Source organism: Castor canadensis, chromosome 8, assembly GCF_047511655.1.
Source record: "Castor canadensis chromosome 8, mCasCan1.hap1v2, whole genome shotgun sequence".
NCBI lineage: Eukaryota > Metazoa > Chordata > Mammalia > Rodentia > Castoridae > Castor > Castor canadensis.
Genome location: NC_133393.1, coordinates 118,200,557 through 119,228,851, shown reverse-complemented (window position 1 = coordinate 119,228,851; position 1,028,295 = coordinate 118,200,557). Strand labels below are relative to the sequence as shown.

Sequence of the window (1,028,295 nt, the reverse complement as noted above, 5' to 3'; positions counted from 1 at the left end):
AAATTCCAGCTCTATCAATCACTGACCATGTTACCTGAGCAAACTACGTCACTTGTTTATCTACAAAATGAGAATAATAGTACCTAATCACAGGTTATTATGAGGTGAAGACCAAGCAAGAAAAATCAGTTACAGTCTAATGTTCTGATCAAATTTTTATGTTGCAGGTTTTCCTACTTCTAAAGCAAGTCCATGATGATCCTAACAAAGAGCCAAGACATTAATATTTTTTGAGAAATCATGTATAATCATTTATTTGATGTAGAAAACTTGAATTTACAGTTGATTTACTAAAGAAACGCAAGAGCATGCATCAAAGTTGAATATACATCAGAACTTTAAGGTTTTTTTCTTTCTTAATTCTTAAGAATTAATGATGCTAGGTATGGTGGCCCATGCCTGGTTTTCCCAGTATTCAAAAGGCAAAGGCAGCAGGAACACCAGTCTGGGGTCAGCCTCAGCATAGTGAGACCCTGTTTGTGTTAGTATGATTTATCTATCTATAATCTCACTTTTAATTACTATAGTATTACATTCGTGGTAATAAATTTCCTGGATAAGTTAGAAAGTCACATAAGTAATAAGGCATCATATTTAAAATTCTTTCTCAGAAATCCATCTGGTACATGGATGTGTTCTCTTCCTGCTTCCATCGTACCTTCATGGCTTTGTCAGAAGTGTTTTCATATAAAATTAAATAAAAATAAGTTTAATATATGTTGATAGTCTCTGAGCAGAAAATTCTACAAATCATCATTTCTCAAGTTGGTCCTTCGAAATTTTTTCAGATGACTAAGAGTTCTCTATGAATTTTTTTAAATATGAGTATTTACTTTAATGCTTAAAAATACAATTAGAAAAGAGACAGTGGATCACTTGCTCCTATATCTGAACACTGCTGCTCAGTTTTCGTGCCTGTATTTATGATTACGCTGTCAACACACAAGACTATGTTAATTGTCACTGCTTCATGAAAAAGGAACAGAGATTGAATACCTCAGTAATGAATCTGAGCCACGTGAAGACAAAATGATGTCATGTCAGTGATACAAAGACTTCCTTGTAGTCTAACTTTTTTTAAAAGGTGGTAAAAGTGAGTCATCATAAAATGTATTACAGGAAAACCAGACCAAAAGTGTTTGATGCCATAATATTAAGTATTCACATCACAAGCAACAATTTCCTTTCAAGAAAACATCTATCACATTAAATTAATCCCTCTAATTTATATTTTATTGGCCTTCTTTTTCATACACTTGTATTAATTTTATTGGTGCAGAAGAACCATCAGAATTGAGAGTTTAAACCTAGCTTAATATTTATACACATTTAAATAAGATAATAAAAATAAATTGTCAACCTTGCGCAGTCCTTAGAAAAGTTTTTTTAATGCTATTCTAGTTTCTGTACATATCTAAGCTTTTGTTGTTTAATTTGTATTGAGCTTGAAAATGTCTTTTTTGAACACATTTTCTTGCTGTTTAGTATATGTCAAGAAGTGCTCTAATTGCTTTTCATGTATTATCTTGCTCATTCATCACAACAATCTTTTGAGGTAAGTGCTTTGATGAAGAAACTGAGGATATAATGATTTTCAAAAACCTTCCTGAGGTCATCCAGAAAGTAAAGGGCAGAGTAGGGATTCACCCAGGCATTCTGTCTCCTGGGCCCATATGCTTAGGCTTTGAATTATACTACTTCTATAACTTACACATCATTTAGGATGTATAATTTCCCAAAATTATTCAAATACTGAAAATATCAAAAATTCTTAATGGTTTTTAGGGGAGGAGAACACATTTGATTTTCCCTTTAAAAGTTCTATTAGTCTTATATCCCAGGAAGTAATTGTCTCCAACCCCTCAGCATTTCCCTGCAAAAAAAATGCTACTTACATTTGAAAGGATCTCTTATTTGAGCACTTCCTTGTTCTAAAAATGTTCTGGATGTTGTCCAAACCGCTGAGCTTAAACTCATAAGGATTTTATAGTCAATTATAAATACTTAAAATTTTTAAATGGGATAGATTGGAGAGAAAGTGTTAAGTTTTGAGTGTACCAGATACACAGTTAGGTTACACCTTGACACATGCTTGTTGATTTGGAAGGATTTCTGGTGAGGACCAAATTTAAAATCATCACAAGGAAGATTTGAAGATTTGTACAGCTGGTGTGTCCACTGCATCATTTAGAATCACAGGAGGAAATGGAAAGCAACCCAGGCAATCTGAGAAAATCAAAAGAGAGGCTACTGTACATAGGGCTAGTAACAAGAGGACATCCTTCCCATCCTAACCCTGAAGAGTGTGGGAAGGGAACAGTCCACACACAGAGGGGAAGAGTCCTGTGGAGAGAGCCACCTGGTAGAAGTGACAACCTTTGGTAGAAGGAAGCATCAGCCTGATGGAGAACTCTCAGAGAGGAAGCAAGGAAAAAAGCCCTAACCAGTCTTTCCTCCCTCCCTTCAGTTCTTGCTGGGGCTCCCATTGGCCAGGTGTAACCAGAGCCAAAGAACAAATGAGATCAAGAGGCAGCATATACTCTCCCTGGGCACAGAGGAGAACAGTGAACAGGGGACCCAGAGAGGCAAAGGGAAAAGATCATTACCAACACTGTGGTTGATGTAAATATTTTCAATGTAATCATCACCCCAAGCTGACTTATCACCAGTTAGTTTTCCTTAAGAGAGCTCCATACCTGTAATTTTTCCTTAATTTCACATAACATAACTGAGAAAGTTCTTTTTCACAAATACCTCCTTTTCCCAAGTGGCCTTCTCAGTGAAAAATTTCCCAGTCTCCTCTATCAAAATTTGCAAACCCTCAGTAATTTTTCCCCTTCTGTTTTGTTCATTTCTGCATCCTTAGTACTTAGCATAGGCTGAACACAAACAGATTTTCCAAATATTTTATTAGCTGTGTGACTTTGGGCAAGCTATTCAACCTCTCTGTACATCAATTTTCTCATCTTAACTACTCCAGAGATTGTAATGAGGATTAAATGAGTTCAAATCTGGAAAGTATTCAGGTATGGTGGTACACACCTGTAATCCCATTCCCTCAGGAAGCAAAGAAAATAAAGAGCTTAAGGCCAACCTGGGCAAAGCTAGGGAGACTACCTCAGAAACAAAAAAAAGGGCTGGGGACATGGTTCAATTGGTAGAGTACTTGCCTAGCATGTACCAGGCCTAGGTTCACATAAATAATATATGAATCTTAGCAACTATTTTACCGAAAACCACTGAATTTGAATTTTTTACTTACATTTAAGGATATTTAAGTAATAACGTTAATCTGTCTAATGGTTGATGTAATAATGGTTAATTTGTCTCAAAGAAAATAAGAAAAGCTTAAACTTTTTGGTTCTATTATTTTTCTTCCTGATAGTTTAGTTCAATCTAAACTACTCACAGCACATAAAACAGTTTGAGTGTTAGACATGTTTATACAGTGAGTGAAGATGTGTGCATACAGTTTTGTGGGTTTTTGTCATGCCAGAAACTAATAAATAAATCAAACAGGAAGAATGCCTTGTCAGGTAGGAATTATAATTATTTGAACAAAATTGATTTTTGATGAGGCTCTGTCCTATCATTTAAAAGTATGGTGAATAACCAAAGTGTTACACAGTTTTAATTCAATTTATTCTTATTTAGAATTAAACTTTATATTAAAATGAAGCTATGAAATTTTGAGGATTGCATGAAAAGATAGTTTTGCAAAAAATAAAAGGTTTGATTTCCTCAGCAAAAGATAGTACTAGTCAAATTTAATACAAGATGTCTAACATTCAAAAATTAAGATTTAACAGCTATAGGGCTATAAGAGATTGACCATGGGGACTATGCTTATTATAATGCTGAGGTCTGACCTTTCATCTTCTGAAAGAACAATTTACAAATGATTAACACATATGAGACAGAAAAGCACAAATACCTGCTTAGCAAGTATGGAGCCCTGAGTTCAAAACTCAGTACCACCAAAACCAAAAAAGAAGGCACAAATAAATTATCTCTTTTTCAAAAGTTCAGTAATTTCTGCTCAACTGCATATATCTGTAAAAGATGGACTGTTATCCTGAACTATTAAAAATAAAATATACTCTTTAATTAAGGTGATTATTTTAAATAAGAATCACAAACTGCTATTAAATTAAAATCACTATTTTATGAAATACCATCATTATGAGATGTATTTTTATTGCTGTACACACTAAATGGAGTGAAACTTCTCCTAGTAAGATTAATTGACAAAATTTTTACATTAGCATTGTTTCTGGCACTCAATCAAAAAAGTAATTTGAAATGGCTTTGATTTCATAAAATTCCCCACATATGAATAGTCATTATTTTTTACATCCAGGAAATGATCCAGTGTTCTTCTTATCTTTCGGCTATGATAAATTCACAACTACTTGACATCTTATTATGGGTTTCTTTTCCTTTTATTTTTTATTGCTAGTAGGCATAATTACAATTAAAAAAGAAAATGAATAAAGTAATTAATAATTAGAATTTTCAAGTATTTTCTTGTAGAACCTTTTTCTGCTTCTTCTATTCCCACAACTCTTTCTCAAGTTTAGCATCATGGTAGGAACAAACAGTGAGAAGCATTAACTGAATCTAAGATCCTCTTAGAACACTTTGCACCCTTATGTAAGGTTTCTATCAATTATGTCCAGTTTAATCTTGCCTTAACACTCTCCATGCCTTCATTCACTCACTGTAAAACTGTGACTATGACAAACACCTCACCACCCCCACACACTGCTGCACTTCTTTCCCTTCCTCTGACTCAATGGAAATAATAACATTCACAATTTATTAAGCACTTACTAGCTAAAATTCACTATGCAGTGTTTAACAAAATTATCCATTTAATGTTCACAACGTGACTTGACAATGAAGAAACAATATAGGGCAGTCTGTTTCCTTGAATAAGTAACTTAATCTCCCTAGACATCAATTTATCTGAAAACTGATAGAATAATGGTTATCTTCTGTTTATCTGGAAATCAGGGAGTATGGTGGTACCTAACACAGAAATTAAGGTGAATATTAAATTACTTGATTGTATATAAAGTACTTAGAACAGTTCCTGACTCAGGGAAATCTGAGCCATTATTGTAGTTGCTAGTAGACAATGGTGAAGCTGACAGATTTTAAGAACCTGACTATAATAACACAGAAACAAAAAGACTGATCAGTCTTTAAACTCTATGCTGACTCCATGGATGTCAAATGATATTTTTTCTGTACCAACTACCAATATGCAACAGATTTTGACCATTTGGAAAAATCAAAACACACACACACTCAAATACAAATACAAAAGAGAACTGTTGCATGAAGTCAAAGAAGCTCTTCTAAACAATCTAGCTTAAACAAAGAGAAGAGGGAACTATTAAAGATCTTCAAATAATTTATTACGATAAGAGAGAAGAAAATAGTAAGACTTAGAGTTATAGTAAAGTGAACAATGTGGTAGCAAGAAATTTACTCACCACACAGAACACAGATACAACATGTGAAAGGAAAAGAGAAAACTTGGTGGGAGTGATGGTCAGACATAGGTACCTCAACCTACACTAAAACAAGCAGAGACAAAGCAACAAATCGTAATTTTTGCTTTTTTTTTTTTTTTTTTTTGCCAAGTATGGCTGCCTTCAGCCAGTATTTTAGCATTTAAGGAGCGCTAATCATCACACTCATGAAATTTCTTATTTCTTGCCAGTTTATAGGATAACAGTAAGTAAAGTTATTAGGTTCATTTTAAAAGGTGAAAAGAGACATCTCTTTTTCAGACATATTTTTCCACATTATTTTTTTTTTCTTTTTGGGGAGTATGATTTCAGGACTTCATGCTTGCTAGGCTTGAAGGCCACCACACTAGCCCTTTTTTGCTTTATTTATTTTTCAGACATATTTTTTAAACCTGGAATTCCATGGAGAAATAGCAAAATATAAACAAGTTTGTCCTCTGTCTTGACAACTATAACAATGGGAATGGATGTCTGGACAAAACTGATCCTCACTTGATAAAATGGGTAGAAGAGATGAGATAGCTGGAACACATAAGTGATGTAATCAAGAGGCAAACACAAGTCAGCCAAACACATGGGGATATTATTTGGAGCATTTTTGCTGGCATACATTCACATAACATTTCAGCTGGGTAATGGCTAAGCTTTAACTTCTGCATATCTGTGGATAGAGGACTCTCTCAAAGAAAGAAGAGAGACTTTATTCAGAAATGTACAGTGGAAAATTAGCCCTCACAATGGGTTTCCTTTACACAAAACTACTGGGTTAGCAGTACATATTCCATCACACATGGTTTTCTAGAGTTTGAGCCAGCTGGTCCAAATAGGAATAACAATTAAAGCACTGTGCAACAATGGGTGCTTGCTATGCCACTAATTGAAGCAAAATCTCCCTGCCTAGAGAAAAAATTTAAGCAAAAGGGTGTGACTAGCCAGGAATGGTGGCATACACCTGTAATCCTAGCACTTAGGAGGCTGAAGAGGAAAATCACAAAGTCCAGGTCAACCTGAACTACATACCAAGCAAGACCTTGTCAAAGAAGAAGTTGGAGAAGAAGGAGGATGAGGAAGAGGAAGAACGAGAAGGAGGAGGAGGAGGAGGAAGATAAGAAGAAGAGAAGAAGATATGACTACAATATCTTTGACTGCTATGTCAGTGTCAAAGAACAATGTATTTTTCCACCAAAGCAAATAAAATTCAGACACATTTGGAGTGGCATAACCATATGGCAGCTTTTAGAAGATGTGTCCATAGCATTTGGTTAAAAAAAAAAAGGCAAAAAAGAAAGAAAACAAAGCACACTTAAAATTTTTTACTCAGTCCAAGATTCTACTTTTGGAGTGAATGAAGGAGATAAAGATTTTGATTGACATAATGATAAATTTTGATCCTGGAATGAATAAAGTATCCTTCATACATTTCAAAATAAAATTCTGGGAGAAGAACATTTGTGGGGGATATGATCAATGAGAAAAGAAAAACCTTTTATTCTCCTGAGAAGATTATGGCTTTATTGCAGACATATAGAATCTGAAGTAGTCAATCATTATGACAAAATCAGACAGAAAATCATTTAACAGTGTCTACTAAAACCAACACAGTCATGCCTGGTACCCAGCAATTCCACTCCCGAGTGCGTAGCCAATAGAAATGCTTGCAATGTCCATTGGAAGATGTATACAAGACTACTTATAGCACAATTGTCAGTAGAAAATATGTTGGAAAGAATCCAAATGCCCATTCAAGAACAGAATAGATAAATAGTGGCACATCTATACAAGGAAAGGCTAAAGTATAATAATAATGAGTGAGCTTTCTATACACTACTTAATGAATGACACTTGTATGTTGATAATTCTACAATTGTGTTCATATGATCTTGAAAACAGGCAAAGTTCATTTTTTGTGTTAGAAGTCTGGATATTGGTCACCTACAGGGAGTGTCATGATGTTATGAGGCAGTGTCTGGAGTGCTGGGAACGTTCTGTCCCTTTATCTGTGTACTGGTTATACAGGTGTGTCCACTTTGTGAACGTTCCTCCAGCTCTTCATCTAGCATTTGTCCACTTTTCTGTTTGTTTCATTACTTAAAAACTTATCAATGCCTTAATATAAAGCAGACTCTGGTTTCAAATCCCGATTCCCTGTCTTATAGGTATATAACCTTGAGCAAGTTACATAATCTCTCTTAGCCACAAATTTCTCAGTTTGCAAAGCAGAGATACTAATAGTGCTTACCTGAAAGAGTTATTAAAATTATACAAGCTAATGGACCCAGCACAAAAATTGGTATTCAATAAATGTGAGTTCTATTATTAGTTAGTACATGTCATGAGACAGACTTAGTCCATACTGGTGAGCTAAAGAAGAAAACTACTTGAGAGCTAGAAGGAACTGCATGAGGGCTCATGACAGCAAAGATAAGGAAGAAGACCATTTTAAAGCAAAAGCCACCAGCAGTGCCAAGAGCTGCAAAGAGGTCAAGGGAGATAAGGAGAGAAAAGTTCTGGCAATGCGGAACTCATTAGGGAGATTTGCTTGAGCAGATCTAATTGAGCTAAAATCAGACTATGGTAAATTAAAGCATGAATGAGAGGAGAAGAAATTGATATATCTGTGTAAGTCATTCAATAAGTGTGACTGTATAGCAAAAGAAAAGGAGGGATCATAGGTAGAGGAGGGTACAAAATCAAGGGAATATTTTAAATGAATTTTTTTACACATGAAGAACCAATAGAGGGAGGTTGAAACACAGGAGATAGAAAGACTGGCAACATGATATCTACAAGAAAGTGAAAAATATGCAAATCAAAGCACCAGATCAATTATCTTGAGCAAGGTAAAGACATTTCTCCTTATATACCAAGAGGTAAAGAAAAAAGTTTGAGAGCAGGTAAGGAGGATTGTTGAAGTGTTCCTAACAATGAAGAAAAAGACTGAAGTCCCTACTAAGAGAATGTAGAGTTGATAGGATAGAGGATACAATGAAATGTAAAACAAATAAAAAGTAAAAATAATGAGGAGAATGGGAAAACACTAGTCACAGTTACAAAAAAATATTGTTAATTTTTTCCCTCTCATCTTCATTACAATGTTATTCACAAAAGCCAGAATAAGGAAACAATGTGTCCATAAATGGAAAAATAAATACAGAAAATGTGGTACATGTATATAAAAATTCTGCTTTTAAAGACAGAAGGAAAATCTTGTTATTTGCAATGGCATGAATAAATCTGGATGACACTGTGTTGAGTGAACTAAGCTGGCAACAGAGGGATTAAAGGCATGGTCTCACATGTGGATCTACACTGAACTCTCAGGCGCAAAGAGTAGAAAGGTAAAAGCCAAGGCTTGTGGTAGGAGTAGGTGATTGGGAAAATGATGATCAAATGACACCAAATTTCAGTTAGTTAAGAAAAATAAGTTCAAGAAAGCCATTTAAACACAAGGTGTCTATAGTTAACAATGTATTCGTGAAAATTGCCAAAATCACAAAAATGATAAGTTGTGTAAGGCAATGCCTATCTTAATTAACTTTATTTAGTTATTCCACAGTGTATACATGCTTCTAAACAATTTGTTGTACAAAACAAATATATTCAGTTTTATTCATTAACTAAATCCAAATGCATGTAAACAAGTAAATACGTATTGCTAAGCAGTACTGAGGTCCCAGCAGTTCTGTGAACTATGACTGTGTCACAGCCCCAACCCCTAGGCTAATGTGACCTCTGATAGGACTTTGCCTCTGTGAGTTGTTATAATGATTCTTTGCAATTGTTTTTACAACCCCAAGTTTGGGGAAAAAATAGATGGTCCGATTAATCTAGGCATGAGTTGTTCGCAATGTTCATGCAAGAAGGGACTGTGGCTTCAAATGATAGAAAGCCAATTCAAACTTGCTAAAACATGTAAGAAAACTGATGTGACTTTGTAAGTAAATCTCAAAGTATAACTGGTCCCAGGGGCTTAACCATCATCATTGGCAGTATGTCTTTTTCTTCCCTGTTTCTTGACTCTCCTTACTTCTCTTTTGGCTTCTTTTCTGGGAAAGTTTTTCCTTACTAGTGACAAAGAACAATTGAATCTTGATTCTTAATTCACTTTACAGTAGCCATCACCCCAACCCCACCAAAAAAAAAAAAGAGTACATCTTTCCCATTGGCTTCAGAAATTATTACAGAAATGACTCTTGATATGCCTTCTTGGATCACAGGGTTATCCTTAAGTCAATCAACAATGATCCAGGAATAGAGCACTCTGGTTAGCATCCCATGAGCTAGTAGGTATGGTCAGTCTCACTCAATCCACAGGGACAAGCAGTGTAGGAGGGAGTGTTTGTTGTTGTTGTTGTTGTGTTTTATTTTCCAAAACAAAGAGATGAACAGCTGGGAAAACAGGGAAAAAAAGTGAAAGTTCAAAGTTCTATCACTTATCCTAATTCATTTTACTTTCCAAGTGTCTCCTTAGTATTTAGACCAAACATTCTCTTCAAACACCCAGACGTAACCTTATACTTCTTATATTTCAGAATGCCCTAACTTAATCTTACATTTTTCACATTCTCTTCTATACATAACCATCATTACTTCATACCATTTATCTATATTGAAAACATTTATTAATCCTCACCTTCCTTAACTCCTCCAATCCTGACCAAGATTGTTTCAATACTTAAAAAGTAAAACTTTTTAGTGAATTCAATTTAAAACTGAATTGATCATTTTCAAGTGACAAAGGGAAAAGACTCAAACATCATTTCAAAATATGTCAATACAAGGATGTGTGTGAGATTCAGTAAAACACGTTGCAATCTTTCAAAAACATTTTATTCTACTCATATTTTAATAAATATACATTGATAATCTAAATTGAATTGACATTAAATTTATGAGTTAATCTAAACTGCACCTTGTTACCTTCTGCTGTCCCTGCCCCCTACCCCCAACGTCAATCCCCATGCTGTCTGCTGCAACTTCCTGCCACAGACTTGTCACATATGCTCTCATCTTTCATGGCAGTTTCTTTCTTTCTTCCTTTCTTTCTTTCTTTTTCTTTCCTTCTGCTTCCTGCTCAAAGTTCAAATCTGCAAAGTAGCCTTTTTTGATCTCTTTGGCCATATCAACCCACTCATTAGATTAATTTTCAACTTTCATATGACCATCATGTATACATCTTCTTGAAATGCCCTACAACATCTGTGGTTTTACAGTTGTTTGTATGATAACTTGATTATAATCTGTCATTCTCATTGAACTATAAACTCCAAAAGGATAGGGACTGCATCTAGCCATGCTCACTATTGCATCCCTAACACCCACTAAATTGCCAGTGTCCAATAAAATGACTATATATTGAGTTGATCAATTTATTTATTAATTCTTGGCACTTAAAAAGAACTAAGAATGTAAGAAAAAGTAAAAGAATTTTCACTGATTTTACTTTGAAGGTTAAAAAAATTATAATTAAAATTACTAATATTTACTTTTTAAACATTGGTTGTATATATGTGACTTCTTTTTTTTTTAAGCCATTTTTAGAGAGACAACACACTAAGTGATATGCTTATCCTCTGTCCTCTCTAACCAGGGAGATATTCATAATACAAAAATAAAAATTTACGCATAATGAAAATTCTAGACCTTGGCCACTGCTTAACACTGTTTAATTATAGGTAGTGTAATTGTCTGTTTGATAGCAGATGCTATGTGTATCTTGGCATCAGCATTATTGTTTATATATTACCGATTCTCCATGAAAAACATCTCTTCACTTCAAACTCTAGAGGAATCATTATCTCTCCAGGGGCAGATGGAAATTTATATGTAAAAATTGATAATGGCCCTCTTTACAAAATTAAAGATGTTAGCCAACTCCTTCTTTGGCAGCTGTCCAATTTGCATAATTTCATTTGCCTTTTTAAATTTTCCCTGAAGCTTCACTTGAATAAGGTCTTCCTTTGCATTTGCATTTTGAAAAGCTTAATTGTGCTTCATTAAACAAGCGTCCATCAGCTGCAGCCTAGGACCTGGCTGGTATTGGTGAATTTTCTGTGCATAGGCAAATTACTTTGAGAGTTTTCCAATCAAAGAAAATCCATTAGCATTCATGGGTTTATATGGACAAAATGTTTAGATTTCATGCAATTCAGGTAGCTGCAATGAGCTGTAACTGTCCTGTAACTGGACTGTAACTGTCCTACAACTAACTCTACTCAATGGTAGTCAACAGCACATTTTATGGGGCTTGTTACTAGGGCTTGTGCTTGGAATAGTATTGCACCTCACAGTTATGGAAGCAGAATATGAGTAGGTTTTATCCCTCTACATCCACCAAAGACTTCAATGTAATGTCTTCTAATATCCAATGCAGATAAGCATTCAGAGGTCTGAATTGGAGAAGAGTCTTTGATACCTCAAGGCTGTTATGCCAATAGGCATCTTCTGGGAAAGGAACCACACTTAGTCCTAACACAAGATGATCTGAAGTTGGCATATGGGATCAGACACAAAATAGATGTGTTGTACCTCAACCACAGCTAATCTAGGGACTCTAACCTGTAACAGAGCATAAAGTGAAAACAGAGAGAAAAGGACAAATCTACAAAGTAATAGAGAAGAAAATACTAGAAAGTAAGAAGGTAAACCTGGATGACATGATCTTAGGAGCTAAAATAAACAGAATGCATATTTAAAAAAAAAAAAGAAAGGAATAGGCAAGAGTACTGGGAAATAAAAAAATACTGGAAATGTCCATTGGATTTAAATTACAAAGGTCACTGGAAACCTTAGCCAAAGTTGCTATAGTACAGTGCTAAGATTGCCAAATTAGAGAAAGTAGAGGAGTGAGTTACAGATGAGGGAATGGACTCAACAAACAATAAGAGCACTTAGAAAAGTTAGACTGAAAGAAATGGAGAGATAAAAAAGAGTTGGGAAGTAAATTTGGAACTCAAGAAAAGGTTGTTTTTAAGATGAAAGAGACATGAAAATGTTGACACGCAATTGGAAATAATACAATTGAAAATTATAGAGTGGAACAATTTGGAGGAAGGAACAGATGATGAAAAATTGAATATAATGAGTATGCATGAGAGGTTGGAATCCAAAGCACAGGTGGGGAGTTTGGCCTTAAATGAGAAAGTGGATACTTTATATACTAAAATAAAAGAACATGGGTACAGATGGAGCTTAGAGATTTGGTAGCAAGAAGCTGAGGGAGTTTCCATCTGATGCCTTCTATTTTCTTCAGGAAGTAGGAGGTAAAGTCATCTGCTGAGAATGAGGAGGAGTTAAGAAATGTTGAGGTTTAAATAGAATGTAGAATTTTTTAAATAATTATTGCACAGATGAGAACAAAATTTACCGGGAAAACATAGACGAATTGGCAGGCTTAATGGACCCAGTGTATTGGCACCAATCTGTTCTGTTGGGTGACTTTTGTGGCAGTGCCAGGCAATTCAGGTATAGACATACAGAATGTAACTAGATTCATTCATCCAGAGTTGGTATTTGTCAGATAAATGAAAAAATATTTAAGGAAGTAGAGAGTCTAGATGGCACAGAAAGAATTATTTTACCTTACAGTCAGATGATATAGAGAAATACATTTTTTGTCCCTTTTTATGAAACATTCCTAAGAACTGGTAACCTAACTTTCAGGTCCTGCATAAGTAGCTAAAGATTTTCTCTTTTAAAGGAAGATCAAATACTGAGTGGAATTAGCTACCAAGACTTGTATTCAACAACAAAATAATAAAAATGAGAAATAAAAACAATACTTGTCATTCATTTTGAATTGAAACAGTATTCATAACTCAGGATTAGGAGAAAAATAAGATTGTGTTAAAAGGCTGGGTTTTTAAAGATTAATACAATCTAAATTTATGGTTAAACTTTAATTGTACCAGATGTTTAATTTTCTTTAAATCTTATCCTATATAATGACTGGTTTTTGGAAATGGTAACTAAATCATAGCAAATGTTTGTTTTAAAAAAACAGTTCTAGTTTTTATGGGAAAGAAATAACAAACAGAAACACAGGCTCCAACTATAATTTCAAAAACATTCCTGCAAAAATTAAACTCTCTGAACCACAATAAGCACCCCCATGGTATAGGTATATGCTTAATATAGGTATTAAACATACATAAGTAATAAGTTATAGTGTAATGAGGCTTTGGGCAAAGTATTCAGGAAACAACAACCAGCATTGTGTAACTTCCTTTGCAAAAGTGGAATCTGTACTGAAATAACAAATGGCACAAACTATTGCTATTCAGCAAGAGTTTCAATGCATTAATCTGAATAAATGAGAAATAGAGTCACTTTGGCACCATGACACTAGCAAAACAAGTATAGGAGCAATAGATTTTCCTGATGACCTACAAATCATATAAATAGCAAATGCCCATTCCGTGCATCTTGCGATGCATATACACTTTAGAACAGGGTCACTATTTAGTATCAACCAGAAATTTTTACTTCAAGAAGTATAAGAGTACTTGAAACTAGCTACATTTTCAAGTTATTCTGAGAAAAATATCTGTAGTAGACCTGCAAAAAGAGCTGATTACCATGATTCTTGAATTTAAAAGTCTAATTCTCATAAATAACCAGTCTGATTTAGGAAGAAAAGATTATTAATATCATCAAGTAAGTCAGTTCTTTCTTCACAAATTAGGTTTACCTTGATATAAGAGCACATATGTACATTCTAAACATGTGTTACTCGCTGTGTAATGGCACTACTCTGCTCCAGGATATCTCCAAATACAAAGTTTTATGTGGCATTTTTATGGTAAAAAATTCCTTATGGGCATATTTTGACCAAAAAGGAAAAAATTGTAGGTTTGATAGGCTTGGAAACTTTGTGCCTACAAGGATAGGAGAAAAAACTTGCACAAAGAAGAAAAAAAATTCTCTCTTTCTCTCTCTCTCTCTCTCCCAAACCCTCACCCCATTCCTCTCCTTCTCCTCCTCCTTATTCTTTCTTTCTCCCTCCCTTCCTTCCTCTCCTTCTCCCTTTCCTTCTTGTTCTTATATACTGTTCAAAATAAGGACTATGTTTTGTGAGTTTTATTTTTAACCTTTTAATAAATTACCTGATGCTTTAGCTTGTCATGTACTCAAAATAGGGATCACAAATTAAAATACTTACAGGGGTTACACAGATAAAGCAAAGGAGTGAAGTCATTTCTGTCAAGTTTAAGAAAATATGCAGGAGTGAGGACTTGGCAATGTGCACAGTACATGACCCACTGCAGGGTCTTACTGTTTACTTACCTCCAGGCAGTTGGCACATACAGAAATGCAGGCCTAATGTTGCCAGATGTTACCAATTCTCAAGATAAACTGTAAATCTGAATTTTTATGTGCTGTCTCCTGGATTTTCAATTTGGCAAGAGTTCAAACATTGTTTAGAAATGTATGGGGACTTCTAACCAAGAGGGTTAGTGAGTTCATAAATTACCACCCCCTCTCTGTTCTAAACACTCAGCCATGATTGGAAATATATAAAAAGATAAAAGCATTATGACATTAGCTGGGTACAAAATCAAGATAAATATCTCCATGAACCAGAAACAGAACAGAAAGCTAACGCAGTGAGAAGAGAGTGGCCAGAACCAGGCAGCCTGCCTGAAGCTGCAGCTGGGTTGAGATTTCTATAAACATGTAGGAGGCTTAGAAAACAATCCACTTGCTGCTAGTGACTGCAGTTTATTAGGAAATCTTGGACCTGAGCAAGTGGTAGAAAAAAGACATGGTCTTAAGACCAGGAGCAAAGCCAAAGACCCTCTTGCTCTATAAATATAGCTGCACTATCACCAAATATGGATCAGGAGCCCCAAAGCCATTCTATAGATTTTATAGATATTGCACCAAACCTGTATGATAATACCTTAGTCATACAAACTTTTTCATCCAACTGATTACTTAATAAACAGCTCTATTTTGTGTAGCTACTATATGCCAGGAAGCATTCTAGGTACTGGGAAAAAATGAGTGAATAGAACAAAGTCTCTATCTTATTGAGTTGACCTTTAATTAAATGGGAGGGGACACCGTGGGAAACAGATCACAAATACATCATTGAATATACAATATGTCAGAGAGTAAAAGTTTAGGAATTAAAAAATAAACTAAGGTAAGAAGAAAGAAATGCACCAAAGTGGTAGGAAGAGTGCTAATTTATCTAAAGAGTGCCAGAGAAGACCCGTGAGAATGTGACACTTGAGGGAGTCAGCTGTATAGATATGTGGATGACAAGTGCCCTAGGCAAATGACACAGGAAGTTCAAAGGCAAGAGCACATATGGTAAATTCAAGCAATAGCAGGAAGACTATTGTGACAGGACAGGAGTGAGAAACAAGAGCGGTAAGGGCAAAAGATGGAATAGTAGCAAAAGGATGAGTCATGTGGAACCTTCTAAGCCTTTTTCTTTTCTTTTAATTAACAGACAAAATTGTGTTCATTTATTAAGTATAACATAATTTTTGTAGCATATGTACATTTGTGGACTGGTTAAATATACTAATTAACAAATGCATTACTTCACACAGTGATGGTAACACTTTATATGCACTCCTGCAGTTTTCAAGAATACAATATATCATCATTAGTTATAATTACCAAATTGTACAATAGAATTCTTGAATTTATTTCTGTTACTTTATATTTTTTACCAACAACTCCTCCAACTTACCATGCCCCCCTCCCCACCTTCCTCACCCTCTGGGGAAGTTCTACTTCTACAAAATTAACTTCTTTAAAGTCTTTGGTTTTTACCCTTAGTGATGTGAGAGTCCACTATGGGGAGGGGGGGATTAAAGAGAAGAGAAACACAATGTAACTTAAGTATTGTAAATATCATTGTGTCAGCCTTTGTGAGAAAAAACTGGAGTGAAGGGTGAGGTGTGTGAAAAGAAGCAAGGATAATGAGGATTGGATGAGAGGAAGCAATGGAGGCAAGAAGTCATTAGAGTCTGAATATATGTTGAAAGATTAAAAACAAGATCGTTGTTGGATCTGATAGGGAGTGTGAGAGAAAAATGGAAGTAAAAAATGGCTCCAGTCATTTTGGTCTTCATAGCTGGAAGAATGACATTACTGTTTACTAAGACTGAAAAGTACAGAGAGGTAAGATTTGAACTTGAAGGTTGGGCAAGAATCAGAGCAGAAGGTTTGTGACATTTATACTTGTGGTATTGAAGATATCCCATTGCAAATTTCTAGTAGGGAGAGGTACAGGATTTAGATAAAAATTTAAGAGTCATCAGTGGAATAATGTAAATTAAATCCATGAGGCTAGATGAGATCAGAGAAAGAAAGCATGTATGTTTATGAGTCAGTCAAAGTAGCACACTCCAACCATGTAATCTGAGAAGAACTCAACAAAGTGTCTATTTAAATGGTGTAGCACAGTTTAAAAAATAAGGAATAACTCACTACTCTCAAAACAGGCAGCCTAAAAGGTGGAGGAAAGGAAGGAATAACTAGGAACCCAGAGGTGGTGGCTGAATTGAGAGCCATACCTTTAGTTAGTGGAGGCAACCCAGAGGCAAGAAGCACCAAAGGAATAAATAAACTACCCTACTCTCTTTCCAACCTCCAAGAGGATGTCAAAGACAAAGGGACCTGTTTATGTAGTGTGCTCAAACTGTGTCTCAGGCACAAATAAAATGAAGACAAAGAGAGAAACCAAATGTGGCGAGGCAAATGGAAGCTATCTAGCCCAATGGATAAAGAAGAAAGAGGAACAAGAACTGGGCCCTGGGGAATTCATTTTAAAGGTCAAACATATGACCTTAAGAGTATGGTAGAAAGAAGCGTGAATGGATTTCAACCCTTATTGTTTGTGCCCTGTAAAACCCCCACCCGTGGAGTAAGGGTGGGACCTGTGACTTGCATCTAGCAAATGGGGTGTAGAGGAATTTTTATATGTAAATAAAGTTTCAATCTTTTTGTTTTTGAGTAAATCAAAAGGAGATTATACTGGTGAGACTGGCTTAATCAGTCAAAAAGTCCTTAAAAGAGAATGGGGTACACTAGAACCTCCCTGAGATCAGAGATTCTTATTGTCATGATAAATGAGCAGCCATGTTGGAAGAGCCTAAGCGAAAAGGAACTGTGTGTGGCCTCTAGGACTTGAGGGTGGGTTTCAGCCAACAACCAGCAAAAACTCAGAATCCTCAATTATATATCTACAAGAAAGTGAACATGGAAACAGAATCATTTCCAACTGAGTCTCCAGATGAGAATGCAGTCTGGCCAACTCCCTGATTGCCTTCTTATGTGACCTTGATCCAAAGACCCTATTAAGCCATGCCCAGACTCCTAGTCCACAGAAAGTTTAACATAATACAAGTGTGTTGATTTAGGCTGCTAAATTTATAGTAATTTCTTAGACAGCAATAGAAAACTAATAAAAGGAAGAACCAGCAAAAAAGACTGAGAAAATGAACCAATGAGTAAGACAGGAGAACCAAGAAAGTGGTGTCCCAAAAATAAATTGGAGAAAATATTTCAAGAAGAAAGTTATCAGTTGTATAAAATGCTTCTGATAGTTCAGGTCAGATGATAACAGAGAACTGCTCATTAGAATTTAATTACATGGAGCTAATATGTGGCTTTCTCAAGCAAAAGAGGAAAAATTAATGCAAAAGAAAACGGAGGGGGGAAATAAGATTTAAGTAATTTTTCAATAAGTTGTGCTCTTTGGAGCAAAGAAATGTAGTAGTGGCTAAAGGAATGGAAGGTACTTTCATGAAAAGAGATATCATATCATTTTTGAATACTCATTGGAATTATTAAATGGAAAGAGGAGAGAGAAGGGTAATTTTCTGAAGTTATGGCCAAAGTAGGTATGAGGGGACAGGAATTATACAGGAACATGAACAGTTGATAGATAACAAAAGTCAGATCGTTTGAATTCTTGCAACAAAACTAAATATAGTGTAAAAAACAACCTCACTCATAAATATATATGAAAATATTTTAAATAAAATGCTAAAAAAATTAATTCAACCATATTTTTAACATTTTGAGGAAGACGTTATTCACATATCATAAAATCCACCCCCTTTAAAGTATAAAATTCACAGTTACTCAACAATACAACTTGAAGAATATTTTTATCACCCACATAAGAAATCTCATGTCCATTAACAGTCACTCCTAGCCACTGTCCCACCCATTGGAAACTATTGATATAATTGCTGTCCAGCAGGTTTACCTGAAATTTAGATGGAATCACAAAATATGTTTGTAAGATTTGAACTTTTTTGCTCACATTATTCCTAAATGTTTTATTCCTTTTGATACTTCTGTAAGTTAAATTATTTTCTTAACTTCTTTTTTTATTAATTATTGCTAGCTTATATAAATACAACTTATTTTGTACATTGATCTTGTACTATGCCACCATGCTGAATTTGCTACTTATCCATTAATTTTTTTATTGGTTAAGTTGGTTTTTGGCAGTACTGGAGTTTGAACTCAGGACCTTGTACTTGCCCTACCACTTCCTTTAGTTATTTTTCAGATCTGGTCTTGTGCTTTTTACCTGGGACTAGCCTTAGATAATGATCCTCCTACCCACACCTCCTACAGAGCTGGAAAGGCTAATGGGCACCACCACATCCAGCTTGTTTGTTGAAATGTGGTCCCACTAACTTTTTGCCTGGGCTGGTCTTGTATCTTGATCCTCCCAATCTCTGCTTCCTAAGTAGCTGGGATTATAGACCAGACACTGTGACTACCTAAATGCTTACTAACTCTTAATAGTTTTTGTGGATACTTTATAACTTCTATATACAATATCACATTATCTGTATATATAATTTTGCCTCTTCTTTTCCAATTTGCATGCTTTTTGTTATTTTTCTGCTTAATTGTCCTAGCTAGAACATCTAGTTCAATATTAAATAAAAGTGAACTATGTTTTGATTTTGGTTTGGTTTTTTTTGGTGGTACTGAGTTTTGAACTTTGGCCCTCACATTTGCTAAGCAGTCACTCTACCATTTGAACCATGCCCCAGCCCTGGTTACTTTTAGTTATTTTTCACATAGAGTCTCACATTTCTACCTGGGGCTGGCCTTGGAATATGATCCACCTATCTCCACCTCCCAAGTAACTAATGTATGTTTTAAACTCATAATTATATGAGTTTCCTCAAAAATTTAAAGGCTATTGAATATAATATTAAAGTAATATATTTAATAGATTTCAAATTATCATCTCAATTTATCTAAACAATATTTATGCATGCTCTGTGCCAGAGTTTTAAGCATTTGATTTTAGCTTATTGAACCTTACAATGACCCTATGATTCAGTTGCTGCCATTCCCTATATTCCACATGAGAAAATAAAGACAGAGTTTATCTGTCCAAGGTAACAGAGCAGTAAGTGACAGAGCTAGAATATAAATCCAGATAGATTGGTCAAGTCCTAGCTCTTAACCATTTAGACTGTTGACCCAGAGCTGGGCATAATGGCACATGCCTGTAGTCACAGCTACTTGGGAGGCTGAGAGGAAGGAGAATCAGTTAAGTCAATTAATCTGAGACCTGCCTGGACAACATAGAAAAAAAATCAATAAAATCACAAAAAAAGGAATACTGACTTATATACACTTATTACATATAATACATATACATGCATACATATATATATGAATAAAGTTATTCACTAAGTGGTTTAACAGTGAAATTTGAAAAGTCTTCTTTTAAATGTTAGGAAAAAGACACTGATGCTAGCTCCTGAAGGTTTATAAATGCAAGACAATAAAAATTTTGTTATAGTTATTAGAAAGAAAGAGCGCTGTCATTATTTGTGGAAAATATGTGTCTGCACAGAAAACTCAGTAACCTCTGTATTTAGCAATTAGAATACAAATAATCTGCAGATTTACAACTAAAAAAGCTGTGTACAAAAAGTAGCATCATAATCTTAAGCATTGGTAATCATCTATTAGATGACAGAAAAATTTTCCAGTATTAGATGATAACTACAAATAAATCTAGGGGAATAAGTAATAGAAGAAAGTAGAATAGTATGACTATGGTATATGGTTCAGAAGGAAAATTCAGAAAATGGAATCTGGCCAGATTAAAGATTCTCACATATGCACTCCACAGAAGTTTGTGAGTGGGGATGTGGCAAAAACAGTGTAACAAGGATATTTAATCCGAGACCAATTCAGTGAAATCCATTAGAGTAAAAACTCAGAAAATGTGGTGGTGGTATTTAGATGTAACCACCTACTCATGGAGATTTGTATAGCCAAACTGCCATAAGCCCAAATAAAAGGAAATCAGGATTTTTGTGTTGCTGTTGTTGTTGTTTATGGTGTGTGTGTGTGTGTATATGTGTGTGTGTGTGTGTGTGTGTGTGTGTGTGTGTGTCTTAAGGATTCAACCCAGGGCCTTCTGCATCCAGGGACTTATATACCACTGAGCTACACCACCAACCAAGAAATCAGTATTTTAGGTCTGACTTTTGCCTGTACAGTAAAACTGAAGGGAGGAAAACACTGCTACAGTGCTGTTTGTTAGACAAACGCTCATATTTTTAATATGAGGTCAAATGACAGAACACTGAGTCATTCAGTGGCCTAGTTAGTGACCACATCTTCTACTTAATGACTAATTTTGGCATTGCAGAAAAAGACTAAAAATATACCCATGATCAAAGGCAGAGTGCAGTTAACTGAAAAGATGAGAGTTCAGGTCAGTTTCACCAAATTGTAATGAATCCATGGTACTAAGAGACAATAGCTCTAAGGATGAAATGACAAATTAAGAATATCTTATTCTACCTCACTCCTGTCAGAATGGCTACCATTAAGAACACAAACAGCAGCAAATGTTGCCAAGGATATGGGGGAAAGGAACCCTCATACACTTTTGGTGGGAATGTAAATTAGTGCAACCACTATGGTAAACAGTATGGAGGCTCCTCAAAAAAACAAAAATAGAACTGCCATATGATTCAGCAATTCTACTCCTAGGGATGTACCCTAAGGAATGTAAAGTCAGATTATGATAAAGGCACCAGCACACCCATGTTTATGGCAGCACTATTCACAATAGCTAAGTTATGAAAATAGGCAAGATGCCCCACTACTGATGAATGGATTAAGCAAATGTTGTATTTATATACACTGGAATTTTATTCAGCCATGAAGAAGAATGAAATTTTGTCATTTGCATGTAAATGGATGGAACTGGAGAACAGCATCTTAAGTGAAGTTTGCCAGGTTCAGAAGGCCCAAGGCCACACGATTTCTCTCATATTTAGAATATAGTCCCAATACAAATATAAGCAATATTATGAAAAACAGGTCACACTAAGGAGAGGTCACATACAAAAGAGGGAAGGTAAAAGAAAGAAGTTAAGAAGGTGAATATGGTTGATGTACTTCCTATACAAGAATGAATATAGAATTTTTAAACCTGATGAAATCACCATAAGAAGGGAACTAAGACAAAAAGGAGAAAAATAAGGAAATGAACTAATTCAGGTTATAATACACATATTATGGAAATGTCACAAGGAAATACCCTGTAAATAAACAAAACATTTTTTTTTCCTTTTAAAAAATCAGAGAACAGGAGGATAGACAAGGTCCTGTCTGGAGAAGGGTTGGTACCAATGGGAAGGGGGAAGATGTGGGAAAGGGTGTAGGATGGTGAATATGGTGCAAATACTGTGTATACATGTACACAGTACACAGAAAAATGAGGCCTGTTGAAACTGTTCCAGGAATGGGGAGAAGAGGGATAAAGGAGAATGGCGGAGTGGGTGCATTCAAGTATATATTTTATATATTGTAAGAGCTTTTATAAATGCCACACAATTGTATCTCTGGCACACACACACACACACACACACACACACACACAAATATCTTAACATCAAATTCTGATGTTAGTAAGACATTGTATAGGACAGCTAAGTCCTCAAGTGAACTATTTTTTGCTAAACACAAGTGAAGTATTCAGATCCTTATCTTTTCAACTTCTCTGTAACATTTTCATTCATCAAATATTTGATAGGAACCTCCTATGGGCCAGGCACTGTGCTAAGTCAAGCAAGTTCAGCAGAGAGCAAAGTATGCAGCACCTGTCATCTCGAGATTTACAATCCTGCCTGAAGTTCACATTGTTGCTCCTGGGTGTCCAAGATGCCTCTCCCCAGAATTTTCCCCTGCCATTCTAAGCATTCTATCTCCTTCACTAGCTCTTTTGCTTTTCTCCAAATATTGGTTGCCCCTAATTCTCTACTCTTCCCTACACCCCAGGATTCATTCCAAAAAATCTTTATTGCTTCCATTTTTTTATTTCTCTTATAGAAAAATCCTATGCAAATACAGATAGATAGAGAGTACTATGCTTCAAGCACTGTTCTAATCATTCTACAATATTAGGTCATATAATCATTGTAACAACAATTTGAGATAGATGTTATTAATTTTTCCATTTTCAAATGAAGATGCCAAGTCATTCACTTGTTAAGAAATTGACAGAACTAGAATATGAACCAAGGCAGACCGCAACCTAAACGACTGTGCTATGCATGCTACCGTGTCTTCAATCTGTCGCCTGTATGTTCATGTCTCCCCAAGACAGATCATTAAATTGTGGCTTTCTGTATTTAGCCTCGTATTGTGTAATGGCTACCAGACAATTCAGAATTAATAAACTTGCTGTGGTTCAAGTTTTTATGTTCTACCAATGTTCTTACATTGAAGTCCTAATCCCCAAGGGTTAGGAGTTGAGGTCTTTGGGAGGTGAACAGGTCATGAATTGGATTAGTGCCCCCTTACAAGAGAGGCCTCAGAGACCTGACTTGTCCCCTCGGCCAGGTGAGGGCACATTTATGAAGTAAGAAACAGGCTGTTACCTGTTTCCTGAATCTCCAGTCTCCAGAACTGTGAGATATAAATTTCTGTTGTTTATAAGCTATCTAGTTTATGGTATTTTGACACAGCATTCTGAACAGACTAAAACAGTGTTTAATTTCTCAAATTCTTGCTCTTTCATGCTTTATAATATATGTTCAGGTCCTCTTTAATTTCAACTTACAGCATCCTTCTAACAGATCTTCTTATTCCCTAGTTCTCAAGATATCATCCAAGAACATCTCAGGACCCACAAGGTTAAAATTATTTTCATAATAATTCTAAAATGCCATTTACCTTTTCCACTGTGTTGATACTTGCACTAATGGTGCAACAAACAATGGTAGCAACACAGCTGGAAACCTGCATAACTATAGCAATAACAGCAAACTCCATGAGAATACTACTGTAAACTTCATCCCCATATATTCCCAGTTTCAATGGTAAAAGCCAGTTTTAGGGATGCAAAGTTGGTTCAACATACACAGATCAATAAATATGATACACCACATCAACATAAGTAAGGGCAAAATCCATATGATCATCCCAATGGATGAAGAAAAGGGATTTGATAAAAATTCAACATTTCTTCTTATACAAATTCTGAACAAATTAGGTAGAGAAGGGACTTACCTCAATATAATAAAGGGTGTATATAATAAACTAATACCATATTCAGTGGGGAAATATGAAAACTTTCTCACAAAGAGCTCAAACAAAAGACAAGGATTTCCACTTTCATCACTTTTGTTCAACATAGTTCTGGGAGTCCTAGCAGGGTAATCAGGCAAGAGAAAGAAATAAAGGGCCTCCAAATAGGAAAAGATGAACTCAGATTGTCACAGTTTGCAGATGACATGATCTTACTTATTTACTGTGCCAAAAAAAACCATTACAACTGCCGACACCAGTGGTTCATGCCTGTAATCCTAGCTACTGAGGAGGCAGAGGTCAGGAAGATTGCAATTCGAAGCCACCCAGTGCAAATAGTTTGTGAGACACTATCTCAAAAAAAGCCCATCACAAAAAAGGGCTGGTGGAGTGGCTCAATGTGTAGGCTCTGGGTTCAGGCCCTAGTACTGTAAGAAACTATTACAAGTAAATGAATTCAGCAATTCATTTATGTTACAAGTAAATGAATGCTGCAGGATACAAAAATAAAAAAACCCACATATAAAAATCAGTAGCATTGCTACAGGCAAATAGCAAATTATGTAAAATAGAAATCAAGAAAACAATCACATTTATAATAACTATTGAAAATAAAATACTTAGGAATAAATTTAACAAAGGAGGAGAAATATCTGTGCAATTTAAAACTATAAAACATTAAGTGAACAAAATTGAAAAGTATTCCAAAAATGAAGACACAGTGTTCATGTATGAAAAGAATCTATATTGTTAGAATAAAGTGATCTACTGTTTCAATCCAATTTCTATCAAAATACCAAGGAAATTCTTCACAAAACTAGAAACAAAACTTAAAATTTGTATGGAACCATAAAAAAAAGACAGTATTGAGTGTCTTCAAGAGATTTGAAATAGAACTTTCCTGCCATGGAAATGCAATCCCTCTTCTGGGCATATACCCAAAGGAAATGAAATCAGTTTAATGAAAAGATATCTGCACTCCCATGTTTATTACAGCACTATTCAGAATATCTAAAAACAGACACAATCAAAATGTCGAACAACTGATGAGTAGATAAAGAAAATGTGGCACATATACACAATGGAATATTATTCAGCCATAAAACGAATGGAATCTTGTCATTTCTGACAACCTGGATGAAACTGGAGATAATTATGTTGTGAAACAAGTCAGGCACAGAAAGTTAAATACAGCACGATGTCACTCACAGAACTTGGGAGTAAAATGGTGGTTACCAGAAGCTGTGAAGCATATGGGGAAGGCAGAAAGGGTGATCAATAGGTAGTAAATTATAGTTAGGAATAAGAAGTTCTGGTGCTTTATTGAACAGCAGTGTGACTCTATATAACGATAATATACACTGTGTATTTCAAAAAGCCCTAAGAAGGAATGGTGAATGTTTGACAGGATAGATACATGTCTACCCTGTTGTAAACATTATGCAATGTATATACATATGGAAACATCACAGGGTACTCATAAATGCACACAACTTATGTTTTCTTTTATTAGTTCTAAAAATACATTTTAATTTTTATGACTCCTAAATCTATTTTTTTTTTTTTGGCCAGTACTGGGGATTGAACTCAGGGCCTTGAACTTGCCAGATGAGTACCCTACCACCAGAGTAAATCCCCAGTCCCCAAATGTATTTTTTAAAAGCCAGTTTTATATAAGAATATCTTTAATGAAGCAGTAATATGTACCAATTTTTCAAATTACTCTTTCAAATTACTTTTATGTACATGCCTTTTAAATATTCTGTGAGATGAAATGGAAGTGTATATGTAAAGTTCTTCTGACATGCTAAAATAATGCTTATATCAAAGATAAGCAATTGAGTTTACTTAAGCTGTGAGAGGAATTAGTCACTTTTTTCATAAAGTGTTAGAAAAATGTAATACTTACGCTATCCTAATTAGGACATAAGGAAAATTAGAATGGTGGACATCAGATTGTTTACCAATACTTAAAGATTTTTCTGTTGAGCTCTCTGATATTAACTAATGTGGTTTTATTGTATTATGTATTGAAATATGCCAACATTTGGAAGAGCTATGTAACTTTCACTACCAATATTTTTCAAATGTCTAGTACATGATGTTACAAAATCATACATGAGAAAAATATTTTTTCAATTTTTTTTCATTTTTTTGAGGGAAGGGTCTGAATTCAGGGCCTCACACTTGCTAAGCAGGTGTTCTACCACTTGAGTTACTCAGCCAGCCATAAAATAGTTAGTCAAGATAAACTAGACTCAGGCATTTTTAATGCACCATGGTAAAAAAATTTCAGATTCTACATTGCAACTATCCCTTATGAAACTACCAATTATTAAGTTCTGATATATTATTAAAGAATATTAAGTACCATAAGCTTAGGAAATTTTTTGAGGTAGAATTTTGCTATTTTGCACAATCTTGCCTCAAACTCATGAGCCTCCCTGTCTCAGCCTTCCAAGTAGCTGGGATTACAGACATGAACCAACATGCTCATCTCTAAACTTAATGTTTCTAAACTGCTGCACAAACCTACTGCACACAGTGCGTCCTCTTGGGCCCCTTTGCACCTCCCCACCATGATGCATGGAGGAGCAGTATGAGTCAATCCCAACTGACTCATACTGGTAGCTATGGTGCACAACCCAGCAATTCTGAGTCTTCTACCAGCATCCTGTGGCAGGATTATAAACGACATAAAATCTCCTGCTCCTCACAGTTCTCAACAGACAACGAATGATGAGAAAATCCTTTAAGTAAAGTGATCATGTGATACTATCTTGGGACATAGATTAAAATGATGAGGCTAGAGAGGTCTAGGTAGGACTCTTATCTACAGGTAATAGGTATCCACTGAAGGTGTTTTATTATGACAAGACAAACTGTTACCTTAATAAAGTGAATCTGTGTGGTATGTCCACTGCCAGTGTCGAACAGGGGCTAGACTGGGTGCTGACTGTGAAAAAAACCACTGAAATAAATATCCTATTTAATCCTGTTACAAGTGAATAATATTTATAGCAATTATTAACATACATCTAACACTTGTTATGTGACAGTTTTAATAACATTCACCCACTAAACTGACATAACAACCTTATAAGGTAGATACTATCATTTTTCTTCATTCAGGTTGCTATGTCAGAGTACTATAGATTGGTGGATTTAACATAAACATGGAATGCTCACAGTTCTGGAGGCCAAGAAGTCCAGTGTCCAATGGAAAGCACTCTTTTTGGTTTGCAGACGGCCATCTTCTCCTTGTGTCCTCACTTGGCACAGAAAGCAAGCTTTAGTTTCCTCTTCTTGCAAGGACACTAATCCCATCATTGGAGCTCCTCTCTCATGACCTCTTCTAAACCTAATTACCTCCCAAGTCCCCACTCCTAATACCATTCCTCTGAGTGTTAGAGTTTCCACATATGAAATTGGAGAGGGAACCAGAAGATTGGGGCATGCAGTCCCAATCTCACCATTTTTCAAATAAGGAAACTCAGATATCTACAAATTAAGAAGTTTGGAGAAACAACAGGCCATAAACAAGTAAATGATAGAGGTAGGATTTGACTTAGACAGTCTTTCTTCCAGACTGTGTTCTTAACTCTTACTCTATACTACCCCTTAGGGAACAATACCCACTTTACAGCTATATAAATCATCTACCCCAAGTCATAAATCCAGTAAGTGGCAATACTAAGTCAACTCTACTAAATATAAAAAGAGAAGATTACATAATCAAGTATATAAATTCAATTTGTAGATTATTTTGCTATTGAATCCTTTTGTGATTCTCACGTAAAGAGATTTCTTTGGCGATTGTTGCAGAGAAGGGCCTCAGACTTAAATAGGACCTACAGTCATTATCCTGATGACCAAAATAGGCAAATGAGGTAAGCAAGGTCTTACAGATGGAATTACTAACCTTAAGACTGATTGAACGTGACAGAAGACTGACTCAAAACTCAAGGTCAGCAGCAACTGGAACCAGGGCCTCATGGTATTTACTCAAGAGTCATTCCCTCCGTTTATGACTAATGCCTATGAACTATAAAGTAATATGCTAGTATAAACCTTGTCACTTGTCCATCCCTGGAAGGAGACGAGCTTGGGAAATGTATAAAAAGCAAATCAGGAAACAATGACTGATAATCTCTTCTACAACCATGTGATTGTGGTTGGAGAAGAGTTATTCCTTTGAAAGAAGCAGGCAGAGAGGGGAAGAGTGGTCTCAGGCAAACAGAAACAACAGATCTTCCTGGAATCTCAACAAGGTCTCTCTCTACTTGGTTGGCACACTTTACATTTTAAACACATTTGGGAATTCACTACATAATTCATTGCATTACAAAGTTGCATTTCATTGCTTTGTTTATGGATAGCTTGAGTTCTCTCAAAGACAAATTCAATGAGACAATAATCTCCTTGGGGAAAGGGACTGAATTTATACATTTTCTGGGTATTTTCGTAACTTAACAACTTCTTGTTTAAAAAAAAAAAGACCAGTCAACCTTCCTTGCCTCACTATAAATGTGAAAAAACTTTGGTTTATGGCAGCAATTTTAAGGAGACTGTCATTGTCTGATATTTTTCCCCTTTGATTCACGACTGGCCCAAAGCTTTGGCTCCAGATAAAATGGTCCTTATACTGTTTTGTTCTCATAGCACTAACTGATCACTGTTCCTAACAACTCAGTATAGTTGAATAAAATTTCCAACTAAGTCTTGTTTAGTTTTTTTTTTTAATGTCATTTTATCATTTTTACATTTACTTACATGTGTATACATTATTTAGGTCCCCTTCCTCTTCCCCCACCCTCTACTTCCAAGCAGACCAAAAACTTGAATGTGGTTGATGTGCTCACTGTATAGGAGCAAATATAGTAATCTTAAACTGGCAGAGGCCACAATGGGAAGGAGACTAGGAGTAGTGAAGAGGTCTGGCAGAGATGAGACAATATGGGTTGAAATACATATATGCATGGGAACAGCACAAGGAATCCTTAAAGCTATCCCGATTTCAAACTAGCAAAAACACTATGCTTCTTTTATTATCTTTTATGTTTTCTCTTCAACAAAATTGGAAAACAAGAGGGCAGGACATGTTCTTGTTTAGTTTTGACAAGTCTTGCTAGTTGCCCAAGCTGGTCTTGAACTCCCAGACTCAAGCAATCCTTCTGCTTCAGCCTCAGAAGTAGCTGAGGCTCCATGTGCAAACTCTAAGTTCTGACTCTGTGGTGACACTTAATACATACCAGGCTTTTTAAAATTTATTTCTGCACTCATGGCCATTTTTAAATTTAAACTAGTCCCTACTTTTTAAGTACTTAATTAGGCATTTTTATATATCTTAGCTAATTCAACAAAGTTAGCATTCAGATTGAAGAAGCTGAAGTGTAGAGAGATTAAGGGATGTACCCAAGTTCATGACCCTCTATGTTGTGACGTCAAAGTTCCCAACTTGGTCTGTCTCACTTTGAAGGCTGCCTTATGGCACTATTTGGCTAGAAAATCACATCCTAACTATCGTACAGTTAATATTTCCTTTGCAAGACAGTGGTAGGCACTCAGCCCAAGCAGAGATGCTCACCTCCAAACACAGTGACACTTTCTGCTTTGCACATCCAGCAAGGAATTTCCAAACATTCAAAATCATTTTCACATTAAGCTACTTGTTTAGAGAAGTCCCCATCTTGAACACTTTGGGCTGTCAAGAACCAGAGGCGAATGTGTGTTCTCATGAGACAGAAATGATTTTCTAAAATTATCTTCAGGAACAAAATCATAACAACAATTTTGAATGGTGAGGTTAGAACTTTTTTTAATTTTTGTTTGTTTTCTCCTACTGAAGAGATTTTCCTCAAATACTCTAAAAACTTTATTAAGGGCAGAAATCAAATAAGGACAACTTTAGCCATGAAAAAAGAAATAAATGAAACGATGTGAGAGCAATTTAATCTCTTGCCAGCTGACAGCCTTGCGTGTGTCGGTTATGTGTCAACACCTCTCCTTCTGGTAGCAATGTCGGTACAGTCACCAAGAAAGGCAAGAGAAGAAAAAAATCTTAACTCAGCCACATGAGCTCAGCAGAGATAACTGAACAGAATGACAAAATGGTATCAGTAAGCAAAATAATTGTGGGTAAGAAGAGAGTCACGTGGCCTAAACACAAAGCTCTCTTTACAATGACTATGGAGTAGTGAAGTAAAACGTCTTGTTACCCTTTCTTAAGTTGAGTAAACATGGTGTGAATCCAACAAAACTGTCTCACAGAAAGAAATTATTTTCTAAATTTCCTCTTCTCCTAAGGGGCCAAAGGACTTTGAACCAAAACTTCTCTGATCCTTTTCTTTCCTTCCTTCCTTCTTTCCTTCCTTCTTTCCTTCCTTTCTCCCTTCTTTCCTTCCTTCCTTTCTCCCTTCCTCCTTCCCTCTCTCCCTCCTTTCCTTCCTTCCTTCCCCTCTCCCTTCTTCCTTTCCTCCCTCTTTCTTTCTTTTTCCTTTCCTTCTTTCTTCATTCATTCATTCTTTCTTTCCTTAAAGAAATTGAGCTGGAGGCATGGCTCAAGGGGTAGAGTACCTGCTTAGCAAGCTTAAAGCTCTGAATTCAAACCTCATTTCCACCAAAAGGAGAATAAAAAAAACTGTTTTCTACTAATACCCATAATATGCTTTGATACTACTGAGGAAGAAGAGATAGAAACAAAAGAAAAAATAAACTTAAGTTGGAATTCTCCTGACTTTTATCAGCTGGCTGAAAAAGTAGTCTTCCTAATAAATTGGATATAATTCACAGTCTAAATGGAGGGAAAGGCCTATGATAACTTAAAGAAATGTGCAAATAGTAATATATGTGCAATGATTTCTCATACTAGGTCTTTAGATACTGTGGTGTATCTGAACATTCAACTCCATAGAACAGCATGTGCAGTGATTTTAGGGTTTTGGAGGGAGGGAACTTATTTATTTTATGCATGGCTTCAAGTTTAGAAAATCCCATTTATAGTAGCAATAATAAGAGATAAAATTCCAAGAAATAAACATAACAAGATTTGTAAAATCTTTTTTAAAGCACTAAGAAAAGGAACCAAAGAAGACCTGGAGGGTAAAAGACATATCACGTTCCTTAGATGGGGCACACAGAATAGCAAGAATACCAATTTTTCAACTATACTTTATACAATTAACATGTCCATTTTAAAATTGCTATAATATTTTTTCAACTAGGCAAGCTGACTCCAAAGTTTATATATAAAATAAACATACAAAACAGTTTGAAAAAGAGATATAAAGTGGAGAAATTAGAGTTACTATATAGAATTAAACATATTATAAAGCTGTAATAATTAAAACAATCTGTACCTACAAGAGATCAGGAAATATAATCTGTATGGTTTCACTGTGAAAAGTTCAAAATTTAACATAAATACCTGCCAGAATGATAAAGTGACATTATAAACCGTGGGAAAAATGATTTATAAATACTATGGGAAACTGGGTAGCTATCAAGAAAACAAGTTTATTCTGTTACATCTTTATATAAAATAAATTTCAAATGGGCCAATTATAAAAATTATGAAATGAAATATTAATGTTGTAGAAGAAATCATGGTAGGTTCTTTAAGATATGTAATCTTAAAGTATAAGAGACTTCCTATGCATACATAAACCTAAAAGCATAATAGATCAAGTAAATATAACTACAAGTAAAAATTTCTATATAACAAAAACTATCATCAGCAAAGTGCAAGGACTAGTGATACACTTGAAAAATATGTTTTCAACAAATATCACAAAGGGAATATATTAAAATATTCAAGCAAATCTACCCAACAGAAAAAAAATAGGAAAGCATCCAAACAAGCAATTCATAGAAAATGAAATAAAATGAGAGAGATAAAAATAAACTCCACACTGAAATATTATTTTCACTGATCAGATAGGCAAATTTTTAATCTGTTGGCAAATATAATGGCAACAGACACTCTCATGTTGACAGGAATGGGTATTGGTGTAAACTGTTTGTACTGCAATTTTATAATGTCTATCAGAACTACAAACGTATGCTCTTTAATGTATCAGATTCCAAGATTATCCTACAGATTTATCTACACATATGTGTAAAATGTAAAAGCATAAAGTGGTACATTACCACTTTTTCATAGCAAACTATGAAAAAATTACTGACTTCATACACCTCCAAACACCAAAGGACAAGACAAAACATATTCATAGCCTATATATGGTGACCCTAAGTCCCAATTTCAGGACAGTGTGGTTTGTGCTTACTGTCATGGCCCATTGAATCAACATTGCCTTTTACTCTTAGAAATGCTCTATCTATAAGATAAATAATTTGGTTACTACCATGGACTAAATGTTTATATCCTCCCAAAATCTGTATGTTGAAACCCTAACCCCCTATGTGATGTATTAGGAGGTGAGGCTTTTGGCAGGCAATTATTTCATAGAGCTATCCTGAATGGGATTAATGCCATTGTTAAAGGGATCCCAGATAGCTCTCCCAACCTCTTTCTTCCATATGAGAATGCAACAAAAAGTTGACAGTGTACTGTCCAAAAGAAGATTCTCACTAGAACGCAACCATTCTAGCACTCTGATCTCAACTTCCAGCCTCCAGAACTATAAGAAATAAAATCTGTTCTTTATAAGACATGGGTCTATAGTAACTTGTTATAGCAGCCCAAATTAAGATAGTCACCCTAGATATACTTCTTGGAAGGAAGGAAAGGAACTAGGGTGAGATGTGGAAGAAGATGTGAGGTTAGATGAAGAGAAAGGGAAGGGAACGCAAATTGATGCTTCCCAGCCAACCTGGTACTGTTCAAGCCTTCTCTTTTTGACCCTATGGAGATATAAGCTATAGATAGTAAGTCTCTGGAGCCAGACTAGCTGGGTTCAAATCCTGGCTCAACTATTTACAGTTTCTATGACATTGGCCAATTCCTTAAACTCTTTCTGCTTCAGGCTTCTCATCTGTAAAATAGGAATATTATACTATTATTTGATTTATTGCAAGGATTAAATGAGCTAATGTACGTGAAGCATTTAAATCAGAGTCCTGCAAAACACTATAATATGATTCATGGTGCTTCTGTTCAGCTATCTCATCTAGATCTTGACAAAGTCACTTCATACTGAAGGCTTAACCAGTAAAAGAAATCACTATTAAGGTGATATGTAAACTGTATTCATTCATCCGATAATTTTACACTGAACACTTATATGTAACTGTTTGAGTTAAGTTTTAGGGGATTGAAATTATACAAAACATAGAACTGAAGGTGTGGGTCAAGCAGTAGAGTGCCTGCTTTGCAAGTATGAAGCCCTGAGTTCAAACCCCAGTCCACTGAAAAAAATGTATGTGTGTATGTAATTATATAAAACATAGTAGGAAACAGGTGAATTGGTTTATTGCCAACATGTATAGTATGAAATTATTTGTTTTCTTTTTTTGTTTGTGGTACTGGAATTGAATTTAGGGTTTTGCACTTACTACACAAACCCTCTACCACATAAGCCACACCCCCAGTCCTTTTGCTTTTAGGTTTTTTTCAGGTATGGTCTCATGCTTTTGTCCTGGCTGACCTGGGACCAAGATCCTCCTATCTTCACCTCCTGAGTAGCTAGGACTATAGGTAGACAGCACCACCCCTGCCTGGAACCTATTTGTTTTCTCACAAGAGTTATTATTACAGTTTGGGGATATTTTTGATTTGGTTAGGGGTTTTTTGTTTTACTTGTTTGTTTGGGGTTTTGTTTTGTTCTTGGAGTGCTAGGGATCAAAGTTAGGGCCTTGTGCAAGTTAGGAAAGCATTCTAACTGGGAAAGTATTCTATCACTGAGCTGAATCCACAACCCTGATTATGACTTTTTTAACTTGAATAAATTCAGCAAAAAAACCCCAAAAATCCCGAATGGCCTAGCTTGCAATATATTTGTTAATCTCTTGAGAATCTGACAATCTTAAACTTCAGAACAGAATAAAAACTACTCATATAGGTCAATTAGCTAATACTGAACAATAAATGATCGCTTAAATGTGTGCATGTGGTAAAGAACAAGACCTTGGGCACCAGAACAGTCCGCGGTTTGGAACTGGTTCTTCCACTTGCCATGTGTGACCTTAGGCAAGAATACTTAAACTTTCTGCTAATCTCCATGTTTAAAATAAATAGTATTAGCTATCTACTTCAAATGTAATTATAAGGGGTAAATGTGAGACTTTTATATAACGTGTAGCAAATGCTCAATGAATGTGTGCTAGCATCATTATCTCCTTGAATTTAAATAAACAATACTTGTTTTTCTAGCTATGTTACATCCTTTCTAGCTGATTTATCTCCATTTTTAATCCTAGAAAATAAAAATAAGGAGAATTTATTTTTGGTAGAATAGGGACTGTTCTCTACAATGTTTTTTTTTTTTTTTAATACAGTGACTTGCTGATATTTCTCCCAGCAGGAACATAGCCTAGCTTCCTTCAAGAGTCACAGAGCTATCTCTTTGCTTAGGTGATTTCCAGGCTTCCTATTTAGGCAAGGCCTTGATCTAGAAGACATAACTTTTTATAATCCTGCTCTAAGGACACAGCACGAGTGATGCAGCTATAAACAGACTCCCTCCACCTCCCCCACGAACCATGTTTCTTTAGGATGAAGGCCAGTTTGGTGGGAATTCACTTGTGAAAGACAACTTGGAACTTCTCTCTTCAACATACATCTGTAGCAAGAAACTCTCAGCTGTTTACCAGCTTCCTTAGTGACCTTCTAAGCCAAAGGGAAGTTATCTCTGTTTATGGGCATTTCACTTGTTGTTTTAGGATACTAATACTGAAAGTAACTTAAATAATAAGAGTGCTCATTTAAACATTTTTTTTAAAGTTAGTGAATTGCTGATCAACTAAAGTGAATCTTTGGGCTTTTAATGACACTTTTTCTAATGAGGAAAAGCATGCTTGAGAATAAAAAAATTAGCTGAGAACTGAACTCTTAGGCAGGTATTTTTAGGACTCTTTCGTAGTATTTTAATGTCAGTTAGCTTAAGAAACAGTGTTTGTTTCTTGTAGTTGCTAGGCAACATGTTGGGTCTGATTTGGTTTCCAGACATTTTTGAAAAACAGTGCTATGATTATAATGACAATAAAACAGTATCATCTTTTCTCAATTCAGTATTAAAATTTCTAAGAATGGTTGACTTTGATGGGGTCACTATTACTTAACAGATTTTTGTCATTGCTTTCTGTATCCTTATTCCAGAATTCTGGAGCCATGTAATGCACTCTTAAAAATAATTTATGTTACAGTCGTGTGTTAAGCTGTATTTCTGTTTTACAATAGACATTCACATAAAATTCAAGGTACTCAACTTTGCAGCCTTTTCTCTGAGTTTCTACACACTGTGATCTTTATATTCCTGTGTCAGTAATACATTTTCTAAGAAGACAAGGGAGCAGCATGTACCTTAGAGAAATTTTTAGTCAATGTAGTTAAAATGTTCTTATGGAAACATGATAGATAGATAGATAGATAGATAGACAGACAGACAGATAAATAATATCAAAGCCTAGTGCCTCAATCAATCTGAAAATACTAGATATCACTATTAGTATATTTTTATAAGTTTTTAACATAGATGATACTGTCTTCTTATAAAATTAGTATATTTTTAATTCTTTTTAAAAGTTATATTTGGGCTGGGTACACTGGCTCACACCTGCAATCCCAGCTACATGAGAGGTAAAGATGATGGTTTGAAGCCAACCCAGGCAAAAACTTAGCAAGACTGCATCTCAACAAATAAGCCAGGTGTTTTGGCAAGTACCTGTGGCTCCAGCTATGTGGGAAGCCTTAGGTTCAGTGACTGTGGTCCAGTCAGGCACTGGGGAAAAAACACAAGACCTTATGTAAAAAATAACCTTAAGCAAAAAAGGCTGGTGGCAAAACTCATGTGTTAGAGTGCTTGCCTAGAAAGCACAAGGCCCTAAATTCAAAATTCCAGTACTACCAAAAAATGAAAAGTTAGATACGACCCCAAAAAAGTATGAAATAAAAGCTAACATTCTTTTTTTACCCCTTCCTCAAAGTCTTGTAGTCCTACATCCCAAGAATAATTGCTGCTTTTACTTTTTGCCTGCATATGTCTTTAAATTTTGCTTCAAAATGCCTATTTTATTTTGACCCTCAACTCATTTAATGTTAGAGATTGACTACAGTCAATTTTTTTACAGGAAAAAAAATGGAATCCCTAGGCCCAAACCTTTCTCTGCAGTCTCTTCCCTGTAGCAACTCTTCTCCTCTTCCATTTCTGGCCAATAAAAACACATGATGCACAAACACAACTAATTTGCTACATTGACTGGGAATTCCTAAATATAAGTTTTTTTTTAATGCATGAAAAAAATTATGTATCTTAAGTAACTTCCTAGTTCTTAGCTTAGTGTAAGCTTGATGAGTCAATCTAGTCAATATCTCTCTCTGACTCTTTTTCTCTCTTCCTCTCTCTCCTCTCTCTGTCATTATTTATTTCTACTAACTTTGTCTTGCTATTATTTTTATTCTTATTCATACTTACATAAAAGTCTGGGGGGCAGAAATGATCTGAGCCTTAGACTAAGAAGCCCTCTCTCACGCAAGCTAAAGCTGTACCCAGAAACCATTGCATACACCCCATAAAACAGAAGTATTTTCTTATAGATCCTATTTTCTTCCAGCGTCCACTTTTCTGGATCATTTAAATAATTTCTACTCCCTAACAGTACTTGGACAAGCTACTGTTCTTAGATCCATTTTTGGTACCTGGAAGATTAGTTTCCTTCCTGTTTGGGCATGGCTTCTGTAATGGGAGTTCTGTACTTCACCCCAACTGATCTCTCTCTCTCTCTCTCTCTCTCTCTCTCTCTCTCTCTCTCTCTCTCTCACACACACACACACACACACACACACACACACACTGAATCTTTGCCATAAGCTGTTTTTCCAAACTGTTCATCAGCAACAACATTCTAAATTAGAACCCTCCTGGGTATTCATCATATTGCTTGTCACCAACACATGTTAGAGTGGCTGCTCAGCTCATGCATTCTTGTCTGAAAACTGTGACTGCTAACTCCAGTCCCAGCTGTTTATAGCCCACGACCTTATTCCTTCTTAGCTAAAGTCTGATTGGATCAGAGGTGGACATCTGACCTTTGTGCTGCTCTCATCACATCCTCTTCCCTGAGAACTTGAACAGTCTCAGAATCAGACTTCAATGAGAGCTGAAAAGATATGATTATATCAGAAGCTAAAATGGCCATTTGGGTATAATTGTGCTGATAAAGAAGCAAAACGAATCAGCTTTCAGAGAGAAGGCAAAATAGCAGACCTTTGGAAACAACAAGAAGTATTAGGCTACGTGATAAGAAAAAATCAAATCAAGCCCAAGAACATAAGCAAGAACAAATCTTTTTAATTGCTAACAATTTTCTATTTTTCATGAAGTATGGGTAAGTTTTCCAGCCCTGAATCCTTTAAAATACTTTAGAATCGTATAACTTATAAGATGATATAGCTTATAATATAAAAGAATCTTATAATTATGGTTTAAATTATCATGACTGGGCTTTTATGTCTTATAAACAAGGCATTCTTCTATTTTCTCATCTTCTGCCTAGTTTTTTCCTTTTCCTCCATAGTTTTGCCTGACTCAAAGGGTAATGTCATCTGGATATTTTCCTTTAATCTCTGAATCATGCCCAGGAATTGTATGGTTGACATTAATGTCTCATATCATCCAAACACAAATAATAAAAATCAATTGCACAGTGCAATGTAAGCTTTTATTTTTAATGCCAAATTTGAGGTATAACATCAGGAAACTTGTGGTCCTTGACTCTTTTCTGGTAGCATCAATTCAAAGTGAAAGTGATTTATTCTTTCTATGAATGAGGAAATGGGAATTTAAGAACTGAATATACTAACGCTACCCAAAATTCACACACTAAAAGTTGAGGAGTAAGCATCCAAACCCCAGTTTACCTGGCTCCCAAACAAACTCTCCACTGTACCAAATCTTTGTGTTTCAATTAAATTCACTTTTAAATAGAACATACAAAGACTTAGAGAAGCTACTTCTCCCATTAAAGTTCTTGTAAAGAATGGGCAAAAATTGATAAAAGGAAGAGTTCAAAGGTAAATGGACAATTACTAGTTATAGCCACCTGACTGCAAGAAAGAAGAGTCAAGGTAAGAGAGGAGAAACTCGAGGGAGAGAAAGAGAGGAAGAAAGATGTGACAGAAAAGCTAATGAAGATGGAGAAACAAAAAGGACACACATAGAAAAGTAGGAAAGAGTCTGCAGCATCAATCTTGGCTCCCCTGAGGTGTTGGGGAAGGGAATCTTAAGCCACAACTACAAGGTAAGCTTGGAGAGTACAAGCAATCTACTGACAACAGACCAGCAGTCCTAACCACAGGGAAAGTCACAGTTCTCCAAAGTCTTAAATCTAGTGCAAGGATTTAACCTGAATATAACTCCTCCGGTGTGGCAAGCCAGCATTTGAGAAGATATCCATTGTATTGCTCTCTGTATCTCAGAGAGCTATAACCAAGTGTCATCTTGAGAGGGGGCCTATTGTTTGAGACTGAGCTATTCCCAAGATCTGAAAATGGAATAACCATAAGCCCAGGAAGCCTAGGGAAACCCTCCTGCAGGGTCTGGTGGGAGATAGCTGTAAGAGGCAGGGTGGAGAGGGAGATGATTGGATATAGACTGCTGAGTTTAAGCATCAGGGAGCTCAGACTGTAGAGAGCATGGTGGTTGATAGCCCTGCTCTCTGTGGTAAGGAGGAAGCCCTTTCACTTTGTGAATTATTTTGGGCACTAAAAACTTCAAACTGGAGGCCAATGAATTACTTAGTTCCTGATGCTTCCTCCATACAGCAGGATGGTGTACCATAGAATGTGAACTGAAAGTGCTGAGACTGAGGCAAGCAGAATGCTTTATTTCCCTGCTTCTCCCAGTGCAGAACTCAGTACTTTATTTGCTTCTTCCACCCTCCCACACACTTAGGGATATCCCATTGCTTCAACTTTGTCACATCCTTCAGTGCACCCATTGGGGGGACCTATGAAGCAAGTGGGAACTTGCCTGGCCTTCAGATCACAAACCTCCTAGGGACCAGCAGCATCTCCCACTAGCAAAGAAAGGAGACTTCTAAAGTGACAGCCCTGAAAATGCCAACATACCATTCACCTGATCATACCTTAACTGACATACAGCAATGGCCTGTGTGGTGGGAAGAGAGAGGAACTTCTCTGAACTCCAGCTAGGACCCACTACCTCAGTCTTCCCTTTTTTATCATTTTTTTATTCTTATTATTTTACCTAATTTTATTTGCTTATTTTTATTTTGTAATTGAATTGTTTTTGCTATACTGGAGTTTGAACTCAGGGTCTCATGCTTGTTAGACAAACACTCTAACACTTGAGCTACACCACCAGCCCTTTTTGCTTTTTATTTTTTAATTAATATCTCATGTTTTTGCAGGCCAACCTGGAATGTGATCCTCCTATTTATGCCTTCAGTATAGCTGGAATGATAGGTATATGCCACCACACATACCTTTAAAATTTTGTATTATTTTTTGGAGGAAAGGAGACCATACTGGGGTTTGAAATCAGGACATTGTGCTTGTTAGTCAGCTTTATTGGTTGAGAAGCCCTTTCACTAACATTTTGCCCAGGCATGGCCTTGAATTGTGATCTTCTCACTCTCCACCTCCCATGTAGCTGAGATTATAGGCTTGAGCCACCACACTAACTGTAATTGGGATTTTCTATTCTCTTTCTCTTTTCTCCTCTTCTTTCTCACATTCTTTTCCATTCTGGTTTATTCCTAAGTGCTTTTGTCCCTCTCTTTTCCATGATTACTTGTGGGCATAATAGTTGTTTTTAGTTGATTTTAATTGCATTTATCTATCAGGTTTATTTAGTGTTGCTATTATTCCAGCTGTTTGTTTTCTTCTCTCTAAGTGGTACTGGGGATTGAGTCCCCAAAAGAAGGCTGCTCACTAAGACCTTCTCAAGTGAAAGAGATATCTATCAAAACAGATATGAAAATCTCAACACAAAAACTCAAAAATTTAAAAACACAAAGCAACATGACTACTCCAAAAGTTCACAACTCTTCAGTAACCAAACCCAGATATTGAAGTGGATGAGAAAGCAGGCAAAGAATTTAAAAGGCTCATTTTTTTAAAAAATTAATAACTTTAAAGAAGATATGAAGAACACTTTGAGTGAAATAAGGAAAACAACACAGAATATTGACAAGAAATTAAGCAAAGATAGAGATTCCAGATAAAGAAACAAATGGAAATCATGGAAATGAAAAGCTAAATAAGTAAAATAAGAACTTGGTGGAAAGCATCATCCATATACTAGATAAACTAGAAGAAAAAATACCAAGTCTTAATGACATGGTTGATGAGTTATTATATTCAGACAGTAATAGATTTCAAAAACTTACAAATTCTGATCACAATATTTAAAACCTCTGGCATAAAATTAAGAGAACAAACTTAAAAGTTTTTTATAATAGACGGTTCCAAGATACAGACTAAAGGTGTAGAAAGTCTACTCAGCAAAATAATAGCAAAAAATTGCAAAAATCTAGATAAAGCCATGGACATACAAGTATAAGAGTTATTTAGAGCCCCAAAAAGACATAAACAGAAAAGAACTTTTCAATATCATATTATAAAGTTTCAATAGTACAGAACAAAGGAAAAATACTGATAGGTGCAACAGAGCGGTGCCAAGTTACTTACAAAAAAAGACTTATCAGAACAACAGCAGACTTCTCAGAAGAAGCCCTAAAGGCCAGGAGATCATGGAATGATGTATTTCAAGCCTTGAAAGAAAATAACTGTCAATCAAAATTTCTGTATCTACCAGTTACCTTTAAAATCAAAGAAGAAAGATGTTTCATGGTTAACAAAACTAAAACATTTCATTACCACTGAGCCAGCATTGCTGAAGATACTTAAAGGAATACTACACTACACACAGAAGAAGAAATATATACACAATAATGAAAACGTCAGAAAAAAAATCTCACTAGGAGAATAAACAAATAAGAACTAATAAAGAATCAAAAATGATTAAATCAGTAAAAACATCAAATGCCACAATAAATAAGGGATCAAGTACAGGACACAGAGTATTCCAAACAACCTGAAAATAACATAATAGGAATTAGTATATATATTTCACTAATAACCCTAAATGTAAGTGGTCATAACACACCAATTAAAAGATGTAATGTACACAGATATTGTAAAGCATACGTGAACAAACAGGAGGGTAGAAATAATAATAGTAAAATCCTAACAGAAATCCATAACTGAGTAATGAATTAATGAATTGAAAAATACAACAAAAAGTTCCAGTGGCAGATATAATCAAGCAGAAGAATCTATAAACTCAAATACAGGTTAGCTGAAATTACACAGTCCAAGGAGAAAAAAGAAAAAAAAAAAAGAAAAAGAATCAGCAAAGCCTGCAAGATTTATGGACCTAGACCAAAAAAACTAACATATGCATGACAGAAGTCTCAGAAGGAAAGACATGTGGACATTCAGGTGCATGAAGCTCAAAAGTCCTAAAATAGATTTAATACAACAAGGACATCACTGAGATACATTATAATCAAACTCAAAAATCAAACAAATGGAATTTGAAAGAAGCAAGAGAAATATGAAGAATCATCACATACAAAAAAAACATCTATAATGCTGCCAGTGAATTTCTCAGCACAAACTTTGCAGGTCAGAAAGGAACAGGTGATATATTTGAAGTGCTGAAAGAAAATACTTCACTTGGTAAAGCTGTCCTTCAGAAATGAGGGAGAGACAAAGATTTTCCCAGAAAAATAAGAACAGAGAGAGTTCATCACTACTAAACTTGCCTTATAAGAAATACTAAAGGGAGTTCTTTAAGCTGACACAAAAGGACACTAATTTATTACATTAAAACTTATGAAAGTATAAAACTTACTGGTAAAGATAAGTATATAGTCAAATTTAGAATACTCTAATACTGTAATGTTGGTCAGAAAATTACTTTTAACTCAATTTTAATGATGAAAAGATAAAAATATTAAAAATATTGGTACAATAATTTGTCAATGGATATACAACATAAAAATATGAAATTGTGATATCACAAACATAACATGGCTAGAGGGAATAAAAGTGTAGAGATTTTGTATACAAAGTTAAGGTGTAATCTGCTTAAAATACACTATTTTAGCTATCAGATGTTTATGTAAGCCTCATGGTAACCACAATGTGAAAATCTATGGTAGATACACAAAGACCAACCCAACTATATGCTGCCTACAAGAGACTCACTTCAACTTTAAGGACACACACAGGCAGTAAGAGAAGTTAAAAAAAAAAAAAAAAAAAAGTTATACCAAGCAATGGAAACCAAAAGAGAGTAGAAGTAGCTATACTTATGCCAGACAAAATATTTTAAATGAAAAACAGTAAAAAAGAAAGAAAAGGAAGATTATTACATAATGATAACAGGGTCAGTTCATCAGTTGGCAGGTCATTGACAGCAAACATATAAGCAACCAACATACAGGCCTCTAAGTATTAAAAAATTAATACATCTGAAGAAAGAAAGAGATGGCATACAATAAAAGCAGAGGACTTGCACCACTTTCAGTTATGACTAGATCATTCAGATGGAAAATTAACAAGGAAATATTACACTTTAACTATATGTTTGACCATGTAGACCTAAAGGCACACACAGAACATTCCATATAACAGCAGCAGAATACATACTTTCTTAATCAAACATGGAACAGGATAGATACTATGTAATGCCACAAAACAAGTTCTAACAAGTTTAAGGAAATTTAAGTCATCTTAAGTATCCTTTCTGAACACAATGATATAATATTAGAAATCAAAAACAGGAAGAGAACTGGAAAATTCACAAATAGAAATTAAACAACATGCTACTGAATGACCAATTGGTCAAAGGGAAATCAAAAAATACCTTGAGACAAATGAAAATGGAAGTACAACATACCAAAATTTATAGAATGCAGTAAAAGCAATTTTAAGAGGAAAGTTATAGTGTTAAAGTTCTATATTAGGAAAAAGGAAAGACCTCAAATAAATAAACTAATTTTAGACATCAAAATAAAAGAAAAAAAACTAAGCCCAAAGTAAACAGCAGGAAGTAAAATACAAATCTGAGAGCAGAAATAAATGAGTAGATACTAAGAAAAGAAAAGTAAGTCTTGCCTTTTAAAAGAAATGAAAACATTGACAAAGCTTTAGCTAGACTAAGAAAAAAAAGAGAGAACACTCAAATTAAACCAGTGATGAAGGAGGAGACCTTCCAACTGGTACCACAGAAATACTACAGATCATGAGATTACTATGAATAAATATGCCAACAAAATGGAGATCATAGCTTAGAAGAAATGAATAAATTCCTGGATACATATAAATTACCAAGAATATTTAAAAACTAATACTATTCTCAAACACTTCCAAATTATCAAATAGAAGGGAATATTTCCAAATTCATTTTACAAGGCCAGCCTTACCTTGATACTAAAATCAGACAAACACACTACAAAAAAATTACAGGCTAATATTCCTCATGAACATAGTTGAAAATATCCTCAACCAAATACTAACAAATCAAATTTAACAATATATTAAAAACAATACACTAAAAGGATAATACACAATTATCAAATTGAATTTATCACTGGGATGCAAGTATGATTCAATATATATAAATCAATAAATTTTATATACCACCTTAACAGAATAAAAATATTAAAACACACAACCATCTCAATAGATGCAGAAAAAGCATTTGACAAAATTCATCATCTTTTATAATTTAAAAAAAATATATGAAATATATACTACAGTCTGAATGATTGTGTCCCCTCCACAAAGAAAAATTCCTATGTTGAAATCCTAACCTCATTATAATGGTATTAAGACATAGGTCCTTGGGAAATAATGAAATTAGTACCCATATTAAAAAGGTCCCAGAGAGTTCCTTTATCTCCTCACCCATGCACATGAGAAACTGACATCTGTGAACCAGATGTAGATCCTCATTAAACATTAAGTCTGCCTGTGTCTTAATCTTGAACTTCTCAGCCTCAAAAACTTGTGAGAAATAGATTTCTATTTTTTATAAGCTACCCAGTTTATGATATTTTGTTACAGCAGCCACAAAGAACTAAGACAGTATAGGAGGTATATACCACAACATCACAAAGGCCATATATGATAAGCCCATAGCTGATAACTCAATAGTGAAAAGCTTAATGCTTTTCCTCTAAGATTAGGAACAAGACAAGGATGCCCACTCCCACCATTTTTATTCAACACAGTACTAAAAGACCTAGACAGAGAAAGTAAGCATGAAAGAGAAATAAAAGGCATCCAAACAGAAAGGAAGGATGCAAAATTGTCTGCAGAAAACATCCCGCAAATTTACTGAATTTGTTTATTAATTCTAACACAAAAGCATAGAGACAGCAACCAAAAAAAAAAAAAAAACCATGTTATAACAAATAAATAAATTCAGTAAAGTTTCAGGATACAAAATCAACACAAAAAGATCACTTTTTGTACACAAACTACTGGAAAAAGAAACTAAGAAAGCAATCCCATTTACAACAATGTCGAAAGGAATAAAATGCTTAGGAATAAATTTAACCAAGGACATGGAAGTTCAGTACATTAAAAGCTATTTGCAGAAGACAGAAATAAATGGAAAGATATTGCATGTGCTTAAATTAGAAGGATCAATACTGTCAGAATGTCCACACCAAAGTAATCTACAGATTCGATATAATTCCTACCACAGTTTCAGTAGCATTTTTCACAGAAATAGAAAAAAACATGTAGAATTTGATGGAACCACTGAAGACCTTAAGTAGCTAAAAAAAATCTTGAGCAAGAAAACAAAGCTGGAGGAATCGTATTTTCTAATTTCAAATTATAGTAATCTATACTAGCCATAGAAATCTAAGTAATTATAGTAATTTATAGTAATCATAACAGTATGATCCTGATACAAAAGCTAACACATACCCACACACATGATTAACCAATCTGTAACAAATACATCAGGAATTCACAACAGGGAAAGGATAGCTTTTTCAATAAATGATATTGGGAAAACTGAATATTCACACACAAAAGAATGAAATTGAATCTATGTCTTATCCAATACACAGAAATCAACTCAAAATGGGTCACAGACTTAAATATAAGACCTGGAACCATAAAACTCCTAGAAGAAAACATAGAAGAACCTCTGGATCTTGGCCTTGTTAATGACTTTTTTGGATATGAAAATCAATAAAGAAATTCTAGATCTAAATCACACCAAAAATCAAATGGATCTAGCTGATGTCTACAGAATATTTCATCCAACTTCTGCACAATATACATTCTTCTCAGCAGCCCATAGAACCTTCTCCAAAATTGATCATATCTTAGGGCACAAAGCAAGCCTCAGCAACTATAAGAAAATAGAAATAATCCTATGCATTCTATCTGATCACAATGCATTAAAACTAGAAATCAACAACAAAAATAACAGTAAAAAACATGCAAACATTTAGAAGCTGAACAACACATGGCTCAATGATTAGTGGGTCATTGAGTAAATAAAAGAGGAAATTAAAAGTTTCCTTGAAGTTAATAAAAATGAAAACACAACCTACCAGAACCTATGAGACATAGCAAAGGCAGTCCTAAGAGAAAAGTTTATAGCCATGAGTGCATATATTAAAAGGACAGAAAAATCTCAAATCAATGAATTAATGCTACATCTCAAACTCCTAGAAAAACAAGAACAAGCAAAACCCAAAACAAGAAACAAAAGAGAAATAATAAAAATAAGGGATGAAATTAATGAAATAGAAACAAAAAAAAACATACAAAGAATCAATGAAACAAAGCCCTGCTTCTTTCAAAAAATAAATAAGATTGACAGACCCCTGGCAAACCTGACTAAAATGAGGAGAGAAAAAACTCAAATCAGTAAAATCAGAAATGCAAAAGAGGAGTTAACAACAAACACCCCAGAAATCCAAGGAATCATCAGAGACTACTTTGAGAACCTATATTCCAAAAAATTTGAAAATCTTGAAGTAATAGACAGATTTCTAGATACTTATGACCATCCAAAATTGAACCAAGAGGATATTAATCACCTGAATAGATCTACAACACAAATGAAATTAAAGAGTCTCCCAAAAAAGAAAAGTCCAGGACCTGATGGATTCTCAGCTGAATTCTATCAGACCTTTAAAGAAGACCTAATACCTTAAACTTTTCCACAAAATAGAAAGGGAAGGTACACTGCCTAACTCATTTTATGAAGCCAGTATTACCCTCATCCCAAAACCAGACAAAGACACCTCCAAAAAGGACAACTATAGGCCAATCTCCTTAATGAACATCGATGCAAAAGTCTTCAATAAAATAATGGCAAACCAAATCCAACAACATATCAGAAAGATCATTCCCCATGAACAAGTTGGCTTTATCCCAGGGATGCAGGGGTGGTTCAATATATACAAATCTATAAATGTAATACAGCACATTAATAGACACAAAGACAAAAACCACTTGATCATCTCAGTAGATGCAGAAAAAACCTTTGATAAGATCCAACACCGCTTCATGATAAAAGCTCTAAGAAAACTAGGAATAGAAGGAATGTACCTCAACATTGTAAAGGCTATATATGACAAACCTATAGCCAACATTATACTTAATGGAGAAAAACTAAAACCATTTCCCCTAAAATCAGGAATGAGACAGGGTGCCCACTATCCCCCCTCCTTTTCAATATAGTCCTGGAATTCCTAGCCAGAGCAGTTAGGCAAGAAGAAGAAATAAAGGGAATACAAATAGGTAAAGAAACTGTCACAATATCCCTATTTGCAGATGACGTGATCCTATATCATAAAAACCTAAAAAACTACTCAAAAACTCCTAGACATCATAAACAGCTACAGCATGGTGGCAGGATACAAATCAGCCTACAAAAATCATTAGCTTTTCTATACACCAACAACAAACAAATTGAGAAAGAATATATAGAAACAACTCCATTTACAATAGCCTCAAAAAAAATCAAATACCTAGGAGTAAACTTAACAAAGGATGTGAATGATCTCTACAAGAAGAACTACAAACCCCTGAAGAAAGAGATCAAGGAAGACTACAGAAGATGGAATGATCTCCCGTGCTCATGGGTTGGTAGAATCAACATAGTAAAAATGCCTATGCTACCAAAAGCAATCTACATGTTTAATGCAATTCCCATCAAAGTCCCAATGACTTTCATCACAGAGATTGAAAAATCTACCTTAAAGTTCATTTGGAAACACAAGAGACTGCAAAGAGCCAAGGCAATACTCAGCAAAAAGAGCAATGCTGGAGGTATCACAATATCCTACTTCAAACTATATTACAAAGCAATAGCAATAAAAACAGCATGGTACTGGCACAAAAACAGACATGAAGACCAGTGGAACAGAATAGAGAACTCAGATATGAATCCACACAGCTATGCTCACCTTATTTTTGACAAAGGCACCAAAAACATAAGATGAAGAAAAGACAGCCTCTTCAACAACTGCTGCTGGGAACAGTGGTTATCTGCCCACAGAAAACTGAAACTAGATCCATGTTTATCACCCTGTACTAGTATCAGCTCAAAATGGATCAAGGACCTTAATATCAGACCCAAAACTCTGAAGCTAGTACAGAAAAAAGCAGGGAATACTCTGGAATCAATAGGTATAGGCAAGGACTTCCTCAATAGAACCCCAGCAGCTCAGCTACTAAGAGGAAGGATGAACAAATGGGACTACATAAAATTAAAAAGCTTCTGCACAACAAAAGAAATGGTCTCTAAACTGAAGAGACCACCCACAGAATAGGAGAAAATATTTGCCAGCTGTACATCAAACAAAGGACTGATAACCAGAATACTCAGGAGCTCAAAAAACTAAACTCTCCCAAAATCAATAGAACCAATAAAGAAATGGGTAACTGAACTAAACAGAGCTTTTTCAAAAGAAGAAATTCAAATGGCCAAAAACCACATGAAAAAAATGCTCACCATTTCTGGCCATAAAGGAAATGCAAATCAAAACCACACTAAGATTCCACCTCACCCCTGTTAGAATAGCTACCATCAAAAACACCCACAACAACAGGTGTTGGAGAGGATTTGGGGAAAAAGGAACCCTCATACACTGCTGGTGGGAATGCTAGTGCAATCACTCTGGAAAACAATATGGAGGTTTCTTAAAAATCTAAACATAGATCTGCCATATGATCCAACAATCCCACTCCTAGGGACATACCCAAAGGAATGTGACACAGGTGACTCCAGAGGCACCTGCACACCCATGTTTATTGCAGCACTATTCACAATAGCCAAGTTATGGAAACAGCCAAGATGCCCCACTACTGATGAATGGATCAAGAAAATGTGGTATCTATACACAATGGAATTTTACTCAGCCATGAAGAAGAATGAAATCTTATCATTCACAAGTAAATGGATGGAACTGGAGAACATCATCCTGAGTGAGGTTAGCCAGGCTCAGAAGAGCAAAAATCATATGTTCTCCCTCATATGTGGAGTTTAGATCTAGGGCAAAGGCAGCAATATTGTTGGACTTGGGTCACACACTAAGGGGAGAGCACATACGGGAGGAATGGGAATAGATAGGAAACCCAAAACTTGAAAGTGTCTAATGTCCCCACTGCAGAGGAACTAATACAGTAACTTAAAACAACAGAGGTCAATATGGGAAGGTGGCCAGAAAGTAGTAAAGAGGTCAGGTAGAGATGAATCAATTTGGGTTGTAATACACTCGTGCATGGAAGCAATGCTAGGAATCTCTCTGTATAGCTATCCTTATCTCAACTAGCAAAAACGCTATGTCCTTATTATTGCTTATGTCTTCTCTTCAACAAAATTGGAGGAAAGGGCAGAACAGGTTTTGTGGGGAAGTGAGGGGGATGGGGGGAGAGGGAGGGGAGGGGGCTGGGGGAGAAATGACCCAAACAATGTATGGACATATAAATAAATGAATAAAAAAGGTTTGCCATTGTCAAAAAGATAAAAGATAATAAGCAGTGCAGAGAAAAGAGAACTATGTACTCTATTGACAAGAATATAGTTTTGTATAGGCATTATGGTAAATAGCATGGAGAGTTCTAAAAAAATTAAAAATAGAACTACCATATGATCCATCAATCCCACTATTGGATATATAACCAAAGGAAATAAAATCAGTGTGTCATAGACATCTGCACTCCCATCTCGACTATGGCATTATTTATAATACTTAAGATAAGAAAACAACCTAAGAACCCACTAAAGAATAAGTAAAGAAAGCACACACAACACATATATGGATTATTCATCTTTTATAAAAAGAAGACAATCTTGTCATTTGTGACAATATGGATGAAGCTAGAGACACATTCATAATAACAAAGAGTAGGTAAGTGATTATCAGGGAGTTAGGGTAGAGGAAAAGGGGAGATTCTGGCCACATGGTATGTGGTAAATAAATTCTGGAGATGTAATGTTATAGCATGGTGACTATAGACAATGTTTTGTATACTTGAATTTTCCTAAGTAAATCTTAAATGTTTTCAAAAATGTTAACTATGAAGTGAAGGATGTGTTAATTAGCTTGATTGTGACAATCATTTCACAACTTTGTGTTGTATACTTTAAAACAAATGCTAGGAAATCATACATTAATAAAGATGGAGGGCAAGAACTCAGCACTCTGATTATAAATACATGCTATTACTATCTTTGTGAGCTCATCACACAAAGGCAGAGTTTAAAGCTTTCATTGGAAATCAAACCTGAGAATGATGATGTCTAGGGGAAGAAAGGACACTCAAAAAAATGGAAGAAAAGGACTTAGTCCCTGGAATTCTAGAGATGCTCTCTGCCCTGACCCAGGATTTGGAGTGAGAGAGTAAGAGATGGAGAATGAGAGAGGTGAAGTGCCCCTTTTCAGATAATATACTCAAGACAACAGAGAAATTCTGAGCTTCTAGAGTTCCCTAAAGTGCAGGACCAGTGGAATAATATTGGCTGCAGGAAAAATATAAGCAAGGAAAGGGTAAAATCGCTGGTAGAAATCCTATGACCCCTAATAAGGGGGACCAAGAACCAAGCCTTTCTTCTCCCAAGACCAAAAGACAGTTCAGCAGCAACCTGCAAAGATTAACAAACAGGACCAGTAAGATCATATACATCTCAGCACATTCCTGGGTTAAGTGGTTGAAACTTTCCAGGCTATACACAAATCCTCAGAGCCTTTCCACACCACTGCATTGATATCATAGAAGTGGTGCTTGAAGTTGGCCACAGGTTTGGGGAAAGAGATGGTGAAACAGTCAATTAACTGAGATATTCATCCACCCACTCTGTGTACCAACTGCTCAAAATGGATTAATTTCAATCATGGAAAATTATATAAGTTATTTCTTAATGTGTTTGTGAACAGATATTGCTACCTTGCAATAAATAACTCACCTTTTCACTTTACATCTTTATGAACTGTGAAACGTGTTCTTCCACCCAACTCCTGAATTTCGGTGCTTGGCAAACGTGTCATCCTCTTTTATGGTAGGACCACCTCATTGACCCCTAAATTTCTGATGTGTGGATTAGAACTGTGGATTTGGGTGTGTGCTTGGCCATAATTCATCTTTAGATAATCCCCTGGCTTTCAAGACTCCAGCCTTCCTCATAGCTTTGAACAAGGCCATCATAATCCCTCTAGGTCTGCTTCAGGCATGCTCCAGTTTCTCCTACACACTTCATGTGTAGGGAGATGAGATAACCTTTTCCAGAACAATGCTTAATCCTGCTTTCTCCTGCCACAAAACTACAAATCTTTTTTTTAAAAAACTCTTCACCTTGTTGAAAATTTTGACCTATGTAACCACAGAAAACTCTCTAATCTTTGCATGTATTCCTTCTTTCACCTTTAAAATGCAAACAATGGCTATAGTCTGCAAGGTCAACATACAAGTATTTTTAATGTTTTATCATTTAAAAAAATAGAAAAATCTGTTTTTTCCTTTAAAATGCCTCTCTCTCTCTCTCTCTCTCTCTCTCTCTCTCTCTCTCTCTCTCTCTCTCTCTCTCTCCCTTCCCCTTCCCCTCCCCCTCCCCTTCCTTTTCTCTCTCTCTCTCTCTCTCTCTCTCTCTCTCTCTCTCTCTCTCTCTCTCTCTCTATCTCTCTCTCTCTCCAGAGTCTCACTGTGTAACCCCAGCTGGCCTCACACTCCTAATTCTGCTCATCCTTCCAACTGCAGGGATGACAGTTGTGTACCACCACACCTGGCACTTAGAATACATTCCTAATGTTAAATAATAATAATAAATAATGTTATTAATTATAATAATAAATAATGTTATTATTTATTCACCTATATAGGATAGGTGAATATTTTTTAAATACCAGATTATCAGAAAGTCTGTAATATTTAAGATATTAAATAGTGGTTGATTTCTCTTGGAATGGTGGTAAAGCTATTTCTTTTCTTATAGTCTTAAAATCTGGTTTCCTGATCTCATCCTAACGTCATCAATGAAGACTGCATTGGAATTTGTATGCAGGTAAAACAAAGCAAAAGGCCTGTCTGAAAGGTAATCAGTTTCCCCTATAATGAGCCTATTCTTTTCCCAATTGTGAACTCCCACCTTTAAGTAATGGAAAAACATTATTGTGTCTTGTATTAGTCTGTCTCAGGCTGCCACAACAAAACATCACAGACTGAGTGGCTTAAGCAATAAAATTTTTCTCAGGCTGCAGGAGACTATTTTGCTGTGTCTGCACATAGTCCTTCCTGTGCACTCACACCCCTGGAGGTCTCTGTTTGTGCTCAAATTTCCTCTTCTTATTAGGACACCAGTCAGATTGTATTGCAACCTGCCCTAGAAGCCTCATTTTAACTTAATCACTTCTTTAAAGATCCTGTTTCAATTGTCACATTCTGAGGTAATGGGAGTTATGGCTTCAACATATGAATTTGGGAGATGGGACACAAGTCAGCCAGAAATGCCAGTCTTCTCTAAGTTTAGATTAAGAGAAATAACCCCCCAAAAAAGTAGGTTTTTAAGAAACAGTTTCTTCTAGGGTTGATAAAGCATTTTAGGAAGCTATACAGAATCTCTGAGATTAATGGTCACCTATAAAATACACAGAAATTTTATATCCTATTATCTGAACTATAGGAGTCTCTGCATCTTTCTAAGAACTCTTAGAACCACAAAATGCTTTGAATCTTGGGAACAGCTGTATCATTTCAAACCATGTTTTCTTTGAACACTGTACATAATAAAACCCAGTATATGCTTTATGATATCAACTCTCTTTAGCTTTCTTTTGTCTCTCAGGCTGTTTTTCTGTTCTTTCATTTACTTTTGCCCAGGGCTGTAATTCCCAGGAATGGGAACTACTTTCTCTAAAAGGTATGCAATGTTCCTAGAGATTAAAAAATGTCATTTGGTAGAAAATGTACCCCTTCACATTCTCTGCTCGGTCATAAATTCATGATTTCTTCAAGGTCAAATTGTTGTTTCTGACCTCACTCCAATGAAGGTCTGCCCCAGGGAGAGGTTCCGTGTATTCAGTAAGGTCATAACCAAACTCTGACATCCACATTCACTTCTCTCCACTTTACAGCAATGTATTTGTGCCAGGGCACCAGTATAGCCAAACCTTTGTTAGACAACAGATTCATTCTGTGTAATACCATTAACTGGAGAATAACATGTTATTTTTTTTATCTTTAAAAACTTTTTCATTGGTTCTGATACAAAATCAGCTAAATAAATATTTTTAAATGCTTACTTCCCTGCTCTGTTTCATGATGTTAAATGACTCTAATTCTACAAGATCACATACTGATATTGCACAAAAATTCATACATGAAAGACATAATTGTTCAAAAGATAAACAATTAAAACACTTACTGGGCATCTGTATTTCCACATGGTAATTTTACTTTTGTACTTTCTGAAATCCCCTCATCTTTCATAAACTATATGATACATTTACTTTCTCCTTTTTAAACAATGTGTCAGAAAAATAGACTATGGATATAATATTAATATATTTGTGCTTTGTCAACACTGCTGCAAAGGAATAATACTGTACATATTTAAGATCACTATCCAAATATTCTAGAAAGCTGAACCACATAAATATAGAACAGCCTTACACTTCACACCAGTCACTACATAGTTGGGAAACTATGCATCAGTTAAACAAAGAAACTAAACACATAGGGCCTGCTACATTTAAATATTTAAGTGCCATATTTTAAACAAATCATATTGTAGCCCAGAGGATTTCCAAGGCAAAAAGTAAAGTCTGAGCCTTTTATAGAACACCATTTATTTTTTTTCTTCAGAGTTTGAACTTCACACAATAATGCTTTTCATTTCTGTACTTTCTCCAAATGTTTTCGACTTCTTAGGGACTACATTGTTTGGTAAGAATAAACTGTAGGTTTTCCAAAGAGCCTCTTTCTCCCACTCAGCTGCCCTGAGGGAGTTAGAGATTCTGCACACAACTTATTTTCACTTCCCTCACCCCCAAAAATGATCAAATAAGGACTGTTTCCCCACAGTCTGGAGCAAGAGGCTTTGACAAGTGCAACTTTTTATCACCAAAAACATCTCTTCTCTTTCCTGCTCTGGCACATCCAGTAAGAGATGATTTAACACCCATCAACTATGTGCAAATCAGGGCTCTGACAATTACAAAGATGTACCAGGTGACTCCACAGTTATAAGCCATTGGAAAGTGAATACACTGAGTATCTTTGGAATTCTGCCACTAACAATTGGGAAAGTTCAACACATGCTACAGAACAAGAACAATCTCTTTTCAGAATCTGCTGGTTCTTGCCACCAAAATAGACATTTGCTAGCTGCACGTCTCTCAGCATCCTGGTTCAAGTAAGGATACTGCGTATTACATATTCTTTACTATTTTGGAATTACCATGGCAGAGAGAGGGGAGATATTTTTGTTGATGGAATGTCTTAACAGAGCTCCTTATTTTGGCCTTCCTGACTTTCTGACGCAGTTTTCAGATCTACTTTAAAATCCTGCCATGACTTTCATTTTTTAATATTACTATTATTAATCATTTGAAACCATCAACATTCCAACATCCTTTAAACAGTAATAATTAAATTATTAGATGTGCAAGAAGGCTGTTCAGGCTTTAAAGGAAAGTTCAGATGAAAAGAGTGGATGAACAGTCAGAATTAATGAGCTCGTTAACTTTCGATTTTAACTTCTCCTGGTCTTTTCTCAGCTTCCCTTCCTTCACATTGACCTTTGTCTTCTAGTTATTTATTCATACCTTATCATTTTAAAGCAGAATAAGCATATTAGCTTGGTCTGGGTGATGGTGTAATTTTAAAAACCACTTTTGTGGCTTAAATTAACAAATTTTCTTTTTTTCACACACCAGATGTCCTTTGTGGGTCAGTTGCAGGTTTGCTCTGTATTCTCTCCCTCTGGGGGGTCAGGTTTTTGAAGTTGCCTCCATCTAGAAAGAGACTGATAACTATGGCCTGAGGAACAAATTGGCCCACTGCCTGATTTTGTCTGACACAGAAGCTAAGAATGGTTTCATGTTTTTAAAGAGTCAGAGCAATTTTAAACAGAACAATATTTTGTGGCACGTGAAAATTACATGAAACTTAAATTTTGGTGTCCAAAAAAGAAGTGTTACTAAAACAACCTCATTCATTTCTATTTCTATATTGGTTATAGTTTCTTTTTTTTTTTTTTTTTTTTGCACTACAGTGGCAGAGTCAAGTAGTTGCAATAAAGATCATAGAATTTAAAAGCCTAAAATATTTGTCAGCAGGTTCTCCACAAAAAACAATATATTATCAACATCTGAATGAGTACATGAAGGGTTAACATGGTAGATAGTAAAGGAGAAAATGGCAACTCATGCACTAACTTCTAGGGCTTCTACCAAAAGTGATGCACAGACTTTGGCTCAGCATTCAATGGTCTAAAACAAATCATATAGTTATGTTGATTTCAGCAAAGGCATAAGGAAATGCACTCCTGCCAAGTGCCCAGGAGAAGAAACAAAAACACCTCAATGGCTAGCACTTATGATGCCATAGTTTTTTTTAAGATTACAAAATAATTAGTTACATGGTAAATAGATTTTCTGCCTTACAAATAATCTACTGGTTATTTCAGAAAACATGGCAAAATAACCAAGCAACTTTCTCTAAAACTACATTCTGAAGACACCACAGAAATGATATGAAAGTTAAGGAATCTCAAAATTTATACCAAAAGTATGGGAAATATTTAGGGACATAAATGGAGGCCAGGGCATAAAAGATAGTATTGAGAGTGAAAGGGCCACATGATGCAGAAGACTGAGATGCAATGACAGGAGAGAAGTTAGCAGAACACTGCCTATTATTTCCTGTTTCCTCAATACTACCTTAAGATGCTACTGTCTACAGCCTTTCCAAGATAAAACAAAGCCAGCACAGAATCCAATAGGGAAGAGAGAATAGCACCAGGATACCATAGAAATTTAGTGGGGGCTAAGATGTAAAGCTGTAAATACAGGCAATCAAGACACAGGGCATTCCCATCCCTCATTTCTTCATCCCTTTGCCTCCCTCCCCTCTTATGCCTGCTTCCCTCTCCTATATAACTAGAATTTCAGTTGAGGGAGAAGCTCCTTTATAATATGTGTCAGGAAACAGTCACTTGAATGGAACACTAGATGGAAGATGGAAAGGGAGGGAAGAACACATGAATAAAAGTGGCTCTGCCCAGAGGTTCTCCATCCTGGAGTGTACTTTTCCTCCTGCACTTAGAGAAGTATAATCTAGGTCTTTTTTAAATTACAAATTAAGGAAATTACATACAAACAACTGCAAATAGAGCAAAGGTTTGAAAGTATTATTAAAAAATTCAACAAATATTTAAAATCTAGATGAAAATAATAAATCTAAAGTTAAAATAGAAAATATGGATAAATTAATAGCCATTAAGCAATTGAAATATTAATCTAAGATATTTTCAAATTCTACTAACAGGAAAACAAAAACCTAGGTGCAATTGGTTTTACATGTACATGCTCCCAAAATTACATGCAAGACATAGCACATTCCTTACATAAATTATTTGAAGGAATAAAAAAAAGAAAATATTAAAAACATAACTAATTTTGTTGCTCCAAATCCAAATAAGAAGAAATGTTGAAAAAAAAATTTCAGCAGATCAAAAAAAAGTTATTTGCTAGGTTTTAGTGGCTACACATGTAATCCTAGCTACTTGAGAGGCTGAGATTGGGAGGATCACAGTTCCAGGCCACCTGGGCAAAAAGTTTGTGAGGCCACCACCTCAACCAATAGCTGGGTGTGATGGCATGGGCTTGTCATCCTAGTGTCCTGGCAGGAAGCTTAAAATATAAAAATCACTATCCTGACCAGCCTGGGCAAAAAACAACACCCTATCTCCAAAGTAACCAGAGCAAAAAGGACTGGAGGTGTGGCTTAAACAGTAGGGTGTCTGCTTAGCAAGCTCAGAGCCCTGAGTTCAAACCCCAGTATCAGTCAAAACAAGAAAAGGTATTTGATAAAATTAACATATATTTGTAGAAAAAAGCTAAGAGCATTAGGAATGTTATTACTGTTGTTCATTAATTTGATAAAGATATAAAAGCTATCTACAAGTTAGCTAATACAAACATTACAATTAATGATGAAATTTTGGATACATTTCCTTAAGCTCCAGAATGAAACAAAGAATATTACCATCACTGTTTGTACTCAATATAGTATTATAGGCCCTACCAACAAAATAAGATAAGAAAAAATAGATAGAGAATTATAAAAGAAAGAAGAGGTTGTTAGAACTGATTTAAAAATAATATCTAACTCTATGTTCCAAACAAAAGACAGACAACTTTACATATAAATTGGATAAAAATAATTAGATTTTAAAAAGTTATACCATGAAAATAGTTAGCATAAGAAGTCTGGAGAATCATATTATCTATCTAAATAGACTTCAAAATAAAGATTATTATAAAAACAGATCACCAAGAATATATAATGATCACAAATGCACATGCAGCCAATAGCTTAGCTTCAAAAATCATAAAACAGAAATTGACAAAATGAAGCAGAAATATAAGCAAAGCCATAATTAGAGATTTTAACGCTCCTTTATCAGCAATTTGTAGAACAACTACATGAATCCAGCAAAACAGAAAAATGAAACAACATCAACTTACTTGGGGTAAAGATATTTTTAGAACGCTACAACAACCAAAAGCAGAAAATACATTCTTTTCAACTCCAAATGGATCATTGACCAAACTAGAGCATATTCTGGACTAGTTTTTTTAAGGGTGGGTATGGTGGTGTATGTCTGTAGTCCCATCTACTTGGGAGGCCAGTGCAGAAAGATCACTTGAAACTGCAAGTTAGAAGCAAATCTATATTAAATAAATTTAGAAAATCAAAATCCAAAATATAATCTGTCCTCTGACCACAATAGTAAATAATCTTGAAATAATTCAATAACAGAAAATATGAAAAATATACAAAATATTTAGAAACAATGTAGCATTTTATTTATCTATGTGTCAGTGAAGAAATCTTAAGAGACATTAGAAAGTATATCAAAATAATGGCAACGTCCAAGCCTGTTACACTTCTGTAATCCAAGGATTCAGGAAGCAGAGAACGCAGGTTTGTGAGTTCAAGGTCAGCTTGAACTACGTAATGGGACCCTGTTTCAAAAACAAAAACCAACAACAATGATAATAATAATAATGACAAGGAAAATTCAACATTTCAAATTTTGTATTTCAAAATAAGTATCAGGGAAATTTTATAACGTCAAGATTTGTACTTAGTGGGAAATTTTCAGCTTCAAATGCTTACTTAAAAATTATGTAATGCATAAAAATCACCTTAGGCAACTATGAAAACAAGAGGAAAAGAAACTCAAAAAACAGAAAAGAAGGAAATAATGAAGAGAAGAAATCAGTAAAAAAGAAAACAATAGAAAAAAATTAATAAAGTTGAAAGCCAATTCTTCGTAAAGACAGACAAAAGTGATTAACCCGTAGTTATAATGACTGATTAGGAAATATACAGAAAGAACATAAAGTGGAAATATTAGGAAGAAAAAGGCATATCATTAGAAATTGCATATGCATTTAAAGAAAAACAATGAGCAGTTTTAGACTAATAAATGAGCCAACTTAAATAGAATGGACAGACTCTTTTGAAACATGTTTTTAGAAGGCAGTGTCAAGAGAGAAATGACACACTGAAAACGTCTGCAACTTAAGCCGTAAGATAGTTCAGAATAAAGGTGTTAGTGAAAATGAATAGAAAACCATGTTGGATTATCTGGCAAAACTTTCAGGTGGAGTAACTATGCTGGTTTGGTGGAACAAACAATGCAATAATTAAAAGACTCTTAAGTGTTACAAAGCCTGCACTTAAATAGTGAAATAAAGAGCTGAGCACAGAGGCTCCCATCTGGAATCCCAACTGTTGGGGAGGACATAGATAGGAGAATTACAGTCTGAGGCCATCCCTGAGCAAAACTACAAGGCCCTGTCCAAAAATGAAACCAAAAAAGGGCTGGGGTCATGGCTCAAGTGAAGGAGTTCCTGCTTAGCAAGTGTGAGGCCCTGAGTTCAAACCCCAGTACTGAAAATAAAAACAGAGAGAAAGAGAGCAGAATAGAAGGAAGGACTCACCTCTGTAAATCAGCAAGTTCCTCCTACTCCACACATGCAGAATAGAGGAACTGACCTGACTGTTATGTAATATCTTGGTAAGTATTTTATACAATGGGGCTTTTAATAATTCCCATCTCCTTAATTAACTGTAAAGGTTGCATTCATTTGGGGTACTAGTTAACCAACAAGTTCATTTAAACAATTGAAAAACCAAAGAGATTTCTCTCCCAAACTGCTAATTAATTTCCTAATAGGAATAATTTTTTTAAAAAAAAAGTGAATAAAACCAAGCAAAGAACATATAAAATCAAATACCTAGGAGTAAACCTAACGAAGAATGTGAATGACCTGCACAAGGAAAACTACAAACCACTGAAGAAAGAGATCAAAAAAGACTACAGAAGATGGGAAGATCTCCCATGCTCATGGATTGGAAGAATCAACATAGTGAAAATGGCTATACTACCAAAACCAATCTACATGTTCAACACAATTCCCATCAAAATCCCAATGACATTCATCACAGAGATTGAAAAATCTTTGTGTTCATCTGTGTTCATTTGGAAGCACAAAAAACCATGAATAGCCAAGGCAATTCTGAGCAAAAAGAGCAACACTGGAAGCATCACAATACCCAACTTCAAACTATACTATAGAACCATACCAATAAAAATAACATGATACTGGCACAAAAACAGATATGAAGACCAGTGGAACAGAAGACCCAGATATAATCCATGCAGCTATGCCCACCTAATTTTGGACAAAGGTGCCAAAAGCATACAATATAGAAAAAACAGCCTCTTAACAAATGTTGCTGGGAAAACTGGATATCTACATGCAGAAAACTGAAACTAGATCAATTTTTGTCAACCTGTACTAGAATCAACTCAAAGTGGACTAAGGATCTTAATATAAGACCTGAAACCTTGAAGCTAATATAGGAAAGAGCAGGGAACACACTGGAAGCAATAGGCCTAGGCAAGGACTTCCTCAGTGGAACTCAAGGGGCTCGCTCAGCAACTAAAAGGAAGAATCCTGGGACTACATGAAATTAAAAGCCTCTGCACAATGAAAGAAATGTCTCTAAATTGAAGAGGCAACTACAGAATGGGAGAAAATCTTTGCCAGCTATACGTCTGATAAAGGGTTGATAATCAGAATATACAGGGAGCTCAAAACACTAAACTCCCAAAATCAATGACCCGTGAAGAAATGGGCAAATGAACTGAACAGAGCCTTTTGAAAGGAAGAAGTCCAAATGGCTAAAAAACACATGAAAAAAGTGTTCACTATCCCTGGCCATAAAGGAAATGCAAATCAAAATCAGAGTAAGATTCCACCTTACTCCTATTAGAATAGCTACCATCAAGAATACCACCAACAACAAATGTTACGAGGATGCAAGGGAAAAGGAACCCTCAAACACCGCTGGTGGGAATGTAAGCTAGTACAACCACTATAGAAAACAGTAGGGAGGTTCCTTAAAAATACTAAAGGTTAACCTGCTATAAGATCCAGCAATATCACTCCTATGGATATACCCAAATGATTGTGAGTCACCTCACAACAAATCACCTGTACACCATGTTTATTGCAACACTAGTCACAATAGCTAAAATATGGAAACAGCTGGATGCCCCACTACTGATGAATAGATTAAGAAAATGTGATATTGGGGATAGGGCAAGGGAAGGAAACCAACTCAGGTGCACTGGGTGCAAGGAATCCTAGGACCTCAAGTGCCAGAAATCTTTACAGAAGAGGCCATGCAGGCTCAGGAAGAATACATTTTTTTAATTTCTTGAACTTCTTCCCTCATGAGGAAGGGCATAGTCAGAAAAAGCAAGAATGGGAAATCTGACATCTTTTATAGCTCTGCTCTTTGCCTGCTGTAGTTTTTTGTTTTCTTTTCTTTTCTTTTTATAAAGTACTACAGCAGTTTACAAAACATGTGTTCATATAGCTCAAGGTAGTTTGATGTGGTTTCTTATAATCAAGGAGACCTAGCTAAGGAAAACCAGGGCATACAACTAGGAGACTTTGACTTGCCAATCCTATTAAAATTTAATTACCTGAATTTTTATACTTATGGTTTTAACCAACAATCTGATTTCATGTTCATTCTATAATCCCACAATAGCCTGTGAATTAATAATCACTCTTTATTTAGCAGATTTAGAAATAGAAGCTCAACTAATGTGTCAAACTTTTAGACAAGATTTCATAGTGGTGATGAAAGGGACTTGGGTCTATGACTATCCAGGCATTGAGATGCATGAGAAAGTCCATCAGTAGGTGCTAACAGTGAAATGGGGAGGATATCTCTTCTTATAAAAATGATTTCAAAGTAACAACAGACAAAAATATCATTGTATTCATTTTTAAGCAAATATTATCCTTTTGAAATTTCTTCTGAAGAAAGTGCAAATAGCAGGTATCAGAGACATCAACTGACAATGTCCTTTCTTTTGGTGGTCTGTACCAGTTGCTAATCCAAAGGTATAGCATCTAAGTGCCAATGTGTGAGTATAAACACAAGACATCTATGTAAATTCAATGAGAAGTGAGATGGGGAAGAAAGGCAGGTATTAAGTCTCTGAGATACACAGGGATTCCTCAGTGTTTTTCGAATCCACAAATAATTGGTACTGCCTTTGGTTATAGAATGAAAGGGAAGGTACAGCATGTGGGCAGGGAAGTCTCTGATTTTAGCAAGCTGCCTCCCTAAAAATGGAATTAGGGCAGGGCACAGAGTTTAAGTTTGCTGGATGTTAACAGTCCCTTTGGGTAGCCTGAGGAATGGTGGTGGTGGTGGTGGTAGTGGGGTGGGTGGTGGTGATGATGGCGTATCCCCTGAGCCAGCTATTGTATCAGGATTGTTGTGGAAAAGAGAGTTTCCTAGAAGGATGATTTCAATGATTTATTGTGACTTATTATTTCTGGATAGATTCCATACTGAGTATCCAAATTCACAAGTAAAATAAATGCAAGTTTTGTTGCTCTTATTTAAACAGGAAATTTTGTTGGGAAATCAATATACCCAGTTACAAGATAAATTATACCATGCTTTATTAGTATTTTTCACAGTTGGCTTTAATAGAAACAACTTATATGAATTATAGGAAGGAGGAAATTTCTGTTAGAGAAAAATTAAAGTTTCATTAGCATAATACTAAATCCCCATATTCCTATATTTTAAGAAGTAATGAGTGTGAAAATCAGGTCTAATTTTTTTCCTTATTAGAAAATCAAGACAAAATGTTTTTAGAACATTCCATTGACTTGTTTTTCCCACTCGCCTCTGTTTTAAAAAAAAGTAACAACCTAATAAGGTATACAATGTTTCATTCTCAATAACTTGCCAAGCCTTCTAGCTATAGCAGAATGAATACAGTTCGTAATTGGGAACTTTAACAGTCCTATTTGAAAAAATACAAAGGACTAGAAACTAGTATTTGCTTTGGATACAAGAGAAGCATGCAGTGTAACATTGTTTCAGCAAGATTATCTCCATGTAACAGTATCAAATATGGAAGGAATGAGAAAATATATTTCCAACCATTTTTAAAAGAAAAGGAAGACCTCACCAAAAGAAGAAAGAAGAAAGGTATACATTGTTACAGTGCCTGTGTATGTTTCTTCACCTCAAATAACCTAATGTTATGTTTATACTTAAATTGAAAGGCCCATCCATTATACTCAAGTCTGAAGCTTAACCTCCTCTATACTTTACGTAGACAAACTTTTGCTGATTTTACTTGGCTCCCATGACCATACACAACCATCCAGGAGTCATCAGCAATTCTAAACAAAGGCAATATTTGTGCAGGAGCAACAGAGGGTCCATAACTGAGGGACCCTCAGAGGGTCATAAGGGGTTTATGAGAAGCAATGGGGATCTTAAAACGTTTTTACCTGAGTATCCAATTAAAGAACACTTAAATACTATGAAGTTTCTCAAACAGTTTGAAATATAGATATAAAGTTTTTCTTCTCATTTTAAATCATAGCAAAAAATACAGTTCCAACATATTGTATATTTTGATATTTTAAAAATAAGATAGTTGTATCACTCTTTTAAAAGTCTCAGAAGATTGAATTTTTTTATTATTGTTCTGGGGGGTATGTTGTGACATTTATAAAAGTTCTCACAATATATCATAGTTTAATTCATCCCCTCCATCATTCTCCTTTATCCCTCCTTCCCCCATCCCTGGAATAGCTTCAGCATGTCTCATTTTTCCACTTACATGCATGTGTACATAATATTTCCGTCATATTCACCTCCTATACCCTTTCCTTAAATCCTCCCCCCTCCCGCTGGTATCAACCCCCAAGACAGGACCTGTTTTGCCTTCCTGTTTTCTGTTTTTGTAAAAAAAAAAGACATTTTTATTTGTTTAAGATAGCTATACATTTCATTACATTTTCATGTATATATATGTATTGTAACCCTAATTAGTTCAATCCTTTTGTTTTTTTCCTTTCTACCTTAGTCCTCTTCTTATGGGGATTTCAGCATGTTTAAAATTCTATATTCATTCTTGTATAGGAAGTTCATCAACCATATTCACTTTCTTAACTTCCTTTTTTTACTCTCCCTCTCTCATGTGTGACCTCCCCTTAGCATGACCTGTTTTTCATAATACTGCTTGCATTTGTATTAGGTCTATATTCCACATATGAGAGAAAATATGCGGCCTTTGACTTTCTGAACCTGGCTAACTTCACTTAGATGATGTTCTCCAGTTCCACCCATTTACCTGCAAATGACAAAATTTTGTTCTTCTTTGTGGCTGAATAAAATTCCATGTATATTCTACATTTTCTTAATCCATTCATCAATAGTGGGCAACTGGCTGTTTCTATAGCTTAGCTATTGTGAATAATGCTGCAATAAACATGGGTGTGCAGGTGCCTTCATTGTAACCTGATTTATATTCCTTCAGCTATATCCCTACGAGTGGAATTGCTGGATCATACAACAGTTCTATTTTTAGTTTTTTTAAGGAGCCTCCACACTGTTTTCCATAATAGTTGTACTAATTTGCATTCCCACCAGCAATGTATGAGGGTTCCTTTTTCCCCACATCCTTGACATCATTTGTTGTTTGTGTTCTTGATGGTAGCCATTCTAACATAAGTGAGGTACAATCAATGTTTTGATTTGCACTTCCTTTATGGGCCAGGGATGGTGAGCATTTCTTCATGTGTTTTGTGACCATTTGGACTTCTTCTCTTGAAAAAAAGTTCATTTGCCCATTTCTTCATTGGGTCATAGATTTTTTGGGAGTTCAGGTTTTTGAGCTCCATGTGTATTCTGGTTATTAATCCCTTGACAGATGTATAGCTAGAAAAGATTTTTCTCCCATTCTGTGGTCTGCCCCTTCAATTTGATGACCATTTCTTTTGTTATGCAGAAGCTTTTTAATTTTACATATTCCCATTGTCAATCATTTCTCTTAGCTGCTAAGTCATTACATCTTGAATTTTCTTTAACTTTCTTGCTTATATTTATGGCCTTGCTGGGCATTTGGTCCATTTTCTAAGTTATTGTGGACAACAACTTTTTGAATATTCTCCCACAGTCTAATAATGATGGATAATTTTCCAGATGGTAATAACTGTGTTCTTATGACCACTAACTGACTTCTCAGCCAATGTCCACTCTTATAGATTTTATCCACAATTTACGTTTTTAGGATACAAGTTCAGTTGCTATAATAAAGTCCAAAATAACAGTGGTTTAATGGTTTTTCTTTGTGTAATTATCCAAGTTTAAGCTAAGCAGGGCTGATATAGCAACTCCATGATATTGGGGACCCAGGCTCTTATGACCTTGTTGCTCTGTTGTCCTCCATAGTTGCCCTCATCAGAGAAGGCTCAGCACCAGGTCCAGGTTCTAAATAGAAGGAAAGAGAAAGGAGATACAGTGAAAGACATACTTCTTATTTTTAAGACATGACCAGAAGTTACACACATTACCTATGTTCACATCCATTAGTCCATGCCTGATCATATCACCACACCTGACTGCAAGGAAGTTCAAGAAATGTCACTTGGTGTGTGGCCATATAGCCCAGATAAAATTCAACCACATGCAAAAGGGGGAGATTAGATATTAGAGAACAAATAGAAGACTCTATTTGCTACAATGCCTATTACAAAAGCTGAATTCATTACCTATATAATGCTAAAGAGTTGCAAAGGTGATAGCTGACACTTTTCAGATCATGTGATATTGTTGGCTCAGTGATGGTTTTCTGACTAGATTGGCTGAGAATCACTCCTCCAGCAATATTTCAAAATAAGAAGCACAACTACAAAGCACATCAAAAGAATAGATAGGAGTAAATGGTCAATATTTACTCAAAACACTCATGAGTTACTCAAAAAGACACTGAAAAGAAATCCATTTCCCTCAGGCTTTTGTATGACTTAAACTGTTATATCCAGAAAGCCATTTTTTACTCTCCTGCTTCCTTCCTTTTTGCTTCCCTGCCTTCTTCCTAAATTCATAACTGACAAACAACTATGAAGTATCATACTTGTGCCAGAAAGTTTCATATATTATGCTACATTAGCCATATGACAATCATATAAAGTAGATATTATTATCCCTGATCTATAAATGAAGATATTGAAACTTGGAGAAATTTACTGGATGAGCTCAAGAGCACATCAAGAAGTACATCCACAATCTGATTCTAATCATTTTTCCTCACTACATTATGCTGACAGAATGTTAGAAACTTTCTGTAGATCTGGTATGTCTGTCTAAGCCAAAAACAGGTAATATACCTGAGTAGATAGCTTTTTGCAAGATTGCCAAATATTGTAATCCAATACATCAGAGAAACTAGTAAGTATAGCTAGTTTAAAATGCAATTTTCCCCAGTACAACAATAAGAAGAATGAATAAATAAATAAAATGCAATTTTAGACCACAAGGTAGGTACTGTCACTCAATACAGATTGTTTCCTTCCTTCTTCATGACAGAACATGCAGTTTAGTTGGGCATAAAGACACCAACTGCCTCACACAAATTATCTGTATATAGAAAGTACCCGTGAAGCAGAAAGTCATCATCTTCTTCCTTTATTACTTTTGCAAGTTAAAATGTAAATATGTTAGAACCTGTTATTAGTTAAATTGTTATAATCTCACTGGAAAAACATATGTTGACGCCTAACCTACTGCTTCTAAATGCGACCTTATTTGGAAAAAAAAGTCTTTCCAAATTTAATCACGTTAGAATAAGGTAAATTTTGGTGAGCCTTAATCCAATATGACTTGAAATATAAGAAAAGGACATGAGACAAATATAAGGAGGTTTAAGGCCAGCCAATGCAAAAAGTTAGTGAGACACCATCTCAGTCAATAAACCAAATATGGTAGAGCATAACTGTGGTCCAAGCTACACAGGAGGCCATAGTTAGGAGGATCATGATCTGAAGCCAGCCTCAGATGAAAACACAAGACCCTACCTGAAGCAACTAAAGCAAAAAGGATTAGGGAATGGCTCAACTGGCAAAGTGCCTAGCTAGCAAGTATGAGGCCCTGAGTTAAAACCCCAGTACTGTCAAAAATTGTTTTTTTAAGAAATACAGGAGGAAAACACATTTAGGATTGGTTTTGGACTTTAAGCCTCTAGATCCATGGGACAATAAGATGATTTTGTGTAAAGCACTCACTTTGTGGTACTTGATTACAGTAGCCCTGGGAAATGAATATACAACCCAAGCATTCCTCATAGATCACAAGATGGCTTGCTGTGGGTGTCAGGACACAGAAGAAGCCTAGGACTGTAATGGCGCCATAGAATGGAGTTCTGGACTACTTTACCTGTCTGCAGTTTCACATGACAGAGAAACAAGCTTCCATCTTGAAGTAACTGTTGCTTGGGGATTATATTACTTATGCAAGCCACATTCCTCTCCTTCTATGAGTTATAGCAAATGGCTACAGTCACCAATACTAGATCGCATTGAATATTCTGATTGTCCACTCATTTTCACAATGGAAATTGTTGGAAATGTAATGAAGCTAATTACATGCTCTTGCCTTGCCAAGGAAGACAGTAAAACGAAGGTTGTTCTTTAGGATTGCTAGCAACTAGTGGCATATCCCTCCAGGACTGATATTATAGGTATTAGGATTTAAAATGGCAACAGTGCAGCCCAGTAGGGGAAGGCACAGACAAATGCATCAAATAGTCCTAGAATGTGATTCCAACTCTACAGCTATTTTGAAGCTTTCTCATGTATAAAATAGGTGTTAAAAGCAGCACATTAATGGATTCACCTGAGAAAGGACAGCATGAGTGAGAAGACAATAATGACCTTATAGGATTGTTGAGATCTCAGGAGAAACATCCATGAAGTGATTAACACAGGTCCAAGTACAAGAAAGTAAATTTCCTCCTATCTCAGGGCTTTTGCATATGCACTTTGGTTTCCACAGATGCTCTGATTCCATCACCAGACTCTAGCAAAAGTATATTCTGTGTCTGCTTAATTTATATTCACTCTTAAACAGTTTTGATTTTTGTTGCTGTTGTTGTTTATTGAGAGAGTCTTGCTATTTAGCCCAAGGTGGCTTCAACTCATAATTTTCCCATCACACCCAGCTATTCTCTCTCTCTCTCTCTCTCTCTCTCTCTCTCTCTCTCTCTCTCTCTCTCTCTCTCTCTCTCTCTCTCCTCTCTCTCCTTATCCTCCCACCCCTTGCCCTGGTACTGGCATTTGAACTCAGGGTTTCATGCTATCTAGGCACACCCATGTTACTGATTGAGCCATGCCTCCAGCCCTTTTGGCTCTGGTTCTTTTGGAGATAGGGTCTCACTTTTTGTTCAGGATACCCTGGACCAAGATTCTATTTTAGGCTTCCCACAGTAGCTAGGGATAATAATCACCATGCCTAGCTTTTTTCCAATTGACATGGGGGTCTCACAAAATTTTTTACCTGGCTGTCCTGGAACTACGATCCTCCCCATCTCAGCCTACTGCCTATCTGGGAATGGCAGGCATACCACTAGCACCCAGCTTACATTTACTCTTTAATCTCATTGCAGAGTTCATTTCCTCAGAAAATCCGGTCTTGGTCTTCCCTACAACTTACATCATTTTATGATGCTTAATCATAACTCTCAGCAATGTTTGAACTAAGGTAGTTATTTGTGTTAATTGGCTTGATTTCTCTCTTCCCTTTAGACTAGCACTATTCAAAATGTAGTCTACTGACCAGTGCTGATCTGCAAACTGTCACTCATCCACCAGGAGATAAACACAAAAATTGAGATTGAGGTCTAGAAACGTTTACCCCAATTTAACACAATAATCTGGGCTTGTGTTTTTCATGTTTGATATTTTCATTTTGTTTTTTGTTTTCCCAATAATTCATTTCTATTATAACCTATAAAAGTATATCTGTCCATAATGTATGCTTTAAAACTAATCTTTCATTACAGGTATTTTAAGAAAAACAGCTCTGGAATAGGGATAAGGAAAGTTTTTTCTCTAAAAAGGTGAAATAGTAAATATTTGGGGCTGTTCAGGTCACACAGACTCTGCCCTTATAGCATAAGCAGCCATCGGCAATACATAAATGAATGGATATTCAAAACCAGATGATGAGGCCAAGTTTGACTTACTAGATGTAATCTGTCAACACCTGTTATAGGCTATAAATTGCCAGGAGAGCAAATGTCTCATTGTTTTCTTCTTTATTGTTTTCCCTATGCTTAAGATATCCCTCACATAAGTATTCAGTAAATATTTGATAAGTGATAAATAGTGTACTATGACACAGTTACAGACCTTGCTCGAAGTGCATGAAGGGCATATTTCCAAGGTCTTAGATGAGCATGAAAGGGGGTTCACCACATGGTTAGTAAGCCAAACAAATGATTGCCATTCTTACAAAGCAAAGGCAATTAAAAGGAAAAGAAGGTGTGAGCAATTGGTGAGGTTTTAAGGATGCTGTAACAATTTGGGAAGCATTGTAATGGGAGATAAAAGGAGCAGGTAATGGATTGCTTAGCTGAGATTAGAGAACATGTGATGTGTGGCAATGACCCAGAGGGCAGCAGTTTTCTCTGTTTAACCTTTGATGAACCATGAGACTGGGACAGACATTCAGATCTGGCTCAGTCACAGTTTCTGGGAAAAAGTCCAGGGATAGCACAATACTCAGCAGTAGGAATATACAGTAGAGGGTAACCCAGGAAAGCAGTCCCTTAGGTACCACTTACAAGAAAATAGGAATGTCCTTAATTACAAGCTGACTAATAACTATAGTCCAGTGTCCCAGGAGTTTCCAGAAAAGTAAAGAGAGTCAGTAAATCAGGTCAGTAGTACTAGGGAAACTGGACAATTGACATAGTCAGTCACTTTCCCTTTTGTGAGTTTCAATACATTGTCATTGTCTAATGAATAATGAGTAAAAAAAATATGGTATGTGTTATGAGAGATTTTAGCAACAAATTCATTGAAAATCATTAGCTACTATAGGATTCATGTGAACTTTAATGCACTGGACAAGATTAAAGCTTTCACAGTTCATTGAATGTCCTAAGTGAACTTTAGACTGATGATTGAGATTCATGCATAAATGCAGTAATGAACTTTGATCTTTCTTAATTTCCACCTCTCGCTTGCTACTAAAACTTATAATTGTAAAAGTACAAGCATGCATTTATATAAGTATAAGGCAAATACTTCAAGAGCATGTGACTATTCTTTCTTGTACTGCAAAATCAATTAGACTAATCAATGATATTAAGAATAAAGACACAGAAAAAAATGCTATTTGTGGTAAAACTGATGTGGTGATCTAATCCAGGAATACAGAATGGAGTCAATATATGACAGCAACCATTTTAACCTAGGAATATGATCACAAAATAATCCCCATTATTATTAATTTTACCATTATTATTGAATTTTATCATTAGCTAATGACTTAAGTTTTAGTTCTCAAGCCAACAAAATGTTTTTTTTTCAAAATCATGCTTTCTTTTCTAAATGTGAGTTGTGACCTGTAACTGGGTTATAAAAATCATTCTGGATAGGACCAGAATTTTTAATTAAAAAGAAGAAATAGTACTGAAAACAAGCAAACAAAGAAAATTTTGTTTTCATTGTGTGTGAACATGTGTGGATATGTATGTGTGCATGTGTGTGTGCTGAGACCCAACAGTAAATTTAATCTTTCTGTGGATTACCGTTAATAAAAATAATGAGGCATAGATATAAAGATAGACATAGATATTTAAAATATTAAAATATTACAACTAACCCAATGGGAGAGATACTCCTCTGTAACATTAATGAATATCTATGCAAATATGATCATTACTTTTAAATGACTGCTTTTAAAATAGTGATAACTAAGGTTCAGAGAGATGTTACCAACATTTTCTTGTAAAGTTTTGAAAACAAACTTCAAACTTGAGCTAAATTTCTCCAAAGTCTTTATAGTAAAAAAAATCAGAAATGATTCAAAAGAATTTCCAAGTTCTCAAAATACTTGAGTCTATTCTATTCTATTCTGTTCTATTCTATTCTATTCTACTCTATTTTATTCTGTTCTTTTGTTTTGCCAGTCATAAATCTAAGTATAGAAATTCATTTTCATCCAATTCTAGTATCAGATGTTATAACCCCAGTTAGTAGGGAGGTAGAGCTAGGAGAATCCAGTCCAGCCCAAGAAATGGTAGTAGGACTCTACCTCAAAAACAAGCTGACCGTGGAGGAGAATGCCTATGGACCCAGCTTCTCGGGAGATGAAGATGGGAGGATTTCAGTGCAGGGCCACCTGGGGAAAAGTGCAAAACCCTCTCTGTAAAGCAAACTTTAAAAGCAAAGGATTAGAGGTTTGACTCAAGTGGTAGAGCAAGCGCAAGTCCCTAAACTCTATCCTCAGTATCACAAAATAATCATCATCATAATATCAGATGTGTTTCCGTACAGAATATTTATGACAACTTCTTTAAGAGTCTTTTTTCCATGATAGAATGAATTCCTATTTGACATAAAATGTAGAAGGAAAAAACATTCTCAGTGATTTTTTTTGAAGCAGAGTAAATGAGCTAGTACTTTCAGAAAGATTTATTTTGACTTCTAAGATAAAGGCGAGTTTAGATCTTGTATAGTGTCTTCTTTTTGACTTGTTTTATTTCTTTGAGCTATACAGATAATTTCTGTTAGAATGAAGAGCAAAGCAGAATAGCAATGCAGTGCAGCCTTTGTGTTGGCAGAAATACCCTCTTGACATTTTGGAGTGGGGGTGAATCCTGGAATTCCTTTTAAATAGGAGTATCAGCTGCATAATTCTCTGATCTCACACCCACTTGTACAAGTTGATCTTCCATTTTCTCTGCCCAGACACAAAAGGAAAGAGATTAGAAGAGAATTCTTACAGGGAGGCAGTTTGACCCTCCACTCCCATTCTGCTCAAACTCCAGTTTCAAGATAGAAATGAAATACAAGCAGGGTGTGGCAGTTCTGTGGGATGTAGTTTGGCCAGCACTTGAGCATTGTTATCTCATCTGTTTTACCCACTCCCTGAGCTCTCAAAGTCCTATCTCTGATTCATTCCTTCTCAACCCTCTGGACCTTGAGCAGAAAGAGCTGGCATTTTAGTACAGAATCAGAATGACAAACTATCACCTAAATCCTAACTGTGGACATAAGATACTTCATCATGAGGCTTCTACCCAGCTTAGTGACCACCTCTCCTGCAATCCTCCCCTTCCTGGTCCTGCCTTCCTGTGAACCTCAAATACCTTCACTATGCTCCTATTGAACATGCCATTCCCTTTGCCTGCAAAGCTTGTCCCTCTGCATGACCAAATTCAGATCCTTGCCCTACTTCCAGACCTAAACCTTTTCTTCCCTGCCACTCTGTATCATATGTACCCTGCTCTATTTTTCTTAATCACAATTATCATTGCTTCTAAGGTTATTTCTGTTTATTCTGTCTCCCTCTACCAGAATATAAGCTCCTAGAGAGTTACAATTTTGGTTTGTTCATTGCTATATCTCCAGTACCAAACAAAGTGCTTAATAGCTTGTCAGTAAATATTTGTTGATTAAATGAATGGATCTAATGAGGAAGAAAAGCAAGTGATAACTAGATACAGAGGTAAGTAGTGTTGAGCATAGTAAAAATCAAATCCTAAAGGTCAGGTGACAGAAAAGCCCAAGAAACAGCACTTCCATCCCTTTTTTCAATGATTTAATGCTGTCCTGTCTACAACCAAAGGAATGAAATAAATTCCTTGCTCTTAGCCTGCAGACTCTTTCCAAGCAATACTTTCCCCTACGTGATAGGAACTTCTTCTCTCTTTAGGTGTTTCTTCCCCATTTTATTGGGCTTTGAATACAGATTCACTCTCTTCATTCTAATTACTTAGCTTGGACCAGACCAGAATGTGGCAGTTCCTTCAATGATGCTTTTAGCAGTTACTTCTACTCTAAGATCCTGTGAGCAAACAGCCTGGTTCCACCTAAACCAATCGAGGCCATCAGGGTCCTTCTGGCCTCATCTCCATCCTTAATCCCAGCTCCCCTTTTCCCCACCTCCAGCTTTTCTAGAGAACAAGCCTTTCACAATGAGTACTACCACACCTGAAGATTCACCTACTCTACTTATTAGTTATGGGAACTTTTAAAATCAAAACAGAGAGAGAATTCCAAGATGGCGGCTAGAGGTAGGAAGCAGAAAGTGACCCTTCTATAGTGAAATCTTGGAGAGACGCTGGAGACACACTTTGCAGGCATAATCACCGAGAAAAGGCATAACTTTGACCCCCCCACATCTCCAGCCGGTGCAGAGAATCTCCACTTCACGTTAAACGGAGAACCGAGGAGGGCCCCCGGGGCCGCCAGTGGCCGGTGCCCATACGGCTTGGGAAGACGCGGACCAGGTGAGCTTCGCGGTACCACGGTTCCCCCACAGACAAGCCTGGGCCAGAGCAGCATAGCCCCTGGACAGACTGACCTCCACCCGGGAAAAAAAGAGAAACTGAGTACTAAGCAATAAGAACAGTTAAGACACGCTGGAAAGAGGGTGGGGCGCCCTGAGCGCTGAAGATTGGGGGAAGGGACTCCTTCCCGGGACTGTAAATAAACGAGCTGGGCGGGGCAGGAGAGGCTCTGGCGGGAGCCGGGCGCGCCCAGCAACCAGGAGCGGGGATGCTTGTGAGAGGAGGGAAGACCCAATTCCCACGTGAACTGTAAATAAACACGCAGGCCTGACAACGCAGGGCAGTGTCACCTTTCCCAGTGCTTGGAAAGGGAAAAAAGCCTGTGGCAGAGGCTCCCGCACAGGAGAACTCTGAGCAAACAAAGCCTGCGGGGCCAGGTGAGTGCTAGCTCACCCCAGAGATCTGCATAAATAACGCCGCCAGCTACAGGCGGAGAGCAGCAGGCAGGCAAGCCACAGTTGCAGATACCACTCTCAGAACTGTCTCCAGATGCTTTTTTTTCTTTTTCTCCCTACCTTTGATGAGAGAACAACCGAATTACACCTGCAAGCCAAAAAACTTACTGAAACTGTATTGCATTTGAACTGGGGACACTTGGTGGGGCTTTTTTTTTTTTTACTTCTGTGTGTGTGTGAGTGTAGTTTTGTTCTACTTTATGCATCCCCTTTGATGAGACAACTACAGAACAACATCTGAGGCACCAACTCCAGGACTGGAGATTGAGACGGACATCCAAATTATTAAGACTGAAATTGCATTGCATATAAACTTGGAAGTTTTTTGGTTTTTTTTTTTTTTAACTTTCTATTTTCCATTTTATTTTAATTCATTTTTATAAATAGATATTACTTTCATATACTTATTTTTTATTTTTTTATTTTGATTTTCAATCCTCTCTCTGTCTCTCTATTGTCTGTTCAGCTTACTGTCGATTAGTACACTAACACTCCCTGTTTATACCTTTGAAACTCTCTTGTCTGATACCTTGTTCTGCTTTCTCCCTCTTGTCTGTATATTTGTTTTCCCTTTTCTTTAACTTCTTGCTTTCCATCTCAGCTCACTCTTCCATTCTCAATAATACCATTGTTATTATTACAAGCTAGAAAATACTTAATTACACACAGTACAGGGACAGTAACAACACCAAGGACAATGACAGGAAGACAGAAAAAACAAGGAAACCAGTTTCCCCACAGCAAAAAATTAGTACAGGAACCAGAGGGGAATGAAGAGAACAGAAACTCAGATCCAGACTCCAACAAAATGAAGATAAACTATGCCAAAGGACCCAATGAAGCCCACAAAAATAATTTAAAAGAAGACATACTACAAGTACTCAATGAGAATTTTATAGAGATGATACTGGATAGGATCAACCAAAATGTACAGGAGACACTCAAGAAATTCCAAGACAATAAAAATAGAGAATTTGAAAAAGCAAAAGAAGAAATAAAGGAAACCATAGAAGCACTGTATAAACACCAAAGTGAAAGAGAGAACACAATGAATAAATGGATAAATGAACTCAGGACAAAAATAGACAACAATAAAGAAGAAAACAGCCAGGATATGGAAAACCTCAGAAAAAAGAACGAAACAGAACTGCAAAACAAAACGGAAGGCCAATCCAGCAGAATAGAACAAACAGAAGACAGAATCTCAGAACTTGAAGATGAAATGGTAATTAAAGGAAAAACTGAAGAACTATTAATTAAACAACTCAAGACCTGTGAAAAGAAAATGCAAGAACTCACTGACTCCATCAAAAGACCAAACTTGAGAATCATGGGCATCGAAGAAGGAGAAGAGGTGCAAGCGAAGGGAATGCGTAATATATTCAACAAAATAATAATGGAAAATTTCCCAAATCTAGAGAAAGATATTCCCATACAAATGCAAGAGGCCTCCAGGACACCAAACAGACCAGATCAAAATAGAACTACTCCACGACACCAACTTAACCATGAAAAGGCAGGCAGCACCAAACCACAGGACAAGAAAAATCAAGACAGTAGAGAGTAACATCAAGTTAGGTACACACAATCAAACCTTCAAACAACTAAGATAACTAAATGGCAGGAATCACCACATACCTATCAGTACTAACACTTAATGTTAATGGACTTAATTCACCCATCAAAAGACAACGTTTGACAAAATGGATTAAAAAAGAAGATCCAACAATTTGTTGCTTACAGGAGACTCATCTCACCGACAGAAATAAGCATATGCTTAGGATGAAAGGCTGGAAGAAGATTTACCAAGCCAATGGCCCCTGAAAACAAGCAGGAGTAGCAATGCTTATCTCTGACAAAGTAGACTTCAAACCTACATTGATCAAACGAGATAAAGAAGGACATTCCATACTAATAAAAGGGGAAATAGACCAAAAGGAAATAATAATCATCAATCTGTACGCACCCAATGTCAACGCACCCAATTTCATCAAACATACCCTGAAAGACCTAAAAGCATATATAAACACCAACACAGTGGTTGTGGGAGACTTTAACACTCCATTATCATCAATAGATAGGTCATCCAAACAAAAACTCAATAAAGAAATCCAAGATCTAAAATATGCAATAGATCAAGTGGACCTAGTAGATGTCTACAGAACATTTCATCCAACCTCTACACAATATACATTCTTCTCAGCAGCCCATGGAACCTTCTCCAAAATAGATCATATCCTAGGGCACAAAGCAAGCCTCAGCAAATATAAGAAAATAGAAATAATACCATGCATACTATCTGACCACAATGCAGTAAAAGTAGAACTCAACAACAAAAGTAAAGACAAAAAACATGCAAACAGCTGGAAACTAAATAACTCATTACTTAATGAAGAATGGATCATCGATGCAATAAAAGAGGAAATTAAAAAGTTCCTAGAAGTCAATGAAAATGAAAACACAACCTACCGGAACATATGGGACACAGCTAAGGCAGTCTTGAGAGGAAAGTTTATAGCCATGAGTGCATATATTAAAAAGATTGAAAGATCCCAAATCAATGACCTAATGATACATCTCAAACTCCTAGAAAAACAAGAACAAGCAAATCCCAAAACAAATAGAAGGAGAGAAATAATAAAAATAAGAGCTGAAATCAACGAAATAGAAACCAAAAAAACCATACAAAGAATTAATGAAACAAAAAGTTGGTTCTTTGAAAAAATAAACAAGATCGATAGACCCCTGGCAAACCTGACTAAAATGAGGAGAGAAAAAACCCAAATTAGTAGAATTAGGAATGCAAAAGGGGAGATAACAACAAACACCATGAAAGTCCAGGAAATCATCAGAGACTACTTTGAGAACCTATATTCAAATAAATTTGAAAATCTTAAAGAAATGGACAGATTTCTAGATACATATGATCATTCAAAACTGAACCAAGAGGAAATTAATCACCTGAATAGACCTATAACACAAAATGAAATTGAAGCAGCAATCAAGAGTCTCCCCAAAAAGAAAAGTCCAGGACCTGATGGATTCTCTGCTGAATTCTATCAGACCTTTAAAGAAGAACTGATACCAACCCTCCTTAAACTGTTCCATGAAATAGAAAGGGAAGGAAAACTGCCAAACACATTTTATGAAGCCACTATTACACTTATCCCAAAACCAGGCAAAGACACCTCCAAAAAGGAGAACTATAGGCCAATCTCCTTAATGAACATTGATGCAAAAATCCTCAACAAAATAATGGCAAATCGAATTCAGCAACACATCAAAAAGATTATTCACCACGACCAGGTAGGATTCATCCCAGGGATGCAGGGGTGGTTCAACATACGAAAATCAATAAACGTAATAAACCACATTAACAGAAGCAAAGACAAAAACCACTTGATCATCTCAATAGATGCAGAAAAAGCCTTTGATAAGATCCAACATCATTTCATGATAAAAGCTCTAAGAAAACTAGGAATAGAAGGAAAGTTCCTCAACATTATAAAAGCTATATATGACAAACCTACAGCCAGCATTATACTTAACGGAGAAAAATTAAAACCATTCCCTCTAAAATCAGGAACCAGACAAGGATGCCCACTATCTCCACTCCTATTCAACATAGTACTGGAATTCCTAGCCAGAGCAATTAGGCAAGAAGAAGGAATAAAAGGAATACAAATAGGTAAAGAAACTGTCAAAATATCCCTATTTGCAGACGACATGATCCTATACCTTAAAGACCCAAAAAACTCTACTCAGAAGCTTCTAGACATCATCAATAGCTATAGCAAGGTAGCAGGATATAAAATCAACATAGAAAAATCATTAGCATTTCTATACACTAACAATGAGCAAACGGAAAAAGAATGTATGAAAACAATTCCATTTACAATAGCCTCAAAAAAAATCAAATACCTAGGTGTAAACCTAACAAAAGATGTGAAAGACCTCTACAAGGAAAACTATACACTTCTGAAAAAAGAGATTGAGGAAGACTATAGAAAGTGGAGAGATCTCCCATGCTCATGGATTGGTAGAATCAACATAGTAAAAATGTCGATACTCCCAGAAGTAATCTACATGTTTAATGCAATTCCCATCAAAATTCCAATGACATTCATTAAAGAGATTGAAAAATCTACTGTGAAATTTATATGGAAACACAAGAGGCCACGAATAGCCAAGGCAATACTCAGTCAAAAGAACAATGCAGGAGGTATCACAATACCTGACTTCAAACTATATTACAAAGCAATAACAATAAAAACAGCATGGTACTGGCACAAAAACAGACATGAAGACCAGTGGAACAGAATAGAGGATCCAGATATGAAGCCACACAACTATGAGCAACTTATCTTTGACAAAGGAGCTAAAAATATACGATGAAGAAATAGCAGCCTCTTCAACAAAAACTGCTGGGAAAACTGGTTAGCAGTCTGCAAAAAACTGAAACTAGATCCATGTATATCACCCTATACCAAGATTAACTCAAAATGGATCAAGGATCTTAATATCAGACCCCAAACTCTTAAGTTGATACAGGAAAGAGTAGGAAATACTCTGGAGTTAGTAGGTATAGGTAAGAACTTTCTCAATGAAACCCCAGCAGCACAGCAACTAAGAGATAGCATAGATAAATGGGAACTCATAAAACTAAAAAGCTTCTGTTCATCAAAAGAAATGGTCTCTAAACTGAAGAGAACACCCACAGAGTGGGAGAAAATATTTGCCAATTATACATCAGACAAAGGACTGATAACCAGAATATACAGGGAACTTAAAAAACTAAATTCTCCCAAAACTAATGAACCAATAAAGAAATGGGCATGTGAACTAAACAGAACTTTCTCAAAAGAAGAAATTCAAATGGTCAGAAAACACATGAAAAAATGCTCACCATCTCTAGCAATAAAGGAAATGCAAATTAAAACCACACTAAGATTCCACCTCACCCCTGTTAGAATAGCCATCATCAGCAACACCACCAACAACAGGTGTTGGCGAGGATGCGGGGAAAAAGGAACCCTCTTACACTGCTGGTGGGAATGTAGACTAGTACAACCACTCTGGAAAAAAATTTGGAGGCTACTTAAAAAGCTGGACATCGATCTACCATTTGATCCAGCAATACCACTCTTGGGGATATACCCAAAAGACTGTTACTCCAGAGGCACCTGCACATCCATGTTTATTGCGGCACTATTCACAATAGCCAAGTTATGGAAACAGCCAAGATGCCCCACCACTGACGAATGGATTAAGAAAATGTGGTATCTATACACAATGGAATTTTATGCAGCCATGAAGAAGAACGAAATGTTATCATTCGCTGGTAAATGGATGGAATTAGAGAACATCATTCTGAGTGAGGTTAGCCTGGCTCAAAAGACCAAAAATTGTATGTTCTCCCTCATATGTGGACATTAGATCAAGGGCAAACACAACAAGGGGATTGGACTATGAGCACATGATAAAAGCGAGAGCACACAAGGGAGGGGTGAGGATAGGTAAGACACCTAAAAAACTAGCTAGCATTTGTTGCCCTTAACGCAGAGAAACTAAAGCAGATACCTTAAAAGCAACTGAGGCCAATAGGAAAAGGGGACCAGGTACTAGAGAAAAGGTTAGATCAAAAAGAATTAACCTAGAAGGTAACACACACTCACAGGAAATCAATGTGAGTCAATGCCCTGTACAGCTATCCTTATCTCAACCAGCAAAACCCCTTGTTCCTTCCTATTATTGCCTATACTCTCTCTACAACAAAATTAGAGATAAGGGCAAAATAGTTTCTGCTGGGTATTGAGGGGGGGGAGCGGGAGGGGGTGGAGTGGGTGGTAAGGGAGGGGGTGGGGGCAGGGGGGAGAAATGAACCAAGCCTTGTATGCACATATGAATAATAAAAGAAAAATGAAAAAAAAAAAAAAAGCTTAAGGTTAAAAAGAGAAAAAGAAAACAAACAGAAAAAAAAACCACACAACCCCACAAACCACCCAGACACAACCACCTTCCTTAATCGATCATAGGAGTTTCTTTTCATTTCATAAAAAAGATTAATAAAAAATATTGAAAAATTAAAAAAAATAATAATAATAAAAAAATAAAATAAAATCAAAACAGTTTGTATTATTTCAGTTGCAACTGAAAGAGTCCTGATGAGTATAGTGAGAAACCCAGTGGTTATAATGTGGAGGCCTAGGCCAACAAGGCTATGAACTAGCAGCCTAGGAGAAATGCCCATTTATCTAGACCAGGTCCATTTAGTAATTATTTGGGTAATGTGGCTTGAACTTGTTGACAGGCCAACAGTGACCAAGAGGACTTAAAAAGTGAGATTAATTCTAGAATCCACCACTGGTTGTGACTTAGCTCCTACCGAGTTTCTTACTTCAGGTTCAAGACTGAAACTTCATTGTAAATATGTTGAGTTTGTGGGGCCAGATTGGACTGAGAAAACTGTAACTGATTAAAGAAGGCAATTAACAACATCATAGAATTATTTCAAGTGTATCTCTAAATCAGCAGTGGAAATCTACAAGATGGGTTAGCAAATCTTGCTGGATATAAAAATGATTAGAAATGTTTTGGAAAACACAGATTCTGAGATGCCAACCTTAGATTTTTAAATTCAAAAGCCCAATGAGATGTGAGAATTTCTCAGTGTTGTTTACAAGTATTCCTGGGTTTTGGTAAGGCAGAAGCATTCATGGTACTGTGTTAATTTCCCTGATTTTACAAAAGTAGTTTAAAGTTAAAAAAATAGTTTAAGTTAAAGTCTCATAAGACTTTTTGCTTATGAGAAGACATAAAATATTCTTCTTTAAACAATGATTTTTGAAGAAATTCTCCCAGAATATTATTTTGGCATTAAGTAAATTAAGACTCCATCCTCTGAATTATTTTTTAATTTTTATCTCATATACAAACCACACCAGATTCTTTTTAGGGTTCCTAGCACTCTATTCCAGAATGTACTTAACTTATATTTAGACTAAAGTATCTTTTACTAAATGTCATTCTACTATTCACTTTGAGCACTTAATATCTCAAACTTAGCTTGACCTTTTCTGCAATATACCTGGGCTTTAGAATCAGGTGCACCTTGGCTGGAATCTTATCTCTGCCCTTAGTCTGATTTTGAACAAGTTATACAACTATGCCCATTAAACTTGATCTACTTATTGGTAAAAATTAATTATGCAGTTTAAAGATGATTACATATAAAGACTCGGAACTTAATGCCTTGTTCCATTAGAATGCAAGTTTCTTAGGAACATGAAGTTTGTTAGTGTAAAGCTGCACTTCAACCTCTAAAACAGCACTGAGAATTGGTTTCATTAGTATATTTGAAATGAAGAAAGGAAAAAAGGGAAGGAGGAAAGAAAGGAGAGAGGGAGAAAGGGGATAGAGGAAAAGATGATTACATGTTCAAAGTTAGTTTATGGTCATTGCCACTCACTTTTTTTTTCATCAAATGGCTCTGAAATGCATATATGACAAGTGAATCTACACCTAACTTTTCCTAACTCACAAGAGGCCCCTATTTCCTCTTACCATCTGACTTCTTAAAGTTATTTCATCCTTATTTTTATCATATTTGGAAAGAAATATATAAAGTAAAACATGAGAAGTAGTATACTAAAGCTAAGATTGCAGTGGTATAGGTCACACAGCTTGGATCAGACCAGTATTACTTAGGATACAAAATCTAGCAATCTACCCGCCTGAAATGGCCTATTGGTCTAATGTCTATAAAATATGAAACCCTACAGACAAAAAAGCAATTCTTTGCGTATGCAATGGTAGAGAATCTACAAATGATCCGACAAGAAAAGCCCAGAGCCAGAGGTCTCTGTCAACAGGTAATGAGCAGAAGTCCAGACAGGCATGAAATTCATGTTAGAGAAAGCTAACAATGGTCATCCTGTCAACTGTGAACTCCATAAGGGGAAGGACCTTCTCTGATGTATTCTCTTCCATGTTATACATTCTCAACAATTATTTATTGAGTGAACGAATTATAAATTTTTTCAGAATAGTAACAATACCCTACAAAAATTCTCTGAAGTGAGAGATAACATACTGCTGTAGTCTAGGTTTAGATGTACATCCAGAAGAGGCTCAATGCAGGGCCCAAATGCAATCACCAAAATGAGTTCTCTTCATTCTTTCCTCCAGATGAGTTTATTCCAGGGTTACTAGTACCTCCCTGGTTTATACGCTTTCTGAACCACAGAAAAGGGGGGGGAGGGCAAAAAGCAGGAAAAGAAAGAAATATTTCATCCACATGAATATGGGGGAGGAAAAAGCATACTGCATTGCTTTTGCCTGAACACATTTCATTTTTGAGCTAACCACTGCAGCCTCTTGAAGAATGGTATAAGGTCAACTTCACAATAACCAATTGTGGTGATAGAGAAAAGGAAACTAGAGGAAAACCTGTTAAAGTTAGTTCCTAGGAGTGTGGCTGTCAAGATCTCTAACCAGTAGATATTTACCACAGAAAGGCAACTAGCCACCCTGAGAGTCACATAGTGTTACAGCAAAGCCTTAGGCATGGGAGTCTAGGAGCACTGATGGGAGAAGGCATTGCTGGAGGGTTTTAGGTGCAGACTGGGGTAACCAAGAAATGTGAATCAGTCCTGAACCAACATGATTAGAAACTGTTACTAAAACTAAAGGGTAAGACCCTAGATGATATTAAAGTAGCACCAATCTTAAGGCTGATTTAATATTAAGTTCTCAAATGCTTCCTTGTATTAGAACACAGTTGACTTTTGTGAAGTCAAGGACATGGTAGCATTCAGAGAACACTAGGAGTATTTTACGATTCTAGATGTGGAGGTTCATAGTGTCACCATGTAGACCTATTTATTATCTCTTACTATCCTAGGTCTTCAATAACTCCTTCATTACTGGCACTGAACCTCTAATCAAATTTCAGACCCTATTTTAAACTGTATTGGACATTTCTACAAAGATGTGCCATGGGTAACTCAAGTTCCACTTCCCTCTTCATCTCCCTCTTCTTGACCCAACTAGTATTTCATTTTCCTTCAAATCTAGTTTTCTTCCTGTATTGTCAATCTCAATTAATAGTGCCTTCAACTAAGCCAGAAATCTGTCCATATTTATTTTTCATATATACACATATATGTCAAATATATGTATATGTTCCATACAATCCTGCCTATTATCTAATCAGTCACCTAATCTTGGCTATTACCTCCTACTCATTGTCTGACTCCATCTCTTTCTCTCAAACTTTTGCCCTGATCCAGGCCTTCATCACCTTTTGTGTAGAATACTTCAATTGCCCCCTAAGCAAATTCCTTATCTTGAGATGTATACCCCAAATAGTCCACATAGTCCTGAATGCATCCTGCACCTGCTTCCTACTTAACATTTGCAATATTATATTGCAATTACAGGTTTATGTTTCTGTCCTACTGACTAGACACTAAGTCATTGAGTGTTTATATACTATGTACTATATGTATGACTGGATCAATAAATAATTCCATTTACCTGCTATCTCATACTCATACACAAAACATCTTTACCATCAGTGCCTCACATTGGGGCCATTATTTGAACAGTTTTACCTTGCACTTACAGTGGAATAGATCAGACTTATTCTGAATTAGAAATGATTTCAGAATTAAATAAATTAGAACAAAGTAGAGAAAATTCTACTTTACGGAATCTTTTTGCTGAGTCTACATGACATACTTTCATCAGCAATTTATAAGTGCAAAGGCCTGCAATTCCATAATATGCATATTATATTGGTGAAGATGAAAGAAAACATTCCAAACTTGGGCTGTCTCCTTCAACCATAATTATAGAGAGCCTACTTTGCCAAATTACTTGGGAGAAGATCCAGAGATCTTTTGGCATCAGTTGAAAACTCTACCATAATACCCTAGCCTGAGACAAGTAATCAATCAGAAGTTCCAAGTAACATGGGAATACTCTTTCCATGGGCAGACAATGAACTTTCATATGAATTTATGGATTAATAGACCTAGTTATATGTAATCATTTCGATTCACCTGCTTAAGTGGTGTTTGGATTATGTAAGATAATGAAATTTTTAATCATGTTTCTAGGTTACCATGTATGTTTATCACTGTTTTGTTTGTGATGTATGACCTCTTTATTCAGACAAGAGATATTACATAATGAGATTACAGGCATATACTTTATAGCAAAATTGCTTATGCAAACTGATGGCAGCTCTTAGTTTCAGTAAGAGTTTTAGATGTGCCACCTTTTTACTCTTCTTTGCAAAAACTTAATTTGAAAATATAGAATTTTTTGTCATTTTTGAAAGATAAATGTTCTACATTTCTGTGGCTAATTTCTGTGACTAATACCCCTTAAAGTATTATTTTTGTCCTTCTTTACAAAAAGTGTGTGTCACATTAGAAGATATTTATTTTGTAACTCCAATGAATAACTTGGAAGCAATCCTGATGAATTTGCTCAGACCCAGCCTTGGTGCTGTGTGATGAAGACTCTAGGTGATGTACACTCTACAGAAACAAATGATCTAAAGTTTGATCAGGGACAGGAACAGATAAAGGGAAATAAATGAAAATTCCCATGTTAGAGGTAATATTATTTTCAAAGGTGTATTTCAGAATAAACTAAACACATAAATATTTCAAAAGCAAACAAATTGTCATTTTAAGACTTTAAGGCTTGGCTTTTTGAAGATAATGCATAGCCTTGTGTTTTCTTTGCAAAAAATGTATTCACCTATTGGTAATGTATGCACTTTTCTTAAATTTTATACTTAAGTTTTAAAAGCTTACTTCAAAAAATTACAGCCTCTAACACATTTAACATGAATCTGGAATAATGACAGTTGTAAATTATCAACACAGAAAAATAAATCTCATTTTTTTTATGGTTTCCTCAACTTGAATCTTTATAACTCATTAAAACAATCTCATTCATTCATTCATGGCAAGGATTGCTTACTGCTACTGAGGGTCTATATTGTATTTGTATGTGTCAGAAGTTAAATGAAAAGAAGAATTATAAAGGTGCTATCTCTGTCACTTTCAAATAGCATACTCTGATAAGTCCTGGAAACTATTTAATGTTTACACATACTTTGCTTGACATCTAGCACTAGGTTGAAAACCTATTGGAACTTATTCTATAAATACATGAATCCTGGAGTTTCAAATTTGTAATTCTACAGTGACTTCTATTGATATTTATAAAGTCATTCAGTATATCTGTGTCTGTCTCTGTATGTGTGTGTCAGAGAAAACGGGAGAGAGAGTGTGTGAGACAGACAGCGTTTTTCCCAATGAGTCAGTGGTATTGGGTCAGTAAAATTAACATTCCTATCTTACTAATTGTGTGGAAACAGGTTCACATGCCAATGGGTGTGTGTGCTGATATGGTGCAGTCTTAATCCTCAAAATGCAATTTTTAAAATTTTCCTATTAACATTTTCACCAAATATTGCATAGCAGCACATCTTTTCCTTCCTTACTTTTTTTTTTTACAATAGCACTTGATTATCTACATCTGGCATTCAGTGTTATTTGCTCCAGAAAGACAAGAACACTACAATTAGAGTATGAAGACTCACAGTTGATCATTCCCACCATAAATCAGACCAAGCAGGTATATTTTGTTTGATAAGCACAATATTTTCAAGAATTATTAATTCCTAGCCTTAAATAATGTGAAGACTTTCTGAAAATAAAGTCTAGACTTGGAAATTATCTTTACAATCTAAAGATCTGGAAACATTGGGCTCATGTAACTTTATGGACTGAACCGAGTGCTGCTTCTTCCTGGGTGTGAACCTCTTAGGATAGGACACTTCCCATGCTATCCAGTCTGTGTCCTCATTTCTGTTACCTGTCTTGCTCCCACAGGCATTTCTGGCTGCAATCCCTGCTTTTCATAGAGGATCATTTAATTGCATGATAAACTAGTTAGCTAAAATTTTATTTTCCCTTCTTCCTTCCCCTCTTATTGTGGACAATATTGATATCTTAACTAAGATATTCTGTTTATTGCTTTCAAAAGAATTGTTTGTAAGAGCCTCATGATTCTTTAAGAAAAAAAGAAAACAAAATTCATTTGCTAGTTGTTTGTAATCTTGAAAAATAAAGTCTTTCTACTCAATGGGTTGTTAGCTGTTTAAAAAATATATTTTTGTAAATTCATATTTTATATAGTTATTTACCCTTCTACTGGAAAATGAGTCTTAATGATAGTTGATAAATAATATCCTTATATATAAAGCTTGTTGTATTTTTATGAATTCAACAAATAGTTCAAAATCAAGGTCCTTGGCCACCAATTTATGGAAATATTTATGTGTACATGCATTTCTTGCCTTTTATCTCTTTAGAAGCAATAGGGGTGTGGGCATGGGGGCTCTCAGGAGGTGGAGATCAGGAGGATCATGGTTTGAGGCCATCCCAGGAAAAAAATTAGTAAGATCCTCTCTCAACCTACAAGCTGAACATGGGGCACATGCCTGTAATCACAACTACATGGGAGGCAGAAGTAGGAGGATTACAGTCCATGACTGTCCCCCTCTTCCCCTGGCAAAAACTTGACACCTTATTTGAAAAGTAACTAAAGTAAAAATAAGCTGGGGCAGGCTCAAATGGTAGAGCACCAACCTAGCAAGCAGAGTCTCTGAATTCAAACCCCAGAAATTTTTCCCACCAAAACAAGTGATGTTTAAAAGAAAATTGGTGAGGGGGTTTCCTTAAAGCATGTAGGAAATATTCTTGGTGTTACATAATAGGGAAATATAAAGAAACTTTTTTCCCACTGACATTCAGTACTTTATTGTATCTACTATAAACTTTTCCTACTTATCCAAACATTAGATAAAGTTGGCAAACTGGGGTATGAATATCTAATTATGTGATCATTTTTATAACTTGATACTCAGGAACTTTTTTCAACAAGCTACTGGAAGTTAGACACATTGTCAAGTTTTACCTTGAGGCCATTTCCTTAGGCTGAATTAGGAACAAGATTTTGTATGGAAACATTGAAGCATCCTAATATAGAGTTAATTTTAGTGGGTGCAGCCTGCTATGTTTAAAAGTGTTTGTATTTCCTTATAATGATTCAAGAGATTAACCTTCAAATATCTTTTAAAAGTATCATTAAGATCTCTCTAAGTACATACAAGGAGAACTATATGGTTATATGTTAATATAAGTATTTAAATGAACCAATTTTACCAAATGAAACATTTTACAAGTTATGTAACATAAAAATTATCATAGTTATACAAGTTAGACACTACTAACTTTCCTTGAGGAGCTATCATATTTTTTCTTCAAAAAAATAAATTTGCCTTAAAAAAAACAAAAAACAAAAAACTCCATACCAATGAAAGCTTTAGGATAGAATTAGAGAGATTTGCCATTTATTATTTACTGCCCAGGAATAAGGATAAATGTATAATGATCCACAATCCTCATCCCCACTCCATCTGTGTTTGATGTCTTGCGTTGTGATGTTGGATGTAGAGTGTAGCCAGAGAACAGGAATAATTTATCCATTCTCTGTAGGGAACTGCATTTGTGACTTAGAGCTCTAACCAGCTGAGTCAACAGGCTAAGGACAGATAATACTGTTTACACAGACTGTGCATAATTTAAATTTTCCCTTCAAACTAGATCATCCCAGTTTTCCTACCATCTCTCTCAACATTTTTCAAAGTTCTTTATTAACTCTTCATTCTCAATATAGAATGGAATAAGTGTTTCTTTTTTATCCTGAGTCTAAAAACACTGTCTTCAGCTACATCAGGAACTGTTCTTTTCTACAAATATATGTCAATTTAGCCCCCTTGCTATTGGTTAACATGATTTACCCGTCTTTTTATCATCATTGACATATATTAATTATGATATTTCCAAACATGCATACATGTACATAAACCCTTTACCTCCTCCCAAACCCCCATCACTCTTCCCAGTCCCTAGTAACCATTCTACTTTCAGATCAACTTTTTTTGTTTGTTTGTTTGTTTGTTTCCACATATGAGTGGGGACAAGCAATACTTCCCTTTCTATTTCTGGCTCATATCACTTAATACAATGTTCCCTAGTCCCATCCATTTGGCTACAACTGACAGGATGATATTCTTCTTTACAGATGAATACTACTCCATTGTACATATACACCATATTTCTTTACTTATCCATTGATTGATGTCACCTACTTTCATCTACAACCTTTAACCTGAGGACACACAGAAATAAGAAAGACAGATTACCAAAGTGCCTATTACAGCTTTCTGTGTAAACCCCCTTCTCTCTATGGGTCATATCACTACCCTAAGTAGTTGTTAATTATTTCTTTGCACATCATATTACCCAGAGGAATCCTATAGCTTAGAGTGGCTCTCAAATTTTAGTATGTAAAAGAAATCACTTGAACAGTTTTTAAAATGGATTTCTGGGCTCCATACCCAATTTCTGACTCAGAAAGTTGATTGACACCTGAAATATTGGATTTTTAACCAGTTTCCAGATGATACCTAGACAACACAATAAGAACTACTAGCTTAGACAAGAAGAATAGATGATTGTAAGACTATAAACTCTATTCATGTATGCAAAAAGTAACTATTTTCTCTACCTTTAACCTAGTTCTTATACCCAATATAAAAAACAGAAATGTTATCTAGTATTTACCATGAGTGTAACAAGATATAAATTGATTTCTTCAAACTATCCAAGAAAATCAATTTAGTTATTATTTAATAGTAATGATCGTACAAACCAGTGGAGGAGAAAAATACAATCTGAAGAGAGAAGATACTGGATGGTGTTCCCGGGGAGCAGCAGGGTGGAGCTGCCAGGGTGAACACAGGGCAATTCTGCTCAGCAGCAATGCTGTCAGGCAGCTTAAAAAGGGTGAGCCCACATTTTCTCCTCTCTCAACAACAGGACACAGCTGCCCTGCCATCTCCCTGATTCTATCTCCTCCAAACCAACTCTCTCCACTCTGCAGAGAAGAAATGAGTAACATTCTTCTGTTATTTTGCCTAAGCTTAAATATAATTTAAGAAAGGTGATTTTTTTCTTTTTTATTGGCATATAATTGTTGTACAGGGAGGATATATTGTTACATTTACATGTGTGTTTACAATATACCTTAATTAGATTCTCTCTCTCCATCATTCTCCCTTTTTGACCTCCCCAATCTTAGAACAATTTCAACAAGTTCATACACAAATACAAAATGCATCCACCATATTTGTCCTTCACCCTCTCTGTTTACCACCCCACACACTTGTATCCACCCCCAGACAGGAGGTGTTTTGCCTTCCTGTCCTTTTTTTCAAGTGTGTATTGATTGTTCAAGGGGGTTTCACCTAAGAAAGTTGATTTTTTGATGTCATTCTCTGAAGTCCAAAATGTCATAGCAAGGAAAACATCAAAAAGAAATGACCCAGCTAGAACTCTACAGAACATTTTTAAAATCAATGTTAGAGATTTACTTCATTGCAAAGAACGCAAGCACACATCCCATGAGAATTTAATGTAGCAGTCAGGGAATAAAAGGGATCAGTGGAATTAAGGAAAAATTCTTGAATTTAGACAAAAACAGTTCATGTTCAGGATCTATTGAATTAGACATCTTTACACATTTTTCTTAAAAATGAATAAAGGTAATACGCTCTCTAGAAAATACAAAATACTACTTCAGTCTTTCCCATGAGTTGCATTGTTGGCATGGTAAATGTGAGTCATTGAATGCCCTCCAGACACCAAATTCAATCATTCCAAACTCAGCATGCTGATTACAAAGTCCTCTTTCAAGCACATGCAGAGTATTTGTCTGTATTAAATGGTGAACAGCTCTAGTTTTGTCTGCCCAGTCCAGTGTGTCTGTGTGTGTGTGTGTGTGTGTGTTTACATCAGCACCCATTTTCCTTGGGGAGTCATCATTCTCAAATCATCAGTCTATGTATTCCCACATGCCCTCAGTTCCAGTCTTGGCTAAATCACCCAGAAGCTGTAATCAGAGCCCAGCATCCTCTGCTCATCAGAATCTGTTTGTTTAGGAGCAGCGATCACATGATCCAAGCCAGACCCATGAGGCTTAAAGTACGCACAAAGTTCTCAGTCCTGTGCATGAAAATACACACCCACAAAGGCACAAGATCATCAACTTCAACATACCAAGAAAAACAAAAGCTTGTGTAGGAAAACTATGTGGTCAGAAACAAAGGATTAAGAAATAGAACAACTTTGGACTTCTCTACAGCAAACAAGAAACACGAAGGCATTGTGGCAGTGCCTTCACAACTGTAAAGAAAAAAGAAAATCATTTCTGTAGGCACAGTGGCTCACCCCTATAATCCCAGCTACTTGGGAGGCAGAGAATGGGAGGATTGACGTTCCAGACCAGCCTAGGCAAAAAGTTAGCAAAATCCCATCTCAACAAACAAACTGGGTCTGGTGAAACATATCTGTATCCCAGCTAGGCAGGAAGCCATAGGTAGGAGGGTCACAGTCTGAGGTGGGCCCCAAGCAAAAATAAGACATCCTGTCTAAAAAATTACTAAAGCAAAAAGGACTAAAGGCACAAGTGGTAGAGTGCTTGCCTAGCAATGGTGAGGCTTTGAGTTTAAATTCCAGTACCACCAAAAACAGAAAAAAGAAAAAGAGAAATTTCAGTAGAAAATGGAAGTAGCATCCAAATAATAGCCATTATGGGAAGAATTATAGTACACATTCTTTTGTCAAAAACTTGATAGACTTGCTATAGAGGAGAAATATAGGGTCATTAAAGTTAGAGATGAGTTTTTTGTTTCATTTTCAAAGAGAGAAACATTTCAGGGTATGTAAACATAAGAAAAGAGGCCAAAAGGAAAGCATACACATACGATATGGGAAAAAGAAAGCATCATGGATGCAATGAATACCCCCAAGGAAGAGGAATCATGCAATCCAGACCACAGATTCATGAGTCTGGGTTTTGAACCTGTGTCCAGGATCTTTTTATAGGAAATACTTGGGATGAGAAATGGAGAAGGAGAGCAGAAAGTGGAGGCAATTCACAGTACAGAAACAGTTTGCTCAAGTAGTACATGGGAGAAGGAGAAAGCAAGGAGCTCAGGAAGAAGAAACACAAGAAGAGGTTGAGTTTCAAGAAGCACCACAGGTGCAGCTGAAATTAAATGTCATGGTGTAATGGCAGCTGTCCCAATAGTTTCTCTCCTGCTCTGCTTTTTCACCAGGAAAAATTATGCCTCCATGTTCTGTCTTCCTCAGCACCATTCTCCTATGGCTTGTATAGCATTTGCCAATGTATTATTAAAGCTATCTAGACCATCTATGCTTACACTGTGAACTCTTGGGGAGCAGGAACAGTGTGTTCTACATCCATACCACCTGGCATAGACCTGACACATAGTAGGCATGAAATTAGTTTGTGTGGAATTGATTTGAGTACCTAAATCAAAACACTAACTGTGCTGCCAATTGTAATCTGAAAAAAAGCTAATTAAATTCCTGTTTTCATGGGAGAATAAAAATGTTAGTTCTGTGGGGAACCACCATTGAGATTTGACATGTAAAAATTTATGAGCCCAGTATTATTAAAAGTGATAAGCTTAAAAAAGCAAACACCTTTTATTATGGATTGCTCACATCATATTTATGGAAAGATAAGAGTAAAAGCAAAGCTTTTAAGATCAAACTTGTAGGGTTGCTGCTTTTTTCTGTATATAGCTCTATTTCCCAGGAGATAATCATCAGAGTCTGTCAAAATGTCCATTTCTTGTGTAATGCAAAGGTTAACCGGGTGAATGAGTTTAAGAATAATAGTGGGTTTAGTACGATTGAGGAGCCCTAATCATCCAACATGTTTGTTTCACTTCTCGTGACCCATGTCAGAAAACCTACAGCACTGCATGGATGGTCTTCAACTCTACTGATTCAAATGGCAAATTAAAAATAAGCATAGTTTTAGCTGAGCATGGTGACACATGCCTGAAATCCTTGCTACTCAGGAGGTCAAAACAGGAAGATTGCAAGTTCAAGGTCAGACCAGGCAAAGTTATGGAGACTCTATCACAAAAACAAAATAAAAGCAACAGGGTTGGGAGCATAGCTTAAATGGACACTTTGGGTTCAATCCCCAGTAATGCAAAATAAATAAACAAATAAACACAAGTACATAAATAAACAAATATTGTTTTTAGCTATACATCACAGATTGGCCACTAGATGCTTAAGGCAGATATAATAGGCATAGAATTTATATTTAAAATAATGATTTGCATCATTATTTAAAAAGATTAATCCAAATCTGCTAATATTAAAAAAAGAAAAAAATTATAAATAAAATTAAATAAATTCAAAGGTAAGAAGAAAAAAGGACATTAGGGAGGAAATAATGTCTAATGCAAGGGCACCAAACTGTCAAAGCAGAAGGGAAGAGTTGCACAGATGTAAAGTCACTGGTTAATCCCAGTTCCTGGAATTTTTCAGGATACCAGAGGTAGGAGATCTTCTTCTGGCTGTTCCAGGCCATCTGAGCACAAAGACTGGAGTTAGTCCAGAAGGGCAGAGGCCCCACCAGCCAACTCACCCCCTCTCATGCACTTATTTTTCTTCCATGTAACCAAATACAAAAATCTAAAATGCAAATTTGGGTGTTAGATGTGGCTTTGTCTAAGGTCCTTTCAGCCCAACTAACAGAGAAATGTCTCTGCTCCCATAAAGTTCCATCCATCATATTCCTCTGCACTGAGGTTTGAAGTTGAATTGGTAACCTTGCTTTGCTTTGCTTTGCCATGGTTTCTTTTGCATATTCCTGACACAGAGACTTCTTAGAAGAGTGTTGAGGTAGAATTTGAGTGTCTTTTGTAGCTTGGCCAAAAATTCTTAATATGACAAAATTTTAACAAATAATTATTTTAAAAAAACTGAGGAAAATTGTTATGCATTTTCCTAAACATTTGGTATGAGCTGTGTAATGTTACCGAAATTATCTCTTTACAAGTTTATTTCATCTGTTAGATTAATCGTTTCTTAAGCACAAGGACTGTTTGGGGTCTATTTTATATTCGTAGGGTATAACACACAGCCAGGCACATAGTAAGCACTCAAATGTGTGGAGAGTTACTATTTGTTCAGTGCCAGTTGTATAATTAGAATTTCTTTCATTCTTCCAGAGTTAGAACAAAGCTGCAGTGACCAGCCACTGTTTTGAGATGCTGACTATTATGGAAATGTTCCCAACCTGCTTTGTTGGAATAGCCCAGGCACAAAAACTTCAGCCAATGTAAAAACTATATCTTTTGTCAAACTTTGGAGCAGAAAGTGGGAGACTATGCAAGGAATATCAAATTGGAAATGTCCTAATCTTGGCTCTGCTACTTATTTGCTAACTGTGGGAAAGCTACTTCATCGCTCACAGACTTCATTTCCTTCCCTGACCATTCAGAGGCTTGTATTTAATTATCCATACCCCCCTACATTAACATCCACACTAAATTCACCTTTATACTCCAACACAATAGTAAATTCACAACATGTGGTTAATATTTATCGGTTAAATTAGATGGAAGTTGCTCCAGGGCCTCTAAACCATTGCTTTACAATGTTTTAGTTCAAACCTAACATTGCTTTTGATGTTAAGTTTAAAATTAAAATTTAAATGGCCTCTAGGAAAAGGTTGATTTATTCCTACTTTTCCTTTATTCGTCTCATATAGCATTTACACAGGAGAAAGTCACAGTAAGTCAAGCTACACTTTAAAAAATCTGGGCTAATAGGGTCTTTAATCATGAGTTAAAAAAAAAAGTCTCATTCTGTGAGAATGAGATTTCAGGATGAAAATGTTTAAATTATTCATCCAGGTATCTCGAAAAGTTTTAGATATACACAATAACTTACTAGCAATTGATAAGTGAAAAAGGACCAATTTTACTTATAAAACAAAACGTATTACCTCAACTAACTTATCGGCAATTCTCCTTTCAGTTTACTTATAACTGTTAGGTGTACTTGCAGTTAATGTAACTATTGTTATTTTTTCAAATAATCTATAATTCATAGTGTTCAGTGATTTGGCCTTTCTTCTAACAATCGATAAAATTTACATGGCTTTAATATTTATATTATTATACACAAAGGAATACAGAACTTTATCTTAATATGGAATAAAGCTTAAGGGTCACTGATAAAATATGCTGAGATTGGACACTCCAGTATCTCCACAGAATTAATGTGTACCTACTGGAAGTAGGGCAATATTAAGATCACTAGGAAGAACTTCTATTTGACAAGCACCTTGCAGTAACTTATTTAACCTTCTCAACAACTGTGAGATTCTCTCCACTTTTAAAATGAGAAAACTAATGCTCTAAGAAATTTTTACCCCAAAGAAAACAGTGAAATTCTAACCCTAGATTTCAAAACCAAGGACCATGTATGTTCTGAACCATCACACTATCTTAACTTTGTTATATTAACTGCCTCAAATAATAATTTCAAGAATTCATGAATTTGTCTGAACGTAAGCTCACCAAAAATATTTCTCTGAAACTGGACTGACTAAAGCTGCCACTCAAGGGCAAAAGGTCAACACCTGCCCAAAATTCTCAAGTTACCAAAAGAGGTTTTCATTTCTAGCATAAATTTAACACTTCTGACATGTGATAGCAAAACTACAGTTATAAAGAATCATCCTACTGATAAGAGACATTATTAATATTTAATATCGCTGATAATATCAACCACAAAATAACTGTGGTTTAGAATCTCCTCATAGCAGATGGTATATCAAGACTTTGATATTAACAGTGTATTGACTTTATTCAGAGCTTTTACCACAAATATTCTCAGAAGTTTCTTTGTCAATTAGTCATTTCAAAATACTTGTCAGTAAAGCTTTAGAAATTCTTCAAAAATGTATTTCTATAGCATATCTTAATATGGCTAAAAACATTCTAAATTAGGTGAACAATAGTTGTGTCCCTTTAATCACTCATATAGTCTGATGATTGATCAACAAGTACTTACTGATCTCATGCTTGGGGCTTAAACTTTCATTATGCAACTCTATTTTTACAATTTTTCTCCCAAAAGCAAAGGAGAGTCAAAGATTTTCAATTATGTATTTTATAATAAAGAATTTATAAAGTGCTTTTAAAAGCTACAAAAGAGGATTAATTAAATAAAAAGTAGTTTATGGAATATTTGTGTACTATAGACTTATATTCATTGACATGAAAAAACGTCTATGATATATAACCAAATTGTACCCTACCACACAAACATGCAAACAATTTAGTAGCCATCCATGGACAAAGGTCCTTTATAGGAGCTTTGGGACCCAGGTTGGAGGTTATAAATTCCCATTGGAGTCCCAAACTAAACAAGATTGTGTTGAGAAGGCATGCCCACACCCAAGTGGTAAACTTGCTGACAGAGGTCCAACCTGTGGACCAGACACAGCTATGCTTTCCCCCATGGACTTGGTTACAGCTCCCCTTGACCTTAGTCCTACCACTGATCCTATCCACTAAAGGATCACTGAGGTAGGAGTGTGCCTGTCTTTGCTCTCAATAATAGGCCAGCCAACTTCAGACCCATATGGAACTCAACTCCAGTTCTGCTCTATTGCAGTCTTGGAGGCAGTCCAGTCCAGAAGAAAGGGGATTATATATATATTCAAAGTGTTGACACAAACATCTTCATGGCAAGCATACTTCGTCCTGCAAAACCATTCTTGAAGAATAAGGGAGAATAAGACTTTATAAGACAAATCAAAAGTGTGGGAGTCTTTTACCACTAGACACACTGAAGGGAGTTCTTTGAGTTAAACTGAAAAAAACTGTTAATTTCACTTATGAAAGAATAACTCTCACTGGTAATGATAAACATAAATACAAACATATTATAATATTATAATGATGGCAAGAAAATCACTTTTCACACTAGTATTTAAATTAGGAGACAAAAGTAATCAGAATAACTACAGAGACAGAAACTTGTTAGTGGACATAAAATGAAAGAAGTAAAATGTGACATCACTTACATAAAATGTATGCATGGAAAAATTAAGTGTAGAGTACTGGCATGAAATTGAAGTCATTAACAGCCTAAAAAAGACTCTTATAACTACAAAATGGTTGATGTGAACCTGTTGGGAGCCATAAAAGATGTCCAGTAGTTAAACAAATTTAAAAAGAAAAAAAATCAAAGCACACTACCACAAAATAACATCAAATCACAAAGAAAGACAAGAAATAAAGAAAGGAACAAGAGAAGACAATATAGGCAGAAAACTGCAATATGTTAAGAAGAAATTCTTACCTATTAATCATTACCTTAAATGTAAATGGAATAACTCCCTAATCAAAAGACATATGATGAATGAATGGATTTGTTTTTTAAAAAGTCACCACTTTAGATTTAAATACACCCCCCAGGATGAAACTGAAGGAGTAGAGAAAGATATTCCATACAAATGGTAACCAAAAGAAAGCAGAAATGACCATGTTTATATCAGACACAATAGACTTCAAGTTAAAATCTCCTACCAGGTCCTTCTCATTCTCTAGAGATGACCCACTTGCAGTCTATTGAAAGTGTATTCCTTTCCTAATAAACCTTACTATTACTTTCACTACAAAACACACACACACACACACACACACACACACACACACACAAGACCTCTCATAAGAGACAAAGGAGGTCATTATGATGACAAAATGGCCAGTTCACCAGGAAGACATAGTAATTATAACTATTATAATTATAACTTGACATCAAACATCAAGGCTCCAAACCCTTAGATATATAAAGAAAGCATTGACTGATCTGAAAGGAAAGAAAAAAAGGCATCCAAAGTAGAAAGGAAGAATAAAAATTTTAGCTGTTTGCAGATGTCATGATCATATATGTAGAGAACACTAGTGACAACAAAATTCTGTCACTAATAAAGGAATTCAGTGAAGTTGCAGAATACATATACACAAAACAAAAATCAATGACATTACTATACACAGTGAACTATAAAAAAAATTAATAATATTGTTTATAATATCAACAAAAAGGGCTGGGAACTTGACTCAAGTGGTAGAATCCCTGCATGGCAAACACAAGGCACTTAGTACAAGTCCCACTACAATTAAAAAAAAAAAAAAAAAATATATATATATATATAATATTGTGGGGCATGGTGGTACACACCTGTAATTCCAGCCCATAGGAGACAGAGGTAGGACACTCCTGGGTTTGAGGCCATTCTGGGATACATAGCAAATTCAAGGGTAGCATGAACTACATAGTGAGACCATGTCTCAAAAAGCAACAAAGGCTGTGTTCACCTCGCACTTCAGCCCTGCAACAGTCTTGCCTCCTCTGATCTATCCAGTGGTTTAGGAGGGTAAGCGGTATTTGGGGAAATGTGATGTATTTGTTCTCCTTCCTTAAATGTCATCCATGGAGCCATTGAATTTCAAGATTCATTTCTTGCTTTTTGTTTTGTTTTTGTTTTTGTGGTACTGGGGTTTGAACTCAGGACTTCATGCTTGATAGGGAAGTGCTCTACCACTTAAGCCACTCCACCAGTTCTTGAAGATTAATTTCCTTATAGCACCCTCTATTCTATTTTCCAAAATCTGACCTCTGTTTTCCTTACACAATTATCTCTCTGACCCAAATATCTGATGTTATTAACTCCCCAGCTAACATTTCTTAAATGACTCCTCATCATCTGAAGCAGAAGTAGCAATTACCAAAGCCTATAGGGGCTGAACAGGTGGCATAAGTGACAGTTAAATAAAGTAGATTTAATAGTAGGAACTATTGATGAGTGGTGACAACTGAGTCTGTCAAATGTGGACAAGTGTGATCAGAACTTCAAGTTCTTCAAGAGAAGTTAAAAAATTCCAATTTTATGTCAAATTTTTCAATTTTAAATATTGATAACCAATTCAATATGTTTTTAAGCATAGTAAGAGCGAAATAAAATTGTGTCGGTAGCCTGTGGCAAGCAATATGTGAACTTGGACCTTACAGGATAAGATCCAAACTCAGCATGAAAAAAAAAAAAGCTCTCCATGGTCCATTTCCACCCACCTTTCCATTCCAAATATATCTTTTGCCAGCTCTTCTCACCAAAAAAGCATGCATGTATCAATTCTGAACTGTTCGTATCTCCGGGAGTTTGATTTTACCTGCTCTTGTGCAGCCACTGCAACAAACACTTCAGCCAATTCCCCTGTAAGTTTTAACTAGCTACAATGTCACCTCCTTTCTGCATCTTCTCTCTCCATCCCTTGACATCTGGAATTTCAGCAGGCTCTCAAAGAATTAAGAAGACTCCAGTTGTTAACTGAAATGAAGACTAGAAGAAGAGAGCTAGTATATATGGGTCCATTTCATGTGTACCAGGTTTGTCAATGCATAATTGTATGACTAGGTATGAAACTTAAATGTCATGTCTGGCCTTGAAGAGGGAATCTGAGAAAAACTTCATAGATAGATAGAAAGATGAAAAAAAGACAGCCAAAAATGAAATCCTATAAAATAAGATGTAGGTAAAGCAACAGGGTAGGGGGCTTATCAGGGGAGTCTAAAAGTTAATTAAAGAGTTAGGAGGAAAACCTAACTCATCTCTTGGAGGATCAGAACATTAAATGGAGAAAGTATTTATTCATTATGATCAAATGTTACAAAGCATACTTCCGACTCTGTAATAACATCAGTGCTCATCCTGGTAAGACCAGTTTGTAAGGAATAGTGGTTGTGGAATCAAATTTAAAGAATAAATAGAAAATAAGGTAGTTGAAACATAAATGTATCAGTAAGGAAGCTATTAGCATTCTGAGAAATGTAGTTCATGGTTGTTTGGAGAATTCCCATACACTGTGAGTTATTTAGTATTCCTGCTATCCTTCTCCCCACAAAATCATAGTAATGCTCAATAATAATTTTGATAACCAAAAACACCCAGACCACATTTCCAAATGCCTCTAGGGCAATGGTATGCACTATTAGAGAACCAAAGCACAGTCTCCTCCAAAAGGTGTTTTTTCTCCCTCAACTCTTTATTCTTAAAATATTTCAGAGGCTGGAGATATAGCTAGCTCAGAGTTAGAGCACATGCGTAGCAACCACAAGACCTTGGGTTTGATCCCCAGTAATGCCAAAAGTAAAAAAAACAAAATTAAACAAAAAAGTTGAAAGAATAGTAGAATAAACACTTGGATACCTGTTACCAAATTTACTTTATTTACTTGCATTTGTATTTTTTTATTTTGCTGAAACATTTGAAAGGAAGTTGTAAACATCAAATAATCCACATACGAATCTAGTTAAATTCTACATAACACAAATAACAAAAAAATCCTTACTATTATCTTGAAATACAACATTTAAAAATTTCCAGTAATCAATTAGAGCTTTGCTCAAATGATAACCTAATCAAAATTTACATATTTAGTTTTGTTATGATTTTGTGCCTCTTTAAATTTATACTAGCTTCATTTAGAAAATTTTTACATTGACTTTTAAAATATACCAGGCCAATTATCCTGGAATATTAATAGGCAATTCTACATTTTGAATTTGATCTAGTCCTTGTACTATTATTTAATATGTTCTTCTATCCCTCATATTCCTTATAGAGTGATGATATTTGATGTAAAAAATTCAGATGGACTCAGAATATTCGTATTTGGCAAAAATATAGATAATTCCACTTAATTATAGATAATTCCAAATAACACTTAATGAAGGCTACTGTATTATTAATAGTGGTACATTTGATCATGGAGTTGAGTTGTCCACTAGATATTGTTGATTGCAGAAAATGAGTGTTACATTGTTATAACTTGATCACTGACACAGGGCTTGGCCCATGGGGAAGTGCTTATAAATATTTTGATGAATGAATGAATGATATAAACTGATGCTAATTAATAGTAATAAAATAGAAAGAGGTGGGTTTTAGCACACAAGTTCTACAATGTTTGATTAGGGAGTTAGCTAAGGAAAAATTATTGAAAATTTATTATTTATATTTTTAGATCAAATGTTTTAGAATGAGCATATAATTTTCTGCTTACTCTTGTTATTATGTCAGTCTTCACAAACATATGTTGATGTTATTTGCTTGTGAAAAATGAAATGGTTACGAAGAACACCCTGTGGGAAAAAACACTTGGTGAAACAAACTGTCTTGGTGGAACAAAATATCTTGGAGAAATACAATGTTATCAAGCTTGGCATTCGTCTCTGATGATCTTCATATAATAACAGCAATATTGTTACTAAGGAAAATTATTTGGCTCCCAGCATAAAAACTGTCTTCGGTTATGAACAAAAATGAATGTGTTGAGAGGGAAGGAGAAGCTCCCAAAACTAAGAGAAAAACTAAAAGGAGTACAGGAATCAAAGGAGATTGATAACTGGAATACTAGTCTATTTAAGTCACCATTGACTGGACAAATCAACTTCACTAAAGCTAAGGAGAGATAAGCTGACTGATTTAGATAGTTAGATCACTGTTTTTATTTGTTCTTGGTTTTTTGGCATTTGGGGGAAATTTCCACATTTTAAAAAGACAATGCTATCACAGAAGTTAAATAGAGCCAGGCATTCTCTCTTCTAGACCTTCAGCAGCTAGGGCCTGAGCACCTACTATTGCCTCACCAGATATTAATGCCAAGGGCTTTGACTTAGGAAAAATGTTGGAAAGGTGCAGAAACAGTTCAAGATAGCTCTTAGAAGCAATGGTGAATAAGTCACCTAGCTTCATTTGCATAGGACAAGTTGGTACAGTTTAGATACTGTATGCCACATATGATCCTTCTCCCAGATTCATCTTTGTTTAAAACTCTTAAAGATACTTTAATAAATTATTAATTCACTGGCAGGCAGAGATGCAGCTGTTTTTCTGAAGACTTGATTGGGGCTGGAAGGTCTGCTTCACTTAGCTGGAGGCTTCAGTTCCTCACCATGTGGGCCTCTCCATAAAGTTGCCTAAGTGTCCTCAGACTTGGCAGCACAATTCCTAAAGGGTTGGTGATTCACCAGACTGATAGAGAACTAAGACTGAAGCCACCGTGTTTTTTATTGCCTAATCTTGGAACTGACAATTTATTACTTGTGCTGTGTGCTATTGGTCACGAAGAATAACACAGGCACAGTGGGAGAGAGAACTGTATGTGAATACAGGATGGAGGCTAGATACCACAGTTGTTTTGAAAATTACTCTCTTGTAGCACCCACCATGTCATTTTGTCAGTTTTCATACAGTGTGATCTGTTTGTTATTGTCTTCCTTACTTTTCTTTTCCACCTTATCTTGGGAATCTATTCTCCAGCCTTCCCACTAAATCTGAAGCCAATCATCAACTTTTCATAATTTTTTTTTTTTTGCTTCTGAAAGCATAGTAGGTAGAACTCTAAGTTGGTCCCCAAAATTCTGATTTCTGATGTGCACATAATCATCTCTTAAGTGGGGGAAGAACTATGATTATGAAGGACTTTAGTCCTATGACTAGGTTATAATACACAACAAAGAGGAAGAAATTTTGCAGATGTAATTAATGTCCTCAGCCAGTTGACTTTGAATTATCCAAAAGCAGATGTTTCTGGAGCAGTGGATGTAGCTCAGTAGTAAGCATGCATGACTAGAATTCATGAAGCCCTAGGTTTGATCTTTAGCAACACACACACACACACACACACACACACACACACACAGACACACACACAGAGAGAGAGAGAGAGAGAGAGAGAGAGAAGTAGATTTTTCTGATGGTGAACATGTAAAATGATGCTGACTCAACAGAAGACAGTATTGTGGTTCATAAAAAATTAAAGTTAGAATTAACATATGATTCAGAAATCCCACTCCTGGGTATGTACACTGAAGAAGTGAGAGCATGGACTCAAACATAAGAGGAAACTCTGAAATGTACTATAATATGGATGAAACTTTAAGGCATTAGGCTAAGTGAAGCAAACCATTTACAAAAGACAAGTTCTCCATCATCCCAGTCATATGATACTTGGAGTAGTCACACTCATAGAAACAAAAACTAGAATGATGGTTGCCAGGGACTGAAGGGAGGGCAAAATGGAGAGTTATTGTTTATTGGGCTCAATTTCCATTTTTCAAATTGAGAAAGTACTATGGGTGGGTATGTTGGCAATGGTTGTGCAAAAAAAGTGACTATACTTAATTCCACTGAACTGCCACTTAAAAATGGTTAGAAAGATGACTGGGGATGTAGTTCAGTGGTAGAGCACTTGCCTAGCATGCATAAGTCCCCTAGCACCACAAAAAAAGAAAGATTCAAATGATAATTTTTGTTATGTATATTTTGTCACTATATTTAAAATAAATCACTAAAAGAAAAAACATAAGAATTTTTTTTCTGAATAGGCCTGAATTAATCAGGGAAAGCTCTTAAAAGTAAGACTGAGCCCTTCCTGCAGGAAGAGTCTTCTGACGGCCTAGAAGAACAAACATCATCTTATGAGCTGCATAATAGAGGAGGCCACATGACAAGGACCAGAGAGAAGCTTTTAGAAGATGAGAACAGTCTCCAGCTGACAGCAGTTCTACAACTACAAAAAACTGGATACCACTGACAACTATGAACTAGAGCGTAACCCTCAGATGAGAATGCAGATGACCAGCACATTGATGTCAGCCTCCTAAGACCCTGAGCCAAGGACCACCCTACGCTGAAGAAAAAACAACTCCTGACTCATGATCCAGGGAAACTCTGAGTTAAAATATTTGTGCTGTTTAAACTTGTAAGTCTTGAGTAATTTTTTATACATCAATAGAAAATTAATACAAATAGGCAGTGTCAGTGTCTCTTATTTGCAATCAAGAATCCTAATTAGTTTATGTATCTATTGACCAGGGAACCTGTCTCTGAAATGAATATTCTTCTCCCTCTCCCCACTCCTAGGAAAATCTATATACTACTATTAATAGAAGATGGAAGAGATGCCAGGCAGGTGAAATTCAGACAAATGAAAAACAGGTGTCCACTATACTCTGGGGTGTGTGTGTGTAAAATTTAGAAGAAGTTAACTGGCATCTACATATTACTTTATTTCTAATTTTCCCTTACTTTTTTACTTTTATATTTTGCTTTGTTTTTGCAGTGCAGGGGATTATAGCTGACCTTCATGCATTCTAGGTGAGCATTATACCACAAAGCTATACCTAAATAGCCTCATCTTACACTAATAATTTCCTTTTTTTGTTTTATTTCTTGCAGTTCTAGGAATCAAACACAGGGCCTTGAGCATGCTAGGCAAAGTGCTTATACCATTAAGCTATGTCCCCAACCCCTCCACTTTTTTTTGAGACAGGGTCTCACTACAGAGAGTAGGTATAGTCCAGACTGGTCTTGAACTTGATATTTTCCTGCCTCAGCTTCCCAAGTACTGTGGTTACAGCTATGATGCATCATGCCTGGCTTAAGTAACAGTGGGCATCTCTGGGTGGGTGTGAAGCAAATAATTTCTAGCCATAACTCTCCACTGTCTTAATGGCATGCTCTAAGTCTTTTATTCATTATCTTTAAAGTATGATGGTGGAATAGAAATAAATGTTCATAAGTTTGTAAAAAAGCCATAGGGTCTTTTAGCCTATTTGGACCACTTCGCTGCAGCATAATTGGGAACAACCCACTAGGACATTTCTAATGCTTCAAGATACTATCAGAATGGACAAAAGGAAAAATGAAGCAGTACACATATTCATTATCATCCCACAAGCTTTTCTCTGCAACCCTGGCTCCCCTCCACACTAGCCTTCCAAATAGGAAAAGACATCGTCCATTCAAATCTAAAAATGTGAGGGTTTCAGTGCCTTCCGTTGCACTGATGACTTTTCAGCCTTTGAGAACTTTCTTTTGAAATGAGTTAGATCTATCTAACTAATACCTGAACTTTCAGTTTATATCAATGATTAATTTAGTCTGCTAAATGCAGGAATGAGTCACAGCGTAAATGCTTGGGGAAGAGGCAAAAGTTTCACAGAAAAATTAAGTGTTCTTTACATTTTCCCTAGGGATGTCTGTGCTACTCCAAATTGTGGCACTTTTTAAAATTTTTCAATCATTTCCATCATTTTTATGATAAACATGTCACCTAATTTCTATAGAAGACTTTCAGAGATTATGTTCCTATTTCTCCAGCTTTCAATTCTATGATGACTGGCTTGTTGCTCTGTGCTTTGATACTATTTAACTGTTCCTCTTCCTTCCTTTCTGCAGGTAAAATCCCCCTGCCCATGCTCCCTTTCCCTCACATACCTCATGTTTATTCTTAGCCAATCCCTGCTCTTCCATGAGGATGAGTTCATGTATCATTATGTTCTCAAAGGCTTCCCTGACAGGCCACTCCTATCTGCCCTTTCCTTCAGCCTTTCCCCCTCACCCAAGTACTCTTGTGTGCTTCATAGCATGTGCTGTGCCTCTTCCCCTATTCTGTAATACATACTGTGCTTATAGCACCGTGGACACTTAGCACATTCCAAATAAGTATTAGTTCTTATATTGAAATGATCTCTTTCATCATTGATTAAACTGTAAACTCCTTAACTTAAAGGGTGATGTCTTATTTTCTTTAATTTAGTTCTTGGATGATCATAGGTAATAAGGAAAGTTCATTGAAACCTACATGGAAAGGAACTATTATTACTGAACCGGTTTCAGGTAGGGTTTCTAAAATGGTCCCCCAAAGATGTCTCACTTCATTCCCTGGAATCTGTACATTTAGTATCACTTTTGTGATTAATTTCTATATGGTCAGTTGACTTTAAATAAGGAGATTAAATTCATCAGCTCTTAAAAGCAGGTACCTTTCTCAAATCAGTGGAATGACTTCTCAAGAGGGGAAGTGAAAGGGATTGGAACAAAGCATGAAAAGGATAGACACACTGTTGCTGGCTTTGAGGGTGAAGGAGGTCAAGTGCAAGAAACAAAGAGGGCTGCAAGATCTGAGTAACCCCCAGCCAACAGCCAGCAAGGAAGTAAGCCTTCCTACTGCAAGGAAATGAAATTTGCCAACAGAATGAAACTGGAAGCAGATTCTTCCCTAAAGCCTCCAGGTAAGAACCCAGCCTAGCAGACACCTTATTTATGGCCTTGTGAGATCCTGAGCAGAAAACCTAGTTGAGTCTGCTCAACTAAATATATGCCAAGCTCTTTACCTATATATTGGAAATGAATTCCACTTAAAAATACAAGATCATCTGTCTTCATTTTGTATCAAGAACTTTGTTTCAATTTTATCAATTTTATCAATGTTATCACCTATTGAGTAATAGTCACTAATAGTCATTCTTGTTGGTCCTTTACCTCTATCAAGTGTGTCAAGTTTCTGAGATCACAGCCTTGCAGTGATATTGTAGTCATGAGCTATCTGTGTTTGCACACTGATTAATATTGATACATCGATCCTAGCATGCATGGTCTCTTCAGATGTCTTCCTTAACATTCAAGTCTCAATCAGGGCACATTTACTGTGAAACAACAGGACTTCTCACTTGAATTGATCCCTTCCACAGTCCTATACATACATACACACACACACACATGTACACATACATACATACATACATACATGAGGGCCTTATGCTTGTTGCTCTACCACTTGAGCCAAACCCCCCTCCCAGTCTTTTTTGCTTTAAGTTTACTTTTTCAGAGATGGTCTCACACTTTTGCCCAGGCTGACCTTGGATGATGATCCTCCTACCTCTGTTTCTAAACTCACTGGGATTATAAGAGTGTGCCATAACATCCAGCCCTGATTATTTATAATTTTAAATTCTTTTTCTTGAAGAAGAATTTCCCAGTTATATACACATCAGGTCTCAGAATACCTGGATACACGCTCAGCTTAGACGTTTCCTGATTGATTTATTGGTAAAAGTAGTCTCTTTTCTCCCTTAAAATCCTTAACTGCCAGTAACTTTAGACATTGTTTTATGCTTTTTCTCTCACCCTAATTTGTTTTCTTTGGAAAATTAGAAACTTACAGTGTCTGGATTTGTTCATTTAAAATATGTTCAATTGTTTCATGTCATCAAGCTCAAGGGCCAAATGTGTTTGTATTCTGTCCACTAGAATGTAAGCTTCTTGAAAGGTACTTCATCTGTTTTATCCTTTTCTGTTTCCCAGGAGCCTAGAATAATGACTGACAAATTATAAGTGTCAATCAAAATTCATCCACTGACACCTCAGATCCACATTTGTGGCATGACTGTGGCTACAGGGAACTCCAATCTATCTGAAGCAGTATTTGGCCATTTACTTTGAGACCCTGTCACATTCTGGGGACACTTCCAAGTATCAGGAAAAAAATCCTTACTATTCAAGAGACCCATAGACTTGTCTCTTCTCCTTTTGTATCTAGACATTAACTTTTATTCTCAGTGAAATCTTTTTTTGGTTCATGGAAGCACCAAAGGATATCATGGGTAAACCCCTCTGCTTACTTCCCTCTGAACCCTAAATTAAAATACTATTCCATGATATTATGGATCAACAGACTTGTCAAGTGACAAAAGAAAATTTGAAAGATACTGGTATTTTTAATTGATCTCTAATATGCAAATGTAATTTCAATAAATTTCTAGCCATTTCATATCAAACTCCAACCAGATTATTAGCTTAAACTCTTATTTAATAGAAATTTGGAGGTAGCTATTTCAAGGTAGGAAGGAAAGTGTTTTGAAAGCAACTTCTGCTTTCTTCCTTGTGACAAACACAAGAAGCAGAGCTGTTATCAGCTTAAGTGAGGGAAGGAAAGCAAATATAAGAAAACAACACAAAATCTCACTTTTTTCTTTCTCATACACATTACCTGCTTAAAATTTAAGACAACCACATGAAGCTGATTTACTCCCATACCCAAACTGAGGATAATGTCATTACTAGTAATGCTGTTGTCTGTTATCACTGCACGTTTTTGCTTTCCCTAGTATCTTACCCTGTCTGTGGGGGAATTTTCCCAGCATTTAATCTGAAGAACAATCGACTAGTTTCCTGAACTAAATACTGGTGTCCCAAGGTAGATCTCATTCACTCAACCCCTATTTCTAGATGTTGGAGAAATCTTCAGTTGTGTTGTAATATTATAGCTAAGGAACATGAATCTTAGCTCTAAAGTTCCTTTTGCATTTTCTCCCAAAGCACTCAGATATTTCATATATATGCTGGCTTTCCAATGGCTTGCCTTCGTATCCTGAGGTAGGCATGCCGCTACACCCCTTTTGGTAACCTTCACTAATAATAATTATTAGATATGGTAATTAAAAGTCAGGCAGTTTCCCAAAGTATTAGACATGTATACTTGTGGTATACATTAAGCAGTTTTAGGTAGATACACCATTAAAATAACCATGAACATCTTAGTAAAAAAAGTTATTCTCATTTCAATATTCTCAATTTTTCTAGAAGAATCTTAGGCTGATGCTATTATGTCCAACGCTTAACAATCTTCCTTTTTTTTATATAAATTGGGAGCAGGTATTGGGCTCAGAGCCTTTAATAGACAACCTTATTAAAATAATACTGTTTGTTTTCACTGTTTTTATGATTTTCTTTTATTTATGTCTGCTGGAAATGATTTCCACTTACCAAAGCAACACATTTCCTTTAAATAATTCTACTTAAGTTTAAAAATGCTTAAAGAAAACACTGAGTAAATAATTATATTTATTATTTATTTATTTATTTTGGTGATACTGGGGTTTGATCTCAGGACCTTGTGCTCGTCAGGTAGGCATAAATAGCCACACTCCCAGCTATTTATGGTTCTTAAGTCTGACAAATAATTGTGATAACGTTTGGGGAACACTAAGTTAAATAATTCACAAAAAAGGCCATGAGATGTTCTGGCACTAAACATAAAACGGGTTGGGAGTCATGCGCAATACAGGTGAGTTATCATCTCTTTAGCACTCTGCCTGCACTTTGAATTATTGCCAAACACTCATTTGATTCCCAGTTTTGGGGGAAAAATGTAGATCCTGGGAATATCAGTCAGTACTACTGTGCTAGGATTATGTTCTTGGGATAAAGCCAGATGTGGCAGAAAATTTATCCTGAGGAGTTAGAAGCAAGCTAGCCATCAGAGTGGTGCAAAGAACTATTGGTTCTGAGAGTGAGAATGACCTTGTAACACAGAGCTAAAACGAGAGTGTAGCTACTATGATCCAGACATTGGGATTATTTATAAATGGAATCCAAAGAAAGTTCATTATTGGTTCTGGTCAACCCCCCTGGTTGGGACACAATATCTTATGATGCTAGCAAATTGTAAACTTTTCTTCAGGCTCTTAAGTAAAACATTGGAAATAATTATAAAGTGGGAGAGAGTTTAGTGCAGATGGAAACTACAGGAGATAAGAGCAAAATACCTTGCTACTTAGTCTAGTCTCATATATAAATATAAAGCAGGATCTCGGAAATAATGAAAAAAAATACTTACCAATATCTTATGTACATTTTGTACCAAAATATAGCTCCAATTGTATAATAAAATTTAATGGGGGAAAATTCACTAAACAGAAACTTGGTGCATAGAAGTTTACTATGCTACATTGTATTAGTGATATATACTTTTACTATTATTTTATACAGAATAGAAAGACTTGGAAAGCTGTGAGTTATCAATTAAAAGAGCAAAAAAACAACTTAGATCCCAAGAATGAAGTTCTTTCTTTATAAAAAAGACTGCTTTTTACATGTAAAATGTTTCTTATCAAATGGCAATTACTCAATTTTTACTGAACAATAGATTAATTCTGAGATTTTTTTTAACCTTAGATTGACTTTGAAATTTACATTTTCCTGTTCACCTACTGCATCATATTTTCAGGTTTAGGATCAATATTCTAAGTTCCATTTGATACTGATAGTAAAACATCTCCATATTGCATTGGCTGACCCTAAGCAAAGGCCATAAACACACACACACACACACACACACACGATTTTAGGCGTTATTATATTCTCTTGCTGTGTTGCTAATAATAAGTATAACTGTCAAGTGACACAGAGAAAGAGAGAGGGGAGAAAGAGAGAGAGACAGAGACAGAGAGAGACCTGCATGGGAAAAACATCTAAGCTGTGAACATTTAAAATATTAAAATACACTTATGCTTGTATTAAAATTACTTAAGTTGGTCATAGTCAAGTAAGTTAATGGTTACTAAGAATATTCACAATGTAATCAAACTTTGAAAAAAATATGTACAGATCCTATTTTAACAACCTGTGCATATAATAGAGATTATGATTATTTGTTGCAAGAAAAAAGTAGCAAATTAATAAGTACAGTTTAATTACTGCTTTTTTATTTTGTGGTGCTGAGATCAAACCAAGGTCTAGGCAAACGCTCTACAATTGAGCTACATTCCCAGTCCTCATTTGCACTTCTATTTTAAGATTTAATCTGCCTTTAAGGAGCTGAAATGTACCCTCACATCCCTATTTACTTACAGGCCATTAGGAAATGAAAATACTTTTATTTCTGCAGCTTCTTCTGCTTAGACAAATCTTTTAAGTTCACTCAGCTATTAAGTTAAAACAAAGAGAGTACTTTGTGTCTGTTCTAAAGTTTCCCTTATTCTGAAATTAGCCATAGGTCATCAGCAATTTCCGTCAAAGACAAAGCAGGTGGCAATTTAATGGTACTTTTAATAATATTACCATACAGCTTCCTGACGTTTAACTACATTCAGTGAAGTTTGTACAAGTGAAAAGCCCAGGGTTTTGGGCTTTTTGTTTGTTTGTGAACTGGTAGCCTTTAGGAATTGAACTTTATTATTGATGTTTTATTAATACACTATTATGTATGAATTTTATATCCTGAAATAAGTGCTTGAATCAGTAATGGCGTATTTCCTACCAAACTCTTTCTTGCCCAAATGAAAATTCAAGATAAAGATCTATATTCTAAGAGCACATTTAAAAGCTAGCAGACCTCAATGTTCTTGGAAAACAGGGATAAGCTGTCAGTTTTTCTAGGGAGATAAGAGATGTTGTCAGACAAGGCACTTCTCAATTTTCTTTTATTCTGAGAGCTGTGTTCAGTAGAAAGGGATTTTATATTTTAGTTACAGAGTTCTTCAGCACCCAACACCATTTTTATGGAAAGGTCTGATACCATCATTGGTACATTTTATGAGGACACAAGGTGGCATTTTATGTTTCTACATTTCCAAAGGAAATAGTTTTATTCTAACCTGGATTCTATTACTACTCCCCTAATTGCAGTTTTATGCATAGGTGATTATCTAATCATATTTTACTTATCTTATTTCTCAATAGTGGTAGGCTGCAAAGTAGTCTGCTGGGAAAGGCATCATGCTGAGAATAAGAAAAGCTTAATTGTTCACTTATGCATCCTCAGCGCCAAAAAGGAAAAAGAAAAAAACAAAACCAAACCCAGAACCAGAACAGGTGCATATATTTGCTGAATGAATACTCTCCGTGCTTCTGTGTAAAATGAAGGAAAACAACTAGTTCTTTGGGGACTCAGTCTAAATGATCTCTAAAACCCCATTTCAATTGTAGAGTATTATTACTTATTTTGGCTCTAAAAATAGTGGATGACAATAAGGGGGGTGTTAGGAAAACACCAATTGGTGGAGATTGCAGGTAGATAATTCATAAGACATCAATATTACAAATTGTGCGTGGGTGTGTGAGTGTTCATACAAGGCAAAGTTAAGTCTCTTTTTTTATGACAAATCTTTTTCAGCACACGAATTCAACACGTGGTTCAAATAAATGTCATTTTCTTTTTCATTGTACTTTCGGTGCCTAGTAAGTCACGGCTTTCTAAGTAGGTACTCAACAAACATCGGCTAATTAATTCCCTTTATTAACATTCCTTTTGAAATCTACACGCAGCTGGGTCTTTACTCCGTAGAAAGCAGTGGAGCTGGAACCAGAAATCCCTTAAAAGGTCAAGACCAGTTAGCAAGGCTGGGCTAAGCCAAACTCAAGGGTATGCCACACGGGCAGACAGCACTGAAGTGGAAGCGGACTCAAAATAAAAGCAGCACAACTAGCAAGCAAAAGAGGAGAGACAGGTCAACAGGGGGTGTTGGCAGGAAGCCACTCCAATCACCGCAGGTCACCCTCATTAACAGGCGGTCACCTCGGTCACCACCAAAGCCGTGGGCTACACAACACCCCACTTTGCAAAAGCTCGCACCTAACGCCGAGACGCTCAAGTTCACCCGAGTTCCCCTAATACACGACCTGCCCTCCATTCCATTCAAATAACGCAGCCAATAGGAAAACCCTCCGCCCAGAACAAACGACTCGCCGAGCGGAGTCGGCCCGGAGGCAGGTCCACCCCTTAGAGCCCTGCAGCCCGACTCCGGAACCCGGGGAGCCCGCAGCCCGGCAGGACATTCTTCCTTCCCGGTCTCCTCCCTTCCAGATTGGTCCCAACCCCCGCAGCCCGGGCGGCCGGGGCCACACCCGCTTCCCTCCGGTGGCCCGGCCCGAACGGGCCGCCCCCGCCACAGCTCCGCTGAGCGTTCTTCCTGGGGCGGGCGCGGGCCCGGCGCGCACGCGCAGTGGGCGCAGGGCGCCTCCCTGCCCGGATCTCGCGAAGTTACGTTAGACTGGCGGCGGTGACGGGCGGCTTCGCCGGGGGCGGGAGGGCTGCTGAGGTAGGAAGGGAGGTCCGCTTGGCCGGGCGCGCCGCCCCAGTGCTCTGTGGGATACTGGAAGTCTCGAGTGTCTCCTCCCGGTTCCCAGCCCTCCTCCGGCCCGCACTCATAGAAACAAGTCACACACCCCCTGCCTCCCCGGCCTTCCCTCTCCACCTCCCCCTTCCCCCCCTCGCGATAAGAAGACCCGGCGGCAGGAGAGGGGATGAAGATGGCGGACGCGAAGCAGAAGCGGAACGAGCAGCTGAAGCGCTGGATCGGCTCTGAGACGGACCTCGAGCCTCCGGTGGTGAAGCGCCAGAAGACCAAGGTGAAGTTCGACGATGGCGCCGTCTTCCTGGCGGCTTGCTCCAGCGGCGACACGGACGAGGTCCTCAAGCTGCTTCACCGCGGCGCCGACATCAATTACGCCAATGTGGACGGCCTCACTGCCCTCCATCAGGTCTGTGTGCCCGGCGCCTGGGCTCCTGACCCCGAGGGTCCTGGTCAGGGTGGCGAGGCCGGGGGCGGCGGGAGCCTCCCAGCTGGGTGTGAGGGGGCGGCTTCCCGACCGGAGGGGGGGAGGGACATACGGGGGGGGGAAGGGCGCTGGGCTTGGGGGGGGTCCTTCAGACCCCTGGCTGGTGGGATCACAAGCCTGATGATTTCCGGGGTGCAGGAGGAAGGGGACTGTGGTCGTCATGGGGCCCTAGGCCCATTTGGGGACATGTGTTTGGTATTTGGGGTCAAGACAGGAAGGGGTGTAGTTAGTGGGTTGTGCCGGGGCCCTGGTGTCAATGATACACACACACACACGTACATATCACTGGCGGGGGTGGGGGGTGCTGGGAAAAAGCCTACCAAAGAGCATTAGGGACGCTTTGGGCAGATGGACCTCTTTGGCTTGTAGGTGGGCATTGGATTTGGTGTACTTTTTAGGACTTGATTACGAATGATGATGGTAATAATAGTAATCAAGAGCCCTGAGTTGAATGCCCTCAGCGAACGATTTCCTGTTTTCTGCTTTATTACTCTCGGTCACTGGGAAGGGGAAAACGGGGTGAATTAGCTGGTCGGCCCCGGCTAGGAGAGAGGGGATGGTCTGGTTTAGGGCGCTGAGTGTTCCCCAAGGACTTGCCCACCTCTGGATCCGAGTGTGTGAAGCCCGCGGCTCCCAGAGTTTGCCGCAGTGTCAGGGGTCCCCGAGCCCCAGGTCCTGGGGTGTGCGCCTTGCTAAAAAGAATTAAACACGGTGCACTCTTCGAAGCCGGTTATCAAGCTCTGCATTTTCTATGGCGGGGGAGTGGGAAATAAAAGAAGGCTGGTCGTCTCAGGCTTTTCTCAAAATGGATGCTTTGTGCATGTTAAAGTTTTATAGTAGTCTGATTGGGATCTCTCAATGTTAGCCAAATAAGGAGAAACTATTGGCAATCCAGAGATAATGTTGCTTTGCCTTTAACAGGCCAAAAGCAACACAACCCGTAGAGTTCTGCATAAAAAGCAATTTTTAAGTGATGGTAATAGGTGACGCGGCGTAGACTTTCTATTTTCTTATGGGCAACTTGGAATTGCTAGAAAATCCTTAATAGTGAGATGATTTTTCAGGCTGTCTCAAACTTGCCCAGATTGTATGTGGAAGATTGTGGTTTTATTTTGAGTAATACTGTACTAAAAACTTGTTTGGGAGGTTAAAACTTGAGGCTTTATATTTCATGACTATTAACTTGATGGCTTTTTTAAAAGAGAGGTGTATGTTGGCTCTTTTACTGCTTCCTGTTTAAGTGACGACTATTTTAAGTTTTATTTAATCGAATTCTCATATCAAACTTGGCGTGTAGCCTTTGTTTACAAAGTTGCCTGGAAGGATTGAAATGACTGACAAATTGCAGGACAAATCTGGATTCAGAATGGCACCAGTGAAAATATAGCATGGGCCTCTACTGTATAGTAAACTTTTTATTTGGCTGAAGTTTGTTTTAAGGCATGAAATAACTCTGGATTCTAAAACCATGGTTTTAAGAACAAAAGCAACTTTTTCTATTAAAATGATAATATAGTTATATGCATTGAAAAAAATCTTCAAATTTCTTTAATGTAATTTATGTGTTTTAGTATGAAATTGATTCTGAAACATAATTTTGTGTTTGAGGTCAAGATAGTTGGACGGTGGTTCATATCAATATGCTTGATTTAAATTTCCAAATAGAAATTTAAAATTACTATTGTTATGCAGGAACCCAATTGTATTGGTTTGGAGGAAGAGAAAATGTTCTAATACTTTTTAATATTAATGTAATAAGGGGTTAATAAGAGACAGTACATGTAGTGGGGCACTTCCACCCCCCTCAATTTTCACATGTTGAAGGAATCAGTCTTACAGTGTTTTCTTGACTAACTGAATTCAGTGGTCAATTTTGAAAAAGGTACATATAGTCTTTAATGAGTGTGTTACTTCAGTTGACAAGCGCTTAAGAAATTTCTAAGTTTATGACATTTGCATAAAACCTTTCTGTGACTTATCCGTATATTCCTCAAATCAGTGAAGCCAAAATCTCTGAAAGATCAAGTATTAGAATTTTTATTTTCTTTTTTCCACACTTACTTTTCATTTATCTTGTACTTTTTTCCCCTTGTAACTGGAACAAGGAGTTCACTTTGGGCAAATTGGGGGCACCAGATAGTGAAAGATGATGATAAATAAAGCTTGTTTTTAAAAAAGGAACCACAAGATGATTTTAAGAAATCTTCTGAATGCTACTTGTTTTAAGTAATACTAAAATGACCTAATTTGTTGAATAATTCTTGAATAATTTTTTAATTTAACCTTTCAAAAGATCATAGAATAACTAAAATGTTTTATCAGATTATTAGTCATTTTGAATATTCATTTACTTTTTTAGTTTTGATTGAGTATTCTAAGTTTTTACTAACAGGAGAAAAGTTTTGAGAACTTCACAACTCACAAATATACCTTTTAACCTAATATTTTCCTTACATTTTAATGTAAACGGCTTGTAGTTAAAAGTTGATGTATTTGTTGAATGAGCTGTCAGTATTAAGTTATTGAAGATACTCAGCCTATGGTTTACAGCTCTCCTTTTGAAATGTCATCCATTGGAGAAAAAGCAGTGATTTTTGTCATATTACTATCTTGATCTCCCCTCCAGCTAGAGAACATACAAAGACAAGTATATTATACAGATTTCTGATTTTACTAAAGCTACAGTTGAGTACAATTTCAATTTTATTGGTTTCTTGTTTTATAGCTACCTGTACAGTTTTATAGTATGTGATTATATCTATATTTTAGCATAGTTTATAAAAATTTAGGCTATTAATAGGATTATATATGGAATGCCTTTTGCTGACCCTTGCTTAGTGTATGTAAAATGCAGGACTGAGCTTTCTTCTGATAGTTTTTAGTTTAGCCTGTTGATTTTAAACTTAAGATCTTTTCTTCCTCTGTACAAGTGGCTTCCAAGTAATTTCTAATTCTCGTATGTTTGTGCAGAACTCCAATATCTCATTTTAATTTTTTTCCAGAATGCATTGATTTTAATTGAAATATTATTGGCTATATTGTGATTTTATAGTTAAATAAATCTTTAAATAGTAAGTATGGGTCCACTCCTTTTACCACAAAATGATAACTACTGGATTTACATAAACCTCTGTGATTTCTTTAGATCGTACTGTTCAAACATAGATTTTCATAATTGTAATTTAGTATTACCTATTTTAGCGTTTAACATTAGTTTATATTTGTATATACTCATATCTTTAGTTTGTATCAGGGTCCTTTTTTCTGTGTGAATACTAATACAGTTGATAGGCATTTTTACATCATTGTCAGGGATGTCTTTAAATTCAGCCTGAAAGCTTTTCTCATTAATCCTGCTCTTTTCATTGATGCCACTGTTTTTGCTAATGTCATTAATCTCTGGATCAAGTTATTGCTTACTTATTCCCCATGTTTACATATGTCCTATCTTCTAACTCAGTCTTTGCTTCAGAATTGTCTTTGCATCAGTTCTTCCTTTGATATCCCCTATTGTCAACCTATTTCATACCAATATTGTTTTTATCCCTGTAGTGTAGTAATAGCTTGTTTTCCCTGTTTCTAGTCTCTGTTTCAATATAGCATACATACTGATTTCAGATAATCTTGTAACAACACCACTTCGTTCCCCTTTTTAAATTTAAATTTAAAATTTGTAAATTTTTAATTTTAAACTTAAATTTTAAAACATTTTGTCATTTAGCTTATGCTTAACTGTGTTGTATTCTTTACTTTATAGAAGTTGGTTAAATTATTTCCATTCAAACTGGATCTTTACTTTTTTAAATTTCCATGTCATTAGCCGTGTCTTTTCCACATTGAATATCCTTCCTTTTTTTTGGTCATCAAAATCGTAGTGATTCTTCAGAGTTTGATCTCATTGCCAGCTAGAAGGAATTTTTGCGTCCTTTCAAATCATTTATGACTGTGGTAGTGGAGAGAAAGTCTGTCCTCAGAGGTACTCAGTATATCTTACATTTTTCCTATCTTCTGTTATTAAAATACTTCCTACTGAATAGTATTTGTAAGTTTGTTTTCCCAAACTTACAGGAATCATGACCCAGTCTTCCACATTTTGTATTCAGAGCTTGGCTTACTAAAGGTTTGTTGAATTGTGTCTTTTATTTTATGGTTATTTATATATTGTATGGTACATCTTTGAAATGAAACCTTCTTATCTGGATACTTAGAATATTGTTCTTGTACATAATAGAACTTGTGTGCTTATGAAATAAATCAAAAAGTTTGTTATGGATCTTCAGTACATTTAAAAAAAATCTTGATTTAAAAAAATTCTAAATGTCCTGTGTTAAAAATCACAAAACAGTTTAAATTTGGTTAAGTGATAGAAAAATAGATCTAATTAATTAACTACTTTATAAGAGCCTGAGCTAGGTCCTGTAGAAGAATCCAAAGTTGATTTAGGTTTATGTTCTATTATAATTTTATAATATTTTTCTCTTTTAGTTAGACTTATAGATAAATGTAGTATTAAATCCTTTTACTTTTAAAATACAGACTTTCATCAGCTTCTAAGGGAATGATTTTAAGTTTCTTTGTAAAATATGTGACTTGGCAGTAAAAGGAATATTACAGTGTAGTCTTGAGATGCAAGTGTTAATTAAAAAGACTACAGGCAGTTAATTGTCAATTGCTTGTTACAGAGAGTTTAATTGCTATGTATGAGAAATCTGTTTGGAATACAGAAGTTTATAGTTTATTTTTACCTCTTTTTGGGTGAGGAATATTAATGCCTTAGAAGAATCTATTGGATCTGTTATGTATAGTGTTAAAATTTTGTTCATAAGTAATATTAGTGAAATCATTTTCTTTACATAATTTTCTTAGAAAAGCTGTGACACTTTGGGCTGATAGTCTTAAAAGTTTATTGAAATCATCCTAAGTCCATTTTTAAAAGTCACCTAGACAAATTCCCAACTTCAAACTGTCCTCTCACTTCCGACAAGTAAATGGACAACCCTGGCCATATATGGGGTATGCTGGTAGAGCACCAGTGCCACACTGCTACTGTTACAAAGCTCTCTATGCAGTTGCTGCCTTTGTGCTTCCTGGCAACAGTTTTGTGGTCTGGCTTTGAAGTGTCATAACCAAGACCATCTTTCATGTGTTTCAGCTACAGTGTGATTGCAACCTGTGACTGAGCATTTTCTATGATAGCACTGGATGGAATACAGGAAAAAAATTTTCATCATTTTTGTTAAGATGTTTTACTGTTCACATAAGAAAGTACTTGCACTTAATTAGTGAGATGAGTTTTGTAAAATTATTATTTAGAAACTTATTGGGGGGGAGAAGTAAAACAGGGTTTTGTTACTATTGTAACATATTATTTCTTGATTCTTCCTGAAACTGCTTTTTTCATTGCCTTTGTGTCTACAAAAAATTGCCATCTTTTAGTATACTTTTTTTTTTTAAAGTGTTTGTAGGGTTTCACAGTCATGTTGAAAAGGTAGGCTATATTAGCATTTTGCTATACCCTGTGGAAGGATTGAAGACCTCCAGGAGTTGTTTATTCTATGCTGGGGTTGAATATGTAGTAGCCATGACTTACCACAGTGTTTTATTGAGGAGAGGTGCTTTTACAAACAGTATCATTTAATTCTCACAGCATGCTTTTTCCCTTGCTCAAGGATATCAACATAATGAGTTGGCAGAGTTGGGATTCTAAGGCAGGTCTGAGTCCAGAGCCCAAACTTTATTCTAAGTGTCTTGTAAGTCTGAAGAAGAAGAATAGCATTCATAAATCTTTCAGTCATTTTGTTGGACTAGTAGTTGGAGGTTTCCTTATGTGTTACCTGAGGTTCAACTGAAAAACACATATAGGTACAATTGTTTTTTCTTCATCAGCTATTGTTTTAGTTAGCTAACACTTTCAAGATCTTTCAATGGTAGTTGAAGTGTAGTAGTACTATGAATTGATCTTAGAATTCAGAATTGTCCTAAATTTTAGGAACTGTCAGGATTGGTTTTGGCTGAAGAATATTTATTAAGTGCTTTGGGAAGTTGCAAAGGAAGTTACAATGACAACAAAAACACTCCTTTTTTTTTTTCAGGATATACAATTTAGTTTTTAAACACCTTCATTTTTCTTTATCCTAATATTTCAAGTTACTGCTTTTAGGTCTTTTTATGTACTCATTCAGTGTATATTTTTTACATATATGGGTACATATTTGACTTTTTAGAGGCAGAAGGTAAACTCATCAGATATTTTAAAAAGAGAAAATCTCCGACCTGTTACCACTGTTCATTATAATCTCTGCAATTTTGTAGAATGATTATTGATATTTGCAATTAGGACTTGGGACACCATATGAAATACTAATAAAGTTATCTAAAATGACTTGTGAGTTGGTAAAATGAACTTTTTAATGTTAATCATGTTTGGTTTTAGTTGGGAGCCTTTTGTTCATTAGAATATCAACTTATAAGAATAGTTCATACCTTAAATTAGCTTACACATTTTAGCCAAGGTATATTTCAGGTCTTAATTTGGAAAACATAGACTTGTTTTTCTTACTGGTATAAAAGTGAAATCTGATTTACTTAATGTCCATCACTGATTCCCTGAGTCTTATGTTTCATGGACCAATAGATTTTTTTATTTCAATCACTAAAAGAGCATAACCTTTTTTATTTTGCCTTATAAGGATATTAAAATCAAGTGGTTTGACTACTTGATGCTATTATTATTATTTCATAAACAAAAAGGATATTTTTAATAACATGATGTAGTATTCAAATAAAGGAAAGTTAGGACTTACACATTCATCTATAAAATTATTGGTAGATTTCTTACTAGGGGAAAACACTTCAAGGTATAGGTGTAGGCAATGGCTTTTTGAGTAGGACTCCAGTAGCTCAGGAAATAATAGCAACAATTGACATAGAAGATTGTATCAAATTAAAAAGCAGTTGTCAAGAGTTAGAGATACTACAGGATGGGAGAAAATCTTAGCCAGCTTTTCATCTGACATAGGATTAATGTCCAGGATAAATAAAGAACCTAAAGCACTAAATACCTGGAATGGATAAGAAATTGTAGTTTATTTTTACAATGGAGTTTTACTCAACCATAAAGAAGAAAGAAATTTTGCCACTTGCTGGAAAATGGATGGAACTAGAGATTATCGTGTTAAGTGAAATAAGCCAGATGCACAAAAATATCACAGATTTTCTCTAATATGCAGATTTTAGATTCTAATACCAAAAAAGACATGAAAGTGGAAGAGGGACTATTTGGGAAGAGGAAGAGGACCAGTGGGAGGGAGTAGAGGAGACGAGAGGGTAATGGAAGAGGTGGATATGATCAAAGAACATTTCATACATATATGAAAACATCATCATGTAAACCCATTGTTTTGTATAGTTAATATGCACTAATAAAAATGAGTGGAAAAAATAACATTCTCACATATTTAAAAAAAAAAGGATATAGTAACCAAATAAAGGACAGTTGGAATTCATAGTCAATCTGTAAAATTTTTGATAGATTGACAACATTTTTTTATGCTCTTTCAAGAAGGGTGACCAGGTCTCGTAACTATTCCCTCTGTGCTGTTGATAGGATGTGGCAGATACAGGCGGCCTGGCAGGCTAGATGTCAGGGTATAGTCACTGCAGTCTCTGGTCGCACAGTAAGGAGTAAACAGTTTATTTGTAGAGATTCAAGAGATTGATGGAAGCCTCTTTGGGAACCGTTGGTTCCATATTTATACTCTGTAAGTCTTTGCACATGTTACCATTCTCTGGCATGTGTCTCCCAGCTTATTTTTTATTGAGGCACAGCTCAGCGCACTAAGAGTGAACTTGCTTGACGACTGGGGTGCACAATGATTCTCTTACCATAAATTTGGCACTTAATGCACATTACCTGTTATTGTTAGTATGTTTTATTTCTAAACAGTAGTAAATTCCTTCGACTTTGATTCATTTTTCTTTAATTCTCTTTTGGTGTCTGAATTTTATTGCAGTAGGTACATAATAAATATTTATTGATTTAAAAAATGGAACATAATGTAATTTTTGAACACCAGAGTTCATAGAAAACAAAATGATGGTAATTTGTGGGAGTAAATATGGCTTACAAGCATTAAAAATGTTCTAAACAAAAGAAGCATATGCCCACAACTTTTAAGTAGCCAGTATTATAATAAAAATTTATCAGAATTTTAGATTACCAAATAAGTACAATTTAGTTTATATAATTTACTTTTAAGTTGAATTTCTTAAATCCTTTTTGTTTATTTAGAAAAAGTATTCCTAGCATAGTAGTATTAGAAGCAATATGCATATCCCAGTACTTTTAGTCAGAGTGTCTTTTCTAAATAACATTTTCAATGTAGACCCTTGTATGCTAGTATTTTCTGACCTCATTAGTAATTTGATTGCTAATCTTTTCATTGTTATGCTGGCTAACCATAAAAAGGCAAACTGGAGTTATGTGTTACTGCCCTAAGTGCTTGCTTGACTCAAAAGCACTTTCATGGGTGGAGACATTCCACGTTGTTGTCATGTGTTATATAGGCATTTCTGAAATGTCATTCACTGGAAACCATGGAAAGAAGTGAAAGCATTCCTCAGCTGTCACCTTTTTAGTAATCTATTTAAGTACATTATGTGCATTGAGTGAGACAGTATGCAGGGACAGCCTTACTTCATAAAAAAAAAACCCTTTCACTTGAATATTACTCATTGGGCTGAAATATTTTCCTTTTTGCTAGATTATCATGATTTATCACAAAAAATCATAATACTGCAGAAACTTAGTGTCAGTTTTCCTGAGTGCTGCATAGTACAAAGGAGATTAAATTTTCTGATGTGTGAATTGATAACCTTCTTAAAGGTTGGTAACCATGTGGGAAAATATACTTTTATGGCCTATTAATACATATACGCATGCACACTAACATACCTCAATTACCTATATTTTGTTGTAATCATACTAAAGTATATTTTATTAGTCTTCAAATTTTTATTTTAGATGGTTATAAGTTTATTCTAGTATTTGTGGTTTGCTTGGAACATTTCTAGGTCTCTTTGGAGCTTCAACTCTAGAACGTTCTTTTTAACCACTTCTATATTGAGATTTTTTTTTTTCCCCTTTCAGGATAGTTTTAATTTTGAAAATGATAGTCGTTTGGAATTGTGTTCACTAAAGAAGGTAAAACATGATCATAATCATGGTTAATAAATACTATGAGTGAGTAAATGATCTTCTAAGAAAGCTTATTCTTGATTAAGAATATATTTGTAAAGAGCCCTCTTGAATTTTATTTCACTCTTTTTACGTTGTCTGGACATAAGTATATTTCAGAATTTCGTTATGATAAACCTAGTGTATTCATGTGTGTTCTAGATTTTACATGAAGCAAGTCAGTGTTACAGCTTGAAATTTGAGTATGTGTGTGTGTGAGAGCATATTAGTGTTTCTGAACAATAGGTATTCATGTTATTCCCAGATCATGACATGGTATTTCATTAATAGCTATTGTTTTTCCTCAAGGGTATGTTCGTTTGTACAGTTTTTCTTAAAAATGTTGTGCAGATAACATGTTCTGCAGTTTCTGTACCCTTTCCAAGTACTTGGTGCAGCCTGCATAAAAACTTTGAATCAAGTGTTTTTCCTTTTAAAATATCTGTTGTGATTAACTCATTCATCTGTCATTTTTTATACTAAAATGTCTAATTTCAGTGTATTTATCAGATACATGAAAACACTGTAAGGAAGTCTTCATTGTTTTCTACTCTTGCTTTTTTATGGTTTTTCCATATCTTTTGTGTGTGTGTGTTTGTGGGGATACTAGAACTTCAGGCTCAGGGCCGCATGCTTGCTAGGCAGGCACTCTACTACTTAAACCACTCCACCAGCCCTTTTTTTGTGTTGGGTGTTTTTGAGATGGGATCTCTCAAACTATTTGCCTGGACTGGTCTGAAACCTCAATCCTCCTGATCTCTGCCTCCCAAGTAACTAGGATTACAGACTAGAGTCACCCATGCCTGGCATCCTTTTTGTTTTTGAACGTGGCTTACTTTCAAGTTTGTTTGTTATTATAAGCACTTTTTTTTTTTTTGCGGTACAGGAGTTTGAACTCAGGGCCTCAGGCTTGCTACCTCTTGAGCCATTCCACCAGTGCTACAAGTTTATTGTTGTATATTTTTTTTAATCAAAAATAACAGTTTAACAATTTTAAGAATAATTATTTAAATAATAATTAAAGCATCATAAAAATATAAAGATACTTAATGCTATCCAGATTTCTGAGATTGGAGATGACCCTACTTAAAACCCTGGCAAACTCCATTATATACTTTATATAAGTGTGTAATTTTCTGTAAATAAGATTCTTCTTTTTTGGTATATAGCCTGTTTTTAAAAATTATACATCTCTTGCTTTCATTTTAACCATTATTGATACACACTTTACCTTTATGGCTCTATAGTATTTCATTGTATATGGGACTATTTTTTTAACTTTTTTTTGTGGCACTGGGTTTTGAACTCAGGACCTCACACTTGCTAAGCAGGTAATCTTACTGCTTGAGACACTCCCACCCGTCTGAATGTGGAACTAAATAGCCTCATGTATTTTTCTAGTCTTCTGACGACGAACATTAATACATCTTCCATTTTCTCATGGTATATCAGGTGAATACTATATCATGTACATCTTTACACATTATGTTCTTATGATTATTTCTTTAAAATCTCATCTACAGTTGTATGCAAGATCATATGCTTTATTATTGTTTATTTATACAAAAGACATTTTCAGTAAAGTGTTTAATACATCAAATATGGAAGACTAGCCTTGAAAGTACTGCTGACATACATCTGTTAAATTTGTGTGATGATGTTATCCCCCAAAACACACATAGGAAGATCATTTTATCGCTTTATTACCCTATGTACATGTAAATCAAATTTGTTATTTCTCTTTTTGTAGTGAAAATGATAGTAAAGTTCATTAGAACAGAAATTTATTGTAACAGGATAAAAGTAGGGAGATATAGGGGAAAAAGGTGAAACATTTCTTGCTCCCTATTTAAGAAATTGGAGTAAAGACTCCTTTGTATTTCACTCAGAAGTAGTATGGAAAGAGAAAGGATAAAAAGTATTCTTTTTATGTAAGATTTAGTTCTAATGTCCAAGAGTTTTGAACTGCATAGGTTGTTAAAATACTAACATTTGTATTCTACATTTATATTGTGCTATTATTTATTTAAAGTAATGATTAACTCATTGATGCAACAAATGTTTAGATCATCATTTACCATATACCTGATATTTTATTAATCTCTAAAAGCAATAGTCCTTGCCCTTCCTGCATGCAATGCACATTCTCCTCGGGTGGCATTTGTAGTTGGAATTACAAGTATGAGCCACCATGCTCAGCTTGGTTGTTGAGATGGAGTTTCACTAACTTTTTGCCCAGGCTGTCCTAGAATGTCCATCCTCTCAATCTCCTGTATCCTGAGTAGTCAGGAGCATGAACCACTATGCCAAGCTCTGTTCTTTCTCTGTGACCCATGTCTTATTTTTTGTTATCATCAGTCTTCCATTTATTAAGCTGAAATCTCAGCATCATCTTTTCTGGTTTACTTCTTTCATATAGTCAATCTCCCCCAGGATGCTCATACCTGAAAACTAATTCCAAATCCGTGATAGCATTTATATACTCATTTAAGAAATATTAAATGCCTACTGTGTGCCAGACACTAAAAAGTGCTGAGAGGGATATATTTTTAAGTAAGACAGATGCCAACAGTATTCTTAAGTCTTAAGTAAAATGAAATTACTTAACCATCAGGGAAATGCAAATCAAAACCATAGTGAGATTCCCATTTACACCTACCAAAATTACTGTAATAAAAAATGGTAGATAATGACAGATACTGACTAGTGTTGACTAGGATATGGAATAGTTGGAACCCTCCTGTACCGTTGGTGGGAATGTAAAATGTACAGTTAGTTTTGAAACAATCTCATTTCCTCAAAAGTTTAAACATAGACTTAACTTAGGACCCAGCAGTTGTACTCCTAGTTATATCCAAGAGAATTGAAAACTTGCCCACATAAAAACTTAAACATTAATGTCCAGAGCAGCATTCTTCATAGTAGCCCCAAACTGGAAACAATATAAATGTTGATAAGGTGGTATATTTTGTCACTGGAAGTAGAGGCCATTTATTCAACAGTAAAAAGGATCTGATTAAAAGGATCTGAAAGACAAATCTTAAAAACATTATGCTAAGTGAAAATCACAAAAGACCGTATGTTACATTTCCATTTGGATGTCCATGAGATATCCAAAATAGGCAAATCTGTGGAGACAATAGGCAGAAGATGTGTTGAAGGCAGTTGGGGAGTAACTGCTTATGGGTGCATTGTTTCTTTAAAGGGTGATGAAAGTGTTCCAAATATGTGGAACTTGTATAACTCTGAATACACTAAAGCCCATGTAACTGCTCACTGTAAATGTATTACTGTATGGTATATGAATTATATCCAAGCATAAGTGAAACTACTTACATATTTATCAGTGTTCACCTCTAAAAATTGAGGCACTGATAGTCCCCCAGCTTCAACCTGCTTAGTATTAGTCACTGTAGTTATGATAGCAAACAAGACACCTAGACATTGCCGTTGCCTTAACACAATTTGCAGTCTGCATGAGTGTGTAGATGAGACAGACAATTACAAATTTACATTTAGTTATGTGCACTGATGTGTAATGCTGGTAGTAGTACAGAGTGCTGTGGAAGCTCATGAAGGCACATCTCACCTAGGTGTAGGTAGATGCATGTTAATGTTTGAGCTACTGAGTGATGGGTACAAATTAGCCAAGATTGTAAGGGAGGAAAGGGTATTGGGAGATTGTTTCAGAGAGAAGGAATAGGCTATGCAAAGGCCTTGAGGTAATCAGAAGTATTGAAAGATTTTTTTTTAATCAGGTTAAATAAGACAATCAGATGTTCTCTTTAGGAAAATTATTATCTTTGCTACAGTGTGGACAGTGGACTGAAGAGGATGAGGCTGGAGGAAGGGAGATAGTTCATGAAGTTAAGTAGTCTGAGAGAGGTGACTGTGAAAGAACACACACAGTTGGATTGGAAAACAGTAAGAAATAGAATTGGTAGGAATTGGAAGTGGGGTGGCCTGAGGGCATAGAAGTCCAAGCTGTGTGTGTGCACCTGGGTTCCAGTACGGACAGCTGGGTCCATGGAGGTGCTTTCTCACAGCATGCAGTAAATATTGTGTGCTTACTTAGGTCAAGAGCAAAAAGTATAAAGAATGATATGGGGAAGACAGACAAGTAAACAAATTACAGTTACATGTGTATTGTATTCTAAAGGATGTGCAGGGTGTTGTGCCAGCACAGAGAAGCATTATATATGTGCCTTATTATAAATAATATATTGGAAGCTTGCTTCGAGTTTGTCTTTTGTCTTGGGCTTAGTCTGTTCTCGAAGATCTCTTTGGTTCCCTGGAAAGTTGAAGACCAATAAAATAATTTAAAGATGAAGCTATAGAGAAACTGCAGGCTAAGGATTCTTGGTTAAGATTATTTAGTGTTTCAGTGACCTGCCTATAGAAATACGCAGTTGTACTTTTCAGTTCAGAAGAATTAGTTAAAAACTTTTAAATGAAGCCACATTTGGTTATGATTATTTTATTGTGTGATGAGTGGTGTTACGGGTATTTTTTTAAGGGTGTAGAGCAAAGAATTGTTGGAGAGGAATAAAGGAGTGGTAGTAGTGACATTGTGTGGTTCTTTATTGCCTGAAATGATGCTCTATGGAAATAAACTCACAAATGGAAGGTGAGAGGACATTTTCTCAGGACATGTTAGATTTTTCTGAGAATTGTTCAATTAAAGAATTTATTCACCAGTCTCTTGAATTTTCTCAATGTCTAAATTTACTCAGTGGTTTCAGGGAAAGTAAAGGTAAAATACTAGTTACAGCAAAGAAACTTATACCTGGTTGCATTTCCCTTCTGTCTAATTTATCTAATTTTTTTTCCCAAAATATAACTGGGCAATGTTGACTCTGTGAGACTTTTCTTTTTGGCATACTTTAATTTCTTTTTAATGAAGAAACTAGCTTTTATACAAAAGATTGTGCATTATTTTGACCTGGAGCAAGCATCCTTAGACTTGTTTCAGCTTAATGAAACAGGAAATGATAATTACATAGTAAACTAACTCTAAATAATATGACATCTTTTTTTTTCAAATTATAACCTGAAAGCATTTTCTTTCTTCTTCTTTTTTTTTATTAATTTATTCACATGTGCATACATTGTTTGGGTCATTTCTCACCCCCTCCTCCCTTGCTTCCAGGCAGAACCTGTTCTCTGCTTTTCTCCAGTTCTGTTGAAGAGTAGAAATAAGCAATAATAAGAAAGACATAGCATTTTTGCTAGTTGAGATAAGGACAGCTATACAGAGAGATTCCTAGCATTGCTTTCATGTACAAATGGGTTTACCTTTTCAACTCACCCATTTAAAGCCAATTTTAGGTTGGAGTATGCATGTGTTTTATGTGTGAAATGAATTATATAAATATAAATTGTTCTCTTTCCAAAAACATTTTAATGTAAAGATGTTAATTGTGATGCAATTTGTATATTATGATTCCATTTGGAAGAGAAAACTGTTTTCATAGAAGGAAAATCTGGCAAATCGCTTTAGCTGTTAACAGTGATTGTCTTTGGGAGGGAAATATTTTGAATTACGTCATCTTTGAATGTTTTAAAACAATCAGAAAAAAAAAATGATGAATCTGAAAAGGCGGAAACTGCGTAGATGGCTACCTCCAGTAGTGCTTTAAAGATTTAATATAGACATGTTGACATAATTAATGAATTTCAGTTTGCTAGTCTTTGGGTGCTTAAGGAAGCTAGTATGGATGGTTAAGTATTCATTTCTCAATTATGCTTTATTTTCCTCTCAACTTTTTATTTCATAAGGAATGACTGATTAGCAATGTTACGGACACCTTGGGAGAGTTTTTAAAACATGTAACTAAAAGAATTCTGGGTATAGTTAGATGTATTGTGTAGCTTTTGAAAAATAGATTACAAAAACTTTAGAAAAAAGATAAATATAAATAAAAGGCAAATACTTTTTGAGAATAAAGGATTTTTTAAAAAATACCATTTGGATTTCAGAATTTTAGACAGTTTCCGTGGGAGAAATGTAAAGGGGAAAAATCTGTAAAGCAGTTTTTATACAGTGAGTACTTTTGCTCTGTTTTGTTTGAAAAAAAAAAAACCATTTGATGATGAATATCCATGTTAAGAACAAATCTGGAAAAGCCACAAATCTCTAGGAAACTGGAAATGATAAAGCCCAGAGTTATATGAATTTTGTGAAAATATTTTTGAAGACAATGAAAGTTATAAATTAGAGCAAGAATAGGAAGAAGGAAGTCAACTGATAGAATGGTATTTTCTTTATATGGACAATTTTTGTATCTATATTTGTTTAAAAGTCCTGACAAAATTCTAATATTTATTTTGTAGCAGATAATTTTTGAAGAGAGTGTGTTGTTCACTAGATGCAGTTTGAGTTTTTTGGAAACAAGTTATGTTGACTTGTTTACCTCTTTTTCTGACAAGATTTACAAATTTAAATGAGGGAAATGTTGCAAACAGTGTAACTTGATATTTATCAAAGCGCTTAGAAATGCTCGTTGACTTATGTAGTTTGTATGACAAAAATGTCATCTTTCTCCCATGTCAGTCTGCTAATTGGTTATTCATAGTCAACCCAGAGAGAAAGCTAGTGGCCATTGATTATTATTCTTGACCTTATCCTACTTAACATTTTAGTAGATATAGCTGTAGAAGCCAAGCAAGAAGTTCAAAAAGTATGAAATAGTAGGTTTTTAGTAATAAGATGAAAGACAGTGGACCTTAATGTAAAATTCACATTTAAAAATTCCTAGGTGTAGGTTGATACAGATATTTGACAGACATAAAGAACAATTCATTGAAAATTTAAGAGCAAGCCCAGCGCTTGACAACAAACTAATAATAATTTTAAAATACACTAATTCAATGTATAAAGCAAATTTAAATGTTTAGTCTAGGTTTAAACAATCTATTTCTCTACATTGTGAAATCATATCTGTGTAATGTATGTAGTTCTGTACTTTAGAATTTATCTACTGTTCTGGCAAATTTTACCATTTACCCACCAGGGGACTGGCTCTGTATAACAGTTAGTTCAACAGAGAAAAGCAGATCTGTGTTCCAGTTCCTTTTTCTAGAATTATTAAGCAAATTTATATATATTAAACACACATCCATGTTCACGATGCAGCTGTTCAAATGCCCTAAAATCCTCAGAACAATCAACTGAACTATTTTTTGAAGAGAGTCAATTTTCTTTCTGAAAAAAATTTTATTAACAAATTAATTGTACAAAGGGGTTTCTTTGTGATATTTACATACATGCATACAATATGCTGTGATAGAATTCACCCCATCTATCCTATTCTTTCTTAACTCCCAGTCTTCCTCCTTGTTTTGTCAGCTTTTGGTGAGTTTCACTGTGCTATTTTCGTGTGTGTGTGTGTGTGTGTGTGTGTGTGTGTGTGTGTGTGTGTAATGTGTATATATCTATACATCTGTATATACATATAATATACTTTGGTCATATCTAATCCCCATCCCTCTGTTTTACTACTCCCCACTCCCACTATCCTACCCTAAACAGTCTGCCTTTTATAATTATGACATATATTAATTTTAGGTCTGGATTCCACATAGGAGTGAAAACATAGTATTTGTGTTTCTGAGCTTGGCTTTTCTACTCAACATGATGGTCTCCAGTTAAAAGGAGCCAGTTTTTAAAGCCACCTACCTATCCAGAGTGTTAGACCTATCACTGATTGGAAAATGGCAGGACTTTATGCACATATTGAATCTGTTTTAAGTAAGAAAAGCTTATTGAAATAGCCTAAATAAAGTAATTTATTATAATATAGAGAGGTTTCTCATAGAACCTGGGTTTCTGGAATGAATGAGAACCAGAAGTGATTTTCAGTGTAGGAAGTTCTCTGAGTTTCTCATCATTGTTTTTAATCTAATTTTATTCTTTTTTTTTATGGCAAAGTAGTTTTTTTTCTAGTTCAGAAGGTAAAAGATAAGATCATCAACAATTCCAGTTTTTATATTCTGGTCTAGACTAGAATATAGAAAGCTAGAGGAGGTGGCTTTCCTTTTTAGTTCTAAGTCCAGAGTTCCAGGAAAGGGATCATTTGACCATCATAGATTAGTAATGTATCATCTTAGATCATAAGTGGTTGCTAAATACCTCTAAACAAACTTCACTGAAATCATGTATTTTTTGGAGATGAAGAGGACATAAAACTGGACATAATAAGTTGAGAAAGATGCAAATACCAGTTGTATAAATATACATTTTTATAAAAATGAAAAAAGTACAAATAAATGCTCAATCTTCAATTAGTAGTTCTCAGATTTTGGCTTCAGGACATCCCATACTCCTAAAAACCGAGGGCATAATATACAAATGAGTACAAGTAGCTGTGGGAAATTCAAATAAGTGAATTTTGTCAATATCATATTATACTATGGTTTTGTAAAACTCTGTCATTAGAAACTGGGCAAAGGGATATCAATGTATTATTTCTGAGAATTGCATGTGAATCTATAGTTACCTCAATAAAATTTTTTTTTCTATTATTAGACATTAGAAAAATTAACAGAATGTTGAGGATTGTGTAAAATCCTCTTTGCTTCTATTGACTGTCATTATTTACCAAATTAGAAAATTTAACTAAAAGGCATTTAAATATTATTTCAAATAATAATGACCTTTAAATTCTAATATAAATAACATGTTTGTGAAAAATCAGTATATTTTGCAAAACAAAACATTTTAGAAAGAGTAACTTGTTTTCCAGTGTTGTATATTTCTTTAATGTCTTGCTTATGACAGGTGGACTGTAATTTCTACTTCTGCTTCTAACCTGTTAGGTCACTTACATATATACTTCCTGGAAAACTCCACTGTATGTTTGTGAGAGGATAGAGTATTAATCCTGTAGCTTAATGGTCTAAAAGAACCATTCAACATAAATAAATGAAGGAATATATACTGTGTTCCTGGATTAGAAGACTGAGTATTGTAAAGACGTTAGTTCTCTACAGAGTAGTTACAGATTTGACACAAGTCAGTGAAAATCCCATTTTGTATTTGTGTATGTGTGTGTGTGAAAATGGTACTAGTATAAAAGTGGAAAGGGTCAGTCATAGCTTAGTCAGTCTTTGAGAACCAGAAGTTCAGAGTACTTATTTTAATGGACATTAAAACTTATCATAAAGCCACCGTAATTAAGACAATATGATATTAGTGCAGCTTTAGACAGCTAACGGATCAGAGCAGAGTCCAGAAAGAGATCTTGATAGATATAGACACTTTATGTAAAGGTGATACATCAGAGAAGTGGGGAAAAGATAATCTTAATAAATGAAACTCAGCAAACCAGTATGGGAAAAAAGATTAATCTTAACTTCATATTCTGTACACCATGAACAAAAACCAATTACAAATGGATTATAGATCTAAATGCAGAACACAGGTGTGAGGTGTAATGGTTCATGCCTGTAATCACAGCCCCTTGGGAGGTTTGAGGCAGGAGGATTAAGGTTTGAGGCCAGTGCTGGCCTCACATTCTACCTCAAAAGCAAGCAGGGCATGGTGTTGCATGAATATGGTCTTAGTTGCTTAGGAGGAGGAGGTAGGATTGTGGTTTGAGACAAGCTTGGACAAAATTAGCTTGAGACCTTATCTGAAAGACAAAGTAAAAACAAAAAAAGGACTTCAGGTGTGGCTCAAATGGTAGAACTGCAGGCCCTGAGTTCAATCCCCAGTAGTACTATAAAACAAAATAAAACATATATATAGTAAATATATCAGAAGATAACATATAAGAATATCTTTATAACCTTGGGGTTGATAAAAAATTTTTAAAACAGGATGCAAAAGTAAATAGCCATTGACGAAAAGGTTTTGTGTGTATACATATGTGTGTTAAAGTACAAATAAAAAATGCACAGATACATCACAAAGGAAAATATTCAAATGGAAATAAATGTACAAAAAGGTATTCAATCTCATTCATTAAAGAAATGTAAATTAATGGTGTAGCTATCAGTACACATTCAACTTACACCAATAATATGAAATACTAAGAAGCATGTGAAGGAACTAGAATTTGCATATACTGCTATAGTAGGAAGTGAGATTTCATATGTATTCAAGTATATTAAAATGTTATCTCTTCTTTGCTGGGTTAGACTTATGGAAACTTACTTTATAAATTAATACATATTCTGAAACTAAAATTTCACAAGAAACTGCTGATGTTCTTTGTTAAGCTGATTGAATGAGGAGATGCTGCACTAAAAAGTGAGGGAGATTTTGCTAGAACTTTATATGTTCTTTAAAATGCAGTGAAGGGTAGGAAAGCTGAGAAAGGAGTTGAGTCCAAGTGGTAGAAATGGAATCAGGTTGTTGGACCTGTAGGAGATTTGGTTTTAGGGAATGGGAAAATAGTATCTGAATAAAGCCTGGAAGGAGGAGGGATCATAGCAAATTGATGAACTCGTAACAGTAGATCGAATAAACTAAAGTACGGTCTACTGGAGGAGGATTAATTTAGTAATACTGGAAAATAAAAAAGACACTGTCAAATGGAAGCCATTCATTAGTTCACCTTGGAGAACAAAATACTCCTTTTGGTCTCTCAGATTTTATTTGATACTGTAAGTTTCTTGTTTATATGTTGGGTACTGGTTCAATATTTTTATAATTTCAGTCCTTGGAATTCAGAGATTAGGTAACAAAGTGATTCTCCATTAGAAACTATAGTTAGGAATGGATTCTTTTTTTTTTTTTTTTTCAAATGAGTGATGTTAACTCTTAGCCACTAGCTACATTAATCTGGGTTTTAATAGTTGCTTGTACATAACACTAAACCAACACACTTCTAAATAATTTGTACTATTACTCATTTTGTACTGTGACTAGCCTTTAAAATTGGAGGTGTATACATATGCATATATATATTCTAATACTACATTAACTATTTTTAAGGAGTGGAATTCAAAGAATAATAAACTAGTAATAAAGCATTTTAATCTTACATAGCTCTTTCAAGATCAAAATGTTTAAAGCACAATAATTTATGAAGATTATGGTCTGTTTTGTTTGAGTAGAGTCTTTTAGACTAACTCAGATAGGTCCTTTTCTCATCCAATAAGCTTTCTTCTTTATCTCCCCGGTGATACATATGATTTGTTTTTAGTCTACAGAATGATTCCTCCCCACGTTCATTGTGAAATCGGTATGGCATTCGAAGATGAGCTGTGTTTGGGGTGTAGGACTTTTAGTTTATAAGAGGTTCTTACATTCCTGCATCAGGTGTGAGAATTAATACCTGCATCTTTGGAGGGACCTATTTGATTGTAATAATAAATAGTAAACATATAATAGTGTTAATAGTGTTTAAATATAACACACTTTTCAGCAGTTAGATTATCTTGCATTGATCATGTGAGGTAATTATTAGTCTTGTTTTTGTTTTTTTGGGAGGTGGGGCAGTACTGGAGATTGAATTCATCAGGACCTTGTGCTTGCTAGGAAGCCACTCTACTGCTTGAGCCACTACACCAGCATAAGTCTTATTTCATTATAGTGAAGAAAATGAGGTACAGTTGTGACTACAAAGCCTATATTGCAGAGCTAGAAGTTAACTTGGGCAGTTTGAATACTAGTCTCTTAAACACACTACTGTAGTATGAAAACCTTTTTAAATGCTTCAGTTTAATTTTTAGTTGAATTATATGGGCTCATATACCTGCTTTTCTGCTAGCTTCTGCTCTTATATTAAGTCATTTTTTCCATTACTGAATGCTTGTTTGTTTTTCTTGGATAATCTGATTCCAATTTTGGAACTTCTACATTTTACAGGACTGTGGATGACAGGAAGATTAAAAAAAAAGAAAGAAAGAAAAAAGAAAAATGAAGAGACTACAAGAAAAGCAGTTCTTAGTTTCAGTAAAAAATTCAAAGGCATTTTTTTCTGTTACTAACTGTTCTCTTCCTATTTTGGAATAAAGTTAAGCTTGAGCCTCATTTAGGTAAGGTAGTTGCCATAGATACTTACAGTAGTTCAAACTATGCTCTTTGTAGATAAAAAATAATTAAATACATTGCTTTGGATTATCACCTTTTAAAAGTATAAATGACTTTTCAGGAAAGACTGCGCTTCTTCAAGTTGCTATGAAATTTAATATTGTTTAAAAAAAGCTTGGTAAAGGAAACTATCAGTTATGAGTTAGTGTAAACATTTCTAATTCTACACAGAGACCCATTTTTATGAAGAAATCTGTTCTTTCAGAAATTTACTGTAGCCAGTTACCTGATTTCTCCTTGGGCTAATAATGGAGCTTACACAGTTAAAAATTCTCTGAACAGCTATTAAGTCATACAGCCCTAGATTATATTAGTCTTATAATTTTGAAAGAAAGCTAGACATACTTTTGTATACAGTGATAAAGTTAGGTTAAGCCACTTAAGTGAAAGTAGACAATAGCAGAGTGAACTTTCATCTTTCTTTGTAGGCAGTTGCTCCGTTTGTCAATTTCTTAGTTATATTCCTTCCCAAGGAAATACACCACATGATTTAAAATTTTTGTTATATTTTGTTTAACTTAAAAAAAAAACTTCATGATCTTTTTGTTAGTATTAGCGAAATATCTTTGGAAAGTCAATTTTTTCCTCCCACTTTTTAAGGTAGTTCTAGAGCTCAATTTTATCTTTTCAGTTGTCTTTGAAGGTCAAAATATGCTTATTATAAATAGAAAATAATGAGCAAATAAGTTTTACTAGGACTAAGAAAAGGACATGGCCTAATGTTAGTAATCACTTAGGGTGTTTGGGAAATTTAACAAAGGGCATTTTAGTTTTCCTTTAATCTTTTTCACAAAGACTTTTCTTCTAAATGGTAGCTATATTCCTGGTTTTTATACCGATACTGATACACCTATAGATCAGACAGTTACTATAACTTACATTTACACATTAATTAAATACATTTTAAATTTTAATTATGCATGAATACAAAGACAGTTACTGAAATGACTTGTGAAGTATAATCAGTCTTATATACAACAAACAAAAAGCAAGTTGTTTTTTTCTGATAACATTTGCTGAATATTCAAGGTTTTTTTTCCTTTTTAATTTTAATGGTTTTGTGTGTGTGTGTGTGTGTGTGTGTGTGTGTGTGTGTGTGTGTTACATATATTAGCCTTAGAGAAAGCCTGGAAAATAAAAAAATGACCAACAGCCTTTTACCCTATGCTGGTTTGTTGGTATATTTTCTTGCAGTTCTCTCTGCCTTGTTTTTATGTTTATTTGTGTTTTTATATACTTTGTGTGTTTGTGTGTCTTTTATATACTTGTGGTTGTAGTATGCAGTTTTAAAAATCTTACCTTATAGTTGATTTTCTTAATTTGTATCATTAAATGTTTGCATATTTATAATTTTTAAAACCATTACAGTTTTGTTACTAGGTTTTGATTATTCCTAGCTTTCACATTCACTCACTCTTTTCATTGAACCAGTTTATTGAATGTTTGCTTTCACACTAAGTCATTTGATGACTATTTAATGAATAAGAATTTTTTCATGAAATTGTGATATTTTCCTTAAATTTAAATTCTCAGAAGTGAATTTTCTGGGTCAGTGTGAAGGAGTATTTTTAAACCACTTACTATAAGCATTATCAAATTGCCGCATTCTAATTTCCCACTAGAAATGGGGGGATCTGTTTTACTCAGTTTTCACTACCACTTTTAGTTGAATGCAGGGATACGAATAATTTTTATCATTTAACATACTACAGATAGAGTATGTAAATTCTTAAAAATGTGTTTGTTTGTCCCACAACTGATTTTAGTGGTTTATTCTACAGAAAATGATTAATTCAAAAACATAATGAAAAATGCATGAGTTAAGAACAAAGCAAAAACTCTAGCAAATGCAAATCAAAATATGTCTAATTGGAAAAACAATATTGAATAACAGATAATGAGTCAAATTTAAGGCAGCTGAAAAGAATACTGGTTCTACGTCTAAGTTTAAATCCTTCCTTAGCCACTTACTAGCTCTCTTATTTTTACATGACTCCATTGAGCTTATTTCTCCTTTTGTAAAGTGTGGATGGTATGGGCCCTGGAAAATGATTGTCAGAAATGATAAGGAAGAAGATTTGGAATATACAGGTACTATATGACTTTCCTTCAAAAAAATAAAAAAATTGAGAATGTGATACTTGACAACTTTTCTTTATATAGCTCAAACCCTCAGTTATTGTCTTGAGTGTGTTTTTAAACACTAATGGTTCTATCTTTAGATTTAGTGGGTCTTCAGTTTAATTTTGCTAGAGTGTTCACACAGAATTTTGCAGAATATCTTTAGTTATTTGAAGACTTTCTAAAAATATACCAAGCAAGAAAATAACACTGTATAATAAAACAAAATAGAATAACTGAAGAAAATTTAATTTAGTAACATAGTAGCTGAAAAAAAATTATCTAGGATATGTGTAAGTTGAATTACAATGTAAGATGTTATAGTAGATTTTCAAACATGAGTTTCAGTATTTTAAGCTTTGGAAGGTTTTTGTTTTTATAAGATTAAATTTTCTGAGGGGAAAGAATATCCACTACTGAAATGACCTACTTTCTCTCTCTCTCAGTCCTTTCTTCATTGAGTTTTTAAATTAGGACAACAGAATTTTGTAGCAAGATTCTCAGGAAGATGAGATGAAAGGACTTAGCACAGTCTTTCCTACTAAAGGCAAAAGGTACCTACTATTTGAGTAACTACTCTGCTCTGTGCCTTTGGTTAGGTGGTGGGGCACGTACAGAAAGTGTTTGCCATTAAGTTTCTAGTCTATTTGAAAATACAAAATGAATGGATCTAAAGTGCCTCTAATGATTTAGAATATTAAATAGATGTTCTGTTTAATAAAGCACTACATATAAATACCATAATTTTATATTAAGCCAATAAAATTGGAAAGAAAAGGGAAGCTCTTAGAAGTAATTATTTTCCTGTTTGTAAAAAATGTGAATAGAAAAGGTTTTCAGGGAAAAAAAGTGCAATGTGGTAGGGAGAAGAGGCAGAGTTAGTGAATAGAGGGAGAAATGGGTTATCTTGAAGCTAATAATTGTGTAACATGGCTTTACTTTGATTTTTATTTTTCAAGATAAATAGACTCAGATTTTTAATAGGTGGGCAGTCTTTCTACACTGTGGTACATTGATCACCTGGTTGATTTGGTACTTCTAAGTAACTATTCAGGAGCCTTCTCCTTCCCTTAAATCAGTGTATATGGATCCTAAAGCTGTGTCCTTAGGTTAAAGAATTAACTTTCCAGATCCTGTGAAAACTTACCTTAGAAAATGTTTCAAAATCTTGGACAGAAACCTTATTCCATATCTAGGATATTTCATCAGTGTTAGGTTTAAGTCTGTTAAAGCTGTAGCTATCAGAAGCTTTATTGTTGATGATTTAAGTTTACTGTCATTTGAAAACTCCAGTTTATGCAAAGTGTATGTTGCGTGTATTTATTCAACAAATACTTCTGTGTCTTCTGTGTGGTAAACATTAAATCCATTACTGACCAAAGCAAACAAAATTTCCTGCATACATTTTCATGCAGCTTATATTCTATTTCTGTATGCTCATACACACATATGCACATGCGCACGCACACACACACACACACACACACACATCTAACTAGGACACCATTGTAGGATAAACAGCGTGATAAATAGTTTTAAGGATTTTTAAAATATTTTAAAACAAGACCAAGATAAAATTGGTGGGCAGCTGCCAACCTTTGATTATCTATACTTGTACTTCATAGATCTTTGTTGGATTCTTTTCCTCACTTATAACAAAAAGGGCAAAGATGCTTTTTTAACAATTCCATTAAATTTGTATTTATGGTTCTAGCATGTGCAGAGTACTTCACCATAAATATTGTAGGGGGAAAGTGGCTAACACAGATTTATACCTACAAGAAGCATATAGTTTAATATTGGCAAGGCAAGAATAATACGCAGAATAGGATCAGAAGCATAACACAATGATACATACTCAAAAAGGAGATGTAGCCTAATTTAAAGGCTAAAAAAAAAAATGCTTAACATCATCAAATGTTGGTGAGGATGTTGAGCTACTGGAGCTCTCGTTCATTGATGGAGATATAAATTGTACATGTACTTTGGGAAAATGTTTGGCAGTCCTTTATAAAAGTCAACATATATTTGCCCCAAAATTCTACTCCTTATGCTTACCCGAGACAACAAAACAGAAACAAAATCATGTTATAAAAAGACCAGAATGTTCTCTGCAGCTTTATTCTTACTGTTTGAAAACTGGAAACAGCCCAGATAATTTATCAATAGGGGAGTGAATAAACTTAGTTATAGCTATACAAGGGAAAATTTGTTCAGCAATAAAAAGTGAACTACTGATACCCATAGCAACCTGAATGAATCACAGAAACATTTTGCTTAAGGAAGCCTTACACAAGGAAGGACAAGCTCTAAGATTCCATTTACATAAAATTGTAGAATGGCCAAATCTTATTTAAGGTAGAAAAAAATCATAACAATGACTGCCTCTGACTAGAGAATAGTGACTAGAATGGGGAGAATTTTTCTGTAGTGCTGATGTGTTCTAAGTCTTGATAGGGGTTTAGGTTAAACAGGTTTGTGCATTGGTGAAACACGGTGAATATGTATTGGTAAGATCTCTGCATTTCATTGTATATAAATTTTGCACCAAGGAACACTAAACAAGAATCGAATTTTACTTAATGATATATATGCTGAAGTATTTAGGGAGAAGTATACTAATCTCTGCAGTATTCTTTTTTGGAGGGCACACTCAACACTTTCTTTCCATGGATTCTGCATCTGAAAATTCAACTATGGATTGAAAATATTTAGGGAATAATAGAAGTGAGTTTGTCTGAGGGGACTATGGGAGGCGGGACAAGTAAAGAAAATGTTGAGAGTGAGAAATATCGAAACAGCCCATCTATATACAAATATAATGCAGTGCATTGTATGGTAGGTTGTTGAATATTAAGGGAGCATAGTGATAGGGTTTGAGTAAGTAACGGGGTGGGAGGTTAATTTGATTAAAGCAAGATATATACAAGCCTGAATGTACCAAGGTGAAACCCCCTTGAACTATCAATATATACTTTAAAAAAATGAAGGGCAGGAGAGAAAATAGGTCTTTTCTGGGGGTGGGAACTAGTGAGAGGTGGGTGGACACAAGGAAAGGGGGAATGAGGGTGAATATGATGGATGTATTTTATATCCATGTATGAAAATAGAAGAATGAAATCTGTTGAAATTGTTCTAGGAAGGAGAGGAGTGGGGAAGAGGGAGAATGATGGAGAGGTTAAAGCTAACTTAAGATATATTATAAGCACGTGTAAATATCACAATGTATCCCCCTGTACAACTATTATATTCTAATAAAATAATTTTAAAATATTTGGGGAAAATGGCATCTATTTTAAGCATGTACAGACTTCATCATTATTGCCTAAGCAATATAGTATGACAACCAGTTACATAGCAATTACATTGTATGAGGTATTATTAATAATCTTGAGATATTTAAAGTATTCAGGAAGATGCATGGAGGTTATATGTAAGTAGTATTCCATTTTATATAAGGGATTTGGTGTCCACGGGGGTCGTGAAACCCCATGGATACTGAGGAACAAGTATACTTTCTGTATTAGTGAATAGATAAGGATGAAAAGGTAGCTAAGATGGGTACTAAAGCATCTAGTAACATATTACTAGTAGAATCTCAATGGTGGGTATATAGGCGTTCACTGTAAAATTCTTTCAGTTTTGCTGAATACTTGAATATTTTCAAAATAAAATGTGAGGGAAAAGAGAGAAGCACCATATTCAGAAATTAGAATATTTATATTTTTTTATTTATGTAGCTTATGGAATATAAAGGGATGGAAAAGATTTATCTTGGGGTTGGTTGAGAATTGTTACAGGCAGAGGTATAGGAAAGGCATCGTAGCAAAAGCAGCCATAGAAGAAAAACCGGATGGAGTATTGGATTACTGAATAGTTCAGTTTGGCTGAAGCACAAGGTAAAATACTGGAACATGAAGATGGAAACGTAGAAAGCATTTGTGTGAGAAGTCATTAGGGATTCAGTTTGTGAATGGTAGGACTCTTGCTCCAAACCAAAGGAAAGGAAGAAGAGTGAATGCATAAGAACTTTTAATATAAAAGGAAGGAGATCCTTATTGCTATTGATCATGTCAGTTTGTCTTGATAGTGTAAGGAGACAGCTATTGGGTATTCTTTTAAGTGGGATTTTGGAGCAGTGAGATTTGATATTGGTGAGATCTTTAAAAAGATTTGGAGTAGCAAACAATGTGATAGGAATTCAGACAAAAGACATTATTTTAAAATTTTTTGTAAATATTGGTACAGTGTTTAACAGGTCATGGTGAATTTACAGTGGACCGAGGCAACATAGTGCCTTATTTTCCTACCACTGACTTATCATCTTTGTAAGAGCACAGTCAGTCAGTGGATGGTGTTACTCCTTAGATTGGCAAGAGTTACAAGAAACTCTAAAGTAATGAATGTGTATGTAGTTGAAATAGACAGGAGACCAGTAAAGCCATTGAAGAATTGGAATGGGTTTAGAGTCAGGAATTCACAGTAAGGACAAAAAGGGGAGGGGATTCAGTTAGAGGATACACATTTCTCTTCGGAATTTCACAGTTCCTAAGTCTAGGGAAAACATTTTAAAGTGGTAGCATCATCCTCCATCTGATCATATAAACGTGAAACTTATGAGGCATTCTTAAAACTTTCTCTTAATTTCCATCTCAACAAGATTGTTTTAATTCTTAAATTTTCCTTGTGAAGATAATGTAAAATATATGAACCTGACTAGTTCGATAGATGAATGGCCATCTTACAACTAAATACTGCTTAATTCATACTTGAGTTTATGTTGAACTTGTTGCCAAATGGAACAGATTGACTGCCATAGACAAATGAGGAAAATCAAGATAGCTTTAATGAAAATGTCATGTTGGTAATGAGTGGGAGCCAATTCCCAGTGACATCACTCACTAACCTACCCCTTTACAAATGAAAAGTGATGAGAAAATGTATTTGTATTCATACTAAAGCATATATAAAGGCCCAAGTTTATGTTAATGTTATTTATTTATTTACGGTGGTTTATAAAGCCAGTCACAAACCTCCACTTCATTATCTTTAATAGCATATCATCCTTTCTTGTATGTTAGGATTCTTCAGCGGTATTAAGTGTTCTTTACCTGATATACTGCTCCTCTCCTTTCCTCTATAAACAATTGTTTTAACCTTCATTACTTCTTTATCCTTTAAAGCTATAAATTAGGTTTTTTCCAGAAGCCTTGTTCCTGCTTAGGTTATTGTCTGTTTCCTGAGCTCCTGCTGCACTCGCCATGTTAAACAAAGATCATCTTGTTTCCTGCTTGGCTTTTTTTTTTTAATGTCATATGGCCTAAGGGTCTGTATCAGTTATGATTGACTTTTGTATGCCCATTTTATAATGCTTAGCAAATGATAGGTATTCAGTAATTATTGAAAAGATCTGAACAGTATAGCTGTTAGTGAAGGACATTTGGTCTTCTGAAAGATGTTTTCTGAAAGAAAAAGTTTATTGAGGTTTACCTGAATGCCTTATTAATCTCTTCTTATTAACATTAAATAACATCAGTTAAGATCATATCATTTGTAAAAGACATGACTATTCATTCCACTGAGCTTTACTCATTACTACATTTTACAAAATGAGCTTCCTTTACATCCTTTCCCTCTGTTTTTGTGCTAGAATGCTTAAAACATAAATCACAGTGTGGTTTACTAGTACATTGTATTCTAAAATCATGAGTACATAAAATTGTAAATGAGTTATAAATAATATAAAGGTAAACTGTTTCCTGGGTGTGGTGGCACATGTCTTTGATCCTACCACTCAGAAGGCAGGAGGATCACAGGTCAAGACCAGCCTGGGCCTTGTTCTCAAAACAAAACAAAACAAAATCCAAATAAATAAATAAGGTAAATTGTTCAATTAGGATCTTTTGATACTTTCTTGGAGTTTGCACTGTTTTTTTTTAGGAGTCCTGAAATTATCTGTAGGGCTTGGTTTATTGTGATTGCGCCTCTTAATTACCACCCTGCAAAGTAAACAATGCTAGTAACATTTATTAGTTGCCTTTTTTTCAAGAGTAGTTAGTTTTGATATTACCCTCTACATTTTACAGGGTATAATTTCTCTAGTAATTTTTCTACAATATTGGAAACTTCACAGCCTAAAAAACAACAGACATAAATATTTCTCAGAACTAAAAAATAATTTCAGAATCCATATGCTTAAATATAAATACTTTAAAAGACCTCATCTAACTTCTGTAGGTTATTATTTTAGGCTCCATTTAAAAAAATAGTTTGGCAAGTTGAGAGTTACAAATTAGAATGCAAGGTGGGAGGCTATAAGGAAGTTTTAAAAAGTGACAGCCGAAAGCAAGCTAGAAAGCAGAAAACCTGTTAAAAAGTAAACAACATTCCCAAAAAGCATGTTAGGTATCATTTTAGCCATATAATCTAAGTGTAAACTATTAACTACAAAGCTACTGTTGTTATGACATCACAGATAATCATTGATGCCATAATGAATTCGTACAGAAAAGTTAAATTACATTTTTAAACTTGTTTAAAACAAGGGATATGTAAAAGACTTTAGAAGGATTTCCATTAAAAGGTGTTTTTTTAAAGGAAATTTCGGTTTATATACTCTGCTTTGTGTGTTCTAAACTTTGTAAAGTTGATCATATAGTTTTGTAGGAACATTTCTGGGATTGTCTTTGAGATTTTTTTCAAGTGAAACTAGAATAAAAAAATATGAACTCTCATGGTTGTTCAGTACCTGTGTTCTAAAGCTAAACTAAAGCTCTGAAGCTTTTATGTTTGACTTCCCCTCCACCCCCCCCCCCTTTCCTTGCTTGGGAATCCCAAAGCCTTATATGGTCAAGACTTAGCTTTTAGACTTTCAGTGAAATGCAAGGCACTGCTCCAAAAGAGAAGGGGAAAACAACTAGCTGACTTTTACTTTGTCTTCCGCGCTCTCTTCTTGGCTGTCTTTATTACCACAGTAGCTGAATTACTAGAACCTTGTGTGCGGTGGTAGTCTGTCTTACTAAGGGTAGGAGTTCCTTTTGTGGTAGTAGTTTTCAGCTAAAATATTAATGTTATTTTAACAAATGGTACATGGCATTGGTTATATAATTTGGTTTTTTTGATGAAAGTTAAAAGCAGTTGTGGTTATTTTATTCACTATAAAGGAGCCAATGGGGTTATTCCTATATGTGATACAACAGGGAAATACAGAATTTGTTGATGGTATGTACGAATGAAGATGAAATTGAGATTGTTATTGGATTGGAGTCTTTGTGTCATGGAATTGTTGCTGTCTGAATAGAGGACACAGTGACAGTGACAAATATTTAAAAAGCAACAATAGCTAACCTGGAGATGTTAGGATGATAACTTCTTTCTCTCCTGGCATATACTTCTTCTCCCCCCCCCCTTTGACTCATATTTAGTTTCAGCTGAAAAAAGGTAATAACTCACACTTCTAGTTCCAGCTACACAGGAGGCACAGATGTGAGGATGGCAGTTTGAGGCCAGCCTGGCAAAAGTGAGGGCCTATCTCAATAAGCAAGCTGGGCATAGTGGGGCATATCTGTAATCTCAGTTTCTTAAGAGGTAGTGATAGGAGGGTTGTGGTCCCAGGTCCACCTGGGCAAAAGTGTGAGACCCTATTTGAAAAAAAAAAAAGAGAGAGATGCATATTGCATGTGCTATTTTAATACAAATTTACTAAATTGTATTTGCTTTAATTTGCCAAAAGAAACTGAAGTAATAAATTTTAGGTAATTTTTTCTTTACACCTAAACAGACTATTTCCTTAAAGATTCCTTTAAGATTAAGAAGACAGGCTATGAAAACATTGTAATAGGGTAATTTTTAACCATCTTTCAACTCTAGATGAATTCAGTTGGCTGCTCCTTAGAAATCTTCTTAAGATTTTAATATTTATGTTGTTTTAATTTACTTATTAATCTTTTTACCATCCTGCCTTGAATTCTGTATTTATTTTGTTCTTTTAATTGACTAGATTTTATTGTCAAGTAGCATTTCAAACTCACCTTTATTCTTCTGGGTTCTTTGGGGTGGAGGGTCAGTACTAGTATTTGAATCAGAGCTTCATGATTATTAAGCATGAGTACCATCTGAGCCACTCCTCCAGCCTTTTTTGCTCTGTTATTTTGATATAAGGTCCCACTTCTTGCTGACGCTGGTCTGGACCATGATCCTCCTATTTATTGCCTCTCACAATAGCTAGGATGACACGTATGTACCACCATGCTCAGCCTTTTCTGTTGAGGCAGAAACTTATAGGACTTTTTGTCCAGGCTGACCTGGAACCATGATCCTCCTGATCTTAGCCTCCCATGTAGCTGGAGTGACAGGTGTACACTACTGCTTCCACCTATTGGTTGAGATTGGGGCGGGGTTTCTCATGAACTTTTTGCTAGGGCTGGCCTCGAACTACTATCCTCTCGATCTTTTGCCTTCTAAGTAGTTAGGATTACAGGAGTGAGCTATTAGAACCAGCTTGATCTCTTTTTTTTATTTAATGTACAATACTAAGTTCCTCCAAAATGTAGGGTACTTCCTTGGTTTGTCAAGTTCCGTTTTCTTCCATGCTGACTTTCCTGTGGGAATTTCTGAATGTTTGTCTCTGATCTCAGTGTTTTTTTCTCCTCCCTGCCCCCCAAAACAGAGCTTTATGAATTTGATCAGTGCCCTTGTAAGAGGCCCAAGAGACATTGTTCTTCCAACATGAAGACATAAACATAGCTGCCAGGTAGCAGGCCCTCACCAGATACTGAATCTGCCTGTGCCTTGATCTCAGACTCTACAACTATGAGATAGAAATGCTTCTTAATTATAAACCACCCTGTTTGTGGCATTTTTTAAATAGCAGCCAAATATACTATGACAAATACTTTTTCCATTTCATTTTGTTTTTTTCCTTCCTATGGTGTGTGTTTATAGTTGCTGAATTAGATCAAAGTGTAGAGGACTGATTTGTATTGAAGGATTGGTGAATAAGTCATAGTTAGTATAGAATTGTACCCAAATGGCAAGCATATAGTACAAAGGGTATAAACCAGATAAAAATGACAGTGGTGTGGGTGTATATGGTTTCTTAGTGTCTCCATAGTTCTTTATGTGTATGTCTTTGTAGCTCACTTGGAGTGAGGACTCACCAGGACAAAAGTGCTCAGAATCTGAACTTTGTTGACTTTTATGTCTTTAGGCTGGTGGGAAATGGAAGAAGAGTAGATAGAGCACATTAGCCTCATCTTGTACATGGTACCATAGACCATTCTTTCCTGTGATAGTTCTGACTACCTTATTAGTCCTAGGGTTGTCCTGTCGCAATAGCCATACTATGTATCTTTTTAGATATAGTTTATGATATATAAATGTGCACACACACACACACACACACACATATATATGTAAGTATAAATTAGTTTGTTTTCAACATGTTGATTAGAGACATTACTCTTAACTTGTTTATACTTACTCTTTTCTCTGGGCAAAATATATAGAAATTTATTCCATGTAGTTCATATTTTTTATTGGTAGGCATTTAAATGCATCATATGGGAGTGTATCTGCAGAGTAAATTCCTAGAATGAAATTGCATTGTCAGGTAATGCATATTAAGTTTCGATAATCATGATGTCCTTTTACCTTAAGCTGCAGCAGCTGCTGGGAAGTTTCATTGCCTATTGGTTAGGGACACATACATTGAAGCACACCGCTCAATTAAAATCCCAATCGTGCCAATCACCACCTGTTTTTGAATAACAAACTAGTTCTTGGGTGGTTGTGAGAGTCCAGTGAGTTTATTTATATATGTATGTATATATACATATATATATATAAGCTCTATATGAATGTATATGTGTATGTGTGTATACATATATATATTTTTTTATGTATAGCAATTACACCAATTCCCTGGCACGTAAGAAAATGTGTTTATTTGGGAGGTGGTTTCTGTAAATTTTGGCTTCACTACCATTTTTACTAGGAAACACTTCTTAAGTTTTTTTTTCCATTTCCCTCTTTGCTTCCATAGAACTGTGCTTGTGCTATTTCTTTCCCTTCCACCAATTCATCAGGCTGTTCTTCTCAACATTCTTTGTTGTTTGCTAAATTTTCTTCAATATCCTTTGCTCTCTGGGTTTCAACATAGTCTTTTCTTATCCTGCTTTGTGCCTTGCCATTTATGTTTCTAGATCAGTTTTCATGGACATCAGTGTTTCTCAGTCTAGTGTGTTTTATAGAATAGATGGAGAATTCTTTTAAATGGAAATTCCTAGGCACCACTCAGAGATTTTGATTACCCAATTCTAGGTTGTATTTAGTTAAGTTCATAGCTCTTTTTGTTACTGTGTGTTTAGCTATGTTTCTTGCCTGTTGCCTACAAACTGTATGAGTGCAAATATCTGGTCTATATTCTTCACCTTTTTTTTTTTTTTTTTTTCTTTTTGGCTATGTGCAGGTTTGAACTCAGCCTTGAACTTGCTGAGCAGGTGCTCTATCACTTAAGCTACTCCTCCAGCCCCTTCACTATTGTTTATAGCAGCCAAGCAGTGTCTGGCTCTAGTAGGAATTCAATAAATATTTGTTGAATTAAAGGAGATTCTGTATTCTTTATTGGCCACCTGTTCGCTGAACACTAAAAATTTCTTCTAGGTATTATTAAAAACTATGTGAATTTTAAAATTTTATTTTGGAAAACCGTAAGAATTTTGTATCTTCACTATAGAGAGGTTTTTGGAAAATAACTCATAACTTAAAGATGTCTGTTAATAAGTAATTTGGAATGTATTCCACACTTCATTGGGCTTATCAATGGCAAGAATTGTATCATTGTTGTGTATTCTTTTGTAACCTGTTTTCTTGTCTGCATAGAATAAGACATTTTTATTTCTTTCCTTGAAATTAAGTTAGAATTTTTTTTCATTAGTATATGATTTTTTGACCCCCTCTTGGTGAGTTTGTGAACATGTCTGATAAAAGGTAGGATTTAAAAAGGAAACTGCTCCCTATGGGTGCCATCCTACCTATCTCCAGAGCTCAGACAGTAACAAGGCCTAGCATAAGATTTACTTTTCCAAAAAGTTTTTTTTAACTCATCTTTAATCACGTAATGTCTTTCCCCATATTTTACATATACTATATAGTAATTTTCTATTTTACTTGCTTATCTTTTGTCCTCAAGTTTGGGCTTCCTGCATTAAACTCCAGGAAATGTAATATTTTAGTCCATTAATAAACATTCATTGAAGGCTGATATAATGGCTCAAATGGTAGAGCATCTGCCTAGCAAGCACAAGTCCCTGAGTTCAAACCCCCTGTGCCACCAAAAAATCCAACTGAACAAAAGAAAACCAAAGACCTATTTATTGAAATAGCACTGTTTTTATGGGATATGTAGGGCAGTTTCTACTTTTAAGGAACTATACTCTAATGAGAATGAAGACTAGAGATAAAGGCAGCATGCCTCAGTAGTTAACAGTTTTACATTATCCTACTCATTAAGGAGAAGTTAGTATTTTCTTTTGATTACTCCACGTGTGTTTATTATGCACTTGTGATAAACTGGGCACTGTGCATAAAGGGCACAAGGAGAGTATGCCCTCTACTGTTGGTCCTTGTATCTACCAGAATGGAGCTTTATGTATATTTAGTTGACAGTCAGTAAAAATTTTTGGAGAATGATTTTGAAGTTCTATTCATTTTATATCTCTAAGCATTTTACACTCTAGAAGAAATAATGTTCCCTTTCTAAGTCCATAAATGAAACAAGATTCAGCTTACTACTTTATGAATCATTTTATCAATAAAGGAAATAATAGTTAACTGTATAAGAAAAATGGGTAAAGGGCATAAATATCTTTAGATATTTATGGTTTCCAGTTTTTGGTGCTGTCGTTCAAATACTTAGTTTGTTGAGTGAATGTTTGACAATACTTAAATTACTTTTCCCATAGATTTTCTTTCTTTTTTTTTTTTTTTTGTCTCAAGAAAATGGTTTTGCCAGATTTTTTATAGTCTATATTTGCTATCTCTAGTTCAGCCAAAAAATATATAAATATATATCATGTCTTCTCTTTGTCAGGTGAATGTATATTGCATCTTCAAATATATATTGATATATTTTTTCAGACATTGTTGTCTCCTATAATATCTAGAAGACACAGCCTGAACTTTTCTTTGTCCAAATGATGTCCTATGGTATAATCATTGTGTTTAATCTGTTTTGGATTTACTGTTTGAATCATGTTATTATTTGAATGTATGACTGTTTTAAAGGACAAGTTTTTATCTTTATGACTAGACTTCACACCTGCTTATATAATAGGGAGAGAAGAAAGGTGAGAAAACTTAAACTTCAGAGCCTTGTTGAACTCTACATAACAAAGTGTTACAGATGGCCTCCTAAAATTATATGTACTTACTTATTTTTCAGGTGTTCAATGCAAGACCAAGGTGTTTCTTATGTAGTATGGGAATACATCTTGGAGTTCTTCCTTTCTTTCTTGTATAAATCACAACCACAGTTTCTCCTTTCAAACATGCAACTTTAGTTTTCTTTAAAATCGAGCAAAAACATTGCTTGGATAGTGTTCATTTCGGTTCTTCTTAAAACATACTCAGTGACTTCTATGTCTTACTGAAATGTTTGGTTCCGGGACTGTTTCCTTGTATATCCTCAAATTTCTCTTCCTGTCAGTTAAGCTTTTTCTGTTCAAAGTCATAGAAAGTTGTTTCTGTGAAGTGGAAATTAACTAAGAGAATTTAAGTATTCTTTTCTTTTGCCTGTCAACTGTGTTAGTAATAGGTATAAACATTTCAATTATTGACTATGCTTTCATTCTGAATTGTTATACATTTGTAAACAAATAAGTCTTTTCAATTGTTTTACTCTTTAATCAGATGTAATTCCTATGAATTGAGCTTATGAAGTTTTTTGGAGGGAAGTTTGGAATTCCTAAGGTTTTCTTAATGCATCTTTTAAAACTTGTCCTCTAGCAAGTTTTCTGGTGGGACTTTTACCAAAAGTAGTAGTGAAAGGAGTGTTTAACAATTCTCTGCCACTTAACTTTGTTTTCTAATTTATAGAGGGGCATTCTTGGATACAACACTAAAAAAAGGAAAACATGTAAGTGGAGATTTAGCATATGAAGCATGTGTTTATATAAACATAGTAGCTTAGCTATTTGACAGGTACTATTCTATGTGTTATGGATACTATTACTATCTTCATTTTTCAGAGGCATTTATGGCTCCAGGATGAGCAGTTTACCCAAGGACACCCACTCAGTAAATGGCAGAACTAGGTGAATTCCAGGCAATCTGGCTCTAGAGCCTATACCTTTAACAAAAACATTTTCTCATGTAAAGGAATATAACAGTGCTAGAGTTTGTTTTAAATACTGTCACTTTTGTGATTTTACTCAAATCACATAGTTGCCAAACTTGTTTGTTTTAGGAATGATATAATGATTATTTTAACCTATACAAGTTCTGCCCAAAATTTGTCTTTAAGACATGGCCTGTGTCTGCTTTGAGGATTTGTGTAGCCCTTTTATTCAACTCTATCAGGCTCACCTTTATCCTTGTAAACCTGTTTGGAACAATAAAAACAAAAGTTTTATATACTTGAACTAGGTTGTTGAATAAGTTCACAGCTCAAGTTAACAATGTTGTCTGTCCCTAAAGTTAAAGGATGAAAATGTCTTCATACTGCCAATTATTAGTAGTAGTTGCTATGGATATGCATTCACTAAAAACTTAAGGTAAACCATGTCTGATAAGAATTCGGAGATATATTTGATTTGTTCTGTTTCTTTCCTTATATGGCTCAATAAACTGGCCAAATTTTTAAGTCACCAAGTCATGTTAATATGCTGCATGTGTTAGCTTTTGATTCTCTTAGCAACAATATTTTTATGGGAATGCCTTGCCAGTTTCTTGTGTGTAGTTTATAAATGTTCAGAACATCTTGAATGATTTATACCACGAATTTGAGATTCATATATAATGTAAGTTTGTGACAATGCTTTTAGCATTCAATTTATATTAAAATATTTAAAGAACATTACATTTATGAACAAAATAAAAGAACAAGCAGCTTTAATGTGAACTGCTTAGGTATTTTCACCTTTTTTAACATTGTGTTAAAAGCGCAAATACTTAAAATTAGCATTTCATTTATTGGAAAATAGTTATTCCTATATGCTAATTTTTCAAGCAGCCAGCACAATTGCCTTCCTCCAGTGGAAAAGCTTTAAAAATTACTTGTTTTTTCTAAAAATCTTTCCTCCTGAGTGTTAAAAGATTACTCATAAGATGACAAATAAGACTAGTCTGTATTCTGCCTACCTTTATCCCTCCCATATTCCCTTTGCATCTTTACATGCTAGAAATGTTTTTTACTTGTTCTACATTAAACTCAGGTGTAGGGTCTCCTTTAGGAATTTGGAATTTCTGAGCTTTCATAACAAGCAGTGCACATCTCCTTAATTGTGCTTATTTTCCTTTTGGTATAATCATCTGCTTGTATATTTAACTTCTGTACTTTGTTTCAAATTTTCTATTTGTGGCTCTCTGCTGATTGAATGAAATGCCACAAATGTTTTTGTTTTCTAAGCAGAATATACTGATCATAATAACTCATTTTTATTATACACATTCAATGAGTAGAGTTTTATATTTTTTTTATTAATGATGAGTCGAGATCCTATTTTGTAGTGCCTAGGAATTATAAAAAGGTAAAAAAGGAGAATAGATTTACTAAATATCTTTTCTGAAGGAAACTGAATTTTATACTTATAAATATCTCTAATATTATCTTAAGTCTCAGTGAGTAATTACTTCATTCAAAGACCATTTTATAAACTACTTCCTAATACAACACAATTTTTATGTTCCTTCTTTTGTTTCTATATGTGGCTGTGGTTCTCAGTTGTTTTCTAAAAGTTCTTTTCTCAAGCAATATGCCCTTAAAGTTAATATAAATTGTTATGTATTCATGATAGGGAATTTTGGTGATTTGTAATCCTCCAACTTCATCCCTCCTTGTCTTTAAAAGATAAAGACACCAGTGCCTAAAATAACTTAAGTTACTTGTCCACAACCACAAAGTTTGTGGCAGAGCCAGAACTAGAACCGAAAACTAAAAGTGATTCCTTCTTAGTGTTTTTCCATTTTAGGTGTCTAGTACTTTTATTAAAATAAACTTTGTCATTCTCTTCCTTGAGAAATGCTATTGAAAGCATTTCTATTGCTTTTGTGGTATGTAAAGCAAAATTTGTTTTATTTATACAACAGATACCTATTAAGTGGCTAGAATGTGTGGTTACCCTCTTGTAGAGATGCCAAATGGTGAAAATATGTTGGTGAAGTAGGAACCTTTGTGGGAAAGCAGTGTGTTAAGTGTGGAAAGAGCTTATTTTTTGGAACCTGAGACTTCCGTGTTAGAAACCTGGCTCTATCATCTCCTTTCTGCCTGTGTGACTTCTTCACACTACTTAATCTTAGCTTTCTGCTCTACTCATTTATTGTGTCCTTACCACATGCCAAACAGTACAAGGTACTGGAGATGCAACAGAATTCCCATTACTGTTAAGCCTTCAAAAGGATAAATACGTGGTAAGCATACAAGCAAAAATATATAGTCTGTTGTGGTAATAAATGATGTGGAGAAAAATAAAGCAGATATTCAGTATACAAAAATGTAGGGTAAGGTTTGTAATATGGTGTACAGAAAAACCCTTACCAAAAAGCTAACATTTAAGCAAAGACTTCATTTGCAAAATGAAGGGGGGGTATAGATATGAATCATGTATGTATTGCTACTATCTAGTGCTGACTCATTGTATCTTATCACCCGCCCCAAGGTGCTTTTTCTTAGATTGCAGCAGCCCTTAAGAAGGTCTTCTGTGTTTTATCATCAGTTATGCTCTGTTTCTGCCATTCATACCTTTGTTGTTGTTAATGTGTTTTCATTCCCCAGAAAATAATTTGTTTTCCTGAATATAAGTACAGACTTTTGGTGGCTAAAAACTGGTTAGGTTTTTATTGCTGTTGCTTTTTCTTTGTAGTTTATGCTACATAGAGTGCTAGAATTACAGGCATGTGCTGCCTACCAGGCTAAAATTTTTTCTTTCAACTTCTTTTTTATTTTTTCCTACCTAGATGTTAAAGTGCACATTTTAAGCCATTTTTAATTTTTTTTAATTTATTTTTTTATCCAAAATGTATTTATTGGGATGGTTTTGATTTCCCACTCGTCTTGATTCAGGGTACTTTTAATGCTGCTTCCTTCTGAAGGAACATCCTTCTGAAAGCCTTGCTTTTCCTCCTGTGGGCTGGCAGAGGACAGCGAAGCAACCAACACACAAAACTACCGTTTGTGCGTGGCTAAAAACGGTGGTGATTTTATAGCATCCTGGGCACTTCACATCCATGAAGTAGGAATTGGGACTTTGCACCAGGCGCTTCTTGTGTTTCCTCTTCTCCTCTGGCAAGGGATGAAGAAGATCCTTTGCAAGAGGCATGTTCTCACTAAGAGGTTCTCACCGACGGAAAGCTTAAGCCATTAAAAAAAAAAGAGATGCATAGGTAAAGGCATTTCTTTATGTGGAGCATTATCTGTTAGAACCATTTTTTATGACATATACATTTAACTGGGTAGCACATTAATTTTCCCACAGAAATCTCTTGGCAATTAAACAGAGAGTAAATTAAAATTTCTACTATTCAATTGTATTACAGACTTTTTAAAGAATTTGAAGAGAATAGTCATCAGCCCATGTAGTTCTAGTTGTGCATCGGTTACATACTTACCATAGATAAGAAATAGGGGCTGACTAACTTTTTTACCAAAATTAGAAATTAGCTTTTTTACCACTTGCCCTTAGAACAAATACTGACTTTGTGTCATTTTGAAGGCAAAAAATGCTCATTGATTGGATTTCATCTCACATTCCCAACTCCCCCGAATCACGTACTTTTCTGCATAGTAGACACCTCAGATTCTTAGATAACGGTCCTGGGGGATTTCCATCTGTCTACAGTCTATATTATAATGATTATGAATAGTGCAAATTCCAGAAAATTTCCCAGGAGTAAATCGGTCTGTAAATACAACCTATCTCAGAGGACATGTATGAACTGCTTATATTGTATTTATAACATAGTACTTTTTTAGTAAATGGGTTCATTTAGAAGGACTGTTTTTAGGTTTTGTTGTTACTGCTGGAGTTTTGGGCCTTTGAGCGTTCCAGGCAAGTGATCTACCACAGAACTACATCCTTAGCCCTAGAGAACAGTTTTTAAACAAAAGTTTATTGGCTGCCATGAGATGCTGGTATTATTAGTACTATTATTTCCAGCCGATTAGAAGGTTTTTGGATAATACCATATTTGTGCTCAGCATTGCAGGATCGGAAGAATTTGTATAAGCTTTATCTAGTGGAGCAGATGTTTCATGGGTGAAAAGGAGTTGAAATACCAAAGCTAGAAAGTATAGACAATAACTGGAGAACAGCAAGGAAGTCAAGTTGACTGGATTAGAGCACACACACACATAATGTGATAAAGCACATATATGTACATTACTTATGTAAATAAATGTGTTAAAACACATTTGAAAAATACATAATTATAAATAAATGTCTGCATTCTAGGCTCTGTTCTAGGTGTATATCTCAGGTGATGAGCAAGCTAGATCAGTTTTCTTTCCTATGAAGCGTACATCGTAGTAGAGGTAGAAAATAAAAATAAGATAATTGTGAGTATTGGTGTTATTAATAATGTGATTGAGTGGTAGGAAGTACTTTATAAGAATGCCCAGGAGTGCTGCCTTGAGGAAGAAACATCTACATTGAGACTTAATTAATGAAAAAGAAAACAGCGTGCCTACATCTGAGGTAGAGCATTCCTGACAGTGAGAACAGCAAGAACCAATGTTCTGAGATACATGGTCAAGAAATAGAAAGGTGTGCACTGTGGCTGGAGCCTAGTGGTCATAGGAGCAATTGGTGGAGAACAATGTGTTCTCTAGAGAGAACCTTAGGGTATTTTTGAGAATAATATATAAATAAATAAGATAGATAAATCACCTGTCATACTGCCTAGTACAAAAGAAGTTTTGTTACAGATTTCCTTATTTAGTATAGGGCTGTTATCTGCAAATTTTTGTCATCTTGGGACCTCTTGTATTCATAAGAAGTATTGAAGATCTAGTAAGTTTTTGTTTCTGTAGTTTGTATGTATTAATACCTGTAGTATTGCAGGTTAAAACTGAGGGCATAAAATATTTACTAATTCACTTAAAAATAACAACTTTCCCATGGTACCCAAAGAACATTTTTTGAGATGACATTCATTTTCTCATGAAAGCCTGAATTTCTCATCTGCTAACAAGTACACTGTTAGTTGCATGTTGTATATTGATGGTAGTTGCTTTTCTTGAAGTGACAGACTCATTTTGTTCATTTTCAAGAAAATGTCTACCAGAAATCAAAAGTTAGACTCATCATAGTTTCTTATGAAGTAAAATTAATATTCAATGGCTAACACAATTTGCAGTTCAGTGTTTTTGTACATAGTGTTTTACTTGGAAGTAGTACTTTAATGTGTACTTCCTATCTTGTTCCACAGTACATTAAAAATCTATGTGTTGAAGGGTTGGGATTTGACAAAATTTGCAGTTTTTATTGCTTGATCAAGGACAGACAAATAAAAACAGCTTTTGAAAACATTGTGAGTGCATATTGGTCAATACAATGACTGTTAATAGAGTTAGTTTTTTGTTTTTGTTTTTTGCCACTGCCTTGATTGGTGCTAGGGCACCTGAGTTTTACTACTGTTGCTTTTGTACCAAGTGCACATGGCAACAAAGTGAAAAGGGAAATAATATCTTAGTATTATTTTGAAAATAATTTTATTAACTTTCTGAAGGGCTCTTATACCCCTCCCCAACCCCCAACAGACCACATTTTGAAAACCACTGTTCTTTTTTTTTCTTAATTTTTATTTTATTCATATGTGCATACAATGTTTGGGTCATTTCTCCCCCCTTTCCCCACCCCCTCCCTTACCCCCTGCCCTCTCGCTCTCTCCCCCTCACCCCCTCGCTACCCAGCAGAAACTATTTTGCCCTTATCTCTAATTTTGTTGAAGAGAGAGTATAAGCAATAATAGGAAGGACCAAAGGAAAAACCACTGTTCTAAAAGATATTATTGATGCTTAATTATAGTATTTTGGTTGTTTTCATTTTAATATATATTTTTGTTTTCACAAGTGGGTTGCCATAGAGTAGTCACATGCGGTACTGTTGTATATGTATCTAAGTAGGGCTCTTGCAGTTTAGTCATCACTGCCCTGTTTGATGGCTATACAGTCATAATAACTAGATGTACAGATAATAAATATAATAAAATTTACAAAACAAGAATTAATTTTGTTGATGTATTATTTGGACTGTTGATTCAGTGTTTTTCCAGTCACGTTTTCTATTTTGTTTTTAGGCTTGCATTGATGACAACGTTGATATGGTGAAGTTTCTGGTAGAAAATGGAGCAAACATTAATCAACCTGATAATGAAGGCTGGATACCACTACATGCAGCTGCTTCCTGTGGATATCTTGATATTGCAGAGTAAGCCAGTTCTGTGTTTTAGCTCTATTCTAATGTTGTTTTCAAGATCTGAGATTTTATAGAAATCATTGCTAATAATTAATGAGTGAACCTTTACTTAATTCATGAAACTGATTTGTCCCAGGGAAGTGAGTAATTCTTCAGCATCCAAACAATGAATCTTTCTGAGTCAGATCATCTTGTGTTTCCCCAATGTTTTTGGCTTTTTAGAATTTTATATTAATATCAGTAATTGTACACATTCTCCATCTCCTTTCCTTTTGGAGATACATATATAAGTTATCTGACCTTAGTGTGTATATTTAGTTTACTGGCTTAGTTTTTCTTATGATTATTTTCTAGAAGTATGTTTTTTTAGAACATTTAGTGAAAAATAGTCATTGTATTCTCAACTACTTTTTAATGTGGGTACTTTCTATGAAAATTCTTTAAACATTTAACATGGAAGTACAAGTATCTTTGGAATTTTTTTCATTATATTATTTTATTACTGTATATCTACTCCATAAACAGCTTTGTTGTATTTTTGTTCATATCAAAGTTCATCAACTAATATTGAATACTGGAGTTCTCCTCTTTATACTAGTATCTGCTTATCTTTAGAGATACATTCCAAGACCCCAAATGGATGCTGAAATTGGGTAAAACATACACATACACACACTGGTAGGGTTTTTTTTTTCCCTATACAGACATGTATGGGCTGAAGTTTAACTTATAAATGTGGTATAGTATGAGATTAACAATAATAACTAATAAAATAGAACAAATATTACACACTGTAATAAAAGTTATGTAAATAATGTAGTCTGCTCTTGACAGCGTCAAGACATATATTAATACTACAGACCACAGTTAACCTTGGGTAACTGAAATTGCAGAAAGTAAAATTGCAGATAAGAGGGGACTATTATAAATCTCTTACTTACTATGAAGTAAGACTTCATAGTTTTATCTCTGTTTTGATTTTTTTTTCTCCATATATATGGAGATAGGATACTTTCATTTCAAGGGGAAACAGTGTACAAGAAATGAAAGTGCTTTGACCTAGAAATCAGATCTGAGTTACTTCAGTTTTATTACTACCACTAACCGCACTACTTCTTTTGGAAATCTGTTTCCTCTTTGAGCCTTGATTTCTTTATTACAAACTGAGGAAAGTTTTTTTGTCATTGCAAAATAGTGGTGGCTGTTGGAAATTATAATCATGGTTCTCAAGTTCTTTTTTTTTTTTGAACTTTTCATGCTCAACAGAGAGCATAGATCTTTTCTTCACAGAAGATAAAATAGACAGCTTTGTATTTTTCTTCTATACTTAAAGACGAAGTACTTAGGCTTCAAGTCAACTGATTGGACTATGAGTCCTCAACCACTATTGAGAGATGGGATCTTGGCAGGTTAACTTTTCTCAGCTTCAGTTTCTCCTCTATAAAACAGGAATGGTATTTCCTAGGATTGTTATGAGGCTTGACTAAGGTAATCCATGAAATGTAGTATCTTGTACCTAGGAAATACTGAGGATGTATTAGCTTTTGACTAGTATCTTCTTTTTATTTCCTCTGGGAAAATGAAAATTCATCCTGTTTCTTGAGGTGTTTAATCCTTGTGTTTCCTTTTTAAATTTATGCTTCTGAGTTTGAAAAGGCAATAATAATTGCCCTAAATAATTTCCTTGCATAGATTTGATTGAGTCATAGACCTGTTGGGTCATTTGGTATGCTTTTAGTTGCAAGTAATGGAATTCCCAATTTAAAATGTCCTAAACAGCAAGGTCATTTGTTGTATTGGATAATATGAAGTTTAGGGGAAGGACATTCATATTTGTTAAGTTGTTCAGTTATTCAGCAAGGACCTGGAGTTTTTAGTCTTTTCTTCTCTTGAATTCCCCAAATACAGACTTTATTGTTAGTCTTGTCTCTTGATTGCAAGATGATTGCCAAAAGTCCAAACTTGTGTTTTTACACATCTATAATCAAGAGAAGAAGAGTAAGTAGTTTTTACAGTAGTGTTATTTTTTTCTCTTTTATTCATATGTGCATACAATGTTTGGGTCATTTCTTCCCTCTTCCCCCCCCACCCCCTCCCTTACCTTCCCTGCCCCCCTCATTTTCCCCCCCACCCCCTTGCTACCAGGCAGAAACTATTTTACCCTTATCTCTAATTTTGTTGAAGAAAGAGTATAAGCAATAATAGGAAGGAACAAGAGGTTTTGCTAGTTGAGATAAGGATAGCTATACAGGGAGTTGACTCGCATTGATTTCCTGTGCATATGTGTTACCTTCCAGGTTAATTCTTCTCAAACTAACCTTTTCTCTAGTTCCTGGTCCCCTTCTCCTATTGGCCTCTGTCACTTTAAAGTATCTGCATTAGTTTCTCTGCATTGAGGGCAACAAATGCTATCTAGACTTTTAGGTGTCTTACCTATCCTCATACCTCCCTTGTGTGCTCTCGCTTTTATCATGTGATCAAAGTCCACTCCCCTTGTTGTGTTTACCCTTGATCTAATGTCCGCATATGAGGGAGAACATATGATTTTTGGTCTTTTGGGCCAGGCTAACCTCGCTCAGAATGATGTTCTCCAGTTCCATCCATTTACTTGCGAATGATAAGATTTCGTTCTTCTTCATGGCTGCATAAAATTCCATTGTATATAAATACTACATTTTCTTAATCCATTCGTCAGTTACAGTAGTGTTAATGTTGTCAGTAGGGTAAGTACTTTTAATTTTTTAAAGGATAGGATTATGGAATATGTGCTTCACAGCTGACCTGCTTTGGTCAGTGTTGACTAGAGTTTTGTCAATCTGACCACCTTTCTATAGGCAATTTGAATTTATGGCTGAAGTGTGTAAGTCTGTAGTTTCTCTAATAAAATTAAATGACAGGGATGATGAGTTTTCTTTTTTTGATTTCTGCTCTCTGAGGTCTTCTTTTTTTAATGATAACAATGTTTTTCTAAAAGGCAGTGTTAATGCTGGTGTATATTGAATTATTTGTTAAGGTGATGATAGTCCTTCCAAATGCCCAAGTATTTTTGTCACCCTAATTTCTTTTAACAATTAATTTCACTAGTGAGTGAGAAGAGATAATGAAAACCTGTTTTTCTTCCTTATAGAAAAATACATCATGATGCCTTAAAAGAGAGTGAAGAACATTTCAGAGCATTTCAAAGGAATGATAAAAAGGCCCTATTAATGATGACATAGACACAATAGCTATATAAGATCATACTAGTTATAAGCCTAATATGATCTAAGAAGAGTATGTAGTCACTCTGTTAAGTATTTTGGAATTAAATTTGTATATCCTAGTTCTGCCATCTACTAGCTTTTTGTCTTTGACCAAAGCTTAAATCTTATGGTTTAAGTTGTTCTTTTGTTTTTGTTTTTTGTACTGGGATTTGTATAGGCCTTGTGCTTGGTAGGCAGGTAAGTATGGCTTTGTTACTTGAGCCATACTTCCAAACTTTTTTCTTTAGTTATTTTTCAGATACATTCTCATGTTTTTCTTGAGGACCAACTTCAAACTGCTATCCTTCTCCCATGTAGCTGGGATTACAGATATGTTCCACCACACCCACCTTTTTTGTTGAGTTCAGAACTCTAACTTCTTGCTTGGGCTAGCCTGGAACAGCAATCCTCCTGATCTCTGCCTTCCGAGTAGCTAGGATTAGTTAACAGACATGAGCCACCATGCCCAGCCTGATCTAAGATACTTAATAAAATCAGAATGATCCATCTTTTTCGTAGCTCTTTATTTCTCGCATTGCATCCCACTTCACACTTTTCATTCTGTCAGTATTGGACTACTTGAGCTCCACAATATTTCTTGCTGGTTTATATCAGTGTTTCTTTCTTTACAGTGGCTAATTTGCATTACTTGACCAGCTTCTACAAAGCTCTCAAGATACAGTTTGCATTTGTGTTACTTCTTTCAGGAAACCTTTCTGATGTTCCTGTCTGATTTTTCATCTCTTAACATGTTAGTTGTTACATTTTTCTTTACAAAAATGAAGCTGTCAGAGTGGTTTGTAATTCAGCCTGACTAATGTCCTTATAAAAAGAAGAAATGTGGACACAGAGACACCAGGGTCCTTTGCATAGAAAGAGAAGCAATGTGAGGAAACAGCAAGAGGATAGCCATCCTACCAGCCAAGGAGAGAGATGTCTGAAGAAACCAAACCTACTGATATTTGGGCTTCTAGACTCCAGAACTGTGAGAAAGTAAATTTCTCTTGTTTAAGCCACCTAGTCTGTGGTATTTTGTTATGGTACCCCTTTCATGCTTGTATAGGCAGTATAAAATTCTGTAACATCAAAGTATATTCTATGTCATTATTTATGGATCAGAAGTAAAATTAATAGTCTGATTCTGGACATGCAGATTGAACATCTATAATCCAAAAGTCTGAAATCGAATGATCCAAATCCAAAAGTTTTTGAGTGCTGATGTGAGACTCAAACAGTTTTGGATTTTAGAGCATTTTAGATTTTGGATTTTAGAGATGCTCAACTGGTAAGAATCTATAAGAATGTTTCAAAATTTGAAGAAATCTAAAATCTGACTCACTTGTGGTCTCAGTCATTTCAGATTAAGGATATTAAACCTGATTAGCCCAGTAATGTATATGTATAATCTACAACTTTCAATTACAGTTCTATAACCATAAATTGTAAATTTTAAGTACTCTGTGTAGAGCATAGAGAACCAAGTCCTTTGACTAAAGAAAACATTCAGATGAAAATAAAAGAGCTCTGTAGTGGCTCTTTTTCATTCTCTTTTATTTGTTAGCTGGAATATTTTCAAACAAGATTGGGGAAGGGGTCTTGGGTTTGAACTCAGAGTCTTATGCTTGCTAGATAAGTACTTGAGCCACACCCCAGCCATTTAGAATATTTTCATAAAACAAATTCTCTCATACCTACTGTTTGGTTATCCCTAATATAGTTTTTATAGCAAAAATGGGCTATATTCTTTATTCCTTCCCTTTATATACTGATTTTTAAAGTAATGACTTGGCTCACTAGCTGCCTTCTAATTATTATAATTATAATTGCATAAATATAATTATAATATATAAATATAATTATAATTATATATTATAATTACAAGATTTTCAAGACTAATCTTTTATATTTTCTGCCAAGGTCTGAATTTCACAATTCTTCAAGGAGGCTCATTCTTTGTAATATGTTCTGAGAGTGCTCATTGCTACTGAAATGATCATTGTTTGTAGTCCAAACTCAGAACAAAGGTGTTTTTCTTCAACCTTTTTTATCGTGTATCACTACCTCCTTTCTCACTTCAGTGCCAGGAAATACTGAACTAAAATAACACAAAATTACTAATTTACTTCCTCATGTATTACACATACATTAGATTGAATATAATAATGATACCACCACCAACAATATGATTGCTGAAAGCAATTTAATTTTGTTTTAGGAGGTTTTTTAGTTGTAATATATCATCAGCTCACCATCACAATGTATACCAACATGTGATAAAATACATCATCATATCACTGATACAGTGAATTCACTCGAAGTCGTTCTTTTCTGTTGATGGTTCTACGAAGTAGACATACCTACCACTAGTGTCGTTGTTTAGTTCTATTTAGTTTATTTAATTTTGTTTTATTATTTATATAAGATACCATGTCCCAGTATTTATAACTGGCTCTACTACTTAACATCCTGTATACCCTGTCTCCCATATTCTATTCCAGTTTGCTTCTTAATAGTAAATATTACTTAAATTTTAAGTAATCTTACTTTTTGTAGATAAGTGATAGAATATCACACAAATTTCTCTACTTTTTAAGAAATTAAACGGTCTATTCTGGATATTATTATATAGTAGAAATAAAAATACTCCTTATTTTTTTCATGTGGGTTACTCCATTGAGTAGTATGTCATTATAATTTAGTTTATTCAGCCCCACCCTTCCCACACACTATAATTGTGGTACACACAGGAGTGGAACCAGGCTCAGAGCCTCATGCTTACTAGGGAAGCAGTCTACTGCCTAACCCATGTGCCTCACCCTATTTTTTTGTATTTTTGTTTATGCAATGGAGTCTAACTTTGCCCATGTTGGTCTTGGACTGTGATCCTCCAGCCTCCACCTCCTGAATAGCTCAGATTACAGGCATAAAGCACAGTACTTCCTTTAGTTTGTCCCTCTTAGTTGAACAATGAATGTAGTTTAGTTAAATGACTACAGTTTTAGTCTTGAAGTGCTTGGAATTGTTGTTGGTTTTGTGTGTGTGTGTGTGTGTGTGTGTGTGTGTGTGTGTTTATATTCTTGCAAATAGGAATTTTTATATGTATTTGAAAAATATTTTGTATTTGAGTAAGAAAATTTAAATGGCTTAACATTTTAATTATTCATATGATTGTTATTCTGATGTAATTAATTTTGTTTCTTAGTTTCATTACAACATTTCGTTTTTAGGTTTGCACTATAAATGTTTAAGGAATGCTTTTATCTTGAGTAACTTTAGTATGGTGTAAAATTTTCCAATATTAGAGGAAAATTAGTCCTGTATTAGGCTAGCATTATATAGTTTCGTGGAATATAGAATATTGGTTAATTACTATGTTCAATTTATTTTTCCTCAAAGATTGCCATTGGAGATTTCATATCTCATTATAAGTGCTTGTAGGATTACATCTCATGACATTTTTGTGGTCTTTTTACAACACATGGAATAAGGCTTTATTAGCTATATCAGTTGATCATTAAAGACTCAGCTATTTAAGGACATGATAACTTTACAATATTTATGGTGACTTATTTATGGCCAGGCCTTTCTTCATTATAATCTTTATTCCATAAAATCTGAGAGAATCCTCAAGAGTTTTGTTGATGTAACCATCAAAATATATTCGATATTTACCTATTTTTTATCACCTCTTTTATTTTACTGTGATCCTGTCACAGTTGTTTTTCACTGCATGACTGCTGTTGCTTCTTAAGTATAACTGTCATCTTCCTTCCATCCATTTTTCTCACAGCACCTGGAATGATACTTTAAAAAATTTCACAATTTTATTCAAAGTCTTTCTGTGGATTTAATTCACACTGCATTCAGGGTAGAAGCCAGAGTTCTGGTGGTTTGTCTTCCAGTCATCGCTATGACTTGTTGGCCCCATCTTCTCCCAGTAGCCACACTGGTCCTCATACTTAGCCTTTCTGTAAATGAAGCATCTTTCTTTGTGGGCTTTGTACCTTCTGATTCCTCTGTGTGAAATTCAGTAATGTGATTTTTTTTTTCTTTATTGTTGTGCTAGATGGGGGTACATTGTGGCATTTACTCAGTTTCTTGCAATGTATCTATTATATCATACATGAATTCACCCCCTTTACTGTTCTCCTTTATGTTCCCTCCCCCCCACCCCGGCAATTCCTAGAGCAGTTTCAGCAGTTATCATTTTTGCATTTACATACATGTGTACACATTTTTTGTACCATATTCACCCTCCTATGCCTTTTCTCCATCTCCTTCTCCCTCCCACTGTTGCCAGCCCTCCCCACTGGGCAGGACTTGTTCCACTCTCCTGTTCTCTGATTTTGCAGAAGAGAAAAGATAAAAAATGAAAAACATGACATTTTAACTTGAGATAAACGTAGCTACATAGGGAGTTTCCTTATGATTTTTCCATATATGATGGATTATAACCCCAACTAGTTTATCTCCTCCAATATTCTTCATTCTACCTTAGTCCCTTTCTTATGGTAATTTCAGTCAGTTTAAGATTTCTATATTCATTCTTGTATAGAGAGTATATCAACCCTATTCAAGTTGTTACTTTCCCTACCCCTGTCATGCTTGACCTCGCCGTAGTATGACCAGTATTTCATACTATTGCAACATTTGTGTTAGGTCTATATTCCACTTAGAGCAAACATGCGGCTTTTGGCCTTCTGAACCTAACTTCACTTAAGTTTATGTTCTCCTGTTCCATCCATTTACCTGTGAATGACAAAATTTCATTCTTCTTTGTGGCTGAATAAAACTCCATTTTTTTAAATAGATTCATCAGTAGTAGGGCAACTAGGCTTAGCTATTGTGAATAGTGTTGCAGTAAACATGGGTGTACAAGTACCTTTGTTGTAAGCTGACTCACATTCCTTTAGATATATCCCTAGAAGTGGTATTGCTAGGTCATATGGCAGGTGTATTTTTAGTTTTTTAAGGAGTCTCCATAATATTTCCCACAGTGGTTATACTAGCTTACATTTCCACTAGTAGTGTGAAGTTTCCTTTTTCCCCACATCCTTGCTGACATCTATTCTTTATCATAGCTGTTCTAACAGGAGTAAGGTGGAATCTTAATGTGGTTTTGATTTGCATTTCCTTTATAGCCAGGGATGGTGAGTATTTTTTTTTTTTTTTTTTTTTTAGCTATTTGGACTTCTTCCTTTGAAAAGACTCTGTTCAGTTCATTTGCCCATTTCTTCATTGGGTCTTTGGGATGTTTAGTTTTTGGAATTCCCTGTATATTCTGGTTATTAGTCACTTGTCTGATACCTAGCTGTCAGAGATTTTCTCCCATTCTGTGGTTGACCTCTTCAATTTAGAGACCATTTCTTTTGTTGTGCAGAAGCTTTAATTTCATGTAGTCCCATTTGTTGATCCTTACTCTTAGTTGCTGAGCCACTTGAGTTCTACTGAAGAAGTCCTTGCCTATACCCATTGCTTCCAGTGTATTCCCTACTCTTTCCTGTACTAGCTTCAAGGTTTCAGGTCTCATATTAAGGTCTTTAATTCATTTTGAGTTGATACTTGTACAGCATGATAAACATGGAACTAGTTTTAGTTTTCTGCAGACAGATAACCACTTTCCCCAGCACTTGTTGAAAAGGCTGTCTTTTCTTCATTGTATGTTTTTGGCACCTTTCTCAAAAATTGGGTAGGTGTAGCTGCCTGCATTCATATCCAGTCAGGTCTTCTATTTTGTTCCACTGGTCTTCATATCTGTTTTTGTGCCAGTACCATGCTGTTTTTATTGCTATGGCTTTGTAATATAGTTTGAAGTCAGGTGTTGTGATACCTCCAGCATTGTTCTTTTTGCTCAGTATTGCCTTGGCTACTCACCGTCTTTTGTGCTTCTAGATGAACTTTAGGGTTGATTTTTTAGTCTCTGTGATGAATGTCGTTGGGATTTTGATGGGAATTGTGTTGAATATGTAGATTTCTTTGGTAGTATAACCAGTTTTGCTACTTTGATTCTACCAATCCATGAGCATGGGAGATCTTTCCACCTTCTGTAGTCTTCTTCAGTTTGTTTCTTTAGTGGTTTGTGGATTTCCTTGTAGAGGTCTTTCATATCCTTTGTGAAATTTATTCCTAGATATTTAGGTTTTTTTGAGGCTATTATAAATGGAATTGTTTTCCTGTATTCTTAATCTGTTCATTGATGGTGTATAGAAAGGCTGCTGATTTTTGTAAATTGATTTTGTATCCTGCTGCTTTGCTGATGCTATTTATGGTGTCTAGGAGTTTTTGGGTCTTTCAGGTGTAATATCCTGAATAGGAATAATTTGACTTCTTTTTTTAAGATTTGCTTTGTGCCCTTTTTTGATGTTTTACAAAGTAGAAATTTCAAGAATTTCAGAAGTTCTTTACAAATTTAAGAAAACAAGCATCACCATTACCCTTACATGAAACATTAATATAATGGTTGAGAGCTTAGGGTCAGGAATCAGATAACTGTGTAAATTTTTGTTGTTGTTTTGTGGCACTGGGATTGAATTCAGGGCCTCACTCTACCACTTGAAGCATCACCTCGTCCTTTTGATTTTAGTTTGTTACTCAGATCGGATCTCAGGCTTTTACCCAGGCTGGCCTCGGGTCATGATATTTCCTCCACCTCCCAAGTAGCTGGGGCCACCATGCATGGCCCTTATTTAAACCACACTTCTGTCAAACAGTTTGGACATGTTAGCTTCTTCTAGCCTGTTGCCTCATATAAGTGGGAAATGTTAGTACTTGTTCCTGCTTCGTAAGAGTATTAGGATTAAATGAGATACTTTGATAAGACACTTGACACAATACACAGCATATGTTTATATTCAGTAATGTTAGCTGATTTAACTTGTTCATAATTTTTGGTTGCTACTTTTTAGTGAAAAATGCATAAATTCTTGGTTTATCTGCATTATTTAACAAAGAAAACAATCATCTTGTTTTTTGGATTTAGGACAAACTTACATAGATGAATGGAGCATAGAAGAATGAAGTAGTCATTTGTCCTATCTTATTGACATGGTTATGTGGGCCACAATAAAAGTTGTTAAATTCATGAATTTTTGTTTTGGATACATATTTCTTGTTAGTGTAAAGCAGGCTGTATATTCTCATTAGAAGTAGGTATTTTTTTCCTAAAGCTATAACGATGTTCCTGTATACATTCTTACTCAGTTGTTAAAGGAAATTTATGAGAACTTCGTTGATACACTCCTTTTACACAATCAGAACTGAACCCTTGTTCTTGAAACTCAAATTCTGATGTACTTTCAATTATGTCATACCTACCTCCTATAGAGAGTTAAGTACTGTGAGATATAAAAATGACTGCTGCTGCAACATTGTCCTGCATCATCAAGCTTACAGTTGTCCACGGAGTCAGTTGATTCTAATGCTTGATAGAATAAGTAAATAAGCAGACATTCAAGGAACTCTGAAGAAAGGAGTGATTAATTCTCTGCAGACCAATTAAAGAGAGATTCTAGAGAGGTGTCAGGAACTATTTTGGGAGCTAACTGTCTGAGGAATGTTGTGTTATTCATGATGACAAATAATATATGGCAAAGTTCTTTTAACTGACCTTCACTGTATTATCTTATATTTGTTATTACTTTGTTTAAAAATACACTGATTCCCTAAATACTGCAGCAAATAGGCTACTTTTACAAGCTCACTCATTTCTGTTGAGGTGGATTATAACCCTACCAAAATTTAGTCATATGTGTTCTTATTAATGCCTGTTTACATTGTGTGATTGGATAAGTTCAAACAGGTGAAACATGCAAAAAAAAAAAAAAGAAATTTTTGGATAACTAATCTGAATTCTTTGGAAAGACTCAAATGTCAGGCCTACTAAAAGTTTAATTGGTGCTTCATTAGATGTGGGTGAGACAATTAAAAGAATGAAAGAAAAAGATCTAGCAGGATCTGTACTCAGATTGCTTTGCTTTTTGATTTCAAGTTTATACTTCTCTTTAAAGGCACTTAAAAGTCTTAAATAAAGCATTATGGTATGGTTTCACGTATTTATAGACATTATCCAACAAAGAAGTCTGTCCTTTCAGTAAAGGATGGGTAAATTATTATTCATTTATTTCTCTTATGTTGAAGCAAATACATTATTTGTACATATGTATTATGTTTTGTGATTCCCTCTTTTAATCAGCTTTTGTAGTTAACCAAGGAAAAACTCATCCTGATTGCATTGGATAGAGGGCTTCTTAGGTACCATAATTATTCAGGAAGAGGGTATTAGAATATGGACAGTGTAGCAGATACACAGCATGCAGAGATTTGGTTGCCATGCTGAATTTGTACTTTAGTGTTGACGTGTTTTTAAGAAAGTGATGACCTTCAGACTGTCCTTGACAAATTAGGGAGATGGGACAGTGGCAATGAGAATAGAAATAGAGTAGATCAGAAAAAAATTTGGAACATAAAATTGAAAGGATTTGGTGTTAATTAGGATTAAAGTATTAATGTAGGCAGAAAAATCAAATGGGGTGTTGGTGATAATATGTAGCAGTTCTCAGGAGATTACTATGTGTTTTTGCACTGCTCTAACTCCTTTAAAAATTTTTAATGATTTCAACAATCACCCTAAAAGACCCTTATGCATAATTCCAAACCCCTAATCTAAAAGAATAAGTCATAAGCATAACGTAGCTCACTTGACAACAAACCACAAATTGATGTGAGGCTATTTGTAGTCTTTATTTCACATAATTGTAAACTTAGTTTTTACAGAAATACTAATGTGTTTAGTTATATAGAGTGCTGCCTTAAACCTGGTGAAGGTGTAATATAATCTATAATTTTTCTAAAATGTTAAAAGTTTTCAAATTTGGGTTTGAATGAGGGATGATAGACCTGTATTAATAATTTTTGTTTTATAGATGAGGAAACTGAATCATAGGAGATGTGAATCAAGACAATCTAACTTTGCAAGCCTGCACTTTTAGCCACTGTACTCTTCTGCTTTTTTTCTAGCTTTTGTAATTAGAGAAATGATGTTATTATTTAAGATCTACCAGGCAACATTAGGAAACAGAAGAGGGAGACAGTGCAGTAAAATGTAGATTTAGATTGGTCTAATTAGAGGTACCAGTGAGAGAGGAGCAATAGAAAACCAGGAATATTTTGAATATATTTTATAATATACACGTTGGATTTCATCAAATCTAAGATGACATTATTATAACACAGTATATTGTTTACCAATTAAAAATATAAAAATTAAACATTTGGTGCTATTTTAATTTTATCCTGTAGAATTTCTTTGCCCACAGTATTATTCTCAGTGAAATTTAGAGTGTTGATGCAACATGCCTTAATACTGTTCCCTTATGGCTTTGGATTTTTTCCTAAATCACTGATAAACATTCTGCAAGTTTTTTTTATGCTGGTAATTTCTTGTTTGTTTTTTATAACTAAATTAAATTTGGTTTTTTTGCTTTTGGATTTTTTGTTTTTGCTTTGTTTTTGAGACAGGGTCTTGCTATTTGCCTAGATTGGTCTCAAACTCAAAATCTTCCTACCTCAACCTCCTGAGTGCTGGGATTAGAGGTCTATATCATTACACCTGGCAGCTTTCTTGATGTTAATAGAAAGTATCAACAAAATGTTTTCAAACAACATTCAGAAAGACACTTCAACTAGCAGTTAAGCTTAATAAATGTAGCTCTGATAGTACATATAACTCAACTGAAGTGAAAACAGTATGAATAGCTGCAACTGGTGTCAACTGTGGATGATAATGACCATCACATCATGTCTGCCACTTGGACAATTGTAAGACACCATTGATTTGAAGATGTATTGGTTGTAGAATATTTTAGTGATACTAAGATGTGGGAAAATGTTCATTTTAAAATCATTAAAAAATGGGTGGGATTTTTTTGCCTTGGGAACTGGAGGCTGCAGTAATAAAGTCATACAGTAATATGTGTAAGTTATTTTTCACAAATATCCATTTTTTAAAAGTTAGTGTATAGTCAGCTGGATAGGGTGGCTTATAGCTATAATCCTAGCTACTCGGCAGGCAGATACTGGGAGAATAGTGGTTTGATGGCAGCTCAGACAAAAAGACCCCATCTTATCAAATAAGCCTGGCATGCCTGTACTCCCAGCTACTCAGGAGGCAGATATTGGGAGGAACACAGTTTGAGGTCAACTGAGGCAAAAAGACCCTATCTCGATAAATAAGCCTGACACATCTGCAATCCCAGCTATGTGGGAGGCATAGGAAGAAAGATTGGGGTCCAAACCATACACTTTTTGTGAGACGCTGTGCAAAAAAATAACTAAAAGCAAAAAGGTTGGGGCATGCTTAAGTGATAAGAGTGCCTACCTAGCAAGTGTGAGGTCCTGAGTTCAAACTCTAGTACTACCTGAAAAAGTTAGTATATGTTCAAAGAAGTTTATAGTTACTTCTGGAAAAGAAGTGAGGAAAATAAAAATTGCTGAGATGACAGGTGTGCACCACCATACCCTCTTTTTTCTGTAGAGATGGAGTCTGGCAAACTTTGTCAGGGCTGGCTTCAGTCCTTTTGATATCAACCTCCTGCTCAGCATGGCATCAGAATTTTGAACGTGGCTTTATGAAGAGAAGAATTTAAATACTTATGTTTTGATTTTGTGTTTCACAAATGTCAAGCTAGGTACCCAATTTAATAAACTCATTTTTCTCACAAGTGTTAGCCTCATCTTTGTTGTTGATGTAATTATGAATGTCAAGCTAGGTGCCAATTTAATAGACTCATTTTTCTCACAAGTGTTAGCCTCATCTTTATATTGATGTAACTTATTCTAATGTAATTATGGAACTACGATTTTTAAGATGTTAAAGATTGAGCTGAGGAAGATGTTAAAGATTGATCCGAGGATGTGGCTCAAGTGGTAGAGTGCTTCTCTTGCATTTGTGAGGCCCTTGGTTTAGTCCCAATAAATAGAGCAAAGTATTTGTCAAACTGTCATAAAATAGTTAGCTAGCACTCCTTCCTACTTGATAGTCACATGAGTGACTTTTCCCACCTATGCTTTTGTTCTGAAGGAAAGCTAGCCAACTGTTTTCAGCATTATCAGAGTCCTTCAAAGTGAATTTCTAGTATTTCAGGTAGTATGTGTTTTGCTTAACCATAATTTTCACATATATTTTAAACGTTGATTTCTAAATACGAGTTTGTATAATGTGATGACAAATATTATTTTAATTTTATTAAAAACTTCATACACATTTTGTAAATTAGGCTTCAAATAGTTAAGATGATTCCAGCCATAGTGGCATCCGCCTATAATCCTGGCTACACAGGAGGCTGAGAAGGAGGATCACTTTGAGCCCAGGAATTCAAGACCTGCCTCGGCAACATACCAAGACCTGAGCTTAAAAACAAAAACAAAAAATTTGTTAATGAGTGTCACATATGTATCAGGAGTAACAGGTGGGAGAGCTGAACCCCAAATCTGCAGGACATAAATATTATTGCTGTTCTTTACCCATCCAGCCTTTGGGTGGCTTTTGGAGATTATTTATGGTAGATAAGAATTAATGTCATGAGGTTTCATTTAATTTTTTAAAAATACATCCTTTTAAAATATTTACATTTGCAAATGGTAGTTCTGGAATACAGAAGAGGTTTGAGAATTGTTTGCTTGAATGCATAAATACACACACACCCTTAAACTTTTGGCTCAGGGACTGCTCTAGACTCTGCTTCTTGCAAGCAGTTTGGGAATTTTACTCTTGTTAGTTTCTCTTAGGATCCTTCCTAATAAATTTTGGGTTGTGCATTTGGCTTTGACCTCGTATTTCCTTGAAACTGTGCTTCATATAGCTCCCTCTGCTTCAAGCATTGTAGCTAGTCCCAGGTATTTCTTTTATTCTCAGTTTTTAATATCCTTTAAATGAATTCTAGTACCTATGCAGAATGGAATTATTATATAAATATCCCTAATTGTTTGGGATTTTGCCTAGCAAAATAATGACATATTTTCTTGAAGCATACCACAGTTTCTTATTCCATATTTATTTGTGGTATTTGAGGAAATAGTCTTTTTTAGTTTTATTGCATTTTTTAAAACTGAAAACAAAAGAGGTTGCCTAAATACAAGAATAACCTTTGTAGATGTCTTATGAAGATTATTTTTAAAAAAAAACCACTTAAACATTGTATTACTATGGGTAGAAATGTCAGATTACAAAACTGTATGATAATTATTTTTTTGTGGACTGATACAAATTTACACAATAAACTTACTATTGAAAAGTGGATTACAAAATGCAATCTTCCCTCAGGAATACCCAAAACAACAGATATTAATCTTTCCTAATATATTTAGAGATAATCACTGTTAACCATATGGTATATATTTCCTACTTCTTTTTCCGTTTGTGTGATATGTGTGCATGTGTGCAAGAAAGATAAAGAGATTTATTAATTCTTTCTGTTACTCTCAAGAAAATGAACTGGTGCTCCTCTAGTTACACTTCACAGTGCTTTGGTGCTTTTTTGTTTGCTTACATAGAACATAATCGTCCCACTATTCTTTTGCAAGTACTTACACACTAATCAAATAATCCTTTCCTCACTTCAGTAACCCAGCTTTTACTATTAATACAGGTTGAAATCTGAATATCTGAAATTCAAAATGCTCCAAAATCTGAGTATTTTTGAACTCTGCCATGATGCCTCAGGTGGAAAATTGCATACCTGACCCTCATGTGACAGATCTTGATTAAAACGCAGGCACACTAAAGATATAGTATAAAAAGATCTTTAGGCTATGAGTATAAGGTATATATGAAACATAAACGTAAATGAATTTTATGTTAGACTTGGGTCCTATTGGTATAATGATTTCTCATTATGTATATGCAGATATTCCAGAATCAAAAAAAAAAAATCTGAAATCCAAAATACTACTTGCCTCAAGTGTTTCAGATAAAGTGTACTCAACCTTTTTTTATTCCTAGATGACATGTAATTTTTTTTTGTCAAGACTTAACACATCTTTACATTTTTACATATAATTAATCTCTCTTACCTAGACTATGAGCTATTTGAGAGAAATGTCCATGTTTATTATTGTGTTCTGGGACTCCATCAGTATTTATTAAATTCATAAACACATTAGCTACACAGGCAAAAGATGCATATAAGCAACTCAAAGAGGAAAAATACAAATGCCAGTAAATATTTTCAGCCTTATGTGTAATTGGGAAATATAAATTAACAAAACAACAAAGCATTTTATAGTCGTCATGTTAAGAAATTTTTAAAAGATCGATAATAGGTTTCAGCTTACATATTAATAGAGTCATACTAAATAAAAGTATGATTCAGCTTTAATGCGTAATATTTTTCAGCTTTTAGGAGGAAAGAATTACATTCCTGTTGATTTAGAGTAATTGCGTTAAGTTTTATTTCACAAAAGTAGCTGTATGTATGTTTATATACGCACATAAATCATAGCAAAGGTACAGAAAGATTTTTGCTGTTCTGTTCATAGTGATTATCTCTGGGGAGGCAACATGATAGTAAAAAGAGAAGTATAAATTCTCTGTGGACTTAATATTGTTTTTATTTTTGTTTGATAATGAAAATATTTGTATATAGTCTATAAAAATATGAATGAGCTAAATTGGTTAAGGACGTAGAGAAAAAGGCCCATTCTTTATATGTGAGAAAGAAAAATCAGGGTTACCAAAAAGGCATGGTTTAATCTAGAACAATAAGTAGTTTTGTGTTCCTGGACCCTAAAGTGTGATACAGGGAGAAGAATGAGGTTGGATAAGAAGGCAAAGCTAGATTATTGAGTGCCATACGTGTTTTTTTCTTGCATTGTAGAGCTAATTAAAGTTGTTGTGGGGGCAGGGCTTGTTTTTTTTAAGTTGGAAATTGACATGAGTAATTATAATAAATGATTCTGAGAGATAGGAAGTTGACACAATGAAAGTGATTGTACCCTTTTTGTATCTGGGTCTCTTTGGCAGGTTTGAGGAATCCCATGGCCATTTTCTTAGAGTGCTGCTTTGGATACACAAAGTCTCAAGTACAATGAAGCCAGTTATATTGGAAATCATTTTTTAAAATATTAAACAACATAGATCTATGATAATTTTTTTAATTTAAGTAATACATTATTTATTATCCGTGGTCCCTGTTGCTGCTCTGACATATGAACTTTTCCTTATTGGGTGCATTTAGTTTTATTTCAGTGATACTTTCTCCTTAATCCTGTCTTTTGATTTTACAGGTTTTTAATTGGTCAAGGAGCACATGTAGGAGCTGTCAATAGTGAAGGAGATACACCTTTAGATATTGCAGAAGAGGAGGCAATGGAAGAGCTACTTCAGAACGAAGTTAATCGGCAAGGTAATATAAAAAGCAACCTAAATAGAAAAAATGTTTAAAACTGTTTTAGAAAGAATACAGTACTTTGATTTTTTCCTGTAAAAGTAATTGTTGGCATTAAAGAATGATCATAATTTGAATGAAAAAAAAATCAGTTTACCCAACAACATACACAGTGTGATTATATTTGAAAAAAAAAATGATTTTCAACTGTTTATCTTTTTTACATTTTTAAAGTTGAAAGAAGTATCACAAGCAAGATCAGACATAAATTATATAGAAGTAAGAGTTTTAAAGTGAAATAAAGCAGGCAAAGGAGATAGAAAGTGCACAAGGTAGATGAGGTAGTTTTAAATCTAAATATACTGGTCCAGAAGGCCTCCCTGAATCATGTGGGTCTGGGGAAAGAGCATTCCAGATAGAAAGCAACAGGGATAAGGATGGGAGATTATCTGGTATATTCAGAGAAGCAGCAAGGACTAGCATGACTAGAGCAGACAGAGCAAAATAATAGACTGCTAGGAGATAAATCTAGAGAAGTAGTAGGAGGCCATAATATATAAGACCTTGTAAGCCATTGGGAGGACTTTGGTTTTTAATCCTAGTGAAATAGGAACTCAGAGGAATTGAGGCAGAGGACTAAAGTGGTCTGAATACTTTCAGAAAGGTTCTTTGGTTGTGTTTAGAGTAGATCATAGGAAGGCAAGAATAGCTAGGAAATAATTACAAGAATATAGTCATGACAAGGTGGGACTAAACTTGAGTCATAGTAGATTAAATTATGAGAAGAGGTTGTATTATGATTGTATTTTGAATGTTTGGCCAAGGAGATTATTGAGTTATTAGACATTGTATATGCAAGAAAGACAGAGTCCAAGATTTTTAGTATGAACAACTGAATGCGTGAAGTTTGTATTTGTGCCGTGACAATTGTGAGAAGAGTATGTTTAGGAAAAGATCAGGGTTTCGTTTTAAGACACATTAAATTTGTTTTGCCTGTTAGATACTCAAGCAGTTGAGTTTGGAGAGAGCAACAAGATGGAGATGTTCAAGGCCAGCATCACTATATAGCAAGACCCTGTCTTAAAAAAAAGAGAAAAAGTAATATGATAGAGCAATTCATTTTCTGGAAATAAATTCAAAAGACTGAAAAAACAATTCCAAAAGAGATATTTGTATATACAAATAGCAGCATTATTCACAGTAGCCAAAAGATGGAAGTAAACTAAGTGATCCCTGATGGACAAGTAGATAAAGTGTGGTATATAATACAATGTAATATTATTTGAGCCCTAAGAAGGAAGGAAATCCTGGCAAGTTACAACACAGATGAACCTTAAGGAGTTATGCTAAGTAACATAATTAGTGACAAAAAGACAAATGCCGTGTAATTTCACCTATGTGTGAGGCACCTAGAAGAGTCAAATTCATAGAGAAAAGTAGAATGGTTGATGGTTTCCAAGGGCTGGGAGGAGAAAGTTGTTGTTTATTGGTACAGAATTTCAGTTCTGCAGGATGAAAACAGTTCTGAAGCTGATCACACATCCATGTGAACATACTTAACACTATTGGACTGGTAATAATAGTTAACGTTAGTGCTTGCTTTTAATCTAAACACTTTACCCATATCATTTTTTGAGACAACCCTATAGGTAAGTACTGTCATTACACTCATCTTATAAACAAAGAAACTAAAGAATAGTATATGTTAAATGCCTTGCCCAAAGTAATATAGTAGTGGGTAGGGTTTTTAAAGTAATACTGTAGCAAGTAGGGAATTCATACCAAGCCAGTTTACATTCAGTGTCTAGTTCTGAACTATCACACTAATCTCCAAAGAAGCACATAGTATGCAATATAAAAATGTCATATTGCAACCCCTTATTTTGTATAATTAATTTAAAATTTTTAATGTACAAGAGTTTTTAAACCTTTAAACTTATGTCTTAACATAACTAGTTAATTACACAGAACTGAAATTGGAAAACAGCTCTTTTAAGATGGTATACTGAGCTTTTGTATTCTGTATTTTTTAAAAGTTTTTGATGAATGAGGGTCAATATATTCTAATCAGTCATATTTTTAAAAATTAAGAACTAGAGATTTTTCTTAAACATAAAAGGCTTTCCTTTACAATTTAACTGTAAACTTGGCTTGTTTTGGTTTTATATGTAAATCAGATATGAGCACAATTTAGAGGCAGAAGAGAATAATTGCTTCATAATTAAAGACAGTGTGTAATTAAATAAATAACAAAATATTTTTATTTCAAGTTCAGAGGATATTTGCAGCAAAAACAATAAAAGTCAGAGGCAGAATGCATAAGACTGTGAAAATAGTACAGTCAAAAAAGAGTTATACGTGAAAAAACGGCAACGTGCTAAGCAAGCAAAATAAGGCTGTGATCCAAATAGAAGATAACGTCATATACAATAGCAGACATGATGTACTTGGGAACTCAGTTGGACATCTAGGTTGTAAGATTACTGAGTGTTGGTGGAAGAGAAAGAGTAGTAGTGAAGTTAAAAAAAATTCATTGAGGCCGAGTCATAAAAAGCTTTGAGCTTTTTATCATAGGAGGTATACAATCATTGAAAAACTTTATTTAGAGAAGTGGAATGAGCATATTTTAGTTTTTCCAGTCTGGCAGAGATGGGTGAATGAATTGGACGTGACTGAGGTTGGATAAGTAAAGGGTAGGTGTTAGTAGTCAAAGTGTGATCTCACACTTTGAGATGTAAACTAAGCTAGTGATAGAAGGTGGCAACTCAAAATATATTAACTAGTTGAATGGAGAGTTAGAGTAAGGTAAAGGGAGGAATTCAAATATCTCACAGAGTGCTGGTTAAATGGTGGGGCCTAGTATAGGAAATATAAGAAGGTAAAAAGATTACTGAAGGAAAACTGAGTTAAGACTTTTACTGTGAGTGGGATTCCCATAACAGGTTGCTATTTATTTTAGTGCTTTCTTTTCTCCAGCTCAGTTATCTAGCAGTACTTGAATCTCTTAACTAAATGTCATTTCAACCTTCACACTTAATTTGAAATTGTAATTCAACTAGTCAGACTAAAAACTTGATTAATCTTTGATTTCTCTTTTTCTTCTATATCTAAACTAATATCTACACCCAAACTAACAAATTCTGTCGTGCTTTGAAGAATCCAACCATTTCACTACCCTCACTGCTACTACCCTAGTTCAAGTTACATTCATCTTTTGCTTGTTTTACTGGAATAGCCTCCAGTTGATACCTCAATTTCATATCTTAACTTTTCAGCTCTTTTTTTTTCTTAAAATTCAATCAGATTGTATCACCCTATTCATTGTTCTCACTACCCTGGTCGTCTTCTATACAGAACACTCCAGGCAGCCTTCCACCGCAGAGCCTACTAGTACTTTTTTCTCTGCCTTGAATGTTCTTCCAGATAGTAGTGTGGTTGTCACTCACTTTATTTCTTTGATGTAATGTCATCTTATCAGAGACTGTTCTTTTCTAACTTATGTAAATAATAGCCTCTTCCCATTGTCTTTTTTGCTGTTTTATTTTTCTTTACAGACATTCTGTCTTCTGCCATATAACATCTTCACTTCTATACCTAAGCACCTAGTAAAGTACCTAATACTAAGTAGGCATTCAGTACATATTGGATGGATGGATGGATGGATAGATGGTAGAAAAAATCCTGATTAGACATTTGGGTACATGGGTAGGAATTGTGGGAGAGATTGTTAGCTGTGTGTTTTAATTATTTCTTCATTTATTATTTATTCACCATTAATTTAGAAATACTTAGTGATGTTTTACTTTTTTTCAAGTATTCTACCAAATAGTGGGGTTACAAGATAAAAAAGGGAGTATCTTTACCTTTAATAAGCTCATAGTCTTCTAGAGTAAGAGAGGTTGTAAGTACATTGTGGTATACATTATTTATTAAATAGCTAGTGATTGAAGCCATAAGACAACACAATGTCATTCAGGAGTTTCAAGATTGTTTTAATTAATTTACTACTCCCTTTAAGATGCAGAATTCTGAAGATAGGAACTGGAGTATCATATTCATTTTTGTATTCTTCCCACTTTTTGTACCTTACCATAGCACAGTGCTTGTGAATGTTTTCAAGTGCATGAACATCTATATAACTTACTAAAATTATGAAAATAATCCTGTTATTATTAAAATGTGCTGTGTGGGGAAAATAAAGGAAATTTGGAGACAGTTGAGAAGAGAGTTTAAGATGTGATAAATTTTAAGTGAAAACAGGACTTCCAAGATGAAATGTTCAGTAAACATCTGTATCCATTTTGACTAACATTCAGAGAATGGGTCAAAACAGGAAATAAAATTTGGTTATTATCCACATATAATTGTTAAAAAATATACAGCTGGATATGTTGTTGCTCTTTGGTTTTTTTGTCTGTCTGGAATTTTTGTTCAAGGATGTTATATCTTGGAAAATTTTCAGTTCTTAAAAAACAAAAGTAATAATCAGGAAAAGGAAAAAGAAAATCAAAATTAAAACTGTGGTGCAAAAACTAAATAATCATTATAGAGGATTAATAACATATCTATAGTATGCCCACATTCCTTTATTTAATCATGTTTATAAGCAGCCCATTTGTTTTCACTTAAATTTATATGCTCAGCATGCATGAAGCCCCCTAGGTTCAATCCCTAGTACCACGCACAAAAAAATTAAAAGCTGGTAACATCTGACCCACAAAGGGGAATGGTCTGTTTTATAAGCAATAAAAGTTTTTAAAAGAAAAATATTTTAAAAATAAAAAAAATGTGTTGGGTAATTTTTTCCCTGCATAGAAATAAGAAAGCATTTTCCATTAAAAAAATTGCAGTAACTCTTTTGACTTTATCAGGGGTTGATATAGAAGCAGCTCGAAAGGAAGAAGAACGGATAATGCTTAGAGATGCAAGGCAGTGGTTAAATAGTGGTCATATAAATGATGTCCGGCATGCAAAATCTGGAGGCACAGCACTTCACGTTGCAGCTGCCAAAGGCTATACAGAAGTTTTAAAGTAAGTATCGTTTCTTACAGTTACTTTTCTACTTCGTTGTTTCTATTCTTAAAATATCTACAAACATTTTGAAACACGTTACTACTACTTAGTACTACTTAGTGTCTGTTTTCAGGAAGACAAAGCAATCTTAAATAAAATTGCTTTTGTTGCTTCATGCTCATATTTCTGTTCTCAGTTTTCTTCAACTGTGGTTTTCCTTTACTTTTAATTGAAGTGTCAGTTAACTATTAAATGTTACCTTTTGGACTAATAAATTAGAGTAATTTTGAGCTTCCCATATTGACTAACTGGTTCCAGGGATATATAAATACATCATCGAATTGGGATGTAATTTATCTAAAATAATGTTTTTTTTTTTACTATGAGAAGACTAGAACTCAGAGTACTAATATCGTAACAGTACTAGTCAGCAGTGGAATCTGCACCCTTTACATTGCTTCTAACTCATCTGAGCTTCTATCCTTTATTACTGTTCATTTTTAAAAACAATGAGTGGGTCATCTATTCCCAGATTTCCTGCTTTTTTTTTTTTTTTTTTTTTTTTTTTTTCAGTTTCTACTAGTCTTTAATAGTAGGCCTTCTAGAATAGTAATGTTACATTTAATGAGTTTTCTTGGGTCCCATCTGTTTGTTTGTAATGTAAAACTTTTCATACACCGTTAGCAAGTCATTAAATAAATGTAACCTAGTTGCCAACATATTTTTTTTTAAAAAGGAATAGAAAATAGGAAAGGGTATTGCATATAGTAAAGATAAGAATTGTTGCTTAAAACTCGTGTTTCTGTAAAGTTAGGTGTGAGTCTGGATTGTATTGTCAAATGGGTTTCTAGACTGCTTCCAAGTGGTCTTTGTAATTAGGTTAACCAAGCTATTAAAGTACTTTACTAACGTTCTCAGTGGGGAACAGGATAAACATTAACCTTCTCAGATTAGTATATAGACCCTTCATCATCTGACCTGTATCTGTTCTTTAAGCTAAGTTGCCGCCCTTTGTGCCTCAAGCATGTATTCTGCCAGCCACATAGAAGTTCTGTCTTGATGTCTTAATACCTACTCTTAATTTCTCTCCAGTTTCCTTTTTCAACTTAGCGGCAGATTCCATTTGATCCTTTCAATAACATGAATGCCCTTAATTAAGCATATGAAGAAAATGTTCAGCTTATTTGTAATTAAGTGCAAATAAAGCTACAATAAGATACCTTTTTTATATTGCAAAAATCAAAATATTAGGCATACTATTGCCAAGGTATGGGGAAAAGTATTCTTACATTGCTGGTGAAAGTATGAGTGACAGTTGAGAAATTCTATCAAAGTAGTATTTGTTCTTTAGCTCAACAATTCTACCTCTAGGAATTTTTCACAGATATTCTTACCCACATAGGAAGAGATGTATGCGTTAACAGCATTATTTATAATAGGAGTAGGAGAGTAGTTTAGCAAATATGGTACATTCTTTCCCTTTATATTCTTGTGTGTGCATGTGTTTGTGTACAAATATAGTGCTTACTTAAGTAAATTATTAGCTCATTAATTAGGTAATTAACTTAATGAAGAATAAATGGAAGAAGTCTGTTTCAAATGTATCTTCTTCCCTCTTCTCCTTTCCCTCAACATATGCCACTCCTTTCAATTTGATTTTTATGCTTTTCAGTTCTGTTCTCCCATTTCATCTCTATCTCCTGCTTGTGAAGGTTGATTGGGTTTTTTTTGTTTGTTTGCCCTCCATTAGAAGCTTCTTGAATAGCTACTTTTTTTTTTCTTCCCTGGTATATACAGGGAATCATGTTTATTGAAAGGATGTATCTATCTTCTTAACTTTCTCTTCACTCTCCACACAGACTCATAATTACTTAAAATTTTATATGCTTTAAGACATTTATTATTATTATAGTTCTTATTTCCTAGTGGGGGTATATTTTTATCATACATTTCAGTATTATTTCTGCAGCAATAAAAATTCTGATAATATGTGTGATGATGGAGATACTTATTTAACTTGAATCTCTGGATTCTTATCTGCCAGTCTATGTCTTAGATCGTGGCTTTTAAATGTTGATCCTCAGGCAGGTGTCATCAGAGATGTAATAATCATTTGCTTGCTAAAAATATAGACAGGCATATTGGCATGTGTGTAATCCAAGTAATTAGGAAACTGAAGCAGGAAGATCTAGAGTTCCAGGCCACAGTGAGACCCTATCTCAAAACAATAATAGCAACAACAACAAAATCTATATAAATGGACAGGGCCCCCATATGCAGACTAAGTCAGTACTGGAATGGAGCCGGAGAATTTTTTTAAGCAAATTTCTTCAGATGATACTGTTACAGAGCCAGGATTGGAAATAGCTGCTTTAGATATTGTTAGGAAATAGGTTATCAGTTCTTAAACATAAACGAAGAGGGGATTATAGCTACCTATCACTGCCACCTTCTGTTAGTTAAAAGAAGCTGTTCTCAAGCTCAGCATCTTGAAAAGTTAGGTAAAGGTATGCTAGAGTACATAGTGTTCATCTGTGTATAGAGGGAGACTATGCTGTCTGCAATTTACAGGCCCATTCTTTGCTGTCTGTGAGCATAATTCTAAATAACATACAGGTTGATGGCAGTATGCAGTTAGGAGGGCATACTAATGTAATTTATGTAACTGCATTATATTAGAATTTATTCCTATTTGGAATATCTGTTTTCTACTGCTGTAGAAACATAGATTCAAAGCCTTGGAATCTGAATTTCATTTCGTTTGTTTCTAATAGTCACATTGTCATTTTACTTTTTAAATTTCTATGATATGTCAACAATTCATGAAAGCTTTCATAGACCATTTCCCTAAATGCAAGCTAAACATTACAAAATAAGCTTGTTTGGTTCCAATGTATTTTTAGAACATATTTAGCTTGAGATAACATACCCTATGGAGCCATGAAAATAGTTGCTATAGTAAATCAGTTTTACATACAAACTGACCCATCAGCTTTTTTTAAATCTTATATTGAAAAATTTTGGGCTTTTCTTTGAAATTCTCACTTAAAGTGATACTAAGGAGAATTAATCAGTATCACACTAAACCTAAAGACTTCTTATAATCATTAGGAATTAATTAAAACTACATTATTGTGACAATGACTTAAGATCCTCCTTTTTGAGTGTTTTGGAAAAATTACTTTCTGTTTGCCCTAGTTAATTCATTGAGAAGAATGGGGATTTGAACTTTGCAAACAAACAAATTGCAGATTTTGTTTTAATTGCATGGCAGAATGCTATAGACTGTGCTTGCTAATTTCTAGATTTTAATGATTATCTAACTCTGTAATTTCTTTAGACTTTTAATACAGGCAGGCTATGATGTTAATATTAAAGATTATGATGGCTGGACACCTCTTCATGCTGCAGCTCATTGGGGTAAAGAAGAAGCATGTCGAATTTTAGTGGACAATCTGTGTGATATGGAGATGGTCAACAAAGTGGTAGGCATTTTCACCATATTTTGAATATTTTAACTTTAGAAACAAAATTTTAGTCTCAAATGTTACAGAGGTATAAATTGCATAATTATATTTTGTCAGCCTTACAGAACAACATTTTGTCCATCATTAATTCATTTAATTGATAGTTGAAGCCTTTTCACTCCCAGATGATATAGTTCTGGCCTTGTTTTGCAAAGAAAATAATCGTATTATCATACAGATAGAGAGCATTTGTGTGCTTGCATTAAGACCATATATTCTTAAGTTTTCCTAAGTTAAGAAATTTTTACATTTCTATGTAAATGTCTTCTGCCATATCTATGACTTAGAGTACATACAAAGGAGTTTTCCTGTTCTCTTTGGCACCTAGTCTTATTAGCCTGTGCTTATAATGGTTAAGTGACATGGGTAGTAAAGTGAAGATAGGAAAATCCATAAAGTTTTATGCCAAATAAGATTGCTGAGATACAACATCTAGTCTCCCAAGTTTTACAGATGAGAAAGCAGTTTAGTGAGGTAAATGATTTATTTAATACTTCACAGTTAGGTAACAGGAGGGAAGGAGAAAAGTCACGTATGTGTTTCTTACAAAATCACAAAAAGATACAAGGTATAAAGTCTCTTGTTAGATTAGATTTTTCCCTTCTGCCGTCTTTCAGATATTCCTATTTATTCTAAAAAGGCCATCTAATTCAGTTCTTTCCAGTAATAGGGGTGGTGGTGCTGGTTGTTCTGATAACTACAGTTTCTGATGTGGGAGCTGTAAAAGGAAGAGAGCAGATGTGACATACCATATGCCTATGATTTGCCATGAGCAAATGACTGGAGATTCATAGTGTAGTTGCTGACACAAGGAGACAAAGCCTGTGAACTCTTGCTATATGTGTTTCAGTAATTTTAAAATGTATTATATACAAGAAATAACACAGATGAGAATCATAGGAAGTAATGAAAAATCTTCAGCAGTGTCAAAGTAAAAATGTTTGAGGATGATTCTGAAACTTTAGATTTCCACTTACATATAAGTACAAAAATCTCCACTCTGAATTTTTAGTCACAACCTCAATAATTTGATTTCTGTCTTGTTTCTGATTATAATAGTTTTGTTTTACAATCAGCATTAGGAGACAAATACTGATTTTATTTCATTTCAGCACTCAGACAGGCAGTGCTGATAATTAGTTCGTTTAATAATCATGGCTTCCAGATAAGATCAAAAGAGAGAAGCTTATTAATTGAAATGATTTTTCAAGAAAATTATATTTCTAGTTTAAACACACTATGTTTTCCTGGCCGAACTACTATTCTAGTGAAACACATACAATATATATTACATGTAAGAAAAAATATTTTATTTTGCATCTGATCTATAATTGATTCTAGGTACACTTACCATAATTCCACTAGGAGATGGTTCATATAAAATTATTTTGCTTTGTATCTTTTTGTTTCTTTATTACTATGGTAACAACTCCTTCTGTCACTCTAAGTTTTAATCCTATCTCTTTATTCCATCATTTCAGTGTCTCTTTATATATCTTAAGATAATTGTGCTCTCATATTCACGTTGAATTTTATAGTATTCAACTTTTTTTCACATATATTATCTAATGTTACCCTTTTAACAACACTATGAAGTTAAAAGTGTTTTGAAGATTTGGGAACATAATCAGAAAAGTTGAGTAGTTTCCCTAAAACCCAGATTTTTTTACAGCTGTGTTCCTCTGAAATTTTTCTTAGTTTTAATTTTCAGAATGCTGCTTACTATTATAAAAGTATTTCAATTTTTGTCAAACTAGCCTTTCTTTTAAAAATTAAGACTTAAAGATTTTTTCACTATGCATATATTTTATATACTTTATTATTGTACTGGGGTACGTTGTGACATTTACAAAATTTCTTTTTTTTTACAAATTTGTTTATTAAGATATGTTCATTGTACAGGTTGAAGTCATTGTGACAATTCCATTAGGCTTATATTGTATATTAGTTATATTACCCCCATCATCTTTCACCCCCAGAACCCTTCCCTGCCCTACTTAAAGCAATTTTAAGAGGTTTCTTTGTTCTATTTCATATAAGTATATGAAGTCCATCAACCATACACCCTCACCTTCATCTCTTTCATTCATCCTCCCCTTCCCATTAGTATCCCCCCCCAAACACTGTACCTATTTTACAGTCCTGTCTTTTGTTCTTAATATTTAATTTGATGTTCAAAGGGGTTTCTCAATGTAGCCCTGCTGTGGTGTACTTTGGTCCGTTCAACCCCTTCCATTACTCTTCCTTACTCTTTTACCTACCACCCCCCATTCATCAGCTTTCAATACCCATTCTTATGTCCTCTACCTACACAGATGTTATGTTTTACAATATTACTGACTGTAATATTCTCTCATTCTCTTTTCCTTTCCCTCTTTCCCCATACATAATTTCTTACAAGATATCATACTTGAATTCAACTCCTCCATCATTCTCCTTCTCACCGGCCTCCCCCCCCCCCCGCCCATTCCTGGAATAGTTCAACAGGTCTCATTTTTCTGTTTTTTTGTTTATATATATGTGTATAGAATATTTCCATAGTAAAGAGCCATAAACTTAATCATTCTAGAAACCTTTGTGGTATAAACATTGCCAAATAAAAACTTTTATCTTTTCTTTTTTCTAAAAACTTCTGTAGTAATAGATTTTTTGTTTCTCTTCATTTTTTAGAATTTTAATAATTATAACAACTTTGCCCCTGTGAATTAGTGAGCCGTCTCTGTTTTCATTTCATTGTCATTTCATACCATCATTAGTACATGTATATTAAACTTTTTTACCAAATTTTAAAATATCAAAGAATTGCATATATAGTACTTTCAAAGTTTAGATGAATTTTTTAGTAACGGGAAACATAAGATTTTGGGAAAAGCACAGAAAATGCAACAAATCCTATAGAATCTGAGAGTTTTTCTACATGAAAATGAAGAAATGTTTTAAAAATAAGTATTGAGGTCTCATTTCTTTAACTTACTTGTAAACTGTAAAACATTTACTATAATTTAGCTCATAAATTTATGCTGATTTTAAATATGAAGGTTTTTATTTTGCTTCATTAACTTATTAAAAGAATTGTTTTACTAGAAGGTACCTAAATAATGTCCCTTCTTAACTATTAGTAGGGATGGATTTAAAGATTTAAGTGAATAACAGCTGTTTCTGCTAATGGGACAAGTATTTTTTCTTCACCCTAATTCTATCTGAACTCATAAGACAAAATGACATACTAAAGCAATAGAGGGCTGGATTCTGTTCCCACTTTCCCTTCATTACCTGCAAGACCTTGGGTAAATGGCATATATTCAGAAGTTGAGTTTTCCTCATCTGTACAATAAGAATCATAATAATCTTTATCCCACCTATTGTACTGGTTGCTCTGAAGAAAGAGGAAGCATATCTATAAAAGCAATTCATTTAGAATAAGTAAATAAAGAAAAATGAAGTTAAACAGTGGCTCTAGTGTGTCTCTGACTGTGGTAATTAATAGATTTATTGATCTGATCTTTTTTAAGCAGCCTGGGGTTTTGTTTGTTTTTTGTTTTCTTTTAAGATAATTCTCTTGAATTGATAAGAGTTCTTATTTTCTCATACCTCAGCAATGTGTTCTCCTTAGTTACTTCCTGGCTGCTTTGAGTGTCTCTGTTTACACACCTTACTGCATTTGTACTCCATTAGTGAACAGTAGTGACTGAATGGTAGTTAAGAATAAAATAATATTCATAATTTCCTAATTGTTAGCTTCATAACTGTCTTGTAGATTGCTTAAAGATCATGGTTAAGTTATTGAATTAAGTCAATGGATGTGTCTTTTTTAATTAGAAATATTTCTCTGCTTATAGCCCACATTTTACTCTAGTTTTTATTCTCTTTCAGCTGCTGTTTGCAAAGTAGACTCATTTACAAGGGAGAAAGTGAAAAGAAAAGTTAGTAACGTGACCCAATTTCTTATTAACAAGGACAATTTCTTGGTTATCAAAAATAACCCCATTGCATTTAACTGAAGCAAAAAATTTATACAGTTTGAAATTTTTACATGGTGGGGTATTTTGTTCTTAAGAATTGATAAATGATTAAAATAACACTTAAAAATAAGTCAGTTATTGCCACATAATAGCATGATCTTGACATAATAACAAGACATAATAACATGGTCTTGAATCAACTTACATTTAAAGTATAGCACTTCTAACATTTGAGAACTAATTATATAAAGAGTATCATAGAATTAACATGTATTGCTAGTCTAAAAAGCATCTCAAAATTCTGAGCCAGTTATTTTATTTGGTAGTAATTTTTTCTTCAGGATTTTAACTCTTGGCTTTTAACACTGAAGACTGAAATAGAGGAAAAGTTTATTAAAGCTGAAGTTTTTTTCTCTTAGTCTCGTTGGAGAGGATAGATTATCCATTAAATTCCTACTGGAAAGTCTAGCAAGGAAAATCAACAAATCTTTGAAATTTTCTCTTTCATAATGAATAAAAGATTGATGAATGATCTTCTGGACTAATTTTTGAAATTAATACTTATGGATAGCAAACATTAAGTAGTTTGTGTATTGTGTGTATATGTATGTACGTGTGTGTGTGTATATATATATATATATATATATATATATATATATATATATATATATATATAAAGATATAATGAGTTTTAGGAAGGTATCAAGAAAACCCTCAAAAGATTAAATCTAACATTAGCATATGACCAAGAAAATGAAAACTGTCTACACACACACACACAAAGTGTGCATAGCACCATTGTTTATTGTGGGCAAAAAGAAAAACGAAATGTCCAGCTGTTGATTAGATTAGCAAAATGTGTATATCGTGCAATGAAATCTTATTTGTCAATTAAAATAAGAAGAATAGTGATGCATGCCATGTAACATGGATGAACTTTTAAAACATGCAAAGCAAAAGAAGCCTGGCATAAAGAATGGTATGTTGTATGATTCCGCTTACATGAAATGTCCAACATAGGCAAGTGTGTAGAGACAAAGTAGATGATTGGTTGCCTTGGGCTAAGGGGACTGGAAAAATTAGAGGGAAAGTGACTATAAAGGGTATTTTGTTCTTCTGGGGGTGATGAAAATGTTCTAAAATTGATTTGTGGTAGTGATTTTGTAACTGTGAGTATACTTAAAGTGACATTAACTCATACTGTTGCTAAATAAAAGGAGGCGATCAGCTACTCTCTTCTCTCATATGGATTTCTCATACATCCCCTTGGAGTTATATGTATCATGTCACTTATACCTTCAAAAAAATGGTATCTAACTTCTTTCCATATCATTATTCAGAATTACTGATGGCATTTCATGAAATACTGACTTTTTATCATCATTACGTTGTTTGTTTCTTGCCTAGGGCCAAACAGCTTTTGATGTAGCAGATGAAGACATTTTAGGATATTTAGAAGAGTTGCAAAAAAAACAAAATCTGGTATGTTTGATGACTGCCTAAAAATTGCCTGTATTAATAAGTTCTCTTAATAGCTTTGAATTTCACATAGTTAAAAAAAAAAAGGATTCTTATTGGTGGAGTGGCTCAAGTGGTACAGTGCCTGCCTAGCAAGTGTGAGACCCTGAATTCAAACCCCAGTACCACCAAAAAAAATCACAAAGGCTATGGTGAATAAAAAAGTATTCTTGTGATGTTTTATACTTTTTTAAGTTACTCCTAGTAACCAAACCAAATTACAGTGGAAGAGAATAAAGAAATGTTGGTGGTATTTAGCCTTTAATGTTGTTATCCCTATTTCTATTTCCCCCCCCCTTCACAAAACGAATACTTACGGATACGTTCTCAAGAGTAACGTTTTTGTAATTTTATAAGAAATTTTTCTTAAAAGTTATAGACTGTAAAATCTCAGACTTCTAATAGCAGACTCTAAATAAGCAAGGAGTTATATAACTAAGAAACAGGTTTCTAAGTAAAATGCCATTAGCTGTCCTCAGTTGGTAGTGGACTTTGACTTTTCCAATGAAATAAAGTCGGTGGGATCTAAAAAATCCAATTTAATCCTATTTAGAGCTTTGTAATAGTCCAGTCTTTTCCATTCTTCACTTAAGCTTTTTCCTTTTCAGATAAAACTTACATATTTTATTTATTTGTCTTGTTTTGGTTTAGTGTTTAAAACTGCTTTTTTAAACAATTTTAGTAATTAACACTATTTTAATATGATTCCTATTTTCTATTGCATATTATAAAGCTCCATAGTGAAAAACGGGATAAGAAATCTCCACTAATTGAATCAACAGCAAATATGGACAATAATCAGTCACAGAAGACCTTTAAAAAGTAAGTAAAATTCCAAAAGCAGCTTTTGTTATTATTGTGGATGAGTTGACATAATGGCCACATACACTTATTGTAAATATAAGGGAGACTGATACATTTTAACCTTTTGTGTTTTCTCCTCATAGCAAAGAGACACTGATTATTGAGCCAGAAAAAAATGCATCCCGTATTGAATCTCTGGAACAAGAAAAAGTTGATGATGAAGAAGAAGGAAAGAAAGATGAATCTAGCTGCTCTAGCGAAGAAGATGAGGAGGATGACTCGGAGTCAGAAGCTGAAACAGGTAAAATTTGAAGGATAAGTGAATTTTTATTTCATATTTTAACAGTTAAGCGTAAGAGAAGCACAGGCCTAATTTTGAAGCTTTTAGGGCAGATTTGCTGTTTTTTTCAATTAGCTGCCAAACCTTTCAGTGAACATTAGAGACTTAGGAATTTATTGTTCTCTAGCTGGAGGTTCTTATTCACCTGTGTTTTTTGCTGACCTATAATTTAGATTTTTAGAAGGTGCAGAGGCTTTTAAATTTCCATAGGGACTCCTATATAATGGGACAGATAGAGGATGAATGGATTCTCAACAATTCAAGAATGTTGGTGCTGCCTTCTGGAGCCTAACTCCAGGAAGCTGGTTCCAGCAACATCCCAAGTTCTCCCTAAGAAATGGTAACTTCCTGTTAGGGTGTGGAGAAATGTACTTTATTTGGATAAATTTTAAAAGCTATACAAAAGAATAATATAAATGTTCATATTCTAGCTGAGTGGAGTGGCTTAAGTGGTAGAGCCCCTGCCTAACAAGTAGGAGGCCCTGCGTTCAAACCCCAGTACTGCCAATAAATAACTAAATAAATATTCATCTTTTAACTACTAAGACTTCAGACTCAATACCTGTTGACATTTTAATAATACTTATTTCAGATTTTTCTTTGATTAAAATCATAACTTGCCTTCTTTAGCCACTACTTCAGTCTGCATCCCATCCTTTCCTTTCAAAAGCAGTCATTATCGTTTTCTTTCTGTAATCTTCTAGTCCATGTTTATATTCTTATATATTCACTCATAAGTAATATATATACAACTATGATATGGTTTTGTGCTTACTTTCATACTCCAGGAATTGTTGTATATCTTGCTTTTTTCACAAAAGGGTTACTTTGTTAGTTTTGCCCATAAGTCTATTTGTCTACGTCATTCCTTTACCTGTTGTGTAATACCCCATTAAATATGTTCATTACCTTTCTGATGAACATTTATCTCCTCGTTTTTATTGTTTTAAATAATGCTGCAGTGGTTGTGTTTCCTGTGTATATTTGTAAGAGATTTTCTAAGGTACTTAGAAGTTGAATTACTTAGTCATAGGGTACATACATTTTCAGTTTTCATAAATGCTAGTAAATTATTTTACAAAGCTACTATAACAATTTACATTCCTTTCTTTTCCAGTACTAAGAATATGGTTTCTTTGTTTTTTCTCTTGTCTGCATGTTTTTATAGATTTTGTTTACTAAATTGCTTTTATTAAATAACATTCATTTTCTTAGTGTATATCAGTTCATTGCACAATCTGAATTACATGGAATGCCAGTATTTTCATCTTTGAATTGTATAGCCTGGCATTTTTACTTGAAAATTTAGTAGAAAATGCTCTACTTCCATTAATATTTTAATAAATATTAATGACAATGAAAAATTGTCCTCAGGGCCAATTTGGTGCTTACTGGTTAACACACAGGAGCCCTGCAATTTCTTGGAACCCTGTATTTCCTCTAGGCACAACAACAGTAATTTGAAATCATCATATTTTTACTCAGCAAAATATTTCCTCTAAGGAAATGTGAGCAGCTATGGTTCACTAAATATAATACATGTCAAAGAGCATACCAATAACTTTAAAAAAATAAGATGTTGTCTAGCTCTATTGCTCAGGTAATATGTTTTGGTTTCATTTATATCCTGAAAGATTTACTAATCCAACAATTTTTTTTCTATAATACACAAAAAGTTTGTGAAATATGTAAGTGACTAGATTCTAGTCACTTAGGGATTTAAATATTTCTTCATTTTTTTCATGTTTGGCTGTGTGGCTCAATATTCTTTGCCTTGTTGAGATAATTGTGATGGAAATTGGAAGCTGTAGCAATAGTTATGATTAAATGTTATAAAGTATTTGTGCTAATTAAAATATTTGTAATTATAAAAGCAAATTGTATGAGAATCAGCATGCATTTAAGAACATGGATTGGTCCATGCAAGTAAGTATATGTGGGTAATTTATTTAATCTCAGATTTCTTACCTGTAAAGTGAGGATAATAACTGCTTTCTATGTATACTCTAAACCAATCAATTGCATTGTAGTATTAGCTTTCATATAATAATTGTATAAAATTAAATTCTATTCTATTCTAAATATTATATATATATATATATACACACACACTTCACATAATCTCATTTAAGTTTCTGAATTTTTCCTACATTTTACAAAAACCAAAAGGTGAAATAATGTCATTGAGATCTAACTTTTGTGTCAGTATTTTACTACTTGCCAGGTAAAATTCAAGAACTGGAAGTACAGGCATTTCTTTCAGAGATTTCTGATTTTTGTTACTTTTATTTTTTCAGTACTACAGACATTTGAAATTGGTGCTTTGTGCTTACTTAGACAGGTGCTGTACTGCTTGAAACATGCCTCCAGCCGTTTTTGCTCTGGTTATTTTGAAGATAAAAGTGTCACTTTTTTTGCCCAGGCTGGCCTAGTTTGTGATTCTCCTATTTTAAGATTCCTGTCATCACTGGGATGATAGGCTCATACCTCTGCTCTCAGCTTTTTTCTGTTGAGATAGCATCTTGCAAACTTTTTTGCTCCGGCTGGCCTGGAAACTGTATCCTCCTAATCTCAGGCTTCTGTGTAGTTTGGGATAACAGGTACCCGCCACTGCATACAGCTGTTGAGATGGAGTCCCATGAACTTTTTACCTGGGCTGGCCTCAAACCACAGTCCTCTTGCTCTGTGCCTTACAAGTAGCTAGGATTATAGATGTGAGCAACTGACACCCGATTTACCCTTTTTTCTTTTAATAAGCCCTTATATACAATTCAATGCTCAATATTAAGTACAAGGAGCTATTTAAAACAAACAAAAGACATGAATCTTAGACCAGTTCTGTCAGTTACTAGTAAATTTCATGTCTTTTGGGTAAAATTTGATTGTAAAATGAGAAGAATATGTCTCGATAATTTATAGTTCTTTAAACTGTGCTGTTCTTTAAATATAAATAAAAGTAATAGCTATACAAATATATCAGATTGCATTGTATTTGTTCCTGTTTGGAATTTAGGCATATCAATCACTTCTTGCTCAGTTTCTCTGATATTTTGATAATTTTATTCTCCTGTTGCTTTTAATGGTCTGTGCCAGGAAAAACTATCTCACCAGTCTATCCATGTAAATGCTGTGTGGTTTCTTCTCTCTCAATTTTTTAAATATCAACCATGTCTTTATCATACATACTTGGCAAACTTGAAAAAGCAGCCATTTCTGTAGAGCTACAGATTGATTTGTCATTTTCTAAGCTGTTTCCTTTTTCTACTTTTTGTGAAGTTGTTTCCTTGGGAAGCTACTTGACATAAAGTAGCTATTTTGCTGGATTTACTTTCATAAATTATTTACCAAGCCAGTTTTTAAAGTGGTTATTCCTCTCATAAACTAGATGAAAATGAGAACTCAATAAAAAATTTTATTTGCCTTCCAAATGATCTATAAATTTGAGTGTTAATTGAGCAAATGAGAAAAGAAGTATAGTTTTGCTTTAAAGGGTTCTTTTTCCTCTAGAACTTAAATTTTTCATTCTTCCTTGAAATAAAATAGAAGGGTTTCAACAATATTGACAATGTTTACTTAATAAGTTGTATGGGGGGTACTTTATCTTGTTGATTATTTTCCTACTGCATTATAAGTGCCAAGCAGTTAAGATGTTTTATCCATTAATTAGCCGATGTATCCTGAGTGCCTAGAACAGTTATTTGGAATACAGAGACAGTAAGTATTTGTTGAATGACACTTTCTCAGTTAGATGGATTATTTTCTAGAACTATGGTATTGTGCCCATTTAACTTTAGATGTTTTAGAAGTCAGAAGGCATGCTTTTTGGGACATTAAACCATACTGTTTGACATGAATATAGCCTCATTCTGATAAAAGTCCTTTCAGATTTCTTGCAATAAAGAACAGTCAACCAGGTATGATTATACATGCCTATAATCCCAGCTACTCTGGAAGTGAAGATCAGGAGGATCATGGTTTGAGCACAGCCCAGGCAAAATGTTAGCAAGATTCCATTTCAACAATTAAGCCCAGCTTGGCAGTGCATGCTATAATTTGGGAAAGAAAGAAACTCCATAGATAGGAAGATCACAGTGCAAGACCAGCCCTGGATAAAAACAGCAGACCCTATCTGAAAAATAACAAAATGGAAGAAAAGTTTGGGGGACATGGCTCAAGTGTTAGAGTACCTGCCTAGTAAGCATGAGTTGATGAGTTCCGACACAGGGGGGAAAAAAGGAATATTAGTTTAAAAACAACAAAATAAAGCAGCTTAAATCATCAGTAATAGTTTTTATCATTAGGAAATTGCAAAGCTATTTTAATTCTTTAAGTTACATTTCTTTATGCATTTAAGTTACAAATTTATTAAAATTTAATTCCTTAGTTTTGTTTTTTTGTTTGGAGAGGACTGAGGTTTGAACTCAGGGCCTTGTGCATGATAGATAGGTGCTCTACCACTTGAGTCATGCTCTAACCCTGCTTTTGCTTTAGTTGTTTTTCAGATTGAGTCTCACATATTTGTCCAGAGCAGCCTTGGACCCCATCCTCCCACGATGCTAGAATGACAGGCGTGTACAATCACACCCAGCTTGTTTGTGGAGTTGGTTGTCTCATTAAGTTTTTGCCTGGACTGGCTTCGTATTGCAGTCTTCCTGCTCTCCTCTTCCATGATGGCTGGGGTTATAGGTGTGAGCCATAGACTTTTTCCTAGTTTTAAAGGTACAGAAGTTAGGAGGCTTAGGGAAGTGGCTCAAGAGTGCCTAGTCAAAAAACAGAAGGCCCTAAATTCAATCACCAGTACTGCCAAAAAAAAAAAAAAAAGTCCAGGAGTTAGGTTCTATTTGTCTTTTACTCTCAGAAGCTTTATTGTATTTCTTTCATGTTATTGACTATTCACTTCAGCATATATTTAGACACATTTCTGTAGACTTCTTAAAAAAATCCAATTGTGAGAAGAGACAGTAATATGAAAAGATGTCCATTGAAGCCAAATTCCTATAGAATTTTGACCCAATTTTTTTTTTTCTTTTTTAATAGATAAGACAAAACCCATGACTTCTGTAACTAATGCCAACACTTGCAGTACACAAGCAGCTTCTGTAGCTGTTACAACACCCACTTTGTCATCCAGTCAAGGGACACCCACATCACCTATTAAAAAGGTAAGTCAAAATTGTGTTTACAAAAATACATGTATTCTGTGTAAGTACTCTTTGGACTAACTCATTAAAACAGTTCTGAGCTCTCACACTTTTTTTTTTTTTTCTCCCAAAATATCATGTTTTCCAGTTTTTAGTTTGAGATTTCCTTTTAACCATATTGTAATCTCTTTTATCCTTTTTTATAATTTATATTACACTTGATATTGCACTTCATAGTTAATAGTTAGAATTGTTAGTTATGAGTGAATGACAGAAATATATAAGTTTCATAGTATTAAAACCTGTGGTCATGATAGTTATTTCTACTCAACTTTTATTTTAAGAAACACATGTTTTTACATTCTTTATCTTTGTTACATAAGGCTACACATTATTAATTTCACACATGGATAAGAAAGGTCTAAGAAGACAATGAGAAACCACAAGTCAGTGAGAGAACTAAATGAGTCTCTAACTCATAGAGACTTACAACCACTTGGAATGCCTCTGTGGTATGCCAGTAAGAATATGATCTCTGAAACCAGACAAACCAGAGATCAGCCCCTGACCCCACCTCTTGTTAGGTTAGGTCTTTGAACATGTTATTATCTTCCTATCTGCCACAAAACAAAATAAACAAGGAGAAACAAAATCAATAATATAAGTGCCAATAAAAAGAAAGGGCCTGGCTAGTGGTAAAGTGTGCTCCAAGAAGGTTAGTTTCATTTCTTCCTTTCCTCCTGCTTTCTTTTCTGCCTCTGTTCTCCATCAATGTGGTTTCCTGTTAGTGTGCTAACATTTTTAAGGACTTTCTTTTTCCCTGCTAGTATAGAACCCTTGCTTTTGATCTAAAGATTAAGGGCTGGTTGTTTTTTAATCTATTGTTTTTATAAAGGTTTCTCCTCACCAAGCCTCACTTATCTTTAATGAACATTCTCATTCCTTTTTGTGTACACATACTTTTTTTCCAAAACATTTAAGAACTGACTGCATTCATCGTAAAACATCATCCCTAAATATGTCTGTGTGTGTTTCCTCAGTGCAAAGACATGATCCTTCATTTCCACAATAAAATGATCATACTTAGAAAATTTAATTTTGATACAATAGTTATCCATGTTAACTAATATGCATACTCAGATCACCCCATTTGCTTCTAGAAATATTTTTTCTTGCCTGTTTTTTCGAACCAAGGGTTCACTCAGAGATTGCACATTGTGTTTAGTTGTAATATTTCTGCCTTTAGACTTACTATTTTGTTGCTTGTCTGACAATATTGGGTTGCATGGGTTGGAGAACTGATTTTAAATCCTCACTTTTTCTGTTATGTTGTCAGTTTTGCTGACTGGTCAAAATGTACAATTTTTTTTTAAAAAATCATATAACAGAGAATTTTTAAACTCTGTACTATTAGTAATAACCCTACTCTAAACTCTTCCCAAGGAAAGCAGAAACATAAATTCTTAGAGGTAGAAATATATTTGGCTGGTATATAATTTGAACATTTAATGAGTTCTTTCTTTCTATAGTCTGGAACTGAGAGTATCTTGAATTCATTTGAAACCCATGTTCATATAATCATAATAACATATGCTTTAATATGAAATTCTCTAAGAGCAATTTGCTTGTTTTTAATGCTATTATCATGCTATAAATAGCATCAACAAAGTTTAATTGAAGTAAAATTTAACTTACTTCTGGAACCCCCATATACTTCTTCAGCAAATAGTGCATTTGTGCCTCCATTTTGTAGCCTGTTTTTATTTATTATCTGTTAGGACCATAGGATTATCACAGTTTACCTAAAACTCCATATCCATGGTTATATCTGGGCAAAAAACTGGCTCTCTTTCTTTTTGTTACTTGACTAAGTGATACCTTTCCTACTATAGTCAAATAATTACAATAGAATTCTTGTATTCAGTTTTCTTACTCTCAGACATTTCCTGAATTTACGTCAACTTACTTCTCAGTTTATTCTTAATGCACTAAGTAAATGTAAATACTTTATACCTTTTTAGCTTAGTAAGTTAATGATATCTTTATTTTTATAAAAATTCTTACTCAGAATCACTTCTGATTGTGTAATTAAGCTGATGCATTAATAAACATCTTCTCTAATTTGCATATTTAGAAATTCCATTTTATTCTCAATTTCATGCATCATAAATTATTTTGAAGATTGTATTGTTTCCACCTTTGAATAAAATTTATTCAAAGCAATAAAGTTCTGATATAGAATTACTTTGATAAACTTTAGTGAGTATAGGAGTTATCTCATCATTACTGTATGCCCTTTAAAACCTGTTTTGATATCCAGGGATAAGTATATTCTGTTATCTACTTTAGTATTTTAGGGTTTTTTTTTTTTTAAATAAAAATTTTACCTGTAACTTTAGAGTCCTAACAGATACCAGTTTCCTTAAGTAAATTGTTAATTCTAATTGGATCTTAAAAGATTTTCCAATTAATATTTCTATGTAACTATAGGTTCCCAGTCACTAGCTCTGCTTTTAATATTTATACAGTGTTGTCTTAAGTTGTCCAGCCTTCTGTACCAGAGTATAAACTTTGTATATGTGTATGTATGTGCTCATGGCAAGGAATAGATCACCAAAAAAGAATACATAAAGCAGTACTAAATGTTCCTTTTTTTTTTTTTATTAATGACACAGAATAACTATAGCAAAAGATAGAGGTATTCACTTTAAGTGATCTTAAAATCTTAATTCTTGAGCTAAAATTGAAGAATTATTTCTGTATCAATAATATTATGCTGATGATAATTTGTGGTGATGTATATAAATTCATCAGTTTGGCCTAGGAATATAGTTAAGTGGTAGAGCAATTGCCTCACATGCTTGAGGCCCAACACTGCATGAATAAACTAAATAAGCCAGCAAACAAATCCATCAATTTGACTTTTTGCTTTACACTTTTCACTAACAAATCAGCTTGTATAACTTGCTCTAGTCAGAATAAATATTGTTGAGATCTTTAAAACAGATTGCCTAGTTTGTTGTTTGTATATTTCAGTGAAGTGTAAATTATATTTTCTTTACTGGGTGGTAAAATTTCTCATTTTTTTTCAGAATAAAGAGTTCGTTTAATTGAATTCAATGTAATATAATAAGCATAATAATTTGATAAAAGACTACTATGTGATATGGATATGTGAAATATACTATTCCAGTAAGTGTACAAGTGTGGCGTGATGATGTAGTAGTGAAGAATATTACAGTTGATTTGAGGTAATGTGAATAGAACGTTTGCAATAGTTCTTGAAGAATGAGTAAGTAGGTGGTACTTCAACTGAGACAAGGAGGGTTTGTATAATTTGAAAAAGAAACAATGTAAGCAAGTATAGGTAATATTTGATAGGAAAAATGAATTGATCAATTTGATATACAGAACAGAAAAAGTAGAGGCAGATTGTGGAGTGTTCTCATTTTTAAGGTAGTACTTTTATAATTCATTTAATAATAGCAAGTCACAGAAAATAGTTGAGCAGTGCCATAAGAAAATTATTCTTTACATAATACAACTTTGGTAGCAATATGTGGGTATATTTGAAGATTAGATGTTGATTGAGAAAAAATTTATTAGAAAATCATTGAAATTGCCCATAGTGATAAGAATCTAAATCAGGGAAGTGGCCATGGAGTTAGAAAAAAGTGAAAGACATTCAGAGACTTGGCACCTAATTAGTTTATGGATGGAGGAAGATGCAGAGAAGAAGTCTAACATGATTACAAAGTTTTAAACGTGGGAGATTGAAGAGATAACATTAGTGCTATTACCAGAAATGGAGCACTGAGGAAGAGTTGGCCTGGAGGTAAAAGTGTTTGATTTTCAACTTGTTGAGTTTTAAGTTCCAATTATAGTTCTAGATAGTCCATTCTACCACTAAATAGAAATTCAGGATTAGGAATTTAGGAATCAGACAGGACTGGAGAATAACAAAGTAGAGAATAAGCTGAATAAAATTAAGATTTAGCCTGAGAAAGCAGAGAAGACACTATTCCCAATCCTTAGCAGAAGAGAGTAGACTCTTGAAGTGCTTATGTATGTATGCTTGTAACAGCTAAGTAGTTGCCATATTCACCTATTTGTATTTAACTGTGGTTGAACATTTAAATTCTACAAATGAAGTTAATGAAGTAAGCTATTTAAAAGTTAGAGTAGTTATTTGTACATAAAAATAATTTTTAACTGAAATGTTTAAAATGTGAGAAAATCAAACAGTAAATCTATAGCTGTGATATTTTAAATGTTGCATTAAATATACTTAGAAAATATCAGTTATTAGATTTATTATATTGTATTTAAAATTTTTTTTAACCAGAGTATATTAAACCCAAAATTCATAAGCAGTAATTTGTTCACTCAATTGCTATAATACTATGTAGTCTACATGCCTTTAACTGCTTTAGAAGTTTCTTTATTCTTTCAGAGTATCTCATGCTAAAACTAGAACTTATTGCTAGTAGTTTTCAAAGATAAGATCATTACCCAACTATTGGGCTTTAATTTGTTAAGGAAAAAAGTATTTTTTGCTCTTAACTTCCCTTTTCTGTTTTCATGATTTCAGTCTGTATCTCCTTACCTGTCTTATTTCAATTGGCTTTAGTTTGATTTCATTGCTCCTCTCATGCCTGTGGTGGAGTCAGTAGATCCTGCATCATGGAGGCAGGGCTTACGCAAAACTGGCATTGTGCTGGTGCCCAGTAAGGGTGAAAAATCCATGGTGAGGCATCTCTGTGCAAGAATGTGTATTAGGTTACAGCATAACAAGTTTAATCTGAATATTGGTTCCAAAGATGCATGGTTTTAAATCCTCACGTTGTGCTCATTTCTGTTTTTTGTATCTGCATCATCATCCTGTGTGATATAAAGTGTGTAGTGTATTTTCTTAAATCTAACCTCTGGAAAAGCAGTCTGTTACTTCTTCTGTTTTAGATTTTTTTGATTTTGACTAAGACATTAACCTACGTAGTAAAAGTGTTTTTTCCTGAAGGTGTTAGCTGTAATTTTAGATACTAACTTACAGTTTCCTTGACTAATCAGTTTTGATCACTCTTTTTTTTTCCCCTTATTTAAAACAAAATAAAAATTAGTTTCCAACCTCAACTACAAAGATTTCTCCCAAAGAAGAAGAGAGAAAAGATGAGTCTCCTGCATCTTGGAGGTTAGGACTTAGAAAGACTGGCAGTTACGGTGCACTTGCTGAGATCACAGCATCCAAAGAGGCTCAGAAAGAAAAGGACCCTGCAGGTGTTATGCGTTCAGCTTCAAGTCCCAGACTTTCCTCTTCCTTGGATAATAAAGAAAAGGTAATCTATTTCACAATCTGGTTTCTATAAAAACTCTAGTAATTGCTTTTTAGGAACATAAACTCTGGTCGATTTTCTATGGGATATCTTTAGATCCTGGGTATCAACTTAATTCACCTGAGGTAATGAATTTCATAATACAGAATGTACCTGCCTTAAACAGATATTTATATGGAATTATAAATACTAAGAAGATCAGATGTATTTGCTCAAAACACAAATATTGGTACTGTTCTCAGTGTAAAAAAAAAAATCCTTTACTCTCCTTTTCACTATAGAATGTCTTAAGAAAGAGGCTTATTTTATTTATTATTATTTAATAATTTTCTAAACTTCGGGCACTTTTTTTTTATTCTGGAATGTGAATACTCCTAAGTTGCATTAATATAGTATCTTCGGATTCTTGTTTCTCCTTTTTTGTGTGTGTGATACTTGGCTTAAATTCAGGAGTTTGCTAGGCAGGTACTTTACCAGCAGAGGCAGGCTCTAGCTCCTTTTTTGCTTTAGTTATTTTTTAAGTAGGGCCTCGTGTTTTTTCCTGAATCTGGCCTCAAACCTGGAATCGTCGTATCACAGGTGTGTACCAACACTCCCACTATCTGAATTCACATGGGATCTTGCTAATTTTTTGCCCATACCAGCTTCAAACCACAATCCTCTCAATCTTCACCTCCTTGATAGCTAAGATTACAGGTGTGAGCTACTGCACCCAATGCAGTATCTAAAGCTTCTTTACCAACTTTTGATCTGATACATTACATTGTAAACAACTTTTAATTATATTTTGAGAGGCAATATTAATATTATATCAAATAGTAGGCATACTACAGTTTAGTCAATGCAGTTTATAGTTAATTTTCTACTGCATTTTCTATGCTTGGACATTTTGGGTTTTTTTTTTCTATATGATTTTCTTTCTGTTTAGTGTTTCCATGTGTCAGAAATTCCAGGATGGAGTTTCTTGTCAGTTACTTTTTATTTTTTCTTTTTTACAAATTTATTGCCCAAGTGTTTCTCATGTACTTTATGTCAGTATACCAATAATGTTATCAGTGTAACTTTCACTAAACACTCACCCATATTTGGAGAAATATAACTTAGATATTTAAAAAAATATTTTAAAGTATTTTAGAGCATAGACTGTCAAGGTTTTGAATAGCTTATACAATGTAAATGATTGTGAACTCTCAAGAGCCGTATTTGAGACCTTATTTCTCTAAAAAAGAAAAAGTGAGTATTTTAGAATATGACAATATACTGCTTTAATCTGTTAAAGAAGTCTTAGAAAAAGTCATTAAGATACAAAAGAGTTTTTCTTCCTTATGTTATTTTCTTATTCTAAACTTAAGGAAAATGAAAAGAAAATTAATTTGTACAGGGTACTATTTACTGCTTGTATAGTATCTTTTTTTTTTTTTTTTTTTTTTTTGTTTTGGTACTTCTTTATTCGCTTATTAATCTTTTTTTTTTTTTTTCATTTTTCTTTTATTATTCATATGTGCATACAAGGATTGGTTCATTTCTCCCCCCTGCCCCCACCCCCTCCCTTACCACCCACTCCACCCCCTCCCGCTCCCCCCCTCAATACCCAGCAGAAACTATTTTGCCCTTATCTCTAATTTTGTTGTAGAGAGAGTATAAGCAATAATAGGAAGGAACAAGGGGTTTTGCTGGTTGAGATAAGGATAGCTATACAGGGCATTGACTCACATTGATTTCCTGTGTGTGGGTGTTACCTTCTAGGTTAATTCTTTTTGATCTAACCTTTTCTCTAGTTTCTGGTCCCCTTTTCCTATTGGCCTCAGTTGCTTTAAGGTATCTGCTTTAGTTTCTCTGCGTTAAGGGCAACAAATGCTAGCTAGTTTTTTAGGTGTCTTACCTATCCTCACCCCTCCCTTGTGTGCTTTCGCTTTTATCATGTGCTCATAGTCCAATCCCCTTGTTGTGTTTGCCCTTGATCTAATGTCCACATATGAGGGAGAACATACGATTTTTGGTCTTTTGAGCCAGGCTAACCTCACTCAGAATGATGTTCTCCAATTCCATCCATTTACCAGCGAATGATAACATTTCGTTCTTCTTCATGGCTGCATAAAATTCCATTGTGTATAGATACCACATTTTCTTAATCCATTCGTCAGTGCTGGGACATCTTGGCTGTTTCCATAACTTGGCTATTGTGAATAGTGCCGCAATAAACATGGATGTGCAGGTGCCTCTGGAGTAACAGTCTTTTGGGTATATCCCCAAGAGTGGTATTGCTGGATCAAATGGTAGATCGATGTCCATCTTTTTAAGTAGCCTCCAAATTTTTTTCCAGAGTGGTTGTACTAGTCTACATTCCCACCAACAGTGTAAAAGGGTTCCTTTTTCCCCCGCATCCTCGCCAACACCTGTTGTTGGTGGTGTTGCTGATGATGGCTATTCTAACAGGGGTGAGGTGGAATCTTAGTGTGGTTTTAATTTGCATTTCCTTTATTGCTAGAGATGGTGAGCATTTTTTCATGTGTTTTCTGGCCATTTGAATTTCTTCTTTTGAGAAAGTTCTGTTTAGTTCACATGCCCATTTCTTTATTGGTTCATTAGTTTTGGGAGAATTTAGTTTTTTAAGTTCCCTGTATATTCTGGTTATCAGTCCTTTGTCTGATGTATAATTGGCAAATATTTTCTCCCACTCTGTGGGTGTTCTCTTCAGTTTAGAGACCATTTCTTTTGATGAACAGAAGCTTTTTAGTTTTATGAGGTCCCATTTATCTATGCTATCTCTTAGTTGCTGTGCTGCTGGGGTTTCATTGAGAAAGTTTTTACCTATACCTACTAACTCCAGAGTATTTCCTACTCTTTCTTGTATCAACTTAAGAGTTTGGGGTCTGATATTAAGATCCTTGATCCATTTTGAGTTAATCTTGGTATAGGGTGATATACATGGATTTAGTTTCAGTTTTTTGCAGACTGCTAACCAGTTTTCCCAGCAGTTTTTGTTGAAGAGGCTGCTATTTCTCCATCGTATATTTTTAGCTCCTTTGTCAAAGATAAGTTGCTCATAGTTGTGTGGCTTCATATCTGGATCCTCTATTCTGTTCCACTGGTCTTCATGTCTGTTTTTGTGCCAGTACCATGCTGTTTTTATTGTTATTGCTTTGTAATATAGTTTGAAGTCAGGTATTGTGATACCTCCTGCATTATTCTTTTGACTGAGTATTGCCTTGGCTATTCGTGGCCTCTTGTGTTTCCATATAAATTTCACAGTAGATTTTTCGATCTCTTTAATGAATGTCATTGGAATTTTGATGGGAATTGCATTAAACATGTAGATTACTTTGGGGAGTATCGACATTTTTACTATGTTGATTCTACCAATCCATGAGCATGGGAGATCTCTCCACTTTCTATAGTCTTCCTCAATCTCTTTCTTCAGAAGTGTATAGTTTTCCTTGTAGAGGTCTTTCACATCTTTTGTTAGGTTTACACCTAGGTATTTGATTTTTTTTGAGGCTATTGTAAATGGAATTGTTTTCATACATTCTTTTTCCGTTTGCTCATTGTTAGTGTATAGAAATGCTAATAATTTTTCTATGTTGATTTTATATCCTGCTACTTTGCTATAGCTATTGATGATGTCTAGAAGCTTCTGAGTAGAGTTTTTTGGGTCTTTAAGGTATAGGATCATGTCATCTGCAAATAGGGATATTTTGACAGTTTCTTTACCTATTTGTATTCCTTTTATTCCTTCTTCTTGCCTAATTGCTCTGGCTAGGAATTCCAGTACTATGTTGAATAGGAGTGGAGATAGTGGGCATCCTTGTCTGGTTCCTGATTTTAGAGGGAACGGTTTTAATTTTTCTCCGTTAAGTATAATGCTGGCTGTAGGTTTGTCATATATAGCTTTTATAATGTTGAGGAACTTTCCTTCTATTCCTAGTTTTCTTAGAGCTTTTATCATGAAATGATGTTGGATCTTATCAAAGGCTTTTTCTGCATCTATTGAGATGATCAAGTGGTTTTTGTCTTTGCTTCTGTTAATGTGGTTTATTACGTTTATTGATTTTCGTATGTTGAACCACCCCTGCATCCCTGGGATGAAGCCTACCTGGTCGTGGTGAATAATCTTTTTGATGTGTTGCTGAATTCGGTTTGCCATTATTTTGTTGAGGATTTTTGCATCAATGTTCATTAAGGAGATTGGCCTATAGTTCTCCTTTTTGGAGGTGTCTTTGCCTGGCTTTGGGATAAGTGTAATACTGGCTTCATAAAATGTGTTTGGCAGTTTTCCTTCCCTTTCTATTTCATGGAACAGTTTAAGGAGGGTTGGTATCAGTTCTTCTTTAAAGGTCTGATAGAATTCAGCAGAGAATCCATCAGGTCCTGGACTTTTCTTTTTGGGGAGACTCTTGATTGCTGCTTCAATTTCATTTTGTGTTATAGGTCTATTCAGGTGATTAATTTCCTCTTGGTTCAGTTTTGGATGATCATATGTATTTAGAAATCTGTCCATTTCTTTTAGATTTTCAAATTTATTTGAATATAGGTTCTCAAAGTAGTCTCTGATGATTTCCTGGATTTCCATGGTGTTTGTTGTTATCTCCCCTTTTGCATTCCTGATTCTACTAATTTGGGTTTTTTCTCTCCTCATTTTAGTCAGGTTTGCCAGGGGTCTATCGATCTTGTTTATTTTTTCAAAGAACCAACTTTTTGTTTCATTAATTCTTTGTATGGTTTTTTTGGTTTCTATTTCATTGATTTCAGCTCTTATTTTTATTATTTCTCTCCTTCTATTTGTTTTGGGATTTGCTTGTTCTTGTTTTTCTAGGAGTTTGAGATGTATCATTAGGTCATTGATTTGGGATCTTTCAATCTTTTTAATATATGCACTCATGGCTATAAACTTTCCTCTCAAGACTGCCTTAGCTGTGTCCCATAGGTTCCGGTAGGTTGTGTTTTCATTTTCATTGACTTCTAGGAACTTTTTAATTTCCTCTTTTATTGCATCGATGATCCATTCTTCATTAAGTAATGAGTTATTTAGTTTCCAGCTGTTTGCATGTTTTTTGTCTTTACTTTTGTTGTTGAGTTCTACTTTTACTGCATTGTGGTCAGATAGTATGCACGGTATTATTTCTATTTTCTTATATTTGCTGAGGCTTGCTTTGTGCCCTAGGATATGATCTATTTTGGAGAAGGTTCCATGGGCTGCTGAGAAGAATGTATATTGTGTAGAGGTTGGATGAAATGTTCTATAGACATCTACTAGGTCCACTTGATCTATTGCATATTTTAGATCTTGGATTTCTTTATTGAGTTTTTGTTTGGATGACCTATCTATTGATGATAATGGAGTGTTAAAGTCTCCCACAACCACTGTGTTGGCGTTTATATATGCTTTTAGGTCTTTTAGGGTATGTTTGATGAAATTGGGTGCGTTGACATTGGGTGCGTACAGATTGATGATTATTATTTCCTTTTGGTCTATTTCCCCTTTTATTAGTATGGAATGTCCTTCTTTGTCTCGTTTGATCAATGTAGGTTTGAAGTCTACTTTGTCAGAGATAAGTATTGCTACTCCTGCTTGTTTTCGGGGGCCATTAGCTTGGTAAATCTTCTTCCAGCCTTTCATCCTAAGCATATGCTTATTTCTGTCAGTGAGATGAGTCTCCTGTAAGCAACAAATTGTTGGATCTTCTTTTTTAATCCATTTTGTCAAACGGTGTCTTTTGATGGGTGAATTAAGTCCATTGACATTAAGTGTTAGTACTGATAGGTATGTGGTGATTCCTGCCATTTAGTTATCTTAGTTGTTTGAAGGTTTGATTGTGTGTATCTAACTTGATGTTACTCTCTACTGTCTTGCTTTTTCTTATCCTGTGGTTTGGTGCTGCCTGCCTTTTCATGGTTAAGTTGGGTGTCACTTTCTGTGTGCAGGATCCCTTGCAGAATCTTTTGTAATGGTGGCTTTGTGGTCACATATTGTTTTAGTTTCTGCTTATCATGGAAGACTTTTATTGCTCCATCTATTTTGAATGATAGCTTTGCTGGGTAGAGTATCCTGGGGTTGAAGTTATTTTCATTCAGTGCCCGGAAGATCTCACCCCACGCTCTTCTTGCTTTTAATGTTTCTGTTGAGAAGTCTGCTGTGATTTTGATGGGTTTACCTTTGTATGTTACTTGTTTTTTCTCTCTTGCAGCCTTCAATATTCTTTCCTTAGTTTCTGAACTTGTTGTTTTAATGATGATATGTCGTGGAGTAGTTCTATTTTGATCTGGTCTGTTTGGTGTCCTGGAGGCCTCTTGCATTTGTATGGGAATATCTTTTTCTAGATTTGGGAAATTTTCCATTATTATTTTGTTGAATATATTACGCATTCCCTTCGCTTGCACCTCTTCTCCTTCTTCGATGCCCATGATTCTCAAGTTTGGTCTTTTGATGGAGTCAGTGAGTTCTTGCATTTTCTTTTCACAGGTCTTGAGTTGTTTAATTAATAGTTCTTCGGTTTTTCCTTTAATTACCATTTCATCTTCAAGTTCTGAGATTCTGTCTTCTGTTTGTTCTATTCTGCTGGATTGGCTTTCCGTTTTGTTTTGCAGTTCTGTTTCGTTCTTTTTTCTGAGGTTTTCCATATCCTGGCTGTTTTCTTCTTTATTGTTGTCTATTTTTGTCCTGAGTTCATTTATCCATTTATTCATTGTGTTCTCTCTTTCACTTTGGTGTTTATACAGTGCTTCTATGGTTTCCTTTATTTCTTCTTTTGCTTTTTCAAATTCTCTATTTTTATTGTCTTGGAATTTCTTGAGTGTCTCCTGTACATTTTGGTTGACCCTATCCAGTATCATCTCTATAAAATTCTCATTGAGTACTTGTAGTATGTCTTCTTTTAAATTATTCTTGTAGGCTTCATTGGGTCCTTTGGCATAGTTTATCTTCATTTTGTTGGAGTCTGGCTCTGAGTTTCTGTTCTCTTCATTCCCCTCTGGTTCCTGTACTAATTTTTTGCTGTGGGGAAACTGGTTTCCTTGTTTTTTCTGTCTTCCTGTCATTGTCCTTGGTGTTGTTACTGTCCCTGTACTGTGTGTAATTAAGTATTTTCTAGCTTGTAATAATAACAATGGTAATATTGAGAACGGAAGAGTGAGCTGAGATGGAAAGCAAGAAGTTAAAGAAAAGGGGAAAACAAATATACAGACAAGAGGGAGAAAGCAGAACAAGGTATCAGACAAGAGAGTTTCAAAGGTATAAACAGGGAGTGTTAGTGTACTGGTCCGCGTCTTCCCAAGCCGTATGGGCGCCGGCCACTGGCGGCCCGGGGGCCTCCTCGGTTCTCCGTTTAACGTGAAGTGGAGATTCTCTGCACCGGATTTTATTTTCTTGGGTCTTCGTGTAGTTTGATGTGGAGCTGTCTGAGCTAATGTTATGGAAACAGCTCTGGGCCAATTTCTTGTATAGTATCTAATTATTGATTTGTATCAGTTTTAAAGTTTATCCAGCAAATATAGAAATAATACAAAGCAAATCATAATGACTCTGAAATTATACATTTGTCAACTAATGTTTTCATAATATTTTTAGCAGTGCCTATAATCAACACACAGAATTATTTTTCATTCATTCTTTTCCTGTTTTGTAGGAAAAAGATGGTAAAGGAACAAGGCTTGCATATGTTGCACCTACAATACCAAGACGACTAGCCAGTACATCTGACATTGAAGAGAAAGAAAACAGGTGAGCTCATTTTGGTGTGCTTTGTGCATTCACTGTAAAATCTTTATGATTTAACATCAGAGTTAACCATGAGTATTGGAATAGCGTGAAATATGGATTTGGGGAAGAGATGGTGTTCCATGGAGAAAACCAAGTGCTTGGTTCTGAGGAGGTCCAGGCTTAGTATATTCATAAACTAGCAAAGAAGACATTGTGTCTGGATTAGAGGAAGGGGAAAGTGGTAGGAAAAGGACACAGACAACTATAAATTCCCTAAACATTTCAAATATTTAAAAGGGAATAAAGAAGGGAGGAAATTACTTTCATTGTTTCTTTCAGTTTTTCAGCACATGGAGTTTGAGAACTTTTAGTTGTAGTAGCATTATAATACCCAATTTTGTGCCTAATTTTTTTTTCACTGACTATCTCAGAGCAGTCTTAAATGTTAATACGTATTATAAATAAGCATTATTTTTTAATCTATATGTATGTAGCTTAGAGTACCTCTGTTTAGGTTAAAGTAAGCATCCTCCCCATGCTATGGAACACATGCATGACTACAAGATTTCATAGTCATAAATAATATTTCTTTAAATATCTTCATTCCTACCATATTTAGAATTGTACATTAGGGATAATGTCTTAAAATGGGAATTACTTTTGCTTTTTGATAAATATCCTAAAGTGTTTTCCCAAGGAATTTTAATACTTTCTCCTTCTACTAATATTTATTGGTGAGAACCTTTCTTAATCATATTTTTAAATTATCTACCAGTATCTGAAGGATGTTCTTTTCACAGAGACTCTTCAAGTTTGCGAACAAGTAGTTCTTACACAAGAAGAAAATGGGAAGATGATCTTAAAAAAAATAGCTCAATTAATGAAGGATCCACTTATCATAAAAGGTAATAATACAGTTCTTAAGTGGTTTTTGTGTATTCTTTTATAAAAATATAATGCAGTTTGTTTGGAACCCTCAATTTAGCATCAGTTAAGCAAATGTGCTTTGATTATTCTATTTTTAAGTAAAACCTAATTTAAAGACACGGAATATATATATACACACACACACACACACACACACGTATATATATTTCAAGATGGTGATGATTTGCTCGAACTTAAGCTCATTGTGCATTTAAGCTTGGTATATTATGAACTGTCCTTTAGATTGTAGCATGTTTAAAGGGAACTTCTTATATAATTGACTAGAGCAACTGAGATAGGTCAGGGTCTTAATCGATCAGGTTATCATTTGTGATCTGGAAAGTTTCTATTTGTTTTAGAACTCAGAGCTATGAAAATATCTTCCATTGGAATAATGGTATTATCATATTGGAGAAGGGAATAAAACCCTATAAACTGCAGTTCTTTTCTAAGAGCAACTGAAGAGTAAGATCTGAACAGCTATGATGGGTTACTTCCTAGGGATCTGACCCAGTGGTAAAAACATTCCCTCAAAAATGTTGGATGTCTTATTTTCTCTGAATAGAAGCAAACCAAAGTGTTTTTGTTATTACTAGCCTGTCGTGAACATGCGGTCTGAAATACTCCAGAAATGTGAAATACCAAATTGGATCATCTCTGGATTTTATTTGAAGGGATTGGGAGGGGGCATAAAATGATAACACTACCAAAATGGTGAAATTCTCTAAACTCTAACAAGTTGTAGATGCAACTCTTGGTTCTGGAGCTGGTGGTATATTTAGGAACACTGTTTTTTGGATGTTTCCTATCTTTGTGAATTTGTATAATTAAATATATGCAGACACATGTTATAGATATGACTCTTTCCTTTAGTTGCTCCTTTGGTAGAAGACAAGATGATTTGATTAGTTCTAGTGTTCCAAGCACCACATCAACACCAACAGTTACCTCTGCAACTGGGCTTCAGAAAAGCCTACTTTCCAGCACAAGCACTACTACAAAGATTACAACGGGTTCTTCCTCTGCAGGCACACAAAGCAGGTAAGTCACAGAGATGTTTTTTTTGTCCAGGTCTACTGTGTGCTTATGTATGTGCATGCATCTTTGTTTAGAAGATGATTGTAGGGCTCTGGATTTTTTTTTTTTTTATTCACCTTGTTTAAATTATTTCCAAACGAAAATTGGTTCCAAAAAGAAACAATTATGCATGTCTGGGGGAGAAAATTAAGTTCCTGAATTAGACTGCTTAAAATGTTAATTTCTCTCTGACAGCTCTGGGTGAGCTTCTTTGATTCATAGTTCAAAGATGTCTCGTTTTATGTTTTTTTTTTTTTTTAAATCCATCCCTGTTGTCACGTTTTCAGCTGCTAGAAAGTGCTTTCATTGTTTAGCTGTTTTCCTTTTCTCTTTTTGTGTTGCTGCTTATGATGCTATAGTACCTCAAATCGTTTGTGGGCTGAGGATAGTACTGAAAAGGAAAAGGACAATGTTCCTACGGCAGTGACCATTCCTGTTGCTCCAACTGTTGTAAATGCTGCAGCTTCTACCACAACCCTGACTACAACTACTGCTGGCACTGTCTCCTCTACATCAGAGGTCAGGGAGAGACGCAGGTGTGTAAAGGTCCTAACAGTACTGCTGATATGTTTGCTCAGTGATGAAAGGTGGTTTTTGTTTTTTGGGGTTTTTTTCTAATTCTTGGGAAGTTAATGACCATCTCTGTAGCAGGCTAAAAAATATATAAATGAAATGTTCTGTATCAGCTCATAACTACAGAAATTGATTTTACTAGCAATAATTTAGTATTTAGGTTTGCTAACCTACCCCAGAGAATTGGTGTTATTGTTTAATGACAATAAGCCAGACTGTGGTTTTCTCATTTAGCTATTTTTGGTTTTCTAGTGATTCTATTAAAAAAAAAATTTATAAAGACCTGAATACCAAGTGCAAGGATCTGCCCACCCCCAAGAAAAAACCCTAAATGCACATAGGGGAAATTAGATGCAATGTGATAAAAACAAGTTTTGCTGTCTTTCTCATTGTTGCCTGCCATTATTAAGGGACTTGATGGATATTAACATCTGTCTGCTTCTGTTTTTGAAAATTTCATCTTAATAGTTTGGGCTGGAGCTATAGCTCAGTAGTATAGGGGTCTTGCTTAAACGTGTGAGGCCCTAGGTTTGAAATTCACTGCAAAAGTAAAGAAAAAGCAGAGATTGTTTTGATAAGGAAAGGTTTCTGTGCCTTTATTCCTTTTTTTCTGCCTTGTTTCTTTTTTTCCTAATTGGCTGGGGATCAAACCCAGGCACTTGCCACTGCGCTACACCATAGCCCCTTGCTTGCTGTGTCTTAAGTTTTAAGATTAGAGTTATCTCCAGGTGTGCCAGTAATCCCAGCTACTTGAGATACAGAGATAGGAAGATCATGTTCGAGGCCAGCCTAGGCAGAAAACAAACTGAAAAAAAAAAAAAAAAGATTTAAGGTGTGGTTCAAGTGGTAGAGCACTTGTGTAGCAAGCTCTAAGTCCTGAGTTCAATCTCCAGCACCACCCCCCAAAAAAAGGAAGTTTTGATTTACATAATTTTTAACTTCTAGAATCCTGTCTAGTGTTACATGCTTTTAACAATGTCTCCATTTGACAATTAAAGTCAAATGATTGTCTCCCTAGAGTCATAAGTTGTTTCAGAACAAATTGTTATGATTTTTGTTTTTTGGGTTTTTTTTCTCTACCCTCAGCAGTGCTGGAGATTAAACCCCAGGTTTTACGAATACTAGGGAAGTCCTCCACTACTGAGCTGTAATCCCAGTTCCCGAATTATGATTCTTTTTTTTTAAAGTTTTAGCAAGGATTTATTTTAGTTTAACAGAATAAAGTATAGACAAGGATCTGGGGGGAGAAAAAGAAAGAGAAACATTTCCTATTCCCCAAACAGTAAGTGGGAGCAAAGACTCCCCAAATTATGATTGTCAACATCATTTTTTTTTTGTATTGAAGAGAGTTAAATTTGGACTTTTAGAATTAGTCCTAATTTTAATGGAAATAAAGATTATAAATTCTGTTTTTGATATAGTATTAGGACAAAACAGATTCTTCCAGTGGTACGAGAGACAAAATGTTTGTTGACATTGTTTCTGGTCTGTATTACAGAGAATTTGTTTTACTTTTGTTTCACTGGTGTTTGCAGTCATTTAGTGTCTGTGTTTTCTTTCATGTGAGAGTCATTTCAAATTTTTAGTACAGCCTTGGCCTCTTCTGTCTCTTAATTAAATTTCATCAGTATTTCTGAAGTGTGTATGGTTAAAACTTTGCCTTGAAAATATGTATCTGGGCTGGACATTGTGGAACACCATGTAATCCTAGCATTTGAGAGATAGGCAGAGGATTGTGAGTTCGAGCTTTGCTGGGGCCACAAAGAGAGTTCAAAGCAAGACCATGTTCCAAACAGCCAAAAACACACCAGGATTTAACAATGTATTGTAAAGGGCTGGGGATATAGTGCTTGCATAGCATGCGTGAGGCCCTGTGTTCAGTTCAGCGCCAGGGAAAGGGGAAAAAAGGAAAAATGTGGCTAAAAGAGATAAGTCAACATATTTCTAGTATTATGTATTTCAAATATGCACAGCATTAAATACCATGATAATCTTGAATTTTCCTATTTCTATAGATGGGGATTATGTCAGGATTTCCTTTACCCTTAGTTAAGAATTCTGCTGCACTAATTTTGTTTGAATGGAGGCAGCATGGTAGCAGATTTTTTCACCGTTTTAGGTATTCATAATTCTCCATAGTCTTTTCCAACTGCAAACAATACTTTACAAATAATTTCATAGTCTAGAACTATTGCTTTAGTTGTATTTCCCTCTCCCATCATTTTCCCTTGATGCAGCCATCTCCCCCATTTGTCCAGTTATATTTCTTCTGGAAGGGAAAAAAGCTGAGTGTGAAATAGTAAGAGTTGGTACTCAGTTTTTTAAAGATGTAATTTGGTAGATTAGCCAAAATATAATTATTACAGTATTTTAGCCAGTTAATGTTACTGAAATTTAAAAAATCATAGAATAAAGTAGATTTATTGGAAAAAGTCCTTAATTTAAAAAAAAATAACTAACTTTATGTGTTGCTTCCAAAATAGTGAATAAACTTGTAAATAAAATAGTGAATAAAATTGTTTATCCTGTACATTTATAAGAAAAAAATGATAGTGATGATTAAGGCAATAGTGAGGTTTAGCTGATGTATTCTACCATTTTTTTTTTTAAAGTTTTAACGAGGATTTATTTTAGTATAACAGGATAAAGTGTAGACAAAGTGGGGGAGGTAGAGACACATTTCCTGCCTTAATGCAGGAGATTGGGAGCAAAGACTCTCTACCATCTTTTTGTGATGGCCAGCTGTTTAGAATTAAAAACATATAGCTGGGCATTGTGATAGATGCCTTCCTGTAATCCCAGCACTACAGAGAAAAAGAGGAGGATCTTGAGTTTGAGGTCAATGTGAGCAACATAGCAAGTTCAAGGCTGTCTTAAAATATATAGTGAAACCCTATCTCAAAAAATAAAGCAAAAAGACACATAAAACACATAAATTACTTTCTTATTCTAAGAGGCCGTTCTACATAGGCACCCAAAGAAGGAAAAAGGAACTGAATGTCACATGGTGACTATCAAGTATAGGAAACATACAAATTAATAGGCTAGATTTTATGCCAATTTGAGACAACAATTATACAGAAAATCAAAATGAATAGATTTTAAAAGTCTTTCAACTAGTAACTTGTCTCTCTAACCTGCGTATGTTGAACAATTATGATAAATAAGTTTTTTAACTTTCATGGCAACTTGGAACTATTAAAAAAGGAATCCAGGCTCGTTGAAAGAGTGTATGTGGTTGATTAGTGCTGTTTGCCATGGAGGTAAAAAAAGAAATGCCAATGCAATATTGAAAAGTTTGACCATACAGAGTTAGTTAGAACTCAGTAGTCCATGTTCATACTTTCAGAGCAGCTCATGAAATGAAGTGATATATACATCTGTCTAACCTGTTATTAAAATTTTTGTTTAACCAGATTAGCTATCATTTTAGGTTTCATCTTTGTTTTTTCTTTTCATCTAGTAGAACTTCAAAAGAGCCAGTAAGTTCATAAATAAGTATAAAGGAAAGAATGGAAAAAAAATAGCCATTTGGACCACATTTTCTAGATTGAGGTTCCCAGGAACACTTTTCCACATTTAATAGATGGGGTGGGGGGGTGAAGATCTTCTACTTAAATAATTTGGGGAAATACTTAAACATTTTAATTCTCTTAGTACATTGAGATCTTTTGATAAGTTTACTGTGGTTTTCCTCAAGGTTTGGAATGTATAGCATTTCCAAAATTTATATAATCATTTTCTGTAAAAACAAATCCTTCTTAACATATTCCAAAATTAATGTTTCGTAAAACCTTAATAAAATTTTTGGTTTTTCTTTTCCTCCTTTTAAATTGTCCTAGAAAATTCTGTAAAATTGTTATAAAATAGGAAGTATCTGTTATATTTAAATGAAAACTAAAGATTTGCTAGACAAAATGACATTATGAAGCAATGAGAAACTTAACAGAAAAATAAAGACACTCTTTCTACTCTAAGTGTTCTCAGAGAAATACAAGCTGGATGTTAACATAATTAGATAAAGTGTGTTTACAATTGAGTTCCCATGTAATATTGACCATGGAAGGAAGTCAATACCTTATCTTTGTTCAACCTTTCAATTAGTTACTTAACTTTGGACATACATCCTTTTGAAATATTTCAATTCTTGTTCAAAATACGAACAAGAGTATGATGTATACCTAAAAGCACAGTGACAAGAATGCAGGGAATGCTGCTTACACCAACAGCTCACAGTCTAAATGTTACATTCAGTTCTAACCATGGCACTGAACAAAGACATTGACAGCCTAGGGTTTAGTGAGATAACTTTTCACATATCATCTATAATTGTTACAGAAAACCAAGAGGAGTAATATAAGGAATTTAGATTCTGTATTCTAGAGAATAAGAATGTGATGCCTCTTTTCCTGTATTTAAAAATATCATGGATAGAGAAGAATTTAAAGCACCCTTTTTTGTTTACTGAATGATAGAGTTTAGGAGCTAATGATAATAACATTGAATGAGTTAGATTCTTGGCAGGGTAGATTTTTTACTTTTTTTTGGATGTTCTTAGGTCAGGAGAGGAGGAGCATCCTCAGTTAAAATTAAGCAAAATTTCATTCCCCCTCAATTCTGGTGAATTGGCCTTTTACTAAATGAAATGCTTCTGACTTTTTCAGTAGAATTAAAAGTTTTTAATCTTCAATTCTCTAAATCCTTTTAAGTGTGGTTTTTTTTTTTAAATTAAGTTATGTAGTTAGGAAGAAATTAAGATGTGATATGTTTAAAATATAGCAAGTTCTGAAAAGAAATGGACACATTGCATTCTTGAAAGATTTCAGAGTAGTTAAAACCATTTTCTGGAGATTCTTTTTTTTTTTTAATTTATTAAACCACTATACTTTTATTTTTCATGACCAAACATTGATATATTTTCACATTCACAGATATAGCTCCAACTAACAATTTTTATTTATTACTATAGATCATACCTCACTCCTGTTAGGGATGAAGAGTCTGAATCCCAAAGAAAAGCAAGATCTAGACAAGCAAGACAGTCTAGAAGATCAACACAGGTATATGTGTATGACATGTAAAACATATACCTAATTTGTAAAAATGAATTACCTTTATATTTTTCACTTTCATGTGCAAACATTGATATCAGCATGCAGTGTGAGTAAATCTTAAAAGGTAAAGGTTGCTCTACTAATTCTCATAGCCTTTCATATATGGTTACACTGTTATATTATGTCAAGTTTAACCATATGCTTTTATATCTCTTTGAGTATCTTTTTAAGCCCTCATTACTAATTTCATGTCTGGCACAGAGTATTTGATAAGTTCTAGAATGAATTAATTATATATGATTATAATTACATGTGATGTTAATAAATATTAGAGTTTGGTGAATATTTGGAGGTGAGATGGGGTGGAGGATAGTTCTCTTATTAGCTAACATGCCACTGTGGAAGAAAATGTCTCTCGAGCTCCTTATTATCATCTTATTTCCTCCTTGTGTTTTTCCTGTATCTGAGGAGCTCCACAGTGCAGATTGAGTTGTTTCTTAACATTACTCAGGTTTCAAAGAGAGCTATTTGTTGGATCTTAATACACTTTTTCCATTTTTATAACTAACCTGCACGTCATGGTCTGACCTTAAAAAATAATTTCTGTATTAAAACCTTGGTTAAACCTTTAACAGGTATTGAGTGTAAAGCATAAATACATGTAAGGTGATGTATTATATAAACTGCATATATGAGCACTTTCTTCCTCTAAACTTATAAACATTTATATTTATTTTTGTCTTTGACTATTTTGTTAATTTCTGAATAGGCAGTTTCTTTTCCACATTTATAACTTTGTCTAAACCTGTCATTGCTTCTACTCATGGTGATTGTTCATAGAATGAATATAATTTGCTGTGTAAAAATTTTGTTTATAAACCAATTCCACACATGCATATTTAACTTTTAATACATTCATATTTGATGTATCTAGTTCTAAAATAGTGTTTTGAAACAAACTTCATGCATCTCATAATTTATCCTTTTTTGTATTCAGGGGGTAACATTGACTGATCTTCAGGAAGCCGAAAAAACAATAGGAAGAAGTCGTTCTTCCAGAACCAGAGAGCAAGAAAATGAAGAAAAAGAAAAAGAAGAAAAAGAAAAACAGGATAAAGAGAAACAAGAGGAAAAAAAGGAGTCAGAAACATCTAGAGAAGATGAATATAAACAAAAGTACTCCAGAACATATGATGAGGTAATAGTGTATCTGCAGTGCAGCTGAATCATATGGTATGAACAGTACTTAAGATTCTGAATACTCAAGAGATTCATGTTCCAATAAACCCTATATAAGATATGCAAAAGGATTTTATCTGGAATTCAGAATTGCTTTAGCACAATTAGAACACTCTTTTTTTTAATAAAATTTTTGAATATGTTTCTATTGTGTTTAATATTTCAAATAGGTTTAATTTTAATGTTTCACAGACTTATCCACGTTACAGACCAGTATCAACTTCAAGTTCAACCACTCCATCCTCTTCACTTTCTACCTTAAGCAGTTCACTGTATGCTTCAAGTCAGCTAAATAGGCCAAATAGCCTTGTAGGTATAACTTCCGCCTACTCACGAGGATTAACAAAAGAAAATGAAAGAGGTAAGATGACCAAATTTTGAAAACACTGTTTTCTTCAATCTTTTGAACTTAGCTATATGCTAATTAATAGTGCAACTGAAAAGGAACAACATCCTAAATTGTGAGTTATTCAGCCTAAGCAGAAAAAATGCAAGGGTGAGAATGAGAATAGAAGAAAACAAATACAGAAAAAAAATAGGGTCTGGAGTTGATATGAATATATTTATATATTTTAAAACAATTTTTTGTGAAATTGTTTTAAAATAAAATCAACTAAAACATGTAATGTCCTTGGTAAAACAACAAACAAAACTTGTTTTGTTATGTTTTCTTGAAAAATGAATTTCTCAGCTATATATGCTACTTCCATTTTCCGTTTGGTAGAAAGTTAAAGTTCCTATTAAAATTATAATTAATTTCTGCTTGATACCAGGGATGAGTACTAAAAAAATTATTCCTGATTATAAGCATTTTATACTTTAAAGTTAAATCTGTATATTAGCTATAATATCGGTAATCATGTAGGATAAGCATCAGAAAGTTAAGTTTTCTCAATTTCCAGATAGCAGGTATTTATTTATTCATTGAGATACTCCAGTTCTTTAAGCTACTGTGTATGTGTGGGGTCCATATAATATTTGTAAAATTTTTGAGCCAACATTTAAGTTTAGGGACATTCACATGAAGTTCAGATTTTTGGTTTTTCCTAAAATCTTGAGGGCCAGGAGTATAGCTCGTATAGCTCAGTAGTTGAGTGCTTGCTTAGCATGTGCAAGGCCTTACGTTCCATCCTTTAGTACTTCTAAATAAATAAATAAACAGACAACCGAGAGTCTGAATTCTTACATGTTAGCAATTAACTGAAGCAAGCAGTATCAGGATCCCCCTCCCCATCCCTCTGGATAAAGTCCTTCTGGCCCATTTTACCCATTATATTACCTGGATGGCCATTTTTGTTAGAGTTTCAGATCTTTGCTCTAACCCAGTTCTAAAAACAGCTTTAGGAACCTCTCTTAGTCCTATAATTTTGGGATGTCTTTTGCTATGACTCTTTGCTAATAAAGAAGTCGTCATTTTAAGATCATTTGTGTTTATCATATTCTTGTAGTATATAAACCTTAAAGCCATTTTTAGGGAAGAAACAAATCTACCATTTTCTTGTTGACTTGTTTTTAATAAAAAATTAATATATTTTCAGAAGAAAAAGGTTAATACTCTTAGTATTACCTAATAGAAATGATACGAATATTGTGTTATTACTAAATGACTGTCAAGAGTTGAAGCAGAAACTGACAAGTTTGTATGATTCCTACTACTTGTCCCATCATTATGATGTTTGGGTTTTTTTTTCCCCTTAGGGTATGGATATTATAATTATCTTACTATCACATATTAATAACTGGAGCTCCATCCTTCTGACATGATTCCATTCAGCAAATATTGTGTCTTTTGAACAAAATGTTTATTTTAGAGCCTAGGAAAATGGAGATAATTAGTTCATGATCATCAAGAACAAGAGGTAGAGAAGCATGTTTATGCTAAGTAAACCCTGAGAAGTGGAAAAAACTAATTCTAACTGGAGAAATTAGGAGGCTTCACAAAAGAAACTGACTTATTTTGAGATATATTTTTCATAGTATTATCAAAATACATTGCTTTCATGGTTTATTGTAATCTTTAACAGAGGGAGAAAAAAAAGAAGAGGAGAAAGAAGGTGAAGATAAATCACAGCCTAAATCAATCAGAGAACGGCGGCGACCAAGAGAGAAAAGAAGATCTACAGGAGTTTCCTTTTGGACACAAGATGTGAGAACCTATTAAAACTACTTGACAGTACACTTAATTGTTTCCAAAAGTGCATACTGATTATTTCTTTTATATCTGAAATTAGATATTCTTAAAAATCACTGGTTTTTCTAACTCTAGTTGTTAAATAAGAAAAGCTCTTTATAAAGAGAACTAGCAAGTACTTAGATATTTGGTATTAAAAGCAGGAATTCTGTTCCAATTTTGGAAAAATTATAATGTCTGCTGCTCAGAGTACATACATAATTTGTAATTTTCTAAATTAGCATACTCTAATAGTATGAGGGAGCTTATTATGATAATTCCATAGATGTGTACAGTGTACTTTGAACAAACTCATCCCCTCAGTGCTCTTTTGTAATGGCTAGACTGCTTCTTTATCTTAGAAAGATATTTTACATTTTATCTCATTTTTACAAATGTCATTATAAGTTCTAGATAAGAGAGTTTCCAGTTTAAGGGATGCTGGGTAGAAGCAGTGTTTTACTTACCAAATTACAGTAATCCTGTAAAAATTAGAATTTTTTTTCAGATCTCTGATTGTGTGCCTGATGTTATTTATAAGCAAGAGGAAAAACTGCAGTAGCACTGTTTACTTAATATTTAGTTACGTTAATTGATGTTAATGTATTAATGTTTCAGTAAAACACATAAGTATAGAAGAGCAAACATAATTTCTTTTTTTTGTAGCTTCTTGATTTTTTTTCTCCAGTTTTAAAAAGAAAACTATTGATTAATGTTTTTTCAGTGCTGAGGATTGAATCCTAAATTTTGTGCGTGCTAGGCAAGCACTCTACCACTGAGCTACATCCCCAGCCCAGAAACCTCCTTTTGAAATAAGACATATATGCAGAAACATATTTCATATATGTATAGCTTAGTGAATTTGCATAAAAATGACAATGCAAGGTCCCCATATTCTCTCTCTAAATCTTTATCATACTCATTTCAAAGTCAACCACTATCCTAATTCCTAACACCATAGTGAACTATTCCTGTTTTTAAAGAGCATCTGAATACAATTATAGATTTTGTAACTCAGTATTGTTTTTTAAATATAATGCTATTATGTGTAGCAGTACATTTACTTTCATTAATACATTTGCTTTATTACTTTTGTCCATTCTTCCATTGAGAAATGATGAAATCATCTGTCTTTCTGTTGAACTAACCTTATTTCACTGTATGTTCATCATGTCTAATAATGCTCTATCTTAAATTCTGCTGTTGTGGAAATCTTTCTTCTGATTAATCTTTACGTAATGTATCTTTTCTGTATTTTTATTTTCAACTTTTCTTTATTTTCCTTATAAACAAAATACTTACGGTTACCTTTTTTCTAAACACTTTCATCTTTTAATTACAGAGATTTAGTTAGTCTAATTTCATTTAATTTAACTGTTAATGTAATTAGATGTACTACAAATAACATTGGCATGTGCAGTTTAAAATACATAAAGAACTAAGATACATGAAACCAGTAGCAAAAAATAGGAGAAAGTATTAAATGGGGTTGAACAGTTTTTATATCCTTGCATTGTGCATGGTATGGATCAAGTACTCATGCTACACTTGATGAATCAAGGGTGTGTGTGGCTACAAAAAATGGTTTTAAAAGTCAGGGAAAATGAAATAACACATAAATAAATGGCAAGAGGGGTGGAAGTAAGAACAAAGGAAATAGAAATTTTATTTTCCATTTTTCTTTTAATTTTTGATATTGAAAAGTTTAACCACACACAAAAGTTACAGAATAGTAAAGTCACCCCACCCCAAATATCTTTTGTTTTCATTTCTAGGGACTCTTATGTGCCAGATATGGTTTGTACTTGTAGCTTTATACTTTGCTTGTTTGATTAGGAACTAAGTAAGGACCATACATTATGAATGATTATTTCTTCAAAGTTTCTTTTAATTAGTGAGATTTTCCTCCAGCCCATTGTTTTTTACAGTTATTTTTCAAGGAACTGGGTTATCCTATCTCTGAAGTGTCTCTTAACACAGTCTTTTGTTTTTCATATTTTTATAAATTGGTAGTTTGAGCTAGAGAATTGATCAAATTCTGGTTCAGTATTGTTTTATCAAAGTATCTTGTTCTCCACCAGAAAGTACATAATGCCTTGTTGAGTTCTTAATAACTTCAGTCTTAGACTCCTCTTATTGTTTAAAAATATCTCATCTCCTTAATAAATCACGTGTTAGGAATTTCATAGGCAAAATTGTATTATTCAGCATTTTTTTTTTTCCCCAAATTCACTCAGACCAGTTTTTCCTTTAGAAGTCCACTTTCTGGAGTCGTGCATTTGACTCAACATCGTAAGGATCGCTCCTCAGGTTCATATTGGCAGTACCCATGTTTTTAATTTGAGCCAGCATTGATTGAATTTTAATCATCCATCAAGGAACAGGACTCTTTTCCTTTTTATTACATCATGTCTAAACCTATAGCAGACAACATACAATAAGAACCAAGGGTTCTTTCAAAGAAAGGGTGGTATATACTTAAGCAGCTCTTTGTAGTATTAAAATATTAGATTCCTTTTCTGAGTTACTACTTTTTAGGAACTCTGAGCTTCCCCACCTTTTCTTTCCAGTTCCTGTGTTCTCCCATTAAACTGCAATGCAGACAATCAGTCCATGACATGAAATTAATAATGATACAGCAACAGCATCACTGATTTCTCCTGTTCATTTATTAACTTCACATATTTTTGCCAGATACCAAATGATAGCTTATATGAAAATTCTGATCCCTAGAACAGTTCTGCAAAGTTTATATCCTCACTTGGAATTACGACTCAAAAAATTTTAAATAATTTTCTTTAAGTCACATAACTTAAAATAACTATACTGATGTGTACTAGGTCTGTGCTGTAATCCTATAGTATTTCTATTGTGTATGTTAGTAAATAAATTTCCCTGTTCGTTTTCTTTAGCCCTTTAAGGCTTGTTGAGATTTTCAAGCCCTTCTAGTATTAAAGAGCCTGGAATTCCAGACTTGTAGCCTACTGTTTATGATCTTCAGTTTCTATTCCATGTACTTTAAACTCCCAAAGACTTAGTAGAAGAAGGAACACTAGCTAAACATAGTAGGACTGTTGCAGAAGTTTGCTTAAAATTAACAGATTTAATTTTTTCCCATAAAATAAAGATTTCTTTTTTTGCTGCTTCATTGTAATTGAGTAGCTAATACTTACATTGTCTATTGAATATATGAAGTTTCCTCACCCTCAATATAAATGTGTTTCCTAAACTACGTATTTTATAGATAGGTTTTCTTTACCATGTATACTAGCTGACTTTGATTGTGTCGTGCCACCAAAATAGGGTTTCTCTAAACAGAGTAGGAAAAAAAATCCACTTAAAAATCTATTTTTCTTGGGCTGGGAATGCCACTGAGTGATAGAACACTTGCCTACCTTGTAAAAGGCCTTAGATTCAATAGTCAGTGCTACAGTATTTAAAAACCAGTTTTTCTTTTGATCCATTTCATGGTCTGTTTTTCTCTAAGAGTTATTTTAAATAAGAAAAGCCCTAACCTATGTTTGCTGTCCTAAAATAAACTGACAATCTATTTTAGAGTGATGAAAATGAACAGGAACAACAATCAGATACAGAAGAAGGTTCCAATAAAAAAGAAACTCAGGTTAGTAGCATTAATTTTGTATTGAATTAATACACTTAAGAATTAATGTTTAATTATATTTAATTATATTCATACAAACAACTATTACAACTGTCTACGTGCTGGGGTTACCATATCAATAGTTGCCTGGGTGTCAGGATTGGAATGATTGAATTGGGACACAGCATTTTGTGGTGATGGAAATGTTCTCGGTTGTGGCGGTAGTCTTACTGATAAGCACCAACTGTCAAAAGTAATCCAAGTGTATATTCTCCAGGTGTAGTTTATTTTCATTTGTCTTTCAGTACTGAAAAGAAATAGCAAAAAAGGTAATAGTACTTTGATCAAAGAAAAATACATGAAGGATACTCAAAAGTAGTAGAAATCAAAAGTAATGGGTTCCGATTTTATTTCTATAGAGGCAAAGTTACATGAAAATTTCTTCTCTATTGCCTTTTTTTTTTTTTAACTCACCACCCATTCCTTAATTTAGCTATGCAGAAAAACAAAATAATTTAAAGAGCTCTATTCACATAGGGATTGAGCTGTACAATATGAGTTAGTACTGTGTAGTCTGAAATAGCATTCTGGTCATGTTGATATTATCTTCTTCATTTTGACTTGGGTTCCATAATAGAGCTATGAGATATCCTTTTAGGCAGTGGGATCTGTAGTAATAGTTACCTGTGCTGGGTGACTGGGGCATTACTTTTAGGACTAAGTTTGCCTATTTTGACCCAAAAGATAATTGAATCATTAGGTAGTCAGATTGAGAAGTAACTTGGTACTGAATATAAATTATTTGCAGAGCTAAAGCTTTGTGACTTACTGTCCTTTAAATCTCAGTTACTAACATTTCCTCAAAATCACCTGTGTCCTTTTTTTATGATATCAACTAAATCATTCATCATCTTCCTTTCCCATTGGTACTTTATCTTTCAAGAAAAAAAAAAAACTAGGCAGATAAACAATAGGATTGAAATTATTGTGATATCCCCAGCTGGCATTTCTCATTGCTTCATCACACAAACCTACTTTGAACAGACTGTGGTGGGAAGGAGGAGCATTTCTGATTTCTAAGGTTGTAACTTTGAAGCATATGTTATGTTTAAGATTTACTGTTAAATTATACATAAGATAAAGTAGTACATTGTAAGAAGAAAAATTTTGTTAGTTTCAAACAGTTTAAATAGTTTAAAAAGATATTTAGATCTTGCTTTGTGCTCACATTCCTTCAGTTACAAGTAACAAAACCAGACGCAAACTAGATTATGGCTAAAGCAAAAAAAATTCATTACACTCTATTGTGCTGTGCATTTTTCTATGTCAGCCTCATCTTCAGGCCGATTTACCTTATAGAGATGGGACTGTACTTGGTTTAGCCAGAGAGTAAGTATCCACCTCTGAGCTCTTACAACCATTTTGCTATACCAGTGTGGACTACTTATATGTCATGTTACCTAAACTTAATGACTGGTATAACATGAGGAAAATGAAGGATGGAATTAAGATGCCAACCAGTGTTCTCTACAGTAGAGCAGAATATCATTTCCTCCAGTAAATGTGCTGCTCTATTTTGAAAACTTTGAATTATCAACCCTTCTTCTCTATAGAAAGATGTGAGCAGCAAAATTCTTATGTGCATTTTCTGAAATTGTTATCATTACTTCAAAAGTATGTTTGATAACAAAGTTTCTATATAGTTTATTTAATCTAGTTTAACATGTTGAAAAATGGCTTACTTGCATGTATTTGACTAAGAACTATTAAATGTTGAAAAGTTACTGAAATTTTTGAATTGCATCTGAAACTCTATCCTCAGAATATAAACTGAAAGAAAATTAAGAGTTTTACCCTAAATAATTTGAATTACTTCATCATGATAGTTAAAAAAATAGGATTTTCTGTTGCTTCAGTTACTGTGACTTTTTTCCATTAAGCTTATTATATAGTAAGCTAGCATGTGGAAAAACATTGGTAATAAATCAAAAATCTAAACTAAGTATGACACCAAGGAAAGAATCCATTAAAAGAAGAGAAAATTGACATTAATTCTTTAAACTTATAAAGCTAGAATATGGCAGAAGATACTCTTCTCCTAAAGTTAGGAAACACCTATTTGTTTAGTTTAAAAGTAAATAATCATAGTCTTTTTATACATTAAAAAGATTAATATTTAAGACTCTTACAATAAGTGGGGGGACAGAATATATGAAATTTAAAATTTTATAGAAGTAGAAATACAAATGACCCATAAAGTTAGAACTGCATTCAGTTCTCATTAATAACCAGACATGACAATACACATGAAATAGACAATAGTTGACATTGCTCCTGTTCTGCTTGATTTAATATGAAATACACATTCTCACATGAAGTATGGAGACTGTAAGTTCACCTGCTTTGGAGATCCATTTAATAATACATGTCACAAACCTTAAGAAAATGTCCTGATTTTTAAAGATAAATAATTTGAGTGATTTCTGTGGCTACTGGATCTTTTGTTTATTTTTACATTTTAAATAACGAATAAAATTGCAAACTGCAATGTGAAATGTAGCGTTTTCATTCAATATGTACATGTTATAGTTCATGCCTCGATATTTCACTGAATTTAACATCTTGGAATTTTAAATTTCTTCTTTAAAATTATTGTAAAACTAAAGAATAAATCATAAAACATTACTTTGGAAAATGTAGGGAACAAAGACAAAATTGATTTTGCAAGGAAATTTACAAGGACCTTAGTAAATCATTTTTAATCTAAAATGGACTTTAAACAGTTCTAAAGGAACCCAATAATTTTATAGTGCATTAAGTATAATGGGACATAACAAATATCTAAATTTGGGAATCTTAACCTTACAGAATATTGAAGATGCAGTGAGTTTTTCAGGTGCAAGAGAAAAAGACTAAAGACAGACCCCCACAAATAAGTTACCTTGGTTTCAATTTAGACTCTTTTACTCTACTAATCGTTTCACCATTTAGATAAAAAGAGTTACAGAACTCTGCATACTATGCTGCATATCACAGAATGCTTCTTGCTTGAAAAAATGAAGTAATCATGATTTATACACTCTAAATAATTGCTAAATCTTGAAGGAATATGTAGTAGGATTTCCAGAAAGTAGATTTTAAACAAAACATATGTGTTTCATTGTGCACAATACACCATTGACATTCATTTGCTTGCCTTGATAAAAACAAGAATGAGTAAAATGGTTGCTTTGAGATGTCAGATACCTTAGTAAACATTTATTAATGTAAATTTGTCACTTTCTCCAGCTGTGTGAATATAAACAATGTTTCTTAATCATTTTTTTTGTTATTACTTAAAAATAATGTATGGTGGTGTTTGTAGGAAGTTGCAAAAGATGTTTCCGAATATAGTTGTATGGTATTGTTCATGTAAGAATGTGCAGTGATTCTGTATTCTACAGTTTCTCTCTGAAAACAACCATACAAAAATTGAAGCATACATAGTGAGTAGTTTACCAGTGTCAAACATTGTTACATTAAATTTACTTTATCATTAAATTACCATTAAATTTACTTTTTATTACTTTAATGAAAGCATAAAATTTAGTAAGCCTATGTTTGTTTTTTTCCTCCTAGACGGATTCTATTTCTAGGTATGTTTAACTTTTTTTTTTTACTGATCGTTTTCTCATTTTTATCTTTGCTAAAATTATGTTGCCTAGGTATTTGTGAATTTTGTAAGTTTATAGAATTAGATGGGTAATAAAAATCTAAAGAAAAGTGAGTGAGACCTAATGACTTTCTTTATTAAAGGCTGTATTTTTAGTTTTTGATCACTATTGTAAGCCACTGCGAAAGATTTTTCCCAAATCTGTACCAACAGTAATATCTTCTCTTAAGTTGTCCAGAGTTTCCTAAGTTTCTTCAACATTTGCTACCTCATTATTAACGTGAAATCCACACTTTGCCAGAGATTTATCTGATGAAATATTTAGCACCTTCTCTCTCAGCCCTGCTTTATTTAGGTAAAAGAAAATAGATGAAGATATTTTTAAGTGTCATTTAATTAAAAAACATGATCCATTTCTCTTATTCATAATTGTTAACCAAAGAACTCACAGTTGCTAATTAGATACGTTCTTCCTATGTAGGAAAACTCATTATGTCACTTTGGATGTCCTGTATTTCACCAAATTTTAATCTGTTACTATTTTAAAACTTCATTTACCACTGAAAAAGGAAAAAATTGCTATCAGTTAAACTATAATGCATCAATTATAAGTTATGTTCTGATCTCAGTCAAGATGTGAAAAAAGTATAATTTAAAACTGTTGAAATAGTTTACTTTTGACTTTTAAATATGGAAAATTTAAATATTTTCTTCAAATAATAGAAATTAGTAGTATTAAAAATAACTTCCTGTCTATTATATATCACAAAAATTGGTTATGTAACAACTCAGGGAGACTGTGTTTTGGAGCATCAAGTTAATATATACTAGGATGTGTAATAAGTTGTAAAAACCTATAATAAAGTTTTTTATTTGAACTCATCTTTTGAAGATATGAAACTAGTTCCACATCGTCTAGTGATCGGTATGATTCCTTGCTGGGTCGCTCTGGATCATATAGTTACCTGGAAGAAAGAAAACCTTATAGTAGCAGGATAGAAAAGGATGACTCAACTGACTTTAAAAAGGTACTCGGATTGTTAAATTAATTTAAAAAAAAAAGTTATGTTTTGTGTTGAGATATTTGTATTTTAATATTATTCTGAAAAAACTCGTAACCGGTATCTTAAAATAACTTTCATTTTTAGTTTTTTTTTAACTAATTGTAGGTAAAATATAAATAGCTGTCTGTTTTTTAAAGGGAAAAGTGTCAACTTTATTTCACATTTGTTGTTGAAGGATATCACTGTGATTAAGCAGTAAAGGGGCATTCAGTAGGAGATATGTATGGCCAATGCACACACGATGTTTCTTTATTTGTTTTTGGAAACAGTATCTTGTTATGTAGCCCAGGTTAGCCTTGAAATTACTGTGTGACCCAGAATGGCACTCCTCCTGCCTTAGCCTCCCAAGTTCTGCATTTACAGACATGTGCCACCACTCCTGGTTTCTCTTTTTCTTAATAGGAAGCAGACAGAGAACATGGCTTTCTAAAGAATATAGTTCTAAGATAATTGAAAAACTTGTGAAAGCTCAGGTGCTATTAAGGATAGAAATAAATAGATTCTAGAAACTCAGCAACCTGGCATTCTGAGTAGTAGTAGTATTCTGGAATAAATGTGATGGAGCTTGTGGAGAAGGAGAAGGTTTGTGGTAGTTGTACATTTTCCTGAGCATCTGGCAACTATTTGAATTACATTCTTTCTTATATGCCAATTAGCAAGAGTAGGAAGGAAGGAATAAGATTCATTCATTTTATTCAGCCAAAGAACTGAATACTGAATTTTGCTCACTAGTGAGATTCTACTCATGAGCAACTGAAGATGGAACTATCTTTCTGCTTTCGTGGGCATCTTCCTATGGTGGAAGAGACAAACATAATTATGCTAATTAATTATTTAAAAATTGAGACAATTATCCTGAGGTAGAGGAGTAGTTTTATAAAAGTATATAACAAAAAAAAAAGTGATAGGACCTGTGAATGCAAAGGAAGTGAGACTTCAGCCAAGAAGAGAAAAATTAATTGTTAATAGGTAAAACAGAGAGAAAGGTGTTTCTAGATTGAGTGAACTATAATCACATAGACCTTGTGGTGGAAGGGTACATGTACAGAGAAATGATTAAATTTTAATGTGCAGGCTGGAAACAAACCATGCATTATAGGACATTTTAAAGATATCTGTGTGGTAAAGATGTTGGGAAGCCATTCAAGGGATTCTAATTTGTGAGGGATGACAGAACAGTTAGCTTATGAAAATCAGATTTTCATTTTGAAGTTAATTTTGGTCCTATATATAACACAAAATAGAGGGAGGACAAGGGGAACAGTCCTGTTATTAGGGAAGTCTACATAAGAGATGATTTTAGCCAGACATACCGGGTAAGTTCTAGAGGTGGAGGAGAAAAAAGCAGTAGATTCAAATGTTAAGAAAGAGGACAGAGGGGATGGGAGAGGTGGCCCAAATAATGTATACACATATAAGTAATTGTAAAAATGATAAAATAAAATTAAAAGAATAAAAAGATGACTTTGGAAAGGAAGAATAGATCCCAATAATGCTTCATAATTGAAGCATTAAAATTGCTTTATTGTATAATTCTTAATAAATGCATAATTCAGCATCAACAACCAAAGAAAAGAGGACAGCATCATCAGAAAAAGCGAATGTCTTAGATTTTATCCTGGATTTTTGAACTATTTCAAGAAATATTTTGTGGGGCACCAGTGGCTCACGCCTGTTATCCTAGCTACTTGGGAGGCTGAGATTGGGAGGATTGCGGTTCTAGGCCAGCCCTGGCAAATAGTTTGAGAGACCCCCATCTCCAAAATAACCAGAGCAAAATAGCCTGGAGGTGTAATCAAGCAATAGAGCGCACCTGCTTTGCAAGTGGAAAGCCCTGAGTTCAAACCCATTCCCATCTATCTTACCTATTTATCTATCTATCCATCCATCATATGTATGTATATCTACATATATAATGTATATAAATGTATGCATATCTTTTGCTTGCCTTTTAACTTTACTATAATAGATATAATATGATAGATGTAACGGTATTACTCTGCCTAATTTTTGGAAATTCAAGAGTGAGTGAGACACAGAAAAGCTTATAGACCCCAAATAAAGATCACAGTGACTTATCAGCTACAGTTGCTATGTAGATACTGGTCATTATCAGATAACTGAATATTTTTTGAGAGAATTTGGAAAGTCAGAATTTTTTATTAAGTCTTAACATTTTAAATGCTGGAATTAATGTGTAGGCACTATTGAAAGTATATGAAAACATATGCATCCCAGTTGCATGGTAGAGACCTTGCAACCAAAAAGCATTAAAGTATGTTTTAATGTATCTTTTATAATATTATACTACATTAGTCTTCTTTTTTAATATTGTAATCATTGAGATGCCTGCATAAAATATTAGAGCAGAAAAGTAATTTGTTTTTTATCCCCTTATTTTTATAGCTGTATGAACAAATTCTAGCTGAAAATGAAAAGCTGAAGGCACAGCTGCATGATACAAATATGGAACTAACTGATCTTAAGTTGCAGTTGGAAAAGGCCACCCAGGTTTGTACCTTTTTTTGTTGTTACTCTGAAGATAATGGTTGTGATTTATTCTATCTAAAAAAGTTACATTGAAATTTTCTCTAATATTTTCTGTGTAGAAGTTTGGTTATTGATAATAGCGTGTTTGTTAATAAAAAGGAACCAAGATAATGCAATTTAAGGATAACTTTATTTGCTTTTTTCTGGAGTAAGTTAAAAATACAAAAGGTTAGTCTAGTAGTCAAAACTCAAGATATTTTTAAGATTTTGATACCTGTGTTGTGGCATATGAAGTATTTAAATGCTTAGCTCTATCATAACAATTGTAGCAAGGCATTAAAGGCGTCTATACAGAATCATTTTATAGCCACAAAGATTATTTTGTGGTGCTGAGAGTTGAATCCAGGACTGTTTACATACTAGGTAAGTGTTCTACCTCTGAACTACACCTTCAGCCTCAAAATTTCTTTATAATAATTTTTACATATTATGATTGTTCCCTATTGTTCAAGTAAAAGTGATTTGATTATAGAAGTAATGGAAGAAATTTTTTTTATAACTTCCTTCTGTACAACAGCCTACAGAATTTTAGACAATAAAATTGAGATGGGCAAAAAAAACTTCACAGTTTTGTACAAAGGTCTAGGAATTGTTTGCCAAGATCTTTTTCCATGGAACACTAGTTCTGGGAAATGGTAATAAGCACATCTCTTCCTGCTTAGTCCTCTGTGATCAAAGCAAGCACACAGCACACTTGTGTAATTTTAACATGATATTTTCTAGAATAAACACATATCTGTAGCACGAGTCCAGCTTAAAAACACTAATCTAAAATTGCATATTCAAACCAGTCACCAGTGGCTCATACCATCCTAGCTCTGTGGGAGGCTGAGATCAGGAGAATTGTCCTTCAAGGCCAGTGTAAGCAAATAGTTCACAAAACCCCATCTCCAAAATAACCAGAGCAAAATGGACTGGAGGTATGGCTCAAATAGTGGAGTGCCTACTTTGCAAGCATGAAACCCTGAGTTCTAACCCAAGTCTTACCAAAAAAAATAATAAAACTATATATTCTGTTCTACAAATGACACTGAGTACTTATTTTGGCCAGCCTTCTATATTCACCTTTTTTATAATTGCTAAAATTTCATTCTCTATGTTGAAAATATCAGCCTGGAGCTGGTGGCATCATGTGTCAAGCAGAAAAATTAAGAGGCTTGAGCTCACTAGGAAAAGAAAGCTGTGTAGGTAGAACTTTTTACAAGTGAAACTGTGTATGAACCTTATTACGATTATGGAGCATGCATGATTGGAAAAGAAAACTAGAGCATGAACAAAACTAAGATAGATGACACTAGTTTACTGGTCTAGCTGTATACATGCAAACCTGGTAATAAACATTTCATTCAAGGCCCAAGAGTCTGATTATTCTGATTGGCCACTCCTGGTGGTACAAGAAAGACTAGAAATTGAGCATCTGAAGGAAAACTAGGACGTTTTTGTTTATTCCACGGTCGTGCTCACCCATCTGCACCCTCAACCGAACTATGAAAACTGGAAAAGTGATGTGCACCATAAAATGAGTTGTAGAGACCATTCCATTCCTAAGCATTTCTTTTCTTCCTTATCATTTTAACATGGATATTCTTTTTTTCTTTACTCACACTTTGTATTACACCACATGAATGTAAATTATGCCACCTGAATATTGTCACTTCTTCTAATACCCATTAAAGGAAAGTTACTCTGTACCCCCTTCCCCCATCTTTATTGCACTTACATCCTTTTTTATAATTTCTTACTCTTTGCAGAGACAAGAAAGATTTGCTGATAGGTCACTATTGGAAATGGAAAAAAGGGTAAGTATCCATCTTACTGAATAACAATCATTTCCCCTCTTTATTGTTTTATATAAACAGTGGTAGGATTTTTGTCTTTGTTTTTATAGTTGATAATTTTAATTAGTTTAGATTTGTCTTTCCAGGAAGGAAATGATCTTAAATAAGATTTAATGAATTTTTTTAAAAATTACTTTTCCTTGCTCCTGAAATGTATACATTATGTAGTGAATCTGGTATTTTCAAAATGCCACTTATCTTTTTTTGATTTTCTATTGATGTATGTATATTTATTAGAACATTTTAATCATACATATGTTTATTTCAGTACTTTTTACCATTTAAATGCTTCTGCTCTTGAAGTAAAATTTCTAACCTGGGGACATCAAATTTTCAAATACTTCTTAATATTCTGACTTTGAATTTAAATATTTAGCTTAAGTAGGGTATTTTAAATGAAAAAAATAATAATTATAGGAACAGTCTATGCCATTTTCTGCCTTTCTACAAATTTTTATTAGCTGTGACATTGTCAGTTGTATTTCTCTCCATTCTCTGTTATTGCTATAAATTATATTATTTCTATGGAAGTGGCCATAGAAATAAATCTACAAGTTTAGTCAAAACAGTGGAGAATGTATGAGCAATTCACAAGTTAAAGGAAAAGTTCTTGTAGAATGTCTGGAGTAAAGCTCAGCAGTGACTAAACTTCTAGAGTTTTGGCCAGAGAATAAACTGCATATTGGTATCTGTGATCCCAAGGCTGAAGAATAATAATCAGAAGCATCATCATTTTCCTTCCATTCCATTTTTAAAATTACCAATTTGCCTTTTTCACCAAAAAAGAGATTGTAAACTAGTACAGAATATAAAAATATACCATAGTCTGTTACTGTCTATGTCATTTACTGAATTGTACCTTGCACTAGCTACCCTTTTAGTATGATTTCAAAAGTTTTAAAAGTAAATGTTATGGGTCATTTTTTAAAAGTTGGCATTACTAGCAAGGTGTGGTGCCACAAGCCTCTAGCATTCAGAAGGCTGAGGCAGGAGGATCACTAGTACGAAACCAGCCTGATCGATCAAGGCCAACCTTGACTACACAGCAAAATGCTGGCTCAAAAAAGAAAAAATTGGTATAATTAATAATTGCTAAATACAGAGAATCACTTATTAAATTTTATGTACTATTTCTCTTATTATATATGATTTTTATAATATATTACTTTCAGTTTGTCTCTTAAGTATGCAGAAACAATACAGTCAGTTCTCTATCATTTATATGTGTGGTTGATGTGAAAAGATAGAACAAAATATTTTTATCTGTTACACAGTCCCACTTTTGAAGGATATTTAATATTTCTTTTGAAAATAATATATATAACTTATAAAAATCTTATCAAACAGAGATAACTGATATTTTGGTAACCATCCTTTATGATTCTCCCATTTATACTCTGACATTCTCATCCCTTTTTTCTGCTTGTTATATGCGGTAAATTACCAAGTAGTTAATCTACTCTGCTAATCATAGTATTAAGTACCGTTTACATTTATTCAATATTCTGTATATATTAGGCAGATCCTGGGCTAAGCAACTTAAATATATTTTCCCTTAAATTTATTTTTTAATGTTAGTAAGTTTACTCAACACCAGAAATTGCCTGCAGTTTTATGATTGTCAGTTTCTTTGAGCCAAAAGAATCAGGCAATTGGAAATAAAGTTCATGTCTTGCTCTACTGCTAAGTTAAAATCTTGAAGATACTTCATAAATTTGAGGCTCATGGGGAGATTACCTTTTACTCAGAAGAAATTTTCTATTTCTGATATTCCACAAAGTTGAAGGATCAAACATGACACTATATGTGCTAGCATTTTAAACAGTGAAATGGTTTATGTGAATTTTTCATGGTGTATTATTAAGGAATCATCGATACAGAGAAAATAACATTTTGGTCTAAGTAATAATAAGCATGTGAATATTAGAATCTAACATGGTACTTAGAAGACTATGAGTAGTAGTATTCTATCCTTTTTCTTAAAATCACATACCCTAAAAACATTGACATGTAGTAAGTATACTGCATTACTAAATATCAACATTATTAATCTGGGAAAGAATGTCTTGGAAATAGTTTCAGTGTGATTAAACTAAATGTAAATGGTTTGTATCTGAAAGGTGACCGGCAAGAGTCAATATCTTCTGGGCGGTATGACCTAACCAGTTTTACAGCTCATCAATTACTGCTGCTTGCTTTTTGCATAACACCCTAGAATGCTTATCATATGAGGGAAAGTAGAACAGTACACTGCAATAATATATTGTATGTGGCTTTGCCTGTCACTCTTTGAAATGAGTTTAAGATAAATCTGCAGTTGCTTCTCTATTAGATTCACGGCATTAATGCTATGCACTGTCAACCAATATACAAAGCAATAAAGTCAATTATAGCTGTAAAGATCATGGGTGGAGGACCTAGTACACATGTTTTAGGCATGTTTGCTTCTTGCATTTTTGCTTCTATCACTAAAGTATAATTGCATCTTTGTATGAGGTTTTTTTTCTCTTCTGTACAGTCCTTAGTCTTGAATATTGGTATAAGCTATCCTTAAGTTTTATATGAAGTAAAAAGAAAAAAAAATGATTGAACACTGTGTAGCATCTTACTAGAAAGTAAAAGTTTTAAAGAAACAGCTTATAAAAAGTAACAAAAATAAAGATCTTCCTATTTCTTTCAAATTTTAGAAAGCTCTTTACACATCACTGGCATCACATCTTTTTCTATTCTGCTCCTGATTTTAATTATAAAGTATCACTGTTTCACAATATAGAAGAAACCTTTGAGAACATAATAATTATATAATTAACACTACCTTAAATTGATATAGGAACGAAGAGCTCTAGAAAGAAGAATATCTGAAATGGAAGAAGAGCTCAAAGTAAGTAAACCATCCTGTTTATGAAAGATAGTACTATTTGTGAATATAATTTTATAATACTATTATAGGTGTTTATATTAATTGTTCTTAAAGCTAATTATCCAGTTTGTGAGTTATCTATATCTTGTGCTTCTCTTTCTTCCTAAATCCAGGTTTTAGTGAGCTAGAAGAGGATTTAAAACCAAAATCATTTTGATAATTTTATAGCACTTTTGATATTCAGGTATAAAAATTAGATAATAATAACTAATAAAATGTGGGATTTAGTAATTCTTCACTTTTCTGTATATTCTTACATTTCTTTGAGAATAAATTTTAAAATAAAATATTCTTCTTTAGAAATAAAGGACATTAGAGGAGGAGACAGGCAGAAGTATATTTTATCAAACTCTGCATTAATTGTTTTTGAATGTTGAACACTGCAGGGAAATAAAAAGTCATAGCTAATTGATGGCCAGTTGCCACATTGTATTGAATAAAACATCCTACAGGAACTCATGCTAATAGAATTAGAATTTCAAGATTTAAATGTTTCATTTAATTATTTAGTTTGTTGTTAGATCAGTATTATTGAGAGGCTTTGAAAAGTGCAGACAGATCTTTTGGATTTTATTTGCTTATTGTATCACGAAATGAAATTTTAGGAATACATTGTTTTACCTTTATGAATCTCTTAGAATATTCCTTTAAGATTCTTAATTTTGTATATTTATTTCCTGTGATTCTTTATATTCTGATTGTACTCTTTTCCATTTTCTTATTTTTCAATCCTTTTTCTTTATGTTCTGATTCCTGCAGAACCTGCACCAAATAAAGCAGATTCAAACTCTGAGAGAGTTAAATGAGAAACTGCTGACTGAGAATAGGGCCTTGACAAGAGTGGTAGCCAAGCGCTCAGGGTTTTGTAGGCAACTGCAGTCTGTGAGCCTGTAATTTATAGTTTCATCATTTCTTCTTGGTATAGCCAGGCAGGTGTTTTTATATCAGTAAGCGTGTTTTTGTAATAGCTCACTTTTACAAATTAATACCATTGTGTCTGGAATTTATCATTATAACTGTTTAATTATGCATGGCTTCTCAGAATGTAAAAAGAATCACTAATTTTATATTGCAGCTGATAAGTTAGGGAATGATATAGGAATTTAAACACTTCTCTTCACTTTGTAAAGCTTATGTACATTTTTGGCTTTAAAATACTTTAGGGCTTAAAATCGTCTTTACTATGAAGAAAATGAAACAATCAATGTAACATTTTATATAATTAATATATTTTTTAAAAACAAGATTAAGCCTACATTATCTTTTTTTGAAAGTATCATTTTCAGTCAGAACTATCTTAGTTTATATTCATTTAGTTCTCTGTTGTAAAGATCTTAAAACGTCATTGGTTCCATACACACACACACACACACACACACACACGTTTTTCTGTTAGTTTTTTTGCAGTACTGGAAGTTGAACTCAGAGTCTTGTGCTTACTTTAAGGCAAGTTGCTCTACCATTTGAACCTCACTTTCAGACCTCCATATAAAAAATTAAGCCTTCCTAAAGACTTGACATAGGATAGTTTTGTGAATGGAAACTTATCAAACTAGTACATTTTGAGCACTAAAGAAAGAGGACTGAATGTTTTAGAAAGTGTGACTTAAGTGTCTAAAATATAAACTATTCCATTTGCTAGTCAACCTGGAAGAACACATACAATTTTAATCTTTGTTAGTAGAAAATTCATTTAATTTATAAAATAACCAAAACTTAAATTGCTTAGTTCTTAAGATACGAGGGTGTAGCCCAGTACCAGCGGCCCACACCTATAATCCTAGCTACTTGGGAGGCTGAGATTGGGAGGATTGTGGTTCAAAGCCTGCCTAGGCAAATAGTTCAAGAGACCCTATCTCCAAAGTTGCCAGAAAAAAATGGACTGGCAGTGTGGCTCAAGCGGTAGAGCACCAACTTTGCAAGCATGAAGCCCTGAGTTCAAAACCCAGTCCCACCAAAAAAAATAATAATAATAGTCATAGGATGTTTTTCTGTATACTTCAAATATTTGTTAGTTTTTATGTATTAATGTTTTCATAGATACAGTAACTTAAAGTTTATCCTATTGTTACATTAATTGCTTCCATTTAATGAGCACCTATCTTAGATCAGACATTGTACTAGATACTTAATTGAGGTCTTATAGGTGAGTCCTTTAAGGAATTTTAATCATTGAGAATGTCTGATTCCCTCAAGACTTTCCTAGGTAGGCTAGTTTTCTTGTGGAACAGTATATTATGGTTTTAGAGCTGGCATAAAGTAGAAAGGTTTTGGTTTGGATGTTAGCTTAAGAGCCTATCCTAACAAACAAGCTTCATTTTCTTGGCTGCTCTAATGTGGTATGTTTGTGAGTCATAAAGTCAAGTAACTTAGTACATTACAGTGGATAACTTTGAGAGAATAAATCTTTCATTCCATTATTTATTTATTGAACTAACTAGCTTCACAAGCAGTGGAGTTTTTTTTTTCCTTCATGATATGTGTTTTAGACATTAGAAATATATATAACTGACAAAGCTTGATCATTTGTTTTGTGGTAAAATAAAACATTTGCAAAAATGTTTTACCTTTTTATTGAAATAGAACATTTTTTCTTCTATTTGTCCTCTCATAGATGTTACCAGACCTAAAAGCAGACAACCAGAGGCTAAAGGATGAAAATGGGGCCTTGATCAGAGTTATAAGCAAACTTTCCAAATAGAAAGAAAAAGGAAAAGCAGCAGGAATTGCACATCCTAGTAACCCAGTGGACCATAATTGGCAGTCACTGGAATCCTGGGAAGAATCCTTGCAGACTGTCATTTTTGGATATCCTGCCAAATGCCCTTTTATCTAGGATTTTTGTTTTGTTTAATTTTCTGGGTTTTGTTTTTTGTTTTGGTTTTTTTTGTTGTTGTTGTTATCAAGACCATTGTTTCATGTAAATGCAGCTGCTGAGAAGATTTTTTTTTAATGACTGAGAAAACTTGTTTACAGCTCCAGCATATAAGGAAAGTGTTCAAGGCCAGATATGCCTCAGATATTTAACCAGTAAGCCTTAGTTGTACATAAATACTTTGTGTCAACAAAAACTTTCAGCTCTCACAGAAGACAGTTACTCAACATTTTTTGATGTGCCACAGTTGCCAGTTTTTCAATATTTAATTTTTTTTTTTTTTTTGCTTTGCATCTAAGTTTGGGTTTGTATTTTTTTCCTTCTAACTCTTCATGTGGCAGTCTTCTATGTATTCACAGCTTTCTCATTTACTGAAAAGAAAACTTGCTCTTCTGAGATGATTGTCATGTATGAGGCTAATGTGTTGTCTCCCACCTGGAACTGAATTGCTTGGTGGAACATTTGCTTTCACTGTTTGTGCAATACACATTTATTTCTTATATGAAAGCTTTAAAGTCAATTGAGATTAGATCGTTTAAGACCTGTTTTCTGCCTTCATTGGTCACTTTTTGTTTTTTATTGTAGTATAAGATGTTAGATTCTGTAATCTTCACATTCATTTTAGCAGGTACTGAGTGATGCTGTATATATAAATAATTGTATTGTTTTGATTTTTAGACCACCACATGGCATGCTTGACTATTTTCTTATTTCAAATGTCTGTTAATGCAAAGTAGGCTACTCCATGATAGTGTTAAAGACAAAATTTGCTAACAATGTGATACAGAGACTTCAAAAGTTACACATTATGTGGAGCCCTGTCTTTACAAAAGTTTTCTACTGTAAAGTGCTTCTACTTTTATTTTGTTTTTATTTGGTAGTATTCAGCCATAATTAAAGTTTCATAAGATAATTGCTTCACATTTCACATACCTGTATTTATCTGAGTGCTGTCTGAAACTGTTGTGCTAGCCAAAGTAATGCTATGAAATCATTTGCAGACTTAACTCATGAGTAAATGTTAAAGTGCACTGTTATTGCCATGTGAAGAGGCATCGACTTTGATACCACCATCATGTTCAGACCATTTTATACATTTCAGTGGCCTTTTTTAAGAGGGAAAAAGAAAAAAGCAAAACCAAGTACATAATGACGAAGGCTCTTATTTGGACAAATAGCTTTTATATTTCATTATACCATGCAAAAAAAAATTACATCTTTCTGGCACATAACTGTCTCCTTAACCACTGAACAGTTCAGCCGTTTGAATAAATTGTACATTGTAAAGCTTATAGTAGCTGATTGTATTATTGAGTGTATTGTATACTATATTAAATGTGAATTTGTACCCCTTTCATTTTAAAAGGTCATTGTGTTCTACTGCCTATTTTAGATTACTTTGGGGTTGGGGAAGGGTGTTTTGGTAAGCAGGATTTTAAGTCCTCTCTCCTGATTGGTTTTATGAAGATATAAGGTTATGCTCTTACTACCAAGCTCAGGATTCTTGATTTTAAAGGTACAAGGATAGTTGTGAGGCATTTATTTTTTGGTTATATTTGAACTGTATGAATGGTGGATCTGAATATAGAGAATTTCCATGGTCTAATGTGGAGGTAAAATATACAGATAATTGATCAGTTTGAGTGACTGCAACATGTTCTGGTTGCACAACAGTTAGGCATGCTATGGTTTTTATTTGTGAAGTTTGGATGCCTGTGAAGAATGATTAAATACATGTTTCTAATATTTTAGTGTTTTGTATTTAGGTTATTTATTCTTTGTATCTAAAATTGAACAGCTACTGTGCTATATTGATTTTATTGGTAGTATTGAGCAGACCTTGTTTCTGCATGAAACTAGTTGCAAAACCCACTATTTTGGAAATAAAAATGTATTTTGACATATACAAATAAAATGAATAAAACTATTTTAAATGTGTGAACTTTTAATGAAGAGATTTTAAATTTTGTTCTGAGATATTTAAATTGTGCATGGGTATTTTTTCACTAATGGCTTTACTTGCATACCAATTTGAATAACTTGAAATTGTAATATTGTGATAATTTGCACAACATTGTACATGCACATCTGTAAATGCAATCTTAATTGCCATATTTATGCAATCTGTGTACTAATTTGGACAATTGTTTATATATTTTACATAAAGCTGTCTGTATGCAGAATCTGAGAACTAGTTTTTTATGATAATAAGTGGGGAAAATAGTGGTAACACTAGTTTCTAGATAGTTGCTTTGTAGCACAAGATTTCATTTCTGTAAACATTTTGTAGTTTTTAAAAATCAAACCTGTGTTTTTTTCTTAACTGCAAACCTAGGTTTAGGAATACATATGAAGATAATATTCTCCTGCAATAAAAACTAGTTTAGATCATTCTCCAACTTAGATTTGTCCAAGGTTTGATTTACTAACACAGCTGTAAATAACAAGGAGGCTTTCTTCTTTGGCTGTACTAGGGTTTAAACTTAGGGTCATGTGCTTTCTATGCAAGTGCTCTACCACTTGAGCATGCCTCCAGGCCTTTTTGCTTTAGTTATTTTTTAGATAGAGTCTCTCACTTAAGCCCAGGGCAGCCTTACACTGTGGTTCTCCTACCTATGCCTCCTGCATAACTGAGTTTTTGGGCATCTGCCATCATGCCCGATAAGAGACATTTTAAATTTTTTATTTTGACATTTTGGTAGAAGACCTGTAGTAAACCTGTATTTAACTAAATTAATGAATTCTATCCTTAACTAAGTTAGTGAATTCCAATACTTTGCCTGTTCATGCTCACAGAATTATTGGTATTACTATTTGTACTCCATTAAAAAAGGAAAAGAAAACCATCTCATATGTAAACACTTGAAAAGCAACTATAGAACTATTCTGGAGAGTATTCATATTTTTAAAAAAAAAAGGCAAAATAGATATTTGCTAATTCATTAGGCTACTTTATTCTTTTGTCTAAAAGCTTATTACCAGCTGGAGGAGTGGTTCAAGTGGTAGAGTGCCTCCCTAGCCAGCACAAAGCCTAGAGTTCAGATCCCAGTACTGCCAAAAAAATAAAAACACAAAATTTTTAAGTTTATTATCACTTAGTCTTTCCTGGCTTATCAAAGACAGTCATGACACTCCCAATGCCAGCACTCACTGGCTAGCCCATGAAGACAATATCCAAAGGGCCAATTTCTTCTCTCTATACTAGTACCATACTTCCCAGAGAACATAATAGCATCTGGCATTTCTTTATCATCATACACAGAATACAGAGAAAATTCCATTAACAATCATTTACTATCCATTAGCCCTATCTTAATAATGAAAACCTTTGGTGCAAAGATGAAAGCTGACTGATAATAGTTGGCTTTTAGGTCTATGTGTGTGTAGTCTCTAAGTATGCATGTTAAAGAGGGGTGATGTACGTAGAAATACTTCTCTTTAAAAAGTATTGATTTTTAGAATGAAATGTTCTTTATTTTCTTATTATATATCTCAATTCTAAATCCATTTCTTGGCTTCCATTTTAGAAGTCTTCTCTGATTACTTACTATATAAACAACAGTGCTCTTTATCTTAGATAAGTAACAGGCTATCATATGGGTCTTCATGCCTACAAAATAACCAGATTACATAGTGCTAAATTAAAGTAAAAATACATAGAACATAAGTACAAGATGCTATAATATGAAACAAATAATAACTTATATTTTATTGCTGCAACTTTGAATTTTTATTAAAGGTTTTCTAAAGTTTCTTAGAAATAGCTTCTTTTGAGTCAGTTGTCTCAAAATACCACTGCTTAAATCCAGTAAGTTTTGGAATCACAGAATTAACTAGATTTAATTATTAAAAAAGAAGAGGAAAAGTTTGAAGAAATGAACAATATTAGCAGATCCTGCCCTCAATACATCTGGAAGGGCTTGTACTTAGTGATTATAAGTCTGGGAAAAGGGATGAAGTGTACCTTCTCTCTCCTTCCTCACACTCGGTGTTTCTTACAGGTTTGTTTTGATACAAGTCTATTTCAGTAGTATATCTCATTTGGTCCTTAAAGTAGGTAAGTAGAGTAGTATATCTCCATTTTATAGATGAGAAAATAGAGATTTGCAGGTTATAAATTGGTCTGGTACAATGTAGACTTCACCAAAACTTAAAGCTGGTTATCATTGTTTCCAACTCTAAATCCAAGGCATTTTTTTTTCTTTATTCTTGACCCAGTCCTCCTACATTTTCTAACCCTGTATCCTGACCCCCCCATACCCACTGAATTTTTCCTTCTTTCCTTAGGACTTATTAAATGCCACTCTGTCCTGGTACAGCATGTTTATGCTGTTATTGTTGTTCATTAGTTGATGAATGCTCTAATGCTCAGGCAGCTAGTTGATTCCCTGATACAAATTTTGATTATGGCAGTTGTCAATTATAAGTTTGCAAAAGATGCCACATGCCTGCATGAAATGAAATTCTTTTGGCATTCTTCAATTAAGACAGTAGCTTGTCAGCAGCATGCTTCCTTCCTTGTGACTACACAATTCTCAAGATTGTGATTAGAGCATTCTTGAGCAGGTGCCCCATGTTAGATTGAAAAAAGGCATGGAAGGATAGGTGGAAGATGGCTCAATATGTCAGCACAGGCTTTATTGGGGAGAAGAAACCTGCGGAGGAGGTCTCCAGCAAGAGAGCTAGAGCCACCTGTCGCCTTCAGACTGGAGGTAGTTATAGGAGAGTAACCAGAAAGTGCCAGGAAACTGGTTAGGTCAAGAAAGTTGTGATTGGCTTGTTTCTAGGGGTAGCTAAGGGAGTGATTAATTGCTCAAATGACTGCCCCCCCCCCACTTACACTTACAGTTACAATGGATTTCTATCATTCTTTGGGGCCAGGTATGTTTTTTCTAGTAAGTGGTGGGGTGTTTCCAGTAAGCTGCCCACGAAGAGGAGGGGATATGGTACTAAATGGCTGTCTTTAATGTTCACCCTAATACCCCTGATCTGTACTTTTTCATAAATGTAATGTGCTCTGTTATGCTAGTTTATGTGAATAATGTATGCTGATCTGAATTGTAAGTATACTACTGCCTTCCTCAACAATGGAAAAGTCAAACACCAGTACAGGGCTCTTCACAAAAATGAGATAACCCTGCAGTACAAATTAGTACCTTAGTGTTCTTCAGTAATTTGCAGTTTTGCCTGTGTCTACGGTCTGGTTTGGTTTTTGGAAGTATTGGGGTTTGAACTCATGGTCTCTGTTTGCTCGGTGGCTGATCTACCAGGTGAGCCATGCCTCCAGCCCTTTTTGCTCTGGTTATTTTTGAGATAGAGCCTCACTTTATTCCTGGGACAGCCTGGACTGCAATCCTATTTATGCTTCCCAAATAGCTGGAATGACAGGAGCACTCTACTATACCCCACTTTTATTGGTTGAGATGAGATCTCAGGAACTTTTTGCCTGGGTTAGTCTTGAACTGCAGTCCTGACCTCCACCTCCTGAGTAACTGGGATTACAGGCTTAAGCCACAGTGACCAGCATTTTATCTAAGTATTTTTATAATCTCTAAAAATTCAAGCATTTGAACACAAAATTTAAATCAATGTTAGATCCATAAGACACCTTTGCAAAACTACAGAGTACTAATTTGTAAACCTTTGACATGGTAACCTTTAGATTCAGTCACATCCACATAAAAGTTCCAGCTTCACTTGAAATGTCAGTAGTATTAAGCATCTTGTAATACTAAAAGATTTGATAATATTGTTTCTGCTTAGCATACACTAAAGGAGAATATTGGAATAATGTGCTCAGTTACCATAAGCTTCTAATTTTTTGCTGAGACCAGTAAGAGAGGTAGATTCCAGAGGACTGACTTCCTTACACCACTGGAAAGAAGGAAAAAGTTCACGTAAGTGGCTGGGCATTTGTAAATGTCTCATAAAAAGTGTACTTGTGGCAGAGGCAAGTGGTATGGACTAGTAAGTGTTACTAATATTTAAAAATCAGTCGTTGCTACTTAAATTTCCTATTTTAACATCAGTGAAATATTAGTATTATCAATAATTTTGTGTACGTTTAAAGTTTACATATTGCTTCTTGTTATGCTGAGGTTACATAATGGTTTTCTGCATTGAGAGTTTTCTAATCTGTGATCTGCTCTTTTCTCTTAACCTTAAGTCTCACCCTTCTCATTCTTTTTCATGCTATATTGCACCTCAGATATCTACTACCTACTTTACTGGGACCAATTACAGGGAAACCAGAGGGGAAGAGAGCTAAATTTTTGTATTTTCTGTGTATCAAATCTTATACCTATCTTGTATTTCTGCTTTAAAAAAAAAAAGTTTATTAGCTGGAAGGAACAGGGTCTTACTTATCTTTATTCTCAGACTTAGCACAGTGCCTGAAACATAGCAAGTGTGTTTTGAATGTTTTGAATAGGAAATAGTAAGTCTGAATAATTCAGTTGTGATATGTAAATTTTGTGGGAAAAAAATCTTGGCAGACATCTAGGTTGTTTCTGAAATTTTTTAAAGCTATTAAATATAAACATTCTGGAATGGGGTTTTAGCTTAGTGGTAGAGCACTTGCCTAGCATGCACAAGGACCTGTGTTCAATTCACAGAACTACAAATTAATTAACAAATTTAAACATTCTGATTCTTGCAGACTTTTTCTCATTCATTCAGTAAGTTCTTGTTAGCATTTATGTGCCAAACTCTGTGTGGTAAGAATATATCCAAAAGCAAAGCAGGAAAAATAAAATCCCTGCCTTGAGGAAGATTCATTCAAATAACAGAAAGATTGAAAATAACTATTATTTTAGAAGATAATAGGTAAGTATGGGGAAAACATAAAGCAGAGTAAGATCTTAAGAATGTAGCTGGTCAGAGAAGGCCTTACTGAGGAGGTGACCAAAATTTCAAAAAAGGTTGGGCAAAAACTGTAGGTATCTGGGATAAAAGTGTTTTCAGATAAAGGAAACAAAAAGTCCTTGAGTCACACGTGTTCTCAGGTGTATTAGTAATGTGAGCAGAAGGAAAGAAACAGGCAACAAGAAAGATAGGTTAGGGACTTCATAATTATTTACCCTGTATTGTGTGCTAGACTTGCTTGTGAATCATAGACTTGTTTCCTCAAAACCATATCTATATTCTTCTCCTAAGAAGAATTTTGAATAAATACTATATAACTAAAAATCCTTTTTATAAGAGATAGTAGCTTATATAAATCCACTGTCTTGGGGAGAATAATTATCTAGAAAACATAGGCTAAATCTAGTGAAAACTTACTGAATTAAATGTAAAACATTTTCTAAGGCTCCTAACAACCAGGTCAAAAAATGAAAAACTGGGAGCTCTGGGTATAACTTGGTAGTGAGCACTTGCCTAACATGCACATGACCCTGGGTTCAATCCCCAGCACAACAAAAAAATGGAAAGTTGAATTTATTACAAATGCCATTGTAATTCAAAGAAGCTCATCAGTTCCTTTGGCAAAACAAATGCTTTAGATCAATTCTTAGAAAAGAATTTTTTCTCATGGGTCTATGCACCTAATACACATTTTCTTCATTTTGATGAATGGGCACTTTTGTAGCATTTATATTCAGATCATTTCTTCTGTCCTGAAAAGCAAAACTGGAATATCAAGATATGCTTCCATAAATAGAATATAGTCCCAACAGAGATCATAGTACCATCACTACTAATATGAGTAGTACTTGCCATCCTTCTTGTCCTGGGAGAGGTTAGCTTAACTTTTCATCTTCAGCAGTGATTTGTGAACTTGAGCTACTTGGAGAACTTATTCAGACAGAATGTGGGGCCTAGACATTTCTTAACTTTCAGATGAGGGAGTGAAGTCATCAGAGACTTCTTACTCCATATTAATAACTCTTCTCACTCCTAATAGCCTTGAAAAATATATTTTTCCCATCCTTAGTTCCATTTAACTTAGGTGATTCAGATTTAAATTTATAAAGCAGTAGTTCTTAAATTCTAGCTTGCAATATAATCACTTGGGTAGGTTTGTTGAAAAAGTCTGCTGGTCTCTCCATCTTCAGTCATGACAGTGAATTCAAAACAGAAGTCCACACTGAAGATAGAAATTTGGGAACCTGCATAATATGTAAGTTCATGAGGCTGAATAAGAGTCCCAAGGGAGTAGATTCAAAAAAGAGGTTATCCAGTATAAAGATACCAGGAAGAAAATAAGCCAACCAAGAACCCAATGAGATAGGTTTCTTCACTCCTGGTGAGTGAAGAAAATGTTTCCAACACTCAGTGATTGCTACTACAAGGACTAAAAACTGATCAGTGAATGTAGCAATACTGAAATTTGACAGGAGTGGTTTTAGTACAATGGTGGGGACAAAATACTGTTTAAGGATGAGAGAAAAGAACTGAATTTAGATTGGTGATTTTCTTCAAGAACTGGAAGGGCCAAGATCCTAAAAGGAAGCCACGAAGAGTAAAGCCAGCATTCACACTACTTTTCCCCAAAGGCATTTGCCCAGTTTATAACTAGTGCCCAAGAAACTGATAAGCTCTCACTGAGAGAATCCAAACAGGAGTTTGCAGCCTGCTTGAGGAAAGGTGCTGCATTAAACACCACAGAGTTTCAGTTTGGATCTTTGAAGAGCTACACGGTAGGAGACAAGCCTAAACTGGAATAAATAAACCATCATAAAGTCTGAAATTAGCTCAAACCTAAACAAGACAATAGTTCTTTCCCTACCTCCCTATAAGAAGTATGCTTTCCAGAAGAAAATAATGTATCCTCAGTTGTTAGTTATTAGCCTCAGATTGTTAGAAATTTTATACAATATGTCCAGCAGTCAATCAAAAACTTAAAGGCATAAAAAAATCAAATACCCTTAAAAATCAGAAAGTAAAAAATTAGAAATAAACTCATAGGAAATTTCATTTTGAAAATATCAGCGTTCAATAAGGAAAGCAGAACTAGCATGAGTATTACTGAATAACTGTGAGAAACACTGAGGAAGAAAGATCTAAAAATGCAAGTTGATGGATCAAAGTTATGAACAAGCTCTTCTAAAGCACTGATATGGTTGGCCAACCTGATATTGTCAGGGACACTGAGAAGCCAGGTTTATCTAGCTGTTGAAGTGGATCTTCAAAAGAAATCTAGTATTGAGAGCATGGCTCAAGTGATAGAGTGCCTGCCTAGCAAGTGCAAGACCCTGAGTTCAACACCCCAGTACCACCAAAAAAAAATTTTTTTAAGGAAAAAATCTAAATGCATTTTATGGATGGTATTGTCTAGTTTATCTGATAGTGAACCCGGGTCATTGTTGGTCACCAGATTCTGCAGTTAGGAAGAAAAGCTGGATATGGAGCAGGGAAGAACAAGAACAGATTAGAAGCCACAGCACCTCTGCATTTGTGTTTCAGTACTTCTAGTCACAAAGAGCTTCATAGTATTAGCTGTTACTCCACTTACACTTTCCAAATCTCTGTATTTCTCTCTTGGTCAGTTCTATCCCGGAAGTAACCAGAGAAAAGAATTCTGAGAATTCTTTCAACCTGACCAAGTGGGACACAGAATACAACTGGTTTATTTTTTTTTTATCAGAAATAGACTTTGAAATAGATGTGACTCTCAAAAAACTAAAGACCCATTGTTTTCCATAGTGAATTTCACAGAAACTTAAAGGAGAAATAACAAGTTTTACATGAACTCTTCAGAAAACAGGAGGGTGCGTTGTCCAGTACATTTTGTGAGATCAGCATAACTTTAATTCCAAAACCTAACAGTTATCACAAGAAAATTCTAAACTAACATCCTTCAAAAACATGAATGCAAAGTTTTTGTCATTATTACCAAGTCACTCAATATGTAAAAATGATGTCATGTTTACATGTATGAAATGTATTCATGTGTGGATTGAAAGACTGGTTTAACATTTGAAAATCAATATAATTCCTCATACTAACATAAGAAACAAAAAAAAACATGAGTATTTCAATAGATGCAGAAGAAAACATTTTAAAAGCAATAACTTTCCATGGTAAAACTTTCAGAAAAGTAGGAATATAAGAAAACTTCCTCAGTGAGATACAGGTCATCCCTTGAAAGCCTGCAGCTAACATAGTGGTGAAATATAAAATGCTTTCTTCCAAAGGTCAGGAACAAGGCTCCCCTATCTTGATCCATTTGACATGTGTGGTTACTGTAGTAAGGAAAAACTAAAGCCATTCATGTTTGAGAGGAAAAAGCTTTTATAGAAGACATTACTTGTGTAAAAAATCCTAAGGAATATCCACACTAACTATTAGAACTTAGCAATATCTCAAGATACAAGGTCAGTTTTTAAAAATCACTTGAATTCCTATATACTAACTATACTAACAGCAAAAAAAAAAGAAAAAATTATTTAGGGACTACATTATTGTGTAAAGTTGAGAATTTGAGTTCTGGGATAGAAAATTTACATGAGTGAGCAAAGCACCAAGACCATTTTCTAGACTAAATTAAGTTTTATACTGAGAACTATCAAAACATTTTTAAAATCTTAGTATTTAAAATAACACTGATTTCACTTGAGTAAAAAAATAAGTGATACTGAACTCCAAAATAAACCCAAACTTTTAAAGGAACTTCATAAATCATAGGTGTTGCATAAGTCATTAAAGAAATGATTATGACGGTTGTCTACATAAAATTGTAAAATTATCTCCCTATTTCACACATAGGAATAACTTCCAGACAAATTATAAACCTTCCAAATTATGTGATTTCCACAGCCGCCGACTCCCTACAGGGAGATGGACTGCTAGTTGGAAGCACTGAGACCCACCTTCGGGAAACTGCAATGCGGAGTGTATTGACTGCTAGATGGTATTGACAGTCCAAGCCCAGACCTACTTTAGAAAAACTTCCCAAATCTTGAGAAAGAGAGGATCATCTAGGTAAAGGAGAAGACCAGGAAAAACCTCTCCAAAGCACATTATAGTTAAAATACTAAGAATACAGAACAAAGAAAGAATATTAAAAGCTGCAAGAGAGAAACACCAAGTCACCAAACCTATAGAATTGCCACAGATTTCTCAACAGAAATTCTACAGCAATAGAAACTCAAGAGGACATGGAATGTATTTCAAGTCCTGAAAGAAAACTACCAGTCTATATTTCTATATCCAGCAAAGCTATCCTTCATAATTGAAGGAGAAATAAAAACCTTCCATGATAAGTAAGAGCTAAAGGAAACCATGACCACTCAGCCAGTACTGCAGAAAGTACTTAAAGGAATCCTAAACACAGAAGAAGAGAAATACAACCATGAAAATATGGGAAAGAAGAAATCTTACTGGATGAATAGATGAGCAAACAAGGAGTAGGAAAGAATCAAATACAAAAATCAACAAGGAGTAGGAAAGAAACACTACAAAAATCACAAAGTGGTAGGAATTACTACATACCTTTCAATAATAACTCAGTGTCAGTAGTCTTATTTCTTTTATCAAAAGACACATATTGGTAGATTGGATTAAAAAAAATAAAACCCAACCATTTTTTGCCTACAAGAAATGCAACTCATTGGCAAAAAACAAACCCAGCTTAAACTGAAAGCATGGGAAAAGATAATCCAAGAAAATGGGACAGAAAAGCAAACAAATAGCTATAGCCGTATCTGACAAGGCAGACTTCAAAATGAACAAAGTTACTTCATATTGATAAAGGGGAGCAACCAATCAGGAGTATACAACAACTATAAATATATACACACCAAATGTCAGCACACCCAATTTCATAAACACTACTGGACATAAAAGCACAGATAAACACCCAACACAATAATAGTGGGTGATTTTAACATCCTATCCTCACCAATAGATAAGTCATCCAAACAAAAAAATCAAGGAAACCTCAGAAATGAATGACACTATTGACCAAATGCAATTAACAGATTTCTACAGAATGTTCCACCCAATAGCTGCAGAATAAACATTCTTATCAACAACCCAGGGAACCTTCTTAGAAATGAATCATATTTTAGGACATAAAGCAAGTATTAATAAATAGAAGAAAACTGAAGTAGCTACTGTATTTTCTCAGAATAAAACTAGAAATTACTGAGATATTTTGATTTATAAATTAATATTTTCCTCAAACTTGAGAGAACTGTAGTTATTTTTAAAATGTTTCTTCTAAATTGTATTCTTTCTCTCTGTCCTTGTAGGATTCCAGTTACCTGCATATTAGGCTGCTTGATATTACCCAACAGCTCGTTAAGGCTCTGTTCATTTTCCTCATCTCTTTCCTCTTGCTCTTCACACTGGATATTTTCTACTGATCTTTCTTCATGTTCTCTCACTTTCCTACAGTCTCCAGTCTGAAATTAGGCTCAGCCAGAGAAGTTTTCATTTCAAATATTATACTCTTCGAGTCTGGAATTCATATTAGTTCTTAAGTTTTCATTTTTCTTCTGAGAGTCTTCCATAGTTCACTATTGACTATCTTTTAAGTCTGAAAATATAACTGCTTTAAAGCAGTCCTTGTCTGTTCATTTCAACATGTAGGTTATCTCTGGACTTGTTTCTGTTAACTTGTGTTTTTCTCTTGATACTGGGTCACGGTATTCCTTTTCATCACGTTTAATATTTCAGACTAGACATTGTTTATAACATTCATTTTTTGTGAAAAGTGCTGATTTTTATACTACACAAATTGAGGGCTCCCACCTCATTGATTCTCACTTTCAGAAGTTCCCCCCCTACCAACTTCCAGTGATATGGCAGCCAAAAGTCTTTCCTTTCATTCCTCAAGACAATGAGACTCCACATCGAGTTCTAGCTCTCCTTTACTGCACTGGTTAGAGAATCTCTTTAAACCTGGGTCTAACTGAACATGCTTCCCTTCTTTTCTTTCTTTCTTTTTTTTTTTTTAAGATGCTGAATGCCCCAATCAGGCTTTGCTTTATTATTATTTTTTTAATTTCTATTTTATTCATATGTGCATACAATGTTTGAGTCATTTCTTCCCCCTTGCCTCTGCCCCCTCCCTTTACCCCCCTGCCCCCTCCCTCACCCCCCTACCCCGTTGCTACCCGGCAGAAACTATTTAGCCCTTATCTCTAATTTTGTTGAAGAGAGAGTATAAGCAATAATAGGAAGGAACAAAGGTTTTTGCTAGTTGAGATAAGGATAGCTATACAAGGAGTTGACTCTCATTGATTTCCTGTGCATGTGTGTTACCTTCTAAGTTAATTCTTCTCAAACTAACCCTTTCTCTAGTTCCTGGTCCCCTTCTCCTGTTGGCCTCAGTTGCTTTAAAGTATCTGCTTTAGTTTCTCTGCGTTGAGGGCAACAAATGCTATCTAGTTTTTTGGGTGTCTTACCTATCCTCACACCTCCCTTGTGTGCTCTCACTTTATCACGTGATCAAAGTCCAATTCCCTTGTTGTGTTTGCCCTTGATCTAATATCCACATATGAGGGAGAACATACGATTTTTGGTCTTTTGGGCCAGGCTAACCTCACTCAGAATGATGTTCTGCAATTCCATCCATTTACCAGCGAATGATAACATTTCGTTCTTCTTCATGGCTGCATAAAATTCCATTGTGTATAGATAAGATACCACATTTTCTTAATCCATTCGTCAGTGCTGGGGCATCTTGGCTGTTTCCATAACTTGGCTATTGTGAATAGTGCCGCAATAAACATGGATGTGCAGGTGCCTCTGGAGTAACAGTCTTTTGGGTATATCCCCAAGAGTGGTATTGCTGGATCAAATGGTAGATCGATGTCCATCTTTTTAAGTAGCCTCCAAATTTTTTTCCAGAGTGGTTGTACTAGTCTACATTCCCACCAGCAGTGTAAGAGGGTTCCTTTTTCCCCGCATCCTCGCCAACACCTGTTGTTGGTGGTGTTGCTGATGATGGCTATTCTAACAGGGGTGAGGTGGAATCTTAGTGTGGTTTTAATTTGCATTTCCTTTATTGCTAGAGATGGTGAGCATTTTTTCATGTGTTTTTTGGCCATTTGAATTTCTTCTTTTGAGAAAGTTCTGTTTAGTTCACTTGCCCATTTCTTTATTGGTTCATTAGTTTTGGGAGAATTTAGTTTTTTAAGTTCCCTATATATTCTGGTTATCAGTCCTTTGTCTGATGTATAGCTGGCAAATATTTTCTCCCACTCTGTGGGTGTTCTCTTCAGTTTAGAGACCATTTCTTTTGATGAACAGAAGCTTTTTAGTTTTATGAAGTCCCATTTATCTATACTATCTCTTAGTTGCTGTGCTGCTGGGGTTTCGTTGAGAAAGTTCTTACCTATACCTACTAACTCCAGACCTCTTTCCTGTATCAACTTTAGAGTTTGGGGTCTGATATTAATATCCTTGATCCATTTTGAGTTAATATTGGTATAGGTTGATATACATGGATCTAGTTTCAGTTTTTTGCAGACTGCTAACCAGTTTTCCCAGCAGTTTTTGTTAAACAGGCTTTCTTTTTCTCCATCGTATATTTTTAGTGCCCTTTGTCAAAGACAAATTGGTTATAGTTGTATGGCTTCATATCTGGGTCCTCTATTCTGTTCCACTGGTCTTCATGTCTGTCTTTGTGACAGTACCATGCTGTTTTTATTGTTACTGCTTTGTAATATAGTTTGAAGTCGGGTATTGTGATACCTCCAGCGTTCTTCTTTTGACTGAGTATTGCCTTGACTATTCGTGGCCTCTTGTGTTTCCATATAAATTTAACGGTAGATTTTTCAATCTCTTTAATGAATGTCATTGGAATTTTGATGGGAATTGCATTAAACATGAAGATTACTTTTGGGAGTATGGACATTTTTACTATGTTGATTCTACCAATCCATGAGCATGGGCGATCTCTCCACTTTCTTTTTTTTTTTTTTTTTTCATTTTTCTTTTATTATTCATATGTGCATACAAGGCTTGGTTTATTTCTCCCCCCTGACCCCACCCCCTCCCTTACCACCCACTCCACCCCCTCCCGCTCCCCCCCCAATACCCAGCAGAAACTATTTTGCCCTTATCTCTAATTTTGTTGTAGAGAGAGTATAAGCAATAATAGGAAGGAACAAGGGGTTTTGCTGGTTGAGATAAGGATAGCTATACAGGGCATTGACTCACATTGATTTCCTGTGCGTGGGTGTTACCTTCTAGGTTAATTCTTTTTAATCTAACCTTTTCTCTAGTTCCTGGTCTCCTTTTCCTATTGGCCTCAGTTGCTTTAAGGTATCTGCTTTAGTTTCTCTGCATTAAGGGCAACAAATGCTAGCTAGTTTTTTAGGTGTCTTACCTATCCTCACCCCTCCCTTGTGTGCTCTCGCTTTTATCATGTGCTCATAGTCCAATCCCCTTGTTGTGTTTGCCCTTGATCTAATGTCCACATATGAGGGAGAACATACGATTTTTGGTCTTTTGAGCCAAGCTAACCTCACTCAGAATGATGTTCTCCAATTCCATCCATTTACCAGCGAATGATAACATTTCGTTCTTCTTCATGGCTGCATAAAATTCCATTGTGTATAGATACCACATTTTCTTAATCCATTCGTCAGTGCTGGGGCATCTTGGCTGTTTCCATAACTTGGCTATTGTGAATAGTGCCGCAATAAACATGGATGTGCAGGTGCCTCTGGAGTAACAGTCTTTTGGGTATATCCCCAAGAGTGGTATTGCTGGATCAAATGGTAGATCGATGTCCTGCTTTTTAAGTAGCCTCCAAATTTTTTTCCAGAGTGGTTGTACTAGTCTACATTCCCACCAACAGTGTAAGAGGGTTCCTTTTTCCCCGCATCCTCGCCAACACCTGTTGTTGGTGGTGTTGCTGATGATGGCTATTCTAACAGGGGTGAGGTGGAATCTTAGTGTGGTTTTAATTTGCATTTCCTTTATTGCTAGAGATGGTGAGCATTTTTTCATGTGTTTTCTGGCCATTTGAATTTCTTCTTTTGAGAAAGTTCTGTTTAGTTCACCTGCCCATTTCTTTATTGGTTCATTAGTTTTGGGAGAATTTAGTTTTTTAAGTTCCCTGTATATTCTGGTTATCAGTCCTTTGTCTGATGTATAGTTGGCAAATATTTTCTCCCACTCTGTGGGTGTTCTCTTCAGTTTAGAGACCATTTCTTTTGATGAACAGAAGCTTTTTAGTTTTATGAGGTCCCATTTATCTATGCTATCTCTTAGTTGCTGTGCTGCTGGGGTTTCATTGAGAAAGTTCTTACCTATACCTACTAACTCCAGAGTATTTCCTACTCTTTCTTGTATCAACTTAAGAGTTTGGGGTCTGATATTCAGATCCTTGATCCATTTTGAGTTAATCTTGGTATAGGGTGATATACATGGATCTAGTTTCAGTTTTTTGCAGACTGCTAACCAGTTTTCCCAGCAGTTTTTGTTGAAGAGGCTGCTATTTCTCCATCGTATATTTTTAGCTCCTTTGTCAAAGATAAGTTGCTTATAGTTGTGTGGCTTCATATCTGGATCCTCTATTCTGTTCCACTGGTCTTCATGTCTGTTTTTGTGCCAGTACCATGCTGTTTTTATTATTATTGCTTTGTAATATAGTTTGAAGTCAGGTATTGTGATACCTCCTGCATTGTTCTTTTGACTGAGTATTGCCTTGGCTATTCGTGGCCTCTTGTGTTTCCATATAAATTTAACAGTAGATTTTTCAATCTCTTTGATGAATGTCATTGGAATTTTGATGGGAATTGCATTAAACATGTAGATTACTTTTGGGAGTATAGACATTTTTACTATGTTGATTCTACCAATCCATGAGCATGGGAGATCTCTCCACTTTCTATAGTCTTCCTCAATCTCTTTCTTCAGAAGTGTAGTTTTCCTTGTAGAGGTCTTTCACATCTTTTGTTAGGTTTACACCTAGGTATTTGATTTTTTTTGAGGCTATTGTAAATGGAATTGTTTTCATACATTCTTTTTCCGTTTGCTCATTGTTAGTGTATAGAAATGCTAATGATTTTTCTATGTTGATTTTATATCCTGCTACCTTGCTATAGCTATTGATGATGTCTAGAAGCTTCTGAGTAGAGTTTTTTGGGTCTTTAAGGTATAGGATCATGTCGTCTGCAAATAGGGATATTTTGACAGTTTCTTTACCTATTTGTATTCCTTTTATTCCTTCTTCTTGCCTAATTGCTCTGGCTAGGAATTCCAGTACTATGTTGAATAGGAGTGGAGATAGTGGGCATCCTTGTCTGGTTCCTGATTTTAGAGGGAATGGTTTTAATTTTTCTCCGTTAAGTATAATGCTGGCTGTAGGTTTGTCATATATAGCTTTTATAATGTTGAGGAACTTTCCTTCTATTCCTAGTTTTCTTAGAGCTTTTATCATGAAATGATGTTGGATCTTATCAAAGGCTTTTTCTGCATCTATTGAGATGATCAAGTGGTTTTTGTCTTTGCTTCTGTTAATGTGGTTTATTACGTTTATTGATTTTCGTATGTTGAACCACCCCTGCATCCCTGGGATGAAGCCTACCTGGTCGTGGTGAATAATCTTTTTGATGTGTTGCTGAATTCGATTTGCCATTATTTTGTTGAGGATTTTTGCATCAATGTTCATTAAGGAGATTGGCCTATAGTTCTCCTTTTTGGAGGTGTCTTTGCCTGGTTTTGGGATAAGTGTAATAGTGGCTTCATAAAATGTGTTTGGCAGTTTTCCTTCCCTTTCTATTTCATGGAACAGTTTAAGGAGGGTTGGTATCAGTTCTTCTTTAAAGGTCTGATAGAATTCAGCAGAGAATCCATCAGGTCCTGGACTTTTCTTTTTGGGGAGACTCTTGATTGCTGCTTCAATTTCATTTTGTGTTATAGGTCTATTCAGGTGATTAATTTCCTCTTGGTTCAGTTTTGGATGATCATATGTATCTAGAAATCTGTCCATTTCTTTTAGATTTTCAAATTTATTTGAATATAGGTTCTCAAAGTAGTCTCTGATGATTTCCTGGACTTCCATGGTGTTTGTTGTTATCTCCCCTTTTGCATTCCTGATTCTACTAATTTGGGTTTTTTCTCTCCTCATTTTAGTCAGGTTTGCCAGGGGTCTATCGATCTTGTTTATTTTTTCAAAGAACCAACTTTTTGTTTCATTAATTCTTTGTATGGTTTTTTTGGTTTCTATTTCGTTGATTTCAGCTCTTATTTTTATTATTTCTCTCCTTCTATTTGTTTTGGGATTTGCTTGTTCTTGTTTTTCTAGGAGTTTGAGATGTATCATTAGGTCATTGATTTGGGATCTTTCAATCTTTTTAATATATGCACTCATGGCTATAAACTTTCCTCTCAAGACTGCCTTAGCTGTGTCCCATAGGTTCTGGTAGGTTGTGTTTTCATTTTCATTGACTTCTAGGAACTTTTTAATTTCCTCTTTTATTGCATCGATGATCCATTCTTCATTAAGTAATGAGTTATTTAGTTTCCAGCTGTTTGCATGTTTTTTGTCTTTACTTTTGTTGTTGAGTTCTACTTTTACTGCATTGTGGTCAGATAGTATGCATGGTATTATTTCTATTTTCTTATATTTGCTGAGGCTTGCTTCGTGCCCTAGGATATGATCTATTTTGGAGAAGGTTCCATGGGCTGCTGAGAAGAATGTATATTGTGTAGAGGTTGGATGAAATGTTCTGTAGACATCTACTAGGTCCACTTGATCTATTGCATATTTTAGATCTTGGATTTCTTTATTGAGTTTTTGTTTGGATGACCTATCTATTGATGATAATGGAGTGTTAAAGTCTCCCACAACCACTGTGTTGGCGTTTATATATGCTTTTAGGTCTTTCAGGGTATGTTTGATGAAATTGGGTGCGTTGACATTGGGTGCGTACAGATTGATGATTATTATTTCCTTTTGGTCTATTTCCCCTTTTATTAGTATGGAATGTCCTTCTTTATCTCGTTTGATCAATGTAGGTTTGAAGTCTACTTTGTCAGAGATAAGTATTGCTACTCCTGCTTGTTTTCGGGGGCCATTGGCTTGGTAAATCTTCTAACAGCCTTTCATTCTAAGCATATGCTTATTTCTGTCGGTGAGATGAGTCTCCTGTAAGCAACAAATTGTTGGATCTTCTTTTTTAATCCATTTTGTCAAACGGTGTCTTTTGATGGGTGAATTAAGTCCATTAACATTAAGTGTTAGTACTGATAGGTATGTGGTGATTCCTGCCATTTAGTTATCTTAGTTGTTTGAAGGTTTGATTGTGTGTACCTAACTTGATGTTACTCTCTACTGTCTTGCTTTTTCTTATCCTGTGGTTTGGTGCTGCCTGCCTTTTCATGGTTAAGTTGGGTGTCACTTTCTGTGTGCAGGATCCCTTGCAGAATCTTTTGTAATGGTGGCTTTGTGGTCACATATTGTTTTAGTTTCTGCTTATCATTGAAGACTTTTATTGCTCCATCTATTTTGAATGATAGCTTTGCTGGGTAGAGTATCCTGGGGTTGAAGTTATTTTCATTCAGTGCCCGGAAGATCTCACCCCACGCTCTTCTTGCTTTTAATGTTTCTGTTGAGAAGTCTGCTGTGATTTTGATGGGTTTACCTTTGTATGTTACTTGTTTTTTCTCTCTTGCAGCCTTCAATATTCTTTCCTTAGTTTCTGAACTTGTTGTTTTAATGATGATATGTCGTGGAGTAGTTCTATTTTGATCTGGTCTGTTTGGTGTCCTGGAGGCCTCTTGCATTTGTATGGGAATATCTTTCTCTAGATTTGGGAAATTTTCCGTTATTATTTTGTTGAATATATTACGCATTCCCTTCGCTTGCACCTCTTCTCCTTCTTCGATGCCCATGATTCTCAAGTTTGGTCTTTTGATGGAGTCGGTGAGTTCTTGCATTTTCTTTTCACAGGTCTTGAGTTGTTTAATTAGTAGTTCTTCAGTTTTTCCTTTAATTACCATTTCATCTTCAAGTTCTGAGATTCTGTCTTCTGTTTGTTCTATTCTGCTGGATTGGCCTTCCGTTTTGTTTTGCAGTTCTGTTTCGTTCTTTTTTCTGAGGTTTTCCATATCCTGGCTGTTTTCTTCTTTATTGTTGTCTATTTTTGTCCTGAGTTCATTTATCCATTTATTCATTGTGTTCTCTCTTTCATTTTGGTGTTTATACAGTGCTTCTATGGTTTCCTTTATTTCTTCTTTTGCTTTTTCAAATTCTCTATTTTTATTGTCTTGGAATTTCTTCAGTGTCTCCTGTACATTTTGGTTGACCCTATCCAGTATCATCTCTATAAAATTCTCATTGAGTACTTGTAGTATGTCTTCTTTTAAATTATTCTTGTAGGCTTCATTGGGTCCTTTGGCATAGTTTATCTTCATTTTGTTGGAGTCTGGCTCTGAGTTTCTGTTCTCTTCATTCCCCTCTGGTTCCTGTACTAATTTTTTGCTGTGGGGAAACTGGTTTCCTCGTTTTTTCTGTCTTCCTGTCATTGTCCTTGGTGTTGTTACTGTCCCTGTACTGTGTGTAATTAAGTATTTTCTAGCTTGTAATAATAACAATGGTAATATTGAGAATGGAAGAGTGAGCTGAGATGGAAAGCAAGAAGTTAAAGAAAAGGGGAAAACAAATATACAGACAAGAGGGAGAAAGCAGAACAAGGTATCAGACAAGAGAGTTTCAAAGGTATAAACAGGGAGTGTTAGTGTACTAATCGACAGTAAGCTGAACAGACAATAGAGTGACAGAGAGAGGATTGAAAATCAAAGATAAAAAAAATAAAAAATAAGTATATGAAAGTAATATCTATTTATAAAAATGAATTAAAATAAAATGGAAAATAGAAAATTAAAAAAAAAACAAAAAAACCAAAAAACCAAAAAACTTCCAAGTTTATATGCAATGCAATTTCAGTCTTAATAATTTGGATGTCCGTCTCAATCTCCAGTCCTGGAGTTGGTGCCTCAGATGTTGTTCTGTAGTTGTCTCATCAAAGGGGATGCATAAAGTAGAACAAAACTACACTCACACACACACAGAAGAAAAAAAAAAAAGCCCCACCAAGTGTCCCCAGTTCAAATGCAATACAGTTTCAGTAAGTTTTTCGGCTTGCAGGTGTAATTCGGTTGTTCTCTCATCAAAGGTAGGGAGAAAAAGAAAAAAAAAGCGTCTGGAGGCAGTTCTGAGAGTGGTATCTGCAACTGTGGCTTGCCTGCCTGCTGCTCTCAGCCTGTAGCTGGCGGCGTTATTTATGCAGATCTCTGGGGTGAGCTGAGCACTCACCTGGTCCCACAGGCTTTGTTTGCTCAGAGTTCTCCTGTGCGGGGGAGGGGGGCCTCTGCTACAGGCTTTTCCCTTTCCAAGCACTGGGAAAGGCGACACTGCCCCGCGTTGTCAGGCCTGCGTGTTTATTTACAGTTCACGTGGGAAGTGGGTCTTCCCTCCTCTCACAAGCGTCCCCGCTCCTGGTTGCTGGCGCACCCCGCTCCCGCCAGAGCCTCTCCGGCCCGCCCGGCTCGTTTATTTACAGTCCCGGGAAGGGTTCCCTTCCCCCAATCTTCAGCGCTCAGGGCGCCCCACCCTCTTTCCAGCGTGTCTTAACTGTTCTTATTGCTTAGTACTCAGTTTCTCTTTTTTTCCCGGGTGGAGGTCAGTCTGTCCAGGGGGCTATGCTGCTCTGGCCCAGGCTTGTCTGTGGGGGAACCGCGGTACCGCGAAGCTCACCTGGTCCGCGTCTTCCCAAGCCGTATGGGCGCCGGCCACTGGCGGCCCGGGGGCCTCCTCGGTTCTCCGTTTAACATGAAGTGGAGATTCTCTGCACCGGCAGATGTGGACCAGATGCCCAGGGCTCTCTGAATCCCAGCAAGGCCAGGCAGTGACTCTGGGCTGAGGAATCTCTCCACTTTCTATAGTCTTCCTCAATCTCTTTCTTCAGAAGTTTATAGTTTTCCCTGTAGAGGTTGTTCACATCCTTTGTTAGGTTTGCACATAGGTATTTGATTTTTTTTGAGGCTATTGTAAATGGAATTGTTTCATATATTCTTTCTCAGTTTGTTCATTATTAGTGTATAGAAATGCTAATGATTTTTCTATGTTGATTTTATATCCTGCTACCTTGCTATAGCTGTTGATGGTGTCTAGGAACTTTTGAGTAGAGTTTTTTGGGTCTTTAAGGTATAGGATCATATTGTCTGCAAATAGGGATATTTTGACAGTTTCTTTACCTATTTGTATTCCTTTTATTCCTTCTTGCCTAATTACTCTGGCTAGGAATTCCAGTTCTATGTTGAATAGGAGTGGAGATAGTGGGCACCCTTGTCTAGTTCCTGATTTTAGAGGGAATGGTTTCAGTTTTTCTCCATTAAGTATAATGCTGGCTGTAGGTTTGTCATATGTAGCTTTTATAATGTTGAGGTACTTTCCTTCTATTCCTAGTTTTCTTAGAGCTTTTATCATGAAATGGTGTTGGATCATATCAAAGGCTTTTTCTGCATCTATTGAGATGATCAAATGGTTTTTGTCTTTGCTTCTGTTAATGTGGTTTATTACGTTTATTGATTTTCATATGTTGAACCACCCCTGCATTCCTGGGATGAAGCCTACTTGGTCATGGTGAATGTTTTTGATGTGTTGTTGAATTTGGTTTGCCATTATTTTATTGAGGATTTTTGCGTCAGTGTTCATTAAGGAGATTGGCCTGTAGTTCTCCTTTTTGGAGGTGTCTTTGCCTGGTTTTGTGATAAGTGTAATACTGGCTTCATAAAATGTGTTAGGCAGTTTTCCTTCCCTTTCTATTTCATGGAACAGTTTAAGGAGGGTTGGTGTCAGTTCTTCTTTAAAGGTCTGATAGAATTCAGCAGAGAATCCATCAGGTCCTGGACTTTTTGGGGAGACTCTTGATTGCTGCTTCAATTTCATTTTGTGTTATAGATCTATTCAGGTGATTAATATCCTCTTGGTTCAGTTTTGGATGATCATATGTATCTAGAAATCTGTCCATTTCTTTAATATTTTTGAATTTATTTGAACATAGGTTCTCAAAGCAGTCTGATGATTTCCTGGACTTCCATGGTGTTTGTTGTTATCTCCCCTTTTGCATTCCTGATTCTATTAATTTGGGTTTTTTTCTCTAGTCATTTTAGTCAGGTTTGCCAGGGGTTGTTGATCTTGTTTATTTTTTCACAGAACCAACTTTTTGTTTCATTAATTCTTTGTGTGGTTTTTTTGGTTTCTATTTCATTGATTTCACCTCTTATTTTTATTATTTCTCTCCTATTTGTTTTGGGATTTGCTTGTTCTTATTTTTCTAGGAGTTTGAGATGTATCATTAGGTCATTGATTTGGGAATCTTTCACTGTTTTTAATATATGCACTCATGGCTATAAACTTTCCTCTCAGGACTGCCTTTGCTGTGTCCCATAGGTTCCGGTAGGTTGTGTTTCCATTTTCATTGACTTCCAGGAACTTTTTAATTTCCTCTTTTATTCATCAATGACCCAGTGTTCATTAAGCAATGAGTTATTTAGTTTCCAGCTGTTTGCATGTTTTTGTCTTTACTTTTGTTGTTGAGTTCTAGTTTTATTGTACTGTGATCAGATAGAATGCATGGTATAATTTCTATTTTCTTATATTTGCTGAGGCTTGCTTTGTGCCCTAGGATATGATTTATTTTCGAGAAGGTTCCATGGGCTGCTGAGAAGAATGTATATTGTGTAGAAGTTGGATGAAATGTTCTGTAGACATCAACTAGGTCCATTTGATCTATGGTATATTTTATATCTAGGATTTCTCTATTGATTTTTTGTTTGGATGACCTATCTATTGATGATAATGGGGTGTTAAAGTCTCCCATGACCACTGTGTTGGAGTTAATATATGATTTTAGGTCCTTCAGGGTATGTTTGATGATATTGGATGCGTTGACATTGGGTGCATATAGGTTGATAATTGTTATTTTCTTTTGGTCTGTTTCCCCTTTTATTAGTATGGAATGTCCTTCTTTATCTCATTTGATCAATGTAGGTTTGAAGTCTACTTTGTCAGAGATAAGTATTGCTTCCCTTCTTTCCAGGGTTGAGGCCTTCCAGTTGGTGTCTGCTTTTGGTCACTATCCAGTTACTTTTCTTATTTTGTCCAGTGTCCATAATTTTTATCTGTGGAAGGCTTAGTCTAAGATAAACTTTTTGTTCATTGCTGGAATTGAAGCCTCTGTATTAGTTTTCTGATTTAAAAACTATCTTTTTTAAAGGCTAGAATGAACCAGGCGTGATGGCACATACTCGTAATCCCAGCACTCAGGAAACAGAGGCAGGAGGATTGCAAGTTCGAGGGCAGCCTGGGCTACCTAGCTACACCCTATCTCAGAAAATCAAGGGCAAAGGAAAAATATACTTCAGTAGTATAGCATTTGCCTAACCTGTGCAGGGCCTGGATTTGATCCCTCAATACTACAAAAAAAAAAAAAAAAAAAAAAAAAACCCTAGAAGAATGTAGAAGAGTCATTATCAGAGATGGAAGAGAGTTGAGAGGGATGAGAAAAGGTTAGTCAGTGGGTACAAAGATAGGAGAAATCAGTTTTGGTGTTCTATTGCACAGTGGGGTGAATATATATGGCAATAATGTACTAGATTTTTTTAAAAACTAGAAGGATTTTGAATGTTTTTACTACAAAGAAATGATAAACTTTTGAAAAGATAGGTATATTTACACTGATTTGAACACTATACAGTATATGCAGTCAAAACATCATTTGGACCGGGTTCCAGTGGCTCACAATTATAATCCTAGTTACTCAGGAGGCAGAGATCAGGAAGATTGCAGTTTGAAACCAGCCCGGGCAAATAGTTCATGAGACTCTATCTCAAAAAACCCTATCACAAAAAATTGGGCTGGTGGAGTGGCTCAAGGTGAAGGCCTTGAGTTCAAGCCCCAGTACTGCAAAAAAAAAAAAAAAAATCATATGGTACTCTATAAAAAAATATGTAATTTTATATGTCAATTTAAAAAAAGAAAAAGAACAAGGCATTTTGGCACATTCCTGTAATCCCAGCACTTCAGAGGAGGAAGCAGGAGAATCTTAAATTTGAGGCTAGCCAGTGACTTCAAGGCCAGCCTGGGCTACAAAGTAAGACTCTGTCTCAAAAAAAACAAAAAAAGAGGCTAGAACACTTTGATATATTGATGGCAGTATTTTTTTTATTGTCTAAATTTTCTGCAATGTATTTTTAAAAATTCTTTATTAGTATGTGATAGAGTTGTACAGAGGGTTTTGGTGTAACATTTCCATATATTGTATCCCAGTTTGTTTCATCTCTCCATTATTTGAGGAAAGATAATTTAATTTTTTAAATATTATTGTTTTACTGGGGGCACATTGTAACATTTACAAAAGTTCTTACAATATATCATATTTGAATTCACTCCCTCCTTTTTAAGTTTTTTTTTTTTTTTTTTTTTTTTACAGTACTGGAGTTTGAACTCAGGGGCTCGTGCTTGTTATGCAGTCACTCTTTCACTTAAGACACACCCCTAGCCCTTTTTTTGTTTTTAGATAGAGGTTCACACTTTTACCCAGGCTGGCCTCGTCCAGATTCTCCTACCTCCATCTCCCAAGTAGCTGGGATTACAGATGTGTATTTTCATACACAGCCTAAATATTTTTTTATGGATATAATTTGCACAGAGTAAAAGTCATCCCAGAATGTAGGAAGTGTATAAATTAAAAGGTGTGTTTGTGGGAAGAACATGAGTCATCTTTGGGTAAGCTGTTAGATAAGAGCAGGATGACTTTGCAAGGGTGGAGAAGCATTGGAGAATTATAAATAAACACCACCATGTACAAAGGCAATTAGGCTTAACTCCTTGCTAAATTCCTGGGTTATTAACAATCTTTATTACCTCATATAGCAAAATTATCTGCCACAGATAACCTTGCACATTTTATTTATAATTCCCAATTGTTACATTAAAATGAGGATAATATACACATCTAATATGTATACATTTAGATGAAAATCAAAAAGGGATATAAAAGAAGGAAAACAGGTAATTTGTGGTAATGAGATTTAGGGATGATTATTAAAGCAATAGATCTGAACCTTTTTTTTTTTTTTTTGGAAAAAAGTCATCCACATAAAATGGATGACTTTCACATTCCAGTGTTTTCTAGATAGTGGCCTTTGACATAGACAAGGCAAACTGCAGATTATGAGAAATTCCTTTTTCTGCCTGCAGGAAGGTACACTCCCACTCCCCTTTTTCCTATCAGAATTCAAGAAAGTGAGCAGAGCATTGTTATCAGAAAACTCTGATCCTGTTCTACCTTATTAAAATAAGCAATTGGAAAGCATTTGTTTATCAGATATTTATTGAATGCCTACTCTGTACAGTATACTGGTTCATTTTTACTATTATTATAATGTCTTTATTACTCAGTCCATGACTGGTTTAAACAAGTCACCCATATAAGGCAACAGAGAGGTTGAGAGAATCCCTGTTTTAAAGCATTTTGGTTGTTATAAAATTGCTTATAAAATAAATTAAAATTTTTAATGACCTAGAAAATGTCAGACTTCTGTCAATATTAAATTCCTTGACCTCTTGACTTCAGAGTACCTTCACAATGGTGAGGATAAACAGACTGGGAAGTAAGAAAATCAAATCACAAAAATCCCAACCTTTTCTTGCCTTGGTTCAACTACCACAAACGTTCATGTTTTATCTTCCCAACTGGACTATACATTTCTAGAAGACTGAGAATTTAAGCCCAGCCCTATAAAACTTCTTTGATTTCTTCAATTTCCTTTTGCACATTCTGTTCCCTTGTTATCCTTATCTTTCCCCTTTTATTTGACTGACTCACCTCCCAGGTATCAACTGGAACATCTCATCCTCTAATAAACTTTCATCTATTGGAAAGGAGTCTTCTCCATTAAGATATGCTCACTGTAACTCTGCTGGAGCTCTGTGATCATAAATCTGTCTTGTTCATTGCTATATTCCCAGCACCTACCAAAAATAACTCAATAAATATTTCTTGACAAAGAATATCTGTTGATTTCGTTTGTTTGTTCCTCATGCATAATATATTGACTATAAGCTAGGGGCTTGATATATCCCTATTGAATGAAGGAAAAGATGAAAAGAATTGGTGGAGAATCTATTTGCAAGTTCAGAAATGAGGACAGCTATGACTGATGACTCAGTGTCCTGCAGACTTGGACACTGTATTATTCAAAGTCCTCCACCAACTGGCCCCTTGCTGTCTCCTTTCCTTCCCCAAGTACTTTCTTGAGACATTTTCAGTGTAGTGCACTAGTGATAATGGTAAGCAAATTGAAGTCCCTACTCTCCATAGCTTAATTTACAGCCTAGTGAAATACTACCACCTAAGTGGATAGATAATAACTGGGTGGCTGATAAACAGATATTTATTTATCATGGTTCTAGAAACTGAGAGGTCTGAGACCAAGTACTGGCAGATACAGTGCCTACTGAGAGCCTGCTTCCTTGCTCATCGACAACTATAGACAAGGGAGATCTCCAGATTTTCCTTTATAAGAGAACTAATCCTACTTATGAGAGATCTTCCCTCATGAGCAAATCACCTCCTAGAGGCCCCTTCCTAATACCATCAGACTGAGGGGTAAGATTTTAACAAATGGGTTTTAGAGGGACTTTAACATTCAGTCTGTAGTGGGGATGATTGTCCCTGACAGACTGGAGAAGAAAGACATGCTGAGGAGGAAAGGTTTGACCAGAGACCTGGGAGAAAAAAATGGAGAGGAGACAAAGGGCTAGAACGGAATTAATGAGGTGGTAAGAAATAAGGTGACAGTGGGAAGAGAAATGTAAGACCTCAGGAACAAGGCTCGAATTTCATTCCAAGTGTTAGGGGACATCTCAGAGCCAGAGAGTGACATAATGCATTGTCTTTTCCTTCAACATTGAACAAGCACCTGTGATTTGCCAGGCAGTGTGGTGGTCATGACGTCCTACTGCTTCAAATGCGCTGTTTTGCCTTTCTCTGTACATTCACATGAGCCTATTTACGCTCTCAGCACAGGCCTCTCATTTTCCATGTCTTTACCCAGGACCTGCCTTGTTTCCTGGGCAGCGCTCAAGACTCAGCTAGATTGGCGCTGCTTTTGCGAGGCCTGGTTTTGTGCTTCTCCCATAGCCTTTACAATTGGCTGTGAGTACATGGGCTCCTCCCTCTAGACCATAGGTCAGCAGCACGTCTTATTTCTATCTAAAATCCTGAAATGAGTCATTTCTTCCCTTTATACTTGCACAAATTGCACCCATGTCAGGGCCATTTTAATCATAAAAGAACAGTACGCGTAATATGAGAGGGGGAAACAGAGCTCAGTGACAGAAAAAAGAGTCTCACGAATGTAACAAAAGTCACAGTGTTAGGTAAGTTGTGAAGCATTTCATCATTCGTAAAATTTAACACAAAGTTTCACTGAGCACAACTGAATCACGAGTGGGGTCCATCTTGTAACTTTTGCTTGCCTTCCCCTGTGAGGCCAGAGAGGGTAATGGCTAATTAGCAAATATGTGAAAGAAATGGTTACTTGCATAGTTACTCAGACAAGTAAGCTAAGGTGTCATAGGTGTAAATGAGGAAATGAAAAGCAAGAGTGGAGGAGAATGGGTTCCAGTAACTTAAAAATCACAGATGGGGAAAAACCTCTGCATTTTCACACCCTCGGGGATTCCTTAAACACGTTAGTGCTTGTAACTGTGAGATTCATCCCCAGACTCCTCCGCGTTCTCCTTTACATCTGAATTTGGGGGGCTTGGAGCAACATTTGGAAGCTTCTATGCCCACTTCCATTCTTCCTCCTCTGCACTAGGAAGAAAAAGGAGTATAAGAGGAGGGCCATAGCTGAACATAGTGCTGTATGTCTGTAATCCCAGCTACTTGGAAGCGTAGGTAGGAGGATCACAGTCTGAGGCCAGCCAGGGCAAAACCATGAGACCCTGTCTGAAAAATCGGTGAGGTTAAAACAAAAAAAAAGATTGAGGCATAGCTGTATTTATAAGAGTACCTGCCTAGCAAGCAGGAGGCCCTGAGTTCAAAACTCCACTACCACAAAAAATAAAGCAAACTAACTATGCGGAAGGTAAGTTTAAATGACTGCCCAGAAAAGAAATGTCCTCCTTTGTGTTTCTTCTGAAGCACTGGCCTAGATATATGCATCAGAGACACCAGCAAATCCAAACCTGCCATATGTGAGATATGCCTAAATTGAATGACAAAAAAAAAAAATAGAATGATATTAGATGTCTATCACAAGACCATAATAGAAATTCACAAAAAGCAGAGAACTTATTTTTAAAAGGATTTTCTTTGTTGGGGGGGGAAGGACACAAAAATCCATTTAGTGACTTAATAAGGGAAAGAAGCAACATTTCAAATGGCAAATTTAATAGTCATACTTTGGTACTATTTTTATATATAGCGCTCAACATTTTAAATGTTTTTAAGAAGTTACATGGTATTTTTACTTTAAATATTGCTAGATTTTCTTTAAAGGGCTGAGTTTGCCCTTTACCAATATGCCTGCACATCAGCAAACTACTAACTAGATAGATGTCTACACACAATAGACCAATGTGAGTGTCTTTTAGACAGTTGTCCAGGATGCTAATGTAGACAGTACATCTCTTTGCTATTTATAGAACAGTTGTGTTTTATGGATTTTAGGCAGTAATAGCCCTGGAAAGGGTACCAAGGCTTGAATAAAATCCTTCACAGTTACCATCCGCATCCACATATACATCTTTGCAAACGTTATCAGCAGCAAGAATACTTTTTGAAATCTTGGTATAAAAATCTGTTTAGAAACCACCATTTCACATTTAGTTGATGCTGATCCTAAAAATAGAAGTGTTATTTTTGCAGCTTACATACTTATTATTTCCTCATTCTTTAAAAGATAACACGTTGGCTCCAAACTAAGAAATTTGCAACTTCAAGTTAAAATAGAACAAGTGAGTTTCACTGTCTTACAATTATTAGATTTAAAAATATGTATCCCTGGCACAAAATCCACTAGCTATAGTTATGTATAATAATAGATTCTATGAAACTTGTTGAAAAACAACTTTTGTCTTTCTTTTTGCCAGTTTAGGTCTGTGCAACCAATGAAACCAAAAGACTGTGGGAAAGAACTCTAAAGACTTCGCTGGTTGCTTTACTACATACTGTCTGGTATGATCACCAAGAAAAAAGAAATGAACTCTTTTTGGGCAGTAATGGAGTTTGAACTCAGGGATTCATGAATGCTTAGGCAGGCATTCTTCTGTTTTAGCCATTCCCCCAGCCTTTTTTGGCTTTAGGTTATTTTTCAGATAGGGTCTTATATTTTTGCTTTGGGCAGCCTCAGACTACAGCCTCCTGAGTAGCTAGGACCACAGGTGCATGTTGCCAATGCCAGGCTTATTTGTTGAGATGAGGTCTTTTGCCTGGGCCAGTCCTGAACCTCCGTCCTCCTTTCTCCATCTCCTGAATAGTTGAGATTGCAGGAGTGAACCTGGAGTACCTGGAAGAAATTGACATTTCTTGACCGCCTACTAGGCAAACATTGATTAAGAACCTTATGCACAGTGTGTGAGTTAATTCTCACAACAACCACAAGAGTCGGGATACTTGCCAGTTTACAGAGAAAGAAAATTCATGATCTCAAGGTATAAACAATGAGGGTGTTCAATGTTGAAATTTTTTTAAGGACTGCATGATCTTCAATTTATCAATGAATGGTTTACATGGAGAGCTTAGTATTTCCTGACATGACTGACAACTGCTGCCCATAAACATACATCATATCCTAGCTAGCCCTTGGAAATGGGCTTCATTTGCATGATGTTTTCTTAATCTTTTTTTTGAATTGGCAATCTGAAAAAATACATCTCTAGTCAATTGTTTAAACATTTTAATTATTAAAATAATTAAGGAACAACTGAAAGCATAATTTGCATAAATTGAAAGTTTTAAATAGGCACTTAAATTATTTTCTGACACTAGTTTATTTTCTCAGACTAGTTATACTTTTTTCAGCACTCTCAATCATTGCCTCAGACTTTCTCCCTTTAGCGTGGTTATATCTCACTTCTTTCCTAAAATCTTGCTCTTTCTATTCTGTCACTGGCCCCATTCCTCTCAATGGCCACTTTTGTACCCTTTTATTTTTGGTTCCCTTCACTGTCTTGTGAACAACTTCCCTTTTTCTTGTCTACTAAATATCTTTTGTGTACATGAGTACTTAATCATCATTGTCATAATCATTCTGAAAATAGCTTTGATAAGTCTCAGAAGAGTAGCAATTTTTATAGTTAATAACACCTTGAGCAAATAGATTATTTTATGATTCACTCCTTTTATGACCCCTCACAAGAGAAACAAAATTGTTATGTGGTGAGAATATAGGTGTAATTGTTTTTAAGTGTTCAATAGTTATAGTGATAGATTTTATCTGATCAAATAATTTCATTAGTATTAGGATAAAGATTATATCTGTTCAGTATAACTTTTCATCAAAGAAATATTCATTAAAGACTTTGCAAGTATTCATTAGAAACTTCAGTAAAAACAATCTAATGATTAAACTGAGTCTTAATGATTAATTTGCAGCTCTTATGACTACAGGATTTTTTTACACAGAGTAATACCTGATTTAGTAAAAAAAGAAAATCTGGGTCACAGAAATTTTTTAAAAAGAATGCATTAGTACTTGTCAGCACTGATCCCATCTATTAATTTTACAAGAATCCCATGGACCTGTACTAAGTAGGAATTTGCTATACTTAGTAATTAGTTGTAACTAACAAGTAATTTGGGTTTGAATACAATTTATCTAAGTTATTTGTTCTATCAAGACAAAAGTTTTAATGATCAGAGTAAACTTACAGATAACCCAAATATCTGTCTCTTCTTTTATATTCTGAAAAGCATTTATAGAAGCACAATGGCTGGGGGAGATGGCAATGACATTTAGTGATTTAGTGTATCAATTTGAAATAGCATTAACAAAAGAAAAATTGAAACTGTCTTCTGATATATTTGGTGCATTGTAAGAACTTTTGTAAAAGCCACAATGTGCTCCACCCAGCTCAGTAAAGAAAAAAAAAAGGTCTTCTTAGTAGCTATCATTCACGCCACTAGGTGGCACCAACAAGCTTTTCCCAGTTTGTACAACTAAACAATGTATAAGACCTACTCCTTAAATTTCATTTCACCTGTAAACACTATTTGATACCACCACTACCAACATGTTACAAAGTTTACCCTTCTGCTTAAGGAAAACTATATAAAATATACCTTCACGCAATAATAAATAGTACGTCTTTGGCAAATTACTAGTTGTATGAAGGGAATTTCATTGTGACGTCTCCACGCATGTGTACAGTGCACCTTATTCCCTCTATCATATTTCCTCACCCTCCTCTCTCTTTCTTGGAAAAAAATTCAACAGTTTTCACTGTTCTATTTTCATAAATGCATATATTACCATATTAACTCCCACCCCTCTCCTTTCTCTCTCACATGTACCTCTAATCATAACCTGTTTTACCCTCCTGTCATGCATTTTTTAAGGTTTACATTCTAATATGAGAGAGAACATGTGATATTTCACTTTCTCCAACTGGTTTACTTTGCTTAACATGATCAATAGCAGCAGTATTCACAATAGCCAAAATATGGCATCAGTCTAAGTGCCCATCAACTGATGAATTGATATAGGAACTGTGATAGTTATACCCAATGAAGTATTATTCAGCCATAAAGAATAATAAAATTATGTTTTTGAAGAAAAATGGATAGAACTAGAGATCATCATGTGAAGAGTTCTTTTCTCTTGCTGAATTTTCCATGGTATGGATGTACCACAGATTTTTAACCATTCACCCACAGACACACATATAGATTGTTTCCACTTTGGGGATTTTACAAAGATAACAGCTATAAAGATTTGTGTGCAGGTTTTTATGTGAATACAAAAGTTTTCATTTCTCTAGGTTAAATACCCAAGTGTGCAATTGTGCCATTCTGCAATTGCATGTATAGTTTTCAAAGAACTAAAGAAATGCCAAACCATTTTCCAAAACAGGTCTACCATTTACATTACCACTAACAATGTGGAGTGATCCTTTCTTCCCATCATCACCAGAATTTGGGGTTTTCCTCTTTTTAATTTAGCCATTAAAAAAAAATAGGTGATGTAGTATAATTTCATTGTGGTTTCAATTTGCATTTAATGATGTTTAACATCTTTTCATACATTTATCTGCCATTATAGATAGATAGATAGATAGATAGATTGATAGATAGATAGATGTGTGTGTGTGTGTAAAATGTCTTTTGCCCCACTTTGTAAATTTGTAGTTTCTTAGCTATTGAGTTTTAAGATTTACTTATATTCTAAACATTAGTCCTTGTCATTTACTTAGCAGGATCTTCACCCAGTACTCATTTTTAATTTTGATAAATTCCAGTTTATCCGCTTTCTTTTGTTAAATTTCCTTCCTTTTTTATTCATATTCTTGCAATGGTGAGCATCAAATCCAGGGCCTCAGGCACACTAGGCAAGTGCTCTACCACAGAGCTACACCCTCAACCCTTTGTCAACTTACCTTTTATGGAGCATGTTTTTGTTGTCAAGTCTAAACTCTATCTACCTCCAGATCTCAAAGATTTTCTCCTGTTTTTTTTTTTTCTAGAAGTTTTACATTTTACATATATGCCCATGCTCCATTTTGAGGTAAGTTTTGGATAAAGTCTGAAATATGAGTTGATATTTTCTTTTTTAAATGAATGTTCAAGTATTCCAGCAACACTATTGCTTGTTTGTGTTTATGTATGCATATATTACTTGCATATATTAACTGTACACAATAATGGGTTTCATTATGACTTTTTTTTGGTAGTACTGGGGGTTGAACTCAGGGCCTCTTACTTGCAGGCAGGTGCTCCATCACCTGAGATATGCTGCTAGCCCTTCTTGCTTTGGTTATTTTTGAGATGGGGCCTCATTTTATGCCTGAGAAAGCCTGGACGCAGTCCTCCTATTTGTGCTTCCTCTAATACCTGGAATAAGGAGAGTTATACCAGTGTATCCAGTCAATGGTTAAGATGGGGTCTCACAAACTTTTTGCCCTGCTGTCTTTGAACTGCAATCCTCCCACCCTCTGCCTCCCAAGTAGCAAAGATTACAGGCTTGACCACTTTGTCCAGCTTCATAATGAGATTTTTATATATGTACACAATGTGCTTAGATCATATTCACTGCCCCCCACCATCCTCTCTTGTCCCACCTCCTTCCTCTTGCTAGTTTCACTCCTCTTCCCAATTAGTCCCACTTCTACTTTTATGTCTTTTTAAAAAAATCTAGGCTCCATACTTGTCTTTCTGAGTCTGGCTTATTTTGCTAAACATGATGATCTCCAGTTCCACCCATTTTTCACAAACAACATAATTTCATTCTTTTTTATGGCTGAATGATACATATATATATATATATATATATATAATGTAGTTATATATACTATATATATTTATATATTTTATATATATATATATATTATATGGCAGTTCTATTTTTAATTTTTTGAGGAACCTCCAAACTGATTTCCACACTGGCTGGACTAATTTACATTCCCAACAACAATATAAGGGTTCATTTTCCCCCACATCCTCACTTGCATTTGTTGTTTGTTTTCTTGATGATAGCCATTCTGTCTGGAGAGAGATAGAAGCTCAATATAATTTTGGTTTGCATTTCCCTGGTGGTTAAGAGGCTGAACATTTTTTCACATATAATTGGGCATTTTTACTTCTTTTGAGAAGTGTTCGCTCAGTTCATTTGCCCATTTATTGACTGGATTATTGACTTTTTTTGTGTTTAATTTTTGAACTCTTTCTGTATTCTGGATATTATCCCTTGTCAGGTAAACAGCTAGCAAAGGTTTCTCCCATTCTTCAGGCTGCCTCTTAACTCAGGATTCCTTTGCTTTAGTTTATGCTTATCATGGAAGCTCTTTATTGCTCCTTTGATTTTAAAGTATAACTTTGCTCTAGGAGTCTTGGTTGGCAGTTATTTTTCTTAAGGGCTGGAAATACAGCAGACCATGCTTTCATGACCTTTAGAATTTCTGGTGAGAAGACTGCTGCTATTCTGATAGGTTTGCTTTTGTTAAGTAACTTGAAACTTCCCTGTTGCAACTTGTGGCATTCTGTTTTTGTTCTGTAGTCCTGGCACTTTAACTATAATATAATGTAGAGAAGTTCCTTCCTGGTCATATCTATCTATTGGGGATTCTAAATGCCTCCTATACTTCGATATTCATCTTTTTCCCAAGATTTAGCAAATTTTTTACTATAACTTCATTGAATAAGTTTCCTGTGCCTTTAGTCTGTATCTCAGTTTCTTCTTTTATACCAGTAGTGGGTTTGGTCTCTTGATCATGTCTCAAAGGTCTTGAATGTTGTGGTTTTGATAACTATCTGATTATGATTATGGTCTTTATTACCACCTGAATATAATAATTCCTTGTCTTCACTCCCTGGTTTCTTTCTTCTGCCTGGTCTAGTCTATTGGTGATGCTTTCCATTGAGTTTTGATTTGTTGAACTTTTCATTTCCAAGATTTATGCTATTTCCCCCAGAATAGCTCTCTTACTGGATTTCACATTCAAGTCATGAATCAACTTCTTTTCTTCATTTGTCTGTTCATTTGAAGCTTCCTTAAAGTTAATGTTCATTTTTAAAACTAGGCTTTAATTATTTGTCCAACACTTTAGCCATTTGAAACTTTAGATTCAGTTACTGAAAAGGTATGAACTGTTGGAGAAGTCATATTGCCTTTCTTTTTTATATTTCTTGTGTTTCTATGTTGGGATTTGTGATCTGTTGCAATAATCCCTTCTGGTTTTATATAGGAGTCTCTTTAGTAAGCAGACCTGGCTGGTCTTGAATTGTGATCCTCATGATCTCAACCTCCTAAATAGCTAGAATTATAAGCATGAGCCCCTGGCACCTAGCAGGCAATGTTGAAGTTACTCTTTTTTTTTTTTTTTGGTAGCACTAGGGTTTGAACTCAAGACTATAGCTTGAGCCAAGCCTCCATGTAGTTGATCTTTTTAAAGGAAATAAGTGCTACGCTTCATTGAGTTTTCTCTTATTCTCCTGCATTTAGTTTCATTGATTTTTCTCTAATATTTTTCTGCTTTTGATTTCATGGATATTTTGCTCTTTCTCAGTATTTTCTTTTCCTGCTTTGGTTTTATTTTACACTTTTTCTAGGTTCTTGAAGTAAGAACTTTTAGACTTTTTTCTTTCATAATGTATAAATTTAGTACTTAAATTTCTTCTCAATACTGCTTCAGCTATGTCTGACAAATTTTGAAATGTATCTTCATTTTCAAAAGTCTCTATATATTTTTGTGCATTTTCCATGAGATTTCCTCATTAATCCTTTGATTAGTTAGAAGATCCTTGCTTAGTTTCAAGTATTCAAAGATTTTCCTGTTGTCTGTATCATGTATCAAATTTCATGGGCACTTGAAAAAAATCAGTGTTTTGTAGGTAGCAGTAGAATGTTTAGAAATATTGATTAGATCTTGGTTGATGGTGGTGTTGAGTTCTTCTCTATGTTTGCTGATTTCTAACTAGTTGTTCTATCCATTGTTGAGAGAAGGGTGTTGAATTCTACACAAATATGATTGCAGATTTACGTTTATCTCCTTACAATTCTGTTTTGTCTTCACATATTTGATGGTTCTGGTTTTTGGTGTATGTACATTAAGGGTTGCCAAGTCTTTTTGGTGACCTGATGTTTTTCATTCATAATGTTCTTTTCTGTTTCTGGTAATTTTCTTTGCTCTGATATCTACTTTGTCTGAGATTAGTATAGCCCTCTTTACTTTATTTTCACTAATGCCTACATGATCTTTCTTCACTCTTTCACTTATAATTTGCCTATATCAATATATTTGAAATGAGAGTCTTATAGACAACACACATTTGCATAAAGTTTTTCCATCCACTTTGTCAATCTCTGCCATTTAACTGGTGTGCTTAGACAATTTACATTCAAGATAACTATTGTTACTTTAAAGGCAGAAGAACGCCATTTTTTTTCCTGTTTCATTCTCTGTTTTTCATTTCTCTATTTCTATTTTTCCTCTGTATTACTTGAACTTTTTTTTTTTTTGAGACAGAATTTCACTAGGTAGCCCAAGCTGGCCTTGAATTTGTGCTCCTCCTGCCTTAGTCCTCCAGGTGCTGAGATTACAGGTATGTGCCACCATGCCCAGCTCTTGGATATATAGTTTTTAATTCCATTTTTATTTACTCACAGGATTTTCAATGCAAATTTTTATGTTGCTTTTTTGTTTTGTTTTTAAATACAGGGTTTGCTAGGTAGCCCAGGCTGGCCTCAAACTCACAATTCTCCTCCTCAGCCTTCACATGACTGGGATTACAGGTGTATACTACCACACCCAGCTTTTATGTAGCTTTTTATTGATTGCTCTTGGTATTAAATTCCGTATACATAATTTAAAAGTTACTGAAGCCATCATTTTTACCAGTTTAAGTATGCAAGCGTACCTCTTTTCATACCTCCTCCAGCTTTCCTCTGTCAGATAACATGCAACATTGTAGCAAGGCTTGAGGAGCCATGTTCACACAATGGTGTGAAAACCCAATCAGCCTGCCAGGAGCCACAAAAGTATCTCCCCACTTTATTTATTCTATCATAAATATTTCCTCTATGTTCATTTAAAACCATGTCATCTTGCAATTTTTAATTTTTAAGTTTTATTTTAAAAATCTCTCTCTTCTTTGTTTTGCCATGCTGGGGATCAAGCATGCTAGGCAGGATCTCTACCACTGAGCAATTACTTTTTTATTAAATCTTCAAGCATAATTTAGAAACTCAAAAAGAGAAAGGGAAAACATTGTATTTATCCATATTTATCCTTGGATTGTTGTTTCTTCCTTTCTGATTCTAGAACATCATCTTTTGTCACTTGTCAATCACTTGTATCTGTTAGAGATTTCCATTACCATTATTTAGGGTCAATTGACTGGCAACAGGTTCTCTTTGGTTCCTCCACCTGAGAATGTCTTTATTATCCCTTCATTCCTGAAGGATATTTGTGCTGGATTCTGAGTTGATAGTTCTTTTTCTTTAGCACTTAAAAAATACAGCACTTCCTTCTGCCATTCATGATTTCTCTCATGAGAAATTCACATTTTTGAATTGTTTGTCCACTACAGGGAAGGTAATGTGGATATATGTCATTTCTCTTTTGTTGCTTTCAAGGCTTTTTTCTGTTTTCCATCTTCAGTTTAACTAATTATGGTATGCCTTAATGTAGGCTTCTTTAGGTTTATCCTGTTTGGGATTCTCTCAGTCTCTGGAATCTGTCTTGTTTTCCAAGAAGTGGAAGTCTCTGGGGTTTTTTGTTTTATTTTGTTTTTTTAGTGACATTCTTTGAGATAATTATCTCTACCCTACCATAGAAAATAAAAATGAAGGTATTTCAAAGTGTGCAATTAAGATCACATACAAAGTTATTCAAGACTTCTCATGAAGTAAGACTTGAAATCCCTTCTTAATAAGTAAATGTCATCCTATAAGTCCTGTAATTCACTTAACATTATTTAACAAAAAGCTCAAAATAATGAACATGCTTTTAGCTCTTACTATGTGCCATATACTGTTTTGAGTGGCTTATATGCAACTGATGCTTTCAACAATCAAGTGTAGAAAACATTTGATCTACTTTAAAAATGAGAAAACTGAGGCTTAGAGACCTGAAGTAAATAAACCAGGTCTTGCATTTGAGCTAGTTCTGTCTGAAACCAAATAATGAACTTTATCACTCTGTCATACTGATTTATTACTTTTGCAATCAAAACAAATGCCTGTAGAAGGAATGTCTGGGCACCATCTGCCTAATTCAAATCAAAACAAAGCCATTGCAGATTAATTGAAATTGAAATTTGTATATATATATATATGTACCCAATAATATCAAAAGCAGAAACTTCAAAGTCCAGAACAGAGACACTAAGCAAGAAATGAACAAAAGCATTTGATAAAGGAGCAAAGATTTTACTGCTGATAATGTCGCTTACCCTCATGTTCTCGGTTTCTCTGTGGGAGGACGATGTGTAGAAACAGGCACTGTTCTTTAATTGAGTGTGATGTAAGATGTACCAGCATTATGAATCACAAGACAATGAAATATGTCATGTGACTTCAAAGCTCTGAATGAAGCCTCAGGGCAAAATACATTCCTGGCTCATGAAGTGTTAGGAGGTTGTGTATCAATTTCTACCTTTTCAAGTTATATGAAAGCACTTCCCTCTAACGATTAATGTCCTTTCTATTAATCAAATGCATACCCATGATACCATTCTTGAATTCATTCTTTTTCTTTTGAACATGGAGATCCCTAGGAGTGTCTTTCTAGACAAATGCCTCTCATAAGTATTTGACAATTCACTCTTCTCTGTTCTTTTGTTGCTCTATCTACTTCCCTTCCCAAATTTCCAAGGAGATATTAAATATCCTTGATCTTTAATCCTTGTAATTAAACAATATATAAGAATATTATAGTTTACAATATATAATTATACAATATATAAGAATATTATACAATATTCTTACACAATATATGAGAATTACATATTGTACAATTATACAATTATAAGAATATTATAGTTTGAAGAATATCTCCTTACAGATTCATAGAAGACCATGAATCCTAACACCTGTGTCAGAGCTACATAGAAATAAAAGACAGGGAAATGGCTCATGAGTCATCTCTTCTGGTACATGGAACCCCCTTTTACTAGGCTTTTAGCAATGCTGGTGTTGCCTCCTTTCATTTTTATCTCAGAATATGTTTTTGTTTACCAAAATACCATACATTATTTTGTCTCTGTTTTTGCACATCTGTGTCACACAGAACTTTACAATGAGACACTGATTTTATGACATGTACACTAACATTTTAATGTTTTAATATGGCTCTCATTTGCAAATTACAACATTATTCATACATTTGAATGATGTATAAATGGAGCATATCACCAGAATGTATATATTTTTAAAAATTCAAATTAACTTTATAAAAAATTAAACAGTGACAAGTACTGATTATTCAAGGACAAATTTGTGAAATAAACAACATTTTAAGCTCTTTTTGGAATTGGGTAATTTTAGGAAGCTATTAGAAGAAATGTCTATGTAATATGGGTCAATATAGTTTAGTATGAATATCAATAGCTACCACTTATTAAGCACTATGTGAGTTCTCTGTTGAAGTTCTTACATAAATAATTTTATTTTTTTTTTTTGTTTTGTTTTGGTTGATTTTTTTTTTCATTTTTCTTTTATTATTCATATGTGCATACAAGGCTTGGTTTATTTCTCCCCCCTGCCCCCACCCCCTCCCTTACCACCCACTCCACCCCCTCCCGCTCCCCCCCTCAATACCCAGCAGAAACTATTTTGCCCTTATCTCTAATTTTGTTGTAGAGAGAGTATAAGCAATAATAGGAAGGAACAAGGGGTTTTGCTGGTTGAGATAAGGATAGCTATACAGGGCATTGACTCACATTGATTTCCTGTGCGTGGGTGTTACCTTCTAGGTTAATTCTTTTTAATCTAACCTTTTCTCTAGTTCCTGGTCCCCTTTTCCTATTGGCCTCAGTTGCTTTAAGGTATCTGCTTTAGTTTCTCTGCATTAAGGGCAACAAATGCTAGCTAGTTTTTTAGGTGTCTTACCTATCCTCACCCCTCCCTTGTGTGCTCTCGCTTTTATCATGTGCTCATAGTCCAATCCCCTTGTTGTGTTTGCCCTTGATCTAATGTCCACATATGAGGGAGAACATACGATTTTTGGTCTTTTGAGCCAGGCTAACCTCACTCAGAATGATGTTCTCCAATTCCATCCATTTACCAGCGAATGATAACATTTCGTTCTTCTTCATGGCTGCATAAAATTCCATTGTGTATAGATACCACATTTTCTTAATCCATTCGTCAGTGCTGGGGCATCTTGGCTGTTTCCATAACTTGGCTATTGTGAATAGTGCCGCAATAAACATGGATGTGCAGGTGCCTCTGGAGTAACAGTCTTTTGGGTATATCCCCAAGAGTGGTATTGCTGGATCAAATGGTAGATCGATGTCCTGCTTTTTAAGTAGCCTCCAAATTTTTTTCCAGAGTGGTTGTACTAGTCTACATACCCACCAACAGTGTAAGAGGGTTCCTTTTTCCCCGCATCCTCGCCAACACCTGTTGTTGGTGGTGTTGCTGATGATGGCTATTCTAACAGGGGTGAGGTGGAATCTTAATGTGGTTTTAATTTGCATTTCCTTTATTGCTAGAGATGGTGAGCATTTTTTCATGTGTTTTCTGGCCATTTGAATTTCTTCTTTTGAGAAAGTTCTGTTTAGTTCCCCTGCCCATTTCTTTATTGGTTCATTAGTTTTGGGAGAATTTAGTTTTTTAAGTTCCCTGTATATTCTGGTTATCAGTCCTTTGTCTGATGTATAGTTGGCAAATATTTTCTCCCACTCTGTGGGTGTTCTCTTCAGTTTAGAGACCATTTCTTTTGATGAACAGAAGCTTTTTAGTTTTATGAGGTCCCATTTATCTATGCTATCTCTTAGTTGCTGTGCTGCTGGGGTTTCCTTGAGAAAGTTCTTACCTATACCTACTAACTCCAGAGTATTTCCTACTCTTTCTTGTATCAACTTAAGAGTTTGGGGTCTGATATTAAGATCCTTGATCCATTTTGAGTTAATCTTGGTATAGGGTGATATACATGGATCTAGTTTCAGTTTTTTGCAGACTGCTAACCAGTTTTCCCAGCAGTTTTTGTTGAAGAGGCTGCTATTTCTCCATCGTATATTTTTAGCTCCTTTGTCAAAGATAAGTTGCTTATAGTTGTGTGGCTTCATATCTGGATCCTCTATTCTGTTCCACTGGTCTTCATGTCTGTTTTTGTGCCAGTACCATGCTGTTTTTATTATTATTGCTTTGTAATATAGTTTGAAGTCAGGTATTGTGATACCTCCTGCATTGTTCTTTTGACTGAGTATTGCCTTGGCTATTCGTGGCCTCTTGTGTTTCCATATAAATTTAACAGTAGATTTTTCAATCTCTTTGATGAATGTCATTGGAATTTTGATGGGAATTGCATTAAACATGTAGATTACTTTTGGGAGTATAGACATTTTTACTATGTTGATTCTACCAATCCATGAGCATGGGAGATCTCTCCACTTTCTATAGTCTTCCTCAATCTCTTTCTTCAGAAGTGTATAGTTTTCCTTGTAGAGGTCTTTCACATCTTTTGTTAGGTTTACACCTAGGTATTTGATTTTTTTTGAGGCTATTGTAAATGGAATTGTTTTCATACATTCTTTTTCCATTTGCTCATTGTTAGTGTATAGAAATGCTAATGATTTTTCTATGTTGATTTTATATCCTGCTACCTTGCTATAGCTATTGATGATGTCTAGAAGCTTCTGAGTAGAGTTTTTTGGGTCTTTAAGGTATAGGATCATGTCGTCTGCAAATAGGGATATTTTGACAGTTTCTTTACCTATTTGTATTCCTTTTATTCCTTCTTCTTGCCTAATTGCTCTGGCTAGGAATTCCAGTACTATGTTGAATAGGAGTGGAGATAGTGGGCATCCTTGTCTGGTTCCTGATTTTAGAGGGAATGGTTTTAATTTTTCTCCGTTAAGTATAATGCTGGCTGTAGGTTTGTCATATATAGCTTTTATAATGTTGAGGAACTTTCCTTCTATTCCTAGTTTTCTTAGAGCTTTTATCATGAAATGATGTTGGATCTTATCAAAGGCTTTTTCTGCATCTATTGAGATGATCAAGTGGTTTTTGTCTTTGCTTCTGTTAATGTGGTTTATTACGTTTATTGATTTTCGTATGTTGAACCACCCCTGCATCCCTGGGATGAAGCCTACCTGGTCGTGGTGAATAATCTTTTTGATGTGTTGCTGAATTCGATTTGCCATTATTTTGTTGAGGATTTTTGCATCAATGTTCATTAAGGAGATTGGCCTATAGTTCTCCTTTTTGGAGGTGTCTTTGCCTGGTTTTGGGATAAGTGTAATAGTGGCTTCATAAAATGTGTTTGGCAGTTTTCCTTCCCTTTCTATTTCATGGAACAGTTTAAGGAGGGTTGGTATCAGTTCTTCTTTAAAGGTCTGATAGAATTCAGCAGAGAATCCATCAGGTCCTGGACTTTTCTTTTTGGGGAGACTCTTGATTGCTGCTTCAATTTCATTTTGTGTTATAGGTCTATTCAGGTGATTAATTTCCTCTTGGTTCAGTTTTGGATGATCATATGTATCTAGAAATCTGTCCATTTCTTTTAGATTTTCAAATTTATTTGAATATAGGTTCTCAAAGTAGTCTCTGATGATTTCCTGGACTTCCATGGTGTTTGTTGTTATCTCCCCTTTTGCATTCCTGATTCTACTAATTTGGGTTTTTTCTCTCCTCATTTTAGTCAGGTTTGCCAGGGGTCTATCGATCTTGTTTATTTTTTCAAAGAACCAACTTTTTGTTTCATTAATTCTTTGTATGGTTTTTTTGGTTTCTATTTCGTTGATTTCAGCTCTTATTTTTATTATTTCTCTCCTTCTATTTGTTTTGGGATTTGCTTGTTCTTGTTTTTCTAGGAGTTTGAGATGTATCATTAGGTCATTGATTTGGGATCTTTCAATCTTTTTAATATATGCACTCATGGCTATAAACTTTCCTCTCAAGACTGCCTTAGCTGTGTCCCATAGGTTCTGGTAGGTTGTGTTTTCATTTTCATTGACTTCTAGGAACTTTTTAATTTCCTCTTTTATTGCATCGATGATCCATTCTTCATTAAGTAATGAGTTATTTAGTTTCCAGCTGTTTGCATGTTTTTTGTCTTTACTTTTGTTGTTGAGTTCTACTTTTACTGCATTGTGGTCAGATAGTATGCATGGTATTATTTCTATTTTCTTATATTTGCTGAGGCTTGCTTTGTGCCCTAGGATATGATCTATTTTGGAGAAGGTTCCATGGGCTGCTGAGAAGAATGTATATTGTGTAGAGGTTGGATGAAATGTTCTGTAGACATCTACTAGGTCCACTTGATCTATTGCATATTTTAGATCTTGGATTTCTTTATTGAGTTTTTGTTTGGATGACCTATCTATTGATGATAATGGAGTGTTAAAGTCTCCCACAACCACTGTGTTGGCATTTATATATGCTTTTAGGTCTTTCAGGGTATGTTTGATGAAATTGGGTGCGTTGACATTGGGTGCGTACAGATTGATGATTATTATTTCCTTTTGGTCTATTTCCCCTTTTATTAGTATGGAATGTCCTTCTTTATCTCGTTTGATCAATGTAGGTTTGAAGTCTACTTTGTCAGAGATAAGTATTGCTACTCCTGCTTGTTTTCGGGGGCCATTGGCTTGGTAAATCATCTTCCAGCCTTTCATCCTAAGCATATGCTTATTTCTGTCGGTGAGATGAGTCTCCTGTAAGCAACAAATTGTTGGATCTTCTTTTTTAATCCATTTTGTCAAACGGTGTCTTTTGATGGGTGAATTAAGTCCATTAACATTAAGTGTTAGTACTGATAGGTATGTGGTGATTCCTGCCATTTAGTTATCTTAGTTGTTTGAAGGTTTGATTGTGTGTACCTAACTTGATGTTACTCTCTACTGTCTTGCTTTTTCTTATCCTGTGGTTTGGTGCTGCCTGCCTTTTCATGGTTAAGTTGGGTGTCACTTTCTGTGTGCAGGATCCCTTGCAGAATCTTTTGTAATGGTGGCTTTGTGGTCACATATTGTTTTAGTTTCTGCTTATCATGGAAGACTTTTATTGCTCCATCTATTTTGAATGATAGCTTTGCTGGGTAGAGTATCCTGGGGTTGAAGTTATTTTCATTCAGTGCCCGGAAGATCTCACCCCACGCTCTTCTTGCTTTTAATGTTTCTGTTGAGAAGTCTGCTGTGATTTTGATGGGTTTACCTTTGTATGTTACTTGTTTTTTCTCTCTTGCAGCCTTCAATATTCTTTCCTTAGTTTCTGAACTTGTTGTTTTAATGATGATATGTCGTGGAGTAGTTCTATTTTGATCTGGTCTGTTTGGTGTCCTGGAGGCCTCTTGCATTTGTATGGGAATATCTTTCTCTAGATTTGGGAAATTTTCCGTTATTATTTTGTTGAATATATTACGCATTCCCTTCGCTTGCACCTCTTCTCCTTCTTCGATGCCCATGATTCTCAAGTTTGGTCTTTTGATGGAGTCGGTGAGTTCTTGCATTTTCTTTTCACAGGTCTTGAGTTGTTTAATTAGTAGTTCTTCAGTTTTTCCTTTAATTACCATTTCATCTTCAAGTTCTGAGATTGTGTCTTCTGTTTGTTCTATTCTGCTGGATTGGCCTTCCGTTTTGTTTTGCAGTTCTGTTTCGTTCTTTTTTCTGAGGTTTTCCATATCCTGGCTGTTTTCTTCTTTATTGTTGTCTATTTTTGTCCTGAGTTCATTTATCCATTTATTCATTGTGTTCTCTCTTTCATTTTGGTGTTTATACAGTGCTTCTATGGTTTCCTTTATTTCTTCTTTTGCTTTTTCAAATTCTCTATTTTTATTGTCTTGGAATTTCTTAAGTGTCTCCTGTACATTTTGGTTGACCCTATCCAGTATCATCTCTATAAAATTCTCATTGAGTACTTGTAGTATGTCTTCTTTTAAATTATTCTTGTAGGCTTCATTGGGTCCTTTGGCATAGTTTATCTTCATTTTGTTGGAGTCTGGCTCTGAGTTTCTGTTCTCTTCATTCCCCTCTGGTTCCTGTACTAATTTTTTGCTGTGGGGAAACTGGTTTCCTTGTTTTTTCTGTCTTCCTGTCATTGTCCTTGGTGTTGTTACTGTCCCTGTACTGTGTGTAATTAAGTATTTTCTAGCTTGTAATAATAACAATGGTAATATTGAGAATGGAAGAGTGAGCTGAGATGGAAAGCAAGAAGTTAAAGAAAAGGGGAAAACAAATATACAGACAAGAGGGAGAAAGCAGAACAAGGTATCAGACAAGAGAGTTTCAAAGGTATAAACAGGGAGTGTTAGTGTACTAATCGACAGTAAGCTGAACAGACAATAGAGTGACAGAGAGAGGATTGAAAATCAAAGATAAAAAAAATAAAAAATAAGTATATGAAAGTAATATCTATTTATAAAAATGAATTAAAATAAAATGGAAAATAGAAAATTAAAAAAAAAAACAAAAAAAACAAAAAACCAAAAAACTTCCAAGTTTATATGCAATGCAATTTCAGTCTTAATAATTTGGATGTCCGTCTCAATCTCCAGTCCTGGAGTTGGTGCCTCAGATGTTGTTCTGTAGTTGTCTCATCAAAGGGGATGCATAAAGTAGAACAAAACTACACTCACACACACACAGAAGAAAAAAAAAAAAAGCCCCACCAAGTGTCCCCAGTTCAAATGCAATACAGTTTCAGTAAGTTTTTCGGCTTGCAGGTGTAATTCGGTTGTTCTCTCATCAAAGGTAGGGAGAAAAAGAAAAAAAAAGTGTCTGGAGACAGTTCTGAGTGTGGTATCTGCAACTGTGGCTTGCCTGCCTGCTGCTCTCAGCCTGTAGCTGGCGGCGTTATTTATGCAGATCTCTGGGGTGAGCTTAGCACTCACCTGGTCCCACAGGCTTTGTTTGCTCAGAGTTCTCCTGTGCGGGGGAGGGGGGCCTCTGCTACAGGCTTTTCCCTTTCCAAGCACTGGGAAAGGCGACACTGCCCCGCGTTGTCAGGCCTGCGTGTTTATTTACAGTTCACGTGGGAAGTGGGTCTTTCCTCCTCTCACAAGCGTCCCCGCTCCTGGTTGCTGGCGCGCCCCGCTCCCGCCAGAGCCTCTCCGGCCCGCCCGGCTCGTTTATTTACAGTCCCGGGAAGGATTCCCTTCCCCCAATCTTCAGCGCTCAGGGCGCCCCACCCTCTTTCCAGCGTGTCTTAACTGTTTTTATTGCTTAGTACTCAGTTTCTCTTTTTTTCCCCGGGTGGAGGTCAGTCTGTCCAGGGGGCTATGCTGCTCTGGCCCAGGCTTGTCTGTGGGGGAACCGCGGTACCGCGAAGCTCACCTGGTCCGCGTCTTCCCAAGCCGTATGGGCGCCGGCCACTGGCGGCCCGGGGGCCTCCTCGGTTCTCCGTTTAACGTGAAGTGGAGATTCTCTGCGCCGGCTGGAGATGTGGAGGAGTCAAAGTTATGCCTTTTCTTGGTGATTATGCCTGCAAAGTGTGTCTCCAGCGTCTCTCCAAGATTTCACTATAGGAGGCTCACTTTCTGCTTCCTCCCTCTAGCCGCCATCTTGGAATTCCACATAAATAATTTTATTTACTTCTCACAACAAGCCCATGAATTATGTAAATGAAAAGATGATGCCTAGGAAAGGTAAATAAATTCTTTCAAAGGCAAACCCAGATGTGTTTGATCCCAAAGTCTTATCTCTCCTAGTAACTCTATAAAAATAATTGAGAACTCCAAACTCTTATTGTCTCCCACATAAATGAGTACCAATTTCATGGTTTCCTTTTTTAAATTTATTTTTATTTTTTTTGTTGTTCATTTATTCACATGTGCATACATTGTTTGGGTCATTTCTCCACCCTGCCCCTCTCCCCCACTCCAGTTTCACACAGGTCCCTTTCTGCCCTTGTGACTGATTTTGTTGAAGAAAAGACATAAACATGATAAGAAAGACAAAGCGTTTTTGCTAGTTGAGTTAAGGATAGCTATACAGAAAGATTCCTACTATTGCTCTCATATACCCATGTGTTACAACCCATGTTGATTCAACTCTAACTGATCTTTACATTGGTTCCTGATCCCCTGCTAGTGATAACCTGTCATTTTAAGGTTACTGTATTAGTTCCTCTGGAGCGGGGACATCAAATGCTTTCATGTTTTGGGTTTTCTACCTATTCCTATATCTCCCGTATGTGCTCTCCCCTTTTCTTGTGATCCAAGTCCAACAACATTGCTGCATTTGCCCTAGATCTAAAGTCTGCACATGAGGGAGAACATGATTTTGGTCTTCTGAGCCTGGCTAACCGCGCTCAGAATGATGTTCTCTAATTCCATCCATTTACCTACAAATGATAAGATTTCATTTTTCTTCATGGCTGAGTAAAATTCCATTGTGTACAAGTACCACATTTTCTTGATCCATTCATCAGTAGTGGGCATCTTGGTTGTTTCCATAACTTGGCTATTGTGAATAGTGCTGCAATAAACATGGGTGTGCAGGTGCCTCTGGAGTAACCTGTGTCACATTCCTTTGGGTATATCCCCAGGAGTTGGATTGCTGGATCATTTGGCAGGTCTATGTTTAGATTTTTAAGACGTCTCCAAATTTTTTTCCAGAGTGGTTGCACCAGCTTGCATTCCCACCAGCAGTGGATTAGGGTTCCTTTTTTCCCACATCCTTGCCAGCAGTTGTTGGTGGTGTTTTGAATGATGGCTATTCTAACAGGGGTGAGGTGGAATCTTAGTGTGATTTTGATTTGCATTTCCTTTATGGCCAGAGATGGTGAGCATTTTTTCATGTGTTTTTTTGCCATTTGAATTTCTTCTTTTGAAGAAGTTCTGTTTAGTTCAGTTGCCCATTTCTTTATTGGTTCATTGATTTTAGGAGAGTTTAGTTTCTTAAATTCCCTGTATATTCTGGTTATCAGTCCCTTGTCTGATGTATAGCTGGCAAATATTTTCTCCCACTCTGTGGGTGGTCTTTTCAATTTAGAGACCATTTCTTTTGTTGTGCAGAAGCTTTTTAATTTTATGAAGTCCCATTTATTCATCCTTTCTCTTAGTTGCTGGGCTGCTGGGGTTCTATTGAGGAAGTCTTTGCCTATACCTATTTGTTCCAGAGTGTTTTCTGCTCCTTCCTGTAGTAACTTCGGAGTTTCAGGTCTGAAATGGTCCTTGACCATTTTGAGTTGATACTAGTACAGGGTGATAGACATGGATCTAGTTTCAGTTTCTTGAAGATGAGTAACCACTTTTCCCAGAAACATTTGTTGAAGTGGCTATCTTTTCTCCATCGTATATTTTTGGCACCTTTGTCAAAAATGAAGTGGGTGTAGTTGTGTGGGTTCATATCTGGGTCCTCTATTCTGTTCCACTGGTCTTTATGTCTGTTTTTGTGCCAGTACCATGCTGTTTTTATTACTATTGCTTTGTAATATCTTTTGAAGTCAGGTATTGTGATACCTCCAGCATTGCTCTTTTTGCTGAGTATTGCCTTGGCTATTCGCAGTCTCTTGTGTTTCCAAATGAACTTTAAGGTAGATTTTTCAATCTCTGTGATGAAAGTCATTGGGATTTTGATGGGAATTGCATTAAACATGTAGATTGCTTTTCGTAGTATAGCCATTTTTACTATGTTGATTCGACCAATCCATGAGCACGGGAGGTCTTTCCATATTCTTTAGTCTTCCTCAGTCTCTTTCTTCAGGAGTTTGTAATTCTCCTTGTAGAGGTCATTCACATCCTTTGTTAAATTTATTCCTTGGTATTTGATTTTTTTGAGGCTATCGTGAATGGAATTGTTTCCATGTGTTCCTTCTCAGTTTGTTCATTGTTGGTGTATAGAAAAGCTAATGATTTTTGCAGGTTGATTTTGTATTCTGCCACCTTACTGTAGCTGTTTATGGTGTCTAAGAGTTTTTGGGTAGAGTTTTTTGGGTCTTTAAGGTATAGGATCATATCGTCTGCAAATAAGGATATTTTGACAGTTTCTTTACCTATTTGTATTCCTTTTATTTTTTCTTGCCTAATTGCTCTGGCTAGAAATTCCAGTACTATGTTGAATAGGAGTGGGGAGAGTGGGCATCCTTGTCTCGTTCCTGATTTTAGGGGGAATGGTTTCAGTTTTTTAACATTAAGTATAATGTTGGCTGTAGGTTTGACATATATAGCCTTTACAGTGTTGTGGTACATTCCTTCTATTCCTAGTTTTCTTAGAGCTTTTATCATGAAGTGGTGTTGGATCTTGTCGAAGGCTTTTTCTGCATATATTGAGATATCAAGTGGCTTTTGTCTTTGCTTCTATTGATGTGCTGTATTACATTTATAAATTTGCATATGTTGAACCACCCCTGCATCCCTGGGATGAAGCCAACTTGGTCGTGGTAAATGATCTTTCTGATGTGTTGTTGGATTCAGTTTGCCATTAATTTATTGAGGATTTTTGCATCGACATTCATTAGAGAAATTGGCCTGTAGTTCTCCCTTTTGGAGGTGTCTTTGTCTGGTTTTGGGATGAGAGTAATATTGGCTTCATAAAATGAGTTAGGCAGTGTTCCTTCCTGTTCTATTTTGTGGAACAGTTTAAGGAGGGTTGGTATTAGTTCTTCTTTAAATGTCCGATAGAATTCAGCAGTGAATCCATTAGGTCCTGGACTTTTTTTTTTGTGAGGTTCTTCATGGCAGCTTCAATTTCTTTTTGTGTTGTAGATCTATTTGAATGATTAATATCCTGTTGGTTCAGTTTTGGGTGGTTGTAAGTTTCTAGAAATCTGTCCATTTCTTCGAGATTTTCAAATTTTTTAGTATAGGCTCTCAAAGTAGTCTCTGATGATTTCCTGGATTTCTGTGGTATTTGTTGTTATCTCTCCTTTTGAATTTCTGATTTTACTGATTTGGGTTTTTTCTCTCCTCATTTTAGTTAGGTTTGCCAGGGGTCTGTCAATCTTACTTAGTTTTTCAAAGAACCAGCTTTTTGTTTCATTGATTCTTTGTATGGTTTTTTTTGTTTGTTTCTATTTCATTGGTTTTAGCCCTTATCTTAATTATTTCTTTCCTTTTGCTTGTTTTGGGGTTTGTTTGTTCTTGTTTTTCTAGGAGTTTCAGCTGTAGCATTAGGTCATTGATTTGAGATCTTTCTGTCATTTTGATATATGCACTCATGGCTATACACTTTCCTCTTAGGACTGCCTTTGCTGTATCCCATAGGTTCCGGTAGGTCATGTTTTCATTTTCATTAACTTCCAAAAACCTTTTAATTTCCTCTTTTATTTCATTAGTGACTCATTCATCATTGAGTAATGTGTCATTCAGCTTCCAATTGTTTGTATGTTTTTGTTGTTGATTTCTAGTTTTAATGCATTGTGGTCAGACAGAATGCATGGGATTATTTCTCTTTTCTTATGTTTGCTGAGGCTTGCTTTGTGCCCTAAGATATGATCAATTTTGGAAAAGGTTCCATGGGCTGCTGAGAAGAATGAATATTGTGCAGAAGTTGGATGAAATATTCTGTAGACATCAGCTAGGTCCATTTGATCTATAGCATGATTTAGTTCTAGGATTTCTTTATTGATTTTTTGTTTGGATGACCTATCTATTGGTGGTGGGTGGTATTAAAGTCTCCCACAACCACTGTGTTGGGGTCTATATATGCTTTTAGGCCCTCAAGTATGATTGATGAAATTCAGTGCATTGACATTGGGTGCATATAGGTTGATAATTGTTATTTCCTTTTGGTGTATTTCCCCTTTTATTAGTGTGGAGTGTCCTTCTTTATCTCATTTGATCAAAGTAGGTTTGAAGTCTAATTTGTCATAAGTATTGCTACCTCTGCCTGTTTTCAGGGACCATTGGCTTGGTAAATCTTCTTCCAGCCTTTTACTCTCAGCCAGTGCTTATTTCTGTTGATGAGGTGGGTCTCCTGTAGACAGAAGATTGTTGGATCTTCCTTTTTAATCCAGTTTGCCAATCAGTGTCTTTTGATGGGGCAATTTGGTCTATTAACATTCAGTGTTAGTATTGATAAGTATGTGGTGATCCCTGTCATTTAGTTGTTTTTGTTGTTTAAGGGTTTGATTGTGTGCAGCTGAAACAATGTTACTCTTTGCTTTCTTGTCTTTTCTTCTCCTGTTGTTTGGTTTTGCCTGCCCTTTCATGGTTTTGTTTGCTTTCATTTTCTATGTGCAGAATTCCTTGGAGAATCTTTTGTATTGGTGGCTTGGTGGTCATATATTGTTTTAGTTTCTGCTTATCATGGAAGACTTTTATTGTTCCATCTATTTTGAATGATAGTTTTGCTGGGTAGAGTATCCTAGGGTTGAAGTTATTTTCATTCAGTGCTTAGAAGACCTCACTCCATGCTCTTCTTGCTTTTAATGTTTCTGTTGAGAAGTCTGCTGTCGTTTTGATGGGTTTACCTTTGTATGTTATTTGTTTTTTCTCTCTTACAGCCTTCAGTATTCTTTGTTGAGTCTCTGTACTTGTTGTTTTAATGATAATATGTCATGGGGTAATTCTATTTTGGTCAGGTTGTTCGGTGTTCTGGAGGCTTCCTGTACCTGAATGGGCATAGTTTTCTCTAGATTTGGGAAATTTTCTGTTATTATTTTGTTGAATATATTATGCATTCCTTTTACTTGCACCTCTTCTCCTTCTTCAATGCCCATGATTCTCAGGTTTGGTCTTTTGATGGAGTCAGTGAGTTCTTGCATTTTCTTTTCACAGGTCTTGAGTTGTTTAACTAATAGTTCTTCAGTTTTTCCTTTAATTGCCATTCCATCTTCACGTTCTGAGAGTCTGTCTTCTGTTTGTTCTGTTCTGCTGGAATGGCCTTCCATTTTGTTTTGTATTTCTGTTTCAGTCTTTTTTCTGAGGTTTTCCATATCTTGGGTTTCTTCCTCTTTAATATTGTCAATTTTTGACCTTAATTCATTTATCTCTTTGTTTGTGGTGGTCTCAGTTTCAGTTTGGCATTTATTTAGGGCTTCTATGATTTCATGTATTTGTTTTTGTGTTTTCTCATATTCTTAATTTTTGTCCTCTTGGAATTTTTTGCGTGCCTCCTGTACATTTTGGTTGACCATGTCTAGTAACATCTCTATGAAATTCTCATTAATTACTTGTAGGATTTCTTCTTTCAGAGTGTTCTTGTGGGCTTTGTTGGGTTCCTTGGTATAGTTTATCTTTGTTTTGTTGGAGTCTCGGTCTGGATATCCGTTTTCTTCATTTCACTGTAAATCCTGCAGTACTTTATTTTTGTGGGGGGAATAGTTTCCTTCCCTTTTTCTTCTTCCCATATTTCCACTAGGTAATGTTTCTATCCCTGAACTATGTGTTATTTAGTATTAGCTGGGTAGCAATATTAATACTAACAAAACCAAGAGAGAAGAATAAAAAAGAGAGATGGAAAGATAAAAGGAATAGAGTAGAGAGGAAAAGAGAAAAAAAAATGGTAGAGATGGTGGATGATCAAACAGTAAACCAGGCAGCAAATCCCTTAAAGAAGGGAAAAAAATAAAAATTAAAAATTAAAAAAAAAAATCACCAGTTCTGGGACAGTAGAATTGCAGTCTTAGTGGTTCTGATGCCAGTTCTTTAGCATCCAGACCTGTCTGTGTGTGTCTCTTAGGTAGGTATGGAGCCTTCCTGTGGCAAGTGGATGGTGGGTGGGGTCCCACAAGCCTTGGGGTGGAGGTCTTTAGCTGAGGTAAAGTAGCAGGACTTTGGAGCATGGGCTTGGCATGCCTGAAGGGTGCAGGTTGGTGGAGTGGAGATCCTGCGTGTCTATGGATCCCTGGCTTGACAGGCTTGGGGGTCGCGGTGGAGCAGAACAGAGATCATGGGTGTGTTTGGGGGGGGTCCCCAGCTTGGCAGGCCTTAGGGGCACAGCCTTGCAGAGTGAATATTGTGCAGTGCTGTGCAGGCTTTGGGGGAATGGCCGGCAAAGCAGAGATTGTGCAGGGCTGGGGAGTGCAGCCCAGTGAGACAGAGCTCCTGCAGGGCTGTGCAGGCCTTGTGAGCCTGGCTGACAAAGCAGAGATCATGCAGGGCTGGGGAGCATGGCCCATGGTTTTATTTTTAACTTAAGAGAATTGTCATCATTCATCTAAATAGAAACTGGTGTGTACCAGGCACAGTTCTAACCCTATTACAATTTCTTCCTGTTTATGCTACACAAACAGTAAATGAGGTAAATGGCATTATTTTCCTCTTTTACAGGTGAAAATTTCTTAATTTCTTCTTCAATCAGAAGAAATTAAGTAACTTGACCAAGGACATGTGTAAGTGATACAGGAAAGACTCAACTAAGGAAATTTGACTTTAAAATGGTATCTTAAATATTCACTATAATCTAGCAATTCCACCACTGGCTATATATTGAAAGGAAATGAAGTCAGTATGTCAAAGAGACATCTGAACTCGCATATTCATTGCATCATTTTTCACAATGGCCAAGATATGAACCTAAGTGAAGTGTCCATGAAAAGACAAAGATATACCTTATATACCTTATGTATATATGAGTAAACAAATGGATATGTTAAGTGCAATAAACCAGGAAGATAAGGTAAATACCACCTGATCTCACTCACATGTGAAATCAAAAACAATTGAATTCACAGAAGAAAAGAGGAAAATAGTGGTTTTCAGGGGTTGGGGGGAGGAGCAGTTGGGAGATGTTGGTCAAAGGATACAGATTTTCAGTTAGATAAAAGGAATCGGTTTAAGAAACCTATTGTATAATAGTGTATTGTATTCTTTTTTTATTGTGCTGGGTGGGGGTACATTGTGGCATTTACAAAAATTCTTACAATGTATCAAATAAATCATATTTGAATTCACCCCTTCCTCCAATATCCTTTATCCCCCTCCCCCATTCTTGGAATGGTTTCAACAGGTATTTTTTGCATTTATATATGTGTGTCAGTATATTGTGGTCTTCAAAGCTGCTAAGAGAGTAGATTTTAAGTGCTTTCTTAACGAAGTATAAGGCAACATATGTTAATTGGCTCAATTTACTTATTTCACAATATATACAAATTTCAAAACATGTTGTACAGGATAAATATATATTATTTTAATTTAAACTTAAACTCTTAAAAAATAACCATGAAAACAATTTCCATATCTTAGCCAATATGTCATGTAATCTCTGAAATTGACACTGAAGGGCTACTTCCATTTCTGTGGAGCACATTAACATGGCATGAACATGTCTTTTAGTTGTGGAACTGCACTTCTTCCATTTCATCTTCCTTTTTGCTATTAGTTTTAACTGAATGAAATTGATGATATTCAGCCATTTTTGATGACATGATGATTTTTTATAGTTTTTTTTTTTTTCTTTTTCTCAATATTGGAGTTTGAACTCTGGGCTTTGTACTTTCTAGGCGAGCACTCTACTGATTGAGCCATGCCTCCTGCCTTTTTTTACCTTGGCTGGTTTGGAGATAAGTTCTCACTTTTTGCTCATTTCGGCCTGGACCACAGTCCTCCTATTTACCCTTCTTGCTGTAGCTAGGATGATTGTCAGGGTACTACCTCACCTAACTTTTTTTCTTTGAGATGGCGTCTCTTCAACGTTTTTGGTTTTTTTGGTTTTTTTTACCTCGGCTGGCCTGGAACCACAATCCTCCTGATCTCAAGTGAAGAAGCTAGGATTACAGATGTGAGCCACCAGGGCAAGGCCAATTCTTTAATAGTCTCATGTAACATAATTATTTTTTCTCTTACCCCTCACTTGACTTCTCAGATGCCTCTCTCTCTCTTTTGTATTGTTCAACCTTTCAAAACTCTGTTGATGATACAACCAAGGGTAATATCAAACAAAAGTAAGAAATCTGGTCCCCACCTTCCAAGGTAGGCTTATTGCTTTCTGACCTGCCACCTTTTGTGCATCACTTGGTACTTTTGTTGGGATATTTACATTGTAATAGCACAAGACCACATGGAAGGCAGTCATGATTTTAGTGACTTTGAGACTGGGTATGTTTTTCCCTGTTATTTACCCAGGTTTGAAAGAAACAAGCCAAAGGAAAAATAAAGTTGGAAAAATTTTCAAAACATGTCTCTCCTGTCAACATTTTTCAGTCATCACATATTAAGTGCCCAAAGGACTGGCACTCTGCAGGGCACCACCTCAGTCCTAGGAGAACTTAAAGAACAGTTTACCTTGGTGAGTGAGTAAGCTTTCTTCAGAATTTTCTGGTTTCTGACCATGTACACTAAGGGAAAGTTACATAGAAAACAATGTGCCAGGGGCTATTTCTTTCTTGCTATACTGTTCAGTAACTTTGCAAATTTCCAATTAAGATTTTTTGAAATGCTGGTTGATAGCTCACAAAATAATTTCTAGTGATAAAAGCCTTAAGGATCAACTGCTTGTAAATCTAGACCGTGTGTGTGTGTGTGTGTGTGTGTGTGTGTGTGTGTGTGTATGCAGTGCTTGGGATCAAACACATTGCCTTGCACATACTGGGCAAGAGCTCTACCACTGAGCTATATTCCTGATCCTAGACTCCTTTTTTGAATATGAAAGTGGCTGACAAAAAGGCACCCCAAAAACATAGGCTTTGAGAACACCATAGGCACAAAGGGTCCCACTAATCAGAGTTCCTTCATACTTTGGGGCTCCACCACACCCAGTGGTGTGGTGATGGAGGGGGATGGAGGGGCTGAGAAGATGAGTGAGACAGAACCTTTTCTTTGGCCCTGACTTGCTCTTCCAAGTTGGAGTGATGTACACTTCATAACTTTTAAATCTTATTTTTATTAAGGGTGGTTCTTTTTCACATTCACATCACCCACTTATTCATTTGACAAACATTTGCTAAGGGTTTGCTTGGGTGCCAGGCCCAGTGCCATATATTGAGGACATGACAATGTACAGAATATGCTCATTGACCTTGAGGGACTCACAATACAGAAGTGTATGCAATTACAAAATATGATAAAGGCTAAAGTACAGACAGAGAAGCACTTAGATCCTTTGAGAAAGGACAAAGAGGTCATCAGAGGTTACTGAAGAGGCTATAGTTTAGCTGATTCCTGAAGCAGACATAGATGTTTTCAAGGCAGGAAAGGAAGACGGGGAAGCCACTACAAAAGGGGAGAATACAATTTTTACATGGCAGTCTGTTTGTATGTATTCAAATCAACTTGAAAAAGAGGTAAAGACAAGATTGTGAAATATGTTTAGATTACGAAGAGGAGATTAGACTGGAAGCAAACTAGAGAAAAACATTGTAATGTAGTAAAGTAATCATCAGACACATTTTGGAATATCTTTCTGCTTTTAATGTGGAGAATGACTTAGTGGTTAACGGGGTTATCCTGGCTAGAGCAGATAAGAGTTTTCCAAGATGGAAGACAAGGCAGGAATTCGTGAGATTTGGGAAGGAGAAACTTCAATGATCAGATACGAGTGTTATGACTGGATGGACGGTAATAGCGATATATAGTTCATCAATTTTAAGCAGCACTTTTTCCATTTTATATTGATGGTTTGTCTATATATTTGTTGATGATTTTTTTCTTTCTTTGTGAGATAACAAACAGTAGGGATAAGATAAATTAAGAATAGAAAATATTAGAACATAAAACATAAATATTCTTATAAAAGCATATGCACATATGTATAATACCACTTGTAAAATATATTTATTGCTGTGGATTATAGTCAAAATTCTTGATAACTCTGATCCACAGAATAGCCAGGAACTTCAGGTGAGAATTAACCTGTGGAAAGTGATACTGAATTGTGACAGTTAAACCAATCAAATCTTTCTTCTGGACTTTTAGTGCAGTGTCTACCCAGGAATATGATCTAGGAAATAAAAATGGAGAAACAGAGGTACTGATAAATTATGAGAAGGGAAGACTGTGGCTAACCTGGGTTTTAGTTCTCTAAGCTTGACTTTTCAATTCCTGATATGGATTCCTTCCTTCCTCACTTTCCTACTTCCTTTCACTAAATCTTCACAGACTCTGAATATAAAACTCTCCCTGGCAATCTGAAAGAGCCCAAAACATGGCCATTGTCATATCGTATGATATGAGAAACCAGCCACTACTGTTCTAGATACCACCTTGTGACTGGGGTCCATGCCTTACTGTGAGAACTGTGCCCTAAGTGGACTGGTAATGTTCAAACCAGATTTTCTGAACTGCTCTGGCCTGATCATCAGGCTAGAATTCATTTCTGAAGGGGTGGGTACATGGCTCAGGTGGTAGACCACTTGCCTAGCATGGGTAAGTCCTCTGGGTTCAATCCCTAGTACCACATTAAAATAAATAAATAAATAAGTAAAGTAAAAGATTTCATTTCCCAAATAACTGTGGTGACCAAGCAGGTAGGAAAAACTATTTAAGGCAGCAAATCCTAGAAGATAATGCAGAGCTTAGGAACCTGTAGAACTGTCAAGTGCTGGACCCCTGTGAAGGATTCAAAATCAATTTTAAGAAACTGAAACAAAGTAAAATAAAACTAAAACACTGGTAAAGAGAAATTTGTGTGACACTTGGTAGCCAGCAGTTTGTGAGTCCTGTGTTAGGTGATGTCTAGATGCTAGGCCATGTGTGCATTTTCTGATCCTGGGAGCCCTTTTAGTAGACAGTTCAGTGATTTACCTAGGTGTTGGGTAGCACAGAAAACATCACTGCCTTCCATCATTTTCTTCCTTCCTTCCCTTTGCCCCTTCCTTCCTTCCTTTTCTTTCTTTACTTTGGGGTACTGGGATTTGAACTCAGGGCTTCGTGGATGCAAGGCAGGTGTTCTACTACTTGAGTCACATGTCCAATTCCATTACATTTCTTTTCCATTTTCTTTTTTTTGGTGGTACTGGGGTTTGAACTCAAGGCCTCATGCTTGTTAGGCAAGAGCTCTTACGGCTTGAGCCGCTCAGCTAGTGCTTTTCTGTGATTTTTTTTTTTTTTTTGAGATTGGGTCTTGTGAACTATTTGCCAGGGCTGGCTTTGAACTGTGATCCTCTGATCTCTGCCTCCTGAGTAGCAAGGATTACAGGTGTGAGCCACCGGCACCCAGCTCCATTTTATTTCTTGAGTTCATTGAATTCTAAAACATTTAAGATGACTCAGAAGATAAATATAAACATATTTTATTTTAAGTAAAAATGTTGGATAAGCATTGTGAAACATTTCTTCCTAGTAACATCAATAGTTGAATGAACTAATTCTGAGCTCCTTAGCTGGGAAGGTAAACTATAATTCCAGAAAGAAATCTTTATTAAGTCTGTTTATTCATTTAGCATCAAATATTGATCTGGAAGTGAGTTATATATTATTTACATTTTTAGAATTAAGACCTTTTACTTGTAATAGGTTATATCAAGCGAATAGCGACAGGTTAGAGAATTAAACCAAAAGGGTTTTGTCCAACACATGTAGAGCAAATAATATCACAGGTATTCAGCTGTTTATTCCCACCACTGAAACTTGACAGAAAAATCAAACAGAGACCAAAACATCTGAAAGTCAGCAACTTGGAGTGTTAGAAATGCCCTTACCTCAGCATATGTGCTGTTAATAAATAACAGACTTAGAGGGTTGCAGTACCTTTGGGGTGTTTTAGAAGAAAAATAAAAACTAAAGAGCAGAGGATAGAATAAACTTTAACCATAATGGTTGACAGAGTTGCAGTGTAAGTCCAATCATTAGCAATCCATCAATATGATATGACAATTTGAAACTATTTACATTCATTATTTTTTAAAAGACTAACTCAAACCTTTTATTTGTTCAACAGAGATTGCAACATATTACTGATATAAAAACACACAGGGTGCACTAATTACTGGACATTCACTCATTCAACAGATCTTTTATTAACTTCTGTTCTATTTAAGGCATTGTGGAGGATGAAAATGAAAACCCTTGCACATTCTCAAAGCAATTTTTATAGGTAGAAAATCTTTAGTATTGATAGAGCAGATAAGTAGGGGCCAGATTTTTATGTTTGAGAAAAAGAAATAGTCTCTAAATTGACAGAATTTTGCCTAGTTAAGGACTCATGTGTTAATGGTGCTAAGTGACTTGATCTTGAAATCTCTTTCTACTCTTGTTGCCTGGCACTTTCACTGTTTACATTTACACCCGTTAAACACTGATAAAATTTCAGAGCAACATAAAGTGAAATTTTATCATTAAGTTTCCTTTGGGACAGTTTTGCCTCTTTATATAGCCTATCATTCTGAAGGAGATAAATTTCAGATAAGCTTACTGTGTAAACATGTTCAAATAATGTCAAGGATGGTTTAAAATAAAGAATGAGAAGGGCAACTAGCAACCACACTGGCAAGGTTTCTTGTCTCCCTTAATTTCCAAATAACCTGATGATAAACCTCCATTACCAAAAAAGAACCAATATAGAAACCTCTTCTCTCTCAAGGCCTCTGGTAAGCCCCCAGATTTAGTGATTAAAAACTTTTGAGTGGCGGCTTCTGCTTTCAGCTGTGACAAAGAAGCTTGTATTAGAGTATCATTCCCATTAATATCAGGAACAAGTAAAATACAAGGGAAAAAATTTTTTTTCAAAAAAAATCAGCACTATAACTTAGCCAACACAGTTGGATAACAAAAATAAATAAAAATAAAAATTGGAGAAAGTAAAACATTTATTACTATTTGCTAATGGTATGTGAGTGTTTATCCACATAATTGAAGAGAATCAAGTGGAAAACTGTTCAAAACAATAAAAAAATTCAAAATGAAGATATAGAAACTAAAAGATTTATATAACCAGAAGGAAATAAACTTTAAAAAGGTAAAATATGTAGGAAATGTGAAAGATTTATGTAAAGATTGAGGCATAAATAACCTATAGTATTCTTGTTCTGGAAATTTTAGCATGATAAAGATGTCAGTTCTCCCTAAATCAGTCAAGTTTGATGTAATCTCATACAAATAAAATGATTTATTTTGGAGTCAGATAAACTGGTTCTAAAGTTTAAATGGGAGGGAAACAAGCAACTTTATAAAAGCCAGGGAAAGCCTAAAAAATAAATAAATAAAAATAACAAAAAAATATAAAATGAGATGCATCTTTCTATCAGGTGGTAACTGTTGCATTATTGCGCAGCTGAAATGCTGTCAGATATGCTAATTACGCGGGCATAGGATAGAGCTGGGCGCGCGTGCATAGGGTAGTGCAGGGCACACTTCAATAAATGCTCCGTAGAATAAACGAGCAGCTAAATCAGTGAAATCCAATAGGAAATTCAAATTGAACCAAAAATGCTTGTTAGCATTTAGCATGTGAAAAAAGTACAGTGTCAAAATTATGGAGAAAAGAAGAAAGAAATCCTATAAATGCGATTGAGACCACTGATAAACAAAAGAAGCCATTTGTCACACCTCACACAGAATGAATTCCCAATGAGCCAAGAATTTAATTGTAAAAAATTAACGGTAAAATTGTCAGATAAAAGCACACAAAAATTAAAAAGTAACTTCTAAAACCATAAAAAGCTAGTTTAGTTGGACAGCAAAATAGTAAAAATTTTCTTAAGCATGGTGGCTCACATAGCCTGTATTCCCAACTATCTGGGAGGCAGACATCAAGAGAATCATATTTTGAGGTCAGACCAGGCAAAAAGTTAGCAAGATCCCCATTTCAACCAACAAGCTGGGCGTGGTGGCTGTGCACCTTTGGTGCTAGCTATGTGGAAAGCAAAAGTAGCAGGATCATGGTCTGAATTTGGCCTCAGGCAAAAACAGGAGGCTCTACATGAAAAATAACTACAACAAGAAGGGCTAGAGGGTGGCTCAAGTGGTGCTACGCAAGCACAGAGTCCTGAGTTCAAACCCTAGTACTGAAAAAAAAAAAAACTAGAGAACAGTTGAACAAAATATTTATGCTAGACAAAGGGTTAAATTCTTCATTAAGCAGAGCTTCTACAAATCAAAAATGAAAACAAGAGAACAAAACGGAAAGCTCCATGATGATGTAGGTGCACACCCACCTCCACACACACACAGATTTAGCAAAGAGCAGGAACAGTTTATAGAAAATAAAAATGACATTTAAACATGTGAAGACACTCAATTTCAATCATCAAAAGTGAAATGCAAATTAGATGTAGTACAATGAGATTTCATATTTTCCTCACCAAATAGGCAGACATCACAATTCTTGAACATACTCTGTGTTGATGAAGATCCAGCTCTGCCATACATTGCTGGAAGGAGTGAATTGATCCACTTCAGAGAGCAATTGATAATATCTGTTAAAATTAAAATTGCACAGACCCCCTGAAACAGCAATTCCATTTAGCATAGAAATTTACTCTCAGATGTGTCAAGGACTGTGTTCAGGGATTGCATCACTTTAACAGCAAAATATTAGGAGCAATGTATATGTCATCAAAAGGGACTCATCTGGTAGAACACTATGGGGCCAATAAAGGCACAAGGTTCTATTTCTCTCTCTCTCCGCTTCCCTCTCCAACACTTAGATTCCTACAGATGCTCCTTAACTTCTATTTTCCCAACTTTGTTTTTCTCCAAAGCACTTATGCCCATGTGGTACACTATATCTGTTTCACTGCTTATTTGCTTTTCGTTTGGCTTTTTTGCATCACTTCTATTAGAATGGGACCTTTATGAAGGCAGATATTTTGTACACTGCTGTATACTTACCATCTAAGATTGCCTGGCACATGGTAGGCAAGGAATAAAAACTTATCAAGTGAATCAACAAAAAAATGAATTAATATGGAAAGAGCTACAAAATGTATAATAGGATTCTCTTCATGTAAAGTTATGTACAAAAAAATTCCTACACATAATACTTCCCTACACATTTGCATACACATGCAGGTACACACGTGCATGCCGGCTATCCAGACTTTCTGGTTGTCTTGGGGAGCAAGAGAGCAGAACAGCATGGCTGGCCATCAGGAGTGGGATGTTTTGTACTTTGTCCTTAATGCTTTTAAATATTGTGCCACATATATGAAAATATGCTTTTCAGAAATTATTATTTGAATTGCTGATTTACAGAATTAATGGAGAAAAATGAAAGTTACTGACAGACACAGAGAATTAATCGCCAGAAGTGTAGGCAGTCTTGGCCCTGACAGCTCAGGTTCCTTCATTTCTGTGCCCAGGTCCCCTCCAGCCCACCTCTGTCCCCAGGGACACTATCTTCCACATTATGTGTAGGCCCTCTCCCTCTCTGTGCCTTTGCATAAGTGGAATGCACTTTCCTATCTTGTCTCCTTGAAAAATCTCTTCATTCTTGGTGAGGTCATCTCATTCCATAGCAGTCTGTTCATATTTCTGTTCAGAGTTGAACACCATCATTTTATACAAATCTTTTTATTTTAATATTGTCTATGCATTTGTTTTTGTTTGCATACTTATTCATATACCTGCAAGCTCCTTGCAGCTAGAGCTATCACTTATCTTTGTATTCTCCTGCCCAGAAAAGTAACTTGTGTTAAATACAAGTTATAGGAGGTTACTGCTTTAGGCTGAGCTTCTGCTCAGGCTCTCACAGACCAGACCAAATCAAAATGGTGTCACTTATGGTAAATGCCATATAATCAAATTGAAACTTCAAGGAAGCAGATTGATCCCAAAACAGATCAGTGGGACAAAAGATTCTAGTCCACCCGAATCAGTGCAATAAGGAAGTTCCCTCTACTTTAACCTTTCCAAAAAAGTAACCTGATGTTAACCAATGAAGTTAATTTTTCCCCTCTTGTTCTGTTTCCTTATCCCCACCTTTATTAAACTCATGGTTCTGCTTTGCTCAGTAGGAATTCCATTCTACTTTACAGAGCAGAAATTGCCTTAATTCATAAGTTGCAAATAAAAAACAATCAGATCTATAACTATATTTGTTGTATTATTTTCCTTTGTTTCTTGAATACAACAAGCCTGACACATGGTAGGTATGTCCCCAAAATGTTCTTTGAGAAAAGGACTATAATGCTTTTCTTCATGTAGCCTACGTATTGACTTGAACATGGGAGCGATTTCTATTAGAAGATAAGGGTGTGCAGGGGCTGGGAGCATGGCTCAAAGTGGTGGACTGCTTGCCTAGCTAGTGTAAGACCCTGAGTTCACACCCCAGGACTACCAAAAATAAAGTTTCTTAAAAAAAAAGAAAAAGACGATAAAGGGACTAGACCTCTTTTCAGTGGCTTTTTAAAGGATTAGTCATTAGCATCAACAAAACTTCTCTGGGAGAATTAAACTTTAAAAAGTTGCAGAGATAAACAAATTCACCTGAAAGAGAGCTGACCATAAAACATGACCATCACCAATTTAAAATTAGAGAACATGCAAGGGATGAATGCATCCACCAGAAGCAGGGTTAGTCAGTCCCTTTAGCAAGCATTTGTGTCATAAAGGTCCTAGGCAGAGGCTTTCTGTTCTGTTCACTTTGGCAGGACTCTCCTGATTTGTGGAGACGTGTCTTGGGCTCTCCTAGTTCAGGCCAGGAAGCACCATGTTCCTCTAATTACCGCCCCCAGTCATTTTCCATATTTACCAAATAAACTTCTAATTATGTTTTCATTCCTTTATAGTCTGCCATGTTGGAAAGTTCATGCTGATCATGATAACTTTAACAATAATGTCTTTCTGACCTCATATTTTTCATTATAAATTAATGAGTCACTTGACTTTACTACATCAGGCAAATGGGCTGTTATTGTGACTGTGTCCCTGAGACATTAAAGGGCTGTTTGAATGCAGTTTCAATTCTGCAAGAGAGAGGATCAAATACACATGATGGTACATGTATCAAGCAATAATTCCCCAACCCAAACTTCCCCTGCCTCCCAACAAAAGCCCTGGAGACAGTGAGCTTCTTCTGAGACAAATTCAGAACAGCCATTTTGAATATGGGCCATTTGACAAATATATAGACAGTACCTGCTGTATCGCAGACACTATGATGCAAAGACAGATACAGAAAGATTTCTTAAGGAGGCAGAATTATGTGGTTCATTTAGTCCAGTGGTTCTTGGCCTTCGACTGACTAGGAAGCCCTAAAATTCTCATGCTATCCGAACAAATCTTTATTGAATAATGCACAGAAACTGAGCTGTTTGCATTGTTTACTTTATTGCATTGAAAATTAACTTCTTTGGTGTGAAAGCTAAGGATGGGCTAAAATATTTGGCATTATTATGGACTAGCTATGTGACACTGGACAAGCCACTTTATCTCTTTTTGCCTCCTTTTCCTGATCTGTGGAAAGAAAGTAATATTAATGGCCTGCTCACGGGACTTACAGGCGCTGTATATGAAAGCTTGTAGTGTTCTTGCTGTACTTATTATGCAACATGTTATCTTTAGCAACTTAAATTGAATTCAAGTGTGTCAATGAAATAAAAGTCAACTTTTAATTTGCTCAGTAATAAATAGCAATGAAAAACTGGTTTTGATTTGAATAGATGGGTTATCTGTGTCATCCAGTTGATTTCATATTTTTTGAATCACAGAAAGCACTGAAAAACATTAACTTGTATAGGTCAATACTCTAAGACTGAATTGAATCAACATCTCATCACTATTTGTACATCAATGGATTATCTCTGGTGAGATATATAGCTTTGAAGGTTTTTTTGTAGGCCAAAAAGGATGATGAATTCATGTTTAATTTTAAATTCGTCTGACAGAAGTAACATTCAAAAGTATCCAGTGGTGTTTTTAGGCATTGAAGAGTTCTGCTTGCAGAGAAACTAGGAAGACTTGTGATGGACTTTCAGACCATGGAAGGTTATTCCTCCATATTGGGGATTTTACATCTCACCTCCAGTTTTGAAATGGTGACTGAGCTATATGTGTTGGTGTGGTTTGTTTTAGCAGCATCGATAATACTATTTGTAGGGTCGTGGATCAAGAGATTTACCTTAGTCTCAAGATCAAAAATATCTAAAATGTGATAAAACAATGAAGGAGTTCCTAAATTATTCTGAACAGGTCCCCTGCCACCCTCCCACCCATTAAGCTTACTCATAAACTTTAACATTTCTTCTTTGGAAAGTAAGTGGACTATATGTAATAACAAAAACTTTTGTTTTCCTAGACAAAATTTCTTTTAAATGCTGCGGTCAGGACTGGGCTCTAATACTGCTGATGACTTTTGCAGCAGTACAGACTGCTTTCAGAATTACTGGCCCAGCCCAATTCCTGTTGGTGGAGGCAGCAGTGAGTCAGCAGTGCGTGGAGCGTCCTCGGCAAAGCAGCCAAACAAGGTGTGTTACGGAGCTTCTCAGGTGTACCATCTGTGCAGACCACATCTATGCAAAGTTCTACTTGACAAAGAGTCTTTCCCACCACTGTAAATATGAAATGGCTTGTCAAGTTTCCAAAAGGGGTTCAGAAAAATCGGAGTACTTCTTAATGGTGATGACATCAACCTATGAATGAAAAATATTGATGAAGAGCTGGTCAAAATGAGAGACATCAGCGACTTTGTCCAGATGAACAGTTTGTCCTGTGCAAGTGAAGAGGTTTAGAAACCAGAATGAAATCTGTCTCCATACACTGAAGGCAAGATCAGTGGAGTTAGAAAAATCAGTGATTGTAAAGCGGATGGTGCCTTTTGAAATTGGGCTGGCTTCAGTTGTCTTCCTTCGCTCCAAAGCCACAAACCATTTCAAATAGTTTCAGGGTACGTGGCTGTACTAAGTTCACTCCAATTATGTGGGGGTTTTTTGCTTGTTAAAAAAAAATAGGGAGATTTTTAAGGTTGCTCCATGGCAAGTTGAGACAAGTCCAATTTTGTTAGAGTTGCAGCCTTTTAAAACCAAACTTTTTTTTAAAGAAAAGATTTATATACATCCAGTTTCTTTTAAAATTTACTTAATTCTGTTATATTTCAAACAGCCCAAACTCATGATCCTCCCACTTCAGTGCTGGGGAAAAAAATCCCTATTATTTATGTATCCACTTTTCAATTAGCTACAGGTAGTTTTTCTCTTTTCACCATTAGAGCTTCAAGCACATTTACATCCATATATACTTGAGCACATGTCAGAGTTTCTCTAGGCAGATACCTAAACCTGCCTAGGTTGGGTTGTTGGGAAGTCACATCTTTAACTTAACTGGGTATCACCATTAAAAAAAGAGTTGAATTAATTAGTACTCAACACTAAGAGTTTCCCCTCCAATTTTCCACTGTCTTTGGCATTACCAGACATTAACTTTTGACAATATAATAGGTATAAAAAAATAGTACTTTTTGTTTATCTTGGCGTATCTTTTTGATTATTTTTTCCTGTGTTTATCTGCCAGTTTCTTCTATGAATTGTTCATATTTTAGACTACTTTTAAAAACATGGTTGTTTTTCCTAATAATTTGTCATCGTTATTTCCATATTCTGGAAACATATGCCATGGAGATTCCTGATCCCATCCTGTGGCTTGCTTTTTCACTTTGTCTATCATTGGTGACCTTTTTGGTATAGTCATATTATTCAGTCTTTGTCCTTTGGTGTCTTAAGACATTGCCCCTTACTCCATTATCATGAGGAATTTCTCTACAGTTTCTTCTTTTGGCTGAGTAGTTATAAAATGGAAGATACTCTTGCAGCTTTGTTAAAATTAGATTTTTATTCGCAAGAATCTTTCTATATAGAATGTGCTGTGGCATTTTGTGTCTCAGTATTCTCCGTGGTTATGTCAAAAGAAAAAAATCACAGAATAACTCTCACTTAATATCTCCACTAATCCTGTGAGATAAATAAATGTGACAGAGAATTTAAGTCATTTGTCCAAGGTTATATGACTTGGAAGTATATGATATGAAGGAGTATAACTGAAATTTATGTTCTTGACCACAATGCTACCTGCCTTTGCAGTGCCTTCTTTTCTTTAATATTTACCAAATGAAACTAGGCTTGATGTAACAGAGATGCCCATTATCATAATGGCACCACGTGTTAAATTCCTAACAATAGACAGACAAAATGATAGGAAATTGTATGCTCCTGAACTCTATTAAGTAGTCCATTAGGTCATTTGACTTTCTAAATAATTTTCTTTGCATTCAGACAAATTTTATACTGATAGGAAGAAACCAATGGAAAACAAAATCTTTTTTTCTTGCTTGAAGGTCTAACCCTTTCCAAATCTATCCACAGAACTTTGATTATTGAAATATCTAACATTTATTTGGAATTTTGGTGTTGGGCATCCAACAGTGAAAACTAAAGGCAAGATGTCTGTTTCAGTATGTTTTCATTCTGGGGTGGGAAAGAATGTCAATAAAGATATTTGGATAGTTTCCAATAGTGTTAAGTACTATGAACATTCTAAAACAGGGCAGAACAATATTGCTCAAGGTTTGGGATAGAGAATTTGGCTTTTTTTAGATTGAGTGATCAGGGAAGGCCTTCTTGGGGAAGATGAAAGTTGAGCTGAGACTTCAATGACAGGAAGGTATGGCTACATCTGGAGGCAAAGGCTTCTAGGCAGTATAGAAGTACTAACACAGGAATGAGCTTAGAATATTTTAGGAACAATTAAGAAGCTGAACCTAATAGAAAGCAAAAGAGTCATCTGTGCCAAAGTTAATGGTAAAGGTGGGAACCAAATGGCCTAGGGTCTGTATTTGCCAGTTTTTCATTGCTATAATAAAATGCCTGACATAGGGTAACTCTATATTGGATTTAGTTGGAAAAGAGATTTATTTGGCTCACAGTTCTGGAGATTCGAGGGCATAGCACTGGCATCAGTTTGGCTCTGGTGAGGACCTCGTGATAGCTGGCAGGAGTGTGTGTAAGAGGGAGAAATCATGTCATCAAATAGGAAGCCAGAGTGGTTAGTGTCCCGGAGTCACATCCAAGGCTGTGTTCCCAATATCCTAGGAACATTGGTCCTAGGAACAATGTCCCAAGGTCTTGCTAGGCATCATTTATTAGATATTCCATCACCTTTCACATCACCGCAGTGGGACCAAACCTCCAAAACATGAATCCCTAGGGACAAACCAAATCCAAACTAGAATATTCTGCCCCTAAAGTTCATGCCCATCTATAATGCAAAGTGCATTCATTCTGTTCTCAGTAGTTCCAGAGCCCTCACTGTTGCAGCATCACCCAAAGGTCCAAGTCCAAGTCTTCTCTGAGACTCAAGGCAAACTCTTTCATTCAGTTGCAAACTCCTACAAAATTAAAAAATCAAGTTACATACTTCTAAGACATAATGACAGTATAGGGATAGAACAAACAACCCTATTCCAAAAAGGAGAAGCAGGAGAGTAGAAAGGAAAAACCAGTCAAAACCAAGATGACAATCCAGCAACGAAGACATTAAATGCTAAAGCTCCAACTCCAGTATCCCGTATACACTGTAGAGAGGGGTGGGCTCCCAAATCCTTGGAAGGCCCTGCCCGTATGGCTTTGCTAGTTACTGCAAACAATGTAGTCATTCTCTCAGGATACTCACTTATGTTGGCAGCTTTCCAAGACAGTCTCCCCTTCTGGGGACTCCACTGTAGCTCCACACTCACAGCTCTACAAGGCATCACCCTATTGGTTGTTCTTTACAGGGGTTCCAACTCAGCAACAGACTTCATCCTGGTCTCCCAGGCTTTCCTTTGAAACCTCAGTAAAAGTGTCATGACCCAATAACTCTTGCATTCTGCATACCTACAGAACAAGTACCACAAGGAAGGTGAAAAGGTCTGCTACCTGCATGAGCTGCACCTAAGCCTGCTTAAACCACAGCTGCCACCATGGAGTGTTTTGGATGCTTAATGCAGGGAAACAAATTTTCAGGCAGTCATGGATCTGATTATATTTCAAGAAGGTCATTCTGAAATGTTCAGAATTCATTGCTGTAACAATGAATATATTTTGAAATGGCTGCTGATAGGGTAATGCAGTGGATTTGTGGGGTAAGGGAAAGAGATGAATCAAGGAAGCTTTCTAGATTTTTGCTTAAACACTGGATAGATAGTCAGACTATTAAGATGGGAAGAAATGAGGTGGGGCAGATGGAGAATTTTGTTTGGCTATATCCATTTTTAAATGATTATTAGACATGTACATGGAGATGTCAAATGGGTAAACAAGATATGAGAATCTGGAATTTAGGGAGGAAAATTTTACTTTGAGACACAAATTTGGCAGTAATCTTTAAAACCATGGGACTCCATGGAATCATCGAGGGAGAAAGTGTTGCCTGAGGGGAAAAAGAGGGCCAATAGGCATGTCCTGGGACACCCATGGGTCTCAGAGCCTTAGCAGAAGAGGAGGACCCCAGGAGGCTGAGCAAGAGCATCAAGTGTGGTTGAAAGAGCATCAAGTGTGGTTGAAGGGCATCAAGTGTAGTTGAAGGGCAGAAAGAAAACTTTTTTTGGTGATTAAAATAAATTAGAAGGAGATAGATTTAAAAAAGAAGAGAGTTATTACATGTCAAATAATGCAGAAAGGCTAAGAAGGATTTTTTCTAAAAAAAAGATATAAGCACTGGTTTTCTCAACATAAAGGTTGTTGATAATTTTGATCAGACTGATCAGTCATGTAGTAAGGATAAAAGAGCATTTGGAAAATATCAGAGGAATAACAGTAAGAATGAAAGTAGTAATAGTGACTAACTATAATTCTTCCAAGAATTCTGACAGTGAACGTGAACTGGGAAATAGAACACTAACTAGATTAGATCACAGAGTCAAGGAAAGTTTATTTCTTTAAGAGGATGTGGTAGGCAGATAATGGTCCCCAAAGTCTTCCAGGTCATACAATCCCTGCAATTTGTGAACACATTAAATTACATGACAAAGGGGAATTAATATTGATGACCAATTGACTTTAAGAGAGGAAGATTATCTGGGGTTATACAGGTGGTTCAAGAATCCTTAAAAATGGAAAAGGAAGGCAAAGTAGGGATTCATGGGGATATAAGTGTGGAGTAATGGCACAGGGAAATGTAATATTGCTTGCTTTGGAGATGAATAAAGAGGACAACTAGCCAAGGAATATGGATGGTTTCAAGAGGTGGGAAAGAGGATAAAAAAACAAAAGACGGCCCAAGAAACTGCAGAAAGGAACACAGTCCTACTGTCTTCTTATGGGATTTCTATTCTATAGAACTCTGAGATGTTAAGGTCATATTGTTTAAAGATGCTATATCTCTGGAAATTCATTACAAGTTTAAAAGCAAAACTAATACAGAAGGAATTACTAGAGCTCATCTGTATGCTGAAGGAAATGATTTAATAGAGAAGGATAAATTGATTATGTAGGACAGATGGTGTTACAGCTCGGATATGAAGTGAACCTCAAAAGGCTCATGTGTTGAAGGCTTGATCTCTAGAAGGTGGGTCCAGTCATTGAAAAGTGATTCTATTATAAGGGCTCTGGCTTCTTCCATGGTTTAATCCATTCATGGATTCATACTTTGGTGGCATTATTGGGAGGTGGTGGGAGGCAGGGCCTGGTTGGAGAAAAATAAGTCACTGGAAGTATGCCTTTGCAGGGTATCTTGTCCCTGGCCTCCTTCTATCTATCTATCTCTCTTTTTGCTTCCTGGCCTACATAGGGTAGGCAAATTTGCTCTACCACGCTCTTTTACCATGATGTTCTGTGTCATCATGGCCTAGAAGCAATGGAGTCAGCCAACCATGGAGTGAAACCTATGCCAAAATAAATCCTTCCTCCCTTAAGTTGTTTCTGCCAGGTACTTTGTCACAATGATGAAACATTTCACTAAAACAGCAAAGCCCTTGAATGGGTAGAGACACTGATGATATGACTGCCTTTGAGAAAGGCTGAGAACTTTATCTGAAAAGCAAGAAGACAGACAGGAAGTCTAAAGTAGAAAGTTGGGCAGAGTTGTCATTCTGAGTTGTCTTACATTAGTGAAGTATGAAGGCAAGCTCATCAACTGAGAAAGAGGCTGGAATGAAGAGGTTGATAGAAATTTAAAATACTTGTATGAACTAGTCCTTTTAGAACACAGACGAGCAGCAGCAGTAGAGTATGTGGAATTGTCAGACAGTATGGACCATGCAACTGACCTGTCATGCATTTAAAATGGGTTAGGAAACACATCATACTGTTTTTAAACTAATGTTATTTAACTAAGCAGCTGCAAGGCCTAAGATGATAGCATCAGAATTAAAGGTGAGTAAGGCAGTTTTAAGACATGAAAAGAAGCGCTGGGTAATGAAGGATTGGATCAACAGATTAAAAATGGTTGGAGTAGGGGGACGAGAGCAAGTATGGTATGCTGAAGGTGGAAGGTACTAGTTGAAAAGCAGTATATTCATAACTGAGATTTTGGATATGCATTTATACATATGTCCACAAGAAACTGTGGGAATGTCTGCCTAAAAATGGGTGAAGAGAAAAAAAGGTTATTGGGAGTGAGGAGGAAAAGTTTTTGAGCTACCAGGTGATTGGGAAAATTAGGTTTTTATATGTTATTACTAAGAATTGGACATAGAGTGGAGTGGAGAGGAAGACAGTGAGGTAGGAGCTCCTCTTGAGTAAAAGCAACTAGAAAGTGGGCTGATGACAGGAACGAGAAGGTTGTTCCTTTTGGAGGTTGATATAGTCTGATGGTATTAAAGGCAATCCATGGGAAATTCTTCCAGTCATCACATATGTAAAATAAGTTTGGAATTCTGTTGACATTTAGTCATAAGTAGAAGTTTTCTCTTACCAGGAAAATATTAGGTATAATATATAAAGTTATGAATGCACAATACGTTATTTTCATTTTTGATGAGAATAGTATGAAGCAAAATTTTTAAATGTTTTCTATTTATGATGCATAAATATAAATATATATGTACTACAAATAGTGCATACATCTGCATGTAAATTCACATATTTTCTATATCCATAAAGAATAATAAAATCAGCCAGGTACTGGTGGCTCACACCTGTAATTCTTGCTACTCAGGAGGCAGAGATCAATAGGATCACAGTACAGAGCCAGCCTGGGCAAATAGTTTGTGAGACCCTATCTTGAAAAAACCTATTACAAAAAAAAAAAAAAACAGGGCTGGTGGAATGTCTCAGGATATAGGCTCTGAATTCAAACCCCAGTACTGCAAAACAATAATAATAATAATAGTAATAGAAATCAACAATAAAGCACATGTAAAATAGTACTAAAGAAATATGTGACAATAAATTAATGAATAATTTTAATGAGATTTTTGTAATATACATATATATGGCATCTGTCACTGCTTAAAGTTATAGTTTAAAAAATTCTTTTCGTTCTAAATACTTATATCCTTCCTTTCTCCCTCCTTCACTCCTTCCCTCCTTTCCTTCTTTCCTTCCTCCCTCCAGAAAACTGAGATTACTGGTATGACCCATCGTGCTCAGCTCTTTCTCTTTTTCTTTCTTTCTTTTTTTTTAAAGAAGGTCCATTAAATTCTATAACATTCAGGCACCATAAAATCCAGGTCTTCCCAGATTAGGCAAAAAAATCTGACCTAAGATTACCTGTAGAAAATTGAATAAGGAAAAACTCACTACTTACATTAAACATAATTTACTATGGTTAAAGAAAACAAAAATATTTGGAAGAGAGAGCCAGATTTATATGTAACAGAGATGTCAGAATTTTTTTCCTATTTTTTAATAGGAACATTTTGTAAGGGTACATCCTCAAAAAGAGGACAAAGTATTTTGTAAAGTTCATTGTTACACTGTCGACCAGTACAACTTATGATATAATTCAGTGAGGAGAGAAATAAAATGTAGGGATCTCCATAGATCTGGACTTATGGAGTAGATTTCATAGTTTCTGGAATTGGGCTACCTATTAAACACACATATTTATCTCTACTCCCTCAAATAACTTCACTAAACCAAAAGTAAAATGATAAACCAGTAACAGCAAACACAATGAGAAATAAGAGCAAAATTTTGGATGGTGAAAGATGGAAAGCTGGTAGATTTTAGCAAAGCAAAGTAAATTCTCCCAAAGGAGGCAAAGTCAATAAAAAGTAATACTTTTTGTACTGCAGACCCCAGAAGAAAGGTTCAGAAAACCTTTCAGAGCAGAAGCTCTGACAAGGAGCAAAGAATGGTTTTGAAAACAGAAAGATGAGTTGGAAGTTGATGCAGGAAGAGTCAGATAATCAAAGGCCCTCCGCAGGGCTCAGAAGCTCATCCAGGCAGAGTACTGGAAGTTCACATTCTGAGATGTTGAATCATAAGCGCAGTGAGCTTGACTATGTCAGGCATATGGTGCATGGCAATTAGAGTGGAAGCCTTCATGTGAGTAATGAGACTCCCCACTTCTCTTTCCTTAGCTGGCCGCTGGAAAGTTGGCAACACAGGCAGAAACAGTTTGTCTCAGGGAAACTGATCCCACTAAAAGGGAAGTTTTGCAGATGCCAACTTATGATACATGCTTCCACAAAATGCCTGTGTCCAAACATCAGGCCCCTAAATGAGGACCATCACTCAACAGGCTCCACCCTTTTATCTAAAAGCTTCCAATCCACTTGCCAGTGTTTAGATCATAAATATGAATGAACAGAAGACAAAGAGCAAGGCTCAAACATGAGAGATGAAAACTAAAACAAACAAAAAGGAAAGAAGGGAAATATATGCAAGAAATACCATGCAGGATCAGGAGTTGAAAAATTAAAGAAATTCCTTAGGGAGGAGAAAGATGCTGGAGAAGAACGTGGAACAGGATGCTATGGAAAAAGAATATCTGGAGAACAAGTAAGTGATCTTAGAAAAAGTAGTGGCAGAAACAAAAACTCAATAGAAAGGCTGGCATTCAAAGTAGGGAAAATATCACTGAAAATAGGGTTACATGCCAAAGAGATGGGACATAGGAGAGAAAAGATTAAAAAGTTATTAGAGAACATTCAACAGTACAATACTTACTTAAAATGAAAGGAAAGAATTATCAAAGAAATAAGGAAAATCTCCAACTAAAGGGCAGATAGATAGCAGATTAAAACTCCACTGAAAGCCTAACACAATAATGAAGAAAGACCATATCAGAGCCCATCTTCAAGATATCAGAAAATCTTGTTAAAAAGACTCAAAAGCTCTCAGGAAGAAACTAGAAAAAGTTTGAATGCCAACAGTCTTCTGAACAGCAACTGTGGCATATAAAAGACAATCTACTGATGTCTTCCAAATTATTAAGGAAAATGATGCTCGACCTAGAGTTCTATGCCCCCATAAACTATTAATCAAATGTGAAGATAAATTATGATGATAAATTAAAAACAGTTTCCAATATGCAAGGTCTCCAAGAGTGTGGTATTTATACTATCTCCAGAATATTCTGTGGCTGTACTCTTCTGAAATGAGGGTAAGAAATGAGAGAGGAAAGTACAGAATTCAAGAAATAAGTGGTCTGCACAAAAATAATTCCAAGATGTTAGAAAAGCATAATCCCAGAATGACCCCAGAACGATGGGCCTAAAATCAAACCATACTAAAGCAGAGAATGGAGGGCTCTAGGAGGGATGTCCCTGAGAGAAACAGAACTGATGAATTACCCAGTGTCATAAACTGCATTGAGAAAAGGAAAATTTGGGTATAAATTTGAGAGAAGTATAAAGAAAAATATGCAATGATTTACCAAAAAAAAAAAAAAAGCAAAAACATCACATTTTCTTTCACATGCAGAATCAAGACTTAGAAAATAAAGAATGACAGGTGTGTAAAACTGGGGAACTGTTCAGGGGTGGGAACCCTGGGGGGGGAAGGGGGGGCATGAGAAAGGATGCATAGGAGTGAGAATGACCAAATGCTTCATATGCATGTATAAGAACAGAATAATGAAACCTGTTAAAATTGTTTAAAAAGGGAAGGAGAAGGATTAGAAGGAGTAACAGAGGGATGAATTTTATAAAAGTACACTTACATGCATGCATGAAAATATCACAATAAACCCCCCTGTATAATTAATATCCATTAATAAAAAGGGAGAGAAAAAAATGCTTGGAGTCAACTCAAATTAGATCTGGTCAATTCCAACTTGATCATATGCCTGAAATAAAATATAGATCACTGGTATGTTGAAAATAAAATAAAATATAATGGTGTGCTTTAACTGCAGGAAAAGCAAATGGTTGTGCAACAAAGAAAAACAATTATAAAAAAAATCAAAGAAATGCAATCATAGTACACTACATGACTCCGCTGTGCACAAATATAGTCCTATACTGTAACTGTTGAATATTTAATCAATAAGAAGCATGATTTAATACAGTGCGGATACAGGAGGGAGAAGTGTATGTACAGAGCTAAATCCCCTTCTATGGTAGCATGTGTGAAAATGGAAAAATCAAAAAGTAGAATAGCAGATAGGCACATTTACAAAAAATAAACCTATATTATCAGCAACAGTTAAATATGTTCATAGTTTTGGGTAGGATTTTGGTAGAGGGAAAGGCAAAATAGGAATTGCTATCTTTTGTTATAATTTTTATAGGACTAAAGTATTTATCATTTTATACTCTGTATGGATATTGTTTTGATTTGAGGTTGAATTGCATGTGCTCCGGAAATATTTCCACTGAAGTCGAATGGCTATTTCCCAATATATTATTAGTTGTTTCAACACATACAACAGGGTATTTCACACCATAGCTAATCTATTGTCTGGAAAACAAGACTTAACATTTATAGCAAGTTTCATTCTCACATGATAAATCTTTATATTTGTTTTGTTAATATCTTCTTATTTTCCTTTATTATTAAGAATAAGTAGGTCACTAAAATTAATTTTGTTAGGCCAACTCAGAGGTTCTCATCTGACCCCCCCCCCCACCACGAAACATTTAGCAATATCACAAAAGAGGTGGGAGACGCTACTGATATCCAGAAGGCAGAAGTCAATGTTGCTAATTTCTTACAATGGGTAGGGCAAACCCCCAAACAAAGATTTATCCATAATGTCAATAGTGTTGAGGTTGAGAAACCAAGCTCCCAGTCTTTGAGGGTTATTTCATCAGAACTCTATACATAAAGATTGATGATATGCAATTTATGACTGACTCAGCTAAATATCTTGGTGCAATGTTGGGAGCAGTTGAGCTGTGAAATATACCTTTGGGAACACTGAGAATAGCACAGACAAAACATCTAATAAGTGATAACAAGAATAAAACACAGTGCTTTGTACCTCAATAATCTCTTTCATCCATGGGTTCTAGAGCACTTTATAGACGAATAATAACTCCTCTGCTTCTCGCGTACTACCTTTTATCTAAGGATCTTAGGCACTTTCACAACACTCTCACAATGTAGGAAGTATTATTATCCCCATTTTATATGTAAGTAAACAGAGGCACAGAAGTTAAGCAACTTGCCCAAAGCCACTCAAATCAGTTGTAGTCAGCATTCCTGACTCAGAGTCTATTAATGCTAAGAGAACTGGTTTAAAAGATGCAGTGATAAATTTATATGGTACAAGTGTTATTCTAGTTCATTGAAACTCTACCATTTTCATTTTTTGCCTTCTTATCTCTACAGACACTTCTTTAAAGACTCTTAACTTCTTGATAGCTTATTAATAGTAGGGACTGTGTTGTGAGCCTTTCTTGAACCAAGAACAGTGTTAATTCTTAAAACAGCTTAAAAACAAATGCCATTATTACTGATTTCATAGTTAAAAAAGCTGCTGAGTTTCAGAGAATTTACACATGTGCTGAAGACCTCTCAATTACTTAACATCTATTTCTGTTCAGGTTGATAATATTCTCTCTACTGTCTTGTCTTGGAGATAGAAAATTCTCTGCTAAATTAGAAGCACATGCATATGAATTCATTTAATATCAAACCCTCCATCTTCCTCCCTTAGAACCCAGAAATCAAAACTAATGACTCAGTACTTGAGAAATTTCAGGTGGTGCACTCAGGTTGGTACCAGCTAGACGAATAGCCAATCAGTTTTACAAAGAAACCTACTCCCAAGGAAGATCTTCACTTTCCAAGGAATTCTCCAGAGCGCTTTTCCAGTTACTATATGTTCATTCCAATAGCTAAACACCAGGATTGTGTGAGTCTCTCTCTGACAATGCAGAACATAGGAATCATTGTCTCCTGCTCCCATTCCTGCAACAGGCACACAGTGATTGCCCACATGGGCAAAACAGGAATACTCACTAGGAGAAAAGATTTGTTAGGTGAATGTGTGACTCAGGGCTCTCGGGAGAAATGTGACAATGGTGTGCCCTGGCATTACTTGGATATAGTGAAGTCAGTCTCCTCTGGTGTCAGTCAGTGGTAGCCCGGAAATCTTAGGTAACTTTCATCTGAGGAGATTTACCCTGTGGCATAGAAAGGATGGCGAAATAGAGCCCCAGCTCAATCTCAGATCAACATCTGTGAAGCTTTAGTACTTTGATAGGGAGTTTTGCTGCTAAATCCACTATCTGTAAAAAGAAGTAAAGATAGGGTTAAGAAGCAAATTCCAAATAAAACCAGGATCACCAATACAATAAATTGTTGAAAGCAGTTTTGACAAGTCTGAAAGCCTAAGATAATAGACTTAATAATTCACTGACAATTTTAGTCTCTCCTCTTTTAGCTGATCGCTTTCCACCAGGACATTTGTTTTCATAGAAGGAGCGTCCTGGGTTTATTTCAGTTCTGCTCTCCTGCCCTCTAGTCTGGTAATCTGAAAAGGGGGCAACGACGAGGAAAAGGAACGCATGGCTACTTTCCTACACTGACTTAGCCAGGTCCTGAATCATCACAAGTCGGTCGCATTTTCCTTCAGCAACGGGCGAAACTTTTCTCCCGAATAATACGATGTTGTACTTAAAAGGAAAGAGTGGTGGGAGACGAGCGAGACGGAGAAGAGGAGCAGGGAGAGGGGCGTGGAGTGTCGTCCCCGCCCCGGAATCCCAGGCTCCGCGAGGCTGCAAGCCCAGGAATGCGCGGTCGGACCGCCGGCCGGGGGAGGCGGGCCCCAGGCCGGGGCGGGCAGGACCGCGCGTGGCGCACCTGAGCGCGGGGGGCGGGGCGTCCTCGGGCACTGCCCCGCCCCCCCTGCGCCGCACCCCTCGTGCGCGCCTCGGCACTTTCCGTCCCGTTTCGGCGCCGCTCGGCTCCCCTCCGCCCCTCGCTCCCTCCCTCTCTTCTTCCCTCCCTCCCGGCCCGGGACAGTGGTGAGCTCCGAACCGCGAGTTTGTTGCGGCTTCTTCCGCGCGCCCGGAGAGCTTCGGCTCACCTGAGCACTTGCGCCTCGTCCCTCTCGCAAACTTTTGAGAGGTAAGAGGCCGCTCGGGCCACCCGCGTTCGACTGGGGCACCGGTCCCCTCTCGGCAGGACAGCTGGGTCCCCGCCTCCCCGGGACCGGTGGGAGGCTCGGCGCCTAGCCCCGGAATGGAGGAGTGGCGAGAACCTCGGGCTGGCTATAGGACGGGCGGACAGGTGGCGGGGGCTAGCTCTCTCCCCGCGACCGCCGTGGGCGCGCTGGGGCGGGCGGGCGGGCAGGCCGGGGGTGGGGTCTGGCGTCTCCTCCCTGGAGGGGCGGCGGGGCCCGCGGTGTAGGTGCGCAGAGAAGCTGCAGGGTGGGACGCGGCGGCTGCGCCTGCGGGGACAAGGGGGACTCCCGGGGGCGCGGCCGGGGCGCAGACCCTGGGGCCGGGCCGGGACCTGACGCTTCCTCTCCACCCTCTTTTGTGTTTCATCGCAGACCCGCCGGCTACCGGGAACGCCCGGGGGTCGTGCCCCTCGCTCGCATCCTTCGGGTGGGAAAGCAGAGGCCGGAGAAGTGGGAGTCCGGCTGGCCCCTCTGGGAATATGGCGACCGGTGGCTACCGGACCAGCGGCGGCCTCAGCGGCAGCACCACCGACTTCCTGGAGGAGTGGAAGGCGAAGCGCGAGAAGATGCGCGCCAAGCAGAACCCCCCGGGCCCGACCGCCCCGGCGGGGGGCAGCAGCGACTCGTCCGGGAAGCCCCCGGTGGGGGCTCCAGGCACCTCTGCGCCCGCGGAGGTCAACAACAACGTCCCGGGTGGCCCGGCGGCACCTGCTGCCCCCGGCCCTGGTGGTGTGAACTGCGCGGTCGGCCCCGCCGCTCTGCCCCGTGCGGCCCCCGGTTCCCGGCGGCCAGAGGACGAGAGCCCCGTTGCCGCCGCTGCCGCCTCGGCCTCGGGGATCCCGGCGCCCCGGGGCGACGAGGAGGAGCCGGATGGCCCCCCGGAGAAGGGCAGGAGCTCCGGCCCCAGTGCCAGGAAAGGCAAGGGGCAGATCGAGAAGAGGAAGCTGCGGGAGAAACGGCGCTCCACCGGCGTAGTCAACATCCCCGCCGCAGAGGTGAGCGGGCGGGCAGGGTCCGGGCGCCGCCTCGGGTCCCCCACTCGGCTTCCCCCGCGCGTTCCGTGCTGCCTTCCACTGATCCAGGCCGGCAGAGTTTTCCTCTGAGCACACGCTTCCTGGGAAGTTCCCCAGACCCGAACTAGGACATGTGCTTTCCCAGTCTTCCCCAGTACAGTCTCAGAGCCTGGTAGAAAGACACTTGGGGCTCCAGACTTGCCTTACCTAGACCTAGCTGTTTTTGTTTGATCAGTTAGGAAAATTGATTACTGGTGATGATGACACGCTCTACTTTCCCACGTGTCCATCTCAAGTTATCAGATTGCTTATCGCCTCTTCCCTCTTAGTAGTGTTCACAAGCACCTGTAGAGAAACTGTGTGGCTTAGCAATATCCAGAGTAGCTTTGTCATGCAACGAACTCAAGATGAGTATATCCAAAGGGCATCTGCGCTGTGTCATCTGTAAACCAACTGTTTGTAAATAAATACTGGTCCCCAACACAGGCACTTTATTTTTCTTTCTTTTTCTGAGTGATAGTTAGGACGATAGGGATGCAACCCATACGCTTAGAGATGTCTTCTTGTATTTAAATATCTGGAAGACATTTGTGGTAGGTGTGCTTTTTTGTTGCTGTTTTGGGTATTCTTTGATCAGTCTCAAATCATGTCTACAGACAGCTGCAGCTTCCCATTAGATGACTGGAAAGAAATTCACATAATGTATAATCGCAGCTCCATCTGTGGGAATCAAAACAATGCCATACAGGTTTGGGTTATTTTAATAGCCCTGTGTTTGGAAAATGGTTGAACTACCATGTTTCACCCGAAGTAGCCACATGTTTTTTTCTCAATGGCTGTTTAGGTCTCACATTTTTTAGCCTTTTATTCTTGGCCTTCTAATTTACTCAATATTGCTATCCACTAAATAACTTTAAAATTTACTGACTTTGTGCCGGGGATGTAGCTCATTGGTAGCGTGTTTGCGTAGTGTGCACAAGGCCCAGGGTTTGATTCCATAGCTCTTAAAAAAAAAAAAATTAAAAAAAAAAATAAATAAAAAGCCAGGCCTGGTGATGTAGCCCTGGAATCAAATATACCTCAAGTTTTAAGTATTATGATTTCCATACCTGGAAAATCAGTGTGTCTCCACAGTGTGTATTTTTATATGAATGTTTCAGGGAGATTTTTATCAATCCCAGAACTGTCCTCTGTGGTTTGCTACTTTGTCTAAGTGTCTGCTATTCATTAAACTACTTTAAAAGGAATTCATACAAGTGGTAATCAAATTTCCAGTTTTTTTTTTTTAACTTAAAATATGAAGATTAAGGGGAAATTGAAGACAAGGCTTTGGAAAAGCTACATTCCTCAACTTTAAAAGTAGCTTATGGTCCAAATAAAAGAATTTGTCATTTTCAGTATTTTCTCATTGTCATCTGACAGGGTCTTATTTTGGGAAATATCTTGGCAGATGCTAAACTTCACTTTTTTGGCTGCTTGTGCCAAAATTATTTCTTAAGTACTTTTAGAAAAGAAGAGTAATGTTTAGTAGGGGAAATAAGTCGAGTAAGTATGTTGTGAGATCCTAAGAATCATCCTTTGTCAGTACTCCTCCTTTGAGGGAGGGAGTGCTGAGAATGCAGATGACTCCCCACTACAATTGAGTCTAATACTTTGGAATGTTTTTCGTTTGGGTGTTGGCAACTCCTAAATTTAATCTTCCTCAAAAACAAACAACCCAGGGTACCTTTTTTTTTTGGTCTGTGGAATTTGAACCTTTTTTTTATTGAATAGGAAATTGAGGATTGCTTTCTTTAGTGGTAACTATGGCTGTATCTGTTTCAAGCTGTAGGAACCAACAAAGTAATATTTTACCACAGTATCTAATTAAGAAGTATACTTCTTGAGTACTTCATTCCCATTTTTTAGGTTTTTAGGAGTCTTTCAGATTGTGTTAACAATGGTGAAATATATATTGTAAACCTTTTTGATATTTTATGTTGTTTTTTTAGAATTGTTTACCATGCCTCTTAGTAGTTTTCCACTTGCTGTGGGGGTTTCTTGCGTAATATACTTTAGCATTCCTGTTTTAAAAAGTCATATTTTAGAAACCTTTCTAGTATTAAAAATATTGTGAAAGGATGAAAACCACCAATTTCTCAATAGTTAAAAGTAGACTTATATTGTATCTGATGTTGAGTAAGACAGTATTCCCAACTAAGTTTGTATTAGATTACCATGTAGTTTGTATGTAGTGAGCCTGTTTTAGTGGTTGATAAACGTTACTTCTTCAAAAAGTACATATTAAACATCTGTCTGACACATTCATTGTGGCTTTCTTTAGCTCATATTATTAGTTATCTAGTCTTATGTAATATTGTTGTAAAGGAACCTGACAACAGCTAAAGATACCAAAATCAACTAGGAGATAGTTTTGACAAGGAAAGCAGATTAAAACTGAAACTGACTGATGGGGAATAGGATACAAGGTGGGTAGTGTGTGTGATGACTATAAAAGGCCAAATATCCAGATGCTCTTTAATGAAATAAACTTTAGTTCTTATTTACTAAAAGAAAAATTTTAGAACTTTTTCCTAAATTTTTACTTATTCTTTTTTTTTCTTAGGACAGTTAGCCTGTGTTGGATAATTACATGACAGCATACTTCCTGCCAGTAATTTTTGTGTATATTTATCAGATCAGATAAATGTTTATCACGTGTCCATGTTCAAGGCACTGTCCTAAGCACACTGGAGAAAACAAGCAAAATAAAGCTGTGTCTATTCTCAGTGAGCAAGGCTGTACTCTAGAAAGAAGGATGAGGCATAATTACATGAAAAAACTTAAGTGCTGAGTTAATAATTTAAAAGCATTGCAATGCAGTACCTAATTGATTATTAGTATACTGTGTGTTTAAAGGGAAGAGCTGAGTGGTCTGGGACAGACCATTGAGGATGAGAGACTTAGTCTGAGTCGTAAATTTTCTATACATACGTGTTTACACATACATCCTCACATCCACATGAGTGTCAGAGTGCCATGGTTCTTAACTGTAGCAGCACACTGATACTATGGTGCTGATCGATCTTAAAGTAAGTGCTCCCCCATGCTGATTCCTTGCCCTCCCTGCCCTCCACTCCCACTCTCTTGTGATTTAATGGGTCTGGGATGGATCCCAGGAATTAATGTTTTTATAAGCTCCCCGTGTAATTTTAATGTGAGTCAAGATTAAGTATTGGGCTGCAGTTTGGGAATACAGAAGTGAAGAGAAAACAGGCATTGCCCACAAGGTGCTCTCAAGTAAAATAAGGAATGTGGTAAGTTGACAGAATAGTCTAGCTTAGTCCCTAAAATAGCATTTTGAACTCAAAGAGGAGATTTAGTTGAAGAAGACTTGCAGACAATTGTGCATCTCTTTTAGAATGTCTATGGAGTGATGGCCATTGAGTAGGTTTGCATGAATGAGTTCATGGAGATAAGTTTCCACAGAAAACTTATTCTTTCCATAAGTAAGGGTAGCACTGAAGTTTTGGTTTAAGTATAAAAGTAAACATACATTTAAAACTTATTTGTGTTCTGGTGGCTAAAGTGTTTTTTGTGCTTTCTTAATGTTCACAGCAATCCCATGTGGTAGTTACTCTTTTTTATCCCCATTTCCAGAGGAGAAAATGGAGGCTTAGAGCTTAAATGACCCATGATCACACAGACATGTACAACTATTATGTGTCATTTAAAAAAGATTGCATAGAAAGTATGTGATAGAGCAGTATTTTAAATGGTTTGTGATTTGTATATGTGTGCAGCTGGGGGAGGGAAGCGGATTTTAAAGAATTAACCTGTCTTCCATTATATGACATGCTTACTTTTTATTAAAGTCATGTTAAATGATTTAAACAGCTAAATGAGGAAAAGAGTTAAGGTATGGAATTGGATAGAAGTTAACTTCAAATTTGTAGGCTCAGAGATTACTTTCTGACCCTTTGCAGGCTCAGAGATTTCTCTCTGATCCTCTAATCTATAGTTATTTTTGGCAAGATATTTGAACACCAGGATACCAGCAAAATGTAAAGTTATTGTTTGGCTAGTAGTTCAAAAATGTGGACTTCATGTTACTTAAGTAATATATTGTTTTTCTGTCAGGGTAGGCTTACTGCTGCATAATTTGAACTTAGGACAGCAAAAGGGAGGACAAAGGAGGATGTACTACACACAGCACTTTCACACACACCATTTAGCTCTTAGTTACTGAGTATACTCCTTTAACATTGCATAGGACATGTTCTACTTGGTAAGCTTTATAAATCCAGGTAAAGTAAGAAAGGCCTTTTAGTATTCTCATTATGTTCCAGACTGTCTACCTTTCTATGTGATGAGTCATGGGAGAAACTAATAATGAGTCAGAGCTGGAGAAAATTTGACTTGTGAATGGGGTAGATATGGTAAACACTGAGTCTGCTTAATAAGATACTAAGCTCAACTTTCTTAAATGTTTGAGTTCACTGACAAAGCAAATTGAAAGTTTTAATGTTAGGATTTGTAATGAGTAAAGTAGATGACATCAATGGCACGATTATTAAGACTGATCTAAGTACTTGCGTTAATTGTCACTAGGTGCATTTATTTGTCACTACATCCCTAAGGAAAAAAGGGAAAAGAGGATAAGTTACTTACGTGTGTGTGTGTGTGTGTGTGTGTGTAGCAAGAAATAGAGGTCGTTTGTGTTCATAGTCTGGTGCTTAATAACCACATTACTACTGTGACCAAACGTACATGCCAGATACTTAGTTTAAGAAAAGCAGAGATAATGGCATAATATATCTTAAGATGTTAAATAATTACTATGAAATTTGAAATTAGACCTGTGTGTAAAAAGTGAAATGTAACTGTAATGAGAAAAATTGAAAACAAATAAATGTGTAGATACTAGCATTAAAATTCTTCCTTAAAATCATCATTATCAAACTTCTGGCCTGTTTTTGCTCTTTGTTTTTATGTTAGTTTTTAGTACCTATGATGTGGGTCAGAAAGTTAATTACTGTACTTAATAGGAATGCTGATTTGTTTAAAATTATTGGCAAATACAGGGTTTGAAATTTTCTTTGTGGTTTTTTTCCTTTAAAAAAATTGAGATAGTGTTCATGTCCCATAAAATTTACCCATTTATTGTACCGTGTGGGGTTTGGAGTATACAGACAAAGTTGTGCTCTGAGTGCTTTTAATACTTTCATCCTAATTTTTCAGTGTGTTCCTAGAAACTGTGGCACCTAAGTTTTTGCTCTCCACTCAGTAAAGTGCAATGGTATTCAAACTGTGAGAAGCTAATAACTTTAAATGATTTAATATCAAATTCTGGTGGAATCTTCTCAATTTGTTTCTTTTTTGTTTCCTTTTTAATCTTTTTTTGTTTTGTTCTGTTGTAAGTGGTACTGGGGTTTGAACTCAGGGTCTTGTGCTTGCCAGGCAGGCACTCTTCCACTTGAGCCACACCTCTGGCCCTTTTTGCTCTGGTTGTTTTGGAGGTAGGGTCTCACTTTTTGTCCAGGCCAGCCTGGATTGCAGCCTCCTAGTTTATGAAGTTTCCTGCTATTGCTAGGATGACAGGTGCATGCCCAGCTTTTTTACATTGAGATGGGGTCTTGCAAAATGTTTTTTGGCCTGGCCTGAAACCTTGATTCTCTTGATCTCAAATTCCTGCTTAGGTTAGGATGACAGGCGTGCAACACCACACTTCAAACCAGGATCCTCCCCCATCTCAGCCTCCCAAGTAGGTAGAATTATACAGGCGTGAGCCACTGGTACCTGGATTTAGTTTAAGTTTCCTAAAACTTAAATGGGGACATTACCATTTAGTTTGTATTAGAGTTTGGTATAAGAGGTGTTTAATTTAACTAAATGTAATTAACATTTATTTAAATGTTTACATATCCTACGTGGAGATCTGTAAAGTTCTATCATCTAACCATTGGGAACATCGATTCATAGTTTAAAACTTGGAGTTTTAGACCAATTACAGGTTTAGTCATGCACAGTGTCTTAAAAGATATGACTGGGCTAGGGAGATTGACCACATGTGCAAGTATCACACGTGTTTTTTTTTAAATGTAGATGTCTGAGTTCCACTTCAGTGGGAAGAGGTACGGGACACTATTTTAACATGTTCTTGAGTGATTCTTGTATACAATAAAGTTTGAGAAAAACTGACTTAAATGCCCTCTACTAGTTTATTTTTGAGCTGTCAAATGAAATTGATAACTGAGTATCAAACAGGATTATTAATCAAACAAATTAAGGTTGCAAGCTGACATTGTGGTATGTGTCTATAATCCCAGCATTTTGGAGACTGAAGCAGGAGGATCAAGAGTTCCAGACCAGCCTGGGTTACATAGTGGGATGCTATCTGAAAAAAAAAGGTTTGTGTGGGTTGGTGTAGTGGTTAAATGGAAGAGCACCTGCGTAGCAAGCCTGAGATCCTGAGGTCCTGTGTTCAAACTGAACTACTGCAAAAAAAAAAAAAAAAAAAAAGTTTGTGAAAATGTTATAAAATTTCTCAAGTGATAAATTTTATGTATTGTGTAGATTACATTGGTAACTTGTTTGTTGATGTCTAATAGAACTTATAGGATGATAAACATTTCTTATTTTCTTCCTTCCTCTTAAAAATTTGTAGATATTTTACCAGTGACAACTTGAGCTATCTGGAAATTTAGAGCACTTTAAACACTTACATAATGTCATGTGTTTAGTGTAAAATGTTGTGTTTCCTTTGCTTCTTATCCTGAATTTGTTAGAAGTCCACTGAAAAAAATGTATAATACTTAATGGGTAATTAGAACTTTCATTTTTCTATTTTTACATATTTTAAGGGAAAGTACATAGTTACATTTATAAATAGGTTTAGTAACTAGCAATTCAACTCTTAAAACAGTTTCTTGGCCATTTTACCAAACTATTATCAAGTGCAAGAATTGTTTTCCTTTGTTTCGACTTTTCCATGTTAGACTGTTGAGACAATTACGTTATAGCCATAATTCTTACCTGTATAGAGTCATCTTGGTCATCTGTTGTTACTTTGTCCATAAGTAACTTAAAAGTAGACCTAGCACCATGTACAAATGAAATTGTAAGAATGTTTAATTTCTAAAAGTAACAAAATTGTATATTTCAAAGGCAGACGCTACTTCAGGTTTATACCTTAGCCTGTGAATTAGCTAGTAAGTGTTTTTGGAAATTTCATTCAGTTAATTTTTGTGAATCACAGTGTATTTTTTGTTCATAGTCTCATTTGTTTTGTGCTGAATTAAAGAAATAGGGCCATTTTAAAAGCGAGAATTTTGTTAGAATTTTGCTGAAATGAATGTAGGTTATAATTCTGTTACTGCTGAAAATTTGTTTTTAGGCTCTTTACATTCAACTCTAGGGAGCTAAGTGTATAGGAAGCAAAAATAAAATATAGTTTGAAATAAGAGTGGGGATAGATGTTTGGTTATAAAATTAACTTAAAAAATAATTTAAGATTTATCTGTGGTCATTATAGGCAAACTAATATTTCATTGAGAATTTGCTGTACAGTGTATGAATTGATTTTCTAATACTTTGAGTTTCAGAATATTTTTACTTTTATTGAAAAAATGTAAATCTCAGTTATGAAAAAATTAATGTTCAAAAGATGGTGCTTGAGGGGTTTGAATAAAGAGCTATGGTCACGTTAGCTGCATCACTCACATAGTTACTTTTAGGGTTTAAATTTTTGCCAAGGCTTCTTAATACCCTAAAATGCAAGCAAAATTGATCCAAACCAAATTAATACAACCTTATTTTTTCCTCTGGTAACAAAATAATATTTTTTAAAAAGTAATATGTTTATTTAGTTCCCTTGTGGAAGTTCAAGAAAAGTTAGAAAAACCTGTCATCTTACACATATTTGAGTTTGTGTTTCTAATCTTATTTCTGTGTATCTGTATAAGAAATGAAACCACATTATTAATATAGATCTGTACATCATCATGAGAATTTTTATGATACTTTCTTCAAAAGTAGAGATGGGTTTGTTTTGTGCCTTTTGTTATCAAAATGCTCAAGTATTACTTTATTGGGAAAGGACAGCTTCTCTGCCCCACTATGTGGCTTTCAGATTGAAAGATAAAAACGTTGTCTTAGATAAACAGCTATTTAGTCCATTTTTCATATATTGTGTTTGCCAAAGCATATTCAAGAAAAGCCTCTAGGTTATTCAAATCTTTGGGTGCCCAGAGGGTTTTTGTTGTTGTTTTCCCTCCTCTCCAACTTTTGATTTCACGAGGAAATTAGTGGTCACGGCTGCAGTAATTATGAATATATGTTTACAGTAGTTCAGCATATATGTTTCACAAACTCATTAGAGTCTGCAAAATCATGCAGTAAAAGCTGCAGGACATATGTGAAAATAGAATTGGAGCCTACCACTTAAAAGCCTAGTAGTGACATGTTAAAAGAGAAACCCAGTAAAGACAAGCAGTGTTAAATATGTACATAAGTACTATCACAAGTATTTTCTTTAATTAAAAATGAATGTCAAAAGGCTTGTGAGTTGTTACAGTGACAGGAGAGTTACCTGAAATTGGAGTGAAAGTGTTCTACCATGTGCAGGTGGGTGTGGCCAAGGCACCTGGCAGACATTTTTGGTGTGTTTATATGTATTTCTACGTGACTTAGTTGCAGTTCTCTGTGCTTACCTAGTGTTCCTTGCATTTGTGCACAAGCAAATGCAAAATTAGTGTTATGGTCAGCTTGTTCCCTAACCAAATGTAAATTTTTGTAAAGTCTCATTGGAACAATGAATTTTAAAAAAATACATGTTATAGCTTATACATATATACTCATATCTGTCTGTCTAGAGATCTATGTCTATTTTAACATTAGTCTAAGATACGCAAATTAGTGGCATAGGAAGATCAGCCCAAATACTGACATGGAGAAGGGGTAGGAAGCAGAAGTGACCAGAAGTGGGAATACTGAATTATTTGCTAGGGCAGTGGAGGAAAGGAAAGGAAGAGATTGATTGGAGAGCTGTTTCATTGGTATTAAAAATTAATGTAACTGGGTGTTTTGAGCTGAGAAAGTCTTTAAAAATAATCAAATCTAAAAGCTGAATATGTACCTCTAATCCCAGAATTTAGAAGGCTGAGGCAGGAGGATTGCAAAGTTCCAGTCTCACCTGGGATACATAGTGAGACTGTGTCTTTAAAAAAAAAAAAAAAAATCTAGCTCATTATTAAAAAAAAAAAACATTATTTCAAAACTTAATCTGCATTTCAACCTCATCCTTTCCTCTAACAAGTCTATCACATCTCTTTCCACCCTCCCCCTCAACAATGCTTCACACTATTGGAGAGACCCTGGGATCTTGCTCATTTTAGTCCTTTCTCAAATCCTCAGCCTCCTCCTCTTGGCTCATTGTGTCAGGCAGAGATGCTCCATTAACATTGCTTCACTTTCAGTTTACTTTTTCTCTTAATTTAAGTTTAATATTTTTAAAAGACTTCATCTTTGCCTTCTGACTTGTCCACTTGATTGAAATTGAAGTCTCTGAGGTTATTTGTGACCTGATTGCCAAGGGTGACAGCTTCTTTTCTATTTTTATTCTGTTTGACCTCTTGGTAGCATTTGCCCTTGTCATTCCTCTCCATTGTATGCTGTAACATTTTTTGTTAGATTCTTTCTTAGTTTGTTTATTCAGAAACATTTGTCCGCTATGTGCCCCAGACTCACTGCTAGAAAGATACTCACCAGTCTTTAGGGAACTTCCAGTCTTCTCTCAGGAAAAAAACAAAAGAAAATAATTATAATTTGATACAATAAGAAATATACTCTGTGAATAAATACTGAACTAGCACAGAAAGAAAGGCACCCACTAATTATATAAAGGAATATTATCAAGGAAATTATATAAAGGTATCAAATGAGGTAGTATATGACCTGGCTCTTACTTAACAGGAAGGACTTCCCAAGTGGAGATGGGGGCAGTAACATTCTATTTCGATAGAGCACAGAGCTGGGCAGTAATAGCTTGTATTATGTGTCTACTGTATGCCCAGCACTGAGCAGGGGGCTTTCCATGTATTATTTCTCCTCTTCACATTAACTCACAAGGTAGGTTTTTTCATCATTTTATAAGATGAGGAAGTCAAGCCTCAAAGAAGTTGTAACTTGCCCAAAGGCTATACTAGCAGAACTTGGCTTTGACTTCAGATCTGTTTGGATGCCAATACTCATACATTGGTTATCATTGTTGGAAATAAGTAGGATCTGTTCTAACAGAGGAAACTTTGATGTGAGTAGAATTCATGGTAGGGAGTAAATGGAGAACAGTTAGGAATGATTTGGGCCAATTGTGATGAATCCTAATGACGACATGCCAAGGAATTCAGACTTCATTCTGCTGTTCTTTGTTAGTGTTGTTGGCTGGGCACTTCCTTCCTCTGTCCATACCTGTTTATACAATAACTCTCACAGGTCTGGAAAGGAAAAAGTTTGCCTGCCTATTATGAAATCATTCAGAGGATTTTCTTGTTCAGAGATAGTTATATCTGTTCAAGTGTATTGAACAGCACAAAATAGTGTAAAAATGTAGTACAATGAATGGTTCCAAATTCCCACATGAATTAGAAACTAGGGCAGTCGATTTAACAAAGTTGTACTAAGTGATTCTTTTGATTACAAAATAATTGTATGACTAATAAGCTTACAAATAATTCAGATGTATTGGAGGTGGGCAGAATGAATTGGTGATGAGGATCTCTGGTGACATTAAATTGCCAGAATCTGATCTGAGTGTGTCTAATTGTGAAGAAATTTACAGTTTAGTGTGGCCCCTTAGTTTGGACTTTGCCCCACACTTAATGAAAAGGCAGATATTTATTATATTATTACTTGTATTGTTCTCACAGTACAAGACCTTCAACAGTGAGCGTTGCCTTTGAATCTTCTCCCATATATTATTTGTTAAATTTCTATAAATGTCTCCTCTCTCTTCATTTTTCCCTCTTGTGTTTTGGAGGAACTCAATACACAAAAAGACTCAAGTTCTTTTCCAAATCATGTTTTAGGAATAATGTATTTATTTTTGATGATATAAGTAATGCCTTATTGTAGAAAATTTGAAATAAAGCAGGAAAACCAAGATTGTACAAAATCAAATGAAGATTTAGTCTAACACTTCATTTACTCCTTTTCATCTTTGAATATAACCATCTCTGGATTTTTCTAGAGTTAAAAAAAAAAAACAAAATCAAATGAAGATTACCATTTTAAATAGTTTTCTTCCATTTTTATATCTTAGGATTAAATTCTGTGTATACTTAAGAAATCTTTTAACCTTGACATTATATCATGAATATTAATTTAAACTTTTTGAAAGCAGAAATGTTGTTACTTTTTTGTTTCATAAATATGATTCCTATAAGCCAGTGATAACTGCTACTTTATAATTTTGGAATATAATTCTTGTGCACACATAAATGAATATGTATCTAGAGATTTAATCGTACAAATATATAACCATTTTGTTATCAGTATCATATGAATATCTTTACAGATTAATAAATATATAATTGTGTCATTCTTAACGGCTATGGAATATGCTAAGTTACTGTACAGTTACTAACTGATTAGTACACATTGCATGTTAGATACTATAGTAGGCCTTTTAAACATTTGAGTTGCTATACTTGGTTTTTAACTAGCACTGCCATGATTTGGAGAAACTAATTTCTTGACTTTTGTCTTTGAGAAATTTATAAGGTATTTATTTGGAGGAATAAGATTATATATGATAATTCTGGAATATTAAAAGATGCATATAACAAAGTGTGAAGTGTTAAGCCAGCGAAATGGGAGATCCCTGGAGGACTGACTAGTCCAGGAAGTTTTGTGGAGGGAGTGTAACGTTTGAGATGGAACTTGAAGTCTTGGTAAGCAATGGACAGATGAAGAGCAGAGTCAGATTTCTGCCTTGAGAACAGAGTGGGCTTTGGTATAAACCTGACTGCCGTAGTATTTGTATTAGGAAATAATAGTAGGTAAAGTTGGGGAACACATGGTAAAGGATCTTAAAAAAAGTATGCTTAAGATTTTAGGCTTGATGTGTCAGGCCACAGGAGAACTTGAGCAGGATACGTCCATTGTGAGAGTAGGAGTTTCCTGAGATCAGCTATGGGACCGTGGTGGAAAGTATAGAGGAAGGAGAGAAGTGAAGTGATGAGATGAGTGGGAGGTTATTGCCATACTCTGGTTGGGGCTATTGTATGTGAAACCCTACAACACTGAAATGGATTGCAGGTTATTAACATGTTTTCAAAGTAACTCTCTGTTAGTGTCCTCAGGTGAAGTACATAGGGGTGGTATTATCTTGAGTTATTATGTTTGATAATTCCAATGAATACTTAAAGCAGAAATTACTTATTATAAGGTGGCTTTTAGAGAATTGCATTATTTTGATTATGGGTGAAGAAAGGAATTTGTATTTCGGAATAAGCAAGTCATATTAATAATAGATAACACTTGTGTGCTTGGTATGTCTGCGACTCTTCTAAATGCTTTCAATGTATTAAGTCATTTAATCTGTAGAACAGCTTTAAAGAGGCCAGTGTTACTTTTCTTGTTTTATAGATGAGGAAAGCAAGGTGTGGAGCAGGAGAGCTGTAATGAATTTTTCTTTTTTTGTGTGTGTGGCAGAGTGTAGGTATTATGTGAGCCACATCCCCAGACCCTGAATTTCTGATTTGAGGAATTTGTTGCCAACTTTGCTGCCTCTGCTCTTTATTATTTGCTCCTGTGCTTCCAATACCATAGTGGCGTCAGTGTTACTTTGTAATATTAGCCTAGGAAAAGTTGATGTCCTCGCTTTTATGTTATTATTTTAAAGAGTCTTCTTTCCTGCTTGTGAGATAAAAGTGCATGTGAGAGAAGGATGAGTCAAAGGAGGTGATTTATAGTACTCTGGAGAACTAAAAGTATGATTTATCATGGATAATTTAGAATGCAGATAATCTAGAATTAACTATGACTATGGAAGGCCTGAAGTTACTTTTTATGTCTGATGTAAGAGAAGTGAAGTTGTAAAGCCAGCAATTATATCATAAAATTACTTAATTTCTTGGTGTCTCAATTTCCAAAGTTGTGAATATTTCATTTTTTCTTTTTTCTCCTTTGTAGTGCTGGGGATTGAACCCAAGGCCTCACGCATGCTAGGCAAGCACTCTACCACTGAGCTATAGCCCCGGTCCTAATTTCCAAAAGATCTCAGTGGAGAAATTTGACCCATTTGTGAGGTACCTTTATGAGGAATCAAAAAGTAATGTAAAGTGCTCTATTTACTCTTTTTCTTAATTTTATTTTATCATTTTTACATTTACTTAAATGTGTATACATTGTTTGTCCCCTGCCCCACCTCTGGGCAGAACTTGTTCTGCCCTCTTCTTCTCTGATTTTGTTGAAGAGAAGACATAAAAGATAATAAGAAAAGCACGGCATTTTTGCTAGTTTGAAATAAGGATAACTCTACAGGAGATTTCTTGTGTTGTTTCCATGCACATTGGTTCATCTCTACTAGACCTCTTCACTACTTCCTAGTCCCCTTTCCGTAGTGTCCTCTGCCAGTTTAAGATTACTATATTAACTCCTATACAGTGAGCACATCAACCACATTCACGTTTTCAGTTTTCTTTCATTTTCCTTTCCTTCCTGTGTGTGGTCTCCCCTTAATGTGTGACCTGTGTACAATAATATTACTGCATTTGTTTTAGGTCTATAATCCATATCTGAGGGAGAATCAGAGGTTCTTTTGCCTTCTGAGCCTGACTAACTTTGCTTAAGATGATGTTCTCCAGTTCTATCCATTTACCTGCAAATGACAAAATTTCATTCTTATTTGTGGTTGAATAAAATTCCATTGTGTATAAGTACCACATTTTCTTTTTTTTTTTTCATTTTTCTTTTATTATTCACATGTGCATACAAGGCTTGGTTCATTTCTCCCCCCTGCCCCCACCCCCTCCCTTACCACCCACTCTGCCCCCTCCCACTCCCCCCCCTCAATACCCAGCAGAAACTATTTTGCCCTTATCTCTAATTTTGTTGTAGAGAGAGTATAAGCAATAATAGGAAGGAACAAGGGGTTTTGCTGGTTGAGATAAGGATAGCCATACAGGGCATTGACTCACATTGATTTCCTGTGCGTGGGTGTTACCTTCTAGGTTAATTCTGTTTGATCTAACCTTTTCTCTAGTACCTGTTCCCCTTTTCCTATTGGCCTCAGTTGCTTTAAGGTATCTGCTTTAGTTTCTCTGCGTTAAGGGCAACAAATGCTAGCTAGTTTTTTAGGTGTCTTACCTATCCTCACCCCTCCCTTGTGTGCTTTTGCTTTTATCTTGAAGTACCACATTTTCTTAATCTGTTTGTTGGTAGTGGGGCATCTTGGCTGTTTTCGTATCTTGGCTATTGTGGATAGTGTTGCAGTAAACATGTTGCCTTTGTGGTAACCTGAGTCACATTCCTTTGGGTATATCCCTAGGAGTAGTATTGCTGGATCATATGGCAGATATATGTTTAGTTTTTTTAACAAGCCTCTGTACTGTTTTCCATAGTGGTTGTACTAGCTTACATTCCCACCAGCAGTGTATGAGGGTTCCTTTTTCGTCTTGCATCCTCGCAACATTTGTTGTTGGTGGTGTTCTTGATGGTAGCTATTCTAACAGGAGTAAGGTAGAATCTTAGTGTGGTTTTGATTTGCATTTCTTTCATGGCCAGGGATGGTGATCATTTTTTCGTGTGTGTTTTTTAACTATTTGGACCTCTTCCTTTGTTTAGTTCAGTTGCCCATTTCTTTATTGGGTCATTGATTTTTGGGGAGTTTAGTTTTTTGAGCTCCCTGTATAGTCTGGTTATCAGTCTCTTGTCTGATAGCAAGCAAAGATTTTCTCCCATTCTGTGGTAGTTTCTTCAATTTAGAGACCATTTCTTTTGTTGTGCAAAAGATTTTTAATTTCGTGTAGTCGCATTTGTCAGTCCTTTCTCTTAGTTGCTGGGCTGCTGAGGTTCTATTGAGGAAGTCCTTACGTATACCTGTTGCTTCCAGTGTATTCCCTGCCCTTTCCTGTACTAACTTCAAGGTTTTGGTTCTGATATTAAGGTTCTTAATCCACTTTGAGTTGATACTAATACAGGGTGACAGGCGTGGATCTAGTTTCAGTTTTCTGCAGGCAGATAACCACTTTCCTTACTCTTAACTCTTGTTTTTAATTCCTATAAATCTAATCTATACCAGAGTAATTGCATTCCTATAAGCTTCATATTAATATTTATCTTTATTAAAAGTTAGGAAATTACATTCTTAATCAGCATTTAGCCTCCAGTTATGAGATAGAAGCCATACCAGTTATTAACAGGATTTACTATGAAGAATCATTAACTAGGTAACAGAAAAGGCAGATGAGACTACTAAGACCTCACAGAGGTAGCAACTGAAGAAAACATTTTACTTTTAGAACTGGGAACAAAATTAAGTTTTAAAAGTTGTTATAGTTTGCTGGGAACAAAGTTAAAGTGATGAAAATACTTAGAGGTTTGTTGAGGGGTGTGTGGGGCTGAAGCTTAGACATGAAGGATAGGGGCACTGTTTGGCTGGTCCTGAGTTACTGGATTTGAAAGAGGGACTCAGACTCAGATCTTTGAAGCAAGGTCTCCAACTGTCTGCTCTTGGAATCACTGAGGGGCACAGATAAGCTGGGTTCAGCTTATGCTGCTTGAATGAATGCTCCCATAATGAAGAAGAAAGGCTCAGGTGAAACCAAGTGATACCGGGAGAAAGGAAGTCCTGGAAGCAAGGTTGAGGAGCAGGTCCTTCCTTCTCTGGTCTTGCAGTTTCCCTCTAGCTCTGTATTTGTCAGAGACTAACAGAAATAATATTATATTGGCTCACTTAATATAATGGTCATAGAAATTGAGAAAGTTGACCTCTAACTGTATATTTGATCATATTGAGAAATTATTGTTTTAAAGAAATCCTTTTAGAGATTATACATTGATATATTTAGAAATAAGATAGGCCTTGTATTTGCTTCCAGATGATAGGGGAGGGGGGCAGTAGATAGAAGTGTAGATAAAATTGCTAATTGTTGAAACTGGGAATGCACAAATGAGGACACGTTTTATTGTTTTTTTCTATTGTTATAAATGTTTGAAATCTTCTAAGGTAAAAAATTAAAAAATTTTTTGATACATGCAAGTTAAAACTGATTCTAGTTAAAGGATATGTATGTGATTCAAGACAGATAGTAAGGGTGGCAGTAAGTACTTTGGAGAGGATTAAACAGAAATAGGTAAAGGGAGTGGGAAATAGGTTAGTGGTGGTGGTACTTATGGTCATCAGGGGAAGCCTTTCTGAAGCAAAACTTTAAAATTGAGATCTGAATTTTGGGAAAGAGCCAGTCATGTAAAAATTAGGGGAAGGAGTTAAGGTGTCCTCGGGAGAGAGTAGAGAAACTGAAAAGTCTCTGAGGCAGGAATATTCTTATAGTATTCGGTGTGTACCAAAAAAGATATACATAGCTAGAGTGATGTATATGAAAAGAGGAAAGCGGGTTCCAGGTCATGATGGAGTTCAGACTTTATTCTAAGTGCAGTGGAGAGTTTCTTATTGATTGAAGCTGGGGAAGGACTTGACTTGAATTTGTGTGTGTGTGTGTGTGTGTGTGTGTGTGTGTTGCTAGGGATCGTACTGTGTGTGTGTGTGTGTGTGTTGCTAGGGATCGTACTGTGTGTGTGTGTGTGTGTGTGTGTGTGTTGCTAGGGATCGTACTGTGTGTGTGTGTGTGTGTGTGTGTGTGTGTTGCTAGGGATCGTACCCAAGGCTTTGTGCATGTTAGACAAGTACTCTACCACTGAGCCACACTCCCACATTTTTGAGACAGTCACCCTATATAGCTTAGGCTAGGCTTGAACTTGCTATGTACCATAGATTGGCTTTGCAAGTGCCAGGATTGCATGTGTGTACCACCACACTCAAGACCTTAATCTAATTTCTGTCTCAAGTTCAGGTAAAGAGGAGGCTTTATGTGTGAGTAGAGAGAACGAAGACCATTGCAGCAATACAGAAGAGAGAGTATGGGCGGAGGGCTTGGTAATACAAAGGATTATGTAACTATGGTGTATACCTTGGAGGTAGAGCTGACCATACTTTCTGTGAGAAGTAGAACAATCAAATATGATAATTTGGTTTTTGGTTAGAGCAGTCTGGTTGGTGTTAATGTCATGGAATAATATTTTATACTTCCATTTTTATAGTAAAAATGTCTTTGGAGCCTTTTAATGTAAATCATTGAGCTTCTTTTCTGTATTTATCTGACGTTTTGATTACTTATATGCTAGACTTTGTTCCAAGCCATTACGTACATCAGCTCATTTAATTGTCCTCAACAATTACATGAACTAAGTACTATTATGATCTTCACATTACTGATAATTAGAAAATTCAGTAATAGCATGATAAAAAACCAAGTTGCCTAGAATAAAAAATTACATACCATGACCAAGTACAATTTATTTCAGATATGCAAAACTGGTTCAACATTTGAAAATTGGTGTTATGCATGTCATCAGCAAACTAAAGAAAATCACATGATCATGTCAACAGATGCAGGAAAATGCATGTGACAAAATCTAATACCCATTCATAATAAAATCTTAGTCAAGTAGGAATAGCTGGTCCCTTCCTTAGCTTGCTCAAGTGTATCCACAGAAACCTGTAGTTAACATCATTTATTCAAGGGCCTGTATCATATCTCTAAGAGAAATTCTGAAAGAGAGGTACTGAAAATATTTTGGTTAATGAAAGTATTTTAATAAAATATCCATAAATTTATAAGAAATAAAACTGAGAAGATATTATTTATCTGATCATGTCAAATAGGATATACATACGATAAAATATCGGTCATCACTTTTAAGGTCAGATCTGTAGCTTTCATTTTAGCTTTCTTCTAAGTATCTCATCAAGTGTTTTCTAAAGGAAGCAAATCAAAGCCTGTCTTTGGTCTTCCAAAGATCTTAAAAAGAAAATAATGTTCACTTTTTATTGATCCATTGTAATGTCAGAAGGGAAAACTATCTAAAGCTTAAGTACTTTGTTTTCTGCCTGGCTTCATTGCTAGATAACTAAAGATTTGAATGTAGGGAAGCTACTTGTGTAAATACACAGAACATAAGGCCTGTGTTTCTAGTGTATTGATTCAACCTTTTCTTTTGTGGATGAAATCTAGCCATATAATTCTCCTGGAGAAGGGGTTCAGTCTTGATATTGGTAGAATATTTTAGATGGCAAACTAGTGGGAAAAGGAAGTTTCCAACACTTCATGTTTTGAATTCAAGTTTAAAACAGTGAACATCAAACATTTAATTTGTAGATTAGTCTGAAGTGATTATTTGAAATGTTTTCCATTTTGTTTGGCTAGGTTTTCTTGAGAGTATCTCAGTATCTTTAGCATTTGTTTGCTGTGTAGAACTAAGAAGACTATGATTGATTGAATAATGATTTCATTTATAGTTTATGTTTTCTTCTAGAGTTCTCTAAAATCACAAGTGTTGAGAAATATACTTAAAATTTGGGGTTAAACTGGATATTCCAGTTTTGAAATTGTGAACTACAGTTATTTTAGAAAATAATCAGCCAAAAATTTTGTGTGGTCATAAGAAAGAATCATTTACAGTAATTGCTATTCCCTTGATGTTTTGCTAATCACTCCCTTTGCAACATTTGCTGTCTTGTGAAACATTTTTTAATTAATGGAATTTTTCAGAATGAAATTGAATAAGAAATGTTTTAGCATTTTGAAATCTAATGATTTTTCTATGAAGAACTTTCATACTTACTAATTGGCATTTTTTTCCATTGAATAATAGTAGTATGTAAGGTGGTAAAGTATATTGTTTGGTTGGTTTTTATCTTGGTTCCAGGAACAGATTTGATAGTTTGGTCTTTAGAGTTTATGCTACCCGACTCCATGATAATTTTTGAGGACATAATTACCAAAAAAATCAGCAAATCCTTTTTGTAATTTTATAATTTTCTCTGAACCTTTCTCTTGACTTTGTTTATCAGTTAGTCCTTTAAAACTTCTTGTCATCATTTCTATTTTCAAAAATGGGGGGAGGATCTTCAGAATTTTCTGTGGTTCAAGGAATAAAACTATGGTTAACAACTTTCTTACTTCAAATAAACACCTGTTTTTAGCATTTTTGTGCACCTTTATAGTAGAATGTTACATTTTTTCTTAGGAAAGTAACCTGTTAAGAACAAAGAAATGAATAGCGTTTTATCCATATATAGATAACACTTTCAGTGTTATTTTTTTTAATTTGTTTTCCATGTATTATTTATTTTTAGGAACACTTGAGAATTACTCAACTAAAGACAGATTACCAAAATGTTTGTTAAAGATGATTATTAGAGGTAGAGATGTTATTTAAATATGTTTCTTAGTTATTTAAGTTCTATGAATGAATTAACCATATTTCCCCAACCAATAATCAGGATATAAACTCTAATGACTACATAGGATGTTTGAAATTTGAATGGTCTCAGAAGAATAGATGTAGCCCTACTCTGTGATATGGCCTACTCTTTTCTGCCATGCCAAGAAAGTTCTGCTGAGGCTTCTGTGATTCATAAATGTATCATGCAAATTAAGTTCCGTTAAGAGCATTCAGATTTCAGATTATTGGCTTTACTTCTCTAATCTTTGCATAGTGTCCTTTTATGGGGAATTTTCTGTGTACTTCAGACCAACTTTTAAGGATAGTCTTCAGTATGAACAATTGAGGACATTCAAACCAAAAATGTGAAGATTCGTCAAGGTCTTTTATACATCTGAAATAGAAAAAGAATGGGTGAGATTATTTAAAAGGCGTTGCATTATTTCTCCCCCTGGTTTTATTTTGATCTGTTCCTTCATTTCAGGGTTCAGGCTACAACAGCACCCAGTCAGGCATACATGTGTATAAGTGTGCGTCCATTTGCTCACTTGCAGTGTGAAGTCACTGATTTGCTGTCGCCATACCTCTTGTTACCTATACTCTGTAGTACACATTTCCTACTAGTTGTTTGAGAAGTAACATGTCAGAAGGGCCAAGACAAGCCACTCAGGGCTGCCTTGTCGAGCAGAGACACCCACCACCTCATCAGTCAACCTAGTGAGAAGAAATGCTCGTTTTGATGCCTTTAATCTGCAGAGTAAATGACTCAGCTTACCTAGGGAAAAATTAGAAACACCCAGAATTTTATTGTAGAAAAGCAAACAAGCAAAGGAAAACAAGATAGTGTAAAAAATGCTGTGAATGACTCCATACAGTAATTATCAGTTTGAGATTCTATCTAGCTTTTTAAATCCTCACTAAATTTTAGGCAGTCGTAGATACCACTGCACTGCTCTTATAAATAGTATGAGTTTCTGAAATATAAAGACTTAGTTTTTAAAGATAACCATAATACCGCTTATCTTTCTTTTTTTTGGACAAGCCTGATTTTAACTCAGGGCCTTGTGCTTGCTAAGCAGGGGCTCTACCACTTGATCCAAGACCCCAGCCTGTTTTGCTTTTAGTTTGTTTTTCAGATAGGGTTTCGTACTTTTGCTCTGGCTGGCTTTAGACTGTGATCCTCTTATCTCTGCCTCCCAAATGTAAATATTTTTTCAATAATATTTTTGATAATCATTTTTTTAAATATTTGAGCCGAATAAGGTCTGTATACTGTGCATGGTTGCTATATCTCTTAACTTTTTTTTAATCTTTCTATTCTTTTCTCTCTTTCCCTCTCTCCCTCTCCTTCCCTCCCTCTCCCTCTCTTGCTCTCTCTCTATGTATATACACACACATACACCCCTATATGTATATATATTTATTTACGTATTTTTTTACAATTCATTTGTTGAATACAGCTGGTCCTTGTCCTGTAGTGCTTCCCACAGTCTGGATTTTGCTGATTGCTTTCATCTGGTATCGCGCAATGTAATCTTCTGAACCCTTTACTTTCTGTAAATCAACAGATTTAGATTTAAACGAGAGGTTTGATCAGATTCACTCAGTGTTTTATTTATTTATTTTTATTGTTTATTCATTTATTCATATGTGCATACATTGTTTGGGCCATTTCTTCCCCCTGCCCCCCACCCCCTCCCTCTCCACCCCATCCCCCTCACTTCCAGGCAGAACCTGTTCTTCCCTCTTCTCCAATTTTGTTGAAGAGAAGACAGAAGCGATAATATGAAAGACATAGCGTTTTTGCTAGTTTGGGATAATGTAGCTATACAGAGAGATTCCTAGCATTGCTTCCATGCACATGTGTATTACAGCCCGAATTGGTTCATCCTTATCTGACTTCTTCACTACTTCCTGGTCACCTAATGGTCACATAGTGGCCTCTGTCAGTTTAAGATTACTTTATTTGCTCTTCTACAGTGGGCACATCAAATATTTCCAAGTTTTGGGTTTCCTACCTTTCCCTATTCATCCTGTACACATTCTCCCCTTAGCGTGTGACCCATGACCAATAATATTACTGCATTTGTTTTAGGTCTGAATCCTGGGGCTTTGACTCAGGGCCTCACCTTGAACCACTCCACCAGCCCTATTTTTGTGAAGGGTTTTTGAGATAGGGTCTTGCAAAATTTTTCCCCTGGCTGGCTTTGAATTGTGATCCTCCTGATCTCTGCCTCCTGAGTAGCTAGCATTACAGGTGTAAGCTACCCATGCCCACTAGGGTTTTTTTTTTATTTTTTTAAGCAAGAATACTTCATAGGTAATATTTTATACTTTTATCAGAAGGAATTGAAGTCTGGTCTGTTCTCTTTCTGTGATGTTTGCAGTAATCGATCAATTGTCTGAATAACCTATCACCAAACTTTAATGTCAGAATTCCTTTAAAAATTATCAAGTATTCCAGGGGTTTGAACTCAGGGCTTTGCGTGGCACTCTGCCACTGGAGCCATGTCCCCAACCTCCTCAGGGTTTTTTGTTTATGTTTATATACATACTTGTATATATCTACAAGTATTTGCCTTATTAGAAATTTAAAACTGATAAATGTTAGAAATACCTGTTATTCGTTTAAAAATAACAGTAATAAACCCATTGCATATTTACATAAATAACATTTTTGTGAAAACTGTTTTTTAAAACAAAAACTTGGAAGATAGACATTGCTCTGCATTTTCATAAATATCTTTATGGTCTATCTGAAAAGAGAGCTGGATTCTCTTACCTGTTTCGCTACTCAGATTGTTGTGAAATCATATACCATATAACCTTTGGAGATTTCATGTACACTACTGAGAGAATGAGCCAGGGTAAAAAGGTCAGGTTGTCTTGGTGTCATTGTGAAGCAGTGTTGACACTGCAGAGGTCTGAAGAGATCTGAGCGACTGGCAGGTGCCTGGATTGTGCTTTGAGAGCTGCTGGTTTAGGTCCATTTTTATTAGGGGTTGCAAAATGGAGACATTCTGATTCTGTTTTCCCTTTGTAGTTAAGAAATTTCCTTTTGTTAGTATTTTAGTTGCCCTGGGATTGTTTGTACAAATAAGTTAGGCTAAACTCTTGATTCTTTTCCTTTTGGGAGATAGAACCTTTATTACATTTGTTTTACCATGTGAGAAAGAGATAAAGAGAGGACTAAGCCCCATTTGTACTAATCAAAACCGCTTCCACTTAGAGAGTTATACAAGTTAACAGAAGGCCTTTGCTAATACGTTTGAGTTGCCTTCTTAAATTATGAAGATGTAGTGTGTATCTTTTAGGTTGCTTATTTTAGTAGTATATCAAATAACATAATCTCTCTAAGAAACTTGCTTAAGGAATCTAAAAAGGATGGGAATCTTCCACGTTATCGGGTGCCATGAACTGTTTGCTTCCTTATAGAAATGTTGTAAAGATTAACAAGATAATGTTTGTGAATAGATTAAAGCACTTGTATATTGTGAGGTATGGTACTTTTAACTCTATAAGAGGAAAAAAATACAGACTTTCACGTAGGGTGTGGCATTTATATTTAAAAAATGGAACTGTCTAATCTGCTTCAGAATTAACTTCCAAAATTTGAGTGCTTCTTGAAGCAAGACAGGGAGTTGTAAGCTGTCAGAAATGATAAAACACAGGGACTAGAATTTGGAATGAAGTCTAGATAGAGGAGATGTGTGTCAGAGTAGTGTAAGCAGTAGATTAATTAGGCATAATAAAATTTCAATTCTTGTTCTTAAACACAAATGAAAGGGGGAAGGCATTTTAATTCCTTACTTGTGTGTACTTGAGATGAAATGTGAAATCAGTTTTCCTGTACTTAACAATTTTTATTTTAATTGACTTCTGGAATTTTTACGATGCAATAGAAATATGTCGAGACGAGTTTATTGAGCCAGCTATCTATAGATCTTAAAATATTTGGCAGTTTAAATAGTTATTTAATGTGGGTTAGCAGTGGAAGGATGTGAGTTGAAGGTTGGAAGGAAACTGTACCAAATGGAATAGTCTGTCAGCAGAATAAATCTTCTCCAGTTAGACTTAATCTGTGTTGTTTTTGGATCTGGTGAAAATTGTTTTAGAGATAAGAGCTTAATGGCATGGTTATGATTTGAAGATGTTTTAGTTATATATTTGTAGACTAAGAAAAATGAAAAATCAAAATGCTTTTGTATTTATAGTTTCTTTGAAAACAATTGGATTTTTCTTTTGAGAATTTGATGAGCATTACCGTCATTCCATGAAAACAGCTTGGAGAAGAAATTAAATCTTTCCTTTCATTGTTTTAATTGATTTTGTATTTATTGGGGTATATAGCAAGCTTCCTTGCAGTTCAAGCTGAAAATATAATTTGTTGACTTTGGTAAACGCTTTCATGAGCTGCCCCTACTTCCAAATTGGAAATAGAAGAATTACTATCCAGCATAAATGATAAAATAAATGTAGTAACTGAATGTTCACTACACAGTTAAAAAAATTTTGGTGTATATAAATAGTAGATTGATATAGATTGTGCTTACACAGTTAGAATCATCAGTTGTCTGTTCTCTTTTTTTCCCCCTTTGGAACTTTAAAAACATCTCCTGTGATCTTGAAGTAATTTGATAATTACATTTATGACTTTATTTTTAATATTACATTAAAAATGTTGACATCCTAAAAAATAATTTCTGACCCCAAACAAGATAATTGCGTAAGTTTAAAAACAAATAGAAGTGCTCTTTGAGAGGGCGTATTTTATAGTAAATACAGGTTTAATGTAAAAACTTGGTAATAGGAAGTTTTTGGTAATTAATAGTTTGAAAGCACAGTGTAATCATCCTAAAGGGCCAGCAATTGGGGGATGATTGTAAATGTGACAGATAAGAAACCTTCTTTTTGCTTGTTAAATTTACTGAACTATTTAAAATAAATGTTATTAAACTTTATTTGCCTAAAAATTGCCTAAGAGTGAATCTATAATAAGACTGATGAATGCTCATATAAAAAATATCACCAGGTAATTCTGATGAAGGTGGACCATCAACAACAATACTTTTGATAAATGCTCATTTACAGAGGTTATTAATAACCTCATGTTTGCTAAAAGGAATCAGTCGATTCAAGTCTGGTTTCTTTCATTTTTGAGACAGTCTCTGTGTAGCTCAGGCTAGCCTTGAACTTGTAATCTTTCTACCTCAGCTTCTCAGGTGCTGGGGTTACAAATGTGTTCCACTGTTTCATTCTTTTTCTTTCCCTCCCTCCGTCCCTCCCATTCTCTCTTTTTCTCTATCTCCTTGTTTAAGTAATTTTAATGTAAACAGATTGCTTCTTTTTTTTTTTTTCCGCGTACTTTGACATACTGGGGATTGAACTCAAGGCCTTCTGCTTGCTAGGCAAATGCTGTACCACTTAAGTCATGGTTCCAGCCCTTTTTGCTTTTTTTTTTTTTTTTTTTTTTTAGTGTGTTTTTCAGATAGGGTTTTGTAGTAGTTTTGCCCAGGTTTACCTAGAACCACGATTGTACTGTCTCTGCCTCCCAAGTAGCTGAGCCACAGCTCTGTAACACCGTGCCAGTGTTTTGTTTTGTTTTGTTTTTGTCTCTGCAATACTGGGTTTAAACTCAAAGTCTCATGCTTACTAGGCAAGTACTTTACCACTTCCAGTTTGTGTTTTGAGATAGAGTCTCCCTAACTTTTCTCCCAGGCTGACCTCGAACCATGATCTTCCTACCTCCACCTCCCAAGTAGCTGGTATTGTGAACCACCACATCCACGTTTCTTTTTTCTTAAGATGGACATAAAATTTGTACATGATGTTTTGCTACTTCTGTATACATCGTATAAAGTTCAAATCAGGGTAAGCATATCTAGTCAAACATCATTTCTTGGTGCCAGAAAACATTCAAAATCTTTCCAACTTTTTTGAAGCATACAGAACATTATCTTTATCTATAGTCATTCTACCGTGCAGTAGAACACCCCAGCTTCTCCCATCTATCATTTAGACTAGCTTTTCCCCACCCTCCCAGGGAGCCTGCTCCCCCTGGCTTCTGGCAACTACTGTCTGCTCTCAACTTCTATGGGGTCAATTTTTTTAGACCACATGTGAGATCATGCAGTGTTTGTCATTCTGTGCCTGGCTTACTCACTTAACATAAAGGTTTACAGTTCTATCTACCTTGCAAAGGACAAGATTTCATAGATTTTGTGGCATAGTTTTTTGTATACTAACAATATTGTGCATATTGTGTACATGTATCATATTTCTTTTCTCCATTCACCCCTTGATGAACTTTTAGGTTGACTCCATTTGTTGGCTACTGAGTACTGTTGAAATGAGTGTAAACATAAGATCTCTTTTTACCTGATTTCATTTCCTTTGGCTATAGTCACAATTGGGGTTACTAGATCATATGATATTCTTTTTTAAAAAACAATTTTGAGAAAACTTTGTAGTGTTTTCGGTAATGGCTGTACTTACATTTTCACCAGCAGTATAATTAAGGATTTCTTTTTCTCCGTATCTTTGCTAGAATTTTATATTTTTGGTGGGACTGGAATTTGAACTCAGGGCCTTATGCTTGCTGTGTAGGTGTTCTACCACTTGAACCACTCTCCCAGTCCTCTTTTGTTTTTTGTGTTGGGTATTTTTGAGATAGGGCTGGCTCCTGAGGAGCTAGGATTACAGGCACCAGGTCTTTTATCTTTTTGATAATAACCATTGCGTTTGCAGTGAGGTGGTATCTCACTGTGGTTTTGGTTTGCATTTCCCTGGTGATTAGTGATGATGAGGATTTTTTCATATGGCTATTTGTCTTTCTTTGGGAAATGTCTGTTTAAGACTATTCGTTTTCTAATCAGATTACTATTATTATTTGTTATTGAGTTCCTTGTATATTCTGGGTCTTAGCCTCTGACCAGATGCATAGTTTGGAATTGTTTTCTCCCTTTCTGTAGTTTGCCTCTGTACTCCGTTGATTATTTCCTTTGCTGTGTAGATTTTTGTTTGACGTAATCCTGTTCATTTATTTTTGCTTTTGCTTCCTGTGCTTTTGGGGTCTTGTCCAAGAAAACCTTAGCCCATCTCAGCATCATGAAGTGGTTCCTCAGTGTTTGGTTATATTCCTGCTTTTTCAGTTTTTTTTAAAAAATCCTACTTTTTCTTAGATTTTCTTGGATCTTGGATTGTGAAAATGGACAAAGGAAGCAAGTGGAAAATGCTAATCATTAGTCACAAGGAAATAATGAAATGATACTGTGGTTTCATGCTCTTATTATAAATAAAAACAACCGCCTCTTACTTGAGAACTCTTACGCCATAGATATTTTGGGTAAGTGCTTTTATTTAATCCTAAATGTAAAGATAGGTTAGTGAATTTCTGTTTTACTAATGAGAACCCTGTCCACCTACCAAACTTCACACAGCAAACAGCTGATGATGCTTAGATTGAAATTTACACCTGTCTCCCTCCACAATCTGTCAAGTTTTGTGTAATCAGAAAATAGCAAGTGGCTAGGTGTTTAGCACTGTGGAACTTAGCTTCCGTGGTATGACTGTGGAATCCTAGTCATTCCTGTGTTTTTCTTCACAAGGTAGGGCATCTTCTGAGATTTGTGTTGGTATCCTACCCCTTTCTCCTATCCTGTGATTTTAAGTGTTGATTAAGTTTTTAGAACTTTGTTTACATTTATCTTCTGTGCTTTAGTAATAGGCCTAATGGTAAATGGGTCCCCTTTTGTGACTTGAAGCTTGCAGATATGTGTGATACATATACATGGGAGGAATAGAGGGGAAGCAGCTAAACTGGGTTTTATTTTAACTTTGAATTCCAGTTTGTTAGTGAAGGTTTCAGAGCTAGAATGTTAATAGAAAGAAGAAATTAATAATAGTGGGTACAGTAAAGTCACAAAGGACTAAAAGATCTTAGACTTAGCTGTAGCTCTATGACTTTGAGCAAAATTCTGTGATCCTTATTTTATTTTATTATTTTATTTTTGTTGTTAGAATGCAAGGTAGTATCTGGTGAGGGTAGTTGTAAGGGTCAAGTGAGATGTTGTCTGTAAGAACTTTTTTGTTGGACATGAAGTGTTTTTCCCTATAAATGAGTTGTGCTACTTTCTCTCCTGAATGTTCTGGATCTTTTAGGCACTACAATACTGACTGAGATGTTTTTTCTCTAATACCGGTAAGGTGTCCTGAATTTGAGTTAGAATAGGGTTTTTGAAAAAACTAGTTTTTAGTTTGAGAATCTTCTCTAGGACTTTTCTGTGGCAATATTTAGGTTATTAATTAAGGTATTTTTATTCAGTTTACCTTTTGCTGCTTTTGTGCTTTACTTTCTGAATATGACTGCCTAGCCTGTAACCCTTCTGTTCTCTAGTTTTCTTAACTATAGTTTGAGCATTGCTCAGCGAATGGCTTATTGAGACCAGAGTTGATGAGATGGGGAGAGCTTTGCTCTGATGCACGAAATGGTGCAAAATGATGAGGTCTTTAACTTTGTAGTTTTAGATTTCCTAGTTGTAATAAGGCTTTAAAGTGCCACAAATATGAAAAAGTTTAGGTAAATAGAAATCCATCTTCTTACAGCTTAAAACATCATCTTAAATGTGATACATTAATATTCATGATGACATTTCACATGGTACAGACAGGCATTGTTGCCATTTTCTTTCTTTTTTTGGCAGTACTAGGTTTGAATTCAGGATCTTGCTCTTACTAGGTGGGCGCTCTGTCCCTTGAGCCACACCTCTGCCTGTTATGCTCTGCAGTAGACCTGTGGTGTCCCTGGGTCACTGTTCCAAAGAAATGCCATTGAAGACAAACAAGCAGCTCAGTATGCACAGAGCTCAGTGCTGCTGTGTGGAAGCTTAGTTCACATTCCCCAGTGTGCCACACTGCTTCCACCAAAGACATACTGCTTTTCAACAAACACATCATTTCACTTGACTTAAGCCATTACGTACCTTTATTAACTTGGAAGAATGACTGCAACTTTACTTTGCCTTTTGGGAGACATTTTTTCACAGAATTACCAATAGGGAAACACAGCAGATCACACAGATTTAAACACGACTATGGATAAGGTAGGACTGACTGCATACTTCTTCACCTAAATTGAGCTCTGCAGTGTATACATAGGAATTTAAAGTTTTGACCATACATGGTCAAACCATGTATAATAAATCTACAAATAAGGCAGGCTTACTGTAGTTTATTTTTCAGCTAGGGTGTGTCTGGGATTACAGGTGTGTACCTTTGTGCCCATATTGTTTGTTGAGATGGGGTGTCATTATGTCCTTGAACCATGATCCTCTCCATCTCTGCTTCCTGAATAGCTGGAATTAAGGTGTGAGTCACCAACCTAACCTTGTTACTATTTCTCCTATTTGAATTATAATTTGAATTGTCATTCTATTCTATTCTAGATATTATATTCTGTCTATTCTATTCTATTCTATTCATCTTTTTCTTGACAGTGTTGAACATTAAACCTGGACCCTGCATATGGTAGGCACATGCTGTACCACTGAGCCATATGTTATGTTTTCTTAAGTATCCTCTCAGAGATAATTTCTAAATACTAACCAATATATGTGGATATTCCCATATGTAATATATATGTATATATACTTTTTTCTTTTTGGTGGTACTGGGTTTGAACTCAAGGCCTCACGCTTGCTAGGCAGGCACTTTACCACTTGAGCCATTCCACCAGCCCCGTTTTGTGTTGTTTTTTTTTTTTTAAGATAGGGTCTTGAGAACTATTTTCCCCAGGCTGGCTTGGAACCTTATCCTCCTGATCTTGCCTCCCAAGTAGCTAGTTTACAGGCGTGAGCCACCGGCGCCTGGCCCCAGAGGTTTTTCTTTCAGGGCTGTTATTCACACCATAGTGGATTTGAAATCTTTTGCATATTTACTTTTTGGCTGTGTGTTTGCTCTTTATATTTTGTGGTCTGTATGATCCGCCCCCCCCCCTTCTTTTTTTTTTTTTGGTGTTACTGGGGTTTGTGCTCAGGACCTCACACTTGCTAAGCCAGGTGCTCTACCACTTGAGCCACTCCACCAGCCCTATTTTTGTTTTGGGTTTTTTCAAGATAGAGCCTCATTAACTATTTCCCCAGGCTGGCTTCGAGCCACGATCCTCCTGATCTCTACCTCCTGAGTGGCTAGGATTACAGATGCAAGCCACTGGTGCCTGGCCGATTCCATCTTTTTAAAAAATACACATAAGAAATACAATGTAGTATTGGGTCATCCTAGTAGGTATGTTAAGTCTGGCTTCCAGTCAGTCTGTGGCAGTAGCTCTCAAACATTGGTGCACAAAGCATCACTGGGAGAGGGAGGGCTTTTATTACCCACAGTGCTGGGATCCACTGAAAGGTTTCTGATTCTGTAAGCCTGACCTCAAATCTGAGAATTTGCATTTGTGATGTGTTCCTGGGTGATTGATGCTGCTGCTGCTGTTGCTGTGGGGACCAGGCTCTGAGAACTAATTCTTATATTATTTAAATCCTGTGGGAATAGACAGAATACCTAGGGAGGCAGGATTGGAGCTAGGGTCTCAGGGCCCAGTATGTTTAACCGGAGGCAGCGAGGTGGGGTGGAATGAGGTCCTCACCTGCAGGATAAGAGCTCAGCTAATTGAATACATTTGGAAAATCCTGTATAACATATGGCTGTATTGAAAATTCAGAATTCTTGAAGGAACAATCCATATTTTAAAATTATGTGTGCCTGAGGCCAGAAGCAAGGGATTTTGCTGTACATTGTTCTGTTCTAAGACTGGCCAGAGGAGGTGGGGATCATGTGGCTTGGGGGATAGTAATGGTAAAAGGAAAGTCATCTGGAGTTATGACCAAAAGAAAACAAAACCAGCAGAAAGGTTGGTTCTATAGTCTGTTTGCTGAGCTGGGCTTGTTCAGGAGTCATTGGCAAGCTTATTGTTTTCATGGATGAATGTTAGGTACAGTAGGTCCTCCGTTTTTGCTTTCTGATGATCTTTTCTAATATCTGGATGGATGTTGTCCCCAGTACGCACAGTAAAAGGGAGAATAATAAAGGCCTTTTGAAATCACTTGCAGATTAGGTGCATTCGTGTCAGGAATTTGTGGCCTTCATTTCACTTAAACCTTTCTATTTTTTCCATCTGGCTCCATGAGCCACATGTGGCATTTGAGCACCTGAAATAGGAAGAGTCTTGAGTTGAGATGTGCGGTAAGTGTACGGTGCACACTGGATTTTGAAGATGTTCTGTGCTAAACTAGTAATATTAGACCATTAAAAATAGCATTAAAGTATTAAACATCTCATTAATATTTTGTTTAAGGTATGTATTGAAATGATATTTCTGAAATACTGGCTAAATGACTATTAAAAGTAATTTTACTTCTTTTTATTTTCTTAATTGAGGCTACTAGGATGTTTGAAATTACATATGTCTTCTGGTTCCACTCTTTTTCCTTTCTTGCTGGGTGTTGTGCACATGGACTCACTTATGATAAGCACGGGCTGTACTACTGAGCTCCGTTCCCAGTGCCTCATAGTTTCATTTCTGTTGGGCAGCATGGATTTGGGGGTGGGGGGGCGGGAGAGTCTCAATAGAAACATCCAACTTTTAATGCTCAGGCATTTGTCAGTGTATGAAAAACCTTTGTGTGGAAGGAAAAATGTGAATTATGTAATCATGTAATGTTATTAAAAGATTAATAAGAATCTGTTATCTTTAAATTGCTTAACAAAAGCAACTTGCATAGGTATCTTAAAGATTATAGTGGTAGAAAATCTTCTACAAATGTTAGTTATACAAGTGATTTTTATTTGGAGAGAAAACCATTTGTTGCATGAACCCTTCAAGGATGTGAGTCATACTTTTTTTTTTTTTTAAACCAGTGCAGTTGATAATACCAGTTTGTGTGGTGAGATCTTGGCAGCTTAAATAAAATGCATCTGTATTTTATAATTTGATCATATCAACCTCAGTTGTGGTACCTTTCAAAAAGATTTAGTGCTATGCCGCTTACAGGTTCATTATACAAAGCAGTGCTTCTAAAACTGCCACTAGATCCTCCTAGATGGAAAGGGTAATAGTGCTGTGTTCTAAGGGCTCAGCTTATACTGTCCTCACCTGTCTCCTAATGTTTGAGTACTTTAGTGCACTATGACTATGTCACATATGCACTGTGTCTCTGCAAATCAAGATTTAATAGTATGTTTCCAGGAAGGGCATATCTATCCTAAAGTAAGAAATGAGCTTACCACAAAGTAGAAATCTGTCAGATCAAGTGTGTGTAGTATGTCTTGAGGGCCTGCTTCTTGAGTTCTAGACACATCTAGGAGAAGATAACATTCACCCCTGCTTTCTTTTTTTTTCTTCTTATGACCTAACTGTTGTTATTTGGAGGTTAATTCTGTTGCAAATTGACTCCCCATAGCCTGTACCCCAAACTCTTATCACAAATTGGGAAACTTACTGGATATGAAAATACTGGACACCAACTCTTAAAAACAAATTTTTAATAGCATTTTGAGTACAGATAAAATAAGCAGATTCACCAAATATTTAAGTAAACATGCCCTAGATCCCACTGTCTCCAGCTTCAGTTTCCTTGGTGGTAAGGTGGGGTTGATATTTATGTGTGTGTTAATACTAAGAATGGTGATGACAATAGTCAGGGAAGCTAGGTTTATTACTAGATATTCTTCTAAGCCTCATGTGGCTGCCAGTCATCATCGTCACTCCCTCAAAAGTGAAGAAATGTATCTGAAATTGAGACCCATGTACTGCTGTGTTGAGTTTATACCCTAGCACCTTAGACCACAATGTCAGGCTGCACAAAAGGTGCTCATTAAACAGTAGGCTGATACTAAACACAAACTCATAACAGCAAGAACTGATGAAATGGGAAGAGTAACAGTAAAGTTAGTGAAAAGGGTAAACGATTTGCCCAAGGACATGCTACCTAAGAAATGTGGTAGAAAAATTGAAACTCAAATTCTAGTCCTCTGACCAGGCAAATGAATTGATCATTGAAAACCTAGATTACTTATCTGGAAAATGTGGAGAACAGCTATTTTGGAGGAGTTTGTTTGTTAAAATGTAACTGGTTAATGTAGTGCCTGACTCATAATTAGAGTTTTAGTATCCTAGCTAGCAAGAGACCATATATCCAAACAAGTCTTTTCTCCACTTGACTTTAATTCATCCTGTTTTTCATTGTAAAATATATATTTAATGATGGAAAAATTTTCACTCATTTTTCTCCTTAAACTTGTAACTTTTTTGCTTTCTGTCTCATTGTCACACAGATTTCTTTGATTGGTGACATCCTATGAAATTAGTGTTCAGCGAGTCAACTCCCTGTATAGCTATCCTTATCTCAACCAGCAAAAACCCTTGGTCCTTCCTAATATAGCTTATACTCTCTCTTCATCACAAAATTAGAGATAAGGGCAAAATAGTTTATGCCTGGTAGTGAGGGGGTAGGAGGAGAGAGGAAGGGGGCGAGGTAGGTAAGGGAGGGGGTGGGGGAAGGGGGGAGGAATGACCCAAACATTGTATGCACATATGAATAAAAGAAAAAAAAATTAAGAAGACTAGTATGCGTAGAGAAAAAAAAAAGAAATTAGTGTTCAGTTACTACCATTTTCATTAATACTTGAGCAGCACTTGCCATAAATTCTCAGAAATTTGTATTGTGCCATCTTCTGTATCTTTGTACTTTTGTATCTCTTTTTAATACTTTCCCCCCTTCACTTCTTTCTCTATATTCCTTCCATGTGTTTCACAGTGGTCTTTATTTAATAAATAATTTTTGGATGCTATGATATGTATACCATGCAATAAAGGATTTACTAGAGTCCCTTCCCATTGAGAAGACGAGGTTAAATAAGTGGTGATGAGTTGGATGAGTGTGACAGAGGGCAAAGTAAAGTATAGAGCAGTGCTTCTTAGTATGCTTCAGAGTCTAACCATATCATCACCTAGGAACTTGTTAGAAATGCAAATTCTCTGGCCTCACCCACAAACAACTGTTATAACAAACTCCCCAGGTAGTGTTGGTGCATGCTAGAGCTTAAGAACTGGTGTAGACTGTTAAGAAAGTGTACAACAAGGAGGTAGGTATTCTTGTCTTGTGAGGAGTAGTGCTGCTGGTGATTGCTGCAGTGTGTGTATGAAGTTTATCCCTTGGAAGTGATTTAAAAAAATTTTTTTTAATTTTTTTAAGCCCTACTTTCTTTCATTGTCCTCGCTTCCATTTTTTTTTTTTTTTTCTTTTCTGGATGCAATGTCCTAGCATGTCTGCGGCTTACTTCTATTTCTGCCATCTCGAATTATTGTGAGGAATTTAATAATTTCTTTTATTCTCTACCTGATATACTTTCAGTTTACAGGGAAAGGACCAGATTTCTGTCAACACTACCATAAGGTTTGTCCCTAGAAAAAGCATTTTATTTTCCCTTGCTACTCTTGAGTGAATTCAGAATTTTTGGACAGCTCACTGTAGGTGATTTCAGAGCCCCTGTACTTCATTTACAACACACAGTATCTATAATATATTCATTTAATGCCCTTTAAGGGCTAGTATGTCTCCCAAATGATTAACATGGGACTGAGAACTAAATACAGTGAGAGACAGGTTGTTTTCAGCATTATCTTCCCACTAGTCTTTATTGTAGACTTGTTTAATAAAGTTGAATCTCTTTTCCATGTATTTGTATCCTACTCTGTTCCCTTCCATTTTTTCTTCTTTTGAACAATTTGTAAAAGTACTTTTGGGGAGTATATAGTCTTTTAAACTCACTTTTCTTAAATATCAGAAACGAAAAATGTAAACAGGATGGGCCTCAGACAAAGTCTTTTCCAAATATCACAAAAATAACTTTTTAAAATGTGACTAATGTTGCTTTTATCATTAATAGAACTTTTAGTTATTATAAACTCTTCAGCAACTATGATTTATTTTCCTCTGTAGTTGTATAACAATACAGTATTCTGAGTGATTGCAGGAAAAAATGTGCATAGTCATAAAATGGGGTTTGTGGTGAAAATTTTTGTTAACACATTAGTCTTCTTGAGGGATTTCTTGGTTTGGACCATGTGTGGACTATTAGTGTTTCTTGAGTGTTACTTCCACACAGATAGAGATTAGACTACTGACGTGAGGTGGAGAGCAGAGGCACTGTTTTTAAAATGAACAAATAAAGCCAGGCTGTGTTTACAAACGTACATGGTTATATTGGCCTTCCACATTTACTTAAGCTAGTCTAAAATGCCCCTGTTACAATGTATTAGAGGGGTCTTTTGTTCTTTCTTTCTTTTTTAACTTGAGTTTAGATTTTTTAAAAATAATGCTAAGATTCCAGAGACTTGATACATTCTATTATAAAACTTTCATTTTGGGGTATGTAGTAAATTGAATGTGTATTAACAATTAAGTATAGCTGCTTTTTGATATTTACCTTGAAGAATGACTAGTCTGTGCTCTTAACATTTTAGTGCTCTATGACACAGATCTGTATTTGTTTTGAAGATTGTTCACTAAAATTTAATTTATTCAGCTAGAGACTCATTTTTACTGAAGATGTGCATTTGCATGTAAACATAAGTTTTTATTCTAATGTGAGGCCAAAAATCTTGCTTTTCTGCCTGCTTGTTGTCTGATAAGAGGAGCATAAATGACCTGATTATCCATTGAAAAAGAAAAAGAACTGGAAGAACTTAAAGTATTTAGTTTCCTATTAAAGTAAGATGGGAAGATATATTTCCAAGTTGAACCTTTCCTCATGCTTAATGAGTGAATGCATTAATAACTCTGCTTAATTTCTTTTAGAGGCTCAATTAAGGACAATTAATTATTGTTGTTGTTTTATACAGCATAATAGTTAGGAGGGTGCCAGTACCAGATGTGAGAGTCTCTTGGTTGGTGTTTTTTCGTGTGTGTGTGTGTGTGTGTGACTGGTGTTTGAACTCAGGGCTTTACACTTGCAATGCAGGCACTGTACCGCCTGAGCCACACCTTCAGTCCTCATGTTTTTTATTAACTGTCAAATCTGCATTTCCAGCCCATGTTTTCTTCTTCTTAGCCCAGTCTGCCTATTGGACATTTCTGCTTTTTTCCCCTAAAAATTAATCATTTTTTCCCGCTAATAAACTTTATTGTTCTTTTGGTCTCTGACTTGTAGGTAGTAGTGTAGTAATAGCACCATGACCTACTTTTTGTAAGGCATTACAAAAATGTTCTGAAGTGATGCGTTTTCCTTATCCCAGCCACACCCCATGTAACATTCATCCATTCACCATATGTTGTCATAAATATTTTACTTCCTACATATTCCTCAAGCAATACACGTCTTCCCATCCTGATTACTATTATACTAGTTTAGGCCACCATTATCACTCACTTGGATCACTCACTTGGATCACTCACTGTAGCAGCCACTAATTCATTTGTCTGCCTTAAGTCTGTTCTCTATCTTGGAGTTAGAGCTAGTTTCCTGTTGTCTTTTGGAAAAATCCAAAATATTTAAGTTGCAAAATGTTTAAGATTCTTCATGTTTTGGTCTTTCCTTACTCTGCCTGTTCAGTCTCATCTCTCAGATATTCTGTCTTTCACATTCTGAACCTAGAAGTAGTTAATACCGGGAACCTTGGATGTGACTTGCTTTGTCTCACCTTCAGATCTTAAGATGTACCACCTTTTTCCTGGAGGAGTTCTATCACAAATGTGCTTATCTCTTTCTTAGATGGCACTTTTGAAACATTCCTTGATCCCCCATCTGGGTTAGGTACCCTCTGTTTTAATTGCTTTCTTTTTTTTTTTCCTACACGTTAATACTGTTCAGTAAAGGTGACTTGTTAAACTTTGTATTGATTTTTCTTGAAACGGTCTGACATGTATGTGAATGTCACATACATGTCATTTGACATACATGTCACATTTGACTATAGAGAAAGATTAGTTGAGAGCAAAACTTGAAATCTTTCTTTTTGGCGATTTGTTCCTGAGTTTTTGGACCAATGGGCAGAGGTTGAGCAGTTCTTTTCCTGACAGTGCTAGCAATGCACTATCTCAAGCCTTGACACAGACATCCTGAGTCAGAGTCAGTAGTTTTAACAGATTCACAGGTGATGCTAGAGATGCTTAGTTTGAGAAGCCATGCTCCAGTTTCTTGATTGTCCTTTTTAACTGTATATTAAGATCACTTAGGTAATGGGTGCCCATTATTTAGTTTAATCCTTTGGTGGAGGTCCTGGGCACCAATATTTTTGTAAAGCTCTCTGGAGCATTCTGAGGAGAGCTAGGATTAAGAAGCTATGTTTTAGTTCAAGTCCTCCGTCATTTTAGTTTGGAATTTGACAAAGTGTTAGTTCATATTCAGATTTTGATCTTCTTTCACATATCCATTCTAAAGCTTAAATGTTTGGAGAATGATGCTGTGTAATTAGGCCTGTGGCTAACAGGGAATATCAGGTTGGCAGGTGTGATAACTTTAGATTAGTATCTCAGATGTTCCTTAAAAATGCAGATTTTGTTCAGAGAAACTGAGATTTATTTAAAGGTCTGATACGCATTTTTAACTAGCTTCCAGGCAGTGCATTAGAAAAGTAGTACAGTTGCATGACTTCAGTAAAAACAAATTTATACATCTATTTCCTTAACTTTTCCCTCAGAGTACATCAGCAGTACCAGGTGCTTTGGCAAGTGGAAAGAATGTTACTGAACAGTCCTCAAGTAGTAGCTCCCCTCCCGAGGGATGCAGAAGCCCCACCAGAGCAAGGCTTTTTGAGCAGCTTCCTGTGGTTAAGAAGGGAAGCCAGCTCTGCTTCAGCTTTGTTTAGTTGATTCATGGGAAAGAGCAGCACAATGCTTTTGCAAAGGGGATAAAAGAGGTATCTTATGAGCCATTGTCTTAGAATTGATGCAAAGCTTTGTTATATGAAAGCACATCCCTCTAAAAAACTTAATGACCACATGTTCTGCCTTATCATTTTTTTGTCACATTATAGCCATTGTAGTCCATGCCACTTTCCCCCTTGTTGTTTGGTGGAATAGCATTTGTACATAAGGTAATTTCAAGTGCAAACATATTTATGTTAATTGAATGGTGGGCGCCAACATTGTGGGTAGATTTTCATCCATTATTCTAATTACTGTTACTGTGCCAGGAAGGACGCTGTTTCCTTGAGTCATAGAACTGGAACATTCTTTACAGAATCTTTTGGCTTTTCCCTGTCCTTTTAAGGACTGTCAATTCGCTTTTGTTAATCTTTTCATCTTGCTTACTCAGGTTTGCAAGCAGTTGTTTCACCATGTTTTATTACATAAATGAAGCTGATGTGACAATTTGGCGATTTTTAGGAAAATTACAAACCATTCAGATAGTACTTCTAGTGGTTGACTTTCTGTGTTTACCATCGTACAAATAGATGCTTTTAGTTTGTTTTCAGACAACAGAATTAACTGAGCACTCGTCTGTATAACTAATTTGCCAAACTAATTTCAAGAAAACAAAAGGACAAAAATTTGAATTGGAAGCAAAAATAGAATGAGGAGATGAATTTTTTTAAAATAAGACAAAACATTCAAGACAAAAATATTTAAGAAGATTGAAATTATATCAATTAAAAAAAATTATCCTGCTTTCTAGTGGAGAACTCCCATTCCTCAAAAAAGTGCATTGGTTAAGAAGTTTTAAGTGCATTGATCGAGGATTTCCTCACTGGAAAATTTAATTTTAGTTTCTGTCTCTGTCTCTCTTTTACCAAAAGTAAAATCATGTCTCTTGTGATAGATAGACAAAGCTAACACAGTGAGTGTGTAGCAAACTACCAATAGATGACTTTATTTCAAGTTGTATATTATTTTGTTCCTTTATGGGTGGAGAATATAAATATGAAAACTCATGATATAGAACAGTTTAAGCTCTTCAGAAATGAAGCTCTTTGTCAAATCCTAAATCCAGTTCTTTGCTTATAAGCCAGGTTTCAGTCCCTCACAAACTAATTTAAATCCTCTTAGGAATGCACAGCATCCCTGCCAGAGGTTTTCACGTGGTGGTGACTGATGAAAAGATTTGCTGCAGAATATGCATTCTTTGTAAACACATTTCAGAAACTGGTTAATATAGAGCCTGTAGAATGTAAGTGCATGGTATGTCATGTTTTTATCTTATTTTATGATTGAACTTTTTCCAACAATCTTTTGAAAAGACATTTTCCCTTGAGAATCATGCATCATTAAAAGCTTTTTCATATAAATTTTTAAGTGACTTACATGGAAAGCCTTTTCCTTTACCAGCTCAAATCCTCAACATCTATCAGGTTGTAGTCTATATTGCAGGGTATATTTAGACAAAGAGTTATCTTTGTATTACTTAGTAAATTAAGTATTTAAATTCTACTCGTGCTATTAAAAGTCTTTCAGCATTTTCAGTTGTAAGCTTAATTGTTTTTATTTTTTCTTTTTTAATTACTGTAAAATATACATAATTTAAAATTAACCACTTTTAAGTATGCAGTTCAGTAGCATTAAGTACTCTTCCATTTTTGTGCAGCTTTCACCACCATCTGTCTCCAGAATGTTTTCATTTCTTCAAACTTGACTACTCTAGGTACTTCATAGATGTGGAATCCCACTATTTGTGTTCCTAGAACTGGCTTATTTCACTGAGCATGATGTCACCTCATGTTTATCCATGCTGTAGCATGTGTCACAATTTCCTCCTTTATTAAGGCTGAATAATAATCTGTATGTACCTAACAGCTTGTCCTTTCATCGATATGTTGGTAGACACTGGGTTATTTCTTTTTTCCCTTTTATAGCACAGATTTTAAATACTGATTCTGCAGTACCTTCTAGTGCCATTACAGAAAGGACCAAGCAATGTAAGCATTGGAATTGCCTCTTTCTTCTTTGATTTTCTCTTTGTCACTTGAAGTTTTTGCTTTGCTGGTCCAGCCTGACTATGAGAATGGCCTAATCCTCTGTCCTGGTCTAAACCTGAAACGCTGAAGAGGCGGCTGTATTTGGAGGGATTGAGTTGAAATATAGAAGACAAGTTTTGGGATCTAGGAGTCAGAATTGTAAAGGCAGTGCTTCAAATGCAAATTAACTTACCATGATTTCTCTAACCATTTTTCTCTTTTTGTGGTTATTTGCTTTTCTTTGAACCTGTACACATTTACACTTATTGGATGTTTGTATTGTTTCATCACCTGTTGATGTTTACAGTATATTTTATATTCAGTCACTTAGAGAAAAAATTCAAATGTGATGAAAAAATATTTTGAATTTAGACATACAGCATTTTGCTTTATTTAAAATGTTTTTATTTATTTTATGTGATATGGTTTTTGTATTTCCATAGGACATACTACCTTCTTAAGGTAATTTGCCCCAGTACCCAAGAAAATTTACCAATTGCAGATTTATAATAATTTATTTATGTAGAATAATGATTTCTTCTCATCATACTAGCCTTATTCACCCTGATGTTCTGTAATACAATGAAGGATTGCATTGACATTAAAGCGTTGTATCGGGCCCCACACTTTGTTAATGCTTCCCACAGGGTGCTTGTATGTAACTTGCAAATTAATGTTTGCATCATCCAAATGAACGATTGCAGTATAAGTCTTCCTTTTGTAGTACTCAAACTCCAGGAGTAACTTCTGAGCCTGTTGACTAGTTCAGTTAAATCTGACTTCTTCGTATGGGCTCAATTAGAAATACAATAAAAAAGAATGAATATTGATAATGTTTGACATATTTGTTCAACCTTTGAGTTTTATTTGAAGGAATAATGGGGACAACGTGGACTGCTGTTGCTGTATGTAACAAGGAGGTTTTCAAACTCAGATTGTGACTGGCTCCCAGTTAAGGAAGAATGCTTTGCAAGAGCCAGTGGTGTGCCTGTGAAAACATTCCTCTTTACCCTCATATGCTCACTCAGCCTTCTGTTTTCCAAGTGACATTATTATAGTCTTTAGTTGTCAGGGAAATTAAAAGCACATTTAAAAAGCATAAGTAGCAGGGTCTCCCTTTCAGTTTCACAAAATTACTATTTTTTTCTGATGCTGCAAGCATGGGAGGATTTCTGAAAACATAAAAGAGTTTCAGTTTAGTTGCTAAGCATCCCTTTGGCTTTGTAAAGACACACACCACAGAAGAGTAAAGTGTATAGCCAAGAGACTTGGTTTTTTGTGGTTGTTTGCTCAGTAACTTTTAACTTTGCTTAATTAAAAAGTAGAAAATTGGCTATTTAAAAAGTTTGGGGCATTGTTTTTGCAATAACTCTTCATTGACAAACCAGCAATGTAATTCTGTCCTCAGCTAGGATAAGATGAGCATGTTGAATCTGTCTTATCAAATTCAAGGGATTTTTGTCTGTGAACACAATACCTGCTTGGAATGCCAAATTCAGCATCTGATTGGTCACTTGCTCACCTATCAGTCTGTAGTCATTTTATTTATGTGAGGCATTTTATAAGATTTTGAGGTTAGGAATGTTAACCATATTGGAAATTTAATTGTTAACAGCGAGTTATCAATGGTTTTCTTCTCCCCCCGCCCCCCGCCTTTGTGTCATACATTTTTCCCTTTCAACTTTGACTTTCCCACAACTGGACCTTTACATTAAGTTCTAAGACTTAGATTTTTTTTTTAAATCCATAAAAGAGGGGTTGCAGAAATACTGCCTGCTTTGGTTGTTGAAATCTGTGCATGGCATATAACAGAAACTTGATAAATGGTAGTTTCTGTCAGTATAACTACTAGTGTTCCTCTTTTCTGTATTGTCTAAGTGCTTTCTTATTTCCTCATATATTCTATTCTGTTTTTAGAACTTTAAATTACCCTAGCTCAAAGAATTAATTTTATCAAATATTAATGTGTATTTTGGGAACATGTGCCTGTGGAAGAACGTTAATGGTTGGCCTATGTCATGTCATTAGAAGTCCAAAATCATTTGTTTTGTAAAGTAAAAAGTTTCTAAAATTACATTTGCACAGAATCTTTGAAACGTGGAAGAATTTTAGTTTATCTGGCCTTAACTTTATCACTGAATTGATAGTTGTCTCTGTAGTAGTGTGCTCAAAAGCATCTATATGCTAGTGCCATTTCTACATAGTACCTGGGTTGGGTAATTACTTACTATTTTTTAAACTTAGCCTTTTCTAAGCAGTAATAACTGTGAAATTACAGGCTAAGTATACTCACTATATTTTTCCAATATATATTAAAACACACAACCATTTCATTTGTATACTACCTAAAATTGTATGAAATTATTTCTTTATTCATTATGTAAAGCATGCCTGATGCGATGGTGTTCTACTCTTACCATACTCTAATTCCCTTTCTCTTTCCATATAAAACTTGATCATAACATGGACTATTGATTTGCTATACTGCTGTCATGTTAATATTTGATGTCCACATGGGGGAAAGGGTCTGAAAGTGCCACTGTTTTGTGTGTAGACTTCCACTCCGTGTTCCTTGCCTGTACTCTTGCCTGTTACACAGGTCCCCTTTGCTTTTAGGGGCTGCTGATACTTCACTTCCTAATTCTTTTCTCTGAATCATTGCTACATGTGTTCCCCCTTTTTAGTTGGTATGTAAATCCAATTCGGATTTCTCTTCTCAATTTTTTTGTCATTATGTGCTTATGTCTTTTAAAATTTTCTTCATTGTTATTTTAATGAAAATTATTAAATTAATTTTACAATATGTTAATTAAATGTATAAATTATTAATTATTTAATGTAGGAGGAGAGGAGAATATTTTAGAGAATGATGTGTCCATTAGGTAACCTTAAATGTATAGTTATATAAAAACTACCCTTTTTATTTTGAGACTGGGGTCAAGAGGTTGAGGGAGTTGCCTGTGGTTACATGGTAGCAGACTCTGACTCTAGCCACTTGCTCTTACTTGGGATCTTAGACTTTGTTTACTGAAATCTTCTGTCTCTTTGAATTTCTATAACCAGATTACATTGAGCTGGCTCAGTGGGCTTTCAAATTACATAAAGAAACACTGTAGTTGGAAACTAATAGCTCTAAAAGTATTTTGGAAAAGTTCTGTAAAATAGTAATGTTACTGTTGGAAAGGCATATATTGTTACCAAGACCTGTGTTAACTTGTTGAAGAGTTTTTTGGATCTTATTGTAAGAATACTAGATGTTTTTCCTAAGTACTGTAAGACAGGAGCATTTTCCCCTGCAGACAGCTAAAGAAGAACTGGACTCCTTAGGTCAGAGCTGGACTTCAGTTAAGGCAAGATAAGAGGAGATGGAGAACATTCTTTAAAAGGGTGAGGAGGTTAGGCAAGATGGAACATGCCTATAATCCCATCCACTGTGGTGACAGAGATGGGGAGGATCATGGTTTAAGGCCACCTGGCCAAAAAGTTACATCCCATCTCAACCAATAAGCTGGGCATGGTGGTTCTTCTTATAATCCCAGCCACGTGGGAGCCATAGATAGGAGGATTGTGGTTCAAGGCCAGCCTCAGGCAAAAATGTAAGACCCTATGTGAAAAATAAAGTGTGGTTTAAGTAGTAGAGTGCCTGCCTAATTAGCACAAGGTTTTTGTGTTCAAACCCCAGGACCACCAAAAAAAAAGAAAAAGTGAAACTTAAGACATTTATATGTAGAGGGGTGTGTGTGTGTGTGTGTGTGTGTGTGTGTGTGTGTATTTATATACATAATACACGTGTATATATATATATATATATATATACACATACTATATATACATTTATATATATATATAAATCTGACACCTTTTGATTATGAACTAAAATAGTCATTTAATGTTTCATTGAATGTAATTATAGCCCCAGTGACATTTCAGTTTATACCAAACCTTAACTTTCTCAGTTCTCTGCACTCATAGTGGGCCAGTGATTTTTTTTCGGTGTGTCCTTGGATCTAATGAAATAGCAAATGCAGTCATGCATGGCTATATGTTCTCAGAAATTTATCAATAGGCTGTTTAATTATTTCACGAATACTACAGTCAGTCACTCCACAAGCTTCTCATGCAGTCGGGTGACTTAACATGAGATGTCTGTCACCAGCAGGACACTCTAAAATAACAATAGAATTGTAATATAGCAAGTGCATAGACCAGTGACACAGATACTTACTGTTAATATCAAGTGTTGTGCACTGTATTTTAACTGCAAGTGTTGTGCTTTTAATTACTGGCAGCAAAGTAAGTGCTTAAACCAATGTCACCACAACACGTGAGTAATCCATTCTCTGTGATTGTGATGTCATAATGATAACTGTTCCATGACCTGACAGCTATGATGTCACTAGGTCACAGGAACTGTTTGGTGCATTATATCACTGTAGTTTATGTGGTGCAAACTTGACTGAGAGGTTATTTGTGATGCATGATTGTAGTTCCATTTATTTGTTAGGTCCAAATAACTTAAGGGTTGCTGTCCTAATAATGTAGTACCTGTTTGAATAAATAAATTATACATGTATGTATACATATATATATGGACTCTTTGAATTTCTTCTTTAAAAAAATATTTTTTGGTGGTACTGGGGTTTGAACTCAGGGCCTTAGGTTTGCTAGGTAGACACTTTATCAATTGAGCCAAACCCAGCCTATTTTACTTTAGTTTATTTTTCAGAAAGGTGGTGGTGTCAACTTTTTCACCTTCAACTGCAATCCTGTCTCTACCTCTTGCATAGCTGAGATTACAGGCATGTACTACCATGCCAGGCTAAAACATTTATTTTTGGTATATTCTCAAGTAGCCAAAATTTTCTTTTAATGGGATGTTTGCATCTCTTGGGAACTGCACAACTTCTTAAACCATGGAATTGCATTGGAAGCTCTGCCTGCATTTCCTGTTCCATATTGATTGGTGGGGTGTGTGGCTCATTTAAAAAAAAATTATCAAGACTTAGTTTTGTAATGATGACTTGTAAAGGAACATAACAGCATCTGGTTTTGAAACTGAACTACCTTTAGTATTAGTTCAACTAGTATTCCATGGGTATCTAAACCTACATCGCTTCCTTCAAAACTTGAAACTGTCCTGAGTAGCTTGTGAATTTACTATATACTTCTGTGCAGTTTGGAGACTGTCATTCTTATTAAGAATTATTAGCACTAGGATGTGTAAACTCCAGTCAATATGGAATCTAAGGGAGCTTTGGAGCCTAGGTTCAGTTTAGAGCTCAAGTTAAGTTATCTTTTCCTTGGATTTTTAGTCTTTAAAGAGGAAATATTTTTGCATGAAAAGTGAAATACCAACATAAACATTCCTATCTTTGCTTACAGATTTTTTTTTTAAAGGGAATCATTAATGTGAGTCAGTTTTTTTGTTTTGTTTTTTGTTTTTTAAGCTTTTTGATGAAAAGTATTGTTTAACTCTTGGGTATTTGCTAAAAGGAATAGGAAAACAACTGAAGTATGAAGAAATGGATTTTTGTTACCTAGTGTCCTTTTTAAATCTTCCACTTCAATGATTTCAATGTCAATAGTAAGTGTGCTATGAACACTGAAGGAAGGTATGTAAATGAACACTTCATGGTTGTAATTGTTAGGCTATAATTTGATCTGAACTATGTCATGGGAAAGGCATATCATTATCATTCTTTAAAGGGCTTTGAAAAGAATGCTGTGCAAGAGCATTTTTCAGTAAATGTCAAAATTAAGACAAAATTCACTTATTTTCTGCAGACATTTTGTTTCCTGTCTTTCTCATTATAAAAATCCTATTACGTCCTTTGACATATGAGATCAAGAACTTTGGATCCTTTTAAAACAAACTAAAACCCAATGATAGGGGATTTTGGCAATTTAAACAAATCTCAAAATTTCAATTACAAAGAAGAGAAACCACGTAATAAGCACATTTGTACTGAAGGAATGTTTTCTGTTCTAAATAACTGTTGTGCTTTAATGTTGATTTGACACATGTGAGTCCATAAAGTAGCCTTACCGAGAAACATGAGCCAAAAATGACCTGTTTGTTCATGTGCTCCTTATTCAGTTCATTGCCCCTGAAGTATTTTCATAGTTTAGATCCAACTAAATGTTTATATACTACATTGTAAAATGTAAATTTTTGATATTCTTGACAGTTGAAAACAGCAAGTGACTACTTAAGGTTAATTCTTGGAAACTCTGCTTCTCCTCTTTCCTTTGTAGACTTATGCCACAGACATGAATAAGCCCACTGACTCAGTAGATGGTTTCTGAATATCTAGGATTTTGAGTAGATACTGGATTTAAATGCTGTGTTTTATGAAGGTGCTTTGTGGCAGAGACAAATTTTTGTAAAAATTTCCTGTTGAAATAGCAGAATTAGTTGTATTCAAACAATATCCTAAGGCTGGGGGTACAGCTCAGTAGCATGTGCAAGGCAGGCCTGGGTCCAATCCCCAGCTCCAAAAAGACTCAAGCCAGATAAAGAAATAAAAACTCAAAAGTATTCTAGAGGACTTCCTGGCAATTATATAGGCCCCATAAGCTTTGAAAGGTCTTTTAAATTGTGTCCCGTTCTCGTGCAAACAGCATTTACATGCTCATTTAGGGGAAGCTGTACTTTTTTTTTTTTTCTTTCTTTTTTGGCAGTACTAGGGTTTGATTTCAGGGCACTTTACCACTTGAGCTATGCCCCCATCCCTTAGACATTTTATTCTGAAGATTTCCTTGCTTTCTGTTTCTATGAGCTGTGAAGCTAAGCTAAGAAACAATCAGTCTATGTTATACCTTAAACATATATGCACTTTCATAGTTTCTTTGAATGTGTAAGTATTTTGATTCAAGTAATCTGCAGAATATCAGACCAAAGCTGATGAGAATGAATTCTGTATACTAAATTGATAAATGCCTTTTTTCTTTTTCCTGCCATTCCTCTCTCCCATATTATTGAGCAAATTTTATGTGCTGATTGCTTTATAAACTACTAGTGAGTCAAAGATAGAGGTTCTTGTTATTAAATACTGTAGACAGTAGAGTGTGAAAATTGCTTGAAAGCAAGGTTCCCCTTCATAAATTAATTGCTGCTGATGTAAGAATATACCAAGAACCAAAGCCAGCTGCAGGTGGCTCACACCTGTAATACTAGCTACTTGGGAAACTGAGATTAGGAGGATTGCTGTTTGAGGTCATTCTGGGCAGGAAGTTGGTGAGGTCCCATCCCAACTAATGCTGGGCACAGTGCTGTGCGCCTGTCATCGCAAGCTACACAGGAGGCTAAGATTAGGAGGATCATGTTTCTAGGCCACCTCAGGCCAAAAAAAAGCTTGAACCATCTTAATGAAAAAAAGCTGGACATGGTGGTGTGAAACCTGTCATCCCAACAATGGTAGGAAGCTTAAAATAGGAGGATCATGGTTCAGGCTAGCCTAGGCAAAAGCAAGACCCTGTCTTTAAAATAACCAGAGCAAAAGGGCAGGAGGTATGGCTCAAGAGGTAGAGTACCTGCTTCGTAAGCATGAAACTGTGAATTCAAACACCACTACTGCTCCCCCCCCCAAATATATTAATTATGTGTATATGTGTGTATATGGGTGTGTGTGTGTGTGTGTAAGAATCAAGAATAAGGACACTTTATTGAGCCTCAAACAATTTTTAAAAGTCCCATACGGTTACTTATTTTAGTCTCAAATGAAGAACTAATCTGTTTAATTTTTTTCTTTTGAGTTTTGATCCTATTGTAGAAGTGACCTTGTATTACTGTTACTGCAATAATAGTTTGTAATAACAAATTTGATGTCTTGTATTCTAGAACTGAGTTCTAATAAGATTAGCAATTATACGTTGTTACAGGCTAAATTTTTTTCCCTCCCAAATTCATATGTTGAAACCCTAAGTAATAATAAGACTGGATTTGAAGGCAGGTCCTCTAAAGAGGTAATTAAGATAAGAGGAGGTCATAAAGAATGGAGCCCTCATTCCATATGACTAGCATCCTGAGAGAGAGAGAAAAACAGACAGACACACAAACAGGAAGACAGATATGGGGATGCATGCACTCACATACCACAGAAACACCCCAGATGAATGAGAGAGATAAAGCCATGCGAGGCTACCACTTGGTGACTGTCTGCAAACCAAGGATCGGGCCCTCAAGAGAGAGCTTACCTTTAATCATATACTTCCAGCCTCCAGAACTGTGGAAAAATAAACTCACATAGTCTGGCACTTTGTTATGGCAGCAATGGCAAATTATTGCATTTGTTCTATTCTGGACAAATGCTTGGTAAAAGAGTTGTACCTATTGAAGTTCTCTATAACCACAATTTAAGCCCCAGTCTTAAGCTGCTCATTTGTTTGTTTGTTTATTTATTTAGAAACAGGGTCTCAATATATAACCCAGGCTGGCCTCAAACTCACAGTACTCCTGCCTCCATTTCCCAAGTGTTGGAATTAGAGGCTTGTGGCCCTATGCCTCCTGAAGCAGCTTTTAAGTCCTTGATTTCTTCCAAATGTACAGATTTTCCAGAAATACACAGCACATTTTCTTTACATGGTGTCATTTATTAAGCCACTGTGAATCGAAGGTGTTCTTGATAAGTGACTTAGTTATACTTTTGTGTAATGACATATATAAAACAACTGCTATATTAAAGACCTTGTTTTATATCACTAAGAGAACAAGCTAGTTAGAAAGTAGTCCCTGTGGCCTAGTGGCTAAGTGTTGGCTGTTAAGCCAGGTTGTTTTGCGTTCAGTCACAGTCCCATCATTGTTGGATGGGTAACTTTAGGCAAGTTGCTTAATTACTTTCGAATCTGTAAGGTAGGTGAATAAGAGTGCCTGTCTTACAGGGTTGAAGATTAAAAGAGTTACGCTCTGAAAAGCTCTTAAAACTGTGTGGCACATATGTGCTGTATGATTAACTGCCCTTGTTATTGTTGTCCCTATATTTGAGTTAATGTAAATAGCCTTTTCTCTAATTTTTAAAAATGACTTTAATTACAATCAAAACATTATTGACTTAATGTATGATCAATAATACCTGAGAATTAAGGACATATACAGAGTTTAATGTTTTCTCTTGAAAGTTAAAGAAAATGAACACAGCACTTAATAATGGGTGTGTTGAATGAGATTAGGCTTACATTTTAAATTCTCTTTTCACTTCCTTTAGTGTCCAGATCCTGCCTGTATAATAACATACACGATTGAGTTACTCTCTGACATCAGATGGGCGTCCATGTCCTCTCGCTGCTGTCCCTCAGGATCCCTACCAGTCAAACCATTCCAGGACCCTTTCCCTTTATTCAACATTCCTGTGCTTTCAACACACCAGTCTTTCCTGGGTCCTTTCTCTTCTGTGTGGTAAGGTTTGTGCATTCAAAGTGTTGCGAGCTTGAAGCGGCAGACTCTCTGGGCTATAACTCTCTAGGAATTGTCCACTTGGGTCAGTGTGATTTGTTAGCCTGGGGTAGGGGAGGAATACAGTAAATAGGACTGAGTCCTTGAGTTTTGGGGTGGAGTTATGGGAGAGAAGTGGAGGATTTTGGCCAAGAGTATGCTAAGGAAAAGAGAGAGAGAGAGAGAAGGTTCCCTTTCCAGGGTGGGAGCAGGCTAGGCTTTAAAGAAGATTGTGTTACTTATAAAGTTGTTTGTTCATTTACTTAATATTTCCTAAGGACCTACAGTGAGTATACTAACCTCTGTACTAAGAGCTAGTTTGCATTCAGGGTCAGTTTAGTTTGTTTTATATAGACCTAAACCTTAATGTCTTGTAAGAGGAACAGTCCATGAAAGTGGAAATATATATTAGTATGAATAATTTATTTGATAAGTTTAAACCAAAGTGTTTCCTGATGAACCTACGGGTGGAGGCACAGGATGTGGAAAGCAGACCAGGGTACAAGGGAATTTAAACATGAATGTAAAGCTTCCTTATTGAATATTTTCAAGGGAGAAAGGACTTTGGATGAGCCATACGGACACAGAACCAAAAAGGTCTGTCTTTGGAGCTTTGTCCTGTGCATGTGGGAACTTAGCGCTACCTCTCTGCCATCCTTCTTTAGGATGCCTTACCTGTAATGTTCTCTTACTTAGTAATTTTGTTTCAGTAGTATTCACCAAATGGTGCTGTTCTCTTGAAAATTCTGACTAAAGGAGACAGAGAAGCCATTTGGTTTTGTCTCTCAAAGCATGAAGGTGCTTCCAGGACAGTTGCTAAGCTGCGAAGGATTCAGTGTAATTACTGCTTTTGTCCAAGTGTGTGTGCAGCGTATTCTGTCAGGTATTATCCAAGCACTGTTGAGCTCTCAAGGGAGGCACATGGGCTGGAGAAATCTCAGCATGCCGTAGACTGCCTTTGGCTCTGTAGTCTTAACCTTCTCCACCCCCCAGATCTCAGTAGGTGATTTAACTGTGGGAAATTGTGAATGTTTTCATAAATAAACATTCCCACAAAAACCAGTCAGAACTTATTTCAAGTTTCAGGACTTCTGTCTGCAATCCTTTTTTAGGCCCAGATTGATTTGATTTTTAGACCTTTTAACATTATTAATCACTTTTTTTTTTTTTTTTGCTGGTGTTAGGGTTTGAACTCAGCGGTAGACAAGCATTTTACCACTTGAGCTACATCCCAAACCCTTATTTTTGTTAGTTTATTTTTTAGGTAGGGTCTTACTTTTGCCTAAGGCTACCCCAGACCAGGTACCTTCTACTTATGATTCCCACGTAGCTGGCCTACCTCATCATAACAAACTTGTTTGAGATGGGGGGGTGTCTCAGTAACATTTTTGCCTGGGCTGACCTTAAACTGTGGTCACCCCATATTCACCTCCCTCATAGCTGCAATTACCATGTTGTGTTTGAGGCTGATGGTGATCCATATCAATTACTTAAGATTTAGGGACATTTTGCTTGCTCAGTGATGATAAAATGTGACTTTGCTTCAGCATAGGAGTGTTCGTTAAAGTATAGTGTGTTGGAGAATTCTTGAAAATGCTGTTTTTCATAAGAATTTATAATGAAATTCACTGGGATAAAATAGCACAGAGTCATTTCTGAATTCAGAAATGTTTTATTAAAGCAGAAAGAATGAAGAAGCAAGTAAGTTTTCTGCTAAAAATTTAAAAAATTTTTATAATACGATCATAGGAAATACTAAATTAGGGAATGTCCATTTATATTTACTAAATTCTCATGTTTGTATGTATTAAGAACAAGAGACTGAAAGATCCAGAAATAGTATTGTATCAGGTTCCTTCCAGTGTGAACCTGAAAGTCTAATGAATTAAATAATAATACGAGTGTGAAGGAAGGGAATGGTGCTGTCTAGTATGCAGTCAAGAACAGACTGGGCACAGTGGTGCATTCCTGTAGTACTAGCTACTGAAGCAGGTCTGATTGTGTTGAGAGCTGAGTGATGGATAATAAAGTTAATAATAAGAAAAATATTCACCTAAAAATAGTGCAGTTCTGGAATCTTTCTTACTTACTATGCTTAGTAACTGAGAATGAAAAAACATGCCAGTGGAAAAGAAGTCAGACATTGATGAAAAAGATAATCACAGAGTTATGTTTAAATGTAATTGCACAGTTAACATCCTACTTGTCAAGACTTGGTTCTGTGTTTGAACAACTAAAGGATATGGGATGACCTTCCTCCACCCTCATTCTAAAAGTAATGAGACGGCACTGGGAGACTGAGGCAAGAGGATCTCAAACTCAAGGTCAGCCTGGGCTTAGCCTGCTGCAAATATGAATAAGTTTTGCTAGTAGAATTGGACTTGGAGCATTAATACACATAAAGTCAGTAACAGCTAGTGTTACAGATAGATGCCATTGAAGTCTAGGGGTCTTTATTCTGAGCTAGACCATCAGCACTTGAGAAACAGAGGAATGTTCACTCAGAACTCTAACTTTTGTTTGTCTGTGTCATCTAAATGATCTGTATTTAGATTTGTCTTGAGCTTTGGCTACAGTTTTAGTACAAGAACTTTACCTCTTCATCTGTACTTTGGATCCTTCATTTCACCTAGAACATCCACCAGTAATTCAAATGCCCAACACCAAACTCCCCCTCCTGTTAAATTTTATACCTACATGAGTAAAAAGTAGGAGCTGTCTTGTTACCTCTCTGTCCTTACTGCTTTTGCCACTCCACAGTCTAGTCACACTCCGCCCGTGTTTGCTGTGTCTGCCCATGGTCCGTGTGTGCGCTCATTCCCTTGCCTTCAATTCCTTGCTACCCTACATAGCAACAGCCCTCTTCTGAGGGCATTACTATGGTCTCCATTTACAAGGGCATACTTGAACAAATGTTACTAGTAGTTTTCTTCAAATAATTTATACATTAATTGAGAGGTAGTAAGATAAGAAATCTACTGGGAAAATATGTTGTTTGGGAATGGCCAAGAGTGTTTAAAAAGTGAATAATAAGGAAGAAAACTTGTGGACCTTATTAAATATTGTTAACTTACAATGATAAAACTAATATGCCATGGGTATTCATTCATATAGACAGATCAGTGGAACAGAATAGAAAGCTAAAAACATACCCATATGTAAAAAATATGTAATAAAGGTAATATTTTGAATGGTGGTGAGGGCATAGATTTAGGAACCCTGGGGATGAACCTGGCTACAGGTGCTGTACTTCTGAAGAAGCTTGCTATTCACACACCCACTGCCAGGGTTGCTGCTCTGAATTACTCTGTGTTTATTACTACAATAACCACATATTATCAAAAAAGAAACCCATATATTCCAGCCTCACTGTACAACAAATTAAATATGAGTTAAGTTGCAAATGAGGTAGTAAAAATCAGAAAATACATGTGTTTATTAGACCTTGAAGTAGGGGGAATAAAATGTAGTATAACAAACACCACAGGGAAAAATCAGAGAAGGAAAACTTAAGCAGACCTAAAAGGTAAATTAGTAAAAGACACGATAGACAGAGGCCATCATCCTTACTATACTATGTAAAGAGCTTCTACAAATGCTAGATGAGTAACTAATAAAAATCAATAGTGGACATCAGTGGAGAAAATGAAATTACATAGAGCCAGTACAAATGTGATAAAAGTTCATCCTGCTAACCAGGGCTCAGTTATACCATTACTTGCCTAGATGTTTGGAGATGGTTTAAAAAAAACAAGGGAGAATGATGGAGGGGATGAATTCAACTATGATTTATTGTAAGAACTTTTGTAAATGTCACAATGTATCCCCAGTACAACAATAATAAAAAATAAATTTAAAAAAGAAATAAGGATAAGCAACCTTCTCTACCATTTCTTGTGTGCATATTGTAGCTTATTTAATGAGCAGTAAAAGTTAGATTTACACAAACATTTATGTGGAAGGCTATTTATATAGCTTATATGTCCTACAACACCGACACAATGAAACTATGCAGTATTCACAGCTATGCAGCTACTAGCATTTTTCTTGCAAATGATGAGGTGATATATATATCCCAAAACAGAATGCCCACGGTTATTTGAGTTATAGAGAATACTAGTAGAAAGATTTGTACCATATCTCAATAACAGTTTAAGATTAAGCATTGATTTTTGTTTTCTTATTTTGTTTTTAAAGTTTTTCTTAATGTCCATTAGTTAATTTTATAATTGGGAAAAATGACATTTTAAAAATTTAAAATAAAAAGTACCTGACCCTAGTTTATTCTTTTTTGTTGAACTGTGACCTTGAGAGTGCTACCTTTCTGATCATGAATATTTAGAGAAGCTGATGCAGTTTAGCCCTGTGATCTGATTAGATCTCAGCAGGGTAGGATGGTTGGATACTGACCATGGCTGAATTATATCTGATGGGATCCTGTCGAATTCTAACAGTAGGGAAGGTGCTTTAATATCGGAGAAAAATGAAATTCTGTGACTTTTCATTTTCTGTTTTCAGAAGGTCAGATTCTTAACAAATATTTCTTTTTGTTTAAAATACTAACTTTTATGATATTTTAAATGCATAAAAATCAAATCCTCCAAAGTATGTTACTAAGTTGTTATAAAGCACAACTAAGTCACTGTGATAAATCATATGTGTAATAAATTCACAAAGTGAATTGAGAGTGCTGATTGGTCTTGAGTATTCAGGTATTTTAATTGATTCCACATAGTTCCCAAGCACTCTAGCTTAGGGGCATACATGTAGCAGTTTGTAATTATTGTAGCATGAATATAGAATACCTTTTTTCAGCTACCTAATTAGGAGAGATCATTTATTTTGTAGAGTTTCTACAGTTCTTTTCATAGAGATGCTTATTTGTTTGATCTTATTTCAATTTTCTTTTTGTTAGAAAAAATATTTTTGTTCAGTCATCTCAAAATAATTTTTTTTGTCTTAGAAACAAGGATGGAAGGTAAAGAATAGGAAGGCAGAAATTGAATGCTAGCAGAGTGGTATGTGCTAGATAAGGGGCCAGTGGGGGTGAAAAGGTATTACCACAGAAGGAGGCAGATGAGGAAGACAGGATTGACACGCCTTGCTGAAGAAAACCAGTGGGGTCTTTCTCACTCCCCTCATCCTTTTAGGGTATAGTAACTTTCATTTTGGATAGACAGACAAGCATATTCATGTTTGTAATTGCATCATCCCAAATGCAGACTCAGAAATATAATTCTCTCCCTTCTCTAAAAGCCTTGCTGTAATTGTTTACTTGATTGTGTTTTAAATGCAGTTGCCAATCATGCTTTTGAGGCCACATTTACAGGATTTATTGTACGTAAGTGCAAATGAACTTACTTGAGTATTTGAAATTTCATTATCATTTTGTAGTTCATTATCATTTTGTTGTAATTCTGTTCCTCGTTTTGATTCATATGAAAAAATAATATTATTTCCCATATCATGCTAGAGCTTCATAAAGAAGTATTCACATTCTGCAGAAATTTATTGAAAAACTGAAACACCCGATGAATTTCTTTATGTTAAGATCTTTATGTTAAGGTCAGATGTGCCTGTGTTACATAGTCTGAGGCAGTGTTTGGATGGAGGAGAATAGATTAGTTTTTGTTAGTCTTTCAAAAGCATTCTGCTGTGTCTCATTTGTTCAAGAAGTTACCATGATTGGCTAGCTGCTTTGTATTTTGAACTTCATGTAATACTTCCTTCTCAGTCCCAGTTGATCTTTTGTAATTTGATCCAGTCAGTCTAGTTTACCCCACATACTCCAGTATTTAGTTCAGCAAATCTTTATTGAATATGCACAATATATGCCATGTTTTGTAATAGGAGTATGAAATACTGCTAAAATTGTAATTGTACAAGGTCTTATAAAAACATCCGATAGTGGCTTTCAAACTTTTTTTTTACACAGATAAAAGTGTGCTTTCCTAGTGATGCAAATAGTGAGGTTTTCCAAAATGGCAATGTTTTAAAATTCTGCATTCCCTCCCCTCCTTTATTTTTACAAATAGGTGGTTGAATTCTGTTCTTCCTTCCTGTCCTCTTCCTCCCCTCTCCTCCCCTAATGGAACTCAGGGCCTTGCCATTCTAGGTAAGTTTTCTTCCACTGAGCCACACCCTCAGTCTTTTAGTTGTTTCTTAACTAGTTTTTCAAATTGTAAGGTATGCAGCATTCCAGGCTTCTGTTTTGTAAACCAGTAACATCCCTTAGACATCAAAGTGATTTAAAATGTGTCCATAAAATTCCATTAATGCCTTGCATGAAGTGGGACTGATGCAGTGAGAATCACTGGGCTAGAGCACTGTGGCCAAAGAAGAAACTTGCTCCAGTTAGGTAGTCAGGGAAGACACTAACATTATAACCAGGTCCTACGGTGGGAGGGACATTGAAAAGAAAACAGCTTCTAGTTAAGAAAGCTACAAGGAGAAGGGCTTTTTCAAGGAGTTAGGTGAGTTTCTTTTTTGCATCTGAGGTTAGCAGGGAATTTCAAGGACACAGTAGATTGAAAGGTATCCAAGTGATACAGGATCGGGTCAGATTAGGGTAAGTACATAGCAGTCTAGGAATGAGAATTTAACTGTGATGGATGAGACTTGGGAACGTTTGGCCTGCTGTCAGTGACTAAGGTAAATGTGGAAATAGAATCTGGTAGAGTTCTTCTAGATAGCCTCTATTAATGAATTAATGAATGAATAACAGCATATAGAAAACTGTAGGACACATCAATTCTTATGTAACTGTCATCCAGCTACCCCAATCATCAACCCATAGCCACTCTTTTGACTGTACCTACCAATAATGCTGTATTCTACAGTGACCCAGAAGACTTACAGATAAGTGAAATAAAAGTTATGAGAAATGCTCACTGATACTTTCCATTCTGTCCTGTTCCTTTTACTTCATAGAAGTCCTCAGTTGCAATGCACTAAGTCAGTGCCTTAACTGAAAAATAGGTTATATTTGTCTGTTGGCAAATTGAGTTCAGGGTCTGGAGTTTGACTGCTTGGGTTGGAGTTCCAGCTATACCGTGTAACTTTATGTCCTTACACCTGCTACTTAATTTTAATCCTTAGAATCTTCCTCAAAGTTATTTAACCTCCTAAAGTTCTGTGAGAATTCTGACATTAGATCTTAAAAGTTTCACAGTGCCCTGTGTCTAAAAACTACTCAACTAATAGTAGATGCTATTACTAATAATATTTTAAGCATCAGACCTTGGATTTGAATCCAGGTCTCTGACTCCAAAATCTGACATCTTGTAATTTCTAATCTAAGATACACTTTTCAGATGATTAGAAAAGACAAAGAAATTAATGTAAGGTATCATATCCTTTTCTATCAGCCTTATATATTTTTCCCTTTGCAATAAGTTGCAAGTATTTCCCAACATTTCTTTGTAAGTTTCCAAATGATATTCCACTATTTGCCAAACAGTGTTATGCCACCCAGAACAAAATACCTAGTTCTAGTAATTTAGTCAAGATACAGTTAAATTTAATTGCTGTTTTAAAAATACTTCTTGATGAGAATTTCAGAATATACAAGTAAGTATTAGCATAATGAAGTCCTACATACTCATTCTTTTTTGTTTGTTTGGCAGTAGTGGGGTTTGAACTCAGGGCTGCATGCTTGCCGGGCAGGCCCTCTACCACTTGAGCCAGTCTGCCAGTACATACTCATTCTTCGGCTTAGACAGTTATTAGCTCATGGCAGTTTAGTTTTATTGTGCCACCGTACCATCCTAGATGGCATATTGTTTCATTCTTACATACTTTAGTGTTGTGTGTTGTTTCTCTAAAAGATAAGGGTCTTTTTTTTTTTTTTTTGGGTGGTACTAGAGTTTGAACTCAGAGCCTTGCACTTGCCAGGCAGGTGTTCCACCACCTGAGCCACACTCCCAGCTTGTTCTGCTTTCATTATTATTATTTCAAATAGAGTCTTCTATGCCTGGTCAGTGTGGACCAAGATCCTCCCATTTATGCTACCCTCATAGCTGGGATTACCACCACAGAGCTTATTGATTGAAATGAGGTCTCAGACTCCCACCCACCTCCCAGGTAGCTAGGATTATGGGTGTGAGCCAACATGTCTAGCAACAGAAGTCTTTCAGAACAAAAGAACACTAAAAACCATTATCACACCTGAAAATGTGTTTTAAAAAAATAGCTTTTTAAGCTCATCAAATATTCATTCAAACTATCTCAAATAGTTTCTTTGAAGAGTCCTCACACAGTGAGGTCAGTACATTGAGACTGTTCTCCAGTTTATGGGCCTTTCCCTCCTCTGCTGCAGTTTATCCTTGGTAGATGAATCTGGGCCCTGTGTCTTTCACAGCATTGATCAGCAGAGGCTTAGTTTTGTATGACAGAACTAAAGTAGTGTTTATGTTTTCAAAGAGTTATTATTTTTTATAGCAGCCAACCTTATATGGCACAAAAGTCTTAAAATATTTCTCTTCAAGCCTATTTAATTTTCTGACCAATAATTAGAGACCCCACAATCTGAATTTTCATAATTGCATCTGCATGTGTTATCTGATAATGCTCTTCTGTCCTATTTCCTGTAATTGTCAGGTGGATCTTGAGCTTTATCAAGTTCAAGTTGAGTGTGTCTGTGTGTGTGTGTGTTGGGGGGCGGGGATTGAACTCAGTGCTTCATGCACGCTCTACTAGCGCTCTACCACTTGAACCCCCTCCCCCAGCCCAGGTTCAGTTTTTTTTGTCTTTATTAACTCCTACATAATTCTTTCTTTTTTCTATTTTTTTGTGGTACTGGGGTTTGAACTCAGGGCCTATACTTTGAAACACTCCACCAGCCTTGTTTTGCGATGGATTTTTTTCGAGATAGGGTCTCTTGAACTATTTGCCTGGGCTGGCTTCAAACTGTGATCTTCCTGATCTCTGTGTCCTGAGTAGCTAGGATGATAGGTGTGAGCAACCTGGCTCTATTTTCTTTTTTCTTGTAAGTCATTTGCATACAATAGCATTCTGTTTTAAGAGTGTAATTTGAAGAATTTTGGCCAGTGTACACTAATATGTAAATGACCGTAAGAAATAAGAATCAGGATTTAAGACATTTCCATCACCTCTTCTGTCCATTTCCAATCATCACCCCCAACTGTTTTGCTTTTTCTACAGATTTATATACATGGGATCTTACAACATAGGGTTACCATTTTCTGGTATTTTTCACTTGGTATAATATTCTTGAGATTTATTTTCCTGCTAAGTAATGTTCTAGTACATGGACGTACTGCTATTTGTTAACCATCAGCAGTTAGTGGACGTCTGGGTTGTTTCCAGGTTTTAGCCATTATGAAAAAGAAGTTGAGTTTTTGTGCAAGTTTTAGGTGCACTTATTTTCATTTATCTCGGTAACTTACAGGAATGGAATTCTTGGGTCATGTGGTAGCTGCACGTTTCAGTTATAAGAAACTATCAGTGCCTGGCAGTACATGGTCTTGCACTGCCAGCACGCGGGAGGCTGAGGTGGGAGGATGACCCCTGCATGGCCAGCCTGACAGGGACAGATGGGGACAGAGAAAGGGACAGGGAAGAAAGAAGTTATTTTCATACACTGTTTTCACTTTCCATTAGCAATATATGAGATTTTAGTTATTCCAAGCCCTCACCAACACATGGTATTGTTAGTCTTTAATTTTAGTCATTCTGATAGGTCGATAGTGATAACTCATGATTTAAATTTGAATTTCCCCAATGACTTCTTAAGTACGTTGAGGCGCTTTTCTTGTGTTCATTTCCATCCATAGATTTTTTTTTTGAGGTATCCATTCATAATTTAAGGTATTTTAAATTGGGTTGTTTGTCATCTTTTTTTTTTTTTCCTTGTCCTGAGGTTTAAACTCAGGGCTTCACACTTTATAAACAGACACTTTACTGCTTGAGCCACACCACCAGTCCTGTTTATCTTCTGATTGAGTTTTAAGAATTTATTATATATTTTGGATACAGTTCCATTGTCAGGGTTTTTTTTGCAAATATCCCAGTCTGTGGCTTCTGCCCGCACCGTGTATGAGAGTGTGTGTGTGTGTGTGTGTGTGTGTGTGTGTGTGTGTGTGTGTGTGTGAGTGTGTGAGTGTGTGTGAGAGTGTGTGAGTGTGTGAGTGTGTGTATGAGAGAGAGTGTGTGTGTGTGTGTGTTAGTGTTACTGGAGACTGAATCCAGGGCCTCATGTTGGGTAAACAAGCGCTCTACCACTTAAACCACATCCCCAGCCCTTTTGTTTTTGTTTTTGAGACAGGGTCTTGCTACCTTTTTTGCCAGGGCTACCCCCTGCTGTCTCCACCTCCTGAGTAGCTGGGATGCAGGCATGCACGACCACACCTGGCCTATCTTTTCTTTTTCTAAGCAATCTTTGGCTTACTTCTTTTTCTAAACAATATTGAAGAGCAAAAGTTTTTAATTTTAATAAAGTGTAACTTACTGTTTTTTGCTTTTAGATTTCAAGTCCCTTGTATCCTGTTAAACACAAAGTTCACCTACACCAAGGTTACTTAGATTTTTTCCTTTTTTTTAAGTTAGAAGTCTTCATTTTAGCATACACCTTTGCATCTGTGTACACTGTATATCAGCTATCTGAGTAGTGGGAGGTAGAGACTTAACTTTTTCTCTTTGGCATGGGGCTTGTATATGACCCTCACTTGGGGAAATGGCCATCCTTTTTCAGTGGAATTTTCATGACATCTTTATTGAAAATTAATTGACCTGACACATGAAGGACTGTTTCTAGCCTGTAGCACATTCAGAGGATCTCTGTGGCTGCTTCGTAATACTTCATAGGAAGTATTAAAGACAAGTAGTGTGAATTCTTGAAGTCTGTCCATCCCTGTCCATCTTCCCCACTACCACTCCATGGGACTGAGGATTGAAGTCAAAGCTTCATGCACACTAGACTAGCATCCTACCTCTGAGCTATACCTCTTACCCACCCACCCCGCCCCCCTGTATTCTTTATGTTAAGAATCAGGGTCCTGTTACATTGTCCAGGCTGGCCTTGTGAGCCTCCTGTCTCAGGGTCCTAAATAGCAGGGATTCTAGATGTTCACCACCACACTTGGATCTTCTTTAAAAAGTTCTTTTTGAACTATTTTGGTTCCTATTCATTTCTGTTTAAATTTTAGAATCAGTTTGTTAATCTTGACAACATTGAGTCTTTTGGTTCACCAACATATTTTTCTGCTTATTTAGGTCTTTTAAACTTTTGCGTGTAATATTTTATAATCTCTTCTCTTTTTGGCAGTACTGGGAATTGAACTCAGTATCTTGTGCTTGCTAGGCAAGTGTTCTACCACTTGAGAGTCATGCCCTAGTCTTTTTGCTCTTAGTTTGTTTATCAGATAAGGTCTCACAGACTTTTGCCTGGGTGGGCCTCAAACTGCTACACTTTTATCTATCTCCTCCTCCAGAGTAGCTGGGATTACAGGTGTGCACCACTGTGCCTTGCTTGATTTTTGAGATAGTCTCTTTGCTAACTTTTTGCCTATGTTGTCCTGAACTGTTATCTTCCTGTCTCTACCTCCAGAATAGCTGGGATTACAGATGTGTACCGCCAACTATTTTATAGTTTTTAATTTAAAGGTATGGCATATTTTTTGTTAATTTTGGCTGAATTTCAATTTTTAATTTTTGGTAGCCAATATGTAAAAATATTGTTGAGTTTTGTGTTGATGTTGTGACTTGCTGTCTTGCTAAACTCTTCTTTATATAGTCTATGTATAAGATACCATCTTTGAATAAAGAAGTTTTACTAGTTTTTTTATTCTTTACTTTTTATTTCTTATTCTTATGTTGCACAGATGTAAGGTTATGTTTAAGTGATTATAAAAATAAGAAACAATATCTTATATTTATTCTTGTATTTATCATTTTGGATACTTTTCATCCCTTTGAAAGTTTCTAAATTTCCATGAGATATTACCCTCCCCCTACACGCACTGTTCTTTTTAACTGAGGAATTTCATTTAACCTTTTTATCTTTTAAATACTGAGGTTGTTCTCAGTTGTTATCTATGAATGTATTTTGTTTTTATTTTTGGCATTTTTACTGCATGTAGAATTCTTATTTGACTTACTTGTTAGCATAGTACTCTAAAGTTGTGTTGTGTACAGTTTTTGTTGATGTTTGCTTTAATTCTTTACTGTATAATCTGCTTCATCCACCTTTTTTAAAGACTTTCTTTTTATTAAATTTAAAAATTTTTTATTACATATATGATTTCTTTTATGCTTTTTTGGGTTTGTTGAGATCAGTTCTGTGTGTTTATAATTTTCATCAAATTTGGGTAAGATTCGGCCATTATTTCTTCAGTTTTTTTCTACCTCCCCTTTCCCTCCTTCCCTTTTTAGAGTCTAGTTACACTTAGGTTAGACTACTTGATACTCTCGCAGGTCAATTTAATTTATACGTCCCTAAGATATAGCCAACTCTAGAAAAATGAATTAGAAAAAATTAGCTTCAGAAGAAATGTAAATGACTCCCAACCATAAGAAAAAATGTTAAAATTGTATTGATATTTTTTCTTATCTGTTATATTGGCAAAAATGTCCAAAAGTATGAAAACAAATATGGTGTGAGAACAGGTGATACGGTGCTAGAGGTAATGCAAAATGGTGCAACCCCTGTGGAATGGAACTTTCCATTGTTTACCAAAATGACATACATTTACACTTTGAGCTACTAATCCTACTACTAAGAATTTGCTCAGAAACTATACACATATGCAAAAAGTTACATGCACAAGGCTTTCTATCAGATTTTTCTCAAAGAAAAGACTTTGAACAAACCCAAATCCTTGTCAGTAAAGCTCTGGTCAAAAGATGGTCCATGTACTTAATAAAGCACCAGCCATTGAAAAAGGAAGGAGGAGACATCTGTTCCTGCTCTTGAGTACACAGCATCTACAAGGATTCTCCCATTGCTCACTACTTCTACTGATTTGTCCTGTCAGGTGTTAAATGCAACAGCTTAAAGGTCTTTAGGATACCTGTTGCTAAGAGAACTGTACTGGTTGCTAGTAGAACTTTGGAAGGAGGCTGTCATTTATCATGTAAACCCTATGAATACTGTGTGTAATGAATAGGTTCTCAAGTCAGCACGTAATAGTGTCACTATGAGAAGAAACATTTAGAAATTTAACTGGGGTATATGGTTCATTTTTCTATTTTGACTGATCTTAGTAACTCATTCATTTATCAAACATGCACTGAATTTTTTTTTAAATTTTTGTCTTTTAAAAAATGTGCTGGTAAGGGAATCTACATTGATTAAGGGAGGAGGCAGAGGAAAGATTAGTTGAGTGGCTGGGTCTCAGAAAATGAAAAGAAAGATAAATAAAATAACATCCTGAGGCTCAAAGGAGGTCCTGGTGATTTTCCTTAATTTTTTACTTTCTATGTGCACAAAACTATGGTCTTAGAATTTTAACTTTAAGCTGCTGGTACTATGGTCAGGTGCTTTTGTGGTCCAGATCCTGGAGAATGAGACATGGATGCTCTTACAGACTAGAAGATGAGAATGAGATCACTCATTTTTTCAGATCTTTTACTCTTGCTTCTTAGCCCCCTTTGTGCATTAAATGGTTAACCCTTGCCCCAGTATATATTCATGTTACTTTGGGAATGTATTTAATTTTATACACTTACTGAAAAAAAGCCATCTTAAGGAATTCTCACAATTCTAACATGTTTTAAGTTACTGTATTTTTGTTACAAAATTATATCTAAAATGATGAGAATTTTGCTTATGTTCTAATGCTGAAACTTCTTATTCTTCTTAGCTAATTCAGTCACCTAACACTTCCAAAACAGTGTTGACAGCAGACATCGGTGTCTTGATTCTGATTCTACTATTAAATATTGTTGGTATTTTATCATTAAACATAATACTCCGTTGGTTGAGAATTTTTTTAAAAAAAATCCTAGGATTCTTTTTCTAACCAGGATTGATTAACAAACTATGATTATGGTTTTTGACATAGAATTTGTAATTTTTCATAGGATCATTTGCCATGTTGTTTAACTAGTCTTCCTACTTTTGGTTCTGTTCCTGTTAATCTGTAATCCCAGGTGCTATACCAAGGTTCTTTTTCCAAAACCAATTTGATTATGTTGTACTTCTATTCCAAGGAATTGTAGCACTGTAACATCCATCTGCGCTGTATGAGGAAACATCTAAACTTCTCAGGTTATTTTTTATTCATGTTTCTTGGAGCTCAGAATACATGTCATACAATCATCTTCTCAAGAACTCTGAGGCTCTGAGATCTTCCCATGCTGCAAGCCAATCTGTTACTCTGTAGATTCTGGCAGAAGCCTCTCCTCTTCTGGGTTAGAGTCAAGAACTGTTTAAACTCATACAGTAATAGTAGCCACAGTATCATAATTTTTCTTATACTGCTTTTCTAGGTTCCAATTTTCACAGGTGGGTATAATGAAATAGGGTCAAATTATTCCTGTATAAGCATCTATTGCATTTCACAGGAAGACCCTGAGCATTTCAAATTCCTATGGATTTAACTATTACTTTTCCTTCCATCCAAATACTTGCTTGTTCCTTTTGTTTGCTCTTCCATTTTGTCCCCAACCTTCTCTCCACATCACCTTCATGTAAGACTCCATCCAGACAGATGCTTTCTTCCATATCCCTTGTTGTAGACCTTGTCTTTGAATTGCTCCTTATCAAACTAGCACCCCCTGTACTATGTCCTTCCTCTCCAGATACTACAGTGACCCTTGGTTTGCACAGTGGTTTCTGTTTTATTCTCTTAGGCACAGTTTGAAAACCCTGTTGTCTTTGTTACCATAATGTATTTTGGCCAGTGTCTTAGTATCTTTGTAAACAATGCCTGTGAGACCTTTTTATTTTAAGTCTCCCACTGGACCTTTCATGTCAGTGTATTGGTTAGAAATGTGTTGTAAGGAGCATATAACATGTCCTATAATGAGTATAATGGATAGAAAGATTTGTTTCTGTTTTGTTTTTACATGTAGAAAGTCTGGAGATTGATTCAACTTTTTAGCAGCTCTCTTGTAAGCTTTTTAAGTATGCTGTTGTTATCATCTGAAATTCTCTTTTTTTTTCCCGTATCTGTAGTTCCAAATTATACCTGTCCTTTAAATTACCAGCTTTTCTAGTCTTTCCTAACTCCTCCAGTGAAAATGTTCTTCTTTTATGTTCTCACAGGTAAGTACTAAGCTAGAGAATGACCTTGATCAATAAGTGAGCTTCTACATATATATAGTATCTTTTTTACTAAACTATAAGTTCCATGTTTATACCATATTTTTTATTATCCTCTGCAAAGTGCCTTGTTGAAAGTAGACATAGTGGTTTTATTTCTTGAATGAATAGTAACGAATGATTGAAATATCCCTTTAAGAAACCTTGTCCCTGGTAATTAGACCTTAAAGAAAGGTATCTTTCCAAGAGTGTGAACGTGGAGCTACTGGTTTTAAGCAGAGAATTTGTTGCAGGAATTAAATGAACATATTCTTAAAGGGACATTTTTATTGTGTAAACTAATTTCTGAATGCACAAAAGATTTCCTTAATGCCATCAAATATATTTTCATCTGCTGTCAAAACATTTTGTTATCTGTATGTAGAAATGAAATGAAAACTCTTCTTTCTTTCAGTGCTTAGATGAATATGAAGATGATGAAGCAGGGCAGAAAGAGCGGAAGCGGGAAGATGCAATTACACAACAGAACACCTTGCAGAATGAGGCTGGGAGCCTACTAGATCCAGGCAGCTCCTTTCTGCCACAAGTGAGTATAGAAAACCACCAGGAAGCCAGTAGCTAGTAACAATTTTTAAGTTGGTGTTAATAATTTTTCTACTTTCATTTTGGTAGCATCAGCTTCTTTTAAGTATTTCCTATGGATTTAACTATTACTTTTCCTTCCATCCAAATACTTGTTGACTTAAGTTGGGCTCTTAATTTCTGAACAAGGAATATTTGATGACTGAGCAGTCATCAAATATTTACCAACATCAACTATAAAATTAACCAAAAAAAATAATTCCCTGTCACTGTGAAAAAGTAAAAATTAGCTTGTTAAACTGATCAGTTCTAATCTAGGCAGATTTTTGAATTAAAATTACATAGCACGAAAGAAGTTGAGCAGAAAGTTTCTCTAAAGTCAAATGTTTAAATCTAATAAACAATAATATTGTGAATTGCCAAAACATATATAGTACTGTATAGTTACAAAATATATAACTTAATTCAGTTTCAAATTAGCTTATTCTGAGCATACAGCAAAGCACTCTACAAACTCTTTTTTTATGCTAAGCACATGCTCTACCACTGAGCTATGTCCTCTGCTCCAGAATCATTTAATGTAAACTACATTTTATGAATATTCTTGATAATTTTAAAATTATTTTTGAAGCATAGCTCACTATGTCTTTGCAGAATTCCATTCTTGATTTCCTAAATGTGTTTTATTATGCTATCATTTTAAAATGAATTTCAGAGGAGTATACACATCTGCATTTTATTTACTTAAAAAGATGAACTATATAACCTTATCTATTAATTTTATAGGTTTTGAAGGTATTTGGCAGACAGAAACAAGATATTTGAAGCAATTAGGAAATGTAGATCAGAACTTTTTTTTTTTAGTCCAGTAGTTGTTGAAAACTTCAATAAAGTATTCACAATACAAATTGGACCTTATTTAAATTCAGTCTATATAAAAGGGAAGTCCCAACTATGACAGCCTGAAAATGGCTACCTGGCAGACATGTTGGGGTTTGTGAGAAAATACCAGTTGAGGATGGTTATTTCATGGGGAGCTGATGGAGAAATAGATAGAAACCAGTGCTTCTGATATAAGAATGGACAAGTTGTTTTGTGGACTGTCTCCATTGTGAAGAGAAGACTCGAGACAGTGGGCTGGGAAGCAGGTATCTGCATAGCCCATGTGCTTCTGTCTCCCTGCTCAGTGACTTGGAAACCTAACAAATGCCTTCTTCACTTCCACCTTCCAGTTGTCATGCAAGTTAAGACAATTTGTGAATTCTAACATGGGACCATAAGGGGCTATACCAACAAATACATGTCACAATCCAACTCCAACTCCAGATTTTATTGTTCCACTCAGGTCTCTTTTTCTACATTCAATGTCAATAGTCCAAATATTAGCCAGAAATAATGATAAGCAAAAGATGAAAGTAACAATTCTGGTGAGAACTGAGAATGACTTTAGCTTAAGGGTTGAAAATCATCTTCAACCATAGTAAACCATTGTCAGGAAGGGAGGGAAGAAATCATGTGAGACTGTATTCTATGATAAACTTTACATATATACAAACTGATGACAACTTTTTATTACCTAAGTGCATGTAACAATCTCTGTGTACCATTTTTAAAAAACTGTAGTTTCCCCATAAGAAAAAGATGGAATGTACAGAGTGGACAAGGGAAATCCAGAAGTACCACATGAGGTCTGTAAGAAAACCCAGACCATTAATAACAACTGACTGATCCATGGTCTGTCAAGCACAGAATGATTATTTCTTTCTCCTCTTCTCTTAGAAGCAGAGTGTATTGGCATAAATAGCCACACAAAAATGTTAGGTCCATTGGTTCCCCACTCCCATCCCTCCAAGTTGCTGCTACGATAGAAGATTATCACAGCTCTAGGAAAAGTTGTAACATATTATAATGTGGTATAAGCTAACAACAGATATTTCTCTCAACTGTGACTTACAATAATATAAAACATCTTTTATCTTTTCTCTAGCAAAGTCAAAATTAAATCTGTGTCTATTTCAATGAAGACTTCCCACAAGATGAAGGCTTAATTTATTGAAAGAGACAATATTGCATTTTAATTAAGACTGGAAACCTGGTTTCAGTTCTTGGCCATTGTACTTATTCTGGCATACTCAAACGGTGGCATCCTCAAATAATGTTTGCAGTGACTCTAGAAAGAGGGCTGATTTCTTTCTGTAGAAAGAAGGCTTTACCCACTCACAATCTAATGTTATTTCCAAATACATACACAGATGTGGAATTCTCTGAACTCATCTGATCTGGGCTCTGAAGAGGTTCTGCCTCATCGGTTTGGCTTCTTTCCTGTAGCTTTTCTGATCTCTTCCCAGGCCTTCTCTTCATTTTTCTGATTTTTGTTTGTTTGTTTGTTTGTTTTGTTAGTATTAGGATTAGTAATTGGTCAGTCATTGGTGATCTTGGCTTCAAGTTATCTGTTTTGCCTGGCTATTTGCTTAGCATGACATGAGGCTAAGACTCTCCCAGGGGCCTCCCTAATTGCCTCATCAAAGTTGGAGTGGGAACAGGAAGTGCTTGGTCTGCATAGCTGACCTTTCTCTGAGTTACTATCTAAACTCACATACTCTGTTACTCATAAAGGATAGATATTTGTTAACTCCAAAATAATAGAGAGAGTGTATGTGAGAGTAAGAAAAATACTGGCTTTATTGGTTCTTCTAAAGCTTTTTTGAATAGGACGAAGAGAAAGACAATGTTTCTTAGCATTATCTGTGAATCTGAGCTGTTCGGTGAAATAGATCTTTAAAATTAAAGGACAAAATGGGAATATGATTTGGCATAACAGTATGCCTTATGACAGTTTGGGATATTGTAAGTTTCTGATTTTATATTTGCAGATCGTATAGAATAGTGATAATAGAAAATGAGAATTCAAAGAATTTGCTCACATTTTTAGCTATCATTTTGAACATATTTAAATTTTTAGGTAATCATGCCAGCTTTTCTAGTAAAAATTAATTTTCTGATTCAGTGACATTTGGAAAATAATAAAATTGCTTATTAAATTTTAAACTTTTAGTTTTAAAAAAAGACATACAATTCTGGGGTACAAAATGCAAAAGCATAAAAGGGTGTATAATAAAAGTCTTCAGTTTCCTGTTTGCCTTCTCTGGAAGCAACTAAGGCTTTCTTTTATGTTCTTTAAGAATTAAAAGAATTAAAATTTAAGAATTAAATTTCAGCCATGTCTACAAATATTTCTTTTGATTATGGTTTGGATATGAAGTGTTCCTCCAAAAGGCTCCCACAGCAGTGTTTAGAAGTGACTGGATTATTAGAGCTCCCACCTCATCAAAGGATTTATCCATTGATAGATTCATAATTTGACAGTGTTATTGGGAGATGGCAGAAACTAGGGGGTAAGACCTTGTTGGAGGAAGTAGGCCGCTGGGATAGTACCTTGGAAAGGGAGTTTTTGTCTATTTTCTTCTCTCTCTCTCTCTCTCTCTCCTCCCCCGCTCCTTCCTGCCTTCATCATGAGTTGAGCGGCTCTGCTCCACTAGGTTCTCTGCCATGATATTCTGCCTCATCCAGGCCCATAGCAATGGAACCAAATAAACATAGACTGAAACCATGAGCCAAAATAAATCCTTCCTTCTTTTAAGTTGTTTATGTCACGTATTTTCTCACAGTGGCATATGGCTAATACACTTTTACCTGCCTTTGCTCAAACAGTATTTTAAACATGCTGTTTTGCGTCTAGCCCTTTCACTTAATATTGTAGACAGATATTTTGCAATACACATAAAGATCTTCCATACTTTTCACAAATACAGAAAATTTCACTGTGTAGATGTACTATAATTTTAACTATACTTGATCATTAAGGTTCATAATTTTTTTTGCTGTTAGGAACAGTGCAGTGGGGAAAAACTGTACATAATATTATTTTGCTTGTGATTGTGTAAATCTCAGAACCCTAGCACCAGAATTACTTGGAGAAGAGAAATCTGCATTTGTAATTCTGATACCTGTAAAATGTTCCTTGTATAGTATGAGAAGTTTTTTGTTGTTTGAAACTCTTAATATTTTTCAGTAGCATAAAAATGTTTTCAAAATTTGTGTAATAGTTAACTCAAATTTCACATTAATGATAACGTTGTAGTTAATTTTTTTGTTTTACTACTTGAATTGACATATAGATTAAACCTTTTTGTGTTTTGAATTATTTTCTTGTGTTGGATTTCCAGAGAGAAACTTACTGTCATCCCCTCCAAAATATAAAGAAACAAAACATTTTAAGAATTAAAAAAAAAAATGATACATGCTACCTAAGTTACCTATAGAAATAGTATTACAGTTTGTGTAAACCTATTTGTAAGAGGACATTATTATTTTTCATTTTGCAACATTCTCAGTTTACTGAAAAGTTACAAGGACTATAAGGAAAACTTTTTTCCTCCTAAATTGTTTGATAGTAAGTTACTAATGTAATCCCCTGTTTTTGCTAATACTGTACTAGATTTTCCAGAAATAGTCTCCTACGTAACCACAACACAGCTCTTAAAAATAGGAGATTAAAGTTGACACCTTATTGTCAACTTCTAATATTTAGAACTCTTTCAAGTTTCACCAGTTGTCCCAGTTGTGTCCTAATTTATAGCAAAAGTATCTAATTCAGAAATCACATAATTGTATTTAGTTGCCTGTGACTTGTTAGTATCCTTCAGTCTGAAGGAATTCTGTAGTGGTTCCTTAATTTTTAAAAATCTTAACACTTTTAAAGATTATAGATGAGTTATTTGGTGTTATGCCCAACAATTTGGATTATTTCATGTTTACTTATGGGAAACTAAAATGAGGAAAAAAATGGAGAAATACCACTCTACTGAAAGGGCTTGTAAAACGTACAATTGCTAAGAATGATACTGGTCTTAAAAGTTTCAAAGACTATGTAATTACATCTTTTAAAAGCTCCAAAGTCTGTTACACAACAGATTTCAAATACGCTTTCCCTGAAATAATCTTCTTTGTAATCGGATAGTTTATATTGCTAAAGGAAAGGGGAAACACCTATGTAGAGCTGAGAAAATATTGGCAAAGCACAAAACTGTTTTATTGAGTTTAAATAAAACAGTCTGGCTCATTCAAGCTTAGAATAGTCAATAAGGAAATCCCGTGAACACAGTCTTTACAGGTGCAGTGGCAGATCAGAACTTGTAACGTATAAACAGATAGAAAAGCATGTGCAAAATAAGATGAGACAAATACAGCCCAGGAAGATTATTTCACATTAGCATGGAATTATTGCCTTTAACAATAATTACTTATATGAGTTTCTAGTAATTATATAGTTAAGCTCCTTTGCTTGGAAAATCTGTGGCCACAGGAATGAAGAGGTTTCTAGTTAACAAATCTAAGACAAAATTTATATTTGTGTAGATTTTATTCTAATGTAGGAATGTTTAGCATTCTGCTTAAATTATGAGACACTCCTTTGCTGCCTATAAGTATTGATTTTATACTTTCTTCTTATGGTGCTGGGGTTTGAGATCAGCTTCATGCTTGTGAGGCAGGTAGTCCAGTCCTGGTTTTGTTTATTCTGTCTAACATTTATAATTCAGTATATACCCATTTTTTCTTTCTTTTCTTTTCTTTTTTTTTTTAGAGGTAACTTTTAAAAGTCACTTATAAATTTTACATATATTTGAGAAGCATACTGTTCCCTACCACCTGCATCTCTAGTAATCTGATACTGTCCAATTTGGGGAAGATTCCATTGCTCAGGTGTGAGCTTAATTTCTAGAATCACTATTAAATAAGATTCAGCTACAACATGTGTAGTCTCTAGTAAGAGACCATTTCGGATTGACCAATAAAGAGTAAGTGTCACCTGTGTGGTTTATTATCTTTTTCTTTTTGTTTTTGTTTTTTCACAACTGGGGCTTCAAATCAGGACCTCATGCTTGCTAGGCAGTTGCTTTACTACTTGAGCCACTCTGCCAGCCCTTTTTATGCTGAGTATTTTTGAGGTAGGATCTCGAGAACTATTTGCCCCAGTTGGCCAGAGATCCTTCTGATCTCAGCCTCCCCAGTAGCTGGAATTATAGGCGTGAGTCACTAGCACCCAGCTGAGATTCATAATCTTAACTATTAAGTATTAGTTATATAACAGTAAGTATAACTTAACTTCTAATTGGTTACATGTCTTGGATATATGAATGGAGTGATTTGACTAGGTATGTCAAAGTTATAATTTTATCAGTCCACCAAGCTTGCTGTATAGGAAATTCTGGGCAAAACTTTTATGAACAGAGCATAGCAAGGCACATCTCTCATCCCAGCACTTGGGAGGCTGAGGCAGGAGGATCTCAAATTTAAGGCTAGCCTGGGCAATGTAGCCAGACTTCATCTCAACAAGCAGTGTTTTAAGTGACTACTTTTTTTTCAATAGCCTGTTAAATGTGACATTCTTATTATTACATGACTTTTTGGTAGTATAACTTACTGGATGCTTGTCTGTTACTGAGTTTAAGTCATTTATAATTGTGTCAAAGTGTAAAATAAGTGTAATGCCACTCTTAGTGTTGCTGCCCTACATTTCACATTTCTGTATTTGTTCAGACTCTGCTTTATAGTTACATTAATAAAAGTTATACCATCATATGGAAAATACCTGTTTCAAGCCTCAGAAATACTCTTTTTTGCTAGTTCATACCATCTTAGCAGATATAGCAGGAACCCACAAATCAGTAAATCCAGTATGGGCTGCTCTCATTTAGAGAGAACAATCAGTTTTGCTTACTTCATTTCAGTGAGAGTTGTCTGTGCAGTCAAGATGATGTATTTCAAATATAATCAGAATGAGAGATGTGATGTTTTGTAGATTCTGGTATCATTAGCATTTTTCTCATGCTCATTTAGATGGTCATCATTTAAGGTGTATACTTAATTTTAGTTCATATAGGATAATTTTAGAAAGTAATATTTTAAATAAAGAATCTTTATAAAATGTTAGTTGAAAGAGTGCTTATGAAACCCTAGGGGAAGAAAATTCCCTATGAAATCATCATCCATGTTCAATAAAGTGTACTTGAGTGGATGCATATGAGCTTAGTATTTCTTTCTGCTTTATCTAAATATAACCAGTGATTAAAAACTTTAGCTGTTAAGTATTCAAAAATAATTTTAAAACTGGAATTTATAAAATATATTCTTTGATGTTATTCACTAGAGAGACAATGTTTTTATAAATAGGGAATCTGTTTCACATATTTACTACACAGAGTAGAAAGGTTCATCTGCCTTTTCACCTTTAGGGGATACCTTTTTAATGATAGATAAGGTGCTCTATGTGTTCACTTGCTAGGGTTTTTGTTTTTGTCTCCCTGCCGTAAGACAACCTGAGTGCCCAGGGAGAATTAAAGCATATTTGTATCAGCTATCACAGCATGGCTTCCCCAGAGGTAATTCTGTGGGAAGCCCACCAACATACACCCTGGCATCCTATCATCTGGTAACTTCCCAACTGGTGCTTTTTTTTTTTTGGTGATTGTAGATTACTAAGGAAGTTATTTCCCTAGGTTTTTGGGAAGAAAAAAAGAAATCAAAGCTGGAGTTGGGAGGGGTTTCCTATCTTCCAGAACTTATATTTTACTTAAAAACTAAGACATATAAGTGAAAAATTGGAGAGCCCAAACTAACAAAATGACTGCCTGGGTAATTGTAAGGTAATTATCCCCCTCAATGATTAATATTAACTTTTGGCAATTTTTTTTTCTTTTTTGTAGCTTAGCATATTCAGAATGAAATGTGTTTTCTTACTTTCCATTTTTAGCTAGGCTTTAAAAGTAATCATCAGTTGCTATATGTATGTTTTGAGACAGAAATGTTGGCATAAAAAATGAGGGCTGACTGAATAATGCCCCCCTATCTACTTCTGAGCTTTTAAAATACTTCCATGTTAAAAAAAGGTTTTTAAGTGATTGGTTTGGGCTCAAAAGTACAGTCTTCATTTTATCAGCAATGTGATTTTTTTAAGAAGTGTAATAGTGATTGTTCTAAACTGGTTCTTTTAAAATTAGATATTCTTTATCAACTTTTAAAAATTATTAGTAGCTGTATACTTACACACATACATATTCAAACTGATTTATAATTATTTTTACTTTACAGGAATCATCTAGAACAGTTTCAGGCAGATACAAAAGGTAAGAATCAAGTTGTGACTTACATTGTAGACGTGAGTATAATGTCATTCTGACCATGACTCAACTAAAACTGCCTAAAGTAGCTTTTTGAAAAGTAGGTAACCTTAAGATTGTGCTTTTAAAAAGAAATTACGTTGTAGGCTGGAGTGTCTGTCTGACCGTGGCTTATTTTGACATATTCTGCAGTTTTTGAAAACTGCCCACATCGTGAATTTGCACAGGCCTGATGAACTTTGCAAAATAAAAATTTACAATGCTTTTCCTCATACATTTAAACACTGAAAGTACAAGTAGACCACCTGTATTAATTAACAAAATACCATACAATCATAGTTGATTTAAACAACAAAAATTCCTTTCCCCAAAGTTCAGAACGCTGGTCGTTTAAGATCATTTTGTAATCCTGGCCATATTCTGATAGAGGCTCTTTTAGACCTAGCTTATAGTTGGCAATCTTCTTGCTGTGTTCTCCCATTGGCAGGGTTGGAGGCAGACTTTCTTTTTCTTTTCTTTCCTTTCTTTTTTTCTGAAGTTTTAGCAAGGATTTATTTTAGTATAACAGGATAAAGTAGGAAGAAGTGGGGGTGGGAAGGGAGAAACATTTTCTGTTCCCTGTGCAGGAAAATGGGAGTAAAGACTCAAAATAATGGTTCATATCTATAGTCTTAGACTTTCTGAGCTGGGGGGATATACCTGGTCATGTCTGTCACAGATTTTGAGGAGCTGTCAGTTAGTAAAAGAATTAACTGAGACAGAGTAGAAAACAAAGATTTATTAGGACACCATTGAAAGGGGATAGAATGGTGGGCAGCTACTTAAAGGAGTATAGTGCACCAAGACCGGGTTGAGAATGGATGTTATATCTAGGGTTAGCCTCTTTTGTTGACTTATCTCCTGTTTTATGGGCCGTTCTGATTGGTTGTCTCTTCATTGGATTACAATTTGAATTTGTGCCTTCAAGAACATCTCCTGAATTCAGCCCCTCCTTCCTCATTCTGCCTGGGTCTTAGTATTTTGTTCCCACCATGTCTCTGAAAGTGAAGGATTTTCTTCTACATTCCCTTCTGACAGAAGAACAAAACCAATCCTGGTTTTAGTGTGGCGGAGGTCTCATCTTCTTGTAATTGCTTTAAACTGGGTAGGGTTGTAGAGATGTCCCTGCCTACATAGTTGTTGATTTAACAGGATTATGGAGCAAATCATGGGGGCATGGCAGGATCTAATTAAATACCTGAATAAAATTGTATGAAAGCCTGGTCTAGGGGACTAAAAGGCACTGGAGGATCAGGCAGTAGGTAATGTCACCCACATTGTAGCATCATTTGTAACTCTGTGGTCTGAAGGCTAGAAAAAACAAGTGTGGTTAGAACATTAATAAAGCAAGAACTAATGCAAGAAAAGGACTAAAACAGATAGTAGAGGCCCTAAGGAGAGAAGACAGGGTAACCATGACTAGGTGTTTTCCCATGAGAGCCATCCTTGGGTGGCTCACTCTAAATTGAGGGGCTTGGTGGGTTAGTTTATGACATTAGTTTGTATTTGTCCTAATCTTTTAACCCAAAGCAACAGCCTTCCCCTAGCATGGCAGAGGTTTTCCTTTGGGTAGCAGTGAGCATATCTAAAGCCCTTTTGTTTTGTAACAAACTACTGCCTCTTAAAGTGTTAATTTGTTTTTATACATCAGTGAGGGTTTGGGTAGGATATCTACAGCATTGGTTATTTTAAGTGACAGGATTTTGTAGATTAAGGAGGAAGAAAGAATTTCTCTCATTCCTGTCTTTTGGTGTAATTTTGAAGCTTATTAGTAGAGTATAAGTTAGATAGTTCCTGTTTTTAAGAAATTATAAATTTCCATCCATAGGGAAGAACATCTGAATTTTACCTGAAGATATGGGAATAGAAAGTCTAGTTTTTATCCAGTTGAAAGACAAGCATAGGTTTTAGAATTAAGTAACCATGTCTATAACCTCTTTACTTTAGTTGGTTGTACAAGTGTCTAGTAAAGTGACTCCATTTGAAATGTGAGAACTTCCCCTCTTGTCTCGACAGTTCTCTCTGAACTGTCTCAGAAGGGTCCATAATTGCTGAAAAAGCTGTGTCTCAGTAGGTCTTTCCTTGTTGCTGGGATCAGATGTCCTAGTTGGTCTGATCTGATCCCACATAGGAGAGGAAGTGATGGACCTGGGGTGGAAGTCAAGTGCCAGTAAGATCCTTTTTTGGTCAAATTTAAGCAACAAAGAGGTTTAGAAAAAATAGCTCTTAGGCTGGGCTTACCTGGAGTCCATTAAGTTTAATTTTGTCTATTTTATAGATGACATTCTATATTTAAAAAAGAATGTTAGTTGTTATTGTTAGAAGCTTTGCTTCTATAGAATGACAATAGACAACAGGCACAACATTTTATAAGGAAAATACAAAACAAAAGGAAAAGAACCCAACAGATATATTTTAAAAGCTGGTTTGTTTGACAAATGAGCACTTGCTAGTCGTTTTTCAAGGGTTTGATTGTAAATGTTGCAGAAGGGTCAAAACTGTAATGGCAAAAGACTTAGAATAGCTATGATTCAAATATTGAAAAACAATTTAGCAATTGACAGACTTCTTTGCTGATTTTAAATTTGTATTTTGAAATAATTTTTATAAAAATTTGAACTTAGATAAATTTTTTAAAAAATTAAATAAATAACCACACTTTAAGGTCCCATTTTATAAGTCCCCAATTCAGCAGCCAAAACAGCTGCTTGAGTTTTAAAATGGTCAACATTTTTTCTTCAGTCTACACCTGAGTGCCTGCATTTTAGATAGACCTGACTGAAATAAGATAAGCAGTTTTTTAAAGTGACAGTAGTTACTACATATTAGCTTTGTACTAACAGTTTAAGACCCATTCTACAGATTTTTATACACACATACATATACTCAGAAAGTTTTAAATTAGGCATGCCAAGACTGAAGCACACATAAAAATGAAAAAAAAAACTTACAACTGGCTGCAATAATTAGCCAGTTATTTTCTGGAATTCTAGGGACAAAAGTTTTTACCCAATGCTTGATAGAATAATGTACAAATAAAATACATAAACACAATTATATTAGACCTTTTAGCCATAGGTTAGATATAATTCTCCCTAGGGGTAACAAGATTGTGTAGAACTTCTGCCTACACCATCCTAGCCTCATGGTGGAGATGGCTGCTATGGAATTGGGCTACTGGAGGAGGCTCTGTGGCCCCCTCATGGTGGTAGCACTTCCTGCCACCACAGTTTTTCCAAAGGGCTTTCAGATGGAACATAAAGCCATGCTGCATACAGCATACAAACACAAAACAAACACCAAACACAGAACAAGCAGGAAAGTTTCTTTTTTTGGGCCCCTAGAGGCCAAAGGGGATGAAATCAACTTAAGGGGTCCCCCCAAATTTGAGAGGCTTGTATTAATTTATGATAGCCTGGGGGACAAGACAAGACAAATAAATGGAAGACTTATGAATCTGCCTGGAATTTAACCAGCAGCACAAAAAGGAAAGAAAAAGTCTGAGGAGAGTAAAATGCTTTTCTGTGGCCAGAAGATGGACTGCAAAATCTGCCTAGGAGGTTTCCAGAGAAAAGAAAATAAGGAGAGGATTTAGTTCCTCAGGAAACATATCAGAGAGTCCATCCATTGGACCTATTGGAGTTTTAAATGTGGAGAAGGTCTCTATAAAAACAGATCATGAAACACTTTTTTGACACACAGTGACAGGCAGACTAGTCCTATAAGGTAGAGAGAAGACAGACAATGCCAGGAGGAGAAAGAAAGACCAGGGGACTGTGCAGAGTGGCAAGGTGAAAGAGGAGAGCTGCCTGTCATATTGATTGGGCATTTATAAATTGGCCATGCCACATTACCAAGAAAAATCAAGCATTTAAAAAAATTTTTTCCCTCGTGTTTGAGAATCAACTTTGTCCCAGTACTGGAGAATGCAACCTAGGAGTGAGTCTGAAAGAATCAATGTGCAGAGGAGTTTTCCTGTGCTCTAAGCTTTTTGGGGTGTCCCACCAAGAGGAGAAGGGGCCCAAAATGTCTGCAGGGGAACAAGTTGGGGTGTTACTCTGCTGGGGTATCACACCAAGTCAGAGGGACTCAAAAGTCGGGGTATGATTCTCCAGGGTGAGTGGATGCCTCAGAGTGCTGTTCTCAGGGATGTGCAGTCCTGACCAGAGAAGAGGAAGCATAAGGGACAAGGTGAGGCTCACCGCTGGCACTGAAACTCTTCCACAGGGCAGAAATGGTGCCATCTGAGGAGTTGATGAGAGATTTGAATGCAAAAGTGTGAGGATTGGGGTAGAGTCCCCTACAGCATACAGGGATTCACCCAGTGAACTTCCACTCCAGTTGTACCTTGCATTGGATGTGGGGACTTGAAAAAAAAATGGCTCTTCACTCTCGTGGAGGAAGACAAATATGCCCTTTTTCTCAGGTTTGTCTGTTTGTTTGTTTGTTTTTTTGTTTCATGAGGGAGTTGCCCTGGCCAGAGACCCACAAATTTCTGGGAAAGTAGGTGGTTCCAGAGTCTGTATAAGTCAAGTCCTTTACGCCTAAGGGTGATGAGTTGCAGATGCTCAGGAAGAGGTGACCTTTGGATCGCACCACGGAGCCACCCTGGCCAGACGCCTACAGCTGTGTCCAGGCCCCAGAGCAGTACTACCAGAGGACCTGATATGAAAAGAAAGACATTGTCCAAATTCCTGTATTGGGTACAGGGCTCCCCACATTCATCCCCTTAGGACCACCATTTTATATCATGGATTTTGGGGAGCCATGGATTGGTAAAAGAATTTACCAGGACAGAGAGTAGGAGAAAGCAAATGTTTATTAGGATGCCATTGAAAGGGATAGAATGGTGGGCAGCTGTGCAAAACAGCATAGTGTGGAGGTAGGCATTTCAGATGTCCTTTTCATAAATGCACTAATCCCATTGTGAGGACTTTTGCCCCATGACTTCTAACTGCAGTTATCTCCCTCAGGCTCCATTTCTAAACACCATCATTTCGGGGTTAGGATTTCAACCTATGTTGAATGTTCAGTCCATTGCATCAAATCTGTACAGTGAGCAACTCATGTACCAGAGTGTGTCCTTGTGTGTGTATATATATATATAGGAAGAAATGAGAATTGACGGTGAGAAATTGTTCACTGGCGATACCAGAAAGATTAACTCCTTTCTTCTTTCTTCATTATTGAGGATGTAAAGACTGCGGACACATGTGCTGACGCTTGTGCAAATAGTTACAGATAATGGAAGTTCTTACAGTGTTCTTACACTGTTAAAGGGTTACATAATAATCCACTTAGTTTTCATGGTTATTTTTTAAGGTAGATGCAAAATTTACTTTCATTTTATAGATGAAGGAAGTGGGATTAAAAGAGAATAATTTCTCTGGAGCTACAAACCTAGTCAATAGCAGAAATGGATTTGAGCTCAGGCAGCCTGACTTTAGAACTCAGATGCCTGCTAAATACATAAGATCCTCTGCTGAGATTTACAGTTATAAAACCTTTGTTTTCATTTATTCATAGGTTGAATTACAAAATATTTTGGTTATAATATTCCATTTAAAAGACATTTGTTAACAAAACCCTAGTTATAATACCAAGTTATATGATTAATTTTTTTTTTGACAGTACTGGGTGTTGAGCCCAGTGCTTCCCACATGCTAGGCAAGCACACCCCCTCTTGAGCTATGTCCCTACCTTTTTGTTTGCGTTTTTGTTTTTGAGACTGAGTCTTACTGACTTTTTCCACATTGGCCTTGAACTCCAGATCCTCCTGTCTCCACCTACCCGGAAGCTGAGATTACAGGTGTGCACCCCACCCCACACCTGACTAATAAAAATTTAATTTTTAATTTTATCATGGGCTGTACTATCAGTGAACAGTAGAAACAGATATGGAGGCCAAGAGTAAGCAACAGTTGAGTAAGTCATTGAAACCATTACCAACATGCAGAAAAACAGTGTTTTTGTTATTAATTTTATTTTGGTTTCTGAATAATTTTCAGATAGATATAATAAAACCTGATCTTTAAGGTTCTGGCATTTATATATTGGTTAGTAATTTTTATTTGCTTGAATATTCCAAACAGAAGAGAATACCTTTCCTTTTGTCAGAAATCATTATTAAATAACTTTGATTTGGTCTGTTCCCAGACTGTATTTTCAAACCAAACAATTTGTATCATTGATTTTGGGGAATAATGATCAACTTTGGTATATGGAGTTTGCCGTATGAGTTATACATCTTCAGTTTTAATAGAACTTTAAATTATGAATAGCGCTTTTCATGTTTGGGTTCTGTAATTAAAATTGATACTTTTTTTTTTTCAGTATACCCTAACCCAAAGCACTGTTTACATTTCATTGTGTTAGAAAATTGTTTACCATGTTTAGCATTTTTACTTTTAAGGTTTTGTAAGTTTTAACTTGTGCCATGCTGATGTACTTTTAGAACATGTGGCTTGTTACTTTTTAGCTTTCAAAAACTTAGCTCAGTTTAGTACTGTTAAAAGTATTTTTGAGTAATCCCAGCTCTTGGGAGGCTGAGGGAGAATGGCAAGTTCAAGGTCAGCCTGCGCTACATAGTAAGACCCTATCAATCAGTCAATACGTAGTAAAAATTTAGTTTCTAGTAATTTCCATTTAGTTGCAGCAACTTCGTTTTGTAATCTAAACAGCAAAAAATTTAAAATTTAAAAAATTTTAAAATAAACACAAAAACTAGACTCCATATCGAAATTATCCATGTTTTGTCTACTAGGAATTTCTTACACTTTATAACAGAAGTTCATTATATCCACTAATCTGTCAGCAGATTGTAGCAATGGCCAGAGAATGGGTGCTTGCTGATGAGGGTGTCTTCTGACCAAAGGTTGTGACACAACTGAGGAATGGACTACAGGGTAAACATTAGGTATCACACATTAGAAAATATCTCCCATATACCAAATAACTTAAGATACACAAACACAGAGAATGTGGAAACAACTGCTGAAAAGTCATTGGAGGGCTCAAGTACCCAGAAAACTTGTTTTATTCTTGTTGTTCTGTATTACTAATTAAATATTTCATTTTCTCCTCACAGATGTCAAGAATGTGCTTTTTCAGCACTGAGTCTATTACACACTCACACTAGTTATGTTTTTATTTTTATTTTTAAGTTTTTAAATTTTTTCTGTATTCTTGTATAAAAAGTACATCCATCATACTCACCTTCCTTACTTCCTTCTTTTACTTTCCCTGTCCCATTAAGGGGAGGGCTAAGTGCCCTCCCCTTAGCATGACCAGGTTTTCACTCCTGTCCTTCATTGTTTAGGTGTCCATTGTTCAGTGGGATTTTTGCCTTGGTATTACACCTGCGCATGCATTGTTCTTAAGTCAGTGTCCACTGCACTTCCTCACTCTTTTCCCCCATCCTGTGTTGTTTAAGTTTTCATCGTGTTTCCTTGTGTCTTGTTCCTACCCAGATATGATGTATTTCATGATTGACTGTCTTTCTTCCCTTCTTTTCCTCTTCCCTTAGTCTCCTCTACCAGTCCCACTTTGGGGTACATGATATATACATATAATGTGTGTGAAATGAGATTGATTTTTATTTATCTAGACTATCTCTTGCATATTTACTGTTTTAAAATAACTTTAGGAAAGTGGGTGTCATGAAGTTTCTGATACTCAAGATTTAGGAAGGCACGATCAATATCATGTGTTTATGGGTTTTGTTCTTCCAAGTGTGTAATTTTGTTAGCAGAATGTTCACTTGGTTAACATTTTAAAAAAGAAAAGGAAAGGTAAGACAACTCTTAAGGACTTGGAAGGGGCAGGATTAGCTAGGGTGTATCATATACCATTTGTATTTAAGCATGTAATTCAAGCATCAGGAGAGGCACTGATTAAAACATGGGCAAACAGTCAAGACTGATTAAGTTCTGTTCTTACATGGTCATTAACTGGTTCTTTTATTTTCACAAATATGTTTAATTCAGTATTATTTTATTAAATAACATTTATACAAAATAAGAAGTGCTTTTCAACACTCCTTCTTTATCCAGTAACAATACTAAATTTAATGGGTTTTTTTGTGAGGTACTTGCCAAGCAGGCATCTTTGTAAATAGTGAAGGAAAGGACCTGTAGTTCAGGGAACTTCTGGTTTCTTTTTTAGAGTTGCAAGAGAAACCTGCAAGTTTTATAATATTATTGTAGTTTTATAATTCATATAATTTTATCAGCATTTTTCTTCGCTTTTTTTTGGTAACTTCTGAGAATGATTGGGGCAGAATTTTTATATAACTTAATTGGTTTCTGTATTTTAAAAGCAATAGAGACTTACTACTGAAGATGTGAAAAGTACAGAAAATTATCATTAGGGAGGTGTGCTTATAATCCTGTTATCCAAGTTCAATACTAGTAACGTTATTTTCAGTTTATTGTTTTTCACTTGCTTGCTTGTTTTTGGCAGTGCTGAGGTTTGAACCTTAGGGCCTCCCACTTGCTAGGCAGGCGCTCTTCTGGCCCTTTTTGCTTTATTCATTTTTTGTATAGGGCCTTAAGGTTGTGCCTGGGGCTGACCTCAGACTGGAATCCTGCTTCCTCCATCCTCCTGCTATAGCTGAAATTATGGGCATGAACTACCATACCCGGCTTATTAATTGAGATGGGGATCTCACTATTTTTTTTTTTCCCTTTTGGTGGAGTGCTGAGGGGAGACCTAGGCTGACCGCAAACCTTGATCTTTCCGATCTCTGCTTCCCAAGTAGCTGGGATTACAGTTGTGAGCCTTGGTGCCTGGCCTCAGTTTGTTTTTTTGTGAAAGGTTTTCTGTTTGTATAACTGAGCACAGTGGATATACAGTTCCACTTTCTCCTCTTCTCCTTGTTTACTGTATGTAATAATGGGTATCTTCAAATTAATTTTAAGTGGTATAAACAATGGCTATTGTCAGCTGAGTGATCTATCTTTTCAGTGAAGTATAGCATAAATATACCATGCACCCTCAGTATCACTGCTTTGGGGACCCGTAATTTCTTTATTTGGGTAAAATGTGGTCATGATTCTTTACAGTCAGCATGTACTTCCAAAGTCAATTCTGCTATCATGCCTGCTTTAGAAAGCAAATTTGTCCCAGGAACAAATTGACCCTGACACAGATTTCACATTTTTTGTGCATAGTTTTGTTCACAAAGAACACTAGGAGATTACAGAAAACTGTAGCCAGCTATGTATGATCTTGAAAGGGAACAGACTTCTTTAAGAAGGGCTGCAGAGAGCCCACAAATGTCATCTCTCTTCAACTGCTGTGAGATGCAGTTTGGTCCTCCTCAGTCTGCTAGATGTCTTTCACCTTTAAAGAATTCGGCCGATTTTTCTGGTATGACCCTTGATCTATAAACCAAGTAGGTTTCTTGCCACTAGGTTGTTCTCAAAATACACCTGCAGTCAAACAAGACCTACTGGTTTTAAAACAGTGGTTATAGAAAGTTCCATTTAGAAGAAAATTAACATACTCGTGTTGCAACATCTTAAATCTGCCTTAAAAATTATGTTTCTAAATCAATTATTCACTTTTCAAAGTGAAATAGATCCTAGTTAGTTTCTTAGGAGAGACCTTAGAACGAAGTAAGAACTACAGTTCTAGAATGTCTCTGTATTACTTCCACAACAATAGAGTTGTAAGTTTTAAGTGAGCCACATAGTGGAATATTACTCAGCTATAAAAAGAGGAAAGTACTGCTACATGCTAAGCCAAAAAAAACAAGACAGAAAAGGCGGGCTATTATATAAGTCTATTTATATGAGCCAACTGGAATAATCACATCTATGGAGACAGAAAGCAGATTACTGTTGCCAGGAGCTGGGAAAGGGGGATAGGGAGTGACTACTTAAAAAGTACAGGTTTTCCAAAACAGTTCTGCACAATGTGAATGGTGCACAGTAAAAGTCAAAATAATGTTATTTTACTTTTTATTTATTTTTACAATACTGAGATTGAAGACAGGGCCTTGTACATACTAGGCAGGTGCTCTACCATTTGAGCTACATCCTGGCCCTATTGTTCTTACTTTGTTTTTGAGATTGTTCTTGCTAACTTTGCCCAGACTGGCCTCAAACTTGAAGACTCCTGCCTCTGCCTCCCAAGTAGTGGGGATTATAGGTGTGTACCACCACTCCCAGTTCACAATGGTTTCTTAAAGGTGATCTTCTCACTAGTCAGTTCTGCTTAATGGGAGCCCAAGTCAAGCTGACCATTGATTGCACTCTCCCTCAGCTTCCTGTTGTAAACCACAGCCCACTTAGTATTCTGACCTGTGTCATCCTTCTCCCAAAGCACTCACTACTTGTCCTCCTTTTAATTTTTCCAGTCAGTGCTGTCTCTGTTACACCTTTGCCTAGCTTTTCATGTCTACATGATGACAGTAACGAGATTGTTATCTGAGAATGTCATCAGGGTTAATTTATCCCAATCTCTTTTCTAAACCTTGAAATTTGTACATAAGGGTATTCAGAGTGTGTTAAGTTAGATGCATTTATGTCATGTAGAAGTCTTCCCATTTAAACAAAGACAAACGTTTGGTTTATTAAGCCACTAACCAGAGTTAAGTCTGCTGTAATGCAACATATGCTTATGACAATCAGTGCAGCATGCAAAATCATCAGGAAAAACAGGAATTGTGGGGGATAGGGCTAAGGGCACAGGGCCGTGAACCTTTATCAGTGACTCAGTAAATAAAAAGTAGGAGCCTAATGAAAATGGCCAGCACGGTTTTCTACATGTTATATGGTAAAGAAATACATAAATATGGCCTTTTATCTTGAAAATGAAGTGAAGTTTGCTTATGGAGGTTGACATCAAAAGGGTTTTAGCTGTGAAATGTGAAGACTAATCTGAAATCAGACTGGAAGTTGTGACACTCCATGTGAAGGCAGGCTTTGGTTCACAAACAGATAGTGGAGAGATTTTTGCGGAGAGAGAGAGAGAGAGACAGAGTGTGTGTGTGTGTGTGTGTGTGTGTGTGTGTGTGTGTGTGTGTGTGTGTGTGTGTGTGTGTGTGTGTGTGTTTGTGTGTGTGTGTGTGTGTGTATGTATACTTATACATCCATTTTGCTTATGTTATATATTTTGCCCAGTGTTTTCAGAGATAGAATAATTGTAGCTCTTCTGGTTAATAGATTACTGGCACAATTTTGTGCACTGAGTTCTTTTTTGGTAGATTTGTAAACTTTTTCTACATTGTAAATAGTGCTAGCTGAGATTTATGTAATACTTACTATGTACCAGAAACCAAAGTGTTTTCCATATATATTAATTCAGTTAATTCTCCTTCTAGTCCTATCAGAGAAGTGCTTATATTAGTCCTCCTTTGCAAATGAGGAAATAAGGCACAGTGAAACTTAATGACTTGCAATGACACAGATAGTTATGGCAGATTTCATCAGCACATACTGCTTTACCTCATGATAATATTAACTTATATGTTTGGGTAAGAATGGGGGCCAATGGAAGTTTGATTTAGGTTGTTTAGGCTCCAAGTAAATAGAATGCATAAATAACTAGATTTCTTCTCTTTAATATAGGCTTAAACTTTTTTTTCCTGAAACTTAACTTCTATCTATGGGCCTGGATTTCACAGTCTACTCACCTCCCTTTACTTTTTTCTCACTGTAGTACAATATAGAAAAATAACTTTTGAACATGCTTGGTGGTTCACACCTTGGGAAGTGGAGATCAAGAGGATCAGTGTTCAGGACCAGCCTGAACAAAAAGTAGTGAGGCCCAATCTCGATCAATAAGCCAGACATAGTGGTTCATGCCAGTGGTCCCAGCCATGTGGGAGGCTATAGGTAGGAGGGTCATAGTTGAGGCTGGTCCTGGACAAAAGCATGCTATCTAAAAGTAATTCAAGTGAAAAGGAGCTGGGAGTATGTTTCAAATGGCAGAGTGCTTGACTAGTAAGTGCAAGACCCTGAGTTCAAACCCTGGTACCACAAATTTGTTTTTACATGCATTTTACCTATTTCTTTGGAGAATGATCACTAAAACTGAATCTCTCTTTCTCTTCCTCCTCCTCCCTCCCTCTCTCCCTTCCTCTCTTTCTTCTTTCCTCTCTCTCTTTCTACCTATGTATTCGCATAGTTGGGATCTCAGGCACTAGCCACCATACTTGGCTTATTTGCTGAGATAGGGTCTTACTAATTTTTTTGTTTGAACTAGCCTCAAACCTCAATCTTTCTAATTAACACCTGCAGTCTCTGCCTCCTGAGTAGCTGGGAGAACAGATGTGAGCCACTGTGTATGGCCTTTTATTTTATTTTTAAAAAGAACTTTATTAGCTGGGCACAGATGGCTCACACCTGTAATCCTGGCTACTTGGGAGGCAGAGATCAGGATGATCATGGATAGAGGCCAGTCTGGGCAAATAGTTTGTGAGACCTTATCTTGAAAATATTCAACCCAAAAAAGGGCTGTTAGAGTGGCTTAAGTGGTAGAGCACTTGCCTAACAAGTATGAGGCCCTGAGTTCAAACTCCAGTACCACCAAGAAAAAAAAAAGAACTTTATTGAGATGTATTTCAAATACCATAAAGTCACCTTTTAAGGTATGTAGTCTAGCAGTCTTTAGTGTGCTCACAAGTTATAAACCATCGTCACGATGTATAAATAGTCATTAAAGGTATGACATAGAAAAATATTAATTATATAGGAAAATTATTACCTATTTATGTTGTGAGGAGTAAGGAAGATTCATTACAAAAATGTATCATACAAAACAAAGTTTGTCATAATATATCTAAGATTCTTTAAGATATAGCTGAGATACACTGGTGTCATATGCAGCCAAAATTCTGTGTAAAAGGATATAATGCTTATTTTTCTGGGAGAAGATCTTTATTTTTCATTAGATTTGTAAAGGTAAAAAGGCTAAAACTACTAATATGTTAGGAAGTGTTAGTAGTCATCTCTGCATTGATAAGATTACTCATAATCATTTCTGTTTTCTACAATAGTATTTATCATGGTTTTAATAGAATTTGAAAGTTGATTTTGATTTTTAGTTGTTAGTATATGAATTTATGTGTATTATAATAGAAGAAAGAAAAGAGAAACCTTCAAAAAGCAAGAGGCTGTTTTGAGGAGTAATGGGGTAGTGAAAGTTACTGAAGGCATGGAGCCCGGTTATGTACTTACTAGTTATATTTAGGAAATTGGTGATCCATCCAATGCTTCTGAATATTTCATATCCTTTCTTATAGTGGGGTTTTACCCATGAGTTTTGTATTTCTTCTAGTTGCTAAGCTTTAAGATGTCCATATTAGTGGAAAATTCTTCTAGCTATCATCTCATTGCTGCCAATCCCATTCTCCTGATAGTTTTAGAGTGACAGTGTTGTTCTCCCCAACACAGTGCTCATCTTTCCACAGTAGATGTGAAAATTCCCAGAAGTGGAAAAACTTCCAGGAAAGGGTGGTATTTATCTTTGATGAACTGTTTATTATGTTCACTTTTCTAAACAGTATAGTTAATATCTTTGTAGCTAAGAGCAGATGGAAGATTCTTTTTGAATCTTACAGATTTGTGTTAACATTCCTAAGTAGAACGTTACAAACTTTTGGAGTTAATGAAACAATTTTTTATTCTGAATATTTTCCATTGTGTATATCTTGCCTCTAAAATAGGTTAAAAATATTAGGTTAGAATAAATAGCTAATTTGAGCAATAAAATCAAGTAACACATTTCATAATTAGGACAGTATTCCCTTGAAGCCTAATATGTATTGGAGATAAAGCACTGCTTTTGGTTTTTTTAGTAATAGTCATTTCTTGCTTTTACACTTATACATGCTGCCATTTATGTATGTGGAGGAGTGTTTGGATTGTTAATATGTTAAATTTTTCAAAAATTCTTTATAAAATTTTTAATTGATATATTTATACATGTTTAGTGTACAATGCAATATTTGATAGATGTATATGTAACGATCAAACCAAAGTAATTAGTATTTCTGTCTCAAATATTTACCATTTCTATATTTTGGGAACCTTTGGATTCTTCTAGTTATTTTAAAATACATCAAGTTATTATAGACTGTAATTACCCTAGTATGGTAAAGAATACTATAACTAATTCCTCCTATCTAACTGTTTTTGGTACCTACTGTCTAACTTCTCTGTTCCTCTCCCCGCCAGTCTTTAGTCACCACTATTTAACTGTTGTCTTCCATGAAATCAATGTTTTCTTGAATTCTGCAAATAAGTGAGAGCTTGTGTTAATTATCTTTTTATGCCTGATTTATTCCATTTAATGTAGTATCTTCCAGCTCTATTTATATCCCCACAAATGGCAAGAGTTCATTTTTCTTTATGGTTGAATAATGTTCCATTGTGATTAAGTGCCTCATTTTCTTTATTGACCCATCACTCATAGATGGACACCTTAATTGATACCTTATCTTGGTTATGGTGTATAGTCCTGCAATAAACCTAGGAGTGCAGGTATCTTCCATATAATGATTCTGTTTCCTTTTAATACATACTCGGTAGTGGAATTGCTGGATTATATGATAGGTCTATTTTTAGGTTTACGAGGAGCCTCCATACTGTTCTCCATAATGACTGTACTAATTTACATTCTCACCAGCGGTGTGCAAAAGTTCCCCTTTCTCTGCCTCCTGAGCAGCATTTGTTATTTTTTGTCAGTTCATTAGTAGCATTTGAACTGGGGTACAGTGATATCTCATTGGTATTTTGATTTGCATTTCTCTGATGCTTAGTGATATTGAACACTTTTTCATATACTTTTTGGCCATTTGTATATGTTTCCTTGTCCTTAGAGCGTTTTGCAAGTTGCAAGGTTATTTGGAATCTTTCTTTCTTTCTCTCTTTTTTTTTTTGATACTGGGTTTTGAACTCAGGGGGCCTACATCTTGAGCTACTCCACCATCCCTTTTTTGTGATTTTTTTTTTTTTTTTTTTTTTTGAGATAGGGTCTTGTGAACTATTTTTCAGGCTGGCTTCAAACTGCAATCCTCCTGGTATCTGCCTCGTGAGTAGCTAGGATTATAGGTGCAAGCCACAGGCACACCGCTTCTTTGTCCTTTTTTGATGTAGGTATTTATTGCTATAAACTTCCCTATTTCTGTGAATTTGCAGGATTCCACAGGTTTTGAGATATTGTATTTTCATTTTGTTTCAAGAAATTTTTTTGAGTTCGCATTTAATTTCTTCAGGGAGTCATTGGTTATTCAAGAATATATTGTTCATTTTCCGTGTATGTGTACAGTTTCCATTGTTCTTACTGATTTTTAGTTTTATTCCATTGTAGTCAGAGATGATCTATGATATGATTTTAGTTATTTAGCATTTATTGAGAATTGTTTTGTGGCCTAAAAATATCCTTTCTGGATAATATTCCGTATGTTGATGAGAAGGATTCATGTTCTGCAGTATTTAGGCGAAATGTTTTATTAGATGTTTGTTAGGTTGTATAAACTAGATAACTCTGTTGCTTCTTTTTGATTTTTTGTCTGAATGATCTGTCCGTTGTTGAAAGTGGGATGGTAAAGTCCCTGGCATTTATTTCTACCTTTATATTGAATAATACTTCCATATATATTTGTGTGCTCTGGTATTGGGTATATTTGTATTTATAATTGCTGTATTTTCTTACTTATTGATTCCTTATCATTCTATAATGTCTTTGTTTCTTTTCACAGATTTTTGACTTACAGTCTGTTTAGTCATGTGTAACTATAGCTCTTCCTGCTTTTTTTGGTTTCCCTTGTGTGGAATATCTTTTCCATCCTCTCACTTTCAGTTTAAGTGTGTCTTTGCCTATAAAGTGAGTTTCTTTTGGAAAGCATAGAGGTGTTTGTTTGTTTTCCCCAATTTGGCCAGTCTATGTCTTTTGGTTGGAGAATTTTAATCTGTTTGCATTGATACTATTAATAGGTAAGAAACAATTCTTGCCATTTTTTTAAATTGTTTTCTGATTGTTTTGCATAATCTTTGTTCCTCCCTCTCATCGTTTATCTTTGTGGTTTGGTGGTCTTCTGTATTGGTAAAATTTTCATTTGTGTCTTTCACATATTTTTATGAAGGTAGTTATTTTCCTTTCACTTCCAGAGGTAGCACTCCCTTAAGCCTTTCTTCTAAGGCTGGCATAATGATGTTGAATTCTCTGTATTTTTTCATTTTCAGAACTTTGAATATGTCAGCCCATTCTCCTCTGGCCTGTGAGGTTTCAGCTGAGACATCTATTAGTCTAATGGAGATTCTTTTTTCTACTTGGTCTAGTCTCTCTCTAGGTGAAGTTGTCAAAATTGTATTTTTCATTGATTGAATTATTCTGCTCCAAGATGTCTGTTTGGTTCTTTTTTTTATGATTTTTCATCTCTTCGTTAAGTTCTCACTCAGACCAAGAGTGTTTTCTTCATTTTGTTGAATGCCTCCCTATTTTCTGTTGGACATCACCGTTTCCTTAGGATCATTATTTTGAATTTCTATTCAAGTTTAATAGACCTATTGCATGTTGGGAACTTTTTTCTAAAGAATTATTTTGTTCCTTTGGCGGTATCATGGTTCCTTGCTGTTGTTCCATTGTTGATGTTTGTACATCTGTTGTAACTGTCACTTCTTTGAATTTTATTTTATAGCTTTTGCAGGCAAAGACTTTTTCTTTTACATAGGGTATAGGGCCTCAGTTGGGTAGGAACTGTGACGTTAATTCTGAGTGTGAACTGTCGCCTCTGTGTGATTTCTTCAGCTATAGTCATCATCACTGGTGTCTGTGAATGCCTCAGTGGTCTACACTGCTGGTGTTTGTGGAGGCAGTAGTGCAACTTTGCCACAGACATGAGCTGCCAGGAGTATGTGACCACCAGTCCTGCTGAGGCTAGTGGCAGTGGTAGCACCAGATGCAGGCTGCAGAGGGGCACGGCCTTAGGCCTTCAGGAGATAAGTGTTGATAGTGTTGTTGAGGAGCTTGTTCTCAGGTCGGGGTGAGTGCCAAGCCCCATGAGGTGGGGCCTCTGGTGTGGTAGCCACTACTCTGGACTCACAAGCTGCTGAGAGGCCTGTCCTTAGGTCCTGCAGAGGAGTGCTTATGGCTGTGACTGCAGCTGAGGCACCAGGGACAAGGAGATGAAGTGGAGACAGATTCTCAGGTCCTAGAGTTTGAGCATGTAAGTGTCTCTGGTTTGGGCTGGGCCACCTGTATCCTGAAGTGCAGTGTGCTATTTAAGTTTGTGTTTGAGTTCATAGTTGTACAACTGAGTAGCTGAATTCATGAGGGTGCAGTCTTTTGGGCAAGTATGTGGGACATTTGTGGGATTCCAGGGATGACAAAGAAGCAGTGGCTACTGGTCCCTAGGTCAGAATGGACTCTGGCAGTGGCTCCATTCTCAAGAATGGTATAGAATGGATAGATGGAAGAGGGGCCCACAAGTGAGTTCCTTCTCTGGAGAAAAGCAGTCACAGATACCAGGTAGTTCTCCAAATTGGATTCAATGCCAGTGAGCATTACAGAACTCTATTGTTCTTAGAATTCCTAGCTCATGGCAGTGGTAGAGGCCTGTGGTGCTTTCTTGCTTATCTTTTTCCAAGCAATGTGGAGTTATCCTTGGCTAGGGGACAGGGGTCACGTTTGTAGTGTGCTTTGTTCCTCTCTCTATGCCAAGTCATTCCAAGTCTCCATGCCCCATATAGTTCTTATCAGTCCTATGCAGGTCTTGTCACTCTCTTGCTAAATTCCGGAGTCTTCCCTCCCTTATTCATTTGTTATCCTGGTTGTTCTTCTGTGGAGGAGGTGAATGCTGGCCACCTCTACTCAGCCATCCTGGACCCTCCTCCGGCCTCTTTCCAAAATACTGTTTTAAACTTGTTCATTAAGCAAATACAGAACTATTAGGAGACACCCATATTTCTGAGTGTTTTGTTTATTTTGGAGCAGTTGTCAGCATCAGATTTTCTACTTTAATACATTGTAGTTTATGAAGAAAATTGGACTTTCTTTAAAGTGAAAAAGATCCTTTAAAATGGTTCTAACATTGCTTTATAACATGTCATGACTTCATTGATACTTTACTCTTGATTTTCTACCTCATTTGCTGATATTTCTCAGTCTTCTCTGTAGTTCTTCCTTTCTGTCTGTTCTTTATGTATTGATATTATGTAATCATCTGTTTTAAACTATATTCTCTTTTTGTTCTATTTTTGCTAAAAATTTCGTTCATTCCAGTGACTTCAATTACTAACTGTACATATTCTGATGACTCCAGACCTTAGCTCCATACCTGTGTTACCAGGAACTATATGACAGCTATTTTCAGATATCTCAGAAGCATGCCAAAGTCAGCATGACTAAAAGTAAATTTGTGAAGCTTGATGGATTTCAGTAGTATATACACCAGAAACCCAGACATTGTTTATTCTTCTTTTTTTGTAATGCAGGTGTTGAACCCAGAGCTTCACCCATGCTAAACAAGTTCTGTACCACTGAGCTACATCCCTAACTCATGACAGTTTTTTAAAGCTTCAGTCATTCACCAAACCTTGTTGAATTAGTAGTAGTAAACTAATGGTCTCTGTAGGAGTTAACTTCAAAGTGGTACAGGCCACACAGTTTGTAGTCGTTGATTAAGAAGTATGTTCTTTCAGTATAATTGAGCTCAAATTGTAGCCATAATTGATAGAAATGCTAGAACCTTAGTGGATTATATATGATATAAATATGTTCAAAATAAAATTTACTACTTGAAAGAAAGAATATTACTTTAGCTGATAGAAACAGATGTTGCCAGCATTGAAAAAACAACATAAAAATGATGAGACAAAATATGTTTGCTTGGAAATGCTGGGTGAATCTGTAGCAAAGAGAAGGTAGTTTGGGCACACATTTCCAGCAGTGCCATTGGTTAATATATTAGGAACAGGATAGTGAGGAAGACCAGCTCTCACACAAATAAGGACTTTTGTTAGAGTTGATGAACATATTGATTTTGTTAACATGAAAATGATACAAAGTCACAAATTATTTTTCAGCTTCATTGCCAATAAACACAATTTGCTCTAAAATATACACAATTTTAAAGGGCTACAATAGTTACAAATATGGTTTAGAGTTTTGCATTTATAAGAATATATTTTTTGCCCAGTTACGTGGCTCATGCCTAACCATTTGGGAGGCTGAGATCAGGAGAATCATAGTTCTTGAGACCCCCATCTCCAAAATAACCAGAGCAAAATGGACTGGGGGTATGGCTCAAGAGGTAGGGCACCAGATTTGCAAGTGCAAAGCTCTGAGTTCGAGCCCCAGTTCCACCAAAAAAAATACCTGTATATATTCTGCTTAGATAGTGACAACAAAAATATGTTGGAACTTGCTCCAGAATATAATCAGTGTCCACTTTTTTCACTAAGAAAGTCTTTCAGTATCAGCTGAACTAAATAGTATTTGTACTCTTAGCAAGTGAATTAACAATAGTTCACTAAAATTGTGAATTATTTTAACACTAATGCATTAAATTTAAAATTTCTAACAGTTTAAGTGATAATTTGGGTGTTGATCTTATCAGCTGAGCTGATCAACTCTTGTGTACTGAGTTACACATTGGTTTTCAAAGGGAAATTTTCATTCAAGAATTTTGAAGTTCAAGATGAACTCAGTATTTTTGCGAGATAAGAAACTGCTTCCTTGGCTTTTTAAATATGCAATTTAGACTTCTTTGGTTGATAGCTTCATTTTTTTTTTTTAAGTGATCTTAGCTTAAAAAGCAAGGAAGGAATGTCAGATGTTTTTCAATGACAGATAAGATCTAAGATCAAAGGATCAAAACATGTTAGAAATTTGGGGGAAAAGTTTCCTATAGTGTTTTCTGTAATGTGGTAACAATAATCGGTGAAGTGGGTTAGTGATCTTGGTTTTGCACACTTGGAAAGGTTATAATCAGATACATAATGAATTTGTTCAGAAAAAGAAAATCTAGGATATTCATAAAACAAGAGTTTTGTTTTTTCTTCAAAAGCTATTTTAGATTTCACTATAATTTTGCTGGATAAAATATTGTAGCTGCCTACCAATGAATGATCGAAGACAGAATTTAAAAAGCATATTTTCTACGTTTTTGTATGATTTTTTAAAAACTAATATCCTGAGCTTTCTGAAATTGCTTTAAAATCTCTCCCGCTGTTTCTGTCAACATACTTCTGTGAGATTTGTTCCTGAGTGATTTTTAAACAAGACATAGTTTAAATATACATTTATCCCTTTTGAAGTGTAGTCATTAGTTAATACAACCCAGATTAAATAAATTAACAACTGCATTAGCCAGCTTCAAGACAGCTCCCAATGAGCCCTGGTATTTATGCCTTGGTAATCCCCTCTCTCATTCTAATATGTCCATCTATATGGCCAGTAAAACAAAACAGATGTGATAGTTTGTCACTTCTGAGATTGGGTTATAACAGACATTGCAGCTTCTGTCCTGTCGTGTTGTCACCTTCTCTCTGGAAGGCCGTTGCCATGTGGTGAATAGTTCAGTGGAAAAAACCACATAGGAAGTAGCTGAGTACTTTTGCCATCAGGCAGGTACATGAGCTTACAAGCAGATGTTCCACTCCGAAGGCACGTCTTCAGATGACTAGCACTGCCCAACACCTTGGCCAAACCTCATGAGAATCCTTGAGTCATAACCACCCAGCTAATGAGCTGCTTCTAAATTCCTGACAAACAGAAACTTGGAGATAATAAATGTATGTTTAAAGCCACACAATTTTGAGGATATTTTTATGTAGTAATAGATAATACAGCAAGCTTGTTCATTACATTAAAAACTTTATTCAGAGTGTATTTAACTTGAAAAATTGCTTCTAACTCATAACTTCTGGTTAAATTAGAAGTATGGAATGATAAAAGTTACTAGTGTGAATAATTTTTGTATTAAATTGCCTCTGCATACTTTTAGTGAAAAGTATGGATTTTATGTAATCCCTTTCTTTTTTCTATTCTAATTATATTTTTTATTTCATAGTTCTGAATCTGATGAAATATTTTGATTCAAATTTTATGTCACCTTTTATTTTACAAAAGTATTGGTGGTCCATGAGGGATTGGAATTTTTAGAAGGCAAATGGGAGATAAGTGGTCCTTCATCATAAATTGTGTAGGAGATCTACTCTATTGTAGTTCTTACAGTGCTCTGCCCTGAGCTTGCTGTGATGGTCATATTGCCGTGTTGTAATTGGTTGTATTCCCATGCTGTTAACATCTTCAGTACCTAGAGCAGTGCTGATGCTTATGTTGCTTAGTAGATCCTGATCGGAAGAGTTGTGTGACTTTTGCATTTGTTTCCTTGAATTCGAATGATGATAAATCTCTAGAGTTGTGAATAAGCTGTCTGCTATAACTGTATGTCCTTAGGGAGCACTAATTGTATAGGCTGAATAGAAAATATTTTTCTTGTAGTTTACTGAGGATTTTTATACGTTGTGTCTTTTTATTTCCATAGTACAACCACTGCCTCAGAAGATGATGTCTCAAGTAGATATCCCCGAACAGACAGAAGTGGGTTCAGTAGATACAGCAGAGAGGCAAATGTTGCAAGTACTTTGGCCTCAAGTAGCACGTTGGAAAAGAAAATCGAAGATCTTGAAAAGGTATGAATTATGTTATTCAAGATGAATAGGACCAATATATCATTAGGATTCTTTTCTAGTTTCATGGCAGCTGAGAGAGAAAATAAATTGAAATCTATGGGGGATCAATAATGCCAAAAACACGGAAAGAAGAGGGACACTGATGGGAGATATCAGTGGTATTACTTTCTAATAAATAGTAACTTTTAATCACTGTCTTATATATTTAGTTTCTAGATATATGGTATCTAGGTACTTTCTGATTTTAATACTTTTCTATTCTGTTCTGATGATGTTAAAACTTTAGGAACAGAATAAATTCTTGTACTCTTTAATATTTGATGATTATTCCTATTCTGCCATGTGTTTTATTTAATATGTTGAACAGTTGTTAAAATGGTTAGAAGTCTTGAGCTGGCAACGTATACTAATGTGTATTTGTTATATTATCCTAACAGATTATTTGTGAACTTGCCATTGATTCTGAATTAGGTCTATATTTGTGGTTTGAAACTGTTTTATTTAAGAATAAACTTGCATAGAATTATTCTTGAGAATAATTCAAATGAATATTGGCATAAATTTATTAACCATGGTCTCAGGTTTATGCCATAGACATACAGCTTCTGAAATTGCCAGTGGAGCTGAATTATTTGGTGAAAAACTTTTACTGAATTGAAATTATCTCCTGTGATGTACAGCTTGTTTCAAATAGAGATTTAATTCTAAAAGTTTATTTTTTCTGTTATTATTTTTAGGTTACATATATGCTTTAACATTTTATTTCTGTTTGGAACCATTATTTTGTGGGTTTACATTTAAAACTCCAGAGGATACACACTTTAATAGTTTTCTGGGGCATCTTCAGAAATTCTTGTGGAGTAAAAGAATTGGGATTGGATTGCTCACAGTTGGCTGATTGATATGGATAGGTGACTGCATTCTCTCAGGGCCAGTGGAAAAGAGGTGATATCCTGGCCAGCCAAGCTTTCTCAGCTTTGCTTCCCTCTTGCTTCCAGGGAACTACCCAGCTTAAGGCCCAGATACTGCTCTTTTTTTCTTTTTTATCCCTTGAAGTGATGAGGTTGAAACCCAGAGTCTCAAGTATACTAGGAAAGTGTTCCACCACTGACCTATATCCACTGACCTTTAAATTTCATACTTTTAATCAAATTTTTTAATTTCCCCAAAGAAGACATGATTCATTAGGAAAAAATAAGGCGATTTATAACTAATGGTGATAAACAAAGGAGGTAAGTCATATTTGCTAGACTTGTGAGCTCCCTTCTGTACTCTTTTCATCCCTACTCTTTACTGGTGTGGGTCTTTCTTCCCTTCCTAAGTATCTTAAGGAACTCAGTGGAAATTTTATTTTGGTACTGGACTTCTCATTATGTTGCAGAGGCTGGCCTTAAACTCCTGGGCTCAGGGATCCTTTTGCCTCAGCCTCTGAGTACATGGGAAAACAGCTTTGTTCCAGTGTGCCTAGTGCAGGACATCTTCTTAAAGAAGAGTGAAAAAAATTAAATTTACCTTTCCCTTTTTAATTCAAATTCTGTTATTTTAAAAATCATATCATTATTAATAGTCTGCTCTTTACTATTAAAAAAGGATATACTAACAATCATGCCTTCAGTTTCAAAATATGGTTAAAAGGACCTTTGCCAAATTGCTGTTTGGAATATGTCACTGTTACTTGTGGATGTATGCAATTTAAGATTATAACAACTAGTGACTTCCCTATTAATGCTTTGTAATTATATCCACCAGGAAGTAGTAAGAGAAAGGCAAGAAAACCTAAGACTTGTGAGACTGATGCAAGATAAAGAGGAAATGATTGGAAAACTTAAAGAAGAAATTGATTTGTTAAATAGAGTAAGTATTTTACATATTTTAATTCTAAAGATTCCCATTTTTTGGCAATTGTATGAGATACATAAGTATGGGAAAGTTGTTTAATTGCATTTTTCAGTGTGTTTTTTTGTTAATGAGATGGTAATTTCTGGCGAGAACTGTCATTTCATTCTATAACCTGATTTCCTCTCAGTAGTGATCAGTTTAACTCACTTAATCTTAACTGCTGCTGAAAGCAGTAGGCCATACTTACATACTGGGGATGAGAAAAGATGCCATAATTTTGCTTTAAAAAAAAATTCTTTAACAGCTTTACATAAGATAAAGGAGAAAAGGTTAAGTTTGCTTCAGGGAGAAAATGCACACACCCTCAAGCCAGTCTTTAACTATAAAAGAATTAAATGGTAAACTGCTGGCATCTGTGAGTCCTTGGGCTTGATTTCCAGTATTGCACAAAAATAAAACTCACTAAAAATGGGGGTTTTCCGTTATGTGCAAACCTGTTTTCTAGTAAAGCTTGAAGGAGGTAACTCAAGTTATAGAGGAAGACAGTGAAGCCCACAGTTTAACTTGCTCACAGCTGAGATAGTACTGACTTGCAGTATTATATGGTCTTTCCTCTTGGTTCCATTATAAGCATTTTTCTACTTGTTCTGAAATTTAATTAAAGAAGTTCTGCAAATATTTTTTGTGTCCATGATATGTTTGCAGTATGTGGGCATTGTGAGAATTAAAAAGTATAATAAAACCTTTTCCCATATGGAGTTTATGATCTAGTAATGATACATGGATGTATTTTATTATTTAATTCTAAATTTTAGGTAGATTTCAGTAGTAGTAATTTTAGGTATACCATATTTTTATCATTCAGATTGTGAATAGGTACAAATTCTGATTTTTAGAAATTTTTAAAACATTTGTCTGTTTTGTCCAAAGACAACAAAATTAATCAGAATGCTATTCAAATTCATTACGTCACGTTTTAGTATTGTAAACTGCAAGGATAAATCTATAAATGTCTACTTTTCTAACAGTAAATTATCTGTCTTGAAATAATGTTTTTTGTAGTAAAAACGTATAGCAGATTGTTTTATCCTTTAACTAAATGGTTGTATATTTGCACAAGGAATATAGAGCTGGATCTTGTGTTTAACATGTAGAGTAAATGGCTTTCCTTTTTTTTTTAGCCCTAAAATCTTTACCTCAAACAAAAGACCATGTAAGACCTTACTATATAAATTGAACCAAATGAACTGTAGGTCCCAGATACAAACTAAATCAGACAAATCCTACACTTCTCCCCTCCCCTTTTCTGTGTGTCTCAGTTATCTCCTCAGACTCTCATCCCCAGATGTTCTCCTTTCAAGGTCACATACAGTGGTAGGAGGATATCCAGAGTTTGTAACTGCCTTTCGATGCTCAATTTGACACAGCTTGTAATCTGGGTCCCTGTACACCACATTGGGCCTGCATATATGTTTTATTTAGTTCTCAGTTTGGGGAAGGGGGAGTGGAGTTTGTTTTTAACCAAAAAAATTTAGCTACTTAATGATGATTGAAAATGTAAAGATTCACAGTTGAAAAACTGAAAGATGTGACAAGAACTTATCCTCATTTCAATATTAATTGAGTAAATGAATTATTTTTGAATATGTGTTTTTAAAAAGTGTTTCTTAAGTATCCATTATAATTTTTTAAATACTGGTTTTTCTCCCTCCCTCCCAACCCTTAAGGACCTAGATGATATAGAAGATGAAAATGAACAACTAAAGCAAGAAAATAAAACTCTTTTGAAAGTTGTTGGGCAGCTGACAAGGTAGAAGATTCAAGGCTCAATGTGGAAAAAATATTTTAAAACTACTGATTGAATGTTATGGTTAAGGCTGGGGTGATACTCCTGTGCTGCAGTAATTAAAATAACTATGTATATTTATTCCTAGAAAAATGGATGGATGTTTATTTTCAGAATTTTTCTTCTTCATTATTAGTTTCAAAATACCAACCTTTTATTTCACGAATAAGTAACATCGTTTTCACTTATTAAAAATGATAGATAATGCCTCTTGGTTTTGTGTGATATTCAAGTAATATATGGTTTTAAAGTCACAGTTGTTAGAACATGCGTACATTTTCTCCCTAAAGGAATATACATAGTCTTTGTTTACATGAATTCAAATACTTTGGGGGGAATTACCTACCATTGCCTTATTACTGATATATACCATCTTTCACATGTTGAAGACTTAGAAAGTCTTTGTCTACTGTCATTTGTTCTTTCCACTTGTAAGTGATTTAGAGTAATAAGTAACAGACACACTATTTTGTGTAAAAGTAATCTTTTAAAAGCTATTTTTAAAAGCCACTTAATATGTTCTAGTTGGCTAAGTATAAACTTAAGAGAATACTTGAATTGTGCTATAATAAATGAGAATTTACTATTTTGTGTTTGAATATTGAAAAATTTAAAATTAATTTCTAAAAAACAATTGTAATTTTAATGTACAATTTCTTATGTAGGTACTATCTTTTTTTGTTGTTTATTCTTCAGTCCTCAAAATTTTGTATAATTTCCAGTGTTGAAGAGGAAAATCCATGTTTTTTTATTATCATATGCTTTTAAATCAGAACCAAAATATTTGTCCACACTTAAAACATTTACATTGTCCATACTAACAAAACAATATGTTAGTAGAAATAGTACCAAAATACTTTGCTTAATTTCTAAGTTGGACAAACCCTGTTGCACCATTTTTATCATAGGAATGAATACTTTCCCCTATCCCAGATTTAAGGGAGCTTGCTTCCTAACGATGAAAAAAACAGTCACTCATTTTTGATGAATTATAAAATAAAAAGTTGTCTCCCATGAAGTATTCTTAGTGCCTACAGTTGTTTTATATTACATTTTCATTTTGAGTAAGAACTCTTCCCCTTCCTTGATGTACCTTTAGACATGTCTGCCTCATAGCTGAAGCTCACTACTGATACCCTTTTATCTCATCAGTATATGCAAGTAGATTGACTGCAGTAATACCCATTTGGGGTATTTCCTTCACTTTGCCAAGCCTTGTCATTTATCACCATCAAAAAAAAGGCAGGGGAGGAAGGAAAGATAATTGAAGAAAATGTGGTATCGGATTTTTAATTGTAAAAGTCTTCATTCACCCAAGTTGGCATGCCCTGCTCCTCAGCTCAGAAGTTTCCAGAGTGACCGAGCATCACGGTCACTTGAGCGTGAAAAGAATCCCTGACTGTGGCTGTCATGGAGATTTAGGTTGAGGACCCACACTCCAGATAAGTTCATCATCTGATGATTCTGATTATAATTTAGTCTGGGAACTCTGGGAACTAGCTGCTATCTTGTATTTTCCATTGAAGATCCTACAATTGAAAATTCAGCTACCTGCATTGTTCACCTATAAGGACTTGGGGCAGTTTTTATGTATCCATATACATGTTTGCTGCTTACATGCAGTTCAGTGTCAGCTTATCAAATTTGAAGTAGCTACAAGAATGAGTGCAGAAAGGCTTCCTTTTTTGGAGACCTTTACCCAGTGTGGGAGCAGTGATCTGCTGCCTGCATGTTGAGGTAGTGTGCCAGGCTCAGGCACCACATTGGCTGTGAAGTGCTCATCTTTCTTTAGGCATCCTTAGGTACGTGCAGAAATGTCCCTATCGCCCAATTCCTTATTTACCCTTTAGATGTTACAAAAATGCTGTCAATATCCAATCTTAAAATATGTTAGTGTAGTGTGTTTTCAGTAACAGAATCACCTTGAATTTTTAATTTAGTTCATATGTAGATAAAAGCACATTTCATTTCACTTTTAAAAAGTATGTCACCTATGAACTTTTAAAGACTGAGCTGTTGTGAAGTTTTTCCCTTTCTTTCAATTTATTTGGAATATATTCAGCAGTGATTTTTTGCTTTTATAGTATAATGGCTGTAAATGCAAATTTACCAAAAGCATTTCACATGCAGTCCTCCCCCACCTCCTTAAAAAGTGTATTTACTTCATGTGCAGATTATTGCATTGACTGTTGAAAATGAAGTAGGACCTACAACTTCCCCTTTTAAATTTATTAATAATTACAGTATTACAAAAACATGAACCATAATACTAATAAACACCAAAGGTCGCTTTTCAGTAAATTAAAATTTGTTTTAAGGGAAAAATTTTAACAGAAACTTAAGTATGTGTGTTTTGCCCCAGGAAACTTGGCTATTGTCAATAACACAGTATTTGTGAAATCTAGTCCATTTAAAAATACTATCTCCCACCTGTGGCGTATGCCTATAATTCTAGCTGTGTGGGAGACTGAGATAGGGAGGATTTCACTTCAAACCCAGCCTGGGCAAATAGTTCATGAGATACCCTCCCTTCAAAATACCCAGAGCAAAATGGACTGGAGGTGTGGCTCAAGCAGAATAGGTGCTTACTTTACAAAAGCCCTGAATTCAAAGTCCAGTTTCAGCTCTGCCCCTCCAAAAAAAGACTTATTTCCCTATCTCCTGGTAATTTGTGTCATAATAAAGCACATCCAAATTTCTGATGTTTTTATAAAATTTTCAAAACAGTAAGTTTATTATCTTTAATGTGAACATGATTTGCATTCCCTGATGCTGACAGGGATTCACCCAAATTGTTGTAGTGATCATCATTGCATTTTCATAGAATTACTGGTAGTTTTATTGTAATACACTTACCATTAGGAAGGGAAAGGAGTTGGGGTGTTTATTTTATGTAATCTGAGAGGTTTACTAAGTAATAGTAGATTAGCATTGTCACTTGTTCAAGTAGTTTAAAATGTAGAAAATTAAGTATCAAGCAGGTACATGAAGCACTGTAGTCTTTTTTTTCCCATAATTTAAAAATTTTTAAATTGTGGTAGAAGCAATGTATTTTTAAGGTGAAAACCTACCTCAGTTATATGTGGTTTATGTTTTCTGGAGTAATCTGGATTTTTGTAATTAGAAATCACAATGTAAAATTTTGAGTTCACATATACTTTGTTGAAAACAATGCAAATCAGGGTGAAACAAGCATCATATTTTCAACACCATAAAGCAAGGCAGTAAAGATCCTGGACTGGATAAATGATGTGATATCCGAAAAACCTTCTCGTGTACAATGAGAGTCCTTTTTTCTTTTTAGTTTTTTCATAGTTTTATGATTTTGAATCAGTGACTAGTAAGTAAGTACCATGCAGTGCTGACACTTATTTAATAATTATTCATGGTTTTGTTCATTTGTTCCAAAACTTTGGCATATATTTTATTCTTGGGATATGTGAACCAAAACATAGCAACATTTCATTAGAGGAATGTGTTAAATGAGAAAGAGCCAGCATTCAAGAATCAGAACTTTAAATAAGTTAAAGTTAGTGTCAGGCATTCTCACGTTTTATATGAACCAGTCCTAATAGGTAACAGCAGATTGACTTCTTTTGCATTGAAAATATGCTCTAATAAATAAGGGAAACCCCATTGATGAGAATCTTAACCTAAATGACTTATCTGAGAGCTAGTGTGGCACTTTGGTTGTTCCATTAAACTAAAAGTATAATACCATAGACAATGGAGTTTGCTCATGAAGGACACTGACACAGGCGCCTCCCCCCCATGCTGTTCAGTTTCTTTTTGATGTACAGAAGTTGGTTATTTCATTCTTGGCTTAAAGACTTGAAACATTATGCAAGAAGACCTGTACTGATTTTGTTTAGCTGAGTTTCAGAGCATGTGGAAGTCATATCCTCATCCCCACCCACCCCTCAAAGTTATGTGAGAACATACATGTGAGAGTCACATGAAATTTTTATACCTACTTCAGCAAGTATTTATTAGTCACTTGGGTGTAGTGTTACATGTATAACAGAAGTTTTAAATAAATGGACATCAACCAACTCTCCATTTAGCAGAGTACAATCTGTATACCATATATCAGTAGCATAAAGAGCAGTCTTACCTAGGATTAGCCTGTCTATCTGAATAGCTCACTCAAAAGTACTTTTTGTATTAATTATCCAGCAATTGTCTTTTATATCACGTTAATAGGTACTGTTTAATTTGTTGCAACATTTACTGAACAGTAGAAAGAAAGAACTGATGCATGTTGGAAAGTATTTGTAACAGTAGCAAAATAAAAAGAATTCAGTGTATGTCAGGTACACCAAACTATTGATGATATGCAAATGTGATTCAAGTTAGTATTTCTGTATACATGATTGATTGATTACTGGTTTGTTTTTATGTATTTAAGCCTCCTCTAATCTACAGGTCGCATACTGGCAGTCACTCTGGTAATACTACAATGTTAGTGATGCTTGCTTGATTGATACAAGTGCTTGTGTCTTGGTTTTGTTTTGTTTTCCTTTCTGGATACCTAATTGGGTATATATTAGTTTTGGTCAATTTGTTTCTTAAAAGATTTGGCTATGCTGTGTAGTTTTTATTCTCATGTTATTTTTTTCTAAAGTTAAGAAGCAGGTAGCTATTGCTACCAGCAAATATTGTATGAAAGCTGAAACTTTCTGTTTTATTAAAAAATCAGTTAATTCGGGTAATCCAAATATTTGTGGAAAAACAATCTGGATAATTAATTGAACATGGTATTGTGTAGACAGCTTTCATCATTCCCACTGCATAGGTTTTCACTGTGGAATAGTCAGTTTATTATAGATTTACTTTTAATATGCTTTATGTGTAAAAAAATAATAAATACTCAATAAAAAAGTTTTCATTTACTTTTCAACACTGGTTAATTGTTTTTTTCCTTCCTGTACTTTTAGTGAAATCTCTTGTGAGTTTTCTTTTGAAGTTAAACAATATATAGTACATGAAAAAAATCCTTGGTGTATTATTTTAGAAAGAATAATATTTTAAGAAACAAAAATACAGTATTAGGATCTGAACATATTAATGGTGGGGCTTCTTGATAAGTGAAAAAGTATACATATGTTCAACTTAATTGAAGATTTTGATTATCATTGTGATTTAAAACTACATAAATAATTAAAGATTGGAGCTATTACAAACAAAACCTGATGGTGTCCAAAGAATTTCAGATCCTTCATAGTTTGAAAGAGATAAATAGAGGTTTGGGGAAATAAAAATCTAGTCTTTGTTTTTTTTAGCAAATGGTTTATGTAACCTTTTATCTAATGTGTCATTCTTTATGCACCTGCACAAACTAATCTGTCTTCTTATGGAACTCTAATCTCAGTGATCATACATGTCTAACAAATAAACAACCACCCATCCTTGTGTCTCTATTTTGATAATGTCTCAAATTCTTATATAAGAATATCTTCCACTAGCAAACCTATTAATTTTTCCAAGGTCTCATTGTCTTAGTTGAAAGTGGAATCCTTTATCTTAGTCTTCATCAAATCCCTGAGTTTTTTTTCTTCTAGATTCACTCTTGTGTGTGTACATGCATGCATGCACACATTTTGTCAGCAGCTGTAAACTACCCATGTATTTTCTTAATTTTATTACTCCAGTTTCTCTTCATTTTTGCAAGATAGTTCATCTTTATATTTTATTTTTGGTCAGTTCTTAGGTAAAATTATGTAATGTGGAACCTTCATATATAGGACTAATTATATTTGTCACAGTCCACTTATTTTTTATATCTAACCAGATAAAGTTAAAAGGGAAAGGTGAAAAAGAAAACTTCCCTCTTAATCCTGGACTGAGTACATAATTTTATGCTCACAAAAAACTTTGATGACTCAGTCATAGTCCTCGTGTATATGTGTGGCTAGTAACCCAACCCAGCTCCTCATACACGTGAGGCAAGAGCACCACCACTGAGCTATATACCCCAGTTGCCATAATGGTTTTAACAAAGAGAGAGACACTCTGTGTCAGGTAGTTGAGCCACATGAAAATAATAATAATAATAGCCAATTAAGAAAGCAGATTGAACTTTTACTTTATACATGTGAAAAACAAGTTTTGACTGCAGTGTAGGTTTTTCATGTTAAATTATGCTCAGTTATTCTCTGTATTGTCTTCATAAGTGATTAGTTGCTATGCTTGTTTAGACCTCTGAGACATGAAATTCACAATCTTTATATTATGCTACAGACTTCTATTCAAAGAAATACTATAATTTCTTTAAAATGTAAACTGTTTACTGTGGTTAACTATCAGTGGACATTTTAGCTTTACAAAAGCAAATTTTTATAGAAAATGCATAGAAAGGTATAATTTCTTTCATTATTCTTATAGTGGAAAAGTGCAGACAAATCTGTTAATCAAAGGTATAGAAATCCAAACTGAGGAATCAATAAATTGCTTTTGATAAGAATACACACCAGGTGCTGGTGGGTCATGCCTGTAATCCTATCTACTTGAGAGGATGAGATCAGGAGGCTCAAGATTTAAGGCCAGCCTGGGCAAATGGTTCATGAGACCCCCATCTCCAAAATAACCAGAGCAAAATGGAAGTGTGGCTCAAGCAGTAGAGCACCTCCTTTGCAAAAGTGAAGCCCTAAGTTCAAACCCCAGTCCTACCAAAAAAGAAAAAAAAAAAATCATATGGTATTAGGAAAAATGGGAAATTAATTTATAGCACATTGAAAGTATCATGATCGGCTCCTGGCTGGCTCGTTGGGACTGGTACTCCTTTATTATGAACCAAGCCTTGTATGCACATAGGAATAATAAAAGAAAAATGAAAAAAAAAAGTATCATGAATTGGTGGTTTAGGACACTTACTAACACTAATTGAAAGTAAAATTATGCCAGCTATGTTCATATTAGCTATTAAATCAGTGAGTCAGTGAAAATGTTAATGGAATTAATAAATAGACAACTTGGAAGTCCCAGCTGTTGATCATAGGAAGCCTAAGAGCTTCTCGTTTCTTGTAATCCTTCTAGAATCAGTATGCTTTAGGTTCGGCTAAGCATAATGAATCAAGTAACAAGCAATACTCTAACCCTACTTGTAGTACTGTATAACATTCAGTAGTTAGTAATTCAGTAGCCATGTATGCCAGGGAGTTTTTTGGGTGCTTTGTAAGTTGTTTTCTTTGATTTTTTAAAACTTGTGCAATATGCAGATTGGAGGTTAATTTGCCCAACATTATAAAGCTAGTCTGTTTTTGGGCTACAAAACTTTGTGTTTTATGCTATAACATAGTTAATTTTTGTGACATAATCACTATTCTATCCTACTAAATACTTTGTTCTTCTCAAAGAGTGTTCCCCACACTACTAGCATGGGCTTCACTTGTTAGAAATACAAAATTCTTTGGCCTCACCAATACCTGAATCTGAAACCTTGGGGTAAGGCCCAGCAATCTGTTTTAACAAAGCTCTTCAGCTAATCCAAAGGCAGGTCAAGGCTTTTAAACCACTATACTGTATTTCTGTTTATTAAGCAAAAATCTTTATCTTTCTTTTTGGATATTGTGTCACTGTATAAACAGTATAATGCCTGGTCTTTTCTTTGCTGCTTTCATTGAAAAAGATGCAGCGAACAGTACAAACGCCCCAACGTGGACACTGGCAGCTTGACCCTAACCCATTAGATCTGTGTGGTCTCTGGAGCTCAGATGGATCCGTACATACAAGAGAGTACACAGTGAAAATTTTTCTTCTCTATTAAGGTTTATCTTTTATGGCCTGATGGTTTTTGGTAACAGTAATGAATTTTTGTCAGATTTTACAACTTGAATAAATAAGTGTACATTTCATCGGTTGTCATTGATTTCATGGTCCCTGAGGCTTCTGAATCTTCAAAATGACTCTGAGCACAGAAAATTCAGTGACATTTTCGAGGTCACGGAACTAGAAACCCACACTTTACATTCCAACAAATAAGGATAAAAGACTGTTGATTCAGGATCGTTATTTTCTTATATATATTACACAGACACACACAAACAGTTGTTTTTGTGGTACTGGAATTTGGGATTCAGGTCCTTGAGCCACACCAGCAGTCATATAAAATATTTAAATATGGCATATTTAAGTAAGCCTTTTTTTAATTTAAAAAAAAATCTCTGGAAGTTTTAGGTTTACAGGATTCTTGTGAAGATACAGCACAGTGTTCTCGTATGCTGCAGTATTGTTTCTGCCGTTATTTTGGGCATTTTGCACAGTTAGTGAACCAATATTGATACATGATTGAGATAGATTTCCTAGATTTTCCCCTGATACACTTCTCTGTTACAAGACTGGATCCTTGCTACTACATTACACTTAGTTGCTTCGTTGCGTGTCTTCTTGAAGGCTTGGCTGTGACAGCTTCTCAGATGTTCATTGTTTTGATGCCCTTGGCAGGGTTCAGGTTATTTTTTACATCTTCCTATAAGCATTTCAGATACACACAAAAGAAGAGAAAATTGCTATTAATACCATACCAATTTAATTGAATCTCCCCCACCCCCCTTTTTTTGGAATATTTTGAAATTAAATTCCAATCTTACCAATTAATATTTTAGTATGTATCTCTAATTGTGAGGATTTAAAAAATAATATTAGCATACCTAACAAAATTATTGCTGTTTCCTTAATACCTGTGTAGTTGGGGTTCTCTGAGAAGCAGGGATGCAAGAAATTTTGGGGGAAGAGACACTTGAGGCAAAACTGGGGAGGGACGTGGAGAAGATTTTGAGCTGTCGTAACTCAGTACAGGGATGACTCCCACAGAGGAGGATGATTGGGCAAGAAGTCTTCATAGAGAAGTTCTTAAAGCAGTTTCAGCAAGGCTATGAAAAGTCCTCAAGCCCACGCTTGCTCCTCTGAGCTGTGTCGTGTGTTGGGAGCACCCTGGCTTCCTATTCCTGCACCATTCCTCTGTAGGCAGGGAGTGGCCTCGGTTAAAGATTGCGATTTAGACGCAACCGTTGGCCCTGTCAATCAGTTACCCACCCTGAAGTTGGACATCTCAGCAGTCTCTTCAAGGCTGTCCCCTCTAATTATTTGGCATTCAAATTTTCCCCCCAGTATTTTAATCTAAAAAGGTGTTGTTTGATTTTTTTTTTTAATCAAAAAAGGTCTGTTGGCCTATTCTGATAAGGATTGTCATGAGAGTCATCTGCTATGTTTGGTTAGTATATCGGTCTTTTTAAAGCTACTCATTGGTCTCCTTTTTATGCCTCCACCTTTCTGAGCAGTATCAAGGTTTACACTCAGGGCCTCAGGCTGAGCAAGCACTCTCTCCCTTGAGCCGTGCCTCCAGCCCTTTCTGCTTTAGTTCTTTTTTCAGGTGGGATTGAACAGCCTCAGACCACCATCCTGCCTATGCCTCCTGCACAGCTGGAATTACAGGCGTGAACCAGCACTCTAGTTTGTTCGTTGAGTTAGGATCTTACACTTCCTTTGCCCAGGCCATCCTTGAACCACAATCTTCCAAAGTAGCTGAGATTTACAGGTGTAAGCCACTGTGCCTGGCTTTTTAAATTGAAGAAATTAAGTCATTGGTTCTAAAGAATTGCCCAAATTCTGGATTTGCCTGATTGCATCTTTATGGTATTATTTAAAATGTCCCTCATTCACCCTCTTATTTTCTGTAAGTTTTCAATGTAAGCATTTGTTAGACTCAATAGGTGGTGTGCATTTTTTACTGAATCACATTGGAAGGCATGTAACATTTTACTTTTCATGACGTTCAGATTGCTTTGTAGGCTCAGATGGTATTTGATTGCTATATTTCTCCTTATATTTTTTAAATTTCAATTTGATTTTTTTTCCTTTATTATTATATTATTGATGTGCTGGGGTACATTGTGACATTTACAAAAGTTTTTACAATATATGATAGTTGAATTCACCCCCTCCATCATTCTCCCTTATCTCCTCTCCCCCATTCTTAGAATAGTTTCAGCATTTCTCAGTTTTCCATTTTCACACATGAGTACATATATTTCCACCATATTCACCCTCCACACCCTCTCCTTCTGTCTCATCACACACTCTGGTGCCAACCCCCAGACAGGACCTGTTTTACCTTCCTGTTCTCCATTTCTGAAAAAAAGACATTTGTGTTTGTGTAAGATAGCCATATACAGGGTGTTTCATTGTGGCATTTCCATGTATATATGTATTATAACCGGAATTGGTTCATCCCCTCTATTCTACCTTAGTTCCCTTCTTACGGAGATTTCAACAGGTTTAAAAATTCTATATTCATTCTTGTATAGAAAGTAAAATCAACCACATTCATCTTCTTACCTTCCTCCTTTTACCCTCCCTCTCTCATATGTGACCTTCCTTTAGTGTAACCTGTTTTGCGTAATACTGCTGCATTTGTGTTAGGTCTGTATTCCACATATGAGAGAAAACATGCAGCCTTTGGCTTTCTGAACCTGGCTAACTGCACGTAAGATGATGTTCTCTACTTCCAACCATTTACCTGCAAAGACCAAATTAATGTTTTATGTGCTTTTAGCAAATACATCATTATTTGGTGCTGCAAAGAGGGTTTTCTAATACTGTCAGCCTCCTTATTTTAGTAGTTGGAAATTTTTAAAAAGGAACTTTTCTTTATCAACTACTTGGTTTTCCTAAAATACAAGGATGATAAAATCATGTTGATTCTTTTATTTATCAATTTTTAAATCATGGGTCAGCATGTAGCTTGGCATCTTCCAAAGGTAAGTCATGAGTATATTTTATATATTGAATGTGCTTTCACCCATTGCAGTCATTATTTTTTATGTCCAAATTGTCTGATCCTTGGCCAGTGGGAGCCCCTGCAAGTTGGCTCCTACATCTTTTTTGGTTATTGATAGCTTACTGGTTATCTGGAATAAGATGTTCCAGTCTCATCTTGAGCACTTCCTTTTTAGGATGTGGAATCAAGAGCTGCCTTCTTTGGTAGAGAATTAAAGCCTTGATAACCATCAATAAATTATCAGACAATAAAAAAACCCGAGGGCATTAATGGTGTTCTTAACTGTGAAATCAGAACATTGAAACATTTTGAAACTCATTCTTTTCCTGGCACTATTTAAGAAGAGGCCAGAAATCTGGGGTGGTTTTTGTTTTTTTGCCTTTTGACATTTCTTACTTTCTATAGGCAAATGTAGACAAACCTTAGATATATCTTGGTTTTTCTTTGAAAAGAGACTGATTATAAAAGTCAATTTTTTGAGTAGTTAAAAATTCTTTATGAGTTCAAATTACGATATAGCCACATAGCTATGTAAAATGTACAGATATTCATTAATATGTATTCATAAATATATACTTATATAAATTAAATCCTTAATAAAAAGTGGTGTCTGTATTGTGTTCCACCACCTGTCATTAAAATTGGACTCAACTTCCTGTTGAGTTTTACTAGAGATTAGACTAGACACTTCATATCTAGTCTTACCTAAATGAGGGTCTACACAGAGGTAAATTTTCACAGCTGGCTATAAGGCAGTCCTGGTGAGGAAAGGAGTGTTGGATGATGGGAAGAACCAAGTTATAAATTTAACTCGTGATGGACCAAGCCGTGTGTGCTTGGAATAAAGCTTGGAATAAAGCCCAGTTAACACTCAGGGGACTGCCTGGTAATCAATACTGGCAAATCCTTCCTCTGCTACCACCAATACCTCTATCCAAAAAAGAAGAATCCATGGTTTCTTCCATAATGTGAAAGTCAGCTATAATATAGAAATCTTGCCTTTTGTAACTTGTGTTGGTTCACAAATATTTGCTGTAGTGCCTACTTTGTGCCAGGCTCTGTTATGAACAAAAAATCGTAACCCACATCATTCTATTTCTTAGCAATCCAATGAAAGAATGGTGACACAGGGCTGAGTGGTTGTTCCTCAAAATGTCCTTTGGGTCCTTTCTGAGAGATGAGAATTGAATTTGTTGAGACAGCACCAAAACCTGTTATGTGCTACAGTTTGTTTCATAACAATCATGTTGATGGTTTAGTGTTTGGAAAAGATAGATTTATGTCCCTGATCTTGAGAAATTGGGAATGATTGGGATTTGAAGCACAAATTTATGTTTCTGTTAATTGCATTTGTGACATGGATTTTATTTCTGCCAGAAGTCACGTGTTTAATGGTTGTTCTTTTGAGTCCATAGTGGGGTCATAGCCCCACATTTTCCAGTGCATTCTCATCATCTCAAACATTATTCAAGATAGTTTCTATTCTTAATTTTGCAATAGATTTCCAAATATCTGTGTTCATGCAGCTTATAAAATTCCCAAAGCCGCTTGGGGCTAAAGCAAAACTCTCCTTGTATTTTTCTTCCTTTGAGCTTTGCAGTTGAGGTGAACCAAGTGCTTCACAAGCTGTTGGTGTGTAATTATTGAGAAAGTCTCCCATTATGGTTGAAATCATATTTTTTACCTTTTTTTTTTTTGTGGTAATTGAGTGGCCAGGACACATTATGCTGTTGCAGTTTTGCCAACAGATTTATTTCATTTGGAAAAGACTTTCTTGGAATTAGATATAATTTGGAGGGTTTACTTACTATAAACTTAGAAGGTTATTATACCTTCATTTAAAAAAAACCCACAAACTTTGAAAAACAGCCTAAATTATTAAGAACTACTTCTCTTCCTCAGGATATTTGAGGAGGTTTTCTGACTGGTCTCAGATGGATTCATTTATAATATCTTGATTAATTTTTTAAAAGTTGTTCATCTCTTTACAAGTGGGGAGATAAGACTGAGGGAATTATTCTATTTACCTTGAGGTCACATGATAAAACTGAATCATATATCTACTGGCACTTGAACACAGATTAATCTGCAACATAATTTAAAAGGAAAGTTAGATTTAAAAATACTATACCAAAAAAGAATAAAAATAAAAATACTATACCAATTATTTTAGAATAAATTAGAGATCACCTAATTTATCCATTGTCTCTCTTGGAACATGATTTCAATTCAGTGTTATAAACAGCAGGAGGCAGTGTTTCTTTAAGTGGTAAAGTCCCTGTACTGCATCAGAATCACCTGGAGCCAATAGGCATGCTCAAGTGAATCAGCATGTCTTGGTTCTCAAAAAAGTTTATAGAGAATAGAATAAACACAAACAAGGAGAAGGGGAGTTCCTCAAGGGACTTGGGCAGACTTCTTTAGGATCTAGCATCTGAGGCAAGCTTTGAAGGAGTTAGGGTAAAGTATTGGTATTACTCATAGTCAGGAATTTAAAAAAATATATATTCAACATCTGATAAGCCATGGTATTACACCTGAGTGCTACATTTATGGCTCTTTGTATATGCATCACTAGGTAAGTGGTAACTTCCAAATTACAACTCTTTCTCTTGGTCTGTTGCTTTCAAATCAGACCTACTTGAATTCAAACCCCAGTTCTACCACCAATAGCTGTAACCTTGGGCAAGTTACAATTTACTCATCTACAAGAACAAAATAGTTCCAAATTAGTTGGGGTTATTATAAAGAATGAAACCGTGTGTGTAAATTATGTGACACAGTGCAGAGAAAGAAGTTGAAAATATTAAAATGGTCATTTTTCCTGAGATTAAAAAAATGGTTATGGGAAAGTTTCTCAATTAGTAAACTGCCATCTGCGTACTTTTCTAGGAAGACTATCCTTAGAAACTCAGTGGAAGTAAATCAGAACTCTAAAAAGAGAATGCAGTATGTGCCGCAGATGTAATGGGATCTGTACGGCCCCTAGTAATTGCAACTGTTCAAGAAACATTTATCCAGAAACATTTTCTGCATAAAGAAAAACATCTTTTAGAAAGAAAGAACCTCTCCAGTTTACTTCAGAAGCTCAAAAGTTTTTCCCATTCAGATTCTTTTGCAGATCCCCAGGCTCAACCTGGTCTGTTTTCCAACTAAGAAATCGCTCTGCCTGGACAAATATATTCCACATCAGTATCATTAACCAAGATGATACAGAAACTAACAGTGAATTAGCTTGAATTTACATGATTGGCAATAAGCCAACTTCTTTCTCCCTTGCACTTCCTTTTGTCAGTGAATTTGATTCCTAGAGACCAGTATGCCCTGCAAGCAGAGAGAGCATATCAAAGCAATAGGTTGTTTGTCTACTGGCCTGCTCCTCTCTAACAAGAAGCAGTTTTTATTGATTTATGTAAACATACTATAAAACAGCAAAACAGAATGACAGTTACAGGTTTGGCAGAAGGAATGATTTTTCTATCATGGCAGAAGGCCACAGGAGCACTTAAAAGAGTCCACAACAAAACATCTTTCCTGCTGAATTGTACAAGTTTGAAAGTAATGTTTGCTTTATAATCTAGAAAAAGAATCTAATTGGAATGTGATTAATTTATTTGTCCAATTATGTGTACTATTGAAATTATACACACAGACTAATTCCTTTGTGTTGTATTTTCTTGGTGTATCTATGTTGGGTACTGATTCAAATTTTCTGGGGTTTGAGGTGCAAGAGATTTGCCCTTTTAACAAGATCTAGTAATTTTTATGCACCAAAAGCTTAAAAATCACCATTTAAACTGCTGTTTTAGAGCAGGCTACTATGTTAGATGCCTTAAGCAGTACCAAAATGAATTCTACTGTTTCTCTCTGCAGTAAGTTTGAATATAGTTAGGTGATGATACAATGTGAATAAACAGTGAGGACAAAGAGATTAATCCCCTAAAGGACCAGCATGACTTCTTAAGGATACAGCATTTGTAAGGATTAAGGTAATAGATTTTTTTTAAAAACTGTCTGGGCAGTGTCCGTCATGAGGTAGAGTCAGAACTACTGGAATTATTTCCACAGGTGCTTTGTTGTCTATAAACTCCATGTTTCTTCCTAATCTAAAAGGACCAACCTTGTCTGTATACTTTGAATAGAACTTCTCTAACCAATTTTAACTACCTTTCCTGAAAGATTCTTAATTTTTACTGTTTTTTTTTCCTGCTGATGGAGTTTCCACAGGTGTATGTTTTTCTTTTCCTTTTTGTAAGTCAATTTATGTACTTTCTCTTTTCCATTTTGTGACTGTAACTATAAAAATATTTCATGAAAATAAAGTTTTATTACAAGCTCATTTTGTACTTTACATTTCTGTCTTGAGACTCTATATGATTTCACTTTCTAAACTGAAAAAAAAAAGAAAACATTTAGTCAGTCAGGTTTTTCTGGTTTGTGAATTATGTAGGCACTTTGCTTTTTACAGCTTTCCTTTTATCTGTTTTATTGCTTATGAAGCATGAATAGAGGAAGAGAAAGAGGCAGGTCTGGTGAAAAGATTTAGCATGGGAGCTAAAGGAAACTGATAGCTAAAGTACGGCTCAACTCAGAGAATTCTGTTGATAGCAAAGAGGAAGCTACAGGTTGGTCTTGTTAGCAGGGTGTAAACAAATGGTCTTGTCAGAGTTTGGATATTGATCAGAGATTTTGACCTTTGATTCTGTTACTAACTTTGTGTAACTTACTCAAACCAATCAGTCTTGTGTTATAGGTAAAATGTCTACATAATTTTGGATTTATGGTCCAGAGAGATATCAATGAAAAGAATTTAAAGAATTCACTAAATGTGAATGCAGTATTCTAAATACTAAACAAGAAACCTTTTAAAAATGCACATTGTTTATTAAGATGTTGCAGGAGATGAACCTGGAAATGGGATTTTTCCTTTCCCTTTTCAAAATTCTTATGCCAAAAGCACTAAGTACTATATAAAGTATTTATAATTAATGATTTTATACTGCTTGTTAAAATTTAAAGGACAACTTTATACCCATTTAATGATGTGTAAAACTAAGGCACAGAATTTGAGAAAATTTCTTAAGGGTGTCTCACTAAATAATGCTGAAATGGGGACCAAAATAGTTATGATTTCCTGTTTACCTACTGACATGTTCTAAGCAGTGAACATTTTTGTTCTGTTTTTGGAAGTCTGATATATTAATAGTCTGCCGTTGTGTTCTGTGTTTAATCTGTGTTTTTAAACCAAAAGAGACAGATGATCTGTTTTTAAAGTAAAAAAAAAAAAGCAACAAAAACAAATATTGAGGACTAAGCAGGAATCTTCTGACTCATGAGGAATTCTCTGTGTCATTGTGTGTGTGCAGCCTAAGAGTCCCTAGCACAAACCACACAAAAAAAGCTTTGATTTTAAACTAAACTTGAATTGGGGAAAAGTAGTGTGAAACACTGATCAAACTGTCTTTCAGATTTGGATTTATGGCTTACCAAGTGATCTTGGACAAGTCACTTCCCCTCCACTTCCTAATATACAAAATGGTCATAATCATGACTTCTGCCATTTTGTGAGAATGATTTTGAGGATCAAAAAATTATGGAAGTTTATTATGAGTAATAACAGTGACATCACTGGTACAAAAACATATATAGCTATTATATTATTAGTTCTTATATTGTTAGCAAGTGAAATTGACTTAGCTGGGCACCATTGGCTCACGCCTGTAATCCTAGCTACTCAGGAGGCCAAGATCAGGAGGATCGAGGTTTGAAGCCCTTATCTCAAAACAAAACAAAAAAAATTACAAAAAAAGGGCTGGTGGAGTGGATCAAGGTGAAGGCCTGGAGTTTAAACCCCAGTATCGTAAAAAAAAAAAAGAAATTGATCTTTAGATCTAAAATCCTTTGCATCAAAAGAATCTAAAAGTTTTTAGTTAACAAAATCAAAAGGGCAATTTTAAATCCAGCTTCCAAAAAGTGAAAGCAAATAGAAAAGTAAAGTTTATGGTCACAGATCTCACAACAAACAAAAAGAATACAGGGGGTGGGAGAGTGGCTTCCATTCCAACCCAGGTACCAGAAAGCTAAGAGTCCCCTTAAGTCTGTACTGATGTTAGATTCATGTGTAAGAGGTCTGTGTAAGGTGAATTCAAGTATGATACATTTGATACATTGTAAGCACTTTTGTAAATGCCACAATGTACCCCCATCCAACACAACAATAATAAAAAAGAAATAATTGTTCAATGAATGAATGGATTTTGGTGCATCTGCTTCTCTGTTGGCTGCTTTTCTCATTGGAAGAATGGGTGTTTTACACTTCAATTCCACAACAAGCATTTTACCCAAGTTAATGTCTTTTGAGCCAGTTTCCATGCTTGCTTGTGTTTTTCACATTCCTTTTTTGGCCTGCAATCTTGTTCTGTGACCTCTTTCCTGGATTCCAGTAGGTCATTCATTTGAGACCCAAGGAAGACAGTAAATTAAACTTGATTTGGAATGGAATACATAGGGTGTGTGGCTTGGATTAGAATCAAATTAGGTTTGGCTAATCTTATTTTGGTTTAATCTATGTGGGAAAGAATAGAACTAGAGGAAAAACAAACAAAAAATAGGGGAAACTATTCTTGTATAATGATAAGTAGTTTTTGTAAGGAATAGTTCTGAGGGTCAAAACTTAAATTATTTTTATTAGAAGTTTGTGGACAAGATTCAGCAAAGGAATTTAGATTAATTTCTTCAGTCATCATAGTGTTTATTTTTCTAGCTTTCCCAAACCAGGGTCTCCAAGCTTTTAAAACATGGATGCTTCTCCACACAAAGCACATTACTTAATAGAGTTCATATTTTTAAATCTTTTCCAGGGCTCTGGAAATGGATAAGCCCAATTTCTGGGAAACTTTATCAACCTGGAAGCAAAAAAAAAAAAAAAAAAAAAAAAAAAATTCTAATCCTGAATTTATGATCAAGAATCAGTCATTAATTTTTCATGTATTCCCAAAACAAGAAATGTTGAATAAATTCAGTAATGTCCAACACCAGTGATTTTTAAGCTGACTTTCTCTTCCTTTCAGTGATTTGCAGTTTATAAGGTATTGGACCACTAAAGATTTAGCCTGAGCTTATAGAACTCAGGAAATCCCCTTTCAAAACTGGCTGAGAGCATTTGAATAAAATGGAAAAGTTCTTCTGCTGGAGAAGGAGGAAGCCAGAAGAAGCAAGTGAAGCCATCAGTGTGAGATCCCTTTAATCTAAGTTCTGACTGGGGAATCATGACAGGCATTGTTTCTTGAAGGGAATTCCCTGTGATTGTTCAGTAAGTTCTTACAGAGGAGAGACGCAGGATTTAACCATTCAGGAGTCTCTGGAATGCAGAAACATTTGTTCCTGACAGTTCAATTTCCTCTCCTGAAGTCAGTGTTTTGTTCATTTAATAGAGCAAATTCAGTTTTCATTTGAGAGAGGGAAGGGCCCTCACATTACTTTTAACTTGCATATTTTGACTTGTGAATTAAAGGTTTTTAATTAAGATCACAAAACATGACAATATAATAGAGAATTTTTCTAGTACTTGATACAGGGCTCTGAATAGCTGTCTCCCACTAAGTTGCTTGATATTAGAAGTCTTCACTTGCATGAGCCCATAATAGAAGGGAATAATGACCTTTCACCTGTTTAAAGCAGATGACTAAATGATTTCACATAGTTCTTTACAGGATTAAGGTTAATGGTTCCAAAGAAGCAATGAATTATGGCTCTGGTTAACCTTCCAGAATCACATCTAGTCGGTGGCAATCTTCTAAAAGCTTGAATGGCTTTTGAATGCTGCAGCAATACTTAAGCATTTTAGAAAATATTTTATGTAATTTTTGCATATAAAATGATTATAGTTGTATATACATACACACGTTATATGTATTGGTTCAAAAAATAAGAAAATGAAAGTCCAAGTACCTACAGGCCAACTCAAAGTTAATATAGTCCATACTTTTGGAGTTACAAAGGTCGTAGGGTAATGTTCTTCAAACAAAAAGGGATACTGTTTTATAATAAAAAATTACCGTTTCATTTGTTCGTTTTATGATTCAGATAACTGATTTTTGTTGTTTTGAAATCAAATCTAAAAAAGTGTAAATTCACGTGCTACTGAATGCTTAATATAATCATTGCTAATAGGAAAACTGCTAGATAAAATAAGCTACATGTTAAACCAATGAGCTCTTAAAGAGTTTATAAAAATACAGACACAGGCAGATGCTTTAAATTTTTTGTGAGACAAAGATATTTGAATAAATAGAGTGATTGGAAAGTATTCCTATAAGTTTAAAGGTAGGATGAAAGGTGTGTATCTGTTATGATCACAGCTAATAATCATAGTAGAAAGAGGAACTGAACATTTGTACCTATCTCTTGGTGATACAATTCTCTTTTTTGCATCTTCCTGTGATATTTTTTTTTAATTTTTGAGCATGTTTGTTATTGTAGCAGAAAAGATCTCTTTTAAATTAAAAAAAGTAAGTTTTGCTGAAGTTGCCACAATGCTCCAGTTGGCATAGGTTGCTTTGAAGTTGCATTTCTAGAGTGCTTCTGCCATCTTGTGCTTTCTGAAGTCCATTGCAAGGATTGGTTAAGAGGCCAAAGGTTGCTATTTCTCTGGGGATAGATTTTACTTTGGAGTATGGAGGAAAGGCAAGAGGAAACATTTGCAAATACATTGAAGATACTGAGAGAGAGAGAGAGAGAGAGAGAGAGAGAGAGAGAGAGAGAAAATAAAGACCCAAGATTTCACCTTGATAGCCATCAATTCCTTAAGTAAGGGTTTAAAATGCGCTTTGCTACTTTCTATCTTTGCCTGCCTTGCCTGCCTTTTAAATGTATTCCTTTCTTCATAAAAACCTCAAGACAGTTGTGCCTAGAAAGCAGCTAGGTAGCTTTTAGAATGTGTTTCTTTATATTAAATGGCCTGCTGTGTTTACAGGAGCTGTTTTTCTCTTTCTACATTATCATTCCAGACAACATTCCATTTGTTCAGTGCCTCCAACTATTTATATGGTCTGCTGCCTTGGAGTTATGCTGAGCTCTAGAAAGGGAAGCCTTTACCTAGGAACTTTGGCCTTCCAGCTTGACAGTAAACAAGATTGTTTTGATGACTTGTCTGAGAAGCTCTCAGATCTTTTTATTAAGGAATTAATTTAAATACATTTGACTTTGAAATGGTATTTAAGTAAGGAACCATGGGTGCAAATAACATGTTATTTCTAGGATCTTTCCTAGCCCACTAAAATATTGAAAGTGCCAGGGCTAAAAAACATTCACTCCTCTTTGATATTTTGCTTGTATTGAAGAATTAGCTGTAACTTCAGAATTATCATTCCAGAGAGCCTGGGTAGTATTGAAGCTGCATTTATTGAGCACCTCCACATGGCAGGCCTGGTACAAGGCTTTTTTAAACATCTGTAATCACATAAAGTCTTCAGCACAAAACTAGACTATGTACTGTCTTCCTCATTTCACACTTGAGGAAACTGAAACCAGAGATTAATCTTGGAAATGTCAGGTTAGGAATGTAAACTCAAGTGTCTCTGACCCTCAAGTCCATATTCTTTATGGTAAACCATCTTCCTGTGGTAAATGGTGAGAATGTTTATGGTCATGGTGATCTGAAGAGGGAACCTGAGTGTAGAGGGGTTGGAATTTAAAACTTGGTGAAAAACAAGAGTGGGGCCTTCTGGGAGGTGTTCCTGACATCAGCACCACCTCCTGATGGAAACATTACCATTTTTTTACCATTTGGCAAAGAATTACAGGGAGCTTGGAAGCACTTCCCCAAGTTTCCAGTTTTCCCTATTTGGTCATTTCTGACTTGGGTTAGTGCAATAGCCTCCTAACTAAATCTCGCAGCTTCTATTCTTGCCCCACCTACAATCCAGTCTCCAGACTACATTTAGAACAGCCATTCTGAAGGGCAAATTGGATCTTGTCACCTGCATCCATTAACTCTTTCAAGGGTTTTTGGTTACTATTGGGGTAATGTCCAAACATTACAAGCATAGCTTGTTAGCTGCCTGTATCCATAGTCTCATTTCTATCCACAACTTGGTGCAAACAGTACCATCCAAGTGGGACTAATTACTGTATCCCCAAATGCACCATCGGTTCTCTCCCCTCATCACAGGATGTACTCTGCAATTTCTGTAGCATTCACCCACTTTTCTTCTCTGTGCCTCTCACTCCCATTTACGATGGATGGACTCTGCTTAAAAGTCACTTCTTTTAAGGATCCTTTTGAGCTAATTTTCTAGTGCCACCCCAACTGTGTAGAGCAGAACTCTGTTATAACATGGCACCACAGGGTATTATAATTACCTTGTTTTATTAAGACGTAGTCCCTGTATCATGAAAGTCACCCTTTTCTTTAAAAGAGCTAGTAGTTTTTAGTATATTCTTAAGGTTATACAACCATCTCCACTATATAATCTGAGAATATTTTCATTCCTATTATGGTTTGAATCTATGAATGTCCCCTACAGGCTCATGGGTTAAATACTTGGTCCCCAGCTGGTGGCACTATTTTAGGAAGTTCTGGAAAGTAGGAGGTGGGGTCTACTTAAAGTAGGTCACTGGAGCATGCCTTGAAGGTTATACTTGGTCTCCAGTCTCTCTCTAGCTCTCTTCTTGCTGTCCACCATGAGGTAAAGAGTCAACTCCATGACAAGCTCCTGCCGCCATGATGTTCTGCACAAGCACCTGGGACAGAGCTTCATGGACTAAAATCTCTGAAACTGTCAGCCAAAATTAATTCTTCCTCCTTTAAGTTGTTCTCTCAAGCATTTTGGTTATAGCTATGTAAAAGTAATAGAATTCTCCTCTCCCTTCCCCCCCAAAAAGAAAACAAAGAAAGAAATCACATCTGTTAACAATCATCCTTCATTATCCTTTTCCACAGTTCCCTGACAACTACTAGTCTACTTTCTATCTCTTAGAATTTGCCTAGGCTTAGCATTTCATATAAACAGAATCATACAATATTTGTCTTTTTGTCTGACTTCATTCACTAAGAATGTTTTCAAGGTTCATCCCTATTGTAACATGTACCAGAGCATCATTCCTTTTTATGGCCAAATAATATATTGTGTGTCTATACCACAGCTTGTTTATCCATTCATCACTTGGTGGACTTCTGAATAGTTTGCACATCAGGGCTATTGTGAGTAATACTTCTGTGAATAGCTGTGTACAAACTGTTGTATGATCACGTTTCTAGTTCTCCTAGGTATATACCTAAGAGGGGAATTTCTGGGTGATGTGACAACTATACATTTTTTTTTGAGGAACCACCATACTGTTTGCAACTGTACCATTTCATATTCCCACCAACAATGTACTGAACTTCTAATTGTTTTCCATCCTCAGCTATACTTTGTTTTCTTCCTCTCTCCCTCCCTTCTATTCTCTAGGGAGTACGAAATTAAAATTGCCTTTTTTTTGTGGTTAGTTTCCTCTTTGATTCTAAACTTCCTAAAGGCAAAGAAAGATTAAGCTAGCTCTTGATCATTACTGTACTTCAGTACCACATTGAGTAGTTACTCAATAAATATCTGCAGAATGAGTGAGAAGACCTGAAGCTTTCCTAGTTGCTTGCTTACATAAATGCATGAAATTCAGAGGCTGGAAAGGGAAAAGATGTTTTGGTTGCCAATCCACAACACTGTTCACCAGAGTGCCATAGGATTTTGATAACCATTCCAAGTAGATGGTTCTGTAACTTTAGTAGTCTTTACCCTGAGAAGTTCCCTGCACAGAGATTGACATGAATTCTAATTTAACTATCACAAAATGGGGAAGAACATACTCAACTCTGCTGGCATTTTACTCTGTGATTCTGGGGAGCCTTTCTATTCCAAACACATTTTTCTAAGGGCATGTGAACATTGCCTAATGAGAAAGCCATTCATTCTTAGTGAAAGTGGGGAAGGAAAAAGCAAAACAAAAGTTCCTTTACTGGAAACAGATGGGCCACATCAATTATACATTCAGAATAATACAGATAGAAGCCAAGTTGTCATGTACTGAAACAACTCTATTTAGCCAAGTTACAACGGGAATTTCATCTGTGGTTTGCCCTTCTTCCCTAGCTCCCTGTTTTCATTTGCCCCAACGTGCCAAGTCTTGGATTTGTAAAGGTGCTCTGTTAGAGAATAGATGTTTGTTCCCTGATTTCCTGGAGATACAGCCCAGTAAACAAAGAGCCAGTAGAAGAAAAGGCCTCCTTGGTAATGTCCTACAGTCATGAGCAGGTGAAGGAGGGCCAGAGGTGACTGCTGCAAAACTCTTGAATCCATCTCCACCCTTTGTCAACATTCCACCTAGTCAGGTTTTGCTGGGTCAGGAGAAATCTTCCACAGCAAGTTCTTCTATTCACTGAGAGCCTCCTACACCACACTTTCATCACTGTTTGTTTTTCTGTACTCTTTCTCTTTAGGCTGTGAAGCATTGTTGCCCATCCTTGAGTCATGTGTTAATTGTGATCTTTAGTTAGGCCTAGTTTTGTCTCAGTCTTCCCCCCAATCATGAAGATTTGCTGAGTTACAGTGTCCACCTGGATGATGTCAAACACTTCCCCTATTATATTTTTGCGTTCAGAAACACGGTCTATGCTTATGATCCTTTGAGGGGCTAGGATAGGAGAGAAGAGAGACCTTTGGGAAAGTCTTAGGAAAATAGTACTGACCGTGTGTAAAGACTGTTAAATGTTATCATATAGCAGTGAAAATACAAAAAAAAAAAAAAAAAACAAAAAAAACCCATAGCTATCATTGTCCAAATATGGCCTACTTGAACTCTAGATGGTATTTCAGCATGGTTGGAAAATTCCAGATATCTCTCTGCCTACAAATATTTCCCTCACCTTATCTGCCTTTGCCGAGAGAGTGAGGATAAGCTTGATATCAGTAATTGTCAGTTGTTTGAAGAAGGACAGCTCCAGTCCTGGAGCAGAAAAATCTCCCAAAAGCCTGTTCACCCTTTCCTTGTTTTCTTTACTATTTCCTAAATACAGTTTCATCTAGGTCTTCAGTTTGTAGGCTAGTTTGTATGGCTTCTTAAAATACTAATCTCAGAGAAGTCAGATGCTAGTCTGCCCTTGCGCAAGGGTGTAAGGTCTGAGCCTAGAAGTCTTTAGTTGGCTCACAGAAAAGGAATTTCTGCCCCCAAAACTTTTGGTAACTGCCTTCATTGGTCCACCAACTAGAACCAAATTAACTGGGCCATAATTTACACTCCCAGTATCTCAAGACAAGAGCTGCATGTGGCTCTTAGTTTCCACATTTGTGTACATGACTCATCTACTGACAGTTTTTGCCTAGCTGGCAACCCTGCTTTTGAACAAACCAAATACTTGTAACTTGAATTTGGAAACAAAACAGGCTCTGTACAAATCAGCTGTGCTGGATTATTTAACTCTTCATTTCTTTGAAAGGCTCCTATGACTCTTAGGGATAGCATTTGAGGGAAATTCCAAAATTCAGGTAGAAATGCAGATTTCAATTCTGGATTATGTTGCAACATTAGGCAAAGTTGTTCCACATTTACCAGGAACTTTGACCTGTGCGATTCATGTTGGGTGTTGCCGTGCTGTGCATCTGGGTGTTTCCACCCTGAGGTTGTTTATTAACCCTGAGAATTGAAGGAGGAGTTCTCAAACATCCTGTCACAGATGTGCCAGTGGGCTTGCCTGAGTGCTGAAGCCAGAGGAAATCAGGAGAGTTCCAGCGGCCAGTGACGACATTGCCCTCTAGTGGTTTGTCTAGGGTTTGAAAATGAGTAAAATGCAGGTGCACACCAGAGCTCCAATTCACCCAAACTTCCAGGTTGTGTATGGGAAAAAGAAAGGGAGGAGGATGGGGAGAGAGAGAAAGGAGTTGGGGGAGGGTCCTTACCAAGTGTAGCTCATCACAGAGAGTCAAGCTTAGGAGCTGCTTTTTGGAGCTTCAGTGGAACATTTTTCCCACAAGATTCCAGCAAGTTATACTAGCTAACAAATCTTTATTCTGGATTTGTCTCAGGGCCCTGGGTTCCTTTCCAGTCTCCATAATTTTGTCCTGCCTCCCCTCCTCTGCCCTCACTTTGTTCCTAGGTGAGTCACCACAGGGCTAAGTATGGAACTTTCTGTGCAAACTGCTTAGAGATCAAACTTCTTCTCTTGAACCCTCCACCCTTCTTTGTGCTTCCTTCATGCATTTCTTGTGCCCTTTGCTCTGACTTCCAGCTGGCTTCCCACAGGATAGCTAGTCACCCAATTCCTCAGGAGTCTGTGCCTCAGCCCTCAGGGAATGACAGGAATTCTGAGAATGTCTGGCACTGCTTTTCAGACCCTCTGATATGAGTTTTGGCCCACAGGTGTGTGGGGGGGAGGGGTGAAAACACCTGCAAACACAATTACCTAAGGCTATGGAACTGGCCCTGGAGCCAGCACGTCTACTCCTAGAGGCCTCCCAGGTCTGTCCTCCTAGGCACAGAAGCACTGGGGAAGGAAAAGGTGATTGGTTGTGTAGCAAACTAGAGATATGTGAAATTAACTTGGCTCTGTCTTGATAAGAATTGTAATGTTTTAGTTGTAATCAACTACATAGCTATTCATGATCCATCTTTCAGTGTTGAAATGTTGATACCACACGTGGGTTTAATAAATCCTAGAACAATTCCTGGAGCTATTTTTATTACAGAAAAAGAGGGGGAAATAGCTAGAGTTTAACTCTGAACTATCACCACACCACAGTCTCTCTGTTTTTTGTTTGGTTATATTTGAATTTGCATTTAACTCACAATTATGAGAGTAGCCATCAGATCAAAACCCATACCTAGCAGCCTTTGTGACGACTAGAAGAATCTAACTAGGACATGATTTGGTTGGACACTTAGTCTAGTAATGTGAGGCCTGTGTTTATAATTATTTAATTAACTTATTCCGAGCATGTGTGGCTCTTGAAGAAGACTTGTGATCACCTTCAGATACTGCAGCAACTCCACACTGTCATTCTGTTCCACCTTTTGTCTCCATAAAAATGTCCTTGGAAAAATAAATGTGTTAGGATAGGAAACATTTCAACTCACATTCAAGCAGCGCAAATATTAACTTGTATACCCAGGGCCTTTGCCCTGGTAGAAAAACACTCTACGCTTTCAGCTATGCTCTCAGCCTTGAACGTTTTAATTTTCCCATCATTACTACTAACTATATCCTCTTGAAACTCTCTTTGCTGCCTGCTGTAAGTTTTCTTATTGGCGTCTCAGCCCAATTTGGTAACTTGTGTTGCTTTCAGTTTTTATCAAAACACTCTCATTGAAATCTTGGGCTCCTTTAGTGTTCACTTAAAAAAGTTTTAAAATGATTTCTATTCAAAGCCCCTTGCCCCAAAGGCTAGGCTGGCAATCCCATGCGTTAGAGAGTAGCCGGGAGGTCTGGTTTGTTCCCTAACATGCTGTCCCCTTTCCCACTACTCTGATGAAGGATAGAAGCCTGCCATTGATCAGCCTCTTTCCTAACTGTTGCAGGTACGGTTGCCTTTACTCACTCATGTCTTCTCTATGTTGGTTGTGGCAACTACTCTGGCCAACCTGTCTTTTTGTTGATCCTATGTGGACATAGTGTGAATGTGGTCTCTTGAGAAACCTGTGCTGGTTTTTCAGTGGGCTCTACAAGTTACTCCTGACCACAGTCTAGGTGCAGATCTCTCTCTGGAGCCATATTCTTGTTCACATCATGGAGTACCACTTAGTGGGAAAGCTTGGTGGTTTAAACCTAACCACTTTGGAGTCTATTAGAGCTGTGAGAAATGCTTATATTCTTGCTATCCAATGAGCAGCAATGCAGCCTGCCTTCTAGCACTTCCTCTCAACTTTCAGCACCAGTCTTCTGTTCCTCCAACCACTCTCCCAAGGATCAAATGCTAAGTCAGTTCAGTGACTTGGCAACTTTCAGACCAGAGCCCATCTCTAATCCTCAACTTAGGGATGATCATGTGGAGGCACTAGGTCAAATTCCCTCCAGTGTAAGGGACAATAAGAGGTATAGTTGCTACTCTGTAAAACTCTCAAGAGGTAACTGGTCTTTCCCCCAGTCTTCTTTCATCAGATAAGTGGGTCTACTGAAATGCTGACCTTCCTCAACACCTGCATGAATGTGTCTGTCTCTTACATCCATAAATTCTTTAAACATGGAATGTGATGTATAGCTATAGGCCTTTCTCAGCAATTCTTGATATTAGACACCAATGTATTGAGGTGGTTGTTTTCAGCATTGGCCTGGAACTGGGACCTGGGTACTGGTAGTTTTTTTCTGTTGGTGATGGTGTTTATTTGTTTTGTTTTGGTAGTTTACTTTTTTTAAATCCCTGGTGATTTTGGTGTACAGTGAAGGTTAAGAACCAGCAGATAGCAAAATGGGATACTGAAGTGTCAGAATTTAGAATCAATGTTAAATGGTAGAGGGGAAGTGTGGTTCTTGAGGTATAATGGGTGAAAGCAGGCTCCGATATGAGTGGCTGAGACACAAAGAGTTTGGCAAGAGGGGTATGCCCATTCCCCACATTTTTCTTTCTAATTATTTTGTTCTTCTCACTATCAAATACCCAATCTGATTCATAAAATGTAATAGAATTTTTGCTCTTGAACTTTCTCTTAACACTGGCAGTTTGGTTAGCCAAGGCTCTGTGCTTATGGTCCTTTTTCATAGGGCCCTTGCTTTATTGCATAGTTGGGGGAAGAGATAAGATTTCTGCCATTAGTTATCCTACAAAAGCAGCTGATGTCTTTAAGAGGCTTTGCTCCTGGCTATGAGAAGAATGCTGCTTTCTCCTAAGGCATTTCAAGTCTCTTTATTCAGATATTCATCTTTTTCTTTTTTTTTCCAGGGCTGCTTCTACTGCCAAACAGAAAGTTCTCTATGGAGGTGTATGACCACCAAAGTTCAGAGGAGAGGGAGCATCTTTTTTGTGTCTCCTTTTTAGGAGAAGATTATCTAAGAAAACTTTCTACTTCTGTGACTTATTGACCAAGAGTGAATCATATGTCCATTTTAAACCAGTAATGAATGAGGGGATTAGGATTCTTATGGGTGGCTATTCATTGGAGGTAGAATAGATTTTGGAGAGTCAACTATCATGGCACTGTACTCCACTTCCTTTTCTCATTGCACTTTTCTTTCTTTACTTTTCTGTTTTGTCTAATAGTTCAAGGAACTTGTCTTATTAATCATTTTTTTTCCAGGTTCTCCAGGAGTATATAATCTGATTAGGGATATAATATTAGCTAAACTTGACTATGGTTTAAGTGGATGCATTGAATAGATGCATTTTAGTATTAAGGTTGTACCTTTGAATTTGTGAACCCTAGTGAAATCAGCAGTATAAAAGGACCTTATGGCAAAGTTGATTGGAAATGCATTTCCATTTACTCTATTGGCAGTAGCCTTTCCAGTCTTTTCAGATCCCCCGAAGTCATAATTATGTCTGCACCAATATGGTGTTGATCAATCCTCCCTGGAGGCTATGAGGTCTGAGGCCTTTAATAAAGCCAAAAGACATCTACAGCCTCTTATTATCTAAGAACATCATTCTCTTATTTTCTTAAAGGTGTTTGAGTTTCAATAAAGGAGGCATTTGAAGGTTTCCTGTGATACTCGTTCTTGTTCCTGAGAGAACAATAATGTCGCCATTTTGTGAATCAGCCAAAATGGCAGCCCCACCCTTAAACAAATTCCCATGCTCTAAGCCCTACCCCTACCAGAGACTACTGCACCTGTACTAACTTCCTTACCCTCCCTCTTCTATAAAAGCCACTGCTCGCCCAGGCTCGGGGTTGCGCCATCTTTTCCCTGGCCAGCCTGGCAGTTTGGGCCTGCCATTAAACTTTGCTCTATGGACGTGGGAATTTTCTCGTGAGCTTTCTTTGAAAGCGTCGTTTTTCCTAACATTTGATGCCAAAATCCAGGATCGGGTTGAGTTCCCGGCACTGACCTTGCTCTCCCGGCTTTCCTCTGGGATCTGAGCTGCTTTACTGGGACCCCCGATCCTAGAAAGTGCCACTCTCACTAGCTCACAGGGAAGTTCCTCCACTCCAGTGTGCCTCCAACCACCATTCACCACTGGCCAATCTTCCCTTAAGGTCTGCTCTCCCTCGGTGACTCCTCCTTGCATGCTGAGCTGTGGTCTTTCTCTCATTTCCTTGAAAACCCTAGTGCTAGGTCGCAGCTCACTCTCATCCCCGGAACTGGGTTCCCCACTTGGGACTGTGGACCCACAGTAGTGAAGACGTTCCTTCTGGGGGTTGTTTTCCACATTTCTCTCTCTCTCCTGAGGACCTGATATTTCGGGGATGCCCACCATATCTCTCCTCAGGTCAGGCCTTCACCATGGGAGTTGGACCATCCCAAATTCCTTCAGACTCCCCAGTGGGATGTCTCCTGGCCAACCTTGGGCCCCTCCGCCTAATGCCTGATCTTAAGCCACGAAAGCTCATTTTAATCTGTAATCTGGCCTGGCCCCAATATCCATTGGACAATGCCTCCAAATGGCCACTTAATGGCACTTTCAATCCCAATATTTTAAGGGATCTATGCAATCTCTGTGAGCGTGCTGGTAAATGGAAGGAACTTTCCTACGTCCAATCCTTTCCCTGTCTCTGCATCAAACCCTCCCTCTGTACTTTCTGTTCCCCTGTGCAGATTCTATTAGCCTGTAAACCAGTTTCTAAATCAGCCAATTCCTCTCCCAAACCTCCTCCTTCCCCATGTAAGCAGACTTCTTGCACTGCTTATCATGCCTATCTCCTCCTATCTTCCTGAAAAACTTTCCCCATCATGGAGATAAGCAAGCCACTCCTTGCCACTTCTGGCCTCAAGGCAGTTCCAGCTCTGGAGAGCTCATGCTTTATTCGGTGACCGGAGAGTGGAGGTTTCATTTTGCTGAAAGCATGCCAGTACCAATCAATGGGAGCAACCTAGAGGCACAGGTGATGGCTAATCCCTTAGGCCTGTGTCATGCCTTCAGGCTCTGCCTTCCCCTCCCTTACCTAAGATGTCAGCGCACCTTTCTGCCTCCTCCATGGTCCCACCATGTGTCCTTTGTCTCTGTCTGCCTTCCCCTCCCTAGGCTTACTGGGACCCTGCCTCCCATGAAAAACCTGTAGCATGGTACCTTATGACTTAAGTTATTCCAACTAGTTTGCCAGGCCTCTCAGTCTAAAGGAACTTTAAATCAGCTTCTTTACAAAAACCTGCAGCTGTCACGCTTACGCTCTAACTCTGCCCCCACAAGGGGAGGAGGGAAAGCAAACAGGCACACCTGTGTACAGGATGCTGGCTCCTGGACACAGCAAAAGCACCTGCCATAGCTAAGAAAATCCATAGAGAGGACCCAGTACATCCTGGGCCACCAGCCACAAGTGGCGATGGCTGTGGCCCGCCGCCACTTCCCCTAGAATAAACACGCACAGAGTACACAGGAAGGGGGGAGGGGCGACAGGCCACAGGATCAGGCCTAGGCAGTCAGGGTCATCTGTCCCAGGTGTGTGGGAGGGAGTGGCACCTTGCACAAGTCCTGCTCCTAGCCCCACCTCACACCTCAGGGCATCAGATCCAGCCCGTGTAAGCCAATTGTTAGCTCGAGGTTATAGTTCCAGAAATAACAAAATAGACATTACTGTGGTCTCTAAACTTCTCATTTAGAATTTTCTATACCTTTGGCTTCAGCATAAATTTTTCCCTCCAAATATTAACACTAGTTGTCCCATATGACACTGTTATTGACCTGAAATGCCCTCTGAATGCCCTTCTCTAACTTTACAAATGATTTCTTTGTTAAAAAGGTAGCCTTTATTAAAGAGGCTGCCTGCGGTTAGCTAAAAGACAGGATCTTAACGTTTTGTTCTTTCTAGATGGGACCTGCATCTTCCAGTCTTCTGTCTGGTAGATGTTGGAAGCTTTGTACTGAGGCCTGGCCTCAGTATGCCTTGGGTGACCAAGAGAAGTGGCCTTCACAGGGTTCCTTAAATTACAATACCATACTCCAATTAGACCTTTTCTATAAAAGTAAAAAAAAAAAAAAAGTAAACTGAGATCCCCTATACAAATTTCTCTCATTAGAAAAGCAATGGGTTCAGGCCCAGGCCACTCAGGTTGGAAATGATTATATGGCTCAAGCAGTAGAGTGCTGCTTTACAAGCAGAAAGTCCTGAGTTCAAGCCCAGTACAGCTAAAGTAAAAAAAAATAATAATATTTGTGGCTGAGGAAGTAGCTCAATGGGAGAATGTCTGCCCAATATGTGCAAAGCCCTGGGTTCAATTCCCCAACATTACTAAAAAAAAGTTAAAAAATGGTAAAGAAGATAAGTGGCATTAATGTCACTTCAGCCATTTCATAGTGGAAAAACATAGTTTAACCTAGACCAGATCCCTCATTCTTCAGGTGAGGAAACTGAGGCCCAGAACAGTTCAGAGACTTGCTTTCCAGAGTGTGTCAGGTGTCAATGTAAAATAACAACTTTACAGCAACAACCTATCAGAAAGCATGCCACAGTGGACTCAGAGTCACAGGTGAGAGAGGTGCTCCTCAAAGATAAGTTTCTAACAGTCAGCCCCAGATATTTGTAAAAAATTTGGACTGTGGCTTAAGGGAAAAGTCATTGAACCAAGTAACACAGCTAGCCATGTCTGTATTTATGGCTATGTCTGTACGTCTGGGACCTTAACTAACAGGAGAGAAAAAGATAAGAGACACCATGGCCTCATTGCTGCTCTCAGAGAGGGCCCCACCCGACTGGGGCCTGTATCCTGAACTTGCTACCATGGTGGACAGGAGGGGCACTTCTGCAGAGAATGCTTAAGGAGAGACAGCTGGGGAGACAGCCCCGCCCCCAACCAGGACCCTGCCCTCTGCAAGGGTAACCACTGGAGGTCTAAGTGCCCCCATCACCAGATGGAAGATGAGTGCCACCTTCCTATGGATTGATGGGTCCAAGCCTCCTGGCCACACTCCACTTCTTGGCATCAATGTTGAGGAGCCATAATGGCAGAAAAACAAAAGGCCATTTTCCTCCTAGACAGTGGAGCCAGTTTCTCTGTTTTACCTTTTTCTCCTGGTCCCTGGTCCAATGACAAAAGTTATCGTTCAGGGCAAATCTGGCCAGCCCCTAGAGCACTAGTTTACCTGGCCTCTGGCCTGCTCTTACGGAGACCTCCTCTTCTGTTACTTTTTCCCCATAGTACCAGTGTCCCTGCTGGGACAGGATTTACTATCTCAATTAAAGGCTCAAATTCTCCTCCCCACAGGCAGCTATCTCTGCTGCCCTCTCTTTCAGGAACAAAGAGATTCCACAGTGTGGACTGATGAGATGAGTGTAGGGTGAGCCAGGACAGCCCTCCCTATTCAAATAAAACTCAAAAATCCCTCACAGTTTCTACACCCAAAACAATATCCCCTCAAGCCTGAGGGATGATGAGGCCTTATGCATATTCCTAAAAACAATAAGGGCTACTAATTAGTTGCTCCAGCCCCTATAATAAATTTAAAATTCTTATAAAAGTTAATTTTAAAATACAAGTTACAAAGTACACAACTGGAAAGGATATAGATAGGTAATAAATGTATTTTTTGAGACATTAAAGGAAAAAGGAATTTTTTTTGGATGAGAAGGGATTTTTAAAAAAAGAGTTCATCCTAAAGATTGTTTCAAATAGGAGGGATAAAAACAAGCCATCAAAGGGTTTAGTATGTTATATAAAGATCTAAGTAAGTTTTAAAAGTGCATAATAAGAAACTTCAGTGTGTGATAAAGTTAAAGTTGCATATAATCTAAGAGTTCCCTAAAAGATTTTTAGGGTCATGTCAAACTAAAATCCTCTATGTCTATAAAATAACAAGGTTATCTTAATATTGTTCTGCTCTGAGTAACATCTACAAAAAACCGTTACAGAGAAAGATTTTATCAAAGAAATTATTTGTGTTTTCTGCTGATCTTGTCAAGCTTTAAGTACTACTAAATCAGAGTTCATTTACATATTTGCTTATGTGTCTTAAATGACCACCTTGTAACAGTGTTATGTTATATTTTATCTAAATATGGTACAAATATTTAAAAAGTTAAAAGTCTCAATTTATATAAAATAATGATCTAAAGCTCTCTTTTATCCAAGAGTGTTACATTTAAATCCTGACAGCCCCTGCCTTCCACAGGTCACCTACCTAGGTGTGGCCTTAAAGGGACAGACTCACCCCCTGAGTCATAAACGCATCAACCCAATCTTCTGTTTCCCAACCCCCCTACGATAAGACAGCTTACAGTTTTCCTGGCAGTTATAGGATTTTGCAGAATTTAGATCCCTAGGTATGTAGTCCCTAAACAGACACCTTTTTTTTGCTCCTCCTAATATTCCTAGTTGGGTCTTAGATAATGTATGGCCACCCATTTCTCTCTCTGTAGTGGGAGGACTCTTGGAATCCTCTAGGGGACAACATTTCACAGTGGTTCTCCTGGCCAATGCCCATCCTAATGCCTATGTTCTTGCTCTCTTATTTTTAAGCTTCCTCCCTTGAATCACACTACATGTCTGCTATTGCTAATCAAAAGTTTAACCAGTTGTACCTCCAGGGATACCAACCTCTCCAAAACCGTCCAGGGGACTGCTCTGAGGGCCCCCACCAGGACACAGGTGCCTGAGGATCCTGCCCCATACAACGCCCCCTGCCAGCAGGAAGCAGCTGAAGAGACCAATGCTTTGCCCCAATTCCTGATCCTCAGCCCCTACCCTCGTCATTATTAAAGAAAAAATGGGGGAATGATAGGACAATAATGTCGCCATTTTGTGAATCAGCCAAAATGGCAGCCCCGCCCTTAAATTCCCGTGCTCTAAGACAGCCCCACCCCTACCAGAGACTACAGCACCTGTACTAACTTCCTTACCCTCCCCCTTCTATAAAAGCCACTGCTCGCCCAGGCTCGGGGCTGCGCCATCTTCCCCGGCCAGCCTGGTGGTTCGAGCCTGCCATTAAACCTTGCTCTATGGACGTGAGACTTTTCTTGTGAGCTTTCTTTGAGAGCGGCGTTTTTCTTAACATTTCCTTTTAGCAGGAACAGTGCCATTACTTCAACAGCTGTTGTCAGACATTATTGGTCAGAACTGTTTGGTAGAAAAAAAAAATAAATAAGTCGGGAGAGACAATATTGGGATACACAAGACACCTGACTCATGGAAGCAGGGTAGAGTTTTTAGCAGCTAAAAGTATAGTGTAGTTCTTGCACACAGTGTGGGACCAAACCTCCATGTTTAGCAAGTACAGGAAAAATACATATAAACAATACTTTATAATGTGTTTTTGGGGAAAATGATTCAGACAAACAGGCTTAAAAGGAATAGATTCTACATGGAACGACATTAGATAAAGTATCTGTGCAATATTAAGAGGTAGTATAGTGAACCAATTTGGGATATGAGCTCAGCCTGTAGCCTCTTTCACAGATGTAAACTAACAGCCCTGCTAAAAGGATGGATTTAGCTGAGCAGTTTTATGCAATCAAACCCATATCTTTGGCCACCACAGTCTATGACAAGGATGTGGACATATGACCTAAGCTAAACTCATTTGATTTTCTTTTATAGCTTTCTAATGACTCCAAAGCTATAGCAGGTGGGGTTGAGTTGGGTCCAGTGCCCAAAATGGGTATTAGCTAGGATTAGGTTTGGCTTTGAGGGGCAGAAAGCAAAAATTGCAATACCCAATAAGCAAGATGGAAACTCATTTTCTCCTCATGTAAGTATGGATAATCCAAGACTCATATAATAAATCATTTCATGATCATTAGGAACTCAGGAGCTTCTGTTTTAGTGCTCTCCTACCTCCAATATGTGACTTGAATTTAGTGGTATGCTGGTAAACTGGCTCTCTGAACAACAAAGTCCTGATTTCTATGGTAGAAACACTCTCACTGTGGCCAATTTCAGTTATAATGGTTTCAAAACCAGCTTATGAAATTCTGAGTATTTAATAATCTGCTGTCTCAAGCACATGTGAGCTAGATCTAGAGAACCTCTGCCACTCCCCAAGAAGGGCCAGAATAGCTGCCCTAGTTCCAGACACTAGAACTTCACTTCAGTTAGTAGAAAGAAAGAAATAGGAAGAGAAGAGCAAGCTCCCTCCTCTTTTAGGATATCTTCCAGAAGTTGTGCACATTTAAGTCTCATGGGTCAGACCTTAAACTCATGACCACACCTAGGTAAAAAATGTACTCTTTATTGTGGGTAACCATTTGCCATCCTAAATGTGGGTGTCATCACTTTTACAAAGGAGAGGAGAATAAATTGGGGGGAAAATGAATGGTCTCTGTCATTAGTGGTGACACTAGTTCTATACAAATCTCCAAGTTAATGAGGAGCCAGAGGCTCAAGTTAAAAAATTTTCAGAGCAGGGAGAATTTAAATGAACTTAGAAAAGGGACCAAAAATATGCAGCTTCAGATAACAAAAGAAAGATAGGATAACTGTCTATTATTTAAATTTTAGTGTGACCACTAATATTCCTTTCTTCCCTTCCTGAGTTCTAAACCAACAGAAAGATGGATCATTAAGTCAACCAGATGGAAATAAAACCGTAATCACCTTATTAGGTGTCACCAAACACCTTAAGCTGTTTGGAGAACAATTTAATCTTACAGTAACAAAGGATTTAGTAACTTCAACCCCAAAATAAGCTTACCCACCTAGTCAAAGGCATAGTTCCAAAATTGCAGTACTGCCCATCTCCTCACCCCCATTTTTCCCTGCTGTGGACAGCGTCCTTAGAAGGCTCCCACCAAAGACCCCAAAGAGAGGGGAGGATGAAGCTAATTTAAGCATGTGTAGCTTCTTTCAAACTCATCAATTAGATAAATAATCAAGACTGAATGAAAGTTAGGGAGAGAAGGCAAGCTATGTCCATCCATATTGGAACTTGAGAAATGAGTGGTGTTGTCTAATACTTAACACCTTTCAAACCTGTTGAGGTTTAGCTAACTTCTTGCCATTGGGTAATCCCTCAAAATCATTACCACTGTTTCCATTTATTTAAAGGAACATAGATTTAAAAGAAGAAAGAACAGTCACTGATTAAGAAATGCAATAAAGGGCTGTTTTATGAGTCAATCTTCAGATGCTGTAGGAGTTCCTAAGAATGTTTATAAGAGAGGAATGGCACAGACAATTTTTTTGTGTGTGTGAAAGTGGTGGAACGTGAGCTTGCTTCTAGAGTCTGGGTGGGATTCTGATAGGCTGAAGGAATGGAACATATTCCAGTCAAGGGGGACCTGGTGGAGAAAAGGGGAAATTGGCATGGCATGGTCAAGGCCTGGGAGACCACAAAGACCCCAGCTGAAATGCCTGTTGGGGAGCAAAAGGAAATCAGGCAAGATAGGTAACCTGGGAGCAAGTTGTGGACTACTGTAACAGAGGAGTACACAGTTGAGAGAGAAGGAATTTTGGAGTTATTGGAAAAAAAGGGTTTTCCACAGATTATTCTGGAAAAAGTATTACTCCTGAATTTGTCATTTACGTGAACTGATAGATTCAGGTTTCTGTTTTTCCAGTTAAACTAAATATCCCTGACTAATATATCCATTAGTAGGGAATAGGAAGTGATTGTCAAACATTTGGGTGCATTAGAATTAACTGGACGACTTGTTAAACTGCAGGTTGCTGGGTCCTACCTCCACAGTTTCTGGTGCGGTAGAGCTAGGATGGGACTCAAGAATTTTCAATTTTAGAAGGCACCAGGTGGTACTGACTCTGTTGGACCTGGGACCACACTTTGAGGGTCACTGCGATGATGCAGGCCTGTGATAAACCTGGTCTAGTTTTGGATGAGTGAACAGAATGAGAATGAATTCCTCAAATCATAAAATAAAAATTAGATGAAATGACCTCTGAGGTGTCTTTGAGTCTATGCTTCTGTGATTCTGAAACCAGAATCTTCTTTCAAGATCAGGGTCTGCTGCCTGGGCTAGGCCATAGCTCTTTTAGCTCAGTGACAGAGGGTTCCCGATTCATGCCAAATTCTTTGTCTCATGAACACAAACTCAAGAACATGGTCCACAGGCAATGGAGGGTGAGCACACAGGCAAGAAGTTTATTCAGAAAAAGGACAAAGCTTTCATGGGGGGGGTCCATAACGGGTTGCCGATGAAGTGACATGGTCTAGGGGTTTTAACCCATCTGCTCCTGGGCATCGAACAATCTCTGTGATAATTAGGTGTGCAGAAATGTCAGTATTCTGGTTGGCTGTGCCAGCAACATTCTGATCAGACCATGGTCTTAGCTGTCCTCAGTTCAGTCCTTCCTGACTTCGCTTTTCTGCCCGGCAGAGTCCTAGGGAAGTTACTAGGGAAGTTAAACGTGGGTGGTGTCAACTTCAGCATACAGTGGACAGTATTCAATGAAATTTTCCAGGGGCCCTTTAGTCCTAGCTATACTCCCTAATTTCAGCTAACTGCCTAGCCCACTTGCTCAATACTAAACTATAGGACGCCATTTTCACATTTCTTCTTTCATAAAAGAAACATCTCATTATTTACTGAAACTGCTTTCATCTTTGTGAATGTATTCATTTATGTTATCATCACATGGGTGGGAGTCTGAAGGCATGTGATTGGACCTAGATTCTTTCCTTAAGAAGAAAGGTCCTCTGAACTCGGATCATCCATGTTTCCATATTCAAGAAAACCAAAAAGAATTTTAAAAGAAGCAAGTAATTCAAAGCTTACCCATACTGCTTTAAAAGGTAAAAAGAGAAGGGATGAGGCACTTTTTGTAAGGGAAAAGTGTGGTCAATCCAACACCAGAAATTTGGACAGCATTTACCCAATTGTTAGAAATTTTCAGCCTTAGGAAAATATTTACCCAATTCATACTTGTGTAGAATAATCAGCTAGATGGCTGGCCAAAAGGGTCAAGGCTTCCTAGTGAGCTCAAATTCTCACACCAGGGACCAGGCAGGTTGAACTAGCACAGATGGAGGGACAATTTGTCAACCTTTGCAGCAGCAGCAGCAAAGCTCTCACTACTATATCTGACCTGCCTGCTGATGGCTCAGTGAAGGCTGGTCCAGGCAGGGACAGCTGCTGGCAGCCATGTAGAGAACTCTGTCCAGACTTGGGAATTTCCTGAATTTCATTTTGAGTGATCTTGTACTATTTGCTTACATTTCTGTCTGAACCCATTATATTGTAAATTGCTTTGTCATCCTTGAAGCGCCTGGGAGATATTTATTTTGGTGCTAAGGAATTCAGATCTTCTGCTTTAAGGCTGTTGTGATTGGGAAAGAACTTGAGGGTTAAAGAGAGACAGAAGCATGAGGGAGAGTGGAGATAAAGGGTTTATCTTGGGTCACCAAAAATAAACTTTGCCTTGTTTCTAGTTTCACTAAGAGTTGAGGCCTTCTAATGAGTCAGTCCAGTGTAAAACCCAGGATATAGTGAAGCTCAAATTCAACTCATGGAAACTAGGGAAGGAAGAATCATGCACAGTTTCTATCAATCATATCTCACATTGGATCTGAAATGGTTTTAGAATCTTACATAGTGAAGTGGTAGACAATATTCTGTTCTTTTGTTAAGTGTTGCTGTGTTATAGAAATCAGACCATGTGTTGGTGACTTGGAGATCACAATTAAAATAAATTAAATCCTAAGAAATGTTAAAAATATTTCTGGGCTTTTCTGGGAGAGTTCATTAATTCACATCTTCAGCTGAGCCAGCTGGACACTGATTAGGTTTTTTTTTTTTTTTGGTGGTACCAGGAATTGAACTCAGGACCTCATGTTTGCTAGGCAAGTGCTCTACCGTATAAGCCATGTCCACAGTCCTTTTTGCAGATAGGGTCTTGCACTTTTTTTCGTGGGGCAGTCTCAAACTGTGATCCTCCTACCTATTCTTCCCACACAACTGGAATTCCAGGCGTGCACCACCATACCTGGTTTGTTGAAGTAGAATCACTAATAAGTAAGACTGGCTGGCCTCTGAATAGGTCTTGATTCCAAATTGCTTGAAACTATTGGCAGCTTCATGATAGATCTTTTCCTCCAAGCAAAGGTCAGTGGATGTTAGTTAGTGAAAAAAATCCTTTTTTTTTCCCAGAAAAGGGAGTGCTATCTTTGCCAATTTCCATGTTTGAATCTCTATGCATCAAAATATTGGAAGGTGTTTGCTTTTAATTGTATCATTTCTTGGTCTGACCAGAATAAACTACATTTTGTATTTGTGATTTTTATACAGTCATGGTGTCTACTGGCGGAGTTGAAATACTAAAAAAAATAATAATAAGTAATAAGATGAGAGAGTAAGTAGATCATCAAAATCTCAGTGGTCGCTGATTTTATTTAATTTTTAGAGATGATCATATCCAACTTAAATAAGAATAAAATATTCTTCATCATTCTGACATTTTGTGCATATGTTTTTTGCAGGCTATAATCTCATGGGTAGTTTCCTAAATTTTCTCCATGGTCACACAAGAAACCTACCTATATTGTATTGCCTGTCTCCTTGTTTTTCCACAGAGTGGAGCTGTAACTGCATTAAAATGAAGCAGACAGGTTTCTAAAGATGAAAGATTGAGTAAATGATAGTGAAAATTGACAAGAAGTTTCTGTTTATCAATTATCTAGAGAAAAGAAATAACTCATCAGGTTTAGTTTGAAGATCTCAGAGTGTTGAAATCAGACTTTTAAATCTTAATCCAGTGAGAATGAAAGATGAATGACCTACAGTGTCTGCCCATGACAAGTCATTTCTTTACTTTGGGATATAGTCTTATCACACAGAGGTCTGAAATATTCCTTTCAAAGAGATAAGTTGTTTGTTTTTCAAAACAGTGCCTCCCAGGTGTGCTAATTCTCAAAGAATACTAACATCTAGTGTTTGGAAAAGAAAGCCCTTTTGCAGGGACACTCAGCTATTTGGGAAATAGCTACTAATGTGTACTTTGTGCCAGGAACTGTTCTAGTCCGTGAGGAAGAGCAGAGGGTGAGTCAGATGGCTCCCTGCCCTTAAGGAGCTTCTACTTTAGTGTCATGGAGGCAGATAACCAGGTGCAACCATGGAAAGGATAAAATAGGGTAATGTGTTAGAGGAGTGACATCTGAATGAAGGTCTGAATGTTGGGAAGATGTAGTCATCTGGCAAATTTGAGGGGGAAGGGGCTAAGATCAGCATGTTTGATGGAAGCAAGGCCAGTAGCCTGGGATGTGCTAGGTAAGGGAAATGAGGGAGATTGGCTAGAGAGGAAGTCAGAAGCTGGGTCCCTTGAGGCTGTATAGGCGGTGGTGAGCAGTTGACAGTTTCTTCAGGATATCACTGAGTATTTTATGCAGGAAAGAGATGAGGTCTGATGCAATTAATTTGTGTGCTGTGAAGAAGATGGACAGGTGGGAGTGAGTGTGGTGGCAGGGAGACCTGTTAGTTTAAATTTGGGTGGTAATGGTGAGGTTGAGACTTTGTTGGTTTAGAGATATTTATTGTAGTTAGAGTTATCAGGACTTACAAATAGACTGGATATAGATTAGGAAAGAGAGAATCATGGATGACTACTGAGTGTTTTACCTGACCAATGAGTTGGTGGTGGTACTGTTGACAAGGCTTCTGATGGTATTGGGGAGAAAGGGAGATTTTATATTTAATTCTTTCCAGATTTCTTTTCATATTTGTGTAAAGGAATCTGTCATTCCTTGTTAAACTATTCCACTGGTGTAATTAGAATGCTGCATTTTAATACTTTTAGTGAATAGTGATATCTATTAAAGAGACTTTTATTCAGACTAAAATGGTACTAAGGAAGTGAGTTGAGACTCTAATTATTCAATAGATGACTAGGTTGCAATTTTATTTTCACCCAAATGGATTTCTTAGTTGGCTCCAAGGAATTTTAGAATGTTAAGTGAATGATAAAAATGAGCCTTAAGGATAAACAAATCATCCCTTTCTTGGGTTTAACAATTCCCATTGAAGGGAGCAACCAATTCCATAATGCCTTTTTTGGGCTTTCAGATAGATAGATAGATAGATAGATAGGTACATAATATTTTATTCCTATGAATATTGATACATAAATTATTTTTTTCCTCCTGTGAATATGAACTAGCAAATTTTTGATAAACACGAGGCAGAATCTTCGAAGAGTAAGTCTTATTTATTCATTTGTTTGTTCTTTCATTCAGTTTTGGTAATTCCATAGGCATCTATTGTTTTGTAAGTACTCTCTTAGCCTCTCTGGACACAAAGAATTATATAATCTATTATGATTTTCTAGCAATTATAATTCACTTTTCTCATAGTTAAATGAGTAAAAGTAACTAGTTTGATAGGATTCAAAATGGAGACTTGTGCATAGTCCTAAAAGAAAGTAGACACTATGTCAAGATGTAGTGGGAGCCATTAAGGGATTTTACATGTGGGAGTGACTTGATCTAGGTTTACATTTAAGAAAGATCACTATGCTGACAGTACAGAAATGAAAAGTCAGTAAATAGGAGTACCCTAACCCTGTCTGGACCAGTTCTCTCCCTCCCAGACCTTCTCTAAATGCAGAAGCTTGTGACTTAGCCACCATTTGTGGATTCAGTGCTTCTTTGGAAGGGTAGGAGTGGAATATGTGCCTTGAAATTTCATAAGCAAGTGCTTCTAAGTCAGAATAAGAACTTACTGAGTAGCTTTTTCATCCATAATTTAATTGCTTTATGATTTAATACAACCTGAGTACTTTTCCAATAAAAGACATTGGGAGGAAGTATGTAGATGACCATATACATCACAGTCTTATCTTTCCATTCCTCTAAGCCCTTTCTTCCAGGGCAGAGCAAATGCAACTGTGAAGACGGTACTCCATTCAGGTGAGATTTCCTCCCAGGGTTCAAAGGACCCTGTCCAATTAACTGTATTAACACCTTGGGGAGTCTTAATTTTCTCCTTCTTTCCTTTTCTTCTGTTGACCCTAAAGAATTTGGCTTTCTGGAAATGTCTTGGAAGCAGCTTATTGAATTATCTCTCTGATGGCCTATATAGCTTTCTTTTTGTAGGATATATGAACACTGTGACTCGGGAAAAAGTGAGCCTGGGCAGAAAAATTAAGGGCAGAAAAATTAAAGGTAGATTTTTTAAAAATGGAGCAGATATAAGTTTCCAATTTCTACTCACAGCACTTAAAGAATATTAGCAGGAAAAAAGAATGAATAATGTATTTCAGTAATGTAACCTGTTGCTTACTTCCTCAGCAGCTGTTTGCAGAGGGTCCTGGACAATGGCAGATGAAGCTATTACCCTCATGGTTATTTTGGCACAGGTTTGGAAATGGTGTAGAATGCTCCTTGAGAAAAATAATTAAATTCTTACATCTTTGTCATTACATTTTACTTTGCTAGTTTGTTAAAATATTTATTCATTAATTAATTCAGCAAATATATTTATTTTGATTAATTGTTGTAGAAAAGATTCTCTAGACTAAGTTTCAGAATTCATAAAAGAAAATCAAACAAAGATGCAGCTTTCAAAGCACTATGGAGACTCCTGTGTTTTGGTGGTTCCTGTGGTGTCAATAAATGCATCAGTAGAGCTAAATCCAATATAATAACCAGCAGTAGTTTGAAACACTCATTTGAAATGTCCTGGGGCTGGAATAAATAATGAATCATTATTATGAAGTGCTAGGTCCCTGGGGAGTATGATCTTTGGACCAGCCAGAGGTGGGATGAAAAGCATTTGTGGTCACCGAAGCTGTGTGAGAATATAGCATCAATAATAAATCCAGTCATGTTCCAGTGTACATGATAGGAGACAGAACTAGTTACCTCCTCTCTGATGTCTATTGTATTTTCTCACTTCTTATTTATTATGCTTTGCATTTTCTAAACCCTACTGAGTTTGCCTCCGTGGTTATAATGAGCATTTCCCTCTAAAAGTTGTTGACCACTGTCCCTCCTGTGGAGTTGCTGACAGATATTACAAATTTAAAGCCAGGAATGACAAACCTTATGTGCAAGTAGAACTGGAAAAAGGTGTTAGAATCAAATAACTGTGACTCTGCAATGTTTTTGGTGTTGTTAATATATAAAGCATAGCCCCACACCTGCAGGAGATGGAGCTGTGTAAACAGGACCTTAGCTTTTAGAAGCTGTCATATACTCTATGGCACAGAAGATATCTGCTTAGGGAAAAAGTCTAGAGAAATTTAAAGAATTTGGACAGATTTCAATGAGAGGATTTTTGAAAAGTAGATTGAAGGTAGAAGATGAGCCAAGAAAATTATGACTTTCAGTACCCAGGACTCAATGACTCATGCATGGCAGTTTTCTTAGGGCGAGAATACAAAAGGAAGAAGAGGGATTTGTTGTGTCCTAGGAAAATTATCTTTGGTTGTCATTTAACAACTCTACAAAGTAGTTTTTTTTTTAAAAGATCCCAATTTTGTACATCCTATTTTCATTTATGAAAACAATTGAGGGCTGGGGTATAGTCCAGTGATTGAGTGCACGTTCAACATGCATGAGGCCCTGGCTTAAATCTCCACACACATAATAATAACAATAACAATAATAATAATAATAATAATGACATGGAATGAAGCTAATGACTTGACTTACATTCATGTGTCTACTTGCTTAATTGATACAGTACATTGTTAGGAAGAACATAAACTTTCCTGCTAGATTTGTTTTGAAATGTAAGCTAGGCTACTCACTAGAATTAAGTGGTCTTGCTTGAGTTAATTTGTTTTTTCATCTGTGAAATGGACCTAAAATGCCAGGGCTAGCACTGGAAGAGATTCAGCTTATCCTTTCAATAAATGGAAACTATGATGGTAAGGTTAAAGAAGAAGATTGTAAAATCCTTATCTCCTGAAGATATTGGAAAATGTGGCACATTTTTATTAAATTTGTAATACTGTATATGCTCCTGGAAGGAGAGGTATGGTAACCTTCCCTACACTCCCAGCAAACACACTTTATTTTTTCCCTCAAATTAAATAACCCAGTTGACAAAATAATTTAAAACATTCACTAGTGTGCAGTTCTGTGCATCGAGGTGCTCTCCATCAACAGTTTGATATATCCTTTCATGTCTTTTCCTAGCTATATGAAAAAAGTACACAATGCATTGTTTATTGTGCACCTATTTCTGTAACTAGCCCTTTAAAATATAACAGTGTATCATGGACATCTGTCTACGTCAGTTCATGCAGTTCTTTCTATCTAGTTTTTATTTGTACTTTTATTTTGGTAAACTGCATGATATTTCATAGCATGGCTAAATAAATATTTATTCCATCAGTCTCCTGCTGTTTGACTTTTAGGTTGTTTCCAGTTTTTTGTTTGTTTTGTTGTTGTTTTCTGTAACAAGAGATACTGAAATGAACAACATTGTACATTTTTTTCTATGGGATATATACCAAGAATTATATATGGCTAAATATTGACCTATTGATGTGTTAATGTAATAGGTTAGTTTTTAGACTTTGCTAGATTCAAGTTAGGTTTTATTTTCACTTCTTTAAACACATGTTTTTGGTTTGTCACACTGGAAAACAGCTCAAAGGAGAAAGCCAGTGACCACGACTGCAATGGGACATCATTAAATAAGATTGGAAATAAGTATTTATTTGTCCTGGACTCTGGAAGTTAAAGGATTGTCCTCTTCCTAGAACTTGTTGGGTAACTGCTTCCCTGGGAACACAACTGTAGCTTTGGAGGCACTGGGACGCGTTGAAGAGGAATGTTCTTGTCTGATTGAGCATTGCTGGTGGCACAAGCTAGAGCATTAATACCTTTTAGTCCATAGTGTCCAAAGGTACAGGAGCTCCACTTTGAAGTGTGATTTTGGTTCACATCCCCAAGGAAAACTGTCAAGATAACCAAGGCATTTTTCTCTTGTACTTTTAAAAGTGAAATTACCTTGGAGAAAATTGATGCCTTACTTTAGTGGGAGAAATTCAGTCTGGATAGTTACCCAACTCATGTAACTACTAACAGTTTTAACATTAGTAGTAGAATGCAGGAGTCTGTGTTATTCACTGTTTGGAGGGAGAGGAAAACTGCTTGTATCTGGGGGAGTTTCCTCCAATTTCCCTTATCTCCTCCGATTTTAAACACTTCCACTGCCAAAAGCCTAATCCACATTTGCACAAAGAGAACACTTCTACCATGATAGCTCAAGGAAAAGCAAGGAAGCCTTTGGAACTCTTCCTGGGTTAACAGTGCTTAATTTGCTGGTTTCTCACAGGGAAAAATTTCTATTTTCTCTCTAATGCCTGCAGAAAAGGAAATCAATTTTTACTTTTGATTTTATTTTCTTTTTATGTAAATTTTAGACTTTTCAAAATAATGCATGTACATAGTTTGAAAACAGAATAGTGCAGAGGGCTTCTAATGAAAAACAGTATTTACCAAGCTCTCCTCTTTTAACTCTGGCTCCAGTTTTAACTCCTATTTCTTCTGACTATTTCTATCTCTCTAAACTGTATTCTTAGACTGCCACTTCCTTCCTTTAAAAATCATTATATGCACATTGTCTACTCATCTTCCACTATTATCCATGAGAATTTGCTTCACTTTTATTTCCTCCTGCCTTTTTTCTCCTTCCTTTAAGTAGAGTTAAATCACCATTTTTAATTCCTCAATGGATTACAGTTTGTTAGGTAGTATTGCTAGTCAGAGAAAATCAATTCTAATATTAAGAAGTAAAGAAGATACATTTTTTCACGATAAGATGTCACAAGGTAGGTCAGCTACAAAAATCAATTAATTCAGATAATGTCTAAAGAATATAGGAAGCTATTTCTTCCTTTATATCTCTTCCAAAAACCTAGTGCAGATTCATCCTCCTAGCCATGACTAAACGCAGACACATACTCATAATTCATGACAAAGGTATGAAACTGCTTCAATTTAGATTAATCATGACTTATCTTTGATTGTTCCTAGCTCATGATCCCAAAAACAACATGAACACATGAATAAAATCTGGGCTCTGCTGACCAGGAAAAGCAATGGGAAGGAAAAAAGGAGATAGCAACAAGACAATAGCATCCACCATAATTAAACTCTGTGATTTTTATCTATTTATGCCTTTATTTGTTCTTCTACTGATTCTCTAAAGTATTTCCTGATTCCCCAATCCCATGATCTGTGCAATCTTCCCTCTCTTTGTCATCTGTGCTTTCACATGGTCACTTTTGCTGATATTCGCTTGTTGTTCTGTGCATTTTTACCTAGTTCAAGTTTTATGCATAGATTAACCCTGAGAATTGAAAATCAATAATCAGTGTTTGAATTATTGTTATTCATAATTATTTTTTGGTATAAACATTACTTTTCCTCCAATGATTAGGATTTGCTTATCATTGTGCCTGATACGTAACAGGTACTTACACAAGTTTAGTGAATACATGAATGAATACATTTTCCTGAGTTGTTAATAACGTCAAGTCCAGTAGGTTGAAGAGAGGATGGGTGAAGCAATGAATGTAGGAACATACCTAAACTTAGGAACCTGGTCTTCTTCATATTGGGTTCTAATGTTAAGGTAGTTAGAGCTACGATAGAAAGAAAGCCTTTGCTATGATGGAGCTCTCAGATTGCATATGTAAATTGCAGTACTATATAATCACTCTAAGAATTGGAAGACTCTTTCTTCCAAAGAAATGATAGGGCATGTTTTATTCCCTGCTGCTGGGATCTTTTTCCATTTCTGTTCTGATGCACCCTGATTCAGGGCACAAAATAATTTCCTTTGCTCTGTGTTCACATCAGGTTGCACACAGAAGAATCTGCAGGCTTTCAATTGGGCTTTACCCACATAGGCTGCCTTCCTATGATAAATGATCCATGGGGAAAGACAAATGAAGCCTGGCTCTGGGCAAGCTGTTCTCTGAGAATAACTGCTCTCCAGGTGTTGTCAGTGAGAATTCCTGGTGAGGGAAAATGGATTGTATCCCAGGGAATTAAAAAAAACACACACATGAATAAGAGTTTTGGTGAACAGACTGTGGGTAAGTCCCAGGAAGAGTCAATTCAATGTGAGTGAAGAGTTGGAAACGTGGGATTGTATATAGGAAATCTTTGTAGCTCTAATTAAAGGCAGAATGTGGATTCAGCTCAGAAGGCAGATCTGAAACACTTGCTACTCTATTTCTCTGTTCATGCATTTCACATGATTTAGCTTATCAGCGGGCAGAAGCCCTGGTTACAATGACACTAATTAGAATGTCGGTACTGTACCTAGTGGACCATTTCCCTGGCTTTGCATCTCAAGTAGTGAATGGAAGAGGGAATTTTAATGATGTCCTATTAAGGCAACTAACCAGTGCAACAAATAGTTCTCGGTTCCTTGGCTGGCATTGTCAAGGAAATGATTTGTTCTAGTAGAATTCTAGTTCTATAACAATTGGGATTATTGTTGACTTTCAAAGGACCACTGATTCAGATACCTCTGAGGACAGATGTAAGGGAATAGGAAGGAAATGTGCTTTGGTTTGCTCAGAGAAGAGGAAAAATTTTATTCTCCTCATTGAAATTAGCTTTTTACTTATGTTGATTGTTTTGAACTAACTTTCTCCTGCCCTGGCCCAAATCAGGAGTAACTGGAAATTGATTTATGGAGAAGTGGTGAGCCAAAAATTCCTGCATGAACAAAGTTAGTATAGGAATACGTGGATATTGTTAGTGAGTAGCCATGTACACGGCTTGCTGCTGTTTTAACCCAAAAAGTTGGGCCGAATTTAGACTGACCCTTGACATTCAGAGTTTGTTGAATCAGTTCTTAAAAGTTCTCTGAAACAGGTACTTACATCTCCAGTCCCCACTTAGCTTGGCTTATCTTGGATGAGCCCATGTTAACCCTTCAGATACTAACTCCAGCCGGGGTCAGACCTCCTGCCTTTACTGAACTCACAGCCTAAGACTATGTGCAGGCCATGTGCTGGAACTAAGTCTGGTAGGACTTAGTATTGGAAAAAGAGGTCTGAGGGTAAACAGCATGATTCACTTCAATACCAGTATCTTCAGTATCTGATTGTTTCTCTTTGTACCAGTTCCCTTACTTCCTTTCCCTCCTTTTACTTGGTTTCCTATGCTCTTCAATGTCAGGCCATCGCAACCTATCTCCTATCTGAAATGGCTTCCCTCAAACTAGTTACTCTTTTGCCATTTAAAAAATTTTTTATGGTAAAGGAGAATGATGGAGGGGGTGAATTCAAGTCTGATATACTTGATACATTTTAAGAACTTTTGTAAATGCCACAATGTACCCCCAGCACAACAATTTTAAAAAAAGTAAATAGGAAAAGAAATAATAAAATTTTTATTATGAAAAACATTAAAATATATAAAAGAGAGATAAAATTATTGCTCAGTGAATTCCTGGTTATTTCTTTATGATACTTTAAAAATAATCACCATTCTCCCATCCCATTTTTGATGTGGGCCAATTGTGTTAAGTAAAGGGTGACTATGGAAACTGAACTTTACATACTTTAAATGTCTTTACTAATGAAACCACCATAGTATATAATAATTTCCAGTTCATAAGTTTTTTCTGATACTAGTTATCTTGTTTTATTTATTTGTTTACTTATCTATCTATCTGTTTCTTTGTTTGCTCATTGACTGATTGATTTTGATGGTAGGGATTGAACCCGGGGCCTCATGCACACTGCACACATGCTGTATCACTTAGCTACACCCATAGCCTACTAGTTATCATTGTCTAAATGATCATTTGTCTTTATTCCTTTGATTTGTCACTTGTAGACCTTTTGAGCATAATAGCATTAAATTTTAGGTACCATATGTATATTTGAAAGAGTAATTAGAAAATAAAAAAGTTGTGTGTATGCTAATGAGATCAAAACATTACACTTTAGAAAGAGGTCTGTGTTTCTTCCTGATTATATTCCCTTGTCCCCCTTTCAAAAGCAACTGCAATACCAGTTCTGTGTTTACTGTGGTATTTCTCTGAAAAGTACCATCTATGCGCATCTTCTTCAACAACAACATGACCAGTACTGGATGAAAACTTCCAAGAAAACCTAACTTGTCCTGAGTAATGGGTTTATAACCTTCCTCAGCTTTCTTGAATGTTTTCAAGTCCCTTTTGGTGGTGGGGGACTCTGGGGGGGCAGTTAGGACAGGGATTATGAGAGAACAAATGCTAGGAAACAGGGTTTACTGCAGTTGGGGTGCTTGACAGGGGTGTAGAGGGGTCAGGTAGACAACCAGTAGCAACAGGGGGAAGGATACACTGTGTTTTCTGCTTACAAGCACACTATGGCCCACCTCAAAATTTCAGGTATTGGTCAAAGCAAAACATTTCACCAGTGATAAGTGAATATTTTCAGTGAACCAAGAGTTGGGCTGTGGAGTGAAGGCAAGTGGCTACACATGCCCCAAATAATCCATATACCCATGTGAATCTGGGCTTGGCTGGGCTTTATTTGGTCATTCAGTTCTCATGTTAAAATGGTAGCAAAAATGTGGGAGAATCTCATAGCGATGGTCCTTAGTATGTTAGTCTTTTGAGTATGACTGTTCCAGTTGTATAACCATCATCTCTGGATCTTCCTTAACTTTTCTCTTAGGAATGCCATTGACTTTTGTTTTGAGCTTCTCTTAAATCCCAGGTTTTCCTCTTTGTGGGCTTACTTCCTTATTTTGGTGACATATTCATCAGTTTTACCTAATAATAGGATAATAGGAGACATATTTTTTTTTGAGACCATGAATGTCTGAAAATTCCTATGTTCTAACTTCACACTTATTTGATTGAGTATATCATATGCCACTGCAACATCTGTCAATTATCTCTGAGCTTTCAGTGTGCTGGTGAGGTACTTAAGCTATATAGTTATATACAGATTCTCTGTATGACTACTACTTTCTCTGTCTCTCCTCACCTTTCTCCTTTTCTTCATCTTTCTTCCTTCTCTTTCTCTCTGGAAACTTAGAGAATCCTCTCTTTGTCCCTCGTGTTTTGAAATTTCACTGTAATGTTTCTCACTCTGGATTTATTTTCATGCACTGTATTAAGCACAGAATTGATCCTTTCACTTTATCATCTCAGCTGGGAGGATGGGAGGATTTTTTTTCTGAAATAATTCATTGATAATTCCTTCACCTTTGTTTTCTCTCTTTCTGGAACTCCCACTACAAATGCATTGAATCTTTTGGATTGGCACTTGTATTTTCTTATTTTTTCTCTTATTTCTCCATGTCTTTGTCTTTTGTGTGTGTGTGTGTGTGAGGTTGTGAGTGTGTGCATGCATGCACACATACTTGGTTGATGGGAAATTTCTTCACTGCCCCTCCTTTGTCTTTTGCTTTTGCTATCACATTTTTAATTTGAGAGCATTTTTTTTTGTTCTCTGAAAATCCTTTCTTAAAATAGAACCCTATTCTTGTTTTATCAATTAATATTTTCTCCAGTTAATAACATTATTTGATTATTTTTACACTAAGTTTTTTCCTCTATTGTTCTGCTTTGGGTTTTTATACTCTATACTGGATAGAGCCTGTTTCTATATGTTTAATGGCATTTATATTTCCTATTTTGATCACTGTCTACTCATAGCCAGTGTTTTAAGATTGGCAACCATACTACTGGCATGCAGGTAGGAAAATAAACCATCTCCAAACCTCTTGGAGTACAAATTTTTAACACTTTTTTTGTAGAGCAAGTAGACAGTCTCTCTCAAAATTAAAAACATACATATCTTTTGATCAAGAACTCAGCATCATAGAAATGCAAATTAAGCTACCCAACAAATTTCTGGACAAAGTAGAGTAAAGGAACAATATTTATCTTTTTGCTTTAGCTAAAAAACTGAACAAAATATTAAAAAACAACAGTTTTCAGACACTGCATGACAGGCAGCACAGAGAACTTCCTGAGAGAAGGAAATGAACAAGGTTGTCTCCATAACCATACCAGCTGACTGTCTGGAGGCAGTTTCCAGGCTACAGCAGAGGGAGAGGAACTCAAACAGAACCTGGCACTCTCGGTTAAGTGAAAAGCCAGACACAGCAGTTTGGGGACCTTTATGTGCAATAACATTAGGCCAAAAGGTAAAAAAAGATTCAATTATGCAGCAAGATTAAGTTCTGAAGATCTAGTTTATATGTAAACAATAGGTAATAATGCTATATTGTATACTGCAATCTGCTAAGAGGATACTTTTAAATTTTTCTTTTTACTGTATGTAAATAAATATACAAAAACATACAGAAAGGTATCTATAGGTGAGTAATATGCTAATTAACTTCATTGTTGGGCCATCATTTCATGATGAAATGTGTTTGTCAAAATACCAAGTTGTGTACCTTATATCCACCAATTTACATGTCAATAATATCTCAATAAAGGTGTTAAATAAAAGTTAAGACATTAATATGGATTGTAAAACTTACCCTCATTGGGACAGAAAAAGTAGTCTAAATTACAAAAAAAACAAAGAAAGGAGATAAAAATAGTTGAAAAATAATGAAGGTCTAAACATTTCCAAATTTGGTAAAACTAAACCTACTATCTAAGAAGCTTGACAAATTCCAAACATAAGAAACACGAATAAATCCATACCAACTCATAACAAAATTACTGAAAACTACTGGTAACTAGAAAAATCTTGAAAGCAGCCAGAAACAAAAAAGGCATATTCAAGAAGGAACAAAGTTGGGGGAGGGGAGCCATAGAACCATCTGGAAGGGAGAAACCAGATGAAGCCTAACCAGGACTGGTCCTGGCCTGAGGTGCCACCACTCCGCATGATGCTGCTGCAAGTCACTGGAGGGAGCTTACGAAATTTCAAAAGGGGTTTTCTGATACCATGATCCCTGTTGGCCAGGTCCAGGCTTTGTGTACCCTGTATGTAGGTTACTTTTGTCCCTAGGTGGTTCCAGATGCCAGATTTAGAAAATTTCAAGGAAGATGCTCCAAAGGACAGGGATGTCTGAGGATCCAGGACAGGATCCTGCTTGACTGAGTCTAATGGTGTTACTGCTTCCAAATTCTTTTGGATCCCAGGAAATACTTAGAGTCATTGATTAAAGATGACAGTGCGTCCGTCAGTCCAAAGCATGGCAATGCACCATCTCCATCCTCCAACTTCCACCCATCTGCTGCTGCATATGACACAAGGACACAAGTGGGGGAAATATACATCTATTATGTTGAACCCATGACATTTCAGATGTATCTGTTAAGCAACCACCTAGGAACTCCCCCAGCTAATCATCCCATAACCTCCATGGCACAGTTCCATGTGAACCTGGATAACCTCCAGAGTGGCTGATGTTCCTGCATGCCCTTTTGTTTTCTCCTTTGTTCCATTGCAGTATGATTTTCATAATTCAAGAATTTCACAACATCTCGTTTGCTAATGGCACTTTGTTCTGTTTTCTTCATATCATTCCAATCGGTTTTGGTGATTTGGGGTCAAGAGAATAGACTGTGTACTTAATCTTGAGTCAATCTTCCTGTCATTGGGCTTAAATCTACATTTTTGATTCCTAGTAAAAGTGAATATTTTCTCATATGTCTGTTTACTATTTTTTCTTTCCTAATTTGTTGCTCATGTCCTTTGCTTTGTTATTCATCGCAATATTTTTAGAAGTTAAAAAACATTGCTATCTGTATTCAAATTTATTAATTCAAAAACATGTTCTGTGCATCCCTATCTTCCCGTATTCTTTCTTTCTTTTTTTCTTTTTTTTTCTGGTGGCACTGGGGTTTGAACTTGAGGCCCCGTGCCTGCTAGACAGGCACTCTACCACTTAAGCCACTCCACCAGCTATCTTCCCATAATGACTCACAGTGGCCCATGCTTTCAGTTATTCTACCTCTGGCCTCTACTTGTTGGAATCGGATCCTTCACGACATTTCTGGAAAAACTTCCAGAGCACCTGCAGAGTCTGTGGTCAGTTATGATTCCTCTAGTAATTATTTATCATGGGCAATACTGATTGTGTACTTAACCCAGAGAGACTCCATAATAAGTTATTTATATACATTTTCATATTTAGTTCTTGTGACAACTTTATGCCATAGGCACGGTTATTAAATCCACTTTACAGGTGAGAAAACTGAGGCTTAAACAGGCTATATAACCAAGTAACAAAGGTGAAGTTGGATGGGACAGGAGTTCAAGCACATTCTGCCAGTTTACAAAGTTCTTAACCGTGACACTCCATTTATTCCTTTCAATTTCTGAAATCCTTTCAGCTGCCTCTTGGGTTTACATACTCAGTCTCTGTATCATTGTTTGTCTTTTCCCTATACCTGGCCTGTATTTCCTATTCTGTGGTAAACCGTTATAAGCTACATACTTATAGCATGTGAATATTTTTTTGTATCCTCAGCATGAATCTCCTGCTAGCTAGTAAAAGGCTCTCAATAAAGTTTGGGACCTTCTTAGGCCAATTGCTTCCCTCAAGGAGATTCTTTTTGCATGCAAAGCTGAGAGGCATCTTCTTTGTGACTTGCTTCATGTATTGCTCCTGCTTGAAATCTCTCTCTGTATGGCAGTTTATTTAGAAGGCTCTTAAGTGACAGCCTCAGTGTTCAACAGGATTCCATTTATAATTATAAAGAACTAATCTGCATGGAAATATCCAGAATTGGACTTGATTTTTCCCACCCTTTTGAAATCAGGTGAAACTTCCTAAATGAGCCTAGATTCTTTCTCCTTACCTTTACACAGCTAAAATTTTCAAGTCTCTCTCAGCCTTTGAAAATTGCAGGGTAATTTGCAAAGACGGCAGAGCAGCTCATCTTCAATAGAACCTTGTGAAAGGTCTGGGTGATTGCCCTTCCATTCTTGCCTAGTCTTATAGAGTTCAATTTTACCTCTCTTCACAGTCAGTAAATCTGTATCCAAAGAAGAGAGAAAGACCACAGTGCCATCAGGATGATGATAACACTCGCCAATTAGTATCTCCTTCATTTGTTAGAGCCACCCATTTCCCAGCATTCCAGGGTCTGATTTTGTTGGAAATGAGAATGAAGTAGAACTTTCTCCATGCAAAGACAGCGCAGTAGAAATTAAAGATATTTTTCTGGATTCCATATTCCATCCCAAAATTATGTTTAAATGTGGTTATAGTTTTTACAAAAGATGGGATAAAATTTTCAACACAAAATTGTTTTCATCTGTTTAAGTTATGTATAGAAATTTATTACAAACACAAATCATAGGAGATGACTGTTACAAAATCAAACAAAATGATTTTATTTGATTCTTCAAACAATATTTAGATTTAGACAAATCATGGCAGATTATAGATTTAGTCTTAATTACTGTTCTACAAAGTTTTCAGTACAGAACTTGTAAGACCTGTAAATATGTATTTTTGTTTACACTGTAACTACTTCCAAGTAAGGCTGGAGGTGATTTATAATAAAAGTAAAAGAATAATAAATCTGAGGGAGAAAGGGAGATAAAGGAGAATGATCAAGGGGGTAAATTCAAGCATGATATATTTGATATTTGTAAGAATTTTTGTAAATCCCACAATGTACCCCCAGCACAACAATTAAAAAAAAGAAAAAGAAATCTGAAATGATCATCTCATTTCAAGATAAAACTATGTGAAATGTGGTCATGATTGTGACTCTTGGTTAGGAATAGGTTTGGTAAAGAAAAATTTAACAGACAATAAGGAAGAAACTTATTTTTCTCAAACAAAAGAAGTTTGTCCTGGAGCCAAGGGAGCCCAGTCTTTGGGCACCCAGGCTGCTTCATCGTCCTGGTCTGCTGTACTCAGAGTGTGTCTGTCCACCTATGATTGTCAGATGCTAGCTGCACTGTAGGCACCATGTCTGTGACAGGAGATTCCTCAGACCTGGGTCCAGTCACTTGAATAATTACTAAATAGTCCCATTCACAGGTGTGTTCTGGTGGTCATAGGTGATCAAAGGTGGTATCTACAGGTAGTCTGGCATCTCATTGTTTCATGATTGGTCAGGTGGGCCTTGATACAGTAAGAGTTATTGTTGTCTGGCAGTTGGTCTTTGTCTCCTGTCCTGTCCTTCCTGGATTCCAAGGTGGCTACACAGTGACTGCAGAAGAGAATGACTCAGAGCAAAGGCTGCGATGACTTGATTTTATCCTGCTTTTAGTTAGTTCGTGGGTTCAAGTAAGGAAGGAGTCAGTGCTTTGCAGGAAAGCAGTTTTTAAGTACCTGTTACATGACTATGTTCCAGGTAGGACACATGGAGAGAGGCAAAAGGCTAAGTGGGTACGCCAGCAGAATTAGGAGCTCTGAAATTCCTTTTCTGGCTTTCATAACCTAATTGTTTGTGCTTAGCTCTCACTTGCTAAAATTGGTCAATGCCCACAATGGGATCCAAGGTGAGTGATTTTGGCTGACTGAGCACATTACTACCTTGAACAAAAGGTGGTTGTTTTGCAAAGGCAGAAGGGAAAGATAGATGTTTTTTAAAATGCAATGTACCATATCTGTTACAATAACTGATTTTAAAAATAAGTATATCTAAGATCTGTAGGTCCAAATAAACACGTTTAGAAGAAAACTTCTATTGCATTACTTTAAAGCAAGATTTTGCAATGTGCATTTCATGAAATATAAATATGTATTTTAAAGATTTCTGAGTCTAGTTAGTTTGGAAATCTGGGTTAAGGTAGTTAAACATCTAGATCCATTAACTATATGTTTTGTAGATCTACATAGGAGCAAAATAGAATGATTTAGTTTCTAAACTTACTTGGCCACAGAATTGCTTTTGAGGGGATAAGGTTTGTTTTTTTAAGACTATAATAAAAGGGCCTCTGGTGTGAGAAATGTTGAGTATAACTTTATCTTATGGCTGACTAAAAGAAATTATTATTTCATCTGTGTCCAAAAACTTAAGTTAAACCTATCCTGAGGATGTTTTTAAAACTATTTTATTAGCATACATTAATAGCACAGGAGGATTTCATTGTGATAATTCCATAGATGGGAACAGTGTACTTTCATCCTCCCTTCCTTTTTTAAACAGTGTTTGGTGGGTTTTGTTATGCTGTCTTTGTGTGTGTGTGTGTAATGTTATGGTTACTATTACAAAAAGGAATTCCAAAAATATTTGAGCAATAGCAAAATCTTTGAAATTCTCTTTCTCACACCTTTAATTTTTTTCCTTAAAGAGCCAGTCATATTACCTTTTATCTTCTTGTTCCATGTTATTTTTTTGTAGCACATACCCTTCATTAACCCTTTCATCAAAGATGTCTGTGTATTCAGCTTCAGGGGACAGAAAGAGGACAATAGTAACTGGTACTGAAGAGAAGACAGTGAACTATAGAGCATCATAGGACCTCTGAACTGCTCCCCCATTTAGTAGGTAGTTGTTAATGTGGTTTGTGTTTCATACCAGCAGAGGAAGGTGTGGGAACTGAACTGTGTATATGAGATTGAAACACTGAATGGAGGAGAAGATTGGTTGAATAGATGATGTGTCAAGGATCTGAGCAGGAGTTGGGGTGAGAGTAAGGGTTCTGGTGCTAAGGTAATTAGTAATTAGTTAAGCCAACATTTGTCCAGTGGTCCCTTTATTTCTGCATACAAAGAAGCAAAGCACAATTCTCAGTCACCTAAACTTATTTTTGAAACATATTCTAACTCTTTTGCCTAGGTTGTAAACTCAGTTCCTTACCTAGTGCCTGATAATTTTAAGCACTCAATAATTGCTTTCCTCAAATGTAAGAATGAATGAAAGGAAACAAATCCCCCTCTCAAGACACCCAGCTTAGAGAATGTGCCCCTTTTCCTGGCCATGTTTGGGATGGATTCCACTGGAGAAGAGTAATATATCCAGAATGAGTTTAGAACATGGGGGGGGGGGGAAATAACAGGATTTAGACACTAGTGTTTCTAAGTGTTTCTGAGTGAATTTCACTTTTGCTTTCCAATAATGGTTACCTTCTTTTTACCTTGTTATTTTTAAATTTCAAAATGTAGAAATATAAAACAATAAAATTTAAATTAAAAGATGTACCCATGATTTTATTCTTTCCAAAAAATCAAGAGTAGAAATCTGTTGGTATATATTACTAGAAACAATTGAATATCCTACACAGAGAGGAGACAAAGGAAAATGGGGGAAACAGAAACTTAAATTCTCTGGCAGCTTTGAACTCTTTTTTTTTTTTTTTCAAATAGGACTAGGCCATTACTAACTAGAGGATGTGATGACAGATAGGGTAGATGTTTTTACTCTCGTGACTGTCAGAAATATGTATCTGATAAGCCTGATTGAGGGTCTGATTGGCTATCCAATCTTCATTTCCGGTATCCTTTCCTTAGTCCCCTTACATTTCAGTAGAGGCTGAAAAAGCCAGATAATGGCTTCATCTGCACCTTCTGCAGCAGGCTTGGGCATGGCATGGGCTTAGCCCAGCCAGTGATAAAAGGAATTCCAGGGGCTTCTGGAAAGGCTCCCTGATTAAAGGAGAGAGGCACTACAGAAGAATGGTGACTGCCATCTTGGATCATGAGGCCCCCAACTCAAGGACAAAAGGTCAACCCACTGGTGAAAAGAAAAGTCTGAGTACTGGGAAGCCTCCTTAGGCACTGAGCCAATGCTAGGACTTACTGTTTTGACTTCATGCTGTAAAAAGGCAAAATCCTTGTTTCTTGCCTCCGTTAGTTTATGTTATTGTACTTGGAGCCAGAGCATTCCTAGCTGAGGTAGAATTTAAATAATTTGTTTTCCAAGTTACTGGACAGTTACAAGGCACTCCAGAAACATTCACTGAAATGGCTACCTTTTCAAATATGAAATTCTTACATATGTTTTGGTCTCTTTCTGAACTTTCTCTTTTATTCCACTGGGGTACCTGTACAGAAGGGTGATGGTCTAATCCTTTAATACCCATCAGGGCAAGAGCTAGTCCTGTCTTAACTTCTGAGTTGTGATATTTCTTTTCAATCTTATAATCTTGTAATTTTCTGCTTAGATTTAATTTCCCTGTGATTCAGTAGACAATTTCTTCTGCCTTCTTGTGTCTTCCAAGAAGTTTCCAGAAACTGGCAAAGCATTGTGTAAAAATGTAAGCATTGGCTCAAGATTTTGTAGAAAGTAGATGAAGCATATTGGTAGTTTCAAAGTTTTTAGCTATTCTTATCTCAACTGGCAAAAACCTTGTTCCTTCCTATTATTGCTTATACTCTCTCTACAACAAAATTAGAGATAAGGGCAAAATAGTTTCTGCCGGGTATTGAGGGGGTGGGGGGGAGAGGGAGGGGGCAGAGTGGGTGGTGAGGGAGGGGGTGGGGGCAGGGGGGAGAAGTGACCCAAGCATTGTATGCACATATGAATAATAAAACAATAAAAATTAAAAAAAATAAAAAACAAAACAAAACAAAAAAAAAGAAATTCAAAATTAAAAAAAATGACAATTCTGCATGTAGACAATAATGTCAAGTGCAATGTGACTTGAACAAAAGGCTGCCTTTCAATGTCTTAGATAATCTAGTATCCATATAGTCTAAGGAAAAAAAGCAGTTTGAAAGTTGAGGCCAACAACTCTAAAAGAATTAACAAATAAAGAAATAAGTTGTTCAGGAATAAGAAGATATGAGGCCTGTGCTCCCATTCTGCAGAAGTGATGAGCAACTTGCATTTTGAGACAGACTTGAGATGGAACAAGAGGCTGTGTTTCTACAGCCCTTCACTTTGCAGACCAAACTGGCAGCTGGGAAGGGTGTTTTACTTGACAGTTGATTAGGGGTTAAATGAACTGGAAAAAATTGAGAATTTTTGCTGCTTTTGCATTTATTGTAACAGTAATTATCTGCATTTTTTTTCTTCTGCCAGTACTAAGGACTGGATTTAAACAATTATCCATATAAGAAAACAGATTTTAAATGGCAAAAGGGCAACTAGGATTTGGATATAGTAGCTCTATGAAGGTTAAGATTCAGATCTGGAAATTGGCTAATATGGTTAATAAGTTTTGAAATATGCCTTTTGAGATCTGCTGAAACTAAATAATGCAATTCTAGAAAAAAATAAATGTCGAATACATGGTTACCTAGCTTATTCTTAATAACTTAGCTTAACGTGACTGATCCTTTCTGAGTCAAATAGTTTATATATTTGCTGATCAGTTTTTATTGAGTGCTTACTATGTGCTAGGCAGTGTTTTAGAGGCTGAGGATACAGCAATGAACGAATAAGTGGGAGGCTCAATTCCCATTGATATATCTCCATAAGGGAGAAATAGGTAGTGAACAGATAAACAAAAAGATATTTAGTATGTCCAATAGTGATGCTTTATGGAGCAAAGCAGGGTAAGAGATAGAAAATGAAGTAATAGGGGTGCTAATAATTTGGTATTTAATCAAGTACATAAAGTGAAGTGACAAAATATGGGCCATCTGGAGAATGACTATTGAAGAAGGAACAGCAGGCACAGTAGGTAGAAAGGTCTTGAAGTAGAAGCATGGTTGGCATGTCTGAAGAACACAAGGAGGCAAGTATGGTTACTGCAGAGCGAGCCAAGAAAAAAGTGGTGGGTGATGAGTTCAAGTCAATAGCCAAAGATCAGACCATTCATGGCCTTGTAGAATAAGGTAAGGAATTTGAATTTCTGTGTGAGATGAAAAACCATTGGAAAATTTTAAAATGAGGAATGGTATGATTATATGTCCTACATGGTAACTTTGGCTGCTGCTTTGAAAATAAAAGGAAGGAGAGAAGGTTGAAAGCATGGAGATCAGGTTAAGAGGTGGTTGCATTAATCACCGTGAAAGACAGTGGTGGCTTCAACTAGATGGAAGGTGTGGAAGTAGTGAGAATAACTAGAACCTGGATGTATTTCACAAGTAGAGCTGACAGAACTTGCAGGAAAGAAAAAGAGTACTTAAGGTGGCCTCTGAGGTTTGGGGCCTTATTTAGATGGGGAAAGTGAATGAATGGTAGGTTGGGACGGAGAGAAGTAGGGGTGCTGGAGAAGAGCAAGTGTGCAGTTTGAGACAAATTCCATTTGAGACACCTATGGACAATTAAGTAGAAGACTGAGTAAGCAATTGGACATATAAGACTAGAGTTCGAGGGCAAGGTCTAGGCTAGAGATGAACATATTGGAGCCATTATCACATAGATAGCATTGAAGCCATCAGGTGGAATGAGATCACCCAGAATACATAGGAAAAGAGAATTCTGAGCTCTGAGGCACTTTAACATTCTCAGAATCGTTATTGACTTGATCTATACTTTTTTGACAAGGTCCTTAAGCTCTGTTTCTCAACTTCGAATCCAAAGCTGCCCATTAGAATTAATGTGAGTCATATACATATGAATTTAAAACTTTTTAGTAGCTATATTAAAAATGTTTTAAAAAGTGATTTTCATTCTAATAATCTTTTTTTTTGTTTAACCCAATGTGATAGGCAGATTAATGATCTGAACATGTCCCGGTTTTTGAAATGGAAGTGTTTCTTACATGGTAAAGGAACTTTGTACATGTGATTAGGGTAAGGCCTTGAGATGATGAGAGTATCCTGATTTATCATGGCAGACCTAGTCCAGTGACATGAGTCCTTAAAAACGGAGAACCACTGTAATCCTAGCACTCTGAAGGCTGAAGCAGGAGGATTCTGAATTTAAGGTCAGCCTGGGCTATGCAAGGATACCCTGTCTTAAACAATGAGAAAACAAAACAAAAGTAGAAGGAACTTTCCCTGGCTGTATGTCAGAGAGATGTGAGAGGAGAAGAAGTATAAGAAAAGAGATCTTGGCTTTGAAGACAGAGCAAAGGCACCCCAAGTTAAGGAATTTGGACAACTTCTAGAAGCTGGAAAATGCAAGGAAACATATTCCCACCTAGAGCCTACAGAAAGAATCAGAATTTTTAAAACCTGGATTCTATTCCAAGGAGTCCCTGTCAGACTTTTGAACTATAGAAATGTTCCACGACAAATTTGTGTTGTTCTAAGTGTGAGAATTTTTATGGCAGCTAAAGGAAAACAGGTAATTTAATGTACTTCTCAGATTATCATTTCCAGGTGGAAATAATATACAAATTATTCATGTGATATTTTACCTTTTTTTAGTCTTTGAAACCTGGTATGCACTTTATAACATTTCTCTACTGGGACTAGCCCATTTCCTTTTCCTTTTTCTTTGTCCTTAGTTTTTCATGCTGTATGTACTTTTGGGGTGTTTTTCATGTTTTTTATTGATATATATAAAATTGTGCATAGCAAGGGGTTTGTTTCATCATAACCCTGTGTCAGTTGACTTTGGAAAGAGCACATTCTCTTTCAAGAGAGCTCAAGATCTGCAGTCCTATGAAAGCAATTTCACCTGGGATGTTATTGGCCCTATAGTTTTTTGCCTGAACGAAATACCATAGCACGACTGGTTTAACAATAATGTATTGTCCCCACAGTTCTGAAGGCTGGAAGTCAATGTGCTGGCAGGTGTGGTTTCTCTTATTCTTGGCTTATAGGTGGTCCCCTTTTGGCTGCTGGTCACAAGGTCATCCCTCTCTATGCGCATGTTCTTTGCACCTCTTTTTGCATCCAACTTTTCTCTTCTTATAAGGGTGTCTGTCAGAAGATTAGGGCCTACCCTAATGGCCTCATTTTAGCTTAATTTTCTCTGTCTCCAATACAGTCACAATTCAATGTACTGGGGATTAGGGCATCAATATGAATTTTTTCGTGGGAAAAACAATTCCACAGACTCCAAATGACCACACTTAAGTGCCTCACAGACTCTCAATGAAAGAGTGAGCACTGAGATCGGATAAAGCAGGAGGTCCTTTTCAGTGCACAGATGGAGACCTGGATGAGTCTGAAGTCAGAGTCCTTTCCGGAGATGGGGAGGCAAATGAGGCCTGATGGCCTCTTCCCTGGCTGTGTTCCATTTGGCCATCATTCACCAGCAATGATTGTCCTGGTTAAAGGCAGAGTAAAGTCTAATGTGTTACTCAGCCTGTAAATTATTGTCCCAAACTTGCCTAATCTGAGGCACCTGGGTCGGAGTCCTGGCTGTGAAAAGTGCAGCAGCACATATTTTTAGGGAAATGTGAAAAAATGAGGCAACTGTGACACTGACAGGAAATTAGGGACCTGTCTTCCATTTCCTTTATAAATCATCTGACTGTTGCACACTTGATGTAGGAAGCATTGCTGACATATTGTGAAATGTATTCTCTTTCTCCTGAATTAATAATATTCTTTATTATGTTTAAGGGAAATGGTGAATTTTCCAGGCATTGTTGCTCTGAAGAGCATTGTTGTTTGTCTAAGGGCCAGTGGCTTTTGGGAATGGGATCAACTGTTTTGGGGCTGGGACACAGAGATGATGAACTAAGCCTGAGATCTTAGGTTGTGTTTCACAGAGTGCAGTGCATTTGGAAATAAATGGTGCATGAGTGGTGTGTAGGCACCTGCACACTTTCTCCTCTCTCCCACTTCACTCACAAACCTGTAGGACTTGGTCAGGAAACCAGGCTGAAAGGGTGGCATTACTGAAAACTTGGAGGCCTGAGAGACACAGCCTGAGAAAGAGAAATGGCTAATACCTGAAAGCAGCCTTTATCATTCTTGCTAAGGAATTTGAATGTTGTACAGAGGCTTTTTAATTTCTGTAGTCCCATTTGTTGATCCTTACTTTTAGTTGCTGAGCCATTTGAGTTCTATTAAGGAAGTTATTGCCTATGCCTATTACTTCCAATGTATTCCCTGCTCTTTCCTGCACTTGCTTCAAAGTTTCAGGTTTTATGTTCAGGTTCTTAATACACTTTGAACTGATATTTGTACAGGGTGAAAGACAGGGCTCTGGTTTCAGTTTTCTGCAAGTAGATATCCAGTTTTCTCAACAACATTTGTTAAGAGGCTATCTTTTCTCCACTGTTTATTTTTAGCAACTTTGTCAAAAATCAGGGGAGCATAGCTGCGTGGATTTAATATCTGGATCTTCTATTCTGTTCCACTGGTCTTCATATCTGTTTTTGTGCCAGTACCATGCTGTTTTCATTGCTATGGCTCTGTAGTATAGTTTGAAGTCTCGTATTGTGATACCTCCAGTGTTGCTCTTTTTGCTCAGTACTGCCTTGGCTATTCATAGCCTTTTGTGCTTCCCAGTGAATTATAGGGTTAATTTTTCAATCTCTGTGATGAAAGTCATTAGAATTTTGATGGGAATTGTGTAGAACATATGGATTGCTTTTGTTAATATAGCCATTTTCACTATGTTGATTTTACCAATCCATGAGCATGGGAGATCTTCCCATCTTCTGTAGTCTTCTTCAATTTCTTTCTTCAGTGGTTTGTAGTTTTCCTTATAGAGGTCATTCACATTCTTTGTTAAGTTTATTCCTAGGTATTTAAGGAGACTATTATAAATGGAATTGTTTTCCTATATTCTTTCTCAATCTGTTCATTATTTGTATGTAGAAAGGCTACTGATTTTTATAAGTTGATTTTGTATCCTGCTACTCTGCTGAAGCTGTTCATGGTATCTATGAGTTTTTTGGGTCTTTTAGGTATTAGATCACATCACCTGCAAAGAGGGATAGTTTTATTTCTTCCTTTCCTATTTGTATTCCTTTTATTTCTTCTTTCTGTCTTATTGCTCTGGTTAGGCATTTCAAGATTATGTTGAATAAGAGTGAAGCGAGTGGACACCTTTGTCTTGTTCCTGACTTTAGAGGAAATGGTTTCTAAATTGAAGAGGCTGACAAGGGATTGATAACCAGAATATACAGGGAGCTCAAAAAACTGAACTCCCACCAGGTCCCGGTGGCTCACACTTATAATCAGGAGGCAGAGATCAGAGGATCAAGGTTCAAAGCCAGTCTGGGCAAATAGTTCGTGAGACCCTATCTTGAAAAACTCTTCACAAAAATAGGGCTGGTAGGGTGACTCAAGGTGAAGGCCCTGAGTTCAAGCCCCAGTACCACACACACACACACACACAAACCCAAAAAGACTAAACTCCTCCCCACAAAAATCAATGACACAATGAAGAAATGAGCTTTTTCAAAGAAAGAAGTCCAAATGACTACAGAGCACATGAAAAATAAGGAAATGCAATTCAAAAACCACATTAAAATTCCACCTCACTCCTGTTAGAATGGCTACCATCAAGAACACAAACAATAACAAAAGGATGTGTGGGAAAAAGAACCCTTATGCACTGCTGGTGGGAATATAAATTAGTACAACCACTATGGAAAACAGTATGGAGGCTCCTCAAAAAACTGAAAATAGAACTGCCAGATGATCCAGCAATTCCACTCCTAAGGATATACTCAAAGGAATGTAAGTCAGGTTACAATAAAGGCATCTGCACACCCATGCTTATTGCAGCATTATTCACAATAGCTAAGCTGTGGAAATAGCCAAGATGCTCCACTAATGATGAACATGGTATTTATACACAGTGGAATTTTATTCCGCTATAAAGAAGAATGATATTTTGTCATTTGTAGGTAAATGGGAGGAATTCCAGAACATCATCTTAAGTGAAGTTAGCCAGGTTCAGAAGGTCCAAGGCTGCATGCTTTCTTTTATATGTGGAATACAAATACAAGCAATGTTAGAAAAAACAGGTCATGCTAAGGGGAGGTCACATACAAGGCAGGGCTCCACACTGGAGAGTTGGTAAGGCCAAAATACCCCCAGGTCTTCTGCTCATTACTGCTAGAGGGAAGCTGACAAGAGCTAGAAGTAGGAAGAAGATCCCTTCTCCTACTTTCTACCTCAACCAGAGCCTCCCATTGGCAGAACCTACTCAGCAGCTACTAATAGATTCCAGGGAAAACAGTCTCAAGGGCCTAGAGTCCACCCCAAGTCTAGAGTCCAGCACAGAATGCAGGAGATGAGGACTGAAAAGAGCAGCAACCCTCAAGCCACTAGGAAACCTTTACAGTCTGCACACAATTTTCAGGGACTTTAGTTCCTTCCTGAGAGGGTTCAGGTGTTCCTATCTGAGCCTCCCACGCCAGTCCCTACCTGATGGAATAGATGCATAGAAATCACATTCTCATTCTTTTTATTCAGAGAGCTTCTTCTTCCAGATTTGAAAATTCCACCCATGATTGCAGTGCTGCCCTCCCCACAGCTTGTCTTTTTTACATATGCATGGGATTCTTTGAAGTTTAGCACTGATTTAAGCTTCCCACAAATTCTTATTGTTAAACAGTCAGACCGTGACTTTGGAATACAAGGGTAAGAAAGCAGGAAAATAAAAATGAGAAATAACCTAGAACTAAATGTACAAAGAACATTTCCAAAGCATATGGAGTAATAATTATGCAGGAAGAACCATCAAAAGAGATCAGTAATAAAGACACCATGAAAACCTGCTGATGTCTGTGATCTAAGTTCTGAGGCTATCTGTTAGCTACCTGCATTTTAAAACCCACATTTCAGCCATCCTGATTTGCTCACCCTCCCCAACCCACGCAAGTCCACAAAGTTCCCACAGCCATCCTTCTTATTTGACAACAACTATCTTTCCAGCCTAGCCTTTCCCCTGTGCAAAATGTACTTGCCTCTACCAGGGCACATGCAAGGTTAAAAAACATTTTCTGATGAGCAAGTTGGGACTCACTTCCTTTTCCTCTGAACACTTTATCTCTGTCACCTTCACACTTCCTCTGGACTGGGGGAAGCACAGTGAAGTGTTGACACCTATGGTATATCAGATTGCTTGAGTTGCAAATGGAAGAATCCCAACTAAAGCTGGATTAAGGGAAAAAAGAGAGACAGGGAGAGAGGAGAGGAGAAGAGAGTGAGAGAGACAGGGAGAGAGGAGAGGAGAAGAGAGAGAAACTATTGGTTTACCTAAACGGAAAGTCATGGGTGATTACATTCAGAAATAGGTGGGCCAAGGATCACAAACAATGTCTTTATTCTCTCTTCCTCTCCCTCTGCCTGCCAGTTCCTCCAGATCCATACTCCACATACTCTGCAATCCTCACTATTAACTTCAAAGTGTTCACGTGACAACACCCAATGAACCCTAGCACCTCCAAATTTATATTCTTCCAGCTTGGCATATGTGCAGAGAGCAATTCTTTCACAATTACGCCATCAAAATTCCCACACCTGGTTTTCATGCTCGGGTTGCATGTCCTTAAAATAATCACTGTGGCCAGGTAATGCAGTATTTGCTTTGCAAAATCTAGGTCATATCCCTAGACCCAGAGCCACAGGCATGGGGGGAAGATGGTCCATGAAAAATCAGACCTATATTAACAAGAAAGAGAAGACAAAATGGGAAGACAACAATAATAGACACCCATTCCTTGGCTCCTAGTCCATAGTTCAAACCTAAAAGGAGAAATATTGAAGGCACAAACTTGGGTTACATCAACTGACTGGTCACTCTTCCTTTGACTGAGAACACTACTACAAGAAAATTTTAAATATATGCACTGCCTTTCAAGTTTCTGAAAGCAACTATTCATCTTCGTATTTAGTGCCAGGAAAATCAATGATACACTAAATATTTTAAATAAGTACCTGTTTTGAAAACATTAAGACATGAGCACAATTTTAATTCCTAAATTCATAAGAAAGAAAGAAAGAAAGAAAGAAAGGAAGAAAGAAAGAAAGAAGGTGGTAGGGAGGGAGGGAGGGAGGGAGGGAGGAAGGAAGGAAGAAAGGAAAGATCCTTTGAATAGTTTTGGACCTAATTTCAAGAGCTTTTTAAGAAACAAAATCCTCACCATTGACAACCAATTGCCTTTATAATGCTGATGACTATTTGTTCCTAATCCCAGTGTGCCTTGAGTTTCCTTTTCTAAACTTACATGTGGATCCCTTGCCACCTACTACCTCACAGTGTCCAGTAATTAAGTAGCTTTTCTTCTGATTGTCTAAGCAGTTTGGGTTCGGTCCCTGTCCTATTTGGCAGTGACTAACAGGCAGGAAGTATAATGGAGCCAGCCATCAAAGGTTTTACCATGGATAAACTTGTCAAGTTACATGTTCTAAAAGTCTTGCCTCAGGTAATGCCACCAGTTCCTTTGGTACTTGGCACTCTTGTATTATTTTCTCTAGAAAACTCTTTCCCCCGACCCAAGATTGTGTTGTAGGATGGACCTCCAGGATGCAGATGTTGGGATGGAGCAGCGGCATAAAGGAGGGATTTTTCTGGGTAGTCTCTGGGGAACCACACTTGCAAATGAGTGAGGAAACTGGATAGAGGGAGAACTTGAACTGCAGGGCAGGTGCAAAAGCCTTCTCAACTACCCTTGGGGCTATGGAGTGGAGCTAGAGCTCCCATCTGAATCAACCATAGAACACGGATTGCTCCTGGGGAGGTGCATGAACTGAGATGAGTAGAGAACAGAGGAGCACAGGTGTCAGCAGGCAACATTCTCTAGCAGCTGCAAGTTGTCCACCTCCATGCTCAAGGTGAAAGTTCTCAGGGTCCAATGCCCTTACATTTTTTTTTTTTCCTCAGTAATGAAGATTGGGCTCAGTAAAAACCTGGTACACACTAGGTACCTTATAAATGTTGAATTTAGTGTTGGAAAGGTATTAGATTTACTCTTCATGCCATCTTCTGAAAATGGAGTTAAAATAATCTTGTTCTCAGTTCCATTCTGGAGAAGTGTGTGATATAGGCTCTGGAGTAGAATCCTCTAAGGATGTCCTTAGAGGACACATTTTAAGCAAAGTGGAAAGCCTCAAAGTAGGCCTGATGAATTGATCACAGACAGGGATGGAGAAGCACAGGTGGGGAAAGACACTGCCCAGGGACCATGATTAGAAATGGCCAGGTGCTCTTTGAGCACTGTTTCTCTGCAGCTTTCCTATAGTCACAGATGTGACTCAAATGTGATTCAGCACAAGCTTTTGTTTAGCTGCTGCTTTCAACTGTCCCCAAAAGTCAAAACAGGTCCTTGACTTATGACCAGAGTCAGGTAAGAAAAGGAGTTGGAAGGCAGCAACATCAACAGGAAATAAAACATTTTTATTGAATATCATGTAATATGTTAAGTCATTTTTAACAACAATCAGAAAACTACTGTGGTATTCACTACACAAAGTGAAACAAAATTTAAACCACCTCATCAAAAAATGAAGGTAAAATACAGCTAAAGGAGTTGGCTCGCGGGCCACGAGCCATATGGCAGAAGAAAACACCCCAACGTTCTACAAGATACAGAGAAAACCCACATATAGAAACACTCAAGCAGGCAGTAAATATACACAAAGGCAACTAGGATCTTTCTAGGGCATTGGATTCTAATACTTTACACAGCTTTGTCAGAAAGGTACATGTGGCTTCTCTGAGGATGAGTCTTGGTCTTAAAGCAGGTTCGGTCACCGACTTGTAAGAGATGACATAGTACTAACTCATTCTATCATGACAATCCCTTGTTGGCAGTGTTGCAAGAGAATGTGTTAGTAGTATTTTGATGCAGGAAATAATGTCTGTTCTGCAGCTGGAACCTGCTTATTTTAAAGTGTTGTTTCATTTGAACAACTTGAAGCTAAAGAGAGTGAAATTAAATGTCAGTTTCTGATATTTAAGGAATTTTTTTAAAAGTCAGCTTTCTCTCTTTGGTAGGGTTTGGTCCCTTAAATTGGGAAGAGTCTCATTTGAATTTTCTTACATAAGGAGTTTTGCATTTCCTATTATCTATGTTTTTTAAGAAATGTGGGCCATCTCAGAAGAAGGTGATATTCTCCTTTTGTCCTCTGTGTCTGTTTCATTTTTAAAGAGTTTGTTATGATGGAGCTGAAAGGTGAAAGGGCTTCTCTTTGATAAGGAGAGAATAATGACAGGGATTCTGGTTTTATGGGAAAACAGCGAACCCCATGTTTAAGTCTACTGTCATCCCTTTTTGCTTTCTCTTGGGTTTTTCAAAAACATGGAGTGATGTCCTAAGACAGATCATGAGGCCAGTGCTTAGTTTTCCTTCATCATTTTGGACTGTGTGAAGATAAACTCTCATTCAGAACATCACTAGTCTCTGTGGCCTAGAAGTTAAAATGGGTCACAGAAGTGAATGGGAGAAAACACTAGAAGCAATGTGAGATGACAGGCTGTCCTTCCAGGAAGTGTTGTTTACCATAGTGGGGACAAATATGGAACAGTGCACAGTGCTTGACAAAATGCTGTGTGTTTCACCCCATTCTATGTATCTTTCTTGTGCTATGCATAGCTTTTCAGTTCTGAATTGGTCCTTTGTAAATGAGAATTGTTTGTGCTACACACACGTTGGGCAGTGCAGTAAAAGGGAATGGCAGTATTGTTACAATATCACTACGGAGTAAGTTGAGTGCTATCCACTGAGGAAACTACGTGTCTAAGCACACACGGCAGTCACAGTGTTACACAGAGCAGTCCTTTAAGACTCTTACGGAATGACTAGTAGCTTCAGAATAGTGCCATTTACTACATAATAACATTGAAAACATTTAAAAACTCCTCCTAAATCAAGCATCTAGTGTACATAAGAGGTTGCTTCAGTTTTCTAGAACTTGTTCTTGGTTTTGTTTCACCTTTGTTTAAAGGACAAATTAAAACTTAGTTAAGTAAAAAGAGCATATAAAAAGATCCCTAGCTGTCTGTTTTGGCTTAATTGAAGTGCATTCAGAGCTATGGCTAATTGTTCTCTTTTTTTTTTTTTCATCTTTTGATGGGATTACAATACTGTCTGTTAACCACAAAGTAATTTTGTGTAATAAGCACAGATCGCTGTGTTAAAAATATTCTGCATTCCTTCTAATCTGGTTTTGTATAATAAAATATTTTGTTACAAAGTCTAATGTGCAAACCTTTTGGAATCATTATAGATGTGAAATCTGGACCAGAATTCACAGGATGCACATTTTGTATAAATGTGATAACGGAGAGCTATTGTTTTCTTTTTTAAATAGTCAGGCAATATTCCCAAACTGCTAACTTCTCCTCTCAGTTTCTCCTCCCCCACCCTATCCCCAAACAAATGCACACACATACACACACACACACACTCACACTCATGTACGCACACAGAACACCTAGAATTGTTATTCCATATACAGTAGCATGAATTCAGTGACTCCTGTTCAGCTGCTTCCTCAAGTGTAAGAGTGGAGCTGGGATTTTAGCTTTGTAGATGTGTACAGACAGGTGCTTTTCTGGTTTGTGGGTATACTTCCTTGATGACAGCCTGGATGCTGCCCAGATCGTGTTATTTTGCCTGTGAAGTAATTCTACAAAATTGGATTCACCCACCAAATGTGTGGTATAAGCATATCTTGGTACTCAAATGATTCAGTAGAAAGCTCAGGCTTAAGTTGTCCTTTAAGATGTCAGTTTAACTGTACTAGTGCCTTACAAGTTGATATTTTTGCTGGAATGCAGACGATACTATATTTACCATATAATATATTATCAGCTCTCCTATATCTCAGTCAATTTACATAGTTTAAAATAGAACATCTTATTAAAAACATCTAGATATACACAGATTAGGAAACGCTTACAACATACAAATACACAAACTAGAAATAAATCTTTAGCATACTGGTATATACAACAGTGTGATACAATAAATAATTTCAGTCATGCTCTATCTACACATCATATTGCTTAAAAGAAGAGTTGATTTGGAGGGCAGTGGCATGATGAAGGGCGCAGGGGCTCTCTACACTTAAATTTGTGCAAAATAAAACAAGATTTGAAGTACCACTGAATTGTTTAGGAATGCATGGTTGGAGAATGAAAGGACCCATATTACTGAGGTATTTACAGATACTGGCTAAAGAGCACTATTGGGCAAATGCAGAAAGGCTTCTTCTTCCCTCTACTTCTTGACGGCCAGCATGGCATCAACTTCCTCCTCTACCTGTAGGGTGTGCCACTGGGCAATGGGTCGCCTGGGGTTAGCCAGCATGTCTGACCAGTGTCGCAGCTCCGCACCGGTGCTGTTGTAGCCCACAAAGACTTTGCCGATGGCATCATTCTTGCCAATCTTGTCATAGTCCAAAACAGTTACCACTACTTGCACTTTCTGAAAGAGGACACAAAATGAATGTGAATCATCTAGTTTGACAGATAAAGCCTTATTAAAAGCTTCCTTGGCATTTAAGGAATTGGAAGAAGAATTAGTCCCCAACCACCAGGATGCGGCTGAAAATGACTTGAGTGTGAAAACTTGAGTCCCGTCTTTATTTTTCCACATCACCACTGCCACCACCACCATCATCATCACCATCATTATTGTCATCATCATCTCAACACTTAAATGTTAATTTTTATTATCTATTTTACATTCTTCTAAGTCTTTATATATGAACTCAGTTGTTTCTCACAATAGATCCTATCAGCATTGCCATGTTATCGATAAGGATTCCTGAAGCTCAGAGAAGTTATACAACCTGAGATTGCATAAAGAATAAGTGAGTTAGTTTCCAGAGTCTGTGTCATAAACCACCATGCCATGCTGCTGGTGGCAAATTGTGTTAATTTCTAAATACATTGTTTCATCTTGTCTTATCATCAGTGAGACATCCACCATTGATACTCAGGTCATTCTTTTTTTGTTGTTGTTGTTAAAACTCCCCAAATAATCATGTACAATAATTTCAAGCAGGACTGGCCAGCATTTTACATAAAACTAATATAGAATTTCACCTAATCATATGATGACTGTGAGCATAAAATGTGACAATATAGTGAAATTCTTTAAAAAGTACCTCTATTTAGTTTTTAGATGTGTTTTCTCAATCTTAGATTCTCTCAGTGAGCATTTATTAAGTCACTACTGTGTATCTGCCATTGTCATCAAATGAATAAAATCTTTTAGGCCACACAAGATTTACCTCAGTGACTTCATCAGATTGTAAAGAACATTTAATAGTTGACTTTTCTGGACTGATTGAAAACAAACCCATATTATTATGGTATAGAAAAAACCCACAATTTTTGAAAGCACATTTCAGATCTGCTTCCTAAGTAATGAATTTACTTAGTCAGAATATGAGACGGTCCAATCTAGAAACAGTGTAAAGATAAAAGAAGAGTTTAAAGTAAAGTAACATTTAACAGTTTGAGGCCAGACTGAATTTTTGTACCAATGTCCTGAGAGATGTCACTGATGTGCAGCTTCTGAACAGAGAAAACAATCACTTCTGAATGTGGAATTTAGAGTGTAAATTGCAGCATGCTGGCAATAAAGGAGACAGTCTTCATTGTGCAGCCTTGGAGTGCTGCCAGTGTTAAGAAAAATACCTAGCCACTGGATATTGTATGGAACCCAAGACAAGATGGAATTTGATGCCTTGATTCTCAGAAATTGTCCCAAGCAAGTTCATTAGGATGTAATCATATGGCAGGGAATGGGGGAGGAACATTATGCACAGAGGTAATTGGGGTTTTCTGAATTTGAAGTAAGGTTTGATTGTCCTACTTAAGAACAAATTGATTAGTGGTACTCAAGACAAATTATTCTTGGATTAATTTTCTAGTTGTGTATGTAGTTTATTTCTGTATTTGGGGGAGTGGCGGTGGTGGAGGTACCATTTTCACAAGACTCAGCAAGTCAGTGTATTTTCCTTCTTTCGTAATATATTTCAGAGGGATAGAGAAAGAAGACAGACAGTATATCTGTATAACCTCAGGATAAAGGAAACCCAAATCCCTCTTTTAGCACACAAAATATTCAATTATTTTCTCTAGGGAAGTGCAAAAGATAGGAGAGCAGGATTCTGGGGGAAAAAAAGAAAAAACAAAACAAATTGGCATGAGGAGCAGAGAAGGAGGGGTGCAGTCAGATGGGTGCTCACTGTTCTGAGCCTAATGTGCACTGCGTCTGACTCAGGTTCTCTTCTCCTCTAAAGTGCTGCTCAGATATCCAGATTTTGTTCACTTTTAATGTGCTTCACTTTCAATGTATTTGTATTTTCTGAAGTAGTTGGCATTTATTTTTTATGCGTATAGAATTATAGCTCAAAGCAAGAAGTTTACAATAGGATTTTTCATTTCAGTGCACTGTTTTGTGGAATTAAAAAGTAAAATGTCAGGAGGTGTTAGCTTCTGTAGGAATAAGGTACTAAAACTCAAAAAGTTCGCTGAACAAGTATTGTGAAATAAATTGCTGGAGAACACTGATGTCTCGGGGGTTTGCCAAGGTGTCCAAAGCAAAGTGTTCACAGGTTCAGGTGACAGAACAAGTGACTAAGGGCAGAGAACGAGTGACCTTCGTGATGTCATTTATTTATATAGGTACTGTTGAAAGTAAATATGCATGACTTGCTGTGATGTGAGAAGGTATGTGAGAAGCTTATATGAAAACCACAAAGGTGAGGATGGTGGGGGCTACTGGTTATTTTAGGTCATTTAAAATTGCCCTATATAATAAAGCTGCAACTAAGCACAGGTAGCCGTCTAAATTTAATTCTAAATAAGTTAAAACTCAATAATGCTTCTTAGTTACTCTAGTGACTGAGGTGTTCTTTAGCCACTGGTGGCTACTCTATTGGACAAGCGTGGATGATAAAACATTTCCATAACCACAGATAAGTCTATTGGACAACACTGATTTATACATTTAATCCCAGTGTTAGATTCATTTCATAATAAAATGTTAATTTGAAAAGGAGATGACATTAACATTGTGAATAACAATGATAGGAAGCATTTGCTGAGTGTTGCTATATGCTAGACTGCTCCAAGTGCTTTTATATTCATAACCTATGTCCACCTAAATTCTGTATTATTCCTGTTTTTACACTGTGAGAGAATTCTAAGCCTTAACTTGCTTATGTATAAAATTTGGATAATAATGGCACATCTCTCAAAGTTGTTATGAGGATTAAATAAGATTATGTGTGTAAAGAACATTACTTGGAACTTGGCACATTATATAGAATAAACCAAGCTATTCTGTTAGTTTTCTTCATGGAATAAAAGCATGATTCATTCTAAGATAATATATCCTAGGAATAGATTACAAGTAAATGAAAAATATTATTATAGACCTTTAGAAGTTTCCATGTCCCAGTTTTTATGTCTATTCTTCGTTTCTTTTTTAAGTTATAAGCAAACTTTTGTATCACTAGATAGATTGACTTCAATTACTTAATAAAATGTAAAAATAGTGCTTCTTTATGCAATTTGACTCCCTGACACCCATTAAAGACTAGCAAGACATAGTCCATAATTATTGAATGTGAACTTTGAATTCTGATAGTCTAAGTATAGAGATGGGGTGAGATAATTCAGATATTTTAAAAATCCCTAAATAAGATCACATTTTATCATTATGACTATGTAGCACATCTTATTTTGAATATATCTGCTACAGACCTTTTGGTAGGATACTTCCTACTATTATTATTGTTTAAGAAATTAAGGTTCCTTTGTTACAAAAATACCCCTCCATTCCAAGTCAGACATAGGAAGCTGAATTTAAACAATTGGGAATACAACTTAACCTAATTTTTCTATCATTAATTCAAGATGCTGCATGTTTAGTGTCAATCCCAAATTTTTCTCTTTTCTCTACTTTTGTGTTAAACATATAAGAAGAATTACTTATTATGGCCTGGAGGTAAACAGGGAAAGTCCATTTTTTTCTTGGCTTAACTTCATAGATGAACTTTTTGATTTAACAAAGTTTTCCTTTGAGTTTCTATTTTCTACCTTATTCCTGCTCAACAGAAGACCAGCTGTTTTTTGCTGAAGCCAGCACATTCCGTGCTGTATATTGTATTATATCTCTGTTGATGTAGCTCAAGCACCCAACATGCTGGAACAGGATAGCAGTTCTGATGAAGATATGGACACTGATAACTTCCAAAGGATATGAGTGTAATTTATATAGTCTAAAGGAACGAAATTGCACGGGAGGAGAAATTTATGTCTGACATTACCTGGATTTGCTCAAAAGGAACTTCAAAGCTGAACGACTCATTGTAGTAGGGGTTAAGTGTATTCTTTTTAATTGTCGTCTTCTTCTTCTTCAGTCTCTTGCCATTCTGCATCAGATGAATCTTCACATATGGATCTGAAAAACAGAAACAAAATCTTTAGGAGATCAAAGACACATATTTTAGGTCAGTGCTTTAGCTTATAAAAGGACCAAGTATGGCTGGACCTGGTGGTGCATGCTTGAGGAGGTAGAGACAAGAGGACCATGGGTTCCAGGCCAGTCTGGGCTACATAATGAGACCCTCTCTCAATAAAACAACACAATAAAAGAACAAGTATTTCCATCAGAAAAATAATTATAAACCATGTATTCAATATATACATTTTTTTACTTTCAAGCACTTTTTTTTTTGTGGTACTGGGGTTTGAACTCAGGACCTACACCTTGAGCCACTCTACCAGTCGTTCTTTTTTTTTGTGAAGGGTTTTTTGAGATAGGGTCTTGAGAACTATTTGCCTGGGCTGGCTTTGAACCGCAGTCCTCCTGATCTCTGTCTCCTGAGTAGCCAAGATTACAGGCGTGAACCACCAGTGCACGTTTATTGAAAGATTTTAAATAACTTGTGGGGCATGTTTTTTTGCCATGCTGTCGGAATGTTTCCAGTTTGATTTTGGAGATGAAAGCAGTGATGTGTTGGTAAACCAGCTCTTTGGAAAAAAAGAAAATGTCTTGACATGTAGTATTTGCAGATTTCTGTGGTGTACGTCTGCTTGCCATGGCTGATTTCAACCCACAAGCAGTTTAACAACTGGCTTGTAAAGTCCCTGAAAATTTAACAATTGGTTTTTGTGAGCTGGCAGAGGGTTTGTCCACAATACACCAATGCACAGGAATAAAACTCCACAGAGAGACCATGCAGGAGCTATTTCATTCATTCATTTATTCACTGACTCAACCAGTATCAATCAGGTACCTACGGTGTGGGGGGCACTGTCAGGCCTGAGGAGTGCCACAATGAACAACGGACCTTCAGATTTGTGAGGAAACAGACAATAAACTTGCAAAGAAAAGATGTACACATGAAATTAGAAGTTGACAAAACTGCTGTGGAAGAGAAGAACAGTGTAGAGATTTGACGGAGAACAGCAGGGATGGTATAGTGAGCAGTAAGGTAGGGATGAAATAGTTAAATGGCTCAGGTAATTCCTCTCTATGGAGGGAACATATGAGCTGAGATGTGAAGGCTAAAGCAAGAGAAGGAGGTGACTGTGTGTGGGATAGGTGTGTGTGTGTGTGTGTGTGTGTGTGTGTGTGTGTGTGTGTGTGAGAGAGAGAGAGAGAGAGAGAGAGGGAGACAGAGAAAGAGCGAGCGAGTGAGAGAGAGGGAGAGAGAGAGACAGAGACAGAGAGAGAGAGAAAGAGAGACAGACAGACCCAAACACTCCTAGGAAGCAAAGAGCTCAATGAATTTCTTTCAAGTTTTCAAGGAAAAAAGAGACCAGAACAAAACAGAGGTATTGAGAAAGAGGGCAGAAAGAGTGTTTGAGCGTTTTCCCTAAAGCCTCATTAGGCAAAAGTAAAGTAACAAGCAAATCAGTGCACGGGGAGGCAGCTCCCATTACTAATGGATGGATGACATACCTTCAGGTCACTAGGAACCAATACCCAGGACTGAAAGGAAAATCTCTCCACTGCTTTTCTTAAGCATTTTTCCATTTTGTATGTAATGCATGTTCATTGTACAAAAAATACCAGAAGGCAATGATAAGCAAAAAGAAAAAAATTAAAGTCATCCAAAATAACTACTGTTAAACCTTCCAAATTTTCTCTCCTCTTCTCATGACAAGTTGGGAGAAATATTACAATCTAGTGCCCATGTGTTTTTAGAAAACTGCAGATTTAAAACAAGGTTGTTTTTACAATCCCTAGGTAGAGCCTAACTCCTTTAAGGAAGAAACTTTGTCTGCCATATTCACTATCTGAATTTGCTAAAGTAGTAGCTGGTGCATATTAAATATTTTAAGGGGCTAGTGGAAGAAAAATAGAGAAGATGAACCAATTCGGGTTATAATACATATATACATGGAAATGTCACAAGGATACTGCCTGTGTCTTAAACAAACAAAAATATCATTATTTTTTCTTTCACAAAATCAGAGAACAGCAGGGCAGAACAGGTCTGGGGGTGTTGGTACCAGTGGGAGGAGGTAAAAGGAGGGGGAACAGGCAGGGGAGAGTGAACATAGTGCAAACACTGTGTACACATGTATGTAAATGAAAAAATGATACCTGTTGAAACTATTCTAGGAATGGGGGAGACAGGATAAAGGAGAATGGTGGAGGGGTGAATTCAGCTGTGATGTATTTGATATATTGTAAGAACTTTTGTAAATGCCACAATGTACCCCCACCCAGCCCAACAATGAAAAAAGTGAAAAAATGAATATTTTAAGATACTGGGATTGAACACGGAATCTCATGCATGCTAAGCATGCACTGTACTGCACTACAAGCTACATCCCCAACTCCATATTCAACTTTTATTGAATGACTAAGTGCGCTTTTTAGGGCCTCATAATCTAGGTCTCCTAACTTTCAGTCCTGTCTTCTTCCCATTGCCCCAAACCCAGTTTATTTAGATAGGTATAGCTTTTTTTTTATTTCAATGCAAATTCCAATCAAGGTTATCATCTTTTTAGCCAGTCACCTGAAGTCTTAGACTGCTTGCCCATTTTTTCCAGACTTCTCATTTTTATCTGTTCTTTGACTGGCTTCATTTCTAAGTGTCCTCTGGTTCATTCATTGCACTAAAGTCATCTTGAATTCTGGTAGCTTTGCAGAAGTTCCTAACCCCTTGCTCAGCTCATTATTAACTTTTTTTGAGGTTTACACTGCACTCCTGTCTTCCTAACTACTGGTGAGTCCTCTAAATGGAAATCTACCCATCTAACTATGAATTACATCTATGCTTTGAGAACACACAGATTTTTTTTTTTTTTAGGACAACGATCATTTTTCCTGTAAAGTAGGCCTTTGTATACTTAATTTTTTTTTCTGTTTTAGGGGCTGTTTGATAAAACAAGCTCCTTCATAGCTTGTTGGTGGCTTAGAAGTCCTGATGATTGTATAAGACATAATTTTGTAAAAATGATGATAAAAGTAGTCTGTCATGTGACTCACCAAAGTTGTTTTTCCTGAGAACAGTTGCTGGACACCATACATGGCATCTAAATATCCCTTAGGTTTTTGGAAACATGTAAACATCACAGGGAAATATGCAACTTACAAAATTTCCCTACTATCCTCAGGCACTCTTTGTCTCTGTGGCTTGTGGATTCTTCTTTTGTTTCCAAAAGCAAGCACTCATGGAAATCTTCCTCCCTCAAATACTGACAGCTCTTTTTTTTTTTTTTTTTTTTTTGCATTACTGGGGCTTGAACTCAGGGCCTTTATCTTGAACCACTCCACCAGCTCTTTTTGTGATGGGTATTTTTGAGATAGAGTCTCACGAACTATTTGCCTGGGCAAATGATCCTCCTAATCTCTGCCTCCTGAGTAGCTAGGATTACAGATGTGAGCCACCTGCACCAGGCAATGACAGCTCTTCTTAAGCAACATTTGGATAATCCCCATTGCCATCAAAATAGGTACAAGGCTTGGGATTCTTCACTTCTTTTATTTATCCTTAAAAAATAGCAGCCTAATTTTTGAACTTTGATAGGAAGAAAGATCTTTTTTCTGATGTCTAGTTTCTAAGGATGATTGTAACTTTATGTAAAAATGGTAAAGTGGATCAGCAGGAGGTTTCTTCATTCCCAATAAAACAAATGGCCTTGTCTTGGATCATTTGGTTTTATTAACTGTGTGTCACTGCTACCTTTCATCCACTGTTGTCAGGCTTTCCTTTGAAATCAGATTAGCTGGACTTCATCTCCTTTCTGTCATAATAGATGTTCTGAAATGGAGGTCTTTTAGCACACTATAATGAGATCACCCTCAAATTTATATGTTGACAAACCTTTTTAATATGCCAGACTGGGTTTTTGTTCTCAGCTTTCACAATTATGGTAGGTAGAATAAGAGTTTTTCCAAAGAGGTCACATTTTAATTCTTAAAACCTATGAATAAGTTATATGGCAAAGAAGTATTTACAAATATAAGAAGGGTAAGGAGGTTGAGATGAGAGCATCCTAGAGTATCAAGGAGGGCCTCTTCTACTCACATTAGTGCTTAAAACAGAGAACCTTTCCTGTCTATAGTCAGAAAGAGATGTGATAATAGAAGAAGGGCCAAGGACTTGTACTTTCCTAGCTTTGAAGAGAGAGGAAGAGGCCACAAGCCAAGTATGGGTGGCCCATAGAAAGAAAAACAAAGAAATGATTATTTCCTGGAGCCTCCAGAAAGGACTGCAGCCCTGCTAACACCTTGATTTTAGCTCAGTGAGACTTGTGTCAGATTTCTTTTAAAAAAATCATTTAAAAATTAATTTTTAAATTGACAAATAGAAATTGCATATATTATTATATTTAGTATGGTGTTTTGAAATGTTATAGAGTGGGAGAAAATATTTGCCAGCTATACACCAGACAAAGAACTGATAACCAGAATATACAGGGAACTCAAAAAACTAAACTCTCCCAAAATCAATGAACAATAAAGAAATGGGCAATTGAACTAAACAGAACTTTCTCAAAAGAAGAAATTCAAATGGCCAAAAAACACATGAAAAAAATGCTATCTCTAGCCATAAAAGAAATGCAAATCAAAACCACACTAAGATTCTACCTCACCCCTGTTAGAATAGCCATCATCAAAAACACCACTAACAACAGGTGTTGGCGAGGATGTGGGGAAAAAGGAACCCTCGTACACTGCTGGTGGTAATGCAAACTAGTGCAACTACTCTGGAAAAAAATTTGGAGGCTTCTTAAACATCTAAACATAGAACTGCCATATGATCCAGCAATCCCACTCCTGGGGATATATCCAAAGGAATGTGACACAGGTTACTCCAGAGGCACCTACACACCCATGTTTATTGCAGTGCTATTCATAATAGCCAAGTTATGGAAATAGCCAAGATGTCCCACTACTGACTAATGGATTAAGAAAACGTGTATTTATTTATACACAGTGGAATTTTACTCAGTCATGAAGAAGAATAAAATCTTATCATTCACCAGTAAATGGATAGAACTGGAGAATATTATTCTGAGAGAGGTTAGCCAGGCTCAGAAGACCAAAAATTGTATGTTCTCCCTCATATGCGGACTTTAGATCTAGGGCAAATACAGCAATGTGGTTGGACTTGGGTCACATGATAAGGGGAGAGTACATACAGGAGGTATGGGGATAGGTAAGAAACCCAAAACATGAAAGTATTTGATGTCCCCACTGCAGAGGAACTAATACAGAAACCTTAAAGTGACAGAGGTCAATATGAGAAGGGGATCAGGAATTAGTGAAAAGGTCAGTTAGAGATGAATGTACTTGAGTTGTAACACATTTGTACATGGAAGCAATACTAGGAATCTCTCTGTATAGTGATCCTTAACTAGCAAAAACACTTTGTCTTTCTTATTATGCTTATGTCTTCTCTTCAACAAAATTGGAGAAAAAGGCAGAACAGGTTCTGCCTGGAAGCAAGGTGGGGAGGGGGAGAGAAAAGGGGGATGGAGGGTAGTGGGAAGAAATGGCCCAAACAATGTATGCATATGTGAATAAATGAATACAAATAAATAAATAAACATATAACCTTGAAAAAAAAATAAAATATATAGATACTGTTGAATGGCTAAATTGGCTAATGAACATAGAGATTATCTTATTTACATTTTTTTTTTGTGGTGAGAACTCCTAACTACTCTCTTAGCAATTTTCAGTAATAGAATACTTTGTTATTAACTATAGTTACCAAGTTGTAACTTCTTCCTATCTGGCCGAATGTGTCAGATTTTTCTCACCTGTAGAACTGTAAAAAAAAAAAATGTGTTGTTTTAAGCTACTAAATTTGTGATGGTTTGTCACAGCAGCAACAGAAAACTATGAAGCAATCAAATTTGATGAGAAGACTCTATTGTTTATCTAGCAAGGTGTGAGGATGAGAGTCAAGTTTTAATAGGCATGAAAATGACCTTCTGGAAAAAATTGCTATTTTTTCCATTCTTGTGAAATGATTATTCTGATATTCAAAGAAAAAAACCTTAAAAAATTTATCTTTTTAATTGAAGAAAGAAGAACACAGAATATGCCATCTGAAGGTAATAATCATATATTGATAAAATTACTAAAATTGAATTGTAAGCTCAGAATGATTTTTATAATGTTTAAAATAATAATGCTCCCTTTTATTTGTAGGATATTTTATAGGTTATGTACATGTGCGCATGCACACACAAACATACACACACAAACACTTAATGTACATCACCTCCTTTATTCTTACAACAAGCCCAGTGAGGAATCTGAGCCTCAGAAAAGCTGATTTTTTTCCAAGAACTCAAATCCAGGTCTTCTGTCTCCATACCTGCTGTCCCTTGTGGTGTGCTGGGGAGATGTGTGGTATAGTGTTTACAAGTGCAGATGCTACAGCCAGACTAACTTAGATATTGGCTTTGCATCTCACTAACTGTGTGGTCCTGGAGTTATCTAACCTTTTGGGGCCATCATTCTTTCCATTGTAAAGTAAGAATGATAATAACAGCTAACTCATGGAATTGTGAAGATTAAATTGAGTTAGCACATAGAAAATGCTTTGAAGAGAAGCTGGCACATAAAATTATTAATTGTTGTGATAGTTTTGTGCAAGTGGTAAAAAGCTAAGGCAGCATTGTTAACCAGCCCCTCCTCCTACTCAATTTGCTGACTTGGTACCCACCCTTACCAAGAAAGAAAAAGTCTCATTTGCTGCAGAAGTCTGGCAAGCTCTCTTCATGTCAATTCATTCTGGAAAGGAATATATCTACTCTAAGCAATGGGTTCACTTACGAAAAATTTAATCATGTATGAGATAAAAAGACAAAGAGAAAATTTATTTTATTACTGCCTTATGTGTTGGTCTTGAAGTGTAAGATGGAAACTAATTCAACATCCTGTATAGTTTTCATCCACTCTTCAAGAAGTCAACATATCAAATTCCACATTGCTGAAAAGTTAAACTGAGAGTTACAAGTAGAATCTTATTACCAAGGCTCTTGGGTAGTGGGAATCAAAACTGTGATTTATTGAGCTTTCTTTCCAGATTCTGAAGCCAGCTAATGTTGACACACTTGGGCATAATATGTATGAGGTATCTACTTTCCTTATGCTGCTAAAAATGAAGAGATGGAGAAAAGGAATCCCTTGGCTTTGAGATTTGTTGTATTGTCAGGGGTGGGGTCATACCTATTGTTGGGGAGCAGTCATAGCTACTTCCTCTTAGTATGCCTGTTAACTCTTTCCTGCTGTGAGAAAAGTTTATGAGCTGTTTTTTCTCTCTGATTTCTACTTAGTTATAAAATTCCTCACTCTCTCCCTTCTTCCTTCCCTTTCTTTTATTCCACTGTTTCCTATGCTGAGTGAGGGACAGGAATCACTGTGTTAAGCTACAGTGATATGATTTGCCAAATCATTTATTATACTTTGGCAACAAGATAGTGGAGACTTGGAACATTGATTCTGCCACGTAGGAGAGCAGCAGAGGATTCCAGGATGGTGAGCAGATGAATATTTTGGTCTCACTAGCTATTTCCAAGGATTGAGAACTCTTGATCAAAATCTTGTTTGACAAGATTTATGGTTATGTGGTCAGCTCTACCCTATGAGCAATGTTGAAGATGAAAAGGCAATTGTGCAGCTCTGCCAGTTAAGCAGTCCCTTCTAAATAGAAGTCATGGGGTGGGCAGCCTGTGGTCTGGTGCCATTATTTTTGTTCATTGTGTCTATATTGAACAATTTTGAGTGAAAGACTTCTCATATATCTTTCCCATATTAATGTAGGAGTCTCCTTTCTGAAGGGCTCCTTCTAATAACTAATTTCTAGCACATGGACCTAGCCCCAAGGCTTCACTATTTAGCTCTAAGTGAAATGAATTATCATTTCCACATTATCCACCTAGTCCTCAGGCATTGAATTCTATCCCACTCACTTCTACCTGATATAGTCTGTATATACTAAGTTTTCTGTCCCCTTTTGGTCAGGGAGTAAGGAGATTGATGACACACATTTACCACTATTCCTTTGCTGTTCTCTACCACCCCACCATGCTGGGCAAAGGCTTACCTGGTTTGATGACTGTCTTTGGAGATGATGGAAATAGTTGGGAGTAAGGATCAAGAGACACACCAGTTCTTTCTCTTCCAGATAATTCTTGAGAACACTCCCTTGTACATCTCTTTTTATTCTGAGCATCATGACCTAATACTCCTTTATTTTTCTCTTTCCCTTTCTTCTGCCCTAAAGCTCTAAAGGAAGCATTTTACTTTGTGAATTTATATGATGTTATTTTAACACATTTAGTAGGAGTTTTCTCTCTGCATTCCTTTTCTCAGACATTCAATAATGCACCCTTATTCTTCCCAAGTTATTGATACCACTGATAACAAAGGTTTTGTCCATAGAATCTGGCACTGGAGTGCAAAGACATTACCAGCACTGATATCACTGGCAACCTTTCAACATGTGGACCTATCTCCCCCAAAAGCATATAAAATAAAAGTGGAGGAAAACTGAAGCTAAGTACAATTTTTTTTTTCAGTTACATGGACCAAATGGGAAGCTTTGTAGAAACACAAGTGCAGCCCATATCTGTAGTACTAGGTCACCTCAACTCTTCCCTTATCCTTCATACAGAAACCACTGTGCTCATTCTCTTCCCTTCAAGCCTGTTTTTCTGCTATGATCCCAGCTTACCAGACCAAAGTGTTAGAAAATGTGGGGTCATCTTGGATTTCTCTGCCTCTCACACATGTTTAGCAACTTCCCTTCATGTTTTCCTTTGGTTAATTCTTTTTAGCCCATTGCTACCTCTCAACATCAGAAATACAATCTTTCTTAGAACTGTGCCCTCAGTTTCAAAACATTCTTCATATAATTGTTAAAATATATTTATTAACACCATCCTCTCCATTAAACATCTTTAGTGGCTTTGTATCCAAACTCCAGTGTGTTACTCACAGCCCCATCCTAACTTGTTTGTTTTGTTTCCCCAAACCATATGCTTTCCTCATGGTAGATACTCATTGTTCCTCACAGAGAATTTTAAATGCTGTATGTCTTTGAGCTGGCTGTCCTTTAGCCTGAAATGCCCTCTCTTTCTTTCCCAATCTCATGTTTAGCTTAAAAGTCACCTCTTCCCTGAAGATTGTACTGATTATTTTCTTAATCAGAACCTTCAGAAAAATCTTTCTTTGCCCTGCAGCATTTTCTCTTTTACTATCTTGCTTTTCTGGTATTAGAAGGCTTATGTGGTACTCATAATAACAAAAACAATATTCCTATGGGAAAACAACGTTTTTGAATTCAGAACTAGGAGCTTCAAAATGAACTTTAGGAAGGCCTTTTATTTGTAAAATGGGAATTTCCTCCATTACTATTCTATACTTTACTTTTATACCCCAGAATATTGTCATCCTCTTCTTCCCTTAGGCAGTTCTAATGTCAAATTATGTTAACTTCATAGAAATATAATTGCCATACAGCTGGCTGTAAGCAATGATCCTTTTGTATGAGATATAAAAGAGTCACTAAAGGGTTTTTGTATTTACAATGAGAAGTAGAAAGTAGTAGTTCAAAGCCAGATAATGCAAGATGACTGCTGCTTTCATTTTGACAATTTTGCATAATGGTACTGTCTTCTTTCTTAACTACCACAGTAACTGGCAACCCTGGTGACCATGGCCTTTCCATTTCAGCAAAAACTTCTCTTGATAAGAAATACACTCATTTCAGCTGTTTTGCTAAATCCCTTCTGAACAGGGCCCAGCTTCTGAGTAACTTCAGGTATTATTCCGTTCTCCCTTTTTCCTTTGAATAATGTTCACTGAATTTCAATGTATAGTGTTGGTGTTGGATGAAGAAAGTGATAATTGGGCTCTGTACTTCAAGTGACTGACAAAGCATTTCAAAATGGTGTTAATTATAAAGCTTACTTATTGGCTTATGAGATGGAAAAGTCCACAAGTGGGCCTGAGTAGCACAGACTATGAATGTCTCTTAAAATCCTTCCCCTCTATTCTTTTAGTAATAGAACCCTTGAAGTTTTATGTGGGAGCCAATTTATCCAGCCAGAAATATGTCTCCTAGATTCTATATGACTTAGTATCTCAGATGTAAGTGGAAGTGATAGGGATAACCGCTACAGTATATCCTTCAAACAGTGGTTCTCATTGGCAAGGTGGGGGAGTAGGAGGAGATGTGGGAATGTCTAGAGATTGTTCTAATTGTCATCACATAAAGAAGAGGCAGGCTATGGATTCTGCTAAACATCCTACAATGTATAGGATAGATTACAACCAAAAAGAATGGAGATGCCCTATATGTCAATAGAGCTGAGATCTATAAACCCTCCCTTAAACTCAACTCTTGCTCTCCACTCTTCCTTTCTTTTTACTTGTAAGTGAAAAATGGGTGTGATGGTAGCATTGTGGAAGAATTTGCCTTGCAAGATGAAGACAATAGTCTAGGGGGACAGAAGAACAAGATAAGAAGATCCCGAGATAACTTCACAGCCCCAAATTGCCTACCTGTCTTGGCCACTCACCTACTTGTGCACATGAGAAAGATAAAAGAATTTTAAAAGAAATTCTGTGCTTTTGAGTGTCTGTAATAGGGGTTTCTATTACAGCAGTTCAATTTGTTTCCTATCTAATACAAATTTCATAACATACACAGAGTCACAGGTTTGCCTGTGTCTCTGTTCTCTTTTTTATGGAGTCATCCTCAAACTCCTCTTTGGAATGCAAATAACTGCACCAGCTACAGGTCTCATATCATCACACAGTACTATCAAAGGAAAAATGAGTCTATACAAAGTATTCCCAGGGAAAGTCCCAAGTTTGCTTTGATTACACTAACAGATGAAATGCTTGCTCTGCATTAAGCCCTGTGTTAAAGAAATGGGATCAGCTAGGTTGGTTTAGACCTGAGTTATATGTCCATCCTCAAATTAATTAAGAGAGCCAGTCCGACTTACTTTTGGAGTTGGGGGCAGGATCAACTCTATTCAAAGGTCAAGGCTAAGAGAGTAATTAGGGTGGTTTCTCAACAGGAAACAGAAGCTTCTTAGGAAAAGAAGAGGGATGTAAGATGGGTGCAGACAATCAATGTTTACATTTTCAACTACTGTCTCTAGGATCCCATCTCTGCCTAAACTTGGAAATGTGCATATATTTATTTGCCAAGAGATATTTCCTTTGTGCATTCAATTAAATTCCTAGGAATAAACCATCAAGTACTTGTATGAAGTGGTCAAGTAGTAGCCGAGACAGCACAGTTAAAACATGGTAGATTTAGAATTCAGAGTTTTTTTGACAAGTGCGGTTTTTTTTTTCTTCTTAATGTACTTATTGAATAAGCCTGATTTCATCAGTAAGTCAATCATTTAACAGTACAAAATAATTAAATAGTAATCGGGTTCCCAGAATAACAATTTCTATTTCTATCATTGGTGGTTTCAACATATTTACTTGAGGAGATCTTTAGAAATAATTTATAAGTACTTAGAGAAGACTACATTAAAGAGTTTATGTGTCTTTATAGTTTTAAAATGTCTATATAGATTAAACTGCTCCCTGTTATGCTATAGCAAGGGTGCAGCATTAAAAGTATATTTGGGGAAAATTTTCTATGTGAGCACACAATTTAAAAATGAATTTACATTAGTTAAGAGCAATGTTTGCTAGAAGAGAAAATAACATCATATATGTGACTACCATGGAGAAAATCAGCACCTTTTTAATGAGACAGATCATAAAACAGCAAAGGCTGACTTGGTTCATTATTGGTAGCAGAATGCTTTGAAAAGACAAAAAACATAAATGCAAAATGCTATTATGGATTAAACAAAGTCATTTTTGTGGTGGTGGTGGCAGAACCCACTGAATTCCAACCATCGTTTCTAACATTGCCTAATGGTTTTTGAATGACTGCAAGTATCTTGGCTGAAAATGTGGAAATGTATATACAAAAACTGGAGGACAAGGAGGTAGCAAAGAAAGATTTCACAGATGGACAGGTTTGTGAGCAAGTAAGATAGTAGTGTGTGGGTTTCAGCTCCACACTTAGGAGAGGAAGGAGTATGTTATGTTTGTGTAATCTGAACTTTTTTCAGGTTTTTAGGAGAAATTTTTTATCTATAATTCAAGCTGATTTCTTCTGTCCTTGGGGAAATCTTTTAGGAAGGGCAAATACATGAAAGTAGGAACAATAGTAATTATGTTTGATACTTTCGGAGTGACTACACTTTCAAAAAAAAAAAAAGTTTGGTGGGATGACCAAGGATTTGTTTGTATGAACTGACTAACAAAAACAAAAACAAGTCAAATGATTTAGTAAAGCAAACAAAATTACAAATAGCAAATTTGGCTGGATTATTTTTCCCTCTGTGGGAAAAGGTCACTAGTGAGATATTCTTTTTGGAAAGCAACATGGTAACATTGCTAGGATTTTTTTAATGCATGTGATATGAAAGGTGGATGCCATTTCTAAAGACAGTTTCCAGGCAACTCAGCATGAGTACAAAATGAAAACAATTGAGGATAGAGGTGCTTCTCACATGTCATCTACCAAAAACAGGACCCATGCTTTTCAACAAGTTTACCACAGGCTCAACCAGCTCTTGGAATGGTGTAACCAGAATCAATTTTATTCTCATTAATTCCCTTTTCCTTCTATATACTTGCTCCAAAATATCAACATATCTTCTAAATATTCTTCCATGTAAGCATTAGGAATTCATGAATGGAAATGCTCTGGGGATATTGAGGAAGAGATTTGGAAATGCCTGTAGAAAGAGTGAAGGACTTTCCATTTCCTCATTTTGAATTGCTTCTAGAACTTGTCAAGAGTCTGGGTAAATCTAGTGTGTGTGGTACTAGCATCTAAGTATTCTTAGAAATACCTAAGTGCTTTTCAGCTTTAGGAAAACATATTTGTTATTCAGGGGACTTGCTTTTCCTTTGCTTCCCCCTTCCTGTCCTTAAATGACATTACTGACTCTGTAGATTTGGAAGAGGATGAGCAATGCACCTTTGTTTTCCCATTAGAAAAAGAGAAGTGATTTTTTAAGATCCATAATATTATTGATAATCCCACCTTTGGTTTGAGATTTTACAGTATGAATAATATATGTCTTGTTCTAAAAAAACACAAATTTTATACACCTTTGTTGCTTTGTCATTAAGTTTTTTTTTAATTTGAATGCTTATTTCCTTTACCCTTGCAGAGAGATATTTCATTTGGTTCTTTGATGGCTGAATATAGTTCTCTTTCATAAAGCTGTATAACTCTGAAATCAGCTAGCACTCTGCATGTCAAAAAGATAAGTAGCTTTGCAGGAGAGATCAACCTCTACCTTGGTAATCTAGTTTCCTTATAGTATTAGGAGAACATAAAAATAAACTATAGCTTCAATATTATACTGCATGTAGAAAAATGACACGGAGTAATATAATTCTGTGGTGATTTTACTGCTTCTTATGAAGCAAATTTGTGATTAAAGTCAATCACCACACATCAGTATTTCAAATCTCAGTAAAAACTACAATAATTTTATTGTATACACTGATTTTTTAGGAACTGACATTACATAAGATGCTCTGTTCCTAAGAAGTGAGAGTAGGGGTGTTAGTCAGATTCCTTATATAGAACATTTAGCTCCTATGAAGTAGTTTTATTTTTTGCAAGACTCCAGAATCACTCTACAGAGATGGCCTGAAGGAAACTATGCTAGGGCTAGTCTTATGAACTACAGACATTCTGCCAAGCCAACATCTTTTTCACCATGACAACTTTTGGTTTGAGATAGCTTAAATGGTTATTCCATTGTTCTTGATATTTTTCCTTTAATTCTGTAGTGCAGAATCACTCACTTACTCTCTCACTCATTCACTTGTGCCTATTATGTGCCTGGCATTTATTTTTCAGTCAGAGAAATGTTCAACCCTCCATTTCCATGCTTGATCCGGAGACTGGTACATGACAGGGATCGAGAAAATATTTGCTAAATGACTGCATTGAATCAGTGAAGTATAAATACCTATAGAGCAACTTGTAGACACTCAAGTGAATGAGAGCATACAGGAAACTATAGAATTCAGTTTGTTCTTCAAAGAATTTGTAATTTGGTTGGAGCAGAAAGCATAAATTCCTGAAAAATTGAGTTAAAATCAACTCATATATTTTTGTGGTAGTAGGATAACCTAAGACTGTGTTTTCTTGTGAAATGACTTGTTCAGTGATAACTGTGAGAAGACTTCCTTTCACTCAGTGGAAATGCTTAATTTCACGTTTGAGGCTGGACATTAACGGAATCCAAGCAATTCTCAGAGGGAAAGAACTAACCTTTTGTTAATCCTAAAAGTCATTAGGTTTCATGCCTTCTTTTCCCTCTACCTCCATATACAAATGTACAGTTTCATAAAACAAACACACTTGTTATCTAGATGAGCATTTATGCTAACGTAGAGAGGAAAGAGGCCACACAGAGATGGATTGTCTCCCTTTGAACTTGTTTTCTCCCTAGACCATTTCCACTCTTATTGTGTATCATGGAAAGCATGATTACCGTAATATGATTTTCATGAATGAGAAATCCATAATCTTAAGACAGTTTCAATGAAGTGGAATTTTGTGTGATATGCAGAATTTTATAAAACACAGGATCAGACCTGCCTGTAATATTCACCCAGACTAAAACTAGAAAGGCAAGTCATACACTGCATCTAAATAGTTAAAAGTTATACATTCTCATCTCTTGACAGATAAACATTTTTAATGACCAGGAAATCCAGCTAGCTTTCCATTTAGACTTTTCAGATGCCTTGGGGGTTGCAACGGAACCTAATACATGCACGGAGTTTGCACTTGGCCCTGTCCTGGCCTGCTTCTCTTCTCACAAAGTAAGCTCCAATGTGTACAATGAGAAATTTGACATACACATATGGGGATACCACAGCCTGCAGGTGCAAGCCCATTCTCCTCTGCTCCTTATCTATCCCAACGATAAGGGGTACACATTTTTGTAGGGCTTCATGTCTCCTCCTTGTGCTTCTACCCACCCACTCTCTTTTTTTATTTTATTTTATTTTTTCATTTTTCTTTTATTATTCATATGTGCATACAAGGCTTGGTTCATTTCTCCCCCCTGCCCCCACCCCTTCCCTTACCACCCACTCCGCCCCCTCCCCCTCCCTCTCCCCCCGCCCCTCAATACCCAGCAGAAACTATTTTGCCCTTATTTCTAATTTTGTTGTAGAGAGAGTATAAGCAATAATAGGAAGGAACAAGGGGTTTTGCTGGTTGAGATAAGGATAGCTATACAGGGAGTTGACTCACATTGATTTCCTGTACATGTGTATTACCTTCTAGGTTAATTCTTTTTGATCTCACCTTTTCTCTAGTACCTGTTCCCCTTTTCCTATTGGCCTCAGTTGCTTTAAGGTATCTGCTTTAGTTTCTCTGTGTTAAGGGCAACAAATGCTAGCTAGTTTTTTAGGTGTCTTACCTATCCTCACCCCTTCCTTGTGTGCTCTCGCTTTTATCATGTGCTCATAGTCCAATCCCCTTGTTGTGTTTGCCCTTGATCTAATGTCCACATATGAGGGAGAACATACGATTTTTGGTCTTTTGGGCCAGCCTAACTTCACTCAGAATGATGTTCTCCAATTCCATCCATTTACCAGCAAATGATAACATTTCGTTCTTCTTCATGGCTGCATAGAATTCCATTGTGTATAGATACCACATTTTCTTAATCCATTCGTCAGTGCTGGGACATCTTGGCTGTTTCCATAACTTGGCTGTTGTGAATAGTGCCGCAATAAACATGGATGTGCAGGTGCCTCTGGAGTAACCTGTGTCACATTCTTTTGGGTATATCCCCAAGAGTGGTATTGCTGGATCAAATGGTAGATCGATGTCCAGCTTTTTAAGTAGCCTCCAAATTTTTTTCCAGAGTGGTTGTACTAGTCTACATTCCCACCAACAGTGTAAGAGGGTTCCTTTTTCCCCCGCATCCTCGCCAACACCTGTTGGTGGTGTTGCTGATGATGGCTATTCTAACAGGGGTGAGGTGGAATCTTAGCATGGTTTTAATTTGCATTTCCTTTATTGCTAGAGATGGTGAGCATTTTTTCATGTGTTTTCTGGCCATTTGAATTTCTTCTTTTGAGAAAGTTCTGTTTAGTTCACATGCCCATTTCTTTATTGATTCATTAGTTTTGGGAGAATTTAGTTTTTTAAGTTCCCTGTATATTCTGGTTATCAGTCCTTTGTCTGATGTATAGTTGGCAAATATTTTCTCCCACTCTGTGGGTGTTCTCTTCAGTTTAGAGACCATTTCTTTTGATGAACAGAAGCTTTTTAGTTTTATGAGGTCCCATTTATCTATGCTATCTCTTAGTTGCTGTGCTGCTGGGGTTTCATTGAGAAAGTCCCACCCACTCTCTTTAATTAAGCTCAGTTCTAATATCACTTCATGGAAATTCTTTTGACTGGTCATTCTAGAGCAGCTTCTCTTTTCTCAATTCTCACAAAACCTCACTTTACCCATATTTTTATGTAATTTATAATGTCCTTTCTCCTCCACTGAGCTCTAAACCTCATAAGTCAGGAACCATTTCTATTTTAATTTTTCTCCTACCATATCTTCGGCATTAGCTGAGAGCTTCATGGCACACCAACAGGTCCACAATAAGCCCTTCTGGAGTGAATAGGAGATTTAATTTATCAGAATGTTCGAGTGAAGTCAGTGAGTGTTGTGGGGATTTCCTGGGTACTGGCCTAGGAGAGCTGTTCCTGGACATCAGATAGCTGATGGGACTTGGTGAAAATAGCTGGTTTATCCAACAGTCCTTTTTCTGAGTTGCTCACAAGACATACTGTTAGAACAGCTTGTGCTGCAGATTAAATACAACTTGACAAAAAGTTGTAAAAGTCTATACCAGTTGGTATAGACGAAGGGAGTGAATATCTTTAACTAGAATCTTTAAAATTTTTTGTTACAAACACAGATATTACTGTTCAAGGATGTGACTGTACCTTTTTCATCTGTCTTATTACTTTCTAGATAGATTCCTAGAATGAGCAGATCTATAGGTCATCAATATTAGATTATCACCACCATACAGCATTGCCAGGCACAGAGGTCGTTAATGATGGACATTGAATTGCTGCAGTTAAGGACATGAGTCTTTTTAAGAAGGGGGTATGAGGCTTTGGAATCTTTCTGGGGAGAAGCTATTCCACATCGTCCTTCGGATGATCGTACCCTATTTGTAAAGCACATTTATCTAATGAAAGGCTGTGAAATGTTTTTTTTTTTTCCTTTGAATAACTGCCTGTGGTGTGGATGAGGTTAGAACACTCTGTTCTCATTCTTCCCAGTTTAGCTGCAGGGTGGGAAGGGTTGCTAAGGCTAAATTCTGAGCACTGTCGTCTCTAGGAGTGAAGACTAGATAAAGAAACAATATTCTAAAGCAAACTCACGGCTTGCCTTGAAAATCCATCCAAAATAGTCAGAACTAATTTAGTGGAATTGTTGGGCAGAGACAGAGGTCTAACTTTGAATCTTTTCCAGAACTATTCTCAGTGATTAGGTTTCTGAGTCTGGTTTCAAAGGGCTAATTCTTACCAAACAGTGCTGGATGTGAATATACTTCAAACAACTCCCAAATTGTTACTTAATCTGACGGCCACTGTGGAGGGAGAGTTAAAAATCTTTATTGCATAAATGAGTAAGAGGGCAGACATAGTGTTCTAAGAGAAATACCATTTATTGGCTCTGAATTACATAGACAAGCTCTCTGTGATTATAATGACCCTTTAAGGAAATAGTATAAATGAGTCAAAGGCCATATGTAATAAGCATTACTGATGTATTTTAGGTAAAAACATTCTTAACAAACTTGATAGAAGGAGAGAAGTCAATATTTTACTCAATAGACTTGACCTATTGTGGATAACACTTGTTTATATTGGCATTTGCTGCTTCTTGAACATAATAAAAGTTTAATTTTGGTCACTGGAATTGTTACAAGTGCACATTAAAGTAGTATCAACAATTTCTAAAGAGTAAAAAAAAGGCAGCAGTTAAAGCATCATTTGCTATAAAGATAAGGACAATGATGAACAGAAAACAATCAGAAATTTAAAAAGCCAGATCTACATACACTCTCATAAAACATGTTTCACAGAAAAATAAGAGATACAATAGAGGGTAGAGTGTAGACTTTGTGGCACAATTTTGAAAAAATCAAAATAGCATTTGAGTAGTCATAGCTTGTTTATTATTAATAGTCAGTTTGTAAAAATCAGACTTCACCAACCACCTGTCAGTCACACTCCAGTACCCCTTCAAGAACAGAGGCTGAGCAAGACAAGGAAACTGCAAATGGATGAAATGTTAATACTGCCAAGAAATGAACACAGCATGGTCAAACAGTTCAGCTTGCAAGAAGAGGGAAGATGTCTGCATGCTTATATCTGTTTTTGTACTACCTTCTTACTCATTGACTGTTTAAAGATAACCAGAATTTCACAGAAAAATTGTGCAAATCTTAATCATGAACAGATCTCTATCACACACACATACACACACACACACGCAAAATACAGTACATGGAAGTGTTTTCAGGGAAAGAGCTGACTCATTTGTAAGGTTCTCTCTGTGGTTATTTGTTTTCTGGCAATACCAAAATTCCTCTAAATAGGTCATCAAAATACTGATAGTCATCACCACAGTAAGCAGCTTTTCAAGGCAACTGGCTAAGGATTGCATTTTTGGAAGTGAGAAATTACATTAGCGGCATGGTAGTGACACAAGAAGCTGAAAAGAAGCATCATTCAAATTCCTTTACAGATGTAGCACTTATCGAATATTCTCTTCATCATCTGCATCAAGCATAATGTACTGGAGGGATAGTCCTAGGTAATGCTCAGTCTCTTACTGTATGACATAAAAATCACGAGTGTTTGTCTATTTCCTTTACTGTTTAGGTTAAGCAAAGAGATCTAGGTTCTTGTGGCTTCCATTGTGAACCCCAGAGCCCATGTCTTGGTAGAAGTCTAGGGATAGATATTTATTTTCACTTCCTGTCAAGACACAAGTTGGATTCTTTTGCAAAAGCAATCTGGAGCATAAGGAATCATGACACTGAATAACTCTTCTGATAAATATGCTTCTTATATATGAGGGAATCCCTTTGCCATGCCCAGGGATAAGGTTTCCCAACTTCTTAGAAGTACTCTAAAGTTGAAGTTCTTATAATGTTTTTTAGCCAAGACAATGAAGCTAAGCTGGGACACAGCCTAATCAAAGTACTCTAGCTTTAGGGTTTTGTGTCTGTGTCTTGAATGCTTGAATAATTCTATTTCATGAACATCTTATAATTGCAGACTATAAGGTCAGATGCTTAATTAGAGTTAGAGTTTGGCCTCCAATGGAAGTTGATAGAGTACAAGCAGTTTATAGAATCTCCCCATCCTCTCTATCTGAACTGCAAAAGAATGCCAATAGCAAGAAATGCTAACTCCCCCTTCCAAACAATATGCATCAACCACCAAATAAGAGTGTAACCTTATAATGTGGACATCAACACAAACATGCATCCCTCCTCCAATGCTAGCCCAGAAAAGAAAAGTTCCTGAAGTGATACAGTGCATTGCCTAACCCTGACCTCCCTCCTGTCCCCGGAGACTTACTAGTAAATTAATGAAATCCTAAGATCTTATCATTGCTGTCAAATTGGGAGAGATGCTAACTGAACTATTATCCTTATTTTTACCTCTTTAGTCTTAAGAGTGGTGGATTGGCTATTGGGTAGATTGCTATCTTTCTGATAGCACATACGTCATAAAGGTATTACTTTGAACATAAACTTATAAGAAAGATTTTTCTCTAATTTGTTCACAGTGCCTACTCTCAATGCCTAGAGTAGAATGCCTTATAAAGGAGAGTCAGTAAAAACTTGCTGAATGATTAAAGAAAAAAATAGTCCAGAGTGTTCTCATTTAAGGTAGGTGTGTGTTCTGATTGAAGGGAGAGTTTAAAACTTCATTCAAAAACATCTAACAAAAACTGGGGATGCAGCTCGGTGGTAGAATGCTTGCTTAGCATTTTTGAGACTTGGGTTCATCCCCAGCATGGGGGAAAAGAAACAAACCCATAAGCAAAACCTAACAACAAAAACATCTGACAAATCCCAGAGGAGATAAGAGGACCCAGGGTTTCAAACTGACATAGTTGCCACACTTCAGCAGAGCTTCCTCTTCCCTCTCAATCCCTCCTCTGTTCCCTCAGACTAATGTAAAGTGGATGGTGTTCAACACCACATTCTCAAACCATAGCTTAGGGGAAAACAAGTTAGAATCAAGGGAAATGGAACCAAGGAGAAGTCATCAGAACAGAGAAGAACTGGACAGAACCATTTGGGTATGAAGAAGAGGGGATGGAGGGGAAACAGCAACAAATATCCAAACATGCTAAGGCAGCACTCCCAAATAAAAGCAAACATAAACCAATCAATCATTAAAAGAAAGGGGCATGGCATGCAAAAAATGATAAATCCCCCACTTAGGATGAAAACATAATCCAAGACAAAACAGAATTCTTCAGAAGTGCTTTGTAGGATGTCCTCAAGTTAATGAGGACACAGACTCAGAAAAACATGACTTCAAAGATGAGATCATAGAACAATAGGAAGGCTGCAGAACCAAGAGGTTGAGAACAAAAACACTATTGTAAGGTGAATTAATAAAGTTGATACAGCAAGGAACAAAGTAAATATGGCTGCAAATAAAATTACTGACCTAGAAGAGTAGCCTGTAAATACAAAGGAACCAAAGGAATTAAAAGATAATAGATTGGAGTTCAAAGCACTTAACATGAGGAAAATTGATGTTCCCAAAGAGGATCTAATAGCTGGAATAGGGAAAGTATTTGCAAATATCATGTAAGAAGATTTATCTAAAGCAGAATAATCATATCTACAGATTGAAAGAACTGACCATATTTTAAGAAATATTCATAATAGAATTCCCAACATTACAAATGGATCTCTGATTGAAGACATTTCTACAGTGCTGAAGCAGAAAAAACAAGTCATGTATGAGGAAGCAAAAATTAGTCTGACTTCAAAGGTCTCCACAACATTCCACATGAGAGGAATCTATACACCAAACATATCAAGACAGATGTTCCTAAATGAAAGACTTTCAGTCAAGGATGACATATAATTGGTTCTTGTGACTTTCTGATCACAATGATTAAGAATAATGGTGTAGCTGACCTTAGAATGTATATCCTGGCATTTTCCAAAATGTATTTTATGAATTCTAATCCTGTGAGGTGTTCTTAGAAAAAAGGAACTACGGCCAGTTTAGAAACAGACTCTCTGAGACCTGCCTTAGTGATTCATAAAACACATAAGCATATAAAGACTCCAAGATATTAAAGAAACCTGATTTTCTTTAATTCGGTGTTTTTCCTTGAAATGGATTTACTCCATAGAATGCCTATTCATAGTTTGTTGAAAAGGTGACAGATCCCATTTGAAGAAAGTTGAAGTACCATCAAAGAGGGTGGAAAGATTTAATAACTCAAAACAGTAATCAATACAAAAGCCAACTCATATGTATTCATCTACCCCTACACCAAGGACAGCAATGAAATTTTATTGTTCATTCATTCATTTACTCTAGAAGAATTAAAATCTGGTCAGGAAAGACAAGTACTTCCAACCCAGTGGTTGTTGTAGAATCACTTGAAACTTATTATAAACAAGTTCCCAGGCTGGGTATAGTGGTACATGCCTATCATCCCAGCTACTTAAGAAGATGGAGGTAGGAATATTCAGATCAGAGGCCAGCCCCAGGCCAAAAATAGTTAGGGAAACCCTGTCTCAAAAACAAAAACGATAGCAAAAAAAAAAAAAAAAAAAAAAAGCTGGGGGTTGTAGTGTGCATCTGTAGCTGCTTATCCCAGCTACTTTACTTGGGAGGCAGAGGTAGTAGGATTGTGGTCCAAGGCCATCTCTTGGCAAAAGCATGAGACCCTATTTGAAAGATAAGTTAAAGCAAATAAGACTGAAGGCATAGTTCAAGTGGTAGAGCACTTGCCTAGCGTGTGAGACCTTAGTTAATCTTTAAGCATAGCTTAGTTTCACATCTGCTTTGTTTAAAGCAATGTATTTTTTGAAGGCTGCTTTACCACCATGTAACTCTAGATCGGTAGGACTTCAGCTTAGTTCAAAATGAGAGAAATTCTAGAAGGTGTATTGAAACTGAATACTGTTTTTCTTCTTTAGGGAACCAGGAAAATGTAACTAAGAAGGCAAAGGAGAGAATGCCATCTATTCCAGAAGAAAAACAAAGCCACCTCTTCTTAGAATACCTTTCCCTACTTCACAGTGCTTCTCCAGTTTACCTAAGCACTGTATGTGACCGTGGGAGATGCCTTCTGATTAGATTCCAGAATGGTGGAGATGCAGCTGTCTACTCACATCATGTCTCTTTAATGCTACTTTGAACTGGAAAAAGAATTTTAATTCAAGACTGACTTGTCTCTGTTTCCCTCCCTTCCTGTTAGAAGACAGAAGTGTGCGTGGAATGTGGAATGAGAAGGCAGGAGGGAACTTTCAGATAATGTTATATTTATCTATCCTGTGAAGACACTGCCAGGGAGTTGATGGATGTGGGGGAGTGTCTGACTTAGAGAGGTCAAAGGATTTCAAGGAGTAAAGAATGGAGGAACCCATGAACTGGAGTGCAGCCTAATAAACAGAAATTGTCAGGACATGCTGCCCTCTTCAGGATTTTTAGGGGAAAAAAAATCAACAGTTAGAATAAGCTATAACATTTAAAAGTCTGACAATACCAGTGGGGCTGGGATAGGAGCAACAGGAATGCTTACATACTTCCAGTTGGGGTGCTATTTGGTTATGTCTAGAACCCAGCAATCCCTGAGCATGGGAATGGTCTTCACTGCATTGTCTGTGACAGCAAGAAATTAGGAACAGCACAAATATCTATCAGCAGATGGCCCGGAGTATTTACCCACCAGAGAATTCCATATAGCAATAAGTAATAAAGTTATGCTAACCAACATGGAAACATCTCCAGAATATAACCTGGTGAGGCAAGTTGCAGCATGATATAAAACGATGCTATTTATGTAAAAATTGAAAACTCATGAAATACAAAGACTATAATACCATGTATACCTAAAAACATGCAAAAACAAATTGAGTGCGTCTGTAATAAAACATACATGGGAGTGCAAACATAAAATGGGAAAACAGGGCTTAAAAATCACCAATGCCAAGTTCAAGAGAATGGCTACCTCTGAGGACAAAATGGGAAAAAGAGAGGAAGAGGTGTGCAGGGTATTTTGATGCAAAGGGTCTATGTATTACTTCTGTAGAGTGATGTGTATGTAAGTACTCATGATTTTATTAACTATATGTTGCATACATGAACTGTTTCATTTAAAAAATTTGCAGAGCTCTGAGTCACAGTCAACTAAGATTTATGAGTGCCTGCCATGCAGCTCACACAGTGCCCTTCCACATTTGCTGGTGTGACAGCTGATACTGGCGGAGTCTGTGCTTATATATGTAATTGAACCCCATTACCTGGAAACTTTTGCATGGAGCCTTCAGATGCTTTAGCCTATACCATTTCACTTGACCTGCTGCCAGACACTGTGAGCTCACTACTGTGACTGATGGATTCATGGGGGAAAGGAGACAGAAATCATGGTAGATCACCAAGACAGCAGAAATGAAATTAAGCTGATTTGGAATAAATACATTCAATTTCCTCTTATTGCACCTTACCTTCTTTCCCAACTTTTTAACATAAACAGTGTGGAGAATGATATGTGTGGAAATAAAAAATTGTTAATTGAAGAATCATAAAGCCCTGGGTTTGAGGTACGGCACTGGAAGGAAAAAAATCATTAGTGCATACTGAATGAGGAAAAAGGCAAAGCTCGTTATTGGTTTTATTTGGTCTGAACTAAATAAGACTCAGAAGCCAGAGGCTGTAATCGTAGCTACTTGGGAGACTGAGATTGGGACAACTGTGGTTTAAGACCAGTTGGAGCAAAAAGTTCATGAAATCTCACTTCAACTGATAGCTGGGTGCAGTGACATGCACTTGTCATCCCAAGATAGACAGGAGGCTGAGGTACAGAGGATAGCATTTACAGTCTAGCCCAGGCAAAAAAGTTTGTGAGACCCCATCTCAATGGAAAAAAGCTGGTATGGTGATACACCAGTGACAATGGGAAGGTTAAAATAGGAGGGTCATGGTCCAGACTGGCCTTGGCAAAAAAACAAGACCCTATCTCCAAAATAACCAGAGCAAAATGGGCTGGAGCATGGCTCAAGTGGTAGAGTGCCTGCCTAATAAGCATGAAGTCTTGAGTTCAAACCCCAGTAGCAGGGAAGAAAAAAGAAAAGACTCTGAGGCTTGATGTTCATTTTTGAGACACCTGCAGGAGAACGTCATTTGATGAAGATGGTGCTTGTATGTCATTCTCCTTTCATGTGACAATCACCGAGGAGTTAACAAACAAACAAAGCCCTCCAGACCCTTATCCTTTTCCCCGGAGATTCCGAATTAGTTGGACTGAACTGGGCCTCTAGAGTTTCATGTTTTATAAACATCACTTCCCTGGTGATTCTCTTACCTTCACATTGAGAAGTACTGCACTGGTCCAGAAGTGCTGTCTCCAAGGCCATGACATGCCACTACCACTGACCATGTTTTAAGGTCATTGGTTACTAAGCTTGGGACAGTTACTGGTGGCCATTCTTGTCATGTTTGTGACATGATGATAGAAACATTGGACATATGTCATTGGAACAAGAAAAACCAACCAACCAATCAACAAACAAAAACCTGAACTCTCAAACACCTAATCTTAAATAAAAGTACAATTTAAGTAAATATAATCAGTAGAAAGATACAGGTTTCAAGGACAAATTACAAATGCAGGGAAGACTAAATGAAAATATTCATTATTCTATTGTTTTGTGTTGCTTCAGATCATCAAAGACACTTTTGACTAATGATTGATGCATGCTTCACAGTTTAGATTGAGTTAAAAATATACACTGCTGGATATCATAAGATATTTGAAAAACAGAAAATGTATACACGTTACATATTAGGAATTTTGTTGTATTTTTGCTGTTTAAGACTGCAGGATTTTCTTACTAACAAATAGAAAAGTTATTCTTTTAATGTTTCATTGAAGGTTTAATCATGTTTAAGAGCATATGTGTACCTCCTTTCTTCAAACAGTACACATGTAATATACTGTATTGATCTAAAACTTTTCTTTAAAAGTAGAAATGAATTTCTTATAGTTTTCTGTTCAACATATTAACGTGACTGATTTTTTTACTCATTCTTTTAGTGAAAAAATTGGATTCAGTCTTTTTCATTCCATTTTTAGATTTGAATCAATGATAAATTATGAATGAGAAAGCATAATACATTTTTAAGTTGAATTTTTAAAAAGATATTTGATAATACCAGAAATTAATTGCTTATGCTGTCATTTGTCTGTTGGTCATATTTTTATGTCTTTAAAAATATAGTGAATTTTACTATAAAAGTATGAATGTAAATAGAAACTCTACAAGGTTTTTATACATTAAAAAAGCAAAATGATAATGAAGATGAAATTGTGTGTTTCTGAGAAGCATTTGAACATGAGATGAAAATAGTAAAAGGAACTCAACTTTTGTTTAGATTTTGCTATCCAGGCTTGCTGTCAGCCCTTTCCCAAGGGACTTTCCGGCAAATACTACCTTACCTTTTGTTTCATGAGACCCAAATAGTCTTGTGTCACATAGTTCCTTATTTAATTTCCTGACTTTGTCTCTCTGTCTTGGTTCTTTCTGTCTGCTTTCCTGGCAACAGCAGCTGAAAGTTTGCCTTCATGGCTCTCTCTCTTATTAGTCTACTTTCTCAATAGCATTTTCCTTAGATTTGGAAGGGAAATACTTCAATAGCAATTAACATTCCTGAAAGCTAAAACAAATATTCTCAATGTAGATGGGACTACACTGATAAGAATAATTTTTGAATATTTATGAAATAACCATAGAATAATAATGAAGGAGAAGGTTGGCTGTTTCATGGACTATAAATTGGGACAATGTTATGGTAGAGCCATTTGGCAACATTGAAAATGCATATTCCCTTCCACTTAGCAATTCTACTTATAGGAATTTACAGTTTCCTATGCATGTGTCCAAAATTATGCACAAAGAGATTCAAAATAGTAGTGCTTATGAAGGCAAACCACCTCACATTCCATCTAACATTATGATGTATTTACACAATAGGATGGTAGGCAATCATGTATGTTATGTTATACAAAAATGTCAAAATAATAAACCAGGACACTACTTGATGGGACTTTCATGTTCTCTACCTCCCAGCATCCTCTTGTTGTTGATGTGGACAATATAAGTGTTTTTCAATAAAGTTTCAAGATCCTTTATCCAACAAGAGTGTCGTCATTGAGTCTCTCATATCAACATTATAGGGTTATCACTATGGTATAGAATCATGAAAGAAATAAAATGGTATGCAATATTTGTACCTGGAATAAACTATGCATATATATCCATAACATTTCTGAAAGTGTTAGGTAACAGTTAGCCCTGAGTGATGGGAATATGCAAAGGGAAACTAAAATGCAGGATTCTTCAAGGTCTTTGAAAGAAAAATATTGCAATTAAGCTTTCTAACTTTTAACAGCCTCTGTTAAGATCAGGATAACCCACCAAAGACATGGGATGTCATAGGACATTTTGAGTCACTCACTTGAGGTGGGTCAACATTGGTACCTAAAACAATAGATCTTTTCAAAACAAAGACCCATCAGTGTTGTGGACGTCATGGGATGTCATAGGACATTTTGAGTCACTCACTTGAGGTGGGTCAACATTGGTACCTAAAACAATAGATCTTTTCAAAACAAAGACCCATCAGTGTTGTGGACTTAATGATTCAAGCCCCTTACATCTCAATAAAAACTTGTGCCACGGTAAAAATAATTTTTGGTCTGCTGTAGGCACAATCTGCTTTCAGTCTATTGCAAGTGTACTCCTTTCCTAATAAAGTTTACTATCACTTTCACTGCATTTCTGTGTCTCGCCTGAATTCTTTTCTCCATCGGTGGAAGGACTGAGATAGATAGCTGTGCTGACTTTTCTGGTAACAAAAGGATGACTTGAAATAGTTTAACAGTGATTATCACAGAATGAAAGTTTGAGTATGGGGGTTTATACTTCTGGTATATACTACTTTTATTTCTTTGTCATCAGTGCAACACTTTTATAATTTAAAAAACGTATTTCAAATAAACAAGTGGATAATTCTATACAAGCAAGTAAATAAAATGGAAAATATTTAAAGGGACTTTTTTTTGTCAGTAATGGGGCTTGTATTTAGGGTCTCACTCTAGCTAGTCAGGCGCTCTATCACTTAAGCCACTCTACTGCCCAGGGCAATTATTTAAATCCTTTATGAATGTGCAACCATCCTAACGATACCCTGCAAAAGAACATGGCTCTGTGGTGGTCCATGAGACCAGAGACTTATCCATTTTGCTTATCACTGTATCCTTACTAGAGAAAGGTTTTCCTGAGTCCTACTGCCACTTAAGTTTTGAGGATCCTGAAGGTTACTCTTTGAGTATGGCACAACAGCAATTATCACCTGCTGTAACTCTTGAAGTGCTCATTAGTCTCTGTCTTCTTCCGTACCTATTACAAAATAATGCCTTTCTGCCCTACACTTATCTACTGTATTCTTTTATCTCCAGTTTACATTTGCTCTTATGGTAGTGTTTCCTTTGTTACTCTGGAGATCTGTTGATAAGGAATACAGGTTTACTTCTCTACCAAGATTGCAAGTACAGTACTTCTTTGTGCAGTAAAGGGGAGAAGATCACACAGAGTGCTAGAATGGGTCATTTCTGGATAGTAGCTGCAACTACTGGGGAGATTCAGTCTTCAAGACAAAGTCCCAACTTCTGATAACATGACATATAAGAATCTATGTGTGTCACGTCCCTGCCAGCACACACAAACCCACACCCTCAGAATCTCCATCTGCTGCCACTTCCTGGTGCACACCCCTACTCCACTTTCACCAAATTGCTTGTCCTCCTGGAACGTACAATTCATTCTTACAATAATTTGACCAACTGTGGTTCACAATGTAATTAGCCCATGTTCATTTTCTCCTTCCTTTGCATTTTGATTTAATAATGAATGACTCTAAATAGCTTCTCCCATAGAGGGAGAAAAACAAGACTCCAGCAGGACAATTGGAGGAGGAGCAATTCCCAGATTTTTTACAATCCCATGTGAACTATGTTCTTGCCCACTAAATTTTCATTGCAAGGTACTACAAGTGAGTCACTATAAAAGGCCCAACCTTAATTATAAACAAAAATGAATATTTGTCTTTCTTATGAACATGTAAAAGAATTGTTTGACTTACAGAGAAAGACTTGTGGCTCAATATTTAATTTTTGTTTTTGCAGGTAGGAGATGATATTTATTTTACTCCTCTTAGTTTTATTTGCACATTAGTATTTAGGCCTCTGCAATTACCTGAAGTCTTGTCCAGATAGGCTAATTGGGAATTATCCCAGAGTACTCAAGCCTTTCTCTTAGATTACCTTTTGATTTCTTGCCCAGCTCTTGGGCACGAGAAAAGAATTAAAAGGTTGCAAGGAATTAAACAGCTCCAAAGTAATTTATACAATATAGAAGCAAGAAAATACATCAATTCCCTTTACAGATAGCATGTATCTGGATACTCGAAACTCTCTACTTAGCAAACATCAGGAAATGATCCAAACAGGTGTTTGACTGGCATGTTGTGATCTGGCTACTTAATGTGTATCACCTTCACTTCAAATGTAGTGAAACATGACATATCATCAGACATTTAAAGGCACAGAGTTGATTTCAGCTGTTACAAATTTAGACAGGAAATATCCTATTTGGTATGAAAATGGTTGAACAGACAGAATTGGTGGTTTACTGACTACCTGAAGTAAATTTGAGCCTCCTGAAATATTTTTACTTGCCATTCTACTGAAATGAGAGGAAATAACTATGCTGGGAGAAAATCCAGAAAGCAGCTACAAAGCAGAGTCCTTTATGCTCAACAACAAAAGCCAAGATCCTAGTGGCTTCTTTCTTAAATAATGGAGAAAAAAAAATGTGGGTTTCTTTCTTCAAAGTGGTCAAGGAGCATCTTCATTGGCTGCCTCTTGAAATGAAGAGATGACCTCTCTTATGTGGTCATTTAGGAGTTATACAGGACTTATCTTAAGATAAATATCTTAAGAACCACAGGCTTGTTTGTTTCATTCTAAATTTAGTATTTCCAAATTTGAGCCCATGAGTCCCTTTCTCTCCTGGCACATCTAAATACAAAGGCAAAGGAAATGTTCAACTTCATTGTTAATCAAAGACATATTAAAAGTGAGACCAACAATGTTGGTCTATCAAAATTGAAAAAGATTTAATGAAATCCTAGAATGCTAGTTGTTGCTCAAAGAGTATAGCCATATACTCAGATGGGAGGGTGACAATGTAAAATTTTTATTTTTCTGGAGAAGAATTTGGTCTTAATATATACATATTCTTCAATCATACAACTACTTTCTAATGTAGGTAATTGAGGATATGAACAAAGTTTTACTAACAAAGATGTTAATTGCAATGAACAGTGTGTCTGAAATGCTCAATAAGACATTGGTTAAATAAGCTATGGAATGATCATATCACGTAATGATCTATAGTAAATTAAAACAATGTTGAAAAGATTGATGAAGCAGAAAGATGGTTTCAATATTGTGTTGCTAAAAATGATATGCTTTGTATATGCTAACTTTAAGGAGAGTGTGTAGGAACACATGTGTATATGAGAATCTGTACCAAAAATTAATTTACTTACCTTCTGCTGGTAAACTTTATAGTTGTTTTAATTTTTTGTCTAATTATCTACATTTTTAGGTTTTCCACAGTTTATACGTATTTATGTTAGTGAGACCGTAAAGCTACTTCTAATTTAAATAAACACAAAAGGGGAAGCTAAGTCACTGTGTGACCCTGATAATGATAGCAAGGCAAGGAGCCAGACTACTTGACTGTGAAGGAGACTGTGAAAGAGACTAGGTGTTACCTACCCTAGTACCCACTTTTTGCCTTTCCATTGGTTTTAGCACTTCTGTTTTTAACTGAACACCTGGTCTACCCAGAATAAAAGACTACATCTTCCTAGCTTTCTTTGCAGGTGAAAAGACTGAGATGAACCACTGAGATGTAAGTGAACCTTCAGTAAAGGGCATTGATTCACCCTATTCCCCCTTTTTTCTATCTCATTGGATGTTTTAGCTGGAGTCTCAGCTGCCACACAACTCTGTGATATGAAAGTCACAAGCTGAGGATGGCAGAAGAGAAAGGTCACAGACTAGGTTCCTGGTGATAGATGGAGATACCTGTCAGCTTTGGATTGCTTACCCTCACAATATCTCATATTATAGAGAATTTTGTTTTCAGTTACATTCATGTTATTTTTGGATATTCAGAGAATCCTGGAATTAACTGATATGCTAACTAGTTGTGTTTGTGGTGGTGGTGAGCTGATCAGAGTTCTTTACAGAAGGACTTCTTAAAATTAATCTTCCAGAAAAATAAAGTATTTGAAGCATTATAAACCCTACTTTCACATGTATCTACAGTAGCAGGTTGAATTTCTAGGGTTTATAGATGATCTTTCCTTAGTGGTTATTCATTTACTTTTTTCCTTTCTGGATGCAGCTACAAATATGCTAAATAGACACAACCTCAAGGCTCATATAATCAATTTGGAAGTCTTAGCTGTCAAATGTATTTTGTTGTTGTTGTTGCTGTTGTTGTTAGGGATAGAACCCAGGGCTTCACTTGTACTAGGCAAGTGCTCTACCACGGAGTCTTGTAATTCTTAATTACACAAAAGTAAAACATTAAATGCATGTGAATAATGATGAAAATAATGACATGCAAATGTAGCTTATTAAAGTAAATACAGTTAGGGGAAAGGAGCCTATCAATAATGAAATTCTTCATCTGGGATACACTGTTTAAAGAGTTTTTACCCCATATTTTGTGAGCTAATTTATGACCTTGAGAGAAAAAAAAAAATGGATTGATCTCCAAAACAGTCAATACATGGAAACACAATTAAGTCATTTCTTTAGCATTGGTTCATCTTGATACAAAATGAAGATAAACAGTGTTATTTATTTCCTGTAAACAGACAGCATGATCCATTACTCTCTTCCAGGGACATGAAACTTATTTTCTCAGATTTCGTCGTTATGTGGCTAATTTGCAGAGCAGGGTGAAAGGGTGCTTCAAAGATTTAAACCTTGATGAGGATGAGAACTTCCTTTTGTTATGATTCCATCTGTTAAAAACATTAGGTGCTTGAAAATGATTTTTGCAATGGTCATGAAAACACGGGGAATAAAAGAAAACAGCATTAATTCCTCCCCTGCCCAGCATAAGATATTATTAGATGTCAAAGTGGCCAGAATAGGGAAAGGAGGAAGATGTTTTTAAAAGAGCTTCTTTTTTCTTTATTGATGCAAATGTTCATGTTTTCATCTCTGTAGGATTCTTTCCTCACTGCATTCCACAAGCTCAGAGAAACTCCCTGGAACTCACACAAAACCCTCTTCTGCTACCATATTAGGAATCAAAATGTGTAGCGGAAGCTTACTGCCAAGTCGAGATAATCAACAGGGAATGCCTCTGCCTTCAAGCCAAATGAGTGCAGAAAAATGATCAAGGCAGCAAAATAAATAATAAAACTGAAGACTGGCTTTAGATTATGGTCTTATATATCCCACTCTTTAATAAGGATGTACTGGAAATTTCTATACCTCTTAGCCATTCAGGTTTAAGAACCTAGTTTGGTCTAATTTTATTATGGATAAAATTCACTCTGGGTCACAAGTAGAGCAATGAGAAATAACCTATCTTTGCCTTATTAAGTACATCAAAAATTTTGTGTGGTTGCATGCCTCATAAATCTTCTACACCATAATACCAAACTGATTCTGCAATAACAAACTTCAGATTTTTTCCTAACTTTTAAAAAGGGTCTATGAGTATATGACAGTTACCAGGAATCTACTTGGTTACGTTGTTTTTGCTCCAAATGAAATTGGTTAAGATTACTTATGTTTCCTTTTTCATACACAGCACTTGATCTATCACATACTTGGCTAGAAATAAAATTTTAATTAATACATGAGCCAAATTAATAGATGTTTCGAATCACAACATAGTGGTTCTGGACTCATAGCAAGGGACAGAATGGGGGTTATATAGTGAAGGCAGAGTAATTACCTAGTGGATTAAACAGACTATTGTGGAACTATCTGCCTGCTTTATTAAGAAAGTAATGATTACACCTGAGAATCTAATGCTATAATGATGAGAAATTTGACCTTGCAGCCACATTTTATAATTTTTAAAAGAGGCAGAGGTAAGAAATGAGATCAGAGAACAGAAGGTTTCATAAATCAAGACAACAGATGACAGGAACATGGGTGAGTGCATAATTGTAGACTCAGGATGAAGCAAAGAATTTAAAGCTATTACAAAGTAATTTGTGTGTCATAACTCTCTGGGAAATTATAATTATCAGAGAAATAATAGATCCATAGTCAAACTGCTTCTGGACATATAACTTGAACCAAAAAAAAAAAAAGTGATCTAGCAAATTTGGAAATGTAGGGAAAAATTCAGTAGCATGATCTAAAATCAGCAAAAATGCCTTCTTGTATTTCTGTAGCAGGCCAAAACACACAAAAAAATCCTCTTTGTGGTTATTCTCTTTTTGGACCCTTCATCAAGTCTATGAAGAAGATTTCCTTATCCACTTAATCCACATGAGGGCATGGGTTGAATTGCTTCACTAAATATCTTGCCCAAAGTCTTGGGAAGAATGCACACTGGCTCTCAAGAGCATGCTTTCTCCAATAAACCCACTAAGGTTGACCCAAGTGTAGCCTTGTTTGTTTTCTGAAGGGCTCTTCCTTTTCTTTGCAGCAAGACAGTGATGCTCCCCACCTCATTCATTTGGTTTGCTCAGCCTTCAATTTGTGCAATTTCTGGTTCTCCAATAGTTGCGAAACTCAGCGAGTACTGGGGCCTCAGGCATTTTACTTAGCCACCTTGGCATAGTAAGGCAAAACTGCAGCCCAGAATTTGGGATCAACTGATGGGAAGTGCCTTCTGCCAGAGGACTGGGAAAAGGCTGCCAAATCCCTGGCAGCTACTGCCATCTCCTGTTCAGAGTGGCTCACCAGAACTTTCTTTCCATACATCTGCTTCAAGTGTAATAGGCCAGGACAAAAATGATTCCAGGTGAGAGGAATGTTTCCTATGCATTAGACGTTCCCTAGTTAATCCATTCTGGAAGCAACGTCTTTTGGTTAGAAAGTAGTTTAAACAGGATTAAGGGAAGGGCCTGGGAAGAAGAGGACACAAGAGAGGTGTGACCAGAGATGGAGGAAAAGAAAGCAGGGTACTTCTCTGAGTACACGGATGGCCAAACACTGCCACACAAAATCCTCCTCTGCTTAAGAATTGTAAAGATCATAGAAAATCAGATTGCTTTCTGATGTGCCTCAGAAATCAGAGGCTGTAGATAAATACACCCCACTCATATGAGGTCAGGAATTATAATGGCAGAGACACACAAAGAAGACTGGATCTTCTGAGGTTAGTGTTTGCATTTCTGAGACGAGGACAGCTAGAGCCATCCCAACAGTTTAGCAAATGGGGCAATCATTCCAAGCATTCAAGCTTTTCTTTGCTTTCCTGGCTTCTCAGGTCACCAGGCTGTGGGTGCAATTGTGGGACAGAGGGGTGGTACTGCTGCCAAATGGTGCTACAGTCATAGCAGGTGACAGTATCCCACCTCTTCCATCATCAAGACACATCCATATTTGTTGATGGCATCTTTTCTTCTGAATGTAATTAGTCACAAGTAACAAATCACTGGGGAATTCCAGTGATAAATCCAGAGAAAAGAATGAGTCATAGAAAAGTGAAGAAAAGGATACAGATTATCTAACTATTTGTCAGGACGTAGGCTAAGTACTGTCATATGTAATCTTACTCAGTGTTCATTATAGCCCTGCGAAGGAGGTATTACCATTTCCTTTTAACAGATGAAGAAACTTAAGTCTTGTGACCAGTAATTAATTTGTCCAGAGTCCTAGAGATGGTTTATGTAATTTCAAGATTTGAATTAAGGTCTTTGTGACTTTCAAAGCAGTGCAGTTACCCTCTGCATAGAATAATATTGTCAATATTCATAAAAATAGCAGACATTCCACAAGTGCCAACATGTTCCAGACACTTTGCAAAGGATTTTCAAATGTTAACTCACTTTGTTCCTCACCACAGTTATGAGAGTATGGTACTAATGTGGCAAGCATTTTACAGAAGAATTCAGAAAGTTTAATCAAATCTTTTCCTAAGGTCACACCGTAATAAATGGCAGAATTGGAGTTGAAACCTGGATTCTGACTCTGAAGCCTGTGTTGATTCATGAAAATGATCAAAGACTGAAGTTAGTGACACTTCACTGGTCAATACATGTTTCCAATATTAGTATTCTGTTACTTCTATAACATGGACAGGGCATGTTAAGAAGTCACATGAAAGTAATGACACCATTAGATTGGTTCCAGCTTTATCTCCTGGTTCTCTTCAAATCCTTCTGCTGCCACAAAGTTGGCCAGGAGATTCATTTAGGAAACAGAATCTTGGGAAGATTTCAGAGAGTATTCAGTAAGGTGGAAATCAGGGCATGTGAGATAACATTGGAAAATATACACATAAACTGATAATGTATGCTGTAGACAGAGACATACCTATGTCAGGATTGGAATATATATATATATTCTGATATTAATTCTTAGAATTTTTGAAAGTGCTAAGAGCCTGTAGAGTGTAACCAATAAGAGCTCAGAGGCAAAATCTTACTCCAAAGACCTCCTTTGTGTTGGGGACAGCCATTAGCATGCAACTATAGACACAACAGTAACTGTTGTATGGCACAATTTGTGAGTCTTGTTTATGTAGTGTCTGGCCACCCATTCATGATGTGCTTCTTTTCTGGAACACTATTACGAGCTAAGCCATCCTAAGAGGACCCTTCACCTAGACCTTCACGTTCCTATGCCAGAGTTATATTAATAATACCTCACTTCGTCCATTCTCATCTCTTTCAGTGCTACATTAGTTGTTCCAAACCTCTACTTCCCTATGCTATCTTGTGCTTAAGAACCCGCCATTATGGTCTTACTTCTATTTCTCATTTAGCCTTTCAAATAAAAGTAACTCTGTGACTGAGTCTCCAGCTAATAAGATCTGAGGGAAGTCTCAGTCGGATTTCTGGGAAACATTTGTTTTCCCTGAGAAGGGGAGAAGATTTGGCTGGAAACCATTGCCTTCATTTGGACCATGAGGAGCATGAGGGGTCAGTCATGGGAGCAGAAGACAGCATGATGAGGGTGGAGGGGCTGAGGAGAAAGGAAATAGCATGGGTAGGCGAAACAGTGCCTATACTTTGACTTCATGCTATGTAAACAATAATCCCCACGTTGCCTAAGTTGCTGTTGATAGTTGTGTTTTCTGTTACTTGTAATTCAATGCATTCTTATCTAAAATATATACATCATATCCTCAACTGTGAGGCCTTGAAGGCAGGAGTCTGTGAGTGCTTGTGGTTAGGAATTTACTTGTCAAACTCCTGTGTAGATACAGCAAGGGATCATAAAAATGTTTAATGAATCTACTTTTAAATTTTCCACAGATGGACACATCTTAGGAGTTTATATACTTATAGTTAAATTAATTGACATTTAATATAAGTTTGATTATGAAGGTGTATGAAATTCTGTGACTTAAAAATGTGCCAACATTGCGCAATGGCATGTGGAGCCTCTGCAGGTTTCATTTGATCAGGAAGAAGAAAAGAAAATTTAGATCAAATATCTCCAATTCCTTAGAAAACTTATGACAAACACTCTCTTTATTTAAAGATGATAGAGCATTAGCTTCTAGAAATGGCAATGCTCCTATTCACGTGGCAACAGATGAACATCACCTCCTCGAGTGATGGTTTGCTGGCATAATTGCTCCGTATGAGGATGCTTTCTATTCCATCTGGACACAGTTAAATAATGCAACTGGCAAGTACCTCTGAAGCTTCACTCACATAGGGCCTGCCCAAATACATTAATCTCACAGTTGTCATTCTGTGACAGAATGTCACAAAGAGGGAGCATTTAGACTCAAGTCCAATTCAAAGGGTTCCTTGACAAACTTTTTTCTTGATAACTGATAATAAAATTAGGTTCCAGAAAAATAATCTTTTATCCTTAAGACCTGGGAAATGCTTGACATATAATCTACATAAATAATTCTGATTGTTAACTCCAATTGCATTAAGCAATGTGATCTAGCATCTTATGTGCTAAGAATTAAGCTAGGCAGGTCATGCAAGCTTCTGGGACATAAGCATTACTTTACTGGGCTGTGCCTGAGCACAAGGTAGCATTTATGTCTCACTAAAGTTGACTTCTCTAGCTACATTGGTCATGTGTATCCTTGTTTGCAAACTGACCATCCACCAAGGTGTCCACTAAGGCTTGAATATAGATGAATGCTTTACTGTAGACTCTCAAAGAGCATGGGGGATAGGCTTGTTTCATGACCACTGGATTTATAAAGGCTAATGTTCAGACCACAGGATAAATTTGATTCTTGCTTAAAAGTGGCAACTCCGTAATTGTATGTCTGGTGTTTAATTTTTAAGAAAGAGAGTAGAATGAATTTTACTTAGTCTAACCATTATAATTTAGTCTGACATTCATGGGAATTGCATACGTTAATTGAGGCCTCCAACAAGACAGACAGCAATTAGATGGTTCTGGAATTTGATAAGTTCGCTTTATTGGGTACCCACAGTTTTTCTCTTAGCCTGTAAAATCTGTATTCAGAGGCCAAGTTCCTTTGCAGTGTTGTTATGATGCTTATCCTTGGAACTCTGGCTTAATTTCCAATTTACAAGAGTAAAGTAGATGTAAGGCCAATTTATAAAAAATGACCCTGTGTAATATATTCAGTGAAAACATGGTTTAAACAATATTTACACGTTTGTTTGTTGGAATCTCTCAGGTGTCATCCTTCTTGTAATCAAGCAACGTCTAACACAAATTTTAGCCCTCATGAGAACCACCTGGAAGGCTTTTTAAATATAGAAGCCTAGGCCCAACTTATAGAGTCAATACCTCTGGGGTGGAGTGTGAGAATTTGCATTTGTAGCATTTCTCATGTGATGTGGATATTGCTGGGCCCAACACTTTGAGAATTATTGCTCCATCTTTACCATGCCCTGCTATCTCTCTTGTTTTTTTTTTTTTCTTTCTAATCTTTAGGTCATAATAAAACCCTTTCAAATACCTTACGGGCTGAATTGTGTCCTTGCACATCTATATGTTGTAATCCTAACCTCCAGTGTCCCAGAATAGGACTGTGTTTGGAGACAAGGTTTAGAAAGAGATGATGAAGTTAAAATGAGGTCATTAGGTGGGCCTCATCCAATCAGTTCAAGGCTTTAGGAGAAGAAAGGTTAACCTCCCCAGAGTTCTTCCAGAAGATTGCTCTGGGACTGAACATCCACATTCCTGGGTCTCTAACCTACTGGCTTACTCTGCAAAGTTTGGACTTGCCAGCCTCTACAACTGAACGACCGGTTCTTTAAGGTAAATCTTTTTATCTCCTTCCCGTCTCCCTCTTTCTTTACATATACATTCTGTTGGTTCTATTTCTTTGGAGAATCCTGAATGAAACTATGTTTTATTCCCATTCAGGTTCTGGTTGAGGTTTAAGTTTTTTTTTTTAAATGAATATTTTCCAGAAAACAGAAGCAGTGGACAAACCAACCTAATAAGGTTGGATTTTTTCACACATACCCATCATCTAATGACTTCATTATCACTTACTCAGGTGTGTTGGATATTGAGAGTGTATAGGGCTACTCATTTCTCATGAAGAGTACCCAACTGACTCTTCATCATGGGGACCATGTCTTGAGTTACTTTCTTAATAGGTTTTATAACTGTTAATCTAGACTGCGGTTTAACCAAGAGTTAATTCAGGTCCTTAATATGCTGGGGAGTCATGTGGAATTTCCTTAGAGTATTTGATTACTGAATGCTTTACAAATATGTCAGTATGGATGGATATGGTATCTTATTATCTTCATTTTGATTCTCCTTAAGCCCTCCTTCACACAGGAAGATTTAATGAGCTTTCACAGAGATCTGTACATCAAAACAGCTCTTGGGGTGTCGTGAGCTTTACTAAGCTTGCTCCCTTTTCATCTTTTGTTTCAGGTTTTTCCCTGCTTCTGGCATTGATGTGATTGAACTTAGGGGGTTGTTTGGAATTGCAGCACAGAGCAAACACCTGTGTGAATCTGTTTCTTAGACTGCTCAGTCAAGAGGGGAGTATCTGTCTGTCAGGCTGCCTTGTGTTAGGTGAGCTTGAAGAACAGACATCAGAAACTTCAGAATTGATCAATCCTAGATAAAAAGAGTTGACCAAACTTGAAATCCAGATTATTTTTTCTTCCCAAAGTTAAAACCTTGAACTTGGATTGAGACTGGAGAGTCGAGTGTGTTTACACGGCAGCACCTACTGGCCAAGTGGAATGTGACAGTTCTATACATAGCCTGCACTTTGGCCAAGAAGGGAGCTCTTATTCCAGGGCTTTGTGTATAAGTTGGTGGAAACTTTTCCTGGGAAAATTACTGCTCCTGAGTTTACCAGAGAGTGGAGTATAGACTGACTCAAGTTGGAGCATCAACTCCAGTGTCAAAAGGATCTTGAAGAGCTTGAGGTTCTGAAAGTGCCACAATGAGATCCATGGGATGGGCTGACTATTTATAATCTCGTTTTCCCTCAGAAGTTTGAGTTTTTTATTGTTATTTTTAATATCTTTCCTTCATGTTGTACTATCCTGTTGGTGATAAATAAACTGAAGTAAAATTCTATTGCTGGCCAACAAAAAGCACTCAGAAAAGTGGAAGAAGAGGCAAACCTGGATTTTGTCATAGGCTATCTCATCAAGAGATGTAAATGACTAACTTCATGAATGCTGAATGAAAGCATTATGGGAATATTTTGGCACATTCATATTATTTGGTACATGTGCTAACTGATTCACTTGATTCTAGTTAATATTATTATTCATCTTTATCACCAATATTACATTGGCCCTTGTTTAACATTTTTACTTTTCAAAGTATAGACCGTAACAATGAAAGGTAGATTAGCCAGGCAACATCATGTCCTTCTTATATACATGTGGGCTCATATACACAACAAACAGAGGAAGCTTATTTAAGGTCACATTGTTTGTCAGAACTAGCACCCAGATGACATGTCCCTAACTGCTAGGAGACTCATGCTTTGGTGTCTGTGGGGGATTGGTTCCAGGACCCCCACAGTTGCCAAAATCTATAGATCCTCACATCTCTTCTGTAATATGAAGTGATCTTTGTATATAACCTGTACACATTCTTAAATCTTTTCTTAAAAAAAAAGATTTATTCTTAAATTTTTTCCAGACTACTTATAATACCAAATATAATTTAAATGTTATGGAAACAGTTGTTATTGTATTATTTAGAGAATAATGACAAGAAAAAATGCTTGCATATCTTCAGTACAGATGCAAATTTTTTACCCCCAAATTTTCTATCCATACTTGGTTGAATCTGGGGATATAGAACCCATGGATATGGAAGGCTGACTGTACAGAAACTCTCAAACTTGCTAGGACTGATTACTTGAATCTATAGATTACTGTGATATTGGGGTGAATGAAAAGAAGATGTTCCATTTTTGCTTTGTTTCTTTCAAGATTATTCATGACTATCATGGGAATCAAATTACTATAGACACCCATGGGAATGTGGCAAGAGTACAGACAATAGTGAGTTCACTGGTGAACAAAGTCATGCTTGCCTTTTGGCAATACCCTTGGCATATGTTGTGTGGTCTTATCTGTTATGTTCCGAGGGACATCGTGATTACTTGTAGCTAATGCTGTTTGCCCAGAGGTGATCAGAATGGCCTCAAAGTTCCACAGCTCTGATTTCTGAAACTCTACTTTGTTGCAAACAGCCATTAATTCATTGACTGTTTTTCTGCCCTCTGAAAAGCCAAAAATCTTGTCTTAACATCTTCATTCTCTCACTTTCTGCCTGGTACACTCTACCGGCAGGGGATGTCAAGAAGTGCAGGTGACCCAGAGATTCAGGTAGTAAGATATAAAGGCCAGGAGTTCTAGGAGTATGGAAAGGGAGCTCCCCTTTTACACACAGTGGGAAGGGTCAATTCCTGTGGGCTGATTCTATTAATATATCATAGCCAGGAGAAGTAGGTATACTTATTTTTATGTTTTGCTAGACAAATTACGACATAACTCGGTAACTTAATCCAGGTCTTTGTCCTCCTTCTTTCTGTGATGTTATACTATATCCATAAATATAAAGGATAACTCAGGCACAGAGGAGTAAGAGGGAAGAAAGTAAAGTTTGCATTTGATGGAGAGAGCATGACTAATATATTCTTGGAGGAAAAATGAAGGTCCAAGAGTAGGGGAAAAAGCAGAACTAGGTATGTTAGCCAAATTAACATAAATTAATTTGGCTTTTGCAGCAGAGCTGTGGCATGAAGATGGTTAAAGATCTATAAAAACCTCTTCTAAATGACATCATTCTTGTGGGTAGCTCTGGTTAGTTTAAAAACTTTCATTCCTCAAGAAAAGCAGGGGTCAGGAAACAAACTATTCTACTGATTCCCAAAGTGTGGCTCTATGTCAGCAATACTAGCATCACCTGGGGACTTGTTAGACATGCAAATGTGTGGGTACTACACCCAACCCCTTTGAGCTGGATCAGTAATCTGCATTTTATTAAGACCACCAGAGGATTCTGAAGCTCACAAAGTTTGAGAGCCACTTCTTTACACATAATATCTCTACATGAGAAATTTAATTACTCATTTATATATAAAAAGGCAACTTTAAAAACAAGTCCCTCAGCAATTATCAAATATACTTGATAAGACATAGTCTGCTTTCTTTCCTGATTTGTTGTGGTATATAAGATAAACGTAGTATTGTAGACTGTTCCTAGTCTAAATAAAGCCAATGCAGGTTTTCTTTTTCTTTTTTTTAGCAGTGTATTCAAGCACTTTGACTTAGAAAATTAAATATAACATCTAAATATCAGAATCTCACATCTGAAAATTTACTTCCTCTTTTATCATAATATTATTTTCTTTGAGATTATCTGCTGAAGACAATGATTAAAATTTTAAAAGTCTGGAAAAATTCAAATTACTAGACCACTTGCTACATGTCATATAGTCATCTGCATTTAAGAATAACAATATTGAAAACCCTTTTTAAAACTTGAAAAGAGCAAGGAAAAGATAAATATTCTTTCTCATCTTGCTCTACTCCAATCCCACAAGAAAAGAAATGTCATGAAATAATAGGATTCTAAAATTGCAGGACATCAAAGGAGACAAGCACAACAGTACTGGACCATGTACCAATGTCAACATCGACTAATTAAGCAGGCAGAAACACAAGAGAAGACATTTCGAGATTACGTGATTTACTTTAATCTACCATACTGACTATTTGTATGGTCAGCTGAGCTGGACAGTGATTTGGAATAGAGGCTTAGATAAATTTCAACTACAAAGGGTGTGACAAAAAATACTGATAAAAGAATTTGAGGTTGAATGGAAAAAAAATGATTTTGATCTCCAATATCAAGTTCTCTCCTTTCTTCCACTCAAACTGCCCTGTTTGTAAAACATACCCTTCCTATATATTGTATTTTTCTTTTAAAAAATTAGCAATTTAGATGAGTTCTCCCTGAAAACATTCCTCATCTATAAACTCTAATTTTTTTTCTTTGATACAGGGTCTCACTATGTATCTCAGGCTGTCCTTAAACTCTTGATCCTCTGGCCTTGGTCTCCTAAGTGCTAAGATTACAGGTGTATGCCACCACACCCAGCTGTTTGCAAATGTTTTGATACATTTATTGTATATAAAAGTTATATGTGTCAGTATGCATAAGTAACAATTATATTTTAAACTTTTTTTATTCTTGACTTCTAAAGTAGAGGGACTATATTCTACTAAATATGTTTTGTCCAACAGCCATGTACTGTTTTTCTATTACATATTTTACAAAATAAGATTAAGATTCATATGCCAAATATAATATCTGGTCCATATGCCAAATATAATATCTGGTCCATATGCCACATATAATATCTGGTCCCTGTCATCAGGAAAATTAATGTCAAGTTGGCTGACAGTACAAAGCCAAGCTAAGTAAAGAAATGAATACAAAAGTTCAAAAACTATTTTAAGACAGTACTTGTTTAAAAGTCCCATCAGTTATTAAATACAAGATACTGTATGAGCTCAGAACATAATTCTTAGTGTTCTATCTTCCTATAATATGAAATTCACTCAGTGACTTTTGAACAAATTTTCCTGATGGTTCAGAGGAACACAGCCTATGTTGTTGCAAGGGCCTCCTACCCCAATGTCTTCTTGTTTTGTATGTCAGACCAACCTTACATACTGACTACCCTTTCTGAAATATAGTAATTGCAAATGCTATATAATTGGTAGTCACATGAAAAATATATCATGTTTAGAAGTTAATTCAATTAGAAAGTTAACAAGCATGAACATAACCCATATTCAATTCATAAGACTAAAAGAAATTCACCAAAATTTTCTGAGAAAAATAAATGTCAGGAATATCAACTCTAAATAGCAATATAGTATTTCCAGTTGATTGTGAACAACATTACATAAACTTTTCCTAGATTGGTAACTGGATTAGAATATCACATATGTTTAGAAAAATTTATCTCTGCTCCCACCTTGAAGACTTGTGTTATAGAGTCTTTGACCTAAAAGAATAGTAAAGAGAAATCATTTCTTATAATATTTAGAGGGCCAGTTAGAATCTTCCTCGTCCCAAGCCACCATCATAACATTGCGCCAGGGTCTTTTGGCTCCTCCGTTCTCCTAGGGCCATGCCAACTTCCTGGCTGTTTTTCAACTATCAAATTCCTTCCTATCTCAGGGCCTTGGCACTCACCTTTCTGGTTGCTTGGAATGCTCTTCTTTTAGGTTTTCAAATGTTATCCTTTTAAAGAGTCTTCTCTGTTCATCAAAGCTAGGTCTACCTCCTGCATTCACCCTTTACCCTATTCTGTTTGTTGTCTTCATTACACTTAGAGTACTCAAAATTATCCTTCTTGGTTTTTTCCTGCTTCTTTGTATCTTCCAGAATATACATTCCTTAAATATACACTATCGTGTACACTTCTCTCTTCCCAGTACTTACATGATAGTGCTTGGTCTTAAATAAATGCTTAATAAATATTTGTTCACACAATCTGAAAACTGGCCTTTAACCAAGCCACACAAATTATTTGAGGCACACAATTTTTTTCTACTTAGCCTATAATTATGTCTCCTACTCTGGATCTGTAATTTCTAAGCCGTCCTTCTTTGAATTAAAGTTTTATTCAGTTATTCTCAATTAGAGAAAAGAATATGATGACTTCATTTAACCCAGTTTTGTACTGGATTAGTATTATTTGAGGAAACTTAAAAACAAAAAATCGAGCCCTATAAAATGGCCAACATACTATATGCCTTACTCATGTTTCTAAACTATTAGAACATTTAGCTTGGAAATGGTTGTAGTTAACGTCATATTTAAGCATTAAGCAATTAAATTATATTGAAAGTTGTAGTAATTAATTTAAGATACAGAATATTATTAAATATTTTGCAACTATAATAAGACAACAAAAATAGTTGGGCTGAGAGTGTAACCCAGAGGCAGAGAACTTGCTACCATGTGTGATTTCCTCAATTGGATCCCCAGCACAATATTAAGAAAAAAGTGTCAATGACTATCCTGTGAACTTTAAGAATAAACTTAGATAATAAGTTTATTTATTTAGTTTAAGACTAAACTTAGATAATTAATAGTTCACATGCTGAACTATTCCTTCAACTAAGGAAAATGTCCTTCAACTAAGCCACAAAAACTGTTTGAATCAGAATTTTCTCCACTTAGAAAAATCCAATTGTAAAAATTTGAGTACTTTTTCAATGAGTTGGCTATAACATTCTAAATTTAATTTAATTTGATATTTTTGATACACTTATCAGCTTTAGTTGATTTTTCTCTTCCTTGATAATCTCCCTAAGTTCTTACTTCCCCCTTTGTCATACACTATACATATACCTAAGGACTAGGAGAGGAGCTATCATTATGAATCAAGTTTACTTAGCCCACTGTCAAAGTCTGTAATAAGTGCCGAATGATTTCACTAACCTATTGCTAAGTCATTGAGAGGAATTTTTAAATTGCAGACATTGTTGATTCATGTCTCTTCTATAACCAGTCTTCCTTTCTACCTCTTTTTCTTCTTTTCTCCCTCTCATTTATTTGAAAAATGTACTTAATGCTTATTACATATCAGATACTTTAAAGTTATCTTGGCATTAAAAATATATATATATAAAGTAATAAACTGTATGTGGTATATGAAAAGCTTAAAAAAATTTCCCATGAAATTCATCTACTTAATTTTATTCCATTTGCAAGGATAATTAGAGAAGTAGTTTTAAATAAACAGGTTCATCTATAAAATGACTAAGTATATTTAATAGCAAAACAACTTTTTTTGTGCAGGTATGTCACTGTAAGATTAAACCTATGCTCCAGTATTTTAGCATTTGAGAGGTTAATAAGAATAAAAACATATTATCTGAGTTTTGGAAATGTTGCAGTGGAAGCATGTCCTGATAAATTCTAGTTTTATATTACATTTATTGATGTGAGCTGAAACAATTTTTTAAACATAAAATAAGCTAAATCAATTCCTATCCCAATAGTAAAGCACCTATGAATGTATGAATTCTGAAATGTGTCAACTTTTAAGATAAGACATATCATCATGTTCTGATTGGTACTGATCTTTGGGACTTTAAATGGGTTCCTATCTGATACTGACTCATCTCGCAGTCTCTGTTTTATATGCTGTCCTAGCAATCTATCTTCGTGTTTATCAAGTGCCTGCACAGGTTAAACCTGACAATGAGCTTCTGCCTGTAATTTTTTCTAGCTGCATTTTCACTGTCTTCAATTTTCTTTTCCAGTATAAGCAATGCCTTCATTTTAACAACTGCTTCAGTGATATACCAAATCACATTCCTAAGTTAATACCCAGCTACATTTCCTTAGCATTTACCAGGTGCTTGTCATAGAGCTATCGGGGCTACACAAACAGTTTATGTATTTGTCTGTTGTTTAAATAATACATGTGACCAGATGCTAAAGCATTAGAGCAGATTGCAGCCAGATACACTGTAACACATTACTCTTCATTGCTGTTCCTGTTATAGCTTTTAGGTTAGTCAGAAACAGGGTATACACTGACAGGGCAGTGTTTCTGGTCCTTGCTCTTGCAGAATGAAACAGTACAGGGATGTTAGGGCTTGGCAGGGGAACATATCAGTGAAGTTGCTCAGTGTTTATTTCCTCCCCAAAGGGCAGAAGAAATCAGAAAGAGGGATGGGGTAAGAGAATGTGGTGGTGGTGGGGGTGGCTGACAAAGAAGTCTAAAGATGTGCTTTCAGGATTGCCTACCCAAACATGGCTAGAGTAGACATACTGCGTTTATTTAAAATCAACTATATCAAATGAATCTTGCTTAATCTGATTGAATCTTAACCTCTTTGCATATTTTGTGCACCAAACAAAAATATTAATTTGTTTTCATTTTGCATCAGCTTAAGTTGGTTTACTTATCTTGATATTTTTTCTCTACCCTTTTTCTTTATACTCTGTAAATTGTATACCACTGGTGCAGTTAAATGGGAAGTAAAGACGTACTTTCTATCTTTCTGTTCTCATTTTCTATAAGCCAGTGTCTATTTTCACTTAAATATCAGCACTCTGTAGTATTGGATATGTTCTTATATAGTCTTGGTTCAGTGGATAGTCTTGGTATGAATTCTGGAATTTAGTTATATCAGACTTAGTTTTCTATTACACGTGGTTTTTCACAACGGCCCAAAGTTGATGTAGGTTTTGTATATATGCTAGGAAATGAAAACTTTTTTTTTTTGAAAATGGTTTAGAATTATAACTTTGTTTTCACATTGTTGTCCAAAGTATAGTCCCACAGAAACTTGCCTACTTAGAGTATTTCAAACATATATCTTTAAAAGACTAAAGTGTGGCAGTCATTGAAATAACCTCCTACAAGAATAGTTAAGCTGTTTTTTGTAGAAACAATGATTAATACAAAGTGTCTATTGGTACTCACTCTTTAACCAATTTGACTTTTGTGGGGATATGTGCTATTTGTGTGGTGTAGATGTGGTATATTTTTTAGTTAAACTTTAAAGTAAATGTGAAATGGAGAGCGTTCAACCATGGATTAATATTTGTGATGCAGCTTGTAAAATTGCCTCATTTTTAGTTGTGATATCTAGCATTTTGCCCATTGTCTCAAAAACCTCAAGTAGGTTTGCCCTCTTTGATATTTTAACATTCCTTGGTCTCTGGTCACAACAAATCAGCCATCCTGAATGAAAATAAATCCATTTATTTCTTTCTGTGGCTTTCCTAAGTGGTGTAATCATGTGTAATTCTTACTGTCTACTCAAAACTGTTGGAGGATCAACTAAAGATTCTATTTCAATGAATACAAAAGATAATGTCTTTTTTTCTTTGCTCTTGGCAAAACCTTTTCTACATTCAGAGAATAATGAAAATGGGTCACACTAGCTCTTGGCTATCATTCTAATACATGCTTTGGAGTTAATGACTTGTAATTGTGTCATTCTTTATTAAATTAAATTTTTTCATTCCTAGGAGCTTTTCAAAAATTTTCAGCTATCTGATTCTGGAACCCCAATTATATACATTTTGGAACTGGGAAGGAAGTTTTATTGTTGTCTTTGAAAATCACTGTTGTCCTTTATTATTTTTGTTGTATATCTTTAAGCTAGTATTTTTTCAGAGGTAACACTTCAGGATGCATCAGAATAACCAGGAGTTATTAATATGCAGGTACTTGAGACACTGTTACAAAACTATTGAATGAGAATCAGCAAGATGGGCCTGGGTACCTACACTTTTTATTATTATAAATTTTTTATTAGGACATATTCATTATATGGGGGAGGATTTGTAGTGACAATTCCGCTTAGCCTTATATTGTACATTATTTACATTACCCCTGTCATCCCTCCCCCTCAGCTTCCTCCCCACCTCACTTAGAGCAATTCCAAGAGATTTTTTAGTTCTGTTTCATATAGGTACATGAAGTCCATCAACCATATACTGTCACCTTAATCTCCTTCCTTCATTCCCCCTGCCCCCCACACAACTGGGCACCTGCATTTTAAACAAACACCCCAGGACCATCTTATATATTGTACTGATTAAAAGCAACTGCTTTTACTGCAGGGTTTAGAGTCTGTGACTTTGCTTTGCTTCTGGTGGCACTGGGAAGCTGAAGTGAAACATACTAGGGACTTTGAATTCACCTTAAAGAACTTGTAAATTAAGCTTATACTCTTGAATACTTCTATAGTTCCATTTGCAAATGTGTGCTGTTACTTGTGGTTGAACTGAGTTGAATCTTCAACCATTTAGATGTGGTAGCATTTTATGGTAAGCTAGCAAAAGAAACTGGAATATAAATATGCAGCCAGGGTAGTATAGAATAGCCTGTCAGGAGTCAGATAAATTACGGTTGAATTTTATATCCACTTATAATTATGGGGAAGTAAATTAAGTCTCAAAATTTTTTATCTGTAAAATGGTAAGTACATTAGTTATCTCATAGAGTTACTTGAGAGGATTAGGACACTATTCTGTAAAACAGCACAGTGCTCAACTCATATTAAGTACTTAACAAATGGCATTATCTTAAATTTTTTTTTTTTTTTAGTTCTTTTGAGTACTATTGTTTGAACTCAGGGCATTGTGTTTTCTAGAAAGGTACTCTACTATTTGAGCCATGCCCTCAGTCCTTTAAATTGCTTTTTTAAATAAACAAAATAGTCTCAGTTTCACTGGGTATATTGTTCAATTTAGGAATTATAGGTAGGATATGATAGTGGAAAAACGCATATATAGCTCATACTAGAAATTTTACAATGTGATACCAGGTTCAGTGTCTTTATATAAATGGTTGACACATACATTATTAATTAGTGTTTATATTAGTACAATACCCTATAGTCTACTGAAAATGTCCCTGGAGTCAGAATTGATAATCTTACATTTTTTTATTTCTTCTGAGAATTTGTGAATATGAATGAGAACAAGTTGATTACATGCAATTTTGTTGTGAGGAGATAGAGAGTAACTGTGGAGAGTAATGGACAAGTGAATGTCTACTCACTGCATACACTTTTTAAAACATTATGGGATGGCAAAGTTTCTAGCATTGTAGATACATACCTCCACAGCATTCAAGGATGGGTTCCTTTGGAGTTTGGTAAGGGGCAGGGTTTAGTCATATATCACAGACTTATGAAAAGAAAGCTGGAATCATATACGATGTGCAATTGTAGATCATGATCTTGCCTTCCTTCCTTCCTTCCTTCCTCCTTTCTATTTTTGTTATTTTGAGATAGGATCTCTCTACATGGCTCAGGCTGGCAATCCTCTTGCCTCAGCTTCCTAAGTGCTGGATTTACTGACATGTACCATGATACCTATGCATAATTTTCATGACATGTTTAGCCCTAGAAATTGGGATTTAAAGTACCTGCTTCTTCTATAAGTTTTCCTATGAGTAGAACATGAAAACTCCTCTTTAGAACTTTCCATCACTACAAAATTTATACCTTTTCAAATTCATACTCCTTTCCTTGAATTAATAGTGTTCTTTTTTCTCTGAAAAAAGCAGGCTAAGCTATATGTATATATGGTTGAAGAGGAAAAGGAAATAGGTGTGTAGTATCAAATTATGCATAGTCTGTATATATACATAATTTAATGCTACAGATTAATTAATGTAATCCTACTGGGCATTCTTTGGGCATTTTTAAAGAACACTAACATTAGAAACAACTTATAAAATGAGTTAGGAACTCTTAATTGTTATCCCTGTAGAGCACATATAAAAAGAGAATTGTGTGTGTGTCACACATATATGTACATATTTTTGAGACAAGGTCTAACTATGTAACCTAAGCTGGCCTCAAACTCAGGACACTCCTGCCTCCACCTGCCAAATGTGGGAATTACAGATGTGTGCCACCATTAGCAGAATTTTGTTTATCTTTAATCAAATGCTTTTAGGAAGAGTAGAAAGACTAATGAAATGGTTATTATGGTTGATTAGAAATATTCAAAAAATGTCTGCACAACTGCATTTAAATAGTCTATTTGAAAATTATTTAACTAAATTTTTATTACCTATTTTTTTACAATGACTTCATTTAATAAGCTAGCTTTCTAAATTTCACTTAGTTAAAAAAAATAGAATTGTTTATTTAAACATGAAAGAGGTCTTTAACATCAAACAGTTTAACTTTTTTAATTGAGAAATTGATGCCCAGAGGATAGGTAAGACACCTAAAAAACTAGCTAGCATTTGTTGCCCTTAACGCAGAGAAACTAAAGCAGATACCTCAAAGCAACTGAGGCGAATAGGAAAAGGGGACCAGGAACTAGAGAAAAGGTTAGATCAAAAAGAATTAACCTAGAAGGTAACACCCACGCACAGGAAATCAATGTGAGTCAATGCCCTGTATAGCTATCCTTATCTCAACCAGCAAAAACTCTTGTTCCTTCCTATTATTGCTTATACTCTCTCTACAACAAGATTAGAAATAAGGGCAAAATAGTTTCTGCTGGGTATTGAGGGGGGAGAGGGAGGGGGCGGAGAGGGTGGTAAGGGAGGGGGTGGGGGCAGTGGGGAGAAATGAACTAATCCTTGTATGCACATATGAATAATAAAAGAAAAAAAAAGAAAATTATTTAACTAAATTTTTATTACCTATTTTTTACAATGACTTCATTTAATAAGCTAGCTTTCTAAATTTCATTTAGTTAAAAAAAATAGAATTGTTTATTTAAACATGAAAGAGGTCTTTAACATCAAACAGTTTAACTTTTTTAATTGAGAAATTGATGCCCAGACAGGTTTTCTGACTTATTCATGGTTATGATTCTAATGATGGAGGATTGAGATTTTAATTGTTTCATTCCCTTTCCATTACACTTACCCAGCGTGTGTGTGTGTGGAGGGAGGTAAGGCAGATCTTGACTGAATTATCACTATATTTCCAGTCTCTTTTGGGGGCCACTGCTGTCTCATAGCCTTACTATCTTTTCAAGCAAAAGTATATAATATGTGCAAAAATTTTCCCCTTAGGAAGGATGCCAGTTAAATAAAATATGAAGGATTATGAGGTGGGCAAGAGAGGGTAAAGATAGCAGAAGTGCTGAGAATGGAGGCAAATTGAGATAAATTAGGATAAAGACAGGTGAGATATTTATCACAATCATGGTTTGCAATGATGTGTGTCTCTCATCTCAGACTCATTTCCTTCATAGCCGGCAGGCAGGTGACTGGGAAGACATCTTTATGTCAGATGTACTCTGAATGACTTTATTAAATGTCAGGATAGGTCATTATTCAAGTAGAATGTAATTCACATATGTGATGTTAATGCAGGGAAAGAAAGCGAGAAGGATGCTCAGAGTACAGTACTATAGAAAGTTTGGGCAGGAGACTACAGGAGAGGAGAGGTAGGAGATGATGGGGAAGTGGAGGGACTGTGAGAGTGTGATAGGGCACCTGCTGACCACATATAGCCTGGAGATGCCTGGAAACTACTAGTTCCAGGAAAGGGCACTGACCATCTTTGCAAAGTATTGTTACATTACAGAACACATAGTCATACTATCTGTTCTTTAAAAACTTGAATGCTAGGAATCTTCCCTTCCCTTCCCTTCCCTTCCCTTCCCTTCCCTTCCCTTCCCTTCCCTTCCCCTCCCCTCCCCTCCCCTCCTCTTACTTTCCCCTCCTCTTCTCCCCCCACCTTCCCTCTCTCTGGGCACAATAGGTATGGAAGATTGTCCATGCAACAGAAGACACTTGAATAAAAGGGGAAGGAAAAATCTTAAACCATATTTGGAGAAAAGTATGATTACTTCCAAAGGAATATATTTGTGAATTTTTTTTGGAAACTTACATATATTTTGCTTGTTAAAAATTAAATTACTTTCTGTCTTGAGGAGGATTTGGTAGCTTTCTTTGGGAATAGTTTAATTTTTATCTAATAGCAGGGTAATGGCTCATTGAACCTTTAAGGGATAGTTCAAGGCCCAGGATTACCAAGGTTGACTTGAAATAGTAGCTCTGCAGAACCAGAGCATATTCTGAGCACACAGCTATGACATTTGCCATTGTTACCAGGCACTATCTCTCATCGTAGGCCAGCCTGAGTATCCACAGCAAACACTGATTTTCTTTGATTGCAGGATTTGTCTAACATATGTTCATTTAGCAATAGACCACATTATCCTGGCTAACAAAGGCAATTTAGGGGGAACACAGGAATTGTGGTATGTTCTCATCTAAGACACTAAGGGTAAATGCTATTCTTGGGCTCATTTTCTTTGGTAGGGTGTTCATATATAACACATTTTCATGAATTACAAAAACAAGTAATTTAATTTATAGCAATAGTTGACTGATGCCCCAAACTGGCAACTTTGGTTTAATGCAACAACTTATTTTAAAATTCATAGTGCTTGGCATATACAGAGCTAGTTTAGTTTATAATTTTGCCCTGATACCATTTTGAATTGGAAATCCTTGTTCTCTGCCACCAGCAATTTTGATATCTTGACTGTAATTTTGACATCTTGACTATAATTTTAATGTGGGTGACTTTTTTGGGGGAGGGAATGAAGATAAAGATATTTTTAAGGCTAATCAGACTTGAAAAATCAATGAATATACATAAACCTTGATTGATCAACTATAAATAGAAAACAAACTATGTAAACAATCCTGAGGATTCATTTTTAATAACTGATTATGTAGTCCTTATTTTTATAGGGTTTAGGAAAAAAGATTTTTGTTTTTGATAGTAGTTTGTCCCACACTCAGACCCAATTGTCCCCCCTTCCCCGCCCAAATTAGCTATTTATTATAAACTTCTTGGTAAGAATAACTATCAGTAAAAAAGTATAAACAACCAAACAATAATTCAAAGATTTGAGTATTAAAGACCTATATATACACAGATTAGGAACATAATATCTGTGTAATTCTGGAGAAAGCCAATTACACCTGTCATGTAAAAAGTGATGATGTTTTCTCACACCTGTCAACAAAACGGAATCAATTTTCATTCATGTTTGTTGATATGCTTCTATTCAACACTTAGAAACAATGGCACTATAAATTAAAATCATGTGGCTATAAGTGTGTGATGCTCTGAATCTCCCAGGATGATGCCAGTGATGTTTGTAAAAGTGCTCATTCATCTCAGTGTTAAACCTTTGAGTCTAACCCATCTAGTCAGGATATGTACAGCTGCTCTTATTTTTTTCTGTGTTTAGAATTCACATACATTTTACATGCCAGAGTTAGGCTGAATTTTAAACATTCTTTATATGTAGTCCAGATTCAGACCACTCTGGGGTTAAATGTCCCTAGAGATGACAAGTTTCTACTTATTCTAATACTAAACTGTTTAATTAGTCAGTTAATTTAGACATCCAAGAATTGGAGAATTATATGCATGGAAGTGGTTGTCTAAAGAATTCTGTTGGGGCTGGGAGTGTGACTCAAGTAGTAGAGTGCCTGCATAGTAAGCACAAGGCCCAGAGTTCAAAACTCAGTACCACCAAAACAAACAAATGAACAAACAAACAAAAGATTCCTTTTTTGGTGTTCAAATCTAGTCATATAAATTTGGCTTATATTTGGGGCATAAAATATTATACATAGAAAATTTTACATAGAAGCTTTTCTACTAGCAATTCAATAAGCATGTGTTTAAGATGTCGTTAGGAGCCAGGTGCCAGTGGTTTATACCTGTAATCCTTGCTACTTAAGACGCTGAGGTTGGGAGGATCAGGGTTTGAGGCCAGTGTGGACAAAAAAGTTCACAAGACTCCATCTCAATGGAGAAAAAGCTGAGTGTGGTGGTATATGCCTGTCATTCCAGTGATGGTTGGAAGCCTAAAATAGAAGGATCGAGTTCAAGTTGGCCTTGACAAAAAGAGAGACCCAACTTCCAAAATAATCAGAGCAAAAAGGACTGGAGGCGTGGCTCCAGCAGTAGAGTTCCTGCCTCACAAGCAGCAGTCCAAACCCAGCACTACAAAAATAAACAAACAAACAAACAAACAAACAAACAAATAGAATAAAGAGGTGGTTAGGGCAAATAACAATACTTAAAACTGCTGGATATTTTCAAAGCTGAAAACTTTCCTTCAGTTTCTATGTTTATTGTATAGTCAGCACTCAGTGAGATATAAAAAAACATGGTCATATGGAAAATTTGCTCTAACTACTAAAACTCAATCTCTTTTCTTTATGAAAATATTCCAGAGTAAGATGGTCACCTTCAATATTACATTTTCTACAGGAGGGAAACCTTTCAGTGGAACGGTTAGTACACAAATATTACTCTATAAGATCCCAGTTTTTCCAGAAAATTTCCAAGGAATAGGTGTGATCAAGGATAGGGTCTATGCTTGGGGGCCATTTTCACAATTTAGTGTAGTGTCCTAGAGATGAATTAATCTTGTTAGCACATCATATTAAATGAAAAAGAGATTTGCATCTTTTAGAAAGGCACAGGTACTTCACACTATTAAGAAAATGTAAAAATTCTTCTCTGTAGTTGTCATTTTATTGTCATGTGTCTGTGAGTAGCCTAGGGATTCACTCCTTCATTAAAAGAATTTGAAAGATCTTGCAACAACAAGCAAACATAATTAAATTCTGATCATTTCACTATGTGTTCTGTCTAATAATTTAAATTCTTCAAGGGAAAATATCAAAATGTACATGAGGGGTAGCTAAAGAAGCAAAAGGAATTTTTTTGTTTCTATTTTTTTAGAAAAAATACTTTTTTATTTAAAAGAAAACCTATATTGTGAACAGCTCTCTGTACCCTAAGTGTTTATTCTGTTATTATCCCACAATAAAAGTAACTATAGTTGGGGAGGGAATGGAAGTGTGTGTCTGTTCTACAAAGCATTGTAAGAGTCTCTATTACCATATCAAGAATAAAATTTGATCAGCTGTGTTTAGGTGTGGGTAAGCTTCCCTTTGAGCATTCACAGATGATATGGCAAGTGATCCTAGATGTCTTACCCATTGCCCCAAATACCACACATACTACTTGGGAGAAAAATTATGTATTTATGAATAGCCAAGAAATGCCTGCATTTAAAAGAATGTCTGAGTTTGTTTCGTAACTGAAAATGGAGACTGCACTGTAGAGTTATATTTATCAATATCAAGATTCACCGCTCAGCATTTAGAGGGCATATCATTTGCCATCATCTTAAAGTGATAAAGCCATCTTCTCTCTGAATGTCCACAGATGTAGAGAGTCTAAAAGGCCAGTATTGAAACTGATCCATTTCAACAAGATGAAGCATTTCAAGAAGACTAGTATGTTCACACTATCAAATTTTTGTTAAAGTTTAGGTTTGTTTTGAAATTATTTTTTAATTGACAGATAAAATTGTATGTGTTTACCAGATACAACATGGTGTTTTGAAGTATATATGTAGGGAATGATAAATCTAGCTGATTAACAAGTGCATTAATTCTCATAGTTAATTTTGTTGTGAGAACACAATATCCACTCTGCCTTATTCAAAGATACAGTATTGCAGAGCATCACTAACCATGGTCCCTATGCTGTAAAACAGGCCTTGAACTCATTCCTCCTATTAACTGTGATTATACATCTTTCAACCAACACTTCCCCATCTTCTCCTTACAACCATCACCTCAGCCTCTGGTAATCACTACTCTATTCTCTATTTCTATGAGATCAACTTTTTCATTCTGGTGATACAGGGTTTTTTAACTCAGGGTCTCCCCTTCACTAGGCAAGCACTCTACACTTAAGCCATGCACCCAGTCCTTTTTGCTTTAGTTTGTTTTTAGACAGGGGCTTGTGCTTTTGCTCAGGTCAACCTTTTGCCCAGAACACAATCCTCCTATCTCTACCTCCTGAGTAGCCGGGATTGTAGTATATGCCACCTTGCCTGGCCTTTGAATAGATTGTTTTAAATGGTGAAGTCTAGTTTCATTCTTCTGCATATAGATATTCAGTTTTCTTAGCATCATTATACTGAAGAAATAATCCTTTCTCCATTGTCTATTTTTGCCACCTTTGCTGAAAATCATTGGCTGTAACTGTATGGATTTTCTTTTAGACTCTCTATGCTGCTCCACCGGCTTATGTGTCTGTTTCTATGGTAGTGTTCTGTTGTTTTACTACTACTAATTTTGTAGTATATTTCAAAATTAGATATTGTAATGCCTCCAGTTTTGTTCTTTTCCCTTAAGATCACTTTGACTCTTCTGGGACATTTGTGGTTCCAAGGAATTTTAGAATTGCTTGTCTTTTCCTGAGAAGAATGTTATTGGTATTGTGACAAAGATTACATTGAATCACTGGATTGCTTTGGGTAGTATAGACATCCGACAGTATTTATTTTGTCAGTTTATGAGCACAGGATCCTTTTCTGTTTACTTGTTTCAACTTCTTTTATTAATATTTTATGGTTTTAAGTCCCACTGGTTAAATTTATTCTAAGTTTATCTTTTAATTTAATTTTTCGAGCTATTGGGGATCAAATCCAGGCCTTATGCATGCTAGGCAAGCACGCTTTTCCTGAGCTAAAACCTTACACTCCCTATAGCCTTTTATTTATTATTTATTTATGTTTTAGTAGCTATCAGAAACAGGGTAGTTTTCTTTGTTTCTTTATCAGATAGTTTGCTACTAATGTGTGGAAATGCTCCTGATTTTTAATGCATTGATTTTTATATTGTGCAACTTTGTTGGATTGTTTATTAGAGTTAACACTTTTTTTTGTGGTACTGGGGTTTGAATTTAGGTAGATGCTCTATAATTTGAGAGGCCTTTTTTGGTTTACTTGTTTTTTCAGATTGGGTCTCATTTTTTCCTGGGACAGGCCTAAGACCACAGTCCTCCTACCTGTGGCCTCCAGTATAGCTGGGATCACAAGTGTGATTCACCATGTCTGGCTTTTTGGTTGAGATGGGGTCTTGCTAACTTTTTGACTGTGCTGGCTTTGAACCTGATTTCTGCTCCCAGAGTAGCTGAGATTATAGACTACCACACCTAGATTCTCACAGTTTTTTCATGGAGTCTTTAGGGTTTTCTATATTTAGGATCATACTATCTACAAAAGGGACAATTCAACTCCTTGATTTGAATGTCTTTTCTTTCTTTCTATTTCTTAATTGCTCTGGCTAGGACTGCCAGTATTATGTTGAATAGGTTTGAGGAAATTGAGAATCCTTGTCTTATTCTGATTCCTAGAGGAAAGCTTCAAACTTCTATTTACTATGATGTTAGCTGTAAGTTTGTTATACTTTGCCTTTATTAGTTGAGGTACATTCCATTTATATCTAATCTGTTGAGTTTTTATCATTAAACATGTTAAATCTTATCAAATGACTTTATTGCACTTATCGAAATAATCATGTTTTCTTGTCCTTCATTTTCTTCATATGATGTATCACATTTATTGATTTGTATCCCTGGGATGAATCTCATTGAGTTGGTTAGCTATTATTTTGTTGAGGATTTTTGCTTCGATGTTCATAAGGGATATTGGCCTTGGGTTTTCCTTTTTTTTTAACCATATCTATTATAGGTTTTTGCTTTGTGGTTACAATGAGGCTTAAAAACATCTTAGTACAAGGTTGTTCAACTATTTAACTATGGTTCCAAAAGAAAAAAAATAAACTCTTATGTTCTACTCTGTCACAACTTTTGCATTCTTGATGTCAGAATTTACATCTTATTATTCATAGCCCTTAACAAATTATTATTTTAAGTCACCATTGCATCATAGAGTATTTTGAATTTGTCTGCATACTTTTACTAATGAATTCTATATATTTAAGGTTTTTGTATCATTTGTTAATATCCTTTTCTCTTAAGCTTGAAGAACTCCCTGTAGCATTTCTTGTAAGATATGTCAAGTGGTGATGAATTCCCTTAGTTTGGGTTTTTCTTAGAAAGTCTTTATTTGTCTATTGTCTTTGGAGGAAGTTTTGTTAGACACAGTATTCTTCGCTGGCAGCTTTTTCTTCAGCACTTCATATCTCATCTCACGGTCTCCTGAGAATTTTGCTCGTAGGCATAGTGCAACTTATCCATTTATTTGCTCCCTTTCTCTTGCTAGTTTAAAGACCTTCTCTTGGTCTTTGTTCTTTGAAAGTATGATTATAATATGCAATGGGCTAATGTTAATCTGGATTGAATCTGATTTGAAACTTTTGACCTTTCTGTACCTGGATATTTATATCACAGAAGTTTTGAAAAGTTTCTGTGATTACTTCTTTAAATAATTCTTCTACCCCTTAGTCTGTATTCCCTATATACCAGTGATGTGTATACTTGCTCTTTTGATGCTCTCCATGAATCCTGTCTCATTCTACATTCTTTTTTCCTTTTTCCTCTCTGACTGTATGTTTTCAGGTAGTCTTTGAGTAAAGAGATTCTTTTGTTGATAAATTCCGTTGCTGTTGCTGTCTATTGAATTTTCATTTCATTCATTATATTTTTCATTTCTAAGCTTCTGTTTGATTTCTCAAAATTATTATTCCAATCTTTTTTAAATTTCTCTGATAAATGTTTTAATTGTTTCTCTGTGATTTCTTAGCATTTATTGAGTATTCTTAAAATGGCTACTATGAATTTTTTGCAAGGCAGTTCATATGTCTCCATCTATTTATGGTCAGTTATTGGCACTTTATTTTGTCTGTTAGGTAATGTCATATTTCTCTGATTATTCTTGTTCCTTGTGGTCATTTGTCAATCAATATCTTTGCATTGAATAAGTAGGCATCTGTCCCAGTCTTTGCAGTTCACTTTCTTTGGGAATGTTCTTTAACAGTGAATCTTCCCAGTGCTTCTGGGCAAACTATCTTGTGGTCTCTAAATGTATGACCACTAGGGGTTGCCTCAAGCCAAGAATCACCTTAGCTGCTACAGCCCAGGCTGGAATTCCATGGACTCCCAGACTGGCTCAGCACTAGAATGGAAGTCTGTGCTAAGGCTGGGACGATGTTGAGGGGCACCTGAATCATATGGCAGCTAAGGTTTGCCCACAACTCAATACCATTGAAGTTGGCCAGTGGTGATGCAAACTGGAACTGAAGTCTGTTTTGCAGAGGCCCTGAGTTCCTGTATGGCACTAGGGGAGGTCTGGAGTCACAGTCTACATCAGCCCAGCCTGCAGTCAGGGGTCATGTGGGTATCTCAGATACTGGGTTTTACTCTGGTGAATTTGCTACTGGGGACTAATGCAAAGTTCTATGCTTACTTCTCTTTCCTTTCCCCAATAGTATCTCTCTCCATACTGAGCTGCCTGGGGCTAGGGGAAGTGTGATAGTGGTAATGTAAAACTATCTTGCTGTGCACTGGTGCCTCATGCCTTTAATCAGAAGGCAGAGACAGGAGGATTGTGGTTTAAAGCCAGCCCAGGGAAAGTTTGTGAGACCTTATCTTGAAAAAACCCCATCACAAAAAAAAAAGCTGGTGGAGTGGCCCAAAGTGTAGGCCCTGAGTTCATACCCCAGTACCAAAAAAAAAAAAACAAAACTAAAGCAAAAAACCTATGTTTTCCTACCCTTGTCAATACATCTGGTCTTATTATTAATCTATGTCCAAGTGCTTAGTTTCCTTAGCTCTTGTGAGCATTTTCCTACATGGGTTCAGTGTGTGTGTGTGTGTGTGTGTGTGTGAGTGTGTCATTAGAAAGTCCTATTCTACTCTCCTACTCTGCCTTCTACCTCCACTTAGGTTTTACTTCTTTTCCTTCCTGAATTTCTAATCTTTTCCCCTTTACTGTATTCTTTAGTATATTCTGTACTATCACCAGCAAATAATTACAGGGAAAAAACACTAAAAAAACCTAAACTATCCTCTTTATCTTGGCTAATACAAATAAATTTTGGGAGAAAGGGAGTAAAGCATATCTTTGTGGTTTTGTACTTTTGTAAATAATTTCTCTGAGATCAGTGTATCTGTTAAATATTATCCAGAATCATGTAGGAACTTGAATCTGTATAAGTGGAGGAAAGTAATCTCTCAGGGAATACAAATGTAATAAACTAGCTCTCTTTTACAATAGGAATAAACTTTACAGCATTACAGATGAAGGTATCATGTTTTTGAAAAATGCCTTCCATTTCAGTCTGAGAAGTCTCTTACCATTTAGTCACTTTGCTGAAGTAACAGACTCCCACGACTGAGAATCACTGTGTCATTTTCACATGCAGTATTTCTTTAAGCAGGGATGGGTACCTTGACAACTGATTGAAAAACATGTTGACTAAAGTGGTCTTAATAAGCATACCTCATGACCTTCCTCCCCCATGCTCTCATCAGCAGGCAATAAAGTAGGCTTATCATCCTTCATTCTCACTAAAAACCTATCTGTCAGAGAAGTAATTACCTAGCCAGATGTACGCCCCCCGAGGCAAGCCCAGAAATCATTATAATACTCCGTAATTAGTGTTTATTATTTTATCTGTTCATGTCAGTAGAAGTACAAAAAAAGTGCCCCTTAGCTGGACAATCCTATCATAACAAGATGTAGAAAGTATTAATGTAAAAGCTTTTCATTGTCTGCATTTCCTTTGCCATGGCAACTTAAAATCAGCTTGCTTCCAAGCAATTTGTAGCTCAACCACATTCCCTAACCCTCACACAGCAGACCTGGCATTTCATCTAGAAGTATCTAAATCTTTAGCCTGACAACAGGTGTAGGTATAATCTTGACAAAGACCTGCATGATAAGCTCCTCATTTTTCTCTACAGGGAGAAATAGTGCATTCAGGGCTTGTTCCTGGCAGATGTTATTCTAACAGAAATTCAGAATTCAAATCCTTCGAACCCCCTGCCAGGCTGTGGGCAAGGATGAAAAGTAAATGCACAGAGATACTTCCTGCATTTCAATAAAGTGCTGTTAACTGGACCTTGGCTTTTATGGCTTTTCACTTTGCAACCATACTGGTCCTTTTATCTTCTTCAAGGAGCTCTGATAAAAATTATCTGATTCAATAGGAAACTGAGACAATCTCAGACATGGAGTTTTACAAAGTTTAGGCATACAGTTTTACTTTTGAACAAAGACTGTTCCTTTGGGGCAAGCCAAAGAAAAGTACATCCAATCTTTAGAAAAAATTGGAACTGTTTCATTTTGAAGTAGGAATCAGAAGTTCCGAATAACACTATTGCAGCTTAATATAAGTTACTGATCATCAATGGTTCCAGAAACAAAAACTATTAAATGATAGGAGAAAGTACAGAGAAATAGCTAGGGGCACGGACTTTCGATTCCTTAGGTGTCTAAGATAGTCGTCTAACTGTAAACTGTAGATAACGACGGTATTACTTAGCGCTGTGGTCAGAATTAAATGAACAAGAGCTGTCTAAGCACATGCCTGTTGCACAGCTCTGAACAAGGCAGCTGTTACTTCTAGTGACCTGAAGTATTATGTGGGGTCGGCTTTGCAGGCTTGGTATTCTACACGTTACACTTCTCGGTCTAACTTTGCTATAGTCAGACAGTTCCAGGAAACCACCAAGAGTTCCAGGAAGGAAGAAGGTATGAGTCCGCATTTCTAAGAAGTAGTAGGAATGGTAGAGGAGGGGTGTTTTTCAAAGTCCACTTAGGCAACTGCAGTTGAGCTTCTTCTGGTATTGCTACACAAACCTTATTCACTTTTAGGAAGGAATTGCTTGACCCCAAGCATGAACAGAGGCATGATAGAAATGTACTGATTGAATAAGTGATAAATGTGTTTAGGGAACTCAGTAAATATTGCATGTTTGCTAAAGAGTCTCCCTCAACTCTGAGCCTTATCTGTCTTTCAGAATATCCTAAGTATCCTCTGCTGTTAATATTGTCTCAGATCTAAATGACAGTTGCTGTTGTTCTCTCTCTCTCTCTCTCTCTCTCTCTCTCTCTCTCTCTCTCTCTGTGTGTGTGTGTGTGTTGAAGGAATGTTTAAACAAAAGCCAAGATTAGAGTTAAAGTTTTAGGATAATTTTCATAGCAAATGGAATCTTTTAAAGTAAAATAGGTCAGTTCTAAAAGAAGTTTTCCACCGATGTCAAACTGATTCTGAAAAGGGGATTTTAAATTCCTAAGTCAGAAAGCAAAACCCAACTGGAGTGAGAAGCGTGGATTAGATCATTGGTTCAGTCATTTTCTCTCTGGCGTGACCTTTGGCAAGTTATGAAAAGTTCTTGGTCCTGTTTCTTCATTTTCTCAGGATGGTGAATTGTATCTGTCTCAGGTTCATGGTCAAGATTTGATAGTGTATGTAAAGTATTAAGCACAGTTAGTAAAGCCAGAAATACCTATTATTACTTTATTGTCATTTTCCCTATTAGGTAACTTTTGTTTCCTTTTAGTAAACATATTTATAAAGTTAAAGTGCTTTTAAGTGATATTTTAGTATACATATTAAGAGGCGAAAAATATAACAGAAAGGTTTATTTGCAATCACAGCTTTGCAGGGGTTTGCTACAGAACTTGAAAATAAAGATTTGAACCAATCCAAAAGTTTGGACTAACTAGAATTTTGCATAAAGCACCAAGAAGCCTTATGAGGATTTAATATATTATTGTATAGTGTAGATTTTCTTTGAAATTTTAAGATGATTAACAAAGCCCATAGGTATTTTCAGAGGACTCCTTGGAATGGTATATAAGTGGCATCTTTTGGTAACCTTCAAAAGAAATCCTATTTTCTGCATTCTTTGAAATATTCCCCAGAAATATTTTCAACTGAGATTTTAAAAAAATGAGTTTCATTTTGTGGTAGTCTTGCTAACCTAATTAAGCAATCAAGTGATTTGTTATTTCAAGCATAATCCCATTGTCTTTCTTGCATTTTGATTAACACACTAAAAAAAATTTTCTGCTGATATGCTTATTGGGTATAAGGACCATTTACAAAACCATAATCTTAGAACTGAAAATGAGGACGTAAATTGTCAGAAACATGACAGGCACACTGGAATGAAATGCATTTCTTTTCTCAGGAGACAACTACCATGGAAGGATTTAGAAGGTAACAGATTCCCAACTCCCAATCCTGTTTTGAAAAGAAACATCTTGACCCAAGCCCAGTTTTGTACTTATTTTGGTGTTGATTTTGGAAGTCTTTATTATGACTTCTGAAAATTTCTTCAGCTCTGTTTGCAAGTATCTACTATAAGAACTTTTCCAATTTCAGCTTTAAATTCATCTAATGGCCACTTTCAGTTATGATATTTAGTGCTTCCCCAAGTATGGTCCTCAGTGAGTCTATGTGTGGGCATTCCAGAATGTTCTTGAGTTATCATTACTGTAGGTTCCAATCTTTATACTTTTGTTCTTGGCATGAGTTATTGATTTAAAACTAATTTCTCATCAAAACCATTTGCCCAGTTGGGGGTGGTGGTGCCTTGTTTTTTGTTTTTATAGCCAATGAGGTTAGTAAATTGTGCTTTTGACTTTTACAAGTTGTTCTTGGATGAGAATAATGTGAAAATCAGCACCAAATCAGTATCCAGACTTATTCTTAAGGAAGGAGATGACTGGGTCAGTAAACTAAACTTTCAGTTGATTTGTTAAAAAAATCATTTTCTTTACAAATTCATTTCTGTTGGCTCAATAGATATGTAATCTAGCCTGTTTGGTAGTAAGAAGACCTAAATGGTTGTTTCCAGTAGACTCTTAAGAGTTTCAAGAGTCTGCATTTATATTGTACAAAGTATGTAACAACAACAGAAGATTCCCTAAACTAAGTCATACTTATAATTTTTGTTAATGTTTTTACATTTGTCATGGAGATAAGTATATAAATTGGGGTTGGATTGGAAGGATCTCATAAAAGAATCAAGTCTTGAGCAAGAAAGATCTGGTGAAGGAAAGATTTCTAAGGGACAGGAATTTGAATTTAACAATCTGAGAGACAAATATTTGGTTTGTGGCATAAATAAAGAAAGAAAATTTAGAGTGAGGATTAAGTGTGAGGGTGAGGGAGAATTCCATGTTTCATATGTGTTTTATATAGCTAAGAGCTTTAAGAATTAGATAATATTAAAAAAAAGCAAGAAAGACACCCTAACCACAGCTTCTAAGTGTACTGAAAGTGATCATCAAATTAAAGAGAGTTGTCATGTTTGAGATTGTTTTTAAAGACAGTATTCCATGGCAATTTAAAAGAAAATTTTAAATGAAGAGCTGAAGTTTGGTGTTCAGCTGCATGCTAGACACCTCTACTTACTGTTCTAATTGATATCACAGATTTAACTTTAGTTAGTCCTTTACCTATTCCCTAACTAAATCCAGACTGTCTGTTCACTGTGAACCTGGACTATTGCAGATTTCTGAAACTCAGGGTTTAGTACTTCTATTCTTTCAGTTGCTGAGGCCAAAATCAACACACTGGTCCTTGGCTCCTCACTCTCTTTTGTAGAAGCAAATCCTGTTGCTTCTTCTTTCTAAGTATATCCAGAATCTGATTGCTTTTCAACAACATTCCCTGTTTTATTTTTCTCCTAAGCACTTATTATCCAACTCACTTTGTATTGTTCTTCCCCTGTAGAATGTTTATCTCATAAAGGAGGATTTTTGCCTGTTTTGTATCCTTAGCCTCTAAAAGTACCTAGTAGACATAGTAAGTGAATAGATACTTTATAAATAAATACAATAAATACTTTTTTTGTATTAATGAGTGAATAAAACTATTAGGATAGAAAGGGGCAACAAATACTACATTGGATTTAATTGACTAGTCAATAGTTATTTTTGTGTATCTACTATGTGCCTACTTAACATTAAGCTTTAAATCTGTATTTATGCATATCTTAAGTCCTTAAAGTTCTAAAATCTTCAATTCTCTTTTGGCTTTTGGATAAAATAATTCTCATAGACCATAGTATTGAATAACTATATATGTCACTACTGTTTTGGTTTAACAATTAGTAGTTAAAATTAAAAATCTTCCAGGAGATCTTATTACAAAGTTTTCTTATAAATAAAGTATATCATTTTCAGATATATACTTAATACACATAGACTAACTCCTGTTTAATATTGTTTAAGATTGAAGTAATGACAAAAATGCATGTTAGAACATAATTACAAGCATTCCTTAGAAAACAGCAGGGGTTTCCTAAATAACAAATTGGGAATGTTGAGTAGTAAATAGTACATCTTTTTACATCCTGGACATTCTCAATTTGTAATCAGTCTTAAAGGATTGTAGAACGAAAAGGAAGAAACTAAGTTGTTGACAAAACAAAGACAAAATGGCTAAAGTGTGAACTTCAAAAGCAGCACATTGTTAAACATAAGGGAGGTTAATTTCAGGATGCAGGTTTACTCTCTTAGAAAATAGAAGGATGACAGACACTCATAGTGCTTTTTCTGAGTAGTTTACTGACAGAAGATCTGAATCAATAAATAAATATTAAATTACTTAAAAAGAAGATAGTGCTTCTTAGTATCTGTGATCTAGTCTTGTGAATTTTACATTTTACCTTATCAACTGGAATTGTTAGGCTTTTTCTTTCTAGGCCGTAATTTGCCCACATATAGTAGGAAAAATGAATTAATTGTTAAGATTTAATCCATTTAAAAAATAAATATGTTAAAAATGAGTATCTCCAAAAGGAAAGATTTATCAGACCCCACCACACAGTAGGTGCTCAATAGGTATTGATTGAATGACTGAATGAACTTGAACAATAAGGAGAAATTTGAGTAAAAATTCAACATAGATTTTATTGCTTTCTGTTTTGCCTGAAACAAAGAGTTCTGCGAGTCCAATGAGTAGATAAATGACACACAGTAAACCTGCCTCATTCACAGATTTATTACACATAAATTAAAAAAAGAAATTTCAAAAACAAAAAAAATTAAATTCCCACAAGGCATTACATGCAGAGAAGCGCTCAGTAATTTCTGCTTATAGTCAGTTGTGTTTTAATGGCTTTGTTATCTGCTGTTTCCCTGCCCTTAATTTTGTGAAAAATTATACCTTCTAAAAAGCAAATGGTACCCAAAACATGAGGTAAAGGTTCATATGCTTAATTTAAGAGATAAAGTGAAAATTTTAGATTTGTTGAAAGGCGATATGTATTTAGCAAAAGTTAGGCAGTGTTGTGGGAAAAATGAATCAAACATCCACAGTACAGCACTGAACTCTGTGCATCTTGAGCACTTGTGGTTTTTCTTCAGTGGTGGTCTCCTTGGAACCATATACCTGTGTGGATACCAAGGGTCTATTGTATTTCCAATGTATCATGTGATGTGGTAGTGAAATATGAAGTCTTTTGGTGATTTACATGTGGATCATTCATGAAATGGGCCATTTATCCTATCTCTGAGTTTAAGTTAAAAAGTGAGCCTGCTGAATTGTGCATTGGGAAGATTTTGCTTCACTTCAAGTTTAGTGTAATAAAGGTTAGAAAACTGTTCATTTAGATTAAGAAAATTTCTTAAAGGAAATCTATTAGTGCTCCAACTGATGGAGTAAAGCCATGTACCAAAATGAAATTTAATTAGAACTTGTTCAAGAAAATAAACTTATTATGGATAAGATAGTTGTATAGAGAATGATTAATCATTTTCTCTCAGTGCCTTATTCCAAATTTTAAATAAATGATGCCACATATTTATCCTTGTAGAGCCAGCAAGGACAGTGATACAATAAGATGAGAGAATGTTGGCTCTAGGATTAATTAGATGGTTGGAATTTTCTCCATTTATTCATTAGCTCCTTTTGAGTTAGGCATCACTTGGTGACTAACCATGAGGATACAGTCTCACAATCTGAAGGGGGCATCATCAAAACATGAGTTAGCAATGAAATTCCTGTTACCAGTCGTGATACCATGTGCAATAAGTAACACAAGCAAGTGCAATAATAGAGGATAGCAATAAGGTAGCCATTATCTTTGGTTTTCAGATGAGGGAAACTGGTTTGGGACCATACACTTGGTGAGCGGAGGAACTGGGACTCATAAAAGAAAGGCTGATTCCACTGCTGGAATTGCTGTAAGAGAGCCATTTACTGTGCACAATTCCAATACTCTGCTTAGCCTTTCACCAAAGTCCAGAGCATGGAAGTCAGTTTCTTGGTAGGGCCCTGTATATCTCTCTTCTCTCTAATTTCATTTCTCAGTGGTTCCTCTGCACTACCCAGTCTGTTTCATACAACCATGGCTTTCCTCAAGTTGTCCTTTGAACCTGTTGACTTAACCTCCTATAATCCCCCAGCTCAGTTCTTTCTTTCTCCAGGAGTGTCCATGACACCCCCAGTGGGGGTTAAGTACCCTTCTTCTGAGCTTCTGTAAAATACTGTTAGTCAGCAAATTACTGCTGTGGACCAGTATCTGTCTGCTGCATGTTTTTGTAGGTCATGAGCTAAGAAGGGTTTTGTTAGGTAGCAGCTAGCCATGAGTGATGGGTGAGGCAGGATAGGCAGATGAGGAGATAGGAAAATTATATTATTTTAATTAATATTAAGAGGGCCAGACTCAGACATTAAAACTAAAAAGACAGAGCAACTAGCTACTTCTGAATCTGAATCTGCCTTTCTCTCTTTGAGATGTTAACAAGCTCCAGGGCTCCTTGGATGGGTGGAGGGCCAAAAAGAATGAAAGATACATCTAGGTAATGGAAGTCCTAAAACACACATTTGATCCTGTGATTTAAGCTTGCCTGGATGACACCTCCCTGATTTAGAAGCCATCTTAGATACCCAGATCCATTATCTTTGACCATGTGTATTCACCCAGATTAAGAGAAGAGGGCCACCATTTTGCGTCTCTACTTCGATATCCTGCATGGGGAACAGGAAATTTTTCTCCTTTTCCTCCCCATTTCTGTCCACTTTTATCCTGTTATGCTAAATTCCTTAATAATAAACTACTATCATTTTTGCTACATTTTCTTGTCTTGCTTGAAATCTTCTCTCACCAGATGAAAGAATCAGGGTAAATGCTTTCCAGTAACAGTTTTTATGTTTTTGAAGGTTGGAAAAAAAAAAAAGATTAATATTTTATGAGATGAAATTCACATACCAGTGTCTATAGTTTTATTGAAACACAGCCATGCCTGCCCATTACATACTGTCTGTCGCTGCTTTTTTGTTATAATGACAGAGATAAATAGTTGCAAGAGACCTTGTGGCCTACAAAGTCTAAAATCTTGACTGTCTGGTATACTACAGAGTAAGTTTGTCAATTGCTAATCTAAACTACATGCAGTACTTCTAAATGGATCTGCCTGCCTTGTGGCCAGGCATCACATTTTATTCATGTCTGTATCTCCTGCTTTTAGCCCACTGTGGGACTTAGCAGGTAGGTTATAATACAGACTTGTTGAACTTGTGACTCCATACTTCTATCCTTGAACAGATAATGGTCACCCGCCATCCTGTTACCCACCCAGACTTCCCCTTCATAGGTTAAACATCCAGCAATTCCTGGTCATTTTGTGACATTGAAACTAATCTGGCTTAATTTTTTTTTTAACCTATATTTACTTCTTAAAACATGACATTACTTCTGAAATTTATGAAGAACTTACCATTTGTTAGAATGTGTACCTGTTGATTAGGCAACCTCTTGATAAATTCCAATGCTCTGCTCTTCTGGGTTAGTAATTAAGTTTTAGAAGGAAAAATTTAAACAATATGATACAACATTTTTCTGTCTGAGATAAACGAAAAGAAGGAAGCTCTAAAACTCTGCTGGCAGAGTTTTAGCTTATAAATAAGAAAACTTTTAGACTTCTTTTATTTCCAGTGTGGAGTTATGTGGTCCTTATGGGGTGCTGGAAGAAAATACTAGAATTTCTACTTTATTTCTTCTTCTAAAAATAAGGAAGAATTGGACATGGACTAAGATTTGAAATACAGGACCCCAGTGTGTGCTGTTTGGACCTGGTTCACATGCAGTATTCAAGGATTTCTGAAGAGGGGGTGTTGGAATTAAAGACCCTCTGGTGCCAAAAACAGACACATGAGAGACAGATAATCTTGAGAAGGCAATTTCTTTTGATCAAAAGGGTGACAGCACGTACTCACTCCAGCTCAGCAGAGAGGCGAGCACAAAAGGTGGACAGTGGCTTCTCCTTATATCCCTGACGCAGTTGTACCTACCCCTCACCTGGGATTTGTCCAGGTCAAAGGTTCACAGTCTTTCTCCGTTGGTTTAGGATGGGTCAGTGAATGTAATTTGGCAGGCAATTTTCATGGGCAATGGGACTATATAAGAATCCAGAAGAAACAGGAACTCTTTAAACAATGCAAGTCACCTAAGATGGCGACCTGAGGAATTTTAAGTAATCTAAGAGGGTGACATATACTTTGATAGAAAAGATCGTTTTTTGTACAGGTGTGAGAGCACTCACCTGGGGTGGGGTCACCAGGGGGCCTGATGTTGTTATTTGTTTTTGGCATTTTGGTATGAACTGTATTTTTATGTGAGTCCAGCTAAATTGATTTATGGATTATAAAATTTAATTTTAACCAAACTGATACTTACAAAATGCACATTTGGCTTAAAAATGGTTCTTGAAAAACAACTGTGCTTGAAGAAAACTTGATCATATAAATACAAGGGAAAGATAAGAATAGGGTAAACCTAGCATGGTGGAACATATCTGTTATCCCAGCACTGGGGATGCTGAGGGATGAAGAGTTTCAGGCCAGCCTAGGCTATATAGTAGGATCCTGTCTCAAAAAATCCACCCCCCCAAAAAAAAGAAAGAACAGGAAAACCAAAAAAAAAAAAAAAAAAAAAAGGCAGAGCTAGGACCTCTTTAAGCTATGTCAGTCGTGCTTAGAGGTAAAAGTATTAATCTATTTCTCTTTAGAAAATGGGCAAAATATTAGCTTACATTTACTATGAATCTTAAACTAAATCTACATTACAAATACCATGCATTTGTGAAGCATTTTTCTAATATGTTTTATAAAACTAAGTGTTGAGGTAAATAGAATCTAATATCTTATTTGCTGTATCACAAAGGTAAGCCAATATCTTAAAAAATAATGAGGCATGTTTACTAACATAATAGTAATTATCAATATTTTAAAGGGAGAGTAATATTTATCTTTAATAAATCAAATAAAATAATTGTAACATGCTTTAGTTTTGCTTCATGCTTTACATTTTTCTACCTTAAAAAGTCTATAGTATTCATTTGATACAACTGTAAGTATAAGTGTAGATCACTTATATTCTATAAGTGAATATATAAGGGGGAGTTGTGTGCCAAAAGAAATAGAAATAATTTTTGTTTTTATGCAAAGGAATAGAATTTTGAGAAAAGAATGACCTTTAACTCCTAAAAAAACTGCATCTTCTTTTTTGGTTATAGAAATCTTCATTTCTCCTTTTCATAACCTGTTACCTTTTCTGCAGTGGGATTTGTGACCACTTATTTTCTTTTGTTATAATTGGTTTCCCTTATTCTTATTGTTGGTTTCCTTTTTGAGACTCTAGGCTCTAAAAGAGACACACTGTCTTTTTTTTTTCATTCTTTCCCCTTCCTTCCTTCCTTCTCTTTTCTACTTTTTTGGGACAGTCTCTTCCTGTATAAACTGTCTATCCTCCTGCCACTGCCTCTGGAGTGCTGGGATTACAGTTCTGTACCACCACACCTGGCAGTATCCACCTTACTGATCAAATCTTAAGTGCTTGGCCCAGATGGGGTGCACAGTGTACACTGACTGAGTGGTTTTTAGAAACGAGATAAGCAGAAGAGAGAAGGGTGGGGAGGGTCACTGCTGACTTGGCTTCTTCTCTGCCTGGAATCACAGCAAACCTTGGACAAAGCAGGTAACTGAGGCCTGGAATTGAAACTTTAGGTTTTGGATCCCACTGTATAATCCACAGTGTCATTTCACTTTTCTTTATAAATCATTTGGTTTTTTGGAACTATTGTCAACCTTCTAGAGTTTGTTCTACACTTCCCAGCCATTCTTTAAATACACAGAAATTTAGAGATCTGCCACATGGCTTTAGTTTAAAGAATTCACTACAATATTAGGTGCAAGATTGCTTCCCTTTTGAGGCTGTAGCATCATAGGTAAGAGCATTAGTCATTGGAATTACACAGCATTTATAGCTAAACTGTACTAAACAATTTGTCTATAAATTAATATAGTCTGGATACTTTTACTTAATGTCTTACTTTTTTAGGGATGGGTGCTAGGAATTGAATCCAGGGATAATGTCTTCATATTTTTCATTCATTATTACATTTTGTTTTTTATGATTCTATAATGTACTTCACTTTAGCTCACACTATATGCCCAACACTGGGTATAAAATGAACTATTTGCATTTTATTTTAATTTACTTTGGGGGCAATGCTCGATAATGGCCATGCCAGAATAAATTAAATGGCATCTTTGGCAAAAGGAGTTCACAGACTGAGCCACAGATCCTTAATGTGTAAAAATCACGGAAAGGGATAACTCCAGTGTGTCACGGTAACAAAGAAAAAGGAGTAATGAGAGCGCTTAGCAATGCTGATGATTAAAGGTCTCCTGAGCAAGGCATTTGCAGAACACAAATGAGAAACACAACAGTCAAATGAAAAAATGTGGATAGTACAATAGAGAAAGATAACAAAGACACATTGAGGATATCTGGGGAAGTTTTTTGAAGAAGCAAATATTTGAAGTGTGTGTGTGTGTGTGTGTGTGTGTGTGTGTGTGTGTGTGTGTGTGTGTATGTATGTTTCTCTTATGTTTTGCCAAGCTAAAAAAGAAGGGGCAAAAGAGAAAAAAGACAAGATGTCATGAAGCTTTTTAGTGCATACCTCTGAGGCATGACTTCTGAAATGATTAAAAGTAAATTAAAACTGCCCAGGAACTCACTGGCTGCAAGTGATTGTCTTTCTACCAGGAAGTCAAAGCTCACTGTTTCATGCCTTCTCTTTTTGTATTATGTAAACTTGTAAACACTCCCCCTCCTTTTTGTCATTGGAAAGAACACAAATTCCTTCTGGACATTATTTTCTAGAAGAAATAAGAAACACACTGAAAAAAATGAATAAGGAGCAGAGTGTTTTTTTGCTCATTAGGGCATTTGCTGTTTATCTATGAAGTCACAGGGATCTGAAAGTGTTGGCATTTGCAGGCACAGTTGGATACCGTTACTTTGTCAAAATAATCTATAGAGGGTATTAATTGTGAGTCAACTGATGATCATTTTACAGCTCAAAAGCATTCATTATCTTCTAGAGTTGAAATTTCTCAGTTTGGGGATTAGGGCCCATTAAACTGACAGCACTCACAGGCTACACAGTAGGATGTAGTTGGAAAACAGGCTGGTCTGTACCAGATGCTAGAGTGAGAAGCTGGGAGTTGCCATGTCTTCACCCTGCGACAAGCAAGCCACTCAGCTTTTCCAAAGCTTAATTTTCTCATTTGTATATGAGGATAATTTTACCTACTTCATGTGATGATGGCTAGGAATAAACAAAACCAATGAATAAATATTAAGCACAGAGCACTACCAGATTATAGCTACTATTTTTATTAACACTAGTATTTTTCATTCTTTTTATGTTAAAGAAAAAAGAAAACAATCACTCCTGGTGGGGATAAGTTTCTCCGTAATAGTTACATTCTTCCATGAGCTGACGTTAGCTTTAGGCCAGGTGTTATCTTTTAGAACTTTAATTCTCAGATGGAATGAAAATGTTTTAGGAGATGAAGAGATTTAACAGGTTAGTCCTCCTCACCTCTGACAGTTGGGTAGGGCACAAACCTTACTCAGTATTTCTGATAAGCTCACCTCTATCTACCCTTTGCTTAGGACTAAAATGGAAAGAACGAAGTATGGATTTGCATTGCTGACACCCATTGATCCCAGGTCAGAACTTTGTAGTTCTTGTATAAAACTTAAAAGAGTATGTTCAATTCTTTTCTCATGTATTTTCAGGCAGTTGTGTTTGCGCTGTCTTTCCTTTCGCAGTTTAAACATCTCCAATTCCATGACCCCTGCCTTTACTGAGGCTGTGTCTGCTTTCTGCATGATCCTGATTTTTCCACTGGATTTGCTTTAGAAATTTAACATCTCTGTTGTTAAATGTTTCCAGAAATGAATGCAATATTCCAGGCCCTTGGTGTAGAGTACAGGAGCTCTGTTGCTGGAGTCTTATCTTTGAAATGAATAATCATAGTTGATAATAAGATTCGACTGTTGTTTTACATTTCAGATTAAATCATTTTGAGATTTAAATAGAAAATTAAAGAGGTGATATCAAGAACCACCCATACCAACAGCAAACAGAAATAAAGTTTTTTTTCTACGACTCGCCCAAGATGGAAAAACAATTCATTTCTGATATCTTGCTCACAAGCAAATGTTAAATTCTAGCAGCTTTAATAACTAGTCCTACTTGCATCATTAAAAATGGCTGGACTAGTTTAAATTTAAAAAAATAAAATTTCAAGTGGCAGTTGTAAGAGTCAAAATCTGTGTCTTCTATAATAGCGTGAAGGCAAGTTTTTAAAAGATATATTTCTATATAATTTGGCTTGAGGATAGTACTTTAACTTTTGTCTTAACCTTGGAGTAAACTTACACAATATTTTAACTTCATTGTATTAAATCTAATGGTATCCTCATAAAAAAAAAAAAGCACCCTTGATCACAAATGTTTGTGAGGAGTTTTCCTTTGAGGTCAAGCTGAACTTCATAATTTTGTATTTATACCTGCCTTAGCAAGACACTTTCACCTCTAAAGTCTGAAATGTAGCTTTGGGTTTATAGTTTCACCAAAAATGTTTCCTTAGCAATTGGTTTAACCTTGGGTCAGGCTGCCTAGTTGTTTGAAACAGACACAGTTCAATGTTACAGATGTGAGCAAATTTAGCAATTAGCTGAATAACAAACCAAAGAGGCAAAGGGGAAATCATCTTGTAGGACTAATACACAACAATTTCTCACAGTTCTTGTGTACATCCTTCATAAATACTTCAACCAAGCTGGTTTTCCTACCGAAAATTGAACAATTCATTTAAGGTGAAAGCTGTGGAGCAGATGTACAATCCAACCAGAGTGTTCTTCATTTTTTTGAAATGATAGGATGGGCGCAGCCCGAGGGTGTGTTTACTGTAGAAAATGAAATTTTAGCCAGAGGAAAGCAAGTTGAGAGGGTGAAAGGGTCTTAGAAGGATGTGAGTTTACATGGGTACTTTTCTCATTTTTTGAGCATTGATTTTATTTGTGCAGATTTGAGAATTTGTAGAGATCAGTGAAAGTTAAAATCTTGACCACTGAATTATGCAACAACAATAAGCCATAACTGCTAACTCATATTATATCTAATTAGGTATTTATTAGTCCAGGTACAATTATTAGGCAGGATAACGGAGTGTTGTTCTGGGACCTGCCACTTCTAGTCAGATTGACATAGCAACTGCAGGTCCATCTTGTAGTGTTTCATTTTAGAGAGGTGAGTTGCTCTAGCAACCAGGCACTGACTTAATAATTAGGAAGAGAGAGTCTATTCTTCCTCTTTATTTCTATTTGTTGGCCCAATTAGCTGTTTGCTTGGGCCTGTTATCATAAAAGTAGCACTTGGAAAAGATCTCTGGTGTCCTAAGTAATAAACTTATTAGCTTAAAAAACTGAAGCTGGAGATTAAACTATAGCCTACTCTCTATATCCATGGATTCAACCAACTGTGTATTGAAACTATTAAAAAATTTTATCTCAAGTGAGTATGTACAGATGTTATTCTGTCATTATTTCCTAAACAATACAGGGTAACTATTTGCATAGCATTTGCATTGTATCAGGTATTATAAGTAACTTGAAGATGATGTAACGTATACAGGAGGATTTATGTAGGTTATATGCAAATACCAAACTATTTCCTATAAGTGACTTGAGCATTCTCAGATTTTCGTATCTATGAGCGTGGTGGTGGGGGAGTAGAACTAATTCCCACAAATATTGAGGGACAATTATACTTCAGAAATATATTAATAGTATTATTTCCTATAAAGTATGCTGGGAATTGTGGCCACATAGTAACAGGAGATGGGAGGAGAATTTGTTACTTTAGCTTCCGGATGGCATCCTGACTGCTGTGCATTCTTTAAAAATGCAGATGTACTTCCTGTTTACACACCCCAGACACACAGCTTAATTTAAAATACTGTTGACTAATGCAATACTCTACATCTGGCTACTATTCTAACTTCATTTGCTCTCCAGTGGATCTGTAGAGAGTGAAAATAAGAACGAAAATGGCCAGAATGAAGGCAGCCTTCTCAAGCTGGGCAGAATAGAGCTATACCATAAGCTCTATACACTAAACCCATCAATCAAGCAGGGATTGTTTTTTAAAAGCAATGCTCTGGGTTACTTTTCTTTTTCAATCCATTGTATTAATGTACAATTTTAACAAGTTATATAAGCAGTTATTTGTTGGATGACAAATCTGTATATCTGTCCAACCCAAAAAAAGATGTAGAAATTTTTTCACTCTGAAAAGTACTCTAGTGCCTTTTTGCAGTCAATTCCCTCCTGCCTCTAACTTCTGGGCAATCGCCAATCTGTTTTTAGATATGATATATTAGTTTTGCTTGCCTTAGAACTTCCTTTGGGTGGGATTATACATTAAGATAGTGGCTTCTTTGCTTAGCATGTATTTGAGACATATTCATGCTGTTATGTATATCAATAGTTTATCCCTTTGTATTAGTGATATTCCATTTTATAGATACACAATTTGTGTATCTATTTAGCAATCGAACTTGTTTCCAGTTTTTGACTACTGTGTAAAGACTGCTATAAATATTGAAAACAATACACACACACATGCCTATTTATATTAGTCATATACAAACACATATTCTCCTGGAAACTAGACCATGGTGAAAAAAAATCAGTTCAACCAAAATTGTCTTCTGCTTAGAAATAATCAACATTTATATCATGCTTTCTACTTAGAACTTGCACCTAACACTACCTCATTTGTTTACTCAGTAATGAAGTTGTGTTTATTACCCTAATTTTATGGATGAGCAGACTGAGGATCAGGAAGGTTAAGGGCTTTACAGCCAGGTTTTCCAATGTGAGTTGCTGTTCCCTTCTTGTTGTGTCCTGCTGTCTCTCAGGAGCGGGTCTGTTTATGGCTGAGTTACAACTCCACTGGAAGCCAATGAGGCAAGGACAAATGTTGGCATTTTCAGATAGGTATTTATTATTAGGCTTTACACTGCAATAACTGTTAAATCATGCCTTAGGCATGCCTGTGAGCAAGGTCAAGGCACATAGAAAGCATTCTATAAAGTTAAATTCCTGTTGTGAGGCTTTTAAGGTGTTTATATTTTAATGAAGTTATTAAAATGAAAGTTCAGACTTGCATAATTCATAAGCATTCACTGCATCTTTTAAAATGTCTTCCACTAAACCATTTTTTGAAAATTTTCTGTGAAATTCTTATATAAAACATGAATGCATATTTCAGGGAAGAATAAAATAGATTTCTAGTTGTAGTAAACTGGAGCTTCACTGTCACAGTCTTTAGGTTGCTTTCACTTATGGTGTTTTCCTTGCAGTAAAGACAGTGTTATATAATTCAAGATGCTTTCTATGTAAACACGTTGAATTGGCAACCTCAAATAAGAGCAGCTTATAGATGTTTAAGTGGTTTGATAAAGCCTAGGAATTGGAAAATTCTCTGAAAAATCCTGTTTTTTACTTTTGTAAAGGTATATATGTTTTTGCTTTGATTTTTAGTGACTGTCACCAATATCTTCAGGTTGCTATCATAACAATGCTGCTGGATTGACTGTTTTAATAGATTCAAACTCCTGTAAATATAGTTGATAAAAGTCTGGAAATCTACAAGCTAATGAACTGATTTTCTTTTCTTCTTTCTTTTTTTGAGTACTCTTTGCACTCAATCCAGGTTGTATTTTCAAGCAACACATTTTTATGTTTTGAACTTAGGGTAATTGCATCTTACTTTAAAATCCCTTCTTATTTATGCATGATGAGATCGTTTAAATATAACATTTTACTTCTCAGCAATAGGAGCCAGCAGTAGAAGCAGCAGCCCACAAATTTTAGAAACATTAAAAAAATAGAGAGACTTTCTCCCATTGCCTTTCTTTTTCTTATTGATATGTTGCAGGTCTTTGTATTGTAAGAATAGTAACACTTCATCTGTTTATGTGGGCATAGCTTTCTTTCATTCTGTTACTTGTCTTTTAACTTCATTTATGGCTTTGATATTTGGGAGGAGCAGACATTGTTATTATATTGTATATTGTCTCCTTATCCAACAGCACATTGTTCTTGTTTATTTAGGTAGGTCTTGTTTGCAGTTCTTTGGTGGAGTAAAAAAGCTTTCCTTTTGGAGTTACAAGGGAATTACTAAATATATGATCTATCCAAAGAAATGTTATGCAAGCAATAATATAAAGGAGGATCTGTACACATGGCCTGAAGGATCTCTATTTATATTTCTATGAATGGAAAAAATTACAGAATAATGTGTGTGATATGACCCCATTTTTGTAAAATGCATATATATGTGTATTTTTGCATGTATTTAATTGATATAAGCAGAAAAGGAAATCTGGAAATACATGAAATTTCAAGTTGTTTCTTTGAGACAATGCTCTCTGAGGATTAGGAAGGCATTATAAGAACTGGTTTGATTGCTTAATTTCTTACTTTGCATATTAAAAGAAGTGATGGGTTATGCATTATTTTAGCTTTTTTCACTGAGTTTTTCTACACTCTTAAAGCTAAAATTCTATTGAAATATTGAAAGTGCTATTTGTGAAAACATTTGTTTCCTTAATTAATCAGGATGTAAAAGTCCATAGTGGCAATGTATCAGTAGATAAATACATAATCTTATAGTTCTGTATGCATTAATTCTGCAAATGCATTATCTTTTAATGTGCATTTGACTCTGTTAACTGGGGGAAATTTGTTAACTAATTACACTGTTGTTATTGACTGACATCAGTAGTTTGAAATTTAGGAACTTCTTAATCCTTTTGCTTGAGTTTTGGATAAATGCAGTTTTAACATTCTAGAAGATAAAAATGTGCTTATTTCATATTTTTAAGTTAAGAAGTCAATTTCCTATGCAAACACTTAAAGTCATTTTTTTATGGAGAGAAAAAAATACAAAGAAGGCTCCTAATTTTCCAGGGATCACTGAGAGTAATGTCCAGCAAAAGTGAGGCCATTAGTAATTCAAAAAAGCAACCAGCTGCTGAGGTCTTTTGATTTCCTTTCATAAGGAGTTAGTCTATAAGCAGTGGACAAGTAAGATGCTGAATCATTGCCTTATCTGTTCATGCTGGGCAAAAAATGTGACCAGGGGATCATTCTGTCTTTACTTCTTCCCTGGAAAATGTCTTTATGACTGTCATTGAGGAACAGCTATAGTAATGTGTGCATTTCTGGGCCATTCTTTTATCTCTTGAAGATAGTTTGCTAACTTTTTTTTAACCACTAGTGGGGGGATGGAGGAAGAGAATAAAAGAATGAAGTAAAATCTGGAAATGATAGCTAAACCAACCATTTCAAAAATTACATTTTCTTGCCAGGTGCCGGTGGCTCACGCCTCTAATCCTAGCTACACAGGAGGCAGAGATCAGGAGGATTGTAGTTCGAAGCCAGCACTGGCAAATAGTTCATGAGACTCTATCTCAAACAAAACCCTATCACAAAAAATTGGATGGTAGAGAGGCTCAAGGTGAAGGCCCTGAGTTCAAGCCCCAGTACTTAAAAAAAAAAAAAAATTATATTTTCTGATTTTATTTCTCAGCTGTTATGATAATAAAAATACTGTGATTTTATTTTTCAGATGCTATGATAATAAGAATACTGTTATAAAATGACAAAAAATATCATTAAGTGGAAAAAGTTGAGTCAGACTAGCTGGAAGAGGAAGACAAAATAACCAGTTAGACTGGATGAGTTTTAACATTCATAAATGGCTATTCAGGCCAGATATGTTGAGGTCTGTTCCTTGAGGATGGCTACTAAGGACTCTGAGAACACAAACGTAAGCAGACACAATCCCCGTTCTCAAAGTAGCTCATGGTATAGCAGGTGCCAAGACTATGGAGATGGGGGACAGGGCTATGCATTTATTACTGAGGTTAGCTGTAAGGAATGAACGGACCAAATACAGAGAGTGTATCCTTTCACAAGTGAAGATGGCTAGCCTAAAGTGCAATTTTCAGAAAAAGGATAGTTTTTGATACTCCTGCTTCTCAGAGCATTATCAGTGTTTGAGACTCAAAACTTTGTGTGTTTTTGTCTTCCAACTGTTGTATGCTTTATTAACAGGATTTTTTTTTTTTTTGTGGTACTGGAAACTCAGGGTCTACAACTTAAGCCACTCCACCAGCCCTTTTTTGTGATGGGCTTTTTGTTCGAGACAGGGTCTCATGAACTATTTCTTCAGGCTGGCTTCAAATGGTGATCTTCCTGATCTGTGCCTCCTGAGTAGCTAGAATTACAGGTGTGAGCCACCAGCACCTGCCTTACCAGGACTCTTCTAGCTTAATAAAAGAAAGGAAAAATAGCACAGACTTTGCTATATATTTTAATAGTTTTGTCATAAAAAAGCATTTTATCAAACATGGATAATATCTTTTGAAAGAGTCCACTATATATAATTTTAAAATTAAGAGTATTTGGAGGCTGTATATCTCTTAACCCAATTACTCATTAGAAATTCTGACCCTGCCTATTCCTTTTTTGTGTGCAAAACTGAAAGAAGGGGATAGAAAAAGGTTATATCAAGGATGTGAATATAGCCATTCTAGGTTGTATAGTAAGATACGCAGTTGTGGAGCTGTTTCTGAGAGTTACTCATACAAAAGCACTGGGCGGGGGGCGGGTTTCTAGATGACAACACGATGGTTTAGAGATGTCCCCTTTTAAGCACATAACACAGAACACACTCATACATTGGTTTCTGCCTTATATGTCAACCTGCCCCAGCTCCTAGAGCAACACTTTTTTTTAACCACCCAACTGTAAAGTAGCAGAGAAAATTGATAAAGAATTTTTGAGTAGAAAGTATCTTTGAAATCATCCTTAATGGCCCTCCCTTTTATCTATTCTCTTTCAAACATCAAGGTCACTTCCTAATCCTAGTATTGTGGGATGTGATGTACAGGTAGGTAATACTCTAATTCTACCTTTCATGATTTTGAAGCTTTAATCGTTATCTCTGCTCTGGTTTCCTTTTCCAGACTACAGAGCCCCAATCTTCTTAGCATGTCCTCACATGCAGTCCCTTTCTTTCTATTTTAGCTGCCCTTCTTTGGTAGCAGGTCACTGAACACCACTGTCTTTCTTGAGGTGAGCAACCGTAACTAAGTGTGCTCCACACATGGATGAGCTCTCTGCCTGGACAAAAGTAGGGTATTTCCAACTCCTGTATTTATGTGATCTTCTGAAACAGCATCACGCCAACTTTGACTCTGGATACCTGCAAACTTAGTGAAGGTTGTCAATGGATGGCTCTGTGAAATGAGTTTTTCCTTGATTTATAGTTAACTCTATTATTCTGTCCTTTAATTTGGGTTATTTTTTTCCTTTCAACATAGTATGTCTAAGCTTGCCCAGAATGAAGCTTGTGTCAGCTTTCTGTCACTGTGACAAAATACCTAAGATAAACAACTTATAAGGAGGAAAGGTTTATTTTGGCTCATTGTTGGCCCTGTTGATTTTTGGGCTTGAGGTGGGGTAGGCCATCATAGGAGGGAGGGCCCGGCAGAGGCAAAGCTGCTCATCTTATGACAGCCAGAAAGCAAAGAGAGAGGGAAAGGGGCCAAGGTTCCAATACCTCCTTCAAGAACATGCCTTTCAATAGGCCCCACCTCCTAAATGTTCCCCGGCCCCCTGCCCCAAATAGTACCATAGACTGGTAACCAACACTTTAACACATAGGCCTCTGGGGGACATTCAAGATCCAAATCATAGGAAACCTTATTTACTACGATTTGGGCTTACTCAGCTTAACAAGATTTTTTTCATGTACCCACTGAGCTTTGCATTTCAATGGCTGAAACCATTTATGTTACCTTCAAAACTGGGGGTTTCAAGGTGACTAATAAAAATGTCTTAGCACAGACTGGTTTGGAAACCACTATTTCCTCTTTTCCATCTCTGGATTTCTCTTGTTAATACTTTACAGATGAGCTGTATTTTCCTGGTAAGTTATCTATTACAAGTGCAATTTCTTGTTTGTTTCTAGTATAATTTCAAAAATTGATGTTTAAATATATAATTTTGACCCATAGAGTCCCATAGCAATTTATAGGGGTAGGAAAGCATCTGTACTTTCATGTCATACTGTCTCTGTCCCCCAATCATACCATGTATTTCCTTTCAGTATCACCCTTGATAATATCTCTTCCCCTTTACCACAGATAGATCTGGAACATCTCTGCTTTGAATCTCATCTTCTTTTGTGTGAAAAGAACCAATCAGTAAAACAGCATATCAACATATACATGAAGAAGAAACAAAGAAGGTCCTTTTCAGCATGAAAATAATCTATTAATATCCATTGTCTGATCTTAGGGGCTCATTGATCCTACTTTTGCTGTCTAACCAAATGACATTCGTGATTAACTTATATTAGTGACTTCCATGATGGAATTTTAGTTTCGGCATAAATGATATTTGGAGTCAGGTAGAACTTTTAGACAGCTTTCAAACTGTAACATGTCGTTTGCCACCTGTTCTTCAGGTTGACCCTGGTGAGAAAGGATAAGGACTTAGAAGTCATATTTTATTCATGAAATCTGAAGACAGACTATTTGGGTTGACATCCTAGCCCTGCCAAATAAGAATTCTCTGACACTGGACAAGTTATTTACCTGTCCCTGCTTTGGTTCCATTAATAGGATAGCATTAAAAATAGTGTATATCTCATGGGATTGGAATGGGGATTAAATTAGTTAACATATGTAGAGCATTTAGAAGAGAGTCAGCCTTGCACTGTGCCGTGCAAGTGTCTGCTGTAATTGTTACATGTGTATCTGAGGACTGGCATGGTACCTGGCACATAGTGGGTACTCACATGTTTAGTGAATTACTGGATTCATATGAGTGGCTATAGGACTTCCTTAGGAGGTTTTGTACTTACTCCTCTGCACTAATATGTTTCAACCTATTACCCACTCTTGATTTCAAATATAGCCCCAACCCCACATCTGCTCTTCCCAATTCCTTAAAACTACTTAGTCCCTCAAGAATAGCATTTCTGTCCATTTTGTAGCACTAGTAACTGGGCCTGAGTCTCAACTTGCATTGGACTTGGCAATCACCCTTTTTAATAACTCAATTTCTAGAACAATCTAGTTTCAAGAATTGTTATTTCTTTTTTAGATTGATCTGTTCATGTCTTAAGGATTCAGATTATTTTTTATCAATATTATAATTAAGTATTATAAAGTGCCCCAGAATTAATTTTATATTGTAATATTTGAGCCCAAAATTATGATGAAGCTTCTGACATCACTGCCAACTTATTATGCATATTCCTGTCTCATTAGCTCAATAAGATGCCAGTTTATTTGCATATTATCACTTGACCCTGATATCATGGCCAATTAATTTCCATATCCCTATCTAATTGGCTCAAATAAGTTTTTGCCATTTTATTTATTGGCCCAGCTCCCAGAATAGTGGCTTTTAGTCCAAATCAATTGAATTTGAAGCGGTTTTCTTGTTACGCTTTCAGCACCAATGGAAGGACAGAGGGGGTGGTGGTCAAGGGTATTAGGAAATGACACTAGAATGTATAAAGGAAACATTTGCTTTTATCTCCTCTTTTAGTGGAAGAGAATGAAGAAGAAAAGACCATGGTTTAGACATATGGGCAAAGTATTATTTTAGGGAAGAAGATAGCAGGCTACTAAGAGAAATATAATTTCTTACTTGAGAAAATTCTAGCATATAAAGCAAAGATGTGTTAATATTACATTACTGACAACAAAATTCTAACTCGGATTTTGGCTGACCTGGGACTCAGTTAAAATTATGTTATAGCAATGAAGCCTTGAAAGTGTAGTTTTCAGATTTAAGGTGCATGAGAGTAAAAGGGACTGGCCAGGGACCCAGGGGGATAGCTGGGAGACTTGTTTAAAATGAAGTTTTCAGATTCCCACCTGGAACAATTAGATATAGTTTGGTTTGTTAAATTTTAACATGTCATCTGGGTGATTCTGATGGAGGTAGACAAAATCTTGAGAAATACTGGCTGAAGGAATGATCTGCCTCTGCCATCCATTCATTGTTTCTATGTGGAATCTAGTGGTTACTGGGATTGGGTGAGTTGTTCTTTAAGGATTTTGAATATTGAAATCTAGCTGTATTTCCCTAATAATATTTCTAGAATGGTGGAAAAGTAGACAGAGAAAATACAAATCTATGAACAATGAAAAAGAAAGGTTTTTGTTTTTTCTGCTATACTTGGGGATTGGACTCAGGGTCTTGTACTTGCTAGGCAGGTGCTCTACCACTTGAGCCATGCCTCCAGCCCTTTATGCATATGTTATTTTTACAGTAGGGTCTTGATTTATACCCAAGCCATTCTGGACCTCAATTCTCCTATTTGTGTTTCCCTGTGTAGCTGGGGATGACAGGCATATGCTACCACACCCAGCCATTGGTTGAGATGGGGTCTGGCAAACTTTCTGCCCAGACTGGCCTTGAACTGTGATCCTCTGGATCATTACTTCCCAAGTAACAAGGATGACAGTCATGAGCTGCTGCACGTAGCTATAGAAAGAAGGGTGAGTGTGTGAATGTGTTTGTGTGTGTGTGGGGTCACGGTTAGTCTTACTGGCCCAGGTCTTAGAGGCTAATCCACACACTAACAGGCTGGCATACTGATCCCTTCATTTTCTTCCTCCTTGGTCATTATCTTCAGGTCATCGCTGCCACTTTTGCATTTCATTGTCCCTTTCTGTGAGAGAGCGCTCCTGCAGTCTGACTCTTTGCTTTTCACAGTACAGATTTCATAGTGATAAAGTAGGACTGAGGATGGCCAGGAAGAAGTTTATGGTGGTGGTGGGGTGAGCAAACGGCAGAGGTGAAAGAGGAAGAGATAATGATGAAGGAGCATATTCAAACATACCTTCTGTAGTTTGCATTGTTTCCCGGTCCTGGAGGTGCCCGACCTGATCTGTCCTCATAGACAGAGGTCCTCAAGGACCTCTCTAGTTCCTTGAGATTCAGCAGCTTGCTGAAGTAGATGCACACACTTTCAGTCCTTGACATATGGTTTCCAGCACCTTCCTGTCCCCATGATTGAGATGCTTTTGTGTTTTGGCTTTTTTTTTTTTTCAAAATAAGGTCGAATATAAACCTTGTTGAAGTGGCAGAACTGCAAACTTTTTGTCCTTCTTAATTGTCATTTTTTTTTAGCAGTATAAAACACTTAAAAAAAATCTCTAGAGGACTATGTGCTAGCTTCAGGAAAGGAGAGAAGTAGAACAGGTCTATGAGACAACATTCTGTTTCATATTGGATCAGGAAAGAAGAGAAAGTTGCTAGAAACAAGTGAGCAGAGAAAATCAATTTGTAATTTTGAGAAGACAAGAAAGAGAAAGTAAACAGTTATTGGGACTATTCATAGGGGTTTATACATATGAACATTTTTTCCAGTGTCTGAGAATGCCTCAATTTTGAACAATCCTTGCAAACTCCATTTTTAGCTTAAAGTACCCTGAAGATCTCATCTTGGTGTTTTGGCTTCCAATAGGGAACACACCTTTAATGAACTTAAGCCCAGGAATCCTTGTTCTCCCATCTCGAAGGTGGAGATAATAGGGAAAGCTGAGTGGTATATTGGAAAGTGTTTTGCATTGAGAATTATGCGACTGAAACTTCAGTCTTACAAATCAGTTGACTTTGAATGTTAGTAACTATGAAGGCAATTGCAAATATTGAGCATCTTTGTCTATGTGCCACATGTCTATGTACACATTCTTTCCGCTTCAGTTTTCTCACTAGGAAGATTGATATTATTACCTTCCCAATGGTTTATGATTATGGTTTGGCAATGAACTGTCCCCCTGAAAAAGGCTCATGTATTAAATGTTCCTGAATGCAAGCAGTATTTAGAGATGAAGTTGGGGAGGTGATTGGATGATGAAGGCTCTACCTTCATCAATGGATTAATCTATTCATCTTAATCCATTAGATCACTGGGTACATGCTATGGAAAGATGTACTTTGTTCCTGGCTTCTTCCTAGCTCTCTGCTTCCCAGTGACCATAAAGTAAGGAACTTTGCTATACGCTTCCCACCATGATGACCGGAAACAGTGCAGCCTGGTGACCATGAACTAAAAACAATGGAGCCCGGTGAACATGAACTGAAAACCTCTAAAATTGTGAGCCATATAAATCTTTCCTCCTTTTAGGGTAGTCTTCTCAGCTATTTGTCATAGCAATGGAAAGATGTCTATCACATACATCTCAGGACTATCATGATAACCACATGAAGACCAAGTTAGGAATGGATTTCTACATTAGAAAAGTCCTATAACTAATGTGACTTTTTAACAGTTAAAAATAATTCTCAGATTTAAATTGAAAGTAAGTAAATTTCTACCTAATCACTTCCATTTCACTGAGTCAGAAGTTTAGGCTTTTCTTCTTTAAATAGCTATGCTCTCAAATAGAAAGCTTGAGAATTTCATTTAATTTGTGATAGATCACCCAAACTGAACTATAGTCTTGACATTCCTCATTAAAGCTCTGTTGAGAAATGATTAAAAAAAAAAAGCTGTATTCAGAAATCTCAAATTTCTGAGATGACCAAGAAAATCCAACCTAAACCAAACTGAGCAACAATAAATTTTAAAAAGAAGGAGGAAATTAATTACTGTTACATAAATAGGGTCAGGAGTTAAACTTAGGAACAAAGTATCTGATTACTCTTTGATTTGGGAGTCTATGCACATAGAAATTTGAGTATAAAAACATTATAATGTGGTTCAAAACTATGAGACATACACTCTCTTGCCTTTGAGAATTCTCAACTTTTCCAATGCCTTCACTTTCCTAGGCCTCTCTTTCACAATTTGCAAAAACAGAAAATCCTTATCTTTTTATTATCTGAGCGGAGATTTATTCCTATCACACAGATGTATAAAAAGCAGTGAAGATGAGAAGATACTAGATGTTGTTTACTAGACACAAGACTTAATTTTCTCTAAATATCAGGCAAAAAGACTTACTCTACTATAAAAACTTGTTTCTGAAGAACAGTCATGCTGCCTGAAAGATTCAGGATCTTGATACACATAGGTAAATTTAAATATCCCCCTGGATATGGAGATGGAATATTAAGAATGCAAACACAAGAATCTGCTGTAGAGATTTGAACAGGCCAAGAGAACTTGTCATTGTGGAATATGAAAACTGAATTTTCACCATTTTCTGTATGTGTACATGATAGCCGCACAACCTTTGTGCAGTACCTTTTGAATTTGCATACTAGGAAGGAAATAAACTGATTGACCCTATCAGAGAGTTGTAAGAGAAAATTAATTAGAAAATTTCCATTCCTTATTTTCTTTTTATTAATTCTTTACCTTGTCTTAATTCACAATCGGGTCTGTGCAAAACATGGGTCTACTGATTGACCTGAACTGATCAGTCAATTCTATCAAGCAGTTGAACGTCCACTCCCCCACTGAATCAAGCAATTGTTTAAGCCTTCTATAACATTTTACCTTTTTTATTAAAAGATTTGATAAAGTTACTAGTAGAAATACTTACAATGATATTCAGTGAGCATTTAGTTGTTCCAGGCTGTGTTCTCACTTTTTTCTCACAATGAACTCATTAACAAGATTTTCTTACTACTTCTATTTTATAGATAATTCAACTGAGGCTAAGAAGTGCTAAATAACCTGTCCAATGTCAAATTGCTGGTGGTAGCAGAGTGGGGTTTAGACCTTGGCAAAACAGCCCACTGGCGTTTCAATTAACTAGCCATTTCCAGCAAAAGTAGCTTGACATTTGAATCACCTAGAGTGACCTTATATCCTTTTGGTCTCTTTGTAACATAGGTCAGCTTACTTTGAGACAGGTCATCCAAATGCTTAAAGTTGTTTTAATGGTAAGTAGGTTAGACAAATTTGAAATGCCAGACTTGTTTTTTTCAGGTCATAGCTTCTTTGTAAATAATTCATTATTCATTCAGCAGCTATGCTCGGTGCTACCTGTCAGTGATAGCATGTGGGAGACATAAATACAGAACACAGTCTAGTGAGAGAGAAGTGTGATGTTTGGGGAGTTAAACAAACTGCAAGTGCATTTAAAAAAGGCAAAGATTTGTTCTGCTGGGATGGATCAGAAAAGGCATCAGTGTTCCATCACCTACAACCTTCTTTCACTCCATGTGACCCCATGGCTTGCTTCCTCACCAACTCCAGGTTGTTGTCTGGACAGTCACCTACCTATTCATGAGGTCTTCCCTGACCACCCTTAATATTCCTTATTCTACTTCCCTATTTCACTTCTCCTTAGCACTCATCACCTCTTGGTGAAATATTTGCTTTTTCATTGCTGTTTTCCACATTACAATGCAAGCTCCAGGAAGGCAGGGTCTCTTTTTTTGACTGCTTTTTCCAGTAATGGGGAACCTCAGTATGATTTCCTGACTCAAAGTGGGACCATGATACACATTTGTTGAGGGGGTCTAAATAATGAGTGGGGTTAGCTAACATTATTGGAAGAAAGGGAATTCCACATAAAAAAAATCACTTAAGCAAAGAATGGAGGCACAAGTTGCACAGTCCACTTGGAGAAGAGCGTGCTGGTCCTTTGGTTAAAATGAGATACGGTATACCATAGTCTGAGACAATCTACATAATGTGATTAGAGTGAGTATGGTTTAATTCAACTGGCAGCAGTAAGCTCTTAAAATCAGATTTTCTTAAAGAACTTTATGCTGTAAGTACCCTTATTTAATAATTAAAATCATTTCATATAATTCAAGCATGGGGGTGGACCTAGCTTGTATGGATTCTGAAACTACTAATTTTTTTGCTTTTCTTTAAAAAAGAGAGATATAAAGTAGTGAATTCTTAATTAGTTCTGACCTTTGGCCTTTACCCCTTTTATGTCATAATAATAATACTGAGTTAGTCTAGTGGATGGCAGGAGTCATCCCAGCAGCTCTTACTTCACTGGAATGGCTAGCAGCAAGCTTCTGTACTTGGCTATGACTGTAAGCCACTCAAATATATCCAAGTTTCTCTGAGCAAAGTCCTGAAAGTGCCTGCAGTATCTCTGATCACTGAATGAGAAGGGATGGATGGCAAAGAAGTCAGAGTAGAGACAGCAAACTGTGATTAGCAAAGGTGGTTGAAGTATCTGTCTATGACAGTGGGAACTCTTACCAGGGGCCTTTTTTTTTTAATTGTTTTATTATTCATATGTGCATACAATGCTTGGGTCATTTCTCCCCCCTGCCCCCACCCCCTCCCTTACCACCCACTCCGCCCCCTCCCTCTCCCCCTCACCCCCTCAATACCTGGCAGAAACTATTTTGCCCTTATCTCTAATTTTGTTGAAGAGAGAGTATAAGCAATAATAGGAAGGAACAAGGGTTTTTGTTAGTTGAGATAAGGATAGCTATACAGGGAGTTGACTCACATTAATTTCCTGTGTGTGTGTGTTACCTTCTAAATTAATTCTTTTTGATCTAACCTTTTCTCTAGTTCCTGGTCCCCTTTTCCTATTGGCCTCAGTTGCTTTTAAGGTATCTGCTTTAGTTCCAGGGGCCTTGAAAGAAGCCAGAACAAGTAAGTGGGCCCCGAAGCTTTATTGGCTTCATGTTAAAGCTGCTCTGGACTTTTGCTGAAGGCAACAGAATGAAATAGGAGGAAGACTACAGTAGTTGTTGGACATAGGTGATGAAGGGATGGTGCCCTGGAGGTTTGGAATGGAGAGTAGATACAAAACGAATCACTAATGGCAAATGGCTGTGGAACCACAGGAAAGAAAAAAGGTCAAAGGTGTCTGAAGTTACCTCAGGATACTAAGTAGTATTCTGGAAGTGAATTACTATTGTAAAGTTCTCTCTGTGTATTTTTACCCATAGGCTTGTTAAATATTCTTTATATTTTAGAAGGAAATTATGCTCATCGGTTTAACTTTGCTCTTTTATATTACTAGCAATGAAAGTAGGAAATTATTAAATAGAGTTTTAGTGATATAAAGGAATTAGTGAAACTTCCCAGGTCCCTTGTTTGTAAAGAGAAATAAACTCGGCCACCAGGAGTACTTGTTAGAGAAATTAGTAAGTGGAACTGAGCTTTAGCATTTTTTTAGATGTTATGCTTTAGAATATAAAATCACCATGCTGCATTCGTGTGACCTTTTACATTTGCAATATTTTTATTAGTGAAAGCATTGAATGAGTAATGTCCATTGTAATTCCACAGCTGTAAACAATGACAACTGCAGTCTGTTGGTGATGACCTTGTGGCATACCAAGAAAATTCCTCATACTTTAACAATTTACTGGAACATTAAAAATATAATTGATTTAATCACACAGGAGGAAAAAAATTATGTTCAACCATCGAAGTGACAAGTCCTTGAGTTGACTTTGCTTTTGAGCAAGGGTATTCTTTACTCACTATATTTTGTCATGGCTGGATTGTGCAAAAATTTTAATTCAAAAGTTCCCCTTTCTCAATGCCAGTTCTAAGAATTAATCAGATTACATGGGGGTTTACTCTCAAACAGAATATTATTTGTAGGTATTTGAAATGCTGAGTCTTTAGTAAAGTGGTATTATAAAATTAAGTTAGGCTATTAAATACCTAATAAATAAGTCTCAGATAAAGCACTTTTCATATCATGTTATAATATGTGAATTTTGATTATAAAAACCCCCTGAAACCTATAATATGTCACAGAAATTGCCTTTCAGACAAGAAGCAAAAATTTTCAGCTTTCAATAACATAGAAATGATGATTGATCCTTTGGCTATGAGAAAAGAAAATATATTTTGTCTTCTATGCCAATTCCAATAAACTGAGACTGGCTTCCTGGGGCACTGCATTGGATGAATTCTGAAACTGCCTCCAGGCTTTGTAGGCAAGAGCACTGTGATCAATTAAGGAGTGTGGAGTCACAGCGTGTGAGCTATGCATTTGGTTTCCATGATAAAACCGCACTGAAAAAGTCAATAATCACCATGCACTTACCAGATAAGCCACCCACATCCATCTTCTTCAGGTTCTTTGCCTCCAGAATGACAACGGTCAGTTTTCCAGCAGTGGGAACATAGCGGAGGGAGAAGCAGATGTCACCCAATTTCTCTTGCTATAAAAACCATAAAAAGGTATTATTAAGTTTTTCAAATAAAGGTGAATATAGTTTGTACATATATAGTATAAATTCTTCAAGAAGAGGGTTATGACAACTGGAATCTGAATACTTTTGGGTTCATTGGAATTTACAGATGGGCTATCATGAAGAGCAACACTGTTTTTGAAAAAGATCATTTATACCTTCACATCCAACATCACGCATCTGTAATTCAATGGCTTCGGAAATACGATCAAGATGACTTTCTGAGATTCTGCACTGAATAGCACTGCAAAACTCTCAGCAAAATCTCATAACTTATGAAAAAGCTTTGAAAAAGACAACACTTTTTTTAAAAATTAGAATCAAGCTATCTAAGTTTTTGTCTTTTTTTTCCATTTGAAATAGGATTAGATCTAATATTCTATGGTTAAGGTTTTTTATTTTGGGGGGAGGATAGGAAGTTTTCTTCCATTAAGTTCTATTTATTTATTAAAAATTCCAAATTCTTAATAGCTAAAATGCACCACAGTGTAAGTTTTTGACCTTTTACTTTTGTAAATTTCAGTCTTTCTTATTCCTTATCCTAAAATTTATAAAGATTGAAACAGTAATACAAGGGCAGGCCTCACACACTTCCTCACATTATTTCATTAGTGCCATATTTTGGCCCAAATACCACTGAACATTGCATTTGTGTGTGTACATGTACAGGTACATGTTTGAGCATGTGTGTATGTGAAAGAGAGAGGGGGAGAGAGAGAGAGAGAGAGAGAGAGAGAGAGAGAGAGAGAGAGAGAGAGAGAGAGAGATTGATGCCTGTTTCTGTTTAAATAATGCCTCTATTGGAAAGAACATTGTGTGTGTTTATAACCCCACTTCTTGAGTCCCCATAACGTGCCTCTGTGTTACCAGGAACTCTGTATTTGTCTTACTGTGTACATGCCTTAATCCTTCCACATGGTGGTACCCTCCTGGAGGGTCCTTGCCTGGATATCACTTTCCACACCTTTTCAAAACGTAGATAGGCGAAACCTGTTATCCTTGCTTTGAATTACCAAGGTCATAGCTCCCTTCCATTAATGTAGACATTAGAGAGTTACTTATAATGTGCAAAATTCACCAAATGTACTTACTTACCCCTACCCTTTAATTTACACATCAGGAGAGTAGTGGAATACATTACTATTAGTTTCTAAAAATACAGAGTAGAGAGTGGGTATTATAGAAATTAATACAAAATATAGTCAAATGCATCTTGAACTTTATGAGACAAGAAAAATGTAAATTAATAAAATTGCTGCTGCTATTCACAACAGCCAAGTTATGGAAACAGCCAAGATGCCCAACTACAGATGAATGGATTAAGAAAATTTATACACAATGGAATTTTACTCAGCCACAAGGATGAATGAAATTTTGTCATTTGCAAGTAAATGGATGGAACTGGACAACATCATCTTAAACAAAGTTAGCCAGGCTCAGAAGGCCAAAAATTGTATGTTCTCCCTCATATGCAGACTTTAGACCTAAAACAAATGCAGTAATATTATAGGACATGGGTCACACACTAAGAGGAGACTGTGCACAGGAGAAATAGGGAAAGGAAAGGAAACCTAAAACTTGAAAGTGTTTGATCTGCTCACAATAGAGGAGTGAATAAAGTAATCTTAGACTGACAGAGGCCACTATGGGAAGGTGACTGGGAAGTAGTGAAGAGGTCTGGTAGAGATGAACCAATTCCATACACATGTGCATGGAAGCAATGCTAGGAATCTCTCTGTATAGCTATCTTTATCTCAAGCTAGCAAAAATGCTGTCTTTCTTATTATCTCTTATGTTTTCTCTTCAACAAAATTTGAGAACAAGAGGGTGGAACTGGTTCTGCCTAGAAGGGAGGGGGGGTAAGGGGAATTGTGGGGCAGTGGGGAGAGGTGGCCCAAACAATGTATACACATATGAATAAATGTACAAATAATTAACAATAAAATAAAATAAGATAAAATTGCTGCTAAAGATGCTTATTAGCAGGGGGTTCTTTGTGGAGGGGGTACTTTCCACGATGGCCTCTTTGGGAAGCTTGCTGTGTTACTCTCACTGTTCTAATAGGCATGTAAGACATGACCATGCTCTCCTTAGACCATATGTCCCCTGATGGCTCTTTATCTGACTCCTTGAGAAACTTGACAACATCTCAATTATTTTAAAACAAGAAACAACTTATTTTTATTCCAGTATCATTTTACTCTTTGATCTTATATAGGGAAATTTAATGATTCTATATAATACTTAGCTTCAAAGAGAGCATATATAGAATTTGAAATACCATGGCTTCAGAAAGAGGAATATGTGAAATTACCTGTATTTTAAATCTATGAGATTGAAAAAAAGAGTGAGTGTTTTTTTAAAAAATGAATATTTTTGCCAGGCTCAAGTGGCTGATGACTATAATCTTAGCTACCTGGGAGGCTGAGGTGGGGAGGATTGGCATTCAGGGCCAGCCTGGGCAAATAGTTGGTGAGACCCCCCCCATTTCTATAAAAACCAGAGCAAAAAATGGAGGTGTGGCTCAAATGATAAAACACCTGCTTTGCAACTGTGAAGCCCTGAGTTCAGACCCCATTCCCATCAAAAAAGAAAGAGCCAGAATCTGCCTCATGGGGATTCCTTGAACTACCGATAGGAAAGACATGCATGATAGGACTCTAGACTGCCTTGTTATCCCCTGAATATATGCTCTATTCTGCCCTGTTTGAACATGGCTGCTATCTAGGGCCTATGTGGTAAACCAGTGTTGTTGCCTCTGAATCTTGGGACTTGCACCCTTATGAATTGTTGGAAACAAATATTTTCTTTTCCTTAATGAAGTCTTTCATTTCTGTGATTATGAAAAGCACCTCTGTCCTACAGTCTCATTCTGGCATGTGAAGGTTTTACTGTGTCTCTTAATTCACATAGAAGATTCAGAATGACCTGATAGTTTTATAGCAACTGCTTATTTGATAATTTTACATGTAAGTTTGAAAGAAAGATGATTGGGTGGTAATATGTAAACATTTAATTTTAAGCATTTATCACTCCAAAGTTTGAGAAACCAAGATTTTCTAAATTACAAAAATTTTTTTGAGGTTATGGTCATAGGGAGCAAAAATGGCTCTTAGAAAACTTAGAAGAAAAAAAAGAAGATGTCTGTTATAGTTGAGATATGAAATATTCCCCCAAAAACTAACCCATTCAAAAGCTGACCTCAAGCCAATCATTGAGAAGTGATTCTGACCTAATGAATGAATTAATCCATTGATGGAGTCATAATTTGGTGGCATTATGGGAAGTGGTAGAAACAAGGAGGTGGGTCCAGGTTGGAGGAAGGAGGTCACTGGGTGATGCCTTTGAAGGGTGTATCTTGTTCCTGGCCCCTTCCCATCTCTTTCTCTCTGTTTCATGGCTACCATGAGGTGAGCATCCTCTTTTTGTCACATTCTTCTGCAGCCAGGATGTTCTATCTTAACAGGGGCTTGAAAGCAATGTAGCCAGCTGCCTCATGGACTGAAGCATCTGAAATTATGAGCCCAAATAAATTTTCCTCCTTTTATGTGGATTTTCTCAGGTATTTTGTTCACTGCAACAAAAAGTGACTAAGGTAATACTCATATCTGCATCTTAAATCCATGTTGCTCCTTAACAGTTCTATTTTTTTTTTCTATAATGGCCCTTTGAAGTAAGTGCTATTGTGTCATTTTATAAATAAGGACTTTGAGAGTCAGAGGTTATAGAAAGTTGCATAAATGGTCTTAGGAACCAAAGTAAGGCTTTTGACATAAAATTATGTTTTCTTTACTACTAAATGGTCACATGGAATGATAGTAACTAATAGTCCAACTGAAAGTCCACTTGGATATTCCACTCTAAGTTCATTATGTCTTTAAATAAATTGATGTTCAACACCAAGTATTCCCCTTACCTTTCTAACATCCCTTTCTGCCAAGGTCACTAACTAATCTGTTACTAGTGGCCAGCTCTCCTCTCTTTGTTTTCCTCCACTTATGTAACCCACATTTCTTGACCTTTCTTTCTCTGTGAATGTGTCTCAGGTGGGATTTTTCCCTTTCATTTCATTTTTCTTTCATCGTCAATAGAATTTCTACCTTAACAACTTCATTGACCTTCACTTCCAATATGACCTCCATGTCTGTATGTATTTGCCATCATCACCACTAATCTTATACCTTCACTACCCTTCACCATGACCTCAACACCACCGTCACCACCACCTCTGTCATCTTCAGCTGCATTCTCACTATCAGCCCCATGTTGTTTGAGATCAAGCCCCAACCACTCCTGGCATATCTTTTGAAATGGTTTGATGAAAGACCTTTTTAGTTTTAGTCTCTTCAAAGTCCACTGCAGGATGCATACTAATGCAAAGCTAATGTTTGAAAGGTTCACACTCCTCTTCCTGACTTCTAAGAAGCTCTGTTCTTTTCCTTTACTTTAGTGGTCCAGATATTTTTTTTCTGGAAGATATTTATTGCTTCCTTGACCTTCAGAATATATTTTGAATTTGACTACCTCTCCCCATTCTTAGGGATATCACTGTAGTAGATATAACTACTGGGGAATCCGTAAGTCCTAGCCAAACCATGACTAATGGTAACTAAGTGATCATCACTCTTATCTTACACTTCTATAACAGCCTCCTCCTAGCCTCTGTGCATCCATCTTATTCCTTTCCAGTATCTTCCTTACATAAAAGGCAGAGTGATCCTTTTAAAATGGTAATATGATTATTGACTATCCTACTCAAAGCCCTACAAATTTCTTCTCATTTCATTTAGAATAATATGTATCCCTCATAGTAAAAGGCCCTCTATGTTCTGACTCCTCCATCACCTAGCAGTATTCTGAGCTCATTTCCTCTCCCCCGAACATGCCAAGCATGTCTCTTCAATAGAGCCTTTTACATTTACTGTTCATCCTGTCTGTGATATTCTTCCCCAATGCCATAATGAGCCATTCTGTTAGCTTAGTCAGCTTTCTGGTCACGTGTCACATCTTTAAAAAGCTATTCTATGGAAGCTTATCTAAAGTACTCTAAAATATTCCCAAACATACACATCACCTGTTCTCTTGCCCTACTTCTTTTAAGACCAGTACAACTCATCTCTTCACATTCTATTGTGTTTTCTTAGGTTTTTCCCAACCAGAATATTAGATCCACAAGAGAAGAGACTTGTCTTTCCCACTGCTGTGCTCCTGGTATGAGACCAGTGCCTGCACAGAGCAGAGCTCCATATATCCCTGTTTGAATAATATGTAGGTTCCCTGTAACCGAATATGGCCAAGTTGGCCTTCTATTCTCTGGAGTTCTCTGAGGAAGGAGATTCAGAGAGTGATGTGCAAGAGGAAGGTTTCCTGGGTGTACCCACTGAACCAGCACCTGTTGGGGAGCAAGGGATGCAGGATTGTACAGGTGAAGCAGGTGGGCTGTGATGCAATCATATCAAAAGCCTCAGCTGACCGGATGGGAAACTCTGGAGCCAGGACAACTCTTCAGAGATGTTCTGAATTGAGGCAACAGGGGTGAGATTTTATAATCCTGAATCTCCTAAGCATGGGATGTGGCCTGCCCCCACATTTGGGTCAGAGTCTCCAACTGAGAGGTACCAAGAAGGGACACCTTCTCTAGGAAGGAATAATTCACTTATCAACACTCTTGACAGGCCAGAATAATAAATGCCTTGGTCATGATGCTTCCAAGATGAGGGTTTCACCACAGCAGCCACTACTTCTCTATTAGCTACATTTCTTCCTGTTCCCAGATTTTTGCTTAGCTGGGAAATCCATCTGCAATGCCTTTGTTCCCTTTGGCCCAGTGAAATAATGTTTCACCTCAAAGCTCTAGTCAGGGTCCCATATTTTTAATAAAGCACCTCCTTAAATATGGATTTCTGCTAGAAATTTTTTATAGCCAGTATTATGATGCCTAGAGATTTTTTTTCTTATTTATTTTGTGTATGTGAGTTCAACTCACCTTAAAATCCAGAAGAGCAGGGATTACACTTTATATTACCTTTCTATGCCTAGCTCTAGGAACATAATAAAGGCTTCTAAATAATTATGGGCTGACAATATTGAAATGAGAGCCTCATCAGTCAGTTGCTTTATAAACAGCACCAACACTAGTGTTCTAACAACAGTGTCTCCAGTTTAATCAACAAGTCAACTAATGGGTTTATTTGGAGCTCCTTTGCGACTAGTACTATGAACACTGTCACATTAGCCCTGTCATGAAGCTAGAAACAAAAACATTTCTGGAGGTGTAGTTTTTATAGGATAATTTCAGGACCCCACAGCGTTGCAGTCGACAGATGAGTGCTTTTGCTGGTATGATTATCTCATGAAGGGGCCTTATTACCATTAGGAATTTCAGCTTTATGTATAATTTATTTTAGTCAATTGCCTTGATCACTAGGGGGAAACTGCCAGTTAGTGTTAGAAAGTTCCAACTGTGAGATTCAGAGAAATTAACCTGCTCTTTTAGAATATAGAGCTGACAATCAGAAGGTACTTTTGTTCTGAGCAGCTTGATAATTCCATTATTTTTTTAAAGCTGGCACTGAATAGAGTAGACATGAATTAATGATTTTATGGACAACTATAGCAATACTTTTCCTTTTTAAAAAGCACTATAGATATCAGAACAAAGGTCATCTCCAATGGATAAAAAAGCTCGATTTAAAATGAATATTTATCTAATGGTTTCCATAGCACCATCCATCATTTTCTGTGTAAAAAGAAGGGTTCACTTTAGTGGCCTTTGCAAATGGGGCTACATTCATACATTTGTTGGAAATACTTTGCCTTTGAGTGAGTTTTAAAAAGGTACCTGAATTGACGTGATGCTATGACATTTTAAAAGGACATATTCTATTTATGATAATTGCCAGAAGATTTTTCTATGTGTTAAATTACTAATAGATTCTCTCTGAGTAGACTTTTTTTTTTTGAGATTGGGAGTCTATTTAGAGGTGACAAACAAATGGAGGTCTAGTAATCTCTCAAATTGAAATTCAGGCCATTTGCATATTCTTTATTTGTAAAAATGCTAAAATGTTCTTGTAAGCAGGACAGTATCATGTTTTAAATTTTAATAAGAGAGAATAGTTACCTTTAAATATATTCTTTGGGTGGTAGAATTTTTCAATTTCATGTTATTCCCACCACTATTCTCATACCCCAGAAGTACCTGCCAAATCGGTATTTACAACTAATGGACCAGATGGTCACAGTATGAAATGTAGCTGTGAAATGTACCCAAGCTAAAAAGACCAAATCTGGCCAAGAGTACAAATGTACAGTAAATTGTCCAGGTGAGTGAAACAGTACATTATGTCTTTGAACATTTATTTGTGAAGATGTTATATAACCCATTACTTTGTATTATTATATTTATTCATTCTTTTTATGAAAAACAATTATTGAGTTCCACTATAGACTTCCAAGCTCTAGTCCAGGCTCTGTGAATACCCAAATCAGTAATCATATAATGTTTTGACTGCATTATCTAGGAAGTAGAAATGCTATGGGAAGAGAGCATTGAAACATTCTAGAATCTACTAGCAGAACTAAGGAGAAGGGGACTTCAATTAGAGATTTGTTCCCTCAATAATCATTATTAATTTCTCCAAACCATCTCAAATGCATGTTGTTCTGTAAAACCAATGTGCAAGTGTAGCTTTAATAAAACTCTTCTAGCCTTCTTTTAACCAGAGTTAGTATTATGTGGGGAGAGGGCTGGTAAAGGTAAATATCTTGGGAAAGCCATTACCTATGCTGAGATGTGAAGGTTCAGCAGGAAGAGTGAAGAGGACAAGAGTGTTCCAGCACAGGGATGCAGGTTCAAAGTCCTTGACCTCTTTAGCAACTTAGAAAACATTATTCTAGCAGTGTAAATTTCATATAATTTAATTATAAATAGACTTCCACTTTATGATAATGCAGATCTTCCAAATTTCCTCCTTATATCTTCAGTTAGTATTTTTATTAAGAGATACTCTTGTAGTCTTTTAGAAGTAAAAATTAACAACAAAAAAAGTAGATACTCTTCTTTTGTTGTTGTTGTACTGGGGTTTGAACTCAAGGCCTTGTGCTTGCCAGGCAGGTGCTTTGCCACTTGAACCATACATTCAGCCCAGAAAAATAGATATTCTGATGTGATCAAAATGCTATTAAATGAAAATGGTTGATGTATTTTCTACACATGTGTGAACCTTGGACATTGAAACCTGTCAAAGTCATTTTAAAAAGGGGAAAAGGGAAGAAGGAGAATAATGGAGTGGATGAATCAACCCAGAGTATATTATATACATATATGAAAATGTCACAATGAAACCCCCTTTACAACTATTATACAGTAATAAAAACATAAAAAGTAAGATGGGAAGTGATTCCCAAATTCATTCCTAAGTATAGAGTGATAGAAAAAGCATAGGACTGCTGTGGGCATTAGTTCACCATTCATTTATTCAATAGATACTTACTGTGGCCATCTCCCATATGTTAGCACTGTTCAAGGCACAGGGACCATAGGTCAATAAAACATGAAAAATCAGTTAAAAAAATTAATGTAGTAAAATATAAGGCATGTTTGGTGGTGATATGTACTATGGAAAAATACAAAAGCAAGCAGTGGGGTAAGGAGTATAATTTGAAACAGGAAGGTCAGGGACATTTCCAGGAAAAGGATTTGAAGAAGGGGAAATGTGGTCAACTACTTAATCATCTAGGTCTCATCCCTTTTCTTTAAGACATAGGAAGAATCCTTAGAGATTCTTCCAGCTGTGAAAACATGATTTTACTGTATTCTAGTTGCTAGTTTGGTGGTTTTTTCTAATTTACTGGACCCTGAGCTAACAAGTGAATGTTTTAAGGTGCTAAGATTGTGGTCATTTGTTACATAGCAATAGAAAACAATAAATACACTCAAGTTGTTCTTTCTTTTGAAGACCATCCTCTCCTCTTGTAGCTTTCTCACTGAGGATTTCATAGGGCAATCCAATGGAGTATGAGAAGAAAATAGCAGACTGCTATTTACTTTTATCACATACTTTTATTTCATTGTTTATTGTATTTATCTGCTTGTTTTATGAAATGTACTATGTTGGCATATCATAATGCATATGTCATGTATAAATATTTGGAGTATATGCCAACTTTTTTTTTTACTGGTAAAACACAAAACACAATTTATAATCTCTTCTTTAACATTAAAACATGCTTGGGAGATTCCTCACCATCTGAGAAACAGCATAAACTGAAGCTAGACAACCCAAGTTCAATTCCCAGGCCTGCCCCTTAATATCTACCAAACCTTTGGCAAGTTACCTACTCCTTTGTGCCTCACTTTCCCTAAACTAAAAAGGAAAAACTGTCAAGGAATTGGTAGAATTATATATAAACAAGTTCAAAGACTTCCTGCCCCATAAATATGATTGCTTGAAATTATTATCAAAAAGTCCAGTTTCAACCAGTCTGTGTTCCTTTCCACAGCCAAATTTCTTAAAGAGATTGGCTACAAATAATCTCTATTTCTTCATGTTCCACTGATTTCTCTCTCTATCCTTTCATTAAAATTCCTGCTGCTAAGTTTTCAAATGGCATCCATATTACTGATAAATATTTTTTTAGGTCTCATTACCATGAACTCTCATTACAATTTGTTGAGTTTCCTCCCTTTCTTGAATTTTGTAATGCAGTGCTTTCCTGATTAGTTTTTCTGCCTCTCTGGTCACTCATTCTTGGTCTACTTTTCCAAGGCTTAGTTGTAGCCCACTCCTTTAACTAATTTTATCATAGCTTTTGATAATATGCTGCAAAATAGAAGTTTATTCCCAAGTTTATATCTGTTGCCTAGAACTTTTATTTAAGCCTCAGACTCTTACCCAGCTTCTAGTTTTCATTCAGTACTTTGCACATACCGTAGACTCACATGCCCAAATCTGAGTTTGTGCTCAAATATTTTCAGTTTACCAGATATCACCAAATGTGGTTCATTCTATTTTAGTGAATGGTACTGGCTTCCAACTAGCTGCTTAAGCCAGAAAACTGCATATTATCCTTGATCACTGACTCCTTTTGATTTCTAAATTTATATTAATTTTCTATCCCTATCACCATTACCACTTAATCTAACAACCTCTCAATCATTCTCCTTAAATTTACTCCTGCAATACAGTTGACAGAATCACCTTTTAAATAAGAAATTTACGTAAGTAGGTCTCCTGTCTCTCTTGGGAGGAAGACTCAAGTCCTGACCGACAGCTACAATGTTCTTCAAGTTCTACTTCCTGCTTCCTCCTCAGCCTCATCTCAGGCCATTTCCCTTCTGCACTACAGTCAGAGGGAAAAGCCTCACTCATTTCTTAAATATGCCCTACATTCTCAGAGCCTTTTGATGCTTTCTAATGTCCTGCCTCCTCTCTGTTACTTAGGTCATTTTTACTCATCTTTCAGATCTCACTACAAAATTCAGTTACTTAGAGAAGGTTTCAGATGAAATCAGGACCTTCACACATTCTTTAGTAGCTACTTGTACTCTTCTTTTGAAATATCACATATTAACTTGTGGGATTATTGGATTATATCTTGCCTTTTTGGATTTTATCATCTTTATAGAGCACCCTTTTTATTTAAGCACGTAATACCCCAGCACATCAGGAATCCTGGCTAATAGAACCTACCAATCTGGAACATTTTTGTCCTATTGAACAAGAAAGAAAGAAACTTATCTTTTGCTGAACCATTAGTTATTAGGTGTGGTTTTATTGTACCTACACTGACATAATTAATACAAATAAGTGAATGAGTTCTAAGCATTATGTTCTGAAGTATGATTAGTGATCCACTGACCATCCTATGCTTTGTAGAAAGTGAGCACAGCTTAGTCTTGTATGTTATGAATTCAGTTTATCAAACCCTTATTTTGTGTTTTCAATGTCAACATGATGCAAAATACTAGGAATGAAGTATGCTGAAACTTGTCCTTTGTATTGAGAAACTTACTCTGTGCTGAAACAAGCAAACACACAAATGAAAAATTAACATAAAATCCTATGTGACATTATAGGAACATGTATTAGGAAGGACCACTATAGAGAAATGATAGGAATTTGTTGTGGATAATTACATATGTGAACTGTGAAAGGGTGTAGGGGATAGTGAATCTACGAAATATCCTTGTCAAAAGACTCCTCATGTCAACGGGTACTAAGATATAGTTAGACAAGAGTAAGAGTTCTGGTGTGCAACTGCAGAGTGGGATGACTATAGGTAATAATGATGTGTATTTAAATATAATATAAGAATTTTGAATGTTTTTACCATGAAGGAATGATAAATATTTGAGGAGATGGATATGTTTAACCTGATTTAAATATTATAGGATATATATGTAGTGAAATATCATATAGAACTTCATAAATATGAATAATTTTAAGTGGCAAGTATATTTTTCTAAGTATACACACACATAGCGAAATACTACTCATCTTAAAAAAAAGAGAACTCATGTCATTTGTGACAAGATGGATGATCCTAGATGGCATAAGGTAAAGTGAAATATGGCTACATGATCCCCCTCAAAAAGCTGAATGTGTGGAAGTAGACAGTAGAATTGTGGTGGCCTGAGTCTGGTGTGGTTGGAGGTGGGGGCGCTTTGGTCAAGGGTAAAAAGTCTCAGACAGTATGAGTACATTTTGGAGCGCTATCCTGCAGCGCAGTGAAGTTCTGAACAATAATGTAGACTTGAAAATGCTCTGAGAGTAGATCTTAAATGCACTCACCATGAAACTTGATGAGCATGTGAGGTTATAGATATATTAGCATGATTTAATCACTTCCCAGTGTGTAAATATCTCAAAATGACATGTTGTATGATATATACATATATGTAATTTTATTTGTCAACTTTTCCTTAATAAAGCTAATAAAAAATAAATTAAAAAATTCTACAAAGGAAAAAAAAAGATTTCTCATGCTGTTACCTGAAAATGTTCATTATTTGTTCCTTCTAGTTAAAGCTATAGATCTTTAGTAGTCTTTTATTTTTATATTTTTTACTTCTTTAAAAATTTTTTTTTATTCATTTATTCACATGTGCATACATTGTTTGGGTCATTTCTCCCTCTTGCTCCCCTCCCCCACCCTCTTTCCCCCTTCCCCCACTTGCCCTTATCTCTAATTTTGTTGACGAGAAGACATAAGCATAATAAGGAAGACAAAGCATTTTTGCTAGTTGAGTTAGGGACAGCTATGCAGAGAGATTCCTAGCATTGCTTCCATGTACAAATGTGTTACAACCCAAGTTGATTCATCTTTAACTGATCTTTACACTGGTTCCTGATCCCCTTCTCATGTTGACCTCTGTCACTTTAAGGTTTCTGTATTAGTTCCTCTGGAGTGGGGATATTTTTTATTTCTTTAGTGTATGCAGATTGAACTCAGGGTCTAACACTTGGTAGACAAGAACTCTACCACTTAAACCATGCTCCCCAGTCCTTTTTGCTTCAGTTATTTTTTGGATAGGGTCTCATGCTTTTGCCTGGTCAACCTTGGACTAAGATCCTCCTACCTTTGACTGCCACGTAGTTGGGAATTATAGTAACATTCCTGGCTTATTCTTTGAAATGGGGTCTCAATGACTTTTTTTCCCTCCTGGCAAGAGCTGGCTTCCAACTCCTATCCTTCTATTTCTACTTCCCAAGTAGCTGGGAATACAGCATGAGCTTCTGCACCTGGCTTTCTAGGAATCCTTTAAAATAATATAAAATACTGTTTCTTCTGCTAGTGGGTTGGCCATGGAGTCCATTCACAGCACATGGGAGCCTTGTAATTAAAGAGAAGTCAGGAATGGGGAGGCAAGGCAATAGGAAGAAATGGAGAAAGGAGTAGGGGGGAGAAACAAAGCTTGAGAAAGAGTAAAGGGAAAAAAAAGTAAAGATTCATCTATTTCATCTTCCATTCAAAAGAAGACAGAAGGAAGAAAGGAAATATGGAAAATCAGTAAGTTGGGAATTGTGAGGAAAGCAGAAGGAAGATTTTGAAAGAGTTTTCTCTTCACGAGGGATGAGATTTGTTGCCTGCTGAGGGGCTGTGTGATAGGACCTTAATTATTACTTCTACTGGGAAGAACCCAGGAGACATATTTGCAGTCACTCAAACTCACAGAAATAAGAGTTTGATGTGAACGTCAGATGGCAGAGAAAGACTGTTTTAGAAAGGAAAGTACAAGATGTTGTGATGATTTCCCGAAGCAAAGGTTATAGGTCACATGGCAATTTCATTCAGAAAACAATCCCAAACTATTGAACATTAACAACAGTGGAGAGATTTCCTACTAGGAAAGGGTTGTAAGTGTGAAATAGAAAGCCATTGAGATGCACATGGATGCCCTGTCTTCCAGGTGTTTCTAACCCATCACAGAGATAAGTTCTGGCTGTTATTGGGACAGCCAGCCATGTCCTTTCTATGGGTGAATGGCTACAGGTCACAAAAGCAGAAAGTACTAGAGAAAAGTCTTAAATGAGGCAAGGCAGCATAAACGGCTTAGTAAGAAAGAAAGGCATATGGCCCCTAACCAGTGGTTGCTATTGGGCACATGAGATAAGGGATACATGGAAGAAACTATTTTGCATTGACTGGAGGAAAATATTAGCAGCATTACATATTATTTATGTTTCTTTCAAAATGACTTGAAGGTGCAGAACTAATTTAGATAAATTAGAGCAAGAGCTAAATTAAAAATGCCTACAGAAGATGGTACTTACAACAGAAAAACCAACACCCAAGGAGAGAGGCCTATGGTTGAAGTCCACAAAGGAATAACAAAAGAATTGGGAATAAAGATCCCTCAGAGAACCCAAGGAAAGGTACCCCAGAAAACATGAAAGAAAGACAAGGAAAGGGGAAAAAAAAAAAAAAAAGACAAAAATTGCAGGCTTTCTGTGATGAAACCAAAGTTTCAGAGAAAGAAAAAATCTGAGACCAGAGGAAGGATTAGATCACAGATAGAAAAGGGATAGTTTAAAAGACTTGGAGGCTGAAACAAAACCAGACATGTAGAAAGAAAGCACTGCTTGCAGTAAAACTATATAATATAATAGGCAGAGAGCATCAAGGATTAAAATGGATGAAATTTTACATCAAATATCTTCACAACAGCATAAAGAAGGAAGGTAATGGTTTGGGGTTTCCTTATGCTTATTAATAAAAGAAGGGACACCAGTTAGAGTGGGGAAATGGATTATTGGAAAGGGAAATGTGAGTTATGTATATGAGGGTAAATATGTTGCCAGAAAGGAAAAAAGACCAGTGTTGTGAGTATTCCTGGATCTTCTAATATTTTGAGCAAGCAGAATTAAGACAGCAGACATGGGAGGGCCCAGGTTAAACATAAACACCCTCTTGACAGACCTTTGGAAAGGGTGGTCTCATTTAAAAAGATTTTGGAAAATATAACAGGTGATCTATGGAGATAATACCAGAGTAGAGGATAAAGGTTACAGAGATAAAAATGAAAATCATAAAATTATTAAAGCAGCATCAAAGGAGATGTGCAGTGGCACAACAGAAAGCAAATCCACACAGGGTTGCAGGGAATAGGATGAGAAGAACTACCACTTCCATGTTCTTGATTGCACCCTGCTTTACTGTGCCTTCAAGTCTTTGAATATGCTGATTTCTCTGCCAGGTAGACCTCCCTCCTTTGGCTTTCCCTCTGAACTCCTAGCTATCAACTGCTATCTCTTTAGGGATTCTTTCCATGATCATCCCCAGGGGAGTTTATCCCTTTTCTCTTTGTTTTCCCATAACACCTTTTCAAGCTTTCAGTGTAGCATTTGTGATACTGTACTCTGGAAATGTCTGTTCACCTGTCTGCTATTTTCTTCAAACAAGTCCTGTGTTTTAATCAGTTTTGCTAACACAGTGTCAGCCAGATAGCTAAAGGTCAACACAAAGTTATAGATCCTGAGAGATTGTGTTTTGGTATAGGAAAAGTGGCAATTCTTAGTGTTTGTGCTATAGCAAGTGAAGTTTGGAGTTTGCTGATCAAGACCATAAGGAAAACAATAAAAAGCTAAGTTGTATGCAGCAGTCATACAGTAAAAATAGAGCTGTCCAGTGCAGAACTGATAATCAAAGGATTTTCTTTAGGATTATAATGTCATTTAGATTTCTTATTAAAACAAAGGAAAAAATGAGAGGATATGGAGGAAAAAGCTTTCTGGGAGAGTAGAAATGCTAGAACAATAAGTAATGATCTTTCAGGGAATCACTTGATAGGATAAACATGTAAAAGAGGCAAAATGAAAACCATCATAATTTGGGAAGACTGAATAGACTTAAAAAATGGTACATGAAAAACATTGGGAATCTGGCTGTTTCGGTTATTGGAGAGAAACTAACTAGATTTACATATAATAATGCAATTGCCTTTTATAATAAAGGGCCAGTAAGAATAAAATGAAACCAAATCTGAAAAAGCTTGAAAATATTAGGCCTATTCTACCAATGAAAGATATCAGTGTTTTTCTTCCTAATTTAATGTCAGTAGAATAACCAATTCTAAGAAAGATTTTTTTCTCCCCAGTTTTTGCTTCATTCTTCTTCTTCTTATTATTATTATTTTTGACACGAGAGGCTGGATCATGTGATTTAAATTTGGCTGAATCTTGCACAGATGCAAAAGACTCCTCATTACTTGATGACAAAATAGCTGAGATAGAATAGTTGACTAACTGAATAGATGTGCCATGGCCTGAATAGAATCCCAACCCCCAGGGAAATGGTATTGTATGGTGGGGTCTTTGGGATATGATTAGGTCAAGAGATCTGCCCTCATAAAAGATACCTGAAGGAGTTCTTTCCCATATGTGAGGACACAGCAAAAAGACCACGGACCAAGAAACAGGTCCTCACCAGACACACAATTTCCCAGTGCCTTGATTTTATACTTCCAGACTTTAAAACTATGAGAAGTAAGTTTCTGTTATTTGTAAGCCACCCAGTTTAGGTGCTTTGCTAAAGCAGCCTTAGGAGACTAAGACAAGGTAGAAAACCTAATTGTGATGATGACTATTTTAGTCACATCTCAGGGAATTATAACTCTAGAGAGAATGTTATGAGAATTCCTTCCAAATCAGAAAGCACAGTCCAATCTTTTATGCCACAGCCTTGCTGCATCTACTTGATAGTTAAATAGTATTTCTGTGAAAATAATGTAGATAGACCATGGGTGACAGAAATAATATTTTTCTAATGTACAGTCCATTTAACTCACTTTTCAGGTATAGATGAGAGTCTGTGGACTAGCAATTGTAGGCATACAGATTAGGGACTTGAATTTAGGTTTCCATCTTGGCTATGTAACTGACCTGAACCAATGTGAAGAAATTTGCTGAACTTTAGATACTGATTCAGAGGTGATAAGGGAGCACCTTATCCAACATATACACTAATCTCATGTTTTTGAGGAAAGTTCCATCTGCATGTTACTTCTTTTTCAGAGTGTTTGACTTTAATCTCTTCACTGGTGATCTTCCATTCTCATTCATTCTGCGTAAAGGTTATGCAACTAATTAGTGTATTTCCCATGTAGGCCTTAAAAGCATTGCATGTTGTGGCAGAGTTACAGAGAAAGTCAAGATCATCTCTAAGTATATTTGGAATTCAATTTGCCAAGATTTCACAAATTGTTCATTTTGCAGAAACAATTTAGTTTCCATCTGGTTTGCCTAGGGGGAAGTTCACTGGTGTTCATTGTTAAGAAAATGGGAACATCATTAGAGAATTCAATAGTTCCTTGTGTGAGAATGGGATGTCACTAAATCACATGGTGCAAAAATCTAGTGGATCTCCAAATGAGTATGATGTGAATTTGAAAGAAAGCCCTTCTCTTCAGAGAGGGACCTCACATAGGGGTGTCTTGTTCCTCTCATTCTGCATGTATTCTCCCTGGCAGCTCTCAGGAAAGACCCTGCTGGATGTCAGGGAGGTTTTAGTTTTGTAAAGCAAACCACAGATTTTCATGAGAAAGACATCATATATTACGTAATTGTAACTTATTTTAAACAATTTCCTCTTTATTTGTAATAGCATTCTGATTTTCAACTTTTGAGCATCATAAGGACAGTTTCCCTCTTTATTTGTAATAGCATTCTGATTTTCAACTTTTGAGCATCATATTTTGATGAAGGAAAATTAGTAATTTCTAGAAAATGCACATGAGAAAACAGACCCGTAAGTTTCTGGTCAATTTCATCAGATGAAAATTACATTTTATTAGTATTTCATTTTTTACCTATGACTTAGCTCTGATTTTTTTATATGATACTCCACTGCATGAAGAGCTACACTATCACAATCATATAGAACTGTTGGGTGCTATTACTTCTGACACTCAGGAAGGTATTATTGGTGGGAAGTTAATTTTATCTGTTACAGTGAGCTACATTGTGTTAAGGAATCTTACCTACCACAGTTGGAGCATGTAAGTAAGTAATGGTTGACATTTTTGTGAGAGTAAGTTTTAAAATTTTTGTTTTAGGGGAATGTTCATTTTTGTTTTCAGTGTTGGAGAAAAATCAGCACTTAACTTAAAAAGTATTATATTTTTCCCTAAGTAAAATAATCAGAATGTTAACCCTGGTTAGAGCAGTCAGCTTTAGAATATAACAATAATAATAATAATTTTATTTTGTTAAATAATAAGGAATATTCTCAAAAGCTAGGTAGGTATCTACAGAAGTGAGTACTTAACATTTGGTACATTTTGTGTAATGGATGTTTGTTTATTGAGTAGCTTATGAATAAATACTCTTATTCCACATGTGAAATTCCATAAAAGTGTATTTACCAACACTGTACCTTAAGACCATTTTCAGATATTTCAATGGTTGAAATGTACCTCATAAAAGTACTAGCTATTGTTCAATAAATGCTGCCAAAGAATAAAAAAATACTGCAAAAGGACAAATTAAAAGCTTGACCTCATCCTTATTTCCATTGCTTTAATATGCATATTACCCCACCACTGACGAATGGATTAAGAAAATGTGGTATCTATACACAATGGAATTCTATGCAGCCGTGAAGAAGAACGAAATGTTATCATTTGCTGGTAAATGGATGGAATTGGAGAACATCATTCTGAGTGAGGTTAGCCTGGCTCAAAAGACCAAAAATCGTATGTTCTCCCTCATATGTGGACATTAGATCAAGGGCAAACACAAGGGGATTGGACTATGAGCACATGATAAAAGCGAGAGCACACAAGGGAGGGGTGAGGATAGGTAAGACACCTAAAAAACTAGCTAGCATTTGTTGCCCTTAACGCAGAGAAACTAAAGCAGATACCTTAAAAGCAACTGAGGCCAATAGGAAAAGGGGACCAGGAACTAGAGAAAAGGTTAGATCAAAAAGAATTAACCTAGAAGGTAACACCCACGCACAGGAAATCAATGTGAGTCAATGCCCTGTATAGCTATCCTTATCTCAACCAGCAAAAACCCTTGTTCCTTCCTATTATTGCTTATACTCTCTCTACAACAAAATTAGAAATAAGGGCAAAATAGTTTCTGCTGGGTATTGGGGGGGAGAGGGAGGGGGCGGAGTGGGTGGTGAGGGAGGGGGTGAGGGCAGGGGGGAGAAATGACCCAAGCCTTGTATGCACATATGAATAATAAAAGAAAAATGAAAAAAAATTCTTGGCAAATAAAGAAAGACAAAAGAACTGAAAATGACAAAGAGTTTTAAATCATTCCATAAATTTCAGATGGCCTCAAAAATCTTTCAACTAAGAGAAAGAATATAAGAAATCGAAGGGAGAACATTTTGAATTTAAAGCTGAAAAGGGTTGGTTGGTAATTCTGTTATCTGAGAAAAGCCTTCGGGCAGTTGGAGTTCTTGAATATTTGAGAACACATGGTTAAATGAGATGAATCATAGATACCTATGACTACTTTTGTGAGAGGCTAAGACAAAAAAAGAGTCTTGGAGGTTTAAGTCTATGGGAAAAAAATGTAAAGAAAACGCATAATGTTATAAAAGGTGATTTTTAAATGTATCCAGACTGAATTAAAGGTAGAAAAGAGAGCAATGAATTAGGTGAGGCAGGAAAGCTTCCTGAAAGAAACTGTTTCCATTATAGATTAAAGAACATGCCTCAGTTGTGTTCCAGGGAACAATGAGACAGGCTGCAGAGGAAAGCTGAGCCAAGTTTCCTGGACCTATAGAGGATGCAGATTCCTAGGCCAATAAATAAGGTAATCAAGAAAGGAAAATGGACTGGAGGCTAAGTGTATATTCCTAAAATAGAAAAAGTTAGGTCAGTTAGTACTGTGCTTGAGACTACAGTTTCCCTACGGAGTTGGTCTGTCACTTATACTAGCTCTGTGATCTGAGAACATTTTTAACCCTGTAAGCCTTCATATCCTAATCACTAAAATGAGAATGACAATAATACCTAGATCCAAGTATTGTGGGGATGAAATAAGTTAATACATGTGAAGTACACAAGACAGAACTGGTACGTAAGTGCTCAGGAAATGTGAGTTGTTGTTAATCCCAGGTTATTACTCTTGGAACAGCTTCTATATTGTTACCATAGTGATTATTATTTCCATCAATGAACAGATTGAGGATCAGTCCTATGAAGTAAGGTTCTTTCTTTCTTTTTTAGGGGAGGAGGTGGTACTGGGGTTTGAATTCAGGGCCTTGCTCTTGCTAGGCAGGTGCTCTATCACTTGACCTATGTCCCCAACCCTTTTGTTGCCTTTTAAAATTATTTTTCTGGTAAGGTTTTGTGTTTTTGCTGGAGGCCAACCTCAGACTCTTATCTTCCTTCCTACTATGCCTCCCTGCAGTTAGAATGACAGGCACACGCCACCTTGCCTGGCTTGTTGGGTGAGATAAGAACCTTGCTAATTTTTTGCCTAGGCTGGCCTTCAACTACAATCCTCCCAATCTCCACCTCCAGAGTATATGGGATTACATGGTTGAGTCACTCCACCCAGTACTTAGAAAGTAACTTTCTAAGATACTGTGGTTATTAGAATTGAGAGCATAGGTCTGGTTAAGCACCAAAGTCCATGCTCTTTTTTCTATATAGTGAAAAATTCTGAAATTTCAATTTTCTTTTTACACTGGATCATTATTTAATAGCATTCTACAGTATGCCAGAAAGACACTGTTAGCACAAAGTGCTGAACTAGAAAAAAAAAAATTCGCATGGTAGGATTTCCCTAGTGTAAGTGTTCATGGCCAGGTTCTTTATCTCTGTATTATGCATGAGCTGTTAAGTAATTTGTAATTGCTTTCATGTCTTGCTGGATGCACAGGATTCACTAGGCTGCAATTCCTAAATGGCCGTCTCAAGGTCTTCCATGGAAATCTGTAGACTGTCGAGGTGAAAGGGTGTCTCAGAGGAGCAGAAGCCTGTCCAAACACAGACTGCTGGTTTTCCTGAGGATGCCTGAGTTAAATTGATTGACTAAAAAGAGATATATTACATTGTCTTGAATCAGAAGGGATCATAAAATCCACTCCTCTCCCCTCATAGGGATTTAATGAGGTCAAATAAGATAAAATAAGTAGAAGGATAAAATTGCTGCAAGAGGAGGGAAAATAAATATAAGGAAGGGATTATCTAAGCTGTGAGTTAGAAAATTATACACCTGATTTGCCATTTACATGCTGTGTGACCTTGGCAAGATTGTTTCTCTCCTTCAGTTTTTTGCTGTATAAAATGGGGATAATTTTATTGATCTCAACTGGTTGTTGTGAGAATTAAATGAGTGAAGATATTTTAAGTGCTTAGAAGGATTCCTAGAATATGGTAAGTGTAGTGTACATGCATGCTAGTTATTTCATTATTACTCTAAGCAGACTAGCATTTCCATCCATATGCCATTAAGATAAAATAAAAAAATGTTTCGTCTATATTTGTGCGTTATAGGTGACAATGCCTGCTACATAGCAGACCTATTTTCATTGTATTTATTAATGGAAAGTTAATTTCCTGTATTAATGTACACATACTTGGACCTGCCCAAAGTTTTCCTTCTGCAGGATGCCAGGGCCTCTTCCCACAGTGGGCCTTGCAGTTAGAGTCATTGAATCCTGACCTTGGATAAAACAGTTTGTACTTCATCTCCCACTTGACCCTTGGAGCCACCCTGTGTTTAGATCAGCAGATAAGGAGGAAGTAGCTGTAGTGCTTTATTATACCTGGCACTAAATGTGATGAGTTGAAAAGGAAATTACTAATTCATGAGGAAACTTGAACACATACTGGCCTGAGATGCAGGGATAAAAGCCTCGTTCTCCAGGGCATTTTTTTTTCTTTTAGAGACTTCTTTTAAAAAGAAAGAATTTGACTTTTGGATATATTTATGAGCAATTTAACAAAAGTATTAGACTGGGTAGGAGAGAGTAGAATCAGAAAAATGAAGCAACACTGAATGATTGTAGGTGTGATACTATTTAGGAGAATATTAAACCCTGTAGATAAGGCATTTCAATCCAACAAATGGTAGTAAGAGAAGGAGGTATTAGAATGATATAAAGTGGAAATGAATGGTTTTCATTAACATGTCCAAGACAGAACTTAATTTTCCCTGAAAACTAGTATTCTTTCTGTAATTTTATTTATTATTCTATTAACGCAGTCTCCTGTCAAGTAAGACAGGAATCATTTTCTCTATCCTTTATCCCCCTATTGTATCTGATCAATAACAAAATTCTATAAATTCTAGCTTTTGTTTTTGGTGATACTGGGGTTTGAACTCAGGGTCTTATGCTTGCTAAGCAAGTGCTCTACCACTTGAGCCATGTCCCTAGACCATTTTTGCTTCAATTATTTTTTAAAGAGTAGGGTCTCATGCTTTTTGCCCGGGGTGGGTCTCAAATCACATAACTTCCCTATCTCTGCTTCCTGAGTAGCTGGGATTGCAGACACCCCTACCTCTAAATTCTAGTTTTAACTTTTTAAAATTTGAGTTCTTATTTGTATCTTCACAATCATACAGTTTCATAAACTCTGCAATAATCTTACAGTGGAGGCATGTTCTTGAATCTGTCTGCACATTTACAATGGATTAACTTTCTAAACCAGAGAATTGATATGACCACAGGAAGCTTTAACCTCCTTCCTGACTCCTAAGTAATTTAACTCCCATCTTTGAGTCCCCCAAATATCACCCCTGTTTATGGCTTACTCCTTTCATTTCCCTCCTACGTGTTCTAGAGCCTAATTAGATCTGCATTGAGAGAAAGATCTTTCCTTTCTCTCAGTGTTCTAAATGCTCTCCCTGCTTGCTTTCCTTGGAAATGTTTACTTTTAACTTGTTGAATTCTTAATCATCTTTTTGAACTTATTTTACATTCACATTGTGGTCATCTCTTTAGAACAGCCCACTTCCAGACAGCATCATTGCTTCCTCATTGGCTGTGAACTCCTTTAGTACAGAAACAATGTCTGATTTATCTTTATATCAGGGGGACCCAGCATGGCATAATCTATAGGTGGATGCTTGTTGAATTAAATCATCAGATTAATGAAACATCTTCCACAGACGAACCATTTCCTTTCCTGGTGTCTTTTCATTTGAAATAGTTAAATGTAGAAGATACTGAGCCTATAGTTGTTTACCATAAAAAGCACAGTGATTGGTTGCTGGGAAAGAAGAGGGTGATCATATTTGTGGTTATAGGTCACCTGGAGCACAGACTTTGGAGTTTAATTCATTGGTGTTAAAAATGTATACTCTATACTTAAAAGTCATATGTATGACTTCCTTCACATTGCCTTTATAAAACCAATACTTTCATACCATGTAGGAAGGCAGGTGATAGTTGATGATATATACAACTTAGAATACATTGCTTTTAATTTGATCAAACTAGAGAAAATTTTATTCACACATTTAAAACTTGGTTCGTATATTAGTGGGACTTCTGGACTCACAGATTTGTATAAGATGTGTCTAAAGTAAATTTGATGCTTATAGTATAAAGAGACACAAAAACTCCTCAAACTATTACCTAGGTCTTGTCTGTAGTGATTATCTTCCTCACAATTTGACTTCTGGTTGTAATAGTTGGCATATTAAAGCTCAGAAGACAAAAGATAAAATATGATACCAGCTCTTTTGACCATCTGATCCCTGGATCAATCATCTTAAGGTATTTTCTTTCTAGGGCTTTGTGCAGGGTAGGCAAGTGTTCTACCCCTGAACTACATTCCCAGAGCCAAATTTTTTGAGACTGGGTGTCGCTATGTTGTCCAGGTTAGCACTGAACAGGTAGGTGCCACCATGTCCAGCTCTTAACACATATCTTTTAACCATTTACAGGAAGCATATTTATCTTTGTCTGAGCTATGAGTATGGAAGTGTATGTGGGGAAATCTGAAGTCTGAAATATGCAACCCTTAGGCCTTTAAAATGCCACTTTTCAGTCATCAACTTAAAAGTTATTACCAACCAGCTGCCTCTGGCAAGCAGAGAAAAAAAAACAAAAAACAACAAAAAAAATCATCTCAAAATAGAGTTTAGCAGGAAGACAGTCTTTTGTTTCCAAACATGGAGGCAGGATGTCAAACATCTCTGGTTTTTCTAAAGACAAAATCAGCATTTTTTCTTCAAAGGGCAAAATGATCTACAACAAAATCCCCTTAAGTTTGCTGTAATAATATCCTGCACTTCTTTGCCTGCACTCACAAATGCTTGTAGCTGGCTTCTCGGCTCTGACGACCTCATCTCATTCTGTTCTACCACTTGGCTCCTTCCAACTCCTGCCTGATCATATTTCAAAATGTCATTCACGTTTATGCAAGCCAGTGCACAAAACAAAATTAATTTAACTCACAATGGCATGTTAATATTATTACTTTTGACACCATGGAAAACTTATTAACTATAGCTTGTCACAGGCCTCTCTGGGTACATAGCCCAACTATAACATTGACAGGAAAAGGAATATGATTAAAAGGATTTTTTTTTGGATCACTTGATATTATAAAAAGTTAGACTGGCTGAGTTTTTTTTAATTATGCTAAAATTAGGTGTTTTTTAATGAATGCAGGGAAATATGTTCCATTTTTGGGACTACTTTTTAAGAAAGTGTTTTATGACATGTGATTTCAGTCCTATGTGTTTTTAACTTTGCCAGTAAATATTGTCTTTGTATTTTAAGAGGCAGTTGGAATTTAAGTACCAACTGCCTCTTAATTATTGTGTAACATAAATGTCTGAAAGAAGGAAATGGGGAAAAGGAAGCTAGTAGTCATTGTGTACTTAGTAGTTTTGAGTGTTTTTGCACACTGCAATATCATTTAATCCTTCCAACAACCAGTGAAGAAGCCTACATTCTCCATATTGTGCACAAGAAAATGAGAGTGCAGGGAGGTTACCTGACATCTTCAGTCTCATGAGTGGCAGAGGCAGTTTGAACACAGTCTGACTGATCACAAAGACCCTTTCTGTTCCATGGCCCTATTCTATAATGACATTAAATTCCTACAGGAAAAGAAAAGCATTATAGCTCCTAAATGACATGTCTAATCTTTTCTCTGTTTTCCATAATCTGTAGGTTTCATGGGAATGATTTTATATAATTTTAAAAAATTTCTCAAGTGGCATTTATAAAGAGACTTGAATTTGATATTTAAAAGGCATAAGAAGCAAAAAAATAAGTTCTATGGATTTTTTGTATGAAATTAAGTATGGAACAGTATTTATTTTCCTCATTAATATCCAATGGTTTATTGTTCTACATCCAACAAGGACGAGATTACATGCCTCTTTTTAGTCACAACATAGGCTTTTCCAACTTAGGAAGGTATATTTGTCAAACTTGACACTGGCTTAAGTGGGACTCATATCACAGCAGAACACCTAAAGGTTACTAGATTTTATTGCAATACAGCAAACTTGCCTGCCACTAAGGAGTTTCCTGTGGCAGCCAGGAAAGGGGAACAAATATTTGATAGCTACTTATAGAAGAACTCAGCTAGCATTAAACATGAGTCTGTGCTTCAAGAAAGTATTTTGAATCGATATGATTATGCGGTGTATCTCTCAGTTGTTGAGGCCTTTTAAAAATATGTTTTCTGCTGCATTAACCCAGGCTGTAAGTCATTATTTATTTTGACCCATTCCATTGTAGGACATGCAAAATTCATCAGAAAGCCTTTTCTTTGCCAGTCAAGATTTTATTTCATCCACACAGTTTTCCTCTCTCTTTCCAAATTTCTCACTTTCCCAGATAAGAATTGTATAATGGTGCAGATCTCAAGCCACAGGGGTACACGAGGTCTTATTTTTAAAGGGCTGATCCATTTTGACCTTCTTATTTTCTAAATTCTTCAGGGCAAATATTAAATGATTTTCTGGAATAATACACTAAATAATATGTGGTGCAAACTAATTTGGAAAAGAGAAAAGAGAATTCACTAGGTGGATCTAAGTAAAATGGAAACCTACTTACTGTATGTGTACTGCTGGCAGGGGCCTTGGAAGGAGAGAAGGAATGAAGGAGAGATAATGCCCCTCCTTTCCTAGAACTCATGGTAAAACACTTAAATTAAATCTGTCTGAAACCAGAATATTCTGGATTGAATTTTGAAAGAATAGTTATACCAAATGTATGTGTGCACACAGATTTGTTTATAGGTGTGTTAAAAATGGTACCCAGAATACCATAATCTTAACATCCTAAGATAATTATGTTTATTTCATAGATCCTGAAATTATCTTTACATAGATGAAACAAAAGACTTGATACAAATATACATAGTGTATCTAATTTTATATTCTGCTTTTTCCATTTAACATACTAAAGTATTTTTCCATATAATTAAATCTACCTAAAATTAGATTACCTAATACTCCACTAAATCATATTATTTGTAACCATTGTCTTATGGTTGAATATTGAGCCCATTTAAATGGGTAGAATTATGAGTTGGTTTATAGTATGACAGCCAGAGGCTCAGTTTAAGGGTACTTCTATTTATAAGAATTCTTTATAATGTGAAATCATACATCTGTGGACTAAATCTTTTGGTGTTAAGTAACTCTCATTAAAATAAAGTCTTTTTTTTTTTTTAATTTTTTGAGACAGGGTCTCACTATGTACCCCAGGCTGGCCTGGACTTCATCACGTATTTCTGGTCTTGAAATCATGGTCCTCCTACTGCAGTATCCCAAATACCAGGATTATAGCTGTGTACCACCATTCCCAGCAAGTATTTTGTTTTTAACTTGATACCTTTTACACAAGATACCATCTGGTAGAAAAGTCAACATGATATGACTTGTTTTTATTACATTCATCTAACTGTCTGCTGAGAGTCTGTTGCCTGTGGGCACTTACCCAAGAAAGTTACCTAGACGATGAGCTATGAAAACCCACTCTGCTAAGTAAGCTCCTCAAATCTATCATTGTACTCTATAGCTTCAGGAATCACTTTCCTCAATTTTTCACTGTCAAAAATGGATTACTTTGGAAGAGACTAAAACCTGAAGTCCTGTTATCATTGTTTGTCAAAGTAATTGGAAAGGGTATTTCCTACTGCGGTAGGGCTTATGAAAATGTAGGGAGAGATTAGAAGTGGAAAAAAAAAAAGAGGAAGTGCACGTTAGGCTTGATTTAGATTGATGCTATAGCTCTTTTTTTCCATGGCTTTGCTTTGATGAATCGCAGGGCTGTTAGATCTCATGGGAGATCACCATGTATTCCCTTACCTTGAAGCAGGACTACAAATCCATGCCCCAATTCTTATCTCAAAAACCCTCCAGAAGGCAGACTCTTTAGATACTTTTAACACTACCAGGAGGGAATTCTTGGGTTTCATTTTTCCTTCCCGCCTTTGAAAGCTTTCCTTTCTGCTTTGAGTTGAAGTATCTTTAGAAAGTCATTGCATAAAGCCATAATGGATGTTTGACTCTATTTAATAGACAGTCCTTACTGAGTTCTCTCATTTCAAGAAAGAGATTCTGGTTCATCTATTTTGAGAGTCCAAATCAGACTAAAAACTACCATAGATGCACAGTCCTGAGGCTGGAGATAATTTGGTGCCAAGCCCAAGTGACAGTGTCTTCAAATGACACCATATTACTAATATTCACTGACCTAAGAATAAAGACCATGTAAATGTTACTTAAACATATCACTTTTTAAATGATCTGCAACTTGGGGAACAAATATGAACAAAGAATGGCTAGAATATGTGGGACATGAGAGATAGTCCAACAGATACAGGATTTAAGGGAAGGAACCTCAGAGTTTTTCATAGGAAGGAGGCACAGAAGACATCAGTAGCAGCTTCCGTTTGGGCACAGATGGGTCCTCGATTGTCACAATCTCAATCTGTGTTTAAATAACACAGGTCTTAAATTAAAATCTTTGGGAAATTTTAGTTTACCATTTATGAAATCCTTGTTTAGGATTGCCAGAACTTGCATTTCAGAGGAGCTATTTCTGTTCTCAGTCCTGAAGTTGATCGCATAGGATTTTTTTTTTTTTCTGGAAAGGAGTCATGCCAAAACATTTTCTTTGGGAACAGTGGGTGGGTTAGTGTACTGAGCTTGGGAGGGGCAGGAAATGGCGGGTCACCCCATTAGGGCCCCAAGGGAAACGATCAAGTATACTCTCCCTGCTATCCTCCGAGCCTCTGCTTCCTGGGCACTCTGACTAATGGCTGGGCAAGCGGCTCTGTGCTCCACTTAGAGAGATCACATAAGGTCCTGAGCATGATCTGCTTGTGCAAATTACACATGATGAACCAGTTTCTGCTCCCAGTTACTTAAGTTCTAGCCCAAGGCACTGAATTTGTTATGTGCTGAACAAGAGGATCTGAAGGACGGTTTGATCCCTGTGATTGTATACCAGGTGTTTCCATGGATTTATCCCCTGGTGACTTGTACAACACATCCTGGTAAATGCTTATTTCAGGCTCAAAGCAAATGCCCTAAACAGCAGCTCTGGCCTCATTCAGCCTTGTTAACATTCAGCCATGTCCCATCCCTATTTTCTCCTTGGGTTCAGTTCTGCTGAGTGTGGAGCAGCAGTCACTGGGATAAACATTTTCTTTTCCAAAACAGGAATAACCAGAATTGAAACTCTATCTGTATGTGTGTTATTTTAATGGGCTTCTTTTGAACCCTGACTGCTTCTCAGGACAACTTCAGTCCATTTATGAAAAGAGAAAGGCTACCATATGTACACACTGCATTTCTTTCTTTTTTGCAGTACCAAGACTTGAACTCAGTACCTCATATTTGCTAGGGAGGTGCTCTACCACTTGAGCCACCCCACAGCCCTTTTTTGCTTTAGTTCTTTTTCAGGCAGGGGTTTACATTTTTTTTTTTTGCCGAGGATTGGCCTCGACCCTGATCCTCCTATGCCTCCCACATAATTGGGATTACAGATGTGTATCACCCACCCAGCTTATTTGTTGAGATGGGTCCTACTAACTTTTTGCCTGGCCTAACTTGGAACTACAATCCTCTTGAGCTCTGCTTCCTGAGTAGCTGGGATTATAGGTATGAGCCACCATACCCAGCCACCTTGCATTTCTTTCATAGGTTGATTACCAGGGTTCCTTATACTTTTCTTGAACATTTCTTGTATTTGAAAGACTAAGACTTTGATGAAGCCACTGTTCTGAAGAAATTTAAAAATAGAATAAACAGCAATTAACATGCGGATTTGAAAAGTTCTGTCTTATTTGCTACTTGTATGATTTCAAACATGTTTGTTAGTTTCTGTGAGTCTGTTTCCTCATTTGCAAATTTGGCTTATCTGTAACACATTTCATGAGATTTCATTGAATTAATTAGTTCAGATTTAAATTAAACTTACTGTTTTCCTCCTTAAAGAAATTTCTCAGCAATTAGAATTGCAAAAGTAGGACAGTTTTGAAGAGGTTGCATAGCCAGCAGGTAGAGAAGGGTAGGTGGCGTAATGAGAGCCAAGGTCTCTAGAATTCACCTGAGGGACAGGCTGCTGATGCAGGAAATGGGGTCTAGCACCAGCTGATACAAAGCCTGGAAGTCGCAACTAAAAATGGCAGCAACCACTCTTCCTTTGACTAAGGTTAGTTATGCTGCTATAATTTACAAGTGACATAAGAAGTGTTTAAAAACTTCACTAAGTTGTATGTGAAACAGGTCAAAATAATTTCGTAAAGTTGATATGAAAACCTCTAGGTAGGAATGCTACAATATATTCTTCAACATGTTAAATATTTGGATTTGAGAAAAGAATAAATTGAGGACCGAATGACATGCATTTAGTAATCATCCAGTTTTTAAGAGGTAGTGCCTGCCTTTTTACTTTTTATTCCCTCTCATAATGGGTGAGTTTTAAAATAGAAATCTAAGAGAATGGTCTGTATCATATTTCAAATTGTAACAATTTATAGGAGAGCCACTCATTTTTGGCAGCTTTATTGCTCTTTAGAAGTTATTTTCATACCTGACAAAAATTGGTGATTTCTGCAGAGCTCAATATCTTATCTTTGCTAGATGATGCTATGTACCCTCTTCTATTGCATTATAAAACATAGATTTAGAAAACTCTTAAGCATACAAAAATATTGTGCTTTGCAAAGAAATTTCTCTTATGTTCAAGTATACCTAATTAGACTCCATTTGGAGAATGTTACACTGGCTCAGTGATCTTTGATGTTTTTGATTTAATTACAAGGTCAGATGTTCTGCACTATGTTCAGCATCATATTTTGTAACAGGTGATGAAAGAGATGGCAGCAATTCTTTATCTTTCTAGGAACTTGCTATAGAGTGGAAAGGAATGAGTCAGGGGACAGGAAATAGCGGGACTTGGGAAAATCTGAATCCAGTGTAGGATGTGGGCATGGAAAGAGTTGACTCAGAAAGCTTGGGTGCAGCTAAGAGCTTTGGGATCAGGGAATGTGGCACAGGCAGGCTGCAGGCTTTACCTCTGCATGGGCTGGTGATGGCCTTGGACTTGGGAGAATGGGAGTGAGGGAGACAAACAATACAGTGTGAGCAGTGTGCACACTGGCAGACTAAGACATCATCACTAGTACTGGCTCTGTAGCCTCTTTCTTAATTAGAGGCAACTTGGCACAGTGGATCAGTGCCTTTGGAGTCAGACCAAAGTGTGAATCTCAGCCTTCCCACTATTAGCTACATGGTCACCTGCCATTCCAACTTCTTTGCCTTTTTGGCTTCTTTGTCTCTAAGTTGGGGATAAGCATTGTACATACCCAATAAGCGGAATAAATGTGCCAACAGCACGCTTAGCACAGTGCCCATCTCATACTCTCAGTAGATATGAGCTCATGATATGGTTAAAGGTAAATTTGCATAGAGCTTTGAAAGCACTGTTTACCAAAAAGAAGCAAAATGGCCCTTTAAAAAAAAAACAGAACTAAAATTAGGCAATTCTGTGACTCTTAAGTTTCACAGCCATTATGTTATTTTCAAAGATGACCTCAATGTAAACAAAGTATCAGTGTGAAACTGTCTGGGACATCACTGATTTTACAGAGAAATGTGAGTCTCTCCCATCAACGACTGTAAGTTAAACCCTGATGCTGATTTTTGTACCAGGCAGGCATTTCAGAGGCTGCACCCTCTATTTCTGACTTAGGCTTTATACAAAACTATGTTCAAAACCAAAACATAAACCTCCAGACTCTTTACCTATTTTAATATTCTAATCTCACTCTTTTTATTTTTTGACACTGAGATACAATTAAGAACAGACTATTCCTGACACTACACTGGCTCCCCAGAGACATTATCTTTCTCCTCTCCTTGAACAGTAGCAGAATGTGAAAATTCCAGGAAGCACCTTGTCACGATATTGATTTATTCATGTAGAAATAATACCTTAAACTAAAGAGCAGTCAGTTAACTGTTGGCAAACAGCAGCCACTGCCCACAATACAAAGTTTGAAGCTTAGTGAATGAGAAACATCAACCAGGAATACGTCTGAGTTTTCCTTCCTGGCCTCTGCTGGAATTGTATGTGGGGGCTCACACTTCACTTTCACACATGCATCTCTATGCTCTTGTTCTACCTGGAGTCCAGAAATTTGTTCTTGCATTTGTACTGTGTTTCATATGGAAAGAAAAAAATGCTGTGCAAAGTACTTTCAGAAAGATGTCAAGAACAGGGCCTTATTCTAGAATGAAAAGTCACCTCCAATGCACTGCCTACATGCATTTTCAAGTGTAAATAGGTGTTTTGGCCCAGGCTGGGTTTTCTGGGCTCTGTGTTCTCTGACTGCTTGATGATCTGCTGTGTTTTCTCAGCCAGTGCTGTGCCAGGTCCTGCAGCCCAGGTGTAAGGTGCCGCTGGTGTACACTGCTGTGCTTCCCTGGTTCGCAGACCTTCTGTGCTCTGACTCAGGAGGAAAATAAGCACATATTATTAGTGATTTGGGGGCACTTAAAATAGAGCAAAAAGTAATCACAGAAAAGAGGAGACAAGGCTGCCATGCAGCGAGCAAGTTGCAGAAGTTGTGTGAAGCAGGCTGCTGGAGACTTCCTCCATCAGTTCTACAGAAAAGCTCACTCAGGGGCTGTTCCACTTGCCTCCAGGCACCTGAAGTCTGGGCAGAGTGGACAGGAGCAGTGATGAAGATATTGGGACTGTCACTAGGCTTACAGTGAGAGCAAAAATACTCTGGACACTTTTAAATGGTCCTGGAAGTAGTGGATTTTTTTCTCCCAGGAAATAAGAAAGTGAAAAGCTACTCTGCATATGTAATGGTTTATTCTAGAAATTATTTGACATTAGACAGACCTGGGTTTGAAAAATAATTTAAAAAATTCAAACGCATACATACATGATCTGTGTAAATGTAAAATTTTTTCAACAAGGAAATGAGGCTCAGAAAGTTGATCAGATCTGAACTTGGAATTTATACTACCTTGTCCCACTGCACGTTTTCTCTTAAGAACTAACTGCTGTGAAGTGCAAAAGATAATTCTTTACTTTTAGAGGCAATAAAATAGGTAAACAAGACATCTTTTTAATGCTACAGCACGATGTGGCTATGAACCTTATATAGGAGAACAGGATATATACAACATAGTGCCATGTGTGTGCATAGCACAGAAAGTATACAACCAAGGTCAAGGGTCAAGGTTATGCTGAGCACCATCAGGGAGGCCAGGAAAAAGAAGAAGAAAACATGACTGAATCTACAAAGATCACAGTGCATTCCTGTATAGACTGTTATCTGGCAGGCATCCTGGTCAGTTCAGCTTTAAAAAAACTATGATGCCTACACCTACCTCTAAACCAGCAATTCTAATAGAAATGGAAGTATGTTTATAGAGAGCTGTCCAAGGTATTTAAAACAGATTTTTCTCATAATAATCCTAAACAGAAACAGCCCAGAAGTCCATCAATAAGAAAATGCCTAAACGAATTTTGATATGTGCACACAATGGAATACTACTTAGCAAGAAAAAGGAGTGAAACACTACAGGATGCAGCTGTGTGAAGGATATCAAAAACATCATATTGAGTAAGAGCTGGACACAAAATAATATTGTTCCATTTATATGTAGTTCCAGAACAGGGAAGCTAATCCATGGTGATAAAAAATCAAAACAGGGACTTTGATTAGAAGGAGACATGGGGGACTTTTTTTTAGAGAGTAAGAAATGTTCTGTAACTTAATTGGAATGGAGGCTTTACTAGTGTATACAGTTGTCAAGATTTAATAAGGCTAGTATCTGTGCATTTTATTGGATGTCACTTTTATCTCAGTTTACAAAGTCTTGATGTTAGAAGAGGTCCAGGAAAGAGCCACTGGAGACGCTAATGTATGAAGATGGGTTCCAAAAAGGATTGGTTCTGATAGACACAACAATGCTTTGCACCAGTAGAGTTAAGTCTGGAACTTTTAGCCCTAACTGAGAGTAAACTCATAGAAAATGACTTTAGGATCAGGAAAACTGGTGCTCAGTCCTTATTTCTTACTGGCTAGCCATAGGGCCTAAGCTTGGGTTTGTCATCTCTGAAAGAAGACTCTTAGTAGTGCCCTCACTTAAAGAGAGTCTAGAGTATTTTGAGGGAGTATCCCTAAACTTTTGAAAAATGATGGATGTGCCCAGCTTACCTGAGTGCTTTTTCAGGTGAGGTTCCCATCAACCTGGAGCGTTTTGCTTCCATGTTTAGAGGTTTTATTTTTATTTATTTAAAGTCTTTCCCAGTTAAGGGTAAATCCACAAGGAATTCATATGAAATACATCATAATTTATTTATTTTTTTGTGATACTGGGCTTTGAACTCAGGGTTTTGTGCTTGAGAGGCAGGTACTGAACTCCTTAAGCCACACCTTGAGCTGAATTTTTATTTTTAGTTCTAAAAATTGCTTTATTTTCACCTTGCATGTACAAGACCCTGAATTCAATCCCTAGCACTGTCATAATGGACAAATAAGCTTTATTATGATTTAATTCACATACCATAAAATTCATCTGCTTAAACTATACAATTCACTGGATTTTAGTATACTCACAGGGATGTATATGACCTCTGCCACTGATTTTAGAATATTTTTATTATTCCAAAAAAGAAACCTCAATACCCATTACCTGTCATTCTCCATCTCCCAGCCTGCTCCCTCCCCTAGCCTTTGGAAACCATGAATCTACTGTCTGTGTGGATTTGCCTACTATGGCTCATCAATATTGTAGCATGTACTAGTACTTCATTTCCTTTTATGGCTGAATAATCTTCTACTTTATATATAGCAGATTTCCTCTATCTATTCATCTGTCGATTGACATTTAGGTTGTTTCTACTTTTGTCTATTATGAAAAATATTTCTATGAGCATTATTGTACATTTTTTGTATATGTGTGTGTATTTCCATTTTTCTTAGGTGCCTACCTAGCAATGGTTGTTAGGTCACATGGTGTCTCTATTTAATATTTTCAGGAAATGTAAGACTGTTTTCCAAAGTGGCTACATCATCTTACATTCCCACTAGCCATAGATGAAGGTTCCAATTTCTCCACATTCTTGTCAACACTTGCTACTGTCTACCTTTTTTTTTTTTGAGTTAGCCTCTCACTGTGCACCCCAAGCTGGCCTCAAACTCCAAACTCATAATCTTCCTGCCTCAGCCTCTGAGTGCTAAGACTCATACTCCAGAGAGTCTTGCACATGAGATCTAGGCACAAACATCCCCTTTCATGACAATGACTAATAATGTCTCTGAACCCTTAAGCTTGCCTCAGAGTCCTCACAAAAGGAAGCATGTAAGGCTCGTAGTCAGAATGATAGTTTCTTAGCTGGCAAGATAATGAGTGTTTGAAATAATAAAAATAATACTTATGGGGAGTTTATCAGGTGCCAAATATTGTTCTAACCACTTTACATGATTTATATAATTTAAAATGTAAAATAACTTGTGATATTATAACTTGTGATAAAATATAAGTGATATTAACCTCATTATATGGAAGAATTTGAGTAACAAGTCCAAGGACTCCCCACTCCTAAGTAGAGTCAACTCACATTGGTTGAGTCCACAGCCACAGCTTCAATCTTCCCTGCAGAGCTGGCTCACCATTAATTTGTAATTGACTAGGCTTAAAGGGTCCATTTTATTCACCATCATAGTCTCAAAACTTAGCACAATTCCTGCCCTATAAAAGAAGCTTCATAAATGTGTATTGAATAAGCAAAAGAATGAATGCAAAAAACTAATTTGCAATATTTCAAAGTTCTTAGTTATAATGGAGAAGAGTTTAGTCATGTTTGCAGCAAATAAGTTTGTGCAAGTGTGTGCGTCTTAATTATTTAAGCTCTTGTTTGTCTGCTCTTTCTTCTGTAGTACGACTCAATCACTGACATTTCCTCTAATTGTGGAGTAACAGATTGTAATGGATTAAAGATTTCACAATACAAACATTTGGCCTGCTCAAAGGTAGGTAGGAGTAAGACAGAAGGTAAAAACGTTTAATTTGAAGAATCACAAACAAGATAATAAAAGAAAGTGTTCCAAAACATCTGATGAGCTCGTCAGAGAAGATTACATTTTAAAAGGTTCAGATGTGTGGAAGATAGAACAAGACATTCTCCTGCATTGCTTCCCACTCAAAATCTTCTTCACTATTTCAAAAATATGTAAAATCAGACATTGACAATATTGTTCTTGTTTATATTATCTTTCTCATTCTCCTTTCATTTTCTGTTTGTTCCCATTTCAACTCCCACTCCTCATTTTCTGTTCCACCACCCTACACACATGAAATCCATGCTAACAAACCACTTTGCCCTGCTTTACTTAAAATTCAACTTAATGTTTTTTCTTTTATTCTTTGGATAAAAAGAAAAACTAACACCTACACTGGTTTCTATTTAAAAAATAGACTTCATTGGCACTACATGTATCAGAATTTATGAGAAATTCATAAAATTCCCCATAGTAACCCATTTGAGAGACCATGGAACAATGTTAATGTTGAGAACATTTTGGTCAAACTCAGAATACAAACCTCAAAAGAGCACCCACCTCACCACTTTCCCACAGTAAAAACTCTATGCTTGACCCAAAATAGTTTATAGCTATTTCAATAGAACTTACCCTTTAAAGACTAAGTTACAGGTCAGTGTTGTATAGGACAGACAAAAGAATGTGTTGTGCACTGAGAAAGATATTCAGAGATAGGGGCTGGAACTCAAAAGTGTTTTGGACAGTAGTATAAGCAGCATAACTGGAAGGGTTGGGTATCCTTAAAGATGACTTCCTCATAGATGGTATGACTGATGATGCATAAGATAAAATTTCATATTTATGAAATAAAGTTCATATTCTACTTTGTTCAATCAATTTACTTAAAAATCTTTAAGTACCTTGTATATTCTAGGCACAGTGCTATGTACTAGGAAGGGTCTCCTTGCACTCACTGAACATTAGTAAACTAAGTAGCAGTATGGTAGAGCAGAGACAAAATGGGTTTGGGAGTCAGACTGACCTAGGTCTAAATCCTTGCTATGTTGTTTATTTTCTGGGTGGCACTTGGAAAATTGCAACATCCAATATGTAAAATGGGAATATAAAGAGTAACACCCTAGAGCTGCTGAGGACATTACATAAGATGATGTGTAAAAAGTGCTCAAAGTGTTTAGCACAGATGTGGGCCTGGATCATGTTCCAGCTCTCATCTTTGGGGAAGAAACAAGGTTTAAAAGCTTTACTTAGTGTTGTGAGTCTAGATTTATCACTTTGATATGTTAGGGACAAATTGTTATTAGATTAGTTTATTCAATTTTATTTCTCAAGATATTCATTCAAGCTTCACACTCTCATGGGTCTGTCATTGGTAACTGTAGCTTTATGCATTTGTTTTTGCTATCTCTTTTATTTCAGGAAGCATTCTTAGTTTCTTTCTGCTTATTCAAATGCTACTCAGTTTTGAAGATTAGTTATTTTTCCCCATCTCTTCCTTAGAATCTGCCTGTCTATCTCTTTTCTTTCCTAAGCAGAGTATTTGTTTGTGTGTTTATAACTTGTTGGCCAGGCTGGCCTTGAACTGGGATTACAGGCATGCACCACCAACCCAACTCTTGTGAAGCGTCTTTGGTTATTATTTTACATTAGGAAATTTTACTGCTGTTATAAACCATTTCCCATATGTGTTAATCTTCCATATTTTATATATTCTGTTGCCTTACATACTAATTTCACAGATATTCAACATATGTTTTGAATGAATGGAAGAAAATCTATATTCTACTCAATAATTTTTAAAATTTTTTTAAAGCAAAACACCTCTGCTTTTACTGAATTCATTAGTATTCATGTAGGAATAATAACATGTTTGTGTTAATGTTTGTTAAATTCTTCAAATTTTAAGGCTTTGTATCCTGGGCAGGAATTCACCCTGAGTACATACCTTTGTGAACAAAAATAGTATATTTACTACGTTTTTGCCATCTTGTAGATATTGAAAATGTATTATGATATCTAAAATGGAGAACATATGGTGCTCTTAACTAGTTGTAAGCTGACCAAATGTTAGGATTCTAAAAATCAAGCCAAAGCTAAAGAAAATGAATGACCATTAGAATTTTGCATTGAAATGTAATTTATAGCTAAGCTTTGAAGCTGAGAAGATCAAGAGAGAAAATTTAAATAAGAGAGTATGATAAAATAGAGAGTGGGCTTCAAAATTGTGTTTGAATTTTACTTTTAGCATTGCTAATATAAACTTGAACAAATTACTCAACTTTCCCTGGCCTCAGGTTCTCCCACACTTACTTTGTAAAACAGACTTAAAATTTAATGCCAATTTTGAAGAATGTTATGAGAATTATTTTCTGGTAGCACACAGTCTTATTTTCTGGTAGCACACAGTCTCTTAAATGGTGGTTATTATTTGTGTTTACAGCTCAGAGAAGTTAAAGGTAAACTGATGAACTTTGAAAACAAGGGAGCCAGGTTGGGACAGAGGCATTTGGGTAGTTATAGCTGTGAAGGGGAAGGAAGGTGTAGTAGGTTAAAGTATGACAACTGGGGGACAATGGAAGGTCGTGAAAGGGCATCTACCCCCATTTAATTCTTGCTTTAAATGTGTCCAATTTATATTACTTTTTCAGACAATTTTCAATAAAAATAAAATATTAAATTTTTATTTAGGAACTCAGTGAAGTGAGAATATAGATTTTTATCTATCAAGTTACTTGCTTTTCTTCTCAGGTGTTCTTAGAAGCCATATGATAAAGTGGACAATGTTTATTATGTGATAGAAGTATGGTTATAATTGGTGACTGAAAATCTGACCAAAGACTCAGATTTAACTCAATCTGTTTTTGGCCAGTGACACAGTGTTATTATTTAAGTGTGTCTATACATGTGCAATTTAAAGGAGAATCAGTATGTTCCAAGTCCCATAAAATGGACACATAGATACTAAGTGTACACTAAGATGTACCACGGTATTTATATATTACAAAAAATGATTATTATTGGTAAAATGAACTATAAAGGCCACTTTGGAAACATTTCTTATAGTTTAATAACATCTCTTTTCATGCATTTATTCAACAACTTTTTTGCACCCCTATTGTGTCCTTGCTTGTGATCAAATTTGGTTTTGTAGTAGAGGACAGTAGATACGACTGATGCTTGGATGGAGCTTACACTCTAGTAGGACAGGTAGGCAATGAATAAGGAAACAAAAGCAAAATTTAAATATTACTTCCTGAAATGCTATAGGTATAAGTGAAGGTCTTCGTCACATTTCTCAAATGTGATGGTTTGTGAGTGATGTAGAAAGTTCTTATTGGCATCATGCTTGAACTTTCATAACTCTTTCAATTCAGAACTTTGATTTGTTGGGGTGAGATGCTCTGAGAGTATAAGTTGCTGCCTAACTTAGTTTTTTCACAATCTTTGACCATAAAGTAGCTCTAAGGAATAATAACTTTTTAGTCCATTCTAAAGCGCCAAGCAATTGACCATTAGAAGCCAAAAAACTTCTGCCATTTGATTGCGTATTTATTCTCCAAATGCTTTTCCGTGAAGTAAATGTTTTTCTAATTAGGCTTAAAAATGTGAAATTTTCTTACAAAATTGATTTTCCATTAAGGCAGTAATGTAGTTTCTCTTCCCTTCTGCTTGGGTATTAATTAAATTATGTCCCAACTTGTTTTAATTCAGTAATCAATTTCTTTTTTCTATTTGCACTGGATTGCAGAATCTCACTTAAAAATCACTCTGATGAATTCCACACAAAGCAGAGGTGACAGACTTGTTCTCTAATGGAGACAAAACAGTGCTGGTCAAGTCAGGAGAGCCTGTAGCCTAGCAAGGCAGGATGCCTCCCCTTCCCAAAGGCTTAGCTGTGTGGTGTGTATTTCTCGTGCTGTTTTTAGAGATGAGACAATATTGAAAAGCATGAGGATGGGAGGAAAAAAATGTTAAATAGAAAGGATCTAAATACTCTGATGATGTACCTGATGCTGGATTCATAAGTTGATAAAAAGAGAAAAATGGAGTCATTGCTGTTGAGTATAATACCTGAAGTAATTAGACAAACAATGGATTATTCTGAAAGTATGACAATTGGTTTCAGATTTCACCTGTGGGTGACATGAGTAACTACTACAAAAATCTTAAAAGAAAAAAAGGAAAAGGAGAGAAAAGGAAACAAAAAAGTCTAAAAATTCAACATATACTGGTTATTGATTTTGGAAGTCTTTTGCAAATGATCATACACATTATATAAGATGGTTTTGAGGCCATACACTGAGAGGATAAAACTAATAGCTCTATATATAACCACTTCTTGAAACTCAGAGGAAACACACTTCTGAATTCAACTATAATATATTTGATACATTGTAAGAACTTTTGTAAATGCCACAATGTACCCCCACCCAGCACAATAATAATAATAATAATAATAATAAAAAGAAACAAAAATATGAAGTCTGAGCCAACTCCAATGTCAAAGTCCACTGTCATCTCTTAGAAGATGTAAAGAGGGAGTTGTCAATTATGTAACATAAAATAAGAAAAAAAACTGAAAGTGACCATAAGCAGTAAAATGGTTTTGACTGTGTTAATTTGAGGAACATTATCAAGCCAAATGCAAACTTCATCAGTGCTAGAATCTAACAGTGGAAGGTGTGTGCTTGTTGTGGTTCTTTGTGACACAGTTTATCTTGTCTACATCCCCTCCTTTTTAAACATGTGCTTAGTAAGTTCCAAATGAGGCCCTCACACTATCCATACTCTTTCCCCTTAATTTCTAAATTGCTTGTACATAAACTGACCATGTAATCCTTTAGCTCACACAATTGCTTCATCACCTAAGACTTCTGTAGTTGTCAACATTCTGGCAAAAACAGCATTCTATTCAAATTGGAGGTTGAATCTCAGTGGGTCTGATTTAATCTGCTTAAGTTCAAGTCTTTTATTGAACAAGTTTACTTAACTGGATTCCGTTTCCAGATTCCAAAGCTATTCTTTGAATTCTCTATTCTCACTTTTCTTTGGTATCTTTCAGTTCATTACAATGTTAAAAATAACATTTAGCTCTGTTAGATGAAAGATAAAACAAAACCACAAACAAAATTGCTCATGTAAAATGGAAAAAACAATTCCTTTAAATTCATGAGAACTAAAGTAAATCTAAGCTTCAATTTATTCACACAATTATAATTTTATGCAGTTAATGAACAGTAGCATGAAAAAATAGAGCACATATCATTGAGAATAAGCAATTCTACAGATATGAAATGTAATTGGAACCTTATTTCCTTTATTATGAGAAAGTTCCTACCTGGGTCTAGTCATCCAGAGACACTTTGCAAACTAGACGTCTGTTTTATGAGGTTTCTATATCATAATAAAGAGTACTAGCCACTCAAATGAAACCAAAAATTAATATTCCTGAGTTGATATCAAAGAGGAAGTCTCAAGAGTTTAAAAAATGTATTGTAGAGTTATTATTTACCATTAAAAACTTCCAGAGTCATTTAGCAGCCACAATAGTGGTTAGAGGAAAAAAGGACAGAACATGTAGAAAATGGAAACACAATAAAAGAAAATAGGCCAGGAAAAAAGAATAGGAGGTCTTCATTCACTGAACAGTTACTACATACCAGACGCTACGCTAGGTATTTTATATTCAATCCTATTTGACCTATAAGTAAGATAAGAGGTAGATAATGTCAGGCTGTTTTCTAGATCACAAAACTAAATTTAAGGTCTCAGAACTAGTAAATGGATCAGTTAGGATTGAAACCTAGAAGTGTTTGACCTTAAGGAAGACCTTTTTCCAGAAAACAGTTTAGTTGGAAATCAGAGAGTTCAGAGTGGAGTTAGGAGACAACCCAAAAGTACATGGAAGCAGAAATACCTATTCTTTTCACTTAGAAAAAGTCTAAAAGAGCATATTTCTAGGAATATAGTAATATTTAATAAATACTTTCAAAATGAATCATTTATAATGATTTGAGTGACAAAAGTCTTAGAGGGAGGACATGGAAGAGGAAGAAAAATGTAGAAAAAAGAAAGAAGGGGCAAGTAGAGGGATGAAAGCAAAAATGTGATTCTTTTGGGGTATCTACTTGACCTTCTATATTCTAGAGTCAAACCTGTCAGCTTAGTGTTAAGTGTTAAAGTCTGAACATACCCAAAGAATTTTCATAAAGGAAAATTTGTGTGATGGTCTACATTTCCTGAATTCAGGCAAAAATATTTTCCATTTTTACAGAAATTCACTGGGTAAGGTCTTAGAATCCCATACCTTCATCTGGTGTGGGTAGTGCTGTAAGCCATGCAGTCTGGGCCAGGTGGGCATTATGAAGTACAAGGGGGTCATAGTCAATCAATGAGCCAATCAAAAACCAGTTACTTAAATGCAAATCAGTTACTGAATATTTATTATGGTCCCAGACAACCTCTAGACATTAGGAATTCACATGGAGTCACACATTTCAATGAAATATAAAAATTCAATAAAACCCCTCACTAATTTGTTATTTAGAAATATCATGATTGAGTAATAGAACATTTCTCTTCATCCAGATGTTTGACTTAACATCAACATTACTTCACTCACGGGAAGAACTATTTATAAAAATCATAAAATTGGTAAACTCAGTATTTTTTTTCTTGTTTTATTAGACGTATAGATATCTATATCTTCTCCCCAGAAGGAAGCAGGGCTTAACTCAATAATTTTAGAGCACACACAAAACCCAATTTCAGCATAGCAATCAACAACCCCGTTCTAAAACCTTACTTCTTAATAGGGGTTTGAATTTTGTAGCTGTAGATGGCTGGAAGATTCCCAGGTAATAGACTTGGTTGAATTTCTGTGAAGGCCCTAAAGTGACCACATCTTACAAATTTTAAGGATATGGTGATCCTAAAGACTGTGGCTGTTTGCAATGTCTTGGGTAATTATAGCCACATTTTAGGATCCAAAAAAGTAGCTGGAAAAGGTTCAGGAATTTGGAGAAGCTAAGGGTTGTTTGCTTTCTTGGTATTGACCTGCAGAGAGAGTCATAGAAAAATGCCTGTGCCAGGCGGGCACAGGATAGTCAAATAGAATTGATTATTATGGAGCATACATGCACTAAGGATATTGAAGTTCCCTTTTTTCAATCACAGAAAAATACTGGGCTTAACTATCAAAACTTGGAAAAAAAATAATGTGAAGAGTGCTATAAAAATGTGAGTCATTTATAAAATGGAATTAATATCAGTCTTTGTGAATTACAGTTGATCTGATATCTTCAGGAGAAACAAAGAATTATCTGCAATATGCAGAAATAATCAAGGAAAAGTATCATTTTATTTCACCATAATAGTTATATAATCTATGTAGAAAACACAAAATGATTGTGAAAAATACAAAGAATCAGATGATTTTTCACTGTCATTTTAAAGAAGGTGTATGTGCATTATTTTATAAGCTTTTAGAGGTAGTTTGTGTATCCAGAGATGCTGCTTATAGACCCCATGCACAAATATCTCTCTTTTCTTTCAGATAACATACAGAAGACCTGTATACTTTTTATAAGGTTATATAATCCCTCTGACCCTATTTTGCCAGCTGTCAACAGCTAGAGGCCCATATCACCTTTCATAACGAACATCTCTCAATAGGTTATTATATGAACAGCAACTGACAAGTACAGCTTGTTACATTAGAAATGCTAATGATTTTCCTACCTCTTCCTTCTCAGCACTTTGCAGGTCACGCCATTCCTCAGTTACGTGACCAAAATCCACTGTGTTCATGGGAACTTTGAATTCTCCAATGATGTCATGCTTAGAGAAACGATCAAAATCATACACAGCCATCACCAGTGTTTTCCCACCCAATTCCGAGTACGGCACCTGCAGAAAAAGAGATGAGGATAAGACACGTGGTCACAAAAATGCTTGAAGTCTGTTACTTGTTTATAGAACTTAAATTGAATATTTATGTTGGAGAAAGACAGTGGGTGATTTTTTTTTAATTGAGACTTTTAACCACTTAAGGTTTAAAACTACTTGGAAAAACACGTGTACTGTTAATAATGTATCTTACTATAATGCAATAAACACTTCATGATTAATAAAAGAATAAATGAGTGATTGCATTTGCTGTATAGATTTCTCTTGCAGAATATTTTGTTTTGCTGCTCTAAGTCATATTGTCAGAGTATAGATTACTCAGGGGCAGACAACTTGTTTCAAATTTCCATTAACTCTTTCAAGTCATTTGGATACCACAGTGTAATGGAGCAGTGACTTATTAAAAGATATTCTAAGAGTGTGAAGGATTCGAATGAATCCTCACCTACTCTCTAAAATAATTTACTGATTGACATGCACTGACTAGCAAATTGATGTTTTGAATATCAGAGATTCATTATAATATGAATCTTGAAGTTCATTTGTAGGTATGACACTCTTTAGGATGGGTAGTGGCAAAAGGCCAAGAACTGATGAATTCTCCAGCTGTTCAAATATATCTGGGACAGATGCTATGGGTTGGAAAGTTTATTAGTGACATTTTTAATATTCAGGGAAAAGCAGTGCAATCCAAGGAAGCTACACTTCAGTAACTGAATAGAAATGCCTAATTAAGAAATTGTTTAGACTTGTATTAAAGGTTTGATCAATGTTCACTCACTTATTATTATTTTATCAGAATAAATGGCTGTCTTATGCTCCAGCAAACATTTCTCAATTAAGTTTGTATATTAAATAGGGAAAGAGAAAGAATAATACTTGCCCATATATGTACAAGAAATTTTAGCTTCCCATAGATTATTCTTTATTTTTCTACCATCTGTTTAGATTCTGATTATTTAATTAAAATACAATGACTAAAAACTAAATAGAATGTTTTACCATTAAAAAAATCTAAAATAAACTTGAAAGAGCTGAATTTTGATGGAAAAAACAAATTTTAGAGTAGGAATAGGTAAACCCTTCAAAATTTTATTATATTTCTAAAATTTCTGTAATTTTTGGATGACTGTACTAGAATAGTCACAGTCAAAAGCCTTGGTTTGTCATCAGAAAGACCTGGACCTGGGCTTCCTAACTTTCTAGCTGAAGGACCTGAGGCAAATGAATCGACTTCAGTTTCCTGATCTATCCAACCGTGATAATGGTACTTACTTTTTGGGGCCATTTTATGGGTGGGTGAATATATGTAAAATACCTAGCACAGAGTAGTCACTCAAGAAATATTGATTATTCATTAATACCTCCTTCAAGAAGGGGTTTGTTTTGGAGAAAAGAAGAATGTAACTTGGGGCATGTTTAGTTTATGTGAAATAGATTAGCTTAATTCTAAGGTTAATCCTCTTTAAACTCTCTTATGCTGCCATTCAGATTGGCATTCCTATTGCTCTTGGCTTTTAAAGACGTGTAATTCACGATGTCTACTGAACATCTCCTGGACCCAGTTCTCTAAAAAACTTAATTTGGTTTTTAAACATCTCAAACTATTTTGTGCTTTGAATTTATTTATGGCTTGATCAAACTTCCTGAAATAAATTAAAAAGAACTTGTAAATGTTTATAAACAGTTATAAAATTTTAATAATTATACTTTGTGGAGTCATAGAAATTACTGATAAAATTATTAGAAATACATTTTTAGACATTTATACAGGTAACTTGAAACAAAGGAAAGCACCATAATATTGTTTCAAATAAAATAAGAATCTGCTTACTGAATTCTAGTTAGAAACTAGAGCTAAGTAAAGTCAATATATAAATAAAATACTGTTGATCATTATTTAGAATATTTTTAAGTTTATCTTTATTTTAAGTTTTATAGGATATTGACCACAGTGATTAGTTCCTTGCAAGCTGAGAATTTCCAGAATGTTATTATTGCTACTTTCACTCTGGGCACAGAAAAACTAGACTTTTAAATAATATTACTGACAACACATTGTAAAGGACTTGTGTCTTGAAAACTCAGAAATTTTAGAGAGAATAGAAAGACAGTGCTCCTTCACGAAATTGAAAACAAGATTTAAGAAAGTGATTCATGCCCTCAGCTTCACCAGTTAATTTGCATCAGAATGTTTGCTGACACAAGGCACATGGTATTGCTAAGCCTGACTATGGACAGGGTGATTTTGAATCAGCTTGCTGGCATAGTCACAGGCATTTCATTTTCCAGAAATGTATTGTTCTAAGTAATGCATTTTAAACAATTTCACATATTCAACCAAAAGAATTGTTTTTATGAATGACTTCTAGCCAAGAGCTACAAAGTTCTCTGAGACCAGCAGAACATGTTTTTCTGACAAATTATTATATGACCAGAACGTCTCTTGGTCATTGTTTGTTAACTGAGGTGTCTCAACAAGATGAAGAGCCTAGAGTCAGGAAAATGCTTGAAATTCAGAAAGCAATATGCTCATATTCTTTTTATTGATGATGAGAAGAAGGGTTTTAGAATATTCAAATTGCCCCTACACACACAGAATTTTGCAACAAGAATAATATCCATTTGTACCACAGAAGCACTGGAATCACAGGCTTACTGTAGCCTGTGATTGCAACATGGTTTACCTATTTTCAGAAACTTTGAAATTCAGGAAAATAAGATTTTGTTCCTTTGGCTTTATTTTTGGTGGTGATGGGAGTGGGATATCCAAGCACACGAGCATTCCTGGACTTGACTTTACTTTTTAGATGTGAGTGTGACATTGAAAAGTCTATATTCTATTCTGAATATGGAAAAATCTATGTTTGATTCTGAAAAGATGGAACTGAATCTGACTTTGATCACATTCAAGTGCAATATAGATTCTTTGCTAGAATGAAGATAAAAATGTAATAGTCTGAATAGAATCATTCTAAATCCCAGAATAAATCTTCATGTACATGTAATAATAAAGCCAGTCGTTTGTCTAAAATAATAAAGGAAAAGTTATAAGTAAATATGAAAATTATACCTTGAAAGTAAATTGCTCATTGAAGACAGGATTAAGGGTTTTTCGGTGGACTTTTGTCTCAAATTTCTTCTTTTTATCAGGCAGCAGAAACACTTTGACATAAGGATCAGAGGTCCCCCCCATGTCTAGGGCGGGCAGCTCAGCAGCCTGGATGATCCCCACAAGCAGCTGAAATGTATGACAGAAACAATAAGCATAAATGTTGGTGGACATCCTGGGAGAGACTGATTTGTTCACAGTGCTGCATGGTGTGATTTCTCCCTATTCTTCTTTGCTCTTAATATCTGTCTATTCTCTTATGAATCTGAATACAGAAGGAAAATGAAATGAGCTCTCTAGACTTCAAAAACCCAATTATGACAGATGCAGGCTCTAGGAAGCCTAGTTTTAAGCACAAAAGAGGCTGTTAAAAGGTTGCTGATTACACTTAAATATGGAATTCATATTTGCAAAAGGGTTGCAATCAAATAACTTTACAGTTGCTAAAAGCTCTGTGCATTGTTTTTTCATGATTTATAAGTGGAAATAAATCATTAAACAATCACAAGTCTGTAATTACAAAGTAGGGATTTTTTTATTCTTTTGTAAAACCTGAGACCAGCTAAATAGAAATTTCTTAGAAATTGGGTAACAATTTGAGATACAAAATAAAATCTTCAAGTAGCTATCATACTTGACCTATCCTTGTGTGCTGGCTACTTTAAGTTACAATAGAATAATTACTCAATAAATTTAGTGTTTAAATATAGGTCATTGGATCGAAGAAATATAATTTAAGCTACATAGAAAGGAAGGGGAGATTACAGGTATGTTTTTTTTTAAAGCTAAGTAACTATGTTTCTGATTTTTTCCAACAGCAGAAATCTGTGCATTTATTCAAACCTGTTTTCTCACTCCTATAATCCTAAATCTCATTGGGTATATTAGAATATTAAGGCATTGTTTATATTTTTATAAAGGAAAAAAAAGACGTAGGTGGAATATTCTAGATATCCTGCCATCAGAGGTTTCAGGTTGACAGTCTAGCTTAACTCCATTTGGGAAACAAAGTAGACTACTGCTCTTTGAGGTATAGGTTTTCCTTCAGGGTTTAAAAAATTGAGTCTGTAACTTTTCAGTCTATAGAATGGAAAAGCAATTTACTTCCTTAAAAAATTTACATGGGAGCCAGGCATGGTTGCTCACATCTGTAATTCTAGCTATGCTAGAAGCATAGGTAGGAAGATTGTAGTTCAAGACTGGCGTGTGTAAAAGCATGAGACTCTGTTTGAAAAATAACTAGAGCAAAGAGAGTTGGTAGAGCACTTGCCTACAAGTGCAAGGTCCTGAGTTTAAACCCCAGTGCTGACATAAAAGGAAAAGATTATATCCATTTTCTGTAAAGCTGACCTGCCTTCTGCTTAAGTGCATTTTGGCTAGTGAGCTCAACTGTTAACCTGGATTATACCCTGAAGAAGTATGTTGTTTCCATTTTAAAGCTGCAGTATCTGCTTTGTGGCATCATGTTGCGACAGTAGGAATGACTGCTGGATTGTAGGTACACAAAACAGAGACAGATGGCCCAAGAATAGCTAACGTAGGCATTGGATCATAAAGACATGATTAGCAAAGGAAACAGTCTGTCTCTTGGTTGCTAAATTTGTGTTCAGTGTTCTTGCCTTTATATGGGAATGTGAATAAGCAAGACCCTATTTCCTTATTTCACTTTTTATAACCAGTTTTCTTTTGGTCAGGGAAAACACTAGTGATGTAGCCGAAACTCTTTAAAACTAGGTCATTTTTATTTTAGAGATTTGGGGCTATTTTGTTAATGAGAAAAGGAGTCATGCCTGGCAACCTCCCTTTACTTCTGCCTTAGATAAATATCACCTTTTTCCCCACAGAAGTTTCTCAACTAGAGTGTTTTAAGCTTTTCTGTTAGTTTCTGTAAACAAATATGCATACTTGACTAGTTTTATCTACAAAGCCCCCACACCGTATCTTTTGTAACTCATAGGAATCATTTCATAAATCAAGTTAGCTAAGAGCATTTGGAAAAAGCAATGCATTATATTTAAATTTTTTCCTCAGGTAAAATCTTTTGGAACAAACCACCAGTTTTAGATTTTATGTTTGCTGAAAAGGGAGAAGTAAATATACTCTCATTATTTTTGAGTAAAAAAACCTCAGACCTATTATTAATTTTCTTAAAAATACTACTACTCTATAAAATACTTATAGCACTTAAAGCCAATTTCGATGTTTCAAAATTATGACTAAGCAGGATGAGATGACAGTGGATTTCTACTGGGAAATATGAATGAAGAATAAGTTGGGAAAAAATATTGGGTGTATAAATAAAGGCAGGTTAAATTGATAGAAAACATGTTATATGCCGGCATAAATTGACTTTGACTTTCCCTGGAATATATAAATAATAGATTTTTCTCCTAAGCAAATCTTGATAGTCACATTTTGGCAGAAGTGATAGAAATGACCTAAAATACCCTATTGTAAATAACTGTAAATTGTGTGCTTCTAGACTTGTATAAAGCCATACCTATACACAAATATGCAGATTTCTAGGCCATATTATGAAATAATGAGCCAGGGCTATAATAAAGCTGAACAAACAGTAATATTTTTAAATATGAAGGAGCATATCTCCATGTCCTCATGGGCGGCATGGAAACATCAGACATTGAAGACGTTATTTGAATTGTCTTTTCATAAATGAAGCACAGAGTTTCTACAATGGCTTATAGCTCTGACTTTGGACATCAGTCATCAAAGCTGGGCATTAGTGTTTGATTCATTTTTCATTCATTAATGATAGAACCGGATATTACCAGCCCATGGTGTATTAGTAGGAATTGTGCTTGCAGTTATCAATTCTTCCTCAACCAGAAGCATAAGAAAAATGGACTGCAGAGATTTGAGCTCCCCTAGTTGGACAAGGGCTATATGCTAAGGATTCTTAACAGCCAAATTGATTCTCCTAGTTCTTATCTAGTTTCTTAATTTCTTTAGCAATTCAGAAGGTAAAGGAACATCTTCATTAATGTCGTGGATCCTAGAAGGTCTTTATAGATTTTTAACAGTTATTCCTATAATATTTTGATACGTTATTAGGATCTTTGTAAGTGCCATAATGCAGCCCTACTTAGCACAACAATAAAAGAAAAACAAGGTCGCTAATATCATCTTTCATCTAAATAGTACTTTACCACTTCTGAGTAATTGAAGTTGGAATTCCTGTTTCATAGTCTTTAGTTCCTTGTCACTTTGGGCAGCATTCATGAACACTAGGAATAAAATTGCTGGTTGTTTTACTTTTCTAGAATTTCTATCCCATTAGTTCTGGGAATTTCACCTAGTATCATGATATTATAAAAGATAATCTTGCCTTTGAAATCCATGACCATTGTTAAGTCATTTTTATTCCTTTTCAAACTATTACACTATTTTTCAACTCTGACCACTAGCCCCATTTGTAATATAAGCAATATTTATAAAATTTGGCCCTGTTTGGACTTATGAACAGGGCTAAATCCATTAAGTCCAAGAAATTTGATTCCAGCTCAGGCTGAGGGACCTGTGGAACAAGCCTAGCTGGAGCTCTCAGCAGCACACTGACTGCTTCAAGTTAATTTGTATTCTGCCTGCCTGCTGTAAGTGCCATAAGTAGATGTAATCGGTTGAATACTGTGAATTCTAATTACCAGAAGTTAAATTAGCAAGTAGGGGACTGCCTGTACTTAGAAATTATTTCATCAATAGCTTTGATAATTGCATTTTCCCTTCACAGCAAACGAAATGTTTTAAGAAGTGTCTTGCTTCAATTTCTACTTGATAATTTCAGAGAATGTAATGGAATTAGAAGACATTTTCCCCTCAGACCTGGTTATTCTGGAAATCATAATCCAGTGAATATTGAAGCTTGCCCAATTTCTCCTCTTCTTTAGGTTCTTCTTTTTCCTCCCCATCAGTCAATCCGGTTTCAGCATCATCATCCTTAAGGGCCTAAGAGTAGAGAAAGGGATCAACTATGAATTCAAATGAATTTTCATCAAAATCCAAATTAAACTGGCCTTACAGTTACACCTCCAAGCTGTTAGAAGCAAGCAGTAAGATGCTGGAAATCTGTTTGTCTGACACACATTCACATTTGCTGTTTACATAGTCTTTAAATTCCACTTATGCACGGAATTTTTCCCCCCAATCAGCAAGCAACATGGAAGCGATGGAAGAAGCCCGTCAGAATATTGCAAGCAAAAATGTAAAACTGTTGCGAAGAAAATGCCAACTCAGTATATACTCGGCTGTGATAAAACTACTTTTTTCTTTCTAGTGTGATAAACATGCTATCAACCAGGCCAGATTTTGCATTCTTATAGTTTAAGGAGATGTTCAGTATTGTGTAAAACATCATTGTAACATGCAGTGAAGTAATTTATATGAACTGTGTGGCCTTTTGTTGCCTCATTTCCTATGAAAAAGGTAGTTGAGTAAGTGATCCTCAGGAAATTTTAATTTCTGTGTTTCACATATACATTTATAATGGTTTAAGGAAAAAGAGGAAAAAACATGCCACCAGCAAATGCATGTTTAGAGAAACGTTTGCTCCAATTCCAGCTGAAATTTATCGTTTTATTTTCATGACAGCTCCACAGAAAGCTAGGCTGAACTAAATTGATTTGAGTCTCAATGATATCAACAGACAAAAAGACTTGTATTTGCAATATTTAAAATACTTGAATTGATATAAAATTCATTTTGCATTAGGGAACAAATATCATGGTACTGAATTCTCAATACTAAGTCCTATCAATTAGATGTTCTTTGTAATCTAAAACTTCAGTGTAATATAAATTGAAATACTAGAAAGCTCAGAAAATACATTAAAAGACTCTGGCCTTTTAAAAATAAAAAATATAACATATTTTGCTAATATGGCAAAAGTTTTACCAAAAATATCAATTATAAAGTTTTATTTCTAGGGATGTACATTTTTATTTCTTGGAAAAAATTATAACAATTCAGTAGAAAGCTATACATAGTCATTATTTAGAATTAAAAATTATCAAAAGTTATATTTCACTGATTACCAATGAGTTGAAAAAATAAAAAAATATTTTTATTAATGATTTGCGTTATTTTTCTGGGTATTGCTATAACATAGCCTTTGGTAGATTTTTAAAAATTTTGTTGTATGAGTTTTAATTATTGATTTGTATGGGCCCTTTGTATCTTACTGACTTAACCTATTTTCTTGTTGTTATATGTAGCAAATATTACCCTCTAGATTTTGGTTAAATTTTCATTGTCTTTTGTGTGTGTGTGTATGTTACTGTATAATCTTATAGAAATCAAGATAAAGCCTGTAAGTAGTGAACTTTTTAATATCTCTGACAAAATAAAGATTCTTAACTATTGTCATCTTCAAATTAAATTTGAGAAGTCTTACAGAACTCAAAAGTGAGAGATATAACCAGGATTTCAATAGACATCAGTCATCAGGCCATGACCCTATTGTCTTGTTCCCCTATTCTCCAGACCTCCAGGTCTTTTTCTCTGCCTGTTGACCCTTCCCAGCAGAGACATTCTCTCTTCACTCCCCACTTACACAGGGACCCTGAGTGGAGCTTCAGGATGGCACCCTCAGCCTCTAAATTTGCAATGCTTTGCAATTTAGTTCCTCCCAGCTAACCCCAATGTAATTCTATAATACTGGGATGCATCGTACATTTATGGAGCTCATTAGATCTGCTATCAGGTAAAAAGACCATATAAAACCAAGAGTTAAGCTATTGTCAGAGATGCCTCCCCTTTTGTGCTGTTTGAAAGTTGCAGGAGCCTACAATAAATTTGTAAAACTGACAATCTTTGTAGATCTTTGCAGAAAATCTTTGGGTTAATCCCACCATTGAATTTAGGAAGTTTATTTTAAAGTTGGATGTTTCCTTAAATATTGAAATGTTGATTTATTGATAACCAAAGGCAGGAAACAATATAATTATTTTAAAAAATTGTATTAATCTTTAACTTGAGAGGTAGAACATGAGCTAGTGCAGTGACAAGAAAATCTACTGAGTTTATTTAAAGAAATTTAGGCACTGGAATCCCATCGTCCTTTGAACACCTTAGCACTGTCATAGAAGATGTGCCTAGAAAGTTGCAGTTCAGGTAATTCACCTCCTATAAGATTTTAATTTTTTTTATAATAGCAAACTATCTAATGTATACTTCTGTCTGAAAAATCAAATGTTACTCTACCGTCACAATAAAAAAATTGTGAATTAAAATACTTTTTCAAATGTCTCTTTTAGAATGACAATTTATATATCACATTTCAGCCCAGTGCAACTTGAAATAGCTGAGATATTAAATCTCCTTCTTCCTAAGTGTTTTTTTGCCAGAATGGAAGGTACAGGACCATCTCTGCAATTATTCTGCATGAAACAGGGCTAAATTTTTGATAATTTTTCAGTGCTACTGCTCATCACTGAAATGATTAAGTCTATTTCAATCCCAAAAGCTGAGCATAAGCAAGACATTTTCTGTACAATCACATTAGATTCAGACCTATTAAATCAGTAGCCATTATAATAGCTTGAGAGCAACATTTTTCTTTCAATGCAACAAAATTCAAAAGAAAATGCTTGTAAATCCAGCAGTTCTGAAGTTTGATAAGTTGCCATAGCAAAACCTGTGTTGAAAACAGCAGGATTTATTTTAAGTTTTAGAGGTTTGGGACACATGCTTATGGCATGCTTTAACATTCAAAAGGTAGTTAGTTCAAAACCACCAGAAGGAGCCTTGGCTCATTCAGAGATTTGTTAAAGCACACTAAAAAAGTAGCACAAGGGACTGGATTTTCTTTCTGGGTACATCAATTTAAAACTTGAGCTTTCTAATACTGTCGTATTTAATCTATGTTAGCAGTGTTTACAATGAAAATGCTTTAAAAACATCAGTTTAGTTCAGCCTCTTGATGTGTGTCAGAATGGTATGCTCTCAACTGTGGAGCCCCAGCTGCCAGGCCACTAAATGTATCTCAGCATATGTCTAAGTAGCAGAGGAAACCTACCGCAAGGGACAGTCCAGAACAGTCATGAGACACAACACAGATAAGGAGGACATAGAAGGAAGAAATAAAAATTAAAATATCCACGACACATTAGTGAAAACCATGGAGAAGTGACTTTTCCAGAACCTTGACTTTACAAATTGGTATTTTCCTCTGTTCAGTGTTACTAAATTTCCAGTCAAAAATTGAATGTTTAAGTAGCTATCTCATACAACGTGAATACACAATCTATAGTTACTTTTGCAGTTGTTGCTGAATATTTTAGGATTCTTCCTTGTCATAAAGCCTTACTATAGAGACACACAGCCATGAACATTGAAATTTGAATCTTTGTGAATTTGATATGGTAAAAACTTACTGATTTCCAAAATCCTCTCATATCTGTTCTACTTTTAAATGAGAAGGGCATAAACTATCTTTGTCTCTATCATGTTTGCTTAAATATCCTGCTCAAAATATTTTGAAAATAACTGGAATTTTAATTTATGTTTATGCTGTTTTGAGTTTGGATCATCTACTGATTCCCATGTGACATCATTCTAAAATCTGTACATTCTATTTTTTTTCTTTAGCCTTCTTCTTAAAATATTAGAATTCATCATTAGTTATTTTTGTCAGACTTTAATAGCAGCACAATCTACTGTTACATAATTGTCATTGGGGCTTGTTTTCATTTGCTCAAATTATATTTCATTCTTCATATTTAGTTGTTCATAACTTAAAAATAATACCTAGCTAATGTCCTCAGTACATAATATGGTCTCCTTAAAATGAAAACACTTTCTGAGTGGTTGAAATTCTAAACACTTTTCATTAATAGTAAGTTCCTGTAAGCTATCATTGTCACCTTAGTACTTCCTTATCGACTGATTTTTCTCTGTTCCTTCCCATCCAAAAGAATAGATGATTGAAGAAAAATTAACCACCATCTGTTTTATATTTGAGAGCTTGATCATTTCTCCATGGCATAACACGGGTAATAAACACCTCCACTATGCTATAAATTACAATCCTACATCATACAGAAAAAATTCCACAAATAAAAATATAAATTTTCTTGTCCTAAAAAGAAATACTGCAGTTATCATTCAACATTATCCATTGTTTTTATTTGTAATTCCAGGACACAGCAAAAACCCATTTATATTTTGTGATAATTATGAAAATGATAGTATTGTACATTTAAATGACTGTTTTCAAAGTTACTCCTAAAATAACATACATATTTTCAGTTCATGTCTATGTACAAAGGAGACTATTTTCACACTTAATCTCCTAATAAAATGTATAAAGAAATCTGTGTCAAATCCTTCTTGGTATGGAAACAGTTAAAATAAAGCAAAGATATGATCTAAGATTTCATCTTCTACTTAACAAATTAACCAAAGAGAAAAGTCCTTCTTAGACATCTGTAGTTGAATATGTGTATTTTGGGCTTTGGTAACTGATTAGAAACTGTCAGAGAATCCTTATCTCAACCAGCAAAAACCCTTGTTCCTTCCTATTATGGCTTATACTCTCTCTACAACAAAATTAGAGATAAGGGCAAAATAGTTTCTTCTGGGTATTGAGGCGGGGGAGAAGGAGGGGGTGGAGTGGGTGGTAAGGGAGGGGGTGGGGACAGGGGGGAGAAATGAACCAAGCCTTGTATGCACATATGAATAATAAAAGAAAAATGAAAAAAAAAAAAAAAGAAACTGTCAGAGAAATTGAGGCCTTGCTCCTCTGAGGTTAGGCCAAAGCTCTCTGAGCACAAGTACAGACCTTACATCCATTCTACAGCTCTGAAACCAGGAAAAGTGCAGGGAGTGAGTAGAAAGGAGCCTCAGTGAAACTGATTTGGATAGATACTCCAGTGTCTTTGAGGAAAAGAGTTTAAAACTCAAACTGGGAATGTGGGGGATGTAGGGGTGGGATTAGTACCTTGAGAGTGTGGCTAATTAGGGAACTGGGCAAACTTGACTGAAATGCCTGTTTCAACACTTGAATAAGCTGTTTTTAAGGAGATTCATGTATTTTATGAGTTCAATTACTAGTAATTAATACCATAAGATAAATTGATAAAACTGCTTATATATGTCACTACTGGGAATAAATAGGGCTTTTGAATTATTTGATGGAAAACATTGATAGCAGCTAATGTTATTTCTATTAAAAAATCTACATATTATATGAATTGCATGTAGAATTATTCAATGTAAATATTATTCTAAACATGAAGAGGCATTTAATAATTACAGCTATTAATAGTAAACTTTATCTTGGACTCAATTGTCCAGTTAATATAGTTTTAAAAAAATCCAGCAATATAAAGGAAATCAAAATAGCTTTCCTAATGTTGGGAAGATAACCCACCACAGAGATTTTCCAACCAAGATTTTGTCTTCAAACTCTGTCTTGTTCTTTAGGACTAGAATGGCCCATGTGAATCGTTCTTCTTGATATCTACTGAGCTACAAGAATATTTGCAATGGAAGTGCTCATCAAGTATGATGAACAGCTATAAAATTCAGTTATTTAACAGTGACTATAAACAGTGAAGAAAAATACTATTTCCAAGAGGAAAAGAACTTAGGTATTCTTTATTCTGTTTTTGTAACTAGACACAGTCAATAATGGCTAAACAGATGCAATAAAAATATTCAGGTATCACTGTCTTATGCTGGACCTATGAAGCTGGCCTGATGTGGTAGCTGCTCTCCTACAGTGTACATGTTGAAAAGAGAAGAAAACCCTGCCAAGTGTCTCCACTACACCTTGGGATATTGAGCAATGGTAGAAAGATTGTCAAGCATCTCTACCACAGTGGCATGTGACCATGAGTTGTTTATGTCTGCAATTATCTGGCACAAAATAATATGCCATTCATTTGTTAATTCTCAACAACATAACTCATGCATAAGAAAGAGATGATACATTACCTGATCTTTCATGGTCTTCCCTAAGTCTTTCACATCTTTCATGTTAATGGCATTCTTTCCTCCTTTTTCCTTCCCCTTCTTCTTGTTTTTCTTTTTGAACAAACACTTCTTACAGATACAAAAGCAGCAGGTCAGGACTAAAAGGACCGCAACTATGGCTATGGCAATTAAGGCCCATGGTGGCACTGAAAGCAAAAACAAAAACACAGCACACAAAACATTAGTAATAAAATGCACATGATGTTTCAACCCATGGGCTATGAAGGTATTCAGTCCTTCATCTGTATTTATTGGGTTTTGTAGTATGTTATTCACATTGTTTCTTTGCCAGAAATCTTGTATCTACTTAGCTTGTCCACAAATGTCCAGTGTCATCTCCTCCCTAACTGATTTCCTTGAATGCTCTAAGCTAGATTTCCATTAATTCATCCCACTCATTTATTCAAGGCATAGTTCTGGGATTGGACCTCTAAGTTTAAATCTTGATACCACCCATTTACTAGCTTTGTGATCTTGGGCAAGTCCTCTAACCTGACACTACCTCCGTTTGCTCATCAGGAAAGTGGAGGTAAAATTGGTAGGTACCTCAGAGAGTCCTTATGAGGATTAAATAATATGAAGCAGTGGTTAACACAGCTTAATCAATGTTAACAGCTATTACTCATCTATCAAGTGCTAGGTATTACATTAATATGGAACAGACATTAATCACATAAGCAGAAAAAATGTATGTAGGATCATAACTGTAGAGAAAGCTAGGAATCAGAACTTGGTGCTCTAAACACCAATCACTGGAGATACGTCTATCAGGGTAGGAGAGTGGTTGGTTATGCATTCAGAAGTTCTTAAGCCAGACTTGAATTAAGACTTGGTCACTGAGAGGCTATGTGACTCCAGTCAGGTGGCTTAACTGTTCTGACTGTTCCTCACCTATAACGTGAAGATTATAGTAGTGTCCATTTCATCTGGTTGATTAAAGTTGGGGTGAATTCAACTGTGATATATTTGATATATTGTAAGAATTTTTGTAAATGTCACAATGTATCCCAGAACAACAATAATAAAAAAAGAGAAAAAAAAGAAATTTAAGACAAATAGAAGAACATCCATCTCAAGAGTAATAAATTGCAGTTGACAATTGCTAAGACAGTAGAGTTTAAATATTCTCATCATAAAAACATAGGCATATAAGGTGATGGATATGTTTTTAATCATTTTATGGTATATATTTACACATATATCAAAACATCACATTGTATACCATAAATATGTACAATTTTTTTTTGTCAATTAAAAATTTTAGAAGGAAAAAATTAATATACTAAAAAGCTGGAAATGGTATCTATAGTTCATAGCAAGAACTCAATGTTAGCTATTATTTCTTTATATTCAAGGCGTAGGACTCATGTTGTGTTATATGAAGGAGTCATGAAACATTCTCATTAATAAATATGTAAAAAGAGAGATGGAAACACTGAGAAGAACTCAGAGAAAATGCTAGGGAAGGGGAGGAGGAAGAGCTGACTTTTAAATAAGAGACATCAGATTTATAAACTGTGTTTATAGCAATAAAACATGTATAAATAAATACACTCAAACATTTAGTTTCCTATTACAGTTGTGTTTCTGCTAAAAGTTACTGTATTTTCTTATTTAGCATCTCTGTACATTTGCTTATAAAAAATAAAGTTTCATGGAAACATGGAGGATTTAACTTTGGAAAATAATTATTCATGATTCAAATCACAGCTATTGAGATTAATCAGAGGAAGTAATTAGATTTGTCTGTTGCTATAAAAAATAGACATTGGACACTGAAATGAGAAGAAAAAGCATAATTTTCTTCAAGCCGTATAAACATCATTAGTAGCAATGATTGTTGAACACAAGTCAGGAGTACTTTGATAAAGTAAAAGCACTTAAAATTAACCTCTCTTCAATATTGAGGAAACCCACTCTTCTTTGCTCTCCCTCTGCATTTAGCTTGTTGAAGAATATTTTCTCTGCATATTATTCTAGCTGATGACTGGATGCTAGATATTAACCTAAGGACGTAGGAAATTACAACTTCTGACACTGTTTTCAGCCACTGAAATACTTGTGAAATGTATATAGATAAGTCCATACCCAAATTCATGTGTCCTTATAGTTCTCATCTCATTAAAAAAATACTCTCTTTCAAACATGTAAATTAAAGTAAGCCCAAGTAACCCATGATATTTTCATCATACTTCACTTAAAAGCTCTGATGATCTAGTTAAAATCCTTCCACGCATGAAAGAGAGACCATGTACTCACTGCAGGCCAGACAGCGTTAATAATGACCCTTCATTTATGAACCTTGTAAATTATTCTCCCAGTCAGACTTTTGAGATAGTCTCTGAGAGAGCTACATAAAAGTCTCTTAAATTACACAAGATAAGACAGAGATGATTTGACAAGTTCAAAGGAAGAAAATAGATGGTAAAAGCAAAGGAACATTATTTAATCAAAAGAAGTGAAAGATATAGGAATATGGGATTATAGGAAGAAATATGAAATAGTGCAACTTGAAGGTAACTTCAAACCACTGAAAAAGTTTTATTTTGTGACCTTAATTTCTTAAAGCACCGTTGTTCCTCTAGATTTGCTTTTAGTTATCTTCTGTATAGCTTAATTTAAATTTTGAATATGTTGCACTAAACATAATGTTGTTAATTTAAACTTTTAAACAATTTACTGGAAACTTTAGAGATAAATTTTATATCAAGACACTAATGTAGTTGCTTTTTACACCCATACAAAAGCCTGATAAGTCAATAATGTAAAGAAATGGCCACGTTTTGGTGGTTCTGGGGTTTCAACTGAGGGCCTCCTGTTTGCTAGGCAGCTTCTCTCCCACTTGAGCCACACCCCCAATGGAGCAGTCATTTTTAATAAGTGAAATTATTTGAATTGAATGCTCATGTTAAAAATTCATTTTACTGTATGGATTAAGCAAATATTTGAAAATTGATAAATTTACTAAGAAACAATATTGATAGTACTACAAATTTGTAGAATTTATAGAATATGTTAGTAAGCAAATCTTATGGACTATATTTTTCATTAGAGTGAAAATTTATTGGAAATCTTATGACTCAATACTTATGACTCAACAGCTGTGCTATGGTTTTATTTGTTTATTTTTTTGATGCCATCGGGATTTGAACTCAGGGTCTCAGACTAGCTGGGCAGATGCTCTACCACTTCAGCCATATTCCCAGCCCCTGTGCAGTATTTTCACATGCATTATTTAATTTAATCTTTCTGGGAACTTGTCAAATCATCTCTGTTTTGTCTTTTGTAACTTAAGAGACTGCTATGTAGCTCTCTGAGAGACTATCACAAAAGTCTGACTGGGAGAATAATTTTACAGAGGAAAAACTGTACAGATCGAATAATTTGAGAAATTCAAATATGTCTTTAGGTTAAGTTAAAATGTGTACATTATAATAAAAAGCACTATATTTTCTCAAAATAAATAAAATGTCTATTTTAAAATGTATACAAAAGAAATATCCTCATCTAGCTTTGAAACCTGTTTAAGAGAACATATTATATGAAGAAATTCCAGTGAAGCAAATAAATGACAGTTTCAGACGCTGTCAAGGGTGACCTTAAAAAAGAGTATACTTTCATCAAAACATGGCTACTGGAAGAAAGTCTTCACCTTATTGTAATTGTTATCCAACTATCATTAAATGAAATTTTATCATAAGAATTTTAACATGCAACTTAAAGGCTTTTAGCAGAAAACAACAAACTGGTATAAAAACTCTATGAAAAATGTTACTTTTATTTTCTAGCTAATGAATCAGGCTCTCATATATTATTAGACCCAAAGGTGAACTGATGCCCAAGAATTGCATCAGAGCAAAGCTAATTCACAAGGGCTTCTGATGTTTTAACCTTAGCCTGGCGGTAGGCAGAACAGACCCTCAAGGACTTCTACATCCTATTTCCCGGAAGCTGTGAATACGTTGCCTTACAGAGCAAAGGAGACCTTGAAAATGTGATTAAGGATCTTGAAAAGAGAATATTCTGGGTTATCTGAGTAGCTGTAGTTTAATCACTATAATATTTATAAATGAAATAGGCAGGCAGGAGTTTCAGAGTCAAAGAGAGAGTTATAGACTTTGTGCTACAGGTTTTGAGGATGGAAAAAGGGACCATGAGCCAAGGAATGTAGTCAACCTCCAGAAGCCAGAAAAGCCGAAGAGATAGATTCTCCCTGATGGCTTCAAGAAGGAATAGCCCTGATCACATCTTGATTTTAACTCAGTGAAACCCACTTTTGACTTCTAACCTCCAGAACTGAAAAATAATAAGTGTGCGTTATTTTATGTAGTAATTCATTAAAACAGCAATAAGAACTCAGGACATCCATCAAAACTTGAAATAAATGCTGCATACAGATAAATTTATAGCTGGTTATGGTGGTGTACCTCTGCAATCCCAGCTATTTTGAAGGCAGAGATTGGGAAGATCTTAGTTCAAGGCTAGCCCAAACAAAAAGTATCAGACTCTATCTGAAAAGTAACTAAAACCAAGAGGATTGTGGGAGTGTGATGACTCCAGGGGTAGAGCACTTGCCCAGCAGGTGTGAGGATTAGAGTTCAAACTCCAGTACCTCAAAAAACCGAAAAAACCCAAACAAAGGTAACTCTACAATTTTAATACTGATGTGGGCTATCCCTGTATATTCTACTGGCTTTTGTCTCTACCCTTATCCATTCTGCAACCATTCTCATGACTCCAACATTGTGCCTAAGGCTTTCTCAAAGATAATGGTTTTCTTTTGGGCTAAATCTAAATAACATTGTCTGCAGTAATAGATCTTGATTACATAATCCTTCTTGAAATTTTCTTCTGGTTTTGTTTCCAGATGTTTGCCCTTACCAGCACACACTTCCATGCCTCTCTGATTTTCATCCTTTTTTCCTTTCCCAGTCAAGGTTTGAATAGGGTTGTTGGTCAAGGTGGTTTTTAGCCTTGCTCATCTTCACACTTACTCACTGTTAGCACAGGCTTTCCCATCCCTTCAATGTTTAGGTCAATTATTGTGTCCTTTCTTCTATACCGTACTCCTATGTATAGATTGCCTCATACAAATCTCCTTAAACCAGTTCTCCAAAACAACTAAATGGCCTCTGTCTGTGCTTCTATCATCCCCTGCTTCTTGGACCTTGAAATAATTCTGTGTGTGTGATACTGGGGTTTGAACCCAAGGCCTGATGCTTGCTAGGGAAGCTCTCCACCACTTGAACCACTTGCTCCACCAGTCCTCTTTTGTGGTGGTTTTTTTGAGGTAGGGTTTCATGAACTATGTGTTCTTTGAGCCACGATCCTTCTGATCTCTGCATTCTGAGTAACTAGGATTACAGGTGTAAGCTATCAGTTTCCAGCCAATGTGGACATGTTTATTCCCCAATCCAACTGGTTAGTAACTTGCCATTTCTTCTTCAACGTGTTTTGTATTTCTTTTATATCTAATTGTAAGGTACAGGCCTGACATTAATTCCCATCTAATCTCTCTCCAATTATCTCCTCTCTTCATTTTACAATCATTGTCACGAGAAATGTTTTTCTGAAGGGTATGTCTTCTTTTTTTCAAATGCTATTCTTTTTTTCTCAGCAGTCATTTACATGACATTTATTTTTCAAGGATTATCATAAATCTCAGTTAGCATTGACAGATTTTAAGTAAAAAATTAGCAACAGTATTATCTGTTTTGTCTTGAGGTATATAGGTAGACCTGCACTCTAATTTCTAAATAGATCTTTTTGCATTCCTGAAAACACCTAACTCAGTGCTCAGAGAATATTAGCTTGGGTTTCTGCCAGTGCTCTAGAGATCACCTTCTCAAAGTGCTTTGCCTTGGCCCCTGTTCCTTAGGACTGCCTTCTTCCTCTTTCCCATTTTATTTTTTAATTTTTATTTCTTTTATTCATATGTGCATACAATGTTTGGGTCATTTCTCCCTCCTTCCCCCCACCCCCTCCCTTTCCCTCTGCCCCGTCCCTTTCTCCCCCTACCCCCTTGCTACCAGGCAGAAACTATTTTGCCCTTATCTCTAATTTTGTTGAAGAGAGAATATAAGCAATAATAGGAAGGAAAAAAGGGTATTTGCTAGTTAAGATAAGGATAGCTATACAGGGAGTTTACTTGCATTGCTTTCCTGTACATATGTGTTACCTTCTAAATTAATTCTTCTCGAACTAACCTTTTCACTAGTTCCTGGTCCCCTTCTCCTATTGGCCTCTGTCGCTTTAAGGTTTCTGCATTAGTTTCTCTGCACTGAGGGCAACAAATGCTATCTAGTTTTTTGGGTGTCTTACCTATCTTCATACCTCCCTTGTGTGCTCTTGCTTTATCATGTGATCAAAGTCCAGTCCCCTTGTTGTGTTTACCCTGGATCTAATGTCTGCATATGAGGAAGAACATGCAGTTTTTGGTCTTCTGAGCCTGGCTAACCTCTCTCAGAATGATGTTCTCCAGTTCCATCCATTTACTTGAGAATGATAAGATTTCATTCTTCTTCATGGCTGCATAAAATTCCATTGTGTATAAATATCACATTTTCTTAATCCATTTGTCAGTAGTGGAACATCTTGACTGCTTCCATAACTTGGCTATTGTGAATAGTGCCGCAATAAACATGGGTGTGCAGGTGCCTCTGGAGTAACCTGTGTCACAGTCTTTTGGGTATATCCCCAAGAGTTGTATTGCTGGATCATATGGTAGATCAATGTTTAGCTTTTTAGGTAGCCTCCAAATTTTCTCCCAGAGTGGTTGTATTAGTTTACATTCCCACAGCAGTGTAAGAGGGTTCCTTTGTCCCCTGCATCCTCGCCAACAACTGTTGTTAGTGGTGTTGCTAATGATGGCTATTCTAACAGGGGTGAGGTGGAATCTTAGTGTGGTTTTAATTTGCATTTCCTTTATGGCTAGAGATGGTGAACATATTTTCATGTGTTCTTTGGCCATTTGAATTTCTTCTTTTGAGAAAGTTCTGTTTAGTTCACTTGCCCATTTCTTTATTGGTTCATTAATTTTGGGAGAGTTTAGTTTTTAGTTCCCTATATATTCTGGTTATTAGTCCTTTGTCTGATGTGTAGCTGGAAAATATTTTCTCCCACTTTGTGGGTGGTCTCTTCAGTTTAGAAACCATTTCTTTTGTTGTGCAGAAGCTTTTTAGTTTTATGAAGTCCCATTTATCTATGCTATCTCTTAGTTGCTGAGCTGCTGGGGTTCCATTGAGAAAGTTCTTGCTTATACTTATTCATTCCAAAGTATTTCCTAGTCTTTCCTATACCAACTTTACAGTTTGGGGTCTGACATTAAGGTCCTTGATCCATTTTGAGTTAATATTGGTATAGGGTGATAAACATGGATCTAATTTCAGTTTTTTGCAGACTGCTAACCAGCTTTCCCAGCAGTTTTTGTTGAAGAGGCTGCTATTTCTCCATTGTATATTTTTAGCACCTTTGTCGAAGATAAGTTGGTTATAGTTGTGTGACTTCATATCCGGGTCCTCTATTCTGTTCCACTGGTCTTCATGTCTGTTTTTGTGCCAGTACCATGCTGTTTTTATTGCTATTGCTTTGTAATATAGTTTAAAGTCAGGTATTGTGATATCTCCAGCATTGTTCTTTTTACTGAGTATTGCCTTGGCTATTTGTGGTCTCTTGTGTTTCCAAATAAATTTAATGGTAGATTTTTCAATCTCTTTGATGAATGTCATTGGGATTTTGATGGAAAGTGCATTAAACATGTAGATTGCTTTTAGGAGTATCGAAATTTTTACTATGTTAATTCTACCAATCCATGAGCATGGAAGATCTCTCCACTTTCTATAGTCTTCCTCAACCTCTTTCTTTGGGAGTTTATAGTTTTCCTTGTAGAGGTTATTCACATCTTTTGTTAAGTTTGCTCCTAGGTATTTGATTTTTTTGAGGCTATTGTAAGTGGAATTGTTTTGATATATTCTTTCTCAATTTGTTCATTATTAGTGTATAGAAATGCTAATGATTTTTCTATGTTGATTTTATATCCTGCTACCTTGCTATAGCTGTTGATGGTGTCTAGGAGCTTTTGAGCAGAGTTTTTTGGGTCTTTAAAGTATAGGATCATATCATCTACAAATAGGATATTTTGACAGTTTACCTATTTGTATTCCTTTTATTCCTTCTTCTTGCCTAATTACTCTGGCTAGGAATTCTAGTACTATGTTGAATAGGAGTGGAGATAGTGGGCATCCTTGTCTCGTTCCTGATTTTAGAGGGAATGGTTTCAGTTTTTTACTGTTAAGTATAATGTTGGCTGTAGGTTTGTCATATATAGCTTTTATAATGTTGAGGTACTTTCCTTCTATTCCTAATTTTCTTAGAGCTTTTATCTTGAAATGGTGTTGGATCTTATCAGAGGTTTTTTCTGCATCTATTGAGATGATCAAGTGGTTTTTGTCTTTGCTTCTGTTAATGTGGTTTATTATGTTTATTGATTTGTGTATGTTGAACCACCCCTGCATTCCTGGGATGAAGCCAACTTGGTTGTGGTGAATGATCTTTTTGATGTGCTGTTGAATTCAGTTTGCCACTATTTTATTGAGGATTTTTGCATCAATGTTCATTAAGGAGATTCTGCCTCTTTCCCATTCATAGTAGCTTTTCGTTGTCCCCTAGGCTGGCAAGCATCTTGTGGATTTACTCACTGGGCTCTTCATTTAATCCAAGGCATAACTCACTGGCTTTGTATTTCTGGTTTGATTTCACTTGTATACACTGCTCTACACTATTAATCAGTTGCCTTCTCAGTAATCATCTTAAGTAACCCTAAATCCACATCTCTTTCATAAAAAGGGCTGCTGCACTTTCCTTCTTGGGAAATATCAGCTGGTAAATTTGCATCATTTCCAGATATTTCAGCCACAAACCTCAAGACAATATAGGTAATACTGTTTCTTTGGGCACTACAAAAATTTAGCAATAACTTCAAGCATTTTCTACCTTTGACATATCTCTGTTTTGTCTAACCAATGAAGAACTGCTGCATTCATGTTTCTATAGTGAACTTTATTAATAATTCCCATATTTGTTCATTCTTATATTTATGGAAGATTTTTGGCAAATTCTAGTCTTACCCAAAATAATCTGTTATCTTTCTAGATCATTATAAAAATTCTGCAAGATGCACAAACAATATGAAAATAATTATTTTGCTATCAACTAGTAGGAAAAATGAATCTATATTTCAAAGACTTGCTTTTGAAGCTGGTTATGAATAGTTTTCAAATAATACAAGGATAATCATTTTTTAAAAATTGGCAAAAAACAAAACAAACCTTCCATTTTAAAGCTTTTTTTCTAAATTACAGAATGAAAATGGGGGAAAAAAAGAAGTTCTGAAAATCTGGACTAACATGCTCATTAGTCATCTCTGGAGACAGAATATTAAATGCAAATTTGAAAAAGCATACCAAATTATATGGAATATACCTTAAGATTAAACCAACCAGAGGTCAAAGGAAAGAATTTCACATTATAGGCTAAAATGGATGCAAACATCATCAATTTTGGGATCTTAGGTTAGACAAGTCTACCTTTCCTCACTCTTTAGAATAGGTGTTCTAAATTTCTTTTCGATAAAAAAGATAAAAGTGGTGAAATCTTCTTGAGAATACATATATATTTGCAGGCATTCGTCTGTGTGTATAAATTTTCATCCAGTGAGCAATGTGTGGTACCTCAGTCAAGTTCATGGTTGCCTTGACAGAGGAGACTACTTGGATCCAAATTAAAAACTCCTTTCCCAGAGTATCAGAGCAAAATTCATCAAGGCTGGCTGAAGGGACTGAGCTTAGCACATTCCTTCAAATATGTCAGTTAACCTTTCATGTATTTCTCATTGACAAGCTGCTGTGTGCTTAAACTGTGCAGGGTGTGGGTGGGAGAACAGAAAATACAGAGAAGAAAGGTCCCTTCTTCTGGGAACCTAGAAATAGTAACTCCCAGGAAAACGCTAAGAAGAAATAAGAGAGAATACAGACTTAAAACTCAGTAGAAAGCTGGGTATGGTATGCTTGGGAGGCTAAGGTAGGAGGACAGTGAATTTGAGGCCAGGCTGGGCTACATAGTGAGACCCTTTTGGAGTAGGACTATATAGGTATCAGGATGGCAAAGGACAACGTGAAAAGTACCTGGAGTTTAAGGAGGGCTGCATGGAGGAGGTGAGTTTGAAGATGCTCTGAAGACCTGCTTGCAGCAATAAAAATAACGTTTTTGGCACTCGCAGTTCTTTCTTCCCTGCCTGCTTTACTTCTCTTTTCTCCCCTTATTTCCTTTGGATTTTAGATTCCTTTAAATCTAATTAGTCACCCATGAACTACCTTGTAAAACAAAGCTCTCAAGATGTAAAATTGACATTAGATTATTTTTATCATAGTAAATGCAAAGATGTTTCTTCATAGTACAGTAATGCAATCTTCTCCAAATAGCCTTCAGAATTACTTTCTTTTTTGTTTATTTTTACTTATTTATTTTGAGATGGGTTCTCTTTATGTAGACCAGATTGGACCTTGAACTCACTATCCTCTTGCCGCTGCCTCCCTGGTGCTGAATTACCGGTATTCAGCAGTACATGTGGCTCAGAATTGCTTTCCTAAGAACATAACTTGAATTCTCCATGCACATAGTCCTATTTCACTTTTCCATCTGTGTTTCTGACAAAAAACAATTTGGAAGATGTGCCTGTGCAAGTCTATGGTAGAAGTGACCCAAGCCTGACTGTGTGGTTACCTGTGACATTTCAAGGAACTTGGATTGTGGTGACTAGCAACGAAAGAGAAATTCATTCATCTATTTAAATGTCTTTCTAACATGTTAATAGCAAGCTTATATAACTGCAAGTGTTTACAGTCCATGTGGGTAGGTTTGACAAATGTGCATGAAACTATGAACAATACTATAAAGCAAGTACAGAGCAAGCCAAATTAAATGGAGTTTCTTGTTACATTCTGATACTCTGTAGTCACAGCAACCTTATGCTACATGTTAAATGAGCATTTGTTTATCATTATTTGTAAAAAATCCTCAAAATGTAATAAAATGGTAAATCTGCATCTCTTTGCCCCTCTTAAAAACTGCATTAATAGATGAAGACTTCAGTAAAATACCACAATTGATATGCACAAAGTCACAACCCTTTACTTGATAAATTTTTACCAGAACCTGTATCCCTTAATCTGATTTCAGTATTTACTGTGCCAGTGAACAAATTTATGTCCTGTGCTGAATGACTGTTGAGGTTACTTTCGTTTCTCACTGAATGCAAAGATTAGTCTTGATAACAAATGTTACTTGACTGAAAGGCTGTTTTATCTGCATGTGTATTAATCAAATAATTAATTTTATAAAATGTCTGTAATAACAATGGTCTGCATTAAATGATAAGGCAAAGACATCCATATCTTCACAGTACTGGAAAGTCTGAATTTGTGGTGGAAAATGATGTTTGGGTCTCCAGGCAGAGATAAAGGCCAACACAACCTTCAGAGGATTTAGATAAGGCTCCGTTGGCCCAGAGCTTGCTAACTGAGGGCTCCAGGGAGAAGTGTGTTGGTAAACAGGAAGGGATGCCAGGTAAGTTGGTGGAGGTGAAGACGATTCACTGGCTAATAAGCTCCAAAGACTTTGGAAGTTTATAACAGCTTTCAATTATGCTGTGGACAACACAATTTCATGGTTAAAGGGAAATCCATTTATCCTATGAAATTTGTACCATTCCCCTCTTGAGTTCTGATTTCTAAGTTCAAAACTAAACACAAATTATGAGTCACTTGTTTTCCCTCATGGAAACTTACTTTCTTCTCAACTTTCCTATTAGAAATCTTCAAAATAAGCAGCTCTTGGATTCTGATCCCATTTATATTTGGTTTTGTTTTGATGCTTTGAACTGGTTAAACATTTCTTTAATCTATTTTCTGTGTCTGGCAAAGATGCCCTGAGAGGGGAAAAATATACATTCTAAGAATTGAATATGGCTCCTGTTGGTAACTTTTGGATAATTCAATATTTGAGCATCTACTTGTTTCTTTTCTAAGCAATTTAATGTTATGAAGATTAAATTCAGTTATGACAAAAGTGCATGAGCTAAAGGGGTAAATATATTCTCTGCTATTTTAGAATTTAAGGTCGTGATTATAAGCAATAAGCAATGTCACCTAGGCTTATTTTCTGCTTTTTGGAAGGATTTCTCCCTCTCCTCCATACATTCTGTTTATTATTCTAGAAACAAGTGGGCACATTTTTAGAATTCCCTATAACTTGGAGAGATTCGATTGCACTGACAAGAGAATTGTGTGGTTGCTGTGCCTGAGTAGAGAATAGGATGTTTGAATCTTTCTAGTCATGAAAGAGAAGACTCAGGCTCATTAATTCCATTACTACACAAAGTGACAGGCAGACAACACTGAAAACAAAGCTATCCATAGGACGTTTTCCTGTGGATTCCTACTGCCATAAACCACACATTAATTTTCCTCTGAAAATATTGTTTTCTCTGTTTCTCTCCATGGTGATTTCAACTGTCCACTTCCCAATCTGAAGTATCATTTCTTTTTGTTTCCCGACTCTTGGATTTGAACTTTCATCTTCATTCTCCCATGATCCAAGATTTATTTTCTGGTCTTATTTTGAAGGTGTTTCCCTGTTAGTCAATCTTGTATATAATGGTAAATGCTTTTACTTTACTATTTTTTCTTTTTAAAATGTTATCCTTCTGTTTAGAGTTTTTTTTTTTTTTTTTTTTTACTTCTGTGAACTGTAACTGTAAGCATGTGACCTCAAGGCCCTTGCTGACTCTTGCCAGTTGTTGTAGGTGATCTCACAAGAATGTAGAATTCCCTTGTTTTCTGTGTGTGTCCCAAATCAGGCATTTATTTCTCCCAGTACTCTTGCAAATGTCTACCTGAGTAGTACCACACAGAGTACCTTACTTTGTTTGTCATTCACATTTATTCATGCTGTTTGACTTTATTTATTATATATCAATTTTTCCTTTCCAGTGTCTTTGTGACTCATCTTTTCAAGATGGAAGAGGCCACTTAAAGAGGGATCCTGTTATCTCCTTTCATCTACTTCTAGGGAGCCTCACAGAAAGTCTCAAGCAAATGCTTACTGAATATTTGTGAAAGTATAATTAGAGGGAGAGAAAGCCTTCTTTAAATATTTTTGAAAACCTTGTTAAGATAAATGATACACTTTGTTTTTAGTACTTGCATCAAAACTTGAACTATTTTGCCCTTATGTCTAATTTTGTTGTAGAGAGACTGTAAGCAATAATAGGAAGGAACAAGGGTTTTTGCTAGTTGAGATAAGGATAGCTATACAGGGAGTTGACTCACATTAATTTCCTGTGCATGTGTGTTACCTTCTAAATTAATTCTTTTTGATCTAACCTTTTCTTTAGTTCCTGGTCCCCTTCTCCTATTGGCCTCAGTTGCTTTTAAGGTATCTGCTTTAGTTTCTCTGTGTTGAGGGCAACAAATGCTAGCTAATTTTTTTAGGTGTCTTACCTATCCTCATATCTCCCTCGTGTGCACTTGCTTTTATCTTGTGATCAAAGTTCAATCCCCTTGTTGTGTTTGCCCTTGATCTAATGTCCATATATGAGGGAGAACATACAATTTTTGGTCTTTTGGGCCAGGCTAACCTCACTCAGAATGATGTTCTCCAATTCTATCCATTTACCAGCAAATGATAACATTACGTTCTTCTTCATGGTTCCATAAAATTCCATTGTGTATAGATACCACATTTTCTCAATCCATTCGTCAGTAGTGGGGCATCTTGGCTGTTTCCATACCCTGGCTATTGTGAATAGTGCTGCAATAAACATGGGTGTGCAGGTGCCTGTGGAGTAACCTGTGTCACAGTCTTTTGGGTATATCCCCAAGAGTGGTATTGCTGGATCAAATGGTAGATCAATGTTTAGCTTTTTAAGTGGCCTCCAAATTTTTTTTCAGAGTGGCTGTGCTAGTTTACATTCCCACCAACAGTGTAAGAGGGTTCCTTTTTCCTTTGCATCCTCGCCAGGGGGTGGGGGGGAGAGGGAGTGGGTGGAGTGGGTAGTAAGGGAGGGGGTGGGGGCAGGGGGGAAAAATGACCCAAGCATTGTATGCACATATGAATAATAAAAAAATAAAAATTAAAAAAAAACTTGATAAAATTTCAAAGGTATGTCAATTTTTCCAGATTATTTAGGAAATTTGTGCAAATTCTCTTTTCTCTTTATTCTAGACAGACTATGGAATGACTGTGAAGCCCATTTTTTTCTGTCCATTATTTTTCCTAAGCAATTTCTGTACCATCTATCCCCTCAAAATATTTTCTTAAAATTTTATTTGTGAGGTCAATATGGTTTTCCTTCCTTGTATGTACCACCTACTGTATTTGCTACTCCAGCTTTCATTTATGTAGCTTTTTCACTTTATGTGACCCTTTCACATGGCCTAAACTTGTTTGACCTTAAAAGCAAACTGTAGCGTACTTTAAGTTGATAGCATTATCTCCAGTGTGCAGATTAGAACACTGAGGACTTGAAATGCGGCTTCCGTAATGTGGTTTTTATTAGACTTGGGATCAGACTTAGATGACTTTGTTCAGCTTTCCATATATTCTTTTGTTCCACACTGAAAACTGACCAAACGTCTATCACATTATTGCCAAGACAGTTTTAGTTCTGTAAACATATTAGACAGTATATTCCTATTAGACTTCTTTGAGTTGCAATAATTTTAAATTATTTATTTAAAATCATTGAAAATAGTATGTCAACAAATATGATTGATAGTGGTCATAACAGCAGTAAGGCCATATCAGATGTATGACCAGATGTGGATTTTAACTCTAAGCTCAGCCATTTAAATTGTCAAATAGATTTGATCATGTTATTTAAACTTTATGTACTTCAGTTTCACCATCCGTACAATGAGAGGTGGGTGGAGAAGAGGATTAATGACATAATCCCGGAGGTTTGTGATATGTACTTTGTAATATGTGAAGTATTTATTATAGTGGATAACATGAGGGAGAATTTTTTTTAAATACTTAGTGTTACCATTTGCCAGCAGTTCCTATTAAACTCTATTACTTCAAAATGCTGAAAACTTTTAGATTTTGCTCTTTCCAGTCAAGTTTTCTAGATAAATGATGAAATAAAAACAATTATATATGCATAATACATCTCTCAATGTATTCAACATGTTCTGACTTAAAGATATACCCGAATGTTAGGATAACATTCAAAAGTAAAGATTTCTGTTAGAAAACTGAAAGGAAAGGTATTTTGATAGTACTCAAATTATTCTTGGATAAATAATAGAAAGAATAAATCAAATTTTGGGAAGAGTAAAGAATAATCCTTTGAAGCCTCAGTTGTAGTCAACAACTGTTCATGTTATTCAAATAGTGCAAGCCACATTAGAATAATATTAAATTTGTACTAATGGAAAGAAACAATATACACCATTTTGGAGTGCATTATTTTCGGTAATTAATAAACTCAAATAATATTACTTGAGGTAAATGTTTTAACACAGTAGCTGCTTTTTTTTTTTTGGTGGTGTAGGTTCAAACTCGGCTTCATGCTTGCTAGGCAGGTACTCTACCACTTGAGCCACTGCGCCAGCCAACACAATAGGAAAGATACAAGTTGCAAGATTTTTCACTTTTTCTATTGGCAAAATGTTTGCCTGAACACATGGTCAATTCTGTAGTGCATGTGTACTAAACGGCGTACAATTGGCTGCTGCTTCTCCCGCCCCCTTCAAAATTTGCCAAGTTCTTTGAGTGACTGAGAAACCTAACTGAATTCTGCATTTATTATTCAACAATTATTTACATAGACATTTAAATTGTCATGATCATTCCTATTTAGAGCCAACTTTAGATTTAAATCACATATTTCCAATCAATAATTAATAGAATTCTTTTTTTTATTATTTTATTATTCATATGTGCATACAAGGCTTGGGTCATTTCTCCCTAGAATTCTTAAACTTATTATGTTATGTAGTCAATATTATCTTCATTCATAGAGGGTAAATTTAAGGTATAGAAAATAATATGACTTTTTAAAGATCCTTGAAAAAAAAATCATGATTCAATCTCAGGCTATCTCAGGCTTAGATCTTTGAACTGTCCAGCTCTTTATATTAATCCAGTCTTTAGCAGTTCTTTCAAATCAATGAGGATAAGATTTAAATTACTTGGGAACAGTGTTTGGCTCCTCATTAGTTACATTGTTTCAATAGAGATGCCTTATTTATTTACAGACAAACTTTACTTTCTGCTATCTCTGCTCATAATTTTCTAGAAAAAAGGTTAGGAGCCCATAGTTCTCTTTTGGTGGTTTTCAGTAGAATTGGAGCATTAGCTAAAATTTACATTTTAATTTCATTTAATAAAATAGTGAAATAGCTGGGAGTTTTCTTAAGGGATTAAAAACTATGAAATGTGATGAAAGAGAATAGCTATATTTTTACAATTTTCTTCAGTATTTTACATATATATATCTTAGAGTCAAGAATGTGCTAGCTCTGCAAACAATGTAGTATTTATATCCTTATAGGATCACTAAATTTATCTAATGCTTGAAAGAAATATAATTATCTCACTATGCTTGTGGCTTCTTAAAATTCTTTGACAAACTACAGTAGATGCATTACTTCACATATTTAGGCAAATGCCTTTCAAACAATGTACAATTCTGCAATTGAAGTTCATCTTAATGCTTTTCAATGAAAGCATATACAATGGGGAATTCAGAAAGCTGATTTAGGAAATCTTTTGTCTAAGGATCAAATTATTATCTCACAAACAGATGCATTTATTTCAAATTAAATATTTTTGAGTAGAAAGGAAGGAATTAGCAAAGCATGGGGCATAAAATCACTAGAAGAAAGATTATGACAAAACAAAACAAGCTAATAATCAGATGGTTCTAGTTTCTGTAGAAAAAGCTAACCACTCACCCAGAAGGGCAGCTCAATGACTTACAAGTGACTTACAAGTGGTGGTTGATTGCACTAAATAACTTCTTTAGTCATTACTCTCTGAAGTCTTACCACACATTTGAGACAAATGGAATGCAGCTTATGAACACATTCTATGGACATTAGAGGAGAGCAATGAGTGGCTGCGTATTCGTGTTAACCTGGATCAGCTACCTCCTGAACCTTGTGTTCAAAACTTAAAACCTGGTCCTTCTTGAAGCACACAGTGCTGCTCATCTTTGTTTGCTTCTTTCCATTTATTCTACCTTTTCTTTGAGCTGCTTTATGCTTCCTTGATATGTAAAGGAGCTAAGAGAGAGAAGAATAACGTATGGAACAAGAGTTATTTGCAGGTAATTTTTTCTTTGGTACTTTTTCTGATTATCTATGAGCAATACAACTTGTGAAATGGAAGAGGAGGTGGTAAGTAGATTGCGAATTGTAGTAGATTTCCAAGTGAAGAGTGGAAGAGTCATTTCAGCTTCAACAGTGCTCAGGAGGTGGCAGAGAAAGCAGTTAGCACCCCTATGTTCCCACATCACAAGAAGGGGGCAGTTGCTCTACTTAAAAGGTTGTGTGGGTGAGAATCTCAAGTACAATCTCAAGAGTACAAAGGTGAAAAATGATTAAGATGAGTTTAAAGATGTATACTCTTTCTCAGAGCCCCAGTAATCTGTGGAGTTGGACATGTGGCACGATTGTATAATATTTGCTGGAAAAAGTGATCTTGGCTCTATTCCTCACCTCAGTCCCCACCAAGAAACACTAAAGATGTTACAACAGCAGATGCTAACACCTACGACTGAAAAAATATCAGAGAAGAGTCATGAGGTTGGAGTTAGATAAGAGAAGTTTCTATCACTTCAGAAAGTTAAGATAACTACTATTTATTTTGAGATGTTTTGTAATTTTCTAGGCAAAGTGCCAGCTATGCTATAAAACAAAACAGGATCTTCAGGAAAAAAAAAAGCAAAGTATGAGGAGATAAGGACTCGTTAGCTACCACCGATCAGAATCATGATCAACGTAAAGTAGTGGAGATAAGTTCCTGCAACGGCTGAAACACTGACTGATTTGTTATGATGTAACACACATCAGATATATCAGAACAGACTTTGATTAACTGACCTCATAGAGCAGTCATTTTGGCCTGGTGTCAGTATATCTGATTTTGAATTAAATGAATGTTTATATGTGGATTTAAAAAATGCAAAATTTAATAAGGAAAACAGTAAAATCATAGAAAGTCAATTATAATGCTAAATATTACTTCATTTCTTTATGATAAACTGGATGACAACAGAAGACTGGAGTCAGAGAAACCTGAGTTTAAAACTCAGTGATTCTTTTTCTTCTTTGAACCTTTATTTTGTATGAAAGGAGGAGTAATGACACCACAATAATAATTGTGGGAATTACATGAAATTATATATGTGAACACCTGGCACACAGATGGAATTTAATAAGTGCTAGTTCTCTTTTCAGCTTTAAATCATAAGAAATATGTATCTAATTTTGTTCTAAAATTTAATAGCTTTCATCCTAAATGTATTCCTTGGTTACATTTAAAGTGGTTAGTTCTAAACAATAAAATTTTATGAAATCTTCTGGGCTTCCTCTAAAGACATGGTTCTATTTGCCTCTCAGAAAAAAAGTTAAAAGAAAAGACAACTGGTCCAGTGTAATTTCTACAATTTGAAAGAAATGCAGATGATCTGGTACAGATACAGATAATCCAACCTAAAATGAAGATGCTTAAATCTTAGACAGTAGAACCTACTAGATTTGTAAGAGAATTAAGAACCTGCTCCTTATTTTACAAGAAGGAAGAATGAGAGGAAATAAAGATAATGTATTAGAAGAGATTGAAAATATTAGGAATCGGGAGATGGAAATCACTTAACTTTAAGAACTGATACTTTCTGAAAGATTTTTAGAAAGAGTAGATCTGGCATAAATCATTAAGTTTTATAGACAAGGAAAGTTACTTAGCAGGCAGTCCTGTATCTTTTTTGCCTGTGTAACTGGGTTTTAAGTCTATGGCTCTAACGTGTACCGTCTTGATAGTCACTTCTGCTTGATACATCTGCAAGCTAGGATGAGACTTCTGAGTATTTAATGATCTTTATACCCCTGAAAGACAATGTGGGGTTGGTGGCAGTGATTTGGACTTAGGGACTATATGGAATGGCTGGAGTTCCATGGAGGAGACTTGGGCCATGTTCAGTAGTTTACAAGGAGTTAGGCATGTTGTGTTTCTCCAGGTGGAGGTGACTCACTGGATGATCCTCAGCTAAGTCTTTCTCCTTTGAGTTCATGATAAGGTCAGACATTTTAATATAATAACATGCCGACATCGCAAAATTATCCATTTATCCTTTAACAGAATGGCTTAAGTTTCAAGTCTTGTGAAAGAAATGAGCCTTTTCTATTAAAAAAAAAGAAATGCATAAGCAAACAATCTAACAACACTGACACGGATGGATGGGTTCTGAATTCCAGCTTCTGGACATATGATCATTGGATGAGAAATGTATTGAGATTTCGGAGGAGCCAGCAAGGTCTTAGCCACCTGAGGAAGTTCAAACCTGGGAAAAGCAACATTCTGGATGCTTTGTGCATTCGAGTAACAGCCTGGGTTCAGAAAGATTGTGTAACAGAACACAAGAAAATGTTGTCTTGTTACTGAAAGTTCTTGACTCATAGGGAATTGTTGTCACATTCTGGATATTAGGGAAGATTTGAAAGTACTTATTATTACAGTCACTTTGTGTCCGTAAGTCTGATCTTTTTGGGGGAGCAGTCTTGGGAGTTGAACTCAGGGCCTCATACTTGCTAGGTAGATGCTCTACCACTTGAGCCAGCCCTTTTTTTGTGTTGAGTATTTCTGAGATAAGGTATTGCTTTCTTGGCTCCTCCTCCCTACCACCCTCAGGCTGGCCTTGATCTTCCTGATCTTAAGCCTCCCTGAGTAGATAAGATTACAGGCAGGAGCCACTGGTGCCTGCTTAAATGGAACCAGAGAATATTATTTCATTTATTGATTGATTAATTGATTGCTATACAGGGCTCTGAACTCAGGACCTTCACTTGGTAAATAGGTGCTCTATCCCTTGAACCACACCCCAGTTGATTTCTTGTTAAAGTAGCACCATGTTGTCATGGAACTTTTATGGTATTTATGGTTTTCTGAGGCAGCATCTCTTGTTTCTGTTTCTGAACGCATTTGGCGGGGGGGTGGGGGTGTGAAGTTAGCCACCAATAAAAAAATTTCTTCTCTGGCAGAATTCTGTGATATTATGACTGTCTGCATTATTAATAGCCAGACCTCTCCATTCTTTTACCATTGTCTTATTTTATATGCCTAACTTAAACTTTAAGTCTAAAGGTGTTACACTATGTCAAGTTCAGAATATGCAATAAATAGGAAATTCAGTTTAATGTCAGGTACTAGGTTTACAACATTAAAATCTATTTTAAGTTTAAATCTTTGAGTTATATTTTCTTATAGAAGTATGAATATCTGCTTCAGACTTTCATACAAAGAAAGTGTTTTCCTTTAACCAGATGAATGTAAAATGGTTTGGTGAATCCAAAGGAGAGGCTGGAGAGAAAGCCACACTCAAGTTGGTGAAGTTGGTTTATGTGGAACATTTACCTAATTTTATGTGAGAGAAATTCCAATTTTTCTTTGGTTATATCATCCCTATGTTAATCCCCAAAACTTTAAATAATTTTCCTAATCTATCTGAGTGTCTCATAATTTCACTTTATCAAGTCATTTCATTTTATTCCTTTTTGTCCTCATTTAGACACAAAAACTTAGAGCTGCCTTCATACAATTTTGTATCCAGCCTTTTCCATTACAAATATTTCCATGTTACTTCATAGGCTTCAAACATTATTAAAATTCAGGTCAAAGCTGGGTACAGTGATGCACCACTGTAACTCCAATGTTTGGACAACAGAGGCGAGAGGATCTCAAGTTTGAGGCCAACCTGGTCTGCATCTGAATGCCCTGTCTCAAAAAACTAGAAAAAGAAATCAAGTCAAGCACACAAAAAAAGTGTATGATATCTATCTGCCCACACCCAATTAGAACTAAAAGTTATGAGTGCTGTGGAATGGAGGATACATGAGTACCACCAAGGATTTTGCACCCCTTTCTGTCTTCCCAAGAGAAAACCTCAGCACCAAACCTAGTGCTTTTCACTTAAAGACACGGGTAGGCAATATTTCAGATAGGATGCCAAGGATACAGGCAATAAAAGTAAGAATAAGATAAATGGGGATATATCAAGAAGAACCTGCTTCTGTCCAGCAAAAGAACTAATTAGTAGGATTAAGATACAACCTACAGAAAAGGGAAGAGATTTACAAATTATTCATTTGACAAGGGATTAGTATCCGAATATACAAGGAAAGCTGAACACCAAATCCCTAAATAATCTAATTAAAAATGGGCTAAAGATCCAAATTAGCACCATTTTACAGACGACATCTTGTAAGTGACCAACAAATTTGCGAAAAATGATCAAACTCACTAATCATAAATGAGACATCATCTCACCAGTTAGAATATCTACCATCAAAAGAAAAATAATCCAGGTGCTGATGGCACATGCCTGTAATCCTAGCTACTCAGGAGGCAAAGATCAGGAGGAGTGAGGTTCAAAGCCAACCCTGGGCAAATAGTTTGTAAGACCTTATCTCAAAAACACTCAACACAAAAAAGTGCTGTGGAGAGGCTCAAGGTGATAGTCTTGAATTCAAAACTCAGTACTGTAAAAAAGAAAAAGAAAAACAAATAAACAACAACAACTACAACAAAAGCAAATGCTATTGAGGATGTGGAGAAAGAGGAATCCCTCTACACTGTTGGTGGGAGTGTAAATTAGTACAGCCATTATAGAAAACAGTATGAAGATTCCTCAAAAGAAAGAAAAAAGAAAAAACCTAACTAATAATAGAACTACTATATGATCCAGAAATTTCACTACTAGGAACAAATTCAAAGATGAAATCATTACAGCACAAATATACTTGTCCCCCCACCATGTTTATTGTAGCACTATTCACAATTGCTAAAATACAAATTCAACCCAGATGCCCATCAGTGAGTTAGTGAATAAAAACAATGTAGTATAAATATACAACAGAATATTATTTAACCATAGAAATAGTTAAATCCTGTTATTTGCTGAAAAATGGATAGAACAGGAGTTTATTATGTTAAATGAAATAAGCCAGACACAGAAATAACATGTTTACTCATGTGTGCAAACTAATAAGTTAATGTTGTAGCAGAACAGAATGGAATAGTGGTCACTAGAGAGTGGGAAGGGCAGAGGGAAGGGAGAAAGGACAGTTCACTGAGGGGCACAAAACAGGTAAAGAAGGAATTACCTCTTTTTTTCCTCTACTGAAGTATGGTAAGGATTCATTATAACAATCTATGATGTATTTAACAATGACCAAAAAAGTGTAAAAAAACAATTAGTGAATGAAGAGATGGGGATGCTTGTTGTTCAGGTTTGATTACTACCCATTGTATGCATGCATTGAGTTACCATAATGCACCACTGTATAAAGATGCACAAAGACTATGTATCAATAAAAAATAAAGAAAAAAACAACAAAAACTAATGATTCTATTTCTGCACATTGTTCTATGCTTTTTACTGCATAAAGGTGTCTTTGTAGAAACTTTTTAGATCTAACTTTTTATTCCTGAGTAAACCTTAGCACACATCACAGTGAAATCACAGCTCTTTGAACTTTCATGTGTTAAAGCCATTTAACTTCAAAACCACAGCAGAGAGGTAAATGTACCATATAAAATCTGACTGTCAAATTACCAAAAGGCATCACCTATGTGCAGAGGTCCATTCTACATGTGTTCTGTGTAGCTCAGTATTCACAGTTTGTGTATTTGGAAGGCCTATCATAGTTTACAATGCTGATCAGATGGTCAAACAGCTTCCATCGTCTATTTGGTACTTTCATCTCATGTGGACTGTTTGAAAGTCAGACAGAATGCTAAGTCAGAAAAACAAAACAAAAGAAACATCCTTATCAACAAACACTGTCCTAATAACTTTGAGGCTAAATAAATGAAAATATTCTTCTTAGTGTATCCAAAGAGATATGCAAAACAAAGGTATACTGTAAGTTGACTTTATGTTGAAAATGAGCTATCTTGTTTACTTTTATATTGACAAAGCTATCTCTTTTTACATTAGCTGCTTAATTTTACTTCCTCATTTAAGGAGTTGAGCTTATTCTCCTTGTAGTAGCCTTGATTTTAGGGAATAAAATGCTAACTAACCATCAGAGGGAAAGACTCAGATGTCCTGTGACATCTTAAACATTGGTGTTAGCTTCCATTCTACTTTTCTGACTCACTATGTGCAACAAAAGATTTTCATGTCTAAGGCTATACCCAGTATATCAGAAGGGATTTATACACAAATATCCGTTTCTAAAAGTATGTGTGGTTAATACCAGATGTTTTTCTTTCTTGGTTCACCTAATAGTAACATTACAGAAGAACAGTGATGACAGATTTCTGGTTTCCTCTTGTTCTGCACCAAAAGTGTGATGTTGAAGTAATTACTGGAAAGATGATAAATAGATTTAGTTGTATTAGTCATGAGACACACACACCATTTAACCTCCACTTATGACTGCTAATAATCAAAATCAAGCTTTTAGTGATCAAACATGCAGATCTACAGTGTTAGAAGGATATGAGTTAACTATTTTTCTAGATGTTGATTACTACCACATTTATCTTCAAGTCTGGAAGTGAGTTGTCATAGTATAACATATAATATGTTTTCTTCAGTTTCAGTTATAATTGAATTTTGATACATGCTGTTACATATCTGTTAAGGCTAAATTTGACAAAATTGTCTTTGGTGCCCTAAATCTTCAAGGTCATTTATCACAGCCATGGCCATATAGAGATTCTCCTAGCAAGTTGCTAGAGGAAATTTTTTTAGAAACAAGATCTCCACTGTAAATGGGGCTGAAGTTTACATTAGCAAGTTCTAATTTGAGTTTTTTTAAAAGACACTTTAAAGGCAGGTCATAGAAAACCCAGGGAAAAATTAAGTATCTTCATATTATATGAATAAATTTCATAAAACTACTACTGAGAGAAAAAATTCAAGGACAAATAAAGGAGAAATGTGGATTGATTGATTTGGGCAGACTGTATTTTTCTTCTGCATCAGGTACAGTAATTGTTATTAAATTTTTAGAAGACTTACTATTGTTACTAAACTTTTAGAAGGATACCTACTGTAAACAATAGTGTATAACTCTTGATCAAAAAATAGTTTAGTGTTATTGACTAACCCTTTTAAAGATTTTGGAGCTCTAACATAAAAAATACATGTTTTCATCACTGTATGTGATCAAAATATTCAGTAGAACTTGCACTGTTAGCACAAATAGCTCAGAAATCACATGGGTTTGGCTTGATTATTTAAATGTCATTCTAAAGCATGCAAAATGACAAAGAATTAAAAAACAAATTTCTCTGGCTATATTAAAATCAATCTGCAGTAACAAGATATTGCAGGACAACAAAGCCTGAGTTTCTTTTTGGACTCCTATTTTCAATAGTGAATGAGCTTGATTGCAATATTTAGAGGCTATTAAATACACCTGTGCTATTAAAAATCAGAATTGCAAATATTAATAAGGAAAACGTGTGCCACAAGACAGAATTTGTTTTGCTGTTTCTCTCACTGTCTGCATGATCACATCATAGAAAGACATGGCAGTCGTCTGCTTTTAGCTCTTAACTGAATCCATACTTCAATGCAAATTGTGTCCATTTTCAGTGCTGGAGCTCTTTCTCCTAAGATCTTTTCTTCCCACATCTCTCACCTTGGAACAAAGGAAGCCACTATTTATTTTGTACTCTAGACATGTGTCTTAACTGCTCAATGTTGGGATAAAGATAATTTAAATAATTAATGATTACATGCTCCCCCCATTAACACACCTTAGTATACATTAAATTATTAAGTGTTTTTATAACACTGTGCTGGGCAAATCTATTTAGAAATCTTCATTATCTGGGCTAATATGCAAGCAAAGAAATTTACCAGTATACCTTAGTCTCTTCTCAGCAGATCCTCTGCTAAGACAAAGTGCATATAACGTCAGCTCAAAAGAACCTCCTTTTAAAAAGACCTCTCATGAAGAAGGCCATTGCACTTATGAAACATGCTTTTAGTTGCTCAGACAGCTGTTCCTCCTTTTCCCTAAAGGAATGCTGATTTATTTTAGTTATTGTGCAGGGATTAGTGTGCCCAAGAATATTAGCCATTTCCCTGCATATATGGGGTGAATTATGATTGAATTAAATCAGTTTTAATTCCTTTATTATTATTGTCACTGATTGGTTTAGGGTTGGGCTTAAGACTTAGTATAGCCAGTGAGATGTAAGAGAAATATACAGGGACTCTTGGGAAGTATTCTCTTCCTTGGTGAAAGAGAGAGCACTGAGGGGAAAATGTCCCTTTTGCTTTTGTTGCCAGCCATCCCATTTTCAGATTGGATTGCTATGTAAGAATAAGAAGGTTAGCTGCCCCAGGTGTCTTTTATCATGCAGAGAAGGCTCAGAATTGCTGTAATAACCTATGAACTAGCATTAGAACTGCTTTTCCCAAGACTGTATTTTATCTGAAATGGTTAAATGTATTATTGTATAAGTAGCCTCCATTAGTCAGGATAGGTTAGATTATGCAGCAGTAACAGACAATCTGAATCTCAGGGAGTTAATGCAATATGGTTTATTTTTCTCTTAGGCTTTAGAGCTACTGTGGGTTATTAGGGATTCTGCCTACTGCAGTTACTTAGGGATTTGGGTTAATGGGGCAGGAGTCTCTCTCTCTCATCTATCTATCACATTAAGAAAAAAAATGAACATCTGAAAATACTATAACACTATTTTTGGAAAAAATAACATAAAACTTCTTTAGAAGATACTTACCACTTATTATGTACTTGATTAAAGTCAATGTATTAGGTAAATTTTCAATAAAGTTCCCCAAAGCACAGGGGACAGTTTTTTCTCTGGCATACACAGAACAAAGTATATTTTATAAACTACTAAGCCTCAGATCTCAATCACAATTAGCTTGAGACCTCCTCACTTGGGGATGACACAAGATTGAATATGCTATTCACCATCTATGGAAAGAAGCAGGATCTATATCCCAGAGCTATTTCCTTGGTGAATGCTCAAATTCTATACATAGGCAAACCTCAGACAATGCATTCAAACAATGACCGCAGGGAGCTGGTATCCACAGAAGCACCTGTGAGTACCTCTACTTGCTCTTTATTGGAAGACTGATATCTTTTAGTATTTACTGATTATAAGAGGTGGCATCTTGCCTGGGTGATTCTGGAAGTGTATTGGACTCAAATTTTTCTTATCTGAACAAATCCTGTTTGTTTTCTGGGGAGATTTCCTTCCACATTTAACCCCTCTGAATTTGAATTTGGGGGTTTTAATTGAACTTTTCTCTTCTCCAGGTTCCTATATTTTGTTTGGTAAAAGCACTCAATCCCTCTATGGGAAATTCCTGCCTCCTTGTTGTTAATGAGGGTAATTTTGAGAGTTACTGATTTTGACTTCCCTTCTTTCAGGATGGGTTTAAAGTCCCAGATCTGGTGAATCAGGACCTTGCATTCCCCCAGGGCAGATGATTGGTTCACCATGGGCACAATAGAATGTAGACTTGAGACTATTATGACAAGTGCAGGTTGTAGAAACGGCAACAGAACAGCAACGCTTTTCCTGTCATCTTTACTGATATATCTCCATACTACCTGCAATGCTGACACATGGTTAACACAATATGTATTTGTCAAGTGAATGAAAATGAAAGCACTTTATGGTGAGCCATGCTGCCTGCATGTAAGCTTTTGAGACGCTAAGCAGCCAACCTGTGGAGAACTCCTGCCTGTGAGAGAAGTCAAAACTGAAGAAATCTAAGCCAAAAGCTGAAAAGAAAGAAAAATCGAATTCTGACTATATCATTTGAGCCTTAGGATTCAGCTATGTCAGAGTAGGTGGGGTACTTCTTAGTTCTAAGAACTCAACATTTTTCCATAGCATTTAATTTAAGTTAGAGTTGGTTTTCAACAAAAGGATATGAATTCATAGATGAGTCATTTTATTGTTTGAAGACTGTTTTAGCTCTTGCCTATTAGAATAGAATGGCCAAAATCTTATCATCCTAAAATCACTGGCTTGAACATTTCATTCACAAATATTTTATTACTGGAGTATACAATCTGTATAAATAAAAATATCTCCAAAGATAAACCAAAGTTATGCATGATAATTGCTTTCAAACTTACAATATTTTAAATGATCTGCTCTTGTCGGATGCAAGGATGTTGACATCTGAGGATGATTCAACCTCAGTGATTGATCTAAGGAAGTCCTTGATGGGAGTAGGAAGAATACATTTAAAATTGGGCTTTTTTAAATTTGTAAGGACTGCACACAAGAGTTGAGTGCTCTATTATACTGGGTGGCAAGTTATCATAGAAGGCAGACATTCCCAACAGCTGTCATTTCTTTCTAGAAAGACTTCTAGGAGTGTTCAGGTCTTATACTGAATCCTCTTCTTACCCATATAGTGGTAGCATTTATCATCCACTGGCTACATAGGATCTGTATAACTTTTGGACAGTTATTTTCCCTAAAATGGAAATAATGGCAAAACCAACTTAATAGGATTATGTGAAGATTAAAGAAAATGTTTCAGGTAAAGCCCTTAATAGCTATTAAATTAACGGCAATTGTTATTACTATTTCAGACTCTGGATCTCTAACTTGTCTCTTGTATGAGGGCTTTCAGGAGTTCCAGGTTTCTAAGTTTGCCTTATTCTCACTTAGAGATTCACTTCTGATATTTAGGCTTTAAAACCTTGATCTTTTGTATTTTGGATTAATTATTAGAATGAGGCTTTGTTCTCCTAAACTTCTGTAGGGATGAAGAGTCTTAAACCCAATTTCTCAAGGGTTGAATGTCTATATTTTCCTTACTGATTTATCCAAAGTAATAGTGAACCTCATGGTTGGGCGCCTGCTGCTGGCTGCCATATTACCTGCCTGGATATCTCTAAATTACAGACTTCAATTTCTACTTTATTCCTGAAGGTACTCACCAATTACCTCTGACTCAAAGTATCTTGATATCTGCCAAAAATATAAGTCATATTGGTTTTTCTCCAAATACCTGATTGGACAGCTAGTCAAAGTTTACAGTTGTATATAGAAAGTAGCTAGATTCCCCCAGGGATTATTAGAAGATAGTTTTGTTTTGGATGATTTTGTTTTCTTACTATTCACCCTTTCCCCTCTTTGAAAAAAGTCTGGGGAGCAAGTGAGGAAAAGACAGAATAAGTTGTTCAGTGGTTGCTTGTCTGCATTTTGAAACCTTCACAGTTATATGCTTGAGTGCTGGACCATGCTTGAAGGGTAGAAGACAGTGAAAACACATAGAAAAATAAAATCAAGTTATACTGTCAAGAATCTTCAATCTCTAAAAAGAAAGAGTTCATGGTTATTTTGAATTTCTGATGGCTCAATGAGCTCAGATTTTCTATTCAATCATTTGTGTTTGAATTGTCCGTTAATTATTTTCTTTAGTGGGGCTGTTATTATGATTTCCTATATGTCAAGGGTATTCAGTTGACTTCAGCCTTTGCCCACTGTCAGCAGTATCTGAAACCTGATATGTTCCACAACCAATCTTATCTTCCTTACTCTTATCTCATCTAAGCTCCTTTGTCAGAATTTTCTATTTGTTAAACACGTCATTAACTCATCAATCTTCTGGTTTTAGTTGAGATTCATTCTTTACTACTTGTTTATATCCAACCTCCTGCCAAATTCCTTTTCATGACATTTTGAGACTTGTGTCTTCTTCATTTTTACAAACACCATACTCCTCCATGTTTCTGATATTTCTGTCTAAATTGCTATGATGTTTCTGAGCAACAAGGTAAGAGCAGATTCTGGCTTTTACTCTGTTGTTAAAAAAATTTTTTTTCCAACAATTTATTTTCCCCTTATAAGAAAGTCAGAGGCAAGCCAGCCACAGTTGCTCATGCCTGTAATCCTAGCTATACAGGATGTGGAAATCAAGAGAACCCAAGGCCAACCCCAGGCAAACAGTGACACCTCATCTCAATTAATAAAAAGGTGGGTAGGATGGTACATGCCTGCATTCCCAGGAAGACAGGAAGTGTAAATAGAAGGATTATGGTTCAGAACAGCTGGCCAGGACATAAAAGACCTTGTGTGGTGGAGTGGGGTGTATGTGGGGGAAGTAAAGTAAAAAGGGATGGGATTGTGGCTCAAGTGGTAGATCACTCGCCTTGCAATCAAAATCCCTGAGTTTAAACCCTAGTACTGCCTTTTCCCACACCCCTCAATAAATAAATAAATAAATAAAAATAAAAGCTAGGAGCATTAACTGCCATACCCAATCTTTCCCTCTATTGATTCTTAGTTTTGAACTTAAGGCCTCATGTTTGCTAATCAGGGGCTCTACCACTAATTTCTAGTTTTTAAAAATAACATTTCTCTTTTGAACAATCTATCTTTTGTATTACCCACCCATCTCACTCCATGTACTTATTATTAAATCCTGTCTTTTGGATATAAAAATAATGTTCCTAACTTTTGTTAAAGGAGGATTCACTTTAAGTATGCTCTCAGAAATGTCATTGGTCTGCACCAATTTTTATGTGACCAGATCATCTGCCTCAGTGTGAAACATTCCAGGTTGGATTAAAGTGGACTGTGATGTTAATGGGTGAAATAGTTTGCCTCAAGGAGCTTTAAAAATTAGACGTCACCTCCATGACTCTCTTTTGCTATTTTTTAAAACAATAAATCTTTACTGACCTTCATTTTCTGAAATTCAAGATGTACTTTCTCAAGAGAAAAATTTTCACCCTGTGCAATAGCTCTTTTTATGTTTCCACTGTGTGCATATTTCTCAATTTCTACTGCTATTTCCTATTGTGTGTTTGTGTATGTGCACACATATTTCTTTTCTTGCACAACTGAGAGCCTTTTGAGTATCTATGCCTATGTTCTATAGGCATCTATTGTAACTCTCTCCCACTACCACTGTTGTGTATTCTAGACGATTGCTTAGTACACAGCAGGCACTCATTAAATGTTGAGTGATCTACTGCCAATGTGTAGGTGGTAGCAAAATGTTCAATCATGTGTGAAAGGCATGTATGTTTTGATTCTTTTCAATTGCTGGTGGGATGTTAATATCCCTAGTGTCTTTAATAATTTCCATAAATTATTTCTTTCATAGCAAAATGTTGTGAATCACTGACTTTGCCTGTGCTACTTTACACTATACCTCATCTATCCCAGCAGCAGTACATTACTTCTAAGCTAAGTATGCCTAAAAACAGTATTATAAAGTCTAATTATGAGGAAAGTCATCCTTGCCTCGTAAGTTAGACCTATTAGATGATTTACAACTTTTGATATTGAGTCAAAAGTGCTAGTCAAAGGGTGAAATGAGAACTCATTATCCATATAACTGTACAATGATACATGATCATTCTTGACTTTTGAACACTCTTCTTGAAGTCTTAATATATACTCTAGAAAACCATATGTGGAAGATTGTGGCAGAGAAACTACTCACTAAACTCAATTATCTTCAATTTCCCTAATCTCCTTTGACACTTGGAATTAGGGACTTAAAATTATAAATTAAAAAATATTTCTCCTCCTTTGAATCTTTTTCATTCTTTGACTCCCCAGAAACCCTCCTTCTTTATCTCTGTCACTTAATCCATGCACCATGCACACAATAAGTAAGTGCTCTATCACTGTATAATAAACCCTTCTGTTCTAGCTATTAAGGTAGATATTTGTAATGGAAAGAAATTAAGGCATTATCTCAAGCTTCTAGAAATTCCTAATAGTTGAGATAAAAGATAAATGTTTACACTGCCAGATTGTAATGCAAACCTAATGGGACCTAATGGGAGAAGACCTAATGCAGACCTAATGGGAGGAAGGGAGGCAATATGAACAAAAGAATAGAGGCAAAAAATAAATGCCATATTGGAAATGGGAACAATATTATTTATCTACAATGCCTTATTTTTGGAATTGACCACAAATATGCTTTTTTGGTCTTTAGAAGTTATCTTCCATTAGGTCTTTTGCATATTTTTTACACCTTATCATTGTTTTATGCTTATGATTAAAATTTAAGTAAAAATCTTCAAAAATCCCTGAATTTTCCTTCAGAAAAATCTGCTTTTAATTGATATTAAAAATGCTTTATGATTTGTATGCTAAACATATGTTATATACTTATGATGCCAGATTTTTTTTTTTGTCTTTTCTTTTTTGGTGCTGGGATTGAACCCAGGGCCTCAACCAGATTCTTAATTATGCTGCATTCAGGCTATGTCTATGCATTTGCTAGTATGGTTTCCTTTCCTGAAGAAGAAAAGGTCTTTTTTTCTTAAGTGTACCAGTCTACATTCTTACTTTTCATGAAATTTGGAAGGAACTGAAGTTTTATCTATGTCTGTTTGGTATCTCACCTATAATTATCTTATTACATGGTTAACAGAAATCAATTAAACGATGACAGAAACTAGTGTGGCAGCTTTTTCCTAAGTTGTTTCTCAGAAAACTTGCTTTAATATTTGCAAGAATTGGCAAAATTGCAGCCAATTATTTTTCTATGTTATTTTTCTTCTTTTTGTCATATTTCTGTGTTTATATTTTTCTTCACATTATGTTATCTCTCATAAAATTCTGCACAAAAATATAATGTTCTGTTTATAAAGTCAAATCAAGGTTAGATGCTACTTACCTATATTTGAGTTTTCAAGTAATGAGCAGCGTAATATTTTTAAAAGCCTGGTTTCCACACAGGAGTATGACAGTTTCAGAGTCATTCCTTTGGCAAGAAAACTAATCTCTCATACTAGATCTTACAGCCATAAAAGCTGTCATGCCCATGGATACAATTTCCAGGAATTGCATTTTCTTGCTATAACCGCCACCTACTTTATCAGACCAAGTTTTGGAATAACTTTTAAAGTGCTTTTTCCATTCTTGCCACAGAAGAAAAGAGACTAAAGAGAGAAATCACTTTAGGAAAAAAAAGCCATTCAAAAGTAAAGTGAGAATCTCGGTTTTATTGGTTCAACAAGGATTGCACAGAAATATGTAGGCACTTAGGGGAAAGGTTAATGTAGGATGGAGCCCTTTAGCTTTATGATCCAATAGTGATATTTTCTGCAAAAGTGTAGAGAAAATGAGAGTTTCTACAGAAGAAAAAAATGCAAAAGAACTATGAAAAAAATCATGTGGAAAGTTCTTGAGGACCATGGTTACCATACAGAGAAAAACTTGAACAAACAGTAAAGAGAATGAGGGTGCAGCAGTGTGCAAAGCCAATGATAGAACTGAAGGTATTGTTAAAGAGACTGTAATTTCAGGTCAGGAAAAGAGCAGAGACCATTGATAATTATCAGAATATGGTGCTTCACTGCAGTGCCTTAAAGTGCCTAAAATGGAACTGAGATGAATTGATCAATTGATTAAACCATTTTAAAATGCAATGCGTGAGCACCTTGTGAAACTGGGTAAAATGTAGAAAATAAAGGATTCTGCTCTTATGTCATAAAATTTTTGCCATATTCTTAGTGTTATTAAGTATAATCTTACCATCTGCATTCTTGTTCTACATTCTCTCATTTCCTTTCTCTCCTTTCTCTTCTCTCTCTCTCTCCTTTTCATGCTAACTACAATTTTAATGGTGTCTTTCCCCACCTTTTGATGGCCCCATTAACTTTGTTTTCCAATTCTGAGATAAGGGTAGTTAGCACATTTAAGGAGAAGTTTTCAATTAAAGTCTGTCACTTTAATGAAAGTATAATCGTTTTTGCCACTGTGGGGGTGCTGTAGCAGTTAGAGACCTCCTGCTTGCCAGTAACAAAGTTTTGGAATCCTTGAGTTTGGAAACAAAAAAGGAAAGGCATTTTCTGCCTTAACCTTAAACCATTCTTTTTCCCAAGCAAGGTCCTCAAATTTATTCTTGTTGAACTGATTCTGTTTTAGCCTTTTTAACAAAGATATACACAAAAAGGATCTAACAAGTGCTCTTAATTTATCATAAAAACATGAAATATGTCAATTTAAAAAACAGCCCTCTGCAGGATGTTTTGCTTGATGCTGAAATGGAGAAATGATAATCTGAATAATTAAAAAAATATTTAATAAGCTGTAGAGAAAAATCATGGAAAAATGAAGAAATGGGAAATTATTCTGTTCAAAATTTAAAGATTCTAGAAGAAAAGTTAAAAGCTATATATTCATGAAAGTTATATACAAATTGGCATGCAAGTACAAGTTGCATAAAGTACACACAGTTTTCCTACAGGCTATTGGAAGGCATAGGCAGTACTCATGTAAGAGGTGCTCAAGTTACTTTTGCTGAAAAGCACTGACTCCTTACTTGAGACCACAAATTAAAAACAGGAAAAGCTTGGCATGTTTGCCTCCATTTTGTATCTGTCTTTGTTCTAAGTGTTTATAATCACTTGACAATCACCTTGGATTCTAAAAAGGACAAAACTGATAATATCTTTATGAGAATAAACTAGAGTCACCTGGAGCTGCCCCCCTCCCACTGAGGACAATTATCCCAAGAATACTCTCAAACAGGAACCAGATTACATCCTCCAGGTGATAACTTCCAAAAGTGGACCAGACCATCTGCCTGACCAAGATTGCAAGCTATGCCAGTCAGGAGCCCACCACATCACCTGCCTGACCAATACTGGCCCCACCAGTCATGACACCAAGCAGACCACACCTATGACTGGACTGTTTATGCATACCTTTGTCCCCTGCTCCCAATTCTTTTGTCTGTTTAAACCTATAGCTCATATTTGTACCCTGAAGATGGCCGAAGATGAGCTGAGTACTTACTGTCTCTTCCCACAGCATGTCCCAAGCCATGTAATAAACCTCCTTTCTCTGCCTTCACCATACCTCTTTATTTGGCATTTTAGGGTGGGTGGCTGGACCTGGCATATGGAATCTTTGGGCCTTGAGTCCAAAATTCTGGTTTCACTCATAGTGATGAGAGTTTGGATGGATTTGAGGCCACCAGGCTTAGCTTTGAATCCTGATCCATGTATTAACTGAATGACCTTGGTTAATAAACTTCCCTAATAGTCAACTCCTTGTCTATAAACTGGGGATAAGGCTAGCATCTGCCTCAAAGTGTTGTTGTGTGGAGTAAATATGAGGTAATGCAGGACACTGGACATTGTCAGGTGAATTCTCAGTAAACGGTGACTTTTTTGACTATCAAGCCACAGTGGTTTCCCAATAAGCACACAGCAGAGGAGGGAACCCTCAAGGTAAAAGTGCCCCTGGATGGAGTTTTATTTGTTTCTCCACAATTGAAAGTATATCTTTTATACTTTTAATTTATACTTCTGTACTGAGGGGATGTATCTTTTGGGGGATGCAATTCAACCCCCAATATCCACTATAACCTTTTGAATTTAAGAAATACTTATCTAACTTCTAATGTAGCTATGTTACTATCTTTCTTTTTACCATTACCACTTATAATCTATTTAATCATTTCTGATTAAATAAACTGATCCCAGACTTACTAGCTCCTAATTCTAATGTCTGTTTCTGAGATCAAACTAAGAACAGAAACTCTACTTTTTATTCATTTTTTTAAGGTATCAGTTTAGAATTGGAACCATTTTCTACCTGGGCTCTATGGTGTTTTCACAGTCTTGGAAACAAACATTTTGGACTATATGGATGGGAGCTAATTTTCATCACCAAATATAACCTTTGAAGGTTTTGCTAGACTGGGACTAATTAGTAGTAGACTGATATGGCTTGCAGGCTTTTTAAAACACTGCTTAGACTCCAAAGAATCTTCACTGGAACATATAAGCCCCATAACCATGCTCTCCTAACCCTGCAAAAATGTGCAGTTTTAGAGCCTATAATGGAATGCCACCAAAAAGAAGAAAAGGACGAAATGAGGATTAGATTGATATTTTCTAGTTCAAATCCTTTCAGTTTTTTAAAAAGTTAAAAGCACATAGTCAAGTTGACATCAGAGGAAAGAAAAATTTTCATCTTTTCATAAGTAAAAATTCTTTTGATCTCTCTCACTTGCACTTTTTCTTTTTCCATCTTTGTGGTAAGAAGAATTCTAAGATGGCTTCCAAGGCTCCATCCTTCCCTATGAATTCACTCTATATAATGTCCTCTCCTTCACCACCTGAAAGACCTGTGACTAAGATGTGTATGCTGTGCGACAAATGAGACCTGTTGAAACTATTTCAGGAATAGGAGGAGGGGGAAAAAAGGAGAATGATAGAGGAGGTGAAGTCAACTATGATACATTGTAAGAACTCTGTACATGTCACAATGTACCCCCAGTACAACAATAAAAGAAAGAAAAGGAAATAGTATAATGAGGTTTAGTGACTGGTGGCCAAAGAATAAAAATTTTATCATAAAGAAAATAAAAGAGGGTGGAGGGGATTTGCAGGCATAATGAAGTTCCCAAATCAATTGTATTTGAGTTCATCAAAGGGAGATTGTCCTGAGATGTCTTGATTTCAAGTCCTTAAGATTGACCTGGTTGCTTCTTAGGGTGAGAGAGATGTTTTCTTGCTGCCTTGAAAAAGTAAACAGTCACGTTATATATAAACTGCCTGTGGAAAAGACACCATTAGAATGTGAGAGCCTACATCTGCAATTTCTTCTAAAAATCTGAAAAAGTATAGAAAAGAGTTCAGAGTTGCTCTTCTGTAGTACACATGATAGTTTGTCACTTTGTGAGGCACTCTGTAGAAGACCCAGTTAAAATGTATCTAGATTCTTTGCTCATATGAACTGTGAAATAATGAAATATGTAACTTTAAGCCACTAAGTTTGTGGTAAATTTTATGTAGCAATAGAAAACTATTAAAACATTTCTTCTCACACAAACTTGTTTGCACATATTTCTAACAGTAAGACATGCTTTCTTTTTTTCAACAGTTATGTAGTGTCTGCTCTATAAGAGCAACGTATTAAAGAATGTCCATCTTTGCCTCCAAAAAATTTAGAATAATCTGGTAGAATAAGGCAAATGAACATAAGAATAAAATTGGCAAGGACCAGAAGCATGTCTGTGGAGAACACAAGGACAGAGGGACAGGAAATATAGTATTAGCAGTCTCAGCAACACTTTGTAGTTAAAAGTGAAATCAAGCATATGAACAAATCAGTTTCTCACATTTCAAGTGTCATGAGCTCTCACCATTTTTTCTGTCCCAGGTTCACCAACAACTTCTATTGCAAAAACGTATGGGTCATTAGTGATGACACGAGGGACATGCACATGTGGTGGTATTTGGAGTAGCTAGGGAAGTTAGCTCTGACTTCCACTCACTATATCAACACTTGTACTTTCCCTTCGTCTATTAAGTGTGTGGATTATAATTTTGTTTGTACTCTACAGGAGAAATGGTTCATGTTTACTGCTTTTACTTTGTCACTTCTTAACTCCTCATCCTACACCTTAAAGTGGACTTCTGATTCCAGCTGTCTAGTGAAACAAGGTTTTCCAAGGTCACTGAAGAACTCTAAGTGCACTGGACATTTCTCAGGCATGATCTTCCAGGATCTCTTTGCAGGATCTGCCGTATCTGGATATTTATATCTCTAATTAATGGTTACAAAAGAAAAAAATAAGTTGGATCACACTCTATGCTAAAAAGCCCACAGAGGCTTATTATTTGCACAATAAAATATGATTTGCTCATCAAAACATAAAGGTTCTCAAAAGATGGAATCCCATTCTCTCTTTTCCAATTACATATTCCTGAGATCCCATCCAGCAGCCTCATTGTTACCACAGTTCTGTAATGGTATTAATGCTCCATATGGAATGACTTTCCATCAGTTCTCTAGTTATCCAAATCTGTGTCTGGTTCAAGCCACAGTTCAAAGGCTGCTTCTTTTGTAACTCCTTTTCTCACTTCCACGCTAGTTCTCCTTCCTCACTCTTGATCTTGCTTGTACCTCTCTTAAGCACATACTTTATTTGCTCTGTATGAGACTCTTTACTTCCTTGTAAAATTTGGATTATAAATATATACTTAGCAGTAATTTACAAGTAATAACTGGTAAGGTTATAATTTGTATCTAGATGAGGGCCTGTACTAAGCCCTCAGAAAATGTTGGCGATGACTGACAACGTTTGTTGCTTCTCCACTATGATCCAGTGTAATGCAGAGGGAGATTGCATGATTTGCTCCTTTTTATTTAGCTCAAACTTCAAATAGCACATTCAAAACTTTTTCCTTGGAATTGAATTGACTACTGCTTTTCAGAAATCTCTCTTACTTAGCTTCCATGATTCTTTGCTGTTCTTTAACCAGGTCTCCCTCATAGCTCATTTATGTCTTCATCAGCCTCACTAATTATCCATAAGTTTTGTATTTTAAGAAAATCTCTCTCTAGGTCTTACTATTGACAAGTATCCACTTACCCAACCTAAACTCATATGTGGTCAACTCCTAAATTATAATGTCTAATGTCACATTCTTTCTCTCTTGCCTTCTCTACCTTTTGGGAATGACCCTGAAATGGTTGGTTATTTAGCCTCTCTGGAATTATTTTTCATTTTCTCTTTCCTTCACACCTTTAGGCCCAGTTGACAGTGCCTGTCAACAGCACATTCTCAGAGTCTGTCACATTTGTACTTTCCTTTCCGTAGCAATTTAGCCTTTCATTATCTTGCTCTAGTGTTCCTTCAATTGCCTTATTCCTGCCTGTCCCTCTTACCAGGCTCTCCCCTCACAATCTGTCATAGTCACACAATGCTGCCAGACTGATGTCCCCAAACAAGATTATAATTATATGTTGCTTCCATGTTTATCTCCAATAGTTCCTAGCTCTTCTTTAACTGTGGAATAAGCTTGAACTCCCTAGCCTGATAGTGATGGTCCTCTAATTTAATTCTCTTTGATGACCTTTCTTAAGTTTCAGCATGCATCAGATTCTTACATTGTTAATGTTTTCATGCAGATCTAACTTCTCCTAATAGATTATAAGAATAATGACTTACTCTGTTTTTGTATGTCACTACCAAGATGTTCAGCTTGCCACACACATTAAATGACTGCTTACTCTTTGTAAGACAGATAGGGTGTCAGACTCTGAAATTATCTTCCAAGAACTTAAAGCTTAATAAGGGCAGATATGAACCCTATACTACTACTTGGTAGTGATGAGTATGTTAAATGATAATATTAGTATCCAGGAGGAGTACAATGGAAGAGCTAGTCTTTGAATTGAGTCTTTGTCTTTTTGGATAGGGAGGCTTTGATATACAGAGATGGGGTAATGGTGTTTCAGGTGTAAGCACATCATGGACTAAGGCAGAAAGAGGAGATGAAAGCATGTGTCTGTGAAACAGTGGCAAGTTCTGTTTGTTCATAGTACTGGTACCTAAAAGAGAACACATAAAGGTTGGATCTCAAAAACATTATCCTAAGTGAAAAAAATTAGGTACAAAAGCCTACACAGTGTGAGATTTCATTTTGATGAAACACTGGGGAAATTATAACTTACAGTGACAGAAGATCAACTACTGCCAGAAGGTAGAGACTGTAGGACAGAAATTACTGGAAAGGGACTATGCACATTTTTTTTCAGTAATGATTACATTGCATGCATATGTCAAATGCACAGAGCTATCTATACATTTGCAATGAGTGCAACTTACTGTATGTAAGTCATTTTCCAATTAGGTTTATTTAAGAAAAGTGGAGAGTCCAATGGCGACATTAAAGCTGGGCATTAAAGCTTGGACACGACTTACATAAAGATAACATTGGAATTCCTGAAAATAGGAAGAAGATATAGAGTTATAAGAATGCCAGAGGCAGATGCTTGGAGAGTGCCTACCTGTAGGCAATAGGACAAGGCAGAGAGAAGAAGAAATTATGTTCAGAAAAAAAGGAAGAGAATTGGAGAACAGAATATCAGAAGCCAAGGGAAGCTGAGTTTGGTGCCACATGCCTCTAGTCCCAGCACTTGGGAAGCTTAAGTAAGAGGGCCAAGTTCAAGACCAGCCTGGGCTACAGTGACTTTGAAGCTAGACCTGTGCCTCAAACAGAAAAAGAAAGAAACCAAGGGAGAAGAGAATTTCATCAAGAGAATGTGGCATAGGCTGTCTGGACCTATAGGTCCACCCATCTCTGGCTGAGTGAATGGCCAAGGCAAATAATCCACAAACAGGTAAAATTGTGTCAGTCTCCAATGGCAGATATAAGCAGCAGAAAAGACTGTGGGGAACTGTGGTATTTTTTCCTATAATTGAAGCACTGTTGAAATCATGCAGTGCTCAACTTTTAGAAAGATTTTTAAACTCAAACCCTTATGGAAGTACCTGTCTTTCAATCAGCAGCACTGGTGTTATAGCTTAAGACTACTTAATGCAAAATAGCAAAACAGATTCACCACTGATGAGGACCTGGAAGGCAGCCAGTTAAATCGCATTAGAGCCACATTAGCAGATCTGGAAAAGAAAGGTGGATGGATGATAGCAGCTATGGAAAGGTGAGGTGACAGGGAGCAGTTCCAATCAGTGTGGGCAGGAGATGGCAGGCAAGGCCAAGTTGAAGCACCACTTCGAAAGATATCTACTGTTGTGGTGTTATTGCCAGCAACAGTAGCTGAAAGACTCAAATGCTGTGCTTTGTGTGGCTGATAGGGTGAGACAAACCCACACAAAGTCCCTGCAAACAGCTACTCAGCAAGCAGAATTCACATTCTGTTGCAGGAAAAACCATTAACAGCTATCTGTTGTATTGTTTCAGAAAAAGCACAGGGAACTAGGCTGAAGTCCTATGAAATGACCTTGTCTTATTTCTGGGCATTCCAACACAATGCGTCATTTCTTAAACTAAAAGATGAAGCTAGTAGCACATTCCAGATCTCTACTTGAATAAAAATGCTTGTGGGGAGAACTCTTTATTCTGAAGGTCAGTTTGGTGGCTTAAAGCTTGACTCTGATTCAGACTGGGCTACCCACCAGGTTTGAGAGAGAAAAAAAATCAAGGTACATTTTTATTTAAACAGCACAGGGAAGAAGGAAAGAAAACAGAGAATAGAAGATAACAATGTTGAAGGTTGAGGAAGGAAAGAAAAAAATAAAAGAAGAAGGAAGAGAAAGAAAAGATAGGTTATAAAATGTAGAGTGGTCAGGGGCAAAACTTTCCTTTGCTCCAGCTTAGAGTTGAAGGTCACCTTTGATTATTGTATCTCTCTCAGCCTTTTCCAGTAGGCTTCTATGGAAATCCTTTACTTGGTAACTCAATATAGCCATTAGACTCTTTTGAACTAAAGGAGAATAATAATTCTGTCTACTATAAACCAGATTTGTGCTGGGACTGGAGACAAAAGGATGGAAAACAGAGACCCTGCCCTCAAGTAGATTGCATAGTATTTAGAGAATAAAACACAAACAGAAAACCAAAGCATAGTATAACAGATAAGCATATGCAAAGTATAACCTTGTTACAGAGGGAGAATTGCTGTTAATAGTAGATTAGGAGGTTGGTAGCAAGGGGATAGGAATAGCTTGAAATAGGAGTAAAATTCAGAGAGGTAACCAGAGTTAACCCAGAAAGACAAACAGTGGCAAGCTAGGAATTTCAGGCAGAGAAAGCGGTATGACGATCTGGAGGCATGAAACACTATGGATAATAAATTCAGTACATCTAAGAGGTCCTATCCTGCTGGAGACAACTGTGTGAAGGTAAATAGTTGGTGGTGAGGTTGGGGGCTATGCCATAGCTGCCTTAAATTATATCATAGAAAGCTGTAGGAGTCTTGTTTTAATTTAGAAGTCCTTCTGGCTGAAAAATTTTGAGTGTATAAGGTTATTGAGGCCTAGAACACATTAAAATAGTATGTTTTGACTTAGTTCCTTTGCATAGCATTTTCAGTCTGCTACATAGAAACAGGCTATGCAAGTAGGCTGCTGAAGCTTAAGCATTTTGAATATGGCCAACTTTCTATTCCAGATATCGTTTGCAGCACTTTATGTATATTAATTAATACTTCACTGCTCACACCTTCCCAGCAGAAAGTAGCACCACCATTAAATTATTTGTGCAAGGCCATACACTAGAGCCAGAATATTGAACTCCGACAGACCAGCTTCAGAGCTCTTACTATAAACTACCTCACCTCTTAGAATCTCATCTGAGCAAGCCATGCTCCCGTGACCTGGGTTAGTTCCTCCTAATGGGCCAGAGTCTCTGAGTGACTAACACAGAATTATAGACAAAGAGCTACTGAATTTGGGGCTACTGAAGTTACACGATTATGACAACAATATGTTTAATTCACTCTGATCATTCATTTATTTTAAAGAACTGATTTAACTCTTCATGAACATGAAATTATTATAATTAAGTTTTACTTTCAAGGCACTGAACAAAAGGACTTACCAATTATAGTAGTAAGCTGAGACCCTGGCTCTTTTTAAAATTTCTGTGGGCAGGTGCACACTGCTTTCAAATACTGGCATATACATCAGACAAATGTTTCCATTACTTACAATTTATTATTGCCCATTCTTTTCTTTCATTTTCCCCCCCTAAAACTTGTATTACTGAAAACAGCTTGAAAGAGAGAAAAGGAAGAGAATTCAAGTGGTTTCAAAATTTCTCCATGGTAGCAGTTTCAATGAATGTGTTGCCTGGTGAGGGAATCTTTAAATGGGCCAATATTTTCTTAATCTTTACTTCAAAGTTATCTAAGTTCACTCAAAAGACAGACTGGGGAGGCATGTGGACTCAGGAGATATCAAGTTTAAGTCCATTTACTATACTATTCTTCTAAATGAAAATTAAAACAAAGAAAAATAAAGCCACGTGCTAAAAATATAATGATACATGGCATAATTTGCCTCTGGTTTCTAATCTTAAATTCTTTATCCAATTTAACAGAAACTGGTAGAAACCTGACAGGTCTGAAAAGCAGTAAAAATCTACATAGTCATCAGAGTCAGGAGAAAACAGCAGTCTCCCTGTTCTCTCATTCCACAGTTTTCCTTATAGATTTGCTTTTGTAGTCAGGCTTTGCTTCGTGACAGTGTAGTCTATGTTTTGCAATGTAACTGCTATATGTAAGGAATAGGCTTTCAGAGCTACTTTAAAGTATGTCTGTGTATTTGTGAAATACTTCAGCAAGGTCATTCCTATTTCTATTTTATTCTTGATTCTATTTTAAATAAAGGAGCAAGGTATTATTCACATCCCTTATTTTTCTCAGATATGCTTACTTAATATCTTTAAGATGCTAATAGAATGTAGCTAAGTAAGGTTTTGAAACTCAGCTGAGGTCTTAAATCACTAGGTAGCATTATGTGTTTGTGGTAATTCTATATTACTTGCTTTGGAAGCTTCTAACATTTTTCAACACTAGCTTGTTTTAAAGGAGTGAATTTCTTGGAAGAGTTTTCTATGTAATGAGATTCCTACAGGGAAATTGCAAGGACATATATAAACAACCTTCCTGAAATACAACATCGGGAGCGTGTATTTTTGTTAGATTTCCACCTCCTTCTCAGGATGTTGATAGAATTATATTGTGCACCTGTTTAAAATCAGTATTATATACAATGCTCCAGTTTATAATAAATATTTTATAATATTGTCTTTCCTGTCTCAGAATGTAAATAAAATATAATAAGAAATACCTATACATAAAATTTAAAAGTCAACAATGTGTGTTAACCATAACATAAAGGAGAAATAAAAAGACTAGCTATAATAATTTGTATTTCAGAACAAAATCCTCAGATAAATTATATTAGTAGGCACAGTTAAGTAATCAAATGCTTGCAATTTCAAAAAGGATGTTTGCATTTAGAGACGTAATTAGAATTTGATTTTTTTAAAAAATTAAGAAAAAAATTTTTAAGATAAAAAAAACCCTTCAAGAGCTTTGGTGGACATAAAAAAGCTACAGTACTCAGTGTGTATGTGAGACATGCAAAAATACTTTGTGTTTGGTGGGTGGGAGGGGAGGCGGCCCAAATAATGTATACACATATGAATAAATATAAAAATGATAAAATTAAAAAAAATACTTTGTGTTTGTATGTAAAGTAGTTCTTGATTCAGATAATTATAAGGTTTCCTTTTATATGTATGTCGTATGGGGATTTTGAAAGTTGTGTGGGATAAAGAACAATTATTTAAGGTGAAAAATTGTCCCAAATGTTGCAGAATGAGTAGGCCCCTGGGCCCATGCCTTATAAATGTTAGGACCTGCATGACAACGTTTTTAACATGAAAAATTGGCCTCAAAATACCTACAATATCCTGTAGGGGGCAGTGCCAACTGTATTAAGAGCTACTGCTTTAGGAGAACTAAACTGACTTTCTGCCACCAGATTAAAATTTTAATGGTAACTCTTAAAACACACACACACACACACACACACACAGTATTCACACACACAGTTGGGAAACATATATTTCCTAAATTTTGAATCAGAATTAAACTAATACGATAAACTAATAAGACAATGAATTAAACTAAACTAAAATGAAATAGGTTTTTGAATTACTGCTTTGTGGACTGATGAATTACAACCCTTATCTTTAAGTGCCTATCCTAAATAGATTCTTTCAACATTGTTCTGATGAAGTCTCTCAATATTGCAAAGCACTTGCACTGAGAATAACACTCATCAGAATTATAACTGTTTTTAAACAGATATTTCTATTTAGTAGGGGTTAACAATGAAAAATTTCATTTGACATTTTAGCCAAGGCTTTTCTGAAGTGCAAGAATTGAATTAACAGATGATAGCTGAAGCTGAGTCATACACAAAGAATTCATGTATACAATGTAACAAAACCTAACTATTAATACCTAAGTAGTAATCAGTTATCTGAGTAAGGGAGGGAAATAAAAGAAATGCAGAAACAAAGTAAATAAGTACTGACTTTTCAAGCCAGATAATGCAATGAGAAATTGAATTTCATTAAATTTGTGTTTCAGATATTTAGTCATTCAAAACAAAACCAGAAGATGAATGTCAACATCAGCCGATGTCTCTGAACAGGCACATAGAACAAAAGTAACATCCAGTATTAGTGGTGGTAAGCAATGGTGGAAGTGATTTGTAGCCTTTGTGATATTCTAGTAAGGCTTAATCATAAACCTGAAAATGTTTCCTGACCACATCCTATACCTACAATCTGCACAGTATATAACATATTTGGACAACTCACTCACCTTATGAAGTCTTAGCTTTCTTATCTATAAAATGAGGATAATATTAGTACTTTTTATAAGGCTTAATGAAGGTTTATTTAATCAAATGTACAACATATGTGTATGCTAAGTGCTCAATAAACGTTGGTAATCATGATAGCAACTACTGTTTTTCATACACTGTGGATCTCTGTTTCTAAGTGTTCTCTTTATCTGCTTCTTGCAATTTACTTCTTGATGTTAAAATTATGCTCATGGCATTGACATGTAAGAATGACATTACCTTCATTCTGCAACCTCATGAAGGAAAACTAAATTGTTAGACTGCAGTGATCTTTGTGATGAATATCGGCTTGTATTATACTTAACTAACTGCATCACTATTACTTGTTTGGTTTTGATAGTTGTTATGAGGGTTAACATTGATGTATCGACTGATTTTTGTTGTTATTTGAGATAGTCTTCTGTGAGTTCAGGTTGGCCTTGAACTCACTTTGTAGTTCTAGGCAGGCCTGGAGCTCTCCATCGTCTGGCCTCTCTGCCTCCCGAGTGTTAGGATTACAGGTGTACCTACCTGCTGATTTTTAAAGCCACTCATTTCAAATTGTGCTTCATACTGTGAGATGTCTTGGAGCTGCTAATGTAAATACCTTGGGAGAATGGGTAAGGAAGACACCTTGAAATTGCAACAGTTGTTTTTTTTTTTTTTGTGATAATGGAGTTTGAACTCAGGGCCTCATTTGCAAGGCAGGTGCTCTACCACTTGAGCCACTCTGTCAGCCCAGCAACACGTTGTTTTGATTTGTATTACCCACTTTGTACATTTTAGTACTTGTGTTATATTTCATTTGAGCAAAGAGATCATTGGCTAAAAAGGTTTGAAAGCTATTATTTTCTAGATTCTATTTTCTCCAAGCATGGCAGAAGGATAACACTGCTTGGTATAATACTAATTTTTGTAATATGATAACCTATTCAGGTGTTTCCAGCACAAATTGATTTAATCTCAAACAAAACAGCTCTACTCCCACTTTTTGTCTGACTCATACACTGGAATAAGAGTTTTGCTCTTGATCATAACCTCAACTCTGTATTTAGCAGATCTCATTTTTTCTAATGTCTTGTATGGCAGGCACTTCCAAGGTACAGGGAAGACAAAGATATGTAGGCCCTGAGGAACCCACCTGTCAGTGAGAACAGGCAGAAAAACCCACATAGATAAGAAATACAAGTGAGAGACTTAAATAAAGAGCTTTGAAAGGTTAGAGGAAGACTCATATAATCCCACCTTGGTAAATGAGGGATTCTCATCCCTCTGATGACATCTTAATTAGCTCTTAAATGATGAACAGAATGTATCAGGGTTAGTGGGAGTCCATGAAGAGAGAATCTTGAGAAAAGATGCTGCAGAAGGAAAAAGCTGGCTGGTTTTAAGATGATTCAGGATAAGCCTTCACACTCATGGAATTTAAATGCAGGTAGAGAATTGGTGGTGAAGCAGCTCAGGGAAGCAAGGATCATTGTATGACTTCTTATTTGAATGGCTGAGGAAAGAGATTGCACTGAGAGAATGCAGAATAAAAATGGACTAGAACTGAAAATGAAACCTTAGAAAACAAGGACCTGTCTCACTTAAGAAAAAGAATGACAATGAAAAAAGAAGAGCAGACAGTGAAAGAGGATAAGGAGGGGAGGAAAGAGGAGGAGGAAAGGAGAATAGAGTCTTAGAAGTTAACAGTATCCTGAAGATGGTGGCCAATTGTGATAATAATGCAGAAATATCCAGCCAAATGAAGACTGAAACTTCTGTATTAGGAACTGGATATGGATGTCACTGAATGTGTCTTAAGTGGAAACAATCTTCCCAGTATGTGAAGGATGGAAATCAGAGAAGGAGTTGAATTGTTAATGGGAGTTGACAGATATTGGGTTCTGGGTTATGATTTTTGAAAACAATTTTGGTTGAGATGTGAAGGAGTAAGGTAAACTGTAGCTTGAGGGGCAAGGTAATGTGAAGGGAAGAAAGTTTTAGAGCATGAAGGAAGCTGGTATTTCTTCAGTACCTACTATGTGTGCAATGTTGCTGAGCACTTTCTAATATGTGAACCATGAACATATGTGTAGACTAAAGGGAAGGAGGGAATGAGAAAGTGAAATTAAGAGAAAAGAAAAGGAACATTAGAGGAGATGGTGGGATGAGGAAACACTAATAGAGAACTCACCTTCCCTAGAATGAATATCACTGGAGTGGGTTTAAAGAATCCAATGTATATATATCGGGCTGCAAAGTTTCTGAAATTTTCTTGAATTAAGTTGGATTGACCTAAATAGAAGGTTTTTCTAAAATAGAAATAGGAACTTGTGACAGATTGAGTTTAACAATAGCTAACATTTAAAGAATGCTTACTCTGTGTCAGACACTTTGTTAAGTACTTTATTATATCCATTGATGCTTTTACTCAACAATCCTATGATGGGGAAATTATTTAAGATTTCATTTTATACAACAAGGAACCAATATATAGAAAGATTAATTAAGGTACCCCAAGTCACATAGCTATTATGAAGTGGAACTAGGATTTAAACTCATATAGTCTGGGTTCAGAGCTTGTGGTTTTAATTCTTGTATCAAACTGTCTACCCTCAAACATTTCTGAATAAATTATACAACTATTTTTGGCTTTCTTGCTCTTATTCTGGACTAAAAATCAGAATTTGGTGATTTGGCTTTCTGCTTAAGGAAAGGTACACTTTACTTCAAGAAGCTCATGCATATCAAAATGTTAATCATAGCTATTTGGATGACATGCGTTCATGCTTTACAAACCAACCATGGCTCTCGTCATATAAAAATCAAAGTCGTAAAATAAAGAAACATTCTGAGAAACCTTGTCTGCTTCATTTAGATAACAGTGTGCAGAATGAGTTGATAGATAAAAATGCTCAGCACTTACCATTTCCTTTTCTTTTTAAAAAAATTTTAAGCCCTGTGGTGTTATGGATGATATCATCAGGTAATTTGGTGTGAATATATTCCATGCTGGACTGTGCAGATTACCTAACTAATGACATGCACACTCCTTGACATTGTGACACCTCTCTTCTTACAAGTGGGAATTTCAAGTGACAGACTAAAGCTGTTTGCTATCAATTTTGCAAAAAAACACATCTGCCAGATAGCCAAGATTTAGTTCAGAGACTGAAATCGATTAATATTCTAATTTGTTACCTGTCATCAGCGTCACACTATATTATACCAGGTCAAAAGTGATAACCTTTATATAACATATGCTCCTAAAGGAATTCAGTTTTAGGGATATGTTTTATTTTTGCTTCCTGTTGCTTCCTGTGTAAAAATCCCATTAGAGATTTCAATTACACAGGCAGTAAAAGTTGTGATGGATTAAAATGGAAATATAAAACATGTACTATTACATATTTTAATAAACTTCATGACTGTATTTATGATATAATTTTTTCCTATGTTTATTTTTATCCAGTTTTAAGACTTTAGACATTTTACTTATTTCTGCCTAGAACACTGAGGAGAGTACTAGCAATATAATATTTCTCATAGGTGATGCCAGATCCTCTAGTACTGAAATTGTTGGTCTAAAGCAAACTCCATGGAGGAGGAAACTCATTATTTGATTTGATTTATACTACCTAATAAAAGAACTCAGGAATGGGACAATGGCTTGGCCAGGAATGAGGTAAGGTTAGCCACAGGAAACAAAAGAGAGTCTCATGTGCATTTATTTCAGCTGATTGTTTTCTTATTGATGAACAGAGAGGAAATAATAAAGCAGTAGCTGGCTCTTAGTGAGAAAGGCCAAAAAAATGCAGAGTTATGTAGATGGAAGCATTTTGATTTTTCAATATGATGACATGGTTGATGATGCTTTCCTTAGTGTTTGAAATTTAAAAGTTTCACTTTATTTATTTATTTATTTATTTTAGCAGGAAGCAATATTTTATTGTGCTGGCACAGACCCAGCGGACTCGTGTCCGAAGGCTCAGCCCTGAGAACAAAGGGGTCTCACCTTAAAGTTTCACTTTAATTATGCTTTAATTTGTCTGCAATTTAAAGCCTCGAAGTCTAAGGGGGGAGGGTTAAGATACAAGTTAAATTACATTTATTCACTCATTCATACATCAAACACATTTTGAGTGTCTCCTATGTGGCAGGTACCACTAAGGATGTAACTATGACTAAAGCAGATCCAACTTACCAGCCTAACAGAACTTACATTATTTTGGAGGAAGACAGAGCAATTTAAAAGCAAATAATAAAATACCTGCATAGCAGATGGTGCTAAGTAATAGGGCAAGAAATACAGCAAGGGCTGGGGACAGGAAATGCTGTTAAAAAGGGTGTAAGAGGAAAGGGATTGAGATTTTAAATAGTGTGCTTGGAGAACTCCTAAGTTAGATGACATTGGATAAAGACCTAAAGATGAGTGAGTGTTACATTCCTACAACATATTTCTCTTAAAGCAAATATTTTGATAACATTTTAATTGACAGTTTATACCCATAATATATATATTTGGTTACTACTTGGTAGCAATAACCTCAAATTTATATCAAAAGTACTTGGAGTTTATTAGTCCATTAGCTCAGCAGTAGAGCACAGAGGTTCTTATCCCAGGGCTTGACCTATTGGGCCATCCCTATCTTTTCTCCACTATGGATCTTCCTGTTGAGAATGGGAATTATTGACAACTGTGCTAAGAGTGTATCTCAGATGTACTTGAATTTGTTAACCATGGATAGACAAATCAACAAGTTCCTAACCACTGAGGCATAAGAAATTGACTCTTCATATTTATTCATTTAGTTATTCAGTATCCTTATAGAATAATTTTTAAAAAAATTGTATAAATCTCCCATCAAGATTATTGCAACAGGCTACTTTATTCTTTCTCCTTGCCCCTCTATAAGCCATTTTCAGTATTATAGTAAGAATGATGTTTTAAAAACCTACATAGATCAAGGGACATCTCTGCATAATAATGCTCAAAAAGGTATATTATTTCACTGGGTAAAATCCAAGTTCCTTAGAACAATCCATAAGACCCTATATGATATGGCTTCTACTACATAAAAATTCATCCTGCAGCTCATTCTGCTTAAGCTACACTGAATTTCTTGATATTCTAGACAGACTTCTGCCTAAGGGACTTTGTCCTATTCATCAGACATTATGATAGCTTTCTCTTTTACTTCCTTCAGGTCTTTTAATTAAGGAAACCAGTCCTGATAATCCTAAAGATAACCATTCCTACCCTTTACCACTTTCCCTAGTCCATTTATTTTCTTAAATTTTTCCATATGTCATTTATCATCACATGGCCACTATGTATTTGCTTCTTTATTGATTTCCTACTTTTTCTCCTGCTAAAATATAAATACTGTGAGATCTCAAACTTTTGTTCCCAGCATTTGAAAAGTATGTAGTTCATAGAAAGTGTTCAAACTTGACAAAAAAGAACAGCCTGTAGTTTAAGATTCAAATTAAACATGTTCAGCATTGGGATAGAACAAGATGGCAGAATAAGACTCTACTGTTCATACCCATCCTCCCCGCAGAAATATCAGTTTGAACAACTATTCACACATGAAAATACCTTTATAAGGGCTAAGGAAACCACAAAAGAGAACACAGTACTGGGTTGTAGCAGAATATTAAGACAAGACTCAATGAAGAGGGCAGGAAGGACAGTTTTACATCGCCTGCATCACCACTGTTTCAAATCTAGGCTCCACAGTGTGGACAGAGATACTATCCGTGTGTAAGAAAGAGATGAAAGTGAGCACAGGACTTAACTTGGACTCCACTGCACTAAGATCCAATATTGTGAAGATCTCTGTTGCCCCATATTCCAGGCCAGTAGTTGTGGACCAAGGTTCCAATCTGCTCCAGCACCAGATGGGACCACATAGTCCCAGGCTTCAGGCTTGTGTAGCAGACACAATCTTTGAAATGCATGACTGCCTGGTAAATGTTGGTGGCTTCAAGCTGCAGACAGCTCTCAGCAGCCCCTGGTTTCAATGACCCAGGGACACAGTAGTCATTGGGGCCCAGGCTTCTGACAACATTGTGCCAGCCACAACCTCCATGAACTTCTGTTACACCCCAGCATTGCATCTGTCACCAGAAAAAGCCAGTCTGTGAAGTAGAAATAGGTACCATCCACTTCAAACACACAGACATAGATACACTACCACAAGGATCAAGAACAACCATGGAAACATGAATCAGTCATCACTGTTGAATTCAATCAAACATTTAAAGTGAAAGGCACACCAATTCTCAAACTCTTCAAAAAATTACAGAGGAGGGAACACTTCTGAACTCATTTTACAAGGCTGTCGTCATCTTGGTATCAAAGCCAAGCAAAGTTGCTAGCAAAAAAGAATATTGCACACTAATACCCGTGATGGACACACATGCAAAAGCTCTCAAACACAATACTAGCCAACTGAATTTAGCGGCATAAATAAAGATCATTTGCCTTGATGAATTAGATTTAATTCCAGGGAGGCAACAATGGTCCCACATAGGTAAATCAATAAATGTAGTGCATCTCATGAACAGAATGAAGGAAAAAAACAACAGTATGATTTTTTCAAGAGATGGAGAAAAAGCATATGACATAATTGAACATTCAAGGATAAAAAACTCAATAAATCAGGCATAAAAGGAATATACCTCAACACTAACCCACAGCTAGCATCATATTCAATAGGGAAAAGTTGAAAATATTTCCTTTATGACCCAGAATGCAAGAGTGCCCATTCTTATTCAATATAGTACTGGAGGTCCTAGACAGAGTAAGTTGGCAAGAAAAAGAAACAAAAGGCATTCAAATTATAAAGGAAGAAGTTAAAATATTCCTTATTTGCATATGGCGTGATCATATATGTAACCCTAAAGATTCCATTAATAAACCTGTTAGAACTAATAAATAAACTCAGTAAAGTAACATGCCACAAAATCAATATGCAAAAACCAATGGTGTTTCTATGCACTAACAGTGAATTATCCAAACAGGAAATTAAAAAATCTCAGTTATAGTAGTTATAAAAGAAAATATTCCAGAATAAATTTAACCAAAAAGGTAAAAAGTGTCTACACTAAAAGTGATAAAACATTGATGAAAGAAATTGAAGAAACCCTAAGTAAATGGAAAGATATCCCTTGTTCATGGATTGGAAAAATTAACACAAAAATGTCCTTACTATCCAAAGTAACCTACAGATTCATCATAAGCACTAGCAACATATCAATGACATTAATCACAAACCAGAAGAAAATTTAAAATATGGATGGAACCACCAAAAACTCTGAATAACTAAAGCAATCTTGAACAAAAAGTACAAAGTTAGAGACATTACACTGACTTCAAAGTAAACTATAAATCTGTAGAAATCTAAACATCAGGACACTAACATAGAAACAGACACAGAGAACAATGGAACAGAATAGAGAGCCAGAAATAAATCCACAAATTCATAGCCAACTAATTTTTTGACAAAGTAGCCAAGAGTACACCATGGAGAAAGGATGATCTTCAACAAATGGTGTTGGGAAAACAGGGTATCCATAAGATAAGCAGAAGAATGAAATTCTTACACTATATACAAAAATCAACTCTAAATGGACTAAAGATTTAAATTTAAGAATCAAAATTATGAAACTACTTGAAGAAAATATAGGGAAAAAGCTCTATTACATTGACTTAGGCAATGAGTTTTTGGTTATGACCCCAAAAGCATAAATAGCAATAACAATGGGAATGTAAATTAGTATAGCCATTATGGACAGCAATATGGCAGTTCTTAAAAAATTAAAACTAGATCTACCATATAATCCATCAATCCTACTACTGGGTGTGTACCCAAAAGAAATGAAATCAGTATGTCAAAGAGATATTACTCCATGTTTATTGCAGCACTATTCACAGCAGTCAAAATATGGAATCAACCTTAGTTTCTATCCAGGAGGAATGCATAATGATTCAGTATATACATGAGATAATATTCAGCCATAAAAAAGAATATCCTGTTATTTTCTACAACTTAGAAGATGTTATATTAAGCAAATAAGACAGGCACAGAAAGAACAAATTCTGCACGATCGCATTCATAGGTGGAATCAAGAAATGTTAATCTCATAGAAATTGAGAGTAGAATGGTATAACTTACCAGAGGCTGGAGAGAAGAGGGAGGGATGGGAAAAGGCTGAACAGTAATCTCAAAGTTACAGTTAAGTAGAAGCAAGAAATTCAAGATATTGCTGTATAGTAGGGTTACTATAGATAACATAATGTGCTTTATGTTTCAAAAGTTAGAAGAAAGGATTTAAAAAGCTTTTACCAAAAAAGAAATGATAAATGTTTAGGGAAATAGATATGTTTGCCCTGCATTAACATTACATAACATATACATGTATTGAAACATTAAATGGTACTCTAGTCATATGTACTTTATATGTTTTATGAGTCTGAAAAAATAAATTTAATAAGAAATAAAGACTCAATCTCACAGAAAAGGGTACTGGTAGCTGAGAGGGTAAAGGGCAGGTTGGGATGATGTTCAAAGGGTATAGAATTTCAGTTAGATAGGAAGAGTAAGTTCATGAGATCTATTGTATACATGGTGACTTGAGTGAATAATGTATTAGTAACTATGTGTATTAGTTACTATTAGTGACTATAGTTAATAATGTATTGTAGTCTTGAAAAGTGCTAAAGAGTGAATGTAAGGTGTTCTCAGCATAAAAAATAACTATGTGAGATGGTGAATATTCAGTCAATCCACAATGTATTTACTTCAAGACACTATGTTGTACACAGTAAAAACAATTTTACCTGTCAATGTAAAAAAGTAAAATTAAGGAAGATAAATGCCGCCAGTCAGACACAGTGCTACACTTGTACAAATAAATTTAGGTATAGGTTTTGTTTTCTTGGTGACAACAAAGAAAAATTTAAAATATTGACTGATGAATGAAATAAAATCAAACTTGCAATAGTGGGAAAGTAAATATTCCCAATAGTTTGGGAATAATCTTTACAATGGAATAATTTGATAGATGCAAATCCAAAATGTATAGCACAAAAATATGTAGCACAACTTATAGGCATTAATATTCTTGAAACAGATGTAAAAAGAAAAAAATCTACCTACGTTAAATATGACATACAGATATTTTAATAAGTGTGATTTTCATTTGTAAAATATACTTAAAGACAATAATAAGAACCTTTCATTTCCAAGATCATTCCATTTTATTATTGGAATGCTATCATGAAAAATCTACCATAAAAATAGAATATTAAGAGCTCTGCTGTTTTTCCAGTGAATAAAGTAATTTTCAGCCTTTTATTTCTACTCAAGCCACACTAGAGGATACTCACATGGAATTTTATGCAGCTCATTCATAAACTTCTCCTTCAGTTTAGAGAAAGCATCTTCCTTCCCTTCCCCAGGACTGGCTGGCTCTGTGGCATTATTTGGTAGAACAGTTGCAACAGTGGTGACTGGCGGGGCTGCCAGGGCCTCATGATGACTCTCGCTTACCATTTTAGGTTCAGGTGGAACTGTGAGGGGAGGGAAGCAAAGCAAAACAATTCAAAATGGCTTACCTGACCCCGTATCAAAGGCAGACCAGAGATGAAAAAACATCAGAGGTTGCACCTGCTCTCTGGGTAAACAGTCGATCATTAGCATATTACTTTATGTTGCTTCATGAAATATTTATGGGACTACAGTGAGTGGAGAGTTCTTTCCCAGAAGGTAAGACCAGATGTAGTTACTGAATAGCATTCTCACCTAACGATGCCATGTAAACTATCAAATCTATTGGTTCTTTATGTAGGCCAAGTTTTGTGTAGATTTAACTTCTAACCCATACCTTACTGAAATGTGTAGGAAACAATAGATGAAAATATACATGCTCTCTACTATAAACATCTTGTATTTTCTAAAAGCAAAAAGCAGGGAAGATATTTGTATTGGAAATGTTGATAAATGATAGTGGTTTTTAAAATGGTTATAAACAGTATTATTATGACATTGACAGTCTAAACCATCATGAACATTATATGCAAAATGGTTCTTGAATTTCATTTGAGTTTTCCTCCTGGTCATTTTTTTTTTCTTTGACATTTACTGTAGACAATACTCTGATCAATAATTCACTTGTGTTGCTAGGTGACTTTCTTTTTGTTACTATAAATGTGACATGATTAGATATATATATCAAGACACTGATGATAAAACAGGAACTGTCTATTTTATCTTGTTTCATTATCTTATTGAATTATTAAATTAATTTATTCAGTCATTTAAAGTGTTTAACTCCAAACTACTAAAACCAGTTAATTCTAAAGTAGTAAATAAACCTCTTGACCTTGAATTTGGAAGACATCAGTCCTGGTTCTTTTCAGTCACTGAATGAATTTTAATAAGGGATTTGATTTCTTAATTTATACACCTCTGAAGTGTGAAGAACCAAACCTCACCCTTCCTAGGTTTTTCTCAGGATAGCACTGTGAAGTGCTATATGAATTTACATTTGTGTAAGGAAAGTATTCTAAAGGAGTAGAAATAAGCTCATATCTGTGATCAAAAATATTTTTGACTTTATAATTTTACTGTATGACTTAAGATTTCAGACTGTGCTGATGAGAAGGGGCAGAAGCAGATCAATGTAAAAAGCCTTGGCAAGAGGAATATCACAGTCACAATTAACATCCAATGAGCAGCTAAAGACCCTGTGATTTTCAAAGAAGTGGAGATAACTAGCAAACACATAAAGGATTTTTGTAGAGTACAAACCTTTTGAGAATTAATTATGCATACTTACATATTTAGTGAAAGTAGAATAAATTTACATGCATGGAATTATTAAAATCTTAACCACAATGAAGAGATTTGGTTCTTCTAGAAGGAGAGCATTGCTGGAATGAATACACACACAACTTTGTTCTCTCTTTTTGGAGGTACAGGGGTTTGAATTCAGGTCTTTGCACTTGCTCTGCAGGTACGCTATCACTTAAGCCATACCACTGGCCCTTTTTGCTCTGGTTATTTTGGAGATGCCCCAGCCGCCTGGACCGGGATCCTCCTATTTGTGCTTTTCCACACAGCTTGGGATGACATACACGTGACACCACACCCAACTATTGGTTGAGATGGGGATCTCATGAACTGTTTCCCTGGGCTGGTCTCAAACTGTAATACTCCCGATCTCAGTCTCCCAAGTAGCTAGAATTACAGGTATGAACACCCACACCAAGCTTAGTTTTCTTTTTTAAGCCTTCAATTTTATGGACTTTGTCTGATCCAAGGCTCCTTCTGTTGCTCAAGTCTAACAATACTATGTAAGTATTATTAAATAATTAAATCAGCACTAGAGAAGTATTTATGATTTTCTTTTGCATCTATCTATCAGTAGATAGAAAACACAAATTATCTTCTAATAGCAAACATATTGCTTAATTTTACAAGTATAGTCATTTAGTTGGTTAGAGTAGAATTTTAGCATCCTGAAATATATTAAAAATATTATTGGATAAAAAATAAATTCTCTTCTTAAACAAAGTTCAACACAGAGAATGTAACAGTAATTTCCAAAGAAAGAAAACAAATCTTCCTCCTTGATACAAACAAAAATATGAAAATGTTTAATTCCACAAGCTATCAAAAAAACCCTGAAAATAAAATAGCAATGAAATAACATATTCATTTAGCATTTAGCTAAATAGAGATAGTGAATGTGAGAGTACAAGGAGCTGGATAATTGGAAGAAAGGATAGATTAGAAAAATACTTGCTGGATCCCAAAGTAATAAGACATACCACAATCTTTGTTTTTCCACTTCTATTTCTAGTTCCTTCAAGATTTTAGAAGGACTCATTCTTATTCTAGGATTTAAAAAAAAATTAATCTGTGATGTATTATTTAATATAAAGATTTATTAGTAAGTTTATAATATTAGAAGTACCAGAAATTAATAGAGATTTCTTAAGTATGGTAATCTATAAAGTGATATTATTAAAATTATAGATAAATATCTACCAACTAAAAAAATCTGGGAGTGTTAGGTATAAAATGCAAATTATGAGACATTAAATAGAGTGTCTAATTTTTTGTCAGTACTGGAGTTTGAACTCAGGGCCTCACACTTGCTAGGCAGGTGCTCCACCATTTTAGCCATGCACCTTTTTGCTTTAGTTAGTTTTTTGTATAGGGTCTTGCATTTTTGCCCAGAGCCAGTCTTGAAAGGCGATCTTCTTACTTATGCCTCCCACATAGCTGGGAATATGTCTGTGTACCACCACATCCAGCTTGTTTGTTGAAATGGGGGTCTTGCTAAATATTTTCCCACAGGATGTCCTCAAACTATGATCCTCTCAGTCTCTCCCAAGTAGCTGGAATTACAGGTATGAGCAACTTTGCTTAGCCCATTTTTATAAATAAATTTACTTTTTTTTTTTAAGGAAAGAAGCTGGAAAGATAATTTGGAAATGCTGACGCTGTGGTTGGCCATTCCTAATCTATAAGCCTGGACTGTTTTAAATTACAAAAACGGGAGAATGAACCTTTAAAATTGTTGAAGTGAAATCTTGCAAAACATATTTCATTTCATAATGCCAGTTTTAAAAAATTCTTTTAAACATAATTAAGAAACTAACTCCCAAGAATGAATGGCATAGCTAAAAATTTACCATAATAATATACACAATGTACATTGGTTAAAATACAATGTAGCAAAAATATTAAGGTGTCATAAAGGTTAATACTTTCCTGGTTATACATTGAGGAAAAAAATCAGGATTTTGTTGCCATGACAACTTGCCTCTGTCCCCTTATATTTATTCTTCTTCATAGGACTTTAATTATGTCTATCTTTCGATCTATAAATTGATATAGATTTCTCAGATTACATAGCGCAATATTCTACTCTACTGCATAAAATAATGATTTCTAGAGAAAGTACTATTTCCATCTCTATTTAAATATTGTACTTTGCAATAATAGCATACAAAATTAAAGAGCCAACAGGAGGTCAAAAATATTTTAAAAATTACTAAAAAAAAGTGTTCTAATGCATAAAAGCTCCAAACTGAAAGAAATTCTTGCATAATTATTAAAAGCAGTCTGAAATACCCTGAAATAAGTCATATTGTATTTTGAGGTGCAGGCAGAATGCTGATTTTGTTCCCATCGCAGTGTCCCTTGTCCTATCCATCACAGTGCAGGCAGAGGGTGTAAGTGCATGCCATGAGCGTCCCCCAGGACACCTCCTCCCCCAACCTCCATCTCAATCTCTTCACTTTCAGGAAGGAGACCTACAGCTTCTTTCCCCCAGGCTTAGGGAGTGCTGTATGCAGGCCGATGATGGCCAAGAAGTTGCCCCGACCCCCCAAAGAATTGCCCTGGCTAAGAGGAGCTGCCTTGCCTTAGGTCAAACTCCCTGCCCCAAGGACAGGATGCTCAAACCGTGACTGGATGCTGGTGTGAGTGCCAAGCTCCTTGTCTTAGTGCAGTTCATCTGTGACAGACCCTGCAGGATCAAGTAAAGCCCACTACAACTGCATTCCAGTTCAGCAAGCATCTCTTTTTGTCCAAACTGACTTCCTTCAGTCCCTCACATAGAAACACTCTGGAGTAAACTACCTTAGACTCAGTGTGGGTTCCCATGGAGTTGGGTCTGTCACATCTACTCTGAAAGAATTTGGGGAAAAATAAAAAAGAACCACCCTCAATACTTTTGCTTAAATTCTTTCCATGCCTAGGATCCTCAGGCAGTAAGTAAAGTCCAGCAGCATATCAAAATCTCTCTCAAGATTGTAGGTGCTTGAATGTCAGGTTCAAGGTGTGTCTTCTTGTGGGTTCAAAAGATAAATTATTTTGAGGGAAGAGAGGGGGAAGCTAGACACGGTGAGGTTGTGTGGTGGCACAGGAGGGCCGGTTTTGGTGCAGTTGCAATGAAAGGGGACAGATGAAAGGCTGTTTTCAGACCTTGGAGCAACTGGAAGCACAGCAGGTAGTCTAACCCAAAACTCACAGCACCTGGGTTTTGTTTCTTTCTTTCTTTCTTTTTTTTCTAAGATAGATCCAGATAGCTCCAAATATTACCCTTTTATCATGAAAGTCTCCTCAGGGGTGCAGGGAGAATTTTGCTTGAGTCTATTTCCCAAGAAGCTTTTTACATAAATGCTTGTGCAAGCTGAGTAAAAGTGTGCCTTCTGAGCATTAAGGTGAGCACAGAATCAGTAGTTTCCCAGTCCACCAAATCTCACTCTACAAACATTGAAGAGGCTGAAGGTGACTTTGGAAGAATGTAGGGAGGCAACAGTGTGTACTCGCCACCTGCATTTCCTGAGGATTCTATTAAACATCACTATTCTCCTCCAGTTCCCACCTCTACAGAAGGTTCTAGATGTCTTTTCTCTCACCTCTTCCAAACCTGTCTCTCTACAGACACCTGTAGATATATTGGACTTCCTTCCTCCTCTGGTCAAAATCCCCGAGACTATGTTTTCTCTTAGGACCACTATGGTCTTCTTATGTTTATATTTTCTTTTTTTTTTGTATGATTATTCACTGCTTTTATTTATTTTTTTTAGTCATATTACTGTTATATTAAGGGTACATTGTGACATTTACACAACTTCTTACAATATTTTCTTAAATTCACCCCTCCATCATTCTCCTTTACCCTCCCTCCACCCTCTAAGAATAGTTTCAACAGATCTCATTTTTTCATTTACATACACGAGTACATAATATTCCCACCATATTCACCCTCCTACACCCTTTCCTTATATACCCCTCCCACTGGTACCAGCCCCTCGACAGGACCTTCTTGTTCTCTGTTTTTGAGAAAGACATTTTTGTTTGTTTATGATATCTACACAGGGAGTTTCATTGTGACATTTCACTGTACATATGTATTATAACCCAATTTTCTTTCTTAAGAGTTTTGTCATTTTTTTTCCCTCAAGGGGCAAACAATAATCACTTGTAGTTAGGTCTTGTTTATCATGTCCTGAGCACTTGATATGTATCACTGAGTGTTCACTGAGCCCAGTGCTCTGCACAGAGTCAGAAAAAAAGGAAAATAAGACACACTTCACATCATTAGGACAGCTCATGAGTTTCTTCTTGCTGCCTCTGCCTGCCATAATGGAAACTCAAATGTGCTTCATCACAGCATCTCCTGACACCGATAGTGGTGAAGTAGAATTCATGGTTATCTTGACATAGTTACACAATTGAGAACAGGACTAATTTCCAGAAGATGTGTGTAAAAGCATGAATCAGAAATAGCAAATAGGACCAGGAATTAGAAATTTTGGGTCCAAAGTACATAAATAGAGAAAAGTGAAGTTGGGAGGGGCTCATAGTAGCCAAATACTTGTATTAAAAACCAAGGGTCAAACTTTTTGGCAGGGGAATGGCAAGTGCTACATCATTTTAGTCATGCTCCCAGTCCTTTTTGCTTTAGTTTATTTTTCAGGTAGGGTCTCCCCCCAAAATGGGGCCAGCCTTGGATCATGATCCTTTTATCTCTGCCTTGTGCATAGCTGGGATTACAGGTGTGTACCACCATGTACAACTTTTTTCCTTCTTTCTTTCTTTCTTCTTTTTTTTTGAGATAGGGTTTCTCTAACTTTTTTTTTGTTTTTTGTTTGGGCTGGCTTCAAATAGTGATCCATCTCCACCTCCTGCAAAGCTAGGATTGCAGGTATATATCACCATGCCCAGCTGGTTAAGTGACTAGCCACTCCTAGTCCTAGAAGTTGGAAAATACTGATGTACTGGTTTCCAGATTTTATGTTTTTAGTGTGAATTCCTTCTGTGTTTTTCTACGTAGAGCAATTTAGTTTTCCAGATCCACAGCATTCATCCTCTCTCATTCCTGTCCCCTCAAAACGTGAAAAAGTAGTCCTCAAGATCTATCTTCCTTAAAAGTAGAAGGAGACTGGTCATCTTAAGAATTTATTTTGCCATCTCACTCTACTTTTTATTATTTCAAAACAAAATAAAGTCCTATGTCAAAAGCATTATTATTTTTAGATTTATTTCCAAACTGGCCTAGCTTGTTCCACTTCCTCTTTCCTCTTCCTTTATTCTTGAGGCCAGATGGACCTGACAATGGGACCTATAGGTGGTGAGTACCTTTTAACAAGCTCTAGTGATGGGAAAGAGTCTATGTAGATTGCAAACAGACTTTTAGAATCACATCATGAAATATTAAAATATAAGCGTTTTTATAAACAATGTATTATAAAGTAGTAAACTTAACAAAAATTTTGAATAAACCTAGTTTTTCCACTCTCACAATTATATTTAGCAATTGCAGTCAATATAAATTTCAGAACTAGTTAAAATAAAAATGAATTCCATGAACCAAATGAAAATTCTATTCATTGCTACATTATTTTCACTCTGTGACCAATATTATAGAGAATGAAAGAATGGAAATAATTCATATCCAAGTCAAAACCCAAGCACTGAATTAGTGTAATAATGATAGAGAAAAATTAAAAGATCTCATATAAATTTGAAATGTCCTATGTACAATAGGAGCACAAATCTTGAAAATATGGGGTACTAGAGCTGTTTCTAAAATCACTTAATAACAAAGTCACAAAATTAACATGGTTTTTGCTAATAACTTGCTGCTGATGCATCTATTTCTTTATAAATGAAAAAGAAAAAAAAAGGAAATATTGTATAACTGCAGTTATTTAAAAAGTGCCACTCAGTAATGGAGAATGTTTATGGATTTAGTGGACCTCTCAAGATTTTAGTAAGAATGGCAGAGTTATGGTAAGAAAAAGATATCAGGATCTCCTTTTCTTTTTTTTAAATGTCATTTTTATTAATATATATTTGTTGTACAGGGGTTTTATTTCATTGTGACATTTCTATATGTATGTACAATGTACCCTGGTTTGGTTTATTCCCTTCATTATTCTCCCTCTTCTCCCTTCACCTTCTTAAAATTACTTCAACAGGTTTCAATGTTCCATATTCACACGTGTAGAAAATACATCAACTTTATTTACCCTCCATTACCTTCTTCATTTACCCTGTTTTATATTCATGACCTTCATTGTTTAAGTGTATATTCATTTTTCAGTGAGGTTCTGCCTAGGTATTTTACCTGTAAGTATACTGTACTTTGGATTTCCTTTTTGAATGCATTAGAAAGACTTCAAGTGTACTTTGTATACCTTAAAAATAGTATAGTAAGGGTCAACATTTCTTTTCCTTCTTTATTTTGTTTTCAATTATGTTTTATTTATCTAATTAATTAATTCATTAATGCTGCTGGGGATTGAATCCAGCCTCCCACATTCTATAAGCACTTTACCACTTGTGATACCCCCATTTCTTTTGCTTGTATTTTGTTTTTGAGGTAGGGCCTTGCTGACTTTGCATGAGTTGACCTCGAACTTGCAGTCATTTTGCCTCTACCTTCTGAGTAGCTAAGATTACAAGTGTGTGCCACCATACCTGGCTATTTTTTTTAATAGGAAAAGTATGAGCACATGATAAAAGCGAGAGCACATAAGGAAGGGGTGAGGATAGGTAAGACACCTAAAAAACTAGCTAGCATTTGTTGCCCTTAACGCAGAGAAACTAAAGCAGATACCTTAAAGCAACTGAGGCCAATAGGAAAAGGGGAACAGGTACTAGAGAAAAGGTTAGATCAAAAAGAATTAACCTAGAAGGTAACACCCACGCACAGGAAATCAATGTGAGTCAATGCCCTGTATAGCTATCCTTATCTCAACCAGCAAAAACCCTTGTTCCTTCCTATTATTGCTTATACTCTCTCTTCAACAAAATTAGAAATAAGGGCAAAATAGTTTCTGCTGGGTATTGGGGGGGAGAGGGAAGGGGCGGAGTGGGTGGTAAGGGAGGGGGTGGGGGCAGGGGGGAGAAATGAACCAAGCCTTATATGCACATATGAATAATAAAAGAAAAATTAAAAAAAAATAAAAAAAAAAAGAAAAGTAAACGGAAAAATACTAGAGATGGAATTGAAATCTTCATTGGATCTATTTGACATTGTTTGGAGCAATTATGCCTATTAGGCACAATATTAAAAGCTATGTCTTGAACTTTTGCATACTAAGATAAAATTAGGTGCTTCTGGCAGTTGCTGAAGAAATACAGCTTATTTGGGTCAAGCCATTTGGTTCTCAAAGCTTTTCTATAGAAGCTACAGATAAATAATTTGGAATTTCCATTCTCTCTTTCTTTACTGAAACTCAGCTCTGAACTCTTGCTGTTTCTCAGCTGCAGGCACTTGAGTGAAAATCTAAGCTTGCAACTCAAAGCTCTCTTTTATCAAACTGTGTTCATACTGTCACTGCTTTGTCACACAGTGAAGCAAAGCTTCAAAACTGATCTCTACACAGTTTAGATTGCACTAAATATGATGATGAAAAATGTTGCAGTCTTCCAGTTAGAAATTGTATGTTATTAAAGATATCTAATACTTACTAAGCCCTAATAGCCAAGCATTGTTATAAGTATTTTAAAAATATAAATGCATTTAATACTCACAAAATAAATTCCATGAGTCAGGGAGTATTGTTATCTATTATAGATGAGAAAATGTGTGAAAGGTTTCACAGGTACTAAGTGGTAGAGTCAAGGTTTAAATTGAAAAAGGGTAGTTCCAGAGTCCATGAAATTTTGTCTCACTAATAAATGAGAAGATAAATGTTGACTGAACAAATAAATTGTGTGCCTCCTTTGTGTCTAACATGAAATGAGGAGTTTTGAATAATTCTCAAGTGGCTGCTTTATGGTCAAAATGCCTAGGGATCCAACCATGCATAGAGATGATTAAAATCCATTGTGGTCCATGCTCCTGTAGGAATGATTATGGAAGCTGTGCTGAGAGAAGAGAGTACCGCATAGAAACCTTGACTATAGCAAGGCATGAAGATTAAGTCTACCTGCTAAACATATCAGATACAAAATACAGAAAGTGATGATTTGGCAGACTCCTCAAATTCTACCTCATATTGTGTGCCAATGAACTAATTTTGTGAAGATGAGACATGAATAAACAGTATCTACAATCTAAAAGATAATAATAAACAAAACCATATATTGGTTACCTAGCAGCTATTCCTTCCTTAAAATTTAAGATAAATCTGTTTTTTTTCAGACAACTCCAGCTTTAGGGAATTCACTTCATCCCCATCTCATGGGCAAATCTTAATAGTCTATGTATCAATCATAGTGATCTGATTCTTTATGTCAATGGTTGGTTTGGACAAAGGCATATGATCCAATTTGGGCCTATTATACTATAAGAGGAAATCTGTTGGATAATTTCTGAGAATGTTTTTATAACTTTAAAAAAGATATACAGAAGAATCAATGCCCCCTTTGATGGGTGGTATTATGTTTACCTGCAGCTGCTTACAGCATGGTGTGATCATGAGAGAATCCAACACAAAAGAAGAATGATATTATATGGACAGTGGAGTTGAAAGTAGGAAGTAACCACAACCTTAATGATGTTGAGCTGCTATATTAAACCAATCCTATAGTCACCTCACCTTGGGACTTGTAATGGGAGATAATACATTTTCCTTATGGTTTAACCCATTCTCTTTGGCACTTGGTGTTGCTTGAAACTAAATGGACACATATATGAATACTCTATAACCTGATCTTTACAATAACAAAAGCAAAATTTATTGTTTTTATAGGCTTATTTTCTACTGTCCTTTGTAAACTTGGCCCCTTGCTAAGGCCCTTTACCTGTCTGAGCCTTGGTTTTGATTCTCAAGAGTTCTAGAAGATATTAGTTATATATTAGTTATGTTAGTGGGCTGAGAGTGTAACTCAGTAGTAGTGCCTCATGCAGAACATGGTGGCATCTTCTCTATATCCTGTAGAATATGGTAAAGCTCCAGGTCTTGCAGCCTATGGTGCTAGATACATAGGAACTGAGTTAATTTAAAATATAAGGAATTGGTTTTGTGAACAGTTCCCTCTAGTTTAAAAGTTTTAAGAGAAAGTCCTGCCTTTTAAAATGTTCATCCTTAATCAAAATATATAAAGGGACACTGTACAGTTTCACCTTTTACCACTTGGAGTGCTTCAGAAATGAATTAGGGGGAGTTGAAGGATTGGGAAAAAATATTTCAAAAGCAGGAGCCCACTTGTGACTGCTATGTAGCAAAATCTCCATGTGTTTCTTAGTGGGTTTTTTTTGTTTTGCTTCTTTCCTTTCTTTCTCTCTCTTTTTTTGCTTCTCCTTTTCTTCTTTGCTTTTGCTTCTTAATAAGTAACAATTTATTTTCAATCTCTCCAACAAGTCAAGCTTCAATAAAGTTTGGGATACATTATAAAGAATTTTTGTGTCTTCTTTTTCCTCTTGACAAACTGAGATCACATGACTTTAAGAAAGTGCGCTCAAGGAGCAACTTTCCGGTGCTGGTGGAGTGGCTCAAGTGCTAGAGCACCTGAGTGTGAGGCCCTAAGTTCAAACCTCAGTACTGCAAAACACAAGAATAACTTTCCTATGAAATATTATATTCACCATCTCACATTGAAGCATCATTTTGAAAAAAGTAAAAGATCTGTGGTTTTCAAAATTACTTTCATTAGGCCATAGCTAGACTTAAATTTCGTGTGAAGTCACTTAATCACACTGATGAATACACCACATTTTGCACCCTAGATCATCAAAGAAAGAATTTAGAAGGAATATACATAATATATATGTATACATATACATAGTATATATAGTTTCTAGTTTGAAGAATGATCTGTAACTACCCTCTCATCTGCATCATAAACAGGCATGTTGGCTTACTGATAAGAGCAATATGTGGTGCTAAATTGCCTTTTCATTTCATATTTAGTAATTATAGACACCATGATTCTATCAATAGAAAGCTACTCTATAGGCAGTTTGCTCATCTTTTTTAGGCAGATTTCACATATTTATTTACCAACAATTTGATGTTATGACACGTAAGAGAAAACCAAAATGCAATCTAAAGTACTAAATGTGACAAATACCTTCTTTGAAAGTTAAGTTAGATAACTTTTATTCTCAAAATACCATATTATTCCAATTGCAAATATTCTTAAGCAGAAATCATCTTTACCTCACTGAAAGCAACAGATACAGAGAAGATCTGTGCTGGTTCCTATTGGGTAACACAAGATCCAGATTTCAAAACTGTTTCCCCAGGCTGGTTATAAATGATGTCACACATGCAGCATAGTCTCCATGCACTGGCAGAAAATGTGATTATATTTAGCCAGATGTTTTGCTTCCATGCCATTAATATGCAACTGCTTTTCCTTGTAATAGGTAACATAATGACTGAACCTCAATTAATATCCAACTGGCTAAGGAGACATTTGTGAGAGAGGGCACACTGTTAGAAATTCATAACTGAATATTATATTATAGGCAAACTAACATTTTTACTATGATACAAGTATGCTGATAGCATGAATAAAATATGAGTGTTGATTTTAATCAACTAAAAGTCACCCTGTATTATGGAATGTGAAATATAGACTGAAATAGGAGGTATTACTTAATAAAATCCTGATTGTTTACCAGAGGCTTTGTTCATAGAAACCACTCAGGGGCTTTTGCAATCAAAGACAAATGCAAAGAGGAAGGATAAAACTCAAAAATTCTGTCAAAATTTTGTGTTTTAAATATTGAGGGAAGGAAGAGAGAAATTGAATGCTAACAAAGAACCACTAAAATAAATGGAGTAAAATTATAGAATCAAGCTAAAAGATATAAGAAAGAGTTTTAAAAAGGCAACTTAAAAATCAGATAATATTCCATGCTAAGAGTAGAAAGAATATGCAAAATATAGCTCTATTATAAAGTTTAAAGCTCTAAAGGTAAAAATAACAGTATTTCTAAAGGAAGACTAATTCATAATGAAATATAGGAATTCAGGTACTAAAAAAGGCATGAAACTTATCAAAGGGAGAGGGGTCCTTTTACAAAGTAAGTGGAAATCTAAAAGATCCCTGCTGAGTGCACAGGGAGGCTAGCAGGCCAATTCAAGAATGATCTTAGTTCTGTCTCTTGTCTTTTCTTGGCAAAAAATACATGCCTGTAACTTGTATTCTGAGCCAGTGTTTTCTCATTTATTAAAAAGCACACAACTCATGCATTTATCATGGAATTAAATAAGATAATAAATGAGCAGCACATAGCAGTCCCTCAATGGTTGTTAATAAAATTGTGTTAATGTAATGTCAGGATTAACAATATCTGGTTCTGTAGCAAGCACTTCTCCATTACAGAGTTAGCTGAAGGAACTCCTCCTACTCTGATGCCATGAGGATGAATGTAGTGTTATTTGCTATATGTTGACTTCTTTACCGGAGGAGAATGCAAGGATATGAAAATGCTGTGTTCAGTCCCTCAGCAACTGTTGGCATTTTGCTTAATACATTAGTCCCTTGTGAATGAGTTAGCGTGAGTCATACCTAAAGACAATTTCCAAAACAATTCTGAGCCTATGACTTTGAAGATGAGCTCCTGGAATATGTCCAATTTTTTTTATTTACTTCTCTCCCTTACTATCCTTTGGCCCCATAGCAACATCAATTGGACACATAAAGAGATGGAAAATATTTTAGTTTCCTGATGGAGGCTGATTGGCTATCTCTATGGAATAGGATCTAAATATATTTTCAGATTTACTGACTATAAAAAAAAATGGCAGCTGCTGCCAAAGGAGTTTTTCAGTATTCTGTGTGAAACTGGCTAGAATTTCTAAAGCTTGTTGGCACTGGCAAGACTTTGCAGGGCACACAGAGGTAGTTAACCATTTACAAGTCCTAATTTCCCATCATGTGCACACACGGAAATCACCTTGTAAGCTCAGCAATTCTACTACAGCTCTCTGGACCATTAACTGGAAAACCCATTAGAGCCTCTATGGCCTTAGAATGCACAGTTCTGAGAACTAGAAAGAGCCAGGAATGGATGTGAGGATGACAACATGGAATGGCTGCTAGCCATGTGACAACTCTCTGATTCCCAGACATAGTTCCTTAACTTTTTACCTTTTCACTTTCTGTACACATTGGTGGCTTGCCAAGTAAATATCTATTTTGTTTACAAAAATACTCTTTAATAAAGGCAGATAAGACATGGCAGTTTCTATAAGTGGTTAATATAGAACAGTTCAATTACATATTAGAGAGAAACATGGGTTCTGAAGCTAGAAAGTCTGTGTTTGAATCTTACATTGATTAATATTAGTGGCTGGCATGGAGTTCTTGTAATTTGAGTGAAGCCTTTTCTTCTAATGAGCCCCTTCTCTGAATAGGAAGGTTGACTGGGAACTTGGTGTAGATGGTCCAGTGTAGTAATGTGCAGTTTTCTTTCCAGATGACCAGGCATTTGCTTCTGATTGCCAGGGAAGGAAGGCATTTTTCTGTGAGTGGATTGCATTTTGTTTCTGTCATGGGGGCTATCCTGTCATATGCTTCTGTCTTGGTCCCAAACTTTCTCCATAATACTTAGAGCATTCTTTTTTAAAAAAATTTCTTTTATTCATATATGCATACAATGTTTGGATCATTTCTCCCCCCTTCCCCCCACCCCTTCCTTTTCCTCCCATCCCCTCCCTTTCCCCCACCCCCTCGCTACCAGGCACTTAGAGCATTCTTATAGTGATTCTTATACCTCTATGTATGCTGCAGCCTGCTGTCCAGTTATGAATATGCAATTCTTGATTAATAAATTACCCATTGCAATTAATGTCCAGGTAGATATCCTTGGGAAATTATTTAGAATACCATGGGCAGGTAGAAAATATGGCCTTTGTCTCTGGAGTACATTTCTTCTGAACAACTCTATGCTGTAGTTTTCTTAGATCTGCTATTTCTCAATTATTATAAAATGCTTCTTATGTTTTGCAAATATCTCAGAATTTCTGATTTGCTCAGGTACTTTCATGTTGCTCAGAGTTTTATGTCCTTCATCCTTTTCCTATCAGTTCTACCATTTTGATAGCTTTTAGAAGGAAGCTTGAATAATCACTTATACTTAATATGCCACAAGGAACTGAAGTCCTGTCTATAATAAAAACATTTCATGCTCTCTTTTCTAAAACATGTAAAAAGTCCCCTTCAGTTTATATTTGGAAAGGGAAAAGATAAGGACTTTAATGTTTTTTATTACATTCTAGAATTATGGGATGTTGTGATCTTTCTGTTTATGCATCGTTTGTCTGCCGGTCAGTCTCTGAGCAACCTGAGTTTGGGGATAGGGTCTTATTCACGTCTATATTTGCAATCCTCAGCGCAATGTCTCAATCCCTATCATGACATGGTAGGCATTTGACTGTGTTTATGAAATTTATATTTACATTTGTGTAAACCAATGTTGCATTATTCTTTTATAAAGGAGTAAAACATACAAATTTAGGCAAACTGGTGAATTTGCCCATGAGTCTTCATTTTTCTCTGGTGTGATAAGAAGGTGCTGGATATATTTCTGGATTTTGCAAGTACGACCAGATAAAGCTCAATTTTATAGAGAATTGGTATTTAGAGAGGAGAGAAGACATTGCAACAAAGAGAATGGAGGCCTGCTTTCAAAACCTGAGTGAAAAAAGCTACATGATATTGGGCACACATCATTACTGAATCTTTTTCATCACAAAATGCTGACAAGAAGAAAGAAAAGGCAGCTGGTAGAGAGAAAACAGATAGTGAGCATTCAATGTTGAAAGAAGGGAACATGTAGCTGCAAAATCATGCTGTTATTCATTACAAGTAAAGAATCCAGGCAGATTTGCAGAGGGTGTTGGAGAGAAGAAAAGTATGTGTGGAAATCAGTTGATTAAGATAGCATGGTGGGGAGGTACTTCATCAGAGACTGAATACAGTTGTGAATGAGAAAACAGCTTGCTGAAAGAGGCAAGAATGGTGTGGTGTGAAAAGAACTTAGACAACAGCAAGAGTCTCTGTTCATGAGACTTCTCTCTTGGCCATGCTGGCTAAGGTTTATGACCATGTTCTCATGCAGGAAGCCTAGAAATCAATATCAGAATGTGAACTGATATTGAAACTTCAACATGCAAGGTTAGGTTCTCAAAATGCATGTAAGCTTTCCTTTCTCTCAGCGGCCTGTCTTCTTGACATCTGGGCATTTTCTGTGTTACATATATAATTTAGTCCCCAGTCTTCCACTGTTATCAAGCAAATTGAAAGAAAATGAGTCAAGTCCTTAAATTTGAGCATTTTCTTTTTGAATAGGAAAGAGAGGAAAGCTGTATCAATTTCCACATGATCATGCTGTCACTGTTCACACTTACATCTTGTTTCTCGAAGCTTTTATCTACATCTCTAATCCCTTGACACTTCTAACCATAGACATTTATGCTTCTGAATAAGACAGAACATTCATAAAATTAATGTTCAACTTGATTTAGGCATGAAATTCTAATACCATCCAGAGAGGGCTCATGCTGCTTCAAAATAATTTTTTTGTGTAATTTTACAAATAAAGAAGCCATTTATATCAATAAAATACTTGTTTTCTGTGTATTACACAAAATCAATTTATATTCAAATATTTGGCTACTGTCAAATCGGAGTATTTTGGAGAGCTTAGAAGCAAAAGTACCACAGAGATTAGCTGTGAAACATTTTGCTCTATGAAGAACAATGAAACATAAATTAGAAAACTAACAAAATGGCAAAGCTATGCTGACAAGTTCACTCAGTAGCTGTGGGTCACTTCAGAATTAGTAATTTTGTACCATTCTTGAAATTGATGGATTTTCCCTCCTGGTCCTGATTTACTTATTCATTAATTAAAGGGATTAGTAAAATTAATTAGAATGAAAGTTGATATAAGTATGAAAACACCAAAGATAAGGAGCTGAGAATATCAATTTGCTTTTCTTCTGAGTTAATTCTTAGAATTAAATTACAATATAGAACTTTATATCAAATTTCTACAAGATTTATATTGTAAAGTTAGGAAATCTTGCATGAGATGAGATGAATTCTTTCCTTTTTTCTTTTTCTAGAAATAGAGTTAATATTTACAATTAATTTTCTGATAGTATTACCTAGTTTTATTCTGGGTAATAGTGGTATTATATTTGCCTTCCTTATTTCTTAGCTGAATTATTTATATCCATCAGAGAGATTTTCAGCAAAATTTAAAAAAAATTTATCAAGTAGTAGTTTTACTTTTTTAAAAATAGTAACTTTCTCTGAGGGATTAAATTTGGGTAACTCTAGAGGATTTCTCTTGGAAAAACACTATCCATATACATGTTAACAGCAGAATGCTATCTATTCCTTTACTGAAGTCTGGGCAAACTACAGTGTGAAACTGATCAGGGGTTTACATTCTGGGTGGGCAGCTCTGATTAGTAGTAAGTAAGGACAGGATAATCTCTAAACTAAAAGTCGTAAGCAATTATGGCTTTAAACTCCTTCCTGGATCTTGCTTTAAAAGAAATAGAATCTGCACTAAAATTCTTAAGAATTTTCCTTTTTTCACTTCCTTAAATAAGATGTCTTGACCATTTTTATTCTTTTTTTTTCTGCTTTCTCATTCTCTGGCCAGAAGGCCCTCAGTCTCTTGTCAGACTCAGACTTTCACATAATTTTTCATGAGCCATAACTTCAAATTCACTTACAGCTAGACCAATACCCATGATCTGTTATACTCTGCCCTGAATTTTAGACTCTGATACTTTGACTGACATCACTTCTAGAATTCTGTGTGACTTAGAGGTCCTATCAAATTATATTATTCCAAGTTGACTCATACTTTCTTGACACAGTTTCATTAATCAAGTCTTAGAATATTCCTATATGTGACATTTACTAAATACAATACCAATTGAATATAGACCCCAAAGAATGTATCAGTTGCACTGAGTATTTTGTCCCTCAAATTTCCAACCTAACATCCATAGAAGGGAAGTCACAGAATTAATTGCATTCTTGAAGTTAATTGCACTGAGTTTTCAAGGAATGCTTCATCCACATCATGTCAAAGATTAAAATCTGTAGCCACCCAAAACCATGAACACATCTTGACAGTCTATTTGCTAGTTGCTGCCAAACCGTAATTGTTATTGCATTAACACTGTTGCAGCATCAACTAAGTATTTGAATACAAATTTATTTCTTTAGGTTTCACCACTGATCTTTAACATTTTTATTATTTTCAGGCAATTTTGTCTACATCCTCAAACAAATTGTAAAAACTGGAACTAATTGTTCCCCTAATTGATTGATTCTCTTACCTCCTGTTGTGTGTATAATGCATGTCATCTGGCTGTATGTAGCAACAGGAGGGAAACTATCAATCAATCATAGAACAATTAGTTCTACTCAGAAGCTTTGCACCCTCTGTTGAAAAGGGAAATAGCCTCCTCAAGGTTGAAGGGATACTTTTCTCCTCTGTTGTGGTTACTAAAGGAGAAGGTGTATAGTTTAGATTGAATTTTTTCCCACATACAATTTAAGTTATATTCTAAATTAGGGTCTCTAACTTTGAGAGAAGTACTCAGATATTACAGGACCAGGGACTCTTGTTACATTGTATCCTAGCCCCATGTGCTATTAGTTATTTCTTAGTATGCCTTAAGGACTAGGCTGATAGGGGATGTCTACAACTGTATTTGTTTCACTAACACATTGCACATAGAAGTTATATAATAAATATTAGTTAAATGATTAAATTGAATCTATAGTCTTTAAACAAAACCACTGAAAGCAACTTTAAACTACTCTTTGGGTAGTTCTTTATAAGAAATATAGAGATGTGGTAGTTAAAATCAAAAGTAGTTTCAACCTTGTCTTCTGTAATTTTATCTTGTCCCTTCCCCTCCCCTCCCCTTTCCTCTGCTCCCCTCCTCGCCTCTCCTCTTCTCTCCTTTCTTCCTCTCTCTTGGTCACTTCTTTTTAAAGTACATAATTGTGCAGTGGATAGCTTCAAATTAATCAAAATAGTTGGTTGTCTGAATATACTCTAGCCCATTTGGTGGAGTGAAAAAAATTTTTTTTTGTTCCTGAAAATGGGTTCTTAGACACAGGGAAAAATTAGAGAGTTAAGAAAGGAATGATGGTGACAGCAAACACTTTTTCAAACATTTTCATTCTTTTTGCAAATGTGGATAAACTCCATCAAACTCACTTCAGGCATGTACATCTAACACGGCACAGAAAAGGAAAAATGAAAGACTTTGCAAATAGAAAAGAAATTTCATTACACAGTCTGTCAAACCCTTACAAATTGAAAGGATAACAATAAATATGCAAAATGGGCTCAGTAAACAATAGGGATTTCCTTATTTGTGTTTTAATTAGGGCTGCAATGTTAACAGAATCTGGGTTATTACAGTTTTTCAAAGTGGTTTATTGAAATGCCAATTTTCTATCTATTGGACTAGCATTAAATCCACCCAGGCAAGAGTCTATTGTCAACTTAACTTGAGCATTTAAGGCATTCGTAGCTGCTGAGACTTGGTTTTGGCATCTTTGTACATCAAACAGCTCTATGGGGTAGAAGTGATTATGTCCCCTAGTGCAAAACAAAGAAAAAAAATGGACAGATTAAAGAATGTAGTTGGTTGACATATGCAGAAGCACACTTTGATAATCAAGAAATAATTTCTAAATAAGGTGTTTGTATGTGTCTATGTGTACTGGTGTGTATACATAGAGGTGTTCTCAAAGTGGAGTCCTTGGACCAGCTGCATGATGTCATGATACCTGTTAAAAATGCAAATTCTCAAATCCCACTGTAGATCTACTGTGAGTAGAATTTTGGAATCTAGTTTATCCAGCCTGACAAGCGATTCAATGCTGCTTATCTTTGAGAACCTTTGTAGTAATTACATAATTAAACAGAGATGTCCTTTGGACATAGATTTTTCCTTTGGATGCTCACTTTGTATAGAATGCTACTTTTCTGAACAAATTCTGAATACATTTCAATGCTTAGCAGGGACTTAAAATTTGGGGTTCCATGAAAGTTGATTCTTACAATGATAAGTGTATGAATTTTATAGTCACTAATACTTTTGCTTAAATTCTAGGTTTTAAACACATCTTGGAACTGATAATGCCAATAAGGTCTCTGGTAGTTATCTGAGTACAGTGACATTCTATAAGTACCTAAGAGATATAAAACAGAAAACAAAATCTGAAATTTGATAAGAAATAGATATATAAAGCTAGCTTGCTTTATTTATTTATTTATTTTTATGGTAGTGGGGTTTGAACTCAGGGCCTCAGGTTTTCTAGGCAAGTGCTCTACTGCTGGAGCCATTCCACCAGCCCTAGCTTCATTCATTTTTCATGTAGTACACAAAACATAGGTCTGATCTCCTGATAGATCTTATTATTAAATAGGAAAATTAAATAACTAATGATATGCATAAAATTGAAAGTAAAGTTTTTTTAATTAATTATTTTTTTTTGGATACAGACTTGTACTGTCACCCACACTGTTCTAGAATTTATAATCATCCTGTCTCAGACTCCCACATAGTGGGATTACAGGCATGTACCACCATGCTTGGACATAGTAAATTCTTGGCCTGAAACACGCCAGTATATCTTCCCTATTAAATAAATCATCATGTTGACAGAAGCCCAGTTTCCCCCAGACATGGCAAACTTTCTAACCAAACTCTGGCCTCACGAAATTCTTTGCTATACTAATCTTTTCAATGCTCAAGTTCCAAGTCAACTGTTTACTTCTATTCTGAGCCTGCCCAGTCAAAATTTGTTTTCCTCATACATCTCTTATGACCTGCTGCCTAGTTTAGTATTTATTGTTGACATATATTTTCTTGTTTGTGAAAAATATGTCTTATTATGGGCCTTGTGACTCATTGTTTGAGAATCAAGCAGTGGAATCTTTCTATCCCATTCAGTATATCACAGTCCTTGGGATTTTTTTTTTAAAGTAGCTTCTTCGATTTATTTTGTTATCCTATTGTCCTTCCTGAAGTTTGTTGGAAAGTCACAGGAGCTTTCATTAAGAAATTGTTCAAGGTCATTATGGCATTGTGTGGAATGGAATCGAGGATCAACTGCATAGAACTGACCTTAACTCAGATATGATTGGTCAGTTTGGGAGACCACAGTTTTGAAGAGAATAATTTGTCTCTATACAAACAATTTATGAGAAATATAGACAGTGACCTTAACGTATTGGAAAAAAAGGAAGGAAAATTGATTATTTTGTTTCTATTAGAAATTAGGGGTCATAAAATTAAAGAAGTGGTAAATGATGAACTGTGTACATCAGTCAACTCTCATACCCTTTCCATTGTTGAGGGTAATCAATGTATCCTTTCATGAGTAGTGACTGTCAACATAAGATTGTCTTCTTGCTGTCAACTGTAGTTATATTAGGGAACAATGACTTTCCTATAGTATACCCTTTTATTTTTAATGCATTCAGAATAAGATCTTTTCTGGGTGTTTTCTGCCTCCTCACTCAGGAGGCAGAGATCAGGGGGATCGTAATTCAAAGGCAACCTGGGCAAATAGCTCACAGGACCCTATCTTGAAAATAACCAACACAAAATAGCACTAGCAGAGTAGCTCAAGTAGTAGAGCATCTGCCTTGCAAACATGAAGCCCTGAGTTCAAACCCTAGTACTGCCCAACCCCCAACAAAAAAGACTAAGATTTTGGTCCTTTTCATTTTTCACATTCTGTTTTCACCAAGACATATACTCCTGCTCCTTCTCCCCCTTAGTCCTTGTTAGGTACTTCATATACTTTCTGGTGTTCAGTCTTTTTCCTTTTGCCTTGCATCCCTGTCTTCATTTCATGTTTTGCTTACTCATTTTCCTAAACTTGTCTGTCTAACACAAGAACAATGCTACACGTCTAAAGCAAATGGGAAGTTATTGGGTTTGGAATGAAATGAGAATACAATTTTTTTCTAAGTTCTGATCACAATGTTACCCCTTAAACATATCTTTTTACTTCTTAACATAACAGCAAAATGTTTCTTTTGTATTGAAATTGCTGTTCATCTTTGTACCTTACTGTAGCAGTCAACATTTTGTGTCTTAAGCTATGATTATTTGGGTGTATGTCTCTTCTTCTATACTAGACCAGCAGGCAATTTCCTCCTAGGTTGCTGTGAGGATTAAAGATGAAGATGTTCTACATGTCTGAAGTCTCTGGGACGTAGTAATGTTCAGAAAACGTTTGTTGGCTATAAGAAGGAAGATCACTTACCACTCACTTCTGAAGTCTAGAAAATGTCCTAAAATTCTTAAAGTCTCAACAAATGCCTCTAACAAATATGGTATAATGAAGCTCATATTCCTCATATGTTTAGGTATATCAGGAAGTAGAAGAAAACAGAAGTTGTCAACTGCATAGCAAGTAAAAGATGACATTCTACAATTAAAAATATTTTTGCTAGCAGGAATCATCATATTCAGACATTGTTTCTTCTCTACTCCCAAGGCTCCTCATGTACTGTACTAGAATCTACTACTTCATAAGAAAATTTCATGTGTGTGCCTTTGACTGGCAGAATAGATTTTTGCATATGATCTTGATAAGTAAAGTTTACTAATAAAATAACATTGTTTTTGTGGACTTAAATATCAGGGATTTCTACACATGTCTATTATATTCATGTCTACCTATCATCAAGACATTTCTTATTTTTATCATTGGAGTTCAATAAAAAAACAGTGATATGTATTGAGATATTCTGTGACTAACTCAAATTTAGCAATAATAACGGCTGCAAGAGTAAACAAATAACAGGACACTTGAAAAATGTAACAAAGAATTTACATGTATATATTCAGTGCAAATTACCAGCCAATAATATAAGTGTTTTACAAGTATTAAACTCCAGATTATCTCTGCTTCAAGGATCACATTTTAATTATCTCATTGGTAAGTGAGAGGTAGAAATTTTCTGTAAATAATTAGCACAAGGAATACAAATCTTTTTGCTTTTTAAGTACCTGTTCTCATAATTAGGGGTTACAGGCACATCTTTGTAGACAGAAACACATAATGGGTTACTCTATAAAAAAGAATGATTGTGGGACTCAAAGTTCTGGGAAAAAAGGGGCAACTGGAAGTAAAATCAAATGCTATAAAAATTAGCCTTGCACACAAAATTAATGAAAAGCTTGGCCTTTTAAGTCAATCAACCTTTGATATTAGTGAATAATGACTATAAGTGAATGAATATAAATTGCTTTCCAAATGAAGAGCATATAGTCTAAAGTAGGCAAAAGGCATTTCTCTGAAAGAAGAGCATTAATCTGGAGAAAAAAAGTCTGATTTTTCTCCCAGGGTTGTGAAGTGCTATACTCTGATGAAAAAGTGAGGACTAAAATGTGTCAATTTCAAATGCCATAATTTTCACCAGCTATTAAAGCACTGGGCTCAGGTTTCTGGTATCTTATAAAGTAGATGTGTGTGTGAATGTGTGTGTCTCAATGTCTCTTCTACGGTGTTTTAACGGCCTTTCCATACTAATTCTATGTAGTTTTAATTGAATTCCAGGACAAATCTAAATAAGTTTCTGAGCTTCTCAAAATTGCTTATATATGATTTTTATAAGAGCTGGTAGGAGAGTAGTGAGGTATAGAGTGAAGACTCTGAATTTATGAGTTCGTATGTCCCAATATGTACACACACACACACACACACGCCCATGCACGTGCAGGTGCCCCTAACCTCACTGGCAATTTTGAAAAGAAAATAATATAAATCAGATGTGAATTACATAAATGATTCAAGAAAGATGGCTGCAGTTTTTATTAACATCTAGTGCTGCACTTAATTTTGTATTTGTCACCTAGACTGAAAGTAGAGGACTGTAGAGTGGAGGGCAGCAAGGCACAGTGATTGAAAAAGTGGATGGGAAAAAAGCCTTTATGTTTATATGCCATGTCCAGCACTCTTTTTTTCTTTATTCATTTATTCATATGCGCATACATTGTTTGGGTCATTTCTCCCCCTGCTTCCTGCCCTCTCTCTCCCCCCCTCGCTTCCAGGCAGAACCTGTTCTGCTCTTTTCTCTGATTTTGTTGAAGAGAAGACATAAGCAATAATAAGAAAGACATAGCATTTTTGCTAGTTGAGATAAAGATAGCTACACAGAGAGATTCCTAGCATTGCTTCCGTGCACAAGTGTATTACAACCCAAATTGATTCATCTCTACCTGACCTACTTTCCAGTCACCTTCCCATATTGACCTCTGTCACTTTCATCTTCCATACTGTGTTATTATAGGGATTAAGTGAGAAAAATGAAGGACCTAATATTTGGCATATATTGTTAACTGATATACAAATATTTAAGAATTATATTTGACTACATTTTTCTATTTTGCTAACTGGTTAATGTATCTGTGGTAACTTGAATATAGCTCTCAGAATTAAATAATTGCTAAAAGTTATCAAAAGCAGACTAAATGCTTACCTCATCTGATATAATTCTTTCCATAGTAAGTACTGTGATGACCTCCATTTTAAAGATGAGAGAACTGAACTGTAGACTATAGATTAGTTTATGTAATACTACACAAGCAGAATGGTGGGATAACCTAAAGAAGCTTATTGTTGACCAGTTTAGAAACATATCATTGACCTTTCTAGTTTTAAAAGGGGAAAATAACATTAAGAAAAGCATAGTTCTTTCCAAAAGTTAGAAAGCAAAGTAGTGCTATAGTCATCTTTTTACTCAATTAGCTTTTAGTTTACTAGTTGGGCCAAAATTTAGAGTGTGGGAGTTTGTGTACTACATAAGACATCAGAGAGAGAACTACTTTCAGGGGTTGAGGATCAAGATTTTTAAAAGATGATTTCATACTTAAATCTTCAGTTTTCATAAGAATAATAACATGGGACTCATTCTTGTCTATGCATTTTTATGGACTGGAAAGAATTTCAGTCACATGTCCTAGCATATATTTCACATTCATTAGATTTTTTTTTATACCACATTTTCTTTTTTTTTTTCCTTTTAATATTCATATGTGCATACAAGGCTTGGGTCATTTCTCCCCCCTGCCCCCACCCCCTCCCTTACCACCCACTCCGCCCCCTCCCTCTCCCCTCCCCAATACCCAGCAGATACTATTTTGCCCTTATTTCTAATTTTGTTGTAGAGAGAGTATAAGCAATAATAAGAAGAAACAAGGGTTATTGCTGGTTGAGATAAGGATAGCTACACAGGGCATTGACTCACATTGATTTCCTGTGCGTGGGTGTTACCTTCTAGGTTAATTCTTTTTGATCTAACCTTTTCTCTAGCTCCTGTTCCCCTTTTCCTATTGGCCTCAGTTGCTTTAAGGTATCTGCTTTAGTTTCTCTGCGTTAAGGGCAACAAATGCTAGCTAATTTTTTAGGTGTCTTACCTATCCTCACCCCTCCCTTGTGTGCTCTCGCTTCTATCATGTGCTCATAGTCCAATCCCCTTGTTGTGTTTGCCCTTGATCTAATGTCCACATATGAGGGAGAACATACGATTTTTGGTCTTTTGGGCCAGGCTAACCTCACTCAGAATGATATTCTCCAATTCCATCCATTTACCAGCGAATGATAACATTTCGTTCTTCTTCATGGCTGCATAAAATTCCATTGTGTATAGATACCACACTTTCTTAATCCATTCGTCAGTGGTGGGGCATCTTGGCTGTTTCCATAACTTGGCTATTGTGACTAGTGCCGCAATAAACATGGGTGTGCAGGTGCCTCTGGAGTAACCTGTGTCACAGTCTTTTGGGTATATCCCCAAGAGTGGTATTGCTGGATCAAATGGTAGATCAATGTCTAGCTTTTTAAGTAGCCTCTTAATTTTTTTCAAGATTGGTTGTATTAGTTTACATTCCCACCAACAGTGTAAGAGGGTTCCTTTTTCCCCGCATCCTTGCCAACACCTGTTGTTAGTAGTGTTGCTGATGATGGCTATTCTAACAGGGGTGAGGTAGAATCTTAGTGTGGTTTTAATTTGCATTTCCTTTATTGCTAGAGATGGTGAGCATTTTTTCATGTGTTTTTTGGCCATTTGAATTTCTTCTTTTGAGAAAGTTCTGTTTAGTTCACTTGCCCATTTCTTTATTGGTTCATTAGTTTTGGGAGAATTTAGTTTTTTAAGTTCCCTTTATATTCTGGTTATCAGTCCTTTGTCTGATGTATAGTTGGCAAATATTTTCTCCCACTCTGTGGGTGTTCTCTTCAGTTTAGAGACCATTTCTTTTGAGGAACAGAAGCTTTTTAGCTTTATGAGGTCCAATTTATCTATGCTATCTCTTAGTTGCTGTGCTGCTGGGGTTTCATTGAGAAAGTTCTTACCTATACCTACTAACTCCAGAGTATTTCCTACTCTTTCCTGTATCAGCTTTAGAGTTTGGGGTCTGATACTAAGATCCTGATCCATTTTGAGTTAATCTTAGTATAGGGTGATATACATGGATCTAGTTTCAGTTTTTTGCAGACTGCTAACCAGTTTTCCCAGCAGTTTTTGTTGAAGAGGCTGCTATTTCTCCATCATATATTTTTAGCTCCTTTGTCAAAGACAAGTTGGTTATAGTTGTGTGGGTTCATATCTGGGTCCTCTATTCTGTTCCACTGGTCTTCATGTCTGTTTTTGTGCCAGTACCATGCTGTTTTTATTGTTATTGCTTTGTAATATAGTTTGAAGTCAGGTATTGTGATACCTCCTGCATTGTTCTTTTGACTGAGTATTGCCTTGGCTATTCGTGGCCTCTTGTGTTTCCATATAAAGTTAACGGTAGATTTTTCAATCTCTTTAACGAATTTCATTGGAATTTTGATGGGAATTGCATTAAACATGTAGATTACTTCTGGGAGTATCGACATTTTTACTATGTTGATTCTACCAATCCATGAGCATGGGAGATCTCTCCACTTTCTATAGTCTTCCTCAATCTCTTTCTTCAGAAGTGTATAGTTTTCCTTGTAGAGGTCTTTCACATCTTTTGTTAGGTTTACACCTAAGTATTTGATTTTTTTTGAGGCTATTGTAAATGGAATTGTTTTCATACATTCTTTTTCAGTTTGCTCATTGTTAGTGTATAGAAATGCTAATGATTTTTCTATGTTGATTTTATATCCTGCTACCTTGCTATAGCTATTGATGATGTCTAGAAGCTTCTGAGTAGAGTTTTTTGGGTCTTTAAGGTATAGGATCATGTTGTCTGCAAATAGGGATATTTTGACAGTTTCTTTACCTATTTGTATTCTTTTCATTCCTTCTTCTTGCCTAATTGCTCTGGCTAGGAATTCCAGTACTATGTTGAATAGGAGTGGAGATAGTGGGCATCCTTGTCTGGTTCCTGATTTTAGAGGGAATGGTTTCAGTTTTTCTCCATTAAGTATAATGCTGGCTGTAGGTTTGGCATATATAGCTTTTATAATGTTGAGGAATTTTCCTTCTATTCCTAGTTTTCTTAGAGCTTTTATCATGAAATGATGTTGGATCTTATCGAAGGCTTTTTCTGCATCTATTAAGATGATCAAGTGATTTTTGTCTATGCTTCTGTTAATGTGGCTTATTACGTTTATTGATTTTCATATGTTGAACCACCCCTGCATCCCTGGGATGAACCTACTTGGTCATGGTGAATAATCTTTTTGATGTGTTGCTGAATTCGGTTTGCCATTACTTTGTTGAGGATTTTTGCATCAATGTTCATTAAGGAGATTGGCCTATAGTTCTCCTTTTTGGAGGTGTCTTTGCCTGGTTTTGGGATAAGTGTAATACTGGCTTCATAAAATGTGTTTGGCAGTTTTCCTTCCCTTTCTATTTCGTGGAACAGTTTAAGGAGGGTTGGTATCAGTTCTTCTTTAAAGGTCTGATAGAATTCAGCAGAGAATCCATCAGGTCCTGGACTTTTCTTTTTGGGGAGACTCTTGATTGCTGCTTCAATTTCATTTTGTGTTATAGGTCTATTCAGGTGATTAATTTCCTCTTGGTTCAGTTTTGGATGATCATATGTATCTAGAAATCTGTCCATTTCTTTTAGATTTTCAAATTTATTTGAATATAGGTTCTCAAAGTAGTCTCTGATGATTTCCTGGACTTCCATGGTGTTTGTTGTTATCTCCCCTTTTGCATTCTTAATTCTACTAATTTGGGTTTTTTCTCTCCTCATTTTAGTCAGGTTTGCCAGGGGTCTATCGATCTTGTTTATTTTTTCAAAGAACCAACTTTTTGTTTCATTAATTCTTTGTATGGTTTTTTTGGTTTCTAGTTCGTTGATTTCAGCTCTTATTTTTATTATTTCTCTCCTTCTATTTGTTTTGGGATTTGCTTGTTCTTGTTTTTCTAGAAGTTTGAGATGTATCATTAGGTCATTGATTTGGGATCTTTCAGTCTTTTTAATATATTCACTCACAGCTATAAACTTTCCTCTCAGGACTGCCTTAACTGTGTCCCATAGGTTCCAGTAGGTTGTGTTTTCATTTTCATTGACTTCCAGGAACTTTTTAATTTCCTCTTTTATTTCATCGATGATCCATTCTTCATTAAGTAATGAGTTATTTAGTTTCCAGCTGTTTGCATGTTTTTTGTCTTTACTTTTGTTGTTGAGTTCTACTTTTACTGCATTGTGGTCAGATAGTATGCATCGTATTATTTCTATTTTCTTGTATTTGCTGAGGCTTGCTTTGTGCCCTAGGATATGATCTATTTTGGAGAAGGTTCCATGGGCTGCTGAGAAGAATGTATATTGTGTAGAGGTTGGATGAAATGTTCTGTAGACATCTACTAGGTCCACTTGATCTATTGCATATTTTAGATCTTGGATTTCTTTATTGAGTTTTTGTTTGGATGACCTATGTATTGATGATAATGGGGTGTTAAAGTCTCCCACAACCACTGTGTTGGCGTTTATATATGCTTTTAGGTCTGTCAGGGTATGTTTGATGAAATTGGGTGCGTTGACATTGGGTGCATACAGATTGATGATTATTATTTTCTTTTGGTCTATTTCCCCTTTTATTAGTATGGAATGTCCTTCTTTATCTTGTTTGATCAATGTAGGTTTGAAGTCTACTTTGTCAGAGGTAAGTATTGCTACTCCTGCCTGTTTTCGGGGGCCATTGGCTTGGTAAGTCTTCTTCCAGCCTTTCATCCTAAGCATATGCTTATTTCTGTCGGTGAGATGGGTCTCCTGTAAGCAACAAATTGTTGGATCTTCCTTTTTAATACATTTTGTCAAACGGTGCCTTTTGATGGGTGAATTAAGTCCATTAACATTAAGCATTAGTACTGATAGGTATGTGTTGATTCCTGCCATTTAGTTGTCTTAGTTGTTTGAAGGTTTGATTGTGTGTCCCTAACTTGATGTTACTCTCTACTGTCTTGTTTTTTCTTTTCCTGTGGTTTGGTGCTGCCTGCCTTTTCATGGTTAAGTTGGGTTTCACTTTCTGTGTGCAGGATCCCTTGCAGAATCTTTTGCAGTGGTGGCTTTGTGGTCACATATTGTTTTAGTTTCTGCTTATCATGGAAGACTTTTATTGCTCCATCTATTTTGAATGATAGTTTTGCCAGGTAGAGTATCCTGGGGTTGAAGTTATTTTCATTCAGTGCCCTGAAGATCTCACCCCACGCTCTTCTTGCTTTTAATGTTTCTGTTGAGAAGTCTGCTGTGATTTTGATGGGTTTACCTTTGTATGTTATTTGTTTTTTCTCTCTTGCAGCATGGAAAACCTACCATTTGTGATTCATTTGGGTCAATTATTGTGTTTCCTTAAAATTATGTAGGGGAAAAAACAGCAAATTTTCTTTTGGAGTGACACCAATAGTATAAGACACTAAGATTCTTTCCTGAAGACAGAAAGAGTGTTAGCTAGAAAGACACAGTGGGTTTACAACAGAAGTTGTGGAGCTTAAAAGGTTAAAAAGCACAAAGAGAAAAATGAAGCCATATTTATGGCTTTGCCTATGGTCAATCCTTGTAAAAGAGTTATGAAAACACTTGCTTTTCCACCTACTTTAGGGTGCACCAGGAGTAAAGAAATTCAACAGAAGTGAAAATAACCTAAGTCCTGATCAAAGGGTTCAAAATCTAAATTACATCCCTTCTTTTGCCTTAAAAAATCAATTTGACATGGCAACATTGCTTCTAAATCAGATCTGAATTCTAAAATCCAATCAAAAATCTTGCACTCAGAAGTTGCAGATACATTTTTTATAAGTTCCAAATCCATTTTTCATAAGGCCTAAAATAGAAAAAAAATCTCTCATTTGTAGAATGTCTCCATTCTAAAAATACATTCTGGTATGTTGGGATTTTCAATATATTACATACAATACAATCTCACAAAAATCTCTGAATTAATAAGGCATATAGAAGAGAAATTTATTTTTCAAAAACAAGCACAGCAAATATAAAAGTCATATGACATCAATATTGAATACATTATTTGGAATTGAAAAGTAGTAAAGTGTGTTCTGTGTGTGTGTATTTTAAAGATATTTTCCTGAGAGAGCAAGATGGTGGCTAGAGGTAGGAAGCAGAAAGTGACCCTCCTATACTGAAATCTTGGAGAGACGCTGGAGACACACTTTGCAGGTATAATCACTGAGAAAAGGCATAACTTTGACCCCTCCACATCTCCAGCCAGTGCAGAGAATCTCCACTTCACGTTAAATGGAGAAACGAGGAGGGTCCCCAGGGCTGCCAGTGGCCGGCGCCCATAAGGCTTGGGAAGACATGGACCAGGTGAGCTTTGCAGTACTGCGGTACCCCCACAGACAAGCCTGGGCCAGAGCAGCATAGCACCCTGGACAGACTGACCTTCACCCGGGAAAAAAAGAGAAACTGAGTAATAAGCAATAAGAACAGTTAAGACACGCTGGAAAGAGGGTAGGGCGCCCTGAGCGCTGAAGATTGGGGGAAGGGAATCCTTCCTGGGACTGTAAATAAACAAGCCGGGCGGGCCGGAGAGCCTCTGGCGGGAGCGGGGGCACGCACCCAGCAACCAGGAGTGGGAAAGCTTGTGAGAGTGGCTGTGGGAGGAAAACTCCACAGGAGAGGAGGAAAGACCCACTTCCCACGTGAACTGTAAATAAACATGGTGGCTGGCAGGAGCAGCAGCACTGCCCAGTAAGCAGGAGCAGGAAAGCTTCTGAAAGTGGCAGTGGGAGGAAAACTTCAGAGGAGAGGTGGGAAGACCCACCTCCCACATGAACTGTAAATAAACACGCAGGCCTGACAACGCGGGGCAGTGGCACCTTTCCCAGTGCTTGGAAAGGGGAAAGCCTGTAGCAGAGGCTCCCGCACAGGAGAACTCTGAACAAACAAAGCCTGTGGGACCAGGTGAGTGCTACCTCACCCCAGAGATCTGCATAAATAACGCCGCCAGCTACAGGCTGAGAGCAGCAGGCAGGCAAGCCACAGGTGCAGATACCACTCTCAGAACTGTCTCCAGACGGTTTTTTTTTCTTTTTCTCCCTACCTTTGATGAGAGAACAACCGAATTACACCTGCAAGCAGAAAAACTTACTGAAATTGTATTGCATTTGAACTGGGGACACTTGGTGGGGCTTTTGTGTGTGTGTGTGTGTGTGTGTGTGTGTGTGAGTGTGTAGTTTTGTTCTACTTTATGCATCCCCTTTGATGAGACAACTACAGAACAACATCTGAGGCACCAACTCCAGGACTGGAGATTGAGATGGACACCCAAATTATTAAGACTGAAACTGCATTGCATATAAACTTGGAAGTTTTCTTTTTTTAATTTTCTATTTTCCATTTTATTTTAATTCATTTTTATATATAGATATTACTTTCATTTACTTATTTTTTTTTATCTTTGATTTTCAATCCTCTCTCTGTCTCTCTAATGTCTGTTCAGCTTACTGTCGATTAGTACACTAACACTCCCTGTTTATACCTTTGAAACTCTCTTGTCTGATATCTTGTTCTGCTTTCTCCCTCTTGTCTGTATATTTGTTTTCCCCTTTTCTTTAACTTCTTGCTTTCCATCTCAGCTCATCCTTCCATTCTAAATATTACCATTGTTATTATTACAAGCTAGAAAATACTTAATTGCACACAGTACAGGGACAGTAACAACACCAAGGACAATGACAGGAAGACAGAAAAAACAGGGAAACCAGTTTCCCCACAGCAAAAAATTAGTACAGGAACCAGAGGGGAATGAAGAGAACAGAAACTCAGATCCAGACTCCAACAAAATGAAGATAAACTATGCCAAAGTACCCAATGAAGCCCACAAGAATTTTAAAAGAAGACATACTACAAGTACTCAATGAGAATTTTATAGAGATGATAATGGATAGAGTCAACCAAAATGTACAGGAGACACTCAAGAAATTCCAAGACAATAAAAATAGAGAATTTGAAAAAGCAAAAGAAGAAATAAAGGAAACCATAGAAGCACTGTATAAACACCAAAGTGAAAGAGGGAACACAATGAATAAACGGATAAATGAACTCAGGACAAAAATAGACAACATTAAAGAAGAAAACTGCCAGGATATGGAAAACCTCAGAAAAGAACGCAACAGAACTGCAAAACAAAACGGAAGGCCAATCCAGCAGAATAGAACAAACAGAAGACAGAATCTCAGAACTTGAAGATGAAATGGTAATTAAAGGAAAAACCTAAGAACTATTAATTAAACAACTCACAAAAGACCAAACTTGAGAATCATGGGCATCAAAGAAGGAGAAGAGGTGCAAGTGAAGGGAATGCGTAATATATTCAACAAAATAATAATGGAAAATTTCCCAAATCTACAGAAAGATATTCCCATACAGATGCAAGAGGCCTCCAGGACACCAAACATACCAGATCAAAATAGAACTACTCCACGACATATCATCATTAAAACAACAAGTTCAGAAACTAAAGAATATTGAAGGCTGTAAGAGAGAAAAAACAAGTAACATACAAAGGTAAACCCATCAAAATCACAGCAGACTTCTCAACAGAAACATTAAAAGCAAGAAGAGCGTGGGGTGAGATCTTCAGGGCACTGAATGAAAATAACTTCAACCCCAGGATACTCTACCTGGCAAAACTATCATTCAAAATAGATGGATCAATAAAAGTCTTCCATGATAAGCAGAAACTAAAACAATATGTGACCACAAAGCCACCATTACAAAAGATTCTGCAAGGGATCTTGCACACAGAAAGTGAAACCCAACTTAACCATGAAAAGGCAGGCAGCACCAAACAACAGGAAAAGAAAAAACAAGACAGTAGAGAGTAACATCAAGTTAGGTACACACAATCAAACCTTCAAACAACTAAGACAACTAAATGGCAGGAATCATCACATACCTATCAGTACTAACGCTTAATGTTAATGGACTTAATTCACCCATCAAAAGACACCATTTGACAAAATGGATTAAAAAGGAAGATCCAACAACTTGTTGCTTACAGGAGACTCATCTCACCGACAGAAATAAGCATATGCTTAGGATGAAAGGCTGGAAGAAGACTTACCAAGCCAATGGCCCCCGAAAACAGGCAGGAGTAACAATACTTATCTCTGACAAAGTAGACTTCAAACCTACATTGATCAAACAAGATAAAGAAGGACAGTCCATACTAATAAAAGGGGAAATAGACCAAAAGGAAATAATAATCATCAATCTGTACGCACCCAATGTCAACGCACCCAATTTCATCAAACATACCCTGACAGACCTAAAAGCATATATAAATGCCAACACAGTGGTTGTGGGAGACTTTAACACCCCATTATCATCAATACATAAACTCAATAAAGAAATCCAAGATCTAAAATATGCAATAGATCAAGTGGACCTAGTAGATGTCTACAGAACATTTCATCCAACCTCTACACAATATACATTGTTCTCAGCAGCCCATGGAACCTTCTCCAAAATAGATCATATCCTAGGGCACAAAGCAAGCCTCAGCAAATACAAGAAAATAGAAATAATACGATGCATACTATCTGACCACAGTGCAGTAAAAGTAGAACTCAACAACAAAAGTAAAGACAAAAAACATGCAAACAGCTGGAAACTAAATAACTCATTACTTAATGAAGAATGGATCATCGATGAAATAAAAGAGGAAATTAAAAAGTTCCTGGAAGTCAATGAAAATGAAAACACAACCTACTGGAACCTATGGGACACAGTTAAGGCAGTCCTGAGAGGAAAGTTTATAGCTGTGAGTGAATATATTAAAAAGACTGAAAGATCCCAAATCAATGACCTAATGATACATCTCAAACTTCTAGAAAAACAAGAACAAGCAAATCCCAAAGCAAATAGAAGGAGAGAAATAATAAAAATAAGAGCTGAAATCAACGAACTAGAAACCAAAAAAACCATACAAAGAATTAATGAAACAAAAAGTTGGTTCTTTGAAAAAATAAACAAGATCGATAGACCCCTGGCAAACCTGACTAAAATGAGGAGAGAAAAAACCCAAATTAGTAGAATTAAGAATGCAAAAGGGGAGATAACAACAAACACCATGGAAGTCCAGGAAATCATCAGAGACTACTTTGAGAACCTATATTCAAATAAATTTGAAAATCTAAAAGAAATGGACAGATTTCTAGATACATATGATCATCCAAAACTGAACCAAGAGGAAATTAATCACCTGAATAGACCTATAACACAAAATGAAATTGAAGCAGCAATCAAGAGTCTCCCCAAAAAGAAAAGTCCAGGACCTGATGGATTCTCTGCTGAATTCTATCAGACCTTTAAAGAAGAACTGATACCAACCCTCCTTAAACTGTTCCACGAAATAGAAAGGGAAGGAAAACTGCCAAACACATTTTATGAAGCCAGTATTACACTTATCCCAAAACCAGGCAAAGACACCTCCAAAAAGGAGAGCTATAGGCCAATCTCCTTAATGAACATTGATGCAAAAATCTTCAACAAAGTAATGGCAAACCGAATTCAGCAACACATCAAAAAGATTATTCACCATGACCAAGTAGGTTCATCCCAGGGATGCAGGGGTGGTTCAACATATGAAAATCAATAAACGTAATAAGCCACATTAACAGAAGCATAGACAAAAATCACTTGATCATCTTAATAGATGCAGAAAAAGCCTTCGATAAGATCCAACATCATTTCATGATAAAAGCTCTAAGAAAACTAGGAATAGAAGGAAAATTCCTCAACATTATAAAAGCTATATATGCCAAACCTACAGCCAGCATTATACTTAATGGAGAAAAACTGAAACCATTCCCTCTAAAATCAGGAACCAGACAAGGATGCCCACTATCTCCACTCCTATTCAACATAGTACTGGAATTCCTAGCCAGAGCAATTAGACAAGAAGAAGGAATGAAAAGAATACAAATAGGTAAAGAAACTGTCAAAATATCCCTATTTGCAGACAACATGATCCTATACCTTAAAGACCCAAAAAACTCTACTCAGAAGCTTCTAGACATCATCAATAGCTATAGCAAGGTAGCAGGATATAAAATCAACATAGAAAAATCATTAGCATTTCTATACACTAACAATGAGCAAACTGAAAAAGAATGTATGAAAACAATTCCATTTACAATAGCCTCAAAAAAAAATCAAATACCTAGGTGTAAACCTAACAAAAGATGTGAAAGACCTCTACAAGGAAAATTATACACTTCTGAAGAAAGAGATTGAGGAAGACTATAGAAAGTGGAGAGATCTCCATGCTCATGGATTGGTAGAATCAACATAGTAAAAATGTCGATACTCCCAGAAGTAATCTACATGTTTAATGCAATTCCCATCAAAATTCCAATGACATTCATTAAAGAGATTGAAAAATCTACTGTTAAATTTATATGGAAACACAAGAGGCCACGAATAGCCAAGGCAATACTCAGTCAAAAGAACAATGCAGGAGGTATCACAATACCTGACTTCAAACTATATTACAAAGCAATAACAATAAAAACAGCATGGTACTGGCACAAAAACAGATATGAAGACCAGTGGAACAGAATAGAGGACCCAGATATGAAGCCACACAAGTATAAGCAACTTATCTTTGACAAAGGAGCTAAAAATATATGATGGAGAAATAGCAGCCTCTTCAACAAAAACTGCTGGGAAAACTGGTTAGCAGTCTGCAAAAAACTGAAACTAGATCCATGTATATCACCCTATACCAAGATTAACTCAAAATGGATCAAGGATCTTAGTATCAGACCCAAACTCTAAAGCTGATACAGGAAAGAGTAGGAAATACTCTGGAGTTAGTAGGTATAGGTAAGAACTTTCTCAACGAAACCCCAGCAGCACAGCAAATAAGAGATAGCATAGATAAATGGGACCTCATAAAACTAAAAAGCTTCTGTTCCTCAAAAGAAATGGTCTGTAAACTGAAAAGAACACCCACAGAGTGGGAGAAAATATTTGCCAACTATACATCAGACAAAGGACTGATAACCAGAATATATAGGGAACTTAAAAAACTAAATTCTCCCAAAACTAATGAACCAATAAAGAAATGGGCAAGTGAACTAAACAGAACTTTCTCAAAAGAAGAAATTCAAATGTCCAGAAAACACATGAAAAAATGCTCACCATCTCTAGCAATAAAGGAAATGCAAATTAAAACCACACTAAGATTCCACCTCACCCCTGTTAGAACAGCCATCATTAGCAACACCACCAACAACAGGTGTTGGCAAGGATGCGGGGAAAAAGGAACCCTCTTACACTGCTGGTGGCAATGTAGACAACCACTCTGGAAAAAAATTTGGAGGCTACTTAAAAAGATGGACATCGATCTACCATTTGATCCAGCAATACCACTCTTGGGGATATACCCAAAAGACTGTTACTCCAGAGGCACCTGCACATCCATGTTTATTGCGGCACTATTCACAATAGCCAAGTTATGGAAACAGCCAAGATGCCCCACCACTGACGAATGGATTAAGAAAATGTGGTATCTATACACAATGGAATTTTATGCAGCCATGAAGAAGAATGAAATGTTATCATTCGCTGGTAAATGGATGGAATTGGAGAACATCATTCTGAGTGAGGTTAGCCTGGCCCAAAAGACCAAAAATCGTATGTTCTCCCTCATATGTGGACATTAGATCAAGGGCAAACACAACAAGGGGATTGGACTATGAGCACATGATAAAAGCGAGAGCACACAAGGAAGGGTTGAGGTTAGGTAAGACACCTAAAAAACTAGCTAGCATTTGTTGCCCTTAACTCAGAGAAACTAAAGCAGATACCTTAAAGCAACTGAGGCCAATAGGAAAAGGGGAACAGGTACTAGAGAAAAGGTTAGATCAAAAAGAATTAACCTAGAAGGTAACACCCACGCACAGGAAATCAATGTGAGTCAATGCCCTGTATAGCTATCCTTATCTCAACCAGCAAAAACCCTTGTTCCTTCCTATTATTGCTTATACTCTCTCTACAACAAAATTAGAAATAAGGGCAAAATAGTTTCTGCTGGGTATTGGGGGGGGGAGATTGAGGGGGAGGAGTGGGTGGTAAGGGAGAGGGTGGGGGCAGGGGGGAGAAATGAACCAAGCCTTGTATGCACATATGAATAATAAAAGAAAAATGAAAATAAAATAAAATAAAGATATTTTCCCCTTCCAACTGTGTCTTAATATCTCAATGAAAAAAACATGGAAGTAATAAAAGATGACATTTTCTTTAAATAGTACAAATGAGAAGAGCTAGGAGAAGAAGAAAAACACAAAGATTAGCTTGTTTCTTTTATAGCTGAACAGGGGCGTTGTGGTAGGTCATCTTGGAATAATCAAAGTTAGTCTCTGGGAGAAAATATTTGTAAGCTATTCATTACCAAGGATCAATACCAGAATATATGAAAAACTGAAATATCCTAATAGCAAAAGTGAAATAAGCTGATTAAAAGTGGACAGATGATCAGAGTAGACATGTCTCAGAATAAAACACACAAATGACTAACAAGTACATAAAAAATGCTCAAAAATCATTAATCATAAAACGGGTGTAAAACAATCTCCCCACAGTTAGAACGGCTATTATCAAAACAAAATGAAACAACAGGAAAAAAAAGGAATGCTTACAAGGATGTAGAAAAAGGGGAATTCTCAAATACTGTTGGTGGGAATGTAAATTAGTACAGCCATTATGGAAAATAGCGTGGAGGTTCCTCAAAAGACTAGAAATAGAGTTATTATGTATCCAGCAATTCCACTTCTGAGTATACATATAAAGGAAAGAAAATCCATGTCAAAGAGATATCTGCAATCACATGTCCACTGTAGCACACTCTATGATAGGGAATCAACCTACGTGTCCATTGGTAGATGGATAAAGAAAATGTGGCGCAACACAATGGAATTTTATTTGGCTATAAAAAAAGAATGAAATCATGACTTTTGTGGAAACATGGAAGGAACAAGGTGGGAGGTATTATGTTAGATGAAATAAGCCAGGCACAGAAAGAAAAATACTTCATGTTCTCACTTCTATGTGGAAGTTGATCCTATAGAAACAGAGAGCAGAATAGTAATTACCAGAGGCTAGAAAAGCTTAAGGAGAGAAGGAAAGGAGTGATGATGATCTATGAAAACCAAGGGACAGGGAAAACCAAGGGACTTATTCCAAGAGGAATAAATTCTAGTGTTTGAAAATAAGCCATGGCAACTATGTTCAACAACATTTTACTTTTTTTTTTTGAATTACATAGTAGAGATGTTTGAATGTTCCTAATACAAAGAAATGACAAATGTTTGAGGTAGTAGATACACCAGTTTCCCTGATCTGATCATTGTACATTGTATACATGTATTGAAATGTCACAATGTACTCCATAAATATGTATAACTGTTTCAAATAAAAATAAAAGTATATGAAACCATAACAGTAACAAAGTTAGATATTCTTATCAGGGGGATTCTTAGTGGTGTTGGGAAGGTTTCCTTTCATTCTCTACCAAACATATCTTCTTTGAAGGAAATAATTTTCTGCCTTATCAGGAAAAGAAAAGAAATTTACTAGAGCAGTGGAAAGCTATTTCCAGGTCTCCCAGTAATCTTTTATGAAGCCTCTTCTGCTCTCTCTATTAGAAACTAAAAATAATGTGGGGTGATACATGAATATGCGATGAAATATTAAAGATGCTCACTCTACTTTGGGGAAGGTTCTCACTGCTGCAATTGGGAAATTACCAAAATTAATGTGAATTTATGAATTCAATTAGGAATTAAGTCCCAGGTGTTTGTCGTCTGTTGAGATGCCAGGCTTAAAAACACAGGAGAAAGTAGAGGTGCTAGCATTGCTTTTGGACTGTACCTGTGGCATGGTGTTGGGAGAGATATTCCAGCATGCCCTGAGCAGCTGCTGCTTATGACCTCACTGTTATTCCCACTGTTATGCTCAATGACTTTTAAAAAGCTATTTTGGGTGCAGTTCCTGGGCTCCATCCAATATCTATATATTTATTCTTCACTGGTATATTGCCACTTGAATGGATTTAGAGAGTTATATAAAACAAGGCAGGTGGCAGCTGCTGAGGACTTGAGATACCTTGTGTTGTAGGGGGGTGTAGAAAAAAATAGGAAATAATAAAAATCTCAAAGCAACTGGAAGTAAAATAATGCTTCTATGAGGAGAGTACTTGTATCTAATAGGAAAACACTCCTGATATTATCTATAGAGGAGACAAATGTTAAGTAAACTTTTTAACAAGACCAGATTAGATGATCTTTTAATGAAGAAAACAGTAATAATATTTACATTTATTGTCTCCAGGATTGGTATATCATCACAGCTAAAATGCCTGTGAAGTATTTTAATATGACTATTTTTATCTTTTGCATGGACTAGAAAAACATGAAATTGACATTCACTAATTATTTGTTTGCAAGGAAAATGAATCTTAATCCTTAATTGTCTACTGCTTAAAAGATGACAAATGGCAACTTTAGGAGAAATCTGGTAAGAGAAAGTACACCCACAGCTACTTATGGGGTGGGGCATCAGGGGCCTTGGGTCCACATCCAGCTTGACTATTTATTGGAAATCTAATCTTCAGGGAATCATTTAACCTCACAGAGATATTTTCTCTGAAATGGACATCAGGACTAAAATTATTCCCTTTCTCTCAAAGGAAAACTTTCAAATGCTCAATTTTCTTTCTTGACCTGGGGATGGTAATAAATTAAAGTATACACACACATGCGAAAAAAATACCAATGAGGTATTAAAAAAGTTATGGCCTAAGGAACATAATCAATTCCAATCTTCCCATTCTACATTTGAGGAAATGTAGAACTCAAGTTTACTATACTCTATTGCTCTGTTAAAAAAAATTCAGAGTAATGGTGCATGAGCAGCATGTATAAGTAAACTGCAAACTATTGGTATCATGCATGGAAAATAGAATCAGTAAGAGGAAGCTTGAGTGTCTAGAACTAACAAAGTATAAGAATTTTATATCATCTCACAATGTAAGTAAAATTGCATGCAAAGAAAGGCAAGAGGAAAATTTTAGATGTGATTATAAGAGAGGGTCCTTGTACACAAAGAACATCTTGTGACTGTGGGAAAAGAAAGATGGAAGGAGCTTGTTGAACAAAAAAAGATGATAGAAAAAATACTGCATCAGCAAATTGAGCTCTTCTTCAGGACTAAAATGTCAGAAGTTAAAAACAAATCAGTTCCTCATATGTCATAGGATTGCTTTTAGGCTTCTGTTGGATAAAACATGGAATATTTAAAAAAGAATCCTTCAGATCTAATGGTAATTAATGGAAATATAGCATATATTTTAAAGAAAAAGCATGTATAGCTAACTTTGCTATAAACTATCTGATCATTAAATAATGAATTACTTGGTTAGACAGAACTAGCATACTCATAGACACTTTAAGGTCAGTTCTTCTGTATACCACTGCTTGACACTTTTAGTCCATACATCTTATATACAGCTGATACTATGATATGTTTTACATTATTAAATTTTTTTGAATGGGCTATTCTTTTCTACATGTGTTTCTCTTTTATCTCCAATAAAAATGTCAGCTCCTTGAAGAATCAAACTATTTCTTCCTCAGTGCAAATCTATATAGAAGGCATAATATAGTCACTATTATCTGGGTTATTCTGAAGAAATTTTACACATAAGAGACATTGGAAAGGTGGAATGGTTGTTCTGTAAAACATGACACTAGAATCATTCCCATGTGCATTGAACCTTAAAAATTCCTGATGGAAGTGGAGATTGTACCACATGCAACAGGATTTCCTAAAACACAATCTGGATAAATTGAAATGCAAGTAGATAGTTAAGGGGTAAATGAAGAGGCATTTAATTTCATCTTAATATTCCCCTAGCACCTATTATTTATCATTTAAATATATGATCTTCATAAGCATTGGAGATTCACTTCTTGTGAGCACAGGTAATTAAAGTTCACATAATCCAAAAATAATATCTGAGGCCCACTCCTGAGTGTAATCAGTGGCTCCTGAAGATCAGAAGTAACAGACCAAGATGGCTGCTCACTGTGAAGCTCATATTGGAAAAATAATAATCCACTTGGGCAAAATGCAGAATATTTCCTCACCCTGGGAGGTTTGTTACTTCCATATTTCAGAAAGGTGACTAAAGATATAGTGGCTGGCAAGGACTGTGGTCTTGCTGTGAGCTACTGAGAGCCCAAACACACTGGAAAGAAATGTAATTTGTAGATTGTGCTTATACTTCTTGCATGAGATTTTAAAAATGAAGTTGTTTCCTATAATTATGCCCAGCAGGCATGGAATTTACTATCTTAGTGCTGGCTCAGAAACTTTAGTAAGCATTGACTGACCCTTGAGAACAGCCCAGAAAACAAATAGAAGGTATAGATCTCAACTGAACAGTTTACCCATGGAATGACAATAGCAACAAAAAGATCAGAGAAAAGAGCTTGAAAAAATGATGGTCAAAGGTAGGAGAGAGGTTGGGGGAGAAGCATGGCTTATGTTACTTTTTGAAGAATGAATTTAAGAATTAAATCACATGTGGATGGCCTAGAGCAGGGTTTGTCTGTGTCAGTGCTGTCGACTTCTTAGGACAGATGCTTCTTTATTGTGGAGGTAGCTATTGTGCTTTATATGATATGATGCTAAGTGCCAGGAGCACCCTCCCGCCTAGGTTATGGCAATTAAAAATGCCTCCATACTATTTGAAATGTTCCCTGGGAACAACATTACCCCTGGTTGAGTACCACTGGCTATTATGAACCAGTTCCTCTTCTCAGAAGACAAGCATCTTCCTACCTGTCCAACTTAATGTGTTCACTAAAAGCTGGCACATCCTGTTCAACATTACACTCATTGCAGAAAGAGACAAATATAAGCCACACATACTCTAATATCACCCTGTTTAATTCACTCAGATGGAACTTACATGCTCCAGCAGGCAAAAGTTTTATCCAACTAATGCCCTGAATAGTGCACATAATCACTGCACAGTAAATACTTGTTGACTTAGGCAAAGCATGTGTCATTAAATATTTCCTACATTCCTGACTAAAAGAACATAATGTATTTGGTTATTATTCTGAATGATTACTACATCAGAAAATGGCATATATCAAATAAATCTGAAATACTCTTATGTGCCTAAAATATTTTAACTATTCAAAAATTTTAGGCCTTTAAAATGGAGAAGCAACACTGATTCTTGTGAGAAGTAACAGATGATTATTAATGCCATAACAAAGGGCAGTTTAGACATAGTAAAATGATGCAGTTAAAAGAATTAAAAGAATTTTCTTCAGCATAAACGATAAAAAGTTAACATTTATATTTTTAATTATAGTTGAGATCTCTGCTTTTAGATAGCTAAAAATATTGCTATAATAAACTGTGATATTACTGGCCCAAGAAATAAAGTCTAGGAACTATACGACATGGAACCAGAACTTACCTGTATACTATAGTTTACTCTCTTACTATTCTTGAGCTTGTGCCTTAAACCTCTAAAATATGTTGTGATATAACCTCAGGTATGGTCCTCAAACTTGTTATCCCTCAGGGAACTATTCAAACAGGGCATCTGAAGATATTTCAGGGAATACTTAATTTTAGGATTTGGGACAAGCTAGTGCACAAGAGAGAGTGGAAGCATTTGGGAGGAAAACAATGGTAAAAGAATGTCCTGAAAAACAGCATGGTACTGGCACAAAAACAGACATGAAGACCAGTGGAACAAAATAGAGGACCCAGACACGAAGCCACACAACTATAACTAACTTGTCTTTGACAAAGGAGCTAAAAATATATGATGGAGAAATAGCAGCCTCTTCAACAAAAACTGCTGGGAAAACTGGTTAGCAGTCTGCAAAAAACTGAAACTAGATCCATGTATATCACCCTATACTAAGATTAACTGAAAATGGATCAGGATCTTAGTATCAGACCCCAAACTCTAAAGTTGATACAGGAAAGAGTAGGAAATACTCTGGAGTTAGTAGGTATAGGTAAGAACTTTCTCAACAAAACCCCAGCAGCACAGCAACTAAGAGATAGCATAGATAAATGGGACCTCATAAAACTAAAAAGCTTCTATTCCTCAAAAGAAATGGTCTCTAAACTGAAGAGAACACTCACAGAGTGGGAGAAAATATTTGCCAGCTACACATCAGACAAAGGACTGATAATCAGAATATATAGGGAACTTAAAAAACTAAATTCTCCCAAAACTAATGAACCAATAAAGAAATGGGCAAGTGAACTAAACAGAACTTTCTCAAAAGAAGAAATTCAAATGTCCAGAAAACACATGAAAAAATGCTCACCATCTCTAGCAATAAAGGAAATGCAAATTAAAACCACACTAAGATTCCACCTCATCCCTGTTAGAATAGCCATCATTAGCAACACCACCAACAACAGGTGTTGGCGAGGATGTGGGGAAAAAGGAACCCTCTTACACTGTTGGTGGGAATGTAAACTAGTACAACCACTCTGGAAAAAAATTAAGAGGCTACTTAAAAAGCTAGACATTGATCTACCATTTGATCCAGCAATACCACTCTTGGGGATATACCCAAAAGACTGTGACACAGGTTACTCCAGAGGCACCTGCACACCCATGTTTATTGTGGCACTGTTCACAATAGCCAAGTTATGGAAACAGCCAAGATGCCCCACCACTGATGAATGGATTAAGAAAATGTGGTATCTATACACATTGGAATTTTAAGCAGCCATGAAGAAGAACGAAATGTTATCATTCACTGGTAAATGGATGGAATTGGAGAACATCATTCTGAGTGAGGTTAGCCTGGCCCAAAAGACCAAAAATCGTATGTTCTCCCTCATATGTGGACATTAGATCAAGGGCAAACACAACAATGGGATTGGACTATGAGCACATGATAAAAGCGAGAGCACACAAGGGAGGGGTGAGGATAGGTAAGACACCTAAAAAATTAGCTAGCATTTGTTGCCCTTAACTCAGAGAAACTAAAGCAGATACCTTAAAAGCAACTGAGGCCAATAGGAAAAGGGGACCAGGAACTAGAGAAAAGGTGAGATCAAAAAGAATTAACCTAGAAGGTAACACCCACGCACAGGAAATCAATGTGAGTCAACTCCCTGTATAGCTATCCTTATCTCAACCAGCAAAAACCCTTGTTCCTTCCTATTATGGCTTATTCTCTCTCTCTCTACAACAAAATTAGAGATAAGGGCAAAATAGTTTCTGCTGGATATTGAGGGGGTGGGGGAGAGGGAGGGGGTGGAGTGGGTGGTGAGGGAGGGGGTGGGGGCAGGGGGGAGAAATGACCCAAGCCTTGTATGCACATATGAATAATAAAAGGAAAAAAAAAAAGAATGTCCTGAAAATCTCAGAAGGGGAGTTTAAAGAAAATACCAATCAATTCTACCAAACATTACAGGCAGTTTAAATAGGTCATGGATCAGGAAAGACTATTAGAATTAGAGAAGTCACTAGAAACTTTTAAGAGAACTGTTTTAAAAAGTTGAAGCCAGATTTCAAGAGCTTGGCAAGTGAGTAAAAAGCTGTGATTTTAAAATAGTGTATTTCAGAATTTTGCACTTTGAAGGACAAAGACAAATTAATTAGTCAAATATATGAGGTAGAAGATGTGAGAGACCTATAAATGTGTATACACAGAGAGAACGTACACAAGAAAGATTTTAAAAAATTGTTATTTAAAAAGATGATTTACAGTGCACAGTTGTGTAGGAAGAGTACTCATATTAGCCTGGAGAGAAGGAAACAAGAAGAGTGAAAATAAAGATGCTAAATTAGAAGAAAAATGGAATAGAATTGGTAGAAACACAAGCAGGATGACCTGGGTCTTTGTGATAATTACAAACTAAGGTCATCTGCTGAAAGCAAAGTATTGGGTGCATTGGAAGAATTTCAAACATCTTGAGTCTGGAGCAGGGACTTCAGAGTGGGAGTGTCTCCTCACTAGTGTCACATGAAGGGACTTATGGTAGTTCTAATCACTTGATCTAGCTAGCCACATGTAGTGACTTGAGAATGGGGCCCAAGAAATCAGACTGTGGCATTTTAGGAACTGTTTCAAGAGAAATATCAGACATCTAGAAAGTATAGGGTTGATATAAGAAGCAATGAGAGCTGTAGAAGAGGACAAAGGGACATCAGACTATCCTTTAAGAGTCACCTACATACTGTAAGATAGAGTCACAGAATAAGAACTAAAGGTGGGTTATAGATCTAAAACAAATGCAGTAATATTATTGGACATGGGTCACACACTAAAGGGAGACTATACATGGGAAGGATAGGGAAAGGGAAAAAAAAATCCCAAAACTTGAAGGTGGTTGATGTGCTCACTGTATAAGAATAAATATAGTAACCTGAAACTGTCAGAGGCCACTATGGGAAGGAGGCTAGAAAGTAGTGAAGAAGTCTGGTAGAGTTGAACCAATTTGGGCTGTAATACACATAGGCATGGCAACAACACAAAGAATCTCCCTGTATAGCTATCCTTATCTCAAACCAACAAAAACGTCATGTTTTTCTTATTATCTTTTATGTTTTTTCTTCAACAAAATTGGAGAACAAGAGGGAAAAAAAGGTTCTGCCTGCAGGCGGGGATGGGTGGGGAGGAGGTAGCCCAAATAATGTATACACATGTAAGTACATGTAAAAATGATAAAATAAATAAATAAATAAATAAAATGGGATATACATTCAATCATTTTTATATTGTCAGTATTTCACTTTCTGGTAAAGATACATTTCTAAGATTTATTCCCACTCTAAATTTCAGCATATGAATTATTTTGTATGTTTTTAATTAGTATAAGGAAAATGAAACCACAAATATTAAAGCTTCAAAATATTTCATTGTTCAGGCTTGCATAGCCTTATAGTCCTCTGTTTCTACAGTGGCATATATTAACAAAGTTAAATTTGACTTCACAATCAGAAAAGAAGGTTTTCTATTGCTTAATATTAATTAATATTTCAATATTTTCAGAGAGAAGTAGTGGTTTGGTAATTTTAAGCAGTACAATGGAAGCGCAAAATGGTGCACTTTCAGCAGAAGGGAATTTGGCAATAACTGACAAAATAATTCATCATCAGTAACCCTTGCCTCTGCAATCCCAGCTTTAGAAATTTACCCTGAAAATACACCTTAAATGAAATAAGAGAACATGCACAAAGAAAATTATTATGTTATAATACTGGGAGAGAAAACTCTAGATGCTAATTTAGTAGAGATTGGTTGAGTAAATTATGGTAGATCCATAAAATGGGAGAATTATAAACATAAAATACAAAGTGATATGGAATGAGATTAATAATATATTGGTTTTTTTGGCTTATTTATTCATTTATTCATATATGCATACATTGTTTGGGCCATATCTCCCTCCTGCCTCCCACCCCTTCCCTCTTTCCCCCATCCCCCTCGCTTCCAAGCAGAACCTTTCTGCCCTTTTCTCCAATTTTGTTGAAGAGAAGACAAAAGCAATAATAAGAAAGACACAGCATTTTTGCTAGTTGAGATAAGGATAACTATACAGAGAGATTCCTAGCATTGCTTCCATGCACATGTGTATTACAACCTGAATTGGTTCATCTCTTCCAGACCTCTTCACTACTTCCTGGTCACCTTCCCATAGTGCTATCTGCCAGTTTAATATTACTATATTCACTCCTGTACAGTGGGCATATCAAACATGTTCAAGTTTTAGGTTTCCTTCCCTTTCCCTATTCCTCCTGTATGTGTTCTCCCCTTAGCATGTTACCCATGTCCAATAATATTACTGCATTTGTCCTAGATCTAAAATCCGCATATGAGGGAGAACATACGATTGTTGGCCTTCTGAGCCTGGCTAACTTTGCTTAAGATGATGTTCTCCAGTTCCATCCAGTTACTTGTGAATGACAAGATTTCATTCTTCTTCATGGCTGAGTAAAATTCCATTGTGTATAAATACCACATTTTCTTAGTCCATTCATCAGTAGTTGGGATATGGAGTGAGATTCAAAATACATTGGTAAGTGAAATACCTTTAGTGGTACATAGTCCAAGAACAAAAGAAAACAGTTAAAAATCTTAAACTTGACACAGTATGTTTGTTATTAGCACTGCTATTAGTCTACTAATTCTAAAACCAAGTTTTGTGTATTATGGTAAATGTTAAAATATATATTGATGTCATTAGAAACCATTCTTCTCACAGTGGGAGATGGGAGACACACAACTAGAAGGGCAGGGGGAAGTGTGGAAAAATCTTGTGGTAATGATTTAACTTAGAGATATAAGAAAGAATCAATTATTAAAAATAATCTACAACTGAGATCCAAATTTCTTGGGAGGCAGAGATAGAAGAATCATGGTTCAAGGCCAGCAAGGCAAAAAAAAAAAAAAAAAAAGTGAGCGAGACCCTGTATCAAAAACCAACCTCATTTGGTGGCACATGCCTGTGGTCTGCACTATTTGGAATGGGAGGTAAGAGATTCAGTCCAAGGCCAGCCAGGGCAAAGTTAGTATGAGATATTATTAGAGCAAAAAACTGAAAAGCAAAAGGACTGGGGGCATGGCTCAAATGGTGGAGCCCCTGCCTAGCAAGTACGTGGACCTAGTGTCACAAATCTAGCCCAGTTTGTTAAAAGAGCCTAGAAGAATGATATTCCAGAAACGAAATGGTGCACTTGCAGCAGAGGGAAATTTAACATTACTGGATAAAAGAATTTATCTTCAGTAATTCTTGCCTTTGCAACTCCACTTCTAGAAGTTTACCCTGAAAATATACTTTAAATGAAATAAAAGAACATGCACAAAGCAAATCATTGTGACATAATACTGGAGGAGAAACTCTTATTTTGCTTTCCAAATCACATTCCCCATATTAGAGAGAAATAAAACCAGGACTTCTTATTTCTAAGTCTGGGAAATATAGGGACAGAGCAATGTGGGCTTTTAGCACCTTCTTGTGTGAGTAAGGACAGGCCCAGAATGTATTGGGGACATGTCAGAAAGACACAGGAGCTGGTTTTCAGGTATACTCACTGGCTAAATTTGGGACAGTGTGAGCATGAAAATGAATACTGATGGTAATCATTAGAAAAAGTTAAATAAAAATAGAATCTATAAGCCTATGGTAACATCATTAAAAAAGGAAGACAAAATTCTTTTTTATAGTATAAGTCATTCCCAAAATGTAAAAAGAGAAAAAAATCTGATAGGATTAGATTACCATTTCATAGTAGCCAATAGTAAGTGATTCAGGCAAGGTCCAGTAGTGCTGACACCCCAAGTAAAAGGTATCTGAGGAGGCAGAAGAATAGTTTTACTTAGAGCTATCAAGGAACTTTTGGGCATTTGGGGAATTTAAATTTAAACATTATACTTCATAATATTATTGCAGCAATGCTCAATTTTGGGGCATATGATATTGGGATTGCGATTATGGAGAAGAGAGTTCTTCTTAGACAATACATACTGACATATGTAGAGGTGAAGTACCTACAACTTATTTTTATGTAGTTCAGCCAAAAAAGTATATGCATAGTCAAAACAAACATGGCAAAAGGTTATTATTTGGTGTAAGCAAAAACAAAACAACAAAAATACCTTGCATGAAATAGATTATAGAGTGGTAGTTATCCAGTATTATTTAATATGGATACATTAATGTCAATTGGGGTATTTAACTGTATGAGCTAAGGTCGGCTGCAATAACTCGTGAACTACAAGTGTTTCTACCATCATCATCATTTTCTTCATCTTTAGTTTTGTCCCTCATTTTGGATAGGACCAAATCTCTCACTCCTGAACCCCTGAAAATCTGCAGACAGTGCCATTATTGATGTCAATATCATCTTGTTTTACAAATCAATTTTGCATTTTTGAACTGCATTTAAGCAGTCCAGGAATAAATAATGTGGAAATAGCCAAATGATAAATGACTATGATTATTTTCAAATGAAAATTATTTTAACAGTTTAACACTGTTGATTGTGGTGGCAGTTCTACTCCTCTAAGTTTTGAGAAGCAATAGCAATGCAAATTTTTCTCAGTGCTTTTAGATATATTTATGCCTGCTGGTAGAAGGTAGGCCAAGGGTCATTATGAGTTCTGCATGGGGAAAGTATTCTGTAAGTTCACATACAAACAATGGTAAAGATGATGAAATTGTCTCTCCTCTTTTTTTTCATAGAAAAATGATTAAAGTAGCTAACTTATCAAGCCAATTTACCATAGAGATTCAAATGAATTTTTTGGCAATGGAAAGTTTCATTGCCAAAGACTTTAGTGTCCCTAATAGGATGTCTCTAAAATTATTTGTAATATGATTTTAAAGGTACATGCAATAAACTTGCAAGCTGTTCTTTTATAAAAATTTTAAGAAGGTTTCCTACTAATGGCACCTTGATTTATTCTATTTTGATAGCAGTCAAATAAAAATCACCCAGCTAAATTTACCCATATGACCTTACAGACAAACTGAGACTAAATATAAGTCAAGTTAAAAAGTATTTATCACACCATTACTGTACTGATAAGCATACCATGAAGGACAAAATCCAGAGCACCAATAAAATCACTGCAGAAAATATCCATTACTTTCCTCTGATCAACCAGGCCTATGTCACAGATGTTATTTCCATTGTGTTTCTATTAGAGCTAAAATTGAATACAGTGTAAGTCCCATTATTTCATGGTTCCTTATTGCATTAATTTCGATAGAAGACAGGCTAAATCATGTTTTCTCGGAGCATAACACATATAGAAAACAAGCTGAATATAACTCCATTAGCTTAGATGTGAAGCAAATCAAATCTCTCCTATGTGATTTTTTTAAGAGAAAATAACACTTTCCATGGAAGCTTGCTGAAACTTTGAAGAATATTCAGTATAGGTATATTCTTAAAGAGCAATGGACATCACCTGTAAAGAGACCACTGGATGGCATTGTGACCATATTAGAGTGTGCTGGCAAGTCCTTGTTTTTCTAGAAACTCCCACATTATTATCAGCAACCTTCAATAGAATGACACCAAGTCCTTTTCTTAAATATAAAGTGTTGAAGGGATACAATTTCTCACCATCTCAAAGTGACTAGGCAATACCCTCCCAAAGGACTGAAGATGATTCAAGTGTGGTGCCTTCTGTGCTGTCAACAGTTCCCTTGAATGTCTCCCTCAAACCATTTCTCTTAATCCTTGCTATTGATCCTTGCAGTTTCTTTTGCTTATCTACACTGCTCTTGCTTCTCAGGCTATCTGTATTCTGATCATTACCTTATTAGTACCTCATACATTGTACAGTATTTGCAGCCTGCATTTTATTGTACAGTGTAATAAATACTCAAATCTTTCTTCAAAACTCTTTTCACCTTTTATTAACTGGAACCTGACTTCCTCCAATATTTCCTGGTCTATTTCCTGATAGGAACAGGAGAACACATAGCCACACACTATTATTTACAGATATTTAACTTCCAGCTCTTACTTAAGCCATTTGCTTTCTTTGTGTTTATTTAATTCTTTGTCACCATCACCAACAATTTCTAGAGTCGGTACCCATCTTCCTCCACTTGCTTATACTGCCAACATCCTTAGAGACCTTAACATCCATTCATAACCCTCTGCTGTTTTGGCTGTGAAAATTTATTCATTTCTTTGATTCTAATTATTTTCATAGCTATAATTTGAGTTTCATCTCTGGGCTTTGTTCTGCTTTCCATATCACATTATTCTAAATTTTCCCTCACTATAGTGTTCTGTCTTCCTTATTAATCTGCTTATTGTCTTCCTCTTTCTCTGTTTATCACAGTTTGACACAGATACCAGATACTAAGACTGAACTCTACAAAATCTATTATAATGATACATTGTCTTCATACATTGTCGGATCCACTTAAATATACATGACATATGCTTCCTAACCATAAACACCTTATGATGTCTGTCTTATCCTTGCCCTTTAAATATTAATAAAGTCTAAAATAAAAATGACTAAGTTCATTAAAAATTCACCCAGTGTCAACTGAGTCCTCTTTGATGCTTTGAAATCTTCTAGCTATTTCTCCTGGACTTTTTTTTTTTAACCAGGCTCCTTATGGTATCCATGTTCTTTCATCTTGCCTGTCTTCACTTCTACTCCTCTTTTAAGCCTCTCTTAGAAACTACCTCCTTTCTGAAGTATTTCCTGATCATTCCAACCATTTGGGATCTTTTTTCTTTGAACAGCATTCATGTTGTCTATTTTGGGATGGAAATACTTATTTTTACTTTCCACATTCCAACCAAGTCAGGAGGGAATTTCCACTGTACTCCCTAAAGGAAAAAAATAAGGAGTGATACTTCCATCTTTTTGGCTCCTTCCTTCTATCCATCCTCTGTAGGAGGTATGTCTGACCTGATGAATTTAGAAGAAGGAATTGAATATGCTTCCTCCAGGTCATTTGGGGATCTTACTGTCACTTGCTTGCCAGAAGAGAGGTTGCATGCCCCTCTTCTACATGTGTGGCTTATGAGGGTGCACTCTGCCATTGCAGGGGAGCAGTGCAGGTTTGAACTATAAGTTCAATTCAAAGAACCACATTGGAGCTGCACATTTAAGCCCATAATGCAATTAATGCATTCCTAAAAGCTACTATTTTCATATATAGCAGTTTGATTCTTTGGTCTAGTTCTCAACTGATCCTGGATCTCAGAGTGAAAAAATACAGATGCTATTAATCAGTCCTCTAAAATCCCTTTTGGGTCTGAAATGCTTTCTTATTAGATGCAAACTTTCTTTCTTTTTTTTTTTTTGCAAGAGTCTTACTTGAATTACATATAGTAGCATCATGAACTGTAGTACTAATGTGAGAAAGACATCTAGAATTTAAAATCCTGTGGTGTCAAAAAAATCACAGAACTTTCAAGAGAAAATGTTTCTACCATAGGCTTAAGAGAAAATGCTTTTTTCCATAAAAGTAATAGGGAGAGAAAGTTGCAGAATGTTGGCATAGCTCATGAGAGTTCCATAATCAAAAGTGATTACAAATTGAGAACTATAATTCACTAGAAAGTTGACAAATGTAAGTGATATGAATACTTTTCAGCTCATAAATTTAATTCAGCACATTATAAATACCATCGTATCAGATTGTCCTTGCATAACTAACTTCATTCTACAGAAAGATATTCTGAGATGGAAGAAAGCTAAAGCAATAAAATGACACAAATAGCAATAATAGCAAAAAAAGACAACAAAAAGACCTAATCCTTTCCAGTCACTAAATCTACTTTTAAATATACAATACAGTTACTTTAACATCATCACCCAAATATATTGTCTTTATATTTTTCCCAATGATTTTATGCTTTATCTAAATAAGTGTCTTGCTACCTTAAATACTGAAGTATTTATAAAATGAAGTCCCAATATATCAATAGGTCAAATGTATACATTTTATGTTTGAAGAAAAATTCGACATATGAGAAGTCTAAGTATCTAATTCACAGCAATTAGAATAATTATACAAGCATTAGCTATAACAATAGAATGAACTGAAATTGTTGTAAATTTACATCTCTATTTAGAAAAACTTAGATACTTGGATAATTCATTTTTAATTTTTTCTGTTTCCTAAGTACTTTTTCTATTATTGCAGAAATCAAGAAAAGGAGTATAGATTTGAATGATTATAGTAGTAAAAATCAAGATACCTTAAAATGCTGTCTTTAAATCTATAAAACTCAACAATAATCACCACTTTAAGCATCTATAAAATGACAGACACTGTGAGAACTCTCTCAGCGTGCTATCATTTAATCCTATTAATAAAAAGGAGAGAGATAGTATTATTACCCCCATATTACAGGTGAGGAAATTAGGGTTTGCAGAGGCTAAGATGTTTTTCTATGTCACACAGATAGCAAAGTTTAGCCAAACCCAGATGGTCCAACTCCAGAGCCTATGGTTCTAATCTTACCTTTCCACCCAACGCATCCTCTGAATTTTGTTCAATGAAGACTTTACTGAATGTATAATTAAATGTGTGTAGGGGGCAGGGGTCGAGAACTATGTGAAAAATAGTGAATGGGAATGAATTTGAATGATCTGTTTTATATATATATATGTTTTAAATACAGTAATTTGGTTAATATAAAAGTCAATGATTCTTTACTAGGGTTATTTAGTAGCAGTAAGAGTCATTTTTCTTAAAAATTGTTCTGCTCATACTATTCCTCTTCTGAGAACTATATGTGAAAAATCCCAATGGTGTCCTTCCAAATCTGGCTGCAGCATATAGGTCAAATCTACTTGTGATTTGCAAGTGAGTTGGAATGTTTATTGATTCCTTTTTTCAAAGAAGTCTTTAATGTTCTGTTTGCCTTATGACATCCAGTAAATATCCTCTAGATCATTCTGCTCACAGATTCATGTAAAAATAAACAGCTAGATAAGTAGGATTATATCTATTTCTATTTTTCCTTGCAGGAGTGAGTGCTTACAATTTTTTTAGCTATTAATACATTTTACATGCAATTTATAGTTTATACTTCTGGAAATGAGGGCTGTATACATTTTGCAGGAATCCTCCAGTACTTAGAAGGACATTCAGTGTTCAGTATAAAATTTGATAAGCCCAGTTGAATGTAGTTTTCCTGTGTTCTTGTGTGAACTTTTGGAACCATTAAAGAAGAGAGCAAGAATAATTTAAAAAGCACTGGTATCAATGGGTTAATATCTGAAAAGATTTCTAAGGGCATTTTTTTAGAAAGACATTTGCAAATGGAAAAAATCATGGACTTCCTGCGGTCCCTTGATTCACCCATAATTTCATTGGGACTCTCATTTAAAAGTATCTACATTGTTGAAAACCTATTTAATTTCCCATTCACAAAAGCATTCAATGAGTGATTGCTGCAAACAGGGAAAATTGCTGCTCAAGTATTCAAGATGACTTGAAAAGAATATTGAAAACTTGAAAGATGAAGGAACTAATGGCCTAAAAGGATATGGGAAAGCTATTTAGAAACTTGATGGTTGATTATTATAGCTGAGGCTTCCTTAAATTAGAAAGCATTATCTGTTAATTAAGTTAAACCTATAGATAATTAGCCTTTCATCTCATTTTATCTCATATACATTCATTGTGACTTCAAAATCATGCCTTGATAACTCCAAACAACATAACTATATGCATGCTCAAATATTTCTGAGAACAAAGCTCTAGCTTAAAAAACTTCTTTCAATGAAAGAGTCTTCAGGACATTATATTAACTTATCTTCCCAGTGACTTTATTAGAAAAAATTTAAATGAAAATTTAAAATTAAAATATAAAAGAGAAATGCCTTTCTTCTATAAATGTTAGTGATTCATCCTAGAGTCTAGCAGTATTCTGTGGGAAAGTAAAGGAGCAGTGGGATGCTGAAAATCTCACTTTTGTCATTGAAGGTATCACTTGGTGGGTTAGGAATAAAGATGACTGACTTGTTAAATAACCACTTACTGTTTGACTCTCAAGCATTTGCCTGGTATGGATTTGGTCCCTTTTATCCATTATGATACCCAATCCTCACAACAACCCAAGTTAGGACTTTTCTCAAAGATGAGGAAAGCAGTCAGTTGATCACTGTCATTTAGGTAAAGCTTTACCCAGAGTTTGGTGATTCCTCAAGCTCTTTGTCTCTTCACATGTCTAAAGGAATCTAGAAGACTAAGAGGTTGAGGGTATGCAGATATGCTAGACCATAACATAATTTGTTCTCAATTCTTAATGTTTAAATTCTAACTTAATGGATTTTGGGGATAATATAGCTATAAATATTTGATCCCTGACATTTAATAATTTTAATATTTTTTACAAAATGATTAGATCATTTTCTATATATTAGACTCAATAAGAATCAATAGTACTTCCATGCATAAGTTATTTGATATTCATTTTATGCTTCTTTATCTTATGAAAGTTTATGTTTCTCAAGTATATAAATTTATTGAGAGAAAGGAAGAAAACACCTTTGAGTATATATACACACATTTCTCTGTGCATCAGTGTTTTGCATATAATTAATTCTCAGTAAAACAAGTTTTAATTATACAAGCTGTCATATTTAACCTTCAATGTGGCATATAATTATTTTTTCTGTGTTTTGTTTATTTAGCTTATATCTTGCAGAGAGCCAAACTCTGCCCTATATCTTCTTGAATCTATTAAAGATTCAAGGCTTTTTCCATCATTTTTCTGTCCCCCCTCTACAGGAACACCAAGATGGTCCTATGGTAAGTATTCAACATAAAAGCTCATCTCAATTGCCACTCTTTGCTAAAGAGATTTATCACTTAATTATATTTATTTTGTTACCCATACTGTATCTAATTCATAACTGCTCTACAATTGTTTATTAGTATTGAGCTTTACTGTTACAGACTAATTTCATTGCAGAACTCATTTTGTTTGAAGTGATTTACAAAACAGAACTGTGGTGGATATTATCTATACTTATATATAATAGTGAGACCCAGAGGAATTAAGCTCAAATATTTTCTCTGAGAATGTGACTACCAAAACTCAGATTTTTCAAATGCTAAGTCCATGGGTCTTTCTGTTGTGCAAACCCATCCAACTACCATTTGTACAGCCCCTGGAGTGGTTTTATTTGCACCGTCTCATTTGATCATCATAAGACCTAGGGAGGTAGGTATTTTTATACTTGTTTGTGTGTCAATGCATTTCCAAAATTAAAAGAGCATGTCATGTTAGAGGCATTTGTGATGCTACTGAGTCATTACTAGGGCATCTCACACACACACACACACACACACACACACACACACACACACACAAGTAAATAAAATTTTGATTCAAAGAAATGACCTAGATGCTAGCCCATTTAAATAATCATCATAATGTTGTCTTTATCCTTCATAAAGTCTTTGTAGTGTATACATCAGTATGGAATGTGGTCTTCTCTGAATAGACTATGAAGTAACTACTATTAAAACAGACTATTGACTTCTATTCTATGCACTACATTAAACATTTTTGTTTAACATTGGTGTATTCTATTGAAATTATTATGGTAGAATTGACCAGAATTGAAAATTTCAAAAATTAATAAGCAGAAGTTATTATAGACTCTGAAAACTAGTATATACAATTTCAAAATTCTAAGTTGCCTTATCAAAAAATTAAGTGTACCAAAATGGTGATATGCAAAAGCAGGTCTAGTGACTCTTAAGTTCCAGAAGCTATACAAAGGTAAAATTTATTGTCTACAGGTACTATTTCACATTTTATGATCAAATCTTGGAACTTCAAATTGATGTATCTGGTATAATATTAATTTTAATCATTGTGTTTGGTTTTCCTTTTCCATTTGAAAATAAAGGATAGTGATTTTAAATATACATATATATTTAAAATTATTATATAATGTTTTGTGGCAAAAAGCAGGCAAAATGAGAAAAGGTAAAGAAAACAAATTTTATGGGAAAATAATTAGATTTTAGCTTATGTAGCAAAGGAAGTTTCCTATCATGTTATTCTTTGCAATAAAATGTACTGTAGTGCTCATTCTACTGTGTATGCTTAATATATATATTTATAAACAATGGAAAAGCTTGAAAATTCAGATCTCATTTTAATATTTATTAATTGCTCATAGAACACACTACCAAAGGATTAAATTGTGTTATGCAGATTAAAAAGAATAGATTAATATCCATATATTTAGGGATGAGAGCCACGTCTTCAAATAGCAAGTGCTTGATGACGAAAGCTCTTCAGTTATTATAAGGATAAATAATTGTTCTAAATTGCCATCTTCCATTGCAATCAAGATAAATTTCCTAGGCATCGGCTGGAAAGATAACATTTCAGTGAAACACATTTTAATAGAAGAGTCTTCCCAGCACACCATCAAATAAAATCAGTAACTATATCATCTTTAAAGAACATTGACATTTTGAATAATTTTAGGGAACAAAATCTTGCTAACACTATTCTAAGTCAGAGTTGGGATGGTTCCCAGCCCACAAAAAAGCTTTTATTTGTGAAGAATCCTTTTATGCTACCAATATGTAATAAATGTGGCTATTTAAACACCATAAAAGCTATATAATTAATCAGCAGAGATTTTTTTCTAACTGTTCAATTACAACTTTCAGCCACAAATGACATAGAAAAACAGAGTTAAAAATTGTTTCTAAAGATAAATGCAGCAAAAATGTCACCCAGAACGAACCTCCTTTAAATGAGCTTAGCTGATATTTGTCTAAGGAAAATTATACTTTGAAACTCAAATGGGACATCATTGAGCAAAAATTTGAAGGTGATGAAAAAAATTATTATTGCTCTTTTTTTACTTCCATGAAGATTCTGGTACAAGACTTCTCCCTGTCTACTGCTTATCAAACTTTGTGTCCAACTCCTTTACAAATACTAATAATAGCTGAAAGGTCACTTCTCTAGATGTTTGCCATTTTCTTTACATCAAAGTTTTAGAATAAGTGGTAAATCTACCTTAACAGATATTTAGGCATCTACTAGGGTTCTGTCTACATCATCATTTCCCCTTGTACATTTGCCATTTCTTATTTATTTGATGCAAAAAATGAATATTTCTTGACCCATTTAAAAATACATTTAAGTCTAATCCATCCACTTTGTAAAGCCAACAACAATTTCCAAATGCCTGTTACCACACTTCTCTTCACACAAAAATTGAATATTTTGATGTATTAAAAATGGCTAAATACTAAAATCCCAAGGAAAAACAGAGGGTTCAACAGCAATTGCAGCTATTGAGAAAAGTAATTACTACAGATTTCTCTCATGTGTTTTTGTGGGCATGCTTCAAAGCAAGTAAAGAGACATGGTTCTTTTCACTTTTTGCACATAGTTTATGACAGCTAAGTCTGATGTGCATGATTAATTGGTATTTATTCATACATACACACCTTTTAAATTAGTGAGGCACCTACATAACTTCTTGTGATTTTTTTTATAAAACAAATGGGAAAACTGAGGACTGAGAGGACTGTCTAGTTTAGATGAATTAACAGTTAAAAAATTAGTTTTAAAAACACACACACTAAATTCTCCCTGAATGCTTCATGCTAAGTGGCCCTCTGCAGTGATGACTTGGAACACCAATAATTCATCATACCCACATTTCTTAATTATTTCCTTTAAAAGCCACAACTGATTTGATGTTGACCCTATGGTAATATTAGGCTAGTGATATCATTGTGTTTCAATGGAAAAGAAGCTGTAGAATTATGAATGACTGTGAAGATAGTACAAATATGTATGTCATCATTATCTGTGTCATGGTAGAAAAAACTAGAAAATCATACCACAATAGTACAGTTCAAGTTTCCTTCTCATTCAATATTTTATCAATGACCTGTTTGAGGAAATGAAGGTATGTGTTGGGCACTAAAGCATCCATGTAAAAAATTGATAAAGACAAAAATATTTGAAAAGTTTTTGCCTTAATTTAAAAGGTTAAAAATTAATTATAGTAGTCTAAATTGTCTAAATTGTAGTTTAGTATTTGACATGTATTTGCCAAATATACCTTAGTCTTCCACAGAACACCAAGTTCTTTCTTTAATGATTGTGGATTGCTTCTGTCCAATTGATTATTTATTTGACTAAACTGAAGGTAGGACCAGGTGACCTGCCCAGGAAAGAGAAGAACAGAATAGGCAAGGCAGAACTTTCAGGGAGATAGACTTGTGGGACGATTGACCCTGACTATTACTGACTGACTGTGTCAGGCTATTCAAGTTCTTTATGCCTTAGTTCCTTGGCTGAATATAGAATAAGTCCTTCTAAGTATTGTTGATAAGGGGAACAGGATATGGCTTACATAAAGTACATGGCATAGCACTTGGCACATAGGAAAGTCTTACCAACTATGAGCTGCTGTCATTATTGACACATAGCTTGGACATTTCCCAGAAAGAAAATCGCATGAATGAAAGACCTCCATGAGTCACATAAATTGATGTTCATGGCTTAGTTCTTTTAAGCAGATGAACAGGAAGAGAATGTTCCTTAATTTATGAGCAAAGGTGTATTTACACTTGTCAGCAAGGAGTCTTATAATCAAGATGTATATTGAAGAAGACATAAAGGTTAAATTTCTGTATAATGGCAGAAGTCAAGTAGCTAAAATCACCTAAGTCAGCCTGTGTGTATGCAGGTGTGTCACTGAGTGTAGCATATCTCTGGGCGATAGAAGAAATGCAGCAATGCAGGCAAAGGCACACAGTGACACAGATATTTGTAGGATGCATCAGAAGAGTGTTTAATCACTAATGGAATATTCTATTAATGAATTAATACTGTTTTGAACCTATTAAAATTTTGTACACATCAGTAGACAAAATTTATCATGAACTTTCACTATGTCTTTGAACATCACACAGAATGAACGGCAGATATTTATATTTACAGCTGTGGAATGAGATAGAAGATTAAAAGCTCAGCCTAAAATCTAGGATAAATAGATAAATAAAAGAGAATTTAATAGGAAAAAACATAAAGTTTTATATTTAATTTTAAGACAAAATGACCGCAACTCTACAAATATTGGATTGTAGGATCTATCAGGTATTGTGGAAAAACCCACTAAGAGTTTTTATGAACTAACTTGATAAAGACCAATAAAGTGGCATAAATGCTAAAAAAGGAAAATGCTAATGCAATATTAGGTTTTTCAGCATAAAGACAGCAGCAGTCCCACTGAGCTCTGAAATCATTAGAGAGAACCTATGTGATTGTGGTCAGCTCCAGTTGTCATCAAAAGAACATTGATAGTGCTGGCTTTATTTAAAGAGTATTAGGCAACATAAACAATGGAAGAAATTGGAAATATGATCCTGGACAATACAAGGCAGAATGACATTTAGTACTGAAGGTTGTACATTATGGTGGTCAACTGGCATCACACAGTATGCATTTTACTCATTGCCAGTCTTTCTTTGGTCTATATAGATTTTAAAACGGGAGTTAAACATTAATAGCGGGAGGTTTCACCTAATATTTTAAGATGGACTTGATGTACAAAATCTAAAGATTGGCAACACAGGACTGTGACAGGGTATTACTGTGAGATTGTGCTTTATTCTCCATTTTGCCTTTATTGTCACTACTCCCTATTATTCACAGCACTGAATTCAAATATCTTTTACTTTTATTACCACTGAAAACATTGTTGTTTTCTTAGTGTAGAGAAATATTATTTTTTATTTCCATGTTATAATTGAAAGTGAAGAAAAAGAGTATCTAAAAGGTCGTATGTTTTAAGAAAACTTTTTTTGTGGAGCTCAAGAATACATCTTTATAGATTAAAAAAAAAGGTGTCAGTGTCAAAATACAATCAGATACCATTATAAACACATAGATGCCACAGGGACAAATTCAGCTCAAGTCTCTCAAACAAAATTCTTTCTTGCTCTCTGTATAGGTATTTTCAACAAACAAAAATGTCTTTGTTCAAAAATGGAGGCCAAAACTAAGATATACTGTAAGCACTTTTGTAAATGTCACAATGGACCCTCAGTGCAACAATAATATGATAAAAGGTGGTTGAATAGGCAGATAAAAGGTGGTTGAATAGGCAGATGAATTATATACTCATGTATGAAAATGGAACAATGAGACTTGGTGTAGCTATTCTAAGAATGGGGAGATGGGAATAAAGGAAAATGATAGAGGGGGTGAATTTAACTAAGGTATATTGTAAACACTCTTGTAAATGTCACACTGTCCGCTCAGTACAACAATTTGATAATAAAAACTTTTAAAAATTACTTCTTGTTTGCATCCTCTGCAAGTGTTCAGGTTTGTGACATATGCTCTATAACGAAGGGCAATGTATGAAAATTATAGTCAGGTGTAGTGACTCACACCTGTAATCTCAGCTACTCAAGAAGCAGAGATTGAGAGGATCATGGTTCGAGGCCAGCCCAAGAAAGAATTTAATGAGAACCCCATCTCAGCAAATAAGCTGGGAATCAGTGACATCCACCTGTGATCCCAGCTATGCGGGAGGCACAGTTAGAATGATCATGGGAAAAAATGTGAGATCCAATCTGAAAAAAATAACTAAAGAAAAAGCTATAGAAATACAGGTGTGGTAAAGGCTTGGGAGGCATTCTGAGTCGTCGGGCCTTTCAAGTAAGGGCTTTAACCTCCACTCAGCCACTGGCAGAGCCACATTTTTCTCATTTGTAAAAATAGAGATTTGAGTATCTACCATGATAAATAAATGTTACAAATAGTAGATGAAAAATGCTTTGCATTCAGTATATCATAGTTGTTTTAGTTTCTTATTAAATAGTTGCATTTTGTATAAGATAAAATCACCTCTTCTGACTAAATATAATTTTCTTCAAGGTTCTACACTTGAAAGTTGTTTCTATGATCCCTTTATATTTTTCTCTTGGCAATCTTTCAAGTCACAGTTTCAACTCTCATTATGAATCGATGATGTTCAAATTTACTTGAAATCTTGGCAGGTCTTGCAACACAGCACATCTAAAACTGAGTTTTACTCTTTTTCAACCAAACCACCATCCAGTGGTGCCAGTTATCTGTGGAGGGATACATTCTAAGACCCTCAAAGTATGGATTGTACCAAACTCTACATATGCTATGTTTTATCCTATACACACATAAATACAAAAGGAAGATATTAACAATAATTAATAAAGAATACACATAATAACATACTATAATAAAATTTATGTGAGTTTGAACTTACTCTTTTTCTCTCAAACTATTGTAGTGTATTCACCTTTCTTTTTGGGATAATATGAGACAATGCAGTGCCTTAATGCTTAGATGAAGAAGGTGATTGATGTAGGTCCTGTGTCATGCCATCAGGTCACTATTAACGGATTACTTGAACACAACCACTGCAGAATCATGACAACTCATCTGATAACCGAGAGCTACGTGACTGATGGCTGGGGAGTGTGTGTGGTGGTGGATATGCTAAACAGAGGGATGACATAGTGGGAGGGCATGAGATTTCATCTTGCTACTCAGAGTGACACACAATGTAAAACCTGTCAATTGCTTATTTCTGGAATTTTCCATTGAGTATTTTTGGGCCACAGTTGACTGCAGTGTTTATGTTGTTTGATTCACAAAGCTCTACTCCTTATTGAAATGAAATCCAGTCTGTTTCTGTCAGTGTTCATTTTATGACATCTACAGCTAAATATGATCATGTAGTTTCACTCCAACTCTTTCAGAATTCAGTGGGACTGCTGCTGTCTTTATGCTGAGCACTGTACATCACTGCAACTTTTGTATTGCATGTAATTTTTCATTTTTTAGTATTTATAACAGTTATATCAGGTTTAACTGAAAGTGTGGGAAGAAAAAACATGGGCAAAGTGTGATTCCTATATTTTTTAACTTATCTCTGTAATTATTGTAATGAATCGCTCCTCTTACTTCTGAAGATAATAAGTTACAAAGACCTAGAAATTTTCACAGTATGTTCTGAACCAATCCTTTTCATTTAGTCCTGTTTTCTGCTGATCCAAATCAACATCATCCCTTACCCAGCTATTGTGTCATACATAGCTTGATCCACATCCATAGTCTCATTGATCAGCACATCATTTAGATGCTTCCCAAATCAGTATCTCTAGCTGTGTCCTCATTCTTGAGCATGGTCCCCTATACCAACTGCCTGGTGGGTGTCCTCAGCCTCATCATCTTCAAAGTCATACTCGTGATGCTGTCACCCCTACACGTTCTTTTGATTTTAAGGATATTACCTTGTAAGCTTAGACATTACTAGTAATCCTAAGAGCTCTCTTCCTTATCACCTGCTTTCAGTAGCATAGCTAAGTCCAATACCTCTATTTTCTAACCATCTTATATCCATTATGTTTTCTTCCCCTCTATCACTACTACCATTTATTCTCAATATCCTATTGTATCCTATTGTACATAAGCACTCAGTAAGTATTTTTGCAATTAATTCTAATTTACTCAGATATTGGGGCCAGTGACGAAATCTATTTTTGCCTGAGTTATTACAAGCCGTAATTCATAGATTCTAAGATGTACTTACTGTTTCATTTTAACACCTATGAAGTTAGAATGCATCTTATGATAGATGGTGCTTAATTGGGAACATTTTTCTTTGTTAGTATTTCTTAAAATCATGCACCTTACAATCAATGATATCTTAAATTTGATGAAATGTGCTAATGTTTTTATGAACTTTCCCATTTTTTATGTCCTGTTTCTTCTCTGGGTCCCAGTGCTTTCTATACCAGTACCCAGAACAAATAGTGCTGAATGTGAGCTATTGTCATGATCTCTAAACCTACGTAAATTCTACATTTTATTTTTCTATTATTTGGATAAAGCCCATCATCCTGTATTCTTTCTTATTATTCATCTCTCTTAACCTGCTTTGCTATCTCTATTAATTTGCAGAATGAAATCCACATTCCTTAGCAGAGTGTGGAGAGCTCTTCCCTATCTGGTACTAATATAATTTCCCAGATCTCTTTATTTCTGTTACACACTTTAACTGCCATTTTTCTAAACATTATTATAGCCTCCTGAACAAGCTGCCACACCTTAGTATGTGTTTTGCCTTGAAAGATTTTTCTTTGACTAAATTCAACCAATGCTTTAGAGTTCTGTTCTAACGTCATCTCTCAGAAGTATTTTCTGGCTCCCCCTAAGAGAGTCACTCTTTCTTTTATGTGTTTTTTAGCATCATGGATGAAAATATGGACTCTGGAGGCAGAAGCCTGAGTTCAGTTCAATAAATTACTAAGTAGGTTAACCTCTTTGTGTCTTATTTTCCCCATCAGTAAAATTCAGATAACAACAACTGCAGAAAAGCTTGCTGAGAGAACTATGAATATATTTAAACCATGTAGAAGAGTTCCAGATGCATATAAGTATGATAGCTCTTAGTACAATGTCCTATAATTATTTGTATCCCTGATTAAAAAAGCACATTTCTCCCTGATAGGGACATATCTTATTTTTTCTCTGCATCTTCAACCTTCAATCTAGGTACTGGGACATGTGTAATCTACCATAAGTGTCTATTAGGTGAATACTGCCATAAGTAAACATTAAATAGAAGAAAATGGGCAAAATCATATACGGTAAATTATTTTTGTCAGGTTCTCTGTATAGAAATAGTTAAGCATGTTTAACTTTAATTTAAACTGGGGGCATTTCTTGTCACCTTGTATTGCTGAAAGGACATTCTTAAAATAGTGATGGGACTGAGGTTGATTCTGTGTAGCTATTTTGATATATCTGACTTTTGCAGTTCTTAATTGCACAAGGAACATAACCTGGTGTTACAACTTCAGCTCGTCACATCAGTGCAAAGTGTGAATGATAGCCACAACTGTGTAATATTGTGCTTTTAAAGGTCACTGCTAAAATGTTCCCCTGCAATAAGCTGCAAGTTCACTTTGACTTGTGGAACAAGCTTGGTGCCATTGGAAATGACAGGGTCCTAAATTCTGTGGGATGCAGAGGTGACAGCAGGGATGGGTGACCTAGATCTAAGGTGAGGCCAGGGATCCTATTTGAACACCTTGTGTTCCTTTTCTCTGCCTCTTACTCTGACACTACCATTCCCTCCCTGCTCCTTTTTTCCCCTTACCATCCTTCTGTGTCCCTTTCCTGCCTAAGCCAATCCTGGAGGTGCATTTTTGGACTCCTCCTTCTTGTGTTGGTGAGGGGAAAGGAAACCTGAAAGTGTTTGCCTGTGGCAATTGGCAGCAATGCTTGTCAAATGGACTCTTTACTCAGTGAAGTCACTGAGTGCATCTAATCAGAACTTTAAGTTGTATTAAATTTTGACTACTTTTGATTAAATAATTGAGTTTAATATTGAACAACCTACATTTATCATGCACCTTAGGGTAAACATAGCTTGTGAAGATAAACTACCTCAAGCGTGCACATGAATAATTGACCTGCACAAGAAAAGTGTATGTGAAAGGAACACCCAGTGAGCTTCTCTGATGAAAATGAGGTTTTATCGCCTCTTGCAATTTACCTAGACAGATAAAACCACCTAGATGAGCCTCACAGTTCTGCTATTTCATTCTGTGAGACTCTAATGAATCTTGGTTTTGTTATTTGTAAAAGGAGTAATTACAGTACCCAATTGGCCAGAAGTTGTTATTAGCATGAGGTCTATATGTACCTATACACACGTGGCATATAGTTCTTGATGCACATGGATTATGACCAAATGCTACACTCGAATTTTCAAATTTTCACAAATAGTTCCTCTACAAAGATTGGCTGGAGATTGAGTACATGATTTAATATTCTGTTCCACACATGTAACAATGGCTGAGTAGGCAACCAAATCATCCAGTGACGTTAGGAAACTTACCAAATCTCCATCTTATGTTAGTTATTTAAAAAGTACTCAAGTTCTATGCTATAAAGACAGAGTACTCAAAAGACATCCAAAGCCAATAAGTGAATTTCATTTGGCTTTTTTGCTTCTGAAATGGAGTCACTATTAAAAGTTTTCCAGAGAAACATTTCTTCCATTTTAATGCACATTGTAAAAGACAAACTCGATATATCTAGTTGTGCAAAAGAGTGCAGTAATGGAGTCATTATTCTAATAGGCTGTCTTTTCTGATAAAAAGTAGATTTAAAAAATAGTTTGTGTTAGAGATACCACCCTGTGAATCTAGGACACTACTAAATTATTCACAGATTTTAAACAAAATATGCACAGTTGATTTGATATCTAGATGAAAAGAAAATTTTACTCTATTTTAAAAGAATATAGTGCCAACAAAGAAATTCAAGCAAGTTTGGATTATTGATGCATCAGAGACAATGATTACAGCACGAGTGTGGATTTCTATATTAAATAGTGAGATTCTAGGGAGTCTCTACTTTTTCTGAATTTTTAATTAATAAAGACAAACTGCATAATTTCTGACATTCAGAGACAGAGACTATCTAATTCCTCTTAGCAGCCTATTCTAGTATTTATTAAATTCTCTACAAAGTGATTTTTCTTATGCTACTTTCCAATCTCTTGCTTCATTTTCATCTATCTTACATTCATTTGCTCATTCATGGAAATGGAGGACCACATAGTTTTTTGGTTTGTCCTTCAACAAAATAACATATTTTAAATAGAGTAAGCTAATTTTATCCCATTAAGCTGATGTTGATGCACTTTAAGTTTCTAAACTTGCTAATGAATTTCGCCAAATATATATCCTTCCTTTTTTTTTTTTTTTTGGTTCATCAGATTCTGCACATAAGAGCTCAGAGGAGTAGAATGGTGGTGCATGGCCAAATGGCTGAATTACATGAGAGCAGAGAGAATTTCCTGGCTTTCTGCAAGTTCTTTGGTGGATGTGTCCAGTCATGAGTACCATTAAGTGGCATAAGATGCCTTCAGTGATTGGAAGTAGCACTTTCTCACCACACAGTGGTTGTCATTGATTCCGAGGGTTAAGCCTTTTTGCTTTCTTTCTGAATTATCTTCACATATTTGCAGGTGAAAACTATGATGCCTTCACTGCCCCCTTTTAGGGTGTTTCAAGTTTTCCCCTTATTGTCACTATGTGGTCCCTGTTTAGGTATAATGCGATCTAATACCAATAGTTTTGAAGGGCTTCACTACACAGACATTGTCTGGTTTCCTGTCAAAGTATATTCTGTAAGCAGTCATTGGATAAAATGTTCTGAGCTTTTCCTCCTTTTCTGTACCTGAGATGGTATAACGCAGGTACTCTGGAATCAGACTGATTCATAGCCTTGCTCCTAAATTTACAAGCTGTGTGACCTTGTCAAGGTATTTAACCTTCCAGTCCTTCAGATTTTTCATTTCTTAAAGAGAGAAAAGTACATTTAGGCCATAGGTTGTTTTGAAAATTAAATAAATTACCACCTCGGTTCTCAGAACAATATGATAGGTACTCAATACTTCAAGGTAATGTTTAACTAATTTAAAATAATAAGGATTATTTATTATTTTGGTAAATTCTCAAATCTTCAGTGGCTCCTTAATTCTAGTTCTTTAATTCTGACTTACACCATAGAAATTCAACCATGAATCAGGTGTGAACACAAGATCACAAATCTCAGCCTGACTTTACACCACTGATTAGTAGAAGAGAGGTGACGTCTGTATGGTACATTGAGGACATGGCTGAACACAAAGTAGATAAAATCAGGGGTGTGATTCTCAGATTTAGCAATTAACATTTACCTTGTTTGCCTGAGTCCTTTAACCTTTATGAACATCAGTTTACCTGACTATAAAACAGAAACAATATTATTAACAACAGTGATTTATAGGTTGTACATCTTTTATATCCTATTGATGAGCACTTAACTTTATTTCTGAACCTCAAATATCCAGTTGAATACCTGGGCAGATGATGATAGAAAGAAAAATAGTGCTGTCATAATGACTCATTTTAAGTACAAATCTCTGACCTTTCAAATTTGCCAAGAAATTGTGATGACAGTTCAATGATTTTTCATGCTAGAGAGATTAGTACATATAATGTTTTCCAAGTAAGTAAAAGCATTTGAAAATAACACCACCGCAGTAAAAGAAGGGTTACCAGTGCTACAAAATTTGAGGCAAGTTTCTCCTATGGCAGGATCATTTGTATATAAAATGAATGGTATCTTCCTTGCTTATGTTTATGTTATGTAGCCATAATTAATGTGTCCCTTTTGTTTATCAATTGAGTTTTTAATCATTGTCATTCTACAACATAGATTGCAAGAGGGTAGCCTGTAAACCATTAATATCTTAGCTCAATTTTTCTTTTACAGAGTGGAACAGAACAGATTTTTCTAGCATGCTCGATAGATCTTCTTCTTACACATAATTTTCATTAAAGTTAGCTAAAAACATAGGCTCACTGTCAAATTTGAAAACAAGTGAACCAGAATCTTATTGACAACAAAAAAATAACTACTATTCAGGTTATAGTATTTATTTTCCAGATTACAAAAACTGAGAATACTATGAAATTAAGTAATTTGTTAATCCGGATTACTGGGGCAGAACTATTTACTCTACTCACCTCTGAGCCCTCGGTCTTCTAAACCACGTCCTCACTCTCAGAAACTACTGCCTTTGTCTAATAGATTCTTCACTATATTTCCACATAGAATAGATTTAATAGATAAATACTTAGATTATATCAGGAATATTAAATGAGGAATCATTTATTCTTTATATAATCACAGATAATAAACAATTTCTTTTTCGTATATTCTCAGAAAATAAAGGTAAACAGTCAAAAGTTCCTTGATATTTTGTACTTTATTTTGGTTTTTTAATTTCAATGAATTATTTTTAAATTTTAGTTTATCATTTTTACATGTACTTACATGTGTGTACAATATTGGGTCACATACCCCCCCACCGCCTCCGCCTCTTGGCAGAACCTGTTCTCCCTCTTGTGATATTTTACACTTTAAATTCACCATCAACAATGATTCTGATTTTGTAAGCACTCTAACTTCCTTTTGCCACACCAATGGAAGAGATCTGTCAGTCTCTATGTCTCCTCTTTCTGATGCCAACTTCCAAGAACCTAAAACCCACAAACAGTCCTGCATATCTATCTCTCTTTCTGGTCCAGTTCTATAATGTCTCTCCATTATTACCTAGAATTCCCTTCTTGACTCATTGAGGTAATTTCCTATATCATAATACTCTTTTCTCACAGGTTTCTAACATCTTATTATTCAAAATTTCCCAAATTTATTTTACCTGCTTTCTCTTTACTTGTACCTGACACAGTGGACTTCCCTTTCCTTTCAGAAAATTTCTCCTCTCATTTCTCCTGTGACATAAGTCTCTACCATTTAAGTTTGTGTTCAGTCTTAGTTTCTACAAAGCTTCTCTTCCTACATTCTCAGAGTTTCTTTCTTAGCCTTTTTATACTCTATAAATTTTTGGGTTATGTCTTTTAAAATTTATCTCAACATTAAATGGTACTAACCAGCTCCAAATTCCTCCCTCGTGAGCTCTATATCATCTTATCTCTTCCTTCAGCATCACCTGGCCCATACCTCTTTCGTACAGATGATAATAATCTTTCTCCCTTCCTCCTTCTACCTGCCAATCAGAAACATAAGACTCATCTAAGATTTCTGTTTTCTTTTATCACATACACTCATTCAAGATGATTCTATATCCTAAGGATCTTAAACCATTTGCTGCTTCCTATTTTCATAAACTTAGGCTCATCATCTCTTGACTACATTATTGCCCATACATGATCACTTTCCCATTAGTCTTTTTACAGTTTAATCCAACTTGCTATTGCAAATAAGGTGATGTTTATAAAGTATCTACTAAAACTTGCAATTTTCCTGTTTAATAATCATTAGTGGCTCTCTTCAGAATCAATTTCAAGGTTATTAGCTTGATATTTAATATTTCTCAATGATGTAGCTCCAAACCAATTCTCTAGGATAGGTAACTCTTATCAATTTAAAGTTAAAAGTTTTAATGAATAAAATTATGCATTTTGTTATTTTTCTTAAAGCATCATAAAACTGACTTCAAGTTTTCACACTTCATTGCCAGGGGGAATGTCAATCTTAGTATATGGGACTAAGATTATCATTTCAAGGTTGTTCCAAAGCTCCAGGGATTTACAGAATGTCAAAGAGTAATGGAAGTTACTGAGGTCATAATTCATCTATTCACCCAAGTGACCCCTGAGATGCCTAATTTCTCAGCCAACATGGTCTCTTCAATGGGTTTCTTACTCCTTGGCTCTATTTTCTCTGTTCACTTAGAGGGGCACAAGACACTTTGGTGAAGTGAGAAGCTTCTGGGTCTGTGGCACAGTCATTACCATTTTCCTAAGTTTCTGGCCAACTAGTTTGCTTTCCCTACCTCAAGAGTATCTCTTCTTTTTCTCTCCTTGTCCTCAGAAGCATTCTCTCCTTATGCTCCTTTTGCTGGATTTAACCTAAGTCTTCAATGTGTTTAAGCTCACAAAAAATAAGAGCCATTGGTTTCTGACAGTTTCTTCTTTCTTCCTTGGAAAGAAAATCCCCTTAAATAAGGAACAGTTTACTTGCTTGAAAAGGGGAAATTGTTTAGATAAAAATGCAAAATAATATCCCAGCACACATTCTGCATCACTATTGGTTCACTAATTATAAGCATGCTCTAGTCATTAAAGATTCCTTGCAGTTGATTTTACTCACTTTGTGCTCTTTGTTACTTTTGTGACTTTGCATGTATGGAATATAATCTTTTGTGCTCTTCCTCACCATGTTCACCTGGACATTCCTTTATGACCTTACTTTAATTTTTATTTAAAAATGGTCTGATACAAAATATAAATTAATGTTAATGATAGATTCAGATCTCAACCACATTTTCTTTATCCATTGGTAACTAGAGTTAATAATAATACATTAAATATTTGCAAATTTCTGAAAAACAAGCTTTAGATGCTCTCACCACAAAAACATGATTGTATGAGGTGATGGGTAAGTTAAATAGCTTTATTTAATCATTTCACAAAGAAAAACAAATCAAAACATTACACTGTACTTCATTAACATATGCAATTATTATTTATTAATTAACAAGTTAAAAATGGTCTGACCAGGTTAAATAATAGCATCATTTTATACCATTCATTTATTCATTCTCATTTATTTACCCAAAACGTATGTGGTATGTAGCTATGAGGTGTCAGAAATGATCCCAGGCAATGAAGCTACTACATGAGTGTGAGAGACGCTGTGGACCCTCACAGAGTTTATGTCTATCATGAAAACAAATTTGAAAAGGTAATTGCTATATTGGGTGTGGAGGATTTTAACAGGGGAAGTTCAGTTTGCTAAGACTACATATTTTTGGATAATATAATCTTACATAGCAGTGATGTTAAACATCTACCAATAGCATTTGCTATACTAATATTAAATTTGTCATCTTTCCATTAAACTGTGGGTTTTCAAGGGCCAAGGCAAGGATTTTCATCCCTTTCAGGTAAAAAAAGAAATGTGTTGTATGTTGCAATGATCTATGAGAAAAGGTATTTAGAAATTATTTCATACTATTCAATGTTATTAGAGATAATTTAGAAAGCTATCACAATGAGCTTAAAAGTAAATAAGTAGTTCATTTTGCTCAAATAATTTATATACAGATGAACAAATGTTAGAAAGGAACTACTTTACCCCTATTTAAATTTAAAATATCTGACATAAACACAACCATTTGTGAAATTTTATTTGAAGTTTTCACACTCCTATATTTTAAGTCATATTTTCAAGCAGCAATAAAACTAATATTCACTTTCAGAGACATAAAAAACCCAGATATAGTTTCCCTTTATAATAACATCTTTTGAGGTTAGAAGGGGTCTATAATTCAAAAGGTCAAATAGAAAATGTTAATGAAAATAGAATGTAGTCAAGTCAAATAAAATTAGAAAATAAATCTAGATTTTGCTGCAGGCATTGCAAATCAGATTTAAACAGTCCTCTGAGAAGAAAAAAAGTCTGTTTACTGAAATGTAATGTTCTTATACTTGTTTACCAATAACTCTCCTTTTAAAGATCAGAATGTATCATTCTTCCAAAGATAGTAACCTAAAATAATCTTATGTACAAGAACTAATTTAAATGATTATTGGGAAGATAATTTGAAAACCTGGATTTAACAAAGTAGGTCAGAAAACCTTATGAAATGGCTAATTACAAGTATTTAATAAAGAAAGAAAATGGGTAATTTCAAATATTAATGTTTTGAATCAAATTACAGGCATTTTTAATAGTGATTGAATAAGTCTCTGATCATTATTGTTTCAAAGCTGTAGGAATTGATTTAAGTTTTCGCAAATAGAGATCTAGCACTGCATGTCTTTGGAAACTCTAGTGCATCATTTACAATAGCTAAAGATCTGTTTCCCTGCATAGTGCCCACTTATGTTTCAAAGAATGTATTATTATTCATAGAATGATTCTTGGATTCATGGTATTGTCAATGGTATAAAACCAGGAGCATTAAAATATTCTTTGCTTTTGTCAAATTGTGCTAAATCTCTATTAGTGACCGTGAACCCTGTGCCTGATAACTGATCTTTAGTTGGAGAGGTGGACGATGATTTAGGAAAAATTTTCTCTTAAAATTAAAAGTATCAATTTCAAAATCAGATAGCAATTCAACAGTGGAATTAATTTTGCACAATTTTAAGGGAAAAAAGATCATAACTGAGAAATGCTTTCATTGTCTGTCTCAAATTGATTCCATCTCATGGTCTCCAGACTTTCATAAAGGTTTTAACAGGAGACTGAAAGGAGTTTGCTGCCCACTCATGATGATGCTTCAGAAAAAGGTTCTTCAGAATGGATCAAAGGCTATAATTTCCATGCCATTTCTGTCCAATTTTCTTTTCTCCTAATGTTTTCATTTTTGAAATGGCTGTGATTGCAATCCAATTTTGCCCACACAGCACTGCATGCCTAAATGAACCATTTATTGCAAACTTTTTGTCTTTTTGATGTCTGAGATTTTATTTGCTTAGAAATCTTTTTTTTCCATTAATGTTTACCACTCAAGCTGCATTACAATTGCATTTAGTAATTACTACCTGTTGTGGCTTATATTACTCTATTCTCCAGATGTGGCATCAAAAGTTGCTATTTCAAACCAATTATATGTTAGTGCTGGAACTCATTGCTACTTCATCAAATAAGAATCCCCTTCTGCATCTTTGAAAAATTTTATATTTGACCTCATCTTGACATACAAATACCAGTACTTCAGAATTCCTAGGACTGATATTTCTTATTTTTTCTTCTGGATCATGGCAAAGCTTCCATGAACTCATTGAGTGTAACTGTTCAGCATTTGTGTGAGTTGCCATATTGTCAGTCATTGTGATGGGACCATTCAAGTATTCATCAGCTATCAGTACATAGCCTTGAATCATATATTTTAAGAAACAGTTATTAGTTGACTAACTTTTGAATTTAAGATCTTTTAAATGGCTTAATATTACAAATACTGTTTAAAATTGTTCAAACCTATGTTAAAATCATTGTGACAAGCATTACAATAAACCCCCTAATTCACTTTCAAAATTCAAAAATTCAAAGCATAGATCTAGGAAAGAAAAACAGGCGATAGAACTTAAAGTTTACTCCTTGGTTCCTTTCTTTGTCTTTTAATGTGTATGGAAATTGAGAAAAGAATTTCCAAAATCCACAATGCAGATAAGCCAAAAATGACTTGTGCATTGCACAGAAAAATATGCAAAAAGGTTATCATAGTTAATTTTAGTGTTGACTTTATTAAATATAATATTACAATAGAACAGAAAAATGCAAAAAAGTTATATAGTAAACCCTAGATATGTTTAATTTTTATGTTTGGATTTTTCTTCTTAATAAAGAGATCTCCAAAAATTAAAATGTAAGAAATTATATCAACCAGTTTTTCATTTTCCATCCTGTGGATAAAAGCTGCAATGATTTTGAACTAAACTGAGAATTATAAAGATAAATTAACTTCTTTTTGGCATTATAGTTAGAGTCTGGCTTTTATTTTCTTTTAATTTCAAGTCCACATTTTCTCATCTTGAAGTACAATTTAACTCACTCCAGCAGCTTCTATTTCCCTACTGTGTACTTCATTAGGAGAATTGAGTTCAATAGTGAGAGATGACTCAGTAGGAAATCAAATAGAGTCTGTCCAACTGATGTCTTCGGAAAGGGTGGCTTGAGAAATATCATTAGTGATTCTTTATAGGAAATGAACTAAAGGTAAGTTTGTCTTTATATTCCTAGGCAATTTACAACCTGGCAACAAATACAGCAATATTTTACGAAAAGATGATCTACATGGATTAAGTCATCACTTGCCTAAGTTAATGAAATTAGCCAATAAAATTTGATCCTTCCATTACTTCATTTCTTCAATAAATATTAATGATACAAATATAATTAGTATATTACGTATCAAGGCTATGCTAGATATACCACAGTGAGTAGATATAGAGACATATCTCAGACATTAAACAAATAAAATATTGCATAGTTGCCTTCATCATGGAAATGAAAGAAATGAATGAGATCTTAGAGCATAAAAAGAGGTGATAGCCATATATAGTGACTTATGACATTATTCAATGGATATTTAAAAGCCTAAAATACTCATCTGAAAGTAGACACAGGAACTTTGCTGAAGAAATATGAAATTATAATGTAGTTCAAAGCTAGAGCACATACAAGAATGGGTGTGTCAAGTTATTCTAAGAAGATAAGAATAAAAAAAGGATAACAAACAGAAGAAATAAATAAATACTTGTGAAAGAGCCACATTGGTAGCATGACTTCTGGAAGTATTTCCTTCAGATGCAATTAAGGTGTAGGTTCCAGTGACTCTGTGGGAACTTTAGGTAGTTTTATTGCTTGCAATTTGGTGGCTAATTTTTATAGAGCCACCTAAAAGTTGCATTTAATTGAATCTCACTTGTTAATTGTCTAGCAGACATTTTCAATTTAAAAAGCTTCTCCGTAAATCTTTAACTTTATTATTTTCTTCTTACCAGTTTCTTTTCAAGTCTCAAGAAAGTCATTACTTTTATTTCAACTTGCTATGTGAGAAGAGAATTCAATTTAAGAAACATTTCTTGAGTTGGTGACATGGCTCAAGTGCTAGATTGCCTGCTTTAAAAGAGCAAGACCCTGAGTTCAAACTCTAGTACTGCCAAAATAAATAAAATAAATAAGCCAAAACAACAAAATTTATGGAGCAACTATGATGGGCAAAACTGCTTGCTATGTGATCTTAGGCATAAACTAGACTTACAAGAAATGGTTTTGCTATTGTCTCTAATGGTATTTGTGTTACAAGAGTCCTTATTTTGTGCACATCTGTGAATGTATAAGGAGGTTTAAGTAAGATTGAAAAATACAGAAAATAGGTAACAGAAGAGATGCAGACAGTGAAATGTATAAGCTTAATTGTTTTTTAAGGCAATCTGGTGAAGTCTAGGAATTTCAAGACTTGACATTAGACAGTAGAGGTTGAAAAATTATAACACAATATAAATAAACGTTAATACTTCAAACAAAGAGAAAAATAGCAAAATTCCTTAAGAAGTATTAAATCTAGCTATTGACTATGACCAAGGCTGGGAGGCAGACTTATAAAGGTTTGGGATACTAGGAACATAAATAGAAACGAGAATGAAATGAATAAAAATATAAAATTTAGCTTGAGCATCAGGAAAGCTATTTTATAGTCAGATTTATTGATTATATGATTTTTTTAAATGAAATAGGAGCAGCATCACTTCTTTGGACATTAGTAATAAAGTAGACAAAACCCTAGAGGGTAGAGGTGGTAAGCAAAACTCTTGACTTATTAGGATTTATTTTCCTTTTCATTTCTGATTTATCGAGCCAGAAATATATATATGTATATATATACCAGTGTTCTGTTATTCCATGGGCATATTCCTTTTACCAAGTTTGTAAAGCTCCAATCTGAAACTAGAGTTAATTCTAGATTTCAAAGTAAAAGTTCTATGAATGACAGTCACACAAAAAAATGCAAATTTAAAACGAACTCCCACAAACCTGGCCTCCTTAGGCTGTTCTGTGGGTGATGTTAGATACTATCATCTATTCCAGAGTTACTGTATCAGGTTCTATGCTATGCACCTCTGTGCATTATCTAGCTAATTCTCATTAACATTCTAGGACTATGCAGTAAGGTTAAGTTTTTCATTTTCTGCACATGGAAATGGAAACTTGGAGAACTGTTGATACATAATTTCACTTTGTATGATGCCTGTAGAGATAGCAAATGGTCTGGGACAAAGTCAGATTCTAACACTCTTGATTACTGATTTTACCAGGCCCTGAATGTGAAGGAGTCCAATGACATGATACAAAATTTAGAATATGCCTTCAGGGTACAGCTTAATGAGATGAAGTAGTGTTTTGATATAGGTAGTGCAGATGGATACAAGCCTATTTCTCCTCTGAAAAGGTAAAACAGAATTATCGCTTATTTAAAATGGAAGCTTACTGGAAGCTTATATGACTCCCTTTTTGGGAAACAAGATTCTCATAAATGAAATGAGCCAGGGTGTGAAGAGGGTTGTGAGGTGTTTAGGTCTTCCCTGTTCTGAGTCATCAGCAACCTTGTGTAAGAGGAGCTGATCACAAGGACAGCTGATCCAGGTGCTGTCTGACTCACTCATCTGGAAGTGAGAATTGTGCTACCTGCCTGATGCCTGAGTTCTTGGTGCTCTTGGAAAGGGTCCTTACAGAAAATCAGAGACCTCTTTGATCTGAGGAAACTGCTAAGCTGAAGTATTTTATATATATAGTTGGATAAATAACACCTAATAACAAATGTTATTGATCTGCTTTTCCTGTCTGCCTTCATGATTCAGGAGGAATAAGTTCGGTGCCCAAACAAAATATTATGTAGCTGCAGTAATAGATGGCACACTTTATTGATAGAAATTAAAAAGTAATTTGATCTATAGTAAAATAAATGAGCTAATTTTGGAGAAAATGGTAAGTCAAGGAGGAGACGATGGATGGGTTATTAACAGAAGCCTATTGTGGTCAAGTGTGGGGTGCTTTATCTTCTATGGTACTTCTTCTAAACTCTGGACTTAAAGTACTCAGGCAATCCACAAGCATTGTGCATCTCCTCAATCACAGCATGTGGACGCATCTCTCAATTTGTTTTCTGGATATGCTAACACTTGAAATCCTGAATTCAGATGTCCATCTTTCAGTTTTAGAGAGATCTGTAATCTGAACTAACATATTTTTTGAACCATGGGCTTGTATTCAGTATCCGTGAAATATTATCTTGTTAACTATTCTTTTAAGGGTGAAAGTAGAGAAGCATTTCCTAAAGTGGCTTGAACTGAACTCTGCAGGTTGACTAGAACATGTGATTTTTTCAGTGAAAAACTACAAAAAGCATGTGTTAAGGAAATTGAGGATGGCTACTTGCTCTGACTGTATTTTCAAAATAATACTTAAGATAAAATGAGTGGATTGTGGGCGAAGCATGACTTAAATCTACTGCAGTACCAATGTTTGTCTTTGATTTTCTTATCTGATTATGGCAGCCCCCTCAGGGCTGTGCACCCACCACAGCTATGACTCAGTGTTCTCCATAAAGATAATGACAGTTCAGAATATTAAAGCTTCTTACTTATATGCTGAAGAAAGACAAAACTTCGATGTACAAAGTGGATGAAAATATAAACTGATGAAAACTATCAGAAGGAAAATGTACATATGCTTGTCTAAAAGAGAGCTTAATAAATTTTACTACACTCATACAAATGCAACAGGCAACAGTCTGTAATTTTAAAGGCATTTTAATTAGGTTACTTTTTGGGTTAGATGCTATGCCTGTATAAGTGATGCTTACTAGTATTATTGTTCCTATGGTAACAATTGTACTGAGTACATGAAGAGATCTTGACAGGATTTGCTCTTAAAAATTCACTTTTAGAGTATCATCAGGGGAAACTGTGTATTACTCTCTATACCTAATTATTCATCTTTTTACAAATGTAAGATTTCCTCAAAAGCATTGTTGTATAAGGCTGCATGGAAATAATATAGGGTTTGAAGTTTTGTTATTGTGTCTGCTTCTCACTTGTCCAAGTTGTTCTTGCCTTGAGATGCATTTGAGGCATAGTATTGTATACCTGTTATGCCTATTTCAATTTTCTGTAAGCAAAATAATAGTCCTTAAGCTTTCTGCAGCTGGCACAAATTCCATAAACTATTTATTTTTGATTCAGAATGTTGGATCTTGGACTCATACCCAAATATATTTAACAATAAGTGAGAGAAGTCTGAAAAGAATTCTGGTTCTCAAGCGATTAAAACCAGTGACAGCCATTTTATTCTGCTGCTCAAAAGACAAATGAAAGTTCATACAACATCGTGGAATGCTTAGAGTTTCTTATTCTCATTTTAGTAATGTTTGTATTTGATTGATTAAATTTTTCTCCACCTGCATGCAATTTGCCAAATGGAAAAGTTCTGTTCTATCTATCTTAGTAAGGGACTGTTTCCTAGCATGTGAGATTAATAAAAAGTCATATTATTAAGTCCCTCGTGGTTGGTCCTCATGGAGGTTTGTTTTTTTCTTTTTCTTTTCTGGTTGTATTTTCAGTTTATTTACCCCAGCCAGACCTATATTTAGTTATATCTTTGGTCACTTTCAGAAATTGCACATCTCCCAGAGGTAAATAATGTAAAATTTTAAGTTTTAGCAAAAAAGTCATAGTTTATCTTTTCAATAATGTCTTCACAATAACTTTAGAGCATTAGTAGTGAGGTGAGATGCTTACCTGGCACCACTAGGGACCCTGCTGTGGATTTCTGCACAGGTGTGCCATAATGTGAGTGAGCTGTGAGTCCCCAGGTGTGATGCTGTCCTGCACTGTCTGTACCTTAATCATTCAGCAATGGTCCTGACATTTCCTGGAGAGCTGTCCAGGGATACTAAGCCAGGCACAGCCACACAGGACCATTGCACATTGCCAGGAACCCATTTCTTTGCTGGCTCTGAGCAATTCTGCTCACGCCTCACACAAGACAGCTACTAAGCACATGCAAGGGCATTCCTTGAGAAACAATATGCTAACTTTGCATCTCACACACTGCTAGCTAAACTAGGTCCTGATGCACTTTGGGAGTATCCTGAAGAAAGAAGCCCAAGTCAATGACACAGTTTAATCTAATGAATTATGCATCCTAATGCAATGTTTTCTTTTCTCTTGACTTTAAGTACCTGGTGATAGTCATTCCTTCATTTAAGCATATATATATATATATATATATATATATATATATATATACACACACATAGATATATATGAAATAGGAAAAATACATGATATTTAATATATATACATAGTGTTTGAAATTATAATCATAGACATTTCTGTAATAGCATTTAGACTGAAGAAAGATAATTGGTTAAACAGATTCAAATGCCATTACAAATCTGTTCTAAGCTGGGTGTGATAGCTGTACCTGTAGTCTCTTTATTTGGGAGGCTGAGGCAACAGGATGAATGCAATGCATTCTTATAAGCCCCTTAATGCTTCTTAGAACATGTGGGTTCAATAAGCCTCAAAAATTATGAGAGCATTTGAAGCAATGAATATCATACTCAGCACCCAACTAAGGTATGTCAAGTAGAATGCTACTGAGTAACAGTCTGTATTTGTTTTAAAATACATGGTATTTGGTCTTCCATACCCGAGTACCGATTACTAATCTAGCTATTTTCTTTCTTTGCCCTAATTATTCAGTGATCTCTCTTTTTCTCATTGACAATGCTAGAACAGCCTTAGTTAGTATTACTTGGTTTGGGGTATAAAATGCAACATACTTTAACTACAATATATTCCTCATGTTTTTCAAAGGTGTTAATTTATATAACTAAAATAGAATAAATGGAAGAAATCAAAATAGCTTATTTTAGTTAAACAATCTGTTCTAGCAAAACATCTCAGGTGCTTAAATAACAAACTTAAAGAAATAGAAAAGATACAATTATACATTATTTGTACATTTCCAAAGGAGTACATTTTTTTTTTGGTCTGGGCGGTGGTACTGGGGTTTGAACTCAGAGCCTTGTACTTGCTAGGCAAGTGCTCTACCACTTGAATCATGCCTACAGCTCTTCTTGCTTTAGTTATTTTTCAAGTAGGGTCCTGCTTTTATGCTCTGACTGGCCTAGACCACAATCCTTTTATTTATGCTTCCTGCCTAACTGGGATGACAGGTTGCAGAACTAGGCCCAGTCTTTATTGGTCAAGATGGGGTCTTGTGAATGTTTTGCTCAGGTTGACTGTGAACCAGGATCCTCCTGATCTCTGCCTCCCAAGGAGCCAAAGGAGATTATGTTTAAAAAAATAAGGAATCCATATAATGTCACGAGATATTAAAATATAAATTTCCTGAGGCCTAAATTAGAAATAAAATGAAGCATAAAGACTAGATTTATGTGCCAATATATAGATTGAATGTGATTAGATAAAGCAGAGATGAAGGGGGGAGATAAAGATGAAAGAATATCATATGGAAGGACAAAATAAGTATTTATTGATGAATGAAAAACAATATAGAACTTTGATATCTGCAAGAAGGCAGATGGCATACATGGCTATTTCCAGTTAAAAATAGTGTTTGTTTTAACAAAACTCAATATAGAAAGCCAAGGGAAAGAAGTTGGCCTACATTTTTTTTTGATGGACACTTTGTAAAAAGTTTACTTCCTTGACACTAAATGACCCTGAGTGCCAGTTCATTCTATGCAGGCAGGCAAAGCTCATGTTGGGATAGTGACTAGAGTATAGTGAAGCCAACTGACAATGTGATATATATCTCTATCTTCTCTATCTTTATCTATCTATCCATCTATACCTGTCTACTATCTACCTATCTGTCTATCTATTTTGGGAGAGGCATGGTAGTGCTGGGGATATGTTAACTGATAAGCTTCACCCACTAAGACAACCAGACTTCAAACTGTGAAAGAGTCAATGGACCAGGATGCACTATAACATTTAAGCACTGATCCTCAAATTTCGCATGCACAGGGTCAACTAGGAGCTTGGACAAATTATGATTTCTGAGCCCTATCCCTGAAAGATGATCCCACTAAATCTAGGGAGATGCTCTGAAATCCTGCACTTAATAAGGATTCCAGGTGACCCCACATATGTGATCTGTAGAGTCCTGCATAGTAATGAAGCACACAGTCTTCATTACTGACTTCAGTACATGTCAGGGAAATCTGGATTCAGACTCATTTCCTTGTTCTAAGATCCCCGAAACACTTAACTTTCCAAACAGAAAGATTAAATATATTTCGACAAATGAATCCTTCATTATCATCAGGTCAAACTATATATCAAAAGCAGACAGGTAAATACCTATCTAAATCTGTATTTAGTAATCTTCAGGAAAAAAAATACTTTTTATAGAATTATAGAAGCAAATAAACTCTAAAGGGAAATATGATTCAGTTTCCTCTACCAGAAAAAGATGGGAACTTCCCGTGCAGATTTTGTCAAACCTGTAGAATCTAAAGTATGTAAATATTTCCTTATGGAATAAGGAAATAATAACATGCCCCATGTTTTGAAAGAATGTGACAAAGCAAGAACTTGGCTATGTTTTCAGTACTAGCAGGGCCTTCCCTGGATGACATGTCTCCAGCAGCTGTGTGCTCCTCAGGGAACCCAGGGTGAACAGGAAAGCCATATGCTACCTATCTGCTCCTGCTGTGGGGAGTGTGGGGGGGTGAGCCACCATGTTTCATTAACTTTAGCACGCTTGCTAAATAAATCATGGATTTTTGGTAGGCTCACATCTTCTTTTCCTGTCCATCCACGGTTAACCTGAAATGATGCATATATGACAGCATCAAGTGCAGAGTTTTGGGTATAATTTGGTGATGGAGGGATAGAAATACTGTTGCCTACTCAGTCTGTCCTATGGTCTGGATGTTCTGGTCACTGGACCGCTTAATAGTGGCAAAGTTTTTCCTCTGGGTAAACTGAAAAAGGCAATGTCTCCTGATTCAGGTAGAGAACCAATTAAAATGTAGCAGCATCAGACACTGACCTAGTCTTTGGTTTGTTATTGGTAGAGGCTTAACTATTTGCAGATAAGTACAACATGATCAAAATTATAGGAACAGAATGTAATCATTCTCACTTATCAATAAGTATTCTTAAAAAAGACTATATACCAATACATGATAAATACTTAAATAACACTTAATTATTATTTTTTCAAGTCTGATAGAAAGAAAAATAGCTATGGAATATTCCATTATATTCATAGGCTTAAGAGAAGCCAGTTTATTTTGTGCCTCCCAAAGTCATGATAGAAATATGGGTATTCATGAAATATCACAGTCAAAAAATCACTGTGATATGAGGAAATTGAAGCAGAGTGGGGAAAGAGACAGTGTTCATCCGTGGCTTTTCAACTACAGCCAGTTCCAGAATGATGTTCCCTTAATCACTAGATCTTTGTAACTTTCTAGACAACCCCATTTTTGGTTTTTCAAATTCTTAGCTCTTAGTTCATCCTTGTTTCCTATCACCAAGTTCAAGCTTTAAACCTCCATCCTCAAACTGGGAGAAAGAATGAGTCTGTGTGCTACCTTATTCAGGAGGGCAAGGACTAAAGCACACAGACAGACATCTTGAATATTGTTTCTGTGCAGGGACTAAAGAGCTATGCAATAAGTTTAGGTACTATTGGTGAAAGCAGTCCTGGGTTAAGGCACACTGGAGCTTAAGATGAAGGAAAAACTAGGTATATTGATCCAGTCTTTACTTAAAATTTAGAGATTTCATCATACATCATAGAATTTTGGGTGAATTGTGATATTAAAAAATATTGTTTAAAATACTATTTTATCTTGATAAATGATTTTCCCGTGATCTTAAATTTTGTGCCTCATTTACCTCACTCTGGACTCATGCTGGCTGAAAACCTTTTCAAGTATTTAAGTGTGTTCATACGTATGTCATCTAAATACACAGAAAAGAACAAAAGAGATGGAAGTCACACTCGTTGAGTACCTATGACTTGTATGTTAAACACTGCTTATTGATAAATACACAAAGAATATGCATATATATTCTTGTTTAATCCTGTGGACGAATTCTACATTTTACAGATGAGGAAAGGAAAGCTTGAGTAGGTTAAGTAAGTGGTCCAAAGCTGGATGTAAAAGGGGGGAAGTGAATAGAAGTGCGAGTGATTTGTCTCAAATTAAGGAAATAAGTCATAAACATCAAATAGTTTACTAGTTATAGCTATTGTTACAATTGGAAAATGTAATAAAATATAATTCAAAGTTCTACTAGATAGCAGTAAGTTTTGTACCTCTTTCAATGAGAGTGAAAACATAAACTGGATATCCAGAATGCAAGTTTCTATTGATATCTTTTCTAAATCTTATATGAAATTTTATTGGTTTCAGTTGTTTTGTCAAATTCTTTGTGTGAATGACTGCTTTTTGTTCTTAGCTATTTTTTTTTGTGTCCCATGTGTGCCATGGAATGGAAGTTAAATATTTAAATGTCAGAGACCTTCAGATATAAAATATTTTTCTATCAATCAGTACTGGTGAACGCTGTATGGGTTGGAGGCAAGATCAGGGAAATCAATGTTAATAATTTATGATGCTGCTCTTGTCATGGTGAAATAAATTTCTAAGAATGACGTGATAGTTAAATCAGTATGTGTTGGGGCCCAAGAAAGTACATGAATATCTATGATCACATTTTTATGCATGACTGCTTTCCAGAGTGGAATAAATAATCGCTAACAACATGCCACCAAATAGATTTGTGCTGTGGGATAGAAAAAAGAAATACCATAGTCAATTAAAAAAGCAGCAGCACATACAAAAATCCTTGCTGGATAAGGTCAGAAATGATAATACAGGATTGCTATGAAAGTCAATATGTAAAGAAGCAATTATAGAATTATGGCTAAATTGAATTTTTAGTCACCTAAAATTAAAGGCTGTGCATTAATATGTTTACGAAGAACAAACAAAAAATTTAATGGGCTCAATATTTTTATACTTCTATTTTAATTTTCAACATTTGCAAATTATCTCAGAGGCAACAGGTTGCCTGGGTAAAAACGATAGTGTTAGGAGGCAGATAGGCCTGGTTTTGGAAACATCTTTTGTCACATTGAATTTATGATTTGGGAGAGTTATTTACTTCCTGGGCCACACTGGCCTGTATAATTGCGCACATTGTTAGCTACTTCATGGGATGGCTGTATTAATGAAATAATGGTTAGAGATTTCCAGGTCCAAATTAGCTCCAAGTACAGCACCTGGAATATATCAGTTTAGGGAATGAAAAGTGTTACACAGAACCGTTCTTATTATTGGTGTTTGTGGAGGCAAAGGAATAATATTTTGGAAGTAATATCTGACAAGAGCCTTAGAAATGACTACTCACACTTCACAAACATGGACTAGTGGAAATAATTGATAATATTCCTTGTTTCTCAGATAAGTAATATCTACAGAATTAAAATAGGAAAAATCAATTTTAATATATAAAGGGAGAAAATATTTAAAATTGATCAGTTGCCATTATAATTAATGAGAAACATGATTTTTCTTTAAATATAAGAGACTTATATTTACATGAAACAGCTTCATTTAATAGACTTTAATTTAATTTAATGAAAGCAATAAATTATTGGCCCAAGAAATACTTAATAAAAAAATGACTTAGCGAACATGTCAAATGTGAAAATTACACAGAGGAACTAGCCATTGTTATTAATAATTAAAATATTATTAGAGTTTTATATATTATTATAAGCTATAGAAAATAGTATTACACTAATATGAAAAACTGGAGAATAGAGATCTTTTTTAGATTGGGTACTGTTTTTCTCAGCTCACTCAGATAATATGTACTTGCTGAGATTTACTGATGGTCAAGGTTGGCATACACATGGTGGGTAAGAAGATGGCTTTAGGGTAAGCTTGCTTGGATTCCAAACACAACCTCACTTCTTGGGAGTTGATGGATCTTGGAAAGTTACTTATGTTCTTTATGCCTTCGCTCCCTTCTTTGTAAAAACAGAGTAGTTAAATAATATCATGATAATATTGCTGTGAAACTAAACCAATATTATGCATTTAGCAGCTATCTGGCTTATAATCAAGAGATCATCAGAAAGGATGTCTACTCTACTAACTGGAATGGTACTTTTATTTTTATTTTATATAGGAAATTAAGTGATTTTCTGTCAGAATGTTAAATTAAAAATTCACTGATTATTATAAACACAGACATATTATTCCAGATTTAACTTCTTCTTTTCAGACATTCAGGATATTTTCAGACATTGTTGTTCATAGCTATCATTTGGGGCTTTGGAATAACGATGTGACTTGGAGTGAGAGCTTGCGACTTTGATTTGCTTTCCCAAGTTCAGATAACAAGAGCTTTTAATTAGTTAGTTACTTTAAATACACTTGCTAGGTACCATTTGTTCAGAAACTCATCCACTTGAAAGTACAGTAACATTTTTTTCAGTCCTTCCACTTATGTCAAGAGAATCAGGATCCACTCATTACCCTGACCTCTGTCTTCCATGGTCCTAAAAGCATGGATCTGAACAAGTTGGAAATCCCATAAGTGGCTTTTCTCATCAAAAGAAGAATGCTTATATCAACCAGTGGTGTATTTCCACTCAACACTTTCACTTTTCTTTTTCATAGAGTTAAATGTATTGAATAATTACTTTGAGTGCCCAGATTTTCTTCCCAGGTATTTTATAATTTCTTTATAGTCTTTTTTCTTAAGTGAAAAGCTCTATATATTTATCTTTAGGGATACCAATAATGAATAAATGAATCTATTAAGCTTACTCTATAATGGAACAAAGTAATTAATGTTTCATAAGTATGTTATGATATCACAAATTATGCTTTATCTTTTCTCAGCCTTCTTGAGGAATAATTGGCAAATAAAATTGTGTACATTTAAGGGATACATGGTGCTTTAAGATGTATATATTGTGAAATGATTACCTTAATTAAGATAGTTAACACATCCATCAGGTTGCATAATTGCCATTATTTTGTGTGTGTGTGTGTGTTGAGAATATTTATAATCTATTCTCAGCAAATTTCAAGTCTAAAATACAGAATCAGTAACTACAATCTCCATTAAATTCCTGGAATGTATTCATACTGCAACTGAAAATTGTTGCCCTTTCATTAACATCTCCCAATTTTCTTCATCCTCCCAGCCCATCAGTCACCATTCTATTGTCTATGAAATGCTGAAACCTCATAACTCCAAGCCTTGCTAGGCTTGTGATACATTATTGGACTCCTGTTATTTGTTGATTAGTATTGGAGGAAGACTCAGAATGACTTTTTATTTATAAAGGAATGAATTTAGAAAAATGTAGATTTAAGGAATGAAATATGATAAATGGGATATACACACTTTTTGCTCATAGCATGCTATTAAAATGTATATATTCAATGAAATTTTGAATGCAAAATAAGAGACATTCTAGTATAAGAAATGTCTTTGAAAGTTCGATTTCCTATCTGCTTGAAGTCACAATCAAATCTTACTCTGTACCAATCATTAGAGTGTGCTAAAGTGCAAAATCTTTATCGTTTCTCTGACATTTTCATTTAGCTTCTGCTGAATAACCAGTCAATCCTTCCAACATTCAGAAAAATGTTCCTCAGCATTTACCTTGTCATTTTGATGATGCTATACATCCCACAATCAAACAGAAATTGTCAGGCCTCCTTTTCTTTTACAGCAATTCAAATATGCCTTTGTAGACCCGAATTACTCACATTGACTGAGGAAAATGATTTATTATTATTTTGTACATGCGTTCATATTTCTCAGGTAAAGAAAGATATAATTATTCTGTTTGCATATACACAATGCTGTTTTAAAACTTATATACTTAAAGAGGAGGTGAATTTGGGTTTGACACTCTGCAGTAAGAATAATAAAACAGTGTATGAGATTTGAGGTAATTTACTGAGTCACAGTGAAATCAGAAGGTGGATAGAGTAGCAGAAAATTGCCAGCATGACTGGCACTTCCAGACCCAAGAATAACAGATAATTTCTGATATATGAAGCTTGCAATCTACAGGCATAGATGACTACCATATTCGTAATTTTAGCTAGGCTTCTTGATTTCTGGGCTGTTCTTTGGGGATTTTTACTGAATTGCTGCTGCTTCCCCAAGTTTTAACTTTAAAAAATTGTGCTCATATTTTTTCCTTCCAAACTGATTACTGTGTTAGAGTTTCATATTTTTTATCAAAATTGTCACCAGAGATGTAAGAGTAGTATTTTTGTACTTGAACAAGTCATTAAATTTACATTTTTTTTAATATTGTCATTTATATATCTACATCTTTTCCATTCTAGTTGATTCCTTCCAAATTCAGGTCCATCAGTTCATTCTTAGGGCTAGTAATGCAGAGCAAAGAAAATACAATGAAACCTTTAATAATGATTTCTGATAGGAACAAAAGCTACTGCGATTAGTCACACTCTAAGTTATTGCAGCATTTTACTACAAGAATTCAAAAGAAACAAAATAGGATCCATAACTCAAAAGGAATAAAAACTTCAACTAAATTATTATATCTCCATATATACATATATTCCCATTAGTTTCATATTTCTGATTGGTAAAATAGGTGTTTCAAAGTGACTTGTTGCTTTTTAAACTCTCCATCTTAAGAATAGTCTAAAGAAATATCAGTTTAGGTTTATTTTAGAAATACGACATTTGCAGGTTGCCAATGAATACATAAGCTAATTCATTGTTAGACTTGTATGTGTTAGCATTTAACCTATAACACATTTGAAGGTGCACGTTGTTTTATTACAGTGTACAAGTTGGCTAACATTTAGGTGAAAAAAGTTAAGCATTTTGGAGTCCAACTTATTTTTGTGCAGAAACCTAGGATTGACCAGAACATAATTAGGGATCTTGAAAGTAAATCATCCCTAAAGGGCTTCCCAAGTCCAAGTTATCATATGCAGCTACATCTATGCAACTCTGATGGAATAAATGAGGGATAGAGTCTTGGAATAGAGTAAAAGAATCATGGCTCCAAATACTTCAGTTAGAAAGGCTCTAAAGGGCCTAACTTCTTTATAGATGACGAACCTGAGAACCAGAGAGAAAGGAAATAATTTGCTCAGATCCACTCCAGAAGGTTACATTGTAGTGGATTGTACCCCTGTACCTCAAGGCATCTCTAAATTACTGTTTAATGTCTTTGTTTTTATTAAACTCAATCAAATATCATTACAATATTGTTACAATAATTATTTGTTTTGTCCTTGCTTATAAATTAAGAACATTGATAGGGCTGAAATTTTGCCCTACATGCAAGCTAATAAATTAGCCTGCTATAAATTCATAGATGTTAGCAGGAAAGATGAGTCTCTTGGGTTAGAGACAAAAGACTGTCATTCATGACACACAGCAGCAGGTGCTGTATTTGTTCACATTTCCCTTGACCCTCCCATGGGAATGATATGGCACAGGTTGGGAAAATGATGTCTACATAGTGCATTTGTGTTGCAACTGAGAAATCATAAGCTTAGAAAACCTGAGTCTTTCATAATGGGAGGCAAGCAAACCAGCCTAAAGTTTGTTTGGGGCCTCTAACTTCCAAAGCTGTTCCACATACAAACATTTGTGGAAAGATAATCTGAAACCAAGCTAGTTCCTGTGCTCTCATAGTTGTGCAAAAAAAGAGACACCCATGCAAACTATCTCCTCTAAGCAATATGATGGTGAGTCTTTGTGATTCTGGAGATGGTGGACAATATAAGGCATAGAATTGCAAATGACATTCTTAGAGTAACAATGTGTTCCAGTTTGTCCAGAGGAAAGCTTGGGCAAAGCCTAGTGTAGACCAATTAATACTTTTGAATTTGTTTTAGCATTTCCTAAAACTCTAAAACTCATGTCTTTGAGATATGTTTATAATCATTTACTGTTCACTGAGAAAAAAGATTCAATTTCTGAGAAAGAATTTTTTGTAGATGAGCATAAAATTTTTCTTTGGTGGATATAACTGTGTATCTTGGAATTCCTGCTGAATCTCAGAAAATTTTCTGTTTTAATGCATAAAGAAAAAAGGAGTTTGATTGTTTTATAAGGGTTTCTGATAAAGATCTTTGCTTTAAAAATATTAAGTTTTGTTTATAAATGTGTAATTCTCTCCATGTGACCATTTGTAGAGGTCTTCACCCATCTGAAAATAACTTCTCTATAAATTTTTATAATACATTCATATTGAATCATCTTTGGTATAACTTTATATTCCATCCAAAGTATTGTGACTTAAATGGAAATTTATATTTAGGTTCACTGTATTAAAAGTGATAACATTCCCATCCCCACTTGTCTGATTCTTATATGGTGCTAAAAGGCATCAGTAAGTCCTTTAATTGAGACTGAAAGATTTAACCCAGCAGTTTACAACCATTTTGTGCTCTTAGCACACACTCAAGAACTGAATCATTGTTGACATTCATACTTAGTAGAGTTAAAATCCTCAAATAATGGTGAACAAGACAATAAGTTTTACAATGTAATCCCTCATAGACTATATCCACAATTCTATAAAGCTTTAGAAAACCATGCACTGTCATATAATAATTACCACCAAATATTTGAAGAATACGGAATTTCTACCAAAATGTTTTTCTTGCAACTTGAGTGAATCTTGTTACACCCTGAAGAGAAGATGCTTAAAGATAAAAGTGTTCAGCTGTAATTTGGAAGGGGGAGAGAATGTAAGATATCCCTTACTTATCCTCAATTCCAAATCCTGACATTTTCATGTTTTATTCATCCCATGACATCTGTGTGTCTATTCATCCTCCATCTATTAATTCATCTATCCATCCATGTACCTATCTTTGTATCTTTGTATCAGTGTCTATCTACCCACACACCCATCTGCCCATCTACCTGTCCATCTGTCCATCCATCGATGAATATGTCTCTGACTACTAACCATTCATTCACTATATCTGTTTTTCTACTTTATTAATCAATCTATCTAATCTATCTGGCTAGATTTTCATGTCTTAAATAGCTGAGTTTAAGCAATAATAAATAATATTTTCTATTCTCTTCAGCATGATTCAAAATTATTTACTAAGGAAGAATTCAGCTATTGCTCTTAATAAGGGTAGAACAGGATAGTTATTTTCATGTCTACTGCTCTACTGAGTCTTTATGACAACTTTCTTTAATGCTTACTCATGTCCTCACAGAAGTCCTCTGGGCTGCATACTATCCTTACTTTCACTTTGCAATTGAGAAATCTGAGATTTAGAGCTACTAAGTGACTTGCTTACATCTACATAACTATTAAGTGGTAAACTCAGATATACGTGGATGTAAGAAGACAGAGAAGATTTTATTTGCCAGGATTATTTATGCCAATGAAGGCAATGTTTCTACTGAACTTGGGTGATGGGGGTAAGGCTCTAAGGGATTACACTTAAGTAACAAATGCCACTTGTCTGTCTTAGTACAATGTAGGTTCTGATAATTCCTGAGCTTTCATTTTGTTGTTAAAAATATGAAGCTTTGGGACCACACTTTAATTGTGTAAAACAGTAAATTGAGTGCTGAGAGACGCCATTAGCAGAATCCTGACAGTGCTCTGATGGCTGTGATCCTGGATTAGAGGCTCCCTTGACGGAATGGCACAAAATTGTACTTACATAGCACAAGTGTTAGTTCTTACCAGAGAAAGCCAAAGTTTCACTGAATTCATTGTGTATGTCATAGGGCTTATGAACAACATAGAACTAACTTATTGGGTAGACATGAAGCTAATGAGAATCTTGAGTCCAAGATATGGTAAAAGAATCACTGCTACCATATTTTTCTCTCTACTGCCTCTTATCCCTGCTCCTTGAGTAATCTAGGACATTTACCTAATTGCAGGGCTGAAGTAATTCTTGCCAACACCATTTTGAGGTGCCCAGATAGACGACTTGAATGAGATCATTTGACACTGCATATCAAAGTGGCGAATTTACTTTAGTTACTTAAGTGACAATTCTAGCATATTATTAAACACTTTAAATCGTGTGTGTATATATATATATATACACTACACAAGTATTTTTATGCAATATATATTGCATAATAAAGATATAAGTGTCTATTTTAATTGTCCTTATTTTAGTTTTGCCAGTGTCTGATAATTAACCCTGGGCTTTGCTCTTCTAAATAACAACCTTTAATTTTCACCCATGTAATGATCACTGAATTACCACTGAAATAGCAATCACAACTATTTCTCATGCCATACAGTAGTGAACAAAAGAAAGTCCTTGGTTTAATGGAGTTTACAATCGAATAGAGTGAGAATAACACCACACAGATGTTACATAGAGACAAGTGCTCTGAAGAAAATAAAGAAAAATCTGGATATGGAAAGTAAGAATTTACTGCACAGAGGGAAGTCAGGAAACGTCTCTTTGGTGAGGAAGCCTTTTGTATGGAGACAGGAAGAGCCTGGGGACTGAGTGTTCTAGGAAGAGTAAATGCCTCTGATTTAGGAACATGATGCACCTACTGAAAAAGGACTTATTTGATATTAGAATGGTTGAGGAGAGTTTTTATACTTGTAATTTTGCATAAACAAACTGAGAAACTGAACATGTTTTGTTGCATTACAATGTTTGCAAATAAAAATAATTCCTGAACTAAGAAGAAGAAACAACAAAAAAATTGGTGTGTTGTTTTTCACTTCCACAGTATTTAATGGTTTCTTTCCATTTTTTTTGAGGATTTAGTCATTTAACATTTTGTGATAAAGTAATCTGATAAGCGTCAAGACACATAGCAAGGAATAAATGAATTAATCTTCATCAAAAATAAAAAGATCCAAGGATTCATATGCTAATACTTCAGTCCTTGTAAAGACACACAAGGGCAAAGAATGAAGAAAAAGATATGTAACACATTTTGATTTTCCTCCTGATCTTTCAATTATCTGTACTTTCTCTCCTTTCTTTCCTAGCTTAATGTCCTTGCCTTTGGCTTCATTTGCAGTGAAGCAAGCCCTTTATTTACACTCAAGTTATTCCATATTTATCTTCTCAACTTTCATGGTGCAGACATTTGACAGAAAGAGAGAGAGGATACAGCTCTGCAATTAGCAAATAGGAAATGACTTAAATGATTTATTAGAAATCACTAATTAGAGCTCAAAATGTTCTAACACCAGGAAAAAAAAAAAAAAAAAAAGGAAGGCCAAACCTTTAAGACACCTGCTGGTAATTAAGGAACTATAAAGTGCTTCAATTTTATCTTAGCCAGGAGCCGGGGTTGTGGTGGGGGTGGGGAATATGGTAAGATTACATTCACAAAAGTACTGGTTTTATTTAGTAAATGTGTTTCTAAATTACAAGTAAATGACATTTTTAATGCAATAATAGAGTACTTTGGATAAGATATTGAATTCCTATGAGCCTCAGTCAGTTTCCTTTTCTGACTTTTCTGGAGGTGGTTTTAGTATCTACATAATCAAATGAAATGAATGTTAGATACTGCTGTTTTTGAACTGTGTTTTGCTTCTTGTAGGACTCTCTTCCCAGAATTCTGGAGTGATAGCTAAGGATTAAATCAATTCACCAACTTGTTAAGTCATTTGTTCTCTTCTATTTTCTTTATACAATCATTTTCTATACATAAAGAATTGTACAAAGTATGTGTTTAGATAGAGTCCTTTAGGTAGAATGGAGTGGCCTGAAACACTGGACACAGGAATGAGAATTATAGTGGTGAGGCTGACACCATAAGGCATGTTTTTATACAGATGGGAATTTAAGGTAGGTTTTGACTAGGAATCCAAGAGCTTCAGTTTTGTTTGGTGTTAGAGCCTATTAGACATGTGGATAAAATGGCAAACTAGTTTGAAAAAATTAAAAGATGTTCTGTTCTCTCCATCATAACTAAATTCTGTGGGTGGGTGCAGAACTTGTTTCTATAAGGAAGGGTAAAATGTTCTCGTGTAAAATCAGGGTGTCCTCTTATAATTCTCCATTTTCAGTGAAACTATTTTTTAAAAAGGTGAATGTTATTAATCACTTTACCTAGAAGGTAACATCATTTGTTAAAAACAATAGAATAAGTTAGATTATTTGTTAGAATTATAACTTGGAAGCTTATGCAATATGGGAAAGACAAAAGCTATCTTTCTCAAAAAAATGAAATTTTTATTATTTACCAGAAAGAATTTCTCGATGTACACAAAGCATCACCTAATATACCATCATGTTTTAAATATCACTCTTTCAAATTCACCGATGCAATTTCTAGGCAACAAAACGGATGGAACTCATATATGACCAGAAAAATTTGCTTTACTAATCACATTTGGAATCTGAATTAGACATATTCAAGTTCAGTAATTGCTCAGTTTACAGAAAACTTTCAATAACTACTTCAGAGCTCACACACTTACTTGCAATGTGAACCAATGGAACTTCTTTTAAAGGAATTTCGTGTGTTTTTTATAGTCTCTTTTATCTAATTATTTGAGTGATGATTTGGTTGAGGAAATAGTGTATAGTAAAGACTTGGGCAAAAGATATATAATTTGAAGGGTCTTCTAAATCTTGCCAGGAAACATGATAGACAGAAGATACCTACTTCAAAAAGTGCTAAAAGAAAATGGCAAGAAGTGAACATTTCTAACACATGCGGTTGAACTCATTTTTTCTTAGTTCTCCTTTACCATGGGAGAAAGGCTTTTCATTTTTTTATATATCTGAGTATCATGTGAGTATTATGAACTTGATAAATGTTAGTTGACTTGAATTACATTTTTATGTTGCATATTACTAATATGTTGACATGTTCTTGTGTATTTAAGCACATACAAGCTTGGACTTCTCTATTCAAGGTCTGTCCTTGGAGCATTAATGATATAACATGGCTTCGAATTTTATTTCAAAAAGTATCTTCTCTTATTTCCTTTCTAGTACCTACTCAAGCAGCTCAGTATATCAGTTTTGCAGACTCATTTCTTAGTGGTCACTGTCCTGTCCTTCTATACACACTAAAGTACACGGATAGCTAGGGATAGGCACAGGATCATGGAACATGGTTGGGGGTGGTGGTGTGGAAGGACACTGTGTGATTAATAAGACCTAAATGGGAAAAGGATGAAAGTGTGATAAAACCTTGCTTCTGGAATCAGCAGGAAGTTAAGAATGTTGAATAGTAGTTTTCCTTTCCTTTGATCCCACTGAGAGCTTTCCCTGAATTTCATTCAAGATGGAGTGCTGGAGAATCCCAATGGAGTGCTGGAGAATCCCAACAGACAATGAAAACTTTTAACTTTGATTAGCATATAAAGGTGCCTACTTCTGTAGATGAAAACCAGTCATATGCCACATTCAGGAATGTTTGGGAAATATGGGACTTCAAGTGTGTGTCTTCAGGGATAAACTAAATCCCCACATTTTGGGACTTGGATATGAAAATAACTGGTGTTGGATGTATATAATAGGATGCTCATTCCTGGAGAATGAGTTTGCCAGAGGAGAAGGAAAGGAGAAGGGAGAGTAGGAATAATTTCAAGGAAAAGACACAGATCCCAATCCTGTAGCATATGTACTGGGAGGACAATGTGATTCTTGGGGCCTCCACAATTCAATAAAAGCCTGTTTGAGACAACACAAAGGTGATTTCTACTGAGATAAAACATAACTCTGGAGTACTGTTTCATGCTCTAAACCATTTGAAAAAAGGAGTTTTCAAGGTGCAATGGAACCTCCTCAAAGGTCAGAGTACTTGGGTTTTGATGGCGCTACCTGTCCCATTTTGAAAGCACCTGAGCTGAATATTGGATCCAATGCATATTGGATTTTTAATAGCAAGAGTGAGGAATTTGGGTCCAAAGATGTCTACATTAACTCTATGCTCTAAGAATGAAAAATATTTAAGAAAATGATCTTAGAATTTAACCACAGAAATACCATGTAACTTTTTTGGTAAACCTACATTTTCATGCAGATGTATTTATTTATTTATTTTGTTTTATATATTACACTTACTGATATAGAAGAAACAAACAGCATCTCGGAAGACACTGCTCATAAGTGCAGGTCATGCAGGACCAGTCTTATGGATTGAAAGGTATTTTTGATAATGTATATGCCATGACGTGAAACACTAGCTGCTAAATAGAAATTTAAGAAATATGAGAACAAGGAAGCTGCTTTAAGCTCTTTCTCTCAAATTTTGTACACAAAGCAATTGTTTTATTCTCCTGAGTTGGCTGGGTTCACAATCATGTAAGAATTCTGACATGGTAAATGTTTTTCTTCCCTAAACACAGGCCCATTTCTTTGTGTGTAGAAAACTCCCATAAGCAGAAGAATGGGTTGGGAGTTGGGGAACTGAATTCATTTTTTCTGGGGAGGCCTTTGTATTCAAATGTTAAGCTTGATGGGGTGACCCAGTCTCTTGGATCCTGTTGTTCCACAGCAGGTCTTTAAGAGGCAGCTGGGACCTTCACTACATCTGGCTATATTTGGGATTAAGAAAAGAAGAAGGGAGATGATATTTTTCCCATCTGTGCCCTGGAGGACGCCTAATTAGCTTCCGTCCTTTCTCAAGGGGAGAACAAAGCTATTTAAGTAATTTAGCTTAGGAGAAAAACAATTTATGAATTAATTTAGGAAGTAAAGGAATCTTCCAAAATGATTTCAAGTGTCTTTGTTTCTGCAAATCCTAAATTTTCAAGTTCAATTGCAAGCATATGTTTCTGCTCACTAAGCTCTAACACCAAAGATGTCAAGTCAATTCTTTAGAGACTTAGTTAACAACTTCCCGAATAGAAATCCCCTTATAAAATTTTGTAAGTTTGGGTCAGAGAAAAATTTCTGGTTACAGTGATATTTACCGAACCTTTAAGGGCTTGAAGAAGAATCAGGTAGTAAAGGCGAGAGTATAGGAAAGAAGGACCATCCAGGGTGAAGGAATATTATGGCAAAACAAAAATCATGTTATATGAGGAAAAAATAAAGAGTTAGTGTTTCTGGAGAACAAAGTAAGGGTTGAGGATTGAAGAGGGATAAAGTTTTATAGATGAAAATGTGAGCCAGATCAAAGAGTTAGTGAGCTTCTGTTTTCTACAGAAAATGGAGAGTCATTGAAGGTTTAGAAGGGGGAATGGCATATCTGTATGATTTATACAGACTTCTTCAGCAGCAGTGTTGGAGACAGCTGAGGGGGTTAAGACTGAAAGCAGGAGAATGTTAAGAATTTAGGTAAAGGATAATGACTGACATATCAAGGAGAAGATTGTGTAGGTAAAGGGAATAGCACACATTTTCCAGTTGCTCTTGGACAAAATCTAGGTAGTAAAATTTGGAAGAGGATATTAGGGGTAATGCCTCAACTGAGAATAATCAACAACGACTGAAGAATATGGGAATCAGAGTAGAGAAGATGGGAAAAGCAAGGGGACATCAAGAAGCCTAGGGAAAAGGAAAAGGAGACATTTAGTAAGCAGTTGGATATGTGGGTCTGAGGTTTGTGAGAAAAGTAAGTACAATCATGGATGGGGTATAATCAGAGTATACAAACAGCAACTGCTATCAAGTAAAGAAGTGAAATCACTCAGGTAAATTATATAGCATAGAAAAACAGAGTTCACAGGACACAAACCTGTGCTATAAGGAGTATAGCATTGAAAGAGCCAGCAGGGCATGTTTGGTCCACAGCTTAATAGTTCTAAAATTCAAACAATAATGACTTGAATTTTGTATTGTGGAACTTAGATGAGATAACATGGGTACAATCTTCTTTGTCTCCATTCCTAATTTTTATATTAGTGCTGTTTGCTTTTTTGCATGGTAGATATAATATACTTGACTATCATCATTGTCAACAAGAACAGAAAGATAGTATACCATTAGTTTTTGCTTAATACTACTACAGGAAAATTGAATGTAGACTTGAATGAAGTGGCTTGTCTATTTGAATTACATGAAAATGTTCTTTAATATGACATTTGAAAAATGTTTGACCTATGATCCTGTACAACTCAAAATTTTAAAAACCTACCCTGCTAGATTGCTGCCTATATATTTTTTAAAAAAACCACTTAGCTTTTCTAAAAAACATAACCAGTGATTCATAACCACACATGTTAAGTGAAAAAATTACTTGTTCTAATGTGTTAGTCACAAGTGAAAGGGAATGGGAAAAATGATAATGTAGTTTAAAAATAAAGGGTCTTGTCAAATAATGGGTTAAATAATCTCCACAAAGATCAAATTATTTGCTGAAATAAGTATATAGTGAAAATCAGAGATAAAAGAGCAGAGAGGTCAAATGGATGAAGGGGTGCCTTTACTGACACTGCTATACATTTTCTAACCCATGTGTCTATGCAGTACCAATTTATTTGGATATTTTAAGTTGATGATAGCATTTGTGGAAAATTTATGAACATTTAAGCTCTCACCCCTTAACTCTGAAACATATGAGTTTAAGCTGTTACCCTAAGAGTTATGTGATTTCACCCCAAAGCAAATACTAGCATTTGTGATAGCTGGCCCCTACCAACTAATGTCATAATATGACCTAAGTCTTACACTTGCAATGACTTGTTTGAAAATCTTCTCTGTGAACTTATTTTTTTCCTTATATTTTCTATTTTATATATATCTCAACTTCTGCACTAGAGGCAGGTGAGTTGTTTATTTCTACAGTCCATGTACAGAAGCCAGGGTCTACCAGGCCCAAAGCTGCTGCTGACAGGGGAGGGAGCACATCTGTGCCCACGCGTTGAAGCTGTTTGCTTGATATGAGAGTTCCCTCTCTAAGAATGATGGGTGGAACTGCAGTCAGCAGTCATCCACTGTGGAGTTGGTTGCTCCTTCTGAAATTGAAATAAATGGGCTGAGGGAATGTGAGAACAGCAGTTGGTGAATTTAACACGGAGCACTGTGGGCCCACATGGATAATGACTGCATTATATTAATGCAGAGAAGTGCAAAGGGAAAAACCTACTTAAGAGTATTGTATTTCTCCATACATATCAAGACATCAAAAATGTAAACAAACTTTTTATATTGTAATTGTAGCAAAACTAAGTGAGAAGGGAATTCAATTAGCCTATGAATGATTTTATTGGGACTTCCATCTCTCACTAATTTGTCTTTTACATTGCTGGTAGGTTAATCTTTCCAATAATAGGACTTTCAAGAAGCAACTCCTAAACTCCAGTTTATCCTGAGCTCAGAACAGAAAAGCTTTAAAACATTGCACCCTGGCTACCTTATTGATTGGTATCATTTACAAATCCCTATATAGATGCATTTCCATTTGCAGAGCTGCTTGTGGATTTCAGAGGACCCATGAGAGAGCCTAGGCTGCCCAGTTTACTGGACTTGGAGAGGAACAAATATTCCACTCCATCCTTCAGAGTCAGAACTTAGATTTGGGTGTAGGTCTTAAGATACAAAGATGAATAAGAAATTCTTCTTGACCTCATGGGTTCCCATTTTAGTAGAAAGAGAATATAGTAAACAACTATACCATAATAAAGTGAATATATACTATGAGAATTCAAAACAGGTAATGACTAAGTGGTTGACTGGTTGAAGACTATGGGAAGGACTGCTCCTCTAAATGTCAAAGACTGGTCTTAATGGAGAAAGCATTGACTTTTGACTCACAAATCCTGGGTTTGAATTCTAGTATAGTCATTCTGAGCATGTTATATTAATACTGTAAGCTGGGAGCTTCCCATTTATAAAGTGGAATACAAATACAAGGGTTTGTGCTTTATTAGATTTTATGTGAATTCTTAGTAAGCACCTTAGCAACTCACACAGGAAATTCTTCTATTGTCTTCTTGAACGTTGTACACCTTCCTGCCTTTTCTAGCAAACACTAATGCTAACACCAACCTTCCTTGTTGCACTTTTTGGGCCTCCATTTTTGGAGACTCTCCACAGACACAGTAATACTACTACCAAAAAGAATATTACCAATGGTGACTATAAACACGGATTGAGGGCCAACTTGTTTGACTATTATTTTTCATAATTTATCTCACTTAATCGTTACTCTATGAGAGAGCATGAGAACTTCCACTTCAGAGACAAAGGACATGAAATTTAGAGAGGATAAAGGACATTTCCAGGATCATCCAACTTGTTAGTGACAGATCCAAGTATCAAACACCTATCTAATTTCAAAGGCTGTATGCTATATTTTTTACTTCATTAGATTCCACTCCCTTTGGTCTCTTTCAGCTTTCAGAATGTCTGGAAGCCTTTGTTCATCTTGCTTATTCTTTTAAAGAACCAACACTTTGTTTCATTGTTTCAGTGTGTTGCTCTTCTAGTTTCCATTTCAATAATTTCAGCTCTGATATTTAGTATTTCTTTCTTTCTACTTTCAATAGAATTGATTTGTTTTTATTTTTCTAATAACTTGAAGCAAATAGCCTAAGAACTTAATAAATATTTGGTTTACTGAGTAATGTCTCAGAATGTAAGGCAATCTTACCTTGTGGATGGGTATGCTCTGGAAGGCAACCTAGCTGATATGCTGCACAATAATATTTAGAATGTGTTAAAATTTCACACAAGAATATGAAGCATCTCTTAGATTCCCAGCAAAATTTGTCACTACAGTTTTTAAAAATTACTGATATTCAATATCATCTTTGGAGGCCACTGCACTTTATGGTTTCTGTGAGAATAACAAAATGCTTTTGCACAGAGTATTTTACTGCTCTTAAAAAACTTTTCTGATATTTCATCTAAGGTGGTTAAAATTTTTTCTAGGTAGTACTGTCTTTTAAGTGAAAATAAAATATTAAGGCAAAGAAATAAAAAGGTTTTTCAAAATTTGAAGGGGTAAAGTTGATTATAGTTATTTATTCATTCCTTGTTAAAGATCACTCACTTGTGTTGAGGTGATAGAATTTTTATGAATTTAGCTGGATATTAACATAAGGAAATATTTAAGAAGTGTGCTATATGGGATAAAATATTTGTCACATGTAAATGTAATTGAATCTGTTGCTAACACGAGTAATTGCTGAATCTTCTCTTTAGTTATTTTCCTTCAATCATTTGCAACTCGGTCCTGCCTGGAGGCAAGGAAAATGACTAGACATGTTTCTGAAATTCCTTTCAGAATTACAATTTTATGATATTGTAATAAATTTTAAGATGACCATGGGGAGTATGTTGTTCTACACAAGCATTTTATTGCTACTATGAATTTACAGTAATTGGAGATAACTTACTATTTTATGAGGCATAACAGAATAATTGCCCCATTTTGAACTTTAAAGAGAAAAGAGTGAGAGGGGTCTGCTCAGGATGATAAATAGTCCACAGCATCCAGTAACTGTTTTCCATTTTAAAATGTAGAATTGTTATATAAAATAATATAGTCTAGCTTTTCATTTTTAAACATATATTGTTACCAGTTTGATATTTTTTGAGCTTGTAAGTAAATGCTGTAATTTTCAACTATAGAAACGCTTAAAATTTGCCTATACATGGCATACATGTGGATTTTATAATTCAATGGGCCTTCTCTTCAAATCAATGTTTTGACAAGAGGTAAACATATCCATATTAACCTGGCCAACAGTATCCTAAACATATCCCATATTTTGTGAAACATACTTCATAGAGGTATATTCTGTCTCAATAACAAAGGGTTTCTGGTCTTAAGGTATGGTATGGTTGCAGTCAAGACCCAGAGCTGAAGGCCACATGCAGGAGCTTCTCCAGGGATGACTAAAACTCTGAGGAAAAGTACTGCAGGATGAGCTGTGACTTGATTGTCCTTTACAACTCCACCCTTAAATCATAGGGACAGAGAGGGGAGGATGGTTGAGCATCAGCCCCTTACCTCATACTACCTTCAGCAGAATGTCAATCTTCTAAGAGGTATAGCTCCACCTTCCAGCCACCCCCAGATTATCCTCCAAGTACCAGGCTTGGAACTGAGAAGGAAAATCTAAGAGGAAGGAAACGATTTTCCCCTGGGCTCTAATCCATAAGGGTGAAAGGAATTATAGCATTTATTTTTTCCTAATTGTCTTCTTCCCTCACACAAAGGCCTTATTGGAAACTCTTCCTTACCTCTTACCTTCTTGTATTTCAGGTTTTAGTTTATTCCCAAAACACCTACCCAACCAATTTGAATCATGCAAGGTGTTTGCCTTAGCAAAGATATATCAGTTTTGTTCTTTGTCTTTTTCTTCTGCTACATTGACTGTTAAGGGAAACTGTGAATCACAGGTCCTGCTCACCATTTGTGTCCAACACATAACATGCTTCCTATCATGGAGTGAGAAGACAGAAGCATGACTGAATGAGTGAATAGAGGCAGCAGAGATAAGGATACAAAGTAATCACAGATAAGTTTCCATTTTTTGAGGCAGACCTAGATAGGAATATGGAAATCCTGAAAACACATGTGTTAAATTTGAACACATAGTAGTTTGACTCAAACTGGGGTTTTGTAGATTCTTTTTTCATCACTAGGGATTGAACTCAGAGCTCTGTGCTTGTTGGGCAAATGCTCTACAATTTAAGCTATGCCCCCAGCCCTCTATAGTAGTTTTTAAAGAAGCAAATTTAGAAGTAAGTAGAACTTTGATTAAATCTTCCCTTTTTCCGGTTATGTGGCTGCCTTCCTTATTCTCTGGCAATATTTCCTAAAGTCAGAATGGGATAGCAATAGATATTGAAAGAAAATGAATGTATTATATGGCCAAAGAAGTTTGGAAAGCACTCAGTTAAATAAAATTAGTTTTATTTTTAGGCAGTACATATCATATTTTAATATACCATACTAATGTGTGGTATGTCTTTCCAAAGGAAACAAATTTGAATTGGTAATAGAATTTTTATAGATCATTTCATGGAATTTATAACCAGAGAATTGTTTTGGCAAATTAATACAAGATACTTATAAAACCATATCTCTTTAGTATAAAAGATCTAAAATTTTAAAACGATTTATTCTGTGTCTATAAATGCTAGATTCAATGGTCAGTGGCAAGGCAAAACTTACTTTATTTAATAAAAACATCAACCTGAAATTTTGAAGTTGGCCCTGTAAGCTATATAGGGATGCCAATTATTCTAAATCTCATGATATGCCTAGTATTGGCACCATTAAAATTGACATGTAACATATTTTGATTATCCTACATGGAACATACAAACATCCTATAAATAGCTGCTGTGAAAATAGCCATGAACAGTGACTTTTCTGAGGAATATATTTTGGTATTGACATGTATCTGGGCTTGCTTATTCAGCAGCAGCTACTCCGGATAAGTTCATTGTCTCTTTATATACTTGGATTTGTGTTTGTGGATGAGTCTAAAGAAACTCTTTTATTTATCTAATTTATATGCCTTTTTCTTTGTCTGCACTCTGCCAGTTTAGATGTCACCTGTAATAACTATGAAAAATTGCTGTGTGCTTCATGTTCTTCTTCTCCTTTTTAATCTGCAATAGAAGTGCTCTACAACTACCAAAGGGGATTTAGTTCTAAGAAATAACAAATCTAATTTAACTGTTCTGAGTTGCAATCTCTCACCCTAACAGGTATTTTGTTTAGTACGAGAACTCATCAGGAGGGACTCTCTTAGAATGGTTTCATCTATTTTAGTGAAATAAAGTAAAAGAATGTGTTTATTTTAACTCACTTAAATATTTTCTGTAATATAATGGTGTAATTAAATGATATTACTTTATCATCCTTATCTTTGAAAACCTGAAGGGTAACCCCACTTTGAGTTTCTCACAGCATCCTGTATTCACCCATGGTAGGTAATCTTTATAAATCCCAGCTCTAATGATGTTATTCTCCAGCTCAAAACTCTCAGGGGGGTCCCCCCATTGGTTATCAAATGAAAAATGAATTCCCTAGCTTGGCATTTTAGGTTTTAACATTTTACCCTGATTCACTCATTTTTCCCCATTATCACTCTAATTAAACTGGCTCTTCCCAAAACATTCCCCATACAGAACTCTTCATTGTAGCTTTTGTTTAATGTCTCATTATTGTCTCAGATCCATCACCTTTATCCTTGTCTTTTGAAAGTTAACCAGCTGTTCAAATTTCCTCTCTGAGTCTACCACTTACACAAGTCTCCTTTAATCAACCTTTGTATGACATCTCATTCTTGGTGGTAGGGGGAGACCATAATCCCCTCTTTTAAAAAATTCTCATTTAATTAGCACACTGCATAAGCTTGGAACATACACTTAGTTATTTACTAAATTTTATTTAATGAACTTCTGACTCTCTGATAGCATGTCTTTGCCTTGGGTTAAAAGTTATTCTGTTTTTCTCTGATCCTTGCTACTAAACTTTAAAATCTCTTAAGGGCAAAGATTGTATCTATTATTTACTACCACTCTGCTCTGCAATAAATAGTTAACTTGAAATGCAAAGTCAAAACATTTCTGTGGAATGCAACCACTTTAGTGTAATAAAATTTTATTAGAGCATGAAATTTGGTAAATTTGTGCTTTGCTAGGAGACTAATTCTTCATCTGAGTTGTGAGGGAGACAACACTGTTGTTGTGTTTACCCGTGATCTAATTTCTGCATATGAGGGAGAACATACGATTTTTGGTTTTTTGGGCCAGTCTAACCTCACTCAGAATGATGTCCTCCAATTCCATCCATGTACCTGAAAATGATAACATTTCATTCTTCTTCATGGCTGCATAAAATTCCATTGTGTATAAATACCACATTTTCTTAATCCATTTGTCAGTAGTGGGGCATCTTGGCAGTTTCCATAACTTGGCTATTGTGAATAGTGCTGCAATAAACATGGGTGTGCAGGTGCCTCTGGAGTAACCTGTGTCACAGTCTTTTGGGTATATCCCCAAAAGTGGTATTGCTGGATCAAATGGTAGATCAATGTTTAGATTTTTAAGTAGACTCCAAATTTTTTTCCAGAGTGATTGTACTAGTTTACATTCCCACCAGCAGTGTAAGAGGGTTCCTTTTTCCCCACATCCTCGCCGACACCTGTTGTTGGTGGTGTTGCTAATGATGGCTATTCTAACAGGGGTGAGGTGGAATCTTAATGTGGTTTTAATTTGCATTTCCTTTATTGCTAGGGATGGTGAGCATATTTTCATGTGTTTTTTGGCCATTTGAAGTTCTTCTTTTGAAAAGTTCTGTTTAGTTCACTTGCCCATTTCTTTATTGGTTCATTAATTTTGGGAGAATTTAGTTTTTTGAGTTTCCCATATATTCTGGTTATCAGTCCTTTGATATGTAGCTGGCAAATATTTTCTCCCACTCTGTGGGTGGTCTCTTCAGTTTAGAGACCATTTCCTTTGTTGGACAGAAGTCTAAGCAGCTATTTTTAGTATAATTTAACTGTTTGCTATACTGGGAACATTCTTGTATTAAATTTTCTCTATTTCCTACCTTAGGGACTTAGAATATGCATTTGGAATACTTAACATTAACAGATCCAGGTAGGAATGCATCACTAGTGTGGGTAAGTGTATTGTTCTAAGAGAACCCCACCCTCTAGTATTTATGAAGCTCTTAGTAGCTCATTTTCACACATATGAAAAATGTCCAGACAAATACATTTATTCTCCTTTTATAATGTGAGTGCTCTCATCCTCAAACCCTTGAAAACTGCTACTCTACTATCCATCTTTGTGCATCTGACTATTCTGGGTACTTCATGAAAGTGAGATCATACAGTATCTGTCCTTTTGTGACTGGCCTATTTCACTTGGTGTTATATCTCCAAGATTCACCTATTTTGTGTATATGTCAGAATTTCTTTCTTTTTTTTTTAACATGACATTTTAGCCTATTTGAGGTGGAGTTCCTTGTGATATTTCCATGTATATATGTATTATACCCTATCTGTTTTTTTTTTATTATTCATTTATTCACATGTGCATACATTGTTTGGGTCATTTCTCCTCCCTGCCCCTCTCCCTCATCCTTTCCCCCTCTTCCCACCTCACTTCCAGGCAGATCCTGTTCTGCCCTTATTACTAATTTTGTTGAAGAGAAGACATAAGCATAATAAGGAAGACAAAGCATTTTTGCTAGTTGAGTTAAAGATAGCTATACAGCCCAATCTGTTTTAAGGCTGAAAAATATTCCATCTTTGGAAGAAGCTGTGATTACGCCAATATTTCTAACTTTTGAATAATTCCTTACTATCGTGTCTCAAGAGTACATTTCTGTTAAACCAGATGCCTATGACTACATATTTTTAAATTATTAATGTTTCATTCCCCTCTAAAGGATACCATTAGCCAGGCTTATGTTTATTCCAAATTGTATTGTTTGAAAATTCCCAGTTGCAATAAATAAATAATGGTTAGACAAAAAGAACATTAGTGTGCTAAAACTTCTTTTTCTATGGGAAAAATGTTTTTCTCTGAATTAATGTATTTCTCACTTATTGAGAAGGATTAAATGACATCATGGAGGTATTAATTTTTTCCTCTTTGGGTGATAGGGGTATAGCTTAGCAGTAGGGTACTAGGCCCTGAGTTGCATCTGTAGTAGTACACCAACAAAAAAAAAAAAAAAGAAAGAAAAACAATGTTTTTTTTTTTTTTTTTGCTTAGAATCAGTAACATAATGGACTGTGAGTCAAACGGCAAAATTCTTCACCAGGATGCATTGATTTTGTTTGGTGAAGTTTGTATAGGTTTGTCATTGTGAAGATTGGATGACTTTACTAAGGATAGCACCAAGAGATTCCATGTAGCTTTTCCTCTATTTCCCTCTTGTGCTCACTATATAGAAAAATACCATTGATTGCATTTTTTGAGACTTTAGTAAAGTCCTAAAGAACAACAACAAAAAAATTAATTCTCATACATTGGGGCAGTTGAAGTTGGTCTTCAGCCAATGTGTTTAGTCTGCCCTTCACAGGTTCTGAAATAACATGTGAAGAGGCAGCAATGAGGGGATCAGGTTCTGTTTAAATCAGATCTGTGTTAGGAACTGCTTAGTAGTTCACAAATCTACAAAGAGATTCAACTCCTCTATAGGTTTGACAGAGGCCTATGGCATCACAGAAGACAACATTTAAGATTGCTCTGGGGACAAAAGCTTAAGGATGGAAGCATTAACCATGAGTCAATACTATCCAAACCTCCAAAGATTTTACTCAGGAATACATTGGACTACTATAAAATAGGTTTTTTGAAAAGTATTGAAACCATATCTCCTAATCTAAAATTTCAGTATACTCTTTGAGATGGAGTAACACAAATAATATTGTATGGCACAGACAAGTTTAAATCCAACCAATATTAATGGACTTCTGGGCATTTCATATTTTTTGTGACCTTATTGCCAATATTTTGAGATTTTTCCAGTCCTAGTTTTATCACACGAAAGTGATTCAGTGTTGAGTTCTGGAATCAACAAATTCAAGGTAATTAAAATTATTAAGGACCAGCTTCTACCCAGCACTTCGGGAGATGACAGTATGGGAAAAGAAGTGGCGTTGTCATGTCAGAAAGAGTTTCAGATACTGGCTCTGCCTTTTTGTAGATATACAACTGTGTGAAAATGGTCAAGATTTTCACAGATGGAAATTCACATATAAAACTGGATGTTAACTAACATCTCCTTTGTGTAAGTCCTGGAAGATGATATGAAACAAAGAATGTGAAATCTGAAGTATGGTTTGGCATAGCATAGAAGCACATGAAATAGTAGCTACGTGGGAACTTAAACTCAGAGAGTCTAAATGAAAATGAAATGGGAAAAATCATTTTTGGAAAACAAAACAAAAATTTTAAATATCATGGAACACATATTGGATATCAGATGAACATTTTACATGTGTGAAACATGATAATATGATAACACATGGAAGTCACCCTGAAGGAGGCAAAGAAAGTAAGGCCATCTCTAGCCAGGAGCTAGCAATACAACTTGGGGAGTGCTATTTTTCCATTTCTAAACAGTATCCTAGAATGTTAAATTTTTTGTTATTACCAAATATAAACTTATAGTTGGTATTCCTTGAAGGAGAAAGCAAATAAGTCGCTTTTCAGAGGTCTAAAGGATTGCTTTTCTCCTTGAATAGAGTTGGGTTAGACCTTGTTTGACAAGATCTTTGCTTGATCTTATGATTGTGTTGGTTTTCCAGAGGGACTTTCAAAGATTATTGAATATTTTATAGTGACAACAGTTCTATGGGTAACCAGAAGCAAAGGATAAATTTGCTTCTCTAGATCCTTCAAAACTGCTTTATAAGACCTTAGAGGTTTAACCCCTTTTGGACTGATATCAATAACTTTTAGCTAAAAGGAGAGGTGGAGAAGATATTATTTTAATTTTGCAAATCAAGGGATATATCCTTGTCATCTCCCAGATGTCTGTCTGATATCCCTTAGTGTAATTTAAAGGGGCCAGGTCTATGAGAGTTTCTTGGATTTTGACTAAGAAAGTACACAACTTGTGTTCTCAGTACAATCTCAAATGTTCTTGCCTTATCCCTTTTCACTATTTACTTTATTTGTTGTACCTTGAGCGATTGCATCCACATCTGTGACTTTTACCTTCTTGCCTGTATAAAGATTCCCAAGTATATAATGCAGCTCAAATCATAGGCTACTGGAACACTTTCAGATTTGAGGCTTTCCTGCCTCAATCCAACCCCAGCCAACACTCATTTGCTCTCTGTTTTGGTTAAGGAAGGGTTCTGTAATTCCTCTTCTCCCTCACTGTGCCCTTCCATACTTTGCCATTAATTGATAAAGATTCCTACTCACAAAAATCTCATGAATCTTCTCAGTCTTTTAATCCTCCTGACTCTGCCCTTGTTTCACCTTATTGGAAATATGGCAATAGATTTGTGTCTGAACTTGGTACCTAAATGAATTCATCTTCATACTGCTACTAATGTGATGATGCCGTATCTGTGCTCAAAGTAGCTGCTCAGCCAGCATCTAGCTCCTGCCCTCTCACTATTCTTCTTCCCAAACACAGCCCTAAGTTCTTTCCTCCAAGTGAGTGATAGCATTCCATTCTTTTGTCCCCATCAACTACTGCTTTTTTCACTTAAAATGCCCCCTTTCCTTGAAAAACTCATTCTCATCTTTTACGGATAAACTAACCATCCCCTTTCACTTCCCTAATAAGTATTGAGAGCCCTGTACTCTGGACTTCAGCTATTAAGGTACAAAACACACTTAGCAAAGTTTGCTTGCATTTTTTTTTTTTTGTTTCTCAAGACATTAGAAGAACCTTATAAACAACTGACCATCTTCTTGTCACCTAACAAACTTTGATTTTCATGAGCTCCAACAATACTTAGGGATCTTTGGTAACCTCAAAAAACAGAATGGAGGCAGGCATTTTAGAATCATATACGCTTGACTATAAGCAGGAATGGAGGAGAAAAATGGTGCCCTATATATATATACCTTCACTTTGATTGATTGTTATCAAAATTTGAACAGCCTGTATCTACTTAAAATGATTTCTATTATCGCATTTTTTAAAAAATGGGACAGTTTTACTACAATAAAAAGAAATTGTGCTTTCAAGTGGAAAAGACAGAATTTGTTCTGTCTTCAAGATATACCACTCACTAAAAGCAAGCAGAAGGTACTGTAAATAAACTCTTACTGAAAATACAAGTCTTAGAGAAAAGTACAGATGCATTTTAGACTATTTGTTCATCTCACTAGGGTGTTTGTCCACTCAAGACAAGCTATAGAGATTATTTTCACCCTAAAGTTACACAGTTGCTGTTGGAATAATTGCATGGGGAGCAATCAATGCCAGACAAATGTTTCAATATAGATGTATATCCTCTGAGTTTTGAGTGAATTAGGGCACAGATAAATGATTCTAAATAGGAAGGGAGAAACTACATCTCTGTATGTTCTTCAAACAGACCAGGGTTCAATGTGTATGACTTGGAGTTTAGCAAGTTAAATATAAGAGTAAACATTGAAATGTTGCTCCTACCTTTGGTTAGAAGCAAAATGAGGTAGTAGCTGGATGCTAAGAATTGCTTTCAAGGTGTGAGACACAGTGTGATCCCTCTTTGCTGAACTAAGACAGATATCTGGGGTCTTCTCAGCAAAGCTGAATCCTCTTATGTATATGAAGGGTTGGACCAAGGGAGTCTATGAATTAGTTCCCTATTTGTGCACATGCCATTTATTTATTTATTTATTTATTTTCAGTTTATTTCCACAAACAATTAAGGAGTGTTGACCATGTACCAGGCCCAGTGCTAGCCAGTGCTAGTACAAACATAAATAAATTTCAAGGGAATTTATAATTTAGGGAGAGATCAAAATGCAGAAACAGATAACTCAATACCACATAATGTGATAATGCTAAGAAATTTAGCTAAAATCAACTTGTTTTAAAATTTTATCTGGTACCTATCAAATAGTAAATGAACTTAAACTGTTCTTTCTGGACTTCTAAATACTGATCATATATTCTCATTTTTATTTTTCTTTACTGTTCAAAAACATGCTTCTCTCATATGAGATTTCCATGTGTAAAATGAAAATTTTTATTTCTGTTCCCAATTTTCCTCTTTATAAATCTTTTCTCATGTCAAAAAATGGTGGCTTCAGTCTATTTTCCTAGACTAACATCTTATAATTATTTTCTTGAATACAGTGTATCTGAATCCATTAGTGAATTCTGTGTAGTAAATTTTCAAAATATATCCAGATTTTGCTTACTTTTGTCTGATCTCTCACACTGGCACTGTGCTGGCCCAAAGGCACTACTATCTGAATAATTAAATATTGTCTTCCACCTCCATCCCGCATTCCTACAGTCTATTCAGAGTAAAAATTCCTTTAAAATGCAAGTTAGATCATGCTTCTGTTTTGCTTAAAGTTCTTGGTTCGTACTGTGGTTTATAAATCTCCATGTACTCTGTTCCTTTTCCTTCTCCAGAAAATCATTCAACTTCATTTATATTCACTCTCTCCCTGGGTTGCTCTTCTTTCTCTATGCTATGAACTCCATGAAAGCAAGGCTTCCTTTAGCTCACTGTCAGTGCTTAAAACATGTCTAGTTTGATAATGACCACTAGCAATAATAACTGGTTTATATAACATCGGTTTTGCACTCAATACTATGTGTATGTTACTAACATGTGTTGTCTCATTGATTCCTCATAATATCCTGAGAGAGCTATGATTATTATGATAATTTTACAAATAAAGAATTGAAACATAGAGAAGTAGCAGTCTCTTAATAAATATCTATTGAGTTACCTTATTCAACAAACTGTTGCTGGATGTGAACTCTGACATCCAGTCCCCAAGTTGGAAAATAAGAGGAATATGGGGTTACATAAGGGTTTTTATAAATGAGGGGAGGAATTGGTGGGTAAAGACAGGAAAGTAATATACATATAAACAAACCCCCCACACTTTGTTCTAATGCCCTAATTCAATTCTTTTCACTTGGATCTTTTTGGTTAACAAAAGACTAAACTCTGATTTTCTAGCATTGATTGTTATTATTTTATCCAGTTTAGGGACTTCTTTTGCTAGGAAGTTATCTTTGCAGTTCCAGATTGAGTTACCACCATTCTCTTCTGTTACCTGTATGCCCACCACTACCATTAGGCTTCATTGCTTGTTTGTACAGCTTCCTCTTCTAGTAGACTAAGAATTCTCTGAAGACAGGAACCATACCCCATTCACTTGAATTCCAAGTGCCAAGCACACAGAACGTGCCAAATACATGTTTACTGAATGAATGGTTAGCCCAGCAATACAAATTGTGACTGATAACTTAAAAAAATATATATACGTAATCCTAAATGGGCATTAAATTTACCCAGGAAGAGAAAGTTTCATTTGATTTGTTGGATGGAATTAAAACAAATATCCTCTTCAGATTTATTACCACAAACTAACAATTTCCATAAGGGGTTTGTGATAATTCTCCTTCTGTCGTCTTAGTGGCTCTCCAGAAAAGCAGACATGGAAGATCCATTTGCAATGAAAGTCAGAGAAAAAGCAGGAGCATTACAAACTTTGGAGATGGATTAACTGCTCTGCAAACCTAAAACTGAATTCAAAACTAAGACATAATTTAGAAGTATAAAGCTAGCAGAGACCTGAACTCAGTACTAATGCAGCTGTGAAGGTAATTCTACAGACCTTTAGTTTTAGTTTCTCATTTGTTTCTGTCTGTTGTAACTCTAGTTTTTATTCAGCTCAATCCTATCAGGCTATTTCAAGCTTGTCAAAATATCAAAAGAATATTACAATGGTGATTGGAAAGAACATAGGATTAATTTGATGTAGAAAGAAGGAACTTTATAAATGAATACGAAATGCCTGAAGGCCTACCAAGAATACCCAGCCATGTGCTAGTCTTTCAGCTTGGATTTGCTGCACACATCTCGCTGGGCCTTGGGAAAAAACTCCATGTCAGATGTCACTGGAAGCTGCTTAGCCAGGCACATAGAAGCACATTGCACCAATGTTATTTGACAACTCTGGCTGTGATTTTTCTGCTCCAGTGGCCAACTTGTGCAAAGTCAGGGTGAGCCAACACACAAGTAGTTCATAAAGAACCAGACTGTCAGGATCATCTTTACAAGACAGTGCCTGTAACTCTTTATTTAATGAACATTTCACATGCCTGTGTGGCTAGGAATGATTCAACCACTAAAATATCCAGGAAAATGAATACTAAACTGCTGGAGATAAGGACAGCTTCTAATGATGAAACCATTAGCTTGATATTCATCTAATCATCAGAAAACAGTGATTTCTCATCACTGAGATTTGCTACTTCATTCCTTTTAATTTAATCTAATCTAATAGAATTTTATATTTCTAGTGACTGACAGAGAGTAGATATCTTGGGTAGCAATGTAAAACTGAGGGAGGTTAAGATATACACACACATTGCATCAGGAAATTGGTAGTTTTTTTTCACACATTTGATTAATTTTATAATAATGTATGATGGCAAATTAATTGTACATTATTGATTTCTTTTTAAAATTCTAGTCACTTTTCATGTATTTCATGTATATTATTTAAAATTTATAATGAACCTATAAGGTAAGTTATAGGGAACTGACTTTAAGTAGTTAAGTAATTTAGTCAATGTGATCATATTCTGAAACCTACAATTTTTCCTTAATTGATTTATCCTTTGAGTTCATCTTATCCACTAATTTTTTTCAGAGATTGCTCTGAGTTGTTCCAAAGTGCTTCTTGAGCTGTATTCCAAGACTAGGGAGAGTGCTGAAAGTCCCCTCTCAGGCTTAAATTTAGGTATTTGACTTTTGCTCAAAATTTCAATTGGACAAAGACAGTAAGATTAAAAACAGATTTAAAAACCATGTGTTTATTTTTGTTCTAAGTTTCATTTATACCAATGGGGAAACTGAAATCCAGAGTGGTGACCCTCAGAATTCCAGGTGTGATAGTTCTGGTCTCCTTTACTGGCAGTTCTATAATTAAGACTTTACTCTTCTGACCTAGACTAAGTCTTTCTATGCCACCATGAGACCTCAGGAAGAGACATAATCCTGACAGGACAAGGTAATAACACTCCAGTCTACGGTGTGCACTGGAGAAGACTTCTACCCTGGGGCATGGTCAGCTGTGTATGAACTTCCCAGATAAGTTAAAACCCAGAAGATTTTCAAGCATGAGGTTTATTGTTATATTATTTTCATATATATATATATATAATATTATCATATATATGTTTTAATCAAACCAATAGTCATATCCAGTCAGCTAATTTGCCTATACTAAATTCTATAAGATGAATTGGAAAACAGCTTGGTAGTCAGATATGGGCTTTAATCTAGACCTCAGGATTGACACAAGTTTAGAGAGTCAGGCAGAATCACTACCCTCCTATAGCCCAGGTCTCCTTACACAGGGGGAGAGAGTCACATTTTGCATTGTTATTTGGAGAGTAACAGAGTAAGTTAAATAAAGTGTCTGGAGGTTACTGATTGTTCAACTAATGTCACTGTGAAATTATAATATCATTTCATTTACCCTCACAATATCTTTATGATAATTGCATATCAGCCTGAAAACTAGTAATACATGGGTGAGTGGATAGACTATGTGTTCTTCAACATCTATGGAACATTTATTCTAAGCACAGTACTAATTGTTTTATGTTTACTGGATTAATATGTTTTGGTTACAAAAATACTACAAAATATTTTCCATTACTACCTCTTCCTTATTAAGGAAAAAAATTAATCTTCAAGAGGTCAAAAAACTCTCTCAAGATTCAGGTCTGGTAAGTGGTGATATTTGCATTATTTTATACCAGATCTTGCAGCAGACCACCAGTCACTCTATATTTCTGGATACTTCCAACCACCTCATCCCTCAATGATATGTGGTTTTATCTTACTATAAGACATGTCTATTTGAGAAGTCTCCCACTTAATTTTGATTTCAATCAATACAAAAATGATAGTAAAAAGAACATCCATTTCCAGGGATAAACAGATGCTGACAAGTTCACAGATCTAAGAATCAAATGTTGCCCTCAGCCTCTCCCATCCCTTTCTTGATCCTCTTTCTCAAATGTAATGACTTTCTTGAATTTCTGTGCATGATATCTATGCATAATTTTATATTTGGTAAAATATGCATATCTATACGAGTAATGTATATGATGGTATTTTCTAGGATTAACATTTTTATATAAATGTATTTTTTTGCATATAATTTTTACATATTGTTTCTATAATATCAAATTATTTAAAAACTTTTTTTTTCAACTTGCTTTTAAAAAAAATCACCATGGTTACTATAATTTATTCAGGTCAATCTACGTAGATGTATTTAATTTGTTTTAATTTTGGTTTGTCACCCAATGTGTGAACATAATCTATCCCTTTCCCTACTGAAGAATAATGAGGTGTTGCTATGTGTCACTGTAACAAAAGGAGCTGAGCTGAGCATCTCTACATAACTCCTTAGAGAAATATTCTAGAGCTGAAGTAGGGAATGCTTTCAGTAGTACACTGCTGAGTCATAGCTCATGACCTTTTCAGCAGGAATTTCAAAAGTGCTCTCCTTTGTGGTGGTGCTAATTTATACACCAATCAGCAATGTATATAAATCTTTTCCTTTCCACATCTTCATTGCCACCTTGGTACTGTGAGATGAGTCAATTTAGGTCAATCCCATTTGCTTAATTACTATTTCAGAAGTTGTTAGTAAGCTTTAACATTTTTTTATATACTTACTGTCATTCTAATTTCTTATGGTACAACAAAATGCTTGTTCTTTTATTCAGTTTTTTTCTGGATTACTTGATTTTTTAAAAAATATGTTTTCTTAGTCATGGTCTGTTCTCTCACTTTTTAAGATTTTCTTTGTCATATGAATTTTTAAAAAATCCTAATGGAGTTATTTTTTAAAGAATCTTCTTTAAAAAGAAATTTCCTGTGTTTTTGTTTCTTGGTTAAAATGTCTTAGGAGATTGTCCACTGGCTGGGACCACTCAAGCTTTACTCGTCCTCAATCAGGCTTCACTAGAAACCACCACTTTTACTGGGGCTTCTCCCAGGCTTTGTCCCAGCTGCTCGCTGCTTCTTCCTTGGCTCACGAAGTCACAAATTTTGCACCTGTTCTTTGTTTCAAGACTCCCACAGGGCATAAAGCCTCAGCAGCTGCTTAGTGCAGATACATTAGCAATAAGCATCATAGGAATGTACTCAAGCCATCTTTTCCCTCAATTCCACATAAGTATCAATCACTGTTCAATTTGTATTCTTCATAACATTTCTTTTCAGGTAGGAGTTACATGTATTTTATTTATCTATTTTTTACTTATTTCTTGTCTAACTTTTACTTTATTCTGCCAGTTCCTTAGGATAGGGACCATATCTGTTCAAAAGATGCTGCCTGAGATAAAGAAGATGCACAAAAAGTTATGTTCAATGAATTAATTTGCGAATCATTACAGGGTCATTACTATGTGATTTTAATTGAAGCTTCTTCTTACAGACTGTTGGGTGGGGAATGTATTTATAAGCCTTCCTAAAAACTGATGAGATCCCAAAGACACAGTTCTGAATAAAAGATTGTTTGACTCCCTCTCTGAGGTTGTATCTATAAATGGTCAAAATTTCTATCCCAAATCTCTGTTGAGGCTGTACCAGCTTCCCAATGGACAAATATCTGAAGCCCAGCTTACTACATTGTTAATTTTGGTCACAATAGTGTCATTAGGAAGAATGTTAATGTCAATGTATATATTACTTTCATTTTGTACAGAAAATTGAGATGCAAAGAAGTTAAGATTTTTGAAGTCACATGATCAGTCAGCATCACATAAGAAAATAAGAAGCTTTCACTGATGAGATGGATGGACTCCAAGTTTGGGGGAAAAAGAGAAAGAAAATAAGAAGGTTTTAATGACAAACACTCCGGTACAGTGGGATGAGTTCATTGGTAAGGTGGTCAATTGTGGTTTAGAAATTCCCAAGGAAAGCCAGGCAGAGGCACTTGAAGTGACAAAGAACATGTTACAGAGAAACAAATTAAGACTGTAATTCATAATACTATAAAATTATAGAATATAGAAAAGAGAACAAATTACCAGACATAAGAGAAGAGATCTCAATTTTAACTTGTACAAAGAATGAATTTGTGAGATATGAATTCTATTTTGGAGATAAATATACTTTTCCCCTTTCTTTGTGGATTTTAAATATAATTTTAAAACATCTGTAGGTATGTGTTCTATTTCAGAAGAGAAGAAACAAGGGAGTTGAAGAGGAAGCAATACATATATTGAATATACACATAAATGCAATACACACATAATTGCTTTGACATAATATATAGCCCTTCCAATATATCTTCTAAAAATCTTTTCAGTTCCAAACTTCATCAGTAGTTCTGCATTTCCACTCCCACCACCCTCAGCATCCTCACTGCACAAATTTACTGCTTTATTCTCTCTAAATAGCTTTGAAACATCCTTGAAATCCTCTATTTAGTCACATTCCATCTGCTTTTTTCATAAAGGTACAATTTGGCCCTAGACACTTTTCAAACTCATATCCATTATTAAGATTCCTAAATTTCTGCCCTATCTGTTATCTTAAACTATTTTGACAAAGTGTTGACAGTGGAAGTGAAGAAACTGATTAATGTAAGAGCATTCTTATCACTGCTACGCTGCCTGTGTAGAGCTATGGCAACTAAGAAGATAGTTTGAGTGGACTTCTTAAGATCCTGATGTCTTTAAGATGAGTCTAAATGTTGCCAGAGTGCTTGCTGCTAATTTATATGGGTACCAAATAATCTTTTTCATATATTTTTTCTTGTGATATTTAGCCTACAAGACCTAAATATTCAATCTTACCATTGTTTTGTGATTTTTTAATTTTACAGATCAAAGAGGATGGATTTATATGCACATTCAACAGAATCAATTGCAATTTCTCTCAGATTTAGATTCAGGCAAACTGGTCTCAATGTGGTGGATGGTTTCTCTTATATTTCACAACAGAACTTTTTCTAACTCTTCTTGGACCTGAAAGCTAATTAATAATCATTAAATCTCTTGTCTTGGTGCCAAATCATTTAAATAAAAAATGAAATGCTCACTTAATCATATTGAAGTTGGTGGTTGTCAAATGTCCAGATGTCATAAAATAATGCAGATGTTTGGTATAATGTAAAAAGAAATCCCATTTTGTCCAAATGCATCAACATCATAAAAATGGGTAAATGTCTATAGACTAATTTTCAAGCTGTTTTCCTATAGGACCCAACCATGTAGTATTAAATATAAAATGAGCAGGGTCTGGGGCTGTAGAGTGCTTGCCTATCATGGACAAGGTCCTGAGTTTGATCTCCCACATCCTAAAAATGTAAAAATATAAGCATCAGTCAAATGCTTGATCTCATTGAAGCAGCAGATTTAGTTTTGAAGATGTGAAGGCTTAGCAATGGCTCACACATGAGGAAGTAAAAATACTGTACTTTGAGTTGAAGGTTCTTTTTATCTATAACAATCAGGAGTCATCTGAAAGTACTGATTTTATTTGAAGGTATTCCCCTTGCTTCAGCAGAAAGAATAGATGGCCCATTTTTCATGTTTATGGATCCATTCAATGTTAATAGCAGCCACTACAACCTTAAGACCTAAAGTCTGTTTTATCACTTCAGTGTATTTATTTTAGTATGTCAACTGAAAATACTTCTTTGGAATTATTGTGTTTTTTCAAAAGAATAAGATACGGTATGCATGTTTTGTAGTTTCTGTGGCTGACAGGAAATTGCTCTAATTAAGTAAAAAACACTTCAAATATCTGAAAATGTCATTTTCACTATTATAGTCTGATACATTAATTTCATTTGCTGTATCAATGCATGAAATATCTAATTAGCTACAGAACATACAGATCTTAATTTAAAATGAGATGATAATCTTCATTAACCTGAACTTAAATTTAGTTAGATAGAATTTCCTAGTCTACATTCTAAAAATATTCACAAATACATACAGACCAGAAATCTTATAAAATTCTGAGAATTTTGTAGCTTGGATTCAAGGGCCTTTGATCTCTCTCATGCTCCATACAGCACAGAAGCCTTGTAAATCACTTTATCTTTTAGTGTGGATTATCCATCAAAGTAAAAACTATTGCTTTATTAATCGCTGCAATAAGGACTGATAAAGATCAGTTGGACTATCTTCTTCATTTTCTTGCTACTTTGTGACAACAGTTTTTATGTTAGTCTTATTTTTATTTTGCTGTGATGGAAAATTCAATGATTTCAATTCATTCTTTATCTTCAAACTTTTGTAGACTATCCCTAATAATAGAAAGGCTAACCGTGCTATAGATTCTGGGTTGTAACCCAAACAGTCTTCTGTTAGAACAGAATTTTTAAGTGGATCTGTTTATTCTTTTAATTTTAATTCATGTGTCCTTTAAATTTTACCTCTTAATATATATGAGTGCATTTATTACTTACCATTGACTGCAGCTGATCCTCCATGAGGTTGTACCATGTGACTTAAATACTCACTAGAATGTAGAATGTAATAAGACCTTTTTGAAAATCTAAATCAGGCAATACATATTCTCTCTCTCTCCGTGTATATGTGTGTGTGTGTGTGTGTGTGTGTGTGTGTGTAAAAAGTATTTTGCAAGATACTAGGAACCTTAAAAAACTGGAGGTTCTACCCTTAAAAGGCTATGCACCAGTATTAGAAAAAAAAATGGAAAATTTAAAAAGTTTTTTTTTAAAAGGATGAGTATAATTAGAATAGATCAAACATTTAATTTTCACATCTGCTTCAATTCCTCTAGAGCAATGTAATTAATATGACATTTTAAATAATTTCTTTTATTAAACTCCTACTACATGTCTGGCAGTAAACTAAGTACTTTACATATATTGCCTATTTTAAAAGTTCTCACAATGACCATCCAATAAGGAAGATGTTGATAGTCTTATTATTTAGAGATTTGAGAATTTTAGAGCTAGAGAGGGTGAGATCTAAGCACAGAGTAAAAGTGGAGGAGCCGTGATTAGCTCCTAACCTGTTGGACTCTAAAGTCTGTGTGCTCTTGCCCAGCACTGCTGTGTCCCTCAAATGATGGTCAGGAGGTTAAATTAGAACAGGAAAATGGCCTGTAAATAAAAGAAAGAAGGTAACCTTACTTTCATAATTCTATTGTGTCTTAGGGAAGTCTTAGGCTCACTCTGCATGCCTTTTATTTAGAACATCCTATATAAAAAACAAAACCAGAGGAATAGAACATGTAATTATATTTCATCTGACCAGCCTAATTTTTAAATCTCTGAAACTATGTATTTTCTGCCAAATAAAAGAAAAAATGAGTAAAATGTGTAAAGGTAGCAATATCTAAGGTGTGACAGAAATAATAGTCTCTTTAAAAGTTGATTGGGCTCAGGACATCTTATGTCAAAATATGGCACCTTGGTGGTTGAGGAAAAGACAGAAATAGGAAGATCTCTCTCACCTTCTTCTTCCTCATTCCAGATGAGCCTCTCTACATGTGGAGGAAAGGAACATTTTTATCACTGAAGACCTTGGATACAGCTAAGAAGCTGAAGAAATTTCCTCCCAGGTTATTATTATTGGATCATACCCCCCACCTTTAATAATATTTCTGAAGAATTATTCTCATATTTATCAAACTTAGCATAAGAATACACAATTTCTGTTTCTTTGGCTCTTCATCTCTGCAGGCTCCCATGTCACATAAAACTTACACTAAATAATTATATGCTTTTCTTTTATTCATCTGTAATCCATCTTTTTTTACAGGACTTTTTGGTCACTAGCCTAGCTATAGATGAGGAAAGAAATCTTTGTATCTACAAAGTTGATACAATTTGTGGTTTGTAATCTAAAATTTATCTTTCATTTGCATAGTTTCCTGTTCTTAAGGTTTTTTAAAAAATGTGCATATGACTATGAAGATAGAAATTTGGATAGGGCATAATCATGTTTGGGATCATTTTCCTTCTCTGTATCTCATGCCACAGACTTGAGATGAGTAATTACACCACAGACTGCAGAGGTAAGTGACCTTGGAGATCAAGTAGTCAATATCCTTATTCTGTAAATGAAGAAACTAAGAGTTTGGAATTAGCCACACAAATGGTAGTCAGAATGTTAGATCCTGAACATAAATGTTAAGCATCAGAAATACTTTCCCACAGTAAAAGGACAATTCCATGTTTCAGCTTCAGCCTGGGTCACACATGACTCTATTTCCTTTCATCAGTAAAGGGTTCTTTGGCAACTCTGCATCAGGCTTTGCAGACAGACACTTGCTGGGCAGAAAAGCTTAATGTCTGTCAGGGCTAGACAGAAAGGCTTGTTTGGACTAACACAAAAGAAAATAAGTTCTAGCGAGTAAAAGGGGGAAAAACTCAAAGAGAGTGAGTCCACCAACCACAAAGAGAAATTCACTATAAATTCAAAAACCTTGGTAATTACAGTCGGGAAATAAGAGAGGAACTGAAAGGAGGAGCACAGGTTATCAACAGTGTTGGGAAAGGACGAAAAAATGAAGAGATTAGAAATACATTATGTACGTTTCTAGTTTCTACAATTATGCAATTATAGGGCTTGCTTGTCTAGTGCCTAGGTCTGGAAATACACAACAAAACATGTATGGTAAATCAGAGATCTTTGACATGTAGGGCATTATAATGATATCTTTTGGGGGTGAAGTGTCAGTGAAGTATATAGTATTTTTAGTTTTATTCCTTCACCTTGGAAAATAAGAAGTAAAGATTAATGTCCAACTACTTTCACTGCTGGGGATAGAGACAAAGTTTACCTTAATCCTAAATATCCAAGCTCTGCCAAGTCCGGTGCCAGTAGAGAGAGTTGTAGGATCTGGAACCACACTGGAAATGGGCTTAGGGAGTCCCAACCACAGATATATCTGTTGATGTTCAGAGAAAGTTCCGTCTATTAGGCAAACTTTGATATATGTCAAGAAGCATGCTGTTAGCTGGACACAAGCCTAGGGAGAAGTTAATAGGGGTCTAAGAGTCTGATTTGGGATGCCAGAGCTTATGAGTGAGCAAAACCCAGGGATGAGGAATGATTAATATTCTGACATATTCAGAAAATTTTATCAGCAGGTAAAATTACCTCAGTGACCAGGCAAGGGATCAGAGAACAATTGAGGTTTTAGAATAGTTAATAATGAGAGAACAGTAGACTCCCAGACTTTCCGCAGGCCTAGTAATACAGGGCAGCTGCTAAGTCAGAGACGCAGATGAGAAAGGAACGGCAGAAGCTGAGCACAAATGCTGCTCGAGTGCCACTTGGGTCTGGAGCTATTTAAGCCCTTTAAAATTGGTATCAGTGTTCAGTTCTCATGTTGGGGTCATGTATACCACAGCTCTGTGAGAGGAGGTGCTGCAGGAGCTAGGCAGTATCCAGTGTCACAGAATGTTAAATGGAGGGTGATTTTTAAAACAAAGCATGAGATTAACAAATTTGGGCATTAGAGTACAGATATGTGATATTTTGAAGGTTAACCAATTGTAGTAAATCCACAGGATTTGATTAAAGTTTTCATTACATAAAAATACTCTCTGGGTCTTGGTCTGTGCTGAAGAATACAGAATTTGTAGAACTCTAATATACTATGGAATGTTAATACGTTATTTGTTATAGACGGAAGCTAATGACTACTATGAAAGCAGAACATTTTAGTTAAGTAAGCAAGTGAACAAAATTGACAACATGAATGTAAATAAGGCCCAGATTAATTAAGCTTCTCATTATTTTTTTCTTGTGGCAAATATTACTTTGTGTTCAGTATATAAGTAAGCTATGTGTACATGTGTGTAGATTCATGTGCAAAGAGGCAGAGACAGACAGATAGCTTTGGAGAGGCAGGCAAAGAGAGGTGAGCAGGCATATAGAGCTAAAGGTCATATTTTGATTAATACCAAAGAATTAATTATGGCTAATGACACATTCTGAAAGAGAATTTGCCATTCTCCATGCACTCTCTGCTCTAACACCCTGGTCCCTTTTTGTTCCCCAAGAAGCAGGTTTTTCTCATGTTGGTCTTCTTAGCAGGAAGTCTTTGATGGCTGGGATCACACCTTCACTTCCTTCTGATATGTATTCCAATGCTAGATCATCTTTCTTCTGATATATTTAATTGTGACCCTACTCTTACAGTGGTCTCAGTTTTTGTAATTTTGCTTTATTTTTCTTCATGTCATTTTTTTTTTTTTTACTGTATGGCATGCTATTTTTTTCGTGTGTGTTCTTTTATTTTCTGTCTCCCCCTACTAAGGTAGTCAACTGTAGTACATAAAAATAAGGGCCACTCAGTTAAATTTGAATGTCAGATAAATAACAAAAAACTTCAGTATAAGTATATCTTAAATATTAGATCAATCATACTTATATTAAAATATTAATACTTGTCTCATGTTAGTTTACTGGGAATTCATTGTTTAATTATTTAAGTGTCCAAATGTTGCATGGAAATACTTAGATTACAAATGTTTCCTTGTTAATCTGGAATTGAAATTTAATGGAACATCCCACATTTCATCTTATAATCTTCCCTTCTGTTTTCCATTCTCTAGAATTTAAGCTACCTGAAGGCAGAAATTTGGAATATTGTTTTTGCTGTTGTTTTTCCTCTGCCTTGACCAGTGTCTGATACACAGCAGGCTCCTAATATTTACTGTCTGAATGAATCATTTAATCATTCATTTTCCTGAAATGTCCATTTCATCTTTCAACTCTCATTTTGGTGAAATCTCTTAAAGCCCAGATTTATACAAATGGAATATTTAGAGCAATAACAAGCTCCTTGATTATCACTGGAAACTTTTTACACTGCAGGGTTTAGCATATAATTTCAAAGGTGCTGAACACAGTAAGTTTGTGACATTCAGATTGGAAAGAACTAGCCAATCTTAAACATTCCTGCTATGTCATACTAGTTTTAAAATTTTGAATTTTATTTTATTTAAATTATTGAAGTTATGCCAGGAGGCCAAGCAATCCCCCTTCTTAGCTCTGGGCAAGAATTCATCATTCCATTTTGTCAATTTACCTACTTAAAAAAATCACTGTTGAGAGAGAGAGAGAGACACTCTACAATATTCATGTTATTCTTCTTAGAAAGTTGTTCCCCTACTTTATCCAACCATTAATTGATAATTAAATCTAGTTTATCTAATTCCATTTGCAAAAAAGATGCTCTTTTACTGCTTCAAGAAAAAAATAATAAATGCTGTAGATAGTAATGAAATGACAACTGTGTACAGAAAGGACCATACATAGACGGAATTCCATGATATAAAGACAATAAATAGCTGGTATTTTAATTAAATGATTATATTTAATCCCAGGAGGGCAGAAACCCAGTGTTTTCATGAGCACCTCACTGATTCAAGGTGTCATGCATTGAATTGTGCTTCTCAAAAAGATATGTTGAAATCCTAAGCCTTGCTCTCTATGAATGTAACTATACTTCGCAATAGAGTGTTTGCAGATGAAAATAAGCTATGATGAGGTCCTTATTGAGTAGGATGGGTCCTAAATCCAATATGTCTGGTGTCCTCCTAAGAGAAGAGACACAGACATATATAGATGATAGCCATACAAAGAAGGCAGAGGGTAGAGTTAGGTTTGCATAAAGCAAGGAATTCCAGGGTTATTAGATGTAAAACTGGCCAAGAGGGACCTTCCCAGGAGAGTTCTTAGAGAACAGTGCCCAATTGACACCTTGATTTGGTCTCCTAGTCTCCAGAACTGTGATACAATACTTCTCATTTTGTTGTTGTTTGGCTTTGTTTTAAGCCAGCAACTTTACAATATTTTGCTATGGTAATCCTAGCCATCAAATATAGCAAGCATTTAACAAACTTTCATTTCTTAGGGGTAATACTTTTCCATCTGAGATATTTAGCATCCACAAGAGTAATCACTTCTTACCTTACACTCTCTTAGCATAAATTTGTTATATTTGAGGGTCTCCCCCTTTCCTTCTCTTTTCTCTTATACTGTGAACTTTTACAAAGGTAAGAGCCATATCATTTTTTATTGTAACTTCAGAGCTTATAATAGTATCTGGCACAGGAGGTAGTAAATAAAATGTGGAGTTAGCAATAAATTATTCCTTTAACTAAATTTGTAGTGATTTCTCAGCACATCAGCCCAATAATGTACTGAAAAAGACTTTGTGGCTCTCAAACACCAATGTAAGTTAAACAGACTAAAGTTCTTTAATTTTATGTTGCTTTTCAATCAGAATTTGGATACAGTTTCTTTGAAAAGGATAATGTCCAAGATTTCAAGTCACTACTTTCTGTTACCTGTACATCTTCAGTTTTGAAAGGCAGGGCTTGCTTCCTATTTTTAGACTTTGTGTCTTGTGGAGGAACTAGATTTGAGATATTTAACTCTGATGAACACAGAGCTTGAAAATTTTTCTACCACCTGTGACTGTTATTTACATCAAACTTTGGCTAATTTAAACATGACCAAGCAGGTTTTAATACAACATTCTAGTTTAATTCTCTGGAACTGAAAAAAGCAAAAAAAAAAAAAATTAGCTGAGGAGAAAAACTTTTTAAAAACTGTTAGGTGATGGAAGTAGGAATTTAAAATAGAAGTGCAATCTCAGGTACAAGCATAGCCACAATAAAGATTCATAGTAACAAATGTCACAGTCCTGAAAGAAATAAAGAAGAACCTTAAGAGATTACAAAAAGAGTTAATGCAATGCCAATAATCAATTAGAACAGAAAACCAAGTCTGAAAATCTTAAGCTAATAGTTCTTTCTCTGTCTATCCTTGGGCAAATTGGTTAGTTATCAGTTTCTCACCATAAATTGTCAATAAAAGCAAATTACTCCTCAGGAATGTTGTTAGAATTTTTTGAGGTCTATTTGAAGATGAAAACCTTAAAAGCTATGACAAATGCTACTCTGACATTGATGTGTGTCTAGCTTTCTAGGTCTGTCTTGGTCAATCCGTCCATCATACAGAGTGTATATTGGTAGGTATGATTATAATTATATAAAATATTAGGAATTGGTAACAAACAGCCTTCAAATGATGCTTTTATGATAATAGAAACATGATTATTTATCTATGACACCTTAAGTAGCTTTTTAAAAACCTTAAGAGCACGAAAATATGAGGTATTTGAGCATTTTCACAGACCTGCAAGGCATTATATTCAAGGTCATATTTGAACATCTTTTTATATTTATTCTCCTTATTTATTATTTATCTAATCTATTGGACAATGAGATATTTAATTCAATTCTGTTCAGTTTTTTCCATTTTGCATCTCACAAAAGCAGACCATGCATTTTTGGAAAGAGATCCAACTAAAAATTATTCTTTCATTTAAGTACTTTACTCCCATTAAAATGTAAAGAGTAACACAAATATTTGCCAAGAAGATTGAGTTCCAGGAAAGGTTTGTTAACATCTGACAATATCTATAGCTCATGTCATGCAGTCATCATTCAACATATACTTGTATATTTCTGTGACAATGTCAAGTGTCATGTCATCTAGTAGCTATCATTCCACACAACAGAGATTTTTAGATCCCTTTTCATATTTCATTAATTTAAAATAATTTAAAATTAATACTACAATATCTATAAATAACATATTATAAAAGGGAAAAAATGAGTGGATCAACATCCAAACAGTTGTGGAAAAAAATGGAAATGTGTGAATACAAATACGAAAAAGAATACATGGCTAAATGAAAAGTTGCAGAATCATTTTCAGAAAATAGTATTCTAACAAGAACTTGAATCATTGTTATGGTGTTAATTGTATAACTAATATATTTTGTGAAGGCTAAAAAGTAGAAGAAACAGTGCATAAAAGATGTTCTTGATTAACGTGTCTACTTATGGATCTATGATTTTTGTATCTGCTACTTTTTATACTATTGTTAAGACCTTAGCAGAAATATTCACAAGTTTTCTTGGTTTCAAATTACTCATTGACAACTGTACATAAACATCCGCCACTCCTATTCTTTCTCCTCAAAGCATATTAATTCATTACAACAATTTATCCTCAAAATTCTAATTTTTAATTGCCTTTCATTTATTGAAATCTACAGCTTTGGTTTTATAATATTCTTTGGACTAAACATGCAGAAAAGATACTGAAACAGTTGATATCTGTTTCTTTTTAACATGTATGGGCACAGGTAAGCTATACAGATCTTGGGTGCTGTTAATATTTATAAGTTGAGTTTTAAATCTTGATTTGCTTGATCATAAGAGAACATTAGGAAGAAATGAGTAGAAAGTTAAAGAAACAGCATGCTTGTCCCTCTTGGAATTATCTCTCATAGCCCAGGAAAGAGAAGACTGGGGAGAATTAATCTTCACATAACTTAAGAACCTGTAACCTTTATAGATCTCTCTCTTTCTCTGTCTCTCTCTCTCTCTCTCTCTCACACACACACACACACATACAAATCTGTTGCTCAAATTTAGGAATTTTTGGTTAAATCATTGTAAGAATTTCCATTATTGGTAATAATAAAAGAGAATTTTTACTATTTAATATTAATGAACTTAAAAATTTGTTTGTAGAGGATAACGTAATGTCTTTAAAAAGAAGAGATGCTTTTTCTATTTGCATTTGGTAAGATGTTATATTGTCCTGTATCAATATTGGGATGTCAGATAATTATATTTTCCCCTTTTTCATATGGTCTCTCTTTTGTGTAGCTTTTCTGATAGCAAACGCTTTAAAGCCCTACATCACTGACAAAACAAATCATGTTTAGAATTCCTGCTTGATTTCTCATCAATGTGGCATTAAAATGTCAGTAGAAAAAAAGGCATTTGTCAAATAAAACCATCTTGTAAGTAGCATACGAGAGGGACAACACCAGGCATCACGGAGCTCTTTAAAATGAATGTAAATCAGGAGCAAATACACAACACATAAAGATAAGTCAGTGCTCTGACTAAAATTAGATAATAATAATATCAAATGCATAAAACAGCAAGAATTGTCTTCTTTAGCAATCATTTGATCAAATAACTGCTCTTATTTTGCATGTTCACATTGGCTCCTGACGATCTGTCAAGTAAAATTCTCCGTAATGAACAATGATGCAACTCCAACTTAAGTGTCCATGACTAAGTTTTTCTTCATAGCTGTTGACATTGTACCAGGTAGGGTCTCAAAGACCATTGATGCTGGGTAAAAAAAAATGACCTGGAAATGGGAAAATTAAAAATGCTCAGGAGTCCATAAAGAATAGTCTATGGCAGGCAGGGTGAAGTCTTACAAACACAAGTCATGTGCAGGTGTCTTCATAGGAAAATATCTTTGAGGATCCCATAGCAGAGCTTGCAGACTTTTTTTTGAGAACTGTTGGCTTCACAAGTGCTGTCCTATTAAAAGGTTTTTCATTTTTGAAATGATCACAACCAAGTAACTGCTTTGTATTCATAAATGTTAAAATACATATACTTGTAGACTGTTACTAAAATGATAAGACAGAATTGAAAAAACGACCCCATGCCATCAAGAATCCTTAGGAAAACGTGCATCTGGGACCCCCTAAGTTGATAAAAATAGAAATCACAAAGGTGAGAGGAAATTTAGAATTACAGTGGCCTGAATTCAGTTCCTAGATCTTTTCCCTATTAATACTCTGAGACTCATTTAGTGTCCCTGAGCCTCTACTCCTCGATCTGTAAAATGATACATACTTTAAAAGATTATATAATCACTAGGCTATATTATTAACTAAATAGTATCATGTGAGCATTAGTATGATGTGTCAGCAACTGCATTCACTAAAGTTAGTTCTCCTTATCTTTTGGTACCAATGTATTGATTTTTAAAGATGTTTGGGACAGAGTAGGAGGAAAATCAGTTGTCCATATGTGATAAGAACATTCAAACAGTGGTCACTTTTGTGTTGTGAGACATTCATTAGTGGGGTGTTCTCTGTAGAGCTTTTAAAAAGAAAAATACTATAAGCAGAAAATTATTTCAGAGCACAACTAGAACTTTTGAGCTCAGGAAGAATTTATCTACTTTGTGTATCTGAACAGCATATCCCTAGAGTATTTTTTCAACCTCTATCACCAAAAGATTAGGTCAAATTATAATTAATTCTTTAATAATGAAATTGATACCCTTTCATGCATTTACACCAGATACTAGATTACACTACACTATACAATATGCTTCTGAGTAATTATGACCTAATTAATTATTTTAGGAAGCTTTTTCAAGTTTGGTTTACTAATTGGGCTCTCTAAAATTGAAAGCAGGAAATAGAGCTGTCCAGCTTACCAGAGACTTCATTCCATTTAGCATAAAACCAGAGTGAAAGTTGACTTCATTGTGCTGTTTTGCATGATTGGGTTTAACAAGTGTGTTTGGGTTTCATAAAATAACCAAAGGTCATTTGTGGTCTGGATTTTTGCAACTCCAACTCAAGTTAACAAGACTGTAGTCCAAAGCATGATAAGAGTTCATGCTACCTATTGCATGGAAGCAATGCACATATTAATACTTAAGTTATGTGTATTTCTTTTCTTTGTTTTAGGTAGTACCGGGACTTGAACTTAGGGCTTGTTAGTCAGGTCCTCTGCCACTTGAGCCATGCCCCCAGTCCTTTCTGCTTTAGCTATTTTTCAAATAGGGTCTCATGTTTTTGCCTTATTGATCCTCCTACCCGTGCCTTTTTCATAGCTGAGATGACAAGCTTGAACCACATACCTGCTTATTTGTTGAGATGGGGGTCTCACTAACTTTTTTTGCCCAGGCTGGCCTCAAATCATGATCCACCTGATTTCTGCTGCAGGAATAGCTAGGATTAGAGAAGCAAGCCACCAACTCAGGGTCTTGGCCCAGTAACATATACTTTTACCTTTGAAAGTTTACCAATTTCATTCAGGTTTCAGAGTCATATTAATGTATATTCAGATGCTAGGTGTGGTGGCTTATGCCTGTAAAGTTATCTATGTAGGAGGCAGAGATTGGGAGGATTGAAGTTGGAGGCCAGCTTAGAGCAAAAACCAAGGCTCCACCTGAAAAATAACTAAAGCTAAAAAGGGCTAGGGATATGCCTCAAGTGGTAGACCACCTGCCTGGCAAGCAAGAGGCACTGATTTCAAGTCCCAGTGTCACATACACACACATACACACACACACACACACACACACACACACACACACACACACTCACACACACACTTACACACAAACAAATGTAGGCTCAGTAATTAGGACACTAAAAGGTGTTTATGTTAGAAAATGTCATTTAGGGTCTAAGGAAATGGACTGTATGAAGGAAACCAACTAGAGCAACAACTGGCAATCATTCCAATAAAGAAACAAAGATCTGCCTCATTTTTCCCAATTCCTTTTTTTTTTGAGCATCTTTTATGTACCAGAAATTGTTTTACATGTGGCACAAATCTTATTTCACTTATTAAGAAAAGAATGGTTATATAATTCACATTTGATAGATTCATGTTAGACTAAGTATTATTTCCAGGATTCACTGTAAAGAAGTACAGTGCTTGCTCATGGTTACTGGGAACTCACTTTTCTCCTGGACAATGATATGCCTCAGTGTCTCTGGGTTAGGCTTCAGAATCCAAAGATATGAAACTTATTGTTAACCAAGAAGAGCATAGATTATAAATTTAAGATTTTCTAGAATGATGCTGATGCTGTGCATCTGGTTTATTAAAGTGTAGTTTTGTAGAAATAATTGAGCTTTGCAGTTTGATTGCACATCTAGCTCATAAGAGCTGAGAGCTCTCTCAAGGACTTTGGGGATCAAGGGAAGCTACACTGAGATATGCTACTATCTTGTGTGATTACCTTGTTTCTGGTAAAATGTATCCTAAACTAATTGAATTGGGAGCACAATTTTGCTGTGTGTGAATGTGTTTTTAGAACATATTTGCAAGTACAGGGTTGGTGCATTTCTGCATGTGGATGATATGTGTGTGGTGGAGTCTGTGCACGTTGAGAATGGCTTTGCATGTATACATGGATGTGCGTGGTCTTTTTAAATCCAATTCATTAAGGTGAAATATCTCTTTTTTTTTCCTTTTTCTTTTATTATTCATATGTGCATACAAGGCTTGGTTCATTTCTCCCCCCTGCCCCCACCCTCTCCCTTACCACCCACTCCGCCCCCTCCCTCTCCCCTCCCTCAATACCCAGCAGAAACTATTTTGCCCTTAGTTCTAATTTTGTTGTAGAGAGAGTATAAGCAATAATAGGAAGGAACAAGGGTTTTTGCTGGTTGAGATAAGGATAGCTATACAGGGCATTGACTCACATTGATTTCCTGTGCGTGGGTGTTACCTTCTAGGTTAATTCTTTTTGATCTAACCTTTTCTCTAGTACCTGTTCCCCTTTTCCTATTGGCCTCAGTTGCTTTTGAGGTATCTGCTTTAGTTTCTCTGCGTTGAGGGCAACAAATGCTAGTTAATTTTTTAGGTGTCTTACCTATCCTCTGTCATGTTAATAATGATTTTGTTCTTTTGTAATTTTTACTACTCTTTATCTACTTTTTTTCTCCCATTTTCATCTTTTTCAATTTTCTGCTCATTACAAGTTAACCCATAAAAAATGAGAAGAATTCACATGAACTCATGGAATCTTCTATGCCTATAAATGCACAATGACTAGCAAGTTCTTTTCTCATTGTATCATTTTCACTCTCCTGTAGATTTTAACGGGTAATTGGGGAAACATGTCTAGATGCAGAAATTAGGAAGTAGTTATGATTGATTTCAAGCTACTGCAATAAATATTCAAAATTATTCTTGATGTTTTACTTCCTTAAGATTTAAAAAAAATCCTATTTAAATTGTTGCTTGCAGTGGCTGCTGACTGGTGTTATTGTGATATTTAGTTTTAGGTAGTAGAGACATAGAAAGAAAAAAGAAAACATCAGCTGTGTTTGATATGTTCTCTGCTCATAGGATGTGGCCAGCATTGGGATAAAGGTTCACATTGCCCCCAATGTTCTAGTTAGTATGTGCAAAGCACAATACATGACAGCATGAACCCCCTGGAAACTCTAAAAGTGTAAAAAATCAGGAGTTCATTTCCCTACAACCAGCAGATTGGATGGGCACCCAAACAGAGGCATGTCCTTGGAGCTCCAGGGAGACAGCGAGAAGCAGAAACTCACTATTCTGAAGAGGAGGTCAGGTCAAGAAAAATTCTGTCAGACTGGAGAGTCAAACTGTGATGTTTGAAAAAATATGGAGCTTTCTGGAATGGTGAGCTGGTTAGTTTGGTGTTCCCATGGAGGAGGTAGAAAGTAAAGAACATGTTGCTTTATCTGTTTTACTTTTTTCCTCTATGTAATCTTATCATCTTTTGCTTGTTTTTTTAAAAACCCAATTTCAATGTCCAAAATCTAAAGTATTTTAGAGAATCTGACATCATTGTGTTTTGGAAATGCCAGTAATGAGGTAGTTATGTACTTATTATTTATTTTTATTGTTACCTTACCTTTATTTATAAGTTTATCCCTCTCCTCTTTACCTCTTCTCCTCCTTCTGTCATCTTCCTTATATTTGCTTTTGCATATGAATGCATATTATTCTTTAGTTTATAAGATGATATGTGGATGGACTACCAGGGTGGAATGTCTTCAAATCACAGAGATATCATAAGTTGGAATCCTAGCAGGAGGCAGCAAAAAATAGCAGCCATATATGTCCTACTTAGTTTCTAGAAGCATAGTAGTTGGGTCTCAAAAACCTTATAATTGCTTTGCTTCAGTCAACCATTGTCTGAAAAGCATAATCCCACAAACTCTTCAAGGGTATCAACAAGCAAGATCTCCAGTTGCCTTCTGCCCTAATAAAGTACAAACATAGACTAACAGTGGTAGAAATGAAGCCATTATAACAAATGGTTCTAACTTAACAGTCATATTTTAGCATAAGGAAATTTATAATGATTTGTGAATCTAGCACTCCTCATGATCTTACAAAAGAGTAAGATAAAATGCAAAAGATAAATTCCAGTTTTGTGATGTTGACTACAAATCCAAACATTCCTATAACTTTACGTAGTTAAAAGGCCAGCCATGATTAAAAAGGTAGAAGTGATTATTCTTGTCTTAGCAAGCCTCTTAGTCTCTCAGAGTCTTAGTTTCCTCATCTGTAAAATGAGCTAATGATACCCACCTTTCAGAATTGTTAAAATTACAGATAATATGTGAAAACTGCTAAGAACAGTCTTTGAAAATGGTAGGCCTTCAATAAACGGGAGCTATTTTATTATGATTATAACAGGCATTTTTAACCATTCATAACTTTAGAAAAAAATCCCACAAAAAAGATTTCTTTTGAATTGTACAAACACTTGTATTTCAAGCTATCTTAAATCCCAGTTGTTCAAAAAAATAAGAAAATGTTTATAACTTTTTATTTCAAATTTCTGTCAACATGAAGGATTTCTAAGAATGAAGATTAATGCTTTAAAGAATAAGAGGTGCATTGGAATGTCGGGGAAAATAAAACAAGAATGAGAAAAGAAAGAAAAAAAATAACAGAGAAAACACAACTCTTTTATGGCAACAGCCCAGGACAAGTGGGTGATTTTCAGAATGATAATAAGCATTCAGTATCCCATGGGCCGCTCCAACTTCATGCACAGTGGGGAACTTTCTGTGCTTTCCAGTATCAAATTGTACATGCAAGTTATTTGTAACAGAACATTGAAAAGTCAATGAAGGCAAACCTGGCAGGCGGCTACTGTCAGAAAACATCTGAATCAATAGGACACTATCAGAATTGTCTTTCCGAAGCAAAATACAAAACTGTTTTAACCAAAAGCATGACAGCACTGTGAAATTTCCTCACTAGAGTAACTTAAAGCAACATAGACCTTGGGAAGCAGGTTTTAGTGCCTCACCCAACAGGTCAGAAAAAATAACAATGAAGTGTCACTATGGATTGCATTTTTCGAGGATTATCTAAGAGACATAATGGTTTTGGACAAGACACAAGGTCATACACTTAAAACTTTAATCATTTCTATAATACAAGAATATAAATAAACAGGGTTTTTTTTAAATTTGTCTTCTTTTCCTTTACTATTATTCCATTACTAAGCTTATCTTCAGAATAATAAGCAGAAAGAATTAATAAGAACAAAAACAATAAACAATTCTTTCCCCCTGCTTAGAGATAAACTTCAAACACTTTAACCTTCATGATCTTATTACAGCTTCAGCCTTAACCAATGCTTAACTCTCCTTTACCAAATGAAATGGAAAACACTCACGGATATAAGTAAGGTCAAGATGAGTTGCCCTTTGCTCTACAGAGCTTTTCATATAGTATTAAGCTATCTCTACTTACTAGTTTCTAAAGTACTTATCTTTATACTACTGCATATATTATAATTCATTTTATTTATTTATTGATTTGGTGGTTCTGGGGCTTGAACACAGGGTCTAGTGCCTGTGAGACAAGCACTCTGTCACTTGAACCATGCCCTCAGCTGTTTTTGCTTTAGATATTTTTATGGTAGGGCCTTGCACTTTTGCCTGGGATTACCATTGCACTGCAGTTCTCCTACATATGCCTCCCATGAAGCTGGGCTTATAGTTGAGCACTACGCAGCTTGTTGCTTGAGATGGAATCTTGTTAACTTTTCCCCCAGGGCTGGCCTTGAATCGTGATTCTCCTGATCTCTGTTTCCTGTGTAGATGACATTACAGACATGTACTACACTATGAATTATTCCAAGGTAGAAATTATGCTCTATTCATTTTTGTTTGCCCTGTACCATGTATGACATGAAGAGGGGAGAGTAGGTTGACAGAAAAGCAGGCTTGTAGCTAAAAAGTCCTGTTCTCAAATTCCACCTCTGCTGGTTTTTACCTATGAGTATAACTTAACCTTTCTGATCTTTAGATTTATTATTTATAAATTGGTGATGATGTCTGCCTTGCAGGATAAGGATCTGAAGGATAATCATGTATTTGAAAATATATTCACGTGTGTATCTTGCATCCAATAAACACTAGCTATGGAATCACTAGGGAGCACGTAAGGAATGCTTGCTGAAAATATGAGGGAAAGGAATTAAAATGTTAATTCCTTTTGTCAAGTTTGTCAGTAATTCTTAAACAATAGTCCATAGTACACAGATTAGAAATCAAGTGTTAGTATTAGAAATTTGAAGGTTTTAAATTTGCATTCCCTTTCTGAACCAATAGATCCCTTACTATTCTATTTATATTTAGAGAAAAGGATTTTTAAAATACATCTAGCTTTACAAACACTCTAAAGAACAGCTAATGTATAATAAGAGATAATCGAGTGAAGACTGGTTAATTCCAGTCTCAATATTTAAAATATGGCACATTTATGACTTGGAAACCCTAAATTATCTTAAACACATCTATTTCTTTTGCTGATTGCCCATGCTGAGCTAGTTTTCTATGATGAATTTTAGGGTTTATGATCTAAAAAGAAAGATTTCCTAAAAATTATCAATTTACTACGTTTCTACCTTTGCATATAATCCTTTCTGTAGGGCACTTGCAGAAGACTGTACTTCAGACAATGGCATTATTTAGAATGAATGGATAAACAAAATATAATGTATAAACATACATTGGAATACTATTCACCTTTACAAAGGGAGGATATTTTGACACATGGATGAACGTTGACAATATGCTAAATGAAATTAGCTAGTTACAAAATACTAAGTGATTCCAATTCTACGTGATTACTAAGAACAATCAAATTGAAACAAGCAGAAAGTATAATAGTATTTCACAGGGGTTGGGGAATAGGGAATGGGGAGTCATTGTTTAATGGATATGGAGTTTTGGTCTTGGAAAATGAAAACTGTAGTGAGATGGATGGTAGTGATGACTGTGCAGCAGTGTGAATTTATTTAATGTCACTGAGATATATACTTAAAAATGGATGATGTGGAAAATTTTATGTTATGTGTATTTTAACACAACCAAAATTGTTTAAAATAAATTACAGATTTGTATAAAGTTAAAGATAAGCTCTTGAAAATAAAAGCTTTTTGTAATGGAATGTTTGGAGGCATAGATTAATTTAACTTTAGTGAGAAAAAAATCAGAACACAGGATTTTTAGCAAACCTATTTCTATGATAGATATGTGTTGAAATATTACTAGTTTGGTTCAATCAGCACTGAGGCCCTATGCTGTACCAAGGTCTAACATCCAAAGACGATCTGCTTACCACACTGTAGTAGCTCATTTTTCATGCAAAGGCAAATTTACAAAGTTATCATTTCAGGGTAAGCCCAGGAAATGGTTTGCATAACATTCAATGCACGTTTTAGCATTATACAGACCTGGGTCCATACCTGGCTCTAAATTTATAAGCTATGTTGGTTTGAGTAAGTTAGGTTGCCTGTTAGAACCTTACTTTCCTCATTGATAAAACATGGATGTGAATATGCACTTTCTAGGAATGAAGTGACACATGAAATTCTCAGCAGGGAGTAAGTGCTAAGTTGATAGCACCCATGACTGTGATCATAAGTCCTGGGGCAGAGACCTGGGTTGGCTGAGCTACATAGCAATAGCCTGGCACAGCAGGTGAAAGAGTCTGGTAAGCTTCACCATGCTTACCAGCATGGTAAGAGCCAGTACAGAAAGAGTACAATAGATTTTTCTGATCAGTTTCCTTATTATTGAACATATATAATCATATTTGCATCCAATATTATGATAAAAATTGAAAATATTAAAAATTGAAGATTTGTTTTTAAACTGAGTTGTCTGATACAAGAGGGACATACATAATACAAATAAAATAATTACCTTTGTTAGAGAGGATGCTTAAATATTTATTTCATGAATAGGTGGTTTTATATTTTGGGTATTCAAAGACATTAAAATTAAAATGCAGATCACAATATTAATCATTTCCTTTTTTATATTAAAGGAAAAAAAGCACAGATCTTCTCTAGGCTACTACACTTCATTGGCATCTTATGTCACAAAATTTGCAAGATCTACTGAGAAAATTTATCCACATTAAAATAAAGAAATTAAGGGTTCCTAAGTAGGGGTTGAAAAAAATGTCACAAGACCTCAAGGGCAGTGTAGGTATGCAACATATAAGGCCAGAGCCTTTCTAAACTTCCTTTCTGCCTACAAATATCTTCACTCACACTACCTAAGACCAGTCCTGTAGCAGAGACTGCCTGAAATTCCTGAAGCCACTTATTTATTTAGGTAGACATTTGTTGGGGATAGGAAGGAGGGAACAGAGGGGATGGAGGGTGTGTGAAGACTTTGACCCAGTTGCTTTTTCTTATCAGTTTCTCCCTAACACTGCACAGAATCACTTTGACCAAGAGTTAAAGTGGGATTAAGAGACTTGAAGCCAAAACCTCTTTAAGGAAAAGGAAACTTGAGAATATCAGGTGGGAATTAGAATTATTTCAGAATAACAAGCAAAGGCTACAAAGAGAGAAAAAGCCATGTGAGAAGGCAGCTTTAGTTATTTTTTAAATTTGGGGCTGGCTTAGGAAAAATGAAGAAGCATGTTGCTCTTTGTCTCTCTCTCACTCATATAGTCCCTATTCCCAAAGCTATGGATACTGTGGTTCAATGTGAGCTCTGGATTTTCACAGGTTTGTTGTGTGACCATACTGAGTAAATATCCATCTTATGAAATGCAGAGAAAACATCTTAAAATGGATTTTGTTACATAACTCTTTCATAAGTTGGGACTGACTCTTTTCCTCCATTCTTCTCAGCTATCTCACTTAATGATAAATTTGGCTTTGTTTTTTATAAAACACACTGAAAATTATTCAATTCTAATGATAATTAGAAATGATACATTCATAATTACATAATTATGTAAATCCATTATTCTAGAATTGTGTTAAAAGACATAATTCAGATAAATAAAAATCTTATTGTATTCAATAATATGATGATTTATAAATATGATTACATATTATGCTCTATAAGATAGTTTGGGAACCCTAACTACATTGTATAAATTAAAAGAAAATATTTTAAAGTTAGAAAGAGAAGGAAAACCTAAAACCAAATCCTTCATTGTTTACATATTGCATATCTAATAAAAATAATTTCCCAGGAGATGTTATAGTACATTGTGTCAATGCTACATGCAAACAAAAAATGGAGAATCCTGAGCAATTTGTAAATCTGCTACCAAGAATTATTTCTTACATTTCAGACTATTGAAAATTCATATACTATTACTTCAGGAATCATATGAGTTATAAACTAATGTATTTTGAGCATTTGTTTAGAGATTTTTTTCCCTTAGCCTGAAACATTTTGTACAAATTCATAAACATAGACTTTGTCAGGACTCATTTGAAAATGGAAAACAAAGCAATAGCAGAGTTAAGAAATTTATATTAACGTAAGAATAGAGGACATAAATTGTTTAAATGTACAAAGGAGCATATGCTGAACCAGACTTTTTTGTTGTATTTTAAAATAGGAAAAATAACATTGCAGTAATTTATGTTATGATTTTCTTTTAAGTGCAGCAGAAAAATGGTAAGGTATTTACCATAAATAACTTTTTGCTGGAATTGAAATTGTTATTTTTAAAGTTGGGATGTGGTTATTTCTAGAGGCATAACAAGATTTGACATTAAAAGGTGGAGCAGGGATAGGATTGATATCCCATGACAGTATTATAAAGGGATTTTCATGGTATTTGTAAAAGAACAAAAGAAACAATCACACCGCTTAAAGTAGTAAATGTGAAGTTTTTCATCAAAAGATAATTGAAATACTAAAATGAACGAAACTCATAAAATATTTTTAGCCTGAGGAGAAAAAGTAGTACAAATAAGCAATTTTGTTATGTGAGACTTCTTTGGTGGAAGAATAATTTTGTCATTGCAATTTCACATATGGTATACAAAATTACTTTTTTAAAAGGAGAGTTGCCATTCAATGGCATCAAACTGTCTTTAGCTTTGGAATGGTGCTTCTACGAATATGTGTGGATGTAACTGATTTTTGGAAACTTGCTCAGCCTACAGTTTGGTTAGGTCTGTTTTCTTTGGAGAAAATGACCTCAAATGAGATGCCAAAGGCAATAATGTCAGGGCAAGGGAGAAAGCCCTTTTGGTTTGCTTCACATTGCAATGCTTGTTGATTCTGCTTACTTACAGGGCCAAGATGATGTCAAAAGGTTGGGATTGAAGCCTTACTGTTGAATGCTCTGAAAAGGAGTCATGCTGCTGCCACTGTCTAGTGTCTGTATTTAGGAAGCGGCTGTCAAGGAGGGGGTGGACTCCTCTTAAAGCAAGCCATCTATGTCCTATGTATCAAAATCAAATTTCATCTGCATTTAAAATTTCCACCCAGCCTCCACTTCCCTTATTTCTTGCTTCACTCATTCTTTTCCTTTAGCCCATGAAGACTTGTATAAGTTTTATAACTTTAAAAGAATGCCTCCTTGATATTATGAAGGAGATATTTTAAAGAACTAGTATAACAAAATTACTATTTATTGTCATTATATTAACTTCTGCAATAACCAACTAAAAACACATCTTATGGTCATCTAAAATCTATAATATAGGATTTATTTTCATTTGTGTAGGTGAGATAGGAGCAAAGTTTATATTGTCTTTCTTTACACACATAGCCAGTAAATGGTAGAAATAGGACTTAACAGCACAAGCATTCTTAGTGTGTGTGAATAATGCAAGCAAAATTAATGTCCTGATCCAGACAAATAAGCAAGTGAATCAGAAAGTTATAGCAGTTCAAAACTACCCATTCAGGTAGTGGATGATTTAGTTTAACACCTTCAACTTCAGGCTTTGCAAGGTATCTTTTAAACCACAAATGCTATTTTAAGGAATTTCTAATGCATCTTTATTGTAACTATGGAAATTATATTTTAGAGTCATAAAAGATGATGAAGTTTTTCAGATCAAAATAAAGACCACAATATCAATGAGAGCTTCCAAATAAAAACAAACATGAGTTTTTAGAAATGAAGGACTAAATTCTATCAAATAATTATAATAGCTAACTATAACACAGTATCTACTATAACTAATACAGAAAGACACATCAAAGATTACATAATTTTAACTCATTTGTTTACTATTTATTGGAGCCACTCAACAGAGAATCTAAATATCCCTACATATTATAACTAATAAATGGTGGAGCTGGAATTTGAAACCAGAAGGAGAATTTCCAAAGTTAGTACTATGCTATAATAATATAAAATACAAACTATTTAGTGTTTCAACAAACACTCTAAGTCACAAAATATCCTTTAGTGTTTTTTTTTCACAAAAACATTGATGTGAGAAACTCATTTTACCCAATGTCCCAAGAAAGAAGACAAAATATAAAAATTATGTTTGATGAATAAAAACATAAAGTCATCTGACCATGGTTAATTAGATGAGTATCATGAAAAGATAATCTATCAGTGTTAGCCAATAGTACTGTTATTCTTGTTACAAAATGAAAATATCAATATTTGTAATTACTCAAAATGTAAACTATTGATAGAAACTATGCTTTGCTTGCACCGTATCTTAAATATGTAAAATAATGTATATAGTAGGTATGCAATAGAAACTGGTGAATTATGATTAAAAAATAAAGCTATAAATATAAAAAATCATGCAAAAGTTTTTAAAGAGAATAAGTCAAGAGCAAATTGTAGGCATTAGGGGAAAAAAGCCAACTACATTGAATACAAAGGGCAATATAAAGTCTAAGAGATATAAATTCTGAACTTCTATTTTATTGCTTACTTTCAAAACAAAAGAAACGTTCTTTTCCTACAGGTGAAATTTCATACTTATAATCTATTTCAATTTTGGTTCTACTTTTCTATCTAAAGACAGTAGTCTTTAATGGTTAAATTCTCTTAGGGTTTAATGTTAGCATCTGAAAGATAAACATGTCACAATATCATATTTATTGATGATATATAGGAAGTGATATGTGTACATTAAATATTTTGTATAGATAAAAGATATAGTCCCTATTTTCTAACTTTCTGCTATATCATCATTCACATAAAATGAAATAAGCCTTGCCTTCTCCTGTTAAGTTATTACTTGGAAAAGGAAAAAAGAAAGATCTGAGTTCAAACAGCAACTATGACACTTGGTAATTAGGCAAACTTCATAAAGTGTTCAGCCCTCATTTTCATTAACTATAAAATCTTTTCCTCTTGAGATCATATAAGAAGAGTTCTTTCAATACTTAAATGAAGCATAATCCTATGTCTGTCTGGTAGAGCACGTAAAACACAATAAAAGCCCCCCAAATGTTCCTTTTCCTTTTCTGACTCTTGTCCTTTTTTATATGAATCATTTTAGGATTATATGTGAGAAGACTGATCAAGGATTAAGGATAATTTACAAATTCAAAAAAGAGATTTATTTTTCTGTGTGACTACTATTATCCAAAACAGAAACCAATCAATGACTTTGTCTTCAATAGCAGCATACTCTTCTACAGCAGATCATTAAAACAGATAAGCCACATTTTCACAAGATAGTTCTTTTTATTAATAATACAGTAGAATGCCGGGTGCTGGTGGCTCACAACTGCAGTCCTAGATACTCAGGAGGCTGAGATTAGGAGGATTGCAGTTCAAAGTTCAAAGGAAGCTGGGGCAAACATTTCATGAGACCATTATCTTGACATAACCTAACACACACACACACACACACACACACACACACACACACACACACACACACACAAAGGGCTGGTGGGGTGGTTCAAAGTGTATGCCCTAAATCCAAATCTTAGTACTGCAAAAGTAAATATAGTGTAATGTTTCATAAAACAGTGAAATACCAAAATTTATAATTATAACCACTATAGAGATCTCTATGCATTTAATTTTATCTCAGAAAAACTTGCAAAGTAGACTGGGCAGTTTTTTTTGTTTTGTCATCCAGGTGAGAAAACAGACTGAAAAGGAAAATTAGCCTAACTGTTGAAGATGGCAGGCTATATGCATGCATGCATGTACACAGGTGTATATTTTACCTATTGCTTTCATTGGGTAGTCTTTTAGCTCTGTGCTCTTATATGACATCCCTTTCCTATCTCCAGACCTGACTATGAGAGAGAAGGCTGAACAAGACCAAGATTCAAATTCCTTCTCTGTTTATCTCACTCCTTTCTTTCTCTCTGTTTCTATCTTTTTATTATAAACATAATTCTAATGAACTATGTCAAAATAAAATTTGAGGCATATACGCATTGTATAAATATTCATATAAAATTTCATTAGCATTTCGGCTGGATAAAGTTTACATATGGAGAAGAGGATTCTTAAACAGTTCTGAGTCCTTTGCTTTTTGTACAAGCACTGTCAGTCAATATGGCAGATATAGAAAAAAATAGTAAGTGGTTAATTAGGCCAGCATACTTTTCAGTCTTGCCACTAGATATGAGAGCTTGGGTAAATGACTTGACCTATCCAGACTGCTACTATAAAATGAGAATATTAGACTAGATAAGTTCTAAATTTTTCCCAAGCTCTGTGCTACTATTACACACACACACACACACATACACACACACACAGAGGCTGGTCACTGTGTGTGTGTATATAAGGACTTGTTACTTTTAATAAGGAAATGAAACTTGTGCGGGCATTTACAAATAACATTTTGTCTCTAATGAGCCACAAAATATTTTATTGTTTAAAGTATGCTTTCCATTAGAATCTTTCTTACTATAACTGGAATTTCTTACTCTATTTATTGTCCTAGGAAAGCTAGGTTGTTAATAATAGTCACGCTTTGATTGAGAGCATCTTGGAGAATATGAATAGTTCCCAAGAGGGATGTCTGAGCATCTGAATGATTTTTAAATATACCCTCTTTGTTATTACCATTATCCAGTGTAATCAAAGTCTATAGAGAGCAGACCTATGAAGTTCTTGAAAACACCAGTGAGTGTTCAGAGATTGAGAAGAAAATTACTATTTTAAGACACAATTTCAATGGTCCTTTTTCCTTTTATTCCTTATCTTTCTAAAGCACAAAAACTTTCCTTGAAATATAATTGCTATTTACTCTAAAGTGTTTTTAGTAATATTTTAATTACAAATTGTTCTTTGGGTATGGGTTTTAAGGCAAAATTGCAGAAGCCCATGTGGCTTTTCTATGCTAAAATCCTTCATTTATAAAGTGTGAATTTGAGTAAAAATGATAAGAATTAATGTATTATTTATGTGCTAGCAACAGGGGCACATTTCTATACCCATAGACTAAGAGTCACTGCAGGACCATGTCACTTTGCTCCATGTGCTTACCACTCTTAACCCATAACTCTTTGGAGATGAAAGCATATATTAAACACTTATCTTCCAAAAATTTCATTTTAATTCAGAGTATCTCCCTTCATGAATAACAGAAAAGTTTAAATGGATAAGCTACTTTTCTATTTATAGAGGCTTACATTAGAGTCATTTTTCTTTGCATGCTATGGTTATCTATAAGTGAGTCAACATGTAGTTGCTAAATTACAGGCACTTAAAATGTGAGAAGAAAAACTACCCCAAACCACAAAAATGCATGAGGAAAAGGCACAATTTGTTCCTTAGAAATCGTACTTTATTTTCTCTAAGGTTATTCCACATGAACCGAGCTTATTATTTGAATGTGATCCCTCTAAAGTATGCTGCAATAAATCCTACTTCAATACAATTAGGAAAATTCAAAGAACATTAATCAATCCACCTGAACAATACAACAAATAATTTATGTGTCAATAAGATCAGAAAAACAATCACTTATGGCTCTTCACAGTGAAATTATACTAAGAGGGTTAAGAAATTATGATGGGAAAGTAGATACTAGCTCTTGCATAAAGAGCTTAAAACAAATATTACTGGTTCTGCCATCTAAAAATTCAACCTTTCTAATGAGTAATGCACAGAAAATTGAAATTATATTTATATAAATTATGTTTACACATGTTTATTATAAATTATGTTTATATATCTAAAATAATTTGTCTTAGAGGTAGAAAAATGTTCATGTTTTGACTTAATGACTTGTGGACATTCTTCAGTTGGTAATATGATAGGAAAAAAACAAAGACAAAATCAAATTTCTGGACAACCCTCTTTTGGGAGCCCTCCCAGCTCCACGGCTCTACTCTTTGCCACTTTTCCATCTCAATAAATTCTCCTGTTTTACTACAAAAAAACTACTCCCCAAATTTCTTATTTATTTCCTATCTTATAATACCTTCACATATGCACACTTTAAAATACACCTGATATAAAAATCTGATTATTAAATTGTCTTTGTACCTAGACATAGCCTGTAAAACCACAATGCAGTCTTTTACAAATTTGGGGTCTATTCTTGAAATCAAGGAATAGTTTGTTCTGAAGGTGAAAGCTTTGAATTTTGGGTTTTGTAAACTCTGATGTTGAATGATAAATGGGTGGACGTGCATAATTATAGCAAACACTAGGAGGTAGAGTGCTTTATACAAGTGAAGGTACAAATGATTAATCTTCAGACAGATAAATAAAAGAAACCCCTGCTGCTTCTGCTGATCTCACACTTCAAAAATAAATAAGATGGAGTTCAGGTTATTTTTATTTATATTATTATGACCACAATTCATCATATTTAATCATTTAAAATAGAGATATAATATTAAGTTTTATTATATAAGTGTAATTTGCATGTCATTAAACATGATTTATGAATTTCTTCTTTTTACATCAAAAGCACATCCTTTTCATTGAACTTTATTATTAAATGTGCCAAACCAAGCCTTGTATGCACATATGAATAATAAAAGAAAAATGAAAAAAAATGTGCCAAAATACAGGTTTTCCATTTTATTAAGTCACACCCTTTTAATATGCCTGTTTGAAAATACCAAGCTCATTTCAAAACAACCATATTATTAAAAGTGATTCCATGTGGGTCATCACCATGGATTTTGCTTTTTCATCCTTATTTACTATTCTTGATATTCTCATATTCAAAACTTCTAGCTGTTTGCATTTAGGAAATCTTTATAACTCCATCAATCCTACCACAAAGATGACATCAATATATACTTAATTTTGCTTAATAGAAGCATATGAAGGAAAACAATTATCAGTATTAAATTGTAGGTAAGTAAGGAAATACATTTCTTAGTTAAGGCACAGGAATATTAGGAAGAAATAGGGCTAATTAGAGTAAGCTATAGATTTTATGCCTGCAGATGGTTGTCATTTTTAATAATTCCTATTAATTGATTATAAAGACAACAAACATATTAGTGCTCCATAAAATATTGTCTAAAATGGATAAACTCTGCATCTCAAAGTAAGGCATTTTGATTAAATTTTGTTTATTGTGTTTTTTTCCTCCTTAGAACCTAAAATGATACAATGCTAGTCAAAAGATATAGAATCAACATAAATATATCCAGCACCAGAGATGCATCATAAAGATTACCCTGCTTTCTTATCTAAGAGGATTATAGGATAAATGATTTTCAGTCTGTGCCAGTAAATTGAAATTGAGTTTTTAGAAGATTGCACTTGCTTACTATGCTAATTTTTTCTTAAAAAATAGAAAGGTGAATATTTCTTTAAAAGACATGTGCAGGATCTAATTTTACAGAAGGTCTATTATAATTTTTGTATCATTAAAGTACTTACTGTTCTGCTAGGGAATTCTGGGGTATATTGTTCTTTGTTTTCTTACTTTCAGAATTCTTCTTTTTAATCTAAAAAGAGAAGAATATGTCAGTTGACTACATATACTTCAGAAAATTTTAGTTTGTCACAAAATTATACCTAAATTTCCAATATGTACATTTAAATACAAAATAATGTCATACTCATATTTATTTAGGATATTTAGTGTAATTTAGAATCTTAAAGTTGGTTCAATGAGCTAGAGACAATGATTCTGTGGATATTTTATATACTGGTTTTATAAAAAGTAAATTATAAAACACTATTCTAGAGTGCTTCAGTTTAAAAATTAAAATAGGCAGATATTATTATAAAATATTATACTGTCGGATTAATTAAAAAGGAATGACACAACTCCAGTCAATGTCTGGAGCTGTATGAAGCACTAAGAAGATTATTATAAATCAACTTCACGTTACTTTTAAATTTTATACTTTTCACTGAGTTTGGAAAACTTCAATATATTATACATTTTTACCTATTTTCAGAATCAAATCAATGTCTAGGCATAAACTAGTATTCTAGTACATTGAATGCATATACACATAGATTATAAATATATATTATAAACCCATCAGGGGTTTAAGAAAATAATTGTACATCATTGCATAAAAAGTGAAACTTCCAGCTTAGAGATTGAGTAAATTAAATCCTTTGTAAGAGTCAGTATCAAGAATTCCCTTAAAGTAATAAAGATGTCAAGAATTTTTTGATTTGATTTGACATGTTAACAACTCATAAATGGAAAACTTAATAGTGCTAGAGAAAAGTATCCTTCAATATAAGTTCTCATCATTTTTACTATGCAAAAATTTAGGTAGAGTGAAAATCAAGAAAGAATGTAATATTTAAAAATAGATTCCTAAGGAGGTTGAGGCATGACAGAAGTGATAGAGTGCTTGCCTATCATGTGCTAGACAGAGTTCAATTCCCAATACTGAAAAAAAAATTAATAGGCATCTGTTCTGTTTTGAAGAGTTCTCACAGCATCTATTGTCAGCAGAACTACAAAAGTATTATAATGCCCACAGCTCTAGCTACTGACTCACATAGGCACTCAGTGGAAAAGATCTGAAGTGACAGCTACATTTCCAAAGCTTCATTTACTGCATCTGCTCAATGGTTAAGCCTCCAAGGTCTGCTTTCATTTTATTTCTGCTTAAAACTCAACTGTTTTCTAGTAAAATCCATTAGGTAGAGCAACGTTAAAATGCACTTAGGTTTACCTGACTGCCTCTTAAAATATGATTTTGAGCCATAATCAATTTCAGATAAGATTTCTATAGATAGTTTTAGCATACTGACACTTTTTTTTATTAAAACAAAAACTACAAGAAGATTTTATGGGCATAGACATTAAAGTAGAGTGACATACAGCTCTTTACAAGAAATATGGAAAAATCTGTTACAGAAACAGTTGTTCTCTATTAAAAATAAGAAAACACTTGACACTATACACATTGTATTTTATTACTTACCAAGGAGCAGGTTTCCCTAAGGGTTGCTGTGAAATGATTGAAGGATTTTTGACTTATGGTATCTTCAGGGATTGATTTTATTTTGGTTTTGCATGCATATCTATCACAAGGATGAATGGGCAAGCCTGTTCTACTGTAGGGGACAAACAACTATTTTATTCTTAATCTGTGTTCCAAATACATATCTGTATAGTATTTTTCTGGTAGCTAATTTCTGTCTCTTTTTATTTTAGAATGAAAAGTGAAAATACCACTGGATTATTTTGCATCCTTCATCATTTATTTGGCTTTGCAGTCATGTAATTGGTATCTGTAGGTCTGACTCAGATAATTTCCTGGTTTTGAATCTTGCTGCTTTTCTGATTTTTGTATGATGTTTAAACCAAACAAAACAAATTTGTTTAGGTAGGTTTATATCTTTCACAAAATATTATATGCAGTCACAATCAATAATGCTGATAATTTTTACTGTTCTTTTGGTTCAATAATAGAAATAGGCTTGACATGCAGAAAGAAAATAATTATCTGATGTCTACAAATTATTATTGCTTCAAGTAGCTAGGAAGCAAGTCACTCATATCTTATATCACTAATCATAATGCCATTTACAGAATTAAGCAAGATATCATATGCTTTAGACATCATATATCCTATGAATATTTTACTTTTCATTTTTGAGGGAAGGGAATTACATACATTTTAGTGTTGGAGATTTTAAAATGAAGTTAAGTTTGTTTAAGAGGATTATTTTCAATAATATCAAATAATACATTTATAATCAAACTTTTAAGTGTTTAATTTTGATGAAAATACTCATTTTAATTGATCCTTCACTAGAAGCATTGACCTAAATATTTATTTAGAGTTGATTTTAAAGGGTGCACTTTGAATCCTTGGTATAAATTTAGCTATAACTGGATTGCAATGGCAACAGAAACCCAATCTCAAAGTTTTAGATTTCAAAACTGTAAAATATTGATAAACTCTCTTGGACTCCTTTTAACTGAAATTCCCAAACTTGTGATTAGAACATAGTTGTAAGGCAATAACCTCAGTACAGATATTAATAATCCTAAAGGATTTTATTAGACATCTTTGGGCTTAAATTTTTATTCTTGCAATAATAGTCAACAAGCAGAGATAACATTTAAAAGAGATATTATTTGGGTCATTACTGATTGAATATAAGCTTTTATACAAACAAAAAAGGGTTGCACAGCAACAAAATGCATTGCATAACTCTGGATTAGATGCTGGACCAAAGATGGGATGGGGGAGTGGTTGGGAAACAGATATTCAGAACATCTTTGGGACAGTGGAGGAAATTTGTATATGGTCTGTAAGGTAGGTAATGGTATTATATTAGTGGTTAATTATGTGTGTTGTTAGCTGTTCTCTGAAATGTAACAGTACATCCTGATCTCAAAATAGGAACACCATGTCTTCAACTTGATTGTAAATGGTTCAGAAAAATATATGAACTGCACATTGTTATAAAGTCCACAAATGTACATTGTTACTTATATGTCTTCTTTCTATATAACTCTTCCTCCAAAACAAAAACAGTAAAGTATTGTGGTATTTATAATACTTAAAGCATGCAATATTTTGCTTAATTCTGCAAATAGAATTATGATTTGAATTTCAATGTTCAACATTTTCTATCCACTATTAAAGCAACAGACTGTGTACATAAATACATATGTGTGCACAAAAATATATATGTACATATATATATACATTGAGAGAGAGAAGAGAGAGAATTATATAACACAAGTTATGAGTCTATGTAAAGGTCCATGGGAACTTGTACTGTCCTTGACACTTTTTGTTAGTTTGAAACCATTATCAAAACTAACATTAAAAAAAAGAGATAATAAAACTACCTTTTAAATGTATTTAATAAAAATAAAATGTAACTCTCAGAATTTACTATATTACACAGAACTGGGGGCTATTTTAGTTTTGTCCATTAAGCAAGAGATTATTTTAGTCTACCTATAATTGTAAAAGATAACATTTAATACTGGAAAGTATTAAGCAATGAAGGGGAAATAATTTATCAAGTAAGAGGAAAATAATCTATCAAGTAATGCAGTAAACAAAAACTCTTTTGTAAATAAATAAAGGCACTATAGGTACCTAGGTGTGAGTTACTGATGGATACAATAGAAGGCAATGATATAGAGTATTAACTTTGAAATAGAGGATTGTCAGGGCAAAGAAATTTTTCTATTTTTTCCTTTGGTGTCTAATCATTAACAGCCATTTAGAAAGTTTAAGTCAACAACCTTCTCCTTATTATGAAAGAAGCAAATGTTTCCCTAGAAGGAATAAAAAATAAGAGGGGGTAAGGATGAAGGAGCTACTTATTTTTCTGCTATGACACTTTGTTATACAAGTTGACAAATACTAAACATTTGTTGGCAGCTGGAGTTACAATAATCACATACTGGGTTCAACCATGTTTAACATTTTCATTATACTCAAAATAATTATTTTAGAATGGGGGGGATGATAATGAGGCAGAATGGCACTAAGTCAAGAGAGCCAGTATGTACCTTGAAAAGGAGGATGGCAATTAATTAAATGAGAAGCTTAGGGGAAGTTAATTGGAACTGAGTGAAGATAAGGGCACTATCAAAGCAAAAATAAATGAAACTATAAAAAATGATATAGCAGCAAGTCACAGTGTACACACCTAAGAGAGAAGATCTATGAAGAAATGGGAGAGGCAGGAGCAGAGTTGTATCTGTGGGGGCCTCAGTTTTCCCCCAGGCCACTAGAATGGTGCCTGCCTTATAAATACGTTTACTGAATGAGTAGCATTGTATATTGACAAAAGTAAAATTCAGTTTCATATAAAATACCTCTGATTCTGCCTCTATTCAGTATTTGACCTTAGGCAAATCACTTCATCTCTTCTGACCTCAATTTCATCAGCTGTGAAATGAGAGTTGGAAAAAGGCAATTCTCCAAGGTGCCTTCCAGCTCAAAATACTTCTGTATGTGGTTCTGTTTATTAAAATAGGCAATTGTGGACATTTTTGTAGAAGTGAATATCCTGATATGAATTCTATATGAAGAGAAATAGGGAAAGATAGAAAAGACAGAGGAACAATGCATTGATTCAGGCAATGGAAAATAAGTCCTCTTGAAAGACTAATACAGAAGAGAATGGTTATGGTTTTGTGTGCATGAAGTGACATTTACATATACAATTGATACAGATATGCAGATGTGGAAATCATTCTCTATATTTTTTATTATAATCAGAGTGATTCTTTACAATTCCCTGCTTCTGTGTTTAGAGTCCCCAGAAGAACAGAAAATGGGAAGAGTTCAAAATAGCCCCTAAAATGAGAAGAGCTTATGTAAATATTCTTTTACTACAAGGTTGTATAAGTGGAGGAATGCCCATTTTAAAAAAAGGGAAAATTAAAGAAACTCAGGCTCTATATTTAATTCTGTGAAGAACTAACAGTTTCAAGAGTCATGTGGCACAATTTTGTACATTTCCACAAAGCCTTTCACATATCATTTGCTTTCTCATCTTTTCTTTCCTTCAGCTTGTTAGGCACTAACATCCTGTGACACATAGTTCAGCAACTACTGACAAAAATGATTGCTCTTCTTTCCCATTTCATCTAGGTGGGTTTTATCTTTCCAAAGAACAGGTCATGGTCCATACATTTGTGTTTCCTTACAATAAGGTGGTACTTAAAATAAGCAGATGACCAACGGCTAGACAGGGGTAGGATATATGCTCAGGAATGCTGATTGGCAGCTACCAAGTGTTATCTCTCAGCCATCAAGCCTGACTGGTGATTCTGAGATGTCTTTGATACCCCTACTTTGTCTTGCTTCTCATTATATTTTCCTGGGTGTTTTGAGGGTCAGTGGTACACAGTTTTAATGCAAAAGGTCTAAATATCCTTAAAGCATCAGAAGCTATGGATTGAAATCTGTTTGCCACTTGAATCTGATCCTCTGCAGTAGTGAGCAGAGACCATTTTCTCAACTTTATCAAAACCAAGAAGAGTATCTGTTAAGATTCAATGTTCAAACCAAGACCATTGCAACAATATCCCTAAAAGGAAGCTGGTGGGGCAGTGATGGCAGAAAAGGTATCTCTATCCACAGGGAGTGGTCAGTAGATGGAAAGATACAAAAGAAGAGAAGGCATGAGGGAGAGAAAACTCAAAAGAATTGGTCAGTTTTCAGAGAATTTTGATTTGAATATGAACTCAAGTATTTCAATATTTAGAGACTGTATAGGATACTTAGATGAAATAGACAGATGGATTATGGCATTATTCATTCATTCTTTCTTTCTTTCAGTACTGGGGATTGAACTCAGGGCCTTGCACATGTGAGAAAGCCCTCTATCACTGAGCTACATCCTCAGCCTTATTGGTGGAGAGAAACCAACCAACATCTTTACAAAGGGCTCCAAAGTAATCATCTTAACTATGAGTATTTCCTGACTGGACAGAGGATGTTGGTGAAGCATTAAGAAATGAAAATTTGTTGACTCAGCTTTCCCAACTTCTTGGGAGATTGGGTAGGGGGGATGGGGTAGCAATTCTCAATAGACATTTAGACTGAAGGAGAGAAAATGACTTATGTAAATCTCTCTTTGATGGCGGTGGTAGGAAAGTGCCAAGATAAACGTACAAGGCCAACCAGGACAAGACCATAACCTAGAGGAAGTCTCCAGGTCTCCATTTTATACCCACTGGGGAATAATTGTGGAAAAAAAGTAGATAATAAGCAATTTCTCATTTTAAACTTCTCTTTCTGACATCATCTTTCTTACTTCTGTCTTTCTTAAAGATACTGACTTATGGGTAAATCAAAAGTGTCAACAACTATACACAACAATATGGATTGGTTTACAGGTGCCCTGGATGTTTATATTCACATGGAAACTGCCCTCTTCAAAGATTTATTGCCAGAGTTTACATGCCTATCTTTGAAGCAACATAGTTAAAAATGATAAATTCTATTTAATAAGCTACAGTAAGCAGATTGCATGTTTCTCACATTCATCTTCACAAGAAAATTGTGATGGAGGTGTTAAATGTCTCCATTTACATATGAGCAAATGCAGTTCACAACTTCCTTAGAGTTAGTGACTGCAGTCAGGATCTAAATTCAGTTCTGTCTGTATCTGAATCCTATTTTTATCTCATTGTACTGCTGGAATGGGCTTTGAGAGAGTAGTAAACCTATTTTCTAGGTCTTTCTCTACTGCTTATTAGATGTATCACCTTGAAGCAGTTCACATAAGTTTTCTCATCTTTGTTTCATCTGTAAGATGGGGACAAATGGGGACATGAAAGACTAGATTAATGAATTATTGAAGTGTCTTTGATTTCAAAAGTAGTTGAATGTATTTAGTCTTAGAGGAAAAAAAAATGACTTAAAAAATAACATTCTTCCAGGAATTTGTAACATGCAAAGTTCTTTAAATTTATCATTAGTTCTGTGGTTTGTGCCTAAATGTTATGATTTTTACATTAAGAAAAATTCCAAAATCAAGTAGCATGTTCCTCTTCATGATGATTCAGTATCACAGGATTACTCTCAATATATATTTATTATAAGAAGCAAAAACATCTTTCATACTACTTCGCACTGTAGGGCATCTATTTCTACACAGTTCGCATATAATTATATTGGACAGGAAATAAAACTGCATGGCTATGAAGGCCTAGAGACACATTTTCTCTTAATTAGAATCTACAAAATATATGTGAAAATTTGAGTTAGCTCTGAAGTACTAGATAGATAAAAGATGACATAATGACTGGGAAACACAAAAGTGCACATTAACTTTCCCTTGGTTTTTCTGTGTAAAGTTTGGCCATAAGGAAAATCTCTGATCTACTTTGTTTGAATACAGGTCATAAGACTCATATACCAAAAAGGTCCAGCCCCATACTCAAAGGGAGGAATGCTACATAGAAAAGTTAAGAAGAACCTAAACAGACATGCCTTTCTGGAGGTGGAGGATCCCCTCCCTCACCCTGTCACATTAGATCATACCCTATTTGTTTAATCATGATTGTTCACAGCTGGCTATGCTTCACAACATACAAAGATACAAAGGGATTGCTCGTCCTGTCTTCTGACCTTCCATCCGAGACTCTCATGCCATGTAAAACTCTGATCAAGTAAATATTTATGGATTTTCTCCTGTCAATTGGCCTATCACCAGTTTATTTCAACAGACCTAAATATCGTATCTTCAGAGGGAAAGTTTCAAGTTCCCTACAAAAGGAATAGCCTTTTTTTCAATTCCAAAAGTCCTAGAAGTAAAATTTTTAAAATATACTTTGGATCCCTCACATTTTAAACACCATTTCTTAGATCATACACAAAGAGCTGGAAATGGTAAGAATATCAAAAATAGGAATGAAATTTGCATTCTGAAACTGGACACATACAAATGCATGGTTTCAGAACATTGGATTTAAGATTACCCATCAAAGGATGAAAACAGATGAATATATAGAAAAAAACCAAAGGTGGGAAGGAATGCCAGGATAGATGCTCCCCATAAGTAAGAACTAGTAATTTAATTTTAGTAATATTTTTTCTTTTCCTTAAAATAAGCATAATGATTTTTTCAGGGGAATTCAATGACACTTGAAAAAACATAAATATGTTTGGAAGAAATAGAGAACATTATCAGATTATACACAGAAAAGTACAGTTAAGTCATAGTAAATTTTTAACTAGAAAGAACAATTGGGTGTTCGAGCATTTGAGATTTGTGGGAGAGTTCAATATAATTTTGCTTTAAAAATTGACACTATTTTACTTAGTTTGAAAGAGATTCTCATTTCACTCATGAAATGATATAATGAATAGAATAGCAGTAGATCAAGTGAGGCAATAACATGGATGAGCTGTTTTCTCAGCTTCCACTCTTTGATCCTTTAGATGTCTAATGTGAATGACAACTAATTTTCACTGACAAAAGAGTGTGTTCAAGAGAAATATTAGACTAATTCCTCGGAACAGGCAAATTTTCTGGGAAATAAGACTCTATCAAATCTAAGCAGGGCTTATAAAGGACTCAGATTTTTGTTCTTGACATAAAACTTCAATTTGAAATTAAAATTCTTTTGGAGTTACCTACTTTATAGCAACAGGACTTTTGTCGTTCTTTTTTTTAGTGTGGTATTTGCCATGGAATACCCACTCTTTAGCTATAGTTCAAGGTTATATCATTTCTGAAAAGAAACTGATTTTATTTATAATTATGTCCATACCCTTGAAATAGGAGATAATCAGAAAGTAAACACATCATAATTCACTTTAACAGATTTTAATGAAATCTATGTAACATCATCTAGCATATGTGGATTTTTAAGTTTTTTAACAATTGCAACATGAACTAAAATACCAATGTAGTGAACTCATTTAAATGGTAAGTATATTAAGAATAGTAAACTTGGTTGGCAGAGGTTGATGGGAAGCTCAGATCTCCTAGTTGACTACAAATCACAGTTTAGCTAAAAGTAGCCTCAAGTGAAGACAAGGTTCTAGGTCTCAATACAGGTAAATCTCAATGTGTTTTCTAAAGTACTATTCAAGGAGTTTTGTGTTATAAAGAGAAATAAAAGATACAGTCCCTGTCCATAAAATTCAAATGTCTATTGTGTATCACTTATTTCATGTATTGACATTTATTAGTTGTTATTGTTTAACTCCATGGCATTGGAAGCTCCCAGAGAGAACCTACCTAACTAATCTTCAATTCACAGTCTCTAGCACATTGCTGGACATTTATGAAATTCTAAATAAATGTCTTTTGAACTAAACTCTTGAAAGACTCGGTCATCTCCTTTCTCTACATAGTATCTTCACCCTAAGAACTTACTTTTCTACTTTGGTGATACTGTTGAATCATGAAGCTTTGATTATTACTAGATTTAATGCTTTTTTATGCACACATGATTTTGATTTTCTTTCTATAGGATATTTAGTTATAATGCAGAATATTGAGATGATTTTTAATTACCTTCTATGACATTTATTTACTTAGATTTATAACTTGCATATTTTCACAAAGACAAAAAGCTTGCATAGTGAGATACACTTTCTGATTATCAATAGAAAGGAAAAGGGTCATGCTAGATATTTTCCATATCTGAGTACATACTGAACATTTACCATTAGTAGGATTCTCATAATCCTGCACAATTTTTGTGTTGCACAATTTTATGCTCCTTTAGTTAAAAAAAGTACCAAGAAATAAGTTGACATTGAAGGCAAGACCGGATCAACACATTAGGCTCAACCTACTACACCCTCAAATTTTATATTATTGGTTAAAGTTGAAAATTAGATTTTCAGCCAGTATAAAATAAAAATGTTGTGCTACTTTGACTAAAACAAGAAAATGTTCTTAATGGCTTTTAAAATAGACTTTTAACACAAGGAGAATTAAATGGTGGCATTAATAGTTAATATAAACAGAACCAATAGTACTTGGGAGGTTGAGGCAGAATGATCAAGATTTCTAAGTCAGCCTTGGCTACATAGGGAGACCCTGTTTCAAAAATCAAGAAGTGGGATATCGCTAAGTGGTAGAGCCTTGATGGTGCTGGGCTGGATCTCCAGCACCACAGTCAAAATCTGAATTACTTTTTCTGGAATACACATAAATAAGAAATTCAAAATTTAGATGGTGGCTGTGGGAATTGAAAGCATATTGAAGCAAAGAATTGGAGCATGTTATACCTCTATTGGTCACAAAACATATGAATTAGTAAAACTCAACCAGTCTTATCCAAAATATAGTTACTATTTAAAGAAAATGTATGAATATACTTCTAAGACAAAGTAAAACTGGTGATAACATGCTACCTTTCCACTTAAACACAAAACTGTTTAAAGAACAATCCTTGTTTCTTTTATTGTGTTACTGCTTAACCAAAGTAATTGATTCAATTCATTCATCATATATTTTCATTCAAAATATTTTGTTGATGGACTACTTTGGTCAAGGCACTTTCTCAAGCACTCTTGAAGTACAAGAATGGGAAATCTCAAGAAACTTCTGTTTTTAAGAAATTTTAATCCATGAGGTAAAGTATACAAGTGGGAGTTAAACCCATTGAAAACTGTTCAAAGCAGACTATGATAAGTTCTCTGTGCATACAAACAAAAGCCCAATGGTGGAGCAAAAGCCCAAAAGACACATGGTCATTGGAGGAGAATTATTTCTGCTGAGTTTTGATAGAGATATGGCTTCCAATATGGGATCCCAGTCAGGGAGAAGCAAAGTTATGGAGGGAGAAGAACACTGGGCCTATTTGGATTCTAGACAATTTTTTGGTGTGCCAAGAAAATAAGGTGAATGTGGGAAGAAGAGAGTAAAAGACTGGAAAGGGGACTGGCCTGTATGGTAGACAACCTCAGAAAGTAGACAATACAGAGTGACATCATGGAGAGAAACAAGGAGCAAAGGAGCACGCACAAGTTTCTCCAGAGAACAATGATACACTCATTCAAAAGAGTGTAATCATGGTTGAATTTCTTTGATTAGGTAATGTGTTATTTAAACTTGTGGCATAACAAGATTTGAGCAAAATAGAGAAGTAGAGATTCCTTACCTTGATAACATGTTTGGTTATAAAATTACCTTTACTTGCAAAAATGTTACTATGGGACTTTTAAAAAGGAAAGTTTATTATAGCTGTAACTAATTTATTAACTCACCAAATTACCTTGTAACCTTCTCCATTCATACTTAGCACATCTATATAAACAAAATGTCATTCAAGGTTCATTAGCTAGAGAATAACATTACATGCATGGGAAATATTTCATAAGTGATGCTAAATTAATCACAAAGTCAGAAAATGCAAATGCTTCTGAATCTGTATAGTTGGAAAAAGGGAGAATGTAAGTTTGGTTTCATATGTTTATTTGCCATTTTTGCTGCTTGATTTTGAAAAGTATTAAAAAACGTGTTTGGTCCAACACTATAATTTTCTAGAACAACTTTAATCACTACCTTTTAAAAACTGATTTGTACATTGTTGCACACTAGCACAATGTGTAGAAAGAAGAAAACAATTTGTACTGTTTTTTTTTTCATTTTTCTTTTATTATTCATATGTGCATACAAGGCTTGGTTTATTTCTCCCCCCTGCCCCCACCCCCTCCCTTACCACCCACTCCACCCCCTCCCGCTCCCCCCCAATACCCAGCAGAAACTATTTTGCCCTTATCTCTAATTTTGTTGTAGAGAGAGTATAAGCAATAATAGGAAGGAACAAGGGGTTTTGCTGGTTGAGATAAAGATAGCTATACAGGGCATTGACTCACATTGATTTCCTGTGCGTGGGTGTTACCTTCTAGGTTAATTCTTTTTGATCTAACCTTTTCTCTAGTACCTGGTCCCCTTTTCCTATTTGTACTGTTGATGCTGATGTATGGAGTAATTTACTCACTGTTTCAGTGCAATCTGCAGAGGCATTAACAAAGACTATAAAGCAAAAACAATCTGCTATACCCACAATACACAAGGCCAGGATATTGAAGAATTTCAAAGCATAATTGATATCTGCATTAGTAGAAATTACCTATGAAAGACAATATATCCTACTACCATGTAGGACTTCAAGAGCCAAATATATCTTGTACTGCTTTCCTCATAAAGAAATAATATTCAACCTACTGAATACAGAAAAATGAAATATTTGTGCTACTATTGTTTACACAAAGACTCTGTTGAAATAATGCTCTTAGAAAATCTCTGTTCTTATTCAGTCTTGAATTCTAAGAACCTGTCCCTATGTGTGTTTTCACTATATTGTTGAGATAAGGTCAGTAGCAAAATGTTTTTTTTTTTTTTTACTTAAGAAAAAGCACAGAATCTTTGCCCAATGACACAATACTATGCTTATCTATTTCATTGCTTATTTAATAAAGTTCATTACTTCCCATTAAAACATTTAGTAAAGCATGTACATTTTAGATTTAAAATTATTATATACCAATTATACTTAAATGTCTAATAGTGTGCTACAATTGTTTTTATTTTGGGGTAGAGAGGTCAATGATATGGTCTCAAATGTTTTTATTCCACAAAGATGTATTGAGAGGCTACTATGTGCTAGATGTAGTATTTGGTTCCCTGGACACAAAACCTCACAGTACACACATGGCCTTTACTCATCTCTGAAATGAACATGAATACCATAATTTTCACTATGGAAAACCTTTGAATAGAAATTAGTTGTACCCACATTATTACTGGATTCTTGGATTTTGTGCCTTAATAGCACAAAATGGTATTTTTAGCATTTTAATAGCGCAAAAATAGCATATTGTTTGGGAACATGCATTATATTGTCTAGGAACATGCATTATATTGGAGCATTTATACTTAGATTTCAGAAGAAGAAACATAAAATGAAAAGGTTATTTTTCCATTGGAATAATGAAACATTTAATATGGTTATAAGAACATGAATAATCACTCTAGACAAAGGAAGGTTAAAATGGCTTTCAACAAACTGATTTTTCTGATGTTTGCTAACATGTTCATCATTAAGAAATTTTGAGATGTCTTAATACTTAAGACTAATCAAGTATCAACACAGAATTACTTCAATAAATATGTGATAATCTCATAGATTTGGAGATATTAAATATGCTTCATTTTCTCCTTTGATAAAATAAAATGTAGAGATAATATCTGTCCATACTATCCCTACACCAAAAAATGAAGAAATTAATGTGCACATGGTCTGGGGATATATAAGGAGATATATCAATCCACAGAAGGCTATCTGATTATTAAAACTTGACCAATAGTTGGTGTTAATTTCTAACCTGGTGTCTAATAACCTTTAAAAACAGAACTTATCTTAATAAAGTTTCTATTTATTTGTGTTTGTAAATGGTTTATTTTTTATTGTTTTAAGTTAAAATATATGTAGGATATTATGTGTTAGTTTGACTTCTTTTGAAAACAATTCAAGTTTTTCAGATATCTTAAGTATATTTAATAACCGATTGGTCTTATGAGGATATGGTTGTCACTTGCCTAAAAGCTTTTAATTTTCAACCTGCCTTATGTATTCATTTCACAGAGGGTTTTAAAAGTATATATTATTAAGGCACTGATGACTAAAACTGTAACCTAGCCACTTGGGAGGCTGAGATCAGGAGGATCATGGTTTAGAGGTGAGCCCAGGTAAACAGTCTGTGAGATCCTACTAAAGGAAAATGGACTGGTGATGTGGCTCAAACAGTAGAGTGCCTGTTTTGTAAACATGAAGCCCTAACTTCAAACTCCAGTCCCACCAAAAAATCCCACATATATTAAAATATGTATAGCATATATTACATATAATTTAGGAAAGTACACATGCTTTTATATATGCTTATACAAATATATAGTACTTAATTCACTTACTACAATACTTAAATATACTTAACATATAAGTATATATACAGTAAATATTACATATTATATATTATGTATATATTTATCCTGATTTGAACAATGTACATAATAGTATATATACATGTAAGCATATGTGTGTATATATGTAACATATGCATACATATATAATATGTATATATTATATATACATTATATATATAATATGTGATACATATTATATATACATATTATATGTGCATACATATTATATATGTATGCATATGTTACATATATACACACATATGATACGCAGTGTGGATAGAGGTAACTATGACAAACAGGGACCTTACTCTATAGATTCAATGGCAAGTGAATTAATTAATATAACTCCAGGCTGTAATAATGGCTATGAAGCAAACTATAGGCAGGTAAAACTTAAAAGAATTAAGTAGGAGACAGGCAGGAAAGCCTATTTAAATTAATATATTTGAATGGACAATATGTGGTGTGTGTTTGTGTGTGTGTGGTGTGCTTGTGTATTTGGCAGAGTATTGTTCGGCCATAAAACCATATGGAAATCCTGTCATTTGCAATACCACGAAAGAACCCAGTGGATATTATGCTAAGTATAATAAGCCAAACACAGAAAGATAAATATTGCATGATCTCACTTACATGGGAATCTACAAATATGTAGAGGCTAGAATAGTGGTTACCCCAGATGCTGGAGGTAAGAGAAAAGGAGAGATGTTTGTTAAGGAGCATAAACATTCAGTAAAAAGATAAACACTTCTCATATCTAAGTTACAGCAAAGGAGTGATGGATGTGTTCGTTAATTTCATGGTGGTAATCAGTAAAGGTGCATACAAAACCATTATATTGCATATGCTGAATATATAGAACTTTGTCAATCATTTAAATATAATAAAACATTTTCCTATTATTAAGATTATTGGGTGAATAAACTCAAAGAGTCTATTAGAAGGTACAAAAAGAACAATTAGAGAAATAAATTGAGGAGAGCTATTACACAGTGAGGTTACTGCAGTTAATTATGATATGGTGTGCTCTACCAAAATGTAAAGAGAGTAAATGTTACGTGTTCTCACCACAAAAATGATGACTATGTGAGGTAATGCACTTGTTAACTTACTAGATTTAACCATTCCACTATATATGTATTTCAAGATATAAATATGTATGTATATGTGTACTTTAATGTATCACACACATAATATATTCGTGTTATCAATTAAAGATTAAATAGTAATGAAAAGGAACAAATTAGTATTTGATATTGTATGTATTTTTAAATAGCTTTAAATATATCTTATAGATAAAAACAAAGAAATAAAGTGATTTCTATACAATAAAAGCACAATGTGTTTTTTTAATGATTTTTTTGCTTTTCCTACCTACAGACTGGCAACTTCTTAGTAAGAAAGAGCATATTAAATGGATAAGAGTGGACAACTTTTGTCATTATACAAATGTGTTTTACATCCACAGACTGAAACTACCTCTTGGAATCTTCTATTCCTTGTTCTTATAACTAGGTCACTAAAGCTTCCTTGAGCAGGAAGCATTACTACTTGTGTATTTGGAATATATTCATGGAACAAACATAATTCTTATTCTCAATAGGTTAATAATTTTCTGAAGTATAAACTATTACAGCAATTGTTTGACTTAAATTATGAAAGAAAATGGTTTAGTATTATTTCCTTTTAAATTATAAGAAACTAAATATGATGTAGAAAATCAATGAACCAAACTTAATGTATTTATGTACTGTTAAGCCAAAGCCAAACAAGGATCTTTTTGTTAGCATAATTCATTGTAGAAAGGGGTTTCATTGTGATATTTCCATGCATGCAGATAATGTACTTTGATTGAATTCACCACCTTTTTTTTTCATTTTTCTTTTATTATTCATATGTGCATACAAGGCTTGGTTCATTTCTCCCCCCTGCCCCCACCCCCTCCCTTACCACCCACTCCGCCTCCTCCCTCTCCCCCCCCTCAATACCCAGCAGAAACTATTTTGCCCTTATTTCTAATTTTGTTGTAAAGAGAGTATAAGCAATAATAGGAAGGAACAAGGGGTTTTGCTGGTTGAGATAAGGATAGCTATACAGGGAGTTGACTCACATTGATTTCCTGTACATGTGTATTACCTTCTAGGTTAATTCTTTTTGATCTAACCTTTTCTCTAGTACCTGTTTCCCTTTTCCTATTGGACTCAGTTGCTTTAAGGTATCTGCTTTAGTTTCTCTGCGTTAAGGGCAACAAATGCTAGCTAATTTTTTAGGTGTCTTACCTATCCTCACCCCTTACTTGTGTGCTCTCGCTTTTATCATGTGCTCATAGTCCAATCCCCTTGTTGTGTTTGCCCTTGATCTAATGTCCACATATGAGGGAGAACATACGATTTTTGGTCTTTTGGGCCAGGCTAACCTCACTCAGAATGATGTTCTCCAATTCCATCCATTTACCAACGAATGATAACATTTCGTTCTTCTTCATGGCTGCATAGAATTCCATTGTGTATAGATACCACATTTTCTTAATCCATTCGTCAGTGGGAATTCACCACCTTTTATTGCTTTTCTCTTGCCTCCCCTTTTTCTCCTTTTTAACCAGTATTAACAAATTTCATTATTCTATTTTCATACAATATGGTTATTTTCAATATGATATCTAGACCTGAGGGAAAGATTCATCCTGAAGTAGTCATAGACTCATATATCGATGTGAGTAATTTCTCTTAAGGAAAACAAAACCAAACTTACTTAGTGTGTTAACATTACCAACCTTCTCAAAAGGTTACTTATATAGGTACAGTGTGAAACATTAAAAGAAAAAAGTGACTCTAGAATCAAACGGGCTTTATCACTTACTACCAATTAATAGCCGGTTATATACGTGTACATAAAAATATGTGTACATTGCATGCATTGCACAATAAAATACACAACCTGTATGTACACATGTATATAATGTATACACATATATATACACACAAAAGCATACAGGTGACATGTGTATATATGTGTCACATGTGTATGTATGACTAAGAAATTAAACATGCCTTTATTCTATATAACCATAAGGCATGAAGTATATTTCTGGCATTTCTCTCTAAATTTGTGAGTCTAGAATGATATCACCAAAGCAAGCTGTTAAACTTAATTCTCATGCTTTTAAGAATGGCTGTTATTAAACTATAAACTTCTGAAGAAAGAGATTGAGGAAGACTATGGAAAGTGGAGAGATCTCCCATGCTCATGGATTGGTAGAATCAACATAGTAAAAATGTCCATACTCCCAAAAGCAATCTACATGTTTAATGAATTCCTTCAAAATTCCAATGACATTCATTAAAGAGATTGAAAATCTACCACGAAATTTATATGGAAACACAAGAGGCCACAAATAGCCAAGGCAATACTCAGTCAAAAGAACAACACTAAAGGTATCACGATACCTGATTTCAAACTATATTACAAAGCAGTAACAATAAAAACAGCATGGTACTGGCACAAAAACAGACATGAAGACCAGTGGAACAGAATAGAGGACCTAGATATGAAGCCACACAACTATAACCAACTTGTCTTTGACAAAGGAGCTAAAAATATATGATGGAGAAATAGCAGCCTCTTCAACAAAAACTGCTGGGAAAACTGGTTAGCTGTCTGCAAAAAACTGAAACTAGATCCATGTATATCACCCTATACCAAGATTAACTCAAAATGGATCAAGGATCTTAATATCAGACCACAAACTCTAAAGTCAATACAGGAAAGAGTAGGAAATACTCTGGAGTTAGTAGGTATAGTTAAGAACTTTCTCAATGAAACCCCAGCAGCACAGCAACTAAGAGACAGCAGAGATAAATGGGACCTCATAAAACTAAAAAGCTTCTGTTCATCAAAAGAAATGGTCTTTAAACTGAAGAGAACACCCACAGAGTGGGACAAAATATTTGCCAGCTACACATCAGACAAAGGACTGATAACCAGAATATACAGGGAACTTAAAAAACCAAATTCTCCCAAAATTAATGAACCAATAAAGAAATGGGCAAGGGAACTAAACAGAACTCTCTCAAAAGAAGAAATTCAAATGGCCAAAAAACACATGAAAAAATGCTCACCATCTCTAGCAATAAAGGAAATGCAAATTAAAACCACACTAAGATTCCACCTCACCCCTGTTAAAATAGCCATCATTAGCAACACCACCAACAACAGGTGTTGGTGAGGATGTGGGGAAAAAGGAACCCTCTTACACTGTTGGTGGGAATGTAAACTAGTACAACTACTCTGGAAAAAAATTTGAAGGCTACTTAAAAAGCTAAACATTGATCTACCATTTGATCCAGCAATGCCACTCTTGGGGATATACCCAAAAGACTGTGACACAGGTTACTCCAGAGGCACCTGCACACCCATGTTTATTGTGGCACTACTCACAATAGCCAAGTTATGGAAACAGCCAAGATGCCCCACCACTGATGAATGGATTAAGAAAATGTGGTATCTATACACAATGGAATTTTATGCAGCCATGAAGAAGAACGAAATGTTATCATTCGCTGGTAAATGGATGGAATTGGAGAACATCATTTTGAGTGAGGTGGTTAGCCTGGCCCAAAAGACCAAAAATCGTATGTTCTCCCTCATATGTGGACATTAGATCAAGGGCAAACACAACAAGGGGATTGGACTATGAGCACATGATAAAAGCGAGAGCACACAAGGGAGGGGTGAGGATAGGTAAGACACCTAAAAAATTAGCTAGCATTTGTTGCCCTTAACTCAGAGAAACTAAAGCAGATACCTTAAAAGCAACTGAGGCCAATAGGAAAAGGGGACCAGGAACTAGAGAAAAGGTTAGATCAAAAAGAATTAACCTAGAAGGTAACATACACGCACAGGAAATCAATGTGTGTCAATGCCCTGTATAGCTATCCTTATCTCAACTAGCAAAAACACTTTTTCCTTCCTATTATTGCTTATACTCTCTCTTCAGCAAAATTAGAGATAAGGGCAAAATAGTTTCTGCCGGGTATTGAGGGGATGGGGGGGAGAGGGAGGGGGTGGAGTGGGTGGTAGGGAGGGAGTGGGGGCAGGGGGGAGAAATTACCCAAGCCTTGTATGCACATATGAATAATAAAACAATGATAATAATAATAAAAAAATGGCTGTTAGAAACACCAAGTTTCAATGTAATTTAAGTATCATTTCTAGGATCCCCAATGCCTCTACAAAGATTAACATGGAAATACCATCATGGCTCTGGCTTTGAGTTTGAGAGTTTTAAAATCAACCAAGAGAAATAGAATCATGTTGATAAGACTCATGATTCACATTAAAGTTAAAGTCATGATAGCTTAGATATATTTTTGGTTTTATCTGCAAGGTAGAATTATTCTGAATTCAGGACAGAGTGTTTAATGCATGCATCATGTCAAAATGCTTCTAGATAAATCTTAACTGTCCCAATGGTGAAACCATGCATAGATCTTCAGATGTAAAATCAAAACTTATACTATGTATTCACGATAATTAATTTACTCATATACACACATTTGAGCTTCAGTTTCTGAATATATGAATTCTATCTACTTAGGAAACATCTTATATGCTTATTTATTATTTATTTATGCTGGGGTTTGAATCCAGGGCCTCACACATGCTAGTCAAGCTTGCTACCAGTGAGCTGTATCCTTAAAAGTAACTTCCCAGGCAGAGCAGGGATCTTGCCCATTTTAGTCAAGTATTGTTTTCTTAGCATTTAGAAAGCCTGGCACGTTATACGTGTCATTTTTGCTGAATGAAGGAATGTTGAACAGACTGCTCAGGAATCAGTTCTTATTCCAGGATTTTATTTTATTTTCCAGATTTTATTCCAGGATGTAGACATTTAGTTAATAGTCAACTATGAAATGAATGAATGCTTCTGTGGTTCTACAGTAGTACAGATACATTGCATATCATATTAATGAACTATCAAGCAAAATTTTAACTTTGTATAATAAGACGGCCATGAATCCTAGCTGTTGGGCATTCATAATCTGTGTTGATTCAACTCCGCTTCTTCTGGCATCAGGTACCATGTGAGGCAGCAGCTTGGGTAGATGCTCTTCAACTATTGCCAGCAAACCATCTCAACCTCATTTTCCAGCATTTAAGTCCTTGTATATTCCTTCAGTGAATGTGTTTTCTATACCTAGTCTCAATATCCTAGAACCCTTGCTAAATATTCAAGACTGGGTTTGAGTCCTGTGAGTTTCTTCTATTGGTCCCTTATGCTTTCTCCCTCAGACTTTGAGAAAACAGTAGTTCTCCCCCTCTGAAGGGTCAGTACCCTTGGGAAGAATTTGAAATCTTCAGGGGTAGATTGGGTAATACCCTCATGTGAATGTGAAATTTCCTGATATTGAAAAATATACTATAGGTACTTAGGCAAATATGCTTGGGCTAGGGTATAGCTCAGTGATAGAGCACTTGTCTAGTATGCATGAGGCCCCCCTGGGTTTGAACCTTAGCACAGCTAAATAAGTACTTATTCATAGCAAACACACACTGCAGTATTCAGGAGGTGTGATGTATATAACCCACAGGCAAATGATTCAGGAAAAAAATGGTGTGTGTGTGTGAGTGTGTGTGACTGATAGAGACAGGGAATAATGAAACAAATTATGCAACACATAAATAATGGATGAATCTTGGCAAAAAGTACATAAAATGTTTTTCACTATTCTTGTAACTTTTCTCTAGTCAAAGAATAGCATAATTGTGTAATAGTAAGTGTGTCATTATGAATTATAAAACACAATAAAAATTAAGAAGTTACTGAAAAGAACTCCATCAGGTTCTTCAGTATCAGGCCCCAGAAAAACCTCTCATCATTCTGGCTCTGACAACCTCTATGAGTACAGGCTACTCTTCAGGAAGTCTCTAGGTCACACTCTTTCACATCAGGGCGAGCCATTTTCTGGTTTTTCCTGCTTCAAGTCAAGTATCACTTGTGAGGCCCCAGAGGCTGGTGAGGATCTGCAGGTAGCTTCTCTAATGCCCTGCCCTCCCCTATTCTCTGGGTTTTGAGGCAGACAGAAGCTTTCCTCCCCATAAAGATTCAGAGCACATGAACAGCCAAATTCAAAGAAATTATTTGATTTCTGGCAACCTGGCATCTCCTACTTCTTAACCCTCTTACATCATTGAGGTAAGAGAGGTGTTGTCAAACCAATTTTAAAAATTGCCTTTGAAAGCTCTTTGATGATTCTAGTCTCTCCCTTTGGAATGTGTGAGTTTTATCACAATCATTTCCTTCTTAGCCTCCTAGATCTTTGCCAAAACTAAGTCACAAGTGTCCAATTTAAATACCTGGTTGCAGTGATAATTCCTGACTCATAACCTCTGAGTAAAGAACAATAATTATCAATTGTTTCCTAGCATAAGTTGTAGCAAAATTTTTATCTAAAGGTCATTTCTAACATGAAAACTGATGTACACATGTATTTTCTTTTCTTCTGAAAGCTAGGTTGGGACTATTTTGCTATATATTGTAGTTCTCAGTTTTACTCAGTAAGGAAGCTTGATCTAGCATAGCGGTTCTCAAAATTTGATGGTCTCAGACCTGGTTTTTTTTTTTTAGTGAGGTTAGTACTAGGGGTTGAACCTAGGGCCTTATGCTTGCTAAGCTAATGCTCTACCACTTGAGCTATACCCCTAGCCCTTTTACTTTCATTTTGTTTTTGAGATAAGTTTTCACTAACTTTGCTCAGACTGGACTTGAACTCTCAATCCTCTCTCCCATGCCTCCCGAATAGCTGGGATTACAGATATGAATAACTCCTCTCAGCTCTTTTTCATTCTTAAAAATTAAAGATCCACAAGAGCTTTTTCGTATGTGAGCTACATCTATAGATATGTAGCCTACTAGAAATTAAAAGCAAGGAATATAAAATACTATCCATTTATTTAAATAACAATAAACCTACACCATGCTTAAAATAAATTATTTTGCAATACATATGTTGACAAGTGAGAATGTTTTATCTATTTGAAAACCTTTTTTTAAATGTCTGACTTAAAATGTCTGCTTCTTCAATTTGTTGACTGCAACTTCTGAAAAATGATTGCACAATCATTAAAGAATGAGACTTTTTAAGGGTATTATTTTGAAAACAGTTTTTACCTTGAGCTGAGCATGTAGTTCAGTGGTATAGCACTTGCTTGCAAGGCCATGGGTTTGATCCCCAGCACCCTCCTGCCTCCAAATATTTTCTTCACATAAAGTTTCTGAAAAAGTCTTGGGACTGGTAGGAGTTCCCAGCTCATGTTTGGAGAACCACTGATGAAGAAAACCAAGCACTGGTTTTGATGAGGCAATTCTCAATTTGAGTCCCAGATTTGCCTCCAAATGCTTTTAAGACTTAATAGTTAAATTACTTTTCCTGTCTGAGATACAGTCTGTCATTTAGGAAATAGAGATGAAGCTTTTTCATACAGAATTACATGAAATACATATAAAATTTCTCTCAATAGTTCAGCGCATATCAGGCCTTACTCTGGGAATAAGTTTGCTTTTCCTCCTGTCTTTCTGTAAGACCACTGGCACTCATAATTACATACTCACTGTCACTGCAACAAGATCAACAGTTCTTAAGTTACTTGGCTAATTTGAGAACTTGGAAATATTGTACTTTATCTCCTTTTCTCAGTGTTCAGTGGGAGAAAAAAAGAAAGGGACTAAAATAATAGATTTGAAGTAGTTTTGGAAAAGTAAAAGGAACATAAAAACACAGCAGAACAAAAATCTTAATGAAAGAGTTGTTTGCTACTTAGACAGGATTCAACTCTTTGTAAGCTAAAATCACATAATATGGCAAATTAGTTCCTTAAAAAGCTTAAGGGTGGGCACTAGAAACTTTCTAAACCTCTGCTCTATTGTCAAGGTATAAGCACACTGAAAGGAAAAAGACTTTTCTAGGGAGCAGATGATAGATAGCACTCTACCTGTTCTTCTAGAAGAAGCTAACTTTTTTATTTGGAAGACACTGTTTGACAGAAGTTTTCGACTTTGAAATAACTGTTTTTGAAGGTTAGGCACCCATTCTTTTAGCTCCCAAATTGTATAATGCTATGATTGTTTTCCTGTAAAGCAATAATTGAATATTTTAAAGAAATGAGGTCTTTGCAGTGTTTTAACCTCATCTTACACGCACACACACATACACACAATTTTAATTGAGGGCCACTGGGCTTGGAGGAACAGGATGAGATCATTTGATAATGCTCATTCTCCATACAAAGGAAAATAAAGCAGTATTAGGGAAACAAATTTACCAGAAGAAGAAATATTTCCTATTTTACAGGGCTCAAGATAGAATCTCTATCCTGTAGTTTCATTTCTTTTCTCAATAGTCCAAAACCAATTTTATAACACAGTTGTCTCTAAGCTAAATGTGCAGACTGCTGCAGATATAGAAAATGGTGTATCTAAAGAGTGCCCACAAACATTTGCAGGGATGTTTTTACAGGAGAAAGGAGCTTTGCTTCAGTTTGTTTCTTTCTGATTTAGGTTTACAAAAACTATTAACCAGGAGAGATACAGAATATAGAAAAAATGAATTGGACTGAAAGAGCTCTGGTTTATACATGCAATTGTATTGAAGGTCTAGCATGCACCAATGTTGACTAAGTGTGAGACAGTGTCAGGGTTTATAATTTCATCAAAGTATTACTGAAAAGCCACATCAGTTCTTCATGAAACCATTTGGAGTCGTAATCATACTGTGTTTTTACTTTACCATGCAGAAGTAGCCTTCCTTAGCAATGGTTTAGAATTAAACACCACAGGTTTCTTGAAGGGGTTTGTAGAGTGAATAACATTTAAAAATTTGAATGATGCATTTTCATCAAAACATTTTCTTTCCAGAGCACAGAAAACCAAGACCTATTGCTCTGGACATGGAACAGCAGGCAACAGCAGCAACATAAATTCGTGGATATATCCATCTATTTTTCTACAGAAGTGACAGAATTAGGAGAGGAAAGAAACCACACTTCTCTAAGTTCTGGCACATTATATATATATTATTTGTTATTATTTTTACCAGTGTCCTGCTGAGATTTTGTGTCTTGAAGAAAAAAAACCAGAAGCTGACTTTTTACTAATAGTATATAGCACTTTCTTCTTTTTCAGAGAGGAGGCAAATTAGTGTACATGCTTTATTAAACTGACAGAGAGATATCCTGTGTGTCCTATTAATTGAAATGGACAATTTCTTAGGCTTCAAAATATGTCAGGTGGTCTTGTTGCAGTAACAAAACGCTAACCACAGGCACAGATGAAATGAGTCACAGTCACAACATGCTGCTGGTTAAATTGATTTAGGAAGATAGAAATTATACATTGGAAAATAAACTGATGATTACAAAAACATACATTAAAAACTGCTAATTCATCTGTTGAAGAACACCTTTAGTATTGTGTTTCATTTGCATTCAAGGTCACAAAAGCTGTTAATACAGAGGTCAGGGGAAAAGACAGTGGGCCTTCCACATATTTTTTTTAGATTTGAACTGTCAGATCCTATATCAACTTGGAATGTAGTATTCATTCTCTTGCCATATAAATTGACACTGCTTTTGTTTCTCCAAATGAGGTTTTTCATCAGCTCTCTGGGTAAGTGTCCTATAGTGTAGTGCATCAAATAAAAGCAATTTGTAGAATGGTAGAAAGAAAAAAAATTTTTGTATTACAGGAAGCATCTACTTGTTAAATGGGTTATAAAGATGAAAGCATTTTAACACATATAATAAGAATTGACTAGCATTATTACTTGACTTCACTTATAAATTCTACTCTGGGTATCTCTGACAATTTTCTCTTTCTCTGCCATGAGAGATTGGAAAAAATGGTATAGGTCGTTTTTCCACTTCTAACTCTTTCCTTCCACAAATGTCATTTTGCTTAATAAAGTTAAAAACAAGTAACATAATACCAACTAGGCAGAAGAATCAAAGAAACAAATTCCTCATGTTGATTACTACTAATCACTACATCTGCACAGATATTAGCTATGTAGAAATTCCTAATTATAATGTTTGCACTTGTTTTAAGGTTTTTCATGTCTAGTATAATTATTATATTAATCACTATATAGATTGATTTATATATGTATAGATTGGCTACATATTGTTTTATAGAAGAATTTCCAAATTATTATGAGAAGGCTGTTAATACTCATTAATCAAACATTATGAAAATATATTATAAGCTATTATGTCATACTGTACTGTCTTTATTTGACTGTTTTTCTCTTCCACCCTGGGATTGTCAGATCATAGCCAGCAATACTGTATCTCCAATTCTACCTTGACACAGAATGAGGAACCAAAAATACCTGTTGGATGAATAAATAAGTATAGCAACATATAAAAGAATATAAATTAAGATATTAAAGATTATGAAATTTAATAGGTACATATTCTGCTTTCACTAGGAGATTGAAAAATAGGTGTTATTTACAAATTCATTATTATGTGCAGAACAAAAAACACTTTATCTATATTATTTAATTTTTTCTTAGAAATAATTCTATAAGGCAGTTATTAGCCTTCCATTTTAAACAAAGTACAATTGAATCCAAGAGTCCTAGTGGTTCATACAAGGATTTACACCTACCAATACATGGAGCTTGGATCAACACAAGTCTATCTCAAATTATTTCAAAGAAATGATTTCACTGTCAAAGAATCTACTTTCATGCCTTCCTTATTGAAGCAATTAATGACACCCACAGGGAGAAGATTTTCTTCCAGGACCATCCAATTGCCAGGCTCTAGATAATTCCCTAACCTCCAATGGCAATTTTTTTTCCTCTAGGCTTTTTATGACTTAGGTTTCCTCTATCAGGTCAAATGAAATCCATTTCCAGTACCTCTTTCTTTTCAGAATTTGTGTCATCTTAGGAAGGATTTATAGTCTTCATAAAATATAGTCATATAGAAAGAATTAATTCTGGTGTTCTGTAGCATTGTCAAGTAACAATAATCTGAAACACTTTGTTGTATATTTTATAACTAGAAAAGAAGAGCCTAAAGATTCCCATCACATAAACATGGTAAATGTTTGTGGAGCTGGGAATGTTAATTACCCTGATTTAATTGTATACGTTGTATATATATATCAAATTATCATACTATGTCTTGTAAATACGTACAGATATTATGTGTCAAAAAACCTAACAGCTTTCTTTCAAATCGATTCATTTTAACCATCCCCACTGACCTCCTCACCTTTGCCATGGCTTCCTTACTGGACTCTGCTATTAGATTCAGATGACTCACATTACTCTTCTCCAAGCATGACCTTGTTGGCAGAAATGTTTTATCAATATGCAATCTAATCATGTCAATTTTCTGCTTAAAGAAAAAAACAACAGCTGCTTCCCAAAATTCCTTAGAGCACACAGGGACTTCATCAACCTAACATGTCTGTATTTCCATTCTTGGCTCCCAGTCCTTACATATTCAGACTATGTTGTGAAGTCCCCTACCCACAGTGTGTGATTTGTATTTCCTAACTTAGTCTCATACCCACTGTACACCCCTCTTCTATCATTGATATTCTGGGATAAAGACAATACCTTTAAAAGTCATTAATCCATTATATTTTTTATGAAAACTAACTATATTTTCCTCAATTAGATATACTACTACATTGTTATTTTCTTCCAGACTTGACTATTTCAGTAGATTTTGAGGTCATTGAAGATAAGGACTATGGTTATTTCAGTCTCATTTAATATTTAGAATGATACCTAGTATAAGATAAGGGTCTACTGCAACTAAGTTGCAAATATTTTTATTTATAATGTTTTGTTTCTCAATGTGAAGTCATATTTTCCCTAAGTGTGAAAATCTTCATGTGACAAAGCAGAGAAATTCCTAAATTTCTGCTATTTGTATTCTTTTGCAGCTCCTGTAAAATATTATGGTGTCACTATGGTTTCTCCCACTCCTGTTAGGGATTTCAATAATTCACCAGATCTTCACAGCTGGTAATGGACAGTAAAAAATTTAGGTAAACACAATAAACCTCTTGCCATATCTGAGGGTAGATAATTAAAGAGACCAATGCTGTACCTCTTACTATGTCCAAAGATATTATAGCTACTATAATGACTGACTATACAGTGAAATAGGTGACTTTTTATCCATCAAATGAGTATTTTTCTAATAAAATGTTACAATTTACTCGAATTTAAGTCTAGTTAGGAGTTAGTTGTAAAGCTATTACAAAGTGGAGACCAAGTGCAAATATTTAAACCCTGAGCATATCATAACATAATCATTGCCCCTTCCCCCATGACTCACTAGAAGAAACTTTCACTCATTTTAAAAATCTGTTTCAAATTAAAAGCTGCAGAAACCCTTAATATCCATTTAGTACTCATGTATTGTGCAACTGAGTTTTTTCCTTTTAAAAGTATAAATAAACCAGAGGATAATATTTCTGACAACAGTGCCCTTAGTAAATAATTTAATTGATTCCAGTGCTGAAAACTTGATCTCTTTGTAGTTTAAGTTGTCCTCTACCAACAAGTTATAAATAAAAATGCAGCAGTGGTTTTTGGTTGATATATAATTACAACCAATATGACAGCAGTTGCACTGAAGACAAATGATTAAATGGGAACAATGTGACTCCAAAGCAAAACATTATACTTAAGGAATCACAGGAGATGCAGCTTTAATTCTAGAAACAAGTATGATAATAGAGCATTGAAGAATCATGGCTCTGCTCTTCTTTTCAGCCTTTACCTGAACAAAATGTGTGAGAAAATCCACTACAAATGCCCTACCTCACATGGATGTTATGATCATAAAAGGAAATGAAATATTTGATATATTTAGAGTGAAAGAACTTCTGTTTTTATCTATATGTTTTATTAACATCATATTAAAGATGCTCACAGAAAAATAATAGATCTAAGCCACATTAGTTAAATGTGACTCAGTGAAGGAAGGGCTATCATATGACCTAATTAATCTTGATTTGGAATAAGTGCTTGACAAATTATTCCCTGGAAAGGAGGCACCATGGCTCATTGCACTTTATTTTCATCTCAGATTGACTGTGGACTTCTTGTATGACCTTGGCAGAGTCATTTAATCTTTCCTTATCTATGGTTTTTCATTTGTAAAATGTAGACAAATCCTGGCCTGCCCAACTTGGCAAAATACACATTAGTACAATATATTAAATAGGTGTGAATGTGGAAGATTATTGATATAAAGGTTATACGTGATTGCATAAGAATATTGCTATGTTGCTCACATAAACCTCTGAACAAACTGCCTTACTTTGGAACTGAGCATTTCCAAAAACAGGGTACTTAGGATTCATTTAAACAGGTGCCATTATGTGTTTTTGGTCCATTAGACACAGATATTCTGGCTGCATAAAATTAGTATAATACAAATGCAAGTTATTTAATAAATATATTTAATGCATAAACTTTTATTTTTCTGTCTACTTAGGCTTGGACTCTTAGCTTATACCATTAGCAAAGTAATAAGTAATAAAGGCAGCAAAAATATTAATCACATAAAACTAATTACTACAGAGACATTAAAGGGTAGGAATTAATGTGCATAGTTCAAAAAGAGGAAAAGTAAATGAAAAAAAGTTGGTTACTTGCTGTTATTTAAAACAATGTTGCAAATATATTTAAGATAGGGTCAGGCCTATGTAACATAAGCTTCTACATCTTTATTTCTGGACCCTTGAAGTTCATTTAATATAAAAGTTTTAGAATATGTTTCTGAAGATAGAAAATATTTGAATTGGATAAAGGCATGATATGGAGTGGTTAAGGGGAAGAAGCATTCTAAACGCTGACATTTCAACTGCCATTTTTGCACATGACATCAAGCATTTGAAAAGAGCTGCAATCATATTGGTTTATAGGATTTAGGTCTGATTTAAGAAAAAATAAATTGTCCTAGTTATGAGAGTTGTTACGGATCAAACTATTTGAATTGGTTTTTCACTAGAAGTTTTCAAAAATACCCTAGATTTATTTTTTTTAAAACAAAGCTGATAATGCAAAAATATATCATATGAAAAAAATCTTTCATAACCTTATCTTCCTAATATTTTTCCCAGCCCTTACATTCTGTATCTATCTAAAAGAAAAGTGCTTTTTTTTTCATATAGTAAATGAAGACTTGATGTAATGTTTTTGGCTTGTTTTCTAGAATTGAGCTGGATTGGACATCTATACTTAGACTTTCTGGGTGTCATGGGGGAAAGTAGAAAAAATATAATAAGAATGTCTGAATTGCTTGTGGATAAGATGGGAAAAATAGTTAATGAGGAAAGGGTACAACTTGCACACGTGGATACTCCAACCCTATATACTTGTAAGAGAAGTGACTAAAACTGAGGGTTCATATTGTGGTTACAGCTTAAAAACACTAATCCATTTCTACTCTTTCAGTCTCTATTATTGAACACTGTACATAGCAAGTATTGAATAATTATTTTATGAATGCACTGAATGGATTGAAGAAATCACACATCTCACTTTCTTTTTTGGTGGGACAAGAGTTTGAACTAAGGGCTTCATGTGCCACTGGTGCCCAGCCACAGACCTCACTTTATTAGAATGTTTTAAGTTTTCATTTGTTCTTCCACAAATATTTTTTGATCATCTATCATTTTTTAAAAAAAAAGACTCTGAGGATCTTCTATGTCAGTATAGTTAAAAATACTAGTTAAATGCACGCATGAAAGAGTACACAAAAACAAACTGAGAAAAGCCCTCTACATGATGAAAACAGTGTTGAATAAAAAATGACCTTGACCTTCAGCAGAAATCTTAGCAGTTACTCTAGCAAGTAACTCCTGAGCTGACATGTGAAAGATGAATTTTAGCTATGCTGATGTTGAAGCAAGAAGAGGTGGCAGAGGTCTCCAGGTAGAAAAACTACCTGGGAGAAAAACCCCTGAAGGAGAAAGTTGTGTTGCACATTTAAGAGAGAGATGTGGCTGGAGGTAGTTTAGAGTATTATCCTATAGAGCACAGGCTATATTAGGGAAAATATCATCATGATAACCAATGATGAGAAAGCACTGCAGGCAAACGATCATTCTGGTTGAAGAGCAGGGGCAATCTATAGCTACAAAGTGCCTTATGTTTGCCGCAGTCCTGTACTCGTCTATAGAAAACTGCCTGTTCTGACCTACATGCTTCACCAAGGACAGGAGATATTATAATAAAAATTGCCCTGCTCTTTCTAAAAACAAGAACAATACAATGGTGACATGATCACTTTGATCCCTGAAGTGTCACAATAACAAATAAGAGAAGTGGAAAAGCCTAAATGCTTTCCTTATAGGTAGAAAGCTCCACAGACACTTGTATTTTTATGAGCAAAGAAATATTGTTTGCCATTTGCATATCAGAGTAGTACCTGTTCAATCGTACTTGTGTGGGAGATGGTTTGTACTACCTAGAGGGGTCAAAAAGCAAGACCTATTTAGGTGATTGGATCAAATCTGTCCTTAAAACTTCTATCTGTGTCTAGTCCATAGTTGTCTTCTGTAACAGATGACATTCTGTAAAACTTTAGGCAACTGCACTTCGTGTAGAATTTACATAGTCCTGAACCAGCAACAACTGAGCTGACTCCTAAAAATGTAGATTCTGGGACACTTAGTTCTACACCCACTAGGGTCTCAGGCACAACCCTAGAAAGTCTGCAGATATAAAACATCCATAGATGAAGTAAATTTATGCTGGTCTGGGGATGTAGCTCAGTGATAGTTTGTCTAGTGTCAATCTCTAGCTCTGGAAAAAGAAAAGAAAACCTATGCTTATATCTTAGGCAATGCTTCCCAAGTATTCATGTCTATAGGAATCACATTGGGAGCTTATAAAATTCAGATTTTATAAACCACAGTGCAAAATTTTTAATACAGGAAGTTTGAGACAGTGATTAAGGATAGATTTTTTTAAAGCTTAAGCAAATTTTAAGTTGAAAGCAAAGTTGGAAGCCATTTTCTAGAATATCTTAGTTTCTTTTAACCATTTCTGGTCAGATCTCTTAGAAAGCATATGCACCTGTTTTATAAATTTTTTGAGGTCATAGGCACTATCATTTTCATCATTGTCTCCTTAACATTAGGATTAACTCCTACCCATTCTTCATGTCTCAAATGCAATGTCATTTCTTAACTCAACGAAATGCTTCTCTGTAATTTTCTAATCATATGACTTATCACGATTATTCTTTATTAAGACTTTGTTTTTTCAGTGCTAGAGATGAAACCCATGACCTTGTACATGCTAGGCAGGTGTTCTACCACTGAGTTACGTTTCCTAACCTTCTATTTGCTATACACTGGTTATTTCTTTTAAGCTAGGATGTAAATTCATGGACATCTTTTCCACTGTACACTCAACAGAGTATTTAATAAGTATTAGATTATCTGGCACTTAATAAATACTTACTAAGTGAAGAAATATGCAATAAATGTGAAATAAATGTTTCCATTACTTGAACACTGTGATCTCTTCTTTAACTTCCTCTTCATCAATGAAAGTACATTTCATTTTATGTTTCATATTACATTCTAGTGCAACTTGTTAGGCATTGTATCTATTAAGAAACAGATATTCATAGAGTATATAAGTTATTTTGAACTATAGTCACTTGAATCACTGTACTTTAAACATAATAAAACAAGGAGATGGAAATGCTAATACCCTGATTTGATCAGGTCATGCTGAATATACATATTCAAATATCATACTGCACCTGACAAATATGCACAATTATTTCCTGTTAATAAAAATTCACAAATGCAATTCTAGAGGAACTTCTCAATAATGACTAGCATAATAGCCCGAATTTGGCCACCTTTCAATATCTCTGTAGCCATAATTATAAAAACACTTCCCTTCTTCCCTCGAAGGGAAAATCAAATTTGTTTAGCAAATTATAGCTACTCCTTATAGCAGCAGGAGTGCTCAGGAAATAGGTGGGTATGAACTAAAGGGTACATTTGGATAACCTCACTTTAGAAGAGAATTATTTTCAAAGATTGAAATGAAGAATGAGTAAAAAAATAGACGAAAGGATAAAATGACTATGGATGGGTTCAGAAAAAAATATTGAGATTCCACAAGAATGGTTTAAGAACTGACAGAAGAATGGGATTTGATTATACTATTGTTCAGAGATATAGGAAAAATGGGAGAGAAGAAAAATGCCAACAAGATCTGGGGAGTTTAGATGTGTTAAAGGAGGACTGAGACTATTAATCAAGAGTCTACACTTAATGAAAAATGTAGTACAGTTATTCCTAGGTATCCATGGGGACTGGTTTCAGGAACCCCTTCTTATACCAAAATTTGAGGTTGCCAAGTCCCTTATACAAAATGGTATATTACATATATTTTATGCAAATCATTCTGTAAACTTTAAATCATCTCTAACCCCTAGATTACTTATAAAACTTAGAAAAATGTAAATCCTATGAAAATAGTTGTTATACTGTGTTGTTTAGAGAATGACTAGGAATAAAGGCTGTACCTGTTCCATATAGACACAATTTTTTCCCAAATTATTTTGATCAGTAGTTGATTGAATCTACTCATGAATTTGGCCCTCATTTATATGGAGGGTCAACTCTATAAGCCAAGAGTAGTTCAGTGGGGTTTGATAAATGGAAGGTTAGAGTATGGATCCTCCTGTCTGTCTTCACTGTCATATCAAGAAGAACAGCAAAGATGTAGTCTTAATGAAGAAGGGCAATGAGAAATACGTAACTATAAACAACTTGGTACCTGAGATTAACACATAGGGTGACATAATTTTGAGGATATTTTGTTCAGAATGAATGGAAGATTCCATAGAAGACAACCAAAGTGAAGAAAGAGAATGAGATGGTTACAATGAAATATTCCCTGTCTTTAATTTTTTTTGAGAGAAGTGAGAGATAAGTAGTCTAATCTTCAATTTACACTGGAGAAAAAACACTTAATTTATTTCTGTCCAATTTTCATCTTATTATGGTCTCTTTTCAGTTGTAATTCTATTGATTTTTTAACCTTTTTTTTTCTCCATTGTACTAGGAAAATATTGAAAGAACAGAATAAGGAAACATGAACTCGCAGTAGTAGGAATGCCATAAATTTCATCTAGCAAAATAAAAAGAAAGAAAGAAACTCGCTATGATACAGGTCTCAGACTCAACACAGTAATATTACATTCAGGCATTCAGAAGGAAGTAAGAAGCCTTGGAAATATTACTAGAACTCAATATTGTGGATTTAGGAGAGAGGATAGTGACAGCCTTGAGGAAAAGGTGTCATGAAATACAGAGAATGCCTTCTCTGTGCTGAGTTCTATGCATTTAATGGAGTAAAGCAGCAAATCTGGATTAGGGAGAAAAAATAAGAAGAAAGAATAAGAGGATACTGAAACTAATAGAATCACATGAAGAGAAGAGTCAGAAGGAGTCATGAAAAGTGAAGGTTCCAACACTGCTGGTTGGAAGAGGGCTATGAGTAAAGGAATTCAGACAACTTCTACCTTCTGCTAAAGAAAAAGCCATGGATTCTCTGCTAGATCCTCTAGAGAGAAACACAGCTCTGCCTACCTCCTGACTTTAGCCCAGTGAGACCTGTTTTGTATTTCTGACCTCCTGATCTATAACGCAATAAATTCATGTTGCTTATAAAAACATATGGAATTTTAAAATGTTAGTAAACAAGCAAATACAAACAAGTAAAATTAATAACATACCAACTGGATTGACTTTGTGTCAATAAGCAATATACCTTACAGATAAGAGTTTGAGTGATGAATTTTCATTTCAGCTATTCTGATTGACAGTGAGGTGACTTTAGTCTCAGTGTTTATCAGTAAAGGGATAATTATGTTACTTACTTCAAAGGGTATTGACTTTGATTAAATGAAATAAAACATTCAAGTGTTTATCACAGTGTGAGGCAGCAACTGAGACTTTAATACAAGTAATTCAGTATTAACAGCAATGATTTGCTTTATTGCCTTTTCCTAACAGTCATCAGTAATGAAGCATGTCAACAACTTCCATATTATTTTACATGTCAAAGGACTGAAAGTAGGGTCGCCTACTGCTTTAGACAATTCACAGAGTGTATGGCCTTGCATAAATAATTGTAAATCCTAAACAAAGCAAAGGAAAGAAAACTGGAGGGCTCTTTATCTAAATAATAAGCATAAAGCTACTAAGATTTAAAGGGCTAATGTACAAATGTACAACATACAAGTATTCACAGAGATTTGCTTTCTCATGGGACATGGAAAAAACTTAAGAAAGCTTCTTAAAATGCTATCTTCTATTTCACAACAGCCACAACAGAAGTTGTTATACAAGATAATACAAAGAGATATATGCATGCGACTTACAGTTAATGAAAATGAATAACTTGGGTTTTAAATATGGTGTGAAGTCTCTAAATGGAACAGTAATGTCCAAATAATTTTGGAAGCATAAACATATTTACAGCAAAGCTAAAGTTGATAAGAATTTCACCACAATGTTTTCCCTATGAAATAAAATTGTTCTTGAGTAGTATTTTCCTTTTTTTTGAGTAATAGAGAAAATAAATTGCTGGAGTTGTCATTGCATTTCTGCTGTTGTTCTCTGAGCCAAGCTGGACACTGTGGGCACAGAGGAGATTGGGGAAGTTGTCCACAGAACATTAACTTAGAAAATAAGGCCAATGAAAATCAGAGTGAATAATAAGAGATGTCAAGGGAAACATTTGGAAAACCTTACATATCCCTAGACAAGTATCCTGGGAATCATCCATGATTTCTTTCTTTCCTTTACCTCCCTACATTATTTAAACATACCTATTCTACCTTCACAAAGTGGTCTCAATCTGAGCACTTCTCACCATTACCACAGCCACTATTATAGTCCAAATCACATTCATAATGATGATTACGAATGACACTTCACTCTTTTCCTCTACTCTTTTCTCTTCAAATCAATATTCTACCTGTTAGCCAGAGTAAGCTTCTCAAATATAAACTAGGGTCACAGTAGTTCTCTCCTCCCCTCCATATATTCCAGGATGGTTGCTACTTCTTGGGTTTCAACTCAGGTTACCATCTCAGAGAGCCCCACTCTCACCTTCTTCTATATCAAAGGACCTAACACCCTTGATTCACTTCTCATTACTCTATTTCTATATTTTTCCTCACCATACAAATCACTATCTGTATGCAAGTTTATTCTCCTTTTTACTCCATGCAGTATAAATTTCTAAAGGCAGGAACCCTGGTTAACTTGCATTCTCAAGTGCCTTCTAAAGCCAGTGCCGATACCTCCTAAGCATCTGTTAGTTGAATGCCAGATGAAGGAAGGAGGCTATTACCCATTCCTAGCATCATTTCATTTAGATACATTCTCTGACTCGTAAGCCATCTTATGCCCAGAAAGATTTTTTGTGTGTGCTGTTTTGGAATCAAGACTTTTGCAGTCTAGACAAGCATACTATCACTGAACTACATGCTCATCCCATTTTCTTTTATGACCTTTGTACTGCATTTAAAAAAATTGCTTCACTAAAGAAGAATTGAGTCCCAACACCTTCTATTCATCTTTTGATCCCTAAACCTTTATTGACACCTCCCAGGAGATGACATATGGTAACAAAGTATAAATATTGTCTAGATTTTCTTTTCCAGTCTCAAATCAACCTTCTTCTACCTTCTGAATTCTGATGGTCTATTAACAGAAAGAATTCTAGATATATGGTCATGAAGGTATTTCAAGGACCTGGAAATCCTGTAGCACAGTAACTTAAGATTTTGGGGATCAATCCAGACAATAATTTTCTAATAATAGTATGGGGAGAGAGGTGGATAAAGCAGGATTGCTGGGGTGAATTCAAGTATGGTATATTTGATATATTGTAAGAACTTTTGTAAATGCTACAATGTATTCCCTTTCAGCACAATAATAAAAAAATACAAGGACATAAAACAGATTTTCCCCTCCTGGGAAAATAGTCATGAAGTAATTGACTAATTTACACATGACTTTACCAAGTACATCTTAATTTTAATTTCAAGCCCATGTGAATAATCTATGAGCTGTGAAGTCCAGATGACAAGGAGGTCAACATGGCAGCAGTAGTTAAAGAAGTACCTCTAAGAAGGAGAGACTGGAGTTGGTCCTGCATTACAGCTGGATTTAAGATTTCAGTCATTGCTATATTTAGTCACCTAATTTCTCCTCAACAAATTTTGAGGGGAGTTTTGTATCTTGTCTGTGCCATTTCTCCTGGTAGGCTGCCACTCCTATCAGCAGCAACAGCCCTTGTGCTAAAAAAAGGCCAACAAGGTAACTGTGAATAATTTCAGGTTGAAAACATTTAAAATTTCCACAGGCTGAAATGTTAATGAGTATAGGAGCTTAAGAGTACATTTGTGTGAATGCAGATTTTTAGAACTTCCCTGATGGCCTTAAAAATATACAAAGCAACAAAATATAAGTAGCTATATAAATTGAATACAATAATCAATGCAAAACATCTTAATCACTTAAAACTAGACTTTTATTGAAGAAACTAATTATGATAATAATCTTTCATCACAAGCTTTGACATGGCTCATTGTGGAGGAAGTGAGCATTGTTTGGCATGGCACCCCTCTTCCCCTCCGTTGCATCACATTTATTAAGTAAAGCTCTGAAACCTTCTGAGAATATCTTTCTGTGAATATCTAATAATCTATCTTGCTGTAGTACTTCTCAAATAACCTAAAACAAAAGAAACACACGCACACACGCACACACAGTGGGGCAGATGTCATTCTAGATGGCACCAAATACTTATCCCTACTAACTTCAACAAGACAACAAAAGCCAAACACTGGCTTGTAATGTCATCTTTCTTCTTGACTGGTTTCTCAAACAACATCTATTGTCTGGAACTCATATGAGGACACTTTCCTTTTACCCTCATTGGACACTCCAATTACAACCAATTATGGAAACCATTCCTAACATAATAGTCATCCTTTGGCCTTGGCAGCTTCAGTTTCAAAGGTGCCAACTGTTGGCAAATGACTGCACTGGCAAGTCCTAAGCAAGTGTTCCCTGGATGACACAGAATCTAAGACTTTAATTCCCATGCTTTGTATAAGTGATCTTCATTCATGGTCACAGTTGATTTGCCTGAGACAGAAAACACAAAGTAATGAATGTCATCACTTCCTCTGCAAGCTAACATGGAAACTGGCATTTCCAGTCAGTTTCAAGACTTTTGTCCTTTCTGGAAAGGGATCTTGAATGAGAAACCATTCTAGGCTTTTCATCAATAGTCATATTAGGAACTAAAACCTAGGGCTCTTGGTATCCTAAAAATCACACCATGCCTTTTCAGTGTAACCAACTACAGAAATGTAGACAAACCAAGTATCTGTCCATATTGTGGTACTACTGGGAATCTGATCCTAATTCATGATTGTTTCTATGGTGAGAGGGAATTTGGAAATGTGGGTGGTTTGGAGTCTTCATAAAGTGTATATACTCAATGTTAACAGTTCTCAATTTAGTATAGCTTTTTAAACTAAGTGAAGGCTTTTAGAACTTTGGTGATTTTAATTCTCATCTGGCATTATAAACAGTGAACTACAGAACCAATGCTAGTTTAACTGGTGGAGAGTTCAGCCAGAACTTCCGTGTATGGGAGGGGATGTGTACCTATACTTTTAAGGATCTTGTTTAAGATATGATGTAGATTGATTATGATATGGCTATATGAATAAAAATCATAATAATAATTTCTGAAATGCTTCCTATGGACAGATACCCTGGTAAGTGCACTATCTAATTTAATATGTGATTTGCATACAACACCTCTAACATACATAACTGTTACCTGCATTGTTTCTATTAAGAAGCTATAGGACTGATTTGTCCTATTTAGGCCCAGTACTAAAACTGGTAAAACTGAGATTGCAATCCAAGTGTGTATATTCTTAAAGACCATGTTCTTGGTCTGGGGGATGTGGCTCAGAGGTACAGCATCTGCCTACTGTTCAAGAGGCTCTGGGTTCTATCCCTAGCATACCAAAAAAATGTTCTTAATCTCCATGGAGCTATTCTTTTTACTAATAAACACTTGTGTAATTGGACTTCATGGTATGAATAAAATATGCTTATGAAAATTATTAAGTAGGTAGATATATTGTGAGTTCATTGACATTCTCTTTCAAAGGGAGTGGTCTCTAACACATGAGTCTAGTTATGATCTTTTAAACAAGGTATTCTGCTGACTTCTTCCTGCACAGTCAGGACAGTATAATTAGCATAAACACAGAGAAGGCTTATTATTTCCTAGGACCTAGAGTGCTACCAGAAAGTTTGTTGTGACCACATACCAGGAACTATTTATGAGATTCCAGCTATCAGGGCTTTTAAATTTTGTCGTGTTTCATGGAGGTAGCACACAAATAGACAGTCTGAATTTATATGGAATATTATTCACCAAACCAATATCATTGTTTAGCAGAAGGGATTTGAGTCAGCTAGACTGACCTATTACTTATAGCTGAGTAAGTTTTTATAGGGCAAGTTATAGGCCTCTTTCTGCTCCATTTACTTTATCTAAATATGGAAATAATATTTTCTAACAATGGTGCCTCAAAATGAAATGAGATAAGGTTCTTAAAGGAAGCTGAGATATATTAGACACACAAAATGTTGTTCTGAAGTCTTCGTACATCTCTATAGAAATTCATTATTTTCACTCTGTATTTATTAATAACTGCTAGATACTAATAGCAACATCAAATCTCTATTATCTTTAGCCCCAAACCAATAACAAAAAATAGCTTGAGCATCAGATACTACTGGAATTTTATTCAAAATAATGGCTTATGCTAACTCAATTAAAAAAAATACCAGAATAATGGCAAAATTTATATAGAGCTTAATCATTTCCAGCACTGTTCTAAGTGTTTGCCATCAGAATCATGGCACAAAGAAGATAGTGAGAATTAGCTGAATTACATCCTAAAGTTACGTTGACAGAAATTATGATTGCCACCATCTTATTTATTTATTCATGTAGTGTTAGGAATCAAACCCAGGACCTTACATATGAGAGGCAGGTACTCTACCAACTGAGCTGTAATTCCAGCCCTTTATTTTCAATGAAAATTAAATACATTTTCAAATGTACAAATACGTTACTTTAAGAATTTTAGAGGCTCGCAGAGTGGCTAAAGAGGTAGAGCATTCAAACCTGAGTTCAACCACAGTACCATAAAAAACAAACTTTTCTTTGAGCTGGAGGCATGGCTCAAGCGGTGCAGAGCCTGCCTAGCAAGTGGGAAGGCCTGAGCTCAAGCCCTAGTACTGATGAAAAAAAAAAAAAAAAGAAGAAGTTTAAACAACTGGTAACTTTTACCACTAGCAGCTCAGACAAATGCAACAGATATGTTTTCTTCGCAATCATTTCATATATACATGTAGTGATTATACATATATATGTGTATATTATATAAATGTAACATATATACATATATTATATACATATAATATATATGTGTGTCTGTCTTAGATTAGAGTATTAGATTTTTACAAGCAAGATCCTTAGATACTTGGAAGCATAGAAAATAGACTTCTTAGAGGCATCACAGTTACTCTAAAGATGAAGATTAATTATTTTATTATGGCTCCTTTACATGGAAGTTTTTCCACATAATTGGTGCTTTTCAAGATGCTGATAATTCTTGCTTTAAAATTGGAACAAAAGAAATTAATCCTTTTGGAGGGAATGATGATTCAAACCTACCAAGTGGAAAAAAATTAGCTCTAATCTGATTTCAAAGGTTGCTTTCATCTTTGTAGAAGTAATTCCTGTACGATTATGTGAAATGAAATGGGTCTGTTCCATATATTCACAAATTGAGAAAACAGTTTACATTACTTGAAAGCAAAATACAAACAGATCATAAACAATTATAAAAATGCACGTTTCTTCACAAAGGTACATGAAGTACACATGTTTAATATAAATTCAACTGGAGGATGATCTCTACCATTCATGTTTGGAAAAATCTAGAGCATAATGTAAATACAAGTATACCCTTCTGAGATCAGAGACAAAGAAGCAACATGCCATCAATGACACCTATTAGATCCATTTTACTAACATATTATTTACTTGCTTTCTTGAACCTCTCTAAATCTTTTTAATTTTGCAATAATATATTAAACATTTTTCATATTTACAAGAAGTTAGAAAATCAATTTTATATGCTCTAACTCTACCAGAGTAGATTTTAAGCAACATATGTATCGTAATATTGCTCTCTTTGACTAGGACTGGTGGTGTTTGGCAAAGAGACCTAGAGGGAACCCAGGTGCATTAGAAGAGTGAAGTGTTGGACCAATAGTTATCAAACTAGTAGGTCCAATGATAGAAACTCTACAGTTTTAAGGCACCACTCATTGGGTCAAAGGAATTATAATTTTTAAGGGAAAAATGAAATGAAGTGTTTGGTTTCAATATTCTGGCCAAATTCCAAGTGGATAGATTGAAGTCTGCTTTTCTTAAATCCCCCTTGTAGTTTCCTTGGATGTTGTAGTCTCATTCAAATCCTTCCTTAAATAATTTTGCAGTATTGTGGTCTGTTACACAACTGCTGTGTTCCGCTCCAGCAGTGGGTAAAGTGATTTCTGTACTCTGTATAGTTTGTAACATACTCCTTTGGGGAGGGTGAAAGGTACTGTATAAAGCTAAGATCCTGGTACTCATTTTTAAAAGATGCTACATACTGATTTCAATATAACAGATACATTTTTAAAGTTCAATATTGTACATGTAATGGAATCATTTTCCAAAATTAATCAATAAGAGTATAGTTGACTTTTTTTGGTCTGCCATTTTGTTTTTCATTCTATCTTACTTTATCTCCTTTATCCAGTTTAGCAAATGGAAGGATCCCAGAGGAGTGACTCAGTGATTTTGAAATTCAAGGAGTACACTATCATTAAGCAAGGTAATGTGTTTAGTGATGCTAAACTAGATTCACAGTTGAGTAGACATGGAATATAAATGAAAAACGTTGCAGGGCAAGAGTTCAGGGCATCTCAATAAACAGCACAAGACCATTCTTTGCATGCCTCACAAATAACATATCAAAATTGTGGACCAAAGCCACATTTCATTCATTAGAAAAAGCCTCTTAAAAATGTAAAATGAGGCTAGAGGCATCGCTTAAGTAACAGTGCACCTGCCAAGCAAGTACAAGGCCCTGAGTTCAAACCCCAGTACTGCCAAAAAAAAAGGAAAACATAAAACATTTTATAAGCCAAACAAATAGACAAAGAACAATTTTTCTTGAGTTCACAATTTCACTGTTTTTCCTCCTGCCAAAGAAATTTCAGCAAAGAGCAAGTAAAGTTGTTCACAAATGAAAATTATAATGTTAGTAGTAAGCAATTGTCATGATGTCATTTATTTTGTAGTCTTTCTGACTGGGGATGAAGCATAGGAAACCCTTATTTTGTTTTGTTTTTTAAGACAAATTAGATTAAAATAAATTTAATTTTTTGAAAGAGATGAGAAGAAACAAAAGATATATTTCTGTTTTTTTTAAGAGGGTCTGTAAGCATTTCTAGGCTCCATACAACAAGCAGTTTTTTCTAAATATTTTAGTTGTTTTACCATGCAGATGATTAAAGCAGAGAACAAGCTGAAAATAGAATTATAAGACCTTGAAATTACCAAAAGTAAAACTCTCAGTTAATCCATGTACTCTGTTTCGGTTCTTTTAAATTCAAAGCAAAAGCCAAAAAAAAAAAAAAAAGTTTATTTGAATGAAGAAAGTTGAAGTGGAAATCAACAGTCAGATGATGAATTTTCCATCAGGAAAGCCAGATGGGTAGCTCTGTACCTTTTTGTAAGGGAGTACTTTAAAATCTGCATCACTTTATCATCCAAAAAAGCAGACTCTACAAAGTGCAGTTCTCTCAGGCATCATTGACACTAAGAATAGACCATAAATTGGTAGTATAGAGTGCCTTTCAGTTCCAATTTTTCTAAAAGCACTTCACAAAGCAATTAGTCAGATAATGTTGGTGTGCTGACTCTGTGTAGCCTTTATATAGTCGCTAATAACACAAGATCTTTCCAACCAATAGGATGGACTGTAGGGAGAGCAATGTAGCATCTTTAGTCTTCTCAACCCCAGTCATGATTCTCTCCTTAAACACCACGTTTGCACTGCATTCTTTTTAATAAAGTAGGTCAAAGTTAAGATTTTTACTAATAGGAATAAAGATAACAACTAAGCATTGATTTTTTTGAATCCAATTAGTCTAGGATCTATAGCTATCTTCCAAAAATCATCAGTCAATGTTGAAACTCTAGAATGCTCTATTGTTACTTTAGCACTGGTTTCATTAGGAGGATTGGGACTTTTTTAAAAACTGAAATGAAATTTATAATGTATAAGTAATATACATTTTACCTATCAAATATAAGAAATAGTTGAGGTGGTTACTTACTAAGTTTTTAGCTACTTGAAAAAGTTACCCTGGAATAACTCTGGAGCACCTAACAAATTAATTTTTGCTTTAGAAAAGTTTATGTATTAAAGTGTGAACAATGGTGGTCTTGGATTGTAAGAAAAGAAGATCCTATGGGCAAATACATTGGCAGTCTGAACATTTGAATTCTTAGAAAGGCATTGTTAAGTTATCCACTATATTTGAAATTATTTCTGTTAAAAATGTGGCTAAGAGGATGTTTGTTTATTGTTTGCTTATTGTTTCAAGTAAAGATATCTTTGAGAATTTAAGTTGGCAGTTCTTGGAGTATTTAATATATGGACATTGACCAATACACATTGACGTAAAGAGTAAACCACTTCATCTAACCACCATATTTAATTCATAAGAACATGAAGACAAAATTTTCTGTCAAAAAATACAGATTGGAATCTTTTCACTGTAAGATAATATGTTTAGGAATTCTAACAGGCTTGGTAGCTTGAACTATAGAGACAAAGTGTGACTTCCCTTTAAGGACAGAGTTCTAAAAAGTGATTTTTATACCATTTATGTTCAGAAGCAAGAGGGATATTTTGTTTCCAAGAATTACATTTATAATTTTAATCTTTCCATTGCTTACCTGAAAAAAATAGCACTCTACTTTCCATTTTGCTTGCAGCTGAATCACAGCTTAGTAATGGTGAATTAGTTTTGAATTACTTTAGAAATATACTTGGCCTTATATTCTAACACACCACAACACGATTTAATATAATCTCTTCTAATATCAGTAATGCTTGTGTTTATTTCACATTCTAAACATTTTTGCATATTTCCATGAGTCTCACTGATACATTTAAAGTCATCAGCATCTCTCAGTATGAAATACCCGGTTTTATAATCAAAGCCTTGGCACCTATTAAGTGCAAGTGCTTATTTAAAATGTGTGGTGATTAGACTTTTTTTCTATCAAATCACACCTCATTGAAGTTAATGAATTCTTTGTAGGAATATTAGCTAGTTTCTCCACTTTGCTGATGATCTTCCCCCCCTCCCCTTCCTCACCAATGTTGAATACATTAACTTTTGGCAGTGACTCCTGAAAAATCTCTAACACACTGGACAACAATGCTGCCCTGGAACTTCATTGCATGTACCAGTCCTCCCTGTAATACATGTTCAAACACTGAGTGTGGGATTAACTTAATTCTAGTTGCCATTAATCACATGTTTTCTGATAGGCACAAATTTAATCCAAAACAGACTATTTATTAGGCTACAGGGATTAAAAATAGGTAGGATGATATAAGTCAGAAACAAACATGTCATTACAGGAGCTATCAGAAGCAGTTTATACCATGATTATCTTGGTCTTGATCAACACCATAAGTCTCCAATTTTCAGACTAAAGAAATAAAAACAATAACCGCCAGAAAGTGTAACCATTGATGCAAAATTTCCCTTTTGTGCTGGGGATGTACTCAGTGGTAGAGTACTTATCTAGCATGCATGAGTTTCTGGGTTCACACTCTAGCACTGCAAAAAGGAAAAAAAAAATCCCCTGTTTCCTATTACACCATCATGTTACCACAGAATCATTTGCTATTCTTCTATGCCAAGTGCTACAAAGAAGTTTGAAAAATACTTGGAATTGCAGTCAAAAGCAACGTAATGCTATTGAATCATGTTAATGGGGGAAAAACATCACATATGAATTTCTAAAAATACCTGCTGGATTAGATCTTCTTATTTGAATATTTAGTTGGTAGAACAGAAAACAAAAATAAGCCATGGTCTCTCATATTGTCACTGAGTATTTCTGCTCTAGTACTTGAATGTGACTAGCTAGGAATGTGTTCTTTTTAAAAAAATTTTATTGTTTTATTATTGATATGTGCATACAATTTTGGGTCATTTCTCCCCCCTGCCCCCACCCCTTCCCTTACCACCCACTCCGCCCCCTCCCTCTCCCCCCCACCCCCTCGATACCCAGCAGAAACTATTTTGCCCTTATCTTTAATTTTGTTGAAGAGAGAGTATAAGCAATAATAGGAAGGAACAAGGGTTTTTGCTGGTTGAGATAAGGACAGCTATACAGGGCATTGACTCACATTGATTTCCTGTGCATGTATGTTACCTTCTAGGTTAATTCTTTTTGATCTAACCTTTTCTCTGTTCTTTTTTATCACTCCTCTTCACTCCACCCAGTCCTTGATAAGAAATGAGTGTGATAGATGAAAATTTCTATCTACCAATACTAAAACTCAAAAGATTTTACCAAATTTCCATTACACTTTGCATATAATGCTCCATGTAACAACTTCTTATACTTCATATTTTTGAGGGCTCATATGTTACAAGAGAGGACTAAATGTTTTATGTCTGATAGCTGATTTATTGTTAAGAGTGATCCCATGAGGTAGGAAGTTCATGTGATTATCCCAGTTTTGCAGACAAGGAAACCAGATTCTGAAGGTTAAGCAAATCAGCAGAGATCACAAAGCTAGAAAATGGCAGAATCATGACTTGAATTAATTTAGTTTAATTGGAAGGACTTTACTCCAACACTGTGCTAACTCTGTACAGTTTTCCAAGTTTTCTCACATGTCACATTGTTGTTGAGACACAACTTCATGACTTCATATCCTTTCACAGTAAATGCCACTCAGTGCCTCCATGTGCAGGTACGTAGCAGGAGGTGTTCTCAGAGATGTATGAAATGTGCTACATCTCCTGGCAAAGAAACTTCAGAGAAGGATCACATTCAAAGTAGGGTTGCACTGAATTCAACATTTTGGGTTACCTACCAAGGAGGATGGATAAACTTATTTCCTAATGAAATTTTTTTTTGGTGGTACCGGGGATTGAATTCAGGGTCTCAAGATTGTTAGGTAAGCACTTTACCACTTCAACAACTCCTCCAGTCCTCTTAGTGAAATTCTGACTCCTGTGCTCTTGTGCAAACCTTTCCTTCAGCTCATTTAAGCAGCAATGTCTTCAATATCTGTTAAGACCATGCTAGGTCTTAATTTCAATATTTCTCTTTCTTAGTGGCAAATGAAATAACATTTCTTCTAATCAAGGATAGTACCAGGCAAACTATGAAGTGAGGAAGGGCAATTTGCGGGCCTGCTTCTCCTTCCCTTTTATGGAGGACAGTTAGTATACTTCTGTTCTTTCTAAGAATCATCAAAACTTGGTCTGGGGCAAAGATTTGATGTGAGTCAATTTGTAACTTGTGTTGAATTTAAACCAACTTTTTCCTTCCTTGTTAAATGTGGACAAAGGATCTGAACTTCTATAAAATCGTTGGAGGCATAGGGGTACGGGGATAGGACTTGAGTTACTGTAAGGCTGGCTTCAACTGACTAAAATTGCTCCTGGATGCAGCTTTTCCCTCAGCCTTCCATTAGGTGAAGGGACACCTGTTTGAACATAAGCCCTCCCAAAAGACACTCTTTCCTTCAACATGGGTTTCTTCTTCTCCATTGCCTTTCTCCACCATTCTATTTCTCATTCCAAAACAGGCATGGCGAATGAGGAAAAGCAAGAGAAAGGAAAGACAACTTGGGGAAGAGACAGCTTGTGAGAGGGACACTGCGTCTTTCACGGCACACTCCTCTAGTGCTCACTGAGAAACACAAGGGAAAAGAAACACTGCCCATCCTCAAGGGCATGAATTGGGTCATCCCTTAAAAAAAGTAAAAAGATTATCATCTTCCAGAATGCAAAGTTATTCAACAATCAACAATATAAGACAATTTAGGCAAAATAGAAAGGCCTTCGGATTGGGAATAACATGATACATATATTTCCCTATATTTTGGTTACTTTTTTTTGTTGTTTGTTTGTTTTCAGAAGTCTATGAAGACATTATAATAAAATCTTATTGGGTTAATTATTTCAAGTGAGAGCTGCTGTTCTGTTCCACAGGGTGGATAAGGGTCATGTTTTGTTTTTGTTTCATTTTTTTCCTTCCTATGAACAGCTTTCCTGACCATTGCCAATTAATATGGGATGTACCCTTCACACCAAATGAGAAAATCAAATTACAACCAATTTAGAATATGGACCCAAAAATAAAGAGCCTTGTACCATTGGGCCCTTCTGAGATTTCCAGAAACCTGGAGAACACACTCCAGCCACTGAAATCCCAACGGTTCCTTTGGCTCCTACTTGATCTGTGATACTCAAGGCTCTTGCTTCCTTGAATTTGCTAGATTTATTAAGATCTTTTTGATAGAAATCACTGAGATTTATGCAAGTTCAAATGGTGTCCATGATTTACCATTCAAAGATCCTTAAGTCTGTGACCATGCCTATATCTATCCTGTAAAAAATTCAAACTCTTTCACTGAGTTTCATTTTTGGGCATTGCATTTCCATGGTTACATTTCTGACTTTATCTTTCTGGTTTATTTGATATATTTTCTATATTGCCAAACTGAAATTGAGTAGATAAAGCAGATAGTTGGGAATTGTAGGGAGTAAAAATAGGAATGCATCCTCAAACCATGCTGGTCTTGAGCTCATTCCATGCAGGGATTTGATATGGTATTTGTAAACCTAACTCTTGACCAACAAACAAAGTCAAGATGGCCTTTCTGAACTTCAAGAAAATGCTTTACTGTTAACATCAAAAATAACCACAAAGTAGTGTTTAAAGTCCTTAGCCAGGGCTTTATCAAAGTTTTAATAAAAGAAAGTGGAAGTCTAGCAGAATTCTACTCCATGCTTTCTTCTTGTTACCAATTTAGTGTAGTTTGTGAAAGAAGAAGGTTTCTTTGCAAGATTTCCCTATAAAACCCTAAAGCCAAAGTTTCCCTTGTTAAAAATATGTTTAATAACATTTTCCTAAACCAAAATCATGAATACAGAGAGGATCAAGGGATTCTCTTGTGAGTGGTTAGAATTTGATATGGAAAAGAAATATTTTTGAATATTATTACTATTCAAATATTAACATTGAAATAGAATTCTTTGAATACTGTTAAAAGTTTACTTAATGCCCTGAGGTATAGGCACATAAAAGCTAGAGGAAAAGCTGACAAAATCTTTCAGCCCTCTACAAGTAAATGATAGGAATGCAAAAGTAGTGAAAGTTATACCCATAATTACATCTTTGGCTCTTTCTACACAACCATGGATGGAGATAGACCTGGATTATTAGTGAAACAGAGTATGGACAAAAATAAATTCAATTCAGAAACTTCACGCAAGTGCTTAACTCTAAAGTGAATACTGTTATACAGAGAAAGAAAACCATCTTTGTTTCTAAATGAAAGTAACTTGTTATTGATGTAAAGTAAAACTGATTCTGAGTAACACCATAACTCATTCAAACAGCAAGTACCTTGGGGATAGCTTACATATTTGAAGCTATATCTTACTCCTATTTTTTTCACTGTCTGGTGAGTGTCAGGTAAAATCCTCCATTAGTCTGTTCCAGTATAATGTACTTCAGAGAAACAACAACTGTAGATATTTAATAGAAATTAATCTCTTTCTGTTATTTGGTCTTACAATGCTTCATTCTAATACTGATTACACTGATGTTCTAAGATAGGCTGGCAAAATGCTGCTGTAATACAATTTCTTTGCTGCTGGAAACGAAAGCTCTTGAGATTGCTTTTGCTTACATAGCTGCTTCAGGTGATTACATCTTTACACAGATGTTAATTACTCTCAGGAGAAAGCTGCCCAAATCATCAGGTGAGTAGAATAATCTTGCAGTAGATACCAAAGAGTGATTTAAAAGCTATTATGGATATTGTTTCTCACCCCTCTGTTGAGATGTAAGCTCCATTGTGATGAATTTAGGGCAGATGGAAAAAACCTTATAATGGTAGCCAGCAAATTATCCAAATGCATTACATAAAGAGGAGGTAGACATTACATTTCACTCTATTTCAAAGTTCTGTCATGGCTTTCACTAGGCCAAATACAGACATTTGTTTTGGGGGATTCTTGTTAAAACTGCAGTCAGTGGTCCTCAGACTTTCCTGTGCATTGAGCTCCTCCTGGGAGGTGTTAACAATCCTAATGTCCAGGCCTTGCTTGTGGCCAATTTAATCAGATCTTGGGACAGAAACCCAGGCACCAGTATTTTTTAAATTCCCTAGGTGATTCCAGTGTGCAGTAAAGGTTGAGAATTGCTGGCTTGCATATGCTGCCCTGTTGTACTTGGCCTATGTTGGTGAGCTTTGACTTTATAGTTTCAGGTGGGATGGTCAATCCTGAAGAAAAAAAAATGAGGGCTTTCTGAAGAAAACAAAAACTCTGCAAACTTGGGTAGTGATGTTCAGAAGAAAGAGTTTCAAAAATATCAACCACAGAAACAAAGAAAGAGAAGAAAGCAAGAATAGGACACATGATGACATGATGCAATTTCTAAAGTAAATGTGAAAGAGCTAGATAGAGCAATAGACAGGTCACTCAGGGAATGTCTTGCAATGGGGTGAGATGCATAGACATCCACTCATTCTCTTGTGAAAAATGAAGGAAAAATAATATCTGAGCACCTAATACTTTATTGATCACAGAGAGTACCACTAAAATGTTAAAGACTTACATTAGTGCTTTGTTAATGCTTTGAGGTACAGAGAGACTTGAGGTAGTGAAATTCTTCCAGCACATTGTCAATATTAAAGATTGGGGAACAAAGCCTGGGAAAGACTAAGTTACATTGGCAGGCTGCCTGTCAGGTGAATCCACTCAGGAGGAAATAAATAAATATAGGAAAAATGTGATTGTAGCAGAACTGAACTCAGGAAATGTTTTAAAAAAAGCATGCATTTGAATAAATTATCAAGTTTTGTGTCACTTTGTGAATAAAGGAAACATAACACTTCTTTTATTTTGCCACCTGTCTACTCTGAAATAGAAAAACCAAGTTCCATAAGCTTTAAGAGTGTGCATAGCTTTATCTTTGTTTTTAGAACATATCCAGTGCTTGAAACATAGTAAGAACTTAAGAAAATATTTATTAAATATAAGAATAAAGGTAAACATCAGATCACAACTAATCCTCACTGATCTCAGACACCCTGGGTATTTAAAAGAGATTGTAAATTGGCTGTAAATTATTGGCCTCTTTCTTGAAAGGTAGCATTAGATTGAACTATATGAAATCATCATCTTATAGGTCAAAAAGAGGCCAACAAATATCATTTCATGTGGTTCACATGTATATGCTTTCTTTTTTCTTTTTAAAATGGTTTAACATAAATACATACAGTTTGTGCTTTTTCTTTTTTTAAAGATGGATGTTAGGGATGTGTAACTTCTACTAGAAAAGAAAAGGTAGGGGCCCCGGACAAGAGCTGAATTTCCAACTGGGAGCCACACTAGTAAACAACATTTAAAACAGTATTATATGAGCTAATGTCAAAGCCTTATAAAAGGATGACTGATTTGATGCATTTACATGATTTTTATCAAGAACATGGAAAATGCTTATTCTCGAGGGAAAATAACAAACTCAGAAAATAAAAATACAAGCTTTTGAACATTACTGCCCTTCCTTGCAATGTACATGAGACCTAAATTATTATGCATCTCAGTCAATATTTAAGCACACCTGCTTATTCTGATAAGGAGCATAGTTTCCCCATCATTATGTGTCCTTTCACAGATTGGGGTCCAGGATAATTTAGGCCTGACACTTTCATATACTGTTTCAGAAAATAGAGAAGTATAATACAGGCTTTAAATCATTAGATATAGAGCTACCAGAATGGATGAATTGTGGGTTGACACACAGGGATTTTATTAGCATAAAGTAGCCATATTTTTGTTCTCTCTCTCTTACACACACACATACACACACGCACACAAATGTCAGAGAACAAATATGAAAATATATGGAAAAAACAGAGGATTTTCTCTGTAGTCATCACAGTACCATGAGTTTTGAAGAAAAAGGAATAAAAGCAGTTTTTGTATAAACTACATAAGGATGCCTTCTTCCAATGAGCATCCAATTGACCTCATATGTGCGAATTTCCATACATCATATGCATACGCCACAGGAGGCTCAGCTACTCTACTTAATGCAACAACAGCCAAGAAATCTTCTCAAGACAATTACAGATTGAAGACAGTCACTGTTCTACTTCTTCCCAACATTACAGAGTCCTGATCTGCTTTACATGTGGCACATACATTTTTGAAAATTTTGGTAAGAGATATATTTTACAGGACAATTCAATATACACAGTGCAACCATATAACTGAAACAAGCTGCACAAAACAACATGACTATTGCATTTGATGTAAATTGTATCTTTGATCATTTCTATTCTACTTCATTTAAAATGCCAGTGTCGAAACTAGATCCATGTATATCACCCTATACCAATATTAACTCAAAATGGATCAAGGATCTTAATATCAGACCACAAACTCTAAAGTTGATACAGGAAAGAGTAGGAAATACTCTGGAGTGGTACAGATAAGAACTTTCTCAACGAAACCCCAGCAGCACAGCAACTAAAAGATAGCATAGATAAACGGGACCTCATAAAACTAAAAAGCTTCAGCTCAACAAAAGAACTGGTCTCTAAACTGAAGAGAACACCCACAGAGTGGGAGAAAATATTTCCAAGCTACACATCAGACAAAGGACTGATAACCAGAATATATAGGGAACTTAAAAAACTAAATTCTCCCAAAACTAATGAACCAATAAAGAAATGGGCAAGGGAACTAAACAGAACTTTCTCAAAAGAAGAAATTCAAATGGCCAAAAAACACATGAAAAAATGCTCACCATCTCTAGCAATAAAGGAAATGCAAATTAAAACCACACTAAGATTCCACCTCACCCCTGTTAGAATAGCCATCATTAGCAACACCACGAACAACAGGTGTTGGCAAGGATGCGGGGAAAAAGGAACCCTCTTACACTGTTGGTGGGAATGTAAACTAGAACAACCACTCTGGAAAAAAATTTGGAGGCTACTTAAAAATCTAAACATTGATCTACCATTTGATCCTGCAATACCACTCTTGGGGATATACCCAAAAGACTGTAACACAGGTTACTCCAGGGGCACCTGCACACCCATGTTTATTGTGGCACTATTCACAATAGCCAAGTTATGGAAACAGCCAAGATGCCCCATTACTGACGAATGAATACACAATGGAATTTTATGCAGCCATGAAGAAGAACGAAATGTTTTCATTCGTTGGTAAATGGATGGAATTGGAGAACATCATTCTGAGTGAGGTTAGCCTGGCCCAAAAGACCAAAAATCGTAAGTTCTCCCTCATATGCGGGACATTAGATCAAGGGCAAACACAACAAGGGGATTGGACTTTGAGCACATGATAAAAGCGAGAGCATACAAGGGAGGGGTGAGGATAGGTAAGACACCTAAAAAAATTAGCTAGCATTTGTTGCCCTTAAAGCAGAGAAACTAAAGCAGATACCTTAAAAGCAATTGAGGCCAGTAGGAAAAGGAGACCAGGAACTACAGAAAAGGTTAGATCAAGAAGAATTAACCTAGAATTCTTCTTGAATTCTAGGTTCTTCATGAATTAACACACATGCACAGGAAATTAATGTGAGTCAACTCCCTGTATAGCTATCCTTATCTCAACCAGCAAAAACCCTTGTTCCTTCCTATTATTGCTTATACTCTCTCTTCAACAAAATTAAAGATAAGGGCAAAATAGTTTCTGCTGGGTATTGAGGGGGTGGGGGGGAGAGGGAGGGGGCGGAGTGGTGGTAAGGGAGGGGGTGGGAGCAGAGGGGAGAAATGACCCAAGCCTTGTATGCACATATGAATAATAAAACAATAAAAAAAATAAAATTAAAAAAAAAGAAAAGAGAAGTGAAAAATGAAAAAAAAATTAAATAAAATGCCAGTGTCACACTACAAATTTGATTCCATAACTCACTAAGACATAAGCATGTAGTGTTACAAGTACTGTTTTAAGTTACATCTTTTTCTGTTTTATTACACCTTTTTTTATTTAGCTTAATTGTATGAAGGGGTTTCATTTTGATACTTTTATAGATGTATATAAAGTTCTTTTATCAAATTCTTGCCTTAGCCACTGATAAACTAAAACTTAAAAATGTTTGGTAAGACCACATATACTTCATATCTTTCCTTGGAGCTGATGTTTGGAGGATCCTTTGAAATTATTACATATGAAGGATAATATGTAGGAGAGTTTAACCATCTTGCCCACGGTCACAAGTACCTGGTCAATCTAGGATTGAAGTCTGAGCATAGCCACATCTAAAACTCTTAGATACTCCAATCCTCCATGAGACTACCAGTTAATATTTGTCGTTTGTGGCTCTCAGGGCATACATAAAGCAGCAGCTGTTCTTTTTTTCCCCCTATTAATGGATTTTCAAGACTACTCAGGTGCCTTTTAGTTGGGAAAAGGGCAATGCTATAAGCAGGACAATTACCTTGGTGCAAAACTTGAACTTCAACTTGCCATGAACACCCAATGTCCATTGAGAGGTCCCAAAATAAAGTTTCCCAGAAATAAAGACACTTCCTACAATAATCCTTACCATAAAATGATTAGTCATTTTCTCAAATAGTAATCTACACACAGCCAACTTAACTTGGAACAAACATATGGTTCACAAAAAGATTGAGCATATTTGGTAAAATTGATAAATACACAGCTATCAATTTTATAATGAGCAAAAAAAAATAAGATCGATAAAACTTATCATAGGAAAGAATTCAGAGAAAGGGGAAGGTTGAATGATTGGATTTTCTAATCACAGTTGAAAATCAAAATTATTTGTCTATAATTTTCTTGAATAAGAATGTCTGAGCTCTGATTTTTAATAAATAGTGCTACATCTTTAATTCTTTTCTTCCTTTTTAAAAAATTTTTATTTTATTCATATGTGCATACAATTTTTGGGTCGTTTCTCCCCCCTTACCCCCTCTCCTTCTCCCTCTCCCCCCCACCCCCTCACTATCCGACAGAAACTATTTTGCCCTTATCTCTAATTTTGTTGTAGAGAGAGTATAAGCAATAATAGGAAGGAACAAGGGGTTTTGCTGGTTGAGATAAGGATAGCTATACAGGGAGTGGACTCACATTAATTTCCTGTGCGTGTGTGTTACCTTCTAAGTTAATTCTTCTCATGTGACTAATTATTTAATTCTTTTGTTTGCAAATCAAATTTTATTTTCATCATAGAATCCAAAGATAACAAAATTAGTTATGTAGGGGACATTTTTAAATGCCTCCACTAACTAATGACAATATTTTTGGCATTGGCTATAAGCCAAAGAGAACTGATACTCTATTATAAATTTTCTAAGAAAAAAAAGAAGGAAGAAAAGCCCAGCAATCTAAATACAGAGTATAAAGAATTTAACTTAGATGTAAGGAAGGGTTCCTGTAGATGTAAGAGTCCCTTCTCAGAAGGGAGGTTGTCCCTCAAATATTCCCTTAATTTTGATGCTTATTGAAGTATATTAAACTGGAAGAAGTGGAGTAAAGTACAAATGAAGTAAGGGTAAAATATCTTCTAATTTTCATGTCATTTCTATTCATAAATTGTTAAGTAATAAAAATCACTGTTGTTCTGAAGTTAGGAAATTGTAGTAAAATAAACAAGGTTACACTGGAGAAATTACAGTATCTTAAAAGTAAAACAAAAATTCTCATAAGACCCTTTTATCTTGTTTTCTTTTTTGGAACTTTATTCCTTCATGGCTTTGTCAAAGGAGCGCTGTCGCTTGCCATCGGTTTCTCTTTGATCTGCGTGAGGCAAGGTGCATGCCATATTCTCTCAATATTAATTTGACACAGAAGTTGGGTGGGTGCTTGAAGTAACAGTGCATGCTTCTGTTACTCTGTGTTTTCCTTCTTTATTACATTTCAGAGTCAAAAGGAGATAAGCTCTTACACCAGCCATTGTTATCAATATCAAGGAGACACACGTAAAAGATATGTGAACAAAATGAAATTTGAGACGTCAATAAGAGACAGACTGTTGTGGGAAAGTATCAGATAATTAAATTTAAGAAAGAATCTAAATTTCGGACTTCTCACAATACAGTGAGACATGGCAGACACAGATAAGAATTTGTACTTAAAAACCACATGCAGATATCGATTCACATTGTCTTTTCTGTAATAGAGCAAAGTGACTGCATGGAAGGACAGTGTAAACCAGATAGTCATGATTTAAATGTCAATGGATGGCCTGTGCTATAGTTTTTAAAATCAGAAAAAAAAATAGGAGCATTGTAATGAAAACACATCACATTGCTTCTTTACCTATCTACCAATCACAGATCATAACCTTTTTGAGAACAGAGGCCTCTTTTTTTTCACTTGGTTCTGGCACAGGGCTTGTGTGTTGGTGATCCTCAGTAAACAAATGAGAGCTAACACCTATTGACTCCACACTCACGGGCCACCTAGCACATTCACATGCACAAGCTCAAATTCAGATTCTATTCCATATCCCTCTACTAATGGCATCCAACCCCAGAAACTTAATTCTCTGCAATTCAGTTTCTTCCACTCACTTGTGAATTCTTCTAAGCACTTCTGCTATTATTTTTGGCATTCTTTTTTTTTAATCATCCTTTAACAGATTTTTGTCTCCCTCTTGGTTGATATAATCTCTCTGCTCCTTACTGATTTCATTAACTCTCCCTCATAGTCAGCTATGTCTATATCTGAACCTTCTTATTTTCCCTTCAGAAAAATTTCCTTCTGGGTTTCATTTTTCCTAGATGTTTCTGTTTGCATTTCTATTTATTTCATCTCCCACATCATGTATAGTCAACAGGTCTTCTGGGGAACATTCAAATGTATTGGTCACAATTTATTCATCTGAATAATTGTAACATCTAATTCAGTGCTTATCACTTAGCTAATATACCTCAAATAACTCTTAATTAAAAACACTTTCTTAGGTGGCTCAAAAGTCTAGATTCTGGACTTGATATATTTGAAAATTGTGATTTTTTTTGAAAACCCAATTGCTCTTTCAGTGGCCCCCTAAGTGAGAATTACAGAGAGGAGAAGGTGTTTTGAGTGTATAGTGTTTATAATTTTGGTAACATATCCTTTCCTGATTATGAATGCCATCTGCAGGGAAATGCCTCCTGTAGCAGACATGGATGGCAGAATACTTCCCATATCATCTTAGCATTTGGGTGATGACAGACCTCCATCACAAGAAATGGCCCACACTTGTCTTCCCTTCTATTTTGTTTTATGAAGGATGAGCACTTGATGTAACTTGGGACTAGAATACATTAGGAATGCATTCAGGAAATCTGTTTGTAGTTTTTTGGAAAAGAATTTTTTCCCCAATCAGAAGAGACAGGTAACTTTAAAAAGAGCCCTTTTCTGAACCCTTGTGCACTAGGGGTGGGAATGTAAAATGGTGCAACAATTATGAAAAGCCATATGAAAGGTCCTCAAATAATTAAAAATAGATCTACCATTTGATCCAGTAATCCCACAACTGGGAATATGTCCTATGGATATAGGACAGAAAATCAGTATATTGAAGAAATGTTTGCACTCCTATGTTTGTGCAGCACTATTTACTACAGCCAAGAAATGAAAGCAATGTTGAGTTCAGCAATGGATGAATGCATAAAGAAAATGTGATGTACATACAAAATGGAATACTATTCAATCATAAAAAATAAAGCATTGTTATTTGCTACAACTTGGAAGAACCTGGAAGACATTATGGCAAATGAAATGAACCAGTCATAGAAAGACAAATATCACAATAACTCACTCATATGTGGAATCTGAGCAAGTTCATCTTAGAATGAGAGCAGAATAGTGGTCACCAGGGTCTGGATGTTTGAGGGATGAGAAGTTGGGGAGATGTTCGTTAGTGAATATAACATCTTAGTGGACACAAATTATAAATTCAAGAGCTCTATTGTACAAAAGAGTAGAATTAATAACATATTCTATTCTTGAAAAATGCCAACAGAGTAGATATAGTGCTCTTACCAAAAAAGTGATAAATATGTAATGTAATGCCCATGTTAATTAGCTAGATTTACTCTTTCCATAATGTATGCCAAAATATAATGCTTCACACAGTATACACATATAATTTCATCTGTTAAGGTAAGTAATATTCACAATAATGAAAGGGCCCTTTCCTGCTGAATTTTTCTCCTTTCAGCTACCCTGCTTTATTTGCTGCCATGTGAGAACATAAGGCTTAAGATGCTGCACAAATGCTGGAAGCATGGGGGAGAGGCCAGGGGACTCACCGAGGCTGATCCAGGGTTTTAACATCAAGCATATGCTGAATTGACCTTGTTAGTCTTTGGAATTACATTTAATAAATAAACACAACAAAGTGAAAATACATAATTCCTAATATTTAAGCAGCTTTTACTAAGGTGTTCTCCACTGTGTGGCTGAGAGCATCTTATTTCACTGAAATCTTGATTTGACATCTCCAATCTGGTCATTTACTCTGAGGTCCAGACTTCTATATCTGCCTATTTATTGAAGTTCAAGGAGACTTCAAACTCAGTATATGAAAAACAGCCTCTTTTCTCTTCTCTTCTCTTTCTGTTTAAGTCTTCTGCTTTACAGGAAATAGTCCTAACAAGGCTTCACCTAGACTTTACCTGAGATAAATATTTTGATAATTCCTCCTCTTTTATTCCCTAAATCCAATCTTCCAACAAGAAGAATCATATTTTGATAATTCCTTCTCTTTTATTCCCTAAATACAATCTTCCAACAGGAAGATACATATTTTGATAATTCCTCCTCTTTTATTCCCTAAATCCAATCTTCCAACAGGCGATGCAACTTCTACATTTAAAATATGTCTCAATTCTATGAACTTCTCACAATTACTCAACTACAAGCCTAGTCAAAGCTACCAACTCTAGAAGCTATCTCATGGATTACTGCATTACCCTCCTACTGGTCTCTGCTTATATGTACTCTTGACACCTTAATTCTTTTCACTGAAGAAACTAGCATGTATTTTTAGGATACACAATTATTTCATAGCATTTATTCTTTGGTTGACAGTCTTCCAATGTCTTCCCATTACTCTAGGTCAGAAATCCAAACTCCTTACCACAAAGCTCTTCATGATTTAATCTGATTTTATATCAATATCTAATGTTCTGATTTTATATCTCCAATGACTTCCCATAGCCCTCTATACACTGGCATCCTTGCTATTTCTGTTCTTGTTCTTTGTATCTGCACTGCTCTGTCAGGAGACATTGTCAAGATTTTCTTCTTAACTGCCTTCTGGGTTTTACATAAAGTCACTTTCTCAATGAGACCATCTCATTGTAAATATTACCCTCATAGACACAGTTAAATTAATGTTTTCTCCTTAGCACATATAGCACTGGTATACTTCTCATGCATACCTTATCTATTTTCCCAAGAGAATGCAAGCTCTGTGATGGCAAGGTATACTTATTTCGCTCACTCTTGTAGTCCCTTTTACCAGGTAACATTGTATGTGTTCAAGAAACACTTACTGGGTGAGTAAATTAATAAATAATGGGTCCAATTATGGTGACAATTTTGACTTCTTGACAACAAAAAAAAGTACTAAGAAGATTAAATGTTGGTGGACTAAAGGAACAGTGTATGATACAAGGTAGAATATAACTCCATAGTTTCATTACCCCTTTTTCCTTGACATGATAGCTTATGGACTGCTCTTTGTTGAGACTTTTGTAACTATGTTGCTGGGAGATACTGCTCTGCAGTGTACTTTTCTTGTAATATCATTATCCAATGTATGCTGGCCTCACATTATGACTTAAGTATTCCTTTCACTTTTACTTTATGGAAGATACTGTATAAAACTGGTATAATTTCTTCCTTAAATGTTTATAAAAATTACCAGTGAACTCATGTGTGCCTGGTAGCTTGGCTTTTTAGGGTCAATTTTATATATCTCTAATGCAAAGTGCCTATCGAATGGTAATTTCATTTGAAGAGTATTGTGGGCTATAGTAAGGTTCTACATTCTAATGGACCCACACTGTCACTGCCTAACCGGAACTGTTGTATCTCTTTGTTTCTTTTTTCATGTCTTAAAAATGTCAAGGTAATGATTCAGACATAATCTATGAATTCCTTTACCCAAACTGGGACACCCTGAAACTATTCCTCAGAGCTTTACCTCTAGTTGACATATTTATCTCATTGTCTAGAAAAAAACATTACTTGAATAAACATAAAATTGATGAAAACCTATTTTGTTTCAAAAGCACACAGACTTATTAAAAGAAGTGTTCACAACGCTCAGAAAGACTCCTTCACTTGGCACTAATTATAATAATGCCCGGTCTTCCTGATGTGTGTCAGAGCATGCCCAAACAGGTTCTACAGACAGTTCCACAAATGTGGCAGTAAAACCTTTTCAATATTGGCAGCATTTCTGAAATGCAAGGTGACCAGAGTTAAGGACAGCATTCATTTGGGTAGATATTTCAGTAGATGAGCTTTTTTTTTTTTTTTAAGCTTTGATTACTTCATTGTCAAGCTTCCAAAATTTTTAGTATTTTTCATCTCTGCATTGTGACTATTTTAATAAGAAAAATCAAAAACACTGAGGCAGTCTTCCACTTATTTTCTGAGACTCACAATGCTAACGGCATTTTTGGAAATAAGAAAGATATGTATCTAATCCTTCATGCATATATGGAAAACCACTCACCACAGTACAAAATCCTATTACAGAGAGACATATAAACAGATTCCTATTCTGTTTCATGAACTAAATTTCAGCATTCATATCAAATAAATGGATAATTTATATTCCAGAAGGTTAAAAAATATAGTTTCAGAACATGAATAGAAAGAGTTTCTTAATATGAAATAGTAATATCTCTTTGACAGGACAAATCTGAATCATAATAAATAAAAAAGAATTGCTCTTATAGGAAACCAAATAACTTTTACTGTAATTTATGATATAATTGCTAATTAATAGGTATATTTAATTTTAAATTTCTGAACAATAAATAAAAATAATAACCTTCAGTCAGCACAATGCGTTAATTAAAATATTGCAAAAATTGTTGTTACTATGAAATAAATTATCACTGTTTCCTTAAAAAATTTGATAAAAAAAGAATTTGTGAGAGAACAATAACTTTTTACACTGTATTATTTTCTAAGATATTGGAGATCTATAAGCTAAATGGAATATTAGGTATAAAACAAAGAAACAAATGTTTGATAGCAATATAAATTTAACTTGATGATGAACATGAAGTTTTTTTTATAAAGTCTTATTCACATTAATCATCTTCCCCATTCCTCAAGGATAGTTCCTTCACTAGAAAAATACAAAATGCTAGATTTTTGATCTGTGCCTTGCTAGAAGAAACTGGTGGAAAATAGTATTATCCCATGTGTCTATAACGCAATGGAACCAAAGACCAGGTAAGTCTTGGATTCTAAGGTACATGAAAAGCAGGAAAACAGAATATCATTTAAAAATTGTATATAAATTTTCCCTCCTGTTGTTTCCTTTTACCTTTTTCCTTTCCAAAATGCTTTCATATAAAGAACAACAAAGATTTGGGTAAATAAAAATAAAATTTCTTAACTATAGATTTTTTTCATTGGATGAATATCTTTTGAAATGACTTTTCATTGATTTCAGTAGATTATATAAGGAGAACAATACCCAAATAAATTAGAACCATACTGACTATTATTAGATAGTCTAAATTGTAAAACAGAATTTACTTACATTTAAATTCTGAAGTTAACTAGTCATTTTTTAGAATTAAAAGTCCTTGAACCACATAAAGTGGAGGATAGTATTTGGGATGTCATTGAGGGCTGCTCATTTGTCCCCTTACATGATATGAAAACAATTACTACACTTGGAGGATTTATCTGGGAATTCCCTGACGTCATGATAGGGAACAGTTTTAGATTGAGAACTTTTTTTTGGACTTCTCCTTACTCATTCAGAGTATAACAACAAAATCATGAAATAACTTGTCCTCTGGAAAATTGTGATATTATACTTATATTTCAGAAAATCTTCAAATTTACCATATGAAGTATAGTTTCTTATCAATAAATATGTGAGTTCTAGAAAGTATTACAAAATGCATTTCTCCATTGTCAGGCAGAATTATATTTTTTCACAAAAAACTAATCTCTTGTTAAAAAAAATGGAGAATAAATTTCAACATTTTTTTCAGAATATTATACCACATATTCATTGTTCTTTTCTACAATTTAAGCATTTTCTGTAGAATGTTTCTTATAACGATATATGTTTACTTTAAATCCACAATTGATGTTTCCTCTCTTATTTTAATATCTTGAAATTTCTTCATTCTCTTCTTACAAGGCTAAGTCATGAACTATAAATAGCTGTGGTTCTGCTGATCTTGCTGCCTTTCTTTTAAATCTTTTTCAATTGTGGGAATTAAATTTGAAGACAGGTCTTTAATAAAGTGATCATACCCAGCATTGTTCTTATGTTTCTGTTTGAATATCTTAGAACAATACTTATTGTTTAGCAATCATATATTTCTGCATATTTGATAGCAAGTTTCAATTTGTCCTGCAATGTGTTTCTTCCATGAATACTAGTTTTAAGCATATTTTCTCTTAAATTCCATTCTTTATTGTTCTCTAGTTTATGATCATATTTACTAGATACCTTAGCCTGAAGAAGTAAACTGAATGGAGATGCTGTTCATATTGTCAAAGATCTCTAAATTTCTATTTATCTTAGGAAATTCAGTCTAGGGTATAAGAAACCACCACAGGTATGTGAAAGGTCCCAATTGCTTTGTGAATTTTCTGATTTAAGAGGCAGTAAGTTATCTATACACATTTCTTAGTAGTTGTCTTAGTAATTTGTCTTAGTAGCAGGTTTGCAATGTAAGAGCCATTAAGTTTTGTCCTAGGTAAAGGCACACTCTCAGTAAAGTGTAAAATTTTGTCCTAGGTAAAGATGCTCAGTAATCGGTAGGTCTGCCCCATTAGATGGAGCAGTAGTATTACTCTATTACTTAAGAATTCCTCTAGTGTCTTCTGTGAGCTATAGATCAACCGCTTATATTTACTGCATGTGTTTGGCACAAAGATGGTATAAAGGTTTAGCCACTAAATTGATTATACATTTTTTCACACTATCCAGGATGGGCATTTACATATGTGCATATCTAAATGCCTGGATATACATATTGAAAATGAGGTAGGACACACTTAACGATGTTCAAGAGCTAGATGTATGATGCTAAGAGAACATGAAGGTTTCAATTTTAAGTTGATGTTAAGAAGAATGCAGTGTAGGGTGAAGCAGTGGCTCATGCCTGCAATGCCAACCACTTAGAAAATGGAGCTAAGAGGACTGAGATTAGGGGACAGCCCAGGAAAAAAGTTAGCAAGGCCCTACCTCAAAGAACAGTTAGGCATGATGGTGCACACTATACTCCAAGCTACGTGGGAGACAGAGGTAAGAAGATCATAGGCAAAAGTAAGACTCTACCTAAAAAAATAACTAAGGCAAGAAGGGCTGGGGTATGTCTCAATTGGTAGAATGCCTGTCTAGTAAGCGTAAGACCCTGAGTTCAAAACCCCAGTACTGAAATAAATAAATTAGTTATTAGATAAATAAATAAATAAATAAGGCAACATACTAATTTAGACAACTGTAGAAGGAAATGATCAGGGCAGGGTTCTGTTTCTGTGACTTTTGACTTGATGTCAAAAGCTCATCTCTCTGGCACAACTAATATCTTAAACATTTGACACATAAAAATATATCAGTAATAAATTTGGTGTTTCACAATATTCTATTGGTAGCACCTTTTCAGTTCAGTGAACCCAAGAATAATAGTGTTTATGCCTAAATATTTAAAGTCAGGTTTCACCAAAATATAAGACACCTACATTATGTTATGCAAAATTATTTTTGATTGGTGAAAAGTCTTCTGTCATTTTCCAAAACAAAACACATTTATTTTGGTCTCTGTCTAGAGGAAACAGTTTATATCAACAAAGCTGCTTTTCCCTTGTCTTATGTCTGTTCAGTGGAGGAAGCAGCTACTACCTGTTCTTTCTTTGTTCTTTCTGTCTTCTCAAGATTCTCTCTGATTTTGAAGATCTTTCCATTGTCTTTGGAATTCTGGGCTTTTTACAATGTCGATGTGTGGCTTTGTTTTTATTTAGTTTGTGATTGGAATAATTCTCCAGATGAAAAATAATTTTTCCCTTCAAATCTGTGAAAAATTTCAGCTATTATCTTGCAATCTCATATTTGTGGAATTCTTAGTGGGTATTTCAGGGAGTTTGCCATTCTTTTCCTCTGTGTTTCTTAACTTCTCTTTCACATTTTCTACCTGTGGCCACTCTGTGCTTATTTCAGAAGACCTCAGAAATAATCTACAGTTAATCAAATTTTCTCTTAGACTGTTTCTTTTTCGTGCTAAAAGTTTTCATTAAATTTTTAAGTTTGAAAACTAGATTTTTCTTTTTCCTAAATTTGTTTTTGTTCAAACTTGCTTCTTTTCCTTCATTGTATACTTTTATTTATAATGATTTCTACTTCTTTTCTCTGTGATCATTTTTAAAGTAGTGTATTACATTTGTTTAATTTTTAATCTATTTCAATTTATTAAAATTCTAATCCTTCTGTTTGTGGTACCTGTCTAGCCTTTGTTTTGGTAGATACCATTTGGGGCATTATCATTTATTTGTTTAATTATAAACTCACCTTCAGTTTTGTTTTCATTTTTCTTCCTAAGGTGTTCTGTGTGCCCTGCCTCAGACATGTTTCCATACAAGATTGTAGGTTTCTGTTCATTTCTATGAGTTACATTTTAGAGAATTCATGCACCGTGAGTAATATACAGTCAAGCTTCACACTGGTTCAGGCCAATGTCTATTTGTTTTTGACAATAACACCATTTTTGGGGTCCATTTCATCTAGGTTCCCAAGCATATGAGCTCTTCCCTGGATCACGGGGTGTAGTTCACTTGGTGCTTTACCATCTTTCTAGCGTTGTGAATTTATGTGAGAATTTCAATTCCTGGTTTGTAGCCCACTTGAATCCACAACCTTTAACTATTACAGACTCGGTAAAAGGACACATCACTCCTTCTTGTTTTGTCACGACATCAGCTCTTAGTCCTTCTACTCTGCCTGTTAGTTCTTCTTTTCTGACCCTTGGAAATTTTCAGTTTTTATTTGTAGCTGAGCTATGTATTTAGAAACATCTATATAGTATTACTGTCTGGATACATGAATACACATTGTACAGAAGTGTTAATACAAAGTAAACTGGCAATCAGTGATTCACCTAGATGCACACAGTGAAACCAGACAATGTTGCAAGTAAGAGAATGTTAAGAAGTAGACAGTGCTCCAACATAAGTGTTTGTTTCTGCCCTTCTTACCCTACCCCAAATTCATATGTTGAAATCCTAACCCCAAGGTAATAGTATTAGGGATGAAGCCTTTAGAAGGTGACTGGGTCATTAATGGTTATATTTATGAACCAGTGTCCTTATTAAAAAAAAAAGGCCCAAGAGGGATTCCTTGCCTTTCTGCTACATGAAGGTTCAGTGAAAAAAACACTCTTTTAGGAAAGCCCTCATCAGACAGTGAATATATCAGCATCTTGATCTCAGATTCCCAGTCTCCAGAAGGTGAGAAATAAATTTCTGTTGTTCATAAACCACTCAATCTATGGTATTTTGGTAAAGCAGCCTAATGGGACTAAGACAAACAGACAGTTCATAACTATAGCAACTCAGATTTGTGCTTTTCACATGTACCTTTGTTGCTTCACATTCATATTGAGATTTTGAAAATATTCTACCATTTGTTTTATGGCCCTCTTGCTTTGTTTCTGCTCCTCATAGGACTATATCAAGTTTTCTTCCATATTCATGTGAACCTTCCTATTCTGGGCACATTCAAGTTATGTTTAGCTGTATACTATTTAAGGGGATTAAATATGCAGCAAAATGATGACCTTTCAACTAAGAGTTAATAAAAATATATTTAAATGAACAAATCAAAATCAACACTAAGCAAATAAATTAATTAATACAACAAAATTTTGCTTTTTAAAATTGTAGTAGAAAATATTTAACTTGTTGATACAACATTTCATTTGATTAAATAAATATTCACATAAGGAAATGAAAAATCATTTTATTATTAATTTAGAGTGGTTCTTCACTAATTAAATGAGCCTTTTTAATGTAATTAGTTTATTTTAAGATGATAATTATTTTAAGAGATAATTAGGTTAAGGAAAGTTATCAAACACTAGTTTCCAATTTCTATATTCTTTTCAGGTACTTCTTTATCTCTCTTAACAAATGTAACCATTCTTAAAAATTGCCATGCATTCTTTTATTATTTCCTATTTTATTGCCAGTATTCTCAATTCAATAACTTTCTTTACAATTACCAGAATGAATTCTCAGAAGTCTACTGTTATTTTCATATTGAGTAGATACATGAACTTGTAACTAACTAGTCCACCTTAATCCATACCAAAGTTACTTTGCCAGACAGGCAACACACGCCATAATCTATGTTCTGATACATCAGAATAGGACACTTAGTCACTGTAAGATGTAATTAAGGAAAAGCTCAAGATCAGAAATGATGACATGCAGGCCTGGGCTGTGGGAAATTTGATTCCATAATGGCTACATTGCAGCCACCCTGCCATTACTCAGGCCTAGATATATGGATTAAATTTCTCAGGCAATTTAACTTATCTGTTATGTAAATTTATGCAGTTCCTGGTCCCTTCCATTTAAGAAGATGGAAAACCTTAAAAGATTTAAAAGAAGTGGATCAGATGATTTTAGTGTGTGATTTAACACAGTAAGAATCAATGAAGCTAAAATGAAGAGAAAGATAATTGACTGGAAAAAAATGGGGAGAAAAAAGAAATAGAAAAAATATTATTAGAGTTATTGGATGAACAATCTGTTGGTGGGACTGATTATTCATGTATTTGTTCCTTAGTCTATATCTCCAATAAAATGACATCTCCAGGAGAAGTGAAGCTGAGGAAAAGAATGATCGGCATTGTAAACACTTAACAAAATCATTGGTGATAAAGAAACATGAACTCTGGCTCTATCATGAGCAAGATTTGTTGGACCAGGGAAGACAAAGACAGATTTATTGGACACCTAAGTATATAGGAATCATTATCAAGACAGTTTATAATTTGCATCAGTTATGCAATTTTAAGTATCTCTTCCAACAGATGAGGTAACAAAACCACTGGAGAAATTCACACAAGGTTGGGAGGTGATACTATTGTCTTTTAAATTAATTTCTGCCCAAGTTTTCACAGTAGTTTTTGGAAGCTACCAAATAGAGATTAACATAACACATAACACATTCATTGGCCATTCCTGTCCTAAAACTCTGCTTTGAGTGTTGTCCACATTCCATCTGATTCTTTGCTTGCGTTTCTTGAGAAGGGATCAAAAGGCTGAATGCTTGCAATCCCATTCCTAGGGATATACCTGAAGGAATGCTACTCAGGTTATTACCAAAGCACCTGCACACCCATGTTTATTGCAGCACTATTTATGATAGCCAAGCTATGGAAACAGCCAAGATGCCCCACTACTGACGAATGGATTAGGAAAATATGGTATTTATACACAACGGAATTTTATTCAGCCACAAAGAAGAATGAAATTTTGTCATTCGCAAGCAAATGGACGGAACTGGAGAACATCATCTTAAGAGAAATTAGCCAGGCTCAGAAAGCCAAAAATTGCATGTTCTCCCTGATACGCAGATTATAGACCTAAAACAATTGCAGTAATATTATTGGACATGGGTCACACACTAAGGGGAGAAAGCTCATGGGAGGAATAGGGAGAGGGAAGGAAACCTAAAACTTGAATGTGGTTGATATGCTCACTATAGAGGAGTGAATAAAGTAATCTTAAACTGGCAGAGGCTACTAGGGGAAGGGGACCAGGAAATAGCAAAGAGGTCTGGCAGAGCTGAACCAATGTGGGTTGCAATACACAAGTGCATAGAAGCAATGCTAGGAATCTCTTTGTATAGCTAGCTTTATCTCAAACTAGCAAAAATGTTATGTTTCTTATTATCTCTTATATTTTCTCTTCAACAAAATCGGAGAATACTGCCCGGAAGCGTGGGGGTAGGGGTAGGTTAGGGGGGTTGGGGTGGCAGTGGGTGGTGGAGGTGGCCCAAACAATGTATACAAATATAAAAATGATGAAATAAAAGAAGGGAGAAAAAATAAAATGTAAAAAAAAAAAGGCTGGATACTTAACACTTAAAAATCCCTCTTGACAACTTTCTCTAGTGGCAGTTGAACCTTTCTTTTCTCCCCATAGATTGGAATTTTTAGAGTTAGGAGGGATGATGACCTTCTAAACAGTAATAGATATTTTATTAAACTTTAGTTTATGGAAAATTAGGGTTGGTGAAGAACTATGGGATGTTTTTCCAGATTACTTTCTAACTTCTTACTTCTCACACCCAATTAGCCTAGAAGTGAGACTTAGATCATAATAGAAATGCTGTATTGCAGGCCTTTATTTTGAATTTATTAATGTTTTTCACTTTAAAGAATTATCATGAGGCAATAGTTTTGTTTGATTTCCACTTCTAACAGTTGTTGTTTGGGTGAAATGGAAGTGATCAGGGCTCTATTTAGAATTGACAATACCTCTTTGAAGTACAAGTACTCATGGAATATGACAGCTATTTATATGGGCCATGGGTTATTTACTCTCCTGGCCCTTTATCCCTAGGAACAGATGTCACATGTTCTGCCCAACTATTTAGATTTAGTAAATATAAATAAAGAGAAATAATAAACAAAAATATAAAAATTAGACTAGATCAAAATATTCTTTGTGTCCTAATGTATGGGCTGAAAGTTAACAAAAGTTACATATTATCTAATACACAGTAGATATTCAATTAATATTTCATAAAGCAAATAACAATGTGGGTGAAGCAGCAAATTGGCAAATTTGGTTTCATTGAACACTATGATAACATGTTTTGAAAGACATAAAGAGTAGAATTTCTTAGAAAATGGAGTTCAATAAAGCCTCTGTGGTATATTGAACAATTCAAGGAAAAACCATTGGTAGAAGGCAGGGATTCACCAGTTCTCTTTTTACTTCATCTGCCAGTTCTCATTAGATTAGCTTTCATTCTCACTGTGTCTGCTGTTTTGTCTATACCTATACATCTGATTTCTGAATGGCTGTATCACTACTATAGGCACTTATTCATTTTAAAAGAATTGAATATACTTGCTTTGAGTTATAGACATAACCATTAATGAACGTCCTTTGTATTTAGTAGATAGATACCAATACTAGCTTAGTACTGCTTGGCTACTTGTTTGTGAGACCATTTTGCTTTTCATCTTGTGGATCTACCTGACATCTTTTCTCTCTTTTTCCTCTACTCAGGAAAATACTGCCCATGGTATAATCCTACTTTCTCAGTGTTTTAGAAAAATATCCTACCCTCTCTTTTAATATTTCAATTATAATCAAATTTGCTTTCCTGTAGCATTGATATTCAAAGTATATAAGTAATGTAAAAACATTTTGTCTAATTGACATAATTTTTGGAATTACACAGCCTTGTTTTCTGCTATTTTCCACTTCAAATATCTACTTCTACAAATCATATGATTTCACTGTAATTTTGAGAATTTAAAAAGTAGAATCTTGGCAACAAACATCATTTATAACATTATTTCCATGTGAAATGTGTTTTGAGACCCAAATATTTAACTTAAAAATGAAAGTTTGAAATGCAAACAAAAGTTAGTGTCTGTCATTATTCTAAATGCAATCTTTAAAACTAGCTAAAAATCAGAATTTTTTTAAGTGAAAAAAGAATTCTAATGTATGTGGAAAACAAGTTAAATTATTATAGTCTTCTCAGGATACATTTATCTTGTCAGGTAAGTTAACCAGCAAAGCTAAGATTTTGGCCATTTTTCCTTTTTAGACCCTTGCTTCAGTGAATTCCACCATGTAGGAAGCAAGAATTAATTTTATGGGTCAAACATTCTCTGTAGTTTTCCTACTAGAACTAATGATTCTTTTTGCTCTCTTTCCGTGCCTGAGGTAATCACAACATTCTGTCTTTTCATGGTTCAGAGGACAGTGCTTTGTCCCCTAACTCATTTAAGTGTATACTTACTTCAGAACTTGGCATAGGAGGTTGGCAAGCAATGTTTAACTTGGTGGCACTAAAAATAAGCTGTGAGAAAATTCTCTTAGTAACATTATATAATATAGAAATGATCATTTATGAAAAAAGGGGGATTTCAGCCTTGGTGATTTAGCTTAGGTATGCCAATAAATATCTTTTGAAAGGAAGATACATATAGGTGTTGTCTCAGTGAGCACTGTAGCAAAAGGACAGTTTAGAATTATTAAAGAAAGGTGTTTGTAGAATAGCCATCATTAGTAACACCACTAACAACAGGTGTTGACAAGGATTTGGGGAAAAAGGAACCCTTTTACACTGCTGTTGGGAATGCAAACTAGTACAACCACTCTGGAAAAGAATTCGGAGGCTTCTTAAAAATATAAACATGGATCTACCATATGATGCGGCAATACCACTCTTGAGGATATACCCAGAAGAATGTGACCCAGGTTACTCCAGAGGCACCTGCACACCCATGTTTATTGCAGCACTATTCACAATAGCAAACTTATGGAAACAGCCAAGATGCCCCATTACTGACGAATGGATTAAGAAAATGTGGTATTTATACACAATGGAATTTTATGCAGCCATGAAGAAGAATGAAATCTTATCATTCGCAAGTAAATGGATGGAACTGGAAAACATCATTCTGAGCAAGGTTAGCCTGGCCCAAAAGACCAAAAATCATATGTTCTCCCTCATATGCAGACATTAGATCAAGGATAAACACAATAAGGGGATTGGACTTTGATCACATGATAAAAGCAAGAGCACACAGAGAAGTATAAGGATAAGTAGGACACCCAAAAACTGGATAGCATTTGTTGCCCTCAATGCAGAGAAACTAAAACAGATTCTTTAAAGCAACTGAGGCCAATAGGAGAAGGGGACCAGGAACTAGAGAAAAGGTTAGTTCAAGAAGAATTAACTTAGAAGGTAACACACATGTACAGGAAAGCAATGAGAGTAAACTCCCTTTATAGCTATCCTTATCTCAACTGGCAGAAACCCTTGTTCCTTCCTATTATTGCTTATACTCTCTCTTCAACAAAGTTAGAGATAAGGGCAGAATAGTTTCTGCCTGGCAGCAAGGGTGTAGGGAGAGACAGAGAGGGGGCAGGGGAGAAATGACCCAAACATTGTATGCACATATGAATAAAATAAAAAAAAAGGTGGTGCTTGTCAGATATATAGAAGTTGTAAGATAGACTTATTATTTATTTATTTATTTATTTTTTTCATTTTTCTTTTATTATTCATATGTGCATACAAGGCTTGGTTTATTTCTCCCCCCTGCCCCCACCCCCTCCCTTACCACCCACTCCACCCCCTCCCGCTCCCCCCTAGACTTATTATTTAGAAAGCTTTACAAAGCTAAATATTTAAATGTGAAAGTGACAATTATATAAATTATAAATAGGACACTTTTCACTATTATGAAGATTATTAGTTATTTGGCAACATTTGGAAGTTTTAAAATAATAGATATCTGTATCTCTGACATTCTTAAGTACTAGTAAATATTGAATTTTTAGTTTCCAAATACTTAAGATGCACATTTAAGGGGGAAATTGTCTAAAATGTTTTATGTCATCCCAAGAATGTGTGTGTGTGTGTGTGTGTGTGTATAAAATTTTGTGTATACATAAAATCTAAATTTAATTTCAGTGCTTTCATTTCAGATATCAATGTTATATCTAGTTTTACAGTGCTTCCCTATCAGCTGTTTTTTTATTGTCTTAGAGCAGTGGTCCTTCATTGGAGTGCACTGGAATCACCTGATGTGTATATTTTTAAGGCCTTTGCTATGGCCCACTCCCAAAGATTCTGATTCAAGTCTTCCATGGAGTTAGAGGCACAAATTTTTATGGACTAATTTCAGTCCACATTTTTAGATGTTTCTCAAAATATTTTCATAATAGAAGATGGAAAAAATACATCAAAATAGAAGAAATATTTCTGGAACTATTTTAAGGTCTGATGATAAGAATCACATTGCAGGACAATGAGCACTTTGCCTTTCATTAGAAGTGATTTAAACATTCATTGCACAATAATACAGTGAGAGTTATTTCCTAGAAAATTAAGACTATTGACACTGGGCATAAGCATTTTCAGAAACAGTTTGTTTATTTTAATAATTCATGTAAATAAATGATTATAATTTTGAAAAACCAAGTTTCAGCAATAACAACTGTTATCTGTACTATAGTATCTTACTATAAGAGAGATAGGAGAAACTTCTAGTACTGAAATAATTCATTCCCAAAAGGTGAAAACTTGAGATATAACATAAGCATATTGAACATATTTATTTAGTAGATGAATTTATAGTTGATTTATATGTATATACATACATACTTACATACATATGGATATGTATAGGTGACTGTGTAATGAACTTCCTCAGGGGAAAATAACTAAGATGCAAGAAGTGACATAAAGTCTTCAAGGCAAAATTTCACACTGTAAAATTATTTCTTCTGTACACAATGAGAATAATGTGAAAGGCAATTTTTAGTAATTCAAAACTTCAGGAACATAGAACTCCAAATAAACATGAGTGAGATAATTGAATCCCCTGAAATTTACTTCATAGAATTATGTTTATGCCTAGCAGAAGCATGTTAGAAATGACTTACACCAAAGGTGTAATTTGATTGGTTAATGAAGACTCTAAGAATCGTAATTGAATTTGATGGAATTCATTAGTTAAGACATTCAAGCAGATACTTTACAACCCCAATTATGTATTCTTACATGTGTAATAGTCACCATATGATATATGCACTTCTTTGTGGAATTAGGCATATATGAAAGAATGAGATGTACTATGGACCAAAGGAATGTCAGTCTGAAACACATGCTTCTTCCCATTAGCCCCCAATGGATTCTCTTGGTAAACTATCATCTGTACAGCAGGTCACAAAAGCACAGAAGCAGATGCCATGACATATTCTTTTAGAATGCAAGTCTGCTCAAGATCATCTACAGGTAATGAACCATGACAACTTTGGATTTGATGAAGTACAAAATGAGAGTAGGAAAACACAAACATATTATACAAGCAGCCAGTGCCCTACCAACTAAACTAGCACTTCAAACATTGAGACTAGTAATAATTTCAGATTCTATGACAAATACTAATGTTCCTAATAAAAAAATTTTAAAGAGATGCAGTTCTTCAATCATCTGCCTAAATGCTTCCCCTTGAATTCATATTACACAATATGGATGGGAAAGGTGATTGTCAATAAAATCTATCAAAATTTTGTTTTTTTTCCAAATACCTTAATCAGACAGTTTCAGTGATAGTCTCAAAGATGAAACAATAGACAAATGAACAGCTTTCCAATCTGAGGCCAGATTGATCATTCAAGCTCCTACTATTTCTTATTTTCCTGTTTTCCCTTGAAAGGATAATAGAAACAATCCATGAAAATGCTGGCTTGCAGTTCTGCACATGCCTGTCCTATTACTGAATATAGACTTCTGCCCATACATTATTCATATCCTGCTCCAACTTCCTCAATTCCTAGTTGTGCTGGGTGCTCCAGGCTAAGAACCAATAGGTATGAATCATGATGACATAAAAAAAAATCTAGAAGAATAAATGTTGCATAAAAGCAACTTTTTTCATATTCCGTCTGACATCTCCTTTCAGTGGTGTTGGTCTATGGAAGAGAAATCACATGTGCTGCCACAGAAGGCACCCAGTGGAATTACCAACAGCAGGGAATTATCTCCAAGTAGTTCACAATTTGTTTTGCTAACAAGACTCCATGGTAGGATACTGGAGTGCTACCTTTCTCTGGCAATGTTCCTCCCACCTTTTCAGAATTATTGAAAAGCTAACTTAAGTCTACTTTGATTTTTGAATCTCTTTGTAAGCAACAGCAGCTGCAGCAGTGGCAATAAAAAGGAAAGGCATTGCTATTTACCTACGAAGGATATTGGAATACTGCACATACAAAAACATCTGAGCTGAACAGGCGCTCTATCCAATCTTTTAATATTCTCTTTCCCCCTTGCTTTCTCCATCCATTGCTTCTCTTTGCCTCTTTCCTTTTTCCCCCTTGGATTTCTCTCTTTTTTTTTCACTCACCCTTTCCTTCTTCCTTTTGTTTTTCTCTTCTCTTTAATATACTCCTTACTATATATGTATACTCTTTGATATAAAGATAACATGATTTTGGCTCTTATTTTCTACAAATCAAACCTACTATCTTAAATTAGAGGATTGAAAGTAATGATTTTAGGATACAAAGTTTCAACAAATGACTGTAAAGTAGCATAATTCTTTCACAAGCATGAGAAATACAGATAGAGAGAATTAGAACTCAGCTCAATTTTGTAGAACCAATTAAGAATTAAGGTATTGCATAGAACAACACAGTGTACAACATAAAAATATATGATTTATCATTTATCAATTAAATAAATTAAAAAATGAATTGAGAATCTGATACTAATCAGACAATGCCACTCTCTTTACAGTTTGGTTTTCAGTTCTCTGGAGGGAGTTAACATGGCAATGCTTTGTTATTTGAGGATTCAAGTTTTCCTATTACAACATAAATGAATACTCAATCCCCTGTAGCTTTCATTATATTCTGAATAGAATTTTACAATTCCTGTGCAGTTATTAAGCAGTTGTTTTTGCCAACTAATGGACCGGAATTATTCTGGCTTAAATTCACATATGAAAGTGTGACAGTTTACTGGGTTTGGGAAAACCTTAGTCATTGATTTAAAGGAATTGGTGGTACAAGAGATTTTATTCACTGAGTGGTTTCTGAGCTACATTTTGCCTACCCGAAACACACAAGGAATAGTTAATTCCAGCTCTGATTGTTTCTAAGTACTTGCTTACAATTTGTGGTTTATTCAATGAAAATTAATTATCTATTTTGGACCTTGTATTTTGGGGAGGAGGGCAGGTCTTGTGGATATAAAAGGGAAAAGTTAAGTTCTTCCCTCCAAAACATTGGTGAGGCAGATATGGAAATAAAAATATTACTATAAATTAGGGTTACCATGCAGATTTAGGATATACTAGGCACTGACAAAAGGGAGAATTCTAATTACTCGCTCTGAAAGAAGCAGTAAATATCACTGATATTATTTTGGCATACACACATGTGGTTTGTGTGTATGTGTCTTTTAGAATAGTGGACAAGAGGTGATTGAACAATAAATTTTGAAACTACCACCACCTGGGATTAGTTAGTGGTTTACCCAACTATGTCGATTTACACTTGTATCCTTCCCCCACAATGATTCCAAACATTAAATGGCTTTCCCCACCAGAAAACATTAAAAACCTTTCTATCATGGCTATTGATCAAAAAAAAATGTGATTTTTCAGAGAGTATGGTCACCAGAATCAGATTCTCTGTGTTAGAGAAAATATGAGTAAGCAATGCAAACCCATTCTAGAAGCCAAATTGCAAAGATTAAAAACCATCTGTCATTGGGACCATGAACCTACAAAGAAGCAATAGACTTCCAGCAGAGTCATGGCAGGAACAGTGTGTAATACAGATTTAAAAACACAGATTCAACTAGAATGGCTTGCACAGTCACATGGTTGAAAGTACATTGCCAGCTCCCACAAGAAGCTACTTCTCCACATGTTGCACAAAATTACATGCTGTAAACTGAAGACATTTTTGATGGAAATTCATTCATTTATTCTCTCAGAAACAATTTTCTACAGGCTTAGTCTGTGCCAGGCAATGTGCGAGGTACTAAAAAGAATGCCAGTAAGGGAGAAATAGATGTCTCCCTCCTTATCCTGACTACAGAATACTTAAATAGGCTGTCCTCAGAGTGACTGGTCCCTTATTTTCACTTAGTGACTATATGTACTACAAATTGCCGCAATATTCCAAAAAACTTAAACAATCTAGGGGAATGTGCTTAAAATATGTTTTTCCAAGAAAATCTGCCCAAATTATTTCATCATAATGGCCCTGATTTTGATATGTACGCATTTTTTTCCCATAGTGTAATTTTTAAAAGAATAATTTAAATATTATTTTTGCATGGAAAATTAACTTTATAGTAGTCAATGTAGTTAAAAGATTTAGTGAACCTAGGCGAAGAAAATACAAATGATTAGTTTATGATGCATTACTGCAGGATTTTGACCTTACATAAATGCATATCACAGACAACATACCAGCAAATTAGCCAAAACATGGGCACTCAAAGAATAATTACTCTTAAGTATTCTTTTTTGTTAAAATGTCCTAGATTCGCACATGAATCTGTTGCCATCCAACAGATTCTTTGCAAAGGCAAGAGTATAGGGGAGAAAAGAGCAAAACATGACTTTCATTGGCAATATCCAATTGGATTTTTTTTCCCAGTTAAAGAAATAATTTAGGCTAGGGATGTAGGTTAGTATCAGAGTGTTTTCCCTGGGTTCAATTTCTAGCACTGAAAGGAAAAGAAAAAGGAATTTAAGATTAAATGTTTCAAACTGTAGAAACATAAATTGTGAAAAATTCTTTATGAATCATCTACTTCTTGGTTTCATTACCTGTTTATGGGGAAAATATTTCCAAGTTGTAAACTCCTGATATACTAGTTAACAATTTTTTTGTGTGTGTTTCTGTATTCATTAATTTTCACCAGATTCTCAAGAGGATTCAATGATTTCTGTCCTCAAGAAACATGATCAGGAGTGGATATTCACTTGCCCAAACTCCCACAGCTAGTTGGTTGCATAACTAAAGTATCATCCATATCTTTTGGGTCTTAATCTAGTGAGTGAAAAGTACCCTTTGCTTCTGCTAGTTTGTCAAACCAACATAGAACATAACGCCTTTCTAGAAATGCCAAGTTAAAATAACAAGAAAAGAACTTTTGGCTTTATTATTAAAATTAGGACTTGCTTGACTTTTTTAGCAAAAATGTTTGGAAAAATCCCTTTTATCATATTTTTCAATGTGAGATGAAAGACATGGGGAACTTCATAGAATTTTTCTTTGTGACTTTATCAGAAAAAGTCAGTTTGAAAAGCTTGGCTTTCTTCTCTGATTTAATCTATGAAACAATACATCTACTTTCGGTTTTTCTTTTATTATTTCTAAAATCTTAACACAGACTATGTGTGAATTTTAACAAGCTGTTTCTGTTCAACTGATTGCCCTACTCTATTCCTTTGTTAGTGAGGACAAATGAATTTCTTTCTTTTTTCTTTTGTAAATTTATTTGTCAAATTTGATTTAAAATTATTCAAAAGAGGTTCGGATTTCTTCCTGAGATAAATTTAGTTAGAAAAGGAATCTAGTCTAGAGATTTGCTAACTCTAGCCATCATGAGAGAGGAACTTTCCATGCAAATGACCTTTTGGTCACTGTGAAAATTTAGTTATTTTCTGATCCAAAGTGCAGGTAATAATTTTGGGAAGAACATAGAAGCATTGAAGCTCTTTCTCTCACTGTTTTTCCCTGTTTCTCTCTATGTCTCTATCTGTGTGTGCTTTTTAGGACATTAGAGTCAGGGTATTTAATTTCATGCCATTAAGTATAGAAGTCAGCCACAAATCTCATTTTAATAATAATTCTTGGATTTGAATAAGTCAAAAAGTTAAAGTGTACTCTGTACAGCAATCAACTGCTCAGGTTTCAGAAAATATAATGACATATGTGAGTGGAGAGAGGGAAGGGAAGGAGCAATAATTTGTAGCTGAGATTACAATCTAGTGAAGCAATATGTTAGAACCAGAACCACATAGACATATTTTTAGACTTTCTTTAGTTTATTGTTTCAAAAGATGCCCAGTTAATGAGGTTTTCAATAACTCATCAATATTTTGTTATTCAATAATTTTTTTAAACTTTTAAGTGGTTTGAAATAATGTATTGATACTAAAATTATATTACCATTGCTATTTTACTATAAGTTTATCTTAGTAAACGATGAATGAAATCTAAAATGAGAAAATATTTTGAGTGATATACACAGGAAAGGGCTGAACTGATCTTTTTAAAAATGTCCATTCTTTCTAAAACATTAATTGATTCATTAAAAGCTTATTTCTTTATTGTCACTGGGTTTTATTTTCCAGACAGTTTGAGTTCAAATCCAGGCCCTAACTTCTGAACAACAGTTCATTGATTTCCTCATTTATAGTGACCCAAACGATTGTGTCATCAAATCTCCAAGATCAGTGCTATGTTCAGGACCTTACGAGAATGGGATAACTCTTCCAGTAAAACACTCATATGTGCATAGCATGTTGCTTATGATTTCAGGAGATCAAACCCATCCCAAAACCTAAAGTAGACTCCTAACCTGTGGACATTCAAGAATGCATCTTTATTCTTTTTCTTTTCTATTTTTATCCCCTACTAGTTTAGAAATATACTCAGTTTTCCTCATACTAAGACAAAATATTGATTTCAGATCACATATTAATTCAAAGACATATTCATTTTACTCTTCTTTCCAAAGAAATGTATGTTAGAACCAGTGTATATTTTTATACACTTACTTGTACATGTCTATTAAATCTTCAGCAATCTGGTTTCCCCTTTCCATTTTATTCAATTAACACAAACCTCCTGATTATCAAATACAACATCTGATTCTCAATTCTGAATTTCTGTACATGTTGAAAATCTTCCCATTCTTTGTTTCAAATATTTTATGTGTCAAGATGTGCACTTTTTGGTTTTTATAGTTTTGTGTTTCATTTGTTTCTTTTTTTGCTTCCTCTTCTTTATCAGATTCACATGTCCTTTCCCAAATGTTTTAGCCTTAGTACACTTCTGCTTCGATATCTCTTTATACACTCTAACAGTTTAAAAAAAATCACTCATATGCTAAATATTCTGAAACTTTACTTTTAGAACTTGTCTCTTTACTGCACTCTTGACCCAAATTTCAAAGTGATGGCTAACTACTCATCAGTGTCTTCCTGGTCTATTAAACCCACAAACCACAAAAGAAAAGTTGCACACTTCCCACACAGCTTTTTCTTATTTTATGTTCCCTTGTTTAGTATCTAATAAGAAAACTTGAATACATCGTTGACCCCTCCTAATTCCCACATCACATTGTCACATATTATTGATTCTTTCCCTGAAATGTCTCTGAGATTTTTTCATTCCTGTTCCATCAGTTCTCTGACTAATTCAGGCCCTTGTCATGTTATTGCCTATGTGTGCTTTAGTTTTGTAACTGATGTCTTGCCTTAATATCCTGCTACTTCAATCCCAACTCTGCATGACTTTGCCCTCTAGCCTTGTTCTCTCTACACTCACACAGCCTTTACATCACTATTAAAGGACTCGCTCGATCCTTCCGTCAATGGCAGCTAATTGTACACATGTCTGCTCTTGCCATCAGGTCATTAGTTCTTCAAGGGCACAAATGATGTCTCAGTCTTTCTCATATCCTCCACAGTGTCACCTTGCCCGCACTATGCACTCAATAAATATTTGTTAAATAGACCAGAAAATGTGTGAGAAAAAAAATACAAAAAGTATGCCACCACTGCACCATGTTGCCTGTTTGGATGCAAGAAAATAAAACAACACTGTTGTCCTTAACAGTTTACACTCAAATATTAGCTGAGATTTTATTTATTTTCCTTGGTATTTAGTTTTTGAGCAAAGAATTTTTCAGTAGAATGCTAGAATACTTAAAAGAGAGTTTGGACATATACTGATTCCATATATAACTCAGAGATCAATGATAATTTCACTTCAGCTTGTCTTTTCTGAATATTAACATTCTTGTATATTTGATATGTATGAGAAGAATGCAGGAGGAAAAAGTACATTTTGTAACATCATATCAAAAAGACATGATGAAGCCAGCTGTGTCAGCTCATGCCTATAATCTCAACACTCAGGAAACTGAGGCAGAAGGATGGAAAATTGAGGCCTACCTGGACTACACAGTCAGATCCTGTTCACTAAATAAACAAATGAGCAGATATAATGGGTGATTAGTTCACATACCTGAATTTGGATCATATTTCTAAGTTCAGGCTAAGATTTTGTTAAAAAGAAATACACTCACCAATGTATTACCTTGGTGAATGTACTACCTTGTGACTTACCTTGTCAATATGTTTTTATTCTTATTTTTCTGACATAAATGATATGACAGAAATAGATGACATACATCTTGTAAAAAGCTAAAAATGTAGAGTTGGAGGAAACTACTGTCTATAGATACTTAGGCAAGACAAATCAAGATGGTGAAAGAGAAAAATTGTGGGTCCTTAGAATTAGAAACACTTAGAAATTGAATTTTGACTTTAATAGCTACTACCTCAGAAATTCTGAGACTGTTGTTAAACTTTTGAGATTCCCATCTTTAAAATGGTGATAAAGGCACAGTCTTAGAGTTAGGAGGACAAAATGAGTGGAAGTTTGACAAGTGAATGATTCAGGTATGTGAGTGTTTATTGCTCAACAAATGTCCATTCTGTGCCACCAGGTTGTCTGCCAACCAAACATAAAAAAGTCTGAGTTAATAGAGGACTCATCATATTCCTTTATTCAAGAATATTTAGTGATGATCCAGTAGGTTACAGGCAATGTGGCATCTCTGGAGAAAGTGCATAGCTTGATGGCTTAAAGGGCTTTGAGGACAATCCAGGTTCAAGATGTCAGATTTAGCATTTGTCAGCTGTGCTGTTACTGACAAGTGGCTGAGCCCCCTAACTTCCCACTTCTTACCTGTGAAAACCCAAAGAAAGTTGTTTCCTGTAGAGTAGCTGAGGGATTGCTGGATCATATGGAAGTTTCCAAATTTTTTTCTACAGTGGTTGCACTAGCTTGCATTCCCACCAGCATTTAGATCTAAGGCAAATGCAGCAATGTGGTTGGACTTGGATCACAGGACAAGGGGAGAGCACATACAGGAGATATAGGTATAGGTAGAAAACCCAAAACATGAAAGTGTTTGATGTCCCCACTCCAGAGGAACTAATATAGAAACCTTAAAACGACAGAGGTTATCATGAGCAGGGGATCAGGAACCAATATAAAGATCAGTTACAGTTGAATCAACATGGGTTGTAATACATGGGTACATGAAAGCAATAGTAAGAATCTCTCTGTATAGCTATCCTTAACTCCACTAGCAAAAATGCTTTGTCTTCCTTATTATGCTTATGTCATTTCTTCAACAAAATTAGTGATAAGGGGAGAAGAGGACCTGCCTGGAACTAAGTGGGGGAGGGGGACAGGGTGAGGGAGGGGAGCAGGGTGGAAAAATGACCCAAACAATATATGCACATGTGAATAAATGAAAAAAATATTTAAAAAAAAGAGTAGCTGAGATGATAATTTATTTGCCATGTAGCCATTTTAAAGCTGTTGAGCAATGTCTGTGCTGGGAAGATTTGAAGAAAAAGCATGTATTTTGATTTGGAATTACATAGCTTGTATGTGACATGCCAGTTGGTCAACCAAGCACAAAGATCTACCAGGATATTTGAAGGACAATAGACTGCTCCAGAGAGCAGTGGTTGTATATCATTGGCTCGATATCCTCCTGTGTTCGTACTATCTACTTAATCAATGTAAGTAGAATGACAACTAGCATTTTCATAAACTTAAAAGGTGACATTTCTTAGCTGGAATGGTGTGATATGCCTATAATCCCAAATAATGAGATCCTGTGCCATTTGCAGTATATCTGCTATTGCGAGTCTTCCAGTTCAAAATAGGTTTGGGATGAGCACTCATTCCATTGCCAGTCAGCTGACCTCTGCAACCTTTATTAAAATCTTCCAAAATTGAGAGTATGTGTTACTCAACCATCCACAGCCAATTATATTAACCCTAAATCTAAAAAAGAAATTACATTCAGACTAAGTTCTAAGTAGTGCTGCAATGAACATGAGAATGCTAATGTCTTTTTGAGATTCTGATTTCAACTTTTTTGGATAAATACCCAGAATTGGTATTGTTAGAATACATGACAGTTATATTCTTAATTTTTGAGGGACTCCCATATCATTTTTTACAGCAATGGCTCCATTTGACACTTTTAACCAAGCGCATACAAGGGTCCTAATTTCTCCACATTCTGGCAAACACTTGTTACCGTTTGTCTTTTGATGGTAGGCATTCTTACTGGAGTAAGATCATATTAATGTGCTTTTAATTTGCATTTCTTTTGTGATCTGTGATGCTGAGCCATTTTTCATGTACTTCTTGGCCATTTGTATGCCTTCCTAGGAGAAATGTCTGTTCAAGTTGATGGCACACTTAAATATGCTTATTAGTTATTTTGCTATTGGTTTATATAACTAATTTGCATTTTTCAGAAATTAGCCCCTTATTAGATATGGTTTGACTATATGTTCTCCCATTCTGTTTGCTTCCTTTTTATTCTACTGTTTGTTTCACTTGCTGTGCAGAAGCAATTTAGTTTGATATAGAGCCATTTGGTTATTTTTGGTTTTGCTGCTTCTACATTTGTTTCATATCCATGAAATCACTGCAGAGACCAATGTCATAATATTTTCCATCTGTTTCCTCCTCAGAGTGCAGATCAATAGATTTAAAAATGCGTTGTATAGGTGCTATGGAATAGAGGGCAAATATGACTGATGTACTTTATACGAAACATAATAATGAAATTTGTTGAATTGTTTTAAGAAGGGGGAGAGTGTATGAGGAAGAATGATTGAGGAGGTGTCTCTAATCAAGGTACATTATTAAGCATGCAAGTAAATGTCACAATGAACACTCCTCCGTACAGCTAATACATGTTATACAAATATTTAAAAAATTAAAAAAGATATGAAAATCCTGCAACATGCAACAACATGATAATACTTGAGGACGTTAAGGTAAGTGAAATAACAATCATAAACATGCAAACACTGCATGATTCTACTTACATGAGATATCTAAAATAGTCAAATTCAAGGAATCAAAAAGTAGAATGGCAGTTACTAGAGGGTGAGGGGAGGGAAAATGGGGACTTGTTCAATTGATTTGAAGCTTCAGTGTATGAACAATGAATTAGTTCTAGTGAGTTGCTGTGCAACATGTGCATACACATAACAATCCTATAATATACACTTAAAAATTTATTAGAAGAGGGCTTGGAGTGTAGCTCAGTGTAGAGTGCATGTTTAGCATGTGTAAGACTCACATGAGCCAAACTCTACTGCTTTTATACAAGATCCTCATGCACGCATCCCAATTTTTATTATACTCATCGTATTTCCCATCCTCTTTGTAACTTTGATCCATTTGGTGTTCTAGTTAGGTAATAATTTTTGATAGTTTTCTAGTAGTGATGTTCAGTATTTAGATCATTTATAGGCTACATGGAGTAGGTTGGCTCAGAGAAAAGTAAAACAACCTGATCTATGAATTGAATATAACATTAATTTTAATATCCCATAAAGAATGCTAGTAAGTGATTATTGTTGTCCAGGCAGTGTCACAAACACTTAACCTTGCAATCTGTGTAACAATCATATACAATGATTTCTGTATGGGTGTGATCTATTATATGCTCTGCTTCATTGTGATAAGTCCTTAAATTATAAAAGTGACCCAAGCTTTTGCATACATTACCAACATCCACACAGTCCAAATCTTTGAAGTAAGCAATCCCAAATCAAACTTAAATGAAAAAAAATTAACCTCCAAAAAACAACAAAAAGAGGAGAAACCTATAAAAAACAGAAAACCACAATGTAGTACCTCTATCTCAATTCACTTTTGTTATAGGAGATTAAGTGACACTTAAAAATTATAGGAGTATTACAATCTCACCTTGGTCTCTGACTGGTTTCAGAAACATGAGCCAAATTGATTATCCTACAAGTTACCCAACTATAGTAGTAGGTATTTAGTAAATAATAATGTCCAGTTACAAAAATATGACATATCAACCAAAAAAGAAAAGGATATAGTATTCAATTATTTCAGCTCAATTAGATAGCTTCCATCTTCTGAGGGATTATCATTTTATCAGGTGCTAAGTGCTCTTCTGCCTAAGTGGTTTTCATGTTGCAATTAGTAATGTCTAAACACTTCTTAGTATTAAGTGATATGGCCTACAGCCACCTTCTCTTGTGTATGTGCTGTACTGCTTAGGATCGCCCTAGGGAATTGTAGAAGATAGGATTATAAGGGAAACATTTGGGTCTAGAAAGACAATGAGAATATGGTGGGGTCAAAGTGAATTTCTTCACAGAAGTCTTGATCACTAGAATTTAAAAAGATAAGAACTGCTTAAAGCTGATGTAGCAAATTTAAGGTAACAGCAACAAATGAGATACTACATATTCCAGACAATGGACATCTGAGTACAGAAAGATACTGCTTCAGAGAAGGAGAATGTAGGTATAACTTTGAGGAAAATTTTAAATAATGAATGGTTGCCAGATCCATACTGGAATATAAAGAAGAGTTCTAACAGTTTTATATTGTTACCTACCTCTCCAGTGTGTTCCTGATTGCCAACATGTGGACACAGATCGTTGGGCTGATGGAAATTTTTGTAGTTCAAATATAAACTAATATTTTTGGCTCTCTAGGGGAAAAGATGGCAAGTCTTTCTTTAGGGTTTTTAGTTAGCCTAATTTTCTTGGAAAATTCATTGCAGTACATGCCTCCCAGAAGTCATATTTAACTTAACTGGTCTAAGTGAGAATCCTTCCTATGTTCTGGAAAGTCCCATGATCCCCCTTTAATGTGACGTGAGTGGGAGTGGTGCATATATATTGGCTTGTTTACCTGTTGGTCATCTTCAGTAGACTTCGATGTTCCAGAAGCAGAGGGCATACCACCTGTCCGTTATGTTGCTTCACCAAATGCTTTCATTACTGGATAAAAGACTTTCCTTCTCCTTCTTCTCTTTCTCTTTTTCCTCCTCCTTTTTTTCTTTTCTTTTCTTTTCCTTATTTTTTTTTTAAGATGAAGGAAACTCAGTGGAAAGGTCTGAACAGAAAGGCATTTCTACTTACCAAATTTTATACATATTTAGTCAACAATGAGCCTTAACTTTGCAGATCACTAGCTCCCTAAATTGTGTTACAAATTTAAATTGTTACTGAAAATATCACAAACTTCCTGAAATCCATGCCATTACTTAAAATGTTTGCTTAGAAAAACTAAGGATATCTACAGGATTTATAAAAGAATGCACTCAGAGCAGATTAAAATACAGTTAACTTCTCTTTTACTTTCTCTTTTTATTTTCTTTTATGACAAATGAAACTTCCAGCAGAGCATAGGAGTGGTAAAGTTGCCATTTTATTAAATTTCTTCACTAGCATATTGACTATTGGATTGTAAAATAAATATAAAATTTTTAGAAGTATATAAATTAAATCACTTTGGATTCATATGAAATTTTAAAAAGGCTCTAGAACACAGTTCTTTCTTACTGTGGCTTTGTGTTATTTTTCAGTATTGCCAGTTGTCTTTGTTTTTGAATACTGTGGTTTGAACTCTTAAAGCAGCATTCTTCAGAAACAGAATAATTTTCTGCAGCGTCTCTGATCACAATACAACATCCAAATGAACTTACAGTTCCAAAGGATGCTAAAGGCATTTCCATTTTTCCAGGGAGTTGCCCCTAGTTGACAGACATTAGTTTGTAATGGGATAGTCATCACAAGCATACACATTCTTAAGAAGTCCTTACATCTGTTGCTCTGTAATATGAACTGGAACCTGTATGCTTGATCAATTGTTTCTTTTTAGGTGTCTCTTGCTAGAATTATCCAGCAGGATATTATGTCTATGAACTCTTCTCTTTTGTGTTCCTGTAGAAAAGTTTCTTTAGTGGAATACACCCTCATTTACATTTTAAAGCAGCACTGCCAATTCATAAACAATGTCTTTGTGATATTAGATGTATATGAAATGATTAAAGACCATTTGAAGCACAATAAAACAAGTATGTTTATGTAAGATAGCATTGTGATTGTAAATATTCTCAAATAACAATCTCAACAGCTCTAAACAAACATCCTGAACTATTGCATTTGCTGTTATGTATAATTTTATATTTAATAAAGCACATATATTTAATAAAAACTTTCTCCTAGCTAATTCAGTACTAAACAGTACTGCCTGAGATGATTTTCTATCAGTTTGTAAAAATGTAAAAGAATTGGTTACATAATTTGCCAAAAAAATGGTAAAATGAGATTTGCTGTTAGCATATTATGCAAACAACTACATATGAAATAATGTCACATAGGTCTTATAAATATTCTTCTGAGTAGATAATAAAGGATCCTGAAAGTTATTCACACTTATACAAATGATACAAAATAAAATTATGCATAGTGCACTTTCCTTTATTTAAAATTGTACCTATAAGTAATAAAACTCTATCAGCATAACATTAACATACACTATTTTGACTGAACTTTGGTATATACTTGAACATAACTGGTGGGAATTACAAATGCATTCTATAAATGGGGGGAAAAGAAAGAAAAATGACAAGGGAATGATAGACAAATCTCTGCTCTGTTTGGATTTGTGAAATAAATTAAAGAGATAAGTATGACATGTTTATTGACTCCTTGGTTTTTAAGTGACAGGTTCTGTGTGCAGTGTTTTTATTGTTCTTTAGAACCAACTATCTGTGCCTCAGAAGCATAATACATTTATTTGGAGAAAGGAGATAGAACTTTATCTCAAACTACAATGTTTTTCACAAAAAAGATGTAAAGTATGTTCAAAAATGGCTTTTATTTTCCTTAAAAATACAGTTTGAACAGAAATATAAGGTGATGGTCTTAAATGAAGCTATGTAATAACTCAGAGAATAAGAAGAAATTGAGAGAAAATAAATTTTCTAAGTTGTTTTGAATGTTGTTTGAAAATTATCTGAATGTTAGGATTCAGATAAAAATGAGGGGTGAGTAAATTGATTTTAAAATATAAAATAACTTCTTAACCAAAAATTTGTTATAATATTGCTGATTTTCTACATTGTATAGAGTTTTAATATTTATTTGGTGAGAATTATTTGAAAATACCTCACAAGATTAAAATCTCTATTTTTTTAACGGACATATAACATTCCAACTCAAAGAAAGCATATGATACATTTGGGCTGGCTCAGAGAATTTTGACTCTCAAAGAAGGGCAGAGACCATAGGTTTTTCCTTTTGAAAGAAATAGGATTCAATTTTGGTTTGACCCACCTACTGCTTGTGTGACCTCAGGCAAATTACCTAATCTTTCTGAACCCTTTAAAAGCTGCAAAATTAAACAAATAAAATCAATCCCAAATAGTTCTTATGTTAGTTGAAATACTGTAAGTATTAAGCTTAATGTTTAAGAGTTTCAGCAAACAATACAATGAGAAAGTGAGGGAGTTGTTTTCTAAGATCTTTAGAAAACAGTTTCATTTAGATAGAAAAAGATAAAAACCTAAATATTTCTTAGGTATTCTTTCAATAATCAAGGTACAAACATATTCTCCAATAAGTGGCAAATAAGTGGTTATTTGTCCATCAGTTCCTGTCAATTAGTGGATACTTGGTAGAATCCAAAATATACAACTTAAAACAGCAAGTTTTTTAAAACCCATATTGTCTTCTCGATCCTTTGACATAACGGTCCAAGGAGAGAGTCCATGTTCAGTGTTGGACATTCTCATCAAAGTCACTGATCTGGATCTTTTATTTGAATTTTCCTTTTCAAGGAAAAGGAAAGGATTTGGTAGCTCTGATGGATTTTGAAAAATCTGCTAAATGTGCTTCAGAAGAAGGAAGTGTGCTAACAAGCATAAGTAGAAAACTATCACATACTCAAAGGATAGAAGCAGGTGATACAGGGTAGGAAAAGGAGCAGCACCTGGTTTGCAGAATGAATTCCATCAGCAAAACCCATAATTTCAGGATTCTTGTATTTGAATAGAAAAGATCATCAATAAAATACCATTAATTGTCAATGAAATATGGATTCATCATAAGCAGGACTTCCATATATATGCCAGTAATTATTTCATAAACAGCCTACAGCAAATTGTGAAGGGGGTTTTGTTTGTTTTCTTTTCTGGCTTTTCAGTTATTTGGTTCACTTATACTTTTGACTTTCAAAGTTAACTTTATTTTTTAACCATTGTTAATATAAGTATTTTAAGATTTTTCCAATCCACTTGTGTATTTTTAAAATTTTTTAAATTTATTTTTTACTATCATATTATTGTTACATTGGGGGTACATTGTGACATTTGCAAAAGTTCTTACAATATATCATAGCTGAATTCACTTCTTCCATCTTTCTCTTTTATTCCTCCCCCTACCCCCTGCCCATTTCTGGAATAGTTTTAACAGGTCTCATGTTTTTTTCATTTTCATACATGACTACATAATATTTCTATCACATTCACCCTTTCCTTATATCCTACCCCCTTCTCACTGGTACCAACCCCCAGACAGGACCTGTTTTATCTTTCTGGTCTCCATTTTTTAAAAAATGGCATTTTTGTCTTTTGGTTTTTCTGCTTTGATTATTAATGAAGCTGTCAATCAACATGAGATTTAGCAAGACAAACACCTCACTGATGATAGATTGAAATCATGTTAAATGTGTGTTCAGTAAGAGACAATAATGCCTAATTCTCTGCAGCAGCAGCCAATTTTCATAGATATGGGCTATATTTCAGTGATGTTTATACTCTGACCACATAATTCTTCACCACACCTTGATTACTAAATTTCCCATGGCTGCATCTCTACTGCAAGGTCCTTAAGATTTTATACTCCTGGAAATTAACAACCATGATGAAGTAGAAGTAAGTTAAAGTGGACTGACACATTTTCAATGATCACCACTGGTTCATTCAAACACTGTCTTGAGAACATTCTATGTGTTAGGCTCTGTGCTAGTTATGAAGCGGCAGCTAAAAAAAAAGAGTTTCTTTTGGTCTGTTACGCGTTTTACACTTGGAGCAAAGAAAGTTTTGACAGTTTGCTAAAGAAATACTGTACAGGAGATCACAAAGTAAAAAACAGATTTTCTATTAGCACTGGAGTAGCAACTCCAAAATTATGCAGTCACTGGTAAATAAAGTTATCTTTCAAGTTTATTCAAACTGATATAAGTATTTTGAAAAAAAAAAAGGTTACACCTGTACTTCTCAGTTCTGAATAATGTTAATATTTTTAAAGTGTCTATCACTAGCAAACAACAACAATTAAAAAACCCTTCTAATCTTCTCAGTAAACTATGATGTTAAGATAATATTTCACCTCCATTTTCAAAATTATTATTTTCTCCATTAAAATCAAAAGAGAACTAATCATAAAAGGCAAATATTTTGGAATGAAAATCTGTATATTTTCAGTTTCATAATTGTTCCTTATGGATCAATCTAACATCTCTATAGGAGTCCAAATCTCAACAAATAGCATGGAGTAATATGCAATTAAAACAGAGTCTAGGTGCAAATTTTGTCCTTTCTAGCCATTAACTTTGATAATGAATTTTTTTTCATTTTGATGGATACTTTAGGATTATAATGATTGCCATGATAGTTTCAGATGTGTGGGTAGTAAGGTCCCTCCAACTATATGAACTGGTACAGTTTGAATATATGTGTTCTTCAAAATTCAAAATGTTGACACCACGTCCCTAAGGCAATCATATTAGGAGGTGGAGGCCTTTGGGAGTTGATTTGTTTACAAAGGTTCTACCCTCATCGTGGTATTAGTGCCTTTGTAAAAGCAGCCTGGGGAAGGTTGTTTGTCTCTTCAGTGATGGGACAATGCATTAAAAAAGGTGCCATCTATGAGCAACCAGGTGTTCACTAGACCCTGAATCTGCTGGTGCCTTAAAGCCAGACTTCTCAACCTCCAGAACTATAAGCAATATATTTCTGATTTTATCTAATCTAAAATATTTTGTAATAGGAGCTTGAATGGACTAGGATAACAACTACAAGCCTATATAATAAGTAAGGATTTAAATCTTTCTGAGGTCCAACTGGCTTGATACTATGCACAATCTACAGACAAAACCTGAGTAGAGCATTTGAAGACTGATCAGGCAATGCTTTACTCATCTTCTGAATTCTGATCTGATGATTTTCTAGATACCACCTCACAAGCTGTGTAGCAGTGGGACTAGATGACACAAAAACTCCTAAATTATTGTTAAATACTTGAAAAATTATTTTTCCCTTTAAGTATTTGAAAATATCTTAGAAATTCTGTTTAACTGTCACATCAAAATGAAGCAGAAAACCCTAGAAATATGAAATTATAAGATTGAAAAGAAAATCTCAAAAGGCACATGAACTGAATGCCTGCATTCATAGTTTTCCTATCTTCAAGGTTCAGATAAAGATTTTAATTAGCTCCCTTGAATACTGTTTTTAACACTAAAATAAAAGTTCCATCATCACCTTCTTTTCACATAGTCCTCAGGATAATCCCACACCCAGAAATAGAATGTAAATTCCTGATTAACATTATAATGAAAGGGTAGAGAAACACAATACAGCAATATTACATTAGTTTAAGCATATTTTAGCTAATGGGTCTTTTAATATTTAGAATTCATTATTTTAAGCATATTCGTGAGTTGCATATTTTATTTTTCCCTCATGTGCTAATATTTAACAAAATCCAAAATGAAAAATATACATTTAAAGTAATTTGCAATAACAAACATGCTATTATTGAGAAAACATCCCCCAGAATAATTGTCACATTCACTACAAATTGATAAGACTTAAATGGGTTTAATATTAAGAAGATATTTGCATATATGTTCTCTCTCTCCCTGACTTTGCATGTCTAGTCTAACCATAATGAAAGTGGACAAGGTACCATAAAAGATCATTTTTATGTCTGTCATTCATAATCTACTAATTGTTTTGATAATGTAATTAATTATTACATCTTCATGGTTGCAAATCTTTTTTTTTTTTTTTTTTTAGTGCTGCTTGGGTTTGAACTCACAGCTTCATGCTTGCTAGGCAGGCACTCTTACTGTTTGAGTCATTCTGCCAGTCTTAATTATTATATCTTCAAATATAAATTTTACATTATTAATTAAAAAATAGAAAAGCTTATTTGTTAAATGCATGCTCATTTAAGTTGGAGAAATAAACAATGGGAGATAGTTTGAATTAATTCTGAAGTTATAATTTGCAACAATCTTATTTCATGGTCAAGGTGACTTCTGGATATACTGAGTAGTGAGTCTTTAGACAGAACTGTGCCAGAGAAAACAACATGTGTCAGCCCTGTGGGTGGAGTTGACATGCAATTTAAAATGTCTAATTACACATTTCACCTTAGTTAAACATCGCGAAAAGTGACATGATCTAATTGTAGATTAATACATTATTTCTCTAAGGCCACAGATGAAATAACTGGAGGAAACAGCTCTCTGATTCTTCAAGAATCAGAGAATTCTATTAAGTATCTTTATATCTTTGTTTGCCATGTAAATCTGAACGTTTTCCCTGCATACCACTGAGACTCTAGATATAAACAATTAAAATATTTTTGGACTTAGAAATATCAGTGAGGATTGTTTTTTGACTTTAGAGTAGGTTAAAAAAAATCAGCCCTGGCTAGGACTCCAAAGCAAACTAGGTTAGAACTAATGAAACATCTGATCAACTGCCTTCTCCCTTTCCTTACCTCAGACATATTCCTTACTTCTCACTCACTTTCCATGTCTAAACTTTCCTTCCTGAATTTTCTATGAAAAATTTTTTTTAAAAAAATCCTCTTCTCCTGGCAAAATGATATTTGTTTTTAAACTTCATACTGTGGTTTGAATTTTCCCATTTTATTAAAGTTTGTGTTTGCTGCATGCTTAAGTTATTTCAGACATTGCTTTTGGTGGATTATTCCAATTTATAAAGCATCAAGACAAAGCTTCAACTCTCTTTAAACAGGGCAAGATTTCAGTGTTTAATGAGGATGGTCCTGTGCGTGCAATATGGATCAGTCTCTCCATAAATGCACTTCTAGTACTTAAAATGTGCCCTGTGTGATGATGGAAATAAAAAGATGGACCAACTGCATCTATGCACCCCTCAGGAATTGTAACAAATAAATGTAATAGTACAAAGACACAGATATCCTTCTTATCTCTTTTCCAGATCATTCATTTCTATTCTCATATTTATTTTTTTTAAGAAAACTTTCATCAGCCTCTCAATGATCCATTCACACAATTTTTCTTTCAGCTACACCCGTTCCTGTATCAGTTCCTACTACTCATGCTTATTTTGTTCCTACTTATGTTGTTAAGGGCGAAGGCTCCAATGATGAAGAAAACAGACTTTTTTGCTTCCAGGGGTGAAGGGGTGAAGGAAAGTAAATATTTACTTAATTATAATATTGTGCTAAAATTAGAAAATCTATTCTTGTGGTTTTTGTCATTTAAAAGTTAATTTTTCCTGTATTTAATTGGATTCTGATTCACTTTGTTTTTAATAATCAGCTTTAAGAAAAAAAAAGAAACAAACAAAAACACCTCAGAATATAGAATGTGATTCAAACAATCTATACACTCTCTACCTAGGAAACAGCACAAATACCAGTCTCTTTTCTTGGTGGAGAAACCGTGTGTCATTCTTAACAACTGTGCACAGTAATGGCCATTTTAGGAGGTTAAAATCTACCCATTGTTCATTAAGCCATCAGTTTGTTTTTGCACTGTTGAAAAAAAAGAAAACATCAGAGCTGTAGGAATAGAGCGATCTCTTACAAAACAGTAGCCTAGGAATATTCCAGAACTGCCAGTAAATTAATAATGACAACAAAACTCTTTGGTATAGCTACTATACAGTATTCCTCTGAATAGAGAATGAGTCACGGCATTCTGACAGTTTATGCTGAATTTGAAGCAAATTGGAGCTATAATTTATAGTACAATAGAACCCACGACAGAGGCACATGCAGTCCAGGCTCTTTAAATATTCTATAACTAATAGCATAGAGAGGCACAATTGACCATGAGCAGAGGCTGGATGATGAATCATCAAATAGTCTAAGTAAAACCCTGCCTGATTAAATGCTTTGTTTTAAAACCACCTGCATCAGTGTCTGTAGGAGCAGGACAGATCAAATTGTTCTCAGTCTTTTTTTTTTTTTTTTCAAAAAAGCAGACAGATTCACGAATGATGTTTTATTGTATTATGAAACTGATGCCAAACTAAAGTGCTGGGTACTGTGTCATTCTCATTATCTGCATTTTGGCCCAGGATTTAGTGTCAGGCAATGTTAAAGACACAGCTAATGTAAATGATTGAGCTTCTTTGAGCTTTGGGTTATATATTCATAATTTCATTTGGTCTTTGTGGCCTGGAGGACTCATTTTTTTCTACCCTTCACTTCAGGAGTCTTTCCTGTTTATCCCACCAACCAGTTACCAGATGCTCTATTGACTAAGCTAATTAGCAGAGTCTCCTTCAAAGCTGGTGCTTGCTGAGTGTGGTCATTAAAACAAACAGGAATACAGACACTAGAGACATCCTGAATGACACACAGGCCAGAGACTGGGAGTTGCATGGTGTTGCAGCTAGACAACAGCAAAATACTCACTCAGGGTGGACAAAAATTGTGGTCGTTCTTCTGTCTTTTAATATGATGCTAAAGAGTAGGTTGAAGATCTCATTCACTGTACTGGTTCATACCATACACTAAGAAAGTCTTATCTTAAGTTAACCAGGCATTTTATTTCTTTATACAGTTACAAACTGACATCCATAGTAAATAATACACTTTAGTGATTCTTGTTAACTTGGAGTATCTCAATTACTTTGAAGCTTTTTCATATTATTAAATCCAATATTATTGTTGCCTTGAAAACCCAAATAAGAGAGGTTTTCATATGTCTTTAGTATTTGAATTGCAAATTACCTTTGACTCTAGTTTTATCTGATATTTTTTATCCAATCCTTGCTCATGTATCTTTCTTACCTACTACATTGTTAGTTGCTACATGAACATATCAACTTTATGTCTAATTTGTTTTTAGAGTTTACAGTTCAGTATACATCTAATAAAAAATTGTCTTATATGCTTTGTTTAATAAGTAAGTGACTGAAGCTCCTGGTCCCATTTGGATAATTAAAAGATTATGAAAACATTTTATCAAAAAGAAAAATCGCTATAAATTCTCTAATGTTTTAGAAAATTTTGAATTCTCTAAAAAGAAGAATTGGATTAGTGAATTAAGAAAAAGAGGTAATGCACATGAGATTCTGGATTTAACTATTATTCTGGGAAATAGATCTATCCATTTAAGTAGAGGATTACTTCATTCCTTACACATATCAACCACTTCCAATATAATATAAAATGCATTGGATATGAAAACTTCATCTCTTGATATCTGTAGGTCATACCACTTTGTACTAAAAAATTTCAAATATGGAGCCTCATCATTCCTCCTGAAAGTATTTGCAAGTTCACACTTTTGATGATCAGTGCATGGGTACTCCATTTTGATCTGAACAACCAGGTTTCCTGTTAAGGTTGTTAGGTTAGAAAAAAAAAGAGTACATTTTTTGTATCTTAAAAAAATAAAATCTAAAATGTGGTTTGGGTAAACAATTTGAGTCAAACCATAATCTATCAAATAAATGCATACACATTTAAATTGCCATTCTCATGGTTGGTTAACCTGGACAGAGCAAGGAATCATTCAAGCACAATCATTTTTTTCTGTTGTGCTGGTGATGGAGCCCGAGGCCTTATACTCTGCTACTGAGCTACAAACTCAGTGCCTACTTTCCCTATTAAATGAAAGATAAAGTCACATCCCAGAAGTTTTTATAATGCAGGTGATTCAATGTTATTTAGATTTTCCATTTTACACTTGCAGGCCAATAAGCAGGAGCTACCTTCTATTCTCTATGGTTCCTCTTTTCCATGTGATTTTTTTTTTTCTCAATGTGTGGTATAAGCCAAAAAAGAGAAATTTGAAAGTCTTGTGTTTTCTGATTTAGAAATGAATTTCCATACCTGGCTTCCTTGAAATAAGAGGAAACTGTTTCTGCTCTAACGCACTCTGATATTAAATGTATGGTATCTCCAGTTTCAAACCAAACACTTTTTGTCTGCAGAACAAAAATTAGGACTCATAAATATTTTATTTATTATATCTGCTATAATCTATCTTAGGTATTTTCTTTAGCAGTGACTCAGAAACCCTTGCCATTGTCCGTTAACATAAATAAAAGCAAATTATAAATAAAATTGTGCAGTTGAAGTCTTTTAAACTGGATATTTCCTCAGCTGAGTTACATTATTTTGTGAGAACTCACATCTTTCAAATTCACTTGGAACTTTCTTAAAACTAGTGGACATATTTTACTCTTTATCATAGCCCTGCACAGACATTGGCTAACACTATTTTACAAAAATGATGAAACTTAATTTCATGACTTTTAATAAAATAAATTTATCAACTTCCCTGAAAGTCTTCCATAGCAATTCTATATTTCCAAAACTACCTTCTAGTATCAAAACTACTAAAGCATACTATCTAGTATTTTTATGTCTGTAGTTACAAAAATAACTTCCCATATACCATGTCCTTCCTGTAGTTGCAGTATTTGGTTTGTAGTCAGTAACTAGCCACTAGTATAAATGCTGAATTCTATGGAACTAAAGAAAGAAAGGAAAGAGGTGACTGTATCTGAAGAACTCAAATTTGACAATGGATATAATATAATGTAAGAGACTCTACTTTTTTTTGCTACAGAAAAGAAGAATTTTAACTCAGCGCCTGTAAGGGGTTTTAATTGGAGACACAAGAACTGGAGAAATCATGGATTTAGTATCAGGGTATATTATGGAAGCATCTCTCGTGGTACTATGTAAGTACTTATTTCACTTTTGGCTCAGTGTATATGAAGTGAATACTACCCAGAATGCTAACATGTTCAGTCTAATTTAAGATCTCATATGTCTGAGATAAGACGAATGGAAAATGAATTCTTGACCAGATTAAAATCTTGAGGAACTGTCAGTCAAACACCACTTGTCATGCCTTAGGTTGATTAAATTCATATACTCCTACATACACATGAATATAATGAATGCAAATTTTACTCTGTGAAGTCTAAATTAATAAATAGAACGAATCTGTCTTCATTTTATACTATTATATAAGAATGGCATAAATGACCAGCAATTGGCATATATTATAATTGTAGAATGTATATCATTAATAATAGTGTATTTTCACTAATATATGGGTTATGAACTATGCTAAACACTGCAAGTGTCATTAATTCTCTGTTGCAGTATATTAAAAAATTTAAAAGGTAACAATTAACCTAAGTGTTTCTTATAAGCCAGCTGTTAATTTTTGTATGAAATAAAACACTTTCCAAATTATATTTTGATTAGGAATAAAGATAGCAGTGTGACTAAATAAGAACATTAAATATGTAATTAATAACAGAAAATGTTATTCCATGACTAATTCTTTGATTTTGAAAGGCTTTTTTTTATTATTCATATGTGCATGCAAGGCTTGGGTCATTTCTCCCCCCTGCCCCCACCCCCTCCCTTACCACCCACTCTGCCCCATCCCTCTCCCCCCTACTCCCTCAATACCCAGAAGAAACTATTTTGCCCTTATTTCTAATTTTGTTGTAGAGAGAGTATAACCAATAATAGGAAGGAACAAGGGTTTTTACTGGTTGAGATGAGGATAGCTATGCAGGGAGTTGACTCACATTAATTTTCTGTGCGTGTGTGTTACCTTCTAGGTTAATTCTTTTTGATCTAACCTTTAAGAAAATGTGGTATCTATACACAATGGAATTTTATGCAGCCATGAAGAAGAATGAAATATTATCATTCGCTGGTAAATGGAGGGAATTGGAGAACATCATTCTGAGTGAGGTTAGCCTGGCCTAAAAGACCAAAAATCATATATTCTCCCTTGGACATTAGATCAAGGGCAAACACAACAATGGGATTGGACTTTGAGCACATGATAAAAGCGAGAGCACACACGGGAGGGGTGAGGATAGGTAAGACACCTAAAAAATTAGCTAGCATTTGTTGCCCTTAATGCAGAGAAACTAAAGAAGGTACCTTAAAAGCAACCGAGGCCAATAGGAAAAGGGGACCAGGAACTTGAAAGCCTTTAATACAGTAAATTATTGTAATATCCATTTAAAGATCATCTGAGGAATGATGCTTTTTCTTTTCCTAATTAAGTGGTTAAAAAAATTGCAGGATCTTTCATGGAAGATATGTGTATCCTTTCTTATAATATTATTAAATTTATATCTTTTACATGCAGTATTTCTATTATCCTTAAAATCTCTGAAAAAAAACTTGGAAATGTATAGCTGGTATTTTGTAATGCTACTGGACTAAGGAGTTATTATTTCTTTTAGATTAAAAGAAAATGTTTACTTAGATATTTTAAGAGATTGGTTTATTTGAAAGACTTACATTAGTTTATTATTCTTTCATCCATGTAGAGAGAATGAATGAAATTAATTCTATCAATTTTTAAACAGTCACTCTTGTAACAGGCTCAGGTTTTCTAAGTCAATGAAAACCTAGGCAGTCTTATAAACAAGTTGAAACAAATATGGACAAACAAACAAAATCACTGTTATTATCCAAAACTACATTAGCCAACTTTTCTGTCGTACATATGTACTGAAAGAATTATTTGCCTGGGCAATGGCAGTTAGTGTGTATTTTAAATTTTCATCTGTATCAGTGATTTTCTCTTGAATGAATCTGCTTTTCTATTCTAGATTCAAACGTTTGTCAGGCACTGTCTCTTGTGGTTGGATGTGACAGCCTGTGCAAAGACTCTATCTCTAACTCAAACTGGCTTTGGTCTCAGAAGACCTCCAATTCACCAGCCACTTTCAATCCTGGGTCATGTGTGTAGCCTATTCTAAAAGTGAGTGATGTTGCTTTCAGGAAATGGCTTCACAGTGAAGAATTTCCAATTTAAAAATACCCTCCTCTTTCCTCTCCATCTTTTGGTATATTTTTGCTTTGCCAGATTGTGCCTGAAGATTAAAGCACTGGGCAGAACACAAGGAATATCATGTTCCAAAACACCTTTCCTGAAAGTTAGCTTCCACATCCATAATATTGATGCTATTTGCCCAGAAACTGGTCTTCCAGGGAGAATAGAAAGAAGTTAAGCTAGTGGGAGAAAGCAGCTATAAATCTTTCAGAAATGGTAAAAGTAAAAAAAACCAACAAAAACAAACAAATGAAGAACCCTTAAGTGATGCTCCGTCACAGTATAGCAATAAATCATTAGAGGCTAGAAATGTCCGTTAAACACTTTTGGGAAACAAAATTTGATTTTTCTAATAGGGAGCTATACAATAACCTTTATACTAGGAATCAGACCCATAATAAATAAATGTTTCTATACTGCATTCTGATCAAATCCAGGGCTTTTACCGTTCTTCCTAATGCTGGGATGTTTTAGATAAAAATGTGTCTTCATTCAATTGCTTTAAGCATGGCTCCAGGTTTCATGCACATATGTTTTTATCTATTAAGTATGGCTGGAATGCAAGCTTCTTAAGGGCAAGAAATCTGTCTTTCTTATTTCCTGCTACAACTGTAGTTAGGAAATACCTGATATCCAGCAACTAACCAGCAAATTCTTATGGAAAGAATTAATTTGTTCCCTCATTGTAAGATATTTCTTACAAAATTTCTTTTGAAAATTTTTATTTTAAATTTTAATTTTAAAAAACAATTTTATTAAAATAAAAACAAAATGACCTATGTCAAAATTCTCTAATATATAACTACATGTATGCTTTACATTAGCTGAAATATTGATTTAATGTTGCCTAAAATTTTCTTATAGAGATTAATGCTTTTATAAAAAATGACATCATTTTTCTTTGGACAGTATCAGATATGTGACATTAAAAAGACAACCATATATTTTGAATTATATTATTATTTTGTTACTCTTTGAATACTGTCATACAAGGCCCAGGGATTTTGGAGAAAGTTGTAAAACCAAGAGGGGCTGACTTCAGTTTTATTGTGGGTATGAGAGTCATGCTGAATAGGAGGCACATGCAAAGCAAAGGATGAGAAAGTGAGCACAGTTACCCACCATTTACTTTCTCTATACAAATGGAAGTAACTTCCCACTAATTCCATTAGATTTATGTCTTTGAGGAACACTGTCAAAACCCACATTTTAAGTAAAGGGCAGTGCAAATTTGACTAGATTAGCATCAGTCTTTTCATTCAATGAGTGCTGTATAAGCACTGCAAATCTCATTTTCTGAACAAAGGAGAGAGGTTTTCCTAAACGTATCATTAATTAATCTGAAATTATGTAGTCCTACAGAAAAAACATACTTGTAAGATATGAATATGCATATATGCAATACATGCCTAATATATGTGTGTATAAACGTGTGTACAACCTACAAAGTAAAACATATATGAAGGGATATCTGGGGCTACAAAGGGCCACTTAACCATGCATAGATACGCAGGTAAGAAAAAGAAAATAGAGCTGGAGGTATGACTCAGGTGATAAGAGCACCTGCCCAGCAAACACTAAACCTCAGGACCATCCCCCCAAAAACATTAAAAAGAAAAATAATCAAGTCCACTTTCATACTTCCAAAAATAAATAAGCTATAAAAATGAAATATTTATTCATTCTGCATCACTGAGAAAGTGGTCAAAAAAGAAGTAATGTGATTATGAGGTCAACATTCTCAGACTTTGTTATAAAATAACAGAAGTTGCTCTGGGATTTTACTTTGAACTTGGGTAAAATTTGTATCTATAAGATCTTTTGGAAAATTATAAACTTCAAAAACTGAATCATATCCCCAAACTAAGGGAAAATATTTTTACTTCAAAATTATTCCATAATAATCTCAAGTATTTTTGTCTACTGGATATTAACCTCAGTTATTAGGAATGGAAGACTATACTAGTGATGTTTGTTTTGTCACCCCAAATAACACTTTCTCCAAAATTACATTTAAAGAAAAAGATCAACTGTTAAGTAACATAAGGCAATTATAAATAAGGTAACTTTCTATTTTGAATTTAGTACATATTAACTTTATTGCTTTTGTATTTAAAATAGATTAACTTCACTTTTTCCTCATGATTTTATCACAGTATTCTTTTATTTATTGCAGTAAGGAAAATTATCTATAAAACAATACTCTAAGGGAGTTTTCAACAGGCACGTTTTCCCCCAGGAATTTTGTTGTTATATTTACATCCTGAACTCCCAAGATAAACAATCCTAAAGTGAAGTCAGCTTAGAACTATTAGATTGTACACAAATAAAGTCCTGGAGCTGAGTTAGTAGCTTACTGTCACCTTTAAAGTAGAAACTATACTGCTCATAGCAACTTATGTATCCAAAATATTTTCATCTTTTACTTAGCATTCATCTCCAGGATAAATACAAATAAAATTAATCTCTTTAATAAATAGCAAAGTCATCCCTGCTCTACACATGGCAGTGGGAGGAAGGGTGTTTGCCCAAATTGCTGTTATATAAATGTTTAAAAAAGAAAAACCATCCTCTAGGCATAGGTTTTATTTGGGCTACACTAAAAATTAAGTGTCTATTACATATATCCCTTTACAGACCCTTATGATTCTGAATTCTTTATAAAAAAAACCTTTTCAATATGGGTTATCAATCTACAAAAAGATAGAGGCTTCTGAAAATTATAAATAGCAAGATATTATCATTTTAAGGAGCATGTACATAGTTATGCAAAACTGGTGACTAAAGCAACCAATTCAACAGAAGGAAGTTAGAACTTATTACTTAGCATGAGGTACAAACAAAATAGACCATTTGATATGACCTTGTTAATGGTGAATAAAATGTCATTTTTTACAAGGTATGAGAACCACCTACATGATTGTCAAGAGGTTTTGTAAAGTCTTTTCAAGTCGATTATGTAGTTGTAGGATTCTATTGATTATCACTAGAACCTGAAAATCTATTTTTCCAAATCTAGCATGCCATGTTTTTTTCTACTAGTTTTAATATTTGCCAAAGGCTAAAGACCTGACCTGTGAGCTAAGACTCAATTTGGAAGTTCAATGAGAATATGATGAAAAAGGAGGATCTCCAAATGGATTGGAAGCCCCTTACAAGTTACTGTGTTCTGTAAAGGGGAATTCATTTATTAACTCAATATTTACTGGATATCTGTTACTATTAGACTGCCATAAAGAAAGTAATATGGGAAAATTAAACAGGAAAGCCCTACTCAGTTTTCTGATGATTTCACACAACTACAGAACTCTATCCAACATCTTTATGTTAGTTGTTATATAATTGTAGTTCACAGGAGTGAAGCAATAAGTCAAATAATGTTAATTAGAGGAAGTCATTGAATACTGAACATTACTAACATAGTAAGCTGGTACCACCTTCTAGTTAATGAGACTTAGATGAATACACAGTTAATCACAGGACAAAGAAATAAATGCTTTCAGGTAATGGGAAACAGTTCTGTGCAAGTTCAGAGAAGGACATGGACAAATTCATATTGAGAGATTATGGAATTCCTTGCAATTTGGGTTTTAAAGGAATTTGTTTTCTGTGAGGTAGTCTGAAAAAAGATGAATCTAAGGCATGAGGGAAATTTAGAGTCTGGAAGGTTAGGTATATCTGGAGAATTGGATCAATTATAATCTTGCACAAGTATAAACCATACAGAGACAAAGGTTGAGGACCAATTCTGAAGGTTGTTACAAGCCAGCGTAAGAAAAAAATGGAGGATGCGGAGGATGCAGTAACAGAAAGCAGTGACATAGTTTTGGGAAGACTAAATTGGAAATTGTAGGGTTAAAGGGCAAAGGAGGGGAGAGAGGGGGGAGAGAGAGAGAGAGAGAAAGAGAGAGAGAGAGAGAGATTCCAGTGTCTTCAATGAAGTCAGTGCTGAGTGTAAGTGAAAAGGAAGTGTTTTTCATGAAGGGCAAGTGATGATCCTTGAATGACTGAGAGAACTGAGGAGAATGACATCCTCACTACCAGCCTTCCCCTCCTCACCTAATGTAAAGAAGTAAATGACTTTCACCTGAATTGCCTCTGTTTCTTGGGAGATAAACTAATCAATTTTCCTTTAGTTCAAGAAGGAAGAAGCACTTTGTAAACAAATGTAGAATGTAGTTCAAAAAAATACAAAAATCAATTGTTGAGGGAATTGGTTTTAGAAATAGTAATCAACAGGAAATATTCTCTCTAACAGGAATCTTTCATTTTGACCTGAAATCAAGGATGGTAGCATTAAGGGAAATATGGATGCAGCTCCATATGGTGGCCTGATGCTGCATCTGCTTAAAAGTTCTATCATTTCAAGGCAGGTAAAAGATGGAATGTATGAAATTTCCCTAAGGCTTTCTTTCACAATGAAAATAATATATCTTTTTCTTCTAAAGTATTATACAATGTATGGGTAGATGTGTGTGTGTGTGTGTGTGTGTGTGTGTGTGTGTGTGTGTGTGCAGATTCCATTAAGGAATGTTCTAAATAGTTTGAAACTAGCTGCAATTTGCTATCACAGAGCACACAATAAAATACTCAACATCATCTGTTCAATCTAGTGTTGCAGGTGCATATAAATTTTCAGTGTTGCCCTTTTTGAAAGAAAAAGTATTGACCACTAATCTAACTTGGCACATCATTTTAAGGAGTTTGAATTTTACTGATTTCTGGAAAAAAAAAAAAAAGCTCCATTACCATTACCCTTTTCTTTAGGAAAACATATTTAAAACTTCAACTCCAAGGAAATATCCAGAACCTTTTGTTGAAGAGTAACTTTGCCATATTAAATTTTACTTAAGTAAAGAGGAACATTAATGGAATTTGAACCTATTTGTTTTACTTTGTTCTAATGATGTTTGAGTCATGAACTAAAAAAAGAACCATAAAAATGGAGTATCATGTTGGAATATTGAATTGAAATCAGATGGGAAGCCCAATATTTCCCACAATTGTCCTCATCTCTCCTGAGAATGGAACATTAAAGAGATTTAATTTCAATCAGATTTAGACATAAATACTATCAACAAGCATTTTATAATGACTAAGCAGAATATCTATACTTTATACTCTATAAATCAGCATTCAAGGACTTCTCATTTGGGTGAAAAAATGGCAAATATTTCTTTATATTGTTATATAGTTTATATGGTTATGTGTATATCTCAAAGACTTACTAGGTTAAAAAAACATAAAATTGAAACTGGTAAGTTTCATGGAGAAAATAGTACTTGTTCTGCACTTATAAGATATATACTGAAATGACAAAATCATTTAGTAGGTAAGCAGTCCAAAATTTTCTGCAAACTTAATATGAGAAACCAGTGTCATTTTGGATATCACTGCCTTCTGGTCTTGAAACTGTAGATCTTTGTATAAAAGCAATAACTTCTTTCTTAGCAATATCCTTGGTAAGCGCAGAAAGTGAATCCAGGGTTCTTGTTTTTCTCACTTAACCCAAATGCCTGTGTGGAGGTTAGTGTAGACTAAAGTTAGTTTCTCCTGGAGACAAAGGATTGGTTTAAGAATCTGAAGATCCTTGTAGCTGAATAATTACATTGTATCGATTTTCATTATCCACAATGCATAAAACTGCTGAGGGCCCTGATTCCAAAGCCATGAACTAAATGTTCTAGAGTTTTGCCCTTTCCCCTACTAATTCAGTTCCCTTGTCTTTAAGGAAAAATTAGCACAGATAAAGCTTTAGTTAATATTTTTGTCTTTTTAATAGTGAAAATAAGGAACTTAAATCCTAACAGTAAGATTTAAGTTTAGAAGCTTACTTTGCAAGTTCAAAAGGTGACTTTGATCCCAGGTGTCTTGAAAAACAAGAATATGAAAAGCCACATTCTCTTTAATAACTCATAGTCCACATTTGCATTTAAATGAAATAGCCTGTGAAATGCTTTCTTTTACTTTAAACTACTCAACAGTTCATTTTAGGAGCCAGGTTTATTTTATTTTAGAAAAACACCTGATCAAAAGTTTTAATGCATGGTAGGACATTCATCAAGGCACAGGTTTTAGGGCTTTCCAGATGTGCAAAATGCCCCTCTCTCTATGTTGTTTGGTAACTGTATGATGGATGCTTCCTGAAGAAGCAGGTGTTTACACATAAGACACTCATTCTATAAATCCTTAGAGGAACAAAGAACAGCATTAGCCAAAAATACTCTTCATTCTAACAATTCTTAAGCAGAGTGTCTCTGATTTCTGGCAATTTCTAATCTGCTAATCGGTTTTGTCCTCATTAGAGTCTACAAAAGCAGCTGATGTGTGAGCTGCACAAAGACAGCAGCTGTTCCCATAGTGTTATTCTGCAGAGCTACACTTCCTGGATAGCTTAGATTTATGCCTCTGGTCCAATCTGTCAACTTATTTCAAAATGATTTTTTAATTTGTGTTATGAGTAAATCATGAATGATGAGTCACAGGACTTCATAACATTTACTTTACTGATGAATTATTCTTTTCTATAATTTAGTACGCTTGGCATGCCCATGTGACTGTGAGCCTGGGTATACTTTAGGGCTCGCCCCATCTTTTCTTGCACCTGTGCAAATAGATGGAGGGTCATAATCTCAGATCATATGTCCATAGAAGCCAGAGGATAAAAGAGGTACTATAATAGCAATGCAACCCTCCAGAAGTAAATCTGGTGGACTGCTGCTAAATCACACTTTATGGGGAGGTTTCCTTATCAGTAGAGCCACATTTCTCAATTTCTATTCGACTACTAGCTTTATCCTATTAAACCCAGAGGGAAGGGTGAATCTTCAGACTGAATATTGGCACGATTAGGACTTACTCCCTGATGGCTGTTTGAAGTTATATGTTCTTTCTGTGTCGTATATTTTTAGAGAAAAGCAATGCTAAATGAGAAAAAAAAAAAAAGAAGGAAAAGATTGAAAAAAAAGTCCATGAGAATATTTCAAGAATTCAGTTACTATGGGAAAGGTAAAATGAAACAATAAAAGAAGAAAAAAAGAGGAATGCAAGAATAAAATGATTGTTAGCCCTGGCTATAATTCTTTTAAATATAAGACCCCAAGTTCCACATCTTTACAAAGACTGTTGGCTATGTCACCTTCACAATCTTTTGTATGGTCAACATCACATTAGTAGCATAAAATTATGATGCAGCAATGCCAATTATATCTGTTCTTCCCCAACTACCTGGAAAAATCAGACCTAATTTCCCTAAACCACATCCAAAAAGTAGATATTAGAAATCTATAGCTTTCAGATAACTAGGAAAATGTTTTTAGACATTTTGGAATCCTTTTATCTTAAATTTTTTTTTAGCACTATAGAACCATAGCATTTCAAGATAGTGTAACTTTTGATTTGAAGATGCCAAAGGAGAAAAATAAGTTATAATTATGTCTACCTTCTTAATAAGCTGATACATAAACACCTTTTGTCTTTCAATTTCAGCCTAAAAGTAAAAAGCTGCTAGCGTAAGAATGTGATTATTGTACTTAGGTAGTTGTTTATCATGACTCACCTTTGAATTAACAAATTTTTGTAATATAAACACATCCCTTTTCAATTCATCATAAGAGTTTTGTTCTATGACAGCACTAAAAATACTACTACTAATTGTGTTTCTATGATAATCTTCTGTGCAGTCCCAATAATTTGTGTTTTCATTGTTGTTACTAGGATAACTATCTAATTTCTAGTCAACCTAATGGCGTTTAAAGGCCACAAGGGCAGCTTCTGAAAACATAAGAAATGAGTAAGAGAGAGGAAAAGGGAGAACAAAACCAACATCCCTAGTTTTTCTCTTTCTTTCACAGTTCAAATCAGTCATACCCAGAAAGACCACAGTGAAAGGACCTTGAAAAATAAATTCAAATTGCAACATAATTACAAAATAAGGTGTTGACCAAGGTGGCCTCAACCTTCCTCTCAACTTGACTCATCTTCAGACAGGTTTTCTCCTAATGCTAAGCCCTTGATCTCTTTTTTTTGTAGAGCACTTACTATATAAAATGTGTAATTGCAATTTCCTTCCTCCTTTGATATGTAAATCTATAAAGAAGCGTCTTGACTAGAAATAACTTCATTTCTAAATTTTTTTAAAGATTCTTATCTCTGCCTTTGGAGTAGTTGCCATTATAAGCATGAGCCACCATGCCTGTCACCCCTGAATGTCCTTTTCTAATAACTTGTCAACTACCCTTTGAAATGTAATCATCAAGGAAGATGAGACCCCTTTCCCAGTCTCTACAGGGAGAATAGGAGCCTAACCTTACCTTGCTCCAAATTGTAAAACTATCTTCTGCCTTCAAGAAATAAGAAAGTTTTCTTTTACTTTTGGTAAAACCAACTAATAAATACATATAGCCTAACATTTCTACACCCCAGCTTTTAAGGACACACTTTTCTTTTGTTGTAAAGGAATAGACTCAGGCTAAGTTCTTGCCTTTCTCTCCCATTGCAACAACTTTAAATAAAAAACTAAAGTCTTCCTTGCTTGTTGATACAAAGTTATCAAGCTGTGCTAAATTCAGGGGAAAAATATTTTCCACATAGACTAAAAAATAATGTAAATTTTATTATTTAGTAAGTATGAAAGTTGTTTTTCTATTAAGGAAAATTATTGTAGTTAAACACACCTCCTGATACTTCCTATAAATAACTCATTTAAAAAAGACAACAAACAAGTATATCTTCAAAACCAAGCTACAAGAATTATACTGAATGCTATTCAAAAGATGTAATATATAGGCAGTGATTTACGAAATCTGAGATAATCAAGATCTACTTTTCCAATTATACAGTAGGAAGCAGACAAGTCATCATCAGAACTTCTGACTCCATAGGGCTCACAAAATCAGTGTTCAAGTTCCTATCTCTAAAGATAATGCTCACTCAGCTACCAGGTGTTATAGAGAAGGGAACATACTCACTGTGTCTTTATCTAAGTAAACATTACTACATATGATGGGAGCTTTTCATCAGTTCACTCTTCTTACACTGAAATATTCTTTGAAGACAAATCTTAAAATTTCTATGGATCTCTAAAAGAAGTAACATAAATACAGTAGATCTCAATAACTGATTTTGGTGATAATAAAATTGTTTTTTTGAATATTTTTCTATCTATATCCAAAGATGTGCCTAGCTGCTATCGCTTTTTTGTTACTTCAATGGAAAATTGATTCTTTATACCTTGAAATATTTTATGAAGCTACCAAAATGATCAAGGTGGGAAATTCTGCCCTATGATAGTAGCTATGATATTTACAGAGAAATATATCCCTTTCAAGTGACTTTTTATCAAATTTATTATATTGACTTTATATCAAATTTATATATACATATGTATATATTCTTCACTCTAACATTTCAAATCTTGGAAGGAGTACATCTTTTTGTTTGGATTTATATAGATTTATCATAACTGCTACTTAAAAACCTTCTACTGGTAAATTAAAATCAGTATATAGAAGCATATGAGTCTTAGAAAGGATTAACATGACAGACTTTCTTCTTTCATTCATTCATTAGTTGCAAGAGCAACTAATCCCAGTTTTATTGACACAACCTGAGCCTATTTTCCAGTTCCCATTCTTGTGTATCCCGTTCTAGTTTTGGAAGGGCCCTACTTCTGTTCATAGTTAGTATTTAGCCTCCATTCTGATGAATAACATTAATTTTTCCAAAACAATACAATGTAGGTTTCACCAACATGAACCATGCCTTGATTGTAGCTGTAGGGCTTAACATACTCCTTGATTCATAGCAGAAGCTCAAAAGTTTATTAATTGAATGAATAATTCATTGAGTCAATTGGACCCAGATCCAGTCTCTCAGAACCTTCTTAACAGAGTGTCAGCTTTGGACTTTAAAGCAACCTTCATGAGAAATGAAGCCAGTGCCACCCAGGGACAGCATTCTCCAATACAACCACAGAGGCCTACTTATTCGGCCTATACTGTTTGGGTGCTCTCCTATCCAGACATCTTCAAGTTCTCTGGGTCCAGCACACTTAGAATTAAAATCTTCTAAACTATCCAAGTTTCAATTTTAGTCTCTTCCAGCTTCTTACTTTTCATTTGCTGGAAATGGGTCCAACCAAATCCAGACAGGGGCAAGACATGATTTCTGGGGAATACAAACCAGTATCTGGGTCCTTGGCTTTTCACACCTCAATTACAAACATGTACTACTTTTCTTTCAGACCAGAGGTCATAGACCACTAGAATCCATAAATTCAAGATTCCATCCAGCTCCAGAGAATTTGAAGGCCTTATAGCTGCTCCCCATATGTGTACTGCTTTCTAAAGACAGGGGTTCTATGCCATAACATCAGAGAGAGTCTTGGCTTATTTGTATAATGAATTTCAGTGTATCTTTTCCAAAACCAGCTCACATTGAATTTTTTTTTATTGTTGTGGTGGGTAGGGGTACATTATGGCATTTATAAAAGTTCTTACAATATATCAAATATATATACTTGAATTCACCCCCTCCACCATTCTTATTCATTCCTCCTCCCTCCATTCCTAGAATAGTTTCAACAGATATCATTTTTATATTTTACTCTTTAGATTTTTCACTTCAATTTCTAGTATTTTTCTGTTTTTGTTTTTAATCTACATACTTAAAACCATTCATCAGTATGTATGGGCAATAATTTTCCCACAATTTAATCCTTGCATTGCATAAACAAACAATGAAAAGTAGTTTTTCAAGGCTACTGTAACAAGAGAGAAAGTCCTGAACTCCTGTGAATCCACTATACTGAAACAAAGAAAAGGGATATTCTTAAGAGCTGGGGTCGGGAGTGCTAGACCATTTGTGTTTGTTAATTGGTTTTGTCAAAAGTAAAGACAGGTTTTGACTGGTTGACAAGTCTTTTCAATTCTAGACATAAAATAAAACCAGCAAATTTTCTCTGTTATAAATACATACTGATTAATTTGTCAAAATGGAGCACATCAACATATTTTGCTACATTTACTTTCTATTTTTATTCCAAAATCCTATGGACTTATTTTCCTATTTCAATAGTTACCTTGATTTTTATCAAGGTTTTCTTTATATGCAGAACAAAACAAATACAGGAAAATAATTAAAGAGTAGGCCAGCTCTCAGTCTTTGAACACTTTGGATATATTGTTTAGAATCCTGTATCTAATTTTTAGCATATTATTTATTTTAATAATATATATTGACAAATTATAGTTGTATATACTGATTGGGTACAAAATATGTTAAAATTTTGAATCCAATGTGGAATGATTAACAAGCTAAGTAACATCTACCACCTCAAATATTTAACATTTTTTGTGATGAGAATGAAGGCAGTGATAGTTAAATGTTCAGTACTCAATTATTGGCTATATTCACCATGCTGTGCAATTGATCTAAGAAAAACAGCAAAACAATTAGATTTATCTCTTCCATCCAACTAAGATTTTGTACCATTTCACCATTAATTCCTTATTTCCTTCCATTTCCAGTCTCCTGAAACCACCATAGTATTCTCTGCTTCAATAAGTTCAATTATTTTACATTCCACACATAAGTGAGAGCATGCAGTATTTATTCTCATGTGTTTAGCATACTTTCCTTAGCATAATGTTCTTCAATTCCATCTGGTTATTACAAATGACATAATTTATTCCTTTTTAATGCTGAATAATATGTCATATACACACATATATACTACATACATATATATATATATACATATATACACACTACCAAATATATTTGGTGTGTATATGTATCGATCCACAACATTTTTCTGTGTCTACTCATCTCTCTTGGGCACTTAGATGGACTCAATAACTTCACTATACCTTTATTCAATGCAGATCTTTGATATCCTAGCTAGAGAAGCTAGAAAGAAGTAAAAAGCATCCAAATTTGAAAGCAAGAAGTTAAATTATCCTTATTTGCATATGACATGATATTATGTGTAGATATACTTAAGAATTCCACCAGAAACCTGATAGCACTTATAAATAACTTCAGTAAACCTGCAGGACACAAAGTTGGCATACAAAAACTAGTAGTGTTTTTCTGCACTAACAACAAATCTTTCCAAAAAAGAAAGCAAGAGAATAGTCCCATTAATAGTAGCTATAAAATTTAAAATTCTTAGGAATAATTTATCAAGAAAATGAAAGACATATACATTGAACACTATAAAACATGAATAAAAGATATTGATGAAGATATGAACAAACTGAAAGCTGTCCCATGTTCATCAGAAGAATTAATATTGTTAAAATATCTATCCTATGCATCATGATTTACAGGTTCAATGCAACCTCTATCAAAATTCCAATGTCATTTTCATATATATGTAATGATCTTAAAATTCATATTAAATCACAGGAAAACCATGAATAATGCAATATGAGCAAAAAGAACAAAGCTCTCATCATAGTACTTGATTTCAAAACATACTACAAAGTTATAGCAATTAAAACAATTGGTACTGTCATAAAAATAGGCACATTGACCAATTGGCCAATTCCTGAGGATAGAGATCTCAGGAAGGAATTCAAGTACCTGTGGTCAATGCACATTTTAGAAAGATGTGAATAAAATGTAAAAAGAATAATCCCTCAAATAAATGGTACTGGGAAAACTAGATATCTGCGTGTAAAAGAGTAAAATTGGACCATTATCTTAAATCATAGACAAAAACTAACTCAAAAAATGGATTAAAGATAGAAATAAGTCCTCACATTGTAAAAATACAAGAAAAAACACGTGGAGGAAAAGCTGCACAACTTTAGTTTGGCAATCGTTTTTTAGATTTGATCCCCAAAGCACAGACAACAAAAGCAGAGATGGAAAAATGAGATTGCATAGAAGTCAAAACCTCCTTCATATCAAACAATAAAGATACAGATTAGGAGAAACACTTGAAAGCCATATAGCTGATAGGAATTAATAATGAAAATATATAAAGGAACTCAACTCTGTCTTTCTTATTATTGCTTATGTCTTCTCTTCAACAAAATTGGAGAAGAGGAAGCGAGGTGGGTGGGAGGAATGGGAGGGGGTGGGGGTAGGGGGAGAGAAATGGCCCAAACAATAAACCAAAAAAAAAGAAAAAATAGAACTTTCAGAAACAGGACATTATATTGAAGTCAAATCAATTTTTTTTATTGCTGTACTCAAGGACTTAGAAGCCATAAGATTTGTTTTTTTTTTTTTTTTTTTGGTTAGTCTAATTTTGGTAATAAGTAACATTTTATTTAGCAAATTCCAGGTCTTTTTCTGACCCCTTCTCTTTCCCCCTCCCAACTTTAGTATCCATTTTTTCAAGTAAGGGATTCTCAGAAGCTCTGTAACTCAGCTGGCAAATCCTTTTGAGAAAATTCTGGTTTTCAGAAGTGGATACACAGGGGTCAATGTTGTTGTAGTGTTAGCTACTAGATTCATCTAGATATATGCAGTCCAGCAGGGTATAAAGCCGAATGGAGAAGAAAGTGAGGATAATACCTATGATCTAGATACATTTTTACAGGGTATCTTATCAAAGTAAAGTGAATTAAAAATATAACTCAACTTGATTGTTAGATGCTTCCTTCAAAATCCAACAAGTCATTTCTAAGTAAATCAGGAGTGATGCCAGATAACCTTCATATTTTGGGGCATCTTAATGTAATAGAGGCGTGTTTTTTTGTACAACTTAAATCTTTTTTCTCTGAGTAACACTTTCTAAGCTTTTGTATGTAAAGGTCATGAGTTTATTGGCCTGCATTTGAAATGATTATATAAAAATGAATAATTGTTTTAAAGCATGAATTGATTTAGCAAAATGGAATAGGTTCTTTTATCCAAGTGAATAAGACATTTATATAATATTATAAAATCTTTGAATTTTATTGTTAAGAAATAATAGAAGTTAAGTGAGTTCTTGAACAGTTTGCATATTATTTTTAAAGGCAATCAAAAAGAAAATTATAAGAAGACCAGATAAAAAATAAATGGTGGCTATATAGAACAAAATATGATTTCTTTGTGACACTAATATTTACAAATTAATTTACAATTTCATATAGAAAACTTAATTTGAAATCCATTTTGCTTTTTAAATAAAATTCAATTTAGAAAACTATAAAACTGACAGTTAATTATAATAAAATCCTTTTTATAATTAGTTGTTTTGAATAACATTGGGTAATTCTGGAGGACCGAGAATAGGTTTATAGATTTTAATTTTTTTCTTCTTTTTTATTGTGGTGCTTGGGATTGAACTCAGGACCTTGTGACATTGGGCAGTTGCTCTACCACTCGTACATCCATACTCTTTTTTTATAGTTTTATTTTTTACACAAGGTCTCCCTAAGTTACTCAGGTTGGCATCAAACTTGAGAGACTTTCCTGTCTTGGCTTCCTGAGCAGCTGGTATTATAAACACGTACCACCACACCTGGCCTTTATAGATGTTTTAAAACAAGCATAATTGGCATTCAGAATGATTCTATGAGACAAGTAAAAGGTAGTGATGCATCTCCTACTGACATATATGAGGAAACTATGGTACAGAAAGTGGAAGAGCAACAGGTATATATTCCCCTCTTTTCCACTGTCAGGTTAGTGAACAGACTACAGTGAGTTTCTCATTAGGAAAGACTTCATGATTAAATACATACATAAATAAATAACAGCAGAAACCTATATTTAAATATTCAGATTGAATTCTAACAATATTATAGATTTGGAAGAACAAAATTTTGTCTCAACAATTTCACCCACAACTAAAACTTTAAAAACTACCATGTCACAAGGAATAAAAGAGAAGACACTTTGCTCTGGGGGAAAGTAGCTGCCTAGGCACTGATAGACAAGCCATGCAGAGGCTCACACATGTTAATCACTAGGAATGCCATCTCTATCAAGCCACATAAAATTTTAGGAATGCTTGCTGCAGTGACTCTTGTACTAATGATTCAGACATAGATAGCACAAGTGAGTGCAGAACACAGACTGCTTTTACCAGCAGCTCTATACCCTCACCTGACTGCTCAGCTCTCCACCTCATTAGATTAGGAAAGTCATCTGCCTGACAGGTACACTTTGCACCCAAAGGGCCTGTCTCTTCTCCAGGCAGCATCAGATAAATTGGCCCATCTCTATTCAAAGACAGTCCTTGCCAATGGAAGCTGATAGGACAGCTACAGAGTCTGTTAGGATTCTCAAAAAAAATTATTCAAATAACTCCTAAGAGAAAAATAAATAAAAACTACATCATGCCTGCATATGTGGTCTAAGTAACCAACTTGAATTCTCAACATGTGGATTGAAAACCCTGAGTTCTATGGGCAGAAGGAAACCCTCTGAGTATCTACCTGCCTGACTCAGTGGTGCACAATGCCTGGAACATTTTCCAGCAACCACACTATTATTTACCATTTACTGGGCATCTACACAGTCTTAAGTACTGCAGCACCTGAGTTTTTCCCCCCAGCAGCTGTGTGGGATAGATACTATTTTTGCCCTCATTTGCCAAATGAGAAAAATGAGGCTCAAAGAAGAAAATAAGCTCTGAGCCTCCAGTCTAATGCTTATACGTTAGTTTTAACTGTGCTTCATAGTAACTTGAAGCACTGGAACCATTGATTTCATTCAATAGATCAAATTTTGCTTACATCATTGAATTATGTTTAAGCTTTGAACACCTCCGTCTGCAACTGTATAGTATAAGTAAATTGACAATCTTAGAAAATATTTTCAACCCATCCTTTAGTCATTGTCAACATGTAAGAATTAGAGATGACTGGACTGTCATTCTCAAATTTCATGACCATTGCTGGGCTTCACAGCAATTTCTAAAAGTCTCTAAATTGTTTTTCTACACATTGACTTTTTGTTTGCTGTTTTAAATTTTCTTAAATTTTTCTTATTTTCAGCACTAAATAGCAATTTTGTCTGGTTTAGAAATGTATTCCAAAGTATTTTCACTGTAATTTTTTAACCTTTGCCTTCAGCTTTTTAAACTGAGCTTTCTTCTTTAGTAACTTATTTTAATTAAAAAATACTGACTATATTTCTGGAATACAATATGATGTTTTGATTTATGTAGACATTTTAGAAAGACTCAAGCTAATTATCATATCCATTACCTCCCTAAGATCATTTGGTTTTGTGGCGAGTATGTGAAATACCTATTCTTTTATAATTTTGAAATATATCATATATTACTATTAATTGTGAAGTGCAATGGATCATTAAAATATATTTCTCCACTCTGACTGAAGTCTTTACTTTTTATAGATGTCTTTCCTTCTCCACATCCCTCACCATAACCCCAACTACTGTATGATCTCCTTATATTTTGAATCTAGATATGTTGATCTCATAAAGAAGTTTTCTTAGTGATTTTTGTTCTCATCTTTTTGTTTTTACACATGGGTCTAATCCAATCTCCCTCTGTCTGATTTATATTTATCTATGAGTCAGTATAACATTGTACATATATAACTATCAAATGTATCTTGCTATTTGAAGTTCATATTTCTCATGTGTTATATTATCAACCAACTGGTAATTATTATAATTATTATTTATATTTTATAGATGAGAACACTGAGGCTCATAGGGAATAAATGACATCTATAAAGTTACATGGCTAGATAGTGACTATGTTCTTTGACTCTAAATTCAACAACTTTTCATTAAGTCATTTGACTTTTCTATAGTTTATTTTTTGAAGAACTTTGTCATTTCCTAATCAGACAGGTAACACTTGCTAATTATAAATCATTCAAATATTACAGAAATTGTTAAGTTAGAAAGTAAAATTACTGAATAAAACTTTCTTATATTCTTCAAAATAATTGCTGCTAATAACTTTTTATATATTTATTCAAGTTTCCTCTGGATTTTGTTATTATTATTTCAAATGTAGGATATGCAATTTTCCATATCCTTGGTTTTTATTTTTTAGCTAACAATCTTAAATTTTACCTTAACACTACCCTTTAACTATCAGACTCTAGAACCATAGTTAGACCAGAGCTGAATTAGGGATAGGTTGCTACTGTATAGGATACAAATGGTCCTTTATTGTTTACTTATGTGAGCATAGAACACAGTGTCACACTCAAACTGTAATGTTCAGATTACACAATGGTCCACTGAAACTCTTAGGGTAAAATAACACCACATTATTTGACAGAATCTAACTTAATGTGTTATTTTGTTATTCTTTCTGAAGCACTTGACTTAACAGCTTTTAAATTCAGGGGTTTTGGCTATGAGTTGGGTTCCTAAATCATGCTACTCATATTTGATCTTCAGTTTAGTTTCACTATTTCTATTCTATACTCATTTTAAAAGGAAATTTGGGGCTAAATATATCCATGATATTTTCAGATGATATGAGTGATTATCACTAATTTTCAAATACTTTATCCTCAAATGGTTATATGTGCCTGATCAATATAATTCTTGTTTGTTAATTCAGTGAAATTATATTTTTGATTCAGATTTTGTTAGAATTCATCATCTATTTTAGTACAAGTATCAATAGCAAGAGACTAACTTCAGACATTCTCATACTTCCTGAGGTTGGCCTTTATGTTAAATAATTATCTCCAAAATTCTTGGTTTTAAAAAAATATTTTGGATCTTTTTTGTTTTTGCAATAAATAAAATAATAATCTTTGCAGGGACATAATTTTATTCTTTGCATCTAAACATACATGAATTTTGTGTGCCACTTGTATTAAATTATTGAGTGATGGACATAGTAAATTATTTAATGGACCTATATGTAAAATAAGACTAGAAATACATACAAAGTCATCCATACTTTTAAATTTTACCACCTTTTATAAATAATTAAATGTGGGGTAAAGATTTTCATTCAGAGGTAAAATAGTGCATGATATACCTTATGGAAATTATTTCCCACTAAATATGAGTCAGATGTTTATACTTTTAAATGGAGTGTCAAATGCTTTTACAATAGTTACTAGTGATATCAGTCAAGAAGAAAATAGTGTCCAAAATTGTTTTATTGCTGTTGCAAATTACATCTTTGCAACTTATCACTGTTTATCTTATAATATCAGAATATTTCTTATTTGTGTCAATGAGTATTATTTATTTCATGTTCAAGTGCATACTTTCAAATCTTAGAAGATGAAATGAGTCACATACTAAAAAGCAAAGTATGTAGTAATCCATAGAGTTTTCTAAGTGAAAGCAAGAGGAAGAGCATTAGAACAAAGTAACAGGAGTGCAAATAGAAAAACCTTCCTGAATGTGTACACTATGTAAAGATTGATGGCTAGATGGAGGGTATGCTTTTTAAAAATAATTCCTGTGATAATTTCAAACCAGAAGAGACAAAGACAAGAATTTTTGTAATGGGAACCTTAAATTATCTTCACCAGCCTAGAAACATATTTTGTTGCCAATATCTTAATTGCAAAGTGAATTTGAGTTAAATTAAAGTTGAGTCCATCTAAAACATCAATTTTAATGCATTTTGATAAATTTTATCAGCATAAAGGGAACACTTAATTATGATTTTGTTTCACAGGTGAGAGGAAAAAGCCTGAAATGTTTTTTAAGTATGTAATTGAACACATAAATTAATATTATTTGATGAATAGCTAGATTAGGTTTTTTTTGAGACTTAAATGTCTGCCAGGTAGTGTGTCAAATCTAAACATTCAGAATCTTATCTACTTTTAGTTATTCTTTAAGTATCTTCTCATAACATACTGAAGGAAAGAAAAATATAACTGCATTGGGATTACTGACATCACCTTACCTAGCAAACACCATTCTGATAGACACAACCTTATCCAAATGGTAAAATGATCAAAGTTAATGTCACTACTAAAAGCTTATTGAAATAAAAGTGGAAGTGGCTCAGGTGGTAAAGCACCTGCCTAGCAAATGTGAGGCCCTAAGTTCAAACCCCATTACTTCCAAAAAAAAAGTACAAGAAAATATATTTCTATACACTATAAAGAATGAAGAAAGCATATTTGAATGTAATCGTCTCTTACAGATACTGTCACATTGGTGATACATTGCTTAATACAGTTTTGATCTTTATATATCATCTCCAATAGGTTCATATAAATATTTAGGATTCATAGTTTTTTTTGTCATTTAAGAGTTCTCTGTAAATATCCTTTTCGTTTTTGTTTCTTTCATGTGCTTACCTATGAGATCACAGTAAAATTAAATGTGTCTTAAAATTCTGTATGAAACACATGAATCTTTATGCACGATCATAAAAAGAAGTAAAAGGGCCTTTTATGAAGAACATAAAAGTAATGAAAATTTGAAGTACTTCAAATTTGATCCATAAATTCCACTGTATGTACTTAAGCTGGAGAAGAAATCTGTTCTCCGGTGCATTTACTGAATATCACTAGTATGGTATACAACAATAGTCTCACTAGTTAGTATGCACAAAAGGCTTCATGAGGAACATGCAGTAATAGGAAATGGCTCCAGAAACAAAGCTTTTACTTTAAAGAAATGCTTTAAAATCAAGTAGAGTCTAATGATGCAATGCTTGCTTGTTTTGTTTCCCTTTGCAGAGCATGGCTTAATCTAGAAACCTTATCTTCCAGAATTAGTTAAGCATGTAATCTACTCATTTCTTCAGATATGCCTGAGGACTCTTTATTTGTTTCACTCCAACCTAACAATTACAACCTTCATACAGAATTATAGCTGTTTCTTTCACATTTAAAACACCACTGAAATGAATTCTGACCCTGATAAGTTTTTCACATTATTCTGATAATAGTACTATGCCACATGACATAATCATATTCTACTTTTATATATTTGTTGAGCACATACTCTGTACTGAATGTTATTATATATGTGAAAATTAGTGTTGGATATGAATAACTGTCTGTGCTTGTTGTATGGGATGGGATGGTAGCAAATTATCCAAATTGTCTATAGAATTTCATAGTTCATAAACTCTTATTTGACTTGGAATTAATGAGAGATTTTGTGAAATGCTAGGAAAACTTTGATTAAAAATATTTAGATGCAACCTTTTGATGTACAATAAATGTATGAAAATTTCTGCAATGATGGCAAAAAGGTGTTTGATTTTAAAATACATAATTTATTGCCTTCTCTTAGAACTAAATTCATTTGTAGTAATAACATATGCAAAAAAGTCAATTTTTTGCTTATTTGTAAAATTACTTTACTCTTACCTTCTTTTACCTTTCCCTAACCCACGGACCTGCAACATTTAGTGATTAAACACAAAGCAAAAATACCAAGTGAAACTACTAAATGATATTGTAATAATTTCAGAAGTGCTATGTGAACATATCCATGAATACATATAAATTGACTCCATAACATGTATCAGGTAGTGTAAATGTGGCAGGCTTTTTTTTTTTTGCCTATTCTTTGCGCCTCAAGCATTAGAATCTTGACATGAATTGTATAATGAATATTACCAAAATGTTCCAGAGTTTTGGGAATTGTAGGATTTGCAACTAGACTTTTTCAAATGGATAAAAATCTGTTTTAATGATTTGAAGGATCCTATTTAAAGGTCTCAATGATGGGAAATTTAGTATATTTTTATGAATAATATAAGATTAATATTCTCCCCTTAAACATTTAGTTTGGCTTAAAAATAACTAGCATCCATTCATTACTTTCTGCTAGATACTATAATAGATTTTCCTTCAATTGTTATGACAATCTTAAATATAGCTTCCATTAAATAGCCCCCATTTCATGCATTAGATAACTGAATCCATAGATCACCTGCAGTAGTCATAAAGTAAGGGAAAAGTAATTTGAAAAAAAATCACAGTTGACTTGTATTTCTACTCTTAACTATTTTCGTATGCTGACTTCTACCCATTATAAAATATTAGGAAAACATATTAAAGTAGTGAAAGGATGAGATTAGTTACTTACAACCACATTATACAACTGTAGTAAAAATTTTGATGTAATTCCTTTTAATTTTATTTGGTGGTTATTATCATTCTAAGTTTTTTTGAAGTTACTGTACTAAACAAGATACATGCCTCAACTTTAAAAAAAGTAATGACACAGAGAAGAAAACCTGCAATTTGTAAATGGTGTAGGGACTGAAATTATGGTCAGACTAGTCAAAGGCTGAATATTGAATCTTAATAATTTATTTATAAGCTGCATGACTTTGAACAAATTAGCTAATCTGTCTATGCTTTGATCTCCTAATTATTAAAAATTCATTACAGTCAGCATCATATAATGCAAACTTGAATCAGATAACACAGGTAAAAGAAAAAAGGTCAGTGGAAACATGAAGGGAAAGGAAGGGAATTAATTTCAACAGAACAGATCATAGAGGGCTCTGAATGGCCAATCGAGAGTTAATTTCTGTACACTAAATATTTAGCAAATATATTAGCAAATCGAATATTTAAAGATCTCTATCCTTTTTCTTTAATGAAAAATATTTCAATGTGGTTATGGGCATTTTTCAATAAAATATTTATTTAGAAACCTTTTGGTTACAAAAGTTTATCAAAATTCATCTGTAGGGTAACATTAAGAAATTAAAATATATGAATTGAAAATGTTGTTGCTTCTTGAATGTTTATTAGAAATACTGTAATGTGTAAAAGCCATTTAGCATCTTTTAGCATGCATCAATAGTTGACAAAGTCGTGTGTTTGTCTATGATGTGCATTTTTCTCTTCGTTGTCATTTGTTGAATGTTTTCTATTAGCTCATAAAACAACTCAGTAGTAGGCACTAGGTCTATAACTGTCTTTTTGATCTTCTAAAACATCTTATAAAAATGAAGAGAAGACCCCTATTAAGTGTTATTGTTTCCCTGGGAAGAAGTTGTTAGCACATTATTAACCTGAGTGTGGATTTCCATTATTTAAATTTAGTTTGTACTTTTCTTTCAAGTCTATTAGTAAAAAGACAGAATCCTCAAAATGTAAATATATGTACATTCTCTTACTTTATATTTAGGCAGATAGTTTAAGCTATTTATTCTGCCTTAGTATTTAAAAAGACTAAATCTCATAGCTCTCTTTAACAACAACAAAATATTCTATAGATATTCTACAATATATTGATACTAAAATATGCTTTCCATGGCTGGCTATGCATGCCTTAATCACTTCATTATTGGTCTTCAAGAGAATGCTTTTCTATTTTGCCTGAACCACGTAACACAAGTTATTGAGATGTTTTAGCATCTTTGGAACTGTGGTGCACACAATTAGACTTCCTTGTAGAGATAAAAATTTATTGTAAATTATGTAAGGATCTTCAAAGGAGTGCAAAAGAAATATTTGACGACCCCATTCCAAGACCAATTGTCCAGGAGATTTGTCACTAACTACCCAACACTGGGAATAACAGAAATCTCAATGTAAAAGGTGTGCTCCCACCAGAAGTAAAAGGAAGTGTGAACAACAAGGCAGGGTCTTGAAAGCCTGGACATGGGTATGTACGATAAGCAATGAAGTAATAATACATATGACTGCCCCCTGGACTTTAGAATCTTGGCAAATAGAAGCAAAGATATGGAAAGCTAATGAATATTTTAGGTACAAGAACACAGAAGATGAGTGACCATAGCACAGTTTGTCAGTGGAAGAGTTCTAACCAGACAATTCCTTTGGTCTGGTTAATTCTGCTTTATTTTCAGTTGTCTAGTTTCCCTTGGTGTTTGCCTTCTCTTGACATCTTTCTAAGTCACCCTGCAGATTCTGAGAGTTCTTAGGAAGCTAGCTCTCTAATTCTTCCTTTTTTGGTTTAAGTTGTCCAGAAATTTGTAATCAACAAATTTTACTTTTATGCTTGTCATAGTTGTTTTTTAAATTTAAAAAACATAGACTTTTTAAAATAAAAGCAGTAACTTTATTGCCTGTAGAATATTTGTAGAACACATGCAGCAGCTCTAATGCTTAGCAATAAATCTTTAAAATTTATGGTTTGTAATCTTTTATTTCTCATTTTTTTCCACATTGCAGTCTCAATTACTCTCTACTTTCTCCCAATACAGCATTTATGTATTTTTAAAATGAGATATGAATGGCCATATTGCATTGAAAGTTGATTTTCATAAGCATTTCTCATGAAGATAATAAAGGTAGTTTTTTATTAGTAACATCACACATGGATGCATAATATTTCCTGGTATGCATGAACTTTATTTAATACCATATTTTTTTGCCATTCAGACTATTTCTGTCTTCTGCCCATTATAAACAATGCTATGAGAAATATTCATTATATAAAATTTGCTCCCAACTGGTTTCTCTCTCTGTTGATTTGATTTTTTGTCTAGGTGAGGCTCTGTTGAGCATTACATGAATGATGCCCTTTGACAAACATCATGTGTACTGCTCAGGAGTGCTCTCAGTCTAGGCAGTTCAGCCTTTTCTGTACATGGTAAGAGTTGAGCTCCCTGGCTTGAAAAGGCACCAAAATCTAACCAGCTCATATGCCCACAGGGCAGCTCTCCTATCCCAGAGCCTGTAGCTTTAATTCCCTCAATCAGTCAACTCTGCCCTGATACGACTCTCCAGAAAAAGCCAATTACACATGCATGCTGCATGAACTGATACTGGCAGCTTTACAGATAGGGATGAACTATTGGCGATAACCCACCAGGAATGGAGAGAATGGCAAACGAAAGCTATTCTCACATCAAGGCTTTCCTGGCCTCTTTCCCTGGAGGAATCAAGCCACTAAGAGTGTGCATGGAGCACAGACTTGCATCACACCACCATACCAAAGTTATCCACTTATTTGTAATAAAACATGGGTCATTTGTTGTTTTCATGAGAGCATCAAGTTTGAAAGTGTTCAATCTTTTCTTTAGCTTCTTAGCAGACTTTAAAACACCTGAAAAGGAAATCCTGGCATCATTTTGTAGATGCTCTAAGTTACAGACTAATGTATTATTTACATAGAAAATCTGTGTTAATATTACTTGAACATTTCCAAGATAAATTATTTTACATAAGATTTTATTTAAGAGTACTTAAAAACCTTATCAAAGATTTACAAACCTCTCTATCAATGTGTGGCTTTAAAAATTCCTAAAATATCTATTCAATGTACAGCATGAATTCTTAAGAATTAGCCTGTTTTCTTTGGAGGGGGTTGGGTTTCTATTCAACAACTAATACTTGAGTCCTATCCTGGGCCCAAATTCTAATCAACCTGAAATTAATATGAGTCAAGACTCTGAAAAAAAAATCTTAAAAGCTAATCTGACTAGATAGCTATGTGGCTATGTGTGAGTAGGTACTATGTAGTACTAATGGAAATATATGCTGAAGAACAAGATTAGAGTGGGTCACCCTTTAGCCTGTGATGTTCAGCCTAAAGCTAGGGTTCTGCAGTGACCTTGGGGAAGTAGACTAATTGGGATTCATTCAGAAGACAGGGCGGGTAAGGAATCAAAGTCACAACTCATGAAAAACTGCCTAGAGCAGAGATGATGTACAAGAATGAATCTGTCTTCAAATACTTGAAAGGCTGTTGTGTGGAATAGAATTTTTTCTGTATAGCCACAAGGGATTGAGCTATAGGTTGAAATATAAGAAAACCTTTCAACTTGATAGAAGAAAGAACATTTTAATAAAGCCCAATGTCAGCTGTAAATGATGTGAAAATTTATATTGAGACTGAAAAGAAAGGTTTTCAAGTTTATGTTTTCATAAACAGAAATGTATGCGTGGGAGCAAGGAGTATATAGGAAATCTGCACATTCTTCTCAATGTTATTATGAACCTAAACGTGCTCTAAACAATAAAATCTTTAAATAGAAAGGAAATTAGTAAGCACTAGCGTTTCAGTAATAAATACTAAACATAAAACCTTGGCTACAGTTTTGAAAGTAATTTCAAGGGATTTTGATAGTTTCAATGGGTACACTAATAAAGGTCCTTATAAATAAAGAATATTTTGCTAATTTTATATGTACACAAGAAAAAAGGGATAGTTAAATAGGACAGATCAATAAATAATTACCCAACTAAATATGATTGGTTGCCAGCAAACAAAAGGGTAGGGTAGAAGAGAAATAAGTGGGTCTAGCTAAACTAAACTATAGGATAAAAGTGAGAAATATATCATCAAAGGAATATTTGTTTCAATAACAAAATCTGAGAACTCTTAAATATTCTTTTATTAAAAAGTATTTAGAATTACCTTATTTTCAATTTTTTTACTTCATATTACAGCTTTGTTTTTTGCCATGGTACTAATATTTTAAACAGAAAACCACATATTTTGCTGATCAATATAATCAACATTTTAACAAAATGAAATTAGAGAAAATCCTGGCTCAAATGATGGGTCCTATACCATGATTTCATGAGTTGGCAGGCGTGGTAGAAAGCTGAATTACTTTATGTTTACAAAATCAACAGTTGAAACCTGAGTCTTCCATTGGGGTTCTTTTCTTATAACTCTCCCCATAATTTTTCACATGTCCTACCATTTAATTAAAATAAAACTAGATTTCATTTAGACAGAGAAACATCTGATTAAAGAATTAAATACTCCTATTAACATAGCGCAATTAAACACCAAGATTTTAAATGAGCATTTAAGAAATAAATCACAGCTTCTATCATTACGCCTTTGTAGAGCTTAATAAAAAAATATATAGAATTTGGAACCCAACCATTGATGATAGAAATAAAGCTGAGATGTGGAGTGTCAACTCTCAGGCTAGTTTTAATAGGGAGGAAAAAGGGATGGAGGAAAAGGGGACAGCAGATTTAGGCAGAGAAAAGAACAGGCATTATGCAGAGAGGTCAAGGGGAGGTAGATATGCTGCATATATCCATGTGAAGATAACATAATAAAACCCACCAAATACTGTGTGAAAGAAGGGAGAAAAGGAAGGGGAAGAGGAGGAATATAATGGATGGGGTAAACTTGTTCAAGGTACACTGCATGCCTGTATGGATTTATCACAATAAAATCCCTTACATATTAACTTATGATAAATCAAAAATAATTTAAATTAAAAAAGATTAAAAGAACAGGTACTTTATCTGGTGTTTGAAGTGATCGGGGGTCTGGGTAATTTTTATAAGTCATGAGGTCAGTATTTTTAAGAAATCCTTTCTTATGGCTTAAGGAGATTTTTTCATGCAAGACACAGACTGGTGGCCAGTTTGTCTTTAATGACATCTTGGGATTACCCTGTACCTGGTGTTTTATGTTTTTTTTTCCCTTGAGCAAATTTAAGGAGTAAGAGACATGCACATCCCATACATTATAACTAGGGAGGAGAGAGACTTTTGGATAAAAAGTTTGCAGATAAAAGAGAAAAGAGGTGAGTACCTGTCTTCTCTTGTCCCCATGAAGGTCCTTATTTCTATTTCAAGTGTAAAAGGGTATAAATTTTTAAAATAGTTTCAAAATGAATAGGAAGGAGAAATATTTTAAATTTATTTAGACAAAATTTGTTAAGGTGTCAGTATGAGAAAACATGACAAGAAAATAGACATTAAATACATTTATAAATATAGTAATAATATGACAAAAATTTTAACTAGTGATAGTAAAAATTTTCTTTTTGAATGTTGAGCAATTAACAGCTGAAATAACTTCTGTTTTATTGCTACTTTTTTTCTTTCTTGCTTCATTTTCTTCTAACCCTACTTTCAGTGTTTATCAGTGAGGCCAGAAGCTTTTCCTGTGGTTCCTAACCTTGGCTATGCATCAAAATCATTCTGCAAGTTTTAAATATTGCCTCTAGGGCCATACTGTAGAGCCACTGTAGAATTAGACTCAGAGGAGGAATCTGGAAATTTGCAGTCAAAAAATCAATCTATGGATCTGCTTCTGTAGGCAGAGGGCTCAGTGATTGGGACAATTCTCCTGTTTTTAAAATAGTGCCCAAAACATTTACTTGCATAATCTACTCCTAACATCCAATCTACCTGGCTCCAGTCACCACTTCAGGCTTCCTAAGAAACAGCTCTGGTATTATGTTCTGATTCTAAAACCTTCAATATCTCATGAATGATTTCCAATCTATCTTCCCAAGAAGTTACTAGTTATCTTTCCAAATGCAGCTTAAAAGCCACTTCCTGCAAAATGATGCCCACTTTGATTTAAGTCAAACCCCCATATATTCTGCCTTACTCATGTAGCACTTATTATCTTCACTTTTATATTATAATTAACTGTACATGTACGAATTCTGCATACAGAACACGTATCTCACAAAAGTAAATATTCAGTTGTATGGGATATGCATGAAAAGACAGAAAACACAGAATTAAATAAAAATTTTTTTCAAGTATAAAATCAAGAAAATATTTCTCTGTTTTGTGTTTTTCTTTCCTTCTTTTTGTACCTGGAGATTGAACCAGAGGCTTGCAAATGCTAAATATATGCTCTACTAAGTTGCACCGAAAGCCTAAGGAATTATTTCTAATACTGCGTTTCAGCTGAATGTACAGTAAGCAGACATCAAATGGTGTGGAGACTCATAAACTATGTCAAACCAGCCTTAGTGCTGTAATTCACATGTCTATTTAAACTTATGTAAATGAGGACATTAAAGCAGAAATGTATATATAACATGTGCATCAATAAAAGAAAACAAATTACTGTATAATTTGTTGCTGTTAGAGTAGACTTAACTCATTAAACTCTCAGTGCTAAGGCATACCAAAACAGCCTGTGTGAAGGTCACAGGTTATTAACAGTACATCTTCTAGGGACTAACCAAGAAACAAGTTTATTTTCATTATGTTTTTAGTACTGAGAGTGCACCTCACTCTTTGAAATTAGCATAATCTCCCTTTTCGTCTCACCCACATAAATAGTGTCCAGGGTATCTTCACTGCAATCCCCACTTCTCCAGTATAAAATATCCACAATCATTTTCCAAATTCTCCTTTGAAGCTTACTTACATATATCTATATCCTCAGAATTTTGCTAAGTGATAGAATTGATAGGTGAGCAAAAGAATAATTCATTGAAAATTAATACCAACTTTCTAGTTCAAAAAAGTAACATACATATTTTACTATAAGAACCTTGAGTGAGAGGTAAAAATTATTACCTGTATTTTGCAAATGAATAAACTAAAACAAAATAAAGTTCACTGCTTTTCCCAGAGCAAATCTAATTCAGCATCCTTTCTAACACACTTGACAGTTCTCAAAGATATTTAAATTTTTATGGGACTCCTAAATATTTTAGGTAGGAAAAAAATCAGTACACCTTTCCAATCTACCTATGCTTGTGATTAGTGATATATAATCTTAATTTGTTCAGCATCTCTATCACAGGTTAATAGACTTCAATTACTTTGGCCTTAACCATTTCATATACTACCATTGTGAGTAAAGTATACCATATTTTATTCAGTCAAATAAATATTGCAAAGAATTTGAATATCAACCAAGCAAAACAAAAGCAAGGCAAAACCAAACAAACAAAAACAACATAAAAACTCCTATCAGGCAAATCTATTTAGAGACTCATTCAGAGCAAGGAATAAAGGAAGATTTTTGCATTTTATAAAAATCATTCCTACCATCATCAGAGGAAAATTTTACATTAAACAATTTGGAAAATCAGCATAGTAAAGCATTTTCAAGTGTGTATGGATTTTGAATCATTATGAGATCTACACAGAAAATATATAGCTCCTTAACTCCCAATAAAGTATCTAAATTATAATAAATAGAAATTTAATACTTATTTTTAAAGAAATGTTATTTTATTAAGCTTTATAAGCATTTCATTAATTAATATAAAAGAGTGCATTTATCTTAATTTAAAATTACCTACAATTCTCTGTCAATGTTAGGTTCTACAGTGAATGCAAATCAATATGAAATAAAAATGTTTAAAAATTAGTTTTCAGAAAAAAAATTCAGTAAGTAAATCAAGCATATCTACAAGAAATAAATAAAATTTAGAATTTGGGTCCTTGAAAAATAAACCTTTATGAGAACTTTATATGGGAAATTAGAGTTGTCTATATTTTCTCCATTTTTATTTCCACACACTCCTCACCACACCATTATGACTTTTTGTCCCATAACTCCATTGAAACAACCCTTATTTACATTCTTAATGGCTTTCATGTCACTGAATCTGATGGAAATCTTTCCATTTTTAGGTGATCTCACAGCAATTTTTGACACAGTCAATATCTTCTCTTCCTCTTAAAACATAGTGTTTCCAGGTCTTCTGTCATGTTGTTTGCCTTACTTTACTCTCTGTGTCAATCCTTTACAGGCTTATTAGTCTGTGTACATTAAATGGTGGAGCCCACAGATTTGGTCTCGGGCTCTCCCTCTTTTTATTCTACAGTCTCTTTCCCTTTCACAGTTTGAATTATAACCTAAACACAAATAATTTCTTCTCAGCTCTGAGCCAATATATTCAATTTCCTGTAAGACATCTCTCCAAGGATTTATTTCCAAACACACATGTCCAAAATCAAATTCACGGTCTTCCCACACAATGTATTTTCTATCTCAATGAATAACACCCACATCTATCTAGTTGAGCAAGCCCGAAAACTGATCTTGACAACAAACTAATCTATCCACATCCACCTTCATGCCCCTTTTGTCTACTCACAACACTGACACTTGGGTGAGAATTTAAAAGTGATTTTCAGTAGCCTCTCATCATTCCGCCACAGTCTCCAGCATGTCCTGTAAAGTCCTACTTGATCAGATTGGTTCTACTTCTTTTTTTTACAGCATGCCTTTCTGTATTCCCTGAAATTCAGGAAATGGTGGACTTTTCAGCCTTTTGCGCTATCTAATGAATTCACCATTCTTCTCTATGCTTATCACTTAGTTAATTTCCAGTTTGTCCTTCAGGTATTAGCTCATGGGAACTTTATTGAGGAAAATCTAACTTCTCAGTATGATCACATTTCCTCACGATAAGCTCTTAGAACATTATATAGACTACCTTCCTTTATAACATTTTCAGAGTTATAATTTTTCATTTCATATAATCATTTTCTAATTATTCTCTTTTTTAAATTCTAGACTATAATTTTGTTGAAGGCAAGGGGTTTTCTTGCTTGCACTCCCCTTTATATCCCAAATTCCCAGCATATATAGGAACTCAATAAACACTAGTTGAATGGATGAATAAATGAATACTTGTAATCAGAACTAGACGGATACGCAACTACCAGGGATATAAGCTTTAATGAGGAATCAATAAGAGAGGCCGACAACTTGACAACAAAAGTATAAGATATATAACATAAGCCAGGCTTTAGGGAGAGTTTGAATATTTGAGAATTGAGAAACTGAATATGTGATAAAGGAATTGGCAAACAGTAACTAGGGAAGTCAAGGTTTAGAGTCAAACTTTTGTTTATTTAATTAGTCACTCATTCATTTACTTAACAAACATTCAGTAAACATCTAAGATGTGCCTTGCTTTATGCAAGCCTTTTTGGTTGAGAGGAGGGCAATGTAAGGAAAGAGTTTCCAATTTTTTGGTTTGAAGTGGAATGATTCCAAGATATACATGATTAAGGAAGAAAATGATAGTAAAGGGTTGGATATATGTGTGAACAGAGAAGGAAAGAATCAACTAACAGTGGGGATAGTCTTGGCATTAGTAGTACTGATATATAACCTTATGAATGATTATTATTTGAAGAAAGCATATTTATCAAAGTTAGACTACAGACTAAATCAAAATAACCTACTGTGCTACTGTAGTAAAATGGATTGTACTAAGACAGGAGTTAGTGAATAAAGTGCTAGGTTGGTGATAGTGATGTTCAAGAAAACAGATATAAAAATGATTATGGTCATTATTTAGTATTTTTCTTTCAAAATCTTTTTCTATGTGTGTCTCTGTTTATGTAGGTTTAAATTACAAAACAGCCTACATCTAATTATAAGGAAAAACTGGAATCAAATAAGCCTGGTTAGAGTGGTTTTTATAACAACAGTATGAGGATAGGAGGAAAAAGTATACATGCCCCTGGACTTTTTCCTCTATGCCTGTATTCATTATTTTTGTTAAGGTTTGAATTCAATTGCAGTCTTAACAACAGAAAGAAAGTATCTTTTATTTTTCTTTTTGGCAGTACTGGGATTTGAACTCAAGGCCTTGTGCTTGCTAGGCAGGTGCTCTAGACCCACTCCACCAGACCTAACTAGAAAGAAACTGTATTTCCTGAAAATTCTGAAGAGAGGATCAGAAAAAATTATACATCATTTTTTCTTTGAAGCATAAGGAAACAGATAAAGCACAGTGACTTAGAAATAACTCTGACACACGTTTTGTAAATGAATGGCTGATAATAAACCATGACATACTCTAATTTCAGAAAATAAATAAATGAATCATACATTTATAAAAGGTAGCCACTCACGTTGGAAATATTTACCAAATCTAATGAAAATGTGAATGGGAGCATAGAGTATGCATGGAGGTAGGGGGAAAAAAAGAGAACTACAATGTAGTTATACAGTGCTGACCAGTAAGATAGACATTTCTAAGTAGAAGCAATCATTCCATACCACAGTGAGGAGTAGGAAATATGTCATAAAATACAACTCACAAGTCTTTCTTGTCCTATAGGGACTATGAATTTTTGGTTGATTTATGATCTGATTATTAAATCAGTACTTTATGAAAGTGTTCAATAGAAATAAGTAGCCCAGAAACTTAATAAATTTCAAGGAAAGTAACAAAACTCATTTCCTAGAAATGACAGGTAAGACATTCAACTTCTTACCTTAGCAATTCTTGTTAAGAGACAAAATAATGGGTTGTGCTCTCTACCATTTCATAACACATTTTACCCATTTTAATTTCAATGTTTTCTTGAGCCTATTTTATTTACAGAAATAATAAGAATTACAACACAAGGTAAACTGGAAATATGATGAAAGACCCATTGGAACATGACAAAATTGTATTCTTGTGATTAGGGAAAACAATCTTGGCTTTAAGTTCTGATCAGTAGAGCAGAATGATTGACACAGATTCTGGTCTAAGTGAACCATGGAGTTCTGTTCAGTTTCACATTGTTAAGACATGTAATTATTAAATCTGACAGAGACTGTGGCCTGATCTGGTTTCTCAGAAGTTGTATACACCATGTGTCCTTAAGGTATTTAGTATGTACTTAGAAATAACATAATCAGTACAAAAAAAAAAAACCTCATCTGTCTTCACTTTCTACAAGTTTAAAACTATATTTAAACTAGAATAATGGAGTAAGAAAAATCCTTTGTGCCTGGAAATTAGAATTTCCATGAATAACAGTTGAATGAGTAGATCAAATTCTCACAGATTGTGGATATGAGGAAGCAGGGGCTAGTGGAGAAGTGATTTTCTCCAGGCCAAACTGCCAGATATTGAAGATTAGTGTTTAAGCTGAAAAGCTGACAAATTCTTTTCCTCAAATTTCTGTCATTTACCAGAGACATAATGAATTCACTTACACACACACACACACACACACACACACACACACACGAGAGAAATATTTAATCAAAAGTTTGTGTATCTTTGTGTGTGTAAATAGGGAGATAAAAAACCAGAATTAAATGATAAAATAAAACTATAGTGAGGTGTGGAGGTTTCTCTTAACTAACCAACTTTTGGTATTGACCTTTCAGTAGAAAACAAAATTCCCACATTTTCCATTCAACAACAAGGCTGCTAGCCTACCAACCCGGTATTTCAGACTCTAGGAAACAGTTGGAGAAAAAGCCTTTCTCCTCTCTCTACCTGCGAGGTAATTAAAATAACTCATTCCCTTTGAAGCATAAAGCAGAGAACTGGATCAATGTTTTGTATAAGCAGCCATTTTAATCATTTTGCTTCTTTTAAGTCCCAAGAACTTGTGGTTTTGATAATGTTTTTCTGGTTGTAAAGCACAGGCCAGCTCACATTTTTATTTCACTTGACAAAATAAAAAGTAGCTTCATGACAGTAATAACTGGGACGCAGATTAGAGTGTTTGACCTAACCACATATGGCATTTTACATTTTGGCATCAGACAGCTCATCTTTTGAGACTGCCATCAGTACATAGAAGGAGAATTTAGTATTTAATGCTCTAATAAGTATGCAACTTCTGGAAAGGACTGCTTTGAGGACACAAATGTCTCAGCGTTATCCCCTAAACTTGATCACTGTGCTTTGTAGGAGGAACTCAATTTTGTGGTCCTTCATTACAGAAGAGATGCTTCAAAGAACTAATATGTATTTTGTAATGTCTTATGGCTTAATGTATTTCCATATAATCCCATGGGTTCTTTCACATTTTGCATATAATCACGCTTATATCATCCAGCTACAAAATGAGCTGGTTTTGGTACACATAGCATTTTGACAGAATAAATAAAGACTGGTTTTAATTGTCTGCTTTGCCAATTACTTACTCCATGAACTTGGATATCTTGTGTTTTCTTGTCTTAAAATAAGATGCATAACACCCAACTCATGGGAATATTAGAAGATCCTTAATGTTAATTTCCTTTTGTAACCACACTTTGTCATAAATGTATATTTAATTAATCAAAACAAGAAAATTTTGTCTTTAAATACATTCACACTAAAATGTTATTATTAAGGTACAAGAACGCAAGCTTTTCATGTGTGCTTATGAAGTCTTAATTATGGCAGGATATGCTCTAAAATCAGTGCTTTAGTGATGAGATGCTAAATTGAAATGACAGAATGATCAATATGACCTAGGGATACTGTGGCCTTTACAGAATGAAATGGAGCCCAGAATACTGCTTCTTCTGGGCAGCCCTCTTTTCATTTCCGCTGCAGTAATCCTCCAGTCTGATCCTGACCAACATCAAGACAGGCAGGACTAATCCTTTGTTTACTCTAATTTCCACAGAAGCCCAGGACTTCAGGTTATTCTTCACACCTTCTGTGCTAAACAGTGTAGGGGTTGGTTGCTCAGACATAGCTCACACGTTCACTACTGGCATTACTCTCTTTATCCTCTTCCTTTTCTCATAGAAGTTTATTGTCTGATCTGTTAAGTACTTTATTCTTTGGTAGGTCTATTTGCCTTTACCTGTTAGTATATAGACTCCATGCAGGAAGGCATGTTTCTTTGTCTGTTCACTGATAAAAGTTCAGCATTTAGCACCTGGTACTTAGCAGGTACTCATTGCTATTTGTTAAATGTTTGAGTAAATTCCCACTTAAGAGGAAATATATTTTTACATTAGAATGTCTTCCTGTTCTTTTGAGTACACATGCAAATATCTATAATATAGTAATTAGAACTTCATGACAAGTATTTCATTTTCTTTTTGCTTTGTAAATTTTAAGATTTCCTTATATTTGAAAATAAATCCCCTATAAAAAGAAACAGCATATATTGTCATAATTTCTAAATGTACAGATTTCTTTATTTATCCCATATCATATTCACTGGCTTGATTAAGACCATGCTAAAAATAATACTTGGATTTCTTCAAATTCCTTGAAATAAATGATGAAAAGTTCTCCTAAATTACAAATTTCACTTTTATCTTGCTAGAGGGAAGAAAAAAACTCATCAGTGTTTTTGAAATATTAGTAGACCCCTGTAAAAAAAAAAGTTCTTTGATGGCACATCACATATAGTAGAATATTTTTCTCAGTTTTAGAATTTTATGTAGGTTTTACATTATTTACAGCATTTTTAATGGCATGATAGTGTGCTATAATTTTTAAACATTTAAATGGGCCAGTGAATCAGTTTTTCCATTTTCGATGTCATTTCTCTTGAATAGTTTTCCAAAGTTTAGGTATTTAAATTTATTTGATTGAAATTAAAATTAAAACAACACTAAACAAAGCAAAGAGCTAATGTATTGAGATGGTATATAATAAAATTCAGGGCATAAAAATAGATGGTCTATCTTTTTATGAACCTTTCCTGCTTGAGAATCTTTAATGCACAGACATTGTATGGCTTCTAATTGAGATAGTATGTGTGAAACTCATATTAGTGGGTGCTCAGACAACTTACTAATATCACTATTGCTGGTTTCCTTTAGCTACTACCATGTTGCCACTTGTTAACACACAAATTACAGACGGGAAAGGTTCCCATTCTCCATGAAACCATAAAGTGGGTGTACCTCCTCCTAAAGCTGATGATAGTGGTAGACTCACATATCCTTGTATGTCATCTGGAAGTGTACAGATGGGTCACAGTTATTATCTTGGAATTGTTACTACTTCTACCAAAGAGGAACTGTGGGTTGGTTCAAGAGGATGTCCTCATGGTCAGAGTGAAGTGCTATTAAAGAAAGATGGTGAACCACCCCTGCATTCCTGGAATGAAGCCTACTTGGTCGTGGTAAATGATCTTTTTGATGTGTTGTTGAATTCGGTTTGCCATTATTTTATTGAGGATTTTTGCATCAATGACCCAAACATTGTATGCACATATGAATAAAAGAAAACAACAAAAAAAAGGAGAGCATGCCTTCAGTGACTTGAAAACAGTGAGGAGACAATTAAGTTAATCAATCTTGCTATTTTCATACTCAATAAAAGTGTTTTTGATTGAATAAAAAAAGAAAAGAAAGATGGTTAACTTTCCTGGCCCACAGAAAATCAAAAGGATAATTTCTCAAGATTAGAGTGTTCCTAAAATAACAGATTGCCTTATAAAATAGTCATAGGCCACTATTGGAAATATGTAGTCAAAAACTGAGATACAATCTGCTAGAGTTTTAACAGACATCTTACTTGGCAGATTACTTAATTAATCTTCATTGGCATTCTATTGGGCTACAATATTCCATATGCATTTGTATTTCAAAAATTATGATTCATATAATATTACTCCTACAATAAGAATAAATTTGTACCATTTTTTTTAACAGAGGACACTGGTCTCTTACTCTCAAATATTAAACAAAAATATTATCTTGGAACTTTTTCCCTTGAAGAGTGTTCTATACAAAGATAGCTTCTCTGTGTTTGATGCTGACTTGTGTGTAATGGCTTAGTCCAAAATTAATGAGCTTCATCTCTGGGCAGAGAGAGGCAGAAATATTGCAAACTGCTAGTGAAGGGAAGCCATAATGTTTTAAATGGCCATGTTATCCACAGACTCAGTGCAGTGACTTTTACTGGAGTAGGTGCTTGTTAAATAGTTACTAAAATACTAAACTTTTATGTGTTTTACAGGGTACTATTGATACTCTCCAATATATTCCAGTTTCTCCTTAACCATCCAGCGAAAATTACATATGCAACTTAATTAAAATAAAAATGTCTTAAGGGATCAGTCATATGCAGATCATGACTGATTCAAACTCACAAATTTCACAGGTAAGCATTGTCTATGAAAAAATTAACTAAAATTTAACACAAGTTATATTTCCAATTTGTTTTGCAAATTGTTATACTCTAAAAATAGAAGTTAATAAATTTTATTTATAACAAAATATTAGCTAGTTGAGATTCTGATGCCTTTATGCTCTACAGCTATCGAATTATTATCATCACTTTTTTTACCAAATATACTAGCTGTTTGGTTCAAAATTATTTTATTCTTTAATAGTAACAAATGAGTGGGATAATATTATCAACTCCTAGTTTAAAGGATATAAAGATTTCTTTTTATTTCTTTTATGAATTTTATATTAATTCATGTATAAAATTTCTTAAACTATGTATGAACTGTATTTTCATTTTTTAAATAATCAATAGGCATTGACTACACACATAATGTTGCAATTAAACATCTTTCTATCAGACTTAATAAAGACTAAAGATTAAGCATTCAGGAGTTCTCTAAGAATATAGCGGTTAAGATCCAAACCCGTTATTTTTTCCTTTAAGAATACTGTCCATTTTTGAAGATGAGGCTTTCAAGCCTGTGTGGAAGAACCTGACCACTGACTATGTGGTGATGAATCCCCCAGCAACAACCAGTTGGTGTCTGGGAGAAGAACTGGATTGGTCTTACAATCACCATTTTGTTGACAACTACATGAACAAATATTTGGACATGCTTTCATAACAGCAAATTATCTCTTCCAATTACCCTCCAATTTATACTTGTGTTACTTTTAACAGCTAGATTGTCCTTTCACACAAATAATAATGGCCTCAACCACTAAAATAAAAATCAAAAGCAGGCAAAGGCTTAGTGTTATTAATAGTGAGACAGAAATGTTAATTACAGAGGATATTGAAATATAAAAGAACTTCCTTTGCTGTCTCCAATCCTTTTTGAACTTCTCGGGGGTTTAAATATAGTGTGTGCTTGGCAGATATTCATGTCTGGAAAATAAAGGAAAGGAAAAATACTACACCAAAATAAAAAATCTCAAACTCAGTAACCAATACTAATCTTCATCAGTCATGGAAGTATGTACTCTTCTAGGGAAAAATTCTTTTAAGAGGTCAGCATTCAATTCAAAACTAATGTCCCTAGAAAACAGAAAATTTTGTTATTGTGAAAATATATTCATTATGCATTAAATGGTTGAACTGAAAAGACATTGCTCAAGACTATTCTTTCTTAGCATCATCGTTAATAGCAAGTCAACCAGATAGAGAAACATATACATACAACTTTAAAAACTGTGTAATATTTTATGTAGGAATGAAATACTGAAATACCTGGAGTATTGTTTAATTGAAATAGCTCATAAAAGAACCTAAAATGCATTTGCAGAAAAGGATGAAAATGGAAATATTATGTCAAGTGATTTTAATTACCTTCGAGTGTTCTTACAAAGCACACTAAAAATTATATGCATATTCAAAATAAGAAACAAGAATATATCACCAACAGAGGTCTAAATTCATATAACGATAAGAACCGTGGGAAATTGTTTTTTTACACAAATGAGTTTTCTAAAATATAAGAAAGTTCCTGTCCCTATGTTTCCACTTCTCCACTGTACTTGGAATTCAGTCCACCTCTTTCTGTGGCCCCTGAGCTCCACAGGGTGTTAAATGGCATGTGCCCTAGCCTTTTCTCTACTCTTTTCCCCTAGTGCTTCATGCTCCATCAAATGTCCCTTCTTTCCATCTCATAAACACACCAAGATCAGTTCTCTCTCTTGGGGCCTTTAGCTGTCTTCGCCTAGAGAACAGAACACAAGATCTTCCAATAACTCTTTTTATCATGATGGTCTCAGCTCTAAGACTCCCTAGACTATACGATCTAAATTGGCTTTATTTCCTCCCAGTCATCACTCACCTGTCTCATACCTTCTCACATTTACATCCACCTGATTTCATCATGTCTACTTATGTATTATTGTCTGTCTTCTCCTCATGAATGTATGCCTCATGAGTGTTTGCTTATAAATCTAGTCTTAGTAACAGAAGAGTGCCTGGAAATATGTCTAAATTAAATATTTGTTAAATGAAAAAATGAAAAAAATTATACATGTATCTTTTCAATGTTTTTCCCCATTCAGGGTGATGGGGTGATAATATTATAGACACACATTATATGTACACATATCTATAAAAATATATGTACAGTGCTATTTTCATATATACATATAACCCACCAAAAACTTTTAAAAAACACAGGAGAGGCATGAGAAGAACTATAGATGGGGTAAATTTGATCAAAGTACATTACATGCATGTTATAAATATCAAATGAAATGCCTTTGTACAATTAATCGATGCTAATAAAAATAAAATAGAAATGTTTGCCTTTCCCTAAACTATGGAATTATAGCAATCCTTACTCACAGCCTCTTTAGTCATCATGCATGCATTTATTAGCAACTTTCAATAACTACTTTTTGATTAATCTGCCTTGTCATATTTGTGTTTGATCTTACTACACAATTGCAAGATAATGCTATTTTTAATTTAGATAAGGAATCTGTCTACTTTTTAATTGAAAAAAGTATCTTAGGTAAAACCTAGGAGATAACTTCAATTTCATAACAAAATTATTGATGTTTCCTCAAAGGACCTTCATTTTTGAAAATATTCTGTTTTACCCATCAAATTATCTTGCTAGAAAATTACTTTTAAAAGAGTTGCTCAGTTTTAGAGCAATTGCCTGGTATGCATAAGGTCCTGAGTTCAATTCCCAGCACCAAAAAAAAAAAAAAAAAAGAATCTTGGCATTTCATTAAAAAGTCTTGTTAGGCAAATATAAAACATAATAAACTAAGTACATTAGAAGGAAAGTTTTCATATGTGTTTTAAAAACTGGGTTCAGAAAATACAATTATGCTGTTTGCATATTAAACAAAGAACTGAACATTTTTAAGAGCTGCACTAAATTTCAAAGAAAAAAATCTTCTTGAACATGAAAAGAAAAAATCTCTTTGAGCTGAAAAGTATCAACATTGCACACATACATTTAAAAAACTTTTAAATTAAGTAAGTTGCATCTACTTCACCCCCAATTAAAAATAGACTACACATTTTACCTTATCACACATTAAAACACATTTAATATGTATCATATATATATTTAAACACTCTGAAAACTTACATAGAGACCATATCACTTAGATTTTTGAAATGAAAATATTTTTATTCAGGATTTGAGGCACTCATTTTCAATTTAATTCTTCTGACTGACATTCTGTATCACCTAGAATTTCATATTTGTTCACTGAATTATTTACTGCATTGTACTTTTAACTTGTGCCAGGTGCTATTCTAGATCCAGGGGTCCACCAAGGACAAAAAAAGTTCTGTACACTACAGACAAGAGAAATTTATTAATAATCTCGGTTATTGAAAAAGTTAAATGAGAAGTTTTAACCTTAGATTTTATTAAAAGTGATGATACTTAGTGAGAAAGTTTCTAGAATTAGTCTACTATAAACAACATTACAGCAGAATTTGTCAAATCAAAGCCATCAATAATGAATTAATGCAGTATCAACTTAGTGCCAGGTATACAGTAAGCACCCACTAAAGATATACAGAAGAGATGAATGAAAGCAAGAATAAATGAACTATTTTGATATAAAAGTTATATCATTTATACCTTCACTGGATTGGAATCAACTTCTCAAAAACATGCTCTGTAATAAAAACAAACAAACAGACATCGTTTTAGCTGGTAATTTGCCAGTTTCCATTTTAAAAGGATGGATACTGCGATGCTTTTTTATTGTAAAGATGTAACTTCTCTTCATATGAAGCCACTGTCAAAGGTTTTCTTCTTCATTGTAAATTGTGCTTGAATTGGCCTGCAAGATTAAAAAATATCTGTGCTCCTGTTCTCCAAAACCCAGAGAACAGCAGAAAGCCAGCTGGCAGGGCCCGCTGGCTGCCTGCCATTCTCGGCTGAGGTTGTGATGCAGTCCTAGAGGGAAAAACAATCATGAATTCTGTTTAACTCGAGCCATAGAATGGCATTTGTTTCTTGATGGACTATGGGTCTATTACTAAGACAAACTAAATTAAAGCCATTCAAATCCTACTTTCTGTGACTCTAAGAAGATCACAGGGCCAAGGAAGTTTTGAGAATAGGGATTATGTTGTTTGTCATTCTTTGACACAACGATAAAACGGCCAAATGGAGAGTACACGTTCAGGCATCCATCTGTATTTTCCCCCTCAAACTGAATCATTTTAGCATGGTACAAGAGATGACTGATATATGAGAAGTAATAGATGCACTAGTAATGACTTTGCAAAACGTTGTTCCAAGAATGTTGTCATTTACTACACTATTAAGTTCTCAGTATGGGTCTATGAGGTGGTAGCAATTCTTACTGCAATTTTACAGATGAGAAAAACGAGACAGTGAGTTGAAGAACTTGCCCAACATTCCAGTGAGAGGGTAAAAATCTGACTCCAGAAAATACTTAATCACTATTTAGACAAGGCAAGAACTTATAAATAACTGCAATCATGGACAGTAAAGCATTCATGAATGGAAACTGGTTATCAGACTAGGACTTTGGGTTAGAAAGACTTTCCAGTTTGAAATGTTCCACCTCTGTAGGAACTAAGATGAGGAAGACGAGTTTGGAGTAGCCTTTACATTTGGTTCAGCTCCTACCTGGGGCATTTCAGCTTTGCTCAAGCAGAGACGTTGTATACACTGACTTCATAAAACAAAACCAAGGAGGCCTCTGCACAGTACTCCCTAAATAATACAGTATTTCAAAATCATCACAAAGGGAATGCCTCTGAGTTTTTAATTTGAAATATACATTTATTAATAGGTCAATGATTTTTGTGGGTGTTTCTGATCATAGATGCAATGCCTTACCTACTACAGAGGGTAAATTATTTCAATCCCTGTTAGTATTCTGTAGTAATCAGGGCATAGGATGGAACTTGAAGCAGTATTAAGGCACTCATTGTAAAGGATACAACTGTGCACATGTTTACTACACAACAGTCTTGGAGAATCATTTTTCAGACTTTCAGAGTTGTATGCAGTGATGAAGGTCTACTGCCATGTTTGGATAGTCCCTAGCTTGGTCTATAAACAAACAGAACAAAACAAAACAAAATACAGTTTAGCTTCTGGTCACTGAGCATTGAATTCTACTCAAAGTAGTCTAATGATAGTTTATTCAATAATATTTTTATGGTGGTACATTTTGAATGATAGAAAAGGACTATTGCTTTTCTTGTTTTAAGTTCATACTGTTGAGTATGCAGCTCAACAGTAGAACACTTGCTGGCATGAGCAAGATTCTGGGTTCAGCACAGAAGAAAGAAAACCATTTATAATATCCTGATTATTTGGCATTTGTTAAAGATAAATGAGCCTGAATATTTTTTGAGTGCTATATTATAGAAAAAAAGTATAAAAGCACATACTAGCTTAATGTGAAGGCATTATTTATTTAAAATTCATAGTCTGCTACTTATGTAGTCCATTGTAAGAAAAATAAAAAAATTTTTAAATTTATTCTTTAACATGTTGTCTTTAAGATGATTACTGACATTGTCATTATTTTATTGTATGTAGTCCAAAAGCACTTAAGAGCATTATTTTGAGGATCTGATGTTTAAGGAAAATAAATTTTCCAATAATAGCTTTCTGTTAACTGAAATTAATTTTGTAGCAGAAGAAGGTTTTTTATATGTTGAAATTTAAACGTTCTTATTATTCTTTTTAAAGTAGAAAAATGGTAAATTAAATACTATTTGTCTTTTTCTCTTTATAGTCATCAAAGAGAAATTAAAATAATTTAGGTTTTTCTTCATATAACTTTTACTATCTTAAGGTATGGCAATGACTTTGATATATACATTATAAGTAATTAATGGAATATTATTAACTCCTAAACTTCCACTTAGTAGTCTCCATTTGCATGAGGATATATGGTTTGAAGATATTTCTCTCTTTTATCATGAACAAGTTACAGATGAAGTTTGGGGTAGTTCCAGATAAATATTTTCTAAGAGATTTATACTTGACCTTATTTTTTATTTTTTCAATGGAAAAGGCTAACTAGAATATTTTCCTACATAATTTACCATAAGGCATTTTCCTCATTATTTCTTTGTCATATAATTCCAAGTCTTCTCTCTTTTAGTTACTTTTTACAACGTGTTTTTCTTGTAATTCTCATGAAGACACTGTTCATTCACTATTAAGTGCAACTGTGGAAATAGCTAGTTCTTTATTCAAGTAACAATTTAAATGGATAGAAAAGAATAATATAGTTCTAACTTTACACCAAATGCTAAGGAAAAAGAGAATAATAATAGGATTTTGTGATATGTAGAGTTGGATTTCTAGAAGCAAACTCATTCATTTATTCCTACAGCAGTCACAGACTATATGCCAGAATTTGATCTGGGTGCTTTATGTGCCACCCAACTTTGAATTAGGTAGAATGATCCCCTTTCACATTTGAGACAAACACTCACAGATACAGTAACTACACACTGCTTAGCAACTAAATGCCTGAGCTTAACTCCCGTCCTTGTTTCTTTCACCCAATTTCTTCTACACCCTAGGTAGGAACTCCAACTAGATAGAAAGACATTGGATTGCAATTTAGTCCATGGGTTCAGACTTGAACTAAAACTTACGAAAGCATTTTGGCAACTACTGTTACTTTCACACTTTGTTTTGTCCTTAGTAGACTAGAATTAGCTCTCATTATTCAAATATTTTCCATATATTACAATCATTCAATTTGGGTTGAGCCCAAGTACATGCTTTTATTTAAAATATTTTATAGTATAGCAAAAATGTAGATAGACAAGTGAAGTGCTTTTATCAAAGTAAAAATATTTTAAAAGTATGTCTTAAATGCAGAAAAATGAAAATGTTTTTGATAACATTTTATTTTCCAAGTAAAAGTGTCATATTCCAAGCTGTCAAACATGGTCTTTAGACTCTGTTTATTATGTGGGAGGCACACAACTGCTAACTCTTCAGTAATTGCTAAAATAAATATTATTTTACATTAAGCACTTGACAGAATAAACATTATAATTGAAGAATGTTGGGTTGTTTTATTTAATATGTTGATTACTTAATCCTATAATCCTAGATAGCATAAATTAGTTTTCTTAGGAAGTTTCTTACTGGTCTTTTCTCATTTTGTATTCAAAGTTCCCATATGTCTCAAAATAATCAATTTTTTTTATTAACTCCTTTCAATGAATATTTTCAAGATTTTTTGTGGGATGCTATTGAAAAACCAAAGGAGAATGCAGCAAAATTATTGGTTTAAATAGAACTTTAACAAATTTAGCTTTTACTTATTTTTCAGTTGGCAAATAAGAATTATATGTATTTATGATGTTCATGTTTTTTACATATGTAAATTCTGTGGAATGGCTAAATGAAGCTAATCAATATATGCATTACCTCACATATCATTTTTGTCATTACAACTCTTAAAATTTACTGTTAGCAAGTTTAAAGTACACAACACATTGTTATTAACTGTAGTCACCATGATGTACGATAGATCACTTAAACAATTCCTTGTGCCTAACTGAAATGTTGTGTCCTTTGACCAACGTCTCCCGAGTATCCTACCCCACAGTCTCTAGTAACTACCTTATTACTCTCTATTTCTATCAGTTCAACTTTTTAAAAATTCTATATGTAAATGAGATCAAGCAGTATGTATCTTTCTATGTCTGGCAATAAATACCAGAATTTTAATAATTATCTCATAAAGAGTCTTTACTATTGTCTGTTCTTTGATAAGCTCTTAATATACATTGTTTTATTTCATCCTAACACATTTTGAAGAAAAGAATATGCTTTTGACACCCATTTGGTACAGAGGAAACTCAAGTTTGAGGGAGTAAAGGGTATCTGATTTACTTCATGACAGTGCTGCACAGGGACATGAACACATGGGGCTTGGAAGCAAGTCTCTGCTAGCGTAACTCTACACTAAGGCTGTCTACTAGTAGATTATGTTAATTGCAAAAAAGCAATGAAAACACTTACAATCATAAATTAAGACCAAGGTTACTACTGAGAATAGATATAATCAGAGTACTACAAACATACAAGAACACCAGCCAAAGAAGAGGAAGTTTTGGGGTAGGCCTTGAATGTTAGGAAGAATTTCAACAAACAGGAATGAGCTTGGCATGGTTGTGCATGGCCTATAACTCCAGCACCCCAGATGTGGAAACAGTAGGATAATGAGTTCAAGGTCAGTCTGGGATATACAGTGAGACCCTGTCTCAAAAAAAATCAAACACATCAAAAATCAAAACAAAACAAAAAATCTAAGGCAGAACAGAGAGGAGAGAAATCTAGACAGAGAAAAATAGTATTGGTTATGACAGAAGCATCTGTATAAAATATTCATGAAATTCATTTCTGATTTATTAACTGATTGCACTGGTGTGTGTGTTTAAGATAACGATACAACATGAGATAAATTCTAGTCTTAAACTCACCAATAGGCTTAGGTTGTAGTTTCACTCAAGAGAAGTCTGTTTTCAGTAACACATTACCATTCATTGGTCTAGTTTTACAAGAAATCACAATAAATTTAAATTTTATTCAGACAGCAGGCTTAATATTGTCTCCCTATCTTGTTATAGCTTGGGCCTCATAAAGTCTGATAGCAGGCCCTTTATTTTTTGACGAGTCAATGAATGTTGTTCTTTAGACTTTTCTTCCTCAATAAAGGTGGAGAAGAGTGTGTTTGGGTGAGGGGTTTTGGAAGGGAAGTTCAGCATTGATTCAAATTTTGCAGGCTAAATGAAATTCCTAAAAAGTTTTAAGATTTGCATGCTAAGGCTAGAGGTACAGCTCAGTGGTAGAGTACTCTTCCCTAAATGTAAGACTCCAGCAGGTAAAAATTTTAAAAAGACAAAGTATGTTATGAGATTCAGAAATATGATTGGTTTTGATGGTCAATAACTCTATTTTCAGTGGTAAGCGTGTACCTATTCTGATGTTGACCAATAGGAAGCAGAACAACAAAATAAAATAGAATGACAGGAAATAGTAGGCTTAAAGAGGTTTAAAGTGACTAAATTACTATTAGTCACTTTTGTTTTTAATACATTTCTTACAAATTCTTGGGGATTTTTTTTTTTCATTTATGTATGTCCTCTAGGTCTATGTATACTGATTGCAAGGATATCAATCACCTGGTTGTCTGCACAACCTAGTGAGGGCTGGCAAACACTCTTGAATGCCAAGTTCATCAGTAGATCTACATATTTGGGCAATTTAGCTACTAGTCACCTAAACATAATGAGAACATTACAATAATATATAGATATGGTTTTTTTAATTCTTTCTTTCTCTTTTTCTTTTTTTTGAGGGGGAGGGAAGTACTGAGATTTGAACTCAGGGTCTCATGCTTGCTAGGTAAGTGTTCTAGCCCTGGAGCCATGCCTCCAGCCCATTTTGCTTTAGGTTATTTGTCAGATAAGGCCTGGCATTTTTGCCAGGAGGCCTCAGACCAGGATCCTCCTATTTGGACCTCTGACACCTGGAATCAGAGGCATGTGTTACCATGCGGCTTGTTTGTTGAGACTGGGACTCCCTAAATTTTTGCCTGTGCTGGCCTTGAATGGTGATCTCTTCTCAAATTAGGATCCATATCAAGTTATCTCAAAAATGTTATGGAAATCACAAAAATAATTCTCTCCTTATTGTTACTTGTCATTAAACACTTTTATATGAATTAATTTTGAGGGATCAAATGTGTTACTAAATCAAATATGTGTACATTTTCTACAAATACAAAATTAATTCTAACCTTCTTTTTCCCAGTTACTTACTAAGCATTTCTTCTTCTACTGAATGTTAAATCAGATCAGCAAAATAAAATAAGCACTAGTTTCTATGGCAGAACCAAATATTCTGTCTTTTTGTCAAATCTAAAACTTTCAGGGGTTTCTATTTTAAAATATGTGTGCAGGCAGATAATGAGAGTAGACAGAAGACAACCATTGGAGTTTGTGCTGGTGATTTTTTGACATTAATTTTGTGACAGAGTTTCACTGTGTAACCATCACTGTGAGGCTGTCCTCACACTTGTGATTTTCCTGCTTCAGTTTCCCAAATGCTGGAATTACAGGTGTGGTGATCACAGCTTGGTGATTTTTTTGTTTTGCTAATTTTTTCCCTGTTTTTATATTACCAAAGAATGGCTTAAAATATTTTTGATATTTTAAATTACAATGGCTGGTTGATTGGGTGTAACAAAGTTAATATCTGAAGAATATCTGCAATACTGAAACTGTGCTATAATTTGAATAGTGATAAAATTATTTTTTAAATTAGTGGTAGGTAGGAGGTAGACTGTTTTCAAATTAGACACTGAAAGACAGTGTGGTCTACACTAGTAAACCCAAGAGGTTAACAGGTGAGTCTACCTTGTGTTTACCAAACCATGTAAAATATCATGTTTTTTAAGGCATCAGCATAGGTCAAGGTCAGCAAAGATACACCAGATCTGCAGTAGGTCATACAAGGTATGAAAAACAATGAGGTAGACTTTGAACCTTAATTGATAAATATTAAGATATTAATCAATATTAAAATATACACATCAGGAAGAATAGAATAAAAACAGCTCATATATAAAGTTATGATATAGCTATTAACTCATTTATAGTTAGATGATCCAGTATCTTCTGAATATGCTTTGCACATGGAAGGATTAAGTCGAATAACTTCAGCACTTACACTTCATGGGACTTGCTTTGTGGATTTAAGAAGACATGCCAGAGACAACATGCAATTCAGTCTGAGTTTGGTTAACTTTAGTATCCACTACTATCTTAAAGATAGACTAGGCAAGAAATATTGCTTAACAGAAACCACTAAAGCTGTGACTCGTGACCTTTCTCTGGAAGACAATTCAAATTGTCACAGATTTCTAAGGATATTTTTAATAAAATTGTCTTTCATCTTACATTTTCTGAGGTGTCTTAAGTTTTACACATTAAAAAGCTGCTGAAATTGCCTTTTTCTCTATATTAGTAAATACCAATTAACTTATTTCACTGTAGATACTTTAAAATTTAGTAACATCTAGAAAGTCTGTCAGATGTCTTGACAAATTGGTTTCATATCTATTTCCCTTTGACAAAAGAGACACTAGAAATTGTTCAGATTTTAAACTTTCTTGTATAAAATACGACATAGAAGACAGCTACGGCAAGGTACAAAGCTGAGTGTAAAGAGGCTGAGTTTAATGGTCAACTTAGACATTTACTAGTTTTCTATTCCTGACCAAATCAACGAGTCCCTCTGAATCTCTTTTCTTTCCTTTTCTCTCTTTTCTTTTCTTCCTCTCTCTCTCTTTCTTTCTTCATTTCTGTTTTTCTTCTTTCTTTCCCTTTTTTGGCAGTACTGGGGTTTGAATTCGGGACTTTGTGCTCGCTAGGCAGGTACTCTACTGCTTAAAGTATACCTCCAATCCTTTTTGCTCTGGTTATTTCTGGAGATACTTTTTACTCAGGCTGACCTGGACTGTGATCCTTCTATTTTATGCTTCCCACCATTACTGGGGTGTGCCCCCATGCCTATCTTTTTTTTCCACTGAGATGGGGTCTTGCAAACTTTTCTTTTTTTTGCTTTGGCTGGTCTAGCACCTTGATAATGCTGATTTCAGCTTCCCAGGCATGAGCCATGGCTCATGGATCGAAACCTGTATTTTTATCTACAAAATGATGATGTTATATAATTGATATATAAGTGTTGGTACAGTCAGTAAATGAGAAAGAACACGTGAAAGTGTTTTGTACATTGTAAATTACAATATATGCTGGTGGCTATTAATTGTGTTATCTTCCTCCTGAAATCATCAATGTATTCACAAAAAACTACATAACAAGAACACACTTATACCAAATGATCTAGTTGATGAAACAAAACAAAGCAAACAAACAATAAACTAGTAATAAAAAAGACTTGGTCTTGTTTACAATATTATAGTTCAGGTGGGATGATAACTAAGAAACATACATATGAAGAATTAGGATTGACTCTAAATAAAACAGCATGAACCATCTATAGATGCAGAAGAACTCATGTTAGAAGCATGATTTGTATTGTGTACTTCCACAAAAAAACTCTAGTGGATGTTTACTCTTCAGTCCAGAAGAGTAACACTTAAAGTGATAAGAAAGACAGGAAAGAGAAAAGAAAGATAGTGTGGCTCTAGGTAGGCAATCAGGGGTAATGGAAGTGGTAAGGAGGACATAAGAATGAGAAGGACGGTAAGAGGAAAAGGTCAAGAAAAATTTTCTGGGAAGGACAGGGTGGATTTTGGAAAGGATGAATGAATTTGGAGAATCAAAAACATAGCAATTGATGGAAACTGTGAAATTTGGAAAGGAAGGAAAATTATGTGAGTAGTAAGAAGAGAGGCATCACAACAGTCTAGTTGATGATGTATTACTTTTGAGATGACACTGGGACATTCAAGTGGATATATCTACTCTTTTCAGCCATGAAATTTACTGGAACAGTTTAAGGAGAAGAAAAGTATGGGATTTGGGAGAAAACAAAAGCTTTTGCCTTAGACGTTAATCAAACTATAGCTATATTTTTGTAGTAAAGATTTGTTATCAAAGAGAAGCAGGCCGTGAATCTGAGGACTTAGGAAGCCTCAGAATATAAGATGGCTTAAAGAACTTTGTGCTCCAAAGTAAAAATAGAAGTGACAGTGAGCAGGAGGAAAGAGGAGGATGTGCAAGAATGCAAATCACACTCTGGGTTTCTTGAAGGACCATGACTCAGAAGCTACCAAAAATATTAGCCAATCACCAGGCAGAGGCATGCTGAAATGTAAGGCGGAGTTTAGAGGCAGCTGGAAAGAAACAATGATCTTTGAAGCCTTTCAAAGAGTAAACAACTCTAATAAGACTAGTAAATGCCATAAACATTACGAAAATAATTATCATTCATGCAGCATTTCTTGGTAATAAGCCCATACTAATCACTTTATATGTGCTGTTTCCTAGTAGATTGACTATCTCCACAATAGTCACATTAAAGTTTAAAACTGACATGGGTCTATGTATCAAGAACATCATACATTTTATACATGGGATACTGAGGAGAGAGCAAGATGAGGTCTATGAGCTGAAGTATGACCAATCTACCTATATCAACATTATAGTTATATGGATACTCTTCAACAATCAGGGCCAATAATTATTGCTCTTAAATCACAAACACTAAAAAAAAAAACCAAACTATTTCTAAAAAGAGATCTAAAAATACTTTATTTCTGAGGTTCTACTAATTTAAATTTTTGTTACTTCTCTTACTGACACAAATTAACATATTAATTTTCTTACATAATGACTGATTACTAACAAGGTTCTTAAAATAACTTCTTTTAAATGTTCTACCAATAGATTTTAGGTGCAAAACCTGAACAATCCTCTTTGGAAATGAAATTTGGTTAGCTTGTTTTGATCACTTCCAACTTGTAAAAGTTAAGTCCACCTTCATTAAGCCAAGATCACATTTGAAAAATAAACTAGCTTTCTTATATAAGCACTAATTATATATGTGTTTTAAAGAAATATCTAGATATTAAAATGACATTTTAGCATTTCAGGAGAAAGCACACACTTCATTTAATGAATAGATATCATTAACTGAGATATTGTTTGGGATATAAAGATGACTGAGGTGTCCTCTTTATACTTGATGAAAATATTCTAATAGGAAAGATAGACAACATACAGAAGCAACTATATTTTGAGGTAGAAAGTGTAAGTGTCATAGGAAACTATTATTTCCTCTATACCAACTGGTATTCTAACCTATTCTGAATGCCAACTCCCAGATAAAATGAAGAAATTAGTATACATAGATCATGAAAACTTGTTGAATGACATCACCTTGAATAGCTTGTGTTTGCTTATTCATCATGCTTCTTAAATATCTATATATTTTATTGTAGCAATAAAAAATACACAGTTATATATTTTCTTTGAAAGTGTTTTATGTTTCTTAACTCTATATTTTATTCTCTCTGAAAAAAAGCCATTTGAAAAAAATGTATAGAATATCTAGCTGAGTGTTTGTTCACCTTATATCAGGCAAAAAATATTCAAAGTGTATATGAAAAGCATCAGGAGCAGGTATTGATTAAAATATAGGCCATTGCAGGCATAAGGATTATGAATAACATTTGATTTCTAAATTTGTTGCTATGTCTGACTATAAAAGCAACATTTAGGTGCTAGTTAATTTTGAAGTATTATACCAAATGTCTCAACTGTTAAAATCAGACTTTAGTAGAATTGGTATACTTTGGAATGTTGATATTGATAATTTTTTGTTTGAAATGAAATTAAATGTAAGATACAGAAACACAAAAGTATTTTTGCTAAATATAATTTTCTTGAAAAGTAATACCAACTCAGGTATTTTATGGAGCATAGCTTTTAAAACCAATTGCACTCACCATGTATTCATGAGCCCTTCATGTTTCTTTCTCTGATGTTTGAGAGTGCATTAGTAAGTCTTTCAATCATAGAACAAAAGAGAATTTTTTTCTGTCACTCTCCCAGATGCCTTGAAGTTAGCCCAACTTCTACTGACTTGCCCAAAACCAATAAATTTGCTGGAAAGATGGTTTTGAAAAATGTCTATAGTAAGCTAAAATAATAAAATCAGTGCTATGAAAAATTCTACATTGTATGAAGGAAGTTTAACTTCACTTTTAATAAAAATTCTGTGATAACATATTTCTGACTTTTCCATTGCACTGTTGATGTACTTAGAGACCACAAAATCTAGGAAAGAAATATGGAGAACTTTCAATTCAAACACAAAATTATAAAGGATAAATAATCTCCTTGCTTCTATCCTTACTATAATCTGAGTATCCTAATAAGAACATTTCTTTTTTCAAAATGATCTTTAAAAACTCTAACTTGGAAAATATTGTCCTTTTGTTCAAAATCTTCCAATGGTTTTTCCCATGTCATTCAGAATAAAAGACAAAGTGCTCTGCATCACTGGCCCTGTGGCACCTCTGAAGTCAAGTCTCTAGGGCTTCCTCAGCCCTCTTTAAAGATTCACATGGCCTCCGCTCTTCTTCAAATCTGGAAACACGGGTTTCCCCTTCTTCAGACCTATATTCAAATGTGACCTCTGACCACTCTGTTTGAGAATGGGCCCTGACTTCATCCCTAAAACTGGTAGAAACTGAAGACCAACAAGGGAAAGAAAGTTATAGCTTACCTTGGATGAAAATAAGACTTGACTATAACCAATTCCAGCTCATGAAGATTCTCATTACCAAAACCACACATGAAGTTATTATGAGTGTAAGGAAATTGGAAATGAGTGAGAAACAAAGAAACATCAACAAGAATGATTCACTCACCAATATCCATCAAAGACTTTTTGAGGTGTGTTCTTAGTAAAGGCTATGTACTGCAAGATCTGCACATATCATCAGAAACAATGCAGAAAGGGTCCCTGCACTCATAGAGCACTTAAGTTTAATCTGAGTTCTTGTGTGATGATAAGCAATTTTTCATTTCTTATAATTTTATAATTTTATTTGTTATTATTTGAAGAAAATATAAAAATATATATATGATCTCAGGAGTTTTTGACATAGTTACTCTCAAATGAGAAATCCAGTAAACAGAGATACTTTAAAAATAACATGTCTGTATTTCTGTAACAATCTCACTATTTATCTTTAGCTAGAACACTTATTTTTCACTGCATTTTTTCGATATTTTCTGAAAATGTGTTTTCACACCCAGAGATGTAAGATCACAGACTTTTTCCATTACAGAGAAAAGAAACAAACAAACAAAAAATCTTCTATGCTATGCTTTTAAGAGAACACATGCTATCAAAATAATTGGAAAAAAATCCTAAGTTAAAAATTTTAACATTTGTATAAAGCTCTTCTCTATATCACATTTCAAATTTCCTTCAATTAAATTTAGTCTTATCAGTATCCTTATCTATAAGATACGAATATAAAATACACTTTTCCTTTAAAAACATTTAAGTATACATCTTCAAACTTAAATTCTGCTTGGTGCTTACCAAAATTTAGAAAAAACTTTCAATAATTTTTCAAAGCCCTAAATCAATTCTTCATTATTCTAAAAGGAATTTTGAAAAGTGAAATGTTCCTATTATAATCTGAGAAAAATAATTATTTCTCATATATATACACAATAATAAAGAAAACCTAACTTTATTTTCAGTACTGAACTTGAAATCAGGGCTTCAGATGGCATGTGGTAGGCAAGCGTTCTATTGCTAAGCTATAACCCTAGCATACATTTTAAAATTTATTTTGAGACAGGGTCTTGCTAAGTTGCTCTTCCCCTGTCTTTGAACTTGCACTTCCTCTGTCTCAACTATCCAACTAGCTGGGATGACAGATGTCTACCACTATGCTTGACTAATAAAAAACATTTTTATAGAGCCATTATTTGGGGAGAGGAGATAAGATTGTGGTTTAAGGCCAAGCCAGACAAAAAGTTAGGGAAACCTTATCTCACAGACAAAACCAGGGTTGGTTGTTGCACACCGTCCTAGCTCCTAGGGAGGTGGACTTAGGAGGATCTTGGTCTGAGGTCTGTGCAAAAAGCACAAGACCCTATCTGAAAAAAAAAATCCTAAAAAAGAACAAAGGATTGGGGGTATGACTCAAGTGGTAGAATAACTGACTAGCAAGTGTAAGGTCCTGAGTTCAAACCCCAGAACTACCAAACATAAATACATAAATAAACAAACCACTTTACATATTAGTGTCTGTCAACAGCAGTGGCATTCATGGACCTATTGTGTGATGCTGAGACTGGCGCTGCAGAAGCCACCATAGGTAGACATAGTTCTTGACTTTGGCAGTTTATGTTCTTAATGGCTTCTCATGGCATTTAAGAAATAATCTGATAAACAAATAAATACATAATTACAAATTGTACAAATCATAAAGAAAATACAGGGTACTAAGGAATATATAAATAGATCAAATTTTCACTGAGAGATCAAAAACTGTCTTTCTGACTTCAGTTGATGCCTGAGGGATGAGTTAAATTTAACAAGAAAGAAAGAAAAAAATCATCTTACAATTGTCTCTTGGCGAAGATGAGTCTTAGAATAAATTTCACAAAGAAGACAGCTGGTCTTTCCTTTCTATTTCCTTCCCCTGTCCTCCCCTCACTTTTTCTCCTTACCACGTTAAGGATAGTTGGTGTTTTCTAGGCACCTAAACTTCATAAAGCACCCTCTCCCCCAAAGTGTAAATGACTAGTGATAGCATCAAGATTACCTTAAAATAGTTAGAAATTGCTGGATTTTTATACTTACTCTGGAAACTTTACTATCTTCCCCACAAGATAAAATATACCTACTCTCTTTCTGTTTAACAAGGTTTGATAGTCTCTACTAGGTGCTAGGTACTCCTTGGCTGATTGGAAATATAAAGATGAAGAAAACACATTCTTTAAACCAAGTGAGCTCACAGTCAAGAGGTCAGTGGCCACATAAATTGATAATCCTAAAAAATGATAAATGTAATGCCAGAAATATTCAAGACTATTATGTAAGCTTTGAACTAAGAAAATGGATTATAGAAAATATCTTTGAGGAGCAGACATGTAAATTGAATTATAAATGATAAGAATGGTATAAAAGGGACATGGTTGAGGATAGAAACTGTTCATGAAGAAGGGATGGGAGAAAAGTCTTTTGGAGAATGTAAAAAATAGTGTGATGAGCCAAGCAAAGTAAGTTTTAATGGTCTTGAAGTCAGGTTAGGCATTAACAATTCAATTTGAATTTAAACTTATGCTCAGACTTCATTGTCTGTTTCATAGACTAGTTTTCCAATTACTACTTTGAAAGGAAAAGAAATAATTATTTTTTGTATGTCTTCCTCTACTCTACAAGAAAGTTTATCCATATTAGAAGACTACAATATATTGACCTTGTTTCAACAAAAAGCTTAAAAGCTATGAGCTGAATTCCTTAAAAATGGCAGACCAACACGGCTCTACTTGATTGAGAGTGACCAATAACACCATTGGCAACAGATTCACTGCAGATTTAAAATAAAGCAGTACAAATTCACACAAAATTACCAATATGTGAATGCAGTAAGAGTATTATAATTTTGGCATGGAAAGCCTATCTCATTTTTTGCATTTGTGGTGTGATGACAACCTATATTCAAAAACATATTACCACTCCAACTTCCTATCTAGTACATTGCACTTATATGTTAATGGCATTTTGAATGCAAAAAAAAATTGAAAATTGATCACATTGTTAAGGAAATATTTTTAAAACTAAAGGTTGTTATCCATTGTTAGGTTCTATCATCAACTTAGTTTGTCATACTCAGGATTTTCTTTTTAATGAAATAGAAAAAAAAGAATTAAAGAGAAAAGTATCAGAATGTATAACAGTAAGTAATATTTAATAGAACTTTTGCCCATATGTGTGTTTGACTATACTGAGGTTGGACTGCAATACAAAATGTTACAAAATATCATTAGTAGATTCACTCATTAAATAAATTTTCTACAAAATGTTTCCTTCAGCCAGGAATTGGAGAGTCAGAGATTGGAAAAATGCAAAACCTTGAAAATTATTTCACATTTAATGGACTGGATGCACTAAAAATAAAAATATAGTATACATGCATGTATATATGCACATATGCATCATTATACATTTAGGACACAAAACAGCCTTGGTCTCACAGAAAAGAAATACATAATACTGTGCCACTTATGGGTCAGAATAGTTTAGCAAAGAAAATTCCACCTTTCAAACATGTTATTATCAAGCTTAAAGAGAGTCTTAGAGGGAAAAAGGGGGCCATTCAGGATTAATGCTTTCATTATTACTGCATTACTGCTGCACAGATTAAGTGGGTATTGTGATTTCACAAAGGGTAATATGCCTTTGTAAGCACCTGGTTTACTATCATAGAGTTACCTAGGTAGGCTTGGCTTATTAACTTCTTGAAAACAGGATATGAAACTAGAGAGAGGCAAAATAATTTCCGGTTAATGCTCCAAGACCCGTGTTGTCTAAATGATAATCAACACAAAATGATTTGTTTTATTATGTTCTCAGTGTTTATTTACTTTTGTCTCAAAATCTAAATTAGAGTTTTGTAAGATATAATAAAAATATACTCGAGAGGAAATTACACTGAAAAAAGTCATTAGTGTGATAAAAAGCTAAGATGTACACTTAAATTCATACAAATGATAAAATTGGGGTGAATCCCTGTACTTATCTCTCCTAGAAATGAGGGAAAAAGTAGAAAGGTTATTAAGATTTAATAAAAGATATACAGAAGATGTCTAAGGCTTATAGGCCATGAAAGAAAAGGACTTACTCTTTTACAATGAAAATACCTACCTATAAAACACCTGAAAATTCATTCAAAAGTCAGGGTAGAAATAACACATACTCCGTGTTTCTAATTATAAAATAAAAATGTAAGCATATGAGCAAATACTGGAAAAGAATTACAAAGAAATGAAAGACTGAAAATTTGCACAGAGAGGTTATATGTGATTATACTGCTTTGAAACGTTCTTTAATATTATTTGTAGATTGTTTTTAATTAAAACATTAAGGCAGAATAAAACTCTTGAAACCAGTGTCTTGGTTACATAAGTAGAGAACCAGTTTGCACTCATTTCTACACTGATTTTTCCTTTGACTATAACGACTTTTTCTGCTAGTCATAGGGCTGAATCCTAAACCTCTTAAGTCTCAATTTCTATATTTTTGGTTGACAATACTCCAAACTGTTGCTCTATTTTCTTTATTAGCCTGTCTTACAATGTTATAATGTTTACTGCTACTTGAGACTACTGTGGTTGCATTTTGTTGTTAGTTATCTGTCTTTAGCCATATAATGTAAGCTCCTTAAAAGCAGAGAATTAAAAAAAATAGGGAAAATTTCTGCTATGTTCTTCATACAATAGGCACATCATTATACATACCAAAAAAGTATATTATTCCCAATTTTTTCTTCAATTTAGGCTACAGCAAGGAAGTAATGTATATTATTTTTATACAATTTAAATCTGTTGGGTCTGTAGCATACATAGGTCGTTAAGACAATTCTAAGATAAAACTTTATAAAATCCTTAAAATACTCCCCAACACCCTCCAAAAAAAATCTCATAAAAACGAGTTCTCATTTACACATAGGTGGCTCTGTAAATACGTTCAGTTTGCTGCTCTTAGTTTTGCTACCTGAGAACTCTAAGAATGATTTGAAGTCCCATAAATACCTGCCCACTGCAGAGGAAGACAAGGATAATAAAACAAAGACCTAACTCATGATAAATGACACTGAACTCAGCCTTTTCGCACTGTATAATCATGGCAGTTGTTAAGTTGTTGAATACTTTGAGAATTTGTGGACAAATGACCATCTTTCAACGTCTGAGTAGCCTTTCCCTATACCCAACTGCCATGGACTCTCCCTGGTAACTCCCTGGATCTTTCCTTCAGCCATCAAAGAAGGGGTGAATACCTGAAATGACAGTGGTCTGTTTTGATAGGTCAATGCCTGAGAAATTTAAGCTGACATTTTTTGCTTTTGCCTGCCTTCAATTTTATCATTTTTCCTATTGTAGAAGCAGAACTCACTTTCCACACAGCTAAGTAATGTTATGTCTGGCTCTCAAACTCAGGGATGACACACAAGGATCAGATACCAGATTTAGATAAATAACATAGGCCTCTTCATAGTGATGGTTTCCACTTAAATACCCCAGGTTGTTCTGGAATTTTTGGAAAAACAAAAAGATATTCTCTTTACATGGAGATCTTTTTTCTTCTTTTTCCTCTTCTCCACATGGGATTGAACTCAGGACCTCATGTTAGGTAGGCAAAGTGTTCTACCACTTGAGCCATGCCCCAGTCCTTTTACTTTTAGTTTGTTTTTTTTTTTCCCCAGATAGAGTCTCACACTTTTGCCCTACTTAGAGCATAATCTTCCTACCTCCATCTCCCAAGTAGCTGGGATAATAGGTATAGACCACCACACCCAATCTAAATGGAGGTTTCTCATAAAAGCTAGTTCCCTCTGGAAACATTCTTATCACTGTAAACAAGGACCCTGACTCTTAAAAAAAAATAGCAGAGAAAGGTAGAGCTATGATAGGAAGTAGTGGTGGGGTGTGGGAAGGAAAATAAGCCTAGTCATAATCATATGGTTTTAGTCCCCTTTTCCAGCTCTGTTCAAAGCCAGAATATTCATGTAACTTATTGTCACATAAACTCCAAAACACCTTTTCTTTCTTAAGCCATTTTGAGCTAAGTAACATTTTTATAAGTAAAAGAGTTACTGAAATAAAAAATAGGGGAACGGGGTCAGATCTGCCATATATTAAGAGAGTTCCAGACAATTAGTGAACATTATTGTCTTTCCATTCTTGAATAAACTTTTAGTGGCAGGATATCTTATTGAAGTTTATCATTCCAGGTAAACAATACTCCAAGTTACGTGCTTTTATCACATTGACATGATAGTCATATTGACCCACAGTATTAAGGATGAATTAGCCTACGACTATTCAATCTCTTTTGTTTACCTTTATAGGCCACCATCTTTTCTCCCTCTCTGCCATTTATGTGTTTAATGATAATGTGATTGCTTATAGTTCAATATTGCCTCTGTAAATAGATGGGTTGAGTTTGATTCTGCATCCTTACTACATAATGTGATCCTGGTTAAGTTACTTAAGTATTATTTTTCCATAATTTTCTCATTAACAAATTTGAATTAGCACTAATCTCATAAGGTTATTGGGAATCTCATAGGGTTAAATGGAATGAAGAATCAAAAGCATAAAAAATTGCCTGATATAAAAGAAGAAACAGGAATGTGTTTACCTTGTCTTCATCCTAAAGTTCTTATGAATATTTATCCAAGATTCCAAATAATTTTGTATTCTTTCTATAGGCCTTTCCCAATTAAAACTGTTTCTTTATATCAGTTCAACTACAAAGTTGATATTAATCCATATTTTAATTCATATAACTATTGGTCATTCCTCCACAATATACTTGGTTTTTAACACAAAGATTTTCAAGTGATGGACTTCAACTGAGGATTGAATTACACTTGAAGATTTGGAAATGTTCCCTTAGAAGAGTATGTTTAACTCCCTTTACCTTGAAATAGAAAAGAACAGCATCAGTACATTCAACAACTTCTAGTAATGTTAGTTAAGGAAACAGTGAGAAATTGTGTTGAGTACCTAGGAGGAGAGTAATGAGAGAAGAGATAAGAGACCTAGTGGTAGAGCTACAGCACTTATTATTCCAATCACAGTTCTTTGTACCATAGGAGATAGCTTAAAACCATGTAGTTTACAAATAAGAAAAAATGAGATGACTTATCTAACATCACAGTGATATAGAAATCACTAAAAGCCAACTGAGTTAGTGGCTCAGGCTTAGTGACTTTTCTCATACATTAGGATGGTATCCCTTGAATAGTTTTAAAATACAGTCTAAATTAATTTAAAAATTAGAGTCCTAGAAGAAATGACAGGATATTAAATCTTCCTTATCTTTTCAATGTGGTAAATAAAGATGATAGATCCAATATTCAATGATGATATTTGATTTTTGGTTTTTTGTTGTTGTGGAGGTGGTGTTTGGTTTTTTTTTTCAGAAATACAGGGCTTTGAACTCAGAGCCTATACCTTGAACCACTCCACCAGTCCTTTTTTGTGTGAAGGTTTCTTTCAAGATAGGGTCTCACAAACTATTTGCCCCGGCTGACTTAGAACCATAATACTCCTGATCTCTGCCTCTTGAGTAGCTAGGATTACAGGCGTGAGCCACCAGCACCTAGCATTGTGTTTTGTTTTCAATAAGCAAGAGTAGACTAAGTCATGTACTTGAATAAATTACAAAACATACTTTTTCTTTGACTCAGTGAACAAAAAATATAAAATGTTAAGTGTGTGATTGCAGGCAGCTAACTTAACATCTGATTTTTCTTTATTGTATCTATAAAATGAAAAATATTATCAGGATTAAATAAGACAACACATTTAAAAATACAGAGATATATACCTATCATGAAAACAATAACTCATTAATATTGCAAGAGCAAACTAAAAAAAATAGTGCTAAATAGTACAAGTTAGTGTTTTGGACTTTTTTTTAATTTTCCAACTTTTTTTGTTCATTTATTCACATGTACATACATTGTTTGGGTCATTTCTGCCCCCTCCCCCTCCTACACTCTCTCCCCCTTCCCCCCTCAGTCCCAGGCAGGTCCTGTTCTGCCTTTATCACTAGTTTTGTTGAAGAAAAGAGACAAGCATAATAAGGAAGACAAAGCTAAGGACAGTGTTTTGGACTTTAAAGCATGAGTTTTTCTGTTTTTTCTTCAATCAGTTTTGGTCAAGAAATTATCAGCGAGAGCCTTTTCATGGAAGACCTTAAAAAACACTCAAGTCATGTACTTTTCTATGCATGTGAAGCTAACCTAAAATGTATACAAGTAAACAATGAAATGTCTTGAATATCAACAAAAAACTGAAGCCAGTTGCTAGAGACTACTATGAGGACTACTAAGAAGCCTCTAGTTAGTAAGTTTCTAGGAAGACAATTCATTAAGATATGAAGAAAGGAAGGGAGGGAGGCAGGAAGGAAGGAAGGAAGGAAGGAAAGAAGGAATGGCATACAAAAATGAAGAAGGGGAGAGTAGTAAGGAAAGTGAAGACAAAGGAAGAAGATATTAGGGAAGAAAGGGAATGAACAGAAATTACTATATTATTCTCAGAGCCAAAGAGCTGAACAAATCTTTTCTATACAGGCAGTGAGTAGTAAAATGCATCAATGCATAAGAAAAGGTCAAAAAGTCCAGAAGTCAAGAGGAATAAAATTGTTGCTATGAGTTAGATATATAAATGATGAAACAGATTCTCAAAGGCATAAGAGAACTTGTCTCCTCCACCATTTCTTGAAGGAGCCAGCTCTCTCCTATCATCAATATTCATTTTGCATTGTCTAGGAGTAGCTCAGAAAGTATCTACAATTCTCTTGAAAAAATTAGACATTGTCATAGAAAGTATTAAAAAACAATTAAAAAGCAGGCCAATTTTTGTTTAAGGGTATGTTGGCTTTCTTTTCAAATGTCACTTTCTTGAACTGTTAGACTCAAATGTAGCTCAAGGTGATTGCTTGGCTTTTAAATTTTGTGAAAAAAAAAACCTAAAAATAGGCACATTACTTGTAATGTCATGTTGGTCAGTCAGCTTTTAACATAAGAATTTCCTGTACACAGACAGTTGAAACCCAAGCATTTTCAGGCATGCAATGGTTCTGTTTATATATATATACATATATATATATATATATATATATTTAAATACAAAACCTATAGCATTCTGGATATTGGTAAACTAAGATGGTGATGTTATTCTTTCTATAGAAGAGGTTCTGGTGCTCTAGAAATATACTTTAATGCCCAATGGTTCACTTTATTCAATCATCAAATCTGATGAAAATGCTAGGGATTAAGCAGAAAGCCAGCCTGGTAAGCTAGGATTTGGCAGACACTCCAAGTCAGAAACAGATTTCAGTGCTTTGCTACCTGGTCTTTCTCCTGAGAAATCGTGTCAACTTTTCTTCCAAATGATGTTGCTAACTCAAAACTCAATTGCTAGAGGAGCCTCACTATGCCTTAACAACCTGCTATCCCACTTGTCCTTCCTTCAAAGGCCACTAAGTCATTTGTCTAAATAGCATTTTCAGAATTTTTTTCTCCAAATGAAGCAGACAAGCAATTTCCGTATTTCATAGGTGTAATCAAGGACCCATCCACTAATTGTATTTTGTAGAATATGGGGGAAAATAATACTCAGTTTGCTCTTTCTTCTTCTCCCTCCAGGAGATGGAACACAATTCCAAACAGACATTAGTGACTGAAACCTGTTGCTGTGATGCTCTGTTGCTTTTTACATGGTACGGTAACTCACATACAATTATGTCTGAAAACACTTTATTAGTAATTCATCCTAAAAGTAGCCTTTATGTTATGTTTCATAATAATACTCAGAGATTCCACAGAAAGCCAAACAGATTCTCAATTATCTGTGACCATAAGGAGAAATAGATGTATATTTAAGGTTCTTTATCACATAACACAGATGGAGTTTTGGAGGTATGATTTGGAGCTCTTTTTTGTAATTATTTCACTTTATTCTGTGATGTCCAGTAAGAAAAATACTATACCAATTCATATTTTGACAGCCTCAACTTTCCTTAGATCACTTGTGAGTAATCAAAAGGAATATCAGGAAAGAAAAGCTATTTTCCCAATGACCCTAACACTTACATAAGATTCTACTTCCTATACTAAAAGTGTCAGTAGGAGTTTCTGACTGCTGTATGTTCTGAGTATTTTCATGTGCTTTTGCCTTGATATTAATGAAGGAATCTCAATGTAGCAATTAGTAAATCCAATTACCTGCTTCCTCGCCAGGACAGGCATGGGATGACATGCAAGGAGGCTGGCCCAGGAGGAAATGAGCCATAGACAAAGCACGATGTTATGCCCTGGAGGAACACCAAAGGAAGTTCCACCAGAGCTTCAGGTAGATTTGCCTGTTTCCCTCTCTGTTCCCACATGTCTGAAATGATTGCTGTGGTCAGGAGGGTGAGGAAGGAGGACAAAAACAGCACTTTTCATTTAAGCAATTGCAGAGCAAGAATGTTCTACATGTAAAACTCTTTTATTGTATTTGTTTTTGAGTTCATGAGTGCATTTTAGCCTTGATTAAGTAGCTGAATTATTTTAATTGGAAAAAAACCCATTTATCTATCACAGAGAATAACATACAACTTGGTAAAAATTATAATTATACAAATTCTGGCATTTTAGAATTATTCACTAATCTACATTTCATAAATAGAGTAAGAGGTCCACTGAGACAAGGTAAGCCCAAGTTTCACTACCACACCTGGATTTGATTCAATGGATAATTCAATCAAAAATTAATTCCTGACTGAGACACTTAGCTAAATGTCTTGTGCATAGTATTGGTTGCTATAGCAAGGTACAAAGTATATCTGGTACATGTCATGACATGTTGTCTGACACGGCTGCTAGGAGATTCAGTGAATTATATCTTAACCAAATAATTTCTTCTGATTCTTATACTAGCATAAAGGCCATTCTCAGTGTACATGAAAATCATGCAGCTCTCATTTTGTGTAAGTAGTTAAGCAAGAGAGGGCATTTGTCATCTTTATCTGATTTACGATTTTCTAGAGGTCTTTTTTAAACAAAATGTTCCCCTATGTGTGGTATTAGTGTATTAAACATAATATAAGTCAGACAGTTACAGAAATGATCTGTGGGGTTTTTGTCTTTTTAGAGTAATAGTAATCAAAAAAGATGAACTGTGACCTTCTCTCATTTATATTACTACTAAATTATGGAAAGCAGTGAGTGCTCTACCAAGCACTAAGTGTATTTGGAGAGGCAAAACAAACCATAAGAGAAGTAGAACTAGTTCTCAACAATTAGAACTTGAGGTTAAATATAAAAATGATATGAATTAGAGAAATAATTGTGTAAAATATCTAATCTACATTTTTCAAAGAAACGGGAGAAAATTCTTTATTAACACTATTATAAATGTGCTGCTTTGACTCTAAATGAGGTTTCAGTTCTTTCAGCACTTTCTTAAATATTGTTTTAAAATTAATGAAAATCAGATGTTATTTTAAAAGGAGACTTCTTTGCAATAGGACTTTGAAAACTGTATTTAAAACTACAGCAATGACTTTCTTCTTGTTATTATTGCTACAACATAACAATATATTTCATGGAACACTTTAATGTAAAGGTTTTTATTTTTAATAAAATAGCAGAAGTTAAAGCTTTATGTGTATAGAGAGGAAAGGATGTCATATTCCCTCATTTGTAATAGCATAGATTTGCAATATAATTAAAAATATTTTCTCACACTAATACCTATGAGTAGAACAATATTCATATGTCATTTTATCACAGATCATCTTATAGTTAATACAAAAGTAGCTCCTCACAAACTCGCTGAGAAACTGAAGGAAAAATGCTTTCTTTAATGGCTTAGAAAGGCTAATTTCTTTTCACAAAAATGGATATACTGAATAAAGAGATTAGAATCAAATTTATAAAAAAATTTTTAGAAATATTGATCAGTCCTTCAAGAATTAAATGTAAAGGTAGCAATCCATGTCCTCCTACCCAAAAAGCAATGATGATCATGTCATTGAATTATGAAAAAGGATTAATAACATGTTTACCTTACCGCAAATGCTGAAATACCTGCTAACAGCCTTAGAAAGAGAGACTATCACCCATCATGTTCAAATCATGTGAAAATATGATTTCAACTTTCTAAGCTGTATATAGAGGTGCATCTTCTTGCATTGAGAGGTTTTTCAAACATAATATATGTAAAAATCACTTATTCCCAAAACCACAAAAGGTGTCTGTTGGTGAAAGCAATAATCTAAACCTCCATTAATATTGTTTCTAGGTATTCTTGGCCTTTCAACCAAAGACCCATTAAAAGCATTCCTAAGACACAATCATCTTTTTTTTAACTAGTACATTTACATGAGTACCCCCTAGTTTCAGTAGATTATAACCTACTGGCTATTAGTTTCTCATTTGTCTTTAAAAAGTTACATAACTTAAGAACATATGTGACTACACATACAAATGTATATACATATGGATATATATCTTAAATCCAAATTGAAAGTATTTATTTAGACTGCCACATACTTTATCCCTGCTTAAATAACTTTGGTCAATTTTAATGAAAACAAATTCAGCTAGAAAGCATTGCTTATGTTAATCAGGACAGATATATATATGACAAATAAATCATTTAATTTTTTTAAAATCACAAGTAAATCAGATATCTAAAGTATTAATTTCTATCAAAATGCTTGCAGCATCTGTAACTGTATTATACTACAGCAGAAAGTCTAACTTTGCTCTGGGTTTTCTATAATAGTAAGCCAAAATTCTCCATTATATAATCAAAGTGTTTTATTTTTGTTCCCCCTAAAAATCACTTAATCATTATTATTAGGAAAATAAATGTTATGCTCTAAATTGGAATTAACGATAACACTTTCTGGCTGTCCAATAACCTGGAAATCACAAGAGATGGTATTTAAGGTTCATATAATGGTATGTATTAAGTATGAATTCTTTAAGATTAGATAGCTCTAAAAACTTGTTTTGGGAATTCACTCTAAACTGATTTAATATACTGACATCAATACAGATGAATTGATATTATTTCCATTCTTGGGCTAGTGGGAAGTTCAAATTAACTTTGAAATTTCTAACACATTCTGTATATTATTTATTAATCTCACAGTTCATTTTTCAAATATAATTAAGACAGACTACCATTTTCTAGTTTTATGTTTAGTTGGCAACAAGTCTAATATGCAAATTGTCGATTGTAAATACCTGTTTTCCATTTCATTTTTATTGATTAGAACTACCTGCTAATTTGACCAGATACAGTAACTAATGTTCTCCATTAAGAAATGAGGTACAAAAATACTAACTCTTTATTGTGCAGTGCTGTTGAGGAATGGGTACTTTAGAATATCCATTGTATAGTTTCAGTATTCACATTTCATAAAAATGCTTTCAAATATATTTATCATATTTAGTCTGAAAAATCAGTAAGATTTTCTAAAACATCATGTTATTAAAGGGAGAAATCATGTAGACTATATAAAATTGTGATACTAAATTATTTTCTTAAGATTTCCTATGATAGATCATTTAAAATCTCTTCTTAATTCACTCACTGTATATTGGAATCAGTTCTGACTTCCAGTATACCAAGGTTTAATTTTTCAGAAGTATATGAAAAACTATATACTTATAAACATTTTACACGCTATAGCTATAATTAGCATTTTTAAGAGTCATGAAAATAAATATTACAAACCAAGAACAACTTTCACATTTTCCTAAGACAGTAGAAAAACAAGTAAGCAAAATCTTATTTTGCTCATGTGGAAAGCTGTTGGTTTCCTTTTGTACATCTATTCATGTCTGAACTTGTTCGTTCAGTTGTACATACACATGAGGTAATTAAGGGATTGTCCTTTTGTCCTTCTATCCAAAAGGTGTCACCTCAAAACATTAAGAGTAAGCTTTCAACAGAGACACTATATTTTTTAAAAAGTCACTTAGGTGTCAAAGCTCTAGAAAGAATGTGTGTGTGTGTGTGTGTGTGTGTGTTTGTGTGTGTCCAGATGATTCTGTTTAAGTAGGGAGATAATACCCTCAAATGGAAAATGGTCTTGGAAAGTAATATACAATATTAATATCAATATATGATAGCAGTATAATTGATGGTACATGAAACTAACCCTTCTCTAAGTTTGTGTACAAACTTACACATTAAAGATAAGTGATGAAAAAATACTTCCTGGCATAGGCAGATTAGTGTGGAAGATGAAGCAGAGTTAAGAAAGAAGATTCCCTTCTCTTATCTCTAGTGGATATTTAGTTAAAAATAAGACTTGGCATTTTCTCTGATAAATCAAAAGAAAAGACTTATCGAGGTACTAACATCTGCTGGCTTCTCTGTGCTCCTGTAGGTCCCACTTGGAATGCTTTCCTATTACATCTAACTAGGCATTTCTCCTTACCACATCCCAGCTGACAGTAATCACTTAGCTGTCTCTGTTGAATAATAGGAAAAGAAAGCTTATATCAGAGATGATGGAATTAGAGATTGCTGAAGCTGTGGTCAAAGCATTTGTCCATCATGTACTATCTACTTGACCTAGAATGCAGGCACCCAGGAGCATGCTGTTGTTCTGATGCCTCTTTCTTTCAACAAAACATAAGAACAAAAATGTTTTCCTCTTTAAGATTTTTTAAATTGGAGGCTATCTTCCTACCATTACTTTCTAAACTTTGCTTGGATACAAGAGGATTCTCATCCAAGTGGACTTCCATGTGCCTTCTAAAATGAGTGTTGAAATTGCATAAACATCATTTTACATCCATTGGATGCTCTCAAGTTAAAAGAAAATAAGGGAAGACATGCTATCCAGGCCATAAAATGTAAGTAGATAATAGAAAGGTAAAATAAAATGAAAATTCACATACAAAAGTAGCTTGAACACAACAGTTAAAGTTGCTTTATTTCATCAAGGTGTTAATATTTGAGAAGTGAATATCAAAATGTACACAAAGCTAACTAGAAGATTAGCTTCCTCAAAGTAGAATTCTAAGCCCCCTGATAGTACTGGTGTCACTTACAACTGCTTTGAAACTTTGTCATTTTTTGCCGCCCAAAATAAAGGCCACATCAAAGAATGCCAAGAAAGTAATAATTCATTTTAATTGTTCCTCTAAACTCAAGAATCTCTCAAAGTTCAGACAGTAACACTGATGTACAATACCAAACAGTCAGCCCCACAGGACAGATGGAAACAGGGAAAGTCAGATGGCTGGTACTTAAAAGCAACAGCAATTAAGCAGTTGAAAGTGGGTTGGATTGTCGGTTTATTTTCGTTCCATTTGAAGGGATCAAGTGAGAGACATAGCCTCTCACAAGGAGGAGATCAAGTCAAACTTGAAGCTTCCTTTGATAGCAGGAGCTGGATGGCTTGTCTACTTTCTCCCTCATTCAGTTCAATTCCTTCAATTCCTTATTCAGTTTAATTGCCTCCTGTACTCTAATTTTCACAGAGGGTTGTATTCTATCTTGTACTCCTCCTCCCCATCCCACAGAAAGAAATCTTTCTTTTCTTTGCTAAGGCAATCTTCTTCAGGGAAAAAAACCCTGTGAGTGTGTGTGGGGGAAGGGGGAGAAGTGGGAGAGAATGAGAGGGAGAGGGGGAGAGAGAGAGAGAGAGAGAGAGAGAGAGAGAGAGAGAGAGAGAGAGAGAGAGAGAGAGAGAGAGAGAGAGAGAGAGAGAAGAAGAGAAGAGAAGAGAAGAGAAGAGAAGAGAAGAGAAGAGAAGAGAAGAGAAGAGAAGAGAAGAGAAGAGAAGAGAAGAGAGAAGAGAAAGAAGAGAAGAGAAGAGAAGAGAAGAGATGAGATGAGATGAGATGAGATTGGGGATGGAGGACTGAGGAGAGAGAATGGGAGAAGAGGAAGCAAGAAGATGGGGGCTGCCCAATATCAACTCCAGGCTCCGCGCTCTGCAAAGTGCTTTTCCAGGAGATGCACATGTGGTCTCCTGTTCCTCACAATAGGCCACCCGAAGATCCCTCCCTAGGTCTCACACCACCAAAACCCAAGTGTACCTAGAAGATCTTTCAGGCGGATTCAAGCGCAAAGGCGCAGTCGAGGTGGCCGCGTTGCCAGTCAGTTCGGCTGCCTTACCTGATGGGAGGACCAGGAGGTGGTGCGGGTCTGGGTCCCCACTGCTCTCCCGGCGCGGACCGATGCGAGGCACACGCGTACTCTCGGCTGCCTCCTCCGCTCTCCGAGGGGCAGCCTGCAACACAAAAGGGGTGTGTGGGTGTGAGTGTGCAGGAGGCTTTCCAGGGCCACCAGCTAGTCCCAGCTGGCCGTCCCCACCCTATACACACCCCTTCGGGGCGCTGAGCCCCTCTCGGATGAGTACCACCCTGGGGGCTGGCCCGGGGTGCAGCCTCAAGTTGCCACTGCTAACTGCCGCTGCGGCCGCTGCAGAAGGAGGAGATGGAAAGACACTGGGGGCCGTACTCGGTCTAGAGCATCCCCACACTGCAGCTTCTCCAGGAATCCCTCCAGTGAGGAGGCGGCCGCCCATCATCTCCCAGCCCCGGCAGCCTGATTGGTTCCACCCGGGGTACGCTACACCAAGGAACCAATCCGGGAGCACTAATAATAGGTGGATCGCTCAGCCAACATCGCCCATCCCAGTTCTGTTAGTGTCGCTCCATCCCCACAGCGGACAGGGACCTGAGGAGGGGGGCTGAGGAGGGCTGGGGGAGGGGGTGAACTAAGGGGGGAACTGATCCCAAGGAGACTCACTCAAGGGCACAACACATCCCGTGGGCAGCTCAGGGATGTCCGCAACCTGTTCAGTAAGCCGATATGCACAGGATAAGGAGACAGCATAATACAAAGCTTTTTTTTTTTTTTAATACTTTCCATCAAAACCTGCTCTGGTACTGAGCATGCCCAGACTGCCACAGCGCCCTCGGAGTTTCGATGCGAGTGGGGGCTCCTGGTGGAAAAGGTGGGAGCCGGGAAGAGAGAGGCAGAAGTTTGTCTTTGGCTATTTGACCCGGTGGAGTTGGGAAAGCAGGGCCGGGTGGAGCTATGGAAGGATTCCGCACAAGTGTTCTCAAGCTGAGCCACACAGAGGTGGCCCTCGGGGCTACCAGAGGTCGATGATACGGTTCTGCCAGGTGTCGGGGCTGTCAGATGCCTGGAGACTTCGGGGGAAGGGCGCGGTGGACCACAGGCAGGGAGACTCCCTCCCAAGGTGGGGCCGGAGCGCGACTCCACCCAGCAGCCGCTGCTGGGAGGTGGAGAGCGCGCTGGGAGTTTCCGCTGCAGCGACCAATAAGTTTGCAGACTTGGGTCAAGTACGACATTGTTAGAGATGCTTTTTCCATCTTCTCGGTTTTTGCACTAGCCCCCTCCCCCATCTCTCTCCACCCCATGCCAGCGCAGTGACGATAAAACCTAGGTTTCCTCCCTCCTTCCTCTCTTCCCAGCTGAGCTATTCTGCTCTGCTCGGAAGTAAGAAGCTTTTCCCTAGTGACAGCCGTGGTGACCTGATTGTCTGTAAGCTCTCGGGCAATTTATAGCTTGGTAATACCGAGAGATACCAAACAGGGATGTTCAGCGGGTGGGGGAAGGGCGAGAGAGCCAGCTAAGGGGCGGAAAGCAGAGCCCAGCTCTGAAGAGGAGCAAGTCCATTATCTACTCCACAGGTGAAAGGCTTTCAAAATGCAAAGAAGTGTTTCCCTTTCTCACTCACTTGACCTTGTTTAATGGCCTTTGAACCTCCTAGTTGTTTGGTTAGAAATCCTAGCCGTTTGTGTAAACTTGATCAATAGCTACAAATGAGAACGCTCCTAATTGAGCTCTTTATTTTACTGGGAAGATTATCTTTGCATCTCAGGTAAGGAAATAAATAGCTATCTCAATTCCCCAAACTCATCCACTTTGAACTGGAGTTTTATTAACATTGGTGTGCAAAGGTAACTGTAGGAAGAATTCAATTAACAGTAACACATTTCTTCAAGTTTTTAATTAAATCACTCCTATTTATGTAGTGTTTAAGAATCTTATGCAAAATCTAGGGAGAAAGAAGACAACTTGGTCATAAACTTATTCTTCTGAGAGACAAACACTTGTGTTTTGGGGTTATGTTGGCATTATTGAGAGGTTAGCATTAGAAGTAGAACTGTGAAAAGAATGTACCCTAAAATTGTAACTTTATGTAAGTATTCTTCATTTTCCAAGATATCCCCCAAATCTTATTTTAAAATAGTTTAATATTTGGAGAAAGGAAATAGTAGATGTTACTGTATAATTGGCTTTAAGTGTGAAGAAGAGAGAGAAGGAGGAGGGATGAGGCAAAGGGCGGAAGAAAGAGGGAATAAAGAAAAATCAATTACTGTTTAATTTTATTGTTAAATTTTAGGTGAATGTAATATTCACCTAATAGAGATCCTTATTATAAAAATATACCTAGCTCACTTTCTAATTTTGGTTATTAATACTGCATGTTTGTCCTACTTACCAATAGCAACATGTAGAAACAAGTATGTTTATTTTGGAACAAATTAATGAATAGAAAAGAGATATATAGATCTTTGAATCTCTGTTCCAGACCTTGATTCTATCATCAACATTTTAGCCAATATCTTTTCTTGTCCACCCCATTCATATCCTACTCAACAATCTCTCAAAGTGGCCAGACCCCGAAACAACTTGGATAGATAGTGTCAGATGTTTTTATCCCAGTGTTTCCTGAAGGAAACTACTGGCTAAATAAATGTATTACATTGTACTTAACTTTAGAATTAATAGCATTGCTGTTCATAAATATTACGAAGACTCTATACACTTGCTGTGGATACAGGCTAGTCTTTTGCAAGATTGGAATTTTTACTTCCCCCCTATTCCCATGTACTTCCCAATTTCTGGGCATTTGATGAAGACCTCTGCTTCTCCAACTAGATTGATACATCACACTTTTCTTTTGCAGAGTGTGTGTATCACCTTTTTTTGCCCTTTATAGAAAACACTTCTTCATTAAAAGAAAGATCAGGTCAATTGTCCTACCTTTCTCCTTTCACTCACTTTTGGCCCAGTTTTTAAGGTAGGATCAGACATAGAATCCCTAGGTCTTTTGCTACTGAGACTTCACTCATTCTGGTTGTACAGTATTTTATTTCAGAACTGTCTTTACCTTTTAAAAATGTATTGCTTCCTCTCTGCTAAAAAAAAAAAACTACTTTTTTTCTTCACATTTTTTGCTCTGATCAATTCTCGTTTTCATAACTTTCTTTTTTGTTTTTTCATCATTGAATTTATCTATTTACTATTTTAATGCCTCCTCTCCATTTATTTTAGACTACAGGTTCAGAATAGAAACTAAGTTGGATTGGGACATTGAGAAAAAAATTGTGTCTTATGGCAAGACTGGGAATTAGGTACTTTAGAAACTGGAAGTTCATTAAGTACAAACTTAACCATGGTTTCCTGTGGACCACAGAATACTTGCATGAGAGAGGTAGCTAGACAATTCTACACATTGGTGGAAAAGCTCATGTATTCTAGTAGATCAATGATGCTAAACAGTTCCATTTAATCAAGACTCTCATATATCATTAAACTTTATATCCTTACTAGCCACACTAGTTATATGGTAAAAGCTATTCACAAAAATCATTACTCAGAGTTGTTAATAAATGAACAATAACTAGCTTCTTAAATTTTGCCCATTTTTGTATGGATTTATAGCTTATTATATTCACCTCATATCTATGCATTTTCTGCTATTGCTTTTTAAGGAACTGCTTTTTTATTTCTTTTGTTCCTTTCCAGAATGGGAGAAATGCCTAAATGTTTGTTTTCTGGTGTGAGAATTCATATAGAATTCCCAACTTTACTACTAATTGGCTATGTGACCCTGAAAAGTATACAAAACCCCCCACAGTGCTCAGTTTTCTTATTTATAACATGTACATAGTATACAACATATGTCCTTAGGGTTTTTGTGAGGATCAAGAAAACAATGCACATGAGGTGTTAATTCCAAGCACGTAGCAAGGGGTTAAGTAGAAATAACCATTTAAATGATGCTGATCATTATCATCATAATTCTTACTTCTTCTACTGCTATTTTTCTTTCTCTATTTCAGATTTCTGGGGAGTTGGATTTCTTCTTGTCATTTCACCCATTTTAAACAATAATGAAACATAGACTTCATCTCTGTGCACTAAAGTTGGAATGTTATAAGAACTTGTGTATACATAAAATATTAACATTCATCTGTCTTCCATGTGTTGTTCTTAAACAGTAACCTTCTAGGAGATTAATAATTTTTTAGAGTATACACTAAAGTATCATGAAATATATAGCTTGTATTATTCTTTAAAATTAAGAAAGTTCCCATTCTGTGGCAAAAAGTTGATGAACACTATTTTTTTTCCTAAAAAAAAGTTCTTAAAGACAATGGTAGCCACCCATTTTGATTTCTCTTCTAACTTATCTCTCTCAAGATCATTTAGCCTGGTGTTACTGTTAAAGATTTTATAACCAATTGGTAAGGAAAAACCATTAGGCCTCTCTGTATCAGAATCAGATAAAAAGAAAGCAACCACATGGATTTTTAGACTGAATACCCATGCTGTTTAAGAAAGAGAGGAAAAAAGAAAATTAATACAGATGGGAGTCAAATCTCTGCAGCAGAGAGTTAGAGCACCATAACAGAACCACAATACTTTACAATTTTCAAAGAAAAGAAAATAAAGAGCTAGCAAAAGTCAGTGTGACTTTACAAAAGACTTTTCTTAAAGATATGGCTAAGAAAATATTGGAAATGAAAAAGAGGACAGTGACTCAAAAAGTAATATACTGTGTCAGGTTGTTGAGGTTAGCAAGGAAAATATTATTTAGGTGAATCTATCTCAAGGGCAAAATAAAAGTAGTTTGAACTAATATTAGCCAAAGGTCTTAGAAAGGAAGCATGTGATATATTCTCCAAATATTCTATCACAAAAAGAACATACTGTGGTGAAAACTGGTTTGCTAATAGAGCAAAAGCAGCATTAAAGTTTACACTAATTCCCTTTGAAATTGGGAAGGATGTCTATTTAATTGAACATATAGACAATCATAGTTCAATTGCTTTATTCAACTTAGGTGAAAAGTGTGTCTAGAGAGAGTAATTGACTTAACCAAAGCCATAGAGAGCCAGGCATGGGGCAGGTGGAAACTGTATTTTCAACAAACTAAAAAGCCTTACTAATATCATTTGGGAGAGAAGAATGGCAGACAATCCAAGCCTCTACTTCAAAATTTGATTGTGTTTGGTTCATAGTCTGATAAAGGCCAGGGAAGATATAGATAAGTCTGACTCATTCTGGGATGTTTTTGGAATGTTTTTGCATAATAGATCATGTGGGTTTGCTTCTTATTTATATGTAGCCTAGTGTACTTGTCCCTCATTCACCTAATACTAAATTAAGGAGTGTAAATTGGTGGAAAGAAGATAATTCATTGGATACTCAAGCTAAAGAAAAGTTAAGAAGGAATACTAGATTTTCTAGCCCCACAAGATACAGCACACATGGACTGGATTCAGGCATGCTTCCATTTAGATATTCAAGACTTGGAGATAGTCCAGAGTTATGCCATAGGTGGTAAGGTTCTGAAAAATTGTCTCTTGGTCGATAAGCATCTCCTGGATCATGTATGTCCTATATGTGTGTCCCCATGTCTATCCTAAGCAGAGCTATATTTCTATAAACCATTGGCAAATGATCCAAAAAGGAAATATAGAAGGCAATTTCATTTATAATAGCATCACAAAGAAGAAAATATATAAAAAATTTATGAAAGTATAAAAGTTGTATGCTAAAGAGTATAAAAAATCACTAGAAGAAATTTTAAAAGACTAAATAATGGAAAGTCATCCCATGTTCATGGTTGGAAAACTTAATATTGTTAAATGGCAGTACTCTCAAAATAATTTATAGTATCAGAGAAATCTCTGTCAAAATCCAGTGGTCTTTAAACATAAATGAAAAGCTGATCCTAACATTTTATACAAGATTGAAGGCACCCTGAATAACCAGACAATATTGAAAAGAACAACAAATGGAGAAATCACACTTATCAGTTGTAAAACTCTATACAACTACAGTAATCTGAACTGTGACACTAGTATAAAAATAGATATAAATCAATGAAATAGACTTGAAAACACAGGAAAAAAACAATAACCAAATGATATTTGACAAATATAACAAGACCATAATTGGGTAAAGGATAGTCTTTTCAATAAATGATGCTGGAACAACTGGAAATCTATATAGAAAATAACATGTTGGACACTTTTTTACACTAGGAATAAAAAGCAACTCAAAATGGATCAAACACCTAAAGATAAGACCTAAAGCTATAAAACTTTTAGAAGAAAATAAAGGTAAATCTTCATTGACTGTATTTTACATTGGCTTTTTAAAGATATGACACTAAAACCAGAAGCAACCAAAGAAATAGACAGATTAGACTTTACCAATATTAAAAACTTTTGTGCATCAAAGGACACAATCAAAAGAGTTAAAGATAACCTATAGACTTGTAGAAAAGATTTGCAAATCCTATATCTGGGTCTATGATCCAGAAAGTATAAAGAATATTTATAGATCCACCAATAAAAACAACCCAGGCAATAAATAAGCAACATAATTCAATGAGCATTTTTTCAAAGAAGGTATACAAGTGACAAACATACACACGAAAAAATGCTCAATATCGTTGGAAATTTCAATCAAAGCTATAATGATATACCACTTTGCATTCATTAGTATGGCTACAATAATTCTACATCTAAAAATAACTGTCAATAAAGATGTGGAAAAATTGTAACTTTCACACACTGAGGATGGGAAAATGAAATGGTCCAGTTACTATGGGAAGCAGTTCTTCCATAAGTAAAATGTAAAATTGCCATCTGACCAAACAATTCCACTTCTAGATACACAGTCAAAAGGGTCAAAACACAGTGTTCAAACAAAAACTTGTGCATAGATATTCATAGCAGCACTGTTCACAATAGCCAGAATGTGGAAACCATAAAAATGTCCACCAACTAGTGAATGAATAAGCACAGTGTGGTGCAAACATACATCAGAATACTGTTCTTTAAAAAAAAACTTCTGAAATACTGTTACATAATAGCACATGGCTGATCCTTAAAACTATTATTCTAAGTGAACAACATCAGACGCAAAAGGCCACAGAACATATGATTCCATTTATATGATAATATTATGAATAGCTAAGTCTAAAGAGACAAGAAGTTAGGTGGAGAGTCAAATGGAGAATGAGCTTATTGGGCATGTTTTTTCTTTTGGGATAATAAAAATCTTCTGGAACTAGACAGTAGAGATTATCAAGCAATATCATGAATATTAAATACTACTGAATTGTACCATTTAAAATAATTAAGGTAGGGGCTTGTATTACGTGTTACATACATTTCATCACAATAAAAATTAAGAAGACCAACTCAGATGATCACAAGTGTCCTTTAAAAAAGAGTAGGACAAGAAAATGACATTGTAATGTCTTATGTATTAACACTATGGCTTTTGATGGCTGTGTGTAGTGTGAGTTAAAAGAGATCAAGGAAATAGTTATGATAGTCCTCAAATATAAATTCCCATTGAACATTCACAGGGTAGTGAACTATTTTTTTTTTTTGAAGGAGCTGCTTTCCGTTTAGCACATGTAAGGGAAATTTACTGGAAAACTTTTCATTCTGAACCTATGCTCTCTGACCCTCTAGTTTAAGTCTGATATGTTTTCTGGAAATCCACAGTACAAATGCCTTATTCAGTAAAGTATCAGCATATTCCCTGGGTCTCTACAAGATTAGATGAATTGAATCTAAAGAGAACTGCTAGGTTTTCTTCTTCTTCTTTTTCTTCTTCTTTTTTCAAAACATTATAACCCTGTTCCTTTAACCTTTTATAAGAAGTATTTTTCAATCCCTTGATCATTCTGAGTCCTCTAAACATTCTATGAGTTTTCAAAACTGCACTGTCTGGCACCTGTGCAAGTTTTGGCTCCAGGTAAGCATATCTTAAATCTAAGTCAGGTTTAAATCACTGACTTCTGAGCTTTTTAAGTGTTATTTTTGGCTCAAACAATTACAAACACTCTTGATTTATATGTTGCAACTTTACATGATTATACAGATGGGGCATTTTGTGTTTGGTGAAGTTTAGGGAAAAATGAAGAAGTATATACATTCCAATTTCCACATGTAACCAGAAGTTCATTGTTAAAGCATGCCAGTACTGTGCTAGGTTATAGTTTTTGAAAATGCATATCCTGAAGTGGGTTATTGCCCTCCAATGTCTAACACTACAGGAGTTTACCCTTTTCACTTTTATTCCAATGGAATGGGCAGTTTTATGATTCCAATTGATTCTGAAAGAATTTTCTATTGTGAGATCCTTATGCATATTCTTTAACATGGTTATATATGTATTAGGAAATAACCTTGTATTAAATAAATGCCAGTTCAGTTAAAGACCCTTTGATATGCATGTTATTTTGTTCTGTTTTGAGAAGAAACGCTGGTTCAGTTGCCTGCAAGGTAACTGCAGGGGGAAGATATGTTAGAAAAGGCAGACATTTCAGAAAGAATAGCAATAGAGGAAATTTCTCTGCCAAACATAAATAATTTCCGGTTTTCCAACATAGAACTTCAGGCATTTTAATAAAAACCTAAATGCTACTTATTTAGAAGTAGTATTAGTAAACAAAATGATAAAAGGTTATCCCTGAAATTGTGACTCTTTCTTAATATGTGGAGACAAATCATTCACCTAATGATAAACCTTCTTCTAGTCATGACGGCAATCCCACAAGTAATGAGATGTTGACTCTTGAAAATAAGTAAACCTATTAGGCTATATCATACTAACAAACAAGGAAAATAAATTTCAGGGACAGAGTTCTGTATTCTGATACTGTAACTTTTACAATTAAGTTTTGATAGTTCTTTAAAAGAGGTAACTCAGAAAGCAGTTATAATAATATGACCTTAAAACTTCCTAACTGCTCCTCTTATTCCTAGCCATATAATTCTCTCAGAGGTGACCTTTGCTAGAAGTTGCTGCTTTGTTAGTACTCCTTGACTCTTCTCAATAGTTTATACCACATCTTTGAATCATTAAACAATTTTATTTAATTGCACATTTTAAAAGTTTAGTCCTACTTAAAATAAATTCCTACCATATTATTTTATGATTTCCCTTTACTACTCAGCATTTTCTTCCTGAGCTCCATTCATGCTATTGACTGTGGCTGGAAATCATTACTTTATTTGCTGTATTTTATTCCAATTTGTGAATACTTCCTTATTTATGGAGTCATTTTTAAATGCCATTTATCTGATTTTTTTCTGCCGTTGCTGTGTTTTTAAAGTAATAATATTACATGCATTTTTGTTGTGTTTATAGAGGACTTTTAAACTATGTACCTCAAAATTAGGAAATATTGGGCAAAGGGTACATGCCATCTCATTTTTACTGAATAGTGTTAAATCGTCTTCCTCTCTTCTAAAGATTTGTCCTCTTTTCAGCACTGTATAATTATTTCCAGGGTGTTCCTCACACTTGTCAGCAGTTAATTCTGTCAAATTAAATTTTTTTCCTGTCTGATGAGTATGAAATAACTCATCATTATTTTAATTTGCATTTTCCTGATTGCTAATAAAGTGAAGCATGTGTTCATGTTTGTAGGCCACTCAAATTTTCTGTCAGAATTCTTTTGTCTATGACTTTTGCTTATTTTGTTCTTAACTTGGCTTATTGCACAATGTTTATACATATTTGGGTACTAACCATTCATATGTGTCACAAATATCTTCTTTCATTTGTATTGTCTTTTCAAGTTTTTTGATAAGCAGAATATCTACATTTTAATGTGCTGAAGTTTCAGTTCTCCTATGGATTTTTTTTGTGTAGTTAGGTTCCTTTCTGCATCATCATTGTTAATTCAGTCTTTAAAACTAGAGTTTGTGCTAAGTAGTTCAATAGTGGGGCTATCAAAGAGTCAAGTGATAAGTTACAAAGGCTCTGAAAGACTTGAAAGACCAAACCCATTTGAAGAAGAGGAAAGCCTAAGTTTAACAACATCAGAAAGCAACTATTGCCCATAAGAGACAAGTTCCCTGGACCTCTTGGTGTGAGTGCTGTCCAAAAGAGTTGCGATCTCAGGGAAAAACTATGAAAGATCTGTGCATCTGATGCTGAAGATGCACCCAAAGGAGTGGAAAAGCTGAAGCTTTGTAATAATTCTTCACGTCTTTTTTAACAAGTGGCCCTTCCTTGTACCTCAGGAACATCTTTCATTTTGTTCTTTTCTCTTACTAATAATATGTTTCGGAATTACCTTATCAAGTTCCATAAAACATAGTTGTGTTAAGCCATAACTGAAATGATTCTATAGATCAGGAGAAAAATTAAGATGCTTTTGTTGTGTTTTTATATCTTTCATTAATTTACTAGAAATATTTGTTGAACATCTACTATTTTTATGGTTTAGAACTGAAAGTTCCTTCAAGGCTCTTGTGTTGAGAGCTTGGTTTACTTTTTGGAAGTGACTGGACTGAGAAGGCTTCATTAGTGGATTAATCCATTGATGGATGAATTTGATAGGCTATTGGGAAATTATGGAAACCTAGGAGAGGAACTAAATGAATGGAGGAGGTGCTTGGGGTCTGTATCTTGTCCTAGCTCCTTCCTTTCCCCCATCACTGTCATATGTCCTAGGCGAACCATTCTGTTCCACCTCTTGCTTCACCATGGGCCTAGAAACAATGGAACCAAGAGGCCAGAGACTAAAACATCTGAAACATCACTGAGCCAGAATAAATCTATTCTCCTTTGGGTTCATTTTCTCAGGTATTTTACCACAGCAATGGGAAGCTGGCTAACACAAATATGTTTGCAGACTACTCTAGTGTAAGTTATATAGCAGTGAACAAATGACTAAGATTGTACTAGCATTTCAATAGGTTTATACAAAACATTATTTTTCTCCATAAAAGTCTTAATTACCTATTGCATTTATTACAAAATATTATGAATTTTTATTTTGTAAAAGTTTTTTCTTAAAATCGTATTTTCTGTTTGTTGCCAGAGAAGTGCAATTGAATTTTGTATTGTGCAATCTTATAAACTCTCATCAATAACAGGAATTTACCTGTAGCTTTGCTTTGATTATGCATGCAATTATCTCCTCTATAAATTGCATAACTTTTTCTCTTCTTTTCCAATACTTGTACCCTCTTATTCATCTCTCACTTCCCCACCTTTCCTGCTGTCTTTAGGATTCCTGGAACAAAGTTGAAAGTGATGACCTTTTTCTTATTCTGAATCTTCCTGACAGTGCTTTCAAAGTTTTGCCATAAAAGTGATGTTGTCTATACAGCTGTTCGAATGACATACTTATTTATGAAAAGTTTCATCATCATAGAGGTTTTTAAATATGATTGTGTATTTAGTTTCACCTAACATTCTTATAGGCAGTCCCCTTTGTCTCTTAAAATTGCTTGTTGTGCTTTCTTTTTTTTGAATAATGCTCTCCAAATATTGTCTTTTACATTTTAGAAATATGTTTTATTTGTACCTTTCCTATGTAAATAAGATCTGCTTTCATCTGCATTATTTTATTCTTTTCATTTTGCATTTATGTTTGTGTTTTCAAATTTTTTAAGTTAAAGGCTTTGCTTCCAAATTTATAGCTATTACTTTCTTCTTACATAAGCATTTACAATTAGGTATTTTCTTCTAAGTTACCACTTTAGCTTTGGCCTTCACGTTTTGCTAGTGTTTCATCATTTTTTTCAAGTCACTCTTACCTTTCTTGTTTCTTGATACATCCATTTTCTCAGCATGGTGCCCCAAAACCTTCCAAAGTTTTGGATGTGTTTATAGCTATCCCTCATTATATGTCTCGTAGATTTTGCATGTTTACGTTTTTAGACTATGTTATTAGAGTCATGAAAGTGTAACATTTTACATTCTCATCAGCTGTACCATTTTTTCATTAAGCAATAATCTTTTACTCTCCAATATTTTTGGCTTCAATGCTATTTTGTCAGATAATATCTACAGGATCTTTATTTTGGTTAATATTGACCAAATAAATTATTTTTCATACTTTTAACTTTTCTCTGTCCTTATGTTCTTGGTGTGAATCCTATAAACAGCATACAGTTAGATTTATTTTGTTTGCTTTTATTTAGGTTGATGATATTTATATAACTGAAGAAGTAACTTCATATAAAATAATTACAGAGCCAGGCATGGCGATGCATACTTGTACAAATCTAGTCCTCCAGAGGTGGAGACAAGAGGATCTCAAGTTCAAGGTCAGCCTGAGCTACAAGTGAAAACCTGTCTCAAGAAACCAAGGGCTAGAATGTAGCTTAGTGTTTGAACTGCATGCTCTGCATGCATAGGGACCACAGTTAAAATCCCAGCATTGTAAAAAAACAAAATCTTACTAGTGATGCATTCAGAATTATTTGTAATATCCTTTTTATCGCTTTGACTTTGTCCAGCTTTTCTCTCTTTTATTCCTCCTCTAGGTAATTTTCTATTCACTCATTTAGAGAAAAATAAAGATTATGTATATGCTTGTCTTCTATCCATTTTTTTGGGGGGGGGTTACCAGGTTCTTCTTTTGTATATGTGTGCTACTGGGGTTTGAACTAGGGCCTCAGGCTTGCTCAGCAGGTGCTCTACCAGCAGGTATTCTACCAGCAGGTGCTTTACCAGCAGGTGCTCTACCACTTGAACCACAGCCTGCATCCTCCAGATTCTTTTTAATGCCTTGCTTCTAGATTTTCTTAAGAAAAATTAGTCACCATCCTGAGTCCACTGATTTATGTTTCTCCCCCAATCTCTTTCCAGAATTGTAGGTATCTTTTAACAGAATACATTCTCATCCCAACCCTTCTTTACTTCTCTCATTTCCATTATTCTAGCTTTTCTTAATTGTCTTCCAAGATCCCAAATAAACAGTTTGATAGACTTTCTGGGAGCAAATTAACATCCTTCACGAGTGTCTAGTTGCAGCATCAAATATTGTGAGAAATATAAGTTCTATTCTCCTTGAAGGTTTTGCCTTCAATACTAGATTATAACAAGTGGTTAAGTTATTTCAGACCCTCTATGGACCCAATGGGAGAGTAGCATGAGAATCTGCATACCATATCAGTGCTTTGGTTGGCTAAATATATTATAAATAAATAATAACACAATAAAATTAACTTCTTGAGCCTCAAACATTTATTCCTTGATAGTTATTTATAGATTTTTATTTTACATGTTTTAAATTTCTGACTAACATTACACCTGAAACAATGGGATATATGATATGTGGTATAAAATTTCTAGAAGGCAAGTCAGTAAGAAAGAAATTCTTGTATTTATAAGCAGGTAAGATTTTAAGCCCTTTTGTTCCTTTGTGTAAATTATATGTTATGGCCTCTGTTGCTATTAAGAATTGTGATACTTTCTGTGTGCATTTATAGTTTTTTCCTTATGCTCAGAGACCATTAAACACTTTTAAATAGAAAATTTGTTTCCTAAATTTCTTTCAAATGCATATACTTTGACTTTCCATTTAGAGCAATGTATCCTAAGAAAATAATTTTGTACATTTAGAGTGATTTTCACAGTGAGTATTCTTTTTAATAGTGAAAAATTAGAAATACTATGAAAGTCCATCAAGATAGAAGTAGTTCAATAGTTTATAGTGTATCTACTAACTAGACAAACTTTGTAGTGATAGTAACAAAATCATAACTTTTGTATTGCATTGTATAAAAAAACTAGTTTTATAATATTGTATTAAATTACATAGCATTATGTAGAATGCTATATTCAAGTTACATGGAATACTGTGCACTATTTACTTTACAGCAGCCATGTAAAGTAGATAGCACTGTTATTCCCCAATAAAGTGAGGAGGTTCAGTAAAGTTAAGCAATTTGTCCTTCATTGGAAAACTAAGGGGAAGTTCTTGTTGAAAAGCCAGAAAATCTGACTCTGGAGACAACAGTCTGGGTTGCTATGGTGTTAATGTCTCTCTGCACTTATTGAGATGGAGTAATAAATTATTCAGTTAACTCATTTTTGGGGGGGATACAAATTGGGAAAATTAAATGTGTTGTTATAGCTTGAGATATTTCTAATAGCTCTCTCTGAGAGCAAAGCTTTGCCACGATTCCAATTTATTTCATTTTTCTTCCATTTTAAACTAATTTTTCTATAATTTTATGTTCAATTATAAAGTATAAGATAATGCATATAAGATATTTTTATATATTGGTGAATTAATGACTTTTGAAAGAAAACAAAGCAAATCATATACTCCTTTATATGTTAACTAAAGTATTGTCAATGTTTATATGTAAATATTAGATTAAGGGAAAAATTTGCTAAATTTCTTCTTATTTTCACATGCGTATTACATTTTTATTTAGTGACAATATGTTATATGAGTAATAAGAATGTGGTGGTTTTTCTGCTTTGAATACCTAGTGCTTATAGGCAATGATGGTGGCAGAAGGAAACAACAATACGCCTTACAGCAACATAAACAATTTGAGTAGAGCACAGATAATTTGAGGATGATATAGTCATTGTTCCCAGAGTAAGTTAAGTTTCATTCTATGACTGCAGCTGCACAAATGGTAGCTCTTTAAAATATGTCCTAAGAGACTCAAATTGTGAGGCTTAGCAGTTGTCTCTCACAGCACAAACCAGGTTAAATTATTGAGGCTCTTCTGTTTTCACCATTTCAATGAGTCTAGTTATGTATTTCCATAGGAGCAAAAGGAAATAGCCTCTGGCTGTACATGAGGATCTTAAGAATCCATAGCCCAGAGGAAATGCCATTTTCAATTTAGGTTAAATTATACTCAAGATTTGCCTTTATGGGTCAGCCAAATCATTGAAAACAGCACCCAAACACCTGAAGTTTATAAATACAAATAGATGACCCAATAAACATTTTAAATTTTGAAGTGAATTCTCATTTAGAATTCATATAGAAGATTTCTTCTATATGTATTTTATTGGGAAAGATTGTAAGTATGGAAATCATAATTAAAAGTTTATACTATCCAATTAGAGAGGTTATTTTTTAAAAAATTGTTAAATGTCTTTGTTTACTTTGTCATTTTTCTTGCTAACACTGCAGAAATATATTAATTACACATTTTGAGTTATTTCTCCGAGGACTAGAGTCAACGACTTTTAAGACTTACTATGCAAAGTCAGAAATGTCATTGAGAATTATTTTGATTTCACAATGTTCTTGATCATCATAATGTTTATTAAGATTCATTAAAAGATCATCATGCTAATTTAACAGGGAAAATCTAATAGATGGCTATTGGATAGCTTCCATTAAATTAATGTGGGAGAATTATAATCACACTTGATCTTAGCCAAAAGGCCGAGAAGCGATGGGAGAATTATAATCAAAGCTTTAGCTGCTATCATTAAGAAATAAACAAAAACTATAATGATGTAGTAATTATAAGAAGATATCAATGACATAATTAATGAAAGACTCTAAATATCTGAAACAAAATTTAGTAAAATTTGTGGTTTTCATTTTTTCTTTAAGTTGATTAATATTTGGCCTCAGTATTAGTTTGATATTTTACTTATTACAGATGAGTGTAATAATTCAGTTAGTCATCAGGGTAAACCATTCTGTTTCCTTACTGCTGAGAGTGCTTATGGACAGCACAACTAGACTTTCTGCGAAGGTGACAGGACTAATGTTACAGGGTTGTGCATTTGGTAAATTGATATATTTCTCAACCACCTGCAGAAATTTCTTTAACATATGTTCTGTGGTTCAGTTAGGAATGGACTTTGAGCTTTCCCATTATATCCTCCTTTTAACCTTTATTAAAAGCAAAGGAGAGATTTCCATTTTTCATACCTGGCGTTTTTATGTTGGTACTCAATTATTTAGCATCTATGTGAGAAAGGATACTCTTTCTTGGGCTTTCTCAGGGACCTAATCCAGAAAGTTCTGTGTATTGGATCATTTCATCTTCACTTTTCCTGATGAACCATTTCCTATTTGGAAAAATCATACTTAGTAAACAGAAGACATTCAATTTTTAAATAAATATATCATGCAATGAATCAATGAATAGCACAAAATTCTCATTATTGTATAATTTTCTATAATCTAATTTTCTATTTTTCTAGATATGTCTTACAGTGATTTCTTTCTCTAGATTCTTTTGCCTCCACCTGGACTATAAGGTACATTTATATCAAAAGTGATTGTCTGGAACTCTGCAAAGTTCTGGCATAGAAAAAAATAAAAATAAGATTGAATCTTTATCTTCAAGACATGTTGTTCATGGAAGAATAGATTATATGAATGAATTCATGAGCAGACATTCAGTTTTCCCTAAAACTGTAGTGCTGAAACTAATTTTCAAGGTGTTAGTGCTTCTTACAACACAGGTGTCAATATGAGTCCCTATGGTTGTAATTGGGAAAATTCTTCTTTAACATACTATTCTTTACCCCACCCACATACAGATTCTCTCTTCTGTTTGATTTTGTTTTCAACACTGCCTTTACTTTACTGATGAAGGCATTCTTGCCATTTAATTTATCATCTTTACCTTTAAGAAGGGATACCTTTAAACTTTCCTATCTATTTTATGGCTACTTTCAGTGTGAGACAGACTAACAACTATTTAATTATCACCTCCTGGCAAGAATTCATTCAATTCATTACAATAGAGGTGGATCATAGATGCAAACTGAATTAAACATATTCCCTTTCTAATTCACTGTTGAAATGCAGAAATCCTAGCCAGTCTCTGATGTTGATCAAACCCAATAAATGAAAAAGCAACTGTGAGAAAACTAAACTTCTAACCAGAAGCCAATCTACAGAAAAGGAAGAATGGAGCCAATACAAAAAAATTAGACTGGGAAGAGTGATGTTGACATGGTGAGCTTTCCAGTATCTGGTGCCAATCCTTGGAAAGAAGTACTTGAACTTTCATGTCTCATCTTCTCTGAATACTTGTGTATCTGTATGAAATATTTTCTTACTTTCTGTCTTTATTTACGTCCTTATTAATGTCTTCAACTTAGTTGTAATGGGATTATGTAACCTTCCATGAAGAGAATCTTGAGTTGGAATCTCCTTTTCACTGCCTGTAACTTTCTCTAGATCTCCTTTGAATTCCCCTTTTTGCCTTCTTTGATATCTTTTCTTTTTTGAGGCCTGATATAATCTTCTCTACTGAATCTTCTTTTCTTTCTTCTTTATCCTCTTCCTTATTTCTATCAACTCTTTATGTCCTTTTTTGTTTTGTTTTATTTTCTACTACTTGCTCTGCGTTCTTCTTCTCAGGTACTTCTAGCACTTACTGCCTATTTTTACCACAGATTCTCCCCTAAGATTATCAAGACTGATCTCATTTTATTCTCATCATCTTTTACCTACTGTTGTTTAAAAGGTTTTTTCCCCTCATTTTTATTGTTGTGCTGGGTGGGGTACATTGAGGCATTTACAAAAGTTTTTACAATATATCAAATATATCATACTTGAATTCAACTCCTTAAAAATTTTTATTAACATAAATTAATCATACAAAGTGGTTTCATTTGTGATATTTACAACATGCATATTATAAACTTTGATCAAATTCATCCCATATCTATTATCCATTCTTAAATCCAATGTTCCAATGTATTTCCAGTTTGAGATTTGTATGAGTATACATGGATTTTTTTTTCTTTTTTTTTTTGTAGCTCCTCACTTCCCATATATGTTAGATGGAAGTTTGTCATGCTATTATTTTCAAAAAGGAAACTAAAGGAGAAATGCTGTGTTTTATAGCCAAATACATAAATATATTACTGAAGAACAAATACATAACAGTTGTGAATTTTTCTCATCAAGAGAACTTACCAAAAATCCCTTTCATTTTTTTTTAGTTAAAGAAAAATTATAAAAACTCAAATGCTTTGAGGTCAAAGTGTCATGTTTTTACTATAGCATAAAGAAGAAAATTATCAGCTTGTACTATGTGAAAATCTGATAAGTAAGGTTTAATCTTGTCCTTAATTAAAAGTACCACTCCTTAATTGTCATTCAGTGTTGTCCTTACAGAAGTTAAAAATATGCATATGAGTGAAATTCTCATGAAGTAATAGGAATAGTCATTTCTGGGTTGAAGAACAAGATTTGTTTCACCTTATAGGAATATTTCTCCTGACATTTGTCCTATTGCATTATGATCAAAGAGCTACAGTGCTGGTTGTGGGAACTTTTGCAGGAAGGTTGACTGTAAGTAATTACATAAAGTTCTAAGCTTCCATTATGTATCCTGTCAGAAATCCTCTGCTGGCTACACATATTGATGAATAGAACAGGGTTCTGTCCACTAGGAGTCTACAGGAGATTCTGGATTGTTTTATAACTATAAAAATAGGCAGGTATGGCACAGCCAGTAGTTTGAACTCAAATAGATTAGCCTGATTAGAATCAGGAATGTTGTTCATATTTTACCTTTATAAACACAGAATGAATATTTTGTGGGTAAATATTAAGCTAAAGTTTCTTTTCAGATACATTACTTATAACCTGCCAGCAAGAAAATCAAGCTGAGCCATTATACAACTCTCTGAGTCAAATTTTGACCCTCTTTTCTATCAACCACTGAGTTAGAAATGCTTATTTTGTGATTGTTTATAAAGTATCATTATGGATTTTCTTATTTTAAATGCTTGTTGGGGAATGATCTTAGGATATAGAATGCAATTATTTAGGATTTTTGCATTTATTTCATCCATGTAGAAGTAAAGAAATATTAAATATATTTATAATAAAAGCATTACACACTAAAATTTTTGTTATTTAATCATCACTTAAAGTTTTCTTCTATTCAAATATCTGCAACTCAGAGAGGTTTTCTAAATTCAACGTGTTCAAAAGACATCCTTCTCATCACCTTCTATACTTGTTCTTGCCATAGTGTTCCTGGTAGGGCATATCTTTACTTCATATGTATATAGAGGATATCTGTGTATATGGTAACATTTCAGCAGCTAGAACATTAGCTGCACACAGGTAGATATTTTGCCTCTTTTCTTCTCTACTGTATCTATTGGCCAGAAAAGACTTACTTGGTGAATGAATGAAACATGACATTGACTATGTTAAAAAAGATAGAACTAAATAAAATGATCCTCAATACGAATGTAGTTGAAGAACTTAGTACATATTCATAACTTAAAACAGTTACACAGATATTTAAAGTGATGTCTACATATTTCTCAGTAACTAGGGATTGTTGTTGTTGTTATAACTATGTGAATAAAGGAAGTCCTAGGATTATATTGCAATATGGTCATAAGAGTTCTAATCTATACTTGAGGAAGGAGAAAAGGACAGAAGAAACGTCTCAAAATATTTATAATAAAATATAAATATATATTGGATGGATACATCATGGACTTTCTTGTATCCTATCTTTTCTAAATTTTTAGCAATTATTATTTCACATTTGTGGTAAGACAAAATGAAGCAAAAAAGGGGGAAATGTACTGACTATTATAAATAGGTAGATCAGCTGTTATATAAAAGTACCACAAATAGGAAATCTTTAATAATAGCACCTTATGTTTTTGACTACTCACTAGTACAAGTATTGTTTGAAGTGTTTTACTTAAATGAAATTGCCTACTCTTCATAATTTCTTAATGTTATAAAAGTGATGATCCCAAACATCTTATAGATAAGCAACAGAGAGGTGACTGTATTTCCTGAGGTTTTCTGACTAAGAGGTGCAAGACTGGAACACTTGTCTGATTCAGGATCAGTTGAGTCATAGTCTTAAATTCTATGTAAGAAAAAGGAAAAGAGTAACAGATTCTGAAATTAAAATGAAGATACCATTTTAGTCATTAAAATTTAATTCAGATATTTTACATGTTTGAATATTTTGATAGAAATAAGCAAGTTACCATTGGAATGTAAGTTGGTGACTTACAGGGTATAAATTATGTTGGGGATGACTATTGTGCTCTGGTATCAGACCAGCCTGCTCTGGACAGCTAGTGGTCTTAATAAATAAGATTTCTATAAGGAAGGCTTACTTATTCTTGCTTCACTTTTTAATCTATGTATATAACGTTGCTAGGGCTTTGTGTATATCATGCGGGTATGAGCTTTATTTTGGAAATTCAAATGAGAGATTTTAATATTTTTGTAATGTTCAGAGTATTGCCATTATATTGTCATAGAACCGAATAATCCAACTGTCATTTTTAAAAATAAGTGTTATGGTATTTATTATTGATTAATTATAATAAATTGGTTAATTATGTAAGTGATTGAAGTCACAGCTGACACTTAGAAATGCCTTTACAAACAATATACCTGATTCTGTTTTCAGTGAAAACAGTTCAGAAAATTTAATTTAGGATGCCAGGTGGCACAATAGGTTATACATTAACTTGTCCCCTCTGGAAAATTAAATTTAAATTTGACTCTGGTCACAAATGAAATGAGTCATTTGGTACATGCCACTAAGGATTCTCACAAAGCCAAAATGACATTTCACTGAAAAATCACCCGTTAAGAAAAATGTCTACATTCACTGGGGACTTTCCAAGAAAAATAAGCAAGTCTAGGGGGCTAAAAGAAAGGGATACAGGAGACCACTGTAGATTGTGGGCATGCTGAAAATCCACAGAAAGGAAAGCACAATAAAACAAATTTATCACTAGCCACAAATCCTTTAATTTTTGTCTGTATTTCAAGATCTTCAGGGACTTACTTATTTTCCAATGAAAATTTGTTTTTCCCCTTGTCAAAGGACTACCCAAAGATAGCATGTATCAAATTATCATGGATTATTGAGATCACTGTAAAAACTTATCTGAATATGACTCTGAAACTTATGTTTAGATTTTCCTGCTCTTTCAGACAAATAAATAGTATCACTAAAAGTCATATTCTCTTCTAGTTTAGTGTACTATGAAAATATATAATTGACAGATTTTAAAGATAACCTGAGATTGGAATTAATACTTATGCTTTTCATTGTTATATACTTGTCCATACAATGACCTCACAGCAAGCGTCTGGACAAGAGGCTGAGATTAATAGAACATTAAAATTGCTAACACAAGCAATAAAAGTCGGTTCTTGTTTGTTTACTATTTGAGACTACCTTGCTGGCTCTTCCTACTAAACTCTAAATATACTCTGTTAAATCATTTGTTTGCGTGTGCGTGTGTGTGTGTGTGTATGTGTGTGTGAGTGCTTTCTGAGTCAGGTCATGCTAAAAGTAATCCCAGATTGTGCTTGCTTTCAGTTAGTTGACACCCTTAACATCTGAGTGGCCTTGGCCACCTTAGCTCTCAGGTCTGTTCATATGGGACAAACCAAGAGTTTGGTAGTTCCTAGCCTACGGTTTTATTTCGACAGGAAAGTTCCAGAGCATTGTATTCCATCACTGGGAAGAGGTTATGACAAAAACTTATAACACAACTTGCCAAAGTTAATGACAAAAATTTATCCATAGACTCCCTGAGATTTATTTCCAAGGCAAAGGTCCTTGCTGATCCATCTTGTTAGACCCTGAACAAAGGGACAAGCCTCATTTTAAGTAGATTAAGACAATAGGGTCAGGGAGTAAGACCTGTAATAAAAATAACAATTTGCATATGTTAATTAATCCATACTTAAAGTAAACATTCAAATATATTTTTATAGAAAAGAAAAAAAATGACCTTTTGGCAAATTTAACTTAGGAACAATGGTCCTAAATTTAATATTTCCTGTGTACATAGGAAGAAGTCATTGCAATTAAAATAAATGAAAAAATTAGAAAAACAATTGTCAAGCATGTATAGAAACAAATAACCTAACTCTTTTATAAAAAAAAAAAAGAATAAAAACAGCACAACAACAAAAAAACCCAGAAGAAAAAGCCTTAAAGCTTAGCATCTATCTTTTATATGGTCTAGAACAAAATTACCTTTTTTGTCTTTCATTATCTTGGGAAGACTAAACACAAGAAATTATAGTTGATTTTGTACAATTATATGTAGTCTTAGAGTCTGGAGGAAGGTTTTAACCTGCACAAATAACGATGAACTTTCTCTGCAATTTTGAAGTGTAATTTCAGATTTCAAAAATCTATTATAAAGAGGTGGATAATTATGGAAACAGTGAAAGACAGATTTGACAATATACATTGCTTCACTTTTAGGTGATAGAAAGTAAGTTTGAGCCATTGTAAATGAAAACTTTCTTAGGCTTCTGCATCATCGCATATTTCTAGCTCAGAAATTCTGACGAGCAAACACCACTTTTCAATAGTAGGTATCAAAAAGTCAATTTACTGTTCATGTATTTTTTTTCAAGTGCCAAATTGAAAAGTAATTGGTGATTTTATCAAATATAAAATAATCCAGTATTAGTTTTTCAAAGCTTCTTTTGTTACCTTTAAAATTGAGTTCTAAATAGTTAACCAGAATTTTAAAAAAACTCTTTAAAATCAATAATGAAAAGAAAAGTAGTTCTGTAGGGCTTTCTGAATGTATTTTCTTTGTCATTCATTATAGGAACTGGTTCCTAAGAATTAGTTAGGATTTATTTGAGATTAGCATCATAATGAGAGCAAAATATCACTATATTGTCTTTTTATAATATTTAAAATTCTTAAAACTTATGATTCAACTCATTAAGAGCATGAAGACATTTTTACAAATATCCTAATTTTAATGCATTTGTTTCATCATGTTAGATTCTAATTTCAGAAGTTATAAATATAATATCACCACAAAAGATATTTGACCTACTTTTAATACATCTAGTCATGTCATTCTGCTTAAATTTAGTCATTAAATTCCAACTGCTTTTAAGATAGAAAACCATATATACATACACATGTTTCTTTCAGAATTCTTATTTACAAGCACCTAGACAGCTCTGTCTACTTTAAGTAAGAAAAGTTCACCCTACTGGATGACCTACACTAATTATGGGTAGCTAATGGAGAAAGTATATAGAACCTGACAGGTCTGGAAGAGCAAAAGTCAGATAGCACAGAAATCATCCTTATAGTTGATAGTCTAGAAGGAAGCATACTAATTAAGAAAATGGACCCTGGGCTAGGTTTCTATACTGGCTCTGATTTTTACTACTGTGGGATTTTGTGTAAATTATTTAACCTGTTTACGGTTCAATTTCCTCAACTGTAAAGTGGGAATGATAATACTACCTACCTCATAGGTTCGTGTGAGCCTTATTTGGCTAGGGAAGATTATGCTCTGGAAAGAAAAACTGGCAAATCTCACCAAATTTAAGATGAAGATATTGCTTATGCTTATGGTACATGCTCATTGTGGATTGGCTGGATAACGGCTCCATAGTGCTGTCACTCTCCCTTCTATATCCAAGCTGAAAAAGAAGCCACTCTGTAGAGCATACAATGCTTATGACAAAGGTGAAGGAATACCCAGCAGTTGTCCTCTGGTGAACTAGGATATCTAAATGTGATACATACTGCTTTCACTCACAACTCACTGGCCAAAGCTAATCACTTGGTTACATCCAACCAGAAAGGCATCAGGGAGTATAACCTTATCAAGAATTCAGAATATTTGGCAAAGTGCAACAATGACTAACAAAAGTTTCTAAATGAGTGAATATTTGTAAAACACTTAGAGCTTGACCTGAAACACAGTAAGGATGACATGTGTGTTAAATAAACAAATATCCAAGGCATTTCTGTCTCTGGATATAGTTACAGCAGCTAACCTTAATGAGTACCAAACATCTTACTGCCTTTACCTCATTCACTTCAGATATGGCAACCAGGACAGAACTTCACGTACTGCTAGCATAATACCTTGCTGCTATTCTGTTTCCTCAATTTCCATAGTGGGAAATGGAGCAAATATTGTATGTGTTGTCTCTTCTTTTCCAATTTAGTGTTGATGATACCTCAAATCATTGGTTGTTTACACAGTTACCCTTCTGGATGCCTGATTTCCACATATATTCTTCAACCTATCCCTACTTTTCTAAAATGAATATAGTCACATAGTTAATTGTCTACCTGCAAACATTTCCAGTTTCCTCCAGGAAAGCCAATAATCCCAAAATCTCTTCAGTTACTATAGCCAGCTGTAAGTTCAGACTGCTATGTGGCTATTCTTTTCTCAATAAAAATGATCCATAAGAGTGTTAGTGGAAGAAAGGTACAAGGTAGAAAACTACAGGCAGAAGCAATGGTCATCTCTTTCTGTATTCAAGGTTACTTTTATTACAGAACTATGGCTGATATTTATGACTTTTTAAAACTATTATTCAATTCATTATTATCATTAATCAGAACCTTTCATATATATTTTTGTTTTGTTTGTTCCAACTTAGAAGGATGATCAGAAGTATTCTTGTGAGGTCTGACCCTGGTGATGGATGGCGATGCAACTTATATTGAATTGCAATAGTCCTCTACTATCTTTTATTTGGCACTTAATAGATGAAATTGGGGAAGTCCTGAGCCCCACACATACTTCACTTCAACTCAATGCACAATATTAAAAACATACATAGTATAGGAAATATTTTGTACAGTGAGACACATTGATGGAGAAAAGTATAGATCTCTGTCCTTGAATCACTTCCATTTAAGAATGAGGTGATGTATAATGAACATGAAATGCCAAAAATAAATAAATTCAATACAATGATAGAAGGTAGTAAGCATGAGAAGAAAACCATGTAGAGAATGATCAGGGAAGACTCCTGTAACTAAACTTTCCTCAGGACAAATCTATCACCCAAGACAATCCTCTGATCTTCATTTTGGGTCTGCTCACTTGGTGGCATGAAGAGCTTCAAAGGTGGGAGGTAGAATTAGTTTTCAATTTGTAGATGTTGTTTAAGTTTCACTAATGAAAACCAAGTGGACCATTAGGTTTCCTAAGGGCAAGAACCATATCAAAGCCCATACTAGGAAGCTTGGCACATGAGTTCTGGATATGAGAAAAAGACAACATCTACACAGATCATATAACACATTTTGTAGGTTTAGGGTATCGCTCAAATCTTGTAATGATTTGACTGTCTTATGTTAGGGAAGTTAATTTTTCATAACAATTTCGTTATTCCATAGTATCAACTGCTCTGTGAAAACTAGGCAACTGATGAGAACAATGTATCGTGGTTTTACTTTCACTCACAACAATATTTCCATGGTCCATGCAATGATATCCTAATACTAGGACAGTGGGTAAGAATTCAGAAAATCCATGGACATTTGTGCTGGTATAACGATGATAAGCAGAGGAAACAGATCTAAATTTATACTATGTGTATCTTCCATGTCTCTTCCACGATGAAAAGTATACCATGTCATCAGCCTAATATTAGATATTCAATATCATTTCCAGTGCTGTGTTATTGATTTGGGGGGTCAGGATAGTTGTTTTTGGATGACTGGTTTCTCATGTGTGGTATTTGTAGGTCAGCATCAGTTAAGAGGAATACTGTGATGCTGAGTTGAGGTATTGTGTTCCTTATTCCCAAATGCCTCCTTAATTTAGGTAACTCATTGAGCAGTCAGGTAGCTGGGAAGTACAAACACTAAGTGAAGCAGTGTCCTTGATTAAGTTTCTCTTCTGCAGAAAGGGATTTTTGGTAAACATTCAAATAGAAAAAAATATTTATTTTCATACTCTAGATCCACACCAAAAGATCCAGGAATATCTCTCTTTCCCCAAATTCTCTTACCAGTCCTCTAATCTTGCTCCTTTAAGTCCTTGAAGGAACCTAGCCCCATCCAATGGATCCTTCAGTGATGAAGGAAACATTTTATACATTTTTGTTAATAGGGTTGTCAATAGATACATATAACTACTGAGCACTCAGCATGTGGCTCATATAACTAAAAAGCTGAATTAAAAATTTTTAATTTAAGCTTACATAGCTACCTATAGCTAGTGGCTACTGCCTTGGACAGTGAAGTGGCCAAACCATCAATAACATACCTTGTCTAAGTTTCTTCTTTAAGTTTAAAAACATTATAGAAAGTATTACTCTAGGAGGAATTCTCTACTTAATTTCAGATTTTCCCTATTCCACCAAAGCATACGGCTGATAAATAGAAGAGCTTCTTATCCATGGTATATCAACTAAAAATTATGACGTCCAGTCTTCTCTCTTTGACTCTGTTCTTCACACCATTCTGTTTTTCCTAATGTATCCTCCCATGCTTCAGTCCAAAGCTTGAGGGTCATTCCTGTCCCTCAAATCTTACATCTGCTTAGCCATATGTTCTTGTCAATTATACCTGCTAGAGACTGCTTAAATCTATTGCTCACTCTTCATTCTCTCTTTCCCATTTTATTTGAAGTCTTACCATTGCTCTTCTGAATGTAAAAGTAGATTATATTTTCATTTATGCATCACTATCTCCTATTATTTTGCTTTCAAAGGCTTTATAGTTAGTCTAACTAAAATATTGCTTCACCTTCAGTTCACCCTTTAGTTACCACCAGAATAATTTTCTGTGACACAGATCTGATTATGGGTCCTTCCCCACCATATCATATGAGTCCTAAGTAATCAAACTGCTATCATTTTACCTCTCCACTATTATTCTTTACTAATCTTTTCTCTATTCAGTTGATCTCCTACCAGTTTCTTAAATGTTACTTGCACAGTTGATATCAAATCATTGTATTGATCTATTTTGCCCTTTGTGTTTTTCTTCATTTGAAACATCCATGACTACATTTTCTTGAATTTAAAATTCCAAAAGAGATCCTAACACTAGTGACCATGACAGAACATCTGTCATGCCCTGCTCCCTTAGCCTTAGCTTGTACTTTAAATCTTTGTATGTTTGGCCCAGAGTAAGAACTGAATAAAAATTTGCAGAATGAATGAAAAAATGCATAATGCCTACCTTCTAAAGTAGTTTGAGTTTTTATATCTATCACATTTTTCTAGCATTTTTACACATTTTTGAATACTAAAAAGAACAGGAATTAAGATTTAAATCCTTCATTATCTTACATCAATTATCTCTTTACACAAAATGAATTTCTTCCTTGTATTAATTTTATCTTTTAACATTTTACTTTTCTGTAATTGGTGAATGCCAAGTACATCTTTAAATGAAGCCCAATACTATAATGAGGCACTTAGTAATGGGATATGCACTGTATATACCAGAACCACGTGTCCCATCTCACTTGTATATACTCAGATCTAGAGTTGCACCTGACCCACAGTAAATGTTGATGAATAGTTGTTGAAGAAAGGAAAAAAAGTGAAGGAATTAATTATATAAACGTATGTATCACTTATATAAATTTTCACTTATATAAGTAAAATTTTCCCCCCCGTAAGTGTGAGAGAAAGAAAAGCTGCCTTCCAAAATGACTGGGGACTCAGATAATAATTATATTCCAGAACAGGAAAAAAAAGAATAGGAAATGTGCCAATCATAATGTTTAGAAGCCTTCTACCCACTTCAGAATCTAGGTCTTCTCACATATATAACACTCCATTAGTATTATATTTTTAGGTTTAAATTAAATAATGAATGAAATGTTGCAACATTTACATATTACATTTTCTTCTCTGGTTCCTTCCCTTAGGAAATTCCCCCCAAGATATCAATTCTGTTTTTTAATATGTTCTGGGAAAACGCAGTCTTTTTCATTTGAACTACACAATATCTCTGCACTTACCAGTCCCATTTGCACAGTTATATTTTTAGATTTTTGTTAGAGATAGTTTAATAATGAGACCCATCTGAATTTCATTTAAAACACTTTCCAAGAAAGGACTCCAAGAGCATGCCTTTGTAAGTGTTAAATTTTATAGAAGCATTTCCAGTTTTTTTCATCTAACCACGGAGATGTTTAGAGTAAGAGATATTTTTGATACAAAGTCAGAACATAATAGCTAAATTTAATTTTAATTCATTTTATGTATTCACTTGTGCATTTATTCATTGAGGATATGTTTATTGTATATCTACTGTCTATTATATTCCAGGAAGAGCGGTGTCAGCATGCAATGATTTAAAAATATGTAATTTTTAGATGAAACTGAAGGACATTGTGTTAAATGAAACAAGCCAGGCACAGAAAATCAAATACTACATGTTCATATTTAAATGTGGAAGTGAGAAATGTTGGTTTCATAGAAGGAAAGAGTAAAATAATAGGAGCTAGCAGCAAAGAGGGGGTAGAAAAGGGTTGGCTAATGGGTACAAAAGTAGAGTTAGATAGGGAGAATAAATTCCAATGTCCTACAGCACAGTAGATGACTTTAGTTTACAACAACTTACTTTATCTTTACAAAGAACTGGGAGAGAGGAATTCAAAGTTTACTAACACAAAAAGTATATGTTTAAGGGATTATAAATGCCAATTATCCTGATTTGATCATTACATACTATATACATGTATCAAAATTTCACAATTTACCCCACAAATATATATTTAATTATATGCCCATTAAATCTCTGCAATTTAAAAATTGTGGCTTGGTGTAGTGGGTGACATCTATAATCCTAGGTACTTGGGAAGTGGAGATTGAGAGGATGATAGTTCAATGCCAGTCTAGGCAAAAATTTAAGGAGGTACTATCTCGACCAATACCTGGGCATGGTGGTGAAACTGTGATTCCCGCTACAAGGAAAGAGTGTATAAAACGGTCATGGTCCAGGATGGCTAGGCACAAACATGAAGACTTATTTGAAAAATAAAGTGAAAAGGGCTGGGGATGTGACTCAAGAAGTAGAGCACCTACCTAGCAAGAATGAGGACCCAAGTCCAACACCAGACCACCAAAAAGAGTGGATAAAACAATTGGTATATACCATAGTTACCCACTGACTGCTGCTTTAATTTCTACAAGAGGAATAGATAATCTCTGATATGTAATAAAAATAGTCCACATGAACCTTAATATTCATTTCAGAAAGTGTTCATTTTCTTCAGTTTGCTGAAGTTTTGTACATTAAAGTTTCAATCAATTCCTCAGAAACAGTCAAGATTATAATTATAGCATTTTGAAGCACCAATTAATCTTAAAATAATCTCACAACAAACTCCTCAAAATGGGTTTTGCAGAGATTGTTTGCCTGTTTACTTCAGTTATCAAAGATGGTGACAGATACCTGGACTCAGCTCATCATCTTCTTATAAAAATGTGCTCTATATTTTCTACCAGCACAACTCAGCTTTTCACCTAACTGCATTCAGATGTTAAAATACAGCACAAAATTAATTGATTGCTGTATCAGAAACTGCTATCTGTTTACTAAAGTCTATTTGCTTTTCTTCCTGGGCACACGGTTTGACCACAAGACCCAGCCTTCTTTACAGTTAGGTGTGTTCACTTTTTTGGGATCAGACCAATGGAGTGAGGTAGAAGTGTTGTGCCATATCTGGGTTAAGGGTTAAAAAGAAAGGTGGGACAGCTCTGCCCTTTCCCCCTCCAGTGGCTAGCTGTAACTGGTAACAGGTTGTACATTATTGTGGAACTACAGATGGATGAGTCCTGGTTTACCTATTTACTACTTTAGAACAGATGATTGAAGATCAGAATTAACCTCTTGAACTGATTAAGTAAGGAATAAATGATTCTTGAGCTCAACTGCTTAAAATTTTGTTGTAGCTTTGCATCACATCTCATTAGGGATTCTCACTAATTCCTTGGAATAAAAATACATTGCAGCCAATTTAGCTATTTCAATAAAAAACTCATGCAGGTGCTCTTGGAAAGAGGAGTGAGGCGAGAGAGGAAAATCTTATTTTCATATAAAAATGAGGATCTAAATGTGTAGTTTTAAGTGTGGAGGTAATTCTATTCAGACATATTTACTGAGTCCTAAGGAACAGGTCACCAAAAGGTCTTAATGCATTACTTTTATGTGAGAAGTCCCAGTACAGGTCTATAAAGTTTTGTATTTTATTTTTAATTTTGGCCCTTATAAAGCCTTTTAAGAAACTGTCAGTGACTGCTGATATTATTATTTTTACACAGTGTCTCATTTTGTTGCCCAGGCTGATGTAGAATTCCTGACTCCCAAACAATTTTCCTCTTCCTGTTTCCTCCTGAGTAGATAAAACTACAGATGAGCTCTACCATGTTTGTTGATAAATTAAGAATCAATTCCATTTATCAAGGAATTAGGGATATAATAGGTTTGTGTTGCCAGTCTGGTAATCACATATATTAGCCTATTTTTCTTCATAAACTGTACAAATTCCATAAATCCCATATTTTCTATAGTGATAGAGATGTTTACACCAGCACGCTAAAAATATAGTTCCTACTGTTATAATGAGCAGTGAATATATATGTATATATAACAAAATATATCATACTATGGAATACATCATATGTATGTATGAATACACATATACACATTATACACATACTATGGAATACATCATATGTATGTATAAATACACATATACACATACACATGGATGGTACAAGGCACATCCCTGGAAGAAATATTTCCCAGTGTTTATCTGTAACACATTGGAACATTTGTCCTGATTTTTCCCTCAAGTTAAAAAAATTTAACACTATTTCAAAATGTAATATGGCTACCAATTTTAATACTTTCTTAGAGACATATTATCTAGAAAATTTGAAAAGTCAGAAATTTGAAATAGAAAATGCAAGTCTTCAATATTTTCTTGAAATACATAGAAAGAAACAATATTGGGTTATGCCTAATGTTATTTGAGTTTGTTAAGAAATAAGATCCAGGCCTTCCAAAACTTGCTCTCCACTGTACTCCAGAGGCACAGAATTGATGAATAATGGAACTTGGCTCATTGAACATACTCGTCATTGTTTGTGCTTGCCACACTTGTTTCTTAGATTAATCATTGCAATAATAAATCCCCCATTGAAAGCATGATTCATCTTGCTTTCAGGTATGTCTATGTTTTAGTGTTCAGTGGTTTGGGTATCTTCTTTATTATGCTTCTTTGATGTATGATTTTTTTCTTTTTTAAAAATCTCTTTGGTCTACTTTTTGGGGTGCATTCTATAGTTATTTAAAAGTTTTCTTTCAATGTATGTTGTACTTATTCACTATGATGCTTTCTCTTTTGTTAGTATAAATGTTTACCATACACATTTTTCATAAAATATTGGTTTCTGCTGCATTCTACAGTTTTTATAAGTTCTATTTTCACAATCACTAGTTTCTGGAAATTTTATAATCAGTTTTAATTGAGATATACTTTAGAAGCAGTAAAATTGATCAACTGAAGTGAATTACATGATTAGTTCTGAGACAGATATACACAGTGAAGTTATATTACTACCACCATAGTCAAGGTGTAGAATTTTCCATCAATCCCAAAGAAGTTACCACATACCTTTTTTCATCAGCCTCCTCCATATATCTATCACAACCCTGACAATTACTGATTGCCAAGTTTGCTTATTCTAGAATTTCATGTAAGTGGAATTATACCATGTTTCCTTTTTTTTTACTGGATATATATATATATATATATATATATATATATATATATATGGGGTGAAATTGTTAGGTCATATAGTGTGTGTTTACTTTAATAACAAACTGGCAAGATAGTCTAATG

General features: G+C 35.3%; 4 protein-coding genes and 1 long non-coding RNA gene across 14 annotated transcripts; 2 read left to right on the top strand and 3 right to left on the bottom strand.

Annotated features, from left to right (window-relative positions):
• Nucleotides 1–111,121: 111,121 nt before the first annotated feature.
• On the top strand, nucleotides 111,122–237,394 carry Ppp1r12a (protein phosphatase 1 regulatory subunit 12A). Of its 3 annotated transcripts, XM_074084003.1 has the most exons (26): nucleotides 111,122–111,612; nucleotides 154,599–154,729; nucleotides 172,240–172,358; nucleotides 177,212–177,371; nucleotides 180,694–180,838; nucleotides 186,250–186,324; nucleotides 187,094–187,182; nucleotides 187,308–187,465; nucleotides 192,542–192,666; nucleotides 197,763–197,978; nucleotides 205,598–205,692; nucleotides 206,472–206,576; nucleotides 207,472–207,639; nucleotides 208,035–208,211; nucleotides 213,218–213,308; nucleotides 214,300–214,500; nucleotides 214,734–214,902; nucleotides 216,566–216,687; nucleotides 220,268–220,333; nucleotides 223,931–223,947; nucleotides 224,857–224,992; nucleotides 227,435–227,539; nucleotides 229,330–229,377; nucleotides 231,537–231,567; nucleotides 232,247–232,297; nucleotides 234,951–237,394. In XM_074084003.1, the coding sequence occupies exons 1-25, from the start codon at nucleotides 111,376–111,378 to the stop codon at nucleotides 232,276–232,278; spliced, it is 3,018 nt and encodes a 1,005-aa protein (XP_073940104.1). In that variant the 5' UTR covers nucleotides 111,122–111,375; the 3' UTR covers nucleotides 232,279–232,297; nucleotides 234,951–237,394. The 3 variants fall into 3 exon arrangements, with proteins under 3 accessions (XP_073940104.1, XP_020037262.1, XP_073940105.1); XM_020181673.2 differs by lacking the exon at nucleotides 231,537–231,567; XM_074084004.1 differs by lacking the exons at nucleotides 208,035–208,211; nucleotides 231,537–231,567.
• Nucleotides 151,313–151,621, bottom strand: LOC109697809 (small ribosomal subunit protein eS27-like). The gene has a single exon (XM_074084005.1). The coding sequence runs from the start codon at nucleotides 151,619–151,621 to the stop codon at nucleotides 151,373–151,375; it is 249 nt and encodes an 82-aa protein (XP_073940106.1). The 3' UTR covers nucleotides 151,313–151,372.
• A 63,598-nt stretch (nucleotides 237,395–300,992) lies between the features above and the next one.
• On the bottom strand, nucleotides 300,993–313,917 carry LOC141425805 (uncharacterized). The gene is made up of 3 exons (XR_012450914.1): nucleotides 313,095–313,917; nucleotides 304,432–304,634; nucleotides 300,993–304,147 (listed from the first exon to the last, which is right to left on the bottom strand). It is a non-coding gene; the product is annotated as an uncharacterized lncRNA (long non-coding RNA).
• Nucleotides 313,918–314,079: 162 nt separating this feature from the next.
• On the top strand, nucleotides 314,080–418,385 carry Pawr (pro-apoptotic WT1 regulator). 4 transcript variants are annotated; one of them, XM_020151416.2, is made up of 7 exons: nucleotides 314,080–314,204; nucleotides 314,632–315,254; nucleotides 379,807–379,938; nucleotides 388,086–388,120; nucleotides 409,653–409,800; nucleotides 411,550–411,654; nucleotides 413,367–418,385. In XM_020151416.2, the coding sequence occupies exons 2-7, from the start codon at nucleotides 314,739–314,741 to the stop codon at nucleotides 413,451–413,453; spliced, it is 1,023 nt and encodes a 340-aa protein (XP_020007005.1). In that variant the 5' UTR covers nucleotides 314,080–314,204; nucleotides 314,632–314,738; the 3' UTR covers nucleotides 413,454–418,385. The 4 variants fall into 4 exon arrangements, with proteins under 4 accessions (XP_020007005.1, XP_073940103.1, XP_073940101.1 ...); XM_074084000.1 differs by lacking the exon at nucleotides 314,080–314,204 and adding an exon at nucleotides 314,271–314,366; XM_074084001.1 differs by lacking the exon at nucleotides 314,080–314,204 and adding an exon at nucleotides 314,423–314,486.
• A 62,850-nt stretch (nucleotides 418,386–481,235) lies between these two features.
• Syt1 (synaptotagmin 1) lies at nucleotides 481,236–997,126 on the bottom strand. Of its 5 annotated transcripts, none has more exons than XM_074083998.1 (11): nucleotides 996,948–997,126; nucleotides 996,739–996,853; nucleotides 832,190–832,257; nucleotides 688,146–688,328; nucleotides 634,261–634,445; nucleotides 628,150–628,263; nucleotides 624,271–624,438; nucleotides 621,030–621,197; nucleotides 578,158–578,275; nucleotides 488,153–488,286; nucleotides 481,236–484,290 (listed from the first exon to the last, which is right to left on the bottom strand). In XM_074083998.1, exons 4-11 carry the CDS (start codon nucleotides 688,309–688,311, stop codon nucleotides 484,084–484,086), a joined length of 1,260 nt encoding a protein of 419 aa, XP_073940099.1. In that variant the 5' UTR covers nucleotides 688,312–688,328; nucleotides 832,190–832,257; nucleotides 996,739–996,853; nucleotides 996,948–997,126; the 3' UTR covers nucleotides 481,236–484,083. The 5 variants fall into 5 exon arrangements, with proteins under 5 accessions (XP_073940099.1, XP_073940094.1, XP_073940097.1 ...); XM_074083993.1 differs by having other exon boundaries at nucleotides 628,150–628,272; nucleotides 996,948–997,123; XM_074083996.1 differs by lacking the exon at nucleotides 832,190–832,257 and having other exon boundaries at nucleotides 628,150–628,272; nucleotides 996,948–997,124.
• Between the last annotated feature and the right edge of the window lie 31,169 nt (nucleotides 997,127–1,028,295).

Excerpts from the sequence above, each read along its gene's own strand:
- Ppp1r12a (XM_020181673.2), top strand. The coding sequence starts at position 111,376 with ATGAAGATGGCGGACGCGAAGCAGAAGCGGAACGAGCAGCTGAAGCGC. Across the intron at positions 213,309-214,299 it reads AGTCTAGAAGATCAACACAG|GGGGTAACATTGACTGATCT; the intron begins GTATATGTGTAT and ends TTTTGTATTCAG. Across the intron at positions 224,993-227,434 it reads ACTCAACTGACTTTAAAAAG|CTGTATGAACAAATTCTAGC; the intron begins GTACTCGGATTG and ends TTATTTTTATAG.
- LOC109697809 (XM_074084005.1), bottom strand. The coding sequence starts at position 151,621 with ATGCCTCTTGCAAAGGATCTTCTTCATCCCTTGCCAGAGGAGAAGAGG.
- Pawr (XM_020151416.2), top strand. The coding sequence starts at position 314,739 with ATGGCGACCGGTGGCTACCGGACCAGCGGCGGCCTCAGCGGCAGCACC. Across the intron at positions 315,255-379,806 it reads TCAACATCCCCGCCGCAGAG|TGCTTAGATGAATATGAAGA; the intron begins GTGAGCGGGCGG and ends TCTTTCTTTCAG. Across the intron at positions 409,801-411,549 it reads AAATCGAAGATCTTGAAAAG|GAAGTAGTAAGAGAAAGGCA; the intron begins GTATGAATTATG and ends TATATCCACCAG.
- Syt1 (XM_074083997.1), bottom strand. The coding sequence starts at position 688,311 with ATGGTAAGCGAGAGTCATCATGAGGCCCTGGCAGCCCCGCCAGTCACC. Across the intron at positions 578,276-621,029 it reads AAAGTGCTGAGAAGGAAGAG|CAAGAGAAATTGGGTGACAT; the intron begins GTAGGAAAATCA and ends TGGTTTTTATAG. Across the intron at positions 488,287-578,157 it reads GGATGTGGGTGGCTTATCTG|ATCCATATGTGAAGATTCAT; the intron begins GTAAGTGCATGG and ends TCTGTTTTTCAG.